General features: G+C 46.7%; 2 protein-coding genes across 2 annotated transcripts; one reads left to right on the forward strand and one right to left on the reverse strand.

Moving 5' to 3' along the window:
* Window positions 1-59113: 59113 nt before the first annotated feature.
* On the forward strand, window positions 59114-61152 carry LOC144753359 (uncharacterized). Its single transcript, XM_078641078.1, has one exon. The coding sequence runs from the start codon at window positions 59114-59116 to the stop codon at window positions 61115-61117; it is 2004 nt and encodes a 667-aa protein (XP_078497204.1). The 3' UTR covers window positions 61118-61152.
* Window positions 61153-142518: 81366 nt separating this feature from the next.
* On the reverse strand, window positions 142519-701189 carry LOC144754871 (lymphoid-specific helicase-like). The gene is made up of 22 exons (XM_078643186.1): window positions 700889-701189; window positions 669977-670083; window positions 666712-666834; window positions 642574-642630; window positions 634867-634900; window positions 634720-634778; window positions 599045-599086; window positions 597578-597805; window positions 596077-596259; window positions 594680-594823; window positions 574925-575121; window positions 540422-540518; window positions 442901-443062; window positions 427481-427635; window positions 396988-397132; window positions 395154-395237; window positions 332870-332989; window positions 296901-297017; window positions 223638-223797; window positions 202316-202412; window positions 202159-202235; window positions 142519-143076 (listed from the first exon to the last, which is right to left on the reverse strand). Exons 1-22 carry the CDS (start codon window positions 700917-700919, stop codon window positions 143009-143011), a joined length of 2487 nt encoding a protein of 828 aa, XP_078499312.1. The 5' UTR covers window positions 700920-701189; the 3' UTR covers window positions 142519-143008.
* Window positions 701190-1153433: the final 452244 nt, after the last annotated feature.

The following is a 1153433-nucleotide window of genomic DNA, read 5'->3' on the forward strand; positions in this document are numbered from 1 at the left end:
ATGTATAATAAGTGCTAAAATTGAAAATGAAACATTGAAATTAATATAACCTGCATTGAAAAGTGAAAAAACCCTTTTAAAATATTACACATGGCCTTGGAGAATGAGGCAGTTCTGCTCCAAATGCCTCATGGTGCATGTTCTTCTACCACAAAACAGATGAAGACTATGGCCTTGATTACAAGTTGTGTGAAGCAGTGATTTCACTCACCCTAGCTACAAGTAATACTGAGCCCGGGTTTAAAAGCCCTATTACAAGTGCAGGTGAAGCTACCAGAGGGATTAAAATACCAGTTGAAAAGCTCCACTGTTATACCTGCTGCTCAGCCAGTGTGACTGTGGTGGTGGAATGTTGGTGTGCGGTGATGCTGTGGAGTGTCGGTGAGTGAGAGTCATTTGGAGGATGGGCTGAGCAGCAGGAAGGCTGCTCCCGGTGGGGCTCTTGATGATAACATCTATCTTAATAAATCAACCTATATAATCTACCCTGGAACTGGACTTCATTTATTTACAGCATCGACCTGTTCAGAGTAGAAGGTAAAACATGGAACAATGCAGTAGAAAGGCTTGGCTCATTAAGAGATGCCTTAATACTCTGTCCAGTCTATATTCTTACAACATACTGACTGGGCATGACTGCCATTGGGTATGCAATGGAACCCAGTGTAGGCATTTGGACTTCCACTCCCATGAGGATATTGGCTGTACTGCACATGATGAATTCAGACTCCAGTGGGCAAGCAGTGGTCCAGCCTACAGCTTGAAAGTCCATTCTTAACAACCCTTCCCAGTTTAGTGTTGCTGTACATTGCCTTTCCCTGAGACCCCAAGACAGAAAATGCTGTCTCGTATGTTACTGAACTATTAGGCTGAACTCTTGTGACACTGTACCTCCAACAGTCGCTGAGAAGATTTAAAACAGTGGGAAAGCATGGGAAAATACAACCTACCATCAACTTGCAACTGGTGGATAATGGCAAACTGGTCATTATCTATTACTGTGCATGTTTGCCTAGTTCCACTCAAAATTCAATGAGCCTCAGAAAAATCAGGATTACATAAGCAGTGAACAGAAACCATCCCCAAGAAACAAAACAAATAAACTACACTATATCTGCCTGTGGCAGCCGCATTCTATCTCCCAACCCAACTTGCCTCGTCACAAAACGGCACCATCATAGTTTCATTAATACTGACAATCTCAAGGAAGAAAACTTCATGTACAAAATATGTGCCTCTAACTAGCTCATTGATAAATCTCACTACAAACCCAACTGTTTAACAACCCGAGTGAAGGCCAAGGATTACGTTCTGGTCTTCTTGGCCAGGGTCTGACCAAGCCCAGGGAGCTATATACTCCTTGTGAGGTGTGATGGATAACACTTGCTTGGGAGCCTTATGAAGGCAAGGAGTTGGAGGCGGTGGTGTGGCTCCTGTCCAGGTCATGGCCAATTGGCTCCAGGCAAAATATGCATGTCAGTCCTCTACACTACAAATGTGTGAGCCTGGAGGGCAGATTTCATGGCAAGCTCTCCACAGGCAAGTGTGATTTGAGGTCCTGAATAATTACCTCTTCCTGAGGCATTTATTAGCTGGAGTTTCCCTATTAGCTGCTTCCATGTTTCTCATCTCATGCTAGTGCGCCCCGTCTGCATTCATCAAGTGTGCCACTCTACAACCTAATGCTTAGCCTCTCCTGTAATTTGGCCCTTAATGCTGATCCAGCCTCTCAATACTATACTTATACAAGGTTATCAATGCTGAATGAATTTCTGCAGTGTTGTCCTGCCAGCTGCATTGGCTTTAGATTTATTCAGTAAAGCACATTGTTTAACAAGTATGGTCTCCAAACTCCCCTCAATACATTCAAATTCCCTTTCCATGCTGGCAGCAGAATGGACTCACTCAGGAGCAGGTACAGGTTGTGTATCTGCTCTACCTTAGCACCTGTGTCCCATGCCTCATACTCTGCTGAATGTGGTGGTACTTGAGGCAAGGATGTTTGCTATATTGTCAAATACTGCACCATTGGTGGGGGCCAGAAATGCCACTGCGTACTACCGGGTGTTGTCCCTGGTCGTTTTCTACTACTCACAGTTAAAGTATACAAGCAACACTGGTCCTCCTTCATATAGGTGATATAGCCAATCTACTTGGGAACACCTTTCACAATGACATATGTGCTAGCGCTTTGTGCAAGCTGCATTACTGTGGTGTGAGATTGGTTTACCACTAGATACCAATGTGTGTGTGTGTTTCTATGTATGTGTGTGTTTTTGTAACCACAGTTGGAACATGCACACCCCTAATTGTGAATTGGTCATCATTGGTGCTAACTGTAGGCGTTACCTTTGTTGGGGACTCCGATGATGACTTCTTGGGCATCACTAGAGTTGGTGTCACCCAGTGCGCATAACTCATGGTGTCACCCCCTCTGCTGGCCCACTCCAGGGCTCTTGATAGGAGTATTGAACTGCCCCCATTCGTTTTTGTAACTGTTTTTTTTTTTAACTTCTTGTCCTAATACTATGAATTGTGTGTAACTGTTAACTGCAGGTTTGACAAGTAGTGTTTCTTTTGTTTTAACGGTGATACATATGATTGCACTACTTGAAATATTGCAGTGATTTTAAGCAATTACACAATAAAAAGTGAAGTATCATTCATTCATTCACTCCAGCACTTACACCTATCTTTCAGGTGCCCACTTGAAAGGGCATGGCTATGCCTCACCATGGTTCAGTGTGCACCAAGCCGTGGAAAATGGGTGATCCATCCACGGACCCTCGATCTGGGAAGAGCAGCCTGGCCTAGTCCAAACTATCCAACCAGGTGACAATGTAAAGTGGGTCTCCAACAACTCCAGGGTGAAAGTGCCCAGAAACGGCCCCAGGAAGTTCTGCTACTGACGAGATTCCGACTGGGCGGCCCTGAGCCTCCCAGTCATTAATCCCAGCCGCATTCTCCAGACACCACCTTTTGGGGACTCCGCGTCACGTGGAATAGGTGTGGCCGTTGCTACTGGGGTCATGCTGCAGGGAACACTAAAGGAGACTTCTTCAGCCTCAGTAGTGACTGAAAGCATCCAAGATACACTGTCCTTTACCCCAGAAGGAAGGATGATGGGCCATGGGCGTAAAATATGTGCACTAACCCCGAGCTTCCAGCCAACAAACACTAACTACTCACCCCTAAAGGTAGAACCACCCAAAGAGCCTCCACTCTAAAGTAAGGAAACCCCTGACCTGCTACCCCCATCTGGGGACATCAGTGTTGCTGACAGGGAGGCCCTTGCCAGCGGCCTATCTGCCATTGGTGCAGCAAATGCAGTCCCACCAGTGCCAATAGCCCTGGGGGGTCCATCGAGCCCTGATAGTCAGTCAGTCAGTCAAAAATTAACTTTATTTGGTTTATCACAACCATAAAGTATACATATACAAATTACAATTCAATAGAAAAAAGGATAAAATTCATTTACTTAAAATATATTTTCTGATTCTTTAAAAAGTAAAACATTATTTTCCAGACCCCATTTTTAGGTTGTTTCAGCTTTTAGAAACAAAGTCTCTGCTATTTTCATGAATTTTACCCCACGACATATTAAGGTGTTCGAACCAGCTCCCATCCAGCTGATAACAGCCTGCCTGCAGGTGCGGATCTGAAACATATTTAGGACTGGTTTCAACAGAGTTCTTCTCTCGTCTTTCATTGACTCGCACGTACACAGTAGGTGACACAATGTTTCCGTATGGTACCCGCATAGTCTACATCTTAGTCCCTGGTGTGCATCTTTCCATGAAGGAATCAAGTCTTTGGAAAAATGGTCGCCCAGTCTAAAAGCCATGAATTTCATTTTTAAAGATAGGCGAAAGTGTGCCACGAGGTAAGGTTGCGGTTTTAATCGTTTATATGAGTTTAATACAGTCCATGCGTGTCGACGTTTGGCCAGAGTCTTTTTGTCTTCTATCAGCGATAGAGCTTTTGCATTTAGTTTGCAAATCTTTTTAAAGGATGCTTCTTCCAGTTGCAAATCTTTTTAAAGGATGCTTCTTCCAGGGCTACGGCTACGCTAGTGGCCAATGGCTGTTTACCCGCTGGCTGGAATGCCTCTACTGAGAGGATTGCCCTCAGCATCACGGTAGGTGTGGGGCTGCGTGTTACGTCCCCACCATGTAAGGAACGTCACTCACCACACTATATATAGTATATCAAGGAATAGAGACCCTCAGGCACTGCAGTGCATCAAGGCGTGGAAGTAGCCAGAAGCTGACAAAGAATTGTAGACCAGGATGTGTGCCAAAATCCTGTGCCTCTTTGATGCAGGCGCAACGAGGAGAAATGCTTTCGTTTCTCTACGTTTTTCCCACTTGGCATGTGTGCTGCATTGTACAGCACTCTTACAATTGGGAAAACCCCTTAAAGAATGGGATTTTTAGGGAAGAGACCTTAGTTTGGCTCTCTGATCCCGTAGGTCACTACTCTTCGCACCACAGCGGGCACCGAGGTATGAAGGCTGCCGCACAACCAGCAGTGACACAGTGGGCATCAAGGCGTCCCAGCCGAGGAACCAGCTACCCAACAGTGAAACAGTAATTGATTCCTCCCTGCAGTACAATGTGCAGCAAGGCATGAAAGCAGTTCAGACACTTAAAAGTGACTCTGTAAGGGATTCCTTAGTGCACCACAGTGTGCATTAAAGTGTAGAAGAGGCAAAGCCCCAGAAGTGGCACGATCACGCACTGCCACATACACTGAGCTATGATACCATGAGGTGGAAGCAGCCAACCAGAGGCTCAGCCATCTAGCCCAGCACATACCTAGGCATGGAGGTAGCCAACCACCTAGCAGTGTAGAAGTGTGACTCCTCCATGCCCCACAGCAACCACAACACCCGTTGTGACACAGTAAAGGCCTTCTCTGGCCACCACAGAGTGGGAGCAACCAAACATCCGGCTGTGCCAATGTATGTGACTCTTGCATCACCCACAATGTGAAGACATGGAGGCAATATTCACCCAGCAGGAATGCAGTTAGGAACTGTTTCAATACCCTCCAAGGAGTGGAAATAGCACAACTTCCAGCAAGGAGAGCGTAACAGACTCCTCCATGCACCACAGTATGTACCAAAAAACAGATGCCGCCGTAAGGCCCAGCAGTGCCACTGCAAGGAACTTCTCAGTGCACCATTGTGTGCACAAAGGCCAGGAAACAGAGAAAAGACCCATCGGTCCCTCTGAACACCCTTTCCCTGCACCATAGCACACACCATGTCTGTTCTACGGGTTTCTGGCTTTGAGGAAGGTGCTAGGCCGTTTTCCGAGTCATGCCAACTGCATCGTCTGGACAAACATCCGTCCCTTCTCTGGCGTGCTCCTGTATATTAGCACCTCGCCTGCCAGCGCGTTGAGCCCTGATCAATGAAATGCCCTTTGGCGGTTTACAGCCTCTTCGATAGAGAAGACTGAGAGAGGCGAAAGCAGCTTCCGCCCGCCTCAGAAGTGTCGGTGAGATCGGTTTATAAAGAGATAAAGCAGAGCAGTCTGCAGAGGTGAGGCAGCAGAGCTGTGTTACACAGCATAACCAGATTGGTGTCACCCCATGTGAAGGTGACACCCGGTGCGGTCCGCACCCCCCGCATCCCCCTAGTGACGCCAACCAAGTCTTTGTCGTACGTGCTAAAATGTGCCTACACAACATACATGAACGCATCCTATTGACACATAACTGTGAGGGTTATTCACTGTTTGATTGGTGTCCCACTCTCCTGCCAGGGTGGTGGAAGTCACAATCTCTGCCACATTGACATATAACGGCCCACCATATTTAGAGAGCTCCACCTGCCTGGGGGAGTAGTATGTGCCTTCTGGAGAGCTGTCGCCGCTGTAGCTCTGCTGAAAGCACTGTACGTTTGGAAAGTGGCTTGCATGGTTCCTGCAGCCACTCAGCAAACTTTGTTTGCTTACAAAACAAAAACTATGAAAGTGGGAGTTTGGTTTTGAAAGGAAAAAAAACTACTCCCAGGGTTTAAGGCTCCTTTGATATGTTCAGTGCCGCCAGGCTTCAGCTGGCGGTCCTGAACAGGAAAAAAGGATGTCAAAAAGTCCTCCTCAAATAGGGCAGAAGGTCTCGGGTACTTACACCAACGGCCCTATGGTCACAGTGCTGGTCGTTAACGGTTGAGTCAGTGGAGGCTTTGCTAGCAAAACTTGACGGATTGCCCGATTCAACAAAGCAAGCACATTGACATTCTGGTGGACAGTATCCTGTCCACCAACCTCTAAGTAAAATGGCTGCTCATTGTACTATATGCTCTGGAGCTAGAAATGCTACAAATAGATTTGACTGTGGTGAGAAATGCATTCCAGTCTTTTCTGTGCTTGGGCAGTAATACTTGGCCCAGTAATAGCAGACACTAGCAACGTGTTACCCAGTATTTCCAGGCCTGATATTTCTGAGTCTGGAATTACTAGGCTCAGTATTGCGGTACGTAATACTGGATGCACTTCTGGGTCTGGTAATTCGGATTCCAGCACGCCCCTTAAAAAAGGGTAATTCCCGCTATTTTGTATGGAATTACTAGCTGTTGATTATTATTATTATTATTATTATTATTATTATTTAGCGATTTATAGAGCGCCTGGTGACCCGGAGGCATCCCCGCGCTATGAGAATATTGGAGACCGGAGGGAATGAGTGGGGGGAGATACTATTTGGGGAAAAGGAAAGTTTTCAGTCTTTTACGGAAGAGGGGGTAACAGGATTCCAGACGAAGGCTGCGGGGAAGTGAGTTCCAACCCGAGGACGCTTTGACTGAGAAGCGTCGACCGCCGGTGCGTGCCTTCCTGAATCTAGGGACAGTGGCCAAGTGTTCGTTGTCCGAGCGTAGGAGTCTGGGGGCTTTGTAGGGAGTGAACATTTCTATGAGGGCAGATGGGCCAGTACCGTTGATGAGTTTATGGGCAGTGCACAGGGCCTTGAATTCGACCCTCTGCCGCACAGGAAGCCAGTGTAGGACCTTGAGGGCAGGTCTGGCCGATGCTCTGGGGGGGAGGCCCATAATGAGCCGCGCCGCCGCATTTTGAATGCGTTGAAGTTTAGCCAAGGTGAATTCAGGGGCCCCGAGGTAGATGGCGTTGCTGTAGTCAAGCCGGGCAAGAATAAGACCTTGAACCAGTAGTTTCCTTGATAATGGTGGAAGAAGTGGAAGGATCTTGCGGATGGATCGCATAAGCCCAAAACAGATTCCTGCTGTTTTGGCTGCCTGGGTCTTCATGGTCAGCTCAGGTTCTAGCCAGACTCCCAGTGTCTTGATTTCCCTCTTCGGGGTTGGCACCTCACCGAGGACGTCTGGCCAAACCGAAAGGGGGATGGTTGTCCCTTTCTAGCCCATGAGCATGATTTCAGTTTTTGCTCCGTTGAGCTTCAGAGAGGACTCGCTCATCCAGTTATAAATGTCCTGGAGGCAATTCAACAGGATATCTGGGTGGTTGTCAAGATGGGATAATGAGACGACTAATTGCGTGTCGTCCGCATAGCTCGCTATTTTTATCCCGTAGGGGGCAACGACATCCTCAAGGGGGGCCATGTAGACATTAAACAGGGTGGGACTAAGCGAAGACCCCTGGGGGACTCCGCTTGAGAGTGGAAGAGGGGCAGAGCGAGAGTTGCCGTCCCACACCTGAAATGAGCAGCCTGATAGAAACGAGTCTATCCAAGCAAGCGTAGTACCCGCGATTCCTGCCCTGGCCAGCCGATGGAGAAGGACACGGTGGTCCACCGTATCAAAGGCTGCGCTGAGGTCCAGGAGGATCACTGCCACTGACCCTCCTGAATGGTAAATCCAGTTGTGGTATTCTCACACCCATTTGCCTCACAATGTGTAATGAAGACTTGTGTGTTAGCTACATAAATAGTTATCGACCTCAGAGAGGAGCTTGGTGCACATAGGCAGACATTGAGACTTTAGGGCATATGTGCATATTATACAAGGAGCCTCTGGCACATGGGAATGTCGCATCAGTACATTAGAGCACTTAGAAAGACTGCCTGAGGTTCTTGGGTAAATGGAACCTGAGTATAGGGAAAGAAGCAGTGTGTGTGAGGAACTTGCTACCATAATGAAAAGATCTGGACATAGATAGATGGCAGTTTGAAGAACTTGTGGCACAAGTATGTCCAAGAGCCTGATTACAAGTCAGGTGGAGTGGAACTGCAGCTTGGTTTATAGTCCTAGTCCAAACAAGCAATCTTCCTGTCCCTTGTGTGCTAGCAGGTGTTCGATTGAATCATGTCTTTGATGCAACTACATATTTATCACTGGGCGAATTGCATCACAACCCAAGACATCGGTGTTTCTTACTGCACATGCCACGTTTACATGCATTGTGTTGATTGCTGCAAGTATATGCACAGTGGAGGAATGCCCTGCACTCACAGGGATCCTCAGTTCTTTCTGCTTGAGCCCCGCAATGTGTGCCCTCCTAATCGTCATATTAAGCTCTGAGCCTGCTCCTCCCAGGGGTCACGCTCAGGTGTGCAGTTGAAAGACTCTCAGGGTCAGATTACAAAGGTGTCACTCAGTGAAACACAGCAACCAAAGTTGATGTGCTGCGGTGTGTGAGAGGGAGGACAGCAACCTGTCTACTACAATATGGCACTGCCCTGCTCTCCCCCTAGCACTGGTGCTCAATCAGGCCACCTAGCACCACACACATACCTTTGCACTATAGTGCAAAGATATCTGCGTTATGTCTAGTATAGGTTTTGTACAGGACTGGTACCCTTCCAGTACAATATACTATTCCACAGTCAAATATTAAAACTTCCCATTTTGGATGTGTGCTGCAGTGTCAGAAAAGTTTGGAAAAATAAAACCATTTTGTCCAAACAAATCTCAAAGTTGCGTTTTTGGGTGCAAAATCATATCTAATATTGTTAGTATATAGAGCATTGCGTCAATGCCATGGGTGATTGCATGGGACCGCTCCTTTTCCACTCATGGAACGTCCCCATGATATAAATATACGCAAAGCAGAACAAATTCCTGATGTGCATAATTATCAGGCAACTTTCCAACGCAAAATGGTTGTTAAAATTCCAAATAAATGTTTTGTGCTGGATTGCGTCGTAACCTAGTGCAAAATGTTAGTAAAGCTGCACCTAAGTACTGTGTTTTCAGAGGAGGTCCTGGACATGAGGTTTGAGGTCTTGAAACCTCTGCTTGCAATCTTCAATTGTGCTGGGGTGAGAGGGGACTGCATTGGCTTTCTGGGTACCCTGCTACTTGATCTTTCCTCTCACTTACATTTTGGAGCAGGCAGCCCATGAGCCGCGGCACTCCTGCCCAACCTGCAGTTCAGATACACTGAATTTGAACTTTCTCATGCATTCAGGGCCAGTAGACCATTGGATGGTTTGCAGTGAGGTCATCAGATGGCCTTCCTCCACATTGGCTGGAAAGCCGGCAGGCAGAAATGCATATTTCCTGGCGTTTCATCCACTTCCTGGTAATGCCAAATCCCTGTGCATACTGGAAAATTCCTGCCTTTAATATAGACCGGTAATTCAAAGTATGAAAATATCAGGTGCAGAAATATTGCTCAGAGTTTTGATCCATAATTCATGGTCTCATGCTCAGATTTTTTTAGCAGCATTTAATGTGTTGCTTACAAATAGACGTCTGAGGAGCTTGATTACAGGAGACTGAGCTTGAAGCACTTTTATCTTTGGACACCATGGGGGAGATTTTCAAACCTTTTGTTCTGGTTTAATGTCACAAAAGTGATGCTACAAAGTGCACATTTTATTTTGCTATTTCATTTCCTGCACAAAACTTGGTTTGCTGTGGAAGCACCCTCTGAGTAGCGCAGAGCAGCGCAAAGCACTGCTTTGTGTTACCCTGCTCCGAAGGGGCGTTACATGGGTGGTATATGGGCATTCCCATGGAACATCCCATGTCTTTTGATGCAAAACCATATTTACAAGATTTGTAAATATGGTTTTGCGCCAAAAGTTAATGCCCCCTCAAAGGAGGCTTTATTTCTCCATACTTTTCCGACTTTCCATGTGTGCTGCACTGTGCAGCATGTATGCAAAGTGAGAAAATATTTGCATTGTGCCTAGAATAGTGTTTTGTACTGAAAGGGTACCCTTCCTGTATAAAACCTGTGCTACACTCATGCAAAATCCTTAGCGCTAAGGCTTGTGCATGGCACAGGGCAGCTGAAATCAGTGCTGGCGCAAGGTAAAGGAGCAGGAGAGAGCCATATCTCCAAAGATATGGCGCTCTCCAGCTCCCTCTTTGTCCAGAACTAAACTCAGCCGATCACTACTGTGGCGGCGTCCTGTTGATCGGGGACCCGACACAGGACCCTACGACTCACCAGCCCTTTGCCAGACCCCGGCTAGCTCCACTACATTGTGGGTGGATGCACCCGGTGGCTCCTCTCCACCCGCTCCTCCAGTCTGCAAACAGTGGATCGGGGCTTCGACCTTGTTGACACTCCCCCTGACCCACAGGCCCACGCCTCCCGATTAATTCTTGGGCAGTACCTGTTCCGGCTTCCTTTGGTATCAGACTTACAGTTCCTCCACAGGTTGTATTAGCCCAACCGGCCTGGTCAACCAGTACTAACCTTCTGCCTAGATGTTATTCACACGTACTTCACCATTGGGCCTCCTCTCCTTGATTAATAATCTCTTCCGGAGGGACAAGCCTTGTTGCCCAATCTGCTTCCCGGACATCGCACCAGCACCTTCCTCAGCACCTTCAGATGGTAACCTGGTCCTGATGATGATCTCAAGTATCTAGGATCAAAACGCTGTTGACATACCAGCTCTAACTCCGACGCCTCTTCTACTATGGTTCACTAAAAAATTGTCTGAAATATATGATAAATCTATCTAAATAATCCTTTTTGAAGCATAAGTCGTTTTTGTATGTATTACTCAATTTTTCACATTGCGCCATTGCTGTTTTTGCCACTGGTCACCTGCACCATTTACCTTTGTGCACGCTGGTGCTCGTGACATTCAAAGTCTTCGGGTTGCCTATGCAATGATGAAAAATGTCTTGGGTATCGTAACAGAAAGTTTAAATTCCATTAAGGACTTGGAGGCGAGGATTATGCCTTCTTCCTTCACTTTATTTTTAACAGCAGCCATGTAATATCAAACAAAAACTAATTTTCCCATGGTACATCGGGAAAAAACTGTAGTTCAAACAACCAATGAGAACACCATTGTCAACCAATCAGCATATAGATAGTCCCATATAGTACTTTCTCCTTGTCTCCTTGTCCTCTTTCGAAGCCGGGAGTCAGCCATAAGATCACCATCATGTATCCTGTTTGCTAGCATCAGAACCTGCAACAATAAGGACAATTGTCACTACTAAGATCTTCCACAAAAAAAAACTGTGGAAAGATACCTATCACAAATTAGTCATATACTGTAACCAAGGCAACATCCACATACATGGTTAAATGTAAGAATTACTTACTCCAATATGGGGAGGGTGATCTCCTTGAAGGGATCTCTAGGGTGGGATAATCCTCACCTCCGAGTCCTTAATAGAATTGAAACTTTCCGTTGCGATAGCTAGGAAATTTTTCATTCTATGTCAGGACTGGAGGCGAGGATTATGCTAGTTTAAAGCTTGTTGACCACCAAATGTGCCATGTTGAGCACCGGTTTGAAATAAAACCTTTTAAAGGTGGAATCCGAAGACCAATCCCCCGCGTTTAGGATATCTTCCAAACGGGCACCCAAACTGAAAGCTTTAGATGCTATCGTACCTCTGGTCGAGTGTGCCCCAAACATCCTGAGATCTGTTCCGGCTTCTTGCATCACCCGTTGAACCCACCAGGCAATAGTGGGTGACTAGACCGCTTTAAAGGGCTTACGGAGAGCAATGAGTAGCTGCTGCTCTCCGGGAGGACGGAATTCCTCCAGTCATCTCTTCATAAGCCTTAAGGCATCGCACTACGCATAGCTTTGGAGACTCTGGATAGGAGAGAATTCTTGTGTGGCATTTTGTCCTCCTATGCAATGTAAAGGTGACACCAGTTGGGGAAAAAATGCGGCCTGTGATATCCCATTCCTTTAACGGTTAGGTTGCCACGAAAGGAGCAGGTTAAGGACCTGATTGACATCCCAAAGGGATGAATAGCGAGGTTCTGGGGGAAGAGATAGTCTGATACCGCGAAGTAATATTCAGATTAAAGGATGTTCACCCACCGCTGCATCATTAATCGGTTCAGAAAAGGGGGTGGTGATGAACAGAGTGTCTGAATTAAGCAGACCACTCTTACCCAGTCTAAAGATCAGGGCTTGATCCATCACCGTTATTTAGCTCACTGCCCCATCCCAGCTCAGAACCTGGCTATATGCAAATTAGTCTGTCCCTGGCCCAGTGCATCATGGGAACAGGGCAGACCAAACTACCAAGCCAATTCTTCACCAGAAAGGAGACAAGCTTCCGGGGACCGGTTTCTGGCATTTCAGCCGTCGTCGGCCCGGCTTGCTTGAATCCTGATGGAGCAGTGAGCAAGGGACTCATGTCTGAGTATACCCTGCCACACCTATAGTGGCCAAAAACGATTCAGAAAAGGGGGTGGTGATGAACAGAGTGTCTGAATTAAGCAGACCACTCTTACCCAGTCCAAAGATCAGGGCTTGATCCATCACCGTTATTTAGCTCACTGCCCCATCCCAGCTCAGAACCTGGCTATATGCAAATTAGTCTGTCCCTGGCCCAGTGCATCATGGGAACAGGGCAGACCAAACTACCATGCCAATTCTTCACCAGAAAGGAGACAAGCTTCCGGGGACCGGTTTCTGGCATTTCAGCCGTCGTCGGCCCGGCTTGCTTGAATCCTGATGGAGCAGTGAGCAAGGGACTCATGTCTGAGTATACCCTGCCACACCTATAGTGGCCAAAAACGATTCAGAAAAGGGGGTGGTGATGAACAGAGTGTCTGAATTAAGCAGACCACTCTTACCCAGTCCAAAGATCAGGGCTTGATCCATCACCGTTGAGTACCCTATATAATTCTCCGGGGAGACCGTCTGGTCCCGCGGCTTTACCCTGTGCTAGTTGTTTAATAGTGTCGGAAACTTCCAACTCTGTTATGGCTTTATCTATTTTTTCGGTTTGGTGACTTTCCAGCTCTCGGAGGGTTATATTGTTCAGCCATTTATTCCCTTCATTTAAATTTACATTAAGTTGCTCAGTGTAGATATTCTGGAAGAACTCATTGAAGGCTTCTCCAATGGCTGTATCTGTTGATCTAGTAATGGCTTCCCCAGTTACCCTTATTTCCTTAATGAAATTTCTGGATTGATCAGCTTTAGTTTTCCAGGCTAGCAGTTTACCAGCCGATTCACCATATTCGAAATGGGCAAGTTTACTTGCCTGCCATCTTTTACTTATCCTGTCCTGTAATATTGAATCTAGCTTGGCCTTTAATTCTTTTTTCTCCTCTTGGTTTTCAGAGGGAGGCTGGTCTAGCGATTCTAGCTGGGTTAATTCTAATTCTATATGTCGAATTGCCTCTTCATATTTCTTTCTCCTGAAGGAGGCCCTGCCTGTAATACACCCCCTAGTCTGCCTCTTGGTTCTTGCAACCCGACAAATATTCCACCGTGACTGAGACCTGATGGTCCAGGCAATACTGCCAAAAAGCAGCTGCCAGGTCTCGTAGAGCCCTTGATTTAGTGCCTCCCAAGTGATTGGTGTAACTGACCGCAGACACGTTGTCCATCTTCAGGAGGACACAAGATTGAATCAAATCCTTTGTCCAACAGCGCACTGCAAAAGAACCTGATAGAAGTTCCAGGCAATTTATGTGTAAGCGTTGTTCTTCTGGTGATCACAAGCCTCCTGTGGAAACTGCGCCGCATCTGCCCCCCCAGCCTGTCCTGCTGGCATCGGACTCTATAACTAAATCTGGTGCTGATCCGAAGATCGCTCGGCCATTCCAAGCCTCCATGTGACACAGCCACCATTGGAGCTCTTCTCAAGATTCCTGGGACAGAGACACCTTGTGAGAGTAGGTATATCCCCTGCGACGGTAGGACGCATTCAGGTGTTGAAGGGCCCTGTAATGTAAGGGACCTAGGAAGATGGCCTGGATCGATGAAGAGAGGAGGCCTACCTCTTGAGCTATCTGTCTGAGCGTCACCTGAGGCCTGGACAGAATACTCCTCAATTAGTGACAATTTTTTTTCCACCTTCCTGGATGGAAGAAATAAGGTAGAGGAAACGGAGTCTATCAGGAAACCTAAAAATGTTATCGACTGGGAGGGCATCAAGAGAGATTTCTTCTCGTTTATTACAAAACCGAGACTCTGCAAGAGATTCACTGTGAGGTGAAGATGTGAGAGGAGCCTCTGGGAACAAGAGTCCATAAGGAACGGATCATCCAGATACACCATCAGTCTTACTCCTCGAGTCCCCAGGTGTTCCACCACCGGTTTGAGAACCTTGGTAAAACACTATTGGGCCGAGGAGAGACTAAAAGGAAGGGATGAAAATTTGTATGTCTGACCCCTCCAGGTGAACTGTAGGAATTTTCGGTGAGGAGGAAATATCGGAACTACTAAATAGGAATCCTTGAGGTCCAAACGGACCATCCAGTCCAGAGGCCTCAGAGCATCTCGGAGAAGTTATATCCCTTCCATTTTGAAATGGCGATAAACCACCCACTCGTTGAACTCGCTCAAGTTTATGACAGGTCTTTGGCCACCATCGACCTTTTCGATGAGGAAAATATTGCTGATGAAACCTGCTGGGTGAAGCTAGGTAGGCTGACTAGCGCCTTTGGCAAGCAGAGAGTTTACCTCCTGATCTACCAGAATGGTATCCTGCTGAGAAAACTGGAGCGGACGAGGACGGACTTTGTATAGGATTCCCGAAAAACTTTAAATGGAATCCCTGAACCGTCTGTAGGACCCATTCATCCTTTGAGATGGAAGTCCACTCTTGGGAAAAATTCACCAGACCCCCCCTTAACTTTAAATAGGAAGAAGGTAGTACACTCACCAGGGCTTGTCGGTTGAATTTGCTCCTCTGTATCCTCTACCCTTGCCACGGTGTCCTCTTTTTGGGTAGAAGTTGCTGAACCTTGTTTGGTCCTGGTACTGTCGGGGGCCTTGTCCCTTTTGCTGGTACTGGTTTGCACCACAGCCGGTACAGCGACCCCTGCCTCGACCGTCCCAGCGGTAAACCTGAGGAAACACTCTCTTAATCCTTGTCTGCGCCTTATCTAAGGACGGGAAGTGTTAACGAACTTTCCAAGTTCTTTAACAAAAGGTTCTCCGAAGAGTCCACCTTGAGCGCCAGCACCCGCTTCAGAGTTTGTCAAGTCTCCCAGTTTTGGGTCCACTTTGATGAGGAGATATCGGCGTCTCTCAGTGGATAGGGCACAGTTTGCGTTGTCCAGAAATATTATAGCTCGTTGTGCCCACCCAGAAAGGGTCTCTGGGGAAATAAGAGCACCCAAAATGTTGGCTTCCTCCGACATGTCCAGTATTTTAGTTAGGGGCCCTCTCAGGTCTGTAGTGGCTACAACTTACAATGTGTGCACAGGAGTAAAGGAAAACCCATATTTAAAAGAAAAGGCTAGATATCCGCGATGGAGAAGGAAACACATTGTTCCTTTACTATTTATAAAACAATGCTTGTCCGTGTTGAGGAACCTCCGGGTGTTAAATGGCGGAGCTGGATTGACACGGCAGAGGTCAGGTTGCCGGTCTAGTGTCTCTGGGCACGAGAGCGGCAGAGCTAACGAGGTGCGTGCTCTACAGGTGAATCGCGCACTTCAACTGTAACCGTTTCCGAGTGAAGAAGCGTCTTCTCTTCACGCTCGAAACTCTGAGGAATTATTGAGCAGTTCTGTTCTTTGAAGACATCGGTGAATTTGGGAAAATAACGCATGCGCAACAAGGGATGTTACAACCAGCAAAGAGGTAGAAAAGTCGTGTCCTAGTGAATGAAACTTGGAAGGCGTTTTATCGACTATCAACAGTAGGAAACCGTAATGCTGAATTTAGGGGACGAGAAGCCAATTTAATACGCTCAATGCATGGAGCAGAACTTTTGTTATTTAAAACTATTTTTCGTTCTCAGTTCTAGTTTACTCATAGCAAGGGTCAATTCTTATTAGGGGTGTTTACTTGAAACTCCATATTTCCCAGAGATTTCAGTTGAAGCAAGACAAGTCACTATAAATAACAGTATCAGGTAATGAGGGAAACATTAGAGGGTCAGTGGGAGCTAAATTTTAGTTATACTGTATACTGACTGTATTTATGTTTATGCAGGAACAGTTATATGACTACTAACTTCCAATTGAGAGAGGAGCTATAGCCTAGGTCTTACGGGTAAGAACTTTCTAGAATATTCAAGAACAGGCATTAGGTCTACCGTGTAAATTTGGTTGTATGTTATATTATGCCTTCTCTTTAGGTGCGAATTCCAGAGAACCCCAAAGGACCATTTGTAAGGAAGCAGCTACACTTCAGCACAGAGGCTGTCTCTCTTACTCTTTCCCCTTTCCCCCCTGCTTTAGACGTCACTTTGATTATATTCGAGTGGTGGTTGAGGCGGTGGGGCAGTGGGATCATCGTCGGCTCCTGTGGATTATCCTTGGCATCTTGACAGGCCCCAAGGCATCCAGGAATTTTCCTTGGCATGCATGCCATGAACGATCTGTAACCTTCATGTGGTCCTTCATACATTTTTGTAAGAAGGTGGCCATGTGAGGTTCAATCTCAGGGGTTAAGGCTACTTTCCCCTCTAGAGAAGGGTGAGGGCACTCTGCACGTAGGCAATTCCAAGCCTCTTTTTCAAGAGGTCTACGTATGCGACTTGCTACATAACAAGCAAGCTTATAAGCCGGTGCCCATTCAGAGGACTGGGGATGTATTATATCCTCCGGATCCACCACGTCTGATAAGTCAGTGGCTGAGGTGCATAAATGTGAAGAGCCATCGGGACCAGACGGACCAGGAGTGTCTGGATCTCCTGAACCCTTAGGGGTAGAAGGAATAGTGACGGTGCCAAACTCCCATTCCTTGGTGGTAAAGCGGGTTGAGTCGCCATAAAACCTTGGCGCAGCCTATCAAAGCCATCCAAATCCACCCCTGCATCACGGGTACGTTTTGCAGGGGGGCCCGCTGGGTCAGCAGACACAGGAGTCGGGGAAAGGCGGTACAGACGCGGGAGGTGGAACACATTTTTCAAATGTCTGGCCAGTCTGGCGGGAAAGTCTTTCCTCCAAAGGAGTCATAGCTTCCTCTACTGCCCTATATATCGAGGCATCCACCACGTCATAAAATTCTTCATCCCACAGGGATCTGCCATTAGGTCCGCCACCCCCTGGAAATCATCTTCATACTCCATTTTAAATCAATCAACCCCAAATAAGGTATACCAAAAAAATACAAGGTAGTAATTCATAGTAAGTCTGGGTGGCAGACTGTAAGCCCTTGATAAAGTGGCCCTTTTTATGGGGGACTGGGTGTCAGTCCAAAGACAAGTGCGAGAATGTCGTTGTTTTGAAGGTGGGTCTGAGCCCTGGGACACATCCTGAAGCAGACAGATTAACCAGCAGTTGATTAAGCCGGGGGGAAACAGTGTCCAGGCAAGGTGCCAATAATGGCCAGTACCCGATTTCTACCAGGCGTCTGAAACTCCACTACAGACTGTCAGATTTAATACAGAGCGTAGAATCAAACTTGTCTCACGGAATAGCCACGCGACGTACAGACCCTTACGGGCGTAACCCTCACCGGCATACAAGCAACGATAAGCACGCAAACTATGAAAATTCCTCTGAGAGGAATTCAAAGTGTGCGCCGTTCCGCTGTGCCCCTGGGGGCGGGAGGCCAACTGTGCTCCAGGCACAGAACGTGTAAGAGTGAAGACCTGCTCTTGCGTCCTAGACAGCAAAGATAACAGGCAATAAAGCAGTACACAGTGAAGACCGTAACGCAAACCTGCAAATAAGCAAATTTTACCACAAAAGGTCACACAACAATAAAACAATGGTTCAAGAGTCGCGTCACACCTAAACCAAGCGGTGACGGCTCGAAGTACAAACATAATAACAAGAACCAATTAATCAAGTTTGAAGAGAGAAACCACAGAGTACTTATCTTGGCTGCGCAGCAGCGAAGAAAGAGGAAAAGGAGAAAGGACTATATAGGACTATCTAGATGCTGACTTGTTGACAATGGTGTTCTCATTGGTTGAACTACTGTTTTTTCCAGATGTACCATGGGAAAAGTAGTTTTTGTTTGATATTACATGGCTGCTGTTAAAAATAAAGTGAAGAAAGAAGGCATAATCCTCGCCTCCAGTCCTTACGTAGAATTGCTTACAGTGCTGATACAACTGTTCCCAATTGTCTTCTACAACCATTGTTCTTTCTTATACTCATCCTATATATGATGCCTTGAGCACATTTAAACCAAACTGAGTCTCTCTATTTTCTTTTCTTGTAATGTTGTGTACATACTTGATAATGAATTCTCTCAATTATACCGGTTGAGACATTGTTGTTTTTCTATACCATCTCTGTCACGCAGCGCAGCCTTGCGTGGGGCTGTGCTGTGATGCGTGAATTTTTTAAAAATCTCCCACCTTGAGTGTACAGCACACAGTATTAGAAGCATATTAGCACGTAGTATAGTGGCATTATCATGCAGGGAGTTCACACGGATATGCATTATCAAAACCAGTGCAGAACACATGCAAAGTTGTAAAATTAAGGAGAAATGTTTTCTCCTTGTCATACCTGCCTTGAAGAGACATAAGGTTCTGGTGCAAATCCTTATCAAATTCAAAAATCTTTATTTCGATCACAGATCATAAAAGATACAACAAAAACAGACATTTTAAAAACTTATTAAACATGAAGTGATCAGTGATAAAAATCATTAAATATTAAATAAAACACTCGGGGAAATCGCTGAAGGAGTCCGTTATACCAGTCTTTTGAGCATGCGAGTTCGAGTAACCCATAATGCAGTTAAAAATTTTGACAGTGCAAAAACTACATGAGGGGAGAGGTCAGATTTTAGAACTCTATACGCAGTATGAAAAGATCTAAATCCCAGGTTCCTAAGCATAGGGACTAGCCAATATTTTCTACTTCGGTCATAACCCCTACAGAAGAAGATTGCGTGGATGTCATCCTCTTTCGGGTAGGCACACATCGGGCACGATGGTGTCGTAGAACACGCTGTCCAAGACGCTGTGTACGAGGCCAGAGGCAGACATCCATAGCCCCACTGGAGGAACAATTTCCTTGTTAGTGCGGGGGAAATATTGTCCAATACCTTTTCAAGAGAGTAAGTGTCTTTAATTTTCAGGAATGATTTTGTCAGGGACCCCTCAGGGGAATTATTGAAGGCTTTAGTGAGCATCAAGTCATTGTAGGCGCTCGTAAGTACCTTCTTGGAGGTTTTCGTGCATGAATTGATAGGGTCAGACCATAATTCTGAGAGCCCAATTTCTTCGAGCCTTCCCTTGACATAGGTCAGCCAAGGAATCTTCTTTGTCTTCCCTATTTCCAGGAATTCCTGTAATTCCTCTCTGTAAGTTATAAGATCAGGGCTAGACCACAGACGCCTCCAGAATTTTAGGGGTTTGAGTCCCAGTTCCTCTGTTATTGGAGTGATACCCAGATCTAGCCTGAGTGGAAGTAATGGGGTACTCTGGGGAAGGGTGGCTAGCTGTCTCAAAAATTTGTTCTCACTGACCTGCAGCTTCGGGTGTTGAATATAGCCCCACAGCTCACCCCCATAAGTAACCCCTGCTCTCGCTTGCATCTTGTATATATGAATAATTGGGGCAAGGGGTCGATAGCTTGATTTATTCGCCAGGCGCAAAGTGCCACCCGCCAACTGTGCCAGTTTGATGGTCATTTTGGCCTGGTGGGATGACCAAGCGAAATATTCATTTATCGTAATGCCCAAGTATTCAATGTTATGGACCCGTTCTAACTGGATCGTTCCTAGGTTGGGAGGGGCTCTATTTCGGGCGCTCGGATTTAAAATCATAAATTTGGTTTTTTGGGGGTTTATTTCCAATCCCCTCTCAGAGCAAAAGTCTAGGAAGCCATCCAAAATACGTTGGATCCCCATCGGAGATTTAGACAGCAGCAGGGTGTCGTCCGCAAACATGATTGCGGGCACCCTGTTGCCAGTCAACTTTGGGGCATCAGAGTTAGCAATCCTGTTGAGGTGGGCAACTACCCCGTTCACAAAGATACAAAACAGGGTGGGTGCAAGCACACAACCCTGTCTTACACCTCTGCGAACGGGGAACCTTCGGTTAGCTTGCCACCTTTGCCACACCTGACGCGGGCATAATTGTTGGAGTGGAGTCTCATCAGGATTGCCAAAATGTCCTCAGGGACGTTCAGGTCCTTCATGACGCTCCACAACCTTGCTCTGGGAACCAAATCGAAGGCGGCACGAAGGTCTACAAAGATGGTGTATAGACTGCCGCCCTCGATAACCGCTGTTCTCCAATAGAGCAGTTGAAGCCTGAAGATTTGGTCAGTGGTAGATACACCCTCCCGAAATCCTGCCTGGTATGGTGACAGGATATCCATTTCTTGAATCCACACCTGCAAACGATTTAAAATCAGTCTGCCAAAGAGTTTTTGGGATATATCTATCAGACTGATAGGACGATAGTTGGATGGGAGCAGAGGGGATCCCTTTTTAAAGATTGGGACTACCTCTGCTCCCATCCAAGTAGCTGGTACAGTCATTCCACCCTGAATAGCATTGAACATAAGTGTGAGGTACGGTGCCCAAATCCCTGGTTCCTGTTTGAACAGGTCCCCCGGAACCCCGTCCAATCCAGGTGCTTTTCCAGCAGATAAGCTCTTAATGGCCTGCCTCACTTCTTTCTCTGTAAAAGGAGGCCCGGAGGGGGTTGGACAAGTCAGAGAGCACTCGTTAGTGGGATCCCCAACACCCTGCTCATACAATGCTTCAAAGTGGGCCTGCCACGCAGAAGGGGCTATATTTGGCTCAAGTGCTGGAGATAGCTCAGTCGTACCATTCGCTACTACCCGCCAGAATTTACGTGAATCTCTGGTTGATAGTGCTTTCGTGAGGGTCTCCCAGTAATCATGATCCCATTCCGCCTTGGCATTCACCACAAGGCTCTTGTAGTTTTTTCTCCTGTCACTAATTTCTTCCCTGCCAAGGCGTCCCTTAATAGCAGCTATCAAGTGCGCCTTTGCATTCCTGCACGTGGCATTATACCACGAGATCTTTGGCTTTAAGCCCTTCTTTTTCATGGCGGATGTGAACAAGTCATGTTGAAGGGAGTCTGTAATATTTTTGTGTATTGTTGCTAGTTTGCCTCTAGTTACTTCATCTAGGTCTTTAGTACCTAGCTCAAAGGCACACTCTAAAAATGGAATTAGCCTTTCATAGAGGCACGGTATTTTATTTGTGCTAGTGACTAGCGTCTCCCACTTGACTTTCCTACGATTGTTTTCGAGTAGGAGGCCTGACTTGTCACTGCCAGTTCCCTGTGAAGGTTCCTGGTTCCAGTGAAGGGAATAAGTCAATTCCAGGGAATTATGGTCGCTATCCATTCTTGGGCATACTTTAAAATCGATTATTGCTGGCCACATGAAGGTTTTGACCATAATATAATCTAGACGGGATTCACTACCGGGTTTGTTGTAAGTCGGTTTACTTGGTATGTCCGAATTACAGCGCCCATTACATGCCCGGAGGGCCAGGTTAAGGGTAAGGGCGTTTATTTGTAAGGCCAAGGGGGTCCAGGCCTTTGGAGGTGGTGCCGCCGACTCTGGAATCAGCCAGCTAGAGTCTTCGTCCAGGGAAGGACCATCACGTAGTCCGGAGAGGGGTTCATAGTGGGAATTGAAATCCCCGCCCACTAGACAGGGGTGATCACACGGGATGTCTTCAAGAAACCTTGCTAATTCGTCTATAGTGGGGGATTCATTATACATTTTAGTCGGCCTAGAGTAGATATTGATAACTAAAAGCTTTAATGCGCCAGGCCACTGTAATAGGACGGCCAGCAGATCATCAGAAGCGGTCTCCAAAACGGAGGCCTGACAGCCAAGATCCGTTGCTATCCCTATCATTAATCCCCCGGATGGTCTCCCCTTTCCCTCCCACTTGGCTATTTTGGTAAAAACAGCAAAGCCAGGTAGATCTACTGGTTCTCGCGCCCAGGTTTCCTGTAGTAATATTATATTTTTGGAACTAACATAAGCACCCCACTCTGGACAGTCTAATTTGCTAGAGAGCCCAGCCACGTTCCATGAAATTATGGTTAAGTGTGGTACTTCTGTACAGGACAGGCTCACAGCCATGTCATTGGATTCGTGATGGGCCATAAAATTAGGAGAAGGAAGTGTGAAGCCAAGTGGGCTGGAAACGATCAGTGGGGACGGATTTGTCATAACTGGCATCTGGATTGGTTCGTCTAGCGTTGTTGCCAGAATGTCCTCCGTTCTATCTGATGATTTGAGGGGTGAAGGGCTCCGTTGCTGGGGAGCGATCTCAGAGGGAGATGAATCTCCAGACCTCCCGAGTCAATCCACCTCCTCCAGGCAGCCGAACCTGTTTGAAGTGGGGACCCCCTGCCACCAATTGAGTTGATTTTGTCCGACCAGACTATACATTGGTCGACCAGGGTTTCTAACAGTAGACCATGACCCCTCACTCACATGTTGTTGCCTAGGAGGATAAAAAAAGGTGAGTGGCCTAACCACGATCGTGGAATTGGGCTCGAAGGATGGCCCTGCACATAAACACCGGGCTGTGAGGGGGTCAGAAAATGATACCACCACACAGTCACCGGGTATGGATTTATGCGTACGACCAATCCAGGGAACTCTCCGCACCATAAGTATATTACTTCTTTGGTGATCGGGGAGTTGTTTATTAGAATTGAGCCAGTGAATGACTTTATTTTTTAAGGAAAAATCATTTTCCTGTGATTGCTGATCTAACTCTGGAACACCCGCTAGAACAATAACGTACGACCCTGCTTCTGGCGGGAGGTCAATAAACCCTCCACGAAAATTGTGACGACTAACCTGTCGTGTTTGGTTATGCACCGAGGGTGGCCTGGGAAGGTGGTTAGCCGGTGCCCTAGATACTGTATTCGGCCTCTGTGCTGGTTTCTGCGAATAAGGAGGTTTACGTGTTGCTGAACTCGGAGTAGGGGGAGTAGTATTTACAACAATGGTACGGGGTTTTGGAATAGGCTTGGGAAGGGTCTCGGGGATGCTATGGACTCTTTGTAAGGGAGGTTGGACATATTGTGTTTCTTTAGGCTGTGAAGTGGATTCCGTTACGCATGTGAGCTTAGCATCCATTTCCTTGAGGCTCAAGCTAGCTAGAGTGACTATAGTCCTTTCCATTTCAAGGAGGTTATTCTCTATGCGAGAGAGCCTCAATTCCAGAGGGGAAAGTAACTGCTTTAACGTACCCCAGACTAGTTGAAGGAATTCACTGTCACTCTCCCTATCGTGTACGGATGCACTCACCCGACCCTCCAGGATGTTTATGCTATCCTGACTAGAAGGGATGGTAAGAATATCATCTTCGACCCGGCTAGGTAATTCAGTAGTAACTTCCCCATTAAAAGCAGTATTGGTCAGTTTGGGGTTAGCGTCATTCATCCCAAGGGAACCCATGACCCTTCTATTGTTAAAAAACTTTAGCCTTGCTATTCTGGCTTTTTTCCTAGCGTGTATAGTTCTTGCCAGACATTTCTTTTTATATGCCGCAGCTTTCTTGGCGCTAAAATGACTGGCAGCTTGACTTATTTTGGGGGAGGGAAAGGAACCCGCAATACTAAATATAGGGGCAGGGGCAGTGTTCTGTAACACTGGATCAGGTGGGGAAATTGAAGGGGGATCTAGAGGGATAGTGGAGGGAGCAGGATGCATGACTGCCGTTGTTATCAGAGGGCGTAGGGCAGCAGGGCAATCAGGGGAACGAGCAGATGCAATTTCCCCCAAAGAAGATTTTTTGGCGTTAGCAATGTGCGCCGACAACCTGCGTGCAGCATCAAGTTCTAGAGAGACCTTGTGCTGCATTTTGGTGATTTCCTGGTCAATCGCCAGATTGGTTTTGACCAGGAAATCATCTATAGATCTATTGGAGTTGCTAGCCGCCATGAGGGTTTTACTCCGGCTACCCCGTGAACACATGTTACAGAGTACAAGTTAATAAATAGCTATACACACAACAATAAAACTGTAAAATGTGACAGTAATGCTAGGATGTAACAAAGGGGGTAGCCCAACCCAGCCCTCTTAGACCTCGAACGGCCTCAAACGGCCCAGTCTTTGCCCTGTCTTCGCCCGGGCTGCGTCCCGCGCTGCGGGAGTGTTAGACCTTGAAATAGTGGGCGTGCTGTGCAGGGGGCGGGCCGGCGGGGAGAGCGGACCGGATGGTGAGTCCGTGGTCTTCGCAGGGACTCCTGGGTGTTGGAGTCCCTGCACACTCGCAGCCCACGCCTTACCTCGCACCCCTGCCTCCGCCCTCAGTGATCAGGTGCTGGTGAATGGACACGCACTCCTGTGCGCAGCGGCTCCCGCGAAGCGGGAGCGGCAAGCCGTGGGATTAAAACTGCCCCAGAATTCCAAAAAACAACGAAGTAAGTCACTGCCACTCCGTTCAGCGTCCCAAGGGTTGACAGGGAAGAGCGCCTTTTACAGATTCAGGTGTGCAGGGGGCGGGCCGGCGGGGAGAGCGGACCGGATGGTGAGTCCGTGGTCTTCGCAGGGACTCCTGGGTGTTGGAGTCCCTGCACACTCGCAGCCCACGCCTTACCTCGCACCCCTGCCTCCGCCCTCAGTGATCAGGTGCTGGTGAATGGACACGCACTCCTGTGCGCAGCGGCTCCCGCGAAGCGGGAGCGGCAAGCCGTGGGATTAAAACTGCCCCAGAATTCCAAAAAACAACGAAGTAAGTCACTGCCACTCCGTTCAGCGTCCCAAGGGTTGACAGGGAAGAGCGCCTTTTACAGATTCAGGTGTGCAGGGGGCGGGCCGGCGGGGAGAGCGGACCGGATGGTGAGTCCGTGGTCTTCGCAGGGACTCCTGGGTGTTGGAGTCCCTGCACACTCGCAGCCCACGCCTTACCTCGCACCCCTGCCTCCGCCCTCAGTGATCAGGTGCTGGTGAATGGACACGCACTCCTGTGCGCAGCGGCTCCCGCGAAGCGGGAGCGGCAAGCCGTGGGATTAAAACTGCCCCAGAATTCCAAAAAACAACGAAGTAAGTCACTGCCACTCCGTTCAGCGTCCCAAGGGTTGACAGGGAAGAGCGCCTTTTACAGATTCAGGTGTGCAGGGGGCGGGCCGGCGGGGAGAGCGGACCGGATGGTGAGTCCGTGGTCTTCGCAGGGACTCCTGGGTGTTGGAGTCCCTGCACACTCGCAGCCCACGCCTTACCTCGCACCCCTGCCTCCGCCCTCAGTGATCAGGTGCTGGTGAATGGACACGCACTCCTGTGCGCAGCGGCTCCCGCGAAGCGGGAGCGGCAAGCCGTGGGATTAAAACTGCCCCAGAATTCCAAAAAACAACGAAGTAAGTCACTGCCACTCCGTTCAGCGTCCCAAGGGTTGACAGGGAAGAGCGCCTTTTACAGATTCAGGTGTGCAGGGGGCGGGCCGGCGGGGAGAGCGGACCGGATGGTGAGTCCGTGGTCTTCGCAGGGACTCCTGGGTGTTGGAGTCCCTGCACACTCGCAGCCCACGCCTTACCTCGCACCCCTGCCTCCGCCCTCAGTGATCAGGTGCTGGTGAATGGACACGCACTCCTGTGCGCAGCGGCTCCCGCGAAGCGGGAGCGGCAAGCCGTGGGATTAAAACTGCCCCAGAATTCCAAAAAACAACGAAGTAAGTCACTGCCACTCCGTTCAGCGTCCCAAGGGTTGACAGGGAAGAGCGCCTTTTACAGATTCAGGTGTGCAGGGGGCGGGCCGGCGGGGAGAGCGGACCGGATGGTGAGTCCGTGGTCTTCGCAGGGACTCCTGGGTGTTGGAGTCCCTGCACACTCGCAGCCCACGCCTTACCTCGCACCCCTGCCTCCGCCCTCAGTGATCAGGTGCTGGTGAATGGACACGCACTCCTGTGCGCAGCGGCTCCCGCGAAGCGGGAGCGGCAAGCCGTGGGATTAAAACTGCCCCAGAATTCCAAAAAACAACGAAGTAAGTCACTGCCACTCCGTTCAGCGTCCCCCTTATCTACAAATGTTAGTGGATGGAGATTTGCATGAAAATCCATGGGCGCTTGCATGGGAACACTTATATACTAGCCCCTATGTATTTTGATCAGAGAAGTCAGGACGATTAGGAGGACTCTTTCAACTCACGACTAATGTGAGAGTTGCAAATTCTGCAGCAACTTTTTGTCTCAACCTAAAGGGAATATTAACCATTGCAACTAGAGGCAAATAGAATTTTGTGGAGAGCGCTTCCCCTATTATGGCTACTACCATTTTAATCTTGACTTTTGGAGCACCATTAAATTTGGTTGTTGTTTTGCATGGTTCTGGAACATATGACTATGTTCCCAATTTTTCAGGGTCATCAGTAAAGACCGAAACGTTGAAAAACTGACCCATTTTCTTTGTTACCATCCTTTCAGGAATTGTTCATTGTATAGCCAATTATGTTTTTCCTGTTATTTAATGTGAAATGGGCTATGGCAAAAGTGTTCATGACAAAAGATCTGTAGGAAAGAATGTCCATCTAAGTCGCTTTTGCTTGTATGTGAATCTGTGGATCTGTACCCTTTTATATAACACCGTTTTCTACATATATTTGGACTTTATTAAGTATACACCCGTGAAGAATTTCTTATTTCTGTTGAGTTTTGTTCAGTTTTGCGTTTGACTGAGAACTGAATAATTCATTTTGACATTAGATTGCAATAAGCCACTACTTGGGGCTTAAAATAATCTACGTTTGAAATCACTGAACACTTAGAATTCAATAGGAATTCCTTGTAGGCACTGTTACCTGATCTTGGCTCAAAGTAGCGCATAGAGCAATTTTGCATTACTTTGGGGAACTTTCCAAGACAAATCCTGGTTTGTCTTGGATAGTAAATCCCACCAGAATTTTGCACCAGATTTGAACACTTTTGTGATGTAAACTTGGCCTAAAGCATTAGTAAATCTAGGCATGAGTGTTTACAGTAAGAAGCTAAGAGTGGATTAACATGCAGCGTAAGAAGTGAAAGATGAAGACCGCATTTAGGAATGAAGAGTGAGTGAAGAGGAATCTGGGTTGTGGGGTAACAAATGAGCAGTTACGTTTGAGGTGTGAGAGATGAGGAATTAGTAATGATGGGTGGTGTATGAGAAGTAAGAGATGAGGGTTGATGAGTGAAGAATAAGACAATTGGATGTGGAATGTGAGAGGAGGAATAGGGGATGAGAGCGGACGAGTAAAGGAATGAAAAATTAAGTCATTAATGGTGAGGTCCTAAAAAGAAGCTTTATAATTTGCTGTCAAGCCTTTTAGTGAATTTCTTTGAAACATTGTATTGTTAAATGCATTTGATTGCACAATATGTTGTCGATTTTCCTGGGGGTGGGGGAATCTTCTCCAAAAGCTGGTATTAGGAGCTCCTTATGAATGCCTCAGAATGTCCCTATTGAGTCCGCAGCCAGGAATTATGATTACCAGAGTTATCTGTAACTATTAGGGCTAGAGTTAACCTATATTACAACTAACTCCCTGAGGTTCCCCTGAGTAATTTCAGAGGAAAGCTGTAATTCCAGGTCTGATTCCCGTAGTAAATTAAAATGTGTCCCCTGGAATTTCACTCCGAATCCCCAGATAAAAGTTACCAGGCCTGCAGATTTACGGCAAATCTTGTGTTATTGGCCCCATCAGAATAACAAGGCCAAGGGTAAAAACACTGGCCCGGATATTTTCACCTTGCTGAAAAAACCCTCTGATAGCTGTGGGTGAAGTTCTGGGGAGAAATTACCAGAAGAATCCGATCCGGAAGTACCATTCTCCTAGTAATACCTCATCATAATTACATGTGAACTTCAATGGGCCCCTAAGAGGCATAAGCATGAAATTTGCAGAATGACTGAAATATGACGCACCTTGAGAAGAATATAAATACAGTGAGTTAAATAATATACTCCAAGAAACCAATCCCCTTGAGACAAAGTCCATCCTCCCAAGATGGAAGCGAGGCCAGGTAATGCCTCTCTTCAAGAAGCAAAGACGATCCAGAAAACATGAGCAACTTTAGACCAATCTCTCATTTACTAACATTATCCAAAATGATGGAGAAATAGGTCAATGAACAGCTGTCTGTTTATTGAGGAGAATATGTTGCTTTAAATGACCCAATGAGGTTTCTGGCCAGGCTTTAGTACCAAGGTGGCTCAATTGGAGATCCCAAAAGTATAAAAAGCTAACTTGGACCAGGGGTTGAGGGCAGTGGTGATCCTTTTGGACTCGTTGGTGGCTTTTGACTTTGTTTCTCACCCAATCCTACTGGAACGCTTGGAGGAGGTCAGTGTCTGCGGCCTCGCTAGACTATGGCTAAACTCTCTTTTGTCTGGCAGGACACAGGCTGTGTTTGCTTCACTCCAACTCATCGTGCACCATATTTGTTAAACATAGGTTTCAAAAACATAGTGCGCTGTTCCCTGTACAGTTCACAAAACAAAAGAAAGTGCTGAGTGCTTTGGGTAGATGTAGAGTCACACATACATGGTCCTGTCGGATGTTTCTTAATCTGGGGATGAGCCACTAAATAATGTGCCATCCCGAACCGCAACCTTGTGAGTACAAACTTGTGTGATTGTTTGGTTACCATCAGGAGATACGATGGAAACACTTCTCCTGTGACAAATGAGTTATAAAACAGTACAGTAGATAATGATCCAGAGGCTAATTTACGCTTTCTGTCTGAAAATCCAAGAAAGGTACTTTTCATTTCAATCTTAGTAATATTGGATACTGCAGATGGGTCATTAACAATATTAACACCATAGATTTCCGAAAAACAGACAACAACATATTTAATCCATGGGATCGCTAAAAATGTGTCCATTAAGAGGCAATCCTCAATAACTGATCTGTTAAAGGCCTTCTCTTCCCTGAGCCAGATGGAACGCCAGACCATCAAAGGCCTAAGGGATAACAAATCACCTAAAAAGTGGATATTAAGCTCTTGGTGGGTTAATTCATTAGAGGTTGAGACAGGTAGGCACAGAAGCTTTTAAAAAAAATAATTTTCTTCAATTTGTAAACTGTCATGCCGGCTATAGCCCCATATGCCTGCGCCATATAATGCGATAGACACACACCTAGCCTGATAAATTTTAAGCATGTCTGAGGTGCGCCTCTCTCCCACTTTTGAGGCAAATCTATAGACACCATAGGCATTCTTGGCCATTTTATTCCGGATATTGGTGAATTCGCTGGACCATTTCCTGTCATTTGCAAAGGTAATTCCCAGATAACAAAATTTGTCCACATGTTGGACTTTTTCTTTATCTATAAAAGACATTTGGACACTTCCTTTTTTCCCCACAGGTCATTATTACAGTTTTCCCTTTGTTAATCACCAATTTCCTTGCTTTAATAAAGGCTGAAAAACTATCCATTAGGCGCTGTAATCCTATCGGCGTTCTTGATAGTAAAACAGCGTCATCAGCATATAATAACACTGGGATAGAGTCGCCATGGATCTGGGGGGCATCAGCCACAACCTTCTTTAAAACATTATCAATCCCGTTAATAAATAAAATAAAAAGAAGTGGGGCCAAGACACAGCCCTGTCTAATTCCCCGCTTGACGTCAAAGTTCGGGGTACATTCCCCCCCTTTACCAAAACGAACACAGGTCTGCAGTTTGTCATATAATCTGGCCAAAAAGAATACTATACCCTCTGGGGCACCTAGATTGAGCAGGGTGGTCCACAAGGTGGGGTGGTCCACTAGATCGAAAGCACTGCACAGATCTGCAAAGCAAAGGTATAGGGAGCCCTGTTTAGCCTCGGTGCACTTCCCGATCAGCAGATCGAAATTGATGCACTGATCGAGAGTACCCCTACCCCTTCTAAAGCCATATTGGCTATTAGCCAGAATACCCTCCTGCTCAGCCCATTCCTCCAATCTTACTAGCAAGACCCGACTCATAATTTTAACCGACGAATCAAGGAGGGATATAGGGCTATAGTTTTTGGCCTCTGACCTGCTGCCTTTTTTATAGATGGGTACAATAATTGATTGTCCCCAGGTAACAGGTGCATCACTACAAACAGCAGCATTAAAAACAGATGCTAACAGAGGTCCCCACAATTTGGGTTCAGTCTGATATACATCGATGGGTACCCCGTCGGGCCCTGAGCCTTACCTCCTTTACTAAGTGTGATACAATGTTCTACTTCCTTGGGAGTGATGTCAAGCGGCACCACATCCCACCCCTTGGGCTCCACTGCCACTGTTCTATTTGTGACAAAAATGTTGGAAAAGTGAGTTATCCACCCCTCACTAGACACGGTGGAGGTTAGTTCTGGGGTATCGTCAGCTTTAAGTAATGGGGAATTAATTGTTGCCCAGAACAGGGTGGTGTTCGATGTCTCAGCAGCTAAATTTAGTGAATCCCATGCCTGCAATTGGAGTTCCCTCTTCCTCACAGTAAGAGCGCATTTATATTCCAGTCTTGATTTGGCAATTAAAACAGGATCCCTAGGTTTAACCGATAATGCCAACTTCAGCGAAGTTAAAGAGACTGTACAGTGATGATTAAACCATCCTGGATTCTTCCTCGATAGAGTATTGGCTTTCCCGGTGAACTTCCTACTAATAGCTAGGTTAATACTTTTAAAACACAACAATACCCTCTCATGATCATTAACATTTGCTAAAATTGAATCGATTTCTGCAAAGCTCCCCTTAATAATACAACTAGATAAATCCCCGGCTTTATCCCCTGCCCACCTGAGTCTGACACCATTTGTCCTATGGGGTTCCAAGTTAGAAACAGTAGGTCCCACTATAAGTGACTTATCCGCCCAGAAAGTAGTTTCCATTGTAATACAATTATGATCACTGGTATTACAGACAACTATTTTTGGGGTGGCGCAACAAGAAATTACATTGGAGGATATAATCACATGGTCAATGACCGAGCCTCCTAGACCGTTCTTAAATGTAGGAACAGTTAAACCATGTTCATCTTTGCAGGGTTCCAGGATTTCCAAATCATAACAGCTCATTAATTTATGCAATTCATCTCCGTAGCTGCCATGGCTAAAATGCGGAGCATCCCAGCCATCGTTAGTTGTAACCCCGCAAATCCCCAATGTTGAATGTTCACATAACTTTATATTGAAGTCACCAACCCAAATGAAGTCAAATACAACCTTAGAATCTGCGCATAGATTTTCAAGGGCGTCAGCTAAATCATCTACCACTTTGGGCCTAGTATTGTCAAAAATATTATTATAATAATTGATCAATATAATGTTTCGAGCCCCAGTCTCGACAAGCCAAAGGATCTGCCCATGAACACCCATTTGCAGGTATTTTTTCACCAAAATAGGGCGTAAAATAGATATTAAAACCACAAGGCCCCCTTTAGCTCGCCCTGGGCCTGAACCATAGGCAGGTAGGTTATAGGACTCAAAGCCCTCGTAACTAATCTCCTCCCTGCTCCATGTTTCCTGGAGACACAGGATATCATAACTATTAACAAAATCAATCCAGGCTGGATCCCTCTCCATTGACCTAATCCCTGCCACATTCCAGCTAGCAAGTGTAATTCCCTTCAGGCTGTGGCCACCGTGGTTGATCTCCCTTCTCCTACAATCCGCCAGGCCACAGACTTCAACAGTGTTACTAACACCCCTGTTGTCCTGAACTACATTTGTACAGTCTACAGCCTCATACCCTTGGCGGATTACTGACTCCGGGTAAATAGGAACAGAGTTATCGCTTTTTCCTATTTCTTCACCATTATCATATTCTCCCTGAGCAAGCGACAAATGAGGCACAGGGAGTCAATCATTACAATCTAATGAACTAAGTGCATGGAATCGATTATGCATTGGTGTCACAAATGCAGGCCCATGTGTCGGTATAAATAAACCATTCCTAATACTAGTACTGGCCTGATGGGAAGTATTAAGGTGACAATAAAAGAATGCGTGAGAACGTACACCCACATTATGGTCAAATACAGGCAAAGAGGCCGCCCTTAGGAGAACAGTAGCTGCATGTTGAGGGTGCTTAAAATTAACTATGATACAGTCACCTTTACTGCTTTTCCTTGAGCTTCCAATCCAATTAACCCTCCTGGTAGTTAAAATTTGGTCACAATATTCAGTAGGAAAACCACACTGCCTGTTTAACCAAGCTACCGTCTTATTTTTTAGGGAATCATGTGTTTCTTCAACGGTATCATTTGCTACCTCAGGTACATTGGTTAATACAACCACATAGGGAGCGCACTGTGGTGGTAAGTTAATGGAACGCTTGCGTCTTACCTCAGTCCAACCCTCCTCTCTCTCCTTACCCTTGGTTGCCTCAGCTGCGGACCCCTGGATAACGGGGGCTGCCGCTTGCTTTGGGTCAATAGACGGGCCCTCTCCAAATGATAAACCCCTCCCTGGCCGAGCTACCAAGTTAGAACCAGCGGCTTGTAAGGTCACCAAGCCGCCGCTGTTACCTTGCGCAGTCGTGGGGTTAGAGACAGCTACCTGGGCGAGCGACAAGGCTTTGCCTGGGCACGACATCTTGGTTACAAGGTCTCCCAGTCTCTTGACCTCTAAGGCCATTGTATTAATTTTGTCAACCAAGGGTTTAATAATCCCATCTATTTTAGTTTCTAAGAAACTTACTAAAAGGTTGAGCTGGGTAGTGTCTAATATCACACTATCCTCACTGTCCCTATCTTCACCTATTTTGATGGTGTCACTTGAGGGAACTACTGCCTTTTTACGGGGTATCCGAGCACCCCCCGCTTAGGTAGGATTTTTCTACATGCCCTGACTGCTCTAACAACAGGGGTGATAGGGGTGGCTGGGGTGATAGGGTGCTGGACGCTAATCTCTTGTAAATCTACATGTTCGATTAGAGGGATATCTTGTTGCACCACCAAACCATCCGGAGTTATATCCAGATTAATCGGATGATTAAATACCTCCCCATCATTGGTAACAAAGGTTGTACATGGGGATGAGGGTGGCGGGGAATTGTTAAGACCCAAGGATATCCTCCTATCGCTATTTATTTTACTAACAACTTTCACGAGGAAATTGTCCATAGTTACCGTTGCAGGGGCCGAGGGGACCCTGTTTTTAGACATGTTGTTGATTATTTATTTTAGAAAATATCTAGAGGGGGAACAAAATATAACAATAAAATTATTTTCGCACGAACTGTCCACATAAAAAATAGACTTTTTCCTAGATGCAAGATCTTCTATATCATGGAGTCTCACTATACCGTGAGGTAGTCCCGGTAGGCCGTTGAGATGGGAATTGGTCCAGGGGTCGTGGCCCAGCCCTGCCTCCTCCTGCCACAGACGGCCCGCCCTTTGCCCGGGCTTAGCCCGTGCGCGTACCGCCCCGCGGGAGACGTTCCTCCGCTATGTAGCACCTCCGGGCGCAGCCAGGCGCGTCAGCAGTGCCCCGGTAGTCCCAGGGGCACCTGGGTAATGGAGTTCTTAGCCGTTGCCCTCACGGCGCTTGTCGGCAAGCAGTGAGCCCCACGGCCGTTTCCCTCACGGCAGGAGCGTTCGTCGTGCAGGTCCGGTAAGTCCGGTGATTGAGAAGCACCCCCGCTTGAGCGCTCGGCGCTCCTCCGCTATGTAGCGCCTCCGGGCGCAGCCAGGCACGTCAGCGGTGCGCCGGTAGTCCCAGGGGCACCTGGGTAATGGAGTTCTTAGCCGTTGCCCTCACGGCGCTTGTCGGCGAGCAGTGAGCCCCACAGCCGTTTCCCTCACGGCAGGAGCGTTCATCGTGCAGGTCCGGTAAGTCCGGTGATTGAGAAGCACCCCCAGACATATGCCCTCATTCGCACTCTATTTAATGTATACATGACTCCTCATTTCATGTCGATGACACTCAATTGACGCTTTCATTTCATGGGTTGATGAAAAAGATGTAGGGAAATTCCAAGTTTGTTGTGTGCAGTAGCACATTAAATGCAGAGTAGCTGCCTGAAGCTTAATTCCAACAAGTCCGAAATACTTTTTATGGGCAACTCCCCACCAAAAGACTAAAATTCCAGCAGTAGCTATCCTTCAAACCCTGAGCCATCCCACTCTCCTGTTTTGCCCTACTAAAAGTTTTAAAGAAGACCTTAAATGTTTTACCAGCATATACCCGCAAATCACGGTGGACGCTCTGGTGACAACTAGATTAATTTATGCCAACTCTCTCTTCCTAGAGGTCCCAGCTGGCCTCATTTACAAGCTACAGATGGTCCAAAAAGCAACTGTGAGGCTGAGTCTCAACTTGCCTAAATGGCAAACCCATCTTCCCATGTTGTAAGCAACTTCATTGACTGCCAGTGTACAAAATGATTCATTTCAAGGCTCTACTCATCACTTTCCGAGATCTTTATCATAAAGGCCCTGCATAGTTCAGCACTAGTTTCAAGGCATATGTGCCATCCAGATCGTTACCATGAGCCAATCAGAGCATTTTATCCGTCCATAGAATTTAGAGTGCCGGAAGAGGCAGTCACTTTTTCACCGTTTCATAGATTAGCCAGGCAGGCTGGAGTCAGTTTCTTGTAGCATCAGGACACTTGTTTGGGAGCAGTTGTTTGTGCCCTACAAAAGGAAGGCATTCATGTATTCATGAAGAATATATGATTATGGGTAAAATAAATGAGTATGAATCTCATTGTGGTGATTTCAATCATCCTTTAAATGCATAGGAATGTGAGAAAAAATGAATGGCTAGGAATCACTGTGAGGTCATTAGCACGCTCCTTTAAAGGTAATACAAGTGAATAAAAGGAATAGATATGGACCTACTAAGGTGACTAAGACTGCTCTTGAAATTAATTAGAAATAGAGTTAAGTGGCTGTGGATATGGTGATTAAGCGGATAACATATGCTGAAAGGCACATGACCCTGACAGTCAATCACAGTGCTGTTCATTGAAGCTGCAGATCTTGGGCTGGCCGCATATTAAGAAGGAACTCTAATGCAAGCAGCACTTTTTGAAAACATGGTAGTAAGAAGAAACGATAATTATATTGAAGGTTCATTATTCTTCAGATTTTCCCTTCCTATGTAAACATATTTAGTGTGTGAAGTTTGATAATAGCAAATCCTGGTTGCAGACTAACTTATCATTTTCTATTCCTGACTCCGCTCTTGTCCCCTATCCATCCTCTCACACTCCTCATCCTTTACTGCATCACACTCCTGACACTGATGTCAATTGACCCAAGCTCCTTTGTCTGTATACTTACCTAATGTATTTGTTAGCCCATGTGCTATCTTTAGCTCATACTCTTCACATGACGTGTTTATTCACTCGAGCTTCTGGGAGTTTATATGTACCCAAACCAACAGTGACTGTCCACGTGTTGACTTTCCAAGCTCTAGGTATTCTTATAATTTATGTCCATGTGCTCAGGCTCTCCAATCTGCATATCCAAAAGCTCTCAAGTGCTCACTTTGCAAGTTCATGAGCCCCAAGGTTCTGAATTGGCTTGCTCATGTGCCACAAACCACTCGAATGCAAAAACAACGGTTGATGAACAGAATGCAGAAAAATGTCATACATTCACCCGACTACAGAGATCTGGGCCTAAATCCATCGTTTTTTTGCTCACCATGCCATTCCAGTTTGAACCCAGCCATATGCAAATCAGTCTTGACCCTGTGTTTCATGGGAACAGTCCAGCCCGTACTGCCAAGCCAGGTCCTCCCTGGGCTGGAAACAAGCTACCACGTGCTGCAAGCTCCTCACACTGTATTTCTCAGTCTCATCACTGTGCATGCCAGTTAGTTTCTAGCATCTCATATTGAAAAGCACAGAGCGATGTGTCCATCTATCCCTGTACATGTCAATGTCACTACACTGCATGCCAATTTGCCCCTAGTGGACGCAAATAGAAAGTGTTTCAATCTCTACTCCTTGATCAAGTTCCTCAAATATTTAGGGCCCCGGTTATTAGAGCATCAAAAATAGGTGATGTAATACTGTACCTGATATTTCAAGACCTGAAATTATGATTTTTTATTCTGGTTCCTCGGGATCGAAAACATTAGGCACCACTATAACAGCCAATATTTTCATACTTTAAATTACTGGTCTGTGTGACACAGAGGAATTCTCTCATATAAATGGTGAAAATGCATCACCAGGAATTAACAGCAAAAGACAGCAAATATAGCATTTGTGCTTGAAGGCTTCGCTGCCAGTGTGTGGGAAAGCCACTCAAGTACATGCCCGGGTCACCCGAGCATTGTACTGGATTCATCCTTAAAAGCCACCTCAAATAGTTCATCTCATGGCTGCCATTTTAGGGATGTTCAATCCATTTGAATCCTTTTCGCCAGACAACCCTTCCACTTGCGCAAACCAGCCAGCTGTCTACCATTGCCCCATACCACATAAGAAAATCAATTTCAGTGAACCTGAACTGTAGGTTCTGAAGGAGGATCCCTAGCTCGGTGGCCATTTGCTCCAAACGTTCAATGCCTAGATAAGAGTGAAGATCTAGCAGCATCCTCCCAAAAGTCAATGCAGTCATCACTGACCCCGGACAGGAAGATTGCCGCAACAGCTTTCAAGATCTCAAATTTAGGGTCCAGGACCTCCTCCCAAATCACAGAAATAAGGGGAAAAGTTATTACATTTTAATTCAACTCAGCACAGCAACTACATTTCTATGCTGCTTTAGGAAGCGAAAGCAGCTGTGCATCATCATATATACGGAGCTATTTTGCTGCTTCTTTCATCTCCATGGCTGGTGCACAGACTTGCCGCCTAGCAGCATTCTCACATCTTTGTACCATAGCTCAAAGGTGCCTGCTCTTATGTTGTCTATGTGATGCCTAGCACAGATTTTGGGCTGGAAGAGTATCTTTATATTACAACATATTTTAAAACTTCTCAAACACTGTATGTGTGTTTTGCAGTGCAGCGACATATTAAAACATGTTGGCAAGTTAACGCCTGTCTAAAGTAGTCATCATTTTTTAGTTGAAAGCCCTGTCTACAAAGGTTAGTGGCTAGGGCTTTGCATATAATGATATGGGTGGAAGCGTGGGAATGCCAAGTACCACCAATGGGATGCCCTCTTGATGCAAAGTAACATGTTAAGGGGCACTGAGTTACTTTTAGGCAACAAATCCACACTTTGCATCACTTTTGGTGACTTTACACTAATGCAAAGTGCTGCTAAATCTGGCAGTAGGAGTCTGCATGTGGAGGAAGAGCTGCATCAGAGATTAACTTGGTCCCTGAGAGGAACAGATTCACAACATAATAAGCCCTACCATTTTTGAGGGCATAGAATGAGGCCATATAATGTGTAAATAAGGCAAGCAGAACTGAGGGGCTGTGAGAGTATACGTCTGGACTCTCGAGGTATGAGGAATGAGAACTAACACCAAAAATACACTGCCTATGAAGATATGATGTATGACATAAAGCACACTGGAACTGTAGGGGACTACATTAAAATGTTAGGTATTGGATCTCAAGGTAGGAGCAAAGCGTTGCTCCAGGGTAGCCCTTATGGCATCACTCATGTCTTAATGGTGCATGTCTTGAGTTGCTAGTGCCTTGTCATCAAGCAATCACTCTCACTGTTGCCTCTATCTCTGCACCACCTAGTGCTCAGTTTCAATCACCTGCACCAATTGTCCAAACCACATCAATCCTGCTTGGCTTCCTCTAGGCCTAAAACACTTCACCAGCATGCATCACATTCACATGAGTTGTAGACTCGAGGGCCCTGTTATTGATTATCACTTCAGTGTCCCAATACACATCTAGTACTACTTGGACCCAAACTACATTCACTGTGCCATCACCTCACCTGCTACCATTCGACAACCTGCAGCAGATATCATTATGCAGGAAGGGGAGAAGGTGGAGGAAGAGGTTGTGCCAAGGCTAGATACATTTGTAGCCATGGAGGCCTGAGACCTACATGTGAGTGATAACCTATGTAATCAGATTGCATGGTGCTGATGCTGTGTCTTTTGTAATCTGTGTAAAATGTAATGTTTGTGTGGCACATGTCATTTGCATTCATATATCTTGACTACATACATTAGGAAACACATATGACTTCCTGGAGAGCCATTTCTCACTACAGGCAAATCTCTTTCTACCCTTTCTAGCTCCAGACCAAAGACCATCATATTGAGCAGGTATTTTGTGAAATCTAGAAGAATGTTGTACCGAGGAACAGGATTCAGTGCCATCCTCTTCCTACAACAGTTATCTAACCAAATATATGACCTCAAAACGTCACCACAGACTCAATATGGCTCATGAAGATGAAGGCCTAGATTTACTAAATGTCATACAGTGCTGCGTTATATCAAAAAAAGTTGTCGCAAAACATTTTGTGGCATGGGATACATATTTGTTACTATGCATCGGGCAATACTGCAAACCTCTGTGTCCTAGTACAATGAACAATAATGCAACTTGCTGCTGCGTGATGCAAATTATACTTGCGTAGCTCAACATTGCGTCATGCAGAGCGTCCTGCATTACTTTTACTTAAAAAAGCAACACATATAAGATGCTGCCAGAACCCCTTTCAGAGGGCATTTGGCAAGCAGGAGTTACTTGGCCCAACCGTTGGGGCTAAGGCATTTTGTCCCCTGCAGTCCCGGGGACCGACCGACCTATGGATTTTGAGCAACTGGTACAAGTACCCCTACAGTACTTGACTCTTAGGAATAACATGGTCCGACCAGTCCAAGGCTCCTTCGAGGAGATGGCAGATCCAGGGGGTGAACACAGACTCGCAACTCAAAATATAGACAGCAGTAGCAATAAGTTATTGTCCAGTCAAATACTCTTATAAAAAAAGAAAAGTATTTTATTTTATCATTACTAAAACATAGGTAAATACGGCATTCATATTAAACTACACAGTCCCCCTGAAGCCGGGGCTCTAGTGTTTCGTAGGCAGTTCCCTGTGTCCCACTTTGTCCTTGATCTAGCAATAGTATTTATTCCTTTTTCACTACAGGCAACATCCAGGGTCTGCCCCACTTGTAGCCCAAGTCTCAAGAGCCCACTCTGCCTCTGTATTACAGTCAGAAGTGTTCTAGCCTGCAGTGCTATCTAGCAAGCAAGTAACCTCGGGCTGACTTGCCCACAATTCGGTCTTACCCTGGGAGCGTCTGGTGTTCCCCTTTGCAGGCGCTTGAACAGCAGTAGCTGGTTCAAGTGAGTTCACTGCAAGCAGCCCAGGACCGCTGCAATCAACAAACCCTGAGGTCTTCACACATTGTCATGCACTTGCAGCGACTAGAGGCTCCTCGCAACTCCTCCTTGTAGGGTAAGTCTTTGGTTTGTCCAACAGTGGGGGGAAGGTGATGCAAAGTTCCTTGATGTGGATCCTTCGCCCCGGTGCAGAAGTGCAGGGTCTCACTTTTCCAAAGAGGAAATCAGGGAAGGTTTACCTGATTCCTCACCATCCAAACTATTATCTGAGAGAAATGGTAGGATGATGATGAAGTAAATGCTCTGCTGAGATATTTCGCTTCCAGATTCTCCCTGGGAGGTAGGAAGCCCGGAGAGACAAGACATTTAGCTCCGCACAGGAGCATTTCTCCTGAGGCACTTAGGCCAGATCAGGCCACCTCTTCCACCTTGATAATTGGCATATACTTTTGCAACCTGTTTTCCCCCTTCGAATGAGAACTGACATTACCCCCAGGTCCCTTATGTCCTCGGCCCATTCATTACAAAGTGGAGATGACCATCTCCCAACAGAAAAAAACAAGAGGAATGCTGGGACCCTAATACTGCCCCTCCCACCAGGAGTACATAAGCAGTACTTATCCAGCAGCCCTCCTGTTCTTTTTTTCTGTCTGTCGACAGAATGGTTGGTGTGCTGGTGCTGCTCCTGCTGGGCTGGAGTGGCGGTACTTCTCTTCTCCTTCCTGTTGCCTCTGTGGTGGCTGGTTCCTTTTTTTCGCTGGCTCTGCCTGTGCTTGCTCCTGGGGTTCCCTATGTTGTTGGGGTCCCCCTGCCTGCTTGCTTACGCCTGTTCCTCTGCTCTTGTGTCGGACGGCGGCGGCCTGTTGGGAGTGCGTTTCTGTTCCCATCTGCTTCTAGCTCCTCCGCGGCTCCCTGCCCCCGGCTGCTGGTGGGTAGGTGTTCCTGCTCCTTGGAATGCTGCAGGGGGTGGGGGGGTGGGGGACCTGTTGACTCCCTGGGTTCCTGTTGGCCTGGTGAGGTTTTCTCTGCTTTTCTTGCTGCTCCTCTGCATCCTTCTTCTCGGGGTGTCGCTGGTGTGGCCTGGCCATGGGTGTGGTGCGTCCGCCCTTTTTTCTCTGGTGACCTTTCCTCCGCTGCAGGCTGGTTGTTGTGTTGTGGCCTCGGCTCTGTTTGTGTGTCCCGGTGTCGTGCCTGCTGCTCTCTGGGGTGCTCTGCCCCCTCTGCTTGTGCCTGGGTGGCTCCTACTGCATTGGGTACGGATGTTCTGTTCTCCTTTGCTCTGGCCTGGGGATTCGGGTGTGTGTCCCGGGGCCTTCTGTGTGCTTGGGTTGCTTCTGGATTATGGCTGCTTCTGCCCTGGCTCTCCCTCTGCTTGCCTTTGGCTTGCTTCTGGTGTTTCCTGGCCGCCGCCCCTGGTTCTGTTGTTGGTCCTGCCTGGTTTGTTCCTGGCTGGGGCCTGCTGGGGGTGCCTAGTGGGGGGTTTTCTGGCTGGTGTAGTGGGCGCCTGCTCTTCTTTTCCTTTGGGCCTCCCTCCACCCCCCCCCCCCACCCCCCCCCTCCCACCCCACCGGATTGAGTTTCCGGTGGCGGTTTGTCTTTGGTTCCTGGGGTTCGTACCATTGCTGTCTAAACCTGGCTGTCTTTTGCTGCTGCCTGGTTCTGTCTTGCTGCCTATCCTCCGGGTAGCCTGCCTGGCCTCCTGGGGCGGCCGGGTGCTGTTGGCTTCTTGGTCCGTCTGCGCTCAGGTGTGTTTGCTCCCTGGGTTGTTGTGGTCTCGTCTTGTTCCCATGGTGGGTGCCTGGCTGGGTGTCTGCTGGGGCTTTTCTGCTCCTGCGTGTTGGGCTCCTTTTTGGGCTCTGCTTCCTTGCCTGGGCTCTCTTTTGTGTCCTGGCGGGGTGCTCTGCGGTTGTTGTCGCATCCTGGTGGGTCCATCGGGGCCTTCTCCTGCTGGTGGTTCTCTTCTCGGGCTTGTTTAACCTGTGTTGGGGACTGTGTGGGGTCCTGTGGCTCCGGGTATGCCAGCTTCTTGCTGGTTCGGGGTGGCCTCGGGCTGTGCCTCCTGAGTTTTCTGGCTGTGCAGTCGCTATTCGGCCTGCTCTGGGAGTGTTTTGCTGGGCGTTTCCTGGTTCTTTCCTGGTTCTGGTATCCTGGCTCACTTCTTCCTCCCTTGCTTCCCCGGACTTTGTCCCCGGTGTGGGTCTGTTTGGGTACCCCCCATCCTCTGGTTGGGGTGCGGTTCTGTGCTGCTCTTGCCTCTATGGGGTCCTCCCTCCTGGATGGGGGTTGTCTAGAATTTTTTTATTTCCTGCTGCTTGGCCCTGTGCCTTCTCTGCTTCCTCTGGCTTTGGCTTTGGCGGTTTCCTCTGTTTCTTTTCCAGCCTTCTGTGTGGGCCGTTGGTGGGATGGGGTATCTCTGTTCCTCTCTGCCCTTTGCTTTGGCCAGGGCGCTGCATGGGCTCCTTCCGGGGTTTGGTTGGGCTTGCGGGTCCTCCACCGTGGTATAGTTACTTGGCTCTGGTCCTGGCTTCCTGGTTCCTTTGACGTCTGCTGCCCCTTTTGGTCTGGGTGCTGTGTGCCCTTGGGCCTTTTCTTTTTTCTGCTGCTCCTGCCCTTGCTACTTGCTTGGCCTGCTCTGGGCCTGGTTTGGGGGCTGCTGGGTGTCCCGGTTACTCTGGACTCCTGACCTGCCTTGTTTCCCCCCCCTTTCTGGGTTGGGTTTCTCTGGGGGTTGTGGCCGGTGGCATTGTCCCCGCCCTTGTTGGGCTTGTTTGTTGTTGGTTTCCGGTCTTGTTGGCCTCTCCTTTGTTGGTCGGCTTACGGCTCATTCTTTCTGGGGGCGTCTGTGGCCTGTGGTCTTTGCGTTTGCCTCCTCTTCCCCTGCTGTTTTGGGTTTGGTGGCTTTCCGGGTTTGGTTGGTGCCCTCCTTCCCTGTGGGATTTTTGGCCTCCTGGGGTTTCGGTTCTCTTTCCCCTTCCCTGTCTCTTCTGTTTGGTTGGGGTCTCGCCCCTGTCTGGCACCTGGGCTCTTGCTGCTTCCTGGTCCTCCTCTGCGGAGTTTTGGTGGGTTTTCTCCTCTGGATTCTCTGAGGCTGGGTTCTTCAGTTTGGAGGGGTGGGCCGGTTTCTGGCCTGTGCTTTCCTCCTTCCTTGGTTGGTCTTGGTGGTTATGCCTGCGCTCTGATGGCCGTTTCTTTCTTTGCACAAAAAACTAACCTTTAGGAAGGGTCTAAGGGGAACTTTTTAAAGACCTGCTTGTATCCTATCCCCCAATTAAACTAGTAGAAACACACAAGAGATACCAAGGGTCTAGAGAAAACTCTGAAGGTCTATACACTCAATGAGTAGTGTGTGGAGAAAAAGAACAATGTATTATAAGAGAGAAGAATGTGTGAGAGGAAGAAATATACCCATCAGCCCACCCATTGGCGGAGTCTCGTCATCTGGGTATTTTGTGTAGACTGGTACCAACCAGATACCCCACTGAATGTATAGTGTGGGATTCTGGTCTGAGGTCCACCAGTGGGAGAAAACATGGTAATGCTGAAGGGTAAAAAGTTGCAGTGCTCAAAAAGTGTGTGAGGGAGTGAAAAAGTGGTGATTAAAATTGCCTGTTGTGATGCCAAAAAGGGAACTTTATTAGAGGGGTCATCATAACGGCAAGGTTAAAAACAGAGTGACGATAGTATAACAACAAATATTACTATCAGTAAAGATAACTATGTGGTCGACATGTTTCAGCCTTGATGGCTTTCTTCTGGACCTATATATATATATACCACTACTGCAACAGTAAAAAACATGAATTGTGTACATACCATGCAAAGATCAAAACCTACCGTGAGTGGTATACTTAACGGTGGTATGAGGTCATGGTTGTAAGATAAATCTCTCCTGTAATACAAGGAAAACACATCGAGAAAACGATATAGACAGCAATACCAATTGTGTATGAGCGTCTTATCATGTAGCAAACAATGTTCTATGCACTTTAAACCAAAATAAACTCACCCATAAATTATATGGAGAACACTTCCCCTAGCCTGGCACTCGCTCAGGTTTTAAGAGGCCACGCACTAGGGAAAGGTGGAGGAAAATTAATAACTATGATATATTGTGATACACCATATGTATATGTTGAGATTCCTATTCTATTCTACCTGATTTTTGGTAATCTCTCTGATGTAAATAGGAAGGATAACAGATGGCGAATAGCCTAAACCTACCCATGAAGATGTAATTGTTTTGACATTTTTCAAAAAAAAATTTTTTTAAACATTCATATTTTTATTTGAAAGTATGTCGGAGGCCAAAGGTCTACCTTCAGCGCAAATCACATTCCAGCTACGCATGGCGAAATGGCCAAGAGCTCATGGAAAAACTTGTCGTATTTTTAAGAGAACAAGATGGGTTAGAAGCCTGAAAGGTAAATATCTCACGAGGAGATTAGGCTCACAATAACTGCATCTCGTAATTCTGAGCATTCCGTAAACCTGAGCTTGGATCAAACAAAAAGCACTGCATTCGGAAGTATAGAGCGAGAAAGTGTCTCGTTCGAAAAAGTAACATCGTCACCCACCTATCTGTCGTTGCCTCAGGCTCTCAACTGAGCCGAGGGGAAGGTGACGGGTTATCCGGCCTCGCTGAATTTATGTGAGGTTAGCGGACCAGAAAGGGGACGAGTTTCTCTCGTCCGGTGATTGGGCAACCAATAGGGTCAGAGCCAAGTCTGTCAGGAACCGGAAACAATAGTTTCAAGGTTTAAGAACCTCGCCGGATTTTATAAGCGGACCAGAAAGGGGACAAGTGCTGAATTTGGTTTGCAGACCAAAAAGGAGACAAATGTTTCACAATCGGTGATTAGACAGTCGCTGGGATCGGAGCCGGGTTTGACGGAAAAACCGGAAAAGGAAGTTTCAGGTGTTCTCTCCGTTAGCTGTTCTATCATTTCCTGTTTAAATCGTGTATTGTTTTGGAACGCCCACCGCTATATCAACTAGCTTTATTGTTCCTGGGCTATATTAGACGGACCAAAGGGAAAAAGACAGGTATCTTATGTCAGGTTGTTGTCACTAGTAAAGACCGCCATCGGTATTACATGGTGATCGAAAACCGAAATAAAGGTTTTGTGGAGATGTCAAACATTCTCTTCGTTGATTGGCTGCTATTACCATTTCCTGTCTGATCATGAGCTGCTTAGGAACACCGCCATCGGTTTTTATGGCAATCGAAAACCGGAAGTGATGGTTTTGGAGGTGTCTAGCATTCTCTACATTGATTAACTGTTTTATCATTTCAATGTCTTAAGCTTAGGGACATCCAATCAATGTCTGAGAAGTGTGTTATTTATATTATATATAAATTACAAATATGAATGTATATATAACATTCTGCAAGCTCATTCAATCGGCTAACTGACAGTACACAGTGAAGTAGAGACGCCTCAACTTCTCCAAAGTGAATGTCAATGTTGGTTGCAAGGAGGACCACAACTAACACTAAAGGAGTTGTCGGGTGAAAGATGATGTTGTCTCCCTCTAGACGGACCAACACCAGAATAAGTAAGAAAGAAGTGTTGATTAAGCGCCATAAAAAGTAGCGCATGTAGGAGTAAGGCCTCAAAAGTGCAAGCAGAAATCCTGGTAGTTTAATGTCATAGAATATTTTTGAAAACGGGATTAGTTCTCCCAAAACCAGGATTGATTACTTCAAAAGACGCCGGTGTTGAATGGGGCGTCATCAATAGAACTATACTAAAGATGTATTTGCCTAAGGTATATGCATTGAGAAAACCGTTCGGCAAATCTTATTGATCTCAATAAAGCAGTGGCAACTGTTAAATCTGGATCCAAGGAATTTCATCATTTAGCCCTGCTGTATCGCACTTCAGTTTGAAAATCCATTTTTGTTCCTTGATAAACAGGTACCGGGATATGTCACTGACCTGTTTAGGAATAAATGATTGTTCGAGGACTAACCATTTCATATCTTCAGCAGTGTGTCTCATTGTAAGAAAATGATTAGTCAGTCGTGTAGCCTGTTTGTTCCGCCGAATGGTGCTTTGGTGCTCTTGGATTCTAAGCTTAACCTTCCTTGACGTCATGCCAATATAACGGAGTGAGCAGGGGCATGTTATTAAATAAATCACCCTCTCACTATTACAATTTGTATGACGTTTAAGAACCCAAGGGTGTTTGTGCCTATATCAACTGTGAGAGTCTTCTCAGTCTGTGGGCATACTGAACAGGTTCCACAAGGGAAGTGGCCCTGAACAGGCAACATGCTCCACAATGTAGTAGCAGGCTCCGGTGGAGAAGACCGAGGTCTAGTGTGTACTAGATCATCTCGTAGATTAAAACTTCTCTTAAATGAAAAGAGAGGAGGTGGAATACTGACACTAGCTGTGTTGAGAACCCGCCAGTTCTTACGGATGATTTTCTGTACCTGCGTAGAAGCTGTGCTGAAGGTGGTAACACACGTCAACTGCTCAAGAGGAGGTTTTTCAACTGGAGGAGCTAGTAGGGCCTCACGGTGGTTATTAGAGGCCCTCTTACATGCCTTCTTAATCAAGGTTCCAGGGTATAAGCGTTGCTTAAGTTTGGTAGCAAGATCTTTCGATTGAACCTCAAAATTCGCTTTTTCAGAGCAATTTCTGCGGACTCTCAAAAATTGTCCAAAATTGCAAGTTTTCCCTTAGGGAACGCGGATGGTGGCTGTCAAACCGAAGCAGGGAGTTCCTACACATCGGCTTGCGATATAGTTTACTTGCCAAATGGCCATCCCTCGGGATGATGAGAAGATCTAGAAATGGAAGCTCATTTTCGCTGAAATCCACAGTGAATTCAAATTGGAAGAAATTCTGTCATGGCTAACCTTGCCAGTGCCAATGTCGAAGTTCACTTCAGGTAACCGACGTCCTTCGTCTGTTACCTGAAGTGAACTTCGACATTGGCACTGACATCCTTGTCAGTTTCAATGTCGAATCACTTTATACCTGTATCCCGCAGGAAGAAACTTTGCAGGCTATTAGAGGTCTTTTGGAAGCACAAGTCCATGAAAGTATAACACCAGTTCATTTCATCATGGAGCTGGCAAGGTTAGCCATGACAGAGAATTTCTTCCAATTTGAAGATTCTCTGTATCTTCAGATCTCCGGTACCTCAATGGGTAGTATCTTTGCCCCAAGTTTGGCAAACTTATATGTCCACCTTTTTGAGACACATCATGTACTCGACCACAACAATCCATATCTCCATCAAATGGTGTTGTGGAAGAGATACATTGATGATGTCCTTGTAGTATGGCGTGGGGATAGTGCCTCTGTACTTGCATTTCAAAATTGGCTGAACACTCAGAACCAGTATCTTAAATTCACGGTGGATTTCAGTGAAAATGAGCTTCCATTTCTAGATCTTCTCATCATCCCGAGGGATGACCATTTGGCAAGTAAACTATATCGCAAGTCGATGTGCAGGAACTCCCTGCTTCGGTTTGACAGCCACCATCCGCGTTCCCTAAGGGAAAACTTGCTGTTTGGACAATTTTTGAGAGTCCGCAGAAATTGCTCTGAAAAAGCGGATTTTGATGTTCAATCGAAAGATCTTGCTACCAAACTTAAGCAACGCTTATACCCTGGAACCTTGGTTAAGAAGGCATGGAAGAGGGCCTCTAATAACCACCGTGAGGCCCTACTAGCTCCTCCAGTTGAAAAACCTCCTCTTGAGCAGTTGACGTGTGTTACCACCTTCAGCACAGCTTCTACGCAGGTACAGAAAATCATGCGTAAGAACTGGCGGGTTCTCAACACAGCTGGTGTCAGTATTCCACCTCCTCTCTTTTCATTTAAGAGAAGTTTTAATCTACGAGATGATCTAGTACACACTAGACCTCAGTCTTCTCCACCGGAGCCTGCTACTACATTGTGGAGCACGTTGCCTGTTCAGGGCCACTACCCTTGTGGAACCTGTTCAGTATGCCCACAGACTGAGAAGACTCTCACAGTTGATATAGGCACAACACGCCCTTGGGTTCTTAAACGTCATACAAATTGTAATAGTGAGAGGGTGATTTATTTAATAACATGCCCCTGCTCACTCCGTTATATTGGCATGACGTCAAGGAAGGTTAAGCTTAGAATCCAAGAGCACCAAAGCACAATTCGGCGGAACAAACAGGCTACACGACTGACTAATCATTTTCTTACAATGAGACACACTGCTGAAGATATGAAATGGTTAGTCCTCGAACAACCATTTATTCCTAAACAGGTCAGTGACATATCCCGGTACCTGTTTATCAAGGAACAAAAATGGATTTTCAAACTGAAGTGCGATACAGCAGGGCTAAATGATGAAATTCCTTGGATCCAGATTTAACAGTTGCCACTGCTTTATTGAGATCAATAAGATTTGCCGAACGGTTTTCTCAATGCATATACCTTAGGCAAATACATCTTTAGTATAGTTCTATTGATGACGCCCCCATTCAACACCGGCGTCTTTTGAAGTAATCAATCCTGGTTTTGGGAGAACTAATCCCGTTTTCAAAAATATTCTATGACATTAAACTACCAGGATTTCTGCTTGCACTTTTGAGGCCTTACTCCTACATGCGCTACTTTTTATGGCGCTTAATCAACACTTCTTTCTTACTTATTCTGGTGTTGGTCCGTCTAGAGGGAGACAACATCATCTTTCACCCGACAACTCCTTTAGTGTTCGTTGTGGTCGTCCTTGCAACCAACGTTGACGTTCACTTTGGAGAAGTTGAGGCGTCTCTACTTCAATGTGTACTGTCAGTTAGCCGATTGAATGAGCTTGCAGAGTGTTATATATACATTCATATTTGTAATTTATATATAATATAAATAACACCCTTCTCAGACATTGATTGGATGTCCCTATGCTTAAGACATTGATGTGATAAAACAGCTAATCAATGTAGAGAATGCTCAACACCTCCAAAACCATCACTTCCGGTTGCCATAAAAACCGATGGCGGTGTTCCTAAGCAGCTCATGATCAGACAGGAAATGGTAATTACAGCCAATCAACGAAAGAATGTTTGACATCTCCACAAAACCTTTATTTTGGTTTTCAATCGCCATGTAATACCGATGGCGGTCTTTACTAGTGACCAAAAACCTGGCATAAGATATCTGTCTTTTTCCCTTTGGTCCGTCTAATATAGCCCAGGAACAATAAAGCTAGTTGATACAGTGGTGGGCGTTCCCAAACAATACACGATTTAAACAGGAAATGATATAACAGCTAACGGAGAGAACACCTGAAACTTCCTTTTCCGGTTTTTCCGGCAAACCCAGCTCCGATCCCAGCGTCGGTCTAATCACCGATTGTGAAACATTTGTCTCCTTTTTGGTCCGCAAACCAAATTCAGCACTTGTCCCCTTTCTGGTCCGCTTATAAAATCCGGCGAGGTTCTGAAACCTTGAAACTATTGTTTCCGGTTCCTGACAGACTTGGCTCTGACCCTATTGGTTGCCCAATCACCGGACGAGAGAAACTCGTCCCCTTTCTGGTCCGCTAACCTCACATAAATTCAGCGAGGCCGGATAACGCGTCACCTTCCCCTCGGCTCAGTTGGGAGCCTGAGGCAACGACGGATAGGTGGGTGACGATGTTACTCTTTCGAACGAGATACTTTCTCGCTCTATACTTCCGAATGCAGTGCTTTTTGTTTGATCCAAGCTCAGGTTTACGGAATGCTCAGAATTACGAGATGCAGTTATTGTGAGCCTAATCTCCTCGTGAGATATTTACCTTTCAGGCTTCTAACCCATCTTGTTCTCTTAAAAATACGACAAGTTTTTCCTTGAGCTCTTGGCCATTTCGCCATGCTTAGCTGGAATGGGATTTGCGCTGAAGGTAGACCTTTGGCCTCCGACATACTTTCAAATAAAAATATGAATGTTTTTAAAAAAGAAAATTTGAAAAATGTCAAAACAATTACATCTTCATGGGTAGGTTTAGGCTGTTAGCCATCTGTTTTCCTTCCTATTTATATCAGAGCGATTACCAAAAATCAGGCAGAATATAATAGGAATCTCAACATATACACATGGTGTATCACAATATATCATAGTTATTAATTTTCCTCCACCTTTCCCTAGTGCGTGGCCTCGTAAAACCTGAGCGAGTGCCAGGCGAGGTGAGGTGTTCTCCATACAATTTATGGGTGAGTTTATTTTGGTTTAAAGTTCATAGAACATTGTTTGCTACATGATAAGACGCTCATACACAATTGGTATTGCTGTCTATATCGTTTTCTCGATGTGTTTTCCTTGTATTACAGGAGAGATTTATCTTACAACCATGACCTCATACCACCGTTAAGTATACCACTCACGGTAGGTTTTGATCTTTGCATGGTATGTACACAATTCATTTTTTAACTGTTGCAGTAGTGGTATATATATATAGGTCCTGAAGAAAGCCATCAAGGCTGAAACATGTCGACCACATAGTTATCTTTACTGATAGTAATATTTGTTGTTATACTATCGCCACTCTGTTTTTAAACTTGCCGTTATGATGACCCCTCTAATAAAGTTCCCTTTTTGGCATCACAACAGGCAATTTTAATCACCACTTTTTCACTCCCTCACACACTTTTTGAGCACTGCAACTTTTTACCCTTCAGCATTACCATCTTTTCTCTCACTGGTGGACCTCAGACCAGAATCCCACACTATACATTCAGTGGGGTATCTGGTTGGTACCAGTCTACACAAAATACCCAGATGACGAGACTCCGCCAATGGGTGGGCTGATGGGTATATTTCTTCCTCTCACGCATTCTTCTCTCTTATAATACATTGTTATTTTTCTCCACACAAAACCCGTTTCTTTCTTTGGCCTTCTTCGGGGCTGTCTCGGTTTGCTCTGTGTCTGTGTGGCTGCCATTTACTGTGTGCCTTCCCGGTTGTTCTGGGCTTGGCAGCCTTGTCCGGTGGTTTGCAACGCCATGTCCTTTGGTTCCTCTGTCTCCAGTTTCTCTGATTGGCTGCCTCCTTGTTGGGGTTCTGGCCTTCTGTTGGTCTCTGGTCCTTGTTTCCCCTGCTGTCCTGTTTTGGGTTGCGGGCCGTTTGTTTCCTGCGGTCCCCCTTTTCCTCCTCCTCAGTGCTCCCTTGGGTTGCTACTTTTGTTATGGTTTCCTGGGTGTGCTTGTGGGTGCGGAAGGCCGGTTTTCTGCTTTGGTATTCTCCACTTTGTAATGAATGGGACGAGGACATAAGGGACCTTGGGGTAATGCTCTATTACTTACCGGTAATCTTCATTACTCTGGGTCCCATTGTCCTCGTCCCATTCATAACCCCCTCCCTCCCTCCCGGACAGCCGCCTTCCTGTCTGGGCTTGGTTGTACAAGAGGGCTGCTGGGTAAGTACTGGTTACGTACTCCCGGTGGGAGGGGCAGTAATAGGGTCCCAGCATTCCTCTTGTTTTTTTCTGTTGGGAGATGGTCATCTCCACTTTGTAATGAATGGGACGAGGACAACAGTACCCGGAGCAATGAAGATTACCGGTAAGTAATAGAGCATTTCCAGGACTTTAGGAGCAAACCTGTGAAGGGCCAGAAAATTGCCACATTTTCACACCTGAGAAGTACTGATACGACCATACAGCTGCCTCATACTTGTGACTGTCCAGCATCGCTCAGCTGAACCTTGCAGAAAGTAGGAAGAGCCCTTAAGAGCTGGCTACTGAATCGTGCAAGTCCTCCTGCATCTGCCCAATCCATCCAAGCTACTGCACCTTGACTATGTGGACAGGACCAGTACATCTGATAAAAGACCTAGGCATACTCTGCCCTCCATGGGTGGAACGCAGACCAGCGGAAGAACGTTTCTGCAGTGACTCAGTATTCTAGGGCTAGTTCAAGAAACCTCCCAACTAAACATAATAAACTGGACAGAAAAAGAAAATGACCGGCACAGAAACAGGTAGCTTAAGGGAACATCACACAAGACAAGAAAAAAGGTTAATTAGAGGGACTGGGGTGAGGTTACAGGAAGTAGGTGGATTAAACGAGACCGGGAAAAACATATTGCTTCAAATAAGCATTGTTAATAAGGCTTCTTACCGGCTTTCATAGGTAAGAGGTCTCTGTGAAGCATACACCTTTATTATGTAAGTACTGACATAAGGAATATAGAAACTGAGGTAACGTCATAGGAGTAGCACAGCAAGCCAAAAACTGTACTCAAGTCAAACACACAATCATTACTTTAATTGTGCATGTACCCCACACATCTTTACAAATCTTAGACTCAAACATGCAGCGCTGTGTACAACTGGCCTCAGTGCTGTGTCTGTTTGAAATGCTTGAAAGCCAACACCCATGAAATCTATGTCTCGGTATATTTTTAGTGGCTAGTGTTTTTGCTAACTGCACGTTGGAATATGCAAATTTGTTGCCGCACTCAAGGCACTGAGACGTGGTATCTTGCTGTTTATCATTTCAGGAATTCATGCATGTTGAGAGGTTGCTTCTACAAAAGACACACCACACACTTTTTTTGGGTGTTTTATAGCTCGAACTAGACCCGAATGTATCAGAGCACTCACTGTACATGAGCACTAGTTGCGCTGCAGACGGACACATTCATTTCTGTTAGTCTCGGGAGATTAAGTGATTTGGCCAGAATCACAGGATGTTGCGCTTCGCTGCCGAGACTCAAACCCGATTCCCCAGCTCCAAGGTCGACCGCTCTCGCCCTTAGGCCACATCCTCTCCCTACCTTTGCTGCCAAAATTACCTAATTTTCTATGGCTACAACGGAGACCTTTAAATACTTAGGGGGATATTTACAACTGAAGTGGCGGAGCGGGGCTTTAGCCCTCATGGTTTAACGCCTAACTCCGCCACTTCAGAAACACAAGGCTACACAATATTTGCAAAAATGGAGTGCAGCCTTGCGTTTACATCTGTGCTGGTGCTACACTTGGCATTAGAGCGCCAACCCAGGCACCCTTGCACCATAGTGTAAGGGTGTCTGCGTGAAGGGGAAAGATTATTTATGAACAGGAAGGTTCCCCCCTTCCTGTACAGGAACAATCTTTAAATGCCAGCTTGTCACTTCCATGTGTACTGCTTAATGCAGAACACATGTAAGTCACAAAATGTCATTTTTTTAAAAAGATAGGGGCATATTATCAAAGGGGTTTATCTCCGCTTTTTTGGCTTTAAAAGCCAAGAAAGCGGAGATAAAATTATCTCCCTATTACCTAGCTGTCGCTAACACCAGTTAGCAACAGCTAGTAGGAGATAGCGACCATCTTGGGCCCCGCTTTGCATGTCAGTAATATTTATCACTAATGACATGCAAAGTGGGCCTGCCAAGATGTTAGAGACTGGAAACAGTCGCTAACATCGCTATCTCCTATTACCAACTTTTGGAGATATTCGCGCTAAGCGCGATTATCTCCAAAAGCTAACACCTGCCCTGAGCAGTTCTTAGCCATGTTATCCAATGGTAGGTGGATAACATGGCTAAGAGCATTAGCTCGGTAATGCACGAATATCGCTGACTTTTCAGCGATATTCATGCATTGCGGCCGTTTTTTTATTGCATTTGCGATAAACCTTGGTAATACCAAGGTTTATCTGCGATAAAAATCGCCGCAGCTCAGCAGTAAATTTTTGTCTCTAACCAAGCAATAGAGATAATTATCGCTATTGCTTGGTAATATGCCCCATAGATTTTGCTTTTTCCATGTGTGCTGCACAAGACAGCACACATGGAAAAAGCAAAAACGAGGAGAAATAACGCATTTCTCCTCGTTTTGCCAATTTAAGACTAGGTATTCCCTGGTCTTAATTTTGGCGCTGCCTCCTAGTTACGCTGCCCTTGTAAATAGGAGGCAGCGTCAAAATCAATGGGTGTTGCGGTGGAGCTCCCACTGCAACACCCATTGCGAACGCCCACTGCAACACTCATGGGCCTTCCCTTGCACGCTAAATACAACGTGAAAGGGGGTCTTATTTACAAGGCAGTGTTAAACCACGTTAAGTGACTTAACGCTGCGTGGCTTAACGCTGCCTTGTAAATAACTCGAGTCCCCTATCGCCATCACAACGTCACTTTGACGGCATAGGGGCTTGTAAATATGCCCCCCTCGATCTTCTGCTGTGGTCACTCGCCTGGAGATCACAGTCAGTGGCTCACTCTGCGGCACTTTATACCGAATATCAATGTCTGATGCAGAAGCCTTTATGTTTCTTGAAGAGGCTCTGACCTTTGAACTTAAAGCACATGGAACGAACCCATCTTTAAGTCAGTTTATTTTTTTCGAGCTTCTTTATAGTTTAACTATTTGGATTTAGCGAATAAAAATGACACTAAAATTGCTGGGTTTAATCGGATTCGGATTTCGATTTTAACCTTTTTGTAATCTTCGGGATTCCTCTGGATTTGAATGTGTGTTTTCACCATCAAGCATCACGCTTTTGATAACATTCACTACTAGTTAGCCTTTGATGGAACGTGCATTTTAAAAGACAAATACCACGGATTTCTGTCGAAAGCACGCCGAAAGTGTGACAGTTGATTGTTTCTTAGCAACCTAAAGAATGGTGTTTACAGGAGTGAGAGAGCCCATAAATACAGAATTTGGCTTGGGGCAAACCCCTCTGTTGAAAAGCAATCCAATTACAGAGACCTGCCCACTTGAGAAACTCTACACTGAGGCACGCGTGACGCGCACCAGCTTGAATGGAAGCAAACAGGCCGCAGTGACCAGGGATATTCATCTGAAGCACGGGCCACATTTTGTGGAAAGGATTTCTGTTCTACCAAAACATCACTTTTGCTTAGCAAAGTTCAGAGAAACTGAGAAATCAAAAAGCACCGTGATGCGGAACGGTCGCCGAACAGGCTGAAGGTATGCATTTTAACGTAATATTTTACCAGAACTGAATGGTTTATGTTATCGGTGAAAACTGACAAGACAAGCATGAGGTGCTGGAAAGCAGTCTCGATTATAACAGAATGTTGTTTGCAAGAACTGGGAATACGAGTTTCAAACGTCTGGCCCTTGTCGTAGCAGATTTACATTGAAGGTTAATGTGTAGTCAACTGATGCAAACTATGGCATCAGAAGTGCATATATAACGTTGGTGGACGTGAAGCTACTGTATTTTGGATATGGCTAGACATGTCAGCCAACCAAACAGTGAAATCCAGTCTTTTTATTAAAACATGGAAATAACCTCGACTGAACTTATTGGCATATACTTTCCCCTCATAAGCTGTCATAGTGGAGAACCTGAAAACCTACTCGAATTTACTTTCTGCAGGCATAGCAGCCCAGCCCTAAATTTCAACCGAGATGAAATTACTCAAAATTACTTTCAATTCAGCTGCAACCTAAATTAGACCCCAAACCTCCGAAGTATCAGAAAGCTAATTTAGTATTTTCACTCAAAAATATAAAACCCAAAGCGCATTTTAAATACAAAACAGGCTGAAAATGAAGAAAGTACTTCAAGCTGTGCAATATAATGAAGAAAGGAAAGTCAGTGTTCTGGAATTATCAAGAGACAGAAATTGATGCGTTTTCTTTAAATTATTATTTTTCTGTTCTCATTGTGAGCTGGCACAGCCCTCTCTTATATGCTCATTTTCATCCTTGGATCATGGTGCAAGGATGCTTGCGTTGTAAGGAGAATTGTTTCTTTGCAGGAAGGGATACCTTCCTGCACAAAAACAATCTCTCGAGGCATTGTCCTCTTTCTAAGGGGACTAAAAATTACAGAACACATAGAAAGAAGAAATAACTAGGAGAAAGAAGATTTATCTCCTCATTATGCCATCTTCTGGAAGGCGTCGCGCTTTCACGCAATCCCAGGTTTACAACCTTTGTAAATCCAAGCTCGCATGAAATCCATAGCTGGATGCATGGGAACGCCCATGTTCCACCCATGGAACGCCTTTCAGAATGAAATGTAACGCAATGCAGCGGAAGCGGCTGCGTTCCATTACATTTTATTTACAAAGCTACGCAAGGCAGCACAAATCGCCCCTTGTGTGGCTTTGTAAATATCTACGAGCATTTTGCGTCACGACTGCGCCACAAAAGTGGTGCAAACATGACGCAAAATGTTAGTAAAACTGGCCCTAGTTTTCTACTCTGTCTTTGGTATTTGCTGATTAATCATAGGTCATGTGTTCCTGTCTCATCTCATGGGACACAAGAATGCCAATATACCTCTTTGACATGCCCTTCTGGGAGGTATTTCATTAATATTACCAAGAAGAGATGCCAACACACTCTCCAAAACCTCAAGTCTAGTTCTGTTGGCTGTCATAGAAACTATGGTGCAGCGGGTCACTAAGTGAGCTGTCATCCACTTCGACACGGCAGCTTTCCTGGCCTTAATCATTGGAGTTTCAGCTACTTTCCAGTACATAAATTGTTCGCTTTTGGCCAAAATAAGCACAAAATCTCAGACTTCAAATTAATTTCTCCCCTACTGGGGAGATTCCAAGCAGATAGATATCCGGTGCATTCAATCAATCAATCAATCAATCATATAATTTGTAAAGCACCCTACATACCCGTTAAGGTTTCAAGGCTCTGAGGGGTAGGGATGAAGGGGGTGCTGTTGCTACTGGCCGAACAGCCAGGTCTTGAGTTGTCTCCTGAAGGTTAGAAGGTCTTTGGTTTGTCGAAGGATGAGGGGGAGGGTGTTCCAGGTCTTGGGGGCGCGGTGGGAGAAGGATTTGCCTCCGGCTTTGCGGATGCGTGGGATGGTAGCCAGGGAGAGGTCTGTGGAGCGGAGATTCCTGTTAGCTAGGTAGAAGGAGAGTCGACTGTTGAGATAGGCTGGGCCGGTCTTGTGGAGTGCCTTGTGTGCGTGGATCAGGAGCTTGAAGGAGATTCTTCTGTCGACAGGGAGCCAGTGCAGGTTCCTCAAGTGGTGGGGGGTGATGTGGTCGCTGCACGGGACGTCGACGATCAACGCGTGCAGAGGCATTCTGGATTCTTTGCAGTCTGTTGATGAGCTTGGTCGGGTCTCCGGCGTAGAGGGCGTTTCCGTAGTCTAGTCTGCTGCTGACTAGGCCCTGGGTGACTGTTTTCCTTGTGTCTGTCGGGATCCATCTGTAGATTTTGCGGAGTATACGGAGGGTGTTGAAGCAGGAGGACGAGACAGCGTTGACTTGTTTGGTCATGGTGAGTTTCGAGTCGAGAATGACTACCAGGTTGCATGCGTGGTTGGTGTGTGTGAGGGGGGGGGGTCCCCAGAGATGCGGGACACCAGGAATCGTCCCAAGCTGAGGGATTGGGCCTGAGGATGAGGATCTCCATCTTGTCTGTGTTCAGTTTATGGCGGCTATCCTCCATCCAGTCGCCGACGGCCTTCATTCCCTGGTGTAGGTTGGATTTGGCAGTGAGAGGGTCCTTGGTGAGGGAGAGGATCAGTTGTGTGTCGTCGGCGTAGGAGATTATGTTGAGGCCGTGATGTCGGGCGATGCGTGCGAGAGGCTCCATGTAGACGTTGAACAGCGTCGGGCTGAGGGAGGATCCCTGTGGGACGCTGCAGATGATCACGGAGGCATCGGATTGGGACGGGGGAGGCGGACTCTCTGGGTTCTGCCGGAGAGGAAGGAGGAGGTCCAGCCCAGGACCTTATCTCAGATCCCTGCGTAGTGGAGTCGTGTGCGTAGTCTGCGATGACAGACGGTATCGAAGGCGGAGGAGAGGTCCAGGAGGATGAGGGCCGCCGTCTCGCCATTGTCCAGTAGTATCCTTATGTCGTCTGTGGCGGCAATGAGGGCGGTCTCGGTGCTGTGGTTGCTGCGGAACCCTGACTGGGAGGGGTCCAGGATGCTGTTGTCTTCGAGGTAGCGGGTGCATTAACTACAAATGTTCTAATATCCCTTTTATTTTATTTACTGTAGCTAGCCTATCTGTCTGTATAACAGGCCACCCCCACCGCATATAATTAAACCTTGCAGTCTGTGAAATATGAGGAAGGTTCCCTGACCTGTGCCTAATATTCTTCTTACTCTCTATGGTGCAAGGTTTAGTCTATGTAATAAAATGGATTCAGTTGAATCTTCTGTTGTGGACAGCCTGATAATTTACTCTTTTGCAATACTTCATTCTTCCTTACGAAGGAGCATATTTATGAGAGCTTTGCGTCATGCATGCAATGTGGTACATGCGTGATGCAAAGCTCTAACTTTGCGTGGCGTCGAATGGCTTTAAAAATATGGAATAATGCAATGCAACAAAAATCGCTGTGTTGCATTACTCTGCGCAAGGGAGGTGTTCCATGGGCATTGCGGTGGGATTTCCCACGCATATTCCATGGTTTGTGACGCATTCCCAGGTTTACCAAACCTGGTAAACCTGGAAATACACAAAAAAGATACACCTCCCCAGGTGAGGCCTAACAATGAGAAATATATTTGTTTCAACTCCTTTTTGTCATTCTATGTGTGCTGCAGAATGAAAAAAACACCTCTATGGATTGTTGTTGTGCAGGAAGGTGCTCGTTCTGCACAAAAACTATGTTGATTTGTGCTTTGACTAACTGGCTTTGCCAAGGCTTATTGCTCTGTGCTTTATTTCTCTTTATGGGAGATTCTGGCATTATTAATTAGTGATTTAGCTTCTTGCTAATCTCACTCTTGCTGTAATTTGATTCCTTCAGGAGCTCTGACTGACATTGACATTTGTGACTCGTTTTCTTAGAATAGGGTGTCTTCCCTTTATGGAACACACTGAATGCAATTATAATGAGCACTGTACTAACTTTATTTTTCTATTATCAATTCTGTAACCTGATTGATACCCAACTAATGAATGAAGAGTCAGAGAATCTTAAAAATTAATTAGAAAATACATCTCTATAAAACTACTTACAACTCTCATTATTGTCTAAAATGTTTATTTTCACATGTTTATGGTGGCAAAGATACATCACCTTGACCGGAAAGAAGGGTGTTGGTAATTAAAGGTAATGATGCCACATTTTCTAAATTTTCCAAAGAGAGACTACCCTGAGATTTCCGCTTTCATACCCATGCGGCTAGGCCTGCTCAAAATATTTTTAGAAATTAAAATAAATACATATAATCTGTAAACGTTGAACATATAGTGAAATGGTAGTAACATCAATGGTTTTTTAGGGATTGGAACAAGAATCGAGATAGCCTTCGAAGAAACCTATTGCAGTAGATTAGCTTTCTGAGGACTAGTGAATTAACTAACATTCATTGAGAAGAAGATAATGTGGGGCAGGGGGCATATTTCTTATTTTTAGACCTGCTTATTTTACTATGAAATCAGACCGTCATTGAATTTGACAAAGAAAAATATTGATTAAAAATATCAGGAACTTTTGATATTTTTTCCATTTACAGGAGAAATATTTAAAATCATGTCTTTTTCAGAATAAGTAGGAATGTTACATAGCGATAATTAAACAGAAGCACGAATACGTTTTCAATTTACTACAAACTAAAAGAAAATCTTGCTCCTAAAATGTGTAACATATTTGTATGCTCACTCTTTTAAATGAATAGTTATATAATGTGAATTTAAGAACATATTTTAAATATTCACAGTAAGATACAATTACTTTTCAGGTGTCTGCAAGTTCTGGTCTACCAATTACCTACTTGAGAGCTCCCTCCAGTGATGTCACAGGGAAAAAAACTACTGCTCAACTCTGATGAAGAACGTTTTGAAACGCAGACACATTCATGGAGACCAAAAGCTGATGTTCCTGTGCCTACACAGATTGAAATGTCAGCGGACAAAATACATTTGACATGGAATGATGGCTCAAGTTCACACAATACAGATGAAGCAGGCATGCAACATCAGTGTAGTAATGCAAGTGTGGTGTCAGGATTTGAGACACAATCCCCAACAACATTATTGCCAAATGATAATGGTTCAGAAGAGCGATCAACACAAGGAGAATATTGTGAAAAATGTATTCCTCCAGTGTTTGGGTCACATCAGGAATATGAACAAGCTCACAATCGCGCCGTTAGGCACGAATGCCAAAGATGTTCGCCTACAGCAAGAGAAGAGGAAGTTGAAGCTAACCAGCCTTTTTGTCTATCTACAACAACAAAACATTTATGGGTGCAGACACACAGCAGTGAACATGACAGTTTTACTTGGGGACTTGACTACACTGAAGAGATTCCTCGGAGAGAAGATACAATTGCTGTAGAAAAACAACACTTGTGTGACAATATCTTTGTACAAAAGCCCTTTGGAAAACATGTATCAACTGCAGCACTCCCTAAGGAAAAAGACGCACCAAAAAATGCAGATAGGTGTTTGCAGGTTACAAACCAAAAGGAAAACATTGATAAAGTAAGTGGTGTAGTGTCTGGAGGCGCCAGTTTAGCAAATGAAAGCAATGAACCGAAGGAGAAGCTTCAACCTATGCGAACAACAATCTCTGAATTTGAAAGCGACACATACAATAAAACAGAACCACAAAAAATAAATGTTTATGAAATATTTATGTCCCGGTACCAACTTCAGTTAAAAACGAATGACTTCCAAAGTTCCGAAAGGGATCTGAAGAGAATTAGAGACAACTATCAACATGTCCATAAAGAAAGGGGCAAACTAACACAACATGAAACTGAGAATGCACGTTTAGTACAGTCCTTGATAGATGAAATTGCACAGAAGCAAGAAGAAATAAAGTATCTAAAGGTGAAGAATGTTTGTTTAACAGATAAACTCTTACAGCAAAAGAAGAACAGCAAGCTGTGTGTTAGTGAATTAAAACATCTTGCTTGTAAATATATCACGCTGAAAAAACATGCAAAACAATTAGAGACCGAAAAACACCACAATATACAAACGAAGAAACAGGTACTGCAAATGGTGAGAAAGGCAGATATTGAAAAAGTCAAAGTTAGCAACAGGTGCAACGAACTCAAGGAAGAAAATGCTGTTTTTTTTAAATCTTCAGAAAGCATGAAAGAAGAAATACATTCTTTTAAGCAAAACCAATTCAGGCTAGTGGAAGAAAAGCAATTGCTTGAAGAAAGTTTAAGTAGATTACAAACAGAAAATAAACAGCTAGTAAAATGCCTCGAGCATGCTACCGAAGAGATCGAAAGCACAAAACCATTAGTGTCAATAAAGGATTTGGAAATAACGATGTTAGTAAAAAAGTTACGAGATGCAATGGATGATCTGAAAAATCTTGAAATAAATATCAGTGAGTATGAATTTGAAACAAGATCCATGGTCTTTCAAATTGAACAGATTAACCAAGAAAAATGCAAATTAGAAAAGAAAATAGAATATAATTACCTGGAGTCCATAGCTAGAGACGAGGCTGCAGGAAAAAGCATAAGGTCATTGCAGAATGAATGCAGCGCTCTGTCTAAAATGGTATCTGATCTTAAAGAGGACAAGAAGCTGCTGAAAGATGAACTGCAAGAGCAACTAAAAGAGAAACGCTACCTAATTACAGAAAGAAACAAATATTGCAGAGACACTGAGAACCTTGAAAAGTTAGCTAAGATTCTAGAGAGGGAGCGAGATATTCTTAAAGAAGAACTTGCTGTTATGCACATAAACTACTTGAATTTAAGTGATCGCATAACCAATCGTATAAACGTCATTGAGGAAGAAGAGGAGATTAAACTCCAGACAAGCTAGTGGAAGGCAGGGATGTAGCCGAAAGTATCCTACAACAAGACAAAGATTATGGGGCTGATTTACAAGGCCCATGCGCGTTGTGTGACGCACCGGCAGCGAACCTGCTGCATGATGTTTACAAGAACATGCACATGCAAACCCACCCTGCGTGGCTTTACCCGTGCTTGTAAATATCGCCCCATTTCACGCAACACTTTGCGTGTTAGGGGCCCGACATGGGTGTTGCTGTGGGTGTTCCCACGCAACACCCATGTCCACTGATGCATTTCCAAGTTTATGAGCAATCGGAAACCTGGAAATGTGTCGGAATACTACGCCACCCTAGGGGTGGCGTAGCGAGGTGTAACAAGGAGAACATTTTTCATTTCTCCTTGTGTTATTCCTCTTTCAATGCGTGCTGCATTTTACAGCACACATTGGAAGAGGAAATCACCTCAATTGATTGTTTTTGTGCAGGAAGGTGCCTCTTTCTGCACAAAAACCCTCTCCCCACGATGCAGGCATCCTTTCACCATGGTGCAGGGGTGCCTGTGTCGGCGCATGGCAGCAGTTTATGCGCCTGCGCAGGGGAAAGTGGAGAGATGCGACATATTGTTGTAAATATGGCGCATCCCTGTGCTTCCATACTAACGCATCGCTGCACAGCAAAATGACTGGCGGCACCGCGCTGCATTAGTTTCTTGTAAATAGGGCCATATGACTAAATTAGAAGCTCAGTTACAAGTACCAGCAAACAAAATAGGTCCCCAGTCTTGACAAGCTGATGCAATCGTTAATTTAAAAAAAATGTTTTTGTAGGCATATGCCACAATAATGAAAAAGAAGGGGAAAAAACTGAAAACATGCCACCACTCAAATTTGCCAACTATATGTATGCAGTAAATATGTAAATTAAAAAAATGACCTTCATACGTAATGTTTATAGAACAGTTCAGGTACTTCTTTTCAAACAGTTTTACTTAGAACAGGTGTTAAAGAATTATTGGCTATGGATTACTTTAACCCGAAGACTCCTCTCGGGGAGAGGAGTTGGCCTAGTGGCTAGGTTGGTCGACCTTGAATCTGGGGAACTGGGTTCAGGTCTCTGTAATGACTCTGAACATCCTGTGATTCTAAGCAAATCACTTAAACTCCCCGTGCCTAACAAAAAAGAACGTGTCCTCATGTAACGCAACTGGTGCTGTGTAAAGTGGTCCGATACCCAATACCTTCGGGTCAAGTTCGCGCTATATAAAACTCCATTAAAAAAAAAAAATATATATATATATATATATATATCTACTTCAAACACACTAAGATGACACAACATGGAAGGAAAACGCATTGTCAAAGTGGAGTATTGGCCCACTGGATCAGGAACTGAAGTGCACTTCTTTTTAGGCACATTTAATCAGGAAAAAATCAATCATCCTCAGTGCAACAGATTTAATGGCTGAAGTTGGGGATCCCTTGCTCATGCTTTGTGCTGAGTTGTGTGGACGTATCCTATGAATTGCTAGTGACTAGACCTATGAATAAAGAGAGTTGACACAAAACCTATCAATGTACATATGTATGTATTATTCATTTTGATTTTGTTTATTACATTAGTCTTGGAAAATGGCCCTCTCTGAAGGGTCACCCCAAACCTTTTGTCTTCCTCCTTTTCTTCTCGTATGTGTCTGCCATGACTTCGTGCTAATTGCTATTTTTGAGTTTTTGGAGTAGCTTTTTCTGCACGATGGTAGAATATTCATGTAGGAATAATTTGTGTGAGACATCCCTCACAGGTATTTTTCATCCTTTCAGTTTTTCTTCGGCAAAATGTTTGTGCACAGTCGGTCCGGGCCAAAAATGTTCTCGCTACGAATAGGAAGGAGCCTGATGTGGGTTTCTGGGTAGGTTCCATGAGAAGCTGCTGGTGGACACTGCAGATGACCTCAGAAGGATGACTATAGCTAATTTATATGAGACACTGCTCACAGTTGTTTTTGGGATGTGTTATTTTGCGCCTGGAAACATATGGTTTTGATTGAAAATGTTTCCTACTTTCATGTTTTTTTTCAGGAAAAAAAATACATGACTTTACAAGTGATTTATTATTGCTCTACGCTAACATGTTTTTTAAACATAAATCTTCAACGTTCTTACATACTACATCGTTTCACAGTTTAGGGGGGGGGGGGGAGTGGTTGAATTCACACCGTCCCTTACATTAGGGTTGACGTAAGGGTTTTGGTTTCCCTTTCACATATGGATGGGTTTCAATCCCATAGCCACATTTTTTACATAGATTCCCTTATCAATTGTTGCAAGGTGTTGTTCCTTGCGTGCGCAAGACACCTTGTGCTGCACTTTTGACTGTTTTATATAGTGAATTTCCACTTTATGATGTGGGCGTTGTTTCCTTCATCTTTGGGTTGAGGACTATTTATTATTGCTGTTTTTTTATGTTTATAGTTTATGCATTGGTTTTGTTTAATCTTCTGGTCCAAAGGGAAAAGATATGTAGTGTCCTTACATGATGTTTTATTCCCTATGTTTCTCTGCTCTAGCTGCTCAGCCCGTGTGTGTGTGTGTGTGTCTTCTGTATGGAATATTGGTGAGTGGACCTTGAGTAGAATGCCTGGGTGACTGGATGAGGAGTGACAGTTGATGAGAGGGCCTGAGCAGCTAGCAGGCTGCTCCTGGTGGGGCTGTTGGTTATCACCTATTGGCTGCCTCACAGGACTTATATACCTGTTAATAATGACCTACCTGTTGATAAGGACTTACTGATACTACCTGCGAATAAATCTACTTGGATTACAACTTACCAGCGTGTCATCATTACTACACTCTTCTTGACACAGCCTTCCCAAAAGGTTTTGATGGGATTAAAATTGTCAGAGATGCATCAAAATCCCATTTTCTGTATGAATGCCACCATTTTGGCTTTGAGGCAAATTTCCTTCTACTCGACTTAGAGAGCCCTCTCTCAGATTTGGGTTGGCAGCCTCTTCTTTGGAGCAGGGGCTTTGATGTGTCGATTCCTTTAACCTCTCTCGCTCTAACTATGTCAAGTGTTTCTCGGCGGGATGTCCACCATTACTGTTACTGCGTTGAGACCAGTGAGACTTCTTAAGTTCCGACTTCCCTTTGCCTGACAATTTCTTCAGTGCAGACAGAGGCTTATCAGACTTGTCCAGCTATTTTTGGTTGGCTTCCCCATGTTTTTTAGGAGGAGGTTTCAGAGTTCTCCCTCCTTGTGCCTCTCCGGAGGCATCAACTCTACGACTGCTCCCTCTGCGTCTGATCATTTGACACCTCTATGCCCACATTTTCCTCTTCGTTCGACAGCTTGAGTTCTCTCAACAACAAGCTCCTTTTCTCCTGCGCCTGCATGGTGGAGTAATGTGCCTGGCTCTGCTTCGCTCAAGTTTATTATGTGTTCTGGGGGAACTCGGCGCACGCTTTGCCTCCTTTGGCACTGTGGTCCTTCGGCAAACAGGGGTTGCAAACTTGATGGTTGTTCTTCTGGGCGAACTCATGGTGGCACATGAGACACAGCCTAAAGGGAGTGTTATGCATTTCTGCCTGCGCATTCTCAGACTGCGTGGTCGTGCGCCCACGTAATCTTCAATGTTTTTTCCATTATTTCTCTTCTCTCTCCACGGATTACCTTCATAGAGTAATTTATCCTTTACCTCCTTGACATTTCATTGAATTTCTCGCTACTCATTCCTGGGGTTTGCACAACTTTGGTTGATGTAGTCAGACCCGATGACGGACAAAAGAACACCAAATTGGGGACCACGCACAGGTTCTTCCGGGGAGCACGCCTGAGGTCATAGATTTACACACACAGCACCAAATGACCAGAGTCTACAGGAAAAAAAGAGAAGATGAGCACTAAGCAGATTATTCCGGACCCAACCACTAAATGGCAGAATAATGTACCGCATGTGAATCCCAAAAAGATTCATGTTGCAAAAAAACGTATTGCACACACTGCTTAAACTGGGACCTAGGACAGCAGCAATTCCTTTGTATGTGGAGCTGAGGATGCAGAAAGTCTTCGATATAGCTGCTCTTTTTCCGCTTTTATACTGGAGTTGCCCAAACAGAAATCATCTTTCAAAGGTTTACTTACAATTGGCTTTGTAACTTTTAACCCTATGAGGCAGAAAAGGCCATAGTGGGGGGCCTGTAAGCAAAGTGCTCAGCAATTTATGTTTGGATCATGTATGACTACACCCTAGTTAAATTAACGTGGAGAGCATTTCAGCCATCAATGATGTCTTGCAAATTAAATCCACCATTATTAGTTGCAGTACAAATCTCATCGCTGTTATTTATTGTGCGCATTACAATCAGTGGCAAGCGCCTTATTTAGACATGCTTAGGTGGTCTGTACTTTTGGTAGTTAAACCCCAAAATAAGGTGACCTTACAAATGACTTTAAACAAACTTGAAGCTCGTATGATAGAAAAGTACCACACGGCAACACATGGTTTGAATGATCGCGATGAAATATGGGCGCTTATTTGATCGCTTCTTATTTTCTGTCTGATATAGAATAGGACGATTCTGTTCTGTGTACATACTGAATATCTGTAATATGTTTTGTATATAGCTGAGCATGTCTTAGATTATTCTCCCGCACATTTGTGTACCTTTTTGTATATATGTGTATATATTTGTTCATTTGTATGACTATTCTTATTCTAGGAAACACTGTGAATATATATACCCATTTCTGCTGTGCATTGATTGTCCGTCCATCTCTGTGCTGCCCACTGGAACTTTGTGGTTGTCACCACTCACTGAGGTGTTTGAGAAGGATTTTGTTGATTTGTTTGACAGGCCTTGCTGTCTAGAGGATGAACGGTTGTGTGTGGGCACGTTTGCCCATAGGTGTGTGGTGTATAATTGTTTTTACATAGGTTATTTGTCTTTCTTTCCTCACTCCTCCTCCTTATGCTATACCTTTTTAAAAAAAATTATTTTCTGACTTTTTATTTCGTTTATAAGCTGAGTGGAGCCCTGTTTAGTAGATTTGGAGCGTCTGCCATTCGGCGTGCAGACTTTACCCTCCTTTGCTTTTTACCAGATGCGGTGGATGACATTGGGGTAGTCTGTATTCACCCCGCACTGGTTCGCCAAGTGGTGAACTTAGTTTGAGTGATTGTGGCCGGAGTCTGTTGTCAGTCTTTAGTGACTCCGTGGCCGATCACGTGGGATGCGTAGACGCGATCACGTGGGACGCCGAGCCAGGCACTTTTTTGGCGCCCTATCAGCTCAGAAGTGTTTGCCCTGACGGAGTACGCCGAGCGATGGCTGCTGTCCATGTTTGAATCACGGATGGAGAAGGTTTGTGGGGCGAAGCTCTGCTCGCGCCCGGGGAGGGCGTAGTACGAACTCACTGTAGTATTGCAGCATATGTTTATCTGTGTTTGCCTGTTTTGTTTTTGGCAGAGTTGCAGGACACCGTAGAAGTAAAAGAGGTGCCGGTTGTCCTCTGCGGTGGGGCGCAAGTTGACAGATTTTGATTTTTTCGTCTGCTAGGTAAGAGACTCTGCCCGATTCACGTATTGGTATTCATGTGTACTAAATTTGTTGCGTCAATCAGCTGCAATATCTGGGGGCCACTTCACTCATCAATACCATATGTTATTATATATTTTTTACTTAGAGAAGAGTTGGTGGAGTCCCTGGTTGCCATTTTAAGCACTGTGAATATTGGGATAGTAGTAAGTTGTTGGTCACTATATTTTCTCTGTGTGGTACATATTTTATATTAGTTTTCTTGGTTGAGTCAAGTATTGGATGTAAAGGTGGTTGGATTTAGCAGATGTTTATATCGTCTTTCTCTTAGACACCTATATTTTTTGGCTTGAGGTGGTTCACGACTATGACTTTACAGTGCCCCTTTATTTTGTGTACATCTTTGGTTGATTGACACTGTGGTTAATGTTTTTTTCTAGAGCACTCACTCCTGGTGGTGGTGACGGTCACGCTGGACCATGGTGGCGCAGAGATGCACGATAACCATTGGATAGGTGTAATACCTTGTGGGTTCCTTTTGTGTATTTTCCTAGGTTGTCTATTCACCCTTGTCCTGAGGAGGCTAAGATTCCTGGAGGCCGAAACGTGTCCGCGTCGACATGCCATTTCAGACAAGAGGAGTCTTATGATATTTTGTCCTGGTCTAATTTTTTTTGTTGTACACAATCTTCGAATTTAGGTTCAGAACTTGCTAGAACAGATTGTGTTAATACATGACTTCCTCCTAGTGTACTCCCTGATTTAATAGGGGGAAACTCCACTGATTTAGTGTGATCTTTTGGGTGAAAAAAGATTAACTTTGTACTAGAGTATTGTTTGTTGTCATATTATTTGTATCTGGTTGTTAAATAGAGATGTGTGTATATATGTGTATTTTGTATGATTAATAGTATTACATAAAAATAATTACTTTGAAGTACAGATTGCTATAAATAAAATTGGTAATCTTGATGATGACTAGGCATGTGATCACTATATAAAAAGTAAAAAACTAATTATGAGAATTGTGTTCCCAATGTAGGGGAATTTATAGTCCCTTACCCTTTAAGGAGTCCAAGATTGATCCCTCCCGACCACTTTCTGGATTTTGCAGGCCTGACTTGAAGCATATGCTTTAAATAAAATGTACATTAGCGACCTACACCCACACATGAAGCATACGCTTTAAATACAATGTATATTAGCGACCTACCCAACCACAGTCTACGGATTTAGATGGGTTGTACATTTGTCCCAACTTTGTACGTGCACAAAAAGGGGTCGTCAGGGGAGGGAGTGGAACGCAATACTGCTTTCATTACTTTTTGCACGAAACAATGGGCCAGAGACAGAACTGGCTTCTTCCCTTGTTTAAGAACAAAAGAATAAGATCTTATCACCATGCCCTTTCACGTTATAGGACAGACAAAATTGACAATTTGATTCTTATATATTGCTTGGCTTATTTTGAGTAAAGAGACATAATGAGCCTTTGCCCATTATTTTTTTTTGCACAATTATAGTACATTTTAGAATACACATGTACGGCTTGGATTGCACACTGAGGATACAGAAGGATTATCCCAGCCAATGTCTGTACTGTGTAACATTATTACTTGTTTAATGTTTCCTCTTTCTTAGTCATCCACGAATGTTAGGAAATGGAACACATTGTATACGTGTTACTCTTGTTATATGGAAACTGGAGTTTACGGTGTTTTGTGAATTTTTCTTTTTTAATTGCCTGAATTTTAACTTATGCGCTGATTTCATTATGATCTGGATATTAGCCGAGTCATTAATGCAAATTTACAGCCTCTGCCCTCCTCAGGTACCCCCCACAAGCCACCTATAGAATTGAATGGCTTATGCAGTCACGATACACTTGAGCTCAGCAACTCCCCCGTGAATCTGCCCTAAAATGTGCCCAACAGGCTGCTAAGAATCCTTGATCCCCAGCGACTTCATCTCTTCTACAGGAGCTTCGCTAACTGACAATCAACTTGTCCATCAGTTCATTACGCATGGACATTTTCCCAATTAGATGGTGTTGGGGATCAACCATGCCCAAAGGATAAAACAATACACTGGTGCTGGCTCTATGATACCAACAACGTTATGTTTTCTGTTCACTTTGGTAAGCATATACAAATGCTTTCACACTTCTTGTGATCCACCCTCCCCCCAGTCCAATAGTTCAGCCGCCCAGCTGATGGGGCAGGGCTGTTTGCCTGGTGATCCCACGTCCCTGAGGAATAATTCCCATTTGCTGTGTCAGTTTTTCACTTTTCTTTCTTTCGTTAGGGGGGAAGGATGTCACAACCTGTTTGGGGTGTGGGTGGGAGAAAGGTTGGGATCTATCTAGGACACAGTTTCTCCCTAGCTTGGGGGTGAAGTGGTGGGTGGAGGATTTTCAGGTCCACTAACTGCATTGTGCGTTCTCAGCTAGACACAATGGTGTATCAAACAGTCAGAGGGGGAGGGGTGGGGTAATTAGTTTTTTCGTTGCACTATTGTTGGTTAAATGTCATGCACTGTTGATCTGCTCTACGATTTCTCATTGCACACTGTACTCACAGTCTTTGCAGATCCACCACTTTACTCCTTATAATTTCATTCAATACAGACTCTGATCAAGTAGATACTGTGGCTTGCAGGACCTGCCTCTCATGGAATATACAAATGCTAAATGATGGCAGAAAGGTACGGTTGATCCACGCCTATCTTAACCGACACAAAATCGATCTGTTTCTTAGAAGAGATCCACCTGGCCAAAGTCTCTGCACCTGGGCTTCACGCACTTGGGTGGGGCGAAATCTAATCTTTCGCCTACTGCAACTAGGCCAGGGGAGTCACAATATTATTAAGCAAGCACTTGCAATGCAATAGGTCTCGCATTACTGATCGTTTGAGGTATTGGCGTTGCAAATAATGCAACGCCAATAGCTCATACTTTCAGTAATGCTAGACTTAGTGCATTGCATATGCTTGCATAGTGAGCCAGGAACCAGCATGGTAGGTCTCAGTGCAGTACCACAAGCTGCTCCTTGAGGTCCCAACTGAGCAAGGCACCAGCACGGCATGTCTACATGCCTTACCGCAAGCTGCTCCCAGAGGTCCCTAGTGAGCAAGGCATCAGCACTGCATGTCTGGGTGTAGTACCGCAAGCTGCTCCTAGAGGTCCCTAATGAGCAAGGCACCAGACCTGCATGTCTGGGCGCAGTACCGCAAGCTGCTCCTAGAGGTCCCTAGTGTGCAAGGCACCAGCAGTGCATGTCTAGATGCAGTACCGCAAACTGCTGATAGAGGTCCCTAGAGCGCACCAGCACTGCGGACCTCTTTTGGTCACATATTGTAGTACACCCTGTAGAAGATATGGTAAATCCACACTACCCATAAGGCATTCCATGCAAGACAGTACTACTAGTACATTCAAATAGCTATGTACATATATTCAATTAGTAGCTTTGAAATGTGACGAAAGAAATTATTACATTCATTTTGGATTAGGTTGTACTCTGTGTGGAGCTGAAGGGAAAACTATTAACAGTCTCATAAATGTGAGCTATTCTAGAGAGCGAATTAACCACTGCCAGTCGAGCTTAGGACCAAGTGTGTGTCTTGCCTGAAGCCTTTTAAGAAAATAGTGCCTTGACGCTGTAATTAAAACCTAGGGAGTAACAATATATGTAATGGGGTGCATCCTCATGGGAGGTTACAAGAAGAGACAAGGCGATACTAAGGAGGGACTACTAAGTTTATTGACCAATGAAAAGCCACCATTTACAAAGGACAGGGACAGGAGCCATTAAAAAAATGGGCAGAAAGTGGGCAGAGCTTTATGCACATATCCGGAATACAGCATGTCTTGAAGAGTACCTAAAAAGGGTCTCCCTTGGCAAATGACTCATTGCCTTTGCGACAAAGGGCGATACATTACATTAGTGGGCACCCTTTCCAAGCACCCTGTGATTCTGACCGCACTGTATGGCCCAAACACTGATGGCCCTGGGTTTTTCACAGAGGTGTGGAACCAAATATCAGAGTTCGGCTCCGGAACCGTAATATAGTTGGGGGGGGGGGGGTTCTTTAATGCACCAATTGAGGATTACATGGACAGATCCAGGACCTCCAGACACTCACATCCCCAGGCAGCCAAAACCCAACATTGATTCTCGACAACTACTTACAGGATATCTGGCATCTCACATTGTGTGGCGTTCGAGGGAACATGCCTCTCCCCACATCATAATACATGGTCAAGAATTGACTTTTGGTTAATATCCAAAGATGCGCAGACTTGGACCAGATTAATAGCTCACCTGCCACATACTTTTGACCCATCATGTACTGGTAAATGTCGTTCCACAGGTTCCCCATACTCTGCCCAGAGCATTCACTTGGCGTTTGCCACTGCATGTGCTGTGAGACACTGTATTCAGGGAGAAATACAGCCAGCCATTTTCGAATATTTTGAACATAATGCAGGCTCTGTGTAATCTCCCTCACCATTATGGGAGGCTTTCAAGTTAGTCATACAGGGTGTCTGCATAGCCAAGCAATCTGTTGTCCTCAAAGCTACCCATGGGTCGCTCTCGAGACTAGAGGCAGACATTCATACCCTTGAATCAGACTTCTTTCATTCCCAAAATGCCTCCATATTAGCCAATATCCGTAACAAAATCTCAGAATACCAAGATGAGGTGACTCACGAAACACTATTAAGGTAAAGAAGGCCAAGCTTGTCGATATAGTGAAGGAGACCACCCTGGGGAAACACTAGTAGAGCTTCTTGGTAAACCAATGATTCAACTTATGTGGCAAAGCTCCTTAAAGCAGAATGCCAAACCATTTCTTCCCCAGCTGAACTCATGAGCGTATGTCCTCTTCTTACACCCAACTTTACACCGCCAGCACCATAGCTTAAGGCATATCTGGATCCTATTCAAATATTATGGCTGGACAAAATCCACCTGGAATATCTTGATTCACCCAGAACAGCAGAGGAAATCTCTCAAGAGATGGCGAGCCTACCTGGTGACAAGACCCCAGGCCTCGACAGCCAAACAAGGGCCTGTTTAAAAATGAATATGGTCCAATCCTATTTCCTTGCCTCCTTGAAATGTACCAGAACTCCATGGATGCAGGCTTCCTTCCCCCTTCACTGAAAGAAGCAGTTATTGTTACATTGCTCAAGCCTGACAAACCAGCTGAACAATGCAACACTTCTCACCCTTTATCCTTAATAAATGGACAAGATATTTACAAAGGTGCTGGTAAACTGCCTTTACTGTTGCGGATCGTGAGGCCAGACATCCCACAACCTCCGTACCATTTTTGCAGTCATGCACCACTTGCACCTGCAGGTAGCAGCATCAGCTGCGCTTCCCGATACCACTAAAGCTTTCAATTCGCCATAATGGGCATATCTTTTCCCCCTACTTCAGCGATTGGACCTCATCTTAGTTTTTCCAGAGGATCCAGCTCTCTCTTATATACCTGGCCCAGGTGCGACTTAATAGCCTCATAGCATTTCCAATCTCACATCACAAGCGGCAATGGTGCCCACTCTCGCCGTTATTATTCTCCATTGCCAGGGAGAGTCCCTAGCAGGAAGGCCCTGTCAACATCACACTGACAGGGGTACAGGCTACACGTCCAGGGGGTTAGTGATATTATACACAGATCACATCACCCTTTATACATGTGACCCCAGGTCAAATTTGGCCTCGCTGATGCAAGAAGTTATGCGGTTTGGGGGTATTCCGGTACACAAATGAACTGGGCCAAGTCAGTCCTTTTTCCATTTACAGATACCACCTTGCCCTTACCTACATAATAGCCTTTGAAATGGGCTACTGGCCCTACCAAATACTTAGGAATATGGCTCACCAGAGACCCAGAGGAAGTATGGCAAGCCAACTATGGCAATGCAATAGACTGGCTGGAAGACGGGGTTTCAGCAAGGTCCAGGCTCCCTTCATCTGTGGTAGGCCGCATTGTAATAGCAAAAATGATCATACTCCCCATCTATTCATACATTTTCCACTGCCACTCACAATAAGCATCTTCAAACGCTTACAATCCAGTCAGATATCGCTGATTTGGGCAGAGGGACAGCCTTGGACCTCTTATGAACTGCTTACACTGGTGCTCCCAGGCGCCCCCTGTGAGGGTGGCAGACATGCAGCTTTGTGTGCACAGACCCATTTCTTGCATTAATGGCTCCATTCCAACCACATTTGGCCATAGAGCTCGACAAAGCCTCCCTCTGGCCGCTCACGACAGCACTGTTCCTGCTTTATAAAGACACCTGGGACTGAGATTGACACTGTGGAAAGCGTTTGCTGGGCATGGGACGGGCTCAGAAAACATGCAAGATTTTTTTTTGGTGCTTTTTATTAACAAAATAGCATGAGGTGAACTACAGTTTTCTTAACGTATAGGTCCACATATCGCATATACAGAATCACTTCCACCTATATTTGTTTTAATAGGATCACAGGGATTCTAGCTCTTCTGATTCCGCTCATGGCGCCGGTGGTTCACAAATCTCTCCACGATGGCTGTTCCATGCCCCCCAGACCTTCCCCCATTTCCCTGGGCACCCCCTGGCTACATACACAGACTTCTCCCTAAACATACACCAGTCTAAGTCTTCGGTCCATCTGGAGACTCAAGGCGGCTGGCTTGCACTCCAAAGCTGAGCTATATTTCGCTTAGTCAGCATATACACTAGCGTCACCCATTGCCTCTGGTACACATTCAGATCCATGGGTTCCCACACATTCAGTAGACACCTACGAGCCTCCGGCCGTATATCCTCCCCAATACCTCTTTCATCTCATCATGTACTTTTGTCCAGAACGCCTGAACTGCCACGCAGTCCCAACGAATATGCATGAAAGTGCCAGGCTCTTCACTCTCCCTTCTGCACTCTCCACTCCCCACTCGCCCCATTCGCACCAGTCGGGGTCCGGTAATATACGATCTATGCAAAATCTTTAGCTGCACCAGTCGAAGTCTCATCTGAATCGCCACTACCTTCGGGGAGGAAACTGCCTCTACCCAATCCTCGTCGTCTAATTCCAACCCGTCCGCACTCCACTGCACTCTAATACGTCCCAGTGGATCCTCCATATTGTTAACTAACTTCCAATATATTAAAGAGATAGCCTTCTCGGGAATGTGCCCATCAAGTACTCGGTCTTCAAGAGGAGAGGCTTCCGGAAGCATGGCACCCCTGGGTACATGGGTGAGGAGAGCGTGTCTCACCTGTCGATATCGATAGTGCTCATTGTCGTGCAAACTATACTGTTGCTTAAGAAAGTCGAATGTATGTATCTTGTCTCCTTCCCAAACATCCTTTATCTGGGTAATCCCTGTAAGATCCCACTTATCGAACCCCTTGGACTTCCACAAACTCCTGAGTCTCTCTGAATTAAACAGGGGGTCGCCAATGTCAATCTACCCTCCCATCCTAAATATCTATTAGCAGCATGCCACACCTGTACTGCAGTCGCAGTTGGGCCCATAACACAAATCGCTCTGGCTTAGCATACAAAGCTCTATTATTATCTGCACCCGGCGCTAATCCGCGGTCCATGGCATATCCTGGGTCCCCGGGGGGTCCATAGACGACATGATTCACAGCTCCTAATTGCGACGCCCAGTAATACTTTCATGAATCCGGGAGTCCAATTCCCTCATCATACCACGGGAGAGTTAGTTTAACAAACGCTATTCGGGGTCTACCGTCCCAAAGAAGCTGCCTCTGAAGCGCCTCGATTTCTTTAAAATAGGAGACAGGCACTGGGTCCATTGAATTCTGTAGTGCATACAGGAATCGAGGTAGGGCCATCATCTTAAACAGCGCCGCCCTGCCAAGCAATGACAGCGGACAAGCTCTCCAGCGCTCCACATCTTTCTTAAACCGGCGCAAGGGGGTGCCCAAGTTATTGGTAGGTATGGACAGAGGGGTCCCAGACAGAATAAATTATTTTAAACAAATACAAATACAAATACAATTTGTCAAACAAGGAACTTATCAGGGTACCATGTTTTATTCACAGGGTACTCAAAAAAACTTATTATTAGTTATACCAATAATACATAGCAAAGGTCGAGAAGATTTGTGCCCACATAGGTGAGATGGGTGGTGGGGGGATGTGCAGTGAAGAGGTTAGGTGATAATAAAAACAATATCATCATTAGGAAACCAACCAAATTTGTACAATGTCACAGTGGTTCCCCTCATAGGGGCCACAAAATAACGGTAAATAAAAACCAACAATCATAGATCACCAGTCTTCTATGGACAGCTGTATTACTCTTGCTAGAGATGGAAGCTGGTATCATAAGGGTAAGTGGTCTACGTTTCGACCCTAATCAGCGTAGGGACAGTTGCCCTTACAAAGCGGGTCGTCTTCAGGACAAAAGGAAGGTGAAGTGGGCAGATTTCCTAGGGAAAATGAAAGAAAAATCATGTGAGGGTCAATGTAAATGATCCCTATTAAGCCATAGCGGGTTGGATTCTCACCCACTCAGACTAAGGAGGAAAGGTAGAAAAGGAAGGTTAAAAAACATACACCTAATTGGGGGACTACAAAGGGGATCATTGGTTTAGCGGGAAAGTTACCTAGACAACAGGGGAGGGCAGACGGCGGGAAGTTTTGAGTGAGTAACCTCAAACGGTTATGGTTAAACTAATGTTGCCTAGCGTCAGTACAGTCATCAATTGTTGATTTATTACCTGCGGCAGAAAATGGGTGGGCGTAGTCCGGGGTCCTGTTCCCACACAATAAATCAGGTAAGTGATTCAGAAGGTTAACACATTATGGCATCCCACGGCAAACGTCATCGTGATGCTGTAGTTAGGGAATCAAAAAATCATCAAAAAGCTTTAATATGCCACCCCCGAGTGGAGGAGCTATTCTATTAAGGAGGGAAAAGGCGTGTGGTTTTACCTGTCCGTAGAAAATTAGATCGTGGTCCTCTCTGATTGGGCTTTGGCACAATTAAGCGCTCTCAGCTAAAAAAGAAAAAAACGAATTAAATAAACTAAGCGGAGAGCTCAAAAGGGGGCATTGCTAGAGACGCTGTGCTCAGTTAAAGACACATTGCGCAGTAAAAGGATTTTCTGAAAAATCAGCCTTGTGGTTGTGGAACCATGGACCTGAGCGGGTGAAGGATTAAAAAGGGTTCGGTAATTCGCCTTACCTATCTGCCGTGAAACAACATCGACGGGTGAGAGGACAGGACGCTACGTGTCAAACTCGCGTCTGGGCAAGCTCCTGGAATCAAGTAACTAGGAAGCGTTGCCAGGAAGGGGCGTGTCTGAAGTCCCGTTAGGAAAGGGTGAAAAGACTCAGGGGAGTCTGGTTGCTAGGTAACCTGGTTAACCTCCACAAGTTCGAAAGACAAAGTGTCCAAGTTATTGGTATACCTCAACTTTGGGTCAAGCGTTATATAGATACCCAGATATTTAAATCCTACTGGTTCAATCTGAATGGGGCACGACTGCGGAATTACGCCCGCAAGAACAAAAAGCACCGACTTCGACCAATTTATAGCAAATCCGGAGTATCTACCAAACATGGCAAGCACATCCAGGAAACTAATCAAAGACACTCTGGGATTTGAAAGATAGAGCAGTACATCATCGGCGTATAATGAAATTTTATCCTTGTATCGACCGATCCCACCTGACCCATGCCGCCAGTGCCTCTAGTGCCAGAGCGAAGAGTAGCGGGGACAGCGGGCATTCTTGTCTCGTGCCCCTCTCCAGTGAAAAATCATTCAATTTACAGTTATTAACTACCACTCTGGCCAGGGGTTTAGCGTATAATAGTCGCACCCACCCAATAATCTCCCCTCCAAAACCCAGCTTCGCCAGAACCGCAAACAAATAATTCCATTCAACCCGATCAAATGCCATAGCGGCGTCCAAAGACACCAGGACCGCCGGCTCCTGTATCTTCGAGGAACCCCCAAGAATCCCATGCAGCCTCCGCAAGTTCAGAGCTGTGTTACGGAGGGGCATGAAGCCAGACTGATCGGGTGTATCAGACTTGTGACTACCTTGTCCAATCTGGTAGCAAGCAGTTTTGCCAAGATTTTGGGCTCTGCATTAAGAAGTGAAATGGGCCTATATGAGGAGCATTGTGTCCTGGGCTTACCTGCTTTATGAATAACCACTATATTCGCCACACACTGGTTGTATGGGAGCTGACCCTTCTCTTTACTCTCCAGGAACATGGCTCGGATATACAGGGCGAACTTCTGAGCATTCAACTATCGGTATCCCACAGGGACCAGTCGCCTTACCGGACTTTATCCCCTGCGCCACTTCGTCCGTGAAGGGGGAGTCTCAGTAGCTCTTATCCTCTTCAGATAACCCCGACATGACAATATCCTTAATCATTTCACTGTTCTCAGCCTCGGTGAACCCTCTACCAGCGGTATATAAATGTGTCAGCCAGCGGGTCCGTAACTGTATCTGAATCTGCTCCCTCTATCTCCGGCACCAGCCTAGACGCCCATTCCTCATGTTCAAGCCACGCAATCAATTTGCCGGCTTTGTCTCCATGCTCATATATTCGGCTCTGTATGGCGTCGTTTTGAGCTATCGCTCTATCGCTAGCTAAGCATTTGTATTCATCCTGTCTTAACTTCAAAAGGTGGAGGTCCTCAGGCGTTGCTGATCTAGCCACCCTCTCCTCTAGTCTCACCACTTCTGCCTCCATCTTGGTCACCTCAGCCTGACGTTTCCTCTTCTTCCCCGCTACCAAAGATAGGACCTCCCCTCTCGCTACTACTTTGTATGCTTCCCAAAGGGTCTGCGCAGTCGACAATTCCCACATTCTCCCGAAAATAGCGGTCTGACAGCTGAATAACCTCCTTCTTATTGGCCGGGTCTTTAAGTTGCCATGCAGTAATAGGAGCTACTTTGCCAACCGCCGTCCGAATGCTAGCTGCAACCACAATGGAGTAGGATCAGATATACCTCTACCAAGATACCGTGCCTCTTGAACAGTGGCTGCCATAGCCGCCGGTAGCAATATGTAATCCAACCTGGACAACGCAGCTGATATGTGGGTAAAGTGTGTCCGTGTCGGGTTACGTACTCGCCAACTATCTACCAGTACCAATGTCTCAAGAAAGTTTGAGAGCCATCTCTGCGATGGTTGAAGTACAGGCGGCGGGTTTCTGTCGGCCTCTCCGTCAAGCACCGCATTAAAATCACCCCCCAATACCAAAAGGCCCAGGGGCAAAGTAAGAAACACAGTTCTCAGGTCTCGAAAAGTATCAGACTGAAGACTAGGCGGTACATATATTGACAAAAAGGTGACCGTCCTCCCCCACAATTGCCCCAAAACACCAACATATCTACCCCTCTGATCCAACCACGTAGCCTGTATTGCCATAGGAAAGGAATTCTTCACCAGAATTCCCACCCCCCCGGACCCTGTTGTAAACCCGGCATGCGCCACCAACTTATAACCCCCTTTATGGATGGCTATACAGTGATTGCCCACAAGGTGCGTCTCCTGCAATAATGCCACCTCTGGGGTGTGTCTTCTAATAAGCTGATTTACCGTCCCTCTCTTAATCCGGTCACCCAGACCATTCACATTCCAGCTTAGCCCCTTCATCCCGATCCCCGACTAACTTGCGACATCTGACCAACACAACAATTCTCTAGCTACATTTTCACCTGATGCAAAAAGAAAAGAGGAAAGAAAAACGCGCCACAAAATCATATCACTATCTCCTAACAAAAAGGAAGAAAAAGAAAGAAAACAATAACAATACAACAACTTTCCCATCCCTCCTCCCCCCACCCTGCACCCCTGCTTGAGGCTTCCGCCAACCCCCAACTTGCAGTGTGCCTGTCGCCCCATACTCTAACTAATCAACTATCTAAAAGCAGACCTGAAGAGGATGTCCCGTATCCCCGCCCCCGCCCTCAGGATGTCATAACTTGAGCCTATCATAACACACATTTTCAAGGAGCAAACCCATAGAAAAGTCCCGCGTGTAGATCTTCAACAATGCGGCAACTGGACGTTTGCCCATTTTTGTCACAAAGTTGAATATGGCGGAGTTTGCCCAAATTATCTCCCCTCTTTTCCTTTGTACCAGCGGGCCCCATTTTAACTGGTCGTCGAATAAGACTCCCAGGTAAGAAAATGATGTAGTCAAGGGAACCTTCTCTGCATTTATCACAAACGAGTACTGTTTCTTGGGACGCTCCCCTACCTGCATAATGTAGGATTTGGTGTTATTAATGGCCAGGTCGCGGTCGGCTATAAAACCACGAAAAGTATTTAGTAGGGACTGCAGTCGTCTCCGTATAGCAAGATGGGCAAACCCCTGCGCCCAACATAGGGGAAATCAACTCCGGTTTTAACCAGGAAAGCATCCAAGTCGTTAATATACAAATTAAAAAGGAATGGGGCCAAAATATTCTCCAACCAGTCCGAAGCAATTTCTGGATTGTGAAAGAACCAGACCGTTCCTTCAACCTCAACCCGCAACTTTACACAAAGGGGGGTTGAACCCATGCAGTCGCGGGGACCTGGGCGCTAATTGGTAAGTGTAAAGAAGGGGTCCCCGCAAGGGAAACGTGTTATGTACAACACACACTCATAAATTCATGTGTATCAATGAAAACAATGAGGATGAGTATTGTCATTTATTTTACAATACCACTGTATCAATATATCAACACAATTTTGAAAGCCCCAAAGGGGAGGAAGGAGCAAGGGAGGTGAAAGGAGGGGGTGTGCTCAAAGCCGTGTAAAGTCAAAAAAGAATAAACATAGTCACAAAGAATGAAGACAATCATGTACAATATTGGCAAATGACTTAAACCAATTATAACACAAAGAAGCCAATGTATTCAAAGGTCCTTTACAATGTTTATACAGAACCCATTCAACGGTCACATTAACACCCATTCAATTACTAGAGGACATGTGCCGGAGGTATACAAAGGAAAAGCCGTCGACGTTTCGACCCCTTGGCGTAGGCTAAATTAGGTCCTTTAACGGGGTCTTCTTCAGGACAAGTGCAGGGTGAGGGAGGGGGCAAATATCTGTAAAGTTAAAAAGAATGCGTAAAAACACTATTTATTATTATGTAGGGCGTCACTGAATGAACATGATTTTTTAACATAAATGAATCAAGACTATATCCCATTGGCTTAGGGCCACCTGGGCCTCCAAGGGGAGGAATTAGCGTGAGCCTACACAAGAGTTCATGGTCGGACACCGTGATATACATTCACTTCTATACAGAGGAAAATTGATACAACAGAGGGCTAAGTCTCAAAACGGACCACTCACATATAATATCAACTCGTGGGTTGATCTATGAAGCTTGTCCGTCGTATTCGTAAGCTGAAGTTGGGGAGTGTGGGGATCGTATCAACTGCAATTAAACCAAGTACACAGGCGGTTAGGTCAAAGATTAGCTAGTAATAGCGACCTTGGACCTACTTGATCGTAGCTCCCAATTACTTACATAAAAAGGCGAAGACAAACTGATGCCGCCTTGGATGTAAATCTTCCGAACTCTCCCAGTTCTATAGTGAAGGTCGCTATTGGTGAAAAGGGGAGGAAGGAGTTCGGAATGACTAAAAAATATCCATACGCAAGGTCAATTGCTTAAAGTACGGGTTCTGGATGGACAAATACATACCTCCGTAGTGGAGTCAGTCTGAGTGCCGACCTTCGTTAACTGCAGTGTCGGAAAACATCAATGCTGTCACAACACGGAGCCCTATGTAAAAGAATTAAACTATAATGCATAAATTGCCCTTTCGAGTTAAGCTCTTAGCGCTCTTTTCTTAACTTAAAAGTAGCGGAGATTTCAAATATTACGGACTTACTCGTGTTAGAAAATCTCGAGGCCGCCAGGACCAACTGATTACTTTGACGGGTTACTGGCGGAAGGCGTGATCGATGGCCTCGGGGGAGGTTTGCTAAAAAAGTGTGAGAAGAGCTAGTCACACACCCGTAATACTCTTATTGGAAATTTCAATAGTAGAGCCCAACGCGGTACTTACACTAGCTTCAGACTCCCATCGCGCGGAAAACTTCGCAACACTGCTACGCGGAGTTTGGGGCGGAGTCAGCCTTAGCTTGCCATGATGGAAATAGAAGAATTACTATAAAATCCCGTGTTCGCGGGAGAATAGTAATTAATAATAATTTGCGTTTGCTTAACGAACTCGAAAGTTGAATTGCGGGAGTGTATTTATATTGGTAGTTAAACCCATCAACATATAAGGATTACCCCTGGCACATGTTAGCACTGTTCCAAGCTCGTGCACCTCTCAGGCATGAGGGTGTAGACAAGCACAATCAGCCCACATTATTTAAAGGATGAAACAGCTGTTGCGGGCAAAATATCAATATAAACATAAATGCACATGCAACAACTCATGCACTTCTCGAACATGAGAGTGTAAATGAGTGTTAAGGGCGCACTAATTCAAAGTACAGTCCATATGTATCACTTTCTTGACAATAGTAAAACACACACAATGTTGAAAAAGAGTTTTTAGAAAGGCTGGTTATTGCATAGCAAAAATCGTGATTGCTTACTCAAGGCTGGGGTATGGGAAATTACGGATCTTAATAGATTGACGTCATATTTACCCGTGTTAAGGACTAGACTACAAGTGTAAACCCATTAATCCTCCGTGCCGTTAGACACACAGTCAACGGACAAAGAATGCACTAAATAAGGGGTAGTGTCTAATTTCATCATTTGCATATTCTCCATTATCTGTTACTGTTACTGCAATTGATTAGTCAACCTAACGCTGCCAACTGTGCCAGGCTGCTGTCTTGTTCATTCAGCCCGTTTTTAATTGAGTCCAGAAGGGACATCCATTTGGACTCACGTGTATTGAGGGCTATTCGCAAATTCCCCCCTCTTGTCCCGAGAGAGACTTTTTCGACAACCCACCATCTCAAATCGGTCACCACATGGCCTGCCTTCTGCCAGTGGTCGACTAGAGGAGCACCTAATACCTTACATCGCAGTCTGCTACAATGGGAAGAGATACGCGATTTGATTTTCTGTTGAGTCTGTCCCACATATAGCAGATTGCATGGGCATTTTATGATGTATATCACGCTACTGGAACTGCAGTTTGTGTGAAATTTGAGAGTGTAGGTGCGTCCCGCATGGATAAATGACTTGGTTGGAATAGTGGTTTCGCACGCAGTGCAGTTGCCGCATCTGAAATGCCCCACCAATGGGGGTAGGTTCCATAACGAGGTTATTGTAGGTTGACTCTCAGGTTCCAAATAGGATTGCACCACCATGTCCCGTATGTTTTTTGCCCTTCTGAAAGAATGCAGTGGGAGTTGAGGTTGGTTGATTTCGCTTGCTACCAAATGCCAGTTCTTGTTGATAATCTGCTTGATCTCGTTGCTACGAGTCGAAAAAGTGGTCACACAAATAGAGCGTTCAAGTTCCTTGGCATTCGAGGGTGAGGGGTTAAGCAGGCTTTCGCGTGGGCTGTACCACGCCCTTTTCCTGGCCCGTCTTACCATTCGTATTGGGTACCCTCGTGAAATCAAACGATCATTCAATGTCTCAGATTCCTTAATGTAATTTGCTCGGGTGGAGCAATTTCTCCTGATCCTCAAGAATTGCCCCACGGGCAAATTATCCTTCAGTCCTCTGGGATGGTGGCTCCCATATTGCAATAAGGAATTGCGCTCAGTGGCTTTTCTGAAGAGTGTCGTCTGTAGGTGGTCTGTGTCGACATAGATGGAAATGTCAAGGAACGGTATGGACTCATTACTTGACTCCATGGTAAATTGGATATTGGGGTTTCTAAGGTTAAGCCAGTCGTGGAATGCAGCTAATTGTTGTTCATTGCCCTCCCAGATGCACAGGACATCGTCGATGTAACGGACCCAGAGGGAAAGATTCGTCTGAAAAGGATTGGTCATAGAAAAGATGTGCTGGTTTTCAAAATCGTCCATATAAATGATCGCTAGGTTCGGTGCAAAGGTAGCCCCCATCGCTACACCTTTGGTCTGTACAAAAAACTCTTCTTGAAAAATGAAAAAGTTTTTTTGCATTGCAATACTCAGCAGCTCAACTATAAAGTCCGTAGGGACTTGAACCGGAGCAGATCTTGTATCTAGTGCCCTCCTGATAACATCCAAGGCCTCCTGTTGTGGGATGCTAGTGTAGAGGGATATGATGTCACACGTCACTAGAAGTTCATTTTGCTGGTTGAATGGTCTTTCATCTATCAGATTGATAGTTTGGGTGGTATCGCGGAGATAGGCCCTGGTGTTCAATGCAATCGGCTTTAAAAGGAAATCAATATATTTACATAAAGGTTCTAACATTGAACCACACCCCGACACAATCGGGTGTCCAGGGGGATTGTCAAGGTTCTTGTGAACCTTCGGCAAGGTGTAAATGGTAGCCAATCTCGGGAATTTTTGATTCAAAAATTTAAATTCCTGCTCACTTAGAAAGCCTTCGTCCAGACCTTTCTGCGTGGTGGCCAAGATGTTGAGAGCCAAATCCCTCGAAGGATCGGTTTGTAGCTTGCGGTAGCTGATCCCATCTGACAATTGTCTATGGATCTCTTCTTGGTATTTGGTCCGATCTTGTACGACAATTGCCCCGCCTTTATCGGCGGGTTTGATGATCACGGCTTTGTTGGCGCGAAGATCTTTCAGAGCCTGACTCTCCTTTTTGCTCAAGTTGAATTTCACAAACTTTTTGCGATCAAGTAATTGGTCTACTGCCGATGTCACGATTTCTTCAAAGGCCAGGATCTTATGGCTCATCGCATAGGTTGGCGGGAAAAAGGTGGAGGGTTCCCTGAGGCCAGTAGTGGAGCTTTGTTGTCTCGTGGTTTGGTTGCGAAAGTAATATCGTAACCTGATCTTTCTAAAGAATTTGTACAGTTCTGTTTTGAGTAAAAATTTGTTGGTGGGTGCGGTAGGAACATAAGACAGACCTTTACTCAGGGCTTTAATCTCCTCATCTTGTAATGGGTACTTTGAGATGTTAATCACAGGATTGGTGTTAGGCATGCTGGGGCCGGGAATATTCACCATCTGTAGGTGTTGCGTCTGGTCGAGATCTCTCCATGCACCTCGGGGCGGAAAGTGACCCGTTTCTGGGACTTGCCCCTGTTGCTGTCCCAACCGGCGTTCTGTTGCTGCCCTCTCGCCTGTCCCCTCGCCCAGTTGCTGCCACGTCCTCGAGGGGGCCGCCATTGTCCTTGGCCCTGATCTAAAAAATGCGGCTGGAATTGTGGGGGGTATTGTTGATAATTGGGATCAAGTGGAGGATAATTGTAGGAGGTGCTCGGACCAGTGTCCCCGTCACTCCCAGAACTATATGAGGAGTCGGAGAAGGTAGTAAAATTGGGCCTCCCCCTATATCCACCCCGTCCACGGTTGGAAAACCGCCCCTGGGTATCCTGCTTGTAATAGTCCGGTTGCAGGTACGGATAGACAATTTTTTTGTCGAACTGTTTGAGATCTCTGGCCAATTTCTCCAACTTCTTGGTCTGTGCAGTAGTATCAAACTCTTTGATGGAGACTTCCAAATTCTCCAAAGCTTCTTTGGCTTTTGTGAGGGTGCTGTCACCCAGAATTTCTGCTTTCAGGTCAGCTATCTCCTTACTGAGTGAAACTACTTGCTCAGCAGCGGTTTCAACCCCCAGCACCATCCAGTGCCGGGAGCAGTTATTCGCCACGTAGCTGAAGCCTTCCTTGAACCTAGGCACATCCACGAAAATGGCTGGTTCGATTTTAATTTGTAACCCCAGCCAGCCTGCTTAACCCCTCACCCTCGAATGCCAAGGAACTTGAACGCTCTATTTGTGTGACCACTTTTTCGACTCGTAGCAACGAGATCAAGCAGATTATCAACAAGAACTGGCATTTGGTAGCAAGCGAAATCAACCAACCTCAACTCCCACTGCATTCTTTCAGAAGGGCAAAAAACATACGGGACATGGTGGTGCAATCCTACTGGGAACCTGAGAGTCAACCTACAATAACCTCGTTATGGAACCTACCCCCATTGGTGGGGCATTTCAGATGCGGCAACTGCACTGCGTGCGAAACCACTATTCCAACCAAGTCATTTATCCATGCGGGACGCACCTACACTCTCAAATTTCACACAAACTGCAGTTCCAGTAGCGTGATATACATCATAAAATGCCCATGCAATCTGCTATATGTGGGACAGACTCAACAGAAAATCAAATCGCGTATCTCTTCCCATTGTAGCAGACTGCGATGTAAGGTATTAGGTGCTCCTCTAGTCGACCACTGGCAGAAGGCAGGCCATGTGGTGACCGATTTGAGATGGTGGGTTGTCGAAAAAGTCTCTCTCGGGACAAGAGGGGGGAATTTGCGAATAGCCCTCAATACACGTGAGTCCAAATGGATGTCCCTTCTGGACTCAATTAAAAACGGGCTGAATGAACAAGACAGCACCCTGGCACAGTTGGCAGCGTTAGGTTGACTAATCAATTGCAGTAACAGTAACAGATAATGGAGAATCTGCAAATGATGAAATTAGACACTACCCCTTATTTAGTGCATTCTTTGTCCGTTGACTGTGTGTCTAACGGCACGGAGGATTAATGGGTTTACACTTGTAGTCTAGTCCTTAACACGGGTAAATATGACGTCAATCTATTAAGATCCGTAATTTCCCATACCCCAGCCTTGAGTAAGCAATCACGATTTTTGCTATGCAATAACCAGCCTTTCTAAAAACTCTTTTTCAACATTGTGTGTGTTTTACTATTGTCAAGAAATGTGATACATATGGACTGTACTTTGAATTAGTGCGCCCTTAACACTCATTTACACTCTCATGTTCGAGAAGTGCATGAGTTGTTGCATGTGCATTTATGTTTATATTGATATTTTGCCCGCAACAGCTGTTTCATCCTTTAAATAATGTGGGCTGATTGTGCTTGTCTACACCCTCATGCCTGAGAGGTGCACGAGCTTGGAACAGTGCTAACATGTGCCAGGGGTAATCCTTATATGTTGATGGGTTTAACTACCAATATAAATACACTCCCGCAATTCACCTTTCGAGTTTGTTAAGCAAACGCAAATTATTATTAATTACTATTCTCCCGCGAACACGGGATTTTATAGTAATTCTTCTATTTCCATCATGGCAAGCTAAGGCTGACTCCGCCCCAAACTCCGCGTAGCAGTGTTGCGAAGTTTTCCGCACGATGGGAGTCTGAAGCTAGTGTAAGTACCGCGTTGGGCTCTACTATTGAAATTTCCAATAAGAGTATTACGGGTGTGTGACTAGCTCTTCTCACACTTTTTTAGCAAACCTCCCCCGAGGCCATCGATCACGCCTTCCGCCAGTAACCCGTCAAAGTAATCAGTTGGTCCTGGCGGCCTCGAGATTTTCTAACACGAGTAAGTCCGTAATATTTGAAATCTCCGCTACTTTTAAGTTAAGAAAAGAGCGCTAAGAGCTTAACTCGAAAGGGCAATTTATGCATTATAGTTTAATTCTTTTACATAGGGCTCCGTGTTGTGACAGCATTGATGTTTTCCGACACTGCAGTTAACGAAGGTCGGCACTCAGACTGACTCCACTACGGAGGTATGTATTTGTCCATCCAGAACCAATTGTCCTTGCGTATGGATATTTTTTAGTCATTCCGAACTCCTTCCTCCCCTTTTCACCAATAGCGACCTTCACTATAGAACTGGGAGAGTTCGGAAGATTTACATCCAAGGCGGCATCAGTTTGTCTTCGCCTTTTTATGTAAGTAATTGGGAGCTACGATCAAGTAGGTCCAAGGTCGCTATTACTAGCTAATCTTTGACCTAACCGCCTGTGTACTTGGTTTAATTGCAGTTGATACGATCCCCACACTCCCCAACTTCAGCTTACGAATACGACGGACAAGCTTCATAGATCAACCCACGAGTTGATATTATATGTGAGTGGTCCGTTTTGAGACTTAGCCCTCTGTTGTATCAATTTTCCTCTGTATAGAAGTGAATGTATATCACGGTGTCCGACCATGAACTCTTGTGTGGTCTCACGCTAATTCCTCCCCTTGGAGGCCCAGGTGGCCCTAAGCCCATGGGATATAGTCTTGATTCATTTATGTTAAAAAATCATGTTCATTCAGTGACGCCCTACATAATAATAAATAGTGTTTTTACGCATTCTTTTTAACTTTACAGATATTTGCCCCCTCCCTCACCCTGCACTTGTCCTGAAGAAGACCCCATTAAAGGACCTAATTTAGCCTACGCCAAGGGGTCGAAACGTCGACGGCTTTTCCTTTGTATACCTCCGGCACATGTCCTCTAGTAATTGAATGGGTGTTAATGTGACCGTTGAATGGGTTCTGTATAAACATTGTAAAGGACCTTTGAATACATTGGCTTCTTTGTGTTATAACTCGTTCAACCCGCAACTTGGCTGGAAACATCATGGCATATTTCAAGCCCTGTCTGAGTCTTCTCTTAACGCCAAGGAAACTCTGAAGCTGCCTCTAGACCGCCTGAGTGAAATCTGGAAAGAATGTGAGGGTGGAATTTTTGTATTTCAGGGGGCCTCCCGATCTGGAGGCCTGCAGGATAGCGTCTCTGTCCCTGAAATTAAGCACCCTTGCGATCATTGGACGAGGTGGGGCCCCAGGCCTCGGTCTTCCCCCAGGGACTTTGTGCGCCCGCTCTACCTTGAAGAAATTCCCCCACGCTTTCGGCTTCAGATGGTTAGGGATAATGTCTTCCACAGAGGTCAGGGGTCTGGCCCTCGGCCTTCTCCGGAACACCAATGATGCGCACATTATTCCTCCGGGCCCTTCCTTCGTATTCATCCAGCTTTCAGGTCAATAGAGGCTTTAAAATTCTGTACCTCCTGCTGCAGCTGCGATACATCATCCATCAGGCTCGCAGTTTTGATATCTTACGACTTCACTTTCTCACTTGTTTTGGTGAGATCGGTTCAGAGAAGGCGGACCTAAATGGTCACAGTGTCTAACTTGTGGTCCAGTGACTTAATCTTCTGCCCAAGAGAAGTCTTAATCCCATTGATGGCTGCCATCACATTCAGCAGTGTGAGTTCCGATGCAGGGCCTGCAGACTCTCCACTCTCGTCCTGTATTCTCCCCGACCCGGGAGGTGAGCCCCTGGGCTGCGTATATCGGTCCAACTTATTGGCCTGGATGTAGCGAGACCCCCTTAGTTGACCTGGAGTGTTGTTTCTCACTCTCTGGTTTAGTCACCATTTTAATTTTCCCACTCGGACAACGCTAGGCCTATAGCCACTGTGGCTACGCCAATAATACACTAGGCAGCTAGTATGTCCAAGCCTACACTGGCCCGATCGGTCAAGTCTCACTCCCGCAGATAATCCAGGCCACCTGCACCCGCCACAGGTGTAAACAATTAGCCCCACTTCCGGGGGTCTCATCCACCACTGCAGACCTAGACTTCTCAGCCCACTTTGTCTAGTACTTGTACTTGTGCCGTGCATCATTTCTCCTCCTGCTCCCCTGTTCCCATCCTGTACGTGTCCAAGCCAGTTCCTCCGTTTCACCTTTGGCCCCCGCACTGAATATCCTCTGCGTGACACGTGCGCTCCTGTGGGGATCACTTGGTTGGAGTCACTCCCCTTCAGCACTTCATAGTGTCTATGCCGCCAACTGCCCCCATCTCGCTGTGCTGTAGTGCGTCCTCTCCCCTCCCCCCTTCACCCCACACCCCGTCTGCCAGGCTACCTCCTCCCTGGGCAGGTGCCCACCTGAGGTATTCGCTCTGCGCTCAGCATGCTCTGCTTCCTCTGGCAACTCTGCAATTTTGCTTTTTATTTTCCTTCTTTTCTTTAAAAAAATAGCGCACTTCTCTGACTTTCTTCTTTCCGGGAGAAGGGGGGGAGGGGGGCCAGCTAGTAACTCCCACAGGCTGCAAACATGGTGTCCACACCATAAGTGAGGGGATGGCAAAGCTGAGCCAAAAATCCATGTAGTGGGTTAGGGCTCCAAATTTCAGCGCTAAACTCCGGTGGCTCAACACCACACTCGCCCCTCAATGGGGGCCGTGGGGTTTCGGAGCACAGCCACACAGCATCTCTGCCTCATTCCGAAGTCCACCCGGACTGCCAAGCATTCCCACTGCTCTCCTCCACAGGCCGGGCATCTTCCAGGCACCTCCGACGCCACAGTCAGAAATTGGTGGGGTTGGGGGGGGGGGGAAGGCCTCCACACCACCCCTGCCGCGCGTCGAGTCGCACTCCAGACGCGACTGGATTTCCTCCGCTCCGGGGCTGACCGGCGACTTCCGGTCGCCGGCCACCACCACCACACAGGACCCCGGCTCCAATGATCCACTGGGCCCAAACTTCAGGATAGAGGCGCTTCAGCCCCCGACCTCGCAGTGGAGCCAGAGCAGCTTCTAAGCACACCACCTAAGCGCACCGCTCCCCCTCCGCCAGCTGATGCCCAACACAGCGCCTCAGGATAACTGCCAGGATTGATAGACGAGGCGTGGGTCCTACGGAGCTACTGGCCTACGCGGCCATCTTGGACGCTCGCGTCGCTCCTCCTGACATGCCAGTAATTTTATTCTGTATGCTCCTTCAGTTCATCTTGCCAATAACCCCATGCACCCCCTCCCCCCTACAGGAACAAGCATTTGTAATGCAATAGGTCTCGCATTAGGAAAGTTTGAGCTATTGGCATTGTAAATGACACATTTTTTATTTGTGTGTTGGTTTTGAAAATAGCGAAATTAATAGCTTTGTCATTTACAATGCCAATAGTTATAACTTTTGCAAATGTGACACCTATAGCATTTGTAATGCATTATGTGTTGTATTAACGTGACTTACATGTATTGATATTACAAATAACAATGGCTTTTAATTTTTTTGAATAATTAATACTTAAATAAAAGTTATTGTAATTTATAATGGCAATAGCTTAAACTTTTGTAAATAACTTGTGAAAATTATGTTCAGTGTATTTTATTGTGACGAAAATCCAAGAACAGAAGTGAAATATTAACATATTTGTGACATTTGTAATACAGCTTGAAACATTGAGAACATATTTGAACCAGTTGTTGAATGGTTGCACAAATTGATGCTGTGGTGGCGCTGAGTGATGTTGTGGTCGTGAACGAGTGATGTTGTGGTGGTGAACGAGTGATGCTGTGGTAGCTCATAGTGATGTTGTGGTGCCCCTGAGTGATGCTGTGGTAGTGCTGAGTGACGCTGTATGCTATGTTTTGTTATCCTACGTTTTGGTTTGTTATGCTATGTTTTGCTATCCTATGCTTTGATTTGTTATGCTATCCTATGCTGTGTTTTGTAATGCTATGCTGTGTTTTGCAATGCCATGCTGTGTTTTGCAATGCTATGTTTTGCTATGCTATGCTGTGTTTTGCTATGCTGTGTTTTGCTATGCTTTGCTATGTTTGGTTATGCTTTGCTTTGTTATGCTATGGTTTGTGATGCTATGCTATGTTTTGCTATTCTATCCTTTCCTATGCTTCGATTTGTTATGCTATCCTGCTATGCTATCCTATGCTTTGATTTGTTATGCTAGCCTATGCTTTGATTTGTTATGCTATGCTGTTGTGTTATGCTTTGCTATGTTTTGTTATGCTTTGCTATGCTATGGTATGGTTTGTGATGCTATGTTTTGTTGTGTTTTGCTATGCTATTTTTTTGTGCTATGCTGTTTTGTTATGCTATGCTTTGTTATGCTAAGCTTTGTTATGTTTTGTTGTGTTTTGTTATGCTATGCTATATGGTTTGTTTTGTTATACTATGCTTTGCTATGCTGTTTTGTTATGCTGTTTTGTTCTGCTATGCTGTTGTACTATTCTATGTTTTGCTATGCTTTATGTTATGCTATGCTTTGCTATGTTTTGTTATGCTATGCTATATTTTGTTGTTTTGCTATGCTATGCTGTGTTTTGTTATGCTATGCTGTGTTTTGTTATGCTTTGCTTTGTTATGATATGCTATGTTTTGTGATGCTATGATATGTTTTGTGATGCTATGGTATGCTTTGTTTTGCTATGCTATGCTATGTTTTGCTATCCTGGTGTGTGTGGGGGGTTGTGTGTGCGGGGTTGTGTGTTTGTGTGAGGGGGTTGTTTGTGTGAGGGGCAGTGTGTGAGTGGGGTCATGTGGGTTTGTGCGTGTGGGGTTGTGTGTGTCTGTGTGGGGTTGTGTGTGGGTTGTGTGTGTGGGGGCGGTGTGTGAGGGGGCGGTGTGTGAGGGGGCGGTGTGTGAGGGGGCAGTGTGTGAGGGGGCAGTGTGTGAGGGGGCAGTGTGTGAGGGGGCAGTGTGTGAGGGGGCAGTGTGTGAGGGGGCAGTGTGTGAGGGGGGCAGTGTGTGAGGGGGGCAGTGTGTGAGGGGGCAGTGTGTGAGGGGGGCAGTGTGTGAGGGGGCAGTGTGTGAGGGGGCAGTGTGTGAGGGGGCAGTGTGTGGGGGGCAGTGTGTGGGGGGGCAGTGTGGGGGGGCAGTGTGGGGGGGCAGTGTGTGGGGGGGCAGTGTGTGGGGGGCAGTGTGTGGGGGGCAGTGTGTGGGGGGGCAGTGTATGTGGGGGGCAGTGTGTGTGGGGGTCAGTGTGTTGGGGGGGCAGTGTTGTTGATTCTGATGTTGAAGACTACCATTGCGCCCCTTCTTGGTTTGAGCAATGAAAGGTAAGAAGGGTTGGGGCTCGAGTTCGGCACTTTTGCTCTGGTTGCTATGCGTGTTTCCCTGACACAAAGAAAGAAGCCCATCCTCTGTTTATTGCCACAGCTGTTTCAGACCATGGTGGGGGCAAGAGCAAAGGCAACATGAACCAACGAGTAGCGTTTGGAGCAGAGCTCCGAAGACAAGCAGTAGGAAGCGAAGAAAATTAGCCGCGGCAAAAGGAAACAAGCTGGCATACTGCTGCTTTCGAAAATTAGATTTTCAATAAAGAAATGGTTTGGCAAGCCGCGCTATTAGTAAAAAGTGCGGCCGCCAAAATGCTACATATCATTGAGTCACACAACAAAATAAGCATACACAACTCAACATAGTGAAATAAAACACGGTGCCCGTCTACATAAAACGTACGTGTGTGGCGGCCCGTGGTGTGTGTATATGTATGTATATATATATATATATGTATGTATATATATATATATATATATATATATATATATATATATATATACACACACACACTGGGGCAGAACACACGATGTAAAATGAAGACAAATGGTCTACGGAAAATGATATATCTTTGCCACATGAAGCTCAAAATGTAATTCAGTACTGTTTTATTTCTCAAGTTTTCACAATTTTATTGTTTGTACACATTTTATGGGTTGCGTTTATGGTTTATCACTTGTTGCCTCCCCAATAGAGAACAGGTACATTATAGAGGATATATTATCAATAGCGTAATTTGAAAAGTATGTGTTCATACAAAATCTTCATAAAATGTTTTTTAACTAGTGTAATCAACCACATACATATGGGTCACGTGAATTGTTTTTTCAAATGCTGTACATAATTTGAAAGAGAGACTATGTCATGTAATGGATTTTACGCTGAATGCAACATACCTTTTCTACGACAGCTATAGGGAGGAGGGTTACTATAGCAACCAATGCACGTCACTAGTAAGCTCCAAAACCTTGTATATATTCCGGTAGCACCCATTGTGAAGTTGTTGTGAACAAGGCGGGTTTCCCGCCAAAACGCATAGAGGCATTTTCGTTGTGAGAATACAATAACTCCTCTTTGTCAAGAATCCCACGGTGTCAGCACCTTTTTTCGTACCAAGAGACTAAGGATTGGATGACTATATATATATATATATGATAGAACAAGGCTACTTTAAACAAGCACGGTAGGCTTTCACTTTTGTCCCAAAAAAAAACCGAGAAAGCTGCAGAGAACGCCGAACAAAACACTGCTTCCCCGTGAAATGGATGCAAAACAAAGCAAGCTCTCAGCATTGCTGTGGCGGGGGCAGGGGAGCGCATTCCTTTGAAGTCTGATGGGAGGGCCGGGGGAGCGGCTTGGGAGCAGATTCCTTTGAAGTCTGATGCCGATGCTCAGACATATGGTGGTGTGCGAGCTGCTTCCTTTGAAGTCTGATGTCGAGGCATGGTGTGGGATGTGGCTGGCGATGATGTGAACAGGCCTGCCTCACATGAACTGTACGCAATCCGCAGCTTGGTAGACTTTTTGAACAGCTTACTATAATCTTGCCTATTCAATCCCTAACGGGATAGAATAGGCGAGACCTAAAAAGGAGCTATTGGGCGCACAATTACAATGGGCGTAAAAACCTTTACGGATATATACCTTGATGACTATTTCCTTTTCTCACCCGAGGACACAACCCTATCCACCCCCACGCCGCTGGAAACTCTTATATTTCCAATTGCAAGCACCGTGTTTTGAACTCCACAACTTGCCTTGCCCCACCGCCGACCCTTACTATATTGGACTAAATATATTCTAGTTCATCAGCGCAAATTGATAATGCATCTCTACACACAAAACACCTCTCCAATCCTTCATCAGAAGGCTTGTGGGGCTGGCAACTCTGACCGACTCTCCCGTCTGATACCAAATGGGCTTTCTGCTGTGGCCAACTAGAAATACTATCAGCTAATTATCTGCGACATCTCATGCACTTCAATTACATAAATCGATTACACCTCACACCAACACAACTATCCAAGATGAGATTATCTCCCGACCCCCCACTGTTTACAGTGTAATGCACCGCAGGCCACCTTTACACATCTTGCATGGAATTGCCCGAAAGTCCCAGCTTACTGATGTGAGATTTCCAACACACTAGATGACATTACTGGGTGCACCACTCCCACTTCATCCTGTGATCGGCTTACTAGGGTACGCAAAAGATACCGAATGTCCACCGCAGACTCAGTCATGCTACTTTTATTAGCTAAACGCAGGGTTGCAATGCACTGGGGCAGGAAGCAAGCCTGATGGTTCAGGCCTGGCTTAAAGATGCGTCTTACAGCCTCAAACAATTGTCTATATTTTGGAAACTCATGCAATTACGATCTCTCCCTAAAGATATTTGGAAACCCTGATTCACCTGACACTGCAGAAGCTTTAACAAGAACTGATGGCGCTAACACAGATTCAAGCCCCTATAACTTTGAACAATATTTTGCAATAGATGGTAGTCTGCCAACTGTCTAGCCTAGGGTGGATCTTAACTAATGTTACTGATGACCAGCTCTGCATGATGTGAATGTGCAATGAGAGCTGAATTCGACTAATTTCTGTATTGCATGACTGTTGCATTCGAAATGTATTACTAATATGCGAAAAGCCAATAAACACAAAAAAGACAGGTCATGTTACTAGCTAACTTCTGACAAAATGTCATTTCTTTTTTAAACATGGAAATTGATGTTTACTTTTCATTCTCAGACTTTAGTGATAAGATTTTGTAAAGTGAGATATGTGACGCTTGAGCTTGTGAACAAAAAAGCGGCAGGATGTCAGTTTATTTCCAACAAAATTTAAACAGTAAATGAACTGTACAAACATTTCAAACTATCAGCAAATGGGAAAGTATAAATAATGCATTTTTTAAAAATCTGAACAGTGATGGACACAAAGATTTCAAAAGGTTGAAAGACACTTTACTCGGTGGTGGGCAAATGATATATTTGTTGAAACCAGATTTCTACACATTATTGTTGTGCGCTATATGAATAAAATACTTACCTTCGGTAACGATATATCTGTAAGAAACCTAGGTTAGTTATAGATTCCTAACCTTAGAATATCCCCCAGGTGTCAGACTGGATCCAGAAAGTTTTTAGTCAGCAGTACCCCAGCGCGTCAGTAAGTGGCATCGGTCGACTCCTCGTCCGTCATCGTGGTTGCCGTGATGAGGTTGCGAAAGTTACTTAGACGCAGCCCTCGCGCGCTGACAGTTCTGTACACGGCCTTCTGCACCAGAAACGGAGAGCCGTGCAAGACACTGACCACTGGTGCACAAAACTAGGGCCCTGAAAGGATGTCCTTAACCCTAGAAATCAGTTGGCAGAACGGGGAGGATTGGGTGAGGCGGTAAGGAATCTATAACCAACTAATGTTTGTTACCGAAGTTAAGTAAGGAGTAGTTTCTGTCCTGTAACTCCAGTTCTGTAGTAGGGGTATCTCTGTTATAGTCATAATCTAGTGAATAGTCCCGCCCATGTGCGTGGACCCCGGAGCAATCAAAAATAATCTCTTACAGTGTCGAAAAATGCAGAACTGCACAGACACTTAAGAGAGAATTTAAAGACAGATAATGCAGCCTAAAAAGGCTACACTGTCCAGTACTTCAACTAGAAATTCCACCAAAAAATCCACAAAACAGCAAAGCCTGTACAGATTTCCCTTGCTTTAACAGCAAAAACTCTCTGGAATGATAGAGAGGAGGACCTGGACAGACAAGCCCCATAGGCTGCCATTATGTGGCTCAGAACAGGATACTGTGCCTTTAAGAGAACTTTCCAGAACTTCACAGTATCCCAGAATGCACTGCAGGTCCCAGTTATTTTCAGTTCTTTTTGAAGGCGTAACACGCCAGACCTGTAGCATTCCTTACATGAATAACTCTCTCCATCGGGGAGGAGGGCGGGCGCTTATGACTATAACAGAGATACCCCTACTACAGAACTGGAGTTACAGGACAGAAACTACTCCTTCTGTAGTAGGGGATCTCTGTGTATAGTCATAATCTAGTGAATAGAATGGCAAGCCCATCCCCACACCAAGCGGCGGTAGAGAAAACAGAAATAACACCACTATTGTGCGAACAGATTTCGCAGCGAAGCCTGCCCAACCTGAGCGTCTGCCCTGGCATCAGTGTCCAGGCAGTAATGCTTAGCAAAGGTATGGACCGACTTCCAAGTGGCCGCCTTGCAGATCTCTGCAATGGGAACATTACAAAGCAAAGCTGTCATGGCAGCTTTGCCCCTGGTGGAATGAGCCTTAGGTTTTCCCCCTAAGGTCTTATTAGCTTTGTAGTAACACAATTGTATGCAGGACACAATCCACCTCGAGATGGACTGTTTAGAGGTAGGAAGACCCGTCCTGACTGATCCATAATTAACAAACAATTGATCTGACCTACGAATATATTTGGTTTTATCCAGATAAAATTTCAACACCCTCCTAACATCCAGGGAATGTAAAGACCTTTCCGCTGGAGACGAAGGATTCTGAAAAGTCGTAGGCAAAGTTATAGTCTGGTTGACATGAAAATCAGAAATAACCTTGGGAAGAAATTTAGGGTGAGTACGCATAACAACCTTAGCAGCATGAAATACAGTATAAGGTTCTTGGCAACACAACGCCTGAATTTCACTCACCCTGCGGGCCGATGTAATGGCCACGAGGAACGCCGCCTTCCAGGACAGGTGCTGCAACGAAGCCTTATAAATAGGTTCAAAAGGCTCCTTCATCAATCTGGACAGCACCACGTTCAATTCCCATGAAGGCGAAGGAAGCCTGACAGGAGGGAAGACTTTCTTCAAGCCTTCCAAAAAATCTTTGATCACAGGGATCTGGAAGAAGGAAGTCTGTGAAGGGCATTTCCTGTAGGCAGTCAAAGCAGCCAGATGAACCTTAATGGAATGGACATTAAGGCCAGACTGCGCCAGATGTAGTAGATATGGAAGGATGACATCCTCCTTGCATGCCGTAGGGTCATAGTTCTTGGACTTGCACCAGATGCAAAACCTCTTCCACTTGTAAGCATAAGAAGTCCTAGTGGAAGGTCGCTTAGCCTCCTTCAATATGTCCATGCAATCCTCTGGGAGATTCAGGTGGCCATATTGCACTATCTCAGGAGCCATGCCGCCAAACTCAAAGACGAGAGGTTGGGGTGCAACATCCGCCCCCCAAACTTCGTGAGAAGGTCCGGCCTGCACGGCAGCTTCATGTGAGGAAGGAGAGACCGGTGAAGCAGGTCCGTGAACCACCACTGTCTGGGCCATTCCAGGGCAATCAGAATCATCCACGCCCTGGACTGGGACAGCTTGATGAGAACCGTCGGAATCAGGGAAATGGGTGGAAAAGCGTACAGAAAGCTGTTCGACCAGTTGATCCATAACGCGTTCCCCAGCGTCCCCGGCTGGTAGTACCTGGAGGCGAAGTCTCGGCATTTGCTGTTTTCGGCGGTGGCGAACAGATCTACGTCTGGAGTTCCCCACCTTGCGAAGACTTCTCCTAGTACTTCGTCGTTTATGACCCATTCGTGGTTTTCCTGAACCAGTCTGCTCAGTGCGTCTGCCTGAACATTCTGCACACCTGGCAGATGGGTGGCCGTTATCGTCAGTCCTCGAGCCAGAAGCCAGTGCCAGATTGCCTGCGCCTCCTGTGACAAGGTGCGAGATCTCGAGCCCCCCTGCTTGTTGAGGTAATACATCGTGGTCGTATTGTCCGTCTGTACAAGCAGAGAGTTGGTCTGAAAGGACGGATGAAAGGCCTTTAGTGCCAAATGAACAGCCCTGAGTTCCATGAAATTGATGTGGTACGTGGACTCCGTCGGGGACCACGTCCCTTGAATCTGTAACTCTCCGGAGTGCGCTCCCCATCCCTGGAGAGAAGCATCCGTCACGATAGTCTGTGTGGGAATGTCCTTGTGGAAGGGAACCCATCTCAGGAGATTCTGCGCCGAACACCACCACTTCAGAGACTGAAGAGCATGCAGAGACAGTCGTATCTTGTCGTCCCAAGATCCTCTCCTCTGGTCCCACTGATCCTCCAAGCACTCCTGCAGCGGTCTCATGTGCAGCCGCGCATGTGGCGTCAGGAAGATGCAAGATGCCATCGATCCCAGTAGAGAAGACACCTTCCGCACTGTCGTAGATGGAGTGGTCAAGAGAGCCTGAGCCTTCCGAAGGAGTGATAATCGTCGCTCCTCCGAAGGAGCCACGCTTGCTGACAGCGTATTGATGGAGGCTCCCAAGTACTGAATGCACTGGACCGGAATCGGGACAGACTTGGACATGTTGATGTGCAACCCCAGCTTGTTCAAGAGAACGCACGTCTTCTGGAAATGCGCTTGAGCTTCCGAGAATGAGGAGGCCTTGATCAACCAATCGTCCAGGTATGGGTAGACAAACACCTTGTTTTTCCGCAGGTGTGCCGCTACCACTGCCATCTACTTCGAGAAAGTCCTGGGCGCAGACTTCAGCCCGAATGGAAGTACTGTGTACTGGTAGTGATTGGTGCCGACTTGAAATCGCAGGAACTTCCTGTGTTTGTGTGCAATGGGCACATGGAAGTACGCATCCTGTAGGTCTATAGCACATAGCCAATCTCCCTGTTGCAACTGAGGATAAATCTGATGCACCGACAGCATGCAAAACTTTTCTCTGCGAATCCACTTGTTTGCCTGTCGCAAGTCCAGAATGGGCCTGAACTCGTTCTTGTCCTTCTTGCGGACCAGAAAGAACCGGGAGTACAGACCTCTTCCTCTTTGAGACAGAGGTACATCTTCTATCGCCCTTTTCCTTAACAGGATATCGGCCTCCGCCTGGAGCTCGCGCAGGTGATACCTCGAGCTGACCGGCGGAATCGATGGAGGAGGGCTGGTGAATCGAAGACTGTATCCATTGCAAACAATATTCAGCACCCACTTGTCCTGAGTAATTTTTCTCCACTCTGCCAGAAAAAATTGAACTCTTCCCCCCCCACCGGAGCGGGTAACGGCTGAAGGGGAAGTAACCGCTCAGGGTCGAGACTCGGCCGGGCCTTTGTTCGCGGTAGAGGACTGCTGTCCACCTCTACCCCTCTGGCGTTTATGGAAGGGTCTCCGGAACTGCTGCTGTTGTTGCTGCTGCTGTTGTTGCTGCTGCTGTTGTTGTCCTGAAGACTGTCCTCTTCCTTTCCCTTGCGAGCCGAACCGCCGTTGGAACTGGCGGTAGGGTTTCTTGTCTTTGGGCTTCTCCAAGCCCACAGCTGTCAGGGTTTCAGCCTCGGCCTTCATCCGGGCCATTTCATCGTCTGCATGTTTCCCGAATAGCGTCCCACCGGAAAACGGCAGATTGGCCACCCTCTGTTGCGCCTCAGGCTTGAGTGACGTAAGCCTGAGCCAAGCATGGCGGCGCTGGTTGATACCGTGGCAATAGCCATGTGCGGCCAACAGTGCGATGTCCGCAGCGGCGCTGATGGCCTGGTTCGAGACCAGCATCCCTTCCTTGACAATTTCCAGGAAGTCCTCCCTCCTGTCGCGGGGGACAAGGTCCGCGAACTGTTCCAGAGAGTCCCACAGCGCACGGTCGTACCGCCCCATCAATGCCGAATCGCTGGAAGCCTTCATAGTAGTGGAAGAAGTCCCACACGCCTTCCTTCCAGCCGAATCAATCTAGCGGCTCTCTTTATCCGGAGGCACAGTGGAGGACGGGGAGGTAGAATGCAACTTCCTGGCCGCCGTCACTATCACAGAATCGGGCACTGGGTCCATCCGTAGGAAGGCCGGGTCCGAGTCAGGCGCTCTGTACTTCTTCAGAAGTCTGGAGGGAGCGGCCTTCACCACCGCTGGTGTAAGAAACAGCTCCTCCGCAGGTTCGACCAGCCCTGGCACCAACTGCAGCAGAGTGCGAGACAGGTGCTTCTTGTGCAAAGTCTCGAATATCACGGACGTCGTAGGAGTAGGAGCCGTCACCGGGATACCCAACTTCGCAGCCCCCCTCAGGAGAACCTCCTGGAATGTACCGATGTCGTCGATCGGAGACACCCTAGTCTCCGGGGAGTCCGACAAGGTAGGCGAATAGGAACGAGTCCTAGAGGATGCCGTACGGGACCTGGATCTACACCTCCTATGGCGATGCCGAGACCTAGTGGAGGACCTGCGTCTACTCCTCGATCTTCCTCTCCGTCCGGAGTGCGATCGCGATCTCCTAGGTCTTCCTTAGACTTAGGCGTCTTCTTGGGAGGAGTCGGAAGCCTGGGCAACGAGACCGACCTCGGTGGAACCAGTGGCAACTTGTCTGGCACAGGAGGCCGTGGACCCGCTGGAAGCGGGGGCAGAGGAGGCAACGGAGAAGGGGTTGGAGCCCTCGGAGCCGGACCCCTCGGCAACGGAGGCGGAGGCGTAACAGTCTTCTTCGGGGTATACACCTCGGAATACACCAATCCCGGTGACCCGCCATCCTTTCCGGACTGAGGGGAGCCCCCCACAGTCTTAGGCCTGGTATCACGATCCCTCGACGTCGAAGAACAGTGACCAGACTGCGAGCGTAGGTCCCTCGACGTCGAGCGCCCCTTTGGCGTCGACCGTCTATGCTTGGCGTCGACCGTTTTCCACGCCTCGACGTCGATCCCGACCATCTCGACGACGACCCCTTGTGTCCCGACGGCGATCTCTTGCGCCTCGGTCGCCTCGGCGGCGACCTCGATCGCCTCGACGGCGACCTCTTCCGCCTCGACGGCGACATCTTCCGCCTCGACGGCGACATCTTCCGCCTCGACGGCGACATCTTCCGCCTCGACGGCAACCTCTTCCGCCTCGACGGCGATCTCTTCCGCCTCGACGGCGATCTCTTCTGTCCCGACGGCGACCTCTTCCGCCTCGAAGGCGGCCTCGACGACGAGGATCCCCTCGACGACGATAGTGTCCTCGCTGTCGACGGCGAACAGCGGTGTCGCCGCGAGGGCGAGCGCCGACGCCGGGCCCGTCGACGCCGATCACTCGACGTCGACGATGAAATCGTCGAAGGATTCGACGGCGGCCTGTGTAACTCCCTAGATGTCGACGGACGCCGTTTCTTCGACCCAGAGCCCTGGGGAGACGAGGAGCCGGCCGTGGACCTCCCTCTCGACGTCGTGGTCAGTGCCACTGACCCTGACGGAGAACGGGGACGTTTGCTGGACTTCCTGCCCCTGGGGAGCCCCCCAGAGGCCTCAGCACGGGCAGACGAAGCCCCTCCAGACCCACCTCGCGCCTTCAGCCTCCTTTCCTCGAGGCCCTGAAGCCTGATCTTCATTCTGTCCTTCAGGGTCCTGCCAGAGAAGCCCTGACAAATCACACTCCTCTGGGATATGGGAAGATGGAAGGCAGAGGATACACACCTCATGTGGGTCTGATTTTGCCTTCTTCCTGGAGCACTCCGGGCATTTGTCAAATAATGCAGGCATATTTGACATCCAAAGGGAGCAAAAACCAAGAAGAACAGCACCAAAGTACTTTGAAAGCACTCAAATCGAATTTAAATTGAAAAAACACCAATAAACCCTTGAAAAGGGAGAGCTCAATGCTCCAGGGTCCTGCTTGCAGGAGCCGGAAAAAAGAACTGAAAGTAACTGGGACCTGCAGTGCATTCTGGGATACTGTGAAGTTCTGGAAAGTTCTCTTAAAGGCACAGTATCCTGTTCTGAGCCACATTATGGCAGCCTATGGGGCTTTGAGGAAAATTGAATTTTGCCTTGTCATGTGTCCCTACGTGTTCCCCATTATATGTTATATGTGCATGACCGATATGCATATGTTCACCCTTGACCGAATAAAGACGCAAATATAGTTGTGTCCAACGTTAGTATGCCAGTATCCAGTCCTCGTGAAAGCAACGAGTATTAGGCCTATGTTGCCAACGTTTTACATTGTGCACGTTAATTCATTGAGTTGTCCCCGTTTCTAGGACTCAAAGGGCCCGGACACCAGATCCGAGCTCCAGTCTCCTGAACCACTCCGAGGAGCGATGCAGCCCCTCCCGCATCCCTGACCCTTCGCTTACTTTCTGCCAAGCAGCGCGGTGCCCGGCCTGGCCTGCCTGCCTGTCTGCCAAGAATATGTTATGCCTCTAGTTATCAGTTCAGCTCTCCGGCTTCACATTCCTAAGCTAACGAACCGCATAAACATCTTCAGCTATAGTCTAGTCTTACTGTCTCCGTGTAAGAGAATTACTGAATTAATATCCATAGAAGATTCATAGCACACGCAATACATGTAGAATATATGCATGCACCAGCCTTAGTGTCAAGTAGCCTTTACCCTGATGACTTTTAGATTCAATCAACATGTACTCCAAACACGAGATACCAGATATGCTATAGGTACATGTCGTCCTGACATCCCAGACTTTAGTCTCCTCTTCTAGTGCAGACGTCAGAGCCCCCAGCTCTCCCTAGTTACACGTCATGGCCCGTTTGCGCGCACCAGTAGGTTAAAGGTTCCAGCTGCCCAGGTAGCCCCCTCCATGTATCCACCCATTTGTGACACTTCTGTGACGTTTTCATCACATGTCCACGTGCACGCCCTGTGCACGCCTTTTTACGCCCATGTGTTCTTATCTTACGTTTGTCACTTGTCACGCCTACTGTATTCAATGCAATTGTAATGTTTTACTATATATACTATGTACTGTTAATGAGACGTTGCAGCTGCCATTCCATTCCATTCCATTGCATGCCATTTCATGGTCTTTAGGCTCGAGCCATCCGATTAAAGCCATTCTGACTCAGATATCACGGATCCTGCCTCTTATTTATTGAGCTATCTGTTTTCAGTTAATGCATAGAATAATAGTACTGGTAATTAATTATTTATTTACCACATAAAATGGCGCCCGAACAGGGAAGAGCCCCTTCCCCACGCGCCGGCGATGTAACGCAGGCCCCCTGACCCTTCTACAGCCGTGACGGAACCTCTACCGTGCACGTGCAGATATTTCTGCTTCAAGTCTCCCTCAGGCCCACGGAGGAGACGGAGACTGCGGTCCGGCATCCAGACGAGGCGGTGAGGAAGGCGGGTCGTTCCGACCAGAGCCCAAGCCGAGAGAGCAAGGTCCGAGGTATCCGGAGGCCCACCTGTAACCGAAGCCCGAGGCGCATGCGTAGTGCGTAGCAGTAACCAGACGTCGTAGCAGTCCAGTCCAGTCCGAGGCCTTCAAGTTTTGCTTCCCGGTGAGTACCGTTGCTGGGGGTATCTAGACTGGTGTTCATTAATTTGTGCCCGGTCCGACGGGTTTGGGTACACAGATCCGGTCCGACGTGTTCACCTAGGTGGATACGGTATGACGTGTCTCTTTAGGAGACCGGTATGTTCTGTACTGTTTTAGCAGTGCATCCAGTAATTCTAGTAAGTCCGTTCTCGAGAAATTCAAGTATTATGTTTTCAATGTACCAGGTAGTATCCTGTTCGAACTGTTATTAATGTGTTCTTGATGTCGTGGTATGAATGATTGTTTTGCTATTCATTATTGTGTTTATTGTGTATTGTGTTCAAGTTCAAGTACGGTTCAAATATGCCGCTGTTTTCGAAATTACGTCAGATAAAAACCAGAAAAGGGTTACTCGAAGAATCTGTTCCTGTCCCTCCTAGGGACAGTCCTGGACATTTCATGTATCACAAGCATGGCTTAGATGCCATACTGTATCTAGATTTATGGGTTGATTACACCAAGCATCTCGAAGAGAAATATAGATGGCCTGTATCAGGTACATGGGATGCCGAGTGCATCATGAGAGTAGAAGAAGCATTATGGAAAAAGAAAGCCAGACAGTCCCAGAAAGATGCCATAGAGTTATGGCGCATACATAAAAGAACCGAGAAAGAATTCAGAAAAGCAGAATTAAGTAGAGAATCCTCAGAAAAAGCCCAAGAAAGGGAATTAATCGAAGAAGGTGAACGAGTTAGAGCAGAACAGTCAGACAGACAGAGAAATGCCCTTATTAAAGGTATGTATCCTCTTCTCGCCGAGGGTTTGCCGAAGGCGACCCCGGAAGCACTCCATAATTTACCGCCACCCTTGGTTCCGACTAAGTTGCGTCATAAACCGACGGCAGCTGAAATTTTTCTTTCTTCCTATTTAGACGACACTGTCCCAGAATATGCTAATACTGATCCGACCCCGCCAGTCCAAGTCCAAGTCCAGCCCCCTGTTAATAATGTAATTCCTGTGCCTCCAGTCGTTGGTCCTGTCCATGCGCCAGTTCCCCAGGATCAACCCACATTACGTATCCCTACTGTACCAGTCACGTTACCAGCAGCCGCACATTCAGTATTAATTGACGATTCCAGTTCAGGAGGAGCAGGGGGAGGTGCTCCTACCACCCCGCCTCAAACAAAGCGCCTGACGCTGAGAGATGCAGCATTACAGCGTACGCCAAAAGTGGCTACGTACGAATCCCTCAAGAAGTTCCTTACTGATTGTAGATATGATCCAGTGCCAGGCGAAGATCACATGATATTATACTCCCTACGTTTACGACGAGTTGCAAACTTCTTGATCACCATATCAGATATGAAAGAACATTTAGACAGAATATATCATTTTATCCGAACAGGGGAGAACCCAGAGTGTATTCACGAAGCTATGGCACACAGGAAAGTCGAGATTCAAGGCATGATTTTGCCATTTCTAATAAATTGTTTAATAAGAGAACAGGATCGTCCTGATAAAAGTCCAGAAGAGATTAAAGTCCTGACAAAATGGAGTGACAATATAGCAGACGGAAAACACAAGACACAAAATAGTATAGAAACCATGTACAGAAAGATCCGGAAAGAAATTATAGATATACACGAGAGAGAGAAAGCAAGAATAGTAGCAGACAAAGAGAATGATTCTTCAGACGAAGATGTAGACACCGAGAATCCCAGTAGAATAGCGTATGTAGGTAGAGCGAGACTTTCCGATAGACACACACGCCTAGACTACAAGAAAGCTTTGACCCCTCCCGTACCAGAACAGTGTTCTCTTGAACAAGTATTCCAGGCTACAGATAAAGTTCTGAAACTACGAATAGGTTACAGTAAACTTAGTACTATGCATGAACAAGAACTAGCCCGATCAGCAGTCCGATGGGTTAGTGAGTCTGCCACGTTTCCAGACGAAGTAGTGGCTCAAATGTTTCTGAAATTGCCCCCAGCCGAGCAGCGACTGGTGGGTATGTACATGATCCAGCACCTCATTACATTGTACGAGAGTCAGCATTCTGATCCAGGTCCCTTATATACTGTATTGAACGAGTTACTACTAAACAGATGGAAAGGTCTAGGTACCGATCTAATTAACGTCATTTTAGAACCGCGCCACAAATACAGAACGTTCCTGACTCCGCATTTTGTTCCTGTTTCACCTCCGTTCTACATAGACAGACAGAATCCGTTGTGAGAAGTGCATCCAGTTAAGGGAGAGGGAGGTAATCTCGAACGAGTATTTGTTTAAACCCCTATCACGAAAATAGAACTACTAGAAATGAAAAAGTTAATACCCTGTCACGATAAAGATCCAGCAGGGTTCCATCGTGAATTAAAGGACATGCTCCGTATGGGAGAATACACGTATCCAGATATCAAAATGTTAAAGGTCCTGTTGCCTGCGGGCATATATGAAAAACTTAAAGAAAAAGAATGGGAGGTGGGAGAGAAAAAGATAGATTGGACCGCGTTAGAGACCGAAGATAATGCACGAGTCCCAGGTACTGGTCTTGGGGATAAAGCCAAAGAGTTGCCCGAACTGTTAATCCAAGTCTTGCCAAGATTACTAGCCACGAAAAAGGAAGATTGGGATGCCATCTCAGCCTGTAAACAGAAACAAGACGAAGACACTAGTGATTTTTATTCCAGATTTGAGAAATGTTTCATTATTAATAGCGGTCTGAAAACAAGTAGTGAGTCGTATCCACATCTTTTTGTTACCAAACTAGTTGAGAATTCTTTACCGCAAGTTAAAAATAGAGTATTGAAAGTCGAGAGTACTTGGCAAGCTAATACCCCATCTCAAATGCTCCAGATGCTACAATATCACCAGAATAGAATCAGGGAAGAGCAAGAACACGAAAGGAGACGTATGAAAGACACGAAAATGAAAGTACTAGTTGCACAGTCCGTTCCACAAGATAGTCAGAAGAGGGGTCCGAACCAGACTAGTCATTCTGCAGCTCCTGTTAAAGGGACCTGCAATTACTGTAAACAGCCAGGTCACTATATAAATGAATGTGCAGTTCTGAAACACAACATAGCTACAGGTAAAACGAAAGAGAGACCACGTCCTCCTAGACGAGAACAAGTTCCGCAGAATTCCCAGCCACCGCAGAATGCACAACAGGCAGTTACAGTACCGCAGCCCATAGCTGCCACACAACACGTTACACAACAGATGTACCAGTATGCACAGTCAGATTATCCAGAATATCAGCAGTATTCATGAAACAGCCTAGAGAGGGAGGTTGGCTTGCCTCTCATCGAGGTTCCTGTAGATCAAGAGGGTCCCTATGTACACAGTCAAGTATTGGGGAAAGACAGAAAGTTTCTGATTGATACAGGGGCAAGTAGGACTACCATCAGTCATGACGAGGTTCCAGGGGCTCCGCTCTCAGGCTCAAGAAACGTTTCCCTGGGATTTTCAGGAAAGCCTATTGTTAATGAAATATCGAAACCAGTTTCCTTAGAAGTTGGTCCATTGTCCCGAACTACAGACTTGTTACTTACGAAATCATGTCCTGAAAACTTATTAGGTATTAAGACATTGAAAGAATTAGGAGCGGTAATATGCTGTTCCCCAGAAGGTGTGAGATTGTTTTTACGTGATTTTAAAGGTCATTATGTGTTACGAGATTTTGATCCAAGATTACTGAATGTACCACAGCATTTATGGGCGCAAGGTCCAACTGATGTAGGTTGTATGCACATTACACCATATCGTGTCACTCTGAAACAAGGTGTTGTATTACCACAAATCCGACAGTACAAATTGCCACCCGAGGCTGTAGCAGCCTTATCGAAAATTATTGACGAGCTCATTGCTCAAGGAGTGGTTGTAGAAACTGACTCCAATGTATGTAATTCTCCTATTATTCCGATTCTTAAACGTACTGATCCAAATGCACCTCCAGTATATTGATTAGTGATTGACCTTCGAGAACTTAATAAATGTATCATACCCCAGTACCCTGTAGTTCCAGATATCTCTTCCCTATTGACAGCCATTGATTCTGAAGCAGAGTTCTTTACTGTTATCGATCTCAAGAACGCTTTCTTTAGTGTCCCCATTCATCCAGACAGCCAGTTCATTTTCGGATTCTGTTTAAATGGAAGAAGCTATAAATTCACACGAGCTCCTCAAGGTTTCACAGAAAGTCCTAGTATTTACAGTCAAGCACTTAAAAGACAACTAGACAGTATCCACATGCCATCTGACACTGCCCTGCTCCAGTATGTCGATGATCTATTGATCACAGCCCGTACAGAACGTGACTGCGAACGTGCGTCACTTACAGCCCTGTATTTTCTGGCCGAGATGGGGCATAAGGTGTCCCCTTCGAAACTGCAATTCTGTGTCCAGCAAGTGGTATACCTTGGACACTTACTGTCCAAGAGGGGTAGACAGTTGACACCTGACCGTATCCAGTTAATAGCACATCTTCCACAGCCCAAGACACAGAAGGAGGTACGAGCTTTTATCGGCCTCACTTCTTACTGCAGACAATGGATTCCTCAGTATGCATATCTAGCCAAGCCACTGATACAGTTAACGACACAGGAGGCAGCGACATCGACTGTCCTCCCTTGGACCCAGGAACATACACTTGTTTTTAATGAATTAAAGAAAGCTTTATGTAATGCACCTGTGTTAGCGACACCGAACTACAGTAAGCCTTTTACACTTTTTGTTACTGAACGTGATGGTACAGCATTATCTGTCCTCACTCAAGATCAAGCAGGACAACACAAGCCTTGTGCTTATTTTTCTAGCACATTAGATCCAGTAGCCCAGGCTTTGCCTGCGTGCCTCAAGTCAGTTGCAGCCACAGCTCTAGCTATCAGACAAAGTGATTCCATAGTGTTAGGACACTCCCTGACAGTACAAGTTCCACACTCCGTGGAAGTTCTTTTAAACCGAACACAGACTCAGCACTTGACAATTGCACGTTTAACAGGATATGAACTGACACTGTTCCAGCCACACATAGAAATCAGACGCTGCAACGTTTTAAATCCTGCTACACTGTTACCCTCAACTGTTCCAAACCCTGCCACACATGACTGTGTGGAAGTTATCAACATCATGACGAAGCCAAGACAAGACTTGACAGATATTGCATTACCTGATCCCGACCTGACACTTTATGTGGATGGTTCATGTATGAGAACAAGTACAGGAGAACTAGTAGCCGCTTATGCAGTGACTACTGAAACTGAAGTTATCGAAACACATCGTATTGACACCTTGTCTGCTCAAGCAGCAGAGCTCGTCGCTCTGACCCAAGCCTGCATACGAGCTAAGAACCTGAAAGTAAACATATATACAGATTCACGTTATGCATTTGGAGTCGTACACGACTTTGGAGTACTCTGGCAAGAAAGAGGTTTCATGACTTCTCATGGAGCCAAGATTCAGCATGGCCCCCTCATTCAAGCTCTGTTGGAAGCAATACATTTACCGAAAGCCATTGCCATTATGAAGTGCAAAGCACATACGAAAGCTACTGACACCATTTCTCAAGGTAACGATCTCGCAGATCGAACAGCCAAGCTTACAGCTCAGACTCCAGACATTCCAGTTAACACGACAAAGACAGATATTCCAGATCGGACTACTTGTATGACAGTTAAAGACCCTACACGAGATGTACTAGACATACAGTCACATGCTACCCCCGACGAAATCAAGAAATGGTCTGAACAAGGAGGGGCCCAGACAGAACAGGGATGGTTGACGAAGGGAAAAGCCACATGGTTTCTCCCCGACTCTATGGTTCAAGTTATTATTAACACCGCACATAGTCCAGCACATTTAGGAGAAAAAGCCATGTTAGACAGCATCCAGAATATTTGGTTTAACAAGCATTTACGAGCAGCAGCCAAACAGAAAGTACGTACCTGCATGATATGTTGTCAGTTCAATCCAGGTAAAGGTGTTCCGGTGGAACAAGGTGGATTCCATCCTCCTGACCACCCTTTTGAAGTCCTCCAGATGGATTATATTCAGATGGATCGATGCCGAGGTTTCAAGTATGTCCTCGTAGTAGTATGCGCTTTGTCCAGATGGACAGAAGCATATCCAGTCCCAGATTACACTGCCGCGACCACTTCCAGGCAGTTGGTGCGTGAGTTTTTTCCCCGCTATGGTTTGCCTAGGGTCGTGTATTCAGATAACGGCCAGCCATTCTCATCCGAACTCATGAAACAAGTATCTCTTCTGTTAGGGTACCAGTGGAAGTTCCACTGTGTGCGACACCCCGAGGCAGCTAGCCTCGTCGAGAGACATAATCAGACTCTGAAAATCCGCATTGCAAAGGTTTGCGCAGAAAAAGGCGTAGATTGGATGGTAGCACTGCCAGTCGCCCTTTTTTACATGAGAATGGTCGCTCACTCCCGTTCAGGTCTGTCCCCTTTCGAAGTTGTTTTCGGTCGTCCCCCGAACATGTGGGGTACACCAATGCCACGTAAAATAACTGATGTTGACAGTAATATGCTGACAGATTACCTGGCTTCCTTGATGTCTGCACTACTCTCTTGTCGTTCACAGGTCGCTGCTGCCTTTCCAGACAACACGCAAGTGAAACCGCACGAGGTCATACCAGGCGACCTCGTTTTGATCGTTCAAGTCCGCTGGAGCCCCGCTGGAAGGAGCCGAAGCTTGTTCTGATGACCACAAGGACCGCGATTAAAGTGGAGGGCCGCAAAGGCTGGATCCACTCCAGTCACGTTAAACGTTTTCATGGACTCCGTCCAAAGACTTTTCTCAAGGACTGCCCAGATACGGACTCTAAACTCCCCCTGTTAGAGAAAACTCCGCAGCAGGAGTATAAATTGAAACTCAGGTCTAGCAAGTCAGACAGTTTAATTGTTTAAGTCCCTCTCGGGTGAAGCGGTTAGACAGGTTCCTGACATGTATGAGATAGACCCCCATAGTGAGAGAGTTAGTCGAAACTCCAAGAAAATACGTTATTGTAAGAATTTGCGCAGTCGATGCGTAATTACGTTATTATTTATGTTATTTCTGAGTCTTATGGTTACATGCATAAGTTATGTTTTACATGTATATTTTCCTCCTATTGATTCACATGTACATTTGTCTTCTAATGATACAGTAGAGCACACTTTTAGTGAACTTCCTCCTCACGAGTTATCTTACAGACTTGCCATGCGCAACAATACTTTTATCCGAATGTTACATTATTCACACCAGACTAGCAATGCCACTAATTGTTGGGTGTGTGGTCGACTCCCCCCCTTTCCAGACACTGAAGGGAGTTCTGCCACTCTTTCCCTATCCGTTTTCACACAATGGTTCGTGTGGAGCATGGTTTACGATAACATCATCCTCAGACGATAAGTCCCTTTTGAATAGAACATGTTTCCCAGACAGGGAAGGACTTTCCCATAGAACAGGGTTAGATCTAGAAAATGAAGTATATGATCTAGGTAATTATTCCTCGAATTTCATGGTTCTGAATGTTCAGTCTGAGACTACTCCAGATTTGCCTGCTATTACAGTCCTACCAGTGAAAGGCGAATTATGTGTCAGAAAGAATGGTTCAGTACATCTAGGACATAGTGATTGTACTACTGTGGTCGAGTATAGTGACAGTGGGGAATCTAATTTCAAAGCCTCACGTCATTCGTATTTTGTGTGTGGTCAGACCGCATATGTACGTCTGCCCCTCGATTGGGATGGAACATGTTACATTGCCTTCCTACTGCCACCAGTTTTCCTAGCCCCATCCGATTATCACAGAAATACACATCTAGTACACGTTAGACATAGAAGGGAGACTGAGTCCCCAATTGTCGATCAAACTGAAACTGCCTTAGAACAGTATACAGACTTCAATAAAGGTTTCTTCTTCTTCATAGGTCCTGTCCAGAATAGTAAGCTAATACGCAGGTTAACTAGAACCCTTGAAGCAGTAGTGAATGAGACTACTTCCGCTCTAGGTAACTTAACCGAGGAACAATCTGCTATGAGATTTGTTGTCCTTCAAAATCGTCTCGTCCTTGACGTCATACTGGCCGATAGGGGCGGAGCTTGTAGAGTCATCGGATCTAGTTGTTGCATTTTCATTCCTAATAACGCACCGTCTGTTTATTCAGCTATAACCAGACTTCATAAAATAGCCCATCAGTTACACCAGAAGCCAGGCACCTGGACATGGTCCGGTTGGCTCTGGAGTATAATATCTGCCTGGGGATGGAAAGTATTGTCATTCCTAGGAATAGTAGTAATGATCATATTCAGTTGTTGCCTATGTTTACAATGTGGCCCTGCGATTTGCGGCTTGTGCGCTACCTCTTGTATTCCTAGTCCTAAGTCCCGTTCCAAGAAGATTCGAGACGAGCAAATGATGCTATATGAACAGATAGATGGTATCATGAATATTGATGTTTCCTGAAGGAAACGTAGGGCACAAGGAGGGAATGACGAAAATTGAATTTTGCCTTGTCATGTGTCCCTACGTGTTCCCCATTATATGTTATATGTGCATGACCGATATGCATATGTTCACCCTTGACCGAATAAAGACGCAAATATAGTTGTGTCCAACGTTAGTATGCCAGTATCCAGTCCTCGTGAAAGCAACGAGTATTAGGCCTATGTTGCCAACGTTTTACATTGTGCACGTTAATTCATCGAGTTGTCCCCGTTTCTAGGCCTCAAAGGGCCCGGACACCAGATCCGAGCTCCAGTCTCCTGAACCACTCCGAGGAGCGATGCAGCCCCTCCCGCATCCCTGACCCTTCGCTTACTTTCTGCCAAGCAGCGCGGTGCCCGGCCTGGCCTGCCTGCCTGTCTGCCAAGAATATGTTATGCCTCTAGTTATCAGTTCAGCTCTCCGGCTTCACATTCCTAAGCTAACGATCCGCATAAACATCTTCAGCTATAGTCTAGTCTTACTGTCTCCGTGTAAGAGAATTACTGAATTAATATCCATAGAAGATTCACAGCACACGCAATACATGTAGAATATATGCATGCACCAGCCTTAGTGTCAAGTAGCCTTTACCCTGATGACTTTTAGATTCAATCAACATGTACTCCAAACACGAGATACCAGATATGCTATAGGTACATGTCGTCCTGACATCCCAGACTTTAGTCTCCTCTTCTAGTGCAGACGTCAGAGCCCCCAGCTCTCCCTAGTTACACGTCATGGCCCGTTTGCGCGCACCAGTAGGTTAAAGGTTCCAGCTGCCCAGGTAGCCCCCTCCATGTATCCACCCATTTGTGACACTTCTGTGACGTTTTCATCACATGTCCACGTGCACGCCCTGTGCACGCCTTCTTTTTACGCCCATGTGTTCTTATCTTACGTTTGTCACTTGTCACGCCTACTGTATTCAATGCAATTGTAATGTTTTACTATATATACTATGTACTGTTAATGAGACGTTGCAGCTGCCATTCCATGCCATTTCATGGTCTTTAGGCTCGAACCATCCGATTAAAGCCATTCTGACTCAGATATCACGGATCCTGCCTCTTATTTATTGAGCTATCTGTTTTCAGTTAATGCATAGAAAAATAGTACCGGTAATTAATTATTTATTTACCACAGCTTGTCTGTCCAGGTCCTCCTCTCTATCATTCCAGAGAGTTTTTGCTGTTAAAGCAAGGGAAATCTGTAAAGGCTTTGCTGTTTTGTGGATTTTTTGGTGGAATTTCTAGTTGAAGTACTGGACAGTGTAGCCTTTTTAGGCTGCATTATCTGTCTTTAAATTCTCTCTTAAGTGTCTGTGCAGTTCTGCATTTTTCGACACTGTAAGATTATTTTTGATTGCTCCGGGGTCCACGCACATGGGCGGGACTATTCACTAGATTATGACTATACACAGAGATCCCCTACTACAGAACTTGTTCATCTGAAATAAACAGCTAGTTATAGATTGCTTACCTTAGAATAGATACTCCAGCAATACCAACCCTAGAGGTGGGCCTGCGAGCCAAGATCAAACCAGAAAGTCCTGGAGAACAGAATGGCTGAAGAAGCCGTATCTCCGGACTTAGCTGGCCAGGCAGTAGTAAACGTGTGTAGCGATGCCCACGTAGCTGCCTGACGGATGTCATTTAGGGGAACTCCCGTCCCAAAGCAGTAGTAGTTGCCATCGCCCTGGTAGAATGGGCATGAAGCCCCACTGGAGGCTCCTTCTTAGCCAAAGAGTAACAGGCTTGGATGCACAGAACAACCCACCTGGAATGGTCAGTTTGTGCACAGCCCGACCTTTCTTAGCGCCCACGTATCCAACAAAGAACTGGTCTTCCACCCGTATTTGTTTGGTGAGATCTAAACAAAAAGAGAGCTGCGGCTGAGTTGGTCCGCCCTGGCGTTCAGTGAACCTGCCAGGTGTTGAACCACCAGGGATATGCCCTGATGTTCCAGCAATGTCCAGAGGCGCAGGGCCTCCCGACAGGGTCCACAACTCCACACGCCCCGTTTGTTGCAGTAGCATATGGCGGTGTTGTTGTCCGTGAACACCTGCACTACTCTTCCCTGGACAGAGGGAAGGAATGCCTTTAGTGCAAGACAGATCACCCAAAGCTCCAGAAGGTTGATGTGGAGCTCGGACTTTGCCGGAGACCAGAGGCGTCTGATCTCTGCCTCTCCCATGTGGCTACCCCATCCCAGAAGGGACGCATCAGTCACCACTATGTGATCTGGTTGGGAAAGGGCGAGGAAGAGGAATCTGCTGTTGACCCAATCCTGGTTTGTGAGCCACCACTGCAATTGTTGTGCAGTGCCCTCCAAGATCTGGACGTAATCGCACAGATTTCCCTGATGCTGCACCCAGTGGAACTTCAGGTCCCACTGCAGAGCCCGCACATGCCACCAGGCATAATTGACCACCCGGATGCAGGAGGCCATGAGGCCCAGTAGCCTCAGTCATCCGGACTGAAACCCTCGGATAGAGGCTGAAAGATCGGAATCATAGCCCAAATATACCGGACTCGCTGTTCAGGAGGATAAACCCGAAACTGTATCGTGTCCAGAACCACTCTGATGAAAAGGAGCTTCCGAGAGACAATCAGGTGTGACTTGGGCACGTTGATGGAGAACCCCAACAAATGCAGGTGGTCAGCCGTAGCCTGGAAGTGGGAGACTACTGCCTGGGGTGAGCCCACCTTCAACAACCAGTCGTCGAGATAGGGAAAAGACTGGAACCCCTGAATTGCGCAGATGAGCTGCAACCACCGCCATCACTTTCGTTAACACCCGAGGGGCGCTGGTAAGGCCAAAGGGGAGCACAGTAAACTGAAAGTGCTTGTGGCCTACCGTGAACCGCAGGTAACACCGGTGGGCCAGCAGGACGGGGATGTGGAAATAAGTGTCCTGCAAGTCCAACGTTACCAACCAGTGTACAGGGTCTAGGACAGACAAGAGCTGGGCAAGTGTCAAAATTTTGATCTCTCCTTCCGGAGGAATCGGTTGAAGTTCCTGAGATCCAAGCTAGGATGCAGGCCTTTGTCCTTCTTGGGCACCAGAAAGTAGTGGGAATAGACACCACAACCTACTTCTGGGGAAGGAACGCGCTTGATGGCCCCCTTGGCCAAGAGGGCTGAAACTTCCTGTTGGAGAAGGGCCAGGTGATCCTCAAACATGCGATGGTACTGAGGTGGCAAGGAGGGAGGGGTAGTCTCGAAGGGAGGGAGTAGCCCCTTCGGACTATCTGCAGAACCCACCTGACTGACGTGATGGTGCGCCAGTGGGGGAGGTGATGGTGGATCCTGCCGCCCACTGGCGTTTGGTGGCCCTGGAAGGTCGGACTAGGAGGGTTTTAAGGCTGATATAGAGGGGGATGTGGTGAACTGGCCCGCTCGCTGGCCCCCAGAACCACACTAGTGGTTTCCACGTCCTGGGCTGCACTGTGGCTGAACAGCCTGTGCCGGCCTGTAGCTCTGGGCGGGACGTAGTGGGGCACCCCTTCCGTAGCCACGAAAGGGGCGAAAGTCAGACTGCGCAGGGCAGGTGGTGGAAAGGCCCAAGGACCTGGCCGTAGCCCGATCCTCCTTAAAGCGCTCTAGCGCGTTGTCTTCCTTGTCGCCGAAAAGGTGACAGCCATCAAAGGGCATGTCCATAAGTGTGGATTGGACATCCCTGGGAAAAACCAGCCGAACACAACCAGGCATAGCGCCGAAGTGCTACTGACATGGCAATCGTCCTGCCAAGTGCGTCAGCGGTATCCAGTCCATAGTGGATGGTAAACTTCGCTGCGTCTCCCCCCTCGGCGACTGTATGGGAGAGCACGGCCCGGGCCTCCTCCGGGCACTGAGGCAGCACTTGCGCCACCATATCCCACACAGAGAGGGAATAACGTCCCGACAGACATGCAGTGTTTACCGACCACAGTCCCAAGCTGGAGGAAGAAAACCTCTTCCCAAGTTGGTCCAGCTTCTTGGATGCCCTATCAGGTGGAGCTGTAGGGAATTGCAGAAAACACAGTTGATGGACAGAATGTAGAACAATGTCATATATTCACCCCAGTACAAGGATCTGGGCCTAAATCCATCGTTTTTTTGCACTCCACACCACCCTGGGTTAGACACTGGCTATATGCAAATCAGCTCTGACCCTGTGCCTCATGGGAACAGTCCAGTCCGAACTACCAAGCCATGTCTTTCCCAGACCGGAATCAAGCATCCAAGGACCGGTTTCTGGCTATCAGCCTTCATTCAGCCTGGATAGCTTGACTCCAGTGGTGTGGAGAGCCTGGGACTCACGTCTGAGCATACCCAGCCCACTCGGGGTGAAAATTGCAGAAAACACAGTTGATGGACAGAATGTAGAACAATGTCATACATTCACCCCAGTACAAGGATCTGGGCCTAAATCCATCGTTTTTTTGCACTCCACACCACCCTGGGTTAGACACTGGCTATATGCTGTAGGGAAGGCACCTTTGGACGTAGAGGCTTGGACTACTAAGCTCTCAGGGGTGGGGTGTTGGGAGAGGAAAGTGGGGTCGTCTGGGCCAAGCAGTGGCGTCTGGCAACTATCCGATCCACAGGAGCCCCTGTGTTGGGCCTGGACCAAGTGCCCAAAAGGATTTCCGTTAGGGCTTCATAGCATGGAAGCAGGGGCCCGAAGAGCTCCCTGCCGGCTGAAGCACCTGTCAGGTTAGTCCTGACTGCCACCATAGGAAGCTCAAGGTGGAGAGCCTTGGCCGCCCTACGCAACACCACTGCATATGATGCTTCCTCCTCTGTAGCCAAGGTAGGAGGAGACAACATGCCTAGGTCTGGGGAGGTATCCACACCACTTGCATCCCCCAGTTCCTCTCTCCAGTCCGGTTCGTACTCCAGCTGGTCTGTTAAAGGGCCACCAGACCCCTCCCAGTCTTACTCACCCTCCTCTGGCTGCCAAACTGGCTGTAAATGGCCAGGGTGTAACAGACAAAAAGTACCCATAGGCGCCGGACCAGGCGTTGGTCGACGCCGGTCCAGCTCAGTGTCCACATTGGGGTGGAAGCCTGGGTCGACGCCGGCTGGAGGTCCAGCTGGCATCTGCTGTGGATGGGGTGCCCGTGGAATCAGCGCCGGTGGAGGTGTCACGAGGTTGACTGGCACCGACCCAGATCCAGGCCTGGATCCAAGGGGGCCCTGCGGAGCATAGGCCGGAGCCGCCGCGTCAAAGGCCCAGGGCCCCCAGCCGAGTCTGCAGGGCCCGAAGGCACGCCGGCGGAGTCGGTCTGGCCAAAGATGGCATGCATGGAGTCATAAAATTTACGGAGATGGGCAGGGGTCGCTCCCAGTCCCGGGAAGAGTCTACCCTGAAGGCTCTGCATGCTGAGCTGCTGGAGGGGCACCCCCCCCGCACCCTGCATCCCGTCCGCACACTGACGAGGGGAAGTCGAAGAGCGATGTCTCTTCGACTTCTTCTTGTGCTTCGACTTACCTGACCCTGAGTGCAAAGACTTAGACGAGTGGTGGTGATGGCTCCATGATCGGTCCCGCAACATGGACCCTGAACAATGCGGGGCAGACTGCCGGGCCTCGAGGAGCTTTCAAGACTGCTCCCGCAAAGACTTCGGTCCATGGTTCGGCTGTCAGAGCACGCAATGGGGTCGGGGTCGCGCTGCAGGCAGTAGAGGTACACGCGGTGCGGATCTGTCACTGACAGTCTGTTACAGGAACCGCAGGCCTTTAAACCGGGCATCCCTTGTGCACCAGGAGACAAAAGTCGTAAAAACTCAGTCAAAAAGTGACTGGGGGTTCCGCTCTCTCCAGATCTGCGCTTGCTGGCAAAGAAAAAAAAAAACTTCAGCGCGTGAGGGCGGCGTCTAAGTAACTTCCGCAATGTTATCCTGGTGACCACCACGCTGATGACGGACACGGAGTCGACCGACCCCACCTACCGACGCTCAGGAGTACTGCGGATTAAAAACTTTCCGGATCCAGTCTGGGGGATATTCTAAGGTAAGGAATCTATGACTGTTTCTTTCAGATAGTTTTATTAGTAAAACTGCATGTCTGTGCAAATTTTAATGGTAAATGTGCTATTGGTTAATGTCAAAGCACTACCACACCATTCTATAGTACTAGATTTGTGACAATGTGCTCCAAAATGCACCACCCACTACATACCACAGCCGAACCTTTTCCTACTAAATGTGGCTCATATACTACCCTTGATTTTCATGTGGTGCTTGGATTTTTCACAATTCCAATGACTTCAGTGATGTAATAGTGATGGCAGCACTGGTGAGGCAGAAGAAAAGTACAGCCACGTGAAAATAGTACTGGCCTACCATGAACCGCAAGTAGCTCCTGTGGGACTGCAGGACGGGTACATAATAGTAGGCATTCTGTAGGTACAGAGCCACCATGCAGTCACATGGATTCAGGGCAGACAAACTGGGCCAACGTGAGCATCTTGAATTGGTCTTTCCCAAACAAAGGCATTTTAGAGGCCAAAGATCTAAAATAGGCCAAAGGCATCTGTCCTTCATCAGCATGAGGAAATGGCAGTAATAAAAGCCAGCCCCCATTCCCGCAGCCAGAACACTATGGCTCCTTTGGCCAAAAAAAACGGAATCTCTTGAAGCAAGATGGATAGGTGCTCCTCTGGAAGACTTGCCAATGTTTGTGGAATATGCAGGTGCCGAAAAGTAATAGCAGTGCATAGCCCAGGTGAACAATCTAAAAGAACCCACCTGTCAGATGCTATATTTTGCCACTCTTCGAGGAAATGTGCGATACTGCCTCCCAAAGGAGTTTGTGTGACACCAAGGGCAAACTAAAGCTTCTTGGAGCAGGGGACTGGGAATTTCCCTGCCCCTGGTAGCCTGGAAGCAGTCTGCTTGATTCTCGCCTGATCAAGTAACAGCTCCATGACCACCACCTCTGCAACTGGCACACCAAACCACTACCGTTGCCCTGCAAGAGGTAAAACTGTTGAAGGTACTGTCTCACAGGAGGTAGGAAGGCCTAAGGAAAGCATCATGGCCCAGCTTTCTTTGAAGCATTTCAATGTGGAATAAGCTTTCTTGCCAAAAGGGTGATATCTGTAGAATGGATTATCCATCAGTAAGACTTGCATGTCCCTAGAGAAGCCTATGGATCTCATTCTTGCGCGACACCCAAGCACCACTAGTGCCAACAGCTCTGCCCGAGCAGTTGGTAGTGTCTAGACCAGAATGGATAATTTATTTGGCTACAGGTTGACCATCCTTGATCTTTAAACAAGATTGGCCCAAAATTCCGCAAGGACCGCAGGCAAGAGCTCACTAACCATTTCCTATAAACTGGAGGAATATCTCTTCAGCAAAGAGCTGCCAGTGACTGAACAGATGGCTAGGCTGGATGATTACTGAAGGCTTAAACTGTTGAAATCTGTCTTGTTGGGGGTTGGGGTGGGAGGGTCACAGTAAACTAACTGGGTTCAACTTGCTGGTGAAAACCTGAACTATCACACTTGCTGGTAAAGGGTGCTGCGTCAAGATTACTGGGTTGCCTTGCTCTGGCCTGTGGACTTTTGCTACTAGACTGTTAACCAAAGGCCAGGTACAAGGCTTAGATCAGGGGGCCATTAATGGGTAATTCAAAAATTCCTTAAAGGCTCAAAGCAATTTGGCCCAGATTGTAAAGATTCAGGTTACATGGTGGTCATTTCTTTAGAAGGCTGCTGTAAATTTAATACTGAAGCTGCATGTCTGATCACTTAACTGTAAATAAAACACTCTTCCATTAATGGTTATGTGGTAGGACACAAACCAGTATCTGGCGAAGTATTCAACCCTCTGGGCTCCTGCCACTCCATGTAGAGATTGTGTTCATAGCTCGTTGGAGGTAGTGGTGGATGACTCCATCTCCTAAAGCGGGTTGATTTTAATTTGGAGTAGAAACCAAAAACTTGTTGGAGTGCTGGGGTGGTCAGCATGAATTGGGACTCTGTCGGGTTGAGACAAATTCAGCTGTGAGTGGGAGGGAACTAGTGGGTCGAGGTCTTGTAGCGATCTGAAGGCTGGTGAGGACATCAAAGGGGACTGGTGTGGATTTTGGTGCTGGGTCAGACAAGAACCAGCTAAGTGTTGAGGCGTCAATAGTGCCAAGGTTATTTTGGCAGCTGTCCCCAACTGGAGAGAGTCCCAAAGGTGCACCAAATGGACCTGGAAGCTTGCCAAAGACACACAACATGGCCAAACTGTTGCAATGTTGCGGATGGCCCAGGATGCATAAGGAGGAGTTGAGGAGAGTCTCCTGAGAGAGGGTAAAGGTGCGAGACTGAGAGGCACCCTGACATCCTCTTTTCTGGCTGAATGGCAGACTCACAAATCTCACTTGCCTTTCTTGTGTTTCCATTCGACTTACCAGAAGACTCAAATGTGACTAGGCCCTGTAGCAGAACCAGCTCTGCACCATAGACTTCCTGCAGAAGGAAGACTTTTGGGGCTTCATTCTGGTGTTCAGCAACATGCAGCTTCACTTCACTTCCCCAGATTGCTTTCAGATTTGTAAGGGCACACTTCTTGCAAGACCTGAAATTGTGCTCTGAACCAAAATATCAGAGGCATACTGTGTGGGGGTCTTTCATAGCCGCTTGCTTGCAACAGTTCCTACAAGGTTTAAGTCTGTTTCCTTGCACACTGCAGCAACAAAAAATAAGAATTTTGAGAGAAAAATAACTTGTCACCAGACGAGCAAAAAGTGGGAGCAAGATTCAGATCAGCATACTAAAGTGCAGAAAGAAAGGAACTCCTGTCAATAAGCCGGGATGGTGCGAATACATGGCCCCATCATTACTTCCAGGGCTGAATGAAGTAAACGTACAGCCACAGTGCTACGTACCAGTATGCAGGAGCTCTGCTATTTTAATTTTTTGGATCTATTTTACTGCAAGGGGATAAGCTAAATGTGAGGAATCCACAGTTGGAAGTATCCATCAGAAGCAACAACTTCTGTTCTCTTATTACTGCATAACAAACCTAGATCTTAAAGCAGACATCCCATTCACATTCTACTTTCAAATTAGCATGTAATCTGGAGGGTAATCAACCATTCATTTCAATACCTCACACCATTTGCCAAGGGATCACAAGCCATAGGTGCATTACAGACAGTGAACAGCATTGGCGATTGCTACACTACTGGTTCCCTATGGGTTCTGATCTGGTACACAGATACACTGTGGCCCAGGATACCTCAACAACGAATCTACTTCTACGCTCCCAAGCGCCACCTCAGATCAACCAGCCACGCCCTCGCCGCCGTCCCCCGCATCCGAAGAGCGACAACAGGAGGAAGGTCCTTCTCCTACCTGGCCGCCAAGACCTGGAACTCCCTCCCGACCGACCTGCGCCTGACCCAAGACCACCTCTCCTTCAGGAAGAAGCTCAAGACCTGGCTGTTCGAGCAGTAACGGCACCCCCCCCCTCCTAGCGCCTTGAGACCCTACGGGTGAGTAGTGCGCTCTATAAATGTCTTGATTGATTGATTGAAAATAACAGGGGAGAAAGAAGTTGAGTACATTTACACCTTTCCACAAGCTCAAGGTATGAAGTGCCCTCTCGGCTTGAGTCTTTGGGTCCTGAAAGAAAGCAGTTGGGATACTCTGGTAATACAATTTTTGGTAGAAACTGGAGCAGTTCCCAAGACAACCTTGTCCTGGTCTATTTGAAGGTATGGTTCTAGGAATGTCAGCGCTTGCAGCTCACTCACCCTGCAGAGTGACGTGATGGCAATGGAGAACGCTGTTTTTAAGGCTAGGTACTTCAGTTAAGTCTTGTTCATTGGTTCAAATGGTTCTGCCATGAGTTGCTTGAGCACTGTATTCAGGTTCCACATGGGTGTTTTTCTTGGCAAAGTCACTCTTTGATCCTTCCAGAAGTGTTTATTAATGGTAGTGTTAAAAGGCGGTTATCCTGGTATGAACGACTATGGCGTCCAGGCGTACCTTTAGTTATGCGTAAGACAGGCTGCAGTCTAGTAGGTGGTACGGTTGTTTGCAACGTTCCGTGTTTTGTCCTTGTTTCTACTCTTCCTTGCTCACTGAACCAGTCCACTTGGCTGTATTAGACATTCTGGTGCTGTTTTCATGCCTCACACAGAATTTCTATTGTTCTGGTTGGGCAGTTGAAGGTGTCCAAACTCTATTAGGTATTCAGAAGCCACTAAGTTGAGTGTGGCTAGCTCCGGGTGACTGTTCTGCATGTTTAACAGGTCTCGAGTTGTCTTGATTAGCATGACTTGTCCTTTGGAAATCTCTAATAGATCCAAGTACCATATTTCTCTGGCCCATTGTGGGAAATTTAGTGTGAGTAACGTTCCTGGTGGGTCTGGCCTTGTCCTGTACTCTTGGGATCAGGAGAAATAGTTGGAAAGGCATAGGCAACTCTAGGACCAGTTTATTGACAGGGCATTCACCTCAGACTCTTGGTGTGGAAACCTGGATGCAAAGTTTAGGAATTTCGCATTTTTAGGTTTTTCCCACTGCTTAAACACACTGTCCAGTACTTCCTGCTTCATCTCCCATTTGTGGGAGGTGTTCTCTTGCCTGCTCGATCTCTCCGCTTCTTTATTCTGCATCCCAGGAAAGCGTATTGTTACCAGGGTTGTGTTCTGTTGAATCACACACTTCCCCATCTCCTGCGCTAGTTTTGACAATGGGAATGCCCGGTTACTCACCGGTAATAATCATTACTCCGAGTCCTGGTCTCCCGTCCCATTCCTTAACAGTGAGCAGCTAGTCTGCTCACCAGAAACCTAATACCTAGTAGAGCTTTTTGCACTTTCCCCAACATGGCGTCACCATCATGTGACAATAAAGGGGGAAGTGCGGTAGAGAAACTTCCTGAGAATACCAAAGAAAAAACCCTGAGACTAAACAATCACCCCAAAATCAAATACAGGGATGGAGGGAAGGGCGCAGGAATTGGACGGGGAGACCAGGACTCAGAGTAATGATTATTACCGGTGAGTAACCGGGCATTACCTCCTCATCCTATCTCCCCGTCCCATTCCTTAACAGTGAGCCCATACCCAAGCACACAGTCATTGTAAGAAAAAAAAGACCAGAAAGTGCGAGAAAACAGGTCCATTTAATCAACAGAAAACAGTACACATCATAAACCATTTTTTTTTAAGTTTCAAAAACCTTTATTGCACATAGTAGCATGTTATGCAGCACAACACAAGTTATTAATGCACCAGATGTCATAGTGATAGAAAGACAGTAGTAATGTTGTACCTTACAATCCTAGCTAATCCAGATCCCCACTTTCCTAACGTCCCTTCCCTACATTCCCTCCCAATTTCCAAAGTAAATTACAGATGACCAAACACGACAGAATAACCACAGGTATTGTCTCAGAACATGAAAGGCAGTTCAGAAGCGGCCCAGTGACCTTCTCCAAATGGCAAGCGGGCGGAGTTCGCCACTGGGATACCAGTCCAGCACCAGTACCTCCAGATCTCGGAGCATCAATGTCCTTCTGTGTGCTAACATTCCGCTCATCAGACAATGCAATCATACACATCCCCTCTGGTTACACCCCAGTTCCCCCAGCACCATCCTCCTCCGAATGCTGACTCAGGAGATAGGTTGTCAGTGGCCCCCAGATATCCTTGGGGCGAGACTTCAACGATAATTGTTCCGCATATGCGTGCAGGTGTTCCTGCCAAGTGACCAAGTCATGGATCCAATCCTTAAACTTAGGCACCTTGCCCCTTCCCCACCTACAGGCCACCTGTCTTCTTGCCAGGAGTATACCCATTGCCAAAAACTGTGTGTAGTGTCTTAAAGTCTCCAATCCGACCCAGCAGCGCCCTGAGCGGGGACGGCGCAACCGGAATTCCTATCATGCGGGTTAGGCCCGTGAATACCTCCTCCCAATAAGTGGCAACCTGTGGGCACTGCCATGCCAAGTGCATGAAGTCCGCTCCCCCCTGACAGCAGAGCATGCATTTATCGTCCTCCCTAAGCTGTAGCTTATGCAACCTAGCCGGGGTATGGTAAAGTCGGTGCAACAATTTATAATGTAATAAGCGTAGCCTACTGTTGCTGGTGACAGCGTCTGTTTGAAGACAGCACACTTCCCATTGGTCGTCCGTTAGGGGACTGTCCAGGTTGTCATCCCATTCCCTCCTGGCTCTAACTAGATGAGCTAGCGGCGCGCTTGGTACTCGCTGATACAGCAGTGATATGGCATGTTTGGGGACATCAGTGTGCAGCAGCTGATGCATTGACAGGAATATATCCGGCTGGTTTGGGAAATCCAGGGTCATGGCTTTAACACTCTGCCTGAGCCGGGTGTTTATAAACATATCCATGACCGTGGGCTCATGCTCCCCAAAGAATTGCTCCTTCGTGCGGAAGTGCCCCCCCATTGTAAAGATCCCCCCATATTTTAAACTGCATCCCCCCCATATTTTAATCTGCAATCTATCTAGTAGGTTTTGGCATAACCTTTCAGTGGTGACTGGCAGTAACGGGAAGTGTCGTAGCGGTACTCTAGGTGAATACATCAGCCGTACCCCCTCTGCCCGCGCTAGCCAATGCCATGCTTTCACCGTGCAGTCTACCGTGGACGGGTCACGTAAACAGATATCCCTGTTGGGGCCATGTAACCATCCTCCACCGCAAGGTGGGGCATGAATGGGGGCGGGTGGAACCAGTGCACTGCGAAATGAGCTTGAGCGCAGTAGTATTGTTCAAAATTGGTTACATCAAATCCCCCCGAGGTGATACGGTAGCATCAGTGTTGCCAGAGTCAATCGTGCTTGCTTGCCCCCCCCCCAAAAGAGCCGCACCAATTGCGTTTTAAGTGTTTTGAAAAAGAATCTACACGGGTAGTAGGGGATATTGATAAACAAGTAGAGGAATTTCGGTAATATGGTCATCTTGATTAGAGCTATCCGCCCTGCCATTGAGAGAGGCAGCTTTATCCACTAAGATGCATTGTCTGTCACCCTGTCCATGGCAAGCCCATAATTAGTGCGCATTAAAGCGTCTTTATTTCTGGCAACATGTATACCCAGATACTTAAAGTCCCCCGTTTCCCATATCAAAGGGTAATCAAGCTGGTGTGGCAATGTTTTGTCCGTTAAGGGGAAGACTGCAGATTTATTCCAATTTATCTGCACCCCAGCTATGGCCCCGAACCTGGTAATCTCCCGCAGCACCGGATTAAGGTTATCCTGCGGTTTGTGGATATACAGCATTATGTCATCCACATAGAGGGAGATTAACAACTGCCTGGAGGGGTACACAAGGGCTCTGTGGTTATGATGCTGGCGCAATTTCGCAGCCAGGGGCTCTATTGCTAGGGCAAATAGCACTGGGGAGAGCAGGCACCCCTGCCTCGCGCCCCTGGGGACTATAAAGGATTCGGACCGTGAGCCGTTGAGTAGTACCATAGCTCGCGGTCGTGTGTATAGCAGTTTAATCCAATTCACAAAAGAATCTGGCATGCCCATATAACTCAGCGTCCCCATCAAGTAATCCCATTCTACTGAATCGAACGCTTTGGTGGCATCTAAAAAGACCGCCACTGCGGCGCTACTTGGATCTATATCCTGCAGGACTGCTAGAAGGGTGTGAAGATTGTGGGATGTGCCTCTATTCAGGACAAATCCCGCTTGATCGGGTAGCACCATGTGTTCCAGGAGGAGATTGAGTCGTGTCGCTAGCACTTTTGCTAAAATTGTAGTGTCACTGTTCAGAAGTGATAGGGGCAGATATGATTCACAGCTAGCCGGGGGTTTACCAGGTTTCAGCTGGGACATTATTTGCTCATGGTAGATGGCAGCATACCCTGCTCCAGCGCCTCATAGAAGACTGCCTTCAGGATAGGTGCTAGAATTGACACATACATTTTATAGAAGTCTATTGGAAGGCCATCTGACCCCGGTGCTTTCCCAGACGGCATGTGCATGACTGCCTCCGTTATCTCATCTACCTCCAGTTCATGAGCAAGAAATTTGCGTTGTCCCCCCTAACCATGCCAATGCTGTGTCTTCAAAATACCCCTGCAGTTCCAAAGGTGTACCCCGCTGTGATGTGTAAAGCTTTTTATAGTAGGCTAGTCAACTGGTCAGGGAGGTTCCTGTGCATCTGGCCCAGTTCGTCTTGCAGCTCAGTTATATAGTTATTGAATTTAGGGGGGCGCACCACGTTTGCCAACGCTCGTCCCGGTCGGTCCCCTCACTATAACACCCGTGCCCTATAGGACCTACCCCGAAACTTACATTCTCTATCCGCCTCCTCCTCATATTCAGTCACTTTCCCCCTCAATCTAGACTTCAGTGTTCCTGACTCCCCTCCTACCGCTGTCTCTTTCCAGTGCCTTTAGCTCACCCTCTAGTCTGCGCAGATCTCTACGTAGGTCTCTAAGGATACCCCCGCCCTTGGAGATGCACCAGCCTCCCACTGTCACTTTAAAAGCCTCCCAGACTGTTAAGCTAGACACCGAGTCAATATTCCTAGCAAAGAAGTCCTGAATCTCCTGTTCCACCTCCGCTTTAAACACTGCATCCTGCAAGTGTAGGGGATTCAGTCGCCAATTAAGATATGGGGTCGGATTTGACGGGGTACGAATCGTCACAAGCACCGGGGAGTGGTCCGAGAATGTGCGTGCCAGATGGACCGCACTACCAATCCACTGAGCCATACCCACTGTCAGCAACATATAGTCCAATCTAGCCCATGAGTTATGAACCGTTGAATAGTGCGTCCCTTCCCTCTGCGAAGGATGGCCATGGCGCCAAGCGTCAAACAAGTGGTCCGAGACTAGTAGGTCATGTAAGGTGCGCTGTACAGTGGTATAGTGCCCCGCTGTGGCGTTTGATCGATCGTTTTGCGGGTCCACCACAGTGTTAAAATCCCCTCCCCTGATTACATATGTGGATCCCAGCCTCTGGATTTTGCCTCCAAGCAGGAGCAGGGGAGTGAGCGTCGGCTGTATTTGGGCCGTGGTAGTTTGCAATGGTCACATCATGCGAGTTTATTACGCCAAAGCAAGCAGTACCACCCATCAGCGTCCCTCTCCGCCCCTCCAAGCAAAAACCGAACACCCCACCTAATGAGGATGGCCATCCCCCTGGAGTAGCCAGAGTACGATGCGAAGCATCTATAGGACGCCCACTTCATTGTAAATTGGGGTGTGCTACCGGGCCGTAAATAGGTCTCCTGTAACAGGGCTATATTAACATGGCGTCGGTCTAAATATCCCAGCACGTGCCCGCGGGTTATTCAGCCCCCTCACATTCCATGAGATAACATGCAAATCATTTCTATTATCTGTGGCATCAGTCATGACATCTAGCTGTACAATGCCAACTCCTGTGTGTATCTCGTTGGTCTCTCATGCTGACTTTGCACACCCAACCCTCCCCAAATTCCTCTCCCCCGCCCATTCCGGCACCCCCAACTTGCAGAGTACGTCCACACCCCCTCCCAACTATGTAATCAAACAGCTGCATCCTTACCCCCTAATACTAAACGGTACAATTAGAAAGGGGTATGCCCTCAAGCGGGGACCGCTAGGGGCTCTCACCGTACCCACTCAACCTCCCTATATCACCCGTCTGCCACCCCACTTAACTAACCGGGCCGCAATGACGGGACAGAAGCGAGTGTCCGGGCGGAAAAATGGCATAACCACCATTAAACAGCAGTGATACATCACCAACTCTGAACAGTTCTCAGGAGGTCTCTTTGCCTTGATAGTGCTGCGGACCATGCCCCGCAGCGGTGCGGCATCAGCCCGGTTCCGACAGGGGCGATCGGGATCGTCTGCGTGAAGCTTCTTCCTGGGGCATGTTTGCGGGCATGATTGAGGTACTCCTTCACCTGCTGAGGAGAGTTGAAGAGATGTTTTCCCCGGTGATGAATCTAATTTTGCAGGGTATAACATGGCGTACGTAATTTCTTGTGCTTGAAGCTTCTTTTTCACAGCTGCAAACTTTCAGCGGGCCTCCCGCACAGCCTGAGTAAAGTCAGGGTAGAAGGCCAAGGTGGTATTGTCATAACGCACTTGCCCCTTCTCACGGGCAAGGCGTAGTACAGAGTCCCTATCGCTATAATTCAAGAAGCGCACTATCCCCGTGCGCGGTGGGGCTCCCGGGGGAGAGCACGCTGCCAGCGATCTGTGGGCCCGCTCAATGGTCATGTGCGCTGAGAAGGAGTCTTTACCAAAAAGGCCAGCCAACAGCCTTTCCATGAAGTCCTCCAACCTCCTCGATTCAGCCAGGCCCAAAATCCGTACGTTGGTACTCCGGGAGCGGGCTTCTAACTCCTCATTCTTGTCCGCTATTACCTTTAGCAGATTATCCATCTGGAGCATATTTTTGTTGGCCGCCGCTCCGTCCTCCAACCTGGACACCCTTTGTTCCGCCTCCTTGAGCCGTTCATGCTGGTCGATCTTGGCGACCACCGCCTCCAGTCTACTATTCATAGCGTCCATTTTGGAGTCTATGGAAGTGATTCTCTGCTGCATCCCCACCAATAACTCCTTCCAGTCCTCATCTCTTGACTCTGGTGGATCAGGTTCTGTGCGCTCTTTGGAGCTCGAGCTGGGGGTCTTCTGCGCGTCAAAGGACAGTTTCGCCTGTTTGGCCTCTGTTCTCCCCATGCCGACCAGTCCGCGTGTCGCGGGCGCGCCTCGCGCAGGAACTGGTATCTGTGTCCTTATCCCTGGACTCTACGTGTGCTATGCCACTCCCGCTGCCGCTCGTGGTCCCACTCCAAGCCTCCAACTGAAAAGCAGCCCCAGACGGCCTACTCCATCGCAAAATGGCTGCCGGAGAGCCCGGAGGGGATGCCAGTGGCCAGCCTGCAATCCATAGCATTCAGTGTCCTGCACCTTGGGGCAGTATGTGTCACGTGGCCGCCAATATGTCAGGGGGAGAACTCTCCACCCCACTTTCTTCTCAGCGGGGGGCCAGTAGCTGTTGCTGCCGCGCGCACTACCCAAAATGGCCGCTCTGGGTTCTCTCTGCGTCGCGGTAGTCTCCTCGACCAGGGGCGACCCCCAGTGATGTCGCTACCCTCGCGCCCGTATGTCCAACCCCTGTCTCGGGGTCCCAATGTCCGCGCCTGTGCCCCCGGAGTCACCCAGGCTCACCCGCGTTTCACTCAGCCGGGTCACAGGCCTCTCCACCATGCACTCCTTGCAGTGCACGGGCCTCCGTCCCTAGTTGCACACCAGGTCTGCTGCCTGACAGTCGCACACGGTCTCCCCGGAGCTCCCCCGCCGCTCACCAGATCTCTTGGGCTACTCCGCTGCGGCCTGTACTCTCTCCCAGCCGCCCGTTGCAGTTTATGCCAGCGCGACAGGGCCTACACAGCATCGGTCTTTCCCGATCGCCTCATCCGCCCAAGTGTTCTAGGCCGCCTCTGCTGACCACCGCGCCTGGGCTCCGCAGCCTGCCACTCCGTCCCGCGGCGTCACTCCGGCAGTAGAAAGGCACCGCCGGAGTCCGGTGGCACACATTTAGGGCCTGATGTGTCAAAGAGGATGGGAATTATGTGTAGTTTACCGCCCGGATCGGCGGGAGCCTAACTGAAGCGCTGCCATTACGGACAAGCACCACCTAGCGCCCCCACACATAATAAACCATGTACCGCAGACAGGACATGAGCGCCGAAAGCAGCAGAGGCCGCCGTCCCCAACTGAAGACGATCATGTGAAACAAATGTATGGGGAGCAGCCCACGTGGCAGCATTACAAATCTCTCAAGGAGGCCCCTTTGAACATGGCCCAGGAGGAGGCGACGCCCCTGGTCGACCTACCCTGAACAGAAGAGGGGTGAGGACAGTGGGCAGAATCATAGGCGGAAACCACAGCACCCTGGACGAAGACCCTGCCCAGAGAGGCCATAGGTGACAAACAAGGAATCAACCTTACGGAAATCAGAGGTCCTCTCCAAGGAGATGCGGAGAGCCCTCAGCACATCCAAAGAATGGAGGACCATCTCCTCAGGAGAGGCAGGATCCGGAAAAAAAAAACAGGGAGAACAATATCCTCCTGACAGTGGAAAGATGACAACACCCTAGGCAGAAAAAACTGACTGGGACGGAGAAAGCCATTATCAGCGCAAAAACGCAAAAAGGGGGGCGAGGCCATCAATGCCCCAATCTCACCAACCCGCCACCCAGAAGTTACGGCCACCAGGAAAAGAACCTTAGCAGAAAGGGATTTAAGGTCCACGGAGACCAAAGGCTCGAAAGGGTGACCCGTCAAGGCCTGGAGAACCAAGGGAAAATCCCAGGCAGGCACAGGGGAGTGAGAAACAGGACGCTGAAGCAAAAAACTCAAAAGGCGTGCCACCAACGGAGAGACAGAGGACACAGAGGAACCCCGAAAGGCAAGAATAGCAGCCCACTGCGCACGCAGAGAAGAAACAGTGAGCCCCAAGACGAAACCATCCCGCAAGAAGTCCAACACCCTCACAGCCTCACAGGAGGCAGAAGAGACACCCCTCCCAAGACACCAGGAGGAGAAATTCTTCCAATGACGGCCATAGGACTTCAAGGCGGAAGGGCGTTGCGATAACTGGAGGCACCGGGCAACCTCAACCGAGCAACCCTAACTCAACCGAGCAACCCTAACCCAACAAACCAACCCCTCAAGGGCCAAACCCCCAGCCGGAGGCGGCGCAGGGAGGCAATCCAGAGAAGAGAAGCCCGCAGAGGGGAGGGACCCAGGGGGAACCTCCAATGGGGGCATACAGATAAGGCCAGCAGCAGAGGGAACCGAGACTGACGAGACCACTCCGGTACAACCAGGAGAACCTCCGACCAGTCCAACCGAATCAGGAGGACCCGCGGAAGCAAGCAAACGGAGGGAAGGCAAACAGGAGCCCCATCGACCACGGAACCGAGAAAGCATCGGTCACCCACACCAACCGGGAGGGAACAAGGCTGCAAAACCGAGGAAGAAGGGCAGAATCCTCAGAGGCAAAAGACCCAGCCATGGAAGGTGGAACCGGAGGACAAACCGATCTAACAGAGCCAGGACAGACACATGGACACCGAGTAAGGAAACACTGCCCAAAGAGTCCGCTGGCCCATCCTCCCACCCCGGAAGATAGACAACCTTCAGAGATAAGAGCCCGCCCAGCCCAAAGACAGAACACCCTGGAAGGGAGAAACAAACCGGCAGAAGACCCCATGACGAGCGACAAGCCCGAACAACCAGGTCGAAGGCCTGAACCGAGAAAGCACAGCCCCGAAGAAGAGGTGCAAACCAACGAAAAGCCAACCAGACTGCCCGCCACACCCTCCAGTTCGAGGACTGGAGACACGAAAACAGGACCACCAACACCGAACCTTGGAAGCACAGAGAACAGCACCCCAACCCATGGCACAGGCATCCCTGGATAACACCACCACAGACTGAGGAGGAAGAAGGCCGAAACCCCGGGAAAGAGAACGACTGGAGAACGTCCCGAAGCCCCAGAGTGACGGGAACCAGGGCATCGTAGACCAGAGGCACAGGACCCCAGTGAAACAGGACATGAAGCAGGAGGGGCCACAAAAGCAGCCGGGTCCAAGGGAGGAGAGGCAGAGAGGAAGCAGACTCCCCATGACTGCCACCAGAGACTGGCAGACACCCAGGACAGGGACAGAACCCAAGAAAGGTGAGGAACAAAGCCAACTGGCGCTCCCGGGAGATATGCCTGTAATATGTGCCTGAATTGCGCTTCACAGATGAAGGGCAATACAATCTCTTATAATGGTGTAACACACAAGATAAAAAGCTTTATAAATTGCAAAACTAAAGATCTGATCTATATGATAAAGTGCCCTTGCAATAAAGCCTACATTGGTGAAACTTCAAGAGAGTTAAAAACAAGAATAACAGAACATAAGTCTGCCATTAGGACTCAGAAGAAAACTGCTCCATTAGTGGAACATTGGCTAGCACATAACCATAAATTGGATGATTTAAAATGGTGCGGTGTTGAGGCAATATCCCACAGTATGAGAGGCGGGAATATGAATAGCAAGAGAAAGAAAAGAGAGCAATTTTACATGTCTTTATTTAATACCTTCCGGACTGGTTTGAACAATAGAGAGGAATGGGAAAGACTAATTCTATAAAAATCTCACTAGGCATCATGAGTCCATTAATAATTCACAGATGTAATGGTGATAATTAGGCATAGGACTCATCGCTGTAACAGAATATAGAAATTTTAACCCCAAAAAAAAGATATTAGATTAATTTAATCTTTGGGTAGGGCAATATTAAAGGTTATGCTTTATTGTCAACATAGAACGAATGTACATATATCGTGGTCAGATTGAATCTTGAACTATTGCATGTACAATACGAATTCACATAATGTTTTAATAACAATGTTTAAACTGAATGATAATTTGTGAAAATTGTAAGAATCAAGAGAAAGAGGTTCATGGTTAATACATTACCATTACATCAATAACACGAGTACCTTGATTATGACTCATGGCAAATAGAGAGATACATTTCCCACCCCGAATGAATGTAAATACGAGTTCTCCCAATCTAAGATGGCCACCGCGACAAATCAACGATCATGTAAGAATTGATTTGTAGATGACTGAGTTGTAATTTCCAAGCATAAATAGGGACTGTACGATGTCAATATAAAATAAAGCATTCCATGTAGAGCCAAGTTGTGATTAAAACAAATCTAATTCATCGTGATTGCAGACCGTGGTTAATTCACTTCCGGGTACATGTACACGTCGTTTATGTTTAGACGTGACGAAAAATTCTCATTTATATCCCCGCTATTCACTAGTACATGTAAATCATTAATACAAATGTGTATTATTATTAAAAATATTCCTCCCGCCAACTACGGAGGCACCGTGACCGTTAACTTCCGGGTCACCATGGGAAGAGGCAGCATAAAAACGCCGATCCCACGAGGCTATCACATACGGCAAAATATTTTGTAAACCGGGAGCACGGAGGAGCAGGGAGGCCGAAATTTCACCCAAAGGTAAGCGAGGGGCTATGAGTTAAGACGTAGTAGAAAGGGAGGGCACCTTGTCCCCCAGGTAATCGTTAGGTACTTAGTCTACAGGGCGGGTATTTGTCCTTGTATATATATCTAGTTGATGTAAAACACCTCAACACAGATTACCTGAAATACACTAATGATAAGGAATAATGTTTAAAACGAGTGACTACCACTCAGGGAGAATATCAACATGATATCCCGTGTGCTTAGGTTCTGGTATAAATTGCAGTTTATTACACTGTTAAGTGCACCTAGCCAGATATAGATACATATATAAGGTAACCATCATCTGAAACTAAAGATTGTTGAAACTGATAAAAATAGAATTTATATCCATCCATGAGACAACATTGCAGATGGATTTCGTAAAGGATATTAAACTAGTGTTTTTTTATATCCAGGATAGACTGCGATTCTAGCTCCCCGCTTTTTTTCATTTACACCCATAGATATCCTTTTCTAAAGAATGAAAAGAATCGGATGATCATCCATCATCAATGTATCATATCTAGATACCCACCCGACAAATTGCGTGAGTACTATGCAAAGACAGCAACTTTTACAAAACCGTGAATTTCCACAAAACAGCACGGATTAACTATTGTATGTATGTGATTTTTATACATATAGGTCATATTATTTAAAGAAGCTTCTTCCATTATCAAACGGTGGCCCCTCCGTGCACTTAGAGGATCTTAAATTCGATCCATAAGGTAAATAATGATTTAATCTATGATAAGCACAACCATTGAGCCAATAAGAACAAAAGACTTAAACAAGAATGTTCCGTTGTGTTTTTATATAGCTCAAAAAATACTGTACTGACCAAAGAAGTGTACAGCTATCTGGAAAGCAATTGAAACGCTCTCCTACGCAAAATACAGGTACATTGAGCAAGAGCACATATAAAAATGAGAGTTGACCCAAAAAGATGTTGGGTAGAACCAATTGATTACAGATAAATTTTAGAACTGGGATTTGATGAAATTAGTAATCCTTGACAATGTTGTTTGTAATAAAATGATGTTTTCTCAATGAGTTTGCTAATACAGTATTTCTTTAGAATTAGTTTAACTCAAGAGGCAAAATACTACTGATAATGTTTAGGTAACATAAAAAAGAGCAAGGTCTGTGGAAATAAGCACTAATAAAGTACAAAAATAAATACTAAAATATTGTTATTTAATTTGTAGATACGGAGTCAAATGTTTTTAATGTCCTGAAGAAGGTGTCAAGATTGAATAGCACCGAAACGCCGCGTCGACTTTTTTGACTGTACCTATATTCACTGTATTACCACTGTTGGTGGTTTTTAATTGTTTTTTTATGAGGTTTTAGATTGTAACCCTATAGGGAGGAAAATAATAAATGTTCTACTGATATTTTTTCCTTGTATCTACTATTTGTTTTACTTTAGTTGCCTGCTCTTTTTTGTTATTAAATCAACGATGGATTAATGTAATAATTCCATCATCCTACTAAGACCTCACCAATAATCTTTATTCCAGCGATCCTAGCCTGCTACGTCTGACAGGGACTAAAAATCGTTCTCTAATGTAAGATCCCCTTCCCTGATAGATACAACAGGGGAACCTCCTATACCTTTGAGGCTCCCGGGAGAGGAACACCATCCCCAGAAAGGAAAGACACCCGGCGAGTGGCAAGGAACCCATAGGACCCCAGAAGACGACACATCAGGGCCACATCCGACAGATGCAGACCTCCGGAATGAGAACACCCACCAGAGGTGCCAAGAGCCGCGTGAAAACCCGTGGCTCCGAGGAAAGGCTGAAAGGAGGCACCCGGAAGACCCGAGAACTCACCACAAACCGGAGAAACCACGGAGCCGCATGATGGATCGCCACGTGCAGAGAAGCAGCCAAAAGGTCCATGGACAACAAAGTCACCAACATGAATGTAAGGCGGGGCACGATGAGACCGACCCCCACCAGAACCAAGACAGGGAGCAGACCCGAAGCATTGTACCTGGAGACCAGGAAGAGGAGTGAACAACCCACACCCTCACCAGAGGAACCTCCACGACAGGCACCCGCCCCAATATGAGGCACACACCGACCAGCAAAGCCACCCGCCGTAGAGGGTGACCGGGCAGGGTGGCCACCCAGAAGACCGGGGGGGGGGGGAGGGAGGAGAGGAGAACTCGACCCAAGAACCCCCGGTCACAGTCCGCACCATCCCAGGCATCCGGAACCCCCAACCACCGGGGCAGGAACAACAAAGGCGACCCAACAGGAAAATCACCGGTAGGGGCATGGGACCAGGCACCCCCAGGGGGCCCCTTGCCACGACCCCAGCCACGAAAGGCCTGCAAAGTACTCCAAGCAGAAGGCCCAAAGATACGGCGGTAGCCAAACCCACGCCCCGAGGAGGGCGGACAGGAGACACAAGCATGCGGCACCCTGCCGACAGCACAAGCATGTCCACAGGAACCTACAAAGGGCAACCCAAGCAGGACTGACCACTGAGACGACCTAGCCTACCAGGAAAGCATCCAGACAGGACGCCTCGCAGCAATCTAAGCTTCAGAAGCAGCGCAGTGGCACACAGAGTGACAACAATCAGCGCACCTGCAACACCAGGAGGGCCAAGAGAGGAGGCATCCACACCAACCCACAAAAGAATAGCCAGGGCCCGGACCATGCCAGTGGAATAGGTAGTTGCCCCGACAAAAAAGCGGGAAGCAGCAGTGAAAAGCCACACTGCCCCCTCAACATGCTAGCGACAGAAGGAATGGCGTCTCCATACAAGAACCAAAACCGTGAGGAAAGGCCAACCATCAAAACACCAGCCAGGACGGAGTGGGAGCGCACACAGATGAACAAGTCTGAGAGCTCCGCACCCTGAACAAATCCGCCAAAAGCCTGCCGAGCCCAGAAGGCTGCAGCAACCGCCACATGAAGAAGCAAGCGCAAGGAATCCTGAGGATGCATAGAGGTGCATGTTGAGAGCACAGTCTCACTGCCTGCAGTGCAGCAGGCAAACATGGTGCCAGTCAGAACAGAACTACATTGCGAGAGAGGTCTGATGTGTTTGCACTGAGATATCCATGTGAGGCACATGCAGACGAGGCATCCAGTGCCACATCAGCAACCCAAGAGAGGAGGACAAAGCAGCAACAGAGGGCGGGACCCAAGAAAAAGAGACCCGCCCGGAAAGGCATGAAGTCCTGAGGCCATGTCCCCACACGGGAAACAGGGGGCGGATGCTGAAAAAGTGTCTGGCTGCCCAAAAACATCCCCAGGGAGCTGCGCAGGCCGCAGGAAACAGCCGAAAATCCCCACCCGCTAAAGCAGGGCGCATCGGGACCGGCATTGAGAGGAAGGGCCGCTAGAGCAGGCCAAGGAGGCACAGGTGCATACTATACATAGGCTGAAACCTAAACAGTAGGAGTCGAGACAACTGACTGTAGAAATCAAATGCCCCAAAAGCAAGCAGCGGCCAAACAAGAGGCGCAGGCGGCCACTAGAGTGGTCCGCGCAAGTGACAGGCCCCCCCACCCACAAACAAGTACATGAAGGCGGAGCCACAAAGTGCAGGGATCGAACCTCAGGTAGTCACACATGCAACAAAAAAAAGGAAAAAAGGCGGCTGCTAAAGCAGGCCGCCACAACAACAAAAAACGGAGAGAAAACTCACCCCCAACAGCTCCTGCTAGGACATCAGTAGGCTGCAAAGGCAGAAAAAAAAAAAAAAAAAAAAAAAGAACAGGAAGTTTCTCTACCGCACTTCCCCCTTTGTCACATGATGGTGACACCATGTTGGGGGAAGTGCAAAAAGCTCTGCTAGGTATTAGGTTTCTGTGGAGCAGACTAGCTGCTCACTGTTAAGGAGTGGGGAGACAGGACGGGGAGGTAATGACTGTTCCTCCCTGCTTGTTGAGGTAAAACAGTCATCGTATTATCTGTATAAGCACTGTCTGGCACCTCACATGTGCCTGAAAAGCACTAGGAAGACCATCTTAAGTACCAGGTAGTTTATGCCGTTCACAGCTTGCACCAGGCTCGAGACATCTGATCTTTAAATTCCCCACGTGCGCTCCCCAGCCTTTGTGAGACGCATCTGTTATGGTCACCCGGGGTGTTGATAGCTTGAAAAGTCTTCCTATACTTATGTTTGACACTATAATTAATGTTTGACAGGTTCCACCATTCTATACTCTCCTGCAGTGACAACCACTGGATCCTCCAGCTCCTTGGGATTATCCATTGCAGATCCACTCCTGTATGGGTGGCATGTTTGGTCTTGCATGTGGCATGAAGGTGTTGGACTTGGACATTTTTGTAGGGCCATCCCAGGACTTTTTGCCTTCCTCCTGTATTTTCTTCTGACCTGTTGGTTTTATGACTGTGGGCACTTTCCCACAGCAGATCAGTGCTAAAGTGCATATGCTCTCCCTGTACATTGTTATTAATTGGTGTTTCCAAGATTGGCATATCTGATTTACTAGTCAGACCCTAGTACAGTGCACAGTAGGAAAATTACGTTTAGTATGCCTCAACTCAGAATGTAAAAATGCTTCTTTAGTGAGGGTGCTTTTTTGCATTCTGTGTTTGAAAACAACACTTAGAAAGTAGGTATTTTCTTGCTTAACCATCCAGTGTGCATCTGCTAGGTTTGTGTATTGCATGTAAGGCTTTTGGATGACGGGGTGGAGAGGCGCAGAGTCTCCAGAGAGCTTAATCAATCAGGGCTGGGCTGAAAAAACCTGGGTTGCATTTAGAGTAGGGGGAGGAGATTTCCTTTCACCTGAAAGGGCCTGGTCTGTAAAGGACAATTCTATCTCTACCTCCTGCTAGGAAGCTGCACCAGCGAGGACAGAACCAGTTTGGACTGAGCACAGAGTTTCCCTGCCACCAGAGAACTAAGGATTTTGTGGTATAAATATTTGGGCCCAGAACTTTAGATCACTTCTGGGAAATCAAGAGGAACCTTTGCCAAGGAGAAGAGCCGGAGAAGCGGATGAGGAATACTACCCCTGTGCTGTTTGCTGTCTGGAATGGGCCTGCAGTGGCTACTTGCCGCCAAGGAAAGGAGAAAAGGACGTTGCTGCTTGCTTTGTCCTCCTTCTTGAAGAAAAGATATCTAAGGGCTTGACCTGAGCTTGTTCTAGATGTCTCGGGAACAGCAAAGACCTCACCGTGTCTGTGGGCACCGTCTCTGATCGTCTTAACAGAAGAAAAAAGGAACTGACTGTCAGTCAGTTGCAGGATTCCGTGTCCTGAAAGCAGCGCCGAGAGCAACGACTTGCTTCGCAACCCTGGTCTTACTGTCAACAAGCAGCTACTTGCACCGCATCCTGTGGGCACCGGACTCCGCAACGCTTCACTACACGCTGCAAAGACGTCACCGACTCAGTTGCTGCCCGACCCCAAAATCGACCAGCTCCGTCGCTGCACGTGACCTGCCAGCCCCACAGCGAGCATAGTCTCACCCTTTAACGAATGCTCTGGTCTCACCGACTGTCAACGAGCCACTGCCTGCACCAAACCATGAGGACATCGTCCGCCGCAATGCTCAATTTCACAACATGACCATGACGTTTGCCCTGACTGACTCACACAGATGTGTTGGTCGCAACAAGAAAGTTACTTCAGAGTCTGTTGACGCTTTATATGGCCCATAACGCGTTTTTTAATTTTTCTGCAATGTAAAGGTTATTTTGCATCAGTACTATTTTTCATGAGTATTGCATGTTGGATTTTTATTGTATTTGGTTTTGTTGGTTTAGATAAAGATTTACTATTTTTTCTTAACTGATGTGGTGTCCATTTCTAGTGTTTTCACACTATTACAAATGCATAATAAACTGCCTCTGCTCGTGCCAAGCTACCAAGGGGGTGAGCAGGGGCTATTTTAGAAGTGTATCCCCCTTACCCTTACTAGAAGCAAGCATCCCTTTTTGGACAAAGGTACCTACCTCTGCCAACAAGAGACCCCAGTTCTAACAAGGGGGATGCATGAAGCAGTCATACCCATAAGCTTCATGACAGTTGTCATAGACTGTCCTTTCAGGTAAAGGAGAGTTTCCTCCGCTATTGCGATCATTCTTGGGGACTGGGTATACGTGCACTGTCCTGGAGTCAACTTTATCCCCTAGCAACACCTTCACTTTCTCCTGGAATGGGGAGGACTTTTGCAGTTTATGGTAAACCCTCGATTCAGGAGCATTCTGATGACTGTTTGCATGCCTCTGTTGTATTTTTGTTTCCAGTTTGCCCATACCAACCAGTAGTCTATGTTAGTGTAAACATGTTCAACCTTTCTTCATGGGTGGGTCGCCACCACAGATGGGCATTTTGAACACCCTTGGCGCAGATTTATCCTGAAGGTATAACTCTGAACTAGTACTGTACTCTGTCCACGAGAAAGCAGTGTTACTTCTTGTGTTTCATCGACATTTGAAAGTAGGTGTCTTTTAGGTCTTTTTGAAATGTGGACGTAAGAATTGGTTAGGTACCAGAGGTCTAGGATTGATCTCCTTAAATTTTGTTTTGCTATTAGTAAGTATGCCGAGTAGATGCCACTGCCTGCTTCTCTCTGTGGGACTCCCTCTATGGCTCACTTTTTGACAAGCTCCTTGACCTCTTCTTGCAACTGTGTGAGTTCTTGTTCCCTTTATGTTCTTGACTTTGGGGGGACATGAAGTGGTGGTTTGGTAAGTTCTATACAGTAGCCATGCTCTTTATGATGTTTAAGATCCAATTGTCCAAGGTGACTGACCACCATTCCCGGAGGAATTATCCTACTCCCCCCCCCCCACACAGGTGTTTTGTAGTCACTTGGTAGTTTCCTCACGGGTCGTCCCCTACCTCTGGACTTTCCACAAAAAACTGTCTCACTGGGTGTTGTAACCGCTGATGAGAAGGTTGCTGTGTGGCCTGGTTCAAACCCTGCTGGTCTTCTGTTGGGGCACAAAAGGGGGTGGTGATGGACGGAGCATCTGAACCAATCAAACACTCACACCCAGTCAAAAGATCTGGGTACGATCCATCACCGTTCTTTAGCCCACTCTGCCACCCCAGTTCAGACATGGCTATATGCAAATCAGTCTGACCCTGCGCCTCATGGGAACAGTCCAGCCCGAACAACCAAGCCAGTCTTCTGTTGGGGGCACCTCCCCTCCTAATGGACCCTCAGAACTTTAAGGCCCTATGGACTAACCCGCTTCATTGTCTTTCTTGATTAGTTGGAGTGCCTAGACGGCAGTCCCTAAGAGACGCTGCCCTCTAAATGGCATGTTTATCACCGAGGATTGTACCTTGGACTTGAATTCAGAGATACTGGGCACTAAGTGCATCCTCAGTGTGATGCCCATGCACAGCTGTCTGCTTGTGGCCTCTGCTGGTAAGTTTTTCTGGATGTACTGGGGATTTTGTGTAGATATTTGTTCTCCACTCAAGGAGTAATCGCCCTGGCTGTGGCAGGAAAGGATTAGTTACTTACCCTGAAGAGGAACAATTCTCCAGGCAAACAGGTATAATACCGCTAAGTAACCGATAACAACAATTCTGATGCGCTTTTGATGCAATTTTGATGCGCTTGTGGTTAGAATGATTTCTTTACTGATACTACTGTTACAATGTGCGTACTCCTAAAACCACTAGACACATAAGTTTGAGGTTCATTCCTTCTTACTGCAAACATAACGTTTTTGGAATCTCGCCATTTATGACAGTTTGGCAGCGCCAGTAACCATGGGCTCCTGGGTGTCAAAAATATATAATAACATAATACATAAAAACAACAATGTAGCCGGAGCTATTTTTCTACTGAGACCTAGGCCCTTTTTTCCCTCACCATTTCTATCTTCTTCACCACTCAACAAGAGTTTGAGTGCACTTAGCATTGTGCACCTTTTAAAAATGGCACTTTCCAATGTGTATAGTGTTACAGAGACTGATAGTTGAACAGTCTAGTATGCCTAAGATTCACATGTGAACAGTATGATGTTGTGTTTTGTGTTTCCTAAAATACAGGATAATGAATCCGTGATTGCCAGTAAGCACTTGAATACTACACAAGTTGTGTAAGTAAAACTTCTTTGTATGTGTCCTGACGAAAGCTCTACAGACCCCTCTGGGCCAACAGGAGCTGAAACATGTCGACTTTTAAAAAACATTATATATGATAATCTAGTCACACGATTATAGAATATACCCACTTGATTTTAGTCCACAGTATTCACCTTCTCTAATAAATTTTGTTCAGGGTGACTATACTGTTCTTTTAGAAATCTCCCTGGTAGTTTGGCCATTGGACCTTTTCCTTTTTGATCTCTGGACACTTCTACACTCTCCAGAGGTGCCTCGGGTGAGGCAGGCATACTTTACCTTTGACCACCCAATGACTATGCCATGTCGCTAGATGAGGGGCGGAAAAACAAATATACCGCATCGTCAAAATCTTCAGCGTCTATGAGGGTTGTCAAAGTGAACCAATGGTTTCTGTAGATACAAGTGTCCTTTTCTCCTTGATTATCATAATATTGTCCTTGGGGAACTGAATGGGACAAGCATTCCTCATCCCTCTCCTTTGATGAGCGCCATATGTTTCACATATGCATTATATATGTATATATATGTATTTTCTATATGCTCCGGGATCCCGCACATGGGCAGGGATTATTATTAAATTATGACTTTGATGAGTATCCCCTGGATGAGAACTTAAAGGCTTCTTGGCCCTGGTCCAAAATGCTGGGGAGCATAAGTAGGTTCGCCTTCTGGGATGGCATCCTGGTTTCATGGAGGATGCAAGATTCCTTATCCTCCTCCAGATGGACCCCATATTTGTCTGCTGCCCTCTTTATAAGTATACTGTACATGGACAAGTTCAGCAGGGACAATGGCTCGAAGGGTAACTGTAGATTCCTTCCTTGGAGATTCGGCATTGAGATCCTGGTATTAATTGAACCGGCTTGCTCTCCCCTGCTTGCCTTTTCCTCAAAGGGTTCCTCCTGTTCTTCCTCATGTGGTTCTGTCATCAACGTTGCTTCGATGTCTGGCACATCTTCTCCCAGAGACCTCGGCTCCAAAGGTTTCGTTGGGATACGAAAGGTCTTGGAGGGAGTCTTGATCCTTCTCTGCAAGAGCGCTGCCATTTCAGCCACGAGCGAGCATTCACCATGAATCGCTGAGGAAGGCTTTCTTCGAGGCAATCAGCTCAGTGTCCTTTGCCTCTCTGGCCCTTTCCTTCTGTACCTTCTTTGCCACCGTCCAGGCTTGCCCCATTTGCGTCCCTTGACGGGACCCATACTACTGTCTGTGCCAACATTCGGTTGTAGATTCTTTAGACGTTGTGTCCTTCTTGGCCTTTGGGACTTGTTACCTTCCTCTTTTCTGCATTCCTCTGTGCTTTCTTCAGTTTGCCCCCATCCCCCACCTACAACTTTCCTTTCGGCATCCGACTCTCCTCCCTGCACCAGTACAGCTTCTTCGAAGTTTTCTTTGATGCTGGTGAGACCCAAGTCCTTCAGGGATTCCTGTGTTTTCCAAGTGCCGGCCATGGAGTGATATACAATTCGTTGAATCAGTCTGGCCATAATGCTTTGGTAGGGTTCCAGCACAGGCTTTGCAGTCTTTGGCTTTGTGATCGGTTGGGAGGCACAGGCTATAATGCAGTTTGGACAGAATTTAAAAGGAATGTTCTCCATATCACTTATCGGTCTTTCTCCTCTATACTCTGGCCACATGTCCTCAAGTACTAGGGTCCCTCGCAAATGATGCGATGTTCCTTGTGGTCTACAGTGATTCTGGGTGTCTTTTTTTTTTACTTTCTCTGAAGATCCTCTTAGATTCTATGAAGGTCTTTCGGTGTGCTTCATGACTACAGAGGGAAAGAATCTAAAGGTGGCGACGCACAGGAACTTTCAGGGGCTGCCTAACATTACACACAAGATGGACTTACCACCAAATGGTGGTTGACGATACCCACACAAAAAAGAAAAGATGGGAGGACAAAACAATTTGGGATCCAACAACTAGATGGCAAAATAAATTCACAGCATGTGAATCCAGAAAAAGATTCATGCTGTAAAAGATGCATTTCCCCTTTAATGTGGTTATTTCACAATTTTTCTGTTTTATGGGCTTTCTATAACAGTTTGCTGTGCTAATATTGTTTTAATGGACTCTACCACTCTTGGAATGTGTACCAAATTGGAGTAGTGCCTTGGTCAATGCGGTTTGCATTGGGAGGTCGACTGGAATAGGAATAATGAGTTTTACTCAAAGTTTGAATTTCGTTGTCATTTTGTCACTCAATTGTAATGTGGTTGAGCATTAAAAAAACAAAATGCATTCTTAAAAGAAGGCTTGGCTTTTCAAACCAAACAGCACAAAGTAATGGATGTAATGCTTTCATTAATTTCCTACACTGGTTGACTTTGTACACTAAATTTACAAACCAGGCAGATGAGGGACAAACCACTGCAACTCAGCATTTATATTTATTTAAACATGAGCAAACCATTTTCCAACAAACCGTAATTATAACTTTAATACAACGATACAAATATTACAATAGCTTTACTAATTCTTCCACAGGAAGGATTTACACTTTAAGTACTTAAAATTCCTAACTAAATGTTAGACAAGTGCAATGTTGGTATAAAAATGCAAAACCCTACATATAAAATATACATTGGTGCATTTTCCAGTGTAGGGAATCGAAAACTGTAAAATTTAGTGGAGCAGTTCCATGTGAGTAAAGTACGTAAAGCCACAGTTAGAATATATTCATTTTCATGGTCCTGCTTTATCAATGTAGAATGTTTTCTTTTATAATAAAGAATCTAAATAAACAAGTCCGATACTTTATCTTATGAACGTCAACCTTGGGCATCACCATAAACAGGTTGCATCAAAGTGCAACAAAACCAGTTTTTTGGTCTGCAGGCACCTTTTATTCAGAGATCATACTAGTTATTACTTTCAATGACCTTGAATACTCCAGTTTCCTCAGTTGGTATAACAGTCTTCATCTGACCTGAAATTATAAATAAGAGTTATGTACATTAAAACCCACAACATAAAATGTTCTCATTAACGATTCAATGACTTTAGACATTTTTTAGAATTAAGACACTTTCTGCCATTAAATGCCACATTCAACACAAAACAACAAGTCCTGTATAAGAGGCTAACTATGAAATGCCGCTTTCCCATAGATTCCAAAATACAGTTTTAGGTTTCAACCTTTTGAATCAAGCACACATTTATGCCCTTTTATGCCAGGACACTGGTTTTAATAGTGACAAGTTGGAGGTTTTCGCAATAATGTACCAAAATACTGGAAAAAATATGTTGGCTCCCCCAAAGCCGATCAAGCTTAATTGCATTCTGAATGTGTATAGCGCTGCATGACAGTGACATCGTCCAGTATAGAATGACAATTGATTGAAAAATAAATGCACCAATAGAAGGAAGGATAACCAGAATAACTAGGTAACCAGCAGAGCATTTGCAAGGATTGGACACATTTTATTTAGTAAAACCTGCACAAATTAAACCGGAGGATATGATGATTTCATAATTGACTGCAGCACTCAGTTTATTGAGGAGTACCTTTTCCAAAACCTATTCAAAGTCAGGAACTGTACGAGGAAACGGAAAAACATCAAGTGGGACAAATAATCATGGGAGGTCCAAAATGGCACAAGACAAAATACAAAGGTGACAAAGGGATATTCAAGACAGGGACATGGAAAATCTGACATCCAGTGCAGAACACTTGGGACTGAATTAGAATGGTTCATAGTGTTGTGAAGTGTTAAAAGACTGCAGATCCACTTGGACATCTTTATTTTAATTATCTTTACAGAATTTTGTGGATTTGTATAACCGAAGAAGCTTCTTGGTAGTCCTGGAATTGACATTGCCAGGCCACCCAAATCCTGGTAGCCTAAGTAAAAATAAATAGGGCTGGGTACACCTTGCTACCATAAGAAGTTCAAAACAGGAAGTTACAAAGCTCTGGCCCTAAGCTTAGAGTGCGCAGAGGACCTAGACAATGAAATATAGCCAATATTGTGGATTCCAGGTGGGTGGATCCCACATGTAGCGGTAATTCAGGGCCAGGTCAACTATACAGGTACTGCCATGAAGTATAGTGGAGTATGGCAAGAAGAGGGTAGTCTTGGGAAACTACTGAGCTGTGGGTCAAGCAGCAAGGGATTGTAGAGATACCATCCAGCCTCCACTCACATGCCAGCAGCATCAATGGCACCAACCGTGCCACAGAGTAACACAAATACATGCCCAGCACCAGCCTGCATGGTAGCTCACCTTTGAAAATGCCTTTTCTGTGGTACAGACTAACTGCAGCTTCCTCACCTTGTTAATTTCCCGGGCACCAAACTTGATCTGGCAAATGTTCATAGCAACACCCTCGCATGCCAGATGTTGATATCCTTAGGCTCTGTGCGGGCTCTATTCTTTCTTGGATGTAAAGTCGGGTACACGGACTTCTGCACGCAGAGGTGGTGCAGGTATAGTTTCTTTCAACTCTTTTTCCACACTGTTGGACACACACTTCAGGAATAAGACTGCGCAAGTGTACCGATCTCTAGAATGGATTCTCATTAGCATGGGTAGATTATCCCATTCCACTGAATGGGAAGGAGGGTGGTTCAGTGAGGAATCTGCAATCAGACATATCCTCTACCAGAAATGGAGTTACAAAAGTCAAGTAACTTGTTCTTCTAATGGCTACTTGTAACCGCAGATTCCTCACCTTGTGAACAGATACCAAAGCAGTACCTCCCCAAGTGGTGGGTGTGAGGTTTGTGGTGTATTATAAGGTATGGTTGTGTCACCTTACAGTCCTATACACTCGCCAAATTGTCTTGGGTTCAAACAGGTTAGCTTGTGAAACCTGTAGCTAAATGCTGCATAGCTGTGTCTTCGAGCAGCAAGGCCTAAACAAAGGAACTAGTGTAAAGTATTTAGAAGCACCAAGCAACTTAAGTCACAACACAAAAGAAATCTGCAAACAATTATTAAAAATATTTTATGAATTTTTTCGACACCAAGGTGAGCAAATTCAACCGTAGGGCTAAGGAGATGTAGATTTTAAAGTAAAACCTAAATCTCCGCTTTTTAGTGCAAGGCACAAACCAGCAATGGCAACAGTAAAATTGAGTAACTTTCGAAAACATTTGAAACCGTTGTGTTAGACTAATCTGGCTTGAGTAGGGCAACCAAACACAGCAGGGAGAAGATTAGGGAGGCCCCTAAGGAGTATCTGGACCGTTACCGGACCACCAAATCAGTCTCAACGCCAGTCTACACTTTATATGAAAACCACCATAGACTTTAATGGAGTGATCTGGATGCTGGGGATAAAAATGCTCTGGGGCCCTCATCGCAGCCACCGACAACATCAGATCCCTGCTTGACAACGGGGAAACAGCTGCCCTCATCCTCCTGGACCTCTCTGCAGCATTCGACACAGTCTGCCACCGCACTCTAATACAGCGCCTCAGCAACATCGGAATCCAAGGGAAAGCACTGGAGTGGATCACCTCGTTCCTCGCCGGAAGAACCCAGAGAGTCCACCTCCCCCCGTTCCGCGGCCACCGAAGTCATCTGCGGCGTACCTCAAGGATCCTCGCTCAGCCCCACCCTCTTCAACGTCTACATGAGCCCCCTCGCAGCCATCGCACGCCAACACAACCTTAACATCTCATACGCCGACACCCAGCTGATCCTCTCCCTCAGCAACGACCAGGCCAACACCAGAGCCAGCCTACACGAGGGAATGAAGGACGTCGCCGAATGGATGAAGAACAGCCGCCTGAAGCTGAACTCAGACAAGACGAAGTCCTCATCCTGGGATCATCCCCCTCCGCCTGGGACGACTCCTGGTGGCCCCCTGCCCTGGGCACCACCCCCAAGCCTACGGACCACGCAAGAAACCTGGGCTTCATCCTGGACTCCACCCTCGCAATGACCAGACAAGTCAACGCCGTATCGTCATCCTGCTTCAACACCCTGCGCATGCTCCGTAAGGTCTTCCGATGGATCCCCACCGAAACCAGGAAGACGGTCACCCAGGCACTCGTCACCAGCCGAATTGACTACGGGAACACCCTCTACGCGGGAACCACTGCCAAACTACAGAAAAGTCTTCAACGCATACAGAACGCCTCCGCACGACTCGTCCTGGACATCCCCTGCCACAACCACATCTCTGTCCACCTGAGAGACCTGCACTGGCTCCCCGTCAGCAAGAGGATCACGTTCAGACTCCTCACCCACGCACACAAATCTCTCCACGACCTGGGCCCCAAATACCTCAACAACCGCCTCACTTTCTACACGCCCACCCGCCAGCTGCGATCGACCAGCTTCGCCCTCGCCACCGTACCACGCATCCGCAGAGCCACCGCCGGAGGAAGATTCTTCTCCTACCTGGCGGCCAAGACATGGAACTCCCTCCCCATCCACCTACGGCTGACCCAGGACCATCTCTCCTTCAGGAAGCAACTCAAGACCTGGCTTTTCGAGCAGTAACGGACCCCCCCCCCCCGCGCCTTGAGACCCTTCCGGGTGAGTAGCGCGCTTTACAAATTGTTCTGATTGATTGATTGGGTGCTAAGCAGTTGATTTGGGGGGGGGGGGGGGAGGGGGGGGCTTGCGGTCATTCCGCAGTCCATCCACAGATTAGGTGTGGTGACTTTAGCAACAGAGGTCGTGGTCCTTCCAAGTCCTCTTGGCCAGTATAAGATCAGCTGCTGCTGGGCTACTGGGACTTCGTACACAGCGAGCCCAGTGGTATCCTTTGGTGGAGACTTGTGTCCCTTGGGGGGTGACCAACCCTGACACCGACGTCCAGCGGACTCCGGTGCGACTTCTGGCCATCTAAGTCTGTCTCTCTTGGTGCCCAACGGTGTTTGGAAGCGTATCCAGGAAGGTGGCTACCGCCTTTCTAGAAGGGGCTTCCTCAAATTTGATGGCCCTCGTGCTAATTCCAGGGGGTCAGCCAAAGACCCTTGGAGTCACTTTGGTCTGGGGCTCGAGAGCGACTTTCCCTTGATCAAGGAAGCACAGTCCTTTTGGCTAGCCCAAGATGCGGCAGGTGCAGTCCAGCAGGGTGTAACCTCTCTTGTCCAATCCAGGGGTCCAAAAGGCAGTCCTTTTTTGGTCCTTTCTCCAGTTATGGTGTGATCGGAGGGTCAAGGTGCTATATTTATGCCCAGAACGTGCCATATGGAGATGATAGTTACTAGCCAACGGGCTACTAAGTTATGTTAAATATTATTTATTCAGCGCACGTACGCCCATGGGCTTCATGGCGCTATCGAAGTTTGTGAGAACGCAGCATAACACCTAAAAGTACATTTGTGCAAGGATGCATTTCACACCTATTTAGGAATAGGCCTGTCTAAAGAGCCATGTTTTAAAAGTTTGTCTGAAAGTAAGAAGAGTGTAACACCGTCTTAAAGATAATGGGAGGGCATTCCGTAGGGAGGCGGCAAGATAATGAAAGCCGCTGCCACCCTGACGTTTTTTCTTGAATGGAAGGACCCTTAATAGTTCTTGATGGGCTGAACGGAGATTACGTGAGGGGGTATATTTACATACCAGATTCTTTATAAATTTAGGACCCTTGCCGTGCAGAGCATTAAAAATAATGCAGCCGGCTTTAAATGCGACTCTCTGGGCTACCGGTAGCCAGTGCAGATTTTCCAATTCTGGCCTAATGGATTGCCATTTAGGTTGTTTACTTATGAGCCTGGCTGCCTGGTTCTGGACATACTGTAATCTCCTAAGCTGACCTACTGGGAGTCCTAAATACAAACTATTAGAAAAATCAAGCCGAGATCGCACCAAAGCGATAATTACCTGGATCAAAGCTGAATGAGTTAAAAAGTGGGCAATTTTCTTTATTTTCCTCAGTTGGAAAAAACTAAATGAGACTACCATCCCTATGTGGTTTTTTTAACGATAAATCCTCACTAAAAGTCACCCCCAATCTCTTCACGGTGTGGGATTTAATGGGAGGAGTTCCCATATCAGATGGCCAGAAGTGGGGTCCCCAGCTGATTTCAATTTTCCCGGGCAAGTTAAGTTCTGTCTTGCCCGGGTTGAGCTTGAGGTGGTTGAGATGCATCCATCTCTGGATATGGGACATCGTTTTTTGAAATTCAGCCACTGCATCAGGGGAGTCCAGAGAAAAAACGAGTTGCAAGTCGTCCGCATAATTAAAAACTGTAACTTTGTGGCTTCTCAAAGAATATAATAGAGGACGTAAATATAAATTAAAAAGTAACGGGGACAAAGACGATCCTTGCGGTACTCCACAGGTAGAGACAATTTTTGGGGCTGTGAACGTCCCCAATCTAACGGATTGAGAACGTTCAGAAATAAAAGATTTTAACCAATTCAAGTCAGGTCCCCTGAGGCCGGCCTGCTCGACACGGTTGACAAGAATGGAAAAGTCAACCGTGTCGAACGCGGCCGACAGATCCAGGAGCACCAATGCTTGGTGAACGTCTCCGTCTGCGTTAGATCTCAGGGTGTTCTGGGCCGCCAGTATCACTGTCTCGGTCAAGTGGCCTGGGCGAAAACCTGCCTGATTCGGTTCCAGATAATCAGTAGATTCAATAAAATTTGAAAGACAATTAGAAACATGGGCTTCCAAAATTTTTGATAAATAGGGTAAAAGGGAAATCGGCCTATAATTCGTAAGATCATATGGGTCAATACCAGATTTTTTGGTTAAAGGGATCAACAAAGCATGCTTAACCCACTAGGTACCTTGCCTTGTGCAAGTGAGTTATTCAATAAAGGTAGGATACTTTGAGGGATAGCAAGTCTTATTTCTTTAAAAAAATAGGGCGGGCAAATATCAGGGGATCCAGATTTAACACGGATGAGAAGATCAGAAAAGGTTTTGGACTCAATGGGAAAAAAAGTGTCTAGTGTAGAGGGGTTGTAAAATAGATCATCTATTGGAGTTGGAATGGGAAAACTAGTTATATTTTGTTTTATAGTGATAATTTAATCCCTGAAAAAATCGTTCAATGAGTCACATAATTTTTGAGTAGGAATTATTGGGGAAGCTGTCCTGTCATCATTGCAAAGATTGTTCACTGTATCAAATATCTCTAGATTTATTCAAAGAGTTCATAATTTTCGATGAAAAGTAGTGTTTTATGTTGTAGGAGGGTTTTTTGATATATTTTCCTAGTGGAACAATAAATCTCTTTATCCTGTGGTAGATAGCTAGCTCTCCATTTCCTTTCTTTTTGTCTGATCTCAAGTTTTAATTTCTTCAATTCTGGAGTGAACCATTTATGGGCCTCCCTCCCTCGTGATCTAGGGAAGCTTACTAGAGGAGCATGAGAATCTGCAGCTTGGCACAGCCATTGTGAAAATATCTTTTCACTGGATTCTATATCCCCACATTGAGAGGGAAGGGTAGTGGCCAGAGTATTCAAGAATGCCGGTAGATCTAAGGATTTCCATTTCCGGATGTCTCTGCCTGCCTGTAATCTAGGTTTAACAGTTCCATTAATTATAAATGAAAAACGTATAAGAAAATGGTCTGACCAACTGCAAGGATATATAGAGGGCAAAGGTAGAGACAAATTTGATCAAGGCTATGGCCCTTCTGATGAGTGGGAAAATGTATATGTTGTTTCAAATTAATGTCCAGTGGTAGATCTTTCAGTTCTGCTGCTTGAGAATCTAATGCCACATTATCAAACCAGTAATTCAAGTTACCAATTAAAATAAGTTTAGAATAATTGATGACGCAGGAAGCCAATTGTTCTGCTAGCAGAGAGGGGAACGTGGCCATACACTGAGGAGGGTGATATCATAGAATTAATAATAACGCCCCACAATCAGTGTCTAATTTAATGACAATGTTTTCTGTGTTCGGGAGCAGCAAAGGTGAGAGTTCTCGGGATTGATGAGTTAAGAATAATAGCAGCTACTCCCCCCCCCCCCCCTGTTTTCCCAGATGGGCGATTGGCTGAAAGAATATAGTAGTCAGAAGGGAGAGATGCAAGTATGTCCGGTAGTGAATCAAGAGTAAGCCAAGTTTCTGTTAAAAAAAGAATATCTGGTTTTTCACGTCAATAGAAGAAAAATATGTACCTGGTGTTTAATCATTGACCGTGTATGAAGGTAGATACATCGGAACTTAGACATAGGTTTATTAGGAATAACAATCCGTATGTGAAGAAATCGTGGGTGGGGGGGGGGGGCAGCTTTTAAGGGGTCTTTGGCGATGTTAAACTGAGAGATACGTTTTAAAGTATGCGAAGAAAATGGCAGCTCCGAATTACCAATGGGTCTAAGTGCAACTAAATCAGAGGATCCCTCATTGTCCTGTGACAATTTCAGGCTTTGGGTGGCATCTAGCAACCCCAGAGTGCTCTATTCTGCTAACTCCCAAGATGTCTGAACCCTTCCTTGAATGTGAGCTTTGTTGCCCACCCTAGAGGTGTGACTACCTGTGGGCTACACACCCATGAGAAAATCAGATTAGGCTCTAGTCTCCCCTCTGTTCCAACCTAAACAAAGGGGAAACCTTTCAGGAGTGTGATCGCCATTTGCCCACCAAAGATGGCTTCGTCCTTGAAGCTCACCTTTTGCTTCCTGCAAAGGGGAGGAAGCAGATCCCTTTAAAGAAGGCTACTATTGTTTCTGCGCCTGGGAGTCCTTCCCACTGCTCTCCAGGAAGGTAGAAGTCTGACTGGATGCCAGCAACTGTGTGAGACCACTGGAAAAACTGGGCACAGCGTGGCAACTTTCTAAAAGTTGCATTTCCTTAAAAAGTGACGCACAAGTTAATACTTGTGTAACGATATATCTGTAAGAGACATTAGTTTGTGATAGATTCCTTATCTTAGAATATCCCCAGGCGTCAGACTGGATCCGGAATTTTTTGGCGTAGCAATACCCATGCGCGCCGGCAGGCGTCATCCGCGGCTCCGCGTCCGTCATCGGCAGCGCCGGAATGACGTCGCCGGAGTACTTAGACGCCGCCCTCGCGCGCTGACGTCAGTTCTGATAAACAGCTTTTCCGCGCCAGATACGCAGAGCCATGATAGAACCAACACTGGTGCCATGAAACTAGGGCCCTGAAAGGGGATAACCGTAACCCTAGATATCGGTTCGTAGAACGGGGAGGATGGGCGGGTCGGTAAGTAATCTATCGCTAACTAATGTCTCTTACAGATATATCGTTACACAAGTAGTAACTTGTGCATCTGAAAGAGACACGTTGGTGATAGATTCCTTACCTTAGAATAGATACCCCAGTAATACCAACCCCGGTGGTGGGTCTGCGAATCAATAATCACACCAGAAAGTCCTGGAGGACGGAACGGCCAAAGAAGCCATCCGTCCGGACTTGGCTGTCCAGGGAGTAGTGTCTTGCAAACGTGTGCAGCGAGGCCCACGTAGCTGCCTGACAAATGTCCTGCAAGGGCACTCCACGGCCCAGGGCAGTCGTAGTCGCCGTGGCCCGAGTGGAATGAGCCCTCAGCCCAACAGGAGGTTCCTTCTTAGCCAAGGAGTAACACGCCTGGATGCACAAGATGATCCACCGAGAGATGGTCCGCTTGTGCACCACCCGTCCCTTCTTAGCACCCACGTAACCAACCAAGAGTTGGTCATCCACCCGGAACTGGCGTGTGCGATCCAGATAGTAAGAGAGCGCACGTTTTGGGTCCAGACGGTGGAGCCTCTCTTCCTCTTTCGAGGGATGCGGAGGCGGAAAGAAGGTGGGCAAGGTGATGGACTGCCCGATGTGGAAGGCCGTGACAACCTTGGGCAGGAAAGAGGGTCTTGTCCGCAACACAACCTTGTCCGGATGGACAGAGAGGAAAGGAGGTGTGGAAGAAAGAGCCTGGAGCTCACTCACTCTCCTGGCAGAGGTGATGGCAACCAGGAAAGCAGTCTTCAAGGTAAGACGGAGAGAATAGTTATGGAGCGGCTCAAAGGGAGCGCACATCAGATAAGTAAGTACAAGGTTCAAGTACCACTCGGGGATCACGAAAGGAACAGGAGGAAACGTGTGTGATGCCCTTCAAAAACCTATTTACAATTGGGAACTTGAACAAAGATGGCTGATCAGGTAGCCTTAAGAAGGCGGAAAGGGCAGAAAGGTAGCCCTTGAGAGTGCCCAGAGCAGAGCCCTGCTGGGCAAGAGAAAGAAGGAAGAGGAGAACCTCAGAAAGGGGGGCAGAGAGTGGATCCACAGCCTTTGCTGTGCACCATGCCACAAATCTGTTCCACCTGCAGGCGTATACCGACTTTGTGGAGGGACGCCTGGCTGCCAGAATGACATTACAGACTTCAGGAGGCAAGTCCAATGGCCTCAACTGTCCCCACTCAAGCTCCAAGCTTGTAGGTGGAGACTGGACAGGCTCGGGTGGAGGACCGTCCCCTGCTGCTGCGACAGAAGGTCCTTCTGAAGAGGCAGACGAATCGGGGGATCGACAGACATGCTGAGTAGCTCGGGATACCAATATCTTCGTGCCCAGTCCGGAGCCACAAGGATAACCTGGGCCCGGTCACGCCTGATAGTCTTCAGCACTCTGGGCAGAAGTGGTATAGGCGGAAAGGCATACAATAGACCGCAACTCCACTCGCGACGAAAAGCGTCTCCCATCGACTGCCGCATTGGAAATTCCAACGCGCAGAACCGATTACATTGCGCGTTCTCTTCTGTGGCGAATAGATCTAACCAAGCCTCTCCCCACTGCTGAAAGAGACCTTGCGCCATTCGTGACCCATCATGCACAGACGGCTGAGATCGTCCGCCCTGGCGTTCAGAAAACCTGCCAGGTGTTGAACCACCAGGGTCACGCCCTGATGTTTCAGCCACTGCCAGAGGCGCAGAGCCTCCTGGCATAGGGTCCACGACCCCACCCCGCCCTGTTTGTTGCAGTATCACATGGCGGTGGTGTTGTCCGTGAACACCTGCACTACACTCCCCCTGACAGAGGGGAGGAATGCCTTCAGTGCAAGTCGGATCGCCCGCAGCTCCAGAAGGTTGATGTGGAGCTGGGACTCCGTCAGACACAGAGGCCTCTGATATCCGCCTCTCCCATGTGGCCCCCTCAGCCCTGGAGGGACGCGTCAGTCACAACTACGTGCTCCGGTTGGGGTAGGGAGAGGGATCTGCCACTGACCCAATCGCGGTCCGTGAGCCACCACTGCAACTGTCTTGCAGTGCCCTCCGAGATCAAGACATGGTCGGACAAGTTGCCCTGATGCTGGGCCCACTGAAACTTCAGGTCCCACTGCAGAGCCCGCATCCGATACCGGGCGTGATGCACCAGAAGGATGCAGGAGGCCATCAGCCCCAGAAGCCGCAGCGTCAACCTGACCGAGAATCGGGATAAAGGCTGAAAGATCGGAATCAGAGCCTGAATATCCCGAACCCGCTGTTCGGGAGGATAAACCCGAAACTGCGCAGAGTCTAGAACCGCTCCGATGAAGAGGAGCTTCTGAGAGGGACACAGGTGTGACTTTGGCACATTGATGGAGAACCCCAGCAGGTGCAGGAGATCGGCCGTAGTCTGGAGGTGGCTGACGACTGTTAGAAATGGGATTCCTGGCTGGCTGAGGTTGGTACCAAAGCCAGGCAGAAATCAACACTCTAGTCAGGGCAAGGGAACAACTCCTCAGAATGACCCCTGCTCACCCTTTTAGGTAGTGTGGCGCGAGCAGACCAGGCTAAACTTCGGGGCGCTACAGTTGAGCATTTATGACCTTTCACAGTAAAACACACTGATTCCCCCCACAAATGGACACCAGTCTTTGGTTATGTAAAAATATGGATACTTTATGTAAAAATATATATATATGCAGCAATGATTTATCACAAGACCTTTTGTAACGTTTTAGCTTTGGCCACAAGATATCAGATGTTGGCAAGTGTTCTTTTTGGTCCTTATTATCTTAAAACTGTTCGAGTTCCTTTTATAAGAAGGGAGGATGCCACAGTTCTTTAAAGGTGAGGTTCCAGGCTCTCACACGGTTTCCCAGTACCCTATGCAGGGTTAAGTGGTGTTGTGCGGTTCGCAAGTGCCTGAGCGCTCCGTAGCGCTCTTGTGCGTTCAGCACGGGAGAAAACCCCGGGCCCTACCAATGCTCACGCCCGAGCCCGATGCAAGCTCAGGTACTCTTTGTGCAGAGGGTCGGTGTGCTGCGGCCGTTAAGAGGGCGCGCTGGTAACGGGGCGCCCTGGGCACTGCAGGTGTACGCTTGGCTCAGAGAGGGTGCACGGAGATAGTCCGTGCGCCGAAGGTGAGAGGCAGGCGTACTTCTTGGGTTATTCGTCCCTCGTGCAGGGGGACTGCTCGTAGGAGTCTGGTGCGCCTGCGGGCACCAGTGTGGCTTCGGATCTTTACTACAGCGGGTGTATGCACACAGGCAGGCGCGGCCCACGACCTCAGTACCGACTGTACTGGGGTCTCCCAAAGGGGGCGGCGCGGCCTGTAAGGTCGCTTAGGAGGGTGAAGCGGGGCAGCAGGGTACGTTCCGACGTACAGACAGCTGTCCCAGCGTCGATCACCGGCCTCAGAGGAATTCCGGCGGGAGGGGCGAGCAAGCGCTTCAGCGCGCTCCTAATGGCAGGTGGGGGCAGAGGAGCAGGCAGCCTGACCCGGGGACAGAGAGCGACTCCAACGGAGCGAGGCTCTCGCGGGTAAAGGGCAGGCGGGCTCCCGAGTGCCACAGACCTAGGAGGGGGGCGATGGGTGCGCAGTCTCCGCTCTGGCGGGAGGCACACACGGCTCGAAGTACAAGACGAGCGAAGGCGCAAGGAACCCACTGGTCCTGGCGTTCCGTTCAGGGGGCAAGCTCAGACAAGCCCTTGGAGAAAGTCTCAAGCACAATTCTGCAAAGTCCTTTGTAGGTCTTCTCCTCTCCTTCCTCAGCAAGGCAGACAGCAGGCCAGTCCTTCAGCTTCTTCCTGCTAGTTGGGCAGAGGTTCGTTGTGGGAAACAGGATCTAGTTTGTTAGGAGCAGGGCTCCTACTTTTATGCAGCTTTTTTGTTCTGGGGGGGCCTCTGCATAACTTCTTTCAGTCCTTGAGCACTGTGTTGGGTAAACTTGGGTCTCTCCTTTCAGGGAGCAGGGATGGCACATCAGACGCTCCACAGGAGGTGGAGCCAGCATTGTGTGGACAGGGGTAGCCAGGAGTACCTTGTTGACAACCTTTCCCCTTCCTGGGCCAGGTGTCGGGCTGAGTCATCAGTCGCTCCCCAGGAGGTTGAGCCAGCATTGTGGTGGCAGAGCACAGCCCTATTCAGAGTCCAGGGGCACTCCCACCTCCCACCAAGGTGTAATCCTTGCATTCACCACCTGTCAACCCCCAGCCCTGTCAGTCACACAACCCAGACAGCAGATACACAACCTAGCAGAGGCGGGCTGAAATGGTTAGGCAAGCAAATGCTAGCTTTCTAAAAGTGGCATTTGCAACCACAGGATATTAAAATAAACTTTACTAAAAGAAGTATTTTATTATTCTGAGTTTAGGCATACTAAACTTTATTTTCTACCATGTTCCCTGAGCCTGCTGGGATTATAGGGTGTAATAATTCCAGCAGCCCATCTTGGCCTGAGAGAACATGTAGCCTTACAATAGCGAAAAACGAATTTGTCTGTAATTCACTATTAGGACATGCCACACACATCAGGCTTGTCCTACCTTACACTTACAATGCACCCTGCCCTTGGGCCTACCATAGGGGTGACTAACATGAAGCAAAGGGAAGGTTTAGAGGCTGGCAAGTGGGTGCACTTGCCCAGCCAGCATGACAGTACCAGACTGCACACATGTTCTGCAATGGCAGACCCTAGACACATTTTAACCGGCTGCTTCTGTGGGTGGCACAACCAGCGCTGCAGGCCCACTAGCAGTAATGGTATTTACAAGCCCTGGAACTCCTGGTGCACTTTACTGGGGACTGACAGTAAATCCAATGAGCCAATCATGGAAATCAATTACAGGTACACTTAATATTGGGAGCACTTGCACTGCGGCAAGGATTGGCCGTGGCGCAGTGCCCTGAGCAGCGAACACCAGCAAAACATCTGAGGCACATCAGCAAAAAGTGGAAGGGAAACTCACGCCAAGGTGCCAGGTCTAACAACGACTGTCTGGGGCGAGCCCGCCTTCAACAACCAGTCGTCGAGGTAGGGGAAGACAAACCCCTAACCTGCGCAAATGAGCTGCGACCACCGCCATCACTTTCGTGAACACCCTTGGGGCGCTGGTAAGGCCGAAGGGGAGCACAGTAAACTGAAAGTGCTCGTGGCCTACCGTGAACCACAGGTAACGCCGATGGGCCGGCAAGACGGGGATGTGGAAATAGGCGTCCTGCAAGTCCAGCGCTACCATTCAGTCTCCTGGGTCCAGGGCAGCTAAGACCTGAGCCAAAGTCAGCATCTTGAACTTCTCCTTCCGGAGGAAGCCGTTGACGTTCTGTAGGTCCAAGATAGGGCACAGGCCCCCTTTGCCCTTCTTGGGTACCAGAAAGTAGTGGGAGTAACAACCACACCCTATCTTCTGGCCCAGGAACGTGCTCGATGGCCCCCTTGGCCAAGAGGGCCGTAACTTCCTCTTGCAGAAGTTGCAAGTGATCCCCCGACACACGGTGGTATTGCGGTGGCATGGCTTAAGGCGTCGTCTCGAAGGGGAGGGAGTAGCCCTTTCGGACGATTTGCAGCAGCCACCTGTCCGACGTGACAGTACGCCAGTGGAAGAGGTGATGGCGAACCCTGCCCCCCACTGGCGTCACATGGGCCTGAAAGCACAGACTAGGAGGGTTTTGAGGCGAGTGCTGCAGGGGAAGGTGTGGACTGGCCTCGCCGTTGTCCCCGACCGACGCCACGGCGGTTTCCACGGCCGCTACCGCGCTGTGTAGCATTCTGCAGTGCGTGGCTGGCAGCACGTGTGGGAGCGCCCCTTCCTTGGCCACGAAAAGAGCGAAAGGCACCCGATTGCTGGCGTGGGGCTGAGAGGCCCAAAGACTTGGCTGTAGCCCCGGAGTCCTTAAAACGCTCAAGCGCATGGTCTGCCTGGTCGCCAAAGAGGCGACAGCCATCAAACGGCATGTCCAGAAGTGTGGCCTGGACATCGGCTGAAAAGTTGGCGGACCTCAACCAGGCGTGGCGTCGAACCACCACCGTCGTTGCCATCGCTCTGCCCAGTGAGTCCATGGTATCCAGCCCACACTGGATGGAATAGCGCGCTGTATCTCGACCCTCCGCAAGGGCTTGGGCGAGTTTAGTCCGGGCCTCCTCCGGACATTGTGGCAGCACGACCGCGACCGTGTCCCACAGGGTGTGGGTGTAGCGGCCCAAGAGGCATGCGGTATTGACTGACCGCAGTCCCAAACTCAGGGACGAGAACACTTTCTTTCCGAATTGCTCCTACACCTCGGACTCCCGATCAGGCGGAGCCGTCGGGAATGCGGTCTGGGAAGAGGAGACCTGGATGACCAGGCTCTCGGGGGGTGGGATGGGTGGACAAAAAGCAAGGGTCGCCTGGGGCCGGGCGGTAGCGGCTGGCCACGTTCCTATCCACAGGCTGACCTGTAGCGGGCTTGGACCAAGTGCCCAAAAGAACGTCACACAAGGCCTCATTAAACGGCAGCAGAGGCTCAGTGGAGCATGCTTGCGGTTTAAGGACCTCAGTGAGGAGGTTAGTCTTCACGGCCGCGACGGGGAGCGTCAGGCCCAAGGCCTTGGCTGCCCGCGTCAACACTACACTGTAGGCAGCCCCCACCTCCGTAGCCAAGGTGGGAGGGGAGACAAATCCAGTGTCTGGCGAAGTGTCAATTCCACTGGCCTCCCCAAGCTCATATGTCAAGTCCTGTTGAGACTGGCACTCTTGTGCCAGAGGGTCCACAGACCCCTCCCAATCACCCTCGTCACCCATCTCCTGCAAGTCAGGGTCAACAGATGGGGCCGGTTCATGGAAATAGAAATCTCCATACGACATCGAGAGCAGCGCCAAGCGGCGCCGCTCCGGTGCCGGAACCGAATCGAGGGCAGGATCGGGGACGGTGCCCGTAGGTCTGCTCTCACTACGTGGTGATCAGTAATTCACTGTATATAAATCACAAATGCAAATCCGAAATCCCACCGCTGCCGCCAATGTTGGAACCGGAGGTCTCTGGTTGGCACAGGTATGCACTTGTGACAAGCAGGGACCCTCAGCTCCACGTCAGGGCAAGGGAACTACTCCTTCGAATAACTCCTGCTCACCCTCTAGGTAGTGTGGCGCGAGCAGACAAGGCTAATCCTCAGGGCGATAGTAAGTTAAGCATTTATGATCACACACAGTAAACCCACTGACCCACCACAAATGGACACGTGTCGTGTAATTGTATCAAAAATACGTATACTTTATATAAAAGAGATTCAAGCAGGATTATCACAAGACCATGTAACGTTTAGCAATTCGAGGCCACCGGATTATAATAGGCAAGATTTAGTCTTTAAATGTTCGTTGTTCAGCAAGGTACGATGACGGGGAAATAAGAACGTTGCGGACCCTGGATCCGATGTGAACTCGGGACGGAGTTCAAGTGTACCTTGCTTGTGGAAGTCCGAGGCGTTTCAGGCGCGGCTGGTGCGGGCGGACTCCGAACGAGGCCGACGGTTCTCCAGAGGATCTCTCTGGCTCAGGTCCCCCTTGAGGTGCGAGGTGGAGGAGCAGGACTGTGGAGGGTTGCGGCGATCCGGGGTCGATGCAGCTCACGGGGCGAGGCGCCGTTCAGGCCTGCGGGGCGTACTACTTCTTAGCACGCCGGGTCGTACTCGTGGATCTGTGGGGGGCGTCACGTTCTACGGCAGACGGGTGCAACACCAGGCTTCCGGTACCACAGTACGGGGAGGCCTTTCTTGAGGTGCGGCACGGGTCTTGGTATGCAGGAGGGCAAAGCGAGACAGTCGGGTACGTAACGACGTACGGACCGTCCGAGGCTATGGAATGCGCTCCGTGCAGATTCCGGCGGGAGAAGATGAGGTGCACAACGCGCTCCGTTAGCGGCGAGGTGGCAGGAGAGCGGGCGGCCCGGCACTGAAGCGGACAGCGACTCAGGGATGAGCGGGCTCTATGCGGCAGGGCGACCAGGCTCTGAGCTGTCACGACCTGGGAGGGGGCGAAGGCACCCGAGTCACAACTCCGGCGAGGGAATAAGAACTAAGGCCCAACAGCAGACTGGCACAAGCAGATAGAACCCAATGGTCCTGGGGTTCCCTTCAGGGGGCAAGCTCTCAATCAAGCCCTTGAAGATCGTTTCAGGCACAAGTCTACAAAGTCCTTTCTGGTCCTTTCCTCTCCGTTCTCAGCAAGGCACCACTGCAGGCCAGTCTTACAGGATTCAGACCGGTTTCCGTCCTTCAGCTTCTCTTGGTCCTAGTCAGGCAGAGGTTCGTCGTGATCAAAACTGGATCTGATTTGTAAGGAGCGGAGCTCCTGTTTTTATACTGAGATTCTTTTGTCTTTGCAGGCCAGGGGGCCTGAGCCTAGTTCAACCCGGTTCTGGAGTACTCTGTTTACAGGAAGCTGCCGTCTTCTTTCAGAGTGCGGGCAGGGACATCAGACGCTCCGCAGGGGGGTGGAGCCAGCATTGTGGTGGTGGAGCACAACCCTACTCAGAGTCAAGGACTACTCCGCCCACCCATCCTGGTGCAAGCACCCCATTCACCACCTGGGGGTCCCAACTGTCCCCGGGAATCTCCCAGCCCGGTCACTCACACGAACCCATACAACAGATACACATCCTGGCAGAGGCGGGCTAAATAGTTAGGCGCGCAAAGGCTACCTTTCTAAAAGTAGCATTTGCAAACACAGGATATTAAAATAAACCTTACTAAAGGAAGTATTTTATTATTCTGAGTTCAGGCATACTAAACTCGACATGCTACTGTGTTCCCTGAGTCGGCCGGGACTATAGCGTGTAATAGTTCCGACAGCTCATCTTGGCCTAAGAGAACCGGTAGCCCTTCCATAGTGAAGAACGAAAAGGGCGGTAATTCACTATGAGGACATGCCACACTCTAGGCTTGTCCTACCTTACGCTTCAATGCACCCTGCCCGTAGGCCTATCATAGGGGTGACTGATATGGAGGTTAGGGAAGGTTCAGGGACTGGCAAGTGTGGGCACTTGCGCAGTCAGCGTGACAGTATGGGACTGTACACGGGGTCTGCAATGGCGGACCCGAGTCATGTCTTACGAGGCCGCTTCTGTGGGTGGTGCAACCGGCGCTGCAGGCCCACTAGCAGCATTTGTATCTACAAGCCCCGGCACTCCTCGTGCACGGTACTGGGGACTGACAGTAAACCAAATAAGCCAATCGTGGAAATCAATTGCACATACACTTTACATTGGGAGCACTTGCACTGCGGCACGGATTGGCCGTGGCGCAGTGCCCTGAGCATCGAACACCAGCAAAACATCTGAGGCACATCAGCAAAAGTGGAAGGGAGACTCACGCCAAGGTGCCAGGTCTAACATCTGGTTAAAACAACGTTTAGATTCCAGACTGGTGATGGTGGGTATTTTGGAGGAATTACGCGTTTAAGTCCTTCCATAAACGCTTTAATTACTGGCACCCTGAATAGTGAAAGGTGTTGCCTGTTTTGCAAATATGCTGCTAACGCAGCTAGGTGTATTCTGATGGACGAAAAAGCTAAATTGCACCGTTGGAGGTGCAATAGGTAGCAAATGATGTTTTGAGTGCGAGCAGGGTTGTCATTGTTATTACAATAAATGACGAAACATTTCCACTTTGCTGCATAGCATGCTCTGGTAGTGGGTTTCCTTGCCTCTTTGATAATATTCATGCAGTCTGGGGGCAAGTTGAGGTATCCAAATTCTAGGATTTCAGGAACCAGATCGCTAGGTTCAGCTGTTGGGGATCTGGGTGTTGGATTTCGCCATGGTTCTGCGTTAGAAGAATGGGTGTTAGTCGTAGTCTTTGATGAGGCACCACTGACTGTTTTAGGAACGTCGTGTACCATGGTTGTCTCGCCCACGTGGGAGCAACTAGGATTAGCGTCAGCGAATGTTGGCGCATTTTGCGTGCCACCAGCTGTATTAGTGGAGCTGGGGGAAAAGCATACGCAAATTTGCCTGACCAGTTCATCCATATCGCATTGCCTTGCGACTGCGGGAACCTGGCGGCAAAGTACTGGCATTTTGCGTTTGCTTGTGGCAAACAGATCTATTTCCGGGTGTCCCCACTTCCGGAAGAATGGTTGGAGCACTTTGGGGTGAATTTCCCATTCGTGCATCTGTTGGCTGTGCCTGCTTAAGAGGTCTGCCACTTGGTTGTCCTTGCCTGGGAGGTGTTCTGCCATGAGAAAGATGTTCCTCTGAATGGCCCATTTCCACAATGTTTGAGCTAGGTGCGACAGCTGTGGTGAGTGTTCCTCCCTGTTTCTGAATGTAATACATAGCTGTCATGTTGTCCGTCCGGATCAACACAGCTTTGTTGCGTAAGTGTTTCGCAAGAGCTTTTAGGGCTAGAAAGATGGCCATCAATTCTAGCAGCTTGATATGCATTTTCTTTTGCTGTACAGTCCAGAGTCCCTGCACTGTGTAGTGTAGGGCATGGGCTCCCCATTCTAGTAGGGATGCGTCCGCTGTTAACACTATTTGTGGGACAGGCTCTTGGAACAGTCGACCTTTGCAAAGGTTTTGTGGATTCCACCAATGCAGAGTTGTATGCACGACTGGTCACCAACACTAGGTCTTTTAGTTGCCCGTGAGCCTGGTTCTACTGCCTTGCTAGGCATTCTTGTAGCGGACACATATGTAGTCTGGCGTGAGGGACTATGAATATGCACGAGGCCATCATGCCTATTGGCTGCATAAACACTCGAACTGGTAGTGAGTGTTGGGGTCTGAACTTTTGTATTAGCGTCTGCATTCCCTGGATCCATGCTGTGTTGGGATATGCTTTTGCTGACAGTGTATCTATTGTCGCTCCCAGGTACTGTTGGACGTGGGAGGGTTGTAGGTGTGACTTTGGGTAGTTTAGTGAGAATCCTAAACTGTGCAGTAGGTGTATGGTCTTTGACATGTTGTCGGCACATTGCCGGGCTGTTGGCGAGTGTATTAGCCAGTCGTCCAGATAAGGGTACACGTGGATTAGTTACTTACCTGTAATCCTAGTTCTCTTCCAGGGGTATACTCATCAATAGTCATAAGCACTTAGTCCCGCCCACGTGCGGGACCCCGGAGCAATAGCCAATAATATGCATATATATATATATATATATATATATATATATATATATATATATATATATATATATATATATATCTACATATATCTATATAATTACATATAAATACGCATAAAATAACCATATATATAGATAATATGCATATACATATGCAGCCTAATATACACTATACTAGGCTCAAAAACTGCCATTATTGCCTGTAAAATCTTTACATTTGCTAAATAAAAACATAACATTATATGACAATGCAAAGAAGAAAACACTGCCTTGGTTTTCTTTGAAACGCACAACCTTTATTTTCAAAGGTAAAAACAGGCAGGATCATAGATGCAGCTTTAGCCTAGATAGGCTGCATTGTAACAGAAAAATCTGGCGCCGTGCCTTTAAGACCTCTGTGAGCCTCCAGGCTCCCATCATGCACCACAGGTGACAGTTAGGTCAGTTCTTTTGGACGGCGTATAACAGTGTGATAAACTGCATGGGTAACATGTAAAATAGACAGCTCTGGTATTCGCCCGGGGAGGCGGGTGGGTGTGCTTATGACTCATCAATAGTCATAAGCACTGAATAGAGTAGCAAGCCCATCCCATACCCTGCGGACGAATACCAGACTCTCTAAACGGTACACTAATATAGATATTACCCAAACAAATTCCTCAGGGATGCCTGACCAACTTGGGCATCCGCCTGAGCATCAGAATCAAGGCAGTAATGGAGGGCAAAGGTGTGAACCGAACGCCATGTAGCTGCCTTACAAATTTCATGAACAGGAACATTTTTAAGCATTGCTATAGTAGCAGCCTTTCCTCTAGTGGAGTGCGCTCTCGGTCTACCCGGGAGCTGTTTCCGTGCCAACTGATAACATAACAAAATACATGACACAATCCATCTAGAAATGGAACTCTTAGAAGCAGGCAAGCCCGTATTCGGAGGACCGTAGTTCACAAACAGATGATCAGTCTTTCTAGCACTCTTAGATTTATCAAGGTAAAACTTCAAAACTCTTTTCAAATCCAAAGAGTGTAGAGCTTTTTCAGCTGAAGAGCTCTGATTAGCAAAAAACGTAGGTAGTGTCACTGACTGATTAATGTGAAAATCCGAGACTACCTTAGGAAGGAATCTGGGATGAGTCCGAAGCACCACTATTCGCATGGAAAACGAGATAGGGTTCTGTAGCACAAAAGGCCTGAATCTCGCTCACCCTGCGCGCAGAAGTGATCGCTACAAGGAAGGACACCTTCCACTACAGATGTTGAAGGGAGGCCTTATGTATAGGTTCGAATGGAGGACCCATCAATTTAGACAAAACCACATTAAGCTCCCAAGGAGGAGAGGGAGCCCTCACGGGAGGATACACTTTCCTGAGACCCTCCAGAAAATCCTTCACAACTGGCATTTGAAAGAAAGACACCTGGGTAGGGGACTTTCGATATGTTGTTATTGCTGCCAGATGGACCTTAATAGAGGAATACTGTAAACCTGCTTTGGCCAAAGAAAGTAAGTATGGTAACAGTACCTGTTCCTGACCTTGAATCGGGTCATGACCTTCAGCAGCACACCACATGAAAAACCGCTTCCACTTGAAAGCATACGTCTTTCTTGTAGAAGCTCTCCTTGCCTCTCTTAAAATGTGCAAACAGTCCTGCGAGAGGCCTAGATGTCCATACTGGACGAACTCAGGAACCATACTACTAGCTTCAGGGACGGCAGGTTGGGATGGAACACCCTGCCGTTCTCTCTCGCCAGCAGATCCGGATAACAAGGAAGCCTCCTGTGCGGTACTTTGGATAGATGCAGGAGATCCGGGTACCACCATTGGCGAGGCCAATCCGGAGCCACTAGAATCATGTCTGTCTTCGACTTGTACAGTTTCTTGATCACCAAGGGAATGAGTGGAATCGGTGGAAAAGCGTAGAGTAATGTCTCTGACCAGTCCATCCATAGAGCATTCCCCTTGGACCCTCGTTGTGGGTACCTGGACGCGAAGATGCGGCATTTTGCGTTGTCGGCGTCCGCGAATAGATCGATTTCTGGTGACCCCCAGGCCTGGAAGACATCTCTTATCACTTTGTCTTTTAAGACCCAGTCGTGTGCTTCTGCGAAGTGTCTGCTTAGGTCGTCTGCTTGGACGTTGAGGACACCGGGCAGATGGACAGCTGAAATGGTCATACCCAGAGCCAGAAGCCACTTCCAGATTGCCTGTGCTTCCAGCGACAGAGGTCTGGATCTCGTTCCGCCCTGCTTGTTCAGATAGTACATCGTTGTTGTATTGGCCGTCTGAACAAGCAGAGAGGATGACTTGAGCGCTGGAAAGAAAGCCTTGAGAGCTAGATGGACAGCTCTGAGTTCCAACATGTTTATGTGATACAGCTTTTCTTTCTCTGACCACACTCCTTGAACTTGAAGGGACCCCAGATGGGCGCCCCATCCCCGCAGGGACGCAACGGTCACCAACGATCGACTGGGCATGTCCTCTTGAAAGGGCACTCCCACTACCAGATGACTCCGCTGCATCCACCATCGAATGGAGATTCGCACTGACAGAGGAGGTAGTGACAGTTTGTCTTCCCAACGGTTTGAAAACTGGGACCACTGATCCTGCAGCGACTGCTGCAGAGGTCTCATGTACAGCCTGGCGTTCGGAATGAGGAAAATGCAAGACGCCATGCACCCTAGCAGAGACGAGATCTGTCTGGCCGTTGGTCGAGGAGTCTTTAGTAAGGTTTGACACTTGGAGAATGGAGGATAGTCTCTCCTCCAAAGGATACGCTTTTGCGTCCTTTGAATCCAGAAGTGCGCCCAGATAGTGTATCCTCTGTGTGGGATTGAGGATAGACTTTTTGAAGTTCACGTGCAGGCCCAGCCTCCGCAGCTGATGTATGCAGAACGTGAGAGGTTGCTGAAGTAGACTGAGACGCACTCTTTAGCAGCCAATCGTCTAGATAGGGATAGACGAAAATATGTCTCTTCCTTAGGAAAGCCGCTACGACTGCCATGCACTTTGAAAAGGTGCGAGGAGCTGACTTTAGCCCGAAGGGCAAGACTGCGAACTGGTAATAGCTGGTTTGTATGCAGAACCTTAGAAATTTCCGATGCTTTGGGGCGATGGGGATGTGAAAGTAAGCATCCTGAAGATCTATGGAGCACATCCAGTCCTTTTGATGCAGAAGTGGAATTATTTGATGTAACGCCAACATTCTGAACTTTTCTCGCCAAATGAACTGATTGAGGCGCCTGAGATCTAGTATGGGCTTGAACTCCTTGTTTGGACCTTTCTTTGGAACTAGAAAGTATCGGGAGTAAATGCCTTGTCGACGGTGTGCCCTCGGGACCTCCTCGATGGCTTTCTTTAAGATTAATGTAGACACCTCCTGCTTCAAAAGATGAAGTCGATGGAACAGACTTTTGAGGAGGAATGGAAGGTGGGGGAGACTTGAATCTGATTGCATATCCATTTTGCACAATATTCAGCACCCATTTGTCATTTGTGATGTTTTTCCACTCGTCCAGGCAAAAACTAACACCTTAAGCCTTATATTTCTTTGCGATCCGCGAAGGAACCGCTCCCAAAGACGCAGGAGTTAAGAATTTATGCTCGGCAGGTTCCAACAGACCTGGAACCAGAGGAAGTAAAGGCCTTGATGATAACTTCTGATGCAAAGTCTCGAAAATGACCGTTGTCTTGGCAGTAGAGACAGGCATCTCGATATTAAGTTTCGCTGCACCACGACAGAGAACTTCATTAAAAGTAATCACATCATCAATCGGTGAAATCCTACTCGGAGGAGTTGATGACAGCGTTGGCGAGTAGTTCCTCTTTGAATTTGAAGACCTTGTCGAAGATCTAGCATCGCGTCTTCTAGAAGAGTGATGCCGCGAAGACCTAGGAGAGGGTGAAGTTCGCCTCCTCTCCGATGGAGATTTTCTCGGAGGAGTACGCTCACGTCTTCTTGGAGAGTGTACCACCTGTACAAGAGGTGACCTTGATCTTGAAGCAAGTCTTACAGACACTGGAGACCTGGAACGAGACCATGGAAGGTTAATTTTTCTTATCTTCCAGTCTGATCTCCCCCAGCCATCGTGGCGAGATATTAGCCCCTGTAGGTAAAGGTGCTCTTGAGGGCTCTGGAGAAATTTGTACAATCCGCAGCCCTGGGGAGGATGAGGAACTCCCGGAAGACACCATAGAAACCTTAGACCGGTCTTTGGACACCGTTCTAGGCCTCTTTGCTGCTGGAGACGTCGACGACAGCCTCCTCGACGTAGAGTTTTCCAGCGGCGACCTCCTGGGCGGCGACCTCCTGGGCGGCGACCTCTTCGACGACGATTGCCTCTCCGGCGTCGACGTCAGGTGCCTCGACGGCGATGATTTTCTCGGCATCGTGTGCCTCGACGTCGCATGACTGGGGCTCTTAGACGTCGAAACCTCTACTGCCCGGTTAGACGTCGACGTCATGGCACCTCTCGACGGCGACCTTGACTGATGTTTCGAGCCTCTCGACGGCGACCGTCGACGAGACTACGTCGAGTCCTGCCCTCTTGCAGTCGCAGGCGAGCCAGACCAGGACCGCCTACGCTCATGTCGCTTCTCACCTTGCTTCGACTGCGAATTCTTTGACGGCGAGGGATGCTTCGACGTCGACGTATGCCGCGACTGTGATTTCGATGCAGATTTTGAGCACACGGGTACCTTGGAAGAAGATCTGTCCCTCGAAGTTGAAGGAGACCGATGTTTTCTCTTCTAACCTCTGTCCTTGCGCTCTTTGTGCTGAGAAGAAGGCTTCCTGGAATGAAATCCTTCTCTTCCACTTACAGTTCCTCCGTCATGCAGGGACTGAAGCCTGCTCTCTCTCTCTCTCAAAGTCCTATTTGAAAGCTTGCTGCAGTGGTAGCAAAGTTCTGGCTTGTGAGAAGATGGTAGACAAGCTACACAGACCGAATGAGTCTGTCTTGGCCATTTTTTTTACCACAGGCCGGACACAAAACAAATAAGGCCGGCATTGTGACTGGAAAAATAGCCAAAAACCAGCCAAAAATTGTTGGATTAGTCAGATAATGACTAAAGACGTCGAGTAAAGACGAAAAAATTAGAGAAAAACCAGACTAAAATGAAAAAAATATCACCAACTGGCGAGCTCAATGCTCCAGGATCCTCACAGAAGGAGCCGGAAAAAAGAACTGACCTAACTGTCACCTGTGGTGCATGATGGGAGCCTGGAGGCTCACAGAGGTCTTAAAGGCACGGCGCCAGATTTTTCTGTTGTTACAATGCAGCCTATCTAAGCCAAAGCTGCCTCTATGATCCTGCCTGTTTTTACCTTTGAAAATAAAGGTTGTGTGTTTCAAAGAAAAGACTCCTCATCTGACTCAGACCAAAGTGACGGAGGCTATTATTACCCTCCTTATCCGCAATATCAGCCTCACTATCAAAACCCACCACCCTTTGTAGACAGAGGAGGGAGGCGAGGTAGGGGTTATAGACGAGGGTGGAGACAACCCCAATACCAACCTTTCCAAACCTTCCCACAGCCAGTACAAGCGCAAGACCCAAATTTTTTTCGGACACGACAAAGAGTATATCCACGTTGAACATGATTGACAACCGCCGGTGCCCTGGTGGTGAACATACAGGTGGCTCCATGAACTCGGAGCCGATTCCTATTTATAATTTGTCTAAAATAGCGTTGACCCCAGTGGAACTAAGAGTTCTCCAGAAAGGATTATCTTTTGTTCCTTTAATTATACAAGATCCTGTAGATACTAAAACGGAGGTCCTACAGTTCCTCAGAAAGGTTAGGTTGAAAACCTTTTTTCTGGATCAAGAACAACCTACGGAATGGAATGTGAGTGGACTGAAACTTAGATCCACATTTTGCCCTGACGCCGCTAGTATGCCAGATGAATTGATATTTTTTGAGAATCAGGTGTTAAGGGAATTGGATAAAATGAATAAAAAGAGACTTTCTTACAGACTCAATTTCTGGAAAGAAGACCAACAAGCCCTTATCAGTTTAGCAAATAACCCCTTAACAGTGATTAAACCTGCTGATAAGGGCGGGGGAATTGTCCTTTGGGATAGTGATGATTACGATAGTGAGATACTTAAACAGCTGAGTAACCCGGCTCACTATCGCAAAATAGACAACAGCCCTGCCCCCATGCTGAGAGCCAAAATTCTACATCTTACTACCGAAGCCTTAGACATGGGATACCTTGGCAAAAAGGAATATGAATTCCTTAATACCTCGGAACAGAAGACACCCACTATATATGTACTCCCGAAAGTACATAAGGACGCCCATAAACCACCTGGACGCCCGATTATTGCGGCATGTGGCTCAATGCTTGAGCCATTAGCCAAATACATCGACACATTCCTGAAGCCGTTTGTCTGTACCACCAGGGCCTTTGTGCGTGACACTATGGACTTTATACAGAAGGTAGAGAACTCGGTGTTCGATGGTGGCCAGCAGTTGCTGGTCACCTTCGACATCGAGAGTCTCTACACCAACATACCGCAGGATGAAGCACTGCTGGTAATGAGGCTAGTGTTAGATCGTAGAAGTAGACCTCATCAGGTTCCTACTCAATTCATTTTGGAACTGGCTAAAATCTGTCTGAAAAATAATTTTTTCACTTTTAAAGACTCCCTTTACTTACAACTTAAGGGAGTCGCTATGGGCTGTTTTGCTCCGGAGATCGCCAATCTGGTTATGGACCAATTTGAGGAGGTGTATGTCTTCGGTGAAGCGAACCCATTTCGGCATTTCGTGTCGAGGTGGGTGCGCTTCATCGACGACATATTCCTAATCTGGGATAGCAACAGTGAGGAACTCACTAGGTTTCATGATTGGTTGAATTCATGCTCACCTGATTTGAAATTCACAATGAGTTCAAGCAATGATAAAATCAACTTCCTTGACGTGTGGATTTATAACAGTGAGGGACACCTGGCCACTGATCGGAATACTCTTTTAGAATTCAGTAGCGGCCACCCCAGGAGCCTCAAAGAAAATCTGCCCTATGGGCAGTTTCTGCGTATTCGTCGCAATTGCTCCATCAAAAGTGACTATTTCGAAAATGCGGAAATTCTAAAGAATAAACTCTGTAACAGGGGATACCCGAGGAAGTTAGTAAGAACTGCACTTAAACGTGCCTGGTACACTCCTCGGGAAAGTTTACTGACACCCAAAGATAAGAAAGAGGGCACAATGTTAACCTGTGTCCTAACATTCAATCCAAAGGCTAATAAGGTGAAGCAGATCATCTCAAAGAATTGGAAATTGATAGATCATCTGGATATTCCCAAACCGTTATTCGCATTTCGAATAGGGAAAAATCTTAAACACTTGGTTAAGGCGAGTAGGGCGGTGACAAGCAAAAAAGACACTAGGAGCTTGTTAGGGCTGCCACCCGTGATAGGACACTACCGCTGTATGAACTGTGCTGTGTGCCCTAACACTATGGATTTGTAAGAGATCGAAATCAATGGCCATATACACACGATGCGCACCCTGTCTAATTGTAACACCAAGAACGTTATTTATTTAGTGAAATGTCCTTGCGGCCTGGCCTACATTGGGCAAACCACACAAGCAGTTAAAATGAGGATTGGACAGCACAAATCACGCATTAGGTGTAGGTACATTGGGGCCCCTCTAGTACAGCATTACATGGAGGCAAACCATAATGAAGAAGAGTTGACGTGGGCGGTGCTAGTTACCATCATGGCGAAAAATAAAACAGAGTTAGAGACCAAGTTGAACCGCACAGAAGCAAGACTAATAGAGAGGTATCACACCTCCGATAAAGGACTAAATGAGCGGGATGAAATTTGGGCACTGATCTGAACACCTGGATCTACTTTATTGTTCATTGTACTCTGTATATTGCTTTTGCCAAGTGTTTTTTGGAATGAATATGAATTTTGAGAAGTTGAGATATTGAATATTGTAATAGATGTATATATGTTTTTGTTACACACACTGTACATATGGGATCTGGGGTTGCCTTTACCAGATACAAAATTAGAATGGGAACCCTCTTGTGGACAGGCATGAGCTACAATGGGTGTATGATACTTTGTGAATGACACTTTGGGACTTTTGGCCTTTTATGGTTTGTTGTATTTTCTTGCCTTTTTCTTAATTTGTGTTTTCGTTATTTGTGGCTTTTTTGTCATTCCTTTATTTTATGGTCAATGTGACGTTGGGCAGTGACTTGGAATACTGCGAGTGGTTGTGGCTCTCGAACGCCGGTGGATCAGTCCGGTTACACTCCGGATAGATAGTCCGTTTTTTGTGTTTCACATGGGTGGGCGCGCAGTCTGACGTATGACACGCATATTTATAATGCGCGATGTCAGCCGGCCCGGATGCTCTGGAATTCGAATAGAGAGGCACTGGAGCGAATAGTGAGTGCACGAGCCACGGCCCCGGAGGAGAGATTGAAGGTAGTTTTCGCCATGGTTCGCCGCTTGTTTATGTGAGCGCGGAGTACGGACAGTGAGGTCCCCCCCTGTATTTAATAGAGCAGAGTATTGTTGGAAGGGGGGCGGGCCGACTTTAGTGTGCTTCTACCCCGAGAGGCTGCAGTTGTTTATTTAGGAGTCGTAATGAGGCCTATATGCTACCATTAACAAGGTAACTCTCCTAGTATGGCATGGAAGTATTAAATGGGGATTTTTATCGGCCAGTACCATTCGTTTTTTGAATGTCCGTGGACCGACACCATGCCTTGTGGGATGACTGATGGTGTGTTTTTCCTGTCTTTCTTTCTTCCTGGGGCTATGGCACGACTATAGGAAGATTACGCGACCCGAGCAACCTCCAAAAAGTGTTTTTCTACCTGGTTGTACTTCTCGAAGATTCAAGGTAGGTGTGCCTTGCGGTGTTTGAGATACCATGATGTAAGTTAAGGCATTGGTATGGTGATGTCTTCCCGTGTGATTCCTCTGTTGGGATGGATTGATTGCCTCTGTATATGTCTCCCTCTCGCAGAGTACACTGGAACTGAATATAGACGGTGGTCGCTACCCCACCCACTCGTGTGGTCGTGGTGGGGGGCGGAGGTTACCAGCCCGAGGTCTGACCGGGGTTTCTTAAGAATAGGTATTTTGCTTTGGACACGTACTGAGTGTTGAGAGTATGTGGCAGTTACATGCACTGTGAACTTGGGGTATAAGGTGTATTCGCTGGTTTGGCACTAGCATTCATTTTTCATTTTGGTGTTGCACACTTGAGTTGTTCACGTGAAGGTGTGGTTTGGGTCTTTCTTGTTAGTTTCTTTTATGATTGATCTCTGATTATTTTCATTTACTGGGGCTATTGTTTCTCTTCCCTTGGTTGAATCACCCATTGACATTGCTTTTCCTCATGCGGGGGAGACAAGGTTTTTTTATTCTAGCAGCTGTAAATTGTGTTTTTTAGTTGTTTATGTAGATAGAGTAAATATATGTATTTGTTGTTATTTTAGTACCCATGTCCTGATGAAGCCTATATCTTCTGGCTGAAACGCGACCGCGACTGCGTCGACACCTCATGTTCGGAATGGAGTCCCCTGTATAAATTTAAGGAAGATTTGATGGATTTTTTTCTAGGCACACCAATACAAATCTATGCTGGGGTAATAAGTCTTTTTCCCCCCCTGGTGCTTCTTTTTTGTTTGGGACTACCATTTTGTTGTATACTCCAGTCCAAAGTGAGAGGAGATACATATGTAAATTGGTGTATATAATTCTTGTTTTTTCTAGGGTACTTAGAAGGATGTCTGGTATTGTATAATGTCCTGTGTATTTGTACATATTGTAGATGTGATATGTTGTATATAGATTGTATCAGTTGATGATATTGTGCCTCTCTGGCTGTTTGCTTACATATGTGTTTATGAATTTACATATAACTATACTGCGTATAAATCGCATATCACAAGATAATTCATTATTTCTTGTTTGAGAATTAAAGTAGATTTATCCCTTTAGTACCTTTTTGTTGCTACTTTTTCATCCTTGGATGTCTCCTGCTCAGGTACGGGAGGGTTATGTGGGCAGAACCCCTAATCATTTTTTCTAATTCAAAGAAAACCAAGGCAGTGTTTTCTTCTTTGCATTGTCATATAATGTTAGTTATACGTTTTTATTTAGCAAATGTAAAGATTTTATAGGCAATAATGGCAGTTTTTGAGCCTAGTATGGTGTATATTGGGCTGCATTTGTGTATATATATATATATATATATATATATATATATATATATATATATATATATATATATATATATATATATATATATATATATAGATATAGAGATATATGCATATTATTGGCTATTTCTCCGGGGTCCCGCACGTGGGCGGGGTTATTCAGTGCTTATGACTGATGAGTATCCCCTGGAAGAGAAGTATGTGTTGCCTTCTGAGATGTGCCACTACTGTAGCTAGACATTTGGTGAACACTCTTGGAGCTGTTGTCACCCCAAATGGCAGGACTTTGAATTGGTAGTGTTGCCCTTGAATGGTGAACCTCAAATACTTTCTGTGAGCAGGTTGTATTGGTATATGAAAGTATGCATCTTTGAGGTCTAAAGTTGCTAGGAAGTCTCCCTGTTGAAGCAATGGTAAGACTTGCTGGAGAGTGAGCATGTGAAAATGCTCTGACAGAATGTAGAGGTTGAGGGGCCTGAGAACCAATATTGGTCTGAGAGACCCGTCCTTCTTTGGAATTAGGAAGTATAGGGAGTATACTCCTGTTACCTGATGTTGCAGTGGGACTGTTTCTATGGCCCCCTTTTGCAGCATACTGATGACCTCTTGCTGAAGTAACGTTATATGTTCCTGTGACATAGGACGGTGCACGGGTGGTATGTTGGGTGGAGTTGAGGTGAGCTCTAGGCAATAGCCATGTTGGATAATTTGCCTGACCCGCTTGTCTGTGGTGATATTTAACCAGACTTGTTGAAATTGTTGTATTCTTCCCCCGACTGGTGTTATGTGGTCTGGGGGGAGTGTCGGGAAGGCACTGCTTTGTGTTAGTGGAGGATCTATTTGCATTGCCTCCACGACCTCTGCCTTTGGTATTGTTTCCTCTATAACCACCCCTGCTGGTATTTTTGTTATATGTGGATTGTATGTATATGTATAAATTGTTTTGTAACGCGCACTGTTACTTGGGAGTATCCTGGCGCTATAGAAAGGCAAAGCTGAATGAACAAGGATCGTCTTAAGTCCTGCTGCTGAACAGGTGGGTTTTTAGGTTTTTAGGTTTTTCTTAAATTGGGCTACCGATTGGCTGGAACGCAGATGGAAGGGAAGAGCGTTCCAGGCTCGAGCCGCTATCACTACAATGGACTGTCCACCCAATCTGGTTCGCTTGAACCTAGGAAGGGTCATTTTGAATAGCGAGGATGACCTAAGAGCTCTTGTGGGGACATAGAGAGTAAATCTCTTTTTAGATAGACCGGTCCTTGGTCATGGGTGGCTCTGAACGCAAGTACTAGAGCCTTGAAGAGAATGCGTTGAGGAACTGGGAGCCAGTGGAGGCTGGACATATGAGACCGAACGCTCTTCCATCTAGGAACATTAAAGAGAAGACGAACAGCGGCATTCTGAATGACCAGCAGACGTTTGATCAGATATGCCGGAATGCCGCTGAACAGAGAGTTCGCATAGTCCAACCTTGCTAAAATGAGTGCTCGGGCAACAGTCTCCCTAGCCTCCCTAGGGAGCAATGGGAAAAATTTCCTGAGCATTCTCAGAGTGGCAAAACAAGTCCCGGTTAGTTTTTTTATATGGTCCTCAAATCTTAAATCCTCCCCAAACCAAATCCCAAGATTTTTTGCCGGGCCACCCATCTCCTTGGGGCATGGGATATCCGGGGGCCACAGTGAGTTTTTAAAACTAGGAGGGAAGGAGCCATAAAAGAGGACCTCCGATTTATCCTCATTACATTTCAACTGGGCCATGTTTAGCCATTGAAACACTAAGGACAAGCAAAGATGGACCTTTGCGGTGTCCAGATGATCATCAGGCCAAGTGAAGAGCAGCTGCGTGTCATCAGCTGTATTTTAGTTTTGTAGTTGGAGGATTGCTGTGATGTTCCTCGCGCTCCTCCTCTATAATTGGAGCGACGAAATGAGCCCCGGTGTTGTTGGGACTGGAGTGCTCCCATAGATTTGGAAGTTTCTGCATCCTTTTTCATTTTGTCCAGAATTGAATCAACTGCTGGACCAAATAAAAAGTCTGGGTTAATTGGCTGATTAAGAATTGTAGATTGGACTTCATTCTTAAAGCCTGATATGCGAAGCCATGCGTGTCGCCTTATTAGCACGCTGGTATTGATGGATCTGGCAGCTGTGTCTGCCGCGTCTAGTGCACACTTAATGGATGCATTGGTGATGAGCTTTCCCTCTTGTAGAAGTTCAACTGCCAGCTGTTTGTAGGGATCAGGTAAGCGTTAGAGAATTTCTTTCAAACTGTCGTAGTGCGCCATATCAAAGTTCAAAGTTCAAAAAGTACTTTATTCGGTTAAAAGACAACCATGAAAGCAACAGCATCAATTTACACAGGGAAATTAAAAAAGTGACAAATCTATTATAGTTCATCAACACCAATTGTTTTCCGTACTTTAAAAACATGTTTAAAAAGCTTAAAATTACAGCAACAGTTAAAACAGTGTCCATTCTCTGCAATTCTAAAAAAGCTGGGCGACATCTATTTAAATTAATTTCTTTGAGGAATGGGATAATGAATTTCCTGCGTGGTAAAATATAAAATTTACAAAAGAATAAAATATGGATGTCGGATTGGGACGAGGAATCACACGGGCAAATAGGCAAATTTTGCAGCCATGAGTTCATTTCTGGGAAGGACAAGAGTCTAAAAACAATATTAGTCTAAAACGGGTCAAGAGAAATCGATCATAATTAGACATCGGCAGGGTTAAATATGGCTGTACTTTATCGCCAGTTAATAACAAGAGATGCGAGGTAACTGTCTTTTTATTCATTTCATCTCGCCTTCTCTTTACCTCGAGGTATTGCATACACAGTTTTTTCAACAATTTTCTGGATATATTGACCATTGAGAGTGGGTCATCATAATATTGTTGGCAACCAATTTCAATAGGAAAACGTTTTACGTAATCTAGCCAATCAAGTCTACCCACATTTTCCAATTTTAATACATCCTGCAAAATAGCCCGATTCATGACACACTCATTTGATGTCCATACCCTATGCCACAAGAGGATGGGTTGTGTTCTAATTAGGTCTGAAATAGGAGGTTGTCCAAGTTCAGTATGGCAGATGTAAGTCGCCACACTTTGTGGTACTGTTAGGACATCCCTCAAACTTATTTTCGGCTATTTGAATTGATTCTACGTTCGAATACCCCCAAAGACCAGAGCCATACAATGCTACTGATGTACACGTGGCATTATATATAGTTAAGATTTCTCTTATTGGTTTTTTGCCCAACTTTTTTATAAAATTCTTTAAGGCCATTATTGTTTTTTAGAACAAAAGAGTTCTGGCCTTTACAGCACTTGTCCAAACCCCAGATTCTTGGAACAAGATACCAAGTTAAGGGAAAGTAGAGGTGTTTTCCAAAGGAACATTATATATAAACATTCTTTTCATCTGCTTTCCAGATCTTGTGCCACAGTTCATGGAGTAGATTTTACTACAATTGATCTTTAAATCTAGACTCGACATGAACTTCTCAAAAGATATCAAATTTGTAGGGCCAAGGGAGTACGTGCCATTAGGACTGCATCATCCACATATAAGAGTGCAGGGATAGGTCTCTTACCAACCCTGGGCATATCCCTGCACTCCTGCAGCAGATGATGCTCAAGTGCATTTATGTAAACCAGAAATAAGAATGGGGCCAGGACGCACCCCTGGAGTACTCCGCGTCCCACGCCGAATTTTCTGGTACATTCGCCCCCCCCTACCATAACGGACTGATGCTGTGGCTCCTGAGTATAATTCTCTCAGAAAGCAAATGATGGAATCTTCCAAGCCCAGCCCTTTCAAGATTGCCCACAGTTTAACATGTGACACGCAATCGAACGCCGACGTAAGGTCGACAAACGTAAGGTACAGTCGTTCACCTTTTACCCTAGTATACTTTTGTTGAACGATCATTAAGTTTAAACATTGTTCAACAGTTCCAATGCCCTTCTGAAATCCATACTGTAGGTCACTCATTATCTCATTCTCCTCAGCCCAGCTTTGAAGTCTTGCCAGGATGTTTCTCCCAAGGATTTTTATAGATGAGTCTAGAAGGGAGATTGGTCTGTAACATGAGCAATTTTGTCTATCTCCCTTCTTATATATCGGCACAATGACCGAGGTGAACCAAGACGGATTTAAACCCTTTGCTAGTGCTGCATTAAAAAGTTGTACCAGCATGGGGCCCCAGATCTCCATATTTGCTTTATACAGGTCTGCTGGGATCCCATCAGAACCTGCGGCCTTGCCACCCTTCGTTGCTTTCAAACCCATCGTAACTTCCTCCAGAGTTATCACCAGTTTTTCAGCCCCATCTCCTCTATTACCCTTTGTAATAGGATCTATAATATGGCTTTCATCTTGGGACCTATAAAGGTTTGAGAAATGCTCCACCCAGTCCTCCGCAGTAATTGCTATCTCCATACGCGCCTTGAGATTGTCATAGAGGAAAGGGGTATTTACGGCCCTCCAAAATGCGGATGCATCCTTGGACTGTGATGCTTCGCATAGGGCTTCTAGGGCCTCCTTTTTTATAGCATTTGTTTCTATTTTTTAAAGCCTCATTATATATTTTCCTAAAACCTCTTATTTCTAACGGGTCTCGGGGTGTCCTATGAATAGCATGTTTCAAATCAGTCAATGCCCTTGTACATGCATTATCAAACCAACTTTTATTACCCTTTGCCCAATTCTTTGCCTCCACCCGCAGACTATTTTTAATTGTGAAGGCAATTATATTAAAATGCTCTATTATCTGCTCACTATTAGACTTCTCTCCCAGGCAAATCGCGAAACTATCCGAGCAAACATTCAACAGTTTACCTAGGAACATTTCTGGGACGACCTTACCCCATTTTAGAGTATACCCATTCTGTCTCCCAAGGACCACATCGGAGACTGTACATAGGGAGAACACATCTTCATGCTGTTCAAAAAATGGGTTTTCAACCTCCATTATTTGGGGCAGATGGTCACTTAATGGTAACTCCATAGTGTTTGTCCTATTAATCTTATGGCTATAACTATTTTAGGAAATGATGAAGTCAATAGTGGTCGATGCTCCTCTGCCAATAAATGTGGGCCCAAAGGGAGTAGGCTTTTGGGCTATTTCATTTACATATCCCAGGTTGTGCATAAACAATATTTCATTTAGTAAATCCCCGGTCAAAGAGTGGTCAAAATGTGTTAGATTGATCTCCTGCTCTAACATTAGGCCACAGATACCCTGTTTGCGTTTTGTACAGAGTGGACAATTAAAATCCGCCCCCCCCATAAAATTATTAATTCCCTGTCGTTTTTATTTCATGTTGTATATCCTCCCACAGCATTTTTAAAGTGCTAGGAATTTCATTTTTCAGGATATTATTATAAAAGTTTATAACAACAACATTAATTCCCTTCTTGGTGCTTAAGGTTATTACTTGATAATAACTAGATTTTGGCATAAAACAAACCCGCTCGTACTTGAGCTGGTTTGAGAGGAACGTAATTAGGCCTCCCTTTGCTCCCCCATATGACCCCCCACGGCCGGGGTAAAGAAGCTTCTATAGCCGCTAATATTCACTGGATCAATAGACCAGGTTTCTTGAAGGGCCAAGATATCGCGACCATTTATAACAGTTTCCCAGGATGGATTTTTAATTTTCTGCCTTAATCCTGCCACATTCCAAAATAGAAGGGTACAGGATTTCCTATTCTCATTTACTACAAAATCACCCAAGGAGGCATTACCCAGAACCTTTTCATGTAACGGGGAACTAACTCCTCCACAGTTACCCCCCCCCTCTTTTAAATCAAGGTTACTCAAGGTCTTGCAACAATCCTCTTCAGTATCACCATGAGTCACTATTGGGACAATTTCTGCTTGAATGATATCCTCATTACCCTCCCATAGCTTCTGATCTTTTGCATTCACCTTGAGTTCATCAATGTACTCCCCTAATCCTAATGTTTTAATATGGCGAGTATCCTTCTTGTGTCAATCAACATATTCAAGGCCTGAGAAAGCGTCAAACCGATTGCGGGTTGGTAAATTATAAGCAGGTAGAGCTATACCTCTATTGTCCCAAAAGTAATTATTTCCAAAATTAGGACCTGGGATTGGTGGATAAAACTGCCTAGGATGGAAATTAAATAATCTCTGTGGTTGGGAAAAAGGAGTCTGACTATATCCATGATGGTTAAAGCCAAACCCATTTGCAGACTGCCTTTCTGCATCCCGATTTTTAGAGTGTTGGACTGGAAAGTATGGATAGAAGTAGCTAAGGTAATGAGTGGAGATGGAATCACTACTTCTTGAATCATACCAATCCCCAATATGCCTGACAGCTCTATGATCTTTAAAGTTTACGATGATTACATCCCCTTTCTTGTCCTTAAGTCGTGAGCCCACCCAAATTGAACGCCTAACATTTAAAATTTCCCCATTAATGTGGGCAGGCATAGGTCTATTGTTACGTAGCCAGTAGGTGACTGTTTCTTAAGGCTCGGTGATCTTCCCTAGTGCCTAAAGGGAGCTCAGGGACACCCGCCATGACAATCGCATAAGGGGCAGCTTCTGGCGGTAAATCTACTATACTGTGTGATTGCCAGTTTGTATTACGCAAGTTCCCTGTCCCATTATCCTTAATAGCCTTATTTTGCAGGGGTTCTGCCCTTTCTTCTAAGATCAAGTTATCCCCCTTTGATCGCCTACTTTACTTGGGAGTTGAATTTTAGAAGCAGGCTTCTTCTTCAACAAAGGGGGTGTCTGTACTTTTTTCAGGGAAGAACAAGTTGGCTTTTTTCCGACCCGATTAGATTTTATAGAGGGAGTGGGACATAGTGGGGCTTGTTTTGTTGCTGACATCGTTTTTACAGGTATTACTCTGGGGCTTATATTAATCAACCCCTTCGCCAAATCCGATAATAAAAGTGTATTTTTTTCTACCTTTTTATCAATCAAGTCTAGGTGCGTGTTAATCATACTAGTCTTTTCTAAAAGAGGCTGCATTAATGATTTTACCAAAATTTAATTTTTTTCCAACAGGCCGCCCTCACTGAGAACAGTGGGTTGTCATTAAGGGGACCGTGGGAGGAGTCAATGAGTCGACCACATCCAACAATGTTGAAGTTGAACTCCTCTTTTGTATTTTGGCTTGCCGGTTCTTTAATGGACCACCCCCCTCTTTTTTTAATTTTGACCTTGGGTGGTGACATATAATTTGTATTGGGAGGAGATGCAATAGAGAATCTAGGGGAGTTTGATAGCCCTTCATCTTCATTGCTATTATACAAACTCAGCAAAGACACGCAGGTACTGATAGGCGTACTCAGCAGAGAAACATCAGTGCTAAGATTTTCCGACACTTCTCCTTTATCCTCTGTGTCTCCAGTATTTACTAACCCAGTATGTTCTGCATTAGTATTTGTTGGGTTTGGCGATGGCACAGTCCCTATTTGCCCCATGGAGGATCGTTTTCCAGTCGTTAAATCCAGGGAAAGACCCCTTTTGAGATTAGCTGTATCTACTCTTTTTGGGTAATGCTTCCCCCTTCGTCTCAGTTGTGCTTTTTTATATTTTCTAACCGATCTTGGGGGTGACGGGGCATGCTCTATTTCCTCAATAGAGATATCTGGCCGATCTTCATGCCTCTCAGCATGCACCTGGGCTATAGCCGTCACAACTTTCCTTAGACCAATAGGGGGATTATTGGGCATGAGTGTATCCGCCACTAAGAGGGACGTCTCTTCCTGTATCGTTCTAGGACTCCCCTGGTCTAGGGAAGCCCTTCTATAGTTATTAATCTGATTAATCTTCTTGATCAGGTAATTATCCATGGTACCCAGCCCAGAAGCAATTTTATCACTTTTGCCTTTAGACATCAAATTAACTTATTGCTACACACGGTATAAGAGTTAATGTAGCGGTACAGCCCTAAAATAGTCAGCGCTCTTTACCCGCACCAAGTATTAAAATATAAACAAACAATCGATGCATACAGTCCTTCCCCGCAGACCCAAAGTCTGTGGCCCAGTCCAGTCTCCTCAGGCCTAAGAGGGCCTGCCCTTTGCCCGGGCTTCGCCCGGCGCGTCACGCGCGCGTCCTGGCGGGACGAGGACCCTTATGCGCCTCCTGGCGCGCTGCGGTGACGGGTCACGTGACCTACGGGCTGCTGTAGTTTCCTCACTGACCGGCGGAGCAAAGCCCGGCCGGTCAGCTCCCTTGTACAGCGCAGAGCCCGTGGGGGAAACAAAGCACAAGCACAGTGCAGAATAAAATGTCAAGCCCGTCCTCGGGTAGAAAGCAGGTAGAAATTACTGCCCAGGGTTCTCTCCGGTGCACAGGAGACTCAGCACCGGTCGCGTCCTTATGAGCCTCCTGGCGCGCTGCGGTGACGGGTCACATGACCTACGGGCTGCTGGGGGCTGTAGTTTCCTCGCTGACCGGCGGAGCAAAGCCCGGCCGGTCAGCTCCCTTGTACAGCGCCGAGCCCGTGGGGGAAACAAAGCACAAGCACAGTGCAGAATAAAATGATGTCAAGCCCGTCCTCGGGCAGGAAGCAGGTAGAAATGACTGCCCAGGGTTCTCTCCGGTGCACAGGAGACTCAGCACCAGTCGCGTCCTTATGCGCCTCCTGGCGCACTGCGTTGACGGGTGCGCCCTATCATATCTGGCTAGTAAGGCCTGTGTATTGGCTATTCTCCAGGAGTTTTTTTTTTTTAAAACACATTTTATTGAATTTTCAATTTCCGTGCATAATCTTGTAGAATGGACATGCAAATCCAGCATACAACTTATATATGATCAATGTTACGTTCGCATCGATGTAATACACGTCAATCACCTAATCGCACTCAATGTCCAACCCACTATCGTGGACTCCGCAAAATCTTTAGGCATAACACTCGACACCAATCTCAACATGCAGCAACATATCAGCAAGGCAACAAAGGGAGCGAACTTCCAGATCAACACTCTGAGGAAACTTAAACCCTTCCTCCCAGCCAAAGACTTCCAAACCGCAGTACAAGCACTAGTCATCCCTCGAATAGAATACGGCAGCAACGCCCTCTGCGGACTCCCCCCTAACTACAACCGCACCCCTAAGAGCTTCTCTAAACACTGCAGCGAGACTCATCACTGGGTCAAAAAAGCACTCCCATATTACCCCCGACTTGAAATCCCTGAACTGGCTGCCTTTTGAAGCCAGAATAAATCTGAAAATCGCCTGCATGACACACAAGACGTTACACCTAAACTCACCCGGCTACCTCGCTCAGAAGCTGACAATCTCTGGTGGAGCTAGAAACACTAGAGGCACAAACAATCTTCTGCTGAAACCTCGAAGATTCCGGAAGGAAAAAACATATAAGCGCTCCTTCTCAGGAATGGCGCCTAGGATCTGGAACTCACTCCCTCCCGAAACCAGGCTTATCTCTTCCACTACACTCTTTAAAAATGAAGTAAAAGCTATCCTCATGGCTAAATACACTTGAACTATTATTTCGAACTCTGTTAATACTCTGCACCGAGCTGTACTACATGTTTGACCCCTTTGCTTATTTGTATTAGTTGTCTTATTACTCACATGATTGGCTCTGCAGCCACCTATTTGTACTGTTTGATCTATTGATTTATCTGTCTGACTATGCTCCCTCATGTACCCCTTCTATGTAAAGCGCTCTGATATCTGCAAAGATCTTGTCCGCGCTATATAAAACCTTCAAATAAATAAATGGTTCGTATTTGGTAAATACAAAGATTATACAGAACTACCCCAACATATCCCTCCCCCTACCCTCTGTAACTGTGGTCACATTCCAAGAGCAATATCCGTGTCTGTACATTTGCATTTTAAGTATATTAATATCCATACAACTGCGTACCACATCCATATTTTCCGTTGGGCCGCCAGGTGTGGGCAACTTACAAACATGTATACACACATTACGAACATTAGACTAACATTATGTTCCTCTGATTTGAGCGCCTCCAGCATTGCCTCCCACTCTATGGCTATCGGTGTTTTTCGTAGCCCTCTCGCCTCCTCTCTTCGCAGCGCTACGCCTTCTGCACTACTCCATTTTATCATTTCCGTGTGCCATTTATGTATCTCAGGGGGCCTGTTAGATTTCCAGCGCATTGTGATATTTCTACAAGCCAGTAGTAACGCCAGGTCGATGAAGCAAAACTGTACCTTGTGTTTAGATCTATGCTGTCGTAAGCCTAGTAGGCATTCCTCCACAGTTCCGTGCAATGTAAGTTGTGCTGCTGCTTCAGTAAGTTCTCTAATCTTGACCCAATATTCTACCAGTGAGGGGCATGTCCACAGCATATGTAATAATCCCGCTCCCGGGACATGGCATCGTGGGCACAAGTGCTGCATCTGGGGGAACATCTTATCCAACCGATCTGGGGCCAGATAGGCTTGGTGCAGTATCATGGTTTGTATAAACTTGAATCTCGAGTTTCGGGAAACCTTTTTTGGGTGCTCTATAATCTTAGCCCATTCAGTATCCGAAAGGTTCCGGCCTATCTCCTCCTCCCAGACAACACGCAGTGAGTCTATGTTCATCCTAGCATGGGCGCTGATCCCATGATATATGCAGCGGATCAAGTGCCGTCCTCTCCCCATATAATGTACCATTTTCACCAGTTCATTTTGGTCGGGTTCCTGGCCTTGTGGTGCCCAGTATTCCTTAATGTACTGTAGGAGAGCAGCGTGTTTTAAAAACAAGTGTTGCGGTGCACCTGTCTCGTGAACGAAAGGGTCATGATTCATCAGGAGTTCGTGACTAAAGAGGTCTGCCACCGTCGTCACGCCAGAGTCCGTCCATGGTAGCAGTTTACGTTGCGTGAGGGTACCAGTGGCAAGCGGGATGCCCAGAAGAGGTATATTGCTCGCATATGTGGATGGTGTTTTTGTGTATCGGAGTGCCGCCTTCCAGCACGTTAATGCAGTAGTTAGTAGTGTAGGTAAGTCTTTACGCAATTTGTAGCTGGGTAGTAAAAGAGTGTGTAGGGCACCATTGTCAAAATCAGTCGTGGTGTATCCTATTTCGTGGAGATTGTGGCCTGCTGTCCAGTAGGAAAGCCATTGCAGTTGGCAGGCGTAATAATATGAATGGAAGTCAGGAACTCCCAACCCCCCCTTACCCGTACCTACTTGTAATTTCTTCAAACTAATTCGCCGCCTCCCTGTGCCCCAAATTAAGGCTATGAGCAATGGGTTCAATATTCGAAACGTGGAGAGCGGCACTATTAGGGGAAAATTCGTAAAGAAATAAAGCAGGCGTGGCAGGACCACCATTTTCGCTATTGCGGCCCTCCCCATAACGGATAAGGGCAAGGATGTCCAGAAAGTAATGCTGGAACGCAGCGATCGTATAGCCTTACCAAGATTACCCTCCAACATATCCTCGTTTGTCCTATACACCTGGATGCCCAAGTATTTAAATGTAGTAGGGGCAACTTGTAATGAGGCGTCCCCAAATCCTACTTCTGCAGTGACGTCATGATTAGTAAAGAAAAAGGCCTGTGATTTGGTTATATTTACAGCAAGGCCCGACATGATCTCAAAGGATTGAAACAGGTCATAAAGCGGAGCTAGAGGTTGCCGGAGGTCCCGGACATAGATAATTATATCATCGGCATATGCCGAAAAAAGGTGCGTAGTGTGTCTAAGTGGTATCCCCATATCTGGGAAGTTCTGCCGTAGCGCAATCGCTAGGGGTTCCAGTGCTAATATGAAAATCAGAGGTGATAACAGGCAACCCTGTCTCGTTCCTCGGTGTATCCTATATACGCCCGAGATGTGTCTGCCGGTCCTTGCTCTCGCTGTCGGTTCCATGTAAAGTAGCCTCAGCCACGCTATGTAGCTATCGGGTAACCCAAAGCGCGGTAGCGCCCTAAACATGTATTCCCAATGAATCGAATCAAACGCCTAGTTAAGGTCTAGAGAGGCATCCTGAGTGTGGAAATATCTGCGGCGCCACCGACATTAAGTGGTGCAATTTCCGAATATTCAAGGAGGTGCTACGCGCCGGTACAAACCCTGTCTGATCCACATGGATCAGGTGGCGTAAGAAGGGCTGCAATCTATTGGCCAGCACTTTACTCAGTATTTTGTACTCAGTAGGTAGAAGCGACAGCGGGCGATAGTTAGCCATGTCAGTGTGATCCCTGCCTGGCTTAGGCAGTGATATTACCAGTGCTTGCGCGGTAGTAAGAGGCAGAGCACCTTCCTCCCAGATTGACTTGTATAAGTCTGTTAGTTTGGGTACTAATGTCTCTGCGTATGTGGTGTAAAATTCAATGGGTAGACCGTCCATACCAGGGGTCTTATTACGAGGGAGTCCCTTCATAGCGACCTTTATCTCATGTGGGGTTATGGGCCCGACAAGTCTTTTTGTGCCGCTGGTGTCAGTGTGGGGAAGGTCAAGGTGGATAGGAAAGCATCTGTTCGGTCCGCGGGTGTCGCCTCCGGTACAGCATATAAAGTGGCGTAGTATGTTTTAAAGGCCTCATTAATCTCTCCCTGTGTGTAGAGGCTTGCGCCATCAGCCTGAGTGATTTCAGTTATTACTATCGCGGGAGGGGTATCACGGAGAAGTCTGGCTAGCATGGTGCCTGCCTTGTCTGCTTCTGAATGTGTACGTCTAGTGTATTCCTGATAATCTATGTGCCTAAGAGATTCCAACAGTTCAGCATGCACAAACCGCTTTTCTTGGAGTGCCCCCGAGTGTGCATCATCCGTCGTTGCTAGCTGTTCTAGTCTGCCCATCTCCGTTTCGGTGTCTACCAGTGACCTATGTAATTCTTGTCGTGCACCCACCGTTGCGCTAATCGCCTTACCCCGCAACACTGCCTTGAATGCGTCCCATTCTATCATTCTGTTGGTCGCAGTGCCACTGTTTTCGGTGAAGTACTGCTCTATCGTATGTGATATGTCTGTGCGGAATACCGTATCTTCCAGCAACTGTGGCCACAGGCGCCACGCGGGGACCGGTGAAGGTATCCTACCCCATGTGATGGTGACCTCCAGCGGGTTATGGTCGGAGAATGTTTTGGGTAAGTACGTAGAGTGAAGCACCCGATGTGCAATATCTGCAGAGCAAAGAATCCTGTCTATCCTAGTGTGGAGGGAGTGCACTGCTGAATAAAATGAATATTCCCGGTGTTCTCGATTCCGCATCCTCCACACATCATATAGTCTCCAGCCCGTCATCCAGCGTACCAGCGCTTCTGATTGCTTAAGTACCCCTGCAGCGCGCAGAGGCGGGTGCCATCTGTCTAATGTAACATCCACTATCGTATTACAGTCCCCTCCCAAGATCCAGGGGCACGTGTCCCATCCCGTGAGTGCACCGCTGAGCACGTCCCAGTACTTGTCCTGGTCAAAATTAGGGGCGTAGATGGATCCTAGCACCACCATTTGTCCATCCAATGTCCCCCGCACAAAGACATATCTGCCCTCTCTGTCAATTTTTTGATCATGCGCCACAAAAGGTACCCCATGTCGTACCCATATCGTAGCACCCCTAGCGTAGCCCGAATAAGAGGTAGAGAACACCTGCCCCCTCCACTTTTTCCTAAGTTTCACTATTTCCCCAGCCACCACGTGTGATTCCTGTAAAAAGGCCATCTGCACCTTACGGCGAGTCAAAAACGCATGTATTCTATGACGTTTGTGCGTGGTGCCCAACCCTCGTACATTCCATGTGGCTATAGTGTATCTGTACAGTGCATGCATTTCATCAAGTTGTACATCCTATGTGGCGCATATGTGAAGCGTATAAAAGCGACTAAATTATTACCTGCGTCTTTAAATTGACCTCCCCGTCCCCTAACTTCCCCAATACACGGTCTGGGACCGGTACCATACCAGACCACAAAATAACATCGCAACAGGCAAAGCAAGAACTGCAAACTGTGGGCCTTCGCCATGTGGGGAGCGGGTCCTGTACCTCGCATGTGCGCGTGCTTTACCTTATAGGAACTTTATGGGGCTACAACAGCAACCGAGCCCCATCTGTTTCTTCTTGCAATAGGCATACTAACAGCAATTATCAGTTACAACGTTGTATTTCAATTATGCCATAAAAATATGGCGAAGAGTGTACTTGCGAGGAAATGTCAACCGAATAAGTCTGTGATCAGCTGTGGTGTAGCAGATGGGAACAGGGCCACGCTGCCCTCAGAGTCCGAACCATGTGTCGATTCCTCTTCCGTGGAGGACTTAGACCCATTATCAATCCGCGGACCATTTGTAAATGTTGCCGTTGCGATGATCGCCTGTAGCTTAGGTTGTTGCAGCCGCTGCGAGGGGGTTCGCTTAGTCTGGAAGGCTCTTCGAGAGTGACCACCTCTGCAAACCGTCAATGCAGTCTGTTGAGATCCCGTAGCTATGCCCTGGCGATTAGTAGAGTCTGCTGCAGCAGTCAGCTCCATCACCTCGATCCAATCCTCGACGTCCCGGGGGCTCTCGAAGAAGTAGGCTTTTTGTGCATGCATTATCTTCAGGCGTGCCGGGAACAAGAGAGCATATTGGACATTCAGGTCCCGTAGCCTTTGTTTCACATCCAGGAATGAGGAACGCTGACGTTGTACCGTTTGCGTGTAGTCTGGGTATAGGGAGACTCTGGTATTTTCAAAGGTGATCGGTGCCTTCTGCAATAATTCATCTGTCTCTATAGTTGAGCAGTTTCACAATTAGGGGTCTCGGTGGGGCGCCTAGTTTCGGTCTGCCTGTTGGTATACGATGCGCCCGTTCTATGCAATATTGCGAGGAGAGGCCTTCCGTCGTCACATGATCTCTGAACCATAGTTCCATGTAGCCTGTGGCGTTAGTCCCCTCACTTTTCTCCGGCAGACCGATCACTGACGTTATTGCGGCTCGCCCTTCCTTCCGCGTCCTCCACTCGGTCTATCAAGGCGGCCATTTGGGTTTGTAGGGTTTTCACATCAGTCTCCGCTTTTTTCTGTTGTGGTATTATTTCCGCCAAGGACACTTTGTCCGCTACCTTCGTGTGGTCTGCTTTCAATAGGGTTAAACCTGTAGTTAGAGTACCTATCTGTGCCTCTATGGCCTTCCTGGAGTCTCGCACCTCCTGCAGTATAAGGTCTAATTTGTCCATCTGTGCTGGTATTCCCGTGGGGGGGGGGGGGGGGGGGGGGACACATTCTGATCTCGGCGTAGCATCCACTCCATCAGTCGCATCTGGTGCGGGGTCTACCACCATTTGTCCCTGTTGCTTCAGTCTGTTCCGGCCCATAATGACAGGTGTTACTGGGTTTACTAGTATCTCAGCAGCCCCACTGGGCCAGGAAGGGAATAGGGCACACTACAATCGGCAGCCGTGCCTGTCGTGTCGTAGTCACTGTACACCGGAGGTATTGGCACTAGAGTTGCTCCCTGGGCACAGCACCACACTGATAGGCCACTGCCTTCTGTGTGTTAGAGAAGGGGGGCCGTAGTCCCTCCGGGTTGCGACCCTTTAGGATACAATAGTCCAGTGTGCACTGACCTGCAATTCGATATGCAGAAGGGGTTTGTCTAGGGCGACCACAGGCAGCCACTTCGGGAGGGAAAGAAGAAAAGGGGGGGGGGGATTTCCAGAGATTTCCCTTTTAGTGCCTCCGCGCGTATGTGCCTGGATTATGGTATTGAAGGTGTCCCCCTCTTGTTTCAAAATTCGTTTTAGTTGTGCACATAACATGCAGTAGAGTTCCTAGGGCGTGGAGTGCACTCACAAGTACTGTTCCCTCGGTGCTTGGAGTCGGGGGCCTGGGTGATTAGCTGTTGTCCGTCATCGCGCCGTAGCTCCGCCCCTTTCTCTGCAGGCCGTGCAGCCCCGGGCTCGCGTAGTTGTGGCACCCCTGCAGCGATCCCTCAGAGTCCCAGCCAGCCGTGCGCTCCTCACCTCCACCTCCTCGGCCCAGAGTGGTGCCCCGCAGCCCAGTACAGCGTCGCGACAGAAGGTGGGTGTTATATTTTTTTTAAATTACTTCTGGTTCTCTTCCATAACAGTGGGCCACTGTCCGGAGCACAGCTCGTCTCCCGTTGTGGCGTTTCTCGATCCGGCGGTCTGCGCAGGTCCCCTCCGCCGTCTCTCGGTGGTCCCCGTCGTCTCTGGCTGCCGTTATGTCGGACTCGGAGCACCAGCACCAGCTGATCGCAGCACCATCGGCCGTCGGATAGCGCCGGGAAGGTACTCTCAGAAAGCAGCAGTATGAACTTACAGGATACTTTGAGGGCTCGGGTCCGGAGCTCCTCTAGAATACGTCCGCCATGTACAGCGGTCGGCCACGCCCCCCTCCAGGAGTTTGTTGCCTGAGCCGCCACTCTTTTGCCTGATGCCTCAAATATCTTAGATTCCTTGTCTGGAGGTGCAGCCGCACCAGTAGTCTGAGTTTGCACGCTTACGTGCGTTTGATACCACTAAGGAATCTAGGGGTAGCTGTCCTTTGATGTATGTAGGATCTATAGGTGCAGCTCTGATTTTTTCTCAATTCTTGGGTTTATGACCCGGGCCATAGCAGTGTCCTTAATAATGTCACCTGCATGTTTTAACACCCCTTTTAGCATTGGGAGTGTTTTAACGTGTGTCAGATGTTGTGAGTGTATCAAAGAGGAAATCTTCCTCAATAGCATCAGAGTGCATATCTACATTGTGGTAGGTTGCTGCTCTATCTAACAGAGAATTAAACGCAACTGTATCCTCTGTGGGTGATCGCTTAGTAGGGTATACTACAGGGTCGGTAATGGGCAGAATCCCTTCATTGTCTGGTTCCCCTCCTGTACCCCATGGCTGTGTGTCTGGGTCTGTATTTGGGTTTTGTGGATACCCAAAACCTACATCTGCGTCCTGATCATCAGGGTTGTAGTCAGAGCGTGTTGGTGAGGTTGGGGTATAAGGAGTAGTAGGCATAGCAGGAGTGATAGGTTCAAAGAGGATAGGAGAGGTAGCACAGTCTCTCTCTTTAAGGGGATTCTGGAAATGTCTTCTGTTGGTAGAGACCTTTTCTTTTTAGTATACACAGTCACTTTACCAGTTATTGGATCAATGTAGATTTTTGACTGGCTCTCTGTGGAGGGATCTGGGTGAAGAAGCTCCTCTTCAACAGTCCTTGGTTTTGATGTTACATCCTTTGGTTTTTGTTTCTTCGGGTCGATGGTTTTTGGTACCTCAACCGTTTTAGGTGGTTGTATCGCTTTCGGTTGTTTTTCAACGGGTTTTGTTGGTTGAACGACCTTTGCTGGCTTCACAACTTTTTTCGGACCGAGCGGTGTTGTCGGTTCGAGAGTCTCTTTATGTTGTTTTGGAGCCTGCTGTTTCGGTTCCACGCAGTTTTTCGGTTCGATGGACTTCGGCTCGACCGTTTTCTTTTCGTTCACCTTCGGTTTCGGTTGGACGTTAGTTTTGGGTATAGGCCTTGTTTTGTCGTTGACTGGTTTGTTCCCCTTGTCGATACCTGAGGCCGATTTGCTCGATTCGACGTGCTTCTTGGGGGTCGATTCGACGTGCTTTTGTTTTTGCGTCAAATCGACGTGTTTTGGCTTTGAGGTTGACTCGACGGCCTTTGGTTTGGAGCTCGACTCGACTGCTTTTGTCTTTGATGTCGACTTGATGGTTCTTGGTTGAGGGTACTGTGGCCTTCGGGTCGAGGCCTTTAGGCTTCGATACCTTCGGGTCGACTTAATTCGGTCCGAAGACTGTATTGTCGACAAGTTTCGGTTTTGATGTAACCGATGTGTGACGTGTCTCAGAGGGCTCTTTCGATATGTTCTTAGCCGGGCGGTATGGCGGGGCTGTAGAACGAGGTTGTTGGTCTTGGCTAAGGCCTGCTGGCGATGCCTTGACCTGAGTCTCTGATAGAGGTGTAGTGTCTATATGGGGCGGTGTACTCACGGTTCGCCCCTCGCCGTCATCGGAGTCTCCTTCAACTGCTACGATGTCCTGATCATAGCCTTCGAGATCGACGATTAGTTCTCCCTCTTCGGGGTAATATTCAGAGTCGGGCTCTGAGTATTGTCCGTCGTCTCGGTCTGAGTCTTCGGCGCTTGCTAGATCGTCTTCGTCCCCGAAGATGTTATCGGGCTCCGGCGCCGATCGTTGCATTTCTTGCCTCGCCGCCCGTCTATTCCGAATAGTCTTTTTTGATCGGAATTGGGCACAGGCCAGACAACTATCTTCGTTGTGATCTGGAGATAGGCATTTGTTGAACACTGGATGTTTGTCTGTGTGCGGAAACTTAGAGTTGCACTGAGGGCAGTATTTGAACGGACTTCGTTCCATCGACGGTCGGTCCACATGGTGTCGAGAAGGCCTCACGGCCCGATTCGACGACTGGAGTGCAACCGAGTTGTAAAAAATGTATCGGCACCGAGCGCTTAACAATACCGACGGTACCCGAAGGCCTTTTGAGAAGTTTTCTTGATTCTGAACTTGGAGAGTAGGAAAGTACATCCGAACCCAATGGCGGAGAAAAACAATCTGGGGATGGAGAGGATGCCCATGCGCACTGTAGTCCAAGGGAGGAGCCACCCATCTCGTGATACTTCGAAGACTCTTCCAGGACAACAATGTGCAATCATCCGGACCCAACACTAGGCGGCGATCTATGCACAGATATGAATTCAGCAGCCCACATGCCTCAAACAGAAGAACTGATGCCAGCGCGCGAAGGCGGCGTCTAAGTACTCCGGCGACGTCATTCCGGCGCTAACGACGCCGACAACGGACGCGGAGCCGCGGACGACACCTGCCGGCGCGCAGGTGTATTGCTACGCAAAATTTCTGGATCCAGTCTGACGCCTGGGGATATTCTAAGGTAAGGAATCTATCACTAACGTGTCTCTTTCAGATAAATAAATGCCAATAAAAATGTTTTTTTTATAAAAAATAAAAAAAAATTGCAAACTCAAAAATCAGTCACTACTGTGAAATCTGGGTGGGGAAGGGAGAGGGGTCAGCCACCACTGCAGATCTTTCACAATGCTCTCTGATATCTGAACCAGGTCGTCGAGATTTCCTTGATGCTCTGCCCATTGGAACTTCAGGTCCCACTGCAGAGCCTGCATGCGCCACCATGCATGGTCCACCAGCAGGATGCAGGAGGCTATGAGGCCTAACAGCACCAGTGTCATCACCGAAATCCAGGATAGAGACAAACATCGGTATCCTGGCCTGAATATCCTGGACTCACTGTTCAGGATAGGCCTGAAACTGCACCATGTCTAGAACCGGTCTAATAAAAGGGAGCATCTGAGAGGGAATCCGGTGTGGCTTTGGCACGTTGATAGTGAACCCCAGCGAATGCAGTAGTTTCACCGTAGTCTGGCGGTGGGAGACTACTGCTTGGGACAAGCCCACCTTCAACAACCAGTCGGCGAGATGGGGTGGGGGGGTGAGAGACTGGAATCGCTGATCTCCACAGATGAGCGGTGACCACTGCCATCACCTTGGTGCACACACAATGGGGAACACAGCAAACTGAAAGTGCTCGTACCCCAATGTAAAATGCAGGTAGTGTTGGGCAGGCAGGACGGGGATATAAAAATAGGCATCCTGCAAGTACAGGGCTACCATCGGTCTCCTGGGTCCATGGCAGATAGGACCAGAGCTAGGGTGAGCAGCTTGAACTTTTCCTGTTTGAGGAAGTAGTTGAGGGTTTGCAGATCTAGTAATGGACGAAGGTCATTGTCTTTTTTCAGAACCAGGCAGTATCGGGAATAGCAACCACAGCCTACTTATAGCATTGGAATCTCTATATGGCTTCCTTGGCTTGAACGGTAGGAGTAGCCCTTTCGAACTATCTGAAGAATCCTCTGGTCAGATGTTTTGCCAGTTGTGGAGGTGATGGCTGAACCTGCCACCAACAGGCCTCCCATGATCCTGAAGAGCCGGACTAGGAAGGTTTAGTGACTGTAGGGGGGAGCAGACTGATTGGACCTCTGGTTGCCTGATCCATGGGGTTGAAAGACGCCGCGCAGAGGTTGCTGGACTTGCTTGGTCTTGTGGCTGTGATATGGCTGGCGCAGTTGAACATCTCTTCCGTGGTCAGAAATGATGAAAAGCAGACAGGACAAGTGGTCAGCGAGAGGCCCAAGGACTTTGCCATAGCCAGCGAGTCCATAAAGCGCTCCAGGGCCATGTCCGCCTGGTCTATGAAGAGACCAGTGGCATCAAAGAGCATGTCCATAAGGGAGGCCAGACACCCCAGGCACTTCAGACTACATTGCACAGCGAGTCAGTGTTGTCAAGCTTACAACGGATGGTGAACTTGGCCTCATCTCGCCCATACAATAACGCTTGGGAGAGAAAGGCCTGGGTCTCCTTGAGGACCTGCAGCGGCACCTACGCAACCATTTTCCACAAAGAGTGGGCATAACGGCCCAATAGGCATGCAGTTTTCACTGATCGCAATTAGAAAAAAAATCTTATTCCAACTATTCAGCCTCTTGGATTTCCCTTTCCGGGGGTGTGGAAGTTAATGCGCCTTGTGTGGTAGAGGCTTGGACCATGAAACTCTCTGGGTTTGGGTGATTGGTGAAGAATTTCGGGTTACTCGGTGCAGGGTGATGGCGGCGAGCGATTATCCTATTACAGGAGCCCCTATGCTGGGCTTGGACCAGGTACCCAGAAGGACATCAGTCAAGGCCGTGCTGATAGGCAGGAGGGGGTCCAAGGAGGAGACACCCAGCTGCAGGACCTGCATCAAGATGTTAGTTTTGACATTCACTGAAGGAAGCTGAAGGTCCAGGACCTCTGCTTCTCGCCACCATAGCATATGAAGCTCCCTCCTCCTATCCATGGTAGGGGGAGAAAGTAGGCTAGAATCCAGGGAGGTATCCAGTCCACTGGCCTTACCCAGTTCTTCATACCAGTCCATTTCGTGCTCAGGTTGGTTGTGTAATGGGTGCAGCGACCTCTCCTAATCCTCCCCCCATTCCTAGTCCCTCAAAATAAGGCAGAGGAACTGACCTAGGACTCGAAGGTGGCACAGGAAACTGTCAAAAGGCGCCAATCCGGGTCATCGGGTTGAAGCATGGGACTGGCAATACTGGGAGTCTGTGTGGGGCCGGCGCTAGGGAAGGTCGCAGGGGTAGGAAAGAAGCAGATCCAGATCTACCACCTGATCCACTGGGGTAATCGGTACCAGAGCTGCCAGCATAGAACCCAATGGAGCTCTGAAGGCACACCGGGAGGGTCAGGTCACTCAAACAAGAGGCACATGGCCTCATAGAAATCTTTAAGCTGGGCAGGGGTTGCTCCTGGAAATGCAGGGAAGAACAAGTTACTTACCTTCGGTAACGATATATCTGTAAGAAACAGTAGTTAGTATTAGATTCCTTACCTTAGAATATCCCCAGGCGTCAGTCTGGATCCGGAAACTTTTGCGTAGCAGTACCCCTGCGCGTCGGTAGGCGTCGTCTGCAGGAGTCCCCTGCGGCTCCGCGTCGTCGGCGTCGTGCGCCGTGATGACGTCGATGGAGTATATAGACGCCGCCTCCGCGCGCTGACGTCAGTTCTTTGCACACAGCTTTACCGCGCCAGAACACGCAGAGCCATGTGAGAAATAACACTGGTGCCATGTGAAACTAGGGCCCTGAAAGGGATGTCCTTAACCCTAGGTATCAGTTCGCAGAACGGGGAGGATGGGTGGGGCGGTAAGGAATCTAATACTAACTACTGTTTCTTACAGATATATCGTTACCGAAGGTAAGTAACTTGTTCATCTGAAAGAAACAGGTTAGTATTAGATTCCTTACCTTAGAATAGATACCCCAGCAATACCAACCCCGGTGGTGGGTCTGCGAACCAATACAATCCTACACCAGAAAATCCTGGAGGACCGAACGGCCAAAGAAGCCGTCCCTCCGGACTGGACTGTCCAGGCAGTAGTGCCTCGCAAAGGTGTGCAGCGAGGCCCACGTAGCCGCCTGGCAAATGTCCTGCAAAGGGACTCCCCGGCCCAGGGCAGTAGTAGCAGCCGTGGCCCGAGTGGAATGGGCCCTCAGCCCAACAGGAGGCTCCTTCCGAGCCAAAGAGTAGCATGCTTTGATGCACAGGACGACCCACCGAGAGATGGTTCGTTTCTGTACCGCCCTTCCCTTCTTCTCACCCACGTAGCCAACAAACAGTTGGTCATCCACCCGGAACTGGCGTGTGCGATCCATATAAAATGAAAGCGCACGTTTTGGGTCCAGACGATGGACCCGCTCTTCATCTTTTGAAGGAGGCGGGAAGAAGGAGGGTAAGGTGATGGACTGCCCGATGTGAAAAGCAGAAACTACTTTGGGCAGGAAAGAAGGCCTAGTCCTAAGAACCACCTTGTCAGGATGGACGGACATGAAAGGAGGTTTGACAGAAAGAGCCTGGAGCTCACTCACTCTCCTGGCAGAGGTGATGGCAACCAGGAAGGCCATCTTTAAAGTGAGAAGACGGAGAGGACAGGAATGAAGCGGCTCAAAGGGAGCACACATCAAGAATGTCAGAACCAGGTTCAAGTCCCACTGAGGCATCACAAACGGAACAGGTGGATACATGTGCGTGATGCCTTTCAAGAATCTCAGTACAATAGGGGACTTGAATAAAGATGGCTGATCAGGTAGCCTTAAGAAGGCGGAAAGGGCAGAAAGGTAGCCCTTGATAGTGCCCAGAGCAGAGCCCTGCTGGGCAAGAGAAAGAAGGAAGAGGAGAACCTCGGAAAGAAGGGCAGAAAGGGGATCCACAGCCTTTGCTGTGCACCATGCCACAAATCTGTTCCACCGGCAGGCGTATACCGACTTTGTGGAGGGACGCCTGGCTGCCAGAATCGCATCACAGACTTCAGGAGGCAAGTCAAATGGCCTCAACTGCCGCCGCTCAATCTCCAAGCATGGAGGTGGAGACTGGACAGGTTCGGGTGGAGGACCGTCCCCTGCTGCTGCGACAGAAGGTCCTCCTGAAGGGGCAGGCGGATCGAGGGACCGACTGACATGCTGAGTAGCTCTGGATACCAGTACCTTCGAGCCCAGTCCGGAGCCACAAGGATAACTTGGGCCCGGTCGCGCCTGATCTTCTTCAGCACTCTGGGCAGAAGTGGTATAGGCGGAAAGGCGTACAACAGACCGCAACTCCACTCGCGCCGAAAGGCGTCGCCGAGCGAGTGCCGTCTTGGAAACTCCAACGCGCAGAACTGATGACATTGCGCGTTCTCTTCTGTGGCGAATAGATCTAACCAAGGCTCTCCCCATTGCAGAAAGAGGCCTTTCGCCACGTCCGAGTTCAGACGCCATTCGTGATCCACCGAGCACCGACGGCTGAGTTCGTCCGCCCTGGCGTTCAGAGAACCTGCCAGGTGTTGAACCGTCAGAGTCACGCCCTGACGTTCCAGCCATTGCCAGAGACGCAGGGCCTCCTGGCAAAGGGTCCACGACCCCACACCGCCCTGTTTGTTGCAGTACCACATGGCGGTGGTGTTGTCCGTGAACACCTGCACTACACTCCCGTTGACAAAGGGGAGGAATGCCTTCGGTGCTAGGCGAATCGCCCGCAGCTCCAACATGTTGATATGGAGCCGGGACTCCGCCGGAGACCAGATGCCTCTGATCTCCGCCTCTCCCAAGTGGCCACCCCAGCCCTGGAGGGACGCGTCCGTCACAACCACGTGCTCCGGTTGGGGAAGGGAGAGGGATCTGCCTCTGACCCAATCGCGGTCCTGGAGCCACCACTGCAACTGTCTCGCAGTGCCCTCCGAGATCAGGACATGGTCGGAAAGGTTGCCCTGATGCTGGGCCCACTGAAACTTCAGGTCCCACTGCAGAGCCCGCATCCGCCACCTGGCGTGATGCACCAGAAGGATGCAGGAGGCCATCAGCCCCAGAAGCCGCAGCTTCAACCTGACCGAAACCCGGGATAACGGCTGAAAGATGGGAATCAAGGCCTGAATATCCCGGACCCGCCGTTCCGGAGGATAAACCCGAAACTGCGCCGAGTCGAGAACCGCTCCGATGAAAAGGAGCTTTTGAGAGGGACACAGGTGTGATTTCGGCACATTGATGGAAAACCCCAGCTCGTGCAGGAGGTCTGCCGTCACCTGAAGGTGGTGGACGACTGTCTGGGGCGAGCCCGCCTTCAACAACCAGTCGTCGAGGTAGGGGAAGACTGAAACCCCTAACCGGCGCAGATGAGCTGCGACCACCGCCATCACTTTCGTGAACACCGTGGGGCGCTGGTAAGGCCGAATGGGAGCACGATAAACTGAAAGTGCTCGTGGCCTACCGTGAACCGCAGGTAACGCCGGTGGGCCGGCTGGACGGGGATGTGAAAATACGCATCCTGCAAGTCCAACGCTACAATCCAGTCTTGTGGGTCTAGAGCAGCCAAGACCTGAGCCAAAGTCAACATCTTGAACTTCTCCTTCCGGAGGAAGCCGTTGACATTCCGTAGGTCCAAGATAGGACGTAGGCCCCCTTCGTCCTTCTTGGGTACCAGAAAGTAGTGGGAGTAGCAACCACACCCTACTTCTGGCCCAGGAACGCGCTCGATGGCCCCCTTGGCCAAGAGGGCCGTAACTTCCTCCTGCAGAAGTGTCAAGTGGTCCCCCGACACACGGTGGTTCTGCGGTGGCATGGCTGGAGGAGTGGTCTCAAAGGGGAGGGAGTAGCCCCTTCGGACGAGCTGCAGCACCCACCTGTCCGACGTGATAGTGCGCCAGCGGGAGTGGTGATGGCGAACCCTGCCACCCACTGGCGTCACATGGGCCTGAAAGCTCGGACTAGGAGGATTTGGAGGCTGCTGCGGGGGGAGGTGTGGACTGACCTTGCCGCTGTCCCCGACCGCCACCACGGCGGAATCCACGGCCGCCACCGCGCTGAGGAGCGTTCTGCGGTGCGTGGCTGGCAGCACGTGTGGGACCGCCCCTTCCGTGGCCACGAAAGGAGCTAAACGAACCCGTTTGCTGGCGCTGGGTCGAGAGACCCAAGGACTTGGCCGTGACCCTGGAGTCCTTGAAGCGCTCAAGCGCGTTGTCCGCTTTGTCGCCGAACAGGCGACTGCCATCGAATGGCATGTCCATCAGGGCATTCTGGACATCCGGCGAGAAGTTGGCGGATCTCAGCCAAGCATGGCGACGAATCGCCACCGTCGTGGACATTGCTCTGCCCAGCGAGTCGGTCGTGTCAAGACCACACCGTATGGAATACCTCGCCGCGTCTCGGCCTTCAACCAAAGCCTGGCCGAGCTTGTCCCGTACCTCCTGCGGGCATTGCGGCAGGCACTCTGCGACCGTATCCCACAGAGAGTGGGTGTAGCGGCCCAAGAGGCATGCGGTGTTGCAAGACCGCAGCCCCAGACTCAGAGACGGGAAGACCTTCTTGCCATACTGGTCGTACCGCTTAGATTCCCGATCGGGCGGAGCCGACGGAAATGCGGACTGGGAAGTGGAGGCCTGGATCACCAGACTCTCAGGGGAGGGATGGGTGGACAGGAAGGCAGGGTCGTCCGCACACGGACGGTGGCGCCTGGCAACGTTCCGATCAACAGGTGAACCGGAAGCGGGCCTGGACCACGTGCCCAAAAGGACATCCGTCAAGGCGTCATTAAACGGCAGCAGAGGCTCCTGTGGACATGACTGCGGTTTGAATACCTCGGTGAGGATGTTAGGCTTCACCTTAGCGACGGGGCGCTCAAGGCTCAAGGCCTTGGCAGCCCTCATCAGTACCACCGAATAGGCAGCCCCAGCCTCCGACGCCACAGTGGGAGGTGAGACAAACCCAGGGTTAGGCGATTCGTCCAGACCACTGGCATCACCCAAGTCACCTGCCCAGTCCACGTCGTACTGGCATTCTCGTGACAGAGGGTCCTCAGACCCCTCCCAACCCTCTCCATAATCGTCCTCATCGCCATAGTTTGAGTCAACGATATAGACCGGCTCCTCGGAGCCAATGGGCCCCAACGGCGCCGGACTCGGCGTCGGACGATTCCGGTCCGACTCCGCGTCCGGATTCGGAGAGGGAATGGGGGTGGCGCCGCGCGGCGCCGGAGCCCCGACGCCGGCCGGAACCGGCGTCGGAGTCACGGCACCGCGCGGAGGTGGCACCACGGGTTGCCCCGATGAAATCGGCACCGGAGAGGCCGGTTGACCAGCCGGCGACGACCCTGTAGGGCCCAGCGGCGCCGGGGCCGGAACCGCCGGCGGCGTCGGGGCAGGTGCACCCGAACCGCTCGGGCCCCCAGACGGGACCGACGGGCCCGCAGGCCCCGCCGGAGGAGACAGCGCCCTCATGGCCATGAGGAACTCCTCAATCTCCTCGCGTGACGCGCCTTCCCCCAGGGACAGACGGGTATGGGGCAGACGGCGTCGGCGACCCACGCGGGGCCACCCGAACCCCCGGCCGCATCACGCGGGCGTCGGGGGGAGTCGGGGGTACGATGACGACGCCCCGACTTCTTGTGTCGCTTACCTGAGGAACCGGAGGAATGGTGACGACTTCCGGAGCGCTCGTGGCGGCTCCGCGACCGTTCTCTCGACCGCTCCCTCGACCTCCGTCCGGACCGGGACCGCTCTCGACGCGGGGCCGACACCCGGAGCTCGAGTAGCTTGCGGGACCGCTCCAGCCTAGCCTTACTCGTCAAGGCCCGGCAGTCGACGCAGGACTCCACGTCGTGGTCCGCGCCCAGACACCGGAGGCAGAGTCGATGGTGGTCGGTGACCGACATCAGGCGGTCGCACCCGTCACAACTTTTAAAACCGGGCATCCTACCGGCACCTGAAAGAGTTAGAGTTAACAAAAACTTAGGTCAAAGACCGGAGTACTGCTCTTCGGATCTGCGCTAACTGGCGCGGAAAAAAGAAGAACTGACGTCAGCGCGCGGAGGCGGCGTCTATATACTCCAGCGACGTCATCACGGCGCACGACGACGCGGAGCCGCAGGGGACTCCTGCAGACGACGCCTACCGACGCGCAGGGGTACTGCTACGCAAAAGTTTCCGGATCCAGACTGACGCCTGGGGATATTCTAAGGTAAGGAATCTAATACTAACCTGTTTCTTTCAGATGCGTAGAGCAGTCTCCGGCACAGGTTCCGCAGAACTAGGCATAGAGGCTCCTCTGTTTTGTCAGCTGATGGATGAGAAGGAAACAAAGCATGCTGCAGCTTCTTGTGTTTCTTATGCCTCTTACACGACTGACTAGACTACTTCAAGCAGGGGGATGAGGACTTAAGACTCTCAGAGCGGTGCCCAGAACTTCCTCTCGACCGGAACCAGGAACGAGACTCTCCGGGGTGAGCGACATGGAGCCAAACGCTGGGCCGCAAGCACGCTCCCTCAAAGCCTTTGGAGCCATGGCCCGGCAGTTGGAGCACAACGCAGACTTGTGGTTCCGCTGCAGGCACCAGAGAAACTAAATGTGGCTCCATCACAGACATGACGCAGTGGCAGACACAGCACAGTTTGAATCTAGCAGTCGTCTGCGACATCAAGAAAAATCTTTTCAGCATCTGTCCTTGGAAAACTGCTTTCCTTGTAGCGGGTTTTAAAATTCTATCTAGATAACACTAAGGATCTGCAGAGATCTGACCAGTTATTTATAAACTATGGTTCCCTCCCTACCGGTCTAGTGACTTCTAAGCAGTCCAACTCCAGATGGATTGTTTCCTGCATTATTCTCAGTTACCAAAAAGTGAATAAATCCTTATCTACTAAGTCTAAAGCTCACTCCACTAGAGGGATGGAAGCTACTGCAGCCTTGCTTCGTTATATTCCAATTGCAGAGATTTGAGAGGCTGCTACCTGGAAATCAGTTCATACTTTCACTTAACACTACTGCCTGGACTCAGATGCCAAGGCAGATGCTCAGGTAGAGCAGGCTTCCCTCCGAAACTTGTTGGCTTAAAACTACATATAATTTTTCGCCATCTCTTCGACCACGTTCATAGGGATGGGCTTGCTAGTCTATTTAGTGCTTATGACTATACATTGAAATCCTCTACGAGAGAAGGAATGGTGTCTTACCTGTAACTCCAGTTCTCTCGTAGGGGTAATTCTATGATAAGTCTAAAGCAACCCTCCCTCCTCCCCTGTGGAATAGACACAGAAATCCATAACAAAGCATGCATTCTCTTCTCCCTCAAAAAGAATTGAAGTAACTGCCGCTGGCTGGTGTGCATGATGGGATACTGGTCGTCTCTGGAATATATAAACTTTGATTTTCAAAGAATTATAATGACAGCCTATGGGGCTATTGTGTCCTTTCCTTTCATCTCTAATAAAAAAAGGCTTTTGTGAAGGAGATTATTCTGTGTTTAATAATACACAAAATGTAGTATACTGGCTACCTTTTTTCAATTCTAGATGAATATGCGGCCAGTGTCGCGTATGTATTTATGCTTCATTATTGTCTTCCTATCTCAAGTGTATTTTCAGGTCTTCCTGAAGAAAGGCAAAAAATATCCACTTAATATATATCTAAAGAATTGCTCAGGCATCCCCACACGTGGGCGGACTGTTCAAGTGCTTATGACTTATCATGGAAATACCCCTACATGAAAACAGGAGTTACATGTAAGAAACTGTTCCTTCTAATGACACCACAAATGCCCCCCCAATCCACGAATAGGTGGTACTAGCAGTCTATGGATTGCATTGTTTTTTTCTTTTCATATATGCACATTTGCTTGGCTGTTCAATTGTTAAGGTTCCTACCCCCAAGTTTGTTAATCTTATTCATAAAGTGCCTTGTAAATATTTCTTGTGCTAGGAAAAAAAGGACCTACAGAGAAACAGGCAAAATTCTACTAGAAAAGCATGACAGTCCACGACCTTCCTGCGTATGTCTAACATAAAATACACAATTTTAGCTGTTCAAAGGGTAGGTGATTGTCTCTCTTGGCTCCAACTGGAGAGACTTCCAAAGGCCAGGAACTGGAAATCATAAGCACCATCCTATATGTGCCAGCTTAATACAATTGGCAGTCAACAGGCACATGTTTTCAGAACGCATGGAACAGGCTAGAGTGTAGAGTTGTAACACCTTGGATAGTTCATATTTCTCCCAATCTTGCAATACAAAGGACTTAGATTGTACTCTTTACTAGATTGATCGACAGCAGTGCCCTACGGTCCTCTGACATTTCAAGATTTTATATTGGAACTGCAAATTGCGCACCCTTTGCAACGCATTCATATCTCTTAAGTGTCTTTGCAGGACTTTCTGAAGAAAGGCGAAAAATATCCACTTAAGATATATCTAAAGTGCTCCAGGGTCCCCGCACATGGACGAGACTATTCAAGTGCTTATATACATGGAAATCCTCTACGAGAGAACTACTTCCCTGGAGTCGATACAAATCACTGTAGGAGGGTCTACCTTGTATATTTTTCTGTAGAAATAATAAATATTGGAAGGATGGAGGACACCATCAGTTAAGTAAACAGACTGTCATATGTCAAAAGCTTTTCTTCATGCACTATACCGAGTAAGCCTTTCCCAAAATTAATTTGAAATATTGATCAAATGGTTTTACCAGGAGGTCAATGTGCACTGACCCGTAATTCATGAATGCTAAGCAGAAACGAATTAAGATTCATTTTATTGAGCTGTACACACATTTAAAGTACTGCACCACTTACCAATAAGGTCACTTCTATCCAACAGCAGCTCAAGGTCTTTGTCACTAATCACCTTATCAGCAGATCCTTTAACCTCCCTGTACGTTAAGAAAAAAATTGATTTTAATTGTGAACTTCATCTAAACAAAATAAAGTGCACTTCAGACCATCAAAATACCTTTCAAAATCTCTGGAACGGAGCAATTCCATTAGCTCTTGAGGATCCAAACAGCTTTTGGACTGATGTATTCCTGCCTGGCCACCTTTAAACTTGTCTGTGAAAAATAAAAGTTACATTGGTTAAGAAAACTTCTGTGGGCAAAGTGCCCAAGGTTAAGATTCTCTTACATTTTGACTAAGTCTTCCTAAGCCTCTCTCTAGAACAGAGGAACAAGCGTACAGGCAGAAAAATGGTTAACACCAGTGCTAACAAGAATCATTGTCAAATGCATGCAATAAAGAATCCCTTAACACTGTTTGGGGCGTTATTAACACCAGTGCCAACAAAAATCATTGTCAAATGCATGCAATAAGGAATCCCTTAACAAAACTGTTTGGGGCCGAAAAAAATAAATCCTGTCACGTAGAGACTCAAGTCAAGTTAGAAATAAGTGGAAAGCGTTACAGCTATCAAGGTCTTCAATAACAGAATTGGATTTAATCAGACCCCAAATGAGCAAGACATTTTTAGGATTGTTTAAAACAAACACCCTTCCGAAAACTACCCTGCTGCAAGTGAAACTCAATCTGCAGTCTAAAATGGCAATAAATGTGGAAAAGCACAGTCCTATAGACAGCAAAAAGAGTTAAAAAGGCACCCTACCCCTTCAAGGCTAGGGTTTCTATCTCCTAGGATGCCCAATACTTTCTTCCAAAACAGACTGCAGGAATGAAAAAACTAACTTTGGATTCCCTTTTGAGAAAGATACAGCCAGGGAGGAGGGTATGAAGTTTATGGCTTAGGTGAACATTCCCAAGATGCAGAACCAAGACCATAAGTAACTTTCTACTACATCACAGGACCTTCAATTGATAGTAAATTATTAGAAAAGAGCAGCAAGCACATCCCTCATCTCCCAAAGTTCTCCACCATAGGAGCGAATAGAAATAAAACCTTTCAATATGACATTAACCACTCCAAAAGATAGTTAATTGAAAAAAAAATCTTACGGTAGCATTAGTCTCTCTAGAGTCCACTATGATCTTAGAATTTGAACTGTTTTGTAAAACAATGAAAATATTTCCAAGTGGCTGCTTTACATACATATTGAAAGGGAATGTTTCTTAACCAAGCCATAGCTGCACTTTTTTCCTCTAGTAGAATTAGCTTGTGGCCCATTTGAAAGTAGTTTGTAAGCAAACTGAGCACAGAGTAATGCATGGAAATCCAATCAGAATGGATTTAAAAGTTGCAAAGCTGGTATGTATTGGCACATAAGTACTATATGTAATAAGGTCAAATCTACTTTTATATGAAAATCATTAAAACCAGCATCAAAAGCACACAGAACATTCAGCAGGAGTAGCTGGCTTACTAAAGAAGCAGATAAAAAGATCGCTTAATATTATTGTTACATTCGGTAACAAGGTTTCATATATCCTACTTGAATGAGAGCACTATATAGTTCAGCAGTGCAAAGTACATGTAGTTCACTAGCAATCATGCTGTGGTGATGGAGAACCGGCAGTTGACTAGACTGCAAGAAAGCAATGAAGTCTTGTGAAAGGGTTAAAAATTTGAAACCGTTTGAGAGCTCAGGCTTCAGTTTGAGAAAGGGACTATGAGACAAATATTTTTTAAACCTTACATGAAGTCTTTGATTACTGGGATCTTGAAGGAGATTAGATGGGGTCCTTTTCTGTATGATGTTAAAGCTACAATATGTACTTTTATCGGAGCAAATTGCAGCTTAGAGATTTGGCTAGGGGCAGCCAAGTTCAACGTGATAACATCTGGGCAGGAAAAACAAATTGATCATTTTGTTTGAATCACATGCAGAAATTTAAAGGACAATAGTGACTGATCTAAGGGGCTATGTTACAAACCTAAATGACATCAGGTTTGGGGAGGGAAGAACTGAGCTTGCAGTCTGTGCCCAAATTTCGATTTGCATGGTAGTCTGCGGACTTTAACAACATTTGAAGGATGTCGAGAAACCATACTTACCAGGACCATTCTGGAGCAACAAGACTCAAGTTGTTCGGGTACTCTACGATTTCAACAAGACCAATGGTATTCATGGATTCGATGGAGGTATAAAGGAATGTCCAAGTAGCTCATTAAAAGGGTTCCGGGAGAGGGCCTGGATCGAACTGTCTCAATGAGAAGCTTCGGTATTTGGCTTTTGAGATGTCACAAACAAGTCTATTTGCTGAAAACCCATTTGTTGAAAAATATTGATCATCTACGGCCCCTTCATAGTTTCCTTGTAAACCTGCTTACAATGTAGGATTGGAAATTTTGTATTCTCAGTAAGTAACTTGCTTTTATTGACAGGCTCCGGATTAGAAGCCATGCTTAAATGTTCTGTGCGTATAGGTAGGGCTTGAATATAGAACCTGTTAACATGGTGGTGGTGGTATAGTAATCTGAATTAGCATACTATCAAACAGATGGCAAAAAAAATTAAAAAATAAATCGAAAGCTAAACTGACTGACATGAGCTCCAGAAAGTGTATGCTATGGTCTTTCCTTCCTTGGCCATATGCCCTAGGCTGACTGAAGCTCCCTAGATTGGCTCTAAAGCTCCTACGCTAGGTCTGCAGGTGTTCTGACTCAGCCACATGCAAATCAGTCTTGAGTCTGTTCCTGCCAAGCTAGATCCTCCCTGGACTGGAAACAAGCCTCCTTGGAATGGTTTTGGGGTAACACTCCTTATCAGCCAGGCTAGGTTGAATCCAGTGGCACAGTGAGCAAAGTTTCCCCAGGGGCGTGTAGCCCGAGGTACCCACACCCCAGGGATGGGCTAGGGAGGTCTAGACATCAAGAGACGGGTCTTGGGAGTGGGTTGAATGGTACAACTTCGGACAGCCAGATGCCACACTTCACAAGCAGTGGTCACCAGGTGGGAGGGAACCTGATAGCCCATTGGCTACCAACGGCATTCTAACTGGAGGGCATTTTCCGACCACAATAGAGGCACCCAGTCCTCAGAAGAAAACAAGTTACTTACCTGTAACTTTGGTTTTCCAGTATTGGTAACTTTCATAGATTCCCATAGCTTGTATCATCCCCCGTCGTTGGAATAGGAGTCTCGGTAAACAAAATAACATAGGGAAAGAAAAAAGGTCTAGGCCTCATTCCCTTTTGTAGCATATCCACCTCATTTTACAAAAGAGACCAAAGTAAAGCAACAACCAATCAGATTAGCCTAACCCCATAGAACCCTCCTGAGAAAACCTCAGCCTGTGATTTTTGTAGCCGTTGTGTAACAATATAACCAAAACCTGCTGAGGGCTGAGCTTACCCAGGGGAAGGGGGTGGGCGCATGGGAATCTATGAAAGTTACCAATACTAGAGAACCAAAGTTACAGGTAAGTAACTTGTTTTCTTACTCCAGTATTGGAACTTTCATAGATTCCTATAGCTTGCATCAGAGTAGCTAGCAGTCAGAGAGCACATTTTGCACCCTCATTGACATCTTTCACCAACACTTCTGTTTTAAAAAAAAAATATAGCCATAATCAGTGTAATCCCATAAAGAATACATAGCAAAATGTGCGAATAACGGTAAGAAGAGGAAGAAGGGAAGAAACCACTCAATGGAAGAGGTTCCTCAGGACTGCCTCGCCTACAGCCGTGTCTTCTTGCGCTGAGGTCTCCAGGCAGTAATGTCTTGTGAAGGTGTGCGTGCTGCTCCGAGTTGCAGCCCTGAAAATGTCTTTAATCTGAACTCTCGCAAAGAGCCGTAGAGGAAGGCATGGACCTGGTCGAGTGTGTTCTAACTCTGCCTTCTAGAAGATTGCCCGCTGCCCAGTGACAGTACTGTATGGCACTGGAGATCCATCTAGCGATACCCTGCTTAGACAGGGGTAAGCCTTTCCTGGGAGCACTAAATGCGATGAACAATTGATAAGATTTTCGAAATCCCTTATTGCGGTCCAGATAAAATTTCAAGCAACGTTGCACATCCAGTGAATGAAGTGTCCTTTCCGCCGGCGTAGAAGGCTGAGGAAAGAAAGCCTTGAGAATCACTGGCTCGTTTAAATGAAAGTCCGAAGGCACTTTTGGTATGAACTTTGGGTTAGTCCTTAGAATTACTGTATTTCTTTTGAACTGGAGAAAAGGTTCCTGTATTGTGAGCTTGCTATTCTCCAATAAGTCTTGCAGAAGTGAGAGCAAGAAGGAGCGCCAGTTTCCACAAGAGGAATTTGATGTCTGTTCGATGAATCGGTTCAAAGGGATGCTTCATCAGCTGGATGAGAACCAAGTTCAAATGCCATGTGGGTGGCGGAGGCCTCGGCCTCACTGGAGGAAAAACTCGAAATAGACCCTTGAGAAATTGTTTGACAATTCTGGATGACTAGAGAAGGTCCAGATGCAGTGCGTCTGTCGCAAGAAATTGCCGCTAAGTGAACCTTTATGGATGAATGAGCCAGTCCTGCCTTAGCCAAGGACAGGAGAGAAGGAAGAACCTGATGAGGTTGGGATGAGAAAGGGTCAACACCTTTCTGCTGGAACCAGATGCAAAATCGTTTCCATTTCAAACTGTAAGTCTTGTTAGTGGAAGGAGCTCTAGCCTGAGAAAGAACAGCTCTAATTTCATCCGAGAGATGAAGGTCTAGGAACTCTCGCTGCTCAGGAGCCATGCTGATAGGTGTAAGGATCGAGGATCCGGATGCCAGATCTGGCCCTGGGACATCGTGAGAAGATCTGAAATTATCTGTAAGGGACGTGGAGGGGCCAGAGAAAGGAGGTGAAGCTCCGTGATCCAACACTGCCTCAGCCAAGCTGGCGCTATTAGGATGAACTTCCACGGTTCCGTTTTTTATCTGAGTAATCTTGGAATTAATAGAATGGGGGGCGTATACAAATGCTCTTGACCAGGCTATTGAAATCGCATTCCCCAGCGATCCTCGATGGTGTAGTCTGCTTGCATAAAACTGGCATTTTCTGTTCACCGGGGTGGCAAAGAGATCTATTGAGGGTTTGCCCCAAAGGTGGAACATTTCCTTCAAGACCATCTGGGTTTCGTTCCCATTCGTGGCTGACTGACAAAAGCCTGCTGAACCGGTCCGCCTTTATGTTTAGCACTCCTGGTAGGTGTTCTGCTTGTAGCGATATTCCATGTAGGATTGCCCACTCCCACATTTTTTGGGCCTCCTGTGACAACGGAAGGGATCTGGTACCCCCCCTCTTTGTTTATGTAGTGCATGGCTGTGGTGTACAGCAGGCAGAGCTAGAACGCCGCTATTGCCGCATGGAAGAGTCTCGTCCCTGGCGATTGTTTTCCTCTAGAGTTGGACCTAGAGAAAGACTAGGTCTGGCCTTGTATTTGTTGGTACGATGGCCTATAAGAATGAGGCGTTGAACTGTAAGAAGAGTTGTTGCTGGTACGAACCACTGTAGGATGTGGTACTCTTCCCTCTGGCCCCACGGAAAGGAACCTTCCGATATTAAAGAGTACCAAGAGATCTAGCCGTCTCCGTATCCTTCTTAATGTCCTGGAGGGCATCGACGATATGCTTTCCAAATAATGCCTCACCATCAAATGGAAGATCCAGGATTTTATTCTGGACATCTGCTCGGAACCATATCGCTCTGAGTCATCCTTGGCGACGGCGCATTAAATCACTTCTGCGGACGTAGACTCTCCCTCCTTGAGTATCTTCTTGGCTTCCACCTTGGCCTCCTGAGGAAGCTGGTCCAAATACGGTGAAAGATCGCACCACATTTGGCGATCGTATCTGCCAAGGATCGCCAACGCATTCGCCGCCCGTACCAAGAGACTTGCCATAGAGGAAAACCTTTCCCCCGCATTATCGAGGCACCTGCCCTCTTTATCAGGAGGAGTTAGTGGTGCAGAAGGATTGCGCAACTTCCTCGGCGCCGCCTGCGATATTACCGAATCCGGCTGACCAATTAAGGACGCTGGACTATCCTCAGGGGCCTTGTATTTCTTTTCCAGGCGTGGTAACACTGGAATGACTGTCGCTGGGTTCTTCATCGCTTTCAAACCCTCATCCGAAACATGGCTGACAATGGGAATGGATCGGACAACTCTCCTGGAGGGTTCCTTAAAATCAGTAGGGAAGCACTGTTTGAACAGAAGGCATAGGAAGCTTATATCTACTGGAAGCTCTTTCTATCAGTTTGTGGAACCCCACCCAATGTCTGCCGGGGGAGAATCCAATGGACCCGGAGTAGGTGAGGCCGGGTCCCGGATCACAATCATCCAACTCTGTAGCCGGATTAGACCGGTTATCGTCCTGATCCTCGTCCAAGGAATCATTTTGTATCTCCTGTACCTCCTGTAGCACTGGAGGTATGCCTGGACCAGGTACCTGCCGCTCTGAAACCCTCTGAGACGGCTCTCCCGGAGAAACCACTGAAGAAGCTGATGGTGCAGACACAGCCTGTACTGCAGAGAAAGACGAAGCAGGAGGAGGAGGAGTAGCTTGAGAAAACCTCTTGTAATCCTGCAAATGTTCTGAAGATCTGCCATGAGGGAAGAAGGAACTTAAACCATCCCCTGGTGTGCACTTTCCTGATGACGGTAGGATTGCTGGTATGTGCCCTCCTGGAGGTATTCAGCCTCCGAATCAGTGTCCTGGCATTTTACCAGCAATTGTGAGGGGCTATGGGCCTGGCCAAAAGAATCCTGATCACCCCATCAGAATCCTCTTCTTCCTCTAGTAAGAGTGCGGAAGGCAAGGGGGCAACCCTCCTTGGAGAAGTCATGTCAGGAGTTATCCTCTTCAAGGAAATAGTGATCCTCAGTCGACGGAACCGTCGGCGATGGGGTTGCAAGAGATACCATCGTAGACTAGGTAGTCGATGGAATCCACCGTCGACTGTTGAATCGTCGACGACGGAATGGGCGGCGTCGACGGCGATCGTTGACACTCCTGCCATAGTCGTCGTAGCTCTCATCGACGACATCGTAGTCACCGCTACCGTCGTCACCGCTACCGTTGTCGCCGCTCCAGTCAACGCGGACGTGGATATGAGGATACCAGAAGGCACCGTCGACGGTGTAACTTTCCTCTCCTGGGATTTGGAAGTGTTGGTTGACAGTCTTTTGCAGCGTCGTCAATCGAGAATTCCTCTAGTAAGAGTGCGGGAGGCAAGGGGGCAACCCTCCTTGGAGACGTCACGTCAGGTGTCATCCTCTTCAAGGAAATAGTGATCCACCGTCGGCGATGGGGTTGCAAGAGATACCATCGTCGATTAGGTTGTCGACAGAAGATCCTGCAATTTTTCAGTTGTCGTCGTTGTAGCTCTGGTCGACAACATCGTCGCTACAGTCGTCGACACTAGTCATCTGTACAGCAATCGACGCTCCCGTCAATGCTGACGTAGATATGAGGATACCAGAAGGCATCGTCGACGAGCCAGTCGACGATGTAACTTTCCTCCCCTGGGATTTGGAAGTGTTCATCGACGGAGTCTTCTGCAGCGTTGTCGACGATCTAGAATCATTCCCTGACTTCTCAGAAGATAGAGAAGAAAGCTTTTTAAAAGCTTTAGCAGACTACAACACTGCTGTAGCTGAAGATAGTCCTTCCCTCTCCTTTGCACCATGGTGAGATTTCCTAGGACTTCGGCTCGCAGACTCACAGGGGTCTTTTTTGAGGCCTTAACAGGTCGTTCTGAGGAAGGGGAAGCCCTACCCCTTTTCACAGACCTTCTAGATGAGGAGGCAGAAGATGATCCCTCACTGTCACTGGACAGAGTTTCCTTCCTTGACTTAACCTTCTGGAGCCAAGTGAAGGCGACCCTCACGGTCCCGGAGGGTCTTTGTAGAGAAGGTGCGGCAGATCTTGCAGTCTGCTGCCTTGTGATCAGGGTACAGGCAATAAATGCAGTCCTTATGCCTGTCTTCTATATACAGCCTTTTCTTGCCACAGGTGGAACAAGCCTTGAAAAGGGCTTTCTTCCCATTTGCCAGACATTTCAGATGAAATACCAAACAATTCTGGAAAAAAAATGCTGAAAAAAACCAATCAAAAGAGTTGAAGTGAGCAGAGCTCAAAGGAGACTCCCTTAGCACAATGTGCGGTAGAAAATCTGAGGCTTTGAGGTACTCTCAGGAGGGTTCTATGGGGTGAGGCTAATCTGATTGGTTGTTGCTTTACTTTGGTCTCTTTTGCAAAAAAGTGGATATTCTACAAAAGGGAATGAGGCCTAGGCCTTTTTTCTTTCTCTTTTGTACCTACTGCTATGTTATTTTGTTTACCGAGCCTCCCATTCCGATGACAGGGAATTATACAAGCTATGGGAATCTATGAAAGTTCCAATACTAGAGTAACTCGACAGACTTGGAAGAGGGACCGAAGGACAGCATTGCTGCACTGAGAAACCAGCATAGAAAGGCTGCACCAACAAGGACTGCAACTTCTGCATTTGGTAGCTAGAGGAGAGGGGCTGTGTAGGAAAGTAGGATCGGCTTTTATGGTTACCCCCACTTTTTGCTTGATGTAATGCTGTTTCTGACTAGTCTGACTGGGATCCTGCTAACCAGGACCCCAGTCTGTGCTTTCTCCCCTAAATTGGTTTGGTAAGCACCAAGGTACATCCCAGATTGGACACTGGTGTAACCTTGTCAGTCCATAGTATATGGTAGTAAGGTACCCAGGGCATAGGTACACCAGCCCCCCCCCCCATGTTCTAAAGCACGGGTACTCATAGTACGGCCCGCGGGCCAACAGTGGCCCGGCAAGCCGTCCCTGGCGGCCCGCCCAAACATAGTACCCGTGTTTTAATATATATATTGTTTTAAAGTGTGTCAGCAAACACCCCTGCGGCAGCGCGACTCAAGAGACCACCCATGGAAGACAACTCAATTTGGAACTAAAGGCCAGCCATTGCAGCCTGTGTAAGCTGGTGCTAGCACCACTTACGAAAGAATGAATATGCTACTTACCAGTATGCATCTGTTCTTGGCATGTAGGGCTGCTAACATTCATATCTTAGCATTAGATCGCCGCCTAGTGTTGGGCTCGGATGATTGCACATTGTTGTCCTGGAAGAGTCTTCGAAGTATCCTGAGATAGGTGGCTCCTCCCCTGGACTACAGTGCGCATGGGCATCGGCTCCATCCCCAGATTGTTTTTCGCCATTGTGGCAGGAGATGGAGTGAAAGTGTAAAGGATGTCCATGCTAATGAAATAAATACAATAGTATATCTGCAGCTGCGACAGGCACCGGGGAGGAGGGCGGGCGATATGAATGTTAGCAGCCCTACATGCCAAGAACAGATGCATACTGGTAAGTAGCATATTCAGTTCGAGGCATGTGGGCTGCTAAATTCATATCTTAGCATAGAATACATAGCAGTCCCTCCATCAGCGGCGGTTGCCCGTGCCAGCTGCAGAAACCTGAAAAAGTGTCTTGAGAACAGCCTGTCCTACAGCTGCTTGCTGCTTGGAATGCACATCAACACAGTAGTGTTTTGTGAAGGTATGTGGTGTGACCCACGTGGCTGCTCTGCAAATATCCTCTAAAGGAATGTTCCCTAGGAAAGCCATGGATGCCCCCAGTTTGCGTGTGGAGTGTGCTCTGGGGGGTACTGTTAAAGTGCGCTTGGCTTTTTGATAACATATCTGGATGCACTTAACAATCCATCTGGCTATGCCTGCTTTGGAAATCGGGTTGCCTTTGTGTTGTGGTGCGAAGGCAACAAAGAGTTGTTTTGTTTTTCTAAAGGGTTGTGTTCTGTCTATGTAGTACATCAACGCCCTCCGTACATCTAAGGTATGGAGCATTCTTTCCGCCACCGTTTGCGGGTTTTGAAAGAATGCTGGTAAGTCGATAGTTTGGTTAAGATGAAACTGACACCACCTTAGGGAGGAATTTAGGGTTAGTGCGTAGCACTACCCTATTTGGGTGAATTTGAATGAACGGCTCTTGTATGGTGAGCGCTTGCAACTCACTGACACGCCTCAGAGACGTAATAGCTATCAGAAAGGCCACTTTCCACGTAAGGAATTGGAGCTCACACGAGTGGAGTGGCTCAAATGGTGGCCCCATCAGTCTGGTGAGAACGACGTTGAGGTTCCACACCGGAGCTGGTGGAGTTCTTGGGGGAATGACTCTCTTCAGACCTTCAAGGAAGGCTTTAATGGCGGGCACTCTGAAGACAGAGAGGTGCTGCCTGTTCTGAAGATAAGCCGCTATGGCTGAGAGATGTATCCTAATGGAAGTGTACGCCAGATTGCACTTGTAGAGATGTAACAGATAGCAGATGATGTTGGGAATAGATGCATCTAGCGGGTTGATGTCATTGGACGTACAATAGATGACAAAACGCTTCCACTTAGCAGCATAGCATGCTCTAGTAGTAGGTTTCCTCGCCTCCTTGATGATACTCATGCATTCTGGAGGCAGGTTAAGGTATCCAAACTCTAGGACTTCAGGAGCCAGATCGCCAGGTTGAGCTGTCGCGGATCTGGATGCTGAATGTCTCCATGGTTCTGCGTCAAAAGACTGGGTGTGAGGCGCAGTCTTTGATGCGGCACCACTGAAAGTTCGAGGAACGTGGTGTACCAAGCTTGACGTGCCCACGTTGGAGCAACCAGGACGAGAGTCATGGAGTGCTGCCTTAGCTTTCTTGCGACCAGCGGTATTAGAGGGGCTGGCGGAAAAGCGTATGCAAATTTGCCTGACCAGTTCATCCATATCGCATTCCCCTGCGACTGTGGGTGAGGGAACCTGGCGGCAAAGAGTCGGCATTTTGCGTTCTCCTTTGTTGCGAACAGGTCTATCTCCGGATGACCCCACTGCTGGAAGTACGGGTGGAGAACAGAAGGGTGTATCTCCCACTCGTGCATCTGATGGCTGTATCTGCTGAGCAGATCCGCCATCTGATTGTCCTTGCCCGGGAGGTGTTCTGCCATGAGGAAAATGTTCCTCTGAATGGCCCACTTCCACATGCTCTGAGCTAGATGAGACAGCTGTGGCGAGTGGGTGCCCCCCTGTTTCTGAATGTAGTACATCGCGGTCATGTTGTCCGTCCGGACTAGCACGACCTTGTTGCTCAGATGTACAATGAAGGACTTGAGCGCCATGAAGATTGCCATCAGTTCCAGATAGTTGATGTGCATCTTCTGTTGCTGCGTCGTCCATAGTCCCTGCACTGTGTAAGTGAGCACATGTGCTCCCCATCCCTGGAGGGATGCGTCCGTCGTCAGGACAATCTGCGGCACGGGCTCGTGGAACAGTCGGCCCTTGCAAAGGTTGTGTGGAGTCCACCAATGCAGAGAGTCGTATGCCCGACTGGTAACCAACACTAGGTCTGTCAATTGCCCACGAGCCTGTGTCCACTGATTCGCTAAGCACTCCTGAAGTGGGCGCATATGCAACCGTGCGTGAGGGACTATGAAGATGCAGGAGGCCATCATGCCGATCAACTGCATGAACACTCTCGCTGGCAGGGAGTGTCTCGGTCGGAATCGTTGGATCAGTGACTGAATGCTGTCGATTCTGACTTGGTTTGGCTGAGCCATGGCTGTTAGGGTGTTGATCGTAGCACCCAGGAACTGCCGGACATGTGCCGGCTGAAGATGCGATTTTGGGTAATTTAGGGAGAAACCCAGATCGTGAAGAAGGTGAATTGTAGTTGACATGTCTGCGGCGCACTGTTGCTCTGACTTGGCTTGTACTAGCCAGTCGTCTAGGTAGGGGTAGACATGGATATTCTGCCTCCTGAGGTGCGCCGCCACTGTCGCTAGACACTTGGTGAACACCCTCGGGGCCGTAGTGACTCCGAAGGGTAGGACCTTGAACTGGTAGTGCCTGCCTTGAATAGTGAATCTTAGGTATTTCCTGTGTGACGGGTGTAGTGGAATGTGGAAATAAGCGTCCTTGAGATCTAAGGTCGCTAAGAAGTCTCCCTGGTTTAGCAAGGGAAGAATCTGCTGCAGTGTAAGCATATGGAAATGCTCTGACAGTATGTACAGGTTGAGGGGACGTAGATCGAGAATGGGCCTGAGAGAACCGTCCTTCTTTGGAATAAGGAAGTACAGGGAGTATACCCCTGTGCCTTCCTCCCCCACCGGCACGAGCTCGATTGCGCCTTTTTGCAGCATCGCCACTACTTCCTGCTGCAATAAGAGCAAATGCTCTGCGGACATAGGCCTTTGCCTCGGTGGGATGTTGGGTGGAGTGGATTTCAGCTCTAGACAATAACCATTTTGGATCAGTTGACGCACCCACCTGTCTGTGGTGATGTTCCTCCAGACGGGCAGGAACTGCTGCAGTCTCCCCCCGACAGGTGTTAGGTGGTCGGGGGGCAGTGACAGAAAGTCACTGTTTGCTTGGAGTCGAGGTGCGGGAGCTGTTGTTTCCTCTGCCGCGACCTCTGTTGCTGTTATTCCTATAACCTCCCTTGTTCTGCTTAGTGAACGAGGATTGCGCCCCACCTTTGGAGAACTGGGATTGTTGACCCATCTGTCCTCTGGTGACTCCACGTGCACCTGAGCGACGAAAATTGCTGCCACGAAACTGTTGGGACTGCAGGGCCCCCATAGACTTAGCAGTTTCCGTGTCCTTCTTTATCTTCTCTAGGGTGGTGTCAACCTCCGGACCAAACAGACTATCAGGATTGACTGGCTGATTCAGAATTGTTGTCTGAATGTCCTGCTTGAACCCTGAGATGCGGAGCCAGGCTTGTCTTCTCAGCATAACGCTAGTGTTGATAGCCCTAGCAGCTGTGTCCGCAGCGTCAAGTGCACACTTGATAGCTGCGTTTGATATTAGCTTTCCCTCCTCAATAAGCATCTTGGTGCCTTCTTGGAACTGTGGGGGCAGGTGTTGTATAATCTGTTCTAGGGTGTCGTAGTGCGCCCTATCATAACGCGCCAGGAGCGCCTGTGTATTTGCGATGCGCCAAAAGTTTGCCGCTTGTGCAGCCACTCTTTTGCCTCCTGCCTCAAGCACTTTGGACTCCTTATCCGGGGGAGGAGCTTCACCCGTTGTCTGGGAGTTGGCACGTTTCCTGGCATTGGCAACCACAAGAGAGTCCAGTGGCAATTGTCCCCGGATGTAGACGGGGTCCGCAGGAGCAGGCCTGTACTTCTTTTCAATGCGAGGGTTGACCACTCTAGCCCTCGTAGGCTCCTTAAAAATGTCCCCAGCATGTTTGAGAACACCTTTCAGCATAGGAAGTGTCTTTACTGTCCTTTCAGATATGGCAAAGGTGTCAAAAAGGAAGTCTTCCTCAACCGGGTCGGCATGCATGTCCACATCATGATTGGCCGCCGCCCGTTCAATTAGTGCATGAAATCCTGCTGAGTCCTCAGTCGGGGATGCACGTGCATTAAAGGTCTGTGGGTCTTGGCCCGCACCTTGGGTGTCCTGGTCACCAGTGTCGTCGTATGAATCTGGTTGTACATCAGGTTCATCGATGGGGAAATTGTACTGTTCATCCTCATCAACTTCCTCACCCACAGAGTGTTCTGGGGAGGGAGTAGGGCTCCGTCTAGGAGGAGGCTGTATCGGTTCCGTGAGGCCTAAGGCGTCAAGGGGCACCCTCTTCTTCAACGGGATGACGTAGGGGTCCACCGGCTCCGAAGTGATCTTCCGTTTATAGAGGGTCAGCTTGCCGGTGGCAGCATCGATGAAGTGCTCTGAATCGTCTTCCGATTCGAGTACACGACGTGGAAGAGGGTCAGGCAGCGAGGAACCCTGTTTCGGAGCCGATTTCGTCGAAAACGCTTTCGGCGCCTCCTTAGGTGGCAAGAGAAAAAGGAGTTTCCCAGAAGGCTTAGCCGGAGCGTCCTTTTGCGGCTGCGGTGATGGCATCGGAGCCGATGGAGCAAAGGCTTTCTCCCTGATTCTCTGCAGTGACTCCGCAATGGGGGACGGTACACTGCCAGTGGGTTTCGTCGCCGACAAGGATGCTTTGAGCGGTCCCTCGGATCCGACGTCCTCGCGGGCCTTGTGCGGTTTGGGCGCGGAAACCTTCTTCGGCTCCTCCGAATCTTGAGGCCGGGGCGCCGACTTCTTGGGCGTAGCCTCTTTGGAGCCGACCTTGGCGGGCTTGGACGGCGCCGGAGCCGCTGATCCGTGCCGACCATCTTTCTTGGGGGCCCCTTCCTCGGGCGTCGGCTTCGATTTCGGAGCATCGGAATCGACAGACTTCCTCGGCTTCTGCGGACCGGAGGTCGACGGAGCCGACGGGGTGACGGGCACCGACTTCTTCACAGGCACGGCAGCCATCTTAGGGACACTCGAGTCCTTTGGTTTCAGTTTCGATTTCGGGTCGGCCATTTTAGGTGTTGACGACCCCGACGGTTTCAGTTTCGGTTTCGAAACATCGCGCCCAGCAAGTGAGTCCGTAGCCGGGCCCGAAGGCGGGGCTGTGGCTTGCGGCAACGGGTCCAGGGTAAGGCCGACAGGCGATCCCGTGTCCCGGTCGGTATCCTCGAAACTTTCGGGGCAGAGCTCGTCCGCAGAGCTGTCCGCCGCGGCCCCATAAATCTCATCGTCGTCTCCTACCTCTTCGACGTATTCGAGGGCCTGACCCGCGACTCCGTCGTCGTCTCCCGGATCCGCCTCGACCTCCGTCTGTGATGGGGAGATTTGTAGAAGGTGACCCTGGACCTCTTCTTCTGGGTCGCCGAAGATGTTCTCCGGATCTGGGGCCGCTTGCCTAGCTTCCAAGCGCACCGCGCGCCGAAGCTTGAGAGTTTTCTTGGAGCGGAACTGTGCACAGGCCTTGCACTTGCCGTCGTCGTGGTCCGGTGAAAGGCACTTGTTACACACAGGGTGTAGATCGATGTGTGGGTACTTGGACCCACAGAGCGGGCAGTACTTGAACGGGCTCCGCTCCATGTCCGTAAAGGCTTGCTGTCGTGTCGCGATGAGAAGGCCTCAAAGTTTAGAAAGCGAAGAAAACTCCGCTTATTCCGGCTTCAAGAGACGGAAGACTCGAGACCGAGCGCAGACAATACCGACGCAAGAAAATCGAGGCCTTTTGGCCGGTAAAAGATAGTTTTACTTGGTTCCGACAGTAAGACGTCGAGACCACATCCGAACCCAATGGCGGAAAAAAACAATCTGGGGATGGAGCCGATGCCCATGCGCACTGTAGTCCAGGGGAGGAGCCACCTATCTCAGGATACTTCGAAGACTCTTCCAGGACAACAATGTGCAATCATCCGAGCCCAACACTAGGCGGCGATCTAATGCTAAGATATGAATTTAGCAGCCCACATGCCTCGAACATAGGTTTACCTCTATCTAAGATCAATGCACTTAAACCTATAGGTCACCCCTAAATCCGGCCTATCAATTCTGAAGGCAGGGTGCTCTGTACCAAGTGCATGAGCAGGACACCCCTACAGTCTACCAAGTCCATTCTCCTGGGTTTGGTAGACAGCCATATAACAGGTAGAGGGGCACTGCGTCATTCTGCGATGACCATCTCTAAACTTGCTGTAACGAACCCGGTCATGTTTGGTATCAAACATGTTGAAATCATACCCCCAAACCGTAAACTGTGTGGGAGGTATGATTCCATGCACCGTAAAGCTCCTTTGGGAGGCCCTCCGTGCTCCCGGTACCAGTCTTCCAAACCTGGACAGCAAGCTAGGGATGCTGCCGGCCAGAGATGTTTCTGCCCTCCTGCAGCTGAGCCAAGCTGGGGCAGGGGAAGGCAGAATAGGTATCCTGTCACAGGGAGGTGTGACCACCTCCCAGACAGGGTTTAGTGTATTGGGGCGCTTGCCAGTGCCACAGTCTGCTTGCAGGGCACACTTGGTGCCCTCCATGCATAGTCTAGTTCAAACCAGTTCAGGGAGCAGTTAGCTCCCGCGCAAAATCGGACAAAGGACAGGGGAGTATCCTCCCCCTTGTCCAGCCCTTAGGGAAGGACTCCTGAATCCTCCCAACCCTTTCCTTAGGGTACTTAAGGGCTTAACTGTGGGAGGGTCCCTAGATTTGTTGTGGGAAAAGATTCATTTCAGACACCACTTCAACTGTCTGGGCAATCTGGAATCTGCTCTGGGCATTAAGGCTGCAACCGGGACCACTCCTGCTGCTCCCGATTTCCTTGCCCTGCTCGTCTGCTGCAACGTCTGTGCCAGTGCACCATACAGGAACCTTCCAAGGCCTGTGGGCACCCACGGAACCTGAAGGAATCTCCCTTGAAGTGAAGGAGTTACTTCCCTGTATCTGCAGGCCCGCAACTAAGCGGACCGGTTTGCTTATCATGGGCTCCCACGGACTCCAAAAGGCTCATCACATAGGTCATTGTTCTTCTCATCCTTTGAGGCCTGCCCTGTCCTCTAACCAAGTTTGAGGCCAGTATCCCTCAGAGCCACAGGAACTGAACCCCTGTGAAGTGCGTAGACTTGCAGTTGTAAAGGCTTGTTGGCTTCCTTCTACCAAGATCTTTGTCCTTCTTGCATCTTTGGTGAGCTGCTCGAGGTCCTCTTGAGACTCCAGAGCCTCTGGCCTATGGGTCCTCTTGAGGGTCATCTTTGAATTCTTTGGTCTCCCCTGTTGGCTCGGGCCTGCCCTGACACCCCAGCTTGTGGTGAGTCTCCTGGACCTTGCTGGTGCCAACATTGCACATTCAACTTCCACGTTGGTTGCAGTTGCCAAGGCTTGTTGATGCTCCTGCCAGAAACCAACCCTTCAACTCTCGACATCAGACATGGGACAGATCGTGTACAGCTCCTGGTCTTCCGCAGCGGTGCATGGTACACAGCTGCAGTTTTTAAGGTCACTGTTCGCTCTCCTGCAACACTTACATCGGCGGGCGTTCGTCTTCCATACCTCCTGGTCACTCCTGAGTGGCATAGACTGTCCTCTCAGCTTGCAGGTTCCACGAGTGGGGTGGCTCTCCAATCTTCTGTCTTCTACTGGGCTTCTTCAGGGTCCACTGCGAAGGGTCCTTCTTTAAAACTGCAACCAGGACTTACCCATTGACTTGCATTGATCATTCAGTCGTGTTCCCACTCTACACACTGCTTCCGTAGGGCTCCTGGTTACTTAACTCTGGTGGTTCCTTTTGGGTCCCCTGCACTTAGTCTTCTGGGTATAGTCTTGACTTGAGTCATGGTTCGCATACCACTATTTTAGTATATCACTATTTTAGTATATGGTTTGGTCTCCCCCTGGTGAACACTGTATTATGTGCTACTTACCTGTTTTTATTGAAATGTTGTGTGTGCATTGCGTATATCTCCGGCTAAGAAATATCTGTACGAGCGAGTGTCTTTTAATCAATAGATATTTTTATAAATACACTGTGGTTCTTGTTGGACTAATCTAAACCTATAAAATTATGTTCTGGTAAACCAAGCTGCTTTACATACTTCAGGACTGTCTGAAGGCTGCTCCCCACAGCTACCATTTAGAGAGCTATCCAAGGTTGTCTAATACCACCCACTAAAATCTCCATAAGGGTTGCCTGGATTGGTGCATGGTGCCCACTTACATAAGTGTACATCATATAACAAGCCAGCTTCTCTCAGAACTGCCTGCCATGTCCTTCTCACGGAGAAGGGGTCTCCAGAGCCCAGTCATGCCAAGAGAACTCCAAGGGCCAGCTGATTGGCCTCCTGTTTGCGGCACAGGGACACAACAGCTGAAGAAGCATGTTGAGGAAAGTTGGTAGCCCAAAGTCTTCAAGCCGCTACAACCGCTGCCGTGCAGCACCGAGGACCAAGACCTGATGCAGAGTAGCACCAGAGTCCGCTGAGCTAGGGAGTGCTGTCCAAGAGTTGCTGGGACCCTCAGAAGGCAAGTTATCGACCCAGATAGAATTGCGACCGCAACAAGCGACCGGTAGTCCAGCGGTGGCTGAACCTGTGCTACACCGGAGTGGACTTTGTGGTACGTCAACCCTGCAAGCAGAACTCCACCCCCCCCAATACCACCATCTTCGTGGACGGAGGAACTGCTGCAGAAAGACCCCCCTTCAACCACGTCTCAACCACAGCATCCTGAGAGCCCCATCAGCATCCTTTATCCCTTGCATTAGCACCACTCTACAGGAATCCACTGCAACATCGGTAAAGTGCCTGGAACTGCTAAGGGACTCTTGGGAAGGTCACTGTCCCTGAGGACCTTGCTGGTCCCCTTGAATAGCACCCTGCTGGAGTTGGTCGCCCCCAAGTACTTCCAACCGACCGTAATGACACCTAATCAAGTTTTTTTTTTTTAGTTTCCAAGTGTCCAATCCATTGATTTTGGCAAGGCCTGTTGGCGAATGAGCAAAATTGCTTTCATTTATGATTGCTTGTAAAATCTATATCTTTGGAACCCTCCAGTGGTTCTATTTGCTATAGTGTCTAAATTCTCAGAAAATAGTCTATTTTTATAAATTGGTACCACATTTGTACTGTGACTATTTCTTCAATTGTTTTGATGCCGATTAAATGCTTTACACTTGTTTCTCTGTGCAAGCCTTGCTGCTCTGTACCACAGCTACCCAGGATTGAGTGATGAGTTTTACAGACAAAACCTACTGGACCTAAAGGGGCTACGTTTATTACACGGTGAGGTGGCACACCCACACCATATAATAAATCTAATTTCCTCACACTGGTGCATGACCCCTTCTGCACCAGGTGCATCCAGTAAGTGTTCACTTAAGTGCTTTGCATGCATTTTGCTAATTGGGATCATTCTCACATTCAGCCCTCAATCCCAGACACGCATTCTATTCTTCAGAGTCAGAGCTGACTAGAGGACATAGGACTGCCATAATCTGCTTACCACTGCTCAGGTGAACCGAGGGCATTTGTAGCCCTGCCACTCTAGTCCACTCACATTAAAAACAAATTAGGATGGGAGACTATGGAGTGTTAACAGCAGCCCTCAGACATCCACAAGCAGAGGAATCCTACTCCTACTGACGAAGCAGCTCCTACTTCCAGAATCTACATACAGTATCAATAATAGGCTAGTGCCATGAGGTCTTATCGATTGCACTTACATTAACTGTGCACTTCATACCCCTAACAAATTGCTGCAGGGCTTTCAGTGGACAGACCGCACACTACTCCATAAGTTGTGCCTGGTTGGAAGAGAGTGGAGCAACAGCATGGTCTATTTGGGAATTACTGAAAATCCCAAAGCACTGGCTTGCTCATGAGTGCTATGAATACAATGCTTCAGTACTGTTAGCTGAATAATACACCTTCTATTGATCTGAGGGGAACAAACAGCCTGGATACAGGCTTGTGTCCCACTGTAATTAATTCATAAGTTTTGCTTTGTCATTAATTTGCATATTAAACTGCCCTTATCCGGCTGGATAACGGCTAAAATAGAGGAAAGATTGGGGCTATATTGGTTTTATCTCTACTCATTACTTACACAGAGCTGGGGAACCAGCACAGCAGGTAGTGCGAGGCAGAGATAACGTGCTGGTGCTTTGCTTTCTCTGAAGTGTTCCAACACAGATCCTACCTTGATCATGAAGAAATTGGTTCAGTCGAAGGGCATGTCCATGAAAGATTGTTTGACATCCTGTGAAGTGTATGGAAATATCGTGCGGAAGTATTACGCTGGTACCAATTGCCCTACCTTTAGTGTTCAGGCCCAACCTAACTTTTCACTGCGCCCTGGCCATCCTGAACTATTTGTTGAAGGTTAGCAGGAAGATAACCTGTGACTGCTAGCAAAGTATCAGCCACCATGCCCACACAGCGCATATGAATACCGCCTTAGGAAGCAACTTGAAATGTCAGACATGAATGCAAGGCTGGTGGATGAGAACATGCATTTTCCAAATGCATTTGGTTTCAGTCTACTGGTGGAGTCCTGAACTATGAGATTCTAAGGTGTTTGGTACTACAGGAGGAAAGATGGGACCCCTGGAGCTGGTCTGTCTCCTGACTATTTGGCAGTTGAGAGAAAGGTATTATTCTGGCTTCGCCAGAGTGCCTATGAGAGGATTATAGGCGGCCTCAGTGAAGCGTCAAAATGGCTCTGCTTAAGTCTGCCAGGCAGTAAAGCCTCAGTGAGGACATGTGTTTTCACCTATACTCGGTCACCTAGGACTTCCGTTGGCCTGCTTATCACCATGGCAAAAGAAGCAAACTCCTCCATAGAGGGATCAGGCAGAGAATAAAGGCAGTATCTGGAAATGTGTCAAGGCCACTGGAGACCAAAAACAGGTTTTAATCATAAAGTAGAGATTCATCATTCCCACAATCAGGAAAATTTGTTAAAGAGTGTGTTCCGTTTTAATCCCATAGAGGCTGATTTCGAGGAGTGGGCTTGTTGGAGGTAGGTGTGGATTCACTTCCAAGTCAGAGAGAACTAATAGTTCTTTCTCTGGAGTCTATGTAGGCATTGATGCACAGGGAACCTTTGTATGTCTCAGCACCGTGAGGATTTGGAATAGGCATCGCTCTGCAGTCGGGATTGACCCTAAAACAGGTTCAGGGACAGAACCAGCCGATGAAAATCTGTTTGGAGACCTCAGATTCAGTGAGCTCAGAGACGTACCAGATGGAGCCTGTAAAGTACCAAAAAAGTGGAGCATAGCCCCTTTAAAAGTCTGGAATGCTACGCACAGCCAGAGGACTCAGGGATTTGGGCTGCATCATGACCAGCTCAGTCAGTACCTGAATACATGAGGAGGAAACGGGACAGACCATGTGGTACCCGTTCGCTTACCCAATTTCTACTGATAAGAGGCGAGAGAAAGGAGTCACATTTTGACCTTTTGGATTTTGGCCCTACCTGACAATTTCTAGTAGGATTACTGCCCGTCTCAGAATCTTCTGTTTCCGGGACCTTAACCTGGACCAGACCATACAGTTTGAGACAGTTTGACTTCTCTAGGTCACAGATTACCTTTGGATTCATCCTTGAGGTCATCTGTCTCATGATTCCAAGCCCTGCGGTGAACCCAGACACCAGAGACAGCCCTCAAGGGAATCTGGCACTAACATCTGTTTACAGCAAGCCTTGCAGGGATTAAACCCTGTAACCTTAGGGTGAGACATGTCCCTTGCACAATGGTAAAATGTAGGCTATAAAAATTGTCAATTGGCAGAAGTGAAGAAGCAAGCTCTGGATGAATGTCAGAAGCACAGAAATAATGAGTGGACATGCAGAGGTGGCACGTATATGGTGGCCCCGAAGTTCATCTCTGGTTGGGACGGATCAGACGCGGACCCGCACGATGCCACCTACCAGCATGCGAGGGAATGGCTGAAAAAAAATCTACAGATCCAGCCTGGTACCCAGGGGTATTCACAAGGTGAGGCATCTGCAATGATGAGTATCAATCTGAAAAATGCTAAAATACCCTCACCTTACAGCCACAAAAAGACATTTGGTTGATTACATAAGAACGCAAAAATGTACTTACTTTTATGAATGACCAGCTTTTCTAGCTTCCTCTTGGCAGCAGCCCTTTCCACTATTTTCTGGTCGATAGTATTTGCAGTCACAAAGCGATAAACAACAACAGGTTTTGTCTGGCCAATTCTGTGACACCTATCTTGAGCCTGAAGATCACACTGTGGATTCTAAGGAGAAAGATTGTTTTAAGACAGTTAGCTCTATGCGCCTTAGTGTCCATTCTACTTGCTCTGTATGTAAAAAAAACAAATCTATATCCCATTTGCAAAACACATTTGTAATGTACCTCAGGACAAATTTCAAAACACCATGTAGGAACAGAATAAAGTAAAGTAACTTTACCTACTGTCGTCCGGTAATGGAATGCATGAATTCACAGTCAGACTAAATGCCAAGTTATTTTCTAAAAGGAATATGCTACTTACCAGTATGCATCTGTTCTTGGCATAGAGGGCTGCAGAGTGGTACATTTATGAATAGATCGCCATCTGGTGTTGGGCTCGGATGATTGCACTTTGGTTTTCTTCTGGAGAAGTCTTTGTCGTCATAGGTGACTCCTCCTCTCGGTGTTAGTGCGCATGGGCATCGGCTCCATCCTTAGATTGTTTTGCCATAGTAGGGTTAGATGGAGTAGTGTAGTGTAGTACATAAAGATATGCCCATGTAAATGTATCTAAATAAGATAATGTTGGGACAGACACAGGTTTCCGGGGAGGCAGGGAGGGCATGTACCACTCTGCAGCCCTCTATGCCAAGAACAGATGCATACTGGTAAGTAGCATATTCCGTTCGAGGCATATGGGCTGCAGATGGTACATTTATGAATAGATTGTACAGCAGTTACCTCCCTAGCGGTGGTCACCAGTGTCTGTCGCAACTGTCTGAAATAGAGTTTTTAATACAGCTTGGCCCACTCTGGCTTGTTGTGCAGCCTGTACATCAACACAGTAGTGCTTTGTGAATGTATGTGGTGTAGACCAAGTTGCTGCTCTACATATGTCATCTAGGGGAATGTTCCCTAAGAATGCCATAGATGCTCCTAGTTTTCTTGTGGAATGAGCTCTAGGAGGAACAGTTAATGTTCTCTTTGCTTTAATGTAACATATTTGTATACATCTTACAATCCATCTTGCGATGCCTGCTTTAGAGATAGGATTGCCCTTATGTGTTGGGGAAAATGCTACAAATAGTTGTTTAGTTTTCCTGAAGTCTTGTGTTCTTTCTATGTAGTATGAAATGGCTCTTTTAACATCTAGTGTATGTAGAGCCCTTTCTGCCACCGTCTGTGGCTTTGGAAAGAAGACTGGTAATTCCACTGGCTGATTGATGTGGAATGCTGAAATTACTTTAGGCAAGAACTTTGGGTTTGTTCTAAGAACCACTTTATTCTGGTGTATCTGTAGGAATGGTTCTTGTATTGTTAATGCCTGTAACTCGCTTACTCTTCTGAGTGAGGTAATGGCTATAAGGAATGCCACCTTCCATGTAAGGAATTGTATTTCGCACCTATGCATAGGTTCGAAGGGTGGCCCCATTAGTCTGGTGAGTACTACGTTGAGGTTCCAGACTGGGGAAGGTGGTAATCTTGGTGGAATGACTCTTTTAAGACCTTCCATGAATGCTTTTATCGCTGGTACTCTGAACAGTGATATGCGCTGCCTGTTTTGTAGGTATGCTGCTATAGCTGCTAGATGTACTCTGATAGATGTGTACGCTAGATTACATTGCTGTAAGTGTAACAAGTAGCAAATAATCTCCCTTGTTGATACGTCTAGAGGGTTGATATTGTTATTAGTGCAGTGTATAGCAAACCTCTTCCACTTAGCTGCATAGCATGCTCTGGTGGTTGGACGTCTCGCTTGTTTAATTATTTCCATGCAATTTGGGGGGAGAGCTAAGTACCCAAATTCTAGGATTTCAGGAGCCAGATCGCTAAGTTCAATTGAGTTGGATCTGGGTGCATTATTTCTCCATGGTTCTGTGTAAGGTGCATGGGTAGAATTCGTAGCTTTTGATGTGGCACTTGTGAGAGTTGCAGGAGCGTGGTGAACCACGGCTGTCTTGCCCACGTGGGTGCTACTAGTATCATGGTCATTGAATGTTGTTGCAGTTTCCTGACCACTAATGGGATTAGTGGGAGAGGGGGAAAAGCGTATGCAAATTTGTTGGACCAATTTATCCATAACGCATTGCCCTGCGACAGGTGATGTGGGTACCTGGACGCGAAGCTTTGGCATTTTGCGTTCTGATGAGTGGCAAATAGGTCTATCTCTGGTTGTCCCCATCTTTGGAAGAATGGCTGCAGTATTTGTTGGTGCAGTTCCCATTCGTGTATTTGTTCCGACTGTCTGCTTAAGATGTCTGCTATCTGGTTTTGAACTCCTGGTAGGTGTTCGGCTAACAGATAGATGTTTTGAGGAATGGCCCATCTCCAAATCTCCTGTGCTAGTCTGGATAATTGGAGAGAGTGCGTCCCCCCCTGTTTTTGAATATAATACATTGCTGTCATGTTGTCTGTTCTGATCAGGACTGCTTTGTGGATAACATGTATCTGAAAGGCTTTCAATGCTAGAAACACTGCCAGTAGTTCTAGATAGTTGATGTGCAGTGTTTTTTCCTGCACACTCCACCTTCCTTGTACTGTGTATTTGTCCATATGTGCTCCCCATCCGGTGAGCGATGCGTCTGCTGTTATTGTCACCTGTGGAATTGGCTCTAGGAACGACCGCCCCTTGGTAATGTTTGTTCTGTTCCACCACTTCAGAGAGCGGTGTGTGCGGTCGTCTACCAACACCAGATCCGTAATCTGTCCTTGAGCCTGATTCCACTGTGTCGCTAAGCATTCTTGTAGCGGACGCATTTGTAGTTTTGCATATGGTATTAGCAGTATGCAGGATGACATCATGCCTAGTAGCTGCATGAACACTCTTGCTGTTAGTGAGTGTTGTGGCTGAAATCTCTGAATGATTGTAAGCATTGCTTGGACTCTTATTGGGTTGGGGTACACCTTGGCTTTTTCTGTGTCTATGGTAGCCCCCAGATATTGTTGAACTTTGTTTGGTTGTAGGTGTGACTTTGTGTAGTTCACCGTGAACCCTAGCTGGTGTAGTAGCTGAATTGTCTTTTGTGTGTGTTGCAGACACTCCTCTTGCGACCTGGCTTTTATTAGCCAGTCGTCCAAGTATGGGAAGACATGAATTTGTTGTCTTCTTAGGTGAGCTGCTACCACTGCCAGGCATTTTGTGAACACCCTTGGTGCCGTCGTGACACCAAATGGGAGGACTTTGAACTGATAATGTTGTCCTTCTACCACAAACCTGAGGTATTTCCTGTGGGCTTTGTGAATAGGGATATGAAAGTAAGCGTCTTTTAGATCCAGTGTAGAAAGAAAGTCCCCTTTCTTCAGTAAAGGAAGTACTTGTTGGAGCGTGACCATGTGGAAATGTTCCGAATTTATGTATGCGTTGAGAGGTCTTAGGTCCAGTATTGGCCTTAGAGACCCGTCCTTTTTGGGGATTAGGAAGTATAGGGAGTATACTCCTGTTCCCTGTTGGTGCTGTGGAACCTTCTCTATGGCATGCTTTTCTAGCAGTGATATTACTTCCTGTTTTAACAGTGTCAGGTGATCTTGTTTCATTGGACGCTGTTTGGGGGGGATGTTTGGTGGGGTAGCTGTGAGTTCTAGGCAATAACCATGTTGGATAATTTGTCTTACCCACTTGTCTGATGTGATGTTTTCCCAGACAGGTAGGAACTGTGATAGGCGTCCCCCTACCGGTGTTATATGGTCTGGGGGAAGCTCTATGAAGTCACTGTTTTGGGGTTGGAGAGTTGCGGTTGTTGTTGTTTCCGCGACCTCTACCCTTGTTGTTGTTACCCCTGTATCCACCTCTAGAATTACCTCTGGGTGATGTAGGTGTAAAAGAGGTTTGCTGTTGGTTTGTACCTGTACTTTTGGATCCTCCTCTATAGGTGGATCTACGAAAGGAACCTCTTTGTGTCGGCTGCTGCAATGCTCCCATTGATTTAGCCGTTTCTGTATCCTTTTTCATTTTTTCTAGGGCCTCATCTGTCCCTGTGCCAAAAAGTGTTTTCCCATCAAAAGGTTGATTAAGTAACGAGGTTTGTACCTCTTGTTTGAATCCTGACACTCTGAGCCATGCATGTCTCCTTAGCATGATGCTTGTATTTGTCGACCTTGCCGCAGTTTCTGCCGCGTCTAGGGCGCACTTTATTGAAGTGTTAGTAATTAACTTCCCTTCTTGTATAAGTTGATCAGCTCTCTTTTGATGTTCTTTAGGGAGATGTTTGATGAGTGTTTCTAACTCATCATAATGCGCTCTGTCATACCTTGCAAGTAGTGCTTGCGTATTAGCTATGCGCCAACTGTTTGCCGCTTGAGATGCTACTCTCTTGCCAGAGGCATCTATTAGTTTAGACTCTTTGTCAGGAGGTGGCGCTTCTCCCGTAGATAAAGAGTTTGCTCTCTTGCGAGCGTTTGTGACCACTAGTGAGTCTAGAGGAATTTGTCCCTTAATGTATATTGGGTCTTTTGGAGCTGCCCTATATTTTTTATCAATTCTTGGGTTCAATACCCTAGCCCTCACTGGGTCTTTGAATATCTCTGATGTATGACTGAGAAGGCCTTTTAGCATTGGTAGTGTTCCTGATGTTCTTTGTGCAGTAGGTAGTGTCTCTAATAAGAAGTCCTGTACTAGAGGTTCTGTATGTAGGTCTACCTTATGAAATGTTGCTGCTCTAGTAATGAGTTGTGCAAACCCAGTATTGTCATCAGGAGGTGAAGGTTTTGAGGGATATGACTCAAGGTCGGTATCATTACCTGATCCCACATTATACTCCTCCCATGGGTCTGCCTCCTCTGGGATTGTGTCCTCATCATCCCCAGGGTGTCCCCCCTCCCCTGTGTCACTTTCTCCATCTGTTGTAGGTGTAGATGGACGTGTGGGAGGAATATCTGGCCTATTGTGAGGAATAGGCGAAGATGGTGTGTGAGGTTTGGGAGAAGGGGGAGGAGTTGCATTCGTCCCCATTGTTCTCTTCTTTGGATGAGCCTTGTCGTCCAAATGTTCATGTTTCCTCTTTTTAGGTAGCTCTGTGACTACCTTGCCAGTCTTTGGGTCAATAAACAAAGTCTTTTGTTTAGGATCCGTTCCGTGTTCCTGTGTCGGTACCGCAGTTTTCGGTTCCGAAAGGTGTCTTTTCTTTGAAATGTCCATTTGTATTTTCGGTACCGAAGTTTTGTTCGGATCAGACTTCTTCGGTATCGAAGATGTCCCCGGTGTCGAGGGTGTTTTCGGCGCCGAAGCGTGCTTCGGTGTCGACATGGACTGCTTCGACTTCGAGCTTTCCTTGACCTGGTGCTTCGGTGTCGATGTGGTTGGTTTATCGGAACCGGAACCACTATGATGGGGGACCGAGTGTTTCGGTTTCTGTTTCGTTGCCGGGCTCGAAGGCGGGGCGTTGGAAACTTTTTTCGGTTGTCTGACCAGGCTCGAGGGCGGGGTCGACACCGTGCGGGGTCTGTTTTTCGGTAAAGGGACGTCGTCACTCACGGTTTGTTGGACGTCGATTTCCTCGACGTCGGACTTGTCCGCTTCTGACCCCGCCTCGTCGGCCTCTTCTTCCTCCTCTTCTGGTTGCTGGTCCTCGAACAGCTCCGGGATTGCTTGTGACTGCATTCTCGATACCTCGTGTCTTCGGGCTCGACGGTTTCTAATCGTCGACTTTGATGAGAACGCTGCACAGGCCTCACAGTCCCTGGATTCGTGTTCAGGGGACAAGCAGAGGTTGCACACTTCGTGTAGGTCCTTGTGTGGGAACTTAGCACCACACGTTGGACATTTTTTGAATGGAGTCCTTTCCATGGACCCCGGGCTGGACTACGTCGAGTTTCTCGTAGTCGTCGTCCTTCGAATCGCGTCGGTATGGAGTGAAGTCGCGTTCGATAACGATACCGTCGATTTGGAAAGGAATACGCGCCGGTTATAACCTTCTTTGTTGAAGTCGGTCCGGAGCGCTTCGATCCTCATCCGAACCCGATGGCGGAAAAAAACAATCTAAGGATGGAGCCGATGCCCATGCGCACTAACACCGAGAGGAGGAGTCACCTATGACGGCAAAGACTTCTCCAGAAGAAAAACAAAGTGCAATCATCCGAGCCCAACACCAGATGGCGATCTATTCATAAATGTACCATCTGCAGCCCATATGCCTCGAACCTTGCATTATTAACTTGCATACTAATTTAGTACAAAACTACTGAGTCAATTTTCGGTATTTTAGAACGATGTTCAAATAAATTCTACAGTCAACTCTTCATGAAGCCCATGCATGGGTGGTGCTCATATGCTGCGCTTTTATATAGTTTGTCTCTTTCGGAGTGGAATAAAACTGCGTGGAGCCACTCTGTGCCACTTGCCAGCGAGCAGGAGTACTGCTTTGAGTTTCATGATCTAGTCTGGCACCTGGGGATAGTCGCAAGGTGAGGAACCTATGGTTACAAGTATTCATTAGAATGAGACGCTCCTCCACCAGTAGGAATTGTAGCTCACTGAAGTCACTGCAATGAGGAAGGCGACTTTCCACGAGATGAAATTTAGCAAGCAAGAGTGTAATGGCTAACAATCCAGTCGATAAGCAGGGTAAGAAAAACATTCAGGTCGCATGAAGGGACTGTTGGTGTTTTTGGATGGAGGACTTAAGACGTTCCACCAAAGTTTTAACTACAGGAATTCTGAAAATTGATTTGCGGGGTTTATTTTGCAGGTAAGTCGACATACCAGCTAACTGTATTCTAATGGAGGTTGTAACAAGTAGGCAATAATGCTTTGCATAAAGGCCTACAACTGTTAAGACCAGCAGAGTGGTGAACAAATCTTCCTTTTGGCTGCATAAGAAGCCCTCCTAGTTGGCTTACGAGGCTTTTTAAAGAAAATGGGTGAGGGACTGTAGGAAACCCACCTCTATATAGTGCACCACATTGGGGTACATTGTGTAAAGGGGTCAGAGACCCTTACTGATTTACAGAGGCAAAAGTAGATAATGCCAATGCTCTGTTTTGTGGTAGTGTGGGCGAGCAGTTCGGCTTATCAGAGGGTAGAGCTAAGCATTTGTTGTACTCCCAGAGGCGATAAATGGAATACACACTAATGAAGTCGAGACCGATTTATAAACAAATAGCAAGTCTTTTTATAGAGTGTAGAGGTCTCAATGGCCTGGAGACCACAGGAGCACAAAGACTTTGAAGATTCCCCGGCCGGCAGGATGGGTGCGGAGCAGATAGGCGACCCAAGCTCGCGGTCAGGGGGCAAACACCTTAGAGGGGCTGGAGCAGGCAGGCTGTGCCACTCAGCAAGTGGGTCCGAGGAATGCTGTAGTCCCTCAACAGGTGCTTAGGCCTAAGGCAATTGGAGTCTGGCTTTGGCTCTTGTAGTCAGTCTTGGGTTAAGGGGAGTGCAGTACCCCAGGGTTGGTGCTGCTTGGCTCCAGAAGATCCCAGTGCCTCCAAAGTTGATGAGAAGGCAGAACTGATCCTTCAGAGCTGCAGTGCCTTCTCCTGGGCAGTTGCGGCGGACCCGGGAAGCTACAAGTCAAGAATTCGGACTATGGTTTTGATGTCTGGTATGCAGGGGAGGAGCTCTTCTATTGCAAGGGAGTTCCTAGGCTATTCTGCAAAGTGCTTGATGGTCCCTGGGATTTGAAGAGGTCTCAGTTGCTCTTTTGTCCTTGGTCTTCCTGTGTTTGTCGAATCTGAAATTCAAGGCTCAGAGGTGCCACCTAAATACTGCATTTAGGGGCTTTAAAGGGAGTGGCAGGTAGTATCCAATGTACTATCTATCTTTAGGGTGACTATACCTTCTAAATACTCACCCCACATGGGTGGTGGGCATGACCCTGAAAGGTTATTTTCCACATCTTCAATATGGTGGAAAGTAAGCTGGGGGTGTGTGTGTGTGGGGGGGGGGGTTCCATATAGCCTGCCATGTACTCTATGGCTTCCCTGTTCTCTTACAATATCCAAGAATTGACATGAATATTGCAAGGGCATATCTACTCCAGCAGATATGTCCTCACAGGGGATTAGTGCACCCTGCCTTAGGGCTAAGGCCTGCTAGAGGGGTTGCAAAAAATAACGGGGAATGGGGTCAAGCACAATTGCACCTATCCTTAGTGCTGCTTTAAAGATTGTTTAGGTGCCACAGACCGGAGATTCAAAAGCCCCTAAATCTCTTAAGAAAGGGATGGTCTTTCTCACAACTTACAGCACACAATGGTCCAGCACACTAATTGTGATTATAACCTAATATTTCAACAGTGATAAGATTTAATGTAAAAGAGTTTTTTTCAAATCAATGAAGATAACTATTCAGTTGAGTTGTTTGTAGTTCATTCTTTATTTTTCTTCAAATAAAAAGACTGTAGCCGTAGCCAATGAGTTTCGTCCTTCACGGACTTCAGGGCAGAAAATGTAGTGATTTTTCGTCTTTATCAAATAGTTTAACTCTTTCCCCCATGGCATCCAACTCTATTTCAGATTGCCTTACGAATTCTCTGTCTTTTAGGGTCGAGACCACGGAGGACGCCACGCCATGGAGCCGGCCCTAATCCACTTTCGAAGAACTACAATTCAGGACTGATTATTTGGTACAGGAGCATCTTTACTACAGCCTCCTTGAATTCAAAAGGCAGAGAATTCGTAAGGCAATCTGAAATAGAGTTGGATGCCATTGGGGAGAGACTTAAAATATTTGATTAAGACCAAAAATCACTACATTTTCTGCCCTGAAGAAGTCCGTGAAGGACGAAACGCCTTGGCTATGGCTACAGTCTTTATTTGAAGAAAAATAAAGAAATAAAGAATGAGCCGCAAACAACTCCACTGAATTGTTATCTTCGATTAGAAAAAAACTTACATTAAATGTGATCACTGTTTAAATATTAGGGTATAATCGCAATTAATGTGCTGGACCATTGCGTGCTGCTTTCTGCTATAGGGGTGTCTTACCTATATCCCATGCAGTTTGTGGGCAAGGCACACAGGGAGGTGTGCCATGTCGACTTAAGTTTTGTCTTCACCGAGGCATGCAGCCTGCAATGGCAGCATGCATGGCCTTTGTGAGGGGACCCTAGGGTTGCACAATTTGTGCTGCTACCCTTGGGGTCCCTCAGTGCAAATGCTGCAGATTGCTTACCTTAGAATCACCCCCAAGCGTCAGACTAGATCCAGACATTTGTGAGCAGCACCTCTCCGTGCCAGTAGGTGACATTGTTGGGCACCGTATGGTGCCATTTGCGCCAGAAATTAAATTCAAGGCGCTTGTATAGCCGGTGCTTGTATAGCCACTGCCTGGCACGCTGATGTCAGTTACTTTTTGTGACTTTCCATGCTAGAAGCACAAAGTACACTGACCACTGATGTGGAAAGCTAGGTTCCTGTAAAGGAAAAAACCCTCTCCCTAGAAATACTATCGCAGAACAGAGGATGGGTGGGTAAGGAATCTGCAGCTAGTCTCTCTACCAGATAAGGCGTTACTGTAGGTAAGTAACTTGTTCATCTCATAGACACTCCCAGCCACAGAGTACTTACCTTAGGATAGATACCCAGGCAATACCTCCACGGAGGTGGGTTTGTGGACCAATTTCACATGAAGTCATGCAACCCCGAAAAGGCAAAGTGCTCATGCCTAAGGACCCGACTGACCAAATAGTTGCGTTTGGTAAACATGTGCAGTGAAGACCATGTTACTGCCTGCAGATGTCCGGGACCGGAACTCCGTGAGCTAATGCAATTATGGCATCTTTAGCTCTGGTGTAATGAGCACACAAACCATCACGGGTTTGCTTCATAGCCAATGAGATGGTTCTCTTCTGAACAGCCCATCCTTTCTTAACTTCGACATACCCCACAAAGAGTTGGTCGTCCACCAGTATCTTGTGTGGTGAAGGTAGAATGACAGCACTCTTTAGGTCCAGATGAAGTTGTTTCTCTTCCTTGAAGGGATGTAGCGTAGCGTAAAAAGTAGGCAGTGATAGTTTGGCCTATGTGAAAAGGAGAGACCACTTTCAAAAGAAACGAAGCTCTCGTGCAAAGCACCAGTTTGTCTGGGTAGATATTAAGATAGAGTTGAGCCGATTAAAGGTCCCACTGAGGCATAGGGGGAGTAAACATGTTGCAAACCTCACAAAAGGAAAATGCTACTTACCAGTATGCATCCGTTCTTGGCATGTAGAGCTGCAGAGTTGTACACTTCGCATTAGATCGCCACCTGGTGTTGGGCTCGGATGATTGCAGGTTGTCGTCTTCTTGGAAGAAGTCTTTGTTAGTCCTGAGATAGGTGATTCCTCCCTTGGACAATACTGCGCATGGGCATCGGCTCCATCCTTAGATTATTTTTCGCCATGATGGGAAATGATGGAGTCAGTAGAAGTAAAGAAAAAGGGATGTCCATGCGTGTGCATCTAAGTAAGATGAAAACTGGAACGGATACAAGTCCCGGGGAGGCGGGAGGGCGTGTACAACTCTGCAGCTCTACATGCCAAGAACAGATGCATACTGGTAAGTAGCATTTTCCGTTCGCGGCATATGAGCTGCAGATTGTACACTTGGCATCGATTGTGCAGCAGTGTCTCTCCTAGCGGTAGTCGCTTGTATCAGTTGCAGTGGTTTGAAATAGAGTTTTAAGGACAGCTTGGCCTACTGCAGCTTGCTGCTTGGCTTGCACATCAGCACAATAGTGTTTAGTGAAGGTGTGTGGTGTAGACCATGTCGCTTTACATATGTCCTCTAGGGGTATGTTTCCTAAGAAAGCCATAGAGGCTCCTAATTTGCGAGTGGAGTGCGCTCTAGGAGGAACCGTTAATGTACGTTTAGCTTTAATATAGCAGATTGGTATACACTTTACAATCCACCTCGCAATCCCGCCTTTAGAGATGGGGTCGCCTTTGTGCGGAGGAGAGAAAGCGACAAACAGAACTAAATCCTTTCGGAAGACAAAACAACTATCTATATAGTACAAGAGAGCTCTCTTAACATCCAATGTGTGTAAAGCTCTTTCCGCTACAGAGTCTGGGTTTTGGGAAAACACCGGTAACTCTACGGACTGGTTTAGGTGAAAAGGAGTGATGACTTTTGGAAGAAATTTTGGATTAGATCCAAGAACCACTTTGTTAGGATGTATTTGAAAAAATGGTTCTTGTATAGTGAAAGCTTGTATCTCACTTACTCTTCTGAGAGAGGTAATGGCAACGGGGAAAGCAATTTTCCATGGTAGGAACTGCAGTTCACATTTATGTAGAGGCTCGAAAGGGGGTCCCATGAGTCTTGTAAGGGCAATATTGAAGTTCCACACAGGGGAAGGTGGTAACCTGGGTGGGATTATTCTTTTTAATCCTTCCATAAACGCTTTAATTGCAGGAACTCTGAAGAGAGACAGATGTTGCCTGTTTTGTAAATAGGCTGCAATTGCTGCAAGGTGCAGGCATATGGAAGAGTATGCCAAATTAGACCTTTGTAGATGTAAAAGGTAACAAATGATATTTTGGACGGAAGCATCCAGGGGATCAATTTGATTATTTTTGCAATATATTGCGAATCTTTTCCATTTAGCGTCGTAACACGCTCTGGTAGTGGGTTTCCTAGCCTCTTTAATAATGTTCATACAGTCTGGTGGTAGGTTTAGATAACCAAACTAAGACTTCAGGAGCCAGATCGCCAAATTCAGTTGGTTCGGGTCTGGGTGTCTGATTTCTCCAGGGTTCTGTGTTAACAGGGATGGAGTTAGTCGTAACTTTTGGTGTGGAACTAGAGATAGTTCTAACAGTGTGGTGAACCATGGTTGTCGTGCCCATGTGGGAGCCACCAGGATCAGTTTGAGAGACTGTTGTCTGAGCTTACGCACCACTAATGGAATCAGTGGGAGAGGCGGAAAAGCGTACGCAAACCTGCCTGACCAGTTCATCCATATCGCATTGCCTTCGGACAGTGGGTGTGGAAACCTGGCGGCGAAGGCTGGGCATTTTGCATTTTCGTGGGTGGCAAACAGATCTATGTGTGGATGACCCCCACCTTTGGAAGAATGGCTGAATAACTTGTGGATGCAGTTCCCATTCGTGAATCTGTTGTGACTGCCGACTTAACAGATCTGCTATCTGATTGTGAACCCCTGGAAGGTGTTCCGCTAACAGATGTATGTTTTGAGGAATGGCCCATCTCCAAATGTTCTGTGCGAGCTGGGACAGTTGCAGAAAGTGTGTCCCCCCGTTTTTGTATATAGTACATAGCTGTCATTGTCCGTCCGGATTAGGACAGCTTTGTTTTGTACGTGAAGTTGAAAAGTCTTGAGTGCTAAGAATATTGCTAGCAGCTCTAGATGGTTGCTATGGAACAGTTTTTGTTGATTGTTCCATTGACCAGGAGTTTTGTGATGTAAGAGATGGGCTTCCCATCCTGTGAGGGATGCGTCTGTTGTGAGCACTACCTGTGGAACAGGCTCGAGGAACGGCCGCCCTTTTGACAAGTTTTTGGTGTTCCACCACTGCAGAGAGCGATGTGTGCGGCTGTCCACCAACACCAGATCTGTTAGTGGACCTTGAGCTTGGTTCCACTGTTGTGCCAAGCACTCCTGTAATGGGCGCATTTGCAATCTTGCGTGTGGTACTATGAAGATGTAAGATGCCATCATGCCTATTAGCCTCATGAACACCCTGGCTTGTAGAGACTGTTGGTGTTGAAAGGGGGTGACTAAGGCTTGAATGCTCTGTATCCTGGCTGGACTGGGATATGTTAGGGCTGTAGACGTGTCTATTGTAGCTCCTAGATACTGGTGGACATACGAAGGCTGAAGGTGCGACTTGGTGTAGTTTATCGTAAACCCTAAGTTGTGCAACGTTTGAATTGTCTGATGTGTGTGTTGAACACACTGATTGAATGACTTGGCTTTTATGAGCCAATCGTCTAGATAAGGGAAGACATGTATTTTTTGTCTCCTGAGATGTGCTGCTACCACTGCTAGGCACTTTGAATACTCACGGTGCTGTTGTCACTTCGAATGGAAGAACTTTGAACTGAAAGGGTTGTCCTAGTACAAACCTTAGATACTTTCTGTGAGCAGGATGTATGGGGATATGGAAGTAGGCGTCCTTTAGATCTAGTGTTGTAAGGAAATCGCCTTGTTGCAGCAGTGGAAGCACTTGTAGAGTGATCATATGAAAATGATCTGATTGTATGTAATGGTTGAGGGGCCTGAGGTCAAGAATGGGCCTTAGTGTCCCGTCCTTCTTGGGAATTAGAAAGTACAGCGAATAAACCCCTATTCCTTGTTCTTGTAAAGGAACTATTTGAATAGCGTCTTTTTATAGAAGTGATAGAACTTCTTGGTGGAGCAGAGTTAGATAGTCTGTAGACATTGGACGCTGCCTGGGAGGTATGTGTGGAGGGGTTGCTGTAAGTTCTAGGCAGTAGCCATGTAGGATAATCTGTCATACCCACTTGTCTGTTGTAATGGAGTTCCAGACAGGCAGGAACTGTGTTAGTCTGCCCGCTACAGGAGTGGAATGCTGTGGGGGGAGCGGAGGGAAGTCATTGTTTAGTGGCGGAAGAGGTTCGATTGTTGTTACCGTGACCTCTTCCTTTAGTATTATTGCCTCTCTATCCTCCTCTATAATATCCCTTGTTAGAGGATGTTTGTGACTTGAAAGATGTGGTATTGTCTGCTCCAGTTTGTTTGGAGCCTCCTCTGTAGAAGGAGCGACGAAAGGAGCCTCTAGCTGGTGTGGACTGTAAAGCCCCCAAAGACTTGGCAGTGCGTGTCTTTTTTCATTTTTTCTAGTGTAGTGTCTACTTCTGGGCCAAATAATTGGTTCTGATTAAATGGCTGGTTTAAGATGGTGGTTTGCACTTCTTGTTTAAACCCTGAAATGCGTAACCATGCATGTCTTAAGTATGACACTGGTATTTACAGCTCTAGATGCTGTGTCTGCGACATCTAGTGCGCATTTTATTGAAGCATTGGATATTAACTTGCCTTCTTGTACGAGGTCAGTAGCTTGATCTTTATACTGATCTGGTAGGTGCTCAAATTGATCATAATGAGCCCTATCGTAATGAGAGGAGGGCTTGTGTATTTTCTATGCGCCATATGTTTGAAGTCAGCTATTTTTTTACCTGACGCATCAATTACTTTGGATTCCTTGTCAGGTGGGGGTGCTTCGCCAGAAGTTTGAGAGTTAGCCCTCGCCAGAAGTTTGAGAGTTAGCCCTCTTCCTAGCATTGGACACAACTAATGAGTCTAGTGGTAGGTGTCCTTTAATATAGACTGGATCTGAGGGTTCAATATTCTAGTGCGTACAAGGTCTTTAAATACCTCTGGAGCATGTTTGATTACCCCTTTAATCATAGGAAGAATTTGAGCAGACCGCTGGGACTGCTCAAAGGTATCTAAGAGAAAATCTTCCTCAATGTCACCTGAATGCATGCGGACTCCATAGTATACAGCAGCTCTGTTTAACAGATTACCAAAACCAATGGTATCCTCTGGAAGGGAAGGTTTTGATGGGTATGATTGTGGCTCAGGAATGTCAGGCACGTTTTGGGGGTTTGTAAAGTCCCATATCGGCACATTTTTAGTGTTTGGAAAGTTCCACACACCCTCCTCTACAGGATATGAACCAGGTTCTTCTATGTCTTCCCCCCCCAACCCAAATCATATTCATCAGCATTGTGTTGAGGTGAATGTGATAATGGAGAATGGACATGAGAGATTTGAGGTGATATGTGAGGAGAACTAGGAGAAGAGGGGGTATAGGAGAGGAAGGGTGCATAGGAGAGGTTGCACATTCCTTTTTCTTGGCAGGAGCCACCGGTGTGGGTGGTGTATCTGCTGGTCTCTTCTTGAGGCGTAGCGCCTACATGACCTGTGTTTGGGTCAATGTATATCTTCTTTTGTAGAGGATCTGGTCGAAAAAGTTCTTCCTCCTGTACAACCTTCTTGAGCGTCGATTTTCGGTGCCGGCGGAGGTTGTTTGGTTTCTTTAGCCTTGGTAGGTGTTCTAACATCCCGTGGCATAGTTTTCGGTGCCGAAGGTGTCGTTTTCAGCTTTGTAGGCAAGTTCCAGGATTTGGGCACCTTGGAATCATGCTTTGTGGTTTTTGGCACCAAAGGTGTAGAAGTGGACGGCTTCGGAGCCGGTGCCTCTTTCGGTTTCGGCACTGTAACCATGTTCTATTTTGGTGTCAAAACTATTTTTGTTTTCGGAGCCGAAGGGTGTTTAGGCTTCGGTGCTGAGGCATCTTTATTTTTCGGTGCTGATGGAAGAGGCTTGCTCGGTGTCGAGGCACTGGAAGGCGTAGTTCATTTCTTCCGAGCCGAGCTCGAAGGCGGGGCTTTCGCAGTAGGTGTTCGGTCTCGACTGGGCCCCTTGGGCGGGTGCTGACCGTTGCCTTCTGTTTGGGCAGTGTATGTAGTGCAGGGGCAGTAGTACTCACGCGCTGACCTGATGGAATGGAGTCATCTGAGTCGTCTGCCTCAGATATGATCTGGAGATCAGGTGAGTCTTCTTCAGGAACGAGCAGAACCTCGTTGTCGAAGATATCTTCCGGTGCTGGAGCTGATCTCTTCATCTCGTATCGACGGGCCCTCCGATCCCGGATAGTTTTCTTCAATCGGAAGGATGCACAAGCTGTGCAGGTCGACTCGTCGTGTTCCGGCGATAGACAGAGGTTGCAGACCTCGTGGTGGTCACTATGTGGAAACTTTGCTTGACATACCGTGCATCTTTTGAACAGAGTTCTTTCCATGTGGTGTAGGCCGCACGGCATTGATCGGCCTAACGGCCCACTTCGATGACCGGAATGGAAATGATGGCGTCGAAAAGTCTTTCGGTCGATGTCGAAGGTAGTTTGTAGAAGTGAGGAAGTTCTGCGCTTCGAAATTGCAGAAAATTCGTTTTCAGCCGGAGCGGAGAAACTTTCATCCGAACCCAGTGGCGGAAAAAAAACAATCTGAGGATGGAGCCGATGTCCATGCGCAGTATTGTCCAAGGGAGGAGTCGCCTATCTCAGGACTAACAAAGACTTCTTGCAATCATCCGAGCCCAACACCAGGTGGCGATCTAATGCTAAGTGTACAATCTGCAGCTCATATGCCTCGAACACCTATGTACAATAGGTGGTTGGAAAAGGGAAGGTTGGTCAGGCAACAGACTGCAGGAATATATCACTCGACAGTGCGCAGAGGCTTGCTGGGCAAGGGAAAGAATGAACAGGAAACCTGGGAAAGGTAAGCAAAAAGTAGATCTGTGTGTCTTTCTGTACACCATGCCACATATTTAGCCAAACGGCAGGCGTACACCGCCTTGGTAGCAGGATGCCTGGCTGCCACGATATCTTACAGACGTAGGGATGAAGGTCGAAAGCGGTCAACTCTCACTGTTCAATCTGCACACAAGAACATTGACTGGTTCGGATGGCAACCCCTCCCCTGCTGCCTTGACACAAGATCCTTCTGAAGGGGCAGCCTTATTGGACAACAGATAGCCATGCTCAACATCTCAGGATACCGGACTCTCCGAGCCAAATCCTGCCTCACAAGGATGACTTGTGCCCAATCATTCCTGATCTTTAGAACTCTGGGCAGTAGAGGTATGGGAGGAAAGGGGTACAGGAGTGAGCAAATTCTGCATTGGAAACTCCAGTGCACAGAATGGCTGACATTGCGCATTCTCAGCTGAGGCAAGCTGATATAATCAAGGCTCTCCTCACTGTTGAAAGAGCCCTCGTGCCACCTTCAAATGGGGACACCACTCGTAATCAACTAGGCATTGACTGCTAAGTTCGTCCACCCTGCAGAGAACTGGTAAGGTGTTGAACCCCCAGGGTTTTTCCCTGCTGTTCCAGCCATGTCCAGATGTACATGGTTCTCTTGACACAGGGTCAATGACCTCACATTGCCCTGCTTGTTGAATCACATGACATAAGTGTTGTCCATGAACACTTGCACTGGCCTTCCCTGGATGGAGAGTAGAAAGGCTTTCAATGCCAATTGGATCACTCAAAGCTCCAATAGGTTGATGGAGTCCCGATTCCACAGGAGGTCACAGTCCTCTGATCTCCACCTCTCCGAGATCACTGCCCCATCATAGGAGTGACGCATCTGTCACTACTGTCAGATTTGGTTGGAGAAGACAGGGGTCTACCACTGACTCAATCACGGTTCGTAATCCACTACTGCAGGTCTTTTGCAGTTCCATCCGAGATCTGGACCATGTCTCAAAATCTTTTCTGATGCTGCGCCCACTTGAACTTCAGGTCCCACTGCAGAGCCTGCATATGTCCAACGGGCATGTGAGGCAAGCAGGATCCAGGAGGCCATAAGGCAAAGAAGCCTGTGTCGTCCTCACTGAAATCCAGGATAGAGGCTGAATCAGCATCACAGCCTGAATTGCCTGAACTCGCTCTTCTGGAGGATGTAAGAAAGTGCCCTCTTTGCATGGTTGCCCCCACATTTTGCTAAACTGCTAATGTACTTTGAGTGTGCCCTGAGCTCCTGCCAATCAGGTGCCCAAGGCCTATGTTTTGTGCAACCCTTAGAGAGAACAAACAAACACACACCCACACCCCTTTTTGCAAGCTCAGAACAAAGTAAAGAGTCCACATGGCACTCATCCCTGTGTGCCATGCCTACAACCCACTGCCCTGGCATAGATCAGCCACTCCTCTAGCTGGGTGCACTATACCAGTGATGAGGGTACAGGTGCATGAGCCCTGTACCCCTACAGTGTCTAAGCCAATTCTTAGACATTGTAAGTGCAGTTATATCATTAAGAGTATATGGTGCTTGGAGTTTGTCATTGCGAACTCCACAGTAGCATAATGGCTTTACTGAAAACTGGGAAGTTTGGTATCAAACTTCGCAGCATTTTAAACCCACACCGATGCCAGTGTGGGATTTAATGAAAAATGCACACAGAGGGCATCCTGGAGATGCCCCCTGAAAAATTACCTAACACCAGCGTCCAGGCTGAGTGGCTGCTCCCCAGCTGCCACCACCAGACATGTTTCTGGACCTCTGGGTTGAGAGTCTGCTGCTCTCGCGGTCTGAAACAATGCCCATCATGGGACGAGATACCAAGCCTCCTCCCCCTAGATAGGCATGGTGCAGGAAGGGGAAGCTTCAAAGGCTTCCCCAGGCCTTTTGCTGCTTCCAGCAACTGGTCCCCACCGATTCAGACCCCCACTTTGGGCGGGAGAATTGGCAGGAAAACCAAGTGAGGAAGGGAGGTGTGCCCACCTTTGCCGACCCCACCCCTCAGGTGAGGAAGGCGAGGTGAAGCACAACTCTCAGCCCCCTGCCATCTTGCAGATGGAGGACCCAGCCTACCTGAGTGAGGCATATGCACCCCTCCCACTGGAGGGTGTCATAATAGTGGGTGTACTCACCCCAAGGAAGGGACCCATTGGTCCCAGCCTTTTACTTACCTGTAACGCCCCTAAATTTAGTGGCACTCCTGAATCTTGCCTCCTCAGACAAGAATCGACTGAAGTAAAGGACAGAAGAAGCTGTGCCAAATCTAAGAGTAGGACCCCTGTTCTAACCCCAGAAACTCAGGCCCAAAGACTGAATACTTACTGGTAACCGTTAACTTCATTTCTCCCTATAGGAATACATTGACTATTTTTCTTTGAAAAATGTTCTAAGTGTGGAGTTGATTTTTATGGAAACCTGAAAAACTACAATTGTGCAAAACCGATTTTACTTACCTTTTCTCTAGGAAATGTCCCAGTGTGATATCTAGGCATAACACACGGAGTAGAAAAAGTAACTTAAAAACTGAAAACTAAAAAGTAAACTGAAAAATAATGATATTTTATATATAAATGCTTAACACTACCCTCTTATAAGCCTTACTGCTCGCCCACACTACCACAAATCGAGAGTAAGGTGCTATCTACTTTTACCTCTACATACCTATGGAGTTCCACTGGACTGTGCACACTACCTCATTTTGGTATAGTATATACACAGAGCCAGCTCCCTACAGAGGATAGGTCCGAAACTGCACTGTGTCCAGAACCGCTCCGATGGAAGGGAGCGTCTGAGAAGGAGTCAGGTGTGACTTTAACAAGTTGAAAGGGATAACCAGTGAATGCAGCAGGTCCACCGTAGTCTGGTGGGGGGATATGACAGCCTGGGGTGCGCCCGCCTTCAACAGCAAGTCGTTGAGATAGTGGTACACTGGCACCCCTGATCTGCACAGATAGTCTGCAACCACAGCCATCGGCTTGGTGAACACCCGAGGGAAGCCGGTGAGGGCAAAGAAGAGCATAGCAAACAAAGTGCTCATCGCCCACCATGAACAACAGGCAACATCTGTGTATAGGCATAATGGGAATGTGGAAATGTGTCCAAGTCCAACGCTAATATCCAGTCTCCCAGATCCAGGGCAGGCAGGATCTGAGCAAGAGTGAGCATTTCTCCTCCTTGAGGAAGAAATTGATAGAGTGCAGGCTGAGGATAATAAAGGTTAGTCTCCACCGTTCTTGGGCACCAGAAAGTAACAGGAATAGCAACCATAACCTACTTCTGCAGTTGGCACTCTATGGCTTTCTTTATTTATGTATTTTTAGTGGCATTTAGTCTTCTATAAAAAGTACATGGTTACACAATAAGTCAATGTATATTACTCTGTTCCAGTTGCATCAGTCAATCTAAGCGGACTACATCCATTTGTTTTCATCATCCTATATATTATAAGAATAGTACAATAATACCTCTAAACTGTGTATTGCTTCCTAAGTTTCCTGCCAATAAGTTGTATAACCACTAAACATTAACACACCCCCTTCCCGTCCTGTACTTCAGATCAATAATTTTCCTAACTTTGTGATCACCTGTGAACAAGTTACTGACCTTAGGTAACGATATATCGGTAAGAAACATAGGTTAGTTATAGATTCCTTACCTTAGAATTACCGCCAGGCGTCAGACTGGATCCGGAAAGTTTTTTCCGTCAGCAGTATCTCTGTGCGTCGGAAGGTGGTGTCGGTCAGCTCTGCGTTCGTCATTGGCGTCTTGGTCACCGGGATGACGTCACTGTAGCTACTTAGACGCCGCCCTCGCGCGCGGACGTCGTTCTGTACACGACTTTCCGCGCTAGAAACGCAGAGCCATGCAGGACACTGACCACTGGTGTACAAAACTAGGGCCCTGAAAGGATGCCCTTAACCCTAGAAATAAGTGCTCAAAACAAGGGAGGAAGGGTGGGGCGGTAAGGAATCTATAACTAACCTATGTTTCTTACAGATATATCAGTTCTGAAGGTAAGTAACTTGTTTATCTAAAACAGTTATAGATTCCTTACCTTAGAAAAGATACCCCAGCAATACCAACCCCCGGTAGTGGGTCTGCGAATCAAGTTCACACCAGAAAGTCCTGGAGAACAGAACGGCCAAAGAAGCAGCCTCTCCAGACTTGGCTGTCGAGGCAGTAGTGTCTCAAACGTGTGCAGCGATGCCCACGTAGCTGCCTGACAGATGCCATTCAGAGGGACTCCCTGTCCCAAAGCAGTAGTGGGTGCCGTCGCCCTGGTGGAGTGGGCACGCAGTCCCACTGGAGGCACCTTTTTTGCTGGAGAATAGCAGGCTACAACCTATCTGGAGATAGTCTGCTTCTGTACGGCCTGACGTTCCTGGCGTCCACGTAGCCAACAAAGAGCTGGTTATCCACCGGTAACTGTTTGGTGCAATCCAGATAAAAGGAAAGCGCCTGTTTTGGGTCCAGACGGTGGAGCCTCTTCCTCTTTGTGAAAACTTTATTTAGTATTTTCCTGACATACAATGCATTGCAAAATCCACTTTTTTTCTGTCACTAACACCTTACATATTTGACACAAGAGCCTTTCCCTCTTACGAAGGATGCGGAGGCGGAAAGAAGGTGGGCAAAGTGATGGTTTTCCCAATGTGAAAGGTGACATCCTTGGGAAGGAAGGATGGGTCCTGGGGACGACCTTGTCCGAATGGACAGACAGAAAAGGAGGCTTGGATGAAAGAGCCTGGAGCGCACTCACTCGTCTGGCAGATGTGATGGCCACCAGGAATGCAGTCATAAGAGTTAAGAGTCTTAAGGGACAGTCGTGAAGCGGCTCAAAGGGAGCGCTCATTAAATATGTCAAGACCAGATTCAGGTCCCACTGAGGCATAACGAAAGGAATAGGAGCAAAGATGAGTTATTCCTTTTAAAAACTGATTTACAGCCAGGGACTTGAACAGACGGCGGATCAGGAAGCCGAAGAAAGGCAGAAATGGCTGAAAGATAGACCTGAAGAGTGCACAGAGCAAAGCACTGCTGGGCCAAAAAAGGAGGAACAAGAGAACCTCAGAAAGAGGGGCAGAAAGGTGATCCACAGTCTTTGCTGTGCACCATGCCACAAATCTGTTCCACCGGCAGGCATATACAGTCTTAGTGGAGGGCTGCCTGGCTGCCAAGATTACATCACAAACTTCGGGAGGCAAGTCAAATGACGTCAACGGCCGCCGCTTAATCTCCTTGCAAGGAGGTGGAGTCTGGAAAGGTTCGGGTGGAGGACCGTCACCTGCTGCTGCGACAGAAGAACCTCAAAGAAGAGGCAGTCTGGTCGGAGGATCGATGGCCATGTTGAGCAGCTCGGGATACTAGACTCTTTGTGCCCTATCTGGACCCACAAGAATTACTTTGGCCTGGTCGCACCTGATCTTCAGCACTCTGGGCAGACCGCAACTCCACTCACGACAAAAAGCGTTGCCTAACGAATGCCACTTTGGAAATTCCAACACGCAGAATTGATGACATTGCGCCTTCTGTTCGGTGGCGAATAGATCTAACCAAGGTTCTCCCACTGCTGAAAGAGACCTTGCACCAACTCCGTGTGAAGACGCCATTCGTGATCCATCATGCACCTGTGGCTGAGTTCATCCGCCCTGGCATTAAGTGAACCTGCCAGGTGTTGAACCACCAGGGATATGCCATGATGTTCCAGCCATTTCCAAAGGTGGAGGGCCTCTTGACATTGGGTCCACGACCCCACCCGCCCGGTTGCAGTATCACATGGCGGTGGTGTTGACCATGAACACCTGCACTACTCTTCCCCGGAGAGAGGGAAGGAATGCTTTTAGTGCTAGACGGATCGCTAGGAGTTCCAGAAGGTTGATGTGGAGCCCGGACTCTGCCGGAGACCAGGGGCCTCTGATCTCTGCCACGCCCATGTGGCCGCCCCATCCCAGAAGAGATGCGTCAGTCACCACTGTATACTCTGGTTGGGGAAGGGAGAGGGATCTGCTGTTGACCCAATCCTGGTTCGTGAGCCACCACTGCAAATGGTGTACAGTGACCTCCGAGATCTGGACGCAATCAGACAGATTCCCCTGGTGCTGCGCCCACTGGAACTTCAGGTCCCACAGCAGTGCCGCATATGTAAATGTAAATGTAGACGTATTTGTAAAGCGCACTGATACCCCGGCAAGCAGTGTGTCCTGGCGCTGTACTCATACCGCTAGGGAACCCATCCTGGCTTTTCCCCGTGAAATGTCCACTCCTGGGCATCCCCGGGGTGCAACCAAGCATCCCCAGCGCTGTAGGGGGCCGTTGTGGAGGTTAAGCAAGCTATTGCCCAGAGTTGCAGCGTGGGACTCATGCTCAGAGTAGGCACCGAGGCGAGAAATCAGGTCTGAGGAATTATGAGCCCAAGATCCGCCAAATCAGCCGAGGCGGGATATGCCACATGGCATGATCGACCAGCAGGATGCAGGAGGCCATGAGGCCAAGCAGCCTCAGGGTCTTCCTGACCGAAACCCAGGATAGAGGCTGAAAGATCGGAATCATAGCCTGAATATCTCTGACTCTGTTAGGGAGGATGTACCCGAAACTGCGTCGTGTCCAGAACCCCTCCGATGAAGTGGAGCTTCTGAGAGGGAATCAGGTGTGACTTTGGCACATTGATGGAGAACACCAGCTAGAGCAGGAGGTCAGCCGTAGTCTGGAGGTGGGAGACGACAGTCTGGCACGAGCCCGCCTTCAACAGCCAGTCGTATGGATAGGGGAAGACTGAAACCCCGATCTGCGCAGATGAGCTGCAACCACTGCCATCACTTTTGCGAACACCCGAGGGGCGCAGGTAAGGCAAAAGGGGAGCACGGTAAACTGAAAGTGCTTGTGGCCTACCATGAATCACTGGTAATGCTGGTGGGCCGGCAGGACAGGGATGATATGATATGATAAAAGAATTTATTCAGCGCACGTTCACCAACGGTTTCTTGGCGCTATTGGATAGGCAAAGGAAAAAATCTGCGGGATAGAAACATTAATCAGTCAACAATCAATCGAAGGCTTGGGAGAATAACCAAGTCTTCAAAACCTTCCTAAATGAGGGGTAAGAGGAGATAAGACGAAGGTCAGAGGGCAAGGAGTTCCAGAACAGAGGAGCTTGAGAGGCGAATCTCAATCCCCAAAGTCTTTTCCGCTTGAAGGGGCACACGAACAGCAAATTGGAGCCAGAAGAGCGGAGAACTCGGGAAGGAACATATCGTTGAAGGCGAGAGGAAATGAAGGCTGGGCCATGATGGGTAAGGGCCTGGAAGGTCAGACAGCCCACCTGAAAAAGGCCGCGCTGGATCACCGGGAGCCAGTGCAGGCTCTTCAAGAGAGGCATAGCGGAGCTGGTCCTAGGCTGCCGAAAGACCAGTCTGGCCACTTGATTTTGGATAAGCTGGAGTTGGTGAGACTGGTAGAGGGGAATACCAACATATAATGAGTTACCATAATCAATACGGGGGATGACCAAACCCAGCGTAACTTAGACTAGGGCCTCATGAGTGAGGAATCTGCTAATCTTTCTGATGCGGCGGAGATGAAAAAAAACACGCCGACATCACCGATTTAATTTGGGATTTCATGGTCAGATCCTCACTAATGGTAACTCCAAGACTCTTGACAGAGCTCACCGGGCAGGGGGCACTTCCCAGCGAGTGCGTCCAGAAGCTAGAGTTCCTGGGGTTGCCCGGAGGTCCAGTAAGCACAAGCTCGGTCTTTCCTGGATTTAGCTTGAGTTGGTTCGCATTCATCCAGTTGCTGATGTATGACATGGTTGACTAAGTTCTCGATAGAGGCAGGGGAGGAATCTATGTTAAAGATTAGCTGGAGGTCATCCGCATAATTGAAGATGACCCCTGGTTGATCACGCAGTCTAGAAATAAGGGAAGAAATATAAAGGTTAAATAATTACAGGGAGAGGGAAGAACCCTGAGGGACCCCGCATGTAAGGTTTTTAGCTTCCGACGGGAAGGGGCCAAGACAAACAGCTTGCTTACGATCCCGTAAAACGGAGGAGAGCCACCTAAGCTGGGTGCCCCTGATGCCGGCGTACTCGACCCTCTGAAGGAGGATGGAATGGTCAACGGTGTCGAACGCCGCCGACAAATCAAGGAGCATCAGGGCCTGGGAGATATTTTGATCGGCCCCTTTTCAAGTTCATCGTGAACTGCCACCATCACGGATTCTGTAGAGTGCGGAGGTCTAAAGCCAGCCTGATGTTGATCTAAAACCTGAGAGCTTTCTACAAAGGAACCAAGGCAACTGGAGACATAGGCCTCCATGAGTTTGCCCAAGAAGGGGAGCAAGGATATTGGCTGAAAGTTACTTAATGACGCCGGGTCTGCCCCAGGTTTCTTAAGGATAGGTGAGACCACAGCAGATTTAAATATGCTGGGGACTACCCCCCAAAGAAGGGAATCATTGAGCAGTGAAAGGGGCACCTCTGGGAGACAAAGGAAGATCTCACTGGCAATGTGGGCAGGGCAGCTGTCAGCAGGGGAACCAGAGCGAACCCTGCTAAGAAGGGAGACAAGCATTTCCCGTGTGATTGGCGGGAAGTTAAAAAATGAGGAGGGATTACTGGGGATATTGCCTGGGTCAAAGCTTGCATCGGGTGTAGGGATACTTGCTTTGATTAAGGCTATCTTTTCAACAAAGTAATCGTTGAGGGAGTCACAAAGATGCTGGGAGGAAGGGGTCATCGTGATTCGGTCGGGTTTGGCCAATTCATCAACTATTGTAAAAATCTCCCTCGATTTATTGCAGGAGTTAAGGATTCTATCCGAAAAAATTAGTTTTTTCCCCCAAGAATAGCTGATTTATATTCTTTCAATGCAGCCAGAAAGGTGATCTTCTTAAGGGGACAATAATCCGACCTCCACTTGCGTTCGTTTGTCGAAGGGCAAGCTTCATGTCTGTTAAGGCCTTACAAAACCCAACGCTGTGCGTCGTGAGGACGCTTATTGCTCAGCTTCTATAGTGGATCGACAGTGTCCCGAGCGTCTGTAAACCAGGTATGAATATTATCCGCCTGAATATGAACAGACGGGGGGAGCCTGCTTCGTCCAATGAAGAGGGGATTGTAGTGGCTAGCGAGAGACAGAACGAAGGGATATCTACTTTGCCCCAATTCCGAATGAGTTGGCGATTAGTGGGGCACACTCTGGTGGGTAGGACTCTGGGTACAGTGAAAGATAAAAAAGTGATCAGACCAAGCACAAGGGGAGATCTGTAGATTTAAAACATACTGATTTAGAGACCACAACTGGTCCAGGATATGACCCTTGGTATGGGTGGCAGTGTGGACATGGTGGAGGAAATTTAGACCGGTTAACAGGTCCGTGAACTCCCTAGAAGGGGCGCTTTCATGCTGAATATAGGGCCAATAATTGAAATCCCCTATGATAAGGGTTCTAGCATGATTAATTGCCAGTTCGGCTGCCATACTGCCAAAAGAATGCAGAAAGCCGGGTGACTGTCCAGGAGGGCGATAAAAAAGGGCAAAAGTGAGGGGAAAAATATCCGACTCAAATTTAAAAATCACATAATACACCGACTGGATGGGATGCATGGTGAGAGAATTAACTTTATAAGCCTGAGAAATTATGGCAGCAACACCCCCCCCCCCCCCCAGTTTTCCCCTGGGGCCGATTTGCCTGGAGAACATAATAGCCGTCAGGAACGGCAGCCAGGATATCAGGGATAGACTCAGGTGTAAGCCATGTTTCAGACAGCAACAGTACATCTGGCTTAGCTGTTTCTAGATGGTAGAATATCTCCGCCTGGTGTTTTACCAGCGGGCGGGTGTTCAGGTAACAGATAGACAATTCTGCCCAGAGCCTGAACTGCCAGGGAGAGAGATTGTTTGTAAAGAATTAAAATCCGAGTCACCGTCAGGCATTATGGTGTTAATGGTAGGGGAAGAGTGAGAGCGCTGCAGTAGAGCAGAGTACTCATGAGGAGCGAGAAGATGCTTAGCGGAGAACTCCTGTCCGCGTAAGGAGAGCAGCTTCTCAGGGGAGTACACCCAGGCGGGGGGCAACCAACAGGGGGGTGGCCCCTAGCCCCGGTCTGGCGCAGACGGTCTTCCCTTTGGCATGCCCGCTGCGCGTTTTCGCCTGCATCGGGTTTTAAGGCGAGTGAGGTAGGAGCGCTAGACCGCTCACAACCTCCAACCGGAAGTGCAGAGTTGGCAGGAAGTGTCTCACCCACTGGGCTCCCTCCACAACAATCGAGCTCCACTCAGCTCGCGGTGGAACGAGGAGTTCAGCGGGGATGACACAGCATGAGAGGGTGAGTCAGAAGATTAAAAGGTCAAGAGAGCTAGTAGTCGGCTCACAAATTAAAAGAACAGGTTTTAAAAATTGCCGTAAATGTTCCCACCAGGCAGTATGCCTCAGCGCGGGATGTGAAAATAAGCGTCCCGCAAGTCCAACGCAACCAACCAGTCTCAAGGGTCGAGGTCAGATGAGACCTGAGCGAGCGTCAACATCTTGAACTTCTCCTTCTGGGGGAAGCGGTTGACGTTCCTGAGATCCAAGACAGTGGCTCTGGGTGGATTGTAGTGGGGCACCCCTTCCGTAGCCACAAAAGAGGCGAAAAGCAGACTGCACGGGCAGTTGGAGGCCCGAGGAATTGGCCATGGCAGGTGAGTCCTTGAAACGCTCCAGCGCGTTGTCCACTTTGTCTCCAAAAAGGCGAACAGGTACAGGTTCCGGGTGGGCGTGTACAACTGCAGCTCTACATGCCAAGAACAGATGCATACTGGTAAGTAGCAGTTTCCGTTCGCGGCATATTAACTGCAGATTGTACACTTTGCATAGACTGTACAGCAGTGTCTCCCCTAGTGGTGGTCACCTGTATCTGTGGCAGTAGTTTGAAAAAGTGCTTTAAGAACAGCCTGGCCTACAGAAGCTTGTTGCTTAGCCTGCACGTCAACACAACAGTGTTTGGTGAAGGTGTGTGGTGTAGACCATGTTGCTGCTTTACATATGTCACGTAAGGTAATGTTTCCTAAGAATGCCATGGAAGCCCCTAGGTTGCGTGTTGAATGCGCCCTAGTGGGAATTGTTAATGTGCGTTTAGCCTTTAGGTAGCATATTTGAATACATTTTACTATCCACCTAGCGATCCCAGCTTTGGAGATGGGATTACCTTTATGAGGTCGGGAGAAGGCTACAAACAATTGTTTTGTCTTTCGAAATCGCTTTGTCCTGTTAATGTAATTAAGTAGGGCTCTTTTGACAAAGTGTGTGAAGAGCTCTTTCTGCCACAGAGTCTGGGTTCTGGAAAAACACCGGTAACTCAACTGATTGGTTAAGATGAAAAGCAGAGATGACTTTGGGAAGGAATTTTGGATTTGTTCTGAGAAGCACTTTGTTAGGGTGTACTTGTAAGAATGGTTCTTGTATGGTTAAAGCTTGGATCTCACTTACCCTTCTAAGAGAGGTAATTGCGACAAGGAAAGCTACTTTCCACATGAGGAGCTGAAGCTCACATTTATGTAGAGGTTCAAATGGGGGACCCATGAGCCTGGTAAGAATAATGTTTAAATTCGAAACCGGAGAGGGTGGTAGTCTGGGAAGAATTATTCTTTGAAGGCCCTCCATAAAGGCTTTAATTGCAGGTACTCTAAATAATGACAAGTGTTGTCTGTTTTGTAAATAAACAGCAAGTGCTGCTAGCTGTAATCATACAGATGAATATGCTAGATCACATCTTTGTAAGTGTAGCAAATGGCAAATGATGTCCTGGATTGAAGCATCCAGGGATCATTGTTATTGCAGTAGATGACAAATATTTCTATTTTGCTGCATAGCAAGCTCTAGTAGTAGGGCATCTGGCTTCTTTAATGATGTTCATACAGTCCAGCGGAAGGTTAAGATAACCGAACTCTAGGACTTCAGGAGCCAGATCGCTATATTCAGTTGACATGGATTGGGGTGCCTTATCTCTCCATGGTTCTGCATTAGCTATGTTGGGGAGAGGCATAGTTTTTGATGTGGAACTATTGAGAGTTCCAGCAGTGTTGTGAACCACGGTTGGCGTGCCCATGTGGGAGTTGCCAGGATCATTTTGAGAGACTGTTTGAGCTTGCGTACTACTAGGGGAATCAGTGGGAGTGATTGAAACGTGTACGCCAATCTGCCTCACCAGTTTATGCATATCGCATTGCCTTTGGACAATGGGTGTGGAAACCTGGCGGGGAAGGTTGGGCATTTTGCATTTGCGTGTGTGGCAAACAGATCTATGTCTGGTTGACCCCACATTTGGAAAAATGGTTGAAGAACTTGGGAATGAAGTTTCCATTTGTGTATTTGCTGTGTCTGTCGACTTAGCAGATCCGCAATCTCATTGTGAACTCCTGGAAGATGTTCTGCCAGAAGGTATAGGTTTTGTGGAATGGCCCATCTCCAAATGTTTTGAGCGAGCTGGAACAGCTGCAAAGAATGTGTACCTCCGTTTTTTAATGTAATACATGGCTGTCATGTTGTCCGTCCGGACTAGGACAGTCTTGTGCTGTACATTTAGTTGGAATTACTTTAATGCTAGAAATATTGCTAGTAATTCTAGGTGATGGCTGTGGAGCACTTTCGGTTGAGTCATCCATTTGCCTTGAATTGTGTGGTTTAGGAGATTGGCTCCCCAGCCGTTGAGTGATGAGTCTGCTGTTAGCACTATTTGTGGAACCGGCTGTAGGAACTGCCACCCCTTGGACAGGTTTTGTGTGTTCCACCACTGCAGAGAGCGATGTGTGCGGCTGTCCACCAACACCAGATCTGCAAGTTGTCCTTGAGCCTGGTTTCACTGACGTGCTAGGCATTCCTGTAAGGGGCGCATCTGAAGTCTTGTATGAGGTATGATAAAGATGCAAGAGACCATCATTCCTATGAGCTGCATGAATAGTTATGGACGGAAGTTAGTATGATTGCATTGAACTGGTTTTAGTATCGGACGTACTTGCTGACAATTTATTTGCTTTGGAATTTAGAACTAGCCCCCCAGCCCATTCCCATATCCAGCTGAGGAAATTTCCCCTTAATTGTTTTAATCGACATGCACTACAGCATAATATTGGGGGCTCTAGTCTAGAAAATATAGATTGACTTGCAGGTGGTGAGGCTACGGTAAATCTCCTCGAGTTAGGTCCTAGTGACCCTGTTAGTGGAAGATCGGTAATAAATTTGGTAGACATTGCCAGTAACCCGAAGCTTGATAATGGTACAGTAGTACAAACGGGTAATGCCAACACAGCCAAACATTCTACCAAGGTAGTAAATTACGAAAGGGCTGATACCCTCCCTGGTTTTTGTTTAACCATTAGGGCCGATTATCCACAGCAGGTTACTACGTGCCAGGTTGGGGCCACTACTCCAACCCGGCCTATCAGACTACTTACCACAGGGCCCGGCAATGGTTCTAGGGAGCATCGCGTGAGTGAGGTTAACATTCTGCCATTTGCGAATTGTGGTATTATGGGGGGGGAACGGGGACGACGACACTAGTTTCCTGGAACATAGCAGGACTGGGTGCTAAAATATCACCAGAATGGTTAGCGTTCATTGGTGATTATGATGTCTGCCTTTTCCAGGAGACTTGGCTATCCCAGCCGCATTTCTTTTCTGGGTATCTAAATTACTTCGTCCCCGCGACAAAAGGAACCAAGGGGCGGCCAATGGGGGGTTTAACCGCATGGGTGCGGCAGGATCTTCCTGTAGTCAAAGAATTATCGTCTGGGAGTAAGGACATCCAAGTATTAAGACTCGACTTGGGTTCCTTGGGTCGCTTGGACATTTATAATGTCTATGCGAGGGGGGTTCGAGGGGGCAGATCACAGGTTTTAGCGGCCTTGGACTCCCTCATCGAGCTTCTCACAGGACACTCATGTGATTGTTGCAGGAGATCTAAACACCACCTTCGAGCCCCTAGTAGCTACTGAGTGGGACTCAACAGACGAGGATGAAGATAGTCAATGGGGAATAACAAAAGTGGAGCTTGTACCTGTTAAAAAGTGGACAGAGGTAGTGATACAGATTAACAGTCTGTTGTGAAAGAGGTCTTGGGGCACTTAATGGCAGGACTCCGAAAGACAGGATTGGGGCCGTAACATTCAATAATGGGCGAAGTAAGAGTCTAATTGACTATGTTCTTTGTAGCCTGAATTTTTGGCTCACAATTTTAGATATGGAGGTGAAAGAACGCATGGAAAGTGATCATAACCCCCTGTGTGTCACACATGGATGGTGGGATCGAGATTTACCCATCAAGAAAGGCTTGAGCTCTGCCCCCCAGCCATTGTGCCAACTAATGATATGAGGCGTTTCAACTGGGTAAAAGTAGTCTCTAATATAGAGGTCCTGAAAAAAATTGCAGAGGAAGTTGACAGCGCTCTTTTGAAATTAGAAGACTGTATCGACCATCTTGACTTGGGTTGTGTTACTCCTATCCAGGATAGCCTGTTTAAGTCCATTAGCGGCCATTTTTTAGTTCCAGGCTACACAAAGCAAAAAGGTACCCAAAAAGCACTGAGGTGGTACAATAAAGACTGCAGAAAAGCTAGAGTAGACCTGGGTAGGGCCATAAAGGATGGCAATTTGGATGCAGTTCGTTGTGCCAGACAGACCTACAAAAGAGCAATTCTTAAGGCCAAAAGAATTTGGGACAAATGTCGATGGCAGGAGCTTAAGGAAGCAAGTGAGAAAAAGAATTCCAGATTATTCTGGAATCTCATTAAATGGGGTAAAGGGGGAGGGCTGAACAACCCGAAAACTATGTCACTCAAGAAGGCTGGATTGATTATTTCAGACCACAGTATGCGTCCAATCATGTAGGAGTTCAAGTTGAGGATATAAGTTCTGTATTTTCTAAAGATTCTGTTTTTAACAGTAATTATGTTTTAATTGCTCTTAATGTTGTGGCAAGAGGTAGAGCCCCAGGGCCCGATGGGGTCCCGGCAGTTGCCTTTCTGCAGGACAAGGCTCGCTGGGGCAAATATATCTTGCTATTGGCAAATGCTATATCTCAAGGTGCCCCGGTCCCGGTTTCCTGGAAAGGAGCAATAATAATCCCTGTTTATAAAAAGGGCGACAAGACTCAACCTGGAAATTACAGACCTATCAGTCTGATAGATACTATCCAAAAAACAATTGGGAAGATGACTTTAAATAAGATCATAGACTGGATCGAAGAATCCCCTTTCAGGCAGGTTTTAGAAAATATACTAGTACAATCGATCAAGTCTTTAGATTTACTCTCCTCCATTGGAAGGCTGTGATCCTGGGCAAAGGGAGTATTTATGCTGCCTTTGTTGATCTGCATTCAGCCTTCGACTTAGTTCCTCGTGCACAGTTGTGGTTGACACTATAGCAATTAGGTCTCCCTGCAGAGATTTTAAATATGGTGACGCGGCTGCACGAGGCAAACTATGCTAAAATCCAATGGGGAGGTTATGGCAGGGTCACCACTCAATTTCCGGTTGAGCGTGGAGTGAGGCAAGGTTGCTCTATGGCCCCAACTCTGTTCTCCCTGTATATCAATGGTATAGTGGATTGTTTGGCACATGTTAACACTGATGCTCCCTCTTTAGCCGGTATTAAGGTTCAGATTTTAATGTTTGCGGATGACACGCTAATTATATCTAAAACTCCAAGTGGCCTGCAGCATGCTTTGGACATTTTTTTAAAATGTTGTTCCATGAAGGGCCTAGAAATTAACGTGGCTAAAACCAAAATGATGATTTTTAATCCGCATCGTACTTTAAAGGGGAATGTTTTTATGAACGGAAAGCCACTTGAATTGGTTAAGGCTTTTTCTTATTTAGGTGCCCATTTGGGCAAGGACCTTAAATGGGAGCATCATATAAATTTGGCAGCCATTAAACACCGCCAAATTGCAGGTGCTCTCTCTCTGGAACATAAAAAGTCATTGTCCAAACCAATTCTGCCTGTACTGGAAGTTTATGAACGTAAAGCGCTAACTTTTTAACTAAATATAAGGAGGGTCAATCCACTTGTATATTTCACCCTGTTGGGGGATTTTAATATACATTTATGTCAACTAAATTGCCATTATAGAGACTATGATAACCTAGATAACCTGCCCTATCCACATTTTGAACATTCTGCAAAAGGGGCCGCCTTGGAAGAACTACTCTCGGACAATAACTTGTCCGAACCAGAGTTCTTTGACATAAATGAGAGGGTGGCAACATATAGTGCAAGGGACAGTAACACCATCATAGATTATATATTCATTTCTCCTGGCTTGTTGCATAATGTTATTTTTTATAATGCTATACAAACAATCTTTAGTGATCACAACCCAGTGGTGCTGGAACTGGACAATAATAATTTGTCTTTATTTAATAAAGATGTAAACACAGAAACCATGTTAGACCTAGCTGTCCAGGACCAAGGGAGACGGGTAAAATGGAATAAATCATCCCAGAGGACTTTTTCCACTCACTTAACTTAAAGGTGGGGAAGGAACTCAATACTTGTAGGGAACCACTGAAGTTTGGTGGGAACATTACTTCCTCATTTGTACTAATTTGCCGACAAGGGGCTGAGGATTTAAAGTGTAAACCGAATCATAAGGAGCAAAAGGCGCAGGGGTGGTTTGATAACGATTGCTCTAAATCCCATAAAGCACTACTCATTGCATTAAAAAAGATACCCCGAGATAGACATGAAGTCGCCAGGTTAAGGAAAAAATATAATATAACCATTTTGAGGCGGAAAAATGAAATTAAAAAACAAGCATGGGACCAACTCTACGAGAAGTCCACTTTGAGGGACAGCGCCAAATTTTGGTCTATAGTTAATACCCCCTTATTTAACGGCAAAGATAACGCGCCATTAGAGGTAAATATTCCGGAACGGGATTGGCTAGACCACTTTGAGAAAATCTATGGCAGTAACCTTGAATTAGACCCTTTTGACCCAGTGCTGGACGACTCCCGGGAGACCCCGCTTAGATTCTCTATTAAGGAGGTACAGAAGGCCATTGAGGACACGGCCAGTCATAAGGCCCCAGGCCCAGATGGGGTACCGGCTGACATGTTTAAATCAAATCTGAGCGTGTGGTCAGTAGTCCTCACTAATGTATTTAATATAGCCTGTATGACAAAACCAGAGTTCCAACATCTTGGTCACAGTCCATTATAATCCCCATATTTAAGAAGGGCCAACGGGGGACCCAAGATGTTACAGGCCCATATCATTGCTGGATTCTTCATTTAAAATTTTGGGTAAGGTTATCCTTGCAAAGATTTCATCTTGGGCAACAAATAATGATATTCTGTGTAACGCTCAGTACGGTTTTAGATCAGGGAGAGGCACCGAGGATCAATGCCTAAACTTACATCTCATACTGAGCAAATATACAGTTGCGTCCAAGGGCTCAATTTATTTGGCCTTTATGGACGTGTCCACAGCTTTTGACCTAGTCAATAGGTCAAAGCTGTGGACAATGCTCCTGGAGCTGGGTTTGGATCGGGCATTGGTAAATTTTCTGTCGGAACTCCATAGAGACCTGAGAGCGTCTATACGTATGACCCAGGAGGGGAAATGTACTGCATCCTTTAAATCTGGTAGAGGGGTGCGCCAACAATGCATCCTGGCCCCAATGCTTTTTTCTCTATATATAAACTCACTGAAGTACCTTGGCAGCGGCATCGGTCGATGTGCCACGTATGGGTGGCTCCTTGATGCCTGTCTTATTATACACTGACGACTCGGTGCTGCTGTCAAGAACCCCGATAGGTTTACAACATTTGCTCAACTCCTTCGGGGCTTTCATGCAAGATCTGGATCTAGTGATTAATATAGAGAAATCGCATGTAATGTCTATGGGGAAATGTAAGAATAGCATAAAAACCCTCTCCTGTAATGGTACAGCAATCTCGAGAGTTAAAGTTTTTACCTACCTAGGAGTGGTATTTGATGAAAAAGGTTCCTGGGTACCACAAATCACCAACAAGGTAGCAGCTGTGAGAAGATCGTCGGCTGCTATTTTGGGCTTTGCAAAGCGATTGGGTGGGAAACCAGCTGAGGCCATATTGACCATCTATAGAGCCAAACCCCTAGCCATTGCAAGGTATGGGGCCTCGATATGGGGCTATAAAGATTCAGCCCCGATACAGAGAGAGGAAAATAGATTCCTACGATCTCTTATGGGTCTCCCCCAATCTACACCAGCGTTTGCAGTACACATGGAACTGGGACTGGGGTATATCGAGGATTCCCTGAGTATGGCCCCAATTTTATCGTGGATCAGAACCTGGCTTAATCCGAATCTGTCTCTAAATCATGAAATCATTAGGGATTGTATGGGGAGGGATAAAGTGGCAGAGATACGGTGGTTGGCTTTTATTAAATCTACAGCAGGATATTTGGGTCGACCCGAACTGTACACTAACCCTGAAAGCCTGACAAGTGAAGATATTAAATGGGTTAAAATACACTATATAAAAAAGCGAGAAGCAGAAAGGGAAGCGTGCGAAATTATGAAGCCAACTGTAAGGTCACATTACATGTTGATCACGTCACTGTCTATTCAATCATATTTGACGACTGTTACGAAACCATTTCACAGGTGGCTTCTTACAAAATTTCGCTTTAATCAGGCGCATTTTCTGTTGGGTATTTATGCTAAGTGGTGTAAACCTCATGAGAATGTACCATGTAAATGTGATGATTTCTCTGATCAGGACTTACTGCATTTTGTGTTTTTTTGCCCCTTCTTTAAGACTGGCAGGGAAAAATATATTAGGCCATTATTAAAGAACAAAGGGTTTAAGCAGATAAAACCTGCCTTAGTGTACCTACAACTTATGGAGTCTCCACTAGTCATGTTCGAGGTAGCCAACTTTCTGACTGCCTCTATTCGTACCAGACAGAATAGACTTCGGATGACCTCTGCCTTACATTTTGTAGATGGTGAAGAGTGTTAGTTGTCAAACGATTAGTGTACAAAAAGAACTGTGGAGATCATTATTACTGTGTATACACTGAATTTTAATCTTTTTAACTTTTATATTGTTTTTTAAACCAACTACCGTTTTTGATATACCAATGTATTTGTATAGCATACTTTTATGATTTTAATATAATCGAATAAAGTGATTTTGACTGACTGAATGTAAAGCAGTTCGCTCTGTTCTCTATGGCGCTGAACTTTGGGGCTTTGACCGAGACCCGCAAGGTATTTGTGCGCTTCTAGAAATTTTATAAATAAATAAATAAATAGAGAAGTTGGCACCATTGGCCCTTTCTGAAAATAAGTTTTCGTAATATCACTAGCCTCCCGCAGAGTACACCTTTAGTACCACTAAGATATGATCTGGGAAGGAAAGCTATCGTTGATAGTGCCAGGTTATGCCCTATTTTATATTGGTGTAGGCTTTGGACGACACCCGAGCTTTCAGCATACGCCACAGGGTTCTTAGACGTCAATTCATCTGACTCATTCAATAAGATTCGTTGGCTTGCCCATTTAAGAAATAGCTTGGTAGCTTTGGGCATGCAAAAGCTTTGGGACCGCCCTACAGAAGTTGCATTTCCTTCGAAAACAATCCTGAAGGAAAGGTACTGGGAGCAGATTGCGTATCAGACATGGAGTGGTGTAGATTCTTCCACCATGGCGGGGGTCTTTCTAGGGGCAAAAGTATTGCCCAAATTCGAATCTTACTGGGACATTATCACTAAGCCTGGAGACAGGAAGCTATTTTTTCAGCTCAGAGCCGGTTCTTTGCCCCTGAAGGATTTAACCTCTAGATGGGCTGCTGCAAGTTCTATTAATATTTGCCTAGTGTGTGAGAACTCTGTAGAAACTCTTGCACATTTTCTATTTGCCTGCCCATTGTATGCATCCCCGAGGCGTGTTTGGCTAACACCAATGTGTAAGTTACTGGGTACCAACAAAAGTTCTGTTGCTGAGAGACTGATAAGTACTTGCACCACGCCATTTATTGTAATAGCCGTAGCCAAATACTTGGGATGGGCATGGGTCTTACAGCAGGATTTTATTCGAGGTCAATTGACAGTTGTGGAATAATGTGTGAATTTCTCTGACCATGTATTTATTATTTTAGCTGATTTTATTATTCTCTTTTTTAAGTTCAAATCAAATGGTTTTATTTATTTTACTCTATGAAATTTGTTGCTCATCTCCTCTAGTGAATAGTATATGTATTTATTTTTCTACTTGGTGTCCAAATAATTTTGTTTTTAAATGTAGTATTATGTAATCATGTCTGAATCATGGATAAATTGTACTTATCTAGCTTTTATGAGTTTTTAACTCGAATAAAGCAAATTTGACTGACTGAATACCCTTGCTGGGAGGGAATTCTGCGGTTGAAATCTGCTGATATATGTTTGCATACTGGATATCCTGGCTGGATTGGGATATTCCAGAGCTCTGGATGCGTCTACTGTGGCCCCTAGATACTGATGCATGTGGGAGGGCTGAAGATTTGACTTGGGGTAGTTTACTGTGAATCAAAAGTTGTGTAGCAGCTGGATGGTTTGAGGAGTGTGATGAACACACTGGTTGAATGACTTGGCTTTTGTTAGACAGTCGTCGAGATAAGGAAAGACATGGATTTGTTGTCTCAAGTGTGCTGCTACCACCGCAAGGCACTTTGTGAACACTCTGGGTGCGGTGGTCAACCCGAATGGAAGGACTTTGAACTGATAGTGTTGTCCGTCCACTATGAACCTTAGATCATTCCTGTGAGCAGGGTGTATGGGTATGTGGAAGTAGGTGTCCTTGAGATCTGGTGTGGCAAGGAAGCCTTGTTGCAGGAGTGGGAGGACCTGTTGGAGTGATCATATGAAAATTATCATACTGTATATAGAGATCGAGGGGTCTGAGGTCGGGTATTGGCCTTAGAGTGCAATCCTTTTTGGGGATTAGGAAATACAGCGAATAAATTCCTGTCCCACGATGCTGTAAGGGAACTGGTTCTATTGCATGCATTAGAAGCAGTGAGAGACCCTCTTGTTTAAGAGCGTGAGGTGTTCTGTGGACATTGGACGCTGTTTGGGTGGTATGGTGGGCGGGCGGGGCTGCTCGAGGTTCCAGGCAGTAACCATACTGGATAATTTGTCTCACCCACTTGTCTGTTGTGATGGAATCCCAGACAGGTAGGAACTGAGTCTTCCCCCGACTGGAGTGGAATGTCTGGAGGGAGTGGAGGGAAGTCACTGTTTATTAGTGGGGGAGGCGCAAGTGTTGTTGCCTCGGCATCTCCCCATGTTATGTCCCTTGTCCCCACCTCTAAAATATCCTCTGTTGGGGGATGTTTGCGTGGTGTTTTTGAAGAGGAGGCGGTGTCTGTTGCAATATTTTTAGATACTCCTCTATAGAAGGAGCGACTAAAGGACCCACGTGTGGGTGGAGACTAATGCTTCCATGGATTTAGCAGTCTCGGTGTCCTTTTTCATCTTCTCTAAAGTGGGGTCTACTCCTGGTCCAAAAAGTTGTTCTTGATTGAACGGCTGGTTGAGGATAGTTGTTTGTACCTCCTGTTTAAAGCCTGAAATGCGTAACCAGGCATGTTGTCTGAGTAGCACACTGGTGCTAATGGACATAGAGGCTAGGTCTGCTGCATCAAGGACACACTTGATTGATGCGTTGGTTATTAATTTGCCCTCTTGAATTAAATCATTTGCCTGGGTTTTGTATTGATCGGGTAAATGTTGTAATAGGGTTTTTAGTCGGTCATAGTGAGCCCTATCATACCTGGGTGTTGGCTATGCGCCAGTGAGTAGCTGCTTGGGCAGCAACTCTTTTGCCAGAGGCATCTAACAACTTTGATTCCTTATCCGGACGTGGTGCTTCACCGGAGGTTTGAGAGTTGGCACGTTACCACTAGTGAGTTCAAGGGTAGCTGCCCTTTGATGTAGGTGGGATCATCTGGGGAAGGTTTATATTTTGTCAATCCTGGGATTGAGAATTCTAGCTCTCATCGGGTCTATGAATATGTCGGGGAATGTTTAATTACTCTTTTTAGCATTGGCAGGATTTGGACAGTTTTGTGACTGTTCGAAGGTGTCTAGAAGGAAGTCCTCATCTGCAGGGTCTGAATGCATGTGAACACCATGGTAGACAGCAGCTCTATTTACAAGCTGACCAAAAGCAATATGGTCATCTGGGGGAGATGATTTTGTTGGATATGGCTGGGGGAATCAGGGAGGTCTGGGGGATCCATTGGGTCATCATAATCGTACCAATCGTCCTGTGGTGTGTCCGTGTCATCATTTGGGTCAGTGAAAGGGTCATCGTTGTCTCCCCCTATCCCCTAAATTATCAATATCATCCTGTGGTGTTGGTGAAGTAAGGTAGGTTTAGAGACTGTGGAGGAGGGACAGGCTTAGGAAGAAGAGCAGGCTGAGGAGGAATAACAGGAGAAGAGGGTCTTATCGGTGAAGTGGCACAGTCAATCAATCAAGCATTTGTATAGCGCGCTACTCACCCGGAGGGTCTCAAGGCGCTTGGGGCGGGGGCAGTCCGCTACTGCTCGAACAGCCAGGTCTGGAGTTGCTTCCTGAAGGAGAGGTGGTCTTGGGTCAGGCGGAGGTGGATGGGGAGGGAGTTCCACGTTTTGGCCGCCAGGTAGGAGAAGGATCTTCCTCCCGTTGTGGCTCTTCGGATGCAGGGAACGGCGGCGAGGGCGTGGCTTGTCGATCGTAGCTGGCGGGTGGGAGTGTAGAAGGTCAGGCGGTCGTTGAGGTATCTGGGGCCTTGGTTGTAGAGAGCTTTGTGTGCGTGGGTGAGGAGTCGGAACGTGATTCTCTTGCTGACGGGGAGCCAGTGCAGGTCTCTCAGGTGTCCGGAGATGTGGCTGTGTCGGGGGATGTCCAGGATGAGTCGTGCTGAGGCGTTCTGAATGCGCTGGAGTCTTTTCTGAAGTTTGGATGTGGTTCCGGCGTAGAGGGAGTTACCGTAGTCCAGTCGGCTGGTGACGAGCGCCTGGGTGACCGTCTTCCTGGTTTCGGTGGGGATCCACGGAAGATCTTCCGTAGCATGCGTAGGATGTTGAAGCATGACGAGGAAACGGAGTGGACTTGTCTGGTCATCGAGAGGGAGGAGTCCAGGATGAAGCCCAGGTTGCGTGCGTGGTCCGTTGGTTTGGGTGCGCTGCCCAGGGCAGGGGGCCACCAGGAGTCGTCCCAGGCGGAGGGTGATGATCCCAGGATGAGGACTTCAGTCTTATCTGAGTTCAGTTTCAGGCGGCTGTTCATCATCCACTCGGCTTCGTGTTTCATCCCTTCGTGTAGGTTGGTTCTGGCGGTTGCGGGGTCGTTGGTGAGGGAGAGGATCAGCTGGTTGTCGTCGTATGAGATGATGTTGAGGTTGTGTTGGCGTGCGATGGCCGCGAGGGGGCTCATGTAGATGTTGAACAGCGTGGGGCTGAGCGATGATGTTTGTGGTACGCCGCAGATGACTTCGGTGGCCTCTGATCTGAACGGGGGAGGCGGACTCTCTGGGTTCTTCCGGCGAGGAAGGAGATGATCCACTCCAGTGCCTTCTCCTGGATTCCGATGTTGCTGAGGCGCTGCACTAGGGTGCGGTGGCAGACCGTGTCGAACGCTGCAGAGAGGTCCAGGAGGATGAGTGCCGCTGTGTCCCCGTTGTCGAGCAGGGCTCGGATGTCGTCGGTGGCTGCGATGAGGGCGGTCTCGGTGCTGTGGTTGGCTCTGAAACCGGACTGCGAGTGGTCGAGTGATCTACTCGTCTCGAGGAAGGCGGCCAGCTGTCTGTTGACGGTCTTCTCGATGACTTTGGCAGGAAAAGGAAGGAGCGAGATGGGGCGGTAGTTTTTGAGGTCGGTGGGGTCCGCTGATGGTTTCTTCAGTAGGGCACTGAGTTTGGCGTGCTTCCAGCTCTCTGGGAAGGCGGCGGTGTCGAAGGAGGCGTTGATGTCCCGGAGATGGGGTGCGATGATGGAGTCGGCCTTGTTGAAGACGTGGTGAGGGCAGGGGTCCGTTGGTGATCCGGAGTGGATGGAGTTTATCGTGCGGATGGTGTCTTCAGTGTTGATCGGGGTCCAGGCACGGAGGGTGGTGGTGGGGGGCGTTGGTGTGGTCGTAGGGTGCGTCGGCTGTGTGCTGAAACTGTTGTATATATCTGCGATCTTGCTGTGGAAGAACGAGGCGAGCGAGTTGCAGAAGTCTTGCGATGGGGTGATGTCGTTGTTTCCGGCGCTAGGGTTCGAGAGCTCTTTGACGATGTTGAAGAGTTCCTTGCTGTTGTGGGCGTTGTTGTCTAGTCGTTCCTTGAATGCGGTTTTCTTGGTGGTGTGGATCAGCTGGTGGTGTTCTCGGGTGGCGTGTTTGAGGGTGGTCATGTTGTCTGTTGTCGGGTCTCTGCGCCAGGCTTTCTCGAGGGCTCGGCAGTTCTTCTTAGAGCTCTTGAGTTAGTCGGTGAACCAGGATGCTTTCTTGTTGCCGGGTCGGACGGGGGGGGGGGTCTTCAGTGGAGCGAGGTCGTCTGCGCAGTTGCTGATCCACCTTGTGAGGTTGTTGGCGGCTTGGTTGGGGTTCGCTGAGCTGGCGGGAGGGTTCTGGCTCAGGGATGTGGTGAGCTGGTGGGTGGTGATCTTGTTCCAGCTTCTACGGGGAACCTATTGCGGGTGGTGGTGGAGCGTGGTCCTTCTGAAGCTGAAGTGGACGCAGCTGTGGTCTGTCCAGTGGAGTCCGGTGGCGTGGCTGAAGGAGATGTCCTTGCTGGAGGAGAAGACTGGGTCAAGCGTGTGGCCGGCGTAGTGGGTGGGGGTGGTCACCAGTTGCTTGAGTCCGAGGTTGGCGAGGTTGTCCAGCAGGGTGGTGGTGTTGAGGTCGTTGTTGTTCTCCAGGTGGAAGTTGAGGTACCCTAGGAGGATGTAGTCAGCGGAGGGGAGGGCGTACGGGCTGATGAAGTCTGCGATGTCTTCGCTGAATTGTGTGCGTGGTCCCGGGGGTCTGTAGATGAGGGTGGTCTTGGGGTCGGTGTGTATCTGGAAGTGCAGGTGTTCGGCGGCTGTGAGGGTGTCGTCGGAGTTGGTCGTGATGCGGATGGTGTTCTTGTGGACGATGGCGATGCCTCCTCCTGTCTGGTTGACGCGGTCCCTCCGGGTGATCTTGTATCCGTCCGGGATGGCGATGGCGGGCTCTGAGGAGGCGTTCATCCAGGTTTCCGTGAGGAAGGCGACGTCTGGAGATGGAGTCAAGGAGGTTCCAGAGTTCGACGGCGTGTGTGGACGGAGCGGGTGTTGAGCAGGATGCACTTCAGGTGGTTGCTACTGGTGCTCGGCTTGGCAGGTGCGGTGCAGGTCCGGATGCAGGAGAACTTGCAGGATTGGCAGGTGAAGGGTCCGTGGGTGGGTCCGTGGGTGCGTCCTGGGGTGGCTCGGTGGCAGCCGGGGATCCGGCCGTTGTGGAGTGCGTTGAGGGTGGCTGCATCGTAGGTCCGGCGGGTGGGCTGGCACCTGCGGGGGCCAGGAGGTCTGGCGCTGGGCGCGGTCCAGGCGCAGACTAGCTTACCTTTGGCGCGCCTTCGGTGCACAATCGGCGCGCCTGCTGCACGTCAACGCTGTAGGGGCGGAACGCCTGTCTCCCTCGTCCGCATCTGAGGACAGACGGGGGGACGTCAGAGAGCGACACCGCTTTTTCAACTTTTTTGTGTCGTCTCTTACCCCAATCCGAGGGTGAAGACTTGGAGCCCGAGGAGCGGTGATGGTGGCCCCACGAGCGTTCCAGAGAACAGCCCCTGGACCTCGAACAGTGCTGGGATGAGTGCCGAACTTCAAGCAACTTCCGGCGCTGCACTCTCAAGGCCTTCGGGGCCATGGGCAGACAGGACCGGGAGTCGTGGTCGCGCTCCAGGCAGTAGAGACAGATGTCGTGGGGGGGCACCACCGACATATTGCGATGACGGGCCCAGCAGGACTTAAATCCAGGAATCCCTACTCGCAACAGAGAAGACCAACAAGAGACAAAAAGCCCCAAAAGAATAGCCAAAAAGTGAATAAGGTACGTGCTCTAACCGGATCTGCGCTTACTGCAGCGGAAAAAGAAAACTGACATCAGCGCGCATGGGTGAAGCCTAGGTAGTCTCAGCGACGTCATCTCGGCGCTTACGACGCCAGCAGAGCCGTGCGACGCCACCTGACACGCAAAGGTACTGCGAGCAAACCTTTCCAGATCCAGTCGGACGCCTAGGGATATTCTAAGGTAAGAAATCTATCACCAACGTGCATCTTTCAGATTCTCAAGTTTCAAGCCAGAGGTACAGAACATCCCAAACTCTCCGTTCAAAGGTGAACGGCTATTCGGAAGTGTAGTGGATGAGAAATTAATCCAATTAAAAAAGGACATTGAAACAGCAAGGTCTATAGGGGCACTAAAATTCAGAGGCATGCGCAGAGGCACACTCACAGAAACCAACAGGCAGGGGAAACCACCAACCTTCAACCTCGCACCAAACCTTTCAACAGGGTTACCAAGGAGTAAGCCAGGGATAACAGGGTCAACAACAACAACAATACTGGCAATACCTTCATGGAAGGCAATACTTTCAAGGGCCCCCTCGAGGGAGAGGCCAACCGCAAAGAGGGGGACCACAGACCACCTCCAAGTGACTTCACTCCAATAATTGCGCACCCTCAAACAAGGCAGAGGGTGCTACAAGATGCAAGCACAAAACAAGATCATGGACCTATAAACAAACAATTCCACCAACATGTTACACCAGTAGGAGGCAAGTTAACATACTTCCTCCAAGAGTGGAAGGAAATCACCTCAGACAAATGGATATTAAACATAACAGTATTGTCACTGCATAGAGCTTGCAAAACAGCCAAACAAAAAAACAAGCAACAAGGTGCATTCAGAAAAGGAACTATCACAATTGCTCGAAGCAGCGCAAGAACTTCTAAACAAGGAGGCAACTGAGAAAGTACAACACAAGGAAAGGAACAAGGGCATTCACTCTACGTCATTCCAAAAGTAGACGGAATATTGCGCCCAATACTAGACCTAAGGTTCCTTAACAAATTCATAAAGGCTTAAAAATTCAAGATGACAACTTTGCAAGATGTAATAGCTCAGATACAAACAGGGGTTGTGGGAGGGGGGGTGTTGGGGGGGCAGGGGGGGGCAAGGAATACAATGTTGGGGTGGGTGCACTTGAAAGGGGGTAAGGTATGGTTGAATAAATGTATTTCAGCATCACTATGTTTTTTCGAGTCTATGGCATCAAGTAATGCATCAAATAATGGTTTGGGATGGAAAGTGTTTTGCAGTTATGATAAAACAATTTTCATTTAAGGATGGGTACATTTGCTATCTGCTCTTGGAATATATGCGGTTAAAATAGGAAAAAAAGAGGGATCATGGCTCAGATTCTCAAAACCATGAGGGTAGAATTGCTGTGTGTTCAGGAAACACATTGCATGGAATAATAGGGCATGGTTAAAAGATCTGGGTTTAGAACTCGTGGGTCAACCACAAGAGGGGTCGCCATCCTGAAGAAATATGGGTGGGGGAGTAAGCGTGTTAATGCGGACCTACATGGTCGGTTGGTGATTACCGAGCTGAGGATAGATGGCTTTGTTGTGACTATCTGTTCACTGTACGGTCCCAACTCCGATGATCCCGATATTTTGAACGATCTTACTATCCAGCTGGCTACCTGGCAATCTCCATTAATCCTCTGTGGGGATTTTAACCTTCACATGGGTGGAGTTGTAGACATTCGGGGTAACTATCGGTATGATGGTAAAAAGAATAAAGTCTTCAAAGCTACTAAGGGTCTCCTGATCGATTTTGGATTAGTCGATGTCTGGCGGTTGAAAGGACTGGGTTCCCCAGGAAATACCTTTTATTCTGCCCCTCACCAAAAGCATGTATGACTGGACTATTTTTTTATCTCTACAGAATTATCAACTAATGCTAGGTTTGATATCCACCCGAAAATAATTTGACCATAATCAGATTACCTTAAAATTAGAAATCGAAGCGCTGTACGCGTCCCCTCAAAAACCTTGGACATTTGAGAGTCGACTGCTAGCAGATTCTGGTTATCGCAAACAAATGTCTAAGTGGATAGTAGAGTTTTTTAAATTTAATTGTGGGTCGGCTTCAGTGTGTACAGTATGGGACGCGTTTAAATCAGGAGCGCGGGGAGACCTTAAATTACTCCATTAATAAACAATGCAGATTAAGGGCAGAATACGCTGATGAGGTGAATAAACTTCGGCTTTTAGAAACCAATTTCATGCAGGCCGTCACCACTGGCCTGGATTGTGAACAAATAGACTGATCTCGCTGTCCAGAAAATGAGGGTGTATCAAAATGTTGCTACTAAGTTAGCTGCCCAAATAGCAGTACATCGCTTTGACCTTTATGAGGTGGGGGAGAACTCGGGTCAGTTACTAGCCAAAAGGTTGCGGCAGAAAGAGGTAGCCAGGGGGATTGGCTATTCAGGATGAGCAGGGGTAACTCTACGAGAATCCTGCAAAAGTGTTGGAGCTCTTTAGCATATTTTATAGCCATCTATATATGAATGAGGATACCACGGAAGTAGTAGGGAAAGTAGCAGAGTTTGGAGGGGATAAGGAGTTTCCGGAGGTAACTATTGAACATAAAGAAGAGCTAGATGCTGATATTACTTATGAAGAACTTGAGGCAGCAATAATATCTCTTGCTGTCGGTAAGGCGGTGGGACCAGATGGGATTCCCCTTGAATTGTTTAGAACTTTTTTCCCGGTTTTGAAAGAACAAATGCTGGTGACTGTGTGCACAAAGAGGAATAGCCCCACTGTCTTGGCAGAAATCGATCATTACGGTATTCTTAAAAAAAGACCCCCCCCCCTTACCATCTTCCTGCAGACCAATCTCGTTAATCAACGCTGACAGTCAAATTTACTCCAAATTCTTAGCTGGGCGCCTATCTATGATCATATCATTAGTTTCACAATGTCAGCATGAGTTCATCCCCGGCCGTGATACTGCTGATCATGTTCGGCGGGTGATCGCGCTGATTGACTGGGCAGAAGCTACAAAGACTACAATTGGAGTCATCCTGTTGGATGTCGAGAAGGCATTCGACAGGGTGTCTTGGCCATTTCTCTGGGAGGTGCTCCGCTTGAAGGGGTTTGGACCGGGTATGTTGCAAGCAGTGGAGTCCTTATATCAGCTCCCTACCGCTTGTATTTGCTTAGCAGGTAGAGAATCGGATCTCTTTACAATCAGCCGCGGTACTCAGCAAGGGTGCCCATGCTCCCCTTTATTATTTGGCTAAATTAAACCACTCTACCGATATTAAACCAGTTAAAGTGTGCGATATTGAGTACAGAGCTCTGGCTTATGCGGATATGGTCATCCTCATCACTGAACTTGCTTCCTCATTGCCAATAATTGAGGGTTTGGCATTAATATTTGGGCTCTTGTCCGGGTACAAGTTAACTTAACTAAAACACAGATTTTAGGTATTGGCGGCAATCCGCTTGAGGGTATATCTACTGTTGCGGAAGCCACCTACTTGGGAATCAAGCTATGCTCACCAATTAATAAGATTCCTGAGATAAATATGAATCCTGTATTAAATAAAGTAAACTCAACCCTAGATCACCTCCACTTATCTCTGCATGGGAGGTCGAATGTTTTAAAGATGCTTGTGCTGCCTAATTTTTTTTATATGTTTAGGACCATCCCGCTCAAATTTCCAGCATCCTGTTTTAAAAGACTTGAGAATATTAGTTCTAGATTCTTGTGGGGGTACAAAAGGCACAGAAGGGCGTACAAAAAGATGGTGCTGCCTAGAATTTGTGGGGGCTGGGGTATTCCGTATTTGCGGTTTTATTATTGGGCGGCGGTTTTGCAATGTATCTCCCATTTGGTTGTCAGGGATAGGTCCTTGCCTTACCCCTTCAATTTACGAGTTCGGGCTGGGTGAAGAGGTAAACAGTTGCTCGGTTAAAGTATTGGAACCAAGTTATTTAAAAAAAAAAAAAATTCTGAGAGCCGCCTTTGTGGTGTGGAGGCAGGTCAAGCGGCATTTGGGTCTTTCGAATATAAATGCTTACACTCATTTGGATTTTTTCCCGTGCTGTTGATATCGGTGACCACTGAGTCCCTCGACGCCCCGTACATCGCCCGACTGTGGAGCACTACCGGTGCATGAAAATTGATATTAGTATCCCTTGAGGAAACACCGCCCAACTCCGGCAAACCCCTTAACGTGAGCACCTTACTCCGTTACCCTGACCAGGACAAGGATCTACATGTCCTCGACCCTCACCCGTGTCTAGACACGGCAACAAGAGGTAGATTAACTGCAGACCAAGGTCGCGCATCAAGGAACACTCCCACCATCACCTAGATTCGCCTTTTACTTGATCTTGAAATCATCCAGGAGTTTTGCTATCTAAAACAGGCAACTAATTGTAAAGTCCTGATGATGGTCCCGGTTCATTAGGAGCCAGGGGACCGAAACTTCGACTGTCTAAACAACTCTAATATATCCATTGAGACTAATTTTTACAGAGATTGTGTGTCTAAGCTTGCTTCACCATTTACCCAAATAGCAAGAGACAGTTGGCTCCCATGTCTTTTTTGCCTGATATTGTCTGTTTTCTTTGACCTCTATCTTTCTTCTAAAACTGTTTGAATGTTTATTCTTGGATAGGTACAGGTTTGTACCCCATCAAATGTTTGTATTTGACCCTCTTCGTGGTCACCTAAAATTCGTTATATAAATTGAATAAAATTTCCTGACCCGGCTGGGTACTGGAAAATCAGATATAGTACTGATTCAAGACTATAACTTTCTTACATGTGTTATTACACTAACCTTAGGACCTTTGTTTTCTAGAATACACTCCTTTGGAAGCCGCCGGTGTTCTCCCTCTGATCTTTCGAGATCAAACTGTATATAGGTGGTGTCAGAAGGGAATTCGTAGTTTGGGAGATCTTTGCCCGGATGGTGTACTTCCAGCTTTTACAGAGCTACAAGCACAATCTGGTTTGCCAAAACATGATTTTTTTTAAATACTTGCAAATTCGTAGCTTGTTGAATACGCTAGGTTCAAGCTTGGTGTCTCAATTCAGAAAATTCTCCTTAATAGATCAGTTGGGGAAAGGAACACCCATAGGCTTTTTTTATACGGACTTCATAAAGGTATTACCAGATGATATAGAGCAATGCCAAGAGAAGTGGGCAAGGAAGTAAAATATAGAGGGAATCGATCTAAGTAACGATCTCCTTGGCAAACGAAGAAACAAGTTACTTACCTGTAACTTTGGTTCCCCAGTATTGGTAACTTTCATAGATTCCCATGCTTTGTATCATTCCCCGTCGTCGGAATGGGAGTCTCGGTAACAAAAATACCATAGCTGTAGGTACAAAAGACCAAGGAAAAAGGCCTAGGCCTCATTCCCTTTTGTAGCATATCACCCTCTTTGTGTAAAAGAGACCAAACTCAGGCCTCAGCCAATCAGAAGTGCCTCACCCCTTAGAACCTTCATGAAGGAACCTCAGAGCCTCAGATTTTCGTAGCCGTTGTGTACTTAGACACCATATCTGTAGTAGGCTGAGCTTTCCTCGGGGAGGTAAGCGGGCGCATGGGAATCTATGAAAGTTACCAATACTGGGGACCCAAAGTTACAGGTAAGTAACTGGTTTTCTTACCCCAGTATTGGAACTTTCATAGATTCCCATGCTTTGTATCAGAGTAGCAAGCAGTTAGTAACAAAACCACATTTTGCATCATCACAATATAGCAATAGGCAACATGACAAAGATACAAAATGTGAAAGACGGAAGGTGGGAAAGAAAGGAAAGCTCACCAATCATTGGAAGAGGTTCCTCAGGACAGCCTGTCCTACTGCCACATCACCTTGTTGTAGGGACTCCAAGCAGTAATGCCTGGTAAATGTGTGAACGCTACTCCAGGTAGCAGCTCTGCAAATGTCTTAGATCTGTACCCCTGCGAAGAGGGCTGTAGAAGAACCCACAGATCTCGTGGAATGTGCTCGAACCTTTCCAGTCAGAGGTTTTCCTGCAGCAGTGTGACAATTCAGAATGGCACTCGTGATCCATCTGGAAATGCCCTGCTTGGAAAGAGGAAGGCCCTTGCTTGCACCTCCGAAGGCAACAAATAGCTGAGAGGTTTTCCGAAAACTCTTAGTACGCTCCAAGTAGAATTTCAAACACCGTTGCACATCGAGCGAATGCGATGCCCTCTCTGCTGGTGTAGCCGGTTGAGGAAAGAACGCCTTCAAAATGACCGGCTCATTCAAGTGGAAGTCCGAGGGGACTTTAGGCATAAACCTCGGGTTAGTTCTCATGATGAGTGTTTCTCTTGAATTGAAGGAAAGGTTCTTGGATAGTCAAGGCCTGCAATTCACCAACACGCCTAGCCGACGTGAGAGCGAGGAGGAGAGCCAATTTCCATGAAAGGTATTTCATGTCAGAACGATGGATTGGTTCAAACGAGCCCTTAATGAGTTGAGAAAGGACTAGATTCAGATGCCATGTCGGAGGCGGTGGTCTCACTGGTGGATAAACTCTGAACAATCCCTTTAGAAATGGTTTGACAATTCTGGAGGACCACAAGGAGGGTCCAGAGGCAGTCCTCCTGAACCTCGACATTGCCGCCAAATGGACCTTAATAGATGAATGGGCTAGTCCCGACTTGGCCAAGGACAGCAGATAAGGAAGGATCTGATGAGGCTTGGAAGCGAAAGGATCAATGCCTTTTTTCTTGCACCAGCAACAAAATCTCTTCCACTTAGGACGGTAAGTCCTGTTCGTAGAAGGAGCTCTTGCCTGAGAAAGGACCTCCTTAATCTCACTTGAAATGGGTAGGTTCATAAATTCTCGCTGCTCAGGAGCAATGCAGTCAGGTGTAGTGACTGCGGATCCGGGTGCCAAACTTGTCCCTCGGACATCGTGAGGAGATCTGGAAGAACCTACAAAGGAAGAGGAGGGGCTATAGAGAGCAGATGGAGTTCCGTGAACCAGAACTGCCTCGGCCAAGCAGGGGCTATAAGGATCATCCTGCACGGCTCCACCTTGATCTTTCTGATGAGCCGTGGGATCAGAGGTATGGGAGGAAAAGCGTAGACAAATGTCCTCGACCATGCTATCGAAAGCGCACTCCCCAGAAAACCTCAATGGGGAAGCCTGCTTGCATAAGACCGGCATTTCTTGTTGGTCGGAGTGGCAAAAAGATCGATCTCTGGTCTGCCCCACTCGCTGAAGACCTCCTCCAAGACTCTCTGATTCAATTCCCATTCGTGGCTGACTGAGGATGACCTGCTCAGTCTGTCAGCGTTTTCGTTGAGGACGCCTGGCAAGTGTTCTGCTCTCAGCGAAATCCTCTGAAGGATCGCCCATTCCCAGATCTGCTGAGCTTCTTGCGACAATGGACGAGATCTGGTTCCCCCTTCCTTGTTCACATAGTGCATGGCCGTGGTGTTGTCCGTCCTGATAAGCACCTGTGAACCTTTCAGGCGAGGATGAAAAGCTTGCAGAGCCAGTCGTATCGCCCTGAGCTTTAACAGGTTGATGTGGAGGCGTTGCTCCTAGGGCGACCAATGACCGCTGACATGCAGCTCTTGCATCACTGCCCCCCAACGACGCATCCGTTGTTAGCACTTGCGGAGACGGGTCGCTTGCGAAGGATAGACCTTGAGATAAGTTGTCTTGATTTGTCCACCATAAAGCTGCTTCCTTCATGCTTGGAGTGACCAGCACTCTGTCTTCGAATGAACCGTGGACCTGCTGCCACTAGTTGTCTAGTTCCTGCAGAGGACGCATTCTTAGTCTGCAATGGGGAATTAGTGGGATACACGATGACATCACCCCCAGTAGAGACTTGTAGCAGCGAACTGAAAGACACTTTTTTGTGCGCAAGTCCTGAGCCAAGGTTTGTAATTTGTCTCTCCTTTCCTGAGTGGGGAAGGCTCTTGAGAGCTTGGAATCCAAGATGGCTCCCAGGAAGCGAGCCTTCCTGGACGGGAGCAGGGAAGACTTCTCGTTGTTCAGAGTGAGCCCCAGATTCTGAAACAAATTGGTACAAGCTTGAACAGCCTCCAGCGCTGCCTCTCTGGACGGAGCTTACAGTAACCAGTCGTCCAGGTAGGGGAAGACCTGGAAATGGTTCCTTCGCAGGAAAGCTGCTACTGGCGCCAGCACCTTTGTGAAAATTCTTGGGGCTGAACGGAGTCCAAATGGTAAGACCCTGAACTGAAAATGGCTCTTGGCTACTGTGATTCGCAGAAACCTTCTGTGTGCTGGGTGAATCGGAACGTGGAAATGCGCATCTTCGAGATCGAGCGTGGCCATGAAATCCCCGGGCTGATGAGCTTCAAGATGTCCTGGAGAGAGACCATCCGGAAGGACAGGGAGATGATATCGGTGTTTAGCTCCCTGAGGTCTAAAATGGGGCGCCACTTTTCTTGCGTCTTCTTCACCAGGAAGAACCTGGAATAAAATCCTTGTCCCCTTTGGTTTGCGGGGACCGGCTCTATCGCTCCTTTCCGGAGCATCTGTTGGACCTCGAGCCGCAGGAGACGCTGGTGTTGCGATGGAATGGCTGCCAGGGGCTTGGGTGGAGGGGACTTGCGTGAATTCCAAGGTATGCCCTTTCCGAATGATGTTGAGCACCCAACGGTCCGATGTTATCCTGGACCAGTTGTGAAGGTATTTGGTGACCCTGCCTCCAACTTATGATCTCTTGAAGGAGGGTCCAGTAGGAAGAGCCAGGAGGCCGCTATTGGCGCTTAGACGAATCTCATCCTCGTCCAGCCTGTTTCCCCTTATTGTAAGGTCTGGAGTAGTTGGTAGACTGGCCTTGCCGCTGTTGATAAGGCTGACGGTAGTGCTGGGAACCGGAGCCCGTGGTGGAATAGCGTTGTTGCTGTTGATAGGATCCTCTGTAGTTACCACCTCTACCTCGGGATCCTTTAAAAGGAGACTTTCTGTATTGAAGGGTCCCCAAGGACCTGGCAGTCTCGGTCCTTTTTTATGTCCTGAAGAGTGTCGTCAATAAGCTTGCCAAATAATGCTTCACCATCAATGGGAAGATCCAGGACCTTGTTTTGAATGTCAGGCCTAAACCAGGTAGCTTTGAGCCACCCTTGGCGGCGGAGGACTGCCGCCCCAGCCAATGAACGGAACGCCGTTGTCGCAATATCCATTGCAGTCAATGATTTCCATCGACGTTGCTTCTCCCTCCTGTAAGATTTTCTTTGCCTCAGTCGTAGATTACGGAGGCAGCTGGTCAAGGTATGGAGCGACATCACATCAAAGCTGGCGGTCGTATCTACCCATGATCGCTAGGGCATTAGCCGCTCGCACCAGCAAACTTGCCATCGACGAGAATCTCTTCCCCACATTATCCAACCTCCGCCCTTCCTTGTCCGGAGGAGTTAAGGGAGCAGAGGGGTTACGGGATTTCCTCTGCGCAGCTTGCGAGATCACAGAGTCTGGTCTTGGATGACCCGTTAAGGCTGCCGGGCCATCAACTGGTGCCTTGTATTTCTTATCCAGACGCGGTAGCACCGGGACCACCGTCGCCGGGTTTTTCATGGTCTTTAGGCCCTCCTTCCACACATGATCCACAGTTGGAATGGACCTAGTTGATTTCATAAAAGGTTCCTTGAAATCATATAAAAAACAATCCGTGGCAACTTTAGGCATAGCTCATTTGAATCTCGCAGCGGCTCTCTCCATCAGCTGATGGAAGCCCCCAATGTCTGCAGGCGGGGAATCCGCCGGATCTGGGACTGGCGATGCTGGATCCGGAATGATATACTCGTAATATTCAGTATCGGGAATAGAGCCATGATCCGACTGCTGACCCTCATCCGAGGAATCATCCTGGACGTCTTGTAACCCGGAGGACTCATGATGGATGGACATTTGAGGCCGAGGGGAAACTTGAGCTGGAATGGTAGGCGTCACCAATGAGGCTGACATCTCTGCAGGAGTTAATGGCGTTGACGGCACCGGAATAGGCACTCGCCTTAGATTTATAGTCTTATGCAGATCTTGGAGAAAAGAAGATGGCACTGAAACCATTTCCTGCTCAGCATGATGTTGCGACTGGGCCGACTGATGATGGCCCACATCCTCGCGTCTGTAGTCGCCCTCAGAGTCAGTGTCCTGGCATTTGACTAGAAGTTGGGAGGGACTATTGGAGGGACTATTGGCATAGCTGTACGAGTCCTGGTCCTCCTCCTCCTCTGAATCTCCTTCTTGCAGAAGCATGGTTGACAGCAGAGGAGACAGTCTTCGGAGAAGTAACCTCCGGCGTGATCCTTGTCACAAATGGTAATTCTCTTTTCAGAGGATAAGATCGGCGATGGTTTCGTCGTCGACGGTTGTATACGCGTCGACGAGATCGGGGTCGTCGAAGAGGAAACGGACGAGACCGTAGTCGTCGACATAGTCGTCGACGTCGGCACCATCGTCGACGGTGAGATTGAAACTGGCGTCTGCACCTTCGTCGTCGGCACCTTCGTCGTCGGCACCTTCGTCGTCGGCACCTTCGTCGTCGGCGACGCCCTCGTCGGCGTCTTCGTCGGCGTCTCCGTCGACGGTAAAGAAACGGCTGTCGACGGAACCTTCGTCGACAACTCCCCTGTCAACGGGATCGTCGATGACATCAATGTAGACTTCGATTTTTTCGGCGACGGAACCTCCGTCGTCGACGTCGTCGAGGACTTGGAACTCCTCTCAGAAGATTGGGATGAAGGTTTTTTGAAGGCTGGGACAGTCTTCTCACCTTTAGAAGGCGAATCTGGTCCTACCCTCTCCTTTACACCTCGGTGAGGAGATTTGCTGGGACCTGGGCTCTCAGACTCACTGGGGGTCTTTTTTGAGGCCTTCGAAGATCTTTCCATAGAAGGTCAAGGGGAACCCCTACCCCTTTTCACGGACCTTCATGAAGAAGACATCGATGCTGCATCCTCCCTGTCACTGGAGACCGTATCTTTCCTGGTTTTCAGCTTATGGAGCCATGTCAAGAGAGTCTTCCCTCACGGTCCTGGAGGGTCTTGGCCGAAAAGGTGCGACAGATTTTACAGTCCGCAGCCTGGTGGTCAGGATAGAGGCAGTAAATGCAGTCTTTGTGCTTATCCTCCACAAAAATCCTTTTCTTACCACAGGTGGAAAAAGGTTTGAAAAGGGCTTTTTTCTTCTCCATTTCTGACATCCTGGAAGGCAGGCAACAATCCTGAAGTGAAGTTGAAGATTTTGAAGTAGAAATCCTGAAGAAATCCTTTGTAAAAGTAGAAGTTGAGCAGAGCTCAAAGGAGACTCCCTAAGCACAACGAGCGCTAGAAAATCTGAGTCTCTGAGTTTCCTTCAGGAAGGTTCCAAGGGGTGAGGCACTTCTGATTGGCTGAGGCCTGAGTTTGGTCTCTTTTACACAAAGAGGGTGATATGCTACAAAAGGGAATGAGGCCTAGGCCTTTTTCCTTGGTCTTTTGTACCTACAGCTATGGTATTTTTGTTACCGAGACTCCCATTCCGACGACGGGGAATGATACAAAGCATGGGAATCTATGAAAGTTCCAATACTGGGGTAAGTTCTGTTGACCGGTAGGATGCGCGCACAGCACTACATGGCCATTTTTTACATGTACTATACCCCTGGTAACATTTCTATATGGGGCACAGGAGCCGGAACTAAATGTAATAGGCGCGGCGCTTTTGCTGCAGATGCTGTGCATATGTTCTATATGTGCCCTAAATTGGCAGATTTATTTTTGGCTATTGAACATTTTCTTGCTTTGATAATTGGATCACCAGTGTGCATTACTGGGGAATTGGTGCTGACAGGGGTTAAGTCAGCCTATGATCCACTAATAAGATCTAAGGCAACAATGTATTTTGTGTTTATATGTATGGCGATTGTGTGCGCTTGTATTACGAAGGACTGATCTTCCCTGACCCTCCGTCATTTACTTGCTGTTGGGCAAGGCTGCTTATGATGTATAATTTTGAAGTAGCTATTTATAAGAACAAGGGGAATAGGAAGAGCGCATCTGGGGGCAAGGATTTGGGCTCTTGTGGCTGACTGGATTTAAAACACATTGATTTAATTGCTATGGAGTGCTTTCTTTGTTCTAAGATGCTTTCATTTTTTCCCCCTAATTCCTTTAGTTTGCGTCTGTTCTTGAATGTTTTTGCCGCCATAAATGTTAATGTATCGGTGCTGATTTGCTTCTGTCCCCCACTTATATTTCCATGTATGTGTTGAAGAATCAGTATTCCTTGCATAAAAGGGGGAAAAAAAACAATGAAATGTAAAAAAAAACCCAGATACAAACAGTAGACTACATGACAACTATAGACTTAAAGGATCCATACTTGCACATTCCCATGTACAGAAAACACAAAGGTGCACTAAGATTTGTGATCAACAGAACACACTACCAATTCAAGGAGCTAGCATTCAGACTGAAATCAGCACCAAGCATCTTCACAAAATGCCTAGCTGCTGTAGCTGCCCACCTAAGGCGGCAAGGAATTCCCGTTTACCTGTACCTGGACGACTGGTTAGTAAGAGCAAGCTCCTACAATCTCTGCAAACACATACAGCAAGTCATACAGACACTGGTTCAACTTGGTTTCTCAAAACACTGGGACAAATCGTCACAAGAACCAGAGCAAGTAAAGGTGTTCTTAGGGGCAGAAAAAAATACTAGGGAAGGTATTCCCAAGCAGGAAAAGAACATTAGCACTACTGAAGGAGACACATCTTTACCACAAGGGGCAAGCTCTTACAGGGAGGCCAGTGGGGAAACTGCTAGGAATGATGGCTTCATTCATTTAGTCCTAAACATTCGACTGCACATAAGACCATTCCAGGAATGGCTTCAAGAACAATGGTCTTAAGCAACTGGGAGTTGGGAGGATCTAGTGGTTGTCACAGTCAGTTAATCAGAGATGGCATGGTGGAACAGAAAAAAACAGCACAGGGGAGACTTTTCACACAACCAACTCCAACAGTGACCATCACGACAGATGCTTCCCAGGTAGGATGGGGAGCGCACATGAACCACCTCAAAGGGGCTTGTGGACACAACAGGATGCGGTAAAACACATCAATTTCCTGGAGTTAAAAACAGTGTTCCTAGCCTTAAAAGCCTTTCATAAAGAGCTATACGGGAAGAAGGTGTTAATACAGACAACACAACCGCCATGTTTTACATAAACCAACAAGGAGGAACACGGTCTAACACTCTGAACCCTAGCCCAACAACTATGGAGATGGGCGATTCCAAGGAGAATAGACATACTAGCAGTTCATCTGCCAGGAAAGGACAATGTGGAAGCAGACAGGCTTAGCAGACATACTTCGGCATCCCACAAGTGGGGATTGAATCAATCAGAGATTCAAAAGATATTCAAGAAATGGGGAACCCCACAAATAGACTAATTTGAAACTCCCCACAATGCAAAATGTCAACACTTCACATCCAGGCAACCGTGCAAACAGTCCCTAGGGAATGCGCTATGGATAGAGGGGTCAGGGATATTTGCTTACGCTTTTCTCCCAATACCACTACTGCACAGGGTGATCAACAAATGCAAGCTCAGCCACATGACATTAATACTCGTAGCACCTCAATGGGTCAGACAGACTTGGTTCTCACAGATAATGGAGATAACTCAAGGAACAATGCACAGGTTTACAAAGAGAAAGGACCTCCTTAACAATGCAATACGGAAAGGTACTACACACAGCCTAAGCCTGGTTGCATGGCTCCTGAGTACTTTGAATTCTCTCACCTCAGACTTCCAAAGAGCACAATGGCAGTGCTCCAAGAAGCGGGGAAACCTACAACAAGGAAGTGTTACACAGCAAAATGGAAAATATGCTCTCAATGGTGCCTTAAGAAACATCTGTCCAAAAAAAAAAAAAAATCACAAGAGAATCAACAGTTCAAAAATACTTAACGTATTTACTACAAAATAAACTAAGCTACACATCTATAAGAGTACACTTAGTGGCAATTATAGCGTATACAAGAGGCGAAACAGGGAAAAGTTTTCACATACCACATGTCAAAAGATTTCTAGTAGGAGGAGTTGGCCTAAAGGCTAGGGCGGTGGACCTAGAATCTGGGGAAGTGGTTGAGAGTCTCGGCAATGACGCTGAACATCCTGTGATACTGGGCAAATCACGTAATCTCCCCGTGCCTAACAAAAAATGAATGTGTCCTCATGTAATGCAACTGGTGCTATGAAAAGCACTCCGATACCCGATTCGAGTAACATTTGTGCTATGTAAAACTAAAAAACAAACAAGCATTGGAAATGCAATAGGTCTCGCAATAGAAAAGTTTGAGCTGTTGATGTGGAAAATGTTTTTTTTGTGCAAAATATAAAAGTATTAAGTTTTTACAAATGGGAGAGTGCACAAGAGGCGGGGGTGGAGGTTAAAGTAGACGGAGGGGGAGATACGGGGAGGTCTGGGTTGGTGCAAAAGGAGGGATCCGGGAAAATGCTACTGAAGAAAACCAGTGGACGAGGTAAATAGAAAAGGAGCGGCTAGTGAGGGAGAGCAGTGGGAAGAAAGAGTACAACATGGGAGAGGATGGTGAGAAAGGGGGGGTTGCATAGGAGGCTAGCGAGGAGGGGGGTGAGCGCTGGGGAAAGGAGGAGGCTGGTAGAGAGGACACTGGGGGGGCAGAGGCTCGTGACAGAGCATGGGGAAGGAGAGGAGGCCTTTGAAGCAGCTCGAGAGAGGGCGGGGGTAGCGGGCACAGAGGAGGCAGGTGATGGAGAGCTCATGAGGGCAGAGGACGACGCACGCGGAGGCTGGCGAGAGAAGAAAGGGACACACAAGGAGGCTCTGGGGATCAGCGCACAAGAGGGGGCTGGCGAGGGGGCACATGAGTGGGTGGTGTGGAAGAGCAATGTGGGAGGGTGCAAACGAGGTGGCACTGAGGGACAGCAAGACGCTTAAGGTACAGGAGTGAGCTTGCGAGGGCAGAGAGGAGAGCACGTGAGGTGGCTGATGTGAAAGAAGCAGGGAGGGGGTGGAGAGGAGGCTCTGAGGCAGAGCAGGCAACTAAAGCTACAGGAGGAGTGAGGTAGTGAGGGACTGCCACAGCGTGAGAGTGCAGAAGAAGAGCCGCGAGGGGCTAGTGTGGAAGAGCAGCAGTAGAGGGGTGGAGAGCAGGCACCGAGGGCGAGCAGGAAACCAAAGCTAAAGGAGTGAGCTAGTGAGGGACTGCCACAGCGCGAGAGTGCAGAAGAGGAGCAGCGGGGTGCTGGTGTGGAAGAGGAGCAGGGGAGGGGGTGGAGAGCAGGCACTGAGGGTGAGCAGGAAAACAAAGCTACAGGAGGAGTGAGGTGGACCACCAGTGAGAGAGTGCAGAAGAGGAGCCGCGAGGGGCTAGTGTGGAAGAGCAGCAGTGGAGGGAGTGGAGAGGAGGCTCTGAGGGAGAGCAGGAAACCAATGAACACCTGGAATACAGTGAAGGGGGTGAAGGTGAGTGCGTGTTTAGGTGGGTGGGGTTAGCGAATAGATGGTTCTACCACAAGGAACGTGACGAGGCAAAAGGGGGGGGAAGGGGCAAATGAGACCGCAGGTGGAGGGCAGGAGGTCCTAACGAAGTTTGTGAGGGAGAGCGGTTTGAGGCGAGAGATAAAGAGGAGTAGTGACATGGTCTGGGCAGGGGGGCTGCTAGGGGGAGCCACAAAGGGGAGAGTGCACAAGAGGCGGGGTTGGAGGTTAAAGTAGACAGCTGGGGAGGGGGAGATACGGGGAGGTCTGGGTTGGTGCAAAAGGAGGGATCCGGGAAAATGCTACTGAAGAAAACCAGTGGACGAGGTAAATGGAAAAGGAGCGGCTAGTGAGGGAGAGCAGTGGGAGGAAAGAGTACAACATGGGAGAGGATGGTGAGAAAGGGGGGTTGCATAGAAGGAGGCTAGGGAGGAGGGGGGTGAGCGCTGGGGAAAGGAGGAGGCTGGTAGAGAGGACACTGGGGGCAGAAGCTCGTGACGGAGCATGGGGAAGGAGAGGAGGCATTTCAAGCAGCTCGAGTGAGAGGGCGGGGGTAGCGTTATTAAAGACAAGCCCGGAGTTGTGTTTAAAGTAAAAAAAAAAAAAACGTGACACGGCCTGCCGGCCGTGAAAGTACGGCCGGCCGTGAATAATTAGGGGAGGAGAAATCTTTTGAAGAGCTGCTGGCGGCACCAAGCTGGGGAACAGATGGCTGGCGATTTGATGCTGTGCACGCGCATTTTAACTCACTGCACTTGCGCATGGACCTAAAAGCGCACGTGCACTGCATCAAATCGCCACTTTGGTTAAACTCTGGATAAGCCCCTATATCTCTCGCCAGCTCGAATGCGCCAGCGCACGGCAGGCGAGACCTAAAAAAGGGCGAAGAGAATAGCACCTCCAAAGAGTATGCCAGCACTGCATGGATCATCAATATAGTGCTCCCTCAAATGACAAAAGCAATATTTGAACAACTCCACAAAGCAATGCTACAAATGCTCACACTAAAGACTGCGTATTTAGTTGCAATTACATAAAGTGAATTACAAGCGCTAACACTGCAAGAGCCCTACTTCCAAATACATAATAACAGAATCGTCATGAGAACAGATCCACACTTTACGCCAAAGGTGGTATCCAGGTTCCACATAAACCAAACTATACAAATACCAAGCTTCTTTCAAAAGCCAAAATCACAAGCAGAAAGGGCATTGCACACTTTTGACGTCACAAGAGCAGTCATGTAATACATGGAAAGAACCAAGGAATACAGAAAAACAAAGCAATTCTTTGCATCATTTGTCAACAGTTTTCTGAAACGACCAGTGACCAAAAATACCACTGCAAGATGGATTGCACAAGCCATACAGTTATACCATAAACAGGCAGGTCAAACATTAACAAGCATTTTCAATGCAACGGTCTCGCCAAAAGTTAAAGCTATTGGCATTGTAAATGACAAAATTTTTATGTATGTGTTCGTTTTGAAAACAGATAAATAAATGGCATTGTCATTTACAATGCCAATAACAATCTTTCGCAAATGCGAGACATATTGCATTTGCAATGCAATAGGTCACGTATTTACGTGAGTTTGAGCTATTGACATGGCAAACAATGCGTTTTATTTAGGTTTCAAAAACCAAAACATAATTAAAATGTCTCACTGCTCTCTCCCTAGAACACACATGCTGTCGCGCACACTGCTGTCTCATACACACTGCTGTCTCACACTGCAGGGGTGGTTTGTGGGTTTCCAGCTTATATCTGGAGGGTGGGCGCTGCTGCGTTTCATGGGTATTTTTTTTTTTACATACTCCCCAGGGCATTAGTGGTAGCTTCAGAAGCTTTTGTTTTGGGGGGAGAGATGTTGGGGGTCAGATCTCAGCCCAAAGCCCCGACCCCTCTCCATGACCTTGTGCCCTCATGTCTCGTAAAGGCAATTGGTTTATGATTTTGTCCCTTTATAGACACATGCCCTATAAGATCTCTCCCCCCAAACCCCCTCCCCCCCATTGTGAAATGTATCTGCAAGTTGGCATGCCTGGGCAGTAATTCTGTGGTGGTGAATGGATCACTGCAAAAATGCAGCGTACAATTCTTTCATTTTCTAGTCCTCTGCAGGCAGAAAGCGGATAATGCAAAAACTGAGGAAACATTTCCTGGGTCAAAATTCAACTTGACTAGGGAGTTTTACTGGAACCAGGGGCCAATGTATCGGGGTTTGGAAATCTCCTGCACTGTAATAGAGAAAATACCAGTACCATCGCAAACGTGCAATTTAACTCTAAATGCGATTTTTGTTCAACTGTGAAAACTGCTCGTTTTTGCTTGACTTTTACACACAAATTGTGATGACTTTCAGGAAGTTACTATTGTGTCAAAATAAGTACATAGCAATTTTAGTTAAACTCAACAGGTTTTGCTTTCCACTGAGTGACCCATGGAAAATAAAAGACTGGTGTAACAAACGCGCATTTCTGAATGTAGCAACAAAGCCAAAAACGCTGACAGCATTCATATTTTCTTTTCTAAGTGGAATCAGAATTTTGAACAGTTTGCAAGCCTCCTTTGGGTGGAGGACACTTTCTTTCCTCTTCAATTTAAGGACAATAGACAAAAAATTTACCAAAACAAAGGCTCTCCTTGGTATTCAGCAGAGGATAATAGATTGATTAATATTGGTGTTTTTAGCGTTGTTGAGTTTCCTCTTATACGAAGGCGGTAGGACACCAGTGTTTGTGTTTAAGCGGTAGAGGGTGACAGGGGTGAGGACCAGTTATCAACTTTCCCTAAAAGCAGTGGGTCTACTTTGCGGACTTTGAAATCTCGTTCTATTTCGTCTTTGCGTAGCTTTCTTCCAGATAGATACACCATTTTAATGCACATCAAGCCCACTCTCTCTCTCGAAATCCCCATCTTAGGCGTTCCAAAACATTGGCATGTGTGGGACTCGTCACCCCCTGAAATTTCACATTCGCCATGGTAGTGTAATATACTACAACGGTACTTTGTGGGATGTTAAAAGTTGACTACAAATAAAATACGACAGTCCCTTTTAACGGAGCCTTTGCCTCTGTGTATAAAGTAGGCTCATATAGCACCCCTTGTTATTACTTTTAAACGTAACAGAACGTTCCCCAGCACCCAGGTGTTCGCCCCCTCCGGATAGACCCTTGGAGGAGACCAAGTCATTTAAGAACACTCGCACTGTGGAGTGCGGCCTAACCCAGGGGTGAAGCCTCGGTGTTTCCTGGCGCGGCTTCCCGCATGTGGGCTTAGGGTCCCAGGGCGAACGAGCGGCAGCCAGAAGCTCTCCAGGCCGCGGTTCCTGGGATACATGGCGGAGATGGGGGGGAAATAACGTACTCACCTGTCGCCCCCCGTCCCATGTGGGGGGCTGGCGGGGTCCCGTCGCGGAGCCTGGAGCCTGTCTAAGGAGGAGCTCGATCCAATATGGCTGAGGCGGGTCTGCGCTGGGGAGCAGACTGTCCTGCACAGAGCAGAGACACAGCACAGGCCGAGGGAGGTACTGCAACGGCGCACATACTGCCAAGAGCACAGCCAGGGACCCAGCTGAACGCAGGAGAGCAGCTGTGGTGAAGAGGAGGAGGAGGGATAGAGTGCACTGTATGGAGCCCTACAGATGCAGAGGAGCAAATGCTGCTATATACACACTGTCAGGAGCGCGGAGATTCCGGAGAAGTCACCCCGAAGCAAGGGTCTCTTTGGCGAGGTGAACGGAATACAGATTACCAAGAAAAAGTCACAGTATGCTCAAAGAGTCAAAGCACACGCCTTACACTTTTACAGGAACACTTGTCTGTAAGCCCCGTCCTTTTCAGACTGGGAGGGCCTGTTTTTGCCTGAGAACGTCACTAGGTAGAAAAAAAGTAAAAAACTCTTCCCAATCCTAAAAAGACGGGGCTTAGATCGAAAAGAGAACGTTACTGAGACCTCTTCTCCAATGGCTGGCCGCTGTTTAGGAGGCCAGCCAATGAAGAGGGGCGGGGCCTAACCTCGCTACTCAGAGTCATTAAATCTTGCCAGCGAGACTGCGAAGGTGCGCAGCCTACGCTAGCAGAGACCTAAAAAGGAGCCCCATGGGCTCACTCTACACGAAAAAAAGGAGCAACAGTTGCTTTTCTTGCAAATACTCCTATCCAAGACATTTGCCAAGAAGCAACATGGTCTTCAGTGCACACGTTCACAAAGGATTACTCGGTGGACATTCAAATGAATAAAGAAGCACCAGTAGGACAAAAGATCTTACAACATATATGCACAAACCAACGCTCATCTTCCACCCAACCACCACAAGACTAGCAAACCGCTACAAAGTCTATGCACAGCATGTGAATCCAGAAACGATTCACATTGCAAAACGTAGTTTTTACCGGTCGGTGTAGTTTTGCAGCTTGAAGAATTTTCTGTATTCACTAGCGAACCCACCCTCCTCCACCAGAAAGATGAGACGGGAGAAAATATATAAAGAGCATGAAAAAATACAGAACAAGGAAAAAAAATTAAGACGGCGACCAAAGGTGGGAGCTTCCAGAGGAAGCACGTCCATGTCACAGAGGAACACCAAATGGTGGTATGTCAACACCCACCAACAAAACCAAAAAAAACAAGAGAAGAAATACTACAATTCCGGACCCAACATCCAGATGGTGGAATAATGCACAGCATGCAAATCCAGAAAATTCTTCAAGCTGCAAAACTACACCGACAGAAACAATACAATTCCTAACCTTCTAGCTGAAGACAAAGCCTGACTGCCCTAGGCATTCAGCATCAGCCTTTCACTATCGGTCTCAGCCGTGTCCTAAACTTAGGTGCCCTTTTCACGCCCCTGCTGTTTTCCCAAAAATTAGTACTAACAGATTTCCAGACTCCATTTTCCCACTTGAAAGGCAGAACAATTGGGTTTCTCTTTTGTGGTGATTTTCCGTGGGATGGGGCTACCATGGGTTTTAGGTTTACACTACCTACACTATAGATTTACACCATATTGAAAATAATGTTTTCCCTATCACATGCCTAGATATTCATCCATCCGATTTGCTATGCTCGCATGCCACAAGTGAGGCCGCTGAACATTGTTGGTTCTGTCAGACAAATATTGGTTTGTTAAACTGTGACATGTGCCTTCAATTTTCTATGCATTAAACTACCAGAATGCGGTTATTGCACTAAGGGTGTTTAAGATTTGAAAAGGTCTATTTAAACATAGTAAAAAAGAAATTAATTCCTGGCATTGAGAACTGAGTCTGCTTCCAAAAGCAAGCTTAAAAAAAACTCAAAATTGGGTATACAGGCTTGAAAACATACATACTTCGATATTAAAGACTTGAGACAGAGAACACTGCTATCATGGGCTATTTTCTATGTGGTAACATTGCACATCAGTTTTAAAGGATAGGTTAACTTATCATACACAATGCCTCACTACACCAATCACTGGCCCCGCAATTCAACACCACCCAACATAATTACACTCCACATAATCCCACTCAACACAACTTAATTCAACTCCACATACTTACACTCATTTCAATACCAGATAAATACACCCCCCAAAAGCACTATGCCACAAACAAAACACACAAAAAACCACTGCACACCATGCCAAATTTCAATCAGAATAATTTCACTCAATGTCACACAGTTCATCACCACAATTCAACTCCACACATTTCCATTCCACATCACTTAATTCAACAAACATATTTCAACACCACATACAACCAAACCGCAGAATTCTACATCATGCCACAAGATTAAACCGCACGCCACATAATTCAACTATACTACACAAAATACCAATTTACATAATTCCACGCCACACTTAATACCACATAATTGCTATCCACATAATTATACTACACACCATGCCACATAATTTCACTACAGAGATCCACACAACACTATTCCACTAATTCCACAACTATCAATTCCAATCCAACCCACAAATATCCACTCTGCACCACATACATCCACTCCCCTCTTTAACACATAGGTAAATCATTTCAAGGCAAATGTTTAGTTTAAGGCAAACACAGCTCACATTCAGTGCAGCGTTGCAATTGGTTTTGAGCGTCCTGGTTCAATGCTAAACCAGGAAATGAGGGCCTGGGCTTTTTCTCCACAAGAGCTGTGATGCAGCCTGCATGGAGAATAGAGAAAGTGTGCATGACTGGTTTAGGCGGCCCGAGAGGGCCGACCAGTCATTGCGCACTTAGGAGCAAGCAAATCACTCCTCCCCTGCTCCGTGAACAGAGCAGCCACGACCACAAAGAAATCACATCATAACTCAATTATTTTATATTTCCTTTTCTTTACACTGCTCAAAAGTTGTGGGGCGACGCTCCTCCGCCATAACAGATGAGCTGCCACGGCTCACATCCCACCAGTCTCCTCTTTTCCCATAACTCCATTGCTGCCGCAGCACCTAAGTTTGTCTTCTAAATTAAGTTTTACAGATCCCCAACCCCCCTCCATTTACCACACCACATAATTCTACTCCACTAATCCGCACCACACTACACAGTTCAACTCCACATACATCCACTCCAAACCAAAACACATAGGTAAAAGACATTGTCATGTACAGTGCCAATAGCTCTAACTCTAGTATACTATAACTTTTCAACATGCTGCACAGCAGCCAATCTGCTCTACAACATAGCTTAAACACAATGGCAAAGCCAATAGCTTTGACTAAACACTTAGGTCCCAAAGGCAAGACCTATTGGCTATGCCAAAGCTTGTTAATATATGCTTTTGTGAGTGCTACAGTGCAGATATGGCAGGGTTGCAGTTTAAATAGCAAAGGAACGCAGTCTAAAACAAGTGAATCTGGCTGAATTAATTAATTACATACAGGTCAATTTGTTTGTAGGCCGATAATTCTGGAAGGTCCAGATTTTGGCTTCTATATTAGAGTGTGTGTTGGCAAAAGGTGCTCTTGCATTCACGTGTTTTGATATGCAACCCTGTATTTAAATTTGCATAGATATCACAATCTTTCCTTTTTTTGCCATTTGCAGGATGGCATCAAAGCTGCGTTTGACTATTTTGATGAACTACTTGATTTCAAATGGGTGCTGCAACAGATGAAAAAGGAGGGCGTGTTTCACGCAATTGCGAAACTTGTGAAAGCAAAGATTTCACTAACAAATTTGATTTTACCACAATCTTGCTTTTTTCTCCTCCAAGTAAATCCAATCAGTGCAAGTCCCAACTGTAATTGCTGTGCAATGAACTCATACTGACAAGGGCCTCGTAATCACAGATTAACAGCCAGTGCGTCAGAAACGAGTGAGCCTTTTAACTTTAGTTTTACACAGGACAACTCCTAGATGGAGGCGAGAAATGACATGTAAAAATTACCATATGCTTTTCATGAGTTGTGATAATGGTTACAAAGCTTTGTAGTGGAAAAGCTTTTTTCAGAAATCTGCAGGCAGGAAAATTGGTTTGGGGTGATTTCGGTTTCAAGTACCTCTACACAGTTCTATAACCACAGCCTATGTTTGGGGTGATGCTCCTCACAACAGGATAATTTTTAGCCTGGAGCAACCACAATAGAGGCACAAAGAGGTGTTCACTATCTGCACTGACCTATGAACAGCTATAAAGACCGTGATCAGGAAAGAGGCAATGGGTGGTTTATCCTAAAAGACCTTCTCACACTGAATAGGCCTCCTTCACCCCACCATCTACCAAGTGGCAGTGCTACAGGAAGAACCTAATCAAACTTCTAAAGGAGCCTCGTCTCTTTTGTCCTTACTTTACTGTCTAGGCCTCCTCCCTCCTGCACCCCGACACTTTTCTACTGTCTGGGAAAACCTCACCAACACCAAACTTCAACCCCCCAAAACTCTTCAACCCCCCCCCCCCCCCCCCCCCAACTCTTGCACAGGAACGGGCTCAGAACGTCCAAAATGGAACTCACATACCTTTATCACTCTGCTTCTCATACATATAATGAATATACTACAGAAGCCAAATATATATACTTCGATGGGATTAGGTGACTAAATCGGGAGACGCAGCGCTACACCAGCACTGGGACCCTGACCACACCACAAGCCCCAGAGAGCAGTGGGCAGGAAGGCAACGCCCCCAGCACCTGACCGGCCCCGGCAGCAGCCTATTTCAGACCTTGCGCCTCCCGCTTCGCGGGAGACGCAGCGCTACACCAGCATTGGACCCTGAGCACACCGCAAGCCCCAGAGGCATGTGGGCAGGAAGGGCAACGCCCCCAGTACCTGACCGGCCCCGGCAGCAGCCTATTTCAGACCTCGTGTCTCCCGCTTTCGCGGGACGCGCGCCGGGCAAAGCCCGGCCCCAAGAGCGGGCCCGTTTGAGCCCGTTCGAGACCGGTAGAGGCTGGGCTGGGCCCCCTCTAAAGCAACGGACATCAGAAAAGGTAACGCTAATGCTTGTTGTAACTTGAAGCTTGGCGATATGTCACTGCGTACTGGCACAGGAGGAGGGGGGTCGCAGGGACACTATCAATTCATTATTAGGGCCACCTCAGTCTTGGAACAAGAAATAGCGTTAACGGAACCCGCCTTTCGATGGACCCAGTATTTCTAAAAAGATAATCCTTGGGTCCATTCAGAATGTAAGGACGCCAGAAAAAACAAGGAAGGATTGATAAGACAACTGTCGATCTGGAAGAATTAACAGGACACAAACATATCAGCGCCCGTTAATTTTGCAGGCCCAGGGGCTGCACCCGCCCCAATAAGACATAGCAGGCCCCCCCCCGCCCCGGAGGAGCACCACCCCTTAGCCGAAAGCTTTGGGGGGGCCATGGCGAAGAGAAAGCATGGAGTGGGCCACCCTGGAATGCAACAGAAAGGGAAGAAGGCTAAGAACTGCCCGCAAGGCAGTCAGGAAGAGAGTCCAATGGCGGACCCTGTAACTGCAAACAAATCCCAAGGAGCACAGTCAGGAGGAACAGCACCAAATAATACTGACGCAGTCGCTGCAGCAGGTCCCTTTCCACTTGAGGAATCATTCTGGAGGAAGATGGAGGCCCTCATCATCACGCACCTGGAGCCCTTTGGGAATAGACTGAAAGCAATTGAACAGAGACTTGGGAAGGCGGAGGGTGAAATAATGTGTACTTTGGACAGAATTGTGGAGAAGATAGAAAAGGGTAATGACATGAAGAACACAAAGGGAGGATGAAAGGGAGGGTGTTACTACCCCAAATACTATCGCTAGTCCAAGGTTGGATCAGCCAGCGCAACCCCCGATAAGAGATAACCGGGGGGGGGGGGGGGGGGGGGGGGAGATTGAGAGGCAAGGCGACGACAGTTTCTGATAGGGTACAGGGGGTACTAGGCAATGAAGGGAAGAAAAGAAACATTGCAAAGAATTTGCAGCCTCACTTAGATTTACCCCCAGACTGTGCACCCTATGTCGTGGTCCTGACAGGGGGTCCCTGAGCTGAAAGCAGAAGTGGAGGAATCATACAACCAACTTAAAAACAAGACAAACCACTGGTTAAACCACAGTAGACCCTTGCCCCGAGGTGCCCATTGTAAGATTCTCTTCGTAAGAAGAGTTAGTTGGGTTGGAAACAGGCAGAAAAACATACTGGGAGACTGTATTGTAGTGACTTTTAAGGACCCCAAAGTAGCACGGCAAGTCACCCAGGAACCCCAAACATGCAGGCAATCGAATGTTGAGGCATATGACTTAAGTCATTTTTATAAACCTGAAAATAAAGGGCACATGGGAGGGCACCGGGAGGAAGACAGAGGGTGGGGGGACAGCCAAACAGAGGGCGGGGAATGAGTCACAGTAAGATGCGGAAGGGCTGGGCAATTGCTGCCCAGGTGGCATACACACACGAGAATCAGGCTGCCCGCTTGAGGGACAGGTACGCGCTCCCGCTGTTTAATAACTAGGCGCCATTGGGGGGTGGGGGGCAGACATCTTAGCGAAACAGATGACTACTTAAAGGAAAAACAGGTAAGGGAACCGCAACCAAGAAAACAAGTAGAGGAGGTCCTAAATGGGGTATACCCGAATAAGAGTAATCAGGCAGAAGGGAACTTACACCAACCGAGCCCAAGGGTTACACAGAAACATAATGAGCTGTCCCCAATCACCGGACTCTCTAATAGCGGGTATGGGAGCACCTTTGAATTAGTATCTTGGAACGTGGCGGGTCTCTCCGCCAAATTCCAAAATACAGAGTGGTTTGAATACATTAGTAGATTTAAGGTAATCTGTGTACAGGAAACGTGGGAAGGGGAACCGTCCAATTTTAATCTGGTCGGGTTCAAATCCTTTGGCACCCCAGCAGTCAGATCCAGGGCAGGGGGAGGGCCAAGGGTGGCCTACTTATATGGGTACATCTGACCCTCGACGGTAGCTGGAAGGACCTAAAATGGAATTCGGACTGTATGATTGCTGGACAGTATAAATGTAAAGACCTTAACTTAATCCTAGTTATTTTTTATAACGCGGGAGGCTGTAGAGCCGGAGAGCTGGAGGAAAGACTGGGGTCACAGAAAGAGCGGGAAAAGGGCGCTATGACCCCATCGATTTTAATAGCAGGGGATTTTAATTGTCACTTGTGCTCGAATCTGATACCATTCACGAAAACATGGGCATCCTGTAATGTAGAAGAGGGAGCCCATTTTGATCACACTGCGGAAGGAAGGGAACTGAGTAAGGTCTTGAATAGTTATAATATGGAACATACAACGGACCGGATATCCATTACACCCAACAAGCAGGTTAACCCCACCTTTAAAGGAGGAGGACATGGCTCATTCATGGATTCCATACTTGTCTCCCAGTTGCTAAAACAGAGAATTTTGGGCTTCACCATTGATTGTAGTGGTTACAGTGACCATAACCCACCAACAGTGACTGTGGCAGTGTCATGTGTTAGAAACTTAACTAGGAGATTGGCGATATCAGGGTGAGGGCTACGGATCAAGGGCGGCGCTTAAAATGGTCTAAGATAAATGGCGAAAGTGTTTACAAATCACTGCTGGGAGAGGGGAAACAGCAAATAGAGGCATGTTTAAACTTAGAGGTTAACGGAACCATGCCCGTTGAGGCGTTTGAAGAGATAGGGCGGTTAGTAGATAGCCTACTACACATGAAGGGGCGCGTTGAGGAACGAGCCCAAATGGTTCGATAGAGGGTGTTCCCTAGCCCAAAGGAATCTAAAAACGGCTCTTAAAAACAAGCCAAGAGATAAGCAAAGGGTCATGGACTGTAGACTAATCTATAAAAAAAAAATCAGTAAGGCGCCGGAAAATTACGCTCCAAACCAAAACGTGGGAAGATCTCAGAGAAGCGGCTGAAAGAAGAGACCTTTCCACTTTTTGGACAATAGTCAATAGGCCCAGTTTTCAGGATGACAATAGCCCACAAATAGCATCTAATGTGCTTCCTGAACAGTGGGTGGAACATTACAGAGGACTATACAATAGGGGGACCACTGAGAATGAGGTGCACGAGGAGAACGGGGGTGGGGGACAGAGGTGCCCGAATTCACTCTAGAGGAAATCACGGGTGGTATCAAGGGCCTGACAAGAAACAAGGCCCCAGGCCCGGCAGGGATCCCGCCGGACCTCTTTTTGAGTAATGTGGAACTGTGGGGCCCAGTCCTAACAAGAGTAATAAATGCCGCTATATCTTCAGGGCTACCCCGCTCATGGTCAACGGCCACAACAGTGCCTATTTTCAAAAAAGGGAGTAGGGATTCTGCCCAGTGCTATCGCCAGATATCATTGATAGATGTAACAGCCAAAGTACTGGGCAGGGCCATTCTGAACCGCTTGATGAGTTGGGAAGAGGAACACCACATTCTCAATGATGTTCAGTATGGCTTTCGGGCAAGCAGATCTACAACTGACCAGTGTTTAAATCTATACCTATTGGTGACTAAATATACAGAAGCCAGTAAGGAAAAAGGTCTATTTAGCTTTTATGGATCTAGCTGCAGCCTTCAATTGTGTAAATAGGGCGAAGTTGTGGACTATTTTGGCCAACCTAGGGGTAGAGGGTGGCCTAATTAGGATTTTGAGACCTCCATCACAATACCTCTGCCAAAGTGAGGTATAACCTGGAGGGAGAGACCACTGAGCCCTTGAGGTGTACCAGTGGGGTCAGGCAGGGGTGTATCTTGGCCCCTTCCTGTTCTCCATATACATTAATGGCCTTGAACAGTTTTTACTGAGACTAAAAGTGGACTCACCCAGAATAGGAAACAGGCCAATTGCCGTCTTGCTTTATGCAGATGACTCTTCTTGCTGGCTCGCACCCCAGTTGGATTACAACGACTGATAGACCGGTTCATAGATTTTATGAGTAGCCTAGACTTAGCGGCCAACCTGTCTAAATCATATGTCATGGAGGTGGGGCCAAAAAACCTGGGGAAAAATGTTAATTATAAAATAGGGTCAGCGAGTATAGCGAAGGCTCAGACCTTCTCATACCTGGGAATTTTGATAGGGGCTTGAATTTTAAATCACTGATCGAGGAACGTTGTAACAAGCTAGTATCAAGCACAGGAGCAATTATGAATTTTGGTCGTAGATTGGGGCGATGGTTCCTGAGCAGATGCTGACTTTATACAACTCCATTTGCTATGCCAAAGTGGCATATGGGGCAGAACTGTGGGGGATGGTGGAGGTACCTAAATTGCAAGTGGAGGAAAATAAACACTTGAGAAGGCTCCTTAAAGTACCCCAGTGTGTCCCCTCCCAGATCATACATGAAGAATTAGGATGTGAGTACCTAGAGGACAGGGTGGGGTGCTGGCCTCTCGTTGCCTGGCTAAAGATCTGGGTTAATCCAGAAGCCAGACTGACCAAACAGATAATAAGTGACTGTATGGGCAGAGAAAAGGGACTGTCCATTCCCTGGCTTAAATATGTGAAGGGAGGTTTGGAAAGCATAGGATGCGAGGATCTTTTCCTGACACCATCCCGTATAATAAATCGGGACCAGGTCAGAGTAAAAGAGATGCTTCTCAAACAAAGCCAGAGTTCGAGAACTAAAGGACAGAAATAAACACTCAGTCCAGGCACACGCTATAGTAAGGTCCTGCAGAGGTCTGGAGCCTTATCTCGCCCTCATATACAATGCCCAGGATAGGTTTTTATTCACACGTTTTAGACTCAATTTTTAAACACCACCTTTTGGCTGAACCGGTGGGTTTTACTAACTCAATTGAGTCAAAGGGGCCCTGCGGCTGCGATCATCGATCTCCGCAGGATACCCCTCATTTTGTACTAATATGCCCATTGTATCTTATGCCCAGACGTCGCTTTTTAATAGGTTTGTTGAAAAAGGCCAATCTCGGACATGTGAAGGAAGCTCTTGAATTTTAAAAAATGGCCAGAGATCCCCTGACTCTCCTTTGTGTGATACATTTTTTGAGAGCAGCAGTTAAATTAAAAGACACTAGAGTTATCTGCTAATTAAATATTAATTACATTTGCACAAGTACTTGGTGGGAAGTATGTTTGTCTCATGAATATTATAAATTATTAATAGTACCTGTGTCCCCTATAAGGTGTTTTGTAATGATATTTGTCTATATTGTCATTTTTAAACTGTACTTTTATGGTGTTATTTAAAAATGCTGAATAAAGAATATTTTGACTAAATCGGATCACATATTGGGGAATCTATGCCAGTGCCAATTAACTCTTTAGTGTGAGAGTGAAAACAACTTTAATTTACAGAATAGTGTGGGAAGATCTTTAAATGAGACCTTTTCTTTTTTCTGCGCCAAGTCCCCTTGTGCAGCGTACAGATCCTGCACCCCAGTTGGGATACTTCCAACTATATTTAAAAGAGCTGCCCTAGGCTTGTCACACAACACTGTTTAAATGTGCTGTCTTGGAAACACGTTTAAGCCATCTGCCACCCAGGTTTATGGTATTTAATAGTTGCACATGGGTAGGCAACGCGTGCACCACTCACATTTCTTGTCAGTATGTTACTTAAAATATTAGTGGTAACTAAAACAGACCTATCTGATTTAGTAACCCTTGAGGTATTTCATTATAAATGTAAGGCTTGTAGGGCTGTTAACTTTAGTGATCCAATTCATGTTAAGTCATCAGGGTCATATGCCATTTGCTGGGAAGACATGTAACTTTGCGATATCACTATGGTCAACGAATGTGGAATAGCACTTTCACTAACCCCAGCACTTTGGCATCCATGGTCCAAAAAGAGTCCTTGACTGAAGTCTCAATCTTAAACAGTAAAACATTTGGAGCGGTTTGTGGTGGGCATGGAAGACTATTGTCTGCCCTGGTACGCCGTAAGCAAATCTGTAAGGAGTTTGCTCCTCATGTCTAAAGTCGATCCTGAATGGCCATGCAAAGTCCCCTTTAGATGAACATAAGAAACCCAGTTTAAGACTGCTCCCAGGAGGAGGACTGTCAGTACTGATTTGCTGGAGGTGGACCTCTGCATTGAGTGTGGGTGAAAACAATAGTTTGGAACGCTATCCAGAGCCCTTGTCAGAGGGTTAGACTATTTGCAAGCTTTCCTCCCAACTTCTTTTCTGCTTTTGATAGCTGTGTTGAAGCATGGAGGTAGAGGAGACATGTGCTTTACTACTGTCATCACAGTCAGCTTTTATAATAAGGTCATGAAAACGTATCTGTCCTAATTACAAGCACATTAAGAGAAATTCTATTTTCTGCAAGTGGTATGTGGTTTTACCCATAGCAGCCTGTAAATGTGTACTGTACGTCAGGAAGGTGGATGACTAACTCAGTAACAGTACTGATGTCATTTAAGATGTAGATTAAGTAGGGCCACTGGATCGTTTGAGCATAGTCTTTCAGAAGTAGTTTTGGGTCACCTTCATAGACATGCAGGGCATGACACTGATGAACCTTGGAAGCAAAGTTCCTGCCAAAGGGCAAAAATAAAGAGGTGCAAAGTAGAAAGGGGGTGGGGGGAGCATTCAAACCGTGGCAAACGTTGCCCTGTAGAAAGCCTCAATCAGCGGGAAGGGACACCTGTTTAGAAAAGCTAACAAGGGTATCCGCTCTAGATTCGAGACAGGGTTTAGGGGAAGACGACAAACTGAATTTGGGGCTCTGTCTTCATGCAGTCTCTAATGCCATGAGCAGATGTTGCAGCAGCTTTCCTTAAAATGCATAGCCCAGGAAAAGGATATGAAGCATAGGGGCTCAGGACTAATGCCCAACTAACAGGTCTGTCCTTCAGAAGCAAACACTTAAAGGATAGAGGCACATACCTACTTTCTAAACCAAATATTAGGCAAGTGTTATAAACAAAAACTACTTGTAATTCAAACTAAAGGAAATCTAGATTAACTGACAACTAAATGTTCGAATTTGTTAGGACTACTTACCCAATCACTGTCATAAATAATGACTGTATCAGCAGCAGTTAAATTAATTCCAAGGCCTCCTGCTCTGGTGCTCACCAAAAATATAAAAACTTCAGGATCCATGCTAAATTTACGCATCTGAAAAATGAAAGACCACTGAATTACAATGTAATACATGTAAATGCAGAACTAATTACAGTAACCTAAAATTTGTAAAGCAAATTACATTTGGTCAAGTTTACATTGAGAAACGACCAATAAACACAGCTTATATCTACTGCACAAAACAACTACAACACAAACGTTTGGATTTGTACATTCTACAGTCTTTGCACATCATAAGCAATAGTTTTGCAATCCTGCTCTAATACAAAAAGGTATTAACATGGCAGTAGAAAGTGTGGGGATTTGGTAAGGGTGGGGTACCAAGAGCAATGTGGGTGGCGGGGGTGACAAAGGAATCCCTTGATAAACCGTAAAGAACATGAATTTCAGTGGAACAGGGAAACGAGCAGCCAAATGGACCATTCACACTTGAAGGGGGACACCATGTGTGCCCGAGTAGTTTGGTTGTTTAAGGTTTGTGCTATCGGGATTACCACTAGTGGTCTAAACAGTATATTTATCATTTTACTTAAGCAACAGTCTGATATTGGATTAGCAAGTTTGAAAACTATGATCTAAAAAGATCATACATTATCTGTGTATTACCTCAACTCCTGTATGTTGATACAATTTCCTAATTTTACCAGTTCTAAAGCTGGAGTTAAAAACAAAAATGGCTCCATATAGGGAAAAATTACCATCAAATTAATTATCCTCCTGTGTCCAACAAATTCAGGACCACCAACGCTAATGTGTGCCAAAAAAGTAAGCGGTCCAGTAATTCTAGCACTAAAGAGACCAATGGCAATCCTCTATGCTGTTAGACTGAAGCAATATTCACATTTCTTTAATGAGCCTTTTTCTTGTAGCATTTTGTTGTACCCAATAGTAAAACGCGTATTGAGGAGTTAATGGATAAAACCACTTTCCAACGTTATAGATTGACTATATGTTGCAAGAAGTTTTTATTTAGATTGTCCATAAAAAAAATACATCACTGGAGATTTTGCACATCCTTATCTGCAGAACTAGCACACCACCTTTTTCATCATAAATGTGTCAGTTACTTAGCTTTGGTAATGCCTTATCTGGTAGAGGCATCATCTAGCCGCAGATTCCTTACCTTTGAATTTCCCAGGCATCACACTGGATCTGGCAGATCTTTTGCCAAGCAGTACTCCTGCATGCGGATAGGTGGAGTAGGTCAGCTCCACATGACATAGTTGGCACATTCTTTGCCGTTGTGACATCCGCATCTACATAGGCACCAACTCGGCCTGCTGACGCCAGTCACTTTTCATGGCTTGCCCCGCAAGAAGCGCAGAGCAATTATGTGCATTGACATTGGTGTGTTTCTGAACTAGGGCCTTCAAAGGGGTCATCCCTGACTCTAGAAACCGGTCCACAGTGCGGGAAGGATGGGTGGGTTGGTAAGGAATCTGCAGCTAAATTATATCTACCAGATGAGGCTTTATCAAAGGCAAGTAACTTGTCCATCTGATACACATTTAACCGCATATCCCTTACCTTTGAATAGATAACCAAGCGATACCATCCCGGAGGAGGGACTGTGGACAAGTTTAGACCAGGAAGTCCTGAAGGACAGAGGGACCAAAAAGGCCATCCCTTCAGACTTAGACTGTCCAGGCAGCAGTGTTTGGTAAAAGTATGCAGGGATGCCCGCATTGATGCCTGACAGAGGACAGGAACTCCAACTTGCAACGTCGTGGTAGCAGCCTTACTTCTGGTGGATTGAGCCCTTAAGCCTACTGGAGGGTGCTTTTTGGCCAGACCGTAGCAAATTTAGATCCAGCGGACGACCTATCGCGAGAGTCCTTTACTGCACCGCAAAACTTTTCTTTGTTCCACTTAACCCACAAAGAGTTGGTCGCCCACCTGGAACTCTTTCGTGCATTCAAGGTAGAATGACCTCACTCGTTTTGGGTCCAGATGGTGGAGTAGCTCCTCTTCTTTAGAGGGAAGCGGAGCTAATAAAAAGTGCATAATGTGACAGATTATCCCATGTGTTACTTTTGGTTAGAAAGAGGCCCTAGTGTGAAGCACCTACTTATCAGGGAAGATGGTTAGGTAAGGATGCTTAGATGACAGCCTTCGATTAGCTCGCACTCCTAGTATTGGTTATTGCCATTAAAAAGGCTGTTTTGATGATAAGTAGCCAGAAATAAGATGTGTAACAGAGCACACATCAGGAATGTGAGAACCAAATTAAGTTCCCACTCACACATGCTAAAAGGGACAGGTGGAAACAAGTTCAAGGCCCTTAAGAAATCCATTTGCAACAGGGGATTAAATAAAGAGGGTTGGTCTGGTAGAAGGGGCCAAAATATACTCTTGGACAGTGCCCAGATTACAGCCCTGCTGGGCAAGGGTCAAAACAAAAAATGCGATCAAGAGGAGCAGAAAGAGGATCAATAGATCTTGTACAATATTTTACAAATTTGTCCCACCGACAGGCGTACATTGTCTTGGTGGAGGGCTGCCGAATTTACATTGCAAACTTCAGGAGGAAGGATAAGTTACTTACCTGTAATCCTAGTTCTCTTCCAGGGGTATCATCAAAGTCATAAGCCAGTGGTTCCCAAACTTCTTTGACCCACGACTCCCTTGACCTATTAGCCATTGGCCACGACTCCCCAGATGTACCTTTTTTTGGTGGGTGGGGATATGTAAGCCTAACCTCGGAAGTTAATACATTTTTCACCCTGAGAATATTTGGGATGAAGCCGATGCAGGTATTATAATCAGATGATGTAACAAATTAAAAATATAACAATTATTTAATAAAAAACTAATTGGTTATGTCAGAAAGAATACTTTTCAGCAGTGGGGTCTGCATATGGAATGTTCTTAAACAATTTTATGTTTAAAAAAAATTGCCTTTAGAGAGCGGGGCTCACTCCTAGAAACCAAGTGAAGAGGCAGATGGACGGGGGACTAATTAAACAGTTCTCATTGGCCCCTTTCGCGAGTTTACGTTAATGTGCCAATGCATCCCAGCTGGATAGAGTGAACAGAGTAGTATAGTTAACCATTAATTAGTCATGCAGTTCAATGCAAGCATTCAAGTGGACATGATAGATACACTTAAAAAGCCAAACAATTTTTCTTTTTGTCCTGAAAAAGACAAAGGAAATGGTTGTAGCTTTCTATCTCTGTATATGTGCCTAAAATTGTTTTTTTAAATACTGCCCAAAAGAATGTAGAAACTGTTAATTGACAAGCTATCTAATTATGAGTGTTTGATTGGTTCAGATGCTCCGTCCATCCCCACCCCCTTTTGTACCGCTTTGGCCGCCATAAGTTTGGCAGGGTATGCTCAGACGTGAGTCCCTTGCTCACTTTGCCACTGGATTCAAGCAAGCCGGGCTGAAGACGGCTGTAATACCAGAAACCGGTCCTCGGAAGCTTGTTTCCGGTCCAGGGAAGGCATGGCTTGGCAGTTCGGGCTGGACTGTTCCCATGAGGCACAGGGTCAGACTGATTTGCATATAGCCATGTCTGAACTGGGGTGGCAGAGTGGGCTAAAGAACGGTGATGGATCAAACCCAGATCTTTTGACTGGGTGTGAGTGTTTGATTGGTTCAGATGCTCCGTCCATCACCACCCCCTTTTGTACCACTATCTAATTATTACAGACATATGAACCGACTCTACTTCCCAATTGTGGCAACCCAGAATGTACAGAAATTTGAAGTGCCACTCTGTTCCCAGTTACAAAATAGGTTGAATATATTTTGGTCACGGAATGGAATAATCTCATGAAAGAACTGTCCTCTACTATACATCTGTTCCCATATGCAATACTCATAAAACAAACTTGTTTATCCTTTATTAACTCGTGTGAACTCTGCCCCCTCTGCATGTTTGTCATCAAGACACTTCGGAATAAATCCAAAAAGCACGGATTTAAATCTTTAGCTTTAAATAGCTACCAGGAACTGGAAACGTTGAGGCATACAAAAACCTGCAAGCCCACGGTCTTGTGTGGTATTTAAAGTTTCAAAGGAAATACTAACAATTCAAAAGTAAGGAAATGGCATAGTAACCATATTAAACCGTGTTCGGTGGTGCCACCAAAAAATGTAAAAAACATCAATCCTAATGATGCGCGTGACTAGCTGCCATTCTGGAGGATAACCTTTAATTTAACCGTGAGTACAGCAACCGTTTCACAATTTCTCCACATAAAATATTGTTTGAGTGTTGCATTTCCTGCCAGACCTTTGTGCTTACAAAACTGTTCAGTTCGGCAGCCAGCTGGCTTCTAAGAGTCTGTGCTGGAGGATTCAGGCCTGTGATTTATGCTCATGGTTCAGTGGTTCCCAATCTGTTTGCGGCGCCCCTAGCTTGATTTGATAGCACACCAGGGTGCCATGACGCACAGATTGGGAACCACTGTCAAAAAGCACAGAATATTCCCGGCGATGTGCGGGGACCCCGGAAATAATATACAAATTATATATGGAAATCATATCTAGATCCACATATATGTATGTACATATATAATTTTTTCTCACACCAATGCAGACCCAATACGGAGGTTAAACAATGTAATTATCCTTTAAAAGACTATTTGCAAGTATATAAAAAACACACATTAGGTCAAATAGCACTTGAACTCTGTTTTAATGAGCCAAACACTCATATCGTGAAAATTGCAAATAAACTAGACATTGTTAGCCCACAGGCTGCATTGTAAAGCAATAGCAAAGAAAATGAAAGCATTTTCAACAAAAACTGGCACTGTGCCTTTAAGGCAGCCCTGACCCCTGGCTTCCCATCATGCCTCAGGGGTGACAGGTCCGTTCTTTGTTGTTGAGCCCTGACTTTCAGGGTTATGCAAACTATAAACACCTTGACATCATCTCATTTACCTGGGGAGGTGGGTGGGTTGCTTAGGACTGATGAGAATACCCCTGGAAGAGAACTAGGATTACAGGTAGGTAACTTATCCTACTCTTCCAGGGGATCCTCATCAATAGTCATAAGCACTGAATAGAATAGCAAGCCCATCAATCACCTGCAGGTAAATGAGAAACATGACCCAACCAAAGGTTGTAACAGCTGAACATCAGCTGTTAAATAGATTCCGCAAGGAGGCCTGGCCTACCTGGGTATCTGCTCTAGTGTCGAAATCTAGAAAGTAGTGTCTGTTAAATGTATGGACGGACCTCCAGGTCGCCGCCTTACAAATCTCAGACATGGGCACATTATGAAGAAAAGCTGTAGTAGCCGCTTTTCCTTTGGTGGAATGTGCTTTGGGAGAAAACCCCAGGGTTTTCTGCGCCAATTGGTAGGCAAGTTTGATACACGAAACTATCCACCTTGAGATGGAGCGTTTCGAAGCTGCATAACCAGATCTGATCGATCCATAATTGACAAACAGTTGATCAGACTTACGTACAGATTTGGACCTATAAAGATAGAATTTTAAAACCCTTTTGAGGTCCAAAGAATGCAAGGCCCTCTCACCTGGAGTAGAGGGATTGGGAAAAAAGGTGGGTAGAGAGATGGTCTAGTTTACATGGAAATCTGACACCACCTTAGGGAGAAAAGAGGGATGTGTCCTCAACACCACCCTATTCAAATGGAACACTGTGTAAGGCTCTTTGGAACAGAGCTTGAATTTCGCTCACCCTGTGGGCTGACGTGATTGCTACAGAAAAAGCAGCCTTCCAAGAAATATGCTGTAAGGTTGCTTTATGAATGGGTTCGAAAGGAGGCCCCATCAATTTCGATAGCACCAGGTTCAAATCCCAGGGGGGTGACGGAGGGCGTATTGGAGGGTAGACCTTCTTCAAGCCCTGCAGAAAATCTTTCACAGCCTGTAACTGGAAAAAAGGTTGGGAAGGTGACCGCCTATAAACTGTTATAGCTGCTAAGTGCACCTTAATGGAATTACATTTCAATCCTGCTTTAGCCAGATATAATAGGTAAGAGAGAATGACCTCTTCTTGACCCTTGATAGGATGACAATTGTTCTGCATACACCACATGTAGAAACGCTTCTACTTGCATGCATAGGAATGCCTTGTGGAAGGCCGTCTCGCTTCTTTAAAAATGGACATGCAGTCCTGTGGCAGTCCTAGCTGGCCGTATTGTATGACCTCAGGAGCCATGCTGCCAAGTTCAGTGACGGAAGGTTGGGATGATGAATCCTCCCGTTCATCCTGGATAGCAGGTCCGGCCTGTACGGCAGCCTCCTGTGAGGACACAGATGTAGAAGGTCCTGTACCACCACTGTCTCTGCCAATCGGGGACAATGGCAATCATCTGTGTGTACGAGTGAGCTAGCTTGCTCACCACCTTCGGGATCAGCGGAAGTGGTGGAAAGGCATACACAAATTCCCCTGACCAGTTTATCAAAAGGGCATTCCCTTTCAATCCTGGTCGGTAGAATCTTGAGGCGAAGTCTCGGCATTTGGTGTTTGCCGTCCGCGAAGAGATCTATTATGGTGTGGAAAAGTCAATTTTGCCATGTTCTGTGTCCCTACGTGTTCCCCATCTTATGCTATATGTGCATGATTAATATGCATTCCCCATGATCGATTAAAGACGCAATTACAGTTGTGTCCATCTCTAGTATGCCAGTTTCCAGTTCTCGTGAAAGCTACGAGTATTAGGCCTATGTAAAGCTACATTGCCACGTTTCTCAGTGTGCACGTTATTTCATTGAAAATCCCCGTTTCTAGGCCTCAAAAGGGCCCGGACTCAGATTCAGCTCCAGTCTCCTGAACCCTCTCCGAGGAGCGATACAGCCCCCACCTGTATCCCTGACCCTTCACTTACTTCCTGCCTCACAGTGCCCGGCTCGGCCTGGCTCTGCCTCCCAGTCTGCCAAGAGTATGTTATGATTCTAGTTATCAGTCCAGCCCTCCTTCTCTGCATTCCTAAGCTACTGAATGGCATCAATAGTTTCAGTCATCGTCTAGCCTTTACGTCTCCATGTAAGAGAAATACTGTATTTATGGTCATTTAATATTCCTCAACACACACTACATGTAGAATAATGCATGCACCAGTCTTAGTGTCTGTTAGCCTTTGCCCTGATAACTTTTGGATTCTATCAACATGTTCTCTAAACATCAGATACTAGATAGTGTTTAGGTACATGTCGCTCTGACTCTCCAGACTTTCGTCTCTCCTTCTAGCTCAGAAGTCATAGCCCCCAGCTTCTCCCTAGTAACACGTCATTGCCAGCTTGCGCGCACCACTAGGTTAGAGGTCCCGGCTCCTTAGGTAGCCCCTCCATGTTTCCGCCCATTTGTGACATATTCCGTTACGTTTACATCACATGTCTATGTATACGCCCTGTTCACGCCTCTTGTTACACCTACTTTCTGCCTTATCTCTCGCGACTGCTATAGGCCCTGCCTACTGTTACGCCTATTGTATTGAATACCATGTATTTTGTTTAAGTATATATACTTGTGCACTGTTATTAAAAGTTGCCATCCCATTCCTTTGTCCCTGCCCCGTGCAGCGCTGCCATCCTATTCCCGTGCAGGTTGTCCCGTTCCTGTCCTTTATGCTGTATTAAACCTGCAAACTCCTACTACCTCGAATCTTGACTCTTATTTATTGAGCTATCTGTTATTGTATATCTAGTCAAAAATAGAGGTATTATTTATTTATTTACCACATAATGGCGCCCGAATAGGGACTTGCCCTTTCCCCACGCGCCGGTGAAGCCACGCAAGCCCCCTGATCCTCTGCAGCCGTGACGGAACCATACCGGCCACGTGCAGATATTTCTGCTTCAAGTATCCCTCAGGCCCACGGAGGAGACGGAGGTTGCGGTCCAGCATCCAGACGAGGCGGTGGAGGAACGCGGCGAGTCCCGACCAGAGCCCAAGCCGAGAGTCCAAGGTCCGAGGTATCCGGAGGCCCACCCGTAACAGAAGTCCGAAGTTCGTCCGTCCGGCGTCGTAGTAGTCCAGTCCAGTCCGAGGCCTTCCGTTCTTGCTGCCCGGTGAGTACCGTTGCTGGGGTAGTATCTAGACAGGGTCAATTTCATTGTCTCTGGTCCGTGGGTTTGGGTACACAGATCCAACACGAAGTGTCCACTTAGGTGGATGCGGGTCCTGACGTGTCTCTTTATGAGACCGGTAAGTTTCGTACTGTTTTAGCAGTGCATCTCGTTTCTGTTCTAGTCCGTTCTGTTCTCGAGAAATTCATGTATTCTGTTTCCAGTATTCCAGGTAGTATTTTGTCCGAACTGTTATTTTAAATGTCATTCATGTATTTCAATGTCGTGGTATGAAAGTGGTGTACCCTCAGTGATTATCGTGTTCATTGTGTATTGTATTGTGTCTAGACTCCAGCTCAGTCATGCCATTGTTTTCAAAGTTACGTCAGTTAAGAACTAGAAAAGGTCTGTTAGAAGAAGCAGTTCCTGTCCCGCCTAGGGACAGTCCAGGTCATTTTATGTATCATAAGCATGGCATAAGTGCCATATTATACCTAGATTTATGGGTGGAGTACACCAAACAGTTAGAAGAAAAGTATAGATGGCCCGTATCGGGTACATGGGATGCCGAGTGCATCATGCGAGTAGAAGAAGCATTATGGAAAAAGAAAGCCAGACAGTCACAGAAAGATGCCATCGAGTTATGGCGCAAAGAATCTCATAAAAGAACCGAAAAAGAAATCAGAAAGTCAGAATTAAGTAGAGAATCCTTAGAAAGAGCCCAAGAAAGGGAATTAATCGAAATAGGTGAACGAGTTAAAACCGAACAGTCAGACAGACAGAGGAATGCCCTCATTAAGGGTATGTATCCTCTTCTTGCCGAGGGCTTGCCAAAAGCAACCCCGGAGGCATCCAGTAATTTTCCGCCACCCTTAGTTCCGACCAAGCTACGTCACAAACCGACCGCAGCTGATATTTTTCTCCCGTCCTATTTGGACGACACAGTCCCAGAATATGCAAATCCTGTTCCGCCAGCTCCTGTAAATAATGTAAATCCTGCTCCTCCAGTCACCGGGGCACCTGTTACAGCACCTGTTACGGTACCCCCGGTCCAGCCTACATTACAAGTACCCGCTACACTGGTCACTCTGCCAGCACGAAGAGTATCAGTCGACGATTCCAGTTTAGGGGCCGCGGGAGGAGGTCCTCCGGGAACCCCGCCGCCACACAAACGTGTAACGTCAGTCGAGTTACATGAACGTGCGTTACAGCGCACGCCCAAACATCAGTCTGTTGCAGATATCAGACGAGCTCTTACCGAATGCCGTTATGATCCGGTCCCAGGTGATGATAGTATGGTTATATATTCATTACGTGTAAGACGGGTGACCGAGTATTTGGACACCCTACCGAATATGAAAGAAGATCTAGACAGAATGTATCGTTTCATTCGTACAGGACAAGATCCAGAAAGTATTGGTGAAGTCATGTCTCACAGAAAATCTGAGATCCAGTTCATGCTGTTAAAGTTTCTGATCAATTGTTTAATTAGGGAACAAGATTCCCCGACTAAAGATCCGACCGAAATGAAAATTCTGACAAAGTGGAGTGATAATATAGCCGAGGGTAAGCACAAGACACTCAATAGTATAGAGAGTATGTACAAGAAAATACGTAAAGAAATAAGGTTACACGAACAACGCAAAGAAGCTCTAGGAAGCGAGAAAGAAAATGACTCTCCTACTGAAGAGGTAGACGACGAGAACACTGCCAGAATAGCGTATGTAGGTAAATCTAGATTTCCAGACCGACATTTTACGCCTAGAACACAAGAAAACTGTTCCTCTTCCAGCACCAGAACAAGGCTCTCTAGAACAAGTATTTCAAGCTACCGATCACATTCTGAAATCACGAATCGGTTATAGTGAACTTAGTACCATGCATGAACAAGAACTAGCCCGATCAGCAGTCCGATGGATTACTGATTCTACCACTTTTCCAGACGAAATAGTGGCACAAATGTTTCTGAAACTGCCCCCAGCCGAGCAGCGACTGGTGGGTATGTATATGATCCAACACCTCATTACTCTGTATGAGGGTCAACATTCTGATCCAGGTCCGTTACATGATGTCCTGAACGAGTTACTCCAGTATAGATGGAAAGGTTTAGGCACCGATTTAATTAGTGTCATTCTAGAACAGCGCCACAAATATAGAACGTTCCTAAATCCGCATTTTGTTCATGTCTCACCTCCAGAAAGTAAACCGTTTTATATAGATAGACAGCATCCGTTACGAGAAGTACACCCAGTTAGGACAGTGGGTGGTGAAATGCAACGAGTATTTGTTTACACCCCAGTTACCAAGATGGAACTCTTAGAGATGAAGAAATTAATTCCCTGTCACGACAAAGATCCAGCAGGGTTCCACCGAGAATTAAAAGACATGCTCCGTATGGGAGAATACACATATCCGGATATAATTAAAATGTTAAAAGTCCTGTTGCCTGCGGGCATATATGAAAAACTCAAGGAAAAGGATTGGGAGGTGGGAGAGAAAAAGATCGATTGGACAGCTCTAGAAGCTGAAGATAAGATACGTGTACCAGGTACCGGTCTTGGAGACAAATGTTAAGAATTACCAGAATTATTAATACAAGTTTTGCCTAGATTATTAGCCACTAAAAAGGAAGACTGGGATGCAATCTCAGCCTGTAAACAGAAACAAGACGAAGACACTAGTGATTTTTATTCTAGATTTGAGAAATGTTTTATAATAAACAGTGGTTTGAAGACGAGTAGCGAGTCATACCCTCATCTTTTTGTTACTAAATTAGTCGAGAATTCTAGTCCACAAGTTAAAAATCGAGTTTTGAAAGTCGAAAGTACTTGGCAAGCTAGTACCCCGTCCCAGATGCTCCAAATGCTCCAGTATCACCAGAATAGAATCAGAGAAGAGCAAGAACACGAGAGAAGACGTATGAAAGACACAAAAATGAAAGTACTAGTTGCACAATCTGTTCCTCAAGACAGTCAGAAGAGGGGTCCGAATCAAGCCAGTCATCCTGCAGCTCCTGTTAAAGGGACATGCAATTATTGTAAACAGCCAGGTCATTTCATAAACGAGTGTGCAGTTCTGAAACACAATATAGCCACTGGTAAAACTAAAGAAAGACCACGTCCGCCTAGACAAGAACAAGTTTCACAGACTTCTCAGCCACAGAATGCACAACAGACAGTTACAGCACCGCAGCCTATCGCTGCAACACAGCATGTTACACAGCAGATGTACCAGTATGCACAGACAGAGTATCCAGAGTATCAAGCGTATTCATGAAACAGCCTAGAGAGGGAGGTAGGCTTGCCTCTCATCGAGATTCCTGTAGATCAAGAAGGTCCCTATGTTCACAGTCAAGTATTAGGGAAAGACAGAAAGTTTCTGATTGATACAGGGGCAAGTAGGACTACCATTAGTCACGACGAGGTTCCAGGGGCTCCGCTCTCAGGCTCTAGAAATGTTTCCCTTGGATTTTCAGGAAAGCCTATTGTAAACGAGATATCAAAGCCAGTTACTCTAGAAGTAGGTCCATTGTCCCGAACTACTGATCTATTGCTTACGAAGTCATGTCCAGAAAATTTGTTAGGTATTAAGACACTGAAAGAATTAGGTGCAGTTATTTGCTGTTCCCCAGAGGGGATACGTTTGTTTTTACGTGACTTCAAGGGTCACTATGTATTACGAGATTTTGATCCGAGATTGTCAAATGTCCCGCAACATCTATGGGCGCAAGGTCCAACTGATGTTGGTTTCATGCAAATCACACCCCATCGTGTGACTCTCAAGCAAGGTGTAGTGTTACCACAAATCAGACAGTACAGATTGCCACCTGAGGCTGTAGCAGCCTTATCCAAAATTATTGACGAGCTTATGGCTCAAGGAGTAGTTGTAGAAACTGACTCCAATGTATGTAATTCTCCTATCATTCCAGTCATGAAACGTACTGATCCAAATGCACCCCCAGTATATCGATTAGTGATTGACCTTCGAGAACTCAATAAATGTATCATTCCTCAGTACCCAGTTGATCCAGATATCTCATCTCTATTGACAGTCATTGATTCTGAGGCAATATTTTTTACAGTAATCGACCTCAAGAATGCATTTTTCAGTGTCCCCATTCATCCAGACAGCCAGTACCTTTTCGGATTCTGTTTAAATGGAAGGAGCTATAAATTCACACGAGCTCCTCAAGGTTTCACAGAGAGTCCTAGTATTTACAGTCAAGCACTTAAGAGACAACTAGACAATATTCACATGCCAACTGACACTGCCCTGCTCCAATATGTCGATGATCTACTGATCACTGCCCGTTCTGAACGTGCTTGCGAGCGAGCGTCACTCACAGTTCTGCACTTCCTAGCCGAGATGGGGCACAAGGTGTCCCCTTCAAAGCTTCAATTCTGTGTCCAGCAAGTGATCTACTTAGGCCACTTACTGTCCAAGTGGGGTAGGCAGTTGACACCTGACCGTATCCAGTTAATAGCGAGTCTCCCTCAGCCCAAGACACAGAAGGAGGTACGTGCTTTTATCGGCCTCACTTCTTACTGCAGACAATGGATTCCTCAGTATGCATTTCTAGCCAAGCCACTGATACAGTTAACGACACAGGAGGCAGCCGTATCGACTGCCCTCCCTTGGACATCTGAACATACACTTAGTTTTAATGAATTAAAGAAAGCCTTATGCCAAGCTCCTGTTCTAGCAACACCGAACTACAGTAAGCCTTTTACACTTTTTGTCACAGAACGCGATGGTACAGCATTATCTGTTCTCACACAAGATCAAGCCGGACAATACAAGCCCTGTGCTTATTTTTCGAGCACACTAGATCCAGTAGCCCAGGCTCTGCCTGCGTGCCTCAAGTCAGTTGCAGCCACAGCACTAGCTATTAGACAAAGTGATTCCATAGTATTAGGACATTCTCTGACAGTACAAGTTCCACACTCCGTGGAAGTTCTTTTAAACCGAACACAGACTCAGCACTTGACAATAGCACGTTTGACAGGTTATGAATTGACACTATTCCAGCCACACATAGAAATCAGACGCTGCAACGTTCTAAATCCTGCTACACTGTTACCGTCAGTTACTTCAAATCCTGCCACACATGACTGTGTGGAAGTAGTTAACACTATGACTAAGCCGAGACAAGACCTGACAGATATTCCGTTACCAGATCCTGACCTGACACTTTATGTGGATGGTTCATGTATGAGAACGAGTACAGGAGAACTAGTAGCCGCGTATGCAGTGACTACTGACACTGAAGTTATTGAAACACACCGTATTGACACCCTGTCTGCTCAAGCAGCAGAGCTAGTTGCTCTGACTCAAGCCTGCATACACGCCAAGAACCTGAAAGTTAATATTTACACAGATTCACGCTACGCATTCGGAGTTGTACACGACTTCGGAGTGCTCTGGCAGGAGAGAGGTTTCATGACTTCTCATGGAACCAAGATTCAGCATGGTCTCCTTATTCAAGCTCTGTTAGATGCAATACATTTACCGACATCGCTATCATGAAGTGCAAGGCACATACGAAAGTTACTGACATTATTTCCCAAGGTAATGATCTAGCAGATCGAACAGCCAAGCTTACAGCACAGACTCCAGACATACCAGTTAACAAGACACCGACATCCACTCTCGAACAGACTACTTGTATGACAGTTAAGGACCCTACTCAAGATGTCATAGATATCCAGTTACATGCTACTCCCGAGGAAATCAAGAAATGGTCCGAACAAGGAGGGGTCCAGACAGATCAGGGATGGTTGACGAGGGGAAAAGCCACATGGTTTCTCCCCGACTCTATGGTTCAAGTCATTATCAATACCGCACATAGTCCAGCACACTTAGGAGAAAAAGCCATGTTAGACAGTATCCAGAACATTTGGTTTAACAAACATTTACGAGCTGCAGCCAAGCAGAAAGTCCGTACCTGTATGATATGTTGCCAGTTCAATCCAGGTAAAAGTGTCCCGGTGGAACAAGGTGGATTCCAACCTCCTGACCACCCTTTTGAAGTCCTCCAGATGGATTATATTCAGATGGAGCGATGTCGAGGTTTCAAGTATGTCCTTGTAGTTGTATGCGCTTTGTCCAGGTGGACAGAAGCATATCCAGTCCCAGATTACACAGCCGCAACCACTGCCAAGCAGTTGGTTCGTGAATTCTTCCCCCGTTATGGACTCCCTAGGGTCGTGTATTCTGATAACGGCCAGCCATTCTCATCTGAACTAATGAAGCACGTTTCCCTTTTGTTAGGGTACCAGTGGAAGTTCCATTGTGTACGCCATCCAGAAGCAGCCGGTCTCGTAGAGAGACATAATCAAACCTTGAAAATCCGCATTGCCAAAGTCTGTCAAGAAAAAGGTGTAGACTGGTTAGTTGCTCTGCCAGTCGCTTTGTTTTATATGCGCATGGTCGCACACTCCAGATCAGGTCTGTCCCCTTATGAGGTCGTATTCGGCCGCCCCCCGAATATGTGGGGTACACCTAGACCCCGAAGTATTACCGATGTTTCCAGTAATATGCTGACAGATTACCTAGCTTCCTTGATGTCTGCCCTACACTCTTGTCGTTCACAGGTTGCCGCTGCATTTCCCGACAATACTGAAGTCAAGCCACACGAGATCCTTCCCGGCACCCTGGTCCTCGTCCGCAATTTTGATCGTTCAAGTCCGCTGGAGCCTCGCTGGAAGGAGCCGAAGTTAGTCCTTCTAACCACCCGTACTGCCGTCAAGTTGGAAGGCAGGAAGGGGTGGGTGCACCTGTCACACGTCAAGAAATTTCACGGACTAAAAACTGTTTCCAAGAACATTTCCAAGGATTGTCAAGATTTTAAAGACTGCCAAGATACTATTCTTAAGGACTGTCCCGCAAATGACATTGATATCAAGCCCTCCCTGTTAGAGAAAACTCCGCAGCAGGAGTATAAAAGTAAGCTACGGTCTAGTAAAATAAGTCAGCCAGTTTAATTGTCTAAGTCCTCCCCTAGGTGAAACGGTTAGACAGGTATCTGACATGTATGAGATAGACCCCCATAGTGAGAGAGTTAGTCAAAACTCAATCCGATGTATCGTTTTTCTAAGTTTTATATTGTTTTTAAGCTTGATGATTACCTGCACGAGTTATGCATTTCATTTATGTTTTCCAATTTCTCATGTAAATAAGTTTTCTAATGCTACAGTAGAGCACACGTTTAGTGATCTGCCTCCTCACGAACTATCCTATCGTCTTGCTATGCGCAATAACACATTTATCCGTATGTTACATTATTCACACCAGACCAGCAATGCCACTAATTGTTGGGTGTGTGGTCGACTCCCCCCTTTCCAGACACCGAAGGGAGTTCTGCCACTCTTTCCTTATCCGTTTTCACATAATGGTTCATGTGGAGCATGGTCCACGTTAACGTCATCCTCAAATGATACGTCCCTTCTGAACAATACATGTTTTCCAGACAAGCAAGGTCTTCCCCACAGAACAGGGTTAGATCTAGAAAATGAAGTTTATAATTTGGGTAATTATTCTTCGAATTTCATGGTTCTGAATGTTCAGTCTGATCCTACTCCAGACTTACCTGCTATTTCAGTACTACCAGTCAAAGGCGAATTATGTGTCCGAAATAATGGTTCCGTACATGTAGGACATAGTGATTGTACTACTATTGTCAAGTATAGTGACAGTGGGAAATCTATTTTCAAAGCTTCACGTCATTCTTATTTTGTTTGTGGTCAGACCGCATATGTTAGTCTGCCCCTCGATTGGGAGGGAACCTGTTACATTGCCTTCCTACTGCCACCAGTTTTCCTAGCCCCATCTGATTATCATAGAAACACACATCTAGTACACATTAGACATAGAAGGGAGATCGAGTCCCCGATTGTCTATCAAACTGAAACTGCTCTAGAACAGTATACAGATTTCAATAGAGGATTCTTTTTCTTTATAGGACCTATCCAGAATAGTAAGTTAATCCGTAGATTAACCAGAACCCTTGAAGCAGTAGTGAATGAGACTGCCTCTGCTCTAGGTAACTTAACCGAAGAGCAATCTGCTATGAGATTTGTCGTGCTCCAAAATCGTCTCGTTCTTGACGTCATACTGGCCGATAGAGGAGGAGCATGTAGAGTCATCGGATCTAGTTGCTGCATTTTCATTCCTAATAACGCGCCGTCTGTTTATTCAGCTATAACCAGACTTCATAAAATTGCCCATCAGTTACACCAGAATCCAGGCACCTGGACATGGTCCGGTTGGTTTTGGAGTATAATTTCTGCCTGGGGATGGAAAGTATTGTCCTTTCTAGGTATTGCAGTAGCGATCATATTCAGTTGCTGCCTCTGTATACAATGTGGCCCTGCGATTTGCGGCATTTGTGCTACCTCTTGTATTCCTAGTCCCAAGTCCCGTCCTAAGTCCCGTTCCAAGGCAATTCGAGACGAGCAAATGATACTGTATGAAATGATAGATGGTATCATGAATATTGATGTTTCCTGATGGAAACGTAGTGACAAGGAGGGAATGTGGAAAAGTAAATTTTGCCATGTTCTGTGTCCCTACGTGTTCCCCATCTTATGCTATATGTGCATGATTAATATGCATATGTATTCCCCATGATCGATTAAAGACGCAATTACAGTTGTGTCCATCTCTAGTATGCCAGTTTCCAGTTCTCGTGAAAGCTACGAGTATTAGGCCTATGTAAAGCTACATTGCCACGTTTCTCAGTGTGCACGTTATTTCATTGAAAATCCCCGTTTCTAGGCCTCAAAAGGGCCCGGACTCAGATTCAGCTCCAGTCTCCTGAACCCTCTCCGAGGAGCGATACAGCCCCCACCTGTATCCCTGACCCTTCACTTACTTCCTGCCTCACAGTGCCCGGCTCGGCCTGGCTCTGCCTCCCAGTCTGCCAAGAGTATGTTATGATTCTAGTTATCAGTCCAGCCCTCCTTCTCTGCATTCCTAAGCTAATGAATGGCATCAATAGTTTCAGTCATCGTCTAGCCTTTACGTCTCCATGTAAGAGAAATACTGTATTTATGGTCATTTAATATTCCTCAACACACACTACATGTAGAATAATGCATGCACCAGTCTTAGTGTCTGTTAGCCTTTGCCCTGATAACTTTTGGATTCTATCAACATGTTCTCTAAACATCAGATACTAGATAGTGTTTAGGTACATGTCGCTCTGACTCTCCAGACTTTCGTCTCTCCTTCTAGCTCAGAAGTCATAGCCCCCAGCTTCTCCCTAGTAACACGTCATTGCCAGCTTGCGCGCACCACTAGGTTAGAGGTCCCGGCTCCTTAGGTAGCCCCTCCATGTTTCCGCCCATTTGTGACATATTCCGTTACGTTTACATCACATGTCTATGTATACGCCCTGTTCACGCCTCTTGTTACACCTACTTTCTGCCTTATCTCTCGCGACTGCTATAGGCCCTGCCTACTGTTACGCCTATTGTATTGAATACCATGTATTTTGTTTAATTATATATACTTGTGCACTGTTATTAAAAGTTGCCATCCCATTCCTTTGTCCCTGCCCCGTGCAGCGCTGCCATCCTATTCCCGTGCAGGTTGTCCCGTTCCTGTCCTTTATGCTGTATTAAACCTGCCAACTCCTACTACCTCGAATCTTGACTCTTATTTATTGAGCTATCTGTTATTGTATATCTAGTCAAAAATAGAGGTATTATTTATTTATTTACCACAATGGGACCACCCCATGACTGGAAGATGCTCTAGACTACCTCGTCGTTGAGAACCCAGTCCTCTTTGTCTTCGAAATGCCAGCTTAGAGCATCCGCCCTCAAGTTCTGTTCTCCTGGGAGATGGACTGCTGTGACTGACCGATTCCGAGCCAGGAGCCAATGCCACAGATTTTGCGCTTCCAGGGAGAGGGTGCGTGAGCGTGTTCCTCCCTGCTTGTTCAGGTAGTACATTGTGGTGGTGGTGTTGTCCGTTTGTACTAACACTGATGATGTTTTAATCGAGGGCAGGAAAGCTTTGAGGGCTAGATGGACTGCCCTCAGCTCTAACATGTTGATGTGGTAGGATCGCTCTTTGGGAGACCACAGTCCTTGCGTCTGGAGATTACCCATGTGTGCCCCCCAGCCTTGTAGAGAAGCATCTGTGATCAGCGTCTGGGCAGGTGGAGGTTGAGAGAACGGAATCCCGATTTGCATATTTCGCCTTTCCATCCACTAAGGTATGGACGCTCGCGCAGTGTTTGACAAAGTTATCTTGTCATCCCAGTGAGCTGACAGCTGGTCCCACTTGTCCTCCAGATCCTGCTGGAGAGGACGCATCCGAGGTATGGCATTGGGGACCAGAAAAATGCAGGATGCCATCGACCCTAGCAGGGAGGCAATCCTTTGCACCGTCAGATCCTTGTTTCGTAGAACCAGTTGGCATTTCTGAGTGATGGAACACCGTCTCTCCACCGAAGGAAACACTTTTCCTGCCGCAGAGTCTAGCAGAGCTCCTAGGAAATGTATTTGCTGCGTCGGCTGTGAAGTTGCAGTTCAGAAAGTGGTTCCTTACACTGTCTGAGGAAGGACCCTTCAACAGCCAGTCATCCAGATATGGGTACACGAAGACACCCCTGCGGCGTAGAGCGGCCTCTACCACTGCGATGCACTTAGTGAGCACTCGGGCAGCGGACTTCAACCCAAATGGAAGGACTTTGAACTGGTAATGAGGTCCCCAACCGGAAGCGGAGGAATTTCCTGTGACTGAGCTATTCGTACATGAAAGTATGCATCTTGTAGGTCCAGCGAACACATCCAATCCCCCTGCCTGAGATGTGGATATATTTGATGAAGCGCCAACATGCGAAACATTTCTTTTTTGACAAAGATTGAGTGTCCGCAAGTCCAGAATGGGTCTGTCCTCTGCTTTCTGGCCTTTTTTCTTGACCAGAAAGTATCTTGAATAAACTCCTTTCCCTCTTTGAGATCTCGGTACCCTCTTGATAGCGGACTTTGCGAGAAGGGTGGCTACCTCTTTTGGCAGGAGTTTTAACTGATGACTCGATGTTGGCAGTGGAGGGATAGAGGGAGGTTGATGTTGAAACTGAAGAGTAACCATTCTGAAGAGAGTAACCATTCTGAAGCATAGCCAACACCCAGCGATCTTTTGTAATTGCACGCCACTCTTCCATATGATACGCAACGCTTCCCCCCCACTGGAGTGGTCAACGGCGCTGGGGGAATGAAGAACTCCTGGTTTGGATTGCGCCTTGTTGGAATTCTTGCCTTGACGCTGATTTCCTCCACCTCTTGAGAAGCACCTGCCTCTGTATTGGAATTTTTGCTGCCCCTGTTGGTCTTGACCATTCTGCCACTGAGGGGTTTGAACCCTCTGTTGGGAAGATCGCTTATTGTAGGGGTGGAACCTTTTACAGAATTCTTTTTTCTTTTCAAGCCCCACGGCTTTTAAAGTGTCCAATTCTGTCTTCATACGCTGCATTTCCTCATCGGTGTGTGAACCGAATAAAGATGGTCCAGAGAAAGGCAGGTTCATGATTCGTGTCTGAGCTTCTGGCTTTAGGGCGGTAAGGCGCAACCAAGAAAACCTCCTTGCGCATACCCCGTGAGCATATCCATGCACTGACAGGGTAGCTCCGTCCGCTGCAGCGCTAATGATCTGGTTGGAAACCTGGCTGCCCTCTAAGGATTTCTTCAAAATCCCTGCGATCTTCTGGAGGGAGTTTTTAAATGAAGCGCTGTAGAGAGTCCCACAGGGATCTATCATAGTGGGCCAATAGCGCCTCCGCATTGTCTTGAGTCTTGCTCTACTTGTTTGATGGTACAGTGGAGGAAGATGCCCCGGCATGGGTCTTTCTTGCCGCTGCGATAATCACTGAATCGGGGGAGGGCCGGCTCTGAGGAATAGTGGATCCTCCGGCGAACGATATTTTTTGAGAATCCTCACTGGTACTGATTTTATGGTCGCATGCATGAGGAATACGTCCATGACTGGTCCATGATCCCTGGATCCAAGGGAAGCAGAGGTTTGGCCGCTGTCTTGTGATGCAGTGTTCCGAAAATCACTGAAGACTTGGTCTGGTGAGCTGTCATGGGAATCCCCAGCTTAAGTGCCCCTCTGCCGAAAATGTCCTGGAAAGTGAAGATGTCGTCCACTGGAGAGAGTAGACGGTGGACTGTGTCAGTGTTGGAGAATAGCCTCCATGTGAACGAGTAGACTATGAAGTAGGAGATCTGTACACCCTTTTCCTGCTCCTTGACCTGGATCTCCGCCTACTTGAGAGCACCGGGGTGTGCGTTCGCTCTCTGGGCCTGGAAGGAGGTCGATCCGGATCCACCTGCTGTGTTAACCGAGCTGCTGTATCTTTGTCGGGGGCCCAGTGATGTTTTGCTCCTCTCCGGGAAACATGCTGGAGGAGATAGTTTCACCTCTTCATGCAGTGATCTTGCAGGTGAATGTCCGGACACTACACTGTCAGAAGAAGAGATTACCACATCCGAGGTCTTAGATGCCGATCCGCGGTGAGAGAGATGAGAGCCTGAGGGAGATGACGATAGGCTCACTGGAGGAGAGACCTCTCTAGAGCGAGATCTGGAACGACTCTTTGATGCCCGTCTTGGCGGAGACTGCCCTGAAGAAAATCTCTTCTTTTTAGAAGGTGGGCTCGAGCGTACAGGAGAACGCCCCCTTGACTTGGAACGCCTCTCAGACGCCAATGCCGCTTCCTTTCTCGGCGTCAACTTTGGAGACCTCTGCTTCGACGCTGGCCAGTGACTGAGTTTGCAAACTCGTCGTCCTTACAGGGGTCTTCTGCGACGTTGGGCCCAACGCCGGTCTCGACACTGAAGGTGACAGCTGGTGTCTCGACGCCAAAGACTGATAAACCATCCTTGGCGGAGAACTATGGCTTGATGTCGAACGCCGTTGGGACACTGATGGAGCAACTTGCTTCGACGTTGAATGCCGGTGACGAGGCGTCCACGAAGTGTCTCTCGACGTCAATCGCCTGTGCCTCGACGTCGAACGCCGGTACGTCAACGGAGCGATGTGCCTCAACATCGATCGCTGGTGCGACGACGGAGTGATCTGCCTCGACGTCGTATGCCCACCTGGCAACGATGGAGGTCTGACTCTCGACATTGAACGCCGCATGGTTGACGTCAACGGAGGTACCAGAGTTCGCCGTCGAAGTCTTCGCCGAAGAATGATGAGCTGTCTTCGAAGATGTCTTCGTCGTCGCAGGCAGCTTCGACGCCGATCCAGACGCCCAGGGAGAACAGGTTGGGACTTCTCTCGACGTTGACCGCGTTCTCCTCTTCTGCTGCCTTTTAGGAGACCTACCTCTTTCAGAGAGGCTATAAAGTCTGATTCTCTCGGTCCTCGAGGGTTCTCCTTGACAAGTTCTTACAGTGTTGACAGCTGTCTGCAGAATGCGTCTCAGGGAGACAGAGGATACACAGGGTGTGTGTCAGTCCTGGCCTTTTTGCAACAGGAGGGGCAAGGATCGAAAAGTGAAGGCATTTTGACAAAAATAAACATTTTTTGAAAAACAAAAAAAGGCAGCACCAGCACTTTAAAGTCAAAAGACGTTGAGTGAAAGTGTCAAAAATATCTTTATTTTCAACTTTTTCAAAGTCAAAAAAGGTAGGAGCTGTAAAACCAGGGTCCTGACTGAAGGAGCCGGAAAGAACTGACCTAAAGGTCACCCCTGAGGCATGATGGGAAGCCAGGGGTCATGGCTGCCTTAAAGGCACGGTGCCAGTTTTTGTTGAAAATGCCTTAATATTCTATGCTATTGCTTTACAATGCAGCCTGTGGGCTAACAATGTCTAGTTTATTTGCAATTTTCACGATATATGAATGTTTGGCTCATTAAAACACAGAGTTCAAGTGTTATTTGACCTAATGTGTGTGGGTTTTTTTTGTAAATGTTTTTATTAATATCATTAGCAGGGCATAAGTTAGATAAACGGTACATACCTTGGTTTTGGCAGTTCATTATAAAAAAACAATGTCGGTACAGTCTGCAAGATATAAAAATGACAGAAATTCGTCTCTATTGGTACATTCTTAGAGTCCCCTACTCCCCCCGTTTCTGAATCAGTGTCACTCTCTCCATCTGGCATTGGTGGATCGCACAGATAGATGGGGGAGGTTTACTTACCGGTGCTGGGGGACGAGGGGAGTCCTCTTCAGCCGCCGCCACGAGTCACTCCATTGCAGAGATAGCGCCGCCGCCCCGGGACTGCAACTCCCGGCTGCCTCAGCGGCGGCGCTGCATTTCCACGCACCACAAGCCCCAGGAGGCGCCTACAAACAGCGCTCTGCTTGGCGGAGCAGGGGGGAGGTTTACTTACCGGTGCTGGGGGACGAGGGGAGTCCTCTTCAGCCGCCGCCAGGAGTCACTCCATTGCAGAGATAGCGCCGCCGCCCCGGGACTGCAACTCCCAGCTGCCTCAGCGGCGGCGCTGCATTTCCACGCACCACAAGCGCCAGGAGGCGCCTACAAACAGCGCTCTGCTTGGCGGAGCAGGGGGGGAGGTTTACTTACCGGTGCTGGGGGACGAGGGGAGTCCTCTTCAGCCGCCGCCACGAGTCACTCCATTGCAGAGATAGCGCTCGCGGGATGCCGAGCTAAGCCCGGGCAAAGGGCGGGCCCTCCGTGGCCCTCAGAGGTCTGAGGAGGACGGGACGGGCCACCCCCTTTCGATCTTCGCCCTTTGTTCACTGGAAAAGGGAGGTAACATGAACTAACTATTTCTATCAAAGTGACTGCCATTTTCTGTATCCTCCACTGAACTAGTCCTCAACCTTCCCGTGGCCAGATATTTAGTGCACGTCTGCTTTTCTTAGCCCCTTGTCACTGTTTCATTATATATATATTTGTATTTAGAAAAGCTATCCAAATCATGACTGACAAAGGTCTTTACCATAATAACACCTCTCTGGGGGGGCAGCGGAAGGGGACATTGGATAACTATCTAATCAGGACCACATCGGCAATCGAGTCCGTCATAGAAAGAGCAGAAAAAATTCTCCCCACAGATATTACACCCAGTACCCATTCAGCTATGGTGTCATCAGACCAAACTCAAAATATTTCTTTTTTGGAGGAATTAAATATGCTTTGTAAAACTGCGTATTGCAATGTTGCTAGCCCTCAGTCTGTTACCACACCTCAACTAAATTCAAGCCATCTTGGTTCTCACCCCTACTAACACCTAATGATACTACACAACTGCCAGCAAATCCTCAGGTACCCTATCCTAATAGAAAGCGCGAAGGCCCCAAACAGAGGGGAAGATCAGCTAAAAAACAAAGAATGCATCAAAGTCTCTCTCCGGCGATTAACAACACCTTAAAAACACCAGAGGTATGTTCAAATCTGGAGTTGCCCGCAATTATTATTCCACCTGGACTACTGGCCCAGATTGAACTCCTGATCAGGTCCTTAATTTCCCCACTGGAAAAAAGAATTGAGGCAATAGGGGAAAGGCTCTGCTCTATAGAGGAAATCACCAGGGCAAACATAACACTCACAAAACGAATAGAAGGAAATAATCAAGATGAGACCCTAATTACTGCTGACACTCCCATTCTCCCTGTACAGAGAAATATCACACGAACTCATGTACCTGTCCTCAAAACATCTAAAACACCAGCTATATTAAACCCCCCAACAACTCAGAAACTTACATTTAGAGAAAGGCGGATCAAACCACTTACACCAAAAGAGGGGAAGTCCAACAACCATGATAACACGCAAAGAAGGGCTAATCATATAGCTCTACCTCCGGAGGCAGCTCCTTTCGTGTGTATCCTGTCGGGCGTGCCAGAGCTTATTAACAGTAAAACTGAAAGACCGGCAAATCTGCGAAGTTGGCAGCTACAAATGGGCGATGGCCCAATTGGAACATGGGAACTGTTTGACTTTTACCCCAGTACTACATATCTGCCCCCTGCAAAATCACACACATAAATTAACCCTGGCTTGGGCAGGAGGTGCCCTGGATTTAGCAAGTACATACTATCCGCCTATAATTATTCCTAAGGCTCAGACCTGGTCCCCTGACTTGTCAAATCAGTTTATAGAAGGGCTCTTGTCTGTTCTATTTTTAAATGTGTTATTATAAAATTGTAAATATACCTTATTTCTTAATGACTGACTTAATTGAAAATGATATGATTAGGCCCTGTAATTAAGCTGCTAGGGTCTGCTTTTGTCGAATTGTAAAAATGATTTTATTAGTATAATGAACTGTTGATAAATCATGTTAATTCTGTATATGTAGCGTCCTTGTAACAAATATTATCGATGTCTGTTTTTACAGTGCTTTTTTATCTTGTACGCTTTTATGAATTTTTTTGTGAATTCGAATAAAGCTTGTTGACTGACTGACAGATACCCCCTATACTCATTCCAGGCACCCCAATGTTATCCCATTTTCGAGGGCACCCCCGGTGCAGGTACACCACTCTCTCCGCCAATATTGCTGCATCAAGATCTCTGCACCAGTCTCCAAGTGCGGGCACCGCCACGGAACCCCAATATTTGGCAATATTTTGCTTGCCGTACATTATACCCGTCACCCAATCCTGGACAGGGTGGGTAAGATCGTTTGGCTCCCAAATGTTCAGCAGACAGCGCCTTGGCTCCGGCACTACAGATTCCTTCACCACCTGCGACATTGTTCTCATGACCGTAGCCCAATATGCTGCAAACTGGGGGCAGTGCCATATGGTGTGGAAGAATGTTCCCTCCTCCCTGCAACCTCTCAGACAAAGGCGGTGTGTGGCCCTCCCTATGGTGTGTAAAGTGACACTAGTGTAATACACTCGCAGTATCTTCAGTTGTACCAGTCGAAGTCTAGAGGGTATAGCCACTTCCCGCAGGGAGGATAGTGCTATTTGCCAGTCCGCCTCATCTAAGTCCCCATAATCCTTAGACCAACTGCTCTTTAGTTTCAGTGTTGGGTCCGGCAAGTTATTGACTAGTTTGCGATATGTAAAGGATGTCGCTCTTTTGGGCGTGTGTTCAGTAAGTAGTCTGTCTTCCAATGGAGTGGTTTCTGGCACATCAGTACCTGGTGGGATAACTGCCCTTAGGGCATGACTAATCTGCAAATACCTGAATTTCTCGGTGGGTGCTAAATCGTACTGGATTTGAAGCTGGTCAAATGGTATTACTGCATCTCCCCTCTATAGGTCCCCCGCTGTGGAAATACCCATCAGGTCCCACTCTCTGAAACCCTTACTATTGCAAAGTTTGCCCAGTCGTGTGGACCAAAGCGGAGTCATTAGAGTAAAAGTGTCCCTGCATTTAAGACGAGTCTGTGCTTCATTCCAGATGCCCACTGTGTGCGCAGTTGGGCCTAGTAGGGATGAGGTGCCCCTTTTATCATACAGTGTAGAAAGAATTCCTGCCTCTCCCAACTCATATCTGTCTGCTTGGAACGCTGGTTCTGTTTGGGGTGTGTGTAATCATTGATTTATTATTTTTAATTGGGCAGCCCAATAGTATAACTGAATATCCGGAAGGACAATACCCCCGTCATACCAGCCCCTAATTAACTTGCCACACAATATGTGCGCTGGCTTATTACCCCAGAGCAGACCAGAGACTAATGCATCTACCATTTTAAAACACTTTACAGGGACAGGGAATGGAGTATTTTCCAATATATACAACTGTCGAGGAAGTGTCATCATTTTGTAAAGGGCCGCCTTGCCCAGAAGGGTCAGAGGCAGATTATGCGAGTGTTTCATATCACTCCGAAATTGGCTCAAGGGGGGGCTCAAAATTTTGAAGGAGGAAGGCATTTGGATTAGGCGTCACCCGCACCTCCAGGTATTTAAAGGACTCTTCCGTTACCCTTAGGGGGCAGTCTGAAGGGAGCAGCGGGGGCAGGCCTTTAAGAACAAATAAGACAGATTTGGACCAATTGATGTTATAACCGGACACCCGTCCAAAAATTTCACAAATATTCAAGAGCATTATGATAGACCGTCTGGGGGAAGACAAGTATAAAAGGACATTGTCTGCATATAAAGAAATGCGGTCCTCCCATGTTGCAGTCCAGTTTAGCCCCTTAATCATGGGGTCCCTTCGTATCCAGGCCGCCAATGGCTCCAATGCCAGCGCAAAGGAGACAGCAGGCAGCCCTGGCGCGTACCACGACCCAACGAGAAGTCCCTGGAAATATGGCCGTTGGCTACTATGTGTGCCAAAGGATGTGAATATAGCAATTTCACCCACGCACAAAATTTGGGACCAAAGCCTAGATGCCTGAGGACTGCGAAAAAATAAGGCCTCTCCACCATATCAAATGCCATTCGAGCTTCTAAAGAAAGGATGACTGGGGGCTCCTGAAGACACGGCATGCGCGCCACTACTGCGTGCACCCTCCGCAAGTTGAGTGCGGTATTCCTATTGGGCATAAACCCGGATTGATCCGGATGGATCAGGGTTTCAAGATGTGGGGTGAGCTGGACGGCAATCATTTTAGCCAGAATCTTAGCTTCTGCGTTAAGCAGGGAAATTGGACGGTATGATGAACACTCATCTGGGGGTTTGCCAGGTTTTGGCACTGCAACTATAGTAGCCATTCGTTGGTCACGTGGTAGTTCCTTTATATACTTGCAAATACAATTTTTATGGATAATTACATTGTTTAGCCTCAGTATTGGGGCTGCATTGGTGTGAGAAAAAATTATATGTACATACATATATGTGGAGCTAGATATAGGATTTCCATATATAATTTTTATATTATTTCCGGGGTCCCCGCACATGTGCGGGAATATTCAGTGCTTATGACTTTGATGAGGATCCCCTGGAAGAGAACGTTGAATGCTGTAAACTGCTGCCACTCAATCTCTACGCAAGTAGGTATAGAGTGGACAGGTTCGGGTAGAGGACCCTCCCCTGTTTCTGCAACAGAAGATACTCACAAAGAGGCAGCCTCACTGGAGGATCAATGCTCTGTTGGGAGAAGCTCGGGATACCAGACTCTCCATGGCTAGTCTGGAGCCACAGGAATGACTTGGGCCCGGTCTCTCCTAATCTTGTGCACTCTGGGCAGGAGTGGTGTGGGCGGAAAGGCATAAAGAAGGCCTGAGCTCCACTTGAGATGAAAAGCGTGTGAGCCAGAGCCACCTTGGAAACTGCAGCGCACAAAACTGCTGACATTGCACGTTCTCGGCGGAGGCGAACAGATCTGACCAAGGCTCTCCCCACTGTTTAAAGAGACCTTGCATCACCTCCAAATAATCTTTCCCATTAGCACCACTCCAAAAACGTGGCCTTTCACGGGGGTTTACTTCTCTTATCAAGCTCCTTTACTCTCAGCTGACCCCTCGCATTCAGGTTAATGGGTCGCTTACCTCTTTGTTCCCCTTGGCTAGGGGCACGAACCAGGGGTGGCCACTCCACTTTCATCCTCCTCATGGACTCCTTTGTACGACATCTGAAGGAAAGACCACCAGCGCGGGCTGTAGCTCAGCCCCGATCCACTGCTTCTTTTGTTATACGCAGATAATGGTTTTTCTGCGGCACCCTTCCATTTAGACATCATCCAAGAAATTCAGAGATTTGGCCTTTTCTCATGCCTTCAAATTAACTTGGGGAAGTCCGAGCTATTCATGCTGACAGAGGTGATGAAGCAGCTTAAGTGTGAATAACCTCTACAGTGGTGGGAGGATACTGTTAAATGCCTGTGAAGTCATATTCACTGAGACAAAGAACAGGTCCTCCGACTGAACTATGGCCCGGCAGTTGATAATACAGTTTGAGAGGTGGATCAAACTGCCACCATCGATAGCCAGCTGGATCACCATTATCAAAATGGTTGTTCTCCGGTTTCTTAATTTGCTCCTCAACATATCCCATTCCCCCCTTCCAAGCGATTTCCTCGCCTCCTTGAGAAACCTCCTTCTACGCTTGGTCTGGGCGGGCTGCAGGTTGGTTGGCTGGTCCGCCTGTATGAGCAGGGTGATTTTTGGTGTGCCACATTTCCAACATTACAACCTGATAGCACAATGTCAATAAGAACACCATTGTTACCACAGATACTCACCTCCCCTATCAACAGAGCACGACCATGTTGGAAGTACCCAAATGAATGTCATTGTACCATCTGGAAACCACTGACATGGAGCCACTCTCTACCGTATACTAGGCATGACAGTCTCCGGCAAATGCTGGGGGCGGGTGGATGTATTTCCCCCTTCCCCTCCTGCTTTGCCGCTTGCTGACAATCGGTGGCTGCACCCCATGTCGGAAGCAATAGTCAAAAGCACATTGAGAGGATATGCACTACATACTGCTGGGGATCTTTCTCCAGATGGTCACATTTCCTGGACATAGGACACGAGCTTTGCTACGCAACCCGAATTGAATGCTTTATCTTACATCATATTCAAAGCGCTCTGCTTACCCTTGTTCCCTATTGCTCCTGTCGATTTCACTTCTCTCACGATCCTCAGATGAAACGAAGGGTGGACTCATTGTATCTAAACTAGATCAGGACAACTTGGTAATGTGGCCTGCTGCAGCCGGTCGCTTGCAGGAGGCGTGGGTGGAGTATCTGCAGCGCCCTTTACCTGAGGTCTAATTGTTATTACTGTCGAATGAATGAACTAAGTTTTGTATTGCGTGAAACTTTGCCCAAGGGCATCAAGGCGCATAGGATGGAAAGGCTGGAAGCAGTGCAAAGATCAAGGGGGGAATCTACAGGTATTCTTTGGTGAAGAGCCAGGTCTTTAAGGCTTTGTGGAATTGATCAAGAGACGCAAGGCCCTTGAGCTTGTCAGGAAGGAGGTTCCAAAGCTTCGGGGCAAGAGCAAAGAAAGCCTTCCCTCCCCACCTGGCCTTCATCCGAGGAGTGGACAGAAGGTTCTTGTTGGCAGAGCGCAGCGCCCTGCCATGGGTATAAAGAGATACAAGAGACCTGATGTCCTCTGCACCGGATTCGTGCAGGGTACAGTGGGTAAGAGAGAACCTTAAAATCTATCCTGGACAGCATCGGGAGCCAATGGAGATGTTTTCTTATGGCAGAGCCAGAAGACCGTCTAGGAGCGTTGCCGACGAACCTGGCTGCAGCGTTCTGCACAACTTGCAGACGTTGAACCAACCTCTTGTTTATGCCTAGATAAAGTGCGTTGCAATAATCTAGGCGTGAAGAGATAAGGGCCACCGCAAGTTGTTTTCTGGAGTCCAGGTAAAGATAGTTTGACAGCTTACGAAGGATCCTTAGGACCCCGCAGCAGGTGGAAACGGTTCTATTTACTCGTTTGTCGAGGGAAAGTGTGGTGTCAAGTAGAACTCCTAGATTGCGAGCTGCGAGGGTGGGCGTGGGGCATGCTCCAAGGGCAGATGGCCACCAGTCAGCCGACCAGATCTCATGTTTGCATCCGAAGACGAGAACCTCCGTCTTTTCCCCATTTAGTTTGAGGAAATTTTTGGTCATCGATCCTGCTACAGCTTCCATACAGTTCCTGAAGTTGGATGCCTCGGTCTCCACAGATTGATTGAGGGAGACCATAATCTGGGTGTCATCGGCATACGATAGTACTTCCAATCCAAATGATCTTACAAGCCTGGCAAGAGGGGCCACATAAATGTTGAAAAGGGTGGGGCTCAAAGATGAGCCCTGCGGGACCCCACATTGCACAGGCTTGGCAGGAGAGAGGAAGTCTCCTAGTTTGACCCTCGGCATGCGTTGGTTGAGGAACGAGGCCAAGAGACTCAAGGCGGGCCCATCCACTCCCATCTCACTGAGGCGAGCGATCAGAATAGAGGGGGACAGGGTGTCGAATGCAGCTGTAGGGTCGAGCAGGATCAGAAGAGTAGTCTGACCACGGTCGACCATAGCGCGGATGTTGTTAACCACCACTATGAGAGCTGACTCCGTGCTGTGCGCCTTCCGGAAGCCATGCTGAGAAGAATCTAGCAGGCGGAACTTATCCAGGAAGGCGCTGAGATGGGAGTTGAGGTGGGCCTCGAGCAGCTTGGCAGGAGCAGGGAGCAGGGATATCGGAAGGAGGTTCATTAAGATGGTAGGGTCTAGGGAGGCTTTTTTCAGGAGTGGCTTGACTGTGGCCATTTTCCAAGATGCTGGGAAAGCGCCCTTGGAGATTGCTGGATTCATGATGTCAAGAAACGGGGGCAACAGAACCTCTCTACACTCCTTCAGGGTTTTTAAGGGACAGAGGTCAAGGGGGGAACCAGATTTAAGTTTATCAAGGAGTTGATAGAGGAGTTCCAAGGTCAAAGGGGGAAAATTTGTCATGCTACCGCGAGGCAGGGACGTCGAATCCTGAGGGGAGGGAATTGCCGGAAGATGGGCAACATTGGTGTTAAGGTTGCAATCTTCTAGAGCTGTGTATATATCCCTGATTTTAGTGTGGAAAAAAGTGGGAATCTGGTTACACAGCTCTTGGGATGGCACAATCGGGTCAGGGAGGAGAGCCATGGATATGTTATCCACTATTTTGAATAGCTCTCTGGGTGATCTGAGGGTGGTCGTGAGGTTAGTGAAGTATGACATTTTTCCCCCAGGAATGCAGCCTTATATCTTTTGAGCATGTCCTTATGTTTAGTTATTTCGTTTGGATCGAGATGGGACCTCCAGAGTCTTTGCTTCTTACAGTCCTGTCTGAGCAGTCTAACCAAAATAGTCTCCCTTAACCATAGATACAAACGGATAACACTTCTAATTTCTGACGCACTTACCTTATGCCCAGTCTTTGCCAAGATTGACCCTAGCCGCTCCTCGGCCTGCCCCACATGTCATGCACATTTTTTACATCCAAGATGGTCATGTATACAATTAGGCAGCTATTAGACAGATATTTTTCTACAACTCTCCCTGATGGTGGAATCAAGCTTTACACCGGACTGATTGCTGGCGTTGCTGGGATATGTACACGATGTCCCAAAGGGGATTCAAAGGTTCACAGCGATGGCACTCCTGCTGGCAAAACGGGAAATTGCGATATGTTGGGGCAGTAGTCGTCTTACTGATGCAAAGTGAGTTAAAAGTCTCACTCTGGGGGCGCGAGTACGAGCGTCAAGATGGCAGTCGCACCTTAGGTGTGCTCTGGACCCCTCCGTCATCCGCTCGGCCATCAGTTTCCATCGGGACCTCCTGGCATCATACACCGTGTGCCCTACTACCAGGGGACTGCTGGAGCACCGCTCGTTACACTGGTGGTGGAGTGGAGAGGTGCGAGCAGCCCCGGTCTCCTGGACCCAGCCGCAAGGCAAATCTAAAATGGCAGGCCCCGGCCACGAGGATTCCGGGTCTGCTGTTGGTCCGCCGCCCTGGAGTATTTGTGGTGCCTGCACGGTGGGACCTCTGCTGCGGCTGGCAAATCCCCCCTGCCTCTGTGGACATTAATTAGTCTCCCCCCCCCCTGCGGGAGTTGGGCGCACAGAGGGTTGGAGCCAGCCGCTGAGTGAACTGCTCCCAAGCGCGTCTGTACACCGAAAGCCACGCGCTCTGCCTAGACCAGGAACAGCTTACCATGACAGATAATATTTCCCCTATGGGATCTCTCCACGTGTTGTCGTGGAATTTTAATGGTCTGCTGGACCGACAAAAACGTACAGCGGTTTGAAGGTACGCACAGCGTCTCGACAGACATTCTCTTGCTTCAAGAAACGCACCTCTTGGTTAACTGCTGACCCTTCTTGGCTAGTTACGGCTACGATAGGGTAGGGTAGGGTAGGGCACTCCGGCTTTTCCAGGGGCTTGCGAGGGGTTGCAATCCTTCTGAAGCATACACTGCCCTTTGTCCTCTCCCAAGTGGTACTTGACCCCCAATGCTTATCTGTGACAGTTCGTGGGTCATTGGCGGTTACACCCCTCACTCATGTAGATATATGCCCCTCCCTCGATGCTTGCGCCCACTCTGGCACACACTGCTTCTTGCTACACGACATGCCCGCAGGCAACATGGTCATCACGGGAGACTTCAACGCAGTCTTAGCCCCGGCCCTCCATACATCGGGACCCGGCCCTCCATACATCGGGACCCACCCCCCCTCCATCTGGCGCTCAGGCAGCGAGTGCGAAACAACTGTGAAATTGGCAGGAGTCTCTGGGGCTTTGTGATGCATGGCGCACTTGACACCCGCGCGGCATCCAATTTACGCACCTCTGCGGCCCACCACACCCAAGCGCGCATAGATGCAATCTTTGTCCCCGCGCCCAACTGTTCACTGATTGACGTCCGTATCCTCCCTAGAAGCATTTCCAACCGCTCCCCGATACTCCTTAGTTGAGGGCCCCCCCCCTCCTCCTGCGGCCCGCCAAACACGGAGGATGAATGCCTGGTTTCTCCAAGATAAAGATTTCAGAAGGGGGTAAGGAAAGAGCTTACACAATACTTTGCTACCAACGAGGGTTTAGTGGCATCTTCGGGTACTCTGTGGGAGGCGGGGAAGGCGACCATATGAGGTTTGGCAAATCGGCAGCTTAAAATCCAGAGACAATCACAGCTGCAGGAGATCTCTACCAAGGAAGCGCAGGCGCTTCGCCTGGAACAGCTACTGTCCACGTCAGAGGATGCCGCTCACTCGACAATTGGCCTTTATTCGGGACGACTTTAAGCAATTATTCATGGACACGGCCAAGCTCCTCTGCAGGGCTTCGGTAGCAAGAGTTACGGCTGGGGAGACAAGAACAGTACAATCTTACACAGGTTGGCCACATATCCCAGGGCGGATCCGATTACTCCAGAGGTGGTCGACTCAGCTGGAGTGGTGCACTGCACTGCAATGGCAAATACCTTTGCCGCATACTATTGGAAGCTTTATACCGCACAGGCCCCCGGGCTGACTGTTGCTGCTCTCCTTGACTGCAGTGGGATACGCCTCCCCTAGCGGCCCAGAAGGATCTAGAGCGCCCCATCTCCTTGAAGGAAATTGAGGAGGTGATCACTCTGGTCTCCCCGGGTAAGACTCCGGGTCCGGATGCCCTTCCGCAGGAGAATTATGCAGCCTACCGAGGCACTCTAGCGCCCCACCTAGCAAACTTATTTAAGTAAGCCGTGGAAAGAGGTTAGTTTACGCCGGAGGCGGATATCGCCACCATCGTGGTTCTCCCGAAATCCCAGCCTCCTTTCCGATTGTGTGCAGAGTACCGCCCCATATCCCTCCTTAACACCGAAATTAAACTGTATGCCACCATTCTGGCCCAATGGCTGAAACCCTATTTGGCCTCATTGGTGCACCCGGATTAATGCGGGTTCATGCCTCAACGGGGCACCCGGCACTGCCTCCAAAGGCTGCAGTTGGCTCTGGCATATCGGCACCTGCTTACCCCATACTTGGCACTCCTGTCCATAGAATTTGAGAAAGCTTTCGATTCGGTGGACTGGACATATCTACCGGGCGTGCTGGCCGAGATGGGGTTCGGGCTCCACTTCCGTTCTCTGGTCCAGGTCCTGTACGCCCACCCGAGAGCGTGAGTCTTGGTAACGGTGTACTGTCGGAGGCCTTTCCCATCACCAGGGGCACTAGGCAGGGATGTCCTCTCTCTCCTTTGCTATTCGCCCTGGCAATGGAGACCTTGGTGTCCATGGTGCGGGCTGAAGACTCCCTCCGTGGATGGGAAAGGCCTAACACGGACAAGATGGAGTTATACCTGGATGATGTGCTGGTCTTGCTGTCCGACCCCGCCTCCTCCGAGCAACAGTGTCACCAGATTCTGCTTGCTTTCGAGCAGGTTTCAGGGCTGCAACTTAACCCCAGGAGGTCCGTGTTGGTCCCCCTTCATCTCTCTAGAGTGCTTCGATTGGCAATCCACCATACCGCTCCGGAGGCAGTATTTTAAATATCTGGGATTTGGATCACCCTTCTTTGCCAACTGGGCTGGTCCCTCAATGTGGCCCCAGTGGTTAAGAAGGCCAAGGAGGACCTCAAATGGAAAAGGCTGCCTCTGAACGCCCTGGGGAGGGTGACTGGTTAAAATGATGATCCTCCCCAGGTTCCTTTACGTCCTGCAGAATACACCCTTCTGGTTTTCCAGGGCCTGGTTCAGGGAACTGGACAGTCTAATCAAGTTTCTCTGGAGCGGAGGACGGACCCGGGTGGCGGTCTGCTTGCCAGATTCCCTCTAACGACAGCGGCATGGGGATGACGCACCTGTATCTGTACTTCCTGGTGGTAAGCCTGATACTAGTTCACGACTAGTTTAATGGGGGCTGGTCGGACCCAGCCTATAGGCTTGAAATAAGCGAACTGGGGATCACGGACATCCAAGCCATGCTATATGGGGAGCCCATTCCAAACCGATTGCCTGATGTGACGCTCAGTGTTGCTGGCCTGGCGGTGCCTCGCTCAGTCACACGGGGTGGACGGGGAAGTTGACCCAATGTACTCCCCTTTGGCAGGGGGCTTGTCTTCGGTAGGTTAGTGGGTTGCAGGGATTTTAAAACTTGGGACCTTATTGGTATCTCCCAGCTGGGGGACGTATGGGCAAGGGGCCAGATGTTGTCCTTTCAGGACCTTCAAACCCTCTACTCCCTACACTCATCCCAGCTTTATAAATATCTGCAGTTGAGACATGCCCTCCACAAACATCGCGGGCGACAAGGCTTCCCGAATATAGCCCCACTGAGGATCAGACGCTGAAGGGAGACTTGGGTAGGGGGGTGGGTCTCCCGCATTTACTGTATCCTAGTTAATAACACTCCCACATCCCTAGACAAGTTGAGGAATTAATGGGAGGACTGGGTGCGCCCCCTTGACGACAGACTGGCGTGATTCCCTTATGGCACCCAGAATAGTCACTGTCTCCGCCAAACTCAAGCTGATTCAGCTATATTATTTACACGCTGCGTACCTCACTCCCCTGCGCCTGCTGCAAGCGGGATTGCCCCCAGACGCGTTGTATGCAAGATTTAACCATGCCCCAGCCGACTTCCTCCATATGGTTTGGTCATGCCCCAGCTTGGGGCAGTTCTGGGGACCCATTGAAGTGGAGCTAACGGAAGTATTGGGCTGGGAGGTCCCTCACGACCCCCGTCACTCCTTGCTGGGGATCACTGATGGGCTGGATGGATCCAGGAATGATTAGCTGTTTTTCAACACAGCTATGATGGTGGCCAAGCGGGACATTGCGGAGGCCTGGATACGCCCACATCCTCCTACCCTGGAGAGGTGGGGAAGAGGGGTGGACTGGTGTGCGACCCAAGAAAAAGCCATGTACAAAGCTAAGGGGCGTGACAAGAAATTTCGTAAAGTGTGGGGGGAAATGGTTGGGGGAAATGGAGGGTCCTGATTAATCTGACTCCAGTTTAGCCTAGGTCATTTTATGGGAATCGTGATTGGGAGGGTACAGTGCTTGTGCGAATGAATTTATACCTGTGATTTCCGAGTATTGGCTGAATTGTTTACATGTTTTTAAAATCAATAAAAATGTGCTTATTAAAAAAAAAAAGTCACTCTGCGATACTACTAGTGAGCGACATGCTTCATTGCAGCCACCCGCATCCCATCCTCGGGATATCTGGTAACCCGCCATATATACTAGCCACAACGGGGTATGGGTTGTCCGGACTGATGACCTGAGCTTAGGCTTCATGTCACACATGCATTGAACTTTTTCCTGACTGATACATTTGAACATAGTGTTTTTTCTTTCTTGGGTCTGATATAGATGTTGTGGACATACAAGTCATTATATGATGATTGATGCACTTAATACTGGATACACAAACTTGTATGCATAGAACGTCAATTCTGCCATTCCTTACAATGGAGTAAATTTGTGAATATAATAAATTTGGTACTGTTTTTAAGTTTAAAAAATGGTAACATTAAAAAAATCTAAATCTCAATGTATAACTCCGTTGCCAACAGCCAGAATACACAAGGTATACTTACGTTTTCCTCCCTCTCCGCATAGCTCATGCTGCCATCTAGCCGGCTGAATTTGTGTTTCCTCAGAAAACAGAAGTCCAACAAAATATCCAACATCTGAGTCATTTGGGAAAATATCAACACCTATGTTGTAAAAAGAACAGAAAATATTTGAGCCCCTACAAAGAAAGATCCTCAACTGCAGAAATGCTGGTGTCCTAATTAATCCTAGTGAGTACTGGGACTGTAAAAGAGGCAACTTTGGCAATTTTAAAACCATTAGACTTTCTACCTTGATGGACTAATTCAATATAATCATACCACCACGAACACTACTCCTAACTAAGCCAAACATCCCACAGACAGGAACTTGCCCGACAGCATAAACCAGTACGTAGTACAGCAAGGATTAGTTACTTACCTGTAATCCTATGTTCTCTTCCAGGGGTATCCTCATCAAAGTCATAAGCACTGAATATTCCCGCCCATGTGCGGGACCCCGGAAACAAAATAAAAATATATATGTAAAAAACACATATCTAGCTCCACATATATGTATGTACATATATTATTTTTTCTCATACCAATGCAGCCCCAAAAAGAGGCTAACACAATGTAAAACCTTGTACATGTACTGCAATTATAAAGGAAACAAAAAACACATTAAATCAAATATCCTTTGAATTTTGTGTTTTAATGAGTAAAACCACCCATAACTCCTGAAAATTGCTCATAAAAAGACATTGTTAGTCTCAGGCTGCATTGAAAAGCAATAACATAGAAAATGAAAGCATTTTCAACGAAAACTGGCACTGTGCCTTTAAGGCAGCCCTGAACCCAGGCTTCCCATCATGCCTCAGGGGTGACCGTTAGGTCAGTTCTTTGCATAACCCTGATGTCAGGTCTAAATACAAACATGAAAACGTACAGCTCTCATGTACCTGGGGAGGCGGGTGGGCTGCTTATGACTGATGAGGATACCCCTGGAAGAGAACTAGGATTACAGGTAAGTAACTAATCCTTCTCTTCCAGGGGATCCTCATCAATAGTCATAAGCACTGAATAGAATAGCAAGCCCAACAACCACCTGCAGGTAAATGAGAAGTACATCTTTTACCTTAAAAGACCCAACATTACAGCCTAGACTGGCTGTTAAACAGATTCCGCAAGGAGGCCTGGCCTACTTGGGTATCTGCTCTCGTGTCAGAATCAAGACAATAATGTCTGGTAAATGTATGGACGGACTGCCAGGTCGCCGCCTTACAGATCTCAGACATGGGCACATTGAGAAAAGCTGCAGTCGCAGCTCTTCCTCTGGTGGAATGTGCCTTGGGAGAAAACCCCAGGGGTTTTGTGCTAGCTGGTAAGCAAGTTTAATACATGAAACGATCCATCTGGAAATGGAACGTTTTGAGGCAGCATGGCCTGTCCTGATCGATCCATAGTTAACAAAAAGATGATCAGAATGACGAATCACTTTAGACCTGTCAAGATAGAATCTTAAAACCCTTTTCAGGTCTAAAGAATGCAGAGCCCTCTCAGCTGGAGTAGAGGGGTTGGGAAAAAAAGTGGGCAGAGAAATGATCTGATTTACATGAAAATCTGACACCACTTTAGGCAGAAAAGATGGATGCGTCTGTAGCACCACCCTATTCAAATGGAACACCGTATAGGGTTCTGATGCACAGAGGGCTTGAATCTCGCTCACTCTGCGAGCTGACGTGATAGCCACCAAAAAAAGCCGCTTTCCATGAAAGATGTTGTAAAGTAGCTTTGTGAATAGGTTCAAAAGGAGGACCCATTAACTTTGATAGCACCAAGTTCAACTCCCAGGGTGGAGAAGGACGCACTTTTTTTTAACCCTTGCAGGAAGTCCTTGACGGATGCTAGCTGGAAAAAAGAGGTTTGAGAAGGCGACCGCCTATAAGCCGTTATGGCCGCTAGGTGCACCTTGATGGAATTACATTTTAAACCTGCTTTAGCCAGATACAACAAATAAGGAAGAACTGCTTCTTCTTGACATTTGATCGGATCATGACTATTCTGTATACACCATATATAGAATCTCTTCCACTTGCATGCATACGAATGTCTGGTGGAAGGACGCCTTGCCTCTTTCAGAAGAAACATGCAGTCCTCTGGCAATCCTAGATGGCCGTATTGGATGACCTCAGGAGCCATGCTGCCAAGCTCAGTGACGGAAGGTTGGGATGGAAGATCCTCCCGTCCATCTTGGACAACAGGTCCGGCCTGCATGGCAGCCTCTTCTGAAGAGTCACTGAGAGATGAAGCAGGTCCGTGTACCACCACTGCCTCGGCCAATCGGGAGCAATCAGAATCATTGTTGTGCACGAGTGTGTTAGCTTGCTTACCACCTTCGTAATCAACGAGAGAGGTGGAAAGGCGTACACAAATTCGTTTGACCAGTCGATCAAAAGAGCATTCCCTCTCAAGCCTGGCCGGTGGAACCTGGAGGCGAAGCTTCGGCATTTGGCGTTTTGTTCGTCCGCGAACAAGTCTATGGAGGGACGACCCCAGGATGGAAAAAGTTCCTCCACCACTTCGTCATGAAGAACCCATTCTTCTTTGTCGTCGAAATGACGGCTTAGAGCGTCTGCCCTCACGTTTTGCTCTCCTGGAAGGTGAACCGCCGTGACAGATAGCCCTCGAGCCAGAAGCCAATGCCAGATCCTCTGCGCTTCCAATGACAACGTCCGGGAGCGCGTCCCCCCCTGCTTGTTTAAGTAGTACATCGTGGTGGTGTTGTCCGTCTGTACTAGCACAGATGCCTCTTGGATTGAGGGGAGGAACGCTTTGAGAGCCAGGTGTACTGCTCTCAGCTCTAGCATGTTGATATGGTAAGTGCTTTCCTTGTGTGACCACTGACCTTGAACCTGCAGGGGGCCCATGTGCGCTCCCCAGCCCAGAAGGGAAGCGTCCGTGATCAGTGTTTGTGCAGGGGGAGGTTGGTGGAACAGGACTCCCACCTGCATATTCCGAGCTTTTGTCCACCACGGAATAGAAACTCGAGCTGCGTCTGAGATGGTGATGTGATCGTCCCAGCGAGCCGATTGCTGATCCCACTTGTCCTCCAGATCCTGCTGAAGAGGACGCATTCGAAGTCTGGCGTTCGGGACCAGGAAGATGCAAGACCCCATCGACCCTAGCAGGGAGGCAATCCTGCGCACTTTGAGTCTTGCCGCGAAGAATCAGTTGACATTTCTGGGCGATTGAGGATTGTCTCTCCTCCGAAGGAAACACTTTTCCTGCTTCGGAGTCTAGCAGAGCTCCAAGGAAGTGGATCCTCTGGGTGGGCTGAATGACTGACTTTCCGAAGTTGACATGTAGCCCTAGTCTCTGGCAGAGCTGTATACAAGTCTGGAACTGATTCCTTACGTTGACTGGGGAAGGACCTTTCACCAGCCAATCGTCCAAGTATGGATACACGAAGACCCCTTTGCGACGTAGAGCAGCCGCTACCACCGCAACACACTTCGTGAACACCCGAGGGGCCGACTTCAACCCAAACGGCAGGACTTTGAACTGATAGTGGGAGGTCCCCACCCTGAACCGAAGAAATCTTCTGTGACTGGGGTGTATTGGGACATGGAAATAAGCATCTTGAAGGTCCAGCGAACACATCCAATCTCCCTTCCTGAGATGTGGATATATTTGGTGAAGCGCCAACATGCGGAATCTTTCCTTTTTGACATGCAGATTTAGCGTTCGCAAGTCCAGGATGGGTCTGTATTCTGCCTTCTGTCCTTTTTTCTTGACCAGAAAATAACGGGAATACACCCCTTTTCCCCTCTGAGAGACCGGAACTCTCTCGATAGCTGACTTTGGGTAGAGTGGTGTTTTCTTTTTGCAGTAGGTGCAGTTGATGATTTGATGTTGACATCGGGGGAACTGGTGAAGGAAGACGACTGAAACGAAGACAGTACCCATTCTGAAGCGTAGACAACACCCATCTGTCTTTTGTGATGCTTTGCCACTCGTTCAAATGCTTGGTCAGGCTTCCCCCCCACTGGAGTGGTCCACGGGGCTGGGGGAAGAGGAGACTCATTGCTTGGCTTGAGCCTTTCCGGTGTTGCCTTGGCGCTGATTATTTCCCTTGTAATTATGCTTGCCTTTATACTGGGACTTTTGCTGCCCCTGCTGATCTTGGCTCTTCTGCCAGTTCGGGGTTTGAACCCGCTGCTTTGTAGAGCCCTTGAAGGAGCGAAATTTCTTCCTGAACTCCTTCTCAAGACCCACCGCCTTGAGAGTTTCCAGTTCTGCCTTCATGCGCTGCATTTCCTCGTCTGCACTTGTGCCAAACAATGAAGCACCTGAAAAAGGTAAGTTCAATATACGTGCTTGGGCTTCAGGTTTTAAAGCCATCAGTCGCAACCATGATGACCTTCTTGCTGTTACCCCATGAGCATACCCATGAGCTGCTAGGGTAGCACCATCCGCTGCGGCGCTTATCACCTGGTTGGAGACTTGACTGCCTTCCAGGAGGATTTCCTCAAAGTCCTTACGGTCCTCTGCTGGGAGCTTCTCCACAAAACGTTGGAGAGTCCCACAGGGATCGGTCATACCGCCCCACGAGGGCTTCCGCATTGGCAACCTTGAGAAAAGACGCTGATGTATTGCAGACCCGCCTACCCCACGAGTCTTGCATCTTACTGTCCTTATCCGGAGGAACAGTTGAGGATGAGGCAACTGCATTGGACTTCCTCGCCGCCGCGATAATCACCGAGTCCGGGGGAGGATCAGCTCTGAGGGATAGCGGATCGTCCTCTGGAGATTTGTACTTTAAGAATCCTTGCCGGAGCCGCTTTGACCGTCGCTGGGGTTAAGACGACGTCCATAACTGGCTCTATAATCCCCGGTACCAAAGGCAGAAGAGGTTTGGGTGCAGACCTATGCTGTAGTGTCTCTAATATTATCAAGGTCTTGATCTGCGGAGCTTTTAAGATAACTCCCAGCTTAAGAACTCCCCTACCGAGTATGTCCTGAAAAGTGAAGATATCATCGATTGGAGATACCCTCGTTGAAGGAGAGTGACAGGGTAGGAGTAGTTTCTGCGAGAGCGGGTCGAGGAAGAAGTAGGAGTTCTTCGGTCTCTCCTTGTACTTCTTGAGCGTGATCTACGCCTGCCGGTTCTCACCCTGGAGCGCGATCGTTCCCTTTGACGAACTGGGGAGCGTGATCTTTCCCTCTGGCGCACTGGAGAGTGTGATCTTTCCCTCTGGCGAACAGGAGAGCGTGACCTTTCTCTCTGGCGAACTGGGGAACGTGATCTTTCCCTCTGGCGAACTGGAGAGCGTGATCTTTCTTTTTGCCTCACCGGAGAGCGTGACCGTTCTCTAGGCCTAGAGAGCGGTTGCTGCAACCGAGACGCTGTCTCCTTGTCCGGAGCCCAGTGATGAAGTGGCTTGTACCATCTCGGTGAAAGTCTGACAGTAGGCGATTTATGTGGAGGCGTTGCATTCTTTTGCGAATGCCTGGATTCCTCGCTGCCCGACTGATAAATAATCACATCCGGGCCAGAGTCCGAACCTGAGCCAGCCGCAGACCTGGAGCGACCGCGAGAGTCCCTCTGTTCCGGCGACCTCTTCCGCTTGGCAGCGTGACTGTCACTCACTAGCGAGCCCTGGTCATCCTCCGCAGCTGAGGCAGACCCAGACGACCTTATAGACGGCTGTGCCACTGGCTGAGGCTGGACCACTGGAGTTCCATGCCTCGACGTTGATCTCCGAGGAGGTGAAGTCCATACAGGCTTCTCCAACGTCGAACTTTGCTCATCTTTCGACGGCGAGTGCCCTGCCGACGTTTGTGAATGCCTCGACGTCGAGCGTCGATGGTGTGACGCCGACGGAAGAAGCTTCAACGCCGAACTACCATGGTCCTTCGACGACGATGAATGCCTCGACGTCGAATGTCGATGGGTCGTCGACGGAGAATCCCTCAACGTCGAACGCCGATGACCTGGCGACGACGAAGAACGCTTCGAGGTCTATCTCTTCCTCGACGTCGATGGCCGATGACCTGACGGGGGATGCCTCGACGTCGGTCGCCGATGACCTGGCGACGACAGAGGATGCCTCAACGTCGAGCGTCTATAGCCAGACGACGACGGAAGCTGCCTCGACGCCGAGAGCCGATGACTAGGCGACAGCGGAGGCTTCGACGTCGAAAACTCTACCTGAGCCTTCGACGACGGAAGTCTCGACGTTGAGCCGCCCTGCTTCAACGGAGACCTTGACGTTGCACTCGACGCTGCACATCGCCTGGTTGACGGCAGCGGAGTATCTTTGACTTTCGACGCTGAAGACTTCACCTTCACCTTCGTCGTTGGAGACCTCGACGCCGATCCCGACGCCGAAGGAGAGCAGGTCGGAACTTTCTTCGACGTCGACCGCTTCATAAGTCTCTTTGGAGACCTACCTCTCTCAGAAAGTCCATAAATCCTGCTTCTCTCTCTGTCCTTGATAATTCTGGATGACAAGGACTTGCAGTGGACACAAGATGCTACCTCATGAGAGTCAGGTAGACAGCGAATACACACAGGATGTGTATCAGACCAAGCCTTCTTATGCCCACAGGCAGTGCAGGTGTCAAAAAGAGCCTTAGGCATTTCTGACAAAAAATTAACCTTTTTTGAGCCCAAAAAAGGTATAACTATCTCTCTAGGGTAAAAAACCGTCGCGTGAGATCAGAAATTTGTAGAAAACACCATACAATTCTGACAAAGTCAAAAAAAGGTGGGAGCTGTTAACCAGGGTCCTTGACAGAAGGAGCCGGCAAGAACAACTGACCTAACTGTCACCCCTGAGGCATGATGGGAAGCCTGGGTTCAGGGCTGCCTTAAAGGCACAGTGCCAGTTTTTGTTGAAAATGCTTTCATTTTCTATGTTATTGCTTTTCAATGCAGCCTGAGACTAACAATGTCTTTTTATGAGCAGTTTTCAGGAGTTATGAGTGGTTTTACTCATTAAAACACAAAATTCAAAGGATATTTGATTTAATGTGTTTTTTATTTCCTTTATAATTGCAGTACATGTACAAGGTTTTACATTGTGTTAGCCTCTTTTTGGGGCTGCATTGGTATGAGAAAAAATAATATATGTACATACATATATGTGGAGCTAGATATGTGTTTTTTACATATATATATTTATATTGTTTCCGGGGTCCCGCACATGGGCGGGAATATTCAGTGCTTATGACTATTGATGAGGATCCCCTGGAAGAGAACTGCTTTTCACACAAATCAATCTTTGAATGCACAGCCCACACTAAAAGTAAACTATACAGCCTAAAGCCATTCCAATGCAATAGAGGCTTCACCGTACCACAACACTCACCATAGGACAAATGGTTAAATATATGCAAAAAGTAGACAGACTACCATGTGCCACACAAGCATTTTTTTTAATTTCAAAGTAATTTCAGTTAAGGGTATAGAAATGAAAAAAATAAAAAGAGGGGTAACATTTCTTAAGAGGGTAATGCTTGTAGTTTCTGAATACATCCAAAAGTAGAGCTAAATGTAATCAAAATGTGTAGCCAGATCTATAGCAGAAAAGTGGGTTCTGAAGCATTAGTGATCAAAGATTAAGAAATGAGAAGATTGGGAAGGGGTGGGGGTGGGAAACAAAAGCAAGCCGCAGAGAGGGAAGGGGTATTATTGCGGAAATTAAAGGTCTTTTGGGTGCGGTGCCAAAAACCTTCGCAAATGGGGATTTTCCAGGATCGAAAAATAAGATGGGAGAAAATTGTCCCCGAGCTATTTTTAGCGGAGTTATTTACCGAGGTCAAAGAGGAAATTGAGCATTGCTTAAATGTACATAGCGAGTCCATAGAAGTACTAGAGGCTTAAGACACATTAACTAAGCTAATTGGTAAAAAGATCAAGGCAGGTACTAAGGAGGTCAAGTGGTTTCATGCAGATTGCTCCAAAACCCACAAAGCCCTTATGGTTGCATCAAAAAGTATACCTAGAGATCTTGCCCTGATTATAACCCGAAGAAAAGCTTATGATTCAGCCTTAAAATCAAGGAAGGCAGCTTTAAAGGAGCAGTCATGGGACGATCTAACACAGGCGAGTACTCATGCCGATAGTGCAAAATTTTGGATGGTAGTAAACCGCTCCTTTTTTAAAGATATCACGACAAAAGTAGTGTGTGTAATCCCAGCCAACCGGTGGGTTAACCATTTTTAACAGATAAATGCAGAGGGGGTGACTAAACAAAGAGGCCCTTCTTGGGTACGGAGTGCTCTACCACTCGATTTAGTGCTTGGTGTGAAAGAGGTTCAGAAAGCAATTGAGGATAGGTCTGCCCGAAAAACCACTGTTCCCAATGGGATACTTGTGGACCTCTATATGTCAGACCTGGGTATATGGGAGAAAATTTTAACCAGAGTGTTCAATGCGGTCATAAGGGTAGGTCAACCTCACTCATGGTCAACGGCGGTGATTTTGCCAATTTTCTAAAAAGTTGCTAGGGAAGACCTGGGCTGTTCTAGTTTAATTTCTTTGTTGGACTCTGCAGCAAAAATAATGGGCAAAGTAGTTTTAGATTGCCTAACCACCTGGTTGGAAGAAAAGGAAGTGCTGTCAATTACAATTTGGTTTTCGCAAGGGCAGGAGTACAGTGGAACAATGTATGAACCTACTTGTGATCACCAGTAAATATAACAAAGGACGTAGGTCTTTGGCTTTTATGGATTTAACGTCTGCTTTTGACAGGGTAAATAGGTCTAGGTTATGAGATTTGTTGGTAGAAATAGGGATGATGGGACCAGTACAAGAAACTTACTAAATTCCTATCTTAATTTGACCGTCTCTGTAAGGTATAATAAGGATGGCTCCATATCTAATGCCTGGCAGCTAAAAAGAGGAGTGAGGAAGGGGTGAATTCTTGCCCCGGTTTGATTTACACTTTATATAAATAGGTTTGGGGCAGTGCTGTCAAACTCATGTCTAGACATCTCTAGAGTAGGTTCTAAATTAATCCCAGCACTTTTATAAGCGGATGATGCAGTTTTAATTGCCAGGACCCGGATTGCTTTGGAATCTTTAGTTAACACTTTTATTGATTTTATGGTAGCTCTGGACCTTGCAGTCAATTTGACTAAATCTCAATGTCAATTGGTTACCAAAATAGAGGGAATAAATCCCTTCCTTGTAAAGGAGAAGTGCTAACCAATGTGCCCACATATCCTTATTTGGGTGTGTTATTTGATGAAAAGGGCACCTGGGTAGCACAGCGTGCTCAAAAAAAAATAGCTTGGCAAGAGCAGCTGGAGCCTCACTGGACTTCGCTAGAAGATTAGGGAGCAAACCTATACAACCACTGCTCAAAATATACAATGAGAAATGCTTTGCTACGACAGTGTATGGTAGAGTGGTTTGGGGTTACAAGGATTGCAATGAACTTCAAGGAGTAGAAAAACATTTACGTAAACTCCTAGCTGCTCCCTCTAGCATTCCAGCTTTGATTATACATGAGGAACTAAGGCAGGGCTACTTGACAGACAATATTGCTGTAGCACCCCTGATATGGTGGCTAAACATTTCGTCCAGAGAAAAGCTAAAACAAACTATCTTAGAGGACTGTATGAGATTAGATAGAGCTGCAGAAATTCCTTGGTTAAACTATCTCACAGCAGCTTTCAGCTCTTGGACAACCAGAGCCATTTAATCAACCTAGAAAGATGCATCCCGAAGCTGTGAAAACCTTAAAAACACAATTCTTAATGAGGATAGAGAAGCAAATGAACTTAAGAAACCTACATGTAGATATTTTATGATTATAAGTTCTGGAATTTTAACTCAACCCTTTTGGTCTTTTGTTAACAATCTGCAACATCGCTTTCTTTTATCTAGATTTAATTGTATACACTGGCTCCTACCTGTACCCAAAGGTTTTTCAAATTTAGACTCCTTGCAACCACGTGCATGTGATCATTTTTCTGACCAAGACTTAATGCACTTTATGTTCTTTTGTGGTTTTTATACTGAGCTGCGAGCTAAATACATCCTACCACTTTTAAGAGATTGCTATTTTGCACAAGTAAGGCCAGCATTGATCTACCTACAAATGCTTTCTTCCCCACTTGTTTGTTATGGGGTCGCACGTTTATCAGCGGCAATTCGTAAGAAATAATCTGGTGTGTTAACAGTAATGACCAGGGTCGTTAGAATGTCTTATTGTGAATAGATTTTAACCCAGTGTTTTAAATTCAAAATGTATGCGTTATGTAAAAAATACTTTTATGGCCAGAACGTGGCCGAATAAAGTTTTACTTGAGTTGGAAGGGGTATAGGAAAAGTGTGATGCCATGGGTAATTCGATGATATTGATGTGATGGTAGGTATTACAGTTATCGGAGAAGAGAGGCGGATTAGCCTAATCTTAGAGATATGCCACACAGGCATAAAGTATTTTCCAAACAGCTGTGCATCACCCTTCAGTACTTCAGAACATATGTGAACTCTACTAATCACATTGGAATGCATATCACTGGAGACCCTTAAACCCATCTATGCATGAACAAATCACTACCCCTCACATCCACATAACAAAATGGTTACCTACCCCCAGCTGTTGTTTTTCAGCTTGAAGAGTTTTTTGGATTCACTTACTGTGCTTTTACTCCGCCATCTAGTAATTTGGTCCAGAATGTCTTCCCGTTCTTTTTTTATGGGCTCTGTCATTGACCACTATTTGGTGATATGTCTGCTCCCTGTGATGTCAGACATGCAACCAGAAGTTCCTGTGCATTGTCACCATCTACAGATGTTATTTTTTTTTCCACTTAGCGACTTGTATGTACTTGAATTTCCTCCTCTTTTGATTTAATGTTGACTTTGCCTTTTCACCCCTTCTCATTTTAGGGGAGAAAGGCAGGTCACTTATGAAACCAGAAAACTCTTCAAACTGCAAAATTAATCCTACTGTTAAGTAACCATTTTGTTTTGCAGCTTGAATCTTTTCTGGATTCAGATGCTGAGAACTGATTTTGTAGCATTATCTGGCTCCTTCCGGAGATTGGGTTGACATCTGCTTTAACTTGCAAACTTGTGTTTTAATATTCTTTGTCCACCCTGTGCATTGCTGTCTCTCTAGATGTCCACACAGTAATACTCGTTAAGGTGTGTATTGAGGACCTTGCAGCTGCCATACAGCTATATCGTTGATGGACACCTTTACTAGGAAGGCCTGGGTTGCTCCTTTTTTCCCCTCTCATGAGCACAATTGGTTTAGAGTTTAGCAGATTCCAGCTGTTGTGTAGCTGATTTGAATTGGTTAGTGTTCTCTTATCTGCTTGGGTAAAGGATACAAAAAGCGGACTTCCCTTTGACAGGTCTTGTTTCCAGAAGGTGGTACACAACAGCCCTTCGTACAACTAGTGTTTGTAGGGCTCTTTCAGCGTACATCTTTGGCTCTTGTAAGAAAGCCTGAAGCTGTATAGTTTGATTAACATGGAAGTGTGACAGCCCTTTTGATAGAAACGGAGAGCCAGTCCTCAAGACAACTATTTTTATGAATTTGTAAGTAATGTTTTATAATGGCAAATTACTTGGAGATCACCGACTCTGTAGTACGGTGATAGCGGTTAGAAAGGCTGTCTATAAAGAGACGAATTGGAGTTCAGACTTTTACATGGGCTCAAAAACCCTTAATTTGTTGGAGGAGCACTGTATTTAAGTTCCAAAGGGGTGAAAGGGTACGGCCTTGGCAGGGCCACCCTTTTTGCTCTTTCTAGGAGTTATTTAAAAACTGGTAGGGTAGCAATATATCCCTGTGAGTACTCTACTGTAAGCCGCAATGGTGGCCAGGTGAACCTTGAATACATTAAGATGTTATCTAGTAAGGAGGATTTAGTGATGGATGAAGGCACTTTAGACCAGTGGCTCGCTGGGAAACCGCTCCCAAAGTTGAGTTCAGATAGCGTAGTATTGCTCACCCAAGATATAACAGGGAGCGAAATCCTCACTGCCCGTAATAAAGTCAAGAAAGGGAAAGCTGCTGGGCCGGACGCAATCGCTAATGAGATTTATGTTTTACTGACAGATGAAGTTAACGCTATCTGGTTGAAGCTATTTAATGAAATTCTGAGAGGTATCTCCCCTTCAACAGATTCATGGAGTGAGACTGTCATTTCGCTAATCTTGAAGCCCGGGAAAGATCCAACTCAGAGGCAGTCTTATCGGCCAATATTATTGAACTGCGACAACAAGATGTTCGCTGGGGTACTAAATGCCTGTCTTTGTAAGATAGTGGGACCGATAATTGATGAAGATCAAAAGGGTTTCCTTACGGGGAGGCAGATGAAGGATCTGGTTTACAGTCTAATTGGCTCAATATTGTATTGTAATTGCATTTATATAGCGCTTACTACCCCTGACGAGGCGTCGAAGCGCTTTTTTGGCGGGTAGCACACTACTCCAGTACCCATAGAGGATTAGTGTTGAATTAGTATAGTGAAACATGCAAGTACATTTTAAGTGGTGAATAGGTTAGTCAGTTATTTGGATTTGGAATGATAGCAGAAGGATAGAGGAGGACAAGGGTTTGTATTTATTAATCGCTTGTTGACGCACGTTATTCAGGAAGCCTATAAAGGATTAGTGGTGAATTAATATGGTGAAATATGAGGTAATTTCAGTGGTGGATATTAGTCTGTTACTTGGAGTGAGAAGGATAGCGGATGGATAAAAGGGGAAGAAAGATTTGCATTCATATAGCACTTGTTACCCCTGATGGGTGTTGAAGCCCTTTTCTGGCGAGTAGCACGCCATTACGGAACCCATAAAGGATTAGTGTTGAAAATGAGTATAGTATAAATATGAAGGAATTTGAGTAGTAGATATGGTATTCAGTTATTTGGGCAGTATATTAGTATAATTGAATATGGAATTTGAGAAGTGAACATGTTAGTCTTAATTTTGATTGAAAAGGATAGTGGGGGGTAAAAGTGAGGATTTTTTTTTTAGGTCTTAGCAGTAGGAAGTGGATTTTGGATGAGTAAAAAGGAGTTTTGGAGTGGAAGAGTCAGAGGGAAGAGTTTAGAAAGGTTTGTTTTATTGGATCGGTGTAGTAAAAAGATGTAACAGATGATGCAAGGAGGGGTAGAGCAGGAGAGAGCCTAGAAAGGGTTATTTTGGCGATCACAGTAGTGGTATGGGGTTTGAGATGAAAGAGTGGTTGCAGAGGATATATTGATAGATGTATAGTGCATTGGAAGGAGTAGTAGAAAGACGTTTGAGATGAGTCAGTAGGTTGGGCTAGAAGACATATTGAGCGATGTATAGGCTGAGAAATATGGTAGTGCATTGGAAATGCTAAATTAGAAGAAAGTGATAAATATATAGATCCATAAGTACATTGAAAGTATATAGATACATAAAGGAAGTATATTTAGATTAAATATATTGATAGAGGCACAGGATGAGAAATAGGGTAGTGCATTGGATGTGCTTTTTCAGGAGAAAAGTAACAGGCACACAGATCCAAGTACATGGAAGATACATAGATGCACAATGCTCGGTTTGTGGATGGTGTGGGCTGGGTATTGCTAAATTAGAAAAAGGGCAGCATTTCTGGCCTTAGTCCCGAACAGGCTCAAACAGGCAACGGCGCAGAGCAGGAATATCGCCACAGAAAGATCGTCTGGAAGAATTATCAACAAAATATAGACGACAAGAATATCGACTGACCGGTAAGAAATATCGTTTACAAAAATATCTATTTATTAATAATGTTCTGTATTTTAGTGTTTTTAATAAGAATTGTCATTTTATTATATGTTTTAGAATTGTTCTAGTTATAAATTTATTTTAAGTTTAATTTTGCGTAATTAGTTCCGTAGCGGGTTGTGGGTTAATAGGGGAATAGGGTGGGAAGTAATTTAATTATATAAAATTAATTGAATAATTAATGTGTTAATTTAGTAATTAATGGTTTATTTTTAATTAATAAATTAATAATTAATTATGTTAATTGTTTAATTGTAAAAGCCTTCGAGTTAACTGGCACTACCTGAATAGAGTATTGAAGGCTTTTGGATGCCCTCTGTCACCTATTCTCTTTGATTTATACATTGAGCCTTTGGCCCAATGTTTAAGGCAGAATAAAAAGATCTATCCTTTTGTTGTAAATGGCTTTACACGGAAGCTAGCTCTGTATGCGGACCATTTGATTACATAATCATCCAACGTCAATCAAACCTTACCAGAATTATTCACTGAAGTACAGGCCTTTGGGAAACTGGCTGGGTAGGAGGTTAATGACAAGACTGAAGTTATGATTTGGAACATGGCAGTTCAGGGGGTAAAGCCATCTAAGGAGATAAGATATCTTGGTGTAACCATAATTCAGGAGCTTAGAGAAATCCCTAAAACAAACCTGGTTAAAGTCTTTAAGGAGGTGGATGCGTTACTGAAAAGATGGCAGAATCGTCCGCTTACGCACTTTGGGTGTATTAATCTGATTAAAATGTGTGTCCTCAAAGTATGCTTGCCTATTTTATAATAGCCCGTTGGCGTTTGATAAAGACCTTTTACTTAAAATCCAGGGAAGGATTTCTGCTTCTGTATGGGCGGGCAAGGGGGATCAGGCTGTCCTGGAAGAAACTAAGACGTAAACTTTCAGACAGCGGCCTGGGCCTACCTGATCTCTTCTTGTACTGTTGGGCATACCAATTAAAGAACTGCAGGATGTTACTTCTTAGGCCAGACAGCACTCTAATTGGCAGCATGTTTAAGCCTATGTCAATGGACAGCTGAGGAGGGTTTGTGTACAAATTTAGCGCCCCAAAAACTTTAAAAAAAAGAGTCCAGCTGAAGTACTTACCTGCAGCGGCCACGCTGTGGTTTGACTGCTGTTCTTGTTTGGGTTTATCCTACTACAGTGAAAGGCCCCCCGTGTGAGACTCTCCGGGAACACCAGAGTACTTCTTGGACGCTTTAGTTAAGCCATTAAAAGATGCGGGTGTTGCACGCTGGATGGATATAGAAGACGGAGATAAATGTTTATCATGGGATACCGGGAAAAATGTAACCAGTGGTGCATTATCCAGATTCAAATATCAAATTTCAATGTGGTGTAAGAACCAACAGTGGCACCCCCTGGAGGAGAATTTAATGGAGGATGATTTGCAAGATCAAAATCTTGAAAAAGATGGAATTAGCACTTCGGTGCAATTATCTCCTTGCTGTAGCAGACAGAAAGTTGGAACATCTTTACTTGGTCTGGGAGAAATATGTGCCTAATGAGGAGCTGAAAAACTTATGGCAAGTATCTTTAGAAATGCTTTACCCGTTGATCAAATCTGCTGCACTAAGGATAAACCACTTTTTCACACTCCACAGGATATACTGGTCCCCACTTAAACTCTCCAAAGTAAGGGGCGGTGGAGAAGCAAAATGTATGAGATGTGGTGCCCTGAAGGTGGATGACATCCACATGTTCGCCACATGTCCCCTGTGAAAGGAGTTCTGGGGCAAAGTGGGTAAGACCTTGTTAGACTTCCTGGGTAAAGACATAAAAGTAAGCCCGTCTGTAATTTTATTTGGTATGGTCTTGTTGCCTGATGGGGTGGAAGGCCTTTCGGGGTTGCAGAATAAACTAGTGTTTTATTTGATCCTCTTGGAAAGAAAATAGATCTGTAAGAACTGGCGCCAGGCGGCACCTCCTATATGAAGAGGTTGGTAGAATTCAGTGAAATTTCAGGGATTTAGATAAAAAATGTAATGCCTATAGGGAAAGAACTGAGCTTGGGCTATTCTGGAAGTTCTTCGATCCTGAATAGTGGGGACTGGTTAGAATAATGCGTCGAATGATTATACCTCTCGGTCAGCTCATGATGGGTTGTGCAGGTTGGCTCTCGTAAGAACATCAGCTGAGACTGGACCCCCAAGTTATGAGCAGCAAGAGCAGACTAGACTGAGAGGTTGCTTATTCTACGGAGGTTATAGGAGGACATAAAAAAATTATGTAATCCAGTAAGTGAGATAGGTACGTTAGTTCAGTGGTTCTCAGTTCGATTGTCGATGAGACCTTGTGTTTTGCAACTGTGGATATATCTGTTCCACTTTGTGCTGTGACGCTTGCGTGTGCCTGTTTTCTGGCTTCCTTGAGGATATCCATGTTTCTGTGTGGGGGAGAGAGGCATCTAAAACCTAGTTACTTAGGACTCAGGCCACTAGGGAGGAAGTAGCTGTCTGTGTGGCAGACCTGTCCCCCTTGCATTGTCAGTAGGTCCTGCTCTGCTGGGAAGCTTATATTTGGTCCTTGAGAGATTACCAATAGCTCTGAAAACCAAGCCTGTTTGGCCCACTGTTGGGTTATCAGAATAAGGGTCATGTACGAGTGCCTGAACTTGTCAATTAGCATTTCCATATGTCCTGAGCTAGTTTAGACAACAGTTAAGACTTTGTTCCTCCCGGTTTGTTGATGAACATTTTAGTGGTATTGTCAGTTTGGATCCAGTGCAAGAAACACAGACTTGTGTTCTAAGAAATGTTTGTGTTTGACTGCCTCTGCCGGCCCCATAGGCCTCTGATATTGCAGTTCTGCACGATTTCCCCCATTCTTTGTGGGATGCATCCATGGAAATTGTCAATGTTGGAGTTGGTTGTTTTATAGAACTTCCTATGGTAACATGCTCGGTTCACCACTTAATCTCCACCTGCGTCCTTTCTGGACAACCACTAGATTTACCCAACTCCCGGTGCTTTGTAACCATTTGTTGTGCAATCATTCCTGGATTGGTAGCATGTGTAGCCAGGCTTGTGGTATGGGTGGAATGCAGGATGCAATCATACCAATCAGTTTTATTATTGTCCTCCCGGTCAGTCTGCCCCTTTTGGTTTAGACTAGCTTTGTCTGCTAGTGCCTTGATTCTTTTGGATACTGGGTTGGCCCTTGATGTTCGTGAATTTAGTGGCTCTTCCAAGAACACCTTCTCTTGTTCTGAATTGGAGAGGATGTCTCTAGGATAGCCAGGAATCTTAGTCTGTCTATTGTCTGTCACAGTTTTTAGGATCATGCTGACGTTGGCATTTTGAACACTTACCAGCCAGTCTTCTAGGCAGATGTGTATGCCCGGCCTCTGGTGTGGCAAATGCAAAAAGAACAATTGATGGACAGATGCAGAACAATGTCATACATTCACCCCAGTACAGAGATCTGGGCCTAAATCCATCGTCTTTTGCTCACCATTCCAGTTTGGACCCAGCCATATGCAAATCAGTCTTGACCTTGCGCCCAATGGGAACAGTCCAGCCCAAACTGCCAGGCCAGGTCCTCCCTGGACTGGAAACAAGCATCCTAGGACCGGTTTCGGGCGATTCGGGTGTGGCATGGCAACTTATGCTAGGCATTCCCTAAAAACCCTATGTGCCGGATTTTATACAAAAGGGTAACACTTTGAACTGGTAGAGAACCTGGCTTATGTCAAACCAGGTTTTACCCGTGCTTGTGATTCATTGGGACATGGGTAGGCATCCTTTAAGTCTATTGTGTCCATGTAATCCCCTCTTTAAAAAGGGATGGGACTTCTTTTAACATTGTCATTTTTAAACATGGAGTCTAGGGTTGGTCTCAAGTATTGAACTTCACAAGTACGAGGAGTGTACCTCTTTTCAGACTTCTATTAGGGGAACTATTTCTATATTTTTTTTTGTGCTTTTACTTCTTTTCGTAGTTGGAGTAACTCTACCCTGGAGTGGGACCTCTCCCTTGGTGGTATCAAAGAGCTTTTTTTGCTTAGTGCAGTAGCCATGCTTTATCATGTTTAGTATCCATTTGTCAAGAGTGTTTTGTTGTATACTTGTGTATTTATTTACTTTCTGAGCATTGTCTCATCTGCACTATAATGTATATATTTCACATTGTTCCTACAAGGCGAATTAAGGATGTGCGGAAACCAAGAGAAGTGTCTTGTAGTTATTTTTCACATTGTCCAGTAAGACTTGAATAATTCAATTACATTGTATACCTCAGAAGCTCAGGGCTCCTTACAGTGAAAGAAGGCTTGCAACATTTTGCATTTGAGTAGAGCAAGGTATCCTGGGATTGCTTGGTGGCTCCAGTAAGTGACTTGAAATGGGAAGGATTGACTTGAGGGAACAATTGCCCCCTTGGCTAGCGAGTCCTTCCCTTCCACAAATGTGAAGATGGCATAAAAGTGGCACCCCAGAGAGACAGTCCCCAGATCAGTACTGGACAGGAAAATTGACAGAATGACTGCCTTTCCATTCATTAGGCCCAGCGAAGAATGACTGCACTAAAGACTGGACTGCACCTGCTACATCTGAGGGCAGTGCGTAATTTTGTCCTGGGTTCAGTGCTCAGCAGCGGTACTTAGTAAACACCAGCTCTTATGTCAGTTGACCACATGGGGGTGGGGGGGGTGGGTCCTACTTTTAAAATTAGCACAACAGTTACTTCATAATTTAACATGAATTAAAAATAACATACCTGCTGTCGGAGCGATTTCTTTAGCTTTTAGTGGCATGGAAAAGGAGTGAGATGGTTAGTAGTTGTGCTTGGTACAGTCATTAGCGCTGGCAGGGGCAATGTAATCTATTTTGGCCTCCTGGCGAGGGCCCTGGTACTTACATTTTTACAAATTAAGGGCTGCCTGAAGGACCCACAAAGAGGACTGTGCCTGCTGCCGCCCACTTGGGGGATAAAAGAGCACCAGTTGTGCCATGGAGGAAGAACGGACTCAAAAGGCTAGTTTGCTAGCCTCCATTTAAGCTTCAGGATCACCAAAAGCTAGAGAGCCCGGCACTCCAAGAGTCCAGCTGCCCAGCAACGCCTACTTGCTGCTGGATGCCAAAGTGCCTGCTGGGAGACAGAGTCCTGACCTTTCTGAGGTGTCCCTCAAGTCTGACGGTCCTGTAGCAGACTTCTAAGTGGACTCTATAACCAAAGAAAAGAATGTACTTACCTACAAGGAACGGTTGCGACTGCTGTAACCAGGAGGCCAGTTGGCCAGTGCAATTGGACCTGCACTGGACTCCCCTGCTGTAACGTGGGAGCTCAAGTCATGAGGCTAGAGACAACTCCGGTTGCCCATGTATAACAAGGTGGCACCAGGACCACCTTTTGGCTGGACTGCCGTAAGGGAGAAAAAAGTGTACGGAGGACCTTTAGCCTACTGGATCCGAGAGTCAACTGTCTACCTGGACCTAAGAGGTCCCTGTGACATGACAAACCTCCTCGACCCAGCATAGCCCATCCAAATAAAGAAAAGTACCTGTTCTCGCCAGTTGGCTACTAACTGCAAAACTGTTTACAATGATTTTTTGAATTTCTTAGAAAGGTAACTACAGTGATTCTTACCTTTGAAAAAATAATATCTTCAGTTCCCCTCTATAGTTTTGTCGTTTTGGTGTCTATTGTAAGATAAAAAATACACTTTTTAAAATAAATTGGTGTTATATTGTCAGGGTGGTGTGTTTTGACTGATTTGATACTTCTAGATGCTTTACATTTACTCTTGACTGCTCTCTTCCAAGCTATTTAGGACTGAGCTAAAGGTTTTATTAAAGAAACCTAAGAACAATTGTTACTTTCCTGTAAACGGTGGTTCTCCAGTATTGGTGTCTTCCATAGATTCACATGCTTGAATATTTGTCGAAGTGGGAGCCCCACAGTAAATAAAATCGCAATAAAACCAATCATATGTATATAAAAACATAATTACATACATTCTAAAAACATAAATACTCATAAGTACCAAGGTTAGCATTAACACAGGAATACATTAAAAGAAAAAAGCACTTTCATAGCATATCCAGGTCATTATTCTAGTCCGAACTACAGCCAATCAGGCGCAAGCACCCCTCTAGAACCTTCTCCTCAGAGGCTCAGGCCCTCAGATTTTTGTAGCACAAAAGTGACAAAAGAGTCTAGGAGGAGAAGCGCGCCTCTGAGGGGAGATGGGTGGGTCGCATGTGAATCTATGAAAGAAACCAATACTGGAGAACCACCGTTTACAGGTAAGTAACAATTGTTCTTCTCCAGTATTGGGGTGTCTTTCATAAATTCACATAATTGAATAGAATAGTGAGCAGTAATAGCTGGCCGCAAGACAAAATAGCAGTGCATTAGCATAAAAATGCAATGAAAAGGGCAATTCTGCCAGACATATAATCGTAAAAACCATACAGGCGGAGGGAAAGAAAGATGCTCACCCTTTTTAAAAAGATTGCGAAGCACCGCTTGGCCGACTGCCGTATCCGCTTCATTGATCGTCTCAAGACAGTAGTTCTTTGAGAAAGTATGCCTGCTGGACCACGTGGCTGCTCGACATTTGGTGAATCAGTACACTAACAAACAGGGCCGTATAGGATGACAACGCCCTGGTGGAATGAGCTCTCACTGTAGATTGAAGAGGCTTGCCGGCCTTCTGATGACAGAATGAGATTGCTGAGGAAATCCAACGTGCAATAGTTGGCTTGGTAACAGAAAGCCCTTTGAGCATGCGCCCGTAAGCAACGAACAGTTGATCAGACCTATGAAAGGGCGCTGTCTCTTCGATGTAGAGTTTAAGGCATCTCTTAACGTCTAATGAATGCAAACGTTGCTCCGCCAGAGATTGGGGATTAGCGAAGAAAGACTTTAAGAACACTGGTTCATTGAGGTGAAAATCAGTTGGCACCTGAGGCATGAATGCCGGGTTGTTGTGAAGCACAACAGTCAGATTTGAATTGAAGGAAAGGAGGCTGAATAGTAAAGGCGTGGATATCACTCAAGCGACGAGAGAAGGTCAAGGCGAGAAGAAGGGCAACCTTCCAGGTCAAACATTTCAAATCCGCTTTATGGATGGGCTCAAAAGGCGCCTTCATCAATTGCGCCAAAACATTGAGACGCCAGGTAGGAGGACGCCGAATGGGCGGAAACATCCTGAACCGCCCCTTGAAAAACTGCCGAATTTTTCTGGAAGAGTAGAGCGAGGAAGACCCATCCTGCCGAAAACGAGATTTTGCCGCTAGGAAGACCTTCAAAGTGGAGTGGGAAAGTCCTGATTGAGCCAACTACAGAAAGAACAGCAGAAGCTGAGCAGAAGAAGAGTACACCGGATGGATGTTGGCAGATGCACACCAGGGACAGAAACTTTTCCACTTAAGCTTGTATGTCTTTACTGTGGACAGAGCTCTCGCATTGGCAAGAACCTCTCTACATGCTGGCAAAATGTTCAAGTGGGCAAATTCAAGGTGCTCAGGTTCCAGGCAGATCATTTGAGAGAGAAAGGGTCCGGATGGCAGATCTGACCCTTGTCCATTGTGAGGAGGTCCGCTGGAGGACGAAGGAGGATGGGTTCGCACTGTGAGAGAAGCAGCAGTTCAGAGAACCACGCTTGTCGAGGCCATCTGGGAGCGATCAGGAGAATGTGGCACGACTGTCTCCGCATTTTCCACAACACTTGAGGAACCAGCGGGATCAGTGGAAAAGCGTAGGCGAATAGATTGCACCAGTCCATCAAAAGGGCATTCCCGCACGACCCTGGATGGGGAATCCAGCTTGCATAAGACTGGCATTTCCGGTTCACAGGTCTTGCAAAAAGATCCATGTTCATGCGACCCCACAGACGAAAGATGAAGTCCAGAGTCGGCTGATGCAACTCCCACTCGTGGGCCGAGGACACGGACCTGCTGAGGGAATCCGCTAGGATGTTGGAGATGCCTGGTAGGTGAACCGCGTTCAGGGTAATTTGGTGACGGAGTGCCCAGTCCCAGATGCTCTGTGCCAGCTGAGAGAGGAGCAGTGACTTGGTGCCACCCGGTTTGTTTACATAGTGCATACTGGTGGTATTGTAGGTTTGAATGAGAACTGATTCTCCCTGAAGCAGAAGACGGAACGACTTGAGCGCAAGGAAAATGGCCATTAGTTCCAGTCTGTTGATGTGCCAGGAACGTTAAGACAGGGTCCACTTGCCCTTTATGGATAGCTCCTGAAGATGTGCGCCCCAACGTTCCAGGGAGGCATCCGTGGTAAGGACGAGCTCTGGAGCAATGGTTAGGAAAGAAGTATCGGCAGCGATGTGGGACGATTGAGCCTACCAGTGGAGAGCGGACCTAATCCGAGCGGTCACCAGGGCCAAAACGTTGAGCCGGTGACCCAACGCCTCTGTTGGTCCAGTTCCTCCTGAATTAGGTGACTCTTGAGCGTGCAATTTGGGATCAGGGAGATGCAGGAGGACGCCATCCCGAGAAATGATTTCAATACATGAACTGAAATGGACCCTTTTGAACGGAGGAGAGCCACTAGGCGTAGAATCTGCAGCTGATGTTCGTGAGACACAAATGCCTTCTCCAGCGAAGTATTCAGAGTGGCGCCTAGAAAGGTCCTGCAGGGAGCTGGATCGAACTGAGACTTCTCGGTGTTGGACAGACCGAGGGAGTGGAATAGAGTCTGACAGAATAGAGTGCCCAGAGACTCCTGATGACGAGATTGCGACTTGATGAGACAGTCATCCAGGTAGGGAAAGATTTGAACGCCCTTCAAACGTAGATGTGCCACCACCGGGGCCAGGACTTTCGCGAAGACGCGAGGGGCGGATCGAAGGCCGAAAAGCAGAACCTTGAATTGAAAATCTCTGCGCCCTACCCGAAAGCGCAAGTACTTCCGGTGTCTTGGAAGTATCGGCACGTGGAAATAGGCGTCCTGGAGATCGATGGTGGTCAGGAAGTTGCCCTTCGAGAGAAGGTGGAGAATTTCCGCGAGCATGAGCATGCGGAAGGATTGGCACTTCAGGTACTTGTTTATGGCCCTTAAGTCGAGGATCGGACGCCATTCGCCGGACTTCTTGAGGACTAGGAAAAAAAGGGAATAGAATCCCATCCCCTTCTGAGACTTGGGAACCACTCAATGGCACCTTTCTGAATCATGAGTCAAATTTGTTGAAAGAGCTCCTTGAGGTGAGCCGGAGGTGGACCAGTTGGGCGAGTGTTTGGAGGGAACTTGACAAACTCCAAAGCATGGCCTGTTGACACAACGTCCAGCACCCAACAGTCCGAAGTGATTCACGACCAATTGGAAAAGAAAAGGGAGATTCGACCTCCAACTTTGAGCGGGGAAGGCAAGTCATTGCTTCTTAGAAGCAGAGCCTCTGTAGGAAGACTTTCCTCTGTATGACTTGGGAGACTTGTCGATAGGACTGCTGTGACTGGGAGGAATATCTGATTTCCTTGACCGTAGGAGCGGTACTGGTTGGATTCTCCGCGAAAAGAAGAGGTGCAGCAAAACTGAAAACTGCCTAGGGCAAAGTGCCTAGGGCAAGAGCCGTCGGTGTCCTTTTTGATGGTTTGAAATGAGTCTTCCACATGCTGGCCAAAGAGCGATTCGCTGTCATAGGGCATGTCGAGGATTTTCACCTGAACCTCCTGGCGAAAAGAGGTGGAACGAAGCCAGCCCTGACGATGTAAAACAGCTGCCCCCCGCAAGCTGACGAAAATCAGTGCACGCAATGTCCACAGAGCAGTCGATAATCTCTGATGACGTTCTCTCTCCCTCCTGAAGAATCTTGAGAGCCTCTGCTCTGGAGGGCTCCGGAATGAGGTCGATAAAAGAAGACCTATCCGACCACATCTGGCGGTCGTAGCGACCCAGAATGGCCAGAGAATTCGCAGCCCTCACGGTGGTAGAAGCCATAGTGGAAAATGTTCGCCGAATGGCATCAAGACGTCGTTCACGGTCAGGAGGTGCGGTAATAGAAGACGGATTCCTGGAACGGCGCTGTGCGGCCTGGGTGATCAAGGAATCGGGTTTAGGCTGCGCTACCAGGCAAGCTGGAGAACCCTGGGCGCCCTATATTTGTTCTCCAAACGAGGAAGCAGCGCCGGAATAGAATTTGGCGTCTGCATCAGTTTGACACCCTCATTCCAGATAAAGTCAATTATGGGCACTTCACGGACCTGTTTAAGAGGTTGACTTGAAATCATAAAGAAAACAGTCCTCATCCTTCAGAACCATAGGGAGTTTAAAGCGCAGCGCCGCTCGTTCCATAAGTTGGTGAAAACCAGCTATATCAACGGGGTGGAATCCCCTGGACCCGAAGGGGGCAGCGACGGTGTCTGGATCTGATAATCGTCCCAATCCGCCATGGTCCCATCATCATCATCAACTTCGCCGTCTTCCCGATCTGGGCGAACATCATCATCCTCAAACAGTTGCCTGAATCCGAATAGATGGTGCAGATGGTGCCGATGGCGCAGATGGCCCTGGCAGTGCAGTGGAGGAAGGAGCCGCTGTAGTTACAGGCACGGTAGGCTGAGGAGATCCATGGTGAGATGGTGGAAATAGTCTATTATAGTCCTCCAACATGTATTGAAGATTAGAAATGAGGGAGAGCGATATTTGTGCTGTGGGAACTGGAGTAGAAGGTTCCTCCTCATGGAAGTAATGATCTCCCTGATCGTCCTCATAGTCCTGACATTTTATGACCAGCTCCGAAGGGCTTCGAGCTGCCCGAAATCTATCATCTTCCTCCTCATCCGAACCAGAGTCATGCTCCGAACCGGTGGCAAAAAGAGGAGATGGAGGCTGAGTGACGTGGAATCGGAAGTTGATCCAAAGACATGTCGACGTTGGAGAAGAGGGTCAACAGCAGGAGTCCCAGAACCGGATGATGAAATTGGCACCAGAGGCAATGATGCGAAGGTAGACGTCGAGGACAGTAACTCAGTCGACGGGACAACGACCGTCGTCAAAACCGTCAACGATGATGCCACCGCCGTCGACGGAGCCGCCGCCGACTGAGCACCCACCACCGAAGAGGCTCTCTTCACAGAAGGCGTCAACGAAGATCGACAGACGAGACTCCCTTTTTTGACATCGACAAGATCGGAATAGTCGACGAGACAGATTTGAAGCTCACACACACACCATCGTCGACACTGACTACGTCGACGCAGCCGCCGCTGTCGACCCGCTGGCACAAGTCGTCGTCACTCATCGTCAAAGAGATAGAGGCGTCAGATCTTGTCGTCGGACAGACCGTCGATGCTCCCTTCGACGATTTACCACGTTTATTAGTGGAAACATGCGTAGAAGGAGCCGTGGACGCCTGAGAGTCAGATCTCGAGGGCGTAGGCGTAGCAGGAAGGAGACACAGCAGGAGCCTTCTGGAGTTGAAGCTTCCTCTTCTTTAGGAATGGAGATGGCAAGTCCTGCACACTGCTACGCTTAGAAGTGGCTCTAGACACACCTGACCCAAGGCTTTCTGCATCAGAAAGAGGTGAATCCTTATCCTTCAACCTCTGCAACCACAGGAGGAGACGCCCCTCTCTGTCCTTAAAGGTCTTGGTTGAGAGAAAGTCCTGCAAATTTTACATTTGCCTACCTCATGCTCTGGATAGAGGCAGTAAATACACATCTTGTGAGGTTCCTCTGAGAAGAGCCGCAATTTCCCACAAGAAGCACATGGTCGAAACAGAATTCTTACTAGAAGACATCCCAAAAACTGTAGAAATCCACAAAGAAATTGAAAAAAACTGAGCAGAGCTCAGGGAGACTCCCTTCACACGACGTGCGGTAGAAAATCTGAGGGCCTGAGCCTCTGAGAAGGTTCTAGAGGGGGGCTTGCCCCTGATTGGCTGTAGTTCGGACTAGCATAATGACATGGATATGCTATGAAAGTGCTTTTTTCTTTTAATGTATTCCTATGTATTAATGCTAACCTTGGTACTTAGGAGTATTTATTGTTTTAGAATGTATGTAATTATGCTTTTATATACATATATGATTGGTTTTATTGCTATTTTATTTACTGTGGGGCTCCCACTCAGACGACGAGGAATATTCAAGCATGTGAATCTATGAAAGACACCCCAATACTGGAGAACTGGACCGGTTAAAGATTGTGGCATTAAGCAGCCACACCAGACAAAACAAGACTAGCATGATGGGGAAAGATAAGACCCCTCCCAAACTTGACAATTGTACTAAAACTCTCCTGATGGGAGGTGATCAACAGGCACCAGAAATTGAGAAGCCTTTGACCTTTTGCAAGACAAGCTCTAATACCAACATTATACTCCACGCCATACAGACCTCCAGTCTTGCCGTATTCAAAATTGCAGCAGTGGATGTGGCGCACCTACGTAAAGATCTCTGCAATACTGCTTTCTATGTCACCGAAGCAGAAAGCCACAATTCTACACTGGAGAACAAAGTCACTACGGCAGACAAGCAAGAAGCTCGAGAACTCTGCAACTGAAATAGTGGCTAGAGTTGAAAACACAGAAAGCGGTAAAAGGAGCAACAGTCTCCCCTTGATTCGTTTTCAGGAGGGACTCACCCAGAATTGTTCCTCGACTCATTGCTTCGCATCTTCATGCCGGTAGACTGACTACCCCCACACCCCGTTCCCGGGTAAACCGGCACCAAGCACCTTCTAGTGCCTCCCCTCTCAGTGCCTGCATCTTGAATTACAGAGAAAAAGACCTCATCCTTTGAGCAGCGAGGGAGCTCAATGGGATTAAATACGAGGTCCACAACATCCTTGTTTTCCCTCACTACACTCCCTTGTCCAAAAACAAAGGAAATCCGTCAAACAGGTGAAACAAAATGTAAGGGTGATGGGTCTTAAATATATGACCCAGGCTTTTTCAAGACAAAGCTTTGTTCTTGGACCACCCACATCAAGCTTTGATTTGGGTAGAAGAACCTCATCTCCCCCCCCCGAACCAAGAATGAAAGAGGTTGGTTGCTTGCGGCTCATGGAGGAGTGGGGAGGGTTGAGCGATGGAGGATTGTTTTGGTCATTGACGAAAGAAGCTGGGACCCAGGTGGCCACAACAGCCTCTAGAGACTACATTAACTCCGAAGATACTAACACTTTGGATGCAGAGGATTAAGAAAGACTGTCTTCTCTGTCCTAAAAGCTGATACGGGGTTTGCACATAATAAGTTCAAGATAGAGCTCACCCTTAGTTGTGCTGATCTAAAATGTATTTACTTTTGTGAGAAAGTGGTTCTATATACACTGGACAATAATGAAGTACAGTGTGTATAGAGTCCACAAACCCCAAAGGTATAGCAGAGGTTAAAGTCAGGACTGAACCTACTCTCAAAAGTGGTAGCTTGGTCGAGCAGTAAGGCAGTACCAGAGGGCAGTGCAAAGCCTTTGTTGTACGCACGCAGTTAGCAAAGGATTTCAGACACTCAAAGACTGAACTCCAGGCCAATTTTTTTATATCCAAAGATATGGTTGTTTTATTTTTAGAACCAACAGGCATAAAAATATACTTTGCTAGATCTGAGAACTCTCATGTAATTAGTTTGCAAGGAAGCAATAACATTGGTGAACACAATAGGTACAGGAGTTGCTAAAGGCAACTCAAATTTAGACACACTTTAGCATTGAGCTCAATGGATTGTTACCTTAAAAGTACAATTGATTACAGTACAGATGACTTTAGTAGTTCCAGGACTAGATCCTAGATTCAGTCCTGGGGTCTAAGCTGAAACCAGATTAGCAAAAACGTTTAGTTACTGTGGTGAATTTTCATGAATATAAAGCGGTTTTAAAAGTCCACACTTAGAAACTTTTCAATGACAATCTGGCAATGTTATTCAATGGGAGAAAATTCAGGTTGAAGGTAAAGTATGATCGCGTTACTTTTGTAATCCAGTACTGGGCTTCTAGGGCCAGCACTGGGGTCTGAACTTACAACAGGTAGGTAATTGCGTTTCAGTATTGCGTATGATTTTTAAAGAATATTTCAAGTTTTCAAAAGTAGACACTTAGAAGAATAAGCAGACAAGGGGTTCCTATGGAGAAAGGAATATGCTACTTACCAGTATGCATCTGTTCTTGGCATGTAGAGCTGCAGAGTTGTACATTTAGCAATAGATCGCCACCTTCTTGGAAGAAGACTTTGTAGTCACGAGATAGGTGACTCCTCCCTTGGACAATGCTGGGCATGGTCATCGACTCCATCCTCAGATTGTTTTTTTCCGCCACTGGGTTCGGATGAAAGTTTTCCGCTCCGGCTAGAAAAGACTTTTTCAGCATTTTCGAAGCGTAAGGTTCAGTACTGGGCTGCAAGGTACAGTACTGGCTTCTCGCCTGCTTGGGAGTACTTCGGTATTTTATTTGAAAATTTGCAGTTTTCAAAAACTTCTCACTTCAAAATGTTATCCAATGGCAGGCAAGTGAGTTACCGGTTTCCAGGTGAGTACTTGGCTGGGGAAGTTAAGGTCCCGGGTATAGACTCAGGGGTCCACCAGGGTCAGGTAAGTACAGTCGGTTCCACCCCAGCAGCGCAGGGCCGGGTGCAGAGGTAGGTAGGCCCAATGATATCCAATGGGGGAAAGGGGGCCTTCGGTTGGTGGCTGCTGGCTAGCAGGCCACGCGGCTGTGGGAGCTGGGCTCCTGGTCACTTGCTCAGGGCAAGGGGGGGAAGTAGGGTAGGACAAAGGTGGCACAGCCAGCGCCACTCGGGTGGCTGGGTGCAGGGTGCTCTTGAGCCGTCGGGCGCTTAATGTTATCCAATGGGAAAGGTCAAAAAGGAACAAAGGCTGCAGGCTCGGGGACGGAAATTCTCCAGGGGCGACCAGCACTTCGAGAGGTAAGTTGGGATCTTGGAGCACAGGTAGGCACCCCAAAGGGAAGCACAGGGGGCTGTAGGGTGCAGGGGTGTCTTTGGGGGTCGGAAAAGCTTACCCTCAGCTGGTCGCGGTTGGGGTGGCCCCTGGTTCTGAGTCTGCAGGCGTCGGCTGGTTCGTCAAGGAGGGTCTTTGGGCACTGGACTTCGGGTCCCAGTCGCCGGGGGGACGTCCTCGTTGTCTTGGTTTGGTTGAGCCCGGCCCGGGCTCGGCAGGTGCAGAGTGGGCTGGTCCGGAGCTTCCTGGTTGACACCAGGTGGGTTGTTGCAGCAGAGCCTCTGCTGATGGGAGTCCCAGTCTTTAACCACATGGCTGCTATTGACATTCCTCTCCTGTGCTGGACAGTAATAGGAATGGGTGTGGTCAAACGAGCACCGTGCATCATGACGAGCTGAGCTCGTCATGAGCATGGAAGGGGTTAAGAGGGTCAAGGAAGGCAGGTCCTCTGGGTGTCCCAAGGTCATTGTCCGCAAGAGTCGCCGGGATTTGGCAGGAGCAGGTTCCAGGATTGACAGGCCGGTAGGGCTGGGGCCAAGTCAGTTGTTGTCGTCCTGTTAGCAGCTGCACGGCGGTCTTCTTCTTGATCTTCTTTCTTCTTTTTGTATCGGGATCTGAGGAAGGAAGGTTCAGGGAGTCCCTGAATACTAAATTTAGGGGCGTTACAGGTAGGGCAAGGACAGGGACCAATGGGTCCCTGTCCTGGGGCAAGTACACCCCCTGGTCTGCTCCTCTCCTGTGGGAGGGAGGCAGGAGCCTAGCTGGGATTGGGCAGGGCTCCCCATCTACAAGATGGCCGGAGCCCGGGGTCGTGTTTCACCTAGACTCCCTCACCTGAGGGGTGGGGCTGGCACACCCCCCTTCCTGACTTAGTTTTTCCCGCCAGAGTGGGGGTTAGAACTGGTGGGGGCCAGTTGCTGGGTACAGCAAATGGTCTTGAGAAGTTCACAGAGGTGGCATGCCTTTGAAGCTTCCCCCTACCCATCCTGGGGGAGGAGACCGAGCACCTTGCCCAGGATATGCATTGTTGCAGGCCCAGGAGAGCGGGGGGGCTCTCCACCCAGGGGTCCAGCAATTTGTCTGCTGTGTGGTAGCATTTGCAGCCACTCAGCCCAGACGTGGATGGTAGGTTAGGTTTTCAGAGGGTATCTCTAAGATGCCCTATGGTGCATTGTACATTAAATCCCACACTGGCATCAGTGCGGGTTTAATGTGCTTGGTACCAAACTTGTCAGTCTTCAGTGTAGCCATTATGGTGCTGTGGAGTTCGTAATGAGAACCTCCCAGCACCATATACTCTTAATGGCATCACTGCACTTACAGTGCCCAGGAATAGCCCTGGGTACTGTAGGGGCACAGGGCTCATGCACCTGTGCCCACACCTCTGGCATAGGGCACCCAGCTAGAGGGGTGACTAAGTATGCTAGGGCAGTGGGTTCTGTGGGCATGGCACACAGGGATGTGTGCCATGTCGACTCTTGGTTTAGATCTGTACTTAGGCACTCAGCCTGCAAATGCCGTGTGTGGGTGCCAGGGTACAGGGCCCCTGAGGGTGGCACAATAAGTGTGGCAGCCCTCAGGGGTCTTCTCTGGTTACCATGCCCTGGGTACCATTTACTAGGGGCCGACAGGTGGCCAGATATGCCAATTGTCTTTTTAGTTTCAGCACAGTTTTAGGGAAGAAACACAGGCCCTGGGTACCTGGTTGGCAGGAACCCAGGACACACTCAGTCAAAACACATCAGCAGTTCAGAAAAAAGTGGGGGCATACCAAGGCAAGAAAGATGGCATTCACAACTTTGCTGTTAGTTAAGTGGGTTTGATGTTCAGGTAACAGATGCTACGGGTGGGAAGTGAGGAGTGATGGGTGAATGATTACAAAGTTTTGGGATTGTGTAGATATTGCACACAGCGACACCACATGCAATTTTGTGGATTGAGCCCGTGATTTCCCTGTTTGCTGCCTCGATTCCTGCCCCCTGACTATTCCTGGTGGGGCTCTTCTAATTAAGACTCGCGGCCGACGCCGCTCCCGGTTTTCGCCGCAGGGGACTACAGCATCGATCAGCCCCTGCGTGGCTCAGCGACACCACATCACATCACCAACGAGCGCCAGGAGGCGCATAAAACTCGCGGAGGCCCCACGCAGCGCGGGAAGCTTTTGTGGATTGAGCCTGTGATTTCCTTGTTTGCTGCCTCGACTCCTGCCCCCTGACTATTCCTGGTGGGGCTCCTCTAATTAAGACTCGCGGCCGACGCCGCTTCCAGATTTCGCCGCAGGGGACTACAGCATCCATCAGCCCCTGCGTGGCGCAGCGACACTGCATCACCAACAAGCGCCAGGAGGCGCATAAAACTCCAGGAGGCCCCACGCAGCGCGGGACGCGCGCGGGCGAAGCCCGGGCCAAGGGCGGGCCCGTCTGTGCCTGGATGAGGCTGGGCTGGGCCCTTTCTCTTTCATCTGGCTCTCCAAACACGACGCAGTAAGACTTTGAAATTATAGAGACTTGAAATTTTGAACTAATTATACTTTTAAATAACGGTTAATCATTGCCAATTTGCTGCTAAGTGCTTCCTCTTTGCTGTCATTGATTGATTTAAATACCTGTATTAACTTTTTTTTTTTAATACCTTCTACCACTTGAAAGTAGTATGGGGAAGAGAAAATTACCAAGCCCAAACCCAAGTAGTGGAAAAAGGCCCCATGTTGAGACTCGGCAAACACCGCTAAGCTATCTAACTGGAGCAATGGGGGCATTAGATAAGCAAATAAGCTCAGTAGTGGAATCTCTAGAGGCAACCTCGTCCCAATCAAATGAAGATGTGACTCACTTGGAGGCCTCATCTTCTCCAGGACAGATCCCTACATTAAAAAAGTCTGCTAACGGGTGTCCAACACATGGATGACAACATTGACCTAAACGAGTCAGACCAACCATCCCAGCCCCTCCTAAAGAGGCAAGGGCCTTCTATATCTCCAAAAAATCCCGCCATTGATATCAATGCGCCACAAACCGATGTCATAATTCGTCTAGAAACCTCCCCATTGAAAACTAATTCCACTCATATCATCAGGAAAAAAAGAGGGCCAATAAAAACCCAAATAAAAGAGGGTAAGGGCCAGGAAAGCATCTGATACACATCGCACAGAGCCAAAGAATTTAGTGTTACTAATTGAGAGACTCGATCTATATCTTAGAGTCAGGTTAGACCAGATGGATCAAAGATTGACATCTATTGAAGAACACCTAGGTAAGGCTAAAAATCAACAGACTACAACTTCGATATTAACACACACTCGAAACAAACTGTCCCAATCCCCTTCAGACTTCCAATCATGTATCAAATGAGAAGAATAGACGTGTTCCTAACCCGCCCACTCTTGCTCAGAAAAATCATATATCCAGAAGGGGTGATCGGATACACACAATAAGTTAAACTGACTCAGCACCCTCGACCTCCCACAACTCACCCCCTAACCCGGTAAAATATACTGATAAATAAAAATGCGGATAGGATAATCATGGCCCCAAATGAACATCTTGACCTCCCCCCAGCAGCCACACCGTACATTATAGTACTGGCAAACGTTCCCAAGAAAGAACCTCTGGTAAGGGAAGGTTGGGAAACATTGAGAAATAAATCCCTAGATTGGTTGGGTAAGAAAACGGGCCTAACAGACCATCTGTTTAGAGAATTTAAAATGGCCAGAAGGGTAAAAAGCGTGGGTTCTCGAGGAGACACATTTACAGGTGACTCGATTGTGCTGACGTTCTGCTCACCCCACCTGGTAAATAGAGTGTTGCAACAGAGTGGAACAAGGGGTATTACTAGAGATGAAATAAACATCCTCCCACTAGGCTTTTTCTACCCCCCGGTAAAGGGGGTTATGGGAGCACTGGGGAATGCTAGAGAACCCTTAAACCAACACTACCCATATAGCATCCCTACAAGGAACAGATTTGAGATTTTTTTCGGGACTAGACGAACTGGACTGACTCACTTCGCTCATCTTGGGTGAACTTCCTAATATCCCCTCAGAACAAGTCCCATCTCCAAACATTAGTGATCGTGTCTCTCAGTCATTTCTGGTCCACCAAGAAAGTTGCCCACTGAAACCACGGAAAAATCAAGGTGAGATCCCCAACCCCATGGGTATTTCGAAACTTAATGATCAAATAGACATCACCCCCCAACTAACCCCCTTACAAGTAGTCAAATACAAACCAATAACTATACTTTACTGGAATATCGCCGGACTGTCCTTAAAGGCAAGCAATGACATCTGGCTTGATTTTTTCAAAATTTCAATGTCCTATGCTTCCAGGAGACTTGGACTACCGTAGAAACTCACATAGAATGGTACAAAACCTATTTCTCCCCTGCACAACCTTCGCCTTCTGGTAGAGCTATGGGCGGGTTATCCATTCACGTATCAAATTTGATGGTGACATCTGAAATCGGCATTATAAGATTCGAACGCAACTACCAAATACTAAGCGTTCGTTTGAACAAGGCCGATACACTCATAGTAAATTTCTATAATATGCCTGAGGGAGAACTTCTGGCCACAATACGGCAGATTCACCTTTTAATTTCAAATGTATTTTTTATTGAGTTTTTAAGAGCAGAAAGGACAGGCAATACAATGCAGTATTTATGCAGTAGGCAGGTATGGCGAGCGAGACAAACACGTCTTCTCTATGAATCGATAAAGAAGCAAATAAGCCATGCCCATGTGGAGATGCGCTGCCCAAAGTCCGAGAAAAGAGCCACATAAGAGTGGTAATCGAACAAAACAATAAGAAAAACCTAACCCCCCTATCAAAACCCACCTCCCCCCCCCCCCCTCCCTCCTCCCCGGCCGGTATGCCTGTTGTCCAAAGCTTCCATCATAGCACCACCAGATGTGTGTGCATCAAAATGTACAGGTTCGTGTTGGGTCTCGTGGCTGGTCCGTGAGTCGCAAAATGCGGAGGTACTTCAGGCACGTGATTTCATGAGATTCTCTGGACAGGAGTGACAGGAGAGGTTGCCAGGTTTTCTGGAATGAATCAGCAGTGTGTGTAAGCGTGGCCTGGATACGCTCCATGCCTAGCGTGAACCACAGTTTGTGTAGCCAGCCAGTGTGGGTAGGTAATGTGGTAGAGCCCCATAGCGACAGGATGTGTTGCGATGCCGCTTGCATGGCGATGCCCATCTGCCTGCCACGAGGTGAGCGCAAGGGAAATGTGAGCACGTTGGGTAGTCCTAAGATTGTGTATGCGGGAAAGCGTGGGATTTCCGTTGCAAATGTGGAGTCTATGTCGTCTAAAACTGCTTTCCAGTGTCCCTGCAACTCGCTGCAGTCCCACAGGAGATGGGTTAGAGTACCCCTTTCGCCGCAGCCCCTCCAACACAGCGTGCTTCGGAGAGGGTTGCCCTGATTGAGTCGTGCTGGAGTAAGATGCCAATAAATGGCCAGTTTCACCGCAGATTCCCTGGCAGTAGTATTGCGAGTGGTGTGTGCAGCTCTGTAGTATATGAAACCCCATTCTTTGGGTGAGAGTGCCCTTCCGAGTTCCAACTCCCAGCGTCTCTGCCCCGCCGTCTTAACTGGGTCTGTCTCGGGGGATAGCATCTTGTAAAGCTCTGAGATAAGGAGTTTATCCGAGTTCTTCGACACTAGCCAGCGTTCGAATGATGTCATCTGCCGACCGACCAGGGGGGCACACTCCGGATTCAGGAGCCAGTGGCGGAGTTGGAAGTATTGGTACATGTGGGGTTTGGTTATTCCGTCAGATTCACCTTTTAATACACCGTGTAACAGTAAAGGTCACAATAATATGGGGTGGTGACTTCAACCAACGTCTTTGTAAACATAGTGATCAAAATATCTGTGGGATAATTGATGAAAATGATCTCCCGATAAATTATTTCTCTCATTCAGTAATAGGGAATGCCCTAAATAATACTCTTTGATCTAGATTTGGGCCTGGCAAACGAGATGAAAAATCCCTTAACCCCCATTGCCCCCACTTTTAATGGAAGAGGAAGTTCAAGTACGATAGATTTTATTTTTATCTCCTGCACAGTTGAAAAACGTATTATTAATTCAGCGACCCATGACATCGCAATAAGCGATCATTACCCAAATAGTATCACCTTGACTCTACTCCAGAAACACTTTACCCAAATTACAAAGAGTACCTTAGACCAAAATAGATTAACCTTGGACAGAATAAATGGCTAGGCACTTAAATGGGGGAAAGCCGACCCACTAGCTATAACTTCAATAGTAGTAAAAACAGCTTACTCTGCCATAGAAAAGTGCTTGGACCTAGCCTCAAATGATGAGGAAGTCCTGAATAATTTTATGGTGATTACAAAATCGATAAAGGAAGCACTCTTTATTAAATCTAATAAATCTAGGTCAAATAAAGGCTGGTTCAATAAAAGATGTAGAAGGAGTTATTCAATTTTGAAAAATGCACTACAAAAGCCAGTAAGAGACCTCCAAGAAGTTAAAATAGCTAGAAAGGAATACCACTCGGCCATAAAGAACAGAAAAATAGAACTCAAACGGGATCTTTGGGATCAAATCTGTAAAAGTAGCACCCAAAAAAACAGCGCTGCCTTTTGGGCCATTGTCAAATCTCCTTTTCTCGTAGATGAAAAAGATTCCCCTAAAATTGACATAGCTATAGATGAAAGCCTGGGTTGAGTATTTTAGTAAGATAGTTGCAAAGGACAAGGTCCTAGGGCACAGTCAGGGAGAAATCCTTTCTGAGCAACATACTTGTAGATATCACACATGGCGAAGTAGACCGGCATTAAAAGCCAGTAAAAATGGGAAGGCCCCAGGCCCGGATGGGGTACCAATCGACTTCTTTAAATCCAATTTAGATCTGTGGACTCCAGGGTCCTCCAGGCCTCTTGTTCAAGGGCTCCTGGAATCATGGTCAAAGTTGATTTTAGTAACCATTTTTAAAAAAGGGGACCGCCAATTAACATCATGCTATCGCCCAATCTCCCTGCTGGACTCCTTGGGTAAAGTTTCGGGTCGACTTATTCTCGAGCGCCTCCAGCAGTGGGCGGACGATAGCGGGATCCTATCTGATTTACAGTATGGTTTTCGAGAGGGGTTAGGGACCACCGAACAGGCACTCAATCTTACCTTGCTGATAATCAAATATATGTCAGCGCAAAAGGCGGGGCACTTCTTATGGTATATGTTGACTTGTCTGTTGCCTTAGATTGCGTAAGCCACGCAAAACTCTGGTCAGTCCTTGCGGAAATGGGGGTAGAGCAGAGGCTTGTAAATTTCTTCCGTGAATCCTCAAAGGAGGATTGAGGCTGCCACCAACTCCTGTAAGGAGATTTTCGCCGTGGTCAGGGAGTTCACAGCCCCCAGGTCGAATCTTCAGCAAGCAGTTCCATCTGAGACCTGGGTCAGCGACCTGGCTAGGTTTTTCACTGATAAAATCAGAATGATCCAGTCCTCCTTTTCTGTAGAGTCGGCGGTGAGGGCTGGCGGCATCGGGGGGGGGGACGTACTCCATCGGCTATGCCAGATGTATTTCTGGCAGAGTTTCCGTCTGTCTCCCCAGATGCTTCCCTCGCACTTCTGGCCGCACTCGAGTCTGGGTCGCCACTTGATCCCTGCCCGGCCAAATTTTTGGCCAGGATGGCGCCACTGATGAACCCCCTGGTGAATCCTCTCCTGAATTCATCTCTGAGAGAGGGGCGGCTCCCTCCGTCCTGGAAAAGGGCGATGGTGCTCCCTCTCCTCAAAAAAACAGGATTGGATCCCGGGGTTCCGGCCAACTATCGGCCTATCTCCCTCCTGCCGGCTCTTGCGAAGCTCACGGAGAAGCACGTGCATGGCGTGCTCTCTGGTTTCCTCGAGTCTAATGATCTCCTGCATCCCTCGCAATCCGGCTTTCGGCCTAACCTGAGCACGGAGATGGCACTCCTTGAGGTGTCAGAGGTCATCCGCGAGACTTTGGATGCAGGGGGGGAAGGCTGTGCTTGTCATGCTGGACTTGTCGGCGTCCTTCGACACCGTCCCCCACGAGGCTTTACTCTCCAGACTATACGACATCGGTCTGAGGGGGACGGTGCTCAAATGGTTCACCTCATTCTTGGAGGACCGTCGACAAACGGTCTGGGCCACTTCGAGCTCCGCTGAGATGCCGCCACTGGGAGTCGGGGTCCCACAGGGCTCTGTGTTGAGCCCGACCCTGTTTAACATCTTTATGACCCCTCTGGCGGAACTCGGAGGCCTCGGGGGCCCAGATCGTGTCCTATGCGGATGACACGCAGCTTCTCTTCACTTGCAGGAAAGATCAATTGTTTGATGGGGAGAGTATTCAGGGCTGTCTGAAGAGGGTCTTTTGCTGGTTTCAGCAGAATGGTCTCAAGGCCAACTCAAGTAAATCAGAGGTTCTACTTTTCGGGTGCGCGTCAGAACCGGAATGGCGTGACTGGTGGCCGGCTGATATGAGCCCCCCTGCCCAGCCGTCTGTGGCTGCCAAAAATCTCGGTGTCAAGGTCGATAATGACCTCACGTTCAGATCTCACATTCTGGGTCTGACGGGCACCTGCTTTGGCATCCTTAAGATGCTCCGGAAGTTCCTACCCCTGCTCACAGAGGAGCATAGGAAGATCATAGTCCAAGCTCTTATAGGATCTAGACTGGACTACGCGAATGCTCTCTATCTAGGACTTCCGGAGTATCGGATCCAAAGGCTGCAGGTGGTGCAGAATTCTGCGGCTCGCGCCATCTACGGTCTTCCCAGGCGGGCTAGAACATCTGGGTTGCTCCAGTCACTCCATTGGCTCCCCATCCGAAAGCGGATAATGTTTAAAACACTGACTTTGGTCCACAAGGCACTGTCTGGTTCCGGTGCTAAGTATCTGCAGCGCAGACTGGCTTTCTACTGTCCAGCCCGCTCCCTGCGGTCGGAATCCTTGTTCCTAGCCGTGGTGCCCCGTGTGAGGAAGGCTCGCCTGGGGGGGTCGCTCTTTTAGCTTCAAGGCCCCCCAGCTGTGGAACTCTCTGCCCCTTGCTTTACGCAGCATCCCTAGCTTGCTTCTGTTTAGGAAAAACCTGAAGACCTGGCTTTTTAATCTTTAGGTTGTTTTTCTTTTGTACTTCACTTTCTGATTTTCCTTGTTTGTCCTCTGTTATGTTTTTTAAAACACTGAGCTGCTCTCTGAAAGCACCGGGACACTTGTTGAGTAGCCGTGCGCTATATAAAAACAATCATAACATAACATCATAACATAACATTATATTCTAATGCCACAGCTAGTGCGGTACGGGATGAACGGCAAGCTAACCGCACCGTTCGGCGTGGAGCGGGGGTTAGACAGGGCTGCGTCCTGGCACCCTTCCTCTTCACAATTTATACCAATGGCTTAGAGCGGGCCATGGTTAAAGGGTGCCCGGACCTTCCATACATCAACGGTCGCCCTGTCCCGGCCCTGCTCTACGCCGACGATGCAGTGATACTGGCCCGTACTCCCGTCAAATTGCAAAGAGCTCTCGATAGATACGCCTCTTTCATAGCCAACCTGGATCTAAACATCAATATTAAAAAGACTTTTGTCATGTCTTCAGGAACTAGAAAGAAAGGAACAAAAGGCATCTTCCTGAAAAACGAAAAAAACTCTAGTATACAGAAAAATACCCATACTTCGGGATCACTGTTGATCATAAAACTAGCTGGAAACCAGCCATAGAGTCCAGAAAGCTTCTCTTTATGAGAGCCACTTCCGCTCTGGTATATTTTGCCAGAAGACTGGGCAGAAGGCCACCCGTCGAATTAATAACAATATATAGAGCCAAATGCATCACCGTGGCGACATACGGGGCCGGCGTGTGGGGCTATGAAAATACAGCTGCCCTACAAATAGTGGAGAACAGATTCTTGAGATATCTTCTGGCCCTCCCTCGGAGCAGTCCAACGTTCTCATGCCACTTGGAACTAGGCCTATCTTATCTGCAAGATATTAAAATACAACCGCTTTTACTGTGGCATCGCATATGGACTTCCAATCGAACCACATTCTCCCAGGGGTTTATTATGGACTGTATCTCGCTGGAACACACAAAAAATATAGGTTGGTTGCGCTATATGGATTAGTTACTTACCTGTAATCCTAGTTCTCTTCCAGGGGATACTCATCAATAGTCATAAGCACTGAATAGTCCCGCCCAGGCGCGGGACCCCGGAGCAATAGCCAATAATATGCATATATCTACACACACACACACACACACACACACCCCCACACACCCACACACACACACACACACACACACACACACATATAGATATACATATGCAGCCCAATATAACCATACTAGGCTCAAAAAAACTGCCACAATAGCCTGTAAAATCTTTACATTTGCTAAATAAAGACATATAAAACACATTATATGATAATGCAAAAAAGAAAACACTACCTTGGTTTTCTTTGAAACACACAACCTTTATTTTCAAAGGTAAAAAACAGGCAAGATCAGAGGCAGCTTTAGCCTAGATAGGCTGCATTGTAACAGAAAAATCTGGCACCGTGCCTTTAGGACCTCTGTGAGCCTCCAGGCTTCCATCATGCACCACAGGTGACAGTTAGGTCAGTTCTTTTGGACGGCGTATAACAGTGTGATAACTGCATGGGTAACATGTAAAATAGACAGTTCTGGTATTCGCCCGGGGAGGCGGGTGGGTGTGCTTATGACTTTGATGAGTATACCCCTGGAAGAGAACTAGGATTACAGGTAAGTAACTAATCCTTCTCTTCCAGGGGATACTCATCAATAGTCATAAGCACTGAATAGAGTAGAAAGCCCATCCCATACCCTGCGGACGAATACCAGACTCTCTAAACGGTACACTAATATAGATATTACCCAAACAAATTCCTCAGGGATGCCTGACCAACTTGGTCATCCGCCAGAGTATCAGAATCAAGGCAATAATGGCGAGAAAAGGTGTGTACCGAACGCCATGAGGCAGCCTTACAAATTTCATGAACAGGAAAATTTTTAAGCATTGCTATAGTAGCAGCCTTTCCTCTAGTGGAGTGTGCTCTCGGTCTACCCGGGAGCTGTTTTCGTGCCAACTGATAACATAACAAAATGCATGACACAATCCATCTAGAAATGGACCTCTGGGATGCAGGTAAGCCCGTATTCAGAGGACCGTAGTTCACAAACAGATGATCAGTCTTTCTAACACTCTTAGTTTTATCAAGGTAAAACTTCAAAACTCTTTTCAAACCCAAAGAGTGTAGAGCTTTTTCAGCTGAAGAGCTCGGATTAGCAAAAAACGTAGGTAGTGTCACTGACTGATTAATGTGAAAATCCGAGACTACCTTAGGAAGGAATCTGGGATGAGTCCGAAGCACCACTCTATTCGCATGGGAAACGCGATAGGGTTCTGTAGCACAAAAAGCCTGAATCTCGCTCACCCTGCGCGCAGAAGTGATAGCTACAAGGAAGGACACCTTCCACGACAGATGTTTAAGGGAAGCCTTATGTATAGGTTCGAATGGAGGACCCATCAATTTAGACAAAACCACATTAAGCTCCCAAGGAGGTGAGGGAGCCCTCACGGGAGGATACACTTTCCTGAGACCCTCCAGAAAATCCTTCACAACTGGCATTTGAAAGAAAGCTACCTGGGTAGGAGACTTTCGATATGCTGTTATTGCTGCCAGATGGACCTTAATAGAGGAATACTGTAAACCTGCTTTGGCCAAAGAAAGTAAGTATGGTAACAGTACCTGTTCCTGACCTTGAATCGGGTCATGACCTTCAGCAGCACACCACATGAAAAACCGCTTCCACTTGAAAGCATACGTCTTTCTTGTAGAAGCTCTCCTTGCCTCTCTTAAAATGTGCATACAGTCCTGCGAGAGGCCTAGATGTCCATATTGGACGAACTCGGGAACCATACTGCTAGCTTCAGGGACGGCAGGTTGGGATGGAACACCCTGCCGTTCTCTCTCGTCAGCAGATCCAGACAGCAAGGAAGCCTCCTGTGCGGCACTTTGGATAGATACAGGAGATCCGGGTACCACCATTGGCGAGGCCTATCCGGAGCCACTAGAATCATGTCTGTCTTCGACATGTACAGTTTCTTGATCACCAAGGGAATGAGTGGAATCAGTGGAAAAGCGTAGAGTAATGTCTCTGACCAGTCCATCCATAGAGCATTCCTCTTGGACCCTCGTTGTGGGTACCTGGACGCGAAGATGCGGCATTTTGCGTGGTCGGCGTCCGCGAATAAATCGATTTCTGGTGACCCCCAGGCCTGGAAGACATCTCTTATCACTTCGTCTTTTAAGACCCAGTCGTGTGCTTCTGCGAAGTGTCTGCTTAGGTCGTCTGCTTGGACGTTGAGGACACCGGGCAGATGGACAGCTGAAATTGTCATACCCCGAGCCAGAAGCCACTTCCAGATTGCCTGTGCTTTCAGCGACAGAGGTCTGGATCTCGTCCCGCCCTGCTTGTTCAGATAGTACATCGTTGTTGTATTGTCCTTCTGAACAAGCAGAGGATGACGTGAGCGCTGGAAAGAAAGCCTTGAGAGCTAGATGGACAGCTCTGAGTTCCAACATGTTTATGTGATACAGTCTCTTTCTCTGACCACACTCCTTGAACTTGAAGGGACCCCAGATGGCCGCCCCATCCCTGCAGGGACGCATCGGTCACCAGCGATCGTCTTGGCATGTCCTCTTGAAAAGGCACTCCCACTACCAGATCACTCCGCTGCATCCACCATCAAATGGAGATCCGCACTGACAGAGGTAGTAACAGCTTGTCTTCCCAACGGTTTGAAAACTGGGACCACTGATCCTCCAGCGACTGCTGCAGAGGTCTCATGTGCAGCCTGGCGTTCGGAACGAGGAAAATGCAAGACGCCATGGACCCTAGCAGAGACGAGATCTGTCTGGCCGTTGGTCGAGGAGTCTTTAGTAAGGTTTGACACTTGGAGAATGGAGGATAGTCTCTCCTCCGAAGGATACGCATTTGCGTCCTTTGAATCCAGAAGTGCGCCCAGATAGTGTATCCTCTGTGTGGGGTTGAGGATAGACTTTTTGAAGTTCACGTGCAGGCCCAGCCTCCGCAGCTGATGTATGTAGCTTGTCTCCTTTCTGGTGAAGAATTGGCTTGGTAGTTTGGTCTGCCCTGTTCCCATGATGCACTGGGCCAGGGACAGACTAATTTGCATATAGCCAGGTTCTGAGCTGGGATGGGGCAGTGAGATAAATAACGGTGATGGATCAAGCCCTGATCTTTGGACTGGGTAAGAGTGGTCTGCTTAATTCAGACACTCTGTTCATCACCACCCCCTTTTCTGTATCGCTGATGTATGCAGAACGTGAGATGTTGCTGAAGCAGAAAATGTGTCTCTTCCTTATATATATATATATATATATATATATCTCCCGCGCGTGGGCGGGACTATTCATTGCTTATGACTTGATGAGTATCCCCTGAAGAGAACAAAGCTTTCTTGCATGACATTGGGCTGGAGAAATACTACAACACTCCGACCCTAATTAGGGAGTTATCAAGGAAAGCATTCCTGCGCCTGGACAAATAAGCTACTAAACCATCAACTGCGCACAGTTTGGCCATTCAGACCACTTTCTCTATCTAACCCTACCCAACCATCAACAACACCACCTATGAAAGATTTTTGCTGATCCGGTTTAGATTAAACTTTATCCATTGCCTGGTCACTTTCCCAAAAAGAAATGACTGGTCAACAGTCCTGCCACCCTGTCCATGCGATGTCCTCTCCACTCAAACTACTTTACATACAATTTTATTTAGCAAATTTTAGAGTGAACTGAGAAAAACCTGGATTATTCCGGTATTAAAACATATGGGAATTAGGAGATGCCGACCTGCAATGCTACTCCTACAGTTTCTGGAGGAGGAACGGGTAATAATGATTGTAATTACATTTTTAAAACTCATTGTACAACACAGACTAAACTTGGAATAGAGTACAGTTCACCTGCCTAGGACACAAGTTAACTGTACAGTAAATACCCAATTGTCCAGGAAAACAATTAACTGTACTGCTATTAACCAACCCACGTCTGTTTAACTTATTTTTTTTTCTTAATATGTATACAGAATTTTTTTAATGTAATATTTTATCTTACTATCGTTTTCTTAAAAATTACTGTCCGTGGGCTTTTGGACATGTGGTCAACAAGCTCTTGGACAGAATTAACGGGGGGGCTGTACTGCGGCATATCCAATGTCTAGCCCGGGAAGCCATCCTCCTGCAGGACACCTTTTCTGCACAAAGTGTACCTTTCTGGGAAGACTTGCCTATACCATTATGGTCATAAATAAAGAATGGATCTATAGAAGGCTCCCCATGGGTGACCTGTAGTGTGTTTGTATCGTACCCCATAAACAGATAAGTTCAGGTTCACAGATCTTCTCTGAAATGTTACGCCAAGCCTCGGTGGGCACACAGATTATAGGTGGCCACACAACATTTCTTTATAACCCCTTAAAAACCACTTCCGCCTCTGCTAGAACCCTGGCCCTCCGAAGGTGGGAGGCATCCTGGCCTTAGATGATGAGTCGCAACTTTGGCACCCACATGATTAACCCTTTACACATCTCAACCTTGCACCACTACAGCTCTAGAATTGAAGCCTTCCTCTTCCATTGCAGGTATACAAATCTTTCTAGAATATGTTCAGACACGATGCTTCCACATAGGCGCCAATGGGACAGGGGGTATGTGGTGGTTCAGAGTAGAGTCCCTGACTCATGGCCGCCATAAGGGAACGGTTGATTACTTGGATTGTAATGCTTAAATAGCTATCCTTCCCACTCAGTCTCTGGGAGGCATTGAAACCATGATTAGTGGTAAAGTGTTCAGATTGGTAAGAGGTAGAGAGCGTGATATAGTTTAAGACTGTAGCATTAGAAACCCAAAGCGGGATTTCTCAGCTGACCTCAAAGGAGAATATCATTGCCCAATTAGATGACCTTTACCAGACTGCAAAAAAGGGTAGCTACATACAGCTTCAATGCGGTACAAAAGGGGGTGGTGATGGACGGAGCATCTGAACCAATCAAACACTCACACCCAGTCAACAGATCTGGGTTTAATCCATTACCGTTCTTTAGCCCACTCTGCCACCCCAGTTCAGACATGGCCATATGCAAATCAGTCTGACCCTGTGCCTCATGGGAAAAGTCCAGCCCGAACTGCCAAGCCATGCCTTCCCTGGACCGGAAACAAGCTTCCTAGGACCGGTTTCTGGCATTTCAGCAGTCTTAAGCCAGGCTTGCTTGAATCCAGTGGCAAAGTGAGCAAGGGACTCACGTCGGAGCATACCCTGCCAACTTATGGCGAACAAAGTGGTACAAAAGTGGGTGGTTATGGACGGAGCATCTGAACCAATCAAACACTCACACCCAGTCAACAGATCTGGGTTTAATCCATCACCGTTCTTTGCGCTTTCCATTCCCTATAATCTCCGACTAAGCTCAAATGTGTCCATAGAAAAGACTACAGGCCAAACAGGCTCTCGAGAACGGAAAAAACAATCTCCACATGTACACATTGCCATGACCCAGAAGGATCCTTTTTTTCTTTTTTACAAGTGTGGCCCTGCCCAGTTGCCACTCAGTATTTGCAGAAAATACACAACACCTTAGTCATCATTCTTCAGCACCAAATAACATTATACCCCAGAATGGCATTACTGGGAATAATGGAAGGAAGGTGGATCACTTAGGCAGCGAATACTGGCGGGCATTGGCTTCCTGGAAGTCAAAGACATTGCTCAGTACTACAGGCCCTCTTGCCCCTGTTGGTTTGGTTCAGAAATATGGACTACTGCAAGAGCAAATGAGATATACAAGTGGAGAGCCTGCGTTCAAATATGGGGCTCTTGGACTTCGAGCCATCAAGACTCCGGATCGGCGCTAATCTGCTTGGTCAATCTACTCAATTATCCTTGTGGTTTGTGATCTATTTTCTTACTTGGGAATTCCTTAGCGTGGTTTACGGTGTATGTGCTTATTTTCTTTTGAGAAAATGTTTTTTGTTGTAATGCATTTAATTAGTACAAAATGATTAAAAAAAACAGCAATGCTTCAGTCCTCATTGCCCTGTGAAGGGCACATTAATGCACTAAGTTTGTACCTCTGGCTTTAACCCAGAGATTCAGCCAGGCATGCTTCTCAGGGATGTTCTATTGCGTCCCATACGCGATATTACATCGCACGGACATAGCAGTTGAGTAAAGTATTTGAGTTCGCAATTCTCCACTGAGCTGCCACCAGCTCTTTATTTTTCTGTCCTCCATCTCTGTACATTTACCCTCTCTCCTCTGAAAGGGGACACCGTTGATTGGGGGTGGTGTGTTAGCTTTCTTCCTTGCTGTCGCTGTAGCCACATTCCCCTTAATGCAGATGTGGGAAATTCTGTACTTCTCAACAGGTAGTTGGCTCTCCAAAGGCCTCCTTTCTCTGGTTAATGATGCACAGGGGCAACTACCAGTGTTTCAAGCAGAAAGCATGGTTCTGCTTGCTTTCTTGATGTGCACCCTATAGTTACCGTCTGCCCTCTTTATGACCGTGTTGTAGACTGACAGGTCATCTAGTGATGAAGCTCCTGAGTAATATGTAGTGCCTGTGTGGAGGTCTGGCCAGGTTTTTGGAAGACAGCAGTGTTTTAGATGTTGAAAAATGTACTGTTCCTCCTGGTAAGACTCGTGTCTCTGTCGGCCAGGACTTACTACACTTTTTGACTCCGATAGTCTAACTGGAATCGGACATTGTTTTAGTGAGTCAAAGCCTTTCTTCCACTCTAGAGAGTTGACATCTCAAGCTTAAGATGGTGCTTCTTTCGACCTCGAGCACCTGTGGTTAGGCATTGCCACCGGAGCCATCCTTTTCGGAGTTGGTGGTCCTTGGCCATATGTTTTTCCCCCTTTGCCTCTTCTCAAATACACCCCAACATCACAGGCTGTCACAAAAGTTTGCCTCAGTCAGTGCTTGGAATCCATGCAGCTCCCTTTGTTTTTGCCGTTAATTGTCAAGTGTTTCGATGTTGAAATGGTTTGAAGACTTGGAGTCAGCGCCTTATGGCCAACTACCTGCTACAGTTTCTACTAGACCGCTTCCTTCGGCCCTCAACTCTCAACTTAGGTCTCAAAGTTGATCACCCTTTCTTGGGGGTTCGACTCTCCTCCCTGTGCCAACTTGCCGTTGTTTAAATTTCTTATACGTTGCTGGACAGTCCCAGCTCCTTAAGCAAGGGCAGTTTCTTCTGAGCGTCAACCATGGTATACTGTGCAGTATGTTGTCCCTCTAGCTTTCCATGCAGACCTCGCACCCTTTAGGGCTATTTTCACTAGGGAGAAGAGGTTGTAGATTTTGGCAGGTCTTTCGATGTGAGCTTATGGTGGATTTTCAGGCAAATGAAAAGGCTTCTTCTCCACTTCCCCTAGCTACATCTATTGATGCATGTTCTTGGTCTAACAACTCTCCCTCGATTTAAAAAAAAAGTTACGCCTTTACGCAAGTTTAAGCTATTGGCATTGTAAGTGACAATGCATTTTATTTGTTTTGAAAACCAAAACAAATAAAAAGGCATTGTCATGGGCAATGCCAAGAGCTCAAACTTGCGTAAATGCAAGCCCTATTGCAAATGGTAGGCATCACGGACAACGGGAGGGAGGGACATCAGGGGGAAGAGAAGGCACCAACAGGAGGGAGGGTGCAAAGGCGCGACAACGGGAGGAGGGCGGGGTTAAAGCAGTTACGGTCAACAGTATGAAGAGCTTCGTAAACGCATGATACAATCTTCCCCATTTTGCACTGTATGAGGGCAGACGCTCACTAAATGCTTATCTTCGGTCAATTATCTCTTAAGAGTTAGCAGGATCCCGTTCAGCCATCAAAACCAAGCAAGGGAGTTCAAGAGCTTCCTCCTGGATCACTTTGCCTCACAGTACACTCTAAATGAGTGAAGATGTTGCGCTTCGGGGAACCGATCCGTCAGCTCAGAAGCGTGTGCCTGGAAGGCGTGTATAGTGCATGCTATCTAGTCTAGTCTCTTCTGGTTGCAGGAGTAATACGTTTGAGGCAAATCTCCATGAAAAAGAACTAGCAACTTCTTTAAAAACATGTAACAATCACATAAACCAGCATACTAACTTGCCTTCATTAAAAAGTAACCCTTGGTGTTTAATAAACGTTAAAAAGTGCTTATCGGCCCTGTGTGGCCCGGCTCTGTTTCTCTAGTTGGGCTTCCAGGGATGGTTCCAGAGCTCCCTACAATGCCCTGACACCGCCAGGCCCTAACTGGGGCTTTCCAGAACCTACAACTACTGCAAGGCATAGGCAGGTCAAAATTTGCAATCACGACCCCCAGCCCAGGAGCTGTTCTATCAAGCGCCTGGAAGCCATTAGGTTACGCAGTACCCCCCTACACAAACAGAAGGCTACAAATAAATGAGTGTCTAGACAAGTGAAATGAGTGCCTTGCCCGCCCACTTTAGCACCCTTGGCAAGAAGCAAAATAAGGGATGTATTTGTTGTAGCACACACCAGAAATACTTTATAGCCTTTGCTCCTACAGGTCTACCGATTCGAACCGCTATAGATAAGATGTGCTATCAAGCACCTGCTCGATGGTGCTCCGTTTAAGCTCATCGTGTGTGATGAAAGGCTGAGCCGTCGCTAAGATTTCAAGTTGCAACGGATGGCTCTACAGGCGCCAGCAGCCAGCGCTGAACTCAATGAGCTATCTCACAGAGTTCGGTCTGGGTGGCAGTGGAATCGGTTTGAAGTTGTAGTCAAGCTGTTACATCACAATCCTTGCTGTGAGATTTCCTTCCCAATGGTGAAGAGTACGCTCCTGAAACTGATGTAAGTTTTTGGAAGACTCCCTGCCTCTTCACCATATCCAGGTCCCTGGAGACCAGGGTGACCGAACCCTGCACGATCTCCCCCTGTCAAACAGGATCGGGATCACCCTAATGCTCCACCCGAGGCTTCTGGCGCTCTGTGTGACCTGATGCACATCACTGCGCATTTGAGAGTGGGGGTGGGGGGTGGCGCAGACAATGGGAGGGAAGATGAGGGGGGTAAAGAAGGCACGACAACGGTAGAGCTGGTTGTAAAGAAGGCACCAAAGCACGTTGTGCCTGCAGTAAGAGAAACTGGATAAAGAAAATAGTGCTCACAGTCTAAATAACACGTACGGTGTAACAACCGAAGTAAAGGGGCCAATTGCCATGGGGGGGGGAACACAAATAAAGAGGAGGCAGTACTAAGGAGGGACTAACCAGCATATTTACGAATCAGAAGCCAGCATTTAGCAGACAATGACACAAACTAATGGCAAATATGGGCAGAGAGTGGGAGAGGTTTCTATTCCCTACTCCACTACAACAAATCACAAGAGCAGCACATGCATGCTAGCTCAGGCTCGACCTAAAAAAAAAAAAATTTAAAAAAAAAAAAGACTGGTCACAGGCTTCTTGTGTTCTCCTCTGGGGGTATTCGGTCAATTCAACCAGTTTTCCAATGCTTTCATTTAAAGACAAGTTTTTTGTGATTCTTTTTGTAGTCCGTCCTGCTTTCAGACCAACCAGCGGAAAAAGAATTTGGAGATGTGACCATGCACAGGAACGTCCGGGCAAAAGTCTGATGTCACAGGGGATGGACAGATCACCAAATAGCCGTAGAAGTCCATGGGGAGAAAAATAGGAAAGAAAAAGACAAATTGGGCCCAACCGCTAGAAGGTGGAATAAATGCACTGAATGTGAACCCAGAAAAGTTTCATGCTGCAAAACCTATATATTGCTAATGTGGATTCAGAAGTTCACTCACAGCCAACTTTAAAAAGGATCCTGCTATGGCATTATCCTTAACACATTCCTGGAAAATGCAATAGTCACATTACAGTACATTACCATGCATCCATATTGTCAACTTCACATATGCATTAGTTCATCAAAATTGAGCAAACCCTGCCCTCCCCACCCAAAAACCAGTCTAACTAGTGAATACATGTCCAAATGGAATATACCTTTTTATGCAGTGTACCAAAATTAGGTGACTATGTAGCAAGTCCAGACAACCCTTATTGGATAACAGGGCTTAATTTGATAATGCCAAATGCTCTTTTGTGGTAGGGCGGGCTAGCAGTTTAAGCTTAGAGAGTAGTGTTAAGTATTTGTTGTGCGCACAGTCAATAAATGACACTCAAGAATTATAACATTTTTATATAATTTCAGACACCAAGAGCTTCATAATCGGCTAAGTAGTTTAAACATTATCAAATTTCAGAGCAAAAACTGTAGAAAATGACAGCTGTGAAATTTGAGGCAGGAGCCTTGAATGCTATAATGTTATCCTATGGGAGGAACATTCACTGATAGGGTTACTTGGAAACGACTAACAGGACTATTCGGACTTATGAGGGGCCAAGGTACAAGAAACCACCGCAGTTCAATTCTGTATGCCCTGGTGTGTCCAGGTGCAGAGGTGCTGTTCGCGAGGGTAGCCTCGAACGCTTCCAGTTAAAGTCAATGGGAAATGGTATTTGTAGAAAGAGGCTTCAAGCAGGGCTTAGGGGACCAATCTGGCTGAACCCAAACGGGGGCTCTGTTCTGGAGGGTCTCTGGGGCACAGGGACACAGTCAGTTTCCTGGGACTCAGGCTGTGGGGCTCAGGTGCATAGGTGTTTTGTCCAACAGGGATGCGCTGTCCCAGGCTCTCGCTCTGTCGGAGACCTGGTGAAGGGAGCAAACAGGACAGGAGAGCCACTCTCAGTTCTGGCCTTGTAGATCCTGACATCCCTCGACAGTAGGTGGGTTGTGTCCAGACTCGCAACAAGCCTTGGTTGTGGCAACTGCTCTGGTACCTCAGGTATTGGTGCAGGGCGGCTCCTATTGTATCCAAACTCTGTGGGGAGACTGATCTTACCTCCTGCAACACGAAGACCTGTTCCTGGCATGATGCTCCCTTAGGGGGCCCGGGGTCTAACAGAACGCTGGACTGGGCGCCAATCTTTGGTGCAGGTCCTCTATTCTCACTCTATTGAACCTTTTGTTTTCCTCGGTTCACAATAGTAGAAGTCTTAACTTTATCTGCTTTCCTGGTGTCAGGGGACCACCTAAATACAAAATTACGGTTGGTTAAGGGGAGTGAAGGGTAGAAGCCAATGGGCTACTTACCGTTGGGGTCACAACACCACCTATATGCCCACTTACCTTGGGGAGTGAGCATAATCCTGTCCCAGACTTCCTAACTTCACCCAAAACTAGATGGTGGCACCTTTCTTTCTGTGTTCACTTCAGGTAACCCACCTCAGGGGTGTAACTAGCCTGAGAGCTAACATGCCTCCCGACTAGCTAATGTTCTTGTTTGTCCTGGTGCCAGATCCGCCTCAGGGCAGGGGGTGGCATCCTTCAGGCCTGGGGTCACATATCAAAGGCATTGAAGCCTCTGGTTTTGGTATGCAGATTCACTAGCCATCCTGCTGGAGAAGGGATAACACCTCCTACCAGAGCAGGCATTGTTTCTAACCTCCAAGAGCGCAGGCTCTCACCTCGAGGGGGTCAGACACTTGTCTGGTGGCAGGCTGGAAGATACAGGTCAGCCAGCACATTGGATAGTGTTAGGTTTTTCAGGGGACACCTCTGGGGTCCCTCTGGGTGCATGTCATAATACATCTGTACTGATGCCAGTACTAGATTTAAGACACGTTTGTTCCCCAAACACAATAGGTTTCAGTAAAGCCATCATGGAGCTGGGGAACTCTTAATGACCAGCATCCAGGACAAATACATAAAGTGGCGTCCCTGTTCACTTTGTACTATCCAGTAATGGAACTAGACAGCACAGGGGCATATCTGCTCCTGCAGATATGTCCTCACATGCAATATAATGCACCCTGCCTTAGGGCTGTAAGGCCTGCTGTAGGCGGTGACATAATACAGGACGCGTACATGAGCATGGTACACAGGGTGTGTGCCATGCCGTGTTTTCGCAAAGGTTTGCACCCTTTCACACATCCTACAATGCCAGGCTGCATTGTGGGTGTCCTTCTGGGTGGCATAATAAAGGCTGCAGCCTTTACGGACCCTCTTTAGTACCCATGCCAGGGGATAACATTACTAGAGACTTACAGGGGAACTAACATATTTGCCAATTGGTGAAAAATTGAGCTGCTTATGGTTTTAAGGAAAGAGGACCAGAGCCTGGTTAGCAGGCTTCAGTGCACGGTCGGTCTACAATCAGCTTCCTACAATGGCTGTGAAAAATAAAATTTTTAAAAGAACACAAAGCATAGCATTACACCTTAAGAGTTGGCAAGCAACTGAAAAGTTGGGACGAAATGTCAAATCAGTTGCTAAATATTTGAAAGGTTACACCTATGTAAAGCTCAACCAGCAGCACAATATTATGACAAAACCTACTGAAGAAAAAAAAAAAACACAATCCGGGGTTACCTAGACAGAAAGGCAAAGGTCCTTAGTGCATTTTCAGAGCATTAATGGCAAAATGTTTAATAAAACGCGTCTAAGTTTCACTTTGATAAATTAGATTAAAGGGGGCATATATTTCAGTCTGATCAATGAACATATCTACGCTACTTCCTTACTTTTACAATGGAAGTCATCCACTTATGGCTATGCCAGTTACCTCATCTCTTGCTTTTCTTGCAGTGGTATTAATCAGAGTCCAATGGAAGCACTCCAAATGTAAAGTGACAATGCAGCAGTACTGTGCTGCTTCAATGAGGTTCACACAACTTGTGAAACCCTTAGGAAGGCTACTTCTAACTCACTTATTCACACCTTACAAGACTATAAAGAGATTGCCTGGTAGCAGAATTTAAAGCTCATTAATGCTGGCCTTTTTACATGCACCCCTGGTGGAAACATGGTTCACTGGTGCTCCACTGCAAAAGTTTAGCCAACTACATATGACTGGGTCCCTTACCATGACAAATTAATAAAGACCTAGGTAACGAGAACATCTACCTAGATGAAGAGCACAACTCTGGAAAGAAGACTCAAATTGTGTGGGAACATTTTGATCTATTGTGGCCTGTGCTGATAACATTGACCCCATTTGTGCAGGATTGTACAATTTAAAATGCAGTGAAGGTGACAAAACCAACCTGTTTTGATTAAAGGGATGATAATACGGTTTCATATTATGCATACTATTACTTGGGACGCATATGATAATGACTGGAAATGATTGAAGAATTTCGGTCTATTAAAGATATACTGCTAGAGGAAATTATTCAGCCGAGAAGAACAAGTTACTTACCTTCGGTAATGCTTTTTCTGGTAGATACAGTATCTGCCTGTGGATGTCTCACCTTTTCAATTACGCCAATGCGCAGTATTCCACTGAAACTTTTCTCCTCAGCTCTCCCACATCAACAGATGTCATAATGGAATGGCTCCGCACGTGACTCCGTGTGAGTTCATCGGAGCCATAAGATGACCTGGTCGGCGTGCAGACATCAGTTTCATCTATTTTTTCCATGCCTTCGAGGCGAAATGGGTGAACCAACAACCTCCTCACAAGTATACATACTATACAAAACACAACCAAATATGGAAACCCTACATCAGATATTTCCCAAATTGAAGCAACCTCATGATTCAAGCAATAAATCAAATAAAACATTAATTTTCGGAATAAGCAGACATTCAATGGCGAGGAGGGTGGGTCAGTGAGGAAATCGCAGGCAGATACTGTATCCATCAGAAAAAGCATTACTGAAGGCTAGTAACCAGTTCTTCTGATGGATTCATCTGCCTGTGGATTCCTCACCTTTTATATTCAAGTCTTTATTTCACCGCCGAAACGGAGTATGCAGAAGAGTGACTTATACACAGCGATAGGCCTACAACCCTTATAGGGCCGGCCGCGTCAAATAAAATGCATTAGAAAATAGTGACGGTGCACACATGTAATAGCATTATACACAGCGTTCTGCCTACAACCCAACAGGGCCGGCCGCGTCTTATAACACCCAGTGTACACCGGGCAGTCACTGCCAAGGATAGCCCGACCCCTAGGACCGAATGTAACCAGAGAACTAGAACTGGTGAAACTATAAGACCAGACGGGTCTGAACTGTAACAGAATGCCTGAAAGAGAGGCACTAGATCAGAGAAGACAGTAGGAAAGAGTAAAGGGAAAGGACTAGGAAAGAGAAGAGAGGGCCTAGGGTACATCGGAGGAGGCGGGGGGTGAGAGCATCGCACCAGACCATTGGGATATCTGCAGCGCCTGCCGCACTCTACACCTCGGTCACTGGAGATGCTATGGCAGTGGCCTGTTCGATGTAGGGGAGATCCCAGCGTCCTCCACCAACCGCAGCGCCCGGAGCTTAGGGGGCATGTGTCGCGCATGTTCTACTGTGCATAAATATTTTACCAGGGGTTGCCACACCGCCTTAAAGCGCGTGTCGTGAGCCTGCAGTCTAGCTGAAAGGAGCTCCATTGTTATGACATGCCAGAGTCTCACAAACCACGCAGCAATGGGCGGCGCTTCCTCCTTTTTCCAATACAGGGCAATGAGCTGCCTGGCTGCCCCCAGCATTTGAAGCGCTAATGTCCAATCGCTCCGGGTTAGCGCCAGTAGGCCCGTAGGTTTGACACCCAGTAATATCGTGCTAGTGGCTTCAGGCAGAGGAAACCCCAGTACCCCCCTGATGTGACTCCGGACCTCCTTCCAGAAGAGGGTTAGCGAAGAGCAGGTCCACCATATGTGCAAGAAATCCCCAGTCGCAGATTGGCACCTCCAGCACTCAGTGGAAGAGGTCGGGAACATTTTGTGCAATCGTTGTGGCGTATGGTACCACTGGGTCATCATTTTATATGCGTTCTCCTGTTGCGGTATGCTATGATATACTTTAGGTATGTCGCACCACAGACGGAGCCACTGTGCCGGTGTGATGTCTGTACCCGAAATAGAGTGCCAGCGTTGCTGATATGTGTGGGAAGGCGGCGCCTGAGGATGTTGCAGAATCTGATAAATTTTTGAGATCAGACCATTCGATTCTGTGAAGGAGCGAGCCAGCCACTCTAACGGGGTAAAAGCGCGTTTAGCCGCCTGGTACGTCTCATCTGCCATTACCCAGTGCCTCAGTTGAGCATATTGCATCCCAGCCTCGGGTGGGAGTCGGAATTCCTCCCTGCAGTGAGCAAAGGTCTTAAGGGTGCCTCCCTCAAAGAGGTCTGTAAGCACCCTACAATTGCCCTGAGGCCACATATGGAACGCTCTGGTGCGGTGAGCCGGTGGAAACCACGGGTTCCCTTCAATTGGGGTGTGTGGAGAGGGGAAGGTCGTGAGGCCCCTGCGTACCGCTATCCTGTCCCAGATCTCCAACACCCTTTTCGTGGGCACCGCCAAGTAGGCGCTCGGGGATCGCCCCGCCTTATGTTTCCACGCCATATCCCAGATAGTGCGTCCAGTCACGGCTCTGTCCATATGCAGCCACCCCTTCTCACTCTCCGTAGTACCCCATTCTATTATGAAGCGGAGATGTGCAGCCCAATAGTACTCCACCAGGTTAGGGCATGCAAGCCCCCCCCGATCTCGCGGTGCCAGAAGGAGTGCCTGGGAGAAGCGAGGCCTCTCTTGTCTCCCCCCCCCCCCAGATAAAGTTGGTTAGATCTCTCTGCAAACTTCTTATATTATGCAGCGGGATGGGAGTGCGGAGGCACTGAAATAAATATAAGATTTTGGGTAGAATGGACATCTTTATCGCATTGATTCTACCCAGCCAGGACGGCACAAGCAGCTTCCATCTCCGTAGATCCTCGAGGACCGATCGGCGACATTCCCTCCAGTTGGCGCGTGTCCAGCTAGGGGGTCAACTGCAAGCCAAGATAACGGATATGTTGTGCCGTCCATAGATAGGGATTCAGAAAAGGGGGTGGTGATGAACAGAGTGCCTGAATTAAGCAGACCACTCTTACCCAGTCCAAAGATCAGGGCTTGATCCATCACCGTTTTTTAGCTCACTGCACCATCCCAGCTCAGAACTTGGCTATATGCAAATTAGTCTGTTCCTGTCCCAGTGCATGATGGGAACAGGGCAAACCAAACTACCAAGCCAATTCTTGTACTGGGAAGGAAACAAGCTTCCGGGGACCGGTTTCTGCCATTTCAGGCGTCGTCGGCCCGGCTTGCTTGAATCCTGATGGTGCAATGAGCAAGGGACTCACATCTGAGTATACCCTTCCACGCTTATGGTGGACAAAATGATTCAGAAAAGGGGGTGGTGATGAACAGAGTGCCTGAATTAAGCAGACCACTCTTACCCAGTCCAAAGATCAGGGCTTGATCCATCACCGTTTGTTGTCCATAGATAGGGGGCTATCTGTTCCAGATGGGGGATTTCTGTCTTTGGGATGGTAAGGTTGAGCGCCCAGGACTTGCTATGATTGATTTTCAGGCCAGAAACACGCTCAAAGAGGCAAAGCGCAGAATGTACTGCCGGCAGGGATTCTCGGGGCTTAGTAAGTGTAAGGACGAGAACATCCGCGAAGAGCGCTACTTTATTATCTTGCCCACCTAGAGGGATGCCATGAATGTCAGGAGCCCGACGAATCATGTCCGCCAGTGGCTCAATTACCAAGGCAAATAAAGGCGAGAGCGGACAGCCCTGCCTGGTTCCTCTCCCTATATTAAACGGCTCAGTGAGCTGTCCGTTCACTCGAATCCTGGCCCGCGGTGCAATGTAAGACGCCATAATCCTAGTGACCATCTTCGGGCCGAGCCCTATCTTGTGGAGGACCGCCCGGAGGAAGGACCAATCCACCCGATCGAACGCCTTTTCGGAGTCTAACGAAAGGAGGCAGGCCGGGATCTGCCAGTGATGGGCCTTTCCTACAAGATGTGCCACCCTTCGCACGTTGTCGGCCCCCTGCCGGTTGCGGATGAAACCCACCTGGTCAGGGTCTATCAGGCCGGGCATATGGGGGTCTAATCGCCTCGCCAGCAACTTGGTGTATATTTTAAAGTCGGTGTTTAGTAAAGCTATCGGGCGGTACGACGCGCACATTGTAGGGTCCTTCCCAGGCTTCAAGATTAAAGCGATTTCGGCCAATCCCATGTCTGGGGACGGCCCCTTCTCTTCAGTAAAGGAGTTATATAACCGGAGAAGGCAAGGCCCGAGTTGCGCCTGGAACATGCGATAGAAGGATAGAGGGAGCCCATCAGGCCCCGGTGTTTTCCCCAGGGGGAGCTCTGACAGGTGATGCTATCTCCTCCTGTGTGATCGAGTCCTCCAGGAGCTTCGCAAAATGGGAGTGCAGTGTCGCCCCCCCATACTACCCCAGTACTTTCTCCACCAGTTCAGGAGGCGGTCTCTCTTCCGAGTATAGTGATGTGTAATAGTCCCTGAAAGCCTGGCATTTATCCTTCGCTGCCGCAACCCTGGTCCCATTCGGCAGTTGAACGTTCGCCATATGTGCTTTAGCGGCTCTGGCCCTCAGTCTCCTCGCCAAGAGTCTCCCCACCTTGTCCCTTCCTTCGAAATATTTCTGTTTTAAGGCCAACAGGGAATTTTCTGCCCTATTGGTGCGCAACATCCTGAGCTGGCCTCTAAGATTAGCTAAATGTCTCCTCGTCCGCAGGGTAGAGCCGCCCTGGTCCTGCGTCTCCGCTTTCTTCAGGTCATCCGTCAGATTGTCTTCCAGCGCTCGCGCCTCCTGCGACCTCGCGATCGAAAGGGACGTAATATGCCCCCGTATCGTGGCCTTGAAGGCGTCCCAGACCACCGGGAAGGGCGTCTCAGGCAAGTCGTTGCACTCAAAGTAGGATATAATGGCCCGCCTGATGTCCTAAGGACATCCCTAAGGATACTTGTCGGCAGACACCATTTCCGTTCCCAGGGAGGACAAGCCGCCTGTTCGAGAAGGAACAGCGCTGGATCTATAGGCTATCCACGCATGTACTAGGTCTTAATGATAACATACCTTGGGCCTCTGTACTATGAGCACCACAACTTTGGGCCTATCCACTCTGTCTGAATACTGTACTCCGTTCTTAGACACTCACAACGACCTTGTGTCCAGTCACGTAGTCTAAATTCAGACTATATACTAACCAGATCTGGCTGCCCCCTTCTGTTCTGTCCCAGCAGAATTAGCCACTGAACTAGTGGTTTATCACTCCTCCTTGTGTCATCTGCTAAGTCGTGCCGGCGGCTCAGTGCCCCTCCGTACGTTTTCTCATCCTGTAATTACTTCCCCTTCCTTGGCTGGTGCCTGTCATGCCTCTCGCTGATAGACATTCTACTCTTTTAAGGCACCTACCAAATTGCCAGTGCGCCTACCGCACCCTGTTTCCTAGTTTATCACTGTGTTGTGTAATCCACAAACACCTAGCCTTATTTCTATTTTTATTCCTTTTTTGTGTTTTATTCAGAACGCTTATTGTTATAACCAATACCCTGCCACCAATATGCACTGTAAACCTTTATCCATGGACCCACGTCGGCAGTTACTTGTTCCGCACTCGTACGTGTAAACCCATATTTCTGCTTAGTTTTTCATCAACAGACACGGGGATAATACACCGCCGCTCCCCTTTGACTTTACTGAGCGCAATAGTCCGTACGAGCTTGCCGTTCTGACAACTCGCACGGGAGCCTAGCAACGGCGATACCACATGTACCACTCAGCCCCGCCCATACCCAGAAGCCATGGCTCATTAAACATAGCGACTGGACACTCGCCACTTCAGCGGGGACATTTGAGAGGCGCATAGGTAATCCGCCTTGTCTGACTCAGCGAAACTGTAAGTACTGTGCTCTTTGTCCCAACAGCTCCTGTGCACTCGTTTACATATCGATATGCCGACATAGTTTTTTCTGTTTCTGGGTCTCGCAACCTTGCCAGCACTCGGACTGATTCACTGTATTTTACCTACCACAGAATAAGTTTCACAGCTGAGGTAGCCTTCCCACTGCCCCCCCGAAGTCCCAGAGACGCACAATAGGAGTAAGAATAGCCCCTCGAAGCCATCCGTGTGGCTGTTTGTCCTTGTGTTTCAACTACAAATGCATGCATTTTACGTTTAGCTCACAACCACTTTTTTTGTGAGACTTGATAGTCACCCAACCATAATTATTGGAGTGCGAGTGACTCTATAAATCATTAATTTTCACCACCATTCACACACTTATTGACCTGTGTGTCAGAGTGAGCCAAAGATAGATATATCTATAGCACGATTTATCAGCTGATATACAATAAGCCAACAAGAACAAGCTGAATAAGAGTTTGTACTCATCTTAGACACATCATCATGTCTGTTGTATGTTCAGAATGGGATCAGCATGAAGCATGCAGACACGTGAGAGTCGACACTACGTTACAGGCACGTAAAAATGTTTGATTGTGACTGCCTTTCCTTTGTTCCTCCCACAGGTCTCTTTCTCCTCACCTATTTTAGGTTTGAGTGTTTGCCTGTTGCAGAGTTTTGCAATTTGGCGCAAGGAATCTAGGATTGGATGCACGTTAGTGTGTGTAGACCATCCATTTTCCTTTTTCTGGTCCTGATGAAAACCTGGGATTTACCTCGTAAAGGTTGAAACATGTAGACCATTCATATAGATACTTACGGTCATAATCACCCACTGGTATCTTCACACTTTTTTTAATATTGTCCAGTTGCTTGTGAATAAAGTTTTTTCAACAAAGTTATACCAGGACAATTTTTAACATCACCTCCTTTTTTTGCACTAATCACTCAAATAAGCCAGCTCCACTGTAGTTCAGGTGTCGCAGCACACCCTGGTGGCACTCGGTCATCAGGGTGGACCCCAATGATGAAGCATGTCACCAACCAGGTTGGTGAGTTAGGGTTTTTTTAACAAAAGGTTAATACTCCTTTTGTTCTACACTTATCCCATTCAGAATTTTTCTTAGATTCCTATGGTGATACTCCCTTCTTGTTACATTTATGCTTTAGTCCAGGGGCCTAGGAGTATATTCCTTTCACTTATGTGAAAAAATCCCTCTCTCTCTCTCTTGTTTATACATGTCCTGTTCAATCACCAGGCATGAAGGTGCAGGTTCTAGAGGTGCGGGTGAAGAAACTGCCCCTCCGAGAGAAGGTCGGCCCGAGAGCAGAGTGAACAATGAGAGGTAAAGGAGGTTTGTGTACCAAACCCTTTGCGGCTAATCCGGGGTGATCAAGATGATTTTGGCCCAGTCTTGGCGAATCTTCCTCAAAACTCGAGGAATCAAGGGTACGAGGGGGGAAACGAGTAAAGAAGCTGGGAGCCCCAATCTACCTGAAACGCATCCACCTCAACGCTCCCTGAGTCGGATACTGCAGAATGACGGAGAGTGCGTGTTCGTATGAGTGGCAAACCGGTCCAACTGAGAAAACCCCCACATCCTGAAAATGTGAAAAACTACCTCCGGATTTAGACGCCACTTGTGACATTCAGCACTCCAGCCAAGTGATTTGCAATCAGGAAAATCGGATGGCCCTTGGCCCTGAGCCCAGGACCAGAGTCGCAGAGCCTCTCTGCAGAGGCGATTCGACCCTACTCCTCCCTGTTTGTTGACGTACCACACTGCAGCAGTGTCTATTAAAGGTGAATCAACTAACTGGGAAGGGAAGGGAGGAAGGCCTTGAGAGCCAATGTATTGCCCACAATTCTAAAAAGGTCTTTGATCTCCAGAGATCAAAGACCTTTGACCGCAAGATCCCCCAGATGAGCTCCTCACCTTAGAGCGGAGGCATCCATTACCACTGTGGCCACTAGAGAAGGGGTGTGAAACTGCTTCCCTTGAGCCTTGTTGCCTGGAACACTCCATTGCAGATCCACTGCAGTGTCCCTGGAGATTCGTATTTCTCGAAATCTGTTGTGTAGAAACTACTGCCTGCATAGGCACCACTGGAGAACCCTCATGTGCCAGCATGCGTGGCTGACCAACAGAAGGCAGGAAGCAAACAGACCAAGCAGGCGCAAGACCTACAGGACTGGAACAGACGCTCCATTCTGAAAAAGTGAAATCATAATCTTGATGTCTTGAATCCTCTGTGGAGGCGGGGAGGCACGACTCACCATAGTATTCAGTACTGCCCCTATGAACAGGCTGTGCTGAGGGCACCAGGTGAGTTTTGGGTAAATTTATCATAAACCCAAGGTGAACAGCTGTATTAACTGCAAATGATGCGGCACAATCTCTGGCGATTTTGTTTTGGGAAGCCAGTCGTCCAGATAGGGAAACACCGGAATCCTGGACCTTCTGAGATGTGCTGCCACCACTCCCATCACCTTTGTGAAGACCAGGAGGTGCGGAAGTAAGGTAGAAGGGAAGGACTGCAAATTGGTAATGTTGAGACCCCACCGTAAAAAAGCCGAGACACTTCCGATGCGACCGTAGAATGGGAATGTGAACATACGCATACTATAAAATCGATCGACACCATCCAGCCTTCCTTCTCCAGTGTGAGAAGAACCTGTGCCAGGGTCAACATTTTGAACTTCTCCTGCTCAAGATAAAATTCAAAATCCGGAAGTTGAGAGTTGGTCGTAAATGACCATTCTTTATGGGAAATCAAGTACCGGGAGTAGCAACCATGACCTCTTTCCTGCTTTAGAACAATCTCGATTGCACCATTTTGCAGCAATGACAGTCCGTCCTGCTGGAGCAGCCGAAGATGCTCTTCGAGCAAAGGCCCTCACAGGGAGGGAAGGGGGGGGGGGGGACACGACTCCTGAAAGGGTAGGGCATACCCATTTTCTACGATGTTTAAAACCCAGAGGTCTGTAGTGACAGACCTCCAATGCGGTAGATAATAGGCCAACCGCCCTCCACGGGACAAGCATGCTCTAAGATCGCAGAGCTGCTTCGCTGCCACAATGGTTGGAGATGCAAAAGAGGAGAAGGTGGAGGAGGAAGTGGTGGAGACTTGCTGTCGGGTATAACCATGCGGACTACGTCTGCTTCTTCCCATGGAGGACCTGATCAGAGTATTAAACCTGCAAGACTGTCTATAGTCTCTGGGATGGGTCTGAAGCCCCAAGAGCCTTGCTGTTGCCTTGCTATCCCTAAAGTGCTACAGCGCAGAATTAGCCTTAGCTCCAGACAAGGGAGTCCAAACAAGCGAGACCCATCAAAAGGCAAGTCCAGCAACATAGCTTGATCAAGCGAAAAGCCTGAACCTTGTAACCAGGCATGCCTTCATGTTGCCACAGACCCCATTACTCTGGCTACAGAGTTTGCAGTGTCCAGCTCAGATTGGATTACAACATGAGCAGCAGCCTGAGCATCTGTCAGCAGTTCAGATAATGCCCTTGGACCTCCGTGGGCAATTTTGGAAAGAGCTCCTTAGCTGTGTCCATGAGAGTATAAATGTAACATCCCAAGAGACTTGTGTCATTCGTAGATTAAGGCCATACTTCCCAACTGCTACATTCGTTTTGATTTCCGATCAACAAGCGTGGATGAAAAAGAACCTGCTGATAACTTAGAAGAATAAGAAGCTTGGACCGATTGGCTTTCTGGTGAATGATGGGAGGACAGAAAAGCCAGATCCCCAGGAGCTACCTTATACCTTCTAGCCACTCTCCTGGAAATGCCAGGGAGGACAAAACATCCAAAATAGGCTCTGTTAAAGCCTCATTGAAGGGCAGCAATGGTTCTGATGCAGGAGTCGAATGTAGAACCTCTGAGAATATCAGATTTCAATTCAGTTGTGGGAAGCAGCAACTCTAAAAGGTCCTCATCTCTTCAAATTACAGCAGGATATGAAATCACCTCAGGAGATGGCGAGCCCTTCGGTGATGCCAATTGTCACTCAGGGGAGGTAACCAGACTACTAGACTCTTGTAATCCCTCAAACTCAAGGCTAACGTCCACTATCTCCCCTTCTCCAGCCTCTTCATGCTCCTCTTGATATTCCTCTTACTCAACAGCCTTTGAGCCTCTGAGCTCTCATCTTAGGCGCGGACGAGGCTTCTTGGAGGATCTCAAAGTATGAGGAGTTGGGTATTTCGTTCGTGTCCAAGATCTCCTGCGACAACTCTTTGGCCATGAATAACTTGGCCGGCCTCCCCTTCAGGGCCTTCGGATTCATCTGCTTACACCGAAGCGCATGTCCAGACGTTGTGATCAGAGGACAGACACCACAAACAATCTTCGAGCGGGTCAGGGATGGACATCTGGCCCCTGCATTCCCGGCACAGCTTGTATCCTGAATTTCGAGAAGTCATTTTCAATGGCTACAAAGTCGCAACAACAGTAACAATTAAAACTCCCAGAAAAGGAGAGCCTGTGGAAAAAAGGTTATGCATCGATGGAGCCGGAAAAAAAAAAAAAGGGAACGGACGTCAGCACGCCGACTAGGTCATCTTATGGCTCTGATTAAGTCAGGCGGAGCCTCATGCACAGCCGTTCCATTGCGACTTCGACGTGGGAGAGCCGAGGAGAAAAGTTTCTGTGGAATGCTGCCCATTGGGGAAATTTAAAAAAGGTATATCCATCAGAATCAGAATTTTTAGTTCCATGCTTATGTCACCATTAGAAAGACTGACTTGTCCAATTCTAAAGCATGTAATTAAGCCACTAGTCCCGATCTCATTACAAGAACACCCAGAAAGTCTAGTTTATGTGACTAAAAGCTTACCTTGTGACCTCGCTTTTTGAGCTCTGGTAGCATTCTGTCCAACAGGAGAAACTTGCCAGAACTGTTAACCAACTCTTCATCAACCTGTGGAGGACAATTGCCATTTACTGAACATTCAATTCAACAACGTTAATTACAAGTTTGCAGTGCTGTTACTTCTGTCTGAATGTACTTGTGTGCAAATCGTATTCACCAAACCACTACATGGTAACAAAGTTTTAGAAGAAATCATGCAGGACATTAGTTGTAGTCATCAGCGACTGATCGAATGGGACAATAGACAATCATTTATATAATAACATTATCTGATTTTTAAATTACACTGTTAAAATGTGAGGCATATGAAAAGTCCTAGGTCCAGACTCTTATATTGCTTTAAGTGCCAACACTGCAATAACAATCCAGGTCTTCAAGTTTCATGGATAGCAGCCTGCTCAACCCCTCTAACTACCATCCAACCAATTTTTAGTGCTTAGAAAAAGGCAAAAAGCAATAATTTCTTGCTAAAAGGTGCTCCTAGAATTTCCAAGGCTTGTCTAAATCCTTCCTTACTTCAGCATCTGGGTCTCTATCCTCCAGCCAGAGGAATACATGCAAAACACTTAAACTATCTGGGGAAGCCCTATCTACCATCCAACTAGTACCATACTAAATCTGTGGCCATCTATAATAATCGGACTAGACCAGGCAAACGTATTCCCACTGCACAGACTCACTGTCATGTGTGCCTCGCTTCCAACAAGCGCACCCAACTAGCAATGTTAAGAGTAAACGTCAGTGGGTCAAAGGGAAGCAGAGCATTTAACTCAAGTGAGAACAGTAGTCAGCACTCATTTGACACAGGAAAAAAGGTCTATTCAGGACTGCTGAAATCAGTATGCTACCACCACTGCCTGTCAAAAACCCATGATATGGAAAAAGATACAGGTCGACAAAAGAGGGTATTTTTGGGTTCTGGTCTTTGGGATGCCAGGCCTTCGGCCTCAGCATACACGCTAAATTGGAGTGTTAGCTTGACATAAAAAGTCACGATACCAGTTGCACATGTAGTTGGGTCACTCAGGACGGGGGTCCATGCCCGAATATCCTGCACACAGGAGTAGCAGGGACAAGGGTGGGCTTGTAGGCTATTTCCATCTATCATAATGAGATCAGAACATACAAGCAGAACGAGAGGTTGATTATTCTCCTACCAAGCCACCAAATCGTGGAACAACCTCCACCAACCCATCAGGCCATCCTTATCACTCCCTGAATTTCACAAGAAGTTGAAGACCTGGTTGCTCAATTAGTCTTCTAGCTGGACCATTGAGACAGCCTGCACTCAGGCCCAACCTCACCACACGCCTATTCACTAATTGGATACCCTCAAAGGTGACAAGCAGCATTGCTGCATAATGTTGCACCCGATTCAGTCTGTGCTGCAGCTGTGACCGATCTCCAGCACCACTGAGCGCAGTTTAGGCTTCACTTCACACTGCCTGATAATGCAAAGAAAAAAAGCCCAAATGTTTAACAGTTAAGGCAACACATTGTTCGCAGAGGACACAAGTAAAAGGAACTAGGAGTAAGAGGAAAGCAAAAATTGTGTTCTGCAATGGAGTTGCATAACACATCAAAAGGTTCAAATCAAGGCATTTACAGCAAAAAAGGCCAAGACCATCCAGGAGAAGGTGGGTGCATTTTGGACAAACCAAAGCCCACAGTAATCTAAATAGCTCCTTAACAGCATTCCAATCCTTATCTTACGATTTAATTGTGTTTAAATGTCAATTACATTTTCCAAAAAGTTAAATCACTTACAGAAAGGCCATCAGAAATACATGCACACTACCTTAAAATCTTGAGTTGCTGGATCTAGTGGATACTCAATTAGGTATGGGTGATTACAGCATTTGCGGAGCAACATCATTATGTTCTTCATCTTCAGATTAATTTCAGAACCCCATGAGAGACTCATGTCTACAACTGGCCTAGTCCTAGTGAAAACAGGAAAAGTGCTTAATATTATCCACAATGAAAGGATGAAACATGAATTTTTGTTCAACTCTTTGAAGACAATAACTGACCAAGGATTAACTGCACAAGGCAAAATGTACCTTACCAAAACATTTTTTTATTCTTGACCTTTAATGATACAACAGTAACATTTTAACAACTTTGAAGTAAGGAAAAATGTCCTTAGTGGATAAAAGTTAACTCACTACATTGGGCAGCTTGCCATTTAGCTCTCAAATAAAGGCATCCAGTGGGTTTATGTACTCAAGACTTTAAAGGGGGGAATGCAGCCCTTAAAATGTTATACTTGTCATATCAGGAAGGGACAGCATACATGACAACCTGTGTTGAAAGTAACAGCAGTGTTAAACTATAGAATCACTATTTCCACCCATTTGATCAAGACAAAAGCCCTGCACACCCAGGAAAGCTCTGCTAAAACTTGTTGACCACCTACGTTGCAATAATCTAGCTGCCTATATTTTGTAAATGGGAAATCTGGGAAACAACATTTTTGCTTTTCTTCTGACAGAGCTTTTATCTAGTCTACAGTTTACAGTTTGTTTATTGTTATTAGTTAATAAAAACCCTCACAATACAAGCTAAATACATATAAAAGAAATCCCCTTTTTAAGAAAAATAATATATGGTCTTAAAAACATTGACTACTATTGGTGCAACACAGGAAAATATCTTGGATTTGTTAAAATAGACAGTTCTAAAATTAATTCAAATCATAATTGTAGATACACTTCATCATTTTGGTAATGTAGTGAATAAGTCTGTAAAAAAAAGAAATTCTACAGTTCTAGATATCAACATCCTGCTATTGTTTTATCACCATATAAATATCTTAGTCTTACATCTGGACAAGATCCTTGTGCTGTTGTATACTACTTACAATTCTGTTTTACTTCTTTGTCATGAGATTGTAAAAACTTCAGAAGTTTACAATTTAACTGAGGAACTGTGGAGTCCAGACTTCTCATGATGGCTGTTCTACACGTTCAAACCTCTCGCTCATTAAATAAGCGCTTTAAAAGTGCTCGACGCACGTTGTTCAGTTTGGGACACATACAGACCAAATGCACAAAGTCCTCGTCTGGGGCATCACATAGTCTGCACATTTTTGGTCCTTTAGATCGCCATATTGGTTTGTCTGACAGACGGTAGATCATCTAGGCGCGTTGCCAATAGTTTTTTCTTAAAATACACCGGATAGGTTTGCTGTAGGTAAATTGCCGGTTGCAATGTGACATACGTTTGAATTGTCATCCATGCATGGTCTTGCAGCGAAAATATACTTTTATCATCAACTAGCGAATTAATTTTGCAGCTTTATTCATGGCTTGATGAAATGTAGGATGCAACAAATTCAAGTCCCCCGCATTGGTTAATTGTAAAGATGAAAACATCTTTATTGTAATTTGAATTCTCATTGTTTGTCACAGCTTCCCATAAAGCGCTGATTGGAGGGCTAGACTGGTTATTTCTTATTTTATGCATGGATTTAATGAACTGGTACCTTCTTTCTATGTTTTGCTGTGTCAGTCTGAATTCCAAACTAATTTGAGCGGGGGAAGCATTAAAGGGCAAACGAAAAACCTGCATGTATGTTTTAATTTGTAGTCTGTCCAACATTTTGGAATCCCTACCATGCATCACCATACTTGTGTAGGTTAGAGAAGGAAGCACCTTTGCTTTAATAGCGGAGAGAAGTGGTTAGAAGGAGGGACCGTCTAGTTTTTTTGCGAGCAAGCTGAATGCATGTATTAAAGCATTGTTCTTCCTAACCATATACAGTTGGTGTGCATGAAAGTTGAAATTTTTATCAAAATTAAAACCCAGATACTTATAGGTACTGACTTCTATGATTACATTACTGTTGGACCGGGCCCTTCTGGCAGGTCCACCCCTGAAGTTTGGCTTGTTATATGTGACCTGGGAATGGTGATTCCCGCTCTGAGTGCGTGTACATGAGAGAAGCCTGCCCTCCCATAGGAATGCATGGGGCATGGGTGTGTCCCCGATAGTTCCGGGTGCGTGGGGGGGTACAGGCCCGAGTCTGGTATGTATGGATTCGTGTGATTAAATGCTTCAAGATGATGTATGCGGCTTGTGTGTGGCTAGAAGAGAAGTGCCACTTCTAGACATCGGTGTGTGTGTGCAGTAAGTATGCTGGCGCGTGATTGGCTGAAGTGAGGGAGGGGCTGTGCCTGTATCCTGTCTGGGTCTGGGCTGTCCTCCCACAATGCTGGCTCCACCCACCTGGGGTGCGTCTGGTGTCCTAACCTGGCCAGTAACAAGAAATTCCTGATAACCAGTTCTAGCTGGTTCTCACCCTGCCTGCCCCTTTTGAGACAAAGGGGTCTCATGTATAAAAGGAGGGTGTGCCCTCTTCTCTCGCTCTTGCCTGCTGGTCCTGACTGACTCCTGCCAGGGGCATGCTGCTGCTTGGGGCTCAGGGGAAAGGCTTGCCTCCCTGAGCCCTGCCCTGCCCCTGAACCACTGCTGTCCTGGACCCTACCAAGACTCTTCTGATTTCTGCTACCCTAGCGCCGGGAGGCGCTTTATTCCCGTTTCTGGCTGTCCTAGCGCCGCTTCATTCATGCGTCCCGCGCTGGGGAGCGCTTCCTTGCTGCCCTAGCGCCTTGAGGCGCTGCCCTTATGCCTCTAGCGCTGTGAGCGCTCTACGCGTCCCGCCGGTGCCCCCACGGCATCGGCCTGTTCGTGTGAGGGGGCCCGAGCCCCCAGCGAGAGCCTACCTCGCTTGCCCCTTCATTGATGCCCTAATCGAGGGATCCTGGCCCTCGTCAATTTCCCCTGTATTCACCGCCGCAGCCCGGGACCCTTCGTGAGGCCCGCCCCCGGGCCGCGCTTTGAGTGGCTGGCGGCCCGGGCTGGGCTGATGACGTCTCCCCGGGCCGCGCTCTGATTGGCCGGCGGCCCGGGGAGCTGCAGTGAGGGACGTAGAGAGCTGAGACATGCAGGGGGCAGTTGGAGCCTACTCTGCGCCCCTGCGACCTCCCAGAAGAATGGCCGCTTCCCCCCCGGGGCCCCCAGGAGCCAGAGGGAGCCCCGGAGAGCGAGGAGAGACCGGCGCGTCTACCAGCCGGTGAGTGATGCCGGAGGGGAGGCGGGGCATCGGGCCACATTGCCGGTGGCCGCCCCTCCCCTCCAGCGCGAGCACACATGTGCTTAGAGGCCCCCGGGGCCCCCAGTGATGCCGGGTCCCCCGAGGGGGGCCCCGCCTGCCCGCAGCTTTACCCCTGAGCCCCGAGAGGCTCCCTCAGGGCCCGTGGGGCCACCAGTGATGCCGGGTCCCCCGAGGGGGGCCCCGCCTGCCCGCAGCTTTGTCCCGAGCCCGGAGAGGCTCCCACGTGTCCCGAGCCCCGAGAGGCTCCACCTTTGGCCCCCGTCCCTATGAGCCGGCAAGGCTCCGCCCACCATGTTGTTCTCGAGCCCAGAGAGGCTCCCCCATTTGGCGCATTCCTCATGAGCCGGAGAGGCTCCACCCTAGCCCATTGTTCAGAGTCTGTGAGGCTCCCACGTGTTGGCCCCATCCTCGGTCCCCAGCTGCCCAGCACTTCGTGGGCAGCTGCTACGTGTAGGTGTGCGCTGGGCTGCTTACAGCCTGTCCTGAACATTGAGACTCTGGGCGTCCTAGCCCCGGAAGGCCCGTTGGCCTGTTGAAAGTACTAGCTAAATGTAACTGTACTCCTTGAGAGTTATTCTGTGGTTCCTTCCTACAGGTACGTCTGTGGTGTTATGTACCGTGCCATTCCTTCCCTCCTGTATAACCTTGCTTCATGTGGGTTGATACTGGTTAGAGTGAGTTCTAGTGCTAGTCCTATGAAACCCCGGGGCGTGACGTATTCTAATGCTAAGCTCCTGGTGATTATGTGTTCTAGTCCTAGTTCGAGGAAACTCCCAGTTGTTATGTGTTCTAAATGCCGACTCCATCATGTGCATATCCCTGGCAGTGGTCCCATGGCCCTGTCCTGTATATTGTCCCTTGTAAATCCTGCCCGTGCCTCTGGCACCCTGTAAGGTATGTGTTCCTATGTGTCCCTTTTAATACAAAAGCTATTTTCATATATATCTGGTGTGGAGTCCTTTTGTGGGGGGCCCGGAAGGTTGTTGCTGGGGGTGCGTGCGCAAATGCTTTACACATGACCTCCGAGATAGGCCTGACTGCTCGTGCCAAGCTACCAAGGGGGTGAGCAGGGGTTGTCTTGGCGGGTGACTTCCCTACCCTAACTAGAAGTGGTGATTTCTGCCTGGCCTTGGCCCCAGCCTCGGCCAACCAGGGATCCCATTTCTAACAATTACCCAGCTTGATCTTTCAAGAGGCATGGGGATTATTCTCAAAAGCATGGATTTTGTTTTGCCAGTGTTAATTTCTAAATTGTTAAGTTTTGTATACGCCGTTGTTTCTTTGATCAATCTTTGAAGTCCAATTTCTGTATGACTCAGCAGCACAATCAGCGTATGATAGATGGGATATCGTTAGTGGACCTAACCTTGGAGCATGTGAGTTAACTAGATCCAAGTGGGTCGTTAAATCCGCCGTAAAGAGGTTAAACAGATGTGGAGCTAGCACACACCCTTGCTTGAGACCTTGCGGTTGGTATTTCCCTTGATATTTTGGGCCCGTCCCCTACCTTAATTTGAATCCATGTTTCTTTATACCCCACTGTCTTAGTTTAGCCCATAGGAGTGATTGTTCCACCCGAACAAAAGCAGCTTTCAGATCTATAAAGCAGAGTTGTCGTTTTTTTCTTTAGGCGTTTGCTTTTGTCCGCAATTAATGCTACTGTTATATTAATTGAGGTACCATACCCTTTCCAAAATCCTGTTTGCTGGGGTGGAATCAGGTTCTTAGAATTTGACCACTATTAGATCTTCCAATATTATTGATGCATAATATTTTGTCTGAGTCAATAAGGGCTATTAATCAGTAATTAGATTGTTTTGTTTTGTCTCCACTCTTAAAGATAGGGATTATTATTGATCCCCTCCAACTATCTGGAATTATACCTGTATTTTCCACCTCTTTAAATAGTAGCATTATCGGATTGGCCCAATATTTTGGGTCCAATTTAAATATGACCTGTGGAATGCCGTTGGTCCTGGGGCACTGTCACTTCTTCCTGATTTGATCACATTTTCGACTCTTGTAAGCGCACACAATTTATTATCTAAAGTGGGTACAAACTCATGAAATTGCAATGTTTTCATCCTGGTTATTAATTCACTTTCAATGGATTTCCAATTTGTTTAGTTTTATTTACTTGCAGCTGTTCTTCAATAATAAGTTTTCAAATACACTACCCAATCTTGTTCCATAACATTTGATACCGTTACTTTGTAAGTCTTATTTAAACTGTTTTCCAAAACACTTAGGCATTGAATTGTTTTTAATTGTAGACCAACTTTGCCCAGAACTCATCTGTTTTTCTTGCCAAACCTGTTACTGAAATTCCTTCTTCAGTTTTATTTTAGCTTGCCCAATGCCTCTGGTTGGTTACTTCGTTTTTTTACCTTCCTTATTTCTCTTTTTTTAAGCTCTTTAATTTTCGGTTTTGTTATTTCAATCACAAATTTGATCCAGGCATTTAATATGGTAGAAGATAACACTATACCATCCTCCAATATTGTTTGGCATTGCCTGCAAGTTCTGGAAGTTGATTAGATGACCAATTCACTTGTTTAAGAGTAGTTACTGTACTTCCCTCGTCGATTGTTAGAACAGACTGGTATCTGTCCGGATGTATGTTTATTGCTATTTGCTGAATTGAACAATCGCTATCCGTTGTGCACTTAATTTTTAACGTACTGGGTCCTAAATAGTATAGTCAATTACGGACCCGGTAGTCGGTCCATAATATATGTTAAACTTGGAGGATTATCATCCAGTGTTCTCCCATTAATTACTCTCAAACCAAAATGTTCTAGAGGGGTGACCAATTCCTTACCTATTTTATTAAGTTTCCTCCAGGGCTGGGCCGTTTGATGGTTTACCAACCAAATTTCATTTTCTACTGCTAACTGGTCGTCTTCGTCCGGTGTATAAACAAGATGGGTACTGAAATCACCTGTTATAACTATTTCCCAACTTGGGGCTTTATAACTTACTTCGGATATTTCATGTATTAACTGTTTAAATGTTATTGATTATTCTTGGGTATTTGGATGAGCGTATATGTTGAAAAGAATTAAAGAAGTTATCCAGTGATCACTGCCAATATGGAGTCTGATTATTTATATATTTTTTTAAGTTGTCGGCATCTGTTCTGATTCTACCTTAATGTTTGATATGTAGACCGATAATCCGCCTTTTGGTCTTCCGAAGCGGTTCGTTTTCACAGCATCCACCTGATGTAATGTAAATCCCGGCAATTGAAATGAGCCTGTCAACCAGGTTTCTTGCAGTGCTATGATGTCGTATAGAGCCCAAGTTTCCATTAGAATCCTATCAGTAAGCTTGGCTGCTGCACCTGCAATATTCCAGGAATATATATTTAATTTAGCAGATTGCAGGGCACATGTTGGTTCAGAAATTGGTCATTGCATATTTACGTTTTTTGAGATTAGCGGTGACCAATGCCTATAATTAGGTCTTCTGTTGGAATTGTTTCTGTACCGGTGGGTCCTCTGGTATTATGCAAAATCGAATATACAAAAGAATGGGTGCTACTCTTATTGTCCCAATGGAGCTCGGTAGTGCCGTGGTATAGATTTTATTATTGTTATGCCCCATGATTTGAATTGCTCTTTGGCGTCGAAATTTTGATTTACTATTTTTTCTGACTTCCATGATGTTACTGTTCTCAGTCAGCTGATTATGTGCATTTGGTAGAAACGTCACAGATAATGAGTTTCGATAAAACGTAATGTTGACACCTCACTTAGCAGCCTCAAAATATTTCCCCTATTTAAAATAACTTGCTTGCTCTTGAACTGTATAGGGAAATTGTGATTTGCCACCAGTCGCTGGTATCCTTTGCTTCTGTTGGTAAAATCTGTTCCGACGATGCTTCATTTATATGATCCTGCATTGGGGTTTTATATCTTATTTGGCCTGCACAATGGGAAGATTTTTTTTTATTTTTGTCGTCATTGGGGAACAGAGTGCTGCTTCTTGTAGAATGAGGCTCATACTCCATATTACTTACTAATGGGGGACATGTGATCACGATTGTTTTGTCCACCCTAGAAGTTATTATATGTTCGTGGTTGTTAATTTTAGAACTGATTAATTGCAGGAGCCACTATTGGACTATTATTGGTTGGTTTGGGCCTTTCCAAGAGGTTCTATTCGGAGTGATTACCAGATGCTACCTCTGGCGTCTAAGTTGACCTTATCGTTGGCGTTTTCAGATATGTCCTGTTCAGCGTCTGAAGTGAAAACCTCCATTTGCAAGGTGTCTGGAAGGCCGCCCTTTTTTTTGTTTTTTATTTGCATCCATTTCTTTTGGAGGGAAGGCGTGTTTGGGTGGGGTATGCTTGGCTTTGTCCTTCTGACTTGCCTTCCACATTTTTGCGCTATTTTCGCTAGCTTTATTTTCTAACTTGTTAGTGTGAGGGTGCGATATTCGATCCACGGATTTATCCGGTAATGTACATTTTTCTTCTGTGACCCTTATTTCTGGAAGAGATTTCTTTTTTAGCGTGGCATTGAACACTGAATATAATTTTTGGCCTCTGCATCCTTATGCGTGTAACCATTCATGTTCACTCTTCCCTTTCTAGCGCTTTTTTTGCCTTTTTGTTAATACTTGGGTGAATGTATTTTTTGCGTTTGTAGTAAGAGGTTGTAGGCCACTAGATGTTAAATGAATCCGCGGTAGATCGTTTTGAGTTTCATTTGTGCTTACACAATCCAACACATTTGGTTGTCCTCCTCGTTCATAGGTTTCCTTGCTTTTGTATATGTTCCTCTGGAATTTGCATTAAAAAATGGTTTATGATCGTCCTTATGCCTTATTTCTTTCAATATATCTGTTAATATAGACGGCAGAGTACTTTAATTTATCTATTATTTGGTCGCATTTGCAGATACATTGTAGTTCTTTGCTCTTAGGTGTTTGGACCTGAATCAGCGGTTTGGTAAGTATATCTATTTTGGGGTTAATGCTGGAGACGTGAGTTGCCATAAAATTCATGAGATCTATCTGAAGGTCTAACTTGTCCGATTGCATATTTAGTACTGAAATAGACGTTTGGAGAATGCTTAATAAAGAGGAATGTAGAGAGGATAGGTTGTCGGTATCAGTTTGGTTGATATATTTTTATGTTTACATGTTTCATATCTAGCCTCCGGTCTTTTGTGGGCCCCAAAACAGTGATTATACAAACAGTCCATGCCATTAGAATAAAAGGACATGGTGCCAAGAAGGACAAACAAATATAGTGCGAGGCTTTTATGTCCATTTGTATCCCCATCTTCATGCGCTAAAGAGGCTACAACATGATTGCCTGTGACTTGATGATTAGGAATACCAGCTGATGTTAATTGAAAAATAGGGTTAATAAATGTAATGGCAAATAGATAAAAATATAACCTTGTTATAAGCAATAGACTATAAACCTAGTCGATTCTAGCAAATACCCAGTTTTTATTCCGAGGGTTCCGAAAATCCCATTAACATGCAGGAATGATTTAACGGTATAAGAAAAAAAGCGAAGGGGGGAAAAAGCCAACCGATCTGGTTTTAATGAACTACGACAGGAGATTGAAGGGACCAGAGGGGCCCGCTTGGGAGATCAGGCTTGGTGATGTGGAACTCACAACAGGCAAACAGGAAAAGCCCAGTCAAATCCTGTCCCCAAGAGTGCAGTGAATAGGAGTGGTGACTCGCCTGGGAGTGCTAAGAAGGAACAACCTACCTATGTGTGGGGGCGTGGCTTGGTGCTCGGCAAGATGGCCGCACTGTAGTGCTGCTCTGCCGGCCGCCGAATAAAATCCTGACAATATCCTGCCCTAACCGAGCCAACCACTCAATTAAGTCACAGGACTGCATTGCTGGGCACCTGGTCGCGCTGGCAATGCGTTTTGGGCCGATTTGGGACGCGCTGTGAGGAGTTTGGCACCATGTGACTGGCTGCGGAGCTGAAGCAAATGGCGGCGGTGTGAGCCGGAGTAGGAGGCTACCAGGGTCTTTGGTGGCATGTGTCTGCGCTGTCGGAGCGGCTGGTGCGCACTGGAGGGGTGGCCTAGACGGGGTCGCAGGACGAGAGGATCCCGAGAGGTGCGTGGAATCGCGGGGACGAGCGGGGGCTGCAGGAGAAGGTGAGCCGAGGCCCTGCACAAAGAGACCGGGGACGCCGCTCTATGCAAGCGACCAGCTCCGGTGCTGCAAGTGGGCCGCCCTCTTGGAAGCGGGATCAGGGTCGGGCTTCCCCCCCCCTGCACATACACAGCGTCTGACTTTTAGATCCCCCCTGACAAGCTGCCGCCTACTTGCCGGTCGTGCGCACTGGCGACCATTTAGCTGCACGCACCCAAGACCACTGACTGGCACTGCGGCGGTAGAGGCCCCCCTGGAGATGCAACGTGACGAGTATGGAGTGCGAGGTGGCTGGTGCTGCGGTGCACTTGCCGCACTGGACATTTTGCTTTGGGGGACACCTTGAGGACACACAAGGGTATTTTTCTGGAACTGTATCTCCCCTGCGCCTTGTGGTTGGTCCCCCTTCCCCGCCCAGCTGTCTTGTGCTGCGCAACATGGGCTGGAGTGTGAACTGGCTGCACCATTGCTGGGTTTCTGACTAGAGTGCCACCTTGATACCTGGGACTACCAACGGAAATTTGCTCAGCGCACTGTTCCCTATTCAGGATTGTTTTTGTATAGGAGGACTCATTCAAGATTACCGCCGAGGGGCAGGTAGCGACAATAAGGCTCCTCTAGTTCTGGAACTCACATTAACACTATAAAGAGGCGACCTTTAAAGCTGCTTATATATTGAAGACACGGCTGGATCGGTTTTATTTTTGCCTCACAAGGTCATTACCAGCCGAGCAAATCATGGGAAAACCAGACAAAAACCAATCGCTCCTCACATTTGAAGTGCGCAAAGGTGGCAAGTCAGCGCAGAAAGCGGCCTTGGAGCACGAATCATCAGCACAGGCTCCTACGGCCCTCAAGAAATCGCTTGCCGCCATTCAAGCAAGCCTCCAGACAATAGATGGAAAAATTGAGGCCCTTAATGGTAGGATGGACTACTTTTCCGCGAAATTAGATAAGAAGGCAGCACGTATTGGAAAGGCGGAGCAGCGTATCACAGATGCGGAGGATGGCTTACAGCAGGTGGCGGAGAAGACGTCAGACATCACGAAACTACTAGCGGTCATCCAAGCAAAGAATGAGGACATTGAAGCGCGGTCAAGGTGCAACAATATTCACGTTTTGGGCCTTCCTGAATCCACAAATGTGGGGCATCTGGAGGACTACATGGAGACGCTGCTACAAGAGGTCTGTAGCAAGGATGAACTATCGCCCCTATTTGCTGTGAAGAGGGCGCATAGGTTCCTGGCGGCGCACCCTCCTCCTGGAGCTCCTACTAGGCCAATAATTGCTAGATTGCTTAATTTAAGAGATAGGGACACAGTACTGCGCATTACACATCAAAAAGGCTTGATCACTCAAGGCAATGCATGGTCATTAACCGGACTTCACAGCCACAGTGCAAGGTGCTCGGAAAGAATTTCAAAATGTAAAGTGCTGATGAAAGAGCAAATCCCTTATGCCATGCTCTATCCGACAAGATTGCGTATTGGGGCTGCGGATAGCAGAAACATTTTCACAAACCCAAAACACGCTATGGAGCACGCTAAATCTCTGTGACGCCAGCGGAACTCCCAAGCTCGCATGTCGGATGTCGATGATTGAACAGTAAGCGGGCATGCATTTTGTAACAGTGGTGCATATCTGACACTTTGGGTACTTAATGCTGAAATGTTGATCTGTAGAACTTTTCAGATGGAGGTACAGTTTGTTTGGCCTGCATGACCTACAAGACAAGCGCTATTTGTGTTGATGACTAATCATAAAGCGCCTGAACAAGGGTGGCGGAGGTTCTCTCAAAGGTACTGTACTTGGAGGTCAATAACATAAGTTGTGTGGCTATAGGCACATGTGCTCTGAAATAGTCAGTCATTGGTATGATGATGATTACCACTATAGATGACAGGAGAAATGTATAAATGCATTACTTGGAATGTCTGTGGTTTAAACGCGCCCAAGAAGACCAGGCAAGTGTTAGCGCAATTAGACAGGCATAATGTAAAGACTGCTCTGCTGCAGGAAACCCACCTTAGTAAGCATACGGACGGTAAGGTGGGGTGCCGCTGGGCGGCTTACCGGCTGGCATCATCACACTCCACACATGTGAGAGGGGTCCTTATCCTGGTCAAGAGGAGTGTCCAGTTTACTGCAATACAGACTAGCGTAGACACGGAGGGCCGCTGGGCTATGGTGCTGGGGAGATTGGGAAGAGTGCTAGTGATAATTGTTAATATGTATGGACCAGTGTAGACGACAACGCCCTATTTGCAAATGTTTGATCTGCGCAAATGGCCAGAGGCGGTGCGGGGGGGGAGGGGGGAGCGATCTTAACACATCTAAACACACGTGTGGGTAAATCTAACCCAGCTGGTGCGCGAATGGTTAAAGTTGCAGTGTGTAAGGGGTGGCATGCTGGAACTGGTGGACACATGGCGTCTGCGAAATGAAGGGGTATTAGCAGGTACACACAACGCCAGCGTTTAATAGTTGGTGTTGTCTGGACTACTGGCTACTGAACGAGGAGGAGAATGGGTGTGTAGCTGAGGTTCATACGATCCAGAGGACTTTGTCTGATCACAATCCGGTTCTCCTTGAATTGACTATACCTGCCAATCCACACAGGCTGTTCACATGCCGGTTTAGAGCAGAATCACTTCTAGATCAGATAAATGCTGACACGGTCAAGACTGCTATCATACAATATTTTGACTTAAATGTGGGCTCGGTGGAGAGTCAGGCGACCCTTTGGGAAGACTTTAAAGCAACGATTAGGGGGACGTGCATCAGTACTTGGGCAGGACTCCTCAGGGACATTAGAGGGAAACTCACTACACTAGAAAAACACTTAGGAGATCTAGAGGCCCAACATGAATGAGCGCCAACTAGGGAAACACTGGCCCAATTGCACAAACATATTGAGGAATATAACTCTTTAGCAGAAACAGAAGTAAAGTATTTATCCAAAAGACATGTGGCCAGGACCTATGGCGAGGTTGGGAGACCGAGTAGGACACTGGCAAATCTGTTGAGGGATAGGGCTAATCAATCCGCGATAGATCATATTATCGATGCTGATGGAAAGGAGTATTTTTCTCAACATGCAATAGTGGAACAGGTCCAGAAATTGTATGCTACTATGTAAACACTGGGCGAGAGCGTCATGAACGAGGATTTAAATGACACGGCCTGTTTATGGTTGTCAGACAATCACAGGAAATATGTTAAGTCTGCCAATTGATGAAGATGTAAAGGATGCTATATTATCCCTCCCGAACAATAAGGCTCCTGGGGCAGATGGCCTCACTGCAGAATTCTATAAGGCATATGCGGACCTTCTTGTACCACATTTGTTAGAAATGTATGCAGAAGCTCATGAATCAGGTAGTTTCTCTCCCTCTTTGCTGCAGGCATTAATCATTACCGTATTAAAGAAGGATAAGCCTCCAGAGCGGTGTGACTCATACCGCCCATTATCTCTTGTACATTTAGATGCAAAAATATTAGCGAAAATTCTTGCCACTAAATTACAACCCCCGATGCTACTCCTGGTACTCCCAGACCAGGCCGGGTTTATCCCGGGCGCTCTACTTCCTGGAATCTACGCACTATTTTTGCCATGTTTCATGTACTCAATCCTGATTGGTCGGCCACTGCAGTGCTTCTAGACGCTGCAAAAGCGTTCGACTCTATAGAATGGCAGTAATATGTTCCACATCTTGCACAGAATGGGGTTCCCCCCGGTCTTCATACGCTAGATACAGGTTTTATATACAGGGCCTTCGGCGAGTCAGGGTGGGCGGCCTTACATCGGAGCCATTTAATATAGAGCGGAGCACACGGCAGGGGGTGTCCCCTATCCCCACTTCTTTTCGCCATCGCACTGGAACCATTGGCATGTAAGATTCGACAATCTCACAGGGCGGCAGCACAAAATTTTAATAACCAGACGATTGGGATTTCATTATATACGGACGACATGGTCCTTTATGTTCGGGAGCTGCAGCGCTATCTATCCCATATCATAAGTGAATATATCCAATTCGGCTTATTTTCAGGACTCCAAATAAACTGGGAGAAGTCTGTCATTATTCCTTTGACGACGGTCACAGACTCACTGGTCTGGTCCGTTGAACCAGTTAAATATTTAGGGGTGTGGATACACTGAGACCCCGAGGTTGTGATCAGAGAGAATTATGGCAGGGCCTACGAAGCGTTGATTCAACAGGTGGACTGCTGGGTTGGTCTCCCGCTGTCTCTGGCGGACAGCATAGCCATAATAAAGATGGTCATCCATCCTAAGTTTTTATATTTACTCTGCAACATTCCGATCCAGCTGACAAAGCATTTTTTTTAAGAACAGTCCAAACACAGCTGCTAAGATTAGTTTGGGGAACCAAACAGCCGAGAATTAGCTGGCGCACACTGACCCTAACTTATGAGGGGGGGGGGGGCCAGAAGGACAGCCATGAAGTGCACTGACATTGGCATGTTTCTGATCTAGGGCCCTGAAAGGGGGTAACCTTGACCTTAGAAACCTGTCCGTGGGGTGGGTGGGTGGGTGGATCGGTAAGGAAACTACACCTAGTTCATCTCTACCAGATAAGGCTTTACCGAAGGCAAACATGCCGCAGACTCCTTACCCCATAATAGATACCAAAGCAGTACCATCCCCTGAGGAGGGACTGCGGACAAGCTTAAATCAGGAAATCCTGCAGGGCAGGGCCACCAAAAAGGCCATCCCTTCAGACCAGACTGTCCAAGCAGTAGTGTTAAACGTGTGCAGGGATACCGGCGTTGCTGCCTGACAAATGTCGAGGACTGACTCCCCACAACCCAACGCCATATTGGAGGCCTTAGATCTGGTGGAATGAGCACTTAAGCCATCAGGAGGCTGCTTTTTGGCCAGTGCACAAAGTTTTGATGCAGAGGCTGACCCATTGCGAGATAGTCCTCTACTGCACAACCTTTCTTTGACCCAATGTAACCCACCAAGAGTTGGTCGTCCACCCGGAACTCTTCAGTGCAGTCAAGATAGACCGATAATGCTCTCTTTGAGTCCAGACGGTGGAATCGCTCCTCTTCTTTAGAAGGGTGCAGAGGAGCACAGAAAGTGGGCAAGGTGACTGATTGCCCCACATGGAAGGGAGTTACCCCTTTCAGTAAGAAAGAGGCCCTGGTGCGAAGAACTAGCTTATCAGGGAAGCTGGTCAGGTAAATTGGCTTAGATGACAGAGCCTGCAATTCGCTCACCCTCCTGACAGATGTAATAGCCACTAAAAAGGCTGTTTTGATGGTAAGCAGGTTCGAGCAGAGCTCACATCAGGAATGTGAGAACCAAATTAAGGTCCCACTGAGGCATGATGAAAGGGGCAGGTGGGAACTAGCCCCTTAAAAAGGAAAATGCTACTTTCCCAGTATGAATCTGTTCTTGGCATGTAGAGCTGTAGATTTACATGCTTTGCATAAGTGCCATCTAGTGTTGGGTTTGGATGTTAGCACTTTGTTTTCTACAAAGAAGCCCTTTTCAGTCACGAGGTAGGCGACTCCTCCTTTTGGTGATATACAGCAGTAATCTCCCAAAGCAGTGGCTAACCTGTAGCTGTTGCAGTGGTTTGAAAGTGTACGTAGAACAGACTTGCCTACATTCGCTTGTGGTCTGGCTAACAGCTACACAATAGTGTTTTGTAAATGTGTGCGGTGTAGACCATGTTGCAGCTTTACAGATGTCAGCTTTGGGAATGTTTCCCAAGAAAGCCATCAAATCCCCTATTTTGCAAGTGGAATGCGCTCTAGGGGGAATTGGTAAAGTTCTTTCCTTTTGCACAACAAGTCTGAATACATTTGACTATCCAGCGTACAATACCTGATTTCGAAATGGGATTGCCTTTGTGTGGTGGAGCAAAAGCAGCAAAGTGGTTTAGTTTTACAAAAAAGTTTTGTCCTTTCTATGCTGGCTTAACATCTAAGGTGTGTAGAGCTTGTTCTGCCACTGAATCTGGAAAGAACACCGGCAACTCAACAGATTGGTTGATGTGAAAGGGAGATACTACTTATGGTAGAAATTTAGGGTAGAACCACCTTGTTCTGGTGTACTTATAAGAATGGTCCTTCCAAGGTTAGTGCCTGAAGCTCACCTACTCCCCTCAGTGATGTAATAGCAATGAGGAAAGCAACTTTGCAAGTGAGAAATTGCAGTTCACATGGATGCAATGGTTCAAAGGGTGGACCCCATTATTCTGGTAAGGACAATATTAAGATTTCACACTGGGGCAGGTGGAAGTCTCGGTGGAATAACTCGTTTAAGTCCTTTCAACAAAGCCTTGATAACAGGCACTCTGAAAAGAGACAGATGTTTATTTTAAAGGTATGCAGCTATTGCAGGGAGATGTAAGCGTATAGATGTATATGCTAGATTTGATCGTTGCAAATGCAGTAAACAAATGATATTTTGAACTGAAGCGTCAAGTGGGTTGATCTGGTTATTACAATAAATAACAAACCCCTTCCATTTTGCTGCACAGCAAGCTCTTGTAGTAGGTCTTCTGGCCTCTTTAACCGCATGCATGCGGCCGCGATTTTCGCGCTGTGCGGCGGTTTTAAAAAAAACGTGTTACATGACGAGCTGAGCTCGTCATGAGCATGCGAGCGGCGCAACTCATGACGAGCTCAGCTCGTCATGAGCATGGAAGGGGTTAATGATATTCCTACAATCTGGTGGAAGATTGAGGTAGCCAAACTATGAATTCAGGTGCCAGATAAGGTTGAGCGGCTTGGGATCTGGAAGTCTTCTCTCCATGGCTCTGTGTAAGGAGACTGGATGACTACTGAGAGTTCCATTAGGGTAGTGAACCAGGGTTGATGGTCCCATGTGGGAGCTACCAGGATTAGTGTGAGGGATCTTTGCCAGAGTTTCTGAACCACTTGTGGAATGAGTGGGAGAGGCAGAAATGCGTAGGCAAATATCCCTGACCAGTTCATCCATAGAGCTTTGGATAATGGGTGTGGCTACCTGGAGGCGAAGTAGGCATTTTGCGTGGTGAACAGATCTATGTCTGGGAAGCGCCACATCTAAAGAACAGGAGGAGAACTTGAGTGAAGTTCCCACTCGTGATCTGTTGTCTTGGTCTGCTGAGCAGATCTGCAATTTGATTGTCCACTCCTGAGAGATGTTCCGCTAGGAAATAAATCTTGTGAGGAATGGCCCACTTCCAAATGGCTTGTGCAAGGTGTGACAGTTGGAGTGTGTCCCCAGTTGCTTCTGTGTGTAATACATGGCTTTCATGTCTTTGCGTATCAGGTCAGCTTTGCCTACAAGGTGAGTCTGAATGGAGTCGAGTTAGAAATATTGCTAGCAACTCTAGATTATGTGGAGTTGCGTTTGACAACACAATCCGGGAATTGTGTGACTTTGGAGAGGAGCTCCCCAACCATCGAGCGATGCGTCCGCTGTTCGCACTGTCGAACTGATTCGATGAAGGGCAGTCCTTTGGAAAGGTTCTGTTGATTCCACCATTGCAGAGAGCGAGGAGTGTGGAGGCCACCAACACTAAATCTGTTAATTGACCCAGAGACTGATTCCACTGATGTGCTAAATATTCCTGAAGGGAACGCATTTGAAGTCTTGCATAGGGAACTATCATGATGCAAGATGCCATCATTCAGAGAAGCTGCATGAATACCAGAGCTGGTAATGAGTGGTCGGGTTGAAACTTGGAAATTAGAGCCTGAATATTGTGAATTCTGGCTGGATTGGGACAAGCTAGAGCTTTTAGTGCATCTAGGGTGGCTCCCAAATACGTCTGCGCATTAGAGGGTTGGAGATGGGACTTTCACAGATTTACTGTGAACCTGAAGACGTGTAGTAATTGTACTGTTCTTTTACTGTGCTGTAGACAGAGTTCTGGCTTTGATGAGCCAGTCCTCTAAGTAAGGGTAAACGTGAATATGTGGTCTTGGCAGATGTGCAGCAACGACTGCCTGGCATTTGGTGAATACTCAGGGAGCAATGGTCACTCCGAATGGGAGCACTTTGAACTGGTAATGCTTTCCCGCTACCAACAAATCTGAGGAATTTGCAGTGAGCTGGATGTATTGGAATATGGAAATATGCATCTTTTAAGTACAGAGTAGACAAAGTCGCCTTGCTGAAGCAGTGGGAGCACTTGGAGTGTTTACATTCAATCAGACCAATTTCACATGTTGAGATTTTAGGTCTGAGAGTTCCATCCTTTTTGGGTATAAGAAAATATAGGGAGTATACCCCAAGCCCTTGATATTGTAAAGGGACGGGTTCTATAGCTCCCCTTTGCAGTAAAGAGCGAGCCTCATGTTTGAGAAGCTGCAGATGCGCTGGGGACTGTGTTCGTGGAGGAATGTTTGGGGGATTGTTGGTAAGCTCCAGGCAATAACCAGATTGGATATTTCTAGAACCCATCTGTCTGAAGTGATTGTATTACAGACGGGAAGAAATAGAGAGACATCCCCCGACTGGTGTGGAATGATCGGGGGAAGAGGCGGCAAGTCTGTTTGCTTAAGGAGAAGTACAGAGTGTGTTACCTTTGCCCCTTCCCTTGCTATTATTGTCTCGAAATCCTCCTCTAAAGTAACCTCTGGAAGAGGGTGACCGAGTGTTGCCTTTGTGAGAAGGGGTGTCTGTGGAGATATTTGAGCCACCCCTGTAAAAGAAGCGTCGAATGGAACCCCTGACCAGCTGGTGATGCAAAGCCCCCATAGATTTTGCGACCTCCGTGTCCTTTTTCTTCTTTTCTAAAGTATCCCCCATAGGAACAAATACGTGTTTATCAAAGGGTAGGTTTAAAATGGAAACCTGGACAGGTTTAAACCCTGAAATTCTCAGGCAGGCGTGTCGTCTTAAGAGAACACTGGTGTTGACCGCCCGAGCTGGCATGTCTGCTGAGTCTAATGCACATCTAATAGAAGTTTTGGAAATTCATTTCCCTTTATGAATTAAATCATGTGCCTTTGATCTGTGTTCATCTGGCAAGAATTGGAGCAATTGTTACAATTCATCATAGTGAGACCAGCCATATCTCGGTAACGGAGCCTGTGTGTACAATACAGTGATTGGCAGCCTGTGCAGCTACTCTTGCCGGAGGAATCTAAAAGCTTGAACTCCTTGTTAGGAGGGGCATCTCCCGATGTTTGACTTTGCTCTTTTGCGTGTGTTAGAAACCACTAGGGAGTCCAAGGGAAGCTGGCCTTTAATGTAGACACTGTCTGTAGGGTTGTTTTTGTCTACTCGTGGGCTTTAAATACATTGTCTGCATGTTTGAGCATGCCCTTAAGAATGGGTAGTGTGGGAGTAGATCTTTGAGAATAACTTAAGGTTTCAATAAGAAAGTCTTCCTCCATATTTTCTTTGTGAAGCTGAACCCCGTGATATTGAGCAGTCCTATAAATTAATTCTATAAACCCTATATTGCCATCAGGTGGAGATGGTATTGTAGATAGATCGGGTCATTGTAAGTGTTAGGATCCGTATTCTAATCATCCCATAGATCTGGATCAGTCATCGGGTGCATTGTCTCCCCATCACCTTGGTGGTCAGGTAACTGTGGTTGTGGTGAATGTGTAGGAGTAATGAGTAAGTTAGGGTAGAGTGGGGAAGGTGGGGAAACAGGAGTAGAAGGATTAGTAGCCACATCTTTCTTTTTGAGGGTAATATGGTAAGCTTCCTCCATCTCTGGTTTCTGTTTATCTGGCAATTTAGCATGAATATGACCAGTTTTAGGATTAATGAGGAGTTATTTTTGTTTCGGGCCAGCGTTGGGAGGCAGAACGTCGAACGGAGGCTCCTTGGATGGGGAGGAGCGGATTTGTCTTTCGGCGCCAATGTTTTCGGTGTAGAATGGTTCTGTGCCGAAGTGTTCGGATCCGAAGATTTGTTTCCGCATCATAGGAACGGTAACGATGACGTGCTTGGATTTCGGTGCTGAAGATTTCGGTTCAGTGCCCGAACTCTGGCTGACTGTCCTGAGCCGCAAGGCTTTAGCTGATGTTTTAGTGCCGAGCCTGGAGGCAGGGCGTTGGAAACATGTTCTCGGTGCCGTCCTTTGCCCGAAAGCAGAGAGAGCCCAGAGCCTTCTTCGTAGGCATATTTCAGGGCAGGGGAGTATTACTACTCGTGGTACATTGACCCTGCGGAATGTCTTCTTCCATGTCGGATTCTTCGGACAGGGAAATGTGTTCCTCTTCTTCCTTGGCTCCTTGCGCATTCAACATTTCTTCGGAATCTTCACCAAAAAGATCCAGAACGGAGTCTATTCGTTGGTATGTTTTGTGACATTGAGCCAGAAGATCACGGAGAGCCTTCTTCGACTGAAAAGATCGACACACGTCGAAATCCTGTTAGTTGTGTTTCGGGAAGAGACAAGTTGCACACCTAGTGCAAGTCGGTGCGTGGATAATTAGCGCGACACCCGGGACAGAATTTAAATGGAGTACGTTCCATCGGCTGCGAGTGGACCTGAAGTGGGTAGGCCCAATGGGCGGCCACAAATTTTTTGATCGAATATTTTTTGGACGGATATAAATACAGGGAGAATGGGGAACACGATCGGTGAACTATATCGTCAAGGGTAGTAGATGTCGCACAGAGGGGAACCCGAGAAACTATGTGGAGCCGGAGTGCAGCAATTCAAGTCCGAACCAGATGGAGGAGAAAAACTATTTAACAATTGAGTCGATGCCCATGCGCACTTTCGCCAAAAGGAAGAGTCACCTACCTTGTGACTAGAAAAGAGTTCTTCAAAGAAAAACAAAGTGAAAACATCCGGACCCAACACTAGGTAGCAAACTTATGCAAAGCATGTGATCTACAGCTCACATGCCTCGAACATCTATTTATAATAGGGCATTAAAATAAAGAGGGTTGGGCTGGCAACCTCAAGTTAGCAGACCAGCCCGAAAGATACCATTCGGGGGCCCAGAGCAGATCTCCCTGCAGGACAAGGTTCAAAATAAAAAGTAGAACCTGAGATAGAGAGAATCAATAGCTCTTTTGACGATATTTTACAAATTTGTTCCATCAGAAGGCGTACATGGTCTTGGTGGAAGGCCTCCTTGTCGCCAAAATTACATTGCTAACTTAAAGAGGAAGGTCTAATGCCATCAACTGCTGTAGCTCAATCTCCACACATGAAGGGTTAGAGTTGATAGGTTCGGTAGAGAACCCCTTCCCTGCTGCTGCGGCAGATGATCCTCCCGAAGGAGCAGCCTGATCGAAGGATCAATGCTCAATTGGGGAAACTTGGGTTACCAGACTCTGTGCCCAGTGCGGAGCCACAAGAATGACTTGACGATACAGAAAGCGTCTGAGCGAGAGCCGCCTTGTAAACTCCAGTGCACAAAACTGCTGACATTGCACATTCTTGGCGCAGGTGAACAGATCTAACCAAGGCTTTACCCACTGTTGAAACTTCATCTCAGGATGGAGACGCCATTTGTGATCTGCTAGGCAAAGACTGCTGAATTGGTCTGCCCTTGCATTCCGAGACCCTGCCAGTTGTCGAACCACCAAGGATGTGCCCTGCTGTTACAGCTATGTCCAGAGATGGAAGGCCTCTAGATAAAGGGACCACGACCCCACCCTGCCCAGTTTGTTGCAGTGGATAGTGAAACCCAGTGAATGCAGTAGGTTTGCTGTAGTCTGGAGGTGGGAGACCACTCTTTGGATGAGTCTGCCTTCAACAAGCAGTAGTCCAGATAGGGCGAAGACTGGATCCCCTGATCTCCACAGATGAGCTGCGACTACCGCCATCACCTTGGTGAGCACCCGATGGGCACTGGTGAGGCGGAAGGGGAGCACAGCAAACAAAGTGCTCATGGCCCACTGTAAACTGCAGGTAGCATCGATGGGCAGGCAGGAAAGGGATATGAAAAAAGGCATCCTGCAACTCCAGCGCTACCATGCAGTCTCCTGAGCCCAGGGCAGACCAGACCTAAGCCAAAGTGAACATCTTGAACTTTTTCTTTTTCTAGAATTAGTGGAGGGCTCCTAATCCTAGGATATGTCGAAGACCCTGGTCTTTTTTGGGAATCAGGAAATGGACAACCACAGCCTACTTCTGGTGCCGGAACCCTCTCTATGTCTCTCTTGGTCAAGAAAGTCTGACTTCCTCCTTCCTTCCATCAGTCAGTCGTATGTTGGAGGCATGTAGGGTGAGTATGGGTAGCCTTGAAGGGGGTGTGTGGGGCGGGGGGGGTAGACTCTTTGGGTTATTTAAAGAACCCACCTGTCCAACATGGTGTTTTGACAGTGGTGGAGGTGATGGCTGATCCTGCCACCTGACCAACTAGGTCGGAACGAGCAGCGACCATGTCTGCGCAGTGTTTGTTGAACTTAAGCGGTCTTGTGGCTGGGTGTGGCTGAAAAAGATTAGTTACTTACCTGTAATCCTAGTTCTCTTCCAGGGGTATCCTCATCAAAGTCATATGCACATGAATATTCCCGCCCATGTTGCGGGACCCCGGAAAACATATATGTAGCTCTACATATATGTATATATACATATATATATATATATATATATATATATATATATATAAACACATACAATCCAGTCCTTTCTGGAAATGCTGCAATATAAGTCTATGCACATAAATACATTTCAATAAAAGCAGGGAGGAAGAAAGCCTTTGAAAACTGCTTTATTATACAGCAGAAAAGGTAATCCTGCAAGGAAAGTGAAAGCATTGTCAGCACATAGGCTGCATTGTGGAGGAAATAACAGTGTAGAAAGCTGAAAAGCTAACCCACACAACAGTAACAAAAAAAAACTGGCACCTTCCCTTTAAGGCAGCCATGACCCTTAGCTCCCATCATGCCTCAGGGGTGACCGTTAGGTCAGTTGTTCTTTGCGGATAACCGCAGACCATTTTATAACAGATATACATTTCACATGGCTACTTGCCCGGGGAGGCGGGTGGGTTGCTTAGGACTTTGATGAGGATACCCCTGGAAGAGAACTAGTTTTACAGGTAAGTAACTAATCCTTCTCTACCAGGGGATCCTCATCAATAGTCATGAGCACATGAATAGAATAGCAAGCCCATCCCCTCATCCTGCGGGCAAGTATATAGAAAACTCTTCAGACATAAGAAACTGCCACACAGACTCCGAACCAATCAACACAGGAACAGATTCCGCAAGGAAGCTTGGCCCACTTGGGTATCTTCTCTGGAGTCTGAATCTAGACAGTAATGCCTGGTAAATGTGTGAACCGATTTCCAAGTTGCCGCTTTGCAAATCTCGGCCATCAGTACATTATGCAAGAAAGCTACTGTTGCCGCTTTGCCCATAGTTGAGTGAGCCTTAGGGAAGGCAAACAAAGGTTTATTTGCCAACTGGCAAGATAACTTTATACAAGAGACTATCCACCATGAGATGGTTCGTTTAAAAGCACCAAAACCTGATCTAACAGAACCATAATTCACAAACAATTGGTCAGACTTTCTCATAGATTTAGTGGCTTCCAAGTAAAACTTTAGAACCCTCTTGAAGTCCAGCGAATGCAGAGCCCTTTCCATTGGCGTCGTAGGATTAGGAAAGAAAGAGGGTAATGTAATAGTCGGATATCCTTTCCACACTACAATATGGATTTACCCGGGGAAAGGGTACGATAGAACAAGGCCTAAATCTTGCCCTTATTAGGTCTAAATATATACACGCAAAAAAAACAATCTGTACGTAACTTATGAAGACCTTAGTTCTGCTTTTGATTGTGTAAGGCATGATACTTTGTGGCATATTTTAGAGGATATTGGCCTAGACAACAGGATCCTTACTTTTATTAAAGAACTTTACTTTGGGTCAGGTGCTCGTTTGAGATTTGGTAAAAAAGGAGAATGTTCCAATTTCTTCCCTATTCGTAGAGGAGTAAGACAGGGGTGCATTCTTGCACCCCTGCTCTTTAACTTGTACATAAATGATGTGCGTATCTTATTGGATAAACAGTATAATGATTATCCGGTAATTAAAGGGAAATCCATACCCATACTCCTCTATGCCGACGATGCGGCAATCCTATCACAGACTAAGAGGGGCCTACAAAAAGCGGTAGACACATTCTCACTATATACGAGTAAAAGGGGGCTTGACATAAATGTCTAAGACTTTTACAATGTCCTGTGGGCCTAGGAAAGTCAGAGCGCCCTGCAATATTATTTTAGAAAACAGACGCATTGATTTAGCAGACATTTTTTGTTACTTAGGTGTCCATTTTGACAGGCGTGGCAATTGGAAACCAGCAGTCAAAGCGAGAGCCTTAGCATTTACTAAAGCAACAGGAGCACTGTTAAATTTTGCAAAAAAGATAGGATCAAGGCCACCCAGGGAGCTCCTCCAAATCTACAAATCAAAATGCGTTTCCATAGGCTCCTATGGTGCAGGCCTATGGGGGTCACAGTCTTTGGAAACTATTCAACGAATAAAGAATAAGTTCTTACGATTTCTACTGGCAATGCCTAATAGCACATCAACATATGTGATCCACGCCGAGCTTGCCATACAACATATTTCAGATATCATTAAGGTGGCACCAATTCTATTATGGCATAACATCTGGACCAACCCCGTCGCAACACTCAACAGAATTATAGAGGATTGTTTGCTGTGTAACGGGGTAAAAAAAACATCACATGGCTTACCTACATTAAGAACTCTTTCTGATATTGGCCACCCGGAATATTTCTCTAGCCCAGCAACAATGGACTTTGTTTCCAGATCCACTTTGAAAAAAACTTTGTTGGACCATCTTGAATCGAATAGATGGAAAAGAGAGAGGTCCAAGAGATCAGTCATAAATCACGACGAAGTTACACTGCATAGAAACATTCAGTTGTACCTTGTTGACCAACCTTTCTTTTACCGCAGATCACTAACATCTTTCCGCCTCGAAACTTTTTTTAGATCAATAACTTTTCCGAGGTGTAATGACTGGTCCAAGGATAAACCTATCTGTCCCTGTGATGAGATATCAATTTAATCCAATATCCATTGCACCCTATATTGCACCTTCTATTCTTACCCAAGGCGACAAATATTAAGACCTCTTTTTTTAGCTTGGGGAACAAGAAAGTCCCGAGAGGCTTACAACAAATTACGGACTTTGGAAGATTACACGATTAATACCGTAACAATGTACCTAAGAGCTGCAATGAGAATAAGACGGACCATTATATTCGAGCAAAATTTGTTGCCCTGATGAATCAATCCTAGTATTTGCTACTTTAAATTTTTTTGCTTCTGTTGAAAGCTTATGTTTATATGGATCTTAAAAATTTGGTTTTTATCTCGTAATTTCTAATTGTAATCATAATGAATTTTATTAACTGTGACTGTTTTGTTTGCTTTTATGATTTGTTTTTACAATTCGAATACAGCTTTTTGAACTTGAATAGTCGGATTTACATGGAACTCAGACACAACCTTTGGTAGAAAGGAAGGGCGGGTTTGCATAACCACTATTATGGTGGAAGACTGTATAGGGCTCTTTAGAAGATAACGCCTGAATTTCACTAACTCTGTGCGCAGCAGTGTTTGCCACCAGAAAAACCACTTTCCACGAAAGGTGTTGCAGTGATGCTTTATGAATGGGCTCAAAAGGAGGGCCCATCAACTTGGACAATACCAGGTTCAACTCCCAAGGAGAAGGTCTCACAGGAGGGTAAACTTTCTTTAGCCCCTGTAGGAAGTCCTTAAGCACCCGAAGTTGAAAAAAGGAAGGTTGGTTAGGAGACTTACGATAAGCCGTAATGGCTGTCAAATGTACCTTTATAGAAGAGTATTTCAGTCCAGACTTGGCCAAATAGAGCAAGTATGGTAGGATGACCTCCTCTTGACCATTAACTGGCCTCCAACCTTTCTGTACACACCACGAATAAAACCTCTTCCACTTCATAGCGTATGAGGTTCTTGTGAAAGGCCTCCACGACTCCTGTAGAATGTCCATGCAGTCCGAAGGGAGTTTTAGATGTCCATAGTGCAGGACTTCATGAGCCATGCTGTCAAGCTGAGCGAGGGAAGACTGGGATGGAAGATCTCTCCCTCCCCCACCCCCATCTTGGTAAGAAGGTCCGGCCTGACCAGTTTATCAAAAGTACATTCCCCCTCGTTCCTGGTCGGTAAAACCTGGATGCGAAGGCGTGGCATTTTTTGTTTTCTTCATCTGCAAAGAGGTCGATGCAGGGATGACCCCACTGATGAAAAATGTCTGTTACTAAGTCGTCGTTGAGCACCCAGTTTTCTTGCTCTTGGAAGTGACGACTGAGGGAGTCTGCTCGAACATTCTGCTCCCCCGGCAGATAGACTGCTGTGATAGATCGGCCCCTGGCTAGCAGCCAGTGCCAAATCGCTTGGGCTTCGAGACACAGAGGACAAGAACGTGTTGCACCTTGTTTGTTTAAATAGTACATGGCGGTTGTGTTGTCCGTTTGAATCAAAATTGAATCTGACTGTATGGTAGGTTGAAAAGCCTTGAGAGCAAAGTGAACTGCCCGCAGCTCGAGCATGTTGATATGATAGGTCTGCTTGTTGGGGGTCCATCTTCCCTGAGTTTGAAGGGGACCTAGATGTGCACCCCAACCCTGAAGAGAAGCGTCTAATCAGGGATTGCACAGGCAGGTGAAAAGGAACTCCCACCATGAGATTCTGTGGATGCATCCACCAGAGGATGGATTTCTTCGCGATGGGGATAGTAGAAGCCGATCATTCCACTGACCAGAGTACGGATTCCATTTGTCTTCTAGGTCTTGCTGAAGAGGCCTCATCCTCAACCTGGCGTTGGGTATGAGGAAAATGCTGGAGGCCATGGAACCCAACAGAGAAGCCACTTGTCTTACTGATGGCAGAGGAGCTTGAAGAATCATGTTTCCTTTGACCCACATTCATGACAATACAAACGACGGATGGCTGGGTGATAATTGCGCAGAGTTTTGACAAAATCTATATACAGGATATGGCAAGCTCCAAGGATAAGGTGATGGCCATCCACCAACAACCAAAATGGTAATGATAAATCAGTATCACATAATTCAAAACCAAGATATATCCTGAGCTAAAAACGACAATCAATAAAGTTTCTCAAATCAATCACAAGTAGAATAATCTTAGTGTCTTCATTTATTCAGATATTGATCTTCTCAAAACAGTCTAGCCGCCAACACGTGTTTCGTCTATAGTGGTATCGACCACAGACTTCTTCAGGGCTAGAATATCATAATGAATACAGTAAGGAGTGATCATAACACAATCATAAGTAAACAATATCACAACAAGCAAATACACCAAATATACCAATGTGATTCAAACATGAAAACATGTAAAGGTGGCTGAACCACCAATGGCAAAATGTAAATACGAAATAACAAAAGTCACAATTTGCTGAAAAACACTAGAGATATGTCACCTAATCTCCTGTGTTTAGCGCAAAGACCAAATTATTGAAGAAACACAAATATCATGCAAAACCATGTATCACCATCACCAGTCACCAAAACCGACCGTGAAATGAGAAAAAACGGAAATCAGAGTGAGATCAAACTAACCAAATTGTGAGAGAAAGGCAGAGCAAAAGGGAAAAAAGGGAAGTGCAACAAAAATTCCTTACAGCCATAAATAAACTCACCTATAGCTAGGTTACCAAATATTTGCCAAAAAGAAAAGGATATCAACATTTGAGAGTGCATCTCAATAAAATCTGTTTTGGGAATCAACACCGACATGTATAAAGGTAATGACAAAAAAAATATAAATAGTGAATATTCATCAAAAATAGACCTATAACAACTCACTATCAGATCTGAGGATACGTCAGTACTACAAAGAAAAGCTTTATCGATATATACTTCTCAATGCAGCCGTAATGTAAAATATATCCTCCCGCCTAGCTAGCAAGTACTTCTATATCTGTAGATTCGTTCTACACAATAATTACAAAGTCGGATCATTTAGTTAAAATAACGCTGGTCACGTTCATTCAAGTAACAAAAGCCTACTACCGTGACAATTCAAATCAGTGCTCCGAAATAAAATCTTTAGACAAAAAAATGTTAAACTAATGAGGTAAAAAATCCCAGTAAACACCAAAAGAACCGGACTCACCTCGGACAGAGTATGGTCCGATACGAAAAGCAGAAGCCGGCAAGTGACCCCTGTCGAATTTTACAGGAGGGAAATGAAAGGTAAATACCAGTAAATGTGGATTTTCGGGCACAGCACCAAAACCCGCAAGTTAGGCCATATTTAGACGTGTGAAGAAGACCCAAGAGGCACCCCAGAAGTGTAAGCGCGCCAAAGCTAGGAACTTGTCTGCTTGCGAGGATGTGAAAGAAAGACACCCCTCGGGTGTGAACATCCAAGAGGCGCCCTTCTACAGATTAATAACCCTGCCTGCGCCAACCACAACTATATGTCTGAGGGCCCCAGAGCCTCCCTCGACTTGTGATTGCACCCGACCTGTGCTATGAGGGAGAAACTGTTCACCCCTTTCACGCACATCTTGACAGGGTAAGAGGGTTTTTAGTTCCTTTTCTCATAAAATGCTTTTAATTACAGATCATTCCCTCCAGGTTCTTCGGTTAATATATATTCCTTGTATGTAACCCAATTCTTACTTTATGTCCCCAATTAAGTTATATACAGATCTTTCTGGGGTTAAGAAAAGTGATTTACTTATTTTATCTTCCAACTTTTCAATTGCTTGTGTAAAGCACTTAATATTTTGGCCACGTTTGAAGTATAGAAAACATGAATAAAAAACTCCTACCCCAGGGCTCCTCTGTACCAAGCCTTGCCCCTCACACCACCCTTACCTTACTGGTCTATTTCCTTTCACAACACTCCATCATATCACAGCTGTGCCCAGCACAGGCCGTCATACTTAGCACGGTCTTCTGTCGCCCCTGCATCTCTTCTAATTTTAATTATTCTCCATGATATTCAAGTGTAGTCTTAGATTTCAGTGCCTTGTGCCCTACAACACATTTTCAGTGCCACATTTTGGCACTGTCCTTCTCTAAACACAGGGACCTCCAACACCTCTCAACTTGGTGTTCAGCAGCTTGAAATTATTAGAATGGGGATTGTTGGAATGGGAATGTTGCCCACATAGAAAACATGTAATGCAGGGTGCAGAACCTATGTTGTGACTTTGAGGGGTGCAGAATGATTGCCCTCATAGCAGGCGTAGAACAACTTTCCATGTTCTGGGTAAGTTACACAGAGGTGGTTGCAGCGTCCCTGGCTTTTGTAAATTGGTTGAGTGACCAGACATTTTTATCTGTGTCCGGGAGGGGGTATGTAGTCTACCAACACCTCATGCAAGTTTCTGCTTTTATGTGAATCCTAGATTCTTGTTCCGATATCACATGCTTGCATACAGTGTGTGTATATGCAACAACTACTTGGTGCAGGTCTGTTAGTGTGTGTATGATGAGAATTTTGTGGATGGCATCTTGTTCAACACAGAACAAGATGGAGGGTTGATAAAGCTTTTCCGGACAGTGGGATGTATTGATTGCTTCCTGTGGCTAGAATGCAGAGACACAGACATTGATGTGAAGGAGAATGGAGACAGGGCACCCTTTTATAAATTGAACGAAATTCCTGTTAGTAAAGTGATGCTGATAATTTCTTCTGAAACACTGCTGTTCAGTGGATGGTAGGGGTGAAGGTGGGACTGCAGTTTATGTTGTACAAGGTGAAGACGTTTCTAGACGGGGCTTGTCCTTTTGTCTGTCTCTAATCATGGTTACAGGAAGGCTAATAACTGCCAGGTGCACATAACTCACTTCTTTGTGCCAGTGTTTTATACTCCTGCTTGAAGCCAGCATCGTTGCTAACTGCTTCTAGGTACTGAACCAAGGGTGGGCTTACTTTTTTTATTCCGGGGGAGGGGGGGGAGAAGAGATGTAACAATGGGGAGCCGTGGATAACAGCCAATGGGTCAAGGGAGCCGTGGTCAAAAAAGTTTGGGAACCACTGCTCTAGTTTGTACCCCACCTATACAATATCTCACTTTTTAGGGAGGAGGTAGGACAAGTACTATCGACTTTATGGTGTGAGAGACTGACTCCTGTCCATGCAATAATTTAGTCCAGCAAAGCACAATGCACTTTATGCTGTTTTGCACATTTTATAAAGACATTAGGGCATGCTTTATTAATCCCCTCTTGAAGGAAATTCGCCCTTGTTCGGATCAAGAAGGTTTTAATTACTTACGACCTTTGTCCACTACTGCAATCTGCAGCGCTGTGCTCAACTACATTAGAACTGCATTGTTAATTAGGAAATGGTATGAACTGTGATAGGAAAATTACATTTATGAAATGCTGTACATCAAAACTTATTTAAAAAAGTATATATTTTTGGTAATTTGTGAATATATGTATACATCCGAATTGTTGTATAGGAGGTTTCAAGTTTAATTAAATTGTTTTATGTGTGTATGGAACACTTATAATTCATATGAATCGAATAAAGATATTTGAACTGAACAGATAAAAATAGTGTATTTGAGTGTGACTAAATATAACTTGTCCTCAGGTGGTCGTCAGCTCCAAATGTAATATGTATGGAATTACTGTTAGCTCCTCAGACAACTTAGTGGAATTGGATGGTATAGAGAAAAACTATAGAGAAAAACTATAGAGAAAAACTATTAAGAAAAACTATTAAGAAAAACTATTAAGAAAAACTATTAAGAAAAACTATTAAGAAAAACTATTAAGAAAAAATATACCCGAGTTTGTACGCATTAGTTCACTAAAGCCAGACCTTTGGTGGAAATAGGGGTAGTAGTGATGGTACGAATGTTATCGTAATGGCGGCAGTGGAGGTAGCTACCAAATAAGGATTGCTTTCTCCGTACAATACATGTAGGCCTTTGCCATGGCTTGTTATAAAAAGTGTGGTGCTAAGTGGAAAAAATAGTGCTACTTTTCCAACGAAAACGTCCAAGCATCGCACCTGTAAGATTGCCATCACAGACAATATACTATTTTCTATAATCAGCCAATTACCTTTCTTGTTCTGCTTCCTGCTGCAAAAGGAGTTGATTGATTAACTTCTCCAGCTCCTCCGGGGTATCACCCTCAGGTTCTCTATAATCTACTACTTTTCGACTCCTACGTTTTGGTCGTCCAGTAGAAGTTACTTCAATCTTTTGCTCCTCTTCCTGAAAATTATAGTAAGCGGTAAGTGTACACACAAGTAAAGACTTGAAAGTAAAACCATTAAATCTTAGGCAAAATTACTCCATTCAGTAAAAGGTTCAAGTAGAACAAATGTAACAAAAATGGTAGACGAAAGAGCCCTATTGCAATGCATAGGAACAGGAGACTTTGCACAGTGTAGAACGCTACAGTTTCCTACCCTTAGTTAACTATTCCCTACTCCCAATAATCTAGTAAACCTCTTTTCTCACAAAAGAATCTTTAACTTCAACCCCAAGCAGGGCCTACGTCTGTGCTGGAAATGGGGTACACTCAAGTGTCTGAAGTGCAGTTATTGGAGGCGACCAATTGTTACTGAAGTTAACAGTCCTCCTAATCTAAATTGGAAGTGGGTCTACTTGTTCCCAGTACAAAATCGAAGTACTGCTTCATTCATCCATCCCCCTTTCTTCAAAATCGGGACTCTGAATTTCCCCCTCTCAATGCTTGTGCGAATCCTTGTTGAGTAGTTCCCAGACATGAACCTCAAGCAGTGCACTTTGGCAGTGTGATTGTACCACAAGATAGTTGTTCTTCAGCATGGAGAACGAAAACTATACCACAGCTTCCCCTGAGAAACTGTAGCCAGAGCCCACTGGAAGTGTTGGGGAGATCCACATTTACTCAATACAGGTTATCTACTGCAAAACAATGCAGTGAGGTGGGTAAGACTGGTTTGGTTGTCTGGTAAGCCCAGAGCACAAATATGGTAATCAACATTTAAACAGTTTATGTTTCACTTTCGGATGGGAAATTTTGGTATGACTGCTGCAGCACTTTCACAAGCTCACTGAACAATCCTGCCAGACCCCCAGCTGCAGAAAAATTAACAATGGGTAGATAAGCAGCAATTAAATTCTGAGGATTAAGGCACAATGACTACTCTATTCCAAAGCTGTTGAATCCAATTAATGCATTTATTTCGAGGTACCAGAGTAAATGTAGCAGTAGTCAATCCTTGTGGGGATGAGGGCTTTTGTCAGCTCAATTCTGTGGTCAATGACTGGGAGAGCAAGGATTTTCAGGGATAAGACATGTTCACACTATTATCTGGTTCAGTACAAATCATTCATGCAATATCCCTGCTATCTAAGTAGAGCATCAGAAAACCTTTGGACTCCCAAAGGGATAGGTCAGTGACCCTACAGAGCAGTAGCATTGGACGCCTTTATGATTATTCCCTTTAGAGCCACGAAACTGAACGTTCAGCCTACAGAACTCTAAGCGCTTTCTGTCCCCTGTAAGTGGCATAGATGTCATAACAGCACAAGCAGTGGCATTGCCTCACCTTTGCTACAACAGCATGGCTGAACAGACTTAAGATCTTATTCTAGGCATAGGTCTAACATCTTCATGACCTACCCTCTGTGTGTAAATCTCCACCTTGCCTCTAAAATGACAATTCTCATATTTTATTAAATATTTAATACTACACACAAAAAAGAATCAAGTTTTGAGGGTGCACCCTATAACAAATACAGACCGAACATAATTGTGCTTTCAGTTTGCTAAATCTATGGTGTATAAAACATTGCAAGGCAACCAAATATTTCAAGTGAGTTTGTGGTTTAAGGGGACACTTTGAAAGGCATTGTCAAAAATATATTTAGTTTGTTATTTATCTCAAAATAATTACCCATCTGGGAAATTATATACACAGCAAGCAGAGGAGACAAAAAGTAAGGCACTAGAGAAAGCCCAAGAAATTTACCATAATGTTAATTATGTTCTTGTATTTTTATACATCATACCCAGCTAGCAAATTGTCTTGTAATACCTTTTCAGCTCGTCTTGGTATTTTAAACTAATTCACTTTGCATGCTAGGGATTTCTGTGACCTTAACTGCAAATCAATACATGTTCCAAAATGAAATGCACTGATGGCTAAAATACCAGAAATGGCTGAAGGCTATGCTCAGGACATGGAGGTCATTTGGCAGATATGTACATATTTACCTTATCAAACATTGCGGTAATGTCCAGTTAATCCGCTTTAAAAACTAATCACATATCAATATGCAACTGACAGACCAATCGCCTTGAAAATTACACATTTTATATTAACTGAGGTTACTTGGAGGTCACACAATTTCAGAACATTCACCAAACTCCTGCAACTTGCATTGTTGACTCACATGGTAAGGAGTCTTTAAGGCAGTAACAGTTTTCATCTGCCAGTAATAAAGAAAGCATGGCATTTACCATCTTGAACTTTACGTGTAGAACAATTTACTTACCTTAGGTAACTATATATCTGTAAGAAACATTAGTTAATGATTCCTTACCTTGTTGCGGCAGCTACTAAGACGCTGCCCTCAAGCGCGGACGTCAGTTCTGTACACGACTTTCTGCGTCAGAAACACAGCCATGCAAGACACTGATAACTGGTGAACAAAACTAGGGACCTGAAAGGATGTCCTTAACCCTAGAAATCAGTTCACAGAACGGGGAGGATGGGTGGGGCGGTAAGGAATCTATAACCAACTAATGTTTCTTACAGATATATCGTTACTGAAGGTAAGTAACTTTTTCATCTGAAAGAAACACATTAGTTATAAATTCCTTACCTTAGAATAGATACTCCAGCTATACCAACCCCAGTGGTAGGTCTGCGAACCAAGGTTTTTTTTTTTTTTTTTACATTTATATGGCGCGCAGCTACCCAAAAAGGGTTTACCGGCGCCTGTGGCATATGGATGAACAAAGGTATAAGATGGGCATGGTATTAGCATGTTTGTTTCTGGAACAGCCAAGTTTTAATATTTTTTCGGAACCTGGCGTAGTTTTCTTCTTTACGGATGTGTAGGGGAAGTGTGTTCCACAGAGTAGGCCCTTTGACAGAGAAAGATCTACCACTCATTCTTCTCAATCTGAACCTAGGAACAGCGAAATTTGCTGCAGTTTGAGAACGCAGATTTCTCGCTGGTAAGTAGGGAGTGGCTAGAGCTTGTAGATAGCTTGGTGCCGTTTTGGATTTGATCTTGAACATGTAACTCAGGGTTTTAAAGCGGATACGGTTTTCTACCCTGAGCCAATGTAGATCATTCAGATATTTTGACACTCTGGCGTTTTTTGGTATACTACACAGGAGTCTCGCAGCTGAATTTTGAATCAGCTGAAGCCGTTTGATGACTGCCTGATTTGAGCTCAGGTAGAGGATGTTGCCGTAGTCAAGACGTGATGTAATTAGTGCGTTGACTACGGTCTTTTGGGTGGCGGGGGTAGCATCCATATAATTTTTTTCAGCCACCTTATTATGGTGAAGCATAGGCCTGCAACTTTGTTTGCCTGTTGTTTCATTGACAGGGCATCATCAATGATGACCCCTAAGTTTCTTACCTGGGTTGCTGGAGTGGGGAGATTTCCCAATTCGGGGGGCCAATGAGAGGAGTTCCATAGTTCTTTATTTTTTCCTAGTAGGAGGATCTCGGTTTTATCACCGTTTAGTTTCAGCTGGTTGGTGGTCATCCAGCTGAAAATTTTTTGGAGCCCATGTTTGAGGAGGGAAGGAGCTGAGGGTTCTGAATCTGACAATGAAAAAATAATTTGGGAGTCATCCGCGTAGGTCATGAGGGTGAGTCCTACGCTGTCAGCTAGGTCGGCTAAGGGTCTGAGGTACAGGTTGAAAAACAGCGGGCTCAAGATGGAGCCCTGCGGTACTCCATGTGGGGCGTAAAAAATGTCAGAGCAGGCGAGAGAAGATTTGATCTGGAAGGTCCTATCTGTTAGGAAAGACTTGATCCATTTCAGTGCCTCACCGCGGATACCGTTCCTCTCGAGTGTGGCCAGGAGTTTACTATGGGAGATGGTGTCAAACGCCGCACTCAAATCTAATAGAATGAGTGCGACCGTTTGCCCCTCATCCAGGAGTTTCCTGATGTTTTCCGTAACACCCAGCAGAGCGGTCTCCGTGGAGTATCCTGCTCTGAAGCCTGATTGTGTAGAATGGAGGAGGTAGTTTTCCTCGGTGAAGAGGGTGAGGGCAGAATGTATGTGCCTTTCCATGAGTTTGGAGAAGGCTGGAAGCAGAGATATAGGCCGATAATTTGTCAGGATGGCGGGGTCAGCGGAGGGTTTTTTCAGGAGTGGGTTTACTATTGCGTGTTTCCAATGTGATGGGACTGTGGAGAATTGGAGTGAGGAATTTAGAGTGTCTGCTATAATAGTCAGGGAGGTGGTGTCAAGCTGTTTTAGGACACTAACGGGTACTGGATCACGAGGGGAGCCTGATGAGATGGACTTGAGGGAGGATTTTAGGGAATCCACGGTTATAGGAGGCCATTTCTCCAAGATGTTCATTTTGTCCGATATCACGAGGATATCTTCCTGTGGGCCATTTTCCTCGGAGATGGAATTGATGTTAAGAATGATTTTTTTTATTTTTTATTTGAAAAAGGAGGCAAGGTCCTGGCATTGTTTTTTATTTAAAGGACGAGTCGTAGCAATTGTTTGAGCACCTGCAAGGTCCTTTACTGTGTTAAATAGTATTTTTGCTTTGTTTGCGGCGGTGTTTATCGTGTTGGCAACATATAGGGCTCGGGCCTTAATGCAGGAAGAGTGGTACGCGTTTCTGGACTTATTATATATCATCTTTTTATCATGGTTGTAGTCTTTTCGCCACTGCCTTTCGAGGGCTTTGCATTTAGATTTTTCGGATTTAAGGAGTTCATTGAACCAGGGGGCTGGGGGGCGATGGATGCTTCTTTTTGCCTGAATTCGAGGAAGGCATATGTCGGCTGCGTTTTCCAGCCATAAATTAGTGGCTTCGGCTATACTTTCCATATTCTGGTCATGGGTAGGCGGTCTATTAGTGAGGGTTTGGTTCAGTTTTTCGATATCAAGAAGTTTCCAGTTTCTCATGGAGTTAGCTGGCCCGGCCATGTTTATTGGGGGGGCATTGGGTAGAGTGAGGCAGAAGCGAAGGAGATGATGGTCTGACCAACATATGGGGCTGGTTTGCATCCATTTTAGTCCTGGAATATTGGAAAAAATGGGGTCTAATAGGTGTCCTGCCTTATGCGTAGGTCCTGAGTTGAGTAGTGTCAGATTGAGTGCAGCTAGGTCGATTAGGTTACAACATGTCACGTTTGTTGAGTCCTCAAAGTGCAAATTTAAGTCACCAAGGAGTGTGAAGTTTTTGTAGTCTAGATGGAAAGGGATGATATAATTTTCTAGGTTAGCTGCCCAAGTGTTGGCATTCCCGGGTGGCCTGTAAATTAGGAGACCGGAGAGTGTGAAGTTGGGGTTTAGGGTAATTTTAAAAGATGCGGCTTCACAGTCGGGAATATTAACTGGTTCCAAGTTGCAGGTAAAATCTTTGCGAAAAATAATCGCAATACCTCCACCTACTTGGCCCGGTCTGTCTCTTCTTACGATAGCGTAGTTAGAGGGAAGGGCGGTTGCTATGTCTGGCCCTGAACTTTCGTGTAGCCATGTTTCCGTTAGGAACAGGACACTAGGTACTTCATCTAGCAAGAGGTTGAAGATGTAGAGTTTGTGCTGCGGCAAGAATCTACAGTTAACGCTAAAAAAGGAATATTCACAGGAGGCCTGCTTTGATCGTTGGGGTGGTCTTTGAGTACAAATTCCAGGGTCAGGATATGGTTGAATATTAGTAATGGAGAAGTTGCAATTCGTACAGTGTGTGCTATCAGATGGCGTTAGCACGGTGCAGTTACTGTGTATTGCAGGCCGTAAGGCTCTTAGTTGGTTGGAACCCATACCCGAGATGTGACGGACTGGTGGAGTATAGTTCCCTGCCCCGTACTGTCCCGGACGGGCCCAGACGGGCTGGTCTTAGGCTTGTCTTTGGCGCAGCTGTGGCGCAGCTGTGGCGCGGGCGCTGCCCGTATTCGCTGCGCTTCATAGTGAGTGCCTGGCTTATGTAGAGGACGGGCTAGTCTTCAGCTCCGCCTCAACACATTCGTTGCCAAATCAATGCCTCCCCCAGCCTGAAAGCCGGAAGAAGGTCCCGCCCTGCACCCTCCACACAAACAAGCCTAGCGCTTGCGGTGGACCGGGGCCAACAGGTATTTTAGAAAGAGGATCTTACCGAGGTGATTCACAGTTTCACACAGTGCAATTTTAAAATCAATTGACGCGGTGCAGTTTTAAAAGTGAGGTGTTTTTCGCGCTCAAAACATACAATCGTTTTCCAGCGCTGCTCGGTTGAGATCAGATATTTTTAAAAGTAGAGCGGCGTAATTTGCAATCAGTCACGCAGCTAGTGCTTCAGCATACACTTCGTTCAGCAATGTCATCAGGAAGAGTGAACAATAGTAAAGGGCTTATGTAGAGGACGGGCTAGTCTTCAGCTCCGCCTCTACACATTCGTTGCCCAATCAATGCCTGCCCCAGCCTGAAAGCCGGAAGAAGGTACCGCCCTGCACCCTCCACACTAACAAGCCTAGCGCTTGCGGTGGACCGGGGCTACAGGGGTCAACAGGTATTTTAGAAAGAGGATCTTACCGAGGTGATTCACAGTTTATCACACAGTGCAATTTTAAAATCAATTGACGTGGTGCAGTTTTAAAAGTAAGGTGTTTTTCGCGCTCAAAACATACAATCGTTTTCCAGCGCTGCTCGGCTGAGATCAGATATTTTTAAAAGTAGAGCGGCGTAATTTGCAATCAGTCACGCAGCTAGTGCTTCAGCATACACTTTGTGCAGCAAAGATCACACCAGAAAGTCCTGGAGAACAGAACGGCCAAAGAAAGATTAGTTACTTACCTGTAATCCTAGTTCTCATCCAGGGGTATACTCAAAGTCATAATCTATGAATAATCCCCGCCCATGTGCGGGATCAGGGAGCATATAGAAAATACATATATGCATATGTGAAAACATACATGCAGCCTAAAATATTTCCAAAATGGCAAAAATGCTGAAATTACATAGGTTTGCATAGTAGCACCTGTACTTTCCCAACCCCTAAGGAAAAGAAGCAGTAAACAATTGCCATACAACAATGCTTTATTGCCATAGAGAAAACTTGTAATTGCAGGCATTTGCCAGTAGGCTGCAGTAGAGTACTAGGAAACAGAGAAACTGACCTTGCCTTCAAGGCATTAGAGTAGGGATACCGTGCCTTTAAGACCTGCAGGAGACCCTTGCTCCCACAATGCACCACAGGTGGCAGTGAGGTCAGTTCTTTTTGGAGGTGCATATACACCTGTGTCGATCCGTAATCATACAATAACTTCCCAGTAATGCTCGTCTGGGGGAGGTGGGTGGGTTCGGTTATGACTGATGACTATACCCCTGGACGAGAACTAGAATTTCAGGTAACTAATCCTTCTCATCCAGGGGATACTCATCAATAGTCATAATCTATTAATAGAGTAGCAAGCCCATACCCAAAGTCTCACGGACGAGCAACAAAATATATATAACATGAATCAACATCACATTCAAATTGCAGTTATGTAAGCAAATTCCTCAAAGAGGCCTGTCACACCTGGGCATCGGCCTGGGCATCTGAATCTAGGCAGTAATGGAGGGTAAAGGTATGTACTGAGCGTCATGTAGCCGCCTTGCAAATCTCAGATATGGGAATGTTGCGAAGGAGAGCTGTGGTAGAAGCTTTCCCTCTAGTGGAATGTGCACGTGGTCTGCATTGCAAAGCCTTGCTAGCTAACTGGCAGGACAAAGCTATACAGGAGACGATCCATCTAGAAATAGATCTTTGAAGCCGTCAGACCGGTATTAGTTGAATCATAATTGACAAAAAGCCTGTCCGACTTCCTAACTGGAAGGGTTTTAGCAAGGTACAATTTCAGAACCCTCCGGAGGTCTAGAGAGTGTAAAGATCTCTCTAGAGTGGTTGGCTCAGGGAAGAATGTAGGTAGTGTGATAGTCTGATTGATGTGGAAGTCCGAGACCACCTTGGGCAGGAAGCTCGGACGAGTTTGCAGCACCACTCTGTTGGCATGGAAAACAGTGTAAGGCTCCTTGCAGCACAGAGCCTGAATCTCACTCACCCTGCGGGCGGAGGTGATTGCTACTAAGAAAGCAGCCTTCCAGGTCAAGTGCTGTAAAGATGCCTTATGAATTGGCCCATAAGGACCACCCATCAATTTGGTGAGGACAGTTTTAAGCTCGCAGGGAGGAGAGGGGGACCTCACTGGTGGAAACACTTTCTTTAGCCACTCTAGGAAATGTTTGACCACAGGCATTTTGAAGAAAGAGGTCTGGGTAGGGGATTTCCTATACGCTGTGATAGCAGTTAAGTGGACCCTGATGGAGGGGTACTTAAGGCCTCACCTAGTCAAATGCAGTAAGTAAGGAAGAATCACCTGCTCCTGACCTGGAGTCGGAGCAAGAGCTTTGTCCTTACACCAAAGGAAAAACCTTTGGTGTAAGGACCCTTTGCTGCTCTAAGAATGTCCATACAGTCAGCTGAAAGGTCTAGGTGGCATACTGGATGACCTCAGGAGCCATGCAGTCAGCCCAAGGGAAGGGAGGTTGGGATGAAACTTCCCTCGTTCTTGGTCAGCAAGTCCGGGTGGCAGGGCAATCTCCGGTGAGGAACCTCTGACAGTTGGAGATCCTGGTACCACCACTGGTGTGGCCACTCTGGCGCTATCAGGATCATCATGGTGTTGGTCCTGTAGAACTACTGGATGACTGCCGGGATCAGAGGGAGCGGAGGAGACTCGTACAGCAAAGTCTGCGACCAGCTGATCAAAAGCATTCCCCCATGATCCCTGCTGAGGGTATCGGGACACGAAGACGGGGCATTTCGCGTTTGCCGCGCCTGCTAACAGATCGATGTCTGGCACTACCCATTGCCTAAAGACTTCCTGGGCGACTTCTTCATTGAGCACCCAGTCGTGCGCTTCTTCGAAGTCTCTGCTTAGGCAGTCTGCCTGAACATTCAGGGTGCCTAGAAGGTGGACTGCAACGATTGAAAGACCTCATGCCAGCAGCCACTGCCAAATGGATTGAGCCCCCAGAGACAGGACTTGTGACATGGTGCCTCCTTGTTTGTTCAGATAGAACAAAGTTGTTGTGTTGTCTGTCTGAACTTGAATGTGGCTGGACAGAAGAGACGGGTACAGGGACTTGAGCGCCAGATGGACCACGCGTATCTCCAAGAGGTTGATGTGATAACTTCTGTCTGTCTCGGACCAGAGACCTTGTGCCTGAAGCTGGCCCATATGAGCTCCCCAGCCCTGTAGTGAGGCATCTGTGACCACTGTCTGCATTGGAGGCGTCGGATGAAACGGAACCCCTTGTAGCAGGTGAGAGCGGTTCATCCACCATCTGATGGAGTCTCTGGCAGCTTGGTGAAGAGACACACGATCTTCCCAGTGACCTGACCTCTGAGACCATTGATCCTCGAGTGCCTGTTGCAGAGGCCACATGTGAAGGCGTGCATTGGGCACAATGTAGATGCACAAGGCCATCGATCCCAATAGTGAAGACACTTGTCTGGGTGTAGGACTGTGTCAAGAAGGGTGCAGCACTTGAGAAGCATGGATGACCACCTGTCCTCCTAAGGACACACACTTGCCTCTGCAGAGTCCAGGGAGGCCCCCAGATAGTGTATCCGACAGGTGGGGTTGAGGACCAACTTCTTGTAGTTGACTTGCAACCCCAAGGAATGAAGCAGGTTGAGGCAGTATGAGAGATGGCTCTGAAGAAGAACAGGTGTGGAGTTTCAGGAGCCAGTCGTCTAGGTATGGGTAGACTAATATCTTCCGTTTGCGGAGGAAGGCAGCCACCACCGCCATGCACTTGGAGAATGTCCGCGGGGCGGATGTGAGGCAGAACAGAAGCACTCTGTACTGGTAGTGGTGACAAGAGATCTGAAACCTGAGAAATTTTCGATGTTTCACTGAGACAGGTATGTGAAAGTAGGCGACCTGCAGGTCGATGGCACACATCCAGTCTCCCTGGCGAAGGTCCGGAAAGATCTGATGCAGGGCTAGCATACAAAATTTCTAATTTCTTATAAACCTGTTCAGCAGGCACACGTCGAGGATAGGTCTGTACTCTTTGACTACTCCTCGCTTTTGGACTAGGAAGTAGCAGGAATACACTCCCTGATTTCTTTGGAGGGGCGGGACCTCTTCTATGGCCTTCTTGGCGAGAATGGTGGATACTTCGTCCTATAAAAGTAGACTTTGAAGTTGAGGGAGGCGCTTGAACTGCGGGGGCACTTGCGGAGGAAGAGACTTGAACCTCAGCAAGTAGCCATGCTGCACAATATTCAGCACCCATTTGTCTCTTGTTATGGTTTTCCACTCTTCCAGACGAAACATTATACTCCCTCCTACCTGAGTGACGAACGGGTGCGGAGGAAGCAACGACTCACTGTTTAGAGGTGGACTGCTGCTTGTTATTGCCTCTACCTCTTCCAGGGCGCCTCTGGTGGAACTGGGACCTCTGTTGGTTCTGGGAGGACCACAGAGGGGTTTGAACCCTCTGCTGGAGAGAACGTTTGTCGCCCTGACGAAAATGTTTGTGGAATTCTTTGCGCTTCTCCAGGCCAACACTCTTGACAGTGTCCAGCTTTGTCTTCATTTTATTCATTTCCTCATCGGCGTGAGCCCCAGACAAGGAGGAGCCATTAAACGGGAGATTCAAGATTTTCTTCTGGGCATCAGGCTTGAGGCCTGTGAGGCGCAGACAGGCAGAGCGCCGTGAACACGCACCATGGGAGTAACCATGAGCGGCGAGGTCTGAGGCATCCGCTGCAGCACTTATCACTTGGTTGGCTACAAGCCCACCTTCCAGCAAAATTTTGCTGAAGTCCTGCCCATCTTCTTTGGGGAGCTTTTCGGTGAACCTGGTCAGAGAATCCCAAAGAGACCCATCATATCGTCTAAGAGCTGAGGCACTTGCAATCTGCATATAGGAAGCCAAAGTATTGCACATCTTCCTGCAATAGGAGTCCATCTGTTTACTGTCCTTCTCAAGGGGAACAGAGGAGGAAGCAGACGCTGAGTGAGATCTCATGGCTGCCGCTACTATGACAGTCTGCTGGTGGGTCGGTTCTGAGAAACAAGGGATACTCAGCTGGTGCCTTGAACTTTTTGGCAAATCTGGAAGGGATCAAACCCACCGTAGCAGAGGTGAGGAAAATCGCCATAACTGGTTCCAAGAATCCTGGTACCAAAGGAAGCAGCGTTCTAGGTGCTGTACAGTGGTGTAAGGTGTCGAAGATGACGGACGTTGGTACCACAGGGGCATGCAAAGTGATGTTCAACGTTGTCGCACCCCTACCCAGCACATCAGTGAACGTTGCAATGTCATCCATAGGGGACACCCGCGATGGAGGTGTGGCAGAGAAGGTCTGAGAATAGTCCCAGACAGCGGACCTGCGTCGAGGACGACCATGTAGGTGATCTCGTGCGTCTTCTCTTACGAGGACGGTCGTGATGAGCCCTGGCGACCCCTGAATCGAGACCAGCCACAGAAGGCGACCTGGGCCTGGGAGATATTCTCGGTCTTCTGGGGGGAGACTTGGGTGGTCTTGCCGGGACTGTTCTCTGCGAAGAGGCCCTGGAAGGCGAATACCTGCGAGAATAGTCCGAGCCCAGACTCCTGCGGTCGCCTGTCCCAACACCTTGCAGCCAGTGAGGTGACAGACTATACGCCCTCTTCTCTGCAGGTCTGGGGGATTTCTCCGGTGAGATCTGCACAATATGCAGTCCTGGGGATGATGACTGACCCCCAGAGGACGACCTGGACCGGGACTTTGATGCGTGCTGAGTTTCCTTCGCTGCAGTTGTCCCTCGACGTCGAATGCCTAGACGTCAACGAAGTCAGGGTTACCATTGGCGAACGAGCTGATGGACTATGGGAACGGCGAACGAGCCGATGGACTATGGGAACGCAGTCCCTCTCTTGCCGGTGGTCTCGACGTCGATCGCCTACGGCGATGCGGGGACCTAGACGGCGACCTTAGACGACGGTCTGGGGACCTAGACCTGGAGACCTTGGCGTCGGCCTGGAGACCTTGGCGTGGACCTTAAACGTCGACCTGGGGACCTAGACGTCGATCTCACACGACGCCATGTTGGGGACTACCTTCTTGACGTCGAGCAGTGGGACCTAGACTACGCTCTTGACATAGACACACCCACTTGCGGCTAAGTACTCGCCGGCATGACTCTTGACGCAGACCCCCTCAAAGGTGGCGGAGTGTGTCTCGATGTCGACAGAAGCCTCAACGTCGACGGAGACTTTCTAGGCCTCTCGGGCCCACATCCTTTGAGCCCGAAGTGCTGTACCTCGACGCCGATTTACTTGCATGCGGCGGAGACTCGACGTCAAGATGGTGATTTATCCCTCGACGCTGAAGTGTATCTGGGTCTCTTCAACGGCGAATCTCCTGTTACCTTCTTTCTGGGCTCAGGAGAGGTGGTATGTCACAGTTTTCGGTGTAATTTGCTTGAAGGTGGTCTGAAGTCTGCATGGTCACCTCAATGACGACTCTTGTCCTTCTCCAGCTGGGCATGAAGTTTTATCCGTTCCCTGTTGCGCAGAGTCCGTTTTCAAAACTTCTGGCAGTGGTAGCACTGGTCAGGAGAGTGTGTGGATGGAAGACAATACACACAGAGTGTGGGTCTGCCAGTGACATCTTGCCACAGGAAGGGCAGTTCCTGAATAAAGCTGGCATTCTGACTGGAAACATTTATGGCAAAACCAGTAGAATAAGCTATTAAGAGTCAGAAAATGTCGAATTTTCTGACAAAAACACCAATTCAATCACTTGAAGAGCTCAAGCTCCAGGATCTTCACCGAAGGAGCAGGAAAAAAGAACTGACTTAACTACCACCTGTGGTGCATCATGGGAGCAAGGTGTCTCCTGCAGGTCTTAAAGGCACGGTACCCCTACTCTAATGCCTTAAAGGCAAGGTGTCAGTTTCTTTATTTCCTAGTACTCTAGTGCAGTCTACTGGCAAATTCCTGCAATTACAAGTTCTCTATGGCAATAAAGTATTGTTGATTGGCAATGGTTTACTGCTTCCTCTTTTCCTTAGGGTTTGGAAAAGTATAGGTGCTACTATGCAAACCTATGTAATTTCAGCATTTTTGCCATTTTCGAAATATTTTAGGCTGCATGTATGTTTACACATGTATAAAAATATATATATATATATATATATATATATATATATATATATATATATATATATATATATATATATATGTATTTTCTATGCGCTCCGGGATCCCGCACATAGGTGGGGATTATTCATAGATTATGACTATTGAGGAGTATCCCCTGGATGAGAAGCAGCCTCTCCGGACTTGGCTGTACAGGCAGTAGTGTTTGGTAAACGTGTGCAGTGATGCCCACGTAGCTGCCTGACAGATGTCATTCAGAGGAACTCCCCTTCCCAAGGCAGTAGTGGCTGCAGTCGCCCTGGTGGAATGGGCGCGTAGCTCCACTGGAGGCTCCTTTTTAGACAGAATTGCATGCTTTTATACACAAAACGACCCATCAAGAAATGGTTTGCTTGTGTGCGGCCCAACCGCTCTTGGCACCCACGTAGCCAACAAAGAGTTGGTCATCCACCTGGAACTGTTTTGTGCGATCCAGATAAAAGAGCGCACATTTTGGGTCCAGACGGTGGAGCTGCTTGTCCTCTTTCGAAGGATGCGGCAAGAAGGTGGACAAAGTGATAGTCTGCCCGAGGTGGAAGGCAGTGACAACCTTGGGCAGGAAGGATGGACGAGTCCTAAGGACAGCTTTGTCCAGATGTATAGAGAGAAAAGGAGGTTTACAAGAAAGTGCTTGGAGCTCACTTGTCTGGCAGATGTGATGGCCACCAGGAACGCAGTTTTGAGAGTAAAGAGCCTTAAAGGACAGTTGTATAGCGGCTCAAAAGGAGCGAACATTAAATAAGTTAAAACCAAGTTCAAGTCCCACTGTGGCAGAACGAAAGGAATAGAAGGAAAGAGGAGTTATGCCTTTCACAAAACGACTTCTAACCAGGGACTTGAAAAGGGAAGGCTGATCTGGAAGCAGAAGGAAGGCAGAGAGGGCCGAAAGATATCGCTTGATAGTACCCAGAGCAGAGCCCTGCTGGGCGCAATAAAGAACAAACAAGAGAACCTGAGAAAGAGGGGCATGAAGGGGGATCCACAGCCTTTGCTGTGCACCATGCAACAAACTTGTTCTACCGGCAGGCGTACACAGTCTTAGTGGAGGGACGCCTGGCTGCCAAGATTACATCACAGACTTCAGGAGGCAGGTGGAAAGACGTCCACTGCCTCCTGAAGATAGGTCATCTACGTGATTGTTTATCACCATTGTAGCCCATTATAGTGATGCACACTGCTTTATTATGGTGCCTTGGAAATGATTTAAGCATGGGGAGAGGGGTTGGCCTAACGGCTAAGGCGCTCGACCTCGGAAACTTGGTTCGAGTCTCGGTAACGACGCCAAAAAACCCCTGTGATTCTGGGCAAATCACTTAATCTCCCCGTGCCTACAAAATGAAAGTGTGTCCTCATGTAACGTAACTGGTGCTATGTAAAGCGCTCTGATAACTGATTCGGTTCAAGTTCGCGCTATATAAAACTCTCAAAAAAAAAAAAAAAAAGAATCGATGAAAGATCCAATACTGGAGAATGGAGGATTACCAGCCTGACTACAGGTAATGTTCAAGCATCCATGACAATCCAAAGCTAACAGGTTGGTTTTCAGTCCGAAAACAAAACAGTCCAGTCTTCAAAATAAGTTAGTGAATGCAATGGTAGGTTTGCAGCAAAATGATCAGTCAGCATGAAAAAGGTAGAGTCCAGTTCTCAGTCACCCTCAACACAGTACCAGGAAAAAAGTGAAGCAGCAGTCAGTGTTCGACATGGAGTGATGGAGCTGTTGGCAAGCTGTAAAGTGCTAGCTAGAATAGTTATATGCAGCTGCGGCTTCTGTAGCTCCAGGATTTCCCCAGCTTTTTTCCTTTTATATTAAATGGTAAGGGGGGGGCCTCCAGAAAAAGCAACTTCAAGCAATTTTTCAAAATAGAACAAATGAAATTTGGCAAAGGTAGCCTTCAGATAGCTTGTACTAAATGTGTGCATTTCAAACGGACACTTGTAACAACCTAATTATAAGGTGCTTTGGAATCCTGCAGATATGTGCTACAATCCAAATTCTTATGAACATCCATTTAGATCAGATTCAGATGCTACAGTGAATAACTGAGAAACCACATGTAAAACTACCTATACAGTAACAAAAGTTCAATATATTACTACAGTACAGACCTTATCAATTCCAAGCATTTTTACAATAGTCTTATTGAGTATTGCAGTGTAGAAGGTTTCCTGTTTCTTAGTCAAAGGTGCATAAACTATCACTTCACGCTTTGGCGGAACCTCAAGGGTAACATCAGATTTTAATCTTCTCAGCAGGAAAGGAGTCAAGATCTAAAAAAAAAATAAAATAAGCCATTGACAAAAGTGTAAACTCATTAGTTAAAATCTATTAGATCATTTAATGAAGCTACGTTCTCAAATTAAGTCAAAAATCATCCAAGCATTTTTTAAGAGAAGGTTAGTTTCCTATAAATTGTGATCACGCATTTGAGTTGCCATTCACTCACTCTGAATTATTCCCAGTAGGAAGACTGGGAATTCGACACAGCCAGACACCAACTAATTTACTCCTTTAACCCCTTCACAGATGGGCCTTAACCCCCTCTCCGTGCTAAACCTTTTTTGGCTATTTGGGCTAGTACGCTCCCAGGCCCCTGTAACTTTTTGTACACAAGGCATCCACACCAATTTTGCATCCTTTTCTTCCAATATCCTGAGGATTCTAAAGCTACCCAGGGTTTGTGGATTCCCCTGGAGGGAACCAGCAAATTAGCCAAAACACAGCAATTTTTATTTATTTTCAATGAAGAAAAAGTGCTGCCGAAGAAAGCGTCTGGTTTCTTCCCTGCAAAAAATACCAACAAAGGGTTTGTGGTGCTAAAATCATCATCATCTGCCCAGCGTTCAGGAACAGGCAGACTTGACAGAAAACCAAAGTGCTGTACACAGTTTTGGCATTTTACTGAGACATAGCCTATTTTACCTATTTGTTGCTTTCAACCACCAGTAAGTGGTAGAAATGGGCGTGAAAGCAATAATGGATCCCGGAAAACTATCCATTTCTGAAAAGTAGACAATTCTGAATTTAGCAAGGGGGTCAATTGTATGGATCCTTCACGGTTTTCCTATAAAAACTAACAGCTGAATTAAAAAAAATATTGAAATTGAATTGAAACAGCCATATATGCCAACGTTTTCACCTGTAATGACTTAAGCATGGCAGTTTGTTTAAAGCAATATACAGTCACTTCCACTGGACACTACTGGTTGCAGGGCTAATTAAGATATGTAGGTTCACAAAGAATAAGGTATCCAGAGCCCATAACGGACCTGAGTCTTGCAATGGTTTTTCATTGTGAACAGGGTATATAGCATTTGGTAAAATATAAAGAGTGAAAAATAGGTATCAAGGAGACCTATAGATTTCCGAAATGAGAACAAAATCTAGAGTTCAGAAGCAGTGGATATTTGCACATCTCCGAAATTGTGAGTACCCATACTAGCATGTGAATTAGAGGACATATTCCAAAATTACTTTTTTTTACACCGTCTTACATTTGGAAGGTAGAAATGCAGAGAAAGTCAATTGGTAACTCCCACTGTGGATGTATTTCAGATATCTATACAGCTAGCGTGAAAGGATATAGATAGTGGACTCTTCACGGAACGAGGGATGGTTTTAAGTCAACATTAAATGTGTGTGGGTGTACTTGTAAAAGCGCACTGCGACTCCATGGAGTATCCTGGCGCTGAAGACCGCTGGGGAACCCGTCCTGGTTTTCCCTGTGAGATGGTCCCTTTCTGGGTATCTCCAAGGTGAAACCAGGCATCCCCGGCGTCTGTGGGGGGCCGTTGTAGAGATGAGGCAAGCTTAATGCCCAGAGTTGCCGAGTGTGTTCCCTGGTTAGAGTAGGCACCGAGGCGAGAATTATCGAGTCCGTTTTGACCCTGGTCCACAACCCTGCCGCGTCGGGAATTGAACCCTGGTCCCGGGCCGTTCTCTGCTTACGGGTCTGCCGCCTCTAACCAGTGAGCCACACCACTCCAGTGTTGGTGCTTTGTAATAACAGGTAACTTGTTTCTTATTAAGCACTGCATATTTCATACATTCGCATGCTTCAACCATAATAGCAAGATTTATACTGCATTCAAACTAAATTTGTAGTATAAATTGCCATCATAAAATGGGGGACAAAGTGAGAGGAGACGTGCTTTAATGGAACAGAGGACACAAAACTGCCTTAACAGAAACAAGGCGGTCTGTATCCAAGCAGCAATATTTTGTAAATGTAACTGTTCTTCCTTTCCATTCCGCAGCTCCTACTCCATTTGTAGAGCAAACCGACCCTGTAGAATGTAGGGGACAAAACAAGGAAGAGCCAAACCGACGGTCCACAAGACCTGGCAAATTCAATGTAGAATTGTTTCTGTGCACATCAGGGAGAGCAATGCTCTCTGTACACCTTTTGCGTAACTGTTCACTACAGTAAAAGTCCACTTGGACTTAAATCTAGTTTTAGTGCGCAATACTACGCAGTTTGCGAAGGCGCAGGAAGAGAGGTTTGATGGTAAAAGCATGAATTTCCAACTCTTTTAGCCAAGAGCACAGCAGTCTTCGACGAAAACTTGAATGCCTGCCTTGAATATAGGTTTGAGCAGTTACCTCGTAAGCTGGCCAAGGATAGTATACCATCAAGGAACTGGCGCCCACATGAGCAAAACATATTGAGCAGCCCTTTCAGAAACTCCTTAAAGATCCTTGATAGAAAAGGAGGGTCATTATGGAGAATGTTCCTGTTTATCGTGGGCTGAGGGACAAGCAGGTCTAAGCTTGCTCCCTGAAGCATTGAAGGGGCCCCCATTAAGTGTAGATCAGTGAACCAATGCAAGTGAGATCAGGATGGGAGTTGGCAGGGCTCTCTTGCATTTGTTCAGAATTCTGAAAATTAGGGTGGGCAGGTGAGGGAAGGTGGTAGAGTTCTACTCCTGACTAGCATAGTAAAAATGCAGCCTGCTGACCTCCAGGGCAACAGCCTGCCAGCAAAGTTACAGTATTTTGTGTTCTGCAGCATCAAAACAGGACTAAAGAGACATGACCCTACATCCAAAAAAGCATGGCTGCCAAATGTGGATTCAAGTCACACTTGAAACTTTTCTGCTGAGGTCACTGCCCAGGTTTCGATGGATTTTATGAGATGTTCTGCTCCTAGTTACAATCCCTGGTGAGCACCCAAGAGAAGCACTTCCTTTGTGGACAGTCTGACAGAACCTTAGGTACAAACTTAGGATTTGTTTGTAGGACAACCCTGTCTTGTTTGAACTGAAGAAAATGGTCCTGAATTGAGAATGCCTGGAGCTCACTCACTCGTCTCGCTGAGGTAAGGGCCAGGAGAAGCGCAGTTTTCCAGGAAAGATACTCAAGATCAGCTCTGTGTATTGGCTCAAAAGGGTGTTTCATGATTTGAGCAAGAACTGTGTTGAGTTGCCAAGTGGGAGGTAAAGTTTTTACAGGAGGAAAAGTCCTGAACAGGCCTTTAAGAAACTGCTTGATCAACCTGTTAGACCAAAGAGAAGGGCCAGCAGATCTTCTGAAACGGGATATTGCGGCCAAGTGAACTTTAATGGACGCGTGAGCAAGACCCGAGTTTGACGGATGAAGGAGGTAAGGCAATATTTGTACTGGAGAAGATGAAAACTGGTGTATCTTCCGTGACTTGCACCAGATGCAGAACCTTTTCCATTTCAAGGAGTATGTTTTGTTAGTACTGTCCGCTCGAGCCAGAGCCAGAACTGTTCTACAATCCGGCGGAATGACTGGCTCCTGAGTTCAGAGAATTCCAGGACCTAAGCGGATAATTTGAGAGATTCCGGATTCGGATGCTGGACTTGCTGGTTGTTCATTGTGGGAAGAGCAGGGAGCGGTTTCAAGTGGATCGGCGGTTCCAGGGAGAGATGGTGAAGCTCTGTGAACCAATGCTGGCGTGGCCAAGCTGGGCTATGAGAATGAGTGTGCAAGGCTCCGCTTTCAATTTCCTGAGAACCCTGGGAATCAGGGGAAACAATGGAAAAGCGGATGCAAAGACGTTGCACCACGCGATCGAAAATGCATTCCCTAGAGATTCCTTCTGGGGACGCCAGCTTGCGAAGTGTTGGCATTTGGTGTTCTGCCTTGTAGCGAACAGGTTGAGGAGAGGAGTGCCCCATTAAAAGAATATGCAGTTGAGAGTCCGCGGATTCAATTCCCATTCGTGACACGTCCCCTGTTGTCTACTCAGAGAATCTGACAGAACATTGTCCGTTCCTGGGATGTACTCTGCCCGAAGGGAAATGTTGTGAAGGAGCAACCATGTGAGAGAGTGCCAGAGAGCAAGTTCACCCTTGCTTGTTTAGATAGTGCATCGTCGTGGTATTGTCCGTACGCACGAGCACTAGAGTTCCTGATTCTTGAGGGGAACGCCAAAAGAGCGAGATACAGCCCGTGTTCGAGGAGATTGATGTGGAGTTGTCTTTCGGACTGGGACCATTTTCCACGGACCTGTAGTTCTTGGATGAAAGCTCCCCAACCTTCCAGTGGACACATCTGTTGTGATGATATGCGGCGAAGCTGAAGCAAGAAAGGCAAGCTTTGAGAAAGGTTCTGAGGGCACATCCACCACCTTAGAGCCTTGATCACTGGAGGTGTCACTCGGATGAACCTGTACATTGGACCCATTGAGCCTAGAGCGCCTCCTGAAGAGGGCACATGTGAAGACGACAGTGTGGAACTAGCAGAATGCATGAAGACATCATCCCGAGCAGGGATTTGAAGAGGAACACTGTTAAAGACTTTGAAAGAAGCCTGTCTTTGCGCTCTTGTGACTGAATCTTGTGAACAATCTCCTGAGGAGAAACACTTGGTGGCAGAGCCTTGGAATGTCCCTCTGAAGACTTGTGTCTTCTTCTGAGGTGGCTGCGACGAAGAGCGGGAAAAGCCACCCTTGGTCTTTTCTGAGAGGACTTGGAGGATATTGAAGAACCCTCACTCTCCTCAGAAGACTCTAGTTGGTCTTTGTGCCTTGTGGTTCTGAAATTCTGGACCCTACTGTTATCACGATATCGAGATCAAATACCCGTGCCACAAAATATCAATATCCCATGACGAATTTGGTATCAACAGACCGGTAATGATTAGGACATTCCTATGCATTTGCGTCATGATCGAGGAATGCCAACGCCCCTAAATCGTAGTTTCCGTTCCGACCCCTCAGACTCCATTTTGTAAACGGCATCCATCTTGTGTCTTGCCCTCATGATAAGTCAATTGAGTAAGGTCGAGCTTGATCAAAAAGGACACGTCCACCTCTCCCTGACTTCCCCCTGACCTGTCTCAACTGACTCCCTTGCCTCCGGCCAAACCTGTTGGGCAGCTCCTCGCCCAGTGGCCGAATACGATAGCATCAATGCATAACATACCACAAACCATTCACCGCGTACAGATCATGTTTTCTACACACACACACCTGTCCACGCACCCTGTTTATGGCCAGTTTTATGACTAGGAGGTGCCCTTCTTTATTGGGGTTTCGTCGATATCTGATGGGAGTTCCGGGCCTGACCGGGTAATCTATCACGAACTGGACGTCTAAAATATGGGCTTGCCTACATGACTTTGCTCTTTGTATTATTGTAGAAATATGTGTACAGCCATATCATAAACTCAAGAATTCTTGATTGCAGCTATTATTCCTGTATATAAGGAGAAGGCTTGTTCTGTAAAAACGAACAGTCTCCTGAGAACACACGATCCGCGTTTGTCGTGCTTCTAGGACACATGTTACTTGGTAGCTGCCAATAAAACTTGATCTCTGACTGCGACTAGAAGACTCCGTGTTTCTGTGGTCCCGAACAAGGGAGAACTCCGAGGTCTTCGGGTGTTATCCCCTGGCACCACCGGGTTCTTAAAAACCCGGCACCTCAGTTGGCGCCCAACTCGGGGCGGTATCAAGCGGCGACGGTCCAAGCCAGATGTTCGTGAGGAGCTTCGTGTGAAAATTCCAGAGGACGGCCAGCCACTTCAGCGACCCCTGTATGTCGACGTGGTTCCGAAGGTCTTTGCTGCGAGGTTCCCCGCGTCCCGACGGCTACGAAGGACTGCTGCCCTGACTATCGCCTTATTTTGGACCCAGTGATCCTTGGTAGAGCGAAACGATAGACGAGTCTTCTAGCGACGTCACTGATCTTCAAATACTTCAGTTAAGTATAAGTGGAGCGTCTCCCAGTCCTTAGTTTGATCCTTAGTTTTTGGTATCCTTGAGATACGCTTTGATTTGGTACTTGCAAGCCCCAAAGCCGAAGGACTCGTGTTTTTACGAGAAATATCGTAACAGATAATCCTTTGAAGTTTGAAGCTAGACTAGTGAGCGAAGATGCCTGGTTTTAGCAGACTTGGAAACTTGTTTTGTCTTGGTTGTAGTAAGGACTCCCGATTAGAGGATTCTTGTCCGGTTCCTCCGATTGGAACTCCAACGTATGAGCTCTATGTGAAGCATGGCGTAGGTCCCATCACATATAATGAAGTGTGGATAAAATACACCCGCAAGGATGGTGTTGTAAAATGGCCCCAATATGGTAGTTTTGACAACCTAGAGGTCAAATTGTTCAAGAAAAAAGCCCGGCCGGCGATGTTTGACTCTTTTCGCTTATGGCGCAAAGAAGCCAAACAGAAAGAAATAAAATTAGCAAAAAGGAATAAAAGAGGTATGTCAATGGTGCAAGCTGCCGTTGCATACAGGGATAACGAGGAAGAGCAGGAAAGCGAACAAATACTTGGGAGCAAGAAACTAGCAGTAGATAAATGTTACCCGATGTTACCAAATAAGGGACAAGGTCAAGAGGAAAGATCCGAGAAAGATCCGTTAATGTCCCAATTATTGAACTCGCCACCGCCGTATGCGTTAGACGCTACCGCACCACCGAAGCATTTTACTATACCGCGCCCCGGCGCACGTAACCCAGCTCTTGCACGAACGCCAGCTCCTCTTCAGCTGGTTTCTACTTCTCCGGCGCAGCCTTCTCAATGGCCGCCATCTTTGCTACATACTCCATCTACTTCTACCACTTTGCCTACAGCTCCAACTGTTCCCTATGATACTACGTCTGCCACTGTTTCAACTTCCTCTGCTATGGCCTCGATTTCTTCTTTGCCTCAGCCTGTCTTTTCCGATGCACTTGCACCTCCGCAAGGTTCTCCTTCTATTAGACAAAGAGTGACAGGTACCGTCACTGGTCTACTTTCACCTTTCTTCGGGTCGCCTAAAACGACCCCTAAAACAGAAGATAGACAGTTACGTAGTCAACTGCCTGATTACGAGGAAAGAAAAGTGCTGAATGAACTAGCACGCCAATGGATTGCGGATACTGTTAGATATGATGTTCAGTCTGTTATGGAAGTTTTCCGTCAATGGAATGCACCCACTCAGAGATACGTATTCGAAGAGATGTGTGTATATATGTGCGAAGATTTGGAGACGAATGATCCCAAATACACAATAGACGAACTATGGCGTACGCGTTTTAAGTTCCATGAAGGTATGATTATAGGTGCAGATGTTGAGAAAGCGATAGAGTTGTTGTTCTCTTATAGGAGTAAGGGAAACGTCTCTAGATCATTGCACGAAGACGACGTATCAGGTAGGAAAAGAGCGAGACAGTACCCCATGAGAGAGGTTCCTCCGGTTTGGAGGGAAGGCGATGCAAATGTAGTACCGCCAATTCTGCCACATTTCCAGCGTGTATGGGTACATGTCCCCTGGAAAAGATCAGAAGTTTTAGCGCTCAAGCAGACACTACCTGATCCCCGTAAAAACCCGACTGGGTATTATAAGGAGTTATCGCAAACTGCAAGCTCATGTATAATGAATTTAGCGGATGTAGACATGTTGTTTGGGAATGTTGTTCCACATCCTTTATGGAGTAAAATTCGTCATACGGACCATGACCAAGAACTAGGTGATTCATGGGCTAATATTACCGCTATAGATGCTAGACAAATTGTTGGTTCTAAACCTGAGCCGTTAATAGCCGAACTTCCCGGTAGGATTATAGCGTACATGAAAACAAGAATGCCTGAAGTACGCGTAAACTGGGACAAGCTATCTGCGTGCAAGCAGAAGAAAGATGAGAATGTGTGTGACTTTTTCACGAGATTTGAGGAGACTTTCACCGATCATAGTGGTCAAGATATGGCTACCGAGGGTAGTCAAAGATTGTTTGTAGACAAATTCGTACATAATTTGCTTCCTGAACTGTGTACTAAACTAAAAGATTCAGAGAGTGCTTGGGCTGTCTCTACGTCAGCGCAGATTTTAGCTGCAGCCCAGTACTATGAAAATAGGCGCAAAGACGAGCTAGATAAGGTAGACAAAAAGACTAAAGATTTGAAAACTAAGGTTCCTCTCCAGCAGGCCTATCCGCCTCGTATGGCTAGTCAGCCCAATTATCAACCACAACAGCAGTATTCGAGAAACGCGCAAGGAAACGAGTTTTCCCATCAGCGTCTTCCGTATGGCCCGAATCAATGTGCGTATTGCAAGGAAGAGGGTAATTTTAAAAGTAATTGTCCGGCTCTTGCGCGACGTTTAAACGGTGTTTCAGGTGTAAGGGGAAGAGGTGTTCAACATGCCCCTAGAGGTAGGGGCCGTGGAAATTTCTCCCAGAACACAGCTTCTTTTCCGCCTCAGAATTCCATGAACAGCTTTGACCAACAGACTAATGCATCGTCTAGGTCAGCTCAGTAATATGCTGACGACTATTACACCGAACACGAAAATGAGGGTAATGATTGCTAGGACAGCCATGGACAAAGAGAGGGAGTCGTTTCAGTTCCAGTAGATCAGAATGGACCTTATGTCGAGGTAATTACCTCAGGAGTGTCAGAGCCATTTCTGCTGGATACTGGTGCTACAAAACGTTCTATTATGCACTCAAAACCGCACCTTTGTCTGGCGAAATGAATGTCTCAGTAGGTTTCTCTGGCGCCCCTGTTAGAAACCCGATCTCTAGTCCCATGTCCCTTTCTGTTGGCCCATGCGAATTAGAAGCACCCCTCATTTTGACAACAGGTTGCGGTGAAAATTTGTTAGGTTTGGATTTACTAAAGAGGTTATATGCGACTTTGTACTGTTCTCCCTTGGGAGTACAGCTTACTTTAGGTAAGAAAGTCGTTTCTCCAATGTATGTGTCAAAAGAAAATATTGCAACTGAATTGTCGTGTCTTCCTGATATACTTTGGGCTAATGGTTCTAATGATGTAGGTCGTTTGGAGATAGCACCGTATGTCATAACATTGAAAGCCAACGTTAGGTTGCCACGTATTCCCCAATACAAAATATCCAGCGAATGCGAAAAAGCGTTGTTGACGATTGTTTATGATCTGATTGACAAAGATGTCATCGAAGAAACAACAGGAAATGTTTTAACAGTCCAGTTTTACCAGTCTTAAAGCGTACTGATCCTTCACAGCCCCCTGTGTACAGGTTTGTGATTGACCTCAGAGAAGTGAACAAGGTAGTTATCCCACAGTTTCCAGTTGTCCCCGACATTACTGCTTCATTGACAATGGTTCCAGCTTCAGCAGCTTGGTTCTCGGTGATTGACCTGAAGAACGCTTTCTTCAGCATCCCGATTGCTGAGGAGAGTAGAGATATTTTTGGATTCAATTTAGGAGGACGAAGCTTCCGCTTCAAGTGCGCTCCTCAAGGCTACTGCGAAAGCCCATCAATATTCAGTCAGGCCCTGAAAACACAACTGGACACTATTGTTCTGCCAGATGGGTCAACTCTGATTCAGAATGTGGACGATCTGCTGATCGCTGCAGACACTGAAGAAATTTGCAAACAAGCCACGTTGTCATTATTGCGTCACTTATGTGACATGAAGCACAAAGTCTCTTTCCAAACTACAATTTTGTCGACAAGTAACCTACCTAGGTCACATCTTATCGAAGGAGGGAAGGAGACTGACACCAGAAAGAATACAGGCAATTGCAGAACTGAGTGCCCCAAGGACACAGAGAGAGGTTCGAGCCTTCTTGGGCATTACATCGTACTGTAGACAATGGATACCGAATTTCTCACTACTAGCTAAACCCTTACTGGCACTACTCTGTAAAGATACGCCCAATCCTATGCCCTGGTCTGAAGATTGTCAGACGAGTTTCCACGAGTTGCGTGATGCATTGTGTTCGGCTCCGGTGTTGGGAAACCCCAACTACAGTAAGCCTTTTACATTATACGTCCATGAGAAGGAAGGTTGTGCATTATCAGTCCTAACAACACTTTGGGGACAAGCAGCGCCCATGCGCGTATTTTTCGGCAACTCTAGACCCTGTGGCTAAAGCCCTACCAAGTTGTCTGAGGGCTACCGCCGCAGCAGCTGTCTGCATTCGACAGTCCGCTGGATTAGTCATGAATAATACTCTGATCGTTATGGTCCCGCATGCAGTAGACATTTTGCTAAACAGGACGAAGACACAACATCTCACTAGCGCTCGACTATCCAGTTACGAACTTACACTGTTAGCAAGTCACATCCACATAAAGAGGTGTGGTACACTCAACCCCGCTACGCTACTACCCATCCCGACAGAAACAGACGAGATTGATAAACATGACTGCTGCTTTAGGACAGAAGAAGAGACAAAAGGGAGAGTAGACTTGCAGGACACTCCCCTTCCTGAATGCAATGATACTTTATGGGTTGATGGTTCATGTTTCAAGTTGCCAAATGGTGATACGACTGCAGCCTATGCCGTAACAACATTACACACCATTATAGAGACCGCGCGCATTTCCCACAATTCTGCACAAGCTGCAGAGCTAATTGCACTTACAAGAGCATGTGTGTTGGCGAAAGGAAAGCGAGTGAATGTGTACAATGACAGCCAATACGCCTTTGGTGTGGCTCACAGTTTTGGGAGATTGTGGCGTGAACGTGGGTTCCTTACGTCACATGGTGCAAAGATACAGCATGGTCAGCTAGTTAATGAGCTCCTCGAGTCACTGACCTTGCCACTACAAGTTGCCATCGTGAAATGCAGTGCACACAAAAAGATTCAAGACGATGTTGGCCGCGGGAATGCATTTGCAGACTAGGTTGCGAAAGAGACTGCAAGGAACACAATGAGTCGGATGTATGTTGTAGGTCCCGCTAGATGGATTACTGATGTGGGAATGTGTGAGGACACCATCGAAAGCGTGAAATCTATACAAGCCGAAGCAACTGAGAAAGAGGTGAATGAATGGAGAGAAAGTAAAGGTAGATTAGATGCGAATGGTTGTTGGGTCGAATTGTCAGAACACCAGCGATGGCTATTACCTAACGCCTATGTACTTGCAGTAGTAACGATGGCTCATGGATTTGCGCACATCAGTTCGAAAGGAATATGTAAGCTATTGGCCCCAGTATGGCAGAATAGTAATATCCCAAAATATGCAGAGAACGTGGTCAGAAAATGTATGGTATGTTTGAAGCATAATCCCGGTAAGGGAACCCCAACTCCAGCTGGTCATTTTGCGCCTCCAACGTATCCGTTCGAGGTTTTGCAGCTCGATTTCATCCACATGGAGAGGTGCAACAATCTGAAGTATGTGCTTGTTGTTGTTTGCGCTTTTTCAAGGTGGGTGGAAGCGTACCCCCTTAAGGACAATACCGCCTCGTCAACTGCCAAAGCCCTTGTCAAAGAGTTCTTCCCTAGATTTGGTATGCCTAGAATTGTCTGGAGTGATAATGGAAGTGAATTCGTAGGACGCGTGATGAAGAGAGTGTGTGAGTGTCTAGGCATACACCAAAAGTTCCACGCTGCAAATCACCCCCAATCAGCTGGATTAGTAGAATGCTACAATGGCACGTTAAAACTCAAATTAGCCAAGATCCAAGCCTGTACAGGTCTTAAATGGCCTGACGCCTTGCCTCTAGCACTCTGGTCAACCAGAATGACCGTCCATTCCAGATTAGGACTTAGCCCCCATGAGATAGTGTTTGGCCGCCCAGCCAACGTCTGGGGCGTGCCAAGGCCAAAGAAACTCAGCGAAATGGAACACCCGTACTGCTTGACTATTTGTGCGAATTGACAACTAAATTGCGTGTTTTACACCAACAGGTTCACAGTTCCTCTCCGCCAGCCTCTGACTATCCAGGTCACTCCATCGAACCCGGCACATGGGTCTTGGTGCGGAATTTCCAGCGCACAAACAACGGACAGCCGAGGTGGACCGGACCATACCTGGTACTTCTTTCCACGAGATCAGCTGTTCGGGTGGAAGGCAAAAAGAACTGGGTGCACGGGACCCATTGTAAACGGGTCCCTCTACCCCTCCCATACGACCGGTGGGTCAATGAAGGACTTGCCGACTGAGACAGAATCCATACCTCGCTTCATCCCTTTCAGCGATGCACGTTTAAAAGAAACTGGTACCGAAAAGGAGAGTGATCATATTTTACAAGGACTTGTGCCACCGTCAATGCAGTTGGACACTACCGAACCTGAGACATTGTTTGAAGACCACACCGTACCTGGGAAACGACGATACAATCTACGGTCTAGACAAAGAGACTAATAAAAAGCAAATTAATATTTCCCTTCCCCTAAGAACTATTTTTGATTTTTCAGCTCTCTCGCCCAGGGAACTTGCTCATTTTTGATTTTCGAACCGCCATCCGGTTCTGCTGCTAGGGTCGCGGTTGAAGTCTGGGGAGTGCAACTGGGGACGTTTAGGTCAACGGTTCTGGTTGGTCCAAGGGAGTTACCCCGGACTGAACAGAGCGCACTCCCTGGCAGAATCAATCTACCACCGCGGGCAGCAACTAGAGGATGGAGTTTCCTAGGGTAAAGAGACCTATCAGATTCACGAACATTGAAAGACAACTATGCACTGAACTGGCCAAAAGAAGGTTTTTGATAACATGTATTTTAATGTTGTGTAGCATAACGATGTTTTTGACTGGTTATACTCCATTCGTATTCCAAGTTACTTTTTCAAATGACACCCGGCCACCACCTCCTCCTACTATCTCTCCACACTCCTTTCACCCTCTACCTGAACACGAGTCTGCCAGAAGACTCGAATTTGTAAACAACTCATTCATTCAACTCCTACACCAACACCAGTCCATAATGAACACATCGAACTGTTGGATATGTGGACTCATGCCACACAACGGATAAGGGTATCCCATACTTCATCCTGCCATTCAGTTATTATGGTTCTCTGTGGGCTTTCGAGACCATGTTCCTATTCGCCCTAGAACCATACCCGACCCGTTCCACTGAGAGCGATTCCAGTAACAAGGCACTAGTAGCAGGGATAAGAAATATGAGTAGGGAGTTCGACATATCAAACGATCCCCAAAGATGAACTCACTCCATACAGTCGTTGGAACATAACTAAGAATGGGATTTCCCTGAGTAAGGGACAGACAGCAAAGAAATCCCGCCCAGTTTGGATAGTGCCCCACAAAGGTCACTTATGTTTACAAGGTATCGGTAGGGATCCCAAAGCACAATTCGGAAAGAGCATATGCACGGAAACATGTGTTCGCTTCCCGAACTTCCCCTATATTCTTAGCAGCCAAAGGCACGTATTTCGTCTGCCACGACCAAGCCTATACATGGTTGCCCCCTGACTTCAGGTACATGCCTCCCACCTACACGGCCAGAGCAGATTACCATCGGACAAGGACAGTTAGAGGTGTTGTGAGTAAAGACGACACCGCGAGTCAGGAATTTGCAGACTTCGCAAAGGGTTTTCTGCCATTTTGGGGGCCTATGGTGAACAGCAGGAATATTCGGCAGTTATCGAGGATAGTTGAATCCGCCGTGATTACAACGGCCGGAGCCCTTGACAACTTGACAACCGAGCTTCAGTCGGATCGACTTATGACCCTTCAGAACCGAGTTGCCCTAGATATCATACTCGCCGATCGTGGTGGTGTATGCAGAGTGATCCAATCTAGTTGCTGTATTTTCATCCCTGATAATGCACCGACAGTGTACCAGGCCATCTCCAAACTACACGAAATATCTGGTTCCCTTCACGTGGAAAAAGGAGATTGGTCCCTTCTAGGGTGGTTCTGGGGCCTGATCACTGCCTGGGGATGGAAAACACTGATCTTCGTTGGGATGATCTTAGCGCTTCTGTTTATGTTCTGCCTGTGTGTACAGTGCGCTCCTGCACTATGTGGCCTCTGTGCTACCTCATGTGTAAGGAAGCCTGTGTCAAGGGACGAACTGAGCAACAGAATGATGCTACAGCAACATCTCCACGAATTCATTAATACAGATTTAGACTCAGATTAACATGAGTTATTGCCTTACATAAGGGCAAAAGGAGGGTCTGTGGTTCTGAAATTCTGGACCCTACTGTTATCACGATATCGAGATCCAATACCCGTGCCACAAAATATCAATATCCCATGACGAATTTGGTATCAACAGACCGGTAATGATTAGGACATCATTCCTATGCATTTGCGTCATGATCGAGGAATGCCAATGCCCCTAAATCGTAGTTTCCGTTCCGACCCCTCAGACTCCATTTTGTAAACGGCATCCATCTTGTGTCTTGCCCTCATGATAAGTCAATTGAGTAAGGTCGAGCTTGATCAAAAAGGACACGTCCACCTCTCCCTGACTTCCCCCTGACCTGTCTCAACTGACTCCCTTGCCTCCAGCCAAACCTGTTTGGGCAGCTCCTCGCCCAGTGGCCGAATACGATAGCATCAATGCATAACATACCACAAACCATTCACCGCGTACAGATCATGTTTTCTACACACACACACCTGTCCACGCACCCTGTTTATGGCCAATTTTATGACTAGGAGGTGCCCTTCTTTATTGGGGTTTCGTCGATATCTGATGGGAGTTCCGGGCCTGACCGGGTAATCTATCACGAACTGGACGTCTAAAATATGGGCTTGCCTACATGACTTTGCTCTTTGTATTATTGTAGAAATATGTGTACAGCCATATCATAAACTCAAGAATTCTTGATTGCAGCTATTATTCCTGTATATAAGGAGAAGGCTTGTTCTGTAAAAACGAACAGTCTCCTGAGAACACACGATCCGCGTTTGTCGTGCTTCTAGGACACATGTTACTTGGTAGCTGCCAATAAAACTTGATCTCTGACTGCGACTAGAAGACTCCGTGTTTCTGCGGTCCGGAACAAGGGAGAACTCAGAGGTCTTCGGGTGTTATCCCTGGCACCACCGGGTTCTTAAAAACCTGGCACCTCAGTCTCTGCAGCCAAATTAAGAGGCACCCTTTCAGATCTTTGAGGGTCTTTGAAGAAAAGGTACGACATACCTTGCAGTCCTTTGAAGAGTGATCCGGGTAAAGGCAGTAGAGAATCTTTGTGCTGGTCATCCACATGAAGTGTCTTTTTACCACATGGCCTAAAAAGGCCTTTCTTAGGTGTGTCTGCCATGAAGAACAGAAGAACTTCACTCAAAAAATGGAAATCTATGAGAAGAAACACTGGAAATCCAGAAATTAATTTAACTGAGCAGAGCTCAGTGGAGACTCCCTTAGCACAACATGTGGTGGAAAATCTGAGGGACTAGGGCTCCTTCCAGGAAGGTTCTAGAGGGTGGTGATAGCCGTTTGGCTCTTCTCTAGAGTTTGGTCCTTTTCACAAAAGGACATGGATATGTTACGAATGTGGGGCCTTTGGCCTATTACTCTATATGTCTAATGAGACATTACTTTATTTATGTACCGGGGACTCCCATTCCGATGACTGGGAAGGATTCAGGCATGTGAATCTATTAAAGATACCCTAATACTGGATACAAATAATGCTTCAGGTGCTTTTACCAGAAGCATTTAATGTTCTTGTGTGGCAGTCAACACATTCCAGATAGCTGCACTGTAAGGGGTGTGTGGCTGTGAGGATCACCCCTATGCACCCTTTGTAGTAGAGAACCAAGCAGAAGATAAGCAATGGAGGACAGGCTTGTTGGGCACCTTTAAGATGGATACATTTTGTGCACCAAACACTGCCCAAGTCCGTTCATTTCAAAATCTTTAATCTGTATTTATACAATATAAACCATTAAAATGCATCAATATATATCCTTAAAATGTAGCAGCATTCAAATTAGATTAAAAACAAATATTTACTACACATTCACAGTTCAGATGCTCTAATTGATTCATCTGCTTTCTTACATGAAGTGCAAGTAATAGAAAAGCCAATGCAACTGAACATTTATTTATTTATTTATTTATTTATAGTCTTGTAACGCGCGAGAATCAGCCCCGAAGGGGTATCTCCGCGCGTGGCTTCTGGGTGAGTTAGGCAAAACCATAAATCGGAAAAGACAGAAGGGAAGCTAAATTAATCCTGTGTGAATAGGTAAGTTTTCAATTTCTTCCTGAAATTGAAGAGGTGAGGAGTTTGTCTTATCAGGGGAGGGAGGGAATTCCACAGCATAGGACCTTTAAGGGAGGGGGCACGGCCACCCTGTCTTGCTCTGTTTACTTTAGGTATGTATAGCAACATAGTGTTGCTGGAGCGTAAAGTGCGTCCAGGTGAGTAAGGAAGGAAGATATCCTTTAAATATTTGGGACCAGAGCCATAGATACATTTATGCATGATGCAGCAAAGTTTAAATTGGATCCGCTGTTGCACTGGGAGCCAGTGAAGGTGGGAAAGGAGGGGGCGGGAGGGGGTGCGGGGGGGAGCATTCAGGATAAGTCTTGCCGCGGTGTTCTGTACCACCTGCAGTCTGCAAAGTTGTTCCTGGTTGGCAGAGATGAGTAGACTATTACAATAGTCCACCCGTCCTAGGACTAGTGCCTGAACCAGCGTCTTCCTATGGATGTTTGGTAGGAAAGGGAAGATACGCCGTAGAAGACCAATTGTACGGAAACACGTTCCCGCAACCTGACTAACGTGATCTTTCATGATCATAGTTTGGTCTAGGCGTACCCCCAAATTTTTGATGGTTTGTTTGGGCGCTGGGACAGGTCCAAGCTCGGTTGGCCACCATTCCGGGGACCAGAGCAGGGTGGCCCCTCCAAACAACATGACCTCAGTTTTGGTCACGTTGCATTGGAGGAAGTTCTGGGCCATCCATCCTGCCACCGCTCTCATACCGTCTTGGAAGGATTGCATGACTGCGGGTGTAATGGTTTGAAAGGGGAAAAGCAGCTGAGTATCGTCAGCATAGGAGATTGGTGAAAACCCGTGAGATCTAGTGATCTTTGCCAGGGGGGCCACGTATACGTTAAATAACGTAGGGCTTAGGCATGAGCCCTGTGGCACCCCCTTGGTGAGCTTCCTGCAGACAGATTTGTAGGAGCCTAATTTGACGCCTTGTTGTCTGCCCTCAAGGAAGCTTTCCAGCCACGCAAGGGCGGTCCCTTCTACTCCAGCTCCCTTCAGCCGGCCGAGAAGAACCTCATGCGACACTGTGTCGAAGGCAGCGGACAAATCCAATAGCACCAGAATCACTGAGCTCCCTCTGTCAAGTGACATTCTGATGTTATCTGTCACTGACAGAAGGGCTGATTCGGTGCTATGGTTGGGCCTAAAACCAGATTGTGAGTAGTCTAGGCCGCCCGCTGCCTCGATGTAGTTGGACAGGTGTGCGTTGACATGTTTCTCGGCCATCTTGCTGTAATATGGTAGAAGGGAGATAGGACGGAGGTTGGAAAGCTCCGTCCATGGAAGGGCCGCATTCTTGCGGATTGGGTTCACCACTGCTCTTTTCAATTCAGTTGGTACTTTTCCCTCTTTAAGAGACTGGTTGATAATATCCTGAATGTAGGGGACTAACAGGGTACGAAGGGGGGTTAAGATTTTAACAGGAATAAGGTCATCCGGAGATCCAGATTTGACTTGGGTCATTATTGTATCAAGCTCTTCAGTGTTAATAGGAGGGAATGTAGTTAAGGTAAGGTTTATATTCTCATTGAGAGTGGAGGCATTTTGGGAATTGCTGTTCGGCTGGGATCCTAGGATTTTTCCATAAATGGATTCTATTTTATTCTCAAAGTAAGATGACACTTCTTCACATAAACTTTGTGAGAAATCATCTGGGCATATACATGCCGTAGGTTTTACAAAAGTGTCAAGAATCCTATATAGTTCTCTGGGAGAGTGATCAGCTTCCATAAGCTGTTGGGCGATGTTGTTTTTTCGGGCAGCCTTGATGTGTTTGTAATAATTGGCTTGGGCTGCACGATGTGCCTTTTTATTATCTTCAGAGTGTGATTTCCTCCATCTCTTCTCTATCCTTCTACATTCTTGCTTTTCTTTTCTTAGGGCCTCTGTGTACCATTTTTCCTGTTTAGCCACAGGAAATTGTCTGAATGTTTTCATAGGGGCAATTTTATCAATGGCTACCGTCAGAGTTTGATGAAGCACGGTTAGCTTTTGTTCTACTTTGTCAATATCTCTGATCTCGGGTTTTTCCCACGCCTTTTCTAGCGCATCCAGTGTAAGTTTGTGCCACTGTCTGCGTGTGGTAGATGGGAGGGAGTTCTTTGGGGGACCTTTATTAACTTTAAAAATGGTAAACTGCAATAAAAAGTGATCTGACCAGTGGACTTGAATAGGTTTGTGACACAATATGTTGTCGAAGTTGGTGTATATTAAGTCGATACAATGACCGCCTTCGTGGGTGGGATCCTGATTCTTTTGTGTAAGACCGATAGTTGTCATATCAGTCGCCAAATTTTTTGTCCCTGTGGATTCACATTGGTCAGTGTGGATGTTAAAATCTCCAAGGAGAAGAAAGTTCCTTACATACTTGCATATCTTCCAATTTGCATAAACATAAAAGCCATTCTATAATCCACAACAGTCTTATTAATTAATGCTTCTTTAAAATTGTATAAAATGAGTAAAAAAGTAACGTGCATTATTATTCATTTAGATTTCTCATCACAAGGGCTTATTATGCCAGACGGGTCAAAATAAAATGATGTACATTTGAAACAATTGAGACTATTTGGTATAACATTTTGTTGAAAGACATGTAAATCGCCCCCAAGCAATGTTTTATTCAATTCTTTCGAACTACCAAGATCTCTAATGCTAGCAAACACCAATCTTAATTCTTTTTAAACAGAGTTAATTAATCTGCCTTTGAGTAGTACACAATCATTAAGCATAATCAAAGCCTCCCTGATATTATTATTATTATTATTAACGAATTTTGTACCGCGCACGGTTACCCAGGGGCATCCCAGCGCATATAGAGACCTAGTGCAAGCTGCTAATACAGAGCAGAAAGAGCTACACTTATTCTGGAAATAAGTAAGTTTTCAGAAGATTCCGGAACCTAAGAAGATTTGGTTCAGAACGTAGTGAGAATGGGAGGGAGTTCCAGGCGCGCGCTGTATGGATGGAAAAACTCCTGCCACCTGAACGGGCTCTCCTAATTCTCTTTATCTGAAGGAGGTGTTTGTTGTCAGAGCGTAGAGCTCTTGTGGGCTTGTAGGGCCGAATCATGTCCTTCAGAATGGCTGGTCCTTTCCCCTGTACGCTCTTGTGGGCAATGCAGAGAGCCTTGAAGGTCACTCTCTCTGACGGGAAGCCAGTGTAGTGCTTTTAAAGCAGGCCTGGCTGACTGCCTGGCCGGAACGTTCCGCAGCAGCCTTGCTGCCGCGTTCTGCACTTGTTGCAGGATCTTGAACGTTGACTCCGGGGCTCCGAGAAAGAGTGCATTACTGTAGTCCAGGCGTGAGATGATTAGACCTTGGACTAACAGCTTCCGGGAGAGATCTGGTAACAGGGGGAGAACCTTACGGGCCGACCGGAGCATTCCATAACACACGCCAGCGATCTTCTTGGCGTGTGTCCTAAAGGACAAATCCGGCTCCAGCCAGACCCCCAGGCTCTTAATCTCCTTCTTTGGGTCAGGCGGGGTGCCCATGCAGTTGGGCCAGCTGCTCGGGGAGAGGGCAAAACTTGACTGGCCCAAGATCATCAGCTCAGTTTTTGAGCCGTTCAATTTGAGCGATGACCTGGTCATCCAGTCAAACACCTCTCTCAAGCATGAATGGAGCGTCTCGGGCTGTTTCTCCAGCTGTGTCAGACCCACCACTAGCTGGGTGTCATCCGCATAGCTTATGGTCTTAAAGCCAAACGGAGACACCACACCCTCCAGGGGTGCCATATACACGTTAAATAACGTGGGGCTCAGGGATGAGCCCTGGGGCACCCCGCAATGAAGTGGGAGGGGAGGAGATTTTGCGTTTCCTTCCCAAACCTCGAAGGTACGCCCCTCCAGAAAAGAGGCCAACCATTCCAGGGCCACTCCTGTGACACCAGACTCAGCTAGACGTTGTATCAGCACTCCATGATTGACGGTATCGAAGGCCGCACTAAGGTCCAGGAGGATCACTACCACTGACCCCCCTGCGTCCAAAGTGCTTCTGGCCTCCTCTACCACTGCTAGCAGAGCCGTGTCAGTTCCATGACCCGGTCGGAATCCCGTCTGGGAGTCCCTCAACCGGCCATTCTCCTCGAGAAAGTTGGATAGCTGACGGTTTACCAACCTCTCGGCAACCTTACTAACCCCTGGTAGCAAGGAAATGGGCCTGAAATTGGCCAGGTTCTGCGGGTCCAAGCCAGGCTTCTTCAGAAGCGCTTTGACAACCGCACTTTTCCAGTCCGGCGGCACAGTCCCATGAGCGAAGGAGAGATTGACCAGATCGGTCAAGGGCTCTCCTATCGACAAGGCGGCCTGCTTTAAGTACCGCATTGGGACTGGGTCCCGAGGTGAGCCACTTTAAGCTCCCGAGGACCTTCAGTACTTCGCCTGAGGTTACAGGGCCAAATGACGTTAATAGTTTTTCCGAGATGCTCAAGTCCTCCAAAAAGACAGAGGTCCCCATCACCGGGGGGAGAGAACTAACAATGGTATCAATTTTATCTTTAAAGTAAGTGGCCAATTCCAGACATTTTTCCTGTGGTCTGTCATGGACAAGAATGGGATCAGGCGGTTTAAGAAGCTCCTTCATCACTAGAAAGGCTTCCCTGGATGAGGACGCAGCGTGCTTCACTCTCTCCCCATAAAAGGAGGCCTTTGCAGCGCGTATTGCAAGTTTGTATGTCTTTAATTCCATCCGATATTTTTCCCTGCTATCTGTCTCCGAATTCCTCCTCCATAATCTCTCCGCCCGTTTACACTTCTTTCTCAAGGTTCTGAGCTCTAGGGTATACCATGGGGCGGACCCCACTCTCTTATCCCTGATAAGCATCTTCTTGAGTGGAAGCACATGGTCCACTGCGTTGGTCAGCCAGTTCCTCACCGTAGTATCTGCAGTCACCGGATCCCGACCCTTCTCACGCTGGGTGCCCTCCAAACGAGCACTCCAGGCCTCTAAAGGGAGTCTTGACCATGCCCTGTCTATTCTGAATTTACTGAGTGGGAGAGTGTCATCACACTTTACCTCCCAATTAGCCATGATCAATGAGTGGTCGGACCAAGGAAGAGCGAGGGGGGGCATAGCTGATATCCCCGCCATATTCGCGAAGAAGGGGTCCAGAAGATGACCTTTAACATGTGTGGCCCCAGTGTTTATCAATTTCATCTGCAGGGCGCTCAACTCGCTAATCAAATTAGTTGCCATTGGGTCAGTTGCTTCATCAAAATGGCAGTTGAGATCTCCCAACAGAATGAAATTGGACGAGGCCGAGGCCAGGAGCGTGGTAGTTTCCATTAGTGAAGATGGAAAATCACCCACACTCCCAGGTGGCCGGTAGACTAGGAGGCCTGTCAGCGTGCAGGTAGGGGAGAATTGGAGGGAGAATTGGCAGCTCTCACAGTCTTTAACCCCTGCCTCCTGTGCCTTACAGCCCAGTGACTCCCTATAAATAATGGCCAGACCCCCCCCCCCCCCTCCCTACGCCTCTATCAAGATGGTAAATCAAATATCCCGGTGCCAACGATGTAACCACGTCCGGACCCGAGGTGTCAGATAGCCAAGTCTCTGTAAGAAGCAAGGCATCAACCTTGTGGTCCAGGAGTAGGGAGTTAATCTCTGTCGCATGGCAGGGGAGAGACCTGCAATTCAGCAGTGCGAGACGACGCAAGGTGGTGGGGGTAGTTTCTCCTAATTCTGGTTGACAAACTCTACATCCCCTAAAGCGCTTTCCCCCTTTGGCAATGTAGCAGCATGTGTCATACGTCGGTATTCTATGAGATAAAAGCTCATCCTTCGTGTACCTGATCCTAATAGCTTGTTGGGGGCTCGCATCGGGCATAGCAACTGGCCCAGGTCCCGTCTGGGCCCGGACGGGCGCAGACGGGCTGGACTCAGGCGTGACTCCGGCGTAGGTCCGGCGCGTCCGCTGCGCGGAGACATGGTTGACCGTTTAAATAGAGCGACTAGAGCGCTCCACCAATGACAACCCTACTCAAGATGGCCGCCAAACTGCTACCATCCGGGACCCGGTGAGCTTAGCCCTGCAATCGGCCAAGCACCACCTGGGGAGCGGGGAAAGGGTACTAAAGTGCTAGTGTGCATATGGTGTAGCCACGAATGTAAACATGTTTCAAGAGATAGGCAATCTATGATGATAGCTTTGGTGAATGACATCTCTGGCTTACTTCATAAAGAGTGTAATAAAAGCATAGGCTTCCACTATAAAACATCCTCAATAAAAGTAATTCCTAATTCTTTGTGTATAATGTATGTGGAAGTAGATTTTGGACTGCAAGCAAATGGTGTAGGAAGCTGGCCATACCAAAATGAGGTATAGTGTACACAGTACAATGGAACCCCAAAAGGTAGGCAGAGGTAAAAGTAGAAAGCACCTTACTCTCTATTTGTGGTAGTGTGGGCTAGCAGTGCGGCTTTATCAGAGGGTAGTGTTAAGCTTAAGTTGTACGCACTCAAAGGCAGCAAGGCATTTGAAGCTCCCCTGCCACAGATGGCTCTTCCTGGCCTGGGAGAGGTGTGACCACCTCTGCCCATGAAAGGCTTTGTTTCTGGGCTCAGGGAGCGAAGGCTCCCACCCCAGGGGTCCAGAAACATGTCTGGTGGAAGGCTGGTGTGGACCAGTCAGGGAACCCACAAGAGGCTGGTCGTTTTTCAGGGGACATCTAAGATTTTTGATTAAATCCCACACTGGCATCAGGGTCAGTTTAATGTGCTATGAAGTTGGATACCAAACTTCTCAGTTTTCAGTGTAGCCATAATGGAGCTGTAGAGTTCGTACTGACATACTCCCAGCACCATATACTCTTAATGACATTACTGCACTTACAATGTCTAAGAATTGGTCTAGACACTGCAGGGGTACAGGGCTCATGCTCCGGTACACTCACCACTGGTATAGTACACCCAGCTAGAGGGGTGGCTGACCTATGCCAGAGCAGTGGGTTGTAGGCATGGCACACAGGGATGTGTGCCATGTCGACTTCACTTTGTCGGCAACAAAACACACAGCCTGCAATGGCAGTGTGTCTAAATGTACAGGGCCTCTAAAGGGTGGCACAATAAGTGCTGCAGCCCTTAGTGGCCTTCCCTGGCCACAGTGCCCTTGGTACCTTTTACCAGGGAGGGACCTGTGGCAAGAGGTGCCAATTGGGGGTACAATGTACAGTTTTGAAAAAGAACACAGGCCCTCCGAACCGAATTGGTAGGGACCCAGGGCACATCATGTAAAAGTGCATCAGTAGTCTGGCAAAAAGTAGGGGGGGGTTACTGCAACAGAAACCCAGATGCCCACAAACGGCGTACAAAATTGTTCGCTCAGGTTTGTAAAATAGCAGTGTTGCCATAACCCCACAAACAGTGAGTATTTCCGCAAATAGTTTATTACAAAGTTTTGTAGCGAACCTAAACACACTCTAAAACGGGTTATATTTACAAGGCATATTCTATTATGTTTATTCCAGGAGTCAGAAGCACTAACCCTCAACCTCAAGTAAGGGAGTGAAGACAATCTCTAGGGTAGCAACTTTAATGGGATGTGAGCAGGTCTTAGGTGATCTTTACCACAAAACATTGTAAAAGTATTTTTTTTTTAATTAACCCTCAAATCCCTTTCTCTATATATTGTAAAGCCGCAATAAGTGGTTTTAACCCATTTGTGTGAGAAAGTGCCCTCTTTCTTGCATGGTATGCCCCCACGTTCTGCTGAATTTCTGATGTGCTTTGACTGTGTGTGCCCTGGGCTCCTGCCAATCAGGTACACAGGGCCTGTGTTCCTTCCCTAAAACTGAATTGAAGCCTAAACACAATTGCCATCTCTGGCCACCTTTCAGCCCCTGGTAAATGGTACCATAGGTACCCAGGGCACTGTGACCAGAGAAGGCCCCCAAGGGCTGCAGCACTTATTGTGCCACTCTTAGAGGCCCTGTACCCCGACACACACACACACAGCCTTTGCAGGCTGAGTGTCTTGGTGCAGAACAAAACAAAGTCGACATGGCACACAGGGATGTGTGCCATGCCCAAAAACCACTGCCCTGGCATACATCAGTCACCCTTCTAGCTGGGTGCTCTATGCCAGTGGTGAGGATACAGGTGCATGTACCCCTACAGTGCCCAAGTCCATTCCTAGGCCCTGTAAGTGCAGTGTTGCCATTAAGAGTATATGGTGGTGGGAGTTTGTCATTACGAACTCCAAAGCACCATAATGGCTACACTCAAGACTGAAGTTTGGTATCAAACTTCTCTGCACAATAAACCAGATCCAGCAACCACAAGAAAAGAAGGACGAGAAGCCGTGCAGAGCTAACAAGGACTACGCCCACTGACTTGGCCCCAGCCCTACAGGCTGGTCTCCCTTCGAACCTGCTCCTGTAAAACCCCGGCGTGTACAGCGACCAGCAACCTCAAAAACCCCAGAGGACCTGCCTGAATTCACCTTCCAAGCGGTTTCTCCCGTGAATACCGGACGTGTTTGAACTGCAGCTTCTGGTGGCAGCCAGAAACTGCAAATCCAGCCCACTCTCCACCCGCCGATCCTGGCCCGAGTTTGAGAGGAAAAACACCATGAGGTCCCCCCAGCGATCCAGACCCGTGATCTGGCGACCCCTGACCTGCCTCAAGCCTCCAGACGATGCCTGCAGCCTCAATACAGAAGACCTCCCCTACCTCGACCAGAGCGAGTAAAAAAATCCAACATCCAAAGGCACCCCTGCACCAAATGCCCCACGGCCTTGTGTGCCCAACCCAGCGGTGCCTAACCATCCCAACTTACCCCTCGAAGTGGGGGTCGCTCCTGGAAGATCCTCGTCTGAGTCTGCAGTGTTTTAGTCCCGGAGAATCTCCATTTAAATCAACAGGGCACCCGACCTCAAAACAGCACCCTGCACCTGGCCCCCCTAGTGCCTCTGAGGGTGCCCCTTTTGTGCTAACTTGGCCCCCAACTTGCCCTGAGCTTAACCCTAGGAGCTTTGCTCCCACAGCCCAGTGGCCTGCTTGCCAGCAGCCACCAACCGGAGTTCCCCTATCCTCCATAGGATAACATTGGGCCCGAACACTCGGCACCCAGCCTCCGAGTGCCGCTGAGGGTGCAACAGTGCATCACTACCCTGGGAGACCGCAGAGTAACCCCAGGACCCTAACTCCAAAGACCCATTACCTACCTGGAAAACGGTAACCTCTTTTTCCTTACAGAATAACGTTGACACTTTTTCTCCCAAAAAGTTTCCAAGTGTCGACTTTTGAAAACTTAGAAGATTCTTTAAAAATCAGTCGAATAACCAAAATGTATTTTCTCAACTGTTGCAGGAAATGTCCCAGTGCAGAATCTAGGTCTCCAGCAAGGAATAAGAAAAAGTGTCATTAACATAACTTACCTGCTAAGTGAATTTCCACCCACATGATAACATTGGTGATTCTATGTGAAAAAGTTTCTAAGTGTCAACTTTTGAAATGCTATAATATTCTTTAAAAATCGTACCTCTAACTAAAGTACGAGTTACTTACCTTCGGTAACGATGTATCTGGTAGAGACGATTCTAGCCGCAGATTACTTAACGTAGAATTATGCCCAGGCGTGAGACTCGATCCGGAAAACTTTGCCACAGCATCCCTGCGCGCCGGAGGAACGGCACAACGTGACTCCATCCTGACGTTGTCTGCGTTCGTGACGTCAGCCGTCCCACCCTGGCGCGCCTACATCAGTTTTCTTCGGAGAACTTTTCTGCACCATCACAAACAAACTGTGAGACTACTGGAACAGTGTGCGAAAAGATCAGTTAACAGAAAGGGAGAAACGAATGGTGTGGAACAGCACCATCCAGAAGAGTGCCAGGCACGGAGGTACCAAAAGTCATGGAAGGAAAGAACCAAACACAGCCACTGCAAGCAAGCCTGCAACAAATAGGACAGCCTCCCAGGGTGCAAAAGCATGTGAAAAGTTACACAGCAGACAAAATCCGCAACTACAGCCCAGAACAGAGAAGGTCGGAACAGAAGAGGAACGGCAATTCACCCCCAGACAACACGAGCAAGGAGAAACACCTCCCAAAAAGAACGAAGGATCAAGATCCTAAGGATTGCAGAAGAGTCAAAAGTGCAAGCAACGAAAGAAGGAGAGCACGAGCAGACTCCCCACTGGAGACCAAGGTACGGGGCGTAGAATAAATGGAGTAACAACAAGACTAGCATCCCCCAAGGGAGGGAGTAAGAAAAGGCACTCGCAGAAGACAACCACCCGGAGGCAGGCGAGTGCAGAAGAGCAAAGAAGGGTCCTCGCAGAACGGGGAGGCAGGGCGGGTCATGAAGGAATCTCCGGCTAAAATCGTCTCTACCAGATACATCGATGCTGAAGGTAAGTAACTCTTAAATCTGATAGAAACTACTAGCCGTATATTCCTTAATGTAGAATAGATACCCTAGCCATACCCAAGGGGAAGGAGGGTCTGTAAGAGGACCTTTCCAGCTCTGGTGAATACAAGACTCAATAGAGACTTAGAGGGCACAGCAAACCTCACAGAAAGTGTAACGGTCACTCCACCAGATTCCAGGACAAGTGGGATAACACCTCCCACCAAGACCCGGAGGATCAACAAACCAACCTACTGAGGATGAGGCCGGAGCCCCGCAAGAAGACGCTGAATGGCTGAGTCCCCATGAGTGTTAAACAGAAGGACCCAGTCAAAGGGTAGGTCAACCAGACTTTCCCTAATATTTTCAGGAAAAACAGCGTCACGTAGCCAAGCATGGCGACAGAGCCACAGAAGTGGCCATGGCACGGCCAAGAGCATCGGCAACATCCAAAGCCGCACGAAGAATAAACGCGGCCAACTCCCTACCATCCAACACATGGCCTCTCAGATCAGCACGGGCACCCTCATGAGAAACATGGGACTCCACAGAGTCCCACAGGCTGGAAGTAGCCCTGGTCAACACACACAAAGTGTTAAGCGGCAGCAACGCAGCACTGGAAGAAGTGAAGGCATTACGCCCCCAAGAATCTAACCACCGGGCCTCCTGAGATAGAGGAAACACCGCAGGCAAGCACAGAATAGTATTCCGCAGAAGAGTGCCTTGAGTAGAAGGGTAGAAAGAAAGACATACCGGGTCGTGCGGAGCAGGACAGTGGCGATGCAGTAACGCCCGAGGCACTGGATAGCCTGTGGAAGGGCACCCCCAAGCTGGTGGAGAACTTCCAAAAGGTTGTCTGTAGGAAATGGCGTGACAAGTTCACCAATCCTCAAAATACCAGCAGCCGTGGAAATAGCAGAAACAAAGGAAACACTGGCCTCAGTAGGGCGCTGCGGAAGAGAAAGTAATTCCGCTGTGCGCGACGGCTGCAGGCTGAGCCGCGATCTCCAAGTCCAGGGGGAAGAGGCCAACTCCTGAATAGAGGAGGATCCCCAGATGAATGAGGGGCCTCAGGGGAAGGCAGAGAGGCTGATTGAAAGGACAGCCGCGAGCCACGGAAAGAAGGTCGAGGATTTAGGCTGTGGGGACAGCGAGGAGTCCACTCTGCAGGATGCTGGTGAAAAGGCAACAATACGGTGCTCTGTCTCCGGGGAGGAACACACCAACAGGTGACAGACCTCTGGAGAAGGGACCTCAGGAGATTAATCAAGGACCAGACGCAGCTCCCTGGAGTCCACCATCGGCGCCTGATTGACGTCGACTCCTGCCACCACATGCTCTACAGGAGAATGGGGCGGGGTCGACACCAGAACGGTGAGGGAGCGGCGCCGGCTCGGCCTCAGACAGGGCAGTCGCCCGCGTCTAGGACCTTGATGGACTTGGGAAAGCACCCCAGGTCCCAGCCTCCACCGGAGCCGGGGAGGAAGGCTCCCGGTGCCGAAACTGCACCAGCTCAGCCTCTGGTGAGGTAGTCGCCTGCTCAGAGGACCATGGGGAACTCTGGGGCAAGTCCGGAGTCCAGGCAATCTCCTGCCACACCACAGGGAGCCCTGTAGGGTTTTGCGGTGAGGCAGGGACGCCAGGCGCCGAAAAGTGGAGCCCCGAAGAACTACACCACCCTCCTACAACCTGAAGCCGAAGGCGCCAGTGACTCTTAGATGCTTTTTACATATACTCTGCCATTCTGGACCTTAGGCCAAGCACATAGTCCACAATGTCTTGCTTGGGTTCTTGGAGAGGCCTCTCCCAACCCTCTCACAAGACAAAGTGGTCCCCTTACAGGATGCCCGAACAGAAGTTTAAAGGGGGGGAAACCCTACTCCCTTCTGTGGCACTTCCCTATAAGCAAAAAGCAGGCATGGCAACAGGACATCCCATCTCCTTTTGAGTTTTTCAGGGAGTCCCATGATCATACCTTTGAATGTCTTGTTGAATCTCTCAACAAGGCCATTGGTTTGTGGCTGGTATGGGGTAGTAAACTTGCACTGCAAACAACACTCCTTCCACATGTTCTTCAGGTAAGCAGACATGAAGTTGGAACCTCGGTCTGAAACCACCTCCTTAGGAAACCCTACCCTGGTGAAAACACCCAGGAGGGCCTTGGCTACTGCAGGGGCTGTAGTAGTCCTAAGGGGAATTGCTTCAGGGTACCTAGTAGCATGATCCACTACTACTAGAATGAATGTATTCCCTGAGGCTGTGGGAGGCTCAAGTGAACCCACAATGTCCACACCTACCCTTTCAAAGGGGGCCCCACCACTGGCAGTGGTATCAGGGGGGGGGGCCTTTGGGTGGCCACCTGTGTTGCCACTGGCCTGACAGGTAACACAGGAGCTCAAAAACTCCTTCACCTTTTGATGCATCGGAGGCCAGTAGAAGGGATTGACTAGCCTTTCCCAAGTTTTGTTTTGCCCCAGATGTCCAGCTAGGGGGGATATCATGAGCTAAAGTTAGGAGGAACTCCCTGTACTTCTGTGGAACTACCACCCTCCTGGTGGCTCAAAGGGTGGGGTTTCTTGCCTCAGCATACAGTAATCCCTCTTCTCAATAGGTTCTGTGGGTACCACTGACATCTCCTTTTGCTTCTGAAATAGCTAGCTGCCTCAGGCTTTCAAGAGTGGGTCAGTCTTGCTGACCCTGGCACAGCTCTTCCCTAGTGAGTCCCCCTGGGCCCAGGAGTTCAACCTGGTAAGGCTCAAGCTCCATGGGCTCAGTTCCATCAAGGGTTTCCAAGTCCTCTCCCTGAGGAGAGGGGTCCTGAGAGGTTTGCTGTGTAGAAGCTGGTCCCCCAGTCTTCTTGCTTTTTCTCTTGGTTGGTTGTGCCATACTTTCAGACTCCAAACCTACTTGTTCACCCTTCTTTTTGCTCTGTGCTCTTGTTTGCGAACATACCAATTCAGGGATACCCAGCATGGCTGCATGGGTTACTTGCTCAACCTCAGCCCAGGCTGAGGTTTCTAGGTCATTTCCAAGCAGACAGTCAGCTGGCAACTTCTGAGAGACCACTACCTGTTTCAGGCCAGTAACCTCTCCCCAACCTAGTGTCCCCATAGCCATAGTATGAATAGTGGTGACACTGTCTGCATTGGTGACTAGGTGAGTTTTCCTAATCAGGTATTGATCTGGGGAAAGAAATGCGTTACTTACCTGTAACTGCAGTTATCCAGTATTAGTGTCTTTCATAGATTCACATGCCTGAATCATTCCCGTCGTCGAGACGGGAGCCTCCGGTATATATAAAAGTAATGTCCTATAGACATACATAGAAAAGAATAGGCCTAAGGGTCTCACCTTAGTGTCCTATCCACGTCCTTATGTAAAAAGGACCAAAATAGAGTAGGCCCAAGGGTCCCACCTTGGTGGCCTGTGTCCTTTTGTAAAAAGGACCAAAGTAAAGAGAACCAACCAATCAGCTACCACCTCCTTCTAGAACCTTCCTGTCAGGAGCCCAAGTCTCTCAGATTTTCGTACGCACCAAGCTAGTTAGGCATAAACTTGTTAGAGAGATAGGTGAGTCCTTCCAGGGGAGGCGGGAGGGTGCATGTGAATCTATGAAAGACACCAATACTGGATAACTGCAGTTACAGGTAAGTAACGCATTTCTTATCCAGTATTTGGGTGTCTTTCATAGATTCACATGCCTGAATCAGAGTAGCAAGCAATACATTATGCACATTTTTGATGGATCATATATGAGTCTGAGATAATACATATCATGCGACTGCAAACCACCAAAATGCATTGTCATGTAAATATTAGTAAAAGAATGTGCATACCAGTAAAGGATGGAGGGATGTAGGAAGGCTCACCTCACTGGAATAGATGGCGAAGCACTGCTCGGCCCACTGCTGCATCCTTCATCAGCTCAGTATTCAGGCAGTAGTGCCTGGTGAAGGTATGCGGGGACTTCCAGGTCGCCGCTCTGCAGATGTCCAATACCGGCACTCCAGCAAACAGCGCCGCAGACATGGCTCTTGTCGAATGAGCTTTGACTCGTGAGTCCAAAGATCGTCCGGCCTTGTCATGACAAAAGGTGATTGCTGAAGAAATCCACCTTGAAATACTTTGTTTTGTCAGGGGCATGCCTTTTCGTGGTCTACTAAAGGCAATAAAGAGTTGAGATGACTTCCGGAAGTGTTGTGTCTTGTCGATGTAGAATTTAAGAAATCTCTTCAGATCTAATTAATGCAGAGTTCTCTCGGCTGCAGTGGTAGGATTTGGAAAGAAGGACCCGAGTACCACTGGTTCGTTAAGGTGGAAGTCCAAGGGGACTTTCGGGATAAATCGAGGGTTAGTTTGTAGAATGACCCTGTCCTCCCTGAACTGCATAAAAGGATCTTGGATTGAGAGAGCCTGCAACTCACTGACCCTTCTGGCAGAGGTTAAAGCCAGGAGAAGGGCCGGTTTCCATGAGATGAATTTGATCTCCGCTTTATGGATGGGTTCGAAGGGGTGCTTCATTAATAGGTGAAGGACCACATTGAGGTGCCACGACGGAGGGATTGGTCTTGGTAAGGACCTGAAGAGGCCTTTAAGGAATTGTTTTATAAGTCTGTCCGCCCACAGGGATGGACCCTTAGAAGTTCTTGTGAATCTGGAGATCGCGCTAGATGCACTTTGATGGATGCATGTGCGAGGCCTGATTGCACTAGATGCAGTAAGTATGGTAGCAGTTGCTATGGAGTGATGTGGAAGGGGTGCAATCCTTTAGTCTCACACCAAGAACAGAACCGCTTCCATTTTAGTGAGTAGGTTTTATTAGTGCTGTCCGCTCTAGCCTTTGCAAGGACGTCTCTGCACTCCTGCGGTATGTTTAGGTGGCTGAATTCGCGGTATTCAGGAGCCAAGCTGACAACTTAAGAGAGCTCAGATTCGGGTGGAGAACCTGTCCTCGGGACATTGTGAGCAGGGCTGGATGATGATGCAGGCGAAGAGGTGGCCGGGCAGAGAGGCGATGAAGGTCCGTGAACCAGTGCTGTCTGGGCCAGGATGGAGCGATCAGGATCAGAGTGCAGGGCTCCGACTTCATCTTCCTGAGAACCCTGGGTATCAGTGGAAATGGCGGAAAGGCGTACGCAAAGACGTTGCGCCATGCGATGGAAAATGCATTTCCGAGGGTTCCTGGGTGGTGATGCCTGCTTGCGAAGCTTGGGCATTTGGCGTTCTCTCTGGTGGCAAAGAGGTCTATTTGCGGGGTTCCCCACTCCGTGAAGCTGTGCTCGAGCACCTCCGTGTCCAGCTCCCATTCGTGGGATGGGGACCTCTCTCTGCTCAGAGCGTCCGCCAAGACATTGTCCTTGCCCGGGACGTACTCCGCCTTCAGCGTTATTCCATGTTCTAGAAGCCAGTTCCAGACTCTTTGCGATTCTCGAGATCGAGAGAGAGAGATCGCGTCCCCCCCTGTTTGTTCAGGTAGTGCATCGTCGTGGTGTTGTCTGTCCTGACGAGCACTGGGGAGTTTCGAATGCGTGGAAGGAACGCTTGTAGAGCTAGGAAGACCGCTCTTAACTCCAGTAGATTGATGTGGAGCTTGGTTTCCTGTGTCGTCCACTTGCCGTTGATCTGGAGTTCTTGGAGGACCGCTCCCCAGCCTTCTAGGGATGCGTCCGTTATTACGTGTGGCTCTGCTGGAAGCAGGAATGGTAGTCCCTTTGACAGGTGTTTGATCGATCTCCACCACTGTAAGTGGTTGACCATAGTTCGAGTGACCCGTATGCGGTCCTCGAATGAGCCCGTAGCTTGTGTCCATTGTCTCGTTAGTTCCTCCTGGAGAGGGCGCATTTTGAGGCGGCAGTGGGGAATGAGCATGATGCATAAAGACATCATGCCGAGGAGGGATTTGAAGGTGCGGACAGGCAGAGTCTTCCGTGACGCCACTGACGTGGCCAGGGAGATGAGTTTGACCTTTCTCTCCTGAGAGGGGAAAGCTCTGACGCGTTCCGTGTCCAGGGTCGCTCCAAGAAATGTAATGACCTTGGTGGGTTCCAGTGCCGACTTCTCGCGGTTGAGGGTCAGGCCTAGTCGGTGGAAGACAAGCGCTGGAGGGTGTGGCCACGGCGGTCGCAGATGGTGCTTTTACCAACCAGTCGTCTAGGTATGGGAAGACCTGGTGACCTTGTGGACGAAGGAAGGCTGCCACAGGGGAAAGGCATTTGGTAAATATCCGTGGAGCAGATTTGAGGCCAAACGGGAGGACACGGAATTGGTAGTGTTGTCCTGCTACCGCAAATCTGAGGTACTTCCTGTGCCCTTTGAGGATAGGAATATGGTAGTAGGCGTCCTGTAGGTCTAAGGACGTCATGTAGTCCCCTTCCTCCAGTAGTCCCAGGATTTCCTGGAGTGTTACCATACGGAACGATTGTTTCTTTAGGAACACGTTGAGTGCTCCGAGGTAGAGGATTGGCCTCCACTTTTTCCCTTTTTTGTGGGATTAGGAAGAAGTGGGAGTAGAAACCTTTCCCTTTGTGGGCTTGTGGAACTTTCTCTATCGCTCCCTTTTGGAGCATAGAAGCGATTTCCTGAAGAAGCAACCGTAGGTGCCTGTGGGACCGTTTGCCAGGTGGTGGTGTTGGGGGAATTGAGACAAATTCTAGAGAATGTCCGAATTGAATGAATTGGAGTACCCACCGGTCTGGTATCTTCTGCCAGTTGTTTAGGAAGTATGTGAGTTTCCCTCCAAGTTTTAAAAAATGCGATGGTGGATGGACTGGCCATTGAAACGAGTCCTTGGCGGTTGCCAGCAGGTCTTTTTTCGTTTTTTCCCCTATAGTTTGACTTGCCGTAGGAAGTCTGACATCCTTGTTGGTTTTGTCGCGGTTGGTATTGCGTTTTGTTTTGGGTGTACGAATAGGAAGACCTATTCTGGTAGGAACCCCTATATGAAGATTGTCCTCTTCCCCTGTTTCCACGAAAGGACTGGTTCCGGAATTGCAGAGTTCCAAGAGCTTTGGCAGTGTCAGTGTCCTTTTTAATGGTGGTGAGGGCCTCATCAATCTTCTCGCCAAAGAGATGCTGGCCGTCGTAGGGCATAGAGGATTTTCGTTTGCACCTCCTGGCGGAAAGAGGTGGCCTTAAGCCAACCCTGTCTTCTTAGTACGGCAGCACCTGCCAGTTGCCTGAAGCCAGTCATGGCGACGTCCATTGCGCAGTCAATGAGCTTGGAGGCAGATGTTTGGCCTTCTAAGAGAAGCGAATGAGCCTCCTCCTTTAAATCTTCTGGCAGATTAGATAGATAGGGTGCAATGTCTGCCCAGAGTTGACGATTGTAACGGCCCAGAAGTGCAATTGAATTCGCCACTTTCTCTGTCATGGCCGACGTGGTGGAGAAACGTTTGCCGATGGTATCTAGTTTTCTGCCTTCCTTGTCCGGTGACGTCGACAGAGGCGATGCTGGATTACTCAAGTTTTTCTATGCCGCTTGGGTTACCACAGAGTCTGCCTTGGGGTGACCTGTGAGGCATGCTGGCGCCGATGAGGTTGCCTTGTATTTTTTTTATCGAGCCTGGGCACTACCACCGGGATTGAAGCTGGCGTTTGCATTAGTTGTTTGCCTTGTTTCCTGATAAAGTCAATGATGGGGATGGACCTGGTTGTCTTTCTAGTGGGCTCCTTGAAATCGTAAAGGAAGCATTCAGTCTCCTGAGTTTCCATTGACATATGGAAACGTTTGGCAGCCCGCTCTACCAGATTATGGAATCCCCCGATGTCTGCGGGTGGTGAGTCCGAAGATTGTGGTTCTGGAGAGGCCGGAGAATGTGCAACGTAGTCCTGGTCTGCATCTGGGTCTGACTCGTCGTCACTGACCTCACCCTCTTCCTGGTCCCTGTCCTCGTCCTCAGACGAGTGAACGTCTTGTGTTGGCTCCTGGTCTCTACTAAGCACCAGTGGAGGTGGCTTGTGTCGAGACAGAGGAGTAGGAGCCTGTGCGGCTGGAAGTGGAGGCATAGTGGGTTTCTCCGGAAACCGCTCCTTGTAGTCTTTAATGAGGAATTGCAGGTCTGACACAATGGATGCTGGTAGGCACACCATTGGTGTAACCTGTGTGGGCACTTGAGTGTGGACTGACTGCTCCATTTCCTCTTCCTCCGGCTCCTCGTCTGTGCTTTGGAACTTAAGCACCAAGTCTGAAGGGCTAGTGGCTTGTGTAAATAGCTCCTCCTCCGACTCTTCACCTTGTAATAGGCAGGCTGGAGGTAGTTGTTGCACCTTACTGGGCGACGTCAGAACTGGCGTAATTGGCCTTTTCGTAATCTTGACGATTACATGGGATGTCTGAGGTGGGAAGGCATCCATGGCATGCGACAGCAGCTCAGACTCTTTCCATGTCCCTACGGTCGTCGACGCTTGTGTCGACTGTGCCGTCGTTGAAATTACCTTAGTCGACGGTAATTTACCCGTCGTCGACGGTGTCCCCGTCGACGCTGCCTTCGTCGACAGTAATTTCTCCGCTGTCGACGGTTTTCCCGTCGTCGACGAGATGGGCTTCGTCGACGGTATGGTCGTCGACGTCTTTGACGTCGATCTCGTCGTCGACGGTAGAATCTTAGTCGTCGATGGAGTGACTGGGATGGTCGACGGCACAGGCTTACTCTCCGACGATGAAGGCGCCATCCTCGTCGAGGAGGTGGCCGACGATGCTGTCGTCGTCCACACTGTCGTCGACGTCGAAACGGTTTTCAGCGCTGAAGAGACCATCGACGCTGTCGTCGTCGTCAAAACCAGCGGCTGCTTCCTGGTGACAGGAAGATCCTTGCCAGACACTGAGGTTTTGCCCTCTGAGGACTTTTTGGAAGTCTTCGTAGGAGGGGTGTCTGAGGGGCTAGGGGAAGTAGCCCTTGGCCTCTTCAAGGAAAAATGCGACATGCCAGAAACACTCACCTTCTGACACCAAGTCGTCTGTTTTGTCCTTCAGCCTGTTGAGCCAGAGTAGTAGGCGTCCTTCTCGGTCCTTGAGGGTTTTGTTGGAGAAGGTCCTACATATCTCGCAGTCTTTGGCTTGATGTTGAGGGTAGAGGCAATATAAACAGGTTTCATGTTTATCCTCTACATGTAGCCTTTTCTTCCCACAGGAGGAACAGGCTCTAAAGAGACCTTTTTTCTGGCTATCAGCCATGATGATAGGAGTTGAAGAAATTCGGTTTTTGAAGTAAGAAAAAGATTCCTGAGGAGAACTCAGGTGGAGACTCCCTAGCACAACGTGCGGTAGAAAATCTGGGAGACTTGGGCTCCTGACAGGAAGGTTCTAGAAGGAGGTGGTAGCCGATTGGTTGGTTCTCTTTACTTTGGTCCTTTTTACAAAAGGACACAGATAGGCCACCAAGGTGGGACCCTTGGGCCTACTCTGTTTTGGTCCTTTTTACATAAGGACGTGGATAGGACACTAAGGTGAGACCCTTAGGCTTATTCTTTTCTATGTATGTCTATAGGACATTACTTTTATATATACCGGAGTCTCCCGTCTCGACGACGGGGAATGATTCAGGAATGTGAATCTATGAAAGACACCCAAATACTGGATAACCAGTGTATTTCTCACCATAGTGACACTGGCACCTGTATCCCTCAGGGCTTCTATTCTAGTTCCATTAATGTAAGGGTATTGCAAATACTTCAGGTTGGGTGGCCATACAGCTACAGTGGCAAACTCAACTTCCCCCAAGGAAACTAGACTTGCTTGAGTGTATTCTCAGACTTGTTCTGGGCACTCCTCTGATCCCATTTGTAGACTTGCTGCCCCAGGAGTAGCTGTACAGGGTGCCTTAGGGGCCTTGTTGTGGGGGCAATTTTTGTCTACAGTTAAATGTCCCAACTTCTTACAGTTGTTACAATAGGCCTTGGAGGGATCAAAGTTCTCCCCCCTTTAGGGCTGAGGCACATAGGGAGTAGTTTGGGACCCACCCACCTGTATAGGTTTTTGGGGTCCTTGGCAAGACTCAACTTTTTATCTTGGGGATTCACACCACCTTTCCCCTGGGGAGGTTTTGGAACCACCTTCTTTTGGGCACCCCCAGTGGTTGTCCTGGTCACCCTAGTCTTGACCCAATGGTCTGCCTTCTTTCCCAATTCTTGGGGAGAAATTAGACCTAGGTCAACCAAATGCTGATGCATCTTTTCATTTGTGCAGTTACATATTATATGTTCATTCTTAAACAAATTGTAAAGTCCAGTAAAATCATGCACATTATGTCCAGCTAACCAACCATCCAGTGTCTTTCCTGAGAAGTCCACAAAGTAAATTCCAGAACTGGGTCTGGGTTTTGTGAGCCCACCTGAATCTAATTCTGTATTCCTCAGTGGTGAGTCCAAATCCCTCAAAGTGTTCTTCATGAGGTCATAGGACCCTGCCTCTGGCCCAGAGAGGGTCATAAGCCTGTCTCTGCAGTTACCAGAGAACAGTTCCCACAGGAGTGCCTCCCAGAGAGGTTTCTTTACTCTTATTTTTATTTCAGAAGCCCCTCTCAAAGGCTGTGAACCACTTGATGTCATCACCTTCCTCAAATTTAGGGACAATCCCTTTGGGTATTTTAGGATCAGAATTCTCTTCTCTATACCTATTTATATTATTGCTACTACCATTGATGGGTGCTATACCCATCTCTTTCCTTTCTTCTCCTAAAGCCAGGAATCTGGACTCTAGGTCAATTCTTTTGGTCAGCTTTGCTAAAAAGCGGTCCTCTTCACTGGGGTTACCCCAAATGTCTTCTCTGGGATCAGATGGTAACCAAGTAGTCTAACAAATGCAAGTTTGTATACCACCGCTGCCACCAATGTAAGAAAGTGGCTCTATATATACTGGACCAAAGTAAGGTACAGTGTGTATAGTCCCCAGTCTCCAGAGGTATGGCAGAGGCTAAAGTTAGATATAACCTTACTCTCTCAAGTGGTAGCTTGGTAGAGCAGTAAGGCAGTATCAGAGGACAGTGTAAAGCATTTGTTGTACACACTCAGTCAGCAAATGGTCTCACACAAGAACTGAACTCTAGGCCAATTGTTTTATATCAAAAGATAGTTTTATTTTAGAACTAACAGGTATCAAAATATACTTCTCAATAGGAGTGACTTTAGATAATTACTTTGCAAGAAGGAAATAGACTTTGTAAGTACAATAGCTACAGTGGTTGCAATAGGCAACACAATTTCAAACCCAATTTAACATTGAGCTCAATGGGTTTTGCTAGATAAATCCAATTGATTACTTTATGGATTACTTTTCTAACCCCAGGACTGGATCCTAGATTCAGTCCTGGGGCCTGTACTGTAAACAGTTAAGTAAATGCGTTTTGGTTGCAGTAGTGATTTTTAAAGAATATAAATTTGTTTTCAAAGTTGACACTTAGAAACTTTTCAGTGAAAACCAAGCAATGTTATCTTATGGGAGAAAATTCAAGTCACAGGTAAAGTAGGTTTACGTTACTTTTGTAATCCAGAACTGGACTCTTAGGTTCACTACTGGGACCTCTAAGACGGGTAAATAATTACGTTTTAGTACTCGGTACGATTTTTAAAGAACATTTGTAGTTTGCAAAGATCGACACTTAGAAGAAATTTCACAGAAAAACAGTCAATGGTTTCCTAATGAAGAAAATTCAGGTTACTGGTAAGTACAGTTATGATTACTTTTGCTATTCAGTACTAGGCTAAAAGGTACAGTATTGGCTTCTCTCCTGATCACAGGTGAGTAATTCGGAATTCGTTAATAGGCTGATTTTAGATGAATATTTTAAAGTTTTAAAACTCCACACTTCAAATAAATTTTAGATTAAAAACAGTCAATGTTAACCTACGGGAGAAAAGTGAGTTATCGTCTTTTAGGTAAGTAATCGACTAGTAGAGTTCAGGTTCTGGGCATAGACTCAGGGGTCTCCCAGGGTCGGAAAGGTACAGTTACACCCTCAGTGGCACAGGGGCAGCCGGGTGCAGCGAGAGTAGACCCAATGCAATCCAATGGAGGGTAGGGGGCCTTTGGTTGGTGGCTGCAAGCAAGCAGGCCACGCGGCTGTGGGAGCCGAGTTCCTGGTCACTTACTCAGGGCAAGTGGTGAAGTAGATTAGAGTAGTAGTTGCACTTCCAGCGGCACTCAGGCGGTTGGGTGCAGGGTGCTTTTGAGCCGTCAGGCGCTCAATGTTATCCAATGGAAAAGTTAAAAAGTGGACAAAGGCTGCAGACTCGGGACGGAGATTCTTCAGGTGCGGCCACCACTTCGAGAGGTAAGTTGGGATTTAGGAGAAGAGGTAGGTACCTCAAAGGAAGGCACAGGGGGGCCGCAGGGCGCTGGGGTGTCTTTTGGTGTCGGGAAATCTTACCCTCAGCTGGTCGCGGTTGGAGGGGTCCCTGGTTCTGAGGCTGCAGGAGTGGTCTGGTTCGTCGAGGAGGGTCTTTGGGCACTGGACTTCGGGTCCCAGTTGCCGGGGGGACGTCCTAGTCTTCTCAGTCTTTAGTGAAGCCATCATGGTGCTGTGGAGTTCGTAATGACAAACTCCCAGCACCATATACTCTTAGTGGCAGCACTGCACTTAGTGCCCAGGAATGGCCCTGGGTACTGTAGGGGCACAGGGCTCATGCACCTGTGCCCACACCACTGGCATAGGGCACCCAGCTAGAGGGGTTACTGATGGATGCCAGGGAAGTGAGCTTGTGGCCAGGGCACACAGGGTTGGGTGCCATGTTGACCGTTTAGTTCTGTACTGAGACACTCAGCCTGCAAAGGCCGTGTGTGGGTGTCCGGGTAGAGGGCCCCTAAGGGTGGCACAATAGGTGTGGCAGCCCTTAGGGGTCTTCCCTGGTCACCATGCCCTGGGTACCATTTACTAGGAGCGGACAGGTGGGCCAGAGTTGCTAATTGGGTTTTAGTTTCAACTCAGTTCTAGGGAAGGAACACAGGTCCTGGGCACCTGGTTGGCAGGAGCCCAGGGTACACTCAAAGTACATCAGCAACTCAGCAAAAAGTGGGGGCATACCTATGCAAGAAAGATGGCACTCTCACATCTTTGCATCCCCACTGTTTCCTCAGCAAGATTTTCCTGGTGGACAAAACCGATGGGGGTCATCGGCCCGTGAGCAATCTCAAGGAGTTAAACGGGTGGTTAGTGTACCAACATTTCAAGATGGAGGGGATCCAGCTGCTCCGCGATGTCCTTCAGCCCTCCGATTGGATGGTGCGCCTAGATTTGAAGGACGCCGATCTGGTGGTTCCTATCCACCCGCCTCATCTTCAGTTTTGTTGGAGAGATCTCGTGTACGAGTTCACCGCCCTTCTATTTGGACTTCTCAGCCCCTTGGTGCTTCACCAAGGTGCTTCATCCGGCAGTGGAGTTCCTCCGATCACAGGGCATTCGTATGATCGTGTATTTGGACGGTCTTATGGCCCAATGCCCTCAGATTTTGGCAAGTCAACTCCAACATACGGTGACTTTTGCAGAACCTAGGGTTCATCATCAACTAGACCAAGACAGTTCTCTGTCCTTCCCAGACGGTGACATTTCTCGGGTTTGTGGTGGACTCCGTACAAGTGACTTTAAGTCTCCCATCCCGCAAGATGGCAAAAATGCGACACAAATTGCGTCAAACAATCTCCAGACCAGATCTCCCTTCGTCACCTGGCCAGGCTGGTGGGTCTTCTCTCATCGTTTATTCAGGCGATTTTCCCGGGCCCCCTGCATTATCTGGCTCTCCAGCGCCTCAAGGCATACCATTTGAGGAGGGGGCGGTCGTACGACCCTTCGGGTTCCCCTATCAACAGAGGCCAGGGAGGAGATTGTATGGTGGTTGTCCCACATGGAGTCATGGAACGGGTGGGCGATCTGCAGCTTGGTTCCAGACCTCGTCATAGAATCCGACGCCAGCAGGTCAGGCTGGGGTACTCAGTGCGGGCATTTTTCCACCTGAGGAGTTTGGTCCTTGGAGGAGCAAGGTCTTCATATCAATTGCTTGGAGCTCCTGGCGGGATCTTTTGCTGTTCGATGTTGGACCAAGGATAGAATACAGTCCTGCGTTCTTTAGAAGATGGACAACATCTCCGCAGACAAATACGTCAACCGATTGGGGGGGGGGGGCGGACACGGGCATTGGCGAATCTAGCAAAGGATTTCTGGAGCTTCTGCCTGGATCACCATATTTCGGTCAAGGCGGAGTATCTTCCGGGTCAGAGCAACCAAGTTGCAGACTGGCACTCGGGACATCTGTCCGATTCCAGTCTTTGGAAGCTGGAACCTCAGGTCTTCCAGTGGATAAACGATCTATGGGGACTTTTTCGGCTGACCTCTTTTCTTCTCGTCTGGATTATCAGGTCCCTCAGTTCTTCAGTTGGAGACTGGATCCGATGGCTCTGGCCACGGACGCCTTCATGCAGGAGTGGAATGCGGAAAAGGGCTAAGCATTTCCCTCCTTTTCAATGATAACGCCTAGCTGGAGGTCTCAAGTTTGGTTTCCAGTTCTTCTGGAACTTCTTGGGATTTTCCAATCCTACTCCCCCTGTTTCCTCACCTGCTTCTCAACCCGGACGGGATTCCTCATCATCTAGTCACACAGGGCGGGCTCCGCCTCATGGTGTGGCGTCTTTCAGGCAACGGTGGTCGTTGCCAGGCCTTTCGAGACCGGCTGAACGCCTCCTGTCGAAAGCTTGGGCAGATAGTACCACAAAGCGCTATCTGTGAGAAAGTGGCTCTATATATACTGGACCAGAATAAGGTACAGTGTGTATAGAGTCCACAAACCCCAGAGGTATAATAGAGGTTAAAGCCAGGTGTTACCTTACTCTCTAAAGTGGTAGCTTGGTCGAGCAGTAAGGCAGAGGACAGTGTAAAGCATTTGTTGTACACAGTCAGCCAAAGGTTTCACACACTCCAAGACTAAACTCCAGGCCAATTGTTTTTATATCAAAGATATAGATGTTTTATTTCTAGAACCAACAGGTATCAAAATATACTACTCTCAATATGAGAATTCTTAGATGAGTACTTTGCAGAAAGGCAATAAACTTTGTGAACACATTAGGAACAGGGGTTGCAGTAGGCAACACAATTCTAAACACTTTAGCATTGAGCTCAATGGGTTCTCATCATATAAGTACAGTTGATTACTTTGTAGATTACTTTGGTAGTTCCAGGACTGGATACTAGATCCTAGATTCAGTCCTGGGGTCTAAGCTGAAAACAATTTGGTATAAACGTTTTAGTTATTGTAGTGATTTTTTTAGGAATATAAAGCAGTTTTCAATGAAAATCTGCGATACAAAAGGGGATGATGGACGGAGCGTTTGAGCAAATCAAACACTCACCCCCAGTCAACTGATCTGGGTTTAATCCATCACCATTCTTTAGCTCACTCAGCCACCACAGTTCAGACATGGCCATATGCAAATCAGTCTGACCCTGTGCCTCATGGGAACAGTCCAGCCCGAACTGCCAAGCCATGTCTTCCCTGGACCGGAAACAAGCATCCTGGGACCGGTTTCGGATTCATAATCCTCATCAGCCAGGCTATCTTGAATCCAGTTCCAGTAAAGAATTGGCTTGGTAGTTTGGTCTGCCCTGTTCCCATGATGCACTGGGCCAGGGACAGACTAATTTGCATGTAGCCAGGTTCTGAACTGGGATGGTGCAGTGAGCTAAAAAACGGTGATGGATCAAGCCCTGATCTTTTGACTGGGTATGAGTGTTCTGTTTAACTCAGATGCTCTGTCCATCACCACCCCCTTTTCTGAATCGTTTTGGCCACTATAGGAGTGGCAGGGTATGCTCAGATGTGAGTCCCTTGCTCACTGCACCATTAGGATTCAAGCAAGCCGGGCCGAAGACGGCTGCAATGCCAGAAACCGGTCCCCGGAAGCTGGTTTCCTTTCCAGTAAAGAATTGGCTTGGTAGTTTGGTCTGCCCTGTTCCCATGATGCACTGGTAAGTTATGGTGAGTGGTATCCCACCTAATCATGCACTGTTCACCTGGTGCTATGCACTTTAAGCAATACTCAAAATATTATACCATGTATTCATAATAATAATTCTCGCATTTATTCAACAAATACTTGAGGTGATTTATACAAGAAGCTTATGTATGTTATTGTTTCATCATAACAATTCTCTCATATGCATATACCAAGCAATTATGAAAGCAAAACAATCTATACAACATTTTCACTGTGTTATACATTTCAAATGATCAACATGAAGCCCAATGCATTTCGGCACGTAGGTTTGCCTTCATCAGGGGCAGCTCTAAAAGGAAAATGAGAGAATAATATGTGTCAGTGTCTATATATTTGGAGACATGGAGGATGAAATAAGTTGTGATGTTTGGCGTACCTTAATGTCCAACTGCTAGTAACGAAATGTCCATGAATACCAACACTACAAACCAAAAAAATTCTTATATAGTCAATAATGCTAATGTATGCTCATGGGTTGAATATTGAGCATTGGAAATGTCTATGTAACATACCTGATAATCTGAATGCTGAGGCTGTAATAACAAATAATGATTGTGGTTCAATATAAAAACCATAATATCATCAAGAATATTGCGTGAACCATGAAAACGAAAATGACCCTACCTTATCTTCATAAATATGTGAATTCTACACGAAAAAACGAAAGCAATGTGTTATTCCCGACTGTGGAAATAAATTAATAGAAAAAACGTGCACAATGTAACGCGCAGTGATGGGTAACTGCCACTTTACCTTATACTGAATAGCGGGTCGTCTCTCTCAACGTTCACTGCTAACGTGTAAAGTCTTATGCAGAGTGCTACCGACTCACTCCATTAAAATACATGGAAATACACGTGGTGATGTGTATGTGGAAATCATAAACGGACTGGCCGCTTTACAAGGAGGAGTTCATGCACACCATCTTGTAATGGGAAAATTCACGAAGGCAATGTATGATGCCCGACGATGAATACAACGTTCACTGTATATCTCAACGTTCACTAATAACCTGTTGAATCTTGTGCTAAGTGCTGCCGGCTGGCTCCATTAAAATATCTGGAAATACACGCAGTGATGTATATATGAGAATCAAGAGCGGACTAACCGCTTTCCAAGAAAGAATTCATGCGCTCCATCTTGAAATGGGGAAATTCACGAAGGCAATATGTAATTCCCAACTATAAAAATAAATGAATCAAAAACGTGCACAGTATAACGTGCAGTAATGAGTGACTGCCACTTAATCTTGACCTGAATAGCGGATCGTCTAACTCCACGCTCATTGATAACCTGTTAATGCCGACTGTCTCCATTTTCATGTCCAGGAAACACGTGGTGATATGCTTATGAAAATCAAAAACGGACTGACCGCTTTACAAGGAAGTCTGCATACGCACCATCTTAGAAAAGGGAAATTCAATGATAATTAGACAACTGCCCTACTACCAGGGATGCTGTAAATTGTGTCCTAGGGTATGTTCCCCCATATGTGTTTAATGCCCAGTGAATGTATAAAAATAAATAGTGTGTCATGGACTATGTAGTGCCAAGAGATCACAATAACATTATACGATAATAGTTTTCACCATATCTACAACATAAAAAGTACATTTACATGGTTCATTGTATTCAAGATCAATATTCGTTAATTCCAAAAACAAAAACAAACAAACAGAAAGATGATAATGAATACTGACGTTTGCTACCAAAAATATCAGTATAGTGTTCGTCAACGAGTTCACAAAAGATAGTACATAACTATATAAACCATTTGATATCATGATACCTCATATTTACTTCTATGAACATGCTAAAGGTAACCAACATCAATTAAACGTCAGAATGCATGTAACCTAGATAAAAATGACAGTCTCATTATGTGATAAAGCAGTCGCGTAATGACCATAAATGAAATTACAGATATCCATGCTATAGATAACATGAAAGGTCATATTTGTCATTTAAACCCAATGGGGTCAAAGAACCCAGGAATTTAATCCAAAATATTTCTCTTCGTAATAATCTTTGGTGATTATCTAGACCTTGCTGAATTTTCACATGTTCAAGAATGAGAAACCTCAGTTGCGAAATGGTGTGTCGTTGTTCCTTCCAATGTACCACCAATGGTGAAGTCAGATTCTCATTGCGGATGCGGCTTTTATGCTCTGTTATACGTACTTTGATTTTGCGTTCTGTTTTTCCTACGTACATTTTTCCGCATGGACATTTTATGGCGTACACAACATTGGTCGTGTTACAATCACTTGAGTGTTTCAATTGGATGGTTTTTCCTGAAGTTGGGTGTGGGCATGTATTTCCTAAAATTACATTATTACAGTTTGTGCAATTAAGACATCGTGTAGTGCCCTTGTGGTTTGTTGATTCAATTGAATGTGATTTCCATGATGCACTGGGCCAGGGACAGACTAATTTGCATGTAGCCAGGTTCTGAACTGGGATGGTGCAGTGAGCTAAAATACGGTGATGGATCAAGCCCTGATCTTTTGACTGGGTATGAGTGTTCTGTTTAACTCAGATGCTCTGTCCATCACCACCCCCTTTTCTGATTCAATGAAAATCTGGCCATGTTATCCAATGGGAGTAAACTCAGGTTGCAGGTAAAGTACGATCTCGTTACTTTTGTAATCCAGTACTGGGCTCCTAGTTCCAGCACTGGGGTTTAAACTTAAAAACAGGTAAGTAATGACGTTCAATATTTCGTATGATTTTTAAAGAATATTTCAAGTTTTCAAAAGTAGACACTTAGAAGAAATTTCATAGAAAAGCAGACCATGGATTCCTATGAAGAAAATACAAGTTACTAGTAAACCCGGTAAGGATTACTTTTGTGGTTTAGTACTGGGCCACAAGGTACAGTACTGGCTTCTCTCCTGATCACAGGTGAGTACTTCATGATTCGGGTGATTTTATATGAATATTTTAAGTTTCCAAAACTTCACACTTAGAAGATTTTTCGAGTCAAGCCAGTCAATGTTATCCAATGGCAGGTAAGTGAGTTACCGGTTTCCAGGTGAGTACTCGACTGGGGAAGTTAAGGTTCTGGGCATAGACTCAGGGGTCCCCCAGGGTCAGGTAGGTACAGTTGGTTCACCCTCAGCGGCACAGGTGCAGAGGAAGTTAGGCCCAATGTTATCCAAGGAGGGGCAGGGCGCCTCCGGTTGGTGGCTGCTGGCCAGCAGGCCACGGGGCTGTGGAAACTGGGCTCCTGGGCACTTACTCAGGACAAAGGGGGAAGTAGGAAATGGGGGGGGGGAGGGGTAGGATAGGAAAGGTGGCACGGCCAGCGGCACTCGAGCGGCTGGGTGCAGGGTACTTTTGAGCCGTCGGGCGCTCAATGTTATTCAATGGGAAAGGTAAAAGATGAACAAAGGCTGCAGGCTCGGGGAGGGAGACTCTTCAGGGGCGACCACCACTCCGAGAGGTAAGTTGGGATCTTGGAGCACAGGTAGGTACCCCAAAGGAAGGTGCAGGGGGTCGGAAAAGCTTACCCTCAGCTGGTCGCGGTTGGGGGGCCCCTGGTTCCGATTCTGCAGGCGTCGTCTGGTTCGTGGAGGAGGGTCTTTGGGCACTGGATTTCGGGTCCCAGTCGCCGGGGGGGGGGGGGGTGAAGGGGGAGTAACGTCCTTGTGGTCTTGGATCACTCTAGCACAGGCCGGGCTCGGCAGGTGCAGAGTGGGCTAGTCTGGAGCTTCCTGGCTGGCACCAGGGGGGGGGGGGTTGCTGTAGCCGAGCCTCTGCTGATGCGAGTCCCAATCTTTGAGAGGGTCAAGGCAGGCAGGTCCTCTGGGTGTCCCAAGGTTGCTGTCTGCAGGAGTTGCCGGGATTAGGCAGGAGCAGGTTCCAGGATGGACAGGCCGGTAGGGCTTGGGTCAAGTCAGTTGGGGTCGTCCTGTTAGCAGCTGCACGGCGGGTCTTCTTGATCTTTCTTCTTTTCTTATCGGGATCTGAGGAAGGAAGGTTCTGGGAGCCCCTAAATACTGAATTTAGGGGCGTTACAGGTAGGACAAGGGCAGGGACCAATAGGTCCCTGTCCTGGGGTGGGTACACCCCCTAGCCTGCTCCTCTCCTGTGGGAGGGGGGCAGGAGCCTAGCTGTGATTGGGCAGGGCTCCCCATCTTCAAGATGGCCGGAGCCCGGGGTCGTGCTTCACCTAGTCGTCCCCACCTGAGGGGTGGGGTTGGCACAGGCTGGCACACCACATTTGAAAAAGGTCTATAGCCAAGTAGTACAGATTCTTTTTTAGATTTCAATATTCGAATGTTTAGGTATATTAACATATATCGTCCAACTGTAGAAAGACACTTCAAAAAAATTATTTATCTGATATTAAATTTTATTAATGATGTGTTTTACATACGAAAAATGTTTATATATCTTTTTGTTGATTTTTTGTATATTTCTCTTTTTTTTGTCACATTAGCAATTTATGAAGAACAATACAGTGTTAAAGTGATTGATATTATACATAAAATTCGTGTATTTACATATTTATCTAAATTCAGGAAAAATTTAAAAAACATGAACACAGACGATAGAAGACATAATCAAAAAACTAAAAGAATTCAGCAATTGAGTTGAAGGCAATACGGTAGATAACACTACGCGCGTTTCGGCTCTTGGGCCTTCTTCAGGTGACCGTCTATTGCTAGCAGGGCAAATTGATAGACCCAGACTAGATGTATGGCAGCAGTGAATTCAGAACAGCTGCAGAATGGAGGAGTTGTTCAGGTATAAGGATACGGGATATATCAGGACAAATAGGTAGACCCAGACTGGATGTATGGCAGCAGTGAAAATAGAACAGCCGCAGAATCGAAAAGTTGTTCAGGTATAAAGATACGGGATATCTGAATGTTTACGTCTTCATATGTCGTAAACGTAGTTGGCAAAGAAGCATAGCAGTGATTCTATATCGTCTTTGGTAGTCTGTGGGTGAGCTTAAGAGTGATGATCTGTTATATTTCAAACATACTGAGCTTGGCCATTGTTTTAGCGGTATTGGCAACAAGACTTGTAATTATGATTCTCGTGTTTTCCAGGAGTTCGGATCTGATATAGGTGTACTACTATCCCTACTAGTTAGGCTCCATCAGGACAGCTTTGCCCAAATCAGGTGGGGTTCTGGAGGGGAGAAAACGGGCTGTATTCCAGTCGAGAGAGGGGTCCGCCAGGGATGTGTTCTGGCTCCCACCCTTTTCTCCTTGTACATCAATGGGGTGGTTGAGCATTTACTGAAATTTCCATCTGACGAACCATCCCTGGCGGGGGTTCGTGTACCGACCCTTCTCTTTGCGGACGACACGCTCCTAATCTCCAAAACACCTATGGGACTACAGAAACTCTTGGATAATTTCCAATCCTTTTGTACTGATCGGGGCCTGGTTATAAACACCAATAAAACAAAATACCTTGTTCTTAACCCCCCCAAACAGCAAGTGCGTCCCCCTATCTTAAACACTGAGACCCTGGAAAGGGTGAAAGTATTTGACTACTTAGGGATACGCATTTCAGACAAAATGGATTGGACTCCTCATTTAGACAAGATGCTGCTAAATCATAAAAGGATCACAGGTGCCCTATTGAGGGAGCAACGTTCCAGTTCGTTGAAACCAATAGGAACAGTCCTAGAGATCTATGCCGCCAAGGGTGTCAGCTCTGCACTCTACGGAGCCGAACTCTGGGGCTTTGCATCTTCAGTAGCTCTTCAAAAATCTGAGAATAATTTCTGCAGACAAATAATGTCCCTCCCTCAAAGTACCCCACTTTTACCTTTATTTATGGACTTTGGCTGTACCCAGATTGGCGAAATTGCGAAATTTCGCCCTCTTTTGTTATGGGCCCGCATTTGGCGGGTAGAGGAACTTAGTGCCTACGCCAGAGGCCTGGAGGAAATAATGGCGTCACCACATTGGGCCAGAGTCAAATGGTTAACAGACATGAAATCTTTACTGTTGAACTTGGGCCTTTTGGAATTTTGGTCAAGTAGATCTTCTCCACCAAAACAAGTACTTAAAAATCTTTATCGGGATTGGATCTGTTCCCAAAGGCATTCTAGCACATCCATTGGCAGGCTTACCGAGGATTTCCTGAAGTTTAAAGACATTCCCATGCGAGAACCCTATTTAGATATAATCGGGAAACCGTTTGCCCGGTCTTTGTATTTTAAATTCAGAACGGGTACCTTGCCATTGAACACTTTTACTAAAACATGGAATTCCTGTCCTTACAAAACCGACCTGTGTCCTTCATGCCTAGCCCATCCAGAGACATTGGCCCACTTCCTATTTGTCTGTAGCGAATATGCCAATCCAAGAAGGGTTTGGCTGAAGAATCTGTGCCGGCAACTGGGAACCAGGAGCCACGATGTGGCAATTAGGATACTTGTTTCGGACAGTCATGTACCCTATGTCTGTGCCCTAGCCAAATTTCTATTCTGGGCTTGGGCTATTCGAGCCAGAAAGCTTAAAAACTTTGTTTAATTCTTTCTTAAACTATATTAATTTTAGCAAATGTTACATTTGTTGTTATTAACTGGATATGTTTTACTAATTTTATCAACTATCAATTCTTTTTAAACTTGCTTTTATGATAATGAAATTTTATCGAAATAAAGCTTTTTGACTTGACTTGATATAGGTGTACTGATTGTTGCAGAAACCGTAACTGAGGGTAGTTAGTTGGTAGCGAGGAACTCCCGGTATTCTTACATCGGCTGTGTGTGAGCAAGGCAGTCGGGTTTAAAACTGGCACACCCCCCTTCCTGATGTAGTTTTTCCAACCAGGCTTCCCGCCAGAGTGGGGGTCAGGACTGGCGGGGGCCAGTTGCTGGGTACAGCAAATGGTCTGGAGAAGCTCAGAGGCGGCAGGCCTTTGAAGCTTCCCCCTGCCCATCCTGGGGGAGGAGACCTAGCACCTTGCCCAGGATGTGCATTGTTGCAGGCCCAGGAGAACGGGAGGCTCTCCACCCAGAGGTCCAGCAACATGTCTGCTTTGTGGCAGCCTAGGCAGCCTCTCAGTCCAGACGTGGATTGTGGTTAGGTTTCAGGGGGCATCTCTAAGAAGCCCTCTGTGGTGCATTTTTCATTAAATCCCACACTGGCATCAGTGTTGGTTTAATGTGCTGAGAAGTTTGATACCAAACTTGTCAGTCTTCAGTGTAGCCATTATGGTGCTGTGGAGTTCTTACTGTCGACCTCTCAGCACCATATACTCTTAATGGCAGCACTGCACTTACAGTGCCCAGGAATGGCCCTGGGTACTGTAGGGGCACAGGGCTCATGCACCTGTGCCCACACCACTGGCATAGGGCACCCAGCTAGAGGGGTGACTGAGGTATGTCAGGGCAGTGAGTTTTTGGGCATGGCACACAGGGATGTGTGCCATGTCTACTCTTGGTTTAGTTCTGTACTTCGGCACTCAGCCTGCAAAGGCAGTGTGTGGGTGCCAGGGTACAGGGCCCCTAAGGGTGGCACAATAAGTGATGCAGTCCTTGGGTGTCTTCTCTGGTCACCAGGCCCTGGGCTGACAGGTGGCCAGAGATGCTGTTGGACCCGGTCCTTTGGGCAGGTTCACCCCGAGACTTTTTGCTTTTTCCCAGCCTGTTTTTGGAACCTGGGTTGGTGATTTTTAGGCCTCTGCGCACTTTTTCACTGTGGTACAGTGTAAAGTGCGTGTGCTCTCTGTGTATGTGTGGTGAGTGACCTGCCCTCCCATAGGAATGAATGGGGAATATGTATGCCCATGGTAGATTCCTGATGCGTGGGGAGTGCAGGGTCGAGTTTGATGTGTGAACTCGTGAGAATGAAAGCTGCAGAATGGTATATGCGGCATGGCTGTTTCTAGTCTAGAAGCGCCACTTTTAGAAGTTGGCATAATTGTGTAGTGAGTCTGCTGGCACGTGATTGGCTGATGAGCCTGGCCCAGGAGTGCCTGGGCCTGCTGGTGGATGGACTGTCTGTTTGGAGTAGGACGGGGTCTGCAGGGCCCCGGAGGAGGGGGTCTGAGTCAGCCGTAGATTAAAGGCCCCCATCTGCTGTCAGGGATGGGAGGAAAGAGCGTCTGGTGGAGCCAGGCTGTGCCTGTCAGCCCACCATGCTGGCTCTCCCTCCTGATGGCCCACTGTCACCTCTGACCTGAGGCTGACAGGAGAGGGAAACCAGATACACCCAGGGCTTAGGGCTCGCTTACACAAAGACTTCAAAAAACTTCAAAGCCTTTTCTGTGTATAAGAAGGGGCTGTGTCCCCTTCCAAAATGTTCTTGTTCTTGCTCTTGAGGCTGACTTGAATCTACCAGGGGTGGGCGCTGCCCAGCCCCTGGATGCCTGGATTCCTGGGGACCCCTCTGCCCTGCCTGGGCTGATGGGGGGGACTTGGCTTTGCCCCCTGGGAGGCTCTGGGACCGTTGCAGCATGGAGAGGCTGCATTTTCCTGGGGAGCGCTGGAGCTGTATTTCTAGCGCCTGGAGGCGCTGAGCTTCCCCCTGAGCGCCTGGGAGCGCTCTGCCTGTTGTCTAGCGCTTTGGAGCGCTTCATTTCCCCCAAGCGCTTGAGAGCGCTTTCTCTTGACTTTTCTAGCGCTGAGGAGCGCTTTATGCCCGCTGGTAGCGCTGGACGCGCTGAGGTTTCATGCCCGTATTTGTTTTAGTAATTACGAGTGCCCACCTCGATTTTCCCGCGGAAGAAAAGCAACCACGAAGGGGCCGCGACCGGATTGGTCAAGACCCGAGGAGAGCCGTGCTCTGATTGGTCCTTTGAGGGGGGTCTGGTCCAGGAGCCGCGCTGTGGTTGGCTGGCTCCTGGAAGCTGGAGAAGGTGGAGTGGAAGACCCCCGGGAGATGGCAGCCGTTCGCAGGGCTCTTCTCGGCTGAGGGAGCCCCGAGGAGAAGAGGCGGCGAGGAAGGAACGTGGCTGCCGGGTGACAGGGCTCCCGTGTGCCGAGGGAGCCCTGCCGAGAGAGAGAAGTCCGGCGCGGGAGCTGCGAGGCTCCCATGTGACCGGGAGAGCCCCGCCTTCGCCCTCGCGAGAGGAGACTGACTCCGGGAGCCTTGCTGGCTCCACACTGGGTCCCGGTCCCGAGACGGGGGACCGGGCAACACGAGGAGAGTCTGCGAGGAGCAGGAGCTCCTCAGACGCCGCCGAGCCCGCCCCCGCCGCACAGAAGCCCCCGGTGAGTGAAGGGCTGAGGGGGGGAAGCTCCGTGCGGTGCCGGCCGTGGCACTGAGTGAAGGGCGGCCCGAATGGCAGTGGGTCGCCCCACCGTGGGTGCCGAGCCTGTGTGGCTACATGTGGGGCATGTGATGCCCAGAGCCTGTGTGGCTCCAACGTTTGGCCCCTTTTTAGTTGGGGGGGCGCCGGGGCATATTGTCGGTGTCCGCCCCCTCCAGCCTGCAAGCGTATGTGTAGGGCCCAGAGAGGCTCAAAGGCCCCTAGAGAGAGGACTTGATGCCGAAGCCTGTGGGGCTCCCCCCCCCCCCGCTGTGGCGCAATTCACCAGAGGGGCTACTGAAGGCCCTGCCACAGCGTGTCAGTTTTTCTCCAACGTGGGCGCAGTTCGCGCCTAAGGGTCAGTGAGGGCCCTGGCGCAGTTTCGAGAGTCTCCAGCTGCCCAGCAATTAGTGGGCAGCTGCACCGTTTAGACGCAAGATGGAGAAGGAGTCCCTGAGAGGGATAGAGATGACACAGAGGTGCCCGGCCAGTCACAGCTGCGCAGCACTTAGTGCCAGCTGCAGCGTTTAGGCCCTTGTGAGTGTTCCCAGGGGCCCAGCAAGTAGTGGGCCCCTGCATGGTTTAGGCCCCTGACATTGAGACTCAGGGCGTTCTAGCCCCAACAAGGCCAGTTGGCCTAGGGACTGCCACAGGTGGTGGCTTATGTGAGTTTTTGCGCAATTGTATGGTTATTGCACCTCTGAATGTATTTCCTTGCATCATGTGTTAGTCCTGCACCTCTGAATGTTTTTAGACATCATGTGACTTTTGCACTACTGTATTATTCTGGTACCTCTGAATGTATTTTCATTGCATCATGTGCTTTATTCTTAACACCGCTGAATGTGTAGGTTTATACATTATGTGTTTCTCTTTACTACTCCTCTGAATGTGGTTCATACATCATGGGTAATGTGTTCTTGCTTAGACCCCTAAATGCTGTGTGATACTTAGGTGGTTCTTTTTAGTACAGGTGGTCCTAGTGAGGTCCTGGTCCCCTGCGTGACAGTCTCCTAGGGGGTTAGGGTTACGTAGGTGGTACTTACCTGTCCCCAGTAGTTACTGGATGTGATCTATAACTGTTACTTTGTGTCACAGTGATTTTATACATTTTTATTCTAAGTTCTATAAGTACTATTTCTAGTTCTAAAAGTGCTGATTATGACAGCGGCCCATGTGGCCCTGTCCTGTGTAAATAATCCCTTGTGAATATTGCCGTGCCAGTTGGCACAATGTACATGTGTGATTTCTGATATGTTTTGACAATACAAAAGTTATTTTAATATAACCTTGTGTGGAGTCTCTTTTGTGGTGTGCCTAGTATGTTGTGGCTGTTGTGCGCTGACGCAAATGCTTTACACATCGCCTCCGAGTTTAGCCTAGACTGCTCGTGCCAAGCTACCTAGAGGGTGAGCAGGGGTTATCTTGGCGTGTGACTTCCTTGCCCTGACTAGAATGGTGGTTTCTGCCTGGCTTTGGCGTCAGCCTTAGCCTACCAAAAATAGCCGGTTCTAACAGATGCCAATTGGGTTTTAGTTTCAACACAGTTTTAGGGAAGGAACACAGGCCCGGGGTACCTGGTTGGCAGGAGCCCAGGGCACACTCAGTCAAAGCACATCAGCAGTCAGAAAAAAGTGGGGGCATACCAAGGCAAGAAAGATGGCACTTTCTCACACTATCGGTCCGCCTGGACGAGATGGGTTAGTTGGTGTTTGAAGGGGGTTGGATCCCGTGGTCGCAGGTATCGTTCCCATCTTGAATTTTTTAGCAGACTTGGCATCAGAAGGGTTGGCGTATCGCTTAATCAATGCGATCCGATCTGCAATCTCGGCAGGTCACATCCAGTTAGATGGTACAGCAGTAGGGGAGCATCCAATGGTCTGCAAACTTCTGGGTATTCGTTATCTCTGCCTCCGGAACCTCGTTATTCCGTCCTTTGGGACGTTAATCTGGTTTTGAATTACTTCATGTCTTGGCAAACGAACAAATATCTTCCTCTAAACTAGCTATGCTTCTGTGTTTAATCTCCTGCAGGAGAGTTTCAGACGTAGGGGCATTGGACATTTAAGCTAGAACTTTTCCTCCTGATGGAGTGGTTTTTATGATCGGGTGACGCACTAAGTTTCACACTGGAACGGTCTCATACCAGGCTTTGAGACACCCCAAAATTGTCTGTGGTAAATTGCCTTAAAGCATATGAAGACTTGACTTGAGTTGTTGTTGGCCCTCTGGCGAAGATCTTTTGATAGCCCTCAAGAAACGGCACAAGGCCGTCTCTTCCCCCACAATAGCTAGGTGGGTGCGTTGGGTCATGCAAGAGGCAGGTATTGACACCAAACAATTTGGGGCGCATTCAGCTAGGGGTGCGATGGCCTCTAAAGCGCTTGCCTTGGGTGCACGTCTGGAAGATTTAATGTGTGCGGCTGACTGGTCTTCGGACTCTACTTTTAAAAAGTTTTATTTTAAACCAGTGCTTGATGTGGCGCAGTTGGTGGTAAGTAAGCTTTGAACTAGCATAATCTGAAGCCTACGGTCCGGACATAGAATCTGTATTTGCCTAGCATCGTGGCGGTAAGTTCCAATTCTATTAAGGACACAGAGGCGAGGATTATCCCGCCCAGAGCACAGCGGTGCGAACCCACCCCTATTGTTTTAAGTAAGCGGTCTAAGTTTCTCTGCAATATTGAGTTTAGAGTTCATTCATGGTACTGTTACTGTAAATGTAATCATGTAGCGTTTAAAATGGGCTCTTGGAACATTTATTCTGCAGTCCTTACATGGTCTTTGTATTTCCAGGAAACTATGGTTCAAAACAGGACCAGTGACGAGTTGGCGTGACTTGCGCGAAGAAAGAGGAGGGATGGAGACAAACATGGGACTATGTTCTAAGGACTACGGAAACCGTTGAAAGACTATATGTTCGAATGTCTCCCTGGTTGTAGGGAGTTGTAGTTTGTGATGTTTTGAATATTTGTGAATATTTTTCTGGCTGCTGTGAGTTTCAGAATAATAAAGCAAGGAGAGATAAAAGGCATAATCCTCGCCTCCGTGTCCTTAATAGAATTGGAACTTACTGTCACGATAGTAGGCAAATTCCGATTCACTTACAATCAATACTGACTAACTAGAAAAGGGGGCTGATGTATCAAAGGATTTCACCTATTCTGTCTGTGGGTAAATGTGAGGATACATATTGGGAAAGATTCTTATGAAACCAGCCATTTTACCTATCAGTGAAATTAAATGTAGCCAAAATATCAAATATGATTTTGATATTTCCAGATTCTCTACAGTTTATAAAATAACTAAACAAGACCTAAAACATGCATCTAAATACTTTATCTTTAGGCCAAAGACCACAAAACTGAAAAAAGCAGAAGGAAGAAGAAACAATGTTTGTGACATCCCTAAACAACAAAACTCAAGCAGAGTAATGTTAGCCCAGTCTTTCTTGATGCTACCTTGTATTAAATTGTATTGGTCCCTTCAGGAAGAAATAAAAACAAGCATTGGAAATGCAATAGGTCTCGCAATAGAATAGTTAGACTTTTTTCTTTTTGCAAATGGAAGAGTGGCGTTGCGTGTGTGAGTGGCGTTGCGTGTGAGAGTGGCGTTGCGTGTGAGAGTGGCGTTGCGTGTGAGAGTGGCGTTGCGTGTGAGAGTGGCGTTGCGTGTGAGAGTGGCGTTGCGTGTGAGAGTGGCGTTGCGTGTGAGAGTGGCGTTGCGTGTGAGAGTGGCGTTGCGTGTGAGAGTGGCGTTGCGTGTGAGAGTGGCGTTGCGTGTGAGAGTGGCGTTGCGTGTGAGAGTGGCGTTGCGTGTGAGAGTGGCGTTGCGTGTGAGAGTGGCGTTGCGTGTGAGAGTGGCGTTGCGTGTGAGAGTGGCGTTGCGTGTGAGAGTGGCGTTGCGTGTGAGAGTGGCGTTGCGTGTGAGAGTGGCGTTGCGTGTGAGAGTGGCGTTGCGTGTGAGAGTGGCGTTGCGTGTGAGAGTGGCGTTGCGTGTGAGAGTGGCGTTGCGTGTGAGAGTGGCGTTGCGTGTGAGAGTGGCGTTGCGTGTGAGAGTGGCGTTGCGTGTGAGAGTGGCGTTGCGTGTGAGAGTGGCGTTGCGTGTGAGAGTGGCGTTGCGTGTGAGAGTGGCGTTGCGTGTGAGAGTGGCGTTGCGTGTGAGAGTGGCGTTGCGTGTGAGAGTGGCGTTGCGTGTGAGAGTGGCGTTGCGTGTGAGAGTGGCGTTGCGTGTGAGAGTGGCGTTGCGTGTGAGAGTGGCGTTGCGTGTGAGAGTGGCGTTGCGTGTGAGAGTGGCGTTGCGTGTGAGAGTGGCGTTGCGTGTGAGAGTGGCGTTGCGTGTGAGAGTGGCGTTGCGTGTGAGAGTGGCGTTGCGTGTGAGAGTGGCGTTGCGTGTGAGAGTGGCGTTGCGTGTGAGAGTGGCGTTGCGTGTGAGAGTGGCGTTGCGTGTGAGAGTGGCGTTGCGTGTGAGAGTGGCGTTGCGTGTGAGAGTGGCGTTGCGTGTGAGAGTGGCGTTGCGTGTGAGAGTGGCGTTGCGTGTGAGAGTGGCGTTGCGTGTGAGAGTGGCGTTGCGTGTGAGAGTGGCGTTGCGTGTGAGAGTGGCGTTGCGTGTGAGAGTGGCGTTGCGTGTGAGAGTGGCGTTGCGTGTGAGAGTGGCGTTGCGTGTGAGAGTGGCGTTGCGTGTGAGAGTGGCGTTGCGTGTGAGAGTGGCGTTGCGTGTGAGAGTGGCGTTGCGTGTGAGAGTGGCGTTGCGTGTGAGAGTGGCGTTGCGTGTGTGAGTGGCGTTGCGTGTGTGAGTGGCGTTGCGTGTGTGAGTGGCGTTGCGTGTGTGAGTGGCGTTGCGTGTGTGAGTGGCGTTGCGTGTGTGAGTGGCGTTGCGTGTGTGAGTGGCGTTGCGTGTGTGAGTGGCGTTGCGTGTGTGAGTGGCGTTGCGTGTGTGAGTGGCGTTGCGTGTGTGAGTGGCGTTGCGTGTGTGAGTGGCGTTGCGTGTGTGAGTGGCGTTGCGTGTGTGAGTGGCGTTGCGTGTGTGAGTGGCGTTGCGTGTGTGAGTGGCGTTGCGTGTGTGAGTGGCGTTGCGTGTGTGAGTGGCGTTGCGTGTGTGAGTGGCGTTGCGTGTGTGAGTGGCGTTGCGTGTGTGAGTGGCGTTGCGTGTGTGAGTGGCGTTGCGTGTGTGAGTGGCGTTGCGTGTGTGAGTGGCGTTGCGTGTGTGAGTGGCGTTGCGTGTGTGAGTGGCGTTGCGTGTGTGAGTGGCGTTGCGTGTGTGAGTGGCGTTGCGTGTGTGAGTGGCGTTGCGTGTGTGAGTGGCGTTGCGTGTGTGAGTGGCGTTGCGTGTGTGAGTGGCGTTGCGTGTGTGAGTGGCGTTGCGTGTGTGAGTGGCGTTGCGTGTGTGAGTGGCGTTGCGTGTGTGAGTGGCGTTGCGTGTGTGAGTGGCGTTGCGTGTGTGAGTGGCGTTGCGTGTGTGAGTGGCGTTGCGTGTGTGAGTGGCGTTGCGTGTGTGAGTGGCGTTGCGTGTGTGAGTGGCGTTGCGTGTGTGAGTGGCGTTGCGTGTGTGAGTGGCGTTGCGTGTGTGAGTGGCGTTGCGTGTGTGAGTGGCGTTGCGTGTGTGAGTGGCGTTGCGTGTGTGAGTGGCGTTGCGTGTGTGAGTGGCGTTGCGTGTGTGAGTGGCGTTGCGTGTGTGAGTGGCGTTGCGTGTGTGAGTGGCGTTGCGTGTGTGAGTGGCGTTGCGTGTGTGAGTGGCGTTGCGTGTGTGAGTGGCGTTGCGTGTGTGAGTGGCGTTGCGTGTGTGAGTGGCGTTGCGTGTGTGAGTGGCGTTGCGTGTGTGAGTGGCGTTGCGTGTGTGAGTGGCGTTGCGTGTGTGAGTGGCGTTGCGTGTGTGAGTGGCGTTGCGTGTGTGAGTGGCGTTGCGTGTGTGAGTGGCGTTGCGTGTGTGAGTGGCGTTGCGTGTGTGAGTGGCGTTGCGTGTGTGAGTGGCGTTGCGTGTGTGAGTGGCGTTGCGTGTGTGAGTGGCGTTGCGTGTGTGAGTGGCGTTGCGTGTGTGAGTGGCGTTGCGTGTGTGAGTGGCGTTGCGTGTGTGAGTGGCGTTGCGTGTGTGAGTGGCGTTGCGTGTGTGAGTGGCGTTGCGTGTGTGAGTGGCGTTGCGTGTGTGAGTGGCGTTGCGTGTGTGAGTGGCGTTGCGTGTGTGAGTGGCGTTGCGTGTGTGAGTGGCGTTGCGTGTGTGAGTGGCGTTGCGTGTGTGAGTGGCGTTGCGTGTGTGAGTGGCGTTGCGTGTGTGAGTGGCGTTGCGTGTGTGAGTGGCGTTGCGTGTGTGAGTGGCGTTGCGTGTGTGAGTGGCGTTGCGTGTGTGAGTGGCGTTGCGTGTGTGAGTGGCGTTGCGTGTGTGAGTGGCGTTGCGTGTGTGAGTGGCGTTGCGTGTGTGAGTGGCGTTGCGTGTGTGAGTGGCGTTGCGTGTGTGAGTGGCGTTGCGTGTGTGAGTGGCGTTGCGTGTGTGAGTGGCGTTGCGTGTGTGAGTGGCGTTGCGTGTGTGAGTGGCGTTGCGTGTGTGAGTGGCGTTGCGTGTGTGAGTGGCGTTGCGTGTGTGAGTGGCGTTGCGTGTGTGAGTGGCGTTGCGTGTGTGAGTGGCGTTGCGTGTGTGAGTGGCGTTGCGTGTGTGAGTGGCGTTGCGTGTGTGAGTGGCGTTGCGTGTGTGAGTGGCGTTGCGTGTGTGAGTGGCGTTGCGTGTGTGAGTGGCGTTGCGTGTGTGAGTGGCGTTGCGTGTGTGAGTGGCGTTGCGTGTGTGAGTGGCGTTGCGTGTGTGAGTGGCGTTGCGTGTGTGAGTGGCGTTGCGTGTGTGAGTGGCGTTGCGTGTGTGAGTGGCGTTGCGTGTGTGAGTGGCGTTGCGTGTGTGAGTGGCGTTGCGTGTGTGAGTGGCGTTGCGTGTGTGAGTGGCGTTGCGTGTGTGAGTGGCGTTGCGTGTGTGAGTGGCGTTGCGTGTGTGAGTGGCGTTGCGTGTGTGAGTGGCGTTGCGTGTGTGAGTGGCGTTGCGTGTGTGAGTGGCGTTGCGTGTGTGAGTGGCGTTGCGTGTGTGAGTGGCGTTGCGTGTGTGAGTGGCGTTGCGTGTGTGAGTGGCGTTGCGTGTGTGAGTGGCGTTGCGTGTGTGAGTGGCGTTGCGTGTGTGAGTGGCGTTGCGTGTGTGAGTGGCGTTGCGTGTGTGAGTGGCGTTGCGTGTGTGAGTGGCGTTGCGTGTGTGAGTGGCGTTGCGTGTGTGAGTGGCGTTGCGTGTGTGAGTGGCGTTGCGTGTGTGAGTGGCGTTGCGTGTGTGAGTGGCGTTGCGTGTGTGAGTGGCGTTGCGTGTGTGAGTGGCGTTGCGTGTGTGAGTGGCGTTGCGTGTGTGAGTGGCGTTGCGTGTGTGAGTGGCGTTGCGTGTGTGAGTGGCGTTGCGTGTGTGAGTGGCGTTGCGTGTGTGAGTGGCGTTGCGTGTGTGAGTGGCGTTGCGTGTGTGAGTGGCGTTGCGTGTGTGAGTGGCGTTGCGTGTGTGAGTGGCGTTGCGTGTGTGAGTGGCGTTGCGTGTGTGAGTGGCGTTGCGTGTGTGAGTGGCGTTGCGTGTGTGAGTGGCGTTGCGTGTGTGAGTGGCGTTGCGTGTGTGAGTGGCGTTGCGTGTGTGAGTGGCGTTGCGTGTGTGAGTGGCGTTGCGTGTGTGAGTGGCGTTGCGTGTGTGAGTGGCGTTGCGTGTGTGAGTGGCGTTGCGTGTGTGAGTGGCGTTGCGTGTGTGAGTGGCGTTGCGTGTGTGAGTGGCGTTGCGTGTGTGAGTGGCGTTGCGTGTGTGAGTGGCGTTGCGTGTGTGAGTGGCGTTGCGTGTGTGAGTGGCGTTGCGTGTGTGAGTGGCGTTGCGTGTGTGAGTGGCGTTGCGTGTGTGAGTGGCGTTGCGTGTGTGAGTGGCGTTGCGTGTGTGAGTGGCGTTGCGTGTGTGAGTGGCGTTGCGTGTGTGAGTGGCGTTGCGTGTGTGAGTGGCGTTGCGTGTGTGAGTGGCGTTGCGTGTGTGAGTGGCGTTGCGTGTGTGAGTGGCGTTGCGTGTGTGAGTGGCGTTGCGTGTGTGAGTGGCGTTGCGTGTGTGAGTGGCGTTGCGTGTGTGAGTGGCGTTGCGTGTGTGAGTGGCGTTGCGTGTGTGAGTGGCGTTGCGTGTGTGAGTGGCGTTGCGTGTGTGAGTGGCGTTGCGTGTGTGAGTGGCGTTGCGTGTGTGAGTGGCGTTGCGTGTGTGAGTGGCGTTGCGTGTGTGAGTGGCGTTGCGTGTGTGAGTGGCGTTGCGTGTGTGAGTGGCGTTGCGTGTGTGAGTGGCGTTGCGTGTGTGAGTGGCGTTGCGTGTGTGAGTGCGTTGCGTGTGTGAGTGGCGTTGCGTGTGTGAGTGGGCGTTGCGTGTGTTGATTGCGCTTTCGTGTGTGTGGAGTGGCGTTGCGTGTGTGAGTGGCGTTGCGTGTGTGAGTGGCGTTTGCGTGTGTGAGTGGGTTGCCGGTGTGGTGGGTCGTGTGTGAGTGGCGTTGCGTGTGTGAGTGGCGTTGCGTGTGGGTGAGGCGTTGCGTGTGTGAGTGGCGTTGCGTGTGTGAGTGGCGTTGCGTGTGTGAGTGGCGTTGCGTGTGTGAGTGGCGTTGCGTGTGTGAGTGGCGTTGCGTGTGTGAGTGGCGTTGCGTGTGTGAGTGGCGTTGCGTGTGTGAGTGGCGTTGCGTGTGTGAGTGGCGTTGCGTGTGTGAGTGGCGTTGCGTGTGTGAGTGGCGTTGCGTGTGTGGAGTGGCGTTGCGTGTGTGAGTGGCGTTGCGTGTGTGAGTGGCGTTGCGTGTGTGAGTGGCGTTGCGTGTGTGAGTGGCGGTGCGTTGCGTGTGTGAGTGGCGTTGCGTGTGTGAGTGGCGTTGCGTGTGTGAGTGGCGTTGCGTGTGTGAGTGGCGTTGCGTGTGTGAGTGGCGTTGCGTGTGTGAGTGGCGTTGCGTGTGTGAGTGGCGTTGCGTGTGTGAGTGGCGTTGCGTGTGTGAGTGGCGTTGCGTGTGTGAGTGGCGTTGCGTGTGTGAGTGGCGTTGCGTGTGTGAGTGGCGTTGCGTGTGTGAGTGGCGTTGCGTGTGTGAGTGGCGTTGCGTGTGTGAGTGGCGTTGCGTGTGTGAGTGGCGTTGCGTGTGTGAGTGGCGTTGCGTGTGTGAGTGGCGTTGCGTGTGTGAGTGGCGTTGCGTGTGTGAGTGGCGTTGCGTGTGTGAGTGCGTTGCGTGTGTGAGTGGCGTTGCGTGTGTGAGTGGCGTTGCGTGTGTGAGTGGCGTTGCGTGTGTGAGTGGCGTTGCGTGTGTGAGTGGCGTGGTGCGTGTGTGAGTGGCGTTGCGTGTGTGAGTGGCGTTGCGTGTGTGAGTGGCGTTGCGTGTGTGAGTGGCGTTGCGTGTGTGAGTGGCGTTGCGTGTGTGAGTGGCGTTGCGTGTGTGAGTGGCGTTGCGTGTGTGAGTGGCGTTGCGTGTGTGAGTGGCGTTGCGTGTGTGAGTGGCGTGCGTGTGTGAGTGGCGTTGCGTGTGTGAGTGGCGTTGCGTGTGTGAGTGGCGTTGCGTGTGTGAGTGGCGTTGCGTGTGTGAGTGGCGTTGCGTGTGTGAGTGGCGTTGCGTGTGTGAGTGGCGTTGCGTGTGTGAGTGGCGTTGCGTGTGTGAGTGGCGTTGCGTGTGTGAGTGGCGTTGCGTGTGTGAGTGGCGTTGCGTGTGTGAGTGGCGTTGCGTGTGTGAGTGGCGTTGCGTGTTGAGTGGCGTTGCGTGTGTGAGTGGCGTTGCGTGTGTGAGTGGCGTTGCGTGTGGAGTGGCGTTGCGTGTGTGAGTGGCGTTGCGTGTGTGAGTGGCGTTGCGTGTGTGAGTGGCGTTGCGTGTGTGAGTGGCGTTGCGTGTGTGAGTGGCGTTGCGTGTGTGAGTGGCGTTGCGTGTGTGAGTGGCGTTGCGTGTGTGAGTGGCGTTGCGTGTGTGAGTGGCGTTGCGTGTGTGAGTGGCGTTGCGTGTGTGAGTGGCGTTGCGTGTGTGAGTGGCGTTGCGTGTGTGAGTGGCGTTGCGTGTGTGAGTGGCGTTGCGTGTGTGAGTGGCGTTGCGTGTGTGAGTGGCGTTGCGTGTGTGAGTGGCGTTGCGTGTGTGGAGTGGCGTTGCGTGTGTGAGTGGCGTTGCGTGTGTGAGTGGCGTTGCGTGTGTGAGTGGCGTTGCGTGTGTGAGTGGCGTTGCGTGTGTGAGTGGCGTTGCGTGTGTGAGTGGCGTTGCGTGTGTGAGTGGCGTTGCGTGTGTGAGTGGCGTTGCGTGTGTGAGTGGCGTTGCGTGTGTGAGTGGCGTTGCGTGTGTGAGTGGCGTTGCGTGTGTGAGTGGCGTTGCGTGTGTGAGTGGCGTTGCGTGTGTGAGTGGCGTTGCGTGTGTGAGTGGCGTTGCGTGTGTGAGTGGCGTTGCGTGTGTGAGTGGCGTTGCGTGTGTGAGTGGCGTTGCGTGTGTGAGTGGCGTTGCGTGTGTGAGTGGCGTTGCGTGTGTGAGTGGCGTTGCGTGTGTGAGTGGCGTTGCGTGTGTGAGTGCGTTGCGTGTGTGAGTGGCGTTGCGTGTGTGAGTGGCGTTGCGTGTGTGAGTGGCGTTGCGTGTGTGAGTGGCGTTGCGTGTGTGAGTGGCGTTGCGTGTGTGAGTGGCGTTGCGTGTGTGAGTGGCGTTGCGTGTGTGAGTGGCGTTGCGTGTGTGAGTGGCGTTGCGTGTGTGAGTGGCGTTGCGTGTGTGAGTGGCGTTGCGTGTGTGAGTGGCGTTGCGTGTGTGAGTGGCGTTGCGTGTGTGAGTGGCGTTGCGTGTGTGAGTGGCGTTGCGTGTGTGAGTGGCGTGCGTGTGTGAGTGGCGTTGCGTGTGTGAGTGGCGTTGCGTGTGTGAGTGGCGTTGCGTGTGTGAGTGGCGTTGCGTGTGTGAGTGGCGTTGCGTGTGTGAGTGGCGTTGCGTGTGTGAGTGGCGTTGCGTGTGTGAGTGGCGTTGCGTGTGTGAGTGGCGTTGCGTGTGTGAGTGGCGTTGCGTGTGTGAGTGGCGTTGCGTGTGTGAGTGGGCGTTGCGTGTGTGAGTGGCGTTGCGTGTGTGAGTGGCGTTGCGTGTGTGAGTGGCGTGTGGTGAGTGGCGTTGCTGTGTGAGTGGGCGTTGCGTGTGTGAGTGGCGTTGCGTGTGTGAGTGGCGTTGCGTGTGTGAGTGGCGTTGCGTGTGTGAGTGGCGTTGCGTGTGTGAGTGGCGTTGCGTGTGTGAGTGGCGTTGCGTGTGTGAGTGGCGTTGCGTGTGTGAGTGGCGTTGCGTGTGTGAGTGGCGTTGCGTGTGTGAGTGGCGTTGCGTGTGTGAGTGGCGTTGCGTGTGTGAGTGGCGTTGCGTGTGTGAGTGGCGTTGCGTGTGTGAGTGGCGTTGCGTGTGTGAGTGGCGTTGCGTGTGTGAGTGGCGTTGCGTGTGTGAGTGGCGTTGCGTGTGTGAGTGGCGTTGCGTGTGTGAGTGGCGTTGCGTGTGTGAGTGGCGTTGCGTGGGTGAGTGGCGTTGCGTGGGTGAGTGGCGTTGCGTGGGTGAGTGGCGTTGCGTGGGTGAGTGGCGTTGCGTGGGTGAGTGGCGTTGCGTGGGTGAGTGGCGTTGCGTGGGTGAGTGGCGTTGCGTGGGTGAGTGGCGTTGCGGGGGTGGTGTTGCGTGTGAGTGTGCGTTGCGTGGGTGAGTGGCGTTGCGTGGGTGAGTGGCGTTGCGTGGGTGAGTGGCGTTGCGTGGGTGAGTGGCGTTGCGTGGGTGAGTGGCGTTGCGTGGGTGAGTGGCGTTGCGTGGGTGAGTGGCGTTGCGTGGGTGAGTGGCGTTGCGTGGGTGAGTGGCGTTGCGTGGGTGAGTGGCGTTGCGTGGGTGAGTGGCGTTGCGTGGGTGAGTGGCGTTGCGTGGGTGAGTGCGTTGCGTGGGTGAGTGGCGTTGCGTGGGTGAGTGGCGTTGCGTGGGTGAGTGGCGTTGCGTGGGTGAGTGGCGTTGCGTGGGTGAGTGGCGTTGCGTGGGTGAGTGGCGTTGCGTGGGTGAGTGGCGTTGCGTGGGTGAGTGGCGTTGCGTGGGTGAGTGGCGTTGCGTGGGTGAGTGGCGTTGCGTGGGTGAGTGGCGTTGCGTGGGTGAGTGGCGTTGCGTGGGTGAGTGGCGTTGCGTGGGTGAGTGGCGTTGCGTGGGTGAGTGGCGTTGCGTGGGTGAGTGGCGTTGCGTGGGTGAGTGGCGTTGCGTGGGTGAGTGGCGTTGCGTGGGTGAGTGGCGTTGCGTGGGTGAGTGGCGTTGCGTGGGTGAGTGGCGTTGCGTGGGTGAGTGGCGTTGCGTGGATGAGTGGCGTTGCGTGGGTGATGGCGTTGCGTGGATGAGTGGCGTTGCGTGGATGAGTGGCGTTGCGTGGATGAGTGGCGTTGCGTGGATGAGTGGCGTTGCGTGGATGAGTGGCGTTGCGTGGATGAGTGGCGTTGCGTGGATGAGTGGCGTTGCGTGGATGAGTGGCGTTGCGTGGATGAGTGGCGTTGCGTGGATGAGTGGCGTTGCGTGGATGAGTGGCGTTGCGTGGATGAGTGGCGTTGCGTGGATGAGTGGCGTTGCGTGGATGAGTGGCGTTGCGTGGATGAGTGGGGTTGGAATGCAATAAGTATAGCATTAGAAAAGTTGTAGTTATTGGTGAGGGTGAGGGTGTTTGAGGGTAAGGGGGTGAGGGTGATTGAGGGTAAGGGGGTGAGGGTGAGGGGTTTAGGGTGAGTGAGGGTGAGGTGTTGAGTGGGGGTGAGTGAGGGTGAGTGAGTGTGAGGGTGAGGGAGGGAGAGGTGTTGAGGGTGGGTGAGGGTGAGAGGGTGAGTGAGGGTAAGGGTGAGAGTTGAGTGTGAGTGAGGGTGAGAGTGATTGAGTGTGAGGTGTTGAGGGAGGGTGAGGGTGAGTGAGGGTGAGGGTGAGGTGTTGAGGGTGAGTGAGGGTGAGGAGTTGAGGGTGAGGGTTAGTGAGTGTGAGGGGTTGAGTGTGAGTGTGAGTGAGGGTGAGTGAGTGTGAGGGGTTGAGGGTGAGTGAGGGTGAGGGTGAGGGTGAGGCTGAGAGGTTGAGGGTAAGTGAGGGTGAGTGATGGTGAGACAGAGGGGGTGAGGGTAAGTGAGGGTGAGTGAGAGTGAGGGTGAGTGAGGGGTTGAGGGTGAACGGTTGAGGGTGAGTGAGGGTGAGGGTGAAGTGTTGAGGGTGAGTGAGGGTGAGGGGTTGAGAGTGAGTGAGGGTGAGGCGTTGAGGGTAAGTGAGGGTGAGTGAGAGTGAGGGTGAGTGAGGGTGAGGGTGAAGTGTTGAGGGTGAACGGTTGAGGGTGAGTGAGGGTGAGGGTGAAGTGTTGAGGGTGAGTGAGGGTGAGGGTGAAGTGTTGAGGGTGAGTGAGGGTGAGGGGTTGAGAGTGAGTGAGGGTGAGGCGTTGAGGGTGAGTGAGGGTGAGTGAGTGAGGGTGAGTGAGGGTGAGTGAGTGAGGGTGAGGGTGAGTGAGGGTGAGTGAGGGTGAGTGAGGGTGAGTGAGGGTGAGTGAGGGTGAGTGAGGGTGAGTGAGGGTGAGTGAGGGTGAGTGAGGGTGAGTGAGGGTGAGTGAGGGTGAGTGAGGGTGAGTGAGGGTGAGTGAGGGTGAGTGAGGGTGAGTGAGGGTGAGTGAGGGTGAGTGAGGGTGAGTGAGGGTGAGTGAGGGTGAGTGAGGGTGAGTGAGGGTGAGTGAGGGTGAGTGAGGGTGAGTGAGGGTGAGGGGTTGAGGGTGAGTGAGGGTGAAGGGTTGAGAGTGATTGAGGATGAGGATTTGAGGGTGAGTGGGGGGTTGAGGCTGAGTGAGGGTGAGGGTGAGTGAGGGTGAGGGGTTGAGGGTGAGTGAGGGTGAGGGTGAGGCTGAGCGGTTGAGGGTAAGTGAGGGTGAGTGATGGTGAGGCAGAGGGGGTGAGGGTAAGTGAGGGTGAGTGAGGGTGAGTGAGGGGTTGAGGGTGAACGGTTGAGGGTGAGTGAGGGTGAGGGTGAAGTGTTGAGGGTGAGTGAGGGTGAGTGAGGGTGAGGGGTTGAGAGTGAGTGAGGGTGAGGCGTTGAGGGTAAGTGAGGGTGAGTGAGAGTGAGGGTGAGTGAGGGGTTGAGGGTGAACGGTTGAGGGTGAGTGAGGGTGAGGGTGAAGTGTTGAGGGTGAGTGAGGGTGAAGTGTTGAGGGTGAGTGAGGGTGAGGGGTTGAGAGTGAGTGAGGGGGAGGCGTTGAGGGTGAGTGAGGGTGAGTGTGAGTGAGGGTGAGGGTGAGTGAGGGTGAGTGAGGGTGGGTGAGGGTGAGTGAGGGTGGGTGAGGGTGAGTGAGGGTGAGTGAGGGTGAGTGAGGGTGAGTGAGGGTGAGTGAGGGTGAGTGAGGGTGAGTGAGGGTGAGTGAGGGTGAGTGAGGGTGAGTGAGGGTGAGTGAGGGTGAGTGAGGGTGAGTGAGGGTGAGTGAGGGTGAGTGAGGGTGAGTGAGGGTGAGTGAGGGTGAGTGAGGGTGAGTGAGGGTGAGTGAGGGTGAGGGTGAGGGGTTGAGGGTGAGTGAGGGTGAAGGGTTGAGAGTGATTGAGGATGAGGATTTGAGGGTGAGTGGGGGTTGAGGCTGAGTGAGGGTGAGTGAGGGTGAGGGGTTGAGGGTGAGTGAGGGTGAGGGTGAGGCTGAGCGGTTGAGGGTAAGTGAGGGTGAGTGATGGTGAGGCAGAGGGGGTGAGGGTAAGTGAGGGTGAGAGAGTGAGGGTGAGTGAGGGGTTGAGGGTGAACGGTTGAGGGTGAGTGAGGGTGAGGGTGAACGGTTGAGGGTGAGTGAGGGTGAGGGTGAACGGTTGAGGGTGAGTGAGGGTGAGGGTGAAGTGTTGAGGGTGAGTGAGGGTGAGGGTGAAGTGTTGAGGGTGAGTGAGGGTGAGGCGTTGAGGGTAAGTGAGGGTGAGGGTGAGTGAGGGTGAGTGAGGGTGAGTGAGGGGTTGAGGGTGAACGGTTGAGGGTGAGTGAGGGTGAGGGTGAACGGTTGAGGGTGAGTGAGGGTGAGGGTGAACGGTTGAGGGTGAGTGAGGGTGAGGGTGAACGGTTGAGGGTGAGTGAGGGTGAGGGTGAGGGTGAACGGTTGAGGGTGAGTGAGGGTGAGGGTGAAGTGTTGAGGGTGAGTGAGGGTGAGGGGTTGAGAGTGAGTGAGGGGGAGGCGTTGAGGGGGAGGCGTTGAGGGTGAGTGAGGGTGAGTGAGGGTGAGTGAGGGTGAGTGAGGGTGAGTGAGAGTGAGTGAGAGTGAGGGTGAGTGAGAGTGAGTGAGAGTGAGGGTGAGTGAGGGGTTGAGGGTGAACGGTTGAGGGTGAGTGAGGGTGAGGGTGAAGTGTTGAGGGTGAGTGAGGGTGAGGGGTTGAGAGTGAGTGAGGGGGAGGCGTTGAGGGTGAGTGAGGGTGAGTGAGGGTGAGTGAGGGTGAGTGAGGGTGAGTGAGGGTGAGTGAGGGTGAGTGAGGGTGAGTGAGGGTGAGTGAGGGTGAGTGAGGGTGAGTGAGGGTGAGTGAGGGTGAGGGGTTGAGAGTGAGTGAGGGGGAGGCGTTGAGGGTGAGTGAGGGTGAGTGAGAGTGAGTGAGGGTGAGTGAGAGGTTGAGGGTGAACGGTTGAGGGTGAGTGAGGGTGAGGGTGAAGTGTTGAGGGTGAGTGAGGGTGAGGGGTTGAGAGTGAGTGAGGGGGAGGCGTTGAGGGTGAGTGAGGGTGAGTGAGGGTGAGTGAGGGTGAGTGAGGGTGAGTGAGGGTGAGTGAGGGTGAGTGAGGGTGAGTGAGGGTGAGTGAGGGTGAGTGAGGGTGAGTGAGGGTGAGTGAGGGTGAGTGAGGGTGAGTGAGGGTGAGTGAGGGTGAGTGAGGGTGAGTGAGGGTGAGGGGTTGAGGGTGAGTGAGGGTGAGGGGTTGAGGGTGAGTGAGGGTGAAGGGTTGAGAGTGATTGAGGATGAGGATTTGAGGGTGAGTGGGGGGTTGAGGCTGAGTGAGGGTGAGGGTGATTGAGGGTAAGGGTTTGAGGCTGAGTGAGGGTGAGGGTGATTGAGGGTAAGGGTTTGAGGCTGAGTGAGGGTGAGGGTGAGTGGTTGAGTGTGAGTGAGGGTGAGGTGTTGAGGGTGAGTGAGGGTGAGTGAGGGTGAGTGAGAGTGAGTGAGGGTGAGTGAGGGTGAGGGCTTGAGGGTGAGTGAGGGTGAGTGAGGGTGAGTGAGGGTGAGTGAGGGTGAGTGAGGGTGAGTGAGGGTGAGTGAGGGTGAGTGAGGGTGAGTGAGGGTGAGTGAGGGTGAGTGAGGGTGAGTGAGGGTGAGTGAGGGTGAGTGAGGGTGAGTGAGGGTGAGTGAGGGTGAGTGAGGGTGAGTGAGGGTGAGTGAGGGTGAGTGAGGGTGAGTGAGGGTGAGTGAGGGTGAGTGAGGGTGAGTGAGGGTGAGTGAGGGTGAGTGAGGGTGATTGAGGGTGGGTGAGGGTGAGTGAGGGTGAGGGTGAGTGTGGGTAAGTGAGGGTGAGGGTGAGTGAGGGTGAGTGAGGGTGAGTGAGGGTGAGTGATGGTGATGTGTTGAGGGTGATAGAGAGTTATAGAGGGTGAGGGGTTGATGTTGTAAAAAAATTTTGTTAATAAAATGTCTGACGGAAATCGCCACCTGAACGCTACCTACATTTACCAGGTTAGCGTTCTAGTTTTTTTTTTTCTTTTCCCTACCGTTACGTTTTTTTTTTGATGGACATTTATTTTAGCCAATCGGAGCGCGACGTTTTTGACGTCGCGTTCCGATTAGCATACGTAATCGGTGGAATTCTCCAGAACATGGAGAATAGCCGGATGCGGAAGGCGTGTTCCTGTACGTGTGCTGTTGGTGCGTCGTAGGATAGGTAAGAGATTCCCTCGACGTGTTTTTTTAATATAATGTAAAGTAGTATTGATAGTATGCATAAAATAGTTAATAATTACGAGTGTATTTATATAAATAGTGACATTTTTTGTTAGCGATTGTAATTATTTTAGTTATTTATGTAATTTATATGCAATTAGGTGTTTTATTTACTACATATAGTATATTTAAGTTAACGAATGAATAGGAGTGTATTTTTAATACTGTTGACATTGTATTTTTTTGTTTGTAATATTTCGAAATGATTATTATGTGGTGTAATTAAAGTCTTGTTTATTAATCGATATGTAATGTATTAATTTTCTTAAAGTGTTATGTAATGTATTATTAGCAGTTGTTTGTAATTTGACGTACAAGAGCTGTTCATTGAGTTTCTAAGTACTCTTTTCGCCATGAATATTGTACACTTAAAATGTATTAATTGTATAACGATTTCTTTTGTGAAGCTAAGAGACATATGTAATGTTTGATTATTTTTTGCGCTGAATCCAAGTTGCGTAATATGTTTTTAATACTTGATGTAATTCCGTGTGATGAAGTGCTATTGTTATATGCCTACGGCTTTTTGTGTAACTCATGACAATTGTGTTTAATCCGTCCGATTTACGGGATGAATAGTGCTTGTTTATTACCCAAGTTAAAAATAGGCTGTTTTACTTTTGTGTTAGTACATCCTAGTCCTCGCATCCTGACTGATAATTCTTCGGTCTTTTGTTGGTGTTATTTTGTCCTAATAATTGTTGGTTTGGTGACCTGAAGCTTGATAAACATCATTGCGCGTATTTTTACTTTGGTTGTTATTTTCTAGGATGTCTTTCTGTTGCGTATCTTGAGTATGTATTTGTAGGGTGAATTAGGCTGTTAGTTTATTAGGGTGAATTAGGACTCAGGATTTCTATCTTGGAGTTAGAGTGTGGATTAGGATAGTTTATTTCAATTATTCCTTTTGTTGTTGTATGTGTGTGTGTGTGAGGGTGAGTGAGGGTGTGTGAAGCTGAGGGTGTGTGACGGTGTGTGAGGGAAGCTTGCACTGCTGCTGTCGGTGCTGTACCTGTTCCATGTGTAAGGGAAGCTTGCACTGCTGTTGCCTGTGCTGTACCTGCTCCGTGTGTGAGGGAAGCAAGCACTGCTGCCGCCTGTGCTGTACCTGATCTATGTGTGAGGGAAGCTTGCACTGCTGCCGCCTGTGCTGTACCTGATCTATGTGTGAGGGAAGCTTGCACTGCTGCTGCCTGTGCTGTACCTGATCTATGTCTGAGGGAAGCTTGCACTGCTGCTGTCGGTGCTGTACCTGTTCCATGTGTAAGTGAAGCTTGCACTGCTGCCGCCTGTGCTGTACCTGATGTATGTGTGAGGGAAGCTTGCACTGCTGCCGCCTGTGCTGTACCTGATCTATGTTTGAGGGAAGCTTGCACTGCTGCCGCCTGTGCTGTACCTGATCTATGTCTGAGGGAAGCTTGCACTGCTGCTGTCGGTGCTGTACCTGTTCCATGTGTAAGGGAAGCTTACACAGCTGCCGCCTGTGCTGTACCTGATCTATGTGTGAGGGAAGATTGCACTGCTGCCGACTATGCTGTACCTGATCTATGTGTGAGGGAAGCTTACACAGCTGCCGCCTGTGCTGTACCTGATCTATGTGTGAGGGAAGATTGCACTGCTGCAGACTATGCTGTACCTGATCTATGTGTGAGGGAAGCTTGCACTGCTGCTGCCTGTGCTGTACCTGATCTATGTGTGAGGGAAGCTTGCACTGCTGCTGTCGGTGCTGTACCTGTTCCATGTGTAAGTGAAGATTGCACTGTGAGGGAAGCTTGCACTGCTGCCGCCTGTGCTGTACCTGATCTATGTGTGAGGGAAGCTTGCACTGCTGCTGTCGGTGCCGTACCTGTTCCATGTGTAAGGGAAGCTTGCACTGCTGCCGCCTGTGCTGTACCTGATGTATGTGTGAGGGAAGCTTGCACTGCTGCCGCCTGTGCTGTACCTGATCTATGTGTGAGGGAAGCTTGCACTGCTGCCGCCTGTGCTGTACCTGATCTATGTGTGAGGGAAGCTTGCACTGCTGCCGCCTGTGCTGTACCTGATCTATGTGTGAGGGAAGGTTGCACTGTTGCTGCCTGTGCTGTACCTGCTCTGTGTGTGAGGGAAGCTTGCACTGTTGCTGCCTGTGCTGTACCTGCTCCGTGTTTGAGGGAAGCTTGCATTGCTGTTGCCTGTGCTGTACCTGCTCCGTGTGTGATGGAAGCTTGCACTGTTGCTGCCTGTGCTGTACCTGCTCTGTGTGTGAGGGAAGCTTGGACTGTTGCTGCCTGTGCCTCACCAAGATTTGTCTAAGTAAATGGAGAGGGGGGAGAGAGTTGGAAGAGAGAGTGAAAGAGGCAGAAACGTGTTGAGGAATAGAAAGAGAGAAGGGATCTGTAACCTGAGAGATGTGGCATAACAGAACGCTCGCTAGTGCGGGCACTGCTGCTCGGGGTATCGGCGCGATTTGTGTAAGTGGGTGACTGAAGCAGAGAGGGTGAATATATATGTCTGATGATAATGGATGTCTGATGATTGCATGTCTGCTGGGGTGCAGGGTCAGTACAAGTCAAGCTGTAAGTTGGTGTGTGTCAGAACTGGTTGCCTCGGGGCCAACGAAGTCTGTTGCAGTCTGTTGCGAGGAGTGGGGGGCAGCCTTTGATGTGCGAGAGAGCTGCCGTGAAAGGCATGTAATTAGGGGGGAGGAGAAGTGGCGCTGGGGTGAATGGAGGGAAGGCAGAGAAGGGGAGGGGGGATGAATGTGACCCGGCGGGCAGGGGAGGGGGTGAGCGGGGAGAGCGGCATGAAGGTGTGAAAGCAGCAGGGGCCTGGAGTGGGGCTAAGATAACAGACGGCGGGCAGGGGAGGGGGTGAGCGGGGAGAGCGGCATGAGGGTGTGAAAGCAGCAGGGGCCTGGAGTGGGGCTAAGATAACTGAGACGGCGGGCAGGGGAGGGGGTGAGCTGGGAGAGCGGCATGAGGGTGTGAAAGCAGCAGGGGCCTGGAGTGGGGCTAAGATAACTGAGACGGCGGGCAGGGGAGGGGGTGAGCTGGGAGAGCGGCATGAGGGTGTGAAAGCAGCAGGGGCCTGGAATGGGGCTAAGATACCTGAAGCCACTCGACACGGCAGGCAGGGGAGGGGGCGTAGCGGGGGTGTGGGAGGAGTGCGGCTGAGGGATGTTAGCGCTGAATCCAACTTGCGTAATATGTTTTCTATATTTGATATAAATCCGTGTGATGAACTGCTATTGTTATATGCCTACGGCTTTGTGTGTAACTCGTGACAATTGTGTTTAATCCGTCCCATTTACCGGATGAATAGTGCTTGTTTATTACCCAAGTTAAAAATAGGCTGTTTTACTTTTGGGTTTGTACATCCTCGTCCTCGCATCCTGACCGAGATTTCTTCGTTCTTTTGTTGGTGTTCAGTTGTCCTAATAATTGTTAGTTTGGTGACCTGAAGCTTGAAAAACATCATTGCGCGTATTTTTACTTAGGTTGTTATTTTCTAGGATGTCTTTCTGTTGCGTATCTTGAGGGTGTATTTGTAGGGTGAATTAGGCTGTTAGTTTATTATGGTGAATTAGGACTCAGGATTTAAATCTAGGAGTTAGAGTGTGGATTAGGATAGTTTATTTCTAGTCTTCTTTTTGTTGTTGTATGTGTGTGTGTGTGTGTGTGTGTGTGTGAGGGTGAGTGAGGGTGTGTGAAGCTGAGGGTGTGTGACGGTGTGTGAGGGAAGCTTGCACTGCTGCTGTCGGTGGTGTACCTGTTCCATGTGTAAGGGAAGCTTGCACTGCTGCCGCCTGTGCTGTACCTGATCTATGTGTGAGGGAAGATTGCACTGCTGTTGGCTGTGCTGTACCTGTTCCGTGTTTGAGTGAAGCTTGCATTGCCGTTGCCTGTGCTGTACCTGCTCCGTGTGTGATGGAACCTTGCACTGCTGCCGCCTGTGCTGTACCTGATCTATGTGTGAGGGAAGCTTGAACTGCTGCTGTCGGTGCTGTACCTGTTCCATGTGTAAGGAAAGCTTGCACTGCTGTTGCCTGTGCTGTACCTGCTCCGTGTTTGAGTGAAGCTTGCATTGCCGTTGCCTGTGCTATACCTGCTCCGTGTGTGATGGAAGCTTGCACTGCTGCTGTCGGTGCTGTACCTGTTCCATGTGTAAGGGAAGCTTGCACTGCTGTTGGCTGTGCTGTACCTGCTCCGTGTGTGAGGGAAGCTTGCACTGCTGCCACCTGTGCTGTACCTGATCTATGTGTGAGGGAAGCTTGCACTGCTGCTGTCGGTGATGTACCTGTTCCATGTGTAAGGGAAGCTTGCACTGCTGTTGGCTGTGCTGTACCTGCTCCGTGTTTGAGTGAAGCTTGCATTGCCGTTGCCTGTGCTGTACCTGCTCCGTGTGTGATGGAAGCTTGCACTGCTGCCGCCTGTGCTGTACCTGATCTATGTGAAACGTGGAGAGTTAAAAGAAAGAGGGAATGAATCTAAGCTGCGAGATGTGGCATAACAGAAGGATTGGTAGTGCGTGCACCGCTGCTTGGGGTACGACAAACAGGAGATGGTGACTAAAGTTTCAACAATGAGGTTGGAAGGCAGAAAAGTGGAGAGTTAAAAGAAAGAGGGAATGAATCTAAGCTGCGAGATGTAGCATAACAGAAGGATTGGTAGTGCGTGCAACGCTGCTTGGGGTATCTGCAAGATTTGTGTAAGTAAATGGAGAGGGGGGTGAGAGTTGGAAGAGAGAGTGAACCAGGCAGAAACGTGGAGAGTTAAAAGAAAGAGGGAATGAATCTAAGCTGCGAGATGTGGCATAACAGAAGGATTGGTAGTGCGTGCACCGCTGCTTGGGGTATCTGCGAGATTTGTGTAAGTAAATGGAGAGGGGGGTGAGAGTTGGAAGAGAGAGTGAACCAGGCAGAAACGTGGAGAGTTAAAAGAAAGAGGGAATGAATCTAAGCTGCGAGATGTGGCATAACAGAAGGATTTGTAGTGCGTGCACCGCTGCTTGGGGTACGACAAACAGGAGATGGTGACTAAAGTTTCAACAATGAGGTTGGAAGGCAGAAACGTGGAGAGTTAAAAGAAAGAGGGAATGAATCTAAGCTGCGAGATGTGGCATAACAGAAGGATTGGTAGTGCGTGCAACGCTGCTTGGGGTATCTGCAAGATTTGTGTAAGTAAATGGAGAGGGGGTGAGAGTTGGAAGAGAGTGAAACAGGCAGAAACGTGGAGAGTTAAAAGAAAGAGGGAATTAATCTAAGCTGCGAGATGTGGCATAACAGAAGGATTGGTAGTGCGTGCACCGCTGCTTGGGGTACGACAAACAGGAGATGGTGACTAAAGTTTCAACAATGAGGTTGGAAGGCAGAAACGTGGAGAGTTAAAAGAAAGAGGGAATGAATCTAAGCTGCGAGATGTGGCATAACAGAAGGATTGGTAGTGCGTGCAACGACAAACAGGAGATGGTGACTAAAGTTTCAACAATGAGGTTGGAAGGCAGAAACGTGGAGAGTTAAAAGAAAGAGGGAATGAATCTAAGCTGCGAGATGTGGCATAACAGAAGGATTGGTAGTGCGTGCACCGCTGCTTGGGGTATCTGCGAGATTTGTGTAAGTAAATGGAGAGGGGGGTGAGAGTTGGACGAGAGAGTGAAACAGGCAGAAACGTGGAGAGTTAAAAGAAAGAGGGAATGTATCTAAGCTGCGAGATGTGGCATAACAGAAGGATTTGTAGTGCGTGCACCGCTGCTTGGGGTACGACAAACAGGAGATGGTGACTAAAGTTTCAACAATGAGGTTGGAAGGCAGAAACGTGGAGAGTTAAAAGAAAGAGGGAATGAATCTAAGCTGCGAGATGTGGCATAACAGAATGATTGGTAGTGTGTGCACCGCTGCTTGGGGTATCTGCGAGATTTGTGTACGACAAACAGGAGATGGTGACTAAAGTTTCAACCATGAGGTTGGAAGGCAGTGAAGTGAAATGTGAGGAGGCACCTCTTCAAATTGTAAAACAGACGGAGGGCATTGCTCTGGGGAGGGGGTGTAGGAGAAATGCACATGGCGGGCAGGGGAGGGGGCGGAGCGGGGAGAGCGGCATGTGGGTGTGAAGAAGCCGGGCCTTTGGTAGAGCTAAGCTTCACTTCAAAAGGTGTCGGAGGAATGCGGCAGAGGGAACAGACGGCGATTGCGGCTGAGGGAACTGATGTGCACGAGCTTTTAAGCTCAATGCACATGCGCATTGAGCTTAAAAGTCACGGGCACTGCAAGGAATCGCCAGGATTCCTTGCTTCTTAGTTAAAGCTTGTTTAAGCCGCAATAGGCTCGCAAGCTCGATGCGCATGCGCATCGACAGGCGAGACCTAATGACTTTCATATTTTCCTTTCTTTGAATGGCACTTAGTTTGTAATTGCAAAGGTGTTTTTTCAGCGTTTATATGTTTATAGCGGTGATGGATTTTTTTCCTTTCGGTGGGGTTTTATCAGTTAATATAGGTTTAAAAATAAAATCATATAGCCTAATTATAAATAAGATCTTACAGGCCACGATCTGTGGTAAACAGATTATTAAATTGGGGACGACTTACCTGTCACGCCGACATCGCCAGGAGTCACGGGAGAGGCCAGGTCCAAACGCCGCCACCGCCAGGAGTCACAACACGCTAAGCCTCGCGCCGCTGCCCCGGGACTACATTACCCGGCAGGCTTAGCGGCAGCGCGCAAATCACACGGAACCAGAGCGCCCGAAGTCGCATTTAAACAGCGGAGATCCCCGCGTCGCGGGACGCCAGGCGAAGCCCGGGCCAAGGGCGGGCCCGTTTAAGCCCGTTCAAGATCGAGCAAGGACGGGACGAGCCAGACCACTAACATCTCCAGTACAGGCACAAGGTTAGTGTCAAATTAGATCATTTCTGGTGTGGTCTATATGGTTGGGAGGACTAGTAATCTAACAACATTGAGCATGGCGACTCCACCAGAGGCAGCCCTTAATGCTAGAAGGTCTACAGGAGGCTCTCTACTGGGAACACTGGATAATTTCTTGATTAGGGTATCGTCAGCCCTTGCCAAGGATATAGAACTTACGGAAAAAAGACTATCCTTGGACACCCTGTTTGATAAGCGATCATCCTTGGGGAATTTGGCAACAGCTAGATCACCGCTACCTCGGCAGGAAGATATCCATGGAACACTCCCCCCCCCCACCCCCCTCCCTCGGGGTGGTGGATATTATTTCTTCTCCCCACCTAGATCTTACGGACGAGCTAAGCATGTCTTCATCTATGTCTTTACTCCCCCCATCCTGGTGCTCAAAGAGTCCCCTCACCTAACATCAAAACCCGATCAGCCTGTAATTTATAAATCAGGCCCGGCACAGATAGAGGGGGGGTTGTTAGCTAAAAGAAAACGTCCCGGTCCATCGATACAAGCAGAGGGTAGGAAAGCAAAGTGTCCAAAGAAGACTGCTCCAAAGGAAGTCGTAGTAGTAACGTCATCTGGTAACCAAACTCAGACTGTACCACCTATTATTGAAGGTCATGGAGGGTTACAGGTACCCGCAAGGAACGAGTCACATCTTGATCTGGGCCAACCATTTTGGAAAAAACTGGAGGGAACCATTAAAAAGCTATGCAACCCAATATATGATCGGTTGGAGTCTATTGAAAATAGACTGATGTGTCTGGAACTTTCATTATCAACAGTCCAGAAGCAGGTTGGATCACGGCGTAGTGTTCCAAACCTGCAACGTAAATCACCAATAGCTCAAAACCCACCGGACTCTTCCAATTCTGTGTTAACCAGTGTGGGGGCCAGAGTCCCTGAGGCAGTTAACATGGTGGCTTCTCTGGCACCACTGCCATCTACACTGCCAGATACTGGGAACATAGTGGGGACGGAGCAAGGGCCTCATGTTGCAGAGAATAGACCAGCAGTACCTTCGTCAAATCCATCTTTGGGGCCTGTAACAAGTACCGTGGGGCCTGTAACAAGATCTGTGGCTACCCCACTGACTATTGATCTCCCACCTGAATCAGCACTGTATGTGGTAATACTAGTGGGAGTACCTCCAGTAGCCCAGGGCAACCGAGAAACTTACGGGGAGCTGAAAAATAAGTGTGTCTTTTGGCTCAACAAGCATCGCCCATTACCACCGAACATTCTTACAGAAATTCTGTTTGCAAGGAGAGTGAACTGGTTGGGAAGGAGCCCAAAGTCTTCTGAAGGGGACTGTGTCATTATTAACTTCAAAAACTGGAAAAGTGTAAACTACATTTGTAGTTGGCCACGACCTGAACGGTCCCCCCCAGATACAAACTTTCCCCCTATCATATTTCTATGGCCCCAGGGTACCCATTGGAAGGAATGCTTTTAGATCGGTAGAGCAAACTAATACATGCCCTTTGGGCAATTTAAGGCTGTTCAATAGGTTTGAGGCTTTGTCGGGGCTGGGCGAGTGTGACTGACGCTATGTGCCCCAAAATACTGCATTAAGTGATGTGTCTCCAGGTATAGGTGAGGATGGGCGTGATAAGTGGGTAGCTGAAGTGACCGCCAATGATTGCAGTCGCATAGAGAGAGGTGCCTGCAGCTCAGTCATGACAGGTACTAGAAATATAGTTGAGACATTAGGAGTGGGAGGATTGTCTATGCAGAACGAGGAATTCCAAGCACCCGTGAGTTCTCCAGTATCAGGAAATTTAGTTTGTGATCATGCTGGGGTGGTATGCCAAACATCGCTCATTTCATGGAATGTGGCGGGTGTGGGGACCAAACTTAACTCACCCGCCTGGATGGAATTTATCGACAAATTTGATATTTGTCTGCTCCAGCAGACTTGGGCGATTGATCCAGTTTTTAAAGAGGGTTATCTAAATTATTATGTTCCCGCAGTTAAAAGCCACCCAGGTCGCCCTATGGGGGGCCTAGTTATTTGGGTTAGGCAAAGTCTTAACTGCCATAGCCACTTACTCCCTGGGTCAAACTGCGACATTCTTACTGTAAGGCTTTCCTTCCCTCAGAATTTGAAAATAGACATTTTTAATGTCTATGCTAGGGGCCTCCTAGGAGGCAAAAAATCCGAGGTGGTAGTAGCCCTGGACACAATGCTTCAGGCAATCCCTGGAAATGTACTACCAATAATAGCAGGTGATTTTAATACCACTTTCGAGCCATTGGGCCCTGATTATATGTACCTGACGGATGAAGAGGATAGCAGATGGGGAGTTCCCCAGCTAGACACTAACCCTATAAGTAAGTGGACCGAGGCTGCAATCCAAATGAAGGGCCTCTGTATGGGGCATCAGTTGAGGGCAGCTAATGGTCGTACACCTTCGGATAGAATGGGCAAAGCAACGTTTGATAATGGTATTAGAGCAAGTCACATAGACTATCTACTTGTTCCTCTCAAGTTGTGGTACACCCTTCTTGACATGGAGGTAGTGGACCGCATCGAGAGTGACCATAACCCCATCTCCGCGGTGTTTAATTTGGGTTTAAAGATGGTGGATGAAACGTCTAGGGGTCCCATTAATTCGAACCTAGTTCTAGCTAATGATGAGCGACGCTTAAAGTGGTGCCAGGTGGTAGAACATCAGGATATCATTACAGAAATTGAGGAGGGTTTGGAAGGTGTCCTGGCGACTATGGAGGTTGAACCTAATGATGGGCTCCCGTATAGCGCTTTTATGGAGGCCCATGATATTTATTTTACTAGTCTGAAAAGCTACTTCTGTAGGACTCGTAAAGGAAAAAGTGCAAATTCGAAGAGCAGAAAGTTGGTATGATGGCTCCTGTCGTAAAGCTAGGGGGGAGCTATCTAAAGCATTAAAATCAAAGGACCCAAGTGAAGTAAAGGTGGCTAGAGCCAACTATCCAGGCTGAATGAAGGCTGATAGCCAGAAACCGGTCCTTGGATGCTTGATTCCGGTCTGGGAAAGACATGGCTTGGTAGTTCGGACTGGACTGTTCCCTTGAGGCACAGGGTCAGAGCGGATTTGCATATAGCCAGTGTCTAACCCAGGGTGGTGTGGAGTGCAAAAAAACAATGGATTTAGGCCCAGATCCTTGTACTGGGGTGAATGTATGACATTGTTCTACATTCTGTCCAACTGTTTTTTGCAATAGAGCCAACTATAGGCATAAACAGTTTATTGCTAAAAAAGCATGGGAAGAGTCTAGTTGGCAGGACCTTAAAGAAGCTTGTAAAGCTAAAAACCCAAAAGCTTTTTGGGACTTTTTTTAAATGGGGTAGGGATGGACAATATGAGACACCCCAAAATAATGTAGCCCAAAGTGCATGGGTTGAGTACTTTAAACCACAATACGCCGCTCATGAAGCAGGAGGTACAGAGGGAACACGGGTCCATGTTTTCTATAATGAAGTAGTATTCACAGTAGGAGACGTGGACAGAGCATTAGATCTGGTGACCACGGACCGCACACCTGGAATGGATTGTGTCCCCGCCGACTTGTTTTTATACAATAAGGGAAGATGGCGGTTGTATATCATGCATTTGGCAAATGCCATCGCCCAGGGGATGGAAGTCCCACTTTCATGGAAATGCGCGGAAATAGTTCCGGTGTTTAAAAAAGGGGACAAGTCGTTAGCAGGCAATTACAGGCCCATCAGCCTGATCGACTGTCCAAAAAATCATGGGACGGCTGGTTTTGGGAAAAATCCAGACGTGGATGGATGATAACATCTTGAGTCACCTCCAGGCTGGGTTTAGACCCAAGACCAGCACTATAGACCAGGTCTTCCGATTTATTATTTTATTTTGGCGCACTGTGGTTTTGGACAAAGGTACCCTTTATGCCGTCTTTGTAGATTTATGGGCGGCTTTTGACTTGGTGCCCCGCAACAAATTGTGGCAAGTGCTGGAGGAATTAGGGATGCCCCCTGAGCTGTTGTGTTTGGTCGTCCGGTTACATGAGGGTACGTTTGCTCGGGTACGGTGGGGGGGCCGGGGAGATGTTACGGAACCCTTCCCTGTTGGACGAGGGGTGAGGCAGGGCTGCGTCTTGGCGCCTACCCGGTTCTCTCTCTTTGTGAACGGGGTAGCGAGTTTTCTCTCCCTGGTCCCGACCAATGCCCCTGTGATGTGCGGTGAGCGAGTCCCGATCCTCATGTTCACGAACGACACCTTATTAATTTCAAAAACTCCCAGTGGCCTACAGCGTGCTCTTAAGCGCTTTGAGGATCTTTGCCTAGAACGGGGTTTGGAAATAAATATAGCCAACAACAGGTATATGGTCCTTACTGACCATAAATGTACTGGGTGTACCAAACCCTACAGAGGGAGGATATACATGAACAATTCCCCGCTTGGACAGGTTGAAGCTTTTACCTACCAGGGTGTCACCCTTCAGAAAGATCTGGGTTGGACTAGCCAACTAGAACTAGCAGTCCTTAAGCATCGCCAGCAGGCAGGTATCCTTCTTAAAAGGTTTAAATCTTCTGGATCAAAACCCATTAGCCCACTGCTAGAAATATATGGGATGAAGGTACTTAGTTCGGCTCTTTATGGAGCTGAACTATGGGGTTTTGAAAAACTGGGGAGCCAGACACAAGCAGAAAATGAATTCCTAAGAAAAGCGACTAGTGTCCCGATAAGTACCCCGCTGTTACCTTTAATGTGGGATCTAGGGAAAAAATCTGTCCAAGATCTTGCTTTCCTGCGCCCGCTTCTGTATTGGCGCAGGATATGGACCACAGAAGAGCTTCAGCACTATGCAGAGGGCCTAAATGAAATAATAGCTAAAGATTCCTCCCCAAAAATACGGTGGCTAAAGGCCATAAAGTCTGTTAATTAGCCTGGGGATGAGGGAACTTTGGGATGACCCGATAAATGCGGTTTTTCCCTCTAAAAAAGATTTGAAGATAAAATATTGGGAGATGGTTACATTAAATGCAAGAACGAAGGGCCTCTCCCTGCACCTTACAGGTCGCTTCCTCGAATTCAAGGGATACCCTAGGCTGGAATCGTATTGGGATGCCATCGAAAAGCAGCTGGACCGTAAACTCCATTTTCAAACTAGAATAGGCTCCCTTCCGACAAGGTCATTCACAGCTAATTCGGTAGGCGAAAATCATCATGATAAATGCCCTAGGTGTAGAGAAGAACAAGAGATAAGTCACCTCCTTTTTTTCTGTCCCCTCTATGTGGCCCCTAGAAGGATGTGGATTAAACCAATATGTAAATTAATAGGTATCCGCAGACATGAGGAGGCGCTACTAATCTTGTGTAGAGACCCCAATCCCCCAATTGCCATAGCAGTGGCAACATTTTTAAAATGGGCATGGATAATCCGGGCAAGAGCTCTTTCAAATTAGATTGAGAATACCATCTAAACTGTTGATTTGCATTGTATACGCCGGGATGTAGCTGGGACATTAGCCTTGCAATATAGCATCTGACCCACACAACTGATGAGTTTTATCAATTTTAAGGATGTGTTTTTAGCTATGTGATATTCGGCAATTGTCCTTTGGTGTTTAATTCTTTTTTAAATATATTTATTGTATAATCTTTTTAATGATAATTTTTTAATCATTGGAAAATGTGATTTTATGTTTCACTTTCATGACTTATTTGTCGAATAAAGTTTATTTGAATTGATTATTAAATTGTGATCAAGTTCTCAACAATACAATTATCAGAAGTCCTCCCAAGATCTTCATTCGGACCATACTGGCTTTGACCGCCAGAAACCCCTCACCCAACATCAGAAGACTTTCATTTATTCAATAACTGGTGTATTAATGGACCCCAACCAGCTCAAGTCTCCACAGACCAGGAGGAAGCTTTTGATACCTTTGGGTGACAATAGTTTTGCCATGCTATGAAGGGAATGAGTTTGGGGGGTGCACAGGGGAACGAAACCGGGTGTCCGTTGCTACCCTTGCTATACATGGGTGTTGTCTTGTTATACCTTAAGACCCTGTAAGAGGACTTGACCCTCCCTGCTCAGTCCGCCCATTTTGGCACGATGACCAGTCAAACTGAATAGAAATAAATCCTTCCTGCTCAGACGACATATTGGGGATCAACTGGAGCAGCAACCTGCTCACAGTGGTCAGAAAAGTGAAAACGTTTGTTTTTCATTAAGATGTGGACACAGTAGAGGAGTTTCTATTTCAGTCTTAGTGCAGCTAAAGCCTATGTGCTATTTTGGAACAAGCTGCCACTTTCTCCTAAGGGTAGAATAGTACTAGTGTTCTGTGACATACAACTTTGTTCACGGTCTTGGATGGCTTTTGGGTTCATCTTTGCACCATTATCACATGAGATTGAAACGTAGAGTCAGCCGAAAGAGACCTCGAGGGGGCCCTAAGCTGACATCGGTTTGCGGCAGGGCTTAATCGGTTTGAAATTTCACTCACAGGGGACACGCCCCTTGCACACTTGAGACATTTTAGAAATTGTCAGGCTTGAACAGAATCAATGGAGCGAGTTCTGGATCTGCGTCGGAAGGCACGGACAGAAAGTAAATACCAGCATGCAGAGGTTGTGGCTTTGTAGGGACTCGCATGTCGCATCAAGGGTGAGACAGCTCGAACATGGAGCCACATGTGACCTACAGACACCCAAGTGAGTTGCTGAGAAAATCTCTAGATCCAGCCTGGTGCCGGTTATATTTACAAGGTGAGAATGAAAACAAGTTACCTACCTGTAACTGTAGTACTCCAGCATTGGAAGCTTTCATAGATTCACATGCATGAAACATTCCCTGTCGTCGAGATGGGAGTCACTTGAGACATTTTAGAAATTGTCAGGCTTGAACAGAATCAATGGAGCGAGTTCTGGATCTGCGTCGGAAGGCATGGACAGAAAGTAAATGCCAGCATGCAGAGGTCGTGGCTTTGTAGGGACTCGCATGTCGCATGTCAACTTTGGCAGAGGTAGTGGCCCGCCTCGGAATCCAACGGGTAAGCTACGCTGATGATACCCAGCTAGTAGTCTCCCTCACCCAGGCAGACTCCCCCCCCGAACAATCTTTGCAGCTGCCTGGGTGCGGTCGCAGAGTGGATGGATGCATCCCATCTGAAACTGAACGGAGGAAAAACCGAGCTGATGATGCTCGGAAGAAAAGCCACCTTTAACACCTCCGCTATGTGGCCTACTTGCATGGGGCCCGGACCTACCCCAAAAACTGAGATAAAAAGCCTTGGGTTCTGGCTCGACACGGAATTATCTTTCAAAATCCAGGCAAGAAAAACAGTGGCTACTTGCTTCAGTCTAACGAAAACCATCCGCAAAATCCTCCCCCAGCTACCCGAAACCGCTAAGAAAACCATAGTCCAGTCCCTCATTCTATCAAGGCTGGACTATGGGAATGCACTCTACTTAGGAGCCCCCACCTCAGTTATCCGTCAACTTCAGACGGCCCAAAACTCCGCAGCGAGGCTACTCACTGGTACTAGCCATCGTACCTCAGCAGCGCCCTCACTAAGGACCCTGCATTGGCTCCCAATAAAGGAGCGGGTCCATTTCAAAACCCTCTGTCTGGTCCATAAAACTCTCCATGGGAATGGCCCCCCCATCCTGAATGATATGATCAGACCATATACTCCATCTAGGGATCTTCGTTCTAAACCGCAAAACCTTCTCACAATACCCAGAACCAACAGAGCTCGATCTGGGGACCGCCTTTTCTCGCGAAATGCAGCAAAGCTGTGGAATGCCCTCCCGCTCTCACTTCGTCTAGAACCCAACTTGCTGGTATTCCGAAAACAACTTAAAACAGCACTGCTTCCCAAGGCATAGATGAGTTACCCTACATTGCCCAGATCTTGTCTATTTCTTCTGTTCAACATCAAGCGCTGGGATGCTTTCGAGTAGCCATACGCTATACAAGAGCCTCTTCAATTCAATCCAATCAAGGGTGAGACAGCTCGAACATGGAGCCACATGTGACCTACAGACACCCAAGTGAGTTGCTGAGAAAATCTCTAGATCCAGCTTGGTGCCGGTTATATTTACAAGGTGAGAATGAAAACAAGTTACCTACCTGTAACTGTAGTACTCCAGCATTGGAAGCTTTCATAGATTCACATGCATGAAACATTCCCTGTTGTCGAGATGGGAGTTCCCAGTATATAAAAAAAGCGATGCTTAGATAAATAGCAAACTGAAAAGAGGCCTAGGCCCATTTCCATTTTGCAACCCATAACTGTCGTTATGTAAAAGAGACCAAAATTGTCTCCGAACCAATCAGAACCTCTCATCCGCTAGAACACTCCTGAGAGAACCTTTTGCCCCTCAGATTTTCTAGCGCTTGTGCCTCAGCTATCTTTTGTGCCAAAATACAAAGGTGAGCCTCTCAGGGGAGGAGGGTGTGTCGCATGTGAATCTATGAAAGCTTCCAATACTGGAGAACTACAGTTACAGGTAACTTGTTTTCTTACTCCAGTATTGGAGCTTTCATAGATTCACATGCCTGTATCAGAATAGCGATCAGTAAAACATAGCAAATTTTTCGTGCGTAAGACCTGACCCCAGGTATCGTATATACATATATACTGAAAAACTGCACATTATACACATATACTGAATCTTTCAAAATTGCAGATATCACAAAGCATAACAGAAGGGATGGTAAAGAGCTCACCGTCACTGGAAAAGGTTTCGCAGTACTGCTTGTCCCACTGCCACATGCTTCTCAGCAGCCGCATCCAGGCAGTAACGTCTTGTCAAGGTGTGCGTACTTTTCCAGGTAGCCTTCCTGCAGATATCCTGGATAGGTACTCCAGCAAACCAAGCAGTGGAGGTGGACACTGCTCTCGTAGAATGAGCACGAACTACTGCATGCAACGGCTTCCCAGCCGCCTGATGACAATATTGTATTGCACTGGAAATCCATCAGGCAAGTCCCCTTTTGGATAACGGAAAACCCTTCCTGGGTGCACTAAGATACAAACAGATGTGAAGACTTGCGGAAAGGTCCTGTTTTTTTGCAAATAGAACGAGACAGCGCTGGATATCTAGTGAGTGGAGAGCTCTGTCCGCCGCCGTTGCCGGTTGAGGAAGAAATCTCTTAAGAATCAGCGGCTCATTCAAATGAAAGTCTGTCTGCACTTTTGGTATGAATTTTGGATTAGTCCCGAGTACAATCCGGACCTCCTTAAACTGCAAGAAAAGTATCTGTATAGTGAGAGCCTTTATCTCCCCAACTCTCCTAGCTGAAGTGAGCGCTATGAGAAGAGCTACTTTCCACTATAGAAATGTTTGATCCGCCCTGTGAGTTGGTTTGAAGGCCTGCTTCATTAATTGAGATAGTACAATGTTCAGCTGCCAGAAAGGTGGAGGAGGTTTTAACGGAGGAAAGGTTCGAAATAATCCTTTCATGAATGGTTTGATGATTCTTTAGGACTACAAAGATGGTGTTGAGGAAGTTCTTCTGTACCGTGATATAGCAGTGAGATGCACGTTAATAGAAGCATGGGCTAAACGAGATTTTGCCAAAAGCAGAATATATGTAATAAATTCATGAGCTGCCGACTTCAAAGGATGAATCTTAAACTCTTGGCACCATAAACAGAACCTCTTCCATTTCATCCTATATGTTCTGTTTGTACTTTCTGCTCCGGCCTTAGATAATAAATCTCTGCATTCTGATGATATATCTAAATGTTAAAATTCGCAGTGTTCAGGAGCCAGGCCGCCAAGCGTAGCATTTGGGATCTGGATGAAGTACTTGTCCCTGGTACATCGTCAAGAGCGAAGATATCGGTTGAAGGCGAATCGGGTGAACCTCCGACAGAAGACGAAGCTCCTTGAACCAGTCTTGTCTGGGCCACCATGGGGCTACAGGATAATTTTGCGCGGCTCCTTCTTGATCTTTGTAAGAACGCATGGCAGGAAGGGAATCTGAGGAAAGGCGTAGGCAAAGACGCCTGACAATACCATCAAAAAAACATTCCCCCAAGATCCCAGATGGTGAAGCCAGCTTGCGAAGAACCAGCATTTTTTTTGTTGTGGGCTGTCGCGATGAGGTCCACCGTCGGTTCTCCCAATCTTAAGATGATTTCTAGGATATCCTGGTTGATCTCCCACTCGTGGCAGGTTGATTTGAGCCTGCTCAGAGTGTCCGCTTTGATATTCTGATCCCAAGGAAGATGTTCCGCTTTTAGGGTTACTCCGTGTTGAACAGCCTATTTCCATATTTTTTGGGCTTCCTGAGACAGGGCGAGTGATCTTGTACCTTCCGGTTTGTTGAGATAATGCATTGTTGTGTTGTCTGTCCTGATTAGTACAGCCGATCCTTGTATTCACGGCAGGAAAACCAGCAATGCTAATCCCACTGATCTGAGTTCTAGCAAATTGATGTGAAGTTGTTGCTCCTGTAATTTCCAATGACGGCAGACCTTGAGGTATTGAAGAAAAGCTTCCCACCCTTCCAGGGATGCATCAGTGGTAATCAACAGCAGAGCTGGCTCGGTAAGGAAGTAAAGACCCACTGAAATGTTTTGTTTTTGTGTCCACCACTCTTCTGGTTGAACCATGGCCGGTGTGATCTTCACAATGTCGAAGGATCCCTCTGCTTGACGCCATTGCAGATCCAGTTCCTGTAACGGACGCATTTTCAATCGGCAGAAAGGAACGAGGGGGATGCAAGATGACATCGTTCCTAGTAGTGACTTAACGGCGTACTGAAAGACTTTTTTTGCAAACTTCTGTGAAAAAATATAGCCTCAGTGGTCTCTCCATGGAGGGAAACTCCTGGTTTACTGTGGTGTCTAGAATCGCCCCCAAGAACGGGAAGTTCCTTGCAGGTGGAAGGGAGGACCTCTGCGTATTCAGAGTCAGACCCAGCTTTGAAAACAATTCCACGCATGCAGCTGTCAACGACTGAGCTGATGCTCATGAAGGCGCTTTGACTAACCAGTCGTCCAGGTACGGAAACCCCTGGTGTCTGTTGCCTTAGGAAAGCCGCCATTGGAGCCAGACCATTTCATAAAAATTCTCTGGGCTGCTTTGAGGTCGAATGACAGTACTTGAACTGGTAATGGTCTCCGGCTACCGCAAAATGAAGATCCTGCGTGTGGGAAGGATGAATGGGGATGTGAAAATATGCATCCTGCAGGTCTAAGGTAGTCATATGATCCCCTGGGTTTAAGAGTAGCAGAATGTCTTCGAGGGAAACCATCCGGAAAGATTTCTTCTTGAGATAATAATTTAGAGCTCCCAGGTCTAGAATAGGACACCATTGGATTATATTCTTTCGGACTAAGAAAAAACAGGAATAAAATCCCCATCCTCTCTGGGAGATCGGCACTGGTTCTACTGCTCCCTTTCGGAGCATTGCCCTAATCTCCAGACGCATCAGATGTAGATGCTTGAGCTCCTGATGTGTCGGAGGAGTACAAGGGGGGGATTTGAAGGAATTCTAGAGTACGTCCGAATTGTATTATATTGAGGACCCATCGGTCCTTAGTTATTTTTTGCCAATGATGAAGACCAGAAGCAATTCTTCCACCCAGGGGAACTTGTTGAGGGAGAGGGGATTATATGTAGCCAGATCCTGAAGGTTGATATGGTCTTCTGGAATTGTCCTTCCCGTGACGACCTCTTCCTCTAGGGGCAGATTTTGCATAGCCCCTCTGCCTGTCGTTGACCATACTGTTAACAGTATGGCTGAGAAGATGTGGAGTAGGTGGGTGTAAGAAACTGGCTCTATATATACTACACCAAAGTGAGGTACAGTGTGTATAGAGTCCAAGGTTCTCCAGAGGTTTGGCAGAGGCTAAAGTTAGATAGAACCTTACTCTCTAAAGTGGTAGCTTGGTCGAGCAGTAAGGCAGTATCAGAGGACAGTGTAAAGCATTTGATGTACACACTCGGCCAGCAAATGATCTCACACTCAAGAACTGAACTGGCCAATTGTTTTGTATAAAAAAAGAATACTGTTTTATTTCTAGAACCAAGCCAGCCCGGTGCAGGTAAGCATAAAAATACTTTTCAGTAGTAAATTACTTGTATGTATGAACATAGTTCAAAATAGCAGTGTAACTTGTACTGGTTTTGCTTACACTTTTAAGAAAGCAGTTTGCAACACATTACAGGTATAGTACATTCAATTGAATGGGCTTTTTAAGTAAAATGCAGTTAATTACTTTTCAGATTACTTTTGCTAACACAGGACTGGATCCTAGATTCAGCCCTGGGACATTTCCTGAAAACAGGTGAGTAAATGCGTTTTAGTTAAAGGTACGATTTTTAAGCAATATTATTGCATTTCAAAAGTTGACACTTAGAAACTTTCACATAGAATCACCAATGTTATCATATGGGAGGAAATTCACTTAGCAGGTAAGTTAGGTTATCGTTACTTATTCTTACTCAGTACTGGATCCTGGATTCAGCACTGGGACATTTCCTGAAAACAGTTGAGAACATTTGTTTTGGTTATTTGGCTGATTTTTAAGCAATATTTGAAGTTTTGAAAAGTCAATAATGTTATCCTATGAGGAAAAATGGGTTATCGGTTTCGAGGTAAGTAATCGGTCTTTTGAGTTAGGGTTCTGGGGTTAGACTCAGGGGGCTCCCAGGGTCAGTGATGCACTGTTGCACCCACAGCGGCACCTGGTCGGCCGGGTGCAGAGTGTTGAGACCCAATGTTATCCTATGGAGGATAGAGGGGCTCCGGTTGGTAGCGGTTGCAAGCAGGCCACAGGGTTATTTATTTTTTGCTTATATAGTTCTGGAATTCGACCCCCGAAAGGGTATTTCGCGCTTGTGTTCTTACCAAAAGCCATAAATAAATAGGAAACATTCGAGTCAGGATCAGTTCAGAGATTATATTGTCAGAAACAGATGAGTCTTTAGAGATTTCCTGAAGGCTCCAAGATTGGATTTTTGCCTGAGAGAAAGGGGTAGATTATTCCAAATGGTGGGGCCCCTATAGGAAAGAGCTCGACCGCCCTGTCTTTCCCTTTTGATCCGCGGCACCTGAAGCAGTGATTGATTCTTAGATCGTAAAGAGCGACATGGCTCATAAGGTTTGAATTTTTTTTACAGATATTTTGGACCAATGCCAAACAGGCATTTATGGATGACGGAGCATATTTTGAACCTAACCGGATAGGCAGCCAGTGGAGTTTGTTCAAAAGGGGATCTGGCTGGGACATTCAGGATCAGTCTAGCTGCCGTATTCTGGGCTACCTGTAACCTGTCGAGTTGCTCTTCATTGGCAGAAAGGAGCAACCCATTACAGTAATCTAGTCTGCTGATTACAAGCGCTTGAACCAGGGTTTTTCTATAACTGTCCGCTAGATACGGGAATACCCGCCTCAGGAGCCCAATGACCCTAAGACAGGTTCCTGCTACCTGGCTTACATGATCGATCTTTTAGTAGCAGAGACTGATCTAGCCGTACCCCCAAGTTTTTTACTACCTGTTTGGGATGTGGAACAGGTCCTAGGTCAGAAGGCCACCACTCAGGAGACCAGAGGAGCGGGGCTTCTCCAAAGAGCATGGCCTCCGTCTTGCCCACATTACATTGCAGGCAATTGGAGGTCATCCATTCAGATACAGCTCTCATGCCTGCAGCGAAGGTGTTTTTAACTGCTGGCGTCAGGGTCTGGAAAGGAAACAGAAGCTGAGTGTCATCGGCATACGATATTGGTGTGAACCCATATTCTCTCACAATGTCAGCCAAGGGGGCCACATACACATTAAAAAGTGTAGGGCTTAGGCATGAGCCCTGTGGAACCCCCTTGGTGAGCTCCCTAAAGATGGAAAAATGGGAGCCCAGACGGACACTTTGTGAGCGGCTAGTGATGAAACTCTCCAACCATGACAAAACCGTTCCGCCTATCCCTACCCTTTTCAGACGACCGATGAGAATGTCATGTGACACCGTGTCGAAGGCAGCGGACAAATCTAACAGCACCAGAATCATAGAGCCTCCTCTATCCTGTGCCATCCTGATGGTATCGGTCACGGAAAGGAGGGCTGATTCGGTGCTGTGATTAGGTCTGAACCCAGATTGTGAATGGTCCAGACCGCCCGCTGCCTCGATGAAGTTGGACACATGTGTATAGACATATTTCTCGGTCATCTTACTAAGATGTGGTAAGAGGGAGATTGGGCGGAGATTGGAGCGGTCTGACCATGGCAGCGCTGCATTTTTCCGAATAGGGTTCACTATCGCCTAGGCTCACAAAGCTCCTAGGGTTAAGCTCAGGGCAAGTTGGGGACCAAGTTAGCACAAAAGGAGATTCTCCGGGACAAAGAAACACTGCAGGCTCAGGGACAAGGATCTTCCTGGAGCGACCAACACTTCAAGGGGTAAGTAGGTATGTAGAGGGTTCGTTAGGCACCGCTGGGTTGGGCACATAAGGCCGTGAGAGTCGGGTGCAGGGGTGCCTTGGGACGTCGGATTGTCTTACCAGCTCTGGTCGCGGTAGGGTGGGGTCCTCTGGGTTGAGGCTGCAGGCGTCGTCTGGAGGCTTGAGGGAGGTCAGGGGTAACGGATGTCAGGCCAGGATCACTGTGGGGACCTCCTCGTGGTGTTTGTTCACTCAAACACGGGCCGGGCTCGGCGAGTGCAGAGTGCGCTGTATTTGCGGTTTCATGCTGGCACCAGAAGCTGCAGTTTAAACACCTCTGGTGTTCACGGGGGAAACAGCTTGGAAAGTAAATGCAGGCAGGTCCTCCAGGGTTTTTGAGGTTGCTGGCCGCTGGACACACCAGGGTTTCGCAGGAGCAGGTTCGAGGGGAGACAGGCCTGTAGGGCTGGGTGCAAGTCAGTGGGCGTCGTCCTCGTGGTAGCTCTGCACGGCTACTTGTCCTTTTCTTGGGGTTGCTGGATCTAAGGAAGGAAGGTTCAGGGTGCCCCTAAATACTACATTTAGGGGCGTTACAAGTAGGGAAAGGGCAGGGACCAATGGGTCCCTTACCTGGGGTGGGTACACCCCCTATTCTGCCACTCTCCAGTGGGAGGGGGGCAGGAGCCCGTCCCTGGTTGGCTCGGTCCCCCCATCCTCAAGATGGCGGGGACTCGAGGTTGTGCTTCACCTCGTCTCCCCCACCACCTTAGGGGTAGAGTTGGCAGAGGTGGGTACACCTCTTCCTCACTTTGTTTCTCCCGCTGGTTCTCCCGCCCAAAGTGGGGGGTAGAACCAGAGGGGACCAGTTGCTGAGTACAGCAAGTGGTCTGGAGAGGCTCACAAAAGCGGTATGCCTTTGAAGCTTCTCCTTCGTGGACCCTGCCCATCCAGGAGGGGGGGCTGGCACCTCATCCCAGGATGTGCATTGTTTCAGGCCCCCAAGAGCAGCAAGCTCTCGACCCAGGGGTCCAGAAACATGTCTGGTGGTGGCAGCCTAGGCAGCCACTCAGTCAGGTCACTAGGAGTTGGTAGAGTTTCAGGGGGCATCTGTTGTGCATTTTACATTAAATCCCACACTGGCATCTGTGTGGATTTAATGTGCTGAGAAGTTTGATACCAAACTTTAGTCTTCAGAGCAGCCATTATGGTGCTGTGGAATTCGTAATTTGTTTTATATAAACAATACCCGACACCATGGATTATGCTTTTTCTTACCTTAAAGGTCCCTTTTATTGACTGAGTATTTTGCATATAAATTTTAAATTACTTAATTATTTGTACATTGACATTGTCCTTCATTCCAAAATTTCTCTCCTAAGTTCGATGCTAAACATTACATACAAATATACAGTTTATACAACATATAAAACATTCTGATCATTTCATTTTACGATACAATTTATCATTTTTCAGTGCAACTTAGACTGTTACTGTTTGTGGTAGATTCATCACAAATATAACATTCCCTATTGAATCATCAATAGATAATAGGATTGAAACAAATCGTCATCATATTTGTCCGGCAGAGTTTAACAGCAATAGATACACCGGGACCAGGACCATGTGTTAGCCCTCAGCGTTACCTCTTTTTAGAGTCCTAAATAGGGTTGGAGAAAAAGTTCAAACTCTTATGGTGAAACACCTAGTTCATTCCACCGACATTTGTGTCAAAAGAAGAAATCTATTCTTTTTATACATGGCTTTTTTTTTTACTCAAAACCACTACTGATGCCAACGCGTTTCGACCTTCTCTTAATAGGACCGAAATATTTTTGTCAAAGGTCTTCTTCGGGGCTGGACGTTTTTTGTGGTAGGACAACTTGACACCTAGAAAGGAATTAAGGTGTTTGAATGTGAGGATCTTTTGGGACTGTATCATGTCATTGTTGCATAATTGTTTGAATTTTGTAAAGGTTTTCACGTACCAATGTATCCTTCAAAAAGTTCCTTCAGAGAATAAGTCTTATCTGGATGAGTCCGCTCTCAGATTTCCGTTGTGTTTTTTCATCTTCTCCTGGTGGGAAGATGAGGGATGTTAGTATTAGGTCTCATTCTTTTTTCTCCTGCTGGCTCTAATAGTTTCTTTCTACGTAGCCCAGATTGAGTTAATGTCCCGGCCTTTATACAATGGGGTCTGGTTTGGATTGTTTGTTGGTCGCCTATTCCTATTGTTAACGTTACAGACTAGAAAGTGACTGGTATATTTTTAGTTGGCGATAAATGTAAAATGTCCCAATGATACCTCTGGGTGCTGTGCACATCCCTCGTGCACTGTACGGTTGTCGCTTGTAGTTTAACAGTTACCTGGAGGCTTCGTGGGTCCTCGTATCCTGATGGCTTTTCCGTTAGTGGAGTCTTCCTTAGCATCGGGAGTTACTTCCTGTACTGATGCTTCCGGGGTTGTATGTATAATAAGTCGGTGCGTCGCTTCTGATTGGTTTACCGTTTCTATGGAGACATCAGCGTCCTCTGGTTTACGCATCCGGCTCTTTTCATTGTAGTTTCTTTATTCAACCCAACTTTATTGCACGGGGGGTTTTTTGTTTACGATTTTTCACACTGTGTGCCAAATGGAATCCAGAGTTCTGTTTTCTGTCGCAGGGTTTATCTCTACCTGTAGTTTAGGCGCCAATGATCTTCGGATTAGCAACAGGGCCTCGTTGTTTTGTGAGGCGGTTCTGAATGGTGATGTGGGTCTGGGGGATTTTCTTGCCTTAATGTCTTATTTTTTGCAGAAAAATGAAGCAGATTTTCTTCATTCTGCATCAGTAGGCCGTCGATTATTTTGGAGTATATGAGAGTATTTATCCAATGCCTTATTGGTTCCAGGAGATAGTAGGGGCTCTACCTTGATCATCCACAATTTGTCAATTCTGATAGTTCGTTAAGTCCATTCTCCATTGTGCCCAGGAACATAATTGTTTTGGCTTCAATTTTTGAGAGTATGTTTTCAGTATTGTTTCCGGTAACATGTCTTAATACCGTCCATTTGATATCTTTTGGACCGTGACCTTTTTCGATGCAATGTGCCACCATATGTGCATTTGCAGTTTTACATCTAATCCTTGAACTATGTTGTGAGATGCGTGTTTTTACTTGTTGGCTCGTTTTGCTGATCTATGCTTTACTGCACGGACAAAGGATACAGTATATGACATTGTGAGTGTTGCAGTTCATAAAGTCATCATGTTTTATATACTTGTTACCATACGTGAACATGGTGCCTTCCAGGGTGCTGTCGCAGGATACACAGGTGCCACATTGTCTGTGCCCCTTAATGGGTGGTAAAGAGAGCATCGATCTCAAAGAGATATCCTGTCTTGTTATGGAGGTGTCTGCTCTTACAAGTTTGTTCCTGACACTTCCATTTTTCTTCAGTGCGAAGATCGGCATTTTTTGGAAGGGTTCCAATCCTTTTACTGTATTCCAGTTCTTCCGGACGATTTTTTGTATCTCACTTGTTACCCCAGAAAATGTAGTCACACATACCAGGGGCATCTCTTCATGCTTTTCTCTTGGGAGAGTAGCACATCGAGGAGTGTACCATGCCCTCTTCATGGACCTTTTTAAGAGTTTTTTGGGGTAGCTCCTTTCCAGCAATTTACTTACAAGTTCTTTTGCGTTGGTAAAATAATCCTTTTTTTTGTACAGTTGACTCAATGGCAATTTTTCTCGAAGATTACGTTGGTGGAAACTTGAGAAATGGAGAAACGTGTCTTTCTTTTGTATAGAGGGATGTGTATAGAAACCCTTCCTCATGTTTTATCATTAAGTCTAGGAACTTCATTTCAATTTTACTCTGGTTTAATGTAAATTGGATATTGGGATTCCGATTATTCAACCAGATCGCAAATTCCTGAAGTTTATCTTCATTGCCTCTCCATAGCATAAAAACATAGTCAATATAACGACGCAAGATTTTGATATGGCCGTCGTATGGGTTGTTAAAAATCCATTGCTCTTCATATAATGCCATAAACATAGCCATTTCCGGCGCGAAGGGACATCCCATCGCCGTTCCAATCACTTGCAGGTATTGAACATGATTAAACGTAAAGAAGTTGTACTTCAAACAGATTTCAGCTAATTCAAGTAAAAAGTCGGAGGGAACATTGTGTGGTCTTTCTCTTCTGTCCAAGAACACTTCAAGGGCCTCTAAACCAGCTTCCTGAGGAATATTTGAATATAGACTGACTATATCCAGGGTTACTAACATTTCATGTTGTCCGTCAAAAGGTTGGTTTTCCAGAAGATTGATTGCCTGCATTGTGTCTTTAATGTAACTTGTAGTGGAGCTCACCAGAGGGTTCAAGAACGTGTCTATGTATTTCGCCGGACGTTCTAGTATTGAATTAACACCTGAAATAATTGGGCGTCCTGGTGGGTTCCTCACATCTTTATGTATTTTCGGTAGAATATACATTAATGGAGTCCGGGGATTTTGATTAGATACCTTCTTGTTCGCCATTGATTGTTAACTCAACCAATTTCTCCTTTATTTTCATATTCCAGTCATCATCTGTCTTCCGGTAGCATCTTTCATCCGATATTTGTCTTGAAACCTCTAGTTTATATGTTTCACGGGGTAGAATAACAACTCCTCCGCCTTTGTCTGCAGGTTTTATTATTAGTTCTTTATTTTCTTTAAGTTGTTCTAGCGCCTGCTTTTCTTCTTTTCGCAAATTCCATTTGATGAATTTTTTCTTTTTATTATCGAGGACATCTAGATCTCGTAAAACATTTCTCGAAAGTTAATACTTCCATCAGCATATAGGCAGTTTTTGGAAAAAATGTCGGTGTTTTTCAGACCGGAGTAATTGCGTGAGGATGCGCTCTCTTGATCTAGAAAATGTATTTTAAGTCGCATTTTTCGAAATAGCTGAACTATTTCTAATTTGATTTGATTCAGATCGGGTCTGACAGTGGGGATAAAGGAAAGGCCTTTCTGTAATAGTCATTTCACTTGCTGAGAGAATGTAGTTGGACAGATTGTATACTGGGTTTTCACTTTTCTTTACCATCTGTAGACATTTCTCCTGGTGGTAAATTCTCCCTGGAATTGATTCGATTGGGGATTGTACCATCTGTTTGCTCGTGAGCGTCCTCTCGACCGCCTGTGTCCTCTGTCCAAAAAAGGTGCCGGTTGGTAAGGTTGAATTCGTAATGACAAACTCCCAGCACCATATACTCTTAATGGCAGCACTGCACTTACAGTGCCCATGAATTGACCTCGGTACTGTAGGGGTACATGACTCATGCACCTGTACCCTCACCACGGGCATAGGGCACCCAGCTAGAGGGGTGACTGATGTATGCCAGGGCAGTGTTTTGTGGGCATGGCACACAAGGATGTGTGCCATGTAGACTCGTCACTTTGTTTTGCACCAAGACACTCAGTCTGCCAAGGCAGTGTGTGAGTGTCAGGGTACAGGGCCTCCATTGGTGGCACAATAAGTGCTGCAGCCCTTAGGGGTCTTCCCTGGTCAGTGCCTGGGTACCTGTGGTACCACTTACCAGGGGCTGACCTGTGGCCAAAGATGCTAATTGGGTTAGTCTTTGGGGGAAGAACACAGGCCCTGGAACCTGATTTGCAGGGACCCAGGGCACACCAAGGAAAAGTGCATCAGTCTGGCAAAAAGAGGGGGGGGGGTTACTGCAACAGAAACCCACTTTCCTATAGAGGGGTATCCGCCCTGTTGGTATCTTCCTCTATATGATGTTTGGCCTCTAGCCCTATCCCCTCAAAAGGGCACCTTCCGGTACTGTAGTGTTCCTAGGGCCTTTGCGGTATCTGTATCCTTTTTGATACTTTAAAGCACATCATCCATGTTTCCCAAACAAGTCTTCCCATCGAAGGGAATATCGAAGATCTTATTTTGGACCTCAGGTCTAAAAGCTGTTGACCTCCGCCATCCCCGACGGCGTAGCACCACCACTCTTCACTTTGTTTTGCACCAAGACACGCAGCCTGCCAAGGTAGTGTGTGTGTGACAGAGTACAGGGCCTCCAAGGGTGGCACAATAAGTACTGTAGCCCTTAGGGGTCTTCCCTGGTCAGTGCCCTGGGTACCATTTACCAGGGACTGACCTGTGGCCAGAGAGGCCAATTGGGTTAGTCTTGGTGAAAGAACACAGGCCCTGAGAACCTGATTGGCAGGGCACATCAAGTCAACGTGCATCAGTAGTCTGGCAAAAGTGTGTGTGTGTGTGGGGGGGGGGGGTTACTGCAACAGAACCCCACTTTCCTACAATTTGCAGAGCCACAATAGGGTGGACACTAGGACACCATTAGTAAACTACCCAACACCCACAGTTGGACCCCAGTACCCCCACTATCCGCCATGTGTCCCTGTCCCCCAAATGGGGTCTAACAAAGGGCATAGCCAAAATCTGCCATGGACCAAAACCCCTTTAAAAACCTTTCATGGCCAAACACTTCTAGAAAACAGTGAAAGCTGCTTTGCCTCTGTGAGAAGGTAAGGATTTGTTACTTGGAATATAGAGCAGAAGCTACTGAAGATTGCTTAAGGAGAAAGAATTTAACAGTAGGGCTGCCAGAATGTACAAAGCCAGGCCATGGAACTATTTCTTGAGAAATGATCTGGCATAATAGTAGCTCTTGAAGGGCTATCAAACCATTTTTTTCTACTGTAGAACAGGGTAGAGTATTCCTGCAGCAGCAATAGCAGATAAGTGTGCTCAGAATGGATTTAAAAACGAGTACTTACCAGTAACAACAGTTTTGAGTTTGAAAGTCTTCTAGAGTCACGTTCCTGACCAAGCCACTAGATCGTGAATTAACGGACTGCTTGTAAATGCTGGAGAGTAATGTAGCAATACTGCACTTTAAATTCCTTACACAAATGTTCCCAACATGGAACATAATCAGATACAGAAATGAAACCTGTATGCATCACTGTAGACTGACGTCAGCAAAAACTTTCACATGAACAGTGGTAAATAAAGCCACATACCATAATTATCCTTTTCCCCATAGTAGTAGCATAAAATCGCCATGCAAGATTAACGATATAAGCATAACTAATAATGAAAGGGGTAATCCATTACAGACTTTCAATATAAGTCAGTTTCATTGAAAAAAAGTGATAAACCATTTTCAAATGTGATTAATCAGACTTGGAAGGAGCCTTACCCCAGGGCCACAATGTTCCATACATTCCAGCAGGCTCCCCTGATCTCCATAGCACAGAAAATAATGGGAGAGCTTGCTCAAATAAAGAGGGGTTTCCACTCGACCCCTCCCCCCCCCGCTTTGCCCGCACTCCCATCCTCCAGAACAAGCCTCAGTGTGAAATGCATACAATTTGGTTGGACTCTTAAAGAGCATATCCTAAGTATTTAGTTTCTCTTGGAGTTTTTGGTTTAAATCTACACCATTGAGGTGGCATAGTATATCCAACTGACATTGAATTACAACAAAAAGACCATGAAGTAGAAGTTAGCAGTGAAAAAAATGAGCTCATTTGTAAGTTTGATGTAGAAATCTGACTGTACCTGATGTAGCATGTGCAAAATGTTCTGCTCCCGTTCATTGGCTACGATATCTTCAGCATTCTGTGCAATAGAAGTGATGTCAAACCAAGATTCAAAGCTAGAGTGAGGATAAAACATACATGACCATTTTTCTACATGATGCAGATAAATTTACCAATACAAACACATTGTTTGGATCTTTGTAGACGGCTGTTAATGGTAGTGGACGAAAACCTGGAGGAAAGGACTACCTGTAAAGCTAAATTATAACCGGATCATCAATGACAGTGCATCGAACTCACCATTTTCCTTTTTTATTATTTGACACTTTGCTCAAGTTAGGTCTCATATCTGGGCAGCTGAATGCTGTGTCCAGGCATTTCATGGGACAGTTTTGTTTAAATAGTATGAGCATCACCACCTTGTGCACCAGAAAAATCCAAGTACTTGAACATAATACTAACATGGTGATATCCTTTTCATGAAAATGTTTTGTTTCAGAGCTTCACTATTCAAACAAATACATGTGGTCATCTGGGTTTGCTGAGAAGCAGCACCTCATGAAGATCTTCAGATTAATCTAACCCCATTGTCACTGTTCAATTAAGCTGCCATGTCTTAGTTTAAGAAACATTCTCCTAGTGAAACACATCCATAAACAGCTGGGACGGAATGTCTCCCACATGCTACAAGGGCTTGCACACCTGCATTAAGTGATAAACCTGCATGTGAAACTGGTAAACCAACTTTACTGGTGATGGCAACACGCTATTCTAGAGTGAGTGCTGTGGACTAGGTCTGTCCATGGTAATACAAATGTCTTCAACTGGTTCTGTGAACTGGAGGGACACACCAAGCCTTCGTTCTAAACATAAATCTATCACCCATATCATGGTTTATTGACAGAGCAGTGGTGCCTGCATATCAATTTTTGCAAATAATAGTCCTTAACAGACATTTTATTCCGTGTCTTAAGAAGGCGGCATACCAAACCCACTCGTGTAAAAGTTATTTTTTTTTTAAATGGGACCCATACCTTTGCGCCGACATCTGTGTGGTTGCTGAGTTTGTGTACAGTGTGTACTTTAGGCACATGCATAATAGTAACATGAGTAGGTCTGCTAGTACCAGTGGATGAGTCCGGGAGCGTGAACAGATTTTATAAAGGTGAGGAAGTGTCCAGGTAGGGATTGCCCTTTTGACTATCTACAGATTGCTACTTCAGGAAGGCTAATGACAGCCAGGTGCGCAAAGTTAGCACACGTTTGTGCCCACTTGGAGCCAACATCACCATTAGCAGACAGCACCATCACCTGGCACAAAAACGGTGTCTTCACTACAGCCAGAAAATAACATCTGAAAGGAAACCATTATAAACCGGTTACAGAACTCAGAGTGGATGCATATCCCCGGTCTGAAAGGAAAAAAGTGGGAATGAAACCCCCACGTTTTGTCCCAGTTTCAAGTGCTTCTTGACTAAGGGAGGGAGTGTTTTACAGAATATTGAAAGAGCTGCTGTGAAACCAGAGTAGAAATCTGCCTGAGAACACTCTCCCAAAGAGGACATTACCTGAAGCCCGTGCTTCCTGCTGGAAAAGACAAGGATCTGCCTAGGGCACAGAAGCCTGCCTGCTCAGAGAGGGAAGGAATGTGCCTGGCCAGGTGGGAACAGACTGTCCAGGAGAAACTCAGCCATTTTGCAGACATGTGGAGCTCCCAGAAGAAGAAGACTCAACTGGGAGCATAAAATGAAAAACCACCTGGCCTCCTAAAACGTGGGTTATGAGGTGAAATGTGTTAAGAAACTTTAAGCCAAATAGTAGTATGCCATCCAGCAACCCTGCAGGGTGCTCCAAGGACTCATGCTGCCGGTCCGTGGCGCTCTCGCACCCCCATGGAGCTGCCATTACTGAAGCAGGAGACCTGCTGTAGCTCAAATGCCAAAATGCAGCGCTGTCTGTTCTGATGAGGAATTCCTGACCTGCAGTCTCAAGAGGAACTATTGTAAGCCCAGTATTATGGCACAGAGCTTCATGATACAGATATGGAGCCTCTTTTCTGTGTCTAGCCAGAGGCCCCTGGTTGACTGCTCCTGTTTACTGGGAATGAGAAGCCTGTGTTGAGATTTGATGGAAAATGCCACCAAAGCAGCACCTGCTTCAATAGTCTTGTGACATGGACCGAGCTATTTGCTTCTATTTGTGGTCCAGTTGAAGTTGGACACGTCTCATACGGAGTCTGCAAAAAGGTATCAGGCCTATACAGGATGACATCAGGGCTAGCAGATATTTGTATTAATGGAGCTTGACTGACAGAGAAGGTCTGCTCCATGGCTTGGAGGTTCCTCGATCTGTCCACAGAGAAAAACATCTTTTCTAACTGTGTCTCCAGTATTGTCCACAAGAACGAGTTTTGTATGAGGAAGTGTCTAGGTTTACTGACGGCTCTAACCTGTGGAACACATCGATACAGGCAGCAAAAGAAACCCTTGCCTTTAACTTTATGGAGCCTGGGAGAGCCAGTCGTCCAATTACGGGTATACCCGATAAACTTGAAATCTGATCAGGCAGAAACCAGCACAAGGCACTTTATGTATATTCATGGTACCAACCTGAAGCCAACTGAAGTGAACCCAAATTGGTACTGCATCCCAGCTACTAAAAGGCAGAGACATTTCCTGTGCTCTGTGTATAGGGTTGAGTGCATGTGTCCTGAAGTCCCAGGGACATCAGGTAGTTTTCCTGGAGTAAGAGGAGAACTCCTGCGGGCGCTACTATGTGGAGAGTTCAAGAACTTAACCAGATTCCGGTGGTCTAGTATGGGTATTCACTGTCCAGTCATCTTTCTCATCAACAATAACCTGCATTAAAATCCCTGATTTCTAAGGAATCTAGGGATGGGTCCATTGCTCCTTTGAAAAGGAGATTTTTCAGTTGTAGCTGGTTACACCCAAACGGTGTGCCCAGGGCTCCTCAGGACGAGGACCTGCACCTCCTTGGATTCATTTAGACAGGGGTACACTGGGACTTTCGGGTCGCCAAACACCCCAGGAAGTGTTGTAAAGAGGGATTAGTAGACTTGCAGAAACGATTGCCCCGTTGGCTGAGTCCTCCCTTGGACAAAAACAAGAAGATGGCATAGACCCCGACGTCGTGCTTTTTAAGCTGATTGCGGTCTGCCCTGGAGCAACCCCACACCCGACCACATACAGTGTAGCGCTGTGTGCTAAATCAATGCGTGAGATCGAGATACCCGAGCCGGAAAGCACTTCCTGTCCTGGAGATTCAGACATTACCCTGCTGTGGCACAGTGCTGCGCTGACTGGCCGCTAGTTAGCTGAAGTAATGCCTGGAACTTACGGGTTGGGACCCGTGGGCGGCAGACGACGGAAGCACCGGGGCCTTGTCACGGCGTAACGCTCGCTGGCCAGATCGACTCGTGAGAAGAGTGACAGACCATCACTGAGGGTCCTGGGGGAGGTCTTCAGCTCATTGGTGACGGACTACTGTGCGCCGGGTTCTCGCGCCGCCAGCAAGTATACAGAGCTGGGACAACCCATAACGAAGAAAACAGGACGCTGTGATCAGGCGCGCAATAGCACAGCTATCAGAGACTGACAGAATGGGGAAATTAGACGCCCGCCAACCACGGCTAACATTTGAAACCAAAAAATCCACAAGGCAGCACCAAGGACACCTTACAACAAAATCGCAAGTCTACGTCAGGCGATGACATGAAATCACTCCTATCTGAAATGCACAAAGGGTTTGGGACCATAGCGGACAAAAGGGACACAATGGCAACAAGAATGGAAGCAATTGCCCGCAAAATAGAAGGCCACGAGATGCGTATTAAAGAAGCGGAGCAGCGTATTTCTGACGTTGAAGACACCAAGGCCCAGGTTCACAAAGCTGCGGCGCAAATGGATAAGCTGCTTAAGATCATACCAGCGAAAAATGATGACAGAAGCGGGAAGTCGCAGAAACAATATATGCGTTTTGGGGATACCGGAAAGTACAAACACGGGCAAGATGGAGGAGTACATTGAAAAGCTACTGATCGCAGTGGTAGGCATGGAACTGATTTCTCCCCATTTCATTGTCGAGAGAGCTCACCGATCCCAGGACCGCGACCACCTCCTGGGAGCACTCCCAGCCCTATAAATCGCCAGTCTCTTAAACTACAGGGAAAGAGATGTAGCCTTACGTGTGGCCAGGGATAAAAAAACAATTGCAATATGATGGGATACCCTTCACCATATACCCCGACTTTACGATGCTTGTTCAGGAGGAAAGACGCAAATTCCTTAGGGTCAAGCAGATACTGAGACAGGCACAGATAGACTACGCTTTGCGTCACACCAGGGGACTCAAATGTTCGTTACAAAGCCTTAACAGGTGGAAGATTTTTTGAAGCAGCGCAAAAAACAGAGGAAAGCAGCAACCACACCGGAGGATTCACCAAAGGCAGGAACACCAGAAGTCGAATGACAATTGCTATAGAGCCGTGCAGCGTGTCGGAACACCTTACTTCACATATAATCAGCATAGCCGAGACTGGAATACTTTGCATGAGCTTGGGATAGGACAATCTGCACACAGGCAAGATGGCTTCAGAGAAGATGCATGATTCGTAGTGGGGATTGAGACATTCTGCAGCCGGACACCCTCGATACCAGTTCAGGGACTAGGAACATGTCGCAGTACACCTGGACTGGAGAGGTATTCGTGGGCCACCCAGCTGCATTACCCCAACTGGGAGTGCCCCACAATTTTCTTCCTATTGTTTGCAATTACCAACATTCTCCTCCCGGGTTTATGTTGGGAGAGAATGGACATACATGTCACGTTGGACAATGGTATGGTTGATGGGGGAGGGAAGATAACTGGCATGATTGGGATGCTTCAGTGGGTGGGTAGGGAGGAGAGTTGGGGAGTTCAGAACCACAGTGGACAAGATATGGTGTACTTTTGGGAGACATGCTTATTGTTATGTGCACATGCTGAAGTACAATCTTTTACAATCCAGTAGTCGGAGAAAGATGGAATGGCATGGCGACACAGGGGGATAGAACCAGGCTTAACATACTATCCTGGAATGTCAGGGGCCTTGGGACCTGAGGAAAAGGAGGCAAGCCTTGGCCTATTTAGATAGACAGCAGATACATGTGGCATTATTGCAAGAAACCCACCTGAACCCTAGGGCCCCAAACACATTTGCTAGCAAATGGGCGAGTTGCAGACTCTTCTCTTCCTATTACTCTAATTCACGAGGGACTGCCATACTCTTTAAAAAACAGATTAGCTTCGAATTAGCAGGAACAATTTACAATCCACACGGCAGATATGTTATAGTGTGGGGACGGCTAGGCAGAGACTCTGTCACGGTTGCAAACTGTTACGGTCCCAACACAGATAGCCCTGAACTCTTTACTGATCTATGGGGCAAAATCATATCAATAGGATCCACCCACATAATTGGGGGGGGGATTTCTATGTTGTCCTTCACCCGAATCTAGACAGGTCTAACACATCTGCACATTATAGCAATTCTCAGGAGGCAATGCAGGGTATAGTCTAGGAGGGTGGGCTAATTAATAGGTGGCGTTACACACCCACAGGCTCAGGAGGGAGCGCATTTCACATCTCAGAGGGACGTGGGCATGTATCGAATACTGCCTCATCTCTAGGGGACGGCCATATGTAACATGATTCACTTCGCTAGAACTTTCTCAGATCACTTCCCAGTTAAATTATCGCTCACACCGCCAGGTTACGACAGACCCAGATCAAACTGGAGACTGCAACCCACAGCTTTGCTAGACTTAGTATTTCAAGCTGAACTAGGAGGAGGAAATCAAGGATTTCTTTAGCAGGAATAAAGGGTCAGTTGACAGTTGAGATAATATGGGAGGCATTTAAGGTAACAATAAGAGGTTTTTGTATCTCTAAGAGCTTTGGAGTTCTAAGAGAGATGAGTAGGACATTAAAACGACTGGAGCAGGAACTGCGGGGGATGGAGAGGCAGATGGGGCAAGAAAAGACGGGGCAGGTGCAAAAAGAGTTGAGAGAAACTCACTGAGGAAAGTGCGACAAGAGGCGACATTTAAGGGAAGATACTTGGTGGCTTGCAAATATGGGAAAGGCGAAAGACCGGGCAAGGCACTGGCGGAGGTGACTAGACAGCCAAGATTTGCTACCCTAGTGTTAGAGATACAGGGACCAGGGGCAACGATGTACCGAGACTCTCACCATATTAGACACGTTTATTGAACATTATAAAGCATTATATACGTCCCGAAGGCAAAACCCTATTGACCTTCACAGCTTTCTGGGTGAAGTAGAGCTCCGATGGCTCAGTGATGTACAGAGGGAAATCCTGAGCCTGTTCTTTGAGATTGATGAAATTAGGGAAGCCATAATGCAGCTGAAGAATGGGAAAGCGCCGGGGTCCGATGGCCTACCGGCTGAATTTTATAAGAACTACATTGATATCATGGCACCGGTTCTGAAGGAAGTTTATGAGGCATCTCTGGAGATGGGAATACTCCCATCCTCGATGCAAGAGGCAGTAGTCGCATCCCTACTGAAACCCGGCTCCTGACTCCTATCGTCCATTATCACTAATAAACTGAGATACAAAAATCCTGGCTAAAGTCTTGGCCAATCGCCTTACTCTCTTAATGGACAAACGTATACTTTCAAATCAATCAGGATTTGTTCTTACGAGATTGGACTACTTTAAATACTTACAGATACATAGTTTTCTACAATCTATACTATCTCGAGAACAACAAGCACTACAAAAGATTACACTGATTGAGACTCTTTAAGAAAAGGAAAATTGGTTATTTTTATGATTTTTTTTTTACTTTTCTTTTGGATGACTTACTCTTGATACAACAAAAATGGGAAGCGAAAATAGGAAAAAATGTACTGTTTGAAGAATCAATTGAGCTAGCTAATTCTGTGCTAATTACCGGTAGGTCACGTACTCAACATTACATGATATTGTTTGATTTGTATTACACTCCAGCCAAGGTAATGAAATGGGGCGCCACAACTGGTATTTCTTGTAACCGATGTTCCTGGATAGGAGCAGATACTATTCATATGTTTTTTTCCTGCCCCAAACTTACAATATTATTTTTAGAAATGCAGACATTTATGCAGATTATATTTGGATATATACTAAATTTAACCCCGGAGTTGGTGTTATTTGGACTATCAACTGATACTGTAGGAAAGAAACATCAATCCTTGATCTTTATTATGATGTCTGTATACCGAGCATGTATCACACAAGAATGGATCAGCGCAGATTCTCCTTCCTTCTCCATGTGGAGATCTCGGCTGTTAGCCAAATTCAATCTAGAATCTGCAATCTATGAAACAAAAGGATGGAAAAAGAAACAAATGGGAAGAAAAATCTGGGCTCCAATATATCAATGGACACAATAAGGAATCAATGGACAAAAATAAGATATTACTCACTTACAGCAATTTTGTTTCCCATAATGTTAAACTGGTCTCAAACTGTTGTCTGCTCTTATTTCATGCTGTTATCTGACTTGTTTGCAATAAAAGTAAAATTATAAAAAAAAAAAAAAAAAAGGATTTGTTCCAGGCAGGGCCACATCTCAATCTCCATACTCTATTCTCCCGGACGAAAAATGTGGAGCCAGACTTTCCACTCGCTGCGGTGTTCTTCGACGCCTCCAAGGCGTTTGACTCTGTAGAGTGGGATTATTTATTTGGGGTGCTACAACGAATGGGTTTCCCCACCCCTCTTTATATCTTGGATTCAGCTACTATATTGCCAGCCCACAGCTAAAAAATGTATAAATGGTCATCTATCCCACCCGATAATAACGAGGGGGTACGCGGCAAGGGTGCTAGTTATCCCCACTGTTTGCCTTTACAATTGAGTCGTTGGCCTCTAGACTTCGGCAATATCATCAGGACAAGGCATTTCGCTGCTGTCTGCGTCAAATATTAATATCTATGTACGCAGATGATGTAACGTTATATATTAGAGACCCTCAGCACAATATAAACCCTCTACTCTGGGAATTTATAGTGTTTGGTGGGTTATCTGCTGTTAACAAGACTGGGGAAAATCACACGTTTTACCTCTTACGGCAGCAGTGACCCCATTTCCACTAGACTTCCCACTGGAATGGTGCGACAGACCTCCGATATCTTGGTATAAAGATAACTAGAGATAGAGCAGACACTATCAGATTGACCTACGGCACGGCTATAACGCGGCTCAGTGCTAATATAACCCATTTGACTTCACTGCCTCCATCGCTGGCAGGACGGGCGTCCCTTATAAAAATGGTCATACTCCCGCAATTCGTGTACCTTTTTGTTGTGGGAGGGAAACAGGCAAGACTCAAATGGTCAATTTTAACGCGGCCGTCTCATCAAGGAGGGTTCGATGTTCCAGATTTGGAAATATATTTTCTCAGTGCGCAGGCTCATTATGCCCATTATTGGATATAGCCTCCCCGTTACATAACGCAAGTGCCCACAGAGGACTGGCTTGCAGACCCGGTGCCGCTGAATGGCATGATACAGGGCCCTACACGTACCCGTGCGACACCACCCACCACGGTCACGGGCACAGTTGATGCATGGAACCGTGTGGCCGCGCTGTTGGACTCGCCCTTCCTCTACTCCTCTCGACTACCGTGGTCCTACCATCCTGGTCTTTCACTGCTACAGGAAAAGGGGTTTCAAGACCTATGTAAACGGGCTAATGTTGCTACATGGGGAGACCTTTTTCCATGCTGGATAATTTAGGTCAATAGACCACCTGCTTCAGGGTATAAAACGTACTCCCCTGGATGTGTTTTTATATGTGCGGTTGCGGCAAGGGATGCAAGCAATCGTCCCAGACTTTCCACAGGAACCACAAACCTTTGTCCCATTACACCAAATGCTGGGCTCCACAGAGGGCAAACATCTAGTGTTGGGTCTATACAGCTCTATACGCATGAACCGAGAGGAAATCATGAGCCGGCTCAAACACATTGGGGGAGGACTTGGGCAGGAAGTAACTGAGGACCAATGGCATTATTGCTGCCTCTAAACTGCACAGATCTCAGCTAGCTGCAGGCTACGGGTGATACATTACAGATACCTACAGCGCCTGTATTACACACCATTGAAGAAACATAGGTTTAATCTTACGTCTAACGATAGATGTGAACGATGCAGACAGCCGGGAGCTGGGTTCTTTCACTTAGCCTGGCAATGTCCGGTGGTACGAGTGTTGTGGGAATTGGTATTCACAGTGCCTGAAAAAATGACGGAAAGCACCCTTGAAAGGGACCCTCTAGTGGCATTATTGGGATACAGAGCACAAATACCCCCTACACATAGGAAGTTTCTTGCCCTATCGGTATTACTAGCTAAACGCAAAGTAGCTTGTAGATGGGGCAGAGGTCGAGCTCCGAAATTCAAGGGGTGGCTAGCAGATCTGATGTATTGCCAGGAGCCGACGAAACATACGTTGAGCTATTGCCTAGATCTCCCAAACCTAAAGACATATGGGGACCTCTTCAATGATATTTGCTCTCACAAAACAGATGTGGCACCTACCTCGTCATCCAGGGATACCTGTTTGTCGTAAGAAGCTGATTGGCTGTCATCCTAGATATGTTGCTGAGTATACAATACTTTCCTTTTCACAGAGATGCGCAAAGCCAAGGGGTCTAGATCTGAACGGGAGTGCTGGGTAAAATGTTAATGCCTATTTACAGATAGAAACCTCGGGTGTAGATTACTGACATTACTATGTTACTTGTGTCACTTGTTCTTAATTCGAACTTTATATCTGACTGTACTAGTGATGGAGCGAGTTTCAGAAATGCATTCATTTCAGCTCGTGAAGTTACACTTCCATAAAAGATTAATAATATCAATAATGATGTGTGTTGTGTGTTTATTAATTCAACCTAGATTAAAGTTGCCCACATGAATACATGGGTATAACATTATGTGCTTTATGTTGCAGCAAGTATGTTTTAAAAATAATTAACTAATCTTGTTTTGTTTGTCTATTGTTTTGTCAATATTAATTGCGGCTATTTAATTAATGGCATGTGCTTATTTTATGTATGCTTTGGTCTACTTGGTGTTTTTTCTATTCTATACAGGTATGCGGAGAAATCCTGCTGGACTAAGTGAAGAATGGTAGATATAAATGCTGCTTTGTTTGCTTCTGCTAGGTAATTTAGACTAAATGGGTTAAACATTAGCAATGATGGGTGGGTAACAGAACGAATTTCATTTCTTGCATTAATTATTCTTTAATGTTTGTTTATATACTAGTTAACGTGAAAGCGTTTGAGGCCTAGTGCATTCGTGATTGAGAGAAAAATCTGCTCGGAGTAAAGCAAGAGTCCAAATGTGGTCGCATCCCCTGCCAAGAATTATTAACACGATGGAAAAAAAAAATGAAACGTGATGAGCCGACTGTTCTTTAGTCAAGCAAGGCCAAGGCCAGGAACTGGCAGAAGAGTATGACAGGCTGAGGAAGCTATGAACTCTGTTAAAATAATGTTGCAAACTGGAGGAAGTTTCGCATTCGAAAACTAAAGGACAATGGACTCTAAGAAAGAGATTGAACTAAGGTTCAGAAGACGTAATGTCATGGTGGCATGTCACTTGACAGCCAATCGGACTCCGACTTGAGCAGAAAAATATAAGTTTTCATAGATTAGTTTAGCGTAGAAAGGTATAAAAACTCTTCCTCCGGGGAAGAGGCTGCTGCTTCTTGCTGACCTTTAGATGGGAGTGTCGTGCTGACGGACTTCTCTTGGAGCACGTAAGAGACCCTGTAGGCCCTAAAGATTTTATCCTTTTATTCTTTTATATAGCAAGAGTAGTCCGGAATTTAGATTTTTAATGATGCCAAACTGCTATTTTCTATTTGAATTATGCTTTTAAAATGTTACTTGAAACCGTCATTACTTTTTATAAAGACTTTAATAAAAATGCTTAAAGATCCTAATGCACTTTCTAAATATTAGTTAATAAAACATACTTTGAAATTCAAGCTGGCCTTGTTATTTCATGAAGTTTAGGTTACTAATAGCAGATTTTATCGCCACAGTGGCTTAATTAATCATAGGGTTTGTTAAGGTGTGATGAATTCGTTTTACTGCAGTTGTATATAAATGTATATAATTTGTGAATAGGTAAATTAGGTCACATGATTGAGCTGGTCAAAATATGTCATTAGTTTATGGGCTTACGAATAAATGTTGGTGAGTATTGTGAAGTTGGGTAGCGTTGCCTATTGCATATTTCCTATAGGCCGCTGGATCAATTTCCTGGTAGCAGAGATATGGTTGCTATGGTAACCAATATGCTATATGGTAGTTACATAGGATCGATGTTTAACATATGTTGAGTTTGTTCACTTTCGTTACGTGTAGTCGAAAGGATTTTTCCTGCAGTGTGAAAAATCTTAGTTGTACCGGTACAGAGTGGTGTGACAAGAGTGAAGTTACACAGTGCATTTGATCTGTTTCAGAATAGTGGTATTTTATATCACAAGTGTTGTGGTCGTACAACACATGTTAGGGATTTAGGTGTGCCAGATTGAGTGTATGTATAGTGATGATTACCTATGAAAATTTGGCTTTGAGTATAGGGACAGAGAGCCCGTTTTTAAAACTCACTGTGAAAAGAGTAATAGAATATATTCGAGCTTGTGTGAAGGGTAGGATAACGTCGTTTATTTTGCGAACGATTCTGGATTTCTATGGTTGGTTAAAGTCCTGCCAGGATTTTCACGTGCGTGTAGTTAGGGTAATTTTCCGTTTGAAAGTGCGTAAATGATTCTGTAATTCCGTTCGAGTCAAACTTTGAATTGCTACTATATGTGCATTCAGAGGGAAATGAGTTCGTTATTACCTGTTTGAAGGGTAGGATAAAAGTTTACTTTATCGACGAATGTAATTCTGTGAGAGTAGCGTCGTCTATTCCACGCAAAGAATTCTTGCATGTCTGTAAAAACTGTCACTTTAATTTAGAGAAGCAGACAAATGGTTTGTTCTTTTTGTCGTTATTAATTGAGTTTTCATTGAAAAAGCGTTCTTAAAATGGCGCTGTGAAAATTTTTTGTAAAGGAGGGGTGAGCGCTAGGAGTGAGACGCGAGAAACCGCAGCGGCTGTGTGCGTCACACGTCCGCGCTGTGATTGGGTAACATACGTCACAGCTTGTACTCTGATTGGCTCATGTGACTTTGACGAGCTAGATGCTGATTGGCTTTGCGGAAAGCTCTGTTCTTATTGGTTGAGCAAGGTGGTGACGTAGCTCGAACCTCATTGGTCTGTTGGTGTGTTTCGCGCACGGATTGGCTGGAATTGCGGAACATACAGGAAGTGTTTACGAACATTTCAAATAAGCGAATTTTGATTTAAAAATGAGTTATTTTTACAAAAAAAGTTGAGAAAAAGCCTACGTTGTTTCAGAATTTTTTTTTTTTTATTTCTCCCGATAAGAAAATTGAAACGCGAGGTGGAAAATTACTTCATATGTACAAAACACCTGCAGCGTATATGGAAGGTGAATATGGTTATCACACCTGCCTATGGTTTGATGTTTGGAAATATTACACCAAAGATGACGGAGTTTTAGCCTGGCCGGATGATGGTTCATTTAACACAAGAATTTTGAGAAACTCGAGAGAGAAAAAATGACAGCTCTTGTTCCAAAGCCTAGACCGACACAATTTGAAGCATTAGTTGAATGGGATGATGAGATGTTTCAGCTTCAAAAGGAAGCAAATGGCTTAATAAGACCTCCTAAAACATCTATTTACAAACGAGAGACACATGAGGATAGAATGCGTATGTGGAGACAGGCAGACATGTGTGAGGGTCTTTATGTAATAAGAAGAGAAATGGTTTCTGGAATACCAGGCGAAAAGAGTACTCAAAAGAAAAATAATGCTGATGTAGAAAGTGAATCGGAAGATGCAGTTTTAGAAGAAATTTTTACCACAAATAAAAAGCAGACCCCACTAAAACCAACCTGTTCATGGTCAACTCCGATGGTTTCTCCAGGGAAAGCACCGAGTGCACCTCCATTAAATGAAGAATCATCCAGATTGTATCCCAATCATTCTGAATCTTTTGAAACCCCTGAAAGGTTTGAAACAAGAACTAATTCTAGTGTCTGCAATGAGTAGAAATTTTTCTGAAACCCCAATGAGAAGAGAAGCTCCTAGAAATGTAATTGAAACTAGGAGAGATGAGGAAGTTGCAAACACAGAGTATTTACGATCAAAAGAGGAATTAATTCGGCAGTTATCAAAGGGAATGGAAGCGGTGACAGTTCCAGTAACGATTGGTCCTGTCCAGCCTGTTTTTGATAAAGAAGAAATTAAACAACCAGGTTTGACAATTCCATTAAATGCAGAAATTCAGAAAGTAGCTGAGAAATTTTATTCGGAATGAACTGAAATACATCGTGAGAAAAGAAAAATGCCTGATTTAACTTTTAATGAAGGTTCATTAAACAGAACACCAATGGGTGCAGAGTCAGATACAGAATCATCAGAAAAGACAGAGTCTACTTCTAAACTTGATGTAGCAAAACTAAAAGCAGATTTGGAGGAGTTAATAATTGGCACAATTGGTCCTCACAGTTTGAAGTATTATCGGGATGATGAACTACTGTTCATCAGCAAAAGCATTCAGTGGAAAACTAAAAACAAATATGATCAGTTGGAGGAATTCGCTGCAGAGTTGGATTTTGATTTGAGTAAACAGAAAAATTTTGGAAAACATTACAGATTAGATTTTACCGAGAAAGACATTGCAAATTTTAATACAATGGGAAGAATCATGCACATAAAAGAGTTGATTGTGTACATCAAAAGACTAGGTGATCTGAGTAAATGGAGAGTGAAGTGGACCAAAAAGAAGGAAGATGAAAGGTTAGAAAAACTATCTAGACAGCTTCCAATGAGGGAAATTGCTGGTGGTGGATATGTTCATGTTCCATGGTCGAGACAAGACATTCTGCTTTTTACAAATGATTTTCCTCGGCTAAGGGAGAAGCCTGTGGAATGGTATCGGCAGGTGGACAGGTTCATCAAAGTTTCGAAAGTTCTGTGGATTGATCTAGATGGATTCTTTGACATAGTTGTCCCATCAGATCTTTGGACAGAATGTAAAATTGCTGAGAATTGGCCAAAAGTGGAACCGGAGCGAATTAAAGAGACAGGTGCTCCAGCATCTGAGGTCATGGATCTGTATGAAAAAGTGATTTACTGGTTGAAAAAGAAAATTGCCCAAAAAGAAGTTGATTGGGTAAAAATAGAAGGAACAAACCAGGAACCAAAGGAGTCAGTTCATTCATTCTATGAAAGGTTACTACTGGTTTTTAAGCAGTACAGTGGTTATGAAAAATTAGATGAAGGATATGAGGCACTTTATTTACAGATTTGTTTATGGTCTTAACCTGAAATTGGAGAAATGATCAGGAATAATATTGTCGGGTGGCAATCAAATTCAGTTGATATTTTGAGAAAAGCAAAATACTGCAGTGATGAGTTGGAAGCAAAACAAAAGAAATTAAAAGAGAAGGCAATGTGGGCTCAGGTGAAAGTAGCAGAACATCAAATTGCAAGCCTTGAAAATAAAAATGTAAATTTTGTTCAGAATCAGAATCAGGGTCAGGGAAAGTTTAAAAATAATTTCAACAAGCCAACATTTAATGTTAACATTGAGGAATTAAAACAGAAATTACCTTGCTTTAATTGCGGCGAGATCGGACACTGGAATCGCGAGTGTAAAAACCCGCCTAGAAATTTTAAAAATGCAACATTAAATCCACAGATGCAGAACGATGTAGATCTGCAGCAACAGCTACAGCGACAGTTGAACGACTTGGGTCCTCAGCAACAGCTACAGCGACAGTTAGTACATCAGCAGAGTCAGATTCCACAGCCTCCTCTTCCAAACTGCGGGGGTGGTCAAAGGTATAACCAAAGTACAGGATTCAGCGGAGGTGATCAGGTAATAAGAGCTCAAAGACCGAATGTGCAAAATGCATCAGGACAATTTTTGATAACAGGAAACCAAGGAAGTGATTGACGACTGCTTTTGACGGTGCCCGAGAGAGGAGGAAGAGTGTGTAATTGGAGCCACTCTTGAGGTTGACCAGTCTGGTCCATATGTAAATGGAAAGGTGAATGATGTTGAAATCACTTTTCTTGTGGACACTGGTGCTACCCGTTCTACTGTTAGATCAGTGGAAACTGAAAACCTGCCTCTCTCTGGGGAGTCCATCCAAGTAGTTGATGTAAGTAATCAGCAAATTAAGACCGATCCAACAGAACCTGTTAAGGTGGAAATTGGCAATTTTAAAGACAAACACAGATTTGTAGTTTGCGATAGCAGTCCAGTAAATTTGTTGGGGAGAGATATATTGTGAAAGATGAATTGCAGAATATATTGCTCACCAGAAGGAATTGAATTACTAACAATGGAGGAAGATGGGCTGTACAAATTAACAATGTTAATGGTTGAAGCAGAACTATTTCCTGTATTTGATAAAGAAAATGTGCCTAATGAATTAAAAGAGACAGTCAAAGCTGAAATTTGGGATTTAACAGGAAACGAGATGGGTTTGATGAAACATGTGGACCCAGTCAAAATTACAGTAAAGCAAGGAATAGAATTTCCAAACATTCCACAGTACAAAATGAAAGCTGAAACAATTGAGGGTGTCATTCCTGTGATTGAAAAATTCATTAAACAAGGTGTTTTGAAAGAAATTGAGAGCAGTCCTTGTAACTCACCGATTATGGGGATCAAAAAGCCAAACGGAACATATAGGATTGTTCAAGATTTGAGAAAGGTTAACCAAATTGTTGTTCCTTGTTGTCCAGTTGTTCCAAACCCTGCAGTCATTCTTTACCAAATTCCACATGATGCAGAATGGTATAATGTCATTGATCTTTGCAATGCGTTCTTTACTGTTCCATTGCATCCAGAAAGCCAGGAAATCTTTGCGTTCAGATTCCCGAGTAGGACCCTCACATGGTGTAGAATTCCTCAAGGGTATACAGAGAGTCCTTCTATCTTCAATGAGTTGTTAAAGAAATCTTTGGAAGATCTAGATTTACCAGGTCGATCAACTTTGGTACAGTATATTGACGACCTTCTAGTGGCAGCAAAAACAAGAGAAAACTGTGTTACAGATACAATTAATCTTTTGAATCATTTGGCAGACGAGGGACATAAAGTGTCTCCTGCAAAATTGCAGTTTTGCAAACAAGAAGTAAAATATCTTGGTCATAGAATTGCGAAAGGAATCAGACAGGTTACAATTGAAAGAATTAAAATGATTCAGGGAATGCAACCTCCAAAAACACAAAGACAAGTCAGAATGTTTCTGGGAATGGTTGGTTACTGTCGTCAATGGATTAGTGTCAATGGATTAGTGGATTTTCAATAATTGCGAAACCACTGCAGAGATTGACAAAATCAGACATAAAAGATCCGATTGTCCTTACTGAAACTGAGATGGAAGGTTTTGAAAAATTAAAAAGAAGCTTGTGTGAAGCTCCAGCTCTGGGCATGCCAGACTGAGAAAGATTTTGAGCTGTACTGCAGTGAAAGGGAGGGATGTGCATTGTCTGTGTTAAGACAGAGACATGGAAATTTGAGAAAACCTATTGCCTATTTCTCAGCAGTACTTGATCCAGTTGCAAAAGCATTACCAGGTTGCTTAAAAGCAGTTGCAGCAACAAGTGTGAGCCTTGAGCAGAGTGAAGGAATCATAATAGGATTTTCTGTAAAGGTCTATGTTCCCCATTCAGTTGAAATTCTCCTTACGAGAAGCAAAACGCAGCATCTAACAAGCAATAGACTCACGAGGTATGAGAAAATAATTCTGGGATCAGATAATGTTTCGATAGCAAGATGTGTGAATTTAAATCCTTCCACATTGTTGCCTGATGGTACTGTGACAGAAATTGGAAATGAAAATGATGCAGATCATGAATGCTTGGATGTTCTGGAATACTGTACCAAGCCAAGGCAGGACATTAAAGATGTACCTTTGCCTGTTTCAGATCATGTCTACTTTGTAGATGGTTCCTGTCTGAGATCAGAAGGAGGCGCTTTAAGAGCAGCTTACTCAGTGTGCACAGTTGCAGATGTTGTGGAAGCATCATGTCTTGAAGGAATTCGTTCAGCACAAGTAGCTGAGTTGATTGCTTTAATTCGTGCATGCGAAATAGCAAAGGGCTTGAGAATAACGATAATAACTGATAGCCAATATGGGTATGGAGTTGTGCATGATTATGGACGGCTCTGGTCTCAGAGAGGCTACATGACATCAGCAGGTTCACCAATCAGGAACGCAAAATGTATCAAAAGATTGATTGATGGCATACAGTTGCCAAAGGAAATTGCAGTAGTAAAATGTGCTGCTCATTAGAAAGGTGAAGATTTTATCACCAAAGGAAATGCTTATGCAGATGAAATTGCAAAATACTGTGCAAGAAACAATTTTGCACTTAATCGAGAAAAGGTCAATGAACATGATTCGAATTCATTAATGCTAACATCAGTAGTTGAGACATGGCAGGAAGTCAAAGATTTGCAAGATGAAGCTGATGATGAGGAGAAAAACACATGGTTGAAAGCAGAATGTAGGCAGAGGGATGAGGATGGAGTTTGGACTTACAAAGATGGCAGGATTGTTTTACCAAATTGCATGATTGCTGACATGGCCAGAATGTACCATGGTCCAGGCCATATTGGAAGAGATTCAATGATTAGGCTTTTCAAAGAAACTTGGTTTAATACCAAATTTAGAACGATTGCAGAATCTCTCTGTCAGAGATGTTTGACTTGCCAACAAATGAACCCAAACAGGAAGACGGTTGTGGGAACGGGAACCATAGGACGGGTGGGTGGTCCTTTCACCAGGTTGCAGATGGATTTCATTGAGATGCCCAAACACAACAGGTTACAATATGTCTTGGTAATTGTTTGTTTGTTCTCAAGGTGGGTAGAGGCATTCCCCACACGTCACAGTGATTCAATTACTGTAGCAAAATTACTTTTGAGAGACATTATACCAAGATCCGGATTTCCTGTGACTATTGAGAGTGATAGAGGAGGTCATTTTGATAACAGACTGTTGAAATTGATTTGTGAAGCCTTACACATTGAGCAGAAGTTGCACTGTGCATACAGACCAGAGGCATCTGGAGTTGTAGAGCAAATACATGGAACGATCAAAAACAGAATAGGGAAAATTTGTCTAGCTACAGGTATAAAGTGGACAGATGCGCTCTCACTTGTTTTGATGACCATAAGAAGTACACCAGATAAAAAGACAGGTTTAAGTCCACATGATATACTCAAGGGCAGAGTCATGAGACAAGCATTTATACCAGTGGGAAAACTGTTGAGCATTAATGACAGTGCAATTTTGGAATACTGTAAGAAGCTGTCTGACGTCGTAACTTCTGTGTCTAATCAGGTGGGAACTGAAGTGCAGTCAAGAGACAAAGTGCAAACACATGATCTGAGACCTGGAGATTGGGTGAGAACAAAATTTCACCGAAGAAGGAACTGTCTGGTGCCGAGGTGGCAGTAACCGAGACAGGTGATACTTGTGACAACAAATGCAGTGAAGTGTAGAGGTATAAAAAGGTGGATCCATCCTAGTCATACTATTCCTATACCTACACCTGAAAACTCCGATGAAGAGAGTGAAACATATGATTCAGATTCTGAAGAAGCTGAAGAGAATCCAGATACTGAAGATCGACAGGAAAGTCGACATCTGGAAAATACATCTGTGAATGGAGATTTGACTGAAAAAGATTTAGAAGTCATTGTTGTAGACTGAGGATGAAGATCTGCTAGAAAAAGAAATAGCAGAGGAATCTGAAAAAGAAGCAGAAAAGGCAGAAGAGTCTGATCAGAATCAAAAGCAGGACCAGGAGAGTATTGAAAAGCAGAAAAGAAGCTCTGAAAGCAGGAACAAGAAATCTGAAGCTGGGAAGTTGAAGGTAATTGAAGAAGAGGACGAATTGCCGAGTACCAGTGGGGGAAGTAAAGTTCCTAACGGAGTGAAGCTGCCGAGTAAAGAAGTACCTGAGTCGAGAATTGAAATTTCTGATAGTGACTCTGGAGAAAGTGATGAAGATTCTCAAATAGGCAAATTGAGAAAGATCTTGGAGAAACGAATCGAATGTGACTGAGCCAAAGAAGAAAATTCTGAGAAAAGGTGATATCTGGCCAGGTGAGAATGGAGGGCTGAGATACAGATTGATAAATATATCAAAAGAACAGGTGAATGAGATTACTAGTCAGGGAGACCCTGAAAAGAAAGCAGAGGTGGGAAAGAAAATAGAAGTTGTCCCTAGAAAAACAAAGAGACTTTTGAGTCCAAATCAAAAATATAAGTCTCCTGAGTGGGCTTACATTATCATTCCACCTGTAGTTGACATACATAGTAGCAGTCAGGAAGAAGTCGAGGACTACAGTGACAATGATTGAAGTACTAATCCGTTAGAATTTAGGTTTCTGTTTTTGGCATAAGGCTGAAGAAACTGTGTTAGGTGACACAAGGTCGAAGAAATTGTGTTTAGCTGGAAAATAACTTGACACACAAGGTCGAAGAAAAGTTGTTAGAGGGTTTAAAAATTTTTTTTTTTTTTAAAAAGGGGGGTGTTTAAAATTTTAAGGTTTTTACATTTAGACATATTTTAAATTTTTGTTTTCTTTTTCTGTGACAAGGCTAGTAAGAATGCCTTTAGTTCTGAAACGTAGTACCTCGAAATGTTCCATTTTTAAAAATTGCTGCAAGATGACTGATGTGCGTGCGCATATTAATTCTGCTCTGGTTAGTTTTAGCTGTCATCTTTCCTTTCGGGATCGATAAGGAGATGTACAAAGTCAATATGACAAGCAAGGCTTCAGTTAGTCAAAACAAACATAGTGCAACAGGCAAAGCTAACAAGGTTATTGATCACAGGCCAGAGGCTCATCAAGACAGGTCTGTTGGTGATTTTTCTAGCAATACTTTTTCAAGACTTTTGGGGGAATATGTTAAGGTTATGGGTGTCAAAGATTGTTACATTTGCGTAAAGTTGCCTGCTTCCGTTTCTGAGGGAGTGGCATACAATATGCTTCCTCTTACTTATGGCATGACTTGCAGTGTGTTAGCTAGCTTATTTTATCAGACTGGTCGATTAGAGTATTATTACTCTAACTATGACGACATTTTTGCTAATCTGAAAATTGAAAAGGCTTTAAATAAACACAAACAAGCTAAACAGATGAGGGAATTCTTTTTAGTGACTAATGAACTTACCTATGAGTATGCTTACAGAAATAATCTAACATGCAAATTGAGAACTGAGGAAAAGTCTTTCCTGAATCTTGTTGAGGAGAGAAGGGCAATTTATAAAAGAAATGAGATAGTCAAACAGACTAAATCCAAATTCTGGCAGAAGGAGGACGAAAAGTTTAATGGCAAATCTTTTGATAATGTTGCAATTCACATAGACAAACCAATTAGTGGCAAGCTTTGCATTAGCAGAGATAAAACACTTTTTGATAATTATTTTGTGGGAGCTAGCAATTGTGAAGACACTTATCAGATCATGGGGGGTTGGGGATTCAAAGGTGGTAAAGATCCAATTTTTCCTGGAATTTATTTTGTCTGTGGAGACAAAGCCTACTATAACCTCCCGGACCATTGGTATGGGACGTGTTTTGTTGGTCTTGTGTTCCCAAAGATTTTTCATGTTGACAGAAATGCAGAAGGTTCATTTGAAATCAATATTCATGTAAACAGATACAAAAGAGAAAGTTTCTCAGAGATTTTGGGAGACATTTTTGAAGCAGTGATACCTTTAGTAGGTGTTACCCTGAATGCAGGTAGAATCAGAAAATTGTCCACAATAGTTGATAGATTATCAACTGACACAGCTGGTGGTTTCCAATTAGTGGATACCGAGGTCATTGCAATTAGATCGATGGTGATGCAAAACAGTCTTGCCCTAGACATACTCCTAGCAAAAGAGGGAGGAGTCTGTGGCATTTTGCATGTCCAGCATTGCTGTACATACATCCCAGACGAAAGTAGAAACATTGAAATGTACATAAAGATCACAGAGATGCATTCGGAAATACTCCCACGAGAAGAGGATGATTTTTCAGAACGTCTCAGTTTTTGGCAAGATTCTAACACCTTTGTTGGTAATAATTTTTGTGATAATTTTGATTAAGATCAGTTGCATGTTACACAAGAGAAAGAAGTACATGAAAAAAAGAGAAGAATTTACAAAATCAGAAAGGAACAGGAGAGAGAGATAGAGCTGGAGGAATTTCGTAGAGCTCAATATGATAGTTGCAAAGAAACAGCTGAAACAAATCTTTAGAAATACTAACACAGTGAAATCAAATCATGTTCATTCTAGATAAAATTTGCTGACATTTTGGGTGTGGTGTGGTGATTTGGAAATCACCAGATGAGGGAGTTGATTTATTTATTTATTTTATTTATTCATTTTATTTATTCAAAGTTTTATATAGCGCGAACAAGATCCTTACAGATATCAGAGCGCTTCACAATGACAGGGTAGGGGCAGTAGTAATGAACAGAGGTAATGGGAGCAATGTAGTAGTCACTAACATGAAAGGATAATAATAAAATACATAAAACATATCAATATACAGTCAGGTAAACAGGTAATATAACGGCACAAGTCATTGATCCCATTACAGAGGTGTTCAGGTACACCTTGGGTGTGTGGAAGGCTTACACCAGTGTTTTAGTATAGAGAGCGCACTGAGTGAGGGCATCGGTAGGGTGAATCAGTGACCCAATGTGTCTCATATATTGGTCGGTAGGAAGAAAGTAGCGTAGTAGTGTCACCATCAGGTAGAGGTATAGTGCCAAAGGACAAGGTGAGCATTGATACAAGGCAATGCAGAGTCTCTGATCCAGCACCTATAAGGTTCAGGAGATCTTGGCCAGAAGGATGGTTTTCACCTCTTTCTTGAAGAGTGCAGCGGAGGAGATACGCCTAGTTTCAGGCAGGAGCGCATTCCAGATCCTGGGTGCCAATCCTGAGAAGGAGCGCTTGTAAGTTCTCTTTCCTGAATCTACGGGGTTTCAGGAGTAGATTTTTTGAGCTTCTATTGGATCTCGAACCTCCTGATATGGACAATTTTTGAGCGAGGTAGTTGGGTGCATTGTGGTGCACGGCCGCGTGTGTCATAACTGCAATTTTTAGTTGTATTCTGGCTTCAAAAGATAGCCATTTTAGGGACTTTAAATCTGGGGAAATATGCGAATGTTTTCTTGAGCCAGTAATGAGTCTTGCGGCAGCGTTCAGGGAGGCTCTTAAGGGTGCTGTTGTGGATAGCGGGAGTCCGCTGAGGGTCACAATTCCGTAGTCGATTCGAGGGATGACTAACGCTTGTACAGCAGTTTGGAAGTCTTCAGTCGGGAGGAAGGGTTTGATTTTCCTCAGTGTGTTGATTTGGAAATTAGCTGCTTTTGTGGCTTTGCTGATGTGTTGCTGCATGTTGAGCTTGGCGTCCAGTGTGATGCCTAGGGATTTCGCGGAGTCCACGATGGTGGGTTGGGCATTGAGTGCTGTTAGGTTGTTGAGCCATGTTTGGGTGGGGGAAATTTTCGCCGGGGGTGAGATGAGAAGGAACTCAGTTTTCAGAGCATTTAGTTTGAGGTGATTATCGGCTAGCCAAGATTGAGTGTTAATAAGCGTGGAATTCAGATGTTTGATATCTTCCGGAGATTGAAGCTTTAGGTACAGTTGTGTGTCGTCGGCGTACATATGGAATTGGACATTAGAAGCTTGGAGCAAGGTGGCGAGCGGTTCCATGACGAGGTTGAACAAAGTGGGGGAGAGGGAGGATCCTTGTGGAACACCTAGATCTGCAGGCACAGGTGAAGATAGCACATTATCGATCTTGAACTTCTGAGACCGGTTGTGTAGGAAGGACGAAAACCATTTGAGAACCGTTCCCGATAGACCCATTCTAGTGCTTAGCAGCTCCAGCAGGTTCTCATGTTTGACCGTGTCAAATGCTGACGAGAGGTCAAGAAGGATGAGGAGACAGGACTCATTGCGATCAAGAATTTGGAGGGAGTCATCAATTATGTGTGTCATAGCTGTTTCCGTGCTATGTTTCGCTCGGAATCCTGATTGATGAGAATTGAGGAGGTCAAATTGGTCAATGTGTCTTGTTAGTTGGAGTTGGACACATTTCTCCAGCAGTTTGGCCAGGGTGGGGATATTGGTGATGGGCCGGTAATTGTTTAGGTCAGACGGATCAGCTGTAGGTTTCTTGAGTATAGGCGTGACTTGCCCCACCTTGAGGGAGTCTGGAATGAGGCCTTGTTGCAGGGAGCAGTTGATGATTTTGGTCCAGAGAGGGAGGAGCAAGGGGATGAAATCTTTTACAGCGTTAGCAGGTAGAGGGTCTGTGAGGTGGTTAGAGGGCTTCAAGGTGCAGAGCCAGGAAGCCATGTTTTTAGGTTGAGTGTTAGCCATTCTTGTGTGGTTGGGGAATCGGCTTACATCCATGATGAGGTCATTTCTTATGTTGTCAGTCTTTAGCTTAAAGAAGGCAGAGAAGTCTTCACAGTGTGGGGTGTCGCTTGTTGTGCTATTTGATTGTAGAGGTTGTGCCTTTGTTTGGGTTTTGATTAGTTCGAAGAGTTTTCTTGGCCTGTTTTTTGCTTGGTCCAATTGGCGGCTGAAGAAGTCCAACTTTGTGCGCTTTATTTTCCTGAAGTAGGCATTTCTCTTGTTTTTAAGCCTTTTGAGGTGCAGTGCTGAGGGGTCCGCTCTCCAGGTGCGCTCTGCCATTCGCATTGAACGCCTGTCGTCATTGAGTCTGTCGTCATACCAGGGGTTAGAAGTTTTGGTGGAGACTCTTCAGTTGCAGTGGGGCGACTTCATTGACTAATGTATTCATAGATTCAAGGTAGTGGTCAGTCAGTGATTGAACATCCGAGGCGCCTGAAGGGGGAAGGAGGAGATTGCCGATGTGGGGAGGCAGAGTAGCGGGGTTGAGATTCTTCATGTCCCTTTTCCATGTTTTGGATTTGATTGGTTGAGCCGGGTTAGGTTTAACTTTTTCATTGATAAAGAAGGTGATAATGTGGTGATCTGACCAGTCGCAGGGTAGAATCGTCTCCAGTTGTGTAGAATTCTCTTTGGCAATGATGAGATCAAGTATCGCGCCTTTGTCGTGTGTTGGTCTATCGCATATTTGGGTGAGGTCAAGTGCATTAAGGAAAGTTTTGAGACTATTCACCACTGTGTCTTTCTGATCGTTCCAGTGGAGATTGAAGTCACCCAGGTAGACTTGGGTGGTCTGCCGACCGGCATTGGAAGTGATCATGTCCATGAGTTGTTGGGTGAATATGAGATTGTCACCAGGCAGGTGATAGATGAGATGTAGAGCACAAACTTGTTTGCCCTCGCTGGTGATGTCGAGGCAGAGGAGTTCACAGGAGGAGAGGGAGGGGGAGGTGACTTTAGTAACGGAGAGGTTGCTTTTAAAAATGCATGCAATTCCCCCGCCCGTCTTGTCTGAAGACCTGTCTAACCTAATGATGTGATAGTTGGGGGGGGGGGGACTAGTATGTCCATAATCGGGGTAGAGGCTTCAGTGAGCCAAGTTTCTGTTAGAATGGCTAGGTCCAGATCCAGCGTGATGGAGCGAGTTTCAGAAATGCATTCATTTAAGCTCGTGAAGTTACACTTCCATAAAAGATTAATAATATTAATAATGGTGTGTTGTGTGTTTATTAATTCAACCTAGATTAAAGTTGCACACATGAATACATGGGTATAACATTATGTGCTTTATGTTACAGCAAGTATGTTTTAAAAATAATTAACTAATCTTGTTTTGTCAATATTAATTGCGGCTATTTAATTAATGGCATGTGATTATTTTATGTATGCTTTGGTCTACGTGGTGTTTTTTCTATTCTATACAGGTATGCGGAGAAATCCTGCTGGACTAAGTGAATAATGGTAGATATAAATGCTGCTTTATTTGTTTGCTTCTGCTAGGTAATTTAGACTAAATGGGTTAAACATTAGCAATGATGGGTGGGTAACAGAACGAATTTCATTTCTTGCATTAATTATTCTTTTATGTTTGTTTATATACTAGTTAACGTGAAAGCGTTTGAGGCCTAGTGCATTCGTGATTGAGAGAAAAATCTGCTCGGAGAAAAGCAAGAGTCCAAATGTGGTCGCATCCCCTGCCAAGAATTATTAACACGATGGAAAAAAAAAATGAAACGTGATGAGCTGACTGTTCTTTAGTCAAGCAAGGCCAAGGCCAGGAACCGGCAGAGGAGTATAACAGGCTGAGGAAGCTATGAACTCTGTTAAAATAATGTTGCAAACTGGAGGAAGTTTCACATTCGAAAAGTAAAGGACAATGGACTCTAAGAAAGAGACGGAACTAAGGTTCAGAAGACGTAATGTCATGGTGGCATGTCACTTGACAGCCAATCGGACTCAGACTTGAGCAGAAAAATATAAGTTTTCATAGATTAGTTTAGCGTAGAAAGGTATAAAAACTCTTCCCCCGGGGAAGAGGCTGCTGCTTCTTGCTGACCTTTAGATGGGAGTGTCGTGCTGACGGACTTTTCTTGGAGCACGTAAGAGACCCTGTAGGCCCTAAAGATTTTATCCTTTTATTCTTTTATATAGCAAGAGTAGTCAGGAATTTATAATTTTAATGATGCCAAACTGCTATTTTCTATTTGAATTATGCTTTTAAAATTTTACTTGACAGTCATTACTTTTTATAAAGACTTTAATAAAAATGCTTAAAGATCCTAATGCACTTTCTAAATATTAGTTAATAAAACATACTTTGAAATTCAAGCTGGCCTTGTTATTTCATGAAGTTTAGGTTACTAATAGCAGATTTTATCGCCACAGTGGCATAATTAATCATAGGGTTTGTTAAGGTGTGATGAATTAGTTTTACTGCAGTTGTATATAAATGTATATAATTTGTGAATAGGTTAATTAGGTCACATGATTCAGCTGGTCAAAATATGTCATTTGTTTATGGGCTTACGAATAAATTTTGGTGAGTATTGTGAAGTTGGGTAGCGTTGCTTATGGCATATTTCCTATAGACCGCTGGATCACTAGCACATCATTTATATTAAGAATACGACGTATACTAAGAGAGACTGTCATTGCTATACGATACACTGTCTATTGGTCTGAGCTGTATTGTTTTGATACATGACAAAACTTTAAATAGAAGTTAAAAAAAAAAGTACCCGGGTGAGCGATCGAACGATTCGTGTCAGAAAGGCCAGGACTGGAGAGAGGGAGATGATTCCATAATACAATAGGTGAGGGTCTGGGGCACACAGGGTGATTCCTAGGTTTGAAGACAGGAAATGCGAGTACAGGGCTACGGTGTGGAGACCGCAGAACTTTGGGAACAGACTGGGGTGCCAAAAACAAATTAGAGGAGAGAGTACACATTGTTTGCAGCCAACTGCAAACAGAGTCCCACTCCCTCCTTGTTTGTGGTTCGGTGAAATTCCAATTCGATTCATGGTGTGCGAGTGGCCGAGAACTGACCAGGAAAACACCTCACCTGCCCTCCGTAGCGGCGTTGGACACCACCTTTGGTATCTAGTGCTTGACATTGGCCCTCTAGATCGTGACTCTGCCAACCAGTGTCCGAGATTGTCCTCAAAAGTCAGCATGTGGCTCTGATACCAGAGCCAACTACTAACTCTGCTCATCGACATGAGAACCTGACAGTGCCAACCAGTGCCTTTAACTGTCCACCACATAGAGTGGCTCATACTAACCTTAGAGCTAGCGCCCGATACTGCATGCCAGCGCCTGATTCCAAGCGCCCCATTGCCACACTTGAAATTTAATAGAGGCCGTGCACACCCACAATGAGTACAGTACAGGCAGAGGAAAGCTACACAGACCCGCACCCTCACTTTCCTGTTTTAGTAACTAATAGACCCAGTTCTGCTTGAACAGGATGAAAGCAAGCTCCCCTCTTATGGCACGTTACTGATACTATTCATGCATCATTGGTGAGCACAGCATACACTTACAAGCACCGTTTCACTCAAAAATTCCCACCTTTTCACCGTGTACTGCCGTGGCAGTACCAGTGCATACTTTCCTCACACGCTGCACAGACCGGAGCTGTGAAAGCGTCCCTGGCATGCGCCCTTCCAACAACTCACATGTGGTATGGGAAGAGAGACGGACGTGAAGAATGGAGGGAGTGATAAACTCAAGCAGCAGCTGAGCTCACCCCTGAGCGCCGCCTCCGCCAGCATGACACAGCCTTTAAAGGGCCAGAGAGAACGAGGAGAGGTTGACGTTGCTCCACTCGGGATCATGCTTGACGGCGGCCCGTGCCTGCGGTGCCGCGCACAAGCAAGGTGAGCAGGAGCTAATGAAAAGGGCAGACACCAACAAACGCCGTGAATGCTTCATAAAAAGCCTGAGCAAGGCTTGCAAAATATGCAGTCAGGGTGGGCAGGGCCTAATGCCGACAAGGCGGACACCAACCCTGCTTCCAGAGAAGCCGGACAGAAAAGCAAAAATAAATCTCGCCAAGTCTAAGCAGCGCATGTGCTGCTTCGCAGGCGAGACCTAAAAATACCCGAGTTAAATAGCTATGCGTTATCTGCAAAAAAAAAAAAAAAATACCAAAATCTGAAAGGGACTACAAAGTAGTGGAAGTATTTCCAGCAGAAATGAAAGAGGGGGAACTTTGTACCGGATTGTTGGCACACACTTTGACCACGTGGGGAGAAGGTGCAGCACACATTCAAACTTCAGCTTTTCCATGCTCGACCTTGATTCTACGCCATTGTTGGGGGGTGAAATTTGCAATTTAAGGAGAGACACACAATTGATTATGCCAGGCAGGTACAGTAAAAAGCACAGAAGAACAAGTTACTTACCTTCGGTAACGATATATCTGTAAGAAACAGTAGTTAGTATTAGATTCCTTACCTTAGAATATCCCCAGGCGTCAGTCTGGATCCGGAAACTTTTGCGTAGCAGTACCCCTGCGCGTCGGTAGGCGTCGTCTGCAGGCGTCCCCTGCGGCTCCGCGTCGTCGGCGTCGTGCGCCGTGATGACGTCGCTGGAGTATATAGACGCCGCCTCCGCGCGCTGACGTCAGTTCTTTGCACACAGCTTTTCCGCGCCAGAACACGCAGAGCCATGTGAGAACCAACACTGGTGCCATTTGAAACTAGGGCCCTGAAAGGGATGTCCTTAACCCTAGGTATCAGTTCGCAGAACGGGGAGGATGGGCGGGGCGGTAAGGAATCTAATACTAACTACTGTTTCTTACAGATATATCGTTACCGAAGGTAAGTAACTTGTTCATCTGAAAGAAACAGGTTAGTATTAGATTCCTTACCTTAGAATAGATACCCCAGCAATACCAACCCCGGTGGTGGGTCTGCGAACCAATACAACCTACACCAGAAAGTCCTGGAGGACCGAACGGCCAAAGAAGCCATCCCTCCGGACTTGACTGTCCAGGCAGTAGTGCCTCGCAAAGGTGTGCAGCGAGGCCCACGTGGCCGCCTGGCAAATGTCCTGCAAAGGGACTCCCCGGCCCAGGGCAGTAGTAGCCGCCGTGGCCCGAGTGGAATGGGCCCTCAGCCCAACAGGAGGCTCCTTCCGAGCCAAAGAGTAGCATGCTTTGATGCACAGGACGACCCACCGAGAGATGGTCCGTTTCTGTACCGCCCTTCCCTTCTTCTCACCCACGTAGCCAACAAACAGTTGGTCATCCACCCGGAACTGGCGTGTGCGATCCATATAGAATGAAAGCGCACGTTTTGGGTCCAGACGATGGAGCCGCTCTTCATCCTTTGAAGGATGCGGAGGCGGGAAGAAAGAGGGCAAGGTGATGGACTGCCCAATGTGAAAAGCAGAGACTACCTTGGGCAGGAAAGAAGGTCTAGTCCGAAGAACCACCTTATCAGGATGAACAGACAAGAAAGGAGGTTGAATAGAAAGAGCCTGGAGCTCACTCACTCTCCTGGCAGAGGTGATGGCTACCAGGAAGGCCGTCTTTAAGGTGAGAAGACGGAGAGGACAGGAATGAAGGGGCTCAAAGGGAGCGCACATCAGGAAAGTCAAAACCAGGTTCAAGTCCCACTGAGGCATCACGAACGGAGTTGGAGGATACATGTGCGTGATGCCCTTCAAGAATCTCAACACAATAGGGGACTTGAACAAAGATGGCTGATCAGGTAGCCTCAAGAAGGCGGAAAGGGCAGAAAGATAGCCCTTGATAGTGCCCAGAGCAGAGCCCTGCTGGGCAAGGGAAAGGAGGAAGAGGAGAACCTCAGACAGAGGGGCAGAAAGGGGATCCACAGCCCTCGCTGTGCACCATGCCACAAATCTGTTCCACCGGCAGGCGTATACCGACTTTGTGGAGGGACGCCTGGCTGCCAGAATGACATCACAGACTTCAGGAGGCAAGTCAAATGGCCTCAACTGTCGCCGCTCAATCTCCACGCATGGAGGTGGAGACTGGACAGGTTCGGGTGGAGGACCGTCCCCTGCTGCTGCGACAGAAGGTCCTCCTGAAGGGGCAGGCGGATCGAGGGACCGACTGTCATGCTGAGTAGCTCGGGATACCAGTACCTTCGAGCCCAGTCCGGAGCCACAAGGATAACTTGGGCCCGGTCGCGCCTGATCTTCTTCAGCACTCTGGGCAGAAGTGGTATAGGCGGAAAGGCGTACAACAGACCGCAACTCCACTCGCGCCGAAAGGCGTCGCCGAGCGAGTGCCGTCTTGGAAACTCCAACGCGCAGAACTGATGACATTGCGCGTTCTCTTCTGTGGCGAATAGATCTAACCAAGGCTCTCCCCATTGCTGAAAGAGGCCTCTCGCCACATCCGAGTTCAGACGCCATTCGTGATCCACCGAGCACCGACGGCTGAGTTCGTCCGCCCTGGCGTTCAGAGAACCTGCCAGGTGTTGAACCGTCAGAGTCACGCCCTGACGTTCCAGCCATTGCCAGAGGCGCAGAGCCTCTTGGCAAAGGGTCCACGACCCCACACCGCCCTGTTTGTTGCAGTACCACATGGCGGTGGTGTTGTCCGTGAACACCTGCACTACACTCCCGTTGACAAAGGGGAGGAATGCCTTCAGTGCTAGGCGAATCGCCCGCAGCTCCAACATGTTGATATGGAGCCGGGACTCCGCCGGAGACCAGAGGCCTCTGATCTCCGCCTCTCCCAAGTGGCCACCCCAGCCTTGGAGGGACGCGTCCGTCACAACCACGTGCTCCGGTTGGGGAAGGGAGAGGGATCTGCCCCTGACCCAATCGCGGTCCGTAAGCCACCACTGCAACTGTCTCGCAGTGCCCTCCGAGATCAGGACATGGTCGGATAGGTTGCCCTGATGCTGGGCCCACTGAAACTTCAGGTCCCACTGCAGAGCCCGCATCCGCCATCTGGCGTGATGCACCAGAAGGATGCAGGAGGCCATCAGCCCCAGAAGCCGCAGCGTCAACCTGACCGAAACCCGGGATAACGGCTGAAAGATGGGAATCAGAGCCTGAATATCCCGGACCCGCCGTTCCGGAGGATAAACCCGAAACTGCGCCGAGTCGAGAACCGCTCCGATGAAAAGGAGCTTTTGAGAGGGACACAGGTGTGATTTCGGCACATTGATGGAAAACCCCAGCTCGTGCAGGAGGTCTGCCGTCATCTGAAGGTGGTGGACGACTGTCTGGGGCGAGCCCGCCTTCAACAGCCAGTCGTCGAGGTAGGGGAAGACTGAAACCCCTAACCGGCGCAGATGAGCTGCGACCACCGCCATCACTTTCGTGAACACCCGTGGGGCGCTGGTAAGGCCGAATGGGAGCACGATAAACTGAAAGTGCTCGTGGCCTACCGTGAACCGCAGGTAACGCCGGTGGGCCGGCAGGACGGGGATGTGAAAGTACGCATCCTGCAAGTCCAACGCTACCATCCAGTCTTGTGGGTCTAGAGCAGCCAAGACCTGAGCCAAAGTCAACATCTTGAACTTCTCCTTCCGGAGGAAGCCGTTGACGTTCCGTAGATCCAAGATAGGACGCAGGCCTCCCTTGTCCTTCTTGGGTACCAGAAAGTAGTGGGAGTAGCAACCACACCCTACTTCTGGCCCAGGAACGCGCTCGATGGCCCCCTTGGCCAAGAGGGCCGTAACTTCCTCCTGCAGAAGTGTCAAGTGGTCCCCCGACACACGGTGGTTCTGCGGTGGCATGGCTGGAGGAGTGGACTCGAAGGGGAGGGCATAGCCCCTTCGGACAAGCTGCAGCACCCACCTGTCCGATGTTATCGCGCGCCAGCGGGAGTGGTGATGGCGAACCCTGCCACCCACTGGCGTCACGTGAGCCCGAAAGCTCGGACTAGGAAGGCTTGGATGCCGCAGCGGAGGGAGGCGTGGACTGACCACGACGCTGGCCTCTACCGCCACCACGGCGGAAACCACGGGCGCCACCGCGCTGGGGAGCGCTCTGCGCCGCGTGGCTGGCAGCACGTGTGGGACCTCCCCTCCCTTGGCCACGAAAGGGCCGAAACGAACCCGTCTGCTGGCGCTGGGTCGAGAGACCCAAGGACTTGACCGTGACCCTGGAGTCCTTGAAGCGCTCCAGCGCGTGGTCCGCTTTGTCACCAAATAGGCGACTGCCATCAAATGGCATGTCCATAAGTGTATTTTGGACGTCTGGTGAGAAGTTGGCAGATCTCAGCCAGGCATGGCGACGAATCGCCACCGTAGTGGACATGGCCCGTCCCAGTGAGTCCGTGGTGTCCAGACCACAACGGATCGAGTACCGCGCCGCATCCCAGCCTTCAACCAAGGACCGGGTGAGCTTGTCCCGCACTTCCTGGGGGCATTGCGGCAAACACTCCTCGACCGTATCCCACAGGGAGTGGGTGTAGCGGCCCAAGAGGCACGCGGTGTTACAAGACCGCAGTCCAGCGCTCAAAGAGGAAAACACTTTTTTACCAATTTGGTCGTACCTCTTTGATTCCCGGTCGGGCGGAGCCGACGGAAATGCGGACAGTGAAGTGGAGGCCTGGATCACCAGACTCTCCGGGGAGGGATGGGTGGACAGGAAGGCAGGGTCGTCCGAGCAGGGACGGTGACGCCTGGCAACGTTCCGGTCAACCGGCGCACCAGAAGCGGGCCTGGACCAGGTGCCCAGAAGGACATCCGTCAGGGCCTCATTAAACGGCAGCAGAGGCTCCTGGGGGCATGACTGCGGTTTAAAAACTTCCGTCAGAATATTCGGTTTGACCTTCGCGACGGGGAGCTCAAGGTGTAAGGCCTTGGCAGCCCTCATCAGGACCACCGAATAGGCAGCACCCGCCTCGGACGCCACAGGGGACGGAGAGACAAACCCAGGGTTGGGCGACTCGTCCAGGCCACTGGCATCACCCAGATCACCTACCCAGTCCACATCGTACTGGCAGGCACGGGATAGAGGGTCCTCAGACCCCTCCCAACCCTCTCCATACTCCTCCTCGTCATACCCATATTCTGGGTCGACGATATAGACATCGGGGTCAACGGGCCCCATCGGCGTCGGGTCCGGCGTCGGCCGACGCCGGTCCGGCTCCGAGTCCGGAGTCTGGGAGGAAAGGGGGGTGGCGCCGCGCGGCGTCGGTGCCGGGGACCCGACGCCGGCCGGAGCCGACGGCGGAGTCGCTGCACCACGCGGGGGCGGTACCACGGGTTGGCCCACAGGAACCGACGCCGGAGAGGCCGGGAGACCAGCCGGCGACGAACCAGAGGGAACCAGCGGCGCCGGGGCCGGAGCCACCGGTGGCGCCGGGGCAGGAGCACCCGAACCGCTCGGGCCCCCAGACGGGACCGACGGGCCCGCAGGCGCCGAAGGCCCCGCCGGAGAAGACCTCGCCCTCATAGCAATGAGGAAGGCCTCGATCTCCTCACGCGACGCGCCTTCCCCAGGGACCGACAGGTGTGGGGTAGACGGCGTCGGCGACCCATGCGGGACCGCGGGGGTGGGGTCACCCGAGCCCCCGGCCGCAGCACGCGGGCGTCGGGGGGAGTCGGGGGTGCGATGGCGACGCCCCGACTTCTTGTGCTTACCTGACGAGCCGGAGGAATGGTGGCGACTCCCGGAGCGCCCATGGCGGCTCCGCGACCGTTCCCTCGACCGCTCCCTCGACCTCCGACCGGACCGGGACCGCTCTCGACGCGGGGCCGACAACCGGAGCTCGAGAAGCTTGCGGGACCGCTCCCGCCTAGCTTTTCCAGTCAAGGCCCGACAGTCGACGCAGGACTCCACGTCGTGGTCCGCGCCCAGACACCGGAGGCAGAGTCGATGGTGGTCGGTGACCGACATCAGGCGGTCGCACTCGTCGCAACTCTTGAAACCGGGCATCCTACCGGCACCGTAAGATCAATCAGTTAACAAAAAACTTGGTCAAAAGACCGGAGTACTGCTCTTCGGATCTGCGCTAACTGGCGCGGAAAAAAGAAGAACTGACGTCAGCGCGCGGAGGCGGCGTCTATATACTCCAGCGACGTCATCACGGCGCACGACGCCGACGACGCGGAGCCGCAGGGGACGCCTGCAGACGACGCCTACCGACGCGCAGGGGTACTGCTACGCAAAAGTTTCCGGATCCAGACTGACGCCTGGGGATATTCTAAGGTAAGGAATCTAATACTAACCTGTTTCTTTCAGATACACCGAGCACGTTACATAAGTGTTCAAATGACGAGATTACATAAAAGGAGAAATACAAAACTGCACTCCTTTCATTCCTAAGAAAAGGTTCCCTGCCACTAAGTGAATGCAGCACCCAGAATGTTTTGGATCAGAGGGGACTTTGTGCTTCACAAATATAAACATATCTGCACCAGGTGAGCAGTGGTAGGAGGCAAAGGGGTCATTCTCTCTCTTCAAACTTTAAGCACCCGGAGAGGGCGCAACTGTATAGGTCATACAGACCTTCCTGGAACCATTGACTAGCTCCGTAACAGGCAGCATAGTACTAAGCTGCAAATGGAATGATGAACGAGCACAAGAATGACACTCACATTCTTGAACACACATTTTCCACCCGGTCATCCAACTCGACCATAGATTATCTCCTGGTGTGGGAATGTATTAGAAACTGGATATCCCAGTTGGAGGCCAATTTTTATGCATTTAGCTATCATGCTGCAATTTCTTGACATCCCTTGGCACCTCGGTAACAATTCATGGGAATCAAATTCTAAAACCTAGTATTCCAAGAAAAAATAGTATAGTGCTGAAATGGGGTGAACATTGATATGTGATCTTGTGAAAGATGGATAGGGCAGCTTATGTGAAATGACATTTCTAAAAGAATGAAGAAAAGTTATACTGTACGGATTCTCAAAATGCAGCCTTCTGCAATACTTAACAGAAATCAAGCCTACCTCTTTAGGTCATCAAACACATCAGGCAACAGGAAATTTAGCAGTGACCACAGCTCTGCTAGATTGTTCTGTAGGGGAGTGCCAGTTAGCAGAAGTTTATTGTCCGAGCTTAACTGTTTCAACTCCCTGATCAGGCGGCAGTTCATATTTTTTATCCGGTGCCCTTCATCCAAAATCAGGTACTTGAAGTAGAAATTCTAAAGTAAAAAAAAAAAAAAAAAAAAAAAAAAAAAAAAAAAAAACTTAAATTACCACGCATGATAGGTTGAGAAAAAACAATTAGAAAGACTTCTACCAATATTTATTTGTTCCAATTTGGTTACATTCAGGAAGCTAGTATTAGTAGTCCTTAGCTCACCCTCCCCACCCCCTTCCGTGCTGTAGGCCTGTTGACAGGACCAGTTCTGCACCTTTACAGAAAATGGAGGAAGCATGTATTACTGGTAGCCAAGCCTTGCATTTTACATTCAACAGTATCCTCTTCTAGACTCTCGGAAGAAATGCACTCACTAGCGCACGTACATGTACGCCCACAGCTTTATTTAATATATATATATAATTTTTTTTTAAACAGAACTTTTCCAAAGCACAAAGTGCCTTTGTAAGATCCAAAATCACCTGAAGGAGCTGCATACATCAATGTTATGCACAACCTTACCCTCAAAGGAAAATATATTCCTCTGGAAACCTGAAAGCAACTTGTGTAAAAAGTCATTTCTAATATTCTTTGGAAAACTCCTGCGGGAATCACTTGTCAAGCAACTCCTTATCGGTATTAAAGGAGGGAAAGTGAATGACTGGCTCACTGCAAGTTCAAACGTGTAAGGAAGAAATACGGAGACCCAGAAAAATGTTTGACAAGGTACACAATTTCGAAGGCACCTCAAAGCGACACTTACCCATAGCACTCTGCAAAGAAAGTAAATGGCCTCTAGAACAGTGGTTCCCAAACTTTAAAGCAACAACCTAGTTTTTAGAACGACAAACTTTCATGACCCATCTAGCTTTAATGGACATTAGGCAGAAGTTGTTTTAATGTAACTCAAGTATCATGTTGTAGCACACTCATTTACAGACCACCTATTTTCCATTGAAATGGTGACAAAGTGTGCTGGCATACAGTTTTACTGACAACTATACTTCCCACAAAAGTATGGAAATATGGTTTCAGGGCATATTCCTTTTTTGTGCACCATCAAGTGTCTTGATTTGGTTTGATTCTATTAAAATGTGTTCCATCACACTTCAGAATTAAAACAAAATGTGCTTCATTTTGGCTTTCCTAACTGCTAAATGGGACAGTTAATTTACAGTAATTTACATTTGACAAATTACATAATACAGCCTTTCCTTTGACACTAGCTGTACCCCAGCAAGGTTACATAATTCACTATTTTTTTCATCCGACTAAAGGGAGAGGAGTTTGTAAGGATTAAGTTACTTACCCTGCAAGTATCTGTTCTTGGCATGTACTGCTGTAGATTCACATGCTTTGCATAAGTCTGCCATCTAGTGTGGGGCTCGGATGATTACAAGATTTTGTTCCAAGAAGTTCTTTGAGTCCCAAGGCTGTGAGACTCCTCTTCGGAATACTGCGCATGGTCATCAATGTTATCTTCAGATTTTTTTGCCATTGGTAGGTGAGAATGTAAAGAATGCGGTGTATGCAAGACTTGAGATGGCCATGCGTTAGTATGAGAAAATATATCAACTGCAACCTACACAAGAATTTGTGGAAGAGGGATGGGGCATGTGAATCTACAGCAGTACATACCAAGAACAGATGCATACAGGAAAAAGTAACAGGATACGTAACAATCTGTTTGAGGCATGTGTGCTGTAGACACACATGCTTTGCATAGACCGCAAAGCAGTCCCTCTCCCTAGGTAGTGGTTAACTTGTGGGCGTTGCGGTTGTAGGAAAAAGTTTTAAGTACCTCCTGACCAACATTGGCTTGTTGGCGTGCAAATACATCCGCACGTTTTATGAACGTGTGCGGAGTAGACCATGTTGCTGCTTTCCAAATATAAGCAATAGGAATGTTTCCTAAAAAAGCCATAGAAACACCAACTTTCCTAGTGGAGAGTACTTTTGGTGTAACAGGTAAAAGTAGTTTAGCCTTTTCATAGCATGTCTGTATGCATTTAACTATTAGTCTTGAAATGCCTGATTTCGAACTTGCTTTGCCTAAACGAGGAGGTTCAAAGCCAACAAAACATTTGTTTAGTTTTCCTAAATGATTTAGTCCTGTCTAAATAATACATAAAGGCCCTTTTTACATCTAAACTGTGTAATGCCCTTTCTGCATCTGTGTCAGGTTGTGGAATAAATATAGGTAAATCAATGGATTAATATGAAAACTGGAAACTACTTTTGGTAGAAATGTAGGGTTAGTTCTAAGCACTACTCTAGTTGAAAGAAAGGCTCCAAGGTGTGTGCCTGCATTTCACCAACTCTTCCAAGAGAAGTAATAGCAATTAAAAAAGCAAGTTTCCATGAAAGATATATGTACTGACAAGAATGTAATGGTTCAGAATGAGGACCCATTAATCTTGTCAGGACAAGGTTTAAATTCCATGCTGGGGCAGGTGGAAGTCTAGGGTGAATTATTCTTTTAAGTCCCTCCATGAATCCTTTATGGGAGTCCGCTGCGGGGAGGATACTCACTACATCTCATTGTATGCCGATGACCTGCTGCTGTATTTGGAGGATACCAATGAGGCCTTAGGCGGTGCTGTGGGGCTGCTCTCCTCCTTTGGCGAATTGTCGGGACTTAGGGTGAACTGGGATAAGACATGTGTCTTCCCGTTGCGAGCGGATACCCAGTGCCCCCCCCTTCCGGTAAATGTGCTCTGGGCAGATAGGTGCTTTACGTATCTGGGGGTCCGAATCTATCATGATGCGGCAAACCTCCTGGAGGGCAATATTGGGCGATGCATCAGGGGATTACGCGGATGCATGTCCTTTTGGGCATCTCTCCCTTTATCGGTGCTAGGGCGAGTGGCATTGCTGAAAATGGTGGCGCTCCCTCGACTGTTATATTATTTCAGAACCTTGCCTATTTGGATCCCGCAGCGGATCTTTCGAGAACTGCGGTCGATGATTACCGAGTTCCTCTGGGGGCATGGCAGGCGTAGGGTGGCGTTGCACACCATGATTAGACCCAAACTTGAGGGAGGGATGGCTGTGCCGGACTTTGAGTTATACTACCTGGCGGCCCAGCTTCAAATTCTGACACAGAACGTGGCTAGGGAGTTTAGAGGTCCTGAACGGCTCCGAGGGCTGGGTGTCCAAAGACATGTCCTTTCCTATATTGTTATGCAACAGAGGTTGGTGTTGAGCGAGCTCACCCTAGAAGAAAAAACCCTCCGGCTATGCTGGAACAGGAGCCTGAGGCGGGCGCGAGCAGTGAGGCCATATGCCCCGGAGATCCCTATAGGGATGCTGACGGCGCTGCCACATGGGGGGGACTGGTCTCCGCTGGCGGGCTGGGAGGAGCTGGGTTTGCATGTTGTGGGTGACCTGTTTATGGAAGGAGTGCTGGCCCCGTTTGCGGTGCTTCGGGAGCAATTTGGCCTTCCTGATGGGGATTACCTCCTGCATGCGGCGATATCTGCAGCAATGCAGAAGCACTGGAAGAGAGGATTGGCGGAACCGGACACGACCACGGCCTGTCAGTACGTGATGATGGCCGCGGGTACAATTAAGGCGGTGACGTGCCTTCAATCACGGATGCTGCACGACGGGCTGGAGCCGCTTACGTTGTTGAAAGCCAGGTGGGAGACCAGTGTAGGCAAGCCTATTCCGGACACTGAATGGGGCCACATCTTGAAACGAACGTGGAAGGGAAGCAGGAATGCTAGGTTCCAACAAATAAATTTCTTCCTTATACATAGAGCATACCTGACCCCGGGGAAGCTCCGCCGGCACTTCCAGGTGCAGGACGCGGCATGCCCGCGGTGCTCGGCGCCGGAGGCTGAACTGGACCACATGATGTGGGGTTGCCCGAAGTTGAATACGTACTGGCCTGAGGTGGGCGCCCTTCTGAATGCGGTCACGGATAGGGAGGTGGAATTTGATATGGCGGCGTGCCTTTTACTGTGGTTCCCTCACACAGCGAAAACGAAAGTCACGAGCAAGTTCATTGATCTGGGGCTTATGTTAGCACAGAGGGAGATCACGTGGCGCTGGAAAACTAGGGAAGGGCCTGTGTTGGGGAGGTGGACGACTGAGCTGTTGAAGTGGTCGAGGTGCGAGAGTGTATTGAGGATGCGACAGGCCACCAGACTGGGGAATGAGAAGGGCATAGAGGCGGCTAGAGCCTGGGAGACGATTGTGCAGGCTCTGAGTGATTACTTGACGGACGATACAGAGGAGGGATCCTCGGAACCGAGTTCCTAGAGACTAGACACACGACCATTTAATCATTGATGCTGACACACCCACCTGTCCGACACACATCACCGCCACCCACATCAGTAGTAGCCAGGGGAGGGAGGGAGGGAGTAGTGGTGTTCGTGGACTGCCATATCGGAGATAGGAGGTAGACGTCCTGAGTATGACACGGGTGAGTCCTCTCACTGATACAAAGGCGGCACCAGGCTTGGTGCACTCAGTAAGCTTCGGTGTGATCAGTGTGGTAAGCACGACCCTCTAGGGGATATTTGGGGGGGGGGGGGGTAGTTGTAGCTGTGCGGATTTAAAATGCGGGAACAGGATTATGTTTGTAACCAATCGCCCCTATGCACCATACTAGGAACCTTGTTGGACATTGACCTTGCGCCGCCCGGCCTCCGGGATGTGGGCTGATGGGCTGTGTAAATGCCAGAAAACATGTGGTGCCTTGTGTGGCGGGGGGACTGATGGTTGCTTCTCTCGATGTTTTGTTCCTAAATTCTGCAATAAAAATATACTTTCAAAAAAAAAAAAAAAAAGTCCCTCCATGAAAGCTTTTATAACAGGAATTTTAAACACTGATGTGTTGTATATTCTGGAGATTTGCAGCAATAGCTGCAAGACATAATCGTATAGAATGATATGCTAACCTAGAAGTTTGTAAATGCAATCAGCAGAAAAAATGCGTTTGTACCTTTGCTTGAAGAGGATTAGCGTTTTGTCTGTGAAAAAATAACAAAACAATTCCATTTTGCTGCATAACATTGCTGTGTAGTTGGTTTAAGAGCTTCTTAAAGAATATTCATACAGTCTTGTGGCAAATGTAAGTATCCAAACTATCAGACTTCAGGAGCCAAATGGCAAGACTCCTTTCTTTGAGATCGGGATGTCTTAATGTTCCATGCTTCTGCATGTGGAGGGCCGTGTTGAGGTGAAGCTTCTCGTATGAAATAGAGAATTCCATGAGTGTTGAAAACCACGGTTGTCAAGCTCATGTGGGAGCTATTAGTATCATGGTAGGCAATGTTTGCCCAAGTTTCCTGACCACTAATGGAAGTAGTGGGAGAGGTGGAAAAGCATACGCAAATATCCTGAACCAGTTCATTCATGGAGCATTGCATTTGGACTGATGGTGGTGATATCTGCTTGCTTAGTATGGGCATTCACTTTTTTTTGTTGCAAACCGGTCTACCTCTAGGAATCCCCATTTGCGCAAGTATGGTTGAAAAACATTGGGATGAATTTCCCAAGTGTGGATTTCTTGTTGTGATATGCTCAGAAAGTCTGCAGTCTGATGGCTTGTAACGGGGACGTACTGCCTAAAGAGGAATGTTGGTGTATAGCTAACATTCATATTTTATGAGCAAAATGAGCTACTTAGAGAGTGTGCTCCACCCTGTTTTTTGTAAAGAATACATTGTTCTATTGTCGGTTCAAATAAGGACAACTTTGTGTTGTAGGTGAATTAGGCAGGCATTGATAAATAGATTTAACAGCTTGCAGCTCTAGTTGATTGATACCGGAGCTTCTTGAGTTTGAAATCTTATAGTCCCTGAATAGTAAGGTTGTGGAGATGGCCTCCTTATACCTTTAGAGATGCATCGGTTACAGTTATTTGTGGAACTGGGTCTTGAAACAGCCGCCCTTTGGATAGATTTTGTGGATTCCACCATTGCAGAGAATGATACAAGAGACTGTTTACCAACACTAGATCGTGAAGTTGGTCCAGTGACTGAGTCCATTGATGGGAGAGACATTGTTGTAGAGATCTCATGTTGAGTCTGGCATGTGGGACTATGTAAATACATGATGCCATCATACCCAAAAGTCTGAGAAATATTTTGGCGGAATGAGAGTTCCTGTTTGAAACAGTTCAACTAATGTTGGTACATTGTGCATTCTGTCTGTGTTTGAAGATGCAAACGCTAGATTTGTGTTTAGCGTGGCCCCTTCAAGCCCATGAATAATAGCTGGCTGTAGACGAGATTTTTTCAGGTTGATATTGAACCCTAGTTCATGTAGTTAATTTTGGGTCTCAAGTGTTTGGTTTGCAAAGTATGAAAGTATTTTCTTTGATTAGAAAACTGCCTAGTTAAGGGAAAGACATGAATGTTTTCCCTGCGCAGATGTGCCGCCAAAACTGCTAAGCACTGCTAATACTCTTTGTGCTGTAGTGATTCCAAAGAGAAGAACTTTGAACTAATAATGTTTCCCTGCCATAGAATTCTAAGATTTTTTCTGTGTGCAGGATGAAATGGTTTATGAAAATAGGCGTCCTTTAGATCGAAGGTTTCCATGAAGTCTTTCTGTAATAAAGAGATGATCTCTTGGAGAGTGACTATATGGAAATATTGTGATTATGTAATGAGTAAGTGGTCTGAGAACTAGAATGGGCCCGAGAGATCCATCCTTTTGGGGAATAAGGAATTATAGTGAATACACTCCTGTCCCGTGAAATTGTGGTGAAACTGGTTCTATTGCTCTTATTTCTTGTTGCAGAAGGACGTGGTGTTGCATGGATAGTTTGTGTTTGAGAGGTGGAATATTTGGAGGATTTAGGAGTTCGACAATACCCATGTTGGATAATGTCGAAGACCCATTGGTCTGTTGTAACAGTCTTCCAGTTTTGGAGAAACTGTTGAAGATTATCCCCGTTTGGTGTTGTGGGGGGAAAGGTAAAGGAGTCATCGTTGGTATTTGAGGAACGTGCATTGTTCCCTCTGCTTCTTCCTTTAAAATTGTTAACTCTAAGAATCTATGTAGAAGGTTTGAGTTTAGGTTTGTCCTTGAGTTTTATATTGTGAACCAGAGGCATATGTGGAAGCTGCCCTTGCCCCCGGTTTAAAATTGGGCCTACTTAAGGAACCTCTATAGGTGTTAGCTTGTAGAGCTCCCATTAATTTTGGTACCTGTCTTTATTCAAGGTCTGTGTCCTCCTGGGGACCAAAGAGATGTTCCTTGTCAAATGAGAGGTTCAATATGGGCTTTCGTACCACAGGTTTGAAACCGGACACCCTTAACCATGAATGTCTTATTAGGGCACTAGTATTTATACTCCTAGCAGCAGTGTCTGCTGCAACTAATGAACAATTAATATTACCTTCATTAACAATGTATTGACCTCTTTTTCTGTAATCCTCTGGGAGATGTTGGAGAAGGTTCCAGTAATAGTAAGAAGGTAGCAATGCTTGGCGAATTATCTATACACCAATTATTAGCAGCGTGTGCCGCAACTCTTACCAGAGGCATCCATAAATTTAGATTCCCCTTGGTGGTGGTGGTGCATCTCCAGTTGTTTGGAAGTTATCCCTTTTCCTTGTATTGGATACTACTAAAGAGTCAGGAGTTAATGGACCTCTAATAAAAATGGGGACTGATTGTAGAGGTTTGTATCAATGCGAGGAGTAATTATTCTTGCTTTAATTGGTTGTTTGAAAATGTTATCTGCATGAAGTGAGTGTCATACCTTTTAAAAGTGGTAAGTATTGTGCCACTGTGTATTAGATAAAGTTTCAAAGAAGAAATCCTCCTCTATTAAATCCTTCTATAAAGGTACCTGATGAAATGCCTGCTCTGGCTAAGAGGTCCTAATAAGCAGATGCATCATCAGATGGGGATGGACTGCTAGGGTATACATAGGGATCAGTGCCAACATGAAGATAAATATTATAATCCTCCCAAGGATACCCTGGTTGTGTCATCTGGGATGTCTTGATCCTCATTTATTGAGGACTGAAGATATAACCAGCTTCAGACAATTGTGGAGAGTGAGGTGGTGGAGTGGGTGGTGGAGGTGTTGATTGTGGTACAGGAGAAGGAATGGGAATGTGCAATGGCCTAGTTGCAGCATCCTTTTTTTCTTCTTTAGGGGTTGAACAGGAATGTTCAGAGCCTCCTCAAAACTCAACTGCTTCTTAGGAGTTTGTTCTGGTGACTATCATAATTTTATTTGTTCTAAACTGAATTTCAAGTGTTTTTTTGTTTTGGATCGAGCTTTTGGAAAAATTGCTTGAGTATTAGTTCCAGGGGAGATTTAGTACAGAAAAAGCATTTCGGTGGAGGAAGCTTTGCCTTTGATGGAGGAAGGTTCAATTCTGAAAGAAAAGTCTTTTTTGCAGTGCAGAGACCACAGTGTGAGATATTTTGGTCTTGGATGGAAACCCCTGCTGTAGGTCGAACTTTCAGGAGTTGAGCCAGAGGGAGAGGGTTCCAAGTCATGCTTTCGGAGCACGCCATGGCTGGAGTGCAGTGGCCGCCTGTGAGAAGTTCAGTGGAGTTGGAGGATTTGGATTTCAGGGCAGGTGCAGAAGTACTCACAGTACGTTGTTTTTGTGCTGGCTGAAGACTGAATCCTATTCAGACTGAGACTCTGAATCGGAGTCATGAATGGAAAGGGATTTTTTTTTCTGTGCCACTGAAGCCTCTTCCTCCTACTCTTGTCAACAGAAGAGGTCAGGGACATAGTCCATTCGCTTGCGCTCCATCCCTTGTCTAGCCCTTCAATCTTATAGAGTTTTTAGACTGAAAGGACTTACAGGTCCCACAGGTGTCCTGTCAATGTTTAGGTGAGAGACTTAAGTTGCAAACGGGATGTTGGTCGGTGTGAGGGTATTTGGAGTGGCACTTCGGACAGAAACGGAATGGAGTGTGTTCCATCAGCAGGTCATTCTCAATCTCGTTTGAAATGGAGAAGTGTTGCCCGACCGGGCATACCTCAGACCAAAAAGACAAGTCGAAATCCCGCTACAAAATCTAATATGAGATTTATACTATGCTGATAGAAACAATACTGTCTAGATATATATAACACGGACTGAGGAGACTCAAACCAGAGTGCAAGACACTACCTCTGAACCGGTTGGCGGAAAAAAAACCATCTGAAGATGGTGTCTAAGAACATACACAGTATTCCCAGGAGGAGTCACACAACCTTGTGACTCAAAGAAAACTTCTTGGAACAAAAACAACTTATAATCATCCTAGCCCAACAATAGATGATAGACCTATGCAAAGCATGTGTATCTACAGCACACATGCCTCGAACACACCAGTTACCATGTTAAACATAAGCAGCAATTGTTACAAGACGTTACAAGACAGACAACGGTCTACAGTGCAGCACATGTGACAAGATAAATGCAGAATTTGACTGCACCTTTATTAATTGCTTTAGCTTTCACAACCCAACAAAATTGGCTCACATCCCACAGTTTGGGAAACACTACTGTAGAAGTACCACAGCAAAACTAAGCCTGTGCTGCTTAGATCAACTAATCATTCATTGGACCAACCTAAGGCCTGTCTGAATGGTAAAGTATGGAAAACAGAGCTGAATGAAGATGGGATCATTTTTACATATGAGTAGACCACTATATGTATGCACTTCATGCATTCACTACCACCGAAAGGGAGCCTCAATGAAGCCCTAAGCTCAAACGTTAGAACCACAAGGCTAGGGTATGAATGCAAAGTCAAAAAGGTTGGCTAGCCTACAGGTAAAGCTCAAATCTTTTGGAAGATGAAACCCCAACCCAAATTCCAAAATCAGAAAGTGAAAGATATTGGAGCGGTCTTACTATGTAGTTTCAACTAGCAACACCTCTGAAACATGAACAGTTAAAAAGATGGCCCCAATAGTTTCACCCCCCCCCCCCCCCAAAAACAGAATAACCTTAACTCCAGTCAGAAGTGTGAGGGTCTTGAAGACAAACTGTTAAAACGGTCCCTGTCAGGATAAAAAAAAGGGTCTCCCCGTCAATCAGGTCACACATTCTAGTAGGAGTAGTCCAGTTATACAACAGGCAGAGAAATTATCTGTCCCTTCATGGGTGACAGAAGCAATGATCCGGAATACTGCAATATACTTGGGGCACTGACTGAAGGAACAGAGGGAACAAAATCTGGCCCCACTTCTTATTTGGTGCCCTCTGTTACTGCAGTGGACCACTTATCTTCTTGATAACCAGACGACAAACAAAGCACCAGACGACAAACAAAGCAAGAACAAGCAGAGGAGGGACAGCCCGGTTTACTCCAAAGCGGAGATGACAAGTGAGCCAACTAGAGGGTCTACTGTTTTTAAAGTGTGGAAGCTCCTACCTGTTGGGAATTCAGTCATGCTGGATGGATGGATGTTGTAGGCTTCAGAGTGCATTTAGACGAGTGATGTGTTTGTCTAACTTTGAGGCCCACGTCAAGCCCAGTTGCCTAGCACGACTGCCTCCAGTCAAGAGGTGAGGAGTTCCTTCTAGGCTGGAGAATCCTACCCAGGCACATTCCCACACAGGTATATAAATTTAAGCAGGCTTTACATGCAGGTTGTGATGTCCATGCTGGACATCTCAGCTTCACACAGAGGAAACCATTTTTTTCAAACATGTGCAAAGACTCGTAGAGGGAAGAAGCCAGTAGAATGCTTTTTTTTTTTTTTTACTTTTGAAGCTTTAAATCAGGCACCACTCATTTTTAAAAAGGGCCACCCCCTAAAGTCATATATCACACTATGCCCTTCTGCAGGATTTCACTGAAAACATTTCTTGTATGCCTTAGGCAATATGGATCATCACTACAAGGCTAAGTGTTGCCAGTCGCCAAAGTGGAGACTTGAGGTTATAGCCACAGCTTAATCACTTGACTACAGAACATGTGGAGCACTGTGGAATGCAGGGACACAACCAACACTTCACATTTCACCATTGAAGGCAGCTGGCTCTGTATATACTATACCGAAGTGAGGTATAGATTGCACAGAGTCCAGTTGAACCCAAAAGGCAGGCAGAGGTAAAGTAGATAGCACCTCACTCTATTTGTGGTAGAGCAGTACGGCTTTATCAGAAGACAGTGTTAAGCATTTGTTGTACACAGTCAGCATATGAATTCACACACTCAAAGACTGAACTTCCGACCAATTGTTTATGTATAAAAATATTTCTTAAGTTTATATTTTCTAGAACCAAGCAAGCCTGGCACAAGTAAGCAATAAATAGTTAGTAATGCAGTTGTAACAGTTTGGATTCCAACTGTAAATGTACTTTGATTTGATTACAGTAGTGTTACTGATAATGCAATGCTTTTCAGACTACAGTACATATACTTTTACTTGATATTTGACTAAAAATACTATACAGTTACTTTTCAGGTTACTTTTCTCACACAGTTTAGTATACCTGGATACTACACTGGGACATTTCCTGTAAAACAGGAAAGTAAAAGCGCTTGTTAGTAAAATTTTAAAAGATTTCTTTAGGATTGCAAACTCCATACTTCGAAATTTTTCTAGAAAAACAGTCAATGTTATCATATGGTGGAAAAGAATATGCTACTTACCAGTATGCATCTGTTCTTGGCATGTAGGGCTGCTGACATTCATCTGTGCATAGATCGCCGCCTAGTGTTGGGTCCGGATGATTGCACATTGTTGTCCTGGAAGAGTCTTCGAAGTATCACGAGATAGGTGGCTCCTCCCTCTGACTACAGTGTGCATGGGCATACTCTCCATCCTCAGATTGTTTTTCGCCACTGTGGCAGAGATGGAGTATAGTACAGTAAGAGATGTCCATGCAAAGAGTGAATGCTACAGCTGCGACAGGCACCGGGGAGGCGGGTGGGCGATATGAATGTCAGCAGCCCTACATGCCAAGAACAGATGCATACTGGTAAGTAGCATATTCCGTTCGAGGCATGTGGGCTGCTGAATTCCTATCTGTGCATAGAATGTATAGCAGTATCTCCCCTAGCGGTGGCTACCTGTGTCAGCTGCAGCAGTCTGGAAAAGAGTTTTGAGAACAGCCTGTCCTACAGCAGCTTGCTGTTTGGAATGTACATCTACACAATAGTGTTTGGTAAATGTGTGTGTGGTTGACCATGTGGCTGCTCTACAAATTTCATGTAAAGAAATATTTCCCAGGAAAGCCATGGATGCCCCTAGTTTGCGTGTGGAATGCGCCCTAGGGGGAACTGTTAAGGTGCGTTTTGCCTTTAACATATCTGGATGCACTTAACGATCCATCTGGCTATACCAGATTTTGAAATAGTGTTGCCTTTGTGTTGTGGTGAGAAAGCAACAAACAACTTTTGTCTTTCGAAACGCCTTAGTTCTATCTATATAGTATAGCAGAGCTCTCTTGACATCTAGAGTAAGCAAGGCCCTTCCAGCTACTGTCTGTGGGTTTTGAAAGAACACTGGCAGTTCTATGATTTCATTGATATGAAAATGTGATACCACCTTTGGCATGAATTTAGGATTTGTTCTGAGAACTACTCTATTTGCATGTACTTGAATGAATGGCTCTTGAATAGCTAGGGCTTGCAGCTCGCTAACTCTACGAAGTGAAGTAATGGCAATAAGGAAAGCTACCTTCCCAAGGAAGAAATTGTAGTTCGCATGAGTGTAGTGGTTCAAAAGGTGGTCCCATAAGTCTGGTTAAAACAATGTTTAGATTCCAGACTGGTGAAGGTGGGTGTCGTGGTGGAATTACGCGTTTAAGTCCTTCCATAAACGCTTTAATTGCTGGCACCCTAAATAGTGAAAGGTGTTGGCTGATTTGAAGATCTGCTGCTAACGCAGCTAAATGTATCCTGATGGATGAGTAGGCTAAATTGCAACGTTGTAGGTGCAAGAGATAGCAAATGATGTTTTGAGTAGAAGCATCAAGTGGGTTTATATCGTTGTTACTACAGTAAATGATGAAACGTTTTCACTTAGCTGCATAACATGCCCTGGTAGTGGGTTTTCTTGCCTCTGTGATAATATTCATGCAGTCTGGGGGCAAGTTTAGGTATCCAAACTCTAGGATTTCAGGAGTCAGATCGCCAGGTTCAGCTGTTACGTGTCTGGGTGTTGGATTTCTCCATGGCTCTGAGTTAGAAGACTGGGTGTGAGTCGCAGTCTTTGATGAGGCACCACTGACAGTTCTAGGAACGTTGTGTACCATGGTTGCCTCGCCCATGTGGGAGCAACTAGGATCAGCATCAGCGAATGTTGGCGCATTTTGCGTGCCACTAGCGGTATTAATGGAGCTGGGGGAAAGCGTACGCAAATTTGCCTGACCAGTTCATCCATATCGCATTGCCCTGCGACTGCGGATGTGGGAACTTGGCGACAAAGTACTGGCATTTAGCGTTTTCGCTTGTGCAAAACAGATCTATCTCCGGGTGTCCCCACTTCCGGAAGAATGGTTGGAGCACCTTGGGGTGAATTTCCCATTCGTGCATCTGTTGGCTGTGCCTGCTGAGCAGGTCGGCTACTTGATTGTCCTTGCCGGGGAGGTGCTCTGCCATGAGAAACATGTTCCTCTGAATGGCCCATTTCCACACTGTTTAAGCTAGGTGCGACAGCTGTGGGGAGTGTGTTCCTCCCTGTTTTTGAATGCAATACATGGATGTCATGTTGTTCGTCCGGATCAACACAGCTTTGTTGCATAAGTGTGTCTTGAACGCTTTCAGGGCTAGAAAGATCACCATCAACTCCAGAAGGTTGATGTGCATCCTCTTTTGTTGTACAGTCCAGAGTCCCTGTACTGTGTAATTTAGGACATGGGCTCCCCATCCTAGCAGGGATGCGTCCGTGGTTAACACTATTTGTGGGACAGGCTCTTGGAACAGTCGTCCTTTGCAAAGGTTTTGTGGATTCCACCAATGCAGAGAGTTGTATGCCCGACTGGTCACCAACACTAGGTCCTGTAATCGCCCCTGAGCCTGGTTCCACTGCCTTGCTAGGCACTCTTGGAGCAGACGCATGTGTAGCCTGGCATGAGGGACTATGAATATGCACAAGGCCATCATGCCTATTAATTGCATAAACACTCGAGCTGGTAACGAGTGTTGAGGTCGGAACCTGTGGATTAACGTTTGCATTCAGTTGAGGATATGCTTTTGCTGCCAGTGTATCTATTGTTGCTCCCAGGTACTGTTGGACATGGGAGGGTTGCAGGTGAGACTTTGGATAGTTGAGTGAGAAGCCTAAACTGTGCAGGAGATGAATGGTCTTTGACATGTGGCTGGCACATTGCTGGGCTGATGGCGCGTGTATTAGCCAATTGTCCAGATATGGGTACACATGGATGTGTTGTCTCCGAAGATGTGCCGCCACTGTAACTAGGCATTTGGTGAACACTCATGGAGCTGTTGTGACACCAAATGGTAGGACTTTGAACTGGTAGTGCTGTCCTTGAATAGTAAACCTTAGATACTTTCTGTGAGCAGGGTGTATTGGTATATGAAAGTATGCGTCTTTGAGGTCTAGAGTTGCTAGGAAGTCTCCCTGGCGAAGCAATGGTAAGACTTGGAGAGTGAGCATATGAAAATGCTCTGATACAATGTACAGGTTGAGGGGCCTGAGGTCCAATATTAGTCTGAGAGAACCGTCCTTTGGAATAAGGAAGTATAGGGAGTATACTCCTGTTCCTTGATGTTGGAGTGGGACTGGTTCTATGGCCCCCTTTTGCAGCATACTGATGACCTCTTGCTGCAGTAATGTTATATGTTCTTGCGACATTGGACGGTGCACGGGTGGTATGTTGGGTGGTGTTGAGGCGAGTTCGAGGCAATAGCCATGTTGGATAATTTGCCTGACCCACTTGTCTGTAGTGATATTTAACCAGACTGGCAGAAATTGTTGTAGTCTTCCCCCGACCGGTGTTATATGGTCTGGGGTAGTGCCAAGAAGTCACTGTTTGGTGTTTGTGGAGGATCTATTTGCATTGCCTCCACAACTTCTTCCCTTGGTATTATTTCCTCTGTATCCACCTCTGTTTGAGTTCTTGTATGTGGAGTGCGTGTTAGTTTTGTAGGTGGAGGATTGCTGCAATTTATTACCTCGCACTCCTCCTCTATAATTGGAGCGACGAAAGGAGCCTCTGTGTTGTTGGGACTGAAGAGCTCCCATGGACTTCGCCGTTTCAGCGTCCTTTCATTTTGTCCAGAATTGAGTCAACTGCTGGACCGAACAAAAAATCTGGGTTTATGGTCTGATTAAGAATAGTGGCTTGGACTTCATTCTTAAAGCCTGATATGCGAAGCCATGCGTGCCGCCTAAGCAGTACGCTTGTGTTAATAGATCTGGCAGCTGTATCTGCCGCATCTAGAGCACACTTAATTGAGGCATTTGTGATGAACTTATACAGGAGGGAAAGCTCATCTGCCTGATTCTTGTAAGGCTCAGGTAAGTGTTGGAGAAGTTCCTCTAAACTATCATAGTGGACCCTGTCATATCTGGCCAGCAAGGCCTGTGTATTGGCTATTCTCCATGAGTTTGCTGCTTGAGCTGCTACTCTCTTGCCTGATGTCTCTAAAATCTTTGACTCCTTGTCAGGAGGAGGAGCCTCTCCAGTAGTCTGTGAATTAGCACGCTTTCGTGCGTTGGATAAGACTAAGGAGTCTAGAGGTAGTTGTCCCTTGATGTATGTAGGGTCTATTGGTGCAGCCCTATACTTCTTTTCTATTCTAGGGTACATGACACGTGCCCTAGCAGTGTCTTTAAAAATGTAATTTGCGTGCTTGAAGATGCCCTTTAACATGGGGAGTGTTTTCACGTTTCTTTCCGATGTTGTTAGTGTATCAAATAGAAAGTCTTCTCTATAGCATCAGAATGCAGATCTACATTATGGTAGCTTGCTGCTCTATCTATTAGAGAGTTAAAAGCCACTGTATCTTCTGTGGGGGATGGCTTAGTTGGGTTTACTGTAGGGTCTGTAATGGGCAGAGTCCCCTCAGTGTCTGATTCACCTCCCCCACCCCATGCCTGTGAGTTGGGGTCTCCATATGGGTTTTGGGGATATCCAAACCCCACATCTGCATCCTGATCTTCATCTGGGTTGTAGACAGAGCATGCAGGTGAGTCTGGGGCATATGGAGTAGTAAGCATAGCTGGAGAGATAGGTTCAAAAAGAATAGGAGAGGTAGCACAGTCTTTTTCTTGAGTGGAATTCTAGAAAAGTCTTCAGTAGGCAGAGGTCTTTTCTTTTTTGTGTAAACAGTCACTTTCCCAGTTTTTGGGTCAATATATAGTTTTGACTGGTCTGGATGATAATCTCTTCTTCCACAGTCTTTGGCCTTGGTGCCGTAGGTTTTGGTTTGACCTTTTTCGGTTCAATGCCTTTAATGGGTTCGACCACTTTGTGGTTGGATCGGTTTTAGAAGTTTTGACAGGTTTTGTCGGTTGGACGTCTTTGACAGGCTTCACCACCTTCTTCGGACCGAGCGGTTTCGTCGGTTCGGCAGCGTCTTTAGGTGGTAGAGATGTCTTCAGAGCCTGCGGCTTTGGCTCGATAGCCCTCTTCGGATCGATGGGCTTCGGCTCGACCGATTTGCTTTGGTCCACCTTAGGTTTCACTTTCGGTTCGACGTTTGACTTGGGCGTAGGCCTTTTGCTGTCGTTGACCGTTTTTTTCCCTTTGTCGATAGTTGAGCCTGGTTTGCACGATTCGACGTGCTTTTGCTTGGATGTCGAGTCGACTCGACGGCTTTGGGCTTCGAGGTCGACTCGACGGCTTTGGGCTTCGAGGTCGACTCGACGGCTTTGGGCTTCGAGGTCGACTCGACGGCTTTGGGCTTCGAAGGTTTGATTGGAACTGTGGCCTTCGGGTCGGCGCCCTTCGGCTTAATCACCTTCGGTTCGACAACGTTCGGTCCGAAGACTGTATTGTCGATGAGTTTCGGTTTCGATGGAACCAGTGTTGTATGTCGTGTCTCAGAAGGCTCTTTTTGTATGTTCTTAGCCGGGCGGTATGGCGGGGCTATAGAAGCAGTATGTTGATCTTGGCTAAGGCCTGCTGGCGATGCCTCGACCTGAGTCTCTGATATCGGTGTAGTGTCTATATGGGGCGGTGTACTCACGGTTCGTCCCTCGTCGTCATCGGAATAGTCTTCGACAGCTACGATGTCTTGATCGTATTCCTCAAGATCGACGATTTATTCTTCTTCGTCAAGGTAATATTCGGAGTCGTGGTCCGAGTATTGATCTTCGTCTTGATCCGAGTCTTCGGCGTTAACTAAGTCTTCCTCATCGCCGAAGATATTTTCGGGGTCTGTTGCCGATCTCTGCATTTCTTGCCTCGCCGCCCGTCGATTCCGGATCGTCTTTTTGGACCGGAACTGGGCACAGGCTAGGCAACTATCTTCATTGTGATCTGGAGGTAGACATTTGTTGCACACTGGATGCTTATCTGTGTGCGAGAACTTTAGTTGCACTGCGGGCAGTACTTGAATGGACTTCGTTCCATCGACGGCCGGTCCACGTGGCGTCGAGAAGGCCTAACGGCCCGATTCGACGACCGGAGTGCAACAAATGTTGAAGAAGTGTATCGGTACTGAGCGCTAACCATACCGACGGATCCGAAGGCCTTTTGGCCTTTAGAAAAGTTTTTGTTGATTCCGAACTTGGAGTGCTGGAAAGTACATCCGAACCCAATGGCGGAAAAAAACAATCTGAGGATGGAGAGGATGCCCATGCGCACTGTAGTCCGAGGGAGGAGCCACCTATATTGTGATACTTCGAAGACTCTTCCAGGACAACAATGTGCAATCATACGGACCCAACACTAGGCGGCGATCTATGCAGATATGAATTCAGCAGCCCACATGCCTCGAACATAGTGTTATCGGTTTAACCGTAAGTACTTTGTTGTGGTAGTTTGTGTTCTGGGGTTAGACTCCGGGATCTGACAGAGTTAAGGATGCACTCGTTACACCCTCAGTGGCACTAAGGCGGCCGGGTGCAGAGTGCTGAGGCCCAATGTTATCCACTGGGGGATATGGGGTCCCTGGTTGGTGCATGCCGACAAGCAGGCCACTGGGTTGTAGAAGCAAAGCTACTGGACTTCAGGTCAGGGCACATGGGCGTTTAGGCCAGCACAAAAGATGCACCCTCAGAGGCACTGGGGCTGACGGGTGCAGTGCTATTTTGGGGTCAGAAGTCCGGTAGCTTTCAATGGGGAGTCTCGAGTTTGCAAAGCACCGCAGGGTCGGGGACGAAGGTCTTCAGGGTGTGACAACCGCCATGGCAATGGGTTGTTGGCATGGCACACAGATGTGGGCCATGTTGACTCTAAACTTTGTTCTGCACCAAAACGTGCAGCATGCAAAGGCAGTGTTTGAGTAATGGTACAGGGCCTCTAAGGGTGGCGCAATAAGTGCTACAGCCCTTAGAGTTCTTCCCTGGTCACAGTGCCCTGGGTACCTGTGGAACCATTTACCAGGGGCAGACCTGTGGCCAGATATGCCAATTGGGTTCGTTTTGGTGAAAGAACACAGGCCCTGGGAACCTGATTGGCAGGGACTCAGGGCACATCAAGTCAAAGTGCAACAGTAGTCTGGCAAAAAGTGGGGGGTTACAGCAACAGAACCCCACTTTTACACTAGGCACCTGATCGTCAAGAGCCCAGGGCACACCCCAAGCACATCAGCAAATCAGCAAAAGGTGGGGCAACCATGCCGAAAGAGGGCACTTTCTCACAAACATGTGTAATATATGGAATGTAAATATATGTGAAATTCTAAAGTGATGGTTAAAATTGTTTCATTTATCTTTCCACAGTTTGTAAAGGACTCTTGTAACTGCCCAGCAGTATGTGAAATCCTTAAAGAAGAAATTGCTTCACTTCAATAATGAAGTTTTTGGTGGATACTCTACATGCAAATCGCACAGCTCTGGCTTTTTTCCAGTGCCTCCTTGGAAGGAACATCCCAGAGGCATTCATAGACCCACACTGGCAAATCAGTTGCACACACAAATAGCCAAAAAAAACAAAGACCTTTAGTCATGCATTTGAGTTAGATTCTTCTCCTTTAAGCAAAAGCTAGAGTAGTAAAAGACATGAAGGTGTCCACAGTTGTCAACTGACGTGTAATATTGTATTTAAGGAATAGGCAGCACCAATTTACAGGCTAGTTTGACAAGGTGGTCTCTCAAAAGAGTATATCAGACTCCTTTCTCTGAAGATCGCAATATGTGACTTCGGTTCAACTACGAAACACTAATCAGCTCGTAGCAGTGGTTAAAAACAAAAGCAACACTTTGTGGAGCAGGGTCATTTTGTGAAAAGACATCCTGAACCACTTAAGGCACAATGTGAGAAGTAGAGTTGCTGGTCAAATTTGAAGTCCATCAGACACTACAACACTAATAACCAATGGAATCATGCAAAAAACATCCTAGGCAGTTGCTTAATAATCTCTCCCTCTAGCAGATGTGAGCAAACACTGCTGTCATCAGGTGTCATTCAGAAACCCTCAGACAGCAAATTGTTTATAGAGCTTGAAAATCATAATTTAAATCTGAAGCAAAAAATCTGACTTCTGGACTTAGAGGATCATTACATACTGACATTTCAGCCAAAGCATTTGCATTTAGTTTACAGCACCTGTAACACTGGTCGATCTCTCATGGCAATTTCATAGGAAGTAATAACCACAGGATGAGTCTGCAACACTCCTTCACGTTTAGAAATTTTGCGTGCCAATTTCCGGCGTGTTAGCTGATCTCCATGGTACAACAAGATAGGAACCTAAGAGAAATGCATTAACATTTAAATGTGTTGTGTCTACACCGCATTTAAGAGAATCACATAGTTCACTACTCCTACGAGACTTATTTGGTTCAATTAGTGAAGGGTCTTTGAACTTAATAGTTTAAGCTTCTGTTTGTACATTACCGTTATTATCCCAAAAATATACGTTTTTTTAATTAGTACTATATTTAGAGTAATATTCGAATACATACAGTTTGTAAGTTGTAATGACATGAAATCTATAAAGTTAGGCAATACTATCTGATGGTGAAAAACATTCAAACTACAGTCACTGATTGGACATTGTTCATCTCGAGATTATCAACCGCGAGTGCTTTCGGTTACAAATATTCCTTTGAAGAATTATATAATACATACACACAAGATTAGATTCCGTAAAGGGCTATTTATTTCCATTTTTTCACTGGGCATTCTTATACGAGTTTACAACGGTTTAAGACTGGCTTTGACTCGTCCTCAACCCAGTTTACAGCACAATTTAGCAAATGAGTGTGAAGACCATACATTTGGAAAAGTTAGAACCATATGTTAAACAATTATAGACAAAGCAGAGTAAAATCGTGTTCTACACTTATAGGTCTTGAATTTTTATACAACATGTTCATGGCAGTACAGCAAACACGTGATTTGGCTAATGACATTCAAGCCCACGCCTTTCAAGGGTGAAAGCGTGATTAAGAATTGCAATCAAACTATTGTTACATGAAAGTGTATTGCGACCAAAACATTTCAGTTGGGTACCCCCATAGGATATGTAAGCAATACCCTTTGGAGTGACAATATTAGGTTACTGTATTAGTCTTATCAGTTTTAAGAAAGCCACATACTTACAGGCCACTAAAAAAAAGGGTGAAACAAGTGTTGACAGTACTGCTAAGAACATGTAGAAGGAAAAGAAAAACAAATTTGAAAACAAAGTAAAAAATATAAAAAGAATAGGTGAAATTTTTGCCCTGTGCTTGCTTCTGAAATGTATTTATTCCCTTATTACTGTACATGAACTAAACTTACATTAAGACTGGGCTCTTACACTGAGACAGGGTATTGAGTCTAACCAGTGCTCACTACACTACCTAACATACTTTCACTCAAACTGACAATTAACATGGGTGATAGGGAGCTGCTGGGAAATTCTCTATGAATATGCTCCAAAACACAGGACAAACAATATTGAGGATATACAGAAGGGAGGGGTGAGAAAATAATTTTAAAAAAAGAATATGAAATACCTCTGGACTGAATCGTTTGAATTCTGATACCCAGTTGGGGAGTGTAGACAGAGGACCACATACAAAGAACGGTCCTGCCACTCCTCGCTCAACCATCATTGCAATAGTGGCAATACACTGGACTGTTTTTCCCAAACCCATTTCATCGGCCAAGATTCCATTAATACCGTTTTCCCAAAGCATCTGCAATAGATTAGAGAGGAGAAACAGACTATTTAAAATTTCTAACAAGTGCATGCACGGTTTAAAAAAAAAAAAACTCAATTCAAATGTTCAATTCTATTGATGGGAGTAGTCCGTAACACACGTTAGACTCTTCTAGGTTGCAGCTCCTTAGCCTGTTGAAGATCCCTTTGATGGTGTGCATAAAAAAAAACTATTCCTATTTTGTATGCTGGCTCCACCTCACCGACTCATGAAGTCGCACAACTAGAATGGTTTGCATTTACTAATATTTAGTTTAGTCCTTCGTACAATTTTGAATGTGGCATCCCTTCCCATAAAACGTGTTTCTCTACAGGTAGCGTAGTTGATGGGGTGAGGAGCAAGTCTTTTCATAAACTTTTATATTGGTGAGAGCAGATCACAAAATGTGTGACTGCATGCATTAGTTGTGAACGGTTTTTGTTTTTTTTAAAGAAAAGGGAGCAGCTCGAATAATAGTAGAGATTAAGGGCATAACGGTGGTCTAAGAAACACTACCATCTGGTGCTTTAATGACCGTTCTGACAAGTGGCATGGGATGGATGGAAGCAGGTCCATTGTGCTTAATTTGTAGCTACACTTCAATAGTACTTTTCTCTTAAAACTCAGAGTGTGAAGCTTGGTCTTCAGTCTGATACTACAGACTGGGAAGCCAGTCTGATACTACAGACTGGGAAGCCAGAGGTAACGGCTACTGTGTGCAAGTAAAGGAGATGTAGGGAAAGGGGCAGAGGAACACTAAGCATGTGTGCAGATCTGTGTGCCCAGACACCCCTACCCAGAAAGCTGCAAACTTATTTACCCAAAATAAAATGGCTACAAGAGTAAACAAACTCCATAAAACTTAACTTGACAGTTACAACCAAAGGTTGGCTGATCAACATTTCAATGATGCAACCAATGACCAAAGAGTTGGCTCATAAGCTCTAAAACAAATCAAAAACTGGAAAGCCACAACCAAAAACTGATTTTAGAAGTAATGTTTCATTCGAAATATAACAAATATTTTGAGGCTCTTTATATACAATCAAAGGGAAATAAGAAACCATATCCGGCAAAATAGCCCTGACTAAGTACTAATTCAGTCAACATTCATAACAGACTAATCCCTAAAGACTCAAATTGACATGGTGATTGTGGCAAAGGCAGACATTAGATTGGTTTGTAAAATTTCAAGGAAAATACCCCTAAAAGTAGGTTGTGCAGAATTAGTTCAGTAGAACCGCTAAGCAACTAAATTGTCAAGACATCAAAAACCTAAACGAGCCTACGATAACAAAAGTTACACTGGACATACCCGGAGCCATTCCATGCCCTCCACCTGATACCAGCGCATTAGTCCTCCTGTGAAGTACTTTGGCTGTTGGTAAGGAACTGGCTTCCCATCAAATTTCCTCACTGGATCAAGCAAATGTTTCGCATTGTGCCGCACAGCTTGAGCAAGCCGGTCCTTAATGGCAGAGTTTGAATCTCCATTTTTCTCAAGGTATTCTTTACTGAGTTTACTGGGGGAAGAGGAATCTCCCTATCAGAGGAAAGAAAAAAATATGTTATTAGAAAACAAAGTCGCAAAAACCAAATACCTCAGTCAGAAGAGAAAAAAAAAACACAAGAGCCTCAACATTCATTTAATCTTGCTTTCAGAATTTGGGAAAAATAAACTCCTAACTTTCCCCATCAATAACACGTTATGAAAAACACGGGCCAATTTAAATAGGGTCCGGAACGTTAAGTGCCAAAAAATGGGAAAGATTAAGTAATCATTTGTATTTAACAAGTCTCTTGTGCAAAGTATTGGCCTAATTTGTAGCTATGTAAATCAATAGGTGAAAGGCTCCACTTGAGCATATAGGTGGTGTTCAAGGGTATGTTCCAGCACTTGGACTTCAGACAGAGCATCCATGAGCGTGGACATACAAGGATGTAGTAGCGTTGATCCCAGCATGAGCAATCCATCATACCATACAAATATCTAAGTGCCTGCTTGAAAGTGGGGGGTGTATGGACGGAGAAAGACCAATTAACAGTGTGTAGAGAGCATGTGCTCTAAATAAATTAAGTCACTCTAATGGCAAACCGTTAGGACAAATTCAATCATGGGGCACAATAAGCTTCCAAGCAGATTACTACATCTAGTGTCTGCAAGTAAGGCAGTATGTAATGGACAATCTTTGTAAGGGCAAAACTGAAACCGGAATGATACAGCTGTGACTTGCCTAAGTGATCCTGAATGAAAGCACGGCAAAAAGGAAAGTTGTTGAAACACTTTATTCACAGTCTAAAACTGGTATAAGTCTGTCAAATCCAGACATAAGCAAAACAACTTTTCAAATTAGATATATCTGGTATTTTACTATAATTAGAGGCAAGGTGCCACAAGTGAAATAAATACAAATAAAGCACTTGCCAGTCAATTTCACACTACTTTGTGCAACTGCACAAATAATTACTATAATTTCCAGACAAAAGGGTTATTTAGCTAATAGGGGACTTTTACTTAATTTTATACTCCAAAACTGCTTTAAGATGTAGCCAGCATATCCACATTTACTGTCAGTAAATGCTATGTTTAAATCAAGCTTTTAAGTGACCTAAATTGAAAGGAGAAAAGGCATTAATAACTTCACTACTACTATGAGAAGCAAACTGAATATTAAGCATAAACAAAATCCACAATTGGAATGAAAATAATATACTAATCACAATGCAGACAAAATTCAGGTGCCAAGGGCTGGCAAGTAATGTTCGATGAAGAAATAATTACCTCATTTTCCACTTTACTTTTTTTGGCCACCGATAGGATCTCCTAAAAATACAACACAGGTTAGCATGACTTAAGCATGTGCAAATCTGGACAGAGCAATTCATGTTAGAGGCTAGGCATTTAAAAGCTTACTTCAAATCAGTGGTTTTCCTTTTCATTGAGAAACTGGGTGATAGCGGTGTTCTTAAATCCGAACTCAAGGTCAATACACCCACAGGGTAGAACAAGACATAACTCTCGGATTATCAAGCCAACCTCACCATCAGTGACCAAGCAAATAACAGGGTGGGGGATAATGGACCCACAACAGACCTACGCCTGCCAGAGGGAGAAAATATAAACTTAAGGATTCGGAATGTTATCTTGGACTTGAGAGTTTTTAAATTTAGCAAAGATAGTTACGCAGTTTCAAATAGCGTAATCAATTATGCTCATTTCGTGCACCTTTTTATACAACCCTGTGCAGATGAAAACATTCACAACATATTTAAATTATCTAAATATCCCTGAAATCATGGTGCGCTTATGGATGAAGTTGGATATGGAGTTCTTCAGATAGGTCACTAACCCATTTCGTTAGTAATATCAGACTTTTAATAATTGCTGGGGTTGAATCATGTGGTCTAGGAAACCGTTGTCCATACTCAAGGCAAAGCCAATTATTTAAGGGTGTATGTCAAGTAAACAGAACCTTTGGACGACATACAAAGTAGCCTTTTTCTGTAAATGTTACTTTTGATGCAAAACGATGCACTTCCAATCGCAATTCGAAAGTAACATTTAATAAAAAGGAGAAATGTTGCTCATGCAAACACTTCCGAGTTTTTAACAGACGTACTTTTCATGCATAACATGATCATCATGTTTACAGGGGAACATCACACCAAACCTTAAGCTTATTTTTCATGTATTTATTTGAAAGAGTAGGGAGCATAAAATAGTCAAGGATTAAGAGACTTTAGTAGCAGGCTCTTGCATTGGAGGATTAAAAAATATTAATTAAAAAAAAGAAAACAGCCCGAATGCACGCATTGGCTCCTACTTGGGAGCTGTAAATGTTATTTAAGAAGTATTTCATCAACAGGGCCTACAAAGAGATCCAAATTGTCACAGAAGTAGTACATTAGCGTAGCTGGCATTCTCAAAATGTGGAGTCAACTTTTACAACTAAAGTTAAAGGTCTCTTTAAAAAAGAAACACCCAGGTCAAACGGCTTCATTGGTGAAGCTTTTGCTTTAAATCAGACCATTAGCTCCTAAAGATTATTCAGGTTGGTATCAAGATTTTGAATCCATTCCTTAGTTACAGTGGCATGGTTTTCAAAGCTATGTAATTACACTATATCAGGTTCTTTCACATGAGAGGTATTACATTTTTATAATTTCAGAGTAACTAAGAGTGACACCTTTCACAGGCAAGATCAAGGTATGACAAGGGAAACAAACCTGAGAAATAAAACCCATTTGGGGAATGAGAAACTAAGTTAACTGGTGCAAAGTGTAAGAAATAACTGAAGGACTTCTATTTATCAGACTCCTGTCCAGGTAATATACTTCGAATCATACAAATATCGGGAGCCTCCTTTGCAACATGAAATCAAGGATCTGCACACTAGCTCAGGAGCGGTGTTTTTTTGTGGGTATGTTTTTAAGGCAGGTGCTAACACAGATGGTCAGCATCTGTGGTGGGGCGGGCCCTCGTTCCTGGCAAAATCAGGAGATCATCAGTACTCTGAGCCTCTGACGCCACGCGAGTGGCCCAGTCCAACAGAGAACCGAAGTCGGAGAGGACCCCACAACATGTAACACAGTTGCATACTTCACGCAGCGCCAGGCAAGCCCCCTATGTCACCTTCTGAGTTATAACACCGGCAGTGCCTAATTGTGCTCTGCTACACACAGGCTGGTAACTAACTTAATTGGGCCACGGCCGCAGAAGAGCGATTCAGTCCGCAATGTGGTGGCGCTCCATTGGTGGCAGCGATAGAGGCTACAGGCGTGGGCAGGCTCAAGCGTCGAGCCACTGTGTGCAGCAGTTCAGGTTTGCCGCCGAGGCCCCGGCCCGCCTCCGGTGTCATCCAGGGGGTAAAGCGAGTGTCCCCAATACCGTTTACGCATGTCACACTTTCATACTCACAGGGAGCAACAGTGTCATGCCGCGATCACCAAGTCACGAGCTGCAATTAGCGGACACCCTGCAGTACCTGCATTGCATTATTTGCACGTTAGCTTGAATACACACCTTCTGCCCGGCAGAGTGGCAAGTGGCGTGCCTGAAGTGAGTGTGCACGTTCATAACATATATTTATTTTTATTAAGTTTTATATAGAGCTGGCCAGACCCAAGGGTACCGGAGCGCTTTACAACAGTCCTACTGCTAAAATCACAGAATACAGATACAAGTGTGATGTACCACGGCCAACAACAGGGCACTCAGCTACCACTCGCACCCCCCCCCCCGCTGCAGTGCCTATGAATTGCGCTCCAGTAGGCCTGGACAAGCAAACATTGCCAGATGTGAAGGAAGGTACCTAACTGACCACCCCCCCAAAAGCAGTCCCCCGTGGGTGCCCTCCCCATCAACACCAGTTTCTGTCCCGTCATGTATATTCTGTGTAATACCTTTAGCTGCACCAGTCGTAGTTTGGCGGGGATTGCTACCACCCGGGGGGGGGGGGGGGGGGGGGGGGGGGGGGGGAGGACACAGCCTCCTGCCAGTCCTAGTCATCCAGCTCAATACCGTCTGCCGTCCACTTTTGTCGAAGATGTACAAGAGGGTCCTCCATGTTACTTATAAGCTTGTTATAAATGAGGGAGATGGATTTCTCATGGAGATACTCGTCCAGTATCCTATCTTCCAGTGGAGAGGCCTCAGGGTGGAACCCTTGGGAAAGGCCGAGCGCAGGGCGTGGCAAATTGTCTGTAGCGAAAGTGTTCTGTCCCAGCTAATTCGTATTGCTCCTGCACAGAGAAATGTTTTTATGACCCTTTTTCCCCACATATCCTGAACACGGAACCAAACTGGCAGACACGGTTAAGGACCACAGCCAATCCATTGCGGACCTCGCTCCTACGGTGGTGGAACACTCTTCCTCCCTGCAGCAACTCAAACAAGTGACTACGCTTATGGACCAGGTGGAGGATGCGGAGGGCAGAAATCCAGGCAATAACATCCGCATCATTGGATTGCCGGAACGTTGTGAGGGGGGCAGAGCGGCTGATCTCATGGAAACGTGGTTCAGGGAAAATGTGTCGCAGAGGGACTTTCTCCATACTTCTGTGTGGAAAGGGCACAAAGAATACAGACGGGCCAACCTAAACCTGGAGAGCCGCCCCGCCCTTTGATTGTCAAAATCCTCAACTATAGAGACTGATCTATTACTGCAGAAGGCTAGAGAAAAGATGTTAATTCAGTACGAAAACCACCGCATTTCTTTATACCCGGACTACAGAGTGTTGGTGCAAAGACAGAGGTCTTCTTACCAGGCGGTGAAGAAGAAACTACAGACCGCACAACTCCAATACGCCCTCTTGTATCCTGCCCGACTGAAGGTAATACACGACAAGAAGACTCACTTCTTCGAAAGCCCAGCAGACATTGAGGAATGGATGGAGGTAATGTGCATATGTTCTAGCCAAACAAGTCACCCGGAAGCCTCCTCACAGGATTCAGACGTGCTCCCAAAGCAGTCCTCCAGAAGAACCCAGAGCACTAACCGGGGCAAGGGAGGTGCGGGGGCCTCGCGAGAACAGCAGTGGCGAGACCAAGAGGGGGCACTGGCAGTGGCCAGATCCTTCCGCGAAGATTCGAACAAAATCACTACAGACTCGGAGGACAGTACTCTACATTCAGACTCCGAACACAGCGTAATCCTTTTCCCCACCATCACACAGAGAGCAGCTTAAGAAATGATTGACAATTGAATGCGGCAGCCAGGTCACGGACATTTGGGACTACTACTGCCAACTTTGCCCTTGTAGTGGGCATGCACCTGGCACCGGAGAGACTGTGGTATCCTTTTACTGGTGTAGTTAAATGTGTGATCTGATATACCCTACGTGAGTGAGCCATTGTGTCTAAGGACATTCCAGGACCATGTTAGAAGAAAACAAGTTACTTACCTGTAACTTTGGTTCCCCAGTATTGGTAACTTTCATAGATTCCCATGCTTTGTATCATTCCCCGTCGTCATGTGGGAGCCTCGGTAGTATAAAAAAAACATAGAAACAAAAGAGAAACTAGGCCTAGGCCTCATCTCATTTTGTATCCTATCAACCTCCTTTTTGTAAAAAAGAGACCAAACTTGCCAGGACCAATCAGAGCAGCCTCACCCTCTAGAACCTTCCTGAGCGAGCTCAGAGCCTCAGATTTTCGTAGCCGTTGTGCAAACCGCCACTAACTCTGTAAAAAGACTGAGCTTTCCAAGGGGAGGCGGGCGGGCGCATGGGAATCTATGAAAGTTACCAATACTGGGGAACCAAAGTTACAGGTAAGTAACTTGTTTTCTTGCCCCAGTATTGGAACTTTCATAGATTCCCATGCTTTGTATCAGAATAGCTAGCAGTACAGCACCATGAACACATTTTGTAAATACATGGCATCACATAACCATAGAAAAAATACATAAAGTACAGTAAAAACAAACAAAATGTGCTCACCAGGATGGAGGGATCGTAGGGAAAGCTCACCTCTCAATGAAACAGATTCCGCAGGACTGCCTGACCAACAGCCGCATCATCTCGTCCTGCAGACTCCAGGCAGTAGTGTTTCGTGAAGGTATGAGTACTGCTCCACGTTGCTGCCCTGCAGATGTCCTTAATGGCAACTCCCGAAAAGAGAGCCACAGACGAAGCCACCGACCTCGTGGAATGTGCACGGACTCTGCCGTCCAGCGGCTTGCCCGCTTCCTGATGACAGAATTGAATCGCACTGGAGATCCAGCGGGAAATGCCAGTCTTTGTCAAAGGCAACCCCTTACGAGGTGCACTGTAGGACACAAACATCTGAGTAGACTTCCGAAAGGGACGTGTGCGCTCCAAGTAAAACTTTAAGCATCGTTGAACGTCCAAAGAATGGAGCGTACGCTCCGCAGGTGTAGAAGGATGCGGAAAGAAGGTTTTCAGAATCACCGGTTCATTCAAGTGGAACTCAGATGGCACTTTCGGGATGAATTTGGGATTAGTCCGAAGAACCAGACCTTGTCTTGTAAATTGCAGGAATGGATGCACTATGGAGAGTGCCTGAAGCTCACTCACTCTTCTAGCTGATGTTCGAGCCAAGAGGAGTGCTAGTTTCCAGGAGAGGAACTTTAAGTCTGCCTTGTGAACCGGCTCAAACGGAGCTTTCATGAGCTGAGCCAAAACAAGGTTGAGCTGCCACACTGGTGGAGGACGACGAACTGGAGGATACATCCGGAATAGGCCCTTCAAGAATTGTTTAACCACCCTAGAGGACCATAAGGAAGGACCTGCCGAACTGCGTCGAAACCTGGATATGGCCGCTAGATGCACCTTTACTGAGGAATGTGCCAAACCAGACACAGCCAGAGATAGTAAATATGGCAACAATTGATGAGGTTGGGACGTGTAAGGATGGAGACCTTGACCTTGACACCATATGCAGAATCTCCTCCACTTTGCTTTATAAGTCTTATTGGTACTTGGTGCTCGGGCCTGAGCCAAAACCTCTCTGCATTCTCGAGAAAGTGTTAGATGACTGAACTCTGTGTTCAGGAGCCACGCTGTCAAGTGAAGCAACTTCGGATCCGGGTGGTAAACCTGCCCCCGACTCCTGGACAACAGTGCCGGAATGGGTTGTAGGCGAATTGGAGGAGCTTGGGAGAGCCTCAGAAGCTCGGTGTACCGGAATTGTCTGGCCCACGCTGGAGCAATTAGAATCATTTTGCAGGGCTCTGCCTTCAGTTTCCTGAGAACTCGAGGAATGAGTGGAATTGGAGGAAAAGCGTAAAAGAATGCGCTGTACCAATCCATCGAAAGAGCGTTCCCCAGGGACCCCTGATGGTGAACCCAGCTTGCATAAAACTGGCATTTGGCGTTCTCCGGGGAGGCAAAGAGGTCGATGGATGGAGTTCCCCAAATCGAGAACACCCTGTCCAGAATAGTCTGATTCAACTCCCACTCGTGATCCACTTTTGCCTGTCGACTCAAAGCATCCGCCCTGACGTTGAGTGTTCCTGCCAGGTGTTCGGCTCTCAGAGTAATGTTGTGTAGAATCGCAAAATCCCAGATGTGTTGAGCCTCTGAGGACAGAGTCTGCGATTTGGTCCCTCCTTGTTTGTTTACATAGTGCATGGCTGTCGTATTGTCCGTCCGGACCAATACTGTATGGTTGCGAACTCTCGGAAGGAAAGCCTGCAACGCCAATCGAATGGCTGTCAGCTCCAGGAAATTGATATGGCACTGGCGCTGTTCCGGAGTCCAGTGGCCACGGACTTGAAGCTCTCTGAGCACTGCACCCCAGCCTTCCAACGAGGCGTCTGTGGTCATGATCATGGGTGAAGGTGAACTCCTGAAAGTTAGACCCTGGGCAATATTGACCTTTGTCAGCCACCATTCGCTTGCCTTTGTCATTGCTGATGTAACTACCACCATGTCGTTGAACGACCCCTCTGCCTGGCGCCATTGCTTGTCCAGTTCTTCCTGCAGAGGACGCATCCGCAGCCTGCAATGCGGAACCAATGGTATGCAGGATGACATCGATCCGAGAAAGGATTTGAATTGGCGGACCGAAAGGCATTTCTTGTGGCATAGTTGTCGAGCTGAACCCATCAGCTTCTGTTGACGTTCCTCTGAGGGCCGAGCTGTACATTCTGTGGTGTCCAAAATAGCCCCCAGGAATCTGGCGGTCCTGGAGGGCAGTAGAACTGATTTGCGTTCGTGCAGCTGAAGGCCCAAGCGACGGAACAAATGGACGCAAGTTGACACTGCGTGAGAAGTTTCCCTGAAGGATGGTGCCTTTACGAGCCAGTCGTCTAGGTAAGGGAAAACTTCCACAGATTGTGTTCGAAGAAACGCTGCTACTGGTGCTAGAACCTTGGTGAACACTCTTGGTGCTGACCGAAGGCCGAACGGTAGTACCTTGAACTGGAAATGGCTCTTTCCCACCGTGAAGCGTAGGTATTGTCTGTGAGCTGGGTGGATTGGAATATGGAAATCCGCATCTTCTAAATCCAGCGACGCTAAGAAGTCGCCTGGATTCAAGAGAGGAAGAATTTCCTGGAGAGTGACCATCCTGAAAGAGAGTTTGATGAGATAGGTGTTGAGCTCCCGAAGGTCTAAAATGGGACGCCAAGTCTCTTTCGTTTTTCGCACAAGAAAAAACCTTGAATAGAAACCCATGCCCCTCTGGGAGAGAGGAACCGGTTCTATTGCTCCCTTGAGGAACAATTGATGGGCTTCGAGATGGAGTAAACCCAGCTGACCTGTGCGGATGGCGCCCGGAGCTCTCGTTGGAGGGAGGTCTTGGAATTCCAACGTATGGCCACTCTCTATTATCTTGAGGACCCACTGGTCCGATGTGATCGACCTCCAGCTGTTCAGACAAAGGGATATCCTGCCCCCCACTGATGTGACTGGGAGGGGAGGAACAGTAGGTAGAGCCGGGAGGCCGCTATTGCCGCTTGGTGTTGTCCCGGCCTTGACGGTTCTGACGGCCTCTTGGCTGATGGCGAGAGAAAGACGCCGATTGTCCTTGTCGTTGATTGGAGTACTGGGGTTTAAACGACTGTGAAGGTTGTGATGAATACCTCTGCTGGTTACCTCTGTACGATGCAAATCCCCTGCCTCGTGCGCCCCTAAAGGGGACTTTACGGTAGGTTAGGGACCCCAAGGACTTTGCTGTATCCGTGTCCTTCTTGATATTCTGCAGGGTATCGTCGACATGTTTGCCAAACAACATTTCCCCATCAAACGGGAGATCCAGGATCTTATTCTGGACTTCCTGGCGGAACCAGGTGGCTCTTAACCAGCCCTGGCGTCGAAGGACTGCTGAGCCTGCTAAGGCTCGAAACGCCGTGGAAGCAATGTCCATTGCACAGTCGATGACTTCAGCAGAAGACTTTTCCCCTTCAATCAGCACTTTCTTGGCCTCCTCCTTCAAGGGTTCTGGTAACAGTTCCACGAAGGGTTCCATGTAGCACCACATCTGGCGGTCGTAACGGCCTAGGATGGCAAGAGCATTTGCCGCTCTAACAAGCAAGCTGGCCATGGTTGAAAACCGCTTTCCGACATTATCAAGACGACGACCGTCTTTATCCGGAGGCGTGGTTAAAGGAGTGGATGGATTCTTAGACTTGCTCTGGGCTGCCTGAGAGATTACGGAATGCGGTTTTGGCTGACCAAGAAGGCAAGCTGGACTGCCTTCCGGAGCCTTGTACTTCTTTTCCAGTCTGGGGAGGACTGGAATTACCGTGGCCGGATTCTGCATGATCTTCATACCTTCCTCCCAAACATGCTCAATGATCGGAATAGATTTGACAGATCTCCTGTATTGCTCTTTAAAGTCATATAGGAAACATTCCGATTCCTCTCTCGTAACCAGCAATCCAAATCTCTTTGCTGCCCTTTCCATCAGATGATGAAAAACCCCTATATCCACTGGAGGGGAGATGGATGTCTCGCGACCAGCAGCATTCGGGTCTTGCGGGTCATTGTCCCCCTGATCCGGGTCAGGGTCCTGCAAAGGATCAATCAAGGGATCCACTGGGACAACCTCCTCATCCGAAGAGGTATCCTGATGGACATCGGGAAGTGGTTCGGGATCTGGTGTGGGAACCCGGGCCAACGGTGTCACTGGCGGTGGTGGGGAGGGTACCACCGGAACACTAGTAGCCGGCTGCACTTGCGGCTGTACTGGAAGTGGAAAAACCGTAGTCTGTCCAGAAGGGTCTGACGGAAACCTTTTACGATAATCCTGAAGCATGTCCTGAAGATCCGAAATGAGAGAGGAGGGCATGGCTACCATGCCTTGTCCCAAACTCGGCAGACGTCGCTCTTCCACAACATAAGGATGTAGTTGTTGGCTACCTGACTGGTCGAAATACTCCTCCGTGTCCGTCTCCTGTAACTTTACGTTCAAGTCAGAGGGACTATAGGCAGGTCCATAATTGTCATCCTCCTGAATCTCATCCTCCTCAGACTCATCATCTAAAAGCATCGTCGGTAGATGTGAAGAGACTCGTCGCGGAGACGTCATCTCCGGCGTGATTTTCATTCTCTGAACCGGAAAATGCATTTTTTGGCCCGTCGACTGTCTCCTCGACGACGCAGTCGTCGGAGCATCAGTCAATGGAATCGTCGACGGTACCACAGTCTTCGTCGACACAATCTTCGTCGTCGACGAACTCGTCGTCATTATCATCGTTGTCGACGTGGAAGCTGTCGTAGTCGACGTCGTCGACGTAGTCTTCGTCGTCGTTGCGGCCGTCGACAGCGGCCTGCTTGTCGTCGTCGACGTGGAAGCCATCATCGTCGACGAGCTCGGAACTTTGAACGTCGACGAAGCCGTCGTCGTGGACACCGCTACCGTCGACGAGCCCGTCGACGGAGCCACAGAAACAGCGGGAACTTTAGCCAAAGTCACAGTCGTCAACGTACCTGGTGTTTTCGTCGTCGACGGACGCTGTTTTTTGTCCGGCCCAGATCCTGAAGTGCCAGTAGAATGTTTGTCACTGGACTTGACCTTCTTGGACGGAGGAGAAAGGAGCACAACCTCCTTTTTGTCCTTTAAGGCTGTTACCACTGCCGTAGCCTGTCCCTGCCTCTCCTTTACACTTCCGTGAGGAGATTGAAGGGGACCAGCCCTCTCAGACCTGTCAGAGATCTTGTGAGGGGCTTGAAGAGGGGGCTCAGATGTTGAAGAACCAGGGGGAGACCTACCCCTCTTCCTTGATCTTTGCGAGGAAGCAACAGACGCGGAGTCCTCCTCATCCGAAGAGAGCACCTCCTTGCGTGTCTTCATCTTCTGAAGCCAGGTCAGAAGCCGGCCTTCTCTGTCCCGAAGAGTCTTGGTCGAAAAAGTCCTGCAGATCTTGCAGTCTGTGGCCTTGTGGTCAGGATATAAGCAATAAATGCAATTATCATGCTTATCCTCCACAAAAAGACGTTTTTTGCCACAAGAGGCACAGGACCTGAATAAGGCCTTCTCCTTGTCAGACATGACGATTTGAAGCAGAAACTTGAAGAAATAAGTAGAAAAACAGTGAAAACTGAGCAGAGCTCAGTGGAGACTCCCTAGCACAACGTGCGGTAGAAAAATCTGAGGCTCTGAGCTCTCTCAGGAAGGTTCTAGAGGGTGAGGCTGCTCTGATTGGTCCTGGCAAATGTTTGGTCTCTTTTTTACAAAAAGGAGGTTGATAGGATACAAAATGAGATGAGGCCTAGGCCTAGTTTCTCTTTTGTTTCTATGGTTTTTTTTATACTACCGAGGCTCCCATTCCGACGACGGGGAATGATACAAAGCATGGGAATCTATGAAAGTTCCAATACTGGGGCAATTTAAGGTTAGCTACCTCCCTATTGGCGTATGCACTTATTTGTTCTGTACCATTTGTACACCATTGTTGGGCCCAGCGCAGTTTAGGCATTGTGCCAAGTTGTTAAACTGGTTTGGGAATGGGGACTCGTGGTCAGTCTGCCCTACTGGCTCCACGTAGAGATGAGCTTCACTGCCACATAGGAACATGACAGGAACCGCTACCACAATAGGGCCGTACAACCTGTTCACATGGAACGTACAGGGCTTAGGTGCAATACAGAAAAGACATCGCATACGTGCATTTCTCCTCAGACGTAAGACACAGGTGGCATTCCTTCAGGAGTCTCACCTGACTGACTCCGAAACACAGAAAATGTGGAGAAAATGGAGGGGAAATATCTACTCTACTAATTATTCTGCCTTCGCTAGGGGAGCGACTATTTGGGTGCGCCACGGGGTTCTATTTGTTAAACTGGAACGCCGGGTGGATGAGCAGGGACGTTACATACTAGTGAAGGGCACACTTGACGGCACACTGGTGATCCTTGGGAGTATTTATGCCCCTAATTTTGACCAAGACAGTTTCCGGAGTAAGCTGAGCGGGGTCTTGGCGGATTGGGTCGGAATCCCCTGAGTTCTGGCAGGGGATTGGAATGCAGTACTGGACACTGGACTAGACTAGTCACATCCCCCCCTTCAAGGTACAACCGCTGGCAAGCTGGCGGACCCATTCAGGCGGGTGGACACTCAGACACGTGGCGCTGCCTCTACCCAACCCATAAGGAATATTCCTTTTACTCCCCGGTACACAGCCTCCATACTAGAATTGACCGGTTCCTCTGTTCGAGCTCGGTCATTGAGAGGGTCCACAGCTCTACCTATCTGGCCAAGACCTTTTCAGACCATAACCCCCCTAGAGCCAACACTTCGCTGGGGCTTAGCTCCCACTCCAGTGCCTAACGGGAAGCTCCATCCACACCTGCACAAGGACGCCCCCTTTCGCGCAACTATTTCCAACACCATTACCAATTACTTGGCTGAAAATTGGAACACAGCGACCTCTCGCCTGATTGAATGGGACGCGTTGAGGGTGGTGGTGAGAGGGGCGATGATCGGACCGTTAGTGGGGGCCAGACAAGAGACATCAACGGCTGCAGGACATTGAGCGCAAGCTGCATGTTCTGGCGAGGGAGGCAATATCAGACCCTGACAAGCGTGCGGTGCTACAATCTACCCACATTGACCATGTGGAGACATTGGTGACTCTGCTGACAATAGATCAGAGAGCATTTCGCCAATGTAAACACACAGAGGCGGACAGATCCGGTAATCTGCTTGCCCGCATAGTCAGAGATAGACCTGATCCGCAGATCATATCCAGCATTCGTACCCTGACGGACACGTAGTCCACACACAGGCTGAAATTAACACCGCCTTCCATAATCACTTCGAGACGCTTTACGCACCCCCTGCTCCAGTGGACAGCTCTTTGATTACTGACTTCTTCCAAGACCTCCCCTTCCCGGTATTACCATAAGATGTGCAGAAGGATATAGACTGCCCGATTACTCAACAGGAAATCCGTACTGCGATCAAAGGCCTAAACCGTAATAAGACGACTGGAATGGACTGGGCTGGGCTCCTTGTTGAATTTTATCTTACATATGCGGACTCATTGGTGCCTACACTGGAGTCAGTCTACAAGACTGCTTTCTAGACAGGCCGTCTGCCGGAATCCACGATGCAGGCGCTGATCACATCTATACCCAACAAGCCAGGAAGGGGCGGGTTAGAGATGTCCAATTACAGATCATCTCTATGTTAGCCACTGAATACAAAATCCTAAGCAAGGCTCTGGCTAATCGAACACAACCGCATCTCAGTGAGATTATCCACAGTGATCAGTGCGGCTTCCTCCCCAATCGCAGCACCTCTCAACACTAAACGGCTGCATTCGGTAATGGTGGGCACCCCGAGAACTTACCGCCACGCAGGATGCATTGCACTAGACCTTAGACAGGCCTTCGATACCTTATCATGGGACTTCATGTTCGCGACGTTGCAGTGGTTTGGGTCCCTGGACACATACCTAAAATGGGTCAGCTTATTGTACACCTCTCACAGCTTGGGCCTGTACGGGCTGCTATATTTCTGACAAATATAACATTTACAGAGGCACGAGACAGGGATGCCCTCTGTCTCCCCTGCTGTTTGTGCTGGCATTAGAACCCTTGGCTCTGGCCCTTCGTAGATCGGCAGAACGGCTTGGCATCTGTGTGGACGATGTAAATCACTTAATATCTATATATGCAGATGACATACTCCTGTACTTACGGGACCTAACTGCTGACAACATTCCTCTACCGGGTATATTCACGCTCTTTGAACGCTCATCAGGACTGACCATAAATCCGGTGAAATAGACTAGTTATTTTTTCCAAGACATGCCACACATAGCCCACCTCGGCACTTACTTCCTGCCGGTGACCCCCACTACCTTCAAATATCTCAGTATTTATGTATATAGGACACAAGAGGACCAAATAGAAGGCAATATCCAGCGGGCAATAACGGGGCTCCGTGCCAGTGTGGGGTTTTGGTCTTCTCTACCCTTATCAGTGATGGGGCAGATCGCCATCTCCAAATTGGTGAGGTTACCCAGTTTACTATACTACTAAGTGAATCTGCCCGTGTTCCTCCCACAATCCATTTTTAACACACGGAATACCACATTGACTAATCTCATCCAGGGCGTGGGTCGGAGACTGATTAGTCTTCAATAGCTACAGCTGGCGACACAGTGGCGGTCTGGGAGTCCCTGACTTCCGAGGCTACTTTTATGCAAGTCAGCTCCAGTGGCTTTCCTACTGGACTGCAGGGAGAAACTTACATGAAATTGGGTTTACACCGCAGAGGCTGGACCGGAGGGGGGGGGGGGGGGGGGGCTGGGGAGAAAGCTACTCAACTTGCTATTGCCATGGGCCCAGATCCCCTCAGATTGCCCTCCACTGTTGCAGACTTCTCTGCTTGGTTGGAGGAAGGCCCTGTCTTATACATCCACGGCAACCCCATATGCTCCGAACATACCCATACTAAGGATCCCTACACCACAGGGGAGACTCACACGGACTAGAACACAGGCCTGGACGGACAATGGGATAGAGGAGGTGGGAGCTTTTTTGGATGGCACTATGCCGGCCAACGCCTTTTTTGCAAGTCACTGGAGCACCTCCGCACCTATATCTTTTACACGCCACTGTAATGCATTACATCAGAACTACTTGGGCCCCACAGAGGACTGAACCCCCCACAACACACCCTAGTACATCTCTTATACTACATGGGACCGGGTGGGCACTTGGAGCGATGGTTATATACTGGAGTACGGGCACATGCAGCAATTGCACTTACCTCCCTTAGAACACAATGGGCGGAGAACTCCGGTGTGGAGATTACAGACCACGCATGGAAACGTATACTAGAGCATCCCAAAAAGGTGTCGCGCAATGCAAGTCTTAAATTTATACAGACGATGATACTACATAGGTCATACCTTATACTGAAGCGGATAAACCGCATGTTCCCGGATTCCCCCCCATTGTTGCCCTCATTGTAAGGGGGATGAGGCAGACTTTATCCACATGCTGTGGGCTTGTCCCCGCCTGCAAGGTTATTGGGAAGGGGTGCGCCACTCCCTAGCCACAGTGACAACTCCAGGTCCCAGAAGAGGCCCTAACATGCCTGGAGGGACTCCGTAGGCGCTCGAAGGTTCAGAAGGTGCGGCTTAAGTTTGTGGACCTCGCACTCATTTTGGCAATCAGGGTAATCACTATGAGATGGAAGTCTCCCAGATGCCCAGAGGTTACAGTCTTATGAGAACAAAACTGGTTCTTGACTCTTAACCAGCAAGGCTAAGCCAATTACAAACTGAACTAACAACACAACTGCCAGTACTGGACTAACTTGATTTCCAATCACCAAAGATCTGTTATGAACAAAACCTCAGTCTGATGTAACATTTGTTACTAGTTTTTTTCAATAATTTTTTCAAAAGATCTCATTTTTTTCAAAGAACTTTCTTGTGCATATCCCAAATATATAGAAAATATGTACCAATAGATACAAAATTTTACAAAACAAATCATAAACCAAATCATAAACCACTATACAACACATCCACACTAAATCTTTCTCACTACAGACAAACCATTCACATTAACATAAACAAAACATATACCTCTATGGTATAGGCCCGTGTCAATATGAACATTTCATTAAATCATATAATGCAGTCTACATTGTCATTTGTAATGTTGAAAACACAAAATGTGGTCAGAACAGATCGTATTGTGTTTTGACCAAGTACTTTTGATTTTTATGACTGACACTAGACCTACGAGATCGACGCGTTTCGAACCCCCTATTGCGGGGTTCTCCTCAGGACCAAACACGATTTCTACAAGACAAAAACGATTGTGCCAGGTTAACCTATCTGAGGAATGAATTTGCGTTTAAACACAGCCACCAACCGGCTTAGCACCGCCTACCTTAATTCTCCTGTGTGAGGTGCCTGTGTGAGGTGCCACAATAAAGTCAGGTGTGGAGTTATCCCAATTGGTCTACACATAGAAAATGAAAAATGACACATGACAGACTATTCTCGCTATTCAAATTCATTTAGTGTAAACTATAAGAGAAAAAGGCTCACCTTCCCAATTTGTGGTATTGGCTTTGGGCACCTAAACGAAAGAGTAAAATCAGCGATGTATGCTGAATTATAAACATAATGCGCTTGGTTTGTTGGAGCATTCTAATCCTTAAACACTTACCCGGTCTTAGCGTGGTTGTCGCTTAGCCAGGATTTATCGAGGTGTGGAGAGGGGCGAGTCGTAGCTTCGGCTATCTGATTTCTCAATAGTTCCCATGAATGGACTGCAAAAAGGATGGAAATTACTCATACTGCCTCTAAACTATTGGCGTGCAGTTGCAATAACATAATACCCAGGGAGCATTCTTACTTTTGCCGCCGAGCATTCTCATCCACAAGCAAAGACAGCGCGTTTGCTAGTATTTTCCGAACGAGCCTACTTCCTGAGTCTGGTGAAGGTCATGTGATCGCGTAGCTTCTTAAAGGGGCATGCACCTTTTGGGAAATATCGAGGCTTTTAAAATAGTTCCGATCGTGGAACACATACAGGCCTCAGTTTGACATTGGATAAGAGTATCATAATAGTGGTCTTCGAATAACAAATTACCTGGAGTGAGTTATAACTTCCAGAGTGACCAATCATGTTACAGCTGCCCGCTTATAGCATTGTGGTTGTTGCAGTCCACAACTTAGAGATGATCACGGTATGGCACTGCAGATGGAGCCCAGTTCATTAATAAGCGGAGGATTATTTAACGCTTTAACCAGGAGTCACTCTGTAAATTTCAGAGATTTCATCCAGCCCTGTTACGGCTGTATTATATTTCATTATTAGAAATGCTTCCCGTTGGGCTAATTTTGATTCCATATCACCTCCTCGTGAGTCGTGTTCAATTTTGGAGATGATCGTCCAGCGTAAGTCATTTTCTTTGTGTTCATGTGCACTCCAGTGTTGGACCAAGGGTGCATTCGGTACCGGTTTTCTTATTCTTGACTTATGCTGTGTAATTCTCTGCCTTGCCTCCTGCGTTGTTTTTCCAATGTATAGTTTTGGACATGGGCACCAAATCCCATAAACTATGTTTTTTGTTAAACAATTGGTGAAAGTCAAATGTTTCCAGTATATTCTGTCAAAATTGAAGACAGTACCTTCTTCCGTTGATTCACAACAGGTACAGTTCCCACATCTATGGTGTCCGATTACTGGGGGTAGTCCCATCACAACCTCTTAGTGTCATCTTCGGCTCTCGTGGCAAAGCTGCCCGCACGATATGATTAGCCACGCTTCTCTTTTTTTATATGCAAAAAGAAGAGTCCGATAACTCGCAATGGAGATTTTTCACCAGATGCCAATTTTGCAAGACCATCCTGCGTAATTGATGTGTATTGGGACCAAAGGTTGTAACACAAACAATCCTTTTCAATTCCTGTCGTGTTTTCTTTTTCAACAATGTCTCTCGCGGGACCCACCAAGCCCATTTTAAGGAGTGTTTTAAAAGTTTTTTAGGGTATCCCCTTTCGAGTAACCGTTCCATGAGCCTGTTGGCATGAGTGAAATATTCCTCCTTACTGGAACAATTTCGCCGAATTCTTAAAAACTGTCCGAAGGGTAAGTTTTGTTTGAGGCTCCTAGGATGATGGCTGGTGTAATGTAATGCCTTATTTCTGTCAGTGGGTTTCCGAAATAAAGTTGTCCCCAGTGTCCCTTCTGTTGAATATACTTTGACGTCCAGGAACGTGATGTTCTTATTAGATGCAATTTAATGTCTTCTGTTCTCATATTGAGCCATGTCATGAATTCTGTTAATCTATCCTGTGTTCCCGACCAGATGAAAAAAACGAAGTCGATATATCGCATATATTTTGTGATATATTCAGCAAATGGGTTGTTATATATGAATCTATCTTCATATAAACCCATGAACAGGACCGCTAACTCCGGTGCAGCCCATTGCTACCCCCTTGATTTGATGAAAGAATTCAGTATCAAATTGAAAATAGTTTTTTTGCAACGCAAATTTGGCCAGTCTCAAGATGAAATTGGTTGGGACTCTACTGGGTTGCTCTCTTGTGGAGAAGTGTGGCTCACTGGTTAGAGGAGGCAGACCTGGAAGCAGAGGTCAGCCCGGGACCAGGGTTCAATTCCTGGCTCGGCGGGGTCTTGAGTCCTAAAATGTCCATGGACTCGACAATTCTCGCTCCGGTGCCTACTTGATTCACGGGTTCACACTCTGCGACTCTGGGCAATAGCTTGCTTAATCTCCACAACGGCCCCTCGCGGCGGGATGCCTGGCTTTCACCTTGCGGATACCCTGCTGGGGTTATCTCACAGGGGAATACCAGGACGGCTTCCCTAAGCAAGCGCTTAGAAACCGCTTGGTGATTTGCGCTATATAAATTCCTGTACATTTACATTTACATTTGGTCCAAAAAGAACTCCAAAGTTTCTAACGCCTGTTCCTGTGGAATTTGTGTGTATAAAGACATAACATTCATTGTTACCATCAATTGGTGTGTCGCATCAAATTGGATGGATGTTATTCGATTGATGAATGCGGTCTTGTCTTTTAGATGTGCCTGGACCTTATCTACCAATGGTTTCAAAAAATGGTTGATATATCTGGATGTTGGCTCTGTGAGAGATTCACATCCTTAAATTATTGGACGGCCAGGAGGATCATTTGGATCTTTGTGCATCTTGGGCATCTTGGGCAAGACGTAGAATATAGGTGTCCTGGGATTTTTATTTTGGAGGAAAGACAATTCTTTTGGTCCAAGTATACCAAGATCGAAACCTTCTTGCAGGATATTGAAAAGCTAGTTTTGTAACTCCTTGAGCGGGTTATGATTGATCTTTTTGTAACAAAACCTATCAAGCTGCCGCTTGACCTCCTTCTTGTACCTATTGATATCCCACAGGACCACTGCGCCCCCTTTGTCCGCCTGTTTTATTATTAGCGATTTGTCATTTAAGGAGAAAATAGCGCCCTTTTTTACTCTTGGGTAGATTGAATTTAACAAATTGTTTTTTCTTTTCAAGGGCATTTATCCCTGATAATATTGCTCTCTCAAAGGTGATAACCTCTTTAGGGGTTCTGTTAGTTGGTGGACAGAAAGTAGATTTCAAGCGAAGTCCCGTGGTTTCGGTGTTTCTTACCTCTGGTGTATCTTTAAAAAAAGTTTTCAGACATTTTTCTGCAAAATTCGCTCGTTTCCAATTTCATTTTTACAAAGTCCGTTGGTCGAACAGGCACAAAGGAGAGACCCTTTTCAAGCACTGCTATTTCGGAAGTTGATAACACTCGATCTGATAGATTAAACAAAGACGATGTTGTTAGCTCCTGTAATATTAGCGTCTGGTCCTCATCTCCCATGGTTGATTTCCTTGACGCGAACGGCCTCTTCCCCGCTGTTGGCCTCTGCCTAAAAAAGGCTGGGGATTTTGTTGGTTGTTCCTGGGTGCCGAGTTGTTCCTTGAGTCAGAACTATCTGTCTCTCCTCCCGATGAGGAGGAGGAGGAATCCAAGAATGTTAGGAACTTATTTCTTGAGCGTCCCTGGTTATCCTGGAAAAACCTTCTTTGTGTTGGTAGAGTATAAAAATCCTGCTGCAAGTATGGGTATACTGCCTCTAAAGAAAAATTCTTTTTATCAAGTTAAAACTTGTTCCCTTTCTGGGTTACAGTATAATCCTTAAATTCTTGGATTTCCTTTTCAATTTTCTCCAGAAGGTTATTCGAGTGTGATTAGTTGGTTATTTTGTATTTCCGTTTCTAAAGCTGCAATTTCTTGAAGTTGTTTAAGGGAGATCCTGTGTGCCGTTTCTACCGTAAGGACCATCGGGTCCCTACTGCACTTAGTTTCAATCCCACTGAATCCTTTTTTATATTCCGTCATCAATGGAACCTCAAACAAAACTTACCCTTCGGACAGTTTAAGAATTCGGCTAAATTGTTCCAGTAAGGAGGAATATTTCACACATGCCAACGGGCTCATGGAACGGTTACTCTAAAGGGGATACCCTAAAAAACTTTTAAAAACACTCCTTAAAAAAGGGCTTGGTGGGTCCCGCGAGAGACATTGTTGAAAAAGAAAACACGACAGGAATTGAAAAAGATGGTTTGTGTTACAACCTTTGGTCCCAATACACATCAATTACGCAGGTTGGTCTTGCAAAACTGGCATCTGGTGAAAAATCTCCATTGCGAGTTATCGGACCCTCCTCTTTTTGCATATAAAAAAAAAAGAGAAAAGCGTGGCTAATCATATCGTGCGGGCAGCTTTGCCACGAGAGCTTAAGTTGACACTAAGAGGTATGATGGGACTACCCCCAGTAGTCGGGCACCATAGATGTGTGAACTGTACCTGTTGTGAATCAACAGAAGAAGGTACTGTCTTCAGTTTTGACAGGATATACTGGAAACATTTGACTTTCACCAATTGTTTAACAAAAAACAGTTTATGGGATTTGGTGCCCATGTCCAAAACTATACATTGGAAAAACAACGCAGGAGGCAAGGCAGAGCATTACACAGCATAAGTCAAGAATCAGAAAACAGGTACCGAATGCACCCTTGGTCCAACACTGGAGTGCACATGAACACAAAGAAAATGACTTACGCTGGACGATCATCTCAAAAATTGAACACTACTCACAAGGAGGTGATATGGAATCAAAATTAGCCCAACGGGAAGCATTTCTAATAATGAAATATAATACAGCCATACAGGGCTGAATGAAATCTGAAATTTACAGAGGGACTCCTGGTTAAAGCGTTAAATAATCCTCCGCTTATTAATGAACTGGGCTCCATCTGCAGTGCCATACCGTGATCATCTCTAAGTTGTGGACTGCAACAACCACAATGCTATAAGCGGGCAGCTGTAACATGATTGGTCACTCTGGAAGTTATAACTCACTCCAGTTCATTTGTTATTCAAAGACAACTATTATGATACTCTTATCCAATGTCAAACTGAAGCCTGTATGTGTTCCACAAACGGATCTATTTTAAAAGCCTCGATATTTCCCAAAAGGTGCATGCCCCTTTAAGAGGCTACGCGATCACATGACCTTCACCAGACTCAGGAAGTAGGCTCGTTCGGAAAATACTAGCAAACGCGCGGTCTTCGCTTGTGGATGAGAACGCTCGGCGGCAAGAATGCTCCCTGGGTATTAAATATGTTAATGCAACTGCACGCCAATAGTTTAGAGGCAGTATGAGTAATTTCCATCCTTTTTGCAGTCCATTCGTGGGAACTATTGAGAAATCAGATAGCCGAAGCTACGACTCGCCCCTCTCCACACCTCAATAAATCCCGGCTAAGCGACAACCACGCTAAGACCGGGTAAGTGTTTAAGGATTAGAATGCTCCAACAAACCAAGCACATTATGTTTATAATTCAGCATACATCGCTGATTTTACCCTTTCGTTTAGGTGCTCAAAGCCAATACCACAAAGTGGGAAGGTGAGTCTTTTTCTCTTATTGTTTACACTAAATGAATTTGAATAGCAAGAATAGTCTCATGTGTGTCATTTTTCATTTTCTATGTGTAGACCAATTGGGATAACTCCACACCTGACTTTATTGTGGCACCTCACACAGGAGAATTAAGGTAGGCGGTGCTAAGCCGGTTGGTGGCTGTGTTTAAACGCAAATTCATTCCTCAGATAGATTTACCTGGCACAATCGTTTTTGTCTTGTAGAAATAGTCTTTGGTCCTGAGGAGAACCCTGCAATAGGGGGTTCGAAACACATCGACCTCGTAGGTCCAAGGTCAGTCATAAAAATCAAAAGTACTTAGTCAAAACACAATACGATCTGTTCTGACCAAATTGTGTTTTCAACATTACAACTGACAATGTAGACTGCATTATAGGATTTAATGAAATGTTCATATTGACACGGGCCTATACCATAGAGGTATATGTTTTGTTTATGTGAATGGTTCGTCTGTAGTGAGAAAGATTTAGTGTGGATGTGTTGTATATTGGTTTATGATTTGGTTTAGGATTTGTTTTGTAAAATTTTTGTATCGATTTGTACATATTTTGTATATATTTGGGATATGCACAAGAAAGTTCTTTGAAAAAAATTAGAAATCTTTTGAAAAAATTATTGAAATAAACTAGTAACAAATGTTACATCAGACTGATATGTTTTGTTCATAACAGGTCTTTGGTTATTAGAAATCAAGTTAGTCCAGTACTGGCAGTTGTGTCGTTAGTTCAGAGGTTACAGTCTGGCAGACTGACATGCTTTAATGGGGGAGGGCGGAGGGTGCAGCACTTCGGAGGGAGGAGGAGAGAGGGCTGAAGAAGCAACACATCTCCTTAGAATGGGAGACCATGATGCTTTAACTGGAAGCACTGGATCTGTCTCCTACACAAGCTGCCGCATCCCAGTAACATACAGGGCACCAGTTTATTTTCTGTTATTTGACCCATAGACCAAAGACAGTGTGATATTGCCCTGTACATGGTAACCTTTGGGAGGGTGCCTCTATGCTGAGGCACAGCAGGCCAATTGATACTTTGATAATATTCCCAGTTTGAAAACAACCTTTGTAAGCTTCCTGTAGCATTCCAGATACTGAAAATTGAACACACACACACACACACATATACATATACATATATAATGAGATTGTTAGGAGGGAAAAATACACAAAAGACTATCTAGATGAATATGTTTTGGATACACATGCTGTACTGCGGTCATCAATAAAGTGTTAAAAAAAAATCCTGAATGCGGGAGATACCTATCATGTCCCATTTATCGAAACCCTTTGTCTGCCATAGGTGTCCCAGCTTGGCGGAGTCCCACAAGGGGGCCGCCAATGTCAACCTATCCTCCCAACCAAGCAATCTAGTGGCAGTGCGCGAGACTGCTACCGAATGTCCAGTGGGGCCAGACGGTGGAGGACAAGCTGGCTTAGAATATAGTGTTTTATTGTAGTACTCGCCCGGGAGCAGCCACCTGTCCTTTCGATAGCCTGGATCGCCAGGGTGCCCATAAGTGCCGTGATTAATAGCAGCCAGGTGGGCAGCCCAGTAATATTTCTTAATGTCAGGGAGAGCGATACCTCAATCATACCATTTCAGCGTCAGCTTGTTGAGGGCAATGCATGGATACCCATTCCACATGAGCTCCCTCTAGAGTCGTTCAAACTCTTTAAAATAAGTAGGGGAGACTACTTCCAGTGAGGTTTGAAGAGCATAAAGGAAGTGGGGGAGAGACAATTTTAAAAAGTGCGGCCCTCCCCAAAAGGGATAGCGGGAGAGTCTTCCAACTGGCTATGTCTCGCTGCAGTCGGCAGAGAAGGGGGGAGGAGATAAGATTGTCATATAGAGTGTGGAGTCCAGGGATACAAATATTCCAAGGTACTTGAACCCTGACGTAGTGATTTGGATTGGCCAATTGGGGGGTAGACTTGACACCCCCTCCCCCCATCCCCCACCGTAAAGTGGGTACAGGTGGGATTTGGTCCAATTAATTGTAAATCCGGAGAATCTACCGAACACTGCCAGTATATCTAATAAGACAATTAGGGATTTCCGGGGGTTGGTGAGGTACAGTAGTATGTAGTCAGCATATAAGGAAATACATTCCTCCCAATCCGCCGACCAGCGGAATCCTCGGATTGACAGGTCCTGTCGGATCCAGGCCACAAGCAGTTCCAATGCCAAGGCGAACAATAGGGGGGAGAGCGGACAGCCCTGACGGGTACCTCAGCCTAGTGAGAAGGTATCCGACTGTTTATTGTTAACTACAACCTTAGCCAGAGGCACCGCATTAAGGAGGCGAACCCAGCCCAAGGAGCGCAGCAAAGAGATAGGGCCACTCAAGCATATCGAATGTCATGGTGGCATCTAGGGAAACAAAGACGGCTGGTTCGCGTATCGTATTCGCCCTACCCAGCACACCGTGTACTCGGCGAAGATTTAGTGCCGTGTTCCGACTTGGGATAAACCCAGATTGATCTGGGTGGACCAGGGTCGATATGACCTTTACCAGGCGATTGGCGTGTACTTTCGCAAGGATTTTTGGCTTGGCATTAAGCAAGGAAATAGGCCGATATGAGGTACAGTCTGTTTTAATTTTCCCGTCTTTGTGAATTACTACTATATTAGCTATACGTTGGTCAAGTGGGAGCGCTCCAGACTCTCTGCTCTCCTCAAACATAACTTTGAGGTAAGCCGATAGAAATGTATAAACTCTGCTCGGACAATCTGGTAAGGCATCTGGCCCTAATGGGATTCCGATAGAAATGTATAAACTCTGCTCGGACACGCTATCGGAATCCCATTAGGGCCAGATGCCTTACCAGATTGTCCGAGCAGAGTTTATACATTTCTATCTGAATCCCATTAGGGCCAGATGCCTTACCAGATTGAAGCGACCCGATGGCCTGAGCAATTTCGTCAGAGGACTGTCTAGTAGTTGCTGGTCTGCTGAGGCGAGGGTGGGCAGGCTAATGTCCCTTAAGAGCTCCACAGAGTCTTCCTCGGTATAAGGCCTTTCCGCCCTGTAAACCGCCTCAAAGTGGGCGGCGAATTGAGAGGCTATGGCCTGGGGGCCTGGGGGTCTGAGGTTTCGAGTCAGAGGGTGTCCTGAAGGGTCAGGACCAATCTGTTTGCCCATTCTCGCCTGTCCAACCAAACCAACAGCTTCCCGGCCTTGTCGCCCAGATCATAGATTCTCCAGAGCTTTTCCTGACCCAAGGTGCGAGCAGTGTCCGTGACAAGGTCTTTGTATTCTGATTGCTTTAGCCAGAGCAAGTGGCGCGTCTCCGGGGAGTCGCGGTCCAATAACTCCCCATCGAGTCGCAAGATCTCTGCTTCGGGTCCAATTTCAATACATTACACATCAGGTGGATTTGGGAAGCTGGTTCCTCTGTCACATGTGCACTGTCCGGGGAGCGGGTCACCATAGGCAGTATTTACGTGCCTCCCCCTCTGGGAACTGTATTTATTGACAAACTAGTGGCAACATGGGGCAAGGTACACGAGAACTTGACCCTATTAGGGGGCGACTGGAATGACACTATGGGACCACTGGACCGTCAGCTTAGCCCAGGCAGCACACCGAGACAGGGCCAAACTAAGCAGCATACCTTGGGATGGGCTGATGTATGGCGCGAGTATCATCCCACCAAACTTAATTTTACTCATCTTTCCACGGTGCATGGGTCACAATCGCGACTGGACTATTTCTTTGCCCCACTGACACATTTTCATACTTTCTCCCGTGTGACCCACCTGCCCCGCGGGCTTTCCGATCACTCCGCTTAGTCTGCAGTTCCACACCCACTCCCGTAAACACCCCTTCCGGTGGCGGATGTCACCTTGGCACCTAGGGGACCCGGCATACCACACAGCAGTCACTACATACTTCGAAGATAATTGCCCCACGGCCCGCTCTCTAACTATTCTATGGCAAGCCCTAAAACCAAATGTCCGCGGTGTTGATTAGTTATCATACAAATGAAAAGCGGGCGCAACGGGAGCAGTTGTAGGCTCTAGAGTCATGTGAAGCAACATTGGCCTCACAGCTCAATACTGATCCGAACCCTATTCGTCGGAATCTGCTGCAGGCGCAAAAGTATCTTCGGCAAAATCTTATAGGTAAAGCAAAGGAGATCTGGGAGGCGTCACAGCACTGAATCTATCAATGGGGCGATAAGTCCAGTAAGATGCTCCATAGATTCTGCCAGGCAGATGCTTCCCCGGCGGTTGTCCCTGCCATTCGCAGTACCAACTGGTCCCGCCACACGACACCACAGGGAGTCACTGCGGAATTCGCTAGGAACTTTACTGCCCTTTATACCAGACACTAACAAATTTCGCCGGAACGGATTGCTGAATTCTTGATAGATATCCCTCCTTGTCGTCTCCCCGTAGTCTCCCCGATCATCTCCGTGAATACTTGAACGCTCCTTTACACCCGATGAGCTCACTGGGGCGCTCAATGCACTCCATCCTGGCTGCGCTCCCAGACCGAACGGGTTCCCAATGGAATTCCTAAGGCCGAACATACACAGATTAGGGCCCCATCTATTGGCGACCATCCAAGAGGCTGCGGAGTCCTCCATTCTGCCAAGGGACTGGCGCCATGCAGAAATTGTACTCTTTCATAAGCCCGGCCAACCCCCGAAAGACCCTTCCTCATATCCCCCCCATCTCCCTTATACATTTTGAACCAAAACTGTTGGGAAAGGGGGGGGGGGCGTGGCCAGCGGCATGCTAGACTAGACGTGTCTCCCGGGAGCTCCCGGCCGACGTCTAAAGATCCGACTAAATTTGGCACCATCACGGACTGACACTTACCCACCGGCTGTCGGAGGTGGTCTGGAGGGGAGTGAGGGGTCCGGCACACGAAACAGCGCCCTTTGGAGCGAGCTGCGCCGACTTCTATTCGGCACCTCGGGTGGCGGAGAGGTCGTCGGACAAAATGGCGGCGCAGTAAACGGTCGGAGAGATAGACCCTCAACTGACCGGGCGATCTCGACAAGCGGGGAAGAGAGCGGCGCAACGAATCCTTGGAGCCCGCTGAGCCGGAGGGGCCGCGATCACCCCTGTGCCGGCCGGCATTCCGGATGGTTACGGACCCGTGGGAAGAGAGAGGTACACCGGCGGTAACCCTGCCCCAAAGAGGTGGGCCGTACTGGGACCAGAACCGGAGGGTCCCCGTGTGCAGAGATCCAGCCGGGGAAGCGAGACGGACACCGGGCGGCTGAAGAAGTGCACCGGGACGGCAGACGGTACCGGGGCGCGAGAAACCCCTACACAAGATGGCGGCCGCTGCGCCACACTGACGAGAGAAGGAGAGCCCGGAGGCGCCAACGAGGAGAGTGAGTGGTTCCCTGCCCGCACTTTCTGCAGCGACGGCCTGGAGGAGGCACAGGGGGCAGTCAGGACAGTAAGGTAGCCCGGTGCTCCGCGTCCTTTACCAAGATGGCGGCCACAACAGAGGAGTGTTACAGCGCCTGAAGAGTGCTCACCGCCGGAGGAGCAGTGGGGCTGTGGGACCGGGACCTGGCGGTGGGGTTTGAGTGACACGCGGACACTCGGCTGAGGGAGGCTGTGGCAGGTCCTCCCCCCACCCGCACCTGAGGGGCAGTCTGGACACGAGGGAAGCAGAGGACCACAGCACTCGGGTAAACCCGAGAACGGCGCGCTCTGCCGCCGGCCATCCGACCGGCTTGGGACGTGAACACTACGGTGCGGGAGAGGCACTGCTACGCCGGCCCACAGGCAAGGGGGGGGGGGGAGACGCACTTTGGGGGTACGAGAGCTCCATAGTCCGCGAGTGTCGTCTGGGGAGTTGGGGCTGGGACTGCAGCAGCAGCACAGGCCAGATGAACGTTTGAAGACGGCGCAAGGCAGCGTGAGCTAGACCGGGCCATAGAGTGGACCGGACATCTGCGCTTTTGAAAGCAGGAGCCCCAATCCGCGAAAAAGTAGCGGACGTACGGCAGACAGCACCCGGCGCTCGTGACGCACGGTGAGGCCGACCACGCAGTGGCAACCACGAAAGACCAACCTACACACGCCAACGCGGCCCCACCACGAACTTAGCGACGATGGTGAAGAAGGACCACCTCCAGCCCAAGCCGCCCAAGCAAGGCACGCTGGACACCTTTACAGCGCCGAAAACGTCCAAAGACAACGCGGGTGCGGCGGCAGCGGGAGCCACCGACACGGACAGGCTACTAGCAGCAATTCAGGCGTCTAGATCAGACATTCAGGACTCACGAGCAGCTTTGGAGGTCAAAATTGGGGAGGTGGGCTCCGAGGTCACGCTTCTGCGACAGGATTTCAAGAACCTTTCCGCCAGAGTGACAGAGACTGAAACGCGCATTGGTGAGGCCGAAGACTCGATCACGACGCTCAAGAAAGATATGGCGGAGCTTCAGGCGTCGCACAGACAGCTACTGTGGAAGGTGGACGATGCAGAAAACAGGGCCAGGCGCAATAACCTCCGATTCGTGGGTTTTAGAGTAGGAATCGAGGGGAACAATATGGCGTCATTCCTGCATACATGGATCACGGACACTTTCACAGGGGCCCGCTTCTCATCCTGCTTTGTGATCGAAAGGGCGCACAGGGCGCTCCTTGCAAAACCTCCGGAGGGTGCCAGGCCCCGACCGGTGATCGCCCGCTTCCTAAACTTTGCGGACAGAGACTTAATACTGCGTGAGGCGAGGAAGATGGGTAACAGAGTGGAAAACACCACCGTAATGATCTTCCCAGATTATAGCCAAGAAGTTCAGAGGCAAAGGCGCTCTTTCGAATCAGTGAAAGTCAAATTGAGATCATTGAACATTACATACATGTTGCTCTTCCCGGCAAAGCTCAAGGTACTCTACAAAGATAAAGCACACTTCTTCACTCACCCAGACGACGCATGGCAGTGGTTGGAGGAGAGACCGATTGTCAATAGTCGGGAAACAGTTGGGAGAGAGGAACTGGCGAAAGCAGCACAAGAAAAGGCGCGGTGGGGCTCCCCACAACGGCAGAGGAGGAAATCCAGAAGATTGCACTCGAGATACACAGGGACCCCGTATCAGCCACGCCCGTCAGCAGGAACCAGGAGAGGCAGATCTGAATCACCGGGGACGTCGAGCTGGGCGCACAAGTCGCCGAGGAGGCTCCAGGACCAGGCCTGCTCGGATGGGGAAGGGGAACGCCTCAGGAACTCGGACGGGAATGATGAGCACTCGGACAGTGATCACCGCTCATTGCATCCACTAGAAGCAGAGATACGGCAGTTGGAACAAGAAAGAACTGATAATCACTGCAGCACGGTACCGACCACGCAAGACTCACACTCCTGAACGTGGTAGAGGTGGACGACAGGATGGTCGGTCGGGACACGGACATGACACGCAAGTGGCCACAACCCTTTCAGTTGTTGTTTCCGTTTACTTTGACACCCTTTTCTGTTTTTCAGGAACAGATCATTTGTTAGTGTAATAGTTGTTCCGCCACCTGGACACAAGCTCAGGGAGTGGTATATACCCCGGCTGGGCTGAGCGCCCGGCAGGGGGGATACATCACGGGTTAATATTGGCGGAGTTTTGTGAGACATAGTTGGATAGAGGGGGGGAGTGGGGGGGTGACAGACCGACTTCTACCAACAGCTTGAACCTTGATGGGGTCGAGTCTGGAGGGGGAGAGAGGTGGGGGGGGGGGGGGGGGAAGGGAGAGTGGAGTTACGAGTTGGGGAAGTTGGGGGGGGGGTCATTGGGGAAGGGAACACACGAAGGTAGACGGTCAGAAACCTGAGTCTCGAACTGGTCACGCACAGTGGCGGGGGTCTCCTACCAATCTGCAAAGGAGTTGCACAACATGGCAGGTACACTAACGTCAACAGGAAGATTACACAGGGGAGTCTCCATTTTGGCATGGAATGTTAACGGTCTGGGGTCCAAAATAAAGAGAGGTCAGGTGAATTCATACATCAAGCGGCTCGCACCGGACCTGGTCCTCCTACAGGAAACGCACATGAGGGTAGGGACATGCACATTCATAGCGAGGGGGAGATACAAAGTCTTGGCACATGCGGGCTACACTTCAGGTGCAAGGGGAGTGGCAATACTAATTGACAAAACACACCCCTTTACCATAACGCGCACATGGAGTGATCCACAAGGTACATACGTGGGGATACAGGGAACGTGGAATAGACTAAACATGACAGTGATTTCAGTTTATGCCCCTCCGAAGCTCCAACCACGCACACTCAGAGAGGTGGCGTCCATACTGCTGGACACGGCGGATACGATGCAAATTGTGGGGGGGACTTCAATGACGTCATGTCGGAAGAACTAGATCGTTCGGGACCCGCGCGAAGAGGGGGGGGGGCACAGACAGCGCTGGCGGCTTATATGGCTGAGATGGGGCTCAATGACACATGGCGCTGGCGACACAGGAGGCGTACTCCTTTTATTCAGGGGCACATAAGGCCTTCTCGTTTTTCGTGGCACAGCAATACCTGTCGGAGGGAGATGAGTACACATATAAAGCAAGGGGGATTTCAGATCACTCCCCTCTCTATGCAAAATTGGGGAAATCCACCGAAAGACGAGAGACGGAATGGCGTCTGGCGGCTTGGGACATTCAAACTCCAGATATACAACGGGGTCTGAGGGCGGACATAAAAGTGTACGTAGCCGAAAACGAGGGTTCGGTAGACTCCAAAATTACCTTCTGGGAGGCCATGAAACCGGTGTTGAGAGAGACTCAAAGGGAGACTGAGGGACGAACGAAACAGGCAGCACAGGGAGGCGATGTCGTTAGTCACCTTCCACGGTCAGAATTTCAGTTTCTATCACATAAACAAGAGGGTAGGCACGCTGAGGCAGTTGCACGACAAACAAAGGGAGTACAGAGAGCTGGTATCAAATGAGGCAAGAACGCAATCGCTAGCAACGTTACACCGCCTCTACGATGTAGGCGACAAATCGGGCAAGCTGCTGGCGTGGTTAGGTAGGAAGGAGAGAGCGGCACGGTGGGTGGCCCAAGTCAGGAGGGACGAGGGGGACATGGAAACAACTGACAAGGGCATTGCCGATGCGTTCGCACTACATTACGAAAACTTTTATAGAGCAAGAGACCTCGGAACAGTGGACGAGGCCATACGGTACATGGAAAACGTGGAGGTTCAATCTCTGGAGGTGGAACTCAGTGCCCCACTCGAGGAGGCAATTACTCGGGAGGAGATAACCACAGCCATTCATAGCTTGAAAACGGGGAAAACGCCGGGACCCAACGGGTTCCCAGCGGAATTCTTTAAAAAAACAGCTGACTTACTAACGCGTCACCTCCTGGCCTTGTACGTCGAAGCTTACGACACAGGGAGCCTCCCTCGAGATTTAGAATTGGCAACCATAGTACCAATACACAAACAGGGCAAGCCAATAGAGGACTGTGCCTCATACCGCCCCATCTCGCTTCTGAATATGGAGGTGAAAGTGCTGGCCATGATTCTGGCGGCACGCCTACGTACAGTCATTCCTGACCTTATCCACGCAGATCAATCCGGGTTTTTGCCGGACAGAGCGACAAAACTCAACCTTCGACGGACGCACAACTGGCTCCAAGAGGTGAAGGATAGGACGGAGCTGCACTGGTTCATGTCCTTGGACGCTGAAAAGGCGTTTGACGCAGTGCACTGGCCATTTCTTATGGCGGCATTGGGTCGGTTTGGCTTTGGTCCGAACTTTCGGAATTGGATAAGGCTGCTATACACGGCTCCGAAGGCGCGGGTGCGAGTGAATGGATGCCTATCGCAGGAATTTCGAGTGGAGAGAGGCACCAGACAAGGATGCCCGCTGTCGCCTCTGCTCTTCACACTCACCATAGAAATATTGGCAGCCAGAATGCGACAAAATCCGGAGATCCATGGTTTTGCGTGGGGTGAGATAGGGGGGTCCCAGGAAAAAATCTCACTTTATGCAGACGATGTATTACTATACATTACGAAACCCGAGGTAACGGTAGGGGCGTTGTTCAGAGAGTTGGAGGGCTTTGGGGCGATGGCGGGCCACACCATCAACTGGCATAAGTCAGTCCTGTACACACCGCAGGGGACGATACAGGGGGTAGCGCTGCCTGCCCGCCTACTCACCACTGTGGAGGGGTTCCAATACCTTGGGGTCTATATCTCAGTGGATGAGAAGGTCTCCTTCCAGAAGAATGTGGGTCGAATAATGAAGGAGGCGGTGGAGGACATGACAAGGTGGAGGCAGTTGCCGCTCACCCTCTTGGGGAGAGCGGCAATGTATAAAATGATCACTTTACCCAAATTCCTCTACGCACTTCAGAATGAATACTACCCGCTCCCAGCCAACACTATCCCCAGAATCCACGCAGACCTGCGATCCTTCATATGGCTAGACAAACAACCACGCATCGCACTTCAAACACTCCAACGACACCAATATAGTGGAGGGATTTCGTTACCGAATCTGGAGGCATACTACTGGGCAGAACACCTAACCCCCGTAAATGACTGGCTCCATACACCAGCGGACCACCCCACGTACGCATTGGAAAGGCACAAATTGTCTGCACACAATATACTCCACTATCTGTATGGCGGGAAGGCAGGGAGAACGCTCTTGCCAGCGACGGTGATTACAATCCGAGCGTGGACAAGGGCCATGAAAGCCACGGGGTGGGAGGGGAGGCTAACACGTCAGACGCCACTATGGCACTGCAATTGGCTCACAGAATTTCAAAAACTGAGAGGTTTCACCAGGTGGGACGACATAGGGATATCCACTATTGGGGATGTGATCCGGAACGGTGAGCTGAAGACATTCGCGATGCTGCGGGCGGAGTATGGCTTACACCACACGCAACAATACAAACACCTACAGCTAGCGCATGCCTGGAACGCACAGAAGGTATCACTACTAGACATGCCAGAGTATTCACCACTAGAAGGGAGACTCCTGCAGGAACAGATGGTACACCAGGCAGTGTCCCTCACGTACAAAACACTCACGAATAATATGCTGGGGACACTGGCGAAACTTAGAGGGGTTTGGGAGGCGGAAGTAGGGGAAATGGAGGACCTAGACTGGGAGCTCATACTGATGCACCCGCGTGAGGTGGCTATTAAATCGCGATTGAGACTGATCCAATTGAACGTCTTACATCGGACATATTTCGATAGAAGGCGCCTCCTCAGGATGGGCAGGATAACGGACGCCACATGCCTTAGATGTAGAGCGGCTCAGGGAGACTTACCACACCATCTGGTCGTGCGCAGAAATACAAGTGTATTGGTCACACATTTTCGCTGAGCTGGGGGAGGTGCTGGAGATAGAATTAACACTGGACCCGAAATTAGCACTATTGGGGATGGTTACGGAAGTCGACTTGCCACGCCCGCATATCACTTTCCTGGTGCTGGCTCTAGTGGTGGCCAAAAGGGACATTGCGAAATATTGGGGGGTGGCGGAGAGGCCAGACAGAGGAGTGGAGGAGAGGGCTGGACCTCTATATGGCAGCAGAACGGGTGACATACAAGGCGAGGGGCTGCCCCAAGAAATTCCGAAAGGTGTGGAGTAAGTGGAGACAATACCATGGTTTGGAAGTGGGCGATAAGAGGTGACACAGGGAGGGAGGGAAGGCGGAGAGGGGTAGAGGGAAACACTTGAATGCGATGTGTGCCTGAGGGGGGGCAGGGACGCAGGGATCATGGAGGTACCACACATATTGGGTATTGCACAACGAAGTGAATGGGGGGACTAGCAACTGTTTATTACACGTACTTGGCACGAAAGAAGAAGTGACTCATTGATAGAGAGACGGAAGATCTGACTGTTTTCCCTTCTAGGAGGAACAGCTACCAGTTGGTTGATTCATGAGGGTGGGTGGGGGGGGGGGGGGGGGGGGGGGGGGGGAGTTGCGGGTAGAAAACGAAAAGCAGGATTGGTGGGATACATGTGGAAAGTGTCAGCCTTAGCATTACCATACACTTCGTGATGTTTCCGAAGTTGCCGCCCGGCCCCAGGGTTGTGGGCACGATGGCTGTGGAAGTGTGACATACATGTAACATTGATGTGTTGTTTGGGGCGTGACGCACCTATATCATTTCCTTCCTGCACAAAAATAAAGTTTAAAAAAAAAAAAAACTGTTGGGAAAGGTGTTAGCTGATCGCCTGCGGAGTTGTATCGGTGAACTGATTCACCCGGATCAGTCGGGCTTTATGCCACACATGGCTACTCGGCAAAATATCAGACGGGTACATAATGCCATGGCAGCAGCCCCGACGCTGGGCTGACCGGTCGCCCTGCTTCTTGCCGACATAGACAAGGCGCAAGACTCCCTGAGCTGGGTGTATTTATTCCAGCTCCTCAAGGCGATAAAACTTTGGGCCTCGCTTCTTGGCTTACGTGCACCTGCTATACAAGGAGCTGACGGCGTCTGTTCCGTGGCACCACTCACAGCCTCTCTATCCAGCGGGGCACTAGACAAGGCGGTCCCCATTATTGTTTGCTCTTGTGATTGAGCCCCTGGCGGCATGGGTTAGGAGTGACCCGGTCCTTCGAGGGTTTGACTGGTCCCAGTATCACTCTGACCCTACAGCTTTATAAGTGGACGATGTCCTCTTTTTCATGACTGATCCTTTATACTCTGGACCCCGCATTTTGGAAATCCTCAAGGTTTTTGGGGGTACCTCGGGCCTCCATGCTAACCCCGCCAAATCTATTTTATTCCTGGTATGCGGGCATCAGTGACGTGGCACCTGGGCATCACAACTCTCCTGGGAGACAGATGGCTTCAAATATCTCGGCATATATATCTCCCATGTCCGAAAGTCTCCTGGGCACGCAATATTACTCTATTGGCTGGCCTAAACAGTGGAACAGTTGTGTGGTCCTCACTCCCTATATGGGCGCTCTGCCATTCTTAGAATAGTGTCCCTGCCCCGTATCCCCTCCAGAATTACCCATACCCCAATTCCACGCTCATGGTTCGCACATGTTGCAGCCATAGAAAATACATTTATGAGGAACGTTGGGGCGATCAGAGTGGCGCTCCGTACATGTACACAATCCACATATTGGGGAGGGATCGCCGCAGCAGATATCTATGCCTATTATGTAGCGTCCCATATTCTGGTAATAAAAGAATGGTGGTGTAGCTCCTAAACGGACCCAGCATATTCGGCTGAACATGCTGTAATGGATCAGGTCCCACTCCACCACCTAATGTACAGTTCCATTTGTCTCTATCATTTGCCACCGGCTAGCAGGGAGGTGATACAACTCTGGCAGACTAAGATCGGACAGATGGGCTGGTAGGGGAAACAATCAAATTACTCCCTTATGGCAGAGCACGTCCCTCCGATCCGTGATGACATTGAAAGGGTTTAGAGGGGGGGAGCGCGTCGGGATCTCGACCCTCTGATGTAATGCGTGGCACCACAATGAAATCTTTTAAACAACCACAAGATGATTTCGATTTACACAAATCACAATTCTATAAGTTCCTTCAACTCCGATACGCACTTCTACCCCAGATCCATACATTAGAATCCCTCCCCGAGTTTCAGCCCCAAGAGGGCCGGTTGCTTACAGGAGACCTAGGACCCCACAAGATCAAACAGGTCTATTATACACTGACAACCCATACACCTACCACACTGGACAAGACAGCTTGCATGGCAGGCAGATATACCCGAAATCAACAATGATGACGATGATGATTTGGCCGAAGCCATCGCCAGTCCCAGGGGTGTGGTGGTTTCCATGCGTTTGGCGTATTCAATTTAAGTATATACATTGCGCATATTACAAAGGGTGCGCCAGTGGCGGATGGGCGTTATTCAGGCTCCTATGTGCCTTAGGTGTGATAGGGAGGAGGGGACATTCCTACACACGTTCTGGAGCTGCTCGGCATTACAGACGTTTTGGCACTGAATCAGATCATGCCTCCATCAAGTGCTGTCGTGGGATCTCCCACTGGACCCTCACCTTTTCTGGTTACATTCTACAGAGGATACTGGGGGGGGGGGGGGGGGGGGTACAGGTATAAGCAGCACCTTCTGTTTTCAGCTCTCACTGTGGCCAAGAAAGACAGAGCAAAGTGGAAGGGAACATCGCCCCGACCTTGGGCAAATGGAAAACTGAGCTGAATAAATGTATGGGGGCTGAGATTGCTGTTTTTTTAGGCCCGAGGGTGCCCCACTAAACATCGTAAAATCTGGACTCGATGGGCAGACTATCATGGTATAGATACGGTTTACAGATTAAAAGAAAAATATATCACTGTTCTTTTCTATGCGATTCTTTTGAAATGGTCAATAAGCTGCTCTCATAACGGTTATATGTACTTGGGAGCCCTTGATACCCAATCCAAAATCACCACCCTTCCCCCACCTTATAATGCTCTTACAAGAAGAGCATCCTGCTTTTTGCAAACAACTCGGCCAATTCATTAAGGGTTTTAGAGAATCCATTGTATCATTCATGTCTGTGGCTCCCCCACACTTCAAGCTGGGAGTGCGGGACGAAGTGCAATTCATTGGCCTAAACTCTGCCCTTAGAAAATACCCTGCTTTAAGTAAAACCTCAGACTAATGATTTTCCCGCCCCATTCCGTGTCATCTAGGCCTGTGCCAAAGTAGCCAATTTGGGTTCTGGGCTGTAAAAGTAATTTCATTCTTTTTCTTGGGAATTTGGGGCAGTCTTACCTGAAAACCTTCCCTGGTTAGTCAACATGACAAACCACAAATTGTCTTTTGGTTAACAAACTTTCTGCATACACAAAATGCTTTGTACAGCTTTCAAAGACTTGACAAAAGCTCCCTACAATTTGAGAGAGTAATCTGGACATGTATCATCAGCAAAAAGTTGGATGTCAGGAGTACTATTGCACAAAGGGGCAACTACATTGAAAGCAATTTCAACAAATCAATTTCAACCAACAGGTGTTTGAATATCGTGCTTCAAAACAAAGACTGAGCTACAGCCAAAAATGTGGCTTCAGTACTACTTGACAGATTTACCTCTTTTGACATGACATCTGAAATCTGGTAATCTTCTCTACCTCTTTTCTTTTTCGCAGCTGCAAAAGGAATTTTATATGCTTGAATAAAGTTAACAAAAAACAGAAGCAGGAGATTTTTTTTTAAAGTGGACAAAATTCAATGTACCTTGCTTATCTTTCTCCTCAACTTGCTTTTCTGCCTGCAAGATAAACAGAAACAAAACCCACTTAAGTAAATGTATTTTGTGCACCACGTTAAACCATAAATATCACTGGAATACCAACACATGCATTCAAGAACTAAGGGTAAAGTTTTCACTTTTAAAACTCCGGGCTAAGCACCTAGTAAACATCTGTTTTACACATTTCTATATTGGAATATACAGTGAAACGAATTTAGGCACACTTTTGTAAAGAGTACATCAATGGTGATCCAATGTGTTGCAAAAAAACATTTTACGCTGTAGGACGGACAAGATTCCTTCAACTGAAGGTAAAGGGATTTCTTTTTCTTAATTTTACCCTTTTTTTACTACTTTGGTATTCCGGTTAATTATCTATATCTCCATTTTAGCAAAGTTTACAGTAAATATATGTCACTTGTAACAGAGGTCAATGAGATACATTAACGGTTCTAAAAAAAAAAATGGACTCAGTTTCTTTTGTGTTCCAATATCTATCTATACCCTCTTCCAAATGGATGTACCAGTCCATTTAAATGCAAGTATGCATTTACCATTCCAAAAGTAAAAAGTCGTAGATGAAAGAAAAGTTTAATTTAGGGTTTTATCAACAATAAAACTCATTTTAGTCAAGGCTACAGTAGTACCTTTTCTACAAGTTGGATGAGGGGGTTTCCTGTAGAAGTATTCTTTCCCCATGTTTATAACAAAACTACAATCCTTCAGCATGAAGACAAAAAATCTATATTAGCCCTCATTACCTTGCCTTGACTAGTCTGCCATGACCACGTGTAGACGACCGAAAGAAGCAGTTAACATAGGTCCTCTAACAACTGGAGGCATGGAAACAGTTTTTTTTCCCCCCAGAGCGCAGCATATGCGATACACACAATATATATATATATACACATATATACACATATATACACATATATATACACATATATACACATATATACACATATATACACATATATATACACATATATACACATATATACACATATATACACATATATACACACACACACACACACACACACACACACACACACACACACACACACACACACACACATACATACATACATACATATGTATGTATGTATATATATATATATGTATGTATATATATATATATATATATATATATATATGTGTATATATATATATATATATATATATATATATATATATATATATATACATATATACACACACATTCTGCTCATGGGGAGAGTCCAACTAGCATATCGCACGCAGACAGGTGAGCTTTATCTCCAAATAGCTTTTATTAAAGGTACAGGCAGTCATGTTCCCCGTACAAATATGGAAAGTCCGCATTGCCAACATGTTTCGAGTTCCTCTTCTTCCTGGGGCAGTGCAGACACAGCGTGCATAAACACCTTCATCTCCTAGTTCAGCAAATATCGTTCGTCATGAATTGGCGACTCTAAATGAATTATGATGCTTTATGGGAGAAGTATGTAAATTAGTCCTTCAATGGATGCGCACGGACTTCGATGCAAAAGCTCTCAATGAGCCCCAGAGAAAACGGCTGCCATTAATCCTTACTAAGAAAGCAGCCTTCCAGGTCAAATGCTGCAAAGAAGCCTTATGAATAGGCTCGAAAGGAGCACCCATCAATTTGGGGAGGACAATGTTAAGCTCCCAGGGAGGAGAGGGGGACCTCACTGGTGTAAACACTTTCTTAAGCCCCTCTAGGAAATCTGACCACAGGCATTTGGAAGAATGAGGTCTGGGTAGGAGACTTTCTATAAGCTGTGATAGAAGCTAAGTGGACCCTGGTGGAGGGGTACTTCAGGCCTGACCTTGCCAAGTGCAGTAAGTATGGAAGAATCACTTGCTCCTGACCTTGAGTCGGATCAAGAGTGCTGTCCTTATACCAAATGTAAAATCTCTTCCACTTGAAAGCATAAGACTTTCTGGTGGAGGGCCTCTTTGCTTCTCTAAGAATGTCCATACAGTCAGCTGAACGGTCTAGATGGCCGTACTGGATGACCTCAGGAGCCATGCAGTCAACCGGAGGAAAGGGAGATTAGGATGAAACACTCTCCCCTCGTTCTTGGTCAGCAAGTCCAGACGGCAGGGCAGCCTCCGGTGAAGAACCTCTGAAAGTTGGAGGCTATCCGGGTACCACCAATGGCGTGGCCACTCTGGCGCTATCAGGATCATTCTGGTGTTGGTCCTGTATAACTTCTGAATGACCGCCAGGATCAGAGGGAGAGGAGAAAAAGCGTACAGCAATGTCTGCGACCAGCTGATTAAAAGTGCATTCCCCTGTGATCCCGGCCGAGGGTATCTGGACGCGAAGACTGGGCATTTCTTGTTTGCCACGTCTGCGAACAGATCGATGTCTGGCACTCCTCACTGCCGAAAGACCTCTTAAGCGACGTCTTCGTTGAGCACCGAGTCGTGCGCTTCTACGAAGTCTCTTCTGAGGCCGTCTGCCTGAACGTTCAGGGTTCCTGGAAGGTGGACTGCAACGACAGAGACCTCTCGCCAGCAGCCACTGCTAAATGGATTGAGCTTACAGAGACAGGACTCGTGACCTGGTGCCTCCTTGCTTGTTCAGATAGATCATCATTTTTGTGTTGTCTGTCTGAACCTGAATGCGGCTGGATTGAAGACACGGATACACCTTGAAAGCGTGGCTGAGAGTTTGAATTGCGCTGGACTGTGTATGGGGAGCCAGTGGAGCTACTTCAGGTGTGGTGAGATGAGACTGTGGCATGGAGGTTAAGAGTGATTTAGGCTGCCGATTTCTGTCTACAGAATACAAACCTAACTAGCTCAGTGACGCAGGTTGTCTGGAGCTTGAGAGCAGGTGTTCCATGTTGGGGGATGACACGGTGGTGGTGCAGCGGATGGCGTTCTTGTAGATGTTTGAGATTTTTGCCTCTGGTCTTCTGAGGTATGTCCTGTCTGGTAATCTTGTAGCCAAGGAATAGCTGTGGTGATGTAATTTACCAATGCAGGATTCAGCCAGGTTTAAGAGATGAAAATTAGATCTGGGGCATGGTCATGCAGCAAGTCCCAGAGCCCATGCAAATCTGTCTGGGATCACAATGACAGTCCCATTACCATTCTTATCTGGAGGTCCTGAGGGCCTGCAAGGCTGTCTATATACTTCCTTGACCAGGTTGCCTACATCATATCTAAGGCTCTATGAAAGTAATTTTAACACATGGACCAGTCAATTCAATTCAAAAGCTTTTATTCGGATGGTCATGACAATCCATATAAGCACAGACAAGAAATAAAACAAATTACAATGATTAAAAGGCTCAATAATACATATATGCAAATAAAGCCACCTGAAAAGACACTTAATATTCTTGTACAGGGGTGCGTCCATAAAGTGCAAAAGTGCTACGTATTGTTTGAGGAATAAAAAAAAAAAAAAACATCTTGCCAAGACAGCAGCTGAAACACACAACTATATACAAATATAAATACTATAAGCCTTTAAAAAAGAAGAATATGTCAACAGGACCAGTGCATAGTTTATATATTACAGCTGGTTGCGGATTGCAAAGTTAAAAATTAATAGATTTCCTGGCATCTATACATTTCATTATATACATAGCAAACGAAAAACAAATGTCCGGATTTTCTGGACACAATTTCATTGCAAGTTTCGTAGATTGTGCATTAAACTTTAAAAAAATTGGCTTAAGATAAAAAATCCTTAAAAAGTGATAAAATTTACAAAACATTAGAAAATGACAGCAACTTTGCCTTGAGGTTAGATCACAGGGGCAAACAGAGTCTGAGCCAGTTCGCATGACAGGAAATGCCACCAGGTGATGTACGGTGCCCAATCTAAGACGTGTTAAGACAAATCGATGTGTATTGTGTGTAACCATAGACAGGCAAGATTGAAAACCTTTATTTAAATCAAGCTCTTGGTAGAAAACAACCGTAGACAGCGTCCTAGACTGCCTTGCTCTTTTCTTACTCTTATAAGATAGAAATTTCTCCTTTAATTCCTTCTTAGAGATAGACTTAACGAAATGTCATTATTAAATAAGGTACGGTACCAGTGATGGATATATTTCAACCATGGTATACAAAGAAAATAATCCAATTTTAGGCAATCTTATTATTTGTTGGGTAAACAACGTTTCAGGTTTTACCCAGATAGATCGCCATAATGTTAGAGGACGCAGAGCTGCAAGATCTGTAATGTAATTTATACCTACTTCTTCATGCACCAATAGAGTAGATGCAGATTGGGGGACACACAATACTCTTTCAGAATTTATTTTCGTCACGTTGCATAGTATTTCCCTCGCAGCAACCCCAGATTCCTGCCCCATACAGTGCTGATGAAACATCTGGCGTTGTAAATGGTTACCAGGTCCTTAATTCTTCTGGTGCCCCCCAATTTTTTAGAAAATGTGAAGATACTGTTTGTATTCCTATTCATCTTCATCTTCAAACATTTATTATTAAATTTATGTACCCATTTCCCGTCATCTGAAAATGTTATTCCAAGATAACAAAATTTCTTTACAGTTAGCTTCTCGTTGTCAATAAAAAAGGAGCCTATTAGGTTAGATTTCTTGCCACATACCATGGCAACAGTCTTACTTTTATTAATCTTTAGTTTCCGGTCCTTGATAAATTCAACAAAGTTGTCTATTAGGCGCTGTAATCCAACTTTTGTACGGGATATTAAAACAGCGTCGTCTGCATATAAAAGAATGGGCACCACCTTACCATCGATACGCGGGGCATCTGCAGGGATTTGGCCAAGGATTGAATCTATTTGATTGATAAATAATGAAAATAGAAGGGGGGCTAATACACAACCCTGGCGTATGCCTCTAGTAACTTTAAAAAAAGGAGTACATTCTCCGGATGGGCCGTATCGGACTTTACAGGACAGCGTTTCGTACAGCCTCCCTAGAAAATGCACTATTTCATGAGGAGCGCCTAAGTCCAATAGGATCCTCCATAATGTAACATGGTCCACAAGGTCGAAAGCACTGCTTAAGTCTGCGAAGCAGAGAAATAAATTCCCCTCCTTCGCGACAGTATATTTATCAAAAGTTCAAGGTTGGCACACTGCTCCAAGGTACCTAGGCCCTTCCTAAAACCATATTGTACCCTAGTTAAAATATCTTGTTCTTCAGCCCAGGTTTCCAGTCTCCTTAGCAGAACTCTGCTCATCACCTTGATAGAAGCATCTAGCAAGGAGATGGGACGGTAGTTACTCGCCTCGGATCTGGATCCTTTTTTGAAAAGTGGTACTATTATCGATTGTCCCCAAGTTATTGGGATCTGTCTCTCTGCTGCCATATTAAAAAGCCTTGTTAGAATGGGGGCCCATAGATCCATCTCTGTTTTATAGAGGTCTATGGGAACTCCATCCGGTCCAGACGCTTTACCACCTTTACTATCAATTAGAGCATCATAAACCTCGTCTAAATTAATCAGCAGTGGTAATGGAAACCAGATAGGAGTTTCGGGTACTAAGAAGCCTAGGCTATTCCTGGCTGAATTAAAAATCTGCGAAAAATGCTCAATCCATGCATAACTTCCAACATGAGATGTCAATTCGGGAATACTATCTGATTTAAAAAAAAAAAGGACTTAATAGTTTCCCAATAAAGTTTACAGTTATTTGTTTCTGCTGCAAAATTAAGATTAGTCCACGCCTCATCCTGAAGGCATTTCTTCCTATTTAAAATCGCTGCCTTGTAATCTGAACGTAGCAATTTTATAGTTGCATTGTTGCGGGGTTTAATGCTCAAAACTTGTTTTAATCTTTGCAGGGCCCGTGGGCAATCCCCATCAAACCAACCTACTTTCATGGACCAGTCTATTCGGTGGACCTTTAAGGGACCATAAATCACCCTACCTCGATACCACACCTCAAATGTTTTATCACTTCTATCTTGCACAAGCAGAACCGGACACTATATTTGAACAGTTTGGATAAGCAATTTGGCCTTCACTCTGCCCACCCAATCTCCATTTGCTCTCATTTGATCATAGCTCCTTCTAAGGATTTAATTCAGTCACCTTACATTCTACACACTCCAATTGGTAATCCATTGCAAAGGCTTTCTACTTCCAGTGTAGTCATCCCTTCCTTTTTCACCTCGATCTTGCCTCTGGTTGAAATTTCCACTTTGTCAGATAATTTTTTTTTTGATTGAGAATGGACTTTGTCTGGCCGTGGACACCATTTAGAAATACCTGTGCGAGTTTTGTCCCTCAAATGCTACGACTGATTAGGAAAAGTGCTGGTCTGTTGGCAAATCCCACACTTTCTGGGGAGTTTCCAGCACACAAAAGAGTCCGATTCAATCAACTCACCAAGGCCAGTTCAACCCCCACCTGCGGATAGCAGCTCCAAGCACAATGGAAACACTGACTTGCCAGTGGCTCACATGCAGAGCCAGAATCTAGGACTTCAATCTTCATTTTGCAAACTTCCGTTTGGTGGATGGCACCAACAACTCTGGTTCAATCATGGGCACCCAAATACACTGCTGCGACTGCAACCAGTGCATCGTCTGTCATTAGTGCCACCACCTACAGTCTATCTGCACCTAACTACCTCGCTCAAAAGTTGTCTCTCAGGAGGCTCGAGGTCCAATAGAAGTACAAAAAACCTACTCCTGAAACCGCGTAGATTCCGGAAAGAGAAAACATACAAGCGCTCCTTCTCTGGAATGGCACCCAGGATCTGGAACGCGCTCCCGCCTGAAACTAGGCTGATCTCCTCCACTGCACTCTTCAAGAAAGAGGTGAAAACCATCCTTCTGGCCAAGATCTCCTGAACATGAGTGGTACTGTATCAGAGACTCTGCATTGCTTTGTATCACTGTTCACCTTGTCCTCTGGCACCTTACCTCTAACTTGATGTTGTCACTACCAATATATGACACACGTTGATTCACTCTCCAGATGCTCCCACTCAGTGCTCTCGCTTCACTAAGACTGTGGTATAAGCCATCCACACACCCAAGGTGCACCTCTATAGTGGGATCAATGACTTGTACCGTCTTATATTACTTGTTTACCTGATTGTATATTGATTTTTATGTATGCTACTATTATCCCACCATGTTATTGACTACCATACTACTCCCATTATCTCTGTTCACTCCTACTGCCCTTACCCTGTCTTTGTGAAGCGCTCGGATATCTGTAAGGATCTTGTTCGCGCTATATAAAACTTTGAATAAATAAATAAATAAATATCAGAAAGTCAATTAAGCATCCATACACATTAGGAGACTGGAAAGCTGTTGGGGCCAAAGAAGGAGCAGCCAGTGAAGTTGCTGTTCAGCTCCACCTCTGGCTTTGTTTTAAAAAGAAATCCATTGTGAATTCATTTAATGGCACATTTTATATAGACATGTACGGTGTGTGAAATTAAAGCATCTCCTTTAAAAAGTGCTCTGGACCTTTTACGTGTGCGGTTAGTCTGTTTCGGACCATCCAATAAGATCTGAGGATGCAGAGTCTATTAAGAATTTTAGTAGTAAGCAAACGCAGCTCCAGGTCCAACTATTCATTTAACAAAGCATGAATTACAAACATGCCGGAATTGCAGTGGCCTTGTACCTGGGAAAATCCAATTAAAAAAAATAGTAATACAGTGAGTCAACGTAACTATTCAGACCAAAACAGTGAATCAATGAATTCACCTTCATCCCTTTGGTGACCTGCTTCTTTTTTTCAAGCCTCTCGTTTCTTTTCTGCTCCTATAAAGAGAAAAATATCACCATATATAATTCTGGTATAAGCAACTATAGATAACATGTCCATAGAATGTGTTAGTTTGAAGGTCTTCCCAACATACTGCATTTCTTAAAATGGTCTGCATTATAAACAGAACAATGCATTCAGCTTCCAACCAAATCTGTACAGATATGAGAAACATGACAGCAAGAGACCTAAAAGTAAGCAGAGCATTGCTGACCATACACTTAAAATATATTGGTATCAAGCCAGACTAGTATTCATCCATCAAGCTGGCAGTGGATTCAAATTTGGGAAAATATACCACTACTTAAGAAAAAGTTACTTACTCAAACCGATTTCTCCATTAAACTCCATCCAGAGGAGTGCTGCTTTCCCCAAGGTTTCCTCCTTTTCTAACAGAGGGGTTTGCAGAGGGCGGGGCTGAACCAGAAGAGCAGGAGCAGCGTGGCTGCAGCTGTTCAGACCTCAAACCCACGGCAATCCGAGACCACCGACTGGGTGGGTGATCTTGCGGGGTGGGGGGGTTGGGGGGGGGGGTGGAAGAGTCTACTGGCTGGCGGCTAACAGGGGCCCGGTGATGACTTTGCTAATTCATGAGTATCACCCAAGTGTGCCCGCAAGTGAGGCTGCCGTCGGACTGCAGCCGCTGAACATGTGCCCCAGGCTAAGACTGAGGCGGCCCAGTTAGTTCCAGGTGCAGCCTGCGTCTGCCCTGAGGCCCCACTGGCAAAACGCAAAGAACCCCAATTACCGCCTCCCCATTACCATCCAAAGACAAGACTAGACAAGACAGCGAGTGAGCAACTTCAAACGGGAAGGGGGGTGGGTCCAAGACACTTCTGGGGCAGTTGATTTGAACAAGCTTCAGCAGGTGGCAGTAATCGCTAGTCCTAGGCAGGATTGGTTTCACCTGCAAAGCTGTGCCCGTTAGCTTGTCGAACCCACAGTACAAACTTGCCTCAGACTTACAAACATCCACCTCAATAACACAAAGGGAGGGACAATGAGCCTCCCTACAAACACAACTGCTGACGCCAGTGCTGCCACAAAAGACAATTTTAGACAAATTTGCAGATGGACAATAGATGAAGATCCATCCACACTCACCACACATGGCATTGGCACTACAGCCAGCAAGCGGGCGTTGATCACAGACTTTCTAGAAGTATGTTGCAGACTCATCCGGGAGCCACAAGGATCATACAGGATGTACGGCACACAGACCCAGAGGACCATAATGAATTTAAACAAAGTAATGACAACTTGGTTCCCCTAAGCAAAGGCAATGAGGTACCCAGCCAGAGTCGCGATACCTACAAAAATTAGGAAACGTCTGGCTCGGGGAGTATAGCCATCCGCTCTCACGTATTAGAAGATAAAGCAAGCCATTAACCCCCAATGTTCAAAACCCACCTTTAATTGCTCAAGCTCACCATGTCCAGCTAGTGGAGGCTCTAGTCCATACGAGGGACATAAGCTGGGACCTCTTCACTAACCAACTATCACAACCGGTGCCATCGCAAACTACTACGAAAAAACCAGAAGACTATTTCACGCTCCAGCAGGATTACATATTAAGTCAGTTTGTAACTGCTTATTTTCTCCTCTCAAAGGCAGATCCACACGCATTGGAACAGGGGTTGGCCTTCGAGCAGGTGCAAAATCACAACATGCTTGCACGATCACCTGAACCCAAAAACCCCAATCAGTAAAAGTTCCACGAAACTCCTAAAACCATACTAAGCGGGTGGTCGTCACACGGAGCTTTAGAGCCTAGACCCGCTATGGCACTGGTACGCACATCCCCACAAAGAAACTAACAACCAAGCAAGAATAAACAATATATGGAGCACTTGTTCCAATTAGATCATTTAAATCGATCACAGATGGAAGTACTTACAGTCCTCCTACGGACTTCATATGGCCCCATCTACTTACCACCAAGGAAACGATCAGAAACGCCATGAGCTACCAGGCAGACAAGTTAGACACTCAAGTCAAACTTTTAAATATCTTAGCCATCCACATCCAGGGGATAAAAGCAAAGTTTCAAGATCTGAACACCATGATAAAGAAGGTACAGCAAGGCAGGGACACCACATTTTACACCTGCCACTGCCCCCAAATAATTGATAAACTGGAATGTCCGAGTTGCTGGTGGTCATCAGGGAACCGGCAACAGAGTCCCAAATATACTCTAATCAGGCTATAGACCAACAAGAAGGCCACCAATGAAAAAGCAGGGCTAGTTGTGCCCTATGCGACGGAGATTTCTTACGCCCCAGGAAATGAGCGAACAAGCCCATGTGGGAGCACCAGAGGTTTCATTTACCAACTACGCCTCGCAAACAGCAGACATAAGCCCCAAACAGCCCACCTTGTCCATCTCGCTTACGAAAAGGGAAAGAAAATGCCTAAGGAAAGTAAGGAAACGCATACTAATCAACCTGGGAACAAATGCAAAGCAGTCTAAAAAAATAACGCTCAATGCAAAAGATAAACAGAGAGACAACCCTGAACAAATCAGGCTCCTGGTGAGGCATGGGCACCCCTAACCCCCGTCCCTAAAAGAGGCAGCCACTCTAAAAAGCCCAAAAATAACAAAATAGGGTAACTGCTCAGATAAAAATCATCCATCCAGAACTCTCAAAAAACACATTAAACACCCAGGGTAAAACAGCAAGCGCAGGTAACCCCAGTATAAAATAGGCAACTACCAGCAGACCTAGAGGAGAGGAGCCAGGAAAAGGGTTATAAGGAAAGAGCACCGTCCACAGGGGAAAATTAGGTCGACCCGACCGTGAACCCCTAAGGCATAACAAGAAAAAGTGCACAACATCATTTCAACTTAGCCGCACTGGACCCAGATCTAATCTGGGTCCTAACAGACGCCCCAAGTAATCGGGTAAAAAAAAAAAAACTAAAAAAAAAAAATACATCATAAAGACTTTGTACTGCCAAACATAAGCAAAAAAATAGAGCTAATTCCGCAATATAGCTCAAGGGGAGCCCATGGCATTTTGAACTAAAAGGCTATATTAAAATTATTAGAAGTCCTCCCACATTAAATCCAGTGATCTGGACAGTATAGAGTTCAAACCAAATCCTAGCCAAACAGGTCCAGAAACTACAATAGCAACCTGGACTGACCATACCTTCACAAAACAGATTCGGCAGTACAGGGAAGTGTGTTCCAATTGGGGCATAGAGCCCCTTCATTATCCTAGCCTGCTACAACTGCCGATCCGAACCCAGAGCGTTTTAAAAGGAGCAAAAGGCCCGGACGAGTTTAGTAGGGTCTCACACTATGGCAAATCACGATAGCACACTGTGAAGCAGCGAACTTTGAGGAGCACCCTCAGGGAGCATCATTAACACAGTATCGCGGAGCAACATGAACCAAACCAAGCACGCTCTCAGGAAAATCGCAAGGCTGCAGATCTGCTCCTAGAAAGTAGGCAGTAGGCAGTAGGCAGTAGGCAGTAGGCAGTAGGCAGTAGGCAGTAGGCAGTAGGCAGTAGGCAGTAGGCAGTAGGCAGTAGGCAGTAGGCAGTAGGCAGTAGGCAGTAGGCAGTAGGCAGTAGGCAGTAGGCAGTAGGCAGTAGGCAGTAGGCAGTAGGCAGTAGGCAGTAGGCAGTAGGCAGTAGGCAGTAGGCAGTAGGCAGTAGGCAGTAGGCAGTAGGCAGTAGGCAGTAGGCAGTAGGCAGTAGGCAGTAGGCAGTAGGCAGTAGGCACAAAGTTAGAGGCAACAAAGTCCCACATATACTCTAATCAGGCTATAGACGAACAAGAAGGCCACCAATGAAAAGGCAGGGCGAGTTGTGCCCTATGCAACAGATTTCTTAAGCCCCAGGAAATGAGCGAACAAGCCCATGTGGGAGCACCAGAGGTTTCATTTACCAACTACGCCTCGCAAACAGCAGACATAAGCCCCAAACAGCCCACCTTTTCCACCTCGCTTACGAAAAGGGAAAAAAATGCCTAGGGAAAGCAAGCAAACGCAAACTAATCAACCTGGGGACAAATGCAACGCAGTCTAAAAAAATAACGCTCAATGCAAAAGATAAACTGAGAGGGACAACCCTGAACAAATCAGGCTCCTGGTGAGGCATGGGAATCCCTAACCCCCCCCCTCCCTAAAAGAGGCAGCCACTCTAAAAAGCCCAAAAATAACAAAATAGGGTAACTGCTCAGATAAAGAAAATGTACAGTATATTTAATCCCCACAAAGGGCAGGAAACAAACAAATCATCCATCCAGGACTCTCGAAAAACACATTAAACACCCAGGGTAAAACAGCAAGTGCATGGAACCCCAGTATACAAGAGGCAACATGAACCAAACCAAGCACGCTCTCAGGGAAATCGCAGGGCTGCAGGATCTGCTCCTAGAATGTAAACGGTAGGCACAAAGTTAGAAGAAGCAGACATTGCAGAATTTATTCAACAGCACGACATACTCCTATTCAAAGAAACTTAACAGACAACAAAGTCACCATCAGTAGGCTACAAAAAAAATCTTATCCAGGCCATGAAGTAGACACAGTATGTAAGGGTAAAAGGAGGCCTATATACCTTCATTTCGACTGATTTCCTCTGGAAAGAAGCAGTCAGACCACTGACTCCCCCTGGATGCAATGCACTAAACTAGAACTTTGGCCCTCAAGGAGCCTGCTAATTCTGAACATCTATATCCATCCAGGGGAAAAGCAGAAGGGGCAAAGATTGGAGCAACTGATCGCTGTAATCGACATGCTGAAATTCATCTATCCATGCGATAATAGAATACTAACCAGGGATGAACTTACTGCAAGGACAGCAGAGAAAACCTAGCGGGCTTCATACAGCCAAGAAAGGGCAATACAAGTAGACAACACTCAGGGCAAGAAATGCGCAGCAAAACTGGCTGACTTCTTCCTGTACACTTTAAATGGTAGAGGTTCATTGGACAGTCCCACAGCATTCACGTTATGAGCAAAATAGGTTTAACAATTAACTTTACCTTAGCAGACCCAGATTTATTTCCGTATAGAACGGATTTTCAAATCCCGGAACGAGTAGAAAGCAGCCACTATCCTCAAACCTTCACATTAACCATCACTCCAAATAAGTCTGGGCGAGCGAAGCCTCTTACATTACATTACCAACGATTAACTTGGATCAAAAACAGACTCCATAATGGAAACCTGCCGCTTGTCACTAACATCATCGGAAGTAGAGAAAGACATCATAGAGGCCTGGGAGTCACTTGTTAAAAATATAAAAACATTTTAGAAATTGCACCAGCCACAACCCCCCCCCCCCTCCCCGGAGCAGTGGGGGCGCCAGGGTACACACAAAATACAGACAAAAAACCTACTGCTAAAGAAGCACCTAAGGACACTGCAAACCCAGGGCTGCCAAGCAAACTCATAAGGAGCAATTGCAGATCAAAATGCTCAATGCAAGCATGCAAAGAAAGAAATGCGTTACTTACCTGTAACTGCAGTTATCCAGTATTGGTGTCTTTCATAGATTCACATGCCTGAATCATTCCCCGTCGTCGAGACGGGAGTCTCCGGTACATAGAAAAGTAGGCCTAAGGGCCTCACCTTAGTAGCCTATGTCCTTTTGTAAAAAGGACCAAACTCTAGAAGAGAGCCAATCAGCTAACCCCTCCCTCTAGAACCTTCCTGTCAGGAGCCTCAGTCCCTCAGATTTTCGTATGCACTAAGCTAAGTAGGCGTGACATTGGTAGAGAGAGGAGAGTTCTTCCAGGGAAGGCGGGAGGGTTGCATGTGAATCTATGAAAGACACCAATACTGGATAACTGCAGTTACAGGTAAGGAACGCATTTCTTATCCAGTATTATGGGTGTCTTTCATAGATTCGCATGCCTGAATCAGAGTAGCAAGCAATATATTTTGCACATTTCGGTTGGAACAGTATATATGAGTCCTTAGATAATACATATCATACGACTATGAACCATCAATAGACATCAACAATAAGCATTAGCAAAGAAATGTGCATATCAGAAAAGGATGGAGGAAGGCTCACCTTACTGGAATAGATGGCGTAGCACTGCCTGTCCCACTGCTGCATCCTTCATCAGTTCTGTATCAAGGCAGTAGTGCCTGGTGAAGGTATGCGGCGACTTCTATGTTGCCGCCCTGCAAATAGTGCCATAGATGTAGACATGGCTCTTGTAGAGTCAGCCCTGATTTTAGAGTGTAAAGGCTGTCCGGCTCGGTCGTGACAAAAAGCAATCGCCAAGGAAATCCATCTGGAGATGCTTTGTTTGGTAAGCGGTAGACCCTTCCTAGGTCTACTAAAGGCTATGAAGAGTTGATTAGACTTTCTGAAATTCTTGGTCTTATCAATATAAAACTTTAGACATCTTTTAAGGTCCAATGAATGCAGCGATCTCTCAGCTGCGGTGCTGGGATTTGGAAAGAATGTTCTGAGAATCACAGGCTCATGTAAGTGGAAGTCCGACGGGACCTTAGGAATAAACCTAGGATTGGTTCTTAAAATCACCCTGTCGTCCTTAAACTGCAGGAAGGGATCTTGGATGGAAAAAGCCTGCATTTCACGGACCCTCCTTGCTGATGTAAGCGCCAGGAGGAGAGCAGTCTTCCACGAGATGTACTTTATGTCTGCCCTGTGAATGGGTTCAAAAGGGTGTTTCATCAGTTGGTTAAGAACCACATTGAGATGCCATGTTTGAGGGACCATCCGTGCTTGAGGGAAAGATCTATACAGACCTTTAAGGAATTGTTTTATTAGTCTACTAGACCAGCGAGAGGGCCCTTTCGAGGATCTTTTAAATCTTGATATCGCCGCCAGGTGTACCTTTATGGAGGAGTGGGCAAGGCCTGACGGCGCCAGATGTAGCAGGTAGAGTAAAATTTGTTCTGGAGAGGTGGAAAAAGGACGTAGAACCCTGTCCGCACACCAGATGCAAAAGCGTTTCTACTTCAGGGAATAAGTCTTGTTAGTGCTGTCCGCTCTTGCTTTGGCCAGAATATCCTTACAATCCTGCGGAATGTTTAGACTGCTAAATTCTCTGTAGTCAGGAGCCAGGCTGATAACCTGAGAGACTTCAGATCCGGATGTTGAACCTGCTTGTTGCTCATTGTGAGCAGAGATAGATGTTGGCGTAGATGGATCGGCGGCTTCAGCGATAGGCGATGCAGTTCTGTGAACCAATGCTGCCTCGGCCAGAATGGGGCTACCAGAATTAAAGTGCAAGGCTCCGCTTTCATCTTTCTGAGGACTCTGGGAAGCATTGGAAATAGCGGAAATGCGTATGCAAAGACGTTGCGCCATGCGATGGAAAATGCATTCACGAGAGACCCTGACTGGGGATACCAACTTGCGAAGTTTTGGCATTTGGCGTTCTCCCTGGTCGCAAATAGATCGATTTGCGGCGATCCCCACTTGGAAACGATTCGAGCGGTGGTCGTCTGGTCCAGCTCCCATTCGTGCGACAGAGTCCTCTGCCTGCTCAGCGCGTCTGCGATGACATTGTCCTTGCCTGAGACGTACTCCGCTTTCAACGATACGTTGTGGAGAATGAGCCAATTCCAGATCTTTTGCGATTCGCGAGAGTGTTAGCGAATGAGTCCTTCCCTGTTTGTTCAGGTAGTGCGTTGTCGGTCCTGACGAGCACTAGGGGGGTTCTTGATCCTTGACGAGAAGTACTGCAAGGCCAGGAAAACGGCCCTCAGCTCCAGCAGGTTGAAGTGAAGCTGCTTTTCCGGCTCTGACCATCGGCCACTGATCCTTAATTCTAGTAGGACTGCTCCCCAACCCTCCACGGAGGCGTCCGTTGTAATGACGTGAGGAGCTGCTGGAAGCAGGAACGGCAATCCCCGCGAGAGGTTCTTGATGGACCTCCACCACTGCAATGCCTTGGTGATTTGCATTGTTATCGTTATGCGGTCTTCGAATGATCCTGTGCTTTGCGTCCACTGTCTGGACAAAGCCTCCTGAAGCGGACGCATTCGAAGACGACAGTGTGGTACGAGCAGGATGCACGAGGACATCATTCCCAAGAGGGACTTGAAGGTACGGACTGGCAAAGTTTTCTTTGAAGCCACTGAAGCAGCCAGAGAAACAAGCTTGTGTTTCCTCTCGTGAGATGGGAATGCTTTTGCCACTTCTGTATTTAGTGTCGCTCCGAGAAAGGTGATGACCCGAGAGGGATGCAAAGTGGATTTTTCTTGTTTGAGTGTAAGACCCAAGTGTTTGAAGAGATTCAGACAGGCTTTGGAAGATTTGGTTGCGCCTGCCAAGGATGGCGCCTTCACCAGCCAGTCGTCTAAATATGGGAAGACTTGGTGGCCATGCTGCCTGAGGAATGCTGCCACTGGGGAAAGACACTTGGTGAAGATACGGGGCGCAGACTTGAGGCCAAAAGGGAGGACACAGAATTGAAAATGTTGGCCCGACACTGCAAATCTCAGGAATTTTCTGTGAGCTTTGTGGATTGGGACGTGAAAGTATGCGTCTTGTAGGTCTGAAGACGTCATGAAATCCCCCTCCTCTAGGAGACCCAAGATCTCCTGAATCGTGACCATGCGGAACAACTGCCTCTTTAAGAATGCATTCAGCACCCTGAGGTCTACAATGGGCCTCCATTTCTTCTTCTTTTGAATCAGAAAGAAACGGAAGTAAAATCCTCTCCCCTAGTGAGCCGACTGTACTCTATTGCTCCTTTGAGCATAATTGAGATTTCTTGAAGTAGTCGTCGCAAGTTTGTGTCGCATTGGGCGAGGCAAAGTTTTTGGAGGGACATTTTCGAATTCGATGGAATGGCCAAATTGAATCAATTGAAGGACCCACCGGTCAGTTGTAGTTCTTCTCCAATTGTTGAGGAAATGGGTCAGTTTTCCTCCAATTTTCAAAGAAGGAGATGAGGGATGGACTGGCTGTAAGAATAGGTCATTGGCGTCCGCCAGTGTTCTTCCTTTGGTTTTTGCCTCTAAAGTTGGACTTCCCATAAGAGGACTGCCGCCCTTGCTGTTGCGGACGTTGCTGGTATTGGGATTTACCCTGGTTGTAAGAATACGAGGATCTGTTCTGAAAATGACCTCTGTAAGAGGATTGTCCTCTGCCCCTGTTCCCTCGAAAGGACTGGTTTTTAAATTGTAGCGTGCCTAGTGCTCTTGCCGTGTCCGTGTCCTTTATGGTTTGAAGTGCTTCATCGATTTTGGCTCCAAACAGGTGTTGTCCATCATATGGCATGTCTAAGACTTTAGATTGCACCTCCTGTCGAAATGAGGTAGCCTTGAGCCATCCCTGCCTTCGCAATACCGCTGCCCCTGCCAGCTGTCTGAATCCAGTCATTGCTACATCCATAGCACAATCAATCAATTCAGATGCCGACGTTTGACCCTCCAGAAGAAGAGATTGAACTTCCTCTTTTGTGGTGTCTGGCAGCTCAGATAAATACGGAGCAATATCTGCCCACAACTGCCTATTATACCTTCCTAAGAGCGCAATAGTATTTGCCACTTTCACGGTCATTGCAGACATGGCGGAAAAACGCTTTCCGTTATTGTCCAGTTTCCTGCCCTCCTTGTCTGGTGGAGCTGTTAACGGAGAGGAAGGATCCCTTGAATTTTTCTGCGCCACCTGTGTCACCACAGAGTCCGGTTTGGGGTGTCCTGTAAGGCAGGTTGGTGCCGATGTTGGGGCCTTGTATTTTTTGCCCAGCCTTGGGACAACCGCCGAGACTGAGGCTGGCGTCTGCATCAACTGCACACCCTGATCCCATACATAATCGATTATCAGAATTGATCTTGTTGTCTTCTTAAGCGGCTCTTTAAAGTCATACAGGAAACAGTCTTTTTCCTGTGACTCCATGGTCATATGGAACCTTTTTGCCCCCCTCTCAACCAGATTGTGGAACCCACCTATGTCCGCAGGAGGAGAATCTGACGTAGCTGGCTCAGGGGATGCTGGAGAAGAAATGATGTAATCATCATCATGATTAGATTGGTCATCCTGGACCTCACCCTCTTCTTGTTCCTCATCGTCAGACGATTGATGATCTGGCAATGGTTCCCTTTCCCGTTGGAGCACCAAGGATGGTGGTCTAGGCCGTGGAGACGGAACAGTCCCCGCTGCTGGAGGAGCGGATGACTCTGGGAACCTTTGTTTATAGTCCTGTATGAGAAATTTCAAAATCAGACACTATAGATGCTGGAAGACAGACCATGGGCGTAACCTGCGTCTGAACAGTATGCTCCTGGGCAATTTCCTCGTCCGAGCTCTGGCATTTGACTATCAGATCAGATGGGCTGTGAGCCTGCAGGATATCCTCCTCATCTGACTCCTCATCTTGCAGGAGACAAGCTGCAGGTAAACCTTGCACTCTGCTTGGGGACGTCAATTCCGGTGTGACGGTCATTTTTTAGATCTTTACCCTTAGAGAAGCGGGTTGTGACTCCGCTTCAGTCGTCAATGAAGGGCTCGTCGACGGCAGGATCGTGGACAACATTGTCCACAGATTGTGGCTCTTGGAACTCTCGACGGGGTAATCGTCGTCGACTGTTTCCAATGAGTCGTCGACTCGGAGTGCCTGTCGACGGTATGTCCTTCGTTGTCGCTTTAGTCGACGATGCCTTCGCCGACGATGTTACTGTCGACCGTGCCTTCTTCGTCATCGATGCCTTAGTCGACTGCACACTCGTCAACGATGATGTTCGGCGACGATAAAGACGTCGACGGCGCTGGCTTCGACATCGACACTGACGTCGTCGACATCTTGGGTGTCGACAATTTTTTAATAATAATCGACGACAGGGGCTTACCCGCCGTTGATGGTGTAGTCGTCGATCAAGTGAACTTCGACGATGCCGTCGATACTGTCGTCGACGTCGAGACTTAGACAGGAGACACAGCCTTCTTTTGCACCGATGGCGTCAACGAGGTAGTCGTCGACGACGCCGCAGGCTTTTTGAAGGTTTGAACCTACTTGTCACACACTGATGACTGGGCCTCTGAAGACTTTTTTGTAGCCTTCTTTGGAGGGGCGTCCGGAGGGCTAGGGGAAGCCACCCTCTGCCTTTTTGAAGACAGCTTAGAGGAAACTGAAGAATTCTCACCTTCTTCTGAAGATTCCAAATGGTCTCTGTCCTTGAGCCTGTTAAGCCAGAGTAAAAGACGTCCTTCTCTGTCTTTAAGCGTTTTTGTAGAAAATGTTCTACAAATTTTGCAATCCTTTGGTGAATTGTCTGGATACAGGCAATATAAGCAGGTCTTATGCTGGTCTTCCACATGTAACCTCCTTTTACCACAAGAACTACATGCTCTGAGGAGACCTTTCTTCTGAGGATCAGCCATATCTACTTTTTTTTTTAGTAAAGTAATCCAAAATTGTGAAGAGATAAGATTGAAGAAAGAAACCAGAGGGGAACTCAGGTGGAGACTCCCTTAGCACAACGTGCGTTAGAAAATCTGAGGGACTGAGGCTCCTGACAGGAAGGTTCTAGAGGGAGGTGTTAGCTGATTGGCTCTCTTCTAGAGTTTGGCTCTCTTCTAGAGTTTGGTCCTTTTTACAAGAGGACATAGATAGGCTACTAAGGTGAGGGCCTTAGGCCTACTTTTCTCTATGTCTATAGGACATTACTTTTCTATGTACCGGAGACTCCCGTCTCGACGACGGGGAATGATTCAGGCATGTGAATCTATGAAAGACACCCTTAATACTGGATAATTCAAAACGGTTTTGGGCCAACATCAACCTTTTATTAAACGGAAAACAATCGCCACTTCAATTCAGACCCAAAAGAGAATTCAAGGAGAGCTCACATTGAAGTAACCTATAATACGGCAGCCCCACAAGTGCAGTAAGCATTTCTGATGCACTAAATAGGACCAGAACATACATGAGCTCGTTCACAAAGTCGAAAGACCTGAAATCAAGTACTAACGAGAATCCAGATACCACAAACAGCCCAATACCAGTGGAGATTTAATGAACTACTCAAAAAATCAAATCAAAGAAAAATCTCAAAAAGAAATACGAGAATCTCAACAAGAAATTAGAGAACCAACAAAGCACAAGCTGAATATAGAGTAAAGATCCCTCAAAAGCAGGTATTGATCATAAAACACCCTAGATGTGATGGGGCTCTAGGCCTAAATGGCCTGCCCAATGCCTTGTTCAGAAACGATTCGGAGTTCTGGTCTAGTCACAACTATAGACTGATAGCTCTCATTGACGTAGAGGTAAAGCTCTAGGCATCTAACTTCGGCAGATTTCGAGACCTGGGTTAGCAGTATAAATGTAATCCTGAACACACAAACCGGATTCCAGGCACTCCAGATATATCGGCAGTTACCCTTTCAGCCAATCAAGCAATCGTCAACTCAAACATCCTCTACACTGGTTACGTAGATCTTACAGCAGCCTTCGACAAAGTGCCAAGATCCAATATATGGGCCAAAATGGAAGCGCCTTCAAATTTATTGGAAACAATCAACTTGTATTCACAACCCGGATCCAATTAGACTTCAGCCGTCCCCTTTTTTTCTAACTAAGAAAATTGACCACCAACGGGCTAAAGTAGAGATGCATTTTGAGGCCCAGCCTCTTAAACATCTACACAGCCGATTTAGAGAGCAACCTTAGTCTAACACAAGGCGATCCTCCTAAGTTGGGAAATACACCAATAGTAAGCCTGCAATACGCAGATGACATTGTGCTGCTCTCCCAAACACCTCGTAGCTTGCAGCGGCTGATTTCCCACTAGCACAATACACCTCGAAAGCTCAACTAACCATCAACTTAAAAAAATAATAAAAATTGTCCTATGCTTCTCTAGCACCCAAAAAAAGCACCCCAAATTCGCCTGGAGGTTAAATAACTGCATTTTATCGCAGGTGGACCTATATAAATATTTGGGGGCTCATCTAGATCGGCAACTTAACTACAAGCAGCATCAAGTCCTTGGGCAAGTAAAACCAAAACTTCTATTATTTGCCTTTAAAATCCTGCAGAAAAAAAACTAAGTAGCAGTTCAACATATCATTCATTAAAGGTAGTGGCAGATAAATTCCTGCCATCTAACTCATACGGCTCGGAAATGCTTAATACTAAAGGACTCAACTGCTCTAAATACAGCCAAGTCTAGTCTATTTAAGAAACTGTTCCATATCCCACGTCATCTCTCAGGCCCAGATATGACTGGAATACAGTTTGAAAAACCAGATACCGGCTAGACAAGGAGCACTGGTCAAATATTATTGGAGAATGAGAGCAGCTGAAGAAAACACGTGAAACCATCACTGCTGAGAGGAGGTTGAAAAACAATGAAGGCAGACAAGTCAATATTTCAAATTAAAAAACAAGCTTTTTCAGCATTAAAGCTAGAAGACTGGCATACACCATTACCATACTCAACATGTAATCAAACCACCAATAAAGCAATTAAACAACAATCGCTGCAATAAATAAAGCCTCATTGGCCTGCAAAAGACAAATGGATGGTGAGGTCATCTTATGAATAGCTGAAACCGCAACTATATTTACAAAATCACTTCACTGACTATTACAAGCGGAACTTGACCCTACTGAGACTGGGGTCCTTCCAGACAAAAGACCTTACTCCAAAATGGCAACGGACCTGGTCGTCTATGGATTGCTGCCTTTGTGGCAACCAAGAGGAGTCACTATTGCACCTACTATGCATCTGTCTGGCTCTACAAAACATGAGGAAGATCCTCAGCCTGCGAAGGATCACCGTACTGCAGACACACCATGCGGCACACAAAGTGCCAGTCTAAGCAACTCTCACCAATATTGCAGGCTCCGTTTGCACAGTCCTCCATCTGTTGTAGGTCACTGTTTTGCCCAAGTCCTGCAAATTAATGTGCACCAGATTTCAGAACATAACATGCTGCATGCTCCAGCAGCGCCAAAGAATTGTGGCTGAACACCAAGAGAATGAGAGGGCCACTCCCACCTGCTTCTTTCCTTGGCTGCGACACCCAGCTCCACTTACACTGCCAGACAGTATGGCACAGCGTTATGGGGCTCGAGCGGCCAGAGGATTGGAACGAGCAATGTTGGCCAGCTGACACCAGAGCTTTGATCAGGAGTGGTGGTCCTGGGGCTGTAATGCCCTAGTAAGTCAGCATTGTGACATAGAAGCCAGGCGGGGAAACCAGGCTCGCACAGCTCCTCTCCGCTGGCTTTGGCTGCATCTCTGCCCAGAACACATCACTCATTTGACACGTCTGTTGGGGGCTGTGGATTTAAGTGAGTGATTTTTTTAAAAATAAACAGAGTTCATACTGAGAGAACACTACTGGAATAGTGCCACTTCATTAGGACTGGTACCTGCAATACACAGGTGAACAATTCTGTGCAATGTGTTCATGCGAGCGGATCAACCAAAGCTAGTTTGATTAACATCAGGACATGCTTTCTGTTAGGTCATGATTCTACCCAGCCAATCCAGTCTTTCACATTTTTCCGAAACTGGTGGAATAGTTTGTTGCCCTGCTTTTTAGCAAACACCTTTGAGTCAAGGTTCAGTCCCTTCGTACAGTAATTTAATGTTTACATACCCCTAGTACAAACTACATTTTGACTTCAAGACCATCACTGAAACCCACTACATCTTTTTTTTCTACACTGCCTTATATTTCATGTGGATGTGCAGATATTGTAACACACTGCTATCAATTGTAAAGCCATCACTGAAATCCACATGGTTGTGGCGAGATCATTCCCCACCACTGGATATACTCTGCTGTTCCTGACTCTCGACCAATGTATTGATTATTCCAGGTTACCTATTCAAGGACAACAAAATTCCCACTATGAACCCCATTTCCATCCCTCATCACAGAGTTTATAACTCAATAGGACAATACACAGTTAAATGGACGTAACCAACTCCCTGAACTCTGCTTCAAAGTCAGCAAATTGACATGCGTTCTGAACAGGCAATCACTGCATTCTTTAAGATATATGCAACTTTTCAGGGATTTTGGTCTTGTATACTACGCAAAATCTCTAGGTTGCCACTTTAGTCAGTTTCTCTCCCTTAAAATGTCCCCAACGTTATGCAGTTTAAAATAGCACTTCACGCTACTGTTCAGAGCCGACATGAAGCACTAACCACGATCACAGTTCATTTGCAACAACACTATAGACTTATCAAGTAGGAGAGAGAAATGAGTCAATGCCCTGGTGAGATTTTGCCGTTTTCAACGTACTACATCCATTCTGTTAAGTTTTGCCTAAACATATACAATTTAAAACAAGCATTTACAATGCAACGGTTTCGCCTTTGGAAATGTTAAAGCTATTTGCAATGTAAATGACAATGCCATTTATTTATCTGTTTTCAAAACCAACACATAAATACAAATGTTGTCATTTACAATGCCAATAGCTCAAACTTTTCCAAAGGCGAAACCGTTGCATTGTAAACGCATGTGGCTGAAATTGATGTGCTTGCAAAAATACAGGAGCCAGGCAGAAGGGAAGAGATTTTTGCCACACACTAAGCGTTTTATAGGACATAAAAACAAGGCCTGGCGATGCCTTCAGTACTCAATGTACATGAGCATAAAATTCGAATACGCCACACATGGAAGTGTAATGGACTGACTATACATTTCAATTTAAATGCTTCTTTTTCGATTTTTAGCTTTTTGAAACATGTAGCTTTCAAGTCACAGTTAGAATCATTCCTTCTACTAGTGGTTGAAATGTTGACATTACAACACCCCTCACCGCTCCCCCCTCTCACACAATTAAACCGGTCTCTGTGGAAACCGTTAATAACCGTCCCCAGCAGCAACCGTAGCCAGGTAATCTTTTTTAAAATAGGACCGAGTGGCAATCCGCGTGTGCCACGCCGCGCTGCCTGGCAAAAAAAGTGCGGGCACGAACCAATGGCAGAAGAAAGTTAGAATCTCACTGCCACATGGGGTCGAGCTCACATAACCTGACACTATTGATTCATCTCCGGCGCAGGTTGTTCTCGTCAGTGAAATGTAAACGAGACTCTGACAGAACACACACCATGCCGCGTGACACGCTAATAACAATCATAACCTGGTTTACACATTACTTCATCTCGCGGTTGAGCAGTTTCGAACCGTGGTAAATAAGTGGCAGGTGTTCCTCTGATGTTATTGCGCTGTAACATCTGTATAGTGCTTACTACCCCTATAAGGGGCGCTGAAGCGCGTATCCACACGGACAGCATGGTACATACACCGCGTGTGTGTGTGGTTGGACGGGTGTTGGGTTTGCTTTGAGTCTACGTGGGTAGTGGTCCCTAGTTGCTGAACTTGAGGATGGAGGGGTGTACCGGCATCGCCGACTAGAAGTCGCGACATGCAGATCACGACAGGTGTCAACAGCTAGCGCTTAAACTCACTGAACAATTTTAGGCTCTTCAGAGGCACATGCCAAGCACAATCTCAGAATATTATTTTCAGGCAGGTCAATAAATGTATAAAAATATGGAGTTCTGGGCAGTGAAGATAATAGCATATGTGTGATAATCTCATGTTTAATGGTAGCATTGCACGGAGGGGTGACGCACACCCAGATAAGGGGCTGTGTTACATGAGGTCAGCGAGGTGTTAGTCCGAGAAGATGAATAATTCTGCTGAACTTCAAAAGCTATGCACTGTGCGACATTCCCATATTATTTCCATTTCCCCACATAAAAATCCTTAATATCTGGATCTAGAACACAGTGGCACGTCTTGTTTGCAGAAGTAGCGCAGGAATCCCGGAAAGCTTACCTCTGGCCGGAGCAAGTGAGAGAAAACACGCCGAGTCAGCTCCCCGGACATGGCTGCTGAACACACCCCCAGTCCACGGAGTCCGCTACAGCTCCCAAAAGCAGGCAGCCCGGGCTCCCAGCTCCATTCCCGGCTCAGCGCAGAGGCACCGGCTCCCACAGCAACGAGAGGCGGCGAGAGCTGCCAAGCCCCGCCGGCAGCCTCACAAGCCAGCAGCAGCCCCCCACCACACTTTCACCGGCAGCAACTGTCCGGGCAACATGGTGCCCAGGCGGCGAGGGGGCACGGGGCGGCACAAGTTTGAATCTCCCAGCTCGGTGGCTTCGGCGAGGACCTGTCTAGAGGGGAGAGGAGGAAACAAGCGGGAGGGGAGCGGGAGAGAACACGGACGACGGGAGGGGGGCGGGAGAGAACACGGACGGTGGGAGGGGGGCGGGAGAGGACACGGACGGTGGGAGGGGGGCGGGAGAGGACACGGACGGTGGGAGGGGGGCGGGAGAGGACACGGACGGTGGGAGGGGGGCGGGAGAGGACACGGACGGCGGGAAAGGGGAGGGAACGGGAAAAAACGTAACTCCGCCCAGGGAAAAAATCTCGGGAACGCCCCCGAATCTGGTCCGGCCTTGACGGACAGATCCGGCACCCAATGGCTAGCCTCCATTTATGGAGCTAGCCAATGAGAGCCGGGGGACGTTCCCGAAGTGCTTAGTGTCGACATAGGATTTCACCTGCGCTGAAAGGCTGCGCAGAGCGCAGCCTTTCGGCAGGCGAAACCCAAAAAAAGGACCAGCGAGTAATTTCATAATTAAATCATGCCCTCCCTGGTGACTGCCATAGGCAGTAAAATGTACAGCGTGGAAGAGACTGCATTAAACATGAGCAAAGATGACAGTACAAGCTACTGGCCAAACAAAGTTTAAAGTCAGTGGAGGTTTCAGATATCAACTTTTTAATGAAGACTATGTGGTACAACTCTCCATCACTCAAACATTTACAATACCTATACAGGCAATTAAAGAAGTCAACAATATCATTCATTACTTTATTTCAATTTGCATGAACTCACAAAAGTTAAAACAAACATAATATAAAAAAAAGATGGAGCAACTAATTACGGTTATGAAGAAACGGAACAGTTAATAATGCAATATATGCATTCAAGCACCTTGTGTATTCCTTAAAAATGTATAAATATATATAAAAACATTAAAACGTTAAAAAAAAAAAGGCCATAACAGATGGTCTAACATTGGTGCTCTGCATTTACAGTGAGCAAATCTGATCTATGGGGGATAATACATAATAAATGTTTCAAAATATAAGGAGGCCTATCAGGGGGTGGACCGATGCCTCTGCCTCTTCTCCTCTTTCCAGCGAAGCACCCATACCCAGCTGTGACGGGGAGGTGGGTGCCTCTGATATGGACAAGGTGGTTGCCTCGGAATGGTGGTCTGCTGTACCGTTGACCCCCCTTTCTGTTCCTCTTGCACAAACTGATGAATCTGACCCAGCGGATTGGTTTCCCACGGAAGGAGAAACAGTGTGGTACAGCCCGGAGGAAAAGGTGCAGGGTCCCTTTAACCCTGGAGCACAGAGCGCCATGGCCCCGCCCCCTGACGTCGATGCGGGACTAAAAGCCGGAAGAAACTCCGAGACAGCGGACGGCGTTTCCCTGGAGGCGGAAGGAGTATTGGAGTGGAGACGGAGAGCAGACCGGACGAGCGTTGGAGACGAAGAGGAAGAAGACGAGCGGAGCCCAGCTGATACCATCAAGCCAGGAGGCCACCGACTCGCCCTGCCACTGTCACACGGGAGGACCGTGGCTGCACAAGGTAAGGGGCAAAGTAGCGGGCTGGGTGGGGCGTAGCGGACAGCCAAACACCCTGTAGCCAGTGTATATAGTGTAAAGCCTCTGTGCCCCTTTCCCCTTCACGAGCACTGCAGGTCTTGTATATATCTGAGCACTTGGTTTCCCTCACGCCCGGCCCTGTAAACCCTCCCGTCAAGGGCGCCCCATTGACTTCCTCTTTTCCTTTCTTCTTTGCAACGGTCCGGCCGGAGAGCGGAAACAGAACGTGAAGAGCCACCCCTTCCCCATTCAAGACCGGTCGGAAGGAGCCAGTCTACCGTCGGGACGGCATCAGTCTGGAGTATTCAGCGTTTCCACGAGGAGTCAGAACGGAGCCTAACGAGTTCGCCAGATTGAGAGTGACTAGCAAAAGGAGAAAAGCTTACTTGAAAATAAAACCCTCTTTACGAGCACTATTCCCTGACTCAGTCTCGCTCGATACCACTCCCCCTGACCCTGCCCCATTACACCAGCCTAGATACTTGGCTACTGCAACCACAATCGGTCCAGCCACTGATGTTTTGAGGATTCGGAGAGCCTCAAGGCTGGACCTAGTAACCATATTAGCACAGGTGGGTTTCAACCATTTAGATCTGGGTTTGCTATACGTGGGACAGACAAAAAAGATATGTCCTAAAGTTTGTCATGTCCGGACAAAATGGGCAGTTGCTGGATTGAGAGTTACCCCACTTAGATGTAAAGTTATTAATGGGGAGCGTGCCCACCCTGAACTGATGGAATAGCTTCCTATCGCGGGTTGATAAAATGATATCCCAGTACCTCTCATATTTTGGCTCCTGCTTGAAGTCCAGGAAAACCCCTAACAGGGAAGAGCTAGGGTAGGCCACAATACACTTCATATTAACCATAGTTCAATAGGCGGCTTTAAACTCAGGTTTGGATGGAAATATACTTTCAGCTGGGGAGGTCCACAAGTGGCCCAACCCCATATCTGAAAGTATAATTTTAACACTCTTGAACCACCCCAATTTTCCGTTTACGACCAAATCCCTGACTCCCATCAAAGCCGGGGCGTAATGCAAGAGTTCTGGGGTCACCCATAGTCTTCTCCAGTAGGCAACCAACCTGTAGTGTGCCACATCCCTAATTGAATGGCACCCTAGATCCAAAAACAGGGGAACTAAAGGTAGATTGGGGAAGACCTATTATTGATCGTAGGAATTTGTTCAGAGCCGTGACTAGACAGTCCAAATTCGCATAACCCCACAGCTCGACCCCATAAAGTAACAAGGCACACATTTTGGAGTAATAGAGCTGGAGCACTGGTGCTATTGGTTTTGTATAGGACTGTGTTCCTTCAACAAAACCCCGGCAAGTTGGGCATGCCTAGCAGCTTGGCAGTTTACCTGCGGCTTCCAGCTTACCCTTCCGTCGATTAAAACGCCCAGATAAGAAAATGTCTGTTTGTTCAAGAATTCCCTCATTCATCCGGACGACACCAATAGCCTTTGTGGAGTTAGTCAGGACCATGTACTTAGTCTTGTCGACATGGACAACAAGATCATGGTCCTGACAGAAGTCCTCAAATCTGGACAGGGCACACTGAAGGCCCTGTCTGGTTTTAGAGAGAATAAGGGTGTCGTCCGCGAATATTAGTAGCGGGATCCTAGTCCCCGCTAAGGTTGGAGCATCGGTAGGGAAATCCTTGAAGTATTGAACAACCCAGTTTATGTATATTGAAAAGAGAGTGGGAACAAGGACACACCCTTGTCTCACCCCCCTTTCAACCGGAAATTTTTGTGTGGTATTGCTCCTTGCATCCCATCTAACCTGGGCAAAGTTGTCTGTGTATAATTTCGCCACAAAGGCCCACAGGTCTGCCGGCATACCTAGCCTTTTCAGTGTACACCACAGCTTGTTGCACGGGACCAAGTCAAACGCTGACTTGAGGTCCACGAAAGCTGCAAAGATGGTGCCCCTCCCTATGGTTACAGTGCGCCAATATATCAGTATAAACCTCAACCTGGTCCACAGTACTAATACTTTGCCGGAACCTTGCCTGGAGGTTTGAAAGGATAGCATGTTCCTCCAACCAGGCCTGAATTCTGCCTAGCACCACCCTTGCAATAACTTTTTGAATGCAGTCCATTACGCTGATGGGCCTGTAGTTGGCCGGAATAGACCGATCCCCTTTTTTAAAGATCGGAAGAATTACTGCTCCTGCCCTAGTACAGGGTAAGCAAGCTCCCTTAGCAATAGCATTAGCTAGGAGCTGGATATATACAGCCCACAATCCTGTATCTTGGAGGAACAGATCAGCAGGGATACAGTCTAACCCCGGGGCCCTACCCTTTGGAACCCGGAGTAAAGCATTTTCTACTTCTAGCTTTGTTATATGGAGAATTGGGGTTACTGTCGGCATCTCTATAAAAACACTTGCTACGGTGTCACTTGTAAATTGACCTTTGAAGTGGGAAACCCATTGCTGGGGCTCCACATGTTTAGTGGGTACATTGGCTGGAAAGCCACTACCCCACTTCACCATGTGCCAAAACGGGGACATGTCTCTCCTAGAACAAGCCTCTAGGAGGGCGACCCAATGCTCTTCATCCCATTCTCTTTCGGCCAGTAACTGGGCAGCCTTATAAATCAGACCTAATTTTACTTATCAGTGCCCTGTCTTTACTCCTAATAGCTGCTGCAAGGGATCTGAAAGCTATCCGACAGGACGAATTATACCATTCGGATGCTTTCTGTCGGACAGGTTTAGTCGGTTCATTACATTTAGTAGTAAAAAACATTGAGTTCATTAAAAGAGGTGCTCATGAACATCAACTGCTCTATTGCTAGGTTCATCCTGCTCTGCCTGTAATGTAACAGATTATGAATCCGAAACCGGTCCCAGGATGCTTGTTTCCAGTCCAGGGAAGACATGGCTTGGCAGTTCGGGCTGGACTGTTCCCACGAGGCACAGGGTCAGACTGATTTGCATATAGCCATGTCTGAACTGGGGTGGCTGAGTGAACTAAAGAATGGTGATGTATTAAACCAGATCAGTTGACTGGGGGTGAGTGTTTGATTTGTTCAAACGCTCCGTCCATCCCCTTTTGTATCGCTTTGTGATGTAACTATAGCACTAGATGCCAGCATATCCATGTGATTCACACACTCCGCTTTACGTGCCACCTTAGACCATTTGATGCAACGTGTATCATTGGTCATGTGGGCCTCTACATAATCTAAGCTAACTGGCAATCCCTCTGCATAAATAGAATTAGAATAACAGAAAGTAGCAAAGGGATGTGATCACTTCCAGGACAGACATGTACCTCCATGTCCAGTAGGCTCAACCATAGCTCTTTAAGCAAAAAAAAAAAAAAAAAAAAAAAAAATCTATGCGACTAGCACGTTGCCCACTAGTGAAGGTTGGCATCCCAGTTTTATCCGAGTTGGTACGCCCATTTGCTGCTCTCACCCCCAAGTTCCAGGCAGAAAACATTCAGTGGCAATGCTGCACTAGACCATTTTTTAATAACGGGGAGATCCAGTATGGGGATGGACCAAGATTCGTCCTCTTCTGCACTAAAATACATGTGAGATATCTAGGGGTTCGAACGTGCAAATAAAGTCGCCAGCTATAAGAATCTTATCTTATCCTTGGTTATTAGAAATAATTACAAAATCGTCCTTACAAGTTGCGGGGACCCGAAATTCAGGACCACACAATCACCACTGCATACTTTGGGTTAACTACCTACCCAAAAGGTTCTACGGATCATTTTAAAATCCTGAAAAAGATGTGTGCCCAGCCCTGTTCTGATGTTTATTAAATGAAGGGCCTTACTTTTGAGGGCTGACCAGTGTTCCTCAGAACTTGTGTGGTGTGTTGGAACATTGGTAAGTATGACAGTATACGGTGCGGATTCTGGTGGTAATTTTAGGAAGTCCCTAAGGTATGACAATCCACCCCTGGGCATTCCTGATTCACTACCCTCGGAAAACTGACTGAATCCCTGCCCTAGCTATTGTAGCTTGTGTGTTTGTCGGATTTACAGAGGGGGCACATGCTGTTTTGCTAGTACAGGCTACGACATCTGAATAAGAAGTTGGTTTTTTATGCACTGTTACTAGCCTAGGCTCCTTAGGGACACTAACGCTCTCGTTACTTACTTGGCATTTGGGAAGGAGGAGATATTGCTCAGTTTTTTTTTTAAGCCTAGCATCGATATCGGACAGGCTCAAGCATTACCGCAATTATTTCCTCCAATTTTGCAAGCATACGATCTTCTGGTTCGTTCACAGCCCAACTTGGAGGGGCCTGAGCACAATTGCCTGATAAGCTAAGAGAGTTTCCTGTTGTTGACACTGAAAAACTACTTTTATTCCCACGGGTCACCCCTCTCGTTTTTGCCATTTTGTTAACTCTAAGTGTGGCTAAGGGCAAAGTGCCTGCTTTCCTTTTTTTGGATAGGGTGACACCGTCCCTTTCCTTCTCCTGCACGGAGTGTTGCTTTCGAGTGCGAATGTGTCTAGGGGGAGAAGGAGTGGTGATTGGAGAGTTAGGAACTTTGAATACAGACAATGAGACTTCAGCTTGGGTTTGTGGTGACCTCGGGGGAACTTACAATATACAGTCTGAAATTGGATTAATAGGTAGCTGGGGGTTAACTAGGGGGTCTTCAACAAAGCATATCGAGGTTCCATTGAAAGTTTCCTTTTGGTGAGCTTTATTTCGTGGTTAAGAACAGACTCAGCCCGCAGGAGAAAAGCATCTAGTGTGCCCACAACCCCTGGACCCCCTGTCCCCTTACAATTACCCTTGCTCATAATTAATTTTTTATAAGAGGATAGACAGACAATCAAATATGCACATATATTTACTAGTATCTTAAGAGCACAAAAAAAGTCCAAAGTAACAGTTAAAAATCTCCTGGCTTTGACGGGCGCGGGACGGGCCTGCCCGGGCTTCGCCCGCACCCGTCCCACACTGCGGGAGGCCTCAGACGTTTTTGAGCGCCTCCTGGCGCTATGCTGTGACGCGTTAGTCCGCGCCACAGAAAGCTTCTGGGAGGTGTAGTCTCCACCCGTTGGTAGGCGCGGTGGTGGCGGCAAGAAGCAACAGCAGCAGTCCCCGCCTTGGGCTACAAAAACCAGCAGGGCAGCGGTAAGAAATCCGGTTCTAGGCAATAGGAGAAGCAAGAAGACCCCTCAACAATATCCATTCAGAGGGCACTAGTGCACTGGAGGGGGGGGGGCACACAAACATCATTAAAATGATAAAGGAGAGATAAAAGCTGCAGCTATCCAAGTATGTAATTTGAAATCCAAACAGTGGGTCAGTTTAAAAAAAAAAAAAAAAAGCAGACTAGATCACAAATAGATATTTGCTGGTCTCTTTTTGAAATTGTCTCCTTCGTAAACTTAAGGTAATTTTTGGAAATGCACAGAGAAATTCAAGTGAAGAGGTAATGAGCATAACTTACAAAGCATCACCACAAACTCACCTCTAATTGTTGTTGTTCCATTTTAGTCAATAAAAACTTTGAGTAGATGTTGCTTTTCTCAAGCAAGTGCTGAAGTCTCTTGTACCGTATTTCACTGGAGTCCTTCTCCCAGGACTTGCGAGCCTAAAGGAAGAAAAAAAAAACCACAAATTAATACATGCACTGTTCAACACTAAACATTCTCCAACTAGAAGAAAAGTTAATCAAGCCTGCTTTCTACAAAACCATACCAAATTTGTTGAAGTACTGTTAGGTGTTTTACATTGTCCCATCAGGTAATTGGTGCCATGCCAACAGTTACTTGCATATCCATACTATCACCATATTTGAACTTGAATTCAAAGACGATAAGGCACCTAAAACATGACAGGTTCCTGGGAGTCTAATATCCCACTATGTGGAAACCACAATCCTGTTTTGAGGGCGGTAAAATCATTACACTCCATAGACTCAAATACTACCTGAAGAATGATTGGTGTGAGATGCAAATCACACCAAGTTCGTATTCCTCACAAACTTCTTTGACGTGTCCTAGGCCCGGCAGCGACTAAAAGAGGACATACCGCACTTTATCAAACTAATAAATACACTAAAGCAGTAATGAAGTAGAAGTTGGTTTTATTCCTTGGAGTTAGGTCTGAATTATAGGAACACACTTGCTAAAATTAATTTTAAGTATGATGCACTGCTACTATGATCTGTGAATAGTCACACTTACTTCAAGACTAATCTTGAAGAGCAATCCTTACCGTAAATTAAATTCCTAATTAATCTCAAGAATGCAACTTCACAAATAAGTATGAAAAAAGCCCCTGCAAATTCAGAAGGGATACTTCTGTTACCGTCTACTTCAGCAGTATGATCTCAAATCTTTGTTCCTGAATTATCCAGCATCCCATCTGCTAGATTCATTCAATATAGATTCGTTTTGAATTTTAGAATCTATGGGTCATATGCATGAACACATTTTCCCATAGACACAGAATGGCGAAAACCCTTTGATGCATCTTGCCCTAGATCTTTGGTGTAGGCAGTTTGATGCACTATGGAGACTTGAACTACTAGTGATAAATCCCCACCAGATACAATCTACAATAGGGGGAAGGGACATCCAGGATTTTGCTAATCAACAGCAAAATAGTATGAGAAGCCAATGTGCATTCATGTCCAAGATTCAAATCATTTAAAATTGCAGTTTCATAAGATCTATGCAAACGGGGGCCCAAAACTACAAAGTAAATGTGACATCTTGTCTAGAGGCAGAGTTAGGGTACAAAGCAAAACTTAAAGACTAGAAGATGGCCAGATGTGCATAGTTCTGAAGCACTTAGTTTGTGCTTTTCTGTGAATTGCACTTTTTGGTTTGCGTCCGTGTATAACATCCTGTGAAGCACTATAGCCCACATTGTTTAAATGGTGGGCAGGCAATTTTCATACAACCTCATTCTACAGAAAAAAACATTTCTATACCTGCTCAAGAAACGTCTGCTGCCAACTGTGCAACGCCTGTCAGCAGAAAAGCCAGTAGAACAGAAGTCAGGGTGACTATGAGGCACAGGGTCAAGGTTGGTTTGCATATGGCCAGGTCTAAACTGGGATGACATGGTGAGCAAAAGAATGATTGTTTTAACCCAGATCTCTTGACTAGGGGTGAATGTTTTGATTTGTTCTCAATTGAGTCCATCAATTGTGTGTCTTTTGCTTTCTCGCCCTAAGTGCGCCAGGTATGCCCAGACGTGGGTCCTGGGCTGACTGTGCCACTGGAATCAAGATATCCTAGCTGAAGAGGGGTGAACCCCTGAAACCAGTCCTAGGATGCTCGTTTCTAGTCCAGGGAGGACCTGGCTTGGCAGTTCAGGCTGGACTGTTCCCATGAGGCACAGGGTCAAAGCTGAGCAAAAGAATGATGGATTTAACGTAGATCTCTTGACTGGGTGTGAACGCTTGGATTTGTTTTGCATTCCGTCCATCAATTGTGTGTCTTTTGTCAGGGTGACTAAAATACAGGACTTATGATTATCTGGTCATCAACAGGATTCCACTAAAAAGGGTATCTAAATGAACACGCAAGGACAATGGCAAGGATATTTACAACTAACCTGCCAAACCTGTGCAAAATAGTGGTCAAGAGATTGGTTGGAATTTAGAAATCAAAACCAAAAATGTATTCATAAGGACCCCGTGGCTCATTTCGGCTATAATAGCACATTTTTTTACTTTGGATTCACATGAGTGGGTATTTGCTGGATTTGTGATGTTTTGGTGATTCATATGTCTGGGAAAGGAGTTGGGAAGTCATCTTTGCAGATATTGTTTTGAGATACACACGTTGTGCCGCAGAGATAGTACCACCCGTAAATATCCTTAGGAGCTGTTTATGATCCGATTATTGTGCCTATTGTATTGTTGAATTTACAAATGCCAATAAACAGATTTAACAAAAAAAAAAAATTTGGGGAGATACATGTATGTTGTTTTTTTTTTAAATAAAGCTTGTGTAGTGTCAAATCGGGTCTAAAAATAGGGCGAGAAATGCAGTTTCGAAATCCAAAGCACTTGTTTTTGTTCTTTCACTGCAGAAAACTTATTTTAGGTTTTAGTCAAATCAAAATCCAAGTGAAACCTAATCAATTAATACATCTTCTGCAGAGGAAAGCATAGCAGGCAGGTCACAGTTCCCAGATGGAGCACAAGTAAGGGTACCAACAAAATGAAAAATGTCAGCACCCATTCACTGGTGGTAATACTTAGTAAAGTTGTTACAGGCTCTACCACACTGGTGTTCTCAAGCAAAGCTCCACAATTTCATTACTACCGGTTTCCTTAAAAGTCAATTGTTTTAATTAATGCTACAAAACAGCAATTTTAAGCTAGTTCGAGTGGTATGTGGTGGAGGATTGGTGCATGGGGGCAGAAAGGACACTTGCAATGGTTTTTATTATGTGACTAACAATAGGCAGTCAACCGTTATTGCAGAAATCTAGCACCTATAGATATGTAAAAAGGAGTTTACTGTTCTATGCTACATAATTACAAAACCTCAACAGCTCCTCATTTAATCCTCATAAGAAGCTGAAAGTTAGTGATGGGGTTATTAGCAAGACGGCTTATCTGCAAGCAACTGCTTCACAAGTATTGACAGATCTTAAAGCTGCACTCGTACGATGCAAAACCGGAAAGATGTTGAAGATACTGGGTTATATTATCAAATCATAACCCACATTCAGCAACCCCATTAAACGTGCATTCCAGTAAGGAACCTTACCTTTTCCAACATTACCCTCTCTTCTTCCTCTGCAGCCTTCTCCAACTGTTCCTCCTCCGCCACCATGGAAGGGGTTATAAGAACTTCGTCCAACTGTGCATCCATTTCTGCAGACATTTGAGAAAGACCAATGGTTGGAAAAGTCTGCATTACTTTTAAAGTATTCACTCAAATGTATTCTTCTAGCCATTATAATAAGGACATAACATCAAGGATTATTGGTACATACATTAGAAACTTGTCAGAAGCACGCCAAAAACCTGTTTTAAGAGAAACAAATATAAAAACTGAAAAACATCAAGTTAAAGAGTTTAGCCCTTCATCAGTTTAAATTTGAAGTCAAAAGAATCTCTCACCTTCAGCGATGCAAAGTATTAAAATAATAAAACACAAACTCTCGGCATTTTGTATTAGATACTGTAGTTTTAAAAGCAAACACAACAGTGATGGACAGAATGTGGATCAATGTCACACATTCACCCCAGTCCAAAGATCTGGGCCCAAATCCATCGTTTTTCCACTCCACACCACCCTGGGTTAGACAATGGCGATATGCAAATCAGCGCTGACCCTGTGCCCCATGGGAACAGTCCAGTCCGAACTACAAAAGCCATGTCCTTCCCAGAACGGAATCAAGCATCCGAGGACCGGACCGGTTTCGAGGTAACACCTCTCATCAGCCCGGCTAGCTTGACTCCAGTGGTGTGGAGTGCCTGGGACTCACGTCTGAGCATCCCCAGTACACTTAGAGCGGTAATTGCAAACACAACAGTGGTGGACAGAATGTGGATCAATGTCACACATTCACCCCAGTCCAAAGATCTGGGCCCAAATCCATCGTTTTTCCACTGTCTAACCCAGGGTGGTGCGGAGTGGAAAAACGATGGATTTGGGCCCAGATCTTTGGACTGGGGTGAATGTGTGACATTGATCCACATTCTGTCCATCACTGTTGTGTTTGCAATTGTCGTTTTAAAAGCATCAGTTCCACCAAATGCAAGTTTCAGAACAGCTACCACATGTAAAACAGACTGTTTCCAATAAAGAAGCAAAAAGTATATTAAAAAGGCTTTCCCAGACTACATACACCCTTTCATATTCGAAAGGTGTTCTCACATGTTAAAATCACTGGGCATTGAAAAGCGTCACTTACTGCAGCTCTTAAAGGTTCGATAGGAGCAGTCACTAGGTCCAAGCTAGAGCAGCTTTCACCGTTTCGCCAGGCTTAAGTAATTAAGCTTTTTTTTTTTTTTAAACACATGCATAAGCTGAACAGTCTCCGTTGAAACAAGCAGTGAATTACAGGTCTCGAGTTAGACTCCATTGTTGAGAAAGTTGGCAAAATAAGTAGCATTAAGTTGGGGGTAATGGTTCTACTGTTTTAGGTTCCACCTGGTGCTTGTGAAATCTTGTATTTAATGTATCTTAAAAGGGGGTTCAATCAGTTACCAAGGCTGAATTACTTTGTTCATTTACTTGTGTGGAACTCTTGTTAACTTCCCCTGCATGCATTTACGAAACTTCTAAGGCTGTTCACACTGTTTAAGCCCCATTCGAAGTTAAGATAAGATCTCCTTCCACGAAAAGAGGCAGACAGTTTCTAACAATTTGCTGGAATGCTTGCTTTTTATTACTAAGTTGTGTAAAGTAAATGCTTTGGCCTTGGAACTTTGTGGCATTTCCTATTCATGCCCCAGTACCATTCTTTGCATGCATTATCGGATTGATGTTTTCAACTTAATCTAATTGGTCATTATGATCAAATTCCAAATGTAATAAACCTTGCACGTTAACCCCTTTACCGCTGCCGGAATTTCCCCGCGGTGAGGGGAAATGCTGCGCAGATCGGACAGCTCCAGGACGTCCGACGCACACGGCCACCGTGATGTCAGACGGCCCGGTGGGCGTGTGCAGGTAAGGGGTTAAAAATAACGTTAACATACAAGAGCTTTGCTATAGTGAACTAATAAACAGGCAGTCACAAGTGCAGTTAACTTGCAGACAACAGGGTCATGATTTGAATGATGCACCAGAAGCAGTAGCACCGGGCCCAAAAGTTGCCAGAACTCTAAACCTCTAATATTGCTGCTATATTTTACAACTAAACTGGCAGTCACAAGGGAAGTTATCTAGCAAGCTCTAGGGTCATGATTTTAATAGTGCAGCAGGTGCACTGGCACCTGGACCAAAAGTTCCAGGCACGCCCTTAAACACAGATTATTGCTATATTTTACAACTAAACAGGCAGACACTGTGGAAATCTGAAATACTTTTAGTTAGCATAAGCTGAAGCCTTGTTTGTGGCATCCATTTTGTTAGCCATGTAATTCTTCTGTCTTTATTGTTGCTTGCCCTTCTATTCTGCTTGAGTCATCCGCTTTAGTTAACTCCTTCTGTACTGGGCCAAAGCAATGTATGTGCTGAGCAAAGGCCTGTAGCTGCTGAAAAGCACCTGGTTAAAGATGTAACTGTCGACTATTTCTGGCTACTGTAAGCAGTTCTGTTCCCCCTCCCACTTTGCTGACTAAGTGATCTCCCACCTGCCTGTTTGTCAGTAACTATTTCTGCGCATGCCTGTACCTTCTACTTGCAACTACATGCTTAATCTGCAACAAACTTTGTATATAAGCACCATGGTCTGTGTATTCAATGTACTACCTCCTGGAACACTTGAGGGTGTTGTATGGACGTGGTCCCATTCATGAGTGATTAACCCCTCCCATGCTCATGACTAGCTCAGCTCGTCATGAGCCACGGTTGCCGTGTGCTCATGACGAGCAGAGCTTGTCATAACGGCTCCAACGCTCGCATGCAGGGCTAATTCCCCTGCTGTGCGAGCGTTCAGCGGAAACGGGTGTGGCCGTGACGAGCTCAGCTCGTCATGAGCACACGGCTACCGTTGCTCATGACGAGCTGAGTTCGTCACGAGCACTGGGGCGCTGTGTGCACCCTCCCCACGGCCAAGGGGTTAATAAACTTGCTCTTTGAATTCCATCTTCAGTGCCAATTTCTATTTTGTTGGTGATGGACCCATGGACAAGATAAGGGTGATCCTTGCACCAGTGTGCTCATTAAAAGGCACATTTCCACAACACAAGTGCAGTTACCTTGCAGGCAACTGGCATGATTTGAACGGTGCATCAGGTGCATCAGGTGCACCAGGCCCAAAAGTTGTAAGAACTCCTCTAAACACCTAATATTGCGATATTTTACTACTATACAGGCAGACAATTGCAGTTATCCTTCAGTTAAAGGGGGCTCGATTTGAATGGCGTAACGACACTGGTGGCAAAAGGTCTAGGGACCCCACTAAACACAGAATATTGCTATATTTAACAACTAAATGTGCAGTCACAAGTGTAGTTACCTTATAGGCAACTAGGGCCAGGATTTCAAATGGTGCAGCAGGTGCAGTGGCATCAGATCCAAAAGTTGCCATAACTCCTCTAAACTTATAATACTGCAATTGCATAAATTAATGTTATTTCCTGGTTTCATTTTTAGGTCTCGGGCCTAGCGTCACACTGCTGTAAGCAGTAGGGCGGAGCCCGAGATTTAATGACTTCAACAGTGTGCTTTATTCCACCTCTCTTCCATTGGCTAGCTTCGTAAATGGAGGCTAGCCATTGGAAGAGAGGTGTGTCAATTACTATTTTCCACGCCTGGATGCGATCCGTGAGCGTTTGTCTCTTTTTTTAAGTCCCGCCCCCCACACCCTCCCTCTCGCCGAGGTCCCATACTCTTTTCCCCGGCTTGATGCGATCCGTGGGCGTTGCATGATTTCAGAATCATCTTGTTTCCATTACTTTCACTGCCTCCGAAGTCTTTTTTCCTCGTCCATTTCACGTTTTGAATTTATCTAACCCCTCTGTCTGACTCTAACTTCGAAGTTATTTACGATCCTCCAAAGCCAAAACAGGACAGAAACAGAAATCAATCAGCACATTAGATGAAGCACAGCAACAGTCAACGTTTCAGCCAATCCGAGCCTGCGTTGCCTTCTACCTTCCTTTACCAAGATGGCGGAGAAGGGGCAAGGCACGTGTAAGACTCCCTGCCATTCCGGAGGCTCTGGACCCGCAGGTAGTAAGAAGCCGGCGGCCGAGGAAGAGCCTCACAACACCCTCGCCCGCCCCTGAAGAGGCATGGATTCCAGGTATGACTGCGGGGTTTGTGTCTTCCAGTGCGTGACGTAGACCCCCCCCGCGGATGCACCACCAGTCTGATCTTCAGCACATACTCTTCACTGTCCGGGCAGGACCCACTGTTGCTCCTCGACATTCACGACCCCTCTGCTGGGCACCTCTTGCTTCCCCGGTACTGAGGCCCACCACTGCTCGACTAATGTACCTCAACCGTCCTTCCTTTTCCAGGCCCGGGAGCCACGTCCAGTGTTCCTGGCCCAACTCAGCCCTCACCCGCAGCCTGCACTGATATCCCATTGCTGTGACTGCAGGGCCTCCCTGTCTGGGCACTTCATTCCTGGCCTGCAGCACCGCTGCTCTACCGATGTACCTCAGTCCTGCCCGCAGCATCACTTACTGTACAGTACTGAGAGCCACATACAGTTCAAATAACTTACCTTAATCCTGACTATCGGCTCCTCACCGCCCCTGCAGTCTAAGAATGTACTTGAATGCTGGTCGGCAGCGCTCCTGCAGTTCTGCACTTCTAGCTCCACTCCCATTCCTGCCCTGAAGCCTCCCTGCCATTCCAGAGGCTCTACCAGCACGTCCATCGGGCCATGCTCAGAGGCTCCCTGCTATTCCAGCGCCTAGCGTCTGTCCGTGTGTGCCCCATGGGTTGTCAGTCACCACCGGGCCCGCCGGGCGCACATACTCACTACAGCACTCGCCCCGCGTTGCACCACTGGGAGGCAGCTGCAATTGGGTGGTGGTAAAACTGACGGAAACATGCTGCCACCCAATCACCGGGAATGGACACGTTAAATGTGCCAGATGTGCAGGGAGTAGTGCGGAGAGGGAAATAAGCAGGGCAGCAACTTCACTTGGATCAAATTGATTTAAGGCCGACTTTACTGCTCGCACTGCACAATCCGGCTTTCCCCATCTTGAGCACAAGGAAATGTCATTTTCCTTCTGCGGGGAGAGGCTATTACATTGATTACCCAGGTAGGCGTTTGACTGCACACTCTCCCAGATGCCTTTGTGGGTGGGAATGTGGGGGATTGTTTAGTGCGCAGGTTTAACGATTACCCTCAAGGCTCATATGGTGCATTTACTCTCGGTGTGCCTGAAAGGTGACAGATTGGGAACACTGGAATCTGAAGTCTTGTGCAGCAACATAAGCTCTCTGACTGCGCACTTCAAATCGGCACAGCAAGTGAGCAGGGTTATGCTCCTACAATTATAGGCCTCTTAGTAAAAGCGGTTGCTAAACGATGACTTGTTTTGTGCCATAGAGGTGCACCTCTCGGGAGGCATACAGGGACATGCAGTGAAACTTATTGTTCAGCACATTGGGCTGGTATTGTCATAACAGCATTTGGGCCTTTATCATAGCTTCAGAGTGAAAGGCATATTTTAAGCATTTAGATGAAAATCATCTTCTGGATGAATGAGAAACTAAAAGTGCTGCATTTAAGTGGCTTCTGCGTGCGTGAGCTCCTCATCCCCCTCCCCCCCTCGTTGCTTGTGTGCGTGAGCTCCTCACCCCCTCCCCCCTCGTTGCTTGTGTGTGCATGAGCTCCTCACCCCCCTCGTTGCTTGTGTGCGTGAGCTCCCCCCGTTGCTTGTGTGTGCGTGAGCTCCTCACCCCCCTTGTTGCTTGTGTGCGTGAGCTCCTCACCCCCACCCCTCCTCGTTGCTTGTGTGTGAGCTCCTCACTCCCTCCCCCCTCGTTGCGTATGTGCGTGAGCTCCTCCCCCCCTCGTTGCTTATGTGCGTGAGCTCCTCACCCCCCCCCACGTTGCTTGTGTGCGTAAGCTCATCCCCCTCCCCCCTCGTGGCTTCTGCATGGGTGAGCTCCTCACCCCCCTCCACCCTCGTGGCTTCTGCGTGCGTGATCTCCTCCACCCCCCTCGTTGCTTGTGTGCGTAGAGCTCCTCACCCCCCTCGTTGCTTGTGTGGGCATGCGCTCCTCATCCCCCGCCCCCCCTCGTTTCCCTTTCATTTTGATAAGGTGGTTGTTTGTACTGCTATTAATTGCTGTTAGTGACATGTAATAGCCACAAGTTCTCAATAAAGTTTCTTTTTTTTTAAACATACACTGGTAGGAGTCAGATTTGGCACAACGGGGGCCAAGAACTTTGATGTGGGAAACGTGGTCCATTGATGATTGGAGAAGGGTATTATCGCGAAAGGTTGTTCAATTATCCAATCGCAGAATGTAATGATAGTTAGTGCACTATAAAAAAAATGTCATGAACAATGCCAATAGCTCTACCTTTAATAATGCCGAGACGATTGCATTGTAAATGCTTGTTTAAAATGTTGCTATTACTTCTCTGCACTATACCACTAGTAGCACAACATATTGCCTTCTTGTAGACAAGTCCTAACACTTTAATAGACTTTGTGACTTATATTGTACAACTACAAGCAAGCTACAGCTTACAAAAAAAAAAAAGAGCTAATTACTAATCAGATAGGTTAAACCTAATACATTTACAAATACTGGTTTGTCAGGAACCCTGCTGGTAACGTGGTGAAAGTTGTATTCTATTTTTAATGTACAGATTTTTTTTGTTTGTGTATTTTGGGGTGGGTGTAGGCCAGTAGCACATGCATGTTTAACTTTGCATGCTAACCTTCTCTGGGATGGCTCCAAGTATGTGGAACTCTCTTCTTTCCGAAGTCAGGGTGAACCCCTCCATGGTCTTCTTCACAAAAGAAGTCAAAAGGACTCGAAGAAATTTCTTCCTTAGCAAGGCTCCTTCATTTGGTTCTGGGTCCATACCCGTTGACTCTGGCCCAGCCACCTGGTTCACGAGTTTCTTGGACAACTCTAGATTGTGACCTTGTCGTGCTGTCTATTCCTTGGTGTCTGCTTTTCCCTCAAGATAATGTTTGTCATTTAGACTTTGATGCCTTATTTCGGTTTTGTTTCGCCTATAAAACCTGCATAATCTGTAAAGCGCTCGGATACCCTCGGAGGTCATGTTAGCGCTATATAAAAACTTTCAAATTAATATCTGGCCCTCCTCACTGATTTCAAGAAAGCTTTTGACATGGTTGACTGGGGCTACTTGGAGGATGTTCTCACCACCATGGGGTTTGGGCCCCTTTTTAGACGCCTCATCCTTGTCTTGTACTCCGATCCCAAAGCAAGAGTCTTGACCACCGGTGCCCTCTCGGAGGTGTTTCCAATTCGGAGAGGCACATTAGAATATTAAACACATAATATACATGGTGCCACCTGGCACTAGGTCATATCTACAAGGGAATTATATACACATGACAGGGCCACTTCACTGTCGGAACCATCACAAAGCGAAGTAAAAGTAAAACCAGTCATAAACGTACAACCAGTAACCACTGGTAATTACTGTACTTAACATCAGCCTGTAAAAAACTACATTATGCACAGTATCACATCTGGCGCGAATTACATTCTGCACCAACCTCACCAGCATAAACACATTATGCAATCCTCTCATAAGTATAAACACATTATACCCTAACCTCCTCAGCATAATTCACATTAGGGGCATACATCACAGCGAAACAATCTCACTAGCATAAACCAGAATATGCAAAACAACCTCAATCATAACAAGCATTGACATAGCCAATAGGTCTCGCTTGTGGGACCTTATAAGTATTTAGTTTTGCAGCACAATATCCTTGGTGCAACAACATCAGCTGTTGCACGGCTAAACCTTGTACCTTATAAGTGTTTAGGCATGCAACAGTTGATGTTGTTGCACTAAGGATATTGTGCTGCAAAACTAAATACTTATAAGGTCCCACAAGTGAGACCTATTGGCAATGCCAATGCTTGTTTCTCTGGGCCCCGGGTCAGCCGAGTCAGCTGGAGCAGCCGCTCTGTCTGCGCTGCTCCCTTTGAATAACAGCTCGGCGACATCTGATCCTGGCGCGGGCCTTCTGCGGAGGGGAGCGAGGAGAAAAAGCAAAGAAAAAACAGATGGGTACATTTTCAAGGGAAAAACAACTGGATGGTTAAAAGGGAGCTGTGCTCCAGTTACAAATGCAGTGGCAACATTTTCTTACAGGCTAAAGGAATTTATTTTGCACGTTTTGTTTGCCTCGTGATTTTGACGGTTTGTGTTAACTTCATAGTTGAGATTAGGAATGAGAGGAAAGTTAGCTTTAGGCCACGAGATGTCATGGTGCAGCCGTCATACACAAATCTAATAAAAAGCAGCAAGCGGGACGTGTAAATTAAAGTAAACTGCACCCGGCTAAATGATAAACAGTCACGGGCGGAAGGTGAAAGCAAAGCCGGATGGGGGCGTGAGAGCCTGGTGGGGGGCGGGAATGCGAGCGAGGGGAGGAGAATGGAGGGGGAGGCAAGACAGAGGCAAGGAGTGTGGCAAATGGCCGGAGGGAAGCCGGATCGGGGCGGGAGAGCCTACGAGAGAAGCACACAAGGGAGACATGGGGGAAGCTGGTAATTAGGGGAAGAGAAGCCGCAGAGCGCACGCTGGGCGAAGCCCTTTGATGTGCTGTGCGGCCGTGAATGCGCGTGCTTGTTTGATCACGTGATGCACGTGAACTTAATGAAAACCGCAGCGCAAGAAGCCCTTGGTTTGACGAGGATTTCGAGCACTTGAATTCTCGCTGCGCGCATTGATAGGTCGCGAGACCTAAAAACAACAGTTAGAGGTCTAACACAGGGTGCTTAAAACCTAGTACATACATCACATTTCCTAGCACCACAATCACATTAGGGCCTGGCACCCTACAAACCTCCCAGTCCCACTGGCCATCTCAAGAAGGGGCTCAAATGCTCTATGTCCCAAGAGTAAGGGAGCGCTGCCCATGCAGCAAAAGTCAAGGGTGCACAATCTGCGCAGGCCTAAATGTGGCAGCTGCCCACTATTTTCCGGGCAGCTGGGAATATATAAGGGGCCATGGTGTGCGTCTCACTCCTAACTTCAAAAGACATGCCCCGAGAGCACTGCGGCCTAAACGATACAGCTGCCCACTACTTGCTGGGCAGCTGTGAACAACAATAAATGGCCAGGCACTCACTGTGCCTCTTCCGTCCCTCTCTGGGACAATAGACTACTTTTGCGCAGAACGTTGCAGCTGCCTGCGTTCTCGCAGGACAGCAGGGAAAGGAGCAAGGGGGCCCTGGCACATCTGGGCCTTCGGGCCTCACTGGGGCTGTTAAAGCAAAACTGCCCCCAAAAGACTGTGGCAATCTGGGGCTCTCTAACCACTAAGGCCCCATTGTTGCAACTGCCCACAGACAATGTCTGGGCCACTCGGAGCCCTCTGAACCCCCACAAGGGCCCTTGAAAATGGATATGGCCATGGGGGAGCGGCACGCCATGGCGGGCTTGCTCAGGCACTACCCATGTGCACTGGGAGCCCCCACTGGGACCACGCACCGGCACCTCTGGGCTTTTACGTTGGAGCAGGCCGCTGCCATGCGGGCCGCTCAGGATCTGCGCTGCACAAGGAGAGCCGTCACTTACTGGCTCTCTGGTTCCCGACGGCGGGGGCAGGCTCGACTCAGAAGGTGGCATCACTCTTCACCCGGGCCCCCTCCTGGTACCCAGATTTGCCAGGCCAGCACTTTGCGGGGCTTCCCTTCCCCACTGGAGCCCTGGGCTGCTCTCCCTCTTCACTCAGGGCTGCCAGCAGCTCAAGGAAGCCCCGCTGATGGCCTGAGACGACAACTTCTCTGGGGCACTGGTCCAGCGCGGGGTGGGCTCCCACTTGGATTCTCTCACTCTGTCCTTTACCAGCAGCGTTCGCAGGACTTCCCTCGAGAAACCGGAAGTACAGCCCGACGTCAGGCACTACGTTGCACGACTTCCGGTTTTGCGCGGGGGCCACAGCGGTGAATATTTCCCAGCAGTAGAACACGGGGTGGGTACCCGTGTTTTAAAATAATATAACGAGAACCGTGTGGGGTAGGCTTTCTCCAAATTTCAAGTACAAAGAGGGGTGGACACCGGCAATTCAAAATAATTAATAAGCGGCCATGTGGGGTGGGTACCAAATATAAAAATAGGGGTGGGTACCTGCGACCAAAGCATAACGCGTGGGGGAATCCCTGGGGGGGGGGATTCCCTCACCCAGGGCTGCAGCTCAGTGCTGCGCGGCCCCCAGGCTCTCCTCCTCTGGGGGAAAGTAAATCGAAGCGACCTTCAGGTTTAGGAGCCACAGCCAAAAAGTCCAGGAGTCTCTCAGGGGCAGAGCTAGGCCTAGGGGCCAGCACACAGGGCCCTCCAGCAGGGAGGTAGCCCCCATGGCGGTCCCTCCTGGGCCCCAGCAGCAGCAAGCCCCCCTCCGTCAGGATCAGGAAAGGTCCAAAGAAGAGGTTCAGGGGCAGAGCTGGGCCCAGAGGCCAGCACACAGGGCCCTCCAGCAGGGAGGCAGCCCCCATGGTGGTCCCTCCTGGGACCCAGCAGCAGCAACCACCCCCCTCAAGTCAAGTGAGCTGAACATTTTCATGGGGTCACAGCCCCTGTATTTACATTAGCAAATCCCTTTGTGTAAAGGTGCAGGGCATGGGGGGGAACCAGATGCAACTGGTTCAGGGGAGCTTTGGAGCACTTTTTATCTTGTTTATTTGATCAGCTCCTCTCTCCTTTGTCAGGTGGGGGCTCAGGGATTAGACGCACCACAGGGGGCGGAGACGGCATTGTGGAGGAAAGGCTTAGTCCTATTCAGGACCCAGGTGCAACTCCTCCCTCCCATCTAAATGCATATCTCCCTATTCACCACTGGGCAGACTCCCCCTGTCTCCTGGAGCCCCTCACATGTCTCAGCTCCTCTCAATCACAAGCCAGACATGCAACTCGCATCAGGCAGGCACACTGTACACAGAAATGCCATCTTCTAAAAGTGTGTACGCAAGAAGGTTTTGGGTCCGACACACAGACCAGCCTGGACCTCAACACTTGGAAAACAGAACGAGATGGCTAGCCTTGAAATTTCAAATCCAAATTGGAGCCCACACAGCTCTTAAATACTGCGTGGCCAAGCTGTTTATTTAGCAAAACATTTATTTATAGTTCATGAACAGTTTTCAAAATTCTTAAAAACATGGCATAAGAAGAAACCACTGTCAAAAGCAGTCAAATCAGAAACAAAAACTGACAATTGTGCACATAATCAATACAAAACAATGCAAACGTGAATATTAAATAATCAAACAATCACATAATCCGAGACACCAAAGAAACATTTTGAATATACTACATACAGTCCAAATCAATTATAATCAAATAACATATAACACTGCAAGGGGAAAAGCAACCAGTCCTTTGACTGAAATACCAGTGGACAGGCGGAATAACAGATGGAAAAGAAATGCCTGCCTATCTCACAAGACCTGTGACTAAATGTTCAGTCTGGTTGCACGCTAGGGCACATACGAATGGAGTAGATTAGTCCCTAGCTGCACGCTCCTTTGTTGTCACAGGCTGGGGGTCAACGCGTTTCGAACCCAAAGGATTAAGGGTTCTCCTCAGGACAGAGACCGGGTAGAGTCTTAACTGTGAAAAGAATTTTAAGAAAGGTTGGTGTCAGACTGGAGTGTCACAATTAGGGGGACCTCTCTGTAATTCCACAGATCACGAGACAAAAAAAGTTACCTGCACCACGAGCAAAAAGGAATTGCAGGAGTGGAGGTGGGCTGTAGAACAGAACAGGTTACTCTGTAGAAAGAAAGAATGAGTGGCAATGAGGGCGAGGAGGTTGAGAACTTAGGCACACTCACCCAGCTCGTGTGTTTTCGTATTTTAAACGGGCTCAAATACCTGGAATTGTGAAGGTATCAATCACGCAAGACGCCCGCCAGGCGGTGCGCTGTTGGAGAATTCCAGCGTTCACATTCTTTGGCGAAGCTAAGAACAAGACATAATTAGAATATCCCGCATGAAAACGGCGATTACTCCCAAACAGAGCATAGCCCGGAACCATTATATGAGCCGCTTCTCCTACCTGCACGTCCTATGTTAAGGGGACCGGCTGTGTGAAGACAGAGTCAAGGATTCTTCCTCACGTAGGGCGGAGATTAATTCTGCCGAATGGCGCCGCTGCAAAAAGCAACAGAGGGGGGCATATATAATAATGCCTAAATACAGATAAGGTGTCTGCTAAAGTCGGCATACATTCCGGGAAGGCACTTACGTGTGACACAGGGATTAAATCCAGGCTGTGGCCGGAGGCGTTCGAAGAGTCCTTAGCGCGGGCTCGTTAGAGGGAAACTAAATAACTGGCTCAGGGAAAACACAGAAAGCGAGGGAGGACACCCAGAGGTTCAGAGGATTATGGTACTTGAAGTCAGTACCACCAGCCCCACAGAACGGCCAGGGTCTCAAAGATTGCTGATTTCAGACATTTCGTTGAGGCCAGAATTGGAGGTATCAAATTTCAGAATGAGGTAAGCCTCTTTTTGAGAGAGGCGTACGTCCGGATCCCCGCTGCCACCTCTGATGACGGCAAGCACGGTCCATCTTATGTCATTGGCAGAATCTTTGTGTTGTATGAAGTGAGAAACCAGAGGAGCTGTTAAAACCTTATTGTTTATTCTGGATCGGTGTTGGATGATTCGTTGGCGAACCTCCTGGGTTGTTTTCCCTATGTACACCTTTTTGCAAGGACATTGGATGGTGTACACTGTGTTTTTAGTTTTGCAGTTCGTGTTCTTCATGTCTCCAAAATTTGTTGCCATCTGTAAACAGGGAACCCTCCATCGTAAGGTCACAGACTGTGCATGTCCCACATTTGCGATGCCCTTTGACGGGATTAGACCCAAAGATGGTACTTTGGGTATCTCTTTTGGCAGGTGGACGTGTGGACGTGATCTGGCCAATGCTCCGATTCTTTTTAAGAGCAAACAGCGGTATTCCCACATCTGGTAGAACTTCCTCCACCAGATGCCAACTCTTCCTGATTATTTTTTGAAGTTGGTTTTTGCAGCGGCGCCATTCGGCAGAATTAATCTCCGCCCTACGTGAGGAAGAATCCTTGACTGTCTTCACACAGCCGGTCCCCTTAACATAGGACGTGCAGGTAGGAGAAGCGGCTCATATAATGGTTCCGGGCTATGCTCTGTTTGGGAGTAATCGCCGTTTTCATGCGGGCTATTATAATTATGTCTTGTTCTTAGCTTCGCCAAAATGTGAACGCTGGAATTCTCCAACAGCGCACCGCCTGGCGGGCGTCTTGCGTGATTGATACCTTCACAATTCCAGGTATTTGAGCCCGTTTAAAATACGAAAACACACGAGCTGGGTGAGTGTGCCTAAGTTCTCAACCTCCTCGCCCTCATTGCCACTCATTCTTTCTTTCTACAGAGTAACCTGTTCTGTTCTACAGCCCACCTCCACTCCTGCAATTCCTTTTTGCTCGTGGTGCAGGTAACTTTTTTTGTCTCGTGATCTGTGGAATTACAGAGAGGTCCCCCCTAATTGTGACACTCCAGTCTGACACCAACCTTTCTTAAAATTCTTTTCACAGTTAAGACTCTACCCGGTCCCTGTCCTGAGGAGAACCCTTAATCCTTTGGGTTCGAAACGCGTTGACCCCCAGCCTGTGACAACAAAGGAGCGTGCAGCTAGGGACTAATCTACTCCATTCGTATGTGCCCTAGCGTGCAACCAGACTGAACATTTAGTCACAAGTCTTGTGAGATAGGCAGGCATTTCTTTTCCATCTGTTATTCCGCCTGTCCACTGGTATTTCAGTCAAAGGACTGGTTGCTTTTCCCCTTCAGTGTTATATGTTATTTGATTATAATTGATTTGGACTGTATGTAGTGTATTCAAAATGTTTCTTTGGTGTCTCGAATTATGTGATTGTTTGATTATTTAATATTCACGTTTGCATGGTTTTGTATTGATTATGTGCACAATTGTCAGTTTTTGTTTCTGATTTGACCGCTTTTGACAGTGGTTTCTTCTTATGCCATGTTTTTAAGAATTTTGAAAACTGTTCATGAACTATAAATAAATGTTTTGCTAAATAAACAGCTTGGCCACGCAGTATTTAAGAGCTGTGTGGGCTCCAATTTGGATTTGAAATTTCAAGGCTAGCCATCTCGTTCTATCTTCTAAAAGTGGCATTTCTCCACCAGTCACCATAAATCTGCGCACACCATTGCGCAGCATTTATCCTCATGAGTTCATACAAACTAAACTCGCCCCTGCACTCCTCTCATACCTGGAATTACCATGGACACATATATCCCCCCCATGTATTCCTATGGGAGGGCAGGCCAAGCTCAGCACACGCCCTCAGCGAGCGCACGCACTTTACCCTGGGCCACAGTGCTAAAGTGCGCAGAGGCCAAAAATCACTACCACTATGTCAGAGCATAAGGCAAAAAGTTGAGGTGAACCTGCCAAAAGGGCCAAGTCCAACACCAAACAAGACCTTAAGTGCTGGCAATCTCCCTCTCTCAATCCCCTTGGCAGGGGGGCACTCTTTAAAATGATGATTCTCCCCCGTTTTCTATACATTTTAGAGACCATCACCTTTCACCTTCCAGTAGTTGGTTCAGAGACTTGGGGTAATTACCAGGATCCTGTGGGGAGGTGGGAGACCAAATATAGCCGTGGCCCGATACTGGATTCCTCCCTTTGATGGGGGTATGGGAATGACACATCTTCACCTCTACTACTGTCGTTCATGACTGTTCACTGGCGGCTGGTCGGACCAGACTTATCGGACCGAACTCCACACGATGAACTTGCCGCAAATCCAAGCCTATTTATACAGGGTCCCCATCCCACAGACTATTCCACCTATCACTAGGGCGGTTCTGGTGGCCTGGCGCTCTGCCCTGCGTTACACAGGGTGGGACAAGAGACTCACCCAACACACATTTGTGGCACGGCACATGGCTGAGTGAAACATCGTCCCTCGAGGGTTTTCGGCAGTGGGACCGGATCGGGATCTCGTTGCTTGGAGATGTCTGGGTGGGCGATCATGTTAGGGCCTTCTTGGATCTGCAAACAGTCACTCCCTCCACACCACCCAATTTTACAGGTATCTGCAGCTCCGCCATGCCCTCTCGACACATATTCCATCAGGCACTTCGCTTCCTGAGTTCAGCACGCTAGAGGCTCAGGTTATGATGGGAGACTTGGACAGAGGGAGTGTGTCCCGGATTTACTGCTCCCTTGTTAACAGCCCTGCCACCCTGGATTCACTGCGCACCCGCTGGGAGGCTTGGGTGGGTCCCCTTGAGGAGGCAGACTGGAGCAATGCCCTTATGGCCCCCAAAACTCTCACTACTTCCTCAAAGCTATGCCTCATCCAACTATTATCTTCACATAGCCTACCTCACTCCTGCACACGTGTACAGGGCAGGGATGCGCACCTCCCCAGACTGCACACGCTGTGGCGACACTCTGGCCGATTCCTATCGCACCTCCCCAGACTGCACACGCTGTGGCGACACTCTGGCCGATTCCTATCACATGGTTTGGTCCTGCCCTTGCTTCATTTTGGTCGGGAGTGGAGTCTGAGCTTACACAGACTCTGGGGTGGCAGAGCCCTCACGATCCCATATGCCTTCAGCTGGGGGGTTTCTATGAGCTGGACGACTCTAGAGCCGGCAAACAATTCCTGGGTACAGCGGTGGCCAAGCGTGACAATGCGGCAGCCTGGGCTCAGGCCAAAACCTACTACCGTGCGAAAGTGGCAACGAGGGGTGGATTGTTGTGCGGGCCAGGAGGAACCCCTCTTTGAGGCCAGGGGATGTCCCGAGACATTTCATAAGATATGGGGGAAATGGTTGAATCTACGGTCTTAAATATGTGCCTGTTCTGTCGCCTATGCGGTTTCCTTGCCCTTCTACTGCCGGGACTGACGTGGAAGATTTATATTGTGGCTGGAACTTCGGTTATTTGCCAAAGATGGACTTTGACTCATTGTGCAATTATTCACAGTTTTTTGCTTGCCTGGTTTATACAAAGAAATTTGACCCAAAAAATATAAAACTTTCAAAATAAACTGGCAAAAAATTGTGAGGACTTTGTAAGAAGGTTAAAAAAAAAAAAAAAAAAAAAAAAAAGCACTTTAGGTTTATGTAATGAAAGTTGGAGTAGAGTGTGATTAAAGCATATAGCTTGGGGCAAATAAGGCGACAATTGCAATTTTTCTGTAATTTATGCCGAATTGTCATCTTCCAGCTCAAGCATACAAAATGTTCCAGGACACCACAGTCTCCGAACTGTCCCTTTATGGAATGGAGCTCTCATGTAAGTCCTTGTGATGTGTGCGAGTGCTGCAGAGCAGTTTGCAGAACACTTCATTAAATGGACTTGCCTCAGCAGATGAGCTATATGAATAGCCCGCGAGTATACTGGATAAACTGCAGCCTCTTTATTACGCAAAAAATCACTTTCAACACAATGAAGCAGATTTATGAACTCACTAATTTGGTACCAAAACTGGCTAAGAACAAAGTAAAAAAAAAACACTGTCATAAAATAAAAAATAAGATGCCTAAAAGTGTTGCTCTTAGATTTTTCGAGGCCTGAGTGCACAGTGTCGTAGAGCTCAGGGCTGCTGAGTAGAGCGCTGTAGAGCAAAGGGCTGCAGAGTAAAGTTGCGTAGAGTGCAGTGATATTGGGTGAAGTGCTGTAGAGTAGGGTAGCAAGGTGGGGTGGCGCATTGTAGTGTGGGGGTAGAGTGCATTGGCAGAGTAGTGTAGAGTTGCAAAAAGAACAATTAATGGACAGAATGCAGAACAATGTCCTACATTTACCCCAGTACAGAGATCTGGGCCTAAATCCATCGTTTTTTTTTGCGTACCATGCCATTTCAGTTTGTACCCAGCCATTTGCATATCAGTCTTGACTCTGAGCCTAATGGGAACAGTCCAGCCCGAACTGCCAGGCCAGGTCCTCCCTGGAATGGAAACAAGCATCCTAGACCGATTTCGGGCTTTTAGCCCTCAGCCAGGATAGCTCGACTCCAGTGGCATGGAGAGTATGGGACCAACGTTTGGGCATACCCATCCCACTCGGGGTGACAAATTAAGATGCCTAAGAGTGTTTCAATAAGTAACCAAGTATTTCGATACATTTTTTGTTTTCTAAGTTAGTCATTATTTTGTCTGGCTGCTCTTAGATTCTTCGAGGAATGAGAGAAGTGTTGTAGAGCGCAGGGCTGCCGACCAGAGCGCAGGGCTGCCGACTAGAGCGCAGAAGAGCTGCAGAGTAAAGTTGTATAGAACGCATTGGCGCCGTGCAGTGGTATTGGGTGAAGTGCTGCAGAGTAGATTAGCAGGGTGGTGTGGCGCATAGTAGTGTGGGGTAGAGCGCATTGGCAGAGTAGTGCAGAGTAGTGTAGAAAGGCATAGAGTGGAGGAGTGCAGAGAAGAGTGGTGTGGAGCAGACTAGAGTGGATTGGGGTAACGTGGAGTATGCATAGCATGGGAGATTACTGATAAACATACAGTGCAGAAAAGATGCGTGGAAGTGTCATCACACAATATATTGATTTGATGAGACAGTTAATTTACAGATATTAAGATCAACAACCTCTGTATGAAGCCTTGGATTGGAATAGACCATTTCAGTAGCAGTTTCAATGGCTTGTTTGATGTTCTTGTAACTTCTCACACTCGTGACCACTCAAATGAATCATTTTTCTTTGTTAACTCTCGTAAGGGAGCACTTATGGTAGCAAAGTCTATAATGTATCTTGCACAGTAACTACCCATGCCAAAAAACTAATGTATCATGTGAACATCTTGTGGGGAGAGGATCCGCATTTGACAGGGCTTGCACTTTGACAGGATCCGATGTCACACCCCTCGCCTGAAGAAATATGGCCAAAGAATTTTAAATTGCCTTGTGGAACTCACTTGTCCACATTCAAAGTCAAGCCTCCACCAGTCAGTAAATGATATACTTGGGTGAGAGCTTTATCATGCTCCTTTTGTGCTGTTCCAATAATCAATTGGAACCCAAAGGAGATAGGTCTATGAAAACGTGGTTAAGGCTAGACCCTTATTAAGCATACAACATGAAAATTGCCTCAACCACTCTTACTTGAACGAAAAAAGTTCAGGTTAGAAAAATATTACATCCCAACCAGGCATGCTTATTCAATGCCAATTCTTTTTATATTTTAGAAATATATTTTATCAATAGACAGAAATAAGGACTGTACATTCAATTTATATACAAATGTTTGATACACATAGAAACAAAACAGTGTCAAAATGATATTTAAACATCCAACAAAAAAATTAATACATAACAGAAAACAAATGCCACATACATATAGAATCAATGAATGAAAAAAATCAAAAGAATGGGGAATAGAGAACACCTGAATGACTCAAAATTGATCATATCTGAACTGGCCAAGCCTAATCTTGTTTATTGATAATGCTCTATTTCACCAAAGCTGCCGATGCGTTTCGAGACCAGGACAAGTGTCCCTGGGCTCTCATCAGGGCTTTTATTCTTTGCGTCTGAAAGATGCAAAGAAAAAAGCGTTTCGCCATTTTGTTGAAATGAAAGCCTCAACTTTAAAAATGCATTCACTAGTAGTATGTACATAAGGAGAGTCCAGGCTCTTTTTCTAGGAAGGAGAAGGCGTGTGGGACTTGTAGTCAGGGGAAAGGGGGGACCAAGGGAATCAATCGTTTTCAATGGGCAGACAATTCAATCTGAAAAATCAGGGCATGATTTATTAAAATAAACTAAGCATTTGTATTGGTGCCATATCAATATATAAAATCGACTGCAAAGATCTCACCAAGCACTAACCTTGTATGTGCCGCCAAACGGCGAGAATTGAAAAAAACACAGTTGATGGACAGAATGTAGAACAATGTCATACATTCACCCCAGTACAAGGATCTGGGCCTAAATCCATCGTTTTTTTGCACTCCACACCACCCTGGGTTAGACACTGGCTATATGCAAATCAGCTCTGACCCTGTGCTTCATGGGAACAGTCCAGTCCGAACTACCAAGCCATGTCTTTGTGTTTTTTGCAATTTTCACCCCGAGGGGGCTGGGTATGCTCAGACGCGAGTCCCAGGCTCTCCACACCACTGGAGTCAAGCTATCCAGGCTGATGAAGGCTGATAGCCAGAAACCGGTCCTTGGATGCTTGATTCCGGTCTGGGAAAGACGTGGCTTGGTAGTTCGGACTCGACTGTTCCCATGAGGCACAGGGTCAGAGCTGATTTGCATATAGCCAGTGTCTAACCCAGTGTGGTGTGCAAAAAAACGATGGATTTAGGCCCAGATCCTTGTACTGGGGTGAATGTATGACATTGTTCTACATTCTGTCCATCAACTGTGTTTTTTGCAAATGGCGAGATGGCTTGGAAAATATGACCATCCGTGTGTTTTCCTGCCAGAAAGAAAGTGAGCGCGTATGAATCGATTTGAAACAAACCAGAAAGGAAAGGGCTATGCCGTTCTCTACATATTTAAAGGGCGCTGTGGTGTAACAGCAAGAGCCTACCTTGTGCAGGCTTCGTTATTCTTAAATTGAAAATGGTCCAAACACTTGTGTTCCAGTCAAGTAAAAAGGAACACTTGTAAAGGATTCAAATATAAATAAGTTCTTGGCTCGGAGGAATGACCCTGGGATTAAAAAATTACCTTCTCCAAAAGTGCTTCTGCAGCAACCGGGTTCCTCGAGGTATGATTCAAAATGGCCGGCTTGTTTGTGGGCTGGATTTATATGAATGGGGCCCAGGTGCATTATGGATCTAGTAGTTTCAACAAATCAAAATTCAAAAAAATCGAAATTCAACAAATAGACTGTGTGTGGAAGGCCACTTTTTGCTAAATTATGATGTGGGAGCTAAATTATTTAAAAGATTAATTTCAAGGTGAGAACATATGCTTGATGGATTAAAAGGAATGTGCATTCAATTGCAGTTCCCTTGAATAACAACCTGTTCACAAACTGTGTAAATAAATCAATGCTGGTGGAGTATCATGGTCCCCATAGACTCCATGGAAGTTATATTTGTACAGAAAATAGAAGAAATCGGGCCCACTGGCCAAGCCTGGCGAGTCAAGCCTGACGTACAAGTCACTCACGAAAAAACTTTCAATTCTCACAGTCGCGCTATCACCAAGAGATTGTTAAGCCGGGTTTGTGCACTGTTAAATTTCAAAATCAAGCATGTTTCCTTTTGAAGCAGAATTCGTTCGACATCAAGGCATTGATGTGTAGGTTTTACTATGTGTAAGACGGACCACTTGAAGTCATGCTCATCGTGACCCTTATCCAAAAAGGGCTCTACCATGGGAGCTGACATCACTTTTTTCTTGATTCTAGACCGGTGCTGACAGATCCTGTGGTTGATCTGTTGGCTAGTCTTACCAATGTACATTTTCGAACAAGGACACAGTATCATGTAGACCACATTTTTGGTCCTACAATTAGAAAAATCTGGGTGTGACCATCTGACTCCTTGGTGTGTGAATTCCTTGCCTTCGATGGTGCTGGGGCAGGCTACACAGTTGCCACACTTGTGGTGGCCCTCAATGGGCTTCAAGTTCCATTGAGACAGCAAGTCGCTTTTTGGCTTAGGTAATGAGATATCTGCTCTGATCAGTTGTTGCCCAATGCTATGATTTGTCTTATAAGCAAAAATCGGTTTAGGAAAAGGGCAATCCAGCCCTTCCAAAAGGTGCCAGTTCTTAAGCACAGCCTGTCGTACTTCGTGTGCACCAGGGCAGAACGTGGTGACACATACAAGTTTGTCTAACGGTGTACGTTTCTTAACCTGAAGTAGGCATTCCCGAGGCGTATATCTAGCTCTTTCAAAGAATGTTTGAGGAGCTTTTTTGGGTAGCCTCTTTCTTGCATGGCAGAGCAAAAATTGTGGGCATGTTTGTCATAGTCATGGATGTCAGAGCAATTTCTTCTGATCCTAAGTAGTTGGCCATAAGGCAAATTGGATTTGAGATTTCTCAGGTGAGCGCTTTTGTGGTGTAAAATTGTGTTCCTGTCGGTGAGCTTTTTGAACAAAGATGTTTTTAATTGACCTTGGTCACATATGAGCTCCACCTCAAGGAATGTCATGCGATTAGTACGGTGCTCGATGGAAAATTGGCTCTCTCTATGTCTTGCATTGAGCCAACTATGGAATCCCATTAATTCGGTCTGGCTCCCTTGCCACAGGAACCAGACGTCATCAATGTATCGATACCACTGTGTGATGTGATGTTTGAAGGGGTTATTCACCTCTACAAATTTCTCCTCATACTGTGCCATGAAGAGGACTGCCATCTCTGGGGCACAAGGACAACCCATGGCAGTCCCCTTCACTTGCATGAAATACTCACCATTGAAGGTGAAATAGTTTTTCTTCAGTGCTATTTCAGCTAGTTGTAAAATGAACGCGGTAGGAACCCTATGGGGCCTTTCTCTTTTATCAAGGTATATTTGCATGACCTCTAGTGCTTCCTCTTGGGGAATTGGAGTAAAAAGGGATGTGATGTCTAGGGTAACCATTATTTGTGACTGGGCATCAAATGGGGTACCTTCCACTTTCAGTAGAAAGTCTGTCGTGTCTAAGGTAAGACTTGACCTCGCTAAGAAAAGGCTTTAAGAAAAATAAAAAATAAAAAAAAAATCAACTTATTGTGCTATTGGTTCCAGGCATGAATCGCAACCCGAAACTATCGGGCCGCCTGGAGGCTGTTTCAAGTTCTTGTGAATCTTCGGTAGAAGATAAAGGACGGGAGAAATTTCCAAGAACTAGACGTCACATCCCTTTATACTCAAATTCCCCAAGAGGAAGCACTAGAGGTCATGCAAATATACCGATAAAAAAAAGACCCCATAGGGTTCCTACCGCGTTCATTTTACAACTAGCTGAAATAGCACTGAAGAAAAACTATTTCACCTTCAATGGTGAGTATTTCATGCAAGTGAAGGGGACTGCCATGGGTTGTCCTTATGCCCCAGAGATGGCAGCCCTCTTCATGGCACAGTATGAGGAGAAATTTGTAGAGGTGAATAACCCCTTCAAACATCACATCACACAGTGGTATCGATACATTGATGACGTCTGGCTCCTGTGGCAGAGGAGCCAGACTGAATTAATGGGATTCTATAGTTGGCTCAATGCAAGACCTAGAGCTATCCAATTTTCCATCGAGCACAGTACTAATCGCATGACATTCCTTGACGTGGAGCTCATATGTGACCAAGGTCAATTAAAAACATCTTTGTTCAAAAAGCCCACCGACAGGAACACAATTTTACACCACAAAAGCGCTCTCCCGAGAAATCTCAAATCCAATTTGCCTTATGGCCAACTAATTAGGATCAGAAGAAATTGCTCTGACATCCATGACTATGACAAACATGCACACAATTTTTGCTCTGCCATGCAAGAAAGAGGCTACTCAAAAAAGCTCCTCAAACATTCTTTGAAAAGAGCTAGATATACGCCTCGGGAATGCCTACTTCAGGTTAAGAAACGTACACCGTTAGACAAACTTGTATGTGTGAACACGTTCTGCCCTGATACACACAAAGTACGACAGGCTGTGCTTAAGAACTGGCACCTTTTGGAAGGGCTGGATTGCCCTTTTCCTAAACCGATTTTTGCTTATAAGACAAATCATAGCATTGGGCAACAACTGATCAGAGCAGATATCTCATTACCTAAGCCAAAAAGCGACTTGCTGTCTCAATGGAACTTGAAGCCCATTGAGGGCCACCACAAGTGTGGCAACTGTGTAGCCTGCCCCAGCACCATCGAAGGCAAGGAATTCACACACCAAGGAGTCAGATGGTCACACCCAGATTTTTCTAATTGTAGGACCAAAAAATGTGGTCTACATGATAGTGTCCTTGTTCGAAAATGTACATTGGCAAGACTAGCCAACAGATCAACCACAGGATCTGTCAGCACCGGTCTAGAATCAAGAAAAAAGTGATGTCAGCTCCCATGGTAGAGCCCTTTTTTGATAAGGGTCACGATGAGCATGACTTCAAGTGGTCAGTCTTACACATAGTAAAACCTACACATCAATGCCTTGATGTCGAACGAATTCTGCTTCAAAAGAAAACATACTTGATTTTGAAATTTAACAGTGCACAAACGGGGCTTAACAATCTCTTGGAGATCGCGCGGCTGTGAGAATTAAAAGTTTTTTCGTGAGTGACTTGTATGTCAGGCTTGACTCGCCAGGCTTGGCCAGTGGGCCCGATTCTTCTATTTTCTGTACAAATATAACTTCTATGGAGACAATGATACTCCACCAGCATTGATTTATTTACACAGTTTGTCAACAGGTTGTTCTTAAAGGGAACCGCAATTGAATGCACATTCCTTTTAATCCATCAAGCATATGTTCTCACCTTGAAATTAACCTTTTAAATAATGTAGCGCCCACATCATAATTTAGCAAAACGTGGCCTTCCACACACACAGTCTATTTGTTGAATTTCGATTTTTTTGAATTTCGATTTGTTGAAACTACTAGAACCATAATGCACTTGGGCCCCATTCATATAAATCCAGCCCACAAACAAGCCGGCCATTTTGAATCATACCTCGAGGAACCCGGTTGCTGCAGAAGCACTTTTGGAGAAGGTAATTTTTTAATCCTAGGGTCATTCCTCCGAGCCAAGAACTTATTTAGATTTGAATCATTTACAAGTGTTCCTTTTTACTTGACAGGAACACAAGTGTTTGGACCATTTTCAATTTAAGAATAACGAAGCCTGCACAAGGTAGGCTCTTGCTGTTACACCACAGCGCCCTTTAAATATGTAGAGAACGGCATAGCCCTGTCCTTTCTGGGTTTTTTTCAAAATCGATTCATACGCGCTCACTTTATTTCTGGCAGGAAAACACACCGATGGTCATATTTTACAAGCAATCTCGCCGTTTGGCGGCACATACAAGGTTAGTGCTTGCTGAGATCTTTGCAGTCGACGTAGTCTATTTATATATTGATATGGCACCAATACAAACGCTTAGTTTATTTTAATAAATCAAGCCCCGATTTTTCAGATTGAATTGTCTGCCCATTGAAAACGATTGATTCCCTTGGTCCCCCCTTTCCCCTGACTACAAGTCCCACAAGCCTTCTCCTTCCTAGAAAAAGAGCCTGGTATGTAGACTCTCCTTATGTACATACTACTAGTGAATGAATTTTCTAAGTTGAGGCTTTCATTTCAACAAAATGGTGAAACGCTTTTTTCTTAGCATCTCTCAGACACAAAGAATAAAAGCCCTGATGAGAGCCCAGAGACACTTGTCCTGGTCTCGTAACGCATCGGCAGCTTTGGTGGAATAGAGCATTATCAATAAACAATATTAGGCTTGGCCAGTTCAGATATTATCAATTTTGAGTCATTCAGTTGTTCTCTATTCCCCATTCTTTTGATTTTTTCATTCATTGATTTTAGATGTATGTGATATTTGTTTTCTGTTATGTATTAATTTTTATGTAGGATGTTGGATGTTTAACCCCTTCCGTGCTCATGACGAGCTGAGCTCGTCATGAGTCACGGTGCTCGTGTGCTCATGACGAGCTGAGCTCATCATGACCACACCCATTTACATTAGGGCCCAGCACAGCAGGATAATCTCCCTAGCAGCCAAGGTGTTCAATATCATTTTGACACTGTTTTGTTTCTATGTGTATCAAACCATTTGTATATAAATTGAATGTACAGTCCATATTTCTGTCCATTGATGTTAAAATATATTTCTAAAATTTAAAAAGAATTGGCATTGAATAAGCATGCCTGGTTGGGATGTAATAAATATTTTTCTAACCTGAAAACATTTTTTCGTTCAAGTAAGAGTGGTTGAGGCAATTTTCATGTTGTATGTTCCAAAAATCAATGTCATCACTATAATTGAACACATTCACAATCAGCTCTAAGACGTCGAATGAAGTCTTGGAAAAGTTCTGCAGCTGAAGACGCACCAAAACAGAGTCTCTTATATCAAAACACAGCGACGTGCAGAAAAGGTTGCAATATACCTGCAATATTCTTAGAGTTCCAATTAATGACAACCTTTATTTAAAACAAGGCAAGAGAATAATTTTGCATGATTTAAATTGCTTTATGTCAGCAATTTGTGGACCTGGAAGGCGTTCTCATTGAAGTGCCTTGTTTGCTTAGCCCATATCAACGCCTTTCCAGCACCACGATTGTGGGAAAAACCCATGGCGTTGGATCAGTTGAACGCTCAATAATGTCATGTTTAGGTAACTATTTAGGTTCTTTTTCTTCAGCTTCTTGTAAATGAAAAGCAACTGGTCTACTTCTCTGAGCAACATAACGGACAGTCATTAATATGCTACTTTACTTTCATAGCCTTAAGCTTCCCAAAACCTTGAAACAATAAAGGAAATTGGCTTATTATTTGGTGAGCATTCACACTGAAATTCACAAAATCAGTCCAATTTCAGCAGCGGTACTGAACCTGAGCAGACAGGCATTTGCCGCTGTACCTTGAAGCACATAGATGGGTATTTGCACCTTTGTTTTCTTGTGTTTCAATATCGCCTCAAAAGATCCTCGACTTGTTATGGGCCACGATGTAGCCCAGGTATAGACTTTGGTTTACAATGGCTTAAGTTAAGGCAATGAAGATTATTCATTGTATTTCTCTGCACCACGGGCAATGATAAAAGGTATTGAGCAATCATTTATTTTCAATGAAATTTTCAGTCAAGGATGTATGACTTTGGTGCTCTGGCATGTCGACTTTTCTTTTGAAAGAAATTTTTCTTTACATGCAGCCAGTTCGACATGTGCACATTTCTCCGAGGTAAACAGACATGGCACAACCGTCTTCCTCACTTTCACCTGATATTGAGGCGGACGTACTACTTGACAATGATTAAGATGACAATACACTTTGTTCACTGTCAATTTGCCTCAATTGATGTCACCGCTGGGCCTTGTGAGGGTGCGTTGGACATGGTCTCTGGAATGTTTAGGTGGCCATTTTGTCTTCACACTGATGCACTTTTTCCTTTGCTTTACAGTCGCAAAATGGTTTACTTTCCCACAGCCTTTACATACATGTCAAATGGCGGGACAGCTACCTTGTGTGGAAAACAAAATCCACATCTAAAACATCATTCCTCCTTATGAGTAGACATCACTGTGTGTCCTTCAGTCTTTAGCTTACTGTTTATACTCATGACTGATTCACTCTCGGCAACTCCGGCCTCCATAGCAGCAGCTTTTCTTTCAGCATGCTCCTCACCTCTGACAGCCATCAACACTTACTCCAAACTAAGTTTCTCTCAGCTTTTGACATCTGAATGAATCTGACAAGCATCCATCAATAACTAACTTGCACATCTTCCTCATTACTAAATTCACTGGACTTGCGGTGTTTGACGAGCGTATCAATGTTCTCCACAAAATCAATGGGTTCACCAACTTTTTGGCATTGACTGAAAATGTATCTTTAGTAATAAATGTTTGGCACTGGATTAAACTTGATTAAGCGTTTCTTTAATCTGACAATATGTAATTGTCAGTTTGCGGCATTTTCCCAATTACTTTTTTTGTCAGTTTGTTGCATTTTCCTAATTACTTTTTTGTCAGTTTGCAGCATTTTCCTTATTACTTTTCACACCATCACCAGCAAAGTTTGAGATATTTGAAAATCCTTATCGGTTTCTTTAAGTGAATCAATGAATTCATCAAATGTCTATCCACGCAGGCCATCTACCGCAAATATTGAGCTTTTTGGTGGTATCAAAAGCATGTGGTTGTTTCAAGAAGGCAGCAGCATAATTACTAGACAGACCTTGAGGGTGGAGCTCTCAGCTGCCATCGGCTGTCCATTCTACCATTCGTCCCATTTCTTAGGCCTTGCGATGGATCAGCCTCAGAGTCGTACATGGACAATCGATGAAATGGTGAGCTTCTCCTCAGTCTCTATCGGATCCCTTCACGTGGAAACATCTGAAGTTGTTCCGAGCCGTCACCTGGCAGCTTTGGTGGTGGGCCACTTCAGGTATCGACCAGCTCAGTAAGCACAACTCCTGTACTTACTCTTGGGTCTCCTCTCCCGGTACAGAGATCGTAGAGCTCCGCTTAGAGACTCTGGTAAGTACAATGACAGTATACTTCTTTCTTACTTATTCTGTCAGGCAGCACTTTTTCCTGCATCAGTACGTAACCATCTTTTGCAGTAGCGCTTCATATAATGTATAACAAAGTCCATCCCAGGAGATTTCCCCTTCACTTATCTCAGTTTATTACTTTAAAAAGACTATCTGAGTAATAACTGCATATACAAGAAGAATACAAGAACAGATTTAGCTTGATAATACCCAATAAACATCAAGATCAGTGGAATGAGCCCAAAAAATTGAGCGCGCAAAATTGTTAAATATAACAAAGAACACAGTCAACCAAAAATTCAAATTAACATCTAAATTTTCAACAATGAGTTTCACAGGAAAATTAGAAACGCATTTGGAAAGGACAAGTTTATTCTAAAACACACTTAAATATGAAACCATTAACTGCATATACTATTTGAAGTGTCCTTGCAGTCTTATTTGTTGGTAAAACAGAACGAAAAATAAAATGCAAATCACAGAACACAATAGTAATATTTACAACTGTGACAGGAAATCCAGTGTTGCCACCCATTGGCAAGAACAAAAACTTCATTTTGAAGCTCTCCTTTCAGCTGTTTGAAGTGGTTCCTTTCTCATTGAAAGTTAACAACAAAAGACAGCTTCAGCAAGAAATAGTACGGATAAAATGATTTAATACTCTACAGCTTATGGGACTAAATCACAGGGTGTCGTCATGTTATTTGCGATGAGGACCTGTGAGTGTAATATATATACAAACTTTTTTGGTGTGGATTATTTGAATTACTGTTGTCTTGGGTTATCCGGTAGACAAGCATATAGAATATCTACCACGAATTTTTGCTTGTCCTTACACTCTATGTTTATACCTGTAACTTTAGCACATTTAGAGCAATTTAGGAATTGTAGGACAACAGCAAAATAGATCCTTCAAGATAGCTGTGATTTAGGCATATAGTACAGTTGTCTATCATGTGACAGTGGTGTATCTTCGGTAAATAGCTAGCAAATATAGAATGAAAAACAGAAAGGTACATTATGTATTTATAGTTACATGGAGAACACATTCAGGCTTTGAAAAAAATGACTCGCAATTGCGAGTGACATTTTATCAGGTCGAGCTATTTTTAGCATTTACTTGACCTTTCTGGCGAGTTAATTAAAACGGGAAGAAACAGGTGTTCTGTTCATTCAGAAAGTAAATGAGCAATAAAGAGGCCTTTAAATCTTGTTTTTGTATTGGCACATTTGCTGTCTGTTCAAGGACAGAGGTCAAATGTCAGTTTGTCTTTTTACCAATTGATGCTCATCTGTTCCTGGAAAATGTTTTTTTTACTTTTCTTTCTCTTATTATAGTTGGTGCCTTTTGTCAAGCGAGGTATCCCATAATTTAAGGCTGAACATGTCAGGTTTTTTTCTAACATGACATTTAAACAGCTTTTAAATGAAAAATACAATTTTAAATTATATCAGGAATTATGAAATTAATTTTGTAACTCAGAAGTGTGATTCAAACAAAGTTTACCTAGGAGCAAAAACCATCACAACACTTCACTTGGTGATGTGCAAATGAGAAATATTTGCAGAAATTCTATTTCAGATATTGTACACTGTATAGTTTTAAAACCACGTGTGCATTTCAAAATAAAATCTGCTGATTGCAAATGACAGTGCACTGCTACTTTATGCTTTAGTTATGTATTTATTAAAAGTGACCGTGTTTAAACACAAGTTCAGAAACATTCCGCCCCCGCGCTGATGACAATGCGGTTAATGACGAGAGGCAAGTCAGTGGTCATGTGAATCCTATATGTGGCTAGATTTGTATTATATATGGAGTAAAAGTTTAGTCTATTAAACTAAACAAGAGGTTCTGTACAGCTGACATGCTAAACTCACGTATTTGAAGATGATCTCATGTGATAAAGAAGAAAATGGTGTCGCAGTGAATTAAAATACTTGCCCAGGATCACACAATTTGAAACCACGTTATGGGTCGAGAGCATTATAATTAGGTTGAGTAGATTATTCCAGTCACTAGACCTGAAAGTCTAGTAACCTTTGAGCTTTTTCAAGGCCTGACATTTTTATATTTTTTCAGATCGTTTAGTGTACATCATAGAGGAGATACTAACCCTTACGAGATGGCACTGATTTTAGCATTGAGATATTAACAAATTTTAGCATGTGAGAAAAGCAGTCCATGTTTTCTTGCATTGCCTAAAACACTTTGCCTTTCCAGGCTTTTAACCTCTAGGGATGGGTGAGTTTAAGTATTGTGTACATAGTCTGGAGCTGAGGAAGGTAAAGAGTTTCTCACAGTGCCTGTCACTGCATCCTAGAGGTGTTGAGGCTATTTGCTCATCCAATCCACAAACCTCAAAGCATACTGCACTGAGCAATAATCACTTACTTTCCAATGGTAATTACCATCGTGTGTGAAAGTGGGTGGGAGGTACAAGGCTGACTAATGACAACTATACAGAAAACTTTGTGTTTATAGGTGAGACCGTTGGTGCGTTTATGACAGCAGGCACGGTGAAAGAGCAGACTTAGCGGTACATCCAGAAGTACAGTGAGAACAGTAATGGAAATTATGAAGATTGCATGCAAGATATGTAAATAACGGGTTTTAGAAACATATAGGGGGGGAAAAGAAATGCCTAACAAAGCTAAATTCTGCAAAACAAAGTGGAGAGAACAGGCGAATTGGAGTGACGGATATACTGTAGACTGCTACCCGTCCCACAGAACTTTACAATGTTTAAACAGCAGTATTGTGTGCGCATTGCTTCAAAAAGCTCAATTCTAGTTTTTCATAACAAAATGTTTTTTTTATTCATTTATATGGTACTGCCAACAAGCACTAGAAAAGCCAAAAAGTCTGTATTGTTTCAGGCATATGTTCTTTGGTCTGTGTGATCTGCCAAGATGCAATAACAAACACTAGCAATCTGGCAAGCTTTTTTCTTTTTTAATGCAAGTTATTTAAACCACGCCCTTAACCATTGCACACGTTTCTTGGATCATTGGTTAGGTTTTTAAAACACGCCCGTTTTACGGACCTCACGCCCCCTTCTCTTTCCTCTACCTTTGTCAACCATCTTAAAGCATGAATTCATTAATGGCGAAAATACAGTTCGTTCGATCGAGATAGATATATATATATATATATATATCTATTTGTAATCGGTCATCTAAGAAACATTAACTTCTGAAGATTTTACGTCACTCTGCAGCACCTATTTCAGAACATTTAAAAAAAAAATCTAAATGGAGAGAACAGCTACAGAAAAAAATACTGAGCGGAGGATTGAAAAAAAAAAGAGTAGGTCAACATCTCTGGAATAAGTGTTGGGGGGGGGGGGTGGAGAGACACCGACGTTGACCTTCTGGGCGACAAACGATTATAACGTAAATTGCTAAATCAACCAAGACAGTACACGCAATGTCTAAAAGCACAGTCACCACGGTTAGTGTCATTCGAACGTAATTAGCAGGCACGGACGGAAATGCAAAGCAAGCGCCGGGCCCCAAAGTATCACCTCTACCCCCTGGCTAGTCGTGGCTACCCGTGCTTCTACAAAACACGTGTCACCGACTCAACTCCTAATGCATACCAAATTCACGCCTCACACTCCGACCACACATTAAGGCTGAAGGATGAGAAGAGGTGTGCGCACTTGGCTACTACAATGCCTCACCTGCGGGGGCGTGCAGCTGCTCTACCGGCATGGTGGTACACGAATAACAGATGTAACAGTATCACTGAAAGGAAAAGCGTATCAGGTACTCCTGACAACCAAAGTTCAGGCTAACTCAGCCTCACAGTCAGGGCTGCATGAATCTGCACGTCAGCTACCACGTTATTCCAAATTCCAGAGTTGCCGTCTCTTATAAGGTCTTGATTTAGCTGCCGCAACCCACTCCCTAATCCTCAAGTGAGGGAGTTTTTCCGCGAGATTGCTCAGAACTGGCGCGAATTTTTTTTTTGCTCAATCACGTGAGACATAACCAATGCCTCAGCATGTTATCCACCGACATAGAAAGAGGCCCGTAATTCACATCCCCTCGCGGTTAGGCGGCCATCTTTGAGCGGGATGCTCTCCTTTTGTTAATTTCAACGTTTTGACTTTTGACATGTACAGTTTTGTAGAAAATGTTTCACTTTAGGAATAATTCATTTGAAAATAAAACTGGTAGTACAGAAATACTGACGGAACACCGGCACCGAGTTTGATGCTTCACCAGTAAAGGTTGAAACCCATTCTATACATTTTATTTTTTATTTATTTATTTAGTGTATTTTTATAAAGCGTGGACATTACCCGAAGGTGTCAGAGCGCTGTACAATAGAGCCAGTTATGTTACAAAAGAACAGTGGAAACACAATAAAACACTACAAACTAAAAATTAAGGTTACATAAACACAAAACCCAACAAAGCACGCAGGAGAGAGGAATGTACAGGAATTTTTTTTTACAATGAGTGAACTTCCAAAAGGGGCCTGAGCATGACAGGATTAGTTCTGAAAGTGTCTTTGAAAGAGGAGCGATTTGAGATCAGCTTTGAAGATCCGGGTAGAGGAGGTGGCACGGAGCAATGGGGGAAGTGAGTTCCAGATTCTAACCGCATTGCCTGAGAAGGATTGTGCCATCGATCTTTCACTTCTGAAGACGGGGGGATCGAGCAGAAGCTTTTCCGCATTGCACGAGGGTCGCGAGCCTCCGGACAAGTTCAGTTTGTTTGCCAGGTAACAAGGGGATGACGTGTGCAAGGCTTTATGCGTGATGTAGGCAGTTTTGTTGATAGATCTTGTCTCGATCGGAAGCCATCGAAGAGAGGACAGGACAGGACACTTCATCTCCCCGGGCCTAACAAATAACAAGCATTTGCAATGCAATAGTTTCCACAATTTGCAAGAAATTGAGCTATTAGCATTGTAAATGACAATACCTTTTATTAGTGTTTTAAAAACCAAAACATAAATAAAAGGCATTGGGGCATATGTAGGTACCACTCTGAACAGGTGGTAACCAGGTGCAACCTATTTAAACAGGCCCACAATGCCACTGGGGCTTTCCCCAATGGCTGGCCTGTATGTGATAGCCAAGAGGTTGCGTATCCGAGAGGCTGCACAGAGAAGGAGACGCCAGGAAAGGATCTACAGAGCACGCATCACCCTTTTTCAGCGGACCCCGGAGGACATCCATGTGCACTACAGGCTGCACCCAGACAGTATCCTGGACTTGCTAGAGGAGCTGACACCCATACATGAACACCCCACATACAGGGCACACACCATTCCCACCCACATACAGGTTTTGTGCTCACTGCACCTCCTAGCATCAGGGAGTTTCCAGGGGGTAATAGCAGCAGCAGGAGGGGTCTCACAGAGTGCACTTTTGCGCTTTTTCCATGCTTTCCTAGATGCTATGGTTCAGAGGATGCATCACCACAAACAATTCCCAAACATACAGCAGGCACTAGATCAGACCAAGCTAGATTTTTACCAAATAGCCCAATTTCCCCACGTGATTGGCTGCGTAGACGGGACCCATGTCGCACTGTCAGCCCCATCACAGAATAAGTATGTTTTTAGAAACAGAAAATACTATCATTCCCTGAACATCCTGGTAGTGTGCAATGCTAAACATGTCATCACAGATATTGTTGCAAAATTCCCAGGAAGCACACACGATTCCTTCATTTTTCTCCACTGTGGTTTACATTGCAGACAAATAGCGAGTTTGGAGAGGGCTACCTGCTAGGCAATTGCATGGCACAAACACACACAAGTGGGAAAGGTATGAACTGGCAGGACAGTACTTAACATCAACCTACTTTCGCCCTGCAGGTGACAGTGCGTATGCTGTGCGTGACTACATCCTCACACCGTACCTCAATCCAGCAACAGCAGCAGAGCAGAGGTACAACAGTGCCCACAGAGCCACAAGATGTACCATTGAGAGGACCTTTGGAATCATTAAAAGCTGTTTCCTGTGCCTCCATAAGAGTGGAGGTGCCCTACAGTACAGCCCTGAGACGTGTTGCAAAATCGTGGTGGCCTGCGCAATCCTACACAACATCGCTACCAAGAAGGGCACCCCAGTGGATCTGACAGATGCAGACACATCAGATGAGGAGGATCCAGCTCCACAACGCAGACGTGCAGGTGGTGCAGGGGCGGTTGCCGGACGCCTAAGGCGTGATGACATCACACAAAACGACTTCTAGGTGAGAAATGAGGACACAATGCCAAATAATGATTCCCAAATAAAATGTTTATTTCATTAACAACAGGATTAAACCTGTCACACAGCGTGACTGAAATGTTGCTAGTTGCACATGTTGAGGTCACAGTGCTATAATTTTCAAGAATCACTTATTGTCATGAGTACATGCTGCCCCTTCATCTCCTGCGTCCTCGCCCTGTTATCCCTCGTTCGGCCTGCGCACTGGCCTCACTGGTGTCTTCCCCTACTCTACCGTGGCACCCACTCCAGCGTCTTTCTGCAGGAAGTGGAGAAGTTATGCTGCTCCTGCTTGACTGTTCATCAGTGTCCAAGCTGCCAAGGGTTCCTATGCCACCTGTGGCTACAGCATGCATGTGGTCAACTGCATGTGTGACCTGCACCAGGCCCCTACCCACATCCTGGCAGCAGTGTGCCATTTCGTGCTGCATGCTCGCACATCTCCTAGCTAGCAGGGATATGGCAGTGGACTGGCAGTTCACAGCCTTAGTGTAGAGGTCTATCCGGGTGTGTAGGTGGTGTTTCTCCCTGCGCCTGGCCAGCCTTTCTCTCCTGATCTCCCTGCAAAGTGCTTCCAATGCTCCAGTCATGGTATTCACACTGAGCCGTAACTCAGACATAGGATGGTTGTGTGTGGCAGGTTGGTGCTGGATTGATCTAATGCCTTTACCTTGCAGGCGTTGTGCTCTTAACATGCTGCCCTCCAGGCCTGCAAACACTGTGTCTGTTTCGGATGGGGCATTGCTGGTGGTGGCCCGTGCCCTGCGTCTTGCATCACTGCCATTGGATGTTTGTACACTGGACTGTGGTGTGTTCTGCCTTGGTACTCGGCTTGGACCTGGCTGTGACTCATCATCTGCATCTGTGGACTCTGCCCCATCAGTGGCAGTGGTGAGACAATGTTGCGCCGGTTGGGTGGCACAGGTTGTGTGTGTCTTGCTGCGCCCTGCTCCTCCTGCCCTGCCACGTCCACATTTGCTGGTGTCTCCACCTCTTCAGACACAGTTTCCTGTGTTGTTGGTGGTGCTGTAAAATTAAATGCACACGTGTGTGTCATGTTCTATTTTTTGTTCTGCATTAAAGTTTGTAAAACAACTAATCACCAGCCGCGGTGCGTCCATTGGGGCGTAGGGGCGTAGCCCCACCAGCCACATGGACCCACCGTTGGCGTCATTGCATTGTGCATTAAGCATTAATTTAGCAGCAATCCCCCCTAATAATTTAAACTGCAATCATCCGCCTGACCGCCGGGACACACCCGGCGATTTCGGAGTGGCAGGGGGGTGACATCAGCCTGCTGCAGCTTGAGTGACAGTCACTCAGTCCATGACCACACCTCAGGCTGCAGCAGGCCAGTCCAGACCGTAGTGCGCAAGTGCAAGTTGGTGTAAAACTTGCCCGAGCATGCGCAGTGTTGAACGTTCCCTTACACAGTGTGACCAGAGGGTGCTGGTTTACCCGGCCGCAGCCCCCGGGGTTTACAGAGGGCGACGGGGCGAGCAGCAAATATGCCCCTCTAGCCAAACCAGGCGCAGTGCCAGGATTGGCTGGTCCACCGCGCAGCATCGATCATTGGATTCCGCGCGTGGGGGTGACACACACTGCCTCAGCCGCACTGTTATGGCCAATTACTGTGTGACTTCATGTGAAGCCATGCTGTGATTGGCCATTATCGCTGGGATGCGTGCGCTGGCTGCTGTGAGCAGAGACCGTGTCCCGTCCGTTTCACCAACCGTGACTGACTCCCCTGGCCCTGAGGCGCCTCACCGACTGAAGGTTTGTGATTGTGACTGTCTTGTGCTGTAAATTACTTGCTGGAAGATGGGAGGTGTGTGGGGCTGATTTTAAGAGACAATTGTAAAAAGAATGGGTATTTTTTCTTCGTCTCAGATGTATGGGTTGACTTCTGTAGGGGATATTATTGAGTGTCAGTTCCGATTAGGAAGAGATGGGGGAAAAGAGGATGTGACAGGGAAGCCAGAGGTACTATTTATTCTGTTTAGCACCCTGTGCACTTTATTTGCATATTTACCGTGCACGTGTGTACACCACATCGTTCGTTCGGTATTAGCACATGCAGGATGCAAGCCCCTTACGTATATAGTCCGCTGCCAGGGAAATGCTGTTCCAAATTAATTTGAGATTGAAAATTGTGCGCATCATAAATGTTTCCAATTGCTAAACTGTATTATTGACCAGTTGTCACAATCTCCACTTTAATCGCCTGAGCGATGCATTTGTCATCTGAAGAGTTGGTGTGCGAGGAAAAACGTCCAGCGCGCAAGACCTGGGCTCGACACGAGTTTCACAAGTCAGTGCAAAAGTGAGACATTGCGTTAAAACAATGTACCATGTGGGCTTAAATATCGGACAGCCTTCTGCTGTTGTGGCTGAGGGCGCAGTACCGAACACTCCGCCATGCAAAGTTTCACATCGGTTTTCGGAGATTAAAATTCCGCTGCTAAAATTTTGAATTGAAAAATGCAACCCCAGTCGCTAATAATTTGGAGGGCCGCTGCAGGATTATAACGTGCGAGCAACGTGCTTAATGGGCCCTGAACAGTGACTGGAGAGCTGCAGTTCATTTTTTTTTTAAAAAAGAGCCGCATGTATGCACTTGTAAATAGCGATTTTCTGTTATCGTGTTCAGATCTCTGTGGGGTAGTTTTCCAGTTTAGTAGTTGATACCGAGTTCTACCGGTTGATCATGAATCACAATTCTTGTCTGTCTGTCATCCGTATTTCAATCCCCCACTCTCCAGACTGCCTCGTTTCATTAAACACCGTTGCTGATATACTGGTGTCATGCCATTCTAAAATGGTCGACTCATTCCCTGCATCTGAGGCCATTGCGTCAAACTGTACCCGGCCTATGGATGTCTTTGTTCGTAATGTGTGTATTTGTTCTATGTTCCTGGAGTCTAGTGAGAGCCAGTGTTTCTCTTCCTCTACTGTGTCTTTGACGGCAGGGCTTCTTTGGTGTACTGGTTGTTGCCATCCTATAATGCTGATGTCAGGAGTTGCTCCGTGTTTTTGGAGCATCTCTGACTAATTGAAGGCTTGCATGTACCTCCTGCAGTGCAACTTCTGTCATCGAGGGTCCAATATGGCCAGAAGGCAGAACTTGATCTAGAATGGACTGTAATGTTCTAGGCTGCTGACTGTACATCGTTAACTTTGCGCCACGGTCTATGTTATGGGATGTGTTGCCTTGAAATGGGCATCCCTGTGTTATCTACTGTGGTTGATCTTTTTGACTATGGTGCTGACTATACTGCAATGTCTAAGGTTAGGTAAAGGAAAATCCAAGAACAGAAGTGAAATATTAACATCTTTTGGTGACATTTGTAATATAGCTTGAAACATTGAAAGAACATATTTGAACCAGTTGTTAAATGGTTGCACAGATTGATGCTGTGGTGGCACTTGAGTCTTGGTTACCTGGTAGCGCCTTAGTTTGCAGCTCTGCAGCATTACCCAGGCCAGGAGTAAACGACTCAGCACCCAGGCCAGGAGTAAACGCCCCAGCTCATCTGCTGCAGCTTTGGCAGACTTGTCAGACCGCATGAAATGTATATGTAAATAATTAAGGGAGAGGTGCTTTGGTGGAGCCCCTTCACTCGTTTTTTGGTCCAGTCTACAATTACAATACATAAATACAGATTTCTAAGTATGCTTTCACCAAATTAGCTTGTTGTTTTCACAAGGTTTAAAACACCTGAGCCCTGTAAATGGTTTGAAATAAAGGAGATGAAAGAAGTTAATTTGTTCGTTGTGTTTTGCTCGGCCCGTCACTAAATATGTTTTCCATGCGCTCTGCTCCCTTAATTATCACACTGAATGAGTTGCTATTTTCATCATGTGGCTGAACCTGTAATCTGTGTGTAGCAAAGGGGTGGGTGCCATGCTGTTGGAAACCTTGCTGAAGCTGATAAGCTGTAATAGGACGGAATGTATGAAGCTCTGTGGTTATTGTAGGAGAGTAGGGTCTGCTATCCTATGGTCACCCCAAATTTTTGCTTTTTGCTTCACTGGTTTATGACTTAATGTGGCTGTGGGCCTGCTAATCAGACCCACAGCCTGCTGTTCTCTCTCTAAATTGTTACCCATGTACTTTAGGTGCATAACGAAATTGGAACTGGTTCACCTTATTGGCCCCTGTAACAGTGTACCCAGGTACCCAGGGCATAGGTGCTTCCAAGGCCTACCAGGGGCTGCAGCACGTATTGTGCCACCCCTGGCCTGGCCTCCATATTTGACACAACTGGCTGATCACTCAGCTGGGGTAAGTCGGTGTAACCACCCCTTACTTAGGTGTAGTATGCCTATACCTAACCTAAAATGGACACATATGTTCCTATCAGTCACTCCTATGGAAGGCCTCATCAATCCTGGAGGCAGAGTGCTTGGAAATATGTGAGATGGTGCTATGGCATGAGCTGAGCCTGTCTGCAGCTTTCGGAACCATGTCCTTTAGCTGTTTCATGATACTGCCATACCATATACTCTTAAGTGCATTATAATCCTCGCGATTAAATGCTATCTTAGGTTTGGCTTTATCAAAACATGTCGAGTAAGGTGTCATACGAATTGGAATACTACCCCCTCGCCAATTCTGGCGACGGGGGTAGCATTCCACCCTTCTAGAGGGACACGACATGTACCTAACCTGAACCCCGGTTAAAGTTAAACAGAGCCTCAGCATCACAAAATGGATGCTGCCACCACAGACACAAGTCTGACCTCCTGTTGCTGGGAGTCCTTCCAGCGAGGGCAGCTTGGACAAAGGGGTTCCTGCCTTGGGAGGTGCTAGCACCACCCCAGACAGGATTTTGTGTATTGGGTAGGACAGGGCTGAATAGAATCAGACATGCCTGGGGCACACAAGGTGTCCCTGTGCATAGGCCAGTTCAAACCGGTGCTGGGGCCTTCCAGCCCCAGTCCTGGTGCAAAACTGGACAAAGGAAAGGGGGTGTAACCACTCCCCTTCCTGGTCCCACCCAGAGGAGAGACCTAGTAGGTGATCCGGCCCCCCAGATTCCAATAAGAGTGGGAGCTGTGTCCTGAGACTTCAGATCATCCTGAATCAACTTGAAACTAAGAAGACGACTGGACTTCGACATTCTGCTGCACAGAAGACTGAAGAGCATCTCCCTTGTGGCGTAGGAGTGGCCACCCTGTGAACACAGGCACCATCCAGCAACTCGACGTCTGCTTTGCCGCCGCCTCCCGCCGGAGCCCGAGCCCAGAGCCTGACAAGACCCAGACTCCCAGACTTCTCACAGCCCGATCCACAGTCCCTGCAAAGAAGGGACCCATGGAGGCACCGAGAGACGTGGGACCAGACCTCTTGAAAGACCTCCGAGAAGCTGACTGCGCAGCATCTGAGGCACCCTCGACGCTGTGCTTTGGGGTTTGAGAAGCCCCAACCTCGAGCAGCCCTTGCACCGAAGATCAGCCCCCAGCATCTCCACGATCTGCGTGGGGCCCTTTTGCACCGTGCCACTTGATGCGCCATCCCGGCCACTTGCCACGTGGCTAGCGGCCATCTTGGAGACGAAAACTACAAACTACAGTGCTGGTCTGGTTGCTCCAGACTGGCCCTTGCTCCCCTAAAAAGGAGCACCCGCTCTGACCTTGCTGGTCCGAGTGAGGAGCTTGAATCACTTCCTGCGTGGCTTGCTTTAGCCAAGGCCTGTTTGCTCCAATCAAGTTGCCGACACCGCCAACAGCGAGAGCCTACGTGGGAAAGCTCGTGACCAACTCCTGGACGTCCTTGACCTCTTCGTGTCCACGTGGCTGCAGAGACAATCTTCACGACATCACCTGTTTGCACCCGACATCGCCTGGTTCCGTCCTGGTTCCACGGTAGTCACTGGCCAGTGACTTTGAACATTGTCCCCTCTGCTTTCAGGTCTTCACCTCTTCAGATCCACCCTTGGATCCACCGGAACTCTTCACATCGAGCCGCCTGCAGCATCTTCAGCTCCAAGCACCATCGACCGGCGTGACGAAACCCGACACTACTTCGACCCTATGCACCCGCTTCCTGTGGGTGAGGTAACTCAGCTCCGCCGGTGTTCCCACACTGGTACACACCTCTAGTGTCTGTGTCTAAAGTTTCATCCTTCTAGGTCACTCGGAAGGTTCCTTAATAACTAACTTTGTAACTTTTACGCACCATTGACATTACATTGGTGCGTGCGTGCACTTTCCGCACTGCACCCGAGTCCCGCGGGCCTTTCCCGACTTCATCACTGCTAGTCTCGAACAGCTCCAGCGATTCCCCAGGCCCTAGGCCTCTTCAATTTCCCCATAGTGGTTCTTATACCACTATTTTTGTATATGGTTTAGGTGGCCCCTAGGGCTCATCCATATTCGTGCAACTTTTGTATATTTAAACTGTGTTTTGTTTTAACGCATTTGCTTCTGTGCTCATAAAGAGTATAGGGGATATTTGTAGAAATAAATCTCTATATATTTTCAATATATATCTGTGTGGTGTCCTTTCATTAGGTATTCAAGGGATTGTGTATGGTAAAACAGCTTGCTTCACATGCCTTTACAGAGTTTAGCCTAAGACTGCTTAGTCCATGCTACCCCTAGGATAGCTTGTCTATAAGGTTGACTTTACAACCTGCACCAAGGTGGTTGCTTGGCATGGTACAAGGTGATCACTAGAACTAGTGAGCATCATATACCAGGCCAACTTCTCACATTGGTGAGCAGCGGATTGGGATTTGAGCTTGCTGTTGTTTTACCATTACAATCTTTAAGAGTATCATTTGAAAGATCATACAGGTACCTGATAGGTACACTAAAACAAGACTAGTATACTTAAGTTCTACTGAACTTAGTTGTTTTAGAGGATAGGGAGTAGCACACCCTGACTACAACTACTAGATAGGTTTGGTAGGAAAACACAAGTGTAGGTAGATTGCAACACATCCACCACACTAGAGCAATGTCTGGAGCAGAGGGATCCACTGGACATATCTCTGTTGAGAGTGACCCTCCAAGGGCACCATCTAAATTTGCTATCTTTCCTTTTAAGGAACTGAGGCAACTGTGTTCCATGAGAGGAATCAAAACAGGTCCTACTCCTACAGCAGGACACCTCAGAGAGCTTTTAGACCAGTCTGAAGCTCTAAAGAACTCCAAACCAGGCCCCTCAGGGACTGGTGATGGAGGTTCTCCTCCTGAAGAAGAAAACACTGATGCCCCTGCCCCTGTTATCCACATAGATGAGGAAGACCAAGCCACTGGAGATACTCAGCCAGAGGATGAGGAAGAAGAGGAGGAGGAGGAAGAAAGTGGGTCTGATGATGAGAGAAATAGCCAGGTGTTAGTCAGCAGGCTTAACCAGGCTAACTTAAGCTTATTTGGGACTGAAGGTGGGTCCAACCTATTCAGACCCCCAAATGGACTTAACCAGGAGCATAGGAGGAGGAGGAATCACTCAGGTGAATCCAATACTTCCCATGTTTATAGAGGTTCTTATGGCAACTCCAGAAGGGAGGTGACTAGCCCTCAGAGAAGGGAACATGAGGCCAAAATGAGAGAGGCTGAACTTAGGATCCAGAAGCAAGAATTAGAAGTTGCCCTGGCCAAGAGAAACTTGCTAGAGCAAGGCAGCCTAGAGAGAGTGGATTAGGATCCACTGGTGGCAGCACTATCCCTAAGGATAAAGACAGGTCCTATGACAATAGAAACCTGAGTAAGATTGTGCCCCCCTACAAAGTTGGGGATGATATCCACAAATGGATGACTGCGCTTGAGAGAGCTGCAAAGTACAGCAGGTCCCTCAGGAGCAGTGGGCAGCAATCTTGTGGCTCTCCTTTGAAGGTAGAGGCCGAGACAGACTCCTCACAGTTAGTGATGGGTATTCTAGAAACTACCTGGTCCTGAAGAGTGCTCTGATTGATGGGTTAGGCTTAACCACTGAACAGTACAGGTTAATGTTCAGAGATACCCAGAAGACACAGACTCACGACTGGTCTGAATTTGTTGAATGTGCCACTAAGGCTCTGGAGGGCTGGTTGCTGGGAAGTAAGGTCACAGACTATGACAATTTGCTTATGAGAGAACAGATTTTAAATAACTGTCAGAACCAGTAGTTGCATCAACATTTGGTTGACTCAGATCTAACCTCTCCCGAAGAATTGGGAAAGAGGGCAGACAAATGGGTTAGAACCAGAGTTAAGCAAAAGAACCAGAACCAGGGTGGTGACCAAAAGAAAACAGACCAGAAGGGTGGGGAGCAGAAAGCTAAAGACCAGAAGTCTTCAACAGGGCCCCAAACTAATACTGAGGGTGGGTCCCAAACTTCCAAGAAGAAGAAGAAAGAAGGTCAAAGAAAACCCTGGTGTAGCTTTTGCAAAAACACCACTCACTGGACAAGTGATTGTAAAAAGGGTGGAGCCCCCAACACTGCAGCCCCTAAGACACCTGCACCCATTAGTACAGTTGGCAGTGTTGGTCCACAGACTAAGGGGGTAGGGGGTATCACCTTGGGAACTGATGGAGATTCTGGCCTAGTCAGAACTCCTACACAGGCTGTTCTGATCTGTGATGGGGAAATTGATTTCTCCCCGACTGTGCGTCCCAATAACTTGGGCAAGTACAGACAGACACCTTTGATTAATGAAAAAGTGGCTCAAGCATACAGGGAGACATGTGCCAGTGTCACAATGGTGACGCCTAGCTTTGTGGACCCTGGACAGTACATACCAGGTGATAATTACCTGGTGACCAATGCCAGCAATGTCACTACTACACATAGTGTGCCAATTGTTAACTTTTCCTGGGGAGGGGTAACTGCCCTAAAAAGAGTTGTGGTTAGTGCTGATCTCCCAGTAGAATGTTTGTTGGGCAATGACCTGGAGAGCTTTCTATGGTCAGAAGTTGAGTACAGGACTCATGCAGAGATGTTAGGGATATCATCACATGTCCTTGCTGTGACCAGGTCACAGGCCAAAAAGTGCCTCTCTGAACCTCAGGTCTTGGATCCTGGAACAATGGACCAAGTACCTCCCAAGACAAGGAACAGGAGGGTAAAGGCTGTGCCTTCCCAAATGCCTCCAAGTGAGGATCAGTCTTCACAGGAAGATGATTCTGAGACCCCTGAGGGAACTGTCCCTATAGAGCTTGAACTTGATCATGTTGAGTTTCTGGGGACAGGGGGACCTTCTAGGGCAGACTTGGGGCAGGCTCAGTTATCCTGTCCTTCTCTTGAACCCCTCAGACAGCAGGCTGCTGCTGAGGCTGCTGGGAATGCTCAAGGTACCCATAAAGTTTATTGGGATGATGGGCTCCTTTATTCAGAGGGTAGAGACCCCAAGCCTGGTACAACCAGGAGGTTGGTCATACCTCTGCAATTTAGGGGCTTCCTTCTTACCATGGCACACGATATTCCCTTAGCAGGACACCTAGGCCAGAACAAAACATGGGACAGACTTGTCTGTCACTTTCACTGGCCTCACATGTCAGAAGATACAAAGGAGTTTTGTCGCTCCTGTGTAACCTGCCAAGCAAGTGGCAAAGCAGGTGGTACCACAAAGGCCCCCCTGATACCACTACCTGTGGTGGGGGTGCCCTTTGAAAGGGTCGGGATTGACATTGTTGGACCAATGGATCCCCCTACAGCATCTGGGCACAGATTCATACTGGTGGTGGTGGACCATGCTACCAGGTACCCAGAGGCAATTCCACTTAGGACCACAACAGCTCCTGTTGTGGCCAGGGCCTTACTTGGAGTTTTCTCCAGAGTGGGGTTTCCTAAGGAGGTAGTATCTGATAGAGGTGCAAACCTCATGTCAGGATACTTGACAGCTATGTGGAAGGAATGTGGTGTCAACTACAAGTTCACCACTCCCTATCATCCACAATGCAATGGGCTTGTTGAAAGATTTAACAAAGCCCTGAAGGGCATGATCAAAGGATTACCTGAAAAGCTCAGGCGAAGATGGGATATCCTTCTGTCCTGCCTTCTGTTTGCTTACAGAGAGGTCCCACAAAAGGGGGTTGGCTTAAGCCCCTTTGAATTGTTGTTTGGGCACCCTGTAAGAGGACCCCTATGTCTGGTGAGGGAAGGATGGGAGTTACCTCTCAAAAAGCCCAAACAAGACATAGTGGACTATGTACTTGGTCTCCGCTCCAGGATGGCTGAGTATATGGAGAAGGCATTCAAAAACCTTGAGGCTAGCCAGGAATTACAGAAAGCCTGGCATGACCAAAAGGCTGTCTTGACTGAGTACCAGCCTGGACAGAAAGTATGGGTGTTGGAGCCAGTGGACCCAGCAGCACTCCAAGACAAATGGTCTGGACCCCAACCCATCCTTGAGAAAAAGGGAGAGGTTACCTACTTGGTGGACCTAGGAACTCCCAGGAGCCCCCACAGGGTGCTCCATGTTAACAGGCTGAAAGCATATGTTGACAGGAGAGACATGGGCTTGCTCATGGCTACAGATGAGGGGCAGGAGGAAGAGAGTGACCCTCTCCCAGACCTGCTGACTCAGAATCCTGAGGATGGCTCAGTTGATGGTGTGGCCTTAGAGGGCAGCCTCACTGAACATCAGCAACATGACTGCAGACAGGTTTTGCAGTCATACCGACATATGTTCTCCCTGACACCCAGTCAGACTAACTGGTGTACCCATGTGGTGGACACTGGTGATAGTCTTCCTGTAAAGAACAAAATTTACAGGCAGCCTGACCATGTCAGAGACTGTATCAAGGCTGAGGTACAAAAGATGCTGGAATTAGGTGTCATTGAGCCTTCAGAGAGCCCCTGGGCTAGCCCAGTGGTTCTGGTCCCCAAACCTCACACCAAAGATGGAAAGAGAGAGATGAGGTTCTGTGTGGATTACAGAGGACTCAATGCTGTCACCAGGACAGATGCACACCCAATTCCAAGGGCAGATGAGCTCATAGACAAATTGGCTTCTGCCAAGTATTTGAGCACATTTGACTTGACAGCTGGCTACTGGCAAATCAGGTTAGCTGAGGAGTCTAAAGCCAAGACAGCATTTTCTACCCCCAGTGGGCATTATCAGTTTGTGGTGATGCCCTTTGGTTTGAAAAATGCACCTGCCACCTTCCAACGGTTGGTGAATCAAGTCCTCACTGGGTTGGATGAATTTTGTGCAGCATATCTGGACGATATTGCTGTCTTTAGCTCCACCTGGGAGGATCACCTGGTCCACCTGAAGGAAGTGCTAGAGGCTCTGCAAAAGGCAGGCCTCACTATCAAGGCAACCAAGTGCCAGATAGGGCAGAGTAAGGTTGTATACTTGGGCCACCTTGTGGGTGGAGGCCAAGTTCAACCACTGGAGAGTAAGATTCAGACCATAAAGGACTGGACTCCTCCAACTACCCAGACTCAGGTCAGAGCTTTCTTGGGCCTGACTGGGTACTACAGGAAGTTTGTTAAGAACTATGGGTCCATTGTGACTCCTCTTAATGATCTGACATCCAAGAAGATGCCCAAAAAGGTTCAGTGGACAGTAAGCTGTCAAAAGGCATTTGATGACCTGAAGAAGGCCATGTGCTCTGCACCTATCCTGAAGAGTCCTGACTACTCAAGAGAGTTTATTGTCCAAACAGATGCTTCTGAGTTGGGAGTGGGAGCTGTACTTTCACAACTTAATGTAGATGGTCAAGACCAGCCCATTGCTTTCATTAGCAGAAGGCTGACCCCCAGAGAGAAACGTTGGTCAGCCATTGAGAGGGAGGCCTTTGCTGTGGTGTGGGCCCTGAAGAAGTTGAGACCATACTTGTTTGGCACTCACTTCAAGATTCAGACCGACCATAAGCCCCTCTTATGGCTTAATCAGATGAAGGGTGAAAACCCCAAACTGCTCAGGTGGTCCATTTCCCTACAGGGGATGGACTTTACAGTGGAGCACCGCCCAGGGACTGACCATGGTAATGCAGATGGTCTCTCCAGCTACTTCCACTTAGAACATGAAGACACAACTGGTCAAGGTTAGTCTAATGTCCCTGCGTTTGGGGGGGGGGTTGTGTAGGAGAGTAGGGTCTGCTATCCTATGGTCACCCCAAATTTTTGCTTTTTGCTTCACTGGTTTATGACTTAATGTGGCTGTGGGCCTGCTAATCAGACCCACAGCCTGCTGTTCTCTCTCTAAATTGTTACCCATGTACTTTAGGTGCATAACGAAATTGGAACTGGTTCACCTTATTGGCCCCTGTAACAGTGTACCCAGGTACCCAGGGCATAGGTGCTTCCAAGGCCTACCAGGGGCTGCAGCACGTATTGTGCCACCCCTGGCCTGGCCTCCATATTTGACACAACTGGCTGATCACTCAGCTGGGGTAAGTCGGTGTAACCACCCCTTACTTAGGTGTAGTATGCCTATACCTAACCTAAAATGGACACATATGTTCCTATCAGTCACTCCTATGGAAGGCCTCATCAATCCTGGAGGCAGAGTGCTTGGAAATATGTGAGATGGTGCTCTGGCATGAGCTGAGCCTGTCTGCAGCTTTCGGAACCATGTCCTTTAGCTGTTTCATGATACTGCCATACCATATACTCTTAAGTGCATTATAATCCTCGCGGTTAAATGCTATCTTAGGTTTGGCTTTATCAAAACATGTCGAGTAAGGTGTCATACGAATTGGAATACTACCCCCTCGCCAATTCTGGCGACGGGGGTAGCATTCCACCCTTCTAGAGGGACACGACATGTACCTAACCTGAACCCCGGTTAAAGTTAAACAGAGCCTCAGCATCACAAAATGGATGCTGCTACCACAGACACAAGTCTGACCTCCTGTTGCTGGGAGTCCTTCCAGCGAGGGCAGCTTGGACAAAGGGTTTCCTGCCTTGGGAGGTGCTAGCACCACCCCAGACAGGATTTTGTGTATTGGGTAGGACAGGGCTGAATAGAATCAGACATGCCTGGGGCACACAAGGTGTCCCTGTGCATAGGCCAGTTCAAACCGGTGCTGGGGCCTTCCAGCCCCAGTCCTGGCGCGAAACTGGACAAAGGAAAGGGGGTGTAACCACTCCCCTTCCTGGTCCCACCCAGAGGAGGGACCTAGTAGGTGATCCGGTCCCCCAGATTCGAATAAGAGTGGGAGCTGTGTCCTGAGACTTCAGATCATCCTGAATCAACTTGAAACAAAGAAGACGACTGGACTTCGACATTCTGCTGCACAGAAGACTGAAGAGCATCTCCCTTGTGGCCTAGGAGTGGCCACCCTGTGAACACAGGCACCATCCAGCAACTCGACGTCTGCTTTGCCGCCGCCTCCCGCCGGAGCCCGAGCCCAGAGCCTGACAAGACCCAGACTTCTCACAGCCCGATCCACAGTCCCTGCAAAGAAGGGACCCGTGGAGGCACCGAGAGACGTGGGACCGGACCTCTTGAAAGACCACCGAGAAGCTGACTGCGCAGCATCCGAGGCACCCTCGACGCTGTGCTTTGGGGTTTGAGAAGCCCCAACCTCGAGCAGCCCTTGCACCGAAGATCAGCCCCCCAGCATCTCCATGATCAGCGTGGGGCACCTTTGGCACCGTGCCACTCAACGCGCCATCCCGGCCACTTGCCACGTAGCTAGCGGCCATCTTGGCGACGAAAACGATGAACTACACCACTGGTCTGGTTGCTCCAGACTGGCCCTTGCTCCCCTAAAAAGGAGCACCCGCTCTGACCTTGCTGGTCCGAGTGAGGAGCTTGAATCACTTCCTGCGTGGCTTGCTTTAGCCAAGGCCTGTTTGCTCCAATCAAGTTGCCGACACCGCCAACAGCGAGAGCCTACGCGGGACAGCTCGTGACCGACTCCTGGACGTCCTTGACCTCTTCGTGTCCACGTGGCTGCAGAGACAATCTTCACGACATCACCTGTTTGCACCCGACATCGACTGGTTCCGTCCTGGTTCCACGGTAGTCACTGGCCAGTGACTTTGAACATTGTCCCCTCTGCTTTCAGGTCTTCACCTCTTCAGATCCACCCTTGGATCCACCGGAACTCTTCACATCGAGCCGCCTGCAGCATCTTCAGCTCCAAGCACCATCGACCGGCGTGACGAAACCCGACACTACTTCGACCCTATGCACCCGCTTCCTGTGGGTGAGGTAACTCAGCTCCGCCGGTGTTCCCACACTGGTACACACCTCTAGTGTCTGTGTCTAAAGTTTCATCCTTCTAGGTCACTCGGAAGGTTCCTTAACTAACTTTGTAACTTTTACGCACCATTGACATTACATTGGTGCGTGCGTGCACTTTCCGCACTGCACCCGAGTCCCGCGGGCCTTTCCCGACTTCATCACTGCTAGTCTCGAACAGCTCCAGCGATTCCCCAGGCCCTAGGCCTCTTCACTTTCCCCATAGTGGTTCTCATACAACTATTTTTGTATATGGTTTAGGTGGCCCCTAGGGCTCATCCATATTCGTGCAACTTTTGTATATTTAAACTGTGTTTTGTTTTAACGCATTTGCTTCTGTGCTCATAAAGAGTATAGGGGATATTTATAGAAATAAATATATATATATTTTCAATATATATCTGTGTGGTGTCCTTTCATTTGGTATTCAAGGGATTGTGTATGGTAAAACAGCTTGCTTCACATGCCTTTACAGAGTTTAGCCTAAGACTGCTTAGTCCATGCTACCCCTAGGATAGCTTGTCTATAAGGTTGACTTTACAACCTGCACCAAGGGGGTTGCTTGGCATGGTACAAGGTGATCACTAGAACTAGTGAGCATCATATACCAGGCCAACTTCTCACAGTTATACTGAATAAGCAGCTACCTATGTTATGCCATCTATTACTGTAATAACTGCACTTTCACAATTGCTTTATTAACCTTCTGCTTTCTCAAATTTGCTTGAAAATGCATGATTTTTCTTCTTTTTTTTCAACATTTTCTTGGGGGGGGGGGGTAACCCCCCCCCAAGCTATATGCAAATCACTTTGTGCCCCACCACTTTCAAATGTCACCCACCGCCCCTGCTAATCACATGACTACTACTTGTCTGTTTTGCACATTGCAAGTATGACTCTACCCTATGTCCCCTTTCTATGTGTCACAGGACCAAGTATCAGTGCATGGAACTACATTTCCCATAATGCAATTCTGGGAGTGCTTGTGGACATGTACTGGAGTTGTACTCAGGCATGGGTGTTTGTGGCTGTAACTGGGATGGGTATGTTTTGGGGATATTGGCATGCATCTTACCTTGTCAGGTGTCTGTATTTTCGGAGCTGTCCAGGTCAGCAACGCCAGTTACAGTCTCAGACATAAGTGTGCCCTCCACCAACTCCTCCAGGGGCGTAGCCGCTGGTGCTGTTGAGGTCCCACCTCCAGTCAGTTTCGCCTCAGCTAATCTGGTGGCCACCCACTACTTGGACCTTTGCCGCATGTCGTACCACCGCTTGCGTAAATCTTCAATTGTGTGGTGGGTTACGCCAATCGCGTTCACTTTCTCCTGGATCTCATTCCAGATTCTCCTTTTCCTTGACTCTGGAACACGGAGTGAGTTCTTTCCAAAGAGGAGGTCATGTTGCCTCACAACTTCCTCTGTGAGCACCTCAAGCTCCCTCTCACTAAACTTTTGTATTCTTTTCCTTGTGGGTTCCTCTGGCTGCTTCTCACTCCCCTGAGACTCCATTTCTCCTTCCTGCAACTACTGAGTGAAAAACACCCTCCCTCCTCACAGTCTCTCAGGCAGCTTCTGACTCAGACACAGGTGCTGGCAATCAGGTGCAGCATGGGCAGTCATACCTCCTGGTTGTGATGTCATCATTCTGCACCTGAATTGCTGTTTTCCGTAATTGTGATTCCTTATTAGCCAATTCGCTATTAAGGAATCGCTATTTGAGTAATCGTTTTTTTAATCTGCAACTTTTTTTGGTAATCGCTATTTTTTAGCGATTATTTACCTACATCGCGATTTGCGAATCAGAAAATGCGATTTGCGGAAAATCGCATTTTCCGAATCGCAAAAACTATTTTACCTACATATGCCCCATTGTAATTTACAATGCCAATAGCTCAAACTCGCGTAAATGCGAGACCTATTGAATTGCAAATGCTTGTTAATGTTTTATATTCTCTGCACCCTCTAGCAACCAAGTAATTGCCTTTTTCTCTCCCTCACCACCGCGTGCCTTCCATGGTGTGATGCTGGGCCTTAAGCCCACATCATGTAAATGATGGATGCAGACACCATGAGAGTTAGTGTGATAACTAGCCGCGAGCACGTGCACCCGGGCCCTTTTATTGACAGGGCCACGTCACTCGTGGCACCCGTGATGGATGGGTGTGGGGGTGCAGTGTGTCCATCCCTCGAGGGAGTGGCTGGGGTTACAGCTTCCTGCAGAACACTAGAATGTGTCCCGCAGGACATTACATTCCTCCCCAACTTTATTGAGGAACAACCAAAACGTTAATCCAATCTGTGGGGACAAAACAAACAGTTATCTGAAAACCACAGGGTCCATCAGTCTTCTGAGTCAGGTGGCAGGACGATGTCAGACAGGAGCTGGTGACTTGGCTTGCAGCAGGACCTTCTCGGCAGGCACCCGTAGTTTAACCTGAGGGGTTCAGGACACGAACGCTGGCTTGGAGACGTCCGCTGCATACTGTCAGTTCACTGATGATGACATGTCATACGATCTTGCATGGCTCCCACCTTGCTGACATCGGTGATGGTCTGAGGTACGTTCTAACAGTTTTTAGGTCTTGTTAAGCCAGCGCATGCGCTGCTCTCGAGACTTTTAGTAAGAGGACTTCAGAAAATGCTGCCATGAGCCTAGAGCTTGAGTGCATGTGCGCGGGCGCGTGCCTTACAGCGCCATCTGGCTTTCAACCCTCACACGCGCAGCGGCTTTCACTTTTGCCGCCGCGCATGCGCACCACTCGCGCTTCTCCCCCTCCCCCACCACATATCGCGGCCAATGCTTGTTTTTAGAACGTGCTTCATGTTCTTTTTTATCCCCCCTCCTGCTTTGCACTTTCGCGGCCGCGTCACTTTCACGACTGTGCGGCAACTCACTTTCATTTTCTTCCCACGGCCATTGTGCTCCTCTCTGGAACACGCAGACTTTCAGGTTACCTTTGCATTTTACAAGTTCTACCTTGTTTAAAGGCAGTGCTAGCGGATCTGAGCCCAGGATGTTTCCAGCTTGCAAATGAGAAAGTAACGGTATGGGTGAAAGGATAAGCACAGAGAATTAACCATATACATTTTGTATTAGTCCATCAATTCAAAAAAGTCCTTGTGCTCGACCTCCAGGGATCTACCGTTTGGACCGCAACAAATCCAGAGAATCACAATTCCAAATGAGGGAATGTCGTGTTATTCAAAGATGTGTCACAGGTTCAAAGATGTTGATTCCAAAGTTTCTTTATTGAAGTTAGATTCATAAAGTGATGGCGACACCTTTTCATCAAATTCAAATTCTCCAAGTTTAATCCATCAGAATAAAGTATACAGAAAACAATACAGCCAAAACAGCCAGATGGATTAGATTTGGAGAATCTGGAGAATTTCAATAAAGAAACTTTGGAATCAACATCTTTGAACCTGTGACACATCTTTGAATAACACGACGCTCCCTCATTTGGAATAGTGTCTCCAGCTTGCTTTAAGTCGATGTGCACGATTCAATGAAGATCTTGGGGGCACTGTGCGCACACCCTACTACTCCAGCTATATTGCTTAAACCGCTCTCCCCATCGCCGTATTATTGCTTATCCCGCCACCCAATTACCGTCCTCCTGCTGTAGCTTGCTCCTTGCTGTGCCCCCGTACTGCTTGCCCCTATCACCATCAGGGGGTATTGCTTTTATTTGCCATCGGTTACATCTCTTTTCTCATCCCTGTCCCTCTCCATCATACCCACAGATACACCCCAAACCCATCTCTCTCCACACACCCTATGTTTGTTCCCCTCCTGGGGTGCCTGTCTCGCAGCCCTGGCTCCTATTCATTGCATTAAAAAGCGCGTCTAACGGAGGCAATAAGCTTGAAAAATGCATTGCTCAATGTTTCTCCCCCATGTCTCCCACAGCAGCACGATGATATGCCTCCCTTGAGATATTGCTTTTTTTATGTATTATTTTTCATATTGCTTCCGGGTCCACATCCAGGGGTGATATGGACCTCTTCAATGATAATGAGCACTTTTGAGGTGCTTGCCGCTTTTGTGACAGTGTTATGAGGCCAACACTTCAGAAGGATGAGGGTCCTTCAACCGATCGAGATGGGAAACACCTATGCAATGATTGGGAGCTGATTGGGATCCCTGGACAAGAGAATGCAGTGCGAATCTCGACAGTGCTCGCACTCAGGGTACATGTGTGAAAGCAGGGCGGCGCGCTTATTAACGGGATCTTCCAGTGCTGTCTCCCTGCGGGCTCTGATCACCTGCTCCCTGAACTGGGTGAAGTGAAGTCAATCTTATCACAGATTATTTGCTGGCTCTGAAAATACCTTATCTAGCTCTATATACTAGATTCAAAGCATTGACAAAGCCTATAGGTCTCTACTATGCGAGATCTATTGGCTTTATCAATGTTTTAGCCGTGTTATATAGCAGCTCACATGCTGTGCAGCATGGCTGAAAGCTTAAAAAACAAGCATTGGCATAGCCAATAGGTCTTGCCTTTGGGACCTTATAAGTGTTTACTTATCCAACACAATATCCTTGGTGCAATAACATTAACTGTTGCATGGCTAAACACTTATAAGGTCCCAAAGGCGAGATCTATTGGCTATGCCAATGCTTGTTCATAGTGGGTTGCATCGTGAGCATGGATGGAGTCCACGGTGAGAATTCAAAGAGGTGTTGCTGGACCGACTTTACCTGTTGAACTGCTAGGCTGTGACTGGTGACCTGTTGGTGGGGCAATGTCTCTTCTTGCTCTCCCGCCTGGAGGCCCGTCGTCTGTGTTGCTGCGGGAATGTAAGAGGGCTGCGCCGGGGGCCGCTTGTGTGTCATCTGGGGGCAGCTGCAGGACTGCTGAGGAGCCATTACTTAATCGCACGCACAACCCTCATGGGTGGATGAGTCTTGGCAAGACTTTCACTCGCTGCCGCGGTTCCGGTGTAGGCCAGGTTCACAGGTGGTTTCTGATTTCTTTGAGTCGGCTGGTGTGGCAACGGTGTCGGACTACAGTCCATCGGTACTCGGGGAGTGGTGTTTGACGCATGTGCTGATGGCTGGCGGGATGGCAGTTGCCAGCCAAGTGGTGAGTCGGCATGACAGGTGGTGGTGACTTGCTGGGGGAGTTTGGATGTCAGGAGGGACTTAGCAGCCAGGTGTCTCCACTTTGTTGAGGTTGACCTTCGGTGGCGGCTTGACACGTAGAGTGTACGGATCCTCTCTTGCCTGTTTTGGAGCCACTGCCAACTCCATCTTGAGGCGGTGTGAGGGCGGGCACTCAGTGCTGATCTTCACCCGTGGCATCTGCAGACAGGAGCAGGGATGACGATTGACTTAGACTGCCGACGCTCGGGGATGGACAGTCACCTGGAGAAAGCGTTGGGATGAGACGCGGTCTGCACTTGCTGCGGCTTACGCTCGATTCATCCGTGAGGCAGTATCCAGGGACGTCGGTCTGCCTTGGTGGCTATCTGGTGTGTCGAGGTGTGCTCTTGGCTTGCTGTGTGAGCCTCTGTCTTCTCCCTTTGTTGGTCTGTTCAGCCCACCTGCGTTCATCTGGTTTTCAGGGTGACATGGCTGTCACTCTCTTTTTTCTTCAAGGGCACTGTGCTTGGACCTCGAGGCGGAGCTGTCGTGGCACCGGCTTCTGCCTTCACTCCGGCGCGCCACTTGCTTGCTGGGCGACGTGACGTCCTGTCTCGTGTCGCTGGTTGTTGGAGCGCATATTGTTGTGGTGGTACAACCAGGTGGAGTGCGCAACTCCTCTCTTGCCTGTCGTGGGTCACTGCCGACTCCATCTGGAGGCAGTGTGTTGTCTTCAGCCCACTGCAGGGCTTCGCTGTTGCAGTAGAGATATATTTGTTGTTGGTGCTGCGTTCAGCAGTACTTCTCTGTAGAGATGTCTCTATCTCCCGGGCGCCTGCCCGTGCTGTCAGGTCTCGGACCAGGTGCGCTCCGTTTTCTCCTTGGGCGCTCTCTTCTGGCACTGGGTTTGCCTGTGTCGTGGCTTGCAGTTGTGTCGGTATCCCCGGAGGAGAGAGTGACGCAACCTCTTTTCCAGCTGTGGTGTTGGACAGCCATGTGTGGTGCGTGCTCCATGCCAGTCTTTCTTGCGCTGTTGGTCAAGACAGCTAATCCGAGATGTTGCTGTTCTGGCTGGTTGTCCAGTCTTGCTAGTGGGGCTTTGTGCGTGTGGCTGCTTCTTTTTCCCTTTTGGAGACCTGGCCGGGAGCTCCTGTCTGGGCTTGCTCAGCGTACCTGTAGGGGAGTGTGTTGTCTTTCACACCCACCAGGTGGCAGCGCCATGTTAGAGGATCTGGGCCTCATTTATCTGTAGCGTGTCTTTGCCTATCTGGCTTCTATACGCGGATACCGGGTGGCAATGTGCTCTATGCTCAGCGATGCAGGGCTCCGTGTGCTGGCCAGGGGGCGCCTATCTCTAATCGCGTGGCGCTGGCACGCGTCCGCTGGGTGGCGCTGCGGCCCTTCCTCTGCTCGGGACAGGCCAGCTGCTGGCTTTCAGCGGTTTGTGGCAGCTTCCATCCCTTAGCTCCGGGCGGATGCCTCTGCTCACAATGCCGGCAAGACGACAGGTAGCACTCCAGCGTCGCCCGAGCCCCGATCTGGGAAGCCTGCTGACGTCCTGAAGGTCAAAGACTTTGGCAGGTGGGTGCGAGCGGAGCCGCGGGGCATGGCAGGCACTGCGCTGTGGCAGGGTCGCAGGCTCTCTAGCCGCTGCCGGCTGTTTGCTGTGCTCGCATGGGGCTTACCTGCTGGAACGGCGTTGCGCTCTGGCTTGCTTCCTGGTTCCCTCCACGGTGGGCAGTCTCGCCGGATTCTCCGTCTTCAGGTCTCTGTCCATGTTTTCCTTTGGCTCGTCGACCTGCTGGGACAGTTCGTCACTGCCGGGTAGCCGCTGGATGTATGGGCGAGGGAATGGGGGCGAAGTTGTGGTGTTCCCACCTACCTCAGGACCGTCCTTTCACTCTCTTCCCCTTCTGGCATCAGGGGATTGAGGCACGGCTGGACTCCTATTGTCGCTCCATGGGTTACGGAGAGTGGCGTCAAGCCAGCTTACCACTTCGGGTGCTGGTGGCTGTGGACCTCGCCGTGGGGGTGCCGTCTCTCTGGCACGTTTCCTTTTCTTCCCCCACGAGGGACGGTGAGGTGGCGGGCTACAGGCACGCGGGGTCAACTGCCCGCCTTGTCGCCAGTGTGATGTTGGGCCTTAAGCCCATATCATGTAAATGATGGACACAGACACCATGAGAGTTAGTGTGATAACATGCCACGAGCACGTGCACCCGGGCCCTTTTATTGAAGAGGCCACGCCACTCGTGGCACCCGTGATGGATGGGTGTGGGGTGCAGTGTGTCCAGCCCTCGAGGGAGTGGCTGAGGTTACAGCTTCCTGCGGAACACTAGAATGAATCCCGCAGGACATTACACATGGCATACAGTTGAAAAATACAGCAGAATGCTCATGAGTTAAACCTTGACAAAGATCAAGGAGCAGATGTATAAAAGCAACCTTTGGATCCTGTGTTTTTATAGGTTCTTGGAGTATAGGAGCTGCATGTGCTGCTGTGTTAAATACCTAAAAGGTCAGCAACAACATCGGATTAGAATTCTATTTGGTAGTAGCATGAGAAATTAAAACTTCAGTTGAAGTAGTAAACTCTTGTAACTGCTTCCACCATCAACTGTCGAGTTTTCATGAAAAAAAATCTAAACCTGCATTATAAAGAATTCTTGGGCAGCATAAGAAACAAGCATTTGCAATGCAATCGGTCTCGCCTTTGGGACCTTAAATGTATTTATTTATGCAGTACATTGGCCTGGATGCCAAAACATCTACTGTTCTTTAACATGGAGGGAAAGTAAGCACCAAATGGCGTGACACTGGCAACACATGGTGAGAAATTTTGCCTTTCTACGGGAAATGGTATAGTCCAAAGCTCTGCTTTTCATATAAAATCAGGGCCTTCGATGGTCATATCACTGAAAATACAACATTTTAAAACAAGCAGTTGCAATGCAATAGGTCTCGCATTATGAAAGTTTGAGCTATTAGTCTTGTAAATGACAATTTTTTTTATTTATGTGTTGGTTTTGAAAATAGCTAAATTAATAGCTTTGTCATTTACAATGCCAATAGTTATAACTTTCGCAAATGTGACACCTATAGCATTTGTAATGCAACATGTTTTGTATTTACATAAATTAGATGTATTGATATTACAAATAACAATGGCTTTTACTTTTTTTAAATAATTAATACTTAAATAAAAGTGATTGTAATTTATAATGGCAATAGCTTAAACTTTTGTAAATAACTTTTGTGAAGATTATGTTCAGTGTATTTTATTGTGATGAAAATCCAAGAACAGAAGTGAAATATTACCATCTTTTTGTGACATTTGTAATAAAGCTTGAAACATTGAGAGAACATATTTGAACCAGTTGTTGTTGAATGGTTGCACAGATTGATGCTGTGATGGTGCGGAATGATGTTGTGGTGGCGCTGCGTGATGCTGTGGTGGTGCTGAGGGATGCTGGGGTTGCGCTAAGTGATGCTGTGGTTGTGCTGAGTGGTGCTGTGGTGGTGCTGAGTGATGCTGTGGTGGTGCTGTGGTGGTGCTGAGTGATGCTGTGGTGGTGCTGAGTGGTGCTGTGGTGGTGCTGAGTGATGCTGTGGTGGTGCTGAGTGGTGCTGTGGTGGTGCTTAGTGATGCTGTGGTGGTGCTGAGTGGTGCTGTGGTGGTGCTGAGTGGTGCTGTGGTGGTGCTGAGTGGTGCTGTTGTTGTGCTGAGTGATAATGTGGTGGTGCTGAGTGGTGCTGTGGCGGCGCTGAGTGGTGCTGTGGTGGTGCTGAGTGGTGCTGTGGTGGTGCTGAGTGGTGCTGTGGTGGTGCTGTGGTGGTGCTGAGTGGTGCTGTGGTGGTGCTGAGTGGTGCTGAGTGGTGCTGTGCAGGTGCTGAGTGGTGCTGTGGTGGTGCTGAGTGATGCTGTGGTGGTGCTGAGTGGTGCTGTGGTGGTGCTGAGTGGTGCTGTGGTGGTGCTGAGTGGTGCTGTGGTGGTGCTGAGTGGTGCTGTGGTGGTGCTGAGTGGTGCTGAGTGATGCTGTGGTGGTGCTGAGTGATAATGTGGTGGTGCTGAGTGATAATGTGGTGGTGCTGAGTGATAATGTGTCTAGCCTCGAGCATTGGGACATTTTGTCTTAGCTTTATGAAACTCATTACTACAATTAGAGACAAAGGACAGGTAATAATGCACTTCCACAACAAGTGAAAGTAGAAAATGCCTGAGCAAAATATTACTTTGCAAGAGTTAGTGGTACATATCTTTGTGATTTTGCCTCATTCATTTACCAACGTTTAAATTCCAATTGGTTAGCTACAACCTATCTGCCTAAGGTGAAAGGTAAAGTGCTGTTCACGTTTTATATCAGCGGAGAGCATAATTTAGGCAGGTCTAACAAACTCTAAACACAAACATTAAGCAGAAGCTAGTTTAAACTACCAACTTGACATGGGAACTAAACATGTGAATTTACATTAAAGGTAAAAATAAACAACTTATTAAAGCAATGATGAGAGTGTTCTCTGGGTACCAATGCCACCAGTATTAAGGAACTGTAGCAGCTACTAAAACAAAAAAAGAAAACTACCACTTGCTATCCACAAAGAGTGTTAATGTTACACCATCTTTGCGAGTAGAATCAAGCCACGTCGACATTTAAAAAAAAAGCACAGATGAAATCTGCATAACTGTATAAGGTGTTACAAATTTCAGATGTCAAGGCAAGGTAGACAAATGTATCCAATGTTCAAGAAAATAAAAATTGATAAATATTCTTGATATAGCAGTGGTGGGTCTAGGAAAAGAGAACAACAAAGGTACACTAACTAGAATTATATTGGCATGGCAGGGTAAGTCTACCCAAGGATTATCATGGTCCTAAATCAGGATTCGTTTAAAGGATCACTACAGAATATGAAAGCACAGTTATATGTTTGGCCAATGCCATGAGCAGTTGCAGATGGGGAAGGATTTGGCACTCATTTTGGGGAGGCCATGACATTTGTCTGTAAAACTCTGGCCCAGAGCAAAAGAAAGTAAGGCAGAAACAAAAGAAGGAGGAAGAGAAAGATAGGAAAACATGGAAAACATGGACAAGGGGAAACAACATGGATGAAAAAGAACTTACTAGAGTGAGATGAGAGACAGAAGAAGTGTAGAGTTGTGAAAGAAAGAGGCAAGAGGGGAAATCAATACCATACAGTAATCGTCACACCTGGCATTTGGCAGTGATGGAGGCAGGCTCCCAAGAAATACTTAGGGCTTCTGTACTTTTTTTTTCTTTTTTTCCAAATTAAGCACTGGAACATAGAAGCATCAACTCAAGTATTGCACTCAAATGTTGGCATATTAACTGTCTCCATCTGCCCACCTCACACTTTTTATTCAGAGCAGGATGATTAAGCACTCGCTGGAGACTTATGGGGACATATGCAACATTCGGGCTAGAATGTGTTCCTTCCGTGTTTAGTAAATTGTGTTCCATTAAATTAGATTACCTGTTAATTAAAGCACTCTGAAGCGGCAGACAAGCAATATGAAGCGCTATACACATGACAAGTTATTCTTAACGCATCACTAATGTAGAACCCTCCCCTTTCGCCCATACTTAAAGTTACTAGTTTAGTAGCTCAAGAACTAACCTGGATTGTTTACTCAAAGGAACAGGCGGATTTGCCATTGGCCCAGGTAGGTAAAAACCCACTGAGCCGACACTCGGGCCCACACCTCGTGCCCCTCCGTGGCATCTCGCGCGCAGCTGCAGGTCACAGGTCACTGCTCATTGCACAGAGATCTTTACAGGCTCAAAAGTCAAAACCAAAAGCAACGTGAGGATCTTTTGCCGAGCTCTACTCTTGACCATGATGTCTGCAACGCCCGTGAGCAATCGGAGAGAGAAAAAGAAGTTCTGTACTGTTAATTACAAATTTAGGAAATTGCTGAAAAAATCTTTGTTTTAATTGTATTCACTTTTGCTTGTGTCTGATGGCATCGCCCAGATGCCCTATGGGGTAAATCGTGCGCTATATTACAATTAACATAACGTAAAAAGTGGTGACAAAAATAAGTGGATGGTAATAGGGGCAAGACAAGAAAAAAGAGACTAGGAGATTTCAAAGAGCAATCAATGGCAGAAGAAAGGTAAGGTCACTGCAGAGGTAATTAAAGGAGTAGGAAAAAATGCTGAGCTAGAAAATGTAGTCATAAAAGGACAGAGATGCTGAGAATACAGATTGAAGAGACATTACATGGCAGACAACATACAACGATTTAAATTGGAAAGCAGATAATAACGAAGTAGAGGAGGATGAGGGTGACGAGGGAGTGTTTGCTTCAGAGCTCGAGAGAGTTGATTGAGGGGCGGAGGAAACAGATGAAGACGGAAAGAGGAGGTGAGAAAGGAGGGTCCGGCTGGGAGCTGGGAAAGAGGCTAAAAGGGCTGAAAGGGAGGGGAGAATGCACAGAGCGCATTCCAATGAAGTCTGGTGCGAGGCGTGGGGGCGGGGGAGGGGAGCAGGCATATGGTGTTTGAGTGAGCAACCTTTGATGTGCGAGTGAGTGGGAGGGATGGGGTGTGATTGAGAAGTGAGGCCAAGCGCGCGCTGGGGAAGCTTCACGGTTGATTACCTCACATGCATTGGGGACAATCCTCGCTGGTTTCAAGAGTTGTTTTGCCCACAATACTCTTGCAGAACAACGCATGCGCGTTGGTTCAGCGAGCCCTAAAAATATTATTGTCTATGGGTGCTTGTGGAAGACAATTTCTATGGCCTGGAATCTAGAGAATGCTAAAGAGATGCTGGTATTTTACTGACCTCTGCTGATCGTTTTCTACCAAGAAAGTTAAATAAATGCAGTTGCCAGAAACATTTAAAAAAAAGAAAGTCCCTCAGCAGAAAGCAATTCTGGTATTTTACTGACCTCTACTAGTCATTGTCTATCCAGACAGTTAAATAGAGGCAGTTGAACAAGCAGAAAGCAATTCTGGTATTTTACTGACCTCTACTGGTCGTTTTCTATCAAGACAGTTAAATAGAGGCAGTTGAACAGAAAAAAAGCCCCCAAGCGTAAGCAGGCAATTGCTAGGGCTGATCTCCGAGAGGCCACAAAGTACATACACATATAAGTATATACTAAAGTATATACAAGAGGTCTTGAATGCTTGACCTAAAAACGAGTACTGAAGGTGTTGCAGGGGAATAAGGACTTGAAAGTCTCAGTTTTCGGTTAGATTGCTTGGGACTTTACTTGCCTTTCGTTTTCTGATACCTTCAGTGGCTAAACTCCCTCAAAAAGTAGACTGTTTACTTCTTTCCCACAAGGTTGAGATTCACACGCCCTGTTTCTTTAAAGCTAATGGCACTACATGTCTGGATTAATGAAAACTAGGATCACTGCATGTTTGTAACACGCACTGATAACCACAGTTGACTTCAAAGAAATGTAAACCAAGCATTTACAATGCAATAGCGAGAATTTGATCTATTGGCATTGTAAATGGCAATGCCTTTTATAATATTAAAAGGCATTGTCATTTATAACACAAGTAGGTCAAACTTTAGCATAAGCAAGACCTATTCTTTGTAGAGTGTGGTGTCCGTGAAGCGGGCACCGTGCTCACCAATACAGTTTCAACCCAAAAAAATAAACAGCGAGGTATCCCTGAAGCGGACTCCGCGCTCAACATTATAGTTAAAAAAAATAATAAACTGAGTGTAGGAAGGTGGATATCTGACTATATGGTTACCCCAACTTTTTGCCTTGTGTTTTGCTGGTTTTCGACTTAGTTGGCCTGGGATCCTGCTATTCAGGGCCCCAGGCTATCTGCTCTCTCTATAAAATGGACTCCATGTACTTTAGGTACATACCAGATTGGATATTGGGTCACCTCTGTGAGCCCCTGTATAGTGTACCATAGGTACCCAGGGCATAGGTGCATCCAAGGCCTACCAGGGGCTGAAGCATGTGTTATGCCACCCCTGGCTGGCCATACAAACTGACACCACAGGCTGATCACTCAGCTTGGGTAGGGTGGTGTACTCACCCCTTATTTATATATAGTATACCTATATCTACCCACATGTATAGACACATGTACACCTATAAGTCACTCCTTTGGTAGGCCTCGACAATCCTGGAGGCAGAGTGCTTGGTTTTATGTGAGAGGGTGCCCTAGCATGAGCTGAGCCCCTCTGCAGCTTTCGGAACCATGTCCTTATAGCTGTTCTATGATATAGACATACCATATACTCTTAAGTGCATTATAATCCTCGCGGTTAATGCTAACTTTGGTTTGGCTTTATCAAAACATGTCTTGTAAGGTGTCAAACACTTTGAAATACTACCCTCCCACCCATTCTGGTGGCAGGGGTAGCATTCCACCCTTCTAGAGGGAAAAGACATGTATGTTACTGCTTTACCTGGTTAAAGTTAAACAGAGCCTCAGCATCACAAAATGGATGCTGCTGCCACAGACACAAGTCTGACCTCCTGCAGCTGGGGGAAACTCCAGAAAGGGAGGCCTGGACAATAGGTTTCCTGTCGAGGGAGGTACTAGCACCTCCCCAGACAGCCTGTAGTGTATTGGGGCAGGGTGGGTTGAATGGAAATATGCTTTTCCAGACACTGCCTGGGCACACAAGGTGCTCCATGCATAGCCCGGTTCAAACCAGTTGCTGGGGCACCCCAGCCCCGCTCTGGCGTGAAACTGGACAAAGGGAAAGGGGTGTAACCACCCCCTTCCCAGATCCACCCATAGGAGGGACCTAGCAGGTAATCCAGCCCCTAAAATCCGTATAAAGATAGGAGCTGTGTCTAGAGACAATAGATCATTCTGGATGAAACTCTGAAATGAAACTCTTGGATCTTCGACATTCTGTACCGGCTAGAAGACTGAAGACATCTCCCTTGTGGTCAAGGAGTGACCACCCTGTGCATACAGGCACCACCAGTAACTTGCCGGTCTGCTTTGTCGACGCTCCTGATGGATCCCGAAGACTCAGTGACTCAGGAACTGGACTTTCAGACTTCTCTGACTCCGACCCACATCCACAGCAAAGCTGAGACCCGTGGCGGACACAAGAGATGTGGGACCGGACACCCTGGACATCCTGCATCTTGCTAACTGTGCAACTACCGAAGTACCCTCGCAGTTGTGCATTGGGGTACAAGAAGCCCCAGACCCGAATACCATTTGCACCAATACTTAGCCCTCCACACTCCACGAGTGCCGCCTGGGGCCTGCTCCTGCATTTCAGCTTGATGCGTCTTCCCGGTTGCTAGCCCATTGGCTAGTGAGCCCTCTGAAGATGAATCTTTGAATTTACACCACTGGCCTAGTTGCTCCAGGCTTGCTCCAGCTTCCCTACAAAGGAGAAGCTCCCCAGACCTTGCTGATCTGACCTGAAGCCAATCTTCACTTCCTGCGGGAATTGCGTTTACCAAGGCTTGTTGGGTCCAATCCGGATACCAACACCGCAGTCAACTAGATCCTTCATGGGACTGCTCGAATCCAGCTCCTGGTTGTTGTCAACACCTCCTGGTCCTCGTGGCTGCAGAGACAAGCTTCACCTCTTCACTTGATTGCATCACAACATCGCCTGGTTCCTTCCTGGTTCCTTCCTGGTCACTGGCTAGTGAACCAGACTCTGTCCCCTCTGCTTTCAGGTTCTTCAGTTCTTCAATCCACCCTTGGATCCACCCGGACACTCTTCCTTCGGCTGCCTGCAGCACTTATTTTGCAGGTCTCCATTGAAAGCATCGACGAAACCCGACACGAAAAGACACCTATGCACCCGGCTTCCCTGGGTGAGGTAACTCGAATACTCCGGTGCTCCCGTGGGTATTGACTATCCAAGTGTCCTAGTTTAAATGGGTTTTGTCGTAGTCCATTCGTAAGTGCCCTAAAACAGTAACTTTGTAACTTCTTCGTTCTCCATTATAAGTCAGCGGTAACTCGCGACTGTGTTCCCACACTGCACGCGTCTCCCGTGGGTCTCCTACTCCCTAACCTTTGGTTGTGATTCCCTAGGCCCTAGGCCTATTCACTATTCCTGAAGTGTTTCTTATACCACTTACTTAGTATATGGTTTGTGAGGCCCCTAGGGCAAAACTGTATTTGTGCAACTTATCGTATGTAAATTGAGTAACTTGTGATGGACTTCGATCTCTGACCTCATAAAGAGTTCAGAGGGGTTGTGTTAGAAATAAATACATATATATTTGATATATACCTTGTGGGGTGTCCTTTCATTTGGTATTCAAGGGCTTATAATTGGTAAAACAGCTTGCTTCACATGCTCTCTGAAGTTTTAGCCTAAGACTGCTGGTCCATGCTACCACTAGGATAGCTTGTCTATAAGGTTGGCTTTACAACCACCATCAATAAGGGTTGTTTAGACTGGTGCGAGGTGCCCACTAGAATAGTGGACATCATATGCCAGGCTAACTTCTCACATTGGTGGCAGCGGTGGGATAAGAACTTGCTGTTGTTTTACCAACTTATTTGAGCTGTGCGCTATTAAGCCGGCTCTTATTCAGCTTCTGAGGCTTGAAGAGTGAAGGACCTCGGGCGTGTAGTTACCTGGGCGGACGCCATCTTGAGGCGGGCCAGGGTCAGCGCTCTAGACCTCCACCCCAGAACTAGTTAAAAACAGGCCTGGTGCGAGCGCGCAGCGGGCGCGCCTAAGGCAAGCCCGTCTGCGCCCGTCCGTGCCTGGCCCGCGCCAGGCGCCAGGACCCCTGGTGGTTGCTCTCGCTGGATGCCTTCTAATATCACCTATGATGCAGATACACTTAAAAGGCTTAATGCTACGGGGAGGAAAACCAATTGTATCTGTTTGAAACCTGATATGGACTCAATGACAAGTCCTTTTACTTGCCCAGCTTGCAAGAGGCCTATTCCCGCAATCCTAATGTCCCCGGTCCAGGCTTTGCTTAAAGCCAAAGAAGAGGGAGTTGGGGAAATAGTGCAAAGTCTTAACTGCCTCTTACTGAACGCCAGATCACTGGTGAAGCACAGCCTGGATTGTGCTGAGTTAATGCAGAATGAAGGCATCAAAATTGCTTTTGTCACAGAATCCTGGACTGATGCGGCCTCTGGTCCGGATTTAGTTAAAGCCACCCCGCCAGGTTATCTCACCTTCACTTTAGATAGGCCACAGTGGAAAGGGGGGGATTGGCAGTAATATACCACAATTCCCTTAATGTCAATTTTCAACCAATAGTCATGGAGATGTGTGAAGCGCTGGCTTTTAATTTCACTCTTTTTAATCACCACTCCTTCAGAGGATGTTTAGTATATAGACCTCCGGGTCCGAAAAACACTTTTCTTAGCTCAGTGGGAAGGATATTGGAGGAGAGCTTGTGTGCCAAGGCCTTCACGGTGTTAGGGGATTTTAACTTCCACCTGGAAAACCTTATGGACGCTGATACTAGAGCACTAATCGATCTGATGGATGGCGCTGACTTAAAACAATTGGTGAAGGGTCCCTCCCACAATGCGGGCCACACCCTGGATGGTATCTTCTCTAACCATCCAGCCTTAGAATTTACAAACACAATTCCGGTTACTGGTTCAGACCATGCCGCCGTATTGCTTACTATCTCGGTGTCCAGGTCGCAGAGGCATGATCGAACGCCTAAATCTGCCAAGACTTTTAGGGCCTGGAATGAAATAGATGGGACAGTATTGGATGACCTCTTGACTTCATCCATAGAGGTACTCCCACTGGAGGTGGAGGTGGCGGCACTGGCCTATACAAAATGGCTTGAAAAGGCCTGCGCCACTCTTGGCCCTCCCAAACTTTGCCTTCCCACCAGGTCGCAGCCCTCAGCTCCTTGGTTTTCAGATGAACTTTGAAAGCAGAAACTAGGTTGTAAAAGACTGGAAAGGGCATGGCGCAAAGAGTACAAGGATACTGATAAAAAGCTATTTAAAGAAAGCCTGCTAGTTTATAAAAAAATGTTGATAGCGGCAAAACAAGGTTTCTTCACCAACCGCATCAACTTAGCCAAAAATTTGGCAAAGCAACTGTTTAAAACGGTTTCCTGTCTAGCATCCCCCAAACCCGCAGCCACGCCCCCTAGCCTTGAGTTGTGCGAGGAGTTAGCGAATTTTTTTTCGGACAAGGTAGAGATCATCTTTAAGGCATTTTCTGGCCTGGATGTGTTGAACCGCCCGCCAACCAGAGTGGAAAACACTACCGAATATCCCCTAGGTGCAAACTTGGAATGTTTTACTCCAGTGAATGTTGAGGAGATAAAGGGATTGCTTCAAGTGATAAAATCAGGCTCCCCTTTAGATCCATGCCCGGCAGCTGTGATTAAGTTGGCTCCAACCCCGATAGCCACTTCGTTGGCAGCCTTGTTCAATAACATGTTTGCTACCGGTCTTGCTGGAAACAAGCATCAATTTTGCCTCTATTAAAAAAAACAAATCTGGATATTATGGACCCCAACAACTACCGCCCATAGCGAGACTCCCCCTCCCAGCTAAAATCATAGAAAAGGCGATGAATGCCCAACTTAGCGCGTTCTTAACGGCCACCCAGGCGTTAGACCCATCTCAACATGGCTTCAGAGCCAGCCATAGCACTGAATCAGCGCTAATTAAAGCCACCGAGGAAATCAGAGCAGTAACCGATGCTGGTGGCAGAGCAGCGTTGGTCCTCTTGGACCTTTCTGCGGCCTTCGATACGGTCCACCATGTGATATTGGTGGACTGTTTGAAGGCATGTGGGGTACAAGGGAAAGCACTTAACATCTTAAAAGCTTTCCTTACCAACAGAGTTCAGAGGGTGGCACTCGGTGAATACGATTCTAAACCTTTCGTTTTACCTTGTGGGGTGCCCCAGGGTTCATCCCTGAGCCCCACTCTGTTCAATATATACATTACCTCACTAGCCCCAGTAATTCGAGCCTTTGGCTTTGAACTTACCTCATATGCCGACGACACCACGATTGTGGTGTCACTGTTACCGGGCAAAGAGGAAGGAGTAGCCAAAAAATTTCAGGATTGTATGTTGGCAGTTGGAAACTGGATGGCTGGTAACTGCCTCAAATTGAACTCGGCAAAAACAGAAGTTATTGTGTTTGGCTCAAACGTTAACTTCTGGAGTCCTAACTGGTGGCCTGAAGGCATGGGCAATGTCCCTACCCCCGTGCCCAAGGTTAAGAACCTAGGGGTCTGATTGATGACCAGCTTACCTTTCGACCCCAGGTCACCGCGTCTTCTTCCATCTTTATTCTGCTCAAGACAATTCGTAAGATCCGCCCCTTCCTTCCAGAAAAATGTAAGAAAACAGTTGTCACTGCGCTGGTTCTATCGCGTTTGGACTACTGTAACAGCTTGTTTCTTAATGCACAACAGGGCATTTTGAACAAAATGCAGGTTCTGCAAAATGCCACAGCACGCCTTATTACTGGCATTCCTAAGTACGCCTCGGTTACCCAGGAGCTAGTTAAACTTCATCAGCTCCCGGTGCGAAAGCGGATCGCGTTTATCCAATCCAATCCAATCAGAAATTTGTATAGCGCGCTACTCACCCAGAGGGTCTCAAGGCGCTTAAGGGAGAGGGGTTTGTTACTGATCGAACAGCCAGGTCTTGAGTTGCTTTCTGAAGGAAAGGTGGTCCTGGGTAAGACGGAGGTGGGTGGGGAGGGAGTTCCAGGACTTGGCCACCAGGTAGGAGAAGGATCTTACTCCCATGGTGGCTCTTCGGATACGTGGAATCGCGGCGAGTGATTAGATGCGGAAATCATATAGTGGGCACTTGACACGGTGCAGCGGATACACGCTTTCCTGTTTGGCTGGGCCACTTCACCACCGTTTGACCTTCCTAGATATCTGGAGGAAGTCGCTCCTGCCCTATACAGCCCTGAGGAAGTTCCCAATATATGAATGAAACACGTTGGCTGGATTGTTTAAACCTAATGATTTTTATCAAAATTGGGGGGTTCAAAATTGCATCAGGGCCATACCGGCTGCAACAAGACACCTACCGGCAGTTCACCAGGGTTCACCAGGGTTTCCCAGCGCCTCCGCCGCCGCAGGACACACGCGGCCGCCGAGTGGGGCGTCTCTGCTAAACTACATCTCCCAGCGTCCCCTGCTGGGCGGGGACGCCGACTGACTGCTGGGGCTCCCGTAGGGAGGCGGTGAAAAGCGAGCCCTTCCTCCCACGTCGCGGGACGCGCGCGGGCGACGCCGGGCTGAGCCCGGGCAGAGGGCGGGCCGTCTGTGGCCGTCCGGGGACGACAGGGGACGGGACGGGCATTCCCCCTGTGACCTGCACACCGGACAATGGGTAAGCGTAAACTCCAAACATCTGTTAATGGGGGTACAATCAAGGCAAAAGTGGCGCGAAAAACCCCTGCATCATCTAACATTATGTCGTTCCTGACCACAGCTGTCGGTAAGCTGAACCAGGAAATTGCAGACAAAGAGCGCGAACTTGGCTTGGATCCCATATCATCGGGTAGTCAAATTTTGCCTATTTCGTCTAGACACCCAACCCCCTTGAACCCGGTAATTGTGATTGAAAAAGCACCCAATACTAGGTCACCAGACGCAAACATAGATAATATACTGGTACAAGAAGGTGCGGAGGGTGAAGTGACTGATTGCCAAATTGTACACCCTTCACTTGACTGCACCCAGGAACCTGAGCCTGAACTCCAAAGTAGCAAGCCCATTAACAAACAATGGACACATGGTGCACAGCGATGTAAGCAACAAAACACCCCATTGAGTGCCCTAGAATCTTCAATCAAGGAGATGGTGGAGAAGGTCCTGGTTGATAAACTTGAAGGGGTACTTATACAAATCTCCACAGATATTATTGAAACTTTAAGGGAATGTGTTTCCGATATTTTAAATAAATGTGACAGGATTAATAAATTTGTAACCTCTTTCGAGAAAGATCATCGGTGCCCACCACCCAACATTATCCCACACTCCCCTACTAACCCACAGAGGCAATCCCAATCCCCTATGGAGCAGGGAAATATCGTACTAGTCAACCCTCAGGTTCCACCTGCACCATTACAAGGGTTAATTGGTCATGGAATGGGGCAAAGGGACAGCAAAAATAGCATAAAGTTGCACACCGCACCCAAACCCTGCCCTCTACAGATACTGGCCCTGCCCTCTAACCAAGAGGGGCTCATCACAACAGGGTCTAGAAGACCTCGTCCGAGGCCACCAGTTCACCTTCCACCAGAAGCTACACCTTTTGTCGCAATCTTGGTGAACATTCCAGTCTTAAAACCTGGGGAAACTGAGTCAAATGACTCAGTACTGGACAATATAAAAACATGGTGCAATGCAAACTGTACTGGCCCTAACAATATTTCTGAATACATCCAAACAGGCAGACGTGTGGATTGGGTGGGATATACTAAGAAGAAATTCTCTGGGGATTGCCTAATTGTTAACTTTAACCGACCCCATGAGGCATCCCGCCTATTTTGGGATGCAACTGAGATTAGAGAGGGTAGAATAAGAGCAGTACCCTTAGGTTTTTTCTACCCCCCACCTGTACTCCCAAAAAAGCTCCCTGAAAGGGCAAGTCGTATTGCTCCCCCAACCAAAACTCATCGTATTAACTCTTGGGCAACACAAACAATTGGTATGTCACCTAAATCCCATGCAAACCAGGGCCGTGAATTGAGTAATGGTTTGGAGCTATCAAATATGTTTTCAGCATTATCAAATTTGGAGGAAATTGATTGACTAGTTCCTGTTGACTGTGTTACTGACCCATTGTCTACAGCTAATGATAGCAATGCAAGGGGTTCTATAGTTAACATAATGAGTTGGAATATTGCAGGACTCCGCTCTAAAAGGGAAGATATTAACTGGTTGAATATATTGAAAAAGTATGATGTGATAGCGTTGCAGGAGACATGGGATATGGATTGTGATTTTTGGATAGATGGGTATATATCCTACTTTCTTGCTGCACAACCATCAAATTCTGGTCGAAACAAAGGAGGTTTACAATTTTTAATCTCAGTTAAAATGAATGGAACTGTGAAAGTAATAAACACTCGATCTCAAAACTTTCTAGCCTTGGAAGTCACACTGACTAATCATTCCAAATGCGTCTACATTAATTTCTATAACGCTATCCAAGGCACTGGTGATATCGAAAACCTCATTTCTTTGAATAATTTTCTGTGTAATTTTAAAGAGAGTCAAACCGCGCCGATATATTTTATTTTGTTAGGTGATTTTAATGTACATCTCTGTCAACAAAACTGTCATTTCTTAGATAATGTGAATCTAGACATGTTCCAACTCCCACATTTTGAACATTCTGTTAAAGGGTCGACCCTAGAAGATTTGCTTCTTGAAATCGAACTCTACGAACCAGAGTTTTTTGATAGTAAAGAAAGGGTCCCAACCTACAGAGCCAGGGATTGCAACAGTGTTATTGATTATATATTTATTTCACCAGTTATGTTGCAGAATGTTACTTTTTACAATGCTATACATACCGCACATAGTGATCATAACCCGGTTGTGTTGATTATGGAGGATAATATTTTATCAATGTTCAATAAAAACCCAGAAGTAGATATCGCTGTTGATATCGCAGTAAAGGACCAAGGGAGACGGGTGAAATGGAGCAAAGTTATACCTGAAGAGTTCCTTTACTCCCTTAACAAGAAAGTGGGCAGCGATATAAATGTATGTAGAGACCCATTGAGATTCAAAGGGAATATCATTGGGTCCTTTGAAACCATCTGTCGTCAGGTGGCAGATGACTTAAAGTGTAAACCCACTAATAGAGAGAGGAAGGCTGAGGGGTGGTTCAATAATGCATGCTCCAAATCACATCGAGCGCTTCGTAAAGCACTGAAAAAGGTACCCCGTGATAGAGTAGAGGTGGCGAGGCTTAGAAAACAATACAATCAGGATATCCTAGCTAGGAAAAAGGAAATCAAGAAACAGGCGTGGGATAATCTGTATGAAAAAGCTACCCTGAGGGACAGCGCAAAGTTCTGGACCATTGTTAACACACCCTTGTTCAATGGGAAAGAAAATGCGCCACTGGAGCTAAATATCCCTGAGAAGGATTGGCTGGACCATTTCCAAAAAATCTATGGCAGCAACATCGATTTTGGACCTTCTAATCTAACATCGATCGACACTCAAGCCCCCCTTCTAAGCTTTACTATTAAAGAGGTACAGAGTGCTATCGAGGGCATGTCATCTCAGAAGGCCCCTGGGCCAGATGGCGTACCCGCTGATATGTACAAAATAAACTCAGCAATGTGGTCAGTTGTTCTTACGAATGTCTTTAATGTAGTTGGTATAGATAAAAGAAGACCTCCAACTACCTGGTCACAGGCTGTCATCATCCCCATATTCAAGAAGGGTCAAAGGGGGGACCCTAGATGCTACAGACCCATATCCCTGCTAGATTCCTCATTTAAAATCCTGGGTAAAATAATACTAGAGAGAATCTCAGCTTGGACTACCGATAAAAACATCTTGTGTGATGCACAGTATGGGTTTAGATCTGCCAGAGGTACAGAAGATCAATGCCTCAATTTGCACCTTATACTGAGCAAATACACTGTAGCTTCAAGGGGAATGATGTACTTGGCCTTTATGGACTTGTCCACAGCTTTTGATCTAGTTAATAGATCAAAGCTGTGGACAATTCTCCTAGAAATGGGACTGGATCGGGCACTTGTGGATTTTTTAGCGCGACTCCACAGTGATTTAAAGGCAACCATCCGTATGACCCAAGAAGGGAACTGCACCTCTTTTTTTAAATCGGGAAGGGGAGTGCGCCAAGGGTGCATCTTGGCGCCTATGCTTTTCTCTCTTTATATTAACTCCCTTGGTGAGTCGCTAAAAACTGCCTCTGCAGATGTGCCCTGCATGGGTGGTGCCGTGACGCCGGTACTTTTATATGCCGACGACACGGTGCTGATGTCAAGGACCCCGAGGGGTCTTCAACATCTACCTAACACCTTTGGGGCTTTTATGCAAGACCTGGATCTAGTGATTAACGCAGGAAAGTCGCATGTCATGGCTGTGGGTAACTCTAAAAGTAATACCAGAACCCTGACCTGTAATGGTGCCGCACTTAGTAAGGTTAAAACCTTTACATATCTAGGTGTGGTGTTCGATGCAAAAGGGACATGGGCACCACAAATCCAGAACAAGACCGCAGCAGTAAAAAGATCATCTGCAGCTATATTGGGGTTCGCCAAACGTCTTGGCGGCAAACCACCAGAGGCTATATTATCCATATACAAAGCTAAAACCATAGCAATAGCAAGATATGGAGCCTCCATTTGGGGATATAAGAACACAACCCAAATCCAAAGGGCAGAGAACATATTTCTGCGAACTGTTCTGGGCTTATCAAAATCCACACCTGCTCACTCAGTCCATATGGAACTAGGGATGGGTTACATTGAAGATATGTTGTCCCTTGCACCACTAGGGGCATGGATTAAAACTTGGCTTAATCCCAATTTAATATTGAACCACACGATCATTAAAGACTGTATGGGGCGGGATCGTGTGGCTGAAATTGAGTGGCTTTCACATATTAAGAAAATAGCACAATATCTGGGCCGCCCTGATTTATATACCAACCCTGAAGGCCTACAAAAAGAGGACATTAGTTGGGTAAAACTGGAATATATAAAGAAAAGAGAAGCTGATAGAGAAACTCGCGAGATTATGAAGCCAACCGTGAGGTCACATTTTTTGACAATAACATCTTTAGCTATCGAACCATATTTGGCGGTAGTAAACAAACCTTTCCACCGTTGGCTTCTCACTAAATTTCGCTTTGATCAGTCTCACTTCCTGTTGGGTGAATACAATAAATGGTGTAAACCGCATGAGAACGCCCCCTGTAAGTGTGACGACTTTTCAGACCAGGATTCTCTTCATTTCCTCTTTTTTTGTCCTTTTTATAGAATTGCAAGAGACAAATATATTAAGCCCATATTGAATGATCATAAGTTTACCCAAGTGAAACCTGCCTTTCTGTTTTTACAATTAATGGAAACACCCCTAATCATGTATGGGGTAGCAAATTTTCTCACTATGTCCATCAGGTCTCGTCAAAATAGAGCGAAGTTACTGATTAATTGTCCTAGCCTTTGTTAAAAACTGTACGCCCAGTTGGGGTAGCACTGTAAATGATTGTATTATAGGTTTGTAAATATCATTGTAAATAGATCATCGAATATACTCTATATTACAAACCGTATAAGTGTAATGAAATTCTGTAGTAAACCACAGACAGTGCAGTAGGAGGACAAACATTTTAATTTTTTAATTCTTGTAAATATGAAATTTGTAAATATGAAACTTGGTTTTGTATATAATGTGTTTTGTTTTTAAGTTATATACATAAAAATTTTTATATACTCCAATAATCAACTATGAATGTATAGCATACTTGTGTGATTTTAATTTAATCGAATAAAGTGTTTTTGACTCTGACTCTGACTCTGACTCTGACGTGGAATCGCGGCGAGGGCTTGGTTGGACGATCGTAGTTGGCGGGTGGGGGTGTAAAAAGTCAGGCGATTGTTGAGGTATCTGGGTCCTAGGTCGTGGAGGGCCTTGTGTGCGTGGGTGAGGAGACGGAACGTGATTCTCTTGTTGATGGGGAGCCAGTGCAAGTCTCTCAGGTGTTCGGATATGTGGTTGTGTCGAGGTATGTCCAGGATGAGTCGAGCGGAGGCGTTCTGAATGCGTTGAAGTCTTTTCTGTAATTTGGCTGAGGTTCCGGCGTAGAGGGTGTTTCTGTAGTCCAGTCGGCTAGTGACAAGAGCTTGGGTGACCGTCTTCCTTGTATCGGTGGGGATCCATCGGAAGATCTTTCGGAGCATGCGTAGGATGTTAAAACATGATGAAGAGACGGCGTTGACTTGTCTGGTCATCGAGAGGGAGGGGTCTAGGATGAATCCCAAGTTGCGGGCATGGTCCGTTGGTTTGGGTGCGCTGCCTAGGGCCGGGGGCCACCATGAGTCGTCCCAGGCAGAGGGGGATAATCCTAGGATGAGGACTTCCGTCTTGTCTGAGTTCAGTTTTAAGCGGCTGTTCTTCATCCACTCTGCTACGTCTTTCATCCCTTCGTGTAGGTTGGTTTTGGCGGTGGTTGGGTCTTTGGTGAGGGAGAGGATCAGCTGAGTGTCGTCAGCGTAGGAGATGATGTTTAGGTTGTGTTGGCGTGCGATGGATGCGAGGGGGCTCATGTAGACGTTGAAGAGGGTGGGGCTGAGCGATGATCCTTGTGGTACGTCGCAGATGACTTCGGTGGCCTCTGATCTGAAAGGGGGGAGGCGGACTCTCTGGGTTGTTCCGGCGAGGAACGAGATGATCCAATCCAATGCCTTATCTTGTATCCCGACTTTCCTGAGGCGATGTACAAGGGTGTGGTGGCAGACCGTGTCGAACGCTGCGGAGAGGTCCAGGAGGATGAGGGCAGCTGTTTCCCCGTTGTCGAGCAGTGTTCGGATGTCGTCTGTGGCTGCGATGAGGGCGGTTTCGGTGCTGTGGTTGGCTCGGAAGCCGGACTGTGAGGGGTCGAGGGAACCGTTAGACTCAAGGAAGGCGGCGAGTTGACTGTTGACGGTCTTCTCTATGACTTTGGCGGGGAATGGGAGGAGCGAGATGGGGCGATAGTTCTTAAGTTCGGTGGGGTCTGCTGTAGGTTTCTTCAGGAGGGCGCTGAGTTCGGCATGCTTCCAGCTTTCCGGGAAGGTAGCGGTGTTGAAGGAGCAGTTGATGATATGATATCTTGGTGGTGCGGATCAGCTGGTGGTGTTTGCGGGTGGCGTTCTTGAGGGCGGTCATGTTGTCTGTGGTTGGGTTTCTTCGCCAGGTTTTCTCGAGGGTGCGGCAGTTCTTTTTCGAGTTTTTGAGGTCGTCGTTGAACCAGGAGGATTTTTTGCTTCTTGGCTTGTTGGGATGGTTTTTCAAAGGTGCTAGTTCGTCAGCGCAGTGGGTGATCCACTGTGCAAGATTGATGGCTGCTTGATTTGGGTCCGTTGATCTGGCGGGAGGGTTTTGGTTCAGTGATGTGGTTAGGTGGTCGGTGGTAATTTTGTTCCAGTTCCTGTGGGGAATCTGTTGCGGGTGGTGGTGGGTCGTGGTCTTACTAAAGCTGAAGTGGACGCAGCTGTGGTCCGTCCAGTGGAGTCCCGTGGTGTGATTGAAGGAGATGTGCTTGCTGGAGGAGAAGATTGCGTCGAGCGTGTGTCCGACGTAGTGGGTGGGGGTGTTCACCAGTTGTTTGAGTCCGAGATTGGCGAGGTTGTCCAGCAGGGTGGTGGTGTTGTTGTCGTTGTTATTCTCCAGGTGGAAGTTAAGGTCCCCTAAGAGAATGTAGTCATCGGAGGGGAGGGCGTGTGGGCTAACAAAGTCAGCGATGTTTTCGCTGAATTGTGTGCGAGGTCCTGGGGGTCTGTAAATGAGGGTGCCTCTGAGTGTGGTCTTGGGGTCGGTGTGTATCTGGAAGTGAAGGTGTTCGGCGGCTGTGAGGGTGTCGTCGGAGCTGGTCAGATTGCGGATGGTGTTCTTGTGGACGATCGCGATGCCACCTCCTGTTTGGTTGATACGGTCCCTTCGGATGATCTTGTAGCCGTCCGGGATGGCTATGGAGATGTCGGGTGCTGATGAGGCGTTCATCCAGGTTTCCGTGAGAAAGGCGACGTCCGGAGTTGTGGTGTCGAGTAGGTTCCATATTTCAATGATGTGTTTGTGAACCGAGCGGGTGTTGAGCAGGATGCACTTCAGGTGGTTGTTGTTGGAGCTCTGTTTGGCGTTTGTGGTTGTAGTGTAGGTACTGGTGCAGCAGAACTTGCAGGATTGGCAGGTGAAGGGTCCATGGGTGCGTCCTGGGGCGGCTCGGTGGCAGTCGGGGAGTCGGCCGGTGTTTAGTGCAGTGAGGGTGGCGGCGTCGTACGTTCGGCGGGTGGGATGGCCTCTGCGGGGGCCAGGGGGTCTGGCACTGGGCGCGGTCCAGGCGCGGACGGGCGTAGACGGGCTTATAGGGCGCACCCGCTGCGAGTGCCCGCTGCGCGTTTGCCACTCTGCCATAAGTGGAGAGTGGAGGGGGGCGGAGCGAGGGAGGAGCAGCTGGGAGGCGGGAGCGGAGTGGGGAGGGGATCGGGCTAGAAGGCACAACAAAATGGCACCACAGCGAAAACAAAACAATGCAGGACGAGATCGGGGGCACAATCTGGCGCAGATATTAATTAAAGCAATGGCACAGAGATCGGGCGCAGATATTAATTAAAGCAATCGCACAGAGATCGGGCGCAGATATTAATTAAAGCGATGACGATACGATACCAGTGAGCCAAGGAGCGGGTGGAGCGACCGGATGCTGACCAGGTCAGGTCGGTCACAGTTCTTCCTTACACGGGTCTTCCCTTATGTTGTCAGTGGGAGGGAGGAGCAGCTGGGAGGCGGGAGCGGGGTGGCGAGTGGGGAGGGGATCGGGCTAGAAGGCACAACAAAATGGCACCACAGCGAAAACAAAACAATGCAGGACGAGATCGGGGGCACAATCTGGCACAGATATTAATTAAAGCAATGGCACAGAGATCGGGCGCAGATATTAATTAAAGCAATGGCGCAGAGATCGGGTGCAGATATTAATTAAAGCAATGACGATACGATACCAGTGAGCCAAGGAGCGGGTGGAGCGACCGGATGCTGACCAGGTCAGGTCGATCACAGTTCTTCCTTACACGGGTCTTCCCTTATTTTGTCAGTGGGAGGGAGGAGCAGCTGGGAAGCGGGAGCGGGGTGGCGAGTGGGGAGGGGATTGTGCTAGAAGGCACAACAAAATGGCACCACAGCGAAAACAAAACAATGCAGGACGAGATTGGGGGCACAATCTGGCACAGGTATTAATTAAAGCAATGGCACAGAGATCGGGCGCAGATATTAATTAAAGCAATGGCACAGAGATCGGGTGCAGATATTAATTAAAGCAATGACGATATGATACCAGTGAGCCAAGGAGCGGGTGGAGCGACCGGATGCTGACCAGGTCAGGTCGGTCACAGTTCTTCCTTACACGGGTCTTCCCTTATGTTGTCAGTGGGAGGGAGGAGCAGCTGGGAGGCGGGAGCGGGGTGGCGAGTGGGGAGGGGATCGGGCTAGAAGGCACAACAAAATGGCACCACAGCGAAAACAAAACAATGCAGGACGAGATCGGGGGCACAATCTGGCACAGATATTAATTAAAGCAATGGCACAGAGATCGGGTGCAGATATTAATTAAAGCAATGGCACAGAGATCGGGCGCAGATATTAATTAAAGCAATGACGATACGATACCAGTGAGCCAAGGAGCGGGTGGAGCGACCGGATGCTGACCAGGTCAGGTCGATCACAGTTCTTCCTTACACGGGTCTTCCCTTATTTTGTCAGTGGGAGGGAGGAGCAGCTGGGAAGCGGGAGCGGGGTGGCGAGTGGGGAGGGGATCGGGCTAGAAGGCACAACAAAATGGCACCACAGCGAAAACAAAACAATGCAGGACGAGATCGGGGGCACACTCTGGCACAGATATTAATTAAAACAATGGCACAGAGATCGGGCGCAGATATTAATTAAAGCAATGGCACAGAGATCGGGTGCAGATATTAATTAAAGCAATGACGATACGATACCAGTGAGCCAAGGAGCGGGTGGAGCGACCGGATGCTGACCAGGTCAGGTCGGTCACAGTTCTTCCTTACACGGGTCTTCCCTTATGTTGTCAGTGGGAGGGAGGAGCAGCTGGGAGGCGGGAGCGGGGTGGCGAGTGGGGAGGGGATCGGGCTAGAAGGCACAACAAAATGGCACCACAGCGAAAACAAAACAATGCAGGACGAGATCGGGGGCACAATCTGGCACAGATATTAATTAAAGCAATGGCACAGAGATCGGGCGCAGATATTAATTAAAGCAATGGCACAGAGATCGAGCGCAGATATTAATTAAAGCAATGACGATACGATACCAGTGAGCCAAGGAGCGGGTGGAGCGACCGGATGCTGACCAGGTCAGGTCGGTCACAGTTCTTCCTTACACGGGTCTTCCCTTATTTTGTCAGTGGGAGGGAGGAGCAGCTGGGAAGCGGGAGCAGGGTGGCGAGTGGGGAGGGGATCGGGCTAGAAGGCACAACAAAATGGCACCACAGCGAAAACAAAACAATGCAGGACGAGATCGGGGGCACAATCTGGAACAGATAATAATTAAAGCAATGGCACAGAGATCGGGCGCAGATATTAATTAAAGCAATGGCACAGAGATCAGGCGCAGATAATAATTAAAGCAATGGCACAGAGATCGGGCGCAGATATTAATTAAAGCAATGACGATACGATACCAGTGAGCCAAGGAGCGGGTGGAGCGACCGGATGCTGACCAGGTCAGGTCGGGTCAGGTCGGTTTAAGGCTCTTTGTGTGGTATTTAAGGCCTTGCGAGGTCTAGGTCCGCCTTTTCTGCAACAGTATTTTCGTTGGTATCATCCTGCAAGACACCTTAGATCCTCTGATGTAGGGCTGATTGTGGTACCTCGAATTAGGAAAGCACGGTGGGGGGGGGGGCAGAAGCTTTGTGCTGGGAGCAGCCAAGGCCTGGAACGCATTGCCCCTGGACTTGAGAAAGGTGACGGATTTGTTGGCCTTTAGGAGAGGCCTTAAGACCTGGCTATTTACTCTCTCATCTCTTCATGGCCTTGCTTTGGAGCATTACTTAGCGCCAGTACTCCTACGGGTAACAGTGCGCCGTATAAGTTTCAAAAATACAAAATAAATAAATATAATCTTAAGACATCATTTGAAAGATCACATTAAGGTACCTGTAGTTACATATAAATCAAGTTCTTATAATACTTTAAGTTCTACTGAACTTAGCAGTTGTAGGGGAAAGGGCTTAGTGCACCCTGACTACAACTCCTAGAGAATTTCTAGTAGGAAACCATTTAGTGTAGGTAGGTGCACACACCACACCTCACTAGAAAATGTCCTTGGAAGCAGGCCTACTGGACTTCTTCAAGAAAACACCCAGAGGGTGCCCTAAAAGTATGACTCATTCACTTTTAATGAGCTTAGAAGCCTGTGTGAAGTCAGAACATTGAGACAAGGACAGAGTCCAACCTTCAATCACTTGGTAGATATCTTAGTGGCTCATGATACAGAAAATGCATCAGACATAGATAACCAAGGTAGTAGAGAGGGGGGCATCCATCCACAGAAGAGAATGTTGGAGATGATCCAGCACTATCTGATGAGGAGGTGGATGCTGAACAGGATGAGGTTAATGTACTTATCCTGGGCAACACAGGACTATCTGGGGTGGAGAGGGCCTTGGTGGGCCCCCTCCTACCTTTCGAAGTAGGCCTACCAGGAGACACAGAAGTCACAGGTCACTGTCCAGTGGCTCTGAGCATTCTGATGATTCAGTAGGGTCTGATGCCTCTGCTCTAAGGAGGATGACTTCCCCTCAGAGGAGAGAGCATAACGCTAGGATGAAGGAAGTAAATCTTAGGATCAAGAGGCAAGAAATTACCCTTGCAAAAGAGACCCTGGCTCTTGAAAGAGAGAAAAAGTTAAGTGGGTTAGAACCCACTGGTGGCAGCAATATTCCTAGAGATAGGGAAAGGTCTCATGACCATAGAAACCTGAATAAGATTGTCCCTCCCTATCAGGTTGGGGATGACATCCACAAATGGATAACTGCTTTGGAAAGGGCTTGCAAAGTACAGCAGGTACCCCAAAGTCAGTGGGCAGCAATCTTGTGGCTCTCCTTTTCAGATAAAGGCAGAGATAAGCTCCTAACATTAAGTGAACAGGATGCTGACAACTACTATGTCCTGAAGAGTGCTCTGATAGATGGGTTTGGCTTAACCACTGAGCAGTACAGGTTGCTGTTCAGAGACACCCAGAAGACACAGACTCAGGACTGGACTGATTTTGTAGATTGTGCTACTAAGGCTCTGGAGGGCTGGTTATTGGGCAGCAACATACAAGACTATACAGGATTGTATAATTTGATTATGAGGGAGCAGATCCTTAATAATTGTCAAAACCAGCTTCTACATCAACACGTGGTGGACTCTGATCTGACCTCTCCCCAAGAATTGGGTAAGAAGGCAGACAAATGGGTCAGAACCAGGATTAGGCCTAAAAATCAGGGTGGTGACCAAACCTCAAGAGAAAGGTGGGGAGAAATCTAAGGACAAATCCACTACAGGGCCCCACAAATCCTCTGAAGGGGGTGGGTCCCAAACTCCTTCCTCTAATGTTAAGAAACCTTATTGCCATGTATGTAGACAACCTGGCCACTGGAAAACTGACAGCAGTTGCCCAAAAGCCAGCAATAAGGAAAATATTCCTCCAAGTAATATTCCAACACCTCCTGTTACTACTAGTAGTAATCCCCCAGGTGGTGGGAGTGCCCCCAAAGATTTGGCTGGTCATACTTGGGGAACTCAGGTGGACTCTGGCCTAACCAGGTCCCCGACTACAGAAATTCTAGTCTGTGAGAATGGCATGAGGTTTGCCAACTTTACTGCTTGTCCCAATACCTTGGGCAAGTACAGACAGGAGCCCCACATAAATGGTCAGAAAGCTGAGGCCTATAGGTACACAGCATGAATATTGATAAAAATGATGGTAGCATGTTGTGTGTAGTGTAAGATATGTGTATATTGCAAAAAGTTTAGAACAAAGCTCTCTAAGCAGAAGAGGTGTGTCTCATGAAATGTAGTACAGATATTGACTAAAATGGGTGGTGTTTTCGAACTGGTACAATGGGAAATGTTATAAACTAATGAAAAGGGTTTTTTTATGGTCACATGGCAATCGCGCAGCCAGTGCGCAATAAAATCGCAGCTGATGTGATTTTGAGAAAATATATTTACTATAATATAAGTTTATTACAGTTAGAAATATATAACTGTTTAAAATAATTTTAATCTTCGCTTGCTCTCATATACACATTTAAGTTATTTAGATATAGTTTGGAGACAAAAATAAATGAGGGAATGGCGCATGCGGCATGATATCGTATGTCTATGACGTAACACAGGGCGTGACAGCGTGCATTAGTCGCATTTGGAACGTGCAGCGGGTGCCACCCCATACGTACATGATGTAACCCGCCACTTGGTAGTGCATACCAGTCACATACCACAGTAGCAGCTGGCACGACCTCATACACACATGTTGTTACGCGGGACGCAGTGTCACAAACCCGTCGGATATGAAATGCGCATCATTTAAATGTGGTGGATAGGGTTCGCGTGCTGATCGAGCTTTGTAGACTACCAGTACGGGACTGAAGTATTCTAAAAAAAAAAAAAAGGTTTGATATGCATATTTTTGGGGAAGATATAAAAAATTATATAATTTTTAAAGTTAAAAAAAGGATAATAGAGTTGCAAAATATTAAAAAACAATTTGAAAAAATATAGTTTTTTTATGAATATTAAAATATGAAATTAACATTTAAAAAACCTTTGAAATTCACTGAAAAAAACATAGGTTTTACAGACGTTATATTTAGAAATTAGCATTTAAAAAACCTTAGAAATTCACTGGAAAAAACATAACATCATCCACGTGATAATCTGATGCACATACTCTAATATAAACTATGATACACGTACTCTAAAATACAGACTACTATTTTTGAAACCATACACACAAGAATGCCTGACACTACATTCGACCGACTATTTCCTAGGTCTATACACACATCCAGTGTCTTATACATACAGTTACTCATCAATACAGTACTATAATATGTACTAATATACCTATACATACAGTCACACTCTACCACTCATCCATAGAGTTAGTCACACACCTAGTCAGTTATGCAAAGAATGAATTACATACTCATTTACTCATGTATACAGTTATATATACCAACTGAGTTATTTATACACACACCACATCACTTATTTATGCAGATACTAAGACATACTTAGTGTCTTATACAATCACTAATACAAGCCGGCAGTGATTTATACACCCACTCTTCAAATAGCTTACTCTCATGTATACTCATGTATATACTCCAACACTGACATATACTGCCTTAAAACATATGAAATTATTTACACATATTTCACTGAGACATTCATTCATTCAACAACACACCCATACACACACTAAGTCACCCCACTGATGACATTTGAGATGTCATGAGTGATGTCATGAGTGATGTCAATGACCATGTCATGAGTGATGTAATATGTGACGTCATCAGCAGTGCATTGCGGGCGCGCAAGTTATAGTTAGCTGAACTAACTATAACAGGGGAATTTCAATGGTTTTGTACGAGCGAAATGTCAAACTAACTATAACGCTCCTGAAACCTATAGTTTTTTCAGTGAATTTCTAAGGTTTTTTAAATGCTAATTCCTAACTATAATGTGCCTGAAACCTATGGTTTTTTCAGTGAATTTCAATGTTTTTTTAAAATGCTAATTTGTAACTATAATGTGCCTGAAACCTATGGGGTTTTCAGTTAATTTCTAAGGTGTTTTAAATGCTAGTTTCTAACTATGCTTACAGTGGTAGGACATGTGAAGAAAGAAGAAAAAACACACAGAAAGAAGAAAAAGAAATGCAGAAAGAAGCAATAGTATTCCTCAAAGACGAAGAAAAGTGCAGGAAGAAGGAAGACATGCAGAAAGAACAAACAGAGGAGCAGAAACAGGCCTTGTTGCAAAATCATCCTGTACCCTCAACTTTTTCAGATGGGAACTGGTGGTAACTGACTTTGACTAACCAGTCCTAGAGCCAGTGCTATGCTAAAAGACACTTAGAATACAGTTAAAACACCTACATACAGTAGGGGACACTATGCGTTGGGGTACCCCTGTTATTAGCATGACCTTCTCTGTAAGTCCCTAGTATATAATAGGGCAGGGGGATTAAAACGACCTCTTAAAATGCGCCACAGGGCGTGTTTTCACACTAGTGAAGGGAGGGGGTGCTGAGCTGACATGTGTAAACACGCCCTGTGGCCGTTTTAATTTGGTGGAAAAAGTCCCCTTGAATCCTGAGTGTCCCTTGGGTACAACTAGCCCACCAGGTATCTACAGTTAGCACCACAGAGCTGAGTTGCTGAGAGGTGTAAAAATGGGCACGGCCTGAACCACCTCTCTGCAACGCAGCACAGTGGCGCTTACTGGAAGCACCTGGTGGACTAGTTGGCCCCCAGGGTCCCTCAGGATTGAAGGGGAATTATTTCCCCAACTTAAAACGCACCACAGGGCGTGTTTGCACACGTCACCTCAGGCCCCGTCCCATCTCTTCACCACTGTGTAAATGTGCCTTGTGGCTGTTCTACGTTGAGATGTTAAGTCCCCTTGAATCCTAAGGGTTCTTAGGCTCAAACTAGCCCACTAGGTAGCTCCAGTAAGCGCCACAGATCTGCGTTGCAGAGAGGTGTAAAAAGGGATGTGGCCTCTGAACACCTGTCTCAACGCAGCTCCCTGGCACATACTGGAGATACCTGTTGGGCTAGTTGGCCCTCAGGGACCCTCAGTATTGAAAGATAATTAATTCCCCAACTTACAACTCGCCACAGGGCGCGTTTGCACAATGGTGAAGGAAGGGGGCATGGCCTGAGATGATATGTCTGCAAACACGCCCTGTGGCACGTTTTAAGTTGGAGAATTAATTCCTCCTCAATCCTGAGGGTGCCTGGGGGCCAACTAGCCCACCAGGTGCCCAATCCCCCACGGTCCCGCCAGCTCCCCGCGTCCCTCGGGAGCCGGCATTGCTTTTCCACATGGGGAGCTGCTAAGATGCAGCTCCCTATGTGGAAAAGCAATTTGGTTTGCATTTCGAAAGAGAGAGCAGGTTTCCCTGCACTCTCTTTCAAAATCCAAACCAAGTTTGCTATGGCAGGGCGGGAGCCGCGAGGTTCCCGCCCTGCCATAGCATACTACAGTGTCCAGGGGGTGGGCACCCCGCGACACTGCAGGAGCCGGCCCTGGTGAAAGCGGTCCCCAGGGACATCAAGGGCTCCAGGAGGGTGGCCACGCGGTTACCCTCCCAACATTTCTAAAGCCCCGGGAAGGTGGTGGTCCCTGGGGCTGGGGGGAATTTTAATATTTAGAGCCCCAGAGAGGTGGCCGCCCCCGAGGCGTGTGGGGGGCATGAACCCCCCACACAGGTTTTTCTTTAATTGTATTTTTAAAACAAGCAGAAGCTCCGGGGGTGGCGGTCCCCGGGGCTGCTGAGGGGCTGTGAGCCCCCCGCAATTATATTCTTAAAGCCCTGGGGGTGGCGGTCCCCGGGGCTGGGGTGCTGTGAGCCCCTGCACATATTTTATAAAAGCCCGGTGGGTGGTGGTCCGTGGGGCTAGGGGGCCCCTCTGGGCCCCCCATTATATTAACAATATTGCCACCGGGACTTGGCCCCCCGGGGGCTAAATACTAACGAAGCGCTGGAGCCCACTATTTGTTTTTTTTTCACGGCCAGATGTGCAGATCCTACGCACATCCCGCGATTTAAAAAAAAAATTGGGGGGGGGACCTTGGGGGTCCTTGTGGGACCCCCTGAGCAGGCCTAGGGGGTCAGGGTGTTTCTACCCTGCCCCCTTTGCGTGTTTTGCGCGGTTTCTTTTCTGTTTTCTTGTGCCTCGTTTCTAGCGAAGCACAAGATGGCTGCCAACACTTCCTGATTTGGAGTGTTGACAGCCAATTAGCATAAAGCTCGTGCTCGGGAAGATACGCATACAGTACTTCGTCTATAGATATATCTATGATTTTACTTTTGATTTTCTCTGGAAATACCGCATGGATTTACACCATTTATCTAAAAGCGTAATCTGCGATCCAAACTCTACCTTTTTGCCAAATTTGGTGAAGTTCCGTTTAGCAGTTCAGGCTGTAGCCGTGTCTGAAGGTCCCTATGGAAAATTTCAGCCCCCACTTGACAAATCACCCCGTAACTTTCAGGATAGGAGCGGAGCGCCCCATCTTCTTGGAGAATTTCGCCAAGATTCGTCGACCCTCGCCAAAGTTATTCCAAATAGAATGTTGCGGATTTCCTATGGGAACTACGTCCTAACTATAATATATATATATCCAAGAAAGAAGTGACTCAAACAGATACATTCACCAAAGAACAAAAATATATTTCCACTACAACGTTACAACTTCCGCCTTCCTCAGGTAGTTTCAAGATGGTAAGCTCAGTAGCTGCACAGATGACACAGCTGAATTTTCAAAAAGCATCATGAGTGAAGATTCCATTTGGAATGTGGAATCAATGCAGTCCTGAGAGTTCTTGAGATATGCAGTAATCAGGTTGTATTGTCAGTAATGTTCAGTCCATCTGGATGCAATGATTTTAAACGGTACATCCAGAGGTTTTCCCTGGAGTCCAGTAGTTCTTCCTTTGACACATGTTCCATGGGGAAAATCTTCAAATCTGATAGTAAATGATCCACAAGGTTAAAATGATTGGCTACAGGCTGGTCAATTTTCTTATTAATTATTGCTGATTTGTGGTTCCTGAATCGTGTGCGGAGGTCAATCACTGTTTGGAAGCGGTAGGTGGAAGCTGAAACGTTGTAGTGGAAATATATTTTTGTTCTTTGGTGAATCTATCTGTTTGAGTCACTTCTTTCTTGGATATTTTATTTCTTTGTGACTCATTGTATCCTTTGGGATCCAGATTTTTGCCCTGGCTGGCTGTTGTTTTCTTGTGATCCTTGATTTTCAAGTATACTGTTTTTGGGATTACAAACCTGTATCCTCCCTGGATCCGACACTCAAGCCAGAAGCAACCACCATGTCCAGAACAAATCTACATCCTAGATATGCGCTGTTCATCTAGGAGAAAATCAGTAAGTGCCAATTTACAATAGCACATTTACAAATCTATAAAAAACTTAACATCTATCCTATGGGGTTGGAGATTAAGTCTAAGCCACCTTTTAAACTAACTAGTTGTGAATGGTCCGCTACATGGAATATTTTACTGCATAACTCATCAATGGCTCTACTATTGGTATCTATTAAAGTAACCATTCAAAAAATGCAGATGCTTAAAGCCAAGCTACAAAAAGAACTGGAACTTTTAAAGAACACAAAAAGTGACTCTGAAGTGGCACACATACTACAGAGGATTGCAGTAGTAAAAAAGATGACTGCCAGGAATTCTTTTAAAATTAAATCTGAAAACTAAAAAGAGATATGTTAAGATTTCATATACCTCCTCTTCCAACTAACCACTTCGTAAATCATTCTGTTTTTGGAGATTTTCTTGTCAGTGTAAGCCCTGTGAGTAAACAGCATAAAAAGAACAGAAGATTTATAAGACAAAAATGACTGCATAGCATCAGCCAGCTTCAACCCTTCCAGACATCTGACTCAGTTATTGACTTGACTGGAGGGCTCCTATCACCAGGTGAATTGAACCTCTTGAGCAAAGGCCTCTATTTCTGTCCTGTACTGAAGGACCATAATACGGCCAACATGATGAGAGACCTAAAAACCTTCGAGAGAAGATGCAGACTCGCAGAATACTTTTACAATAATTCTAATGTTGGTCTGCCAAGCTACCTTCCAGATCCATTTAAGAAGTTCCGCCATACCAAATCATGGACTCCTCAATGTGGTAGAAATCCTGTTCTTGATACGTAAATTTTATCCATCAACAAACTCATCAAGGAATCAACACCTAAAAGGATTTTTGATAACATTAGCAAAAAAGAAAGAAAAGCTCTCCACCTCCTTCAACAGAGAATGGATGTCATTATAAAACCGGCAGACAAAGGTGGTGCAGTGATTGCCATGAAAGTAAGTGATTATATTGAGGAAGGAATGAGACAACTAATGGCCACCAACACTTACAAACCTTTAGAAACTGATCCCACTGAAGATTTGAACAGAGAAATTAAAAACATGGTTGTAAGGTACAGGTGCTTAAACCTCATTGATGAAACAACAACAGATATACTTGTTCATCCCAAACCAAGACCTGGGAGATTTTATATGCTTCCCAAAATTCACAAAATGAACAATCCTGGCCGTCCCATCATCTCTGGCAATGACACTGCCACTGAGAGACTATCTTTATTTGTTGACCTGCACCTCCAGCCCATTGTACAGGAACTTCCATCATTTGTTAAAGATACCAGTCACTTCCTTCAGATTATTGAAAAATTAAACCAAACCTACACATTTGATGATGATACTCTTCTGGCTACATTTGATGTTACATCATTATACACCAATATACCACATACAGATGGGCTTATGGCGTTATTTGAAGCTCTTAGTAAAAGAACTGTGAAAAAACCATCAACAAATGTGCTTACCAACTTTGCTAGAGTTATCCTTAAATCCAACAATTTTACATTCAATGGTAAACACTATCTGCAGATACAAGGTACTTCCATGGGTACTCGGATGGCTCCATCCTATGCAAATATCTTCATGGGCAAACTAGAGAACAGTATACTTGCTACTTCTAGCATCAAACCACTGGTATGGCTATGATACATTGATGACATATTTATAATATGGAATGCAGGAAGTAGAACATTGGAACACTTTACAGCTAATATCAACAATATCCATCCTACCATCAAATTTACCAGCAGCAATACAAAACAGAAGCATCATCTCCCTTTTCTGGATGTGCTAGTCACCATTCATGGACACAAAATTACAACTGATCTGTACCACAAGCCTACAGATGCTCATTTGTATCTAAACTGGACTTCATGTCACCCACATCACACTAAACTGAGCATCATCTACAGCCAAGCACTCAGAATAAGACGCATCTGCAGCAATGAGGAAACTTGTAAAGACCATCTACAGGAGCTTGCGACATTATTTAGAAGGCGAGGCTATCCTCTGCATATCATACAGCAACAAATTGACAAGTCTTTGCAGTTACCCAGAGAAGCACTTATTTGGAATACCAACGCCAGAAACAAAAGTGACAGAACTCCATTTGTAGTTGACTATCATCCATCAGCTCCCAAATACATAAATATAATGCAAAAAACATTTCCCTTACTGTCCACTTGTGAAAAATTGCAAAAGGTTTTTCCAAAACCGCCAGTCATTGCTTACCGCAGAGCTCCAAATTTACGATCTCTTATTGTGAGAGCTGAACTCAAGCAACCTGTAACAAATACCGAGGTTCATTGCTGTGACTCTAAAAGGTGAATCACGTGTGAATACCTTTTACAAACATCCTCAGTTACTAGTTATGTTACCAGAAGGACCTATGCAATAATGCAGCCTCTTACATGTCGCTCAACATGCATTATTTATGTGATTCAGTGCCAACGGCAAAGCTGTAAAAAACAATATGTAGGCCAAACAGTGAATGACCTCCGCACACGATTCAGGAACCACAAATCAGAAATAATTAATAAGAAAATTGACCAGCCTGTAGCCAATCATTTTAACCTTGTGGATCATTCACTATCAGATTTTCATTTTTTTTTTTTTATTAAACTTTTAAAAATTTTCTTTTGTCCTCATAAATGCCACCAGAAATTGTCAACTCTAGATGGGCTTTTCTCCTGGCCTTTAACACGGACTAACTATTCCCGCCCTGGCTACCGTGTATAGCCGACGGAGATCGCCCAGAGGTAGGTCGTTACCTTGTCCCACTCCCCTTCGTGATGTATCGGAGCCTTTGGGAGGACAGGACCACAGAACCTCTGGCATAATCATTGGACATTTTGTGTGCCTTGTCCATTATCTCTCAGACCATGCAGTTAGTTGGGATCATACTTTTACAGCACTCTCTCCTCCACACAGTAGGTCTAAACGACTAACAGCCATAATGTTCTTAAGACAGTTTGAGAATCGGGGAGGACTTACAGATTTCCACTCCCTACATATCTCCCTTCTAGCAATAACAATGACATAAAAAATAAACTGTGAGGTGCTGTTACTGACATCATAGTCCGTAGGGAGACCAAAGAATATTAATCTAGGGGAGTAAGGGATTGGTATGGATAGAACCTCTTCTAAGAACCCACAAACCTGATCCCAGTAGCTGGTAATTTCGGGGCAGTCTACAAACATATGTCTATCATCCGCATCTGGTGACCTGCATCTTAAACAGACGTATTCTTCTGCCGAGATCCTTGACAATTTCGCAGGAGTCCAGTAAGCCCTATAAGCTGTGAATAGATGATTCCTCCTGAGATTGGATGGTTTTATGTTTTTTTGGGAAAATAGGAATGAGTCTATCCAGATCTTCAGCATCTCTTCGGAGTCCTGGGTGACGATACTAGTCCAAAGCTTGGTGGTATTAGCTCCTAGTTCGTCTTTCGCCCCCACCAGTGCATTATACCAAAGTGACACCTCCCCTTTCCTCCCTGTCGCCCTACCGATAAGTCCCAGATTCGGAATTTCGTCCTCATTGGCCCAGCATTGACTGCCCCACCAGGAAGACAACTGGCAGAATTTAAACCTGGAAATGGAACCCCCAGTTAGATTTAAGAGAGATTCCCAACCTAATAGTTTGGAATCATTAGGCAGGTCCCCCCACTTGGTTAATCCTGCAGCTCTCAGAGGAAGAGCCAACCGATCTAATAGGCAATCTGGTGTACCTGGAGAGTCCCAGATGGGGGCTTGCGAGTGATAGTAGGGTATATTCAAAATTCTACGTATTGCCTTCCAGATGTTGAGTGCTGCCCAAGAAGCTTCAGGCGAACCTTCTTAAAAAACTTCTGGTCCCCAAATTTGTACAGACAAAACTCCCGACCTTGTGGCAGGTCTGATAGCATGGCCTGAAAAAGTCTTCCGTGTGAAAAGGAATCTAGTTTGTTTGCCAGAAGTCTAAAATTCTTAAATTGAAAAGCATAGCAATAAAAAAGTATATCGGGCAAAGCCAGTCCACCCAGTTTTAGCCCCTTTCTTAATTTCCGCCAGGCAATTCTGGGGGACTTAGTCGCCCAGATAAACGAGCCAATCCTTCCTTGAAGGTTAGAAATATCCCTTTTGTTAAAGTACAAGGGGATGGAATTAAAGAGGAAGGTAACTTTTGGCAGTATTATCATTTTGACTAGATTGACTCTTCCATAGATGTTAAGGGGTAAGGTATTCCATCTAGTCAAGAGCTTCCTAATATCCTTGACCGCCGTCTGCCAACTACTTTTAGTAATATCGTCCAAATTATGAGTAAGCTGAATACCCAGGTATCTAATTTTTAATTTGGCTTCCGGTATCGGGGACAGGTTGTTCCAACTCATTATATCAGTCTTTTCTTTATTGATCCTGTATCCCGAGACTGTGCCAAAATCCTCAGCCAATTCAAATAGTCTGGGAATGACCTGCTCAGGATTTGATGTATATAGAAGCAGGTCATCGGCATAAAGTGCTGTCTTAAGAATCAAGTCTCCAATTTTAGAAGGCAGAATCACTGGGTCAGATCTCAAGGAGCAGACAAACGGCTCAATGTAGATATCAAAAAGGAGAGGGGACAGGGGACATCCCTGCCTCGTTCCCCTCGAGATATCCAACCATTCAGTCAGACTACCATTGACTAATACCTTGGCTCGAGGGCCCCTATACAGTGTCTCAATCCCTCTAATGAATATGTCTGGAAATCCAAAGTTTACCATGGTTTTCCATAAAAAGAGCCAATTGACTTGGTCAAATGCTTTTGCAGCATCGATCGCCACAATAGTCAGCGGCAGTCCTTGCTCCACTGCCATATCTATTGCTCCTACAACTTGAAAAGTAAGTTCATTTAGTTGGCGCCCAGGTATAAACCCCCGTTGATCGGAGTGGATGATGGACATAATTATTTTTGCCAGTCTAGACGTAAGAATATCTGAATAGATTTTTGAATCCGAATTAAGAAGTGAGATGGGCCTATATGATTCTATGTTATTGGGGTTTTTATTAGGCTTTGCTATCAGGGTGATGGTAGCTTCTGACCATGAAACTGGGGTGTCCTCCCCTTCTATAAAGATTTTATTGAATAATGACAGTAATGGGGCTATGATTTCCTCCACGTTATCCTTATACAATTCGGTCGGCAGTCCATCTGGACCCGGAGCCTTGTTCCTAGCCATATTTTTTAGTTGGGCCCGTACCTCTCCCTCGGTAATCTCTGTAACTAAGTATTCTTTATCCGATTCGCTCAACTGGGGTAACTCTCTCATGGCCCACCAACGTTCTAACTCACCCTCCCCCAGGCTGTTCTGCTCCCGGTGTAGTTCTTCAATAAACCCTCTGGCCTCTATCCTGATGTCAGCGTCTTCTGTTAGGGGCAGACCTGAACCCCGCTGAATTAGTGTGCTTATACTGTTCCTACACCGCTCTGTTCTGGCTTTCCAGGCGAGGAGAGAGCCACATTTCTCCCCATACTCGAAGTTTCGGAGTTTACTCACTTCCCACCTGTCCTTATTTTTTTTGTTGGCGCGTGCCTTGAAACCACTCTGTAGCTCAGTCAGCTCTTTTTCGAGTAGTGGGATACTACCCCTATCTTCCAATACCGCTAACTGTAGTTGTTGTTCCTTTGTTTTAATCATTTCAAGGTCAGATCTATCTTTTTCTTTCATAAGCTTTCTCTTTAAAGCCATATATGACCCAAGGACACCCCTCAAGTAGGCCTTAAGTGAGTCCCAAACCATTGGTTCCGGAGCTGTATGTGCATTGAATAAAAAAAACTCCAGCAGATTTCCCTTGATTTTACTTTTAATTTCATCATCTAAAAGGATCGTTCTATCCAGAGTCCATCTATATAGTGGGGGCGTGACCTTAAGATCAATTTTCAGTTCCACAACCGAATGATCAGACAAACCTACAGGAGTATGAGAAACTGAAACGATATCTGACAAGAAAGCTTGGTCTAAGAAAAAAAAATCGATTCTAGAGTATTGTTTATATTTCTTACTGTAAAAAGAGTATTCCCTGAGATTTCCTTGCTTAGTTCTCCAAGCCTCTCGAAGGTTGAAGTTTTTTATAATATTTTTCAGAGCCAGCAAGGATTTGTTAGGGGAATTATATTTTGCCTTTGAAGTACGGTCCAAAAGAGGGTCCAAAATAAGATTAAAGTCGCCTCCCAAAATGACTGGAGCTGTGTATTGTATCATATATTCTTTTATTTTTTGAAGAAACCTGGGATTATCTTCGTTGGGACCGTAATATGCAGTGCATAAAAAAGTAAGACTGCCAATAGAGAGGACTGCCACCAGCCATCGCCCCGATTGATCTGTTCCCCAGTTTTGTACCCTAATGCCCTTATTTGCCCGCACTATAATGGCTACTCCTCTCGTGGAACCTTTCTGTTTAGAGCACAGGATCTCCTGAACCCACCTAAGTCTAGAAAAAACTTGACCGCATGCTTCCGCTTCAAGATGGGTTTCTTGTAGGAGAAAAATGTGCGCATCTGTGTTTTTAAGAAATTCACAAACTCTTTGCTGTTTCTTTCGATCCCCTATCCCATTTAAATTCCAAGATAATATCGTAGTACTAACTGCCATAGCGAAAACCAGTAATTATAGCTCGTTGAGATCTGCATTGATTTTTCAACCCATCAAAATAAGAACTTCTTGCATCTGAGGACATTTTTAAGTGTTTTACCCCCTCCCCCCAGTAACCCCTCCCACCCCTCCCTCCGGGGAACCCTCCCTCCTCACTCTTATTCGGCGTATCCACGCCCTAGAGAGCCCCCCCCCACCTTTAAGACACCACATCTAGCTTAAAGCTTTATCTTTCCCGTGCTCTATGTATTAACCATTAACTATTATGTCCCCCAACAACCCGTGTGCAGTTTTTTTTTTTTTAATAGTTTTTAGTTGTTTTTTTTTTGAAAAGTTTTTTCCTTTCCCCTTTCCTTTTTTTTTTCCTATTTCTCCCTGGGGGGAAGTAGCAAGTGTACCAATCCCCTCATCCCTGTTTTACTAATTACATACAATTAGTTATGCACAATTTATAACTATATGCCAAGGTTAATGCTGCTTGGCTATTTTCTCATTTTGTCTATCAGTTCATCTACTTCCTCGGGGTAGTTACAGTTATGCATCTTATTGTTCCACATTATTTTTAATAGGGCAGGAAATTTCATTTGAACTTGAGCTCCCAAAGAACGGAGTTCAGGCATCCTGGAGCCCAGCTCCCATTGCCTCTGAGCCGTTTTCCCCCCTATGTCCGATCTAATTTGATAGGGATTGGCCCGATAGTGAAGAGAGGATCTTGCGAGACACCTGCTGAGGATTAGTTCTTTTACTGTGTATGTCTGAAAATATACCAAGATTTTTCGGGGGGCTTTGCGGTCCGGATGTAACCTGAAGGGGTCTCTGTGTACACGCTGAATTTCAGCTTCTAGATCTATATCTGGTCGATCCTTTAATATATCTTCCCGTAGTAGCCTGCACACGAATCCCTTAATGTCTTCCACTTCAGCCCCCTCTGGAATCTTAAGTATTCTTAAGTTATTTCTACGATTCTGCATTTCCAACCTCTCCATGTTCATTGTAAGTTTACGGTTCTGCTCCTTTAGAGTATTAATATCTTTGGAATTCTCCTTTGATGTTTCTGAGAGCGAGGTAACTTTACTTTCTAGCACACAGGAGGGATTTCTCAGGACAACAGATGGGGAACATGGCGGCGGCAGGCTAGCGGCTGCTGCGGAGCTTCCCCGCCCCGACACCACAATTCGTCGTGAACTACCAACATATGAGGTACTGGGTTTTACAGGTACCCTGCAGGATTTTTACGCGGATCAGGTAATGTCTGTTTGAGTGCTAAAACTTCTGCTTGCTTCCATGGGACATGTACCCAAACACGCTGGAAATGCGGCAGAATAGGGGGGACAGCAGTCGTGTCACCCTCTCTCCATTGTGGGGGAACTTCTCTCATAGGGTATTGTCGCGCCTTTTTCCTACTAGATGTACTAGGCTCAGATTGTGACTCAGAACTGCTCCCCTTACTCCGATATGATAACAACATTTCAACTGCTTTCTCGACATCTGGACCTACAATCATACCCTCTCCAAACTTAAACCGCACACGACACATCTCTTGTGGGATGCATTCCTGATCATTGTCTTCTAGATCCTCGCAAAGGAAAACACACATCTGTTCGAAAACATATCTCTTCCATGACAGACTGTACATCATATTTTAGAGTGTCCATGACCCATTTCCGTGCTAAACTATTCAGTGAGTCTCTCTCTTGATAATCAGGCAGTCGACTTCGCAACTGTCTTCTTCCCATGTTAGGGGTCGTAGTAGGCGACCCGAAAAGAGGTAAAAGAAGGTTAGTAACAGTGCTGGCCATTTTCTGCCGAATGGAAGGTGAAACTGAAGGAAGAACGGGTGGAAAAACGGGGTGAGATAAGGCAGGGGCAGGGATAGCAGAAGAGGTATCAGGGGAAATAGAGGGGGCACTAGGCAAAATCGTAGAGGGAGCATTAGGAGACGTGAAAAATACAGTAGGCAAAATCGTAGAAAACACAGGTGAAACAGAGGTGGTCGGTGGGCCTGGAGGAGGGTGCACCAAAGGAGTAGGAGCCAGCTGAAGAACAGCTGGTGGGTGCTGTGGAGGAGCAGGATGTGGAGTTTGCGCAACTAAAGGTTGCGGGGGTGCCGTGGCATTCTGCGCATAGGGGGGTGGTGATTTTAGCAAATGTGACATTAATGGGTCTTTTTCTTGCTCTTTTGCTGCCTCTTGCTGAAGAGACGGCAAAACTGGATAGCATTTATCTACTGCCATTTTACGTTGCCTGTGCAACTGCTCATTCATCTGCTCTTCTTCATTGTCTTTAAACTGCATAGCAGCTTGCATTACTGAAAGTCCCCCTTCTTTCTTATTTTTCTTAGCTAATTTGATTTCCTTTTGTTTGGCTTCTTTACGCCATAGGCGGAAAGAGTCAAACATCGCCGGCCGGGCTTTCTTTTTAAACAGTTTGACTTCAAGGTTATCTAAGATTTCGGTATCAAAGCTACCATATTGGGGCCATTTTAGAACACCATCTTTTCTGGTGTATTTAATCCACACTTCGTTGTAGGTGATGGGGCCTACCCCATGTTTCACATATAGCTCGTAAGTCGGAGTTCCAACTGGAGGAACCGGACATGAGTCCTCCAATCGGGAGTCCCTATTATTACCACCAAGACAAAACAAATTCCCAAGTCTAAGACTAGGCATCTTCGCTCTCTAGTCTAGTTCCAAACTTCGAAGGATTATCGATTACGATAGTTCTTGTGAATACACAAGTCCCTCGGTTTTGGTGCTTGCAAGTACCAACAAAACTATCCCAAAGGATACCAAAAACTAAGACCAACTAAGGACTGGGAGACGCTCCACTTAATACTTAACTGAAATATCGTTGACGTCACCAGAAGACTCGTCTTAGTGTTTCGCTCTACCAAACTTCAAGGGTCCAAATCAGGGCGATAGCCAGGGCAGCAGTCCTTGTAGCCGTCGGGAAGCGGGGAACCTCGCAGCAAAGACCTTCGGACCACGTCGACATGCAGGGGTCGATGAGGTGGTTGGCCGTCCTCCGGAATTTTCACACGAAGCTCCTCACAATCTTCTGGCTGACTGGTACCACTGAAATCGCCCCAAACGTTGGGCGCCAACTGAGGTACTGGGTTTTCTTAAGAACCGGTAAAGAACCGGTAACCCAGCGGTGCCAGGGGACACACCCGGAGACCTCGAGTTCTTCCTGATTCAGACCTACAGAAACTCAGAGTCTTCTAGGTGAAGTCAAAGATCGATTTTATTGCCTGCAACCAAGGTAACAAGTGTCCTAGAAGTACAACACACGGGAAGTATATTCTCAGGAGACTGCTGCTATTTACAAAGTCAGGCTTCTCTCTTTATACAGAATATTCGGCTTCAGGCAAACATTCTTCGAATTTGCAACATATCATTTACAGGTTTTGGTTACAAAAGAAAAGCAGAGTCATGATGACATGTACATATTTCATGTCGTGCTGCCCATAACAAATCATTCGCAAGGCCCAACATTTCATCAGATATCGCTGGACCCCCAATAAAAACGGGCACCTCCCCATCATAAAGTAAGTGTAGCAAAGGAGCAGAAAAAGATGTGAGCGAGATACGGCAGGTGTGCGCGCTGGAATGGTTTTATGGCTTGTTGAGCCCTGATGCTATCTTGTTCTGCTACTGGGAGGGGACTGACCTAACGAGTTTGGCTTGGGGCAATGGTTCTAACTTGTATAGGTCAAAGAAAAGTCAATTAAGGAGTATGTGTCCTTGTGAATCGAATTCAGCTGGATTAAGGCCTATGTAAAGGGCAACACATAAATGGAAGCCAAGGGTTCAGAACGCAAATGACGATTTCGAGGCGAAATCGTCACCCAAATGTGCTGAAAATACATGTACATGTTGTGCTCGTCATTCTCGGTCTTTTGATACCAAATTCGTAAGACTTCGATGAAGTTTTAATTGTCGAGTTCAGAACGATTATATGAATTCAGAATTTTCAGAACCACAAACCCTCCTTTTGCCCTTGCATAGGCAATTAATCTATCCTCATGTTAGTCTGAGTCCAGATCTATATCCCTAAAGTCATTGAGATTTTGCTGTAACATCATTCTAGTACTTAGTTCATCTCTTGACACAGGCTTCCTTACACATGATGTAGCGCAGAGGCCACATATTGCAGGAGCACACTGTATACACAGACAGAACAGGAAAAGAATGGCTAAGACCATCCCAATGACCATTAGAATTTTCCATCCCCAGGCAGATATCAGTTCCCAGAACCATCCCATTAACGACCAATCTCCTTTATCCACATGAATAGATTCGGAAATCTTATGTAGTTTGGAGGTGGCCTGGTACACTGTTGGAGCGTTATCTGGGATGAAAATGCAACAGCTAGATTGGATCAATCTGCATACCCCACCTCGGTCTGCGAGTATAACATCTAAAGCGACCCGGTTCTGAAGGGTCATAAGTCGATCCGACTGGAGCTCAGCAGTCAGGTTACTAAGGGCACCAGCAGTTTCGGTCACGGTGGACTCAACTACCCTTGTCAATTGCCTTAGGTTCCTACTGTTAGCCATGGATCCCCAGAACGGCAGAAAACCCTTTGCAAAGTCCCCAAATTCTTGACCTGCAGTGTCTTCTTTACTCAAAACACCTCTAACTATCCTTGTCCGGTGGTAATCTGGCGCTGCTGTGTGGGTGGGAGGCAACAGGAATGAAGCAAAACATGAGCCCGAGAAGTCAGGGGGCAACCATGTATAGGCTCTATCATGGTAGATGAAATAGGTACCCTTAGCTGCTAAAAATGCAGGGGAAGTCTGAGACCCAAAAACATACGTTTTTGTACAGACACTTTTCCCTAACTGTGCTCCGGGATTCTTGCCAATACCTTGCAGACACAGGTTACCCTGATGGGGTACAATCCAGATCGGGGAAGGCCTTTTTGCTTGCTGCTTTTCACTTAAGGTGGCTCCATATCCGGTCACGTTCCAACCTACATATGCCAGTATCTCATCATCCGAAGTATCTTCATAAGAAATTACTTCCCTGATCATGTCGACTATACCTTTTACTAGGGCGCTAGTCTTGAGGTTGTCTTTTACAGAACGTAGGGGCTGGACTTCTCGTGCATATATGAACATTGTTCTGTATGCCCACACAGAACCATTGTGGCTGAAAGGCAGAACTAAATAAGGGATACCTTTATCCGTAGTGTGAGGCATAAGGCCACAAACCCAACAGTTAGTTGTGTTCATTACCAGTTGGTGTTGGTGTAAAAGCTGAACAAAAGGAGTTGTTAATGAACTCTAACCGTCTATTGGACTCATGGTCAGGAAGGGGGTGAAAAGAATGAGAGGAAACAGTAGGGGGGGGTGATGCAGTGGGTGCAAATGTTACACGAAAAGAGAATAAAGCGTAACTTATTAAAAATGTCATCATACGGGGCGTGGCTAGCAGCCAAGCATGGCGGCAGCATAGCGTGAGGGCTCCTGAGGGCACTGCGTCCTAATCATAAATCCGACACTCAAATCCGATAAACTGCTCACCTGAAGAGGCGGCGTTCGGGTCCGGGCACGAAGCGGTGTCACCGGACCGACTTTCGGCGAAATCCGACGACCGGAGCCCGACTGAATCCACACAGACGAGTCTGGGCCTACGCGCAAGACGTGAGCACCGGCCTTGCGTGGCACACCGACCCCGGCGGAAGTGAGACCGGGCCGGCCTGGCTGAGAGGACGCGTCCCGACACCTGCCTGACGGAGGACTATAGCCGCCTGAGGCTCAACATAGTGGTGTCGCTACACGGGACGTATGAAGGCATCTGCGCACCGCTCGTGTGGGACTGGTGTAGAGGGCGGAAGCGAGTGAAAATCCGGTGCGGCCGAGAGCGCACTACGCAGAGGTGATACCCCACCCCCCCTCCCCCCCCCCCCGGGAACCTGCCGAACTGCCCGGGACGGCGGGGGCGATCCTCATGCCGCAACTGACCGCGAAGACGGATTAAGCGCGGATACAAGCCCTGACCAGAGGTGAAAAGCGCGGGTACCCCAGGGGGACAGTGACAAATAGTGGAATCGCGCAGAGACTCGCGGAAGGGGCTCAGAGATCGCGTACTACCCCAGAAGCGCCAGCGGCCTGGGCAACGTGGGGACGCAGGACATTACACCTAGTGAGGGCGCCTTCCAGCCTGCCTGGCCTGTAGGTGGTGTCGCAGATACATAAAACGGACCCTCCACCGTCCGAGATACACAACTAATGTGGACCGGCCCTGGTGACCCAAGCTCAGGACGGAATCGCTGAGGGGCAAAGACACAGAACACGTGGCAGAACGCGTGGCGCGGCCTGCAGTGATAAGAACCGCGATCACCGAAGATATCACGCGCCACAAAAAGACTTGTCTGACCTGTACAAGAGGCGGGAGGTAGTACTCAGCGGGTCGCGCGCTAGCCACCTGCTCCCTGAATAGTGGTTACGAACCGCGGAATACGACGAAGCGCTAATCACGACTCGGTGGGGAACGACTCCGGTTTCCACGAGCCCCAAGAGCATGGCGGGCAAAGGCACCAGAAGTGGATCCACGCAGGCCAAGCTGGATAAATTTGCCTACGGACAGCAAAATCAAACGCACAATACGGGGGGCGGCTCCACGGGTAATGCCCAAGACACGGAGGGGAACAAAAGAATAACGCTGGAGGACATTATGAAAACCCTCTCAGAGGTAAAAACTACAGTGGGCGCCATCTCCTCTGAAGTCACGTTACTGCGAGCAGACTTCCACAAAATGGCTGAAAGAGTTTCCCAGGTGGAGGTGGTCACGAAATCTCTTGTAGGAGATACGTCAGACCTACAGGTAACCATGGAACGCATGCAGAAAGTCACCAAGCTCCTGCAAGACAAGCTGGATGACCAAGAAGGGCGCTCGCGACGAAACAACGTACGCATCCTTGGACTTCCGGAGACGGAGGGCAAGGGGGCCATGGACCTCTACATAGAGGATCTCATTCAGAACAAACTGAAACCCAAAGGACTGTCCCACTTCTTTTCAGTGGAAAGGGCACACAGAGTTCCGGGAGGGCCGCCCAAGACGGGAGCAGCACCACGGCCTGTCCTGGCCAGGCTTTTCAATTTTAGGGACAGGGATGCGATCCTCCAAGCAGCGAGAAGCTCGCCACCTATTAAAATCCAAAATGCAACCCTGGCTTTCTTCCCGGACTACACGGCAGAGGTGGCCAGACGCCGTAAATCCTTCACGGAGGTGAAAAAAGCACTGCGGGACAGGGAATTGCCGTACTCTATGCTGTTTCCTGCTAAATTGCGAATTGTGGCCGACGGCAAGACATGGTTCTTCGACACACCGGAGATGGCACAAGACTGGCTGGATGGCTGGAGGCCGGTAGTACAGCGACATCGCCCGCATCGGGATCGACCTGCTCATTGAAACGGACCGACCATGAACAGTCAGGCCTCTCACTCACCCCGTCAGGGAGGCGCAGAAGAAACGGAATCTGACCTTGAAAGGGACCCTCTTGACTCTGGACAATCGGCTCCGATCTGAAGACAGACTGTATCTATACGGGACTGTGTGTGGCACGAGGGGCCTTGGACCTGGCGCAGCTGAGTAAGGTGGGCACAGTCAGTGCCCGTAAGGGACTCACCAACCCCACGAGCAAGTAAGATGGTTGGGGAAGGACTAAAGCACTCTGCAAAGTTGGGGAAACGGGCGGGAGGTTGTCCGTGGAGCGGGGTAGCAGGGTGGGGGGACGGGGATATAGTTTTCTTGTTGATGTTCGTGTTTTCCTTCATAGTCATCATTCCACCATCGTGTTATACTACCACCCCGAGTATCGGCATACTCCTACGCAATGTAGCACAACCCTCTACAAGCACTAGCCCTGTAGACGCGCTACGTGCGAAGCTCACACACCAACTCAATGGCCAGACCACCTTATGACACACCCGCTGAGGGCTCCCCTGTGACTATGGGGGTGCCCCCACTGCGCATGCTAACCTGGAATGTCAGAGGCCTGGGGGACAAAATTAAAAGAGGCTTGGTACTGCAGGCCATAAAGCGGCAAAACCCAGACCTGGTCCTACTACAAGAAACTCACCTTGCAGGAACAACCTGCAAAGCACTTGATAGGCGCGGCTATGCCATGGCAGTACATGCAGAATTCACTTCCGGCTCCAGGGGGACGGGGATACTAATGAAAAAATCATCTCCCTTTATCATAACACACCGCATGGCGGACGATCAGGGTCGCTTCGCTGCAGTGCATGGTCAGTGGGAGGGCAGACCTCTTAATATAATATCTGTCTATATACCCCCGGCACTACATTCTGTGGCCCTGCCTGCACTAGGCAAATTCCTCCTTGACCTTCCTGAAGGGGATACGATTGTGGGAGGGGACCTAAATGCGATCATTGATCCGATATTGGACACCTTGCCCGCTAGAGCCCGATCACGGGGAACTACATTGCTATCAGAATTTTTAGAAGCCCTGGGCATTATAGACATCTGGCGACACCTGCACCCCGAAGAAACTCAATACACTTTTTACTCAGCAGTCCATAATAGCTTATCTCGTATAGATTACTTTCTATCCATGGGGTTAGGTCTGGGGACGGTGGACAAAGTAGACATTCTGCCCAGAGGCATTTCTGACCACTCACCGATTGCACTATCTCTTACCACCAGGGAAAAAAAATGTGCAAGAATTTACCCAATATACCCACACTTTTTAAAAGTCCCGAAGATTCGTAAGAAACTTAAACTGGTAACAACGCAATACTTTGCCGAAAACACAGCGACAGTGAACTCGCCATCGATCCTGTGGGAGGCATACAAAACAGTCCTCAGGGGGGAGGCTATAGCAGCGATAACGGGGCACAAACGGGATTCCCGGAAAGAACTTGCAGAGTTGGAACTAGCCCTCAACGACGCCAACACTGCGCACATGGCGAACCCATCCCCGACCACAACACACACACTCATGCTTCGGCAACAGCAATACCAGGCTCACCTTACGGCGACAGAGAAGGGTTACATCGCAAACACCAAACACAGAATCTATGATGTGGGGGACAAAGCGGGGAAAATGCTGGCTTGGTTAGATAAGAGAGGGGATGGAGCGAAAGGCATTCAGAGAATACACACGGAGGAAGGACAGGAACTGACACACCCAGGGGACATAGTATGCGCCTTGGCTCAGCATTTTCGGACAGTGTACACCCCGGACCATATAGTCACAGAGCAAATGGCAGAGGCGTCACTGGCGGACATTGCCGTCCCCAGCATTACGCAAGAAAATATGCAAGCACTAGAGGTAGATCCGACAGAAGAGGAAATTCAGCTGGCGATTCAGACGCTGCAGTCTGGCAAAGCACTGGGTCCGAACGGGGTACCCGTGGAATGGTATAAGTCCATGGCTCCGGAACTCAGTGCACCGCTGCTGGCCATGTATTTGGAAAGTAGGGAAAAAGCGGAATTACCACTGGACCAACGCACGGCCACGATTGTGGCGATACCTAAGCCAGGGAAGCCTCCGACTGAATGTACCTCATATCGCCCGATATCATTGCTTAACGTTGAGGCCAAGGTACTGGCTAAGCTTCTGGCCACCCGTTTGCTGCCACACCTGAGTACCCTGATCCACCCTGACCAATCAGGTTTTATGCCTCACCGGAGCACGGCGCTGAATCTCCGGAGAGTTCATGGGGTACTGGCCCGTTCGCACCTCCTCTCGGAGAAGGCTGTGATTCTCTCCCTCGACGCCAAAATGGCTTTTGACCTCGTGGAATGGGAATATCTTTTCATGGTCCTCACACGTATGGGGTTTGGGCCGAAGTATATAGCTTGGATAAGACTGCTCTATACAAAGCCGGTCGCACAAGTGGTAGCTAATGGCCACATTTCACCAAGGTTCCGACTGGGCAGGGGGACCAGACAGGGTTGCCCCTTGTCACCCTTGCTCTTTGCGCTGGTGCTGGAGCCCCTGGCGATTCAGATCAGGACTACGCCCTTATTCAAGGGAATTCAATGGGAGGAGGGGTGGGAGGATAAAATCTCCCTTTACGCCGACGACATGCTCATCTACATGACTGCACCTGACGACGGAATCCCAGCCCTGCTGGAACTCTGTAACACACACGGGCACTCATCAGGCTATACCCTGAACTGGTCCAAATCTGTCGTATACACTCTGAAAGGCCCGGCACCGAGGTTACCGACTGACTGTCCCCTGGCTACGTCAACGACCTCCTTCAAATACCTAGGTATTGCCATCACGAGTAATGTAACGGACTTCTTTACCAGTAACTTAAAACCGCCTATAGATCGCCTACGTGCGGACGTTAAACATTGGGCGGCCCTGCCCCTGACCCTACTGGGAAGGGCAGCCTTATACAAAATGATGGCACTCCCGAGGCTCCTGTACGTCTTGGAAAACACCCCGCACCTAGTACCACCGCGATACTTTAAACAAATTGTGGCGCTGGTCTCTGCCCTGCTCTGGAATAATGGCCCGGCGCGCATAGCATACGACAAATTGGTTAAAAGCTGGTATGAGGGAGGGATAGCACTCCCTAACATTCAGCTATATTACTGGGCGGCCCAGCTTAAAGTAATTAATCATTGGATCCACACCCCAAAAGAGGACCCAGCTTATCGGGCAGATTGGTCTCAGCTTGGGACGGACTGTATGCTGTCAGTACTATACAATAAATCACAACTTAAAAGTCTAATTGGTCCAACACAACACACGGCGGCCCTATGGCACATGGCACAGGCACGATTGGGCTGGGCGGGAAAAATCACCAAAATGACGCCATTGTGGAACACGAAAGCATTAGGAAACCTCAGAGGGTGTAAGGGATTTGCGCGGTGGGACTCCATAGGCATTTCTACGGTGGGGGACCTCTGGGACAAGGACACGGTAGTACCATTTCCACACCTACAGCAGCAATATGACCTCGGACCCACGGAAACATTCAGATACGTACAGATTAGGCACGCATTACTCCGGGCGATTCCTGAGGGCACTGCTCTGCCGGAATCTTCCCCATCAGAGGATAGACTGCTAACAGAATTCATGATCCAAAGCGCAACCTCACTTACATATAAAAAACTGATCAATAACCTGAAAGACCCCACACTGAAACTTAAAGAAAAATGGGAGGGGGAAATAGGTGAGGCGGATGAATCTTAATGGAATGAAGCGTTGGCCTCCCCAAGAGAAGTTGGGATCTCAACTAAGTTCAGATTGGTGCAACTCAAAATTCTACACCGCATCTACTACACCAGGACACTTCTCCACAAAATACAGAGAGCGCCACATCCCTTTTGCTTGAGAGGCTGCGGGGAGGAGGGGACACTATTTCATACATTATGGGAATGCCCGCAGATACGAGAATTCTGGAGGCAGATAATGCGCACGATCTCCCAAACGCTTAGAACCTCCGTGTTGCCTGAACCGCGCAAATGCCTTTTGAACATATGGGACCCCAATGACCTGGGTAGATATGAACTAATTTGGGCAACACTGGCCATGACAGTGGCCAAACGAGATATTGCACAGAAGTGGGGCGCACCAGAACTACCTACCGCGAGCAGATGGGCTAAAAACATGGACATTCTGATGGTTACAGAAAGGGCAGTGTATGTCATACGAGCGGCGCCCCGCAAATGGAACAAAATATGGGCGGCATGGAATGTATTTAGGGGAGAGATCTGTGACCCTTTGCCAGAGGGAGACGACTTAGATTCCGAGGGAGAGGATGAGTGAAAGATAGCTGTGGGGGTATTAACCTCAGCGGACCAAGTACACAACGGTGTTTGAGTAAACCTGGCTATGTAACGTCGAAAGGACTAAGGGATTTGCTGATTGGGGAAATGAGTGAGAGCACACTGGTAATGATGACACATGTTTTGGGGGAGGGGGGGAGGGGTGGTTGTTAATGTAAATGTACAGGAATTTATATAGCGCAAATCACCAAGCGGTCTCTAAGCGCTTGCTTAGGGAACCCGTCCTGGTATTCCCCTGTGAGATAACCCCAGCAGGGTATCCGCAAGGTGAAAGCCAGGCATCCCACCGCGAGGGGCCATTGTGGAGATTAAGCAAGCTATTGCCCAGAGTCGCAGAGTGTGAACCCGTGAATCGAGTAGGCACCGGAGCGAGAATTGTCGAGTCCATGGACATTTTAGGACTCAAGACCCCGCCGAGTCGCAGAGTGTGAACCCGTGAATCGAGTAGGCACCGGAGCGAGAATTGTCGAGTCCATGGACATTTTAGGACTCAAGACCCCGCCGAGCCGGGAATTGAACCCTGGTCCCGGGCTGACCTCTGCTTCCAGGTCTGCCTCCTCTAACCAGTGAGCCACACTTCTCCACGAATCCTATAGTATTAAGGAATGTTAATGTTGAACAAGGCATACCGGGGGGAAACTGTAAAGAACTACATTGATTATGATTAGACCACACGGAAACATAGTTAAGGGTTGTCACAGGTTTATAACATCACAGTTTATGCTTTTGTCAAGAATGCTGCCACATACGAAGAGTTGTCTGTAACAAAACAACCCTACCCATTTGAATGTAAGGTACTAAATGCATATTATGCCTTCATGTTAATAAAGATTTAAAAAAAAAAAAAAAAAAAAATGTCATCATACTCAATAACACAAAAATGCACAATATTATAAAACTTTTCTTTGTCATTACGGTGCGCATTTTGTTCTTAAAATTCGTTCTTTTGGCAGGTCTCTCCACATCGGGAAACTCCATCCTCTCTAGAGTGCTGCCCGCGGTGGTAGGTTGATTCTGCTAAAGGATGCTTCTGTCAGTCCAGGGCAACTCCCTTAGACCAACCAGAACTACCGACCTAACGTCGTTAGCTGCACCCAAAAGACTTTTGGGGCAACCGCGGCCCTAGCAGCGGAACCCGGATGGCGGTTCGAAAAACAAAAATGAGCAAGTTTCTTAGATGTGAGAGCTGCGCTTTTCAAAAATAGTACTTTTATTTGTCCATAGGTTTTGGTCTCAAATTGCAAAAAAAAAAGATAATTTTATTAGTTCGTTTTTCTCGGTCTCAGGTCGTACCGTTGTTTCCCAGGTATTGTCTGGTCCGGAAACAACAGGTCGGGTTCTGCAGTGTTCAATAGCTTGGACGGTGGCACAGCCTTGTGCGAAATGTTCTCATTTTCTGGTTCAGAGTCAGTTCTTTTTACGTGCAAATCTTTAAAAGGGGCGGCATGTGACAATATGTTAGGTTCTGGATCAGTGACACCCTTCTGGACCCATTGGTCATGGGGCGGAGGAAATGTTACTTTTTTACAATGGATCCTGTGGACCCAGTTGGCCTTCCCCTCCACCCGAACTGCAGATCTTGTGGAAAGAAGGACGAGGTGAGGCCCGGTCCACCTGGGCTGGTCGTTCTTTGTTCTTTGAAAGTTTTTAACGAGAACCCAGGAACCGGGGTCAATGGAGTGACCGGGAGTCTCAGAGACCGGAGGCAGGGTGTTGTGAACCTGTTGATGCAAAACACGCAATTTAGCCGTCAATTCATACAAATAATCGAGCAAAACAGGGTGTTCCAGCTCACTGAATTTTCTGGGTCTAGGCACTCCCCATATATTGGCTGGCCGGCCAAAGACAATTTCATAAGGGCTGAGTTTCACTCGCGAATGCACAGTCATTCTGGTGGATAGGAGTGCTAAGGGTAGAGCGTCAGGCCATTTAAGACCTGTGCTCGCTTGGATTTTGGCCAATTTAAGTTTTAAAGTGCCATTGTAACATTCTACTAATCCAGCTGATTGGGGGTGATTTGCAGCGTGGAACTTCTGCCTAATGCCTAGCCCTTCACACACTCTTTTCATCACACGATCCACAAATTCCCTTCCATTATCAGACCAGACCATTCTAGGCATTCCAAACCTGGGGAAGTACTCTTTCACAAGGGCTTTTGCTGTGGACAAGGCAGTATTGTCTTTCAGGGGATATGCTTCTACCCATCTTGAGAAAGCACAAACAACAACGAGCACGTATTTTAAGTTGTTGCACCTCTCCATGTGTATGAAATCTAGCTGCAAAACCTCGAACGGATACGTAGGAGGTGCAAAATGACCAGCTGGAGTTGGGGTTCCCCTACCAGGATTGTGTTTCAGACATACCATGCAATTCTTGACAACATTCTCTGCACACTTGGGAATCCCTGAATTCTTCCACACTGGGGCCAACAACTCGCAAATCCCTTTCATGCTGATATGAGCCATTCCATGAGCCATTGTAACCACTGCAAGCACATATGCATCGGGTAACAACCATCTCTGATGCTCTGTCAATTCAATCCAACAACCATTTGCATCCATTCTACCTGTACTCTCTCTCCACGTGCTCAACTCTTTCTCTGTGGCCTCAGCTTGGATCAATTTCACACTCTCTATCGTGTCCTCACATATTCCGACATCACCAGCCCATCTTTCAGGGCCTGCAACATACATTCGGCTCATCACATTCTTTGCCGTTTCTTTAGCGGTCTCATCAGCAAATGCATTCCCACGACCAACATCATCAGTCACCTTCTTGTGAGCACTACATTTCACAATCGCCATTTGCAGGGGTAAGGTCAGTGATTCAAGAAGCTCATTCACCAACTGACCATGCTGAATATTAGCTCCATGCGAAGTCAGGAACCCACGTTCTCTCCACAATCGTCCAAAACTGTGAGCCACTCCAAACGCATACTGGCTGCCGGTATAGACAGTCACTTTCATTCCTTCAGACAACACACATGCTCTCATTAGTGCAATTAGTTCTGCTGCTTGAGCTGAATTATGTGGGACACGTGCAGCTTCAACAACTGTATGCAAAGTCGTGACAGCATATGCTGCAGTTGTGTCACCATTCGGGAGCTTGAAGCATGAACCATCCACCCATAATGTACCATCACATTCAGCAAGAGGAGTGTCTAATAAATCTATTCTTCCTTTCATTTCTTCTTCTGTCCTAAGAAAACAATCATGCTGTTCTGAAGCATCTGATTCATCTGCAATTGGCAACAATGTAGCTATGTTTAAGGTGTTGCACCTTTTTATGTGCACATGACTCGCTAACAGTGTCAGTTCGTAACTGGACAGACGAGCACTAGTTAAGTGCTGTGTCTTGGTTCTATTTAACAACGTGTCTACTGCATGTGGGACCATTACGACCAGTGTATTATTCATTACTAAACCAGCAGACTGTCGAATAGAAACAGCTGCTGCTGCTGTGGCTCTTAAACAACTTGGCAATGCTTTAGCTACCAGATCCAAAGTTGACGAGAAATAGGCGCATGGCCGCTGTCTCCCTCCAAATAACTGAGCCAACACAGACAATGCACAGCCCTCTTTCTCGTGGACATACAATGTGAAAGGTTTACTGTAGTCGGGGGTACCTAACACAGGAGCTGAACATAATGCTGTACGTAATTCGAGAAAACTTTCCTGACACTCTTCAGACCAAGGAATAGGATTGGGCGTATCTTTACACGTCAATGCCACTAAAGGTTTGGCTAATAACGAAAAATTTGGAATCCACTGTCTACAGTACGATGTAATGCCCAAGAAAGCACGCACTTCTCTCTGTGTTCTTGGCACACTCAATTTCGCTATTGCCTGGATTCTTTCTGGGGTCAGTTTCCTTCCCTCCTTCGATAAGAGGTGACCTAAGTAGGTCACTTCTTGTCGGCAGTATTGTAGTTTGGAAAGTGACACCTTATGATGCAAATCACACAGGTGGCGTAACAATGACGTTGTTGCTGTCTTACAAATTTTCTCAGTATCTGCAGCAATGAGCAAATCGTCCACATACTGTACAAGAGTAGCACCTTCAGGCAAAACAATCGTATCAAGCTGGGTTTTCAGGGCTTGACTGTATATTGATGGACTTTCACAGTAGCCCTGAGGAGCGCGTTTAAAACGGAAGCTGCGACCTCCTAAACTGAAGGAAAAAATATCCCTGCTCTCCTCAGCAATTGGGATGCTGAAGAAAGCATTCTTTAGGTCAATCACCGAAAACCACGAAGCAGAAGCTGGAATCATAGTCAATAATGTGGTAATGTCGGGGACAACTGGGAATTGTGGCACAACTATCTTATTCACTTCTCGGAGATCAATCACGAATCTGTACACAGGTGGCTGAGAAGGGTCAGTTCGTTTTAAAACAGGCAGAACAGGACTATTGCAAACGTTGCCTCGTGTTTCTTCAATCACATCCTTTTCAATCAATTCATAAACGATCGCTAGCAAAGCTTTTTCACCCTCATTAGATATTTTGTATTGGGGAATTCGTGGCATTTTGACGTTGGACTTCAATGTTACGACATATGGTGGAATTTCTAAAAGACCTACATCATTAGGACCAGTGGCCCAAAGAATATCTGGGAGAAGTGACAATTCTGCTGGAAGTGCATCTCTCGACAAATACATGGGAGAAACTACTTTCTTACCTAAAGTAAGTTGTACTCCTAGAGGAGAACAGTACAAAGTCGCATACAATCTTTTTAACAAATCCAATCCCAGCAAGTTTTCACCACAACCAGTTGTCAAAATAAGGGGTGCTTCGAATTCGCAAGGACCAACAGAAAGAGACAAAGGGTCAGAAATTGGATTTCTAACTGGGGCGCCAGAAAAACCTACAGATACATTCGTTTCGCCAGACAAAGGTGCGCCAGGGAGTTTGGAGTGCATAATAGAACTCTTCATTGCACCAGTATCCAAAAGAAAAGGTTCCGACACACCTGATGTAATCACCTCAACGTATGGTCCATTCTGATCTACTGGAACTGAAACAACTCCCTCTCTTTGTCTATGGCTGTCCTAGCAATCATAAGTTTCCCAATTCTCACTTTCTGTATAGTAATCATCAACATAGTATTGAGCTGTTCTGTCAGATGTGTTGTTCTGCTGATCGAACCTGTTCATAGAATTTTGGGGTGGAAGTGGACGCGCGTTTTGGGGGACGTTTCCACGTCCTCTACCTCTAAAGGCTTGCTGAACACCTCGACCTCTTGTGTTTGAACTATTTGCACGCTGTAACAGAATTGGACAATTATTCTTAAAATGACCTTCTGCCTTGCAATATAAACACTGATTGGGGCCTACAGCGACACGTGGCTGAGTATACTCGACCCTTTGCGAGTGCCTCTGATACTGTTGAGGGTGCTGAAAGTTATTCTGATAGTTATTCTGATCATTATTATTCTGATTACCACTACCACGTGGCGGATATGCTTGTTGTAACAAAACCTTTGTTTTCAATTCCTTAGTTTTCTTTTCTGCTCTGTCTTTCTCATCTTTGTCCCTATTTTCATAATATTGTGCAGTAGCCAATATCTGGGCTGAAGATGAGACTGCCCAAGAACTTTCCGAATCTTTTAATTTTTTACACAATTCTGAAAGCAGATTGTGCACGAATTTATCGACAAACAATCTCTGACCACCTTATGTGGTCATATCTTGACCGCTGTGGTCAACGAATGTTTCTTCAAATCTGGTGAAGAAATCCGAGACTGTTTCTTCTTTCTTCTGCTTGCATGCATACAACTTATCCCAATTTACGCGTATTGCAGGCATTATCGTTTTCATGTACTCTACTATTTTACCAGGGAGCTCTGCTATCAAAGGCTCAGGTTTGGCACCACCAACTTGTCGGGCATCTGCAGCAGTAATATTAGCCCATGAGTCACCTAATTCCTGGTCATGATCTATATGACGAATTTTACCCCATAAAGGCTGTGGAACGACATTCCCAAATAACATATCGATATCGGCTAAATTCATTATACATGACCCAGCAGTTTGCGACAACTCTTTATAGTACCCTGCAGGATTTTTACGCGGATCAGGTAATGTCTGTTTGAGTGCTAAAACTTCTGCTCGCTTCCATGGGACATGTACCCAAACACGCTGGAAATGCGGCAGAATAGGGGGGACAGCAGTCGTGTCACCCTCTCTCCATTGTGGGGGAACTTCTCTCATAGGGTATTGTCGCGCCTTTTTCCTACTAGATGTACTAGGCTCAGATTGTGACTCAGAACTGCTCCCCTTACTCCGATATGATAACAACATTTCAACTGCTTTCTCGACATCTGGACCTACAATCATACCCTCTCCAAACTTAAACCGCACACGACACATCTCTTGTGGGATGCATTCCTGATCATTGTCTTCTAGATCCTCGCAAAGGAAAACACACATCTGTTCGAAAACATATCTCTGTGTCGCTGCTTCCCATTGGTGGAAGACTTCCATGACAGACTGTACATCATATTTTACAGTGTCCATGACCCATTTCCGTGCTAAACTATTCAGTGAGTCTCTCTCTTGATAATCAGGCAGTCGACTTCGCAACTGTCTTCTTCCCATGTTAGGGGTCGTAGTAGGCGACCCGAAAAGAGGTAAAAGAAGGTTAGTAACAGTGCTGGCCATTTTCTGCCGAATGGAAGGTGAAACTGAAGGAAGAACGGGTGGAAAAACGGGGTGAGATAAGGCAGGGGCAGGGATAGCAGAAGAGGTATCAGGGGAAATAGAGGGGGCACTAGGCAAAATCGTAGAGGGAGCATTAGGAGACGTGAAAAATACAGTAGGCAAAATCGTAGAAAACACAGGTGAAACAGAGGTGGTCGGTGGGCCTGGAGGAGGCTGCACCTAAGGAGTAGGAGCCAGCTGAAGAACAGCTGGTGGGTGCTGTGGAGGAGCAGGATGTGGAGTTTGCGCAACTAAAGGTTGCGGGGGTGCCGTGGCATTCTGCGCATAGGGGGGTGGTGATTTTAGCAAATGTGACATTAATGGGTCTTTTTCTCGCTCTTTTGCTGCCTTTTGCTGAAGAGACGGCAAAACTGGATAGCATTTATCTACTGCCATTTTACGTTGCCTGTGCAACTGCTCATTCATCTGCTCTTCTTCATTGTCTTTAAACTGCATAGCAGCTTGCATTACTGAAAGTCCCCCTTCTTTCTTATTTTTCTTAGCTAATTTGATTTCCTTTTGTTTGGCTTCTTTACGCCATAGGCGGAAAGAGTCAAACATCGCCGGCCGGGCTTTCTTTTTAAACAGTTTGACTTCAAGGTTATCTAAGATTTCGGTATCAAAGCTACCATATTGGGGCCATTTTAGAACACCATCTTTTCTGGTGTATTTAATCCACACTTCGTTGTAGGTGATGGGGCCTACCCCATGTTTCACATATAGCTCGTAAGTCGGAGTTCCAACTGGAAGAACCGGACATGAGTCCTCCAATCGGGAGTCCCTATTATTACCACCAAGACAAAACAAATTCCCAAGTCTAAGACTAGGCATCTTCGCTCTCTAGTCTAGTTCCAAACTTTGAAGGATTATCGATTACGATAGTTCTTGTGAATACACAAGTCCCTCGGTTTTGGTGCTTGCAAGTACCAACAAAACTATCCCAAAGGATACCAAAAACTAAGACCAACTAAGGACTGGGAGACGCTCCACTTAATACTTAACTGAAATATCGTTGACGTCACCAGAAGACTCGTCTTAGTGTTTCGCTCTACCAAACTTCAAGGGTCCAAATCAGGGCGATAGCCAGGGCAGCAGTCCTTGTAGCCGTCGGGAAGCGGGGAACCTCGCAGCAAAGACCTTCGGACCACGTCGACATGCAGGGGTCGATGAGGTGGTTGGCCGTCCTCCGGAATTTTCACACGAAGCTCCTCACGATCTTCTGGCTGACTGGTACCACTGAAATCGCCCCAAACGTTGGGCGCCAACTGTGGTACTGGGTTTTCTTAAGAACCGGTAAAGAACCGGTAACCCAGCGGTGCCAGGGGACACACCCGGAGACCTCGAGTTCTTCCTGATTCAGACCTACAGAAACTCAGAGTCTTCTAGGTGAAGTCAAAGATCGATTTTATTGGCTGCAACCAAGGTAACAAGTGTCCTAGAAGTACAACACACGGGAAGTATATTCTCAGGAGACTGCTGCTATTTACAAAGTCAGGCTTCTCTCTTTATACAGAATATTCGGCTTCAGGCAAACATTCTTCGAATTTGCAACATATCATTTACAGGTTTTGGTTACAAAAGAAAAGCAGAGTCATGATGACATGTACATATTTCATGTCGTGCTGCCCATAACAAATCATTCGCAAGGCCCAACATTTCATCAGATATCGCTGGACCCCCAATAAAAACGGGCACCTCCCCATCATAAAGTAAGTGTAGCAAAGGAGCAGAAAAAGATGTGAGCGAGATACGGCAGGTGTGCGCGCTGGAATGGTTTTATGGCTTGTTGAGCCCTGATGCTATCTTGTTCTGCTACTGGGAGGGGACTGACCTAACGAGTTTGGCTTGGGGCAATGGTTCTAACTTGTATAGGTCAAAGAAAAGTCAATTAAGGAGTATGTGTCCTTGTGGAATCGAATTCAGCTGGATTAAGGCCTATGTAAAGGGCAACACATAAATGGAAGCCAAGGGTTCAGAACGCAAATGACGATTTCGAGGCGAAATCGTCACCCAAATGTGCTGAAAATACATGTACATGTTGTGCTCGTCATTCTCGGTCTTTTGATACCAAATTCGTAAGACTTCAATGAAGTTTTAATTGTCGAGTTCAGAACGATTATATGAATTCAGAATTTTCAGAACCACACATAACGATGGATCTCACCGGCTGACTATCGCAGTTTCGAGCGGTGAGGACAGAAAATGTCTCAGTCTTCTCTTTACCCCGCGGAAAACTGAGTTTGTTCTCCTTTGTGTCTCCCGGTAAAAAAAAAACGCTCCAGGCACTAGGACCTTGGATCCGGATCCGGACCTGAGGGATGCGGCCTCGGCATCGCGTCTCATGTGACGTTCGGCTGTGTGCTCGGCTGGAGCCAGGAGAGTTGAGCCGTGCTAAAAGCATCGGGAGCCGCTGCAGTCTCTCGAAGGTTGCTGTGTATTCACCGACCGACAGCCTCAAAACCACACGGATACTCTACAGCCGAGATTATTGGCAGCGCTCAAGAGCGGCACTCATCCTCCGAGTGAAAGGTCCGGTTAGCTGGGGCTGCTACCCCTCTTCGAGCCTAAGGGAACGTGAGGCTGCCGGTAAGGGGGTTCTAAGTGGGAGTGCCTGCATGGAGGCAGAAGTTGTAAGTGAAGTTGAAAACCGATCTGCCTACACAGACATTAGTGTGGTTAATCCTCTAGATAGCACAGAGGGAGGTTTAAAACAGTTAAAGGGGGCAGTGTTTGGTGGAGGAGCAGTGGGCACCAGAAACCGATATCAGTTGAGGTCTAAACAGGACCTTAGGAGGCAGGGGCTTTGGGACTCAGGAGAAACCCTGGTGAGAGAGGGGCCAACACCGGTATCCCCATACAAACATAAGAAGAAGGGGGGACCAAGAGAGGAGGGGCTGTTAAGTGCAACAAACAGCTTTTAGCTCAGAGAGGCACCCCCTCACTCGAAAGCTTCTTTAAGATTATGGAGCAGGCAGTTAACTCAAAGGAAGACCACTCCGAAAAATCAATTGTGGGAGTAGGAGGAGAAACGTCAGACATCAATATAGAGCCTGCTGTTTCAGATGGGGTGGTGGAGGTAGGCGAAGGGTCTAACGAACTTGATATCGAGCCTCCCCTCCCCACCCTGACAACTTTACCTTTGGAAAATAGGTATGCAGCACTGGAGCTGATTACACATATGGAAGGATTAAAACATACTTTATCTGCTCCCCTAGAGCATGATCCTGTGTCGAGCACTGATCTTTCAAGTAGGCAAGGGCCTCTCCTCCCAAGTAAAAAATTAGACACAGTAAATTTGGCCACTGCTTCATCTCCAGTATCCCCTATGGTTCATACTTTATCTGATAATGGGAGCCCTTTTACCTCTCAAACTCCCCATACAGCCCTACCTAAACCTCTTTCTAATCCTCTTTCCTTTAGTGGTACAAATAGTATTGCACACGATTCTATCCTAAACACCAGGGGTAGATTTGAAGAAGCTGTCCGTGGAGAAGAGAGAGACCAACTTGGTTGTCTATTCCAATCTCTCAGGGATGACTTGATGGACAAGTTTGCAACTTCCGAAAGCAACCAGAAAGGACTATATGACAGATTTGATAATTTGGAGGCAAAAATGGAGGGATTAGCATTCACTATCAGATTTTAAGATTTTCCCCGTGGAACATGTCTCAAAGGAAGAACTACTGGACTCCAGGGAAAACTTCTAGATGTACCATTTAAAATCATTGCATCCAGATGGACTGAACATTACTGACAATACAACCTGATTACTGCATATCTCAAGAACTCTCAGGACTGCATTGATTCCACATTCAAAATGGAATCTTCACTCATGATGCTTTTTGAAAATTCAGCTGTGTCATCTGTGCAGCCACTGAGCTTACCATCTTGAAACTACCTGAGGAAGGCAGAAGCTGAAACGTTGTAGTGGAAATATATTTTTGTTCTTTGGTGAATCTATCTGTTTGAGTCACTTCTTTCTTGGATATATATATATATATATATATATATATATATATATATATATATATATATATATATATATATATATATATATATATATATATTCCAACTACAACAAGGGTCCTTCCGGGATCGTCTCCCGTCGTCAGGTGGCGCGTTGTTCGGCAGACCCCACCGCCGAGTATAATGTCCACAAAAACCAATATGCCAATAAGCACTGCGCGCACTCAGGAGTATGGATGCAATGTTTTTATTCCTTAGCAAACGTTACGTGTTTCGGCACTAAAAATGCATTGATCACACGTTAACCAAAAATGACATGATGGCTTATTTAAATAAAGTTTCAAACACCAAAGCATGACTAAACAGCAAAGAGGTAACTTCTACACATTTGCTAAACCAGGTACATTCTGATGGTAAATTCGTTGGCCATTTTGTAGTGTGGACTTACGCATAGAAAAACATGGTAGACCCAATTCATTTAGAAGTATACTTATTACCATGAATAAATATAAAACATGAAAAGAACAAAATAAATGGCATGATGTTCTGCATGGTTTAACTGACAATAAAAATCGACGTAAAGGCAAGTGCCACCATATATATATACGTATATGTATATATATATATATATATATATGCAAGCAATAAAACACACTTGGCCAATGCAACTGTTAAATGCATGGATTATAATATGATAAAATGAACACCTTGGATGTGCACAGAGACACTCACACATCACAAAGTCAATACTCAAAGGAAACACCTCCTCGATCGTTACAACAGGAGTCTTGTGCACACGTTCTATCAAATATGAATGAAAGTAATCAATGGTGCAAGGCAGAGTCAAATCAAATGAAACAAGGTAGACCCATATATATGTTTTTTTTCAAATGCAGTGTATTGACTCATCCTTTCTGGAAGAGTAACATCAACGAAAAACAAATAACCAGCCGACACGTGTTTCGTCAAGCGGGCACTGGGCCCGTGACTCTTCAGGGCTGTAAAATTCAAAGGAGAAGGGTTTGCGTAGCCAGTGATATTTCTGACCCGGCAGTGACGGGTGTGTAAAAGGTACCACGAGGATAATCCTGGTACTAGGTGAGGAACGGCGGATACGACCGTCTTCACGGAGATCTGTGTTTGGTGCCTTAGAAAGAGACCGGTAGTGTCTCGGGTCAAAGTAGGACCACCTCCTCGATCGTTCACTTGAAATCCTTGTCACCTCAAGCTGCAGGAGCCCTTTGACAGCCAGGCAGGACTCTCAATCGGGACCCAAATTCCCAAGTTTCTTGTGACGACATGTCTGCCCCACAAGCGAGCACCCGTCTGGGTGTCAAGATCCCCTGACTTTAATACCTTTTACTCAACCTATGGCGAAGGTTCAAGAAACCTTGCCCCCTTTCTTCTATTACGAAAAACTGAGCTGACCGTAATGATCTGTGTCAAGGTCAAGACAGAAGCTGGCCAGGCTCCTGTATTTTGACTCCGAGACAGAGTTGTACATTCCACACATTTCTCTAGTAACAACAATCTCTGCTCTGAAAGGCACCAAGCACATTTCCAACACATTATCCCAGCGAAGCTTACGAAAGCCTCCATCCAGCAGAAAACAAAACAACCTTGAACGTGAATAACCTAACAACTTGAGTAATCTGGGTGTTGGCCTGTGTGCGCAAAAAGCTCAAGCAAGACAGAGTCAGAATTCAAGATGCCATGAGGACATGTCAAAGCCAATAGTAAGAAGTTCATAATACTTCCCAATGTAGAACACAATGTACATTGGTGCACCACTGCCTATAGCATCACACACTTCATCTGCCAATGTACAACATAATGCACATTTGAGTACCACTGCTCATAACACTGCACTTCAAGACCAAAAAGTACATTCCACACCTCTCTCTCATGCTTTCAAATGCACATACCACATGTTCTGTTCTTGGCAAGCTGTTCTACTCTGTGACAACTCCCACTTAAAACTACAAGAGATACGAAAGACATCTTCAAGGGAGAAAGCACATGCAGGAAAACAATATCGTACATTCAGGCTAGGGTAAAATAAAACACCAAAAGTCAATTAAAATCATGGTAGTCAAAGGTCATCACATGGTTTCAAACCATAGGAGTGCCACTAGCACTACAGGTATGGAATGGGAGATTGATTTTTGGTACTATTCCAGATCTGGTTATAGAGACAAATGCCAACAGATTGGGCTGGGGAACTAGATGTGTAGAATTATCACCTGTGGAAGGTGATCAGAAGAATAAAATGGCATTACATATCAAATACCTGGAACTCCTGGCAGGGTCCTTTACAGTTACATTCTGGATGAAAGACAGAGTGATGTGTTGCATATTGCTGAAAATGGACAACATATTGGCAGTAACTTGAATATACCACCTGGGGAGAAGCAGGGTTGAAAGCCCTATTGGAGATTGCTAAAGCCTTCTGGCACTTCTGCCTAGAGAATCAAGCAGCTGTTTTGGCAGGGTATTTTCTGGGATGTCAGAAACAGACAACAAATTGTCCATCCAAACATTTCCTCAATACCAGTGCTTAGAAGGTGAGGTCAGTGAAAGACTGATCTTTTCGCTTCTCATCTGGATCACCAACTGCCACATTACTTTAGCAAGCACACAGCAACACACATGCCAGTACTGATTTTTAGTTGGTCATTATTTCATTAGAGCACACATGACAACTTAATGTGACCCAAAAACATCCGTTTTTATTTCTTTTCTTTCATTTTACGGGTTCATTTTTTCATGAAAAAACTCAATTGTTAGGAAATTTACATCGGTTTTCACAAGAACAACATATAAAATAATTATTATATTATATATATATATATTTTTTTTTTCATAGATATTTTTGTATAGCGCTTGCTGTCACCCAACGGGCATCCTGGCGCTTAGATAGTCATGACATACAAGGTGTTACCAGCATCCGAAAGGTCTAGTGCAACATTCTGGGAAATAAATGGGTCTTTAGGTTTTTCTTAAAAGAGGAAAGATCGGTCATACCCCTCAGGTCCAAAGGGAGAGAGTTCCACAGTTTTGCTGCGGTGAACCTGAAGGCCCGACCTCCCATCCGGGAGCGCCTAATCTTAGGTACTGATACCAGATAGGCAGAGGCTGACCGGAGTGGTCTACCTGGAATATACCAGGAGAAGAGGTTCTGCAATGGGAGTGGGCCTTGACCATGAAGAGCCCGAAACACCAAACACAGGGCTTTAAAATCAATACGCTGCAGAATTGGCAACCAGTGCAAGTCCATAAGGGCCTCAGCAGAGGAGTCCAGACGGCGGCGTGACAATGCGAGTTTTGCAGCAAAGTTCTGCACACGTAGTTTCCCCAGTAGAGTGACAGGCGCCCCCAGAAGCAGTGCGTTGCAATAGTCGAGAAGACTTAAAATAATGCTTAGCACTACCTCTGGTCTGGCATAAGAAGGGAGCAAGGGTAGAATCTTCCGCAGCGAGCAGAGCAGTGCCATGCAAGTGGCTACCGTTTTGTTCACTGCTACCTCTAGTTGTAAATTAGAGCTGAACATTACACCCAAATTCCGTACTGACTCAGCAGGGGAGTCAGTCCCTTGAAAATCAGGGGGCCAGAAGTCCAGTGGTAGAGGCCTGGGGGTGCGGTCCATTGAGCAGTGTAACACCTCAGTTTTCATGCTGTTAACTTGCAGGGAGTTGTTACCTAACCATGCTGCAGCGGTGCTCATACAGCGATGAAACACCTCCTGGGATACCGCCTTCTTGCCTTCAAAAGAAAAGACAAGCTGAGTGTCGTCTGCATAGTTGGTGACCGTTATGCCAAAGGATGTTATTAACGAGATCAGGGGACGGAGGTAGAGATTAAATAGGATGGGACTAATGGAAGACCCCTGTGGTACGCCCTGCCCCACCTTCCTGATGTTAGATTTGAAAGGTGGCAGAGATACCACCTGGTACCTATGATCGAGATATGATACCAACCACTGTAGGGCCAATCCAGAAACTCCAGCCTCCGCCAACCTCCTGATCAGGATTACATGGCTGACCGTGTCGAACGCGGCCGACATGTCAAGCAGCACTAAAAAGGCCGATTGACCCTGGTCGGCCCACGTCCGAAGGTCATCAAGAACGGTCACCAAAGCCGACTCTGTCCCATGTGCTGGCCTAAAGCCAAACTGGACCGTATCCAAGCACTCGGTGGACTCGAGGAAGTTGGAAAGGTGCCTTGTGGCCAGTTTCTCCAAGATTTTAACTGGGAATGGCAATAGGGAGATCGGCCTATAGTTTACTGGGCACGTAGGGTCCAGATTTTCTTTTTTCAGCAGTGGGGAAACCACTGCCAGTTTCCAGCAGTCAGGCACTCGTGCGGAACCCAATGACTGACAGCAGATCGAGAAAAGTATGGGAAACAGCTCAGCACGAAACAGCTTCCAAAATCTCGGCGGGAGCGGGTCAGATGGAGAACCGGAGGATAACCCGTCCGCCACCGCACAAAATTCCTCAAAGGATGGTAGTGGAAAACTGTTCAGTCCGATAGATGAAATGCTCGTCTTGCTGGTCTCACCCAAAAAGGGGCTGTCCGCCACCTTGTCAGCGGATGGGGCAAGGTTATTTAGGATAGAGGCAATTTTGTCCTCGAAGGCTTGTGCCAGCGAATCACAAAGATCCTGAGAGGCCGGTATGATGTTTTTAATACAGGCTGGATGGGCTAGATCTTTCACAAGTCTGAAAAGAGCCTGTGATTTGTTTGCCGCCGCCATCAGTGAATCCTCTAAAAACCGACACTTGGCTCGCTTGATCTGGATTTTATAGTTTGCCAGTGTCTGCCTGTAGAGGACACGCTGGGGTTCCAAATATTGTCTCCTCCATGCCCTCTCAGCCTGTTTGCACTGCAACTTGAGTTGCCGGAGTTCTTCCGAATACCAAGGCATTGCCAGGTGACTCCTAGCTCTGATGGTACGCATTGGAGCCAAGGAGTTAAGGGAGGATAGAATTTGCTGACAGAAGGTCTCATAGCTCTCGTCCACATTGGTTCCCAGAATGAAACCATCCGGAAGCAAGGTGGGCAATGTGGATAATAATAAGTCAACAGACCACAAACTCAGTTTTGACACATACAATACAAAAAGTTGACCGTCACAAATTATATCGTTGGACAGGACCTGGACATAACAGAGACAACAAATTCGTCATACAATTGAATAAGCTTGAGTACAACTAAAAATAAGTATTGGCAGGTGTGTTGTGTGCTTGTTGAAATTGGCCTAGCCTTACTGATTATGGGCCAAAACCCTCTTTAGTTAATTTACATTACTTTAGGAAGCGGATGGACCCGGAAACAGCAGTGATAGATAGACTCTCTTCTGTAGGAATAGGGTCCAGAGAGCATTTAAGCCTTTTCACCTTAGCCATGATAACGAGAGTAGTCGTCTAAGTGAGGAGGTAGATGACGCACCTGATTCTCATTACCCCAATCTAGAGATTGCAGTTCTGATGGAACTTTCATGGGATTTACTGATCTTGCGTCTTCATGGTCAGAATATACTAACGGATATGCAGGAATACCTTCACCGGTTGGTGGAGGAGGGAGTACTCCACCTTGGAGTTGCGCCAGAGTTAAGCCCGTCTGCGCCCGTCCGCGGCAGACCGGGGCTAGGGGCCATTACCCCTGGCTCTCGCTTCCAATATTCAGCCGCGGCTTTGCTCCGACTGCGGGGCCACTGGTCCCTTGATCCCTGCTCTATTCATCGGATTGCACTGCTGGGCTGTAACTCTCCCTGTCACGCCTGTCCATCTGGTTGCCCGCCCCCTCACGTGTCATCTCCGTCCCCCGCCCCACCCATCACTGGTGACTCACATCCTCCCCCATTATCCATTATATTACTTAATACTAGATCTGCTGCTAAACATCACCATGAACTTTTCACTCTTTTAGACACTGATAAACCCGACCTTTTACTGCTTACAGAAACATGGTTCACTGAAGCCTCCCTCCCTTCCCTCTTGGCTACCCTTCCCTCCACTTATTATGCCATCCGCGCCGACCGTCCTGGCGGGAAAACGGGCGGAGGCGTTGCTCTTATCGCCCGCTCTAATTTCCAGTTCCAAGTCCTCCCTTCTCCCTCCCTGGTCGGAATCGACTACTTGGTGGTCCGCTCTTCCTCCCTTTCCCCCCACCTAGCCATAGTGCTTGTCTATCGCCCCCCACAACTAACACCTTCTTTTCTCCCGGGCTTTCAAGACCTACTTGGCACCCTGTCGGTCAACTATGCCTCGGCTTTAGTCCTCGGGGACTTTAATTATTGGCCTTCAGACCCTAAGGAGTGCGTGTCATCTAAGGAATTTTCAGAAACCCTTCTTTCCCTCAATTTTGTTTCTTTTGTCCACTCCCCTACTCATATTCACGGGCACATCCTCGACCAGGTTTGGTCTCTTAACTGTATCCTCTCCGCGTTGGTGATTGCCCCTTGCACTTGGTCCGATCACTTTATTATTTCGTTTTCCCTTAGTCTCTTAGTAGCTAAGACCCCTATGTACATCAAAAATTCCTGGGCCCGTAACTGGGGTAAGGTCAACCTGCCTGATCTCTCGACCGCACTCCTAGCCTCTCTTCCCCCTCTATCGGGACTAGATTCCGCAGCCCAAGCCTCAGCCATTGACTCATGGCTCACGGAGGGAAGCGATTGTTTAGCTCCTCTCCGGCGTACCTCGATTAGGCGCCCTAAAGACGCCAATCGGTGGTTTAACACCGAGCTGAAGGAATTGAAGCTTACCGTTCGAAGGGCTGAACGGAAGTGGAGACTGGATTACTCTCCAAATACCAGGACCCACTACGTCCACCTCCTGGGGACCTATAAGCGAAAAATCATTGAGGCTAAGAAAGCATATTTCTCGGCGAAAATCTTAGCGGCCGAGAATCAACCAAAGGAGATTTTTACCATCACCCATGATTTGGCGTTCTCAGACCGGACCACACTCAAGCCCCCCCCCTCCCAGAAACTCTGCGATTCATTGAACCTGTATTTTGTCGATAAAATCACGACAATCAAATCCAATATCCCTCCACCTTCTCCCTCTTTTGTTGACCCCGTCCTTCACCCGTCCCCAGCTACCTTTACTTCCTTTCCTCCACTTTCTGAAGAACTCTTCTTGTCCCTTCTTCCTAAAATTAAGTCCGGCTCCCCATCTGATATATGCCCGGCTCATATTCTACGGCAGATTTACACTGTCTGCCCGTCGCCCCCTCTGGGCTTCCTTAACGATTCACTAGCCCGAGGGGTTGTTACTCCATCGTTAAAAGCCGCTTCTATTGTTCCCATCTTGAAGAAGCCGGGAGCCGACCCTTCTGTGATGGCTAACTATCGCCCCATCTCCCTCCTCCCTTTTTTGGCGAAGGTGCTGGAGCGGCATGTGACATCTGCACTCAGTGCCTTCGCCGAGGAGAACGGGAGGTTGGCCCCTTGTCAGGCGGGATTTCGGCCAAGGCACTCAACCGAGTCAGTGGTGGTGTCAGTATCAGACACCCTCAGAGAGGGTATGGACTCCGGTAGATCTCAGGCGCTGGTCCTTCTTGACTTGTCCGCCGCCTTTGACACGGTGGACCATTCCATCTTGCTTTCCCGTGTCAAGGCGGCGGGCGTAGGAGGATCAGCCCTCATCTGGCTCTCGTCCTTTCTGAGGGACCGGACCCAGGCGGTACATCTTGGGGAGTTTTCAGCTACCCCCTGCCAGGTCCAGTGCGGTGTCCCCCAGGGTTCTTCTCTTTCTCCTTTACTCTTTAATCTTTACATCGCTCCGCTCATCTTTTCTCTACAGCACCTGGAGGTCTCGGTATTTAATTATGCCGATGACCTCCAGCTCATTTTTAATCTCTCTTCTAATTCTGACTCTGTTTCTAATTTCCAATCTACTCTATCTTTCATCAGGGACTGGATGAACCTCAACCACCTGAAACTCAATCCCGATAAAACGGAACTTGTGGTGACGGGTGGTTGCTCCAGTCCCTGGAATTCACTCTTCTGGCCCCCTTCTTTTGGTTCCCCTCCTACTCCGGTTTCCTCTGTTAAGACTCTCGGTATCAAGCTCAACAATCAACTCACTATGCACTCCCAGATTGGTTCTGTGGTTTCTTCTTGCTTCCTTACTCTTCGCACCATTCGTTCTATCTCCCGCTTCTTTTCTTTCCCTGCACTCAAGCTAATTATGTCCGCACTGGTCCTGTCCCGCCTGGACTACGGGAACATTCTGTATAATGGCATCCCTCAGTACAGCCTCCGTAAACTGCAATTAGTGCAAAACCAGGCTGCTCGTCTTGCCTTTGGTCTCCCTAAATTCCATCACTCCTCCCCTCTCCTGAAAACCCTTCATTGGCTCCCGGTGCGGGAACGTGCCTTGTTTAAACTAGGCTGCGTGGTGTTCCAGGCCAGGACTGGCCTGGCCCCCCTATTCATATCATCGGCCATCAAGGCTTATGTCCCTGGCAGAGACCTCCGATCCTCATCCCAACTCCTCCTAGCTGTGCCCCGCTACCGGAAAAAGAAACAGGGTGGCTCGAAATTTTCCTTTCTTGCCCCCTTGTTTTGGAACTCTCTCCCTTTTTACCTTAGGTCCCTCACTGATTATTCCGCCTTCCGCAAAGCCTTGAAGACCTTTTTATTCCCTCAGGCTCTTCTCTAGGTTTTTGTTTAGTTTCCAGCCGCTGTCTCAGTGACTGTCCCCGCTCAGTGGGCTGTCTTTTTCTTTAGCGCCAAGAAACCGTTTAGGTGTATGTTGCGCTCTATAAATATTTTAAACTTAAACTTAAACTTGGTGTGGAGAACTACAGGTGACAGTGGAAAAATTCAGGCCTTTCAGGACATGCTAAATAGCACATCAGGAAGACCTACGTAGATAGTACGGCCTTCAAATACTTTTTTCTAGGTACCCGATCGGAGAACATCATGAAGGTAGTGGACTGGTCATCAGGTTCCACCTTCAAACACTTTTATTTAAGCCTGTGGAAGAGGTGGCTTCGATGGTAGTGAGCAAAGTTTAAACTAACAAAAGTCTCCCTCTAATCCTGACAAAAAATAAAAAGTGTGCTAACTATTATGGAGAAAAGCTTCAGTTCTCTTAAGGACACAGAAGTGAAGATTATCCCACATGGCAGCATTATATATCAAGTAAATTATGACCATAATTTCCCACCCACTGGAGTTGAGAGGAAGGATTTTAGGATGCATACATGTAGTAACTGGGTCTTTTTTTATATGTTTGGTATTTTTAACTGTTGGGATGATATCTTAATAAATGGCTTCCTAGTCTCTTCAGGAAAGGATCGGAATCAGGAATAGTGTATGGAGGAGTACAGGAAGAGTATAGGGTCGCAGGAAAAAGGAGAAGGACTGTCTACAGGACGTTATGGGAACTGTTTTGGACTAACATTGGGTGCCTCGACTACAGTTTTTCCCTAACATTAATGGAAAATGTTGTCTGTTACATGATGGTTTTATGTTTTACTGCTGCCGTTGGTGAATAAAGTGAAGAAAGAAGGCCTAATCCTCACCTCATTGTCCTTAATGTGATTAAAACTTTCCATCACACTAGCTAGGTAGTTTTTCAAGTCAAGTCAAAAATAACTTTATTTCGGTCAACATGACCTAAAAAGTACATGATTTATAAAACATTAATTTACGAAAATACGTCAGAAGAATTTATAAGTCTTGACATATCAAGGAAATCAAAAAACACTAGAGGTATCATTGTATAAATACATAGAATCAATTTTAAAAAGGAGGGTGGCGGATATACAATGGAAACACGTCACATATACATAAAAGTTTTGTTGAAAGTGCATAGTGCTTAATAAGTAAATAACTAGAGCTAAACACTTTAAAAAACAGAAACAACCTTTCAGTTTAAAAATGTGTAACATTATATAAAGGGAGATATTGCCAGTAAATAGTGCTGTGCTAGACATCTGCTAATTCTTATCCAGTGGCTCATTTAATGCTTTCAGAAATACCCTTCTTGCACACCACATAGAAAACAGAAATTCTGCAACTGAGTAAGCAACTGGGATATTGAGGTCATACTTCAATATCCTGAGTGCTTCGGCACAATGCCTACTACCCAGGTTTCTGCAGATTTGCACCAGTCATCTTTTTCTCACTTTACTATAGCCCGGACAACCAAAAAAGACATGCAGCTCTGATTCCTCAGAATAATCACAGGCGGGACATCTAACCTCATTCTGTGCTCTCCACTTAGATGTAAAACAACGGAGAGGCAATACCCCAAATCTAAATTGTAAATAGAGTTTCCTGGCTGTCACAGGTTTAATGAGGTCGAGAACCTTCTCATAGAAAGGAATATCCTTTATTTCCAAAAAGGCTTTAGTTAGTCTACCTAATTTGGAGCTGGAATTCAGTAAGGCCATTCTATAGTTCTCATAATGAGCCTTCATTTGTTTCCTAGGCTAGCTCTGGATCAAACCAACATCCCCCAGACCCATATCTACCAACAGATGTTTGATGTGGGAAAACCAGGGCAGTCTAGCAGCGCCCCTAATCTTTAGAACATCGGACAATTCTTCTCTATATGGGAGAAGTTCAGGTATCAACCATAAGCGGCGCCAGTACAGAAGGGGTCTAAGACACAACACTTCTCCTAATGCCATCAATCCCACATCTAGACGAAGTGGAATTAAAGGAGTACTACGCGGCAATCTAAATAGGTTCCTAATGTATTGATTCTCAACCTGTAATAAAGACTTCGAATTGCAATGGCCCCAGAGCTCTGCACCATAAAATGCACCCCCACGTGCCTGGACCCTATAGATTTCTAGCTCCGGACTGACAGCTCTCTTGTCTGATTTATTAAAAACCTTCATGATGCCCCCTGTTGACAGGGCTAATTTTAATGTTGACTTCACTATATGCGCCCCCCAGTCCATGGACTCAGCACTGAACTGCCTAAATACATAAAAGATGTCACTCTTTCCAGGGGTTTACCATTGAGTGAAGGGTTGGGACGGGTGCTCTTTGGTTTGTTAAATACCATAAATTTCTTTTTCTGTAGGTTGATCCCAAGTCCTCTTTCCTCACAGAACAACTGAAACCTGTCCAAAACCCTTTGAATCCCCATAGGTGATTTAGACACCAAAAGGGTGTCATCGGCAAACATCATAGCCGAGATCCTGCGTGAAGCAAATTTTGGGGCATCTAGATTTCTTTCTTGTGACAGAGCGTCTATCAGGCCGTTAATGTAAACGCTAAACAAAGTTGGGGCAAGCACGCAGACCTGGCGTACGCCACGTTTAATAGGTATGGGTGCTGTCAGTTCCATCCCTGCCATATCTTATTTGCGCGAAATTGTTTTCATGCAAGCGCCTAATAAGTTGTATTAAATATACGGGGGCCCCCAACTCAAGTAAGACAGACCACAGTTTTTCTCTTGGCACCAGGTCAAAAGCTGACCTCAGGTCTACAAATATTAAGTAAAGACTACCCCCCTCCAAGCAGACCGTCTTCCAGTGTAACAGTTGTAATCTTTATACTTGGTCCAGGGTCGAAAATTTTTCCCTGAACCCTGCCTGGAGGTGTGAAAGTACACGCTCGTCATCCATCCAGGATTGGAGCCTGAGGAGCAGGACTCGTGCAAAATTTTTGGGGGGGATATCGATTAGACTGATTGGTCTATAATTACTTGGTAATAAAGGGGAGCCCTTTTTAAAAATTGGGATTATCTCCGCACCTGCCCAACTTTAAGGGATCTTCATACCCCTCAATATTGCGTTAAAAAGGACCCAAAGGTAGGGGGCCCAAATAGATGGCTCGCTTCTAAAAAGATCCCCAGGAATCTTATCCAAGCCGGGGGCTTTGCCTGAAGCTAATTTGTCTACTGCGCCCTTTATTTCCTGTAGGGTTATGTTCGGTCCTGGGCTACTGTCAGTACGATAGTTAATATCTTTTAGTACTGGCAGATAATCTGCATGACTCTCCTCCTCCTTATAGAGGGATTCAAAATACTCCATCCAGACCTCTTCTTCCAGATTAGGTTCCAGCACTCTTTTAGGAATAGTTGAGCCAGAGTTTACAACTCCCCAAAATGTGTGCATGTCTCTATCCCCTGGAGATGTTTTTAGTAGGTCCCAATTATCCATTTCCCACCCGTGTTTTGCTTCCTGGACAGCTACTTTCTAAGCCCTTCCCAAAGTTTTAATTTGGGGGCGGTCTTTTGCTTTAATAGATGCCACCAGTCCGCTTTTAGCTTTGCGACAAAATGCATTGTACCACGGTGGGGACAGGCCTACTAGATCTATTAGGTTTACTAGGGAAAAAATAGTCTAGTAAAATTTCTTTTAATTTATCACGGTTTAACCCAATCGCCTCTTTATCCATAAGATCCATATTATAGTTATATAGGGTAGAGGCTTCTAAGAAAACCGGTAGTAAAGCATCATAAAGACTACTCAAATTTTCCTGTGATTGACTAAAGTTAATCCTTTGTACTCGCCTCCTACAATTTGAGACAATTAACCTAGAATCTTCAGGTGTATCATCATGATGAGCTCGCCCGGGGTTTAATATTTGAAGGTCCACTACTAACGCACCGTGATCACTGTCAGCACCGGGAAGAATTCTGAAATCGGATATCCTGTCCCAAGAATTAGTGTTTATAAAAATGTAATCTAGTAGGAACCCTCGATCCTTACTATGGAACGTGTAACCACATGATGTTTCAGAAAGTGATCTTCCGTTACACGCTCTTAATGAGTGTTTAAGGACAAGGCAATTAATCTGAACTACCAGGGGTGACCATTTGTTCACAGTTGGACATCTGGATTCCGGTATTTCGAAAAGGTGATCCTCCTCAGAAATACTGTCATGATACAAGACCTCAAGGGGCTCGAACTGGCAGTTGAGGTCCCCTCCTACTATGACCATATGTTTTAGAGTGATGCTAGATTGAAATATGTCTAACTCCTCCAGCGTGGTGGACTCCATTCCCCTGGAGGTGGGCCTTGAATATACCATAATTAAAACAATAGGGGTTTTTAGGGGGAAATGCAATTGTACACATAAAATATCACTGGAGCCTGTGCCAAGTTGCACGGCCGTGCAACCTAAATGGACACCTACCCATGTGATTAATCCCCCTGATGGTCTTCCCACGCCAACAGAAATTGCCGGGATGCAAAATGAGGCGAAGCCCAGCATTGTGACCTCTCCTCTTGCTCAAGTTTCCTGAAACATACATATATCGTATGCACCAATAAATGATCTTCACTCGGGGTCATCTATTTTGCTGTTGATGCCCGCTACGTTCCAGGATATGGTTCTTGTGGTCTGGTGGGTAGGGTTTATCTTGTTATCATTTTCTAAAGACTGGGGGTGGCTATTCTTAATTCCAATTTGTGTGGCTACCTGCTCATCACTTCCCTCGACTATAGGGCAGTGAGAATCTTCCAACAGTGCTAACCCACCCCCATTATTCATGCTGGTTCGGGAACCGCTCAAGTACTCTCCGACCAGACCTTCCTTTCTAAGGGGGAGTAGCCCAGGGAGACAAACCCCATCATCATAGTTACAAAAGATGGCAGGAATTTCTTCCTGTACCATTTCTGGGGTTTCCATTAGTCAATCCACCCCTTTAGGGGGGCTGAACCTGTACCCCGTGGGGATATTAAAAGTGGGTTGGTTACTCCAGTTTTGACCTATATTGTGAAAGGTGTGATTGTTGTGAAGGGATCTCCATCCCAATTGCTGGCAATGGTCATACTGCTGGGGAACTTTTGGGGGATAGAAAAAACCCAGAGGGAGTAAGTAAATGTTAGCCATATTTCTCCCAAACACCGATGCTAAAATTCTGTTTGTAGTTATTGGATTTCTAAAACTGATAACTATGCAGTTTCAATGAATATCCTTGTGTCGTGCACCAATCCAACCCACCCTTCTTGTGGATAAAATCTCTTGAGTATTTTCGTATCCGAAATCACTATGATTAATTAGCCAATGAACGCTTTTGTTTTTTAATTCTTGGTGGGACTCTGTCTGACCCTTTCTTAGTTCAGGTACCCCTGCCAGAATTAATACATAAGGGGTTGACACAGGGGGAAGATTTATAATAGGTGGGACAATAAGTTTGGTCATTATGCTTGGATGATGGATTCATTGCTACCAATTCTTTGTAGTTTCCCCTGCACTTCTGATTACTAATGGTTGGGGAGTTATTAAGTTCGTTTGGTTCATAGTAGGCTTTGCTACTCCTTTCTCCTTAGCAGTCCTCGCCTGATGTGGGGCATCTGAAATTACATTTATTGTGGGTGAAAGGACTCTTAAGTTTGCAGCAGGATTGGGTTTATCTCTTATGGGACTGTTGGTAGCCTGTTTACTTGTCTTATTCTCAAGGCTAGGTTTAGCTTTTGTTTTTGGCCCATCATTCATAATTACTTTCAGTCCCTCCAACCTTTCTATTATAGGACTAACTTCCTCTTTGATAATGGCTCTCATCTGAATCTGTAGATTTGTTACCAAAGTAGTCACCCACCCAGGCTGATCAATGACTTGTAAAGTAGGGTCTGCCGCTGGACTAGCCACCAGGGAATGTTCTATATCTACAGCACAGCCCTGCGTTTTTTTCCTTTAAGCTTGCGGCTTTACTTTTGGTCTTGCTTTTGCTTTGGTATTTCTATCTAGCCGTGGGCAGGCACTGCAGTTCGGAGACTCCCTACTAGTCACATCTAAATTTAGCGGTAGATCATTTAACAACTCGATGGGTGTTACTTCTATTTCGCAGGGGGAGTTGGAAATCAATGAATCAGAGACTGAATTTGGTGTAATGGATAGAAGCCTTTCTGTCCTTTCTATTTCAGAGGCCACAACTCCAAGGGCTTTCTCCAACATCCTATCTATTGATGTTGGTTTAGCAGCAGGTTTGAGCAAAGGTGATGATAATTTCTTTGTAGGACAAGCCCTTTTACCCATCTTAGTAGTATTCCAAATAAAGGGTAATAAAGAAGTTTTGGGGAGGTAGCTAGAAGGGCCAATAGTATGCACAGGTACATTTTAGCGTCTATTACAAGTCCATATTGAGGATTAAGGTAGTTATTATCTGCACAAGGGGGTTTCAACCTACCGAGACCATAGGATGAACAACAGTACCTTGGTATCCAGCGACCCTCTGTGTAGGTGCTAGGAGGGGTAGCCCGGCCAGGCCTCTTCTGGCCCCTGATGGCCACAGACAGCCTGCCCTTTGCCCAGGCTTAGCCCGGCACACGCCCGTGCACGTCCCGCGCTGCGGGGCAACAGCTGCAGTGTATGTAGAGCCCTGGCGCTGCCTGATGACGCCAATGGCAGGCGCCTGGGCTGTGACTGGGGCTGTTGGAAGTTGTAGTGCGGCCCCGGTTGCTTCAGAGAGTCGGCAGCCGTTCCCGTCATGGCGTTCGTGTTTATCGTGCCCACAGAGCCTGCGATGTCCCAGAGAGTAGCCTGCGTCAAGATTGGAGGTAAGCGCGTCCCACACTGCGGGGCACCGGCTGCAGTGTATGTAGAGCCCTGGCGCTGCCTGGTGACGCCAATGGCAGGAGCCTGGGCTGTGACTGGGGCTGCTGGAAGTTGTAGTGCGGCCCCGGTTGCTTCAGAGAGTCGGCGGCCATTCCCGTCACGGCATTCGTGTTCCTCGTTCCCACAGAGCCCACGGTGTCCCAGAGAGTAGCCTCCGTCAAGATTGGAGGTAAGCGTAGGTAGTTTTTATTGTTAAATAGATCTTGGTGGGTGCCACTGCATTTATTTTTGCAAGTATCCCATTTCACAGTGTAGCTTTTTTCCTTGTGTACCTTTGGAACTTTCAATTTGTTTTGGTTTTTCTTTTACTAATGAGATTATCCACCACCTCAACTGTGAAGCACTGGTTTCTTCTCTTGTCCTCACGTCCTTCTGGTCCTTTGCTTCCAGGGTGCTTCTGACTCCGAGAATGTTCTTGGCTCCCAAACATTCATGTTTTTTTGACTGTTTATAGAGTTCTGTAGGCACTGTGGAGCGTATTTGCCTAGAGTGCAATGTTCTCTGAAAAATAATTACTAGGCTTGCGGTCATGTCATGTTGGTTCCTCTACAATGTCAAGTTCAAGTTCAAAAAGCTTTATTCGAATTGTAAAAACAAATCATAAAAGTAAACAAAACAGTCACAGTTATTAAAATTCATTATGATTACAATTAGAAATTAGGAGATAAAAACCAAATTTTTAAAATCCATATAAACATAATTTTCTCCTTTTTGCTAACTGAATTGATGTTTCTAGAATTATAGCGTGTTCCATTTTCACCTTCTCTATAGGTGTATAGTATTCCAGAGTCTCGCAATTATAAATCTAAAGTTCTTCTCCCTACCCGTATATCAGGGGTATTTTCTCCCATAGCGACTTTCTAGCGTGTCCTTAAAATTTTCCGTAATTTAGTCACTTCATTTAAGTCTAAACTCTGAACTTACTGACTAGCATGTTTCTTGTTCTTACTTTCCCGTAAACTCATAAATGATCAGCTTAATTTACTTCTTTTATGGATATGTGCTTTTCATTATTTTGATTATTGATTGCCTTTTGGTTGTAAACTTGATGCTTTCCGAATCTGAAATTTAGATAAAATCCTTAAAACTTCCCAGTAGTCTGTGGTCATTTAATGAAAATATAAAAGAATATATGTTGGTATTTTGTTTGCATTTTTCTTCACAGCTAGCTCTCTGATCCATTGTGGTCATTAGGTACTCGTAACGGGGGAATGGTAAGTCGGGTACAGTAGGAATAAATAGGAAAGGAACTAGGGTTACTGGTAGTAGAGTGTAAGGTCACCTGATTAATGTATAAGACCAATTGAAGTTTATGGGCCCGATACGTATATGGTGAAATTGTTGGTTGGGTGACCTGCGCGCTCTATCAGTAATTTTCTGGTAGCAGAGCTATGGTTAGGGACTAGTTAAAGTAAGATAGGACTAGTTAAGGTAGCTAGGTAGGTCGGATGCTGCTATAAAGATTTTTTGCTGCTAAAAATTGTGAACATATTGCTGATAATAATTTGATCGATCACGTGAAATGTTTTTGCTTTGAAAATTATGAAATGTTTTAACTTGTTTTTCTTACTAGTGTATTGATAAATGTATTAACCCACTCGTTAGTGATTGTTTAATGTTTGTCTGGAATCCCCGGGGAATTGAATAGCGGGTGGTAAGAACAATCCACGCCGTGGTGAGGTCACTTGCTAGAGGAAAATTAGTGCAGGTTAGGCAGAACTGGAAGCACTAATTAGGGTTTCCTGAACGTATGCTTGAATAAATGATAGCAAAGAGTTCGCTGGCAAAACTTCTACTGTGGCATAACCTAGTAAGGGTCACACGGGAGGAGTAGCAGGTTCATCTGAGCTTGGGTGACAACAAAGGGGTTCGCTAGTGAAACTTTAGACTTAGTATATATCCCCGAAAAGAAGTGGATGAGTCAAAGAAGTAGCAGGTTCCCTAATGCTTGAGTGAAGGGTAGGCAGAAGAGATCTATCCGTAGTGTGTGAAAAGTAGACAGAAGAGGTTTACTTGCAGTAAAACGTATCTTTTCTTTCTAGACACTCAAGTACAGTGGCGAATGTGTTTTCGTTGTTAAATAACTAAAAGCACTTGCACTTTAAGAGAGAAATTAAGTTTCCGTTACCTTGTGAGGGAGGGAGTCAGTTGCGGAGCTGCTATGGCGTCACTCTGTGCCGCGCTGGTATTGGTCGAAACGGCGGGTGTGTAGCGGAGCTGAAGTTGTAAAAGAGGGGTGAGTGCCGAAGCGTGAGAACCTGTCTCGCGAAAAGGCCGCGCACCCATTGGTCGAGATTATTTGAAACCGTGCACTTGATTGGTTGCACGAAAATAACAAAAGCATTTGGATTGGGAGTGATTATAAACAAAGTCACTCGCAGAAGTCGTATGTGGCACACGTATAGACCGAATACTAGACCTGATCCACGACATTTAGGGTTTGAAAACGATCAGTGGAAAGGGCATAACACTAGCATTATGTACGGAAATAAGAGAAAATTGTCCCTTGTAAATAAAGTGAAGAATTATTTCAAAAAAGACAAACCTATCAAAACTAGAGAAGGTGTTGTCATACCGCCACCTAATACCCCCGCATCTTTCATGATGTTTGATAAAGGGTACCACTCATGTGTATGGTTGGAAAATTGGGTGGAATACACAAAAGATGACGGAATTTTGGCTTTTCCGTTAGAAGGTACATTTAATGGTAGGATTCTATTTAATTTGAGAACCCGAATGAATGATTTGCATCCCAGATCTAGATTAACGCAGTATGAAGCATTAGAGGAATGGGAGATCGAGGCTTTTGAGAGAGACAAGCCCCGATTGGACAAAGGGTTAACAACATTTTATCCGAAATTAAAGCAAGAAACCCGAGATAAAAAAACTAAACAGTGGAGACAGAATATGATTGTAGAAGGACTGTTTCCAATGATGGCAATGGGTGGTCCTGCGGAAGAGAAAAAGACAGAAAAGAACAAACATTGGGTGTCCAGTGGGGATTCAGATGATGATTTATTGGATGATATGTTTATGAAAAATCCACCACCTTATAATGAAGGACCCAGATCCTCTAGTGTAGGGGATGCTTCTCAAAGACCCCCATATGAGGAGGGGAATAGATCTGTAAACGCAAGAGACAGCTGTCAAATACCTCCTTATAATGAAGGCCTAGGACCCATAGGTGCCAGAGTCACCTGTCTAAGACCACCATTTAGTGGAGAATCAAGATATTCAGGTGAAAGAGACTTTTGTCCAAGACCTCCTTATGAGGAAGGACCGAGATCCTTAAATACAGGAAGCCTGTTCCCAAAACCCAATTATGGTGAAGGACCAAGTATGACGCATCCAACTGCCCCAACATTAAGTCCGCAAATAGTACCTGAAATAAGCCTGGAAAGAATGCTGCAGGAAAAAGAGCGAGAGGCTCTAGCCAAACGAAGAACCGAAATAATTCAGAAAATCTCCCAGTTAAATACAAGCCCCGAAGCCTTGACAATCCCAGTAACTATTGGACCAGTTGTTCCTTTGTATGGGGATAGACAAGGGAGTCCAAGAGCCCCAATTATTACCCCAACTGTAATACAGTCAAGAAAAGAGCACTTAATTGTAGATGATCAGATGAGTGAGTGTGAATCTGAAGCTTCTTTAATGGATTTGCCGATTAGGAACTCAGGAAGGAGTTTGCAGAAGAGACATAATCCTTTCAATACGAGAGAGATTCAAATGGAATCGACTTCAGGTACCAAGAGTGTCACATTGGTGACTCCTGAAGAGATTGAGAGATGGAGTCGAGAATTAGAGAGACAAACTCCCCAGACAAAACCATTAGATATTTACAAATTAAGAATCGAAATGGAAGAACTGACAGCCGGAAATGTGGGGTTAGACAGATTAAATACCTATTCTGAGGAAGAGCTGCTGTTTATCTGCAAGAGTCTTACCCGTAATACCAGAATGCTCCATGAGAAATTAACAGACACTGCAGCTAGTATGGGAATAGATATTTCCAAATCAAAGCCATTACAAAAACCCTATAGAGCTGATTTCTCAGCCAAAGATCTAGAGAATATGAATGTGTCAGGAAAGAAGGTTCAGATCAAAGAATTGTTGACTGTGTTGCAGAAATGGGGAGACGTAGACAAGTGGAAAGCCAGGTGGGCAAAGAAAAAGGAAGAGGTTAGGTCCAAACAAACGACTTCTGAGTTTGTTTTAAAAGAAGCAGACAAGCCAGAACAGTTATACACCATGCGAGAAGTGCCAGGTGGGAAGTATGTGCACGTTCCAGGGTCCCGACAGGATATTGTGTCCTTTACAAATGATTTCCCTAAATTGCAAGAGAAGCCTGTAGATTGGTACCGACAGGTTGAGAGGTTCGTGAAAGTACAAAAATGCCTGTGGAAAGATCTGGATGGGTTTTTCGACATAGTTGTTCCCGTAGATTTGTGGACAGATTGTAAAATTGCCATTGGTTGGCCTAGTGAGGAATACCCGAGGGAACCTGTTTCAGGAGCACCTTCTGATGAGGTAATGAAAAAATACCAGCAAGTGATGTTACACTTGAAAGGGAAGGTGCCTGCAAAGGAAACTGATTGGACCAGAATAGATAGGACTACGCAGGAAAGAGATGAGACTGTGCATTCCTTTTATGAAAGACTGTTACAGGTGTTTAAAACATATAGCGGTATAGATAACATCGAGATGAAGGATATGACCCACTTCATTCACAGGTTTGTAAACGGTTTAAGACCTGAAATTTGTCAGTGGATCAAAGACAATAAAATCTGTTGGCAGTCAAAGAAGATTGATGAGGTCTTACGGTACGCAAAGTACTGTGAAGACGAGATGGCTGATAAGCGAAAGGCTCTGAAAGAAAAGGTAATGTGGGCACAGGTAAAACTAGCGGAACAGCAGGAAAAACAATTGGGTAAAATGAATAAGAATTCCCAAAATCAAGGTTCAGGGGGTGGAGGAAAGCCTAGAATGAAAATGAGTCGAGAGGAAACCTTGCAGCGCGGTCTGTGTTTGTGAGAAGAGCGAGGAAACTGATTGGGGCTGATTTGAAAACCCCTCGGGAGGATTTGTGCATCCAGTGATCCTGTGAACTTGTGCCATCACCTCTCGTGTTTCCCGCTTCGCGGGAAACGCTCGCAGGAACAGAGACATTGGGGAGAATTTCGGGAAAGGACTACGAGTCCCAGGAGGCTCAGCGGAGCTGTGACAACCACCCGCCACGCCCAGCATAGAGCACCAGGTGATTTAAATCACCACTGGACCCGCGCATCGCGGGAAACCTTGCAGCGCGGTCTGTGTTTGTGAGAAGAGCGAGGAAACTGATTGGGGCTGATTTGAAAACCCCTCGGGAGGATTTGTGCATCCAGTGATCCTGTGAACTTGTGCCATCACCTCTCGTGTTTCCCGCTTCGCGGGAAACGCTCGCAGGAACAGAGACATTGGGGAAAATTTTGGGAAAGGACTACGAGTCCCAGGAGGCTCAGCGGAGCTGTGACAACCACCCGCCACGCCCAGCATAGAGCACCAGGTGATTTAATTCACCACTGGACCCGCGCATCGCGGGAAACCTTGCAGCGCGGTCTATGTTTGTGAGAAGAGCGAGGAAACTGATTGGGGCTGATTTGAAAACCCCTCGGGAGGATTTGTGCATCCAGTGATCCTGTGAACTTGTGCCATCACCTCTCGTGTTTCCCGCTTAGCGGGAAACGCTCGCACGAACAGAGACATTGGGGAGAATTTCGGGAAAGGACTATGAGTCCCAGGAGGCTCAGTGGAGCTGTGACAACCACCCGCCACGCCCAGCATAGAGCACCAGGTGATTTAAATCAACACTGGACCCGCGCATCGCGGGACGCGTGCGGGCGAAGCCCGGGCAAAGGGCGGGCCCTCTTAGGCCCTCAGAGGCCGAAGGAGGCTGGGCTGGGCCCACCCTTTTTCATTTGACTATACTATGAGCTAAGTAGAGTGGGTATTATTTGCTGCAAGCTCTAGTACCTATTGTCCGTATGAACATTGGTTGGCAAATTGCTCCTGTGCTCCAAGCTGTACGATAGTGTTTATTTTACTTTAGTAGATTGTGTTTAGATTGACTTGGGCACACTATCTATAAATGGCGACACCATCTACGAAAGACAGGCACTCACTGTTAGGGGGGGTTAACCAGCCAATAATGGATGACTTTTTGCTTAGGGTGAATGTGGGGACAGATAAGGAAATTGCTTTGGCTGAGCGAAGGGCGGAGAGACGCCGTTCGATTGAAAGTATTAAAAATAGGAGTACACCCATAGGCTCACCAAAGCTCTTAATCTCCCCAATTCGTAGTATTTCCCCCGTTAAGGTGGTTAATGAGGTAACCCTAAATAATATTAGTATTCCACTACTTCTACAAGACAATACCCCTCCCCCAGTGGTAGCCATTAGTCTGAGTATAAATGATCTACATCTGAATAGTAGTCTGATTGTTGACACTGATCCCTTGCTGGATATATTGTCTACGCAAGTGGTCTCACCCATTATAGTAAAGGGACCAGGGAAAACACAGAAAACATATAGAGCCCAAGGTCCACCTCCTAAAAGAAGGAAAAAGAGGGGGGATTCTTTGTCTACAAAGAAGGTGCCTGTAAAAAATGGGGGCACTTGTATCAAACCGACCCCTAACACACCAGCATCCGCAACAAACCTTTCGGAAAAACATACACCCGTTCAGTCAAATGATCCAGTTAGCTTAAATTTGTTGAGCTGCATAGAGAAAATATTAAGTTCATTTACGCTGCCACTAGTTGAAAGATTGAAGGGTTTAACTAGCCAAATGGAGAAGCTAGGAAAATATTTAGGGGACATTAAAGCAGCTATTACAAATTCCCCCAATAAGGAACTAATGTATAACCCCCCTGTATCACTATCAATTACAGCTGCCCAGAAGGGTACCAAAACCACGTCCTTACCCAAACCTAAACCCCGCAAAATATTAAATATTAACTCTGAATCATCAAACAGTGGGAATAGGGCTAAGAATACACAAGTAGGTGCAAACTCGGACACTCTAAGTAAAGGACCTATATTACAGGCAGCCACTAAAACACACATTGTAAAAACCCGCAAATACAAATATCTCAAAACCCACAGAGCATCAAACAAGTATCAGGACACTTCCAGCTAGGAGACTCAGAGTGGAGCTGCCACCTGAGGCGGCGCCATTTGTCGTAGTCCTGACCGGGGTACCAGTGTTGGTAGATGGACATGTGGAAGATCAACGCGGGCTAAAAAACAAAGTAATACATTGGCTGAGGCAGAATTGCCCTCTTCCACCACATATAAATGGGACAATACTCAATGTTAGACGCTTACCTTGGCTGGGGAAAAGAATCAAGGACTTAGAGGGCGATATTGTCATCACAAATTTCCAAGATGACAGGGTTGTTAGGTATATTATGAATGTGTTCCCACAAAATACAGGCAACACTATCACTATTCGTGATTTAACCTATTTCTATCCAAGAGCAGTAGTTGCCCCGATACCTAACCGTATACCATGGTCCTATCAACAGAATAACCATGCAGCAGCCTTTCCTAGACATCAGGACATGGGCCACGGGTATTTTACTCAGAGACAGGATGACTATCTTAGACCCAATTATTATTACCCTCAGGACACCCAAATAACTCCACCATATCGCCCCGGAAACTTAGATTTTTGGCTAACCTCACGGAGGCAAGATGATCATTTAAGACGACCTGTGCCCCAGCAAGGTGACTTTTACTGACCTACCTTCAACCACTTTGCAGCATTAGCTGATATGGAGGGTGTTGACTGACTTAGCTCAGGGAATTTAGAAGAGATTGTAGATAATTTTGTTCCTGGAAAGGACCCTTGTACAATAATTGCTGACCCAACTATCACCTGCAAGGCCTATGTCTCCCTTTTAAACCCTAAAGATCCCCTAAAAACAGCGCATGCCAGCATGGCCACAGATAAGGGGCAACTAGCTGACGTACATGCCTCAGGTAGGGATGGCATAAGGGCCAAGGTGGACAATGAGGTAGTGAGAATGGTGTCCTGGAACATTGCTGGCCTGGCCGCTAAAATTAATAATGAAGAATGGTGCCAGTTCATACACCAATTCTCCATAATTTGTCTACAGGAAACCTGGGCTGTTGACAACCAGTCCTTACATGTACAAGGATACAAACTCTTTTCTGTCCCAGAAAGGAAATCCAGATCGGGCAGGGCAATGGGTGGGCTAGCTATATATGTGGATTTGAACCTCCCTGCCGTATGGTCAACTATTGATTGCCACTCTCACGATATCCAAGATGTGCGGCTCATGGGTAAAGGATTTAATTTGACCATACTGAATGTGTATAACAATGTGGCAGGAGGGGGGTGTAATGTTTTAATACGGGACTTGGAGAATAGATTTTCTCCTCATCCCACCCGTAAAATCCATACACATACTTCAAATAGTATTATTGTAGGGGACTTTAATTGTCACCTTTGCCCGGCTCTTTTTCCAATAGACTCAATATGGTCGCGATGTCCAAAGGACAATGGGGCTCATTTTGAGCACTCTGAAGTAGGGGAAGTCTTAACAAAATTTATATTAAACCAGGATCTGGTTCATACCCTAGATATGGTGCCCATATCAAAGGATGAGTCTCTGCCACCCACCTTTAAGGGGAGAGGATGCTCCTCGTATATTGACTATATTATCATCACAAGGACTATGATAAATAGAGTATCTAGGGCAGACATAGAATGGAATCCATTCAGTGACTATAATCCCTTGACGCTGGATATATTATACCAGCCCTCCTCAACTAGGGAGAAGTTTGTAGCGGTTGCTGAGAAGGTTACTGATCAGGGTAGTCGCCTAAGGTGGTCTAAGATTAATGGGGAAAGGTTTTATGAATCACTCATCGAGAAAGGGAAAACACTCATTGAGACGTGCTTAGATGAGAATATAGAAGGGAACCAGTTACTTACAGTATTTGAGCAACTAGTACACTTGGTGGATGGGTTGTTAAGGTCCAGAGCCCCAACAAAAGTGATTCATAGCCAGCCGAGATGGTTCGATTGAGATTGCTCGAAAGCCCTGAGGGATCTTAAAGACAGTATTAAAGCAAAACCCAGGGATACTAATCAGGTTAAGTCCTGCAGGGAAAAATACAAAAGCGAGCTGAGTAGAAGGAAAAAGGTTTTACAAGCAGAAGGTTGGGCGGACCTGAGAGAAGCGGGGGAAAAGAGGGACATGACTGAATTCTGGAAAATTATTAACAGACCTACATTCCAGGATGATTGTGCCCCGAAAATAGGAACAAATATTACACCCGATATGTGGATTACCCACTATAGGGGCCTATATAACCACGAGACAGATATCCAGGATGACAATGGGAATACAGCTCAAGTCCAGCCCGCGGTTTTCTCCTTAAAGGAAATTATGGCTGGGATCGAGGGGTTATCAAAAAATAAAGCACCAGACCCAGATGGTATTCCTCCTGATCTGTTTCTTAGTTCAGTGGATTTATGGGCCCCTATATTGACGAGAGTTATTAATATTGCAATCCGCAGTGGTCTACCGCCTTCTTGGTCCACGGCCACTATCGTCCCTATTTTTAAAAAGGGTGATAGGGACGACCCACAATGTTATCGCCCCATTTCACTAATTGACGTCTCTGCTAAAATTCTGGGAAGGGGGATATTAAACCGGCTGTCCGAGTGGACAGAAACCAATAATATCATCTCAGACGTGCAGTACGGTTTTAGGAGGGGTCGTTCTACGAGTGACCAATGTGTAACCTCTACATGCTAGTAGCTAAATACACCATGGCTAGTGATGAATCCATCTATTTGGGGTTTATGGACTTGGCTGCCGCCTTTGATCATGTTAATAGAGGCAAGCTCTGGAATATGATGATTTCCTTGGGGATAGAGCCTGGTCTCATTAACATATTGAGGGAATTGCATAGCAATACATCTGCACAAGTCAGGTATAATACCGATGGAGAATGCACAGACCCCTTCGAATGTAATAGTGGGGTCCGCCAGGGTTGTATTCTGGCGCCCTTTTTATTTTCTCTTTATATCAACAACCTTGAACAGCATCTTCTACAGTTGGGAGCCGACTGTCCACAAGTAGGGCTGCGACATGTCCCTGTGTTATTGTATGCGGACGACGCAGTCCTACTTGGGCGTACACCAAAGAGTCTGCAGGTTTTAATTGATGGGTTTGTTTCTTTTATGGGTTCTTTAGACCTTTCTGTTAATCTAAGTAAATCTTATGTTTTAACGGCGGGGAAAAAACCCTGTAAGAAATGTGCTTTTACAATAGGGAGTCATAAGGTTGAGAAAGTTGAGTCATTTTCATATTTAAGCGTTCTGTTTGATGGGCTATTAAATTTTAATGCCCTGATAGAGGAGCGCAGTCGTAAATTGATTATGGCCAATGGAGCAATAGCCGGTTATGGTAGAAGGTTGGGGAGATGGTGCCCCGAACAGGCAATGATCCTATATAACTCAATATGTTGCTCTAAAGTGACCTATGGGGCAGAGGTGTGGGGCTTCACAAATGTTGGTCATCTGCAGCGGGAGGAGAATAAACATCTACGATCCATCCTGAAAGTCCCACACAGTGTAACTGCTTCAATAGTACACAGAGAGTTAGGGATGGTCTATCTTGAAGACCTGATAAAGGTTAAGCCAATTTTAGCGTGGCTCAAGATCTGGACGAATCAAGAGGCGTCCCTAAGCAGGGAAATATTGAAGGATTGTTTGGGCAGAGACAAATGGTCCCGTGGTTCAGTTACGTAAAATCTGTATTGGTAACTATGGGCCTAGGGAATCTTTTTAATGACCCAACTGCGATCATCCCCCAGCACAAAACAACTGTAAAAGAGGCGTTCTCTGCGCACAGAGCCGAACAAAGAGTAGAACAAGAATTGGCTAAAACCACGGTGGGCGCATACAACCTTGTAAAGAAAACAGAAGGAATGGAGCCCTATTTATATTTGCTACATAATGCACAGGAAAGGTTCATTATGACCCGTTTTAGGCTCAATTTTTTACCTTATTTATTGGGATCACCACTAGGGTACCTACCTACTATTGAGCAGAGGGGAACCTGCAGCTGCGACAATAGGTCTCCGCAGGATTCCCTTCATTTTGTATTAATATGCCCATTTTATTCAGAACCCAGACGCAGATTTGTGGTAGATATTTTAAAAAGATCAAATATTAAAGGTGCAAAAGATGCCTTGATTTTTTTTACAACAAGCTGCGGACCAACTAACATTGTGCTGTATAATTAATTTTATCAAAGTAGCTGTACGATTAAGAGTAACTAGAGGAGGGGGGGGCGATGATGATGAAAACTCAATGGTTGGTTTTAATGGATCATAATGTTTATTAATTTTATGGGGATTTTGTTGCTGTATTCATATTGGGCTATATGCTAATTTGATTGATTGTTTTTAAAGAAATGAATTCAATGCATAATGACTGTTTGCACTTTTATGGTGATTTTTAATCATCGAATAAAGAATTCAAATGAAATGAGTCGAGAGGAAGCCAAAAAGATGTTCCCCTGTCACCAGTGCGGAGAAATAGGGCACTGGAGAGACGAGTGTCCATACGCACAGCATAATAATCCTCAAACCCCTGATTTAAATCCACAGACGCAGAATGAAAAACCAAGAAAGACCCAGCAACAGGTAAAGGCGAGTCAGTTGCCTCGTGCACCTAGACCGAACTATAAGGGAAAGACACCACAAGGTGAAGACATAGAAATTTGGGGAGGCAAGGAGGATAGAAATGCAGCAACTTCGCAATTTCTGTTGAATGACACTTTTCTCTGTGATGAACCTTACTGACGGGGCCTGAGGGGGGAGGACGAGGAGTGCGTACTTGGCGCCTCCTTGCCGGTAGACCAGTCAGGGCCATACATTGAAGGAAAGGTTGAAGGCAATGATGTCACCTTTCTGTTGGACACTGGTGCTACCCGTTCTACTGTGAGAACAGCAGACGTTCCAAACCTACCCCTCTCGGGAGAAGCAATCCAAGTAGTGGGTGTATCTAATCAATTGATTAGTACCCTAGTTACTGAGCCCATGGAGATTACAATAGGGAACTTCAAAGAAATGCATAGATTTGTAGTTTGTGACACCAGTCCTGTAAACTTATTAGGACGTGATTTGCTGTGCAAAATGAATTGTACCATCTTTTGGACACCAAAAGGCGTCGAAATTCAAACCCCAGACGAAGATGGAATATACAAATTAATGTTAATAAGACCTGACTCAGAAATTAAACCACTGACTATACAAGACTTACCTGAAGAACTCCAACAGACAGTGAAACCAGAAGTATGGGACTTTACTGGAAAGGATGTAGGCTTGATGGCAAACGTTGACCCAATCAAAATAGCCATGAAAGAAAATGCAGTTTACCCCAATACCAAGCCTTACAAAATGAGTGCAGAAGTAAGAGCAGGAGTTGCCATTGAAATAAAAAGATTACTAGAAGCAAACATCATACAAGAAGTGATGAGTAGCCCGTGTAACTCACCCATAATTGGAATCAAGAAACCTAGTGGCAAGTATAGGGTAGTACAGGACCTGAGAAAGGTAAACAAAATTGTTGTTCCCTGCTGCCCTATTGTTCCGAACCCAGCAGTGATTCTGTATCAGATCCCCTGGGATGCTGAATGGTTCACCGTGATTGACCTATGTCATGCATTCTTTTCGATCCCATTGCATCCAGACAGTAAATTTCTTTTCTCATTTGCCTTCGACAGTCACGTGTTCGTTTGGAATCGCGTCCCTCAGGGGTACACAGAAAGCCCCTCAATCTTTAATCAGATTTTGAAAAAATGCCTTGAATATTTAACCTTACCTGGAAACTCAGTTTTGGTGCAATATATAGACGACCTCTTGGAGGCGTCTAAGAGTCAGAAAGACTGTGTTGGTGACACCATTGTCCTACAAAATCACTTAGGTGAAGGAGGACAAAAAGTATCACCTGACAAACTGCAGTTCTGTACCAAATCAGTAAAATATCTGGGGCACCAGATAGAGAAGGGTATCAGGAAAGTTACTTCAGAAAGAATCAGAATAATTCGAAACATGCAGTTACCCAATACTCAGAAAGAAGTCAGAATGTTCCTTGGAGTTGTAGGTTACTGCAGGCAATGGATTGTGTGATTTGCAGTTCTTGCAAAGCCTTTGATAAAAATGACAAAGAAAGGAGCAAAAGACCCAGTGGAATGGAATGAGGAGAGCCTGACAGCATTTACTTAATTACGAGAATGTCTGTGTACAGCCCCTGCTTTAAGCATGCCTGATTATTCTAAAGAATTTTCACTGTTTTGTGATACACGAGACAATTGCGCACTGTCAGTCCTAACCCAAGCCCATGGTTTGACTAGACGTCCAGTAGCATACTTCTCTGCTACTTTAGATCCAGTGGCTGCTGGATTACCCGGATGTCTGAAAGCTGTAGCTGCAACTTGCATGAGTCTAGAACAGGGTGAATCCATTGTTATGGGACATCCTGTAACTGTGTATGTTCCACATGCAGTTGTAATCTTACTGACAAGAACTAAAACTCAGTACCTCACCCCTAGTCGGCTGACTAAGTATGAAAGGATCCTAGTAGGTGCTGCAAATGTAGTCGTTACTCGGTGTAACATATTGAACCCAGCAACCTTGTTGCCTGAGTCACTGATTGCAGAAGCAAAGGGAGAGGTCGAGCATGATTGCATTGACCTAACAGAGTTCAGTACCAAGCCACGTCCAGATATCAAAGAGATGCCCCTGCCTGTAGAAGATTGCGAGCTGTTTGTAGACGGCTCATGTCTGAGACACGAACTTGTAGGCCTAAGTGCTGCTTATGCTGTAGTCACGGTATCACGCACTATAGAAGCATCCTGTCTATTTGGAGTAAAGTCTGCACAAGTAGCCGAATTGGTTGCATTGACAAGAGCCTGTAAAATTGGAAAAAAACTAAAGAATAACCGTATATACTGACAGTCAGTACGGTTATGGGGTTGTGCATGACTTCGGCCAATTGTGGCTACAGAGAGAGTTTCTGACTTCTTCAGGTACTCCTATCAGAAATGGAAAAGTTGTACAAGAATTACTGGACGCAATCCAGTTACCAAAAGAATTGGCAGTGGTCAAGTGTGCTGCCCACAAATCTGGCACTGATCATGTGACAGTAGGCAATGACTATGCTGACCGAGTAGCCCAACATTGTGCCAGACATCGAATGTCTGTTAATATCAAATTGGGGGGATATGGAAACAGCTGCCAACTTATGGTGTTTGAGGATGTGCCTACTTGGGAAGAATTGAGAGATTGGCAGCATGCTGCGACACCAAAGGAAAAGGGAAAATGGAGAAAGCTTGGTTGTCTTCAGAGAAGCGAGGATGGTGTCATTGTTGGCCCTGATGGTATGCCTGTGTTGCCAAATCGCTTGCTTGCTTCTATGGCCAGACTTATACATGGAGATGCACACGTTGGTAGGGATGCCATGATTCGGGGTTTCCAACAGACATGGTACAGTTCGAAGTTCAGGAAAGTAGCAGAGTCACTGTGCCAGAGGTGCTTGACTTGTCAGCAGTTCAACGCTGGAAAGAGAACAGTAGTAGAAATGGGTAAAATTGGGAAGTCAGGAGGTCCTTTTGTAAGATTGCAGATTGACTTCATACAGTTGCCCCTTTGTAAAGGAATGAGATACGTCCTTGTCATTGTCTGCCTATTTTCAAAATGGGTGGAAGCATACCCCGCCAAGAAAAATGATGCCATCACTATAGCCAAGTTGTTACTGCGAGAACTAATACCTAGGTACGGGGTTTCGGTTACAATTGAATCAGATAGAGGTGGGCATTTCCAGAATGAAGTAATTGATCAGCTCTGTAAAGCTTTCAAAATTACACAAAAGCTGCACTGTGCATATCGTCCAGAGGCTTCTGGAGTGGTGGAACAAGTAAATGGCACTATCAAGTCGAGATTAGGGAAGATGTGTGAATCTACTGGCATGAACTGGATAGAGGCTTTACCTCTTGTTCTGATGGGAATCCGAAGTATTCCAGACCGAAAAACAGGCCTGAGTCCCCATGAAATCCTGATGGGAAGAGTGATGAGACAGGCATGGGTACCAGGACAGAAACTGATAAGCATTTCTGATGATTTGGTACTTGAATACTGCAAGCAACTGGGTGACTAAGTGCGTTCTATCTCTCGCCAGATTGGGGAAGACGCCGTCGCCAGTCCAGCAACTCCAGTCCATAAATTGGTTCCAGGTGATTGGGTGGTACTCAAGAAACACACTCGTTCAAATTGCCTTGCACCGAAGTGGGGAAAACAGCGCCAAGTGATACTGGTGACCACGTCAGCGGTGAAGTGTGCCGGCGTTCCAAAGTGGATCCATGCCAGCCATACCAAGAAGGTGACCAAGGACGAGGAAACTGATGCTGAAGGTTGTCCAGCTGAGGGGTCTCCCGACGTTGGTCCTGAAGTAGCTGATGACGAACAACCGAGCACAAGTCAAGATGAGTGGATACCCATAATCGACCTGACTGATGACCCAATCAGAACAAGAAGTCAAACCTACGCAGACAGAGAGTGGAATAGTGAGGAAGAGACAGGAATAGGAGGAGACAATCAGATTATCGAAATCCATGTCAAATCTGATGAAGAAGAAAATCAAATATGGACAGAACAAGTGATCGACACACCTCCAAGAACTCCTGAAGTTGAAAAGGGACAGACAGAAATTAGGGCGAAAGTTCAAGCGGAAGAAAATCAAAGGTTCGAAGTGCTTGAACAGGATCAGATAGAACTAGACGAATGTGTTCAGGACACAGAAATTGAAACGCCCAAAAGTCAAATCCAGTTTACACCTGAGCAAGGCCAGCTTAGTAACCAGGCAGAAGAAACAGATATAAGACCTGGGACTAGTCAGACAGGAAGGGAAGAAACAGAAGCAGAAGTGCCACAACCAAACGAGAATAAAAGAGCCTTAGAAGAAAGCCAAACGACAGTGTCAGCTAAAAGACTCAAGAAAAAGAAAAATAACGAACCAAGGTTTATTAAAAGACTGAGACTGAGACTAAAAGCAGTAGAAGAAAAACTTGAGCAAAGAAGACAAAGTTCCCGTATAGCAAAGCAAACTGGAGAGAGCTCCAAATGAAGGAGTGACCGAATAGTATCGAGATCCTGAATGGACTTACTTGGTGTTGGAGGAATTTGAGGATCTTGATATAACTGACGAAAGTGACGAAGAACAGACAGCTGATCAGTCTGCCGAAGAAGACGAACCAACCTGAAGTTGCTCAGTGTAAGCTATCTGTGCAAAGTTACAAAGAGGGTTTGGAAAACTTCTGTTAAGCAAAAATGTCTGATTCAAGTGCGAACGGAAGACCTAGACGTAGTTGTTGTAAAACATGCTGCCAAGTATGTTTATGCAGTGTAGAGATAGTACTGATCCTTTGGATAGGACTGACTGTAACACTTCCTTCTCTGATGAGTAAGAATCCAAGCCTGTACTCGAATAATAACTTACCTGACGACACTGTAGAAACACACACTAGGATTACACCACAAAGAGTAGACACTTTGGACAAACCAATTAGCCTGAAACGAAGACAGTTAAATTTAGAAGCACCAGATGAGGAAGCATTACACTTTAACAAGATTAAGAACAAGACTCATTTAAACGTTTTTGCCAACCTATTATTGCATTATGTAGAAACTATGGAAATAGACGACTGTTATGTCTGCATAAAGCTACCTACTTCTGTAGCTGAAGGCGTGACTTATCATCACTTGCCCTTGACCTATGGAATTTCCTGTAGTGTACTGACTAGCTTATTTTACAAAAGAGGACCTTTACAGTATTACTATTCAAACTATGACGTGACATTTTCTGAACTTCCTGTTCGAAGAAACCTAAACCCTGTACAGACGACTAGAGATGTAGCTAAATACATGAGTGATTATTTTCTAACTGTAGGAAAAATTAATATAGATGATGCACATAAAAATAACCTGACCTGTTCTTTACATGAAAAGGAAAAAGAATTTCTGGACATGGTAGAGAAAAGAAGAGAGAGTTTCCAAAAGAAAGCCAAAGATAGGAACCATAAAGTTCCTAAATGGGCAGAAAGTGTAGGGAGCACCTCAAATGGTGGAGCTACTGCTGCTATGCTCCTTGATTTCGAAAAGAAGGGGAAGCTCTGTCTTAAAAGGGAAATGACTAGTTATTATAACAATGTTTTCATCGGTTCCAGTGAATGTGAGCATAATTACAAGGTAATTGGAGGTTGGGGTCTCAAAGATGGGGCAGAGCCTGTGTTTCCTGGGATCTATTTTATTTTTGGGAACAAGGCTTACTTCAAATTGCCCGACCATTGGTACGGGAGTTGCTACTTTGGTATTGTCTTCCCGAAGATATACCATGTGGGAAAAATCACTGGAAACAATGAAGAAACTAACCAATTAGTACACAATAGAAGAGAATCTGTTGGTGAGATTGTAGGAGATATTTTTAGCGCAATAATACCTGCAGTGGGAGTGGTTCTGAACTCAAACAAAATCTGCAAATTGTCAACAGTAGTAGATCGGTTATCTACCGACACTGCTGGAGGTTTCCTGATGGTCAATACCGAAATGGTTGCGATCAGATTAATGGTTTTACAGAACAGACTAGCTCTTGACACCCTATTGGCAAAAGAGGGCGGAGTCTGCCGAATGTTGAAAGCGCAACATTGTTGCACTTACATACCTGATAAAAGCGTAGGAATTCAAAGGTATGTAAGGAACATTACAAATTTGGAAAAAGAACTTAAACCACTGGAGGTTGACAGTGCCTGGAAAAGACTTACTGATGGTCTCTCTGCTGTAGGTCATTGGTTTGCACAGTTAGGTAGAGGTTTGTTGTTTAAGGTACTGATGCCAATTGCCATAATAGGTTTTATCAAATTCCTTATATTTGTCTGTTGCAAATGTCGCAAACACCAAAAGAAATATACTGTGAATAAAAGAGGTGTGAAACAGAGTGTGGATGAACTTGAATTAGAGGAACTGAATAATCAGATTTATAAAAGGGTGAAGAATTCACACCCTAACAAAGAAACAAATGAGAAATTGAATCGAATGTTAGAAGAAATTGAAATGAACAAAGTGTGAGAGAAAAGTTTGCATCTGATTCCATTGGTTTTGTGATGATAGGAAATATCATCAAAGAGGGGATTGATGGAGCAAGGATTCGCACATTACGCGACTTGCTTGAATTCATGAACCTCGAATAACATGTAACAGCCTAATCCAACCTGTATGTCTTATTAATTTCCCTTTTATTCGACATTTTGGGTGTCCCAGTGAAGCTTGCCTATGTGTTTACTAACATTAATACGCTTGATACTGAAAATGGCCGCTGCTTGGCGTTTTTTTTTTCTGCGCATGCGTTAGTCACACTCACGTGACGTGACGTACTCGCAGTTCTGGTGGGAAATGTTTGCTCATGCGCCATTCGAAAAGTTATACCCCCAGCTCAAAAGGGGAAGAAAACGGAGACTCGTCTGAAACCAGAGGCAGTGGCAGCGGAGAGGGTCGATCGGCCTGGGCAGGACCCGGACCACCCCACAGCAGACACTCTAATGGATGTGAGGCAAGGATCGAGTAAAGGAAAAGAAGCGGCTCTGAGGCAGCCTACCTTGTTAGAAGCATTTACACCTAGATCGAGCCCCCAGCTGGACGCGGAGCAGACCGCACACAGAAACGTCCTCGAGGACGCAACGGCAGACGCTCCCGGCGCGGAGTCAGCGGTTGCCAGGCAACCCCGGGATTTGGCCGCAGCACCCGCCAGTAGCTGCAGCGGCACCAGCGACGGAGACGGAGACAATGGAGGAAACATAGCACCTCAGGTAACGCAGGCTACATGCTCTAGCAACAGCGGGCTGAAGGAGGCCAAGGGGTCCAGAAAGGACTTAGAAGCAGATTGGAGTGGGGCGCCTTTTAGAGCCGGGACAGCTGGGAGCGCAGATATGATGGAGGCGCTAATACAACTGGAGGCTGAAATGGGTAACAAGAATAAAGAAGCGAACAACGGGGGCAGCAATCTTAGCCTCGCAGGGAAAAGTGCACCCCTAGCTATTGGTAGAAGGACACTGGGACCGGAGAAAACAGAGGGAGCCTCACTGGAAGGAGAATGTTTCTACTCAGTGAATGAGGACACTGATGCTACTCAGATAAGTGACGACACCTCAGAGGAGGGAGAGCTAGACGGGGAGACAAGCTCAGGGTCAAGCTTGTCAATGAAAGAAAGCACGCAGAAAAAGAGAAGGGTGAAGGGGAGGAGGCATGGTGGAGACACGGGATCACCCTCAGTAGGGGGGAAGAAGCTAGACTGGGACTGTTCTGCAACTTCACAGACCTACTTAGAGGAGAGTAACTCCCCGGCCCCTGGCAATACTCCTATTCCGGCGCAGTACATGGCCCTCTTTGACATGATTTGTACCACACTCAAGCAGATGCAAGGGGAAGCAAGGGCAGAAAGTGGAAGGGCAAGGCAAGCCACAAAAAAGATCCATAACACCCTCAGGAAGGTTAATAAACTCTACGATGGTATCGCCGAGAGGGTGACTGAGGTGGAGGAGCGGACTGGTAAGCTAGAAGATGATGTCGGGGCATGGCAGGACTTCAAGCTGGAGCAGGAAAAACTGACAAACGATCTACAATGGAAGTTGGAGGACTTCGAAAACCGCCAGAGGCGGAATAACATTCGTATTTTGGGTGTGGCGGAAGGAGCAGAGGGGCAGAACATTATGCACTTTATGGTTAAACTGTTAAGAGGAGCCTTCCCAGAATTACAGTGGGAGTGGGAAAGGAAGATTCAACGGGCTCACAGATTCCCTTTCACCATCAGAAAAGGCCGAGGCGGCGAGGGGCAGGCAGGACAACCTGCGCTGCCTAGAGCTATCTTGATATATGTCGGTAATTACCTACTCAGAGAGGAAATAATGGTTAGGCCTGACAGAAACAGAACCTTTGAGGGAACCACCTTCTTTGCCAGGCCCGATTTTTGCCACATAACGGTCGAGAGAAGGTGGCGACTTAGGCAGCTCATTAAACCGTTCCAGGCCTTAGGTTCCGAGACGTTTCTCCTGTTCCCCGAAAGGCTAAAGGTAGTTACAAGGGGCAGAACAAACATCTTCCTGTCCGAGATTAAGGCCCAACAGTTCTTGGAGGAGATTAAATCACAGAAAGGGGTTTGAGAAACGCAGAGCTGTTAAAGTGCAAGGACGCAAGACGAGCTTAAGTGGGAGTATGCACTGATAGAGGAAGGCTCTATAACTTGGTATGTCGCTGTCTGGGATATCACTGAGGGGGCAACATGTACAGAATAGTGAAATGATTAAGATAAAGGCACAGAGGGGGGGTATAGGACTCATAGGTGTACACTGGATGGAGGGGTGGAGGGGGGAGAGAGGAGCGATTGCCACAAGCTGTAGCGGCTACACATAGGTCTCATTGACCTATTTGCCAGTAAAGGGGGAGAAGGGGGGTGGGAGACTGAGGAGGGCCAGGGTGGGCTTAGGGGGTAAAAAGAGGGTTAAAAACATAAAAAAAAGAAGGAGATGTAGGGTGTAAGAAGCAGCACAGGAAAGCACAGGAAAGCACAGTTCAGCGCGCATGGAGTTCAAATTTTACAGTACGCATTAGACATAAGCTGGTGGATACTTGATAAGTATCAGGTATATTATCTAAGCAAGGCGTTCGCCCGGGTAAGGTATGCAGGGTTGGGCAAAACCTACGATGTATTTTAATGAGTTGCAGAATTGCTACTATTAATATCTGCGGTCTGAACGATTCTGGCAAAAGTCTAAGGGTTGCGGCACTACTTAGGACACTACAGCTGGATTTGGTTTGCCTCCAGGAAACACACGTTGAAGCCTCTAAGGGCTATCTTTTAGAGCAACTAGGGTTCTCCGTTCTAGCAAACTCTAAGCAAGGCACGAAGCATAGGGGGGTGGCAGTATTAGGGAGATCCACGGATGTAGATGTGATAAAGAAAAAGGAGGATCAATGGGGTAGGTGGGTAATATTGGAAATAAGATTTAAGGGGGGAAAATGTACCATAGTTTCCGTGTATGGTTCCACAGAAGATGATCCTGAGATATTCCAATTTCTAGACACTGAGTTGGCACTGTGGCCCGAGCCAATTATATGTTGTGGGGACTTTAATGTTCACGATCCCAGTAGCTCATTTCTGCAGACGGGGAGGGTATATGTAGGGAGAAAAAAGAGAACCCACAGGGCACTGACAGATATGGTGACAAATAACTCTCTAGTTGACCCATGGGTTAAGCTGAAACCAGGAATAGATGGTAGCACATTCTATTCGGCCCCTCATAAGCTACTTGTTAGGCTGGATTACTTTCTGATATCAACCCCCCTGCTGGCAGAGGCACAAATAGAGAAACAGCCTCGAATTGTTTCGGACCATAGCCCACTGATCCTAACTATTAGAATGGGCCAGGCACGGCGAAAGGATACACAGTGGACATTCGATAGAGCCCTCTTGAAGGATGAAGCATACAGGGATTATATGATAGAATGGATTAGGGCTTTTCGGGATATCAATAAAGGCATGGCTCCCTCGGGTGTGGTATGGGATGCTTTTAAGGCCGGGGTAAGGGGTGAGACAATGAGCTATGTGTTTTCAGCCCAGAAAAGGACACAACTTAAAATTAAGGAAGTTTATCAAAAGTTGATAAGGGTTGAGGAGGAACTGGCGCAGGACTTGCGGGAGAAGGCACCAATTGAAGAGCATCTGCTTAAAATTATGGCTCTTAGGGCAGTAGCTGCAGAAAGTATTTCAAAAAAAGCAGCAGAGAACTATTTAACTAAGAGGGAAGCTGCTTACGAGCTAAGTGAGAAGGTGGGCCACTTATTGGCAGTGCGTACCAGACAGAGGCTAGCAGCATCAGACATTGCGGAGATTATGGATGGGAACGGGGTCACGGTCACTGAAACAGCTAAAGTAAGGGAAGTGTTCAGGCAGTTTTACGAAGAGCTATATACCGGGGACAGGACAGGAACTTTAAGCGAGGTTGAAAGCTATCTCAGGGATATTACCCCTCCGGTTATATCTATGGAGGAAAAGGCTAGGTTGGACTCCCCATTTAGCCTTGAGGAATTTAGCCTTGAGGAATTTCTTATGGCATTAAGCATATTACCATCAGGTAAAGCAGCCGGCCCAGACCAACTCCCGGTGGAGTTTTACAAAGTGTTTCAGCAAGTTATGGGAATTGATATGTTTAATGTCATGTTGAAGGCACAGAAGAGGGACATGATACCTGTCTCATGGGGGGAAGCGGATATCATTGTCATCTTAAAAAAAGGTAAAAATTCGACACTCCCAGGGTCATACAGGCCTATTACACTGATGAACGCAGATACCAAAGTGTACTCCAAGATATTAGCAAGAAGGCTGGCAGAGGTGATAGAGGGTTTAGTAAGCCACACTCAGCATGGGTTTATTCCAGGCAAAAGTACTACACAACACATTAGGCAGGTGGTCACGACCTTTGACGCGGCGGGTGTCCTGGGAGACCCTATCGCGGCACTCTTTTTGGATGCCGAAAAGGCGTTTGATAGGGTCTCCTGGGAATACCTGTGGCAAACGTTAAGGTGGAATGGAATGGGGAATAGCTTTATAACCGCGATGCAGACTCTGTATAAGAATCCGTCAGGAAGGATCAGAGTTAACAGAGGACAATCGTCAGCAGTTAGGATTGGGAGAGGGACTAGACAGGGCTGCCCGTCTTCCCCACTGCTCTTCGCTCTTTATCTGGACCCATTGATAAGGAAATTGGAGGGCAACCCAAGGATTCCACCAATAAGGCTGAATGGGTGTGAGGTAAAGACGCTTGCCTATGCTGATGACGTGGCCATTTTGACACCCAATCCCAGCATGGCCATAGGGGAAATCGAGTCCGAAGCACAAAGATTTGGGCAAATATCGGGGTACAGTTTAAATAGCTCAAAAACTCAGATAGTGTGTAACCATCACATTGTTTGTAATGATCAAAGAGTTGTGGGCTCAGCGGTATATTTGGGGGTTGCAATCACAGCTGATTTAGACTCACTGGTACAGAACAATCTCGCGCCCCTGATGCTAAAGGTTAAGACGGATCTAGATCGAATGAATAATTTGCATTTGTCATTAGTGGGCTGCACCAATGTCATAAAGATGTTAATATTGCCAAAATGTTTGTATTTCTATAGGGCAATACCGTTATTTTTTGAGGCGAAAGGGTTTAAAGATCTGGAAAGCATTCTGAATAGATTTATTTGGGCTCATGGCAAGACTCGTAGGGCGTATCGTTTTATGTCACTGCCTAGAGAAAGAGGAGGATGGGGGGCGCCCGATTTCAGATTATATTACTGGGCATCTGCACTGCAATATATGCGGGGACTGATTGGAGGGGGCGGGATGGACGACAGAACAACAAATGATTCATCTAGGATATACTCTGTAGTGTTGGGACCGGAGGTTGAGAATTATTTTCTTAAATGTACTGATTTCGCATATTACAAAAGAACCAGATTCAAGACAGTCCAAGCCGCAATTAAGATTTGGAATGCTGTGATGAAGAAAATTGGCCTGGGCCGGTACAATTGGTATACCAGGTTGTTTAAAAATGTCTCCTTTCCAATACAGATATTTGGGAATACTACAATGGCGGGCTGGACGGAAAAGGGGATCGTTCAGATTGGGGATGTGAGGAGCACGGAGGGGGTGTTTCAATTTACAGACTTAATGAGCAGATTTGGATTGGACAGGAGGGATTTTTTTAAATTTCTGCAGTTAAGAAGTTTTCTCGGAAATAAGCAGGGTGGGCTTGTGGGGTTCGGTAAGGTAGAAATATTGGAGAAAATAAGGTTAGGGGGGGATTGCTCTATTCGTAGCTTCTACGCAAGCCTAATAGCAGCAAAACCGGATGATATGGACAAGTATAGTGTTAAGTGGGCAGACAAGTTGGAAGGCGAGGTTAGTTGATTTCAAGAGTCATTGGATTTAGGTCGCACTCTGCTCTGCTCAGCGCCGCTGCAGTCGCAGCAGTATAAAACCCTCTACTCGCTGTACTTTACACCAGCAAAGATAGCAAAATGGGGGGGCAGCGTAGGTATTACATGTCCAAGATGTAGTTCCCCCGATGCAGATTTAATACATGTATTTGCTACATGACCGCAACTACATACAGTGATAAAAGAGATAGAGAAGTTTCTGGATGCCTCCCTGGATATCCAGATCACCCTAAAACCGGCAGAAATATTGTTAGGGATAATTACAGATAGTAATATTACTCAGGGGGAGTTTGTTTTTGTCGCCATGGCAGTTTATAGGCTCTGCATAGCCAGGGCCTGGCTTGATAAAAGCCCCCCAGCAATGCAAGTCTGGCTGTCTAACCTTTTGTCAATTTATAATCTGGAAAAAAATGTGTATGCTCGGAAAGGTAGAAAAGGGAGGAGCTTGGGGTTAAGGATATGGGACCCTATTATAAGATGGAGAGAGGGCCTGGGGTTGATCGATTAGGCTAGGACAGTTTCGGATGTTTTTGCTCCATGTATTGTAGAAATCTGAGATGATATTAGCTTACCGAACTCAGTAGGATGTTTTGATGAATTGTGTTTATGATGGAAATGATTTGTGTAGTGTGCTGTAAGAAATTAATTGTATTATTGGAGAATGTGCGTCGCAATGTGCTAACTGTGCAATGGTTAAAATAAAAAATATATAAAAAAAAAAAAGGAAACAATGAAGAAACTAACCAATTAGTACGCAATAGAAGAGAATCTGTTGGTGAGATTGTAGGAGATATTTTTAGCGCAATAATACCTGCAGTGGGAGTGGTTCTGAACTCAAACAAAATCTGCAAATTGTCAACAGTAGTAGATCGGTTATCTACCGACACTGCTGGAGGTTTCCTGATGGTCAATACCGAAATGGTTGCGATCAGATTAATGGTTTTACAGAACAGACTAGCTCTTGACACCCTATTGGCAAAAGAGGGCGGAGTCTGCCAAATGTTGAAAGCGCAACATTGTTGCACTTACATACCTGATAAAAGCATAGGAATTCAAAGGTATGTAAGGAACATTACAAATTTGGAAAAATAACTTAAACCACTGGAGGTTGACAGTGCCTGGAAAAGACTTACTGATGGTCTCTCTGCTGTAGGTCATTGGTTTGCACAGTTAGGTAGAGGTTTGTTGTTTAAGGTTCTGATGCCAATTGCCATAATAGGTTTTATCAAATTCCTTATATTTGTCTGTTGCAAATGTCGCAAACACCAAAAGAAATATACTGTGAATAAAAGAGGTGTGAAACAGAGTGTGGATGAACTTGAATTAGAGGAACTGAATAATCAGATTTATAAAAGGGTGAAGAATTCACACCCTAACAAAGAAACAAATGAGAAATTGAATCGAATGTTAGAAGAAATTGAAATGAACAAAGTGTGAGAGAAAAGTTTGCATCTGATTCCATTGGTTTTGTGATGATAGGAAATATCATCAAAGAGGGGATTGATGGAGCAAGGATTCGCACATTACGCAACTTGCTTGAATTCATGAACCTCGAATAACATGTAACAGCCTAATCCAACCTGCATGTCTTATTAATTTCCCTTTTATTCGACATTTTGGGTGTCCCAGTGAAGCTTGCCTATGTGTTTACTAACATTAATACGCTTGATACTGAAAATGGCCGCTGCTTGGCGGGTTTTTTTTCTGCGCATGCGTTAGTCACACTCACGTGACGTGACGTACTCGCAGTTCTGGTGGGAAATGTTTGCTCATGCGCAAAATAGCTAAAATGGCCGCTTCGTCTCCTTATATGCTCTGTCCTTGCAAAGCTGCTTTTGCAAAGTGGTTTGTTCCGCATTTACCCTAAACGCTATAGATATTATAAAGTAAGCGGTATAGAGTAGCTATTCATGGTATACAGTGTATTCATTTATTTCTGTGTTTTAATTTGTTTTCGCTTACTTTACATGTACCGCGTTCTTGAGGGTTTAAGAGGCACTCGTGAATCCATCTTGAAAATCTCTACTGCGCATGTCACCCTGGCAGAGGGAAGAAAACCTTGAACAGTGGAACTCAGCCAGCTGGAAGCCACAGTCAAGATGCTCCTGAGAAAGTGACCTGCGACCCAGCAGGATGGAGCCGAACTGTACTGCAAATGATACAAATGTAATTTATCCATTGTATTCTGTAGAATATCCCATGGGAACCCCAAATTCAAATAGGCGGTTCCAGAGTATGTAAATGTGAGCTTGTAGAAGTGAAATATGATTGGTGTGTTGACCTATCTTACTTGGGGATCAATCGAAATTGGGGATTCTGACACTTGCAACATTTGGGGGGTGGTACACTGACCCAAAAACAGTATAACTAGCCTAGGTTTAGCTAAAGAATTTGTCCGACTTGTCCGAATAGCTGACCTGTCACTGACCCAAAGCACTCAATAGGTGACTGATACAGACTGCTGCGGAGCACTCTGTCCATAATTTCCATAGACTCAAGGAGTTCTTGCTAAGAAACCCTAAGTGCTGGCGGAGCACTTTGCTGGGGAATTCGCTAACCCAATCGGAGTTCTGACTGTTAGCTGCAGAGAGGGTGGAGCGCAGGCGTTTCGTCCAAAACTGCGGGTGCTGGTCGTGCCTTGGTGGTCCTGTCCTGATCCTAATCTGGGTTTCCAGTCCTGTCCTGGGGTGTCCATTCTGCACCTGCTGTCCCATTGATGACTGTCCTTCCTGGGGGTTTTTCCTGTCCTTGACTGATCCGTGGCCAGGGTTGGTCTTCACACAATTCTAGGTAAATATAGTGCTAAAACTCTATACTGCACCTTCTATTTTTCTGTCTTTTGCTTTAATAAAGACATACCTTTGCGCATAGTTGATTTTCCATGCTTTTCGCAAAGCTACTGAATGAAAAGCTCATACGTTATTGCTGTTTTCTAGCATGTTCCTATGTTACCCTTCCTTTAAGCACATTTCTCCAGACTTGTTTATGAACTATAGATATGGTTTATAATTTTCTCCTTTTTGCTAACTGAATTGATGTTTCTAGAATTATTGCGTGTTCCATTTTCACCTTCCCTATAGGTGTATAGTATTCCAGAGTCTCGCAATTATAAATCTAAAGTTCTTCTCCCTACCCGAATATCAGGGGTATTTTCTCCCATAGCGACTTTCTAGCGTGTCCTGAAAATTTTCCGCAATTTAGTCACTTCATTTAAGTCTAAACTCTGAACTTACTGACTAGCATGTTTCTTGTTCTTACTTTCCCGTAAACTCATAAATGATCAGCTTAATTTACTTCTTTTATGGATATGTGCTTTTCATTATTTTGATTATTGATTGCCTTTTGGTTGTAAACTTGATGCTTTCCGAATCTGAAATTTAGATAAAATCCTTAAAACTTCCCAGTAGTCTGTGGTCATTTAATGAAAATATAAAAGAATATATGTTGGTATTTTGTTTGCATTTTTCTTCACAGCTAGCTCTCTGATCCATTGTGGTCATTAGGTACTCGTAACGGTGGAATGGTAAGTCGGGTACGGTAGGAATAAATAGGAAAGGAACTAGGGTTACTGGTAGTAGAGTGTAAGGTCACCTGATTAATGTATAAGACCAATTGAAGTTTATGGGCCCGATACGTATATGGTGAAATTGTTGGTTGGGTGACCTGCGCGCTCTATCACATGGGCCTGCTGAGCACTATTGTGTTCATGAAAGATTCAATTCTTTAAGCTATCCCTTTGGGCGATCCCCCAGCTACATGGTAATTGTTTTAACATCAATTCATATTAGTCATTCAAACCTAGACAAAGATGGCAAAACCATGTCAACACGGAGCTAAAAACAGTGAACCTGGACTCATTTTTACCAATCCAACCTTCCTTATATGAAACTCAATACAGGCTTTGTATGAGGGTGAGGGGTACTCCGAGGAGGAGGCACACGTTTTAGAGATGAAAAGAAAAAGGTAGGTTTTCTGAATTCTGACTTTATAGTTAAACGTTAATCCTTTCACGGTCCAACCATAAGCATATCATTGCAATTTAAATAATAATTTCTGCAGATGCCCCACATTATTGCTTATTCTTCACGCTGTGCCACTCCACTCACTTCATATGAGCTGGCAGCATTGCAAGGTTCCAACTCACACAACTTGCTGCCTGGTATATTATCATGCAAGGTATTTATATATAATTTAGCTTTCTTGTGGTTAAGGAGTTATGTTTAATCGCACAGCTTTGGAGGTGAATGACAACACATTATAAGACACTTCTAAATTCAAGAAAATGCAAAAATGCTTGAGGCTGACAAATATTTTCCCCAGATCAGGGCAAGGCCTTTAAGATGTGAGTTCGAAAGCAGGTGAACTGTAGTAGGCCTTTAGAATTCTTGTTTTTAGAGATGATTTGAACTGGTCCTTCAACATTCCCCGGAGAGATTATTCTCAATGAGGCCCGGGAGTGGAAAAGAAACTTTAGCTTTATCGTTCTGTGATGAAGAGGAGATGAAATATCAAAGGCAGTAATAAGGTTACCAGATGTTTGTAGGTCACCGAGGACAGCTCAGCCAGCCGTGCTTTGCTTCATCTCGTTTCAGCTCCTTTCCTAACAAAGAAATACAATTGGAATCTAAAGCGTGCACCTCCAGGTAGAGATTCAACGCCTTTCAATGGCTGCTCCATTACATTTCATAGGATTCGGTAACCTTTAGCACCAGGGAAAACTTTAAGCAAATCTATTTCACTCCAGTTTTGTTGCTTGTGCTATAGGGAACGCGTCAATAATGCATATCTGCTGCAAACTAAAAGTTTTGGATCGGAGCAAAACTGTTCAAATTGATTTACATTTTGAAATATCAGTTTGCTAATCTCTTGACAAGGTGAGTCACATATTTTTATTGCAAATGTTTTCTACAATTCTGGCTTTGTGCAAAAATGTTTTTGTAATGTAGCTAAAGCAAAGCCACTTTACTTCATTCCCTGTCACACAAGCACACATGTGGGATAACCTATTTGCTAATTTTGCACCATTCTTTGAAATTAAATATTGGTTGTTACAGTTTTCATGCCTTTACAAAAGAGTTTCATTTCAATTGCAATATAGTTGCATCTACACGAACCTTGGAAGGGCTTTGTTGATCATTGAATAGTAATTGTCTTTTCGTTGGTGTATGCTTCTGGTTTTCACATTGGTGGAAAAGGATGTTGAACTGTGTGGCCGAAAATGAACATCAATAAAATATTTAAATTTTGTTTATATATATATATAGTCACTGAAAAAACCATAGGTTTCACACCAGTTATAGTTAGGAATTAGCATTAAAAAAAACCTATACAATTCACTGAAAAAACCATAGGTTTCACACCAGTTATAGTTAGCTGGAAGTTTTACTGGCATAAAACCAATGAAATTCCCACGTTATAGTTAGTTGGACTCACTATAACTTGCGCGTGCAATGCACTGCTGATGACGTCACATATTACATCACTCATGACATGGTCAGTGACATCACTCATGACATCACTGATGACACCATCCAGTGAATGTGTGTCTTTCTGAAAAATAAATATGTGTTATATATGTATATGTTATTGAATATCTTAGTGAATACATATATTAGTGAGTAATGTTTAAATATTTACATATATGGATTAGTGTTTCACTTTGTGTATAGGTGGCTGCATGGGTTGGTGAGTAGGTACATGTGTATGTATATGGGTTATTAGATGTTTTTCTTAGTATCAGTATGAGTGTTTGTATGGTTTGGTGGGGGTATTACTTAGCACATAGATGCATGAATGACTGACTCTCTCTTTGTATCTGTTTTGAAGACAGCATATGTGCAGGACTGTATGGGTGGATGAGTGTATATATGTGTGTGTTAGTGAGTGAATGACTGTCTCACTAGTGTCTTTATCAGTAACTACATATGTTTTAATCTAGTATATGTGAATATTGATGTATATAAGTGAGTATATGTGAGAGTGAGGGATTGTAAGAGTTCCTGTTTAAATTAGTATGTGTTTCTATAAGTGATTGTTTAAGAGAGTAAGTATGTTTAAGTTTCCTTAGAAGTAAAGTGGTAGTGTGTGTATAGCTGTATATGCAAATAAATGGATGTTCAATAGTTTATTTGCATGTGTGAGTATGTGTGAGAGTATCTTTTGGATGACTGTCGGTGTGTAACAGGATGTATAGGTGTATCAGTACATATGATGATTGAGTATATGTATGAGTGACTATATAGAACTGTTGGTGAATGAGTGGATGTGTATATAGATGGTGGAATTATTGAATTGGTTGTTGTAACTGGTATGGTTATCTCCATTTTTTTGAAAATTTTACTTTCTATTTTTGAATATGTGTTTCAAGGGTTACATTACAGTGAAAGGAGGTCTGTCAGTCTGTCACAAGGATGGTGTCATCAGTGATGTCATGAGTGATGTCATTGACCATGTCATGAGTGATGTAATATGTGACGTCATCAGCAGTGCATTGCACGCGCAAGTTATAGTGAGTCCAACTAACTATAACGTGGGAATTTCATTGGTTTTATGCGAGTAAAATTTCCAGCTAACTATAACTGGTGTCAAACCTATGGTTTTTTCAGTGAATGAGGGGACGCTTGTTTCAAGGTGGTGGAGGGGCTGACGGGCAAGTGAAGTGCTCCCTGACCGCAGCATCGCCCTATCTGGGTGAACGCTGCCGCTGCTAACACCGCGCCGCCATACGGCCACAGGAACCACACTCCCCAGTCTGCTTTGCGGCGGAAGCCGCCCACGTAACTTCCGCGCCCGGAGGCGCTTTAATTGGGAGCTCAGACCCGGTGAAGTGGGGACGCTTGTTTCAAGGTGGTGGAGGGGCTGAGGGGCGAGTGAAGTGCTCCCTGACCGCAGCATCGCCCTACCTGGGTGAACGCTGCCGCTGCTAACACCGCACCGCCATACGGACACAGGGACCAGACTCCCCAGTCTGCTTTGCGGCAGAAGCCGCCCACGTAACTTCCACGCCCGGAGGCGCTTTAACTGGGAGCACAGACCCCGCGTCGCGGGATCGCGTGCGGGACGCGCCGGGAGAAGCCCGGGACAAGGGCGGGGCCATCTGCGGGCATCAAAGGCCAGAGGATGCTGGGACGGGGCCATTCCCTTTGGCTTCGATCTAAGAGAGGAAGGAAAAGTATTAAAGGTACTGATACCCTTTGCCTATCCCCGCTTCCTCATATGTCCTTCCCATTGTCATCATAGTGGATCTGTTGAACTGTTTTCCTTGGGCAGATGATGCAGATATGACCTGCAAGGGGGATACCAGAAATATTTCCCCCCAGAGTGACTTGTTCAGGGGAACGATGGATTATTATATAAAGAGGGTAACGCTCCCCATTGTCAGAGAACTTGAGAGAATAGAGCGATCCCCAGCCATGGATAGTCCTCCCACTATGTGCTCTCCCTTACAGACCGCCAATGTAGCCCCAAATATATCATTACTGGAGGAACTAAATATAATGTGCAAATCTACGTATGCTCCTGTGGACCCAGGAAATGTACAAATTAGTCCCCCAATCTGCGTCACAGCACCGAGCAGTCCCCTGGCCAATAGTCGACTTCAACCAACCCATAGTACACAGGATACTTCATTTTTACCACGACCGGAAGAAAAATCGCTAGTTGCAGTTACCCCTCAGGCCACTATTGCTAAAAGGAAGAGAGATGGGGCCAAACAATTGGGGAGTCAGGCCAAACATCTAGAGCTAAACCCAAATCCCCCATCGCCCAAAACGTCCAGCAATGCCATACCGATTGCCCCTACCCACGCTTCTTTAATGGCCTCGATTGAAAATATGATTAAATCTATAATATCCCCGTTGATCGATAAAATGGCTAGTTTAGGGGATAGGCTCTTGGGTGTTGAAGAAGCAATCAAGGCCAATCCATTGCTTGTAAAAACTATGGCCGTTCCCACTCAGCCACAGCGCCCAGCCTCCATAGAAATGTCTGAAACTTCTACACAAAGCAATACCACCTGCAACCAACGAGTAATACCACATGTGAAAACTTTTAATCCCCCTGCCACATTTGTACGGAGGTCTCATCCTAGAGTAGGGCCAAACAATTAATTGACATTACGTAAAGGAACAGCGGTTAATCATGACAATATGCTATTTAAAACCGATCATCTACATCTGCCTCCAGAGGCCGCCCCTATTGTGTGCGTCCTTTCAGGAGTACCAGAACTTATAAAGGGGAAACATGAAAGCCATCTGGACTTAAGAAACAAGGTTGTGTTTTGGCTAACGAAAAATAGACCCCTACCACCCAACATTGATGGCACCATACTAAATGTCAGAAGGGTGGGTTGGCTAGGACCTCTCCCTAAGGATATAGCGGGCGATTTGGTACTCGTCAAATTCAGGTCTAAACACGTCGTTCCATTTCTCCAATCCTGGCTGCCACAAATAGGAGATGGTCCTATATCTATTTGGAGCATAAGCGACTTTTACCCCAGATCATTATATACCCCGTGGAAATGTCAGAAAGCAGAGAGCAACCTCTTGACGGGCAGGAGTGGCCATGTATTGAGTGGCCGTATCATCTCTACGCCTAACCAATTTGACTTATTATCTCGCTCTAAAATGAGCTGATTTATCTTTACATTTGAATAATGTTTGCTCCCTTGATGAATTGATTCTAGCACTTGCTATGTTTGAATTATATGCCCCTATTGAAGGCTTATGGTTATTTGGTCTAAAATAGTGTGAATATGGATTTTAAATTTGGTCTTTAGTGTTTTAATTTATAAATGTGTTCATAATGAATTTTAATGATTGTGATTGAACTGTATGCTTTTATGAATTGTTTTTACATTTCGAATAAAGCTTTTGAACTGAACTGACAGTGAATTTAATAGGTTTTTAAATGCTAATTCCTAACTATAACTGGTGTGAAACCTATGGTTTTTTCAGTAAATTTCATAGGTTTTGTAAATGCTAATTCCTAACTATATATAGGGCCTCAAACCTATGTTTTTTTCAGTGAATTTCAAATGTTTTTAATAGAAAAATTCTATAGCTATGAAATATAATATTTTTTATAATGAATCCTGTATTGTATATTTATGTAATACTATTTTTTTTATGTATATTGTTCATGTTTTTTTTAAAATTTATTTTTTTTGCTTTGGGGCGCTCCCGGTGCGCGTACCGGTGAGCGCACCGGTAAGCGCAGTGTTGCGGCGCACCACGGTGCGCGTACCGGTGAGCGTCCCGTAAGCGCTATTGCCGTGAACGAAAACAACATCGTGACATATTGCGTAGCCGCGTGATGCGTCTTATGACGCACGGCGCAAGCGCACCCGGAGGCGCCCGAGCGCATACGATCGCGCTACACTACGCGCCCCCGGGCGTGCCCCGACGCGCTTACGCTACGCGCCCCGGGGCGTGTAGCGTAAGCGCGTCGGGTCATATGACCTGAAAATAACACATTTCATTGGTTCAGAACAGTTTTTTTTTCCAAATGATGAAAGCCCCCACCTTTTTTCTTCATTCTCACTTTGTACTTTGACTGAGGAGGACCTGTTTGTAGAAGTGAGAAATGGCTACAGTAGCAGCAGCAGCAGGAGCATCTCAACCACCTCCACCACCACCACCACCACAAGGACCACCACAACACCACAGTGGTGGTGAAGAAGAAGAGGAGGAGGAGGAGGAGGAGGAGGAGGAGGAGAGGCATTTCCTGCCTGAAGATAATCCCCCCTACAAACCAAAGGAGCACATTGTCTGGGAGTTTTTTAAAATCCCAAGGGGACTAAAACAGTAAATGCGCCAAAAGTGACATGCCTCATCTGTGGCACTGTACTTTCCAGGGGGAACCCTGCAAAAAAGTATTCTTTTGGGAATAATACTATGATTCGCCACATGCAACGCAGGCATCCAAACAACTATGCTGCGGCAGAGGTCAGAGAACTGACAACAAACCCTCCCCAATCTGCTCCAAGCACCTCCAAAAGCAAACAACCCACTCCATCGGGTCCAGAGACAAGGGAGATGGTCCCAAATATTCAACCCTAGTTTGGTGATTTTAAAATAGTTTGTATGTTTTGCGGGACTACAATTTCCTATGGAGAGAAAAGTATAAAACTAATCAACCGTGCTGGAGACAACCACAACTGCAGAAAGAAACCTTAATTTTTTCCTGATTTTTTTTGCTCCAGTTGAGCCGTTTACAATTCCCTGTTTTTTGTTTGTCCCCATAAAAATTACAAAAAAAATATGAAATTGTTCATAAAAGCCAAAAAAAGTTAAAAATGTTCAAAAAAACAATAAAAAATATATAAAACAACAAAAAGAACTACCTCCAATTTATAAAAAAATGCTACATTCTTTTTTCTCCAGGGTACGCTCCCCGGTACACTCCCCGGTGCCTGTACTGGGCGCTCCCCCCGCGAAAATTGGAAAAATATATATTTTTTTGCCCCGCGGGGCCCTTTCATGGCCCCCACCTCAAACCTAGGGGATCAGGGGGTGTCTACCCTGCCCGCTTTTGGTCATTTCCCCCTTTGTTTTTGCCACCTCTTGTGTCTCGATCCTACCGAGACACAAGATGGCGGCCGCTCCGGACTGTTTGGAATGTTGACAGACACCCGAGAGCCAATCAGCTTTCCGCTCGCGTTCGTGAATATATATATATATATACACATATCCAGGCAACTCCACTACTGCTTGCGCTCCTCGTACACAAAGAACATGGAGCACAGACCCAATTCAGTGCAAACAAATCTTCTTTATTCAGCTGTTCACCAGTCGGCCATAACGCGTTTCGGTACCGTAGTACCTTGATCACATGACACGTAAGTATGTCACCTGACTCCTTTTATGCCCAATTTTTTTTCACTTTTTTTCTTTTTTGTGATGCTTTGTTAAAGTGACAGTGCATACATATAGTGCAAAGTACCACAGTGCATTTTCTGACTTTAGTTACTTCAGGTTATGGTTTAAATACCATTTGCTGTTGCATTCTTGTTATTGCATTTATACAAGTGCAAATTGCATTACATGTGTACATTTCTGCCAAAAGTGCAGATCTCATGTGCAAAATAATGCTATATAGTGCAAAATTATGCTTTACATATCGGTTTAAATACCGCAAGGTTACATCCTATCTAGATGGAACATAATTGTACCTGTGCAAATATGCTATCTTGTGCAGAAGTAACGCTGTTCCTGTATATTTAAAACCAATCATATATATACACATTTAATAAATAAATCTATATACATTACAATTAAATACTACAGTCCTTTAAAATCCTTTTTGATCCTGGGTCAAGTCTTAATTATTAAGGGGCCTGATTTTAAGCACTCCCTATATCATTGTGGTACTGTGTTTCTTCCTCCTGAAGCTTCTGTTGGAAGGTACAGTGTTGCTCCGGTGTTGACAGTGTTAATATTTAAGTGAAAGTGTTGGTGGATTGTATTAGGAATTATGTGGAGTAGTGTGGCTCACTGGTTAGAGGCAGCAGGCCTGAGAGTAGTAGTCGGCCCGGGACCAGGGTTCAATTCCTGACGCGGCAGGGTTGTGGACCTTGGTCAGCGGACTCGATAATTCTCGCTTCGGTGCTTACTCTAATTAGGGGTTCCACTCGGCAACTCTGGGCATTAGCTTGCCTAATCTCCACAATGGCTCCACCAATTCTGGGGATGCCTGGCTCCACCTTGGGGACTCCCAGCAAGGGACCATCCCACAGGGAAAGCCAGGACCGGTTCCCCAGAGTTATACAGCGCCAGGAGACCTATGGCCGGGTAGCAGTGCGCTTTACAAGCTCAAAAACATTTACATTTATATGACAGATAAAAGCTCGCTTAAAATTTCCCACATTTTTTTGGGAATATGTATCTTTATTACTTTTCATATCATGATTCGAGAGGTTTGGGTCTGTGAACTTTCTTAGAATGCCCAGTTGTGTCTAATGTCTATGTCTAAATATTCAGATTTTGTCTACATAGACAGATTTTCCTGGTGTGGCACTGCAGGTTCTAGGATATTATCTTGTTTTATAGACATGTATACAGGTCTTCTGTGGTATTCAGCCCCTGTGGGTGTTTGGAGTCCAGATTAAAAAATGTATCTAGTCTCCAACTTGCGGAGCTTGTCTTCTCTATCTCCCCCTCTTTTACTCTTTGGTATACTGTCTATCAGATAATATTTAAGGAGCCTGAAATCTCCTTGATGTTTTTCATTAAAATGTCGGGCGACAGGATATGTAGGATCTCGGTTTTTGATGGCTCTTATGTGTTGTAATATTCTTTTGTGTCCCTGCAGTTTTGTGCTTCCCACGTATTTTAGCTTGCAGGGGCACTCCAGAATATAGACCACATATTCGGTCTTGCAGTTTAGCATTTTGTTGATGTGGTATTCACCTTTACCAAATGCCAATGGAATGCATGTGGTATTGACCCTATTTGAACATGCCTTGCAGGTCTTGCATTTATAAAACCCCTTTCTTTGATGCAACCAATCTTTTTTGGGGATTTCTATTGGGTTGTTTACAACCAATCTGTCCCTCATATTGGGGGCTCTCCTATTGGTGATAGTGGGTTTATTAGGTAGGTGTTGTCCTAATACTGAATCATTTTTTACTAGAGACCAGTTTTTTTGTATTATACGTCTGTTCTCTTTATGCTGTTTGTTGTATCCCACAATCACTCTGAATTCAGTGTTTGATTGGTTTGGTGTCTCTGATATTTTTGTAGAAACTGAGGTTTTCGCTAAGGCTGTGTTTAGGAGTCTTTCTCTTTCTGTCAAATTGCTTTTTTCTATGGCCATCTCAATACATGTTACCAAGTAGCACGTTGTAGAAATCTTGCTCTGCTTTCTGACTGGGCTCTTTTCAGTTCCAATGTAGTGCTGCATATACGTTTAATTCGAAGCATTTACCCATAGGAGATGCTTTGTATTAGATGTTTCGGGTGGTGACTGCTGGCATGTAAAATTGAGTTTACTGCCGTGACTTTTCTATGTATTTCTTGTTTCTATTTTTCCACCCTCTATGTATATTTCTACATCTAGGAATGTTGCTTTTTGGGGACTGATTTCTGAAGTGAAGTGAAGGTTGATGTCATTCTGATTTAGTTCCTGAATAAATGTTTCTGCTTCTGCTCTTGATCCCTGCCAGATAACACACAATCATCTATATATCTCCACCAGCATTTTACATGTGTGTTGCATGTCTCTTCAAACTTTCTATGAAGGACCAGTTCCTACCACCATCCCATATGGAGACAGGCGTAACTCGGGGAGAAACTGGCCCCCATAGCTACACCACGTATTTGTTGGTGCAATATATGCTGGAAGAGAAAGATGTTATGGTGTAAGCAAAACTCTATCATATCTAAGATCATTTTGCTATGTTGGGAGTGTATTTCCGGCCTTCGCCTAAAGTAGAAATCTGTTGCCCTCAAACCATCTTTATGGCTGATACTTGTATACAATGACGTAATGTCCATTGTGATCAATAAATAGTCCTTTTGCCATTTGAATGTATTGATTTTCGCCAAGAAGTCTTTCGGTATCTCGCAGGTAAGAGGGCAAACCCTGGACAAAGTCTTGTAAAAAAGGATCTATATATTGAGAGGTATGTTCAGTTAAACTGTTCATTGCCGAAATGATTGGACGGCCTGGTGGTCTCTCAGAGTTTTTGGGTAGTTTGGGAATGAAGTATAGCACCAGCGTTGTAGGCGTGTCATTCTTTAAAATTAGATATTCTTCTTTATTTATAAGACCCAAACTTTTCCAGGCTAACAGTTTTGTGTAAAATTTGGCATATGTGTTTTTTAACATGCTGATCACATCGGCAATAACATTCTTTGTCTGTGAGCTGACCTTGGGCTTCCATGAGGTAATCAGTTTTCCTCCAGATTACCAGGTTCCCGCCTTTGTCCGCATTGCGGATTACAATTTCCCGGTTTTTAGACAGTTTGCTCATCAATTGCTTATATTTGATTTCCAGTTTCTTTTTCTTTTTCATTTTTGTTTTGTTTGTCATAACATTTAACTCTTTTAGTTCCTTGATAATTTGTTCGTGATAGACATCGATGCCGTCTCTTGGCATGATTGGGACAAATTTTGATTGGGGTTTGAATGTGGTAGTGCATGTGTCCATTGGTTGTGGCCTCCTTGTACTTTCATTTACTCCATATGCTGCTATTTCTAGTGACTGTGTTTACGTCCAAATAGCGCTGGAGGGACCTGCCCTCCCACCATTTGCTCTGTTCGTGCTTGCAAAGCTTTTCTAAGGCCCGAAATTTCTCTTTTAATGTGTCACACCTAACTCCCGGTGCATTCTGGGTCTTGTGGTTCATTGGCGGTAATGTCACGTCGTCAAACATTTCTACCTCTTTGGCCTCTCGCTCTATTAACGTGTCTGCCGACATGGTTTTAGCTGTAAATGTCTAATATTATTTGGTGCGTTCTGTTACTACCGATTCCCGACTGTTTTACAATTGGTTCACAGTTCGGTCGTGTAACACCGCCTCTGCACACCCTTCACCCAACAATTCTGTGCGGTGCGTCTGGTCATACCTTCGGTTTCCGACGTCTTCCCTTGGGTCCTTCGACTCAGGTTCCGGTCTTCCGCCTACTCTGCAGGGGTTCCGCACCTGTAGCACTGTTGGGGGGCTCTTCGCAATATTTAATCCTCCAAGATAACGCGTCGGTTTTGTTGTCCGATGCCAGACAGCTTCCTCTTTTGTGCGAAAACAGCCCTTTTAAAATCCAGAAGGGGACTCCGTGTAGTATCGGAAAAGGGAGCAAGCCGATACACAATATACAGGCAACTCCACTACCACGAGCAGACTGCCTGCGGTCCTCGTACACAAAGAACATGGAGCATAGACCCAATTCAGTGCAAACAAATCTTCTTTATTCAGCTGTTCACCAGTCGGCCATAACGCGTTTCGGTACCGTAGTACCTTGATCACATGACACGTAAGTATGTCACCTGACTCCTTTTATGCCCAATTTTTTTTCACTTTTTTTCTTTTTTTGTGTTGCTTTGTTAAAGTGACAGTGCATACATATAGTGAAAAGTACCACAGTGCATTTTCTGACTTTAGTTACTTCAGGTTATGGTTTAAATACCATTTGCTGTTGCATTCTTGTTATTGCATTTATACAAGTGCAAATTGCATTACATGTGTAAATTTCTGCCAAAAGTACAGATCTCATGTGCAAAATAATGCTATATAGTGCAAAATTATGCTTTACATATCATATTTTAAATGGACTGCGAATAGCAAGAAGGACATTTGCATTTGATAAAGGCGATTGGATGCCGAAACGCGGCAAGCAGCCCAACTTGCATTAATAAAAGGTTTGTATCCCAGGTTTCCTGTGTGGGCTACTTTCTTCCAGGGAGGGAAGGAACTGGTTGTTTATATATATATATATATATATTACCTACTGGCGATAGCCAGTAGGTATATATAGTTAGGATTGTTTTCCATAGGGAAATCGCAACATTCTATTGGGAATAACTTTGGCGCCGGTTGAGGAATCTTCCTGAAATTTTCCTTAACTTTGCCTCGCGGCACTCCGGTCTTTCCCTGAAAGTTCGGGGGGGATTCGTCAATCGGGGGCCGAGATAAAAGGGGGTCCCAAAACGTGTTTTCCCCATGTTAATTTCCATAGGGCGGTTGGTTTCACTTTTAGCTCGAACGGCTGAATGGATTTTCACCAAACTTGGCAAAATTGTAAGGACTGGTAGCCCGATGTGCCTTTGCTATGTCTCAAGATATATGCTCCAGAGGATTTTGAGTAATTTGGGTTTAAAAAAATTTATATATCTATAGCCGCGCCCCGGTACGCGCACCGGGGAGCGCTCCGGGCGCGCCACGCGACTTGCGCACGGGTAGCTGATTGGCTCTCGGGTGTCTGTAAACATTCGAAACTGTCCGGAGCGGCCGCCATCTTGTGTCTCGGTAGGATCGAGATACAAGAGGTGGCTAAAAACAAAGGGGGAAATGACTAAAAGGGGGCAGGGTACACCCCCCCCGACCCCCTAGGTTTGATGTGGGGGCCATAAAAGGGTGCGGCGGGACAAAACAAAAATTACTTTTTTTTCGATTTTCGCGGGGGGAGCGCCCGGTACGCGCACCGGGGAGCGTACCGGGGAGCGTACCACGGGGAAAACCCAGTGAAACAGGAAAATAATAATTTAAAGTGATTAGAGGTAGGGTAGCTCTGCATAGAGTTGTTTTGTTGTTTGGGTGTTTTACGTACCAACATGTAGGTACCAATGCCAAATTTAATGTACACCGTTTCCTCTGTAGATATCTTGCATGTTGTTACAGAAGTTATTGTGCTATATGGAATCCAAATCATAGTCTGTCAGGAAAGCAGAAAGAACATGGAGGCAGGACATGAAAAAGAGATGTCAAACACACATTGGAGATAATATAGTGGGAGAAATGAAGTATCTATGAGCAAAATTACTATGTAACATAAAAACGTTGCACAGTATACTATAAGACTGACTTTACATTATAATCAATTTGGTACTAGTTTAAGAATTACATATAAAAATGAATAATGTCTCAAACAATTTTAGAATTATTAAATTTAATTTAATTTTTCAGATTCTTTTTCCAAATTTAACAGAACTCCTAATATTTGATTGTCAGAAATGTCCTCATTTTGAATCAGCAAATCTACTGATTCTACACATTGAAGTAGTTCATAGTCCCGTGACTCAGAAATGTCCTCATTTTGAATCAGCAAATCTACTGATTCTAAACATTGAAGTAATTCACAGTCCCGTGACTCATCCATGAATTCTAAGTCATCATTGGGTTCAATAACTACTCCATTGTTGTTCTCCAGAGCAATTTCAAAAGAAATGTTTTGCTCTCCTTCCATTTTCGTGCTGTAATTTGCATAAAAAATAAATATATCAGTAGAGATAGGGCACTGTTGGGTTTAAATTCAGACAGATAGTTTTGATTTTTTAACAGTGAATTTATCTTTGGGCAGTGTATGGTATCAGACTGGAAGTAGAAATATAAAAAAGTGTATGTGATAAAGCCTAAGTAAATTCATAATTATACAAGACAAGCCTAATTCCATCCATAACTATAACAGAGAAGTATATCTCAATCTATAACTATTGCAGAGGGATAGTATATAACTATCAGAAAATGTTTACCAAATTAATTTAAAGTGCACAACATACTTCGGTTTTCAAAGTAACATCTTACCTTTCAAAAAGAAGTTTAAGTTGTCAGTGAAAAGGCTCTTGAAATGTACTTCAGGAAGTAGTAGTCAAAATGGCTGTGTTTCCCTCTCTTTCTTTATATATATTCATGTACATAACCAATCAAATGTCATGAAATAATAGTAGAAAATGAAAGTAACATTTTAATTGGTTGTCAATTCTAACACTTCAGATGTGTTTTTGTGAAGTCATTTACCTCAGGATATTTAGAGAGGTCTACAGGCTAAATGGCTCATTGGAATTCCACCAAATTTGGGAAATGGTAGGGACTGGTATGTAGTATGGCATATTCTATATTTGGTGAAAGTGTCTCCAGTGGTTTTTATGTAAATTAACTTTTAAATTTTTCTGGGAGCGCTTCCCAGTGCGCGCCCCGGTACGCGTACCGGCAGCGCTACGGAAGTCCTCCATTTTGTGTTTCAGTAGATTTGAGATAGAAAATGGAGGACAAACAACGTTGTGAATGGGTATAAGGGGGCACGGTAGGCACTCCCTGACTCCCTAGGTTTTCTGTGGAGGTCTTAGGAGGCCCATATAGGCCAAAAAAAAAAAATCTTTACATTTTTCGCGGGGGGAGCGCCCGGTACGCGCACCGGGAAGCGTACCGGGGAGCGTACTTTGGTGAAAAATAGTGAAAAAAAGTTAGAAAAAGATAATCATTTGGAGTGATCAGAGGGAGGGTAGCCCTGAAAAGAGCTTTTGGGTTCTGTGGCTGATTTAGGTACCTACAAGTAGGTACCAATGCACAGCCTTAAATTCAGGAGGAATATTCTATTCCCCTCATCTGAGAAGTGGACACCATCTCCTCTGTAGATATCTTGCATGTTGTAACGCAAGTTATTATTGTACATTGAACCCATTCCAAAGTCTCTCATGTAGGCAGAAACAGATTTATTCACATGTTTCCGTGCTTTCTCAAATTATGGACAAAATTGGTTGGACCACTTCCATTTCTGTCTTTGGCATATATTGGAATATACCAAGGCAGTTTGTGGAAAAGGTGCCATCAATTGATCAAAGGTGTCCTTTTAAAGCATTTCCAGACCTACCCCAGTCAAAGTGCCCAAGTCATTTCCTCCACAGTGCACAATTAAGAGGTCAGGGTGTGGCAAATGCAATTTTCACCAATGGTATCAATTGGTGACATCTCAATCCTCTCTGGCCAATCCATTTGATGTTCACATTTGGTAAATCAAGGTTGTGAAAATTTCTGTTAGCTGCATACCTTTGAGCCCAATGAATGTAGCTATGTCCAATAATCCAGACAGAGTACATGGTGAGAGGAGGTTCTGGTGCAGTCAGATGAAGTGTAGAAATGAAATGGCAGTTGGAACAATAGGAGTTTGCAAAAAAAAAACTGTGGACTTTCAAGCAATGATTGGTAGATTGAGTTGAAAACTGTAAGTTAGGGTGCATGGTTGTGTTCTGTGTAATAAGTAATTTAAATGGTTAAAAAAAAGTCATTTAAAGAAACATTGCACCAGATAAGCTGGTGTTTTCGCAGGTCAAACATCTTTGCTGAGGTGATTTGCAACATTGTAGAATAAACTTTTAAACCTGAGAGCTCAGTGAGGAGGGAGTTGCTATGGTAACAGGTAGAAAGGGCTGAGGGGGGGAAGGGTGTTGGTTTGAAAATACAGAGGGAAGAGTTTTGATTGGTTACCATGAGCAATATGTGTGTAGAATTAGAGGTTTTCTGTGCCATTTTGGTTTGCAGTGCCTGGAGAACATACCTTTTGCTCTGCTAAAGAAATATTGGTGTGTGTATCTGACACTGTTCTGAATCTCCTAAAGCATTTGTAAAGGTGAGTTATGATTCATTTAGATAGAGAGTTCAGATTAAGAAGCACATTGATTTTATTTGCTGTTGGTTTGTTTGATGTTTTTTGAAAATGCATGGGGGCAGATTTATGAAGGCCTTGCGCCGCCGGTGCGTCACTTTTAACATGGGAAAAAGTGACGCACCGGCGGCGCAAGGCCTTCATAAATCTGCCCCATGGTTTCTATATTTGTAAAATAGAGGATTTGTATTTTGAGAAATAGTGATGTTTCAGTAGTGAAGTTGAAGGGTTGTATATAGGACTTGCACTCTGTATCTTAAATGTTATTTTAAAAATCAATTTTAGGGTAAATCAATGGGTTTCAGTAGTGGAAATGAATGCTTGTACATAGGACCTGTGTTCTGTTCCTAAAATGGTAATTGAAAAACGATTTTAGTGCAAATCAATGGGTTTCAGTAGTGACAATGAATGCTTCTAAATAGGACCTGTGTTCTGTTCCTAAAATGGTAATTGAAAAACGATTTTAGTGCAAATGAATGGGTTTCAGTAGTGAAAATACATGCTTGTACATAGGACCTGTGTTCGGTTACTAAAATGGTAATTGAAAAACGATTTTAGTGCAAATCCATGGCTTTAACATTTTTAAGAAGGAATAAATAGTGTGTGCTTAATTATATAAAAATATTTGAATCTTTTACAAACATGTTATCTGTTTTAACTCAGATTGGGAAGCAGATTGAGTTTCTTTGCTGTTGGTTTGCTTAATTTTTTGGGTAATGCTTCGTAGGAATGTTTACAAGAGATAGGAAATGTATTTTGTAAAATAGTGACTTTTCAGTACTCAAATGGAATGATTTTACATAGGACTTGCACTGTGTTTCTAAAATGTTATTGAAAAATCGATTTTGGGGCAAATTAATAGCTTTTACATTTTTGAGAAAAAATAAATAATGTGTGCTTGATTAAGTAAAATAATTTGAAGGTTTCATAATCATGTCACCTGTGTTACCTTACATTAGGAAGCACACTGAGAGCTTTATTTATGAAAACAGTGATGCATCACTTTTCACTGTGCACTCCTTGTGACACCAATTATGCATTATTTTTAATGTATGACGCATTATGATTCTAGGACTTACAGATAAGTCAGTATTTGTGATGTATCTGTAAGCGCAAAAGTGATGAATTGATGAAGTGTGTCACAAAAATGACGCAACTCTACCAATGCATACTTTCACATGGGGAAAGCCCCATGTGAAAGCGTTTGCCTCAGTTTTACGCCTGCTGTGAGGCAGGCGCAAGATTTTGACGTAACAGTGTCCTAAAAGTGACGCAGTGAAATGTCATAGATTTCACTGCGTCACTATTACGAGGCTTTTTGTGGGGGAATGCCCCTTCTGTGTACATTACAGCTGATAGAGGTATAATGTGGCGCAGAGGTTTAAAAAGTGACGCATCTACCTACATGCGTCACTTTTTAAATATGGCGCAACAAGGCACATGTTTTATGCCGCCGATGCGTCACAAAAAGTGACGCATCAGCAGTGGAAAACTGATGCAGGGCTTTATAAATGAGGTTCATCTTTTTTTTGCACACTACTCCTGTTTAGTCATGTCCACTGCATTCTTGGACACAAGCATCACCTTTTGTGCTCCCCTGGACAGGCTTCATTACATCTGCACTCCTGCTTAGGCCTCATAATCATTTTTTAGAATAAGATTTGAAAAACAGAGAAAAGGTCATATGTATAAGTTTTTCATTACACTACTGAAACATTTTTGGGACAAAATAATGTCTTTTACATTTTTGAGAAAGAATAAATAGTGTGTGAATGATTACATAGAAATATTTGACCTTTTCACAATCATGTCACCTGTGTTACCTCAGATTAGGAAGTAGATTGTGTAGATGAGGTGAGGAATGTCTGCTGTGAGGCAGGCGCAAGATTTTGACGTAACAGTGTCCTAAAAGTGACGCAGTGAAATCTCATAGATTTCACTGCGTCACTATTACGAGGCTTTTTGTGGGGGAATGCCTGTTCTGTGTACATTACAGCTGATAGAGGTATAATGTGGCGCAGAGCTTTAAAAAATGACGCATCTACCTACATGCGTCACTTTTTAAATATGGCGCAACAAGGCACATGTTTTATGTCGCCAATGCGTCACAAAAAGTGACACATCAGTAGCGCAAAACTGATGCAGGGCTTTATAAATGAGGCTCATCTTTTTTTTTGCACACTACTCCAGTTTAGTCCTGTCCACTGCACTCTTGGACACAAGCCTCATGTTTTGAGCTCCCCTTGACAGGCTTCATCACATGAGTACTCCTATTTAGGCATTATAATTTTTTTTTAGAATAACATTTGAAAAACAAAGAAAAGGTCATATGTATAAGCTTTTCATTACACTACTAAAATATTTTTGCTGCAAATTAATGAGTTTTACATTTTTGAGAAAGTTTAAATAGTAGGACCTGCACTGTGTTTCTAAAATGTTATTGAAAAATCAATTTTGGGACTAATCAATGAATTCTATATTTTAATGTATAACGCATCATGTTTCTAGGACTTACAGATAAGTCAGTATTTCTGATGTATCTGTAAGTGCAAAAGTGACGAATTGCTGGAGTGTGTCACAAAAATGACGCAACTCTAGCAATGCATCCTTTCACATGGAGACAGCCCCATGTGAAAGCGTTTGCGTTAGTCTTACGCCTGCTGTGAGGCAGGTGGAAGATTTTGATGTAACAGTGTCCTAAAAGTGATGCAGTGAAATCTCATAGATTTCACTGCGTCACTATTATGAGACTTTTTGCGGGGGAATGCCCCCTCTGTGTACATTACACGTGGCAGAGGTATATTGTGGCGCAGAGGTTTTAAAAGTGACGCATCTACCTACATGCGTCACATTTTAAATATGGCGCAAAAAGGTACATGTTTTATGTTGCCGATGCGTTGCAAAACTGACGCAGGGCCTCATAAATGAGGTTCATCTTTTTTTGAACACTACTCCAGTTTAGTCCTGTCTACTGCACTCTTGGACACAAGCCTCACCTTTTGTGCTCCCCTGGACAGGGTTCATGTTATCTGCACTGCTGCTTAGGTGTCAGAATCCTATCACATGGGCAAAGCCCCATGTGAAAGCGTTTGCTTCAAACTTATGCCTGCTGTGAGGCAGGTGCAATATTTTGATGTAACAGTGTCTTAAAAGTGATGCAGTGAAATCTCATAGATTTCACTGTGTCACTATTACGAGGCTTTTTGCGGGGGAATGCCCCCTCTGTGTACATTACACCTGACAGAGGTATATTGAGGCGCAAAGGTTTAAAAAGTGACGCATCTACCTACATGCGTCACTTTTTAAATATGGCGCAAAAAGGTACATGTTTTATGCCGCCGATGCGTCACAAAAAGTGACGCATCAGCAGTGCAAAACTGACGCAGGGCTTCATAAATGAGGTTCATCTTTTTTTGAACACTACTCCAGTTTAGTCCTGTCTACTGCACTCTTGGACACAAGCCTCATCTTTTGTGCTCCCCTGGACAGGGTTTATCTCATCTGCACTGCTGCTTAGGTGTCAGAATCCTATCACATGGGTAAAGCCCCATGTGAAAGCGTTTGCTTCAGTCTTATGCCTGCTGTGAGGCAGGTGCAATATTTTGATGTAACAATGTCCTAAAAGTGACGAAGTGTAATCTGATAGATTTCACTGCGTCACTATTACGATGCTTTTTGCGGAGAAATGACCCCTCTGTGTACATTACTCCTGACAGAGTTATAATGTGGCGCAGAGGTTTAGAAAATGACGCATCTACCTACATGCGTCACTTTTTAAATATGGTGCAACAAGGCACATGTTTTATGTCGCCAATGCGTCACAAAAAATGACGCATCAGTAGCGCAAAACTGACGCAGGGCTTTATAAATGAGGCTCTTTTTTTTTTTGCACACTACTTCAGTTTAGTCCAGTCCACTGCACTCTTGGATACAAGGTTCACGTTTTGTGCTCCCCTGCACAGGCTTCATTACATCTGCACTCCTGCTTAGGCCTCATAATCTTTTTTTAGAATAAAATTTGAATAACAGAGAAAAGGTCATATGTATAAGCTTTTCATTACACTACTGAAACATTTTTAGGGCAAATTAATGTGTTTTACATTTTTGAGAAAGAATAAATTGTGTGTGCATGATTACATAAAAAAAATTGACCTTTTCACAATCATGTCACCTGTTTTACCTGAGATTAGGAAGTAGATTGTGGAGATGAGGTGAGGCATGTCCAGAGGGACAGAGGAGGTGAGGTCTATGTTCAAGACTGTAGTGGCAGAGAGGCCTTTCCTGGGAAGCATAGGTGGTGAAGCCTTTGTATAAGAGTGCAGTGGAGTAGACTTCATGAAGTCTATCCCCTACTGGACTCTTAGACACAGGTCTCATCTTCTTTGTACCTGTGGACAGAGCTGTCTTCCACTACACTCTTCAATACAGGCCTCATCTCTTCTGCACCCCTGGAGAATCCTGACTTGATCTGTAACCCTGAATAGACCGTTTGCTTTTTGTCATTGCATTGTTGTTTGGTAATAGTGGTCTATAATGTGCTATTTTTTTCTTTAACACAGATTGAAATCAAGATTTCAAGAGTAAGAAAAAATGCCCTCAAGGGAAAGGCGAAGAAAACAAGATAACCGCCACAAAACAAAAAGAGCAATGGAATTACAGCACTCTTCCACAACAAATACTTCAAAAAACAGGAACAAAGCTCCTGGTAAGAAAACTAAGTCTGTCTTACGTAACATATGTACATCCCAAAGAAAGGATGGACAGCATGTAGAAAAAGAGAATGAGAGAGTAAATTTGAAAAGGAAGGAGAGAACCTCAACGAATTCTACAACTGGAGCAGGAGAGAATAATATGTATAGGAATAGAAGGCAGAATCAGTTTAGAGACATTCGTAAACGAATGTTTCGCAATAGGGTGGTTTTAAATTTGTTAAAAAACATTAGGAAAGGTAAACAGAGAGCTGCTTTTTATAAGAAAAAGAAAAGTGTAGAGAAGATTGTTGATCAAGCTTTTGAAGTTAAGAAAAAATTATTTATTTTAATAATCAATAGAATTAGGACACTTAACAAGACAATTGATGTTTTCAAATTAAACAGTAGATGGAAAAGAGTAATTAATCGGACTAATTTTTGTAAAGTTTTTTCGGGAGAATGGATGCACAGTTCAAGTTGTGAGCCATTTTTTAATGAGGAGAGTTACTTCCAGGATAATGATTTAGTGCATGCAGTTGACACCAGTGGTCGAGCGTATGAAGTGAAAGACGGTTGTCCGATTGAAAAAGAGAAACTTGTGCCTAGAGAACCAGAAGAGGTGTTAACTGATGAAGGTTTAGGGAGACGTACTAAGGGTCCAGTGTACACTTGGAAGTGTAGTCGTATTTGTAGTGTGCGACAGGAATCAGTTGATTTGTTTTGTAATTTCTTACGTACATATAGTAAGAAAAGTCTGAAGCAGAAAATAAAGTTGTTGCAAGATTTAGATCCTTGCAGAGTGAGAGGAGAAAAGACAGGTTTGCAAGGCCATTCACTGGCTTGTCTTTCTAGAAAAGTCTGTCAAAGTGTTTTTCATCATTTTAGGATGTTAGCAGTGCATCATACCAAAATGAGGAAATTAGTGAGAATGTTGTATTATGCAAAAAGTCCAGCACTTAAGCTTAAACAATTAAACAGTGCTCTTTTGCATGGAACTGAATTAGATGTGAAGACGATTTGTGAAGAAATTGAGATTTGTTATTTTGGTGAAAAAGAGGACAGTGTAGAAATTGACACAGCAATTCAAGGTAATGTGGAAGACAATGTACAGATTTCAAATACAGAAAAGTTTGAGCAGGAAATTACCAGGTTTAAGGTGAAATCAAGTGAAAGGCCGAATTTTACTTGTGTGTGTTGTCGACGAAGTCATTATAAGCATGAAACTAGATTAGTTGATTTATACGTAAAAAGTGAAAAGATGAATAATTATGAGTGGAAAGATTTTGCAACTTATTTGTGGGTGGAGAATTGTTTTGATTTGAGTTCTGATCAGCGTATTTGTAAATATTGTTACGATAAATTAAATCAAAACAGAATGCCTGCTAGAGCTGTTCATAATAATCTGGAGTTGGTAGACATTCCCCGTGAATTGATGGATTTAAATACATATGAGTCTATTTTGATTCAATGTGTCCATCCTTTTCAGGCAATTGTTCGCATGGAGCCTAAGATAGGGAAATTGCCTCCTACAGATTTGCAGAGAGGATTAAAGGGAAGAGTTGTTTATTTGCCTCTAGATTTCAAAAAAAATATTGATACAATTGGTATAGAAAAAGTGGAAGAGGAACCTTTAGTTATTCTAGTTAATGGGGTTCCGACAAAGAGTAAAAAAATCTGGCAAGATTTAGTGGATGTTAGGAAAGTCAAAAAGGCAACGTTGTATTTAGTAAAAAACAATGAGTATTACAAAAATGTATGTGTTGCAGCAGAGGAAACAGCTGCAGATGAAGACAGTGATTGTTCAGGCGGCCAAATTGAAAAAGTTGATGTGTCTAGAAGTTCATCCTTTGCATTCCAAAGAGGTAATGGGGAATGCAATTGAATTGTTTCAAATGAAAGCAGCAAAAGGAAGTCCCATTAGTGTATGGGAAGAAAGTTTGGAAGCTCGTTGTTTTCCACAGCTATTTCCAACAGGTCGAGGTGGACGATATGACGATCGACCACTTCAAATTCCTGCATCTGAATATCGAACTGTAGGAATATATGCTGAGATCCAAGGTTTCGTCAATGCATTCCCTATTTGTTTCATCTACTGTATGAAAGTGACTTGTCTGGGCTTTCTTATGCAGTAAACCATATACTGAAAAGTGGAGCACATCTGCAAAATGTTTCGGCGAGGGACTTTATGGAGAAAGTGAATCTGCAATATAATATTTTAGAATCTCATCTAATCAATCTCATGGCATGTCAGCGTGGTACAAACGAGTATTGGTACCGTCGTCATGGGGAATTGAAATGTATGCTAAGAAACTTAGGAACTCCTACATGGTTCCTCACTCTTAGCTGTGCCGAGTATACATGGGACGACTTACTTCAATTTCTACGAGAGGCAAATGCAAATATACAAAATATAGAATTCAAAACACCTGGAGAACTGTGTTCTTTGGATCCAGTGAATGTATGCAGATATTTCAATCATAGATTTGAAGCTATGATGTCTTTTATTACCAACAAAAAAAATCCTCCCCTTGGAGATGTTTTGGATTTCTTTTGGAGAAAGGAGTATCAAGCGAGAGGTGCTCCTCACATACATATGTTGTTATGGATTAAAGATGCACCCAAATTTGGAACAGATTCGGATGAGACAGTGATGAGCTTCATTGAAGAGTATTCAACATGTGCTGTTCCGAAAACTACTGAAGAAAACAGTTTAATGCAACAAGTTTTACGCTTTCAATCCCATCGTTGTGGAAAGTACTGTCATCGAAAATTCAGAAACAAGGACAAGTTCTACACAAAATGTCGTTTCGGCTTTCCACCACCAGTGATTTCTAAAGGAAGAGTAAATAATTTGATGTCTTCTCTGCGACATACTGTGACAAGGAAATCACCAAAAAATACATACAATTTAAAAAGAAACGAAGAGTCCAAGTACATCAACGACTACAACCCAATGATTTTGTCCATGTGGAATGCTAACATGGTTATTCAATTCGTTGCTGACAACTCTATTGCTGTGGCTTGATATGTGACGTCTTACATCACAAAAAAAGAAAAGACAGAACTGAAGGAAATGTGGGAGGACATTTCACATGAAAAGAGCCTAAGCAAGAAATTATACAGTTACAGTCTGAAGATGTTGTCGCATCGAGAAATTGGAGCATATGAATGTTCTGATCGATTGTCGTCAGCAAGTCTCTATGCCAAATCTAGAACCATCATTTGGGTGAGTCTAGGTCTTGCTGCAACACGAAATCGAGTTTTGAAATCTGTACAAGAGATAGAGTATTTGGCGGAGAAAGAACCAGAAAGTACAGATATTTTGAAGACAAACATGTTGGATACATACTATCCAAATAGAAGTCCTCACCTTGAGAACGCTTGTCTCTATGAAGTTCTGCAAAGATATATTTATAAGAGGAACATCAGAGAAGATATCAATAATGGAATATATGCTGTCATTGGATGTGAAGGATGTCTAGTGAAACAGAAAAAAGGTCATTTGATTAATCATCGAAAATTGAGTTGTGAAAATCCAGATAAAAGAGAATTTTATTATGTAGCTCTTTTGCAACTCTTTAAACCATGGAGCGAAGAAGAGGAACTACTTGGAGATTTTCTCTGTTATGAAGACTCTTTTAATGCAACCAAGGATACCATAGAATGTCCTGTTTTTCCAAATTATCTGCAAATGTTGAATGAAGAAATAGAGCAAGAAGCAACAATTGCTGCAGAGATTGCGAGAGACAGTTCTCAAGGCAGTCAGAGTTCTGCTTCATTGAGTCAGGATCCACTAGGAGGACCAATTATCCAAAATGAAGCTGCCACTGCCATGGATGAGGTGGAAAGGGCTATGGAGCAAGCTCAAGAGGATGTAATTAATTTAGAAGATTTGGTGAAACAATTAAACCTTGAGCAGAAACAGATATATGACGAAGTCACAGAACAGGTTGAACATGGATTGAGTCATGAGAAGAAAGAGTGCTCATGTACATCATTTAAGCCTGTCCGACTGTACGTGAGTGGTGAAGCGGGAACTGGAAAAAGTTTTCTGATTAAAGCAATTGCATCTTATTTGCAGAAAAGGACTGAATCACCGCTGTCTTGTGTTGTTACTGCTCCAACTGGGCTGGCAGCACACTGCCAGTGGAGCATGATAACAAATTGCAATATCACAAGCTATCTGGAGATGCGTGTTCCGAAGTTTCGAGAGTCCTGAAGAAAATGAAACTTCTTATCATTGATGAAGTAAGCATGGTGTCAAATATAATGCTTGCTTTTGTGCATTTGAGAATGCAAGAAATTCTAAGAACAGACTATGATGTTTTATTTGGAGGAAAACATATTATTGTTTTTGGAGATCTTCTGCAGTTGACTCCAGTGAAAGGACAACCTGTGTTCAAAATGCTCACGCATGAAGATACCAGGAAGTGCCTAGGAAGCATTGGAAACGTTAATATATGGTTAAACTTCAAATATGCAGAACTGCTTCACAATATGCGGCAGGCAAAGGATGAAGATTATAAAAATATTTTACAAGATGTAAGAGTTGGAAAAATAAGTCAGCAAGGGAAAGAAGCTTTACATGGACGGTTAATTTCAAATTTGTACCCAAATGAAAACATTCTTCCAGAGAATATTTTTAAGAAAATTAACGAGAAGAAATCTGACATATGTTTGATGCCAACTCTGAAAGAATGTTCCATGTTCAACAACAAAATGTTAAATTTAGAAAATGAAGAGATAGTGAAACTGGAAGCTACAGATAAAATAGAGCATATGGGAGCAACAATTGTTTTGTTTGAAAATTTGAAATCAAAATTGGATTCATTAGAGAAGACTATATCTAAAACTGCTGGTTTTGAAAAGACTCTGAATGTGTGTTTGAATTGTCGTATCATTTTGAGAAGGAATTTAAATGTTGAAAGAGGTCTGGTAAATGGAGCAATGGGTCATGTTGTTGGTTTTGTGAATTACAAAAATAGAGATGGAATTGAAATTTTAAAAATTAAATTTGATGGCATTGATGAAATAGAACAAATTTGTCGTTGTTCAGCTAGATTTTTACTCGTGAAAGACTTATATGTTCGCCGAAAACAGTTTCCTATTTGTTTGGCATATGCAGTGACAATTCATAAATCTCAAGGTTTAAGTGTAGATAGTGCTTTGGTGAACATTGGAAGTTCTGTGTTTAAAGAGGGTATGGCATATGTGGCATTATCACGAGTCAGAACTTTATCAGGATTGTACTTGATTGAGTGTGATGAAACAAAGATTTGTGCTGATCTAGATTGTGTTAAAGAATACAATAGGTTAAGAAGAGAGTATGCTCCACATTTGCCTCAATATCCTCTGTTTGAAAAACGTGTGGTAGGCCGAAAAAGAAGAAATGAGATTAATTGCAGTGAGGTACCTGCAAAAAGGCAAAAAGTAGATAAAACTGTAATTGTAAAGAGAAAGAAAAAGGATTCTGTTGAAGATGTTGTTGGATTTCAGTTTAAAAACAGTTCTGGTGTCAACTGCTATGCTAATGTAGTAGTTAATGTTGTTTTTTTCTTCAAAATTTACAAGAACAGATTGTTGAAAATCGGGATCAAACATTCTGCTGTTTATTGAATTCTGTGTTAGAGAAATGTGGTAGTGATAGAGCAAAAATAGAAAGTGTTTCAGAAATTAGAAATCTTTTAGACATATGTTAAGGTCAAAATCAATTTTCACAGATAATTCAGCAGGATTGTCAGGAATTTTTAATGTATATGTTTGATGTATTGGAAGATGAAGGAGTAGATATAAAAAATCTTTTTAACCTTTCTTATCAATGGCAACATGACTGTGATAACTGTGCTTCATCAAGTACTACTAGAATAGACTCTGAAAGATTTATATATTTGACTTTACCAGACTGCAAATCAGTGCCTTTTAATAATCTAGTTAAAGCAGCGGATCACAATATGGTGTGTACCCAATGTAAGTCTACAATGCTGTCCACATTATTTCTACAAAGTTATGGCCACTATGTCATTTTAATGTTCCAACGATGTAGACCTGATGGAACTAAATTGACAACTTCTATTAAAAATTTCGTGGCTTCTCAGTTATCGATATCAGGAAGAACCTTTGCAACTGTAGCTATTATTTTTCATGACGGTCCTTCTACAATATCAGGGCATTACACATGCTATTTAAAAAGTTCTAAAGGTTGGACCCAATGTAACAACACTCATTTGACTTTCAAACAACGTTTGCCTTTTGGCTTTATAAATTCATACCTAGTGTTTTTACAGCCAAAATTTAGGTAAGGGTAATTGGCCTATGAAGACGTGAGCAGTTAATAAAGGTTATTTTGCTGTTTAAAAATATATTCTGAGTAAAAGTGATCCAGGCAATATAAAAAATTGACTTGTCATATAGGTACTGTAAGTGGATCTCATAGTAAGTGATATTAGTATTATACAAAATGATGAACATGAGTGAGTCAGAGATGGTTTTACAAATACTTAAATATTGTAAAAATGTTGTAGAGCTTTTCTTTCAGAACTTCGGGAAACAGGTCATTTCAGAGTGCTTTAGAATTAATTTGAAAATATACTCATACATCTGACACTATTTGGCCAAATGGAAAGGTGCAGGAATGAGTAAAGAGTCATGACTGAAAAAAAGGAGTATATGAAAATATTGAAAATATTTCAGATGTTCTTGGAGCTTTTCTTGTAGAAAGTCGATGAAGTGGATTTTTAAGTGTACAGCAAAGTACTTTGCAACGAGAAAAGGACCTCCATGATACAGTATTTGGCATCAAGAAAAAGTAAGTCAATCAAAGATTAGCGTACATTTGTCATTTGTCAGTATCTAAGGTTTTTTTTAATAACACAATCTTTTAGATTGTGTTTTTTTTTTCCCGCTGTCATATAATGAGTAATTTGAACTCACTGTTTTAAGTGAAATTCAATATATTCTGAGAACAGCAAAAATAAACTATGTAACATGTTGTACAAGTTATTTTATACTTTGGATTGTGTAAATTAAATTGTATTCCCATTCTCTGACACTCACTTTCCTTTTTCCATCCTCTTTCAGCTCTTTTTACTCATTATAATGTCTTTCCCTCACTCTCTGTAACCCCCGTTCCTTTACTCCACTTCTTTGACAACCCCTCATTCTCATTTCAACTGTGTGCATTCCTTGTCTCCCTTGCATAACTTTTCAGCTTTCAGTCTCTCTGCTTTACTTCCCTTTTCTGTATTTTCCTCCTTTGCTCTTTTAGTAATTCCTGTTTACTTACTGAGCAGTATTATTGCACTCTATTACTATAAATCACCCACTCTCCCTTGCTTATCTTTGTTTGCTCCTTACTTTTGACCTCTTCTCTCTATTTTTCGTTTACTACTTCTATGTCCTCAGTGCTTCACTCTACTTGTATTATGTTCACTTGTGTTTATCTACCTTCTATCACTTCTTTTTCAAGAACTTCACTGCTCCTCTCTCATCGTTCTTCATCACATTTCTTTTACTCTGGTTCCATTACTATCCCTCATTTCCTTTCTTTCAATGTCCTTCTCTTTACTTTCATCACCAAATTATTTTCTCTCAGTACCACTGTTTTAGTCGTCTTCTCCTCTCTTTCCTTCTTTTTGCTCCCTTACTCATTTCCTTTTCTCACTCATTGTACTCCAGCTCACTCAGTTTTTCTCTTAGTGTGTCTACCTACTAACTTCCTCAGTCCATTTCCCTCAATCGTTGTATATTATCCTCTCTCCCTTCATCCTTTCACTCTATGACTGTTCTTCACTTACTCTCAGTTATCTTCTATTCCTCATTCTTCTAAATGCATCCTTAATTAGACTGTTTTCTCTCTCAGTCATTATCTTTTTACTTACTTCTGTTTCCTGATTTAGTTTTGGTAACTCACATTGTTTTAGTATCTTTCTTACCTTCAGTTCATTTCTCTGTTCTTCTCTCTCTCTTTGTCAGTGAATCTATATGCCTTACTCTTTGTAATTTGCTCTCCTTCTATTTCTTTTTCTCTCTTTTTGTCCTTCTACCTTACTTTATTTCCCTTTCTGTGTCCTTCACTCTAACTTTATTTCTAAATAGAGTGTTATGATTTTAACCTCTTCATTTGTATCTTTTAATTTAAAATACATATTTGACTAATTATAACTTATTTTTTCTTCTCTCTTTCACAGATACAAAGTGTAGTAAGTTTTTTTATTAAAGTTACATTTATTATATGGTAAGTATGACTAGAAAATGTAGTTTATCATCACCCTTTGCTTTAAGCTCACTAACTTTTTCTCAATCTACCTCACTCCTGTGTGTTTACTCTGCTTCCCTCACTTATTCTTATTCTACATGTTTACTCCCCTTTCCCTATTTCCTCTCTCATATTCAACTTCTTTCAATCCCTATTCTTTACTTCACTTACCCTCTGTTCTCTTCCTTTGCTTCTTCACACATTCTCTTTTTCTTAATTATTTACCTTACTCCTACACATACACCTCATCCCCCTTCCAACACATACACACACCTGTAACATACACTCCACACACACACCACACACACACCTCATACACACAAAAAATCCTCCCACACACACTCCTCAAACACACACACACATTCCATTCACATACATCGAATACATATACACCCGACACTCATACACTCCTCACACATATTTCACACACCCTCACCTCCACCCACACCGAAACACCCCACACAGCCACACCCACAGACACACCTTACACACCCACACCCCGACCTACACCCACTGACTCCCTATAAGTCACACACACTGCATTAGTTATCTTTCCTTGCTATTTTACTCAAGCCCATTCAGGTACTGTTTCCTTTACTCTCTTTGTCCTTTCTCTTTGTCACTCCCCATGTCTTATCCTAATTCAATTTTTCCCCCTCTTTCACCCCTCTTTACTTATACTACCTGGTCTTTTCTCAATTTCGCTCATCGTTCTTCATTTATCCCGGTTCTGCCACTACCCTTCATTCTCCATTTTTTACTGTCCTTTCTTTTTCTTTTAACAGCCAGTCACAGTCTCTCACTATCTCTACTTTAGTGTTCTTCCTCTCTCTTCCTTTCTTTCGCTCCTTTAGTCATTTTACTCTTCTCACTTTCATCCAATTACACCTTCTCTATTTTTTACTATGTAATAAACAATCTCTCTGTGTTTATCCTGTAGCTCTCTTTCTCTTAACATTACTCTCTTTGTGTTCTTCCCTCATGCTAACTCCTTCATTAAATTTTTTTTTCTATTTTTTTGGAGGGCGCGCCCCGGTACGCGTACCCTGAGAAAAAAAAAATATAGGTTTATTTTTATAAATGAAAGGTAGTTCTAAAAAGAACTGTTTTTTTTCTTCTTTTTGTTGTTTTATATATTTTATTTTTTTTGAACATTTTGTACTTTTTTGGGCTTTTCTGAACACTTTTATATTTTTTTTGTATTTTTTATGGGGAGAAACAAAAACCAGGGAATTGTAAATGGCTCAACTGGAGCAAAAAATAAAAAACGGAAAAAATTACTTTTTTTGGGGGCAATTGTGATTGTCACCAGCAAGGACGACGAGCTTTACACTCTTTTCACCATAGGCGATGAGCTTGCCACATTCAATGCATGTGATTCTAAAATCAGCAAATCGTGGCTGAATACAAGGCATCGTCTCTGTTGTTTCTGGTCCCGATTGAGTGGGTTGCTTTCTTTTGGAGCTGGTCCTGGAACACTGGGGGAGGTGACCGGCCAGTTCCCTGATCTCTGCACAAGAATAGTTATTAGGATGCTTCCGGGTCATATGTCGAATCATGGTATTATTACCAAATGAATATTTTTTGTCTGGATTGCCCCTTGAGAGTTCTGCACCACAGATTCGACATGTTACCTTGGCCGCATTAACTTTTTTCTTGCCCTCTGGAAGTGAAAAAAACTCCCATACAAAGTGTTCTTTTTGCATGTATGGGGTATTTTGTTCAGGCAGCCATCTTCTCCACTCCTCCTCTTCCTCTACCACCAATGTATTGTTGAGGTGGTCCTCTTGGTGGTGGTGGTGGTGGTGGTGGTGCAGATGCTCCAGCTGTTGCTGCTAAAGTAGCCATTACAAAGTACAAAAGAATTGTCTCTGTAGATGAAACAGGTCTTCCTCAGTCAAAGGACAAAGTCAGAATAAGGAAGAAAGGTGGGGTTTTTCATCATTTGGAAAAAAAAACTGTCCTAAACCAATCAGAAGTGTTATTTTCAGGTCACAAGACCCAGGCTTTACTCATTTGGAAACCAAAACAGTTCTGCACCAATAGAAAGTGTTATTTTCAGGTCACAAGACCCAGGCTGGTCACAAGACCCAGGCTTTACTCATTTGGAAACCAAAACTGTTCTGCACCAATAGAAAGTGTTATTTTCAGGTCACATGACCCGACGCGCTTACGCTACGCGCCTCGGGGCGCGCCAGTAGTCGCGCTCCGAGGCGCACCCGCGTAGCGTAAGCGCGTCAAGACGTTCCGCGATCGTATGCGATCGCTTGATTTCGGTTGCGATTGCGCTGTGTGTCATATGACGCATCACGCGGTTACGCGAAACGTCACAATGTTGTTTTCGTTCGTGAGCATAGCGCTCCCGGGACGCTCCCCGGTACGCGCCCTGGGGCACGCCGTAATATTGCGCTTACCCGTGCGTTCACCGGTACGCGCCCCGGGAGCGCCCCGGGGTTAAAAATAAAAAAATGTAAAAAAAATTTAACATATTTATACAATATAAAATTCGTTTTAAAGTTTTTCACTTTCTATACCTATAAAGATTTGCTATTAAAAAACCATTGAAATTCACTGAAAAAACCATAGGTTTCACACCAGTTATAGTTAGCTGGAAGTTTTACTCGCATAAAACCATTGAAATTCCCACGTTATAGTTAGTTGGACTCACTATAACTTGCGCGTGCAATGCACTGCTGATGACGTCACATATTACATCACTCATGACATGGTCAGTGACATCACTCATGACATCAATGATGACACCATCCTTGTGACAGAGTGACAGACCTCCTTTCACTGTAATGTAACTTTTGAAACACATATTCAAAAATAGAAACTAACATTTTCAAAAAAATAGAGATACCCATACCAGTTACAACAACCAATTCAGTAATTCCACCATCTATATACACATTCACTCATTCACCAACAATTCTGTGTAGTCACTCCTACATATACTCACTCATCATATATAGTGATACACCTATATATCCTGTTACACAACGACAGTCATCCAAAAGTTACTCATACACATACTCACACATGCAAATAAACTATTGAACATCCATTTATTTGCATATACAGCTATACACACACTACCACCTTACTTCTAAGAAAACATACACATATTTACTCTCTTAAACAATCACTTATAGAAAAACATACTTATTTAAACAGGAACTCTTACAATCCCTCACTCTCACATATACTCACCTATATACATTAATATTCACATTTACTAAATTAAAACATATGTAGTTATTGAGAAAGACACTAGTGAGACAGTCATTCACTCACTAACACACACATACACACTCATCCACCCATACAGTCCTGCACATATGTTGTCTTCAAAACACATACAAACAGAGAGTCAGTCATTCATGCATCTATGTGCTAAGTAATACCCTCACCAAACCATATAGACACTCACTCTGATATTAAAAAATACATCTAATAACCCATATACATACACATGTAGCTACTCACCAACCCATGTAGCCACTTATACACAAAGTGAAACACTAATACATATATTTAAATATTTAAACATTATTCCCTAATATTTAATTTTCAGAAAGACACACATTCACTGGATGGTGTCATCAGTGATGTCATGTGTGATGTCACTGACCATGTCATGAGTGATGTAATATGTGACGTCATCAGCAGTGCATTGCCCGCGCAAGTTATAGTGAGTCCAACTAACTATAACATGGGAATTTCAATGGTTTTATGCGAGTAAAACTTCCAGCTAACTATAACTGGTGTGAAACCTATGGTTTTTTCAGTGAATATATATATATATATAAATTACGCTCCCATCTCCCAAAGGAAATTCCGTGCACTCTCGGGGTTTCTAGCTAACTTTATTCAGCGAGGACGCGTTTCGGCATTTAGCCTTCTTCCAGCTCGCATTATGTTTGAGACATCACCAGCATTGCACTTTTAAATTACAAAACTCCACCTCATTGGATGAGGTAATTGTTGGAAACCAAGGAAGGACTGCAGTTGTTTCATTCCCAGACCAATGTCCAGTCCCCTTATATCCGATGTATATGGATTTCCTGGTCATTCAGCGGGGCCATCACGTTGTTAAAAATCCCTGTCTGTATGACAATGATCCTGCCCGCTGCGGCGCATTCGCCGTGAATGTTTCCGAAGTTGGTAAGTTTGGGCGGTTCTCCCTTGTACCCGAAGGTTGCAATGTTGCTCATTCAGTGTCCCAAATATTAACCCCTCACAAGCCACGGCAGTTTCCAGACACATACCGCAGGAGTCAGTCGTATGGCGCTGCTCCAGCATATAAGATTGCCGATCCTTATCGACGATAGTGCTCTCCATCTGCCATGGTGGTGCAGCCAGCCAACAAACATTCTGCTCCTTGTTTCACCATGAGGCCACAGCTGCGCTCTTCAAGGCGGGTGCACTGGTACATGGTGGTGAGTCCATGTTAACAAATTACGCTCCCGTCTCCCAAAGGAAATTCCGTGCACTCTCTTGGTTTCTGGATAACTTTATTCAGCGAGGACGCGTTTCGGCGTTTAGCCTTCTTCCAGCTCGCATTATGTTTGAGACATCACCAGAATTTAGTGAATTCAACAACTAAGTTGTCCTGTGGCTTCGGTACATCGATGATATTTTTATGATTTGGAATGGAAACATAGAAACAGCAAAAAGATTTGTGCGGCAATTGAATAACATCAAACTGAATCTAGTATTTACAGAGCACATTCATAAGACCTCGATTGAGTTTCTTGATGTACAAGTGGAAATTCAGGGGCAGACTGTGAATACCAGCCTTTTTCGTAAAACAACTGCTGGTAACAGCCTGTTAAGTGCTAGAAGTGCCCATCCTCGGAACCTGGTAGATAGTATACCCTATGGGGAACTACTACGGGCAAAGAGGAATTGTAACACAGATGCTGCCTATGAAATTGAGAAAGAAATAATGTGCAATCGTTTTAGGGAACGTGGTTACAGGAACAAAACCATCAAACAGGCATGCAACAGGGCTGATGCCACTGTTAGAAATGAACTGTTAAATCCTAATAGGGTGACGGATGAAGACAGTAAAGTGAGATTCATTACAACATTCTCAGGACAGGCCCATGAAATTAAAAGGATTTTTAAAAAACACTAGCATGTCCTTATAACAGATCAACATCTAAAAACTCATCTGAACCCTAACCCTCAAATTACATTCAGAAAATGTAAATCTTTAAAAGATGATCTGAGCCATAACTCGGTAACCAACAAAAACCCTAGAAAAGGAAAGGCTGGCTTTAAATGCTGTAGAAGCTGTAAGGCCTGCCGGAAAAGTGTGGATTGTGACACTCTTGTTGTCCTGACATCAGGAAGGGAATTCACTATCCGCAAACTTTTGACATGTAACACCATGTACTGTATCTACGTACTCATCTGCCCATGTGACAGATGGTACGTAGGAAGCACAATACACAGAGCTAAAAAGAGAGTGATGGAGCATGTAAGGGATATCAAGAACAACAACCAACAGTACCCTGTGGCCCGTCACTTCTTTGACCACCATTTTCAAAATATAGATCTGTTGCGGATGGTGGTCGTAGACATGGTGGATCTGGGAATCCGTGGAGGTAACAGAGAACTGGCCTTACGGAAATTGGAGTCAAGGTACATAATCGATTTTGAATGTATGACTCCGAATGGGCTGAACTCTAATGAAGAATTGACTATACACCTTATCTAATGAAATAAGAAGAAATGATACTTTAAGAAAATTGTTTGTAGTTGCTTTTCAGGTGTCTGATTTTATACTTTTAACTTTTTTAGGCAATTGTTGGAATCGTGTGGACCGTGGCAGTGGATTATATTTGTGTCCCAAAATTGAAGACTGGAATTGTATAACATAGCACCTATTTGATCGTACAAGATTGAGACAATAAGGATCATAAACACTCGCCCACTGGGGCATGGAAGCCAGGTTATCGTTTTTAACATCATAGCAATAATGAGTGCGATTCATTTTCTATTGTATGCCCACTAGGGCAGGGAATCATTGATAGCTGTGGACATTATTGAAGGAACTCTATATTATATTATTCTACAAGGATTGCTCTACAAACTAGGGGCAGTTTTGTAATTTTGAATAGGCGAACTTTATTGAGTTCAATGATAACGCACTGAATATTAAATGATCCTTTAAATGCTGTAATGAACTGTTGAGTTCCGGTATATTAATGGAAACAGCAAAAACATTTGTGCATAGTTATTTTCGATTCCGGTACATGTATGCGAAAATAGTTTATATTGTACGGCACAATTATAAAATCAGATGTGATATTTCTAACATCTTGATGACTAACTATCAGAATGGAGCAAACTGTTCTAATTGGGAATTATAATTGAGAAATATATGAAATAAGATGTATTTATAACCTGTTATCCATGGCTGCCATGATGGTTCACTGTTTGTATACACATGGGTGATTAGTCCTATTTCTATTGTTAATAATGGATTTAAAGGACACTTTTTTGGTTTTACTGCTGAAACGTGATCAAGCCGAAAGGTGAAACGCGTTGTTTCCTGCCAATTAAATTTTCGTCCACCAGCAACTCAAGTGTTTCGAGTGCGTCTATTTTTACGAATGGAATGCTTGGTTGGATATATATATATATATATATATATATATATATATATCGAAAAAGCTTTCCTCCAACTGACGGGAGCCACCATCTCTACAGGGCGGCTTCGCAAAGCGGGCATGGAGCTTCCCGCATTTTGGCACACCAAAGCACAAACACAAGAACTGCGAAGCCCAACTGCGTGTATCACTGGCTTTATTTGCTTCTCAGAAGTGGCAGGACATCAAAACCTAACGCGTTTCAGCCGATATTTGTGGCCTTGTTCACAGGTGAGGTGCATCACATTCAATTAGCTCACATATTTGAACACCCTCATCACGTGGCCAGGTAAAAATACTACCAGTCCCATAGTGCACCTTGATCATTACTCCACACTGCGGTATTTTTAAACTGTAAAATAGCGTCTTAATCTCACAGATAGAATAAGATCTTTCACTCAGTTCTTTGTGTACTGTGATGGTGTTATGCTGCATAGCGTCCTTAATCACAGTACAGCCTTACAAGTGCACTCGATAATACCAGGAAAAGTCTCGTCATGAAAGTGCCTCTGTTACCTTCAATAATGAAGTCCACATGATGTGCTGCCCAGAATGTCACCAAATCTTTGCAGCTCGGGCCAGTGAACACACAGTTTGCAAGAGGAGAAAAAGTATTCCTCCTCCAATACTCCCTTCCGCGCCGTGCAGATGTCTTTGGAAAATCCTCTCTGACTGCAACAGCGCGTGAGACATGCTCCCCAATTCAATCGAAAAAGCATTCCTCCAACTGACGGGAGCCACCATCTCTACAGGGCGGCTTCGCAAAGCGGGCATGGAGCTTCCCGCATTTTGGCACACCAAAGCACAAACACAAGAACTGCGAAGCCCAACTGCGTGTATCACTGGCTTTATTTGCTTCTCAGAAGTGGCAGGACATCAAAACCTAACGCGTTTCAGCCGATATTTGTGGCCTTGTTCACAGGTGAGGTGCATCACATTCAATTAGCTCGCATATTTGAACACCCTCATCACGTGGCCAGGTAAAAATACTACCAGTCCCATAGTGCACCTTGATCATTACTCCACACTGCGGTATTTTTAAACTGTAAAATAGCGTCTTAATCTCACAGATAGAATAAGATCTTTCACTCAGTTCTTTGTGTACTGTGATGGTGTTATGCTGCATAGCGTCCTTAATCACAGTACAGCCTTACAAGTGCACTCGATAATACCAGGAAAAGTCTCGTCATGAAAGTGCCTCTGTTACCTTCAATAATGAAGTCCACATGATGTGCTGCCCAGAATGTCACCAAATCTTTGCAGCTCGGGCCAGTGAACACACAGTTTGCAAGAGGAGAAAAAGTATTCCTCCTCCAATACTCCCTTCCGCGCCGTGCAGACTATATATATATAATAGTCCTTTGAACGATCCATTTTTCACGCCCAGGTTTAGGTTTGGGTTTACGGGATTTATAGAGCACATGGCTACCCTCAGGCATCCCAGCACTATAACAGGTACGGTAGCTATCTGAAGTGACAGTTAGGGAAACAGCCAGGTCTTAAGTTTATTTTTAAAAGACTGTTAGTTTCCGATCAGTTGCAACTCTAGGTCCAACCTGTTCCAGAGTTTGGGCACCATGTGAGAGAATGATTAACCACCCGCCTTGATCTCTTAATTCTGGTAGTGTACATTAAAAATGTTTACCCTGGTCGGAGACAATGGTGGGGTGAATAGGGGGAGATCAAATTTCGTAGAATAACTAGGCCTCTACCATACATGGCTCTGTGTGCCAGGCAGAGGGACTTAAATGTTATGCTGGTCTGCACAGGGAGCCAGTGCAGATCTCTCAAGGGCGCTCTGACTGACTGGTTCCTAGGAATCTTGAGAAGCAGTCTAGCAACCTCGTTCTGAACAACCTGTAGCCTATTGGTGAGGTATTTAGGTGACCCAAGGTATAGCAAGTTGCCATAATCGTGTCTCGAGACCACCAAGGCTTGTACCATGGTCTTTCTTGAGTTCTCTGGGATTAGGCTCATAATTTCCCTGATCATCCGGAGGATACCAAAGCATATACCTACCAATTTTTTGGCTTGCGTCTCCATAGTTAGATTCTGATCAAGCCACATGCCCAGATTTTTATGGGACTTTACGGCGTTGGGGGGGGGGGGGCAGTTTACTGGCCAGGGGATCTATACGCGAGGGCTGAACTTGCTGCCCAGGATCATGAGCACCGTTTTATCCCCATTCAACTTGAGACTACAATCAGCCATCCAATTTCCTATTTTTCCAGACACGGCATTAGTTGCCTGTGGTTGGAATTGATAGAGTCAGCTATTGACCCCACTAGTTGGGTGCCATCAGCATATGACATAATGGAGAGTCCAAACTACTGTACTATATGGCCCAATGGGCTCATATAGACATTAAAAAGAGTTGGACTCAGGGAAGATCCATGAGGCACGCCCCAAGGGGCTGAGAAAGTGTCTGAAAAGATGCCGGCTTCCATACACTGAAAAGATCTGTCATTCAGGAACGAGGCTACCCATTGGTTGGCTGTACCTCTAATCCCAATGTTTTTGAACCTATTGACAAGAATTTTGTGGTCTACAGTGTGGAAGGCGTCGCTTAGATCTAATAACACAACAGCTGCGGCCCTTCCCTGATCTAATATGCTTTTTAGTTTTTGGGTGACCATAAGTAGAGCTGACTACGTACTATGCTCCGGCCGAAAGTCAATCTGGGTCTGGTGTAGAGTGCCGTTTTCTTCCAAAGCAATATTGTAACTACAGAAACAACTGTGATGAAGATTGCTGGCTGAACAGAATTTACTTTTATGAATTTTGTATTAAAATAATTTTGCTGATTGGGATCAATCAGCTGCCTACATATTTGATGCTGTGCTCTGGTTTCTAAGTTGACTAATATATTCAGAGAGGTCCGTTATGTATTAAGGGATACTGTGGGTGACACGGTATGAAGACATAGAGCACGCTGGAAAAGAAATAGAGATACAAACTGACTTGAATGAAAACTTAGCCGAGGTGCTGGCTGTTTTGAATATTCCACTGCCACCATTTCTTTTCTTTTTAATAGGCCTGTAGATAAGGCTGCCCAAAAGAGAGGTGGTCGGGTTGAGGGACAGTCTAAATGCAAAGGCTTCAGAGTCAACAATCTTGAGGGGAGTGATGGCATAAGCCAAGTGTGCTTTACAAATAATGGCAATACCACCTCCTATTTTACCAACTCTATCTAGCCGGTATATCTCAATGCCCTGGGGGAGAGTACCAACAATCTCAGGGGTAGAGCATTCTCGAAACCAGGTGTCATAAGAAACAAAACTTCGAGGTCTTCCTCCTCTATTAATAGCTGAATCTCTGTGACATGTTTTGGTAGGGATCTACAATAAATTAGCCCCATCTTCCAGTATTTTAACTGGTCTTTCCCAGTCCCTGCATGATGTCTTTGTTGGGCCCATGTTTCTGTAACAAAGCCACAGCTCTGGCACTTCAGGGATTCATTAACGACCAGTGAGTGCAGACAGGAAGGATGGACAGCCTCCTTTAGGGCTTCGAGCTCCCTTTTGGAGTATTTAATCAGATTGGCGGGAGCCAGTGATGCAGCGGTTCACCAGAAATAATTTCTAAAACCATGTCACCTTTCCCTGAAGTACAAGTTCATACATATACTCATCAGTGGGGCCCATAACACCGCGAGTTACTCATAAAACACTTATACCCTACTCCCTGGATCGGCGAAATTCAAAGGAGAGCTGCTGTATCATAGTGTAGTGTCTAAAACTAAACCAGATATTTATACTATTTACACCTGCAGTTCAGACAAGTTTACCATGATTTTCATTAACAAGACATTTATTTAGACACGCCACTTTTAAGGTGGATGGATCTGCAAGGAAAACTCAAGACCAGGTTAATTCTCCATTTATCTAATTTTTATTAAAAGCAAATTTGACATCTCTAAGGTTATTTACTTTATTTCTTTAGTCAAAAATCGACATATTTATAAAGGAAAGTACATTTTTTTATTTCAACCCGTTTATTTTATCTATTTAGGAAAGTTCAGAAATAGACATTACATTTTGAGTTCAGAATACAAGTATTAGCAAAAGACAGATAGTTCCCAAATTTCATTCTCCTAACTCCCTAATTCAAAACTCTCACCTAAAGTACATTTCCTGTTGAAGAGAAAATTATAAGTCAGTTAGAATCTTACATCACAGGAAAATTGAGCATTCCAGCAGCATCTCTGGTAGAAATCGAGAAGACATTTTTTCCTCAATAAAATCAGCACTTTTTATACTTTTTTCACTAACTCTATCTATCTAAAAGAGTAACTTTGACTATAAATTTGAGTTCTGATTGGAGAATTTGGGGGTGGATGAGCATCATCTCGTCATCATAATATTACATTTTCCTTCCGTCCGCAATTTTCTAATGGGCCCTTTGTTTGGCCCAAGTCGGCCTAGTCCTGTTCTCTACTCGCAACTTTAGCCTGTATTCCGACGTTCTGAACCATTGTGCTCATCCTTTTGGCAGCTATCTATACTTCCAGGCCATCATGTCCTTGAACCGTAGTCACTCCAGTCACAAGAGCTCGTATTCAGACTTTGCTCGCGCATGCGTATTTCTTTTGTGACCACAATAATCGAGTGACTCCATTTTCTTTTAGCCCTCATGAGTCAAAATGGGAACTATCATAGAAACAAACACAAACGAACGTTAATTTAAGAATTGTAACCCTTATTTTTACCTCCCCCTTCCTAAGGTTTACCCTATTAGTAGTTACCTAGCAAATAAGCAACACTTGAGCATATGATACTCACCTAATCCCACGATTTTTGCCACAAATACGTAAACAAAAGCACATTTATGCTGCGTTTTATTATTTTAAAGCTGCTTAGTATACAACATGACAGAATCACACGATTAGTTAATTATGATTGCCACACATAAGCAAAATTAATTTCCACTTGTATCTGTGTGTGTGCAATTTCTATTCTAAATTGATTAGTTATTCACACCATTCCATTAGTTCATATTATGGTTATGGAAATGTGACTTCACAAGGGGTACGCAAAATTTTGTTTCTCCACCTTGCTCCATCAACTCCCCCCTTTGGTGATTTATCACCAAATACTTCCCAAAATGTAGCAAATTTATATCAGAACATGTTTCAGGTTCTTTAGGTTAGTATGGATTTATACTCTAGTATCTTTTTCTCTTGTTTCTTTAAAAATCTTTTCTCGGAATTCCTCCATTTCTATATCACCTTTTTCTCTCTCTCTTTCTCGTTTTTCTTGAATTATCTTCTTTAATGACTTTCTAACATTCCTTCTTTTTCTGTATATGCAACATAATCTTATGACTGTTACTGGAATTAGTATTTTGCCAATAATTGAACTACCTATTTCTTGAAACCAATGTTTAACTGCTGTAAAACTTCTACCTAGTCATTCAAGGATACCATCAACCTCCAGTGGTTCAATTTCTCTATGCAACTCTGTAATATTTGTGATGTACTTTTCAATGTCTTGACTTTTATCTGGAATATAGGTGCAGCAATGCTGTACCTTCAGAATTCCACAAACTCCTCCCTCTTTTGCTAAAATTATGTCAAGAACAAGACGATTTTGCATTACCATAGTTCTCATAGCAATCATTTTGGTGTTTACCATTAGGAATCCACCTGCTGTATCTGTTGACAAACGATCTACTATTGTTGACAGTCTTCGAATTCGATTTGCATTGAAAGATATGCCCACTGCTGGTATCAGTGCTCCAAAAACATCACCTATCATTTCTATAACACTCTCTCTTTTTCTACAACTTAAAGGTTTGCCTGTCTCATGAATACCATTAGTACCTCTGTCTACATGAAATATTTTAGGAAAGACCAAGCCCACATAACAGGTACCATACCAATGGTCAGGTAATCTATAATAAGCCTTGTTCCCACAGATAAAATAAACACCAGGAAAAACTGGATCATTTCCCCCTTTAAATCCCCAACCCCCTAGTATTCTATAGGTGTCTTTACATTGACTTGCTCCCACAAAATAATTGTCATACACAGTGTTGTCTCTCCTAATACAACATTTCCTAACAATGGAGTGTCTATATTTATTGCTACATTCACATTTCTTTAATCAATATTTTCATCATTAAATGTCCAATATTTGGATTTCTCATGCTTTACTTTTTCTTTACGTTTATATGCAAATCTCCTTTCTTCAACCATATCTAAAAAGGCTTTCTCTTCTACTCTCATTTTACATGTCAAATTATTTTTAAATGCATAGTCATGACTTAATTCATCTATTTCTAAAAAGTATTCTCCCATAACTGTAGCAGGCCTTTTCTTATTCAATGCCTTATCAATTTTCAGCTTTGCAAAGACTTCATCCGAATTAGAATAATGGTATTCCAATTTACCTGTTTCATAAAACAGCCTTGCAATTACACTACATGTAATTCCATATGTAAGTGGAAGATGGTGATATGTCACCCCTTCGGAAACAGATGCAGGTAACTTGACACACACATAACAGTCACTAGCATCCATCGTCCTGACATACTCAGACAATAATCTTTAAAATGTGTTCTTGGTAAAGTCACTAATAGAACTATCCTGATGTATTTCTGGCCTATATACATGCTGCTTGCTAGACTTTGATTCCACAGTCTGTTCACCTGAATTTACATTATGTTTTAACTTTACTAAGGAATGACAATAGCTAAAATTATCCATATCAATATTAATAATCCAGTGCATATTAGACACGATCTGCACTACTTTCTAAAAATAGAACATTTCGTCTTATGCTCATTAGCAACCATTTTTTTGTTTTTTTGTTTTTTTTTGTTTTTACACAGCAAGTTTTGCTAACAGGGTTTCTTCAACCTTATGTCACCTACAAGTTTTTAGTTTTCTAACAAATTTTTCTTCGACCTTGTGTCACAAACAAACTTTTGATTTTCTAACAGAATTTTCTTCGACCTTGTGTCATCTAATTTACTTTTCACCTACAATGCCTTTTCTTCTAACAGGATTTCAGGTTTTACCTTTACTTTTCCTTTCTAATTTCTTACAACTTTTCAATGTGCTTAATTCTTTACTCACTTTTCCCATTTGTCTTTGGGCAGCTCAGATTTTCTTGACTAATGTTTACCTCTTCAATCAGAGGCAAAATTATGTAGGTCCATTCAGGTGATTTGTACTTCTGGTTTGGTCTTCTCACTCTCTTTGGCCTTTGAACAACTTCTATCTTCTTTCCCAAAGTCTCTCTTTGACTAGTTATTTCATTGACCTGTTCCTCTAGCTTTCTTTCTTTATTAACCAATTTAAATCTCAGTCCATCATTTCCTTTAGGCCAGTTATCTCCTTTGCAAAATCTTTTCATCTTAGGCTCCATGGTGTTATGTTCCACTCTCCAAGCCCTTTTCCTTGGACTCTCTCTCAATGAAGTTTCGTCTTCACTGTCGTCAGTTTCACTTTCAGTGTCCTCGACAGTTTTATTTATCACAAACTTCACAATACCTTTCTCCCTTTCAGAGTCAATTTTCTCCTTTGACAGTTATTTCACTCTGTTAGGAACATCTGCATAGCTGGTACTTGGAATCTCATCCTTATCATGAGTTTCTTCCTCTTTTCCAGTATCTGGATTTTCGTCCCTGCTTTCAGTGTTTTCAGTCTGCTTTTCAGTATGTTCTTGATCACCAGTTTTATCTTTGCTTTGTTCAGTGTCTCTACTGGTGTCTTCCTCTACCAATTCTCGATCTTTAGACTGATCTACAGAATTTGGTACTTCAACAATTTCTCCTTCTCCTTCAGACGCAGAGCTAGCATCTGATACTTCCAGATGTCGACGTTCTTGTCGATCTTCAGTATCTGGACCTTTCTCTGGTTCCCCTTCAGAGTCAGAATCTGTTGTGCTTTCACCTTCCTCGTTTGGATTTTCAGGTTCAGGCACACGGATAGTATGGCTTGCGTGTACCCATCTCTTCACTCCGGCACATTTAACTGCAGTGGTGCTAACCAGTATGACCTGTCTCGGTCTCTGCCAACGAGGCACCAAACAGTTTCTTCTGCAGTGTACCTTTCTTCTCACCCAGTCTCCAGGAACTAGGTCATGAGCTGGACTTTTCTCTTTCGTGTTTGATTCAGTTCCCACCTGATGGAACACAGAAGTCACCACGTCAGATAGGTTTTTGCAATAATCCAGTATGATGTCATCATTTATTGTCAACAACTTATTAGCTGGTACAAATGCTTGTCTCATCACTCTACCCTTCAGAATTTCATGTGGACTTAATCCAGTTTTTCTGTCAGGTATGCTTCTTAAGGTCATCAAAACGAGTGGCAGAGCATCTGGCCACTTCAATCCTGTTGCCAAGCACATTTTTGCAATCCTGTTCTTAATAGTTCCATTTACCTGCCCAACTACTCCTGAAGCCTCAGGCCTGTAAGCACAATGCAGTTTCTGACGAATGTCCAGTGCTTCACATACCATTTGCATGAGTTTATTTTAAAAATGGGGGCCACGATCAGTCTCGATCGTCACTGGGAAACCGAACCTAGGGATGATTTCTCGTAGGAGTAAGTTTGCAACAGTTAGCCCATCATTCCTCCTCGTAGGGAAGGCCTCTACCCATCGTGAGAACAAACAGATGATTACCAAAACATATCTAAGTCTGTTACATGGCGGAAGCTCAATGAAATCCAATTGCATTCGTGTAAATGGACCTCCCTCCTGCCCTATGGTTCCCAAACTTACAATTGTGCTCCTGTTTTGATTAAACTGTTGACACACTAGGCATCTCTGGCATAAGCCTTCAGCAATCATCCTGAACTTAGGATTATACCACGTCTGTCTAAATAGATAGACGAAGCATGGCATCTCTCCCAATGTGAGCTTGACCATGGTACATTCGAGCCATATTTAAGATCATGCTATCGGGCATTACTGGTCTATCATATTTGTAAACCCAGATTTCATCTTCCTCTCTTTGTCTGCATCCTGCTTTTAACCAAACATCTTTCTCTTCCTCATCTGCTTCTTCCTGCATTTCCCTCACTTCCTGCCAAGTCTCAACTACAGTTGTTAGCATCAAAGGACTTGAAACATGCTCCTTTTCTCTGTCTCTGTTAATTGAGGCCGAATTTCTTGCACAGTACTTTGCAATTGAGTCTACGTACCTGTTACCTCGGGTGATGTAGTCATCCCCCTTTTTTATGTGCTGCACACTTTACCACAGCTATTTTGTCAGGCAGTTGAATTGCATCAATCAACATTCTCACAAATTCGTCATTACGTATGGGGGATCCTGCAGAAGTCAAATAACCTCTTTGGGACCACAGTTGTCCGTAGTCATGGACAACCCCAAAACCATACTGACTATCGGTCACTATGGTTACCTTGATTTCTTTTCCCAACTCACATGCTCGAATCAAGGCAATCAATTCCACTATTTGAGCAGGACGAATTCCTTTCAGATAAGAAGCTTCCAATACATCTGCCACTGCACAAACGGCGTATGTTGCACTCAAAACACCCTCATCTGTTCTCAGACATGAACCATCCACGAACATCACGTAATCAGATTCAGGCAATGGCTCATCTCTGAGATCTGGTCTCGGTTTTGCTCAGTATCCAGGCATTTGTGATCTACCTCATTTCTCACTTCGGTTTCCATAGTATCAGGCAACAATGTGGAAGGGTTTACATTTACGCATCTAGGGATTGTCACATTTTCTGCTCCCAGAATAGTTTTTTCATATTTGATCATCCTATTGTTAGTCAAATACTGTGTTTTCGTTCTAGTGAGGAGAATCTCCACAGAGTGAGGTACATACACTCTCACAGGAAATCCCTTCACTATTCCTTCACTTTGCTCTAAACTGACGCTTGTAGCTGCTACTGCTTTTAGACATCCTGGCAACGCTTTTGCAACAGGGTCCAAAACAGCTGAGAAATACGCAATTGGCTTTCTCAGTTTTCCATGTCTTTGAATCAGCACTGACAATGCACATCCTTCTCGTTCACTGCATTACAGTTCAAACTCTGTCTCATAATCAGGCATCCCTAAAGCTGGTGCTTCACATAGACTTGTTTTTAACTGTTCAAATGCTTCCATCTCCGTTTTGGTCAGTACTATAGGATCTCTGATATCTGCTCTGGTTAGTCTCTGCAATGGCTTTGCAATCAGTGAGAATCCACTAATTCACTGTCTACAGTAACCTACCATTCCCAGAAACATCCTCACTTGTCTTTGAGTTTTTGGTGGCTGCATTCCTTGTATCATTTTAATTCTCTCTGCAGTGACTTGTCTGATTCCTTTGGTAATCTTATGACTTCAGTATTGCTCCTCTTTCTGACAAAATTGTAATTTAGATGGAGACACTTTATGTCCCTCTTCTGCCAAATGATTCAGCAATGCAATAGTATCAGTTATACATGCATCTTTTGTCGTTGATGCCACTAGGAGATCATCAATATATTGAACCAATACAGACTCTCCAGGCAGGCTCAAATTTTCTAGTGATTTCTTTAACAATTGATTAAAGATCGATGGACTTTCAGTATACCCTTGAGTAATTCGGCGCCATGCCAAGTTTCGATCTCCAAACCGGAACGCAAAAATTGGCTGGCTTTCTGGGTGCAATGGAACTGTAAAGAACGCATTACACAAATCGATCACAGTGTACCATTCTGCATCATGGGGAATTTGATATAAAATCACTGCTGGATTTGGTACAATCGGACAACATGGGACAACTATTTTATTAACTTTTTTTCAAATCCCATACAATTCTAAAAGTCCATTTGGCTTTTTCAATCCCATTATCGGTGAATTACAAGGACTACTCTCTATTTCTCTCAGTATGCCTTGTTCAATCACTTTGTTTATTACTGGGGTTATTCCTTCAATTATTACTGCAGTCATTTTGTACTGGGGAATGTTCGGGTAATTTGCACCTTCTTTTACAGAGATTTTTACAGGTTCTACATCTCTCATCAATCCAATATCTTCTCCAGTGAAATCCCACACTTTCTCTTTCACTACCCTTTTCAATTCATCAGGAATCTTTTCTCGATCAAACACAAGAAACAATTTATTTTGCTCTGCTTCAATCATAAGCATTGTCATTTTATACAGGCTATCTTCATCTGGGGTTTGCAGTTCTATGCCATCTGGTGAACAGTATATGGCACAGTTCATCTTGTATAAAATATCTCGTCCTAACAGATTTACGGACCTACTATCACACACCACAAATCGGTGCATATCCTTGAAATTTCCAATTTCTACTTCAACTGGTTGTGTCAAAGAGGTTTTAATTTGTCTATTCGCTACACCTACAACCTGGATTTGTTCTCCCGAGAGAAGAAGGTTTTGAATTTCCACTGATCTAACAGTAGAACAGGTAGCACCAATGTCCACTAGGAAAGTTATTTCTACATCATTCACTTTTCTGTTTACAAATGGACCAGACTGATCTACCTCAAGACTGGCTCCAAGCACACACTCTTCTTCCCCTTTCAGGCACCGTCAGAAACTTTCATCCGACTCACTTCCACCTTCCTCTTGTAACCAATAATGGGGACTCACATTCACTCTAGGCGATCTATTTACCTGCTCGCCTCCACTGAATCCTGTCTCTGCACTGTATCTCTGATGGTTTACAATGTGTGGAAGTGGCGGTTGCGGCACCTGACTTTGCTGAGTAACTATCTGCTGCTGTTGCGGTTGCTGTTGAATTACCTCATTCTGCACCTGTGGATTCAATGATGTATTTTCTGGATTAACTCTTGGTGGATACTTACACTCTTTTCTCCAATGCCCTATCCTGCCGCAATTATGACAGGGATATTTTTTCTTCAGCTCTTCTATATTCCCTAATAATTTTGTTTTACCGAGACCTCCTTTCAGTTTTACCTGATTTGGGTCACTATATTTACTGTCCATTTGTGCTACTTGCTTTGCTACCTTCACTTGTGCCCACATACCTTTCTCTTTTAATTTCTTTTGTTATGCATCAATTTCTTCACTGCAATATTTAGCTTTTCTCAAAACCTCATCTACAGTGCTCGACTGCCATCCTATCAGGGTGTGTCGGATCATGTCTCCAATTTCTGGTCTTAATCCATACACAAACCGATATACAAAATGACTCATGTCTTTCTCACTCAGTTCTTCGTATCCACTGTACTGTTTAAATACCAGCATTAATCTCTCATAAAAAGCATGTACAGATTCTTTTGGTTCCTGTGTAGTTCTGTCTATTTTAACCCAGTCTGTCTCTTTTGGTGCATCTTTATTTATTGCTTGGACTTTAGTGACTCACCAAAAATCAACTCACGATCCACCAGTTCGTCGTGACCTACAGTTTAGGAAATACTGCTCTAGACGTAATGATGCTTTTAAGAGCTGCCAGCCACAAGAGTCTGTGAATTGTAATTTAAGACACTAAATTGCATTGATTATCTCTTATCTTACAGAAGATGCAGCTTCATGGTCGATGCCTTTAGTTTCTCAGGGCAGTCATCTATTATACAATTATGATGCATTCTGTAAAGAAATGAAAAACATTTTTGACAGATGAACACTAACTTAATCTTTAAATATCATATTATTGAAGTTAAGACAAGGAAAGAAGGATTTATTATATTTTTTGACTCAATTTAACCATTTAGTGATTCAGGCAGATTTGCTAGAAGAAAACAGGAGTGCACTGTTCTACTGTGGGTTGAATAAGGAATTCCAAGATTTGTTATTGCTGTTTTCAAACAGAGTTAGTGAATGTGAGTAATTAGTGGATTTAGTTCTCCAGACTGATCATAGTCACAATGAAAGAAATGGCGAGAAAAGACAAAGTGATTAAAAGACATTTTATCGAATACCAGAAAAGACTGATCCCAAACCCAGGTAATTTGGAGCTATAAGGCTCTATTTGACTGAAGATGAAAGAGAAAGAATCACCTATGTCTATAATGTGGTTCTGATAAACATTTTTTTGCAAAACTGTACAAAGAGCCAGAACTAAAGTGGTCAGGAAACAAGGTTGCGCAGCATTGAAAGGAATCTCAGTGTTACCACAGGGATTCCTCCTACTGTTGTAGAGTTACCAGCTATACAGATGTATACAACTCATACATTCTTAACTGTATTCTTGTTCCTTGATAGAGAAAAATAATATGTGGTATCTGCATTGGTAAATTCTGGAGCTACAGGAATATTTGAGGAATGGAGATTCTCTAAGAAAACAGGGTGATCTGAAAACAAGAAAGACAAGGTGTTTCACATTAAGGCAGTTGATGGAAAAATACTAACTTCTGAGCCTATCACTAATTGATCAGTCCAGTTTAAAAAAATGAGTGTAAGGGTGGTCATCAAGATCGCAGTCATTTTCATGTATCTCAATATCAAATCATTTTAAGTTTACCATGGTTAAAACAGCATAATCCAGACATAGATTGGGAAAACAGAGTTGTGACTTTTACATCAAGTTTCTGTAAATTGGTATGATCAACAGACAAAGAACAGGAACAAGAAGAAAGATTAATAAATTACCATACTTTATCTGCAGAGAGTTCCATTACACAAGATCTTTCACACGTTCCTTCACAATACTGGGATTATTCTGATTTATTTAGTAAGAAGGGGGCTGAAACCACTGCACTACCCATATGATGTTGGATAGATCTGATACCTGTGGCTTAATTGCCATGTTGTCGCATTTATGCGCAAACTGAAAAAGAATCTATATACCTGTGTAAATACCTGGATGAGTATCTGGCGAACTGTTTTATCCAACCAACTAGTTCGCCAGTAGCATCACCTCTCTTCTTTATACCCAAGAAAGAAGGTGAGGCCTTGCATAGACTAGTGTGAACTAAATGCATTCACAGTCATGAACAGGTACTCTATGTTGTGGCCGAATTCCTCAGGATCGTACGTTGCTTAAAATGGTCCACCTCTCAACACCCCCATGGTCTGAATTGTAAGTACACAGACTCCATGGAGTGGTTAAGCAGGGGAACGGAAGGAAGGGGACAGCAGGGAGGGAGACCTGTAACAATAGAACAAGACAGGTATAACTACTAAGGCACTCTATGGTGTCTTCCTTTCCTACCCTCAATTTACAACACTGCAATTAGAAGACAGAATAGCAATACCTGTAAAGAAAGAAAAATCTTTTCTTCTATTCTGCAATTTGCATAGGACATGAAGTGGTGTTGTAGCTAGGTCTGAAGGTGAAACAGAACAGTCAAGATTATTATCAAACAACCCCAGAACCATCAAGACACAGCCTTTCTTGTGAATAATGTAACATACCAATTAGTCAATTTCTTGTGCAGTAACAGGGGTGCGGAAGAGCCACCCTCCTGCTCACTCTCAGTACCCCTGCTTCAGAATATATAAAGAAACACAAACGACTACTTGACGATTCTTGAAAACACTCCAAAAGAAAAATAGGAATCCTTTCTCAGTTTCAATGATTCTTGAACAAAGTCTGAGTCAATATCAAAATATGATCAGAGCGCACCACATTGTATCACACTCACTCTCGGCCTCTTGTTTTTTTCTGTGGGCGAGTTATCCTCACTCTTGAATCCCCCAGAAACAGAAGTTACCAGCCCATAGCTCCGGGCCGTAAATCAACGTAGTTAAACTCAGTGAGTACAGCATATAACAATGTGCTGTGTATGTGAAAGGAAATTATTGTCGTTTTCCCCGCATGAACCGTGCTGTTCGCCAACGCGGGGAAATGGTGTCTGTTGCGATCAGCAATATACACTAGGAGTAATCTACCTCTCTACGTGCGATAGAACAAAGTATTTTGTAGCGCACAACGGGGAACAGGGTAGGGCGATGTATCTGTTATGTTGCTCTGCAAGGAACCGGACCTCTGGTTCCACCAACCGGACAACGAGGAAACATCAGCAAAGCCCCCTCAAATGCCACCACTATCACAGGAACAGGAAACTATAGGAAAAGGTGAGCAGTGCTGGAAGCATCCTTACCCAACTCGGTATGTTTGCGAGGCTCCTCCTGTGAAGTAATCGGCAGCTTCCTGATGCCGACGAGCTTCTTTTAGGAAATGCCTCAGACGCGTGCCGACGTCACCAACGTCGAAACCGCTGAGGCTCATGGGAATTGTAGTTTCTTAAGTTCATTCAGAATGTTCGCACGTCTTGGCAGTGTTCCTTTCTTTCCCTGCAGGTGAGATACAACAGTACATCCCTCTTCCGAAGAACACTGATATAGACAGGGTTTTTTGGGGAATCGTTTATGAAAGGCGGAAACATACCATGGGGCATGAACCCCTGCTGCTGGCTCCCAAGTGTTCTCCTCATCACCGTATCCTTTCCAAGCTATCAAGTACCATAACCTGGTCCTGTATATCTTGGAATCTAGGATGCCCCTCACCTCATGTTCCTGATCCTCGTTCACCAACACTGGAGGGGGACCTCGGCGAGCCTTTGAACAAGCTGGTTTCAAAAGAGAGATGTGAAAGGACGGACAAATTCTCAATGATGAGAGAAAGGCTAGTCGGACTGCTTCGGGGTTGAGTTTTATCACCCTATAGGGACCAATGTATTTGAGATTAAATATGCTGTATCTCTTAAATCGGATGTTCCTAGTGGATAGCCATACATAATCCCCCACTTTATATACGGGACCTGAACGTCTGTGTGTGTCTGCGTAGGCCTTTTAGCGTTGTTTAGCCACTTTCAATCTTTGTTGCATTTCTTTCAGTGTTTTCTGAATGTATAATACCCTCTCCCTCACCTCTGGTGGGGCCTCCAACTACACTGGATGTATTAGAGGAATGAATCTAGGGTGGAATCCATAAGTGCAAAAAAACTGAGAGTTTTTTGTGGAACTATGAATTGCACTGTTGTAGGCGACTTCCGCTACCCATAACCTATCTACCCAAGCCTCCGTGGTGTTATCCACATAACAACGTAGGTATTGCTTTAAGGACTGATTCACCCTCTAAGTCTGACCATCCGTTTGCGGATAAAAGCTCATGGATGGGTTGGGCGTTATCCTGAGGGCTGCACACCATGTCTTACAAAATTTGGCGGTAAACTGCGGGTCACGGTCTGAAACAACCACCTGTGGAAGCCTATGCAACCTTACTATATGTACTAACAACAATTGGGCTAACTGGCCAGCAGTGGGTAGAGATTTACAGGCAATGAAATGAGCCATCTTAGTAAGATAGTCCACCACTACCAGTATTGTCGTATATCCCTTATCGGAGGGCATTCCTACAATGAAGTCCATAGAAATGTGTTCCCGACAGAGGCAAGATGGCTCCCACGCGAGTGGACGCGTAAGCTCACCTCTCCTGCCGGTCCTACAGGGATACTGACAGAGGATCTTTAAACGCGTTTATACTGCAAAAAAGAAAGCTGGAAAGGAATATTCGCTGGGCGGACGTTATTAAAGACTCACGTTTTCGGAATCTTCGTTTTGGAGGAGGATAACGGACAGCGGAGGCGGCGGCCAATGTTGGAAAATTTCTCGGCGTTCTTCCTCAGGTCCATCAGGTGCCGACGCGCTAGGTGGGCGGTATTCCTTGCAGCTGTTGGAGGTTTTCGGCAATCAGGCAGCTCCGCCACCCGAGAGCTGGGAAGAGAAAGCAGCGGATCGATAATGCCCCCGAAGGGAACCCGCGGAAAACAGCGTGCTCAGGAGGCAGTCGGCAGCGAGGCTGACTCTGAGGGAAATGAGAAAGCTGCCAAGAGCACGGGAGCAGCGGAGCAGAAAATGAACGATACCGGTAAGGGTAAAACTACTGGCAACAATAGAACCATACCAGCAATTATTTCCGAAGCTGAAGAGAAACAAAAAGGGAAAAAGACTCCGGTGGAGGTCGCACAGTTCAATGCCTGTACCATAGAGGTTGTACCAGAGACTGAGGGGGCAGAAACTATTGATGGCAGTGAGGTGTTGCAAGACACTAATGTATCACTTAGAATTGACAATGTATCAGTTTATACCCCAGTTTCAGAGAATGTGCTTTGTCAGAGTAAAGAACTTTTTAGCAGCAAGATAAGTGAAGCTGTACAAGAGGATAACTTACAAAAAGGGCAGGCTCTGACTCATGGGCAAATACAACTACAGGCACAGGTGCAATTACAGACACAGCCACAATTACAGGCAATGGATGAGGAGTCTGGGGATTTTTACTCCCTGTCTGAAAATTCTGCATCATCATGTGAAGATTTAGCGTCGCAGTATTCGAAACAGATGCGTATGGCAGATGATAGTGATTTTGAGGTAGAAGATTTCGGCGATTTTACTGAAGACAGCCCTGCAACAGTGCAGGAAAGAGGAGAGTCAGCAATGGAGAAAGGGGCTGAAGGAATGAATCAACTGTATTCTGTTAATGATGGGGCAAAAGCACTCACTGAAGAGGATATTACTCTAACAACGATTTACCAGACAATCTTGTCCCATATGGATAAAGCAGAATAGGGGAGTCAAAGAATACAGAATTCTTGTCGGAAGTTACAGAACTCAATAAGGCAATTAGCAAAATCCCAATCCGATTTTGGGGAAAGATTTACGGAAGTTGAAACAAGGATTTCAAATATTGAAGATGAACTCGTTCAACAGAAGGCTGCCACAGAGCTATTGAGCACCAATAAGGAACACATTCAGTGGAAAATGGCGGACTTCGAAAATCGCCCTCGTCGCAATAATTTGAGACTCATGCAGATTCCGGAAGTGAAAGAGGGGCAGTACTCTCGTAAATTTATTGTAAAGTTATTTAAAAACGCTTTTCCTGAAATGACAAAATTGGATTGGGTGAGAGAAATTGAAAGGGCGCATAGATAGCCGTTTAATATTCGTCTGCGCCCAGGGCAAGTGGAGTCTAGACCTAGGCCTTTTCTTATCTCATTTAACAGTTTTCTTGCTAGGGAGGATGTGTTTTTTAATACTAGGCCTAATAAGAAAAGAGCGGGGGATGGATTTGAATTTTTCGCTATACCTGATTTTTGTAAATACACAATGGAGAGCCGATGGCAACTCCGCCAGTTGATCACCCAATTTCAGAGTAAAGGCACTCAAGCGTATTTGATGAATCCCGCTAAACTCAAAATTATTTATAAAGAGAACACACGCTTTTTTACAAATGCGGTAGCTGTGAAAGATTTCCTATATTCTATGCAGCCCTAGCAGGATGCGTTGTTATAATTAGTGGGCAAACGCATAGCTAAAATTATGGGTTTTCTTTTTCACTCTCATCGGACTATGGCCAATTTTTTTCACCTATATCTTCTTCTCTTTTTTCTCTTAATTTTCAGTTATTTTACTTATCAGTGTCCCTGTGAGGACCATCAGTCCTAACGCCTCGGTAAGGGGGGGGAAGGCTGGGTCGGAGAAGGGCGGGAGAGAGTTTGGGGAGGGGGGGTTGGGGGGTGTTTTCAGTGTTGTGGGGGGAAAAAGGGGTAAAATCCACAGGTGGGGCAAGAGATAACACAAAAGAAATTTGTAAAATAGTCATTAGCTGCTTAAGGCTGTATGGAACAATGTGTACAATGTGTATATCAAATATGATTTATTATGATGTCGCGTAGTATTAAGATTTGCTCCCTAAATGTGTCAGGTCTCAATTACGCAAATAAGAGAAAGAGGGTTGCAGCTGAAATCGATACATACAACCAGATATTTTATGTCTCCAGGAGACACACTTATCATGGAGTAACAGACATTTAGTAGCAGATTTAGGATATTCACTAATCTCTGCTTCACAACAAATATCGATGACCCGGGGAGTCATGATATTGTCTAAGCCACAATTCTGTATAGCTGTTCGTAGCTTAACTGACAAATGGGGAAGGTGGGCTATAACGGACCTAAAGATCGGTGGCTCACAAGCTACTCTATGTTCAATTTATGGAGGCAGAGGTTTTGGAGGAGTTGAACATAGAACTGGCAACTTGGGCATCACCCCTGATTATATGTGGTGATATTAATATCAATCTGAATACGCAAGAGTTAGCGGGGGGGCCTGAAAACTACACAGGACGTAAACCCCGGGTGTTTAAAGCTCTTCATAATCTTTTAGTTGATCACGGTCTAGTTGACGTCTGGAGTAATCTTCATCCTACTAGCCCGGGATACACTTTCTACTCCTTCCCTCATAAGAAAATGGCCCGATTAGATTATTTCTTCACTCGTTTGTCGTTATTAACTGAGGCAAATGTCCAATTATTTCCAAGAATATCGTCCGATCATGCTCCAATCCTAATTGAAATACCTGATTTAAAGATTAAACACATACGGCGAGGTTTCACCTTTGATAGGAAACTATGTCTGGATGACCAATTTAAAACTTACATGTCAAACTGGATAACGGAATTTTTTTATTTTAATTTGCATTCCACTAGCATTGATAGTGTATGGGAGTCATTCAAAGCGTGTTTCAGAGGTGAAGTCTTGAGTTATGGGAATTTTCATCAGAAAAAGTTAAGGGTAGAAATGCGTGATCTTTATGCTGAATTAAGAATGACAGAAAACATTTAACAAACGAAATTCAAAAAACAATTAATCAAGGGAATACCTCGAATTTTGAGGATACAGTGGCCCGCTGTCGGGCCAAAATATCGGGGGTTTGGAGCAGCGAGCTGTCTAAGAAATATTTGGTATACAAAAGACAATCTCATGAGTATGGGGAAGCAATAGGTAGATGTCTGGCCTTACGATTAAGGATGCAGGAAACCTCTAGACTTATAGTCAGTTTAAAAGATCAGAACGGCAACTTATGTCATGAACCAGAGAAGATATTAGATATTTTTCAGCAATTTTACACAGAACTATATTCACAGCAGAAGGTTTTGGGAGCAGACCTAATAGTAGACATGGGGAGTTTTACACAACTAGAGGCTAGTGAGAAGGAATGGTTGGATAACCCCTTCACCATGGAAGAACTGTAGAATGCCATAACAAGTTTGGCTAATGGCAAGGCTGCTGGCCTCGATCTTATTCCGGGAGAAGTTAATAAACTCTTTTTTGGTCAACTAAAAAATATAATGTTAGAAACTTTTAGAGCAGCACAGTTAGGTAATGCACCGAAATCATGGGATGATGCCTCCATTGTGGTCTTTATTAAGAAGGGTAAGCCTCTGGAGCTCCCTGGTTCATATCGCCCGATTTCTCTGCTTAATTGTGATAGTAAACTCTACTCCAAAATTCTTGCTAATCGTATATCAAAAATTATCACCCCATTAGTTCCAATAAATCAACGTGGATTCATTCCTAATAGAGGAACTGTCACACACATAAATAAAGTTATTACGTTATTTGAAATCGCTCAAGCAGAAAAATGTGAATTAGGACTGATATTACTAGATGCTGAGAAAGCGTTCGACCGTGTAGAGTGGCATTATTTATGGGAGGTTATGCATAGAGCAGGGTTTGGAGAAAAATTCTTATTGTCAATTCAGGTATTATACTCTTCCCCAAATGCAAGAATAGCCGCTATGGGTTTGAAATCTGAAATGATTACAATTACAAGAGGGACAAGGCAGGGATGTTCCTGCTCCCCATTGCTTTTTGCTCTATTTATAAACCCTTTTATAGAAAGATTATCTAATAGTCCGCGAATAAAAACATTCATTGTGCAAAACATTTTGCACTCAGTATTTGCATATGCGGATGATATTGCGGTGGCTACAGTGGACCCGGTTGAGGCTCTAGCAGAGATTGAGCAATTGGCTTATGAATTTGGTCTAGCCTCAGGATATAAATTAAATGCTTCAAAAACTCAAGTCTTATGCACGGATAACATTCTAATTTTTGATTCCAGAGTAGTCTCTGAAGTCACGTACCTGGGTATTAAGATCAAGACAGCCATGAAAGATACAGTAGATGTCAACTAGGTGACCACACTACAACACATAAAGCAATCTCTAGACAGATGGGGACGCCTTCAATTAACACTAATCGGAAGAGGAAATATTATAAAGATGAGTATTTTATCAAAAGCACTATATCTATTTAGAGCCATTCCTCTGGAGATACCTCTAATATATCTGCAACAACTGCAATCCCTATGTTCGAGATTTCTCTGGGCTCCGGGGAAACCACGGCGTGCTATGAGATTGATGACACTTCCTGTCGAGAGAGGGGGGCGGGCTATTCCAGACTTTATTTTGTTTTTTTATATTTGCTTTTTGTAAAGAATGCGTCTGTTATTGACGGGGGAGCAGATAGATGAAGCTGCTGAAGCACCATCCATATTCCAGCTACTTCTAGGGAATCACGCTAGAAGGTGTCTATTTAGAGAACTTGAAGGGAATTACTATAAAAGAACCCGACTCAAAGTATTGGATTCGGCATTTAAAGTCTGGAGGAAGGTATCTAGAATGATAAATCTTGGGAAATATACACCCTTGAATGCTAACAAAATACTTCCATCCGTATTTTGGGATTCGGCAGCTAGAGATTGGTCACATAAGGGCATTGTGCAAATTGGGGATCTGTTTGAATCAGGAGGGCTTATATTAACATATGAAAATCTAGCTACAAGATATCATTTGACTAATACTCAGTTCTTTAAATATCTCCAGGTTCGGGACTTTTTAGCCCGAAAACATATTCAGCCTATACCTAATGCCTTAGTTGAGGCGATTCGCTCTCAGAAAAAAATTGGTGGCCTATATAAAATACTGCTAGAATATAGATCTGATGACTTACAGAAACATAATACATATTGGTAATCTACGTTGGGGGAACCAGATTTGTTGATAGAGGATGCTATTTTGATATCTAAAGAAGCTCTTTTGTCTGCCAATTTAAAGGCTCAATTTTTTAAAACTTTATTTAGATTATACTACACTCCAGATCGTATGATTAAATGGGGCACTCAATATGACGGTAAATGTTTTCGCTGTGGGAGCAATAACGCTGATAGCTTGCATATATTTTTTAGCTGTGTTAAGCTGCATCAATTTCTGACTAGCATTGAAAGTTTTCTCACAGCTATAACTCGGACTACTGTTAAGATTTTCCCAGCACTTATGTTATTAGGTGTAGGGCAAACTGTGGGAAATGGAACGCCTCTATACAAATATAGGTATTTTTTATTTGTAGCAATGACCGCAGCGCGCTTATGTATTGCATCAGATTGGTTACAACTGGAACCTCCAGCTTTTGAATTTTGGCGGGCAAAATTGTACAACTTGTTTGAATTAGAATGGAGTCTTTATGCGATAAAAGGGGCAAAAAAGCGTAGACTTGGCATGTTGATTTGGGGTGCAATTAAGCTACATATGGAGATGTGATAATGTTATTTGATATTTGTATATATGCTCTAAACCTTTGACTATTTTAATTGTTTTCATTTCCTTTTTTTTATGTTTGTTGTTATCCAACTTGCTTCCAATGTGGAATAATAAAAATATAAAAAAGAAAAAAAAGAAAAGAAATGTGTTCCCATGGCAGATCTGGGGACGGTAACAGTTGAAGTAGTCCTGCGGGTTTAGCATGCAAGTTCTTCATTTGATTACATGTTACACACTCTGTGACCCATTTACTGTTGTCAGTCCTGACAGATGGCCACCAAAACTGGCGCAACACTCTCTCAATGGTTTTTTCTATTCCGTTATGTCCTGCGCTGGGAAGGGTATGACACCAGGTAAAAACACGTTTTCGTAAGGAAGGGATTGGAATTAGCTACTGTTTTCCCCGTACTGGTAGACCTTTTTTTAGCTCCCACTCAGGATGTCTTGCCAACCACACCTTCCAGTCTTTGGTCCGAACTTTCTTTGCCACGCTTTTGAGAAAGGGTTCTGTTATTGTTGTGCAAATAACATGTTGGGGATCTATGATGGCTTTTCCTGTCTGTTCCTCCGATGATTGGTTAAGCGTTTGACATGTTAACACAAGGGCCTTCTTGTTATCTTTTCCTGGACGATAGGTAACCAGAAAATTATACTCTGCAAAAAACAAGGTCCATCTCAGTTGAAGGGAGAGAGATGACGTGCTGCCGTCATGAACTGGAGATTGCGATGGTCCGTGTATACTGTGATAACAATTTTTTTTTTCAATTTCGAAAGCTTTATTCGAAGCAAGACATACATCACAACATAAACATTATAAATAATACATATCAAATACAGTATTTAAAAAGTTATTAAATCTAGATTACTGTCGTTTACAGAATAAAAAGTTCTTAAGATCATTTTAAATCAGTTAAAATAGTACATTAAATGGTGGCCATTCTTTTATTTTTAAACATCTTAAGGTTCATTAGCTAACTTCTAGAGGCTATAAAGTGCGAGCGCGTATGATCCAAGCCCACCGTAGAAATGTAGCTACCGCAACCGCTATACAGGGTGAGCAATCTGACTCTAGTATCCTTAGGGCCTCAATGTACCTCCGGGTGCCCAAGTTAATACAAGATGGTTTTAGCCACTTACGACGAGGGATGACATAATGGGGACATACAAACAGTATATGAACTATAGTCTCAATCGAATCTTTACAGTTGTGGCATTTGTCATCCCTGGTTAATGCCCATTTATAAGTGAAAACTTTTACAGGGAGGGTCCCGATCCTGAATTGGAAATACAATTTACGGTCAAGCGGACCCTCTATGATGTCCCAGTAAGCCTCACAAAGTGGACGAGTTTAAATTCAAGGAAACGGCCGGTTAGATTGGTATTTACACTATTTCTGTGAGAAGTTGTCCAGACCATTTCCCAATACTTTTTTTTCAGATTTATTTTTGGTGGGAACCTTGATATGTCTGGATCTTTCCATAGCTGGCCGAGTTCCAACTTTATTAGTAGTCCCCTTATCTCTTCGAGCCATGGAATAGTGTGGAAGCGATCTGCCCTAATAATATCCTTTAACGCATGGGCATAGTGGGCTAGTTCAGGAGTAGTCCAGATTCATCTCCAATACAATAGAGGCCGTAACCGTGCTAGGTCCTCGAAGTTTTTCCTACCAAGATCATATAAAAGCGGTACGGTAGGAGTACTTTGGGGAACCCCAACTAAACAGCGTAGAAATTTATTCCCCGCCTTTGTTAGTTGGTTCAAATGAGTAAATCCCCAAAGTTCTGAACCATACAAAGTGGCACTTATAACCTTCATATTATAGATCTCCCAGGCAGGTGTAATTGGCTTGGTAAAGGATGCTTTGTGCTTGGAGGATAGAGCACTCGCAAGCTGGTGGAATTTTAAAACAGTCATGTCTGTGTGACCTTTCCAACCCATATTACTCTGGAGAGAAATTCCTAGATACGTAAAGGCCTCTACCTGCTCTAATGGAGTTCCATTTAGATAGATTTTACCATTGAAGGTTTTCCGCTGATTCTGGGACATGAACTTGGTTTTTGAGGTATTTATCTGAAGTCCACGCAGTTGGCAAAATTCTCCAAAAGCATTCACATACTGTGATAACATGCTTGGCTCCTTTAAGAAAATGTCACCACTCTTGAAAGGTATCTTTAATAGCGAGAAGTCCCTTTTGGGCTATTGTATAATTACGTTCTGCTGTGTTGAGCTTTCTTGACCTATATGCCACCGGATGTAATTGTCCTGTATCAGGATGGCGTTGTGATAACGCTGCTCCCACCGCGTGATCAGACGCATCCACCTCCACAATATAGGGTTGATCAGGATCAGCATGCACCAACACAGGAGCGGAGATGAACGCCTCTTTTAAAGCCTCAAACCCTTGTTGTGTCTCCTTCGTCTATTGAAAATGAACCTTCTTCTGTAGTAGACGGGTTAAAGGAGATGCCAGAGATGAAAAGTGACTGATGAAGCAGCGATATTGGCAAAGCCTAAAAAGCATTGGATGTCTCTGACATTAGCTGGAATAGGCCATTCCTTTACTGCTGCTATCTTCCTTTCTTTTTATCAAGACCAGCGGTCCTTAGCTTGAACAATAAAACTTGTAAATGGCAAACATAGACTTAAATAAGGCTTAGTTTTCTCCAATGTCCGGCCGGACAAGGAAGTATTTATTTTCAAAATTGTACAAGGATTTGCGAATACGTGGAACAAGAATCAAAAACACTGGGCACAAGCCTGTACCAAGTCAGGGAGAATAAACAATAAGGGGAAAGAATAAGAAAGGTTTAAGCAGGCAAAAGGGTTGGAGCAAGTGGCGGCTTACAATACAATGCAATCTTGTGCAAGCACAAACCAACAGTGACTGCAATAAATATATACAGTTGAAACATGCAGTACTGTTAAAACAGTCGACGTGACGTTTCGATCCCTAGCTCCTAATATTAAACTGGGATCATCTTCAGGACTAATGTTAATGCTATTGCCTGAAATGTTAAAAGCCTAATCTCCGTCAGCGGGGGAGGTCTATGAAGGCATCTTGATAAGAAGCCTTTCCGGAGAGAAGAGTTATCTTTGTTGTCCTGAATCTGAGCCTGAATCAGAGCCTGGGACGGCTTCTGTGAGTTAGTGGGCGGGAGGTGATCCTCGTCCTGGGAGCCTGTAAATAATGTCTGAGGCCCAGAGGGTTGTTTATGCCTCGGAGATAAAATGAACGCGGCTGCAAGATTAAGCAGTCCGTTTCGTACTGATCCTTAATAAGATCGCGTGTTGGGCTTGGTGTCGTCCGTCTTGCAGAGGGCAAGACGCCTTCATGGACCTCCCCCGCTGACGGAGATTAGGCTTTTAACATTTCAGGCAATAGCATTAACATTAGTCCTGAAGATGATCCCAGTTTAATATTAGGAGCTAGGGATCGAAACGTCACGTCGACTGTTTTAACATTACTGCATGTTTCAACTGTATATATTTATTGCAGTCACTGTTGGTTTGTGCTTGCACAAGATTGCATTGTATTGTAAGCCGCCACTTGCTCCAACCCTTTTGCCTGCTTAAACCTTTCTTATTCTTTCCCCTTATTGTTTATTATCCCTGACTTGGTACAGGCTTGTGCCCAGTGTTTTTGATTCTTGTTCCACGTATTCGCAAATCCTTGTACAATTTTGAAACTAAATACTTCCTTGTCCGGCCGGACATTGGAGAAAACTTAGCCATAGCTCTTATTTAAGTCTATGTTTGCCATTTACAAGTTTTATTGTTCAAGCTGAGGACCGCTGTTCTTGATAAAATGACTAATTACCAGAGGTCCTTTGCTACCTAAAACGGGTTCCCTTATTCACTATATTGCTATCTTCCTTTCTGCCATCTCTTGACCCCTCGGTGTTAACATCACTCCTAGAAATTCCACAGTAGTAACCCCAAACTCGCACTTACTGATCTTACAGTATAGCCGATGTTGCTGCAGGGCGCGTTGAATGGTATGCACATGAGAGGGGTGACTCTCGATGGTGGGTGAATAGATAATAATATCGTCTATGTACACCACGACGAAGTGATCCAGAAATTCACGCAGAACGTCATTCAGGAAAAACTGGAAGGCAGCGGGCGCATTGCATAACCCAAAGGGCATGATGAGGTATTCATATAATCCGTAACGCATCTTGAAGGCCGTCTTCCATTCGTCTCCCGTTGCATCCGCACCAAATGGTATGCCCCTTTGAGATCCAATTGTGTATATATAACAGCACGTTTTACCTGCTCCAATAACACCGGGATCAGCGGTAAGGGATACCTGTTCTTTACTGTGATGGCGTTCAACGCCCTGTAGTCCACAGAGACGCGTAACTCACGGTGGGCTTTAGGGATAAAAAACAGTGGGGAAGCCGCGGGAGACATGGAATTGCAAATAAACCCGAGTGCCAGGTTTTTATCCAGATATTCCTTTAGATGTTTATTCTCTGGCTCAGTTAAAGCGTATACCCGTCCTGTGGGAATGACTGCCGCTGGTTCCAACTCGATTTGGCAGTCATACTGCCTATGGGGCGGGAGAACTTGAGCCTTAACATCATCGAAGACCTCCTCGAAATCCTGATATTCTCGGGGTAACGTGACCGGGTGTTCCGCTGCAGTGGCGATGTGGTGCCTTTCTGCCAATGCTTGAGACGGGTTGTGCTTAGTACGCACACAATGGGTAGAATAGAACACGGAGGTGAAACGTACTGTCTTCTCCACCCAATCCACCTGGGGGTTGTGTAATTTCTGCCTGGGTAACCCTAGTATGATCCCATACTGGGGGGCTTGGATTATATTGAAGGCGAGCTGTTCCACGTGATCACTACCTTGACGTACTTCCATGGCATCAGTTTGGAACCGAATAGGACCTGCTTCTAGACTCCTCCCGTCTACTGCAAACACAATTTCTGGCGTGTCTTTTTCATGCAAAAGCAATCCTAGGGATAGGGCTGTTTCCTTATCCATAAAACACCCTGTAGCACCAGAGTCCAACATGGTGGAGACTTACACCATTCCTTCTTTACCAGTATGGAACGTTCTAAAAAAAAGTGCTGTGTAGAATTAAGGGTGTCCCCCATCAAAGAAGGGATGTAGTTTGGGCTTGAGGAGTTCCCTACTGTCCTCAATCTCTGTCGTTTCCCGCCGCAGACTCAGAAGTTGCGGCTACTTGTTTACGGGGTTTCATGCGTGGGTATCTTGTCCTCAAAGAGCATTCTTTGATGAAGTGACCTTTCTTACCACAGTAGATACAAAGGCCTTTCTTTTGACGGTATTCCCTTTCATCTTGGGTAAGTGTGGATCAAACTGCCCCTATTTCCATAGGTTCTGTTTTTGTTGTTGGTGAACTGTCATAGGTTTTTGGTGTGTCCATCCACCAGGAGGTTCGTTCCCTACGTTTGCTTTCCCCCTTTCTCTCACAGAGACGATGATCCAGTCGAAGAACCAATCGAATTAACGCTTCACAGGTTACTGGTTGAGGTTCGATTGGGGCCAAGACATCCTTCATTTCTTCTCTAAGGCCCTTATAAAAGATGGCAGCCTGTTTGGCCTCAGGCCAGTCGGTCTCTGTAACTAGCCGACGGAAGTCATTGAGGTACGCTATGAGATCTCTATTCCCCTGTCGTAGTTCCAATAATTCTTTGTCTGCCGAGAGAGTGGCTATCCTACGATTAAATGTTCTTTCAAATTCCTGAATGAAGGAATCCCAAACATGAAGTAAAGGATCATCCCTTTTCACTAGCGGTACTGCCCATTGGGCTGCGGCCCGGCCAGATAAGAAATGAAAAAGGCTACCCTTGCATGGTTAGTGACGAAGGCCTTGGGTTTACATGAGAAATGTAGGAGCACCTGAGTGAGGAAAATCTGTACTTTACTACTCTCCCTATGAAACCTCTCGGGGGTGGCTAAGGGAATAGGTGTAGGTATCTCCACCACCAAAGGGGCAGCCTGAGATGTTTGAGGTATGTCTGCATTAAAAGCGTTCCTCTGCATCCTGTCTTCTGTGGCTGGTAGTATAGCTGTTTCTGCCCTAGAGGTTACCAACTCAGCTTGTACTGCTTGTAAGGCAGTGAGTATGTCCTCTAAAGTGGCCATCTATAACGTACGACTGGGAGGAATACAATCCTTGGGCCGATTACTCTGTTGTGGCTGAACTCCTCAGGATCGTACGTTGCTTAAAATGGTCCACCTCTCAACACCACCATGGTCTGAATTGTAAGTACATAGATTCCATGGAGTGGTTAAAAGGGGGAAGGGAAGGAAGGGGACAGCAGGGAGGAAGACCTGTAACAATAGAACAAGACAGGTATAACTACTAATGCACTCTATGGTGTCTTCCTTTCCCAATATACAACACTGCAATTAGAAGACAGAATAGCAATACCTGTAAAGAAAGAAAACTCTCTTCTTCTATTCTGCAATTTGCATAGGACACGAAGTGGTGTTGTAGCTAGGTCTGATGGTGAAACAGAACAGTCAAGATTATTATCAAACAACCCCAGAACCATCAAGACACAGCCTTTCTTGTGAATTATGTAACATACCAATTAGTCAATTTCTTGTGCAGTAACAGGGGAGCGGAAGAGCCGTCCTCCTGCTCACTCTCAGTACCCCTGCTTCAGGATATATAAAGAAACACAAATGACTACTTGACTAATCTTGAAAACACTCCAAAAGAAAAATAGGAATCCTTTCTCAGTTTCAATGATTCTTGAACAAAGTCTGAGTCAATATCAAAATATGATGAGAGCGCACCACACTGTATCACACTCACTCTCGGCCTCTTGTCTTTTTCTGTGGACGAGTTATCCTCACTCTTGAATCCCCCAGAAACAGAAGTTACCAGCCCATAGCTCCGGGCCGTAAATCAACGTAGGTAAACTCAGTGAGTACAGCATATAACAATGTGCAGTGTATGTGAAAGGAAATTATTGTTGTTTCCCCCGCATGAACCGTGTGGTTGGCCAACGCGGGAAAATGGTGTCTGTTGCGATCAGCAATATGCACTAGGAGTAATCTACCCCCCTACGTGTGATAGAACAAAGTATTTTTTAGCGCACAACGGGGAACAGGGTAGGGCGATGTACCTGATATGTTGCTCCACAAGGAACTGGACCTCTGGTTCCACCAACTGGGCAACAACGAGGAAACAGCAGCAAAGCTCCATCAAATGCCACCACTATCATAGGAACTCCCCGCTAGGAACAGGAAACTATAGGAAAAGGTGAGTGGCGCTGGAAGCACCCTTACCCGATTCGGTACGTTAGCGAGGCTCCTCCGGTGAAGTAATCGGCAGCTTCCTGATGCCGGCGAGCTTCTTTTAGGAAACGCCTCAGGCGGGACCACTGAGGCTCATTGGAATTGTAGTTTCTTAGGTTCATTCAGAATGTTCGCGCCTTGGCAGTGTTCTTTTCTTTCCCTGCAGGTGAGATACAACACTCTATACCATTAATTCCTGTCTTACTGGATCAAGAAAATGGTGCTTGAATATTCCCAAAATTGAGTTTGAGGGGGTCTATCATTTGGTCAGGATAAGACAGGATGATGCGAGTAAGACTACCTTTTGGGCCAAGTTATGTATCTACGAACATCAAGTAATTTGTAATGCTCCAGCTGCCTTTCAGTTTTTTATCAATGAAGTATTACACAAGGTTATGGACAAATTTGCCATTGTCTATCTTGATGATATCTTGGTGTACTCCACAACATATCAGGTATGTCAGCAGCATGAGAGAACAATATTAGAACTGTTGAGACAAAATTGTCTTTATGATAAAGTAGAGAAGTGTTACTTCCAAGAAGATGAAATTGAATTTCTTGGATTTATTATTTCTACCTCAGGAATCCACAAAGATACACAGAAAGTTGAAGCTATTTTGGCCTTGCCCTCACCCACTTCAGTGAAGGACGTACAATGATTCCTCAGAGTTGCCAATTAGTAGAGGTGTTTCATTCATAGGTTTTCCTATCTAGTCACCCCATTACAAGAACAACCAGGAAGGGGCTGTGTTTTCCTGGACACCAGAGAAGGAGGTCGAATTTCGAGAATAAAAGAGAACATTCACCACAGCCCATTCACTGAGACATCCTGACACTGCTCTTCTCTTCTATTTGGAAAATGATGCATCTGACACAGGTATTGGGGCTATTCTGTCTCAAAGCACCCTGAGACAGGACAATTACATCATATTGCCTATTATTCCTGGAAGTTGAGCACATTCAACTTAAATTACACCATTACTAAAAAGGAAATGTTGGACATTAGGAGGGGTTTCTAAAAGTGTAGCAATATTTAATGAGTGCTAAGGAACCAGTGACAATGCACACTGATCATCAGAATCTATCCTTATTGAAATCCGTAGGAGCCATGAAAGCTAGGCAATTAGGATGGTCACTTTTTTTTTCAGAATGTGAATTAATTTTGACTAACAGACCTGGCAAGAAGAACGAGAACTCAGATGCCTTATCACTTCTATATGGAGAAGAAACAACAGTCTCCCCAGTTTCTATCATAGCACAATGAGAGGATTATAGCACTTATTAGACAAGAAGATATCCGTGCAGAAATCAAAAGTACAATGTAAAGACAGGGCATGCTTGATTGTGTGCCACAAGACGAAGATAAGAACTGTATCATTGGTACCTTAATACCAAACTGCCTTGTATTTACCAACTGTGTCCTTACGTCCTCTGACTTTACAAGAAACTCGTGACTCTAGTCTGATAGTACATTATGGAATTAAGAAAACTCTTGATCTAGTGCAACGTACCTACTGGTGGAACACCATGGCTAATGATGTCATGAAGTATGTCAAAACCTCTGCAATTTGTGCATGATCAAAGAATGATTAGACACAGTCTAGTGGGTTATTACAAATAACTGAAACTCCTTAATTGCCGTGGTCACCATGGATTTTATTACAGACATGACAGAAGACCAAGGTCATGACACTATTTTTGTGATAGTTGATGCTTTAACTAAAATGGCTCACTTCGTTCAAGTTGAAGGATTATCTACTGCCAAGACTACAAGTCAGTTATTCTTGCAGAATATAGTTCACGCTCATGGTTTACCCTGTAAAGTGACTTCGGATAAGGGAGTGCAATTAGTATCCAAATTCAGGGCAACCTTTTGTGATTTCTTGGTACCGAGGTAGCTTTGTCTTCTGCACATCACCCCAAAACACATGGAAAGTGAGAACGGTTTCATCAAGAGCTAGAACAGTATCTTTGTTGATATCTTATTGATCAAAACACATCTCTGGTTTGCGGGATTCAGCTATAATAACTCTCTTCCCTGCACTACAGAACAAACACCATTATTTAGCATGCAGGGATATCACCCCAGAATACAAACAAATATAATGCCTACACCTATAGAGAATCCCACAGAGAGTGTTGATACTTACTTTAAGGATTGTTGCAGTTTTACCAGAGCATATTCACTGTGTTTATCTTTCATGATTTAAAAAGAATTGAACTCAGAAACAAGTTGACACAAGATGATTCTATTTGTGTTCATGAAGGATTCACATTGCCATCTAGTGACAAAAAGCAGAACTGATTTAGGAATTATTTTATTGAATTTACAAGTCAGCATTCAGTCCTATTTGTTAAAAGGAAGAAAACTATAGCAGAGTGTGAAGTAACAGTTCTGCAATTTTTGTTGACATAAAAGAAATGTCATGGATATTGACGATTATATTCTAATCACCGGGTAACTATACCCAAGAATTATTGTAAAAATGTTTTGAATGGCTGTATTAATGCCACCCTCATATTCCACATTTTTGTTTCCTGATACATGTTGTTTTCTAGATATACAGATGTATATACACATCTCTACAGAGAGGCAGGCAGCCAATAAAGAGTGTGTTAAGAGTGTGTTAACTAATAGATGGATTTATTGCAGGTATATATGATCCCTAAAGAATGGGGATTTGGGGAGGTGGCTGACCACCGGGAGGCTCGCCCCTCCGGGGAAGTTTGGGGCACCTGGGGAGGGGGGGGAGGAAGCTTGTCCCCCGGGGCTTTCCGTAGCTGGGTTTTTTTGGGCTGGTTGGGCTGGTGGGCTCCTTTTGGGCTTGTTTTGGGCTTGTTCCTTATTTAAGCGGCCATTTTGTGTCACTGCACACTGTTCGTGGTGCAGTGACACAGCAGCCGGGTGGTCCGTAGGCAGATTTGTTGTCTCGAGGTACTGCGACTTGATCGCTGTGGGCGTTTTCTGCTGGCGTGGTCGTGCGCGGTTTTTGTGGTGTCCAGTGCGGTGGTTTCAGTGCGGGATGGCGGCGTGCGAGGATCCCAGGGTGGCCGAGGCATTGCGACTACTGGGCGAGGCAGGCCGCATGGACATTGTGCGGCCCGACCTCCAGGTAAGGCCGCAGCGGCCGCGGCCGGCTCTGCTAGGCGGGAGGGGGGGCGGAGGGGCGAAGGGCGGGGGGCAGCGCGAGAAGGCAGCGCCGCGTGCGAAGGCGAGGGGAGGGGCTGGGAATGCCGGGCGGAGGGGGAGGAAGCGAGCGCTTGCCTTCGTGGAGGGGGCGGGGGGGCAGGGTGAGGTGCCTGGGGGGCGGGGGGGAGGGGCAGTCTGCGAGGCAGTGGCAGAGCTGGGGGGGCAACGGGGGGCCCGGGTGGTGGCACCAGTGGAGGATGTGAGGAGTGGGGTGGGGGACAGGGGGACAGGGGGGGCGGGGGGCGGAGAGGGGGCTGCCGGGGGGGGACGGGACGCGGGGGGCGGGGACACGGTGTGAGGAGCAGGGTGGGCAGCTTGGGGGGGGATGGGCCCCCGGGGGGGCGGTTTCCCCGCTATTGAGGATTCCGAGGTGGAGGAGGGGGGGGAGGGGGCGGACACAGAGCTGGACTGGGGTTCCTCGTCATCGGAGGGGGGAGGGAACGTGGTAGGTCCGAGCAGGCCGGCGTCGCCGCGGCGGGGGAGGGTTGGGCAGGCAGGGGGGAGTGGCAGGACAGGGGGGTGGGGTGGGGGGAGTGCGGAGGTGCAGCAGGCGGATGGGGTGGGCAGGGGCGGGGGGGGTGGGTCGGGGGTGGTAGCGGAGGGGAGGCGGCGGGGAGTGGGGGGGTGGGGGGAAGTGGCAGGCCAGGGGGGAGTTGCGGTGGTGGGGGGGAGAGTGGGGGTGCAGCATGGGGGGCCTGGGGAAGGGGGCGTGGGGGGGGTGCGGGGTCGAGTGGGGGTTTCGGGGGTGGGGAGGGTCGGGGGCCTGGGATTGGGAGGGGGGATGGGGCCTGGGTGGCGGAGGGATCCCGTCGCGATGCGGAGGTCACTCTGCAGGGTGGGGGCGGGGGCGACACTGGGTTGGGGGAGCGGGGAGGGGGGGCGCGTGGGGGGGAGACGGGGGGTTTTCCACCTTGGCATGCTGGACTCCACCTTTTTTCCTTGGCAGTAGTTGTTAGCGTGGCGCTCGGGTGAGCAGCATGCGGCTCCAAACCACCGAGAGGATGGGCCGGCTCTGTCTGGTGCGGGCGGCCGAGCTCCAGCGAGGGACCTGCATCATGACCGCGGCAAATGGAGGCGGGATTCATCCCCGCTGGCCCCTCCCCGAAGGGTCGTTGCGGCCGCCGGGGGTAGGGGAGTGAGGATGGATGCCCATATTTCTGGCTGTACTGCGAGTGTGGCGGATGGGAGTGGGAGTGTGGACTTGGTGGAGTTGATGCGGGTGTGTCGTGAGAGAGCGGGTTTGAGCCGGCTGGAACCCCAAGGGGGAGGCCGGGGTGGTGTGGAGCCGGCTGATGGAGAGTCAGAGGAGGAAGGGGAGATTCCAGAGGAAGGGGGGCGAGTAATGGTGTTGGCAGTGTATTACAGGTGCCAGCAAGGCGAGATGTGCCCAGAGTGACGGCCCCCTCAGCTCCACTGGTTAGGCGGCGGGACCCGACCTTGACGCCAGGTAAGGCGGGAGACGGGACGGGGAGTGGCAAACAGCGCTGTGTGCAAGTTTCGGTGGGGACTGGGGGCGAAGGGGAAGATGGCTGGCGGCTGGTGCGGGGGCGGTACGTGCAGGACGCGGGAGTGGGCACGGACGGCGCGGCAACGGGGGGAGACGGGTCAAGCGCGTGTGGCGGTGCGGCGGCGGTTGGAGGGAAGGAGTTTGCGGGCGGGGGGAAGGAGAGTTGTGTGGTGCCGGTGCGTAAGTTACCGTACATGGGGCTGACTAAGCCGCTGGGGGCGCACTTTTTGTTGGCGACGAAGCAGAAGATCTGGAAAGGGGAGTACATTGACATTTTGAAGCTTCTCCACAGGGAGTTGACGTCCAAGGAAGGGTCGAAGGAGGAAGAGCAGGAGTTAGCTAGGCGCCCGAAGGTGCCCCTGACGCTGGATAACTGGTCAGCCGCTTTTCTCATATACGCAAGCGTGTATTGCGAGAAGTTTCCGGACCGGTCCGTCGCGCTTTTCAAATACATGGATGTGGTCCGGAGGGCGCAGGTGACATACGGCGGTTTCACGTGGTCACACTACGACGAGGAATTACGGGCGCGCATGGCGGCGGACCCGGAAGCGCTGTGGGGGGAGCTGGATTCGGATCTGTACCAGCAGACGATGGGCGGGGCCAAGTTTGGCCGCACCATCTACGCGGCCAGCGGTTTGCCGGTGGTGCCGCCCCCCTTTGCAGCCCGCCCCACCCGTGGGGGGGTGTGGCAGGGAGACTCTGGCGGCCAGGCCACGGTCGGGGCCTGCTGGGACTTCAATAGAGGAGCATGCGGGCGTGCGGCATGCCGTTTCCGGCACGAGTGCTCCAAATGCGGGCGGCGGCACCCAGTGCTGCGCTGTTGGGGGCTTGGGGGCCCACCGGGACAACAGCCCGCGCAGGGAAGTGCCCAAGCCGGAGGGGGACAGGGTGGTGGGAGGGAGGGAGCCAGAGGGGGGGGAGCCAGAGCTTTGGGCAAAAAGGCTTGTACGCCGGTTAGGATCGAGCGGATGGAGCCCTGGTTGGCGGCATATCCGCGGGCGGAGGATGCTGCGGTGCTGCGTCGGGGTTTTCGGGAGGGGTTTCGGCTGGGCTATGAGGGCCCTTGGATTGCTCGCTGGGCGGACAATCTGAAGTCAGTGAACGCGCACAAGGGAATTGTGAGGGAGAAACTTTTCAAAGAGGTCAGGGAAGGTAGGATGGCGGGCCCGTTCATGGAACCGCCAATGCCGGGCTTGATCATCTCCCCCATCGGGTGGTGCCCAAGAAACAGGAGGGGCAGTTCCGGCTGATACAACACTTGTCCTGGCCGGAGGGGGAGTCGGTCAATACCTACATTTCGGCGGAATTGGCGTCGGTGACTTACTCGTCGGTGGACGTGGCACGGAGGCTCGTCTCGGCGGCAGGGAGGGGAGCGCTGATGGCAAAATGTGATGTCAAGTCGGCTTTCCGACTCCTTCCGGTCCACCCGGCGGATGACCAGTTGTTGGGGATCCAGTTTCAGGGACTCATATTTGTGGACAAGGCGCTGCCGATGGGGTGCTCCATTTTGTGCGCGCTATTTGAGCGTTTCAGTTCATTCTTGCAGTGGTTTTTTTTCAGGCGCACAGGCTCGGAGTCAGTGACGCACTACCTGGATGACTTTTTCCTGGTGGTGCGGCCCGGAGCGGCGGACTGCCAGCGGCAGCTGGACGGTTTGGCCGGGTTGATTGGGGAATTCGGGGTTCCCCTGGCGCCAGAGAAGACGCGCTGTCCCAGTATGGTGTTGTCCTTTCTCGGTATCGAGCTCGACTCGGTCGCCATGGAAGCGCGCCTACCGGAAGACAAGTGGTCAGCAATGCTAGTTTTGGTTGACGGGATGTTGGCAAAAAGAAAGGTGACGGTGAGGGAGGTGCAGGTGCTGTTGGGACATTTGAATTTTGCCTGTCGCGTGGTGCGGGCGGGCCGAACGTTTTGCCGGCGTTTGGGTTTGCCGTTGTCCGGATTGACCTTGCCGCATCATCACGTGCGCCTCTCGGCGGGAATGAAGGAGGATTTGCGCATGTGGCGGGCGTTCTTGGAACGGTTCAATGGAGTTCCCATGGCGCCGGCGGAGGACTGGGAGTGGGACGTCACCATGTTCTCGGATGCGGCGGGTGTCGGCGGTTTCGGTCTGTATTGGGAGGGCAAGTGGTGTGCGGAGCAGTGGCCGGAGCACTGGCAGGCAGGCGGGCGGAGCATCGCGTTTTTGGAGTTGTTCCCGTTGGTGGTGGCGGTCACGGTGTGGTCAAGGGCGCTGGCGCACAAGCGTGTGCTGTTTCGGGTGGACAACATGGCCGTGGTGCAGGTGGTGAACAGACAGTCGGCCCGGGACCCGCAGGTGCTGAAGTTGATGAGGGTGTTTGTTTTGCGTTGCTTAGAGAATGACATCCTGTTTCAGGCGCACCACGTTCCAGGAGTAGACAATGACATTGTGGATGCTTTGTCTCGTTCACAGTGGGAGAGGTTCCATGGGCTAGCCACGGCGGCGGAAGAAGTCAGGACGCCGGTGCCGGAGGACCTGTGGTCGGTGGGCGAGGCCGGGTCTTTCAACTGGTGAAGGCGTCAGTGGCGGTGACAACGTGGAAGGCATACGAGCAGGCGTGTAAGGAATTCCTGCAGTCGGGCGTGGTAAGGCGAGGGGACCGGTGGCTGCGCGAGGAACAGGTGGTGAGGTTCATGTTGGCGCTCATGGATCGAGGATTGTCGCGGGTGACGATTGCGGGCAAGTTGTCGGCGGTGGCGTTCATGGGAAAGTTGTGGTGGGGTTACTCCCCGTCGGCGGGGGAATTGGGGACCCGGCTGCTCGAGGGGTGGGCGAGAGAGAGGGGTGCGAAGGTGCGGCTGCGACGTCCTATCACGGTGGAGTTGCTGGAAGGAGTCATTGGTGCGCTCCCGGCGGTGTGCAGGGATGAGGGCGAGGTAGTGCGGTTTTCTACCCTGATGTCCTGGCTGTTCTTTGGAGTGTTTCGGGTGTCGGAGTTGCTGGGCGCGAGGGGGAGGCGGGGGTTGTTGTGGGAGGATGTGGAGTTGCGGGCGCAGGAAGTGGCGGTGCGTTTGCGTCGCTCGAAGACGGACCAGCGGGGGATCGGGACTTGGGTGGTACTGGGCCCAGGCGGCCGGGGGGGGTGTGCCCGGCAGCGTGGGGAGGAGGTTGATGGCGAGCCGCGGCGAGAAGGAGGGGGAGGTTTTTGATCGAGGTGGGGGTGACGGAGTGACGGCGGCTCAGGCTTTGTGGGTTCTGCGGCACGCCCTGCGGTACATGGGTGAGGACCCGCTAGCTTTCGGGACGCATTCCTTCCGAATCGGGGCGGCGACGGAGGCGGCACGGAGAGGTTGGGGAAAGGAGGAGATACAGCGGCTGGGATGGTGGAAGTCGGATTGTTACCGGACGTATGTGAGGTTGCGGGAGGCGGATGGGGTTTCGTACCAGTGATTCCCGTTTTTGATATGTGTGTCTTTACAGGTGCTGTGGCGGGGCCGAAGGTGGCTGTTTTGAATATATATATTGTGGGACACTCATTCGTCAAGCGGGCAGAACATGCGGAGTGGGACAGGCACCGGACACTCAATTTGGGATTGGATGAAGGGCTATACCGTTGTCATTAGAGGGGAAAAGGGGGTAGGCGTTGGCATGAGTCGTTGCCCTTATTGAACACGGTGGTGAGAGGGGGGGTGTGCCCGGATGTGGTGGTGATTCATCTGGGCGAAAACGATTTGGTGCAGTGCAAGGGGCTGGCGTTGCACTAGCAAATGAAGAGGGACCTGAGGGAAATCAAGAAGCAATGGGCGGGCTGTCATGTGATCTGGTCCGAGTTTATTCCCAGGCGAGTTTGGAGGGGAGCGGAGCGCCCAGGAGCCACAGACAGGGCACAGAGGAAGATTAATCGGGAAATGAGGGAATTTTGTGCCAGGGAGGGGGTGGGGAGATGGGAGCACCCGGAATTGCGCTATGGCGTTGTGTATTTTTTCAGGGAGGATGGGGTTCACCTGTCAAGGTATGGAATGGAATTATACATCGTCCAGTTGAAGGAGGCTTTGGATGGGGCGTTGGGGGTGCTCAGGTATCCCAGGAGGCAGGAGTCCTAGGGGGGGGGGGTCGAAAGTCGTAATCGATTTTCGAGTGGCGCTTTCCTAAAGAGATAGGGTGGATTTGCTGGAGGCCTGGGACTGTATGGTAGGCGGGGGTGAGGTCATGGAGGTCACTGTGGTCGTTCAGTCGGTGGGTAGGGGGGTAGGTTGCTGTGCGGATGTTGTGTATTTCAGTTGCAATGTGGGGGTTAACTTTAGGGGTGGGGGGTGTCAGGCAGTTGCTATTTAGTGAGCAGTAGTTTTGTTCGGCACAGGCCAGGTGGGTTACTGTTGTAGGTGCACCTGATTCCAATAAAAGCGGCCTTTATCACACTATTTTGGTGTCTGTGTCAGTGCTTCCACCCCTCACCTACTAGTGTGCCCCAAATACTAGCAATGACTATCTATCTTCTCGTTTAGGTATTAACCCCTGGATCAATTACTAGCTGCTGTGTTCCTATCCCTTCCACCTTCCCTTAGGGTCTCTGCTCTACCATAGTTTTTGGAAGTTGAGATTCACTGGGGGTGTGAATATACTTCTGCTGTCCATGATAGCCATGCGGTGGAATTCTGGCATGATAGTATCTATAGTTGTGACAATATCAAGATGGAGAATTTGAAGTGCCTCATACTAAAATGTTAGGTGACTCTACTGCATGAAGAGTTTAAATTCAAGCTCTTTTGAAAACCATTCAGAAGGCTGGTGTCAAAAACGTCACTCACCTGAACTCCAGGTGATTCTCATCAGCGAGGCTGTACATCCAGTCCTTCAGAGAACACCCCTTAGTAGCAGTGGAGAGGAACTACACTGGTGATTTTATACAAAGAGAAGGGGCTTGGAAAGAGAGAAAGAGAGAAGACACTCAATGAATCTGGATTCTTCTCCAGGTCACTTGCGTGATTTACCGTATGTAATGTTGTCCTGTGATATGGCTGCTGTACACTACCTGTTGATGAGAAAGACAATTAATACATTGCCCCATGAATTCACTCACAACATTAGTAGATCAGAGTATACGAGTATACAGTCATGAATTACATGCTAATTGAGGATAACTTCGATTTAGCAGGTGTTGTCACATTCCTTAGTAATTGAACCTGTCCTAACTCTCCCTATGCTACACCTAAACACTCAGACCTTGATGTTGGAAAAAGTCTTAAATGAATAAACTCAAATCAGGGTTTTGATGGAAACTCAACGAATCACCCCAAATGTTCTATAAAGTTAGCTCAGGCTTATGCACAGTCTCTAATTAACCAATCCAACCTCAGTTGCTGAGTGGTGGCGCCATGCATAATATAAAACATACTGTACAATCATTTTGTATCCTTTTTTTTTGTCTTTTCCATGTCGTTGGGAGGTCTCAGGACATGCTACAGGTAAGGAAGCAGCTCAGGTGAGAGAACGAGTGTGTGCTGACAGGGAGGCGGGGCCAAGCAAAGCCTCGTGCTCGCGAGCTCGAATTAATAACCGCACTCCAAAGATGGCCACCAAATGTGCAGACCTGAGATCTCATGAGAGCTTGGTGCGAGTGTTTGCAGTTAGTTTCCACGTGTCAGGACGGTCCTAGGATGTTGAGGGTGTTGAGAGGCAGCATTCCACATCCACGTACCCGCCACTGCCACCAGAGAAAAGGTTGCAGAAGTAAGGCAACCAGGCAGCCAGGGAGTCTAGCATACAAAACTAGTTAGAATGGCATAAGTCGGAAGTTTCTAGTGGTGCCAGGAACACGTGGGGCGGAATCTCCCGTAACCCCGTTGACTGCCTTCAGGCATTGGGGCTGTACGACATGAATGTAAGATACAGGGAGCATGCTAGAAACATGTCTGAGCGAGCTGTGGCTAGTAGCCTGACAGCTGGTCTGTTAGTTTTACACTGCTTTTGTCAGAACTTGCTTTCTGTTTACAAAGTTACAACGTAGACCCTTTGGCGCTTGAGCTGATTCAGGAAATCTAAGGGTAAATCAATGAAAGGTAACATAATTGGGGAGAGTGTCTGTCCTGCTGGATAAGCTACCATTAGTGATTTTACAACACCCCACGGCTCATAAAAGTGAAAGGATTAATGTGAAGAGAACTGTGCCGCTGATTTAGCTGCTAAGGCAGCAGTACAAATCTATAAGGTTGCTGCTGCATCTCAATCTAGGGTCGATGCAAATGTTTGGTAGTGATACATACAACATTTACAAGTGAAGAATAGACCAAAGGATTTCCTGAGAAATATTCCTATATTTCTTTTTACTAAGGATCAAATTCCTATGGTGTTTGTTTCAGGGGTATCACATTGGATTGTTCCAAATTAAGGTTTTAGGATTGACCAGATCAAGGTAACCATTGCGGTTATAGCACCTGCCCATGCTGACATAAGTGCTATATTATCAATGATACTGCAACAATATTGGGCCTCATATGCCTAAAGCTACTAAAAATATATACAACATGCGCCATTTGTCAACAAATAAAAACCTCCGCGGCTTAGAGACCTATTCCTATGCCTATGATATCTGAGTGACCCTTCGTGATCACATACCTTGACCAAATAGGTAATTTATCTGTTGGAAATCTGTTTAAATATACACTGTTTGCAGTCCGGTTACATTTGTGATTCTTCTGAGTAAGGTCACAAAGACTACAAATCTCTGAGTGGTCATAAAAGACTGGCAGTGCAGTGCTAAGTTGCGATAGAGCAGTGCAAACCTTTCATTCAACAATGCCAATGCTTGCTGCAAAAGTATTTGCTGATGCTGTGTCTGCTCTGGGATTTTGCCTGCTATATTTGCATCTCTCCTATCCTCAATTGAATGAAATTGTTGAGCAAGCCAAGGGTACACTTAACAAGCCTTGACTGTTAGAAGACTAGAAACAAGCTTTTCGTGGTACAACAACTTGTACCATGCTCAGACAGGACTTAATATTTTGCTGAGTGGTATACTAAGAGGTTGTGCACCATAGGAAATGCTGTTCGAAGTACAATTGTTTGTACCTAATTTACTGCATTTCTAGTGCTCTTCCATGTCCTTTCCACCAACTCCCCCCACACTTTCTCAGCTATAGGTTCGCCTAAATCTGCTTCCCATTTTTGATGCAAGTCACTCGGGGGGGGAGTATCTCGCGTGTAAGACACCTGTAAAGGCATGTGACGGCCTTAAGGGTTCCAGCCGCTGTTACCACAAATTGGCAACCTGCCGATGTCTGCGGTTCTGTGAGCCCCTCCCTTCAGTGTTTCCGTATCGCTGCCATAAGGCTGTGTGCAACAAAAAAATCCCCCGCAGATATGTCATATCTCTCCCGAAGGTCGTTTAATGGGATCAAGGTAACCTCTTCATAAAGGTCCCCCATTGCGGATATTCCCAGCTCTCCCCAGGCCTCCAGTCTGCGCCAGTCACCCCCATGAGGCAGCACCTCGCACACAACCAACAGGATCTCCGGGGCATAGGGGCATTTAGTCTACTAATCCAATCCAAAAATTCTTTATTTTGGCCATATAGACCATAAAAGATACAATACAAGACATAACATACATTAAAATACATTTTTAAAATACATTATATAAAAATGCTCTCTCATCCAGCGAGGAAGAAGTTATAATGACATTAAAGAGTTCAGGGGGCTTTTTTCTTTCTAATCAGCCACATTGCCATTAGAAATTTGGATACAGCGAACACAATGTGGCCCAAGGTGCTGGTTTTCATGATTCTGTATGCCTGTGCATACTCTCTGAACCCTAGGTTCTTACAAAGCGGCGCTATCCAATACTTTCTGGGCCTTTGATATGCAGGGCACACAAACAAGATGTGGAGGTCATCTTCCTCATAGATGTTACAGCAGGGACATATTTTACCACCCCCATTGGTCCACTTGCAGGTGAATGAGTTGATGGGAAGTGTGCCAAGCCTCCATTGGACAAACAATTTCCTCGCCAGGATGGGGAAAATAAAATCCATAAAAGGTTCAAAGACATAAGAATTTTTGGATTCCAAGAATCGTTTGGTTAAGGTGCCGCAGTTTTGAGCATCCATCATGCGTGCGAGGGACCTGTCTTTGTAGATTTGGGACAGGGCTCTGCGCGAGATCATTTGGCAACCACGCGCAGGGTCCTCCCATAGCTCACGGAGATTCATGGCAAGCAGTTGATTTTTCACAAAGGTGAGCCAGGGGATTTTGCCCCTGCAGTTCAAGCTCATGACATGGGTAAGATCCTCCCTATAGTGGTGAAGTTCGTTTGTAGACCAGAGCCTGTGCCAGAACTTCACTGGCTTTGACACAAGCTCCTCTGCAATAGGAGGGAGACCCATGTCCATTCTCAGTGGCTGAAGTGGCGTAGCTAATGGGAGAGCTAGTAAGCGCCTTAAAAAGCTATTTTCAACTATTGGAAGGTCCTTTCCAGCTTTGTGCCCCCATAACTCACTGCCGTACATGGCCGCTGCCTTGGCCTGGGTCCTGTAGGTTTCAAGAGCCGGACTTATGGGCTTGAAAGAGGAAGTATTAGCCACCTTCAGGATTGCGCCCGACAATTGGGACAATTTGACCCTTGATCGTACTATCTGGCGGTCCCAAGATAGGTTTTCCTCCAATGTTACCCCCAGATATATAAAGGTAGAGACCCTCTCAAGGCTAACAGTACCCAGGGTGGGGTTGGGCCTAGTTTTAGTTGGTGGATTAAAGATCATGTACTTGGTCTTTTCTGTGTTCACCTCCAGACCGTGCTGGCGACAGAAAAGACCAAACCCATCCAGAAGTACAATTGTTTGTACCTAATTTACTGTTTCTTGAAAGGACAGACTATCGACCTGAGTCATATGTTGATTTGTTGAAGATTCTTCAAGAAACATAAGTAAAATATTCCACTACAAAAGGCTCTGCAGACTCTTACACTAACTCTGCTCTGCAAAAGTGTGGCTCCCAAAACTAAAAGACCTGGTCCAAGAGAAAATTCCTGAATAAATGCTGTTCAGATCATCTTAGAGACTATCAGTTACAGTTCTCGGGGTAGAAGGTACTTGGACAGTTCTTCTGCCACCATTGCCTGGCGCCAAGAAGCAGAGTACAGTATTGACTGATCACATCAAGAAGCATCAAGTGGCCGATCCTCTTCAGAGTTCCTCCACAATGCCATATTGTCTCCAGTTTAGACCAGTATAACATCTCCCTATTCTGTAGTTACCACAAGAAGAGATCAGCCAAGTTGAAATTGTTTTTGCTATTGGAGAAGCAGCTGAGTCTTAACCTTTACCTGCACCAAATTCTGATCCAGAAACGACACAACAAACTGCAGCCATCTGCACCATTTCAGAAACTTTTACCACTGAAACTGCAGCACAGTGATAGGAATCTGATAGAAAAGAAACAATGCTTTTTAATTGGGATGGTAATGTCCCCTGCATGGTATACAGGACTGTTCCCCTACACTGAGTGCCTAACTGTGTGTCTGCCTGATATCCTGACTTTTATGTTGACCCTAGCTTCACTCTGATCTAAAGTGTGCATAGAAAGCCTAAGCTTTCCCTTTCTAAGTGAGGTACAGGACCAGTCCTATGGCCTGGAGGGGTGCACCAAGCATGTCCTTACAGAGGACTAATGTCTCCATCCTCGGTGTGGCACATGAAGCAATGATGGCAGCATACCCTGTTTTGAAATTAATAGTGTAACCGGACCCTTTACTTGCTTCAGTAAAGTTCCGCTGTCATGTGAATACCCAGAACCTGTGTGCAGCGTACAACAGGGTATAAAGTGTGGGGTTCAACCTTCGCCCTCAGGGGCCCCTCCTACTGGGTCCTCTCCCTTCTCATCCTCCGGGTTCTAGTAATGCCACAAATGCAGCCCATGCCCTAGATGTCTCAAGTGTCTTTCGCTCCCTGTTTTTTTAGCTATTTGCAACCTGACTGCCCTCTCGCATGCTGCCCATTTTACTAATTCTTATTTATCTGAGTATGTTAGGGCCACCTCTCAATTTCCAATGGCTGGTGATGTCCCTTTTAGCTAAGACTAGTCCCAGATCCAGGACTTACTCATCACCTTATTTTTTGCCGTGTGGGAGAACCAGTGCAGCAGGCAATACCCAGGCGTTACTGCTATCTCCCTTTCAGTCACATCTCCTAATACTGTGGTTACCTTCTCCCATAAATCTCCCAGGTTCAGGCAGCTCCAGAACATGTGCAAGAATTCTTCTCCCTCCATGTTGCAGCATGGGCAAGCTGCTGTTTGCGTATCAAAACATTTATTAATTTTGCCCGGAGTGAGGTAAGCTCTGTGCAATATATAGAAATGTACCAATTGGAACCTAGCATTTCTAGTGCTCTTCCATGCCCTTTCCACCAACTCCCCCCACACTTTCTCAGCTATAGGTTCGCCTAAATCTGCTTCCCATTTTTGATGCAAGTCACTCGGGGGGGGAGTATCTCGCGTGTAAGACACCTGTAAAGGCATGTGACGGCCTTAAGGGTTCCAGCCGCTGTTACCACAAATTGGCAACCTGCCGATGTCTGCGGTTCTGTGAGCCCCTCCCTTCAGTGTTTCCGTATCGCTGCCATAAGGCTGTGTGCAACAAAAAAATCCCCCGCAGATATGTCATATCTCTCCCGAAGGTCGTTTAATGGGATCAAGGTAACCTCTTCATAAAGGTCCCCCATTGCGGATATTCCCAGCTCTCCCCAGGCCTCCAGTCTGCGCCAGTCACCCCCATGAGGCAGCACCTCGCACACAACCAACAGGATCTCCGGGGCATAGGGGCATTTAGTCCACTAATCCAATCCAAAAATTCTTTATTTCGGCCATACAGACCATAAAAGATACAATACAAGACATAACATACATTAAAATACATTTTTAAAATACATTATATAAAAATGCTCTCTCATCCAGCGAGGAAGAAGTTATAATGACATTAAAGAGTTCAGGGGGCTTTTTTCTTTCTAATCAGCCACATTGCCATTAGAAATTTGGATACAGCGAACACAATGTGGCCCAAGGGGCTGGTTTTCATGATTCTGTATGCCTGCGCATACTCTCTGAACCCTAGGTTCTTACAAAGCGGCGCTATCCAATACTTTCTGGGCCTTTGATATGCAGGGCACACAAACAAGATGTGGAGGTCATCTTCCTCATAGATGTTACAGCAGGGACATATTTTACCACCCCCATTGGTCCACTTGCAGGTGAATGAGTTGATGGGAAGTGTGCCAAGCCTCCATTGGACAAACAATTTCCTCGCCAGGATGGGGAAAATAAAATCCATAAAAGGTTCAAAGACATAAGAATTTTTGGATTCCAAGAATCGTTTGGTTAAGGTGCCGCAGTTTTGAGCATCCATCATGCGTGCGAGGGACCTGTCTTTGTAGATTTGGGACAGGGCTCTGCGCGAGATCGTTTGGCAACCACGCGCAGGGTCCTCCCATAGCTCACGGAGATTCATGGCAAGCAGTTGATTTTTCACAAAGGTGAGCCAGGGGATTTTGCCCCTGCAGTTCAAGCTCATGACATGGGTAAGATCCTCCCTATAGTGGTGAAGTTCGTTTGTAGACCAGAGCCTGTGCCAGAACTTCACTGGCTTTGACACAAGCTCCTCTGCAATAGGAGGGAGACCCATGTCCATTCTCAGTGGCTGAAGTGGCGTAGCTAATGGGAGAGCTAGTAAGCGCCTTAAAAAGCTATTTTCAACTATTGGAAGGTCCTTTCCAGCTTTGTGCCCCCATAACTCACTGCCGTACATGGCCGCTGCCTTGGCCTGGGTCCTGTAGGTTTCAAGAGCCGGACTTATGGGCTTGAAAGAGGAAGTATTAGCCACCTTCAGGATTGCGCCCGACAATTGGGACAATTTGACCCTTGATCGTACTATCTGGCGGTCCCAAGATAGGTTTTCCTCCAATGTTACCCCCAGATATATAAAGGTAGAGACCCTCTCAAGGCTAACAGTACCCAGGGTGGGGTTGGGCCTAGTTTTAGTTGGTGGATTAAAGATCATGTACTTGGTCTTTTCTGTGTTCACCTCCAGACCGTGCTGGCGACAGAAAAGACCAAACCCATCCAGGATCCTCTGAATCCCCATGGGGGATTTGGAAAGCAGGAGGGTGTCATCGGCAAACATAATTGCCGGAACCCTCCTGCCTGCCAGATGTGGGGCGTCGTTGTCCTTGACGTTTTCCAGATGTGAAATGACATTGTTGATGAATAAACAGAACAGGGTCGGTGCCAGGACACAACCCTGCCTCACCCCCCGACGGACAGGGAACCTGGACGAAAGATTGCCGTCCCTCCCACACCTGACCTGCGCATAGTTGTTCTGATGCAGCCTGGCTATGATGTTAAGTAACTGGGGGGTACTCCTAGCTTTTCCAACACCTCCCATAGTTTCCTGCGCGGGACTAGGTCAAAGGCTGACCTCAGGTCCACGAAGACCATGTACAGTCTACCCCCCTCGATCCTCACCGTCTTCCAGTAGAGGAGGACGAGACGGAAGATCTGGTCCATGGTCGACGTGTTTTTCCTGAAAGCCAGCCTGCAAGGGGCTCATGATGTCATTGTCCTCTACCCAGTCTAATAGATGGTTCAGGATAAGGCGCACAAATAGCTTTTGGGGGACATCTATAAGGCTAATTGGCCTATAGTTGGCCGGGCTCAGGGGAGACCCTTTCTTATATATCGGCACTATTTCAGCCCCTAACCAAGAGGATGGGACCGCCATGCCTCCTAGTATAGCGTTAAAGAGGATAAGAAGGTACGGGCCCCAGATATCAGAATGCTGTCTAAAAAGATCCCCGGGTAGCTTGTCCAGCCCTGGTGCCTTCCCCAGCGCTAAGCGCTCCAGTGCTATCGCCACCTCGCCTAAGGTAAATTCCAGGGCCATGTCCTGGGGGCAGGGGGACTCCACCGCCGGCCCTTCGGGCCATAAAGTGGTTTCTTGATAAAGTGCCCCGAAGTGGGCCTCCCAAACAGAGGGGGCGATGTTGGGTTCCACTGCAGATGTGAGATCCCCCGTTCCGTTATTTACCAGGGCCCAGAATTTCCTAGAGTCTTTGGTTTTAAGAGCTTCGGTCAGATCATGCCAGTGGTTCCAATCCCACTCTGCCCTAGCATTGGCCAGTGCTGACTTATACTCCCTCCTGAGAACTACTACCCTCGCCTTACCGCTACCCTCTTTAATAGCGGAAATTAGCTCAGTTTTAATTTTCCTGCAGGCAGAAGTGTACCAAGATGGGGTACGAGTCTTCTTCCTTCTTGACTGTACCACTGGATTGAAGACCTCTGCAAGGTCCCTCACTAGGACCTGATGAATGCCAGATAATCTCTCATTAAAATCAAGGGGTCTTGGTTGGTTTATAAGAGCGTCCGCCTCCTGGAACCTTGGGAGTGCTAAGCCATATAACTTGTTAATGGCATCTTCTTTATCAGTCAGTTTCCCCCATTTCACCCGACGCCTATTTGTGGTGAGGAGAATATCCCCCTGGTCAACTCCAAAGTCAGTAGTTGGCAACCCTGCTGCAGGAGCTGGATGCTGGATCTCCAATAACAGAGAATTGTGGTCACTGTCTGTCCTCGAAAGGACTCTGAAATCTTGGACTTTAGAATACAGGGAAATGTCTATTAATATGTAGTCCAGCCTTGACTCGTGGCCCTTTTTGTTGAATGTACACTGCGAGGGAGTGTCAGAGGGGGTACGTCCATTGCACGCCCTCAGTGCAAAGTTCAAGGTGAGGGACGTAAGTTGTACTGCCAGCGGGGACCAAGCTTTGGGGTGAGGTGAGGAGGAAGGTGGAACTCCCCAATGGTCATCCTCAGCAGTGAAAGCACCCTCCATTAGGCCTTCCAAGGGTTCGAAATGGCAGTTAAAGTCCCCTCCCATCACTAGTTTGAGATCACCTGGCAATTGACCTAGAAAGGAGGACAATTCATCTAGGGTGGGGGATTCATTGCCCACAGCAACTGGACGTGAATAGACGTTGACAATGGCCCATGTTCTTCTACCGGGCCATCTAAGCAGCACACACTGGATGTCCTGCGAGAGTGTGACCATACTTTCCGCCTGACACCCAATGTGGCTCGCCACCCAGATTGCTAGACCTCCCGAGGGTCTCCCCCTCCCATTCCACTTTGCTGGGATTTCAAAGATGTCAAACCCCCTCCTAGTCTGTGGTTCCCTTGCCCACGTCTCCTGGAAAAGGAGGATATCACTACCATTTACCAGGAGATCCCACTCCGGTGTGCCTGCCTTGCTTGTGATACCTGCCACATTCCAGGAGAGAATTCTCAGCCCTAGGCCTTGTGGTTGCAAGTCTACCCCACTTGAAACGGGCGGGGTAGCGACTGTAGGATCGTCAGAGTCACACAGGCCAGTTCTGGTGGGCGGGATGGATAGTACAGCGAGCTCCACTGGTTGCGTATTAGAGGCAGTCAGTGTGCTTGATGGTACTTCTGCTTGACCCAAGATACTTCCCGAGGGGGTCCCTCCCCCTTTGTCAATGACCTGAATCTTTTTATCAGTTGCGTGAACAGTTATAACTTCCCCCCTGACTGGGACCACAAGGGCAGATTTTTCTGAATGTTGTAATATGTCTCCCATTTGTGGTCAATCTACTTGGTCCAGGCAAGAGAATCTATTCTGAAGGATGAGATTGCCATGAGCAGGAAGTGTATTATGCTTGGGCCTGTAGCGTGAACCATCTACTGCAAAGCCCACTCTAGTCCAGCACCGATCCCTCCCCACAACTGGATTACAAACATTTGGGTAAAAGTGTGAGAGGGGCACTAATTCGATATTGGACTTGTCAGGCCTTACCAGCCAGTTGCAAATGTATGGGGCAACTAATGGACTTTTGAAGCTGACTATGATACAGTCCCCCGCCCTGTTCTTGGGGGTAACTCCAATCCATGGGATCCTTCTGACCATCAATACATCACCTTTAATGTTAGGAGGGAGGGGCCTGTTGATGTTAAGCCAGCTAATTACCTTATTCCGAAGTGAGTCCTGTGGCTCTCTAGTGTCACCAGTGAGCTCAGGAACTCCCACCATAATTGCTGTGTATGGCACTGCCTCAGGGGGCAGATTGATCGCCCTACGCCTGGTGATTGGGTTAATGGGCCGACCTATCTGTCCGTTGGCAGCACTCCCCTCGCCCGTTGGTTGGGGTGGAGCGTGTTGCTTGGATCTTCTTGGAGCAGGTACAGGGGGCCTGGGCATTTGTGAAGAGGGCATTAGAGGGGCAGGGCTACCTGTGATACTGTGTTGTAACCCAGAGTGGGCCTGGGTGCTTATTCCAACAGTAGGAAGTCTGTTTCCCACTGATTCCCGGGGAACCGTCTGTACTTTTGGACCCAACCCCGTACTAGGGCTACTTCTATTGTGTGAGGTTTCTAGAGCCATGAGTCTGGCTTCTATGGAGTCCAATTTAGCAGACAAGGGATTCAATAGGTTCTTAAGGATGTTCGTGAATGAGCTGATTAGGGTGTCTGCAATGTTAGGAGGGGTCCCACCAAATATAAACGGCCAAGAGCACACTGGTAGAGCTGTGGGTACTGTCAAGCCAGATTGATTGGACCCCAATCCCGGTGAAATGACCTCAGGGGAGGCCGAGATGTCCGTACTGTCATCCAGTGATAGCTTGGTTGTATCCACTTTGGCCCTTTTTGCCCCTCTTAGCTCCCTTGACCTCTTCCTTTTCGGAGGATGGTCCCCTCTGTTGCTTGCGGGTTCTATTACTGCTACAGCTTGGACCCCATCCAACGACTCAGATGTTTCCGGACAGATCACATTGGGAGAAGGCTCCACCACCCCAGATAGGCACAGAGACTCACTGTCCCTCTGGAGGTTTGACGGGGTCCTGAGTTGTTGCAGGACTGACTCAATAGTCTGGTCAATACTGTCCAAGAGTGACAAGTGGGTAGCGTCGAGGGGTAGTGGGGTACTAGCATCAGTGAAAGGGGAATCCAAGGAGCCTACTACCACATTGTCTGGGCTCACCTCAAGGAGGGTGTCTGGGACTGTTTGGACTTTGTTGGGCACAGCACAGGCCTTAGGAAAGAATTTTTCCAGGGTGCTAGAACACTGTTGGTGAGCCTTGCTCCTTGATGATCTGGTAGACATGGCAAAAGGAACACACAGGACCGCTGAGTAGTGCTGAGGGGGGGTACTTGGAAGAGGCACGACGTCAGAGGGGAGGCCCGGTCCGGTCTCTGCCGGCCTCGAACGGCCTAAAACGGCCCCCTCTTCGCCCCGCGCGCGTCCCGCGATGCGCGAGCCAGGGGCACTTAAATATGACAAGGGGGTGTGGCACTGGGAGGGGGCGCGGCACGGGCGGGAAGAGGAACCAGCTGGTGATGTTTGGAGGAATGCTGGTCCTCGCAGTCCCGCTCGCCGCGCCTCTCACCTCCTCTGCGGCCAGAAAACGCCAAAGACACCAGACAATCCGCCCAAGGGTCCAGAGCAAGGTAGGGATCTTCGTGTGCTACTCAAGTAGCGTGCAGGCAGGATTCCCAGGCAGCAAGTCGCTCTCGAGCGGCTCCCGCGAAGCGGGGGCCGCGAGAGGTAAAGTACACCCAGGCAGAGGGCGTGGCACTGGGAGGGGGCGCGGCACGGGCGGGAAGAGGAACCAGCTGGTGATGTTTGGAGGAATGCTGGTCCTCGCAGTCCCGCTCGCCGCGCCTCTCACCTCCTCTGCGGACAGAAAACGCCAAAGACACCAGACAATCCGCCCAAGGGTCCAGAGCAAGGTAGGGATCTTCGTGTGCTACTCAAGTAGCGTGCAGGCAGGATTCCCAGGCAGCAAGTCGCTCTCGATCGGCTCCCGCGAAGCGGGGGCCGCGAGAGGTAAAGTACACCCAGGCAGGGGGCGTGGCACTGGGAGGGGGCGCGGCACGGGCGGGAAGAGGAACCAGCTGGTGATGTTTGGAGGAATGCTGGTCCTCGCAGTCCCGCTCGCCGCGCCTCTCACCTCCTCTGCGGCCAGAAAACGCCAAAGACACCAGACAATCCGCCCAAGGGTCCAGAGCAAGGTAGGGATCTTCGTGTGCTACTCAAGTAGCGTGCAGGCAGGATTCCCAGGCAGCAAGTCGCTCTCGAGCGGCTCCCGCGAAGCGGGGGCCGCGAGAGGTAAAGTACACCCAGGCAGGGGGCGTGGCACTGGGAGGGGGCGCGGCACGGGCGGGAAGAGGAACCAGCTGGTGATGTTTGGAGGAATGCTGGTCCTCGCAGTCCCGCTCGCCGCGCCTCTCACCTCCTCTGCGGCCAGAAAACGCCAAAGACACCAGACAATCCGCCAAAGGGTTCAAAGCAAGGTAGGGATCTTCGTGTGCTACTCAAGTCTACTCTTAGCTCATCATAAGCTCCTATTACAGCATTTGCTTGCTGTTTTCAGTTCAATGGTGATATTACGGTCCTGAATAGGAAGTCTCAGTATTACTTGCGACATCAGCCGCAGGCCATTGGTTGCGTCTCCCTGGCCCTCTGTACCTCTGAGTCTGCCAGTCACACACTTCGTGAGCCACTGCTGCTGTGCTGCGAGTTAATAGCACTCAAAGCCGGACACAGCCAAACCTCCCCCTGCATAAGAGTGGTGAGTGCTACTCTTCGCCTACTGGTTCCCCATTTGAATGCTGACACCATTGTTTATAGTTGGCCAAAAAGTCGTGCCAGGATCCAAACTTGCAGTGTTCCAAAATAATATGAAAGCCTGGGTAATGTCACCATCTTCAGGAGGACAACCCGACCAGCTACCAATAGAGGTAGGTTCCCCCCCAAGTCAAAACTACTTTTGGTTCCCCTAAGGCTCTCCCGATATTACCTTCCAATAGGTCCACTTGAGAGTGGTATATCTGGGTACCCAGATATGTCAAGCAACGGTCCTCCCACTGCACACCTTCCGTCTCTTGTGGGCACACCCTATCTGCCCTGGCAGGGAAGAGGCAAGACTTAGCCCAGTTAACTTTAAGGCCCGCCACCCTCCCTAGTCTGTTTAGAACCTCTTTAGCCCCCCCTGAGCGCTTCCCCATATCCGCCAGAAACAGCAGCAAATTGTCTGCATACAATACAAAGTGATGCATTTGCCTCGTCACCTGTAAGCCTTGGAAGTATTGGCCCGTTCTAGCCTGGGCCGCCAACGGCTCCATAGCCAGGGCAAATAGCAGGAGGACAGCGGACAACCCTGCTGCATTCCCCATTCTATTCTAAAGGCTTCAGAGATCAGACCGCCAGTCTTAACCCTTGTGGTGGAATCTTTATAGAGGAGTGCCGTCGACCCAACAAACTGGGTAATGTCACCATCTTCAGGAGGGCAACCCGACCAGCTACCAATAGAGGTAGGTTCCACCAGAAGTCAAAACTACTTTTGGTTCCCCTAAGGCTCTCCCGATATTACCTTCCAATAGGTCCACTTGAGAGTGGTATATCTGGGTACCCAGATATGTCAGGCAACGGTCCTCCCACTGCACACCTTCCGTCTCTTGTGGGCACACCCTATCTGCCCTGGCAGGGAAGAGGCAAGACTTAGCCCAGTTAACTTTAAGGCCCGCCACCCTCCCTAGTCTGTTTAGAACCTATTTAGCCCCCCCTGAGCGCTTCCCCGTATCTGCCAGAAACAGCAGCAAATTGTCTGCATACAATACAAAGTGATGCATTTGCCTCGTCACCTGTAAGCCTTGGAAGTATTGGCCCGTTCTAGCCTGGGCCGCCAACGGCTCCATAGCCAGGGCAAATAGCAGGGGGACAGCGGACAACCCTGCCGCATTCCCCATTCTATTCTACAGGCTTCAGAGATCAGACCGCCAGTCTTAACCCTTGTGGTGGAATCTTTATAGAGGAGTGCCGTCGACCCAACAAACTTAGGCCCAAACCGAATTTCCTCATCACTTGGAAAAGGTAAGACCATTCAAGGCTATCGAAGGCCTTCTCAATATCTACTGCACAGATGGTCGCCTCCTCTTTGCGGTAGGAGTCAGCCTCCAGTACATGCAGTAGTCATCTGACATTCAGTGTCCTGTTTCTGGACGGAATAAAACCCGCCTGGTCTCTGTGTGTCAATGTCGTCATCTGCGTGAGGAGGCGAGTAGCCTGAATTCGGCTAAGAATCTTGTAATCCAAGTTAAGCATAGAAAGTGGCCAATATGCCACTCTGTCCCATATTGGCTTCCCCGGCTTGAGCAGCGGGATGATGACTGCTTCTCTTGTTGACCCAGGCAGGTTTCCCACCTGTTTTGCCCAGTTATATAGTTCCACCAGTCTAGGAGCTAATAGGTCAACATATGTTGAGTAGAACTCTACCGGCAGTCCATCCATCCCTGGCGTTATGTTCCTGGCTATGTTCTTGATGGCCCCCCTCACCTCGCTTATCTCTATGTCCCTTACCAGGGGCTCTGCTATTTCCTCTGACACCACAGGTAGCTCTATGCCGCTTATAATGTCGTCAAGCTCCTCATTCGTCGGGGCCAGTCTGCTCTTAAGCAAGTCTGTGTAGTAATCCAGAAACAGGTCATTGTCTGTGGCAAGTCTCTCCTCCCTGTCATTTCAGCTCTAATATTACCGAGCCTCTCCTGGCTGGGTTAGCCAACCAGGCCAGCAGGGCCCCAGATTTGTTTCTTTTGGAGTGAGCCCGAATCACATAATGTATTATAATCAAAGCAACATAGCTTCTCCACCTGCTTGGCCACTGCTCCCTTGGCTGTCAGAAGCTCCTCCTGCTTGTCTCTCCTTTCTGGCCTTTCCCTCTCTAGGTCCCAGAGTTTCTGCTCCGCCACCAATGTGTCCTGCAGAAGCACCTTCCGTACTCCTACCATCTCTGAGATAAAGTGCCCTCGAATACCTGATTTAAAGGCGCCCCACTCTGTTAGTTGATTTGTCGCGGTGTTAGCGTTCTCAATGAAATATTGTCCAATAGCGGTAGCCACTGTCGTGTGGAAGACCTGGTTCTTCAATGCTTCAGGTTTCAGGTGCCAGGTCGGAGTTTTAGGTCTCACACGGGACCACAGTAGCCCCAATACTACTGGGTTATGGTCTGAAATTGTTCTGCCAGGATATTCACTGGTTTGTACACATTCTTGCACGTCAGGGTAGCACAATATAGAATCTTGGCGGACATGTAGCTTATGCAGAGCTGAAAAAAAGGAATAGTCTGTGTCCCCAGGGTGTTGCGCCCTCCAGAAGTCCACCAATCCCACCGCTGTTGCCATTGACGTCGCGCCTCTGCTAGCTTATGTATGGGAGCGTCAGAGAGTGGAGGGTGGGAAGGGTCTAACCCTACATCTGTGATACAATTAAAATCGCCCCCTAGTATGATCGACCCCGTCAAGGCTGGTGCCAGCTTTCTGGAGAGCTGAATCAGGAACACAACTTGTTCTGTATTAGGGCCATAGAGACTACCCAGGGTTATATCTCTTCCATCTAAACGACCAGATAACACGGCATACCTTCCCTCACAGGAAATTATCTGTCCCGTGCACTGTACAGAACACTTGGACCCTCCATCTCCGCTGGAGTGCAGCTCCATCTTTTGCCATTCTGTGCATCTCCTGCAGCAGCGCAATTGCACTCCTCTCCAAACTAAGGAGCCGATTATGATGGCGGACGGAAACGGGTTCCGTCCGCCAAGGACGCGGCCAAGATACTCCCGACCGCTCCGCGGATAAACCGCCGTTGCGATTAGGAAAATAATAGTAAGTAAGTAATCATCTTTATTGCTCAGTTAATTAAAACCATTGCAATTGTTAGCAAATAAAACCATTAGTTAAATACAATTAGTATGTAAAAATATAAAATAGGAATGACTACATATAAAAAGTAATAATTAGTACAGGAATTTGAGTTTGTTTCGGGCTAAGCGTAGAAGAAAAAGGTGAGGCACTTATATACCGCCTTGCTATTTAGCCTTCGGGAGGCGGTCCAATACTCATATTGAGTGATTGATCCCTTGTCAATGTCCGTTTGGGTTTCACTTCGTAAGTTGGCGTCAGCTTGTATCTGCCCTCTGTCATTTTTGTTTCTTTTCTGCTTTCTCCAAGAATTTGACAACGTGACTTGCTAGCTGGGTGTTTGTCCCGTCAAAGCAGGCCTTTACCGCCTGCCGGCGTGTTCTTATTCCCAGCCTGTTGAGGTGCTGTTTTAGATGGTATCTACGTTCTATGTCCAGTCCTTTGCATGTACATAGTAGGTGCATGATGTCTTCTTTTTCCTTCCCACAGACTCGGCAGTTGATTGTTTCTTGGGGCCTTTTCCATGGAGGGAGATGGTTTTGTACGGGAAGTTGGCCCAGCCGTATGCGTAGAAACTTCTCCTTTGTGCGCCTGGTGAAGCCAACTCCTAAGTAGCTTTGGCAGAGGCTGCTTGTGTAGCTTTGGATAACTGTCCATCCGTGGGCCCGGGTTGCTAGATTTGCTTTATCCTCAATTAATGACATAGATCTAACTGATTTGTTAACTAACTGTTTAAAGGTATTATGAGATCCACCGATCTTCCAGGCTTCTTGTAGGCACAAGGAGTTTATGGAGTGCTTGAGATATATCGCGGCCGCACTGTTGCTCTTTCTTTCCATCTCTTTCCATAGATGGTGATTAAGGCTTATGGCATCTCCTCTCTGGATCTTGTGCCATCTTTTGGCGTAGGCACCCATTCGCTCAAATGTTTGGTTTCTCAGGCCAAATTCCAGCCTATTTTGCGCCTGAGAGGTGTAATTGGGCAGGCTGAAAATTATTCTCATGGCCTTCGCGATGGTGCTGTTCAGTTGCTGGGCGTCCCTTCCTCGGAGGCATTCGCTACCGTAGGTTAGGGCCGGTGTTAGTTTTGCCTGAAGTACTTGAAGCAGGGGGGTGAAGCTTCGGCCAACTGCTTTTGTTTTAAGGCTCCTTAGCGCGATCCCTATGCTAATTCCCCTCCGTTTTATTGCTTCCTTTTGCTGGTAGAATGAGCCCTTTCTGTCGAGGATTACCCCCAGGTACCTGTACTCCTCCACTGTTTCCAGTGTGGTCCCTCCCATGTGCCAGTGAAATCCAGCTGACGATGTTTTTGCGTTGATCCTCATTGTTTTGGTTTTTAATAGGTTGATGCTTAAGCTTTTGTCTGATGAGTACTTATACGTAGTGGTGATCAGATGTTGTAACCCTATCGGTGTTCTGCTGATTAGGACAATATCGTCAGCGTACATTAAGTTGAAAAGAGTGAGACCGCCTATGCTAGGAGCATGAGAGTTAGTTTTGTCCAGCTGCTGGGCAAGGTCGGACATAAAGATGTTAAATAATGTTGGCGCTAGGACGCAGCCTTGTTTTAGACCTTTCGTGGTCTTTATTTTCCTTGAGAGGAGGTCACATGACCCTAGCTTGACTTGGACCCATGTGTCCGTGTGTAGTAAGATCAGCTGTGTGAGCAGGCCTGATGGGATGTTCCTTTTTTCCAGCTTTGACCATAGTAAGTTTCTGTTAACGGTGTCAAACGCTGAGGTGAAATCGATAAAGCATACATACAGGGGTTGATTTGCTGCTTTTGTGGCGTCGATGAGGAGTGAAAGAGCTAATCTTCTACCGTTAGGCCATCAGTATTGACCCATAATGGCAGCCAGCAGAGCAAAGAGCAGGACATCCCCAGATCAGACCGATAAGTGAATGGTTGCACGCAACACACCTGTGGGGTGGGAAGGGCGGGGGCAAAGTTGTGGGGGGTTTAAAATGTTGTGCAGTGACTCTACAGCCTAAAAGCAGAGACCCTGAAGGACTGACTGCATGTGATGTAAATTGTACTATTATTATTAAGTGGGTAGCAGGGGAAGGGGCCTTAGCCCACTGGCACGGCATTCCAGACCACCTTGGGTATGTACCTGAAGTTCATTGAAGAGTACACTTGAATGTACGCAATTTACAATATTGATGTACCTTATTGAGTGTCTGTTTAAAACTCAATAAAGTCTGTTTAAAAAAAAATCATGAGGAGGAGGGCCTCAAGGATGTTTGCCGAGCTGAGGAAGTCACACCCACAGGACCTGTGACATCCTCAAGCCAGCAAAGTTCAGCTCAGGCAACCAGGAGCCTGCTCATTTAGCGCATTTCTAGCTCTTGGCTGCCTGACTTGAAAATAAAGAGTGTCTGTCAGGGTGACATTTGCTCAGATTGACAGAAACTCTTTATGTCCAAAAGGTGTGGAGTGTGGCCCCTCTGCCCTTAAGGACGAGCCCCTGCTGGCAGTCACTCAGAGGCTGCTGAGGGGGGTGGGGTGCAACTGACATTTGCCCGAATGTGTCTACCTGGATTAGTCCAATGGCGATGGATGGCCCTGGCACCACAGTATAGGAGCTAGTTCTGAATCTACAGGCCCAACCAAGCTGGTGAGATTGTCAAGGCAGGTGCAGTCCTGAATAGGCTAATAAGGACAGCATGGCAGATGCATCCTCAGCCAGGCTATTGTGATCACTACAGCCGTTGCAGCTCTGATGGGGACATTTCCAACATCACGACTATTGCAGCATTAACAGGGCCAGTGTGCATGTAGATGTTCTAATGTTGTTAAGGTTAACCATAGAAAGACAGGAGACCCTGTGCAGAACAAGCTGCGCATGGCTTCACTCTCAGGCAGTCCACTTTCCCTAGGTGTTTTTCCAACTAGGAACATGCTGAGCTTCTCCACCTGGGCAGTCTTTCCTACTGCAAGGCCTGGCAGATTCCTTCCCTCTCTCAGCAAGTAGGCAGGCTTCTAGGCACTAGTAAGACCCTCAGTTCCTTCAGCAGAAAGTGCAGATGTCAGATGATGTCCCATCACTCCGGGGAGACTGGCTATCAGGCAGACACCAGCCCTGACCTAACAGCAGTCATTTAAGTACTCTGTGGAACACTCCCTCTCTTGACTGGCGAACTGGGAGAAAGTGGAAAGGTTTGCGTTTCAGTTTTATGCACATTTTCTATCCAGGGGATGTGGATCCTGTGTCCCAAACTTCAAAACCAGTTTACGGTGATTCTCGTTCAAGTGTACTTCTCAGACTACTCTCTAGACACAATCTTTGTGTAAAGTCATGCTTCTCGAAACAGACAGCACTAGGGCTGTCTCTAAACTTGAGCACCCAAAATATGGGCACAATGAAGTGTGAAGTTTCTGCACCAGGCTGCCATCAGCCTCTCTGAAGCAGTAATCAGAGATAAACAAAAGTACGGGCCTGACCCATAAACTTTCACACCATGAACAAAAGAAACTGCGGTCCCAACCTTCATACGTACGCACTACCAACTGGTAGAATTCAGGAATAACTCATTAGTAGCTCTTTGCTAACAAAGTCTTCATGGAATTCCTAAAGGTAGCCCTGTCTCCAGTCTCCAATCTCCTCAATTCAGATCTCCACCCCAGCCACAGGAAGACAGGCAATACATGTTCACTGTCTGTTGAAGCTATCATTATCTTCCTTATTGTGCCATGCTGAACTATGGGCATCTAAAGTGGATCAAACTTCCTTGAGTGCTCAAATTCGTAAACATAAAGTCCTACTACTGAGGATGTGCCATAAGCACACTATGCTCACAAGCAACATGACATGTACGGAATCCAGTCTGGGTGATAGGAATTACTGCATTTTCTTCCGTCCAATCTAGGAGATTCTCTAATAGGAGACCGGCGTAGTATTTAGCTCCGTTATCGATTAGTGCTATTAATCTGTAGTTATTTGGGTCCTTAACGTTACCCTTCTTGTGTATTGGTGCTAGTATAGAGCCTTTCCATGACGCTGGAATTGTTGCTGTGTCTGATATCTGTTTGAAGAGTGGCACTAGGGCCGCTGCCCAGTAGTCCGGGTTTTGCTTATAAAGTATTGGGGGAATCCCATTGGGACCTGGCGCCCCCTCTGCTTTCCCTTTCGCAATCCTGCTTATTATTTGTTTTTTAGTTGGATCAAATGAATTACTGGCCAATTGTGTTGGCCGTGCTGAGCATTTTTTTTCCTTATCTGGTCGACTGGTTGTAGCAAGTTGTTGCACTTTATTGAAGTGTACCTGAAGATGGTTGGCCCAGGCTTCCTCGGTTACATAGGAGTCGATGGTAGGATTCCTGGAGTTCTCAAGTGAGTTGACTGTTTTCCAGAATCTTCCGCTTGTATTGGGTCCTTTGGCGTCGTGTAAAAGTCTCGCCCATAGCTCGTCCTCTGCTTTCCTTTTTTCCTGCCAGATTGTTCTCTTTTTGCTCTGTTTTAAGTTTTGCAATTCCAATTGGGTTGCAGTGTCCGGTCCTTCGCGGTGTAGTTTCCGCAGTAGTTTGTTGATTTTACTTTTAAGGGCCTTTATCTCGATGTTTTCGTTTGGTTCCTTGTCGCGGTTACCAGTTGAATGGGTTCTTTTTCCTTGGTTTTTGCCGCTTTGATGGTCGGTCTTAGGTTTCCTTGTATGTGCCTGTCCCAGGCTCCTCGTGAATTGTTCCCAGGCGTTTAGGTACTCAGACTTATTTGTGATGCACTTTTCCCACCCGCTTTTTGCATCAGTTGTAAAGCGTTCCAGATTTGACGTGATGCATTTAATTCTTTTGTGTGCCACCAGCAGTGAACATCCCAAATTTGTCGCCGGCCTAGATTGCACAACCCCCTGGAGATTAAGGCCGATTTCTTGGGGCTGATGGTCGCTGTCTGACATTGTACCTATTCGGAAGTCCGTGACTTTTGCGAAGAGTTGCAGGGATACAAATGTAAAATCTAAGGTGGAACTGACTGTTAGATTGTGAAAGGTAGCAGACGGTGGGCTGTCGTTTGTAAAGCGGCCGTTTAATGCTGCCAGATTAAGGTGTTCTAGATCCTTAGTGCTTGCCATTGCCAGCCGGTTTTGGTTGCCCCAATTGCTTATAGCTTGTTGTGGAATGCCCCATGCGAGGAACAGTTCTTCTAGCGGAGTGTCCCTTGTTGGAGGCCCTCCCAGGAACATGTTAAAGTCCCCTGTTACTATGAGGCTGGGACTTTCTGTCTCTATCAATGTTTTTGCGATCTCATCCACCAGGAGCTTCATTCCTGTTTTTTTCTCCCGGGGATGTAGATATACATTCATCAGCATTAGTTTTTGTTTTGGGTCTATTCCCCTCACTTCTAATTCTATTGTGAGGGTGCAGTTATTGCCTGTCTGTTTCGCGTGTATGTACTTCGATTCGTTGAAGCTCTTTATAGCAGTGTATATTGTTAGCCCCCCTTTGAATGGCCATATTTAGCATTTCTTGTTGCTGGGAGATGGTATGTCTTGTAGCCTTGAATGTGGTGTTCTTGTTCTAGCCATGTCTCCTGTAGGGCTATTATGTCAAATGTTTGGAGGTAGGAGAGTAGCTGAACGTTGTCTCTTTTGTTTCCTAAGCCGTTTATGTTCCAAGAACATATTCTTAGGTGTTGCTGTGTTGCTGTATTTTGTTGGGAATTTTGTCAGGGCTTTGAGGCCCTTGTGTTAATTGTCCGTGCTATCCAGTTCCAATCAGAATGCTCCATTAGGCCTTGCTCTTGCCTGTTGGGCTGTGGGGTCATCCTGGACACTGAGAGGCTCCTGGCCCCCTTTAAGACACTTTCAGTTTTTACCGGTGGAGGCTTACTTGTTGGGTCTTGGGCGTGTCTTCCTTTTTGTGCCTGATGTAGTGGTTCCGGATACCCGGTTTTTCCCATTCTTTTTAGGCGTATCCCCCAGGATAGATAATGTGACTCAGATTCCATAATTCTCTTCACTGTTTCGTTCCTTGCCCATGTAGTTTTTGTGACCTCAAGATTTGACTGGTGCATACTTTGGATAAATTCCACTGCCATTAGGTCTTTGGTGCTAATATCAGTCAGACTACTGATAGTTGATAGTAGGAGTAAGATATTGCCTCTATTGAGGATATCTCCTCTCCCTCTTGAGATATAGTCTGGAATGAACAGTATTATGCTGCTATCAGCTTCCGCCTGGCCGATCTCCCATATTTCATCGTCTTCTGTGCCATTTCCCTTTGTGGGATTTCGTGTCTTTTGATTGGTTTTGGGTCCTCCCCCTGCCCTGCCCAGTTTGTCTTGTTGGTTGTGGCTTTAGAATCTTGTTTCGAGGGGGGGGCTTACTTCTGTCTGCTGATGGTTCTCCCCTTGATGTTGAGTTAATGGGCTTTTCACTTTGTGTTAGCTTATCCATCTACCTGGCCGGTGACGTTTTTAGGGTCAAGGGCAGACTTTCTGTTTCTTCTGCTGCTGTTTCTTCTGGAGCTTCTACTGCTACTACTACTGGGGACATGATTGCCTTGTGGAAGAATGAGTTTATGTTGGCCGTCTTTTTTCTTCCTTTCCTTTTTTGTTTTCGTGGTCTTTTGTTTACTACCTTTGATTCATCCTTACTTGCCTCTCCGATAGAGTCATTAAGGGGAGGTATAGCTGTATCAGGTTCTGTCCCTTGCATATGTCCGGGTTGTATGTGTCTTTGTGCCGGGGCTTCACTCCTTTGGTAGGCGAGAGGCTGCTTTAGGGATTTCCCCATGGCCTCCGCATAGGTGTCATTAGTCGTTTTTTTAACTTCTGGACCAGACGGACTGTTTGGCTTGAGTTTTCCTCTTTGGCTATTTGGAGAAGTTGATGGGTTCTGTTCATTTGCAGTAACTAGGTGTTCTCTAGTGTGTTGGAGAAGTTGGTTTTGGCCCACTTTCTCGGTTCCTGGGTTACTTGGGGTTGTTTTTTCCGTTTTCAGTTTTAGGTCCGCCAGGATACCTCCCAGGAGTTGAGGGATAGTGGTGAGTTTGTCCACTATGGTGTAGCAGGCACAACTCGGCTGCTCTATTTTGGTTTCCGCTTGCACCGTTTTGATCATGCCGTTCATGTCTGACAGCTTGTTGTCGATTTTGGCTACATGTATGGCCAGGAAATTTAAAAGGGATAGTTGAATGTCCATTTTTTCCGAGTGGTACTGCATGGCCTTAATGGATAATTGGAGGGTGTTTAGCAAAGATGACCATAGTGCATCAGCGCTTTTTGGGAGATCGTCTGTAGATGAGTTCTTCTCGCAGTCTTGCTTGCTCTCAGGTATGTTGCCTTCGGGCTGTATGACAGCCGGTGAGTACGATGCTACCAGTCTCTCCCACTCTTCTGCTGGTAGCTGGGAGTACTCTTCGATGGAAGAGGATGCAGTTTGGTTAGGAGCCTGGGATGTATCGATTATTTTGTTTTTTTCGGTGAGATCGATTACTTCTGTTAGCTCCCTTTCCTGTGTGTTTTCTGACTTGCTTGCCCACCCCGTATGTATTGGGGCAGGGGTTGCAGTTTTATCCATATTTTTGGTTGCTTCAGTTTCCTTGCCTTCCGGCTTTGGTTCTGTCTCACTGTCCCGCCCCAAGAGGGTATAATCTTGGCCTTTCCAACTCCCCAGGTTAACATCCTGATCCTGATGTAAGGCCCGTGCAGCCCTCGTGGTGCTAATGCTGGTCCCTAAGTTGGGTTCTGTTTTAGGGGGATCCTTAGGGGGCACCGGGGCTGTCTGGGTTGGGATTTTTTGTTCAGCGGTTCCTGGTGGATCTATTTTCCTCACGATGTTGGGTTTGTCATAGCTGTACCCTTCCCCTGTTGCTGTGGCCTGGGGCTGCGAGGTTACCTGGATTACAATGGTTGGCTCCAGGGGGTGACCCCTTTTGGTAGTAGCATCTGTTATCGTGATGTTATCCGCCCTGCGATTGCTGTTATTTAAATGTTCTGGTTGTGCACTGCGTTCCTTGGGTGTATGAGAATCCCATGTTTTGGTGCCTTTCTTATCTTCGATGCTTTCAGAGTGATTGCTTTGCGAATACCCTTGAGGTTCCATTGGCGAGGGTAGTCCCTTAAGATTGCTATTTGCGGAGCTTAGGTAGGCGCCAGGCTCTTTCAGAAATGAAAAAAAGGAGTACATTTTGGGTTGAGCGCTCTTTCTTTCCGTTTTGCTGGTATTTAAAGCAGTTCTTTCCGTCGATTCTGGAGTCGGGTCTAGTAGTAAGATCTCTTCTTGTTCTGTCAACTCGGTGTCTGTGTCGATGTTAAGTTTCCGCTTAATGGCCCTGCGTCATTTTGCGGGGACCTCGTCTGTTGGTTCCCTGATTTTACCTGACCTCATGATATGCTTAATTTTGCGTGGTTCTTAGAGGTTTTGGGGATTCCGAGTTACAACCAGCAGTGTTCCAATTCTGATTCCGATTCCTTTATTCCCTTGTTGTGGTGAATTAGAGGTGGGTTAGTGGAGAGGTGAGGTGAAGTGGAGAAGAATTGTTTTCTTATTTGCAGTGTCTTCTCAAGGACTTCTTTGTATCTGCTTTGATTAATTTTATTGCCACTGGAGCGCTTTCTAACCAGCAGATTGCTTTTTGTTGCTGGTAGGACCCCTTTTTTTCCGAGTTTCCTTGTTTGCTCCTTGGTTGAGCTTCAATTGTAAAAAAATGTTTTTATTTTTTTTATTCGCTTATCTTCCTGGTTGATGGTGACAGCTGAAGCTTGTGCTTTTTTTTTGGTTTGTTAATGGGCACTGGCGCTGGGTTTGTTCCTATTTGTCTTCTTGTTTTGTTCTCCAAAGTTTTTGGATGGTTTTAAGGTGATCTGTTTTTTTTTTTTCAATGCTGCTGTTGTCTGTTGGTCACTGTTTACCACTATTCATCCACTGCTGTTCATCCAATGCTCAGCCACCCTTCCCTTTTCCCTCCTGCAGACTGACCCTCTCGCCCCTGCCCAACTCTGCCGCCCTCTCTCTGGTCGATGCTCTATTCGACCCCTCAGTTCACCTGCCCGGCCTGCTGGACGGCAACGGCAACGGTAGGGCAAGGGCTTCTGTAGGGGTCGAGGATGCGTGAGCACATGCGAGGGGTGGGCGTGGGCTGGGTGAAAGAGGTGCACCGTTCGCTGCCCACCGTTCTCCGCTCTCTGCCTTACCCCTGAGACACAGCTGCAGTGCTGCGGGGGTGCTGCGGGGGTCAGACGCCGTGGGAAGATTATCGGCGGAAAGGGCAGTGCGGAGCCGCGGGCTGGGACAGAGAACAAACTCACCGCCCGCGCTGACCTCGTTGACCTCTCGCTGCCTTTCTCCGCGGCTCCCGCCGCTGCTGTCCCTCTGCTCTCCTAACGGTGGGACCGGGGCCAGGTACTGTGCCGAGTGCTGCGGTCCAGAAATCCGCTCGAGGGCTTGGTCGCGGGGGTGAGGGGGTGAGGGCTTCCTCCCTTGTTTCCTTGCTCCACTCGCCCTTCTGCAGTGCTCCCACTCCGCACTCCGGCTCCGGCTCGACTCACTCAACTACACGACAGCGCCCTCCGGAAACACAAGGTCAGTTAGGCCTGAATTCGAGGAAAATAATGTCATGAAACTCCGTCCGCGGCGGACGGAGTACATCAAACCCCGTCCGCGGCGGACGGAGTACACCTAAGACCGCCGCAAGCGGACGGAACCAAAGAAACACCGTCCGCCGCGGACGGACATGACCGTGGGAACAGGCACAACCACCGCAATACCTGCGGAGGCTCCATGCCCGCGATTAGGATAATGCCGCCAGTCCCACGGAACTCACCTCCATCCACGACCGCTGCGGAAACAATGCAACGATAAACCCAGCATCCCAGCGGAAGGACAACACGAACAGCATCCCTACCGTCAAACCAATTTCCAAATGGCTGACGGAAGTAAATACAAAACACACTACACAGGACACCCACCCACCTGAAACACCCACACCCATCACAAGCCTCAATGACACCCCCCCAGGCACCTAAAAATCCACTGAAATCAACACACCCACCTAGCACCTGACTGGCAACAACCATTGGGACACTACCACGACACCAAGTATAAAAAGATTCCCACCCACTACCACAATCCTTTGCATCACAGCATAGCTGCAAGCAAGAGGCCCAATACGACTAACAGCAGACACAAAAGTCCACACATACAACCTGCACACAAACACACCCACCACACAAACACCCACCACACCTTTCCTACACACCACACACCTGCACATCCCAACCCACTCCACCCACACCTTGCACATCACACACCATGGCACCAAAAAAAATCCTAAATTCACTGACACAGAGTTGAAGGTCCTGGTGGATGAAATCATCCGTGTCGAACCCCACCTATTCGGCACACTAGTCCAGCAGACCACCGTGGCAACCAAAAACCACATGTGGGACAGGATAGTCAGTCAGGTGAATGCATCAGGGACCGTGCCATGGACCAAGCACGATATCCAGAGGCGGTGGCACAACCTCAAAACAAGGGTCAAAGGCATCTGTGCAAAAAATCACCTGCGGGCACACCACACTGGCGGCGGCACCCCCCCGGAGCCCATACCCTATGCAGAATGGGAGGAAAAGGTGCTGGGCATACTGCACCCAGAAAGCCTTGAAGGAATCGACGAGGGAGAAGAGGCTGGTAAGTACAAACCAAGCACCACTATCACACCGACATGGTCTGCCTCACACAACTGAGAGGACACATCCCCCTGGCCCAAAACCATGCATGTGGGCCACATACTCACCAAAATGTGAACGACTCCCAACAGGCCCCCATGTCCACAGGGAGGGTTTTGGTGTGTGTTGGGAGGTGGGTGGTGTGTGTTGGGAGGTGGGTGGGGTGTGTTGGGAGGGTGGTGGGGTGTGTGAGAGACCAGCACTACGACTCCCAGCAGGCCCCCATGTCCACAAGGAGGGTGGTGGGGTGTGTTGGGAGGTGGGTGGGGTGTGTTGGGAGGGTGGTGGGGTGTGTGAGAGACCAGCACTACGACTCCCAACAGGCCCCCATGTCCACAGGGAGGGTGGTGGGGTGTGTTGGGAGGTGGGTGGGGTGTGTTGGGAGGGTGGTGGGGTGTGTGAGAGACCAGCACTACGACTCCCAACAGGCCCCCATGTCCACAGGGAGGGTGGTGGGGTGTGTTGGGAGGTGGGTGGTGTGTGTTGGGAGGTGGGTGGTGTGTGTTGGGAGGGTGGTGGGGTGTGTGAGAGACCAGCACTACGACTCCCAACAGGCCCCCATGTCCACAGGGAGGGTGGTGGTATGTGTTGGGAGGTGGGTGGGGTGTGTTGGGAGGGTGGTGGGGTGTGTGAGAGACCAACACTACGACTCCCAACAGGCCCCCATGTCCACAGGGAGGGTGGTGGGGTATGTTGGGAGGTGGGTGGGGTGTGTTGGGAGGTGGGTGGGATGTGTTGGGAGGTGGGTGGGGTGTGTTGGGAGGTGGGTGGGGTGTGTTGGGAGGTGGGTGGGGTGTGTTGGGAGGGTGGTGGGGTGTGTTGGGAGGTGGGTGGGGTGTGTAGAGAGGTCAGTGATATGTAATGTTTGAAAGATTAAAACATGTCATGTCCACTGCATTGATCATTAAAATCTTGTCCCTCAGGTGATCGCAACCTGACTGGCGAAACCAGCAACCGCTTGCAACAGTCGCCCCACTCACAGCACGGACTCTCTGGGGACGATCCCACTGTCAGCTTCGGTGCGGAGGACGAAGCGGGCCCAAGCCGACTCCCAGGGCCATCAGGCTCACAGGACATCCCTGCCTCCACAACCTTGGCCTGTGTCAGCCCACCAACACCTGCCATAGTGACCTGTGCAGCCACCACCACCACCTCCACCACCACCAGTACCACCAATCCTGCCTGTGCCACCCTGCCTGACTCATCGCACGACGCAGGGCCATCTACATCCCAGCCAAGCAGGGAGAGTGGATGGGAAAGGACAGACCAGAGGGCACATCTCACCAACAGGAGTGCTTCTCACCCCCGAGGTGTGGAAGGACACCCACCCCATCCTGCTGCAGAAACACTGGAAGCCCTAGCCAGAGTCCAGGCCTCCTATGAGCGGGGGCAGGCACAGGCTGATCGTGCCCACCAGGACTCAGTGGAGAACACCAATCAGTTGCGGTCAATTGACAGGTGCATAGGGCAACTAGTGGACATCATGGGCCAGGTAACAGCACTGTGGAGGGACTGGTTATCCCGCACCCCCCCCCTCAGCCAAGTGCCCAGCCGCCACGGTCGTCAACACCACCGCCACCTGAGCCCATCGACACGGATGTGGCCCCTGACCAACCTGCCCCCCCAGCTGTCTCCGCTCCGGCTACAAGACGGAGGGGCCGTCCGAGGCTGGAAGTAGGTGAGAGCAGCGGGGATGCACCATCCACCCGCTCAAAGATGGGCCGCCAATGACATTAACCTTGCCTGACCCTGCCATTCACCTGCCAACTATCCTGTCCCACAACGCCAAGTATTGGCACCGGTCTGCTGGACTAGCTAGACATCACCTAATGTGGTGTCACCACGGTCTTTTCATCTACCATGACCTTCAACTCACACTCCCCCACCCACCACTTACTTGTAAATATCCACCAGCATCAATTCACAACCTGTAAATAAATTTCACTTACACACTCAATGATGTTTTGCCTCCATGTTTTAATCACATGATTGTCTCAGAATCAGACGTCACCAGGCGCAGGGAACTATGTCGGTGAGAATTATGCCTCAGTGGGAGTGACCTAGGGAAAATGAGAGACAACAAACACACGTCAGGAAACTGATTCACACCCATCACAACACACTGTACTGCAACATACCACAAACCACACTCACCACCAAATCTGTGGATGAGAGGACACACATCATGGAGCCTTGCATGTCCACAATAAATACAACACACACATGCAAACATAACATACCAGAACAGCCAGCTTTCAAACACCACATTCACACACCACCAGCAAACATACATCACGCATTGTCAACCTGCACAAGAGGTAGTCACTCACATTCAAGGAAAATAGCGATCAATGAGCTGACGCCTCTGGTCCACACCTTCTTCCTCACCACTATCCTCATCAGTCGACATGGGTGGGATGGGAGGCCGAGGGACTTGTTGGTCTTCAGGGTCCAAGATCAGTTCAATGTCATTGCGCAAGGCCAGGTTGTGGAGCATGCAGCAGGCAATCACGATCCTGCATACTTTGCCTGGTGAGTAAGGCAGGGCTCCTCCGGTTTTATCCAGGCAGCGAAACCTAGACTTTAGCAGTCCAAAGGTATGTTCCACCACCCTACGTGTCCTTCCATGGGCATAATTGTATCGCATTTCACCAGCTGTAGTTGGATTACGTATGGGACTCAGCAGCCACGGCCAGTTTGGGTACGCAGAATCGCCTATGTGGGGGGATGACAGACACAGATATCACTACCAGGATTGGTGGGTACCCCATGCCAGACAGAATACACAACTGTCCCCACAGCATACTCACCAACAAGCCACGCACATTCTGGACGCAGATTTGCCATCAGTTGGGGGACAATGCTGCTCCGCATGATGTGGGAGTCATGTGCGGACCCTGGAAATCTGGCACACACATGGGATATGATGTTGTTGGCCAGGCACACCACCTGCATGTTGAGCGAATGAAAGTGTTTCCGATTGCGATATACAGGCTCACGTGCCCGGGGTGGAATGAGACCGATATGGGTGCCATCAATGGAACCCACTACGTGTGGTATCTGGCCCAGTGCATAGGAGTCTGCTTTGACTGCTGCCAACTCTGCCGCCCGTGGAAAATGGATGTAATCATCCTTGTAAATCATCATGGCTTTGAGAATATCCCGCAGTACCATGCTGAACATGGACTGTGACATCCCCCCGGCATGTCCAACTGTGTACTGGAAGGTGCCAGTGGCAAAGAAGTGAAGTGCCGCCATCACCTTTGCTGTGGGTGTAATGGAACCAGGATATGTTCTTCGTGGCTGCAGATGAGGAGACAATTGGTCTACAAGCTCCAGCAATCTACGTCGATCAAGCCGGAATTTCCTGATCACCTCCTCGTCAACCATGTCCTCCAGCACAGTGTATGGGCGATGCACATTTGGAGCCCTCCTGTGTGGGAGTAGATGTAGTAGATGTCAATTTACCAACAACGCATAGCTGTGCAACTCTATCACATGTAGGCCAACACAATCAAAATGAGAAATGTCGTCGACAATTATCATATGTGTGACATGTCTGAAATTACCTACAATACAGAGTAGCATGCAAACAATGTGCAGCCACTAACAACATGATGTGTGCCAACATGTACAATGTAACGTACTCACACGTCAAAAGAACTGCCAACAACACATGCCTAATGACCCTAATGTGGACAATCGTCATCACAGACACACATGCACGTGCACACACAATACACAAATGCTACACACACTCCATGTCTTCATGCACCAATTACCACTCCTACAATGGTGAGCATCCTCACATTACATGCATGGTCACACAAGAGGCAACACACATACGCTTACACTGAATCCATGTGTACCCCCACCATTGTTACTTGCACGCACAAACCACACACTCACAACAGATCATGAATGTGGCCAGGCAGCCTTGATGTAGTGTTTAGATGTGTATGAGTTGAAACGTGTTTAACGAAAAAACAAGAGGCCGACACGTAGACATGCACATGTGTAGCAAATTGGGTGCACATCAATGGCCATAGTGTGAACACACATGATATAGTGCATGACATATGCTGTTTAGCCATCACGGTCACACCCCCATAACGCATGTGAGGACTACCACGACGGTGCTGCATTTGAAAATATACAATCAGTGGCGTCGACATGGCGGTGCACGGCTTCCGCCATTGTCGATGGCGCATACGCGCCCCGCGGTACCTCTTCCCATTGGCTTCCTGTGCACGTGCCGTCACGGACACACATCGGCAACCGCAAGTGCGCACTTCTGCAACGGTTGCATCTTTTGCAACAATGTTCAATCAGTGGCGCCACCATGGCGGTGCACGCCTTCCGCGGGGGAGGTGCAGGCCAACACATACTTGTGATTATGGAAATCAAAATGGCAGTTCATGACCCCCCTTATAGTCACATTGCATCATCCACCGTAGACCGCCCGTCCCAGCCCGGTCACCCACCGCCGTCCCAGCCCGGTCACCCACCGCCGTGCCAGCCCGGTCACCCACCGCTGTCCCAGCCCGGTCACCCACCGCCGTCCCAGCCCGGTCATCCACCGCCGTCCCAGCCCGGTCACCCACCGCCGTGCCAGCCCGGTCACCCACCGCCGTCCCAGCCCGGTCACCCACCGCCGTGCCAGCCCGGTCACCCACCGCCGTCCCAGCCCGGTCACCCACCGCCGTCCCAGCCCGGTCACCCACCGCCGTGCCAGCCCGGTCACCCACCGCCGTGCCAGCCCGATCACCCACCGCCGGGTGTTGACTGGCCTGGCCCGGCGGTGGGTGACCGGGCTGGGACGGGCGGTCTACGGTGAATGATGCAATGTGACTGTAAGGGGGGTCATGAACTGCCATTTTGATTTCCATAATCACAAGCATGTGTTGGCCTGCACCTCCCCCGCGGAAGGCGTGCACCTCCATGGTGGCACCACTGATTGAACATTGTTGCAAAAGATGCAACCGTCGCGGAAGTGCGCACTTGCGGTTGCCGATGTGTGTCCGTGATGGCACGTGCACAGGAAGCCAATGGGAAGAGGTACCGCGGGGCGCGTATGTGCCATCAACAATGGCGGAAACAGTGCACCACCACACCAGGGCCTGTCATTGGCCCTTTGCGAATGAGGCATCCAAAAGAACCAATAGCTGGCGACGTGTGCCACTGACATGGGCTCAGGGCCCTATATATGTGTGACTTTCACAAGCACACATTCACAGCTTTGATCCAGTGCTACCTGTGACCATCACCTCGACCTGCTTCTGCTGAGCTGACCAACGGCTGCTGCCTGTGACCATCACCTCGACCTGCTTCTGCTGAGCTGACCAACGGCTGCTTTCTGTGACCATCACCTCGACCTGCTTCTGCTGAGCTGACCAACGTCAAGGCCGTGTGGAGGACCATAGCACGTGATGTACGGGCAGTGGGGGTGTGCAATAGATGACACACACACTGCCACAAGCGCTGGGACGACATATCCAGGCTTAGCAAGAATGTGGCGGAGATGACACTGGGGATGATTCCAAAATCTACACGTCTGGCCCGCCGCACCATGACCCCTCTTAGGCACCGTATCATTGCTGTGACACATCCTGACCTGTCCGCCCGGCTGAGTGGGGATCCACAGCAAACTAGCGGTAAGCAGAATGTATGTGTATGTTACTTGGGCCTGCAATGCATGTATTGGTGCTCAGACACAGTAGTGACTTCTGTGGTGCATATGTTTAGCTGAAATACCATGCTGGTGCCATTAGCGGAGTGAGCGTTGGCATCCATGTCCGCCAGGTGGACAGCCCACCTGCTTAGTAGTTGAGGGTTCCAGGACATGCCGTTGAGGTCTGTGGTCCCATGGCATGACATGTGTGCAGATCTACAGGCACTTGCCATGTTCGTATAATGTACATGTTTGACAGCCAACACCGGTTCTTTGATGTGAGGATGACTGGTAGGGGTGGGACGTGTGCAGGATGTGTGCGACATGTACTATGTATGTAATGGAATTCTAGATCTGTTTTCCTTCAGTACGTGAGTGTGGCACTTAATCACACCTCGTTTCTCTCTATTTCAGCTTTGGCAGAGGGCACTGACCCACAGACGACGGAGATGAGTGGTGGCAATGCTTCCGGATCAGAGGTCACACACACGCAGACTGACATTGAAGAGGACAGCCCCGGAGAGGGGGACAGGACCGTCCCTGAGGATTCACATGTGGAGACACCATCGCCCTCATCCTCAGAAAGTATTGGTGAGTCCGCACTGTTGGCACAGACAGGGAGTGGGCAATCGACACCTTCAGTCGGGACACAGCACACAGGGCCCACACTGCCACCCACTGCAACATGTACTGCTCGTGCTCACCAGAGGAGGGGGAGCAGAGTTGCCTTCAGTGCAGGAACCGCCACCCCTGCCACGGTGACACAAAGTGCACTTTGTGCAGAGGCTGTAGATCTGCTGCGACAGCTGTGTGTAAGGCAGACCAACATGATCAATGCATTCCAAGACCACGATAGGAAGTTGGGGCAGGTGGTGGCATTCATGGAGGGTATGCATGGTGATGTTGCTGGTCTACACAGAACAGTTCAGTCATTGGCAAACACTGTGTCTTCTGCCATTGTACAGTCGCAAAGACAGGGTGCTACTTCTGTTCCCCCATCCACACCACTTGATGTCTCAGGGGGGAGTGACTTCTCAGAGCAGGACTCTTTTACAGGTTATTGCACTAGGAGCAGCCACAGGCAGCAGGGCAGGGCACGGAGAGCACAGACCCCATCCCCTAGGACTGGTAAATCTGGCACCAAAGACGACGTGAGCTACACTGGAGTTGACACACAGGATCCTCAAGGGGTGTGGGTGGAAATGGCTTCACATGCTACACAGGCATCCCCCACAAAAGGTAGTCCCAAGGGAAGGACAACTCCCAAGTCCAGGGACACCACCAAGGACACCACGGAGGAAGGTTCAACTCCTAAGAGCAGGGACACTCCCAGGGACAAGAACACTACAAAGGCAAGGCCACCTCAAAAGAGCAGGGACACTCCCAAGGACAAGGACACTACAAAGGTAGGGGCAACTCCCAAGAGCAGGGACACTCCCAAGGACAAGGACACTACAAATGAAGGGGCAACTCCCAAGAGCAGGGACACTCCCAAGGACCAGGACACTACAAAGGAAGGGGCAACTCCCAAGAGAAGAGACACTCCCAAGGACAAGGGCACTACAAAGGTAGGGGCAACTCCCAAGAGCAGGGACACGCCCAAGGACAAGGACACTACAAAGGAAGGGGCAACTCCCAAGAGCAGGGACACTCCCAGGGACAAGGTTGCTTCTAGAGACAGGTACACTACAAGGGAAAAGTCTGCACCCAGGGACAGGGCACCGCCCAGGGATCAGGGAACTTCCAGGGACAGGACACCTCCTACGGCCAAGGCACATCCAAGGGACAGGGCTTCTCCCATAGACACTAGCTCCATCAAGGACAGGCATACATCACCCCTGGCTGCACTGAGGCTGATGTTGTTGAAGGAACATAGTAAAGATGTGTCCGCGGTGGAGTCCCCCATACCTCTACTCCCAGCCACGCCCGTCAGAAGCTGAGGAAGGAGTACCATGTAGTTGCATCCCCCATTAGACATGATTTAGAGGGCAGAAGGCAGGCCCACAGCAAACCACAAGCAGGGTCCAGCACGTCCCCAGAGAGCAGACCCCCACCAGCAGATGATCCACCTTCCCTGGGTGATGTTTCAGATGAGGCCACGCCACTTACCAGTCCAGTCGTGTCCAGGGTGCACTCACATATCCCTAAGAAACGTAGACATACACCATTGACACCTGAACACCCCGATGTCGCTCAAGTACAGCTATCCCCAGCTCCCAGGGTCACCATGCCTCCTGGCCCATACAGCCCTGTGGCTCATCATTTCACTGGTCCCGTTGGCGCAGATGCAGTTGACTCTCATGTGTCAGATGGTGGCACTGTGTCTGTTGTTTGCTGTAATGCTTCATGTAGTAGCACTGTCTCTGTTGTGCCCTCTCCTATTTCTGGTGCTGGCAGTGTGTCTGGGTCTGTGGCCCATGTGTCAGTCAGTAGATCTGTGGCTGTGTCTCACACTCCTGTTTCTGGTGCTGGCAGTGTGTCAGGGTCTGTGGCTCACGTGTCAGTCACTCGAGCTGTGGCTGTGTCTCACACTCCTGTTTCTGGTGCTGGCAGTGTGTCAGGGTCTGTGGCTCACGTGTCAGTCACTCGAGCTGTGGCTGTGTCTCACATTCCTGTTTCTGGTGCTGGCAGTGTGTCTGGGTCTGTGGCTCATGTGTCAGTCAGTAGATCTGTGGCTGTGTCTCACACTCCTGTTTCTGGTGCTGGCAGTGTGTCAGGGTCTGTGGCTCACGTGTCAGTCACTCGAGCTGTGGCTTTGTCTCACATTCCTGTTTCTGGTGCTGGCAGTGTGTCTGGGTCTGTGGCTCATGTGTCAGTCACTCGAGCTGTGACTGTGTCTCACATTCCTGTTTCTGGTGCTGGCGGTGTGTCTGGGTCTGTGGCTCATGTGTCAGTCACTTGAGCTGTGGCTGTGTCTCATACTCCTGTTTCTGGTGCTGGCAGTGTGTCCGAGGTAGGTAGTTCAAGCAGTTCACCTGATTCTGTGATGTGAGGTGCTGTTCACTTCACTCCCATGTGATTTGACTTGGTGTGTACATTGTCCATTGTAACCAGCCTTGCACTGTTGTTGTCGTTGGGACGGGTAGCTTCAACCATGTACTGGTGTTGCTAGTGATGTACCTGCTCTGTTGTCCACAATGCCCTGTTGCTGTTCTGATACTGCATTCTGCCCTCTCATGTGGTGCATATCATGTACCTGCTCTGTTGTTCACAATGCCCTGTTGCTGTTCTGATACTGCATTCTGCCCTCTCATGTGCTGCATGTCATGTACCTGCTCTGTTGTCTACAATGCCCTGTTGCTGTTCTGATACTGCATTCTGCCCTCTCATGTGCTGCATATCATGTACCTGCTCTGTTGTTCACAATGCCCTGTTGCTGTTCTGATACTGCATTCTGCCCTCTCATGTGCTGCATATCATGTACCTGCTCTGTTGTTCACAATGCCCTGTTGCTGTTCTGATACTGCATTCTGCCCTCTCATGTGCTGCATATCATGTACCTGCTCTGTTGTTCACAATGCCCTGTTGCTGTTCTGATACTGCATTCTGCCCTCTCACGTGCTGCATATCATGTACCTGCTCTGTTGTTCACAATGCCCTGTTGCTGTTCTGATACTGCATTCTGCCCTCTCATGTGCTGCCTCTGATGGACCTGTTCAGTGCAATGAACTGTTGATGCACTTAGCCCATCTCATGTGCTGCCTCTGATCTGATGGACCTGTTCAGTGCAATGGACTGTTGATGCACTTAGCCCCTCTCATGTGCTGCCTCTGATGGACCTGTTCAGTGCAATGGACTGTTGATGCACTTAGCCCCTCTCATGTGCTGCCTCTGATGAACCTGTTCAGTGCAATGGACTGTTGATGCACTTAGCCCCTCTCATGTGCTGCCTCTGATGGACCTGTTCAGTGCAATGGACTGTTGATGCACTTAGCCCCTCTCATGTGCTGCCTCTGATGGACCTGTTCAGTGCAATGGACTGTTGATGCGCTTAGCCCCTCTCATGTGCTGCCTCTGATGGACCTGTTCAGTGCAATGGACTGTTGATGCACTTAGCCCCTCTCCTGTGCTGCCTCTGATGGACCTGTTCAGTGCAATGGACTGTTGATGCACTTAGCCCCTCTCATGTGCTGCCTCTGATGAACCTGTTCAGTGCAATGGACTGTTGATGCGCTTAGCCCCTCTCATGTGCTGCCTCTGATGGACCTGTTCAGTGCAATGGACTGTTGATGCACTTAGCCCCTCTCCTGTGCTGCCTCTGATGGACCTGTTCAGTGCAATGGACTGTTGATGCACTTAGCCCCTCTCATGTGCTGCCTCTGATGGACCTGTTCAGTGCAATGGACTGTTGATGCACTTAGCCCCTCTCATGTGCTGCCTCTGATGGACCTGTTCAGTGCAATGGACTGTTGATGCGCTTAGCCCCTCTCATGTGCTGCCTCTGATGGACCTGTTCAGTGCAATGGACTATTGATCCACTTAGCCCCTCTCATGTGCTGCCTGTGATGTACCTGCTCTGTTATGGACACTGCCCTGTTGCTGTTCTGATACTGCATTGCGCCTTCTCATGTGCTGCCTCTGATGAACCTGTGCCTTGCCATGGACTGTTGATGCACTTAGCCCCTCTCATGTGCTGCCTCTGATGTACCTGCTCTGTTGTCCACAATGCCCTGTTGCTGTTCTGATGCTGCATTCTGCCCTCTCATGTGCTGCCTATCATGTACCTGCTCTGTTGTACCCAGTGCCCATGCTCTTGCATACTCAGAGATTGTACCCCGATTATATTTAATAAAGCAAGTCAGTCATGTGTACTGGTTTGTCATTGTCATTCATGTATGTGTACTTCGATTGTGGATATGTTTGTGCGATCTGATGTGGTTTCTCGTACATGACACTCTCCCTCCCAACGTCACAGCCCTGCCAGGTACTCCCCTTCTGACAGTAAATGGTGTGTAGCGTACCTGCGTCGTCGTCGATGATGGTCCATGACTTGCTGGTGGAGGATCGCGAAGAGTATCGGAAAAGCGTGTAGCGCTGGGTCCATGGGGGCGAGCTGCTTGTGGTGGGTATCTTAGCAATGTGTGGTTTGTTCGCTGTGGGGAATCTGCCGTGTTCAGGCAGGTTGTTTTTCCGCAGCGGTTTTATGTGTGTTTTCCGCCATCTTGATTTGGGACACAGTCGGAGACGTCATTCCGTACGGCGGTGTCTCTGGATTGGTTACGTCCGCCGTGGGGTCGGGTGTAATTCCGCGGCGGTGCGTTCTCTTCCGCCGCGTACGGAGTTTTGACAGTGTTTCCCATCCTAATATGGCGGTCGGACTGTCCGCGGCAGGCGGACAGAAAAAAGGCATTTTCCGCATACTCCAGGACGGTGGTCGCACTTCCGTCCGCCATCCTAATGATCCCCTTAGTATGCATGTATTCTATGGCGCCGCAGCATAGTTTGCATCCCCCGTAAATTCCAAGCCATGCATTTAACAAATATGGGGGGTACCATTATGTTAGTTGCATTCCCTCCCCGGTAACTCTCTCAATTGTGACACACCTGGCCCCAATAAACAACCCCTGAGATAAACAAGTACCTCAAATCCCCCTCCCCAGGACAGGTACAAGCAAACTAGTTCCCATCCAAACACTAAATCGATAACAAAAAAGTCCTCTGGTAGTTGTGGGGCTATGCAGCTTACCCTACAGGCCCCTGAGCACCACCAGGCCATATCCCCAATGTCTCGACTGGAACGTCAGCCCCGGCTCACATGCTGCATTTCTTCTGCCTGGTCATAGGGGTTATTCCCCCCGCATTCGCTTTCTCAGGGTTAGGCCCATCCGGCGTCTCAATGCACCTCAGTTTCTTTGTCTCAGCTTGCTCCGCTTATGCAATATCATCCACCGTTTCGGGTGCGACCTTCAGCAATTTTGTGTCTGAGTCCTTATTAGTGCTGACAGCCAGCGACCCATCCAACCTGTCTGCTTCCAGCCCAATCTTGCTCGACCTAGAGCTGGAGCCATCCTGGCTAAGTTCCGCAACTACTTGCAGTGCTTTGCGCCTTTAGGATCTGACCTCCCTGGAGGACGACGCCTGAGTTGTGCTCTTAGTCTTGTCTGTGGGCTGCTGTGTCAGATCTGGTGAGGAATTACACCTTTCATGGCCTTGTCGGGAGTCCAACCACTCCCATGCTTCCTGTGGTGTAGTGAAAAACTGCACTCGTGCTTTATCAGCCACTCGAAGTCATACCGGGAAAGGCATCGCATAGGGAATCTGCAGTAGTCTGTCGTAGTTTCTTTTTGAGGCCTAGAAATGAGGCTCTTTGGCGCTGCACCTCTCTGGTAAAGTCTGGGAAGATCATGATTTTACTATTGTCTATCTGCAGGGCCTGCCTTTGATGGGCTTGTTGTAGTGCATGATCCCTATCCCTGAAATGAAGGAGTCGCGCCACTATTGGACGAGGAGGGGCTCCAGTTCTAGGTGGTAAGGCTGGGACCCTATGGGCTCTTTCTAGCTCAATCAATCAATACATTAGTAGAGCGCGCTACTCACCTGTGAGGTGATCAAGGCGCTGAAGGGGGGGTGGGGGTGCCGCTACTGCTTGAATAGCCACGTTTTGAGGTGTCTCCTGAAGGTGAGATGTTCCTGGGTCAGTCGTAGGTGTGCGGGGAGGGAGTTCCATGTCTTGGCTGCCAGGTAGGAGAATGATCTTCCTCCGGTGGTGGCTCTGCGAATCCGTGGGGCGGTGGCGAGGGCGAGGCTGGTGGAGTGGAGCTGGCGGGAGGGGGTGTGGAACGAGAGGCGGTTGTTGAGGTATTCGGGCCCATGTTGTGGAGTGCTTTGTGTGCGTGGGTGAGCAGCCTGAACGTGATCCTCTTGCTGACGGGGAGCCAGTGCAGGTTTCTCAGGTGGGCGGATATGTGGTTGCGGCGAGGGATGTCGAGGATGAGTCGTGCAGAGGCGTTCTGTATGCGCTGAAGACGTTTCTGAAGTTTGGCTGTGGTTCCTGCGTAGAGGGCGTTCCCGTAGTCCAGTCGGCTTGTGACGAGGGCCTGGGTGACCGTCTTTCTGGTTTCGGTCGGGATCCACCGGAAGATCTTACGGATCATGCGCAAGGTGTTGAAGCATGAGGACGAGACTGCGTTGACTTGCTTGGTCATCGTGAGGGAGGAGTCCAGGATGAATCCCAGGTTGTGAGCGTGGTCCGTGGGTGTCGGTGCGGTGCCCAGCGTCGTGGGCCACCAGGAGTCGGCCCAGGCGGATGGGGATTGTCCGGGGATGAGGACCTCCATCTTGTCCGAGTTGAGCTTCAGACGGCTGTGCTTCATCCATTCTGCGTACTACAAGGGATTTGCTTAAGAGTAACAATCGCTTATACTTAGGAGTAGTACAACTGTATCGTCCTCCAGTAAATCAAATTTGGTTAGATAATTCTGTGCTAGTGTTCATCAAGCAAGAAAAGGAAGGGAAAGAAACAACGGAGAAACTGAATTATATGCAAAAAAAGTTGTTTTATATTCAGTGTCAAAGCATCTTATGGGGAGAAACATAAACTGAATCAAGCAAAACAAAGTTATGAACAAAGATAAAGATTCAATCAATTCATAAGTTCATAACAAAAACATCAACTCCTAGTGGATTACACAAACAACCAAAGTAAAATAATAAAAAATGGTCGTCTGTTGGTGCCAATGCAACGCTTTTCGGAGATGATGGAAGTGTTGACGTTTCGGTCTATATTGCTGTCGTCAAGAAGACCATCATCAGGACAATCATAGATCGTTGCTGGGACAACCCCCTGTATCTGGAGAGGAATGGGAGTTTAAGTCGTGGAACCTTGCCAAGGCGAATCGCGGTATGACAGTCAGCTGAGTCAAAATGATCTGTGGAACAGCGATAGAACATCAAATCCTTTTTGTAGAGTTCTATCCGCCCAAGTTCGACTCTAAATCGATGCACAATTATTTGAAGAGACGTCGTGAGCACGGCAATCATCGACATAGACACGCCATAGGAGGACTGCAAAATAAGTATAAGCGATTGTTACTCTTAAGCAAATCCCTTGTAGTACACATTGACCTCAAACGTTAGCTGCCCAAACCTACAAGGGTATATTGGGTTCCCCTGTTTTTCCGTGTCATCCATTCTGCGACATCTTTCATTCCGTCCTGGAAGTTGGCTTTGGCGGTGAGAGGGTCTTTGGTGAGTGAGAGTATCAGTTGGGTGTCGTCGGCGTAGGAGATGATGTTGATGTTGTGTTTGTGTGCGATGGTGGCGAGGGGGCTCATGTAGATGTTGAAGATGGTCGGGCTGAGTGAGGAGCCCTGGGGTACGCCGCAGATGATCTTGGTGGCCTCGGAGCGGAAGGGAGGGAGGCGGACTCTCTGGGTTCTGTCGGAAAGGAACAATGTGATCCAGTCCAGGGCCTTTCCTTGGATCCCAGAGTTGTAGAGGCGGGTTATTAGGGTGCGGTGGCAGCCGGTATCAAAGGCTGCAGAGAGGTCCAGGAGGATGAGGGCGGCTGTCTCTCCGTTGTCCATCAAGGTCCTGATGTCATCGGTGGCTGCGATGCGGTTGGTCTTGGAGCTGTGGTTGGCTCGGAATCCGGACTGGGATGGGTCGAGTGAGTTGTTTGCTTGAGGAATGTAGTCAGCTGTTTGTTGACGGTCTTCTCAATGACTTTAGCCAGGAAGGGAAGAAGAGAGATGGGGCAAAGTTCTTGAGGTCTTTGGGGTCCGCTGTTGGTTTCTTCAGAAGGGCGTTGATTTCTGCGAGTTTCCAGCTCCCAGGGAAGGTGGCTGACGTGAAGGAGCTGTTAATGATATTCCGGAGGTGGGGAGCGATGATGGTGTCGACTTTGTTGAAGATATGATGAGGGAATGGGTCGGAGGGGGAGCCGGAGTGGATGGTGTTCTTGACGCGGGTGGTGTCTCCAGTGCTGATGGGCGTCCATGCGCTGAGGCTGGTGGTGGGGGTCGTTGGTTTGGTGGCTGGAGGCGGGGTCTGGGGTCCGGAGCTCTCGTGTATATCTGCGATCTTGCGGTGGAAGAATGCGGCGAGGGAATCGCAGAGGTCTTGCGAAGGTGTGATGTCATTGTCGCGGGCGCTGGGGTTGGAGAGCTCTTTGACAATGTTGAAGAGTTCCTTGCTGTTGTGGGAGTTGTTGTCAAGCCGCTCTTTGAACGATGTCCTTTTGGTGGTGCGGATCATCTGGTGGTATTAGCGGGTGGCGCTCTTGAGGACTGTCATGTTTTCTGAAGTCCGTTCGTGGCGCCAAGCTTTTTCGAGGGTTCGGCAAGCTTTCTTAGCGTTTTTGAGGGCATCTGTGAACCATGAGGTTTTTTTGTTGCTAGTCTTGCCTGGGGTTTTCTTCAGTGGAGCGAGGTCGTCGGCGCAGTTAGTGATCCACTGTACGAGATTGTCTGCTGCGTCGTTGGTGTCAGGGGTGTCGGCAGGTAGGTTCTGGCTCAGCGATGTGGTCAGCTGGTCTGTGGTGACTTTGCTCCAGCATCTGCGGGGGATCTGTAGCGTGTGGTGGTGTGATGTGGTCTTCTTGAAGGTGAAATGGATGCAGCTGTGGTCGGTCCAGTGTAGTCTGGTGGAGTGGCAGAAGGCAACGTGGCTGCTGGCAGAGAAGATGGGGTCGAGCGTGTGGCCGGCGTAGTGGGTGGGGGTGTTCACCAGTTGCTTGAGTCCGAGGATGGCGAGGTTGTCGAGCAGGGTGGTGGAGTTGTTGTCGTTGTTTTTCTCCAGGTGGAAGTTCAGGTCCCCTAGGAGGATGTACTCTAGTGAGGCTAGGGCGTGCGGGCTGATGAAGTCGGTGATGGTTTTGCTGAATTGTGTCTGTGGGCCCGGGGGTCTGTATATGAGCATTCCTCTGAGGGTGGTCTGGGGGTCGGTGTGGATTTGGAAGTGTAGGTGTTCGGCGGTGGTGAGTGTGTCTTCGGCGTTGGTCGTGATGCTGATGGTGTTCCTGTAGATGATGCCGATTCCTCCTCCAGTTTTGTTGACGCGGTGCTTCCGGGTGATTTTGTAGCCCTCCGGGATGGCTATGGCGATGTCGGGGGCCGAGGAGGCGTTCATCCAGGTTTCCGTGAGGAAGGCGACGTCTGGTGCTGTTGTATCAAGGAGTTCATAGAGTTCGACGGCGTGTTTGTGGACGGAGCGAGTGTTGAGCAGGATGCATTTGAGGTGGTTGTTGTTGTCGTTGCTGTGTTCGGTGGGCAGGGTGCAGGTTCGGAGGCAGGAGAATTTGCATGCCTGGCAGGTGAAGGGTCCGTGGGTGCGTTTTGGGGTGGCTTGGTGGCAGGCGGCAGGTTGTCCTGTGTTGAGTGCAATGAGGGTGGCGGTGTCGTACCTCAGTCGGGTGCCCTGGCAACGGCTGGGGCCAGGGGTTCTGGTGCTGGGCGCGGTCTAGGCACGGACGGGCGCAGACGGGCTTGCCTTTGGCACGCCAGCGGCACGCCAGCAGGGTGCCCGCTGCGCTTCTGCGCTGCGCCCTCCAATGAAGGCCAAGTGGGAGGGAGGAGCAGCTGGGAGGCGGGAGCGGGGTGGCCAATGGGCGACTGGCACGGGGCACAGAAGGCAAAAGGGGGCGGGCCGCAGGGGAGCAGCGGCGGGAAGCGGGGAGCGGGGGGGCACAGAGGGCGAGGGCACAGAACGGGCGGCAAACAGAGGGGCAACCAACAATTAAACAGGGCAACAATCAGCAATACAAAGAAACAAACAGCAGAGACAGGTACCGGGGCACACCAGCGGCGAACCCTTGGCAGCAGCAGCAGGGGCAGACACGGGCAGTCACGGGCAACCAGGGGGAGTCGTGCGGCATGGGTAGTGACCAGAGGTCAGGTGCGAGAAAGCTCATAGAAAGGGGAGAGCCCCTCCGGGGCTACTTCGGCTCTGATCCACTCCTCAAGGAATCGTACCATGTCCGTGCCTTCTGTAAACATAATCTTGTTAGGTAAAAGCTTGCCGGAATATTGAGGTGAATGTTAGGTAAAATTGCTGTTGGGCCGGAAATAAACACAGAGGACCTGCCTCCTCCGGTTGGGAACAACGGGTGTTTGCCCTGCCTAAATGCTCCTCTTTAATAATTCTTTTTGCATTCTCATGAATACTTGCAGGGCAATCACAAGAATGTCCCAAGCCTAACCTATAAAAGTTATCCATGACAAAACATAGCCAGGGGAGAGCTAATACACCCTCAAGATTAAGACAGTCTATAATAGGGGCGTGGCTTGCAGCCGTGAGGAATGGCCGCGTTTTAGACCGGCTCCTCGGCCCTCGCCATTAAATCCGCCCAAAACTACTCCAAGTGCTGTGTTCCTGACCCCTGAGACCACCTACGGGGTCGAAACTAGAACCGACCGGGTGATGAGCGCAGTTCCCAGCTGCCTGACTGCACTTTGTCGGAGATCGTTCCCGCCTGGCAGCCCACGCCGGCTCCCCTGAAGATGGCGGCCCAGCTTGTTGTGCGCCGAGTGGCCTAACCATACCTGCGCTGCTCGGTTCCACGACGTGAACCACAGGCCCTGTGTGCGGTCGGGGCTTCGGGGAGCTCCCAGGCGCCACCGGAACAGTATCCGACCGCCCTACACCGAACATCGGCAGCCCAGGACGCGAAGACCTGTCCTGACCCTGACGCCGGCCGCAGTGACTACGCGAGTCCCCGGCTTCTTGGCCTACTGCCGGGACTCGCTCCAGTGGCTTCACTGCGGGCCTCTCCTCCCCCGCCGTCGGCGGGACACTCCGGGCGGGAAACAACTGTTACCCCCACCACTGTACGGGGGGCCCCCCTCCGGGGCCTCCGCTGCTGACGCGCCGGCCCTACTGAGTCTGCACCCGGGCCCCGCAAGTGAACACAAGCAGGGGCTGCGCCGAGATCTGGTGTGCTCTCCCGGATAGGCACCATTGGGACATCACACCGAACCCTTTTAAGGCCGAATACAGGTGCGTGACCGTGTGGCGGACTGCCTGGGAGTCCCCATATTTGGACTCTGGACCTACATTGAAGCCGGCGGAACCAGGCTTGCCCCGCGGTGAGCGGTATACTAAGACTGTTGCCAGCTGTGGAGCCCTGTAGGTCGTGGGTGCCGGCGATAGCGATGTTGGCTGTGCCTCCCCCTTCAGAATACGCGTGCCCAGTTGTGGGGGCGACTCCAGCGGTCGCGGACACTGTCCACATTGCTTCACGCCACTGACCTCCTGCTCGGCTTTGACACCAGTCACCCTACAAGACCTAGACGCGCGGTCGAGGACAGCGCCCCCACCCTGATCGACTAATATCGACTGACGGAGGAGGACCGGCGCGATCCATACGACGACGTGGGCTGCCCTGCCGCCCTGACCTTGTGATCTCCTTGCTCCTGCCTCGGGCTGGACCCGGGGGACCACTGGCGACGACCCACTACAGATCCCGGGGGCCGACTCTACATTCTGGGACCTCATGATGGCAAGTGACAGGAGTAACCGACCCGCCACCCAGGAACAAATTACCAAGTTCACCTGGACGTCTAAGGGAGAAAGCAAAGACCGTCCTCCCGAGGGAGACCAACCAAGTACACCTTCCTCCCCTGCGATGAAATCCCTTACGCTTGAGGACGTGATGGAGGCTATTGCAGGAGTGCGTACTTCCCTGGAAACACGCATAGACTCCGTCAACATTGAGGTCACTCTCCTGCATGCAGACCTCCGCAAAATGGACTCTAAGGTCGAAGATGTGGAGGTTAAAACTACCGCCCTTATTGACGACGTGTCGACTCTTCAACAACAGATGGCCCAGATGCAAAAACAACAGCTCCTCATGGGGGAACTCCTGGATGACTACGAAGGTAGATCGAGACGCAACAACATTCGCATCCTTGGAGTTCCGGAATGAATGGAGGGCCAGGCGGCGGACCTCTTTGTCGAGGACCTTGTCCAACAACAGCTTAAACCTAAACGTCTCTCCGCATATTTCTCCATCGAACGGGCCCATCGCGTTCCTGGAGGCCGCCCGAAACCGGGACTTCCCCCACGCCCCATCATAGCCAGGGTCTTCAATTTTCGCGATAGGGACTCCATCCTCTAGACTGCCCGCACGAGGGGACCTCTACGCCTGGAAGATGCACATATCACGTTCTTCCCAGACTTCACCGTGAAGGTGCAGGCCCGCCGTCGCAGCTTCCTCGAGGTAAAGAAAGCCATGCGCGACAAAGACATTAAATACTCCATGCTCTTCCCCGCGAAACTCCGTGTGGAATCGGAAGGCAAGGCTTGGTTCTTCAACTCTCCGGAGACGGCCTGGGAGTGGCTAGAGGGATGGCGCCAAGCTGGAAAAAAGAACAACAACCGCGACACCACCGAAACCAGTGAACGGCGCAACCGCCCTCCGGATCGGGAGGGGGATCCACCGGAGGAGGGACCAACTGATCAGTGAGAGGCCTGACTGGGACGGTGACTCTGTGGTCAACTGCAATGGGACTCTTGCTCCTAGACTTTATCAACGGTCCTGTTGTTTTCACGAGACGCTCATCCAAACCGTATGTTATGTTCTTTTATGCTATACCAATGTATCCAGGTTGGTTACGAAATGATGTTGGCTATTTGTAATACTATGATGTTGCATCGCGAGGACCTCTACGGTTCACCAAGTACCCCTTTCATGTTTGGGAGGGCGACAGGCACTCTGCCTAGTTGGGGAGTGGATAGTTCTAGGTCCGCGGGCAGGGGGGCAGCGTGGGTTGGGCTGGGGTTGGGGGGACGTAGGGGTTTGTTTTTGTTTTTGCTTGTTGCAATTCTCGTTCTTAGCAGAGTCCTTTCTTACAACGGTCCAGGTTCTGTCCCAGACATGGTGGAAACGCAGCGCGCCTTCTCTCCACAGATGGGGTCTTCGTGGCCCCCGAGGGTCCGGATGCCCCTTGCCCCCATTGCTCACGCCTACTTGAGGCGATACATCCTATCTTTTCCACCTCACATACACCTGCACCATGACGTCTACCGCTAACCCACAGTCCCTGTCCAGATCCCTTACCATCATGTCATGGAATGTGAATGGGCTGGGACATAAAATAAAACGCGGCTTAGTCCTTCAATATTTACGACGCCACTCTCCTGACATAGTGTTATTACAGGAAACACATCTAGTGGGCTACTCATGCCAGGTACTCCAGAGAGGCGGTTATAGGTTGCTGATACACGCTGGTTTCTCGTCTGGATCCCGTGGCGTTGGGGTCCTGGTTCGAAAAACCCTGGCACTTACAGACATAAGGACATGGGCTGACCCTCTGGGCTGCTTTGCATCGGTTGAGACCTCTTGGGAGGGACGTCCCCTAAACCTAATATACGTATACCTCCCGCCGACTCTGGGCCGGGACTCCCTCCGAGAATTAGGGATCCGCTTGGCAACCTTCTCTACGGGCACGCTTCTAGTAGGGGGCGACTTCAACATGACGATGGACGATCACCTCGACAGAAAACCCACACGCCGCTCACATAAATCTTGCACCGACCTTTCCGAATTCGCCCTTGCCATGGGTTTAGAAGATATATGGAGATCCCACCATCCCACAATCCCCTACTTCACACACCACTCTAATGCACATAATAGCATGTCCAGTATCGACTACTTCTTTTGCCCAACAGCTGACATTGGACTCTTTCACCACCCCAAGGGTCTTCCCCGTGGTATCTCCGACCACTCTCCCATCAGCGTAGAACTAACTTATTATCATCAAATTACCCATGGCCCTATAATCATCAATCCCTGGATCTTGCAGATTCCAGATATCAGAGAAGATTTGATCGACCATACCGACTTCTACTTCGCTGAAAACGTGGGTTCGGTCCAATAGGCGGTCACTCTCTGGGAGGCCTATCTGGCGGTCATCAAGGGCAAGGCACTTTGGCTCAAACTGGGTTACCTCCGGCAACACAATGAGCAGATCCTGCGGGCGGAGTCCGACCTTCTCCGGATGGAGATGGCACATAACGCGTCCCCCTCGACGGAGTCGGCTCGCCAACTCCGGACGACACAACTCAGCTATCGGGCTCTATCGCAGGAAAAGGCGTAGGCTCGGCTACTCAGCACGCGCCATCGAATCACGGTGACCGAGCCGGTAAAATGCTGGCTTGGCTGGAACGTCGCGAACAGGTAGCGAGATGGCTCTCTTATATCACACGTCCGGATGGTTCGCGGACTTCGGACCCACGGGAGGTGGCGGAGACCTTCGCAGACCACCTGGCAAACATCTATACCGCCGGGGCGATTTACACCTCGGAAGAATCTAGGCAACTCCTCGCAGAGATGCGACTACCGACGCTCTCGCATGCAGACTGTGATATGCTCGACGCGGACATTACTGCGGATGAGCTTACGTCTGCGATCTTTTCCATCAAATCAGGTAAAGCCATGGGTCCGAACGGGGTCCCGATCGAATTCCTAAAAGCCATGTCCCCAAGTGTCGTCCCTTACCTGCAAAAGCTGTTCAAGGAAGAACGAGACGTTGGCTCCCTTCCACTTGACCAGCGGCTAGCTTCCGTGGTCACATTCTCAAACCTAATAAACCGCCTGACGACTGTAGCTCCTACAGGCCGATCTCCTTAATTAGCACAGAGGCCAAGGTCCTGGCGAAATTACTAGCCAACCGCCTCCTGGATATACTTCCCTCTTTAATCCACGCCGACCAATCGGGGTTTCTTCCTGGGCGGAACACAGCCCTGAACTTGCACCGAGTCAACAATGTCCTGAGTAGACAACCATATATCCAAGAGGACGCTGCTATCTTGTCCCTCGACGCCACGATGGCATTCGACTCCATAGAATGGTCCTATCTATTTGAGGTCCTTCTTAGATTTGGCTTCGGGCCTAAATTCGTCCAATGGGTCCGCCTCTTATATACGGACCTCCTGGGCCAAGTACGGGTCAATAACCATACGTCCAGACGCTTTACACTCCACAGGGGGACCCGTCAGGGCTGCCCCCTGTCGCCGCTGTTATTCGCCCTGACCCTGGAGCCGCGTGCTCAATGGATCCGCACTGACGCCTTCATCATAGGCCTCCGCTGGAACAACGAACTGACCGACAAGATCTCCCTATATGCGGACGACATCCTAATTTACGTGACTTCCCCAAAATCTTCTATAAATAGCTTGTTCCACGTCTTGACTAACTTCGGGAAATACTCCGGTTACTCGATTAACTGGGCTAAATCGGCTCTATATATGTTGCACGGACCCCCCCCCCCTTGTTGCCATGCGAATTCTCTATACCGGTGGCTCGAGAGGGCTTCAAGTATTTAGGCATTTTCGTCACTCCGGATCACGTCCTCTTTCGTGACCGGAATCTGCTCGCCCCATTGTGTAGACTACACACCGACGTAAAGCACTGGCGATCCCTTCCACTTTTCCTCGCTGGTAGAGCGGCCTTATTTAAGATGTTTATAAAAAGAGAAATGCTGGCCCTGCGATTTTTGATAGCTATATTTTGAGCAACAAACCAAATCCTTGTTATGATTTGTATGGTCGAATTTATTTAAACCATTTACTTTTTCATATAAATCTCATTAAGTTAAAGCATTGATTGCATGAGAAAAACACTACGTACATACAATTTATACAAAAACATTTGACAAAGAATTTTGACAAAAATACATAAATACATATGACAAAATGACATCCAATCATTTAGTGTACATAAATATACAAATACGGTCATACGAGAAGCATCAGTCGTTATGTAGTATTAAGCAATGAAGCTATTTGCAGTAAGGAAAAGAAAACAAAATGAATTGTAACAAATACAAATTTTCAATTGTCTGATAAATAAACTTGAATTCTTTCTGCTATTGCCAATTCCTTTCTGCTATTGGATTTGGTTTGTTGCTCAAAATATAGCTATCAAAAATCGCAGGGCCAGCATTTCTCTTTTTATAAATTATTCTATGGTCCAGCTGACCCTGTGTCCCGGGACCTAACTCCTTATTTTCTGCAAACTTATTTAAGATGTTAGCACTCCCGCGCTTCCTCTATGCCCTCCAAAACTGTCCCTTTCCGATTCCCGACTCCTACTTCAGATCGGTGGAGAGCGATCTCCGCCTTCTCCTGTGGGACGGAAGAGCTGCCCGCATTGCCCTACAAAAGCTGAGAATGAGTTGGTATGACGGGGGCATCGCACTCCCCAACTTGCGCCTTTATTACTGGTCATCGCAACTGGTGGCTACCAACCACTGGATACACGGCTCACCCAATGACCCAGCCTTCCACCTTGACAGGTACCAGACCGGACGGGAGGGATACTTTGGGGCCCTTTACAGTAAGCCAAAAAAAAAAAGATACATTGGCCCCATGGCGCACACAGTCAAAATTTGGCATCAAGCCACGGCCCACCTGGGATGGTCGAACCGACTCACTAAGGCCACCCCATTGTGATCATCACAACAGCTTGGTTCCCTCTGCTTCCAGCTAGGTTTCGACAAATGGGATGCAATAGGCATCTCAACGATAGGAGACCTGATACACAGGGGCAAACTCTTAACCTTTGCGGAATTACAAACCAAAAACGCACTCGCACAAACTGAGGCCTTCCGTTACCTCCAGATCAAACACGCCCTCCTCTCCACAGTCCCTGACCTTTCATCCCTGCCTGAGTCCTCCCCCTTGAAGGATAGGTTACTCTCAGAACCCCTCCCGACAAAGGCCCTCTCCTCCACATACCGCAAGCTCTGTAATAACCTCCCAAGTACGTTTCCACTCCTACGAGATAAGTGGCAAACAGACCTAGGCGAACTGGAAGAAGATGAGTGGCGGGCGGCCTTGATGTCCCCCCGAGAGGTGGCGATTAATCACCGCCTCCGTTTGATCCAACTGAAGATCCTTCATAGAACCTATATGCCTGCAACTCTGTTGGCCACGATCAGGAGGAGGGTGGACGATAGATGCCTAAGGGGTTGTGGTCAAACTGGCACCTTCTACCATATACTATGGGACTGTCAAGAAATACAGCGCTTTTGGGGGATGGTTGTCCGAAGAATGGGGGACTCACTGGGAAAACCCATTCCCCTGTCGCCAAGGGAAATCGTCCTCAACATCTGGGGTCCTACAGACCTGAACGAGCTAGAGTTACAATGGGCTGCTTTGAGTTTCTTAATTGCCAAGCGTTCAATTGCAATGAAGTGGGGTGCGGCTGAGAGACCTCTGGTGGTGGGTTGGATGGCCGAACTAGACAGATGCATGCTGGCCGAAAAAACTGTCTACAAACTGCGTGGCTGCCCTGCGAAGTGGGACAAGAAATGGAGCCACTGGAACATTTACCGGGGTGAACTCTGTGAATCCCCCACGGTGGAACTGGCCATGAACCGGACTAGACTCCTGGACTGATTTATGTAATGTTTTCTTATTGTAATGATGTCTTGATTTGCTTGACCATGTCGATTGTACAACAATTTTGACCCTGCAATGTTTCAATAAAAATGTATATTTAAAAAAAAAAAAGACAGTCTATAATAAAAACTCTGGTAAATGTCAGCTCTTCCTATAACCAAATGTTGGCCCATAAAAGTAGGGGGGCAATGTTTATAGAATCTTCAACAAAGTCAATCCCCACCTCATAATGACAAAAGCTTGTAGGGGCACCTTTTGGAGCCATCAGCAGCCTTTTAATAAATTTGTCCTCCATAGTTTGCAACCGGCTACTGTTATGGTACCCCCAGACACCTGCACCGTATGTTACCACAGGGACACATTTGGCTTTATAGATTGTAACAAGCTCGGTCACAGGTTTTTGCCCTAATTTAGATGCAAAACGAAAAAGTCCCGCAACCACCCTAATTGCACCCGAGCGAGTTACTGGTTGTGAGCTATTGAAAGAGAGCCTGAGGAGGTATACTAGCCTGGTTTGCTAAGGACTTAGATATGAAAAGCAACAGAGCTACCCCGGATGCATATTACATAAAACACAACATAAAACAAACAAAGACAGTCTGCATCCCACTTATATAACAAGCACCCTGGCTAGCTGTGTAGTGACAATGTAGGAGTAAAACATGTAACGCCTTCACAGAATGGTATGAGAACACTCTTCTCTGTGAGGATATGCAAGGGCGGTCCATCCTTTGTGGGCATTGGTGGTCCCCACAATGGAGTATGCAATTTATTCTCTGCCGACACTCCGTGGGGACTGAATTACACCCACTGCATAAAGGTGGGGATATAGTCTGCACTCATTTTCACAAAGTCATATGCCTCTCTCAAGGGGGGAAACCCGGCAGAGGCAGCTTCTCAGCTGTGACTGGCTTTTGGATAGGCCTCCTGTCCCTTGCAAGCAGCCCATCACCCAGAGTACTTGAGCCTCACTTGCTTCCTCCTGAAAACCACGGCCTATAGGGTGGCGAAAACATTTGCTACCGCAGGAGTTGTTTGCAGCTTAGGTTTGCCTACGGTGCTTCGACCCGGTTCATATTGGATGAAGCGCATTGCACTCTTTACTAGGTGTTTTTCGACATTCTTTTCGAAGCATGTGCATTTGTCACTGTTATATAACATTTTAGGACATTGTTGACATGCACGATTATAAGCTCTGTGTTTTCTGTTCTGTCTTTTTCTTAGACATCAATATGTGAGCATGACATACAATGAGTAGAGCTTCAAAATATATGGCTAACGGCAAAGTAAATTTTTCTTAACGAATTTAGAGCCCAGCACATGTATATAATTAAACCTAGTAACACTCATTCTCTGCTCGGCTACAAGGTTAAGTTTCTCGATGCGTTCTTACAACCTGACTGAATATGCGTGATTGGATGTTTTTAAACGCCCTCAGCATTCCTAATCAGCCACATTTGGTGTTGCACCCATAACTTGTTCTTCTTTGGTTTTATTGCTGATGAATCATGTACCATTTGCGCTCTCTGTGGGATGTTGGCCAATTTTTGTGGTTAGTATTTTGTGCCAATGTATAATATGCTTTTATGAGACAAGTTCCTTTTATCTTTTAAACATGTATATTTTTGCTGCTATTTTTTTTTTTTTTCAAAAACCTTTATTTGAGCAAGCATAGAAAAATACAGGAATGGGCCTACAACCTCACGGGCTGGCCGCTAATAATAAGGCACAAGGAATGAATTAGAAATGTACTCCCGTGGTCAGGCACAAATCAAGTACCAAGCATTACTCCCAACATATCACAGAGCATATTGAATTTTTGTTTTATACAAAAAGAAAAACAAACACTAAAAAGGCGAATGCATAGTAATCAAGGTCAGCTCAAAGAACGGAGGGGATGGTCTACAATCAGGAGAACATACCAAGAGCCCTAAGGCTCCAATAAGGTCGGGGGGGGGGGAGCAGCGGGGAGAATCGGAAATTCATAAAACAGTATGAAAAGGTTCCGGGAACGCTCGCCTAGGGAGATAGGACAACATCAGTAGTGCCTACAAGAGGAGGGGTACAGATATCCCCACGATATTCATTCCACTGGCCCCAAATCCTCGTCCACGCCCCGGGTCTGCCCCTAGCCACATATACAGTCTTCTCACGAAACATGGACCAGTCCATGTTGTCCTCCCATTTTGAGACCACAGGGGGGCTGGATGCGCCCCAGAGTTGCGCAATATCCCGTTTCGCAATCATGTAACCCAAGGTAGCCCATCTGGTCTGGGCTACAGAGTAGTCAGTGGGCTCCCACACATTCAACAGACACCGTCGTGGCTCCGGCCGCAGGGCAACACCAGTCACAGCAGTCATCACCTCAAGCACAGCAGTCCAGTAAGCCGCCACAACTGGGCACTCCCAAAGAATGTGAAAAAAAGTAGCACTCGACCCACAACCACGCTTACATAACCCATCCAGGGAAAAGCCCATTGTCACCAGACGCCGACCAGTGACATACACCCGATGAAGGATTTTAAGTTGAACCAAGCGGAGACGGGCAGGAAGGGCTACCTCCTTGGGAGAAGAGAGTGCCGATTGCCAATCCTCGTCGTCCAGTTCCAACCCATCGCCGACCCAAACCTCCCGAAGTCGGACCATTAAGTCCGCCCGATTATTGATCAGCTTCTTATAGATCAGGGAAATAGTGCTATCAGGCAGGTGCCCATCAAGGACACGATCCTCGAGGGGGGAAGACTCGGGCAGGGCCTCATCAGGAGTCAAGACTGAGGCGAGGGCGTGTCGGACCTGCAGATAACGAAAAAATTCCCTACCATTCAAATCATATTCCGCCTGGAGGGCCTGGAACGACTTCACACTACCTTTCGAACATACATCACCCACCTTACATATCCCAATCATATCCCAGCGGTCGAAGCCCTTAGTAGACCAGAGACATCCCAAACGTTCCGAGGCATAAAGCGGCGTCGCCAGTGTCATTCGATCCTCCCAGCCCAAACTCACATTCGCGGCTCGCCACACAGTTACTGCAATCCTGGACGGGCCCACAAGATGGCGCCCGGCTGATCGAGAATAAAGCGCTCTATTAAAGTCCCCACCCGGCAGCTGGAGTCTATCCATCTCGAATGCAGGATTTCGACCCGGTGAAAACATCACGTGATTAATAGCAGACAACTGGGAAGCCCAATAATATCGCTTGATATCGGGGAGCGCCATGCCCCCGTCGTACCAAGGAATGGTGAGTTTCGCGAGGGCAATACGTGGACGCCCGTCCCAAATCAATTGCCTTTGAAGACTCTCGATCTCTCGGAAATAGGTCTTGGGGATATCGTCATAGGAATTCTGGAGCGCGTAGAGGAACCGCGGCAAGGACATCATTTTAAACAGAGCCGCCCTGCCCAGAGGAGACAAAGGAAGCTTACGCCAACGGGCCACGTCCAGTCGCAATCTAAGCAACGGGGGGAGGAGATTACGCTCAAATTGGAGCGAGGGGTCCAGCGTAATGAAAATCCCTAAATATTTGAAGCCAGACTGGACCACCTGGATAGGAAGTCTGTTCGGCAATGGGGGTAAAACACCCGAAAGAACATACACGCAGGACTTGGCCCAGTTAATAACGAGGCCTGAGTTGGCACCAAATGAAGTGAGAACATCAAATAAAACAGTCAGAGATTTACGCGGGGAGGTGAGATATAAAAGGATGTCGTCCGCGTAAAGCGAGACGCGGTCCTCAAAGTCCGGAGACCAGCGAATCCCCTTGAGCGAGGGCTCCCACCGAAGCCAGGCAGCCAATGGTTCCAAGGCGAGTGCAAAAAGCAACGGAGACAAGGGGCAGCCCTGACGGGTACCCCTGCCAAGGGTGAAGGGGGTCGAAACTCTACCATTGACCACTACTTGTGCCAGAGGTTCAGCATATAATAACTTGATCCAACCAATAAACTCAGGCCCGAAACCAAATTTCTCAAGAGCCGCCCAAAGATAAGGCCACTCCACCGTGTCAAAAGCCATTGAGGCATCCAACGATGCCAAAATGGCCGGCTCCGTCAGAAGCCCCGCCCTCGCAATCGCACCGTGGAGACGGCGTAGGTTAAGAGCCGTGTTGCGATGCGGGATAAATCCGGACTGATCTGGATGGACCAAGCCACTAATGACCGTTAGGAGGCGGGACGCCAGGAGTTTCGCCAATACCTTGGGCTCAACATTCAGCAGGGATATGGGCCTATAGGACGAACAAAGGTCCCGTGGTTTACCATCCTTGGGGATGACAACAATCGTGGCCAGTCGCTGATCATATGGGAGAATACCCCGTTCCCGGGACTCCAGAAACATGGCGCGAAGATATGGCGCCACTCTGTCGGGACGCAACTTGTACAGTTCAATTGGCAACCCGTTCGGGCCCAATGCTTTGCCCGAATGGAGTGAACGGATGGCAGTAGCTATCTCATCAACAGTAAAGGGGGAATCCAACGCTACACGATCCAAATCGGAGACACTGGGCAGAGATATATCACGCAATAGAAGGCGAGAGTCAGCCACATCCCTCACAGACACAGGGGTATATACCACACGGAAGTACTCAGCAAAACGGCCAACTATTCCAATCGGGTCCGTCACACTCTCACCACTCGAAGACTGAATCACGGGCACCACACGATTAGCTCTCTCCTTCTTATCCAGCCATGCCAGCAATTTACCCGCTTTGTCACCCACATCATACAAACGACCCTGTTGCTCCCGAAACATCACTTTAGCAGCATCCGTGACCATAGATTTATAGGCAAATTGTTTCAGACCCAGGGCGTGGAGTTTCGCAGACGTGACACCAGATTCCAAAGCATCCTCCAATGCAGAAATCTCTCCCTCAAGGTCCACCACCTCCCTATTCCTCGCCCTCTTAGCTTCAACAATAAGGGAGAGGGCCTGCCCACGAATCACCGTCTTAAAGGCCTCCCACAGGGACACAGCTGAGGAAACCGACCCCTCGTTATCCAGAAAATATGCGTCCAAAGACCGAAGCAAAAGGCTGCGGGTCTCGGGGGAGGTAAGGTACCACGGATTGATGGGAGCCACCCGGCCCACCGCCTCCACTCCAACCTCAAAACGGAGCCAGAGCGGAGAGTGGTCAGAAATACCCCTGGGTAGGTGTACAATCTCACGCACCGCTGGCGACTGAGCCGCAGGCATCAGGAAATAATCCAGCCTAGACAGACTCCCATGGGCCCCAGAGTGAAAGGTGTATTGAAGCTGAGTAGGATGCAAAAGCCTCCAGCAATCCACCAAGCCAAAGGTATCCAAAAACCCACCCAACCACTGTTGGGCCGCAGGAGTATCCCTAGGGGGGTGGCGATCGTGGAGACCGGAGAACACCGAATTAAAATCACCAGCCAGAAAGAAAGTACTATCAGGGAGGTCCAACAACACACGGCCCAAATCAGAAAAGGTAGAAGTCTGCAAGCCGGGGGGCACGTAAACAGTAAATAGGGAGAGGGCACGACCCTCATAGCGACCCACAAGGACAGCATATCGACCCCGATCATCCTGAATCACCTTATCAATAGCTAGGGGGAGGGAAGCCCGAACAAGGATACCCACACCCCTAGAACCCGAGGTAAACCCCGAATGTGCTACGAGGCGATAGCCCCACCTATTCATCGCATGACAAACATTGCCTACCAAATGAGTCTCCTGCAGGAAAACAATATCAGGAGACAAACGTCGTATACATTTCAACACCACACTCCGTTTGATACGATCTCCCAGACCGTTAACGTTCCACGAAACAAATCTCAACCCGTTACCCCCCATCCCACCCAGCAAAGCCAAAACCCCCCACCAATGAGCATGACACAAGAAACATCTTCAAATACAGGATAAAGTTGCCTTGAGAACAGAACACACAAACAACGAACTTCCCAACCACCCACCCCCCAAACAACAAGGAAACACCCCCCACCCTGCACCCCTGCAAAAAGCTAAAAAGCCACCCCAACCTGCAGTGTGCCTGTCGCCCAAGAACCCCTATTCTACACAAAGACCCCGGAGGAGGAAAGGCTCCGTCCCACCCGCCACCCCGATCAAGACAATAACGAGAAAAAGAACATACATCAAATCACATAAACAGTAGAGGAACGCAGGCATACACTCCTGGAAGAGTTATGCAAAACAAGGCACCAGGCAAAGACGAAATGTTCAGCTCTCTACACCACCTTCAGCACCGCCCGGGTGGGCATCGAACTCAGTCTCAGGAGGTCGGCCAGGCAAGGAGTCCAGCCAGTCATTCACAGCATCCGGCCGATCAAAAAAGAAAGTTCGGTCATTATACTCAACCCGCAGCCTGGTCGGAAAAAGCATAGCGTAGCGCATCCCCATGTCCCTAAGACGCTTCTTGGCACCACGAAATCCCATCCGCTGCTTCTGGACCTGTTGGGAAAAGTCCGGATAAAAGTTCACCGTGGCATTCTCAAAGGCCACCGGGCCCTTCACCCGTGACGCCTGCAGGATAGCGTCCCGATCCCTATAGTGGAAAAGTTTTGCAACAATAGGTCTCGGCGGGGCACCTGGCTTACCCTGGCCCCCCGGAACACGATGTGCACGCTCCACCGTGAAAAATTTACTAAGGCCAGATGGAGAAAGGTGGTTTTGGATCAGGTCTTCAACCAGGAGATCAACCGAGTGGGGTTCTGGGTTCTCCGGCACACCAACCACGCGAACATTACAGCGACGTGCCCTGTTCTCAAAATCTTCCAAGCGCCGGGTCATGAAATCGTTCACCCTACGGAGATTGCCAATCTCCGTCTGTATCTCAGAGACGTCCGCCGTGAGGCTGGATGACTTGATGTCCAATGACTTCACCTTTTCGTTCGTTTTTGAGAGATCGGCTCGAATTAAGTTCACATCGATTGCCACGGTGTCAATTTTGTGGGCCAAGGTTTCATATTGTTGGCCTATCGACTCCCTCATGCCAGAAATGGCGCCCATGATGTCCTGCAAGGAAGGCTCCGTCGACGCATCCACGACGTGGTCAGACGCACTGGGACCGGGCAGGGCAGCTCCGGGGGACCCCTTAGAGTGGGTATAACGGTCCATGACGTTAGATTGGACCGGACCCCCGCGCAGAGGTGTCTTCGTCTTCCGCGTCTCCCGGTCCCCTCTGCCCGCCATCCTGGAGATGCGTCACAAGGAGATTCACCAGGGTCAACGGACCGGGCACCAGAAAGGGAGGCCTCGGGACCAAAGGACCGCAACAAGGGTACCACTAGGATAGGAACAGCCAAATAGGAGAATAGTCCAGCCAGAGGCCGACAGCCGACTCGTGCCCTGGACCCAGCTCTGGCCCGACCCTCTCGCCGATGTCCCAGTCTGAGGCAGAATCGAAACCGAAACTTAAGAAGGGGACCCACAAGTCCAATCCCCCTGCCGTTGTTGTTCAACTCCAAGACGGCCACTGAACCTCGCCCAGTCCCGGGCGCACCTCAAGGGCGGAGCCCAAAAGTCCAAAGCACCGTAACTCAGGTACCCGGTGTCAAAATAAATTTCCGAAAGGTCCAGGTAGATCAGCCCAACGTCCTCTATACAAATCCTCGCGAAAAATCAGGATTGATGCAGGATATTATGCCGGGAGCGGCGGGGGTCCGGGGAGCGCTGTGCTCACGCGGCCATCTCGGATGCCCGCCAAGCTCCTCCTCTGCATTTTTGCTGCTATTGATGATAGTAAAAGACATCAGATGCTGGTGCCCACATGCTGTCAAAAATTTATTTTTAAAATTGCCACATCCTTTTTCTGATATCACTTAGGCAGTTAACCCCCAGGAGTTGTATACACTTCAATATCTAGTGTACACCTGGCCAAAGCATTGGAAGCAAAGTTAACTAGTTTAGTCACTTCACATTTTTTTTCCAAAACACTACTGGTTTACATAGTTATATATTTTTGCTTGATCTTAACAAAGTGATGGTATCCATTGTTACATTTGTCAATAGACAGCTTAACTCAAATATTATTGTTAAATCCCAGCCTCCCAAATGGATAATTGCTTATAGTATGATCTTTCATAATGGAACATGGGTATCTAGTGTATCTTGCAGAACAATCTTTTAAGCACTGTAGACAAAACCACCCAAGTGGTCAACATTGTTCAAATTAACACCATGTACCTGGCATGTCACGCAGTTTGGTGCTTACTTTACCTCCATATTAAAGAACAGTATATGTTTCAGGACCCAGGCTAATGTGCTGCATAGCTAAATACATATATGGTCCCAAAGGCGAGACCAATTGCATTGCAAATGCTTGTTTAAACACAGGGATCACTATAGCCTCCTTCCAAGAAACCGGGATAGGGCTGATCACCTCTGCCTTAAACACATTGGTCAGTAATGGGGCCCACAATTTAAGGTTAATTTTAAAAAGATCCAGTGGGACACCATCCGGGCAAGGAGCTTTCATGCTTATACCTTTAGCTATGGCTTCCTCAACCTCAGCTACAGAGATTGATGCACTTAGATGGCATGCCGAGTTCAAATTTCGCTGGGGATTGCAAATGTGTGGCCTTTAGGATTAGATATGGCCTCATAGTAGGCTTCATAGACATCTGCCATGATCAGGCAATCCATCCTACCTGACTCCTCATTGAATCGAAGGCGGTACATACTCAGTTCTCGAAGCTGAGGCGTAGTCAGGTAGAACATCATAAGCTCACGACAGCGTCGTTCCAGCAGTGTTCTCTACATATCATGAGGGACTGCGACGTCCATTGCGAAGCAATAGGATTAAAATCAGGATGCCCGCTGTTGATAGCAGGACCAAAGGAAGCCCTCCAAAAACGCTTCCAAGCGGAGTGTATGAAAGCTGGAATTACTCTGAAGATGGTCTGAAAGGTGGTTAAGAGGCCTGATCCAAGGAGCTTAAATAAGTATTCAATCCCACTCGTATCAGACATGTTAAAGATACAATGAACCATTCCTCAGAAATGGATCGTGAAGTTTGTACGAACCAGGGCATGTATCTCTGCTGAAGACCTTGCCATTAATGTGCCGTTAATGTGCCACCATGGCCAGAACGCAGCAATTGTAGCACCCAGCTTAAAAGCAAAATGGAGCCCATGTTGTAAAATAGATAAATCTTGTTCCATTATGCCAATTGCTGAGGACACAATGTTGCCCAGTGAATAAATATGCGAAGAAAGTGTGGTCATACCATTATTTACCACAGCTAAGGCCTTTTCTAGGTTAATCCTATCAATCTCATGTAATCTCTCAGCAGCATCCTGTTGGGAGACTTTCCACAGTTCATTGTAGATGGCATATAAGAAGCGTTTCTTATGCAGTTTCTTGGGACCTAGCAAGAAATCCCTAAGATTCATGTTGTCAGCTAGAAGGAACGCGTGCTGTTTCACCTGTTGTACTGTTGAAGTGTTTAGCCATTTTAGGGACCACTTCCCAGCACTATAAGAAGTCACTACCCGTGGGTCGTCTGTGTGTACATAGCGTGGGTCGGGCCTATGGATACTAAGTCCTTCAGTGGTATCCTTGAATCTTGGCTGATACCTATTTGTGTTGATAGGCCAAACCAACCATCCTTTCCAATTGGGGGCTGATGAATTGTATGTATCATTCTGTATCATTGAACCCAGCATCTCCTCACTTGTGACTGTCATTTAATATACCTTCAATAGGTGTAGGTAACGGAATGCGTGGTATTTTGAGGTCTTTTATTTTTGCAAACCCGTAGCAGGTAGTCTGTTGCACTGTTCTGTTCAGGCATTATAAGGGAACGTATGTGGTTTCAAGACCAAGTTTACAGGTTGTACTGCAGAGTGTTGTGGGAGGTAATGTCCATTCAGTAGTAGGAAAAAGACAGTTACTATACCAATCCAGATTAACAGGAACAGGATCCCTAATGCAAACCAAAGATGCCACGAAGGGGACACAAAGTAAGTCTTTTTCAGTCAGAGATAGTAGTATCGAAATTTCTCTTTTTTTGAGATGGGTGGCGTTTACTCAGGTTCACTTGGATCTGAAGAAAAGTCATCAAAGTTGATGAAGTAGCCAGATGCAGTTCGATCTATCTTAGGGAGCTTAGCAGTGTTTTTAAAACTGGCAGTTGCTTCTTGTGAAGGCCCATTGATGTAAATTTCATTATTGGGCCAAATTGCAATTTACGTTTCAGTTTCTGTTGGATGGTGTTCTGTTTCAAGATGTGTAGTTCGTACCCCTTTATTGACTACTCTGGCATTTTGTGCAGAGGAGTCTTGAAACGTTATTAATCTTTTCATTTGAACTTCCTGTATAGTAGAGAGAGGAGATCTGCAGCTACTCAGGATTCCACGTGGCCTGCTGTTGAGAATTAGCCATATAGTGTGGTTTGATCAAATCAAATGAGACAAATATTTTTTCTTTTTTGCCGGCAAGAGGCGGAAGAAGCACTGTTCTTGTTAATTGAACCGCCTGGACAGGTACAGGTGTTCTGTAGGATGGCCCAAACTCCTTCTTGTCAATGATCTTTTCTCTGAGCAGAGTCCTCAATCTTCGGGACCAAGACAGTTCTTGCCAGTACCGATTTCCCTTTTCCAGTGGTGGTGCGTTTTACTTGGACGTTGCCTTATAATGCCTGGAATTCATTGAGTTCCTGTAAAATAGCCAAACGATTATTCAATTCAAATGGTTTTACATCCGCCACTGTGCTGGCATAATCGACGTCAGGTAACCATATTCTTGTCCCAAACAGGATCTCGTAGGGAGTACGTCCTCCCAAGGATTTTCTTGGCATATTGTTTAGTGCCCTCTGGACCCCATATAGGTGACTGACCCAACTACCATCCTCATCAAATACCCTTGCTATTAAGGATTGATTTCGTCCCCAGTTTTTCCTCTCCACCACCAAATTTCCCTAGGGATGGTAGGGGAAAGGAATACTATTCACACAAACAAATTCTTGGGTCTGAACACTACAAAACTAGATACGAAAGTGACGGAATGGAGTCTTACGTAGTTCCTAAATGGAAGGAATCCCTTTCAGGACGAATACCCTCACCCACCAGAGGTGGCATGTTTCATCATCTGAGTATCTCCTCTTAGTGGAAAGACCTAGTTCCACTAAGGGCTATATACCTCTTTACTGAGAAGAGGGAGCTCGGGGATGTTTTAAATTGCCCTCAAAGGGATTCCTCCCATTTAGGAACTATGTGAGACTCCAGTCCGTCACTTTACGTATCTAGTTTTGTAGTGTTCAGACCCGAGGATTTGTTTGTGTGAATAGTGTCTCTTCTAGGGTAATCTTTTCCTTGTTGGCCATGGCCAGAATGTACCGTGCCAATTGTGTATAGCGCGATGAAAACTTGCAAATCCTTTATAACAGTCTGAGCGTCAGCCGAAGGCTGAGGCCAAACCCATAGAAATCTGGGGCATGAATCTACTGCCACCAAGATGTATTTGTAAGACCAGTATGAATTTAAGGGACTGTAGTGATCTAAATAGACACATGTGAAAGGTCTGTCCAAAATGAGAAATGGTGTTTGTGGTGGTTGTGCTACAGTAGAACATTTCATCTATTGGCAGATGTCGCACTTCAATACATAAGCTTTTGTTTGTTTAGATAAACTTGGCCACCAGAATTGCTGCTTCAGTAATGAACCTGTAGCAGTGACTCATGTGTGTGCAGAGCCCAGACCCTCGTGTGCAGCTAGAATTAAACCTAATCTGCGATCCATGCATGGTATTACTCCACCCCCCCCACTCCTGGAATTTAAGCATACGGTGTGGTTTGGGCATCTAATTTATAGGAATATTTGAGTGGAAAGCCTTTCGGAATGGGAGAGCCATTCTTTGAGGTGCTGACAGCTATCACTATGTCTCCGTCTACCCTTGTGTTAGAACAAGTGATTACAGCAACAGCAGCAGTTCACACTGTTGCCTTGGTTGGCGGCTTCATCAGCCAGTGAATTTCCTTCAACGTGTACGCCAACATGTTAATGACTCAAGGTGTGAATAACTTGAGCCCATGGCAGGCATGCTTTCAGCTTTGCCACTTGTTGCCAACACAATTTATGTTTAATTGTGCAACCCTTGGAATCTCTAAACCCATTCTGGCCCCAGTAATGGAGATATTCCTTGTAGGACTGCACACAGTAAAATGAATTGCACACTATCAGTGTGCGGAATTCATGAACCGTATATTGTAGTGATAGTATCAGGGCTTAAGCTCTCTCAGCTGTGCCATACAATCTCCTAGAGATGGCGTAGTCATATTGCTGGGATGGAACTTACCATCCTGCATACGTCCCTTCACTATAGCACATGCTGCGCTATTCAGTTGTTTACTTCCTATGGTAGACTGAGCGGAACCTTCAATATAAATGATGTATTCATATCTTTCGAGAGCAAGATTTCATTCAGGAGAGGGTATTCTTGTTTGTAATGCAGTAACGCTTGTGTTTTCAGTATAGAGTTGTATATGTAATCTAAATCTGTTGGAGTTAGAGAATTAGCCCATTGTGTCCTTGGCAGATGTAGACCTTTCGCATTTGGAATGCTCACTTTGGTAACAGCTTCTAAGTTGGTACCTGGGTTACAACACAATGCATTTCCCCTGTGCTAGTGCTCTTTCTCTCACTACAGCAGTCTGTACTGCGGTCAATATTTGTTCAGTTGCCGCAAATCGCATTTCCAGGTGTGTGCATAATTGTGATTTGTATGCAATTGGGACTGTCTCTCCTTCATTGAAATTGAGGTATGTATATCCTGATAAACCCGGGACCACCCGGATCACCAGGTTTGTAGAATTCACTAGTGTGTGCAAATGTTTTGATGCTCTTATGTCAGCCTGAACTGAACGAGGAGTATCTATGTGTTGCTGTGTCCACTGCATTGTTTTTCATAGGGTACTGTCTCTGTGGATTTGGAGTAGATTTTAATGGGTTTTCGTGGTGAGTAGACTCCACGTCCCAGCCTACAGGGTTGTGGTATAATGCTGGAGCTAGTGCTAATGCCCACTCCTGCACGTATGAATGTTTTAAAGATTCTGGAACAAGGTCTGAGAAAGCAGGCAAAATTACCCCCTTTTGGCAATCCATCACAAACTTAGCAGGCCAATCTTTTTCTGCTAGCAGTATGTCGTATCCATATGTTAAGTTCTCCCAAAAGAGACATTTAACCTTTCTTGAGATATCCCCCTCTACTTGGAGTCTAATTTTGTGTAATCGATGTGGGACACTAACTTTTGTATCAGGCGATTTCAACGTGATGTGTTCATTCAGTACTGCTGTCACCAGAAAATGCTTCAAGCTATTGTTACTTCTGCCGTGGTGTCTAGCATCATCAGAGCCCATTCCCCATTCAGAAGCTGAGTCCTCAGTAAACTGAGCATGTCTAATTTTTAAGCCAGCTAGTTTCTTCTTTTTGAATTGAGTTTTTGGTTTAGGTTGCTCTTCCTGTTTGATAATATAATCTGAATTTCGATGTGTAACCCTTTTTGTCTTTGGTCGATCTTCTTGCTTTTGTTCTGATCGCCCCTCCCGCTCCGAGCTTTTGACAAACCCTGGAAGGCCTGAAAGGAACCTGTATCAGTGTCCTGATACCTGTCAGGTTTCCTAATGTTATCACGATTCCTAAGGTTATACCTCTTTTCAGAGGACTCCCGTTGGGGAGACCCACCCCTTGAGCGTTAATTTCTGTATGGTTATTTTTATGTTGTTTGTTCTCCCATTTCTTTTTAGAAGAAGCGGGTGCTTGCTTCAAGTTGTCCTTGTCGGGACTACCCGCCATTTGTGGTTCTCAAATTATCTCTACCCAATGCAGCATAGGTTTCTTCGATAATATTTGGTAATTCTCGCTCCTTATTTATAGGTGCTATTTCCCTCAGGCAGCTGTGTATGGCCACTTCTGCTGCCTGCCTCCCCCTTTATATTACTCAGCATTATGGTAGAGACTTGGGCAAAGTTACCTATCAGTTTCATTCCCACATCCAGGACAGGACCTGCCCCATACTCATTCTGTATTTGTTTTAATACTTCTGGAACGGCTGCTATGGAAGGGGTACTCTGTATTCTGATGTATAGGGCAGCAAAGATTGCTCCCCAAGTGGTACAATCCTCAATCAAGGGAACCATTCCCATTGGCAAGCAAATGGTTACCATTCTATGTTGTTACTGCGGACCTGTAAGGGGAAATACTGCTTCAAGCTGTGCTATTTTTTGTGCTATCCAGAACGAAATGTGCACCCGTTTAGAGGGAATTGTCCCAATTATTGGTTTTAGTGTCAGAGGGTTAATGGTAGTTGTGGTCTGATGTGAACCAGCTGGAGCATTTCTCACAGGTTGGACTGTTAATATTCGCATGACAAACTTGACAATGTGTCAGACTAGCCTGACTATGTCTTTGTATATTGTACCGACTTCATCCACTAGTAGTGTATCTATCTCTGGATGTGGGGTGTATGTCACTGAGATCGGCTAGGTCGCTCCTGCTATGCTGAGTGGATCGAATCTCACAACATATGTTATATGTGGGAGGGCTCCTTTAAACCAGTTTCTATGTTGCTGGTGAGTTAACAGGACTTCAATGTCTTTGTATGGAATGTATTTATCTGGTGGCTCAACTACAACATATGTGTGGAACAAATTAGTTTAAAGGATCTGCAGGTGGTAACTGAATCCAAGAATAGAATACCTCTGATCCGAACACCTTGTGTGCCTCAATCACGAAGGTAATACAGCCACCTGTTGCAGGTACGCCGTATAGTATAGTTACTGCATGTCTGCAATTCTTTGTAATGTCAAGAGTGTTTGCACTTTTTTCTTCCCCCGAGCCTGAACCACCACTCGATGACTCAGTCATTCTCAGGAGAAGAGAAAAAAGATTTCAGTGACTAAGGGTTTTGGACAATGTGGGAGCTTTCTCCCTTGCAAGCTTGTTAAACCTGCAGCCAATACAGAGAGTATATATATGCTCAGCTGAGGTGGGTTTCCCTTCCCACTTTAGACTTTTCTAAAAAAGCATGAGTAGGGCTTTCTTTTTTTCCACAAATCAATTTTATTGTTGAAAGCCGATACAGATCCAACGTCATATTGAGTGCCAGCAAAAGATAATGACAAGCAGCATTGATTTCAACATTTTCCATAATAGAATATCTGTATTGGTGTAAAAAAACACATGACAAAGAAAGGAGAAAATAAAATGTTAACAACAAACAGAAGTGCCATAACAATATCACTGGAGGCGTCTTATGATCCAAGTCATGCATGTTGATGCAATTTAATACATACATATATTTGGTCAACATCCATAGCATAGCAAAATACCATTAACCCAACAATTCTTCGATAGCAGAGACCGAAGGAGGAGGATCTAAGTCTACTCCCCTGTAATCCGCCCACCACTTCCATATCTTATAGTGTTTCTGGGGGTACCCTCTTGCTGCAAAAACCGGGATTTCTAGACCCATACAAAAGTCGAGTCCTTTCCTCCAGGTCGAAACCAACAGCAGAGACTCACACTTCTACACCCTAGTCACATCAGGCTTAGCCAGTGTGAGACCGAGAAACTGTAAGTGGCGCTTATATCTATTGCCACCTATTCCCTCAGTTATATGGAGCATGAATAGTCGAGGTGTGGGTTGATTGTCCCAACCCAGGACCTCTGTAAGGCAGGCTCCAAAACTGTGACACTGCCATATTGTGTGGAAGAAGTTGCCCTCAGTCGCCCCACATCACAAGCATCTAGGGGACGTAATCAGTCCCGCCCGCCACAGCTTATATCTGGTGAAGTACACCCGATGCAGGTCATTGAATTGGCTCTGCCGCAGGCGGGTAGCTATCGCTGCACCACACGGGGATTCGAGCGCCTCCACCCAATCATCCACGTCAAGGAGCTCTAGGTCTAGCTGCCTAGCTTCCCGTGTTATTTGTAGTGTGATGGGGTATTATTTAATGAATGTACGGTAGATCTTTGTGATTTTGTGATCCCCAGATCGCCCATAAAGACTTTGGCCTCGATGGGGTTAAATTCAGGTATAGTATCTAGCTGCCCCAAATATGGGAAGAGGGCATGTCTCAGTTGTAAGTACATGTAGAATTGTGTGTGGGGCATATTAAATTCTGTCTGTAGTTCTTGGAAAGATTTCAAGAAACCTCCACGTTTAGCTGCCCCTACTGTATCAACGCCAACGGCCTCCCAACCCCGAAAACCAGATAGCTGCATCACTTGGAATAGCTGACCATTGCACCATAAGGGGGTTTCCCTGGTCAGTTTACCCCGCCAGCCCTCACATGCAGCGCTTGTTTGCAGACCACAAATACCATCTTGGTCACCTGCGGAAAATGCATTAAGCCGCGAGCTGGAATATAGGATCTGGTGTAGCGACATGGCCCCCATTCGCCAATGCTCCACTGCATATGTTGTGTCTCTATGATCTCCATACCACCAGTCGTTAAGGACCAATATGTGTGTGGCTGAATGGTAGGCCTGAACATCCAGATTGGCAATACCACCACTGTAGGTAGATTGACAGCAGGTTCTCAGAGCGCAGCGCGCCACTCCTCCCTCCCAGAGAAAGCGAGCAAGGATCGCGTTTAACTGCCAGAACCAGGTTGGCCATTTATAATAAGGGTGGTTCTAAAAGTGATAAAGCAGCCGGGGCAGGGACACCATTTTGAATATGGCAAATCTGCCAAGTAATGAGAGCGGCAAATGAGACCACACATGAACCTGGTCTACCGTTTACACCCACAGGGGAGCCAAATTCCTATCCCATGAAATAGATTGGGATGTGGATAAAAACACCCACAGATATTTAAAACCATCCCGAACTTTGGTGACTACATGAGACCAGGTGCCGAGACAACCTCTGCTGCACAACGGCCACATATACGATTTAGTACTTTTCATGTAGAGGCCATAGGTTTCTCCAAATATCTGCATGACCCGAAGAAGACACATGCCGGTTACCTCCAGTCAGGTGAGGAAGAACAGAACGTCATCTGCGTATTACGCGATACGTTCAGACACCTCTCTAGACCACTCAAAGACCTAGATCTGGGCATCGAACCTCACCCACACCGCCAATTGTTCCATGGCCAAGGCAAACAAGAATGGAAGTAGTGGGCAGCCCTGACGAGTGCCTCGTGCGATAGTAAAGGTGCCCGAGATGTACTCCACGATCCTAACAGACGCCGATAAGTCGGTGTTTAGCAGCCGTATGAGTGTTAACAGGTGGGGGCCAATATTTAAGCGACTGCGCAGGGCGAAAAGATAGACCCAACTAAGCGAGTCAAAGGCTTTGTCCATATCAGCCAGAAGTAATTCCACAGGCTCCCCCAAGTCATTCACTGCCACAATAGCATTATGCGCTCTATGAATATTATGGTGTCTAGCCCGGCCGGGCATAAATCCTGATTGACCAGGATGTATAAGGTCTGAAAGGTATGGAACAAGGCGATTTACGAATACCTTGGCCAATAGCTTGGCTTCCACGTTTCGAAGCGAGATCGGATGATAGGACGAATGAAGTCGCAGTGGGCGACCTGGTTTGAGGAAGACTACTATTTCGGCGTGACTGCAGTCCCGTGGGAGGCAACCATCTTCGGGTGCTGCAATAAGGGCCGCACGGTATGGTGCCATTAACTGGGACTGGTTGTATTTGCGAAATTCGCAGGGGAAACCGTTAGGGCCCGGTGCCTTGCCTGAGTTCATACTAGCTAGGGCAGTCTGTATCTCATCTATTGACAGTGGGGCATCTAAGACGTTCCGTGTCGTGTCTGAGAGGTACCGTGGGGGAAGATCGTCAATGAATTTATATATAATGTCAGCAGACAACTTGTCCCGGGAAGCATATAAGGTGGTAAAATATAAAGCAAAACTAGTCACTATTAGATGTGGATATGTAAGAGTCACTCCCTCCGAGTCCTGTATCGTTTAGGGTGCCAGGGGCTGCACTGATCGCTGACACAAGTGATGTAACATAGCACTCGACTTATCTCCCCACTGGCATATCCGGCTACGCGTCGCAAGCCAATAAAGCCGTGCCTCGTCCAGGAGCTCGCTAGCATATGTTTGTTGAGCACTGAGCAGCTCTCTACATGCAGTGCCCTCTTCTGACCCCCGACAGCTACGTTCCAGGTCTATCACTCTGGCCTCGGCCTGAATTAATGCCTCACGACATTGTCTACGTCTCGCTGCACAAAAAGCAATGTCTATCCCTCTAAGTGTAGGCTTCATAGTCTCCCTTAGTGACATAGGGGAGGAAAACGTCTCAGCATTGAGTGAAAGAGAGTCGGTAATGGATGTGTGGATCTGCAGCCGATACTGCTCATCCTGAAGGAGCCAGGGGGAGAGCTGCCATCAGAACGAGGATAGCCTCGGACCCAAGCTCAGCTGAATAGATACAGGTGAGTGATCCGATAGACCTCGTGGCAATATCTCGGCGGATTTTAGTCTATGAACATAAATTTCTGACATAAACAGATAATGGATGTGGGAAAATCACTTGTGTACGCTGGAAAAATAAGTGTATCCAAGTGCAGTCGGGTGCATAGCCCGCCAGGTGTCCGTCCAGCCCATGCCCTGAATCATGGGCAGCAATTTAGATTCCCGCGTCGATGACTGCCTCCCACCGCTGCGCCATCTATCCAGCGCCGGACACATCACATCATTCAAATCAAATCCCACAACCGTGAATCCCAATGGGATCTCAGTCCATAATGCTGTCAATCATTCTATCAAATTCCATGCCAATGGGGGGGCATGCCCGCTACCAAGGACCAGAGGTTCCCCATACAGCGATCCGGAGACCACTATATACCGCCCCTGGGGTCAGACCATGACTTACGTTGAACAAAGGGAATGTTGCGATGAAGAAGGATCACTACACCTCAGGAGCCCCTGATAAACCCGAAAGTAAATATCTGTACAAATCCGAAGCGCGCTAGGCATGGCGTCTTGGTGCTCAATAGGTGAGTCTCCTGCAGTAGCAGGACATCCACTCTGTATCGCTTTGCTTTTCGCAGCACCACCCGCTTAATATTGTCTAGGAAACCACGGATATTTCAACTGATGATTTTGAGGTCCCGGCCCTCTGGCATCCCCTGATTACGTGACACACCTGGCATTGGAATCCCACAGGAACGTATGAGCTAGAGATATAGTTGACCTGTCTAACGAACCCAAAGTAATCGCAACAAAAACTCCTAAAGAAAACCCCTCCTGCTCCTCCCCCCACCCCAATACCTCTTAAACATAGAAGTATCTATCGCTGCATGCAGTGCGGCTGACCCCAAAAGGGGGATGGGTGCAACCTGCAGCCAATGGATCCCCTGAAACAAACCCCTGCACATATTAGTGTCTTATAGCAGAGGGAAACCTGTACGTAGTAGCCCAAGTGATAATGACATCCCAAGTTAAGTTCAGTTCGCAACCATAGTGGACCAGAACAGGATTCAGGATGCAGCTGGCCCCGGTCGGTCCTCTGTCCTTCAAATCTAGGTGGGGTGTGCGGCTTGGGCCTGATGGTCTCGTCGGTCCAGCGAAACACCTCTTCCGGTGTTAAAAAGAAGTGCGTTCTTGACTGGTAGATCACTCTAAGGCGGGCAGGGACGAGCAGGGAGTATTGAATCTTAAGGCATTGGAGATGGATGAACGATTTCCTACGCTGCTGTACCAGTCTAGTTTAATTCAGAAAGATCATGATACGTTGGGAGTTGAATACCAGCTTATCTTTAAGGCGAGCCTGTCGCAATATGGTATCCTGATCTTTATAGTTGAGGAGTCGTAGGATTATCGGCCGGGATGTGCACCAGGTGGCAACCTCTGCATCAGAGCCCGATGTGCACGCTCGATTATAAAGCAGGGAGAGAGTGCATCTGGGGTAGCCAGTCCAGCAACCATCTGGTCAGAAAGTCTTCAATGTGGCTGCCCTCGCAGTCCTCGGAAATCCGATGAAACAGAGATTGTTGCGGCGAGCCCCTTCCGCATCTTCCACTCTCGTTGCCAGGCCTTTCGTTAGTGTCTCAAGAATGTGAACTTTCTTTTGAAGGCCGGTCACTATGTCTTCAATAGTGGAGATCCGGGACTACGTCTCTGTAATCCTCTGCACGGCATTCTGAAGGTCCTGTTGAAGGAGTATGACTTCGGAGCCAACGTCCCTGATCTTGGCCTCAAGAGTCTCCCGGGATTGTGTGATTGCCAATAATAGCGCCGCATTGTCGGGCATAGCTGCGTCAGTATCGCCTTGGCCCGGCCCCTGCGACACCGCCCCGGTAAACTTATCGATTGTACTTTGTGTGATGCCATTCCGGTAGGTTTATCCTTGGCCATGCTGTGAGGATATATAAGTCACAGTTCTGCATCCGAGCCCTGCAAGTCCAGTCTCTATGATGCAGTCCAAATGTAGTAGCTGGCACTCCACAAGTCCTATAGCTGAATGAAGCGGCCGGGCGCCACGTCCACAAGCCGCATTGAAACTTATCCTGCCGCTTCCGTGCGCCAGGCACCCCCACCCTCCCCTAGCAGGTGCCACCCTTCTCGCGCAAACCCGCCCATTTCAGGCGAATATTGGCCCAAGAGTTCAGGGGGGGAACAATGGCTGAATGTGACCAGGCCTCTCGTGATACTGCTCCTGGGGTAGTAGTAGTCCAGCAGTCACCCCGGTCAGCTCCCCAATTCACAGGCATAGCGGTCCAATGCCCGTCCAAGGCTCGCGCTGGCAAATGGTACGGTACAGTGGTGCCCGGTATCCCACACCCTCCTCGATCTCCTGCAGGAGGGGGTTCGGCCAGCCAAGCAGACTATGCAGGGAAAAGCCCTCCGCTCTATCCTCTAATTAGCTTTGTGCCACACAGGGGCAAGCCTGAATCTTCGATCACTGCCACCAAGAATATAGGTGGGGCCTCCTGCCGCCCACAGCGGCAGCAACTCTGGGGCACAGCACTGCCAAGATCCGGGGCTTCAGGCAATACAGGAAGCAGGCCGCCCGGCCGTCCACCACAGCCCGACCAGGCTGCAGGAGCGCAGAATCAGCCGGCAAGTGACAGAGACACAGCCTCACACTTCCGCCCATCCCTCCACCGCAGATTTGCAAAGGAAGCTGTCCAGCAGGAGAGGGAGGGACCCTAATTCCGCACGGCCAACTGCACTATCTAGGACCCAGATAACACCGGGGTCTGTGGTCCGCAGGCCCGCTGTGGCTCGAGTTAACCACCAAGACTCCCGCGGCAGCAGAGATCAGAAACACATAAGCGGGGCCTCAAATCACCACCGTAGGCCCTTCTACCAGCAGGAACGCAGCTCTGTATGCAGCACCGGCTGTCCCCAACGAACAGCACTTGAGCCTCTGCTTACCGGCCCCTCAATACGAGAAGTCACCAGCCCGGCTCATAAAGGCCGCATACCTCTGGTTCCTGCAGCGCCCGCCACGGACCTTGATCTTCACTCCGGAGCCAGCAGCGAGTGTCGGTAAGGCGCTATGAAGTCTTCTCAAGCACAGAGTTTGGCAGTGATTAAAGATGTGTCAGGATAATTGAAGGATTTTGAGTGGGCTACAGAAAGCTCGGCTACAGCACGTCCTCCATGTTAGACCGCCAAGCCACCCCTTGAGTAGGGCTTTCTGAGAAAGCACAACTGAGCTACTCAGATTTTCACTGTTAATATAAGAACCAAACCAACGTTAGTGGCTCCATGTCATGTAGAACCTAGGAATCCCGAGGACCTGCGCATTTTGTAAGACTTAAACTGAGGGCTTGGTGTCCCAACTGCTTCTGGACACCCCCACAGGATATGTCAGCAGTTAGACCAGCTAGCTCTACAGTGCCACTACCACCCCCTGTATCTTACAGTGGTGTAGGTAGTTTCTGGCAACCACTGAGCATGACAACCCTGATTCCTCAGGGATTATGGAAAACAGTGCAGTACTTTTCGCTCAGTCACTTGCGCTTGCTTACTCTTAGAAAATACACAGGATAGCGATTAGGACGTTTCAATAAGTATTTATTGGCCCAGTGTCAGTCTTGTGTAAAACATATTTGCTGCGACATTCAGGAGACAGAAGCATACAAAAGAGATTGCTAGTACCAGTATAGTAAATAGTAGATACATTTCTACCATAGTGCTAAGAAGATGAACATAAGCAGTTCAGATAAAATCAGTAGCACTTGCATGTTCCTAAAATGAGTGCCCTAAGTAATTTCTTAAATGCACCTAACCTAGATCTGTATGTGTCGCATGTATATGCCTGTAGCTATATATATGTATATATGTGTCACCAAGAAACCCCTAGGGAAGAATCAGCTCCCTCACCTGATGGTTGAGAATGAAGGACCCCATCTCTGCTTTGAGGATGACACCCCGCAAGGGATGTCAGACCGCTGCGATTCAAAGATCTAGCATGCAGACCCTGAGTCAGCTTGGAAGGAATTCCTCTCTAATTTGTAGGGGGGAATGACGCTCTTTTATACTGAAGTGGTCACTCTAAAATCGATATGTTTTGAAACAACCATAAATGTTTTGGAAACAATCATGAATGTTTTTCCAAACAAATGTGATCATTCACAGCTGGCAGTTGGCCAAGGATTAAAAAAGTGGTCACCCTTATACAGAATAATTATACCATGCCTAAGGACATTTATGTACATCAGGTACAGGAATTATGATAGAGTACCAAGAACCTGGTGCCTAAGAGACAGGAGCAAGCTACTAGGTAAAAGGTCACCTGTTTAGAATCGTTATTGTCGTGTGGATGGGACACATGTATGCAAAAAGGGGTATACATGAAAGGACTAGCCTAAAGGACAACACAACCCCTATGAGGTATACGGAGCGCAAGAGTGATGTCACCTACCTGGTGGACTTGTGGACTCCAATGAACCCTTTGAGGGTCCTGCACATAACCGCCTCAAACCCCGCTTTGAGAGGTCTGAGTTAACCTTGCTCTTGGCTACTGATGATGAGGTGGAAGAGGAGCGTGAACCTCTGCCCGACCTTTTGTCTGCCAAGGAGCAGGGTGAATCTCTCCTACACTAACCTTGGAGCAGCAGAGTGACTGTCATCAGTTGCTGGGGCAGTTTACAGCTTTGTTCTCACTCACCACAGATGTTACCCAAGGAGAGCCCCTCTTACATGTAAGTGTACTCCATACATTTTATTTTTACTTGCTGAGAACTCTTTTCTTAATTAGTTTTTTAACTTAGCTGGAGTTGTTGGCACAATAGCCCCTTTTTCGACAGCATTTCCCCGAAAAAACCTTATATATTTTATTAGCATTTTTAACTTTATTAGCATTCATGTCACGCCTCGCCGCATTTCCTTGACACGACCTTATTTACTTTATTAGCATTTTTTACTTTATTAGCATTCGAGGCATGGCTCGCCTAATTTCCCCGACACTACCATATTTATTTTAATAACATTGGTGTGCCACAATTTCTACAAAAATAAATAAATAGAAAAAAAACAGACGCCTGCCGTTTTTCTTTTATATTTATTTATTTTTCCAGCAGCCACAGGATGCCGCCCTTTAGCTGCACAGCATAACCGAGCAATTGTTGTTAGGCTTTTGTACCTTTTCAGTATGCCGCACTTTAACTTTAAATGTTAATACTTAAAGCACGCCATGCCGTCAATGCTAGAAAATAAAAGAAATACACAACAAAGGTGGGCCTCTGCCATTACATCATTGTTGGCATTCCCTTTTAACATGGGGTCAACCAGCCTTTCATTTCTATTCATTTGCTTTTCTAGCATTGACGGCATGGGGCACTTTAACTTTAAACATATAAAGTTAAAGCGCAACATACTGCAAAGGCTAAAAAAGGCTAAAAACAAAATGCTCGCAAATGGTTGCGCTCGTTCCTTAAGACACTAGGTAATGGAATTCAAATATTTGGTCTTAAGGAAGGGGTGAAGTACCACAGGCTGTTACCAGGTGTCCCTGGGACACCCTGTGGTACTGCACCCTTTGCTTAATTAGTGGAATTTTTTTTCTTACCGCAAAGGATACAAGGGCCTAAAAAAATATCTCGCAAATGCTTGGCTCATTCCTTAAGCCACTAAGTAATTGATTTCCTATATTAGGTCTTAAGATAAGGATGCAGAACCACAGGCTGTTACTGGGTGTCTCAGAAACACCTAGTAACAGCCTGTGGTACTCCACTCTTTTCTTCTTTAGTGGACTTTCTTTTCTTATTATGCTTCTGCTGGCATAACTTTAAAAGAAAACAACACATTAGTATTTGCAACGCCAATAGCTCAATTGTCATTAATGCGAGACCTATTGCATTGCAAATGCTTGTTCTAAACTGGTGTGGTGTACATTTGTTGTGTTTTCACTGTGCTACTGTGTGTGTTTGTACAAATGCTTTACACAGTGCCTCTGAGATAAGCCTGACTGCTCTTGTCAAGCTACCAAGGCGGTGAGCAGGGGTTTTCTTGGGTGTGTAACTCCCTTACCTTGACTAGAATAAGAGTCCCTACTTGGACAGGGTGCAAGCCACTGCCAACTAGAGACCCCCATTTCTAACATGTGCGAACTGATCTTTATCAAACTTTGCTTTGTTTGAATGTTGAAGATTCCCTAATTTCAAGGCTCTAGAAGAAGAGTAGGGCTGCTATTTGAGAAGAGGGTGATGTAGGGCTAGGAATGACCTAAGAAGACTGATAGAACACACAGCTAATCTCATTCTGCAATCATGACATCAGTTTTGCCTTTGCACAAGTAGATATGTTGCAGACGTTATAATTCTGCTCGCTGCTACTCTACTATAATGGTCTGACTGTAGAGAAATTATAGGTATCCTTACCAAAGACCAGCATGGATTAGTGATAGCTGCAGTACTAATCTGCCTGCTTTACTACTATGGTTAAGTTCCCCTGCTTACAATTGCCCTGTTAGGTCCACACCAAGGTCTACTGTACATTCACACCCTGTATAAGATGTACATAGTTTTGACGTTAGGATTTTATGCCAGGATGCTTCAGAGAGAAACTTTTCAACCAATGCATTTTCTAGATTACCGACTAAATATGAGCGCACACATACACTGGAGGCTAAGGACAGTTAGATCTGTGCTCACTTGCCTACTTCAGTAGCCACATTTTCCTTTCGTATTCCAGCACTATGACATCACTTATAGTGTTCTGCTTGGTATTTTATATAGACAGGCATACTTTGAATATAGTTTTTTGAATTATGGATTAATACTTTCAGAAGTTCTCCTTAATAGGCTCATGCATCCCCATCTTCAGGCAGATGAGATAGATACCACTTGGTATTTCTTTCGATCTCCCTATAAAATTAACCTAGACTGAATCTGACATGTTGTACGAGTCCTATAAAGTAGTTTATCCACGAAATAGAGACGCAGAGGGCCAAAACGTACCACCGGTCACTGAGAGGAGAGGATGTTTTGAAAAATGTGTGAAAAGAAGAGAAAGATGAGTATAATGTAAAAGGAGTATATCCTAGCTTGTAATTGAAGTGGCAACATAAAGGGAAGCTGTGAATTTGTAGGGGAGAAAGTACAGACAGAAATAATCTTATGGGAATGAGTGGGATTTAACATAAATTTGAAATTTTAGGCAGCCCTGCTCATATTCTTACTGGAGAAGATCAGGTGATTCCTGGAGTTTAATTTGTGTGTGGGCAGAATGCTTATTTTAAGTTGACAGCACATTGGGCAGGTACTTGCTATCTTGCCTTAGTGTTCCCAAAATATATGATGTGGATTATTAAGATACACATGAAGGGGGAACCATCTAGCAGACCTAATTGTGTGATAGTAACGCTTTGCAAATAATAGGAGACATTATTCCAACTATGATTCTTTGAGTAGGGGTTGTCTTAAATGATTTAGAAAGATTTCCACAGTAGTGGACAAACTTGTCACTAGTCCAGCTGCTGCTTTGCAGACTGCAGATACAGAGCTGGTAGCTATTAGGTCTATGGTTTTGCAAAATCGATTTGTATTAGACAATTTTTTTTTTAATAAGGTATGGAAGTAGTTTTTTTTTTTTATATATATATTTTTATTAATTTTAACACAAGAGGAAAGTTTACATATCGGGTGACAGTTGACAAAATATATTACATCCGCGGACGGGCAGATGGGTTGAGGAAATACATTACGGTCAAAATTATCAGCAAGATATCAATAACAGCTTAGAGCTGCGGCCAAACAATACAATACAGATGACCATAAGCAAACCCCATCAGTACCCGCCCACCAGGAATAAAGGATATGCGATATAGACAGACGACACCCAGATATGAGGAACAAAAAAGATCAGGAGAATACGCCACATCTCTTGTGAAGAGGGAAAAGGGAAATAGAAAGGTCATAGAAAAAAATAAAGGAAAAAAAAACAACAAAAAAAAACCTCAACCCCCCACCCTGCACCCCTGCAGATGGCTACGACCTAACCCCACTACCAGCGTGCCTGTCGCCCCCTAAACTACACCCAAGGAAGGGAAAAGCTGGAGGAGGAGAGTGGTACCAAACGATTCGGGCTCCCGGACTCCCTTCCCCCCCCCGCCAAAAGCAGACATCCCCTACCGTGGCGTTAGGCAGATTATAACAGATCAATAAACAAATCGATAGGGGAGCCAAAGACAGGAGAAAAGGACCATCCCGCCCGGCCCCCGGCACTACAGAGGCAGCAAAACCCTTTTCGAGCACGGAAGTAACACCAAACCCAGACAATCAGAAACCCATCTGGCCCTCGCACCCACAGACACAACCCAACAGAGCCAAAAGAACGTCATTGCACCGAATTCAAGTCAAAGTCAGCCCTGGCCCACACGATCCATTACACAGACCCCATCCGCCGCCGGAGTTACAGGATAAAGCTGCCACCGGACACCATCCAAAACGTAAAGGAAAAAACGCCACTTCGGGAGACCGGAGCCACCCAAGTCCCGCGGCCGATGTTGTTCAACTTCAACCCGGCTGGGTTAGAACTCGAGGCCCCGGCTTCAACTCCGGGTTAGGCCGAGAATGGCGCACGGCGTATCTTCCTCATTTGAGCAGCCAGAAATTCCGTGATTGCACCTTTAGAGTCAGGCGCACTTCAGCTGCACGGGAGTTCGGCGGGAAGGCAGGATAAAAGGCAGGATGTATGAGCCTCCGGCGGAGGTCGGCGGAGGTCGGCGGAGCCGGGAGCTTACGCGGCCATCTTGGTTGCTAGCGTAGCTCCTCCCCCTGTATTAGACAATTTGCTAGCAAAAGAAGACAGCTTCGGTAAGATTCTGAAAGTTCAACAGTGTTGCACCTTCATATCTGACAAGAGCAAGGAGATAAGAGGGTTTGTGTAGGAGAGTAGGATCTGCTTCTTATAGTTACCCCCACGTTTTGCTGATGTTTCACTGTTTTTCGACTTTAGTCTGGCTGGGGCCCTGCTATCCAGGAGCCCAGCCTGGCTGCTTCCTCTCTAAAATGATGCATGTACTTTAGGTACACCACCAATTGGATTCTGGGGTACCCTTATAAGTCCCTAGTCTATGGTATCCTATATACCCAGGGCATAGGTATCCCAGAGGCCTCTCAGGGGCTGCAGCATGTATTATGCTACCCCTGAGAGAAAACTCAAAATGACACCACAGGTCTGCTACAGCAGCCTGTGTAAGGTGGTATATGCACCCCTTACATAGATATAGGATCCCTATATCTACCTTATATCACTGCACATAGAAACCTATCAGTCACCCCTATGGCAGGCCTTATCAATCCTGATGGCAGGGTGCTGGGTTTTGTGTGAGATGGTACCATTGCACGAGCAAGGCTCCTCTGCTTCCTTCGGAATCTATTATCCGGGGTTGTTTTGTGATGCAGCCAGACCATATACTCTTAAGGGCATTATAACCTCGTGGTAAATGCTAACTTTGGAATGGCTGCAAGGAAACATGTCGTGTTTGATTTCAAACACCTTGGAATCATACCTCCCCACCAGATCCTTGTACTGGGGTGAATATATGACATTGTTCTACATTCTGTCCATCAACTGTGTTTTTTGCAATTTCACCCCGAGTGGGCTGGGGATGCTCAAACGTGAGTCCCAGGCTCTCCACACCACTGGAGTCAAGCTATCCAGGCTGATGAAGGCTGATAGCCAGAAACCGGTCCTTGGATGCTTGATTCCGGTCTGGGAAAGACATGGCTTGGTAGTTCGGACTGGACTGTTCCCATGAGGCACAGGGTCAGAGCTGATTTGCATATAGCCAGTGTCTAACCCAGGGTGGTGTGGAGTGCAAAAAAACAATGGATTTAGGCCCAGATCCTTGTACTGGGGTGAATGTATGACATTGTTCTACATTCTGTCCATCAACTGTGTTTTTTGCAATTTCACCCCGAGTGGGCTGGGGATGCTCAGACGTGAGTCCCAGGGTCTCCACACCACTGGAGGCAAGCTATCCAGGCTGATGAAGGCTGATAGCCAGAAACTGGTCCTTGGATGCTTGATTCCGGTCTGGGAAAGACATGGCTTGGTAGTTCGGACTGGACTGTTCCCATGAGGCACAGGGTCAGAGCTGATTTGCATATAGCCAGTGTCTAACCCAGGGTGGTGTGGAGTGCAAAAAAACGATGGATTTAGGCCCAGATCCTTGTACTGGGGTGAATGTATGACATTGTTCTACATTCTGTCCATCAACTGTGTTTTTTGAAAAGGAAGGAGAGGCAGAATTTTTCTCAGCATCCTCATCAGATCGAAGCAAATGGCAGATCATTTGGTGGCTTGCTGATTAAAGCTTAGGGTGTTATCCAGCCATATTCCAAGGCTTTTAATCCGGTCTTTGGGCTCTGGAGGAGGACCCATGCAAATCGGCCAGTCAATGGTGGCTCTGGGTGACATGGAGTTTCCCAGGAACATCAGCTCCATTTTATCTCCATTTAATTTTAAATGACAAAGTGCCATCCATTTGGTTATTGCTTCCAAACAGCTGCCCAGATTACTGGGCGTGCCCTCGAGATGGTTCAGGGCCACCACTAATTGGGTGTCGTCTGCATATGGGTATAGCCACCCCTCTATCCTGACCCTCCCATAGGTGGGTCCCAGAGGGTTTGTCCAACCCCTTCCTTGGGTATAAAGTAGAAACTCCTGACTCCTGACTCCTGATTTCGTCCAGGACTTTAGATTTACCTGGACGAAACTCTGCTACAGAATCCCAGAACTTCAACTATCTACACTTTGTTGGATGACCGAAGAATCGCCCTTGGAGTAAAGGAGTTACTCCCCTGCAAGGCAGGCACCAAAGACTCATCTGTCCAGTTTGCAACTACGCAGCTCCTGAAGGACTCTTGCAACACAGGAGGTGGGTTTCCAAGATTCCCCGAGGCCGAACCGTGCTCTAAGCAAACCTGAGATCCAAAGCTCTCGTGGGGACAGTGCAACCCGAACCCCTGGACACCGCGACCATTTGCAGCTGCATATGCTTCTTGGCGATCCCTTAGGATGTGCATTGGGGGACTTGTAGTCCAGACCCCAGGCAGTGATTCCACTGAAGATTACTGGCCTACACTCCACGAGTGACCCGTGGGCCAGTATTTAGTGATTCCTCGCGAGGTCCCTTTGCGATCCCTTGTCCGTCGACTTCTGGGTCCCTGAGAAGGGTACTGTAACTCTGAATGGGCTTACCTGGTTGCTCCAGATGTGCTCTGACTCTCCATTACATGGGGAGTCACCTGGACCTTGCTGGTCCATCCAGAAGCCTTTTTACTCTCACTGCGTGGGTCGCTGTTTCCAAGGCTTGTTGGTCTCTGATGTGGACACCGACCCCCATCAACCGACATCCTTCGTGGAACAGCTTGCCTGTGGACTCTGGTTATCGTCGACAACTCCTGGTCCCCGTGGTAGCAGAGTCAAGCTTCACCTCATCGCACCTGAAACACACAACATTGGTGGGCATTGGTCTACAGTGCCCCTGGTCACCCTGAAGTGACCCAGACTCTGTCCCCTCTGCTTTCAGCTTTTTCACATCTCTGATCCAGGCTTTGATCACACCGGACACTTTTCCTTTCCACAGCAGCAGCACTTTGCAGTAATTCGCCATTGAGAACAGCGACGAGTCCCAACACTAAATGCCACCTATGCACCCGGCTTCCCTGGGTGAGGTAACATGAGTACTCTGGTGCTCACATGGGTGCTGGCCTTAGAACCTTCTAAGTCTAACTGAGTTTGCCCCAAGTCCTCTCCGAAGTGCCCTTAATCTTTAATTTTCCAACCGCAACTTTCCCATAGGATTTACGGAGCTTGCGGCTGTGTTTTCACACTGCACGCGTCTCCAGTGGGTCCCCTGTGTCACTACCTTGGGTGGTTCCTTGGGGTCCCAGCGATTCTACAGGCTCCAGGCACTGTGTCTAGTCAAGTCGTCGTTCTTATACCACTTTCTTAATATATGTTTTGGGCTCCCGCACGGTGCCCATTCTATATAGTGCTATTTACTGAAGTTCTATTGTGTTGATATTGTGTATCTTGTTCTCTAATCTCATAAATAGTTTAGTAGAAGTTGTTTAGTAATAAAGACATATATTTTATATATACCTTGTGTGGTTCTCCTTTCATTTGGTAATTCAAGAGGTTATAATCTGGTAAACCAACTGCTTTACACTCCTTCAAGACTTACCCTGAAGGGTGCTCTACATAGTTATCACTAGGATAGCTTTCAATAAAGGTTGTCTTAAACCTATCATCAATATGGGTTGTTTGGACTGGTGCAAGGTGCCCACTATAACTAGTGGACAGCATATGCCAGGCCAACTTCTCACATTGGTGAGCAGCGGTTGGATTCAAGCATGCTATTGCTTTATCAGATAATATCATGTGAGTGATTAACTCCAAACAACTATAGGTACATATAAAACAAGTCTAGAATAAAGTAAGTTCTACTGATTGTAGAGTTGGGTAAGTTTAGGGTCTAGCACATTCTTTCTCCAACTCAAGAGAGAGTTTAGTAGTCCCACTAGAGTAGGCAGGTGCAGACACCACACAACACTAGTATATCTTCAAGGGCTGAAGCCAGTGGCTCCAGATTAACTAAGTATGACCATGTCCCATTTCAGGAACTGAGAATCATGTGTGCATCTAGGAAATTGAAGACAGGGAAAACCCCTAGGGCTCAACGCCCCATAGATGTACTGCTTTTAGATGACCTCAGAAAGACCCCAGGGTCTGATGAGGCAGGCCGGTTGGGTGGGGGAGCAGAAGAGGAACGACAAGGAGGTGAAAACGTCCAAGACCTACACCTTGGTGCTGACCAGGAAGAGCATGATGATCCTAACCTTGACAATCAAGTTCTCCCTGTGGATGAAGAAGAGAACCCCAGTGGCCCTCTCTTCACCCCTCCAGGAAGAGTTAGCAGTGTACCTAGAAGGTCTAGATCTCCTTCTCAGGAGTCTAATCATTCTGATACATTTGTAGGGGCATCTGTCTCTCATAGGTCCTCAGCCTCCTACAGGAGAGAGTCCTCCTATGATAAAAAGTGCAGACTGCTCAAGATTGAAGAAGCTAATCTTAGGATCAAGAGAGAGCAGCTGGCCTTAGACAGGGAATCCCTGGAGCTCCAGAGAGCTTCTAGAAAAGAGGGGCTAGAGCCCCATATTGGCAGCAACAGTGTCCCTAGAGGTAGAGAACATACTCATGACCATAGGAACCTGAACAAGATTGTTCCTCCCTACCAGAGTGGGGATGACATCCACAAATGGATAACTGCACTTTAGAGGGCCTGCAAAGTACAGAGGGTCCCTCAGAAGCAGTAGGCAGCAATCGTGTGGCTCTCCTTTGCAGACAATGGCAGATTCACGCTCCTCACTGTAAGAGAAGAGGATGCTGATAACTACAGTGTCTTGAAGAGTGCCCTGATTGATGGGTTTGGTTTAACCACTAAGCAATACAGGATTAAGTTCAGAGACACCCGAAAGGCACAGACTCAAGACTGTGTTGACTTTGTAGATTGTACCACTAAGGCTCTGGAGTGCTGGTTACTTGGCAGTAAGGTGTGTGATTTTAAAGGATTGTACTACTTAATTATGAGGGAGCAGATCCCTAATAATTGTCAAAATCAGCTGTTGCATCAGTGCCTGGTGAACTCTGATTTGACCTCTCCCTAAGAATTGGGTCAGAAGGCAGACAAATGGGACAAAACCATGGTGAGGCAGAAGGTTCAGAACCAAGTTGACTCCAAGAAGCAAGATTCTAAGAACTCTGATAAGGGTGGGGACAAGGGTAAAGACCGGAAGTCTTCTCAAGGGACCCACAAATGTGCATCTGGTGGGGAGCCACAATCTAACAAGGGAAAAGGCCAAAAGAAACCATGGTGTAAAATCTGTAAACAGAAAACCCATTGGACAAGTGATTGTACCAGATCCAAAGACTCAACTCCAGCCACCATTGACTCTTAGCAAACTGTTCCCCCTAGTTCAGCTGCAAGTGGTGGTACTCAGAATAAGGGTGTAGTAGGCTTATCCCTGTGTTCTGAGATGGACTCTGGCCTTGTCAGAGTTCCAACTCAGGCAGTACTGATCTGTGATGGAGGCATGGATATGTCCTCCTACGTCAGTCCTAGTAATCTGGGCAAATACAGACAGCAGTCTTTGATAAATGGAAAAGAGGCTTTGGCATTCAGGGACACAGGGGCAAGTGTCACAATGGTGACAAAAGATCTTGTGGCTCCTGAGCAAATCAAACTTGGGGAGATGTTCCAAGTGACCAATGCTAGCAATGTCAGGACAGACTGTAGTGTAGTTCATATATTCCCAATAGGCTCTGCGTATTGGAATAATATATCCTATAGATTAGACATAGAACTGATGTCTACTTGGTCTCTGTCGAATATACTAGACTTAATTTGTGAGTGCCAGCTAGCTCAGAGGTCACTTGAAACTTTCTCGAATAAATAAGAAGGGATTAGTTTCTGACAACCGCATAATCATGACAACTTTGTTTCTTCAAGATAAAACTGATCTTCAGAGTCGTGGAAACAATAGATAGATATTTCACTCAGTCAATCGTGCATGCTTCATTTCACCAGAGGTGCTGAGAAAATAGATAGATGGGCATTTTCAATAAAAGGATTTATTGAACAGTCTTCTTTCTCAGGCATAAGACATGAACTGCTACAATCGTAAAACTGGTTGCAAAATATAATGCATACAGTAGAAAGAGTAGAATAAAATAATACTGTAAGAGCATTGTATGGTTCCTAAACCATAAATAAATACATACATAGATAACAGAGGCTAAAAGTACTCAACTGGTGCTTCTAAAATACGTCTACCCCGATGTACCTAACCTAAGCTTAGTACGAGGAAGAAGTGAGGTGTAGCAGAAATATAGTATTCGTTTGCCAAGAATCTGTCCAAGATTTCTCTTAGGGTCTAATCAGCTCCATACCTTGGTTAGACTGAAGAAGGTGAGGGTCAGGACTCGAATTCCCAACAACCCGTGAGGGTAGCTTGGAAACACTGGAGCTGGATTTCTCGGCAAGAGAAAAGACAGCGTCTTTCTCAGGGCGTCTGCTGGAGGGTCGGCTTCCTTCGGCACTTTCTGTAGCAGGTAGCGTCGGGCAAGTAGATAGTCAAACTGCTCCAAACCACCGTGTGTTTGCTAAGGCAAGTGTGGGCATATTTATACCTTGAAGTTGCCGAGTTTGATGTAAAGGTGGACATAATAACGTCATCAAAGAGTCTCAGTTCTTTGAAAACTCCATGAGTTCTTGGACAAGTCAGTTTTCGAGCAAGGAGAAGTCCCTAGCTGCTGAAGCCGAGTTTTCCAAGAAATCGTTGTAGATTTTCGGAGCTAGTGAAAGTATCCCTGCCTTATTTGAACTGCATGGGCTAGGGCCAAATATTGTTATGATTTCTATGCCTATATAAGGATATGGTGTTTTATACCTATATAAGGGCATGAATCGGGAAAATTACAATAGGGTCCTAAAATGGTACACAGCACCCACTCCACGTTATCATGTTAATCTAAGATCGAGCACTTAAACATATATTCTAGAGCATGTGTTTACAATCCCACCCAAAAATACATTTAAAATGCTTTCGAAATGGTTGTACACGAAAAAATAAGCATTTGCATAGTACACATAAAAAAAGGAAATGATGTCATTGTAAGCATATAATATAATATGGGAAATGCTAACTGAATGACTCACAAAATTACATTTATGAAATGGCTCCTAGTTACAGAAAAAAGGTCGAGACCATCTCATAGCAGAATGTATATACTGTTTTGGTTTGTAGATAAGGTCAATATTGTTTCAAGGAAGTATTCAAACAATTCTTGTTCTCTAAGAATAGTTCTACTTTAAGCAGATTACTTTGTGCAAAAATGTTCAGTTGTTGAAAAAGTCAAATTGAATCATTGTGAAATAGAGTTCCAGATTTAGAGGATTTGTTTTTGAAAAAGCAAAGGTCAAATTCAGAGTTCATAGAACGCTGTGTGCTAACTTCAAAAGTTATTCTCAGTGTCAGGAGAAAACATTAAATCGTCTAGGCTGGCAAAGAAATCGTCTACCACAGTAGATAAAAGTTGAACCACTTCATTAAGAAGATCAAAGGTACACAGATGTGAAGCATCGCCGTCAGCGTCAGTCGCGTTAGCAATGTTCATAGCAGATGGTACCTGTGTGCCTGTTGGTCCGCGTATCTCACCTCCAGCTGGATTTGCCGGTTAGATCTCAATGAATGCCGTCATCAAGATTGGTAGCGTTGGGGGCAACACAACACATGAGCCGGTACCGGACCCAGTAATGCGTCAACATCTGTTGGCATTGTTGATGGAAGTGTCAGACAGATATCTAACACGCATTCCTCTCAACAAAGCAGGCATCGTAGAACAGGTAAGATGCAATCTTGCCAGATTGGTCTGACCGATAGGAACCATGTGGTATTCAGATCTCTCAAACGACCCAAGTCAAGAATCTGTGTTATTCGGTCATGATACTGCATTGCCAGAAGAGCATTTTCCATGGTAATCTGGGTATCGCTGGTGACTGGACTTGCCATTTCGGAGCAGAAGAAATAAAAATAGTATCCCTGCTACGAGTCCCAAGATGAGAGGCAGGCCGCCGAACACAGAGTGCATGAAGTTTGGAAAAATGCCCAGGACTGCTTCAAATGGTGCTAACAGTCCCGAAAAAATCATCTTAAATAGATGTACTATACCACTGGTATCAGACATGTTTATGATACGACCTAACATTTCTGCGAAATGTATTGGGCAGTTTGTTGATAATAAGGCATGTATCTCTGCAGAAGTCCTTGCAACTTGCAGATCATACGTCTCTTTGGACGAGGTCAGTGGCACAGTTTTTTGTAAAAGAATGGCTTTCATTCTGCTTAAAGTATCAATTCGTAAGAAGAGATGTTCAGTGAAGGCCATAGCGGTGACTCCCCATCTGTCTTGCTTTTAGGAAACAATACTTGCATACAAGTGACCCTGGCTGACACACTAACGAGATAGGCTATTCCTGGCATCATTCCACAACAGCTGTGATCATTCAACATTATGTGCATCAAGCGCTGGGATGCCTCCGGGTAGCCATGCGCTATAGAAATGCTATTTTCATTTCATTTCATTCATTATGTAGCTACCATTGGAAGGCTGCCTAAAGATTAGATCTATCGCCGCTGTCGGGGAACCCTGCAGGTGGCAAGAAAGGTTATTTGAGGAACCCTCGCAGGCTCCTTGTAAATTAATACCTTGACACAAAAGTGTACCGCTTAGTGAGTTTTTACAATTTTTACCACTAAGAAATACCTCCTTTCCCCCACTCCAACATTTGTGTGCGTATGGTAAATCCCAGGTCGACTTAATGTATTCTTTACCCAACCTTTCATACATGCCTGCTGGTATGTGTTTTAAGTATTACTAAAACTGGAAAATCGTCACTGGTGTCGTGATAGTGCCATGTATTATCCATTCAACGGCTGGTTTCTCAGAAACGGTCAATGGTAACCTCTCAAGTTTTTCTATGCTCAGCATCGTATAGTCTGCTCCCCTTTGTGCCAAAGAGATTTGTAAGGTTAAACCCACTAAACAATGACGTGGTGTTGATTAGATGCCAAGGCACATAGCCAGAATGAAGGTTCTGTAACGTCCAGCCTAGCAGCATTATAGAAAGCAATTGAGACTGGCCGTGTTGTAACATTAGCAAGTCTTGTTCCATTATGTCTATGGCAGATGATACAATGCTGTCCAAAGTATACATTCTGGAAGATAGGGTTGGTAAACCGTTGTCAACGACAGAGAGTGCTTTCTTTAGATTAATACGGTCAATTTCTCGTATTCGTTCAGCTGTTTCCATTTGCATGACTTTCCATGCTTCATTATAAGCAGCGTATATATACCGGCGTATATGAAACGTTTATGACGTGGTCTACGAGGTCCAAGTAAGAAGTCTCGTAAGTCAACGCCATCTTCAAGCAAAGATAAGTGTTGTTTTATTTCCGGGAGTGTAGACTTTTGTAGCCACTCAAGGCACAGTTTTCCTACACTGTAAGTTGTTATTATCCCTGGATGTTGTCTCTGGACATATCTTGGATCCGGCCTAGTTACTGTAAACCCTTGTGTTTTGTTCAGGAATCTATTTTTACAGTTATTCGTGTCTGTGGGCCAGATTAACCATTTTTTCCCTTCAAGATTAGTTCTGTTTTGTTTAAAAATATAGTTTACGTCTACCTCCTCATCTGTGTTGTTACTACTTTCAGATGTGGGCTTTGGTATGGACGGTTTGTTTAAATCTTTATTCTTAGCTAAGCCAAGACAAGATGTCTGTTGAACAGTCTCATTTAAGAACAACATTTGTCCGGGATGATGCAGGCTCTGAATAATGCTTCTAAACCTTGTACCTGCCAATCTTTTGTGCCCCAAACAGTTTTTGTCTCAATGTTGTCTTTCCAAAAGTCAAACCCCAATGTGGACAACTGAGCATAAAAGGCCGCAGAATAGATCTGTTTAGTATTAGCCAACATACTTTTTATACCTGTCTTATTAACATTTCTAAAGTAAAATGTTTCTGGATTTGTGGTATTGAAACCCGAAAAGTATGGACATTTTCTATAGAATTTTTTAGAGCTACCCTTTGGTGGTGTTGGTCAATGTTCCCATTGAATATAAGTTAAAACATTTCTAGGGTTTGCAGATTTGTGCAAATAATGGTGACAAAAATGATTAAAACAATACATTTGTTCATAATCTGATGAACCTTCTAAGTAATCATTATTTGTAAATGTTGCTGACATTTCTAAGTCTGCCATCATGTGATTAACAGTTTCAAAGTCCCAATCATCTGAAAAAGTGGTGGGTGAAACGAAATCACTCAAGGAAACCTTAAATTGGTGTGGAATCTTCATCAGCTTGACAGGACCATTAATGTCATAATCAGTTCTATCCCATGCTATTCCACCTGGTAGAGGAACGGCTGTGATGTTCACTGATGACAGGTCTTGTTGTTCACGATGAGATGATTTGTGTGGTTTCAGAAGCAAGTTGATGTTCTTACTTGCTGTGTCCATTTTACTATATTTTCCATCTATCAGCTGTCCCAAAATTAAAACAAGATTTAGCCATAGTAGGAGAAAAAGTACACCTAACTCAATCCAAAATTCAACCCAAGGTGAAACTAGATATGTATTTGCAAGCCGGTGACAGAGTTTCGTTACTTGTTCCTTGAAAGTTTTATTTGCTGGCGTTATTTCGGGCTCACTGTGATCCTCAGAAAAGCTATCAACTTGATGAAATAGCCAGAGGCAGTTCTGTTAATTGTTGGTATTGCATGCAGATTATTTGAAATCGCTGGTGCTGCTTGGTCCCATGACATGTTAGTATAGTCAGATGCTACATCATTGTAGACGGGAGTTTCTTGACAACCTGTTATTTGGGTTTCAGGAGGCACAAGTTCCATGGCTTTGTTGCATAGTCCTTCTTTTCTCACTGTAGATTCTTCAAAGGTGATGAGTCTCTCAGTTTGAACCTCTTGAATTGTAGCAAGATTTGGTCTTCTGCTACATCTTTGGAGTCCACTGGGCCTACTACTTATTATCGGCCACATGATGTGGTTTCACCAGGTCGATTGATACTGACCGGTTCTCTTTTCTTCCAGCAAGGGGCGGCAGTAACACTATTCTTGATCCGAGGACTACTAGTACAGGTACTGGTTTTCTGTAAGAAGGCCCAAATTCCTTCTTGTCCGCTATTTTTTCTCTGACTAGATCCCCAATCTTTGAAATCCAGACAGGCCTTGCTGGGACAGGTGGTTTGTCTTCAGTGGTCGTTGGCTTCTGTATTGTGTTGCTTAGACTTCTTCTTGTTTCATTTAAGTCCTGCAAAACAGCCAAATGATATTTGATATAAAAGGGTTTTTGTTCCACCACTGAAGTGTGACGAGCAAAATCCTGGACAAGCATTCTAGTGCCAAAAAGGATTTCATATGGAGTGATTCCACCCAGAGAATTTCTTGGCAGGTTATTAAGGCTACGTTGGACACTTATTAGATGTTTGACCCACCCATCATCCGAACCTAACACCCTAGCTGTTATAGATTGCTTTATGTCACGGTTTTTTCTCTGCACAACCCAATTTCCCTCAGGATGGAAAGGACTCAAAAATCGCAATGCAACGCCCAAATTGGCCATGGCCTCCTTGTAAGCTTTGGAGCTAAACACAGGACCCTGGTCAGAATGTAGCGTGCCGATTGCGTATGTGCCGATAAAGACTCGCAAATCTTTTATAACAGTTCGGGCGCCAGCCGAGCGCTGAGGCCACATCCAAATGAACCTGTCCTAGTAGTAATGGGACCACATTCGTCTATAGTGACGTCTGCGTGTAGACAGTCTAATGCTGTCTAACAATGGTATCTGTACTGGGCTGGCTACACTGTAGTCTGGTATCTGGCGGCTTTCTCTGCTACGATCTCTGTTGCAGTCAGGGCAATTAATTGCAAACTTGTGAATGTGGGCATTCATTCCTGGCAACCACTATGTCTCTTTTAATTCTAGTATAGATTTAGAGATCCCTTGGTGTATCAGACCCTCTCCCATATGTGCTTCTTGAATCAAAGCACCTCTCTGCCTCCTGTTTGGAATCACCCTATCCCCCACTCCAGGGATTCGAGCTAAAGGAACGGAGTTGGCATCAATTATGTATGTATACTCGAGTAGATAATTTAGAGGTAACGCAGCTCCGCTGCCTTTGCTTCTGGCATTGACAGCTAACATTGTTTCTCCGTCTATTTTTGTTTTTGAACGAGTGATTGCAGCTACAGAAGCTGTTTGCACAGCTGCCTTCATGGCCTCATCAGCCAATGAATTCCCTGCAACGTGAACACCATCAGCATTGCCATGATCAGTACCAGGTCTATGCTCCACTGTAAAATCCATCCCCTGTAGGGAAATGGACCACGTAAGTAGTTTGGGGTTTTCACCCTTCATCTGATTTAGCCATAAGAGGGGCTTATGGTCGGTCTGAATCTTGAAGTGAGTGCCAAACAAGTATGACCTCAACTTCTTCAGGGCCCAAACCACAGCAAAGGCCTCCCTCTCAATAGCTGACCAATTTTTCTCTCTGGGGGTCAGCCTTCTGCTAATAAAAGCAATGGGCTGGTCGTTACCATCAAAATTCAGTTGAGATAGAACAGCTCCCACACCCAACTCAGAAGCATCTGTTTGGACAATGAAGGTTTTGGAGTAGTCTGGACTCTTTAGGATAGGTGCTGTGCACATGGCCTGCTTTAGGTCATCAAATGCTTTCTGACAGCTTGCTGTCCACTGAACTTTCTTTGGCATCTTTTTACTTGTCAGGTCATTAAGTGGAGTCACAATGGACCCATAATTCTTGACAAATTTTCTATAGTAACCAGTCAGGCCCAAGAAAGCTCGAACCTGAGTCTGGGTGGTTGGAGGAGCCCAGTCCTGGATGGCCTGTATCTTGCTCTCCAATGGCTGAACCTGGCCTCCACCTACAAGGTGGCCCAGGTATACAACCTGTGTCTGCCCTATCTGGCACTTGGTAGTCTTGATAGTGAGACCTGCCTTTTGCAGTGCCTCTAACACTTTCCTCAGGTGGACCAGGTGATCCTCCCAGGTGGAGCTAAAGACAGCTATATCATCAAGATATGCTGCACAGAAATCATCCAACCCAGTGAGAACTTGATTCACCAGCCTTTGGAAGGTGGCAGGTGCATTTTTCAAACCAAAGGGCATTACCACAAACTGATAATGCCCACCAGGGGTAGAAAATGCGGTCTTGGGTTTGGCCTCCTCAGCTAACCTGATTTGCCAATACCCAGCTGTCAGGTCAAATGTACTTAAGTAGTTGGCAGAAGCCAATCTATCTATAAGTTCATCTGCTCTTGGTATTGGGTGGGCATCAGTCTTAGTGACTGCATTGAGACCCCTGTAGTCTACGCAAAACCTCATCTCTTTCTTACCACCCTGGGTGTGAGGCTTTGGCACTAGAACTACTGGACTAGCCCAAGGGCTATCTGAGGGCTCAATGACTCCCAGCTCCAACATTTTCTGCACTTCTGTCTTGATGCAGTCTCTGACATGATCAGGCTGTCTGTAGATTTTACTCTTGACAGGCAGACTGTCTCCAGTGTCAACCTCATGGGTACACCAATCAGTTTGACTGGGTGTCAGAGAGAACATATGTCTAAAAGACTGAAGAACCTGTCTACAATCTTTTTGTTGATGTTCAGAGAGGCTGCCACAAAAGACAACACCATCTATCATCAGGATTCTGAGTGAGCAGGTCTGGGAGAGGGTCACTCTCTTCCTCCTGTCCCTCATCTGTGGCCATGAGCAAGCCCATGTCCTTCCTGTCGACATATGCCTTGAGCCTGTTTACATGGAGCACCCTGAGGGGGCTCCTGGGAGTTCCAAGGTCCACCAGGTAGGTGACCTCTCCCTTTTGCTCAATGATTGTGTGGGGCCCAGACCATTTGTCTTTGAGTGCTGCTGGGGCCACTGGCTCCAGCACCCACACCTTCTGTCCAGGCTTGTACAGAGTCAGGACAGCCTTTTGGTCATGCCAAGCTTTTTGGAGTTCTTGGCTTGCCTCAAGGTTTTTAGATGCCTTTTCCATGTACTCAGCCATCCTGGAGCGGAGACCAAGTACATAGTCCACAATGTTTGTTCCAGGCTTTTTGAGAGGTCTCTCCCATCCTTCCTTTACCAAACAAAGGGGTCCTCTTACAGGATGCCCAAACAGAATTCAAAAGGGCTGTAGCCAACCCCCTTCTGTGGGACCTCTCTGTAAGCAAACAAGAGGCAGGGTATCAGGACATCCCATCTCCTCCTGAGGGAAGGTAGTCCATGAATCATCCCTTTGAGGGTTCTGTTGAATCTCTCAACAAGCCCATTGCACTGTGGGTGATAGGGTGTGGTGAACTTGTAGTTGACACCACATTCCTTCCACATTGCAGTCAGGTATTCCGACATGAAGTTTGCACCTCTGTCAGAGACGACCTCCTTAGGGAACCCCACTCTGGAGAACACTCCAATTAGGGCTCTTGCCACAACAGGTGCTGTAGTGGTCCTAAGGGGTATAGCTTCAGGATACCTGGTGGCATGATCCACTACCACCAGTTGAACTTGTGCCCTGATGCTGTCTGGGGTTCCATTGGACCAACAATGTCAATCCCCACTCTCTCAAAGGGTACCCCCACCACAGGTAGTGGTATGAGGGGGGCCTTTGTTGTGCCACCTGACTTACCACTGGCTTGGCAAGTGACACAGGAGCGACAAAACTCCTTGGTATCTTCATTCATGTGGGGACAGTGAAAGTGTGTGACAAGCCTGTCCCACGTCTTGTTCTGGCCTAAGTGACCTGCAAGGGGAATTTCATGGGCCAAGGTAAGAAGGAAACCTCTCTGAGAGAAGGGGATGACCAGCCTCCTGGTTGCACCAGGCTTGGGGTCTCTTGACTCAGAGTACAGGAGTCCATCATCCCAGTATACCTTGTGGGTACCTGTGGCATTCCCTGCAGCCTCAGCAGCAGCCTGCTGTCTGAGGGGTTCAAGGGAGGGGCAGTCTAACTGTGCCTTTCCCAGGTCTTCCCTGGAGGGTCCCCCTGAGCCCAGAAACTCAACCTGATCAGGTTCAAGCTCTTTAGGCTCAGTTTCTCTCAGTTCTTTGAGATCAGCCTCCTCAGAGACTTGATCCACAACCTGGGGCAAGGGGGAAGGCAATGCCTTAACCCTACTTCTCCTCTTCTTGGGAGGTGTCTGGTCCATTGTTCCAGGATCCAGCACCTGTTCAGTGGGGCATCTTTTGGCCTGTGACCTAGTCACAGCAAGGACATGTGCTGGCAAGCCTAACATTTCCATGTGAGTGCTCTGCTCCACTTCTGACCATAGGGATGTTTCCAAATCATTGTCCAACAGACATTCTACTGGGAGGTCTGAACTAACCACAACCTTCTTTGGGCCACTTACCCCTCCCCAGGAGAAATCAACAACTGCCATACTATGATTGGTAGTGACGTTGCTGGCATTGGTCACCAGGTAATCTGCACCTGGCATGATCTGTCCAGGGAACACAAAGTTAGGTGTCACCATTGTGACACTGGCACAAGTGTCCCTGTAGGCCTGAGCCATTTTTCCATTAATTAAAGGTGTCTGCCTGTATTTGCCCAAAGTATTGGGACTGGCATCAGGGGATATATCCACATCCCCTGTACAGACAAGGACAGCCTGAGTGAGTGTGCCAACTAAGTTGTGAGACCCCTCAGTTCCCAAGGTTAACCCAACTATTCCCTTGGGAGGTGTACTACCACTACTGACTGTACTAGGGGGTGCAGTTGCCTTAGGGGCTGTAGTGGTAGGAGTTTGCCCTCCTCTCTTGGTGCACTCACTAAACCAGTGACACTTACTTTTACAGTACTGGCACCACCTTTTTGACTGGCCTTCTTGAGTCTTCTTTTTCTGCTGTGAAGCCTGACCCCCACCCTCTTTGGTTTGTTGGGGACCTGTTGAAGACTTCTGGTCATTTTGTTCATTCTTTTTACTACCCTTTTGGTCTGCTTTCTTCTGACCACCCTGGTTCTGAGTCTGGTTCTGCTTGACCCTTGTTCTGACCCATCTGTCTGCCTTCTTTCCCAATTCTTGGGGAGAGGTCAGATCTGAATCAACAAGGTGCTGATGCAACAACTGGTTCTGACAGTTATTTAAAATCTGTTCTCTCATGATCAGATTATACAACCCTGTGTAATCAGTAACCTTGCTACCCAGCAACCAGCCTTCCAAAGCCTTAGTGGCACAATCAACAAAGTCATTCCAATACTGAGACTGAGTTTTCTGGGTGTCTCAGAACAGCAACCTGTACTGTTCAGTGGTTAAGCCAAACCCATCAACCAGTGTGTTCTTCAGGACTTGGTAGTTGTTAGCATCCTCAACTCTAGTAGTGAGGAGCTTATCTCTACCTTTGCCTTCAAAGGAGAGGCACAATATAGCTGCCCACCGACTCTGGGGGATGCACTGGACAGTGCAGGCCATCTCCAAAGCAGCCATCCATTTGTGGATGTCATCCCCTTGTTTAAAGGGGGGCACTATCTTACTCAGGTGTTTAGTATCTAAACTCCTTTCTTTATCTCTAGGGATATTGCTGCCACCAGTGGGGACTACCCCACTCATCTGCTGCTCTCTAGCAAAGGCAAGCTTCTCTTTGGCCAGGGCAAGTTCTTCCCTTTCAATCCTTAGATTAGCCTGTTTCATCCTTGCTTCATGTTCTCTTCTCTGAGGGGAAGTCAATCTCCTCTGGGGAGATATCCTTCTCCTCTGAGAAGAGGCATTAGAGTGCAGAGATCTATTGGAGTCCCTAGAAGGAGATCTATCTCTTCTAACTCCAAGGTTAGGCCTCATTAGGGTCAGTACTGGGGGTCCCCCAGATCCTTCCCTATGTAGGTCTAAGTTGGCCCTAGTGAGTCTGCTGACTAGTTCAGGCCTGTTGTCTGCCTCATCCCCAGAGAGTTCCTCTTCTTCCTCCTCCTCAACTGCATTTTCAGTGTCAAGGAGGTCTGGATCACCAAGGGTACCCTCTAAGGCTGGCATATTCCCATCTGTATGAGAAGCTTTCCTAGCATCATATGTCTCTAAGAGCCCTAACAGAAAGGGAGTGGTGGGGTTAGACCCCTGTTTCAATTTCCTGGAGGTACACAATTGTCTCAACTCCTGGAAACTGAGAGCTGCATATCTTGAGATGACCTGTGGAGGGTCATTAGCCACTAGGGGAGTCTCTGAAGACTCTCCATGGGTAGACATGCTTCTAGTGTGGTGTAAGTGATGCACCTACCTACACTATGGGTTTACCTACTGATCCCTTGCTAGAGTTGTAGTTTAGGGTGTGCTAAGCCCTAACACACTACAACAGCTGGTTCAGTAGAACTCAGAGTATTCTAAGTTAAGTTATATGTACCTATGTGATCTTTCAAATGATATTCTTAGGATACGTGTGTGGTAAAACAACAGCAAGCTCAAATCCCAACCGCTGCTCACCAATGTGAGAAGTTGGCCTGATATGCAGTGCTCACTATTCTAGTGAACACTATGTATCAGTCCAAACGACCCTTATTGATGATTGGTTGTAAGTCAACGTGATAGACCAGCTATCCTAGTAGCATGGACAAGAGCAGTCTTTAGGCTAAACTCTAGAGGGTGTGTTAAGCCAGCTGTTTTACCATCACATTTACCCCTTGAACACCAAGTGAAAGGACACCACACAAGTTGTTATGAAAATAAAGTATATTTATTTATAACAAGACTACCCTGAACTCTTTATGAGTCAGGGAGCTAAGCACAATACAAAACTCTTAAAGAAATACTGAAAGTCGCACAATTTACACAAATGCCCGAGGGGCACGAAAAACCATATACTACAAAAGTGGAATGCGAATTACTAGCAGGTAAGTAACTATTCTCAGAGGCTTTGGGATCGCTAGGACTAGACTACTGAACCTTTAGATTACGAGCAGGAGGCCTAGGGAGATCGGGTGCAGAGTGTGCACTCTCATGCGGGATGCGGAACAAAGTCTATGGAGGCTAGTAAATGCAAAGTTAGTGTTATCGGACGAATCCGACTAGGTAGAGCTGAAACGAAGAAGGATCTGGACACTTAGATAGTTAAGCTATGCTGGAGCACCGAAATGCTCAGGTTACCTAGCCCAGGGGCTGCGGCTGCATAGGTCTGAAAAGACGTCGGGAATCCTCGTTGCAGTCTATGGAGCCTGAAAGAAGAAGTTGCTGGCAGGCGACCAGTGATGAAGTTCGATGTGATCCAAGCCTGGATCGATGAAGATGGAGACCTGTAAGCAGAGGGGACCAAGTCCTGAATCACTAGCCAGTGATTAGGTGGGCACCAGGATGGCACCAGGCGAAGTCACCTCGACCAGGTGAGTGGGCGACGCTGGGCTCTGCAGTCTCTCAGACCAGGAGGCGTTGTCGGCGACCAGGATGGAGGTGCAAGCTGTCCCACGAAGGTGTCTGCTGTCGACGTCGCTGGACCCAGGATTGGGGCAACAACTCTTGGCAAATGTAAGCCCACGCGGTGGACTCAAAATGGCGTCTGGAGTGGACCAGGAGGGTCCGGGGTGCTCCTCTGTTGGAGGGGAGCAAGGGCCAGTCTGGAGCAACCAGACCAGCGGTGTTGTCATCGGGGTTCATCATCAGAAGGGCCACTAGCCAACGGGCCAGTGTCCTGGACAACGCGGTGAACAGCAAAGAGCAGAAGGGCCCCACGCAGATCTCGTGGATGCTGGAGGGCTGGACTTCGGTGCTGGAGCTGCTCAGGGTCGGGGCTTCTCAAACCCCAAAGCACTCACTCAAGGATCCCTCGGTGGTCGTGCTGGGCAAGCGTCGTGCAGTCTTGAAGATGGCCGGTCCCTCGAGGTCTCGTCACACCCACGAATCTCAGCTGGGCTGATGATGCAGGTAGAGGTCAGAGGTGCCAGGGAAGCCGGTTCTCGTCGAGCTGGGCAGTCTTGATCCGGAGGAGAGACTTACAGCAAACCGCGATGCTTGGATGGTGCCTGCGGGTGCAGGGTGACTACTCCTTAGTCACAAGGGAGAAATCTTAGGAAGAAGTCTTGAGTTCCTTTCGTAGAAAGTAGTTTCAGGATTCAAAGATGATCTGATTTGGAAGGGGGCCTGCTCCTACCTTTATCCTGAGAAAAGGGTCTGGCACGCGACTAAGTCCTGCCCTATGGGTGGGACTAGGAGGGGGGTGGTTACACCCCTCTCCTTTGTCCGGTCTCTCCCCAGCTCAGGGGCTGGTGTGCCCCAGGAACTGGTTTGAGCCGGCATATGCACAGTGAGCACCGGGGTGCCACTTGCAGTCACCTTCCTCTATAGCCCTGCCTACCTGGGATACACAAAACCCTGTCTGGGATGGTGCTAGCACCGCCCCTGACAGGAAACCCTTTGTCCAAGCACTCCTCGCTGGAAGGACTCCCAGCAGCAGGAGGTCAGACTTGTGTCTCGGTGGCAGCATCCATTTTGTGGAGCTGAGGCTATGTTCAACTTTAACCGGGGTTACAGGCTACCAACATGTCTTCTCCCTCTAGAGGGGTGGAATGCTACCCCCGTCGCCAGAACTGCCGAGGGGGTAGTATTCCAAAGCGTATGACACCTTACACGACATGTTTAGATAATGTCAGACCAAAGTTACCATAACCGCGAGGATTATAAGGCACTTAAGAGTATATGGTCTGACGCTATCATGGAAACGGCTAAGGGATAGATCCCGAAAGCCTCAGACAGGCTCAGCTCATGCCAGAGCACCATCTCACACGATTCCAAGCACTCTGCCTCCAGGATTGTTAAGGCCTGCCATAGAAGTGACTGATAGGAGATCTGTGTGCCCATTTTCAGTTTAGATATAGGTATACTATATCTAGAGCAGGGGTGATTACACCTCCTTGCCCCCAGCTGTCAAGCAGCCAGTTGTGTCTGTTTAGTTAGTCAGCCCAGGGGTGGCATAATACATGCTGCAGCCCCTGGGAGACTTCTGGGTGCACCTCTGCCCTGGGTACAGGGACTTGGAGAGGGCCCAGTGCCAATTCAGTACCTGGGTACAATTTGGAATAGAGAGAACAGCTAGGCTGTGGGTCTGATTAGCAGGCCCACAGCCAGGGAAAGTCGTAAACCAGTGAAGCAAAAAGCAAAAATCTGGGTGATCATAGGATTGCAGACCCTACTCTCCTACATCCTGCTGCTGGACGAAACTCTGGCAGGGGAGGCTGGATAATAGGTTTCCTGTCACAGGGTGGTGTAACCACCTCCCAGACAGGCTTTAGTGTATTGGGGCTGGGTGGGTGCACTCCAAGAGTGCTTTGATGTCTGCACTGGGGGCACATTTGGTGTCCCTGTGCATAGTCCCGCTTAAACTGGTTGCTGGGGCTACCAGCCCCTGTTCTGGTGCGAAACTCAACAAAGGATATGGGTGTAGCCACCCCCCTATCCTGACCCTCCCATAGGTGGGTCCCTAAAGTTTGTTCCTTCCTTGGGTATAAAGTAGTAACCCCAGACTACAGGACTTTAGATTTACCTGGACGAACCTCTGCTACAGAATCCCAGAGCTTCAACTATCTACACTTCATTAGATGACCAAAGAATCTCCCTTGCAGTAAAGGAGTTACACCCCTGTAAGGCAGGCACCAAAGATGCATGTTTCCGGTTTGCAACTACACAGCTCCCGAAGGACTCCAAAGACCTTGCAACACAGGATATGGGTTTCCAAGCTTCCCGGAGGCCGATCTGTGCTCTCAGCAAACCTGAGATCAAAAGCGCCCCTTTTGGGGACCGTGCTACCTGAACCCCTGGACACCGGGACCATTTGCAGCTGCATATGCTTCTTGGCGATCCCTGAGGCTGTGCATTGGGCTACTTGTAGTCCAGACCCAAAGCAGTGATTCCACCAAAGATTACTGGCCTACACTCAACGAGTGACCCGTGGGCTGGTATTTAATGATTCCTCTTGAGGCCCCTTGCGATTCCTTATCCGTCGACTTGTGGGTCCCTGAGATGGGTACTGTAACTCTGAATGGGCTTACCTGGTTGCTCCAGGCGTGCCCTGACTCTCCATCACTTAGGGAGTCACCTGGACCTTGCTGGTCCATCCCGAAGCCTTTTTACTCTCACCACGTGGGTTGCTTTTGCCAAGGCTTGTTGATCTCGATACGGACACTGACCCCCCAGCACTGGACATCCTTCGTGGGACAGCTTCCCTGCAGATTCTGGTCATCATTGACGTCTCCTGGTCCACATGGCAGCGGAGTCAAGCTTCACCTCATCACACCTGAAACACCTGACAGTGGTGGGCATTAGTCTACCGTGCCCTTGGTCACCCTGAAGTGACCCAGACTCTGTCCCCTCTGCTTTCAGGTTCTTCACATCTCCGATCCAGGCTTGGATTGCACCGGACACTTTTCCTTTCCACGGCAGCAGCACTTTGCAGCAACTAGCCATTGAGAACAGCGACAAGTCCCGACACCAATTGGCACCTATGCATCCCGCTTCCCTGGGTGAGGTAACACGAGTACTCCGGTAAGCACATGGGTGCTGGCCTTAGAACCTTCTAAGTCTAACTGGGTTTGCTCCGAGTCCTCTCTGAAGTGTCCTTAATCTTTAATTTTTCAACCAGGGCTTTACCATAGGATTGTACGGAGCTCGTGGCTGTGTTCTCACACTGCCCACATCCCCTGTGGGTCCCCTGTGTCATTACCTTGAGTGGTTCCTTGGGGTCCCAGCCATTCCATGTGCTCTAGGCACTGTGTCTAGTCAAGTTGTGGTTCTTATACTACTTTCTTAATATATGGTTTGGTCTCCCCTGGGCCCCATTATATATTGTGCTAGTTACTGAAGTTCTATTGTGTTGATATTGTGTATCTTGTTGCTTAATCTCATAAAGAGGTTAGTAAAAAGTGTTTGGTAATAAATACATATATTTTATATATACCTTGCGTGGTTCACTTTTCATTTGGTCATTCAAGAGGTTAAAATCTGGTAAACCAAGCTGCTTTTCACTCCTTCAAGATTTAGCCTGAAGGCTGCTCTCCATAGCTACCACTAGGATAGCTTTCAATAAAGGCTGTCTTAGACCTATCATCAATTAGGGTTGTTTGGACTGGTGCAAGGTGCCCCCTTATAACTAGTGGACAGCATATGCCAGGCCAACTTCTCACAGTTTGTGAAGAATATCACGGGATTGAAATGTGCATTGGAGGATTTCGAAGCAGCTGGCGCTTGGGAAGCAAATGGAAAGGGATTTCCTGCCATAGGTGGTTGGCTTGGCAACAAGGCCTAGCTTGATTATTGCCATTTGTTTGATTCATTTTTTCTATGTTCAAGGGATTTAAATAAATGAGATCAAAGAAAGTTGTAGTAAGGGAAAGGTGTAAGGCTTATTATGAGATAAAGGAGTTAAAGAACTCAAAGCGTAAGGTTATAAAAACAACAAGACTTTAAGATGGTCACAGGAGATTGAGGGGCATAGTTACAAGAACTTAATGCTGCCGTAGCGTCACTTGTTTGACGTTACGTGACTGTTTTTTTATTCCCGTATTTGCAAGTTGCCACTAACTGCGGTTAGCAGCACTTTTCCAGCATAAGCGGGAATTTTGAGGATCGCCACTTCTGTTAGCGGAACTTAACGAAAATGAGATGCAAAGAAGGCGTTCCAATGATAAAACTGCAGCTAACTACACCTCGCAATATTTACAATGAAATTCCCATACGTCGATAACCCCCAAAAACTGCAGCTAAGTCCAGTTACAGGTAGTTTTGTAAGACCAAAAAATAGCTGGCCTTAAAATAGGTGCAAACACTCTGGTCCACATATAAGATGTTTGGATGCCAGACAGTGCTGCAAGGAATATTGCTGCGCTGCCCTGTGACAAAACAAAAGGTCATGAATGTGCCCTATCAATAAGATAGGGTGCATTCCTGGGCCGCATTCATAAAAAGTGTTGCATCGCTGTGACAGAAGAGAGTTGCAGCACTTCACTGCGCCCTCCTTGCGACACCATGGATGCACCGTCTTCAATGTATGGTGCTCCATGTCGCAATCAATGACAGATACGTCTGGAATCCTGACATACCTGTTAGCACTAATGTCACGCATTGTTGCAGTTGTGTTGCAAGCATGACGCAACTCCAGCAATGCATGGGGCCAGCCTATCCCTTTGGCACTGCATCACCATTATGCCTGCCATGAGGCAGGCTTAAGGTTTTGACACAGTGGCGTCCTAGAATTGTCACAGTGAAATCTGAGAGACTTCACTGCACCACTCTTACAAGGCTTTGTCACATGGGAACGCCCACCCTGCACACATCATACCTGACGCAGGTATAATGTTGCACAGGGCTTCACAAGGTCACACATATGCCTAGATACGTCACTTTGTAAATACGGAGCAACATGATGTAAAAGTCACGCTGCAAGTACGTCACGAAAATATGCACCGGCGGCGTTAAACTGTCGGAATGTGCTCATGAATAAGCCAACTGTCTTATTCCCCTATGATGGCGCACAATGGCTGCAATGCACCAACGCATGCACCCTTGCGCCATGGTGCAAGTGTGACTGTGTTGCGGAGTTGATTGATGTTGTGGCTCCATCTCTTCCTGAGATGTCTGCAGGTGTGTCTGGACTAATGAAGGGCAACAGTGAACCAGTTGGTCTTCTTGGAGTGTTTTATGCCTGTTTTTTCTTGAGGGGGCCAGGGTGTCAGCGCCGTTAGAGATCCATCTGTGGAGGTTGTGCACTGAGGTGTTGGTGTCTGTAATCGTTGGCGAAGTGGTGGTGCTGAGGGAGTAGACAAGAAATTCTTCTGTGGCCTTGAACCAGCTGCGATGGGGAGGGGGCAATGATGGCGGTGAAGTAAGTTGGGCCTGGTGAAGGTGTGATGTATACAATGATGGTTGGTCCAGGAGAGTTTGGTGGTCTGGCTGTAGTTGAATGTTCCCGCTGGCGGAGAAGACGGGTCAAGCGTGTTTCTAGCTATGTGGGTTGGTGCGGAGACTAGCTGCTTGAGTCCGATGTTAGTGAGGTTCTCCAGGAGGGTGGTGGTGTTCTGGTCACTGGGGATGTCCAGGTAGAAGTTGAGGTCTCCAAGTAGAATGTAGTAGGTGGAAGGGAGAGCCTCGGGTGCGATGAGGTCTACAATGGGATTGGTGAATGGGGGATCATGGGTCGTGGGGCCGGTAGACAAGGATGCCTGCTGAAGGTGGTATTGGACTTGGTCCTAATCAGGAAGTGGAGATGTTCCATGGTCGCTGTTGGGTCATTAGAGTGCGTGGTTAGTCGGAGTATGCTGTTGTAGATGAAGGCAATGCTTCCTCCTCGGTAGTCGGGGTAGTCCTTGCGGGTGATGTTGTAGCCGACGGGGATGACGATGGCAATTTCCAGTCCGGAGCAGAGGTTGGTCCAGGTTTACATGAAGGAGGCGATGTGTGAAAAGTTGACATCGAGGAGGTCCCAGATTTTTGTGGTGTGTTTGTGGAGGGGCCACACGTTGAGGAGGATGCAGTTATGCCGGTCAGGTGGCTGTTGGTCGGCTGGGTGAGGAGAGGTGCTGGTGTGTTGATGAGGCAGAAGGTGTATTTTCAGTTTTGGCAGGCGAAGGGTGCAAGGGTATACTTCAGTGATGCTAAATGGCAGGCAGTGTGACGTCCAAGGTTGAGGCAAGGAGGGTACTGGCATCATAGCGGTGAAGTGTCTGTGAGGCAGGGTCCCTGGCACTGGACGCGGTCCATGCGTGGATGGCACTGATAGGCCTGCCTTTGGTGCGCATTCGGCGCACCAGTGGCACACCCGCTGCACATGGCATAACAGCAGCTGCCATTGATTAGTGCTGCGGGGGGGGCTGGAAAGCTGGGAGGCATGAAATGTGGGAAAGGTCACTGGAGTGGCGAGGCTGTCGGGGATCGTAGGGTCTACAAGGGAGAGGACTGAGAAAAAGGAACTGTACAAAAGCACGGGAAAGACGAAGCCAAACAATACAAAGACAAAAAAATACAAAGCCAAAGGTAGAAAGCAACGGAGAAGTGGAGTAAGAGGGACAGTGACAGCGAAGAGATGGACAGGAGGGCAGTCAAGCAGCAGAGCAGTGACGCTCTACCACTGGACCACCAATGATGAGGCGCAGGCAGGAGCCTGCAGGGGAGGAGGGCCTTGAACACCAGACCTCCTGGTCAGAGGAACTAGCAGCAGCAGATGGGGACAGCAGCAGCAGCTACCAGACGGTGATGCGCTGTGGGAAGAGCAAGTCTACTAAGGGATAGTCCCCCGTACACTCAAGAGCTCACTACCAGGGGGCTAGGAAAGGCAGCACCATCCAGTTGCCTCTACCGATCTCACAGTGGTGACCAGATTCTGTGTTCCCTAGTGAGTATTGGTAGATCAAGCTGCATACCCAAGGGCCTGGCCCAAACTGGCCCCAGGTCCCTGGCACCCACTGCCAACAATGGCCGATATTAGCAACTTGAACCAGTTAAGGGAGTCCCCCACCAGTCTTGTGCAGTGTCCTCGGCAATGTGCATCCTCCGCATGGCAGGGATTGCTCAGGGCACAGTGTGTCCTACCCACCGGTGCTAGGCATGGACCCAATACAACTCCCAGGCCTCCTCCATTCCACTCTCCGTCCAACCTTCTACTCACATGGGCATTGACACCAGTGCTCAATCAGCTGCACTCTCTCTGAATCTGTGACTTAGCCAGCAGGAGCCTCAGTCAGGTGGGATTTCACAAGCCTGGGTAGAGCAGTCACCACCACATCCACTGGGGAACCTCCCAATGTAGGTGATGCAACAGGGCCCCCTGAGTCATGAAGTTGCAGCACTCCCACCACACAAGTTTGGGGCAGCTCAGGGGCCTCACCCTCCATAGCTTCCGGCTAGCATCACATCCTCTGGCCTGCGATACAGAGAGGCTGGGCTCACCATTGGCAATGTCCTCTGTGCACCCTGGTGTAGTGGTGGCGTGTGCTCTGCGATGCAGACCTCCCTACGTTGGACCGCAGGAGCACCTCTACCGATCACAGCTCCAAGGAACACCGGGCAGTGTTATCACCCAGATCAGCAACATGTCTCCATGCAGCCTGCCATACTTTGCCACCAGGTAAGGGCGTTTGCCCATGCTTCAATGTCTACAGGCACGGCCCAAGGGCTTGGTCCCGACGTGCCCCGCCTCCGCTGTCAGGCCCAGCAACTCCACAGCACCTCTGTCTCCCACTCCAGGTCTCAGATGCAGGCCCAGCGGGGCCTCCGGGCTCCGGGAACTGTCCACGCTTCCAGGCTTCGGCTGCTATGGTGTCGCAAGAAAAGCACCATGTAATGTGATGCATCACTGGTTTTTACCTGTGATGCGCCTCTTTACATAAATGGAGTCCTGAATCTGCATTTTCTCTTCCCCTGGGGCTTTGCTTGGTCATCCTGGCTGTTAAGGGTTTGGGGGTTTTGTTTATCTGTACTGAACTTGGCCTTGGCTATTCCATTCTGCATTCCATTGTTTTTATTTTCTGTTTATCATTGGTGGTGGATTTATAGGCTCTTTTTGCCTCTAGAGGTAGAAAAGAGACGTTGGACTGACTAACGTAAGTTTTTTTGCCTCTAAGTGGCCTTTCATCACTTTTCTCTCACTAGCGGCAAACATTTTATCGCCGTGCTTCTAGTGTTAGCGGCAGTTTTTTCTGCGGATAGCTGATACTATCGCCCTGTAGCCACGTATTGTACATACGCTGGTAACAGGGCAATAGTTTTCACCAATAGACAGTGTTACGAAAATTACTGCTAATTAACGCTAACACTAGTTACCGGTAATTCTTGTAAATATATACTCCTGAATTGTTTATATGATGGCTATCCTATCCAGGGAGGATGTGGCTTGGCAATTCAGGCTGGACTGTTCCCATGAGGCACAGGGTCAAGACTGATTTGCATATGGCCAGGTCTACATTGGGGTGGCATGGTGAGCAAAAGAATGATGGATTTAACCCAGATCTCTTGACTGGGGGTGAATGTTTGGATTTGTTCTGCATTCCGTCCATCAATTGTGTGTCTTTTGCTTTCTCGCCCTGAGTGCGCCAGGTTTGCCCAGACGTGGGTCCCGGGCTCACTGTGCCACTAAATTAAGCTATCCTGGCTGAAGAGGGGTGAAACCCCGAAACCGGTCCTAAGATACTTGTTTCCGGTCCAGGGAGGACCTGGCTTGGCAGTTCGGGCTGTACCACAGTCTTTCTGTCCCTCCCTGGGAGGCAGATGGGGGCAATAGCCCCCAATCTGCCTCCCGGGGATGGGGGGCAGAAAGCACACTAGGCATCAGGGATTTTTTTTTATGTATGTAGGGGTGGGAGCTGCCCAAAATACACATGCCAATGCCCCCCCCAAAAAAAATTGCCACAGTCTTTCTGCTTCTCCTGATCTGCCCGGGTGTAGAGTACTGCTCAGCCTGTGCGTGTGGGTATAGAATGTAGAATGTTGGAATGTTGGATGAATGTCAGTTTGAGTCAGAGTTGCAGTACGGGCTGAGTAGAGATCATACTGCTCCTGGTGGGGTTCTCTATTTAATTACTTAACTTTAAATAAATACCAGCTTTCAACATACGACCTCGGCTTCCTAATTTATCTGTTCATTACACCGGGAGGGGGGGCGGAAAGCCCACTAGACACCAGGGATTATGTTGGTTGTTTTATACAGAGGGGTGGCGGCTGCCCGGAATTGGCATGCTAATGCCCCCACACCTAAAAAAGTCTTTTTGCCCCCCGAAAGGCAGATTGGGGCAATATCCCCTTATCTGCCCCTCTGGGGGGGGCATAAAGACTTATTGGGGTGTGAGGGCATTAGCATGCCCCACAGGGCAGAAAGCCCACTAGGAACCAGGAATATGTTTATGGGCATGTCAGGGAGAAGCCCCATAGGCATGGGCCGCTTCCCTTTTTTTGGCACACATTTTGGCTGTTTCAGTGATATTTAAAGTCTCATCTAGGACATTTGTGCTGGCACGGTGATCCCAGACAGAAATGTGAGGAAAATGTGATTTTTTTCAGCTAAATTTGAGGTTTGCAGGGGATTCAGGGTAGGAAAAAGTTGGGGGATCCACACACGCCACACATCCCTGGACTTGCAGGGAGTCTAGATTTCAGAAATGTCTGGGTTTGGTAGGTTTCCCTAGATGGCCGCCGAGTACGGGACTAAAAATGCAGGTGCCCTCTTTGTAAAACCAGGTTGTTTCGTGATAGGTCATTTTCATGTCGCCACAATACGTTTTGGGCCCTTGCCTGTCGTGGGTACTGGGCTTACCCACACAAGTGAGGTACTATTTTTATCAAGAGACCTGGGGGAATGGTGGGTGGTAGGAAGTTCGGGTCAGCCTGGTGATCCCACAACTTTCCCACAATATTGGGGGATCTATACAAGCCATACCTCTTTGGACTTCACCCGGGTGTCTAGTTTTCAAAAATGTCTGGGTTTGGTACGTTTTCCTAGATAGCCGTCAAGCCCAAGGCCAAAAAACTCAGGTGACCCACCCCTTGCAAAACCAGGTAGGTCTGTGATAGGTAATTTTGATGTCTCCCAAGAGGTTTTGGGCCCTTTCCTGCCACGGGCACTTAGCCCACCCACACAAGTGAGGTACCATTTTTATCGGGAGACTTTGAGAAATGCTGGGTGCATGGATGTTTGTGTATGTACACAGATTCCAGAACTTTCTATCACAGAAATGTGAGGATAATGTGATTTTTCAGCTAAATTTGAGGTTTGCAGGGGATTTTGGGTAGGAAAACACTGGGAGGTCAATGCAAGCCATACCTCCCTGGACTCCCCCGGGTGTCCAGTTTTCAGAAATATCTGGGTTTGGGAGGTTTCCCTAGATGGCCGCCGGGCACTGGGGCCAAATACCCAGGTGACCGCCACCTTGCAAAACCAGGTCATTTTGTGGTAGGTCATTTTGATGTCTCCACAATACGTTTTGGGCCGTTCCCGGCCATGGGCACTTTACCCACCACACAAGTGAGGTTTCATTTTTATCAGGAGACTTTGCAGAATGCAAGATGGGTGGAAGTTTGTGGATCCACACAGATTCCAGAACTTTCCATCACAGAAATATGAGGAAAATGTGTTATTTTTGACACATTTTGAGGTTTGCAAGGGATTCTGGGAAACAGAACCAAGTGAAAGCCACACAAGTCACTCCATCATGGAACACCCTGGGTGTCTAGTTTTAAAAAATGTATAGGTTTCCAGGTTTTCGTAGGTGCTGACAGCGCTAGGGTACAAAATCCATAGCTAGGCACATTGGGCCTGATTCACAGAATGAACTTAAGACTCAATCCTAATCTTACTACTATTTTGGTATTCACAGAATGCACGTACTACTTTTGGCATTCACAGAATAAATTTACTACTTTTGGTATTCACACAATGAACTTACTAGTTTTGGTATTCACAGAATAGACTTACGACTACTAACTTTACGTCCGCTCCCGGGCCGGAAATTCCGCTTCCAGGCCAGAATTTACGACACTGCGGCGGATTTTGGGATTCCGGCCTGAAATTTACGGCTCTGCGTCGGAACTTCAGATTCCAGGCTGGAATTTCTGATTCCGGGCTGGAAGATACAAATTGTGGCAGTTGATCATGTTATACGAAACCAACGAAAGAGTGGCTATCTGAAAAAATCATAAAGGGAACACACATATGTTAGTTTTGCCTATATGTGTGTTCCCTTTATGATTATTTCAGATAGCCACTCTTTCGTTGGTTTCGTATATCTAACTGGGGGATTAAGAGGGCCTCCTCCCTCACTCTCTAGTTGTTTTGATAGTTGATCATGTTAGCCAAAAGTAAACACCTGTTCAAGTGCCTACCCTCCCCCACCATGGATAAGCCAATTAACACTAATTGACCAGCACCACAAAACACAAAAAAAGCAGCACACATTGAAGGAACAGGTTTGGCCACAGAGAGTGCGTGTTCACAACGCTCACATTGCCAGAGAAAAATGAACTAATGAGGAGAAAGAGGAACTTCACTGCAGAGGAGACCACCATGCTTGTGGAGTTCATAGTGAGGCACCACAAACGCCTATACGGACTCCCACCCTACTGCACCAGTGGGACACAGAAAGCAACCCTATGGCAGCAATTAGCCACTGCTGTCTCAGCATTGGGGGAGGAGAGGCGCACAGTACAGGACATCAAGAAAAAGTGGCAGGATGAAAGGCAGAGGGTAAGGGAGAAGTACTGCAGAATTGAATTAAGCAGGATACTCCCTGTTGCATACCCAGGACCACGCATCCGTCTCACCCCACTGGAGGAGGATATCCTTAACAAAATACACCCCCACTTGGTCCATGGGCTGCCTGTCAGTGACATACACTACGTGGTACCAGGTAAATGGAATGAAAAGAAAAAGTGCATGAAAAGATTGTCTGTGTTGCACTGTCATTGTGAGTAAGGAACTTGTCCAAAGTGTATATAAAAATATAGTCAGTCAGAGACTCATCTGTCCCACTCTGTATGTAGCACCACAAGTACCAGAATCCTTTGCATTAGAAATGGCAAATCCCTCCCCTCCTTTAAAAAACATGGGCACAGTACTGCTGCCGTACATACACAACCCTGCTAAGTAGCAATTAACAAATATTAGCAGGGAAGCGCCAGTACCAATATGACATGCAATTTAACCCTTGCGCAACCACGGATGCTTCGCATTTACATTGCAGTGCACTGTGGCGCAGGGATAGACAGATGTGTGTTGCATCTGATGGCATTAGGGGGTGCTTTGCTGGGGTTGTGTCGCAAGTACGATTCATCTCCAACAATGTCCATGGACCACCCATACCTAACAAGCTGCGCCACTCCTTACTTATGCTTCAAGCAGGCATAACGTTGCGTCGCAGCGGCCTCTGAAAAGGGACTCCGTGAAATCTTGTAGATTTCACTGCATCACTTTTACAAGGCATATCCCAAGGGAATGCCCACCCTGCCTACATCAAAGCTGACGCAGGTTCAATGTTGCACAGGGCTTCACAACGTGACGCTTCACCATAGATGCGTCACGTTGTGAATTATCCAAAATGTGTCGTCTGTTGTACACCACCGCTGTGTCACAGAAGTGACGCAGCAGCAGTGTAAATCTTTTTTGAGGGGCTTGTAAACCTGCCACAAATTATCCAAGAAGTAAATCACCCTGTGCCAGCCTAAATCACAAAGCAGAAGGTGAGAGAATCATCAGCTCTAAATATCTCATACACATATTCTGTTGTTCATTTCTCACTCTGCAACGCCATTACATCCCCAACACACCATTGCTCCTACCTGCCCTGAAAAGTTCAACAAGCATATTTCCCATTTGGTTACTTTTCTCTCTTCTCACCCATTGACACATTCAGCCAGAGCACAGACAACTGCAATAGCAGAGGTCCCTTCATCTCCTGGGAGGAATCGACAACGTACAGAGAAAGGCATTATTACCTCACTAACTGGTAAGTCAGACTGGCCAGGAGATGGTCAAAATGCATACATTGTCAGGAGACAACAGAGGGACATATAGTGCCCACATATGAAAGTCACCCAGAGATTAAATATTTGCTTCATTACAATTGAAGTTGTCAATCGACTTTCACCTTTAGCACATGACATATGTGAACAGCGATAGACAAAATATAACATGTCTTGACTCATCATACCTTTGTAATTGTGGAAAATAACATGTATTTCACCAACAGTCCCAGACCTGGGAATCCAATCCTGTAATCGAGTGCCACATCTAGTCAAAAGGGTGTCCCCACTATATTGTAATAGTGTCTGTAGACCTAATCAAGAAATCCAATTTGTACAGATATGGTAATGATGAACAAGCAGTCAGATACCAGTCTCAGTAGTATTGACAAAGCATCCGCTGTCCAACTTCAAATCTTTCCAATATACATTAAATTGCACAGTCCACACAGCTGGTCATGTACTTCTTACATTGGATGGATTATTTGTTGGGCATCAACAAAACACGATAGTTGACCTTACCTCTGAATTCGAAGGCATGTAATTGTGATATAGGTTGCCTCTAGGTATTGGGCCCATTCTAAGTCATATGTGGGATCACTCATGACATTATGTATAACACACTTCTGCAACGGTGGTCCGCACAACTGCTTGTGCTCGTCCTTTGTGCCAGAAATTGAGTGCATCACATGTGGCAGCAGAAATGTAAAGTTGCAAAGCACACTTATCATTGTAGGTACAATGCGGTCCACCCAGAATCAAAGACACACACTGACTTCTGCTACAAGGTTGGACATGACTTCTGTTCGGGGACCACACACTGTTCCGGTGGTGGGCCAAGGTAAGTCAACCTTAGAATAAATCTGGCAGAATGCTCATTAATTGGGCCTTTCACCTCCACCGTATGTTGTATGTGTTGTCCTGCATCACAATATGCTCACATATGGCATTTGAACACATGGCAGATCAGACCCTGGTGGCAAATGAGAGGCTGACACAAAATGTATGCCAAGCAAGTGCACAATGTGTCATATGAACTGACCAAAACACAACAGGCTTGCAATTCAATGATAGGATAAATCCCTAGCAAAATATACATGGTTAAATCAAAATGAAATTGGTATGGCTGAGGCACACACTGATACCAGTTGTGTGCCTTTGAGATGGGTGTAGGGGCTGCAAAGGTGAATCTTCATGCAGGCACACCTGCAAAATAACTTGGCTGAAGAGCAACACGATAATCCAGTGCAGGCGGAAAACCTCAAAGCTTCTCAGCTTATCCGCAATGTGTGATCATGACCAAATGTTGTTTTCTGCTTGCCTCCTCTTCTACCGTATTCACAGGTATAGGTGAATGTTTGACACATGAGGTTTGGATGTCTGCTGTACAAGACACCATCCATTGTCAGCTAAGTAGTACCATGATGTTGGAAATACAGTATGGGAACAGAGGACACTCAAAGGATGAACATTAGAAATCTGTGTTCTCTCATTCAAAAATGAGCTGTGTGACCTCATGGGTAGGAAAGCACAAATGAGCAACATCATGTCCCTGACTACTGCACATCTCACACATGAACTCCTTCATGACTTGTCAAAAGACAACATTACACTCATGAAAAATGTTAGTCTCAATGGCAAAGGTGAAATCAGTGTAATTCGGATGAGTCCTGGTCATTTATCCCCTTCCTTGAAATATCAGTAACCTTCTCATACAAGTTTGTCAGTTGATGTTTCATCTTATTGCTGTCAGTGCTGCATGGAGGTAACAGCTGACAAATGCTGAAAGTGAGCAGGTGCCCACATGTAAAGTCCATGAGGTAACATGCTGCACATTGTTCTGGATTATCCGCAAATGGTTATTGAGAATGACATGTTGGCTCATAGCTACCATCTGTTGTACTAAAATATGGACATGTATGTCTCATCACAGCTTCTGACAGGATGATACCACTGCAGCGGACACCATCCCGGGGGATGCATGACATCCTGGCTGCAGCAGTGGAAACCTTGCGCACCTGTCCTTCAGGTAATTCTGGCATGAGGTGTGTCACTAGCTTAGATTACTAAGCCATGACAGAGATCGAGATCCCCTTCTGCACGGAATCAACAGTTGTTGTTTACAAAGTGAAATACAAATCAGGAGTGTCACATGTGCCTGTCTGTCAATTGGTGATGCAGATCATTGAGAATGTGTTCTGTACCCTCTACAGCTATGTCTACAATATCTACGAGGAGACAGGTTCAGCAGGTTACACCAGGGTGGAGTGTGAAGGGACAGAAAGTTGTGGCTGGAGCTGGTGAGTTTGCTAGTATTATGTACATCTCCGTGTAACACCTCAGTGCAATGGTGTGAGCGGTCATCCGTGGTGGTACCCTAACCAGGTCACATGATCCTCATCTGCTGTTGCAAAGAACAGTTAATACAACCCTGGTGTTGCACCATATGTAATACCAGGTTAATCACTAATACGGTTGCAACCTCTGTGTTCCAGATGATGCTGAGGGAGAGGATGACAGACCTACGACCAGTGCTGGCCAACGGGGAATCAGAGAGGAGAATCCACTGATCCTCCAGGCAGTTATGTCGGGAGCAAGTCATGCTCAAGAGGAGGAGGAAGATCATGAGGACGTTGACTTTGTGGATGATGATGACTACATATCCGTCCACTCCGTGGATGACGATTCTGATATCACGGCATCACATCCTCCGCCAAGCAACGTTCGTCAGCCTCCTCCCACACCCCAGCATAGAGCAAACCAGACACAGCTCACAAGCATCACAACACAGACATGACTCCCTCACAGCCCTCGCGGCCAGGACTGACATGGTAGTTCCCCTACCCCCCTTCCCTACACAGTGTATCCCTGCCACACGTTCCAACATCTGTGGGAAGTACCAGCCCTGTTGTGGTGCAGGTATCCCCTGGGCACCATTCTCCTGCCCACAGGCTTCCACCTGCCACCCCCCAGGTGTTGGACCTGCTCATCCCATCCCTGGCAGACACCTGCAGAGGGGGCCTGCACCTGGCTATGGTGGCCAGTGGGAGCAGGACTTCTTCCAACAGTAGGCAGATGTGAGGCAGGACATTCGTGCCATAGGGGCTACCCTGTCAGACATGTCTGGGTCCCTGCAGGACATGGTCCAGTTCCCTCACGTGGTGGACAGGGTGAGCCAAGCTTTGGATAGGATGGATAGGACTTGGTAGGACATGTCCAGGAATATGAGAGACCTGATGTCCATTAAAAGGGAAGAGAGTGCAAGACACCATGCCTTGGCCATGAAGATGATGGAGGGCATGCTGAGTGTGATCCAAAGTCTCCCTTAATGGCCAAAGGGAGGGGAGCCATCACATCTGCCTGCAGGACAGCACATCCACACACCTGTACCACCAACTGCACAGCAAAGGTACACAAACACACCGCCATCCTGAACAGGCATCCCCACCACCTGCACAACCACCACCAACCCCTGTACCATCACCCCCACCACCTGCACAACCACCACCAACCCCTGTACCGTCACCCCCACCACCTGCACAACCACCACCAACCACTGAACCGTTACCCCCTCCACCTGCACAACCACCACCAACCCTTGTACCGTCACTCCCACCAACTACACAACCAGCCCTTACCCAGGCACAGACACCAAATGTGCAGACACCATCTGCCCCTGCACATGTAGATCACCCTGTACAACACCCACATACACGTAGGTGACAAGCCCAACCTGACCCGTCACAGCGATCATCACCTCCCAAATTGCGAAGTCGCAAGCACGATCACCAGTGACAAGAACTGTGTATATGTTAGGCCTTGAATCTTATTGTACATTGGTTAATATTGGGGGGCATTCAGACATTTCAATGACACATATCACTCATTTTTAGTGCTTGGTACTTACCAAGTAGCCACATGTTGCCAAATTCTCCAGCAGCCATCCGCTGGGCAAGAGGTGACATGTGGAATATGAAGCTGTCATGGGAACTACCTGGGAACACTGCATGCACATTGATGAACCTCCCACTGGCATCAAGGACAGCTTGCACATTGATGGAATACCATCTGTGTCTGTTGCAGAAGATGTGTGCAATGTTGTGGGGTGGCTGAAGTGCCACATGGGTGCAATCAATTGCACCCAGCACACGTGGGAATTGTGCAAGGAGATAGAAATCTCTTGCTGCCCTTTGTCTCATGGCCAGTGTATGTGGCATTTGTATGTGGTTGTGGGCTCTAGCAGTGATGCATCTCAGTACCTGATGCAGGCACCGCAACTGGCTCGCCTGGGAAATGCCCACATGGTCACTGGAGACCCTTTGGAAAGACCCAGTGGCAAAGAAATGGAGAGCAGAAAGGATCTTGAGATATGCTGGTATTGCATGTGAGCAGCAGGTCACAGAGTCAAGTTCCTGCTCCCACTCACATACCATATCCGAGATGACTTCTGAAGGGAAACGGTACCTGGCCCTTACATCTTGGCTGGACAATCCAAATAGGTTGATCCTCTGTCTGAAGATCCTCTCTGCTCTCCTCCTCCTCCTCAAGTAGTTTTACTGCATGGCAAGGGGCAGTGCAACAAACACATTCAGTGACATGTTGAAAGGGTTTGAGTGTGTCTGCTCTGCATTTATACATGCTGCAGGGCTAGGATTGGCTGCAGTGTGTCAGCTGATCCATGGTGGGGGATGGTAGGCACTTGGACAGGTGTTTACCCTTGGCTAACATGATCAACTGCCATAATTTGTATCTTCCGGTCCGGAATCTGAAATTCCGGCCAGGAATCGGAAGTTCCGATGCAGAGCTGGAAATTGCGGACCGGAATCGCAAAATCCGCCACAGTGACGTAAATTCTGGCCTGGAAGCGGACGTAAATTTAGTAGTCGTAAGTCTATTCTGTGAATACCAAATGTAGTAAGCTCATTCTGTGAATACCGAAAGTAGTAAGTTCATTTTGTGAATGCCAAAAGTAGCAAGTGCATTCTGTGAATACCAAAATAGTAGTAAGTTTAGGATTGAATCTTAAATTCATTCTGTGAATCAGGCCCATAAAGAAAGGGTCAGTTTGTACTGGAAAAATGTGATGTATCCACATTGGGTTGTGGGCGGTATCCTGTTGCGGGCACTAAGCCTAACAACACAAGAGAGGTACCATTTTTATTAGGAGACTTTGGAAAATGTCTGCTGGGTGTCAGTTTGTGGATCCACGTAAATTCCAGAACTTCCCATCACAGAAAAGTGAGGAAAATGGTTTTTTTTTTACAAAGTTTGAGGCTTCAAAGAATTCTGGGTAACAGAACCTAGAGAGAGCCACATACATCACCCCATCCTGGATTCCCCTGGGTGTCTAGTCTCCAGTAATGTATAGGTTTGCTAGGTTTCTCTAGGTGCTGGCTCAGCTAGGCACATTGTAAAAAAGGGTCAGTTTTCACCGGAGAAATGTGATGTGTCCACGTTGAGTTATGCCCATTTCCTGTTGCGAGCACCCAGTTTACCTTCACAAGTGAGGGGTCATTTTTATTGGGAGACTTTGGGAAATGCTGGGTGGGTTGAAGTTTGTTGATCCATGCAGATTCCAGAACTTTTCATCACAGAAATGTTTTTTTTTTCCACAGTTTAAGGTTTACAAGGGATTCTAGGTAACAGAACCTAGTGAGAGACACACAAGTCACCCCATCCTGGATTTCCCTGGGTGTCTAGTTTTCAAAAATGTATAGGTTTGCTAGGTTTCTCGAGGTGCTGGCTGAGCTAGGGTTCACAATCCACAGCTAGGCACATTGAAAAAAGGGGTCAGTTTTCACTGGAAAAATGTGATGTGTCAAAGTTGCATTTTGGGCTGTTTCCTGTCGCGGGCAATAGGTCTGCCCACACAAGTGAGGTACCATTTTTATTGGGAGACTTTGAGGGATGCTGGCAGGGTGAAAGTTTGTGGATGCACGTAGATTCCAGAACCTTCCATCACATAAATATGAGTAAAATGTGTTTTTTTGACAAAGTTTGAGGTTTGCAAGGGATTCTAGGTAACAGAAAATGGTGAGAGACACACAAGTCACCCCATCCTGGATTTCCCTGGGTGTCTTCTTTTAAAAAATGTACAGGTTTGCTAGGTTTCCCCAGGTGCCGGCTCAGCCAGGGTTCAAAATTCACAGCTAGGCACATTGAAAAAAAAGGATCAGTTGTTACTAGAAAAATGTGATGTGTCCACGTTGAGTTTTGGGCTGTTTCCTGTTGCGGGCACTAGGCCTACCCTCACAAGATAGGTAATTTTTTCATCAGGAGACTTTGGGGAATGTGGGGTGGGTGGAAGGTTGTGGAAGTAGGCTGATTCCAGAACTTTTCATCACAGAAATATGAGTAAAATGTGTGTTTTTGACACAGTTTGCGATTTGCAATGGATTCTAGGTAAAGAACCTGGTGAGAGCCACATAAGTCACCCCATCTTGGATTTCCCTGGGTGTCTTCTTTTTAAAAAATGTACAGGTTTGCTAGTTTCCCCTGGTGCCGGCTGAGCAAGGGTTCCAAATCCTACTAGGCACATTGCGAAAAAGGATCAGTTTTCACTAGAAGAATGCGATGTGTCCACGTTGCATTTTGGGCCGTTTCCTCGTCTTGGGCACTAGGCCTACCCACACAAGGCAGGTACTATTTTTATCGGGAGACTTTGGGGAATGTGGGATGGGTGGAAGTTGGTGGAAGTAGGCAGATTCCCGAACTTTCCATCACAGAAATATGAGTAAAACGTGTCTTTTTTTCCAAGGTTTGTGGTTTGCAAGGGATTCTAGGTAACAGAACCTGGTGAGAGCCACACAAGTCACCCCATCCTGGATTTCCCTGGGATCTTGTTTTAAAAAATATAGAGGTTTGCTAGGTTTTACCCGGTGCCGGCTAAGATAGGGTTTCGAAAATCCACAGCTAGGCACATTGCGAAAAAGGATCAGTTTTCACTGGAAAAAAGTGATGTGTCCATGTTAAGTTTTGGGACATTTTCTGTCGCAGGCACTAGGCCTACCCACACAAGTGAGGTACAATGGTTATCAGGATACATAGGGGAAGACAGAATTGTAGAACACTGTTATTACCTATTGAATTTCTATGCATTTCTGCCTTTCAAATGTAAGACAATGTGCAAAAAAGAAGTTACTTTGAAAAATGTCCTAAAATTCACATGCAAGTATGGGAGCCCACAATTTCGGAGATGTGCAAATAACTTCTGCTTCTAAACTCTATATTTTATTCTCATTTTGAAAATACATAGGTGTCCTTCATACCTATTTCTCACTCTTTATATTTTACCAAATCAATTGCTTTCTACTCAGCACACAATGAAAAACCATTACAAGACGCAGCTCAGTTATTGGCTCTGGGTTCCTCGGGTTCTTGGTTAACCTACAAGTCCTATATATTCCCACAACCAGAAGGGTCCAACAGATATAACAGTATATTGCTTTCAAAATTCTATCATACTTAGAAGAAGTTTCAGGTGAAAATGTTGGAACAAATGGATGTTTTTTTCAACTCATTTTCAATACTTCTTATTTTCAGCTGTTAGTTTCTACATAAAAAGCTTGAAGGATCTACACAAATGACCTCCTGCTGAATTTAGAATTTCTTCTACTGCTCAGAAATGTATTGCTTTCCGGTATCCATTATTGCTTTCACACCCATTTCTGCCACTAACTGGAAGGAGGTTAAATGCAAAAACAACAATTGATGGACAGAATGCAGAACAATGTCATACATTCACCCCAGTACAGAGATCTGGGCCTAAATCCATCGTTTTTTTGCACTCGACACAACCCCAGGTCAGACATGGCCATATGCAAATCAGCCTTGACCCTGTGCTTCATGGGAATAGTCCAGCCCGAACTGCCAAGCCATGTCTTTCCTGGACCGGAATCAAGCATCCAAGGACCGGTTTCTGGCTATCAGCCTCCATCAGCCTGGATAGCTTGACTCCAGTGGTGTGAAGAGCATGGGACTCACGTCTGAGGTTAAAAGCACAAAAAGTTGCAAAAATATGCTATGTCCCAGTAAAATGCCAAAACTGTGTAGAAAATGTTGTTTTTCTGACAAACGTCTGCCTGTCACTGAAAGCTGGGAAGATGGTGATTTCGGCACCACAAACCCTTTGTTGATCCTATTTGCAGGGAAAAAAACAGGTGCTTTCTTCTGCAGTACTTTTCCCCATTTTCGGAAGAAAAAAAAAATGTTGCTGTATTTTGGCTAATTTTTGGGTCCTGTCCAGGGGAATCCACAAACCCTGCGTACCTTAAAAATCCCCATGATACTGGAAGAAAAGGATGTAAATTTGGTGTGGATACCTTATGTAGACAAAAAGTTACAGGGGCCTACGAGCGAACCACCCCAAATAGCCCAAAAAAGGCTTAGCACTGGGGGAGACCTAGCAGCTAAAGGGATAACATTTCTCTCACCAGCTCAACGACGAGCACTCCAGAACAACGTACTCCCTTGGGCCTGTGACAGGTTTAAATATGTGGGGATCTAGGTATATCATTCTAACAGGGATCTTCTTGACAGTAATATGGGTAAAGCAATTACTTGTGCAAGATCTTCCCTTCCATTCTGAATTACATTGCCACTTCCTCCTATGGTTCACATTGCTATCTCAAAAATATTGCTTTTCCCCAGTTTGCTATACTTATTTTCAGTCCTTCCTATTCTCTTGCCCTGAAAGTTTTTTAAAGACTTGCAAACCCTCCTGATTGCATTAATGAGGAATAATGGCAGAAAGCGAATGACCAATAATAAATTATATGTCACTTTATCGGAGATTGCCTGGGTGCCCCAAACTATGAATATTACTATTGCGGTCACCCAATTACAATGGCCCTCTCACTGGTTGGATGGCCAAAATATTTCAGAACTGGGGCGCTGGTCGACAAGATGCGCCCACCCGCAATACTGGAATGGTTACTAGGATCAGAGGGAGTGGTCACCAGAAGTCCTGGAAATATTCTTATGCACACAGCCCATGTATGCTGGAATATCTCTGCGCATGAAGCACCTTCATCCTCCATACACCCCTAAACAGCATCTTTGGGTGAAGTTGAGCTGCACGGTATTAGACTAAAGATTCAAGGCACCCGCATGGCTAAACTCTGGTCTCACAACATGGGGATACCTCTTTACTGACAAAATCCTCTGCAATTTTGAGAATCTGGTTGATGACTATGGTATACCACCAGTATCTTTTCACCTTTATCCCTTGATACCCGATCACTTACATACGGTTTGGCAAAGATCGCATGTTGAACCAGACACCTCCAAATTCCTCCAGGTAGTGCTCACACATTGGGTAGGCCGCCACACTGTTACACTGCTACATAATTCCCTACAAGCGGAGAGAGGGATGCCTGTCACTGCTCTCCGTGCCTACTGGGACAAGGCACAATCCACTACACTAATAGACAAATAATGGGCACAATGTTTAGGGTCCTGAAGTGCATCTCCATGACCGCCAGACTCAAATATACTCAGTTTAATTATCTCTATCATACCTACCTCACTCCCCACAGATTGGCGCGTACGTATCAAGGTTTATTGTTTGTAATATATTTTTAGGTAGCCTAATGTAGTTAGGAATTGCCCTTGGACATGGAGACTGAGACGGTGGGAGAGATCTTCCTGTATCAGGCAAACCAGATTGATGTGATATGGGGACGCTGTGATTACTGCTGCTTACCAGGATTTCTGCCCTGTGTTCCTTTTGGTCCAGGCTGCTCACTGTGGGGGACATCTGAGCTCTCTTCAGCCCATACCGCCAGCACCGCCATTACCACACCAAGGGGGGACTACATTTCCCAGCAGGCTCCAGTGGCGCTGTCTTAGCGCGTCACTGCTCAGAGCCAGGCGGCGTTTAAAAACCAAGGAGGCCCCACGCAGCGTGGAACGCGCACGGGCGTTCCCGGGCATAGCCCGGGCCAAGGGCGGGCCCGTTTGAGCCCGTTCAAGCACGGAGGAGGACGCGACGGGCCCCCACCTTCACACCATCATTGCGAAGAACGCACAAAGGTCAGTACACATATGCTGAAGTAGTAGCTGTCTGTATGGTTGCGCTTTTCTACCCTATGCTCAGTTGCAATTTATTTGTTACATTTCCTCTTAAATTATGACTACCTCAAAAGCTGGAAAGGGCAGGAAGTCAATATCTGGAGTTTCGATTGTGGGCACATTGGATCAATTCTTAACCAGGGCGACCTCCGTATTGGCCCACGAAATCGAAATGACCGAACTGCGGTTATCCCTGGACCCCGCCTTTGAAAAACGGTCTTCATTGGGTACGTTGGCCCAGGCGCCCTCCCCTAAGAAGCAACAACTTAGTACTGACACTGGTGCACAAGGCAATCTAGGTGATGGTAGTGAAAGACCCCAAGTTGTTGAAGGCCCGCCTAGCAATTCTCCCCATATGGCTGCGACATCAAATGCTTCAAATGCCTCCTTGCAAAATCAAGAGCACTTTTACGCTTTAAGTTCAATATCGCGAACGAGGTCAACTCGCAGTCCCATATTGAAAGTAGCGGCTAACAATTCTGAATTGGCCACAACATCTAAAAGGAAACGTGGCGGAGCCCCATTGAAAAATAGAAAAGCAAAAATGTTAAAATGTAGTAATGTGGACGAAAGGCCAACAATATCAATACCAACTAGCCCAGTACCGAGCCAGTCACCTGCACAAGCAACTTCCTCTACTCTAAGCCCAGGTGCTGGCAATCCAATTGACTCTGGAGCAGACTTTTGGCTTAAAATGGAATCCATATTTATGAAGTCATGTCTTCCCCTTTATGATAGATTAATTTCTATAGAAGACAGACTTTTGCATCTTGAATCATTGTTTGTTCCAAATCAGTCAAAGACTGTTGCACGGGATGAAGGGGGCACTGGAAATTATGATGGGCTCTCTGGGTTATCAAATATACCCTGTAATGTGTCTGTTCTTAGCACTGCAGCTCAAATACCCCCCCTCTGCAACTGTCTACTGTACCCCTACCTTCATCTAGTGGTTCAATTGGGGTCAATGATACAACAACGAGTAGAAGGGTGGAAAATGTTGGGGGTAGAGGAACTGAGAACAGGCATTCGGTAAGGTTGTATGAAGAGGGGGGTCTGTTGCAAGATCTAGAGGGAATGCCGAGACAACAAGTTCCGGGAGAAAGTGCTCTGATTAATGATGCATCTATGAAAGTACTCCCTTGTATAGATCTTCCCCTCGAATCAGTACCGTATGTTGTGATGTTGGTAGGAGTTCCTGTTCATAGGAGGGGAAAATTGGAGGCTTACACTGACCTTAAAAATAAATGCATTCATTGGCTGAATTACAATAGGCCATTGCCCACCCAGCTATCTAGCTAAATTCTCTTCGCTCATAGAGTGGACTGGGTGGGGCACCAGAAGAAAGATATTGAGGGAGACTGTATTGTTATCAACTTTAGGAGCAGGCGGACTGTCGAACACATATGTAATTGGCTTTTAGTTCGGCCAGCAACTCAAGTGCAGTGCTTTCCCCTAACCTATTTTTATCCACCTGCTCCCAATAATTTCATCCCCAATGCAAAGAGAAGAGGTCAGTTCTGGGGTGATTGGGATAGACGGGGATTTGGTGCCCAGCTAGGTAATACTAATTGGGTTGGTGATGGAGATACCAACTACACTCCTGCACTGTCTCTGTTTCCTGTAAGTAACAGATTCAGTGTTTTGGACCTAGTAGATTGACAGCAGAGTAGTAGCCAGTGTCTAGCCCCCCTCGGTAATAAACAGGACCCAATAGAGATCAAGGAAGGTTCTGTGGCCTATGACTGCTCTACCAACATTCTTAGCTCACAGGTGTGTGAGAGTGCCCAAAAGGGAACCGCCAATGAGAATAGGGAAAATCAAGGGGGGCTAGGAGTAGCAACCAGGAGGGTATGTTGTTGGGTGCTCAGTTTCCACCAATACAGGAGGATGTAATTAGAGTGATATCACCTACAGTAGCTGGAAGGGCCCCTGATAGCGAATCAGGGGGGAATGGGCAAGACAGTGATTGGGTAGGATTGAATATTGAAGGCACGTTAGCCAGGGATGATGGACTCATGAGGGGTCAGATTAAATCAGAAGTGCAGCAGGCCATTGGCAGTATAAAAATACTCTCCTGGAATTTGGCTGGCATTAAAAATAAATTGTTTTGCCCGGATTGGGGTTCTTTTGTGGAGAATTGTGATGTCTGCCTATTCCAGGAGACGTGGGCTCGGGAAGATTGTCAGAGGAGAGGTTTTGCTACTTTTAACATACTGGCCACGTTGAGGGGCAGGGGGAGACCATTGGGGGGTCTAAGTATTTGGGTAAGTACGCACCTGGGTGCTAAAGCTGAGCAGATTGTAACAAACTCCGAGGATGTACAATGTGTCCTCCTAACAATGCCAGCAAACTTACAAATCGCCCTAATTAACATCTATTCTAGGCCAGTGCAGAGTGGGCAGGAGTCTGGAGTCGTCGAACATCTGAGACAGTTCATTTTGACTCTCGACCCAGCAGCTGTCCTGATAATAAGGGGCAACTTCAATTGTCAGTTTGAACCCCTAACTAACTCAAGCTTAGAAGGCCCAGACGACGAGGACCAGTACTGGCATATACCGGAACCCAGATTCCACCACTCAAGGCATGGACGCCATTGGTCTTACAAATAAATTCGTTCACCCTGTCATCTTCGCTGAGGGCATGTAACGGGGGGACAACATCTGATAGACCAGGTTTGCCCACTTTTAACAGAGAAGGGCAAAACTCAATCCTGGACTACATTATGGTTGAATCCAGAACATGGGATAGAGTCCTGGACTTTCAGATTTACCCAATACAAGACAGTGATCATAACGCTCTAGTTATGACCCTTCAACCAGAGAGTTTGGGTTTGTCGAACCCGGTATCAGTGCCTAACACAATTCATAACTTACTGTCTTTAACTAATAACAGGCGGAGAGTGAAATGGTCCTTCATTCAGGGCTCTCCAAGTAAATTGGCCAGCATTTATCATCAGGTTTTGCCACACTTAAGAGAAATTGGAGAGGTTGGGGCAACGGACTTGCAAACTGGGTTGGGGGACAGACCTTTAAAAATACATAAACAGCTGTCCTCGACACTCTGTGAAGTATTTTATCCAGCAGGAATTCGAAGGGTGAATCAAGTCTCTGCTTATACCTGGTATAATGCCACTTGCCGAAAGGCCAAAACAGATTTGTTAAGCGCTTTAAAGGCTAAGGAGAAGTCAAAGATTAATCTATGTAGGGGCATGTACAAGCGGGTTATTCAAACAGAAAAGAAAAAATGGGAAGTGGACAAATGGGAAGATCTAAAGAATGCCCTTATGGTAAAAGATTTGAAAACATTCTAGGCAATAGTCAGTTCTGGGGGGAGGGAGGGTAGATCAGCGGTAGAACCAAACAAAGCCCCATTAGCTTGGGAAGCTCACTTTGGAGCCTTGTATGCAAATATGGATGATGACGGCACCTCCACCTCGCCAACAAGCCTCCCCATGAGTATCGATTGGGGGGGCTTGGGAGATTACTTTATGCGAAGTGGAATCCGCCATTAACAAGTTACTACCAAATAAGGCGCCCGGGTTAGACAAGCTTCCAGGGGACCTGTTTCGGTCAGAACCAAAAATCTGGGCTCCATATTTGTGTACCTTGTTCAAAGCCATTTTAATGGGTATGGACCTGCCGGACACCTGGCGTGGTGCTGAAATAGTCCAGATTTATAAAAAAGGTTGCCCTCTACTACCTTCAAATTACAGGTCTATCAGCCTGATTGACACCACCCAAAAACTGATGGGGCGGGTTATTTTAGACAGAGTCCAGGGGTGGATCGAGGAAAAAGAGATCCTGAGTCCTTTCCAGGCTGGCTTCAGGATGAGTACATCTACTATCGACCAGATATTCAGACTTCAGGTCTTGTATTGGAAAACGGTGAGTGTGGAGGGTGGCAGCCTCTACCTCATTTCCGTTGACCTGAGGTCTGCTTTTGATCTGGTCCCTAGGGAAAACCTGTGGAGGCTACTGGACAATCTTGGCATCCCACCTTACCTTTTGGATGTGCTAGAGAGGGTGCATAAGGAGACTTATGCACAAGTCAGGTGCGGGAAGCTGAGGGAGCTGTCAGCACGCTTCCCGGTGAAACAGGGGCTGCACCAGGGGTGTGTCCTGGCCCCCAACCTGTTCTGCCTATATATTAATGGGCTTATAGACCACCTACTTGGAACCAAGGACAGCGATGCACCAAGGCTAATCTCGGGGAGGGTGCCCGCACTGATGTTCGCGGACGACACGTTGTTGTCCAAGACATCAACGGGTATCCATAACTATAAGAACTCTCCCTCACAACCCATTTATTTTAAGGATCCATGTCACAGATTCCACATTAGGCACTAACAAATACCAGAAAACCAATTATTTCTTTCACTTCTCTTCTTTCATTTTATTTATTCATCATTATATAGTGATTATAAACGTGATTTAAAAAATGTACAGTAAAAAAAAAAGTAGTCCATCCGAAGTATCGCCGGCCGCGACGTGCGTGCTCACGTCAGGAGCGCGACGAGGAGCGGCAGACATGGCGCGGGGGAGGAGCGGTGACGTGAGGAGCAGTGGACAGGCCAGCGGCAGTGCGAGCAGCAGACAGGCTGGAGGAGCGGCGGCTGAGGTAAGGGAGCGGCGGACATGGCGCGGGGGAGGAGCGGTGACGTGAGGAGCAGCGGACAGGCCAGCGGCGATGCGAGCAGCGGATAGGCGGGAGGATCGGCGGCTCAGGTAAGGGGACCCATGTCGGTGTAGGCGGGGGTCGGGGCAGGCGGGGGTCGGGGCAGGCGGGGGACGGGCCTTGCGGGGGCCCAGGCTGCTGCACAATGTCGGGGCGGGCGGGGGTCGGGGAAGCCTGTTGCACCCAGACAAGGTCGGGACGGGCTGCTAGTTTATACATAAAACCTCTACTAATTGGCACACACACCTGGGTAGAGAAAGCATGCAACCCACATCATACATACATACTACATGCACACTCTTCACACAATACACTCCATCTGTACGAGTTAACATGTTTCAGTTGTTTATCTATTGATCACAGTGGATTCACTACATTCCGTAGGATTCAATAATTCACTTGGTCAACGCGTTTCGGTGGAATAATCGGTATTGGAAACCACTTTCTTCAGGACCCGTCAGAGTAATGCATAGGAATCTCTAAACCCAGGAGTATCTACAAAAGAAATATATATATATAAGAAAACATTTTTCTTAATCAGTGAAGTGCCCCATTACTAATATTAAAAATAGTGACATCCGTTTGGACCCAAGTAATACATGTATAGTGTACTAAACATATCCACCAATCCGTGTTCACCACACCCGTGGGGAGTAAAATCATTTACATTCATCTTTTTTTATGGGCAGTTGTTAATGGTACCTCTCTAATTTATTTTCTTCACGTTGGCCCTACTTACTTAGGTCAAGGTAAGATTTTTGTGGCGAAAGTGGGACTATCAGTTAATCCTTTACTTCTTTCTATGATCACATATGGTCTGCCATTGCCCACACCTACTCTGGGCAAATGCACAGATTGTACTCTTTCCGGATGTTTTTATCTAAATAAAACTGTACTTAAATCTTTTAGTTTCAACATTTACATATCAGAGAGAGATATTGTATCATACTTACTCCTTTTTGTCAATATATTGCCTTTATCTTTTTACAGTCAGGAAATCTCTGTATATTTTCTTCTTTTTCTCTCACCTGTATATCCTGTTTGCTGGCGGGTGGGGGAAGACATATTGCCAATATTAGAGTTATAAGATTGCTGTTCTATTATATTTATTAGGTTAGGCCAGAGTCACCTTCTTACCTTTTTATAGCCTAGTCTAGGTATGGATTCAACGTGGTTGTAATTTCTTTAGTAGTTCACTCTGTAAAGACAAATGGAAGGCACAAAGAAACCTAATTAACCTATATACATTTTAGATTGTTTCTAGTTTTCATAAATCTTAATCTCCAATATGGGGGTACCTTTTGTCCATATTTCTTCCTTTACTCTGGTATTCTCTTTTTCTTTTAGTATTTTTATTGAATTGTTCTCCCTTCTATCCTTTCCCTTTTTGTTTGTAAATCCAGTACTTCACCAGACTATTCAATATTTCCTAAAAAAAAGTGTATATACTTGCTGTTAGTTTCACTATGGCTTCCCATTTAGTCATTCTACTACTACTAGACAACTTATAGTATATCCCTTTTATACAATTCTGGCCACCCAGTTTGTCTAAATAACTCACTTTCCACCTATTGGTTAAGGTCCCTTCAATTTGAAGGTAACCCCAGCAAAAGTTCTAGCCTTTACTTACTTCTTTTCTGTCTTTTTTTATCCTTTCACCAGAGCCCATGACACAGCATCCGTCCACACCTTCGGATTGCTGCTCACTAACTCCCACTCTTTATACATGTGCTCCTAGCGCTGATTGCGTTCACAATTGATTGATTAGAAACATCTGTTAATAAGGGGCAGGGGAATTCAAATTTCGTCATGGTCACATGTTAGGTTTTAACCAATCCCTTTCCCAAGCGGGATCGGATTCCTCTAAAGGACATTTGTGTAAATGCATCCGCCATTTTGTAATGACAGAGTGTCATATGTTTCGTTGTACCCTATGTTTTGACCGATTACTGAAACATAATTATCGTTTCTTGTCCCACTCGAATATTTTATCGAGTGTAAATCAATTATTATTTGTTGTTCATCTCTTCGTTATTAATTTTTGGTCAACACGATCTCGAGGCGCGAAGATGTTTCTTAATTTGTCAGGCTTTAGTACAAGAACACCCAATTGAGGCGCTCACTGTATAACAGCATTTGGCTTGTCTTTTCTCTTGCAATCTAAGGTTTCAATGCTTTCAATTAGTAGACACAAAGAGATGACCTACAACATCGGCCATCTTAAACGTGCTCTCCCAGCATATTATGGTGAGACGTATTCAGTCAGTCTGAATAAACATAAAGAGAGGACCGACAAACGTCGGCCATCTTGGACATACACTCACAACGTGTTGCATTGGGATGTATATTGCCAGTCTGTCCCCTCTAACTTGAAATTTAAACATTGTATTTTTGGCAGAATTCCACAAACATGGTGATGCCTTGAAGAAGAGATTAATAGCGAGTGGCTATCCAAATAGATTGGTCTGCCATGCATATAAAAGGGCTAAATATTACAATCGAGATGCCCTTTTAGAAGAAAAAAGAAGAGACCCAAAGAAACATGTGGTTTGTGTAGTAAATCAATCTCCTCTTAACTTTAAAATAAAAAACATCATTCAAAAACATTGGAAAAATTTGAACAGTAATGAGGATGAACCCCCATTAGATCAACCTCTGGTGGCCTTTCGTAGAAACAGGAATTTAAGGGACATCCTAGTACATACGAGGCCGGAAATACCACAGGTACGACAGTCTACAATCACAGGTCTCCCAGTGATCCTAGGTAATCACAGATGTGGCTCATGCCGTGCCTGTGACTCAGCTATTGTGACAGAGTGTTTTGAACATCATAACAAAGAATTCAAATTAAGAGACCTTACAAATTGTAGGAGCAGCAATATAATCTATGCCCTTACCTGCCCGTGTAATATCTGCTATGTAGGGGAAACCTCACGAGAATTTAGGGTACGATATAGCGAGCATAAATCTTCAATAAGAAACAGCAGGAAAGAAGCACCATTGACCCAACATTTCTTAACACATGGACATTCAGAGACGGACATTAAATGGTGTATCCTTGAAAAAGTAAAGGATCAGATTGGAACGCCAATGGATGAAATCCATAAAATAAGGGAAACCTTCTGGATATTCACTCTTGACAGCGTAAAACAGGGATTGAATCAGGAAATTCAATGGAATGTTACAAGGACATGGTAACTAAGTCAAGCATGAGGAAATAAGGAATAAAGAATTATCGCAATTCCTCTTTGTAGACCTAGAAATATGCTTCAGGATGTTCTAATTAGGCGTTTATAATGTGAAAAGTACTCTTATGAGTAAAGACATTTATAGTGTCTTTACTTTTAGTTATGAGAAACTGGCATTGCATGTTTTCTCATATTATAGCCCCAATTAATAACAGAGGGTGCTATATTAATTAATGTAAAAAGTACTCCTATGATGGCCGACGCAAATCTTTTTTTTACCTACACACTATCACGGTCATCTGCGCAAATTGCCAAGTTTCAAAAATACAATGTTTACATTTCAAGTTAGAGGGGACAGACTGGCAATATACGTTCCAATGCAACACGTTGTGAGAGTATGTCCAAGATGGCCGACGTTTGTCGGTCCTCTCTTTATGTTTATTCAGATTGACTGAATACGTCTCACCATAATATGCTGTGAGAGCACGTTTAAGATGGCCGACGTTGTAGGTCATCTCTCTTTGTCTACTAATTGAAAGCATTGAAACCTTAGATTGCAAGAGAAAAGACAGGCCAAATGCTGTTATACTGGTGAGCGCCTCAATTAGGTGGTCTTGTACTAAAGCCTGACAAATTAAGAAACATCTTCGCGCCACGAGATCGCGTTGACCAAAAATTAATAACGAAGAGATGAACAACAAATAATAATTGATTTACACTCGTTAAAATATTCGAGTGGGACAAGAAACGATAATTATGTTACAGTAATCGGTCAAAACATAGGGTACAACGAAACATATGACACTCTGTCATTACAAAATGGCGGATGCATTTGCACAAATGTCCTTTAGAGGAATCCGATCCCGCTTGGGAAAGGGATTGGTTAAAACCTAACATGTGACCATGACGAAATTTGAATTCCCCTGCCCCTTATTAACACATGTTTCTAATCAATCAATTGTGAGCGCAATCAGCGCTAGGAGCACATGTATAAATAGTGGGAGTTAGTGAGCAGCAATCCGAAGGTGTGGACGGATGCTGTGTCACGGGCTCTGGTGAAAGGATAAAAAAAGACAGAAAAGAAGTAAGTAAAGGCTAGAACTTTTGCTGGGGTTACCTTCAAATTGAAGGGACCTTAACCAATAGGTGGAAAGTGAGTTATTTAGACAAACTGGGTGGCCAGAATTGTATAAAAGGGATATACTATAAGTTGTCTAGTAGTAGTAGAATATTTAAATGGGAAGCCATAGTGAAACTAACAGCAAGTATATACACATTTTTTTTTAGGAAATATTGAATAGTCTGGTGAAGTACTGGATTTACAAACAAAAAGGGAAAGGATAGAAGGGAGAACAATTCAATAAAAATACTAAAAGAAAAGGAGAATACCAGAGTAAAGGAAGAAATATGGACAAAAGGTACCCCCATAGTGGAGATTAAGATTTATGGAAACTAGAAACAATCTAAAATGCATATAGGTTAATTAGGTTTCTTTGTGCCTCCTATTTGTCTTTACAGAGTGACCTACTAAAGAAATTACAACCGTGTTGAATCCATACCTAGACTAGGCTATAAAAAGGTAAGAAGGTGACTCTGGCCTAACCTAATAAATATAATAGAACAGCATTCTTATAACTCTAATATTGGCAATATGTCTTCCCCCACCCGCCAGCAAACAGGATATACAGGCGAGAGAAAAAGAGGAAAATATACAGAGATTTCCTGACTGTAAAAAGATAAAGGCGATATATTAACAAAAAGGAGTAAGTGTGATACAATATCTCTCTCTGATATGTAAATGTTGAAACTAAAAGATTTAAGTACAGTTTGATTTAGATAAAAACATCCGGAAAGAGTACAATCTGTGCATTTGCCCAGAGTAGATGTGGGCAATGGCAGACCATATGTGATCATAGAAAGAAGTAAAGGATTAACTGATAGTCCCACTTTCGCCACAAAAATCTTACCTTGACCTAAGTAAGTAGGGCCAACGTGAAGAAAATAAATTAGAGAGGTACCAATAACAACTGCCCATAAAAAAAGATGAATGTAAATGATTTTACTCCCCACGGGTGTGGTGAACACGGATTGGTGGATATGTTTAGTACACTATACATGTATTACTTGGGTCCAAACGGATGTCACTGTTTTTAATATTAGTAATGGGGCACTTCACTGATTAAGAAAAATGTTTTCTTATATATATATTTCTTTTGTAGATACTCCTGGGTTTAGAGATTCCTATGCATTACTCTGAAGGGTCCTGAAGAAGGTGGTTTCCAATACCGATTATTCCACCGAAACGCGTTGACCAAGTCTATTATTGAATCCTACGGAATGTAGTAAATCCACTGAGATCAATAGATAAACAACTGAAACGTGTTTACTCGTACAGATGGAGTGTATTGTGTGAAGAGTGTGTATGTAGTATGTAGTATGTATGTATGATGTGGGTTGCATGCTTTCTCTACCCAGGTGTGTGTGTCAATTAGTAGAGGTTTTATGTATAAATAATTGTGCAATATTGTAATTTTGTAAAAAAAAACTGTCTGATTTACAAAATATTTTTTCATAAAATATAACAGTGTAAAAAAGGAAACAAGTTTATAAGAATCATAAAGAACTATATAATGATGAATAAATAAAATGAAATAAGAAAAGTGAAAGAAATAATTGGTTTTCTGGTATTTGTTAGTGCCTAATGTGGAATCTGTGACATGGATCCTTAAAATAAATGGGTCGTGAGGGAGAGTTCTTATAGTTCTGATTGTTGTTGTCCCCTCTTCTCCCTGACCCAGAAAGTAACTGTTCCAGAGGAGGTCCCTTGTTTTCCTTTAGAATCAACGGGCATCCATCGCACCTTGGATGGCTTTGCTGATTTCTGTAAAAGGAGAGGACTGGAGATATATTTAAATAAAACCAAATTTATGATCTTCAACCCTCCCAGGTTGACTCGCCTGAATCCACTTTTGGACGGTACTCCCCTTGAGAGAGTGAAGACTTTTGAGTACTTAGATATCACCCTCTCGGAACATCTGGAATGGGGTACCCAACTGGTAAAAACGTCCCTAAAGTTAACCCAAGTGGCAGGGGGGATACTGAAAATGCATAGAGGGTCCGAGTTTAAACCAGCTGCCCCTGTTATCGAAATCTACAAAGTACAGGCTAGGGCGGCCTCCCTCTATGGGGCTGAACTTTGGGGGCACTATAGGCCTGCGAACCTCATGAAGGTAGAGCATACATTCTTGAGGAATTTGGTGGGACTTCCACATAGTACACCGCTAGTGCCCCTTCGTATAGATCTAGGGTTACTTCCCATTGAGGAAGAAGTGGCCCTATGGCCACTCATGTACTGGAGAAGGCTATGGACAGTCCCTGAATTAGTGTCCTATAGAAATGAATTTAGGGAAGTGTAGGTAACCCTGAGTAGTAAAAAAATACCGTGGCTGAGTCACATCAAGGCAATTAGTAGCAGGTTAGGAAGGTCTGGGTTATGGGAAACTCACGATGTAGTATGTCCTTTAACATCCAGGACAGACCTGGTTCGATCCTATAGACACCACAATCTTTCAACCCTTCATCCAAGTTCTACAATTGGCCGTCTGACAATTGAGTTTTTACGTGTCAAAGAGGATTATTAAAAAGAGGAGTTCCTAGACCTGATCTACCCAGCATTGGCTATGAAATGATACATGCAATTCAGGATGGGTACCCTACCTCTCATATCGTTCACTAGCAAATGGGACAGCCAAAAAGTACTGAGTGTCCAGCATGTAAACACAAGATAGAAACTGAAATCCACATTTTTTTCTTCTGCCCTGTATATCTGGCATTAAGAAAACGTTGGGTGATTCCGATTTGTAAACACTTAGTTTTTAGACATTGTCTCCAAGCTTTTAGAGTTTTAAAATATGATACCCATCCCCCTATTGTTTTTGCTGTCTCGCGCTTTCTAAATGGGATGTGGCATAAATGTAGGAGCATTTTAAAATGATTAATTTCGATAACTCTGCTGAAATGGGATGCCTAAATGTTTAGTTTTAACTTATCAGTAATGTTAAATGTATGATGTCTTTGTATTTTTCTATGTTATTTATTAACTCTATTGTTGTTGTATGTATCTATATTTTAAACTCTGCTTTTATGGGCCGTTGAGACCGAAATAAAGTTATCGAAAGAAAAGAAAGATATGCAAGGACGTGCAGCTGTGTACCCCATTGTTAAGAGTTGGAAAACTAGGGAGTCTACCTGCTCCCAGAGAACAACGATTCCTAATTGGCCCGTTTGGTGTAAATTGATATGGAGAGTCTTGTAGAAGTTTCTTTGTATGCTTTAATGATGTGCTCCTTAGAATAGTTGAGCAGACTCTGTCTTGACTTTGCAGAGTAAAGACTTAGGGTCAGATGTTCGAAGGTTTTTTGGCGGGCGCCTACAGGTTTTAGACCCATTTGCGCCTGCAAAAAACCAGTGGCCCATGTACTAATCCTATTTTGCGAGTCGCCAATCAATTGGCAACTCGCAAAATAGGACTAGCGACTTGCTAATATGAAAGGGCGTTCCAAGGGCGTCCCTTCCTAATAGCGACTCCTTAAGCTATGTACTCGCAGTTTACCACCCTTCTCAGAAGGGTGGTAAAGCACTCACAAACAAGAAGGGATCCCCAGGGGACCCCTTCCCCTTTGTGAATGCATGCGCAAATATTTTTTAAGGGCAGGCAGAGGTCCCAGCGACCACTGCCTGCCCTTAAAAAATTAAACTGAAAAGTTTCATTTTTATTTTTTAAATGCATCTCGTTTTCCTTAAGAAAAACGGTCTGCATTAAAAGCAGTGCCAGACATGGAGGTCTGCTGACCCCAGCAGGCCACCATCCCTGGGAGTGCCAGCCAATCCCTTTTTTATTTTTTAAATATTTTATTGAATTTTATTAAGTACCTGGTACAGACCACTAAATACAGTATACAATAACCATAAAACCACTATACATGTATCAAATTGTTAAAGATTTCAAATGGAATGGATAAAGATAAAACACATATACATAATATCATTTCTCAGGAGTTACAGATAAATTAGCAATAGGACAGTTCATTCTGGTCATAGGTATAAAAAAAAATAAAAAGAATCAATTAAGACCTCCTAAAACCTCATTTCATGTCATAGGCAAGAGTCTCTCCAGGTTTTTAGCGGGGCCCATAGTTTTAGTCCTAGTTCTCTTGTTCTCCTGCCTCTTCCCCTATAGAGGGCTGTCTCAATATTATGAATCCCTAACAGACAAGAGAGCCACATCTGGAAGGACGGGCCGCAATATCCTTCCAACCTGCAGCCAGAATAATCCGGAGGATAGCCACAGAGATAAAAACGAACGCTTCTTCAAACCTTATTCAGATTTAATTTGCTGTCATGCCCTAGGATCATTAGGGTAAGGGATAGGATGATCTCTATACCTAGCAGCCCCTCCCAAAATTTCTGGATGTTAATACGGATCTCTGATTGCTTTTGACAAAAATAAAACATATGGACTAGATCAGCTGCCCCCTCAGAACATCTAGGACATTTATCATCTTCACTCTTACCCCACCCAACTAACTTAGCAGGGGTAAAATTAAGGTTGAATACCGTCTTATAATGCTGGGCTCTCAAATTCATAGAGCGGAACCATTTCCCAGCCAAATCCAGAGCCTTTACTAGATCAACTAGATCAACAACCGGATCCCCTAATTTGACCATCCAAAGGTACTATCAGCGTTAAGCATTTCCCCCACAGAGAGAGTGGGCCCGATTGATTTTAAGGCAGGCATTAAGTTCCTAAGTTGGAACATTGCAGGCCTTAAAAACAAAATAGATGATCCTATCTGGAGAAAATCCTTATGTGGGGATGATATTATTGGGTTACAGTAAACATGGGATACTGATAACTTGCTTAGCCTAGACGGTTATACAACCCACTATATTCCAGCTGTTGCCTCTAGCATGCGGAGTGTAAAGGGTGGGTTGGTAACATTGGTTTCGGCCAGCATCCCAGGTACCCATACCCAACAGGACACAGGGTCACCACACTGCCTGGCAGTGCAAATTGCATGTAATACTGCTGGCACTATTCTGATTATTAACTTCTATAGCTCCTCTGACAGAGCTTCCACGACTGAACATCTTGTTGAGCTTAATTACTTTCTCGAAAATTATAGAGAAGCCAACAAAAACTCCTGTGCTACTATTGTTCTAGGAGACTTCAATATTCATTGTTGTCCTGATAAATGTCAGGTGATGGATTGCTTAGGCCCCACAGATCAAGGAGATATCCATTTTGAGCATTCTGCTCAAGTAGAATTCCTCGAAACCCTATTGGCAGACAATGGCCTAATACTCCCCTGTATGTGGAAATAGGATGTACCCACTTTTAAAGGGAATGGAACACCCTCTATTATTGACTACATTTTTGTTAGCTCTACACTGGGTGAAAAGATTCATGGTTACTTAGCTATTTGGTCTACCTTTAGCGACCATAACCCGGTGGCTCTTATCATGACGGATCTGATCGACAAACCGGAGTTATGTTATAGGAGGAGGGATAAGTCAGATATCCGTCCGATGGACCAGGCCCGTAGAATTAGATGGTGTGGAGTAGTACCCGGAGATTTTCACACCAATCTAATAATTAAGGTTGGAACAGAGATGCATACCTGTATGAATGTGCAAGCGGGGGATAAGGAGGTGTTAGAGGCATACATCAAAATTTGTTCCCAAATCTCGTATGACCTTAAACGTCCGGGCAAGGTGAAAGAGCCTGCTGGGGAGGGTTGGTTTAACCACAACTGTTCGATAGCTAATCGAAATTTGATGGCGGCCCTGAAACATAACCCAGTTGATAAGTCTGCTGTGGCATCTTTAAGGAAAGTCTACAAAGACGCCCTTGAAACCAGAAGACGAGAAATCAGAGACGAGGCCTGGGATGAACTAACCTCCACTGACGTTCTCAAAAATACTTCCAAATTCTGGGCTGTGGTCAATAAACCTTTTTTCCATGATCCCTGTAACGGCCAATTAGATTGTGGAATACAGGAACAGGTATGGTGTTCCTATTTTAAATCAGTCTACGAAGGGAATGACTCGGGGGTTGTGGTAACATCCCTACCCATTGAGGATCCCTATACTTTATCGGTGACAGAGACAGAAGTGGCAGAGGCCATCTGTAAGATGACAAGCAATATTGCCCCCGGCCCAGATGGCGTTCCAGCTGACCTTTTTAAATCGGATGTCAAGACCTGGTCAAAGGTTTTATCTAATGTTTTTAACAGGGTATGCAAATCAGGCATACCGGGTACATGGTCTGAATCATTCATAGTACCCATTTTTAAAAAGGGAAATAGAGGGGAACCCAGTTGTTATCGCCCCATCTCCCTAATTGACTCTGCTGTTAAAGTCCTCGGTCGGGTGGTTCTAGGCAAACTCACAGGATGGTTGGCTGATACAAATACCCTTTCGGGGTTGCAATTTGGGTTTAGGAAAGGGCGAGGCACAATTGATCAAAGCCTCAACCTCCAACTCTTAATTGGGAAGTACACAATCGCCAAAAGGGGCACCCTATATCTAGTCTTTAAGGACCTTTCCTCGGCCTTCGACCGCGTGAATAGGTTCAAATTATGGGTGATGCTCCTCCAATTGGGCGTGGATAAAAACATTGTGTACTTCCTTGCTGACCTCCATAGGGACCTATCGGCTACAGTTAGATACAACCGTAAGGGTAACTGCACAGGAAAGATCTGTATCGTCAATGGTGCTAGGCAGGGCTGCATTCTGGCCCCCCTACTCTTCACCTTATACATTAACGGTTTGGGCACTGTGCTTACGAAGGTGTGTAAGGATATACCAAGGGTAGGCAAGCGATCCATCCCGGCATTATTATATGCGGATGATGCCGCTCTCCTAGCACGCACAGCAGTAGGGTTGCAATGTCTTTTAAATTCATTCGCTGATTTTATGAAAGTGTTAGATCTCAGTGTCTATTTCTTAAAATAAAATCGCATGTAATGATTGTTGGCACCAAACCAAAAAGGGTAAAAATCTTGCATTGTGAAGGGAATGTTGTGTCTAGGGTCTCTACTTTTCCATACTTAGGCGTAATTTTTGATGATAAGTGCACATGGATGCCCCAAGTAGCAGCGAAACGTAAAGTTTTCGCAAGATCTATTTTGGCTGTTTTGGGCTTTGCTCGAAAACTGGGAGTTAAACCACTGCAAGCTGTGTTAAAGATATATGACGCCAAATGTATTTCCCTAGCTATGCATGGAGCGGACCTTTGGGGGTTTAAGAACGTTAAGACCATTCAGGTGGCTGAGGATAAGTTTTTGAAATCTATCTTATCCGTCCCCCAATTCACCTCTGGTTATATTGTTCACCAGGAGTGTGGGGTGGGGTACTTGGAAGACCGTATAGCTATAGCCCCATTGTTGAAATGGATCTCAACCTGGTTGAACCCTGAGTTGGAGTTGAATCACGAAATACTCAGAGATTGCCTAGCCCTTGATTGTTGCCAGCATATCCCCTGGTTGAGTTATGTTAAAAAATTAGCTGTTAAATTGGGGCGTCCAGAACTGTTTAACTCACCGAACAAATTAGTGAAGGGGGATGTGAAATGGGTTAAAGACACTCATAAGCTTATGGTGTGTTCGGCCAGAGAGGACAAGGAGCTAGGCAAACCAACAGTAAGGGCTCATCAATTATTAAAAACTTCAGGATCAATTGAGCCATATCTGAGAATCGTAAATAATGCGAATCATAGATTCATACTGACGAGATTCAGGCTGAATAAATTTCATCTTTTTTTCACTGAATCCCCAGGGTGGACTAGGGAGAAAGATTTGGGGATCTGTTCGTGTGACGGCTTCTCTATAAAAGACACTGTGCACTTTACTTTTTTTGTGAGCATTTTCGCCCCATTCGCAAACGTTTTATCATTCCACTCTTAAAAGATAAGGGCTTCACGCAAGTTAAACCAGCCCTTCTTTACTTGCAGCTGCTTTCGAATGTTTGGGAGATTTTCAATATAGCCAACTTTCTGACTGTAGCTGTAGGATTAAAAAGAAAAATCAAATGGAATTAATTATCACAGTGACAGGTGAACAAATAAATTGTGACTAAGCACTTTCTCCTTTTTATATGTTTTTAATGGTTTTAATGGACTTTCACATTAGCAATGATAATTTGCACTGTATACATTGATAATTGTTCTTTTTTATTAGTATTGATAATTTGTACTGTATAAATTGCCAAATTTGCACTTTTTATTGTATTCAAATGTGGTCTTGACATAATATGCTTAGTATACTTTTATGGTTTTTGTTATGAACCGAACAAAGTATTTTTGACTAACTGACCATCCAAGCTGATTCCATTTTAACAATAAGGGTTGAGATTAGGACTTTATAGATCGGATTGATTTTGACCCCCCCACCTACAATATATTCCACCGCGGTGTTTTACCCCCTGGAGTGATGGGTGGTCTAATCCTAGATAGTGTTTGTTGCAGCTGCAGAAATTTAAATCCTTGTGAAGCGGGGATTTGACATTTCCCACTGAATTTCATTAAAACTCAACATCCTATCACCAACATACAAGTCTCCCACTCTTCTGATTCCTTGTCCCTCCCACAATCCCCAAAGGCTAATCATACTCAAATAAGGAAACCGGCTAGAATTACAAAGTGCGGCATAATAATAAATTTTCTGGATTGCCAGAAGCTTCTGAATACCATTCCAAACTCGCCAAGCACTTTTCAATATCTTATATCGTTTTTATTGTAATAACGTTTATCCATTTTACGTAAAAAACCACCGGTGGTTTCTTTGCCCAATAGCAACTCAAAGATGGAGGGTGGGTATTTTACCCCTAATGGAGGGACAGATATATTTGGAATGCAATCTAATAAAATCGCCATCAGGCTGAAAAGACAGCTCAACATATAGAATCTTATATTAGGAGCCGCTAGCCCCCCCTTGTCCAATGGTAGTGAGAGATGCTTCAAAGACTGTCTAATTTTGCCGTATTGCCAGATGAAATTCGCAAAGGCTGCTTCGATAGATCTTAACACTTCCTCACCAACCACCAAAGGAATAGTACGAAAGAGGTACAGTAACTTGGGGAACATGGTCATCTTAATGACGTTAACTCTACCTATTAAAGATAAATGTACACAGTCGATTCTTTTTAGCTCTGCCGTGATTGTCTTAAGTACTGGGAAGTAGTTATCATTAACGATTGAATTTACCTTAGAGTTAATCTTAACCCCCAAATAAACTGCTGATTCCATATATCTGCCATCCTTCTTTTGGATATTGTTCGAACAGATTATCTGGGTTTTCGATTCATTGAGATGGTATCCTGAATATTCACCAAATTCCGAGGTGATCTCTACAAGGGCCGCCATAGCCTGCTCCGGGTCTGGCGTTGTTACTGCAAGATCATCTGCATACGCCATAAGCTTGGTTTCAAACCCATTGCAGACCACAGGATTAATATACTCACAACCTAAAATCTTCCTAACCAAAGGGTCAATGTACAAAGCAAATAAAATTGGTGAGCAGGGACACCCCTGTCGAGTCCCCCGAGATATGATGATTTCCTCAGAGCTATCTCCCATTAGTTGGACTCTTGCTACTGGCTTAACATACATAACCCTTATAGCCCTCAAGACATTGGGGCCAAAGCCCCTCCGCTCCAATATCCCCCACAAATAGCTCCAGGTGACCTGATCGAAGGCCTTTTCCGCGTCGAGGAAGATCATGGCAATCCGACCCCTCACAGCAGGCTGGGCGTCAAATAACGCGATCGCCCACCTGATGTGATCAGCGGTGTCGCGACCCGGTACAAACCTGTGCTGCCATGGCGAGACTAGACAGCCAATGATCCCCCCCAACCTCTTGGCCAAGACCTTCGAATACATTTTAGTGTCTGCGTTTATGAGGGATATTGGGCGATAGGAGCCTAGTTCTTCCTTAACCTTGCCCTTCTTATGAAAAACAACAATATTTGTGCTTTTCCAGGAGACAGATCAAAAAACAAAAAACAAAAAAACAAAAATAGACTAAATTAATTGTGTCTATTTAGGCAATGATGATTTGCCTCTTTTATTTTAAATTATTTCATAAAGAGGGGATTACTTTTAAAGGCTGAATTGAGGAACACATTATCAACCAAACAAACGACCACATTGACATTAACACATATATACAAATCAATTACTATAAATTATGCATCAATTTTCACACAATTTAACAATACATTTCAAACAAGACACAAATTCTCAAAAATTAAATACATAAACACATTCAAAAAATGCCTGTCAAAAAAAGCTGGTTTTCTGTACACTATTTACATATATATTCAATTTTTCAGCTTTACGCTTTAAATCAAGCAAAATGTAAGAAAATTCCTGGTTTATAACAAGTAATGAATCCTCGTATTTTGAAAGGGTGAAGCAAGAATCTTCACAGAGCCGACGCGTTTCGAGTTCTGGCCTTACAATTTACCGAACTCTCATCAGGGCAGCATTAGTCCTGTCTTTCCTTTCACAACTGGTTTTGACAAGAAAAAAAGAAATAAAGTCGTTTTTTAGAAAAGCTTCTACGAGGCCCTTATGCTCTCACATAACTGCCACTCCGTTATAGAATCACATACCTGTTTGTTAACAGTGTAGAATTCTGATGTTGTGTTAATCTCTTGCGGACAGCTTTTCAGTCTGCAACAAAGTATCACTCTCTATTTTAGAGTCATATCCGAAAACATTTTACAGAAGTTATTTTTCACAAGTCAACGTGTAGCTAGAAGGAATGAATGTTGTCTTACGTGAATGCCACTGTTTCAACACTGAAAAGGTGCACGTTCGGGCGCAGGTTCAAAATTCTGAAAAAGTAATGACTATTTTTACTGCCCAGTTCCGTTATTATGAAAAAAGTAGTAAACCCATGGCGGGACCGTTACTCACTAGGTGTTCAGCGTTCGAGTGCCAATTATTTTCATGCTCTATAACCTCGTTCTTCTAAACAGGAAACTGTAAAGAAAAAGAACGGGTTGGACTTAGACCCATAACGCAAGATGTATCACGGAGCTAATTTTCTCTAAAAAAAGGGGGGGTTTTAAAAGGCTCACGTAGGTCACTTATTCCGCTAAGGGCGCACAGCATTAATGGGAGTCTGTTACTTGCCGAAACAGTCGCAAGTAAGCGAGGCAGAACAAGTGAGGAATATAATTCCAGGTCAAAAAAGTCACGTGACAACCGTGCACTTCACGAAGGGAGGGGCCACCTCTCAGTTGAATTCTGGACCTTGTGGTTCTTTTGAGGAAAAACCACTCTAATCTAGAGTAAATTTCTTAATACAAGTGTACCACCCGAGTTAGATTCTATTCACTTCGCTCATACAGTTGAGCCCATTATTAATGCTGTCAAATTTCATAATTAAGTACGCTTCCTTGCGTAGTAAAGCACTTTCAATATTTGGAGACTGTTGCTTTGGACTCATTGAAGCCAAAACCGTCCACTCAAAGTCATTTTCGGAATGATTGGCGGATATAAAGTGCTCTACCATAGGGGCAGTAAGGACTCTGCGCCTGATGCGTGATCTATGTTGCGTGATTCGCACGTTGACTTGTTGGCATGTTTTGCCGATGTATACTTTGTTGCATCTGCAAAGCACTGCATAAACAACATTTTTTGTTTTGCAGTTGGTAAAATTTACATGTCTCCACTTGATGTTATTGTGGTCAAATACATTTCCCTCCAAAGTTGAAGGGCAGGCTGCACAGCACCCACATTTGTGGTGCCCTTCTACTGGTTTCAAATTCCAATGTGTGATTAAATCACTTTTTGGTTTTGGAATATAGCTGTCAGCTCTTATCAGCTGTTGTCCAATACTGAGGTTTTTCTTCATAGCGAAGATAGGTTTAGGCATAGGGTATTCCAGATTCTCCAGCAGGTGCCAATTTTTTAAAATAATTTGCCTAAACTTGTTTGTGTGGGAGCCGAAGGTCGTCACACACACAAGTTTATCCAACCCTAGCTTGTCTTTCTTTTGTAGCAGACTTTCTCTGGGAGTGAATCTTGCTCTCTTCTTGGAATGCCTAAGCAATTTTTTGGGGTATCCCCTCTTCATCATTTCCTCACAGAATGAATTAGCATGGGAGTCGAATTCGGTCAATTCAGTACAATTTCTCCTTATTCTTAACAGTTGCCCGTACGGGAGATTTTCTTTCAGGCACTGGGGATGTGAGCTCCTGTAATGGAGGATGGTGTTTCTATCCATCTCTTTTTTGTACAGTGTTGTATTCAATACACCTGCCACCGGGGCTATCGATACGTCCAAAAATGTCATTTTTGATTTACTAGACTGCATTGAGAACTTAATATCAATGTGTCTTGTATTGATCCAATCAATAAAACAATCCAACTCTGTCTGGCTCCCCTGCCACAGGAGCCAGACATCGTCAATATATCTCAACCATTGGAGCATGTTGTTAATGAAAGGGTTATTGTTATGGACGAACCTTTCTTCATATTGGGCCATAAATAATACGGCCATCTCCGGTGCATAAGGGCACCCCATAGCGGTGCCCTTAATTTGTACATAGAATTCATTCTCGAACTTGAAATAATTACTTTTCAATGATATTTCAGCTAGTTCGATAATGAATGATGTAGGTACCTGGTGAGGTCTTTCTCTCGATTCCAAGTACAACTCCATTACCTGGAGGGCTTCATCTTGAGGGATTTGGGTGTACAACGATGTTACATCCATTGTCACCATTATTTGGTTCTCCTCATCAAAAGATCTTCCTTCAATTTTTGTAATAAAATCCGTCGTGTCTCTAAGATAAGACTTGACATCATTTATAAATGGTTTAAGGAAATGATCAATATACTTTGAGACTGGCTCCAAAACCGAATCGCACCCAGAAACGATGGGGCGCCCTGGTGGTGTATGGCTATTCTTGTGTATTTTTGGCAAAAAATACAGAATGGGAGTTCTTGGTGCCTTTTTGTTCAAAAATTCAAATTCCTTAGGACCCAAAAAGCCCTGCTCCAAAGCAGATTTAGTTAACTCCCCAACTTTATGTTGTATGGCTAGTAGGGGGTCTTCCCTCACTGGTCTGTACCATTCACGATTTTCCCCATGGCTCTTTCCTTCCGTCAAATACAAAGTTCGAGGCCAGATCACCACCGCCCCGCCTTTGTCCGCCTGTTTTATTATAATCTAACTATCTGATTTCAGATCTTGAATAGCCTTCGTATGTTCCTTACTCAGATTGTTCTTTACAAAGCATTTCGTTTTTTCCAACTTATTAATTGAAGACAGCACAGCCTGTTCATAGGCATAAATTTGCTTTGGTATATTTTGAGTTGGTGTGAATTTAGACTTATTTTTAAGGCCAGTGATTTCTGGCATAGCAGTAGATTCACTCCCAAAGAAATAGGCTTTTAATCTATCTTCGCTATGAAGAAAAACCTCAGTATTGGACAACAGCTGATAAGAGCTGACAGCTATATTCCAAAACCAAAAAGTGATTTAATCACACATTGGAATTTGAAACCAGTAGAAGGGCACCACAAATGTGGGTGCTGTGCAGCCTGCCCTTCAACTTTGGAGGGAAATGTATTTGACCACAATAACATCAAGTGGAGACATGTAAATTTTACCAACTGCAAAACAAAAATTTTTGTTTATGCAGTGCTTTGCAGATGCAACAAAGTATACATCGGCAAAACATGCCAACAAGTCAACGTGCGAATCACGCAACATAGATCACGCATCAGGCGCAGAGTCCTTACTGCCCCTATGGTGGAGCACTTTATATCCGCCAATCATTCCGAAAATGACTTTGAGCAATTGCGGGAGGCTCTAAACCTGTTTGCGTCAAAGAACTCTACAACCCATTTCTTCAGGTGCTCTATATATTTAGGATTGGCCAAAAGTCTTCTCTCGAATGTCCATCTAGATCATACCTTTGGGACTTTCTCCACATCGTAGATTAAGACCAGGGGGTTGTGATCCGAAATAAGTTTCGGAAGTTTTTTAATCCACACCCTCGACACTTCTGATGATGAAATTAGAAAATAATCTAACTTAGAATATTTCCTATGTGGGTGTGAGAAATATGTATGGGTCATATTGCTTTTTGTGACCCCAGACATCTATTAAACTATACGACCCAATAAGAGAACACAAAGCTTTAGACCCTGGACTTACTACCCTTATAAATGCTTGACCCGTCACCACCCCTGAGATCAGCAGAGATATTAAAATCCCCGCAGCAAATAAGGGGAGAAGCCCAATTCGCTCATTCTATTTCCAGATTATTAAATAGTTCTGGGTCGTCTTGATTAGATCCATACATCACACACAGCGTAAGCCCCATCTTTAATTTGTCGATTGCCCAACGCCCCCTAGGATATGCTAGGGAACGATCAATCCCCCCCCAGACATGATTTCCCCAGTATAGCCACCCCCCTTATAGTAGATGTCTGGGAGGAGCATACCAACAAATCAAAGCCTGTAATACTTAATAGATGTTTTTTGGCCCACGGTAAGTGTGTCTCTTGTAGACAAATTAGATCTAACTGATTATCTCTTGCTAGATATCCCAATCTTTGCCTCTTGGACCATTCATTCAGACCTCCCACATTAATAGAGCTTACCTTAAGTGTCCCCATTGCTACTTAGTACAAAATTAACCAACAGCTGTCTCCTTACAAAACTGTATGATGCTGACACAAAAAGTAAAATGGTCAAAAAATACAAACCAAAGTACCAGGTAAACTTTTTTCTCCCCTTCATAGAACACTCCAGCCCCCTCGAGCCCTCCCCCCACCCCCAACCCCACACACCCTCCCTACCTTAGAACACCCTTCCACCCCACTGGGACGCTCAGACGGAGGTCTGAGCCTGTGATGTATGCTGAGAGAGTGGGCAGTGGCTAACTCAACATGCGTAATTCATCCTACCGTGACCCTTACTTATCAAAGACAATGAGAAACATTGACAAGCCTAACCCAAGAGAAAGACCCTCACAAATATCTACCAATTAGAATGTCCTATTCCCTTATCCCCGCTCCACCCCGTGACTCTTTATACGTATTATAAATGTTCAGACAAAAAACTCATTACTCAACCCCTCATCCCCCCTTCCCCCATCCCCCACCAATGTGTGCCAGAACAAAAGAGCCATAGTGCATTTCTTGTTGCACAGAAGAACCAGATGCTCTATAACTTGGTCACTACTTTTGACAGGACTACCTCTTTATTTGTCCAAGGTGTCCAGATATTCTTTAGCATTAATCTCTGATGCAAAATATAGGATAGATCCATTATTTATTACTTTCAATTGCGCTGGATTTACCAAAAACACCTGTATTTTCATGTCCTGAAATGGTTTGATAAGCTGTCTCGGCTGCTAGCGTCTCTCCACTGTTACATGACAAAAGTCAGGGCGGACGAAGAATGAAACCGCACCACTTGATCTTTTGGCGTCCTGCCTTGCCTTTTCATAAATCGCCTGCCGCAAGAGAAAGTTTCCAAAAAAGACGAGTAGGGCCCGAGGTCTATCCCCGACCTTCGCAGGTGTGTGAGGTTTTAGCGGAATGCGGTGTGCCCTTTGGATCTCTGCTGCCCAATTCCATTCTGACAATTCTAGAAAGGCCACTTTGAAGAGATCAATTACATATCGTCTAGCATCATATCCTTCGAGACCCTCCTGCATGCCTAGTACTCGAAGGTTATTACGTCTCTGCCTATTTTCAGACTCTTTGAGTTCGACTGAATGTCTCTAATCTGTGCACACTGGGCCTCTGCTATAGACGAGGCCTTAGACGCGTCAGCTTCTGTAGCAACAATCCTTTCCTCCAAATTCGAAACTCTGTCACCCATATTTGAAAATGCTTTTGACAGCTTACTCACAACGCCCTGCATTTTCCTCATCCCTGCTTGGGCTTTTCGGCTATCTTGCCTAGTTTCTTCTCTATGGGCCAAAATGGCCTGATGTATTATATCTAGCGTCGGAGGTACGCCTTCCTCTGCTATAAGTGCCTCTTTTGATCCTTGCAAGGTGGTAGCTGGAGAATTGTCCTGGGTCAGCTTCCTTCTGCCCTTGGTAAGAGCTCCCCTACTCAACACCCCTTTCTGTATAGATTTTACAGCTGTTTGTGGGGTATCCTCGTTGCTGTCCTCCCCATTTGAATCTAAACTGCTTCCCCCTTGCGATGTACTTATTCTTTCATCAGACCATTCAGCTCCTTCAGATAGAGAGTAAAAGTAATCACTAGACTCCTTTTCCTCTTTTCCCTCCTCTTCCTCTTCCTCCACTTTATCATTATCCTTATCCTTATTCCTTTGTTCATCCTTTTGTTGGTCCGATTTGGGTGATGTACTCACTATCGGGTCTAGCTGGGCCTGGTGGAGGCTGGCAGACAGAGATTTGTCAGATTTATCTGATCTTTTGGACTGAAAATGTCCGGCGATCCGCCCCCCCGATACTACATGTGCATCCCTCTTAGAAGTCCCGCCAACGTCCCCCTCATACTTCCCTCCTCTCCATACTGCCCTCATTTAATTCCCCTACTGGAGTGGACAAGCTACTTGGTTCAGTAGGCCTTCCAAATACCTTACCGGGGATAGTCACTGGGGGAGGGAGAAGGGGGGTAGGGGAAAGACCAGTGTCGGAAGATCGACCCTCCTGCCCAATGTACTTGCGGTCGCCTTGCAGAGGAGCCTCCTCCATGGCAACCTGGCTCACCTCATCACCCAGAGGGGTGTCTTCGTTGAGCTCTGTGCCACTTTCCAATCCAGATTCCGCGCTCCTAGCTGGATCCTTGGACCCCCTCGCCCTCTGCAGGAGCTCAACTACTGAGGGTCCTGCTGGTCGCTGCTTGGACGGGGCTCCGCCCCTCCCTCTTCTGGGCGGCGGTGGTGGTGTTGACAAATCCGGGTCAGGCTCCGGGGAGAGCAGCTTTCCTGATCGCGGTGAGGGACTACCAGCGAGCGCCGCTGCCTCCGCTGCCTCTGCTGCCCCCGCCACACACGCCTTATGGGCCGCCGCCGCAACTGCCCTAGAAGCCGCTGCTGATAACATCTTCGGAGGCCTCTCCGATGCCTCCACCGCCTCTGCCGCCAATCACCCCGGGCAGCACAACGGGCTCCCCGAGAAGTCTTCGCACACAATCCTGCACCAACCGGTCAAGCGAGCGAGCGACAGCAGCTGTGAAAAAAGCCTTCCAGAGTCTCTGCCGAAACAACTGACTCGCCCCCACAAGCATCAGGAGCAAGAGAGGCAAGCGGTGAAGAGCGATGATGAGGAGCGATGAGAAGAACAAAAGGAGATGGGCAAGGGGGTAGGTAGAGGTTGTAAGATCTAATATAAGATCTATCAAAAGTTAAAAAGTCTGATTAAACTATCAGTCTGTAGAAATTCTCCATCGGGTAGGCTGGCTATCGCAAGGTCATTAGCTCGAGCCTGTTGCCACTGCCCTCTAGCTCGGCAGTCGGCCTGCTAAGCAGCCACCATCTTGCCCCCCGCCGCCATCACTGAAAAGCACCCTATTCCCAATGGGGTCGCAAATTGCGACAACCTCATTAATATGTATGAGGCATGAAATTTGTGACCCCATTGGGAATCGCTAACAGTGTCTTAGGTACTGTTGTGCATCCCAATTTGAGAGTCGCAAATTGCGAGTCGCAAATGAGACGCAATACATCTGGCCCTTGTTCTCAACTCAGCTGATTTCCCTGTCCGAGTGCTGGGCTTCATGTTCGAGCACTCATGCTTTTTTTCCCTTGAACGTTTATCTTGGTTCACCTGTTGCTGACACCTTCCTAACAGGATTTCCTCTAGCTATTTTCAACCCTTTATTTAGAATAGGGAAGTCCCTTTATGGAACCTGCTTGGTTGATATTTTGCTTGTTATATGTAATTCTATTTTGCATCTTTTCCCTTCTAATATACAAATCAAATTTAAACTGCATGATCATTTCAATATGTATGTTCTTCAAATATATTTCCTTCAATTTTGCTGATTGATTTAACATGTAACCTGAGCTACTTTTCTAGTAAAACCCTTAAGGTTTGGACATCATCCTCTCTGTCATTTCTGTGGAACCACATTGGTTTCACTGTAATTGAAATTTAATGTTGATGTTAGCTCCTTTCTTACACTTCAAGTCCATAATCAAAGGCCAAGACGACCAGTGGGGAGTCCTCTTTGATTATTGCACTAAGTGATTAAGATTCAGGGGTCCCCACTACATCAGTTGATGAGCTGACCCTCCCACCCTAAGTTTGGACAGCTCCACATAGAAATGGAGACAGAAAATTACTAACTGCATTGCGAAACATGTTTCCGGACATGTCTATCGATATTGCAATGCAGAGCCAGCAGAAACCTGGGTTGCCTAAGCCAATACTCTTTCCCTGACACTGCAAAACAGTGGAATATGTGTACATTCCATCAGAATGCTTGTGACTTGCGCCAAAATGATACACCTGTATTATGAGAAGTAATCAGGAAAACACACGGATGCAGCTGTGATTACAGAGACAGGAACACAGAGGCATTCGTCTGTAACAAGCTCTCTGGGCGGGGGCTATTCTCTTTTAAAGGAAGCCAGGGCATTCATCGGAAATGCATCAGCAACTGACAGACATGTTTCCTGTTCCAGCCTGCCAGGCCAAAGGCACATTTCCTGTCGAGTTTGGGCAGCAGCGTTCGGAGTCTGCCATGGAAAACCGTCCTCTGTAGTTACTGGTAAATACGTTGTTGTTTCTGGGAATATTTGCTGAAAGGCTGGCGGGAGGTGGTGTACAGGAAGGATCGTTACTGACAAGCCACCATGGACAAAGTGTAACTTTAGAAGTAACCCTTACAGTTGGGATTCAAGGACACCGGCGAATGGCTCTTGACAAATACTTGGTACAGCTCCAAGGAGTCAGGATACCGCCATCTTGAAAGAATACAGTTCTGCCTATTAAAGGTCATGGCCATGTGCTCCGAGAACAGAGCATGACCTCTAGGGGTCACCCTTGTGCTTTGCCCTTTCATTTGCTGTACCGCAGTAGTCCAGGTGAAGCTACCATCATTGCGGATGAAATAGAATCACAACTAGGATTCTCTCATTTGATTCGGATAGATGGCCGCAGAGAAGGAGTGCAGCCCAGGCGTCCTTTTAAACTGCATTGGAAGATATAGTGCACAGCCACTTAGTCGGAGAAGTACTGAAACCTCAACTATCTATGAAAAGTACAACATAATTGCTTAGTTGGGACTTTAGATGCCAGCAGGGACACCAAGGGGATATCTTGATCATTGTATTAAGATTGTTTGAAGAGCTTTGGTTTATTTGCAAATGGGAAATGCATGACATTGTGCAAAGATCTGTATTGCACAGTTATAATATTGTGCTTTTCTTTATACAGCACTTAATATGATGCTTCATATATTGACCACAGTAGGATAGATGGCGAAGTTGACCATGCCTTGACTCGAATTTATGACCTGTAGATGCTTGATGTCAGTGGTATGCAGTTAACTCACCGGGGGCATACGTATAAAAAATACTTTTGCGAATCTCAAATTGCGACTTTTAGAGAATTGCAATTAGAGAATTGCAAAATGCAATGTATGTAGGATTTGCTAAATATTTTGCGAATCCTACATATTCCTTACTTGCGAATCGCAAATTGAGATTCGCAAATAAGGAATACCTTCCCATTCATTCCTATGGGCTAAGAGGCCCATAGAAATGAATGGGAAGACATTCTTAATTTGCGATTACCAATTAGAGATTCGCAAATTGAGAATGCAACTTCAAGGTTGCCAAAAAGACACCCTGTTGCACCCCTGAAATATGTATGTCTGAACTTGTTGCGCACATACATACCCTAAGGGCATGTATGTGCGCCACATGGCACTTTGAAAAATGCACAAAGGTGCATTTTTCAAAGAAGTTGCAAATTACCAGCAACTTGAAGTTGGTGGTAATTTGCGATTCCTTAAGGCCAAATCGCAATTTTTCTGTGCTTCCTACATTGCATTTAAGGAATCGCAATTTGCGATTCCTTAAATGCAATCGCAAAATAGAGAATCTCAAATTTTGCGATTCTCTAATTTGCTATGCCCTTTTGAGATGATACATCCCAAAAGGCCTTTTCCCGTTCCTAAAAGGCCTTTTCCTGTTCGCAAACGGGCCGATTCTGAGAATTGGCCCATTTGCGAACGGGAAAAGGGCTTGATACATATGCCCCAAGTCATCTAATATGATCATGTCTTGTGCAAATCGATACATAGGTAAATTGTCACACAAGTAGTTCTCTTTTCCTTACCAGGAAGCCCGGTTTAATGAAGGCCGCCTATGCAACCTGAACTGCACAATTGTTCACCTATTAATTCATTTGCATGAACAGAGACTGAACCACGCATTTAGCTATGCAGAGGGGTATATCTTAATTCTTTTTAATAATGTTTTTATTGCATTTCATATCAATATTACAGCAACATTGGACAGTGTTACATAAAGCAAGCACATAGGTATTGAAAAAAGTGTCATCATATATTATAGTTATCAGACTGATTCATATTTCGTTTACAAGATTTTGAGGTCACAGGTTTGGTAAAATAACTGCATGGGTTATGCGAACGTACAGTAATGTTATTGTTAATGTTAAATTACATTTATAAAGCGCTAATCACCAGAGGTCTCTAAGCACTGCATCATAGAACGACAGTTCGAATTCCGTTGTGCCACTAAGCCTGACATTAATCCTAATAGGCCTGGTCGATCACCTCTAAGAACAGTACCGTCTTGAGCCTTTTCCGAAATGGGAGCAGTCTCTCTTCCTTGCGCATGTCGTCTGGTAACTTATTCCACATCTGGGGAACACAGACTGAAAAGGCCCTACCTCCAAATGTCACCATGCTGGCATGAGGGCAGGCAAGGAGACTGGCCTGTGATTATCAAAGCTGGCGGACAGGTGCATAGGGCTTCAAACGGTCCTTAAACCCTCCCATGCTGGTGACCAGCCACGGATGCGCTGTGCTGATGATGGAGCAGTTCCGTCACGGCCCGCTCAGCGCGCCTGCGTGGCGCGGATTCCACGCCTGCGCTGGATGTTCTGTTGAGCGGGCGGGGCCGTGACAGAACCGCTCCGTCATCAGCACAGCACACCCGAGGCTCATGACGGAGCGGTTCCGTCACGAGCATGGGAGCACTGCGCGGCCCCCCCAACCCCTAGCGCTGCGGCAGAATTGCCGCCGCAGCGAAGGGGTTAACATATTTGGGGGCTTCACCAAACAGGTATTTATGTGCAATGCACAAGCCCTTGAAGCTTACCATTTGCTTGGTAGGCAACCAGTGCAATTGACGCAGCAATGTTGTAGCATGTGTTCTACGGGCAGTTTAAATATTAACCTAGCTGCGTCATTCAGTATGTCATTTAGTCGACAAGAATACATGTTGATTCTATATATAACTGGTTTCCTTTCCCATTGTTTTTCGTTTCCCGTAATCAATTATGAGATTGTTTATTTTTGTTATATTTGCTCTGCATTCAGCTCCTCTGGAGCAAGGAACGTACATCAGTGTTACCATATGTCTTTAGGGCATGTTTTAGGAGGCTGCAGATTCAAAAAAGTCTAAGAGGGAAGACTGCATTTTACAGCATCTTTAATTTAGTCTTTTTTGTTTGCATGTAACCTTTGGCGGCCCTCTCATCCAAGTTTTGAAGTCAGATTTTAGTGTATTTTTTACGACGCCAGCGGAAGGCACTATTATAGGTGACGTTTCTACTGATGTTTCAACTATTCTTGCAATTGTGCCTGTGATTTCCCTCAAGTCGTTTTCAATACCTGGGCACTTTTAAGCTAAATTAAAAAAACATCGAGAGAGTGACTTAATTTCCTCCAGGCTGGGTATGCCTTTGGGTCGACATCAGGGGTGTATTTATTACGCTCGGTTCCGAAAAGTAAAATATATTACTTTACGTCACTGGTTGATAGATACCAGTTGTGTTTGTTTGCAACAGTATTGTCAGGTACTGTCACTTAGTTCATAGTGGTGTTTTTCCTATCATCTTCGGGCTTGGTCAGCTACAAAGGTGCAATATGTTCCACGCACGTATAGTATTACTTATACATCAACGATTTCAAGGGACCAGTGCATTTTATTTGGGTCATGGGCAGGAATTCTGGACGTTCAGAAGGAAATGAATGACTCGGTTACTTACTGATAATCCTCTTTACGCCCATTATCCCTTTCTCATACCAATACTGACTATATGAGGTGTTCCAACTCCCTTCCAGGCACCACCAGACTCAGCCTGAACCATTAACAAACAAGCATTTGCAATGCAATACGTCTCGCATTTGCAATGCAATAGGTCTCTCATTTATGCGAATTTAAGCTATTGGCATTGTAAATGACAATGCGTTTTATTTATGTTTCAAAAACAAAAACATAAATAAAAGGCATTGTCATTTACAATGCCAATAGCTCAAACTCATCTAAATGCGAGACCTCTTTCATTGCAAGTGCTTGCTTTGGTAGGCACATGGAGATTAGGTGATTTTCTCAGAATCACAAGATGTTGAGTCGACCCCGAAGCTCGAACCTTGGTTTCCCAGCTCCTCTCCCCTATTTATAATCATGAGTTGATTACTGACTCTAGCATGGGGCGAACGCTGGAGGAAGGTTCGAATGGCAAGTGTCAGCTGCCGTTGGTCTTTCATGCCAGAGAATCGCCACATGTCGTGGGTGAATTTGGAAGAATACACAACATTTGAAAATGTATTCTGCCTGAATTTGACTTACTGCAATATATCATCCTTGTCTTGGTGTTTTCCGTTCACCCATACCACAACTGTGCAAATAAATATGTTCCAAAAAACTGCAGACACAACAAAGGGACACACCTTTCGCTTTCACGTGAGATCACGATAGGCAATCCACTTCGTTGTCATGAAAATTGTAGTCGACAACCTATGTCAATATGTTGCACACACCAGCGTAGTGCACGTAGCGCAGCTAACAAGAAAGAGCCAGCACTCAAGAGGCTCGGATAAGAACACACGTCGAGTTCTTTAAAGAGTCTTGCACCAACAGTTTAAAACAAGCACTCCTAGAATTAAAGTGTTATCACTCTCCACAAGTCACAGAGATTATAATGTCACGGAAAGTGCTGGAAACGGCTGCAATGCTTTGCATTACTTCCTTCCTCTTCCAATGCGATCCGTGAAGAATCAACGAGCAGACACTCCCGCGAATCCATGTCTGGGCACCTATACTGGATATGCTAATAGCCAACATGTGGTATTCAAACTCTTACACTGGCATAGTTCCAAAATGACTTTAATATCAGCAAATGTACCACTGGCGTAACGAAAATTGAGAGGGCCTCCCTGCAAGGTATGTAGAGGGGCCCCCATCCGGGCTCAATTAGGAGCTCTCCGGACAGAGTGAAGTGCCGAGGGGGCCCCCTGGAGCTTCGGGGCCCCCCGCACCACGTGGGCTGCGGGAGCCTGTGTTACGCCCCTTTAATGTACCCACCACCAAGTCAGGTCCGACAAGCCTCAGGTCCAGGCAGATAGGTAGGAAAGCAGTGATAATGAGAAAGTTCTGGGCTAAAAAAGAACTAGCGAGATAAATAGTAAGTGTAGCGGGGTGGTTGAAGAGGCGTGAAGCGGAACCAAGACTAGTCAGCCTTGTCGTTCGATGAGCAGCACGTATGATTTTTAAAAATGCCTGGAGGAAGAAATATGGAGTTTTTCACACATTTTTTAACATTGCAGAGGAATGTTCCCTTTAACTGCCAGCAGATGGCTCTCGACTGCTGTAAATAGAAACGTTGCCCACAATAACACATGCAAATAAAAAAGTACAAAAGTGAAAGCTAATTAGACAAGCAGCATCTGTTTTAAACCACACTCATGCTTGTGGCGGCATCCGCCTTGCGGGAGTGAGCAGCAGCCAATTAGCATGCGCGCCGCAGCTCGCTCCCTCTAGGTGGATGCCGCCACAAGCACGAGTGTGTGCTTGAAAATGAGCAGAGCGACGGCTAAAGGCCCTCCTATGCAGCGCATGCTCGCTGCGTAGGCAGACCTAAAAATGAATGTAACCTTCTGTAATGGGACGTGTTTGGTATCGGATGCGAGCCCCCACATCGAGCCAACTCCGGGATGGGACTAAACTGTGGAATATTACATGGATGTATGGTGGCCCTACTCCCTCGAAGTGAATCATACATTTACAACGCCCTAGAACATTATCTTGCTCCGAGCTAACCACAGCATGCACACCCCACTACCAAACAGCAACGCAGCCATAGATTTAGTGAACACCTCATCAAACATAGCTATGGGGCACCAAAGAGGGAAGCTACAGGAAGCCGCCTCAAACACCGCACAAACCCAGAAGACCCGGAACATACCACCACTTCGCTGTCAATCAGTTGCGTGCTGCCTACTAATGAGGAAGGCTCGATGGATAAACTGGACTTAATCCTACAAGAAGTTAGGGAATCCAGGAAGGCCATCGAACAACAAATCGGCGCCCTCACGACCAGACTCACATTGCTTAAGGCAGACCATGCCAAGCTGGCAGACAAGGGGGAAAAATAATGTCCTTACACTCTGGGAGATGTCCCCACAACACAAGCAGAACACAATACAGATACAAAAATTACAAAAACAAGTCACCAGTCTTATAGATCGTGTTGAAGATGCAGAAGGGAGAGCGAGACGTAACAACATTCTCGTCATCGTTCTGCTAGAAAGAATTGAGGAACCTGATGCGGCCCGATACATGGAACAATGGTTTAAAGACACCATACCTCTGAGGGACCTTTAGACCAAATCTGCGTGGAAAGGGCGCACAGGATACCTACTGGTCGGCCAAAACCAGGCGCCCTTCCTCGACCTCTCATAGTCAGGATATTGAATTAAAGAGATCGGGACATGTTACTTCAGAAGGCAAGAGAACTGTATCAGATAAGATTTGAAAACTGTTGAATATCTTTCTATCCAGACTATACGCTTTCTACCAATAACAATAATCTTCTTTCATGGCAGTCAAGAAAAAAGTGCAAGACCTGCAGCTGAAATATGCACTGATATTCCTGGCACGATTGAAAATAATACATGAGCAAAAAACAAATTTCTTCGAGAGCACGGAGGACGTAGAAGAATGGTTAGAGGTGATGGAACCGTGTAAACTAACGGGAGCCACCTCCCAAAGCTCATCCAGTAGTTCAAGAAGTGATGGAGATGCAGGACATGCTGTGTCAGGAAGACTAACAGTAAGACGCAGCCGCCAAACCCGACGCCGCAGCAAGTGCAACAGAGCAAAAACCAGGCACTCGTGACGGCCTCCACCTTTAGAGACAGTGCCCACACTGTGGATACAGCCTTACTCTGACGACAACACAAATAGATCGGACTCTGAGGGCAGCATGGCGCTGTTCCCTACTGTGACGCCGCCTTTAAGCCAGTCATACGGGGTAAGGCAATTAGTACGATAGTGGGCGCCAGGCAGGAGGTACACAGAAACCTTATAGACACCGAAAATAAAATGAATATGTTGGAACAAGAAGCCACGCATGACACCGACAAACAAGCCCCACTGCAAGAAATACAAATTCAACACACAGAACTATTAGAGTCCCTTAGAGTCATTGACTACCAAAGGTACATGCAGATGCACCACCCAGAAGCGGACAAATCCTGGACACTATTGGCCAAACTACTACGGGATGACCCCCCAAACCAGTATAATTAATTAAGTCATCACCCCCCCGGTGTTACAGTTCATACTCAACACAACATAAATGATGCCTGAGTCAAAATTACGCTACATTATAAAGCAATCCTGATATAGCAGAGAGTATTCACATTGACGAATTCATGTCTGCCCTGCCATATCCACATTTGACTGCAGAAGTCCAGAAAGACCAAATAGGCCCCATTACGAAATCTGAAATCAAAATTGCAATAAAGGGCTCCCTCGCAACAAAAGCCCTGGGTTGGACGGGCTCCCGGACGGAGTTTATGACATATATGCGGAATCCCTCGTCCCCCAACTGGAAACCCTATATAATGAAGCGCTGGAATTGGTCAGCTACCACTTTTCACAGCACATGCACTGGTGGTCTCACTCCCGAAACCAGGTAGAGACCCCACATATATGTCAGGTTACCGCCCACTGTCTTTACTAGCGACGGAGTATAAAATACTCAGCAAGGTACTAGCAAATAGGCTCCTGCCAAATTTAAATAAACTTATACACACAGACCAAAATGGTTTTCTCCAGCCCGCAGCACATCATTTAATATCGACTGCCCTAGAACACCATGAATATGCAGGATGTATAGCATTGGATCTGCGACAAGCGTTTGACATACTACAATGGGACTACATGTTTAAGGCACTGGGGAAGTTTGGGTTGCCCGCTGAATACCTTAAATGGCTACGTTTACTATACAACGCCCCTACTGCTCGCACCTGTACAGAGGGACACATTTCAGCCAAATACTCGATATACAGGGGTACACGGCAGGGGTGCCAGCTGTCACCACTCCTATTCATCCTTGCGCTAGAACCCTTACCATTACGTACAGAAGCACATCGCCTCTGCCTACAGATCGGTGAGGATGATATCATTCTCTATGTATGGGATCTCCGGGCTACCCTGGATCCTATCCCTGATGTCTTTTGGAAATGTGAACAGATATCAGGCTTGGCTAGCAGCGCAATGAAGTCACATGCCTTTTTCTTTCGAGAGACTGCGCACCCTGTAGAAATCACGTTTGGGTCCTATGCACTCCCAGTAGCGCAACACACGTTCAAGTACTTGAGCACACAATTATATCGGACGCACACAGGCATGCTAGAAGGTAATCTTAATAGAGCAATCAGATTCATACATTCGAGTATTGCCTTCTGGACTACACAACCGCTCTCGGTAATAGGCCGAACTGACATATCCAAAATGGCGATGCTCCCACGCTGCTATATTATTTTACCAAACTGCCAATTCTAATACCACATACCACCTTCAAACTATTGAACACTGTTAGAATTGGGGGTCTCTGGTTGGCACAGGTAGGCACTTGTGACAAGCAGGGACCCTCTCCTCTAGTCAGGGCAAAGGACTACTCCTAGAAATAACCCCTGCTCACCCTCTAGGCGGCGTGGCACGAGCAGACCAGGCTAATATCCAGAGCACATGTGGCTAAGCATTTGTCATAATACACACAGTAACTTATCAACCTACCACACAGAGACACAAGACTGTTGTTTGTAAAAATATACTCTTTATATAAAAACTCTCAAGCAGGCTTTGATTACAGGTTCAGCCCTTAAAACGGTTCCAGATACTTTCAAAATGAGGCCACAGTTCTTTAAGGCAATGTTCAATATTTAGAATGGTTCTCAAAAACGGCTTCAAAGTACTGTAGGCAACGTCTCAAGCGTTATTGCGCTGTTCGGCAAGGCCTGAGCGCTTCGTAGCGCTCCTGTACGTCTCGTACGATCACCAAGGGGAAGGCTTCACTAAAGCTCATGCGCCTCGCGTTAGACGTGTACGATGCAGCCGATGCAGACAAAGAGTACGGGTCGTACGACGCTTGTGCAGCCCGTACCTCGGGGTTAGGGCACCAGCATTGCATGATGCAAAGCGGGACCCAAGCACAATTTGAGGCGTTCAAGGGGCCTCAGGACATACAGGCGGTACGAGTCGTAGTGTGGGAGTGCGACTCGTACGGCGATGCCGTTACTGTACCGTTGGTCTTGAGGATTCGATGCGGACAAAGCAGGCATAGATCTGACGTCCCACGTCGCGGTGCCTTCCTCCCTCGTTGCGAGCTATGGCTCGATGGCTCAGTAGTTTCCGCTCTCGGAGGGCAGCGATGCGTTGTGGGGCGGCTCTTGACCTCGGCGTCCGTCCCGGTCCTGAAGGGGAGGGTCACAGCGGCTTGATGCTGTGTTAGCGGCGAGGCGCTTTCAGCAGGATGTCGCACAAGGGGGCGAGTTGAGGTGAAGTCCAACTTTACTTTGCACTCCACGGCTCGGGGGCCACAGAGTCACAATGCTTAGCCCGGACAGGTCCTATACTTGGCGTTGTGAGCTACGGCTCGTGGCAGAAGTCACGGTGTGTTTGGCAGGACAGGGGGGGTTTACCCAGACTCTTCAGAGTGCGCGATGGTGGCGCACAGCACACTCCGTTTTCCGTGGGCAGCGCTGCAAAGACAAGCAGCACGTTCTCCAGCTCTTCCTTCCGGGGGGTAGAGCCCAATGTTCCTGAGGCGCAGTTGAGGGGGCAAGTTCACCAGCAAGCCCTTGGAGATTGTTTAAAAGATGCACAAGTTGAATCAAAAGTCACTTCAGTCTTTCTCCTCTCCTTCTTACAGCAAGGCACCCACCACAGGCCAGTCTCTCAGGCTAGAGACAGTAGTCCTCCGTGCAGCTTTCCCAGGTCCTTCTCTTCGGGCAGAGTTTCTTTTTGGCGTAAACAGGATCTAAAGTTTAGGAGCAGGGCTCCTTCTTTTATACACAGTTTCTTTTGTCTTTTCAGGCCATGGGGCCTGAGCCTGGTTCAACCCAGTTTTGGAGCACTTTGTTTTGGAGACACTGGCTGTTTCTTTCAGGGTGCAGGGCAGAGACATCAGACGCTCCGCAGGAGGTGGAGCCAGCATTGTGGTGTCAGAGCACAGCCCTATTCAGAGTCAAGGGGCACTCCTCCAACCTATCCTGGGGGTAATCCCTCTATTCACCACCTGGCAGCCCAGACTGTCTCCTGGAATCCCCCTGCCCTGTCACTCACAGAAACCAGACAGCAGATACACATCCTAGCAGAGGCGGGCTGAAATGGTAAGGCAAGCAAATGCTAACTTTCTAAAAGTGGCATTTTCAAACACAGGATATTAAAATAAACTTTACTAAAATAAGTATTTTATTATTCTGAGTTCAGGCATACTAAACTTGACTTTCTACCATGTTCCCTGAGCCTGCTGGGATTATAGAGTGTAATAATTCCAGCAGCCCATTCTGGCCTATGAGAACATGTAGCCTTACAATAGTGAAAAACGAAAATTGCTGTAATTCACTATTAGGACATGCCACACACATCAGGGCTTGTCCTACCTTATGCTTACAATGCACCCTGCCCTTGGGCCTACTGTAGGGGTGACTAATATTAAGTTAAGGGAAGGTTTAGGGACTGGCAAGTAAGTGTACTTGCGCAGTCAGCATGACAGTGCCAGACTGCACGCAGGTTCTGCAATGGCAGACCCTAGACACATTTTACCAGGCTGCTTCTGTGGGTGGCACAACCAGTGCTGCAAGCCCACCAGCAGCATTTGTATTTACAAACCCTGGCACTCCTGGTGCACTTTACTGGGGACTGACAGTAAACCAAATAAGCCAATCATGGAAACCAATCACATATAGCAATTTACACTAGGGAGAGCATATGCACTTTAGCACTGGTCAGCAGTGGTAAAGTGCCCAGAGTCAATAAACCAACAAAAACAGGTCAGAGAGATTATTGGAGGAAGGCAAAACGTTCAGGGATGACCCTGCCAAGAGGGCCAAGTCCAACAAACACCATGCTTATAGATCTTATATGGGGGACTGATAGACACAGAATAAGCCTTAAAAAGCTACAACTCAGAACAGACAGAGGAGGCCTGGGAGTCCCTGACCTTAAAGCATATTACTATGCATGCCAACTGCAATGGCTTTCCTATTGGACGGCTGGGCGTAATCTACACGAAATAGGATATACTACACAAGATATAGATCAGGGTACCCTACATACTCTGTTACTACCTCGTAGCAAAAACCCCTCAAAATCTGCCACCCCTACTACGCAATTTTCACCCCTACTACGCACAGCACTACAGTGCTGGAAAGCGACTCTACAATATACGTCCCTGCACCCTCCATACGCCAGAAACGTTCCGCTATTGGGGATTCCATTGGCTACCAGAAGAATAACAAAGTGCAGAATGGCATCCTTGCTTGAAGAGAGGATTAGCACGGTGACTGATTTATTCAATAATGGGATACTCATGGACCATGACAATTTCATGAGAGAAACAGGGGCACCTGACCACTTATATCTACTACATGCTGCACTGTTGCAATATGTTAAAACGCAATGGGCCCCTCAATGACAGGAACTCCTCACACACGAGTTAGTTAAGGCTTTATACTATATGGGAAGAGGAAGACATCTCATTAGGTGGCTTTATGCACGAGTACGTGCTCATGCTGCAACTGAACTCAATGCATTATGAAACACATGGGCAGATGCCATAGGGTGGGACCTGGCAGATAAAGAATGGGTATGAATCATAGAATGCCCTAAAAAGGTATCCAGAAACATGACATTTTAATTTATACAGACCATGCTACTCCACAGATCTTACTTCACCCTTAAAAGATTAAACCGGATATTCCCACAGACACAGCATCATTGCCCCAGATGCCAATCGGAAGAAGCTGATCTAATACATATGATATGGGCATGCCCCCGCATACCAGGGTTCTGGGATCCTATCAGACGACATACAAGGGCTGTCAAACAAAGAGAAATAGGGAATACTATAGAGGAATGTATTTTAGGACTACATAAGAGATCGTCTAAACACAAAGTACAAAATAGATTCCCGAACCTGGCCATAATTTTTGCAAAACGAGCCATCAATATGCGCTGGAAATCAATTAAACTGCCCACGGGACATAATTGGCATAGTGAGTTGGTTCGCTGGGGCAGCACCGAAAGCGCTGCAATAAAAAGGGAGGAAGTCAGAGGTATACGTAAAATCCCAATACGATTCATAAAGGGGTGGTGATGGACAGAGTATCTGAATTAGGCAGAACACTCCTACCCAGTCAAAAGATCAGGGCTTGATACATCACCGTTTTTTTAGCTCACTGCACCATCCCAGCTCAGAACCTGGCTACATGCAAATTAGTCTGACCCTGGCCCAGTGCATCATGGGAACAGGGCAGACCAAACTACCAAGCCAATTCTTTACTGGAAAGGAAACAAGCTTCCGGGGACCGGTTTCTGGCATTACAGCCGTCTTCGGCCCGGCTTGCTTGAATCCTGATGGTGCAGTGAGCAAGGGACTCACATCTGAGTATACCCTTCCACACTTGTGGTGGCCAAAACGATTCATAAAGGGGTGGTGATGGACAGAGTATCTGAATTAGGCAGAACACTCCTACCCAGTCAAAAGATCAGGGCTTGATCCATCACCGTTTTGTAGCTCACTGCACCATCCCAGCTCAGAACCTGGCTACATGCAAATTAGTCTGACCCTGGCCCAGTGCATCATGGGAACAGGGCAGACCAAACTACCAAGCCAATTCTTTACTGGAAAGGAAACAAGCTTCCGGGGACCGGTTTCTGGCATTACAGCCGTCTTCGGCCCGGCTTGCATGAATCCTGATGGTGCAGTGAGCAAGGGACTCACATCTGAGTATACCCTTCCACACTTGTGGTGGCCAAAACGATTCATAAAGGGGTGGTGATGGACAGAGTATCTGAATTAGGCAGAACACTCCTACCCAGTCAAAAGATCAGGGCTTGATCCATCACCGTTTTTTAGCTCACTGCACCATCCCAGCTCAGAACCTGGCTACATGCAAATTAGTCTGACCCTGGCCCAGTGCATCATGGGAACAGGGCAGACCAAACTACCAAGCCAATTCTTTACTGGAAAGGAAACAAGCTTCTGGGGACCGGTTTCTGGCATAACAGCCGTCTTCGGCCCGGCTTGCTTGAATCCTGATGGTGCAGTGAGCAAGGGACTCACATCTGAGTATACCCTTCCACACTTGTGGTGGCCAAAACGATTCATAAAGGGGTGGTGATGGACAGAGTATCTGAATTAGGCAGAACACTCCTACCCAGTCAAAAGATCAGGGCTTGATCCATCACCGTTTTTTAGCTCACTGCACCAGTGTGGAAGGGTATGCTCAGACATGAGTCCCTTGCTCATTGCACCATCAGGATTCAAGCAAGCCGGGCCGAAGACGGCTGTAATGCCAGAAACCGGTCCCCGGAAGCTTGTTTCCTTTCCAGTGAAGAATTGGCTTGGTAGTTTGGTCTGCCCTGTTCCCATGATGCACTGGGCCAGGGACAGACTAATTTGCATATAGCCAGGTTCTGAACTGGGATGGTGCAGTGAGCTAAAAAAACGGTGATGGATCAAGCCTTGATCTGTTGACTGGGTAGGAGTGTTCTGATTAACTCAGATACTCTGTCTATCACCACCCCCTTTTTGAAATTATTTTGGCCACCATGAGTGTGGAAGGGTATGCTCAGACATGAGTCCCTTGCTCATTGCACCATCAGGATTCAAGCAAGCCGTGCCGAAGACGGCTGTAATGCCAGAAACCGGTCCCCGGAAGCTTGTTTCCTTTCCAGTGAAGAATTGGCTTGGTAGTTTGGTCTGCCCTGTTCCCATGATGCACTGGGCCAGGGACAGACTAATTTGCATATAGCCAGGTTCTGAACTGGGATGGTGCAGTGAGCTAAAAAACGGTGATGGATCAAGCCTTGATCTGTTGACTGGGTAGGAGTGTTCTGATTAACTCAGATACTCTGTCTATCACCACCCCCTTTTTGAAATTATTTTGGCCACCATGAGTGTGGAAGGGTATGCTCAGACATGAGTCCCTTGCTCATTGCACCATCAGGATTCAAGCAAGCCGTGCCGAAGACGGCTGTAATGCCAGAAACCGGTCCCCGGAAGCTTGTTTCCTTTCCAGTGAAGAATTGGCTTGGTAGTTTGGTCTGCCCTGTTCCCATGATGCACTGGGCCAGGGACAGACTAATTTGCATATAGCCAGGTTCTGAACTGGGATGGTGCAGTGAGCTAAAAAACGGTGATGGATCAAGCCTTGATCTGTTGACTGGGTAGGAGTGTTCTGATTAACTCAGATACTCTGTCTATCACCACCCCCTTTTTGAAATTATTTTGGCCACCATGAGTGTGGAAGGGTATGCTCAGACATGAGTCCCTTGCTCATTGCACCATCAGGATTCAAGCAAGCCGTGCCGAAGACGGCTGTAATGCCAGAAACCGGTCCCCGGAAGCTTGTTTCCTTTCCAGTGAAGAATTGGCTTGGTAGTTTGGTCTGCCCTGTTCCCATGATGCACTGGGCCAGGGACAGACTAATTTGCATATAGCCAGGTTCTGAACTGAGATGGTGCAGTGAGCTAAAAAACGGTGATGGATCAAGCCTTGATCTGTTGACTGGGTAGGAGTGTTCTGATTAACTCAGATACTCTGTCTATCACCACCCCCTTTTTGAAATTATTTTGGCCATCATGAGTGTGGAAGGGTATGCTCAGACATGAGTCCCTTGCTCATTGCACCATCAGGATTCAAGCAAGCCGGGCCGAAGACGGCTGTAATGCCAGAAACCGGTCCCCGGAAGCTTGTTTCCTTTCCAGTGAAGAATTGGCTTGGTAGTTTGGTCTGCCCTGTTCCCATGATGCACTGGGCCAGGGACAGACTAATTTGCATATAGCCAGGTTCTGAACTGGGATGGTGCAGTGAGCTAAAAAACGGTGATGGATCAAGCCTTGATCTGTTGACTGGGTAGGAGTGTTCTGATTAACTCAGATACTCTGTCTATCACCACCCCCTTTTTGAAATTATTTTGGCCACCATGAGTGTGGAAGGGTATGCTCAGACATGAGTCCCTTGCTCATTGCACCATCAGGATTCAAGCAAGCCGGGCCGAAGACGGCTGTAATGCCAGAAACCGGTCCCCGGAAGCTTGTTTCCTTTCCAGTGAAGAATTGGCTTGGTAGTTTGGTCTGCCCTGTTCCCATGATGCACTGGGCCAGGGACAGACTAATTTGCATATAGCCAGGTTCTGAACTGGGATGGTGCAGTGAGCTAAAAAACGGTGATGGATCAAGCCTTGATCTGTTGACTGGGTAGGAGTGTTCTGATTAACTCAGATACTCTGTCTATCACCACCCCCTTTTTGTAAAATCCCAATAGCCATGGAATGGGACACCATGCTGGAAACCCTTAAAAACCTTGATTTGGACCCTAATGTTAATAATTCTAACCCACGATCGCAATAATTGAAAAAGTCTAACTTGAAAGAAATGTACATGTACTGTAAATCTGACTTAACATGCAAAGTTATTATTCTTCAATCACTGATATGGTTTTATATGTTGATGGTATTGAGCTGTGATTAAGAAATTACAAATCTGTGTTTCTCCAGGACTGGAGGGAGGGGGGTGGGGGATACACAGGCTGCGGTACATCAAGTTACGTTGCTGTTATACTGGTCCAGATAGGGAACAAACCGATTTAGGTCGTTGATTGTCTCAAGCTGCCAGATTGTTAGCACGACAAATACCAATCGTGCGAACTAAGTTATTGTATGCTAACTTATCCAATCCGGGAAAAGACTACCTGATCTCTTTCTTTCTTTTAACACAAAATGTACCTAAGCACTGTGCCCATTTAAAGAAAACTTAATAACATTTGTTTAAAAAAATATATACGGACACACAGCAGTGACCAAAAGGCCACTACGGCCCAATACACTGCCCAACAACTGCAACTGTCACGCTCTTCTGAAGATGTTAGGGCCAAATGGGCCCACTGCGTTAATAGCGAGATTTCAGACAAGCAATGGGCAGCAACGACAGCGTACACCAAGGCCCGAATCAAGCTCTTGAAGTTCAATTACTTGCAGTCTAAGAATCGGGAGAGGTAGAGGTTAAGGCTAGGTTTACCCTCCTTACTGTATATAGTTTCACAATTCGAGTATATCGAAAAAAAGCTAACCTATGGGGGAACTAGAATTCAATGACAGTTCGGTGTAATCACCTTACTAGAAAAAAGATTTTTTTTCTAGAGACCCCTCACCCACCAGAGTTTCCCCTAGGTGGCATGCTTCATCAGGGGTTCCTCTCAATCCCCTACGGATTGAGACGTGCTGCAACTTGCGAAATACGTAGGAGAACTTTATTATGGACTATATGAGGTGTAGTGATGTGGAGTGGTAGGAAGATAAGTCTTAAAAATACCTAACTAGTGAGCTACTATTTTATTCCCGCCCCTAGCTGGTATGGTTAAAATCAGGGGTTAATACCGGGGAGAAACTTGACCTTAATGAGTTTGGTTCCCCCAGTATTGCATCTGTGTTAACATGTTTCGAGCTGTCCCCTACAAGCAATTACTTACAACCTACTTATGTGTCATAAACGCATGTAGGACAAATATTTTCTAGCTCAAGCTCTCAGTGCCCCAGGTGTGACATGCCAGATGCGCACTTGTACAATATGGTGTGAGAGTATCCCGAAAGAGTGAATGCCTGATGCGCAGTGCTAGTAAATTTGGCAGAACTGGTGGGTAAAGGGTTGTCCCTACACCCTGGACTTTGCATGCTGGAGTTGATGCGCAGATACAAGATGAATAAATTAGAATGCAGGATGACTGACTTAGCTCTGATGTTGTATAAAAGCCGCATAGCTATGTCCTACAGTGGTCTAGAGCAGAGGCCCGAAAAAATGGGCGAGGGCTGAATACACTGCCATACATAATATCTGCAAGCAGATTGGTCAGTTGGAGGGTATAAAGATATGGAATCCATATTTAGTCAAACTGGAAAGGTGTACTGAAGACAGGCCTTCCTAAGTGATGGGACCATGCCTGTACTGGAGGAACCCTGGCAGATTCCCCACTCTCTGGGACTCTGGAGGTGGTGGGCTATTTTCCCCCGGGGAATCTATGGCGATAGCACCATTGTGGAACGTGTTGGGTCAGCATGATCAGGAAATTAGTTGGGGGGTAACATGGAGGGGGATATACCGGCCCTCTGGGCCTGCCTGACTAGGCCTGTTGATGCTGGAGCTCGCATCAGGAGCATGCATTGTCTATATTATGTTTTTTATCTCATTAATTCCAATCTTTACTGCTTCCCCTTGGTAACAGGCTCATGTATTGCGTATATTGTGGGTAAGAACACTGGTCATGCGTTTGTTGGGACCTACATTGCAGAGTAACTGTGATAAGAGGGGGTGGCATTGGGGTATGCCCATTGGTTCAAATGTGTGTGTTGCAACTGCAAAATCAATATAGAACTATTTAAAAAAGGAAAAAAGAGACATGAGGTGGAATCAAGACTTTGTAGCCTTTGTATTCGGCAGCCCTACCTTCGTTGGTACCGGTCGTGGGCCTCTGATCAGAACTTCGGCCCCAGCTCTTATTCTTTTACAAAGTAAGCACTGATTAAAACTTACAAAATCTTAGTTTATGACCTCATAAGGAATATGTTTGTGGGATTGGATTTATGTGTGGAAGGACTACTCCCAATGGCAGGGTATATACTTTGACTGGTACAGAAAACAGGTTTTTATGCCATTGTAATAAACATAATTTAGGCAAAATTCAGAGAAAGGTTATCAAAAATCCAACCCTCCAGTAGGGACTATATGTTATGGTTACTGGATAAACAGCATTATAGACCCAATTACAGACTATCAGTTTATTGATAATTGGGGAGGGGAGTCCAAAATAGGACGGGATGACTGAATCCATGCTAGTTTTTGAGGCTATTGACTTAAAAAAAAATCTGTGCACCATAAAATAAATACCAAAGCTTTTTGTGTATTATAATTGGCCTTACTCATGCAAATAGCCTTTTACAACGTTAAAACTTCTTATTGAATGCATTTACCTTTGGCCAAAGTGAGAATGGAACACTTCACAACATTGCAGGGGGTTAAGGTGAAGGAGTTCCCACACAAAAATGGTCAAATAAGTCAGCAAGTGCACTTGCACCTCCTCAACAGATTTTTTTCATGATCAAATATTCATGTGAGTATTATCTCATGCTAAAACGCAATTCACAAAAACAATCAGTACGCATTCAGACTTCCACGTTTAATATGGTACATCTTTGTAAATTCCAAAAATGAGTTAATCTACTGCCATGTAAGATCATTAACCTCTGGTGTACATTTACGACTTTTTCTAAGAATTGGAGGAATTGTAAACTCATGAAACTCACTTACATAGTTGGGGATCATTTCAATAGATCTCGCCCGACTGCGCCTACTTTGTTTACTAATAACCAAAGGGTGTTCCCTATGTGATTCTTCCTCAATTATCAACACAAATAATAGCTCATACTCATTCATACATTAAAAGCATACAACCAATAAACCTTGTTTTTAGTAAAACTTATATATCCTCCTTTATTTTACAAAACAGATCATGCAAATCATTGAAAAAAATCACTTCATCAATACATTTTAATAACTAATATTTTAATATGGACTGTTTGAATCTTAGACCAGGAACACACCGTCACTCATATATGCTACGTCCTTTATGTATTTCACAAACTGTTACAAGAGCTCTGTCTCTATACCTACTAGTACCCCCCCTTTCTCCTTTCATTTACTCTTTTTGCTTTATGCCATCTCACACATCTTTGGTTTCTTGAATATTCATATTTTGTGTACACTTATTTTTTATCAGTTTTCTGGATTTTGCTTTGCAACTTAGACCATCTGATCACGATCAACCCTCCAGGATGTTACATACTTGAATTGTATATCTTAAACTGGACCCTTGTATTCTCTGATGGCACTTTTCTCTCTGTTCTTTGTTTTTTGAAAAATTGCTCAATGAAATTCACATAAAATATCCCATTCATTTAAAAACACAATAGTTCTTATTTATAATGAATTTCTCCTCCAAGGGACAATCCTTAGTTTTTATCCAAGTGTAGAAGTTAGTTCAACAACTTTGGAGTACACATCTCACACATTAGTGATTTATACTGAGGAACGTCTGACCAAATCACACGTATTTATCCGTACAAATGGTTAAAGAAGATATACATAAACGGACTACCAGTTATTGAAAATAAGAATTCCTGAGACCATCCGCCGCATTGCATTGAAAAAGCCACGGCCCAAATGGGTTTTACAGATCTAAGTATTAAGCAATAATATCCGGATCTAAAGGATTTCAGACCGCCAGCTGAATAGGAGGAAAATCCTTAGTTTTTATCCAAGTGTAGATTTAGTTCAACAACTTTGGAGTACACATCTCACACATTACTGATTTATATGGATCTATATGATGTGTAGTTTTACATATATTCCCAAAGAAACATATCATGAGAAAGTATTTTCAAACATGCAAACAGATTGTCTATCAAAGGAAAAAACAATTAGAAAACTAATATAATTTAAAACAATGATCATATTATTTAAAACCAAAGTCGACGTGACATTTCGATGGACTAGAGTTAGTTGAAACCACCTTATTCAGGACAGGTTTATGCGTAAAAAATACAATATAGTTGATTTTAGAAATGCTCACTACTGAAATTCTTCATGTTTCTTTGAGATTCAGTCATTATTTGGCAGGGATTGTCCCTTGGAGGAGAAATGAATTATAAATAAGAACTATTGTGTTTTTAAATGAATGGGATATTAAAATGTATTCATGAAGTGTTTTTATCAATGACTTGCATAATCAATTTTGTAAATTAAAGGAGGAGATATAATTTTTACAAAAAAATCAAGGTGTATTGGTTGTATGCTTTAAATGTATGAATGAGTATGAGCTATTATCTGTGTTGATAATTGAGGAAGAATCACATAGGGAACACTCTTAGGTTATTGGTGCTACTTGACCCAGTTCCCTTTGTATCTGAAGGGCTCCTCTCTGTTTTGGTGCCTACTTTGTTCACCTCTGTGCTCAAGAATGGTTATCATTTATGTTTCATCCTTTGAAAGAGAATTTCATAATCTCTAATTCGCACCTTCATTCCATTTTATGAGTTTTGAAGATGAATAGTAATTGGAAATAGCCTTTTAGACTCCAGTCATACATTTTGAAAATAAGGTCATCACCCTTTGTTTATGTAATGCATTTCTAGCATTTCAATAATTTGTATATGATGTATTCATAGATGTTTGAGACACATTTGTTATCATATTTTAAGAATAACTTTCTAAAATTTACAATTAAAATTAAAAAACATCAAAATGATCTCAGTGAAGTTCACAATTGCTCTAGGTGCATCATGCGAAACTGGATAAATCGGGATTTTCGGTGCACACTGTTTAATTTGTGAGTTGCGTGATTGCTCAAGAACCAATAAAAGTGGGGAGAGTAAAAGTACTTATGATTCTTGAATGGTCTTCATCAAAGAATGTAAAGGATATGCATTTTTCAGAATTTTGCCAATTTTCATAGGTGGCTTATTGATGGTATTTTATTATCCTGATTACAGAACGATGGGACAGGAGGGGGAAGAGGCGTTTTAGGCTTGAAGAAAGCCTCTTATTTTGGTCCATTTGTGCAAATGTTAGATCATGTAAGCAGTACCATGGAGGAAAAGAAAAGGATCTGGGTGCAATCACATCACAAAACTTGTGCACCCTACTTCATACTATTTTAATATATTGAACGACAAAGAACAAAACTATGGGATATTTAAAATGGAGTTAATTGTTTAAAGAAGTTTGGATAATTGATGGCAATACCGTGTGTATAAAGAACAGCTTTTTCGGACAATTACCCATCATCAGTATTTTGTGTAACTTAGGACAATTAAATGTGTAAATCGAAGGCAGCCTTGGCATTGGGCATTGACCTTCTCAAAGTTGAATTTCAATGTCTCTTCAGCTTGCCTTCAAGAACAGGCAAGTGGCTGCCTGCCATGACCAGGGTCTGTGGAGGTGACCTGGCAAACATGTAGATGCAACAGATTGAGGAATTTGAGCTTTAGTGCAAGTGTCAAGCATTAATAATGATAACCAGTCTGTATCTCCGGGTGCTGTGACTTCCGGTCCCTCTGCTAAAAATGCTCTATTTCTTTGACACGCTGTGTATTTTTTGTGTCTTCCAGTAACACCTGGCCCTTTTTAAGAGGAACGTGCAGAGCAGAGTGTCTGCATTGTACTCACGATGGTTTTTGTGCAAGAACGAGTCCCTTCCTGTACAAAACTATGCTTTAATACATTTTCCTCTCTGTATATGTGCTACAAAATGCAACACACCTGCAAAAAGTAACAAGAATTAGGAGAAATGAAAGCATTTCTCAGGCACAGAGGTTTGATGTAAATAGGGATCATAGGGATAGGCATCAAAACGATTGGGTGTTTGTCTCAGAATACCCATGCACCACCCACGGAATGCCCCCAAGACACATAGAAACGCAGGACAGGCCATTGAGCTAACTTTGCGTTACTTTGGGTTACTTACTAACCAATGCAGAACGTTATTTGCCTTGGTTTTTAAATCCCAATCCTAGTAGAAGACTTTCCATCCGGTTACTAAGGTAAACCCGACGCAAATTCCATGTGAACCTAGGCCGCTCTTTATAAATAAAAACAAACTCATGCAAACTCGCACATCGGCACAACAAACAGACCACAATTCATTTTTGTATACTTAACAGCAAAAGTGCTGTTAGTTGTAATTGTTGTCAGTATATTAGGCAATCCAATATTAAAAGTCAATGTGCTTATTCGAGATGTCCTTCTGTGACGCAGCAGGGGATTTCAAACCCATGCGGGTGCCGCACAGAGTCCATGCTAACCACAAATATCATATGTCAACACGTAAAAAAGCAAGCAAGAAAGTTTGTTGGAGTGAATTATGAAATATGAAAACTTAGCTACATTTCAGTGGCCGGAAACATACCGACATAGTCGGCTAGAAGCACACTGCATACACTTTATTTAAAGGTATTCATTCCCAAGTTCACGTTAATGAAAGGTTTGGGAAGCAGTCTTTGTTTAGTTTGGCATGAATCAGGAGCCTCTTTTGGTCCCCATGCCAGCACCTTGAAGCGATCTTGCATAATGACATTTTTTTGAGTCAAATGAAACTTTGTGGGACTTTGAGAAAAGGTGGTTGTCTTTACAAAGGGTAAAAACAAATACAACGCTAGTATTATGGTTAAATTAAGGAGATTTATTTCAATCAAAAAGAACGGGCTCATATAGATATTACTTATCAGTCAGATAACTAATTAGTGTGAAAAAACGAATAGGTTTTTAAGAAGAACCCTCACCAACCAACCTAGTTGGTGGCATGCTTCATCATCGGGTTCCCACCCAGGAAGCCGAGTGTATCCCGGGTGTGCTACAATGCCTGATTTTCAGCGGAGTTGTTTTTTTGTACCAGGTGAGGTGATAGTGGTGAGTTTAAAACTATTCGGTCCCCTCGAAGGGAATGTATTCATCACTGGGGCCCTATAACAAGATTAAAAAAGGAAGAGGTGGCTATTGTAGAGATTCAACTTGACTCATATCCTAAAGGTGGTCTGCATGTTTCAGCCCGAAGCATAAAATATGCTGGCTTTCGTCAGGACTAGGCAAAAGTGAAAAAACTGGGCTTGTAGATCACCCTTTGGTGAATAAGTGGACACACTCTAAGGTGCGCAGAGTGAGAGATAACACATTTGTTTTCTCATAATCCAAAAGCTAACTTACGATTTTCTGCTAGCCCATTTAATTTAAGTCGCTATAGATGTAGGTGACATGAATCCCAGGGAGGGGGCATTGCCTGTGTTTCTCTGTGGCAATACCAGGCCCTTTTCCTGACTCTCTTTAGCAGACCTTTTGGGTAGCCACGGTCTTTCAGTCGCAGGATGAGCAGGTCAAATTTCTTCCTTTGGAACCTCAGGAACAGGCCATATGGTAGGTTGTCTCGAAAGTTTTGGGGGTAATGGCTCGAATATTTGAGTAGTGTATTCCGCTCCATGGTGTTCCTAAAGAGGGTTGTGTAAAGAGTAATTTAGATTACTTTAATCCGTAAATCTATGTAAATGTAAATGTAAATGTATTTGTATTTATATAGCGTACTTCTACCCACAGGTCTCGTAGCGCTGTGGAACCCATCTAGAAAGTAAATTTCCTCCTGACTAGATGTCATGGTGAATTGTATGTCAACTGATCTATTATTCAACCATGTGCAGACATCTTGTAGTCTGTCCTGTTCCCCTGTCCAAATTATGAGGACATCATAAACATATCTTTTCCAAAGGGTGATGTTGGCAGAAAAAAGGATTTTCAATGTTATATGTAAACCTGTCCTCATATGTGTCCATGTAAAGATTAGCTCTGTCAGGAGCGAACCCAGCCCCCATGGCTATTATTATTATTTTTATTAATAATAATAATTAAATTTGTAAGGCACAACAGCTACCCAAAAATGGTTTCCCGACGCCGGCCAGACCATGAAATAGGAAGTAGCTTAATGATGATAAAATCCAGGTTTTTAAGGATTTGTGAAATTGGACAAACACCGTTTCATTCCGAATTGAAGTGGGAAGGAAGTTCAATAGGGAGGGACCGAGATATGCAAACGATCGCCCACCCATCCGAGACAATTTAACTCTAGGCACAGTAAATTTCCCATGAGTAGATGAGCGAAGGCAGCGAGGAGGCCCATAGGGGCAGACCAGAGACTGCAGATACAGAGGGGCCAAATCTGTTTTGATTTTAAACATGTAGTTCAGGGCTTTGAACTTAATCCGGTTCTCCACTCTGAGCCAATGCAGGTCCCGCAGGTGACCATAAACAGAGCTAGCTCTAGGAACCCGGCAAAGTAGTCTTGCAGCAGATTTCTGAACCATCTGTAACCTGCGAGTCACCACCTTATTGGCCCCCAGATAAACGATGTTACCGTAGTCCAGTCTAGAGCTGACAAGCTCCTGGACTACTGTTCTGTGGGCAGGCGCCGGCAGCTGTTCCTTGTTTAAATATCGAAAACAAAAATATAATCAACAAAAATATCGATGTAAAAATATTGATTACAAAAATATCGACTCCCTATACTTAAACAGGTATTACAAATAATATCGACTCAAAAATATCGATGTAAAAAATATAGATGTAAAAAATATCGACTTTAAAAAAGAACATAACTTAAATTAAATTAATTAAATAATAATATTATTATTAACAAAATGAATTAAATTTAATATATATTTTAACTCATTATAACAAATAAACTTAATTTATTGAATATAAACACAAAAAAGTGTACATATACATATATTTACTTAAATACATGTTATTAACTATTATCTTTATTTAATTTATAAACGTTATTAATTATATATAATAAAATAAAAACATATATAAATAATTTAAAATAAAATAAAATATTCTATATTTAATTAACACATTAAACTATTAAAAAAAATAATACATACATTTAATAACAAAATAAAAACATTAGTAGTTAAAACATTAGATAGCGGGAGGGTAAAAATTACTATTCCCACTCCAGTGAGTGCAACAGTAGGGAAAGCGCTGGATAGCGTAGGGGTAAAAATTACTATTCCCACTCCAGTGAGTGCAACAGTAGGGAAAGCGCTGAATAGCGTGGGAGTAAAATTTACTATTCCCACTCCAGTGAGTGCAACAGTAGGGAAAGCGCTGTATAGCATAGGAGTAAAAGTTACTATTCCCACTCCAGTGAGTGCAACAGCAGAGAAAGCACTGGATAGCGGAAGGGTAAAATGTACTATTCCCACACCAGTGAGTGCAACAGTAGGGAAAGCGCTGGATAGCATAGGGGTAAAAATTACTATTCCCACTCCAGTGAGTGCAACAGTAGGGAAAGCGCTGGATAGCGTAGGGGTAAAATTTACTATTCCCACTCCAGTGAGTGCAACAGTAGGGAAAGCACTGGATAGCGTAGGGGTACAAATGACTATTCCCACTCCAGCGAGTTCAACAGTAGGGAAAGCGCTGGATAGCGTAGGGGTAAAAATTACTATTCCCACTCCAGTGACTGCAACAGTAGGGAAAGCGCTGGATAGCGGAGGGGTAAAAATTACTATTCCCACTCCAGAGAGTGCAACAGTAGGGAAAGCGTTGGATAGCGTAGGGGTAAAAATTACGATTCCCGCTCCAGTGAGTGCAACAGTAGGGAAAGCGCTGGATAGCGGAGGGGTAAAAACTACTATTCCCATTCCAGTGAGTGCAACAGTAGGGAAAGCGCTGGATAGCATAGGAGTAAAAATTATTATTCCCACTCCAGTGAATGCAACAGTAGGGAGAGCGCGGGATCCCAAATCAATAAAAAACAAAACTATCAACATTTTTATTAAATTTAATTTCCAATTTTAACATAATTAATATATAAATGTAAATATATTATTATTAACAAAGATAATAAAACATTATTAATTACACATTATTTAGCACTATAATGTCCACAACACACACCTAAAATTAATTACACAATAACATTTAATATTTACTAATTAAATAATGAAAATGAATGCATTATTATTTATTAATTATTCAATACAAAATTAATTACTTACCAGTTTTCACACCATTTACACATATAAACACCACAACACACACCTAAAATAAATTACACAATTACAATTCATAATTACTAAAGAATTCATGGTAATTTATTTTAAAATATTTAATAATTAATCAATACAAAATTAATTACTTACCACCCTTCACACCATTTACACATATAAACACCACAACACACACCTAAAATTAGTTAAACAATTAACGTAATTAATTATTAATTGACTAAGTGAAATGAATTAACAACTAATTATTAAACTAGTATTAATTAATAAATTAACACATAAACTAATCAATTAATTTTATATAATTAAATTACTTCCCACCCTATTCCCCCATAAACCCACAACCCGCTACAGAACTAATAATGCAAAATTAAACTGAAAATAAATGAATAACTAGAAAAATTCTAAAACGTATAATAAAATGACAAACAATTCTTTTACATAACATTATTAATAAATCTATATTTTTGTCAACTATATTTTTGTAAACGATATTTATTACAACTATATTTTTGTAATCGATATTACTTACCTGTCAGTCGATATTCTTGTCATCTATATTTTTGTTGTCGATATTTCTTCCAAACGATATTTCTGCGGCGATATTAATGTCCCACGATATTTTTCCGTCGATATTCCTGCTCTGCCCCCCCGGCAGCATCCAAATGATCTTTTTTAGCCATTTCAGGATGGTAAAGCATGTGGCGGCTACATTAACAGCTTAATGTTGCATAGTTAGTGAATCATCGATGATGACACCCAAGTTATGAACGTGGCGGGAGGGCTGAGGAAGTGCACCCATCTCACTAGGCCAATGTTGAGGCCCCCAGAGATCCTTGTTTTTTCCTAAGACCAGCACCTCAGTCTTCTCTCCATTGAGCTTAAGGTAATTGACCTGCATCCATGAGGCAATTGTACCCAAGCCCAACTGCAGGAGGGAAGTCTCAGCTGCACTCTCCACTGACAGAGATAAGATAATTTGGGAGTCGTCCGCAAAGGAGAACAGGGACAACTCAGCATCTTCAGCAACATCAGCCAAAGGTCTGACATACAGATTGAATAGTAAAGGGCTAAGGATGGAGCCCTGAGGTAGCCCATAAGGTGAGAGAATGGTATCAGAGCTGGCAGTGGGAGAAAAAATTTGAAAGGTCCGATTGGCAAGAAAAGAGATGAGCCAATCGAGAGCTGAGCCACAGATGCCCAATGATCTTAAGCTTTCCACTAACACAGTGTGAGACACCGTGTCGAATGCAACACTTAAATCAAGCAAAATAAGGGCCACCGTGTCTCCAGCTTCCAGATAGTGACTCAGTCGTTCCGTAACCCCGAGAAGCATAGTTTCGGTTGAAAAACCAGCTCTGAAGCCAGATTGGGATGACTGAAGGATTTATTGTGACTCAACAAAATTAGTCAGTTGTGCATAGATGTGCTTTTCCAAAATCTTGGAGAAAGCCGGTAACAACGAAATAGACCGGTAAGTAGAAGGCAAATCAGGATCCACGTTTGCCTTCTTTAAAAGGGGGAGCACCATAGCATGCTTCTACTCTGGTGGAGCTGTAGCTTCTTGTAAGGAGGCATTCAGAAGGTCCATAAATACTAGCAAGGGTGACGGTTCAAGCTGTTAGAGTACAGAAACAGGAAGAGGATCCCTGGGCGATCCTGATTTAACGCTGTCTAGAAGGCATTTAAAAGAGTCTATGCTTAACAAGGGTCATGTAGCCTGTTTGTTTTTGGGTGCACAAGGCACCCTATCCTGACCAGAATGGGTATTGTCATCTGAGAACAGTATAGTTTAAAAAAAGCCTAAAAACTTGGACATTTTAGGAGTTTGCATTTCTCCTGGTCCCTGTTAGTGTCATGCCAAGGCGCCGAGAGATCCCCTGGGATGATACGTCGCGCCATACAAGTGCTAAATAAATAAATAGATGCTGACTGTGAGGAATTTGTGTCTTGCAATGAAGGGGAACTGTTGCGCTGTAGACTCACTATTTCTGAGAATATTTTCTCTACTTTTGGAGAAAGAAATTAGCCAGATCTTAGCATTGCTGTGAGAAGTTGGCCTGGTATATGATGTCCACAATTCTGTGGGCACCTTGTATCAGTCCAAACAATCCCTTATGGTGGTGGTTGTAAGTCAACCTTATAGACAAGCTATCCTAGGGGTAGCATGGACTAAGCAGCCTTAAAGGCTTAACTCCAAAGGACATGTGAAGCCAGCTGTTTTACCATATACAATCCTGTAATATCAAATGAAAGGACACCACACAAGTTATATATTATCAAAATATATGTATTTATTCTTAGAATAATCCCCACTACTCTTTATGAGCAATGAAGCACAAGCGTTTAAATAAAAGCACAGTTAAACATATACAAGTTGCACGTTTTTGGATGAGGCCGGTGGCCACTCAAACCATATATCAAAAAAGTGGTATAACAATCACAAATCGATTAGGGGTAAGGCCTAGGGTCTTGGGAATCGCTTGGACTACAGTGGTCTAACAGCAATTAGGACGGGAGTAGCCCGCTGGATTCGGGAGCAGTGCGGGAAGCACGGCTTTCACCAATGTAAAGTCAATGGTGCGTAAAAGTTACAATGTTATTGCAAAAGGAGTCTTCCGACTGGACTAGGACTACCAAACTTTAGACTTTGGCACTAGAGGTGTGTACCAGTGTGGGAACACCGGCGCTAGTAAGTTACCTCACCCACAGGCCGCGGGTGCACAGGTGCCAACCTGTGTCGGGTTTCGTCACACAGTTCGATGGTGCCTGAGGATGAAGATGCTGCAGGCGTCCAGAAGAGAAGTGTCCGGTGAGATCCAAGGGTGGATCGAAGTTGAAGGGTACCTGAAAGCAGAGGGGACAGAGTCTGGGTCACTAGCCAGTGACCAGGAAGGAACCAGGAAGGAACCAGGCAATGTCGGGCGCATTCAGGTCGTTGTCGGGTGCCTTGTCTCCGCTGCCACGTGGACTCTGGGGCACCGAGGATGTCCTGGAGTGAATCACGAGCTGTCCCATGAAGGTTCTCGCTGTTGACGGTGTCGGCTTCACGATCGGAGTCAACAAACCTTGGCAAGGGCAACCCACGCAGGATTCGAAGAAGGCTTAACACTCGGACCAGCAAGGTCTGAGCGGGTGCTCCTTTTCAGGGGAGCGAGTGCCAATCTGGAGCAACCAGATCAGCTGTTTAAAGTTAAAAGTTCATAGGTTCAGGGGCCACTAGCCAACGGGCAAGCGACCGGACCAACGCGTCAAGCAGGAAAATGCAGAAGGGCCCCACGCAGCACTCGTCGAGTGTAGAGGGGTGAGCTTCGGTGTAAAACCTGCTCGGGGCTGGAGCTTCTCACGCTCCAATGCACAGCTTTGAGGGAGCCTCGGATGCTGCACGGTCAGCTCTTCGTAGTTACTTCAAGATGGCCGCTCCCACGCTTCAGGTCGCCTCCACGGGTCCCAGCTCTGCATGGACTGTGGATCGGGCCGTTGGAAGTCGGGATAGCTGGCTCTTGTTGATCTCTGTTGCTCGAGTTTTGGCGGGAACTGCAACAAAGCAAATGTCGAGGTGCTGGATGGTGCCTGTTTGCACAGGGTGGTCACTCCTTGACCACAAGGGAGATTCTTCAGTCTTTTACATCGAGTAGGATGTCGAAGGGTCCAGAGTTTTGTTTCATAAGTTTCAGTCAGGATAATCTGATGTGCATTGGCACTGCTCCCACCTATATTCCAAATCTGGGGGCTGGATTACCTGCTAGGTCCCTCCTATGGGTGGGACCTGGGAAGGGGGTGGTTACACCCCTTTCCCTTTGTCCAGTTTCGCGCCAGGACTGGGGCTGGATGGCCCCAGAACCGGTTTGACTGGAATCTGCCCAGGGACACCTTGTGTGCCCCAGGCAGTGTCTAGTTTCATTCAACCCTCCCTGCTACAATCCACTATCTCCTGTCTGGGGTGGTGTGACACCTCCCTGTGACAGGAGATCCTTTGATCAAACCTCCTCTGTTGAGTATCGGTCAGCAGCAGGAGGCCAGACTCGTGTCTGTGGCAGCAGCATCCATTTTGTGATGCTGGGGCTCTGGTTAGGATTAACCGCATTTGCAGTAAGTAACATGTCTTCTCCCTCTAGAAGGGTGGAATGCTACCTCCGTCGCCAGAACTGGCGAGGGGGTAGTATTCCAAAGTGTATGACACCAAACACGACATGTTTTGATAAAGCCAAACCAAAGTTAGCATTAACCGCGAGGATTATAATGCACTTAAGAGTATATGGTATGGCAGTATCACTAGAACAGCTATAAGGAAATGGTTCCGAAAGCTGCAGACAGGCTCAGCTCATGCTAGAGCACCATCTCACATAAAACCAAGCACTCTGCCTCCAGGATTGTTAAGGCCTGCCATAGGAGTGACTTATAGGTATATATGTGTCCAGATATAGGTTTAGACATAGGTATACTATATCTAAGCAAGGGGTGATTAGTCAGATAGTTCAGAGTGGACACAAAGTGCATGTGAGGCAAAGTTTAGAAATTCATACAGCTACTTATTTAGTTTTCAGTTACCCCACGGGCATTCTTTACAAAAGATGTAGTCAGGCTCTCCTGAGAAAACAGTGAATTTGTAACTGGACAAAAACTGCGTGAGCAGGAGTGTTTTAATTTATTATTTGGGTGAAAAGTGTAGGAAAGTCTTTGGCACAGCTGACCTTCAGCTGTGCCAAAGACTTTCCTAGACTTTCCTATCAACTCAGAAGGTAATTCTGTGTGTCATACAGTATCGGTATCTGTCACACGTCGTGCACACAATGAAAAGACTTTCATACTACGGAAACACTAAGGTGAGCTGGAAACCCTTTCAAAGAGAATGTTTTCAGCTGGTATGTGCAGCTTTAAAATCCGTGAAAAAGATGATGTATGTATAACATGTAATCCCTAACATGATTGCATCCTTTTAAAACACAGGAACCATTAGTTGCAGACTCTCTAAAGATAGATCCTTTTTGCTTGCTGCGTCTTTGAAGCCCGTGTTCGCCACTCCCTGACTCCAGAGGAACCTTCTGTGGATGCTTTTCAAGCTTTGTGGATCTGTGCCGCGTGTGTCCCGCCGCCCTGCGCTCTCTGACCATCTGAGCGGGGCTGCCGAGCGGAGACGAGCGAGGGCTGCACCACAACTCCCAGAAGCCCCAGCGCTCTGCCGCGTCACCAGCTAGCGCCAGGAGGCGCTTAAAAGCGGCATCATTCCCATCGAGTGGGGGAAACCTTTTTGCTTGCTGCGTCTTTGAAGCCGGTGTTCGCCACTCCCTGACTCCAGAGGAACCTTCTGTGGATGCTTTTCAAGCTTTGTGGATCTGTGCCGCTTGTGTCCCGCCGCCCTGCGCTCTCTGACCATCTGAGCGGGGCTGCCAAGCGGAGACGAGCGAGGGCTGCACCACAACTCCCAGAAGCCCCAGCGCTCTGCCGCATCACCTGCTAGCGCCAGGAGGCGCTTAAAAGCGGCATCATTCCCATCGAGTGGGGGAAACCTTTTTGCTTGCTGCGTCTTTGAAGCCCGTGTTCGCCACTCCCTGACTCCAGAGGAACCTTCTGTGGATGCTTTTCAAGCTTTGTGGATCTGTGCCGCTTGTGTCCCGCCGCCCTGCGCTCTCTGACCATCTGAGCGGGACTGCCGAGCGGAGACGAGCGAGGGCTGCACCACAACTCCCAGAAGCCCCAGCGCTCTGCCGCGTCACCTGCTAGCGCCAGGAGGCGCTTAAAAGCGGCATCATACCCGTCTCGCGGGACGCCGGGCGCAGCCCGGGCCAAGGGCGGGCCCGTTTAAGCCCGTTCAAGACTGGGCAAGACTGGACTGGGCCACGGTATTTCTATTTGTCATTCTAGACACTATTTCACTTCACGCTTCCTGCCGCACATTGCCGACAATCTTTTTTTGTTTACCATCTCATTGTCTGCTTAGATATGAACAAAGGTACTAGGAGCAAAACGGCGTTAAAGACCGCTCAGATAACAGGCCCGATAGACCTGTTCATCACCAGGACTAATGAAGTGATAGAGCAGAGTATACACATGTTGGAGCGCCGAGTATCTCATGAATTGGAAGTTGCGAGAAGATCCTCTATGGGACCTCTCGCTTCTGCCCAAACACCGATCCATCAGGGAACAATCATCCCCTTGCTTCTCCCAGTTGAAACTACCAATGCTGTGATACACACTGTCCCAAACTCTGTGGATCTATCCGCAACCCAACTGTCTTTTGACTCACATATCAGTGATGATCTTGAGAAAACACCTGACTTACAACTTTCCCACTCTCACGCTGACACAACGGAGATAAATCTTAAGGGCAAGAGGGAGGGTGCGATAGCCAAAGGGGCGAAGAGGAACAAGAAAAAACACAACAACACTTCTAACCTAAATAAATCTATACCACCTATAAATACCCATACATCTGTATTAATTCAGCATACCCCCACCCCCATAAATGTCAGTAACATTTCTGCAACCAATATTATAGGCTCGCCGGAGAACTTAAACAGTCTGGGAGCAGTGGGGGGCTCACATGACACATGTACCTCATGCTCATCTACAAATCAACTTCTCATAAAGAGCATGGGGGAGCTCTTAAAGCGTTACTTACAACCTGTGGAAAAGAGTCTTATGAATATTGAAAAACAACTAGCTAAATTAAACACACCAGCATTTACCCAGAAAACACTAGGCCCACTTACCACAGGGGGGGGGAAACCTAAAGATGTTAGTAAATTGGTGCAACCACCGCTAGCGGATACCCGACCAAAGTCTGCACCCTCTGAAAAAGTTGTAAATACACAATCTGAGCAGAAAGTTGTACAAAATACCCCAAGGCTAATTCCAAAAGATGGGAAGGTAAAACCCAATCAAACTTTAGATACTTCCCAAGCAACCTCGGGCCATTCAAAAGGTACAATCCAGCCAGCTAAGCCGAAAGCTATTCCATCTATAGCACACAAAGGCTCGGCTTCGCAATCCCAGGATGAATGTAGGAAGGGAGTAAAGTTTAGGCGTCCGACCCATCTTCCACCTGAGGCGACCCCATATACTGCCATCCTCACTGGGGTCCCTGAGCTGTCGGACAATGTCGACGAACCGCCATGGTCACTACGAAACAAGGTACTGCAGTGGCTGAGCCAAAACAGACCTCTCCAAACTCCAAACCCTAGTAGAAATACTTCGGTACGAAGAGTGTTCTGGATTGGCGAAACCAAAAAAAGCATCCAGGGCGATTGTGTTATAGTCAACTGTGATGACCCCTCCACAGTTGACTATATCTGCTCCTGGCCAGCTTTGGCGAAAAGGGGTGGGATTGATGCACATCGACTTTCTTTTTTCTACCCTCCGTCTAATACCATAAATTATGGAGAACCTTCTAGCTGGGAGGATGGTCAGGACTGGTCTTGGAGTAATGTGGGTCATTGGAACAGAAATAAAGATAGACATTGGACCAGAGAATGGGATCCTCGGTCCTGGTTCCCAAGAAGAGAACACTCAAACCCGGAAGGCTGGAGGGGTTTCCCCATAAGGAACAGGTTCGACTGTTTAGATATGGTTGATTGACCAACAGGGCCTTCAAATGGGGAAATAGGGGCTCAACAGCCACCTGAGCCTCTCCCTGTTTATCCAATTTTAGAGAGTCCAGCCCAGTTGCATAATAACACACAGATTCATTGTCACACCAGCCCGGCCCCGTTGAATACTGCCATTGCTCTTAAGCGGGAGCTAGTGCCTCTGGACCAGCAGTCCGCACACTAATTAGCCATGGGTTTAACATCTGAAGGACTCGCCGCCTTAGATAAAATTGAGAATTTTGATATATCCACTGGCGAGATAAAGATCGCAGAACCCCTAAAAACGATAGGACACAGCACGGATAGCACAGCACGGATACCTTAACCCCACAGGCGAGAGGTTTTGTACAAAACGAGGGCAGAGCTAGCCTGAAAATAACATCTTGGAATATTGCGGGACTCTCCAAAAAATCATCGGACCAGACACTCTTAACTTTCATGGAAAACTTTGACATAATTTGTCTCCAGGAGTGCTGGGACCAGGAGGAGACTTACATGGAGGGTTTTAGTACTTTCTTTATCCCTTCCATACAGGGAAACCGAGGTAGGGGCTCTGGAGGTCTGTGTATTTATGTCTCTAATCTGGCTAATCTGACAATGATCAGACATGAGGGGGTAGGGCCTAAAATGAGGGTGCGCAAATCTCTGCAGGGATTTTCTATCAAAGGAAAAGGGCAGAGCCTTCTCCTGATTAACTTATATAACAACGTGCTAAAAGAAGATGTTAAAGCATTTATAGATGAGTTAATCTCTATTTTAAATAAAGGGGCGGGGGAGGCTGACTGTATTCTCATAGCTGGAGACTTCAACTGTCATCTATGCCCACATGGTGATTCAAATATTTGCGGTATAACAAATCTAAAAGGGGAACCTAGTACACACTTTGAACACTCCATTTTCGGTAACATGCTAAATCAAGTAATGCACGACTGGGACATAGGATTCGCAAACGAACTCTGTGAGCCCATGGTTGCATTTCAACCAACTTTTCATGGCCGAGGGGCAGGTACTGTAATAGACTTTATATTAATGTCCAATAATAACCAGGGTTCCATACTGGGGTTTGACACTGAAGAACTAGCAATGAGCGACCATTTTCCAATTAGCGCCAGCATTGCCGTGGGTAACCACGATAGCAATACAACAAGCATACCTGAAAGACTCTATCGTCACTCCATCTCTTTGTCCAGGAAAAATGGATATGCCATTAAGTGGGCTAAGATTGACTCCAAAAACTTTTTAGAGGAGTTAATTAGGAAAGAATTGGAACACTTCTTAAGATGCCTGGAACAAAATCCCAATCCACATCTGATTACAGCGGCCTACGGTAAGATAGTTGCTACTATAAATTAGAAATTAGCTAAGAAACAAAAAGCTGGCGAGGAAACAAGATCAACTGGCTGGTTTAATTCAGCTTGTACCAAAGCTCACAAAGCTCTCATACAGGCCATAAAGATTCTGCCAAAAGACACTAGCTTAGTCAAAGCTGCCAGGCGAGACTATAAGCAGGCCCTACGAGACAGGAAGGTAGAACTAAAAAACTGTGCCTGGGAGGCTTTAATAAAGGCCAGCGCTCTGCGGGACAATATTTCTTTCTGGAGAGAGATTAATGCCCCTTTTTTCTCTGAGAGTAAGATAGATTCCATGGAGGTTGCCATAGCAGAAGACGTATGGGTTAGTTATTTCACGTCTTTGTATAAGAATGATCTATCAGTAACGTTAAACCACTGCACGACACCACAACGAGAGGACACTACCCTGCAGTTGGAACTCTCATCAATTCAAGATAGTTTTCCACTCAATATAGCCTTTACCCCACTAGAGGTCGAGCAAGCAATCTGTCAGAGTGCGAATTTAAAGGCCCCAGGGCCAGATGGAATTCCCATTGACTTATTCAAAGAAAATATCGATCTATGGGCTCCACTCCTCGCAAATGTAATAAATGCTTATAGTAAAGTAGGCTTTCCTGACACATGGCACGAGGCCATAGTAATTCCAATATTTAAAAAAGGTGACAGGCAGGACCCAAAATGTTATCGACCCATTTCCTTACTCGATACCCTGATTAAAGTAGCAGGCAGAGTACTACTAACAAAATTGCAAGCCTGGGCCAAATGTAACGGGATCCTCTCTAAATTCCAATATGGATTTAAGAGCGGTCTGGGCACGGTCGAGCAGGGACTAAATTTGACACTAATAATGAACAAATACATCGTAGCAAAAAAAGGGAACCTCTTCCTAACATTTGTCGATCTAAGCTCGGCTTTTGACTGCCTGGATCATAGAGTGTTATGGAACACCCTGACTAAAATGGGGATTGATCCACACATTTTAACTTTTATAAAGGAACTCTATAGAGATGCAGGTGCCACGGTTCGATATGGTAAAAAACGGAGAGCGAACCAAAAAATTTCCCATAGAAAAGGGTGTTCGCCAGGGTTGCATCCTCGCCCCTTTTCTTTTTAATCTATATATTAACGAGGTGGCAGATTTCTTAAGTGAGTTGGAAGTCGATTATCCCAAAATAAACGGCTTGTCGGTTCCATTATTATTATATGCCGACGATGCCGTGATTATGGCACGTACCCAGATGGGCCTCCAGAAGGCCCTAACTGGATTCTCGACTTTTATGAGTACTAGAGGATTGAAGATCAATGTGGGGAAAACTTTTACCATGTGCTGTACCTCTAGAAATAATTCTAAGATAGACTGCAAAACCTTTGTAAATCAAACAAAGTTAGCTTTGACTAAAACATTTTCATACCTAGGCATCACTTTTAACAATAGGGGTACATGGGCAACAACCATCACCACTCGTAATCTGGCTTTTTCCCCGCACCATAGGCGCAGTAAAACAATTCGCCAAGAGACTGGGCGGTAAACCCGTAGACATTCTGCTTAAGATCTATGCAGCTGAATGTGTCTCTACTGCAACATATGGTGCTGGCATCTGGGGGATGGCAGATTGCACCCAAATCCAATCAGTTGAAAATGCATTTTTCAGGTATTTGCTATCAGTCCCAAGATCTACCTCCACGACAATATGTCACAAAGAACTAGACAGAGTTCGTATTACTGATCTAATAAAAATAACTCCTGTCATGTTGTGGTACAAGATTTGGACCTCTGAGGACACAGCTTTTAGTAGGGAAATAATTCAAGATTGCATGAACCAATCAGATCCCAACAAGTTTGCATGGTTACCCTATGTTAAAAAATTTGTGAACTCTATTGGTCACCCGGAACTTTATCTAACCCCCACTTCATGTACACAAATGACTAAAAAAGCTTTAAAAGTAGCATGCCTTGACCTATTAGAGGAGAGGCGGTGGTACCTAGATGGGAACAAGTCCACAATCATCTCATACCGTCGCATTCTTCATGGTCCTGGCTTACATCCCTACCTGACCCCAGCTTTCTCAAGCTATCACAGAATGCTTCTTACGCAGATGAGGACTGACTGTTTCTATAGGTTGATATAATTCCCGGCCCCAAATGACTGGTATGCAAAATTGATAAACTGTCCATGCGACGATTTAGCTACCCAGTCAAATATCCATTGCATCTTCTTTTGCAATTTCTATGAGTGGGGTAGAAAGAGGTATTTGTTACCAATCTTAAACCTGTGGGGACTGAGAAAATGTAAACCAGCACTGATTAGATTGTACATCCTGCAAGATGAACCTACTATGAACGCAGCGATTAAATTCCTGACATTTGCTGTAAAATGCAGAGGGACGATGGCCTAATGATTATTGATCAATGATTGTAGAACTGTATTATTTTGTGCATAATCACATCTAATAGTACATACATTTCTTCTAGACCGAGTGTGCTCCCTGCACCTTATGAACTGTTTTTTAATATGCTTTTGCTTTTTATTCCTTAACTTATTCATACGCAAATTAGCGTGTTTTTAACTCGAATCAATGTATGCCATGTATGATATGTTTTGTATTTTCCTTCTATGCTTTTATGGTCTTTTTTAAATACCGAATAAAGCTATCTTTGAATTTGAATTTGAATTTGATTACACCACCTTGCCCCAGCTGAGGGATCAGCCAGTTGTGTCAATTTAAGAACCAGCCAGGGGTGGCAAAAGCTATGCTTCAGCCCCTGGTAGGCCTTGGATGCACCTATGCCCTGGGCACCTATAGTGCACTGTACAGGGGCTGACAAGGTGTCCTGTACCAATTTGGTTATGCACCTAGGTTGCATGGAGTCCATTTTAAGAGAGAGCAGATAGCCTGGGGCCCTGGTTAGCAGGATCCCAGGCCAACTAAGTCGAAAACCAGCTAAACACTAGGCAAAAGGTTTGGGGTAACCATAGTCAGGCATCCACCCTCCTACATAACCCCCCCCCCCCCAACGAAAGGAGATAAGGCTATCCTTGTCCAGGTAAGCCTATATTACCTGAGTGGCCCTATAAGGAGGAACCTGCACTGGCATGGTTAACCCCTGTGTCATGGTCCACCAAGTAATCCCTCACCCTATGGGCATCAGAGGGTCTCCACCATGGGGAATTACTACCTGTGGTGTGTTTTGGCAAAGTCAAAGGCTGGTGTTGAGATGGAGTACTGAAGTGAGGCTCCACTAATGTAGGGCTCAGCTTCCTCCAATCATCTTCCATCATGTGTGCCTTTCTTTCCTTGACTGAGTTGCACTGTGCTCTCAGGGTCAACCTTTGGCTACCTAAAGCTGGAGGCTGGGTCCCTTTGGTTGGCTTACTGGAGGGACAGGTCAGGTTTGGGGCCTTGGGGTCCCAGGTTTGGCTGTGCCCAACAGTTTCCATTTTGGGGAGGTCCCTAACTAGTTGTAAGGGGGATCCCTCAGAAGTTTTTAAAGTTTTCACCTGGCTAGGGCTGCTAGCTTTGGTGCCCCTATTCTGCTGATGGGGGTGCTTTATTTGACAGGGGGCCCTTTGGGGCTCCCTGACCTCCTTGACCTCTGTAGCCCTGGGCTGACTGAGGCAGGGTAGAGAGGGGCAGGTTACCTGCTCCAGACTGGGTCCCAAGTTGGAAGGGTCCACTGACATCAGGGGCTCTGCCAGGCTAGGCCTGACTACCTCTGGGGCAGTTCCTTCACAAGGGGTAAGATCAGTTCCCTGAGGAGGCTGATCCTTTCCTAATGTCTGGTAGGAGGTAGATTTCTCTTCCTCCTCAATGCTCTCTGTTTGTGTGGAGTGATCCATAGTTTCAGGCTTCACAACACATGAATCAGTTTGAGTTTGGGCTGTGGCCATCACAGCCCCACCAACCTTTTCAGGAAGGGACTCAGTTTGGGTATGGGCTGCTACCATAACAGCTTTGCTAACCTTTCTAGGAAGGGATTCTGCTGAAGATGGGGCTGAGTCTTGCACAGCACTACCAACCTTTTCAGGAAGGACATCTTGGATTGGGGCTGTAGCCATCACAGCCCCACTAACCTTTCCATGGAGATTTACCATTTTAGAATGGGTTTCTTGTTCCACCTCAGCCCAGGCTGAGATTTCTAAATCATTCCCCAGTAGACAATCTGCAGGCAAGTTTGAAGACACTGCCACTCTCTTTGGGCCAGTGACACCTCCCCAGCTAAGATTTACTACTGCTATGGGGTGATTTCTCTGCACTCCATCAATGTTTGTCACCTGATATGTGGCACCAGGTAAAAGTTGCCTTGAGGGGACTAGATTCTCAGTCACCATAGTGATACTAGCCCCTGTGTCTCTGTAGGCCTCAACTTTTTTACAATTGATGATGGGTTCCTGTCTATACTTGCTCAAAGTGTTTGGGCAATCAGTGAAGTTGGCAAACCCCATGCCATTTTCATAGACAAGAGTATCTGGACTAGGGGACCTGGTTAGGCCAGAATCCACCTGAGATCCAAAAGTAAACCCGCCCAAATTCTTGGGGGTGCTCCCACCACCTGGGGGATTACTGCTGACAGTAACAGGAGGTGTTGGAGCTTTACTTGGAGGTATATTTTCTTTATTGCTATTCCTTGGACAACAGCTGTCTGTTTTCCAGTGGCCAGGCTGTGTACAGTCATGGCAATAAGGTTTCTTCTGGGTAGAGGAGTTGTTTTGGGACCCACCCCCATCCTTGGAGTTTTGGGGCCCTGTGGGAGACTTGTCTTTAGATTTATCCCCACCCTTCTCTAGAGCCTTGGAAGTATCCTTCTTCTGGTCATTACCCTGATTTTTAGGCCTAATCCTGGTTCTGACCCATTTGTCTGCCCTCTCACCCAATTCTTGTGGAGAGGTCAGATCTGAGTCTGCCAGGTGCTGGTGTAAAAGCTGGTTCTGACAATTACTTAGGATCTGCTCCCTCATAATCAAATTATACAATCCTGTATAGTCATGTACTTTGCTGCCATGTAGCCAACCTTCCAGAGCCTTAGTAGCACAATCTACAAAATCAGTCCAGTCCTGAGTCTGTGCTTTTTGGGTGTCTCTGGACAACAACCTGTATTGTTCAGTGGTTAATCCAAACCCATCAATAAGAGCACTCTTCAGGACAGTGTAATTTTTAGCATCCTGAGCTCTAACAGCGAGGAGCTTATCTCTCCCTTTCTCAGAAAAGGAGAGCCACAAGATTGCTCCCCACTGATCTTGGGGGACCTGCTGTACCATGCAGGCCCTCTCCAGAGCAGTTATCCATTTGTGGATATCATCCCCATCTCTGTAGGGGGCCACAATCTTACTCAGGTTTCTAGTATCATAGGACCTGTCTTTATCCTTTGTGATATTGCTGCCACCAGTGGGAGTCTCCCCACATAACGTTTGCTCTCTTGCAAGAGCTAGTCTAGCTTGGGCCAGGGCTACTTCCTCTCTTTCTATTTGGAGATTAACTGCTCTCATCCTGGCTCTATGCTCTTTCCTTTGAGGGGAAGTCATTCCTCTCTGTGATTCCCTTGAGGCACTAGAAATGTGAGAATCCCTGGAAGGGCTTCTATCTCTCCTATTGCCTGGGAGAATCCTGTTATGTACTCTGGGGAGGTGCTGGCCCTCTCCATTTCCATGTAGGTCCAAGTTGGCTTGGCTAAGCTGGTACCTGGTTATCCCCTTGACCATGATCTGACTCTTCACCTTCTGATTCAGGGTCTACCTCCTCATTTTCTACTTCTGGTGAGGCGTTCTCAGTGTCTGGGGGATTCACTCCTGTTCCTGATCCTGAGGGAATTACAAAACTCTCTCTAAGTCATCCTTTTCTAGAATGGCTATCATGATAGGAATGGTAGGGTTGTGACCCTTTCTCAGCTTCCTTGCAGTGCACAAGGCACTCAAGTCTTTGTAGCTGAATTTGTCATAGCTGGATGTTGCCTGTGGAGGGTCAACCCTCACAGGTAGAGACCCTATAGGTTCACCTGTGCCAGACATGACTCTAGTGTGGTGTAAGTGATGCACCTCCCTACACTTAGTGTTTTCCTACTGTCCCTTACTAGTGAGTTGTAGTCAGGGTGTGCTAATCCCTTTTCTCTACAACTACTAAGTCCAGTAGAACTTAAATATGCTAAGCTTTTATTTATATGTACCTATGGTACTTAATGTGATCTTTCAATTTGATAAAAAGATTGCAAAGGTAAAACAACAGCAAGCTCAAATCCGTACCGCTGCTCACCAATGTGAGAAGTTGGCCTGGTATATGATGTCCACAGTTCTGTGGGCACCTTGTATCAGTCCAAACAGTCCCTTATGGTGGTGGTTGTAAGTCAACCTTATAGACAAGCTTTCCTAGGGGTAGCATGGACTAAGCAGCCTTAAAGGCTTAACTCCAAAGGACATGTGAAGCCAGCTGTTTAACCATATACAATCCTGTAATATCAAATGAAAGGACACCACACAAGTTATATATTATCAAAATATATGTATTTATTCTTAGAATAATCCCCACTACTCTTTATGAGCAATGAAGCACAAGCGTTTAAATAAAAGCACAGTTAAACATATACAAGTTGCACATTTTTGGATGAGGCCGGTGGACACTCAAACCATATATCAAAAAAGTGGTATAACAATCACTAATCGATTAGGGGTAAGGCATAGGGCCTTGGGAATCGCATGGACTACAGTGGACTAACAGCAGTTAGGACGGGAGTAGCCCGCAGGATTCGGGAGCAGTGCGGGAAGCACGGCTTTCACCAATGTAAAGTCAATGGTGCGTAAAAGTTACAATGTTATTGCAAAAGGAGTCTTCCGACTGGACTAGGACTACCAAACTTTAGACTTAGGCACTAGAGGTGTGTACCAGTGTGGGAACACCGGCGCTAGTAAGTTACCTCACCCACAGGCCGCGGGTGCACAGGTGCCAACCTGTGTCGGGTTTCGTCACGCAGTTCGATGGTGCCTGAGGATGAAGATGCTGCAGGCGTCCAGAAGAGAAGTGTCCGGTGCGATCCAAGGGTGGATCGAAGTTGAAGGGTACCTGAAAGCAGAGGGGACAGAGTCTGGGTCACTAGCCAGTGACCAGGAAGGAACCAGGAAGGAACCAGGCAATGTCGGGCGCATTCAGGTCGTTGTCGGGTGCCTTGTCTCCGCTGCCACGTGGACTCTGGGGCACCGAGGATGTCCTGGAGTGAATCACGAGCTGTCCCAAAAAGGTTCTCGCTGTTGGCGGTGTCGGCTTCACGATCGGAGTCAACAAACCTTGGCAAGGGCAACCCACGCAGGATTCGAAGAAGGCTTAACACTCGGACCAGCAAGGTCTGAGCGGGTGCTCCTTTTCAGGGGAGCGAGTGCCAATCTGGAGCAACCAGATCAGCTGTTTAAAGTTAAAGGTTCGTCGGTTCAGGGGCCACTAGCCAACGGGCAAGCAACCGGACCAACGCGTCAAGCAGGAAAATGCAGAAGGGCCCCATGCAGCACTCGTCAAGTGTAGAGGGGTGAGCTTTGGTGCAAAAGCTGCTCGGGGCTGGAGCTTCTCACGCTCCAATGCACAGCTTCGAGGGATCCTCGGATGCTGCACGGTCAGCTCTTCATAGTTACTTCAAGATGGCCGCTCCCACGCTTTAGGTCGCCTCCACGGGTCCCTGCTCTGCATAGACTGTGGATCGGGCTGTTGGAAGTTGGGATAGCTGGCTCTTGTTGATCTCTGTCACTCGAGTTCTAGCGGGAACTGCAACAAAGCAAATGTCGAGGTGCTGGATGGTGCCTGTTTGCACAGGGTGGTCACTCCTTGACCACAAGGGAGATTATTCAGTCTTCTACGTCGAGTAGGATGTCGAAGGGTCCAGAGTTTCATTTCATAAGTTTCAGTCAGGATAATCTGATGTGCATTGGCACTGCTCCCACCTATATTCCAAATATGGGGGCTGGATTACCTGCTAGGTCCCTCCTATGGGTGGGACCTGGAAAGGGGGTGGTTACACCCCTTTCCCTTTGTCCAGTTTCGCGCCAGGACTGGGGCTGGATGGCCCCAGAACCGGTTTGACTGGAATCTGCCCAGGGACACCTTGTGTGCCCCAGGCAGTGTCTAGTTTCATTCAACCCTCCCTGCTACAATTCACTATCTCCTGTCTGGGGTGGTGTGACACCTCCCTGTGACAGGAGATCCTTTGATCAAGCCTCCTCTGTCGAGTATCGGTCAGCAGCAGGAGGCCAGACTCGTGTCTGTGGCAGCAGCATCCATTTTGTGATGCTGGGGCTCTGGTTAGGATTAACCGCATTTGCAGTAAGTAACATGTCTTCTCCCTCTAGAAGGGTGGAATGCTACCCCCGGCGCCAGAACTGGCGAGGGGGTAGTATTCCAAAGTGTATGACACCAAACACGACATGTTTTGATAAAGCCAAACCAAAGTTAGCATTAACCGCGAGGATTATAATGCACTTAAGAGTATATGGTATGGCAGTATCACTAGAACAGCTATAAGGAAATGGTTCCAAAAGCTGCAGACAGGCTCAGCTCATGCTAGAGCACCATCTCACATAAAACCAAGCACTCTGCCTCCAGGATTGTTAAGGCCTGCCATAGGAGTGACTTATAGGTATATATGTGTCCAGATATAGGTTTAGACATAGGTATACTATATCTAAGCAAGGGGTGATTACACCACCTTGCCCCAGCTGAGGGATCAGCCAGTTGTGTCCATTTAAGAACCAGCCAGGGGTGGCAAAAGCTATGCTTCAGCCCCTGGTAGGCCTTGGATGCACCTATGCCCTGGGCACCTATAGTGCACTGTACAGGGGCTGACAAGGTGTCCTGTACCAATTTGGTTATGCACCTAGGGTGCATGGAGTCCATTTTAAGAGAGAGCAGATAGCCAGGGGCCCTGGTTAGCAGGATCCCAGGCCAACTAAGTGGAAAACCAGCTAAACACTAGGCAAAAAGTTTGGCGTAACCATAGTCAGGCATCCACCCTCCTATATAAAGCCCCCCCAAATGAAAGGAGATAAGGCTATCCTTGTCCAGGTAAGCCTATATTACCTGAGTGGCCATATAAGGAGGAACCTGCACTGGCATAGTTACCCCCTGTGTCATGGTCCACCAAGTAATCCCTCACCCTATGGGCATCAGAGGGTCTCCACCATGGGTAATTACTACCTGTGGTGTGTTTTGGCAAAGTCAAAGGCTGGTGTTGAGATGGAGTACTGAAGTGAGGCTCCACTAATGTAGGGCTCAGCTTCCTCCAATCATCTTCCACCATGTGTGCCTTTCTTTCCTTGACTGAGTTGCACTGTGCTCTCAGGGTCAACCTTTGGCTACCTAAAGCTGGAGGCTGGGTCCCTTTGGTTGGCTTACTGGAGGGACAGGTCAGGTTTGGGGCCTTGGGGTCCCAGGTTTGGCTGTGCCCAACAGTTTCCATTTTGGGGAGGTCCCTAACTAGTTGTAAGGGGGATCCCTCAGAAGTTTTTAAAGTTTTCACCTGGCTAGGGCTGCTAGCTTTGGTGCCCCTATTCTGCTGGTGGGGGTGCTTTATTTGACAGGGGGCCCTTTGGGGCTCCCTGACCTCCTTGACCTCTGTAGCCCTGGGCTGACTGAGGAAGGGTAGAGAGGGGCAGGTTACCTGCTCCAGACTGGGTCCCACCTTGGAAGGGTCCACTGACATCAGGGGCTCTGCCAGGCTAGGCCTGACTACCTCTTGGGCAGTTCCTTCACAAGGGGTACGATCAGTTCCCTGAGGAGGCTGATCCTTTCCTAATGTCTGGTAGGAGGGAGATTTTTCTTCCTCCTCAATGCTCTCTGTGTGGAGTGATCCATAGTTTCAGGCTTCACAACACATGAATCAGTTCGAGTTTGGGCTGTGGCCATCACAGCCCCACCAACCTTTTCAGGAAGGGACTCAGTTTGGGTATGGGCTGTTACCATAACAGCTTTGCTAACCTTTCTAGGAAGGGATTCTGCTGAAGATGGGGCTGAGTCTTGCACAGCCCTACCAACCTTTTCAGGAAGGACATCTTGGATTGGGGCTGTAGCCATCACAGCCCCACTAACCTTTCCATGGAGATTTACCATTTTAGAATGGGTTTCTTGTTCCACCTCAGCCCAGGCTGAGATTTCTAAATCATTCCCCAGTAGACAATCTACAGGCAAGTTTGAAGACACTGCCACTCTCTTTGGGCCAGTGACACCTCCCCAGCTAAGATGTACTACTGCTATGGGGTGATTTCTCTGCACTCCATCAATGTTTGTCACCTGATATGTGGCACCAGGTAAAAGTTGCCTTGAGGGGACTAGATTCTCAGTCACCATAGTGATACTAGCCCCTGTGTCTCTGTAGGCCTCAACTTTTTTACCATTGATGATGGGTTCCTGTCTATACTTGCTCAAAGTGTTTGGGCAATCAGTGAAGTTGGCAAACCCCATGCCATTTTCATAGACAAGAGTATCTGGACTAGGGGACCTGGTTAGGCCAGAATCCACCTGAGCTCCAAACGTAAACCCACCAAAATTCTTGGGGGTGCTCCCACCACCTGGGGGATTACTGCTGACAGTAACAGGAGGTGTTGGAGCTTTACTTGGAGGTATATTTTCTTTATTGCTATTCCTTGGACAACAGCTGTCTGTTTTCCAGTGGCCAGGCTGTTTACAGTCATGGCAATAAGGTTTCTTCTGGGTAGAGGAGTTGTTTTGGGGCCCACCCCCATCCTTGGAGTTTTGGGGCCCTGTGGGAGACTTGTCTTTAGATTTATCCCCACCCTTCTCTAGAGCCTTGGAAGTATCCTTCTTCTGGTCATTACCCTGATTTTTAGGCCTAATCCTGGTTTTGACCCATTTGTCTGCCCTCTTACCCAATTCTTGTGGAGAGGTCAGATCTGAGTCTACCAGGTGCTGGTGTAAAAGCTGGTTCTGACAATTACTTAGGATCTGCTCCCTCATAATCAAATTATACAATCCTGTATAGTCATGTACTTTGCTGCCATGTAGCCAACCTTCCAGAGCCTTAGTAGCACAATCTACAAAATCAGTCCAGTCCTGAGTCTGTGCTTTTTGGGTGTCTCTGAACAACAACCTGTATTGTTCAGTGGTTAATCCAAACCCATCAATAAGAGCACTCTTCAGGACAGTGTAATTTTTAGCATCCTCAGCTCTAACAGTGCAGAGCTTATCTCTCCCTTTCTCAGAAAGGGAGAGCCACAAGATTGCTGCCCACTGATCTTGGGGGACCTGCTGTACCATGCAGGCCCTCTCCAGAGCAGTTATCCATTTGTGGATATCATCCCCATCTCTGTAGGGGGGCACAATCTTACTCAGGTTTCTAGTATCATAGGACCTGTCTTTATCCTTTGTGATATTGCTGCCACCAGTGGGAGTCTCCCCACTCAACTTTTGCTCTCTTGCAAGAGCTAGTCTAGCTTGGGCCAGGGCTAATTCCTCTCTTTCTATTTGGAGATTAACTGCTCTCATCCTGGCTCTATGCTATTTTCTTTGAGGGGAAGTCATTCCTCTCTGTGATTCCCTTGAGGCACTAGAAATGTGAGAATCCCTGGAAGGGCTTCTATCTCTCCTATTGCCTGGGAGAATCATGTTATGTACTCTGGGGAGGTGCTGGCCCTCTCCATTTCCATGTAGGTCCAAGTTGGCTTGGCTAAGCCTCCCCACTGGTACCTGGGTATCCCCTTGACCATGATCTGACTCTTCACCTTCTGATTCAGGGTCTACCTCCTCATTTTCTACTTCTGGGGAGGCGTTCTCAGTGTCTGGGGGATTCACTCCTGTTCCTGATCCTGAGGGAATTACTATAACTCTCTCTAAGTCATCCTTTTCTAGAATGGCTATCATGATAGGAATGGTAGGGTTGTGACGCTTTCTCAGCTTCCTTGCAGTGCACAAGGCACTCAAGTCTTTGTAGCTGAATTTGTCATAGCTGGAGGTTGCCTGTGGAGGGTCAACCCTCACAGGTAGAGACCCTGTAGGTTCACCTGTGCCAGACATGACTCTAGTGTGGTGTAAGTGATGCACCTCCCTACACTTAGTGTTTTCCTACTGTCCCTTGCTAGTGAGTTGTAGTCAGGGTGTGCTAATCCCTTTTCTCTACAATTACTAAGTCCAGTAGAACTTAAATATGCTAAGCTTTTATTTATATGTACCTATGGTACTTAATGTGATCTTTCAATTTGATAAAAAGATTGCAAAGGTAAAACAACAGCAAGCTCAAATCCGTACCGCTGCTCACCAATGTGAGAAGTTGGCCTGGTATATGATGTCCACAGTTCTGTGGGCACCTTGTATCAGTCCAAACAATCCCTTATGGTGGTGGTTGTAAGTCAACCTTATAGACAAGCTTTCCTAGGGGTAGCATGGACTAACCAGCCTTAAAGGCTTAACTCCAAAGGACATGTGAAGCCAGCTGTTTTACCATATACAATCCTGTAATATCAAATGAAAGGACACCACACAAGTTATATATTATCAAAATATATGTATTTATTCTTAGAATAATCCCCACTACTCTTTATGAGCAATGAAGCACAAGCGTTTAAATAAAAGCACAGTTAAACATATACAAGTTGCACATTTTTGGATGAGGCCGGTGGACACTCAAACCATATATCAAAAAAGTGGTATACCAATCACTAATCGATTAGGGGTAAGGCCTAGGGCCTTGGGAATCGCTTGGACTACAGTGGACTAACAGCAGTTAGGACGGGAGTAGCCCGCGGGATTCGAGAGCAGTGCGGGAAGCACGGCTTTCACCAATGTAAAGTCAATGGTGCGTAAAAGTTACAATGGTATTGCAAAAGGAGTCTTCCGACTGGACTAGGACTACCAAACTTTAGACTTAGGCCCTAGAGGTGTGTACCAGTGTGCGAACACCGGCGCTAGTAAGTTACCTCACCCACAGGCCGCGGGTGCACAGGTGCCAACCTGTGTCGGGTTTCGTCACGCAGTTCGATGGTGCCTGAGGATGAAGATGCTGCAGGCGTCCAGAAGAGAAGTGTCCGGTGCGATCCAAGGGTGGATCGAAGTTGAAGGGTACCTGAAAGCAGAGGGGACAGAGTCTGGGTCACTAGCCAGTGACCAGGAAGGAACCAGGAAGGAACCAGGCAATGTCGGGCGCATTCAGGTTGTTGTTGGGTGCCTTGTCTCCGCTGCCACGTGGACTCTGGGGCACCGAGGATGTCCTGGAGTGAATCACAAGCTGTCCCACGAAGGCTCTCGCTGTTGGCGGTGTCGGCTTCACGATCGAAGTCAACAAACCTTGGCAAGGGTAACCCACGCAGGATTCGAAGAAGGCTTAACACTCGGACCAGCAAGGTCTGAGCGGGTGCTCCTTTTCAGGGGAGCGAGTGCCAATCTGGAGCAACCAGATCAGCTGTTTAAAGTTAAAGGTTCGTCGGTTCAGGGGCCACTAGCCAACGGGCAAGCGACCGGACCAACGCGTCAAGCAGGAAAATTCAGAAGGGCCCCACGCAGCACTCGTCGAGTGTAGAGGGGTGAGCTTTGGTGCAAAAGCTGCTCGTGGCTGGAGCTTCTCACGCTCCAATGCACAGCTTCGAGGGATCCTCGGATGCTGCACGGTCAGCTCTTCATAGTTACTTCAAGATGGCCGCTCCCACACTTCAGGTCGCCTCCACGGGTCCCAGCTCTGCATGGACTGTGGATCGGGCTGTTGGAAGTCGGGATAGCTGGCTCTTGTCGATCTCTGTCACTCGAGTTTCAGCGGGAACTGTAACAAAGCAAATGTCAAGGTGCTGGATGGTGCCTGTTTGCACAGGGTGGTCACTCCTTGACCACAAAGGAGATTCTTCAGTCTTCTACGTCGAGTAGGATGTCGAAGGGTCCAGAGTTTCGTTTCATAAGTTTCAGTCAGGATAATCTGATGTGCATTGGCACTGCTCCCACCTATATTCCAAATCTGGGGGCTGGATTACCTGCTAGGTCCCTCCTATGGGTGGGACCTGGGAAGGGGGTGGTTACACCCCTTTCCCTTTGTCCAGTTTCGCGCCAGGACTGGGGCTGGATGGCCCCAGAACCGGTTTGACTGGAATCTGCCCAGGGACACCTTGTGTGCCCCAGGCAGTGTCTAGTTTAATTCAACCCTCCCTGCTACAATCCACTATCTCCTGTCTGGGGTGGTGTGACACCTCCCTGTGACAGGAGATCCTTTGATCAAGCCTCCTCTGTCGAGTATCGGTCAGCAGCAGGAGGCCAGACTCGTGTCTGTGGCAGCAGCATCCATTTTGGGATGCTGGGGCTCTGGTTAGGATTTACCGCATTTGCAGTAAGTAACATGTCTTCTCCCTCTAGAAGGGTGGAATGCTACCCCCGTCACCAGAACTGGCGAGGGGGTAGTATTCCAAAGTGTATGACACCAAACACGACATGTTTTGATAAAGCCAAACCAAAGTTAGCATTAACCGCGAGGATTATAATGCACTTAAGAGTATATGGTATGGCAGTATCACTAGAACAGCTATAAGGAAATGGTTCCGAAAGCTGCAGACAGGCTCAGCTCATGCTAGAGCACCATCTCACATAAAACCAAGCACTCTGCCTCCAGGATTGTTAAGGCCTGCCATAGGAGTGACTTATAGGTATATATGTGTCCAGATATAGGTTTAGACATAGGTATACTATATCTAAGCAAGGGGTGATTACACCACCTTGCCCCAGCTGAGGGATCAGCCAGTTGTGTCAATTTAAGAACCAGCCAGGGGTGGCAAAAGCTATGCTTCAGCCCCTGGTAGGCCTTGGATGCACCTATGCCCTGGGCACCTATAGTGCACTGTACAGGGGCTGACAAGGTGTCCTGGACCAATTTGGTTATGCACCTAGGGTGCATGGAGTCCATTTTAAGAGAGAGCAGATAGCCTGGGGCCCTGGTTAGCAGGATCCCAGGCCAACTAAGTCGAAAACCAGCTAAAAACTAGACAAAAAGTTTGGGGTAACCATAGTCAGGCATCCACCCTCCTACAATTGCTGATTGTTTAGGGAAGGGGGCCTGGATTGAGTTTCAGAGCCTGAAAGCTTCTTGACCACACTGAAAAGTGTCTTGGAGCAATTCAGAGCACCAAAAACAGTTGCCGATACATGCTCCGCACAAGCAGATCTGCAGAGAATGAAATATTCCCTTTTTCCCTTTTATAAACAGTTTTGGAGTCCGACGCATAGTTGCTTCTCCTGCGTCTTTACATTTAGCCTTCTCTATTTTGAATTTGTCGTGAACCAAGGCATTGAAGGACGATGATTATTAGCCCTTGTTAGGGAAAGAGGAAGATAGGTAGAAGACAGATATCAATTGCATTAAGAAGCCACTTTTGTACGGTACCCGAGTGAGTTCCCAACATTTGTTTAGAAACTGATGTGTTTGAGGACAGAATCCTACTTAAAGCTGTCACATCTATTTTTTTCCAGTTTCTTGTTGGTTTCCTAAAGATATGATTAGCATTCACAGAGTCAACTGGGAATTCCAGATGAAAGCCCGTAACAAAGTGGTCAGACCAGCATAAAGGAAGTGCTGGAGGGAAATGAATACTGGATAAACTGGAAAAAATAGGATCTAATAAGTGGCCTGCCACATACGTGGGGGCCAGAATTATGTTAATCAAAGTTCATGGTTGCCAGATCAGAAACAAAAGTAGTACTGATGTTACATGTCGGATCCTCCAGGTGCAAATTAAGATCACCCAGAATGGAGAAATTACTAGTGTTCATAAGCAAAGGGGTTGTCAGATCTGGAAACATGGAGGCCCAAGGATCGGGTGGGCCGATAGGGCGGTAAACAAGTGTCCCAGAAAAGGTAAACTTTGGGGTCGGGGTCAGGGCCAACTTAAATAGTGCTGCCTCACAATTCTTAAATGGTAGATTTTTAAATTTACACTGATAGGCTTTTTAAAAAATGCTAGCTACGCCCCCGCCTATTTTGGAGCTGCTATCTTTCCTAACTATGGAAAGAGGAGTTCGTAAGGGTATTGCAGAGAACCTATTGTCAAGTGTGGGATTAGGATTATTGTAAAAGTAGTGGCGCAAGCGTACCTTTTTAAATAAACAATGTAGCTCTATCTTAGTATTGAAACAGTTAATGGGTGCAGTAGGTACAAAGCTTAAACCCTTGGACAGAACGGACTGCTCAGAAGGAGATAAGTGGTATTTGGATAGATTAATGATGGGATCACTCAGGTCTTCTATTTGTCCAATCACAGGCTTATCTGACTCATGTTGGTTTGATCCAGAATTCCTCAGCTAGCAGTACTACTTGTGCTGGTGGGATTACCATCTGTATGTCTGTTGTCTGGTTTGTATCTCTCCATGTGTGACTTGAGAGTAGAATCTCACTGACTTCTGTTGTCTCCCTCTGCCCCTGTTCAAACCTCTGTTCTGGCCCCTGTTTTGTGGCCAACCCTGTTGTTCTCCTCCTACCCTGTGTATTGGCTATCTTCCGTCCCCTAAAAAAGGTGCTGACAGTGCTTCCTGATAGTTCTGGCCCTGATTGAATTGTCTTCCAGATGCTCTGCCCCTGGGTTGTTCATAGTTACTATCTGGACCACTGGAGTATGATGATTCAGAGAAAGTTTTGAATCTGCTGGTGCCCTGCCTGCCCATATTGATACACTGTCCTTGACTGTCCTGTTGGTAATATTCCTCAGTGATGTAGGGATATGTCATTTTGTTATCGTAGGCTCTTATATCACTGGCTAACTGGTCCAACTTCCTTGTCTGGGTAACAGCATTAAAGTCAACTATGGTTATCTCCAACCTCTCTAGAGCTTCCTTATATTATTAAGAGTCCTATCTTCCAAAGTCTCCTTCTTAAGGACACTTATCTCTTTCACCAGTTTCTTAATGTATTCGAGGGCCCTCTCAACCATCCAGTGCCGGGAGCAATTCTTTGCCACGAAACTGAAATTCTCTTGAAATTTAGGAAATTCAGGTTCATTCTTGACCTGAAGATCCATCGGAATAATGTTTGCCTGGACTGAGCACTTTTGATTTTTCAGCACGCCGGCGGCCAACTTTCTTTTAACTTGCGAGTGACAAGCTACTGCTTCCAGATTACACTGGGAGTATTTTAACATGTTTGAAATCAGTTTGATTTTGATTTTTTTTTTTGGCTTATACATAAGGTACCTGGGAAGCACTTTGTGCTCCTAGAGTTTGGATGCCTATTCAAAACTAATCCAATACAAAGAAGGCACACAATTGGCTCCTTTATGATTCTAAAGAGGATTTAAAGTATTCACCCGCGCATTAAGATAGGCAGTTTTCATAGTAATCCACCTTTATACCATTTATACCTCCCATATGAGCCACATTATCTTGGCTATTTTTGTGCATCTTTGTAAGCACCTGTTATTTCTCTCAGCGCAGGTTTTTACCATTAAGAAAGGATGACACACAAATTCCGTATTTCCTGAGAAATTGACCTGCAATGCTCACCCTACACAACAGCTTTAGCTTATCTAAACACACTGATATCTCTAGTATACATTTTTCTTACTATGCAGGCTGTCCACCTCTGTGTTTCTAGTCCTGATGAAGACTCTATGGTGATATTGTTCAACCACACTCGTTTTCTGGGGGTCTAAACGTCAACGTGATATGAACAAAGCGTACCATCCCCAAATAGACATGTACATGACAGGATGAAAAACACATGTCTTTTTTAAAGGACATTTAATACATTTGGGTGCAAAAGCAAATTTCTGTACATATCTGTTAACTGTGTTGAATGTCTTCGATTGTCCATTGTGTTAGCACTTGTGCTATTTATGAGGCACATTTTTTATATGTTACAAATATTGTTCAGATTGTACTTTGTCTGTTTTTTTTAATGTATTAGCACATACGGTGTATGCTTCTTAAATATATTGATTACTCTTATTTTTCAGACAAATAGTGTTGTTGTCATTTCTAAATGTCTGTCAGTAGTGTGTTTTTATGTATCAATAATTGATAGTCCCCCCAAAGTTTTGGGGACAAATTTCTCCGGACATACTTTACTCACAGAAAGTAGTTACCCTTTTCGTGGCAGAACCACTGCTTCTATACTGAGATGCACTGCTCAGCTGATTCAGATGGGTGGCATCAAGGGAATACAGAATTTCGTTATTTGCAGACAACATCCTAATCTATGTACAGGACCTAAGGTCCTCTCTACCAATATTAATGCGCATGCTGCAGTGTTATCGTGAGGCCTATGGTCGAGCTATTGATTGGAACAACCCGATATATGTGCCAGCGATGGAACACCATAGCAACACCAGGGTGACAATTAACTTGCAGCGGTTAACGGGTCACTTCAAATACCTTGGTATGAAAGTTAAAAGAGGGCTTGGGACTTGGATATAGTGCCCCTATTCTCCCAGAGTAAATAAGATAGAGGTGCTTTGTTCAAAATTATTTCCCATACCAACCTGTTCTATTTGCTACATAATTTTCCATATAATATACTGCTGACCTCTTTTCACTCCTTGCATTTAGCAATCACCATATTTTTGGGGGCTGGAAAGCAACACCAAATTGCATTTCACTGTATGGAAGGGAGTTAGAACTGGTGAACATTAAATTATACTGTTGGGCCAGCCAATTGGTACTCAATGTACCCAGTGTATACAAGATGTTGGCCCCTTGGACGATGCAGACTGGACTGAAGCAGAGATGGTTCCTAGCGTCATTGCTGTATCCATGTGATCAATACTCATTTAACTTAAATATTTACACCAAGTACCCTACAGCCCCACTAGACTAGGCAGAATGAAAGGAGGAATACATTATTTTTTATTTTAGGTGAAAAGTGAGGGTGGGCACTTTCTTTCACACGGTTTGGGAATGCCCAGTCATACAATGACACTGCTCTCTGATGGGAAACATCCTTTACGACGCAACTTTTACCACGCAGTGCCTTTACAACGCAGGTTTTTCAACGCAAGTCATTACAACGAATTGCGCTGTGGGGCGCTCTAGGATAGGTAATAGTTTAATTTACTATCCAAAACCTTCCCTACTATCCACGGGGACCGGAGTTGGAATAGTAAATTAAACTATTCACTATCCAGCACTCCCCAACGCAAGTCGTTGTAACGACTTGCGTTGAAAAACCTGCGTTGTAAAGGCATGCGTAGTAAAAGCATGCGTTGTAACAACCTACATCCCTCTCTGATACATGACACACGGACTCAGATTGTGGGCAGGCCTGTTTCCACAAACCCTCACAATGGAGCTCCTGGGCTTAATGGATGAGTAGGGAGGTCAATGATACAAGACATCTGGTGGTAATAGGATTAAGAATCGCAAAAAGAGTGGGATGACATAGGCATCTCCACAGTAGGAGACGTGATAGCAAGGGGGGAGTTTAAAACCTTTCAGGCGCTCAAAGACGAGTTTGGCCTACTCACAACCCAGTACTACAAATACGCTCAACTGAATCATGCATGGAGAGCACAAAACATTGCACTCACAGACATCCCAGAATATGCGCCACTAGAGGGTAGATTGTTGCAGTAACAGATACAGGGAGGGGCAGTCTCCCTAACATATAAAACTTTGACCAACAATATGCTGGGTGACCTGCAGGTACTACGAGACAGGTGGGAGGCAGACGTGGGAGGCTTGGAGGATCTGGACTGGGAACTCGCCCTCATGCACCCTCGTGAGGTGGCGATTAAGTCACGACTCCGTCTCATACAATTTAAGATACTCCACAGATCCTACTTTGACAGGGTAAGACTCTTTAAAATGGGTAAGATAACAGACACAGCATGCCTTCGATGTCGTCGGCAAACTGGCGATTTCTTTCATACAATATGGGGATGTGAAATCATTCAAGAATACTGGGAAGGTGTGTTTCTGGAGCTAGAAGATGTACTGGGGGTGGACTTACCACGGGACCCTAAATTGGCACTACTGGGCATGACCACGGAAGTAGACCTGCCCCGCCCCTTGAGTATCTTTCTGGTATTGGCTTTAGTGGTGGCAAAAAGGGACATCGCACGGCGATGGGGGGCGCCCGAAAAAACAAATATGGAAGAGTGGAGGAGGGGGTTGGACCTGTACATGGCGGCGGAGAGAGTGACTTATAGAGCAAGAGGCTGCCCCAAAAAATTTCGGAGAGTCTGGGCTAAGTGGAGACAATACCATGGCCTAGATTGAGACATTGTGGACTAGTACCAAGAGGTCGAAGAGGCCCTGGACTTGATTGACTGCATGTTGGGGACCCATATGTGATGTGCGAGTACTTTAATGCCAGTTCTTGTATCCGAAATTGATGGGTAAGCCAGGGAGGAGGGGTGGGGAGACCAGGAGGAAGGAAGAGGGGGGAGGGGTGGGTGAGCTGCTGTTTTAGGGGATTTGATTGGGGTTTTTTATATACTTTCTTTCTATTGCTAGTTTAAAAGCAAAGTCTTCTACTGAGGGTATGTCATGCAGCACCAAAAGAAAAGTTGCATAACTGACGGCCAGGGTGGAATGTTGACGTCCTACCGTATGCTCATTTCTTACAATTGTGATACTTCTGAAGCAACAATAAAAAGTTAAAAAATAAAAATAAAAATAAAAGAATCGCAAAAAGAGATATTGTCCCCCACTGGGGACTCGATAAGCCTCCCTCGATTAAAGAATGTACCCAAGGAACAGATTACTGTGCTAGGGCGGAGGAATATGTGCCCGCAGAAGTGCACAGGTGTGAGGTATGTGGTGAGATTACCATAAAGAGATAGATCCTGTGTAGCTGATTGATGATTAGCAAGAATGATAATCTTGTCAAACAGGACATTAATTGGCAATGAACTTCATGTAATTGATGTACACTATTAAAACCAATATTAAGGGCCTGATTAAGATGCCAGCTCTTCACCTGTACACGGCTGTCAGAACATGTCCATATTATAGTGGGGCACATTTCTTCCTCATTCCTGCAGTTCTTAGTCTTCAAAGGCTGAAAAATACGATGTGTGTGTCCAGGTGCCACCATTTTGTCTCTGTACGGTAAATTCCCCTACACGTGATATTCTTTATACTCTGCGCCCAACGGCTCTCTTCAAGTGTATTTGCAGATGGCCTGTTTATCCCTCAGCACTTTACTGGTAAACTTTCACAGTTATTCTACAGCCTGTAAACACACATTGTTACCAATTACTTTGAATGCTACTAACTTTTATTTAATTTCTAATTGAGTCTTATAGTCACCGTGCTTGCTCACGCATTCACAGATTAAGCAAAGATATTACACCTCTTCTTCTTTCTCTTCATGCTCAATTGCACTAATGCTGGCTTGGTACTATGTGAACCTAGTATAAACACATTATAACTTTGGTCATTTAGACAACCCTCATACTTCACTATTACCACAATTGGGACTGGTTGGGGACATTGCAGGAAACAAGGGCGATTACGATGGCCTCTGACACTCCTGAGGCGGAAGCCGGGAGCGATAGTAATGTTTATTTTAAAACTTTGATTTGCACTGTGATTTTAATTATACCTGCTCTTCTGCTCTTCTGGGCACTATTTACCACTTGGTCACTCCCGCGCAGCGGAGGTTAACGCTGCCGCGGGCAGGGGAAATCTTCCTTCGGTGCCATCATCTGACCTGACCACAGGCCACGCCCACCAACACGAGGCCACACCCCCCCTAGCCCCTATTAAAATGTGTATACCTCGGACGCGCAGCGGACGAGCGCAGCGGGCTCGCCTAAGGCAAGCCCGTCTGCGCCCGTCCGCGGCTAGCCGGGGCACGGGGCATGTCCCCTTGCCGGTTTCATCAAATACACTTTCGCTGACCTGATTCGCCTACATTCCTGCCATCTTACCCCCCCAGCACATTCGCCTAGCCTTGAGCTACTAGGGATTCTTTGCGCCAGAGACACCTTTCCTGAGATAGTAACCCCTATACCTCCAGTCTCTCCCTCAGCCTTCATTCCTCCCACTACTCATAGGCCCCTAAACTTTAACCTTAAAGTCATCTACCTTAATACGCGTTCCCTGGTAAAGCACCAGTTGGAAATCTTTGCCCTGCTAGATTCCGAGAAACCGGACGTATTACTACTAACGGAAACCTGGCTCAATGAGGAGTCCGCCTCTGACATCCTTGCTGCAATCCCCACTGGTTATTACATCATCCAAGCAAACAGAGCTCCTGGGAAATTGGGAGGTGGAGTTGCAGCGATTGCTAAGAATACTATTAGATTCTCTGCCCTGACTCCAGTTGGTATTCCCTCGGTCGACCATCTTGTGCTGAGGCTCGAATCTTCAGTAACCCCGCTCATCTGTGTCCTAGTCTATCGGCCCCCTCAGCCTATGCCTAATTTCCCTACAATGTTTTGAGACATGATCTCCCAACTTGTCATCAATAACTCCAAACTTCTAATCTTAGGTGACTTCAATTACTGGCCCTTTGATGTCAAGGAGAGTGCCTACTCTGCTACATTTTCTGACCTTCTTGTTAGCATGAATTGCCTCTCCTATATAAAATCAGCAACTCACATTAAGGGTCACACCCTAGATCAGATTTGGACCTCCAATCTGGACATAACTGCTCTCTCAATCTCACCCTGTCTATGGTCCGACCACTATAGGATTTCTTTCTCCCTTATGATTGCCCCCTGCCCTAGCAGAGTTTTGGAAGGTAACCTTGCGGCCCGGAATTGGAACAGGGCTGATCTCAGTGAATTTGTCTCGTTACTTAGATCCTCCACCCCCCCAATCTTGGATCCATCGACACTCAAGCCTCCGCCCTTACATTATGGTTAGAATCAGCAAGCGATATTGTAGCCCCATTCAGACAGATCAAAACTAAACGCCTGCACGACGCTCAAAGGTGGTTCACGGAGGACCTCAAAGCCCTGAAGCTGGGCCTCAGGCAGGCTGAGCGCCGGTGGCGTCGCGGTTACGCCCCCGATATGAAAACACGATTCATAACCTTGCTTAAGGAATACAAATTAGCGGTCCTGCAAGCTAAGACCACCTATTTCTCAAAATAAATTGCTGACTCCTCCACCAGAACCAAGGATATTTTCTCCATCGTGGAGGAACTGTCAAACCCAGATAGGGTTACTATTAAACCCCTCCCCTCCCGTGCACTTTGTGATTCTTTAAATAATTTTTTTGTGGAGAAAATCGCCAATATCAAGAACAGCATTCTTTCTTTGACCCCGTCCCACCCCCCCTAGGCCTGACCCTTCCTTGCTCTCCTCCGACTCTAGGCAGCTGACTCAGATTCCTTCAATCTCGGAGACGGAGCTTTCTGCCCTCTTAAAAAAGGTTACCTCCGGATCCCCCACGGATTGCTGCCCTCCCCTGATTCTCCGTGAGGCCTTTACAGCCTGCCCTTCCCCCCCTTTGGCACTGCTGAACAACTCTCTCTCCTCTGGCCTAGTGCCCTGGTCATTTAAGAGAGCAGAGGTTGTGCCCATTCTGAAGAAACCTACGGCAGATCCCACGATTATGAGCAATTACCGTCCTATATCCCTTCTCCCCTACCTCAGTAAAGGTATTGAGTCTCATGTCACCAACATCTTGAGCACCTTTATTGAAGACTTTCATTTCCTTGACCCCCAACAGCTGCATTTCGACCCAACCACTCTACGGAATCTGTCATACTTTCAGTTATGGAGGAGTTGCGGAGAGGGGCTGATTCTAACACCAGTCAGGCCTTGGTGCTCTTGGACCTGTCGGCCGCCTTCGACACGGTCGACCATAACATCCTGGTCGACCGTGTCGAGGAGGCTGGCATCCGGGGCACCGCCCTTGACTGGGTCCGCTCCTTTTTGAGCAATCGCCGCCAGGCGGTTCGGCTCTCTCAGTTTTCTGCTGATGAGGTCGAACTAACCTGCGGCGTTCCGCAGGGCTCCTCTTTATCTCCCCTTCTCTTTAATTTATACCTTACCCCCCTCATCCGGTCTTTACGTGGCAGCGGTGTCACCGCGTTTAATTACGCGGATGACATTCAGTTGGTCTTCAATATTAGCTCCTCGGTCCAGTCCATTGACAACTTCCAAACCACTCTCTGTCACATCTGCGACTGAATGGGGGTGAACCATCTGAAACTCAACACCGACAAGACAGAGTTACTGCTTGTCGGGGGGGCTGCCAACCCTTGGAAATCCACTTTCTGGCCCACGAGGCTGGGCACTCCCCCCAATCCTGTTAACTCTGTGAAAAGCCTCGGGATCATCATTAGTAACGACCTCACTATGAAGCCGCAGATTAACACAGTAGTCTCCTCTAGTTTTTTTCAGGTAAGGAAGATCCGAAAGATTGCACGCTTCCTGACCACCGAGGCTCTTACCCTGGTTTTGTTGGCCCTAGTCATCTCCAGGATAGACTATGCCAACTCGCTTTATGTTGGCATACCGGCCTATTTATTTATTTATTTATTTTTTGCATTTGTAAGGCGCACAGATACCCACAAAGGGTTTCCCGGCGCCAGGCCTATGGAACCAGAGCTGTACAAAAGCAAGAACGACTAGAGACCAGATTATTTATTGAAAAGCCAGATCTTAATGCTTTTCCTGAAGTTGGCAAAGTTTTCCTCCTTTCGTATAACAAGAGGAAGGGAGTTCCAAAGGGTCGGTCCCAAAAAGGAAAAGGACCTCCCTCCAACTCTAGCCAGTCTAAATCTGGGCACTGCAAAATTCGCTGCATTTAAGGAGCGGAGATTGCGTGTGGGGAGATAAGGCCTAACCAGTTTTTGCAGATACTTTGGTGCGGTACCTGCCTTTATTTTAAACATATAACTCAGGGCCTTGAACCATACCCGGTTTTCCACCCTGAGCCAATGTAAGTCCTTAAGGTGTTTAGAAATCCTCGCTGTTCTAGGGATTTTGCACAACAGCCTGGCTGCAGAATTCTGGACAAGCTGGAGACGTCTAATAACAGCTTGGTTGGAACCCAGGTAAAGGATGTTACCGTAGTCAAGCCGTGATGTAATGAGGGCATTGACTACGGTCTTCTGGGTGACCGAGGGCAGCATCCATACAATCTTGCGCAGCCATTTAAGAATTGTAAAGCAGATGCCAGTTACTTTATTGGCCTGTTGTTTCATCGATAATGTGTCATCGATGTGCACCCCTAAGTTTCTAACCTGGGTAGCTGGTGTAGGAAAAGCACCCAGGGATGGCGGCCAATGAGTGTCCTTCCAGAGTCCCTATTTTTACCTAAGAGAAGAATCTCAGTCTTTTCCCCATTGAGCTTCAGCTGGTTGTTTGACATCCAGCTGAAGACTTCATGAAGGCCAAGTTTAAGCACAGATGGAGATGAAGGGTCAGATTCTGAGAGAGAAAAAATAATCTGCGAATCATCCGCATAAGTCATTAATTCTAAGCCAACTCGCTCCGCTAAGTCAGCGAGGGGACGAAGGTACAGATTAAAAAATAGCGGGCTCAGAATTGAACCCTAAGGCACGCCATGGGGCGAGCTGAAAATGTCCGACTGAGCCTGAGATGACGCGATCTGGAAGGTACGGTTGCAAAGATAGGATTCAATCCAATCCAGCGCTGCCCCTCCGACACCATCCTCACCCAGCCTGGCAAGCAGTCTGGAGTGAGAGATGGTATCGAAGGCCGCACTAAGGTCGAGCAGGACAAGTGCAACCGTTTGCCCATCGTCCAAGAGCTCCCTAATCTTCTCAGTGACTCCCAGAAGGGCGGACTCGGTGGAATGACCAGCCCTGAAGCCTGACTGGGAGAAATGGAGCAAGCCGTTTTTTTCCGTAAATGTGCTGAGAGCACTGTGAATATGCTTCTCCAAGATTTTTGAGAAGGCAGGAAGTAGGGAGATAGGACGGTAATTGGCTAACACCTCAGGGTCGGCAGTAGGCTTCTTCAGCAAAGGGCTCACCATGGCGTGTTTCCATGCCGCTGGAACTTTCGCGAATCGAATAGAGGCATTAAGTGTCTCAGAAACGATAGTCAGGGCGGGGTCATCCAACTGGCTCAGAATACTGATAGGAAGAGGATCACATGGGGAACCTGACTTGATGGAGGTAGCTAGAGATTTCAAAGTGTCCAGCGTAATAAGAGGCCAAGACTCAAGCCGACACCCTCCAGTTGTGATCGGAGGAAAGTCCTCTCTGTCATCCGTAGTAGGAGGATTAATATTAGTGATGATGGTCTCAATCTTTTCCACAAAGTAAGTGGCCAAGTCTTGACATTTCTGGGTAGTAAGAGGACACGCAGCAGCCATTGAATTAGCTCCAGCTAGTTCTTTCACCGTATTAAAAAGGGTACGTGATCTATTTGCAGCAGTATTGATGGTTTCCGTTACATAACAAGCTTTAGCTTTCGTGCAGGCCGAATGATAAAGATTTCTAGCCTTGCGATAGGTCTCTTTTTTTAAAGGGTCATAGTGTTTACGCCATTGTCTTTCAAGCGCCTTACACTTAGATTTTTCTATTTTAAGACTTTCAGTGTACCAGGGAGCAGGTGGGCGATGAACATTCCCTCTGCACCTAGCAAGGGGCAGGCAAGTATCAACCGCCTTCTCTAACCATGTATGAGTTACAAGCGCATTATTATCCATGTCGCAACCCAGAGCAGGGGGAGATTTCTTCAATGCAATCTGCAATTCAGTCAAATCCAACCTTTTCCAATTTCTCATGAGAGTCGGTGGGCGGGTGGAACATGAGTGTGTGGGTTCTCTGAGGGTAATACTAAAAAGTGTTAGAAAATGATCTGACCAGCAAATGGGGTCGGTTTTTAGCCACTTTAGCTCCTTTATATTCGATATGACAGGGTCTAACAAATGGCCAGCTTTGTACGTAGGGCCCTCATTTCGCAAAGTCATATTAAAAGCGGCGAGGTCCTCAAGGAGGTTCATAACAATAGTGTTTGATTTATCCTCCAGGTGAAGATTTAAATCTCCCAGTATGGTTACATTTTGGGTGTTGAGATAGTAAGGTGAGATGAAATTGGCAAGATTAGCAGCCCAAGCATTACTATTTCCAGGTGGCCGGTAAATTAAAAAACCAGAAAACATAAAATTAGGGTTAAGTGAAATTTAAAAAAATGCTGCTTCGCAACCAGGTATGTCAACCGATTCAAGGTAGCACTTAAAATCCCTGTTAAAGATCACAGCAATGCCACCCCCTACTTGTCTCACTCTGTCCACTCTAGCAATGGCATAAGTCGTGGGCAGGGAGGCAGCTACATCTGGACCTGCACTTTCATGTAGCCAGGTTTCAGTTAAGAACACCGCACATGGTTTTTCATCAGATAATAGATGGAAAATATCTAGTTTATGCTGTGGTAGGGATCTACAGTTAACAGTATAGAATGTGAAAACACGGGGATCAAGGTCAGAGGATTGAGTAATTACACTATAACTAATTTTAACCTCAGGATGAGGCTGAAAATTAGACAGAGTAAAAGCACAGTGAGGACAGGCTTGTAGACCGGAAAGGGAAGGTTGTAAAACAGTACATTTCCTATTGCTACTAGGGCGTAAAGCCCTAAGCTGATCCGCAGAGATCATACCTGTAGCAGCGTTTCCTGCCCCGTGACCCGGCCTGGCCCGGACGGGCACAGACGGGCTGGTCTTAGGCTCGTCTTTGGCGCAGGATGTGGCGCCTACCCTGCGCGCCATCGCTGCGCGCTGGGACCGACGAGGGGCTAAATAGCCTGCAGGAAGCGGAGGTCTAGAGCGCTAACCGCTCGACTCTCCGTGAGGTGCCGCCCCTGTCCCGCCCTCCACAACCGCGATTGGCTGAGGTGCCGGTTGCGTTTCAAGACAGAGAAAAACAGCCCTGATATTATAGTTTTAACTGGGGTCCCTGGTGAGTGCAAGTAAGTGCTCCAAAGTGCAGCGTGATACTTAAAAACACATCACAATCCAAATAACATTATTAAGAATCACTTTCAATATAAAATACGAGCGTAACAATATTTAAAATACACTCGGGTGCCACGAGCTAAACGAAATGGCCCCAGAGCGAAATGCTTGATTTGTACAGGCTAGGCGCCAAGCGGGGAGTAGCTGCCACCAACTCCTACCGCGAGCACGCCGGCCTCCTCGCAGCCTAAATAGCCTGCAGGAAGCGGAGGTCTAGAGCGCTAACCGCTCGACTCTCCGTGAGGTGCCGCCCCTGTCCCGCCCTCCACAACCGCGATTGGCTGAGGTGCCGGTTGCGTTTCAAGACAGAGAAAAACAGCCCTGATATTATAGTTTTAACTGGGGTCCCTGGTGAGTGCAAGTAAGTGCTCCAAAGTGCAGCGTGATACTTAAAAACACATCACAATCCAAATAACATTATTAAGAATCACTTTCAATATAAAATACGAGCGTAACAATATTTAAAATACACTCGGGTGCCACAAGCTAAACGAAATGGCCCCAGAGCGAAATGCTTGATTTGTACAGGCTAGGCGCCAAGCGGGGAGTAGCTGCCACCAACTCCTACCGCGAGCACGCTGGCCTCCTCGCAACCTAAATAGCCTGCAGGAAGCGGAGATCTAGAGCGCTAACCGCTCGACTCTCCGTGAGGTGCCGCCCCTGTCCCGCCCTCCACAACCGCGATTGGCTGAGGTGCCGGTTGCGTTTCAAGACAGAGAAAAACAGCCCTGATATTATAGTTTTAACTGGGGTCCCTGGTGAGTGCAAGTAAGTGCTCCAAAGTGCAGCGTGATACTTAAAAACACATCACAATCCAAATAACATTATTAAGAATCACTTTCAATATAAAATACGAGCGTAACAATATTTAAAATACACTCGGGTGCCACGAGCTAAACGAAATGACCCCAGAGCGAAATGCTTGATTTGTACAGGCTAGGCGCCAAGCGGGGAGTAGCTGCCACCAACTCCTACCGCGAGCACGCCGGCCTCCTCGCAGCCTAAATAGCCTGCAGGAAGCGGAGGTCTAGAGCGCTAACCGCTCGACTCTCCGTGAGGTGCCGCCCCTGTCCCGCCCTCCACAACCGCGATTGGCTGAGGTGCCGGTTGCGTTTCAAGACAGAGAAAAACAGCCCTGATATTATAGTTTTAACTGGGGTCCCTGGTGAGTGCAAGTAAGTGCTCCAAAGTGCAGCGTGATACTTAAAAACACATCACAATCCAAATAACATTATTAAGAATCACTTTCAATATAAAATACGAGCGTAACAATATTTAAAATACACTCGGGTGCCACGAGCTAAACGAAATGGCCCCAGAGCGAAATGCTTGATTTGTACAGGCTAGGCGCCAAGCGGGGAGTAGCTGCCACCAACTCCTACCGCGAGCACGCCGGCCTCCTCGCAGCCTAAATAGCCTGCAGGAAGCGGAGGTCTAGAGCGCTAACCGCTCAACTCTCCGTGAGGTGCCGCCCCTGTCCCGCCCTCCACAACCGCGATTGGCTGAGGTGCCGGTTGCGTTTCAAGACAGAGAAAAACAGCCCTGATATTATAGTTTTAACTGGGGTCCCTGGTGAGTGCAAGTAAGTGCTCCAAAGTGCAGCGTGATACTTAAAAACACATCACAATCCAAATAACATTATTAAGAATCACTTTCAATATAAAATACGAGCGTAACAATATTTAAAATACACTCGGGTGCCACGAGCTAAACGAAATGGCCCCAGAGCGAAATGCTTGATTGGTACAGGCTAGGCGCCAAGCGGGGAGTAGCTGCCACCAACTCCTACCGCGAGCACGCCGGCCTCCTCGCAGCCTAAATAGCCTGCAGGAAGCGGAGGTCTAGAGCGCTAACCGCTCGACTCTCCGTGAGGTGCCGCCCCTGTCCCGCCCTCCACAACCGCGATTGGCTGAGGTGCCGGTTGCGTTTCAAGACAGAGAAAAACAGCCCTGATATTATAGTTTTAACTGGGGTCCCTGGTGAGTGCAAGTAAGTGCTCCAAAGTGCAGCGTGATACTTAAAAACACATCACAATCCAAATAACATTATTAAGAATCACTTTCAATATAAAATACGAGCGTAACAATATTTAAAATACACTCGGGTGCCACGAGCTAAACGAAATGGCCCCAGAGCGAAATGCTTGATTTGTACAGGCTAGGCGCCAAGCGGGGAGTAGCTGCCACCAACTCCTACCGCGAGCACGCCGGCCTCCTCGCAGCCTAAATAGCCTGCAGGAAGCGGAGGTCTAGAGCGCTAACCGCTCGACTCTCCGTGAGGTGCCGCCCCTGTCCCGCCCTCCACAACCGCGATTGGCTGAGGTGCCGGTTGCGTTTCAAGACAGAGAAAAACAGCCCTGATATTATAGTTTTAACTGGGGTCCCTGGTGAGTGCAAGTAAGTGCTCCAAAGTGCAGCGTGATACTTAAAAACACATCACAATCCAAATAACATTATTAAGAATCACTTTCAATATAAAATACGAGCGTAACAATATTTAAAATACACTCGGGTGCCACGAGCTAAACGAAATGGCCCCAGAGCGAAATGCTTGATTTGTACAGGCTAGGCGCCAAGCGGGGAGTAGCTGCCACCAACTCCTACCGCAAGCACGCCAGCCTCCTCGCAGCCTAAATAGCCAGCAGGAAGCAGAGGTCTAGAGCGCTAACCGCTCGACTCTCCGTGAGGTGCCGCCCCTGTCCCGCCCTCCACAACCGCGATTGGCTGAGGTGCCGGTTGCGTTTCAAGACAGAGAAAAACAGCCCTGATATTATAGTTTTAACTGGGGTCCCTGGTGAGTGCAAGTAAGTGCTCCAAAGTGCAGCGTGATACTTAAAAACACATCACAATCCAAATAACATTATTAAGAATCACTTTCAATATAAAATACGAGCGTAACAATATTTAAAATACACTCGGGTGCCACGAGCTAAACGAAATGGCCCCAGAGCGAAATGCTTGATTTGTACAGGCTAGGCGCCAAGCGGGGAGTAGCTGCCACCAACTCCTACCGCGAGCACGCCGGCCTCCTCGCAGCCTAAATAGCCTGCAGGAAGCGGAGGTCTAGAGCGCTAACCGCTCGACTCTCCGTGAGGTGCCGCCCCTGTCCCGCCCTCCACAACCGCGATTGGCTGAGGTGCCGGTTGCGTTTCAAGACAGAGAAAAACAGCCCTGATATTATAGTTTTAACTGGGGTCCCTGGTGAGTGCAAGTAAGTGCTCCAAAGTGCTGCGTGATACTTAAAAACACATCACAATCCAAATAACATTATTAAGAATCACTTTCAATATAAAATACGAGCGTAACAATATTTAAAATACACTCGGGTGCCACGAGCTAAACGAAATGGCCCCAGAGCGAAATGCTTGATTTGTACAGGCTAGGCGCCAAGCGGGAGTAGCTGCCACCAACTCCTACCGCGAGCACGCCGGCCTCCTCGCAGCCTAAATAGCCTGCAGGAAGCGGAGGTCTAGAGCGCTAACCGCTCGACTCTCCGTGAGGTGCCGCCCCTGTCCCGCCCTCCACAACCGCGATTGGCTGAGGTGCCGGTTGCGTTTCAAGACAGAGAAAAACAGCCCTGATATTATAGTTTTAACTGGGGTCCCTGGTGAGTGCAAGTAAGTGCTCCAAAGTGCAGCGTGATACTTAAAAACACATCACAATCCAAATAACATTATTAAGAATCACTTTCAATATAAAATACGAGCGTAACAATATTTAAAATACACTCGGGTGCCACGAGCTAAACGAAATGGCCCCAGAGCGAAATGCTTGATTTGTACAGGCTAGGCGCCAAGCGGGGAGTAGCTGCCACCAACTCCTACCGCGAGCACGCCAGCCTCCTTGCAGCCTAAATAGCCTGCAGGAAGCAGAGGTCTAGAGCGCTAACCGCTCGACTCTCCGTGAGGTGCCGCCCCTGTCCCGCCCTCCACAACCGCGATTGGCTGAGGTGCCGGTTGCGATTCAAGACAGAGAAAAACAGCCCTGATATTATAGTTTTAACTGGGGTCCCTGGTGAGTGCAAGTAAGTGCTCCAAAGTGCAGCGTGATACTTAAAAACACATCACAATCCAAATAACATTATTAAGAATCACTTTCAATATAAAATACGAGCGTAACAATATTTAAAATACACTCGGGTGCCACGAGCTAAACGAAATGGCCCCAGAGCGAAATGCTTGATTTGTACAGGCTAGGCGCCAAGCGGGGAGTAGCTGCCACCAACTCCTACCGCGAGCACGCCAGCCTCCTCGCAGCCTAAATAGCCTGCAGGAAGCAGAGGTCTAGAGCGCTAACCGCTCGACTCTCCGTGAGGTGCCGCCCCTGTCCCGCCCTCCACAACCGCGATTGGCTGAGGTGCCGGTTGCGTTTCAAGACAGAGAAAAACAGCCCTGATATTATAGTTTTAACTGGGGTCCCTGGTGAGTGCAAGTAAGTGCTCCAAAGTGCAGCGTGATACTTAAAAACACATCACAATCCAAATAACATTATTAAGAATCACTTTCAATATAAAATACGAGCGTAACAATATTTAAAATACACTCGGGTGCCACGAGCTAAACGAAATGGCCCCAGAGCGAAATGCTTGATTTGTACAGGCTAGGCGCCAAGCGGGGAGTAGCTGCCACCAACTCCTACCGCGAGCACGCCGGCCTCCTCGCAGCCTAAATAGCCTGCAGGAAGCGGAGGTCTAGAGCGCTAACCGCTCGACTCTCCGTGAGGTGCCGCCCCTGTCCCGCCCTCCACAACCGCGATTGGCTGAGGTGCCGGTTGCGTTTCAAGACAGAGAAAAACAGCCCTGATATTATAGTTTTAACTGGGGTCCCTGGTGAGTGCAAGTAAGTGCTCCAAAGTGCAGCGTGATACTTAAAAACACATCACAATCCAAATAACATTATTAAGAATCACTTTCAATATAAAATACGAGCGTAACAATATTTAAAATACACTCGGGTGCCACGAGCTAAACGAAATGGCCCCAGAGCGAAATGCTTGATTTGTACAGGCTAGGCGCCAAGCGGGGAGTAGCTGCCACCAACTCCTACCGCGAGCACGCCGGCCTCCTCGCAGCCTAAATAGCCTGCAGGAAGCGGAGGTCTAGAGCGCTAACCGCTCGACTCTCCGTGAGGTGCCGCCCCTGTCCCGCCCTCCACAACCGCGATTGGCTGAGGTGCCGGTTGCGTTTCAAGACAGAGAAAAACAGCCCTGATATTATAGTTTTAACTGGGGTCCCTGGTGAGTGCAAGTAAGTGCTCCAAAGTGCAGCGTGATACTTAAAAACACATCACAATCCAAATAACATTATTAAGAATCACTTTCAATATAAAATACGAGCGTAACAATATTTAAAATACACTCGGGTGCCACGAGCTAAACGAAATGGCCCCAGAGCGAAATGCTTGATTTGTACAGGCTAGGCGCCAAGCGGGGAGTAGCTGCCACCAACTCCTACCGCGAGCACGCCGGCCTCCTCGCAGCCTAAATAGCCTGCAGGAAGCGGAGGTCTAGAGCGCTAACCGCTCGACTCTCCGTGAGGTGCCGCCCCTGTCCCGCCCTCCACAACCGCGATTGGCTGAGGTGCCGGTTGCGTTTCAAGACAGAGAAAAACAGCCCTGATATTATAGTTTTAACTGGGGTCCCTGGTGAGTGCAAGTAAGTGCTCCAAAGTGCAGCGTGATACTTAGAAACACATCACAATCCAAATAACATTATTAAGAATCACTTTCAATATAAAATACGAGCGTAACAATATTTAAATACACTCGGGTGCCACGAGCTAAACGAAATGGCCCCAGAGCGAAATGCTTGATTTGTACAGGCTAGGCGCCAAGCGGGGAGTAGCTGCCACCAACTCCTACCGCGAGCACGCCGGCCTCCTCGCAGCCTAAATAGCCTGCAGGAAGCAGAGGTCTAGAGCGCTAACCGCTCGACTCTCCGTGAGGTGCCGCCCCTGTCCCGCCCTCCACAACCGCAATTGGCTGAGGTGCCGGTTGCGTTTCAAGACAGAGAAAAACAGCCCTGATATTATAGTTGTAACTGGGGTCCCTGGTGAGTGCAAGTAAGTGCTCCAAAGTGCAGCGTGATACTTAAAAACACATCACAATCCAAATAACATTATTAAGAATAACTTTCAATATAAAATACGAGCGTAACAATATTTAAAATACACTCGGGTGCCACGAGCTAAACGAAATGGCCCCAGAGCGAAATGCTTGATTTGTACAGGCTAGGCGCCAAGCGGGGAGTAGCTGCCACCAACTCCTACCGCGAGCACACCGGCCTCCTCGCAGCCTAAATAGCCTGCAGGAAGCGGAGGTCTAGAGCGCTAACCGCTCGACTCTCCGTGAGGTGCCGCCCCTGTCCCGCCCTCCACAACCGCGATTGGCTGAGGTGCCGGTTGCGTTTCAAGACAGAGAAAAACAGCCCTGATATTATAGTTTTAACTGGGGTCCCTGGTGAGTGCAAGTAAGTGCTCCAAAGTGCAGCGTGATACTTAAAAACACATCACAATCCAAATAACATTATTAAGAATCACTTTCAATATAAAATACGAGCGTAACAATATTTAAAATACACTCGGGTGCCACGAGCTAAACGAAATGGCCCCAGAGCGAAATGCTTGATTTGTACAGGCTAGGCGCCAAGCGGGGAGTAGCTGCTACCAACTCCTACCGCGAGCACGCCGGCCTCCTCGCAGCCTAAATAGCCTGCAGGAAGCGGAGGTCTAGAGCGCTAACCGCTCGACTCTCCGTGAGGTGCCGCCCCTGTCCCGCCCTCCACAACCGCGATTGGCTGAGGTGCCGGTTGCGTTTCAAGACAGAGAAAAACAGCCCTGATATTATAGTTTTAACTGGGGTCCCTGGTGAGTGCAAGTAAGTGCTCCAAAGTGCAGCGTGATACCTAAAAACACATCACAATCCAAATAACATTATTAAGAATCACTTTCAATATAAAATACGAGCGTAACAATATTTAAAATACACTCGGGTGCCACGAGCTAAACGAAATGGCCCCAGAGCGAAATGCTTGATTTGTACAGGCTAGGCGCCAAGCGGGGAGTAGCTGCCACCAACTCCTACCGCGAGCACGCCGGCCTCCTCGCAGCCTAAATAGCCTGCAGGAAGCGGAGGTCTAGAGCGCTAACCGCTCGACTCTCCGTGAGGTGCCGCCCCTGTCCCGCCCTCCACAACCGCGATTGGCTGAGGTGCCGGTTGCGTTTCAAGACAGAGAAAATCAGCCCTGATATTATAGTTTTAACTGGGGTCCCTGGTGAGTGCAAGTAAGTGCTCAAAAGTGCAGCGTGATACTTAAAAACACATCACAATCCAAATAACATTATTAAGAATCACTTTCAATATAAAATACGAGCGTAACAATATTTAAAATACATTTGGGTGCCACGAGCTAAACGAAATGGCCCCAGAGCGAAATGCTTGATTTGTACAGGCTAGGCGCCAAGCGGGGAGTAGCTGCCACCAACTCCTACCGCGAGCACGCCGGCCTCCTCGCAGCCTAAATAGCCTGCAGGAAGCGGAGGTCTAGAGCGCTAACCGCTCGACTCTCCGTGAGGTGCCGCCCCTGTCCCGCCCTCCACAACCGCGATTGGCTGAGGTGCCGGTTGCGTTTCAAGACAGAGAAAAACAGCCCTGATATTATAGTTTTAACTGGGGTCCCTGGTGAGTGCAAGTAAGTGCTCCAAAGTGCGGCGTGATACTTAAAAACACATCACAATCCAAATAACATTATTAAGAATCACTTTCAATATAAAATACGAGCGTAACAATATTTAAAATACACTCAGGTGCCACGAGCTAAACGAAATGGCCCCAGAGCGAAATGTTTGATTTGTACAGGCTAGGCGCCAAGCGGGAAGTAGCTGCCACCAACTCCTACCGCAAGCACGCCAGCCTCCTCGCAGCCTAAATAGCCTGCAGGAAGCAGAGGTCTAGAGCGCTAACCGCTCGACTCTCCGTGAGGTGCCGCCCCTGTCCCGCCCTCCACAACCGCGATTGGCTGAGGTGCCGGTTGCGTTTCAAGACAGAGAAAAACAGCCCTGATATTATAGTTTTAACTGGGGTCCCTGGTGAGTGCAAGTAAGTGCTCCAAAGTGCAGCGTGATACTTAAAAACACATCACAATCCAAATAACATTATTAAGAATCACTTTCAATATAAAATACGAGCGTAACAATATTTAAAATACACTCGGGTGCCACGAGCTAAACGAAATGGCCCCAGAGCGAAATGCTTGATTTGTACAGGCTAGGCGCCAAGCGGGGAGTAGCTGCCACCAACTCCTACCGCGAGCACGCCGGCCTCCTCGCAGCCTAAATAGCCTGCAGGAAGCGGAGGTCTAGAGCGTTAACCGCTCGACTCTCCGTGAGGTGCCGCCCCTGTCCCGCCCTCCACAACCGCGATTGGCTGAGGTGCCGGTTGCGTTTCAAGACAGAGAAAAACAGCCCTGATATTATAGTTTTAACTGGGGTCCCTGGTGAGTGCAAGTAAGTGCTCCAAAGTGCAGCGTGATACTTAAAAACACATCACAATCCAAATAACATTATTAAGAATCACTTTCAATATAAAATACGAGCGTAACAATATTTAAAATACACTCGGGTGCCACGAGCTAAACGAAATGGCCCCAGAGCGAAATGCTTGATTTGTACAGGCTAGGCGCCAAGCGGGGAGTAGCTGCTACCAACTCCTACCGCGAGCACGCCGGCCTCCTCGCAGCCTAAATAGCCTGCAGGAAGCGGAGGTCTAGAGCGCTAACCGCTCGACTCTCCTTGAGGTGCCGCCCCTGTCCCGCCCTCCACAACCGCGATTGGCTGAGGTGCCGGTTGCGTTTCAAGACAGAGAAAAACAGCCCTGATATTATAGTTTTAACTGGGGACCCTGGTGAGTGCAAGTAAGTGCTCCAAAGTGCAGCGTGATACTTAAAAACACATCACAATCCAAATAACATTATTAAGAATCACTTTCAATATAAAATACGAGCGTAACAATATTTAAAATACACTCGGGTGCCACGAGCTAAACGAAATGGCCCCAGAGCGAAATGCTTGATTTGTACAGGCTAGGCGCCAAGCGGGGAGTAGCTGCCACCAACTCCTACCGCAAGCACGCCAGCCTCCTCGCAGCCTAAATAGCCTGCAGGAAGCAGAAGTCTAGAGCGCTAAACGCTCGACTCTCCGTGAGGTGCCGCCCCTGTCCCGCCCTCCACAACCGCGATTGGCTGAGGTGCCGGTTGCGTTTCAAGACAGAGAAAAACAGCCCTGATATTATAGTTTTAACTGGGGTCCCTGGTGAGTGCAAGTAAGTGCTCCAAAGTGCAGCGTGATACTTAAAAACAGATCACAATCCAAATAACATTATTAAGAATCACTTTCAATATAAAATACGAGCGTAACAATATTTAAAATACACTCGGGTGCCACGAGCTAAACGAAATGGCCCCAGAGCGAAATGCTTGATTTGTACAGGCTAGGCGCCAAGCGGGGAGTAGCTGCCACCAACTCCTACCGCGAGCACGCCGGCCTCCTCGCAGCCTAAATAGCCTGCAGGAAGCGGAGGTCTAGAGCGCTAACCGCTCGACTCTCCGTGAGGTGCCGCCCCTGTCCCGCCCTCCACAACCGCGATTGGCTGAGGTGCCGGTTGCGTTTCAAGACAGAGAAAAACAGCCCTGATATTATAGTTTTAACTGGGGTCCCTGGTGAGTGCAAGTAAGTGCTCCAAAGTGCAGCGTGATACTTAAAAACACATCACAATCCAAATAACATTATTAAGAATCACTTTCAATATAAAATACGAGCGTAACAATATTTAAAATACACTCGGGTGCCACGAGCTAAACGAAATGGCCCCAGAGCGAAATGCTTGATTTGTACAGGCTAGGCGCCAAGCGGGGAGTAGCTGCTACCAACTCCTACCGCGAGCACGCCGGCCTCCTCGCAGCCTAAATAGCCTGCAGGAAGCGGAGGTCTAGAGCGCTAACCGCTCGACTCTCCGTGAGGTGCCGCCCCTGTCCCGCCCTCCACAACTGCGATTGGCTGAGGTGCCGGTTGCGTTTCAAGACAGAGAAAAACAGCCCTGATATTATAGTTTTAACTGGGGTCCCTGGTGAGTGCAAGTAAGTGCTCCAAAGTGCAGCGTGATACTTAAAAACACATCACAATCCAAATAACATTATTAAGAATCACTTTCAATATAAAATACGAGCGTAACAATATTTAAAATACACTCGGGTGCCACGAGCTAAACGAAATGGCCCCAGAGCGAAATGCTTGATTTGTACAGGCTAGGCGCCAAGCGGGGAGTAGCTGCCACCAACTCCTACCGCGAGCACGCCGGCCTCCTCGCAGCCTAAATAGCCTGCAGGAAGCGGAGGTCTAGAGCGCTAACCGCTCGACTCTCCGTGAGGTGCCGCCCCTGTCCCGCCCTCCACAACCGCGATTGGCTGAGGTGCCGGTTGCGTTTCAAGACAGAGAAAAACAGCCCTGATATTATAGTTTTAACTGGGGTCCCTGGTGAGTGCAAGTAAGTGCTCCAAAGTGCAGCGTGATACTTAAAAACACATCACAATCCAAATAACATTATTAAGAATCACTTTCAATATAAAATACGAGCGTAACAATATTTAAAATACACTCGGGTGCCACGAGCTAAACGAAATGGCCCCAGAGCGAAATGCTTGATTTGTACAGGCTAGGCGCCAAGCGGGGAGTAGCTGCCACCAACTCCTACCGTGAGCACGCCGGCCTCCTCACATCCTAAATAGCCTGCAGGAAGCGGAGGTCTAGAGCGCTAACCGCTCGACTCTCCGTGAGGTGCCGCCCCTGTCCCGCCCTCCACAACCGCGATTGGCTGAGGTGCCGGTTGCGTTTCAAGACAGAGAAAAACAGCCCTGATATTATAGTTTTAACTGGGGTCCCTGGTGAGTGCAAGTAAGTGCTCCAAAGTGCGGCGTGATACTTAAAAACACATCACAATCCAAATAACATTATTAAGAATCACTTTCAATATAAAATACGAGCGTAACAATATTTAAAATACACTCGGTGCCACGAGCTAAACGAAATGGCCCCAGAGCGAAATGCTTGATTTGTACAGGCTAGGCGCCAAGCGGGGAGTAGCTGCCACCAACTCCTACCGCGAGCACGCCGGCCTCCTCACAGCCTAAATAGCCTGCAGGAAGCGGAGGTCTAGAGCGCTAACCGCTCGACTCTCCGTGAGGTGCCGCCTCTGTCCCGCCCTCCACAACCGCGATTGGCTGAGGTGCCGGTTGCGTTTCAAGACAGAGAAAAACAGCCCTGATATTATAGTTTTAACTGGGGTCCCTGGTGAGTGCAAGTAAGTGCTCCAAAGTGCAGCGTGATACTTAAAAACACATCACAATCCAAATAACATTATTAAGAATCACTTTCAATATAAAATACGAGCGTAACAATATTTAAAATACACTCGGTGCCACGAGCTAAACGAAATGGCCCCAGAGCGAAATGCTTGATTTGTACAGGCTAGGCGCCAAGCGGGGAGTAGCTGCCACCAACTCCTACCGCGAGCACGCCGGCCTCCTCGCAGCCTAAATAGCCTGCAGGAAGCGGAGGTCTAGAGCGCTAACCGCTCGACTCTCCGTGAGGTGCCGCCCCTGTCCCGCCCTCCACAACCGCGATTGGCTGAGGTGCCGGTTGCGTTTCAAGACAGAGAAAAACAGCCCTGATATTATAGTTTTAACTGGGGTCCCTGGTGAGTGCAAGTAAGTGCTCCAAAGTGCAGCGTGATACTTAAAAACACATCACAATCCAAATAACATTATTAAGAATCACTTTCAATATAAAATACGAGCGTAACAATATTTAAAATACACTCGGGTGACACGAGCTAAACGAAATGGCCCCAGAGTGAAATACTTGATATGTACAGGCTAGGCGCCAAGCGGGGAGTAGCTGCCACCAACTCCTACCGCGAGCACGCCGGCCTCCTCACAGCCTAAATAGCCTGCAGGAAGCGGAGGTCTAGAGCGCTAACCGCTCGACTCTCCGTGAGGTGCCGCCCCTGTCCCGCCCTCCACAACCGCGATTGGCTGAGGTGCCGGTTGCGTTTCAAGACAGAGAAAAACAGACCTGATATTATAGTTTTAACTGGGGTCCCTGGTGAGTGCAAGTAAGTGCTCCAAAGTGCAGTGTGATACTTAAAAACACATCACAATCCAAATAACATTATTAAGAATCACTTTCAATATAAAATACGAGCGTAACAATATTTAAAATACACTCGGGTGCCACGAGCTAAACGAAATGGCCCCAGAGCGAAATGCTTGATTTGTACAGGCTAGGCGCCAAGCGGGGAGTAGCTGCCACCAACTCCTACCGCGAGCACGCCGGCCTCCTCGCAGCCTAAATAGCCTGCAGGAAGCAGAGGTCTAGAGCGCTAACCGCTCGACTCTCCGTGAGGTGCCGCCCCTGTCCCGCCCTCCACAACCGCGATTGGCTGAGGTGCCGGTTGCGTTTCAAGACAGAGAAAAACAGCCCTGATATTATAGTTTGCACTGGGGTCCCTGGTGAGTGCAAGTAAGTGCTCCAAAGTGCAGCGTGATACTTAAAAACACATCACAATCCAAATAACATTATTAAGAATCACTTTCAATATAAAATACGAGCGTAACAATATTTAAAATACACTCGGGTGCCACGAGCTAAACGAAATGGCCCCAGAGCGAAATGCTTGATTTGTACAGGCTAGGCGCCAAGCGGGGAGTAGCTGCCACCAATTCCTACCGCGAGCACGCCGGCCTCCTCGCAGCCTAAATAGCCTGCAGGAAGCGGAGGTCTAGAGCGCTAACCGCTCGACTCTCCGTGAGGTGCCGCCCCTGTCCCGCCCTCCACAACCGCGATTGGCTGAGGTGCCGGTTGCGTTTCAAGACAGAGAAAAACAGCCCTGATATTATAGTTTTAACTGGGGTCCCTGGTGAGTGCAAGTAAGTGCTCCAAAGTGCAGCGTGATACTTAAAAACACATCACAATCCAAATAACATTATTAAGAATCACTTTCAATATAAAATACGAGCGTAACAATATTTAAAATACACTCGGGTGCCACGAGCTAAACGAAATGGCCCCAGAGCGAAATGCTTGATTTGTACAGGCTAGGCGCCAAGCGGGGAGTAGCTGCTACCAACTCCTACCGCGAGCACGCGGCCTCCTCGCAGCCTAAATAGCCTGCAGGAAGCGGAGGTCTAGAGCGCTAACCGCTCGACTCTCCGTGGGGTGCCGCCCCTGTACCGCCCTCCACAACCGCGATTGGCTGAGGTGCCGGTTGCGTTTCAAGACAGAGAAAAACAGCCCTGATATTATAGTTTTAACTGGGGTCCCTGGTGAGTGCAAGTAAGTGCTCCAAAGTGCAGCGTGATACTTAAAAACACATCACAATCCAAATAACATTATTAAGAATCACTTTCAATATAAAATACGAGCGTAACAATATTTAAAATACACTCGGGTGCCACGAGCTAAACGAAATGGCCCCAGAGCGAAATGCTTGATTTGTACAGGCTAGGCGCCAAGCGGGGAGTAGCTGCCACCAACTCCTACTGCGAGCACGCCGGCCTCCTCGCAGCCTAAATAGCCTGCAGGAAGCGGAGGTCTAGAGCGCTAACCGCTCGACTCTCCGTGAGGTGCCGCCCCTGTCCCGCCCTCCACAACCGCGATTGGCTGAGGTGCCGGTTGCGTTTCAAGACAGAGAAAAACAGCCCTGATATTATAGTTTTAACTGGGGTCCCTGGTGAGTGCAAGTAAGTGCTCCAAAGTGCGGCGTGATACTTAAAAACACATCACAATCCAAATAACATTATTAAGAATCACTTTCAATATAAAATACGAGCGTAACAATATTTAAAATACACTCGGGTGCCACGAGCTAAACGAAATGGCCCCAGAGCGAAATGCTTGATTTGTACAGGCTAGGCGCCAAGCGGGGAGTAGCTGCCACCAACTCCTACCGCGAGCACGCCGGCCTCCTCGCAGCCTAAATAGCCTGCAGGAAGCGGAGGTCTAGAGCGCTAACCGCTCGACTCTCCGTGAGGTGCCGCCCCTGTCCCGCCCTCCACAACCGCGATTGGCTGAGGTGCCGGTTGCGTTTCAAGACAGAGAAAAACAGCCCTGATATTATAGTTTTAACTGGGGTCCCTGGTGAGTGCAAGTAAGTGCTCCAAAGTGCAGCGTGATACTTAAAAACACATCACAATCCAAATAACATTATTAAGAATCACTTTCAATATAAAATACGAGCATAACAATATTTAAAATACACTCGGGTGCCACGAGCTAAACGAAATGGCCCCAGAGCGAAATGCTTGATTTGTACAGGCTAGGCGCCAAGCGGGGAGTAGCTGCCACCAACTCCTACCGTGAGCACGCCGGCCTCCTCGCAGCCTAAATAGCCTGCAGGAAGCGGAGGTTTAGAGCGCTAACCGCTCGACTCTCCGTGAGGTGCCGCCCCTGTCCCGCCCTCCACAACCGCGATTGGCTGAGGTGCCGGTTGCGTTTCAAGACAGAGAAAAACAGCCCTGATATTATAGTTTTAACTGGGGTCCCTGGTGAGTTCAAGTAAGTGCTCCAAAGTGCAGCGTGATACTCACAATCCAAATAACATTATTAAGAATCACTTTCAATATAAAATACGAGCGTAACAATATTTAAAATACACTCGGGTGCCACGAGCTAAACGAAATGGCCCCAGAGCGAAATGCTTGATTTGTACAGGCTAGGCGCCAAGCGGGGAGTAGCTGCCACCAACTCCTACCGCGAGCACGCCGGCCTCCTCGCAGCCTAAATAGCCTGCAGGAAGCGGAGGTCTAGAGCGCTAACCGCTCGACTCTCCGTGAGGTGCCGCCCCTGTCCCGCCCTCCACAACCGCGATTGGCTGAGGTGCCGGTTGCGTTTCAAGACAGAGAAAAACAGCCCTGATATTATAGTTTTAACTGGGGTCCCTGGTGAGTGCAAGTAAGTGCTCCAAAGTGCAGCGTGATACTTAAAAACACATCACAATCCAAATAACATTATTAAGAATCACTTTCAATATAAAATACGAGCGTAACAATATTTAAAATACACTCGGGTGCCACGAGCTAAACGAAATGCCCCCAGAGCGAAATGCTTGATTTGTACAGGCTAGGCGCCAAGCGGGGAGTAGCTGCCACCAACTCCTACCGCGAGCACGCCGGCCTCCTCGCAGCCTAAATAGCCTGCAGGAAGCGGAGGTCTAGAGCGCTAACCGCTCGACTCTCCGTGAGGTGCCGCCCCTGTGCCGCCCTCCACAACCGCGATTGGATGAGGTGCCGGTTGCGTTTCAAGACAGAGAAAAACAGCCCTGATATTATAGTTTTAACTGGGGTCCCTGGTGAGTGCAAGTAAGTACTACAAAGTGCAGTGTGATACTTAAAAACACATCACAATCCAAATAACATTATTAAGAATCACTTTCAATATAAAATACGAGCGTAACAATATTTAAAATACACTCGGGTGCCACGAGCTAAACGAAATGGCCCCAGAGCGAAATGCTTGATTTGTACAGGCTAGGCGCCAAGCGGGGAGTACCTGCCACCAACTCCTACCGCGAGCACGCCGGCCTCCTCGCAGCCTAAATAGCCTGCAGGAAGCGGAGGTCTAGAGCGCTAACCGCTCGACTCTCCGTGAGGTGCCGCTCCTGTGCCGCCCTCCACAACCGCGATTGGCTGAGGTGCCGGTTGCGTTTCAAGACAGAGAAAAACAGCCCTGATATTATAGTTTTAACTGGGGTCCCTGGTGAGTGCAAGTAAGTGCTCCAAAGTGCAGCGTGATACTTAAAAACACATCACAATCCAAATAACATTATTAAGAATCACTTTCAATATAAAATACGAGCGTAACAATATTTAAAATACACTTGGGTGCCACGAGCTAAACGAAATGGTCCCAGAGCTAAATGCTTGATTTGTACAGGCTAGGCGCCAAGCGGGGAGTAGCTGCCACCAACTCCTACAGCGAGCACGCCGGCCTCCTCGCAGCCTAAATAGCCTGCAGGAAGCGGAGGTCTAGAGCGCTAACCGCTCGACTCTCCGTGAGGTGCCGCCCCTGTCCCGCCCTCCACAACCGCGATTGGCTGAGGTGCCGGTTGCGTTTCAAGACAGAGAAAAACAGCCCTGATATTATAGTTTTAACTGGGGTCCCTGGTGAGTGCAAGTAAGTGCTCCAAAGTGCAGCGTGATACTTAAAAACACATCACAATCCAAATAACATTATTAAGAATCACTTTCAATATAAAATACGAGCGTAACAATATTTAAAATACACTCGGGTGCCACGAGCTAAACGAAATGGCCCCAGAGCGAAATGCTTGATTTGTACAGGCTAGGCGCCAAGCGGGGAGTAGCTGCCACCAACTCCTACCGCGAGCACGCCGGCCTCCTCGCAGCCTAAATAGCCTGCAGGAAGCGGAGGTCTAGAGCGCTAACCGCTCGACTCTCCGTGAGGTGCCGCCCCTGTCCCGCCCTCCACAACCGCGATTGGCTGAGGTGCCGGTTGCGTTTCAAGACAGAGAAAAACAGCCCTGATATTATAGTTTTAACTGGGGTCCCTGGTGAGTGCAAGTCAGTGCTCCAAAGTGCAGCGTGATACTTAAAAACACATCACAATCCAAATAACATTATTAAGAATCACTTTCAATATAAAATACGAGCGTAACAATATTTAAAATACACTCGGGTGCCACGAGCTAAACGAAATGGCCCCAGAGCGAAATGCTTGATTTGTACAGGCTAGGCGCCAAGCGGGGAGTAGCTGCCACCAACTCCTACCGCGAGCACGCCGGCCTCCTCGCAGCCTAAATAGCCTGCAGGAAGCGGAGGTCTAGAGCGCTAACCGCTCGACTCTCCGTGAGGTGCCGCCCCTGTCCCGCCCTCCACAACCGCGATTGGCTGAGGTGCCGGTTGCGTTTCAAGACAGAGAAAAACAGCCCTGATATTATAGTTTTAACTGGGGTCCCTGGTGAGTGCAAGTAAGTGCTCCAAAGTGCAGCGTGATACTTAAAAACACATCACAATCCAAATAACATTATTAAGAATCACTTTCAATATAAAATACGAGCGTAACAATATTTAAAATACACTCGGGTGCCACGAGCTAAACGAAATGGCCCCAGAGCGAAATGCTTGATTTGTACAGGCTATGCGCCAAGCGGGGAGTAGCTGCCACCAACTCCTACCGCGAGCACGCCGGCCTCCTCGCAGCCTAAATAGCCTGCAGGTAGCGGAGGTCTAGAGCGCTAACGGCTCGACTCTCCGTGAGGTGCCGCCCCTGTCCCGCCCTCCACAACCGCGATTGGCTGAGGTGCCGGTTGCGTTTCAAGACAGAGAAAAACAGCCCTGATATTATAGTTTTAACTGGGGTCCCTGGTGAGTGCAAGTAAGTGCTCCAAAGTGCAGCGTGATACTTAAAAACACATCACAATCCAAATAACATTATTAAGAATCACTTTCAATATAAAATACGAGCGTAACAATATTTAAAATACACTCGGGTGCCACGAGCTAAACGAAATGGCCCCAGAGCGAAATGCTTGATTTGTACAGGCTAGGCGCCAAGCGGGGAGTAGCTGCTACCAACTCCTACCGCGAGCACGCCGGCCTCCTCGCAGCCTAAATAGCCTGCAGGAAGCGGAGGTCTAGAGCGCTAACCGCTCGACTCTCCGTGAGGTGCCGCCCCTGTCCCGCCCTCCACAACCGCGATTGGCTGAGGTGCCGGTTGCGTTTCAAGACAGAGAAAAACAGCCCTGATATTATAGTTTTAACTGGGGACCCTGGTGAGTGCAAGTAAGTGCTCCAAAGTGCAGCGTGATACTTAAAAACACATCACAATCCAAATAACATTATTAAGAATCACTTTCAATATAAAATACGAGCGTAACAATATTTAAAATACACTCGGGTGCCACGAGCTAAACGAAATGGCCCCAGAGCGAAATGCTTGATTTGTACAGGCTAGGCGCCAAGCGGGGAGTAGCTGCCACCAACTCCTACCGCAAGCACGCCAGCCTCCTCGCAGCCTAAATAGCCTGCAGGAAGCAGAGGTCTAGAGCGCTAACCGCTCGACTCTCCGTGAGGTGCCGCCCCTGTCCCGCCCTCCACAACCGCGATTGGTTGAGGTGCCGGTTGCGTTTCAAGACAGAGAAAAACAGCCCTGATATTATAGTTTTAACTGGGGTCCCTGGTGAGTGCAAGTAAGTGCTCCAAAGTGCAGCGTGTTACTTAAAAACACATCACAATCCAAATAACATTATTAAGAATCACTTTCAATATAAAATACGAGCGTAACAATATTTAAAATACACTCGGGTGCCACGAGCTAAACGAAATGGCCCCAGAGCGAAATGCTTGATTTGTACAGGCTAGGCGCCAAGCGGGGAGTAGCTGCCACCAACTCCTACCGCGAGCACGCCGGCCTCCTCGCAGCCTAAATAGCCTGCAGGAAGCGGAGGTCTAGAGCGCTAACCGCTCGACTCTCCGTGAGCTGCCGCCCCTGTCCCGCCCTCCACAACCGCGATTGGCTGAGGTGCCGGTTGCGTTTCAAGACAGAGAAAAACAGCCCTGATATTATAGTTTTAACTGGGGTCCCTGGTGAGTGCAAGTAAGTGCTCCAAAGTGCAGCGTGATACTTAAAAACACATCACAATCCAAATAACATTATTAAGAATCACTTTCAATATAAAATACGAGCGTAACAATATTTAAAATACACTCGGGTGCCACGAGCTAAACGAAATGGCCCCAGAGCGAAATGCTTGATTTGTACAGGCTAGGCGCCAAGCGGGGAGTAGCTGCCACCAACTCCTACCGCGAGCACGCCGGCCTCCTCGCAGCCTAAATAGCCTGCAGGAAGCGGAGGTCTAGAGCGCTAACCGCTCGACTCTCCGTGAGGTGCCGCCCCTGTCCCGCCCTCCACAACCGCGATTGGCTGAGGTGCCGGTTGCGTTTCAAGACAGAGAAAAACAGCCCTGATATTATAGTTTTAACTGGGGTCCCTGGTGAGTGCAAGTAAGTGCTCCAAAGTGCAGCGTGATACTTAAAAACACATCACAATCCAAATAACATTATTAAGAATCACTTTCAATATAAAATACGAGCGTAACAATATTTAAAATACACTCGGGTGCCACGAGCTAAACGAAATGGCCCCAGAGCGAAATGCTTGATTTGTACAGGCTAGGCGCCAAGCGGGGAGTAGCTGCCACCAACTCCTACCGTGAGCACGCCGGCCTCCTCGCAGCCTAAATAGCCTGCAGGAAGCGGAGGTCTAGAGCGCTAACCGCTCGACTCTCCGTGAGGTGCCGCCCCTGTCCCGCCCTCCACAACCGCGATTGGCTGAGGTGCCGGTTGCGTTTCAAGACAGAGAAAAACAGCCCTGATATTATAGTTTTAACTGGGGTCCCTGGTGAGTGCAAGTAAGTGCTCCAAAGTGCAGCGTGATACTTAAAAACACATCACAATCCAAATAACATTATTAAGAATCACTTTCAATATAAAATACGAGCGTAACAATATTTAAAATACACTCGGGTGCCACGAGCTAAACGAAATGGCCCCAGAGCGAAATGCTTGATTTGTACAGGCTAGGCGCCAAGCGGGGAGTAGCTGCCACCAACTCCTACCGCGAGCACGCCGGCCTCCTCGCAGCCTAAATAGCCTGCAGGAAGCGGAGGTCTAGAGCGCTAACCGCTCGACTCTCCGTGAGGTGCCGCCCCTGTCCCGCCCTCCACAACCGCGATTGGCTGAGGTGCCGGTTGCGTTTCAAGACAGAGAAAAACAGCCCTGATATTATAGTTTTAACTGGGGTCCCTGGTGAGTGCAAGTAAGTGCTCCAAAGTGCAGTGTGATACTTAAAAACACATCACAATCCAAATAACATTATTAAGAATCACTTTCAATATAAAATACGAGCGTAACAATATTTAAAATACACTCGGGTGCCACGAGCTAAACGAAATGGCCCCAGAGCGAAATGCTTGATTTGTACAGGCTAGGCGCCAAGCGGGGAGTAGCTGCCACCAACTCCTACCGCGAGCACGCCGGCCTCCTCGCAGCCTAAATAGCCTGCAGGAAGCAGAGGTCTAGAGCGCTAACCGCTCGACTCTCCGTGAGGTGCCGCCCCTGTCCCGCCCTCCACAACCGCGATTGGCTGAGGTGCCGGTTGCGTTTCAAGACAGAGAAAAACAGCCCTGATATTATAGTTTGCACTGGGGTCCCTGGTGAGTGCAAGTAAGTGCTCCAAAGTGCAGCGTGATACTTAAAAACACATCACAATCCAAATAACATTATTAAGAATCACTTTCAATATAAAATACGAGCGTAACAATATTTAAAATACACTCGGGTGCCACGAGCTAAACGAAATGGCCCCAGAGCGAAATGCTTGATTTGTACAGGCTAGGCGCCAAGCGGGGAGTAGCTGCCACCAATTCCTACCGCGAGCACGCCGGCCTCCTCGCAGCCTAAATTGCCTGCAGGAAGCGGAGGTCTAGAGCGCTAACCGCTCGACTCTCCGTGAGGTGCCGCCCCTGTCCCGCCCTCCACAACCGCGATTGGCTGAGGTGCCGGTTGCGTTTCAAGACAGAGAAAAACAGCCCTGATATTATAGTTTTAACTGGGGTCCCTGGTGAGTGCAAGTAAGTGCTCTAAAGTGCAGCGTGATACTTAAAAACACATCACAATCCAAATAACATTATTAAGAATCACTTTCAATATAAAATACGAGCGTAACAATATTTAAAATACACTCGGGTGCCACGAGCTAAACGAAATGGCCCCAGAGCGAAATGCTTGATTTGTACAGGCTAGGCGCCAAGCGGGGAGTAGCTGCTACCAACTCCTACCGCGAGCACGCCGGCCTCCTCGCAGCCTAAATAGCCTGCAGGAAGCGGAGGTCTAGAGCGCTAACCGCTCGACTCTCCGTGGGGTGCCGCCCCTGTACCGCCCTCCACAACCGCGATTGGCTGAGGTGCCGGTTGCGTTTCAAGACAGAGAAAAACAGCCCTGATATTATAGTTTTAACTGGGGTCCCTGGTGAGTGCAAGTAAGTGCTCCAAAGTGCAGCGTGATACTTAAAAACACATCACAATCCAAATAACATTATTAAGAATCACTTTCAATATAAAATACGAGCGTAACAATATTTAAAATACACTGGGGTGCCACGAGCTAAACGAAATGGCCCCAGAGCGAAATGCTTGATTTGTACAGGCTAGGCGCCAAGCGGGGAGTAGCTGCCACCAACTCCTACTGCGAGCACGCCGGCCTCCTCGCAGCCTAAATAGCCTGCAGGAAGCGGAGGTCTAGAGCGCTAACCGCTCGACTCTCCGTGAGGTGCCGCCCCTGTCCCGCCCTCCACAACCGCGATTGGCTGAGGTGCCGGTTGCGTTTCAAGACAGAGAAAAACAGCCCTGATATTATAGTTTTAACTGGGGTCCCTGGTGAGTGCAAGTAAGTGCTCCAAAGTGCGGCGTGATACTTAAAAACACATCACAATCCAAATAACATTATTAAGAATCACTTTCAATATAAAATACGAGCGTAACAATATTTAAAATACACTCGGGTGCCACGAGCTAAACGAAATGGCCCCAGAGCGAAATGCTTGATTTGTACAGGCTAGGCGCCAAGCGGGGAGTAGCTGCCACCAACTCCTACCGCGAGCACGCCGGCCTCCTCGCAGCCTAAATAGCCTGCAGGAAGCGGAGGTCTAGAGCGCTAACCGCTCGACTCTCCGTGAGGTGCCGCCCCTGTCCCGCCCTCCACAACCGCGATTGGCTGAGGTGCCGGTTGCGTTTCAAGACAGAGAAAAACAGCCCTGATATTATAGTTTTAACTGGGGTCCCTGGTGAGTGCAAGTAAGTGCTCCAAAGTGCAGCGTGATACTTAAAAACACATCACAATCCAAATAACATTATTAAGAATCACTTTCAATATAAAATACGAGCGTAACAATATTTAAAATACACTCGGGTGCCACGAGCTAAACGAAATGGCCCCAGAGCGAAATGCTTGATTTGTACAGGCTAGGCGCCAAGCGGGGAGTAGCTGCCACCAACTCCTACCGCGAGCACGCCGGCCTCCTCGCAGCCTAAATAGCCTGCAGGAAGCGGAGGTCTAGAGCGCTAACCGCTCGACTCTCCGTGAGGTGCCGCCCCTGTCCCGCCCTCCACAACCGCGATTGGCTGAGGTGCCGGTTGCGTTTCAAGACAGAGAAAAACAGCCCTGATATTATAGTTTTAACTGGGGTCCCTGGTGAGTGCAAGTAAGTGCTCCAAAGTGCAGCGTGATACTTAAAAACACATCACAATCCAAATAACATTATTAAGAATCACTTTCAATATAAAATACGAGCGTAACAATATTTAAAATACACTCGGGTGCCACGAGCTAAACGAAATGGCCCCAGAGCCAAATGCTTGATTTGTACAGGCTAGGCGCCAAGCGGGGAGTAGCTGCCACCAACTCCTACCGCGAGCACGCCGGCCTCCTCGCAGCCTAAATAGCCTGCAGGAAGCGGAGGTCTAGAGCGCTAACCGCTCGACTCTCCGTGAGGTGCCGCCCCTGTGCCGCCCTCCACAACCGCGATTGGCTGAGGTGCCGGTTGCGTTTCAAGACAGAGAAAAACAGCCCTGATATTATAGTTTTAACTGGGGTCCCTGGTGAGTGCAAGTAAGTACTACAAAGTGCAGTGTGATACTTAAAAACACATCACAATCCAAATAACATTATTAAGAATCACTTTCAATATAAAATACGAGCGTAACAATATTTAAAATCCACTCGGGTGCCACGAGCTAAACGAAATGGCCCCAGAGCAAAATGCTTGATTTGTACAGGCTAGGCGCCAAGCGGGGAGTAGCTGTCACCAACTCCTACCGCGAGCACGCCGGCCTCCTCGCAGCCTAAATAGCCTGCAGGAAGCGGAGGTCTAGAGCGCTAACCGCTCGACTCTCCGTGAGGTGCCGCCCCTGTGCCGCCCTCCACAACCGCGATTGGCTGAGGTGCCGGTTGCGTTTCAAGACAGAGAAAAAGAGCCCTGATATTATAGTTTTAACTGGGGTCCCTGGTGAGTGCAAGTAAGTGCTCCAAAGTGCAGCGTGATACTTAAAAACACATCACAATCCAAATAACATTATTAAGAATCACTTTCAATATAAAATACGAGCGTAACAATATTTAAAATACACTTGGGTGCCACGAGCTAAACGAAATGGCCCCAGAGCTAAATGCTTGATTTGTGCAGGCTAGGCGCCAAGCGGGGAGTAGCTGCCACCAACTCCTACAGCGAGCACGCCGGCCTCCTCGCAGCCTAAATAGCCTGCAGGAAGCGGAGGTCTAGAGCGCTAACTGCTCGACTCTCCGTGAGGTGCCGCCCCTGTCCCGCCCTCCACAACCGCGATTGGCTGAGGTGCCGGTTGCGTTTCAAGACAGAGAAAAACAGCACTGATATTATAGTTTTAACTGGGGTCCCTGGTGAGTGCAAGTAAGTGCTCCAAAGTGCAGCGTGATACTTAAAAACACATCACAATCCAAATAACATTATTAAGAATCACTTTCAATATAAAATACGAGCGTAACAATATTTAAAATACACTCGGGTGCCACGAGCTAAACGAAATGGCCCCAGAGCGAAATGCTTGATTTGTACAGGCTAGGCGCCAAGCGGGGAGTAGCTGCCACCAACTCCTACCGCGAGCACGCCGGCCTCCTCGCAGCCTAAATAGCCTGCAGGAAGCGGAGGTCTAGAGCGCTAACCGCTCGACTCTCCGTGAGGTGCCGCCCCTGTCCCGCCCTCCACAACCTCGATTGGCTGAGGTGCCGGTTGCGTTTCAAGACAGAGAAAAACAGCCCTGATATTATAGTTTTAACTGGGGTCCCTGGTGAGTGCAAGTAAGTGCTCCAAAGTGCAGCGTGATACTTAAAAACACATCACAATCCAAATAACATTATTAAGAATCACTTTCAATATAAAATACGAGCGTAACAATATTTAAAATACACTCGGGTGCCACGAGCTAAACGAAATGGCCCCAGAGCGAAATGCTTGATTTGTACAGGCTAGGCGCCAAGCGGGGAGTAGCTGCCACCAACTCCTACCGCGAGCACGCCGGCCTCCTCGCAGCCTAAATAGCCTGCAGGAAGCGGAGGTCTAGAGCGCTAACCGCTCGACTCTCCGTGAGGTGCCGCCCCTGTCCCGCCCTCCACAACCGCGATTAGCTGAGGTGCCGGTTGCGTTTCAAGACAGAGAAAAACAGCCCTGATATTATAGTTTTAACTGGGGTCCCTGGTGAGTGCAAGTAAGTGCTCCAAAGTGCAGCGTGATACTTAAAAACACATCACAATCCAAATAACATTATTAAGAATCACTTTCAATATAAAATACGAGCGTAACAATATTTAAAATACACTCGGGTGCCACGAGCTAAACGAAATGGCCCCAGAGCGAAATGCTTGATTTGTACAGGCTAGGCGCCAAGCGGGGAGTAGCTGCCACCAACTCCTACCGCGAGCACGCCGGCCTCCTCGCAGCCTAAATAGCCTGCAGGAAGCGGAGGTCTAGAGCGCTAACCGCTCGACTCTCCGTGAGGTGCCGCCCCTGTCCCGCCCTCCACAACCGCGATTGGCTGAGGTGCCGGTTGCGTTTCAAGACAGAGAAAAACAGCCCTGATATTATAGTTTTAACTGGGGTCCCTGGTGAGTGCAAGTAAGTGCTCCAAAGTGCAGCGTGATACTCACAATCCAAATAACATTATTAAGAATCACTTTCAATATAAAATACGAGCGTAACAATATTTAAAATACACTCGGGTGCCACGAGCTAAACGAAATGGCCCCAGAGCGAAATGCTTGATTTGTACAGGCTAGGCGCCAAGCGGGGAGTAGCTGCCACCAACTCCTACCGCGAGCACGCCGGCCTCCTCGCAGCCTAAATAGCCTGCAGGAAGCGGAGGTCTAGAGCGCTAACCGCTCGACTCTCCGTGAGGTGCCGCCCCTGTCCCGCCCTCCACAACCGCGATTGGCTGAGGTGCCGGTTGCGTTTCAAGACAGAGAAAAACAGCCCTGATATTATAGTTTTAACTGGGGTCCCTGGTGAGTGCAAGTAAGTGCTCCAAAGTGCAGCGTGATACTCACAATCCAAATAACATTATTAAGAATCACTTTCAATATAAAATACGAGCGTAACAATATTTAAAATACACTCGGGTGCCACGAGCTAAACGAAATGGCCCCAGAGCGAAATGCTTGATTTGTACAGGCTAGGCGCCAAGCGGGGAGTAGCTGCCACCAACTCCTACCGCGAGCACGCCGGCCTCCTCGCAGCCTAAATAGCCTGCAGGAAGCGGAGGTCTAGAGCGCTAACCGCTCGACTCTCCGTGAGGTGCCGCCCCTGTCCCGCCCTCCACAACCGCGATTGGCTGAGGTGCCGGTTGTGTTTCAAGACAGAGAAAAACAGCCCTGATATTATAGTTTTAACTGGGGTCCCTGGTGAGTGCAAGTAAGTGCTCCAAAGTGCAGCGTGATACTTAAAAACACATCACAATCCAAATAACATTATTAAGAATCACTTTCAATATAAAATACGAGCGTAACAATATTTAAAATACACTCGGGTGCCACGAGCTAAACGAAATGGCCCCGGGGCGAAATGCTTGATTTGTACAGGCTAGGCGCCAAGCGGGGAGTAGCTGCCACCAACTCCTACCGCGAGCACGCCGGCCTCCTCGCAGCCTAAATAGCCTGCAGGAAGCGGAGGTCTAGAGCGCTAACCGCTCGACTCTCCGTGAGGTGCCGCCCCTGTCCCGCCCTCCACAACCGCGATTGGCTGAGGTGCCGGTTGCGTTTCAAGACAGAGAAAAACAGCCCTGATATTATAGTTTTAACTGGGGTCCCTGGTGAGTGCAAGTAAGTGCTCCAAAGTGCAGCGTGATACTTAAAAACACATCACAATCCAAATAACATTATTAAGAATCACTTTCAATATAAAATACGAGCGTAACAATATTTAAAATACACTCGGGTGCCACGAGCTAAACGAAATGGCCCCAGAGCGAAATGCTTGATTTGTACAGGCTAGGCGCCAAGCGGGGAGTAGCTGCCACCAACTCCTACCGCGAGCACGCCGGCCTCCTCGCAGCCTAAATAGCCTGCAGGAAGCGGAGGTCTAGAGCGCTAACCGCTCGACTCTCCGTGAGGTGCCGCCCCTGTCCCGCCCTCCACAACCGCGATTGGCTGAGGTGCCGGTTGCATTTCAAGACAGAGAAAAACAGCCCTGATATTATAGTTTTAACTGGGGTCCCTGGTGAGTGCAAGTAAGTGCTCCAAAGTGCAGCGTGATACTTAAAAACACATCACAATCCAAATAACATTATTAAGAATCACTTTCAATATAAAATACGAGCGTAACAATATTTAAAATACACTCGGGTGCCACGAGCTAAACGAAATGGCCCCAGAGCGAAATGCTTGATTTGTACAGGCTAGGCGCCAAGCGGGGAGTAGCTGCCACCAACTCCTACCGCGAGCACGCCGGCCTCCTCGCAGCCTAAATAGCCTGCAGGAAGCGGAGGTCTAGAGCGCTAACCGCTCGACTCTCCGTGAGGTGCCGCCCCTGTCCCGCCCCCCACAACCGCGATTGGCTGAGGTGCCGGTTGCGTTTCAAGACAGAGAAAAACAGCCCTGATATTATAGTTTTAACTGGGGTCCCTGGTGAGTGCAAGTAAGTGCTCCAAAGTGCAGCGTGATACTCACAATCCAAATAACATTATTAAGAATCACTTTCAATATAAAATACGAGCGTAACAATATTTAAAATACACTCGGGTGCCACGAGCTAAACGAAATGGCCCCAGAGCGAAATGCTTGATTTGTACAGGCTAGGCGCCAAGCGGGGAGTAGCTGCCACCAACTCCTACCGCGAGCACGCCGGCCTCCTCGCAGCCTAAATAGCCTGCAGGAAGCGGAGGTCTAGAGCGCTAACCGCTCGACTCTCCGTGAGGTGCCGCCCCTGTCCCGCCCTCCACAACCGCGATTGGCTGAGGTGCCGGTTGCGTTTCAAGACAGAGAAAAACAGCCCTGATATTATAGTTTTAACTGGGGTCCCTGGTGAGTGCAAGTAAGTGCTCCAAAGTGCAGCGTGATACTTAAAAACACATCACAATCCAAATAACATTATTAAGAATCACTTTCAATATAAAATACGAGCGTAACAATATTTAAAATACACTTGGGTGCCACGAGCTAAACGAAATGGCCCCAGAGCGAAATGCTTGATTTGTACAGGCTAGGCGCCAAGCGGGGAGTAGCTGCCACCAACTCCTACCGCGAGCACGCCGGCCTCCTCGCAGCCTAAATAGCCTGCAGGAAGCGGAGGTCTAGAGCGCTAACCGCTCGACTCTCCGTGAGGTGCCGCCCCTGTCCCGTCCTCCACAACCGCGATTGGCTGAGGTGCCGGTTGCGTTTCAAGACAGAGAAAAACAGCCCTGATATTATAGTTTTAACTGGGGTCCCTGGTGAGTGCAAGTAAGTACTACAAAGTGCAGTGTGATATTTAAAAACACATCACAATCCAAATAACATTATTAAGAATCACTTTCAATATAAAATACGAGCGTAACAATATTTAAAATACACTCGGGTGCCACGAGCTAAACGAAATGGCCCCAGAGCGAAATGCTTGATTTGTACAGGCTAGGCGCCAAGCGGGGAGTAGCTGCCACCAACTCCTACCGCGAGCACGCCGGCCTCCTCGCAGCCTAAATAGCCTGCAGGAAGCGGAGGTCTAGAGCGCTAACCGCTCGACTCTCCGTGAGGTGCCGCCCCTGTCCCGCCCTCCACAACCGCGATTGGCTGAGGTGCCGGTTGCGTTTCAAGACAGAGAAAAACAGCCCTGATATTATAGTTTTAACTGGGGTCCCTGGTGAGTGCAAGTAAGTGCTCCAAAGTGCAGCGTGATACTCACAATCCAAATAACATTATTAAGAATCACTTTCAATATAAAATACGAGCGTAACAATATTTAAAATACACTCGGGTGCCACGAGCTAAACGAAATGGCCCCAGAGCGAAATGCTTGATTTGTACAGGCTAGGCGCCAAGCGGGGAGTAGCTGCCACCAACTCCTACCGCGAGCACGCCGGCCTCCTCGCAGCCTAAATAGCCTGCAGGAAGCGGAGGTCTAGAGCGCTAACCGCTCGACTCTCTGTGAGGTGCCGCCCCTGTCCCGCCCTCCACAACCGCGATTGGCTGAGGTGCCGGTTGCGTTTCAAGACAGAGAAAAACAGCCCTGATATTATAGTTTTAACTGGGGTCCCTGGTGAGTGCAAGTAAGTGCTCCAAAGTGCAGCGTGATACTTAAAAACACATCACAATCCAAATAACATTATTAAGAATCACTTTCAATATAAAATACGAGCGTAACAATATTTAAAATGCACTCGGGTGCCACGAGCTAAACGAAATGGCCCCAGAGCGAAATGCTTGATTTGTACAGGCTAGGCGCCAAGCGGGGAGTAGCTGCCACCAACTCCTACCGCGAGCACGCCGGCCTCCTCGCAGCCTAAATAGCCTGCAGGAAGCGGAGGTCTAGAGCGCTAACCGCTCGACTCTCCGTGAGGTGCCGCCCCTGTCCCGCCCTCCACAACCGCGATTGGCTGAGGTGCCGGTTGCGTTTCAAGACAGAGAAAAACAGCCCTGATATTATAGTTTTAACTGGGGTCCCTGGTGAGTGCAAGTAAGTACTACAAAGTGCAGTGTGATACTTAAAAACACATCACAATCCAAATAACATTATTAAGAATCACTTTCAATATAAAATACGAGCGTAACAATATTTAAAATACACTCGGGTGCCACGAGCTAAACGAAATGGCCCCAGAGCGAAATGCTTGATTTGTACAGGCTAGGCGCCAAGCGGGGAGTAGCTGCCACCAACTACTACCGCAAGCACGCCGGCCTCCTCGCAGCCTAAATAGCCTGCAGGAAGCGGAGGTCTAGAGCGCTAACCGCTCGACTCTCCGTGAGGTGCCGCCCCTGTCCCGCCCTCCACAACCGCGATTGGCTGAGGTGCCGGTTGCGTTTCAAGACAGAGAAAAACAGCCCTGATATTATAGTTTTAACTGGGGTCCCTGGTGAGTGCAAGTAAGTGCTCCAAAGTGCAGCGTGATACTTAAAAACACATCACAATCCAAATAACATTATTAAGAATCACTTTCAATATAAAATACGAGCGTAACAATATTTAAAATACACTTGGGTGCCACGAGCTAAACGAAATGGCCCCAGAGCGAAATGCTTGATTTGTACAGGCTAGGCGCCAAGCGGGGAGTAGCTGCCACCAACTCCTACCGCGAGCACGCCGGCCTCCTCGCAGCCTAAATAGCCTGCAGGAAGCGGAGGTCTAGAGCGCTAACCGCTCGACTCTCCGTGAGGTGCCGCCCCTGTCCCGCCCTCCACAACCGCGATTGGCTGAGGTGCCGGTTGCGTTTCAAGACAGAGAAAAACAGCCCTGATATTATAGTTTTAACTGGGGTCCCTGGTGAGTGCAAGTAAGTGCTCCAAAGTGCAGCGTGATACTTAAAAACACATCACAATCCAAATAACATTATTAAGAATCACTTTCAATATAAAATACGAGCGTAACAATATTTAAAATACACTCGGGTGCCACGAGCTAAACGAAATGGCCCCAGAGCGAAATGCTTGATTTGTACAGGCTAGGCGCCAAGCGGGGAGTAGCTGCCACCAACTCCTACCGCGAGCACGCCGGCCTCCTCGCAGCCTAAATAGCCTGCAGGAAGCGGAGGTCTAGAGCGCTAACCGCTCGACTCTCCGTGAGGTGCCGCCCCTGTCCCGCCCTCCACAACCGCGATTGGCTGAGGTGCCGGTTGCGTTTCAAGACAGAGAAAAACAGCCCTGATATTATAGTTTTAACTGGGGTCCCTGGTGAGTGCAAGTAAGTGCTCCAAAGTGCAGCGTGATACTTAAAAACACATCACAATCCAAATAACATTATTAAGAATCACTTTCAATATAAAATACGAGCGTTACAATATTTAAAATACACTCGGGTGCCACGAGCTAAACGAAATGGCCCCAGAGCGAAATGCTTGATTTGTACAGGCTAGGCGCCAAGCGGGGAGTAGCTGCCACCAACTCCTACCGCGAGCACGCCGGCCTCCTCGCAGCCTAAATAGCCTGCAGGAAGCGGAGGTCTAGAGCGCTAACCGCTCGACTCTCCGTGAGGTGCCGCCCCTGTCCCGCCCTCCACAACCGCGATTGGCTGAGGTGCCGGTTGCGTTTCAAGACAGAGAAAAACAGCCCTGATATTATAGTTTTAACTGGGGTCCCTGGTGAGTGCAAGTAAGTGCTCCAAAGTGCAGCGTGATACTTAAAAACACATCACAATCCAAATAACATTATTAAGAATCACTTTCAATATAAAATACGAGCGTAACAATATTTAAAATACACTCGGGTGCCACGAGCTAAACGAAATGGCCCCAGAGCGAAATGCTTGATTTGTACAGGCTAGGCGCCAAGCGGGGAGTAGCTGCCACCAACTCCTACCGCGAGCACGCCGGCCTCCTCGCAGCCTAAATAGCCTGCAGGAAGCGGAGGTCTAGAGCGCTAACCGCTCGACTCTCCGTGAGGTGCCGCCCCTGTCCCGCCCTCCACAACCGCGATTGGCTGAGGTGCCGGTTGCGTTTCAAGACAGAGAAAAACAGCCCTGATATTATAGTTTTAACTGGGGTCCCTGGTGAGTGCAAGTAAGTGCTCCAAAGTGCAGCGTGATACTTAAAAACACATCACAATCCAAATAACATTATTAAGAATCACTTTCAATATAAAATACGAGCGTTACAATATTTAAAATACACTCGGGTGCCACGAGCTAAACGAAATGGCCCCAGAGCGAAATGCTTGATTTGTACAGGCTAGGCGCCAAGCGGGGAGTAGCTGCCACCAACTCCTACCGCGAGCACGCCGGCCTCCCCGCAGCCTAAATAGCCTGCAGGAAGCGGAGGTCTAGAGCGCTACTCGCTCGACTCTCCGTGAGGTGCCGCCCCTGTCCCGCCCTCCACAACCGCGATTGGCTGAGGTGCCGGTTGCGTTTCAAGACAGAGAAAAACAGCCCTGATATTATAGTTTTAACTGGGGTCCCTGGTGAGTGCAAGTAAGTGCTCCAAAGTGCAGCGTGATACTTAAAAACACATCACAATCCAAATAACATTATTAAGAATCACTTTCAATATAAAATACGAGCGTAACAATATTTAAAATACACTCGGGTGCCACGAGCTAAACGAAATGGCCCCAGAGCGAAATGCTTGATTTGTACAGGCTAGGCGCCAAGCGGGGAGTAGCTGCCACCAACTCCTACCGCGAGCACGCCGGCCTCCTCGCAGCCTAAATAGCCTGCAGGAAGCGGAGGTCTAGAGCGCTAACCGCTCGACTCTCCGTGAGGTGCCTCCCCTGTCCCGCCCTCCACAACCGCGATTGGCTGAGGTGCCGGTTGCGTTTCAAGACAGAGAAAAACAGTCCTGATTTTATAGTTTTAACTGGGGTCCTTGGTGAGTGCAAGTAAGTGCTCCAAAGTGCAGCGTGATACTTAAAAACACATCACAATCCAAATAACATTATTAAGAATCACTTTCAATATAAAATACGAGCGTAACAATATTTAAAATACACTCGGGTGCCACGAGCTAAACGAAATGGCCCCAGAGCGAAATGCTTGATTTGTACAGGCTAGGCGCCAAGCGGGGAGTAGCTGCCACCAACTCCTACCGCGAGCACGCCGGCCTCCTCGCAGCCTAAATAGCCTGCAGGAAGCGGAGGTCTAGAGCGCTAAAGGCTCGACTCTCCGTGAGGTGCCGCCCCTGTCCCGCCCTCCACAACCGCGATTGGCTGAGGTGCCGGTTGCGTTTCAAGACAGAGAAAAACAGCCCTGATATTATAGTTTTAACTGGGGTCCCTGGTGAGTGCAAGTAAGTGCTCCAAAGTGCAGCATGATACTTAAAAACACATCACAATCCAAATAACATTATTAAGAATCACTTTCAATATAAAATACGAGCGTAACAATATTTAAAATACACTCGGGTGCCACGAGCTAAACGAAATGGCCCCAGAGCGAAATGCTTGATTTGTACAGGCTAGGCGCCAAGCGGGGAGTAGCTGCCACCAACTCCTACCGCGAGCACGCCGGCCTCCTCGCAGCCTAAATAGCCTGCAGGAAGCGGAGGTCTAGAGCGCTAACCGCTCGACTCTCCGTGAGGTGCCGCCCCTGTCCCGCCCTCCACAACCGCGATTGGCTGAGGTGTCGGTTGCGTTTCAAGACAGAGAAAAACAGCCCTGATATTATAGTTTTAACTGGGGTCCCTGGTGAGTGCAAGTAAGTGCTCCAAAGTGCAGCGTGATACTTAAAAACACATCACAATCCAAATAACATTATTAAGAATCACTTTCAATATAAAATACGAGCGTTACAATATTTAAAATACACTCGGGTGCCACGAGCTAAACGAAATGGCCCCAGAGCGAAATGCTTGATTTGTACAGGCTAGGCGCCAAGCGGGGAGTAGCTGCCACCAACTCCTACCGCGAGCACGCCGGCCTCCTCGCAGCCTAAATAGCCTGCAGGAAGCGGAGGTCTAGAGCGCTACTCGCTCGACTCTCCGTGAGGTGCCGCCCCTGTCCCGCCCTCCACAACCGCGATTGGCTGAGGTGCCGGTTGCGTTTCAAGACAGAGAAAAACAGCCCTGATATTATAGTTTTAACTGGGGTCCCTGGTGAGTGCAAGTAAGTGCTCCAAAGTGCAGCGTGATACTTAAAAACACATCACAATCCAAATAACATTATTAAGAATCACTTTCAATATAAAATACGAGCGTAACAATATTTAAAATACACTCGGGTGCCACGAGCTAAACGAAATGGCCCCAGAGCGAAATGCTTGATTTGTACAGGCTAGGCGCCAAGCGGGGAGTAGCTGCCACCAACTCCTACCGCGAGCACGCCGGCCTCCTCGCAGCCTAAATAGCCTGCAGGAAGCGGAGGTCTAGAGCGCTAACCGCTCGACTCTCCGTGAGGTGCCTCCCCTGTCCCGCCCTCCACAACCGCGATTGGCTGAGGTGCCGGTTGCGTTTCAAGACAGAGAAAAACAGTCCTGATTTTATAGTTTTAACTGGGGTCCTTGGTTAGTGCAAGTAAGTGCTCCAAAGTGCAGCGTGATACTTAAAAACACATCACAATCCAAATAACATTATTAAGAATCACTTTCAATATAAAATACGAGCGTAACAATATTTAAAATACACTCGGGTGCCACGAGCTAAACGAAATGGCCCCAGAGCGAAATGCTTGATTTGTACAGGCTAGGCGCCAAGCGGGGAGTAGCTGCCACCAACTCCTACCGCGAGCACGCCGGCCTCCTCGCAGCCTAAATAGCCTGCAGGAAGCGGAGGTCTAGAGCGCTAAAGGCTCGACTCTCCGTGAGGTGCCGCCCCTGTCCCGCCCTCCACAACCGCGATTGGCTGAGGTGCCGGTTGCGTTTCAAGACAGAGAAAAACAGCCCTGATATTATAGTTTTAACTGGGGTCCCTGGTGAGTGCAAGTAAGTGCTCCAAAGTGCAGCATGATACTTAAAAACACATCACAATCCAAATAACATTATTAAGAATCACTTTCAATATAAAATACGAGCGTAACAATATTTAAAATACACTCGGGTGCCACGAGCTAAACGAAATGGCCCCAGAGCGAAATGCTTGATTTGTACAGGCTAGGCGCCAAGCGGGGAGTAGCTGCCACCAACTCCTACCGCGAGCACGCCGGCCTCCTCGCAGCCTAAATAGCCTGCAGGAAGCGGAGGTCTATAGCGCTAACCGCTCGACTCTCCGTGAGGTGCCGCCCCTGTCCCGCCCTCCACAACCGCGATTGGCTGAGGTGCCGGTTGCGTTTCAAGACAGAGAAAAACAGCCCTGATATTATAGTTTTAACTGGGGTCCCTGGTGAGTGCAAGTAAGTGCTCCAAAGTGCAGCGTGATACTTAAAAACACATCACAATCCAAATAACATTATTAAGAATCACTTTCAATATAAAATACGAGCGTAACAATATTTAAAATACACTCGGGTGCCACGAGCTATACGAAATGGCCCCAGAGCGAAATGCTTGATTTGTACAGGCTAGGCGCCAAGCGGGGAGTAGCTGCCACCAACTCCTACCGCGAGCACGCCGGCCTCCTCGCAGCCTAAATAGCCTGCAGGAAGCGGAGGTCTAGAGCGCTAACCGCTCGACTCTCCGTGAGGTGCCGCCCCTGTCCCGCCCTCCACAACCGCGATTGGCTGAGGTGCCGGTTGCGTTTCAAGACAGAGAAAAACAGCCCTGATATTATAGTTTTAACTGGGGTCTCTGGTGAGTGCAAGTAAGTGCTCCAAAGTGCAGCGTGATACTTAAAAACACATCACAATCCAAATAACATTATTAAGAATCACTTTCAATATAAAATACGAGCGTAACAATATTTAAAATACACTCGGGTGCCATGAGCTAAACGAAATGGCCCCAGAGCGAAATGCTTGATTTGTACAGGCTAGGCGCCAAGCGGGGAGTAGCTGCCACCAACTCCTACCGCGAGCACGCCGGCCTCCTCGCAGCCTAAATAGCCTGCAGGAAGCGGAGGTCTAGAGCGCTAACCGCTCGACTCTCCGTGAGGTGCCGCCCCTGTCCCGCCCTCCACAACCGCGATTGGCTGAGGTGCCGGTTGCGTTTCAAGACAGAGAAAAACAGCCCTGATATTATAGTTTTAACTGGGGTCCCTGGTGAGTGCAAGTAAGTGCTCCAAAGTGCAGCGTGATACTTAAAAACACATCACAATCCAAATAACATTATTAAGAATCACTTTCAATATAAAATACGAGCGTAACAATATTTAAAATACACTCGGGTGCCACGAGCTAAACGAAATGGCCCCAGAGCGAAATGCTTGATTTGTACAGGCTAGGCGCCAAGCGGGGAGTAGCTGCCACCAACTCCTACCGCGAGCACGCCGGCCTCCTCGCAGCCTAAATAGCCTGCAGGAAGCGGAGGTCTAGAGCGCTAACCGCTCGACTCTCCGTGAGGTGCCGCCCCTGTCCCGCCCTCCACAACCGCAATTGGCTGAGGTGCCGGTTGCGTTTCAAGACAGAGAAAAACAGCCCTGATATTATAGTTTTAACTGGGGTCCCTGGTGAGTGCAAGTAAGTGCTCCAAAGTGCAGCGTGATACTTAAAAACACATCACAATCCAACCGAGGAGACTGAGGAGACTACAACCAGGCGGCACGGCTGATTTACCATCAGCCTAGACACCAACATGTACGTCCTCTGTTAAAATCTCTCCATTGGCTCCCTGTGTCTGAACGCTGTAATTTCAAACTGGGATGCACGATTTTTAAATCCCTTGCAGGTACAGGCCCATCTTTCATTTCCTCTTTACTTCATCCCTATGTCCCCTCCCGTAATCTTCGCTCTTCTCATCTGGCCCTACTCCGGACTCCTACCTTCAAACGTAAAAAACTAGGTGGACTAAGGTTCTCATTCCTGCCCCGTCATATTGGAACCCCTCCCGCTAGGCCTGAGACAAGCCTCTTCTTACACCCATTTTAGGTCCCTCCTCAAAACCCATCTGTTCCGCAATGCTTACAACTAATGCTTTAGCTCCCCGGACTGTCTGTTTCCTTTTGCTTTAGCGCCAAGAAACCGCTGGGTGTTAGCTGCGCTTTATAAATTTCTTTTACATTACATGGCGGGAAGTCCACCACCGCTAGGCCGGCGGTGAGGACCACCGGCTCAGCGGTGGGGGACTTCCCACCATCACCCTGAATATTCCCACCACCAAATTAGGATGGCAGTGGGAATGGGAAAGGTACCGTGGCGGAAAAGACCACAGCGGGCGGTCTTATCCGCCCGCCTTGCGCGACAAGGTATAATGGGGTTCCGGCGACGGTGCTGTGCAGGCACCGCCGTGGGGATTAGGATGCAAAAAGACAGGCGGAGAATGCCTTTGGGGGCCTGTTGCGGGCCCCCAGGGGGGTGGGAGGGTGGGTGCTGCACGTGGGGGTACCTATGGTACCCCCCCTGCATTTGCATGTACAAGGTGGCAGGCACCGTACAATGCCTGTCACGTTGTACTTACAAAAGCACAACATGTTTTTTAACATTGTGGCCGGTGCTGCCACCCGCCACAATGTTAAAATACAGGATGCGCCCGCCAGTGTGGCGGGCGCATCCTAATTCGTATGGCGGGACCGCCGCACCTATGGCAGGCGGTTCCTTTTGCAGCTGCGATGGTGGGCGGACTTTGTCTGCCCCCATCGTAATCGGCCCCAAGGAGTGGCAATAAATCTTTCTCCTTCAAGTCTGTGAATCTTATTTATCTCAAATACCCTTCAACACGAACAATATACTACTTTCAATGGAGGGTGGCCTGGAGTGGGGAAAGTTGCCTTTAGCTCCCTCTCGGGCATTTGGAATACTTTCAGAGATGTCCTCTAACTCCACTTCTGTAAAGCGACCTGGAGGATGTTATGGAAGAAATCAGAAACCTAAGACCATTCGTAGTTGAAACTAACACCTCTTTGCAACGTATTAAGGAAAAATAGTAATCTCATGATCATTGGATATTCGCCATTGAGCAATAGTTGAGTAAAGTGGACATCCCAGATCTCTCACATATGGCAAGAGACATCGAACAACTTAAGTAATTGATGGAAGGTTTGAAAACCAGAAATAGGAGGAACAATCTTAGACTGTATGGTATTCTAGAAGGATCGGAGGTTCCCAACATGATTACTTTCTTGCAAAAAGTGATCATGTCAATCGTTCACCTGCCAGCTCAGACTCCACATATAAACCAACTGGCCCATCGTCTAGGTCCTAAAATGTCTTTGCAATATAATACCAGACCTAGTCGTATCATTATTCTCTTCCTACTGTTCATTGAGTTAATGCAGGTCCTCTCAGCAGCTACAAAGGTTGGTAGCTTACAGTGGTCCGGGCACAAGGTATGCTTCACAGAGCACATCGCCAATGCTACAGCAGCTCAAAGAAAGCAGTTTTTGGCCATTGAGAACTATGAACAACAGATATGGCTTATTACACCGCAGCATTTTCAAAATTACCTTCAAGGAAAAATAATACACCTTTGCGGAGTCTGCTGATCTACAATCATTTATTGAGTAACACAGACTAGATGCTATGGATACAGGGCCACCTGTTCTCATGGTTTCTAAATGCTAACTACAGGATTTTATTGCCCTTGTATGTTATTAATCATATTTAGTTTTTCCTCTTCTCCGCTTGATTGCAAATGTGGACCATATGTGGATCTCTTGTACTGTTCCTAGACTTTATTCTGCATCGTCATGTTCTACAACATTCTATTGACTTTTCCTTTGTCTTCAACGTTAATTTCATATTCTCCCATTTTTGTTTCAATGTTCAGTCTCATTTGAGTCATGTGTCCATGACATGGTAATGTTCTAGCTTACTTTCGGGAGCTTTATTGCTCCTTGCCCTCTTATCGGATATAAATTGCTGCATGTTAATCCCTTGTTCTCCTTCTTCTCTTGTTGGGGCTGCAACCCCTCCATCTTCCTTAGGTGTTACGCGGTCCCTTAACTCTTTGGGGTGTTCCTTTTCACATGTTTGATTTAACAGCAACCGAGGAACTTTGCTCCAGCATTGCCATACTTATTGTAGCTCATCTGCTAGGGGATGACATCTTCCATTTCATTTCTTTTCAGTTCTCTATCCTCCTCTTCCCTTCTTTCCCCCACTTTTCTCTTTACTTTTCACTCTTTCTGGTTAGCCATGTTACATAACTCTTCTACCCAGGATCAAATGTTGTCAAGTTTTTACATTTATTATGCAACCTAGAACAGTATCCTGGAATGTTAAGGGGTTAAAAACCCAATTAAGCATCATCATGCAATATCATATTTAGGATGATTGAAGGTCAGCTAGCTTTATTACAGGAGACACATCTCATTAACACAAAGGTCGCTAAGTTAAAAAAACAATGAGTTAGTTAGAAAAATTCCTTTGCCACAAGCATTTACTCATAACATTACTTTCTCAATACTATGAATCAGATGGCTGTTGGATAATGATAACAATCACATTTAACGACACCACACTCACAATGATGAATACTTATGGCCTCACTCATCCTGGCACAAGCTTTTGTCAAAACCTTTCCAGCACAATTTCTAACCATGCTACTAAAAATCTTTTGGGTGGGTATGACCACAATTAGATCTTGGACCCCTTCCTTGACACAAATTCTACTTCCAGAAGTGTTACCCATTCTTAACACAAAGCCTTCGAAAGCATAGTGCCCCAACACTAACACTCCAGCTCGTGTAGAATGTTCAATCCCAACCGTCATGATTATTCCTGCTATTCAGTTGAGCATCACTCTCAATCTCAAAATGATTACATATTCCTTTATTACAACACTTGCTTAATTCGGAGATTGGCTCTTTTGTAATATCTGATCACACTGTAGTGTGGAGTGACCTGGAGATCCTTGAATGTGGTTCAAATAAATTGCAATGGAGGTTCAATAATTCCTTCCTCTCTGATTCCTCCTTACTTGTGGAGAAGTGTGGCTCACTGGTTAGAGCGGCAGACCCTGAAGCAGAGATCAGCCCGGGACCAGGGTTCAATTCCCGACGCGGCAGGGTCTTGGGTCAATGTCCGCGAACTCGATAATTCTCGCTGAGGTGCCTACGCTAACCATGGTTCCCACTCTGCAACTCTGGACAATAGCTTGCTTAATCTCCACAACGGCCCCAGCAGCGCCGGGGATGCCTGGCTTCACCTTGGAGGTGCCCAGGAGGGACCATCTCACAGGGAAAGCCAGGACGGGTTCCCCAGCGGTATACAGCGCCAGGACACTCCGAGATGGAGTAACAATGCACTTTACAAGTATACTTACCTACCTTTCTTCATGCACAATCTTTATCAATGATTATTTCAGAATTAATGACAATGGGCATACACTCTTTTATTTTGTTTGGGATGCATTCAAGGCAGCTTCTATGGTTTTTATAATTGGTCACATCTGAGCCAAAAAGAAAAAGGTAGTCTGCTTCTATCCTAACTCATATGAACCAATTGAAGCATAACTATTATACTTCTACAAACAGAAAAGTTGATTGGGTTGCTTCGATAGCAGCCAAAAATAAATGTTGTAAATATAAAACTGAAAAGGCCTCTGGTATTCTCCTTAAACTAAATGCTAGATGTTATGGTGGCAGCTATAGAATTGGGTCTCTTTTGGCTCATCATTCAAAAATGTTGTAAAGAAAAATCCTCTATTAAATCTAATATCAATACCTCTAGTGATAAGTTGTTCCGGTGACATCGTGGATTGTTTTGAAACATACAAAAAACCTGAAATTTCTCCTGAAATTTTTCCATCAGAGGAACTCTGAAAAGTTATGAATAATCACATTAAGAAATATGCTCATAGTGTAAGGTTTATTCATAAGCACCTTAACCATCAACTATCAGGCAGCAACTGCCACAATAAGAATCTCCCAACATAAAGTACTCTAAGTTCCATAGAATACATAGGTAATGGAGATAGATAGAATACTACACATCTTCTTTCTTATAACAGAAGCTAAACTAAAGGCAAGAAGATATTAAGAACATAACATAGGAAATTATACATTAAAACAAAGACAGAATACAATGATTCAAATATTCATAAATATAATGCAATGAATTTAACTCGTATAGTCCTTAAGATAAGTTGGAAGTCTCTTAATACGAGAGCTAAATCTCTGCTGTGATACATTTGCCGACGACGCCTGAAATGGCAGAAACCGGTCCCCGGAAGCTTGTTTCCTTTCTGGTGAAGAATTGGCTTGGTAGTTTGCTCTGCCCTGTTCCCATGATGCACTGGGCCAGGGACAGACTAATTTGCATATAGCCAGGTTCTGAGCTGGGATGGGGCAGTGAGCTAAATAACGGTGATGGATCAAGCCCTGATCTTTGGACTGGGTAAGAGTGGTCTGCTTAATTCAGACACTCTGTTCATCACCACCCCCTTTTCTGAATCATTTTGTCCACCATAAGCGTGGAAGGGTATACTCAGACATGAGTCCCTTGCTCACTGCTCCATCAGGATTCAAGCAAGCCGGGCCGACGACGCCTGAAATGGCAGAAACCGGTCCCCGGAAGCTTGTTTCCTTTCTGGTGAAGAATTGGCTTGGTAGTTTGGTCTGCCCTGTTCCCATGATGCACTGGGCCAGGGACAGACTAATTTGCATATAGCCAGGTTCTGAGCTGGGATGGGGCAGTGAGCTAAATAACGGTGATGGATCAAGCCCTGATCTTTGGACTGGGTAAGAGTGGTCTGCTTAATTCAGACACTCTGTTCATCACCACCACCCCCTTTTGTGATACATTTGCATCACTACAACAAACAGAATTTTTTACATTTGATTTCTCTTCAACAGTGTAATCTTTAACAATGGCAACTCGATTTAAATTCCATATTTTACCATTTTCCAATTTAACTGAGTTTTTAAAACATTTAACAACATGCATAGGCACAGAGTATTTTGACCAAGCCAGAGCTCCTACAGGTGCTCTGACCCTAACTACATCACCAACTACAACCTTCACTTCTTTTACTCTTTTCCTTTCATCATAACAATTTTTTTTTTTAAATTTCTCTTCTCTAAGTCTCCATTCACCAATTCCATTGTTTATTATTCCTTTACTAAAACACACGGAAGGTACAGAAGGTCTCAGAAATACAGAGGGAGAGAAAAGAAAATAGCAAATCTCTCTATTGGGACCTAATAGTGTCCTCTTTACATGCCCAGAATACACAGTTAAACTGGAAACAGCCAAGAAAACAAAAACAAGAGAAGATACACAAGGAGAGGAAAAAGATACCCATCAGCCCACTCATAAGTGGAATCTCGTCATCTGGGTATATGTTGGTAAATGGTGTCCTCTAGGGTCTGCCTTGGAAACAATCCATAGGACTGCCTAGTGATGGACCCAGAACATTTCACCAACAGATGACAGTATATGAGCGGGAGGGGTTGAGGTTGCAGTGCTCAAAGAAAAGGAAGAAGAAAAGGAAAATAATCCAAGTGATTCTAAAAATACCTACGATGATGTCATGAAATACTTTATTAGGGCTGACCATCAAAGTGGTATGGTTAAAAACAGTATGCTGATAGCATGTAAGGAATTGCTACCCACCAATGTTGTTATTCGGTCAACATGTTTCAGCCTCAAGGGCTTTCGTCAGGACCTATGGTGCTACTGCAACACTTACTTAAGTGATGTGAAAGTGGGATCTACATCTGCTTTCCAAACTGAAAAGAGTGTATCTTCTCCTGCATAGACACAATACAAAAGACAGAAACAGAGACATGGACAAATTATGTCAACAAAAAGAAGTGCACAGACTGCAAACTCTCGTTTCTATGGTCTTTATAATATGGCTATGAACACTTGAAAGACACTCACCCTTATTGTGGGGAGAGAAAACCTCACCTCACCTGGCCACTGCTCAGGAAGAAAGGGAGGCCACGCACTGGAAATAAACAGAACACTTAGAAAGTTATAACCAGTGGTAGTAGAAACACAATATACAGACAAGAAAAACTGGATTCAAAACACATAAATCAGAGACACACATGGTGACACAATGGCCAGACTGGTTTCCTCTTGCATCAGGAAAGTATACCACAAAGCCTCACTGACTGCACTGCTTGCACAAACCTGTAGACCTATAAAGTACAAAGGCCCAGGTAGCCAGCCGCAGTCACTGGGAATAGAGGCGCCTACTCCTGTGCTTTCCACCTAGTACTCAAAGACCAAAGACCAAAGCAATAATGCTATTGACTGTCCCACCACCACTGACCTCTCCGTCGTTGCCTCGGAGTGAAAACTGAGCCGAGGGGGAGGCGACGACTGATGGTCACACGCGATGTTAAATACACTGCAGTGGACCTGAAAGGAAACTCCTTTGTTTCAAAATTTGATTGGCTCATGTGTAGGCCAATGGGAATCGGCTCACAGGCAGCCAACCGTGACCTACACTAATAAGCCTGCAGTGGACCTGAAAGGAAACTCCTTTGTTTCAAAATTTGATTGGCTCATGTGTAGGCCAATGGGAATCGGCTCACAGGCAGCCAACCGTGACCTACACTGATAAGCCTGCAGTGGACCTGAAAGGAAACTCCTTTGTTTCAAAATTTGATTGGCTCATGTGTAGGCCAATGGGAATCGGCTCACAGGCAGCCAACCGTGACCTACACAGTTCAGCTGACAGAAACACACCAGAATGATGGCATTAACTAGGTGTGTTTATTTATACTGCTAGAGGGCAATGTTCAGAGGTCGCGCGCTAATTTAGCCGTTTGCCAACTTCCAGTCGGATAGTACCGGGGGCTTAAACTGATATAGACACTGGCTACATATATTCAACATATATAGAACATGAGAAGGGAAACCCTACCCAGTGAGGGTGTTAGAGCTCAATGGAGGTAACCCTTATGCCAAAGGCTGTTAGCACAAGGACTCTGTGTTCGGAAACACAATCTGCGCAATCACAGCTGCATCCAAGGAATGTCATCATTCAATCCTTCTGTGTCACTATGAAGTTTGAAAACCCACTTCTGTTCTTTCCTCAATAGGAAAAGTGAAACATCCGTGACGTGACTAGGTATGTAAGGTTGTTCTAGAACCAACCATCTCAGTTCGTCTGGACTATGTCTCTTGTCAAGGAAGTGAGTGGTGAGCCGTGTTGCCTGTTTTCTGCGTCTCATGGTGCTCATATGTTCCTGCATGCGCAATTTGATTTTTCTTGCGGTCATGCCGATATACCTTAGTCCACAAGGGCAGGTAATCTGGTATATCACTTTCTCACTGTTGCAATTAGTGTGGTGTTTCAATTGCCATGGTCGCGAGGTCCCAATGTCCACTTCAAGTGTTTTGCTGGTCAGTGGGCATACTGAGCAATTCCCGCAGGGATGATGTCCTCGTACCGGGGGCAGACCCCATAGAGTTTGCGGGGGTTCACATACTTCTTGCCGAGGTCGTGTATGCACAAGAGAGTCTCTCAAGTTGTTCCCTCTTTTAAAAGAAAAGAGTGGAAGGGGAATGGTCTCACCAGAGCTGTTCAGAATGCGCCA

Source organism: Lissotriton helveticus, chromosome 5_1, assembly GCF_964261635.1.
Source record: "Lissotriton helveticus chromosome 5_1, aLisHel1.1, whole genome shotgun sequence".
NCBI lineage: Eukaryota > Metazoa > Chordata > Amphibia > Caudata > Salamandridae > Lissotriton > Lissotriton helveticus.

What these genes read in the sequence shown, in the direction of transcription:
- LOC144753359 (XM_078641078.1), top strand. Translation starts at nt 59,114, where the DNA reads ATGTCACAGGGAAAAAAACTACTGCTCAACTCTGATGAAGAACGTTTT.
- LOC144754871 (XM_078643186.1), bottom strand. Translation starts at nt 700,919, where the DNA reads ATGCCGGTAGAGCAGCTGCACGCCCCCGCAG. An exon ending in AGAGGGTAATGTTGGAAAAG is followed by an intron (nt 666,835 to 669,976) that starts GTAAGGTTCCTT and finishes TTCTTCCTTTAG; the next exon opens with GCTCGCAAGTCCTGGGAGAA. An exon ending in GTGTTTGATGACCTAAAGAG is followed by an intron (nt 540,519 to 574,924) that starts GTAGGCTTGATT and finishes TCCTCACTCTAG; the next exon opens with CTTTGAATCTTGGTTTGACA.